Source organism: Engystomops pustulosus, chromosome 1 (genome assembly GCF_040894005.1).
Source record: "Engystomops pustulosus chromosome 1, aEngPut4.maternal, whole genome shotgun sequence".
In the NCBI taxonomy this organism is placed as follows: Eukaryota; Metazoa; Chordata; class Amphibia; order Anura; family Leptodactylidae; genus Engystomops; species Engystomops pustulosus.
The window spans coordinates 163,503,121-164,656,553 of record NC_092411.1 but is presented as its reverse complement, the minus strand read 5'-3'; the positions used below and the strand labels follow the sequence as shown (position 1 = coordinate 164,656,553).

Sequence of the window (1,153,433 nt, the reverse complement as noted above, 5' to 3'; positions counted from 1 at the left end):
ACGGTCAGAAGACTCGATTCTTCACCTGCCCAACTGAAGCCCTTCACTGGGCTGATGCAGCCAATCAGGCTCCCGCTGGAAGGCCCGCACCTCCTGAGTGACTGGACTCATATCCTTTTATCTGATGTGCTATGACAATGCTGGAATTAGTCCTGAATTGATGTTTAGGGGTTCTCAATCACTGTACTAGTTTTCTAATATAGCTTTACATTGGGGCTCGCGCCTCGTGAATTGTACCCCATAACTGATGTGCTATCTCTTTTGGTCAACTTGGCCTTTGCACCACATATGGCACTTATTTCTCGGTCCGTCTGAATGAGTGGCTCACTTCCCTAGACCTCGCCGATGTTTGGCGTAGTAAGCACCCTCAAGAGAGAGAATACTCATTTTATTCCTCTGTGCGCAAGAGCTTCTCTCGGATTGATCTGGCCTTTGTCTCCCCAGATATGTTACCACATGTCGATCAAGTATCCTATTGCCCCCGAAGTGCATCAGACCACTCTGCCTTGCTCATCAGTCTCCTTATAGGCCCCCCCAGCGACTCCCGCTTATGGCGCCTGCACCCAGCCTGGCTCCTATCCCCAGCGGTCCAGAGTACTGTTACGGCTGCGCACAGCGAGTTCTGGGTAGTACACTCAACCCATCCTGATCCCCTCCTAGTCTGGGACTCGTACAAGTCCTCGGTGAGGGGAGCATTTATGTCAGGGGTAGCTGGCCATAGGAAGTCACTAAATGCACAAGAGGAAAGGCTGACCGCTGCACTGGTGGCTGCAAAAAAGGATTATCTAGAGAAGCCTACTCCGGGGAGCAAAAAGACTTGGGCTCAGGCGCAGAGGAACCATCTAGCTGTAGTGAAGGAGCGCACCAGCAAGTGCCTGCTAGCCAGGGAAGCGTCCATCTTTGAATTTGGAGATAAAAATGTGAAGCTGCTTGCGTATCTCTTTTGAGCTGAGCGTCCCTGTGCTTCCGTCCCCTCTATCCTTGACGGTAGCGGAGCCTTGATCACAGAACCCCGGGCCATAAACATTCACGAATTCTACTCTTCTCTCTACAGCTCCAGATTGTCCGCCTCTTCCGTTGAGATTTCCAGATTCCTTGACAGTCTTCCACTTTGGAGGCTCACACCGGCACAGTCATCGGAGCTTGATGCTCCGCTCTTGGCGGAAGAGGTGGAACTGGCCATCCAATCGTTGCCCCCGGTAAGACACCTGGATTTGGGCTGGGAGGTGAGTGGTATAGGGATAACTGTGAGACTCTGGTCCCCCATCTCCTTAGCCTGTACTCTGATGCGCTTGACAGCGGTTCCGTCCCTGATTCCATGCGAGAGGCCCTTATTGTAGTTATTCCTAAGCCTGGTAAGGACCCGCTGCTTCCCGACTCATACCGTCCAATTTCCCTCCTAAACTCGGATGTTAAAATACTAGCAAAAATTCTGGCAACAAGGCTTAACAAAGTAATAGTATCCTTGGTTCACCCGGACCAGACAGGCTTTATGCCTGGGAGGGGAACTGACATAAACATACAAAGACTACACCTAAACATAGCAAAGGCGGAGAGGTCATCAGACCCTGGGTTTATATTATCCTTAGACAATTGCAAGGCATTTGATTCTGTGGAGTGGCCCTATTTGTGGACCCTCTTGCCCAGGCTGGGTATTGGCCTTCGCTTCACAGCACTTGTTAGGTTATTGTATAACGATCCTAAGGCTAGGGTAAGGACCAATCTTAATATCTCACCCACTCTCCCTATGGCCAGGGGCACTAGGCAGGGTTGCCCACTATCTCCCCTTCTCTTCGCACTTGCCATTGGACTAGCATTAAGGGAATTACTAGAGGTTCTATCATTGAAAAGGTATCTCTCTATGCTGATGATACACTTGTATACCTTGGGGATGTGGGCCCCTCTCTGGAATCCCTTCTCTCCCTGATAGAACGCTATGGGGGGTTCTCGGGTCTCCGGGTTAACTGGGATCAATCGGCCCTTTTTCCAGGGGTATGCAGGGGTACACTCCCTCCCCGTCCCAGTCCAGGTAGTGTCCATTTTTAAATATCTAAGAGTCCAGGTGTCACGCAAGGTTCAGGCTTATACGGAATTAAACATTACACCCTTGATAACTGCAACGGAATCGCACCTAAAAGCCTGGTCCACTCTCCCCTTGTCCCTGTATGGGCCTATTAACATATTCAAAATGATCTTCCTCCCCAAACTTCTATACCTTTTCCATGCTTGTCCTATACTGCTTCCTAAGAGCCTGTTTAAACGCATAGACGGCATTCTCAGGTCTTTCTACTGGCAGGGTGGTGCCCCACGCTTCAGTTTAGTGCTGCTTCAGGCTCCCAAGACTAGGGGTGGGCTGGCAGCCCCGGATCTGAATCTTTATTACCTGGCTTCCCAGCTAGTATATGCCCAGTGGTGGATAGATATAGACATGGGTAATGCAGCTACTGCGCTGGCTGGAGCCGTGGTAGGTTCCTACGAGGCCCTTACAAACCTGCTGTACAGGTATAGGTCCCCATCTGATACCCCACTTCCCCTACGTACGGTAGCGGTGTGCTGGCGTAGGGCGCAATCACTGGTAGAGCCGAGCAGCTCTCCCCCTGTCTCGCCTAGGACTCCATTGTGGCTCAATCCGTTGCTTTCTCACTTACTCTCCCTCCCAGGCTGGCGATGTGGGGGGCAACGGGGGGTGAAATTTGTAGGTCAGCTCTTATCCCCGGACCCAGAATTACTCAGCTTTAACGAGATAAGGGAGAGACATACTGTACCCGATATGGCCAGCTTCCACTACACGCAACTGCGACATGCATTCAAAGCCCAATTCGGCTCCTTTAGCCTGACAGTGAAATTTTCCAAACTGGAGACTCTGATGAGTACCCCAGACCTCCCTAAGCAACTCACTCAGTGCTATGCTCTCCTACAAGAGCAAAAGTCCAGACCGTTTGATAGAGCCCGTGAATGTTGGAGACGTGATATCCCTGACCTGTCAGATGATGACTGGAAGGAGGTGAAACTGTCCTACTTCACATCTGTAGTGAGTGCAAGGGACTTCCTGATCCAATCTAAATTCCTCCATCGAGTATATTTCACCCCTGCTAGACTATTCCGCATGGGAGCAATGCCCAATGATCTTTGCTTTCGCTGTCAGGCTGAAGTCAGATCCTTCCTGCACTGTGTATAGTCCTGCCCTAGGGTTCATGTTTTCTGGTCCGAAGTACTGGAATTCCTAAATCTACATTTTGATTTCCCATGCTTACTGTCTCCCTCTGTGTGTTTCCTCGGCATCATAAATGAAGTTGTAAATGGCCAAAATTTTCTTTAGGTTTGTCTTATACTATGCCCGGAAAATGGTGATGATGACCTGGAAGGACCAGGATCCCCCTCCATTAAAAAGATGGATATTACTTATTAACAGTGTCATTCCCCACTGTCGGTCCCTGTATGTCAACAGGAAGTGTCCCCAGAAGTTTGATCACATCTGGTCCAGATGGTGCGTGACTCCCCATACAGCCTTATAATCACACGTGGTATCTACTTCTCTCCATAATGAAGGAGACTGAGTGTTCTGATATGTGTGTGTGTGACTGATTGTCTACGTGTCAATAGTTATTTGTGTCGTAACAAGACGTCTGGCTACATTATCCTGCTGTCATTTATTGCGCTATATCCCTTAGTTAATATTGGAATGCAGTAAGATCCTGATCGTTACCATGGATGTTATTTAATAATTCTGCATTGTGGGGAAAAAAATATGTAAGAGACAATCTTGTTCTTTGGTTTTGTTTATTGTAATTGTTAAAATTTAAAAAAAAATTGCAAAAATAAATACTTAAAAAAAAAATCTGGGCCGCAAGGAAATAGCCCTGAAGAAAGGGTATCCCCAGTCCCCCTTCTCCCGAGGGTCTGTATAAGTAACTAATTTTGATTCTGGCTCTCTTCCTCCCCCAAATTAGTTCATTAAGGAGAGCTTCCATTGCTTTAAAAAAGGAGTTGTCAATCCAAATTGGGCATGATGTAAAAAAAAAACTGAATTTGTGGTAGCAAAACCATTTTTATAAGGGCGATTCTGTCCGCAAAAGAGAGAGGTAGTTTATCCCAAGTATGGACCCTGCCTCTAACTCAATAAATTAGGGGTTTCAAATTTAATAATTCGTAGTCTTGCACTTTTGCTGAGAGCAGAGTCCCAAGTCCTGACATCGCATTTTGATTCCCAGTTCTAGATCTTCTATCTTATTCCCGTCCAGGGGCAGCAGATCTGATTTACTCCAATTAATCTCTAAACCCGAAAAACGTCCAAATTCTGTCACTGTGCTTACTGCATTAAATATTGATAAGGGAGAGTCACGCAGACACAGCAGGATGTCATCTGCATAAAGGCTCAGCTTGTCCTCTGGTCCACCGCTTCCCCCTCCTCTTATGCCTACATGAGCCCTGATTTTAATGGCAAGAAGTCCAATAAAAATGGCAAAGAGGAGGGGGGAGAGGGGGAAACTCCCCGCCATTAATACCAATCCTAGCTTTTGGGGAGCTATATAGACACCGTACCCAGTTCACGAACTCTACTCCAAACCCAAATTTATCCATTACTTCCCATAGGAACCCCCACTCGACCCTGTCAAAGGCTTTAACCACATCCAATGACAGGATCGAGCAGAGGTCCCCTTCACCTTTCTCTATGGAAACAAACAGTCTATTCAGACAGTGGCTCACGTTCCTGCCCGGGATAAACCCTCTCTGGTCTTCATGAATAATAATGGCAATTACATTCTTAAGTCGTCTGGCCAACACCTTTGCTATAATTTTAGCATCGGCATTGATCAGTGAATCTGAATGTGGGTCTGAATGATCCTAGATCTAACAGATCCTTATCTTTTTTAGGGATAAGAATAATGATAGCATCGGACAATGAGTCCGTGACTTCTGTAAATTTCTTGCATTGTGGCTAACAACATTGGAGCCAATACTTCCTTGTATCTCCTATATAAACTGAAGGGGAGGCCATCTGGACCTGGGGCAGAATCGGCACTGCAGGAGTCAATTGTCTCTTCCAGCTCCTTCAACGTAATAGGGGAGTTCAGAATTTCTACCTGGCTCCCAGACAGACACGAGAAATTAATATCCTGCAGGTATCTTTTAATGTCCATTCAGTCTTTGTCACCAGCAGACTCATAAAGATGCTGGTAAAAGGTTTTAAATTCTTGGTGTATCTCATGTTGCCTCTCTGCATATTTGTCCTCTATGCCCTCTTATAACTGAGGTATTCCTATTCCCTTGTTTATTGTTATTAATCATGTTGGCTAGGAGTCTACCTGGTTTCCCCTTTTCCATGAATTTACGCTGCCCTGCAAAGAACACTTTGTGTTCGGCTTTTTCTATTAAGAAATCTTCATATTTTTCCCTAGCGTCCTTATAGGCCTGAGTATGAATGCTATCTCCGGGGTAGCCTAAATTCTTTGATGTTTCCTCTACCCGCTTTTTTAAGTCTGCCTCCTTCCTACTGAAATCTTTCTTTTTAACATTAACACCTTGCCGACCGAGGACGAACTATATCGTCCTCGCGCGGCAAGGGGTGTATGGAGAGAGCTCACGAGCTGAGCTCTCTCCATACACAGCGGGTAACGGCTGTATAAAACAGCCAACACCCGCCTGTCACTGCCGCGGTCCACCGCGGCACATAACATACCGTTATATGGGCGCCGCCATCTTGGATGGACGATCGCCGCCCCCTGGAATGTCATCGGAGGGCAGCGATCGGTTGCTATGGCAGCCTAGAGTCTCATTGAGACTCGTAGGCTTGCCATGTGCAATGATTTATAGTAGCCAGCAGAGGGCAGGCTATTAAAAATCATTGTAAAATTGCTATATACTGCAATACAGTATATAGTATTAGCAATCAGACCCTGCAGGGTTAAATTATCCTGGAGGATCTTAAATAATGGTAAAAAAAAATAAAAAATATGAAAAAATTGTAAAAAAAGTAAAAATTTAAATCACCCCCCTTTCCCTAGAACTGATATAAATATAAATAAACAGTAAAAATCATAAACACTTTAGGTATCATCGCGTCCCAAAATGTCTGATCTATCAAAATATATTAGCAAATTTTTCCGGCGTTTAACCCCGTAACGGGAAATTGGCGCCCAAAGTAAAAAATGCCACTTTTTTGCCATTTTGAAAAATATAAAAAATTCTATAAAAAGTGATCAAAAGGCCATACAGTCCTCAAAATGATAGCATTAAAAACGTCATCAAAAGTCGCAAAAAATGACACCACCCCCAGCTCCGTGCACTGAAGTATGAAAAAGTTATTAGTGCCAGAACATGGCAAAATTAAGAATTTTTTTTTTTTTGTACAGAAGGTTTTAATTTTTTTAAATGTATGAAAACATTATAAAACCTGTGCAAATTTGGTATTCTCATGATCATACCGAACCAAAGAATAAAATAGACATGTGATTTGGGGCGCTCAGTGAAAGCTGTAAAATCCAAGCCCACAAGAAAACGGCGCAAATGCGTTTTTTCATCATTTTCACTGCATTCTGAATTGTTTTCCTGCTTCCCAGTACACGGCATGGAATAATAAATACCATCTCTATGAAGTGCAATTTGTTACGCAGAAAACAAGCCCAAACAGAGCTTTTTACATGGAGAAATAAAAAAGTTACAAATTTTTGAAGGTGGGAAGTGAAAAATTAAAATGCAAAAACATCCCAAAAATCACAGATAGCTGTTTTTAAATCCAAACTGGGTTCAAGAACCATCAACCAATGGGGGTTTAGTTTAAACTTCCGCCTACTGATTGATGGTTCCCCTAACATAACTAATACTGGAGCAAGATCAGAGATCACAATAGGTTCATATGTAGAGATGAGCGAACACTAAAATGCTCGGGTACTCGTTATTCGAGACGAACTTTTCCCGATGCTCGAGTGCTCGTCTCGAATAACGAACCCCATTGAAGTCAATGGGAGACTCGAGCATTTTTCAAGGGGACCAAGGCTCTGCACAGGGAAGCTTGGCCAAACACCTGGGAACCTCAGAAAAGGATGGAAACACCACGGAAATGGACAGGAAACAGCAGGGGCAGCATGCATGGATGCCTCTGAGGCTGCATAATCGCACCATTATGCCAAAATTATGGGCAACAGCATGGCCATGACAGAGTGACAGAATGAAGCTAGATAGCATCTAAAACATCCAATAATTGACCCTGACACTATAGGGGACGGCATGCAGAGGCAGCGGCAGCAGGCTAGAGAGTGTCATGGCGACATACCCTAAATGGACTCAGGCTTCAAACCAATGGGTGGCAGAGAGGAACCAAAGGAGGTGAGCAAGAAGCGCTCAAATAATATCGGTACATGATAAAAGTTTGCCAGTATATTTTGTGGATTACACAGCAGGGTGGCGACAAAGTTAACATGGAAGCCATGAAAACAACCCAAAATTCTGCCTGACACAGCTCGTTTGATAAGGGGACGATGTATGGAGGCAGTGAACTAGTAGTAGATTAACCCCTTAAGGACGCAGCCATTTTACAGCTTAAGGCTCAGCCCGATTTTTTGGATTCTGACTTGCTTCGCTTTATATGGTTATAACTTTTGAACACTGTTACTTATCAAAACGATTCTGAGATTGTTTTTTTCCCCACATGTTGTACTTCATTTTAGTGGTAAATTTTGGCAGATAAGTTTTGCGTTTATTTACAAAAAAAAGAAAATGTGATGAATTTTTTGAAAAATTTGCCATTTTCGAAATTCTAAATCATCACGTTTTCAGGCAGATAGATTTACCAGCTAAATAAGTTGCTGAATAACATTTCCCATTTGTCTACTTTACATTTTCATAATTTCTGAAATATCTGGATAATTTATTTTGACGTCACGCGGCTTGCAAATAGAATATCGCTTTTCCGGATTTTCAGAATTGACTATTTTGGGGATAAATACAGTTTTGAATGAAATTTTACATATTTAGCATCAAAACCCCCTATATAACCAACCCATTTTCAAATCTGCACCCCTCAAGCTATCAGAAACAGCTTTTACGAAGATTGTTAACCCCTTGAGATCTTCATAGTAATTGAATCAAAATGGAGGTGAAATTTAGAATGGTCATATTGTTCCCTTATACGTTCATTTAGCACCAAAATTTACACATTTCCAAAATATAAAAAGAGAAAACCCACCATACAATTTGTTCTGCAATTTCTCCTGAGTACAAAGACCCCCCACATGTGGCCGTTACTTGTTTTATGGGGGCACAGCGAGGCGCAGAAGGGAAGGAGGGCGCTGCAGCTGCCAGGAATTTAGTTTCCTCATTGGCCCCTTTTGAAGGCTATAACATTTTCGCTTTTTCGTTATTGGGGCCATGTGACGGCATTTTTTTTGCGGGATGAGATGCTTTTTCCATTGTTACCATTTTGGGGTTGGTATCACCTATTGTTGAAAATTTAGGAACTTTTTTTGAGGGCAGGAGTAGAAAAGCATCAATTCTGTACTGGATTTTTTACTTTTTTTTTTTGGTGTTCACCGTATAGCCTAATAGTCATGTTATCTTTATTCTATGGGTTGATACGATTACGGGGATACCAGACATGAATATATTTTCTTACGTTTTACTAAATTTGTCAAACAAAACCCTAATGTGGGGAAAAATCTATAATTTTTGTATTGCCATCTTCCAAGTGGCATAACTTTGTTACGTTTTTGGCTACGGAGCTGGTTGATGGCTTGTTTTTTGCGGGACATGTTGTACTTTGCACCAGTATCATGTCTGAGTACATATGGTTTTTTGGTCGCATTTTATATCATTTTTTGTGGGATTGAAAAGGTAAAAATCATAATTTTTGGAGGGTTTATAACAGTTTTTTTTTACGGCGTTTATCGTGGGGGTTCAATAATGATTTACTTTTATTCTACGGGTTGTTACGGACGCGGTGATACTATATATGTGGGGTTTGTGTTATGATTTAGACTTTTTTTTTGAGTTATATGTCTCTTTATATGTTTTGGGGGTTTGGGGCATTTTTAGTGATTTATGACTTTATTTTTTTATTGAATAACTTTTTTTTTTACTTTTTCACTTTTATACCATGGGACATGAAGAAGCAATCTTCTGATTGCTTCTTCATGATAATATTCTGCAATACTCATGTATTGCAGAGTATTATCAGTGTCAGCCTATGCACTTGCATAGGCTGGCACTTTGCCAGTAAGATGACGTCACAGACGCCATCTTACTGGCAATTCTTGCTAGTAACTCTGGGGTCCAGATCGGACCCCAGAGTTACTATAGCAACGATCGGCGCCCCCCGAAAACGGTTCGGGGGGGCCGATCGTGGGGGAAAGACCCCCCAGATACTTGTTAGATGCCGCGGTCGCGCTGACCGCGGCATCTAACGGGTTAAGCACCCGCGATCGGAGACAACTCCGATCGCGGGTGTTACACTGGGGTGCCGGCTATTAGTTACAGCCGGCACCCCGTGTTTCCCGATGCCGGTTCGGCTCTGATCCAGAGCCGAGCCGGCATAGGAGCCGTGGCGGATATATCCGCCACTGAGCGCTAAGTCACTGTGCTCCGTGGCGGATATATCCGCCGCGGAGCGCGAAGGGGTTAAAGGTGCTGCAGTTAAAACTATGTTAGTTGGATCTTGGCATGGAGCTGGCGCTCCGCTGCCAGGCGAGCTTTCGCCAATCCAAGCCCCTGTCTATAGGCTACTCCCCAAACAGCACTTCTAAGAACCTTTTGTATAAGATCAAGTGTAGTAGCGTTCTTATAAGTTTAGGATATGGCGGGTGAGGGGAATGTAAACAGATGCGCAAGAAGCGCTGAAATAATATCCCTAAATGGTAAAAGTTTGCAAGTATATTTTGGGGATTACACAGCAGGGTGGCGACAAAGTTAACAACTTTGATGTGGAATGCCCTGTAATAGCTCTTGGGCGGTGTGCCTTTTATCGCCTAGGCTCAGCAGTTTCAGCACCGCCTGCTGTCGCTTAGCGACGGCACTGCTGCTGTGCCTAGAGCTACCGACTGATGGCGCCATGCCCACGGATGGTAATTCGGAGGAGGAGGAGGTGGAGGAGGGGTGGGAGGAGGTATAGTAGGCCTTTGAGACCTGGACCGAGGTAGGCCCCGCAATTCTCTGCGTCGGCAGTATATGACCAGCCCCAGGGTCAGACTCGGTCCCAGCCTGCACCAAGTTAAGTGTAGTAGCGTTCTCATAAGTTTGGGATATGGCGGGTGAGGGGAATGTAAACAGATGCGCAAGAAGCGCATGATGCGCATGGAGCTGGCGTTCCGCTGCCAGGCGAGCTTTCGCCAATCCAAGCCCCTGTCTCTAGGCTACTCCCCAAACAGCACTTTTAAGAACCTTTTGTATAAGATCAAGTGTAGTAGCGTTCTTATAATTTTAGGATATGCCGGGTGAGGGGAATGTAAACAGATGCGCAAGAAGCGCTGAAATAATATCCCTAAATGGTAAAAGTTTGCCAGTATATTTTGTGGATAACACAGCAGGGTGGCGACAAAGTTAACAACTTTGATGTGGAATCCATGAAAACAACCCAAATTTCTGCCTGACACACCTCGTTTGATAAAGGGACGATGTATGGAGGCAGCTATATGGACGACTTTTGGAGGTAGCAATGGAGACAACGTGTGGAGGCTGCTATGGAGACAATTTAATTTGGATAGTGCCTGTATGTGGCAGTCCCAAACATTTTTCAAACCAGAGGAGCAGGTAGGTGGCCCTCCAGTAAAATGGGATAGATTGAGTGCCTGTATGTGGCAGTCCCAAAAATGTTTCAAACCAGAGGAGCAGGTAGGTGGCCCTCCAGTAAAATGGAATAGATTGAGTGCCTGTATGTGGCAGTCCCAAAAATTGTTCAAACCAGAGGAGCAGGTAGGTGGCCCTGCAGTAAAATGGAATAGATTGAGTGCCTGTATGTGGCAGTCCCAAAAATTGTTCAAACCAGAGGAGCAGGTAGGTGGCCCTGCAGTAAAATGGAATAGATTGAGTGCCTGTATGTGGCAGTCCCAAAAATGTTTCAAACCAGAGGAGCAGGTAGGTGGCCCTCCAGTAAAATGGGATAGATTGAGTGCCTGTATGTGGCAGTCCCAAAAATGTTTCAAACCAGAGGAGCAGGTAGGTGGCCCTCCAGTAAAATGGAATAGATTGAGTGCCTGTATGTGGCAGTCCCAAAAATTGTTCAAACCAGAGGAGCAGGTAGGTGGCCCTGCAGTAAAATGGAATAGATTGAGTGCCTGTATGTGGCAGTCCCAAAAATTGTTCAAACCAGAGGAGCAGGTAGGTGGCCCTGCAGTAAAATGGAATAGATTGAGTGCCTGTATGTGGCAGTCCCAAAAATGTTTCAAACCAGAGGAGCAGGTAGGTGGCCCTGCAGTAAAATGGAATAGATTGAGTGCCTGTATGTGGCACTCACAAAAATTGTTTCAAACAGAGGACCGGGTAGGTGGCCCTCCAGAAAAATTAAATGCATGAAGTACTATAGCAAGAGCCAGTGGGCCCTGTCAAAAAATAGCCAGTTTCCTCTGCTTTACTGTACAAAGAGGAGGAGAAGGAGGAAAATGAGGAGGAGGAGGAGGAGTGGATCAATTATTCAGGTTGAGCTTCCTTCACCTGGTGGAGATTGGAAATTCTGAGAAATCCAGCCTTTATTCATTTTAATAAGCGTCAGCCTGTCAGCGCTGTCAGTCGACAGGCGTGTACGCTTATCGGTGATGATGCCACCAGCTGCACTGAAAACCCGCTCGGACAAGACGCTAGCGGCAGGGCAGGCAAGAACCTCCAAGGCGTAGAGCGCCAGTTCGTGCCACATGTCCAGCTTTGAAACCCAGTAGTTGTAGGGAGCTGTGTGATCATTTAGGACGATGGTATGGTCAGCTACGTACTCCCTCACCATCTTTCTGTAAAGATCAGCCCTACTCTGCCGAGACTGGGGACAGGTGACAGTGTCTTGCTGGGGTGACATAAAGCTGGCAAAAGCCTTGTAAAGCGTACCCTTGCCAGTGCTGGACAAGCTGCCTGCTCGCCTACTCTCCCTCGCTACTTGTCCCGCAGAACTACGCACTCTGCCGCTAGCGCTGTCAGAAGGGAAATACTGTTTCAGCTTGTGCACCAGGGCCTGCTGGTATTCATGCATTCTCACACTCCTTTCCTCTCCAGGGATGAGAGTGGGAAGATTTTGCTTGTACCGTGGGTCCAGGAGAGTGAACACCCAGTAATCGGTGCTGGAATAAATTCTTTGAACGCGAGGGTCACGGGATAGGCAGCCTAGCATGAAATCTGCCATATGCGCCAGAGTACCAACGCGTAAGAATTCACTCCCCTCACTGGCCTGACTGTCCATTTCCTCCTCCTCCAACTCCTCCAACTCCTCTTCTTCTGCCCATACACGCTGAACAGTGAAGGACTCAACAATGGTCCCCTCTTGTGTCTCGCCAACATTCTCCTCCTCTTCCTCCTCATCCTCCTCCACCTCCACCTCCTCCGATATGCGCTGAGAAACAGACCTCAGGGTGCTTTGGCTATCAACAAGGGAATATTCTTCCCCCGTCTCTTGTGACGAGCGCAAAGCTTCCGACTTCATGCTGACCAGAGAGTTTTTCAACAGGCCAAGCAGCGGGATGGTGAGGCTGATGATGGCGGCATCGCCACTGACCATCTGTGTTGACTCCTCAAAGTTACTCAGCACCTGACAGATATCAGACATCCACGTCCACTCCTCATTGTAGACTTGAGGAAGCTGACTGACCTGACTACCAGTTCTGGTGGAAGTTGACATCTGGCAGTCTACAATCGCTCTGCGCTGCTGGTAAACTCTGGATAACATGGTCAGTGTTGAATTCCACCTCGTGGGCACGTCGCACAACAGTCGGTGAGCGGGCAGTTGGAGGCGGCGCTGCGCTGCCCTGAGAGTGGCAGCATCTGGGCTGGACTTCCTGAAATGCGCACAGATGCGGCGCACCTTCGTGAGCAAATCAGACAGATTGGGGTATGTCTTGAGGAAACGCTGCACTATCAGATTTAACACATGGGCCAGGCATGGCACATGTGTCAGTCTGCCGAGTTGCAGAGCCGCCACCAGGTTACGGCCGTTGTCACACACAACCATTCCCGGCTTGAGGTTCAGCGGTGCCAGCCACAGATCAGTCTGCGCCGTGATGCCCTGTAATAGCTCTTGGGCGGTGTGCCTTTTGTCGCCTAGGCTCAGCAGTTTGAGCACCGCCTGCTGTCGCTTAGCGACGGCACTGCTGCTGTGCCTAGAGCTACCGACTGATGGCGCCGTGCCCACGGATGGTAGTTCGGAGGAGGAGGTGGAGGAGGGGTGGGAGGAGGAGGAGGCATAGTAGGCCTGAAACACCTGGACCGAGGTAGGCCCCGCAATCCTCGGCGTCGGCAGTATATGAGCAGCCCCAGGGTCAGACTCGGTCCCAGCCTCCACCAAGTTAACCCAATGTGCCGTCAGCGATATATAGTGGCCCTGCCCGGCAGCACTCGTCCACGTGTCCGTGGTCAGGTGGACCTTGTCAGAAACGGCGTTGGTCAGGGCACGGATGATGTTGTCTGACACGTGCTGGTGCAGGGCTGGGACGGCACATCGGGAAAAGTAGTGGCGGCTGGGGACCGAATACCGAGGGGCGGCCGCCGCCATGAGGTTGCGAAAGGCCTCGGTCTCTACTAGCCTATAGGGCAGCATCTCCAGGCTAAGCAATCTGGAGATGTGCACATTAAGGGCTTGGGCGTGCGGGTGGGTTGCACTATATTTGCGTTTCCGCTCCAGCGTCTGGGGTATGGAGAGCTGAACGCTGGTGGATGCTGTGGAGGATCGTGGAGGCGACGATGGGGTTTTTGTGCCAGGGTCCTGGGCAGGGGGCTGACTAGCAGCTGACACAGGGGAAGGAGCAGTGGTGTGCACGGCCGGAGGTGAACGGGCTTGTTGCCACTGAGTGGGGTGCTTAGCATTCATATGCCTGCGCATACTGGTGGTAGTTAAGCTAGTAGTGGTGGAACCCCTGCTGAGCCTGGTTTGGCAAATGTTGCACACCACAGTCCGTCGGTCATCCGGTGTTTCCTTAAAGAACCTCCACACTTCTGAAGATCTAGCCCTCGCCGCAAGAGCCCTCACCACGGGAGCTTCACTAGTTGACAGTGGCGCTGATGCACCAGCTCTGGCCCTGCCTCTCCGTCTGGCCCCACCACTGCCTCTTCCAACCTGTTCAGGTCGAGGACTCTCCTCCGTCTCAGAAGCACTGTGTTCACCCGGCCTCTCAACCCAGCTTGGGTCTGTCACCTCATCATCCTCCGATCCCTCAGTCTGCTCCCCCCTCGGACTTCCTGCCCTGACAACAACTTCCCCACTGTCTGACAACCGTGTCTCCTCATCGTCGGACACCTCTTTACACACTTCCACTACGTCAAGAAGGTCATCATCACCCACAGACTGTGACTGGTGGAAAACCTGGGCATCGGAAAATTGCTCAGCAGCAACCGGACAAGTGGTTTGTGACTGTGGGAAGGGTCCAGAAAACAGTTCCTCAGAGTATGCCGGTTCAAATGCCAAATTTTCCTGGGAGGGGGCAGACTGGGGGGGAGGAGGCTGAGGTGCAGGAGCTGGAGGAGTGGCGATTTCGGTGACATGGGTGGACTGCGTGGAAGACTGACTGGTGGTGGACAAATTGCTCGAAGCATTGTCAGCAATCCACGACATCACCTGTTCGCACTGTTCTGGCCTCAACAGTGCTCTACCACGAGTCCCAGTAACTTCAGACATGAACCTAGGGAGTGTAGCTCTGCGGCGTTCCCCTGCTCCCTCATCAGCAGGTGGTGTCTCACCCCGCCCAGGACCACGGCCTCTGACCCCTGCAGTAGTTGGACGCCCACGTCCCCGCCCTCGTCCTCTACCCCTAGCCCTCGGGTTAAACATTTTTAAAATGAGAGTTATAACTTTATTTTTTTTTTTTTACTTTTTTTTGTTTTTTTTTGTGTTTTTTTTTTTTTTGTGTTTTTTGTTTTTTTTTTGAGTTTTTAAAACCAAACAATGCTATCCTATTGCTATGGCTATTTTCTAGCCAAGTATCAAAGCACACTACTATGCCAGATGAGATGACACTGAGTTATTGGCTAATAGAAATCCAACCCCTACTGAATTTTGCCACTTCGGCCTTTGCTATGGATATGTGCGCCACTAAGCGCAGAACACAGCGGTCGCAAGTCTCACTACAAATTGCTCAGAATTGGCAAGTACATGCACTGCAGAAACTACAGCCACCAGCAGATCAACCAGAAATCAAATATATAGAACGCTACTGTAGGCTTCAAGAAGCTGTTTGTATTCTCCTATGGCTATTTTCTAGCCAAGTATCAAAGGAAGCACAGTACTATGCCAGATGAGATGACACTGAGTTATTGCCTAATAGAAATCCAACCCCTACTGAATTTTGCCACTTTGGCCTTTGCTATGGATATGTGCGCCACTAAGCGCAGAACACAGCGGTCGCAAGTCTCACTACAAATTGCTCAGAATTGGCAAGTACATGCACTGCAGAAACTACAGCCACCAGCAGATCAACCAGAAATCAAATATATAGAACGCTACTGTAGGCTTCAAGAAGCTGTTTGTATTCTCCTATGGCTATTTTCTAGCCAAGTATCAAAGGAAGCACAGTACTATGCCAGATGAGATGACACTGAGTTATTGCCTAATAGAAATCCAACCCCTACTGAATTTTGCCACTTCGGCCTTTGCTATGGATATGTGCGCCACTAAGCGCAGAACACAGCGGTCGCAAGTCTCACTACAAATTGCTCAGAATTGGCAAGTACATGCACTGCAGAAACTACAGCCACCAGCAGATCAACCAGAAATCAAATATATAGAACGCTACTGTAGGCTTCAAGAAGCTGTTTGTATTCTCCTATGGCTATTTTCTAGCCAAGTATCAAAGGAAGCACACTACTATGCCAGATGAGATGACACTGAGTTATTGCCTAATAGAAATCCAACCCCTACTGAATTTTGCCACTTTGGCCTTTGCTATGGATATGTGCGCCACTAAGCGCAGAACACAGCGGTCGCAAGTCTCACTACAAATTGCTCAGAATTGGCAAGTACATGCACTGCAGAAACTACAGCCACCAGCAGATCAACCAGAAATCAAATATATAGAACGCTACTGTAGGCTTCAAGAAGCTGTTTGTATTCTCCTATGGCTATTTTCTAGCCAAGTATCAAAGGAAGCACAGTACTATGCCAGATGAGATGACACTGAGTTATTGCCTAATAGAAATCCAACCCCTACTGAATTTTGCCACTTCGGCCTTTGCTATGGATATGTGCGCCACTAAGCGCAGAACACAGCGGTCGCAAGTCTCACTACAAATTGCTCAGAATTGGCAAGTACATGCACTGCAGAAACTACAGCCACCAGCAGATCAACCAGAAATCAAATATATAGAACGCTACTGTAGGCTTCAAGAAGCTGTTTGTATTCTCCTATGGCTATTTTCTAGCCAAGTATCAAAGGAAGCACAGTACTATGCCAGATGAGATGACACTGAGTTATTGCCTAATAGAAATCCAACCCCTACTGAATTTTGCCACTTCGGCCTTTGCTATGGATATGTGCGCCACTAAGCGCAGAACACAGCGGTCGCAAGTCTCACTACAAATTGCTCAGAATTGGCAAGTACATGCACTGCAGAAACTACAGCCACCAGCAGATCAACCAGAAATCAAATATATAGAACGCTACTGTAGGCTTCAAGAAGCTGTTTGTATTCTCCTATGGCTATTTTCTAGCCAAGTATCAAAGGAAGCACAGTACTATGCCAGATGAGATGACACTGAGTTATTGCCTAATAGAAATCCAACCCCTACTGAATTTTGCCACTTCGGCCTTTGCTATGGATATGTGCGCCACTAAGCGCAGAACACAGCGGTCGCAAGTCTCACTACAAATTGCTCAGAATTGGCAAGTACATGCACTGCAGAAACTACAGCCACCAGCAGATCAACCAGAAATCAAATATATAGAACGCTACTGTAGGCTTCAAGAAGCTGTTTGTATTCTCCTATGGCTATTTTCTAGCCAAGTATCAAAGGAAGCACAGTACTATGCCAGATGAGATGACACTGAGTTATTGCCTAATAGAAATCCAACCCCTACTGAATTTTGCCACTTCGGCCTTTGCTATGGATATGTGCGCCACTAAGCGCAGAACACAGCGGTCGCAAGTCTCACTACAAATTGCTCAGAATTGGCAAGTACATGCACTGCAGAAACTACAGCCACCAGCAGATCAACCAGAAATCAAATATATAGAACGCTACTGTAGGCTTCAAGAAGCTGTTTGTATTCTCCTATGGCTATTTTCTAGCCAAGTATCAAAGGAAGCACACTACTATGCCAGATGAGATGACACTGAGTTATTGCCTAATAGAAATCCAACCCCTACTGAATTTTCCCACTTCGGTCTTTGCTATGGATATGTGTGCCACTAAGAGCTAAACACAACGGTAGCAAGTCCCCCTGCTAATTCCTCACAAAATGGTAAAAGATGCAAATTAAAATAAAAAAAGTAGAACGTTATTGTAGCCCTAAGAAGGGCTGTTGGGTTCTTTGAGAATCACTCCTGCCTAACAGTAAGCTAATAGAACACCCTAACGCTTTCCCTGACCAGCAGCAGCTCTCTCCCTAGCGGCATCCAGAGACAGAATGATCCGAGCAGCGCGGCCAGCGGCTAGTCTATCCCAGGGTCACCTGATCTGGCCAGCCAACCACTGCTATCGACGTGTAAGGGTACCACGTCATGCTGGGTGGAGTGCAGAGTCTCCTGGCTTGTGATTGGCTCTGTTTCTGGCCGCCAAAAAGCAAAACGGCGGGAGCTGCCATTTTCTCGAGCGGGCGAAGTATTCGTCCGAGTAACGAGCAGTTTCGAGTACCCTAATGCTCGACCGAGCATCAAGCTCGGACGAGCATGTTCGCTCATCTCTATTCATATGTCATTCTGGAAATGTTCCTCACTACCTGCAAATTGGCCAACCCGTGATCTATTCTGGACAAAGTATAACACGATTTGTTATGACAGGAGAAAGTTCTTTTTTCCCAGTATTTTGCTCTCCATATATCCTGTAAACCCATGTCCTGACAGAAATTCTTCAGTTTTATCCCCTCATTTGGGTTTATTTTTGTTTCCCCCAAAAGGTTAAGGCGACCGAGGTTGGGGTCAAGGACCATGTTCAGGTCTCCCATAATCAAAATTCTGCTACAGTTTTTATCCTTGGTAAAGCAGACAAATTCTGAAAGAAGCCTTAATGAAGAGGGGGGGGGGGGATATACATAAATGCAAGGACATACTTAATTCTGTTCAAAAAGGCAATGCATAAATATGAACCTTCCCTCGCTATCAGATTTTTTATCAATTAGTTTGAAGTCTATACTAGAGTGGTTCAGATCCGAGACACCCTTTGAGTAATTGCCCCCATATGAGTGAAATTCCCATGAAGCCCACATTCTGCATCCTAGTTCTGGAGTCAAATGGGTCTCTAGCAGTACTACCACTGAAGGTAAGTGTTTATTTATTACATCACATATTGCGCATCTTCTTTTCCTGTCACTCAGGCCCCTAATGTTCCAACTCTGAATTCTTGTTACCTTCTCCATTCAAAAAAAAAAAAGAAAAACCTCCACCTCTCTTGCCAGTGTCATTCCCCCCCCCCCCCTTCTCGTTTTACCCCAACTTGATCCTCCTGTACCAGCATACAGAAGATCCCCATTCCTTACATTGCCCTCCCGACATCCGTTAAATAACCTTACATGTATATAGCGTTCATTATTATCCCTTTAAGACAAATTATTAACTTCTTTCTACTCAGTTTGTCTTCCCTGCCTCATATCTAGATCCCCTGCCTTTACAGCCAGTCTGAGGCCTCCTCTGGGGACACAAAAAAAATGTTTTATTTTTATAAATAACCCTAAGTTTGCCAGAAAAAGTAGGGAGAATTGTATATTTGCCTCGTGCAGCCTATTTTTCACCATCTTGTAACACGCATAGTCTGGGAAAATGGCCACTTTTTTGCCATCCATCAACATCTATTGTTCTTTCTTTCTTGAGTTCCTAATAATATAATCCCTGTCTTGTGAATTCAGACATTTAACCAGAATTGTTCTGGGGGAAGCCCCTGGTATCGGTTTCTGAAATGGGATTCTGTGTGCTCTTTCCACTGCAAAGTTGGGAGATGGCTACTAACATACAGAAGTGGTTACTGAAAGTATTTGGTAGTGAGGAGCTATGTTCCCTTCGGAAGACTCCTCTGGATACCCAATTATTCTTATATTGGCCCTTCAGGACCGATTCTCAAGATCTAACAACTTTTCTTTCAGATGTACATTTTCTTCCCTTAGTTCTTTCATGCCTTTCTGGATTGATTTAATATCTTCCTCAGTTTTCCTAACGCTCTTCTCCACTCCCTTAAACTTATCCCTCAATGAATTCAAATCTTCCCTCATTATCGAAATGTCAGAGCTGATACTGCCAACCTCCTTTTTTAGCTCAAGTACTGATAATTTAGTTTCTTGAACCGTAGCAAGAATCTGAGCCAGAATGTCCTTGCTTACAGGGTTGGGGTCTTCGTTACCTGGGGCATTAGTCCCTGTGTTATTGGAGGTTGAGGGGTGAGAATCCTCCTTACTAATTTGTCTTGTTTTTGTTGCAGAGGCCTTTCCTTTCTGGGTTTTTTGGGGCCATGATGGAATGAAATAACCCACTCCGCTTATTCAAAAATAGACGAAAAAAAGATAAGTCAGCTCACCTGGATGAATGAAAGCATGTGCAGACGTGGCGTCCCGTGAGCACGGACACTTAGGCTCTTTAGTACAAGGAAGATAATGATGAACAAAATCCAGCTGCAAACGATGTCCACATGAGGATAAAAAACTGTTTCCTTTATTCAAAAAGCATTAAAAACAGGAATATAGTGAAGGCAAACAGCCTATATACATGACAAAAAACTCTACAGGGTAGTGAGGAGACAGGTGATCGCCTACGCGTTTCAGAGAAACATCTCCTTAATCATGGCTAACTTGTCTACACTGGCCGGGAACTTATAAGGGTAAGACCCAATATCACATGATGCATGAATGGGTGATGTCATAGGTCACATGAAGTTTTCCGGTAAGATTGACAGGCTGATTCTTTAACAAAGGTGTATGTAAACACATTAAAAATACTGTAATGTATGTCAATCTTACCGGCGAACTTCACGTGACCTATGACATCACCCATTCATGCATCATGTGATATTGGGTCTTACCCTTATAAGTTCCCGGCCTGTGTAGACAAGTTAGCCATGATTAAGGAGATGTTTCTCTGAAACGCGTAGGCAATCACCTGTCTCCTCACTACCCTGTAGAGTTTTTTGTCATGCATATAGGCTGTTTGCCTTCACTATATTCCTGTTTTTAATGCTTTTTGAATAAAGGAAACAGTTTTTTATCCTCACGTGGACATCGTTTGCAGCTGGATTTTATACTCCGCTTATTCAAACCACAATCACACCAGAAAAAAATATATATATATGCAGCAAATCCAGATGAATTCTACAGCATCAAACCTAGTAAATAAACCTTAAAGCGGAGTGTTAGCAAGGTTTGCGTTATAGTCCAGAATAGTCCAGTTGGGTATTATCCTGGTGCTAAGCCAGAAATAGAATTAGGTAGGTTAGTACCCCGTGGCAAAGTGTCCTGAAAACAAAATGTAAATATAGCATGCAATGTAGCCCAAATCAGACCAAATTAGCAATAACAGTTGCTTAGCCAAAGGTTGGGTAGGGTAGGAGAAGGGTGTTTCATAGTTTCATAGTTTCATAGTTTATACGGTTGAAAAAAGACACTTGTCCATCAAGTTCAACCAAGGAAGGGTAGGGATTGGATGAGGAAGGGATTTAGGGGAAACAATCCTATATAGCATAACAATCAATGTTATTTAGGTGTAAAAAGGCATCTATACCCTTCTTGAAGCTCTCCGCTGTCCCTGCTGTGACCAGCTCCTGAGGCAAGCTATTCCACAGATTGACAGTTCTCATAGTAAAAAAGCCCTGTCGCCTCCGGTGATTAAACCTTGGTTTCTCCAAACGGAGACAGTGCCCCCTCGTCTTTTGATTTGATTTAATCTGGAACAATTTACCACCATATTTTTTGTATGGACCATTCATATATTTATATAAATTAATCATGTCCCCTCGTAGTCGTCTCTTTTCCAGACTAAATAAATCTAGTTGTTTTAATCTTTCCTCATAACTAAGACCCTCCATACCCCTTATCAGTTTTGTGGCTCTACGTTGAAACCTCTCCAGCTCCAGGGCATCCTTTTTATGGACCGGTGCCCAGAACTGGACAGCATATTCCAGGTGTGGCCGAACCAGTGCCTTGTATAGTGGTAATATTACATCCCTATCACGTGAGTCCATTCCACTTTTGATACATGACATGATCCTACTAGCTTTAGAGGCAGCTGATTGGCATTGCATGCTGTTATTCAATTTATGATCTACTAGTACCCCCAGGTCCTTCTCCCAGTTGTACTCCCCCAAGGACATATTTTGCCTTTGGATTATTGGCCCCCAGGTGCATAACATTACATTTATCCACATTAAACCTCATTTGCCAAGTGGATGACCAAACATTCAGTTTGTCCAAGTCACCCTGCAGCCTATGAACATCCTCCATAGACTGTATTACACTACACAGTTTGGTCTGCAAAAATAGACACAGTGCTATTAATTCCTACCTCTATATCATTAATAAATATATTAGATAGTAGTGGGCCAAGCACAGAACCCTGAGGTACACCACTCATAACTGGTGACCATTCCGAGTAGGAATCATTGACCACAACTCTCTGGATACGATCCTTCAGCCAGTTTTCAATCCAATTGCAAATGATTTCTGCCAAACCAATAGCCCTAATTTTACCCATCAGGCGTCTATGAGGGACAGTGTCAAATGCCTTTGCAAAGTCCAAGAACACAATATCCACAGCTGCTCCTCCATCCAGGCACCTGCTCACATTTTCATAGAAGCAGATAAGGTTAGTTTGACAACTTCTATTCTTAGTAAACCCATGCTGGTTATCACTTATTATTCTATTTGATGTCACATACTCCAGTATGTAGTCTTTTACTAACCCTTCCAACACTTTCCCCACAATGGAAGTTAAGCTTACAGGCCTGTAATTGCCTGGCGAAGTTCTAGAGCCCTTTTTATATATTGGCACCACATTTTCCTTGCGCCAGTCACTTGGCACCACACCAGACATTACGGAATCCCTGAAGATTTTAGACAGTGGTACAGCAATAACAGAACTGAGTTCTTTAAGAACTCTGGGGTGTAACCCATCTGGTCCAGGAGCTTTGTACACATCGATTTTATTTAGCTTAGATTGGATAATGCCTACATTCAGCCAGTCTACTATATTACAGGGTGCATGACTCACACTGGCACCACCCAAGTCAGAAGTTCTCTCTTCTATTGTATAAACAGAGCTAAAAAACCTATTAAGTATCTCCGCCTTCTCCTGGTCTCCAGTCACCAATGCCCCATTTTCAGAATAAAGGGGTCCAACCTGTTGTGACCCATTTTTTTTTTGCATTGATATACCTAAAAAATTTCTTGGGATTTGTTTTGCTATCTTTAGCCACCTGTCTTTCATTTTGTATTTTGGCTGATTTGATTTCCTTTTTACAGATTTTGGTAAGTTTTTTGTAAGTACTGAAAGCCTCAGGTGACCCGTCAGATTTATATTTTTTAAATGCCCTCTTTTTCTCATTAATTGCCCTTTTAACTGTAGCTGTAAGCCACGAGGGGTGTAATCTAGCCCGTATATACTTGTTACCTATTGGAATAAATTTAGAAGTATAAAAACCCAGGATAGATTTGAATTTCTCCCATTTAACATTAGTATCACCATGTGACAGTATCTGATCCCAGTCTATATCTTGTATTGCAGCCCTGAATTTTTGGAAATTAGCCCTCTTAAAATTCAAAGTTTTCGATTTTCCCACCTGTTTCTGCTTTTTAAAGTTTAAGAGGAAAATAATTATATCATGATCGCTGTTCCCAAGGGGTTCCCGGATACTGACATTTTGGACAATCTCCGCATTGTTAGAAATCACAAGGTCCAACAATGCGTCACCTCTTGTGGGATCTTCTACAAGCTGCACCATAAAATTATCCTGAAGAATGTTCATAAAATGTCTCCCCTTCAGATGAAGATGAGCCCTGACCCCAATTTATATTTGGAAAGTTAAAGTCTCCCATTATCACTACGGTCCCCTCCTGTGCAGCCCGCTCCATCTGTTTATATAGGTGACCCTCTATTTCCTCAGAGATGTTAGGGGGTCTATAAATTACACCAAAAATAATTTTCTCAAAGCTCTCTTGGCTTTGAATTTCAACCCACAAAGTTTCAGCCTCCTCACACTCTGAGACCACTGACTCATTCACAATCGCTTTTAAGTCTCTTCTGACATACAGACATACACCACCTCCCCTCCTATTTGCCCTGTCTTTCCGAAAGAGTGTAAAACCTTGAATATTAACACCCCAATCAATATTAACCCCAATGTTAATGAGGCAGACCCTAAAATCCAGACCAGACCTATCTTAAGCGTTAGTTAGAGAACGGCAACATTGAAGGCCCTGGCAGAGTTGCACATAAATTACCAAATGCAGATACAGGACAGCATCAGCAGAAGAGAATATATACAGCAAATCAACGAAAATTGGAAAAGAAGCGTTTAGCAAAATTTGCTTTATGGTCCAGATCAGTCCAGGTAGATATTATCCAGGTACTAAGCCAGAAGTCAAGTTACTTAAGTTAGTGTATCACAGCAAAGCGTCCCGAAAGCAAAGTGTTAGTAAAACATGCAGTTTAGCCCAGATCAAAGCAAATCGGGGGCATCGGTTGCATAGCCAAGGGTTGAATAGGTAAGCCCTTTAATGAAGCTTTTATGTAACTTAGAGGAAAGATGTTAATAAGGCAAGTTCTGAAGTCAGCCCTAACCAGGCCGGATTAGTAATATTGCAGCTTGTCTTAAACGATGGTTAGTAAATAGACATCTTTGAAAGCTCTGGCAAATTATGCATATAATACTAGTTGACGATATTGAACCAAGGTGTTACCGTTACAGATGGGTCGCTGGTCACTTAGTAGCACGGCCGTTCATTGGAGAAGCGTTCCTGAGCCTTGAAAAACTTGAGTCGGTGCGTACTCCTCATCGGTCGAGTCTCATGGCTGATACCCGGCCACTGCAAGGCACCAGCACTCAAGAAGTCCCTCCAGGGAGCAAAGCACGCAGCTTGGCAGGCAACCCAGGACGCTCCTTCCTTTACTCCTTCACCAGCTTGAAAGATTTTTCTTTCCCCCGTTGCACACCTGCAGCTTTGAGGCAACACCCCGTCCCACTCTCAGTGACCTGCCACGAGGTCCGGTCAGGGTCCTTTACTGAGCGCACCTGGGCACCTGATAGGAAGAGGACAGGTGGTTCATCCGGCACTCTGAACCCAGGCAAAGCGAGGGCGGCAGGGCAGGCGGCGAATGCTACAGCGCCGGAGTGCTCACATCAGATCAGCGTTTCTGCACCACGGACATCGGGAGGCGGAGCGGTGTGCTCTCACGTCATCCCGTCACGCGATCCCCCAGTGCTTTCTCTGACTTTGATCACTAGGAAGTATCTGTATTTGCTCACTAGGAAGTGGCCGGTTTTGAAATGTGTCTCCTGCAAGAATAATAATTTTACACCCTGTCTGTGCATACCATAGAGAATTTGTGATATTTTTTGAGGGACATTTAACCCCCTAGCGTTCAGGGACCAAAGTTTCACATTTCCATTGCTGATATTCTATCAAAGCGCTGCTTTGGGTGTGGAGTGGCCAAATGTGGGGTGAAGGTACAGGAAGCTCAGGAAAGGACACTAGGTGAGGACACAAGGGGAGACAAACACAAGCGGCTGACAAAATAAGAGGAGCGGGACAAAGGAGGAACAAAAAACTAACAAAGTATAACAAGGGTAGAAGTAAGATGTGAAAAAACAATAAACAAACACACTACAAATTACTATTATTGGGTGCAAAGCTACCAAGTGTGCTACAACAGACTGAACAGCATATTGCAATATTAGGGTTGACTCTGTCTGACATTGAACAGACAACCCCTTTTCTGCAGAATTTTCCTTTAAGAATAAAAGGTGCTTGCCAAGCAGGCTGTAATAACAGTTGCTGCTGAAACTGCCACACCTTTCTTGAAACTGTCAATTATTTATACATTCAACTGTAAACACCAAGTTTATGCCTTTGTTGTATAACCAGTTTAGACTAGGTAATTTACATATTATTAAATTGTATGCCATAACCCACAATTACGCTGGCAGACTGCCAGACAAATATGAAAAGAGCATGTTATCAATCAGATCAAAAAATATATTCTCAAAGCGATATCCAAAAATAAACATGGTTTATTAATTAAACCAAATATTTAAAAAAAAGTGAATGAGATAAAAAGAAATATTTCTGATCCGTTACTGCTCCTTTTTCAGTTGTTATCTTACTGATCCTCAATGTATCCTTTGCTGATCATAAATAACTGTTTGGATATAAAAACATCTACCTTACCTAAGTGTACTGGTCACTCCAATAAGATTCTTTTAGTAAATGAATGAGATTAGAGTAGAAAAACTCAGGTACATGAGGAAAATATAATGAGACATGTAGCTTGACATTGGAATGAATGGCAGTCCAGAAGATTTTTCTATGTTTTTGTGGCTTATGGACAACAAGTGTGCTCTTCAGCATTTCATCTTTATATTCAAACTTTTGTCTGGCTTTAAAGGGGTATTTCATGAAGACAAGTTTCTTAAATATATTCAGGATAACAAAATAACACATTCTCTTATTCAATTATCTCTGCTCCCTGTCTCTAGCACCCCACCCTTGCATTCCAGGATGAGCTCACACAGACTTCCTGCCACCGCAGGACAATTATTTTATATACAATGGTATTACGTACCACCAAATGAGAGGAACGGCAATGAGGACGAGGGTAGCCCCAGCTTTTGAGCCCCCATCTATATTACACCACAAGAAATACATCAAGGTAACCTAATAACCTATTTTAGATATGTAGACGATCTATTCCTTTTTTGGGGAGGAGACCTCAACTCGCTTCAACAATTCTTCAAGGAAATTAACAGCAATAATTGGGGAATAAATTTAACTCTAAATGTACAAAAAGAACAAATTGAATTCCTTGACCTAATAATTAAGCATAACAAAAAACATATTATCACAGAAACATTTATCAAGCCAGTAGATATTAACAGTTATTTAAACTTTCATAGCAATCACCACAAAAAAATGGTTAAGAAACATACCATATAGTCAATTTCTCCGGATAAGGAAAAATTGTACCAATACATATACAGAACAAGCAAAAATAATTGAGAAACGTTTCTTGGAGAAAGAATACCCCAAAGGGATTGTAAGAGATGCAAAAAATAAAGCTGGGAAACACACACAGCGAGAATGTTTACAACCTCTTGAAAAGGTACACAAACATGAAGGTGAAAAGAAAAAAAATAATCAGATTATATTTATTACTACTTATACCAACGATTACAAAAGAATCGAAATGATTATCAAAAAACATTGGCACATTTTAAGGAATGATCCGTACTTGGAAAAAATCATTCCAAAAAACCCACTGTTCACATACAGAAGGGAAAGAACATTGAAACAAAGGTTGGCACCAAGTGTACCCAAGCAACACAAAAAATTAAACTCATCGGCTAAGGACATCACTGATGCGAAATTATCAAAATGTTATAAGAAAAACTGTTTATGTTATCAAACATAACTATAATTCATTTAATTATACCAAAGAAACTTTCAATGTAAAAATCAACATGACATGCCAATCGCGATATGTTATCTATCTCATAGACTGTCAATGTGGACTACAATATATAGGAAGGACCACACAACCCCTACATTGTAGACTCAACCAACACAGGTTTAATATAAGTCACGCAAACAAAAACCACAGTGTTTCCAGACATATGGAACTAAAACATAAAGACAACATCAGGTACAACATTATGCCGAAAGATCAAGTGAGTGAAGATGCACCCAATCGGTCTGAGGTTCTAAAAAGAAAAGAAATTTTCTGGATGTACAAATTAAAGACACTTAAACCACATGGCTTGAATGAAGCAACTGAAACTATATTAATATAAAGTTGGTCCACATTAATTAATAATTTATTTCATCATCCTTTCATACTAGTCGTAATAATAATAATTATCATTATACTGAAATTAATAACACTCCGTTCTCTCACGGAACCGATTCCTATATATAACATAAAAGGTTTGTTATAACCATTATATGTATCCTATTTTACAACTAAGAGTAAAACTACAGCATAAATTTGAATAATTGTTCAGTCAGATTATGGTTAGAGATGAGCGAGCACTAAAATGCTCGGGTACTCGTTATTTGAGACGAACTTTTCCCGATGCTCGAGTGCTCGTCTCGAATAACGAGCCCCATTGAAGTCAATGGGAGACTCGAGCATTTTTCAAGGGGACCAAGGCTCTGCACAGGGAAGCTTGGCCAAACACCTGGGAACCTCAGAAAAGGATGGAAACACCACGGAAATGGACAGGAAACAGCAGGGGCAGCATGCATGGATGCCTCTGAGGCTGCTTAATTGCACCATTATGCCAAAATTATGGGCAACAGCATGGCCATGACAGAGTGACCGAATGAGGCTAGATAGCATCTAAAACATGCAATAATTGACCCTGACACTATAGGGGACGGCATGCAGAGGCAGGCTAGAGAGTCTCATGGCGACATACCCTAAATGGACTCAGGTTTCACCAAAGGAGGTGAAATGATTTCCTATGTGAACAAAAGGTTGACGGTATATTTAGTCGATAACACAGCATGGTGGCGACATAGTGACCAAGTTCCATAACGTATCTGGTGAAACACCCTAAAAATGAGCCTGGCACAGCTCTTTTGATAAGGGGACAACATGTGGAGGCAGCCATGGAGACGACTTCCATGATTAAGAGCGACAGTATGGGGCATTCATATTGCGCTGCTATGATTGCAACTTCAGGTCTCCAGCATGGCGGCGACAGCTGGGCCGAGTTCCACTATGTATCTGGTGAAACACCTGAAAATTCTGCCTGACACAGCTCGTTTGATAAGGGGATGATGTGCTGCATATCCTCTCGTGTTCCAGCGTCTGGGGTATAGAGAGTTGAAATGAGACATTGGTGGACGCTGTGGAGGATCGTGGAGGCAAAATGGACAGAAAACAGCAGGGGCAGCATGCATGGATGCCTCTGAGGCTGCCTAATCTTGGGATGGAGCTGGCGGTCCACTGCCAGGCGAGATTTCGCCTGTCCAAGCCCCTGTCTCTCGGCTCCTCCCCACCCAAAATGGGCCTGGGGGCCAGAAGCGTTTACTTTGAAAAAATTATAATTTTCAAAGCAGGCCGGGTCGTTTGAATATTTCACCTAGGAATAATGGAATAGCATAGTGGTTCTATTTTTAATTGTTTTTACGGAAATGGTTCCATGATTAAGAGCGACAGAATGGGGCATCCATATTGCGCTGCTATGATTGCAACTTCAGGTCTCCAGCATGGCGGCGACAGATGGGCCGCGTTCCACTATGTATCTGGTGAAACACCTGAAAATTCTGCCTGACACAGCTCGTTTGATAAGGGGACGATGTATGGAGGCAGTGAACTAGTAGTAGATTAAAGGTGCTGCAGTTAAAACTATGTTAGTTGGATCTTGAGATGGAGCTGGCGCTCCGCTGCCAGGCGAGCTTTCGCCAATCCAAGCCCCTGTCTCTAGGCTACTCCCCAAACAGCACTTCTAAGAACCTTTTGTATAAGATCAAGTGTAGTTGCGTTCTTATAAGTTTGGGATATGGCAGGTGAGGGGAATGTAAACAGATGCGCAAGAAGCGCTGAAATAATATCGGTAAATGATAAAAGTTTGCCAGTATATTTTGTGGATTACACAGCAGGGTGGCGACAAAGTTAACAAGTTTGATGTGGAATGCCCTGTAATAGCTCTTGGGCGGTGTGCCTTTTATCGCCTAGGCTCAGCAGTTTGAGCACCGCCTGCTGTCGCTTAGCGACGGCACTGCTGCACCTAGAGCTACCGACTGATGGCGCCATGCCCACGGATGGTAATTCGGAGGAGGTGGAGGAGGGGTGGGAGGAGGAGGAGGTATAGTAGGCCTTTGAGACCTGGACCGAGCTAGGCCCCGCAATCCTCGGCGTCGGCAGTATATGACCAGCCCCAGGGTCAGACTCGGTCCCAGCCTCCACCAAGTTAAGTGTAGTAGCGTTCTTATAAGTTTGGGATATGGCGGGTGAGGGGAATGTAAACAGATGCGCAAGAAGCGCTGAAATAATATCCGTAAATGGTAAAAGTTTGGCAGTATATTTTGTGGATTACACAGCAGTGTAATCAACAGATGCGCAAGAAGCGCTGAAATAATATCGGTTAATCATTAAAGTTTGCCAGTATATTTTGTGGATAACACAGCAGGGTGGCGACAAAGTTAACAAGTTTGATGTGGAATCCATGAAAACAACCCAAATTTCTGCCTGACACACCTCGTTTGATAAGGGGACGATGTATGGAGGCAGCTATATGGACGACTTTTGGAGGTAGCAATGGAGAAAACGTGTGGAGGCTGCTATGGAGACAATTTAATTTGGATAGTGCCTGTATGTGGCAGTCTAAAAAAGTTTTCAAACCAGAGGAGCAGGTAGGTGGCCCTCCAGAAAAATGAAATAGATTGAGTGCCTGTATGTGGCAGTCCAAAAAAGTTTTCAAACCAGAAGAGCAGGTAGGTGGCCCTCCAGAAAAATGAAATAGATTGAGTGCCTGTATGTGGCAGTCCAAAAAAGTTTTCAAACCAGAGGAGCAGGTAGGTGGCCCTCCAGAAAAATTGAATAGATTGAGTGCCTGTATGTGGCAGTCCCAAAAATTGTTTAAAACAGAGGACCGGGTAGGTGGCCCTCCAGAAAAATTAAATGCATAAAGTACTATAGCTAGAGCCAGTGGGCCCTGTCAAAAAATAGCCAGTTTCCTCTGCTTTAGTGTACAAAGAGGAGGAGAAGGAGGAAAATGAGGAGGAGGAGTGCATAAATTATTCAGCTTCCTTCACCTGGTAGAGATTGGAAATTATGAGAAATCCAGGCTTTATTCATCTTAATAAGCGTCAGCCTGTCAGTGCTGTCAGTCGACAGGCGTGTACGCTTATCGGTGATGATGCCACCAGCTGCACTGAAAACCCGCTCGGACAACACGCTAGCGGCAGGGCAGGCAAGAACCTCCAAGGCGTACAGCGCCAGTTCGTGCCACATGTCCAGCTTTGAAACCCAGTAGTTGTAGGGAGCTGTGTGATCATTTAGGACGATGGTATGGTCAGCTACGTACTCCCTCACCATCTTTCTGTAAAGATCAGCCCTACTCTGCCGAGACTGGGGACCGGTGACAGTGTCTTGCTGGGGTGACATAAAACTGGCAAAGGCCTTGTAAAGCGTACCCCTGCCAGTGCTGGACAAGCTGCCTGCTCGCCTACTCTCCCTCGCTACATGTCCCGCAGAACTACGCACTCTGCCGCTAGCGCTGTCAGAAGGGAAATACTGTTTCAGCTTGTGCACCAGAGCCTGCTGGTATTCATGCATTCTCACACTCCTTTCCTCTCCAGGGATGAGAGTGGAAAGATTTTGCTTGTACCGTGGGTCCAGGAGAGTGAATACCCAGTAATCGGTGCTGGAATAAATTCTTTGAACGCAAGGGTCACGGGATAGGCAGCCTAGCATGAAATCTGCCATATGCGCCAGAGTCCCAACGCGCAAGAATTCACTCCCCTCACTGGCCTGACTGCCCATTTCCTCCTCCTCCAACTCCTCTTCTTCTGCCCATACACGCTGAACAGTGAAGGACTGAACAATGGTCCCCTCTTGTGTCTCGCCAACATTCTCCTCCTCTTCCTCCTCATCCTCCTCCACCTCCTCCGATATGCGCTGAGAAACAGACCTGAGGGTGCTTTGGCTATTAACAAGGTAATCTTCTTCCCCCGTCTCTTGTGACGAGCGCAAAGCTTCCGACTTCATGCTGATCAGAGAGTTTTTCAACAGGCCAAGCAGCGGGATGGTGAGGCTGATGATGGCGGCATCGCCACTGACCATCTGTGTTGACTCCTCAAAGTTACTCAGCACCTGACAGATATCAGACATCCATGTCCACTCCTCATTGTAGACTTGAGGAAGCTGACTGACCTGACTACCAGTTCTGGTGGAAGTTGACATCTGGCAGTCTACAATCGCTCTGCGCTGCTGGTAAACTCTGAATAACATGGTTAATGTTGAATTCCACCTCGTGGGCACGTCGCACAACATTCGGTGAGCGGGCAGTTGGAGGCGGCGCTGCGCTGCCCTGAGAGTGGCAGCATCTGTGCTGGACTTCCTGAAATGCGCACAGATGCGGCGCACCTTCGTGAGCAAATCAGACAGATTGGGGTATGTCTTGAGGAAACGCTGAACTATCAGATTTAACACATGGGCCAGGCATGGCACATGTGTCAGTCTGCCGAGTTGCAGAGCCGCCACCAGGTTACGGCCGTTGTCACACACAACCATGCCTGGCTTCAGGTTCAGCGGTGCCAGCCACAGATCAGTCTGTGCCAAGATGCCCTGTAATAGTTCTTGGGCGGGGTGCCTTTTATCGCCTAGGCTCAGCAGTTTGAGCACCGCCTGCTGTCGCTTAGCGACGGCGCTGCTGCTGTGCCTAGAGCTAGCGACTGATGGCGCCATGCCCACGGATGATAGTTCGGAGGAGGAGGTGGAGGAGGGGTGGGAGGAGGAGGAGGCATAGTAGACCTGAAAGACCTGGACCGAGGTAGGCCCCGCAATCCTCGGCGTTGGCAGTATATGACCAGCCGCAGGGTCAGACTCGGTCCCAGCCTCCACTAAGTTAACCCAATGTGCCGTCAGCGATATATAGTGGCCCTGCCCGGCAGCACTCGTCCACGTGTCCGTGGTCAGGTGGACCTTGTCAGAAACGGCGTTGGTCAGGGCACGGATGATGTTGTCTGACACGTGCTGGTACAGGGCTGGGACGGCACATCGGGAAAAGTAGTGGCGGCTGGGGACCGAATACCGAGGGGCGGCCGCCGCCATGAGGTTGCGAAAGGCCTCGGTCTCTACTAGCTTATAGGGCAGCATCTCCAGGCTAAGCAATCTGGAGATGTGGACATTAAGGGCTTGGGCGTGCGGGTGGGTTGCACTATATTTCCTTTTCCGCTCCAGCTTCTGGGGTATGGAGAGCTGAACGCTGGTGGATGCTGTGGAGGATCGTGGAGGCGACGATGGGGTTTTTGTACCAGGGTCCTGGGCAGGGGGCTGACACAGGGGAAGGAGCAGTGGTGTGCACGGCCGGAGGTGAATGGGCTTGGTGCCACTGAGTGGGGTGTTTAGCATTCATATGCCTGCGCATACTGGTGGTAGTTAAGCTAGTAGTGGTGGAACCCCTGCTGATCCTGGTTTGGCAAAGGTTGCACACCACAGTCCGTCGGTCATCCGGTGTTTCCTTAAAGAACCTCCAGACTTCTGAAAATCTAGCCCTCGCCGCGGGAGCCCTCGCCACGGGAGCTTCACTACGTGACACAATTGGCGCTGATGCGCCAGCTCTGGCCCTGCCTCTCAGTCTGGCCCCACCACTGCCTCTTCCAACCTGTTCTGGTCGAGGAATCTCCTCTGTCTCAGAAGCACTGTGTTCACCCGGCCTATCAACCCAGCTTGGGTCTGTCACCTCATCATCCTCCGATCCCTCAGTCTGCTCCCCCCTCGGACTTCCTGCCCTGACAACAACTTCACCACTGTCTGACAACCGTGTCTCCTCATCATCGGACACCTCTTTACACACTTCTTCCACTAAGTCAAGAAGGTCATCATCACCCACAGACTGCGACTGGTGGAAAACCTGGGCATCGGAAAATTGCTCAGCAGCAACCGGACAAGTGGTTTGTGACTGTGGGAAGGGTCCAGAAAACAGTTCCTCAGAGTATGCCGGTTCGAAATGCCAAATTTTCCTGGGAGGGGGCAGACTGGGGGGGAGGAGGCTGAGGTGCAGGAGCTGGAGGAGTGCCGATTTCGGTGACATGGGTGGACTGCGTGGAAGACTGACTGGTGGACAAATTGCTCGAAGCATTGTCGGCAATCCACGACATCACCTGTTCGCACTGTTCTGGCCTCAACAGTGCTCTACCACGAGTCCCAGTAACTTCAGACATGAACCTAGGGAGTGTATCTCTGCGGCGTTCCCCTGCTCCCTCATCAGCAGGTGGTGTCTCACCTCGCCCAGGACCACGGCCTCTGACCCCTGCAGTAGTTGGACGCCCACGTCCCCGCCCTCGTCCTCTACCCCTAGCCCTCGGGTTAAACATTTTGAAAATGAAAGTTATAACTTTAATTTTTTTTTTAACTTTTTTTTGTGTTTTTTTGTGTGGTTTTTTTTTTGTGTTTTTTAGTTTTTAAAACCAAACGATGCCATCCTATTGCTATGGCTATTTTCTAGCCAAGTATGAAAGCACACTGCTATGCCAGATGAGATGACGCTGAGTTATGAAAAAATAAACGAAAAATAAAAAGAAATGGCAGACTGTGCCTAATTTCAATCCAACCCCTAATAAATTATCCCACTTCGGTCTTTGCGATGGATATGTGCGTCACTAAGCGCTAAACACAACGGTCGCAAGTCTCCCTGCAAATTCCTCACAATATGGTAGTAGATGCACTACAGCAAGGCCAGCCACCAGCAGCTCAACCAGAAATAAAATATTTAACGCTATTGTAGGCCTAAGTAAGCCGTTTGGATTCTCCTATGGCTATTTTCTAGCCAAGTATGAAAGCACACTGCTATGCCAGATGAGATGATGACGCTGAGTTATGAAAAAATAAACGTAAAATAAAAAGTAAATGGCAGAATGTGCCTAATTGAAATCCAACCCCTAATAAATTGTCCCACTTCGGTCTTTGCGATGGATATGTGCGTCACTAAGCGCTAAACACAACGGTCGCAAGTCTCACTGCAAATTCCTCACAATATGGTAGTAGATGCACTACAGCAAGGCCAGCCACTAGCAGATCAACCAGAAATAAAATATATAACGCTATTGTAGGCCTAAGTAAGCCGTTTGGATTCTCCTATGGCTATTTTCTAGCCAAGTATGAAAGCACACTGCTATGCCAGATGAGATGACGCTGAGTTATGAAAAAATAAACGTAAAATAAAAAGTAAATGGCAGACTGTGCCTAATTGAAATCCAACCCCTAATAAATTGTCCCACTTCGGTCTTTGCGATGGATATGTGCGTCACTAAGCGCTAAACACAACGGTCGCAAGTCTCACTGCAAATTCCTCACAATATGGTAGTAGATGCACTACAGCAAGGCCAGCCACTAGCAGATCAACCAGAAATAAAATATATAACGCTATTGTAGGCCTAAGTAAGCCGTTTGGATTCTCCTATGGCTATTTTCTAGCCAAGTATGAAAGCACACTGCTATGCCAGATGAGATGACGCTGAGTTATGAAAAAATAAACGTAAAATAAAAAGTAAATGGCAGACTGTGCCTAATTGAAATCCAACCCCTAATAAATTGCCCCACTTCGGTCTTTGCGATGGATATGTGCGTCACTAAGTGCTAAACACAACGGTCGCAAGTCTCACTGCAAATTCCTCACAATATGGTAGTAGATGCACTACAGCAAGGCCAGCCACTAGCAGATCAACCAGAAATAAAATATATAACGCTATTGTAGGCCTAAGTAAGCCGTTTGGATTCTCCTATGGCTATTTTCTAGCCAAGTATGAGAGCACACTGCTATGCCAGATGAGATGACGCTGAGTTATGAAAAAATAAACGTAAAATAAAAAGTAAATGGCAGACTGTGCCTAATTGAAATCCAACCCCTAATAAATTGTCCCACTTCGGTCTTTGCGATGGATATGTGCGTCACTAAGCGCTAAATACAACGGTCGCAAGTCTCACTGCAAATTCCTCACAATATGGTAGTAGATGCACTACAGCAAGGCCAGCCACTAGCAGATCAACCAGAAATAAAATATATAACGCTATTGTAGGCCTAAGTAAGCCGTTTGGATTCTCCTATGGCTATTTTCTAGCCAAGTATGAAAGCACACTGCTATGCCAAATGAGATGACGCTGAGTTATAAAAAAATAAACGTAAAATAAAAAGTAAATGGCAGAATGTGCCTAATTGAAATCCAACCCCTAATAAATTGTCCCACTTCGGTCTTTGCGATGGATATGTGCGTCACTAAGCGCTAAACACAACGGTCGCAAGTCTCACTGCAAATTCCTCACAATATGGTAGTAGATGCACTACATCAAGGCCAGCCACTAGCAGATCAACCAGAAATAAAATATATAACGCTATTGTAGGCCTAAGTAAGCCGTTTGGATTCTCCTATGGCTATTTTCTAGCCAAGTATGAAAGCACACTGCTATGCCAGATGAGATGACGCTGAGTTATGAAAAAATAAACGTAAAATAAAAAGTAAATGGCAGACTGTGCCTAATTGAAATCCAACCCCTAATAAATTGTCCCACTTCGGTCTTTGCGATGGATATGTGCGTCACTAAGCGCTAAACACAACGGTCGCAAGTCTCACTGCAAATTCCTCACAATATGGTAGTAGATGCACTACAGCAAGGCCAGCCACTAGCAGATCAACCAGAAATAAAATATATAACGCTATTGTAGGCCTAAGTAAGCCGTTTGGATTCTCCTATGGCTATTTTCTAGCCAAGTATGAAAGCACACTGCTATGCCAGATGAGATGACGCTGAGTTATGAAAAAATAAACATAAAATAAAAAGTAAATGGCAGACTGTGCCTAATTGAAATCCAACCCCTAATAAATTGTCCCACTTTGGTCTTTGCGATGGATATGTGCGTCACTAAGCGCTAAACACAACGGTCGCAAGTCTCACTGCAAATTCCTCACAATATGGTAGTAGATGCACTACAGCAAGGCCAGCCACTAGCAGATCAACCAGAAATAAAATATATAACGCTATTGTAGGCCTAAGTAAGCCGTTTGGATTCTCCTATGGCTATTTTCTAGCCAAGTATGAAAGCACACTGCTATGCCAAATGAGATGACGCTGAGTTATAAAAAAATAAACGTAAAATAAAAAGTAAATGGCAGAATGTGCCTAATTGAAATCCAACCCCTAATAAATTGTCCCACTTCGGTCTTTGCGATGGATATGTGCGTCACTAAGCGCTAAACACAACGGTCGCAAGTCTCACTGCAAATTCCTCACAATATGGTAGTAGATGCACTACATCAAGGCCAGCCACTAGCAGATCAACCAGAAATAAAATATATAACGCTATTGTAGGCCTAAGTAAGCCGTTTGGATTCTCCTATGGCTATTTTCTAGCCAAGTATGAAAGCACACTGCTATGCCAGATGAGATGACGCTGAGTTATGAAAAAATAAACGTAAAATAAAAAGTAAATGGCAGACTGTGCCTAATTGAAATCCAACCCCTAATAAATTGTCCCACTTCGGTCTTTGCGATGGATATGTGCGTCACTAAGCGCTAAACACAACGGTCGCAAGTCTCACTGCAAATTCCTCACAATATGGTAGTAGATGCACTACAGCAAGGCCAGCCACTAGCAGATCAACCAGAAATAAAATATATAACGCTATTGTAGGCCTAAGTAAGCCGTTTGGATTCTCCTATGGCTATTTTCTAGCCAAGTATGAAAGCACACTGCTATGCCAGATGAGATGACGCTGAGTTATGAAAAAATAAACATAAAATAAAAAGTAAATGGCAGACTGTGCCTAATTGAAATCCAACCCCTAATAAATTGTCCCACTTTGGTCTTTGCGATGGATATGTGCGTCACTAAGCGCTAAACACAACGGTCGCAAGTCTCACTGCAAATTCCTCACAATATGGTAGTAGATGCACTACAGCAAGGCCAGCCACCAGCAGATCAACCAGAAATAAAATATATAACGCTATTGTAGGCCTAAGGCCCCTTCCACACTAGCGAGTGTGATGCGATGAACTCGCATCACACTCGCAACGCAAGCTGCCGGGAACGCACGGCCCGAACCCTGCACCGCGGGAGTGAACTGACATGCTGAGTTCACTCCCGCAGTGCAGCGTTCGGGCCGTGCGTTCCCGGCAGCTTGCGTTGCGAGTGTGATGCGAGTTCATCGCATCACACTCGCTAGTGTGGAAGGGGCCTAAGTAAGCCGTTTGGATTCTCCTATGGCTATTTTCTAGCCAAGTATGAAAGCACACTGCTATGCCAGATGAGATGACGCTGAGTTATGAAAAAATAAACGTAAAATAAAAAGAAACTGGCAGACTGTGCCTAATTGAAATCAAACCCCTAATAAATTGTCGCACTTTGGTGTTTGAGGTGGATATGTGTGTCACTAAGAGCTAAACACAACGGTAGCAAGTCCCCCTGCAAATTCCTCACAATATGGTACTAGCTGCAAATAAAAAAAAAAATGTATAACGTTATTGTAGCCCTAAGAAGGGCTGTTGGGTTCTTGTAGAATCACTTCTGCCTAACACTATTCTAATAGAACAGCCTAACGCTTTCCCTGACCAGCAGCAGCTCTCTCCCTAGCGGCATCCAGACACAGAATGATCCGAGCAGCGCAGGCAGGGGCTAGTCTATTCCAGGGTCACCTGATCTGGCCAGCCAACCACTGCTATCGACGTGTAAGGGTACCACGTCATGCTGGGTGGAGTGCAGAGTCTCCTGGCTTGTGATTGGCTCTGTTTCTGGCCGCCAAAAAGCAAAACGGCGGGAGAAGCCATTTTCTCGAGCGGGCGAAGTATTCGTCCGAGCAACGAGCAGTTTCGAGTACGCTAATGCTCGAACGAGCATCAAGCTCGGACGAGTATGTTCGCTCATCTCTAATTATGGTACATACTTACAGTGATCTCCAATAGCGTCTACTGCCTCGCAATACATGAACCGCTTTTGGTCCGTACAGGCTTACGTAGATGTAGTCCTACAGCACAACGACAGCCATGTTTGTAATTTTTCTCCAGGCCCGGTTCGGGGAAAAATACCAGATGATTACCGATCTCCATTGCGAGATTTTTTATCAAGGTAACCCTCACAATTATTTTATGTTAACAATTATCTATCCTGTATTTATTTCTAGATTTGTAAATAAGCTTTAGATGTATTTTATCCAATATATATGTATTTTAATGCATTCGAACATCGATTAACATCGAACATCGGTTTTCCGTTACCGGCAGAGTTTTGCGCCAATTTCTTGTCTTTAAATAGCCACTCATGGACCTGTATATTATTATACAACTGATGAAGGATCCGTTCCGGGTCCGAAACGCGTTTTGTTTTAAATGATTTTAAGAAAGTAATAAATTCTGTATACTAAGTACCGTGCCGGGTCCTCCTTCTGTACCCACGGGAGATTTTTATCACATTTTTTCTTGATACCCTTTTTGGGGAGAAAAAACGTATTGTCTTGGATTTCTGAGTGGTTCCCATACCAGAACATATCCCCTAAGGCTGCGCTACGAGTTACATCTTTAAACGTGCATATGAGTTGTGCCAACAGCACAACTCTAAAAGGTGAGTGCAATAGTTCACTCTATATTCATATTTTCTCCTGGAAGATAACCTGCACATTGAGCGCCCCTTGGCTCTCCTCTGTGTTTTTTCTTGCCACCGCCTGTGAGGAGACTTAAGCTACAGACAGATAAGATCTTTATCCAGGGGAGGCACAGATAATGTGTTATAGTAGAGCAGAGTAATTCATGTGTAATATGCATCCCATGAATTTCATCATCTATCATCTCTGATCAGTCTCATCTCTCTTTTTTATATGGCAGATACTAATGAATGCTCAGAAGTTAAATGAAAATGTACATAAACCTGTACCCTAATAACCTAACCACATTGTCAACACACAGAACTAGTTGGATCATAAGGGGGCTGCTTAAGAGAGTCCCCACCCACCACCTGGAATTTTGCACTGACCATTACTGAGTGATAGGAGCTAAAACAGAAATAAAAATGAGTAAAAAAAAGTAAGGCATTAAAATCATTTTTAATGCCTTACTTTATGTACATTTTCATTTAACTTCTGAGCATTCATTAGTATCTGGTATTAGTATCACTGGGGGATTGAAATTTTAGAACTTACTTTCATGAGCATTCCCCTTTAAGAAGGCTAACCTGCATTAACAATACACTTGTAAAAGGCCCTATCCCATTTCCATAAAGAGAGTTTCTAACAAAAAGTCTTAACTTTATTTTGGATAACAACCATTTTAAATATGTTTGCCAGATATACCATCAAACAAGGGAGGACTGCAATGGGGAGAAAATTTTCATTTTCATCGTTTGCTAATTTCTTTGTTGGTCACTTCAATGTACCATTGCATATGGTGAGAAAACCAAATAATGGCAATCTATGATTTTACAAACTTTTCATATATGATCTATTCATTTTGAACAACAAAAATCCTAACACTCAATAAAAATATGTGGGGAACCACACTCACTCTTAATTCCAGTAAACAATCTTTAACATTTTTAACCCCTTAAGGAGGCAGGGTTTTTTCACTCATTTATCGCTCTCCACCTTCAAAAATCCATAACCTTTTCGTTTTTCCGTGTGCAGACCTGTGTGAGTGCTTATTTTGTGCAACACAAATTTTACTTTCCCGTAATGTTATTTATTATTCCATGCCGTGAAGCAGAAAAAAATTCCAAATGTGGAAAAATTGAAAAAAAAAAAAATGCATGTGCGTAACGTTCTTATGGTCTCAGTTTTTAAGACTTTCACTATGCGCTCCAAATAACACATCTACTTTATTCTTTGGTTCAGTACGATCACGGTGATACCAAATTTATATCGATTTTCTTGTGTTTTAATATATTTTCAAAAATAAAACAAATTTGTACGGAAAAAAAAAAAAAATGTTGCCATCTTCTGACGCTAATAACTTTTTCATACTTTAGTGCATGGAGCTGTGTGATAAGTCACTTTTTTGCAAAATGAGCCGACGTTTTCATTGCTACCATTTTGAGGACTATGCAACATTTTTATCACTTTTTATTACATTTTTTATGTCACGTAAAAAGGTGTAAAAGTCGCGTTTCGGACATTTGGGTGCCATTTCCCGTTTTGGAGGTCACCGCCGGCAATAACCGTTTTTATATTTTGATAGATTGGGCATTTTAGGACACGTGATACCAAATGTGTTTGTGATTTTTACTGGTTATTTTGTTTTATATCAGTACTAGGGAAAGGGGGGTGATTTGAATTTTTTATATTTTATACATTTTTTAAAACTTTTTTTTTTTTCACTATTTCTTAGATCCTCTAGGGTACACTAACCCTAGAAGGTTCGATCATTCCTACCATACACTGGCGTTTTTGCATATGGTTCATGCAGGAATCTGCAGAAAACATGCATGTTTTAAGTGCCGCCGGCGACTTTGCTGGCGTCAGAGGAGATGTTAACACCCGTGGTCGGTGCATGCAGCAAAGCCCATCTCTGTATGAAGAGGCCTCAACCCGTGAGCACTCTTCATACACCCTTCATAGGAACGATCGAACCATCTAGGGTTAGTGTACCCTAGAGTATTTTTTGGACTTTAAGACGCACTGGACCATAAGACGCATCTAGGTTTTAGAGGAAGAAAAATAAGAAATTTCCCCCCCCCCCCAAATAGTGTGCTAAAATATTTAATAAATTAAAGTAAAGTAACGGTGCTGTAGAGAGCAGTGCGGTGCAGCCATGTTTCCCTTTAAATAGGGGCAGGGGCGAGCAGTGCTCGCCCCCTTCTCCTCTCCCGGTGCTACGGTACGGCGGGCACACTTTTGTGTGAATGTAGCCTAAGGGGACTGTGTAGAGGATACTTTTATTAGGGGTCATTGTGTGACATTTGGTGAAGTTTTAATAGTGTACTTTGTGTCAGGAGAATTACTGGGGAGACTTTATTAGGGGACATTTTATGGGACACTGTTACCTGGTGCTGAAGGATGACTCCTGTGCCGACATTACAAGTGTTCTGTCAGATTCAGCTCTATGCAGAACACTTGGTGGTCTGGGGGAGAGTTGTTTCTTTGACCCAACACTGATTGGCTAGGGCTTGGCTAGCAGCAAGCTCAGCCAACCAGTGTTTGGGGCAGAATAGTCCAGTCAGCAGGCACTGCATGCTGCCACTGCCTGTCAGGGAAATTTCCACATATTTCGCGATGTGATATGTGGTTCCAAATCATTGTATAGTACAAGCTGCTCGGTGAATCACTAAGACCTTCACATGTTTGAGAGAATTCCAATTTATTTAGGTTGCAGACACATTCCAATAGCCTCTGAAAGATGATCTGTGTACTTGGGGGGATGGAACTAGAAGAACAGATTCAAAAGGGGATTCTATTCCCTCACAATTCTCCCTTTTGTGAATAATTTCAGGTACTGCTCAGGTGGTACATTGACATATGCTAATCACACATCCAGGACTTATGTAACCACTTCACCTGCTTCCCTCCTGAGCATCCTGAACATTACATCACAACACAATTCATGTAAATCCATTGTAAAGGGCAGACATCCTACATCCTAATGGTGTATATCCTTATACATGTCAGCCTACCAACCCCTGAGTACTATTAGACATGGTATACGGCGCACACACTGTAGTAGGAGTGGTAGGAGTAATAATGTCCATAGCAGCATCAAGATACACAGATTCATGTTCAACAGTCTCTGGGTCCAGCACCATTCTTCAGCTGTCGCTGTCTCGTTATAGTTTCTACACGTTGATGTGTCAGAGGTATTTGGGATGACTCTTCAAAAGATTCTCAGGTGTCACATCAGGACCATCTCATCACCTGGGTGCAGGTCCTCTGCTCTGGCTACTTTAGGTTCTGGAACTGAAACAGATACTTGGTTATGCAGGCTTTGGACATCCCACCAATTCTCTATGACACCTCTGGACAACCTTAGGGAAGTATATGTTCATCCATGGGGCAATTCTAAAAACAACCTCAGTAGGTGAAAAGACTTTTTAATCCCTAGAGCTCTCATCAACTATATTACTGCCCCAATAGGGATTTTTACTTTAGTCTCTAGAATAAGTGGACTAACATATTCCTCGATCCCTGGCTGTGGTCTTTACAGTTGCTTTAGTTACAGGATAGGGTTCAGATTACCCAGAAAAGAGGTCCACACACACAAGCACATGTTCGTAGATACTTACCTTTGGTAGCTGTACTTAGCCAATCTACAACCTCTGGAAGGGGTAATGCGGCTTCGGAGTGTATATATGAGGGTTTTCACTACTCTCCCTACATTGTACTAAGCATATATAAACATACTTGTGTAAATGGACAATAGCAAAAGTGAATCTAAGTGATACTCAATACTTATCCACCACGAAGCATATAGAGTCTTAGACTGGTGTCTCACCCTGTGGGTGCACTGAACCATCATAGGGTAAAGGGCCCTTGGCAGACATTGCTTGTCACCTTTTTGTCATAGTCCACCCTCCATCCATGGGGTCCCAGTTTTACTCCAGTCTTGCTTCCTCACCTGTGAAGCCTGTTTATATATAGACAGGAGTATAGATAACCCTACTGGGCCAGCGAGGGTCACGGACTGTACTGATCCAGGCTCCTTTCCCCTAGGCTTTCTAGTAACCAGTATGGTCACTTCATGTGTTAGAGCTTTAAAGGTTTTTCCTTCTAGTATGGACCTTTATTGTAACACCAAGGCTTCTATCAGCTATTTCAAAGTCTCATAGTTGTTGATAACCTTACTAGATCATGTCAGGAATCATAAGGAATCTCAAAAGACTCACATTCTTACCCTCTGCCACTTTACACCCCTCCATCAGTGCCTTCACCTCCGCCTCCTGTACAGACAGGTAGGTCAGGAGTGGTTCTGCTGCTGTTACCTCATGTTTTGTGACCACTGCACATCTGATGTAAAATTAACCTCATTCCTGGTTTCTAAAGCCATCTACAAAAAACTCAAAATGCAGATTAATGATATATTCAGTTTTGACATTACAAAAAGGTAACTGGTTCATTAATCATTAAGATAATAGAAAATTTTAAAATACAACCCGTCTACCTCATGTCTCCCCCCTTTGAATCTAGCGAAAGTAGTGGAGCTGGATTCAATGTAATACATCATAAAGAGGGCACATTATAACCGAGGATACAAAACCAAGAAGGATCCAGGTTGTCCTGTTATACACGATCAGCAGAGCTTCCGGCCTGTTTCCTCTCCTCTGAGGTGCTTGGCTTAAACTTAAATGAGAACAATAGAAAGTGGGCAATATACTCCAGAAAAAAACACAGTTTTGGGACCAATGCCGATGTAGCAATGCTGTATTATTTTAAAACTATACAGTCATCCTGGGGGCACATACTGGGCAGAAGCATCACTAGAGCCAGTGACGTAGAAGGCTTCTAGGAGTGTTATAACTTCTGCCTAAAAAGCTCCTAATAATAATCTCAATCATAGCTGCTGAATAGGACTAATAGTATGGGATCATAGGGAGGTTTTACTCCTGGTTAAAACATTAAAATTACAGATGTTGCACCGAATCAAACCCAAAATCTGCTAACACACATTCTCTTTGTTCCTTTCTTCTCTTAACATTCCAACACTTGTCCCCCTCCTTCTCCCTGTGGTGTCTGTAGTACTACGTGTCCCAGCATACAAGGAGAACAAAGAAAGAATCTAACACACCATTGTAACATCTAAGTTCACTCCATCATCCTACACAAATTGCAAAAACTTTTAACCACACCCTTCAAACTTTAGGTGTGTTATAAAGTTTTACACTACATGTCTGATGTTATTAAACATAAATCACAAGGTGTCTCAGGTCCAAGCCTGCAATGAACAATGTCCACAATTGTGTGCTGTGCTTTCCTCACATCTGGTAACTCTGATGAAATACCATAAGCACTACACACGATATGGACAAAACACATATTTATATCTTTGCCATAATCTGCAGGACTGTATAATGGAATAAACTCATAGAACATCTACAGTATCTGGCAAGGGTCAGCTCAGGGAATCCAATTGGGACTGCACAACCGTCCAGGAGATCTCCCCACAGAAGACCAAAATCCATAACAAATATGTTACTACCCGGGTTTTTGGACTTGAAGTTCTGAGAGGTGACTCTTAAATAAGCAGGCACAGTCTCCTACATTTATTCCCTGGGTACTATATCTTAGTTGTCTTCTAAAGTTACAGTAATAGCCAAATACAGATAAATACAGCTGAGCTGACTGTGGGTGCAAATCCAAAGATCTTTAGGCAATGCATTATTCCCCATACCACTTGTCTACTGCCCCCTACAGGAGAAACATCTGAAGACTACGTCTTTGTTCTGTGCAGAGCCCGCACTTTTTCTAATCTAGTGCCACATTGCATGCACATGTCTCCCACCAGTCTGTTTCTTTGTTTCCATACATCAATTCATCCACCATTTTAGGGTGGAGGCAGAACCTTTCCTGAATGTTGTCTTTGTCTTTTGTCTGTCCAACGTTTTTGTCTGTCATCGTCATAAACACTCATATAACACACAATTTCCTATGGCTGTTTCTTTATAACCTCCTCTGGTCACTTCCTCTGTAACTTTCTTCTATCCACTTGCAATTTCCATCGTATCATTATCATGCAACCAGCCTTTGTTCTTTTAAGAACCTTTCCATTTACATACAAACAACCATCTTTTGGCATACTTGTCCTTTTCCAACATTCTCTGACATCCTTTTACAGCCTCTTTCTCTTTCAAGATCCGTAGTACTGGTTTCCCTGTGAATTGCCTCTCATCCTACCTAGCAATTTTTCCCATAATTTTCTATATATCTCTAGTGCCGGCACACACTCGCAGTCACTCTTCCATAGGGCAGTTTTAACCACTTTTTTTTAATTTAGTAATTTTTTTCCTAAACCGTTTGCCTGTCAAGAAATGACCGCAGTCCCCTTCCTTGAAGCAGCTTTGGATCCTACCACACAAAATAAATTTATAAAGTCCGACTGTCCAAACTCAGTCTACTTTGTCTCAAGCGAATTACGATCCACCAACTGCTCTTCTAGGTGACTCTTTAGGTAGGGGCGATTCTAGAATGTTACGTTCTTAAAACCAGTACAGTACAGTATCACAATAGCGCTATCAAACACACATATTCAACTCACACAATACCCATATACACTACCACACATCACATGGAGTTTTCAAATAAACTAACAAGATTCTTTGGACTGGGCAATATAGGAATGCAACTCACCGGACGTGGAACAATCCAAACAAGGAGAGACAGAGCAAATGCTGTGCAGCTGCATGGTCTTTCTGTCCTGAAAGGATGATCCCTGAGTTGTCCGGTAGGCGTCATGCAAACCCAAGTCGCTGTTCGAGCGCCAAGTTTTGTCAGGGAAATATCCCCATATTTCTCGATGTGATATGTGGTTCCAAATCATTGTATAGTACGAGCTGCTCTGTGAATCACTCAGACCTTCACATGTTTGATAGAATTCCAATTTATTTAGGTTGCAGACAGTTTTTATAGGTTCTTGAGACAAAGGAACCTACGGACCATACCCACATTCCAATAGCCTCTGAAAGATGATCTGTGTACTTGGGGGGATGGAACTAGAAGAACAGATTCAAAAGGGGATTCTATTCCCTCACACTGCCTTAAGTTGTCATGGGCTACTTCTAATTTTTAAGGAGTATTTTTCACCGATGAGGAGTATTATATTTCCACTAATAGCAATACAGTGTGAGGTGGGGGCATTATACAGTACGGCGGATGGGAGAGCATTATATAGTGTAGGGGGTTATACAGTGTAAGGCTACATTCACACGATTTATGCTGCCGTACCATAGTACGGCGGGCATACATCGGCACTGCAAAGAGGAGTTGGGGGATGAGCGCAGCTCACCCCCACCCCTCTCCATAGGAATATACAGCACACGGCGCCATATTACGTACAAAGATAGGACATGTACTATCTTTCTACGGGCTACAGAGAGCTACGGTGCCACACGTGAGCCCATAGAAGTGTATGGGGGACGTATATACATATATATGTCCGCCGTATATAAGTCCCCCATACGTTCGTGTGAATGCAGTCTAAGGGGAGGCATTATACAGAGCATTATACGGCGTAGGGACAAGGCTTGAACTACACTATTTGGGAGTAAGAAGTGGGGTTATACAGTGCTGGGGGGGGTTTTACAGTGCGGAGGGGTGGGCGTTATACAGTGAGGGGGGATGGGCTACAGTGCAGTGGAATTTTACAGTGTGGGGGCATTATACAGTGGGAGGGGGATGGGCATTATACAGTGTGGGGTTATACACTGTGAGAGGGTGGGCGTTATACAGTGCTAGTGGCATTATACGGTAGAGGAGGATGGGCATTATTCAGTGTGGGGGGGGGTATTATACAGTGCAGGGGGATGGGCGGTTATACAATGCGGGGGGGGCATTATACAGTGCAGTGGGGGCCTTTAAACACAAGCCATACTCTTTGTGCAAGCAAGCACACTGACACACACTACATTCATACATTATACATGTAAATAAACATGATAGCAAAACAAAAATGTTGGAGTGGCACCGTGAAGAAAATCATAGGGTGCAGGTCTTCGTAGGTGTCCGACAACCCCTCCAGCAGTAATACAAGGCAAGCGGATGAAGCAGCACTCCAAAAAAGGTAAAGTGAAAAATGTTTTTATTCCACCAAGGATGCAACGTTTCGTCTTTTCTATAAAGACATTCTCAAGCATAGTGTGTCAGCGGTCAGCTGACTTAAATAGGCGGTGATGCAATCACCAACATGTGTGATAAAAATACAAACAGGTTACATTCAAAGGATTAAATACATTACAAAATCTTTCTTCATAATAGTGCACAATACATATTAATATTCGCTCAGACATAAATCCACTGAAAAAAGAAAACTATACAGCTATATGGTTGGAGCGTGTGTTACCATGGATACCAGCGTGATGTCCAATGTATGAGATCTTGCGGTCCTTTGCCATTAATGCTAAATCCTACATTAAAGATACAACGGATTTTCTAAATAAAATTTCCACCATCTTTGTTCCCACAGGAGCTATCCTTGTTTCTTTCGACGTTACGAGCTTGTATACATCGATCAATCATGAACGAGGTATCGCTGGTGTAGCCAGAGCCCTTTCAAAATCAAATTATAGTAATGAGAACAAAGAATTTGTGTTGGGTTTACTTGAAACTATTCTTACCTGCAATTATTTTATGTTTAATGATGAGTTTTATGTGCAACTACGCGGAACGGCGATGGGGTCCAACGTGGCCCCAGCCTACGCCAATATTGTAATGGCGGATCTAGAGGAGGCATGGCGATACATCGACAATGTCTACTCTATTTGGACCGGGGATCGACCATCCCCCGATCGCTTCCTTGAATTTTTGAATGATGTGGATCCCGATATTAAATTCACGATGGTGGTCTCTGAATCATACTTACAATTCCTTGACACTAAGGTATATATAGTGGATAATAAATTAAAGACGACTTTACATGTTAAACCAACTGATTGCAATACCCTTCTTAGATACAACAGTCACCATCCTAAAAACATGGTCCGCTCACTACCTTATAGTCAACTTTTGAGAGTCCAGAGAATAGTTGACGACAAAGACTTAAGATGAGTTGAACTCCAGATGATGGTGAAGAAGTTTATTGACAGAGGCTATCCTAAACCCCTGGTGGGACAGTTTATCGAAAAAGTACAGACTCTTGACCGTACAACATTACTTTCAAACACAGCATCCCAGAAAACCATCTCTCGGATTCCTACGGTTTCCACTTATACCACACATAGCTTAAACATTGCCTCCATTATTCGTAGAAATTGGTGCATTTTAAGTACATACTACAAAAATGTACAGGATTTCCAATCACCTCCCCTTTTTTCTTACAAGAGGGGCGAGAACTTAAAAGACAGGCTTGTTAAAACTGATATATCTATGCATAAGAGTGATAAAATTGTCCGCAGAGGATGTTTTCCTTGTATGTCATGCGATAACTGTATATTGATGTTAAAAGGTGAAACATTCACCCATCCACTCCTGAACAAAACATTTAAAATTAACTCTTTCATTACTTGTAGGAGCGATTATGTTATCTATGTGCTACAATGTCCGTGTAATCTCCTCTACGTTGGAGAAACAACTACCGAGTGCAGATTACGCTTGAATAATCATAAATCGAGTATCCGTACCAAAAAGGTTGATCTCCCGGTCCCATATCACTTTAATGAAGCCGGACATAAGGTCGAGGACCTTCGATTTTTTATCATTGACAGGATCCCCCCACCAAAGAGAGGAGGGAATAGGGAATTACTGTTGAAACGGAGGGAAGTACAGTGGATCCACAGACTTAAATCTTTAAGTCCACATGGTCTCAATAGGGAACTTCCACTTAATGTTTTCTTATAAAATCAATTTGGTCTTAGAACATGTACACTAGGGGACCTGATCCTGATTTTACCTCTCTTCCTGTGAGAATTAACATGTATATACTTTTCATACAACACACAACACACAATATCTACAGTTGTCTGACATATTTACAGTTGTTTGATTTACTGGCCTGAATTACTTACCTTGTTTCTCTCTTCTGTTTCTCCACAGCGACCTCTGGATACGGATGGGGTGATCGGGACTTCTTGGAACCAGTGGACCTTTAAGAGGTGGCAGCGATCCCGGATGGGGCACAGCCTGCTGGCAAGATTCCTTTGACCGTATGGTTCTACTGGATGTCTGAACCTAGCAGCACATGCTTTCCTACGGACCACTCGTTATCCTTCCAGTGACCCCCAGCATATGTCCCGTCTAGAGCATCTGAGTCCCACCACCAGAATATGGTCGCACGGAGTCTCGGGTTTTCCCTTAAACAAGATGACCGAAGTATAATCATCCAACTCCTGCGCATGTCTCGCACGTTACGTGTTGAACCTATACGGACTATTTCAATAACCCGTTCAGACAGCGCCTTTTGAGTAGACGATCTATTGTTGTGTATGTACCATTTATGTTGCACTCTGACACTTTATTAGTATGCACTTTAGATGGATGGTTCTGTCTTCTATTTCCTCACACATTGGACATCACGCTGGTATCCATGGTAACACACGCTCCGACCATATAGCTGTATAGTTTTCTTTTTTCAGTGGATTTATGACTAAGCGAATATTAATATGTATTGTGCACTATTATGAAGGAAGATTTTGTAATGTATTTAATCCTTTGAATGTAACCTGTTTGTATTTTTATCACACATGTTGGTGATTGCATCACCGCCTATTTAAGTCAGCTGACCGCTGACACGCTATGCTTGAGAATGTCTTTATAGAAAAGACGAAACGTCGCATCCTTGGTGGAATAAAAACATTTTTCACTTTACCTTTTTGGAGTGCTGCTTCATCCGCTTGCCTTGTAAATAAACATGTACGCAACGTTGACATACAGATCAGACATCACACCTACATAAAGACACAGCACACTACACAAAAACACATACACATAAGAAACATACATACTTTTTTCAGTGTTCCTGATGAAGCTCAGAGCACTGACTGCAGGGCTGAGTAGTAGCTGGTCCCGGAATCACACATTCTTCCCTGCCCCTCCTGTTCCGACTGATGTAGCAGAGTTTAGCAGCTACACAGACGGGAAGGAGCTGCTACAGTATCACAGACGGCAGCACAGAACAGGAAGCTTTTTCCCTCAGCTCAATGCTGCCGAGTGCCGATGCCCCTGTCCACAGTGTGCAGGCTGCCTCCCGTCTCTCCTCCTCTGCTATGGATCATGTGACTGGAGCCTTTAGTAGCAGCTGAGCTCCACTCAGTCTTCTAACGGCCGGGAGCTACAGCAGTGCCAGGAAGAGGGTGCAGCTCCGGCTCAGCTCCCAGCTTTAGCTGGCAAGTCTGCCATCCTCCATTCCCTCCAGCAGTGGAGGGCTGAGTGGAGAAGAGGAGCACTGTGCTTCACTGTGTAGGGTGCCGTCCTCCATTCCCTCCTACATTCAGACTATATGACGCACCCCTGTTTTTTCCCCATTATCTGCGGAAAAAAAGTGCGTCTTATAGTCCAAAAAATACGGTATATCCGCCGCAGAGAGTGAGGGAGTTAAACCTAACTATTAGTCCACAAATAGTTGTTTGAATTATTCAATGTAATTCCAAATCCATTCACAGGTTGAAGATAATATATCAAAAGTAAAATAAAAATATTTAAAAAAGCTTTTATTTTTAAACCCTTCATGATCAGGTTATTCTGGTTTTTGCATTTCTGTTTTTCATTATAGCTATTTCTACAAGCTATGTCTTTTAGATTTTTCTGTTTACAATGATATATAATTCTCTTATCTATGTGAAAATTGGGCTTTACAGTCTTTATTAATAGAAAGAAAGATTGTTTTAACATTTTAAAAGACATTGATATAAAATGACATTGATATAAAATGGAAATACATTATGTAATTTACTACAATAAACCACAAGCATGAGCAGAGTCCAGCACTGTGAATTAGAAGATACAGTGTAACCAGTGGCATAACTACAGCCTGTGAGCTGTAGGGGCCTGCAGTGCACAGCCAACCATAATGTAGGATTCCCATGCCCCGGAGCAACAACATCCAACCATCCGTGCGCTCAGCACGCAGGTCAATCTACCAGGCCAACTCCTAGCCCTACCCCCGCGGAGAGGAGGATGGGCCGTCGAACCATGCAGGCATAATGCCAAATCGAGGCAGCCCCATGCTTCTGCTGATAGCTCATCCTCACCTCCCACTGCCTCTGGCAGAAAAGAGAAGGCACCCTGTCCATTGCTCTGTCCCTGCCCTGGGGCTTACCAGACCTGTCTTGTGTGTGTCAGTGCTCCACCCCACCCACACTGCTGGGTATTTTATTAGTGAAGGAAGGCCACTGTTGGATATTTTATTAGTGAATGGATGCCACTGCTGGACATTTTATTAGTGAAGGGAGGCTGCTGCTGGACATGTTATTAGTATAGGGAGGCTGCTGCTGGGTATTTTATTAGTAAATGAAGGCCACTGCTGGACATTTTATTGGTGAAGGTAGGCCGGTGCTGCACATTTTATTATTGAGGGGAAGCCACTACAGAGCATTTTATTAGTAAAGGGAAGAGGTTGCTGGCCAGTTTATTAGTGATGGGAGGTCACTGCTGGATATTTCATTGATGAGGGGAGGCTGCTGGGCATTGTATTCAAGAGTAACGGCTGCATCTCACACCCTAGGCTTACATTTGAGTCAGTTAGCTGTGGTAAAATTAGTTGCCTTGACTTATATCGTGGTCTGCTAATATTCTAGTGTATACGGTATAAGTATATGTATGCGCATGTAGATGTATGTGTGCGTACTTATCTGATGACCTTTCTTTTATTTATGTTTCAGATCTGTGTATTCTGATTCAAACTTCGCCTGATTCGGTGGACTACATAGATGACCTGGATTATTATTATTATTTTTTTGTAATTTTGTTTTTTATTTTAAGAAATATAACACATAAAACATACAATACAGTTTTTGTTGCAGGCACAAAACATAGTGACATTACAATAAAGATGCCCTATACATTACATAGAATCTGCATAATCCATTAAATGCAATTCACAATTTTCAAATTTGCTGCGTATCTATATATATATATATATGTCTCCAGGGAGACCATATTTTACTAAATTGAGAATGTGTATGGGAAGACCAGCTGGAGAGTTCCTCCATTCGACACAACTGAGATACTTTCCCTTCCCAAGATGAGATGGATACCTCCAGTGGAGGGGGATCAGGGCCTTTGCTCTAGAGATCAAGTGAGTGGTTAAGTATGTTGATGAAAGACAGATACCTCCTGGTTCCAGTCCCAAACATACCAGTGGTAGAGTCAATTGTATTGTATGATGAATACCAATCAGAAAACCCTATTCCTGTATAAATCCTATCACCAAAACAACAACAATAGTACCAATAGAGGTATATAGGACCAAAATCAACCCATAGTCACAGACCAAAACTACAATCTTTATTAAATACAAGTTACAACAATCAAGACAGATATTATTAAAAAACTACAATAGGGGGGGCGTGGTTTGGCCGCTTGTGAAGATGGCTGCATGAAGCGTGAGCTCCGTCTCCTGAGCAGCATTACAGAGCAATCACCCCTCTTCAGCGACTCCAGGCACCCTCACAGGTGCTCCACCAGACACCCCGAGCTTATGGGAAAGAGGGGTGAGAGTACCAACCTGCACAACAGGCGAATCCCGCAGTTTTTCCCGGCCACAGTGAGTCGCGGCAAACATGGCGCCGACGCCCCAAAGCTGAAGTGCACCGGCGGACCAGAGAGCAAACTTACCAGCAAACAGGTAACAAGCCCAGCGATCCATAGTGCACAAGAGCGCTGCATAAAAGAGAGATCCCCGAGATCGCAGAGGGAATTCGAGATCCCAGATAGGTGGTCTGACACGCCATCACCGAACGTGGACAAAATGGCCTCCGGAGAACTGAGACAGGCCAAGAATGTGCGCCCTGAGAAAAATACAACTATGACAAGTGGAGCGGGGCCTAAGCACAACCGAACTGCCGACATAGGCTCACAACAACCCCAAACACCAACGGGTAGTCCAGTGAAACAGCGACAGAAGACGCAGCTAAACCCAAATGCAGAATCGTGGGAGAATGGATCTACAAGCCATGAAGGAGATATGGAGGAAGAGGAAACAGACGCCTTCACAGCGTTTCAAACCTCAGACAAAACGGTGACAGAACATCTACTTAAGGACATGCTGCAAGCTCTGCGGACCTCCTTAACAGCAAACCTCCTAAAAGTGGTGAGTCCCCTTCAATCTACTATTACAGAAATCCAAGATAAGGTTACTCATGTAGAATCCAAAATGGCAGAATATGCCTCTGAATTTAACAATCTAGCAGACGGTCACCAAGATCTTGAAGAAAAAGTCGCCCAGATGCAAGCTAAACTGGTCGATTATGAAGACCGCAATCGACGAAACAACATTAAATTTAGAGGGATTCCAGAATCCATACCTAACAACCAACTGCGAGAGTATGTAATGCAACTTACTAAATGCTGTTTGAAATCTCTCACAGAGTATGAACTATCAGTGGACAGGGCTCATAGAGTCCCCAAGCCAAAAAATCTGCCAGATTCTACTCCTAGAGACATTTTAGCACGCTTCTCCTTTTACCATACCAAAGATCAATTGCTGGCCTTTTCCAGAAAGCACCCATCTCTTCCCACACCATACAACCCAGTGAAACTATATGCCGATCTATCGGCGGCTACACTGCAAGCCAGAAGAAATTTTCAACCCCTGACAACCCTACTGAGGAAGCATGGAATCTCGTATAGATGGGGCTTTCTGACAAAGCTATTGATAAAACACCAGGACACAATCCATGTAGTGCACACCCCAGAAGATGGCCTGAGAATAATCAACACCTGGGACCTACCGGAGGAACTATAAGGAGCAAGCTGGAACACACAGGCAGCTAGCCAAAAGGAAGGTGGCTGTAACCCGGGTAACGCCTGATGGTAACAATTATAATGACTTATTATATAGTTATATATAAGTTGGACACTAATATCATACAAAATTTTCACTGCTCAGGAGCAATTGGGCTACATTCGTGTAATTACCACTCTTGCCCTCTAGATTGGAGTACGTGACTTGTACCTAAAAATCAATACTAACACTGTATTAATCTGACTTGTTATTAAGGTTCAATTTTCTTTGTTTTTCTGTTGTCCGCTGAATTGTACGATAGGTGCTGAGTACACACTATAGTATACAACACTCTAAGAGCTCGACGCCCTACTGCATATATATTGGGGAAGGGACCACACTTTAGTGGAGGTAGCAGAGTGAGGAAAGCTGAAAATGGGGTTCAAATTAGTCTCCATGAATGTGAGGGGCTTGAACAGTCCGCAGAAAAGAGCTTTTCTATGGAGGGAGGCTATAGCTCAAAAGTGTGACATATTATGCGCACAGGAGACTCACCTATCAGTAGAAAACCCCCCACGACTATACCACAAAAGCTTCCCAACAATAATTTCGTCCACATTCAAAAAGAAAAAAAGAGGTGCGATGGTGGCTTTTAGGGATACTCTAGCAGTCGAAGTGCACTCTCAAATTGTAGACTCACAGAGTAGATACGTTGTGGTGGTTTGCAGCATCAATAACATAGATTTTACCCTGGTGAACATATACGCTCCTAACAAACACCAGATTAGATTTTTTCGTAAGGTAATGAAGGTGGTGACTAAAGTACAAAGAGGCAACCTACTCCTTTGTGGAGACTTTAATGCCCCCCCCAACACCAGAAATAGATACTACATCACAAAAGCCCAACTCTAACAACAGACTAGACCGGGTAGTCTCAGAGTACTCGCTTTTTGATGTCTGGAGAGTCCTACACACTGACGAGAAAGACTTTACTTACTTTTCATCGCGTCATCAAACTTACTCAAGAATTGACCTATTCCTAGCAAATAAGGATCTTTTAGACAGAGTGGAAGAGGCCAGAATAGGAGAGATCTCGTGGTCAGACCACGCTCCTATATCCATTTCTCTGAGTGATCAATACCCCAAGCATAACGACTATATCTGGAGACTAAATACATACTTATTAGCAAACGACCAAAACGCAAAGAAAATAGAAAAATACATAAAGGACTACTATCATTATAACAGATCAGCTGACCTAGATGAGTTTACAATGTGGTCAGCCCACAAAGTTTATGTAAGGGGACTTATCTCGGATTTGAGTGGGAGAATAAAAAGGAAAAGAGATGCACAAATAGAAAGCACACTAAAAAACATTCGAGACTTAGAAACAATAAGTCTGACCGGGTTAACTGGTCATATGCATTCTCGGTCCTTGACAAATTTGGCTTTTCGGGCCCAATCCTTTCGGCCATCAAAGCACTATATTCTAACCCCAATGCCCAAGTTCTCACAAACGGAGTCCTGTCTAAATCTTTTTATTTGACAAATGGGACAAGACAGGGGTGCCCACTATCCCCCACCTTCTTTAACCTATCCATAGAACCGCTAGCAGAAGCAATTAGAGCAAATGAGCATATTAAAGGAATAGAGATAGACAATACATCGCATAAACTCGCTCTCTTCGCGGATGATGTGATATTAATGCATACCAACCCCGTCTCCTCCTTAAAACACTCATTGGCTTTACTGAATAAATTCGGTGAGATCTCATTCTATAAACTTAACGTATCCAAAACACAGATCCTGCCTATATCCATACCTAGTAAACAAACAGAATACCTCAGACGAGAATTTGATCTTGACTGGCAAACAACCAGCATAGACTATTTAGGGGTTAAACTATCATCTCCTACAAATGACCTATTTAAACACAACTTCCCGGCCTTATTACTCAAAACTAATCAGGAAATTAATGAATATGCCAACCATATAGATTCATGGTTCGGAAGAATTGCATTGTATAAAATGATGATACTACCCAAATTTCTTTATCTGTTCCGTACTCTTCCTATCATCATTCCCAAAACATTTTTTGTACAGGCCAAGAAACAAATGTCTAAATTTATATGGCTAGGCAGAAAACCAAGAACCTCTATGAATATATTAATGAAACATAGACTAGCGGGAGGTCTGGGGGTCCCAAACCTGGAAGACTACCACACAGCGTGTATGGTTGACCAAATGACACATTGGTGGAACTCAAACACTCAGAAAGCGTGGATACCACTGGAATTAGCACTAACTAAGACCTCATCTTTAAAAAATAGACTGATTGCAGCATTGTGGGATTTGAAACCACAGCAGTCAGAAATCCACACCATACAGGCTTCGGACTGTAGCTGGCTAGCACTCCTGAAAAAAACGAAACAGACGTCTAAACTTCCTCTACAAGAGATTCCTATAGAATTTCTGGAGGATCAAATTCATGACCTGAATCTGACGCGTTGGAAAAAAAGGGGAATAAAGTCTATATTTGAAATCAAACCAGACTCTTGAAAAATAGAGATTCAAAATCTCAATACTAAATTTCAACTGCCAGAGTCAGAATTTCTAATAGTCCATAGGTTAAACGACTTTTTCACAACCCTCCAAACCTCCTCCCCATCAATCAATACTGAGGTCATCAGATTCTTTGCAGGGAAAGGGAAAAAAGCAAAGGGAATATCGACAATATACAATAGTCTAGATGACAAATCCCTGCTGTCACAATCTAAACCGATGGAAAACTGGGCTAGAGACCTAGACAAACAGATCTCAGACCTAGATTGGCAAAAAGCCCTAAGGGATATATACAATATTTTCACGTGCACTCAATTCCAAGAAGCTGTGATAAAGACATGCCTCCGGTGGTACTACACACCCTCCCGACTGCATCTCATATACCCAACATCATCATCTAAGTGCTGGAGGGGTTGTGGACACACAGGAACACTACTCCACACTCTCTGGAAATGCACACTAATATCCCCTCTGTGGAAGCAGACTAATCAGTTGATATCATCCCTAATCCGCAGACCTTACATTCTAACACCCAAGACAGCACTCCTACTGATGGACCTTAAATCATTTAAACCAAACCAAAAAGTGGTGATCGCTCATCTATTAGTCACCACAAAACTGATAATTACACAACATTGGAAGCAAGCAACCTGCCCACCCTTCTCTGAGGTCATAGACATTATGAATACTACATATGCCTACGAATCCACCCTAGCCGGTCACTCCCAACGCAGATTATCTTTTCAGAAAAAATGGGCACTGTGGTCCTCATCCTTATACTTTAAAATATAGTGTGTACACAACTGACGGATTTATATACCTTAGTCATAGGAATTACAAGCGGACAAACTTATACTTTTTATACTTTTTACACTTCTTACTACATTGTTAAATATGTGTTATTAAGAACATTTCAGTACCTGACAAAATAGGACATTTAAGGCTTATGACTATTACTGTATTTCAATATATATACAAGACACATTTAAACGAGCCTCTAACAACTCAAACATAGTAAATAGATATGGATAGCCTAATCTAACTTTCATAGATATGTTGATTGTTCTCTTCTGTGAACATTGTGAAGTTTACTTATACACTATTAACAACAATTCCGACTGCGTTCGGAACAACGTGGGCGAAAGCCCTTTTCTGATACCTTGTATGTTAAAAATAAAAATTAATAAAAAATTATTGAAAAAAAAAAAAAAAAACTACAATAAAAAATTCCACAAAACACAAAAGGATGTGGTGGTGGTCCAAGGTAAATCAATATATATACATCTCCAATGTAATGACCTAATATGCAAGACCAAGTTTGTACAAATTCATATTACCCTACCCGGGACATAATGCAAAACTGCAGGAGAGAAATTTGACCACCACCACAGCACCACGCACGTTTTGCTGTCGCTTCCTCCTGGGGGTGTGCTGTGGTGTGGCAGGGAAAACATATATATACCAAATGTAGCACAATCATGTAACTCGATTTTGGCCAATAGTTGTTATTTACCTGGATTAGAGCAGCATGGCAGGTGTACGTATTAGCGCATTGCCGCGGTAGTCATACTCGCATCAGGGGGCAGACCCGTGCGCGGAAGTCCAGGGCAGCCGCCAGGACACGCACATGCGCCGAAGCAATGCACAGTTACTGGCCATGTCAGGTAAGGGCAATAGTTTGGGGAAACAGTGTACTGGATTTAACCAAATACCACACATGGTCTGCAGTGATACAAGTGTTAGTCAGAATCTAGCTATGAGAAATATGTATTGAAATGTAATACATTATTAATAGTGACCATTATCTATGGAAATTGAGTAAAACAAACAAGGCCTATTGTCTCATTACCCCAGATAATACAATAATTTCCGATCATCCTAAAGTGACATGTGCAGATATGAAATTTCACAAAACAGTGACAATACCCAAAAAAAAACAAAAAAACAAATCTTTTGTATATATATATATATATATATATATATATATATATAGCTAGTATCTATTACATGCTTCTATACATGAATTCATTACATACGGTGCTATAAAAGTGAATACAGAAAGAATAATAACAATAAACTGTACCTAACTACAGCTGTGAACACTACAATAAAAAGCTAAAAGAGTGGATGCACACATGACAATTACCCTATTCCACATAAAATATTACTGTTTATAAGTATCTATATAAGACGTGAATGATGTATTGCAAGTATGCTCTGTATAAAGTGCACTCCAATCAATGAGTGAATAGATACTACTAAAGAGCTACTAAAGAGCTATGTGCTACTGTGTAGATGCATAAAGTGCAACTTGAAGCTGTATATAAATGATGTAGAATGAAATAAAAAAATTTTGAGAAAAATTCTATACATAAAGTACATTGGAGTGGATATTGAATTAATAATGTTCAAAACATAAAGCGCTAAGTGTGCTAATTCAGGTAAACAACAACTATTGGCCAAAATCAGGTCACATGATTGTGCTACATTTGGTATATATGCTGTCCCTGCCATACCACAGCTCACCCCCAGGAAGAAGAGATGGCGAAACGTGCGTCGGGGTGCTGTGGTGGTGGTCAAATTTCTCTCCTGCAGTTTTGCATTATGTCACGCCCGGGTGGGCAATATGAATTTGAACAAACTTGGTCTTGCATATTAGGTCATTACATTGGAGATGTATATATGTTGATTTCACAACAAGAGGATTATCCTCTTACAGACATCAATGTGTCCACCGATATAGGGAACTCTATACCACAGTTATTGTTTGTAGCAACCGCACCTATAAGAAGTAGCACTAGGTGGCAGTAGAGTACAGCAAAGTATATCTTTTATTAGTATTCAACATCAATACAAAAATTTCTTTGTTATAATACATAGACTGAGTTAAAGGTAAGCCAAAATAGTTATATAGTAAAACATCAAAGTGGGTACAGAGTACAATTTTTGTTAAAAATTGTGAAAAAGTTAAGAAATGCAGTGATGAAAGTTTAAAAAGTATGCACTTAATAGGAGGGGAGGGAACAAGAGAATTTCCAACTGGTGTTAAATAAACAAGAATTTATTGCAACATTGTATGCCCGGCCATAGTATTATTCCCTATTTGGATTCCTATCACACTTTGTATTTGATATCTAAACATTTATTAGAGGATACATGATCATTACCTTCTTTTATGTAGGGAGAAGTGGTGTATGCCGGTCACCAGTGGAAAGTTCCCAGACCCTCCGGTACCTCGACGCGCGTTTCCTCCGTCAGGAGGAATAGCTATAGGTGAGAGTGCCCTCTATTTTAAGTACTAGGGCAGTGATGGCTAACCTATGGCACTGGTGCCAGAGGTGGCACTCGGAGCCCTTTCTGTGGGCACTCAGGCCATCACCAGAGATGACTCCAGGTATCTTCCTGCAGTCCCAGACAGCCCAGGACTTGCTATGCACAGAGCGATTTTAAAGTGACAGCTCTACCTGGGACTATTTTCTGCTTTATTGATGTCCTCAGGGGCTGGTATAAATGAAAACTGTGACAGAGGAGGGAGTATAAATCACAAATTAAATATCTGTGTTGGCACTGTGCGATAAATAAGCAGGTCTTTGTTGTAGTTTGGGCACTCGGTCTCTAAAAGGTTTGCCATCACTGTACTAGGGTATCCAATAGGAGGGGAGAATGTCTGAATGGGAGGAGAGTTGCGGGTCAGATGAGGTCAATTATGAATGTTTCCACCTATTGTTTGGCGCACACACTGAATCCAAGTTTCGCTATTTCAACGAGACCGCGAACACAGCCAGCCGGGCTCGCGCATGCGCAGCTGACTCGGCTCGGGGAGTGTCCTCCTCAGCCTCGTCATTGCCATGGGCGGGTGCCTGTTGCGGCTGCGTCATGGTCTCGCGATAGTTGCATCCCGGTGTGCGCACTCTGTGGAGAACAGGTTTCAATTACGTTTGGTAAGTATATGGAACTTTATGATGTAGTTATAGATAAATTTAATGATAATGGAGGGGTAAAAGTGATATGAAAAATTAGATTGTGAGGGTAAGGTGCTCAGAGATGACGAGTGAAAATTAATGTAGTGCGAGGGGAATTAGGTGAATAGGAAAAATAATAACTGAAGTGACCAGAATTATTATTAGTGTGTTGATTCAAGTGTAGAATACATTAAGTGGTGTGACAAAATTATGCTTAGTACTAAATTGTAAGGTGCTAAGGAACAGTATATACTGCGTATAGTCAGCCTATAGTTGGAGTAAACAGTACATTTATATTGTCATAAGGAAAATTGAATAAGGCTGACATATGTGTTGTTGTAGAAGTGTAGGTGTGTCTTGGATTGAAAAAAACATTAATAAAATTAGCTAATAGTGGTGTAAATGTGTTTTTTTGAATAAATGTGAATTGGGTATTTGAGTGAGGGGAATTTTTACGTGACATTATACCTCCATTGTGTTTCTGTGATCCTCACAGGATCCATATGGGTAGTCCCGATTTTTTACTCAAGTCCTTTTTGAGGGTACGCTTTGTAAGGGAATGTATATATGTTGATTTACCTTGGACCACCACCACATCCTTTTGTGTTTTGTGGAATTTTTAACCCCTTAAGGACGCAGCCATTTTGTAGCTTAAGGCTCAGCCCGATTTTTTGGATTCTGACCTGCGTCGCTTTATATGGTTATAACTTTTGAACACTGTTACTTATCAAAACGATTCTGAGATAGTTTTTTCCCCACATGTTGTACTTCATTTTAGTGGTAAATTTTGGCTGATAAGTTTTGCGTTTATTTACAAAAAAAAAGAAAATATGATAAATTTTTTGAAAAATTTGCCATTTTCGAAATTCAAAATCATTGCGTTTTCAGGCAGATAGATTTACCACCTAAATAAGTTGCTGAATAACATTTCCCATTTGTCTACTTTACATTTTCATAATTTCTGAAATGTCTGGATAATTTATTTTGATGTCACGCGGCTTACAAAAAGAATATCGCTTTTCCGGATTTTCAGAATTGACTATTTTGGGGATAAATACAGTTTTGAATGAAATTTTACATATTTAGCATCAAAACCCCCTATATAACCAACCCATTTTCAAATCTGCACCCCTCAAGCTATCAGAAACCGCTTTTACGAAGATTGTTAACCCCTTGAGATCTTCATAGTAATTGAATCAAAATGGAGGTGAAATTTAGAATGGTCAAATTGTTCCCTTATACGTTCATTTAGCACTAAAATTTACACATTTCCAAAATATAAAAAGAGAAAACCCACCATACAATTTGTTCTGCAATTTCTCCTGAGTACAAAGACCCCCCACATGTGGCCATTACTTGTTTTATGGGCGCACAGCGAGACGCAGAAGGGAGCGCGCTGCAGCTGCCAGGATTTTAGTTTCCTCATTGGCCCCTTTTGAAGGCTATAAAATTTTCGCTTTTTCGTTATTTGGGCCATGTGATGCCATTTTTTTTGCGCGATGAGATGCTTTTTCCATTGTTACCATTTTGGGGTTGGTATCACCTATTGTTGAAAATTTAGGAACTTTTTTTGAGGGCAGGAGTAGAAAAGCATCAATTCTGTACTGGATTTTTTACTCTTTTTTTTTTTGGTGTTCACCGTATAGACTAATAATCATGTTATCTTTATTCTATGGGTCGATACGATTACGGGGATACCAGACATGAATATATTTTCTTACGTTTTACTAAATTTGTCAAACAATACCCTAATGTGGGGAAAAATCTATCATTTATGTATTGCCGTCTTCCAAGTGGCATAACATTGTTACTTTTTTGGCTACGGAGCTGGTTGATGGCTTATTTTTTGCGGGACATGTTGTACTTTACATCAGTATCATGTCGGAGTACACATGGTTTTTTGATCACATTTTATAGCATTTTTTGTGGGATTGAATAGCTAAAAATCATAATTTTTGGAAGGTTTATAGCAGTTTTTTTTACGGCGTTTATCGTGGGGGTTCAATAATGATTTACTTTTATTCTACGGGTTGTTACGGACGCGGTGATACTATATATGTGGGGTTTGTGTTATGATTTAGACTTTTTTTTTTAGTTATATGTCTCTTTATATGTTTTGGGGGTTTTGGGCATTTTTTGTGATTTATTACTTTATTTTTTTATTGAATAACATTTTTTTTTTTACTTTTTCACTTTTATACCATGGGACATGAACAAGAAATCCTCTGATTGCTTGTTCATGATAATATTCTGCAATACTCATGTATTGCAGAGTATTATCAGTGTCAGCCTATACACTTGCATAGGCTGGCACTGTGCCAGTAAGATGACATCACAGACGCCATCTTACCGGCAATTCTTGCAGGTAACTCTGGGGTCCAGATCGGACACCAGAGTTGCTATAGCAACTCGGTTCGGGGGGGGGGCGATCGTGGGGGAAAGACCCCCCAGAGGCATGTTAGATGCCGCGGTCGTGCTGACCGCGGCATTTAACGGGTTAAGCACCCGCGATCGGAGTCAACTCCGATCGCGGGTGTTACACTGGGGTGCCGGCTATCAGTCACAGCCGGCACCCCGTGTTTCCCGATGCCGGTTCGGCTCAGATCTTGAGCTGAACCGGCATGGGCTCAGCGTCCGATATATCGGACGCTGAGCGCTAAGTCATTGAGCTCAGCGTCCGATATATCGGACGCTGAGCGTTAACGGGTTAATGTAGTTTTTTAATAATATCTGTCTTGATTGCTGTAACTTGTATTTAATAAAGATTTATGACATTTTATTCCCAATAGTAGTTTTGGTCTGTGACTATGGGTTGATTTTGGTCCTATATACCTCTATTGGTACTATCAATTGTATTGTAGTACAGGCGGTCCCCTACTTAAGGACACCCGACTTACAGACAACCCATAGTTACAGACAGACCCCTCTGATCTCTGGTGAAGTTTTCTGAATGCATTACCTAGGGTGCAATAATCAGCTGTAAGGTGTCTGTAATGAAGCTTTATTGATAATCCTTGGTCCCATTACAGCAAAAAATGTTTAAACTCCAATTGTCACCGGGGCCAAATTTTTTTTTTGTCGGATCTACAATTATAAAATATACAGTTTCGACTTACATACAAATTCAACTTAAGAACAAACCTCCAGACCCTATCTTGTACGTAACCCGGGGACTGCCTGTAGAGCATTCTGTATTAACCCCTTAACGCTGAAGCCACTTTTCACCTTCCTGACACGGCCCATTTTTTCAAATCTGCCCTGTGTCACTATAAGTGGTTATAACTTCGGAACGCTTTAACATATCCAAGTGATTTTAAAATAGTTTTCTCGTGACACTTTGTACTTGCATTTTTTGCATTTATTTATGAGAAAATCAGATATTTGGTGAAAATTTGGAAAAATTCTTGATTTTCAAACTTCAAAATGTTCTACTTTTTCCATACATAGTCATAACCACAAAAATACTTAATAACTAACATTCACCGAATGTCTTCTTTATGTGGACATGGTTTTTTATGCATAGTCTTATTTTTGTAGGATGTTATGGGCCTTTGAACGTCAGGTGCGATTTTTCACATTTTCATAAAAAACGCAAAATCCTGCTATTCAGGGACCTGCTCAGGTTTGAAGTCACTTTGAGAGACCTAAATAATAGTAAAACCCCTTAAATTACATTGAGAAACTATACCCCTCAACGTACGTAAAACAACTTTTATGAAGTTTGTTAACCCTTTAATTGTTTTACAGGGGTTAAAACAAAATCAGATGCAATTTTGAAAGGGAATTTTTTTTGGCTAAATTAATGTGTTTTTCAAAAAATGTACAAATTCTCAGTGGATAAAATACCAAAACGCTCCACAAAATTTGATACCCTATCCCTCTCGTGTATAACAATCCCCCGTATGTGGTGGTAACCTGCTGTATGTGCACACGCCAGGGCATGGAGGGGAAGCTGCGCCATTCAGAGCAGATTATGCATTGTCACTTTTTATTGGCTATACAATCTTTATTTTTTGGGCAATTTGGACATATAAGGGCTTATTTTTTGCGACATGCGATGCACTTTACAAATACTTCATTTTAGTGGGTCATTAGCTCACTGATGAGGTTTTATTAACTCTTGAATGTATGGGTGAAAAGAAAATTGTCAATTTTGGTTTCCTTTCTTTTTGTATATTTTGGGGGTCGTACACCGTACACTAAAAATACTATACTAACTGTATTCTATAGGTCATTACGATTACAGTGATACCTCATTTATATAGTTTTTCATTTATTTTTCCAATTTTACTGGATAAAAACTAATATAGAGGAAATCTCATTTGTTTTTGCATCGCCATCTTTTCGGAGACGTAACTTTAATATTTTTTGGTTGACAGAGCTAGTTTAGGGCTTATTTTTTACATGTTGAGTTGTTCTTTTCAGTGGTACCATTTTGGCGCACATAACTTTTTTTGATCACTTTTTAGAAAATTTTTGTGTAGAGATTTTATGAAAAATCTACATTTTTGTGTTCAATCAATTTTATTGAAGTTTTACATTTTCCAAATAAACATATTATAAATTGAGAAATAACAGATACAAAATAAACAGATGACAATAAGCTATGTCTGCTGTAGTCTCCATCGTCAACTCAAGGGAGCCTAATTTTTATGTTCCAATATTTGTGCATCATAAGTACTATATATACGTTGGAGAAACAATTAGATTCCTTGCGCCATATAGTTACTCCGGAGTTATGCTTAGGTGTCTATGTCGTCAAGGGACCAGAGTTTATTTGCTGTCAATTTCCCATTTGGGCTGATCATCAGATGATTTGTACCCTTTGGTTATCTAAAATAATCTCCACCATGAAGGGTATGCAAGGCTATTAGGTACTGGCTTATAAGCGACGTCCCCCCGTAATCTCGGTACAATTTTCCAGACCACATTCTAGGCGGGAGATCAGACATAGCGTGTTAACGAAGATCACGTAACAGGGGAGACTGACAGGGGGATTGGGGCGACAAGGAGGGATAGTTAGGGGATACAGGTAGGAAAGAAATGATGGACGCAGGGTAGGGGGTTGTTCCAGGAAGCCAGGGCCAACACGGGCCTCCCTCCCCCGCCCCCACCTCACCCAGACCCCAGGAGCCCTCTAAATGTTGGGGTGTCCCTGAACACCACCCAAGGCTGCCATAGTTTGAGGAATTTGACTGAAGAGCAATTGATGTCTGCCATTATCTCTTCCATGCGGAAGATCTGCATCATTTCCTGTAACCAGTCAGAGATTGAAGGAGGGCAGGGGGATCGCCACTTTCTGGGGATTACTGAACGGGCTGCTAATAAGACAAATGGAAGTAAACTGCGCTTTATTTTCTTAATCTCCCCTGATAAGATGGAGAGCAAGGCACTTTCCGGTCCGCCCATGATCTTGGCGTTAAGATGAGTTTTAGAAATCTCACAGACCTGGTCCCACAATGGGAGGAGAAAAATCTACATTTTTGGCGTGTTTTTCGGGTTTTGTTTTTACAGCGTTCACCGAGCGAGTCCAATAATGTTTCTGAGTTATTGTACGGATTGTTACGGACGCGACGATACCAAATATGTGGGGTTTTTTGGCGATTTTGTGTTTTTCTCCCTTTATTGCATGTGTATAGGGAATGTTTGTGTTTAGGGGACTTTAACTTTATTTAATTAATTATTTTTATTTAAAAATGTTTTTATTTAATGTTTTTAACTTTTTTAATTTACTTTTACAGGTAAGCTTGAAGAAGCGATCCACTGATCGCTTGTTCAAGCTATTCTTTCACATTACACAGTGTAATACAGATGTATTACACTGTGTAATGTAACACACTGAGCTGCTGCGCATGCTCAGTGTGTTACAGCCGGGTCCTGTCAGAAGGCAGGGACCCGGCTACAGGTAGGAGATCGCGCAGCCCCGGGCACCGGCAGTCCCGGGGCTGCGATCGGAACAGTGGACCCCCCCGGTAAGCGCCGCGGGGGGGTCCGATTCACTTTAAATTCACCCTAACACGCCGCGGTCAGCGTGGCCGCGGCGTGTTAGGGGTTAACACCCGTGATCGGAGAAATCTCCGATCGCGGGTGTTAGAGGCGGATGTCAGCTATAATATATAGCCGACACCCGCAGCTTCTGGCCCCAGCTCCGTTCAGGAGCCGGGGCCAGAAGCATGACGTAATAGTACTGCATTTTGCAGGAACGCACCTCCCGCGATGCAGTACTATTACGTCAAATGTCGGGAAGGGGTTAATTATGTCTTGCACCTTTTTCCAAAAAAACTGAATTTTTGAGCATGTCCATGTTGGAGCGCTACGACTTCTTTTTCACATTTCCAGCAATACCCAGTTTTGTGCAAACCCCATTTATGCAACATTTCTGGTGTCTTATACCATCCGTATGCATCTGGAAAAACCATAGGGGGGGTTCTAGTATCCATATTTTTGCCTTCTCGCTTAGTGTCATACCCAGCTCCTGCTCCCAAGACGAAATATATAGTGGATGGTTAAGTGCCTTGACCGTACCTATGCAATCATAGGAAATCGTTGTGGCTTTGGTGCCGCCACCGCAGGGGGGGTTCCTTCAGTGTCCAATATTTTTTAACAAAGGCCGACGCGATGATCTGAACTGTAGTTTGATGAATTGTGGTTGACCATGCCCCTGTGTTCTGTCCTTAAAGGGTTTATGTCACCAAAGCACCTGGCAAGAGTTCAGCTCAGTGCAGTGTAAACTATAATTTCACCATTTACATTTATTAAAAATTATGCAGCCTTACTGAGTTATCCTAATTTGAGCTGACTGCTGGCTCCCCCTGCTGGTAGCTGTGTCCCGTCCTGCCTGCCTTCTCCCCTGGCCGAGTCTGCGCAGAAGGATTCACTTTCTGCTCCTCTGTTTACATCTCTGACTGCAGATTCCTCCGCAGCCTCACACTGAAGGAGACCAGCTGACAGGGAGCAGCTAATGGGAGAGAGGGGAGGGGCCGAATGAGCTGTATAGCCTAGTGCAGGCTGTTATCTGCACTACATACATGTCTAACACCAGACTCCTCCAGTGCAAACAGGGGCACATTAAAGGTAACTACATCCAAGAATGAAGAGGGTCCATCCAGAGCACAGTCTGCCCCTAACATGTTTGTAGCTCTGTCATATTACAGTGTAGCAGCCCTCTCCCTCATGTAGCCACCATTAATAAAACAAGTAAAGGATCTGAGCTCTGACTTCTCCTCATCTCACCCATGTCCTGCAGCCCTCCCCCTGTAAGTCAGCAACATGTGAGTGTTCATCTATTATCTAGTCATATCTAATCTATCTATCCATATTCTATCTATCTATCTATCTATCTCCTATCCAAACAAACAAAAATTGCAAAGCAGCACAGCCTTCAGGAAAAAAGGGTTCAGACGGGTGCTATCCAATACTCTTACCCAAAGAGTGTAGATATAGAAGCAAAAAAGTGGCAGCACTCCAAGGAATCGTGGAAAAAAATGTGAGGTTTATTCCATCTCTAGCAACGTTTCAGCTGTTAATCAGCCTTTGTCAAGCAATGTAACAGGTGTTCAGCAAGTGTTTAAATAGTTACAACACAGTGATGTTTCACATACGCCCCTTAAAGGCAAAGTAATGTTTACAGATCATCAACAAATTTATACAAAGTTAACAATCCCAGTGATAATTAAATCAACATGTGATTATTGTGTTACTCATCAGATTTTAATACATATAGAGCATACAATGCATGAAAATTCTTACAGTGCATCAAAAAATGTGATATTTTTAAAAAAAAAAATAAAATTAATGCATAAAATCACCTGTGTAATTCTATCCCCACGTCGAGCAGGACGCGCGCGGCGTCTCCAGTAAGGTAATGCGCATGACTGGACTAGGGAAAGGAAACAGTGTAATGTCACTGCGCAAGTCACGCATGCGTGTAGAGGAAGGGTATTGGGCTTTGCTATATTACAAAAGGTAAGTAGAAATAACTTTCTGGCGCATGTGCGCATCATATCATGTTTAAACAAGCGCCATCTTGAAAGAGGGAAACGATCCCTACACAGCCCCTCTGAGGGAGGGAATCTTCTAAACACCTGCTTGCCCCTGATGTCCCTTAACTTACCTGCCATCTACTCCCCGTTAGGTTTTGGTGTTCTTCGGATACCATGATAAAATTTTTGTTGCCCAAATTGAAGTGGTCCACAAATATTAAGGGTCAATGCATACCTATGCCGCCTAGATCAGGCGATCAAGGTATCAATGTAGGGGTGTACCCCATGGGGGTCGAGTGACACCTTTAGTGTGTCGCACTTCCACATAATGGGGACGACCCACCTCTAGTGGACTATAGGGATGTCCTAGTGACGTGTATGCCTCGGATCGAACTGATACTGTGACGCTTTATATGTAAATTGTAGAGACAACAAAAACGTAAAAATGGGCAGTGACAGCCGCTGTTTCCAGACCTCATGGTCCATACAGAAAAACATCAAAGAAAGCAACAGACATATATACAAAAAAATATAAGCGGGGGAATACACACAAAAAAGATGATTTCGGCATTCTTCTTAAACTGTGCGTGCAGTGCTGTTAGAGTGACAATGAGTGATCTGAAAAAAAGAATTAATATCATGGTATCCGAAGAACACCAAAACCTAACGGGGAGTAGATGGCAGGTAAGTTAAGGGACATCAGGGGCAAGCAGGTGTTTAGAAGATTCCCTCCCTCAGAGGGGCTGTGTAGGGATCGTTTCCCTCTTTCAAGATGGCGCTTGTTTAAACATGATATGATGCGCACATGCGCCAGAAAGTTATTTCTACTTACCTTTTGTAATATAGCAAAGCCCAATACCCTTCCTCTACACGCATGCGTGACTTGCGCAGTGACATTACACTGTTTCCTTTCCCTAGTCCGGTCATGCGCATTACCTTACTGGAGACGCCGCGCGCGTCCTGCGCGACGTGGGGATAGAATCACACAGGTGATTTTATGCACTAATTTAATTTTTTTTTTTTTAAATATCACATTTTTTGATGCACTGTAAGAATTTTCATGCATTGTATGCTCTATATGTATTAAAATCTGATGAGTAACACAATAATCACATGTTGATTTAATTATCACTGGGATTGTTAACTTTGTATAAATTTGTTGATGATCTGTAAACATTACTTTGCCTTTAAGGGGCGTATGTGAAACATCACTGTGTTGTAACTATTTAAACACTTGCTGAACACCTGTTACATTGCTTGACAAAGGCTGATTAACAGCTGTGAAACGTTGCTAGAGTTGGAATAAACCTCACATTTTTTTCCACGATTCCTTGGAGTGCTGCCACTTTTTTGCTTCTATATCTCCTATCCATCTATCTATCCATATTCTATCTATCTATATTCTATCTATCTATGTCTATCCATATTCAATCTATCTATCTATCTATCTATAAGAAAATAGAAAAAATATGCGGCACTCCAATTTTGTGGGAAAAATTCAAGTGGTTTTTATTCCCAAGTCGCTACGTTTCAGCCTCATCCGAAGCCTTTCTCAAGCAATTGTCAAAGTGCGTAAAGTTTCCCTTTATGGGAAGTGGTACATAACATAGGTGGAGCTTGCATATATTAAAAGCCTCATATTATACATAAAAAGTGATTAAATATCATCTAATACATAAATAGCCTTGCATAGAGCAGTGAATGTTTACAGTGTACATAGTCCAAGTGTATCATCCAAAGTGTACATGTGAAATGACAGACAAACACTCACAGTGCGATCCTGTTCAAAAACAGCGTTCTCCTGTTCAAACTGCGCATGCGCAGGTGGCGCTCACAGGTATTCACCAATTAGCCTGTTTTAAGCGTTACATGCCCCTCTACTACACCCCACCTACTTACTCGCATCCATGCTTAGTCGCACGTGGTATCATGGCCGTCCGTGTCACATCCGGTCCGTCATAGGGTCTCACAAGTGAGGCCTGACGTCACGGGCACGTGACCTGTTTTCGGACATGCGCAATGTTATACCTGTTGTGCGGGCGCCATTTTGCTTTAGGGTAGGTTACGGGGTAAAAATATAGAAGGTAAGTCTACCAGGTAAAGACCCAGATGAAGCCCCGGAATTATCTCCAAGGTCTCCACTTAGTCTATTTATACCTATGGGACAACCTTTCTAAATATAGGCTGGTGTTGGTGAATCTCCGGTGTTCACCCTTCTCGGCAGTGTAGGAGAATCTAATATTTAAAAATATATAGAAAAATCTTTTTCAAGGCAATAAATGTCTAAAGAATAAGTTACGGAACAGGATCGCTTCGGTGTTCCACTATTCCAGTTGTATTTTTCTTTCTAGAATAGAGTAAACAAATATTAGTACTATAATCATGCAGTTTCAAATCAACAATAATAATTTATCAATGCACATCGTTTACAAAGAGGGTTCATAATCACGAAATGGTGACAGTAGGGGGAAGATCAACTCAATATTTTACACCAGACAAAGAAAAATCCACATTTAAACCCTTGGGTTTCAAGGTGTCTAATTTGTAAATCCATTCTAACTCTCTACGTTTTAAAATTGCTTGTCTGTCCCTTCCTCTTCTCAATGGTGGTATATGGTCCAATAGACAAAATCTTAATTGTCCTTCAGTATGTTTAGCCTCAAGAAAATGTCTTGAGACAGGTAAGTCTTTCCTTTTGCTACGTATTGTGTATCTGTGATGATTTATTCTGGTCTTAAAATCCCACGTAGTTTCCCCTACATATAGGAGTTTGCATGGACACATCAAGACATAAATCACAAACGTGCTGTCACACTTCAAGAAGTGGTTTATATGGTATGTTCTATTCGTAGTTGGGTGTACAAAATTCTCTCCCTTAATCATCAATGTACAGTTAATGCAGGAGAGACACGGGTAACTGCCTTTTCATGTTCTACCGGTAAGTGTAGTTTGTCTCTTTTTTCTCAAGGATCCGACATCAGCCTTAACTAGATAGTCTTTAAGGTTTTTAGATCTTTTATAGGACAGTATAGGGGGATTCCTAAATTCCTCAATCCCAGGGTCACAACTTTCCAGTATATGCCAGTGTTTGCGTACAATTCTGGCCACATCTGGACTTTCGTTTGTATATGTCGAGATAAAGGATATTCTTTTTACATTTCCTAGGGGAGTTGTCTTTTTTTGTATTAAAGATTCCCTATCTAGTTCTTTTATTTTCCTTCTATTTTTCGTAATGATAGATCTAGGGTATCCTCTTTCTTTAAATTTATTCATCATTTTCTCTAGTTGTATATCTAACTGTTCCTCACAGCTTACTATTCTTTTAACTCTTAAAAGTTGACTAAATGGGAGTGAATTGACCATAGGTCTCGGATGATGGCTTTCAAATCTCAATAATTGATTTCTGTCAGTCGGTTTAGTAAACAGTTTTCAATATTGCATTATCAATTGTCACAGATACATCCAAGAACTGTATATTTGTTCTTGATTTAACCATCGTAAATTTCACATATCTATCGATCGTATTTAGATATTCAAAAAACGATTGTAATTCCACCTCTGTCCCCAGCCAAAGGAGGAAGATATCGTCTATGTATCTCCACCACCGGGCAACTAGGCCAAAGTGGTGGGACACATGGACAAAATCCTCCTCCAGAAAAGACATATAGATATTTGCATATGTGGGGGCCATATTGGCCCCCATCGCTGTCCCGCGATTTTGCACATAGAATTCATCTCCAAATAAAAAGTAATTATTATGTAGTATTAGAGATAACAAAGATATTATCAACGTTTGACATTTTTCCGAATATTCAGAAGTTTCCAATTTCTTGGTCACAGCTCTAATCCCCTGTTCATGGGAAATCGAGGTATATAGTGAAGTTACGTCAAACGAAACAAGTGTAACTCTCCCCCAATCAATGTCTTCTATATTGTTTAATTTGGACAAAAAATCTGACGTATCTCGTATATATGATGCAGTGTTTATAGCAAATTGTCTCAAAACCTTATCCAAAAAAATGGCTACATTGGATAATAGGGATTCCGTACTGGCCACAATGGGTCTCCCAGGGGGATTCACTAGATTCTTATGAATCTTAGGTAGACAATATATTACTGGAGTCACTGGATTTTTAATCTTTAGAAAATTGTATAGATCTTCATCAATTAATTTTTCTTCCCTGGCCCTATCAATGATAGTCAGGAACTTCCTCATAATTTCAAATTTTGGATCATGATTTAGCCTAACATATACCTCGGTATCATCAAGTTGTCCTCTAATCTCATTCAAATAAGAACTTGTGTCCATGACGACGACCGCACCACCTTTGTCGGCGGGTTTTATTGTCAGGACTCGTCATGGACAAGTTCTAATAAAGCTGAGAAATCTTCAGAGTGTAAATTCGGATGTTTGTATAATTGGCCAGAGGATCTCTCCTTCAAATGACCTATATCCCGTTCTACTGCATTAATGTATGCTTCAACCCCTGGGCTGGATGTGGGTGGTGTAAAATGACCTTTATTATACAAATCAAATTGTCTCAAAGTAAATTCAGTGTCCTTCACCGGTCTAGGACCTTCTAATTGATAGTGGACCAAGATGGAGACTACAACAGTGGATTATTCCTTTGCTTTTTACTACTCGGAGGAGGACGAGGCACGAATTTTGGGAGCATTAGAGGGAGAAGCAACTTTCTTGAAAACACCGACTACAATTGAATTGAAACGAAGATATGAAACATTATACAAGAGGTTGGTGAATACTTGTCTACATTTGTCAACTTTGGGTGCATACTATAAAGAAAAACGTATACCGAGAGGGATGCGATCGAGAATAAGTCCCAATTTATTTTCTCAAGATAAAACCTTTTGCTCACGATTTATGCAACTTTCTAATAAATATTCTTTGGATCTAATTTTATTGAATATGGATTTTTTGCAACAAGAGGTGGCTAATCTTAAAGGTGAACTGTCCGTGATTGAAAATACTATTAAGGAAAGTTTGTCTCAACAGGAATCGGAAAAGTTTTTTTCATCTAATAAGAATCAGATGGACAAATTTCGTTTGGAATTAGAGGAGATAAAAAGGAAGAAGTGGAATAGAGATATGGAAGATTACCGAATTGGAAAGATCTATAATTGGCAACTAAATAACGATGATTTTACAGTATCTTCACAGAGAGAGATAACCAAGAAAAAACGTAAACCAACATCTAAAAATCCAAGAGAAAAAGAAAAAGAAAGATCTACATCACACCACGAGAATTTTTTGGAACAAGCTGGTTCCAATATCAAAGGAGGCGGAGGAGGGGAGGTAAAAGACACCGAAGATACAGATACCACGAAACAAATGAAGTCCAGGCAAACACCATTGAGGGCAGTAGTCCTAAAGAAAAAGACTTAACGGTAAATATTTCATCAAAAGTTCTAACTACCTCACAGCTAAATGTTTTGAACCAATGATTGTCTTTTTGCCCTAATAGCCATGTTGATTTCAGTTTCAGTTGCAGATTGAACTAAATTATTTCTTTAGGTTTTTGAAGTTAAAGAGTTGGTTTAACAATCAGATAGAAGGTCCTAGACCGGTGAAGGACACTGAATTTACTTTGAGACAATTTGATTTGTATAATAAAGGTCATTTTACACCACCCACATCCAGCCCAGGGGTTGAAGCATACATTAATGCAGTAGAACGGGATATAGGTCATTTGAAGGAGAGATCCTCTGGCCAATTATACAAACATCCGAATTTACACTCTGAAGATTTCTCAGCTTTATTAGAACTTGTCCATGACGGCGACCTGACAATAAAACCCGCCAACAAAGGTGGTGCGGTCGTCGTCATGGACACAAGTTCTTATTTGAATGAGATTAGAGGACAACTTGATGATACCGAGGTATATGTTAGGCTAAATCATGATCCAAAATGTGAAATTATGAGGAAGTTCCTGACTATCATTGATAGGGCCAGGGAAGAAAAATTAATTGATGAAGATCTATACAATTTTCTAAAGATTAAAAATCCAGTGACTCCAGTAATATATTGTCTACCTAAGATTCATAAGAATCTAGTGAATCCCTCTGGGAGACCCATTGTGGCCAGTACGGAATCCCTATTATCCAATGTAGCCATTTTTTTGGATAAGGTTTTGAGACAATTTGCCTTAAACACTGCATCATATATACGAGATACGTCAGATTTTTTGTCCAAATTAAACAATATAGAAGACATTGATTGGGGGAGAGTTACACTTGTTTCGTTTGACGTAACTTCACTATATACCTCGATTTCCCATGAACAGGGGATTAGAGCTGTGACCAAGAAATTGGAAACTTCTGAATATTCGGAAAAATGTCAAACGTTGATAATATCTTTGTTATCTCTAATACTACATAATAATTACTTTTTATTTGGAGATGAATTCTATGTGCAAAATCGCGGGACAGCGATGGGGGCCAATATGGCCCCCACATATGCAAATATCTATATGTCTTTTCTGGAGGAGGATTTTGTCTATGTGTCCCACCACTTTGGCCTAGTTGCCCGGTGGTGGAGATACATAGACGATATCTTCCTCCTTTGGCTGGGGACAGAGGTGGAATTACAATCGTTTTTTGAATATCTAAATACGATCGATAGAGATGTGAAATTTACGATGGTTAAATCAAGAACAAATATACAGTTCTTGGATGTATCTGTGACGATTGATAATGCAATATTGAAAACTGACTTGTTTACTAAACCGACTGACAGAAATCAATTATTGAGATTTGAAAGCCATCATCCGAGACCTATGGTCAATTCACTCCCATTTAGTCAACTTTTAAGAGTTAAAAGAATAGTAAGCTGTGAGGAACAGTTAGATATACAACTAGAGAAAATGATGAATAAATTTAAAGAAAGAGGATACCCTAGATCTATCATTACGAAAAATAGAAGGAAAATAAAAGAACTAGATAGGGAATCTTTAATACAAAAAAAGACAACTCCCCTAGGAAATGTAAAAAGAATACCCTTTAACTCGACATATACAAACGAAAGTCCAGATGTGGCCAGAATTGTACGCAAACACTGGCATATACTGGAAAGTTGTGACCCTGGGATTGAGGAATTTAGGAATCCCCCTATACTGTCCTATAAAAGATCTGAAAACCTTAAAGACTATCTAGTTAAGGCTGATGTCGGATCCTTGAGAAAAAAGAGACAAACTACACTTACCGGTAGAACACGAAAAGGCAGTTACCCGTGTCTCTCCTGCATTAACTGTACATTGATGATTAAGGGAGAGAATTTTGTACACCCAACTACGAATAGAACATACCATATAAACCACTTCTTGAAGTGTGACAGCACGTTTGTGATTTATGTCTTGATGTGTCCATGCAAACTCCTATATGTAGGGGAAACTACGTGGGATTTTAAGACCAGAATAAATCATCACAGATACACAATACGTAGCAAAAGGAAAGACTTACCTGTCTCAAGACATTTTCTTGAGGCTAAACATACTGAAGGACAATTAAGATTTTGTCTATTGGACCATATACCACCATTGAGAAGAGGAGGGGACAGACAAGCAATTTTAAAACGTAGAGAGTTAGAATGGATTTACAAATTAGACACCTTGAAACCCAAGGGTTTAAATGTGGATTTTTCTTTGTCTGGTGTAAAATATTGAGTTGATCTTCCCCCTACTGTCACCATTTCGTGATTATGAACCCTCTTTGTAAAGGATGTGCATTGATAAATTATTATTGTTGATTTGAAACTGCATGATTATAGTACTAATATTTGTTTACTCTATTCTAGAAAGAAAAATACAACTGGAATAGTGGAACACCGAAGCGATCCTATTCTGTAACTTATTCTTTAGAAATTTATTGCCTTGAAAAAGATTTTTCTATATATTTTTAAATATTAGATTCTCCTACACTGCCGAGAAGGGTGAACACCGGAGATTCACCAACACCAGCCTATATTTAGAAAGGTTGTCCCATAGGTATAAATAGACTAAGTGGAGACCTTGGAGATAATTCCGGGGCTTCATCTGGGTCTTTACCTGGTAGACTTACCTTCTATATTTTTACCCCGTAACCTACCCTAAAGCAAAATGGCGCCCGAACAACAGGTATAACATTGCGCATGTCCGAAAACAGGTCACGTGCCCGTGACGTCAGGCCTCACGTGTGAGACCCTATGACGGACCGGATGTGACACGGACGGCCATGATACCACGTGCGACTAAGCATGGATGCGAGTAAGTAGGTGGGGTGTAGTAGAGGGGCATGTAACGCTTAAAACAGGCTGATTGGTGAATACCTGTGAGCGCCACCTGCGCATGCGCAGTTTGAACAGGAGAACGCTGTTTTTGAACAGGATCGCACTGTGAGTGTTTGTCTGTCATTTCACATGTACACTTTGGATGATACACTTGGACTATGTACACTGTAAACATTCACTGCTCTATGCAAGGCTATTTATGTATTAGATGATATTTAATCACTTTTTATGTATAATATGAGGCTTTTAATATATGCAAGCTTCACCTATGTTATGTACCACTTCCCATAAAGGGAAACTTTACGCACTTTGACAATTGCTTGAGAAAGGCTTCGGATGAGGCTGAAACGTAGCGACTTGGGAATAAAAACCACTTGAATTTTTCCCACAAAATTGGAGTGCCTCATATTTTTTCTATTTTCTTATGGACTGGGGGATCTGGCCGACCCGTTAGTGCGTGCACCCATCTTTATTTGCTAAGCAGTGCCGCTGTTAACTTTTTTCACTTTTCTATCTATCTATCTATCTATCTATCTATCTATCTATCTATCTATCTATCTCTATGTCTATCCATATTCTATCTATCTCTATGTCTATCCATATTCTATCTATCTGTCTATCTCCTATCTATCCATATTATATCTATGTATCTATTCATCTATCTATCTCCTATCTATCTATCTGTGTATCTATCTATATATCTGTCACAGATGCACCCGCGATCCTTGTCCTTCTTCCGGACTAGGGCGTGCGTGCCCTGTCCAGTATAGTATATATATCTCACCAGTTAGTTCTCAGTATAGTGTATATGTTATATTTTATGAGAATAAATATTTATAAAAACTGTTACGGTAAAGCTGTCTATATTGCCACTAGCAGCCAATCCTAGATCATATTTCATTTTTTATATGGGCTTGAAAAAAAGTATAGCTTAGCTGTTATTGGCTGTTATATGTATTTCATTTATATATACGGTGACAAGGACTGAAAGGCATTTCTATAGCAGAATCTGCTGCGCTGGGGATCAGTAGGTGTAGGGACTACTTGAAGACAATAGTTGGAAGCATACTCTAAAAGCAGTGATGCAACAATGGTGGAAGGTCAATGAGAGAGAGAGAGGCGCCAGCAAAGCATTATAGGACTTGCAGTTAAACTGCCGCTGTCAGTGCTGTGCATGAGCCCGCTAGACCCCTCCCACATCTGCTTTTCTGTGACACAGAATAGATGCCGCACAAGCATCAAAATAACAAATAAAAAAATATTTATAACTCCAGGTAACCATTATGAACCGGATTTTGAAATATTTTAACCTTTATGGGAGCTTTTTGAAGTACATAGTTTCGTGACATAACCCCTTTAAGTTTGTGGTCTGTAATTGAGTCTACTTTCTGCAAAAGTTTCCTAACAGTCAAGTCTTCGAATTTCATCCACCAAGTTGAGATGTCAGTCCATTTGTCCGTCAGAGCCATGGGAAGTAGGCTAGCTGGCATCAGTGCTGAATAGTACGGTGAGATCTTGAGTTTGTGATTGATTTGATGCCACACTTTAAACATAGACATAAACAGTTCGAGTCTCCTTGCCAAGGGGGAGGGGGGGGTATCCATGCTCTACCTTGGAGGCACCTAAAGGTGGTACCCTGTTTGTTGCTGATGTATCCACCTTGTCTATTCTCAGCCTGAGCCTTGTCACCCTTGATATATGTGCTGCCCAATAGTACATTTGCACATCGGGGAGGCCAAGCCCACCTCTCCGTATTTTGTGGGTGAGAAGTGTGTGTACCTGCCTGGGTCTTTTCTTCTCTATAAATAATGTGAAAACAGTTTCCGCATTTCCGTTAAAAATTTGTTAGGGATCAAGATTGGTAGCATAAGTATGGGGTATGTGGGGAATTGCTCTGGTAGTTGACAGGTAGCAGTGCAGGAAGCAGTGACACACGCAGGTTTAAAAGTCCAACTTAAGTGTTTATTCACACTTGCAAAACAGAACACAAATTCAGCCTTGGCTTAGGCACATGCAAAAACATTATAAAAGTAATTCCTGCCCGGCTAGGCGCTGTCTAATACATTTGGAGGACCCTATCTATCCGGGTACCAGGCTGCCTGGCACACGCTCTTGGCCAGCAGCAAGACAGGAGACCCTCAGTTACCTTTGCTGTGAGAATGCAATCTCGCTTTCAGCTCTCCAGGTAGGGCCTCCCCTACTGCTTCTGGCCTGCAGACTAAATCAGACCCTAACGAGGCCTGTGACCTGCACCTGTGGGCTATACAAAAGCCCAGGACCGAAGCCCGGGTGGAGTAGGAGTCCCACTACCAGCTAGGCCAACACAGACAAAACAGACTATTCCTGCTTATCATGTCTGCATTAACCCTTGGGTTACTGCAGACAAACCCAGGGCTTTTACCACCAGCATTTCATCTGCCTGTAAGACAGATAGCGGTTTTCCCACACAACACCTCTCACTTTCTCACATACCCTCCCGCTCAGTTCAGACCCACCGGGGCGAACTCCTGACATTAAGCAATGCGTTCGGGACAAGGCATCCGCATTGCCCTGTAGCTTCCCGGCTCTGTGCTCCACCATGAAACTGAAATTTTGGAGGGACAAGAACCACCTAGTGACCCTGGCATTCTTCTCCTTAGTTCTACTCATCCACGTGAGAGGAGAGTGGTCAGTTATGAGACGGAACTGTCGTCCCAGCAAGTAGTACCGTAGGGACTCCAATGCCCACTTTATCGCCAGACATTCCTTCTCTACGATACTGTAATTTTTTTCAGCTGGCGTGAGCTTCCTGCTCAGGTAAGTAATGGGGTGTTCCTCGCCATTCACCTCCTGAGACAGGACAGCTCCCAGTCCTACATCTGACGCATCCGTCTGCACAATAAACTCTTTCTTGAAGTTTGGCGCAATGAGGATGGGAGATCCACACAACGCAGACTTCAAGGCCTGAAAAGCACCTTCTGCTTGTTCATTCCACCGCACCATGACCGTCCTTTTACCCTTCAGCAGGTCTGTCAGGGGAGCGGACATGGTGGCAAAGTTTGGTATAAACCGTCTGTAGTACCCTACAATGCCCAGGAATGCCCTGACTTGCTTTGTGCTCACTGGTTGAGGCCAACCCTGTATAGCGTCAATCTTGTTGATCTGAGGTTTAATTATACCTCGACCGATCACATACCCCAAATAGTGTGTCTCCTCCATTCCCAGCGCACACTTCTTGGGGTTTGCAGTCAGGCCCGCTGCCCTTAGAGAGTTCACTACGGCCTGTACCTTGGCCAAGTGACTCGCCCAGTCTTGGCTGTAGATGATAATATCATCTAGATAGGCGGAGGCGTATCTCCTATGTGGCTTTAACACTATGTCCATTAACCGTTGAAAGGTAGCGGGGGCCCCATGAAGCCCAAACGGTAATACAACATAGTGAAAAAGGCCCTCAGGGGTGATAAAGGCTGTCTTTTCTTTAGCCCTATTTGTCAGGGGTACCTGCCAATATCCTTTAGTTAGATCCAGGGTGGTGAAGTACCGAGCACCCCCTAGTCTCTCAATCAGCTCGTCCACCCGGGGCATGGGATAGGCATCAAACTTAGACACCTCATTCAATTTTCTAAAATCGTTGCAAAATCGCAACGTCCCATCCGGTTTGGGAATTAGAACAATTGGACTGGCCCACTCACTTTTGGACTCCTCAATAACCCCTAGCTTCAGCATCTTCTGAACTTCTTCTGATATAGCTTGTCTACGAGCTTCAGGGACTCGGTACGGCCTTATCTTACCTTTACTCCTGGCTCAGTGACAATATCATGTTTAATTACAGATGTGTAGCCTGGCAACTCTGAGAACACATCTGTATTTCTTGCTACAAACTCTCGAGCCTCTCGCTGTTGCTCTTTGGTAAGGGTATCGGCTATTCGCAGTTCTGCCTCCGGCACAGGCTTATCTGCAGCCTGTGAGGGTATCGCAGGAGGAGGACTAGCCAGGACCATCTCTGTATGCAGACTCTCTCTGTCTTTCCAGGCCTTCAACAGATTTACATGATAAGTCTGCTCGGGTTTTCTCCGTCCGGGCTGACGTATCCTGTAGTTCACCTCTCCTATTTTCTCTATAACCTCATACGGTCCTTTCCATTTAGCGAGAAACTTACTTTCTACAGTGGGGACTAGCACCAACACACGATCACCGGGACTAAAGCTCCTTACTTTTGCTGACCTGTTATAAACCCGGCTTTGAGTTCTTTGTGCCTCCTCCATATGCTCTTTGACAATGGGCATGATGGCTGCCACCCTGTCCTGCATATCTGCGATATGGTCTATTACACTTTTGTGGGGGGGTGGGCTCTTGTTCCCATGTCTCCTTGGCTATGTCCAGGAGACCCCTGGGATGTCTGCCATACACTAACTCAAACGGTGAGAACCCAGTAGAGGCTTGTGGGACCTCTCGGATGGCGAACATTAAATATGGCAATAGTACATCCCAGTCCTTCCCATCCTTGTTTACCACCTTTTTTAGCATACTCTTTAAAGTTTTGTTGAACCGTTCTACCAATCCATCCGTCTGAGGATGGTACACAGAGGTGCGTAACTGTTTAATATTAAAGAGCCGACATAGCTCCTTGGTGACTTTTGACATAAAAGGAGTCCCCTGATCTGTGAGGATCTCCTTGGGAAGTCCCACCCGGCAGAACATGGCAAACAACTCTTTAGCAATTAGTTTTGCAGAGGTGTGCCGCAGTGGGATGGCCTCAGGATATCGGGTAGCATAGTCCATGACTACCAGGATATGCTGATGCCCCCGAGCAGATTTAACTAAAGGACCGACCAAATCCATGGCGACCCTTTCAAAGGGTACCTCAATAATGGGCAGAGGTACCAACGGACTTCGAAAGTGTACCATGGGAGCATGCAATTGACAATCAGGGCAAGTTTCACAATACCTTTTTACCCTATCATATACTCCTGGCCAGTAAAAACGCTGCAAGATGCGTTCCAGAGTTTTTGTGGTACCTAGGTGCCCTCCCATCACATGCTTATGTGCAAGGTCTAACACCATCTGACGATATGGCTGAGGCACCATTAACTGCTCCCTGGTTTTCACCATGGACCTTATCAATGCGGTACAATAACTCCTGATTTACCACCACACGAGGGAACAACTTATCCGCACCTGGGTGCTGAGGTACGCCATTAATTTCTACCACATTTTCTCTGGCGCGAACCAGAGTGGGGTCCTGGAGTTGGGCAGTACCAAAGTTGTCACGGGATACCTCCAAATCAGGCAACTGCGGTCCTGTCACTACCACCTCAGTTTCGCCTGCCATAACATCTAGGGGAAACATTACACTTCCATCTTCTGTGGCGGTCACCCCAACAGCAGGATCTCCAGAGTCTGGGTCATCAGGCTCGGCTTCAGAGATCTGACCAGACAACACAGGAGAACAACCCCCCAACTCTTGGTTTCCCCGCCATAGAGTCCAGAACATGGGGAAGTCCCGTCCCAAGATAAGGTCATGGGGCAAGTTCTTGACAACCGCTGCCTCATGTAGTGTCTCTCCACAAGAGGTCTGGAAGTTAATAACTGTGGTGGGGTAGTCCTTTACGTCCCCATGGATGCACAGGACTCCAATTGTGCGCCCTGTGACCGCCTTGGGGTCTGTGAGGGACCCATTAATCAAGGTCACCCGACTACCTGAGTCCAGCAGGGCCAATGCTGGATGCCCTGCCACAGTCACCCGGCACAGGTGGCGCTCATCAGCAGAGTCGGGGCTAGTAGCTGTGTAGACAGGGGCAGCATAGAGAGAAACCCTTCTGGCGGAACTGCAGTCCATGGGCTCTGAGGAATTGGGGCAATGGGCTGCAATATGACCTGGCTCATGGCAGGTCCAACAGGTGGGAGCCTCCCCCCTCCTCCTCCCCTGGGGTACTTCCCGGACATTGGGCGTTGTCCTGCCCCGGGAATTTGTGGGTGACAAGACCTTCCGTGCCTTAAGGCCTGTCTTGGTATAAGGGGCTTTCTTTGTTAGGGCCTGAGTGGCACAAAACCTCTCCACCAACCCCACCAGCGCATCGGCATCAGACGGGTCCCCGTGTCCCACCCATTGTTGGATCTCACCCGGCAAGGCCCTCAGGAAACGGTCCAAAACAACCTTCTCGACCATCTGGGCTGGGGTTGATGTCTCCGGCTGAAGCCACTTGCGGACCAAGTGAACAAGTTGGTGCATCTGCCCCCTCGGTGGTAGCGCCTCCTGGTATCTCCAGCTATTCACTCTTTGAGCGCGTAGATGCTGATCCACTCCTAGTCGGGCCAAGATCTCTGCCTTTACCTTGGAGTAGTCCCGGGCATACTCCTCGCTCAGGTCGTAGTATGCCTGCTGGGGATCAGCAACGAGGAAGGGGGCCAACACCTCTGCCCAGTGTTGCTGTGGCAACCTCTCTCGGGTGGCCACCCTCTCAAAGCCTGTCAGATAGGCCTCCACATCATCCTCGGCGGTCATCTTGGTCATAGCTTTGCGGACCTCTTTCCTGGCGTCCTTCACCGTCATTGCTGGGACAGTCCTTTGCTGAGCAGCGGTCAGGGCTGTTATCTGCTGGAGCAGCAATCTGTTTGTCTCTTGCTGCTGCATGTTGGACTGGACAAGCTGCTTGATTAACTCCTCCATGGCTGTGGCTTGCAGCTTCAGTGCTGTCAACTTCCAGGACATGCACTAGTGTATACTTCACTGCACTTTGCCCGCTCCAATCCACCATATGTGGGGAATTGCTCTGGTAGTTGACAGGTAGCAGTGCAGGAAGCAGTGACACACGCAGGTTTAAAAGTCCAACTTAAGTGTTTATTCACACTTGCAAAACAGAACACAAATTCAGCCTTGGCTTAGGCACATGCAAAAACATTATAAAAGTAATTCCTGCCCGGCTAGGCGCTGTCTAATACATTTGGAGGACCCTAGCTATCCGGGTACCAGGCTGCCTGGCACACGCTCTTGGCCAGCAGCAAGACAGGAGACCCTCAGTTACCTTTGCTGTGAGAATGCAATCTCGCTTTCAGCTCTCCAGGTAGGGCCTCCCCTACTGCTTCTGGCCTGCAGACTAAATCAGACCCTAACGAGGCCTGTGACCTGCACCTGTGGGCTATACAAAAGCCCAGGACCGAAGCCCGGGTGGAGTAGGAGTCCCACTACCAGCCTACCCCTACTCCATAATAAGCAGGCCCAGTACGGACATTACAAATGTGTCTGAGTTAGCTAGGCCAACACAGACAAAACAGACTATTCCTGCTTATCATGTCTGCATTAACCCTTGGGTTACTGCAGACAAACCCAGGGCTTTTACCACCAGCATTTCATCTGCCTGTAAGACAGATAGCGGTTTTCCCACACAACACCTCTCACTTTCTCCTTGGTATAAAATTTTTGGATATACGCTTTGAGAACGTTTATCCTCCCCATCCAAGAAATATTTGGGAGGTTATATGTGTCTAGGAGTCGTTTTACCTCTGCTACTAAGTTCAGGTTGTATAGTTTTTTGATCTCACTGGGTAATTTGATGCCCAGATACTTTATGTGGTCGTCTCGCCATGCGAATGGGGAAGTCGGTTTTAATTTGGCAGTTAGATGCTGCTGAAGAGTGGTGTTTAAAATTTCAGACTTATTTAAATTTACCTTGAAATTGGCTAAATAGTCAAACTTTTCAAAAAGTTCTTGAAAGATGGGGAGAGCTGATTGGATTCATATCAGGAAAACTAAATTGTCTACTAATGCCGCTAGATGTAATTTTTTTCCCCCTAATATCAGAGGTTGTATGCGGGTATCCTGTCGTACGTGTTGCACTAGACAAAGAATGAACAGGGTAGGGGATAGGGGGCAACCCTGGCGGGTACCATTTATTATGTTGAATGGAGTGGACAACACCCCGTTGACCCTTATTTGTGCTGATGGACAAGTGAATATTGTGGTTATAAATGCCGGGGGAAAGCCACATTTTCCTAGCATGGCTTTTACCAGTCTACCCTATCAAATGCCTTCTCGGACTTTGTGGCTCCGAGCGTAGCTGATGGCGTGAGTTTAAATGAATTATCCCTTCCCTCCCTGCCCCTTATAAAACCTGCTTGTTCAGGTGATATTAACCCGAGAAGAAGAGGTGCTATGCGTGATGCCAGTAATTTGGCCCATATCTTCAAATTGACATTTAGTAAGGATATCAGTCGATAGTTCCCCACGATTCTGGGTCCCTTCCTTCTTTGTGCAATATAGTAATATGAGCGAGGAGCATAGAGTGGGGCATAGGTTTACCCTGCTGCAGCGCGTTACAGACATCAGCTAAGAGCGGGAGTAGTAACTCATCTAATTTCTTATAGTATGTTATGGAAAAAACGTCCGGCCCTGGGCTACAGCCAGGGATGGACGCTATGATTTTCTTAAGCTCTGATACTGTAACTGGTTGCATGAGGGAGTTTTCTTCCTTATCATTTAACTGTGGAAGTTTAAGCGGCCACTACAACCTGATGGATACTTGTAGATTGTGTAAATATATAATCCAGCCTCGGATATGAACCATGAGGGCCAGAGTGGAAGGTGAAGTTTGAGGACGTAGGATTTAGCAGGCGCCAAGTGTCTATTAACAAGGAATCTTGCAATGCTGTCTTGATCTTACGCAGTGAACTAAAGGATACTGCCGATTGTCCAGTAGAGTCCATCCCTCCTGTACCTAGGCGCTGGAGTGCACAGGGGGTCTGGACTTCCATCCTGTTGGAGTAGGTGTATGGGTTTTCTGGCTGGAAACCTCCTATACTTCTCATAATAACAGTCTGCCTGACGACAAACTGCAATAAGATACATTAAAGCATTAGAACTGTAGTGTTTTGTACTAGGGCTCGCTAGAATTTAGGGTCTTTATGTAAAAGCATTTAGAGGGAAGATGTCATTATGAATACAGCAAATAGGACATAGAATGGCCGTATTCTTTCCTGTTAAGCACGGACAGAGACCTGTCTATAGAAGCAAAACATTGCAACAAGTGTTTGAAAGTAAGGAGAGTCAGTGTAAGCCCATAGGCCTTTAAAGTAACGCCGGCCATATAAAGCGCAAACTCGCAATAGTGTCCACCGGGGGTTGCCCAACGTAGTGTAGGTCAAATCCCAATTTGTGAGTGGTTTTTCACAATTTCCCTAAGCCTACAAAAAAATAAATTGTGAAAAACCACTCACAAATGTTCGGGAGGGCCTTCATCGTACTTCGGTGGCCTTTTCTGATATCTTGGAGGTTCCACAGTTATCAATGGAGATGAAGATCTCAGCGGCCGGAGCTCTATGTTGTTGTTCGCTGGTAGCCATGATGGGATCACTATCGGATCCACGGCCAGACATCTCCACGCCTTGGGTAAATCTCTTGGGTGTCAAATGGTCACCTGTGACGCCTCCTCCACGGAGTGCAGCCCAAAGGAGAATAGCCATTTGTAAGGGACTCCTCTTTCCCCAAGTTTTGCTAGAGCGGTCTCAGTGCCCAGCGTTTGGCTATTGTCGAAGCTGCTAGATCTTGAAATAGCACTAGCTTGGCGCCCTCGTATTGCAAGTCCTCGATTTCTCGGGCATTTTGGAGTATGGCCGCTGTGTCAATGTCGCTCAATAGGCCGCAAATCACATGACGCGGTGGATCTGTCGGGGCAGCTTTGGTTTGAGTGCCCTGTGCATTCTTTCTATGGCTACTCTCACTTATGAGCTGCCTGAAGATTTGCTTCATAATAGCGGGTAATGCGTCTGAAGCCCAGCTTTCCGAGAGACCCTTGTATTTTCTTCCTTCTATTTTCCTGATCTTCCAGCATCAGCATAACCTTTTTAATCTGATCATCCTTTGCTTCCAGCTTCTCTCTCACAACTTTAGCATAAACAGTCATTTCTTCCTGGGCTGTCTCCAGCTTCTCTACTCTGTGTCCTATATGTCTCACCTCTATCTTTATTTCAATGAGCTCCTTCAGGCTTTAGAGCTGAGGTGATTGTGGCTTTCAGGGCTGCCTGTGAGATGCCGAGCACGTCTCATCTAGTTCCATTCCTCTTCGAGAAATCACCCTCAGAGTCTTCAGCCATGTCGGAATGCACATGGTCTGTCGACGCCATCTTTGATTTCGGCCCGTGGTAAGTGAGATTGGTGTTCTCCATAGATTTCTTTCTCTGCTTGTAGTAGGCTAAATTTGTTCCCCTTGCCGCCATATTTTACTATTTTTATGGCCGTTGTACCCCAGTAGTTTTGGGTTTTCAGCCTCTCACACACGGAGCTCACGGTCTAAGCTGCCATTCAGTGCTGTGGCTAGCTCCAACCGACCTGGATTATTTTTTAATAAAATGGTTAACAAGGCTGCGTTAGAGAGTTTTTATTTTAATAAAATATATTTCCTAACACAATTTTATCTTTTTTTAACTCAAAACTTGCATTAGTAATGGTGCTGTCTAGTAAACAGCACCCATTTCTAGATACTGGGGCCTAGTGTTAGCCAGTAGAAAAGGAAAATACTAAACCCCTTAACATTAACATGGTAATCACTATCGCCAGGGTTGCAGGGAAAAACCAGGTACAATCCAGTACCTGACCATTTATAGATAATCAGGTACTGGGCGACTGCTGGCTGGTATTATTGTGCTGTGATAGCCCAAAAAATGACCACTCACACCCTAGTAGCACCTAGGGTGCTGCTGCTGTATCATATCTGGCTGTTTATGAAATATAGGGAGGCGCCTATATCCCATGTTCAATTATTAAAAAAAAAATAGGTGTAGGACCTATAACCAATCAGATACAATACAGCAGCAGTACCCTGACATTACTGGGGTGTGAGTGCCCACTGATTTTGGGTTACCACAGCCCAATAATACAAGCCTGCAGCTTCCCTAGTACCTGATCATCTATAGATTGTCAAGAACTGGATTGTACCCAGGTCTTTCTGGCACTCCTGGTGGCGGTGAGTACCGGGGCAGTAATAAGGCGTTTAATGTTAGCCTTTTATACTGGCTAACACTAGGCCCCTGCCTCAGTAATCTCCATATGCAACATATGTTGCGGTAGATCACTCATTACTAGTTACGCCACTGAGTGTAACATTGGAATAATTTGACTATAAGAAGAAAGAAAAAGCAGATAGCGTAGTACAGTTTAACACTCAGGATTTATTTAGGTTAAAAACATACTCACAAAAGAGCGATAAAAATGCGCATACAAAACTCCAATATGTGACGCCAGCTACACATTCTCACCCTTCGTTATTGGGCGAGAATGTGTAGCTGGCGAGAATTTGTGCTGGAGGAGTGTGAACTGCTCTATTTTGTGAGTGACATATTGGAAGAGAAGGACACACGGAAGCAAGAGAATCGGGAGCTCCGGTCAGAACTTATTTTCTATGTTTTACAATTAATTTGGGTTTACTTGATCAACCCTTGACTGTTTGTAGCTCCATGAGAGAGGTGTGCAGCACATAGCTGTTATTGCTGTATTTTTTGTGTATATAGGCCTTTATGTCGGTCCTCCCCCACAGACTGCACACCTTCAGAGGGTGGAAGTCCTTGCATCGAATTTTGATATAATGCAAAGACTTCCCTCTCTGCTGGCTGGACTGTATTAACTGTATTAGCTGCAGTCCGACTGGCAGATGAGAAGTCCTTGATCATATTTTGATATAATGCAAGGACTTCCACCCTCTGTAAGATGTGTGGTCTGAGGGGAAGGGCTGGCATACAGACATTAAATATGGCCGCTTTTATATGTGTGTGCAAAAGGGGAGGTGTTGCTGTGGTTGGGAAGGTTTGCTATGGGGCTCACTCATTACTAGTGACGCCACTGAGTGTAACATTGGAATAATTTGACTATAAGAAGAAAGAAAAAGCATATAAAGTTAACATTTGTGATGAACGGGTCCAAACCGCGCCTTAGCAACCATGGTCATGGCTTTCATTGGCCAGGCAGGGCATGTGACTGCTGTGTAAGAGTAAGAGCTTTGTAATGTCCAGATGCTATTACAGACAGAAGACAGAGCTACAAAGATTACTGCTCTTCATGGGGTCATTCAGTCAGACAGGCAGGGAATGTGATTAGGGACAGATGGAAATCTTAAATAGTTGTCCTTTTTAGAGCACTGTGAATAGCTGAATTAAGATGGCAATAGACTTCTGAAGTGCAGGTACTCTATAAGCAATTATAGCATGATCAAACAATACTTTAAAAATGAGACAAACACAGGGTGCACCTACTCTATGGAGTTCCAGAAATTAGCCCTTAAGTTCCGCCCGCTTCCACAAAATGATGTCCTTACACTAAATTTACTCCAAGCACTCTGCACCCAGCCAATCCACTGCCACCACCCACACGTTACTTATACAAAGAAGGCTGTAGGCACCTCAACCACATGGACAATGCACACTGATGATTCACTCAGAACATGCAATCACCACATACACTATATATACTATGTTAAATGACCTGGTAACCTAATCCCTTTGTAAACTTAGGTCCTTTAAATAGTAACCGTCATTTTAAAAAAACTTTATATACGGTATGTTGTAAGACTTGGAATTTAAAGCCTTTTTGTAATTGGATTGCTGACCTGAATCTTGCTCTTTCCATCTGTATACAACAGTTTTCTCAGCCTCTCTCAGCAGTCCCTCAGATGCCCGTTGCTATGCTCTCTCCGTAGTCTCAGTGTTGAAGACGGAGTGAAAATTTACATATTGCCACGCCACCTTTTTCCACTGTGCACTTCTGCCGACTCTTCATGTCCCCAGCCACATTGTATGCACTGAAATGAATCCTGTCAGATTTTCAGTGCAGATTCTCCCAGCTCAGTCCTGCTCCTGTCTGCTCTCCACAAACAATCTAGGTGAGCTGACTCCTGTGCTGCCAGGAGCCTTGTTCACATAAAATAATAAAACAAATGACACATAAACTACCGTATATACTTGAGTATAACCCGACCCGAGTATAAGCCGAGACCCCAGCCTGCCCCCCAGTAGTATACAGCATGCCCCCAGTAGTATACAGCCAGCCCAGAATTAAAAAAAAAACAAAAACTTATTTACTCACCTCCTCTTCTGGCTTCCCGGCTCCTCTTCTTGCTTCCGCACCATCTGCTGTCTTCTTTAACATCGTGCGGCACCTAGTATGACGTCAGGCGCCGCACAGGAGAGAACAGTGACGGCGCCTGACGTCATACTAGGTGCCGCACGGGAGAAGAACAATGGCGGCGCCCAGCACGATGTTAAAGAAGACAGAAGACGGCGCGGAAGCAAGAAGATGAGCCGGGAAGCCAGAAGAGGAGCCTCAATGACATCGGGGGAGCAGCGCTGCGCATCTGGGCCACCGGAAGGTGAGTAAATAAGTTTCTTTTTTTTAGCCCACTTTTAATTATTTTTTACAAGTATTGACACGTGTATAAGCCGAGGGGGCGTTTTTCAGCACATTTTTTGTGTTGAAAAACTCGGCTTATACACGAGGATATACGGTAATTTCTCACCAGCACCATTGCCCAGCTCAATATACATAGAACCAATCCAGTCAGAAATGTGGATTTTCCCAAAAAGTGTAGCTTATGTGATACATAAATATACAGTATATAGATATATATTGTCACGGGTGATCCCGTGATCTGTGTATTGGCTCGCGGGTGCACCCGTGTTTCTGTGTTCCTTTGACGGTCCCGTGTTCCTGTGGTGGTCCGGTTATCCTGTGGCGCTCCGATGTCCTGCCAGCCATCCTTACGAGGTCCTGCCATCCCTGCATTAACGTCGGACATTGCACTTTAGGTGATCTCCTCGGACAGATAAGTAAATGAGCCCCATTATATCAATGTACAGCGATCCCATGAGGCCACTGGGTGGCATTGCGACCCACCATCTTCAAAGAAAATAAGGACTTTTGAGCCACTTTTAAACAGATTCTGAACAAATGTTTGTTTGACCTGATCATCTAAGTGGAGCACCTACATAAAAAAATTGTCAAGGCAGAGGAAAATATTAGGACAATTGAAAATCTCCACCGGCCTCCCCTGAGGCCGCTCCGGTGTGCCAAGAGTCTCTACAGCATGCGGCTACCCAAGAGTTGCTCCAACTTGCGTCCAAGAGATGTTCAAGACGTCCTCAAGATGACCTTGGCTTGTTTCATGCCAGGTCCAGGCGCCACATGGCTCATCTCCAAGAAGAATTGGAGGAGGCGAAGAAAGAAGAACAGCGGGCTGAAGAAAAATAGAAGAGGGCACCTGTGCTCCGATATGTATGGTCTCCCCCGATCCTGTACTTACCTCTCCGGGCTCCAGGCTGTGGTCTTCAGCCAGGCCGCACGTCTGTCTCGTCTAACCGCGCGCCCCTGATGCCAGGGCGCGTGCGCTGTCTCTTCAAGATTTAAGGGGCCAGCGCCCTCCTTATTGGCTCTGACATTCCGGCTCTGCTATATAGCCTGGCGACTCCCAGCATCCCCGTTTCCAGACGCTTCCGAGTTTCCTGAGCGTTTCCAGACACCTTCGAGTTTCCGTGTTCCTGTGGAGGTCCCGTGTTCCTGTGGCTGACCAGTAATCCTGCGGCGGTCCAGTTATCCTGTGGTCTTCCGAGGTCCTGCCAATCGTCCTTCCTAGGTCCTGCCAGTCTTCCTTCTGAGGTCCTCCCTGCCATCACGAGGTCCTGCCTTCACGTGGTCCTGCCTGCCCTCTGTCCCTACCTTGGCTGCCACCGCTGGCCTAGTCGCACCCATGGAGCGACTTGGTTGCTCCCTGCCGCAGCAAGACCATCGGATGAAACCGATAACCTCAAGGAGTGGCCCACCTTCTGTTCTACATATTTGTAAAGGGCTAGTACTGCCTTTTTGGAAAAGAAATTTTGGCTTGGAACTCTCTACCTCTGTTGGGCACATACCATTAGTTCTCTGAAGGGTGCAGAGTCCATGACTTGGAAAGGGAGGGACTGCAGTATCAACAACTTGGACAGGAGCACAGTCAGTTTCTGCACCTGGCTGGATGGCTGGACACATACAGTTGTCTCTTTGTAATCGCTTCTTTCAACGACTGCTGGTGCCATGCGTACATCTGATGTCAAAGACAAACAGCTCCCTTCAGCAGAGGTGCTGGAGCCTTGACTGGCTAAAATGGCATGTGTGCCACTAGGTGCTGCTCCTATTGCTGCGGTGGCAGGATGGACCACCACATCTTTGATACGTTTCTCCCAGGCCATTGGATGGTGACGCTTCATGTGTTGACGCAGGTCGACCGGTGCCTGCTCCACCTGCCACCTCTCTGTCTGACATATTGGTTAATCAACTATGTTGATTTGGCACAAATTTCTTGATAACTACTTTAGCAACAAAAAATAATTGAAGTTTGGGGAATACTGAACCCCAAAAACTGACACACTGGACTTTGAGAAAAAAATCACTCCAGCAGCTATATTGATTTGACAGGGATTTCTTGATATCAACTTTAGCAACAAAAAAAAGAATTGAAATTTGGTATATACAGATCCCCCAAACGGACACCCTGGACTTTGAGCAAAAATCACTCCATCAGCTACTGAGCACAAGCAGCTAGAGACAAACGCTAGAGACCGCACATGCAGTGTGAAATGATGGGATTGCAAATGGCCGTCTGTTTTTATAGGGCTGTGACATCACATAAGCCTGCTGGTTGCTAATTGGCTAACATGTCTACATATGTGATTGAGGGTGTTCCTTTCTTTTCTGCAGAGTTCTCTGCCCCATGTTACATGTTGTGCTCGCGGTCATTTTGCTAATAAAGGGGGGGGGGGAATTTCTCACAAATCACCCTACACTTTGGATTCGTGCAGAACCGAAGTTTTCCTGAAATTCTAAACAAATTCCACTTCAGTAGAATTGATTCGCCTATCTCTAATTACGGCTTATATTTGATTCCCCATGTCATGTCTATGTTCTGATTTGTTCTTGTACAATGTCTGATGAAGGTCCGATATCTATAGACCGAAACGTTGCATTTTAATTTGAATTGCCATTCTAATTTTCACTTTAATAAAATATACAACTTTGAAAAACATATTTATCAAGGAGAGCCAAGTCTTCTTGAAAATATTTGATGGTGTAGTAACCTACTTGAGCACCCGATGTACAATACTATAGGAGTGACGTGTATTATCTCTACTATATGTTTACTTTTATAAGACCACCAGGGACAAGATGTCCAGTGAAACTTTTCTCTATGATCCTGAAAGCACAGCCAGTATAGTGGCTAAACTTTTTGAGAGTTGCCAGTAGCGAGTTTAAATCCAGGGACTATGAGGGAGTATCAAAGACCCTACTCAACTATCAACTACACTGTGCAACTTTAACAGAATGGGGCTTATTTACTATGGGTCACAGATCGCACTTTCGTCGGACTGTTCACCATTTCTGGAATTTGAGCCGCTTTGACAGGTATTAAACAGGTGTCTGCGCTGGTATTGTGTCTCACGCACTCGGATTGCGGCGTATCTGCGCTGGCTTTCTTGCAACGCAATTTAGAGGGTGCACTGTCGGACGATCCGACTGATATGGACTGAGCACGGGTTTTAACTTTCAAATTGTGTCGCGAGACAATGCATTTACATGCACCAGGAAGAAGAAGGAGAACTCTGTTGGACCTGAGCTGGGAAGCGACACATGAAGGATACACAATCTTAGTGTATCACGGCACAGTGCATTAACGTCGGACATTGCACTTTAGGTGATCTCCTCGGACAGATAAGTAAATGAACCACATTATCTCAAAGTAGAGCGATCCCAATGAAGCCTCTGGGTGGCATTGCGACCCACCATCTTCAAAGAAAATAAGGACTTTTGAGCCACTTTTAAACAGATTCTGAACAAATGTTTGTTTGACCTGATCATCTCAGTGGAGCATCTACATAAAAAAAAATTGTCAAGACAGAGGAAAATATTAGGACAATTGAAAATCTACTAACCTAAACTTTTGCAACGCAGTCAAAGCTTTAAAAGAAAAGACCATTCCATAACAACAATACAAGAAGGAATCAGAACAAAAAAAGAAAGAGAAATTCATAAGGGATATACAAGACTATCTACTGGACATAGTCTACAGATGGCAGGACATGTACCCTACACAAGGGTTCTATCATGGACACAGAGGTTCAGCACAATCTTCAAGTTCAGACTACTATGGCCGATCGCAAACATTTTTTGGGGCACCGAGACCGCAGATGCGGAAGACCAAGATGGGGTGGGGAGGACAATGTCACCGCCACACATGGTCCAACTATTATCACCACGTACAACTTTATAGCATTTAGCTGAACCTATTCGTTACACATTAGGCTGCTACTCTATTGCACAAAGCACTTTAATTAAATTGAACCCAGATGAAACATTTGATAATTTCTTTTCGTGTTCCAATACATTCTTTATTTTTTATAACACTCACAATGTATCAATTGTTTCTGTAGTGGCACTGTCCTTTGATTTATTTCTCATACACTACAGAGCTCAATCCTTCTATTGGTTCATGATGCTATTGCACATTGCACTTTACCATCCCTAAATTGGAACTTGGATATGTCTTAAAATAACTTTGTATTCTGTGGCTTTGATTGTGCATGAACAGTTTGCAGCCTTGTTATTTACTGTTTTTCACATGTTGCTGTACATTTGGCAATTATCCCATTGAGGAGAGACCAATTTGTTCTCATCCCCTTAATTAGGGGTTTTTAAATGTTTTTATCTGTTTTTTGATGTAATAATAAACTGATATGATTTGTTTACGCATCCGCTTTCTTCTCTTCTTTAGTAAGATTTGTAAATGACATAGTATGCAGATGGAATGGGCCCTTAGACACAATGAACTTTCACTCCTATCTGAACTCGATCTGGTCTGAATTACAATTTACCATCAAACACAGCACAGATAGAATTGACTTCTTAGACACTACCATCATGAAGGACCCCTCAGGTAGTCTCTACAGACTTATTTACCAAACCTACGGATAGGAACAGTCTTATATTTTTCCAGTTGCTACTCCACTTCTTGTAAAAAGTCCCTGCCCAATTTCCAAATTCAACGTATCCACAGGATCGTTACCGACCCATCCCAAAAAGAGATATGCCTACAAATTCAGAGCCCGCGGATACCCATAACACATCTTAAAGGGCACCTACCACCACAAATCTACCTATAAAGGTAGATCGGGTGGTAGGTGGATCAATGGGACGTGAGGATAGCCCTTTTAGCCGGGGCTGCACAGGTGCGGGCCTGCTGTTCTGCGCATGCGCAGACTGCAGGATCGTCGGACGAGGGTGAGGCTACGAGCAGCTGCGCGCCGAAGATGGTGAGAAGAAGGAGAAAATAGGCTACCGGGGCGTGGAGTAGCCGCCTCGTGTAACCTCAGATGCGGCTACTTCACGCCCCAGTAGCCGCATAATAAAATTAGCATAAACAATTGATAAAAGTTACCAAAAAATTGCGGGGACGTGAGGATTAGCCCTTAAAAGGGCTATCCTCACGTCCCATTGATCCACCTACCACCCGATCTACCTTTATAGGTAGATTTGTGGTGGTAGCTTCCCTTTAAAACCGCAAGAACGAACCAGGAGAGAAAATGACCACAAAAAAGCATGCATTCATTTCATACACCAATATCACCCATCGATATGCAGACTTCACAAAAGCATACGGAAATATTGGCCCATTCTAACAAATAGCCACCCCACGATTCACAAATTTACATGCCATTTTCGCCCCTACTTTAAATCCCTGCCTAATCTAAAGGACAAACTGGTAAAGGCAGATGAAGGCTCGATTAAACCCAAAACCAGGCAACGCTTTCTTATTGCACCCAAATATGGCACCTTCCCCAGCTTGAACTGTTCACAATGCAATAATGTGCAAAGGGACAATAAAATATCCCATTCAAGGACTGGGATTTCTTATCCAATTAGGGACTATTTCACTTGCGACTTCTCATTTGTAATCTATGTTATCAAACAGAGTGAAACAACTGTTACGGTGTGAAGCTTTTTGGATCCACCATCTTGACGCAATGGGGCATATTAACTTACCCTTCTGAAGTTGTTCACCGATAGTGCTTTATCCTATGAGAATGCACTGTGCAGTGATTCACTAAGATCGTGCGCCTGTTATCCTGCATGTGTCACTTCCCCGCTCATGTCCGCCGGATTTCACCTTTTTCTTCCCTTATTCCCTAAGTGTCCCACGGCCGCATTTTTGTCGGGTTTCCTGATTTTTGTGGGATCGCGCGGGGATTGTGTCACACACGATCTAATTTTGGCGCATCACAGCTGGCATTCATGCAACAGAAATCGGGGGGGGGGGGCTGGCCACCGGACGATCCGACGGATTCGGATAAACCGCGTGATTTAACATTTAAATTGTGTTGCACGCCAAGCACTTACATACACCGGGAAGAAGAATAGGGAAGCGACAGATGCAGGTTTTCGAGCGCACGATCTTAGTGACTCACAACAGTTGTGCATTCTCGTCGGGGAACGCACCTCGGGGATCGCGCAGGGACTGGTAAGTAAATCTGCCCCAATATGTCTTAATTATGCTTAAGGACTTCAAGTTATCAACCACGTTCGTTTTTCCGCAGATAATGTGAAAATGAGGACCGCATCATTTTTCACATCTCCCCTCTCCTTTTACACTTTTTTTCACCTCCTTTATTCTCTGACTTCATTGCAACCATACCATCTTCTCATGCATCCCTCCATTAATTTACCATATTGACCTGCTAACTATACACCCACCATGTATACCCATATTCCTCTCTGCGCTCTAGCGGACATAGCACCGCACTGTTACCTATGCTTCCCTATACATATATGGTAATCCGGTGAGTATATCGCTATTTACTTATGCTATGAATACTGACTATTATATACCTTGTGAGCAGCGTTTACTGTGCTTATTGTGTATACCCTACCTACAGTATATTACCTACAGCATGTTCCAGGTCATATATACTGATAAACCATGCTCCTATACAACCTGCCGCTGGCCCATATATGTTATATATCATGTTACCATCCGTGATACCTTGATGATCACATATCTTGTTGATTACTGCTTATTGTATTCTATGTATTATGGCTTATATAGACATGTCATGTCTATATTCTGATTTGTTTACTGTGTTCTTGTACAGTGCCCAATGTAGGTCTGATGTGTATAGACCGAAACGTTGCATGTTAATTTGGATTGGCATCCTAATTTTCACTTTAAAAAACATATTTATTAAGGAGTGCCTTATTCCACATTCCAGGCCAGGGCTTACAGCCCTATGTAAAGCCACCTGTGTCTGTTGTTTTTGCGCCTTTTCATTCAGACGCACCGTTTTTGCGCCATTTTTGCGATTAAACGCCAAACTAGCCGCGCAGCAAAAATAACCGGCTTTCCCTCATCTATTTTACCAATCCAGATGTTTTGCTGCGCCTAATGATATTCATCACTTGCAACGTGTTCATTTAGGCGCAAAAACGGGCGCAAAAACACTCCAGCCCGAAGGTGGCGTTAACTGAGAAGAAAGCACTGAGCCCCTTTGCAGAACAGCTCATTTCTAGCAGCAGAGCTCAGCCAGACACTAGAACAGTGATGGCGAACCTATGACACGCGTGTCAGTGCTGACACTCGTAGCCATTTTCACTAACACGCGGCCGCCCAGGAGTTTCTTCCTCGGCTCCTACACAGCTGAGTAGCGGTGCAGTAGCAGAGGCTGAGATACTGTCAGCACTCCCCCCTCCTCCTCCTCCTCCCCCGGGCCGGCCCCTCCCCCCTGTGTGAGCTGTGCCTCGTGTCTCCAGGTATCAGAACGGGGCACAGCAGGAGAGGTGACCCGGCCATAGCAGACTCCTCTGCAGCTCCTAGTTGTTCCCCCTCCTCCTCTTCCTCCCCCTGTGTGAGCTGTGTGTCATCCCGGGGGAAAACAGCAGGAGAGGTGACCCGGCCATAGGAGACTCCCCTGCAGCTCCTAGTTGTGTTGTGGAGGGGGGAGGGTCGCAGTACAGACAGAGGCTACACTGCTGCTGCCATGTGTGATGTCCCAGCTGCTGCCACCTATACACTGACCAGCTCCAGAGCAGGGACCAGGGAGGACAACTACTCCCATCATACAGTGAGTAATGTCAGTGTACCTCACTGTACCTCTGCCAGTGTACCTCACTGTACCCCTGCCAGCTCTGCCAGTGTACCTCACTGTACCTCTGCCACCTCTGCCAGTGTACCTCACTGTACCTCTGCCACCTCTGCCAGTGTACCTCACTGTACCTCTGCCAGTGTACCTCACTGTACCTCTGCCACCTCTGTCAGTGTCCCTCACTGTACCTCTGCCACTGTACCTCACTGTACCTCTGCCACCTCTGCCAGTGTACCTCACTGTACCTCTGCCACCTCTGCCAGTGTACCTCACTGTACCTCTGCCACCTCTGCCAGTGTACCTCACTGTACCTCTGCCACTGTACCTCACTGTACCTCTGCCACCTCTGTCAGTGTACCTCACTGTACCTCAGCCACCTCTACACTGACCATCTCCACAGCAGGGATGAGGGAGCACAACCTGCCACTCACATCATACAGTGAGTAATGTCAGTGCACTGTATGATGAAAGACAGTCATCAGGGCTTGTGTGTCAGTTTTGTGATGTACAAGCCCTGAAATAATCGCAACGCCTTGCAAATCGCCAGACATTGCGATTATTTTGCTCCTCATGAAGGAGATGTGGACAGCGGCGCCTGCGCCCTCACTATAACCTGTGAACTTTCATGACTGAAAGTTTGCAGGTTAAAAGCATTTCCACACCTGTCCGATTGTAACCGATCTATTACAATGTGCTATTTCCACATTGTAATAAATAGATGATGTGGAAAATCCCTCTTATAGATTTATATCTGGGGCTCAAACCCCTAATCATTGTAAGGTGACTTTCAAATTAAATGAGTCTGTGTCCAGCGCTGGAATTTGACTAACTTGAATGAAAAGACAAGACCTGTCCTTGCAGGAAGATAGCAACAAGACTGATAAGTTTATTGAGGGACGGATATTTATAGAAAACCATAAGGCACTTTACATAAGGCGTGTAATTAGGAAAGCAGCAACTATAATTGGGTGTTCTCAACCAGGAAATGTAACACTATTGGATGTAAGCACACAAAGGAGTCTAATACTATTGGCTACATGCAAATACTGAAACTTCACATAAACCAAATGTCCAGATGTCCACCTTCCACTAGGTGGTGCTAGTGAGCACTAAGCCTTTGTTTGCAGAGGGAAACACCCAAACTTAGTTATCACTACACAAAGTTATATGAAATGAATGCTGAGTCTTTAAAATGTCCGACAATATGTAAGATGGCGTCTGTGTCCAGTGTAATATCTTTAACAATTCCCCCCTTTTGAGCTTTGCATGGCCTGTAACTGTTGTCCAGAGTGACCTCCTCAAACTCCAGGTACCCACAGGTAGGCTAAACCCTTACCTGCTGGACTTGTTACCTCTTCACCAGATCCCCTGGAGGCCAGTCACTCGGGGGTTACAGGCCTGCATACTCAAATTACATAATTGTGTTTCCATAGTTTATGGGTTCATTAACAGGCTGGTTCTTCAACAAGACGGTATCCTCCACACCGGGACTTCTCCTGTCATGGTTCTTACCACCTCGACGGCCATCTGGGACATGGTGGACTTGATGAGGGGGACCACACAACACGCAATAAGTGACGAGAGCAAAATCACAATCCCCAATATCCCCCCCACTTAAAGGAAACCCTTCCAATCCCCCAACCACAAAGTGAAGGACAAAGTGTCCACCCCAGAGTTTCTCTCGAGTTCCCTGGACAGTCCTTCAATCTCTTCAAGTGCATGGGTAATGGATCCATAGGGGGCGATGTCATCCTGGATGTACATGCGACAAGCCACTCCCACCATCTTACAGACTCCTCCCTTCTCAGCAAGGATCATGTCCAAAGCTGTGCGGTTCTGGGAAGCATCTCGGATACAATCACAAATCTCTGTTGATTACAATACAACCAGTTAACCCAACCAACATCTTTACTCATAGCTCTCTGGGGAATAATGGACTCTAGACCTGCCCATATCTGATTGTGGGCCTTGTACTCATCTGGGACCCCCCCTTGGTGCTCCCACTGTATCTATATAAACGTTGTCATCTAGGTGCTTCTCTCCGACCTCAAGAATCCTTTGGGATTCTCCACCTTTTCTTATGTGTCTGATCAAACTTATCCCTGGGGATCACGAAGAAGGAATACACAAGTGTTATCACAGTACACTCACCTTCCCAGCCTCTAGGCCTGACCTGACTCTCCTATCCCCACAAATCCAGTACACATCAGACACTGCTAATACAGGGTTATCTGTGCTGTCAATGTTAAAGAAGGTCATTGTCTTGTTGCACCAACCGTAGGTAAAGTCTCCTACCCTGGGGGCATCCTGGTCAGCCCTATAGATACAGTGATAGTCATGGTTGGGGTGTCCCTGAGCATACAGTCAGTCAGAAGAAACCAGTCAGTCAGCAAGAATAAGTAAGCGTGGAAGCGTGATGACTTCCCTCTAGCTTCACAGACGTGGCACTGGTCAGCAGGACTTGGAAAGGACCATCTTAGCGAGGCTCCAGACTCTCTCTCTGGTGTGTCTTTACCACCACGTAGTCTCCAGGCTTCAGGTTATGCGTCCTGAGGTCTCTTTCTGGATCTGAAAAAGTAATCAGAAACACTTTTGCGGACCTTTTCCAAGGCCTGGCTCAACTGTATGGCATATTCCACCTGGTTTCCTACCATCAGCTACAGGGTCTATGGGAAGTAGAGGCCTAGTCTGGGTGCATAGCCAAAAAATACTTCAAAGGGGGACAATCCTATCTTTCTGTTGGGGGTGGTCCCAACTGAATAGTGGGCAGCAGGAAAGCATTCACGCCATGGTTTCCCTGTTACTTCCATGGCCTCCCGGATCTCTAACTTAAGAGTGCCATTTATTCTCTCAAACCCACAACTAATTCGGGAAGGGGTGTGCAGGGCCTCTTCTACACCCAGGAGGGACAAGGCTTTAGGTCTTTACCTGTCCAGTGAAGTGGGTTCTGCGACCGGACTCTAAGGTCTCTGGAAGTCCAAACCTGCAGAAAAATCTCACTCACCAACTTCTTGGCTGCAGCTCTGGCAGTAGCCTTGGTCATGGGAGAAGCTTCTGGCCACCCTGGAAAGAGATCAATGCACACAAGCACGTACTCCTACGTACCACTTTTTGGTAGCTGGATAAAATCCATCTGCAGTCTTTGGAAGGGATACAGCGGCTTGGGTGTCACCTTCTGTGGGGTCTTTACCACCTTACCCGGGTTGTGGCGGGCACAGACTATACAGGCTTTCACTAGTCTAGTGACAGGGGTAGTAATGCCCGGGCAAACCACTGATGGTTTATGAGCACTAGTATGACCATTTTGGATGTTTATGTGTCCGTAGGCTACTTGACTTACTGTCGGGTGCAGGGCTCTGGGCAGGCACACCCTCTCTCCCAGCATCCAGGTCCCATCAGCATCTGGGCTCCAGCTTTCCTCCACACTCCCTTCACTTCTGATGACTCTCGGGCCACCAGGGACTGGAACACCTGTGGATCAAACTTTTAGCTCATAACTCACCGCTGAGACTTCAGGACGGTCTCCGGGCTCCATCTGTGCAGCTGCCTTCGCCATCCCGTCAGCCACATACTTGCCCTTGGCTTGTGGAGTTACCAAATTGTGTGTGCTTTTAGTTTTACTATCCCCACCTCTTTTGGAAGTAAGAGAGCATCCATGAGCTCTATAACCAGCGTGCCATGCTTAAAGGGGGTCCCTGCAGAGGTGAGGAAATCTTTAGCCTTCCATATGGGTTCATAGTCGTGTTTAGACCCCAGAACTATACCTTGAGTATAGATGTTCACCCTTTTACCTTCCACCAGCTGTAGCGCTTCCCTGAGTGCCGTCACTTCACCTCCTGCACTGACCTGTGTGGAGGGAGTGGTTCTGCTTGTACTACCTCATGTGCGCCACTGACCACTGTATATCCAGTGTAGAACCGTCTGTCCTCCTGCAGACCTGGAGCCATCTATGAGAAAAAACTCAACATCTGGGTTAATCACCCTTCTCTCCCCCCTCTGAATCCTGGCAGACTGGTGACAGAATGAAGGATTCAGAGCTGTGCACCTTATCAGTGTATCCTGGGGCATCAGGAGTGCACACTGGAGCCTTTGCTCAGATGCTTGGGCTGTACTTGGGTGAGGACACTGTGCAAGGTATGTGGGGTTTGCACTGTAACTGAGTGATCTAGGGTCTGGGATCAACTCACTGGCCTTGCTGAGAAGCTACTGACACATGAGGGGCTCCCCTTACGACTGAGTCTAACCGGGCCTAATAATGGGCCACTGGGGAGGCCACCACGTTCCTGGACTAGACACCTGTGGCATGGCCTAGATACTCAGTGCAAAATAAAACATAAGTTTGATCCAGTGGGATGTGCCTAGGGCCGGTGCAGACAGGATTTGCCACCTTAAGGGTATGGAATGCATCAATTGCCTCCTGACTAAGGGCAATTGGGGAAGAGGCAATTCAATTATCAAGGGGCAACATCAGGCTGGAGGCAGCAGACCTTATCCCAGGCTGCAGGAGCTGGCCAGTCCTAGAAACATGTGCAGAGGCTTAGGGCCTCAGGGCAGGGGCACATTCTGGACTGCCAGCCTTCTTTCTGGTATCTCCCTGTGGCTGAGAAGCAGTGGCCTAGGAAGGCCACCTTCTCCTGGCAGTACTGGAGTTTGTCTCCGGAAACTTTGCAACCCTTCTGGAACAGAAAACACATAAGGTCAATAAATGCATCCTGGCAAACAAAAACAGTAGGTCCTCCGCATACTGAAAAGGAGAACATCCAGTAAGGGGCTAGTCTGCCAGTCTACTCCCTATAGGGCCGTGTAGTATGGAGTACTGGCTGGGGGAGTTTTACCTCCCTTGTGGGAATCTGCATCAGATATACTGAAATACTACACTGGTAAAGGCAAATAGGTACTGGTAATCTTCATGTAGGGGCACAGAGAGGAGAACATTTGCCAACAGGGAAGAGTTCTACAATGAAAGGCACTAACTCTATTTGGGGGGGCTTTCAGAAGAGGGGGACTGTTCTTGCTGACATCCTTGTCCATTACCACCCCCCTTGTCCCGCCCTGTTGGGGCCGTCTACGTTTCCTAGAGTGTGTCTCTTTGTATTCTTATCACAAGCAAATTCCTTTAAGTCTTTTAGATTGTCAGCTCTGTTTCCCCCACTCAACACAGATGCTTTCTGTGTGCTTCAAGGCCACTTCTCACAGACATAGATAAGACAAAACAAAGCCCAGCTGCACAGAGATCTCCCCCTGATTAACTCTTTCAACTCCAGAAAGCAGGTACCAGAGACATTACAACACTTTTTCTAGTAATTTTTCTGCAATTGTCAAGATCAAATAAGTTTTAAAATAAAATAAACAAACAAACAGCGTTGCACACTTAAGACCCTTAGCAAATGTTTGAAATTGGTGAAAATATTCACCTGCCGGCATTTTATTTATATTTCAAACGTCCGCCAGGATGCCTCAAGGGTGAAGCTGCTGCTATCCTACAACCAGCCTACAGTATAGAGTTATAGGCAATTAACTTTCAGGGACTTGAAAAGAATATACTGTCTTAAGATGGTCACCACTGAAAGATGGTAGGGCGTGTCATCTTCTCTAACCCCCCAGATACGGGGGTGGAGTCTAAGAGGGTGCTGGTCTGCATTCCAAACGATTTTTTTTTTTTTTTAATGAGCACTCTCTAGGATTCCTGTCCCTCTGCCCTGGTGCGTCCGTAGTCACTGGTCTAAGTCTCCAGTAATCAACCCCATCCACTTTCCTTTGTCATTAACTCTATACTTACATCAAAACAACCTTCTGCCTGAGTGTGCCACTTTTGTCTTTGAGCCAGCCACCATTCTCATCAAGTGCTGTCTCCTACACACTCAGGGGATCATCTAACATACCCAAAACTTCAATACCTCATAACTTCCTTTTACCCACTCTTTACCTTTCCTGTGTGACACTATGTCAGTCGCCTTTTTAGGTCTGCAGTGTCCAGCTACAGTCTTACTTTGCTCACTACCCATTTTGTGGAATCTGTGGAATACCTGATTTTGTTCAAGGGCTATAGACATCCTCCATACATACAGCTCCAGACTACCCCGCTAACTATCAGTAAGTACAAATTAGAGACTTTCACACAATATTTCAGAAATCAAGGAGTTAACGCTCAACTGTAAAATTCCCGTCAGTGTCCCTCTTGCCTCTACTGTCCTTTCCGCATCACGGGGCCGCATCAATCCCGAAGGAACGATACGTAAATTTGGCCAGAATTTGTCTCTGCAAACTTCCAGATTCTATCCGCGCTTACATGAACAAAATCTCAACACCATCACAAACTTTCTGAACTATCTCAACAATCCACAAGAGGGCACTGCAGACCTTTTTCTACAACATACATTGTCACGTCCAGTCTCTGTCGGTCACCGTACAAGTGATCCTTTGCCGAAATCATCGTGAACATACTATTATATATGGACATGTAAGGCAAAGTACATAATATCACACAAGGAGATGACCTTACCCAGTCCCTTTCAGCCAGTGAAACAGAACTACAGTCAAGGCAGACAAAAATAGACTTGACTTACCCCGACGAACGCTCATTGTCAGTTCTGGTCACTGGCCGCCTGGACTCTTGCGGAGGTCACCTCGATGGTTAGATGTCCATAAAAGTATGGCCAGCCAGGAGACGCCAATTCTTATAGATTTATATCTGGGGCTCAAACCCCTAATCATTGTAAGGTGACTTTCAAATTAAATGAGTCTGTGTCCAGCGCTGGAATTTGACTAACTTGAATGAAAAGACAAGACCTGTCCTTGCAGGAAGTTAGCAACAAGACTGATAAGTTTATTGAGGGACGGATATTTATAGAAAACCATAAGGCACTTTACATAAGGCGTGTAATTAGGAAAGCAGCAACTATAATTGGGTGTTCTCACCCAGGAAATGTAACACTATTGGATGTAAGCACACAAAGGAGTCTAATACTATTGGCTACATGCAAATACTGAAACTTCACATAAACCAAATGTCCAGATGTCCACCTGGATACCTTCCACTAGGTGGTGCTAGTGAGCACTAAGCCTTTGTTTGCAGAGGGAAACACCCAAACTTAGTTATCACTACACAAAGTTATATGAAATGAATGCTGAGTCTTTAAAATGTCCGACAATATGTAAGATGGCGTCTGAGTCCAGTGTAATATCTTTAACATCCCCATATACTGATATACTGTAGTATGGCAGTACATGGTAGGATAAATCAGACAACCTAGGGTTAAAGAACCCTAGAAGTTAAATAATTATACATATTACATATAGTTATTTAAACTATAAATATAACAAAATTATGTTTTTTTGTCAAGGTGACACACAACGCGAGTTATGCTCGGTTTTTTGGCGAATTTTGACACACCAAGCTCAAAAGGTTGCCCATCACTGCACTAGAACATATAATAGATACATTGGATACACTGCAGACAGGAGCTGCAGACTCTATTTACAGTTCATAACCTTCTATTTACAAAATATTCTGCAAAACGCTGAGCTCAAAGCAAAAGAGCTAAGAACTTTGCACAAGTTTGCAGTGTCCCCCATGTAATTCTGCACAGTATCTGAGGGAATACTGTGCAGAATTACAGGGGTGCAGCAGGACACCAGCACTGGGGGATCCCCTCCAGGAGTAGCCCCTGCTGAGGAGGTCACTGGGTGCTGGGTGTCACACACCTGGGTGCTGCTGTGAGTGTTATCTTCATGCTGGGATGTGGGAGAAGCAGAGAGGAGCTTGTAGCAGGATCACATGTAAGTGCCTGAATCTAACATTGCGCCTAAACTGCGCCAAAATTTCTCCTAAACTATGTTAAAGTAAAGTGATTAATGAGAGGCAGAAAATTAACTTATCACTGATGGTTGTAACTTGTGATAATTCTGCCAAAACAGTGCGCCAGAATTTAGGCGCAACTACTACACTTAGGCGCACAAAAGTGATAAATGTGGCCCAATATTGTGACGTGAAAGGGATAGAATTAGACCATGAAATTTTGATTATACATAAATTCATAAATCATTACACTCACCAATGAACATATATATATATGTACCTCCTACGTGTAAACAATGTGCATTGAGTACCTAACTATCAATATGTTACTAGTAGAGGATATAAATGGGATCTATTAAGAATAATTGAATAAATATAATGCATAGTGAAGACTTCTTCTTCTCCTGCTTAATACAAATTTATATTTCATTTAAAGGATCTTCATTTGTTTGCAAGGAAATTGTTTTTTTTTCATTTTTCATTGATATATTTATCCACAATTGTTCTAGTCCCCGCAAGAACCGGAGGCATTCAGAATTTTGGAGGAATTGATAGAAGAACAGGAGAAAAATGCAGTAAAAATGAAGTTTCCTTACTTCCCAAATCTAGATCATTCCCTTCTTTTTCTGGACACCCAAATATTGAGCTATTTGTTAAATTGGTATCTAATAATTTACAGAAACTATGAGGAGGGGTAAAATAAGGAACCATACACAAGCTCAAAAGGTAGCAATAGATGAATTGAGCAAGATAAGGGATGTTGTCATAAAACCCTCAGATAAAGGGAGTTATGTGGTGGTTTAGCCAGCTAAAACCTACGAAAGGGAGGCCTTACCAAAATTGAGAGACTCTTCGTGTTACAGGAAGTTGACCTTCAATCCCCTCACAAAATACACACATGAACTATCTAATATTCTTGAAGAAGCGATGGAGAGTAATGTCATCATGAAAAATCACTTAACTGCCCTTTTACCGCAATATCCATCTACAGCTCCAGGGAACTGCTATGGGGGCGTCATGTGAACCCTTATATGTTAATTTGTTCCTGGGGATGTGGGAGAGAGATATCTTCCTTGTAAATCACAAACACCATGCACAAAAGGAAAGGTACATATGTGGTCTAGGTTTATAGATGAGGTGGTGATGGTGTGGCAGGGCACAGAGAATAAATTGCATGATTGTATGCAAGAATTGAATAATAATGACATCAATATCAAACACTTACGGGAAGACATAATATATAGTGCTTAGATGTATTCTTCAAAGTTGACGACACTGGCATGCCATTTGATCACTTTTTATTAAATTTTTTATATTTTTCAAAATGGCAATAAAGTGCTATTTTCGACTTTAGCTACTATTTTCCGTTACAGGGTTAAACGCAGTGAAAAAAAGGTTATTATATTTTGATAGATCAGGAATTTTCGGATGTGGCGATACCTAATGTGTTTATGATTTTCACTGTATATTTATATCAGTTCTATGGAAAGGGGAGGTTATTTGAATTTTTATGTTTTTTTATTATAATTTTTTTTTTTTAACTTTTTTTTTTTTACTTTCACAATTTTTCAGACCCCCTAGGGCAGTGGTGGCTAAACTATGGCATAGAGTTTGCCAGACAGGACTCAGGGCTTCCTCCTGCAGTCCAATATAGCACAGGACGTGCCATGCTCAGCGCCATTTTAAAGCTGCCAGGGCTACAGGAGGAACAAGAAAGTGTGGACAGACATTATTGTTGGAGCACCTGCTCTCGGAACCCTGATTGTGTCTCTTCAGGGGACCCTGAATCCAAGCTCTCCATCTTTCTATTGTATTGGTGAACTCAGGACACCAATCTGATTGAAACCTGTGATACAGCTAAAATTGTCGTGCTGGCACTTTGCAAAATATAAGTGGCTTTTGGTTGTACTTTGGGCACCTTATCTCCAAAAGGTTCGCCATCACTGCCCTAGGGTATTTTAACCGTAGGTTGTCTGATAGATCGTACCATATACTTGCATACTACAGCATGGCAGTATGCTGCCACCCTCGGAGTCAGCTAGACCAGTGATCGATTCCTATTTTCCTGTAATCCTGATCGATAACCAGGGATGTGTAGCGGCTGTACTGATACGGCTTTATTTCAGACTTCACTCAATTTTATGTCTCTCACTCCCTCACGCTGAATACAGTGAATCCAATTCTTGACGCAACTTGAGATACTGGCTGTACTTACTCGTACCCTTCTTGACTGACAGTCTCTTTAAGAGAGACCCAGTCTCCTCCTTGACATCCTCCCACCAGTCAGATATGCTGTCATAGAAGTCCTGTCTCTGGAGCTGGTCCTGAAAAAGGAAGTGGATACAATTCTGGACATAGACATCATCCAGGGTGCTGGAATTAGGCCTCCAAAGCCCCTGACCAATATCAGAGCGGTTAAAGGCTCCCATGCAATACAATAACGCCAGATGGTCAGAATATGGGACAACTCTCTTGCTTATCCCACTGACATTCTCTGAAGGACTCACAAATGCCATATAAATCCTGTTATGCCTGTCAGCACAGGAGTGTGTGTATTTCGGTGTCCTACCTTCCAGGGTGAATACATCGCATAGATTGGCTTGTGATACTATGTTATGTAGGACGATGGAGTCTTTGACCACTGCTCTACCATCACCTCTATGGTGTTAAACAGTATAGCGACCCCGGTGTGCAGCTCCACAGCCAGTGACCAGTAAGAAGGACTAGACTGCCACTCACGATCAGCCTCACAGAGATGCCCTTAGGAAGTCAGATGGGTCTCCTGCAGGAAGATGACATTGGCGTTCAGATATCTGTGGTCATAGACAGCTTGTCTAGTCCTTCTTGCTTTAACACTGTTAACATTTCTAGAAGCCATCACACAAAAAAAAGCATGACCCCGGTATCACAACTAGCCTAAGTTACAGTATTCCTCAGGTTTACAGGAGGATTTATCTTTTTTCTTTCTTTTGTTCTTCTTTACCTCCTCTTCATAACCATCAGGTCCTACAGAGGTGGCTGCCTGAGGCTGCTATTGGGTGACAACCTCCATATTACCCTGAGTGCTCTATGACCACTGAGCTTCTTGCACAGTATCACCTGACCCTTGTTGTTGTAAAATATTAATATCATCAAAATGACTTTAGCATAGGGTGAGACCATATGATTACACGTCTATGATATTGTGTTATTCTTAAAAGTATTCATGTAGGATAAACATTCATTCAAGATAAACAAATATAAATACATGTTAGTATTATGTTATTATTGTATCAGTAGTAGAATGTAGGTTTATGTATAATATGCTTTATATTGGGAATTATAGACATAATGAATGAGACGCTAGAATGCTAGACGAGACAACCTTTATAATAGCACATCTATATGTTAATAGCATATATATATATATAAGTTAATTAGTTAAGTTTACATATTTATGAACTAGAATGAGATCATCTATGGTCCTCAGATGGTATACGGACTAACATGAACCAATAGGAGATTAGGAATATTCACTTGGGAAATGTTAGTCACTAGTATGATAACTCTTTATACACAAACTAAGTGAGAGACTGTGTGTGAGAGAGGGTGAGTAGGAGAGAGACATCATTGGACACCACCATCAGTCTTTTGTCTCTTTGTCTCCACTCAACACAAAGACTCTTCACTCTCTCCAGCTTGGCTCCACACCATATTTATTTAATTTCATCTTCATTTTATTTTTTGTAACTTTATTTTTATTTATATTTTTCATCTTAATTGTATATTACTTTATTTTTATTGAAGTCCATTAAATGCTTTTTACTTTACATCTGGAACGAAGGATCGCTCATTGCTCATCATTGTGGTTCCTAATTCTCAAATTAGGAATTGCAAGAAATATCTATTTATATTGATATTTAACAGTTGTAAAACCCACATCGTTAGAATTTGCCTTGACACCAAGGCCTCCTCCTCTAAGAAGTCTGTACCATCTTATCGTCCTTTGTGTGGAGGGCTCATCTCTCCGCACAGGTTACATCTGACGGTTGGCACTGAGAAGGCCAACCTCCCCAAACAGCTTGCATTTTACTACTGTGCATATTTTGGCCACGTGACCAATCTTACCACATATGAAGCATTTTTGTGGTTGCCCTGGATAGAAACAGAGGCCGTTCTCTCTGCCTATAAAGAAGCTGTTGGAGAAATGTAGAGAGAGGTTGTTATACTGCCTCAGCTTTTCCAGCACCTTCCACCCTCCAGTCCAGATGCCATCACTGTATCTGTTCCTAGTTAGATCAGACACCAGATCATAATGGCTCCTGAGCCACACCAGAACATCCTGAGGAGGAACTGACTTGTTCAAGAATATTATATTAACCACCACAGTATCTGGCTTGGATATGGGGACAAACATAAAATTATTCAAGCCATCATTGTCCCTAAACAGGGGAATTTATCCCAGAACCTGTTCAGCCTAGACATGAGCTTACATGAGCTGACATCATAGCCCTGTCGGTCTGGCACGTTGATGACCGCCAGGATGTCATTCGGCTAGAACCCCATGTGGTGGCACAGGAGATCCCGCATCACAAACCACCTATCTGGGATATTATCCTTGGTCCTCAGTTCTTAAAGTGCACCACATTCCTCCCCTTTTTTATTTATGAAAAAATTTTCAATACATATAAAATCCAAAACAGCACAAACAATACAAAACAACATAAAACCTACACAATACAACATGTCTCTACTTTACTGAGTTCTTCAAGTTCTAAGTACTCTGATGTTCTCCACACCTCCTGGGAAATGGAGACAGCTATCCTGTTATAGGTAACGGCCCACTAACCTAAAATATTTTCATTGGAGATACAAAGGGCAATCTTTACCATAAGGCCCACCTTTTACTTTTCCTTGGCACAAATGCTGGTAATTTATCATAGTATCATAGTTTGTACGGTCGAAAAAAGACACATGTCCATCTAGTTCGACCAATGAAGGGAAGAAATTGGGATTTAGGCAAAAAACTATTCTATATAACATAACCAATGTTATTTAGGTGTAAAAAGGCATCTAGACTCTTCTTGTAGCTCTCTGCTGTCCCTACTGTGACCAACGCCTGAGGCAGGCTATACCACAGATTGACAGTTCTCATAGTAAAAAAGCCCTGTCGCCTTTAGTGATTAAACCTGGTTTTCTCCAGACGGAGACAGTGCCCCCTCATCTTTTGAATTGATTTAATCGATAACAACTTACTACCATTTTCTTTGTAGGGACCATTCATATATTTATATAAATTAATATTGTCCCTTCGTAGTCGCCTCTTTTTCATACTAAATAAATCTGGTTGTTTTAATCTTTCCTCATAACGGAGACCCTCCATACCCCTTATGCTCCTTACCCCAAAAGACCGTTTATGGACCGTTGCACAGAACTGGACAGAATACTCCAGATGAGGCCGAACCAATGCCTTGTACAGTGGTAATATTACATCCCTATCCTTAGAGTCCATAGGACATTTGACGCAGGACAAGATCCTGCTGGCCTTAGAGGCAGCTGATTTCAAGCGGTTATTCAATTTATGATCTACTAGTACCAAGGATATATTTTGCCTTTGAATTATTAGCCCCCAGGTGCATAACCTTACATTTATCCACATTGGTCATCCACTTGGCAAATGAGGTTCAAACACTCAGTTTGTCCAAGTCAACATGTGGCCTATGAACATCATCCATAGACTGTATTGCACTACACAGCTTGGTATCATCTACAAAAATAGACACGGTGCTATTAATTCCTACCTCTATATCATCAATGCATTTATTAAATAGTAGTGGACCAAGCACAGAACCCTGGGGTACACCACTCATAATTGGTGACCATTCCGAGTAGGAATCATTGACCACAACTCTCTGGATACGGATCCTTCAGCCAGTTTTCAATCCAATTGCAAATGATTCTTTTCAAAACCAATAGACCTTATTTTACCCATCAGGCATTTATGAGGGACACTGTCAAATGCCTTTGCAAAGTCCAAGAAAACAAGATCTACAGCAGCTCCTCCATCCAGGCACCTGCTCACCTCTTCATATAAGCAGATTCGGTTAGTCTGACAACTTTTATTCTTAGTAAACCCATGCTGGTTGTCACTTATTATACTATTTGATGTCACATACTCCAGTATATAATCTTTTACTAACCCTTCCAATATGTAAATACTTTTGTGTAAAGTATTAAGTGCTTAAGGAATGATACCTTTATTGGCTAACCAGAAAAATTATATTTGGTGCAAGCTTTCAGGGCCCCTTCTTCAGGCATGGATACAAATGAAGTACTGAGAGAAAAACACAATATTTGAGGGATGTTACAACAAGATAATTAGTACATATGGTGAGACTCAATTAAGATAATCTTAATTGAGTCTCACCATATGTACTAATTATCTTGTTGTAACATCCCTCAAAGGGACAGATATTTGTACATTGTAATGAGGTCTCCCCTCAGTCGTCTAAACTGAATAATCCCAATTTTTGTAATCTGTCATTGTATTCTAATCCCCCCATTCCCCTAATAATTTTGGTTGCTCTCCTCTGCACCTGTTCCAGTTCTACTATGTCCTTTTTATACACTGGTGCCCAAAACTGTACACAATATTCCATGTGTGGCCTGACCAGGGATTTGTATAAGGGCAAAACTATGTCTTTATCATGAGAATCTATTTCTCTCTTGATACATCCCATAAATTTATTTGCTTTAGCAGCAGCCGCCTGGCTCTGGTCACTAAAATTACTTTTACCATCCATCAATACCCCCAAGTCCTTTTCAGCTCCAGTTTTACCAAGTAATTGACTGTTTAGAACATAATTATACTTTTTGTTTCCATGGCCCAAGTACATAACTTTACATTTATCTACATTAAACCTCATCAACCATTTCTCTGCCCACTCCTCAAGCTTCCACAAATCACTCTGTAATGCTAAACTATCAGCCTCAGTATTTATTACTTTACTTAGTATCATCTGCAAATACTGAAACTTGATTGTGTAAACCCACTACAAGGTCATTAATAAAAATATTAAAAAGAAGTGGCCCCAATACTGACCCCTGTGGCACTCCACTGGTAACGTCAACCCAATCTGAGAATGTGCCATTAATGACGACACCCTCTGTTTTCTATCACTAAGCTAATTACTCACTCAAATACACAGATTTTCCCCTATTCCCAGCAGTCTCATTTTATATACCAACCTTTTATGCGGCACAGTGTCAAATGCCTTTGAAAAGTCCAGATATACAACATCCACAGCGCCCCCCTCTTGTGGAATCTTATACAAACTGAACCATAAAATTATCCTGCAGAAAGTTGGTAAAATGTCTCCCCTTCACAGATGAAGAGCCCTGACCCCAATTTATATTTGGAAAGTTCAAGTCTCGAATTATCACTACTGTCCCCTTCTGGGCAGCCCGCTCCATCCGTTTATATAGGTGACCTTTTATTTCCTCAGAGATGTTAGGGAGTCTAAAAAATTACACCAAAAATAATTTTCTCAATGCCCTTTGAATTTCAACCCACAACGTTTCAGCCTCCTCACACTCTTCTGAGACCACTGCCTCATAAACAATTGCTATTTGCCCTGTCCTTCCGAAAGAGTGTAAAACCTTGAATATTAACACCCCAATCATATGATGCATCAAGCCATGTCTCCGCTACACCAACATGATCTAACTCTTACCAGAGCCTCAAGCTCGCCCATTTTGCCTGCAATACTTCTGCCATTTTTGAACATACACTTTAATTTTCCACAGTTATTTATCTGATTTAAAGTAAGTTTACTAGCACAAATAGCCGCACTATTGTTTTGTAATTTGTGGATCTCCTTATCCACTGCTTTAGTCCCCCATACACTGCCCACTTCACCACCCACCAACATACCTTGCCCTCTCTCTGACTTGTCCACCCTATTTGTGTGTTCCTTTTCCTCCTCCCCCTATCCTAGTTTAAATACTCCGCCACCCCTGCTAGGATCTTCTCCCCCAGCACAGCGGTCCCTCTTCCATTTAGGTGCAAGTTATCTGCGGAAAACAATTTGTACCCCAAAAGAAAAGTCAACCCAATGCTCTAGGAACCCAAATCACTCTGCTCTACACCAGGATCTGAGCCATGCATTTAACTCCCTGAGCTCCCGCTGTCTGCTCTGTGTTGTGCATGGCACAGGTAGAATTCCAAAGAATACTACCTTGGAGGTCCTTCCCTTAACCCCTTAAGGACGCAGCCATTTTACAGCTTAAGGCTCAGTCCCATTTTTTGGATTCTGACCTGCGTCTCTTTATATGGTTATAACGTTTGAACACTTTTACTTATCAAAGCGATTCTGAGATTGTTTTTTCCCCACATGTTGTACTTCATTTTAGTGGTAAATTTTGGCTGATAAGTTTTGCGTTTATTTACAAAAAAAGGAAAAAAATGATGAATTTTTAGAAAAATTTGCCATTTTCGAAATTCAAAATCACCGCGTTTTCAGGCAGATCGATTTACCACCTAAATAACTTGCCGAATAACATTTCCCATTTGTCTACTTTACATTTTCATAATTTTTGAAATGTTTGGATAATTTATTTTGACGTCACGCGGCCTACAAATCGAATAGCGATTTTCCGTATTTTCAGAATTGACTATTTTGGGGATAAATACTGTTAAATTCAATTTTACATATTTAGCATCAAAAACCCCCTATATAACCAACCCATTTTCAAATCTGCACCCCACAAACTATCAGAAACAGCATTTACAAAGATTGTTAAACCCTTGAGATCTTCATAGTAATTGAATCAAAATGGCGGTGAAATTTAGAATGGTCAAATTTTGTCGGTTATATGTTCATTTAGCCCTAAAATTTACACATTTCCAAAAGATAAAAAGAGAAAACCCACCATAAAATTTGTTTTACAATTTCTCCTGAGTGCAGCGACCTCCCACATGTGGACATTACTTGTGTTATGGGGGCACAGCGAGGCGCAGAAGGGAAGGAGCACCCTGCAGCCGCCAGGATTTTAGTTTTCATGTTGCCCCCTTTTGAAGGCTATAAAATTTTCGCTTTTCCGTTATTTGGGTCATATGATGGCATTTTTTTTACGCGATGAGATGCTTTTTCCAGTGTTACCATTTTGGGGTTGGTATCACCTATTGTTGAAAATTTAGGAATTTTTTTTGAGGTCATGAGTAGAAAAGCATCAATTCTGTACTGGATTTTTTACTTTTTTTTTTTTCGTGTTCCCCGTATATCCTAATAATCCTGTTATCTTTATTCTATGGGTCGATATGATTACGGGGATACCAGACATGAATATTTTTACTTATGTTTTACTAAATTTGCCAAATAAAACCCTAATGTGGGGAAAAATCTATCATTTTTGCATTGCCGTCTTCCAAGTGGCATAACATTGTTACGTTTTTGGCTGCAGAGCTGGTTGATGGCTTGTTTTTTGTGGGACATGTTGTTCTTTGCAACAGTATCATTCTGGAGTACATATGTTTTGTTGATCACTTTTTATTGCATTTTTAGTGGGTAATAGGTAAAAATTATAATTTTGGGCGGGTTTTTAACGTTTTTTTTTTTACGGCGTTCATCATATGGGTTCAATAGTTATTTACTTTTATTCTATTGATTGTTACTGACGCGGTGATACTATATATGTGGGGTTTGTGTTATGATTTAGACTTTTTTGAGCGTTAAATGTCTCTTTATATGTTTTGGGGCTTATGGGCATTTTTAGTGATTTATAAAGTTATTTTTTATTGAAAAACATTTTTTTTTACATTTTTTACTTGATCCACCATGGGATATGAACAAGCAATCATTTGATTGCTTGTTCATGATAATACTCTGCAATACTGATGTATTGCAGGGTATTAGCAGTGCCAGCCTATGCAGATGCATAGGCTAATACTTTGCCTTTAAGATGACGTCACAGACGCCATCTTAAAGGCACTGCCTTCAGGCTTCTCTGGGGTCCTGATCGGACCCCAGAGGTGCCATAGCAGCGATCAGCCCCCCCGAAAACGGCGCGGGGGGGGGGGCGACCGTGGGGTAAAGACCCCTGGAAGGCATGTTAAATGCCGCGGTCGCGTTGACTGCGGCATTTAACGGGTTAAACGCCCGTGATCGGAGCCCACTCTGACCGCGGGTGTTAGCCGGGGATGTCAACGGTAGATTACCGTTGAAATCCCACGGCTAACGATGCCGGTTCCGCTGCTATCCAGCGCTGAACCGGCATCGTCTCTGCGCAGTAGCTGTACTGCGCTGAGCGCTATTCGCGGGACTCAGCGCAGTACAGCTGTGGCGCAGAGCGCTAAGGGGTTAAGCTTTGAACCTAATTCTTTAAAACTATTCTTCAGGCTCCTCCACCTACCATCTATTCTGTCATTGGTACCAACATGGACCCTGACAGCTGGGTCATCCACAGCCCCTCCCAGTAATTTATCCACCCTTTCCACCACATGCCAAACCCTGGCACCAGGGAGACAGCAAACCATTTGGTTGAGGCGGTGTTGGTGACAAATTATTCTATCCGTCTTCCTGATCCCTACAACCACTAGCTGCCTTGGCTTACCTGCACTCCCATCCCCCCTACTACTAGCTGGTCTGCTCCCCCGGTTGTTAGGGAGAGCAGGATCCGCTAGGGCTGCCTTTTCTGACACTTAAGTCCTTACATCATTGCACAATTTTGCAAATTTGCTTGGATGTACAGAGTCATAATTGGCCTTCCTTTTCTTGGACCCCTTCCTTTATTTATAGTAACCCAGCTACCCACCTGGCCCTGCTGGCTTTCCTCTCCACCCTCCATTTCTAACCCTCGCTGGCTCAGTGAGCAGCATGCTCGCAGACGTGCAATGTCTTCCTCCAGATCTCTAACCTGAGCTATCAGTAGAAAAATATGGGCACATCTGTCACAGCAGTATTCGCCCTGGAACTCCTGCTCCAGCAGTGTATACATACGGCAGAGCATATGCTAGCCATATCCTAGTTAGAAAACTGTGAGGAGTGTATAAATGAAGAGATATAAAGTGAGGATTACTTACAGTTCTGTGGACTCCTCTTTTTCTAACTCCGCTTGTTTTAACTCCCAATTATGTTCCCAAGCCAAAATGAGCAAGCTAAAACTGAGTTTCTAACCCTTAATTTATCAGGTGAGAACACTAATCCCTCCTCCCAATTAGCAGACCAGGCAAAGAAAGGGAAAAAAAAGCTATTTAAATAGTGAACTGAGTCACTGGGGCACATGTATCATAGTTTGGTCTCCCCGAGGTGCATTTTAGCGGCTAGTTTTTGCACTTTATGTATGATCCTGTCTTTTTTACTTGTGATACATGTTCAGTTTTTCCTATCCTGGCAGGCGCAAATTTTGGCTTCTTTTTGAGACTTTTTGTTGCAAATGTCTCAAATCCAAATGGACACAAGCCACGTGAAGGGGTTATATACAGGAGTGGACACTACTGTTAATTTGGGATTTAACATGTTGCATTTTTAATGCATTTTGAAACCTATTACAACAGCTGAGGAGAGGTGATTTTCCTAATTACATTACTGTTAACATTTGAATTTACAAAATGCATAGTAAACGCAATGTTAACACATGCGTTTATGTGGCGTTCACCTCCCCTCAGCTGTTGTAATTAGTTTCATTATGAACACAATTAAACTGATATGTGTGACCTCACCCTTAGAAGTAACCAATAAAAAAAATGCAAAAATTTTAAAATTTTGACAAAAGAGGTTACTGTGCAAAATGTTAAACAGTTAAAGCATGTGAAATAATTCCACTTTACATGTTAAAATCAGGTCTATGAAAAAAAAAAATCCTTTGCACCTGCCCTGGACCAGGTGCAGAATTGCGCCAAAATTGGCGCAAAAATGGCAAAATGAAGCACGGAACATCTGGAAAACTAAGATACATGAGGCACACTGCACAAGGTGCAGACCAAGGCGTACTTGAGAAAGAACAGAGTTAAAAGTTGCAAAAATGGTGCAAAAACAGCAAAAGTCGCTAAAATTACACAATTTGGCTAGCTGAAACTATGATACATGTGTCCCACAGAGTTCAGTCCCGGTTTGTAGCGTTCGGGCCAGGAGATCCCGGCAGCACGCGCTGCAAGTTTATCGCATCTCACTTGCAAGTGTAGAAAGGGCCTAAGAAAATGCTCTTGCTATTACTTATATACTCAATGCACAATCACCCAAACCACAGAAATCCGCTTGTTTTAACTCCCACTTATTTTCACAAGCCATTTACAAACACAAGCCTAAATTTAGCACCATAATGAATTCATAGTGCATGTAGTTGTGCAAACTTCTTCAAGATCTAGTTTATGTAATGTCTTCCATTGTGAGGTAATAAGCTGTCTAGCGGCAATCGGTATATATATATATATATATATGATCCACTTTTGATCCAACAAACACACATCAATGTGCAAAAGGGCCTACAATGGGGACGGACCAACGTATAACTTTGTAAGGGCCCTATAACCTGCGGAGAAACCCCACACTTTTTGTTGAGACCTTTCAAATAAATACCTGAGAGGCTTGAGGGACTCTTCTATGTGTCCATTTTTCTTTTTCCGAAAAAAACCCCTTATTTGAAGGTACTGGTAAAATATCTTATTACTAAGATCAAATTTTCTTTGAAGTGACTCAAAAGATTCTAAACTATAGACTCAAATAATATATAGACTATAATGCTAGTAATCCCCTTTTCTGCCCAAGATTTAACTTTCAGGTCTGGAATCTAAAGCTTCAGTGCCTTCATTGATATTTGTTTTCTGCTCAGATCAATACTCTTACCCATTTTTTTCCGTAACATCAGCGTGCGATGTAGAGTGGGCATCAGTAGTGGCAATACTGGGTCCCCTAGATAAATTTATGCCATTTATGTTCTATTGTCAAGTTCCAGCACTCTCTCAGTGAGTCGAAGGCAACGGCTGTGTAGTATGCCTCTATATTTTGCATTGCCATACCTCCTCCTGTTATTGGGTAATACAAGAATTCTTTAGCTACTCGGGGCCGTTTGTTATTCCAAACAAAATTATTTAACAAGAGTTGGATATCTTTTAACGTCCGTTTGGGCAATGTTTCCATACATCTGCAAAGTGTTCTTCACACATATTGTTCTTCACATACTATTGTGAAGAACACCGTTCGGCACGCGTGTCTTGGGTTAAGTTAGCAGATGTACGGAACATCTGCAATGTGTTCTTTCAATATGTTCTTTCAGTGAAAACATCTGCAAACATCTGCAATGTGTTCTCCACTGTGTTTTTCACTTAAATGATCCTGTGTTCAGCGTTTTCATTGTATTCTTCACTGTTCTTCACTGTGTTTCGTTAAGTAAATGCTCAATCTCGAGGCGGCGAGATACTCGTCTGAGCAACGAGCCGTTTCGAGTACGCTAATTCTCGAACGGGCTCATCTCTAGTTCCTATAGATTCCGCAAGGGGTTCCATTAGCAATGCAAAAATTATTGGAGATAATGGACACCCCGGCTAGGTCCCAATAGAGATGTCAAAGGGTTTGGAGAGAAAACCAGAAATTAAGCCCCTTGTAGAAGGTGATGAACATAATGCAATAATAGCCCTATTGAATACGCCAGATATGCCAAACTTCCTTAGGACTTCATCTAGGTAGCTCTAGTGCATTGGGGCCACATTCTTCCTGTTAAACACCTGCCTGACGTAGTGTGCACTGGAGGTGAAAGAGGGAGCACCGCAGCTCCAGGTGTTTCTGGGAGGCTCCTGACATGGCTCACTCTAGGTGATGGGGGAAGGGTCTGCTGTAGAAGGACCTGACTCATCTGGGGGGCTTCATGTTAGAGGGGGGAACAAACATTATCCTGTACAACCCCTTCCCCCCCCCCCCCCATACATCTCTATGTTATCCTCTTTTGGCTGAAGATCCCAGACAGACTGAGGGTCCCCTCCATCCTCCGACCCCTCTGCTACATCAATATGTCCCCAGTCCCCAGTAACAGGTCCCTCCTGAGGTGCATAATCTTAAGATCCACCGATCAGTAAGTGACCTAAACTAAAAACACTTTAACGTGGTTGATTTCCTTTAACCCCTTACCAATGTGTGACATATTAGTACATCACACGTCGGTTGGGGATGTATGGAGAGGGCTCACGGGCCGAGCTTTTCCATACCGGTAACACCTGTGATTGGTGTTAGCACTGATACCGGGTGTTAACCTGTTTCCGATCAACGCTCTCCATGACTTCATCGTGGTTCGGTTACCATGACAGCCTCAGGTCTTTATAGGCCCCGATAAGGTCTAATTACAGATGATCTGTTACAATGTGCGATATATGTAAAATTCCCCTATACTGGCATACTGTAGTAAGATCAGACAGACTAGGGTTAAAGAAGCTTAGGGGTCCAAAAAATAGTAAAGAAAAAAATAAGAGAAATAGAAAAAATCAAGTACGCACGGTATGGAAAATAGCGCACAAATGTCCTAAACAATAATTTTTCACTATTTTGCAACATATGAAAAATGTAACAAAAGGTGAACAAAAGGTCACACAGCCCCCAAAAATGGTAGCAAAGAAAATGTCAGCTTAACCTGAAGAAAATGACACCACACACAGCTCCGTGCACTGAAGTATGAAAACGTTTTAAGTGCCAGAAGTATTAAAACACAATAAAACCGATAAAAATTAAATATACTGTGATTGTCCTAAAGAATATAAAAGTCATGTCATTTGGTGGCGCTCAGTGATAGCCATAAAATCCAAGCCCACAAGAACAAGGTGCAAATGCATTTTTTCACCAATTTCACTGCATTTAGATTTTTTTCCACAGGATAGGGCCTAACTTGCTGATCGGTGGGGGTCACAGTGTTGAGACCCCAAAGACCATGAGAACGAGGGGACCCCTCGTAGCTCCGTCAGACTAATGGAGCAGACGGCCGCGCATGACTGTTCTATTCCATTCATCTCTATGGAGCTGACGGAGATCAGTGAGCGCGGTGCTCAGCAATTTCCATAAGCTCCGTAGAGATTAATGGAGCAGTACGGTCATACGCAGCCGTCTGCTCCATTAATTTGAGGAGTGATGAGAGGTCAGACGAACCCCTCGTTCTCATGATCTGTGGGGGTATTAGCACTGAGACCCCCACTGATCAGCATGTGAGGCCCTATCCACTTTCAGTCATGAAGGTTCACAGGGTATAACAAGGGTGCAGGAGCACCATAGCTCACCCATCTCTGCCTATCAGTTTGCAAAGCAAGTGCGATTATTTCACAACTTGTACATCAGAAAACTGGAGGTCTCTTAAATCTCCTTGGCTGCCGCTACTTGTTATTGCTTTGATTTTGTTTAGAAAACTGAATTAAAGTGCATGGCGGTGGCCACGGGCGATCGCATATGTGTTACTATGGAAACGCATGCGACTGGTAACCAGCACCCGGTGTCTTGCATTTAGACTATACAAATGACCAGGTGATGGTTACTGATCACAAGAGTTTGCATCAGAAGGCATCTGCAAATCGGCTGCTGCCATCCCCATGCGCTTTAATTCTGTTTTCTAAACTGAATCAAAGCACTAACGTGACCTTCAGCCTGATGTGAGTGGCCGGGCATGCATTTTCTACTTTCCCCTCATCCCTGCTGTGGAGCAGGGCAGTGAGGCTCTAGCTACAAGTGTCAAATGTAGGTGGAGGGGGACACAACTCTGGCAGCTACAAGCCTCTCTACTGCTCCTCCTCTAGTAAAGGAAGAAGCCTGGAGCTGCAGAGGACAACTCAACTGTACCTGCTGCATCCCGGTGCTGTGCTGCGAGGGGATCTTCTCCTCTTCTGTCTCGGAGACATCAGGGCACACATTGGTGGGTGAGGCCAGGCACTCGCTGGGGGGTGGGGCCAGGCTTGGGGGGAGGGGGAGGGTTCCTTGCTGAGTGCTGGCTGCCTGCTGCCTGTGTGAGGAGACTGCAGCGGTCGGGCTGTTCCTGTCTCCTGCATGTGGCTCTGCATCACGTGTCGCTGGGACCAGGAGGCAGGACTCTGTCCCAGGATCCGGGGAACGACGTGACATAGCTGGATAATCTCCCAGGTGCCCAGGGCAGCGGGACAGGGGTAAAAAAAACAGATTTGTCCCGCTGAATCCGGGAGGTATGCAGTCTATTTGCATCTGCAGCATTTTCTTGTGGTGACTCAGCTCCCCCATTCTTCTTACTAGTGCTGGGATCTACTTCGCCATCTTCATCTCAGGTGCACGTGTGCTCTCCTTCAGCTGATGTGCAAGTCTGGGTAGTTCTCCAGGCTGTTTGGGTGTAGCCATCTACTGCCTTGGCTTCTAAGGTTTGCTGCTTGCAATAACTGAGCCTGAGACTTGAGACTGAGCCTGGATCAAAATTTGCTGAGACATTTTGCAACTTTGCTGCAGATCTTTGGTGCAGCCTGTACAGGCCATGCCGGATACAACATCTCTCTTTTCTTGCAGGGTATGTCTCTCAAGAGACATTCTCCTCTATCTGGGTACTGGAGTGGGGGGCTGTGCACCAGCTGCCTGACCTGTACTCCGCTGCTTCATTATCCGTACACCATGCTGGCTGGCCTGGGATCTTGGTTCACTTTTACTCACTTTTACTCACTTTACTTTTACTTTTACTTACTTTTACTCACTTTACTCACTTTACTCACTCACTCACTTTACTTTACTCATTTTACTTTACTCACATCCTTCTTCAAAACATTGGCTTTACTCACATACTGGATCATGTTCTGTTGGCTGGTAGCTCTGGGATTTACATCCCCATCAGAGGTAGTTACGGAGTTTTCTACTGGTGTAGGCCTGGAAGCCTGGGCCATGCTTGGGGAATCTCCCTACGCAGGGTAGCCCCGCCCTAGGCATCATGAGGCAGTGTTATAGTAGTTATATTCTTTTACATGGGGGAAGTATGATAATAGTTATATTCTTGTACATAGTGGGAAGTATTATAGTACTTATATTCTTTTTTCTTCAGGCAGCAAAAAGGCTAAAATCGGCCCTGTGCAACAGATAATGGGGCACATTTACTAAGGGCTTTGTGCCGCTTTTTACAATACAAAACAATACGATACAACTTTATTGATCCCCTGGGGGAAATTATTTTGTACATAGTGTTCCAGCCACTTTATTAGGTACACCATGCTAGTAAGGGGTTGGACCCCCTTTTGCCTTCAGGACTGCCTGAATTCAGTTGCCACAGATTTGTCGGCTGCACATCCATGATGCGAATCTCCCATTCCACCACATCCCAAAGATGCTCTATTGGATTGAGATCTGGTGACTGTGGAGGCCATTTGAGTACAGTGAACTCATTGTCATGTTCAAGAAACCAGTCTGAGATGATTCCAGCTTTATGACATGGCGCATTATCCTGCTGAAAGTAGCCATCAGATGTTGGGTACATTGTGGTCATAAAGGGATGGACATGGTCAGCAACAATACTCAGGTAGGCTGTGGCTTTGCAACGATGCTCAATTGGTACCAAGGGGCCCAAAGAGTGCCAAGAAAATACTCCCCACACCATGACACCACCATACCAGCCTGAACCGTTGATACAAGGCAGGGTGGATCCATGCTTTCATGTTTGTGACGCCAAATTCTGACCCTACCATCCGAATGTCGCAGCAGTAATCGAGACTCATCAGACCAGGCAACGTTTTTCCAATCTTCTACTGTCCAATTTCGATGAGCTTGTGCAAATTGTAGCCTCCGTTTCCTGTTCTTAGCTGAAAGGAGTGGCATTCGGTGTGGTCTTCTGCTGCTGTAGCCCATCTGCCTCAAAGTTCGACGTACTGTGCGTTCAGAGATGCTCTTCTGCCTACCTTGGTTGTAACGGGTGGCGATTTGAGTCACTGTTGCCTTTCTCTGGCATCAACAAGGCATTTCCGCCCACTAGATGTGTTTTCTTTTTCGGACCATTCCCTGTAAACCCTAGAGATGGTTGTGCTTGGAAATCCCAGTAGATCAGAAGTTTCTGAAATACTCAGACCAGCCCTTCTGGCACCAACAACCATGCCACGTTCAAAGGCACTCAAATCACCTTTCTTCCCCATACTGATGCTCGGTTTGAACTGCAGATCTCCTGCAGTTCAAACCGAGCATCAGTATGGAGAAGAAAGGTGATTTGATTGTCCTGACCATGTCTACATGCCTAAATGCACTGAGTTGCCGCCATGTGATTGGCTGATTAGAAATTAAGTGTTAACGAGCAGTTGGACCGGTGTACCTTATAAAGTGGCCGGTGAGTGTATATATAAACACTGCACCATATAAACTCTACACACACTATATACACACTACACATACAAATACATACACACAGGGGCGGACTGGGAATTTAAGGTGGCCCTGGAAAAAAAACTACTACAATACTTTCTCCGATAAACAAGAATGTAACTACTATAATACAGCCCCTAAGTAAAATATATTATAATACTACATTTTATGTACAGGGATATAACTACTATAATCCTGCCTCCTAGAGTTGTGCGTGGTCTGTGCTCCTGACCAGAGCCGAATCATCATTGGCGCTATTGGAGCGCTAGCACTATTACTGGAGCGATGTGCGCCGGGGTTGTCTTCCGGCCACATCGCTCCATGAATTAGGATGCGCAGCCGCGCGATGACGTCATCACGCGGCCGCGCACTCTTTCCTGCCTGGCCGCGGACTGAAGAAAGAAGATGCGGGAGCCTGAGGTGAGTACGAGTTTTTTTTTTTTTTTCAATCAAATAGCAGTAAAAACATGGTGGGGCCTTATTAAAACATGGGGGCAGAACATTATATAATTCATGGAGGGGGAGGAGGCAGCATATCAAATAATTCAGTGTGGGGGGGCAGCATATCATTTAATTCCTTGTGGGGGGGCAGCACATCATTTATTCCATTGTGGGGGGGCAGCATATCATTTAATTCATTGTGGGGGGGGCAGCATATCATTTAATTCATTGTGTGGGGGGGCAGCATATCATTTAATTCATTGTGGGGGGGCAGCATATCATTTAATTCATTTTGGGGGGCAGCACATCATTTAATTCATTGTGGGGGGGACAGCACATCATTTAATTCATTGTGGGGGGGCAGCACATCATTTAATTCATTGTGGGGGGGGGCAGCACATCATTTAATTCATTGTGGGTGGGCAGCATACCATTTATTCCATTGTGGGGGGGGCAGCACATCATTTAATTCATTGTGGGGGGGGGCAGCACATCATTTGTTCCATTGTGGGGGGGGGCAGCATATCATTTATTCCATTGTGGGGGGGGGCAGCATATCATTTATTCCATTGTGGGGGGGGGGGGCAGCATATCATTTATTCCATTGTGGGGGGGGGGGGGGCAGCACATCATTTGTTCCATTGTGGGGGGCAGCATATCATTTATTCCATTGTGGGGGGGGCAGCATATCATTTATTCCATTGTGGGGGGGGGCAGCATATCATTTATTCCATTGTGGGGGGGCAGCATATCATTTATTCCATTGTGGGGGGGGGGGGCAGCATATCATTTAATCCATTGTGGGGGGCAGCATATCATTTATTCCATTGCTATTGGAGCGCTAGCACTATTACTGGAGCGATGTGCGCCGGGGTTGTCTTCCGGCCACATCGCTCCATGAATTAGGATGCGCAGCCGCGCGATGACGTCATCACGCGGCCGCGCACTCTTTCCTGCCTGGCCGCGGACTGAAGAAAGAAGATGCGGGAGCCTGAGGTGAGTACGAGTTTTTTTTTTTTTTTCAATCAAATAGCAGTAAAAACATGGTGGGGCCTTATTAAAACATGGGGGCAGAACATTATATAATTCATGGAGGGGGAGGAGGCAGCATATCAAATAATTCAGTGTGGGGGGGCAGCATATCATTTAATTCCTTGTGGGGGGGCAGCACATCATTTATTCCATTGTGGGGGGGCAGCATATCATTTAATTCATTGTGGGGGGGGCAGCATATCATTTAATTCATTGTGTGGGGGGGCAGCATATCATTTAATTCATTGTGGGGGGGCAGCATATCATTTAATTCATTTTGGGGGGGCAGCACATCATTTAATTCATTGTGGGGGGACAGCACATCATTTAATTCATTGTGGGGGGGGGCAGCACATCATTTAATTCATTGTGGGGGGGGGGCAGCACATCATTTAATTCATTGTGGGTGGGCAGCATACCATTTATTCCATTGTGGGGGGGGCAGCACATCATTTTAATTCATTGTGGGGGGGGGCAGCACATCATTTGTTCCATTGTGGGGGGGGGCAGCATATCATTTATTCCATTGTGGGGGGGGGGCAGCATATCATTTATTCCATTGTGGGGGGGGGGGGCAGCACATCATTTAATTCATTGTGGGGGGGCAGCATATCATTTATTCCATTGTGGGGGGGGGGCAGCACATCATTTAATTCATTGTGGGGGGGGGGCAGCACATCATTTGTTCCATTGTGGGGGGGGGGGCAGCATATCATTTATTCCATTGTGGGTGGGGCAGCATATCATTTATTCCATTGTGGGGGGGGGGCAGCATATCATTTATTCCATTGTGGGGGGGGGGCAGCATATCATTTATTCCATTGTGGGGGGGCAGCATATCATTTATTCCATTGTGGGGGGGGCAGAATATCATTTATTCCATTGTGGGGGGGGCAGCATATCATTTATTCCATTGTGGGGGGGGGCAGCACATCATTTAATTCATTGTGGGGGGGGGACAGCACATCATTTAATTCATTGTGGGGGGGCAGCACATCATTTATTCCATTGTGGGGGGGGGGGCAGCACATCATTTAATTCATTGTGGGGGGGGGGGCAGCACATCATTTAATTCATTGTGTGGGGCAGCACATCATTTATTCCATTGTGGGGGGGGGCAGCACATCATTTAATTCATTGTGGGGAGGGGGACAGCACATCATTTAATTCATTGTGGGGGGGCAGCACATCATTTATTCCATTGTGGGGGGGGGGCAGCACATCATTTAATTCATTGTGGGGGGGGCAGCACATCATTTAATTAATTGGTGGGGGGCAGCATATCATTTATTCCATTGTGGGGGGGGGCAGCACATCATTTAATTCATTGTGGGGGGGCAGCACATTATTTGTTCCATTGTCGGGGGGCAGCATATCATTTATTCCATTGTGGGGGGGGGCAGCATATCATTTATTCCAACGTGGGGGGGGGCAGCATATCATTTATTCCATTGTGGGGGGGGGGGCAGCATATCATTTATTCCATTGTGGGGGGCAGCGCCGGGCCCCCGGATCCGGATTTATTGGTTGGGGGCCCCCGGCCTGGCGCTCCAATTGCGCCGATATTCATGCTCCTGCTGGGGCCCCGGCAGGCCCCGACACTCGCCTCGGTAGACGGGCAGGGTCCTCCGTCCGTCCGACAGGAAGCTCCTGCCAGGGGTGAACCTAGCCTTTCTGCTGCCTGAGGCGAGCTATAGAAAGACGCCCCCCCCCCCACTCCATATATGTAATATATCAAGGAGTGTCAGAACCAGACCCAAATCATATTGGTTTACTTCGGAAATAAAGCAATGCAAAATACATAAGAGCATCCCTCCATGTACTATATAATAAACAAAGCAAGCTACCACAAAGAACAAAATACATACAACAATCCGCGATAAAATACATACAGCGTCCTTCATGTAATATATAATAGATCCAGTGTGCCGGCGTATACCATAAAATACATACAGCATGCCGCCGTATACCATATAACAGTGGTGGCGAACCTATGGCACGGGTGCCAGAGATGGCACTCAGAGCCCTTTCTGTGGGCACTCAGGCCATTGACCCCAAGACAGGACCAAATCCACCGAATCTTCCTGCAGTCCCCTGAGATGCTACAATCAGCGCTATTTTAAAGTGACACTTCATTGGCTGTTTGGAACTGCGGGAAAAGTGTGAAGGTGCTGATAGAGCTGCGTCGTCTTTGTAGGTTACCCTACATTCTTACTGTACAGAGAGACCCTGGAGAGAGGCTACAATGAGAGTCTGAATTTGCCCTCCTTCTTTCAACTGTATTAGTGGCCTCAAGGGGCCGATAAGATTGATAGATGATGAAGAGCAGGTAGCAATAAGTTACTGCTTAAAATGCCATGTTGGCACTTCGCGGTAAATACATGGATTTTGGTTATAGTTTGGGCACTCGGTCTCTAAAAGGTTCGCCATCACTGCCATATAATACTTACAGTGTGCCGCCATGTACCATATAATACATACAGCATGCCCCCATATACCATATAATACACACAGCGTGCCGCCATATACCATATAATACACACAGCGTGCCGCCATATACCATATAATACATACAGCGTGCCGTTATGTATGTATGTATGTATGTATATATATATATATATATATATATATATACATACATACACACAGTATACACACTCATACAGCATGTACACATATATACAGCATATACACTCATGTAGCATGCATATATACACTCACACCACACATACAGTATACACACACTTTTATACAGTCATACAGTATACATACACACACACTCACTATACAGTATATACATGTACACAGAGATCTAAATATACATATATACAATATACATACTTACCATGACGGCGGGCCGCAGACGGCTGAGGCGGGAGGGCCGCGGACGGCTGAGGCGGGAGGGCCGCGGACGGCTGAGGCGGGAGGGCCGCGGACGGCTGAGGCGGGAGGGCCGCGGACGGCTGAGGCGGGAGGGCCGCGGACGGCTGAGGCGGGAGGGCCGCGGACGGCTGAGGCGGGAGGACCGCGGGCGGCTGAGGCGGGAGGGCCGCGGACGGCTGAGGCGGGCGGGACGTGGACGGCTGAGTCGGGCGGGACGCGGACAGGGGAGGCGGGACTCGGATGGGAGATGTGGGTTGGGCAGATGTGAGAGGCGGGCGATGAATGAGAGAGGTGGGCCGCGGACGGGAGAGGCGGGCCGGGGGTCCAAGAGAAGCAGGTCGGAAGGCGGCTGCATACAGAAGGGGCAGCCCAAGTGACCGGGGATGGAGCCGTCTTGGGAGTAAGTGACCTCCTTATGCCGCCCCCACCGTCCACCAGGAGGCGCCGCCTGAGGCGAGTTTCCCAACTCGCCTCATGGTAGGTGCGCCCCTGGCTCCTGCCCGTCACTGTATAGTGCTCGATGCGGCCCGAAACGGCCGCTCGAGCACTATTACTGGAGCGATGTGCGCCGGGGTTGTCTTCCGGCCACATCGCTCCATGAATTAGGATGCGCAGCCGCGCGATGACGTCATCACGCGGCCGTGCACCCTTTCCTGCCTGGCCGCGGACTGAAGAAAGAAGATGCGGGAGCCTGAGGTGAGTACGAGTTTTTTTTTTTTTTTTTATCAAATAGCAGTAAAAATATGGTGGGGGCTTATTAAAACATGGGGGCAGAACATTATATAATTCATGGAGGGGGAGGAGGCAGCATATCAAATAATTCAGTGTGGGGGGGCAGCATATCATTTATTCCATTGTGGGGGGGGCAGCATATCATTTAATTCATTGTGGGGGGGCAGCATATCATTTAATTCATTGTGTGGGGAGGCAGCATATCATTTAATTCATTGTGGGGGGGGCAGCATATCATTTAATTCATTTTGGGGGGCAGCACATCATTTAATTCATTGTGGGGGGGGACAGCACATCATTTAATTCATTGTGGGGGGGCAGCACATCATTTATTCCATTGTGTGGGGGGGGCAGCACATCATTTAATTCATTGTGGGGGGGGCAGCACATCAATTAATTCATTGTGGGTGGGCAGCATACCATTTATTCCATTGTGGGGGGGGGGGCAGCACATCATTTAATTCATTGTGGGGGGGGGGCAGCACATCATTTGTTCCATTGTGGGGGGGGCAGCATATCATTTATTCCATTGTGGGGGGGCAGCATATCATTTATTCCATTGTGGGGGGGGGGCAGCATATCATTTATTCCATTGTGGGGGGGCAGCATATCATTTATTCCATGTGGGGGGGCAGCATATCATTTATTCCATTGGGGGGGCAGTACATCATTTAATTCATTGTGGGGGGGGGCAGCACATCATTTAATTCATTGTGGGGGGGCAGCACATCATTTAATTCATTGTGGGGGGCAGCACATCATTTATTCCATTGTGGGGGGGGGGCAGCACATCATTTAATTCATTGTGGGGGGGGACAGCACATCTTTTAATTCATTGTGGGGGGGCAGCACATCATTTATTCCATTGTGGGGGCGGGGGGCAGCGCATCATTTAATTCATTGTGGGGGAGCAGCACATCATTTAATTCATTGTGGGGGGGCAGCATATCATTTATTCCATTGTGGGGGGGGGCAGCATATCATTTATTCCATTGTGGGGGGGCGGCAGCATATCATTTATTCCATTGTGGGGGGGGGCAGCATATCATTTATTCCATTGTGGGGGGGGGGGGGGCAGCACATCATTTAATTCATTGTGGGGGGGGGCAGCACATCATTTAATTCATTGTGGGGGGCAGCACATTATTTATTCCATTGTGGGGGGGGGGGGGCAGCACATCATTTAATTCATTGTGGGGGGGGGCAACACATCATTTAATTCATTGTGGGGGGGCAGCACATCATTTATTCCATTGTGGGGGGGGGGGCAGCACATCATTTAATTCATTGTGGGGGGGGCAGCACATCATTTAATTCATTGTGGGGGGGCAGCATATCATTTATTAAATTGTGGGGGGGGGCAGCACATCATTTAATTCATTGTGGGGCGGCAGCACATCATTTGTTCCATTGTGGGGGGGGGCAGCATATCATTTATTCCATTGTGGGGGGGGGCAGCATATCATTTATTCCATTGTGGGGGGGCAGCATATCATTTATTCCATTGTGGGGGGGGGCAGCATATCATTTATTCCATTGTGGGGGGCAGCATATCATTTATTCCATTGTGGGGGGGGGAGCATATCATTTATTCCATTGTGGGGGGGGGGAGCATATCATTTAATTCATTGTGGGGGGCAGCACATCATTTATTCCATTGTGGGGGGGGGGGGCAGCACATAATTTAATTCATTGTGGGGGGGGCAGCACATCATTTAATTCATTGTGGGGGGGCCAGCACATCATTTATTCCATTGTGGGGGGCAGCACATCATTTATTTCATTGTGGGGGGGGCAGCACATCATTTAATTCATTGGTGGGGGCAGCATATCATTTATTCCATTGTGGGGGGGCAGCACATCATTTAATTCATTGTGGGGGGCAGCACATCATTTGTTCCATTGTCGGGGGGGCAGCATATCATTTATTCCATTGTGGGGGGGGGCAGCATATCATTTATTCCATTGTGGGGGGGGGGGGCAGCATATCATTTATTCCATTGTGGGGGGGGCAGCATATAATTTATTCCATTGTGGGGGGGCAGCATATAATTTATTCCATTGTGGGGGGGGGGGGCAGCATATCATTTATTCCATTGTGGGGGGGGGGGCAGCATATCATTTATTCCATTGTGGGGGGGGCAGCATATCATTTATTCCATTGTGGGGGGGGCAGTATATCATTTAATCCATTGTGGGGGCAGCATATTAGCCGGCGCAGGGAGGTACGCGCTGGGCGCTTACCATGCGCGCGGCTCTCCTTCACTTCCTTTGTAGCCGCGCGCACGGTAAGCGCCGAGCGCATACCTCCCTGCGCCGGCTATACAGTTTAAAAAGTGTTTTAAACCGCGATACCGCGGTTTAAAACACTAACAAAAATAAGCACCAGCACCAGCTCACCCTGAGCTGGTGCTCGGTGTTTTCTTCTGAAACCTGCCACTACAAGTGGTAGGTTTCCTTTAATCCATTGTGGGGGGGGGGGGGGCAGCATATCATTTATTCCATTGTGGGGGGCAGCATATCATTTAATCCATTGTGGGGGGCAGCATATCATTTAATCCATTGTGGGGGGGGGCAGCACATCATTTAATTCATTGTGGGGGGGCAGCACATCATTTATTCCATTGGGGGGGGCAGCACATCATTTAATTCATTGTGGGGGGGGGGGGCAGCACATCATTTAATTCATTGTGGGGGGCAGCACATCATTTATTCCATTGTGGGGGGGGCAGCACATAATTTAATTCATTATGGGGGGCAGCACATCATTTATTCCATTGTGGGGGGGGGCAGCACATAATTTAATTCATTATGGGGGGGGGGCAGCACATCATTTAATTCATTGTGGGGGGGCAGCACATCATTTATTCCATTGTGGGGGGGGGCAGCACATCATTTATTTCATTGTGGGGGGGGCAGCACATCATTTAATTCATTGGTGGGGGGCAGCATATCATTTATTCCATTGTGGGGGGGCAGCACATCATTTAATTCATTGTGGGGGGCAGCACATCATTTGTTCCATTGTCGGGGGGCAGCATATCATTTATTCCATTGTGGGGGGGGGCAGCATATCATTTATTCCATTGTGGGGGGGGGCAGCATATCATTTATTCCATTGTGGGGGGGCAGCATATAATTTATTCCATTGTGGGGGGCAGCATATCATTTATTCCATTGTGGGGGGGGGCAGCATATCATTTATTCCATTGTGGGGGGGGCAGCATATCATTTATTCCATTGTGGGGGGGCAGCATATCATTTATTCCATTGTGGGGGGGGCAGTATATCATTTAATCCATTGTGGGGGCAGCATATTAGCCGGCGCAGGGAGGTACGCGCTGGGCGCTTACCATGCGCGCGGCTCTCCTTCACTTCCTATGTAGCCGCGCGCACGGTAAGCGCCGAGCGCATACCTCCCTGCGCCGGCTATACAGTTTAAAAAGTGTTTTAAACCGCGATACCGCGGTTTAAAACACTAACAAAAATAAGCACCAGCTCACCCTGAGCTGGTGCTCGGTGTTTTCTTCTGAAACCTGCCACTACAAGTGGTAGGTTTCCTTTAATCCATTGTGGGTGGGGGTGGGGGGGCAGCATATCATTTAATTCATTGTGGGGGGGCAGCATATCTTTTAATTCATTGTGGGGGGCGGCATATCATTTAATTCATTGTGGGGGGCAGCATATCATTTAATCCATTGTGGGGGGTAGCATATTATTTAATCCATTGTGGGGGGGCAGCATATCATTTAATTCCTTGTGGGGGGGCAGCATATCATTTAATTCCTTGTGGGGGGGCAGCATATCATTTAATTCATTGGGGGGCGGCATATAATTTAATTCATTGTGGGGGGGCAGCATATCATTTAATTCCTTGTGGGGGGGGCAGCATATCAATAAATCATTGTGGGTGGGGGGCAGCATATCAAATAATTCATTGTGGGGGGACATATCATACAATTTATTATTAGTATTCCAATATTCATTCTAGTATATTAAATTCTGAACGCTGCACGCTGTACTATTACGGCATGGAGTTTTTAAGCATTTATCAAGAGGGATCACAGAGCGAGGTCTCGTCATACAGACAAGGGTTTTGCTGCATAATGCTGCAAACACCCACTGCTAACACCCACAAACGGTACAAATATGCGGGTGTTAACCCCTTGATCGTAGCTGGCAAAGCCGCCAGTGGTAGTCAAAAGATGAGAGGACGCCCCCTTCTTTGTTTCGATCATTGCTCCCCATGACGTCATTGGGGAGCAACAATCCATTGCGGTGACAGCCTGGGGTCTTTACAAAGCCCGAAGCTGTTACATTCCTGCTAATTTATTACAATGTACAATTTGCATATTGTAATAGATTATATGGAAAATCCCCATATACTGCCATACTGTAGTATGGCAGTATATGATAGGATCAGACAACCTAGGGTTAAAGTACCCTAGTGGGTCTGAAAAGTTGAAAAAAATATATGAAAAAGGGGAAAAAAATAAAACCTAAAAGTTCAAATCACCCTCTTTTCCTAAAACTGATATAAAAGTAAACAAGTAAAATCATAAACGTATTAGCTATCACCTCATTCCAAAATGTTTGATCTATCAAAATATAATAACGGTTATTCACGGTGTTGAACCCCATAACGGATAACAGCGCTCAAATGTCTGAAACGCCACTTTTTCACTATTTTCAACATATAAAAATTTTTACTAAAAATGACCAAAAGGTTGTACAGTCCTGAACAGTGTCCTGCACAGTAACAATGGTAGCAAAGAAAACGTCCGCTCATCCCGCAGTATATTAGATAATTCATTGATGGGGGCAGTACATTAAGTAAATGGGGGGCCATATAATAAATAATTTCTTGAGGTGACCAGCATCTAAAATGCATGGGGCACCCCAGTATATTTGAGAGGGCTATAAATAGGTAAATTAATTAATTAAAGGGGGCCTTATAAATTAAGTCATCAATTGGGGGGCAACATATATAATTAGGGGTACAGTATTATTTATTTAAGGGCTGTAGTATAGTAATATATTGGGGGTCGCAATGTGTTCTTTGATATATGCAGAGTGGTTTTATTATGGGGTATATTTGGGGGGGGGGGCATTTTTCTGGTATCCTGGTGACATTATACTGTGAGTAACTGTGGTATTTTTAGGTGCACAGTGTGGGGCATGTGCTGCCGGAAGCTGAAGACATCTGCTGCAAAATTCTTCAGCCAAAAGTTATGTCGATTCTGGCCCTGAAGGAGGAGACATGTCACCTGTGAGCAGGGGTGCACCTAGCCTTTCTGCTGTTTGAGGCGAACTATAGAAAAACGCCCCCCCCCCCCCTCTATACATGTAAAATATCAAGGAGTGTCAGGACCAGACCCAATCATATTGGTAAAATGTGAAAATAAAGCAATGCAAAATACATAAAGCTTCCCTCCATGAACTATATAATACACACAGCGAGCTATTACAAAGAACAATATACATAACACAATCCGCCATATAATAAAAAACCAGTACAGCATGCCGCCATATACCATATAATACATACAGCGTGCCCCATATACCATATAATACATACAGCGTGCTGCCATATACCATATAATACATACAGCGTGCCCCCATATACCATATAATACATACAGCGTGCCACCATATACCATATAATACATACAGTGTACCGCCATATACCATATAATACATACAGCGTGCCGCCATATACCATATAATACATACAGCGTGCCACCATATACCATATAATACATAGTGTGCCGCCATATACCATATAATACATACAGCGTGCTGCCATATACCATATAATACATACAGCGTGCCGCCATATACCATATAATACATACAGCGTGCTGCCATATACCATATAATACATACAGCGTGCAGCCATATACTATATAATACATACAGCGTGCCCCCATATACCATATAATACATACAGCGTGCCGCCATATACCATATAGTACATACAGCTTGCCTCCATATACCATATAATACATACATCGTGCTGCCATATACCATATAATGCATACAGCGTGCCCCCATATACCATATAATACATACAGCGTGCCGCCATATACCATATAGTACATACAGCGTGCCTCCATATACCATATAATACATACAGTGTGCCCCCATATACCATATAATACATACAGTGTGCCCCCATATACCATATAATACATACAGCGTGCAGCCATGTACCATATAATACATACAGCGTGCAGCCATATACCATATAATACATACAGTGTGCCGCCATATACCATATAATACATACAGCGTGCCTCCATATACCATATAATACATACAGCGTGCCTCCATATACCATATAATACATACAGCGTGCAGCCATATACCATATAATATACACAGTGTGCCGCCATATACCATATAGTACATACAGCGTGCCTCCATATACCATATAATACATACAGTGTGCTGCCATATACCATATAGTACATACAGCGTGCCTCCATATACCATATAATACATACAGCGTGCAGCCATATACCATATAATACATACAGCGTGCCTCCATATACCATATAATACATACAGCGTGCCCCCATATACCATATAATACATACAGCGTGCCTCCATATACCATATAATACATACAGTGTGCCCCCATATACCATATAATACATACAGTGTGCCCCCATATACCATATAATACATACAGCGTGCAGCCATATACCATATAATACATACAGCGTGCCCCCATATACCATATAATACATACAGTGTGCCCCCATATACCATATAATACATACAGCGTGCCTCCATATACCATATAATACATACAGCGTGCCTCCATATACCATATAATACATACAGCGTGCCGCCATATACCATATAATACATACAGCGTGCCACCATATACCATATAATACATAGTGTGCCGCCATATACCATATAATACATACAGTGTGCCCCCATATACCATATAATACATACAGCGTGCCCCCATATACCATATAATACATACAGCGTGCCGCCATATACTATATAATACATACAGCGTGCCCCCATATACCATATAGTACATACAGCGTGCCCCCATATACCGTATAATACATACAGCGTGCCGCCATATACCATATAGTACATACAGCGTGCCTCCATATACCATATAATACATAGTGTGCCCCCATATACCATATAATACATACAGTGTGCCCCCATATACCATATAATACATACAGCGTGCAGCCATATACCATATAATACATACAGCGTGCCTCCATATACAATATAATACATACATATATATACCATATAACCATATACCATATAATACATACATATACATACAGTATATACAGCAAATATACAGATATATATATACACATACAAATACCACAGACACATCTATACATACACACACACATATACATACATACATACATACATACATACATACATACATAGAAGTTACCTTTACTCTTTTCTTCTTTTCTCTTTGGCCTTGTCCTCTGGTGGGGGGGGGGTGTTGCCTGGGATGTCAGAGCGGGGGGGGGGGGAGGATCGGGTGCTACGGAGGCAGTGACGGACCGAGGGGGGTGCGAAAACGGAGTGTGGGGGCGGAATCGGAGCGTGAAGGGGGGGACCAGCGCGGACATTGGGGTGGGGAGTGGTACTTGTGCCGGGCAGGTGGATGAGATAGGCGGGCTGCGGGGGGTGGAAGTGTCAGTGGGCGCGCAGGGGGATGTGTCAGTGGGCGCGCAGGGGGAAGTGTCAGAGGGCGCGCAGGGGGAAGTTTCTGTGGGCGCGCAGGTACAGGTGCCAGCCGCGCGCGCATCGAATGGATGGGCGGTCTTGGGGGGAAGTGACGGCCGGCGCGCAGCTACATGTGCCGGCCGCGGGCGGGTGGATGTGATGGGCGGCGGAATGTGCGGGTCGTCGGGGAGATGTACCGGCCGGAACACATTCCGGCGGGCGGGAGCCCAACGCCGCCCCCTAGTGTAGCAGGAAGCGCGCCGCCTGAGGCGAGAATCTCAACTCGCCTCATGGCAGGTGCGCCCCTGCCTGTGAGGTACTAGAAGCCACTTCTGCAGTATTGTACTCACAGATTAACCTTCTAGTGGGAGACAGCTCTCAGTTTGTACTGTACATGTCCTGATATATTCATAGTGTCCATAATGAGCCAGCAATGGGGTGTGGGGTTATTGTCATCCGTAATTGTTATGCTTTCTCTTATTGATAACGTTGGTGCTGTGACATCACTTTGTTTATTTGCCCCCCGTTCTGTGACATCACTGTGTGTGTTAACCCTCTGTGTTGTGACATAACTGTGTTAGTGTATCAACACCCTGTGCTGTGACATCACTGTGTGTGTGTATTAACCCCATGTGTTGTGACATCACTGTGTGTGTATTAACCCCCTGTGCTGTGACATCACTGTGTGTGTATTAACCCCCTGTGCTGTGACATCACTGTGTGTGTGTATTAACCCCGTGCCTAATAAATTCCTAAGGGGGGCTTACCTAATGATTTATTAAAGGAGAGCCCTGCCTAATAAATTTCTAAGGGAGAGGCCTACCTAATGAAGCTCTATGGGGAACCCTTTGTCTAGCATTATGGGTGCACAGTGTGGTCAGTTGTGGTGTGAGCAGTATATATGTAAGGGGTACAGTGTGGACAGTTGTGGTGTGAGGGGTATATATGATATATGTGGGGTACAGTGTGGTCAGTTGTGGTGTGTGAGGAGTATATATGATATATGTGGGGTACAGTGTGGTCAGTTGTGGTGTGTGAGGAGTATATATGATATATGTGGGGTACAGTGTGGTCAGTTGTGGTGTGTGAGGAGTATATATGATATATGTGGGGTACAGTGTGGACAGTTGTGGTATGAGGGGTATATATGATATACGTGGGGTTCAGTGTGGTCAGTTGTGGTGTGTGAGGAGTATATATGATATATGTGGGGTACAGTGTGGTCAGTTGTGGTATGAGGGGTATATATGATATATGTGGGGGTACAGTGTGGTCAGTTGTGGTATGAGGGGTATATATGATAAATGTGGTGGCACAATGTGGTCAGTTGTGGTGTGAGGGGTATATATGATATACGTGGGGCACAGTGTGGTCAGTTGTGGTGTGTGAGGAGTATATATGATATATGTGGGGTACAGTGTGGTCAGTTGTGGTATGAGGGGTATATATGATATATGTGGGGGTACAGTGTGGTCAGTTGTGGTATGAGGGGTATATATGATAAATGTGGTGGCACAATGTGGTCAGTTGTGGTGTGAGCGTCAGGTGTGAGGTGTATATAGCATGATGTCAACTATGTTTGTTTTATAAACCTGCACAGATGAGTCATGGATGGAAGAAGTCTACAGGAAGATCAGAAAGAAGGGACGAGACAACATGAGGAACGTCACCTGTAAGTGATTGGATGACACTGCGGCCTCTGTGCAGGACTGGTATATACTACTATATGGTCACTATATGGTGGTACGTACTTGTCTGTGTGTAGGTTTTTATATATTATTGCAGTATTATTCGGTTATTATGTAGTGGTGATAATCATGATGCAATGATATTATTTGGCCTTGTACAGAGGTGTCATTAGTGATTAGAGAGTTTATATGTGGTAAATTATTGGTAATACTGGTCTGTGTATAGAGTCTTGTACTCATTATCAGGAAGTTGGTATTATCTTTATGTTGTGGTGATGTTGTGTGCTGCATTTTGGAGGAATCATTTATAAATAGATGCGCTATTGTTTGCAATATTGGTCTTATGGTAGTTTTAATTGGTTACAGTATTGTGGTATCATTTTAAAATAGTATGGCGGGAGTATTTTTTGGTTTCTACTATCTCTAGAGCTTTTAAACAGTCTCACTATGTGGTACCTTTTTACTTATATCGTTGTGGGAGGGGGCCCCACATTGGCTGCAGAGCTGGGGGGGCCCCATCCTAAATGAGGTGCTCCATACCACTGGGACCCTTAATCTGGCCCTGCTCCTGACCCTCTCTGATATCTGGAGATAGCCCAGGGCTTTGCCACCCTGGGTGGGGAAGCTCCCCAAGCAAGGCCCAGGCTCCAAGGTCTAATCTGGCTAGTAACACCTAGCCAGCTAAAGCAAGGGATGAAAATTCCAAATTTTCTCAAAGTGGATCAAGTATCAGCAGTCCAAGAAATGTAAAGAACATTTGTGTGGAAAAAGAAGCAGCAAAGAGTAAAATCCTGGTGAAGCTACCTACCAGTGAAGGATCATCTACATGCAAAAGCCAAGTGTTTGACAGCCCAAAGAAAAGTAACATCCAGAGTATGCAGCAGCCTCCATCCTAGGCCTCAGGTGGACAATCCACCTTTATCCTGGCCATGCAGAGGAGGACATCACTGGAGAGACAGACTTTGCATCCTTTTTTGTAAAATTTGATATGATGTCTCCTCCCGCAACTCTTCATATTTTATTAATTGTGTCCATATTTTTATTAATTGTGTCCATGTTAGTATAAGTAAGACTGAATATAGATTTGTGCATGCGGATTGGCTATGTGGATAGGGGGATGGCACATTATATTAGTTATTGCATTTCTATGTTGTTCCACACTGTTATGAGTGACTTTGGCTGTGAAAATTTGGGTTGTGCAATCTTTTCCATACTGACAAAGTTATATAATGTTATACAGATTATTCTGCATAGAATTTGTGGTTACGTGCATGAACAAATCAAATCACACGGCAATAAGGGCTTGCTTTCTCTGTAGTAGCATGCTATGTTTTTCTATTTTTATGGCGTGTTTTTTTTGTGTGTCTTCTTTTTCTCTTCTTTTTTCCCCAGATATTACTGTCATATGTCATTTTTATTACCTATGGTGTGGACGTTTTCTGCTTAGATATAAATGACGTCAACCTTGCATGTCTATCGGAGGGAACAATTGTGTCGCTCAGATAGCCGAAACCAGAAGCCGCTATGACGCTTGTTCCACCAGGCAGCGCAACCGGAAGTCGTATCATGGCGAGCACTGATTCTGTGCATAGAATGGCATGGTGAAGTTTATTTTAGTATATTGGCAGCATGTGTGTGATTACTTTGCAAGTGTGCTCGGACCGTATGATTGGATGACATAGGGTCCGCTTTTCCGTTTTTCGCTGAATTGCCCCATGATTTTGGCGCACATGAACAAATTTTGGTGCATTGGCGCTGGATTGCACATGACAGAAATTGGGGGGCGGGCCGTCGGACAACTCGACGAATTTGGACAACGCACAAGATTTTACATTTAGAATTGTGTCGCAAGACACGCACTTACAAGCACCGGGAAGAAGAAGGTGAACTCCGGCAGACCTCTGGGCAGAAGCAACAGATGCAGGAAATCGGGCGCACGATCTTAGTGAATCGCAGCAGACCCGAATCCTTATCTGACAATGCACAGCGGGATCGCGACAGGACTGGGTAAGTAAATCAGCCCCAGTGTGATGAATTTTTCCTATATGGTATATGAATTTGTGTCCCGCCCCCATTTGTACTATATAGCCTGATCCACTAGCACAGCGGTTCTCAACCTGTGGGTCGTAGCCGGGTGTCGTCTAAAGCCATCGGAGCTGCAATTTTAATGCGTTTTTACTGCAAATCTCATGGTTTGGGGTCACCGCAACATGAGGAACTGTATTGTGGGGTCACAGCATTAGAAAGGTTGAGAACCACTGCACTAGCATGAACTGCAGTACCCCCTGAGGAAGCGACAGCGAAATGTTTGACGGGGTCTCTGTTGCAGATCACTTTTGGTCTACATTGCCATGCAATGCAATGCATGGCAATGTAAAACTGGTGCTGGAAAGGACTTGGGGGTATTGGATGGAACTTAATTTTAGTGACCAGAGCCAGGCGGCTGCTGCTAAAGCAAATAAAATTATGGGATGTATCAAGAGAGGAATAGATTCTCATGATAAAGACATAGTTTTGCCCTTATACAAACCCCTGGTCAGACCACACATGGAATATTGTGTACAGTTTTGGGCACCAGTGTATAAAAAGGATATGGTAGAGCTGGAACGGGTGCAGAGGAGAGCAACCAGGATTATTAGGGGAATGGGGGGATTAGAATACACTGACAGATTACAAAATTTGGGATTATTCAGTTTAGAAAAAAGACGACTGAGGGGAGACCTCATTACAATGTACAAATACCTAAACGGACAGTACAAGGATCTCGCGAAATATCTTTTTATACCTAGGCCAGGACAAGGGGGCATCCTCTGCGCCTGGAGGAGAGGCGATTTTACCATCAACATAGACAAAAGTTCTTTACTGTAAGAGCAGTGAGACTATGGAACTCTCTTCCGCATGAGGTAGTTATGGCGGACTCTATGTACATGTTCAAGAGAGGCCTGGATGCCTTTCTGGAGAGAAAAAATATCACGGGTTATGGGTATAAAACATTTATTTAATTCTTAAAGGTTGGACTTGATGGACTTGTGTCTTTTTCCAGCCTTATATACTATGACTATGATACTACCTGATAATGTTAATGTCTCTGTGTGTGATTTTGTCCCAGCTGAGGGTGCATTCACACGATGCATTGTGGTGCGTCATGAGATTCTATTATACTGACTTGTTTCAGAAGAAGGCTTTGGATAAGGAAAAAATGACCCAATTCTTGGAGGCAACTCCAGGCCCTGATACTAGAGAATTGAACTTTTATCCTTTAACAGCAAATATAACGGTGGAGGAGATAAAAGGGGCTATTAATAAGTTAAATATGAAGAATGCACCAGGTCCAGATGGTATAACAGCAGAATTTTATAAGTTCAGAGATCTCTGGGCTCCAATCCTCGTGGATGTTTATAGAAATTGTGTACAGAAACACCTGATGCCTCCATCCATGAGAGTCTCATCGTTAATTCTGCTGCCCAAAGGTAAGGAGCCTAGTGACAACAAGAACTAGAGGCTGATCACCTCTTGAATGTTGCCAGGAAGATTTTGGCAAAAATTCTGTTTTCTAGGTTAGTCTGTTTGTCCCCGGCACTTTTGGCAGGCTGGCAGTATGGCACAGTAAAAGGGCAGAACATCTTTGGAGCAGTCATCTCGATAAGAAAGATGTTTGAGAGATATAAAGCCCTGAAGTTCGGGAGATATGTTGTAGGTCTGGGCCAGGCTAAAGCCTTTGACAGGGTTGACCATGAGTACTTATGGGCAACTTTATCAAAGTACGGTATACCGGTAAAATTTGTGGATTGGCTCAGGATTCTGTATAAGGTGAAGAGCTTTCCTCTGATTAATGGTTAGCAGGGGGACACTTTCAGGGTAGAGGCAGGGGTTCGACAAAGACATAGTCCTCGGAGTCTACTGCTGTATGTGTTTGCCATTGACCCGTTCCTTAGATCACTGCTGCGGTGGGAATTTCAAGAGGTGCCGGTGCCCTATTGCTTGCCCCTGGATGTTGTTGCCTACTGGATGATGTGACTGTGGTGATATCTGAGCCTTGTGAGGTGGAGATGTTGTCTACAGCCATCCGAAGTTACTCAGAGACCTCTGAATTTTTGGTCAACCTTGAGAAGAGTCAAGCTTTCTAGACATTGGATGCTGCTCCTGGCTTTTATCTACCACAGTTTGCAAAGTCCTCCACCCATATGATTCCACACTAAATTGGGAGGATAAGTTGGAAGCTGGAATTGTAAAGTTTCAGCGATAGAAGAACTTGGAGGCTGACCTATAGAGAAAGGGTCATCTTTCCTTTGCCAGAATCTTTCTCAGCAAGGCTCTTTAGCCCGTTCTTCCAATTTTTATGGGGAAACAGGTGGAACCCAGTAAAAAGAGGGATCATCTACCTGCAGAGGAGAGAGGGTGGACTGGATATGTTAAATCCAAGGGTTTTCTTTGCCTCCATGTTTCTGAAAGTAAATTTTGGTTGCCTGGGCCCAAATAATGGTCTCCTGTGGGTACATAGTGTCAGGGACTGGATATTGCCCTTTGCACAATCTTGGATACGAGGCGGCATTGTCAAGAGGGGTCAATGCACTCCTGGCTACCTCCCTCAGTATCTGGAGTATGGGATACGGTGGTCAGAGGCTGCTCCCTAAGTTTCTTGACATTGCCTGGCTGTCATTACAGGGGAAGCTATTTGTCAGGGGCAATCTTAAGTTTCTCAGTGTGACAGATCGCTTGTGTCCCCTCAGGTGTCAGACAGAGGAGACTATGGTCCATTTTATATCTGACTGTTGTGGTGGACGGAATATCTGGCATAACGTATCCACCAAGAGAAGAATACCATCATTGCAGTCCCTCAGATACCCTGGGAACCTCTATGGCGTGACGCCTAACATAAGTAACATCGACTGGGAGACCATGTACATAGTAATCCAGGTCTTCAAATACTATCACTGGCACATGAGAACCAGAGTGTCCATCCTGTAATGGAAAACCAAAATGGAGTCGAAGATACAACATGTCTTCTCTAGAGATGAGCGAACATACTCGTCCGAGCATTAGCGTACTCGAAACTGCTCGTTGCTCGGACGAATACTTCGCCCGCTTGAGAAAATGGCAGCTTCTGCCGTTTTGCATTTTGGCGGCCAGAAACAGAGCCAATCACAAGCCAGGAGACTCTGCACTCCACCCAGCATGACGTGGTACCCTTACACGTCGATAGCAGTGGTTGGCTGGCCAGATCAGGTGACCCTGGAATAGACTAGCCCCTGCCTGCGCTGCTCGGATCATTCTGTGTCTGGATGCCGCTAGGGAGAGAGCTGCTGCTGGTCAGGGAAAGCGTTAGGCTGTTCTATTAGAATAGTGTTAGGCAGGAGTGATTCTACAAGAACCCAACAGCCCTTCTTAGGGCTACAATAACGTTATACTTTTTTTTTTTTTTATTTGCAGCTAGTACCATATTGTGAGGAATTTGTGTTTAGCTCTTAGTGACACACATATCCACCTCAAACACCAAAGTGGGAAAATTTATTAGGGGTTTGATTTCAATTAGGCACAGTCTGCCATTTACTTTTTATTTTACGTTTATTTTTTCATAACTCAGCGTCATCTCATCTGGCATAGCAGTGTGCTTTCATACTTGGCTAGAAAATAGCCATAGGAGAATCCAAACGGCTTACTTAGGCCTACAATAGCGTTATATTTTATTTCTGGTTGATCTGCTGGTGGCTGTCCTTGCTGCAGTGCATCTACTACCATATTGTGAGGAATTTGTAGTGATACTTGCGACCGTTGTGTTTAGCGCTTAGTGACGCACATATCCATCGCAAAGACCGAAGTGGGAAAATTTATTAGGGGTTTGATTTCAATTAGGCACAGTCTGCCATTTACTTTTTATTTTACGTTTATTTTTTCATAACTCAGCGTCATCTCATCTGGCATAGCAGTGTGCTTTCATACTTGGCTAGAAAATAGCCATAGGAGAATCCAAACGGCTTACTTAGGCCTACAATAGCGTTATATATTTTATTTCTGGTTGATCTGCTGGTGGCTGTCCTTGCTGCAGTGCATCTACTACCATATTGTGAGGAATTTGTAGTGAGACTTGCGACCGTTGTGTTTAGCGCTTAGTGACGCACATATCCATCGCAAAGACCGAAGTGGGAAAATTTATTAGGGGTTTGATTTCAATTAGGCACAGTCTGCCATTTACTTTTTATTTTACGTTTATTTTTTCATAACTCAGCGTCATCTCATCTGGCATAGCAGTGTGCTTTCATACTTGGCTAGAAAATAGCCATAGGAGAATCCAAACGGCTTACTTAGGCCTACAATAGCGTTATATATTTTATTTCTGGTTGATCTGCTGGTGGCTGTCCTTGCTGCAGTGCATCTACTACCATATTGTGAGGAATTTGTAGTGAGACTTGCGACCGTTGTGTTTAGCGCTTAGTGACGCACATATCCATCGCAAAGACCGAAGTGGGAAAATTTATTAGGGGTTTGATTTCAATTAGGCACAGTCTGCCATTTACTTTTTATTTTACGTTTATTTTTTCATAACTCAGCGTCATCTCATCTGGCATAGCAGTGTGCTTTCATACTTGGCTAGAAAATAGCCATAGGAGAATCCAAACGGCTTACTTAGGCCTACAATAGCGTTATATATTTTATTTCTGGTTGATCTGCTGGTGGCTGTCCTTGCTGCAGTGCATCTACTACCATATTGTGAGGAATTTGTAGTGAGACTTGCGACCGTTGTGTTTAGCGCTTATTGACGCACATATCCATCGCAAAGACCGAAGTGGGAAAATTTATTAGGGGTTTGATTTCAATTAGGCACAGTCTGCCATTTACTTTTTATTTTACGTTTATTTTTTCATAACTCAGCGTCATCTCATCTGGCATAGCAGTGTGCTTTCATACTTGGCTAGAAAATAGCCATAGCAATAGGATAGCATCGTTTGGTTTTAAAAACTAAAAAACACAAAAAAACACAAAAAAAGTTTAAAAAAAATTAAAGTTATAACTTTCATTTTCAAAATGTTTAACCCGAGGGCTAGGGGTAGAGGACGAGGGCGGGGACGTGGGCGTCCAACTACTGCAGGGGTTAGAGGCCATGGTCCTGGTCGGGGTGAGACACCACCTGCTGATGAGGGAGCAGGGGAACGCCGCAGAGCTACACTCCCTAGGTTCATGTCTGAAGTTACTGGGACTCGTGGTAGAGCACTGTTGAGGCCAGAACAGTGCGAACAGGTGATGTTGTGGATTGCCGACAATGCTTCGAGCAATTTGTCCACCAGTCAGTCTTCCACGCAGTCCACCCATGTCACCGAAATCGGCACTCCTCCAGCTCCTGCACCTCAGCCTCCTCCCCCCCAGTCTGCCCCCTCCCAGGAAAATTTGCCATTTGAACCGGCATACTCTGAGGAACTGTTTTCTGGACCCTTCCCACAGTCACAAACCACTTGTCCGGTTGCTGCTGAGCAATTTTCCGATGCCCAGGTTTTCCACCAGTCGCAGTCTGTGGGTGATGATGACCTTCTTGACGTAGTGGAAGAAGTGTGTAAAGAGGTGTCCGACGATGAGGAGACACGGTTGTCAGACAGTGGTGAAGTTGTTGTCAGGGCAGGAAGTCCGAGGGGGGAGCAGACTGAGGGATCGGAGGATGATGAGGTGACAGACCCAAGCTGGGTTGAGAGGCCGGGTGAACACAGTGCTTCTGAGACGGAGGCGAGTCCTATACCAGAACAGGTTGGAAGAGGCAGTGGTGGGGCCAGATGGAGAGGCAGGGCCAGAGCAGGTGCATCAGCGCCAAATGTGTCACGTAGTGAAGCTCCCGTGGCGAGGGCTCCCGCGGCGAGGGCTAGATTTTCAGAAGTCTGGAGGTTCTTTAAGGAAACACCGGATGACCGACGGACTGTGGTGTGCAACCTTTGCCAAACCAGGATCAGCAGGGGTTCCACCACTACTAGCTTAACTACCACCAGTATGCGCAGGCATATGAATGCTAAACACCCCACTCAGTGGCACCAAGCCCGTTCACCTCCGGCCGTGCACACCACTGCTCCTTCCCCTGTGTCAGCTGATAGTCAGCCCCCTGCCCAGGACCCTGGCACAAAAACCCCATCGTCGCCTCCACGATCCTCCACAGCATCCACCAGCATTCAGCTCTCCATACCCCAGACGCTGGAGCGGAAACGGAAATATAGTGCAACCCACCTGCACGCCCAAGCCCTTAATGTCCACATCTCCAGATTGCTTAGCCTGGAGATGCTGCCCTATAGGCTAGTAGAGACCGAGGCCTTTCGCAACCTCATGGCGGCGGCCGCCCCTCGGTATTCGGTCCCCAGCCGCCACTACTTTTCCCGATGTGCCGTCCCAGCCCTGCACCAGCACGTGTCAGACAACATCATCCGTGCCCTGACCAACGCCGTTTCTGACAAGGTCCACCTGACCACGGACACGTGGACGAGTCCTGCCGGGCAGGGCCACTATGTATCGCTGACGGCACATTGGGTTAACTTGGTGGAGGCTGGGACCGAGTCTGACCCTGCGGCTGGTCATTCTGCCGCCGCCGAGGATTGCGGGGCCTACCTCGGTCCAGGTCTTTCAGGCCTACTATGCCTCCTCCTCCTCCCACCCCTCCTCCAAACTACCATCCGTGGGCATGGCGCCATCAGTCGCTAGCTCTAGGCACAGCAGCAGTGCCGTCGCTAAGCGACAGCAGGCGGTGCTCAAACTGCTGAGCCTAGGCGATAAAAGGCACACCGCCCAAGAACTATTTCAGGGCATCACGGCGCAGACTGATCTGTGGCTGGCACCGCTGAACCTGAACCCAGGCATGGTTGTGTGTGACAACGGCCGTAACCTGGTGGCGGCTCTGCAACTCGGCAGACTGACACATGTGCCATGCCTGGCCCATGTGTTAAATCTGATAGTTCAGCGTTTCCTCAAGACATACCCCAATCTGTCTGATTTGCTCACAAAGGTGCGCCGCATCTGTGCGCATTTCAGGAAGTCCAGCACAGATGCTGCCACTCTCAGGGCAGCGCAGCGCCGCCTCCAACTGCCCGCTCACCGACTGTTGTGCGACGTGCCCACGAGGTGGAATTCAACAATAACCATGTTATCCAGAGTTTACCAGCAGCGCAGAGCGATTGTAGACTGCCAGATGTCAACTTCCACCAGAACTGGTAGTCAGGTCAGTCAGCTTCCTCAAGTCTACAATGAGGAGTGGACGTGGATGTCTGATATCTGTCAGGTGCTGAGTAACTTTGAGGAGTCAACACAGATGGTCAGTGGCGATGCCGCCATCATCAGCCTCACCATCCCGCTGCTTGGCCTGTTGAAAAACTCTCTGATCAGCATGAAGTCGGAAGCTTTGCGCTAGTCACAAGAGACGGGGGAAGAAGATTCCCCTGTTGATAGCAAAAGCACCCTCAGGTCTGTTTCTCAGCGCATATCGGAGGAGGTGGAGGAGGATGAGGAGGAAGAGGAGGAGAATGTTGGCGAGACACAAGAGGGGAGCATTGCTCAGACCTTCACTGTTCAGCGTGTATGGGCAGAAGAAGAGGAGTTGGAGGAGGAGGAGATGGACAGTCAGGCCAGTGAGGGGAGTGAATTCTTGCGAGTTGGGACTCTGGTGCATATGGCAGATTTCATGCTAGGCTGCCTATCCCGTGACCCTCGCGTTCAAAGAATTTATTCCAGCACCGATTACTGGGTATTCACTCTCCTGGACCCACGGTACAAGCAAAATCTTTCCACTCTCATCCCTGGAGAGGAAAGGATTGTGAGAATGCATGAATACCAGCAGGCCCTGGTGCACAAGCTGAAACAGTATTTCCCTTCTGACAGCGCTAGCGGCAGTTCTGCGGGACAAGTAGCGAGGGAGAGTAGGCGAGCTGGCAGCTTGTCCAGCACTGGCAAGGGTACGCTTTACAAGGCTTTTGCCAGCTTTATGTCACCCCAGCAAGACACTGTCACCTGTCCCCAGTCTCGGCAGAGTAGGGCTGATCTTTACAGAAAGATGGTGAGGGACCATACCATCGTCCTAAATGATCACACAGCTCCCTACAACTACTGGGTTTCAAAGCTGGACATGTGGCACGAACTGGCGCTGTACGCCTTGGAGGTTCTTGCCTGCCCTGCCGCTAGCGTGTTGTCCGAGCAGGTTTTCAGTGCAGCTGGTGGCATCATCACCGATAAGCGTACACGCTTGTCGACTGACAGCGCTGACAGGCTGACGCTTATTAAGATGAATAAAGCCTGGATTTCTCATAATTTCCAATCTCCACCATGTGAAGGAAGCTTAACCTGAATAATTTATGCACTCCTCCTCCTCATTTTCCTCTTTCTCCTCCTCTTTGTACACTAAAGCAGAGGAAACTGGCTATTTTTTGACAGGGCCCACTGGCTCTAGCTATAGTACTTTATGCATTTAATTTTTCTGGAGGGCCACCTACCCGGTCCTCTGTTTTAAACAATTTTTGGGACTGCCACATACAGGCACTCAATCTATTCAATTTTTCTGGAGGGCCACCTACCTGCTCCTCTGGTTTGAAAACTTTTTTGGACTGCCACATACAGGCACTCAATCTATTTCATTTTTCTGGAGGGCCACCTACCTGCTCCTCTGGTTTGAAAACTTTTTTGGACTGCCACATACAGGCACTCAATCTATTTCATTTTTCTGGAGGGCCACCTACCTGCTCCTCTGGTTTGAAAACTTTTTTGGACTGCCACATACAGGCACTATCCAAATTAAATTGTCTCCATAGCAGCCTCCACACGTTGTCTCCATTGCTACCTCCAAAAGTCGTCCATATAGCTGCCTCCATACATCGTCCCCTTATCAAACGAGGTGTGTCAGGCAGAAATTTGGGTTGTTTTCATGGATTCCACATCAAAGTTGTTAACTTTGTCGCCACCCTGCTGTGTTATCCACAAAATATACTGGCAAACTTTTATCATTTACCGATATTATTTCAGCGCTTCTTGCGCATCTGTTGATTACACTGCTGTGTAATCCACAAAATATACTGCCAAATTTTTACCATTTACGGATATTATTTCAGCGCTTCTTGCGCATCTGTTTACATTCCCCTCACCCGCCATATCCCAAACTTATAAGAACGCTACTACACTTAACTTGGTGGAGGCTGGGACCGAGTCTGACCCTGGGGCTGGTCATATACTGCCGACGCCGACGCCTCGGTCCAGGTCTCAAAGGCCTACTATACCTCCTCCTCCTCCCACCCCTCCTCCACCTCCTCCTCCTCCGAATTACCATCCGTGGGCATGGCGCCATCAGTCGGTAGCTCTAGGCACAGCAGCAGTGCCGTCGCTAAGCGACAGCAGGCGGTGCTCAAACTGCTGAGCCTAGGCGATAAAAGGCACACCGCCCAAGAGCTATTACAGGGCATTCAACATCAAACTTGTTAACTTTGTCGCCACCCTGCTGTGTAATCCACAAAATATACTGGCAAACTTTTATCATTTACCGATATTATTTCAGCGCTTCTTGCGCATCTGTTTACATTCCCCTCACCCGCCATATCCCAAACTTATAAGAACGCTACTACACTTGATCTTATACAAAAGGTTCTTAGAAGTGCTGTTTGGGGAGTAGCCTAGAGACAGGGGCTTGGATTGGCGAAAGCTCGCCTGGAAGCGGAGCGCCAGCTCCATCCCAAGATCCAACTAACATAGTTTTAACTGCAGCACCTTTAATCTACTACTAGTTCACTGCCTCCATAATAATAATAATAATAATCTTTATTTATATAGCGCCATCATATTCCGTAGCGCTTTACAAATCATAGGAAACAAATACAAATGTAATGTAACAGAGCACAACATTTGTATGGAACAACAGGAGTGAGGTCCCTGCTCGCCAGAGCTTACGGTTTATGAAGATGATGGGGTAACACGAGGTAAAAGAATATTTAATGGTCAAGCCATTCTTCTTAGGGAATAGAACAAAATATAATAAATGGAATTGCTGTCGCTTGAACCACTCAGCCGTCATCTTATATACCAGGTCCAGGGTGAATGGGACTGCAGAGAAGTCTGGTGCCTGTTGGTTGCTGGATAACAGATGGGAGGACGACACAGGACGGGTTAGTAGAAGAGTTAAAACTTCATGCAGTTAATGAGTGTTTTAGGCTTGCCTAAAGAAATGGGTTTTAAGAGCACGTTTGAAACTTTGGAGGTTAGGTATTAGTCTGATAGTCCGGGGCAGAGCATTCCATAGAATTGTTGCAGCTCTAGAGAAGTCTTGGAGACGCGAGTGGGAGGTCCGCACTAGGGTAGAGGATAATCTAAGATCACTGGCGGATCTAAGAGCACGGGTTGGGCGATAGACTGAGATAAGAGAGGAGAGGTAGGGGGGTGCAGCATTATACAGAGCTTTATGGATGAGGGTTATTATTTTAAACTGTATTCGAAAGGAGACTGGCAGCCAGTGCAGCGACTGGCATGAACTGTAGGCATACATGGTCCCCTTATCAAACGAGCTGTGTCAGGCAGAATTTTGGGTTGTTTTCATGGCTTCCACAACAAACTTGTTAACTTTGTCGCCACCCTGCTGTGTAATCCACAAAATATACTGGCAAACTATTATCATTTACCAATATTATTTCAGCGCTTCTTGCGCATCTGTTTACATTCCCCTCACCCGCCATATCCTAAACTTATAAGAACGCTACTACACTTGATCTTATACAAAAGGTTCTTAGAAGTGCTGTTTGGGGAGTAGCCTAGAGACAGGGGCTTGGATTGGCGAAAGCTCGCCTGGCTGCGGAGCGCCAGCTCCATCTCAAGATCCAACTAACATAGTTTTAACTGCAGCACCTTTAATCTACTACTAGTTCACTGCCTCCATACATCGTCCCCTTATCAAACGAGCTGTGTCGGGCAGAATTTTGGGTTGTTTTCATTGCTTCCACATCAAACTTGTTAACTTTGTCGCCACCCTGCTGTGTAATCCACAAAATATACTGGCAAACTTTTATCATTTACCAATATTATTTCAGCGCTTCTTGCGCATCTGTTTACATTCCCCTCACCCGCCATATCCTAAACTTATAAGAACGCTACTACACTTGATCTTATACAAAAGGTTCTTAGAAGTGCTGTTTGGGGAGTAGCCTAGAGACAGGGGCTTGGATTGGCGAAAGCTCGCCTGGCAGCGGAGCGCCAGCTCCATCTCAAGATCCAACTAACATAGTTTTAACTGCAGCACATTTAATCTACTACTAGTTCACTGCCTCCATACATCGTCCCCTTATCAAACGAGCTGTGTCAGGCAGAATTTTCAGGTGTTTCACCAGATACATAGTGGAACTCGGCCCATCTGTCGCCGCCATGCTGGAGACCTGAAGTTGCAATCATAGCAGCGCAATATGAATGCCCCATACTGTCGCTCTTAATCATGGAAGTTGTCTCCATGGCTGCCTCCACATGTCGTCCCCTTATCAAAAGAGCTGTGTCAGGCTCATTTTTCGGGTGTTTCACCAGATACGTTATGGAACTTGGTCACTATGTCGCCACCATGCTGTGTTATCGACTAAATATACCTTCAACCTTTTGTTCACATAGGAAATCATTTCACCTCCTTTGGTGAAACCTGAGTCCATTTAGGGTATGTCGCCATGAGACTCTCTAGCCTGCCACTGCTGCCGCTGCCTCTGCATGCCGTCCCCTATAGTGTCAGGGTCAATTATTGCATGTTTTAGATGCTATCTAGCCTCATTCGGTCACTCTGTCATGGCCATGCTGTTGCCCATAATTTTGGCATAATGGTGCGATTAAGCAGCCTCAGAGGCATCCATGCATGCTGCCCCTGCTGTTTCCTGTCCATTTCCGTGGTGTTTCCATCCTTTTCTGAGGTTCCCAGGTGTTTGGCCAAGCTTCCCTGTGCAGAGCCTTGGTCCCCTTGAAAAATGCATCGGGAAAAGTTCGTCTCGAATAACGAGTACCCGAGCATTTTAGTGCTCGCTCATCTCTAGTCTTCTCTATAAAAGACAGTTCATGTAACCTTATTTCAACTATGAATGAACCCAAGTTGCAACATAGCTTATCCTCATTTGACACTGTTATATATATCACATATTTCCTGTATGCGTCCAACTCCTGGGATGCTTTCCGGTGGAAATTGGCCACTTCCATGGGAAACTATACCATTAGGAGGATGATGAGAAACACATGTGCATACACATGTTTTTCCACATAGTTTGGTGACGCAGACATAGGGTTTAAAAACTTGGGACTATCACCTAGCGGCAGACTTACAGATTAGGACAGAAGAGAGACTTACAGAATTGAAAGCTAGCTATATACTGTTGCAGTTTGTATCTCTGTGGGACGCCTGGAGAACAAACTTGATGTTACCTGTCAATACCTGTCATTCTACTGCTTGGTGATAGTCCGTGAAGATCCCTACATGCCGGAAGGTCATCAATGATGCTGGACAGTGTTGTAAGTTGATAAGCCCGTGAAGATTTGTGTGCCGGAGCTCATCAATGAAAGTTGACAGTGTTGTGAGTATTACATTTTATTTAACTCTTTATGTACTTTTGTATTGCAATAAACCTTTTTAAATATTGTTGACTGTGTAATTTTTCTTGTTCTATAACACGAAATCCAAAAACCTTTGCAACACACCATCCATAGTGAGGACTTTCACTAGGATAAAGCTATAAGCCTCATCAGGTCCGAGCTCAGGTGGATCGAGTCATAAGAAGTCAGGAAAAAGGGGGAAAATATAAGACTTTGGAGGAACATCCATCTAGAATTAAATCTGTCTGATTATACAACGTGGATGCATTTGTTTTCTTATGTTTTTCTTTGTTTCCCTTTTCAGCCAAAATGGACTCTAGGTTACATTTAATGTTTTTAATGAACATGTATGATTTATACTGACTGATCTATGATTTATTTTGATGGAAAAGCATTTCTGTATTTATGTTTGTTTTATACTAATAAAAATTGCCCCCTTATTATAACTAATATAATACTTCCTCCTATATACAAGAATATAACTACTATAATACTGCCCCCTATGTACTGGAATATGCCTATATAATAATGCCCCCTGTGTACAAGAACTTAATTACTATAATACTGGCTCCTATGTATAAGAATATAGCTACTATGAACTGGACTATAACTACTATAAAATTGCTCCCCCCTTTCCTTCACAGACACCTAGCCCCCGAGGTTGTCTCTCTCTCTTCTCTTCACTCAGATAGCCCCCTCCCTACCCCAGTTCTAGTTCCCCCTCCCTCCTGCCACCAGTTCTAGGTTCCCCGATCTTGCCCCAGTTCTAGTTCCCCTTTCTGCTGCCCCCAGCACTGGTTCCCCCTCCCTCCTGCCCCAAGTTCTAATTCCCCCTCCCTCCTGCCCCCAGTTCTAGTTCCCCATCCCTCCTGCCCCCAGTTTTAGTTCCCCCCCCTGGACCTCCCATTGCTAACCCCCTCTTCTGTTGCCCCCAGCTCTAGTCCCCCCCTTCTGCACCCAGTTCTAGTCCCCCCACGGCCACCCGTTCTAGGTGCATTTCTGGGTGCCCCTCCCCTGCTGCCCACGATGACTTTATTGTCACATGATCGCAGCAGCTGTCAATTTGATGTCAGCTGACCCAGGATTTCAAGGCACACCTAACTTGCTCCACCTCCACTTCTTATACCGCATATATGCTTTAGATACATTTGATGCATTTGAGTCCATTTGTGATCTTGGTCATTTTCAAAATTAGACAAACATGTAAGAATTATTTGTATATAACTATGTCAAACTTATTTCTATTTATATATTTTGTATACTCATTTTAAATATGTAACAATGTTTACCTTGTATTGTAATTACCGTTCCACCTGGCGTATCTGCACTCCGCTGATGCATAAAAGGAGTCGGCTATGCCATTAGAAACAGGTCATGATTAAGGGTGGTTGCACCGCCTGAAATGCGTAGACCCAAAGTCCAGATGTATATGCTGAACATGCACACTTGAAAAATAAAGTAAGGCACAGTTTTTCACCGATTCTGGATCGTATTTCATTTCTATTTGTAGAATCTAATACCTCAAGCACAGAGAAGATACGGGCACAGATTCATATAATAGGGGTTAACTGATACTCTTCTATTACATGTATAACTAGGAGAGGCTGGGCCCCATAGCAGATTTCTGCATGGGGATCCCCATTCCCCTTAAAAACACATATACATATTTGTACACACATTTATATACGCACACATAAAGTTCTACACTCATATGCACATATATACGTACATGTAAACACTCATATGCACAGAGTGTCAGAGACAGACAGTTGCTGGAATGAGAGCGTGAGGGACCGACAGTTGCTAGAATGAGAGGGTCAGAGACAGACAGTCGCTGGAATGAGAGTGTCAGGAATAGACAGTCGCTGGAATGAGAGTGTCAGGGATAGACAGTCGCTGGAATGAGAGCATCAGGGACAGACAGTCGCTGGAATGAGAGCATCAGGGACAGACAGTCGCTGGAATGAGAGCATCAGGGACAGACGATCATTGGAATGAGAGCATCAGAGATGTACAGTCGTTGAAATTAGAGCATCATCGACAGACAATCACTGGAATTAGAGCATTGGACATGGACAGTCGCTAAAATGAGAGCATCAGAGAGGGACAGTCAAAAAAGTAAAAAATGTCATATTTATAAACAAGGGCCGGTCAGTGACAGATGGTTAGCGACAGTGTGAGACAGTATATAGATACATATGAAATATTTTTTATTTATTTAGCCTATTCTATTTTGTTGTAGCTACGAGCAGTTATTTACTATCCCAGGCAATGCCGGGAGCTATAGCTAGTACTAAATAAACACACATACAGCATTCTCACACACATACATACATATATTATGTATACACCTGTCTAAAGATACAAAAGATACATGCATTTGAGGTTGTGCTGGCAGGTGGACAAAGTTGGGATTTTTGCAGCATGCAGGCGACAGATAAGGTAAGTGGGCCAGAAAAGAAATTGACAGGCCAATTGGGTGGGCTGGGTGGCGGCAGATAAAACGGGTGGGCCACACAGCTGCAGATGAGACCGACGGCCCAGGTATCTTCAGATGAAACGGATGGGCCAGGTGGTGGCAGATATGGCAGACGGGGCATACAGGGCATACCAGGTGGCCGCAGATTAAATGGAGATGGCAGGGCGAGCGGCGGCAGACGGTGCAGGCCAGTTGGATGGCCACAGAATAGGTGACAGAGGAGTGGCATAAGGGCCACTACTACTGCCCACGCAGGAAGGGGCCTTGGAGAACGACATTCATAAATTTTTGTTCAGCTGTCCTTTCCGGGCCCCTTTTCCACGTGGGCCCCGTAGTAGCCGCTGTTATTATGCCACTGATCCCAAATGGTTTTACATATTTACCAAGCCCTCTAAATCACATATACAGTATCCTCCATAATGAATACAGGCATATAATGTAATCCTGGTGATGAATATAGATCTATAGAATATGGCCCCTTACAGAGAGATCTATGTAGATTCATTCGCCTTACAGAGGTCTATATATACTGTGCGGTACATAACATATATATATATATATATATATATATATATATATATTAGTGCCTCATTTAAGAGAGATATAGATATACACTCACCGGCCACTTTATTAGGTACACCATGCTAGTAACGGGTTGGACCCCCTTTTGTCTTCAGAACTGCCTCAATTCTTCGTGGCATAGATACAACAAGGTGCTGGAAGCATTCCTCAGAGATTTTGGTCCATATTGACATGATGGCATCCCACAGTTGCCGCAGATTTGTCGGCTGCACATCCATGATGCGAATCTCCCGTTCCACCACATCCCAAAGATGCTCTGTTGGATTGAGATCTGGTGACTGTGGAGGCCATTTGAGTACAGTGAACTCATTGTCATGTTCAAGAAACCAGTCTGAGATGATTCCAGCTTTATGACATGGCGCATTATCCTGCTGAAAGTAGCCATCAGATGTTGGGTACACTGTGGTCATAAAGGGATGGACATGGTCAGCAACAATACTTAGGTAGGCTGTGGCATTGCAACGATGCTCAATTGGTACCAAGGGGCCCAAAGAGTGCCAAGAAAATATTCCCCACATCATGACACCACCACCACCAGCCCGAACCGTTGATACAAGGCAGGATGGATCCATGCTTTCATGTTGTTGACGCCAAATTCTGACCCTACCATCCGAATGTTGCAGCAGAAATCGAGACTCATCAGACCAGGCAACGTTTTTCCAATCTTCTACTGTCCAATTTCGATGAGCTTGTGCAAATTGTAGCCTCAGTTTCCTGTTCTTAGCTGAAAGGAGTGGCACCCGGTGTGGTCTTCTGCTGCTGTAGCCCATCTGCCTCAAAGTTCGACGTACTGTGCATTCAGAGATGCTCTTCTGCCTACCTTGGTTGTAACGCGTGGCGATTTGAGTCACTGTTGCTTTTCTATCAGCTCAAACCAGTCTGCCCATTCTCCTCTGACCTCTGGCATCAACAAGGCATTTCTGCCCACAGAACTGCCGCTCACTGGATGTTTTTTCTTTTTCGGACCATTCTCTGTAAACCCTAGAGATTGTTGTGCTTGAAAATCCCAGTAGATCAGCAGTTTCTGAAATACTCAGACCAGCCCTTCTGGCACCAACATCCATGCCACGTTCAAAGGCACTCAAATCACCTTTCTTCCCCATACTGATGCCCGGTGTGAACTGCAGGAGATTGTCTTGACCATGTCTACATGCCTAAATGCACTGAGTTGCCGCCATGTGATTGGCTGATTAGAAATTAAGTGTTAACGAGCAGTTGGACAGGTGTACCTAATAAAGTGGCCGGTGAGTGTATATTGTTCCCCTATCTTGTGGAGATATAGTTACATACTTTGTCCATTACAGAGATATATCGATACATACTGTGTGCCCTTACAGACGGATATAGATATATACTGTTGCCCATTATAGGGATCTATGCAGTGGCATAACTAGAGTCCTTGGGGTCCCCTCTCATTTAAAATACATTAGCCATTAGTAATTATTCCTCCCCAAAACAGTAGCCATTAGTTTTACACCCACCCCCCCTCCCCGCCCCGCCGACACCAGGAGTCATAAATAATATCCCCCCTACCCTATACCAGTAGCCATTAATAATATCCCCCCTACCCTACACCAGTAGCCATTAATAATATCCCCCCTACCCTACACCAGTAGCCATTAGTAATATCCCCCCACCCCAGTAGCCATTAGTAATAACCCCCCCCCCAAGTAGCCATTAGTAATAATCCCCCCCCAACTAGCCATTAGTAATAATCCCCCCCCCCCAAGGAGCCATTAGTAATAATCCCACCCAAGTAGTCATTACTAATAATCCCCCCCAAGTAGCCATTACCAATAACCCCCCCCACCCACCCCCCAAGTAGCCATTAGTAATAATCCCACCTCCATGGCACTTATATATTAAACAAACACAAAATTATAAATTTACCTCATTACCTCCTCTTCTCGTTCTCTCTTCTCTGCTGATCTGGCCCAGGCGACTGTCGACGGGTCACGTACCGGATCATAGACAGACCCAGCGCAGGCGACGTCTGATGACGCGCTTGCGAGGTCAGGTGCCGGGTCAAAGATACACCCGGCGCAGGACAGTCAGACGCTTCTGTCGCCATCGATAATCTAATAGGGGGACGGATCCATGGGCGGAGCAGAGGCCTGGCTACTTCTGCTTTTGAATTGTGACAGCCACGGGTCCTTCTGATCCTGCGCACACAGACCAGATGCACAGTTCGTGCGCTGGATCAGGGTGCCTGCGACTGTCACAATTCAAAATGTAGAACATCTGCCCGCTGTGTTGTGCCGATGCAGCACACGGGTCAGATCCGGGCCTCTGTCTGACAAAAGGCCCGGTCGCAGAAACACCCCCTGCGACCGTGATCGTTACGCCCCTGGATCTATAAATAGGGTGCCACCTCCCATACAAAAATGGCAGACACCAAGATTTCAATAATAATTTATTAGTACAACATACACTCACCGGCCACTTTATTAGGTACACCTGTCCAACTGTTCGTTAACACTTAATTTCTAATCAGCCAATGACATGGCGGCAACTCAGTGCATTTAAGCATGTAGACATGGTCAAGACAATCTCCTGCAGTTCAAACCGAGCATCAGTATGGGGAAGAAAGGTGATTTGAGTGCCTTTGAACGTGGCATGGTTGTTGGTGCCAGAAGGGCTGGTCTAAGTATTTCAAAAACTGCTGATCTACTGGGATTATCACGCACAACCATCTCTAGGGTTTACAGAGAATGGTCCGAAAAAGAAAAAACATCCAGTGAGCGGCAGTTCTGTGGGCGGAAATGCCTTGTTGATGCCAGAGGTCAGAGGAGAATGGGCAGACTGGTTCGAGCTGATAGAAAGGCAACAGTGACTCAAATCGCCACCCGTTACAACCAAGGTAGGCAGAAGAGCATCTCTGAACGCACAGTACGTCGATCTTTGAGGCAGATGGGCTACAGCAGCAGAAGACCACACCGGGTGCCACTCCTTTCAGCTAAGAACAGGAAACGGAGGCTACAATTTGCACAAGCTCATCAAAATTGGACAGTGGAAGATTGGAAAAACGTTGCCTGGTCTGATGAGTCTCGATTTCTGCTGCGACATTCGGATGGTAGGGTCAGAATTTGGTGTCAACAACATGAAAGCATGGATCCATCCTGCCTTGTATCAACGGTTCAGGCTGGTGGTGGTGGTGTCATGGTGTGGGGAATATTTTCTTGGCACTCTTTGGGCCCCTTGGTACCAATTGAGAATTATTGCAATGCCACAGCCTACCTGAGTATTGCTGCTGACCATGTCCATCCCTTTATGACCACAATGTACCCAACATCTGATGGCTACTTTCAGCAGGATAATGTGCCATGTCATAAAGCTGGAATCATCTCAGACTGGTTTCTTGAACATGACAATGAGTTCACTGTACTCAAATGGCCTCCACAGTCACCAGATCTCAATCCAATAGAGCATCTTTGGGATGTGGTGGAACGGGAGATTCGCATCATGGATGTGCAGCCGACAAATCTGCGGCAACTGTGTGATGCCATCATGTCAATATGGACCAAAATCTCTGAGGAATGCTACCAGCACCTTGTTGATTCTATGCCACGAAGAATTGAGGCAGTTCTGAAGGCAAAAGGGGGTCCAACCTGTTACTAGCATGGTGTACCTAATAAAGTGGCCGGTGAGTGTATGTCCAACTATGTTTCGGCTCTAAAATTGGTAATAATGTGTGCTATTTTTTTCTTTGAAACCTTGGAGTGCTGCCATGTGTACACAGAAGCTCACAGAAGTTCAGCACACTCATTATTAATAGCATTGGTATCCCACTCTTTTTCTTTGTCTGCCACCATTATACCAATACCCAAACAGTGGACATCCCCAATAGCTGCATTATAGAAACAACAACCCTCGAAGAATTCATCATGGGGTCAGTTGAACATTTTTACCCCACATATGTATCAGTAGAAATAAAATATATTATATATATAGCCGGCTCACGTCGTTCATGCGAATAAGCTGGCTCCTTGTGTCGGTTCCTTCGAGAATGACCCATCACTACCACACAACCACAACAGAAAACAAGGAGTTGACTGCTCATGTCTGAATAGATAGAAGAGAAAGAATACAGGTCATTTCTATGGAAACTGTAAGTATAGCCAGGGCTGGCAGGGTACAGGAATGATTTTGATTTCATGAAAATAGGGCAGAAGATTGAATGACACTGAATTAGTGAAGTGATAAGTGTGGGGAGTTAAGGTATAGTGAGGTAAATCTTTGTCACTGGAGAACCCCCCTGTAGTAGGATACAGACGAATGGAAGGGATGCAAAACTGAAGACAAGGAGGGCGGATTTCTATGTGGGGCTGAATGGACAATATATATTAACACCATTGTCAATGTCTGGCGGTCTCTGGGACTGAAATGCAATAAAATAAGATTTGTCTCTTTAAGAAGAACCAAGGTTGTCTGTCCTGGAGTATTACCTGGTTGAGTGGCATAAAGTGGACTCGCTAGGATTCACTTCATCATCATCATCATATCATGCATTCATCTTATCACAACAGAGTGTAATCATCAGAAATTTTCATTTATATTTAGAATAAATGATTTCATAAAATTAGTCATGGTTGCAGTAATAAAGTGGTTGACACTTTCTGTCGTCATTCTAATGAAGGAACTATAATATTGCCCTAAAACAAGTTCTCTTCAGTAGAGCTCTGAATACTGGGGTGTCATATAAAACATCAGCTGACCAGTACAACCAAAGGGTAGGTTTCCATGGTTTCCATGCAGCCCAGTGTCAGAAAGAGTCCCCAGAACTTTTTAATTTCTGCAACATCCATAAGGTACCACATTTGGTTACTAGCATAAGAGATATTGGGATTACTGTCCTAAAATGTATTTGTATACCAATTTGTATACCAGTTTGCGTTCAATAACAAATCAGTAAAGAAAATTTTGAAAAAAATTTCTGTACCCAGTAGCATCATTTTTTATTCCTGGGACAGAAATACAATTAGGAATCTGTGGCATAAACAAATTTGGAGGCTTCCAGTTGGGTCACTTGGTGGATTGTCTGCTTGCCTGATCCTCCTTTGTGGCAGTTCATTGCTATCAGTAGATAATGAGGACATGAGGAATTGTTCCTTAGTCTCGCTAGCAGGAAAAATAGTGGAAGCAAGCATTTTAACTGTAAGGGAAACACATGATTTCACACTGCTCTTATGTCTGAATTACTGAAGGAAATGATAAAAGCATAGCTCCTGAGATGTGATACTTTCTTTCTTTTAACTTTTTATCTGTGATTGGTCAGTCAGATCGCTGTGATGGGACAGCTGTGAGAGGTCCTAGAGTGGTGACAGTGAGGATCAGACATCTGTGATAGCTTTCGTCCTGCTCCTGTCACCATTTATTTAGACATGGTGACATTTTAACTGCAGGATGATAATGATCGTCCTAAGGCCAGCAAGCGCTGACTAATCCGGATTAGCATACTTGTCCTTTGTCTGAGACCAGTTAAATGGTTATCCACAGGTGTTTGTCGCAATATGCACCCGAGCTGTATGGATAGAGCTCAGCCCTTGCCACCCACTATCATACTATTACTGTTATGGGGTATTAAGGCTGATGATTTACAATATGGAAACACTGCTGAGTTCCATTACAAGGTTTGGCGACCATTTCAATAAATATGCTGACAAAAAAAATCAACTTTTTTTTTTTTTAACACAATATAACCAAAAACTGAAGGGCTTTTCTTTCAGCACTTTGGGAGCATAAATTCTTCAGGTACAGTATACATAAATCTGCTCATTTTTGATTTATACATCCCAACTTTGTTGTAAATCTCTTCTTTATATGAATTTTATATGAAAATGTATGTTGGCATGTAAGAACAATTCAAAAAAGTTTGTTGTGGCACATCCGGATAAAATCACGATGATTTATTTTTCATCCATTAAAATACACCTCAATGTACATAGTTGGTGTAGGTACAAAACATACATGTTTCTGCTATATTCTAAGCATACCATGAGAAAGGATTAGAATTTAGGTGTTGCACCTACACCAATTATGTATACTACTGTGTTTTTTTTTTAAAGACTTTATTTTCATTTTTCAAGAATACAACAGTGTGTAAAGGCAAACATCCACCTCAGGGAAGTACAAGGTACAATCATAAAGGATGTCCATCTATGCAAAAATATCAACATAGGATAATTACATCAGCCAGTAATGCAAAAACAGAGAGAGAGTTACCCCTGCAACTGGAAGGGTCCCTAAGATAGAGAACATACATTCACACATCACACAGACGGGTTTATAAATAGAGAGGTAGCAGCAACAGAGCAGCACAGTACAGATAGTCCTCTTGCCCAAACTCCTCTATCTTTAACTCTACCTACTAGAGACAGAGGCAGGTTCTCCCATGCTTTAAGCTTTGTGGCCACATACTGCATGACACAAGTCAAATTGAAGGACTCAAATTTGGAGACATCTTAATAGTATAGTATAACGGTGGTTAGGCATATCGCTAGCACCTATAGCCAATATCTTTGCATCTAGGTACCACACATTGCTAGCCAAGTATGTGTCATTCTCTTTTTGGCAGCTCTCCCTCACCAGTACAACATCTAACCAATATTAGTCTCCACGACCACCCTGGGCTACTAAGGGGTTGTGATACTCTGGGGAAGGTATCTCACTTCTGCAATTTGAGTCAGGAGATACCAGCTTACAAAAGCCAGGTCAATCCTGGATTTGCAAGGGAATAACAAAAAAATTGGAAAGCTTCTGGGTTTTGCCTTTTCTTAACTTCAGTCAGTATAAGGGCCTGTGCCCAAAGCAAGAGGGATTTGTCATGCCAGGGAGACCTTGGCGATGTCTAGATTAACGTTAAAATCACCTAAAATAATGTATGGGGTCTGGGGATACAATGCAATATTGGACATCACTTTCCTCAACGCTGATATCTCAAAGGGAGGGGGGACATAAACTCTAGAATCACATATATTGTATTGACACATGAATGACCACAAAGTTTCCCGAAGGATCTAGGTGCAATATGTGTAGCTGAAAGGTCAGAGATTTACTTACTAAAATCGACCCCCCCCCATGCGTGGGTGGAGTACTTGTGTGGTCTCTTCAAGGCTAGTATCCTCTGTGGTCATGATGCTTAGTATGGGAACCGGAGGGATGACCTACACCCTGGCAGGTGTCCAACAGGTGGTGCATGCAAGAAACAAGAAGGGAGAGGCTGATGCAATGGTTTCTTCCTGCCTGGGGCAACACCTGAAGTGTCTGTAGGATAAGTCCCTGGGTGAGGTAGTCTGCAGTGGTAAGCAGCCATAGCCAGCAATCAGAATGAGGCAACGTTGTGTGAATCAACTTACAGTTCTTTATTGACCTGCAGGCAATGGCCAGAAATGAATAATAGCTGAATCTTTATGCTGGAAAGGTAATGGAGAGTTGGTCCACAGGAAAGGTGAATGCAGCCTGTGCTGGTTCAGATGGAACTGAGTCCAAGTGGTGGAAGCTGCAGTTCTGGGCTTAAGTCTCCAGACTTGCCCTGGGTGCCAGGCAGTAGGCCTAAGGCAGTAGAAGTTCCTTGGATTAGTGGCTGTGGCAGCACTGAAGGTGTGCTCTCACTCTGTCCCCGGATTAACTGAACTGAACCATGTGCTCTCACCCAGCAGGGGTTTATAAACTCCCCCTGGTCAGGTGGTAGTACCTCTCCAATCACCTTCCAGCTTAACAGACACATCATTGGATAATTACATACACCAGTTAACTATTGCCTTATCAGGCAGGATCTACATCTGCAATTATACTATATTCACATTCTAGAACCTTCCTAGAGAGATGATCAATCTCCCTTACAGCTCCTGACCTGAGATAGGCGCTATTCACAACTACCAGCCTGGCTATGTGTTGGGAGAGGTTTTGCATAAGCATGTCTGCGTTATAGGTTTTAAGGAATTTAAAAACAAGAGCTCTCTTAATCTTACAATTCAGACCCCGGACAATATTTTACATCTGGCCATAGTGCATAACCGAAGAAGACTGCACAGTATGGAGCAGCTCCCAGCATCAAGCTCCACTCATAAAGCCACATCCACACGTCACCCTTCTGAACACAATCAAAAAAAAATGAACCTTGCACAGCAAAGTGTAACGCCAGGTAAAAGTAATGGTCGACACACTCAAAACAAGTAATCAAAAAGCCAGAAAAAGCAGTGTGTCACTGACATAATGGGTTCAGAAAAACATGACAAATTTTATTTGCATCAAACACTGAACACAAACACATATCTAAAATCAATTAAAATTGTACCGAAGTACATACAATTATCTACCATGTTGTGCACTGTAGTTGGTGCAGAAACAAGACACCTCCTGAATGGGCAAAATATACCCAAGCCACCCCTAAGTATTGAAAAAACAGGTATAAAGTGCAAATGCATATATCAAGCTGCCATAGAGGTAAATGCTAGATAAATGGATGCCTACAATGCAATCATAGTATACATTCAATACAGGTGATGGAGGCAAACCCTAGTGCAAAATACAGATAACCTGGCGATAAGCCAGTAAAATAGCAGCATACAAACGGGGTGGTAAAGTGGTCAGGAGGTGGAGGGCTCCCCACGCGTTACGTCTCCAACTGGAGACTTCCTCAGGGGTAAAAGATGCCCCCTGTGTTGCTGGGCTCCCCTTATATACCCCCTACGTTTCACTCACCCTCAGCTGTGGAAACATGTGTTCAACATTGTGTCCCTGAAAACCGGAAGTAGCATGTCACATGATCACGGAAACCGGAAGTAGCATGTCACATGATCGCGAAAACCGGAAGTAGCATGTCACATGATCGCGGAAACCGGAAGTAGCATGTCACATGATCGCGATAGGTCACATGATCAAGGTAAATATGGTTACTAGGTGACCGAATGATACCATACAGTGTTAGATTGGTCGCTTGACGATAGTAGCGCAAGAAGGCGCTATTGCGTAGGATACCATGAGAATAGTATTATTGGAAGTGTGAAAAAGATTTTTTACAATGATTACCTTTAGTATGTAAAAATGTACAAAAAAAGGGAGCACCCCCTGTGGACGGCGTGTTTATGAGAAAGAATACTGACATTTAAAAGTAGTGAGAGTAGCAACCAAACGTTATTATGCGGCACTAAATAGTTTACATGAGACGAACGGCGAAGCATCGGCCATCAAGCAGAATATGTGGTGAATATGCATTATTATTATGAATAATAGATATATGGAATCAAAAGATGTAAATACCGATAAGTCTGTCTAGACACAATGAAAAAAGTATTTTGAGAAAATAAATGGTGTATATTATAACCATTTATTGTGAACAAATAATAGTAGTATGTGTGATAATAGAACAAGTGATTACAAGTGATAGAATCTGTAGATGAACGAAAAAATATTTGTTAGCAGGTAAATATCATTGTCTAAGGGCAGTAGACGAAAACAGCCCTTGAAAAGCAATAGATTCCTAAAAAATATAAGCAGAAAAGCTCAGAACGACGGAAACACCAAAGTGCCAACATGTTAAGAGGTAAGTAATCACACGTAGGTGAGTGTAAGATATTATCATGGTATATAATGCAAATTGTCCAAGCGTATGGATTCAAAAATGATCACATATTCTTGCACTACTTGAGAGGTATAGTATATTGTTGTTAATACATGACGCTTATCAAAGTATAGTATCCATCGGAGATGGTTTGCAAAATATTGGTCTATTGAAGATATACATAGAGACCAAAGAATAATGGATGAAAAATATAAGGTTGAAAAATAGAGGGTGAAGGGATGCCAACAGGGTAAAGAAGGGGGTATGTAGGGGAGCCACAGCAAACCACGATATAGTTATCACACGAATGAACAAACCTGTGTTCAGTGGGTATGAACATAGATTGTAAAACAATTGTAGTAGGTTAAGTATGGTAAAAAGTCCTGAAGGGTATAGGTCATAGGTCCATGATGGAGAAGGGATGGATGAAAGTAACAACAGTCCATGTGGGTCAGAGACCCCTTTGTCGTCCTCTTGTTGTTATAATTTGTCTTCTTTTTATAGTTCTGAGAGGGTTGCTTCCAAACAGTAGATCCTTCTCTATCAATGAGAAGGATCTACTGTTTGGAAGCAACCCTCTCAGAACTATAAAAAGAAGACAAATTATAACAACAAGAGGACGACAAAGGGGTCTCTGACCCACATGGACTGTTGTTACTTTCATCCATCCCTTCTCCATCATGGACCTATGACCTATACCCTTCAGGACTTTTTACCATACTTAACCTACTACAATTGTTTTACAATCTATGTTCATACCCACTGAACACAGGTTTGTTCATTCGTGTGATAACTATATCGTGGTTTGCTGTGGCTCCCCTACATACCCCCTTCTTTACCCTGTTGGCATCCCTTCACCCTCTATTTTTCAACCTTATATTTTTCATCCATTATTCTTTGGTCTCTATGTATATCTTCAATAGACCAATATTTTGCAAACCATCTCCGATGGATACTATACTTTGATAAGCGTCATGTATTAACAACAATATACTATACCTCTCAAGTAGTGCAAGAATATGTGATCATTTTTGAATCCATACGCTTGGACAATTTGCATTATATACCATGATAATATCTTACACTCACCTACGTGTGATTACTTACCTCTTAACATGTTGGCACTTTGGTGTTTCCGTCGTTCTGAGCTTTTCTGCTTATATTTTTTAGGAATCTATTGCTTTTCAAGGGCTGTTTTCGTCTACTGCCCTTAGACAATGATATTTACCTGCTAACAAATATTTTTTCGTTCATCTACAGATTCTATCACTTGTAATCACTTGTTCTATTATCACACATACTACTATTATTTGTTCACAATAAATGGTTATAATATACACCATTTATTTTCTCAAAATACTTTTTTCATTGTGTCTAGACAGACTCATCGGTATTTACATCTTTTGATTCCATATATCTATTATTCATAATAATAATGCATATTCACCACATATTCTGCTTGATGGCCGATGCTTCGCCGTTCGTCTCATGTAAACTATTTAGTGCCGCATAATAACGTTTGGTTGCTACTCTCACTACTTTTAAATGTCAGTATTCTTTCTCATAAACACGCCGTCCACAGGGGGTGCTCCCTTTTTTTGCACATTTTTACATACTAAAGGTAATCATTGTAAAAAATCTTTTTCACACTTCCAATAATACTATTCTCATGGTATCCTACGCAATAGCGCCTTCTTGCGCTACTATCGTCAAGCGACCAATCTAACACTGTATGGTATCATTCGGTCACCTAGTAACCATATTTACCTTGATTATGTGACCTATCGCGATCATGTGACATGCTACTTCCGGTTTCCGCGATCATGTGACATGCTACTTCCGGTTTTCGCGATCATGTGACATGCTACTTCCGGTTTCCGTGATCATGTGACATGCTACTTCCGGTTTTCAGGGACACAATGTTGAACACATGTTTCCACAGCTGAGGGTGAGTGAAACGTAGGGGGTATATAAGGGGAGCCCAGCAACACAGGGGGCATCTTTTACCCCTGAGGAAGTCTCCAGTTGGAGACGTAACGCGTGGGGAGCCCTCCACCTCCTGACCACTTTACCACCCCGTTTGTATGCTGCTATTTTACTGGCTTATCGCCAGGTTATCTGTATTTTGCACTAGGGTTTGCCTCCATCACCTGTATTGAATGTATACTATGATTGCATTGTAGGCATCCATTTATCTAGCATTTACCTCTATGGCAGCTTGATATATGCATTTGCACTTTATACCTGTTTTTTCAATACTTAGGGGTGGCTTGGGTATATTTTGCCCATTCAGGAGGTGTCTTGTTTCTGCACCAACTACAGTGCACAACATGGTAGATAATTGTATGTACTTCGGTACAATTTTAATTGATTTTAGATATGTGTTTGTGTTCAGTGTTTGATGCAAATAAAATTTGTCATGTTTTTCTGAACCCATTATGTCAGTGACACACTGCTTTTTCTGGCTTTTTGACCCTTCTGAACACACACACTGGACCACGACCACAACCACACAACACGAACCCAAAAAACCCACTCATCGTCACCCTGCCCAACCTGTTCAGGCCTAGATCCCCTAAACTAGAATTGAAAGACGTCATAAAAGAACCTTACAGGAGTTGTACCTATCTACACCATACCAAACAGACTTTACAATCTCTCAGCAGGTAGCGTCTCTACACAATATTGTTGCAGCTAGACCTGTGATTCAAGTAACTACTACTCATTACAAACAAGACGATATTCATGTAGAGAAGGAGCTACTAGTCATAAACATATAAACTGCCACTGAAATTGTCAAATGCCCATACCCCTTTCCTCTACCAACTTCCAGCATTACCACACCTCCACCACAGTAAGAAAAATTTGGCATAGCAGATTAGGTGCAAAACTATGTTATCAACGAGGTTGCTGAGGCCTGCGGTCAATCCAAACTGCCGCTTCTTCAGGAGTGGTGAGGAAATGAACCCTGTCCCCATCGTGAACATACAGTCGGGTCGGAAACAACATGGAGTACTTTAGTCCGACCTTTTACGCTAGACTTCAGCCATATAGTCTGGGAAGAAGGACTGTCTGGTATTCTCATACAGTATCTCCCCTTTTCGACCAGCTGCAGCCAGATACTATCTCAGTCCTTGTAGTTTAGGAGCTTTAACGGTGGTGACGACCCCACAGGGAGTAGATGAGTGAGGATGCGATGAGCACGCTCCACCACAAAACACTGGGAGAGGGAAAACTGAGAGAATAAGTCATTAATAAAAAATCAGCTTCTCCACAAAGGACTCTGTCTGAGCCCCCTCTGCTCTTCCAGGGGGCCCCTGGATCTGCACAATGTGGCACATATACTAAGGGCTTTGCGCCGCACTTTTGTCAGACTGCATGTTTTTCTAGGCTTAAAAGGCTTGCACAGGAAGTGCAAGTGCAACCCTTTTGTGGCGCAGCTGCGACACAAATTAGGGGGCGTGCCATTGGTCAAACTGCTTTGGACCGAGCACTGTATTTAACTTGCAACTTGTGTTGCGTGCCGTATGTTAAAGGTGCAGCACAAAAAAGATGGTTACTTCTGTCGGACAAATGCGAGGAAGCGCCAGATTCATGATTTCTGGCGCACAATCTTAGTGAATCACTGCACCCAGTTTCTGACTTTCTAAGTAAATGTGCTCCATTGTTTCTGCGATTACAGTTCTCAGCATCTTCTGCCCGTTCATGAAGGACCAAAACTTGTCGCACCAAGGTCTGAATCGTCTGCTTGCTCAAATTTGCACCTTTCCCAAGCTGCCCTCGACTTCAGTCATCCTGTCTTGTATTTTATCGATATTGCACCGCAAGAGGGTAATGCACATGGTCAATTTTCATAGTAAGAGATGCCTGACCTTTCCCTCTTGTCATGATTGGCTGATTTAATGTGGAGTTGTTAGAGTCTCCTGCTCTTGTTTTTTTGGGTACAGATTTAGGGCCCACACAGAAGGCCTACAAAGCACAGCTTAGCTGATCGGTGTGTCCACCCAGTGAGGGGGGGGGGGGGGCACCAGAGTAGCAGAGATCAAGGAGGCACTGCAGCAGAGGTGTCGGCTGTGTAACTGGGTTCAGTATGACACCCTTACAATAGAACCACTGTGTAGAAGAGTTCAATGTGACACTTATGGAAGCATCTGAAGTAGGCGGCAGTTGAACCGTGGTTCCCTGCGACCCTATAACTGGCTCTGTAAGTGGCAACCGATATTGCAAAGTTCACAGCGTCACTGTAGAGGTAGAGTTCCCGGTGGTGCTATAAAAGCTGATAGAGGGCGCAGCAACTGTAGCGGAGTTCACAGTGTAACTATAACAATATCTGGAAGGAGCAGCAGATATAGCAGGTTTCACTGTGTCACTATAACAATTTTAGGAGGGAGCCACCAATGTAGCAGAGTTCACTGTGTCACTGTAACAGTATCTGGGAGGAGCAATGGATGTAGCAGAGTTCTCGATGTCACTATAACAATATCTGGAATGAGCAGCAGATATAGCAGTGTTCACTGTGTCACTATAACAATAACTGGAGGGAGCTGCAGATATAGCAGGGTTCACCGTGTCACAATGACAATAGCTGGAGAGAATTGCAAATATAGCAAAGTTCACTGTGTCACTGTGACAGTATCTGGGGGGAGCAGCAGATGTTGCAGAGTGCACTGTGTCATTATGACATTATCTGGAAGGTGCAGCAGACATAATAGAGTTCACTGTGGCACTAAAACAATATCTGGAAGGAGCTGCAGTTTAGCAGAGTTTACTGTGTCACTATGACCATATCTGGGCAAAGTAGCATGGTGCAATGTATCACTTTAGCAGAGTCAGGTGTGTTATCTGCAGAAACACGTCCAGCCAAGCGGCCTCATACCAATGGAAGTCTCAGCTGGGTCCTGGCTGTGGGGAGAGCCCCTTATTGTAGGCAACAAGTTGACCCAGGGCCTTCCACTCTCCAGACCCCACCTTCTGCAGGAGACGTTCAGAGAGTAGAGAGGGGCACAGATGGCTTATTCACTAGGCACTCACCAGCCTTGGAGCAGTAACTTGGAGCAGAGACACCCAGAGACCCTAGGGAGAAGGGAGATGCGGTTCATTATATTCTTCTCTGCTCCTCACAGCATTGCGCTGCCGCGGGCACGGGCCTGCCGGGTCTCAAGGGGTTAACCAGAGCTGCTGGGTCTAATTAGATTCAGTCCAGCTCTGATCAAAATCCCCAGTCACAGGTGCTCAAAAAGTAAAAAAAGTAAAAGAAAAAAAAAAAGTCTTTTGTGACCTCATGAGGGTAGTAAAAACACACATACACACAAAATATTAATGCACACAAAATTATTCGGTAGCACGCAAAAAAAAAAAAAAAGTTGTGGCCCTTAAACTGGCACGTACGAAAATTAGCTTAAATGCCCCAATTACTAGAGCCTTTTCAGGCCACTTCACTAAGGGGTTAATGAATGTAAAAAAAAGCATTGTGACTTTATCCAGATGTACCACAACAAACTTTTTTGAATTGTTCTTATATAAACCCAGCAATTGGTATGCATCTATACTTCCTCCACCTCTTCGGGAAAGCCAGTGAGACCTTTTTTTCTTTGTTTATGTTTGCATGTACTTTTATTTTAACAATTTGTGTTTGTCACAAATTGGCATGAGGGTGAAATGTGCTGTCAACTGTTGATCAAAACAACTACAATCGGCAGGTTGTCTGCTTTCAAAAAAATATATAGGTTTTAGGGGTACATTTACTTTTTAAAGTAATCGTGGCTATATTTTGAAGGTGGTGACTGTCTTAAACTTCCAAGTTGTAAAACAGATTTATGGTTTTTTCAGTTTTACTGGTTGTATGACAAGTTATCCATACACCTAGTTGAACACCTAGAACATATCTATAAACTCAACACATGTTTTTTTCTATTACATTTTGTAGGTGTGGAACACATTAAGCTCAGTGTTCAGAGGACCTTTCAGGACCCCTCCCCTCCCCACGATAGCTATACCTCTGCCTCCGAGGTATGTAAAGTTTAAGATACAGAAATCTGTGTTAATCCGTGTTTTGCCAATTTTAGTTGCTATGACTACTTTTATCTTCTTTATGGTATATTGTAAAAATGAAATGTCTTCCAGTTTAAAAAAGTATTGTATTACTTTGGTATTGTTTAGTGTCTGGGTTTAGATTTACCATTTTCTTTTCAAGGATATTTGTTTGGAAGTGGAGTATTGTACATGCAAATAGCTTTGCGTGCAGACCTCACATTACAGTACAATGAGAACAGGTGCATGAGGAACATTTACCATGGGAAACCTGGATACTGATCTGTAGGGTGGAGCTTGCATGACAAGCACTTTGTACTGCATCATCCCTTATTTTCCTTTGCTTCATATTTGCTACAAGCTTTCATGATATGTAGCAGACTCGAAAATCTGATGCTTATCAACTCTGGCAAGTACATTTTTTTCTAATTTACCTTAATTTGTTTCTTTGCTAAATTATTTTAAGAACAAATATTTAGATTCATGTAAGTCTAACAGATCAGTAGCACAGCATGGTGTATCGATTGAAACACCAAGGTCTTTATTTCCTGCTTTGCAGATAGTGACTGTGTTTTTATGGATGATATGAAGACAGTATAAAGAATTTAACATTTTTCTTCGCTGATTTTATAAACAGCCTTTCAGGACTTTTGGGATGTGATAATACCTAACATGTTTATGATTTATGTTGTTTATTTTTATATCAGTTCTAGGGAAAATGGGTGATTTGAACTTTTAGGGTTTTTTTTTAATTATTTTTTTAACTTTTTTTTTTTTAATTTTTACATTTTTTATGTAACCTAAGTACCTTAGGTTGGACCTAGGAGTTCTGATTATTCCTACCACATACTACAAAACAGCTGTATTGCACCCCATGCTGCAATCTGATGTACTATTGTGTGGGTTAGCAGAATGGTTTAAATATAGCAAAGCCTTCTTCTTTAAAAATAAGTGAACACACAAGTTGATTATTTTATCCACCAGCCAGACTTCTTTTCCAAAAATATTAATCTGAATATCTGAAAATCTTAATATGGACACAAGCAGACCTGAGTGAAGTTGGCCCTCCACCTTGCTCAAATCTTCACCTGGTGTCAAATGTTTTTGTTACATTTCTGCTTTGTGCAGCAGACATTTTCATTTGTGCCACTATTGTTTATAAGACATTAATAAAAGTTTACAGAGATCATCAGAGGTCAAACCCCCCCCCCCCCCAAACACACACACAGAGATGAGAGATGATGAAATCCATGAGATTAATATAACACACACAGACACACTTCTGTTCAGCTACATCTGAGCTATAAAACACACAGTCCCCAGCTATAAAGATCTTATCTTAGGAAGTGTGTATGGGCGAGCTAGCCAGACCATAGACAGAAGAAGTTTTTGATGCAGCTGTGCTGGCTTCCATGCGACACAAATTGGGGGCCTGCTGTCAGATGATCTGATTCGGATTGAGCACGGGATTTAACTTTAAAATTGTGTTGCATGACAATGCACTTACATGCACCACGAAGAAGAAGGTGAGCTCCATCGGACCTGAGCAGGGAAGCGGCACATGCACAATATCGGGCGCACGATCTTAGTGTATTGGGGCAGAGTGTATTCTCATCGGACAATGCACTTTCTGTTAACTTAGTCGGACAGATAAGTAAATGTGCTCCAGTAATTACATAATTCTCCTAAGCAGTGCATACTTAAAGGGAACCTGTCATCAGAAATTGGCCCAATAAACCACTATCGGTATTTTGTTAAGCAGCTGAGCAGCTTCTAGATCATGTTTCTTTAATGGCCTGGAGTGGTGGCATGATCCAGAAAATCAACTTTGAAGAGAGATGTTACTTGGTTTTATGGAGGCAGAGAGTTTAACATTGAAGTCAAGCTTTCTGACTTAGAACACCCCCTTCACTGTAATTGATGGCCCTGCATTCAAGAACATCATTGACCAGGTCTCCTGAAGTAAGGCACATGATGTCAATCACATAGGTGGAGCTTGACTTCAACATTATACTCTCCTCCTCCCTGATTTATACAACCAATTAACATCTCACTCAATTTTATAGAATACTACGCATTTATAGTAGGGAGGTTTTTAGTAGAAACACAAATCTGGTTGTAATAAGCCCCTCTCTGTTTTGATTTAATTGCAATTCAGAGCACAATTCAACCATAAGGAGTGAATGTAGCCTAAGGTGTGTGGAGTACATTGGAAACACCAAATCCTGGGGAGTAAATTCTTAAGTCTTTTTTATAATATTAAACCTGCGGTTTATACATTAAGCTACATTTTTTGTTTTATCCACCATATTGCATAGATGACATGTCACCTATATTCTATAATTAGGACAATATCCAGTTTATAAAGATTTTTGTTTGACTAGTCATGTAAAAAAAAAAAAAAAAAAGGCAATTGGAATTAAAAATCATTTGTCTGCATTTTCGCAAAATCAACTGCAAACAATGGTTTGCTTCACAACTTAATGAAGTTGTGGTGCTGCAGAGACTAAGCTCACTACATACATGGTGGATGTCAGCTGTATAAGACAGTTGACAACTGCCTTTAACTGGCACGGTTGGTGTTGGCATCAGCCTCTTGATGTATCTGGCGGCGTCCTGTGCATTGTTTATTTCAACGCCTTGCCTGGCATACAAATAAATGCAGCTGACGATTTTTCACCTGTGAAAATTCGGCGGCCGCATTGAGTGCACCGACGTGGGGACAGTAACTCCCCGTGCTGGGCCACTCCCGGCCAACCATGCCCTGATGTGAAGGTGGCGGATTGGAGAGAATAATCGCAGGTTCTAGCAATAAGCGATGAGCAATAAGCTAGCCAATATCCCCCTATTTGTGTATATGCTGAATATATGCTGTATATATGTATACACGCTATGTATAGAATGTGTATAGAAAGTATTATACTATATAATATGTGTGCAAACTTTGTGTATATATATATATATATATATATATTATATGTGTATATAATGTGTACATACATACTGTATGCATTTGTATATACTCTATTTTTGAATATATAAATGTATATATAAATGCATAAATGTGTGCATATGAGTGTATACATGTATGTATATGTGTAAAAGTGTATCAAAAGTGTATGTATGGGTGTAGAACTTTGTGTATGCATATAAATGAGTGTACAAATATGTTTATATATATATTTTTTTAGGGGAAAAGGGGCCCATGCAGAAATCTGCAATGGGGCCCAGCCTCTCCTAGTTATACACCTGGTAGAGGGTGCTATAGATACAAAAATAGTGATGTAAACCTAACCTGTGTCTACACAGTGCTGAACAATTGAGAAGTGCAGTAGTCGAGTATTAGTTTAAGGTCTGTTTTTCATAAACAGCACACGCCTATACTAGATGCAGACCTGAGTGAAGTTGGCCCTCCCACCTTGTTCAAATCAAACAAAATTGGTGTCAAATGTTTGTGCTGGTTTGTGCAGCAAAAGTTTTTGTTTGTGCTGCTATCAATTTTAAGATATTAATGAAAGTTTCCAGAGGTCATCAGAGGTCAACCAGCCCCCCCCCCCCCCCCACATTGCCCAAACCAAACCAAACTGGTGCCGAACAATTCTACTATGTTTGTACTGGTTTGTGCTGCTCAATTTTTTGTTTGTGCTGCTTTTGTTTAGAATAAATGAAAAAAAGGTCAAAAGTTCAAGCAGCCACTCCACATTAACCGAATCGAACAAAACTGGTGTCAAACGTTAGTGCTACGTTTGTGCTGGTTTGTGCAGCAGGTGTTTACATAGGTTAAATGTGTTTAGGATGAACTGGTAAAAAACGTAAAAACTTAGTGACACTTCCCTGGTTTGATCACCAGGGGGAGCTTGCAAACATATTGTACTTTGCAAGAAATGAACTCTGATGACCTCTGGAAAAAAGTATGAATATATTAAAAATGATAGCAGCACAAACGAAAATTTTTGCTGCACAAACCAGCACAAACGTAGCACTAACGTTTGACACCAGTTTTGTTCGATTCGATTAATGTGGGGTGGGCGACTGCTTGAACTTTTCATATATTCAAAACAAAAGCAACACAAACAAAAATTTGAGCAGCACAAACCACCACAAACGTAGCAGAATTGTTCGGCACCAGTTTTGTTTGGTTTGGGCAATGTGGGGGGGGGGGGGCTGGTTGACCTCTGATGAACCTTGGAAACTCTCATTAATATCTTAAAAACTATAGCGGAACAAACGAAAATTTTTGTTGCACAAACCAGCACAAACGTAGCACAAACGTTTGACACCATTTTTTTTTATTTGAACATGATTTATCTCTGCTATTACAACAGTTTTCAGCATAGAAGCAGCAAAATAATAGCAAATTCTTGCAGATATACCGTATATTCCGGCGTATAAGACGACCTGGTGTATAAGACGACCCCCCTACTTTCCTGTTAAAATATAGAGTTTAAGATATATTCGCTGTATAAGACTACCCCTTTTCCAACGCATACAAAACACCGGTAAAAATAAAAAAAAAAACTGATTTGAATTTAACATGGTCCTTTTTTAAATTTAAATTCTTATGACATGCAGGTATATAGCAGGAAAACTGTCGCTCATAAACATAAGGCATACAACAACAACATTACCATCGTCCATTTTACTGTAAATGTTACCATACTGTACCTTAAATTTTTATTTTATTAAATATTCCATGCCATGTACTCAGAAGCGGGAAAAAAATTCCAAATGCAATGAAAATGGTAAAAAAAACGCATTTGCGCCATTTTCTTGTGGGCTTGGATATTACGTCTTTCACTGAGCGCCCCAAATGACATGTCTACTTTATTCTTTGAGTCGGTACGATTAAGGGGATACACAATTTGTATAGGTTTTATAATGTTTTCATACATTTACAAAAATGAAAACCTGTACAAAAATTATTTTTTTGATTTTGCCAAATTCTGGCGCTAATAACTTTTTTATACTTTGGTGTACGGAGCTGTGGGTGGTGTAATTTTTTGCGAAATTTGATAATATTTTCAATGATATCATTTTTAGGACTGTTCGACCTTTTGATCACTTTTTATAGATTTTTTTATATTTTTCAAAATGGCCTTTTTCGACTTTGGGCGCTATTTTCCGCTATTTTCCGTTACGGGGCTAAACACATTGAAAAACCGTTATCATATTTTGATAGATCGGGCGTTTTCGGACGCGTCGATACCTGATGTATTTATGATTTTTACTGTTTATTTATATTTATGTCAGTTCTAGGGAAAGGGGGGTGATTTGAAATTTTAGGTTTTTTTAATATCATTTTTTTTTTTAAACTTTTTTTTATTTTTATTTATACTATTTTTCATACTCCCTAGGGTACTTTAACCCTAGGTTGTCTGATCGATCCTACCATATACTGCCATTCTACAGTATGGCAGTATATGGGGATTTTCCTCATTCATTACAATGTGCTAACAGCACATTGTAATGAAGGAGTTAAAACGAAATAGCCTCGGGTCTTCGGAAGACCCGAGGCTACCATGGAGACGGATCGCCGCCCCCGATGACGTCATGGGGAGCGGCAATCCCAGGTAAGATGGCGGCGCCCATGCGCCGCTATGTTTTCGAGGCTGCCGGCAAAGCCATCGCTGTGAAAACACCCACAATCGGTGCTAGCACCGATCGCGGGTGTTATCGGTAAGCCTTTGCTGCAATATGCAGCAATATGCAGCAAAGACTTACCAGCTATGGAGAGGGCTCAGCCCGTGAGCCCTCTCCATGCAGCGTGACCTGACCGCCGTTGTGAATATACGGCGAGCGGTCGCGATTACCGGCGTATAAGACGACCCCAGACTAGACAGAAGATTTTTCTGTCTTCAAAAGTCGTCTTATACGCCGGAATATACGGTATATAAAATCATTAATTTTGTCGGTGGGCAGCATAGTAAATAATGCATTGTTGGGGGACAGAATATTAAAAAATGCATTGTGGGTTGACAGCATATTGAATAATTAGAGATGGGCGAATCGATTCTAGCGATTCTAAATTCGTTTGTAATTTCAGAAAAAGTTTGATTCGTCACAAACCCGAAGTTTACAGTGATTTGTGGGAATTACGAATTTAAATGGTTTTTTTTTCTTTCCCCATTATATTAAATAACCACCAATAAAGTATGGAGTTAGGGATATGGACAATACATAAGATAAAAGCTATTTATCCCCAACTCAAAATACCATATATCAATAGTTTTGAAAACAATAGTAGAGAAAATGTACACTATGAGGGTCATTTACTAAGGGCCCGAATCTCTCTTTTTTGTCGTTTTTCCCGAATATTACCTATTTGCACCGTTTTCCCTGAATTGGCCCTGGTTTTTAGCGCACGCTATCTGATTGTGGTGCATGTATGCGACGGAAATTGGGGGCGTGGCCGCCGGAAAACCGGACTGATTCGGAAACCGCAGTATTATTTTTTTAAAAATGTGTCGCTTGACACACGCTTACATGCACCCAGGAAAGGTTGGTGAACTTCAGCGGACCTTGGTGCAGCAGCGACACCTGGTGGACATCGGGCGCACACCTTAGTGAATCGCCGGAAGACCCGAATCCTCGACAGAGAACGCACCACTGGATCGCGACAAAATCTGCCCCTATATGTTTAGAAAAACATAATCTTTATTGATCATAATCATATGTATAGCAGCAAAACAGAACCAATTAAAGACTAAATAGCAATGAATATCAGGTAAGTAACACAAGGGGCAGAATATACAATAGGTATAAAGCAGTAATACAGGTGGGCTTACATGGAAACAGCAAAGAGCAGCACATAAACATATGCAATAAGAATCTCCTAAGCCTAAGACATAATTACCATACCATACCATTCCCCCCCCCCCCCCCCCATTATTAGCAAAATGAGAACTCTGGGAAGAAGAAAGGAACATGGTGGTACTGTTCCTCGCTGCATGGGGTTAGTGTTCCTCAATGTATTGGGGTAGTGTTCCTCACTGTATGGGGATAGTGTCCCTCACTGTATGGGGGTAGTGTTCCTCACTGTGTGGCTGTGGTGGTCCTCACTGTATTGCAGTAGTATTCCTCACTGCATGGCGGTAGTGTTCCTCACTGTATGGCGGTAGTGTTCCTCATTGTATGGCGGTAGTGTTCCTCACTGTATGGCAGTAGTATTCCTCACTGCATGGCGGTAGTGTTCCTCACTGTATGGCGGTAGTGTTCCTCACTGTATGGCGGTAGTGTTCCTCACTGTATGGCGGTAGTGTTCCTCACTGTATGGTGGTAGTATTCCTCAGTGCATGGTGGTAGTGTTCCTCACTGTATGGGGTAGTGTTCCTAACTGTATGAGGATAGTGTTCCTCACTGTATGGAGGTAGTGTCCCTTACTGTATGGCAGTAGTGTTCCTCACTGAATGGCGGTAGTGTTCCTCACTGTATGGGTGTAGTGTTCCTCACTGTATGGCGGTTTTGTTCCTTACTGTATGGCTGTATAATTCACTGTATGGGGGAAGTGTTACTCACTGTGTGGCGGTAGTGTCCCTCACATGTATGTCGGTAGTGTTCCTCAATGTATTGCGGTAGTGTCCCTCACTGTATGGGGGTAGTGTTCCTCACTGTATGGGGGTAGTGTTCCTCACTGTGAGGAACACTACCACCATACAGCATACTGGCTATATTCTTCACTGTATGGTGGTAGTGTTCCGTACTGTATGGGGTAGTGTTCCTCACTGTATGAGGATAGTGTTCCTCACTGCATGGAGGTAGTGTCCCTTACTGTATGGCAGTAGTGTTCCTCACTGTATGGGGGTAGTGTCCCTCACTTTATGGAGGGAGTGTTCCTCAGTGTATGGAGGTAGTGTTCCTCACTGTATGGGGTAAGTGTCCCTCACTGTATGGGGGTAGTGTTCCTTAATCTAAGGAGGTAGTGTTTCTCACTGTATGGGGGTAGTGTTCCTCACTGTGTGGCAGTAGTGTCCCTCACTGTATGGTGGTAGTGTTCCTCACTGTATGGTGGTAGTGTTCCTCACTGTATGGCGGTAGTGTCCCTCACTGTTTTGAGGTAGTATTCCTCACTGTATGGTGGTAGCGTTCTGCACTGTATGGGGGTAGTATTCTACACTATATGGCGGTAGTGTTCCTCACCGTATGGTGGTAGTGTTCCTAACTGTATGGTGGTAGTGTTCCTCACTCTAAGGAGGTAGTGTTCCTCACTGTATGGGGGTAGTGTTCCTCACTGTATGGCGGTTTTGTTCCTTACTGTATGGCTGTATAATTCACTGTATGGGGGAAGTGTTCCTCACTGTGTGGCGGTAGTGTCCCTCACATGTATGTCGGTAGTGTTCCTCAATGTATGGCGGTAGTGTCCCTCACTGTATGGGAGTAGTGTTCCTCACTGTGAGGAACACTACCACCATACACCATACTGGCTATATTCTTCACTGTATGGTGGTAGTGTTCCGTACTTTATGGTGGTAGTATTCTTCACTATATGACGGTAGTGTTCCTCACCGTAAGCCTGAGACATAATTGCCATACCATACCATTCCCCCCCCCCATTATTAGCAAAATGAGAACTCTGGGAAGAAGAAAGGAACATGGTGGTACTGTTCCTCACTGCATGGGGTTAGTGTTCCTCACTGTATGGGGATAGTGTCCCTCACTGTATGGGGTAGTGTCCCTCACTGTATGGCGGTAGTGTTCCTCACTGCATGGCGGTAGTGTTCCTCACTGTATGGCGGTAGTGTTCCTCACTGTATGGCGGTAGTGTTCCTCACTGTATGGCGGTAGTGTTCCTCACTGTATGGTGGTAGTATTCCTCAGTGCATGGTGGTAGTGTTCCTCACTGTATTGGGTAGTGTTCCTCACTGCATGGGGTTAGTGTTCCTCACTGTATGGGGATAGTGTCCCTCACTGTATGAGGATAGTGTTCCTCACTGTATGGAGGTAGTGTCCCTTACTGTATGGCAGTAGTGTTCCTCACTGAATGGCGGTAGTGTTCCTCACTGTATGGGTGTAGTGTTCCTCACTGTATGGCGGTTTTGTTCCTTACTGTATGGCTGTATAATTCACTGTATGGGGGAAGTGTTACTCACTGTGTGGCGGTAGTGTCCCTCACATGTATGTCGGTAGTGTTCCTCAATGTATTGCGGTAGTGTCCCTCACTGTATGGGGGTAGTGTTCCTCACTGTATGGGGGTAGTGTTCCTCACTGTGAGGAACACTACCACCATACAGCATACTGGCTATATTCTTCACTGTATGGTGGTAGTGTTCCGTACTGTATGGGGTAGTGTTCCTCACTGTATGAGGATAGTGTTCCTCACTGCATGGAGGTAGTGTCCCTTACTGTATGGCAGTAGTGTTCCTCACTGTATGGGGGTAGTGTCCCTCACTTTATGGAGGGAGTGTTCCTCAGTGTATGGAGGTAGTGTTCCTCACTGTATGGGGTAAGTGTCCCTCACTGTATGGGGGTAGTGTTCCTTAATCTAAGGAGGTAGTGTTTCTCACTGTATGGGGGTAGTGTTCCTCACTGTGTGGCAGTAGTGTCCCTCACTGTATGGTGGTAGTGTTCCTCACTGTATGGTGGTAGTGTTCCTCACTGTATGGCGGTAGTGTCCCTCACTGTTTTGAGGTAGTATTCCTCACTGTATGGTGGTAGCGTTCTGCACTGTATGGGGGTAGTATTCTACACTATATGGCGGTAGTGTTCCTCACCGTATGGTGGTAGTGTTCCTAACTGTATGGTGGTAGTGTTCCTCACTCTAAGGAGGTAGTGTTCCTCACTGTATGGGGGTAGTGTTCCTCACTGTATGGCGGTTTTGTTCCTTACTGTTTGGCTGTATAATTCACTGTATGGGGGAAGTGTTCCTCACTGTGTGGCGGTAGTGTCCCTCACATGTATGTCGGTAGTGTTCCTCAATGTATGGCGGTAGTGTCCCTCACTGTATGGGAGTAGTGTTCCTCACTGTGAGGAACACTACCACCATACACCATACTGGCTATATTCTTCACTGTATGGTGGTAGTGTTCCGTACTTTATGGTGGTAGTATTCTTCACTATATGACGGTAGTGTTCCTCACCGTAAGCCTGAGACATAATTGCCATACCATACCATTCCCCCCCCTCATTATTAGCAAAATGAGAACTCTGGGAAGAAGAAAGGAACATGGTGGTACTGTTCCTCACTGCATGGGGTTAGTGTTCCTCACTGTATGGGGATAGTGTCCCTCACTGTATGGGGTAGTGTCCCTCACTGTATGGCGGTAGTGTTCCTCACTGCATGGCGGTAGTGTTCCTCACTGTATGGCGGTAGTGTTCCTCACTGTATGGCGGTAGTGTTCCTCACTGTATGGCGGTAGTGTTCCTCACTGTATGGTGGTAGTATTCCTCAGTGCATGGTGGTAGTGTTCCTCACTGTATTGGGTAGTGTTCCTCACTGTATGAGGATAGTGTTCCTCACTGTATGGAGGTAGTGTCCCTTACTGTATGGCAGTAGTGTTCCTCACTGAATGGCGGTAGTGTTCCTCACTGTATGGAGGTAGTGTCCCTTACTGTATGGCAGTAGTGTTCCTCAGTGTATGGAGGTAGTGCTCCTCACTGTATGGGGTAAGTGTCCCTCACTGTATGGGGGTAGTGTTCCTCACTGTATTGTGGTCGTGTTCCTCACTGTATGGGGGTAGTGTTCCTCACTGTGTGGCAGTAGTGTCCCTCACTGTATGGCGGTAGTGTTCCTCACTGTATGGTGGTAGTGTTCCTCACTGTATGGCTGTAGTGTCCCTCACTGTTTTGAGGTAGTATTGCTCACTGTATGGCGGTAGTGTTCCTCACCGTATGGCGGTAGTGTTCCTAACTGTATGGTGGTAGCGTTCCTCACTCTAAGGAGATAGTGTTCCTCACTGTATGGCGGTTTTGTTCCTCACTGTATGGCTGTATAATTCACTGTATGGGGGAAGTGTTCCTCACTGTGTGGCGGTAGTGTCCCTCACATGTATGTCGGTAGTGTTCCTCAATGTATGGCGGTAGTGTCCCTAACTGTATGGGGGTAGTGTTCCTCACTGTGAGGAACACTACCACCATACACCATTCTGGCTATATTCTTCACTGTATGGTGGTAGTGTTCTGCACTGTATGGGGGTAGCATTCTTCACTATATGGCGGTAGTGTTCCTCACCGTAAGCCTGAAACATAATTGCCATACCATACCATTCCCCCCCCCCATTATTAGCAAAATGAGAACTCTGGGAAGAAGAAAGGAACATGGTGGTACTGTTCCTCACTGCATGGGGTTAGTGTTCCTCAATGTATTGGGGTAGTGTTCCTCACTGTATGGGGGTAGTGTCCCTCACTGTATGGGGGTAGTGTCCCTCACTGTATGGTGGTAGTGTTCCTCACTGTATGGGGGTAGTGTTCCTCACTGTGCGGCTGTGGTGGTCCTCACTGTATGGAAGTAGTATTCCTCACTGCATGGCGGTAGTGTTCCTCACTGTATGGCGGTAGTGTTCCTCACTGCATGGCGGTAGTGTTCCTCACTGTATGGTGGTAGTATTCCTCAGTGCATGGTGGTAGTGTTCCTCACTGTATGGCGGTAGTGTTCCTCACTGTATGTCGGTAGTGTTCCTCACTGTATGGAGGTAGTGTCCCTTACTGTACGGCAGTAGTGTTCCTCACTGAATGGTGGTAGTGTTCCTCACTGTATGGGGGTAGTGTCCCTCACTTTATGGAGGTAGTGTTCCTATGGGGTAAGTGTCCCTCACTGTATGGGGGTAGTGTTCCTCAATCTAAGGAGGTAGTGTTCCTCACTGTATGGGGGTAGTGTTCCTCACTGTATTGTGGTCGTGTTCCTCACTGTATGGGGGTAGTGTTCCTCACTGTGTGGCAGTAGTGTCCCTCACTGTATGGCGGTAATGTTCCTCACTGTATGGCGGTAATGTTCCTCACTGTATGGCGGTAGTGTTCCTCACTGTATGGCGGCAGTGTCCCAAACTGTTTTGAGGTAGTATTCCTCACTGTATGGTGGTAGCGTTCCGGACTCTATGGGGGTAGTATTCTTCATAATATAGCGGTAGTGTTCCTCACCGTATGGCGGTAGTGTTCCTAACTGTATGGTGGTAGTGTTCCTCACTGTATGAGAGTAGTGTTCCTCACTGTATGGCGGTTTTGTTCCTTACTGTATGGCTGTATAATTCACTGTATGGGGGAAGTGTTCCTCACTGTGTGGCGGTAGTTTCCCTCACATGTATGGCGGTAGTGTCCCTCACTGTATGGCGGTAGTGTCCCTCACTGTATGGGGGTAGTGTTCCTCACTGTATGGGGGTAGTGTTCCTCACTGTGAGGAACACTACCACCATACACCATACTGGCTGTATTCTTCACTGTATGGTGGTAGTGTTCCGCACTGTATGGGGGTAGTATTCTTCAATATATGGCAGTAGTGTTCCTTACCGTATGGCGGTAGTGTTCCTCACTGTTTGGTGGTAGTGTTCCTCACTCTATGGGGGTAGTGTCCATCACTCTATGGAGGTAGTGTTCCTCACTTTATGGGGGTAGTGTCCCTCACTGTATGGTGGTAGTGTTCCTCACTGTATGGTGGTAGTGTTCCTCACTGTATGGGGGTAGTGTTCCTCACTCTAAGGAGGTAGTGTTCCTCACTGTATGGGGGTAGTGTTCCTCACTGTTTGGAGGTAGTGTCCCTCACTGTATGGAGGTAGTGTTCCTCACTGTATGGAGGTAGTGTCCCTCACTGTATGTGGGTAGTGTTCCTCACTGTATGGGGGTAGTGTTCCTCCTTGTATGGGGGTAGTGTTCCTCACAGTATGGGGGTAGTGTTCCTCACTGTATGGCGGCAGTGTCCCTCACTTTATGGTGGGTAGTGTTCCTCACTGTATGGCTGTATTCTTCACTGTATGGAGGTAGTGTTCCTCACTGTATGGCAGTAGTGTCCCTCACTGTATGGCCGTAGTGTTCCTCAATGTAATGTTATTATTTGGTACAGTATTGGTAATACTGGTCTGTGTATAGAGTCTTGTGTTCATTATCAGTATGTTGGTATTTTCTTCATGTTGCGTTAATGCTGTGGGTTGCAGTTTGGAGGGGTCATTTGGAAATTGTAGCGCTATTGTTTGGAACATGGTAGTATTAATTATGGTAGTATTAATTTCTAATTGTGGTATCATTATTTGGTAATAGTATGGCAGGAGTATTTTTTTTGTTTTTTCATGGACCAAAATTCTAATTGGTTTATTAAAAGTAGAAATTTATGAACCAATTCAAAACTAAAGTTTCTAATATCTCTAGAGCTTTGAAACAGTATAACTATGTGGTATCTTTTGACATATATTGCTGTGGGATGGGAACCGCATCGGCTGCCGAGTTGGGGGGACCCCATCCTAAATGGGGTGCTTCATACCACTGGAACCCTTAATCTGGCCCTGGCCATCACAATAAGTGATGGAAGAAACATGATCTAGAAGGTGTTCAGGTGCTTAGCAAACTACTGGTAGTTTATTAAGTTCATTTCTTATGACAGGTTCCCTTTAAAAGGTTCTGTCTGGAATGGAGGCTTTGTTCCCCAACAGCGGAAGACCTGACTACAGTTTATGCTTGCATTGCAGCCTAGTTGTATAAATATGAATGTAGCTGAGCTGCAATACCATACTTTACCTGTTAATGGAAAGAAGAAAACATTTTTCAAATCCAAGGAAACTCCTTTAAATCATTTATTATGGGCCGTGCACCAGTTTCCTGTCATTCTTTGTAGTGCAAACTGCTTGCTCAAGTATTTTCGAAGTGTCTGCGCCACATTTGTGTTGCACACGACCCTTTTGTGGCACAGCTGCATAATAGGCATAATGCGACAGAAATTACGACAGAGCCTTCCCGTGCTCAGTCGGACCATGCACCAGATTTAACATGTAATGGCCGACTTGAATCTTCATTTAGTGCAGTTTGCACTGTTGTTACTAAATGTGCTCCATAGTGCTACATTTAAGGTATTCCCTGAGCTCTTCCAACCTAGCCCCATGAAACTGCATCTCTCCTGTCCCTCCAGCTTTCTTACTGCAGCGTCATATACCATCCATTACTGTACTACCCTAAACACCTTCACTTCTAAATCATGCACACACTGCTCCATTCCTGTTCTGCCTAAAACACTTCTCTCATCCATGAACTGACACAGATACAGTATAGGCTTTTCTGCTCTTTGGTGATAGCCTTACCCCTAATTATGATAGGCCCTGCCCCTCCACGACATCAAACTCACAGCACGCAACCAACTGCAGCCAAACACATTTACGGCATTAAACTATATGTTCTAGGTATGTTTTGGTTTTTTTTACCAGATTTTTAGAATCACTATGAAAAATGTCACTCCTGCAGCATGTACTAATAAAAAAAAGTTAAGAAACATGTCTTTTCAAGTCTAACAAAAAAAACCATAAATGTGATTCCCCTTTTTATTGTAACATTTTTTGTGTGTTTTTTTTGCTAATTCTTTTCAGTGAAAACTGCTTGCACATGTATTTAACCCGTTCCCGCCAATGCCCTTTTTAGTTTTCGCGTTTTCATTTTTCACTCCCCACCTTCACAAATCTATAACTTTTTTATTTTTCCATGTACACAGCTGTGTTACGGCTTATTTTCTGCGTAACAAATTACACTTGGTGGTATTTAATATTCCATGCCGTGTACTGGGTAGCAGGAAAAAAAATCCAAATGCGGTGAAATTGGGGAAAAAACGCATTTGCGCTGTTTTCTTGTGGGCTTGGATTTTACGGATTTCACTGTATGCCCCAAATGACATGTCTACTTTATTCTTTGGGTCAGTAGGATTACAGGCAAACCAAATTTGTATATGTTTTATAGTGTTTTAATACATTTACAAAAATTAAAACCTCCTGTACAAAAAATTTTTTGCAAAAAAGTGCCATTTCGACTTTGGGCGCTATTTTCAGTTATGGGGTTAGACACAGTGAAAAACGGTTATTATATTTTGATAGATCGGATGTGTAGATACCTAATATGTTTATGATTTTTTTTTTACTGTTTTATCAGTTTCTAGGGAAAGGGGGGTGAATTTTTATGTTTTTTTATTTTAATTTTTTTTAAAACTTTTTTTTATTTTTATTTTTACTATTTTTTAGACTCCCTAGGGTACTTTAACCCTAGGTTGTCTGATTGATCCTACCGTATACTGTCATACTACAGTATGGTAGTATATGGGGATTTTCCTCCTCATTCATTACAATGTGCTCATAGCACATTATAATGAAAGGGTTAACGCGAAGCAGCCTCGGGTCTTCAGACGACCCGAGGCTGTCATGGTGATAGTTTTCCGCTCCCCGATGATGTCACGGGGAGCAACGAACCTCGACAAGCGGCAATCGGCGGGGAAACACCCGCGATCGGTGCTGGCACCGATCTCAGATGTTACTGGTAAGCCTTTGCTGCAATATGCAGCAAAGACTTACCGGCTATGGAGAGGGCTCAGCCCTCTCCATGCACCCGCACCTGCCGTGTAACATAGTATTACGCCACATGTCGGTAAGTGTCCACGCCACATTAGTGTCACATGCAACTGTTTCGTGGCATGTCTGCACTATTCTTCTTGCTACACAAATTTCTATTTGAGCTGTGAGACCATGCCAAAATATGGAGTTTGTCTTATGTTTGGCTGTATTTTCAGCAAGGTCAACTCCAATATATGTTGCTTATGGTGTCATTCGGCTGTCTAGCTATAGTATTTTAATTGTGGTTATTTTCTATTAGTTTTTACAGTGGTGGTATATTTTTCTAGGCCTCCACATTCTGTGGATGAGGTTTTCTTTTGGGGCTCTGCTATTATCCACCTTTATCTTACAAAAACATTTAAAAACCTTAACTGCAGTAGTTACTACTGTGATCATAGTAGCAATTCAGAGAACACACAGTGAAATGTTTACAATTGCATTTTTATTAGCAAAAAGGTAAAAAAATATTGAATATTGAACCTAGAACACTTAATTGGTAATTACTTTAAATGCCATTTATTTCCTGACTATGTTAGTAGTATCTTTAACGCAGTAAAACACAATCTGTCACCATTGGGACTTTCTTTCTCAAAGGTAGTTACAATAAACATCACATTGGATGTTGCCATGAGTCGTTTATTACTTTACTTAACAAGAATTCCAAGTACTGTGTACTGATTGCCATTCTTTTTGTTAGATACCATATAAGAAAGCGGAGCCTTTATCTCAGTTATTTGTGACACACTGTAGTTGTTGTAGCTGTGAGACCGTAACACAGTACGGAGCTTGCCCTATATTTAGCTGTATTTGCGGCAAGGTCGACTTCAATAGATGTTGCTTGTGCTGGCAAAATGGGCCCACAAATTGCATATGTGTGTCTTACTATTGTATTTTAATTGTGGTTACCGGTATTTTCTATTAGTTTTGACCCTTGTGGTACATTTTTCTAAGCATCCAAATTCTGTGGATGAGGTTTTCTTCTGGTGCTCTGCTATTATCCACCTTTATCTTACAAAACATATACAAAAACTTAACTGCAATAGTTACTACAGTGATCATAGTAGTAATAAAATGTTTACAGTTGCATTTTTATTAGCAAAAATGTAAAAAAATAAGAATCTAAAAACACTCAATCGGTAATAACTGCCATTTATTTTCTGACTGTTTTAGTAACATCTTTAAAGCAGTAAAACAATCTGTCACCATTGGGACTCTCTTTCCCAAAGGTAGTTACAAATAAACATTACATTGGATGTTGACACGAGTCGTATCTTACTTTACTTAACAAAGATTCCAAGTACTGTGTACTGATTGGCATTCTTTTTCCTAGGTACCATATAGGAAAGAAAAACCTTTATCTCAATTATGTTTGTGACATACAATAGTTGTCATAACCATTAGTCATTTATTTTTCATGGAGCTAGTTTCAAGTGCAGCATCTTACATTTTTTGTAATTTTTATGTACTGTATTTTCATATATCAAGTGTCTAAAGCAGCAAGGCGTTGAAGGGAAGGTGCAAAGTCTGCATATTTTGGGCAGATGAACCTCTTCAATATACGGTAATTGTGGAAAAGCAGGGAGCACTCCAATTCTGATTATAATCCAAGGTGAAGATTTATTTCAAAAGCAACATATTGGTAACAATCACCTTTTTTAACCCCTTAACGCTGAAGCCACTTTTCACCTTCCTGACACAGCCCATTTTTTCAAATCTGCCCTATGTCACTATAAATGGTTATAACTTCGGAACGCTTTAACATATACAAGTGATTTTAAAATTGTTTTCTCGTGACGTTTTGTACTTCATGTTAGTTGAAAAATTTTGGTGTTTTGTTTTGCATTTATTTATGAGAAAATCAGATATTTGGTGAAAATTTGGAAAAATTCTTGATTTTCAAACTTCAAAATGTTCTACTTTTTCCATACATAGTCATAACCGCAAAAAAACGTAATAACTAACATTCACTAAATGTCTAATTTATGTGGACATGGTTTTTTATGCATACTCTTATATTTGTAGGATGTTATGGGCCTTTGAACGTTAGGTGCGATTTTTCACATTTTCATAAAAAACGCAAAATCCTGCTATTGAGGGACCTGCTCAGGTTTTAAATCACTTTGAGAGGCCTAAATAAAAGTAAAACCCCATAAATTACCCCATTATAGAAACTACACCCCTCAACATACGTAAAACAACTTTTATGAAGTTTATTAACCCTTTAATTATTTTACAGGGGTTAAAACAAAATCGGATACAATTTTGAAAGTAAACTTTTTTGGCTAAATGAATGTGTTTTTCAAAAAATTTACAAATTCTCAGTGGATAAAATACCAAAACGCTCCACAAAATTTGATACCCAATCCCTCCGGCGTATAACAATACCCCATATGTGGTGGTAACCTGCTGTATGGGCACACGCCAGGGCATCGAAGCGAAGCTGCGCCATTCAGAGCAGATTATGCATTGTCACTTTTTATTGGCTATACAATCTTTATTTTTTTGGCAATTTGGACATATAAGGGCTTATTTTTTGCGACATGAGATGCACTTTACAAATAATTAATTTTCGTGGGTCATTAGCTTATTGAAGAGATTTTATTAACTCTTGAATGTATGGGTGAAAAGAAAATTGTCAATTTTGGTTTACTTTTTTTTCGTATTTTTTGGGGGTCGTACATCGTTCACTAAAAATACTATATTATCTTTATTCTATAGGTCCCTACGATTACGGTGATACCTCATTTATACAGTTTTTCATTTATTTTTACAATTTTACTGGATAAAAACTAATATAGAGGAAATCTCATTTGTTTTTGCATCGCCATCTTTTCGGAGACGTAACTTTAATATTTTTTGGTTGACAGAGCTAGTTTTGGGCTTATTTTTTACGAGTTGAGTTGTTCTTTTCAGTGGTACCATTTTGGCGCACATAACTTTTTTTGATCACTTTTTAGAACATTTTTGTGTAGAGATTTTATGAAAAATGTACATTTTTGGCGTTTTTTACGGGGTTTTTTTTACGGCGTTCACCGAGCGGGTCCAATAATGTTTCTGAGTTATTGTACGGATTATTACGGACGCGGCGATACCAAATATGTGGGGTTTTTTGGTGATTTTGTGTTTTTTTTCACTTTATTGCATGTGTATAGGGAATATTTGTGTTTAGGGGACTTTAACTTTATTTAATTAATTCTTTTTATTAAAAAATGATTTTATGTAGTGTTTTTAACATTTTTTTATTAACTTTTACAGGTTAGCTTGAACAAGTGATCCACTGATCACTTGTTCAAGCTCTTCTTCACATTACACAGTGTAATACAGATGTATTACACTGTGTAATGTAACACACTGAGCATGCTGCGCATGCTCAGTGTGTTACAGCCGGGTCCTGCCAGAAGGCACGGACCCGGCTCACAGAAGAGGATCGCGCAGCCCCGGGCACCGGCAGTCCCGGGGCTGCGATCGGAGCAGCGGACCCCCCCCCCGGTAAGCGCCGCGGGGGGGGGTCCGATTCTTCTCAAATGCCCCTAGCACGCCGCGGTCAGCGCGACCGCGGCGTGTCAGGGGTTAACACTCGCGATCGGAGAAATCTCCGATCGCGGGTGTTAGAGGAGGGTGTCGGCTATAATATATAGCCGACACCCGCAGCTTCTGGCGCGGGCTCCGTTCTGGAGCCGGCGCCAGAAGCATGACGTACTATTACCGCATTTTGCGGGAACGCACCTCCCGCCATGCAGTAATAGTACGTCAAATGTCGGGAAGGGGTTAAGCAAATTACAAATGGTCCACATTAGAGATGAGTGAGCACTAAAATGCTCGGGTGGTCGTTATTCGAGACAAACTTTTCCCGATGCTCGAGTGCTCGTCTCGAATAAGGAGCCCCATTGAAGTCAATGGGAGACTCAAGCAATTTTCAAGGGGACCAAGGGTCTGCACAGGGAAGCTTGGCCAAACACCTGGAAACCTCAGAAAATGATGTAAACACAACAGAAATGGACAGGAAACAGCAGGGGCAGCATGCATGGATGCCTCTGAGGCTGCTTTATCACACCATTATGCCAAAATTATGGGCAACAGCATGGCCATGACAGAGTGACCGAATGAGGCTAGATAGCATCTAAAACATCCAATAATTGACCCTGACACTATAGGGGACGGCATGCAGAGGCAGCGGCAGCAGCGGCAGGCTAGAGAGTGTCATGGCGACATACCCTAAATGGACTCAGGCTTCAAACCAATGGGTGGCAGAGGAACCAGAGGAGGTGAGCAAGAAGAGCTGAAATGATTTCCAATGTCAACAAAAGGTTGACGGTATATTTAGTCGATAACACAGCATGGTGGCGACATAGTGACCAAGTTCCATAACGTATCTGGTGAAACACCCGAAAAATGAGCCTGACACAGCACGTTTGATAAGGGGATGATGTGCTGTATATCCTCTCGTGCTCCAGCGTCTGGGGTATAGAGAGTTGAAAGTTGCGCATGGAGACATTTGTGGACGCTGTGGAGGATCGTGGAGGCAAAATGGACAGGAAACAGCAGGGGCAGTATGCATGGATGCCTCTGAGGCTGCCTAATCTTGGGATGGAGCTGGCTGTCCGCTGCCAGGCGAGCTTTCGCCTGTCCAAGCCCCTGTCTCTCGGCTCCTCCCCACCCAAAATGGGCCTGGGGGCGAGAAGCGTTTACTTTGAAAAAATTATAATTTTCAAAGCAGGCGGGGTCGTTTGAATATTTCACCTAGGAATAATGGAATAGCATAGCGGTTCTATTTTTAATAGTTTTTTCGTAAATGGTTCCATGATTAAGAGCGACAGTATGGGGCATCCATATTGCGCTGCTATGATTGCAACTTCAGGTCTCCAGCATGGCGGCGACAGATGGGCCGAGTTACATTATGTATCTGGTGAAACACCCGAAAATTCTGCCTGACACAGCTCGTTTGATAGGGAGACGATATATGGAGGCAGTAAAGTAGTAGTAAATTAAAGGTGCTGCAGTTAAAACTATGTTAGTTGGATCTTGGGATGGAGCTGGCGCTCCACTGCCAGGCGAACTTTCGCCTGTCCAAGCCCCTAGCTCCTCCCCAAACAGCACTTCTAAGAACCTTTTGTATAAGATCAAGTGTAGTAGTGTTCTTATAAGTTTGGGTTTAGGGCGGATGAGGGGAATGTAAACAGATGCGCAAGAAGTGCTGAAATAATATCGGTAAATGATAAAAGTTTGCCAGTATATTTTGTGGATAACACAGCAGGGTGGTGACAAAGTTAACAAGTTTGATGTGGAAGCCATGAAAACAACCCAAAATTGTGCCTGACACAGCTCGTTTGATAAGGGGACGATGTATGGAGGCAGTAAGGTAGTAGTAGTAGATTAAAGGTGCTGCAGTTAAAACTATGTTAGTTGGATCTTGGGATGGAGCTGGCGGTCCGCTGCCAGGCGAACTTTCGCCTGTCCAAGCCCCTGTCTCTCGGCTCCTCCCCAAACAGCACTTCTAAGAACCTTTTGTATAAGATCAAGTGTAGTAGTGTTCTTATAAGTTTGGGTTATGGCGGGTGAGGGGAATGTAAACAGATGCGCAAGAAGCGCTGAAATAATATCGGTAAATGATAAAAGTTTGCCAGTATATTTTGTGGATAACATAGCAGGGTGGTGACAAAGTTAACAAGTTTGATGTGGAAGCCATGAAAACAACCCAAAATTCTGCCTGACACAGCTCGTTTGATAAGGGGACGATGTATGGAGGCAGTTATATGGACGACTTTTGGAGGCAGCTATGGAGATGATGTGTGGAGGTAGCAATGGAGACAATTTAATTTGGATAGTGCCTGTATGTGGCCGTCCAAAAAAGGTTTTCAAACCAGAGGAGCAGGTAGGTGGTCCTCCAGAAAAATTAAATAGATTGAGTACCTGTATGTGGCAGTCCAAAAAAATTGTTTAAAACAGAGGACCGGGTAGGTGGCCCTCCAGAAAAATTAAAAACATAGAGTACTATAGCTAGAGCCAGTTGGCCCTTGCAAAAAATAGCCAGTTTCCTCTGATTTAGTGTACAAAGAATACGAGAAGGAGGAAAATGAGGAGGAGGATAAATTATTCAGGTTGAGCTTCCTTCACCTGGTGGAGAATGGAAATCCTGAGAAATCCAGGCTTTATTCATCTTGATAAGCGTCAGCCTGTCATCGTTGTCAGTCGACAGGCGTGTACGCTTATCGGTGATGATGCCACCAGCTGCACTGAAAACCCGCTCGGACAACACGCTAGCGACAGGGCAGGCAAGAACTTCCAAGGCGTACAGTGCCAGTTCGTGCCACATGTCCAGCTTTGAAACCCAATAGTTGTAGGGAGCTTTGTGATCTTTTAGGACGATGGTATGGTCAGCTACATACTCCCTCACCATCTTTCTGTAAAGATCAGCCCTACTCTGCCGAGACTGGGGACAGGTGACAGTGTCTTGCTGGGGTGACATAAAACTGGCAAAGGCCTTGTAAAGCGTACCCCTGCCAGTGCTGGACAAGCTGCCTGCTTGCCTACTCTCCCTCGCTGCTTGTCCCGCAGAAGTACACCCTCTGCCGATAGCACTGTCAGAAGGGAAATACTGTTTCAGCTTGTGCACCAGGGCCTGCTGGTATTCATTCATGGAAAGATTTTGCTTTTACCTTGGGTCCAGGAAAGTGAATACCCAGTTATCGGTGCTGGAATAAATTCTTTGAAAGCGAGGGTCACGGGATAGGCAGCCTAGCATGAAATCTGCCATATGCGCCGGAGTACCAACGCGCAAGAATTCACTCCCCTCACTGGCCTGACTCTCCATATCCTACCCCTCTAACTCCTCCAACTCCTCTTCTTCTGCCCATACACGCTGAACAGTGAAGGACTGAACAATGCTCCCCTCTTCTGTCTCGCCAACATTCTCCTCCTCATCCTCCTCTACCTCCTCCGATATGCGCTGAGAAACAGACCTGAGGGTGCTTTGGCTATCAACAAGGAAATCTTCTTTCCCCATCTCTTGTGACGAGCGCAAAGCTTCCGACTTCATGCTGACCAGAGTGTTTTTCAAGAGGCCAATCAGCGGGATGGTGAGGCTGATGATGGCGGCATCGCCAATGACCATCTGTGTTGACTCCTCAAAGTTACTCAGCACCTGACAGATATCAGACATCCACGTCCACTCCTCATTGTAGACTTGAGGAAGCTGACTGACCTGACTACCAGTTCTGGTGGAAGTTGACATCTGGCAGTCTACAATCGCTCTGCGCTGCTGGTAAACTCTGGATAACATGGTTAGTGTTGAATTCCACCTCGTGGGCACGCCGCACAACAGTCGGTGAGCGGGCAATTGGAGGCGGCGCTACGCTGCCCTGAGAGTGGCAGCATCTGTGCTGGACTTCCTGAATGCGCACAGATGCGCCACACCTCGTGAGCAAATCAGACAGATTGGGGTATGTCTTGAGGAAACGCTGAACTATGAGATTTAACACATGGGCCAGGCATGGGCCGAGTTGCAGAGCCGCCACCAGGTTATGGCCATTGTCACACACAACCATGCCTGGCTTCAGGTTCAGCGGTGCCAGCCACAGATCAGTTGGCGCCGTGATGCCCTGTAATAGCTCTTGGGCGGTGTGCCTTTTATGACCTAGGCTCAGCAGTTTGAGCACCGCGTGCTGTGGCTTAGCGACGGCACTGCTGCTGTGCCTAGAGCAACCGACTGATGGCGCCATGCCCACGGATGGTAATACAGAGGAGTAGGTGGGGTGGGAGGAGGAGGAGGCATAGTAGGCCTGAGAGACCTGGACCGAGGTAGGCCCCGCAATCCTCGGTGTCAGCAGTATATGACCAGCCCCAGGGTCAGACTCAGTCCCAGCCTCCACCAAGTTAACCCAATGTGCCGTCAGCGATATATAGTTTCCCTGCCCGGCAGCACTCGTCCACGTGTCCGTGGTCAGGTGGACCTTGTCAGAAACGGCGATGGTCAGGGCACGGATGATGTTGTCTGACATGTGCTTGTGCAGGGCTGGGACGGCACATCGGGAAAAGTAGTGGCGGCTGGGGACCGAATACGGAGAGGCGGCCGCCGCCATGAGGTTGCGAATGGCCTCGGTCTCTACTAGCCTATAGGGCAGCATCTCCAGGCTAAGTAATCTGGAGATATAGACGTTGAGGGCTTGGGCGTGCGGGTGGGTTGCACAATACTTCCTTTTGCGCTCCAGCGTCTGGGGTATGGAGAGCTGAACGCTGCGCATGGAGACATTGGTGGATGCTGTGGAGGATCGTGGAGGCGAAGATGTGGTTTTCGCATGGGAGGTGTTTGGGCCGGGGTCCTGGGCAGGGGGTTGACTAGCAGAGGCAGGAGATGACACAGGGGAAGGAGCAGTGGTGTGCCCGGCCGGAGGTGAACGGGCTTGGTGCCACTGAGAGGGGTGTTTACCATTCATATGCCTGCGCATACTCGTGGTACTTAAGCTAGTAGTGGTGGAACCCCTGCTGAACTTGGTGTGGCACAGGTTGCACACCAAAGTCCGTCGGTCATCCAGTGTTTCTTTAAAGAACCTCCAGACTTCTGAAAATCTAGCCCTCACCACGGGAGCTTGACTACGTGAAACATTTGGCGCTGATGCACCAGCTCTGGCTCTGCCTCTCCGTCTGGCCCCACCACTGCCTCTTCCAACCTGTTCTCGTCGAGGACTCACCTCAAAAGCACTGTGTTCACCCGGCCTATCAACCCAGCTTGGGTCTGTCACCTCATCATCCTCCGATCCCTCAGTCTGCTCCCCCCTCGGACTTCCTGTCCTGACAACAACTTCACCACTGTCTGACAACCGTGTCTCCTCATCGTCCGACACCTCTTTATACACTTCTTCCACTACGTCAACAATGTCATCATCACCCACACACTGCGACCGGTGGAAAACCTCGGAATCGGAAAAGAGCTCAGCAGCAACCGAACAAGTGGTTTGTGACTCTGGGAAGGGTCCAGAAAACAGTTCCTCAGAGTACGCCGGTTCAAATGCCAAATTTTCCTGGAAGGGGGCAGACTGGGGGGAAGGAGGCTGAGGTGGAGGAGCTGGAGTAGTGCTGATTTCGGTGACATGGGTGGACTGCGTGGAAGACTGACTGGTGGACAAATGGCTAGCAGCATTGTCCGCAATCCACGACATAACCTGTTCGCATTGTTCTGGCCTCAACAGTACTCTACCACGAGTCCCAGTAACTTGAGACATGAACCTAGGGAGTGTAGCTTTGCGGCGTTCCCCTGCTCCCTCATGAGCAGGTGGTGTCTCACCCCGCCCAGGACCACGGCCTCTGACCCCTGCAGTAGTTGGATGCCCACGTCCACGCCCTCGTCCTCTACCCCTAGCCCTCGGGTTCAACATTTTCAAAATTAAAGTGTAAACTGTAAATTTTTTGGGATTTTGTTTTTTTTTTTGTTTTATTTGTGTTTTTTTAATTTAATACAAAACAATGCTATCCTATTTCTATGGCTAGTTTCTAACCTACACTGACAGCACACAACTGGATTTCGTGCTGTGGCTGATGACTTTGATTTATAAAAAAAAATAAAAGTAAAAAAAAAAATGGTCAGACTGTGCCTAATTTAATCAAACCCCTAATAAATTGTCCCACTTAGGTGTTTGAGATGTGTGTGTCACTAAGAGCTGAATATAACGTTCGCAAGTCTCCCTGCAAATTCCTCACAATATGGTACGAGCTGCACTACTAGTGCCAGCAAGGCCAGCCACAAGCAAATCAACAAAATATATATATATATATGCAACAACCCCCGCCGGGGCCTGGCTTTTACTTGGGGTCTGGAGTCAGCCGGGGCCCGCAGTACCTGAGTGGCTGGCGGTTGCGGCCTAGGCACGCTAGTGTCACAGTGCTTGGTATGGGAAACCGGAGGGCTGTCCTACAGCCTGGCAGGTCTCCAGCAGGGTGGTGTTGGCAAGAAATCATGAGGGAGAGGCTGCCATAGCGGTTCTCCCTGGGGCAACCCTTGGGGTCTGGAATATGAGTCCCCGTGATGGTGACAGCCGTAGCAGCAGGGACCAGACGGAGGCAGATGTTGAACAAAAATAACTTACAGTTCTTTATTGGAACCGACAGGAACATTAGCAACGTGCCTTAAAAGGATGGTGGAATGCTGGAGATGTAGTTGGAGGGAGCCACAGGATGTAGATCACCAGCCTGGATGCAAAGGGCAGGCTGGAAGATAGCTGTGTCCTGGAAGGATGCTTCAGCTTTATCCTGGATTGCTTCAGGTATCACCCTTAAAGGTAGGATGATACCCCTTTCCTCACTCACTAACTCACTACACTCAGGCAGGGGCTAGGCTCACCTGCTCTTGTCTGGTGTGCTGGCTGCACAGACTTGCTTAGCTGAACTGAGCTGAGTCAGCTCTAGCCTAAGACAGACTTCACTGGATTCCTTCCAGTCTTCTTCTGCTTCTAAAAGTTTCCTGACCAGGGGTTTTGTTACTCCCACTGGTCAGGTGGTGGCTACTCCTCCAATTACATCTCAGCTCACAGAAACAGAGTGTAACACATGTGATTGGCTGACACATATGACATCACACAAAACACTTAACTCCTGCCTTACCAGGCAGGTTCTACCACTGCAGTGTGCCCCTGTGTTATCTAGGGACTGTGTAGTGACATGTTGTGGGGCCGATCAGACCCTACACAGGCTGCAAGCTACATGGTGGGACGTATTCGCAACCACTCCTCTGCCTTGCATCGGCGAGGGTGTTACATACCCCCGGGGCAATTGAAAGAGCCGCCCTCGGCTCGACTGCGGACTAATTGGGGCGCAGAGGACCAACCGCTGGACAGCAACCTCTGGGGGGTCCGTGCAAGTGATGGCCGGTAGAGGTAGATATGGGCACTTCTGGGAAGTGCAGGCTACATGATCTGTAGGGACAAACCGCCCATGGTCCTGGAGACAGGCACTTGGGTTGGTGTCGGACTAAAGCAAGGACATGTGTGACAGTTGGTTGCTAACGCCATTAAACCAAACTGTACAGTAGGAAAGGTGTGGTGTCATGTACTGTAATCCACTCCTTGCACCAGGGCCTGTATATTTGTTGTATAAACACTTCTTCCCTAGCGACAAATATATAGTGTATATATGCATTACATTGACATATGTGACACAATGAGACATTCTACAAATGTATAAGTACCTGCCGACTGACATTCTTACCCTTGTATGAGTGGCATCCAGGTGCAAAATTCTGTTACACCCCCTGTCACCTAAGGACGCGCAGTTTACAGACTACCCCCACTTACAAAACTTCGGTTTGAGGCATAAGATTGCGGTCAGGGTTTACATATAAACGGTCCGACACAGCCACACTACAATCTGAAAAGCCTATAAAAGGTTAGTGCAAACTACTGGAATAAATTGACAGTGTGCAAACATTTTGTTAAACTCTCATTGGCTTAGGAGCCCAATGGGTACACATCTTATAACATAACGTTGCAGAATAAAATGTCTCTTTACCTGGAAAGGAAAAGGCATAAAAGTGCATGCAGAATGTCCATACCGAAAAGGAAGGCATTAAGTGCAATATAATAAGTAGCAACTTTTCCTTGGAGTTGGCAAAAGTCTCACAGAAGGTCTTTAATCACAAAGTCCATCTTCTGGGTACAGCCCTTGAGGTGGGGAAAAGTGCAATAAAAGAAGAAAAGGGTCTCCTCTATGTGTAGAGGGACAGAGTCCTTTGTAGGAATCTCTGCTGTGGCAGAGGAAGGGGTGCTATCATAACGCATGACAGTGGGCAGTTCAAGGAGAGTCTCTTGACTGAGATAAGTAAGGGTGAGAGTCCCAGGAAAGTTTGTGGCTCTACAGGGTTAGCGGGCGCTCAGCCCAAATGGGAGTAGCAGAAATAAATATACATATGTACAATAAGCACAGTACCTGGTAAGGCTTTCACCCCATCAGGGGTTACTCAGTATCTTCTTCAGTGGTAAGTACTTCGGTGTCAGAAATGCGTACCTGCCTCCTCCTTCTGTGTGACACCAGTTGATACTCCTGCAGGTACGCAGGAGCTTTACCTTTTGTCTCCCTTTTTGACCTCCGAAGTTCCAGCTGGGAGAAGATAACAACCTCCTCATCATCCTCCTCTGAGTCAGGCGCTGGAGTCGGAGTCTCAGCTGCCTCTGATGCCTCAGGGGCTGCAGACTCTGGAGTCGGGTCATCCTCCACAGGTAGCAGTATTGGAGACTGCGGTGGGGATGATGGTCTCTCCGGGGTACCTCTTACTGGAGTGGAAACAACAAAACAGAGTTGAGGCACAGTCACAAGTTCTAAGAAACTGGGGGTAGGTGAACACAAGGAGGTCTGTAAGTTGGGGGTCGAGGTGAGAGGTGTGGACATAGGGGCAGAAGGACGAAGACATCTCTTCAGCTGGTTCCTATGTACCCGGAGTAGTGGACGGTCTCCTCTTGAAATCTCATAGACTTCAGGGGAGAGACTGTCCCTAACTAGGTATGGCTCACGCTCCCAACGCCCATCTAGCTTACTGGTGGGATGGTTGTTGCGCAGCCACACTCGATCTCCTGGGGCAAGAGGCTCAGCACAGGCATTACGATCAAAGTCCCTTTTTTGTTTCTCTCGGGCCTCTTCCAACCGCAGATCCACAACTTCTCTGGCATCCGCCAAGCGCCTCTGGTGTTCGTGAACCCAGTCAGTCTGGGGGAGTAAAGACTGGGAATCAGGGGACTCCATGTCCCAGGTCATATCAGCAGGGAGATGGCCGTGTCTCCCGAACATCAGATAATACAGGGTGTATCCTGTGGAGCAATGAGTGGTATTGTTGTACAGGTACACTAATTCGGGCAACAGTTTTGGCCAGTCAGCCCTTTTTGCAGGGGTCAGAGTCCTCAGCATGTTGATTAGAGTCTGATTCATCTTTTCGCAAAGCCTGTTGCCTTGGGGATGATAGGCTGTGGTCCTCAGCTTTTTACAGCCATATAGAGTGCACAGCTCTTGGAAGACTTGGGACTCAAACGCTGTTCCTTGGTCTGTAAGGATCTGGTCAGGACAGCCATAGGGGAGGATGAAGCTCTTCCACAGGGCCGCTGCGGTGGTCCTTGCAGATAGGTCTCTGACAGGTACTGCAACCACAAATTTGGTATAGTGGTCGATGATCGGGAGAGCATAACTGTGACCGGATCTGCTGGGCTCCAACTTCACATGATCCAATGCCAGGATCTCTAAGGGACGTTGGCTCGCAATGGAATGTAGAGGGGCCCTTTGATTGTGTCGCTCTCCTCGAGCGATGGCGCAGGCTGGGCATTCCCGACACTAAGCTTTGATGTCGGGCTTCATGTTGACCCAGTAGAAGCGCCTTCGGAGGGTGGCTTCAGTCTTCTGAGCACCAAAGTGTCCGGACTGGTCATGGTACATATCCAGTACTATCTTGGCGGCCCTCCTGGGAATCACAATTTGATACAGCCGGTCATAAGTGATAGGGTCCAGAGTTCTTCTCTTTAGCAGACCCTGATGTATGTTCAGAGTCTTTCTCTGGCGCCACAATTGAGACAGTTCTCCGTCAGCTCTTCTGCGACGGATTCTTTCGGGCACTCGTCCACTAGAGAGAGAGTCCATTACTTCTCCTATGGCACGGCTATCAGCCTGATGACTTATCCAGAGGTCCCTTTCTACAGGGGGTTCTGACTCTTCTTGAGGAGTAGCTGGCGCTGCCTCTGACGGTAAGGAGTAAACTCTCTGGGCATCTTGACGCACAAACCGGGCATAGAACACTGGCATCTCCACATCTTCCCACTGAGCGTCCGTGGAGGGTCCCTCCCACTGGTCAGGGAGACGGGACAGAGTGTCGGCATTGTCATTGGTTTTACCAGCCCGGTACTTGATGGTAAAGTTGAAGTTGGCAAGTCTGGAGGCCCACCGTTGGGCCAGTGTTCCAAGACAAGCGGTGTTCAGATGCGCCAAGGGATTATTGTCTGTGAAGACAGTGAAGAAGGATGCAGCCAGGTAGTCCTTGAACTTTTCGGTCACAGCCCAGACTAACGCCAAAAACTCCAACTTGAAGGAACTGGTCGTGTTGCTCCGGTTCTCGGAGGGAATGGCTGGCGTAGGCTATGACCCTTTCAGTTCCGTTTTGGAGCTGGGATAGTACAGCCCCTAGGCCTTGCTTGCTGGCATCGATGTATAGGGTGAAAGGCAGATTGTAGTTTGGATATCCCAACACCGGAGGTTCAGTCAACCGTTGCTTGAGTATCTGGAAGGCAGCTTCTCGTTCGGCTGTCCACTCAATGGATACTCGGGAACGTTGGCTCTCCTTTGGCAGGCCCCTTAGGAGTTCTTGCAGGGGAGCCGCCAGCTGGGCAAACTTCGGGATAAAACGCCTGTAATAACTGGCAAATCCCAGGAAGCTTTTGATGTCCCGTATGGTTGATGGGGTAGGCCAGTCGTGGACAGCTGCAATCTTCTCTGGATCTGGCTCAATTCCATGAGGGCTCACCACATGTCCCAGGTACTTGACGCTAGGTTGTAGCAGGTGGCACTTGGATGGCTTGAACTTCAACCCATGTTGGGTCAGGATTTGGAAGACTTCAGCCAGATGGTGGAGGTGGTCTTCATAAGTCTTGGAGTAGATGATAATGTCGTCCAAATATAGCAGGACGGTCTCGAAGTTGCGATGACCCAAACATCTCTCCATCAGCCGTTGAAATGTGCCTGGGGCGTTGCATAGCCTGAACGGCATGTTGTTGAACTCGAACAGGCCCATTGTGGTGGTGAAAGCCATCTTCTCTCTGTCTTCCGGCGCCATGGCCACTTGCCAGTAGCCACTGGTCAGGTCCAGGGTAGAGAAGTAGGCAGCTGACCCTAGGGCTGCGAGGGATTCCTCGATTCGAGGCAGAGGATAGGCATCCTTGTGGGTGATATTGTTGATCTTCCTATAGTCAACACAGAATCAAAGGGTTCCATCCTTCTTTTTCCCAAGGACCAGCGGGGCAGCCCATGGGCTGTGACTCTCCCGGATATCGTTGGCTGTCTTCATCTCTTGTACCAGCTTTTTCACCTCTTGGTAGCGGGCTGGAGGTATGGGCCGGTATCGTTCCTTGAGAGGAGGATGAGAGCCAGTAGGCATGGTATCTCAGGTTAGTCTGCCCAAAATCCAGTGGGTGTTTGCTGAAGGCCTGGTGGTGCTTCATAACGACATCCAGGACACCTTGTACTTGGTCTTCAGGAGTAAAATTGTCGTCTCCAATATTGAGCTCAAGCCACCAGGATTGCTCGGCAGGCTCACCTTCAGTACTTTGCTTCACTTCCAACTGTTGGGAGGCAGACAGAGAGGTTTCCACCAAGTCTTCAGGATGGACACTGGAGAGAGTGGCTACAGCTTGGTACTTTCTCAGATCCACTGGGGAATCTCCCACATTTAGTAGTCGAATGGGTACTTGTCCTCGGGATACAGTGACTAGGCTCCTGGCGGCTAGAATGGGTAGGTCTTCATCAGCTGGTAGAGGTTCTACTATCGGCTGGTAGTCTTGAACGCCCATGCAGGCTCGACACCATACTAACGTCTCAGTCCCAGGTTGAAGGCGGACAGGTTTGGGATCCTTGATCCGGTCTCTGCAGATTTCTCCATTAGGGCCAGCAAACTTCTGTTGCGCCGCTAGAACCTGCATAGTCTCCTGAATTACCTTCTGGGAACCGTTCGGCACCGTTGGCAGGGAGTCGTGGAGAGCCTTCAGCACTTCAGGGTAGCAGTTGCGGAGGACATTGGTACCCAGTACCAGAGAGAAGTTACCGTTTTCGGGCACTCGTGTCACCACTACGCCCTGTCTGGTTATCTCAGTGGGGGTCATTTACTAAGGGCCCGATTCGCGTTTTCCCGACATGTTATCCGAATATTTCCGATTCGGGGGCGTGGCCGAACGAAAACCTGACGGATTCGGAAAAACCGCCGCATTTAAAAAACCGGAAGTGTTGCAGAGCTTGCACTTACCTTCATCCAAGATAGGCCGGTGTATTTGAGTGCGTTCCGATGCTCTTCAGCGCAGCAGCGCCACCTGGTGGACGTTGGAGGAAGTACCTTAATGAATCCCGGCCGGACCCGAATCCACCGCAGAGCACGCGCCGCTGGATCGCGAACGGACCGGGTAAGTAAATCTGCCCCAGTGTCTTCAATGGTTAGCGTGGGCTCCCAGTAGCCGCGGATGGGTACGGGTTTTCCATTCGTAGCAATAATGTTCAAGTAAGCTGGAGGCTGGACTAAGGATGCTCCTCCTCGGCATTTCTCGAAGGCAGCACTCCGGAGGGTGGTCACTTGAGAGCCGGTATCAATTAAGGCCGGTAGGGTAACTCCGTTGATGGTTACATGAACCATGGGGCGTGTCCCCACGAACCTGGGCATCCAGTTGGCATCTCGGGGACTTACAGGTTCTTCCCTTGGAGGTCGTCCCTTAGCTCCAAGGGTTTGTCGTTTAACTGACGACATCCATCCTCTTCATGCCCGTATTTACGGCAGTAGCTGCACCGCTGACGGGGTTCCTTCTGACTCCATGTGCTTAACAACTTCACTTCTCTTGGGCGCTGTTTGGCCGGGGAGTCACGAGGGGTAGCTGACCGTACAGAGTTCTCTGGAGGTTTCTTCCTCATAGCGGAGAAAGTCACTTCCAACTGAGTCAACCGATCGAGTATTAAGCCAGCAACTTCCGTAGCCGCAGGAGTAGGTGATATCGACTGTGTTGGATGGCAAGCTAGAGCAGAGTCCTCCATTTCCACGGATTCAGGCTCTTTCTGCGGTCCAGTAGGCGGTCGGTCCCCTAATATGTCAATGGCAATTTCCTTAAACTCAAGAAAGGAGGCCTGGGCATGTTGAGAAGAGATGATCTTTAGTTGACACCTTTGATTTCTATCAACAAGTCCATTAATGAATTGTTCCCTCAGGGTTTGGGCAGAGGTTTCAGCGTCTTTGGGCTCAAGATGGGTTATGGCCTTCCATGTCTCCTGTAGGGAGAGGGAAAAGTCTCGGAGGGACTCTTGGGGCTTCTGTCTTTTCCCGAAGAATTGCTTCTTCAACTCTGAGGCAGTACACTTGTCAAAGGATTTGGACCACATTCTGGCACTGTTCTCGGGGCCAAGACTTGACATCCCGGAGAGCAGGTCCTTTCAACTGCCCGGTTAGGATATCCACTTTCTGCTCCTCTGTGAGCGGGTACAGGGCGAAGGTGGCTAACAACTTGTCTCGGAATTCAGAGAGAATGTGTGATTCTCCCTCGTAGTGGGGTAACCAGGGGGCCCCCAGATAGTAGGGCATAGTCAGAGGCATCATGGTGGGGGTCCCTGTAGCAGGGGTGAAAGGACTCTCTGGAGGGCTTAACATGCTCCGGTACCCTGAGGAGGGACCAGGGGACGGGACCTGCTCCAGTCCCGTATCTTCGTCCTGGGTGGGCATGACTGGCCTAGCTGAGGGAAGTCTGTAGGGTTACACAATGTCCGTTGCTATGGGCGATGGCTAGAATGGGACGTGGGCACTTTAAGACACAGTCACTATTCCCTGGGAGGTGAGCCAATAACCTAGCGTCGGAAACAATCTCTACCCCCTTTTAACTTCCCCAGCGGTACTCACTCAGGATCAGCCGCGTTGACAGGAAAGTTCCGGTGCATGAAAGACTCCGTTCCCGATGTCCGGCAGGCAACAGGGGCTCGGTGATGCTCAGTGGTGTTTTCCTCCAGTCGCAGGACACGTGCGCTGGAACTCCGGATGAGGCGCACGCTGCTGGCAGGCTTCAGGCGCGGCCTGCGCCGAAATCCAAGATGGCCGATTAACCCTCTTCGTTGCCGGCCGCACACGCTCCAGCTCCTCCTCCACGGTACTTCGCGCCACTCGCGCAGGGGGCGGAGCCTAATGACGACTCTGGAGTTCACGCCTCTGAGGTAAACGCTTCAGGCGCGGCAGCGCCGGATGTAGCCAAGCTGACAAAGTTCTTTGCAGGGATTTAACATCTTGAGTGCTGGAGTGGTGCTCGACAGCAGGTGGCAGCAGTATAACACAGTTCAAAGTAGTAATGCACACAATCACTTGGGCCTAAACCCGGATGGCAGCAGGGTTAGGCAGCACAGTCTTTGTAATAAAGTACAGTCTATAGTGCCAGAATAAGGCACAGAAGTATATATCCTGTTCGAAGATGCCACTTGCAACATCCCCCACCGGGGACTGGACTTTACTTGGGGTCTGGAGTCAGCCAGGGCCCGCAGTACCTGAGTGGCTGGCGGTTGCGGCCTAGGCACGCTAGTGTCACGGTGCTTGGTATGGGGAACCGGAGGGCTGTCCTACAGCCTGGGAGGTCTCCAGCAGGGTGGTGTTGACAAGAAATGATGAGGGAGAGGCTGCTATAGCGGTTCTCCCTGGGGCAACCCTTTGGGGTCTGGAATATGAGTCCCAGTGTGGTGGATAGGGTGCCCGTGATGGTGACAGCCGTAGCAGCAGGGACCAGACGGAGGCAGACGTTGAACAAAAATAACTTACAGTTCTTTATTGGAACCGACAGGAACATTAGCAACGTGCCTTAACAGGATGGTGGAATGTTGGAGATTTAGTTGGAGGGAGCCACAGGATGTAGATCACCAGCCTGGATGCAAAAGGCAGGCTGGAAGATAGCTGTGTCCTGGAAGGATGCTTCAGCTTTATCCTGGATTGTTTCAGGTATCACCCTTAAAGGTAGGATGATACCCCTTTCCTAACTCACTACACTCAGGCAGGGGCTAGGCTCACCTGCTCTTGTCTGGTGTGCTGGCTGCACAGACTTGCTTAGCTGAACTGAGCTGAGTCAGCTCTAGCCTAAGACAGACTTCACTGGATTCCTTCCAGTCTTCTTCTGCTTCTAGAAGTTTCCTGACCAGGGTTTTGTTACTCCCACTGGTCAGGTGGTGGCTACTCCATCAATTACATCTCAGCTCACAGAAACAGAGTGTAACACATGTGATTGGCTGACACATATGACATCACACAAAACACTTAACTCCTGCCTTACCAGGCAGGTTCTACCACTGCAGTGTGCCCCTGTGTTATATAGGGACTGTGTAGTGACATGCTGTGGGGCCGATCAGACCCTACACAGGCTGCAAGCTACATGGTGGGATGTATTTGCAACCACTCCTCTGCCTTGCATCGGCGAGGGTGTTGCATATATATATATATATATATATATATATATATATATATATGCACTCACCGGCCACTTTATTAGGTACATCATGCTAGTAACGGGTTGGACCCCCTTTTGTCTTCAGAACTGCCTCAATTCTTCGTGGCATAGATGCAACAAGGTGCTGGAAGCATTCCTCAGATGTTTTGGTCCATATTGACATGATGGCATCACACAGTTGACGCAGATTTGTCGGCTGCACATCCATGATGCGAATCTCCCGTTCCACCACATCCCAAAGATGCTCTATTGGATTGAGATCTGGTGACTGTGGAGGCCATTTGAGTACAGTGAACTCATTGTCATGTTCAAGAAACCTGTCTGAGATGATTCCAGCTTTATGACATGGCGCATTATCCTGCTGAAAGTAGCCATCAGATGTTGGGTACATTGTGGTCATAAAGGGATGGACATGTCAGCAACAATACTCACGTAGGCTGTGGCGTTGCAACGATGCTCAATTGGTACCAAGGGGCCCAAAGAGTGCCAAGAAAATATTCCCCACACCATGACACCACCACCACCAGCCTGAACCATTGATACAAGGCAGGATGGATCCATGCTTTCATGTTGTTGACGCCAAATTCTGACCCTACCATCCGAATGTCGCAGCAGAAATCGAGACTCATCAGACCAGGCAACGTTTTTCCAATCTTCTACTGTCCAATTTCGATGAGCTTGTGCAAATTGTAGCCTCAGTTTCCTGTTCTTAGCTGAAAGGAGTGGCACCCGGTGTGGTCTTCTGCTACTGTTGCCCATCTGCCTCAAAGTTCGACGTACTGTGCGTTCAGAGATGCTCTTCTGCCTACATTGGTTGTAACGGGTGGCGATTTGAGTCACTGTTGCCTTTCTATCAGCTCGAACCAGTCTGCCCATTCTCCTCTGACCTCTGGCATCAACAAGGCATTTCCGCCCACAGAACTGCCGCTCACTGGATGTTTTTTCTTTCTCTGTAAACCCTAGAGATGGTTGTGCGTGAAAATCCCAGTAGATCAGCAGTTTCTGAAATACTCAGACCAGCCCTTCTGGCACCAACAACCATGCCATTTATATAACACTATTGTAGGCCTAAGAAAGTCGGTTGGGTTCTTGTATGCCTAGTTTCTAACAGCACACAACAGCTGGATTTTAAGTAAAAAAAAAAAAAAATCGTCAGACTTCAATCAAACCCCTAATAAATTGTCCCACTTAGGTGTTTGAGATGTGTGTGTCACTAAAAGCTAAATATAACGTTCCCAAGTCTCTCTGCAAATTCCTCACAATATGGTACTAGCTGCACTACTAGTGCCAGCAAGCCCAGCCACAAGCAAACAAAAAAAAAATATATATATAACGCTATTCTAGCCCTAACAAGGGCTGTTGGGTTCTTGTAGACTCACTCCTGCCTAACAGTAAGCTAATATAACACCCTAACGCTATCCCTGCAGCAGCAGCTCTCTCCCTAACGGCATCCAGACAGAGAATGATGCGAGCAGCGCGGGCAGGGGCTAGTCTATTCCAGGGTCACCTGATCAGGCCAGCCACTGCTATTGACGTGTAAGGGTACCACGTCATGCTGGGTGGAGTGCAGAGTCTCCTAGCTTGTGATTGGCTCTTTTTCTGGCCGCCAAAAAATCAAAACGGCGGGAAATGCCATTTTCTTGAGCTGGCGAAGTATTCGTCCGAGCAACGAGCAGTTACAAGTACGCTAATGCTCGAACGAGCATCAAGCTCGGACGAGTGTGTTCGCTCATCTCTAGTCCACATGCATATAAATGTAAAGTGCATCATGGGTTATCATTCTGTGCACATCACAACGGTTCAAAGTGTAACAGTTGCATATAACTCAGTATAGTATTAAAAAATCATTCTATAAATCCATCCATTATGCATTAATTCACATTTTATATATATATATATATATATATATATATATATATATATATATATATATTCAAGGAAGGCAGCAGCACTCCAGTTTGTGAAATAAATCAGGGTGATCTTTATTTCAGATGCATCTGAAATAAAGATCACCCTGATTTATTTCACAAACTGGAGTGCTGCTGCCTTTCTTGAATATACCATTGGATCCTCGCCACGGATATACAGATTTTTGCACCCAGACGAGTAGGTTGTGCTGCCTTGGACTTCTTTCTTTCTATATATATATATATATATATATATATATATATATATAGATATATATATATATATATATTGTTCAAAATGTAAAGTGGTAATATAGTGCACTTTCTGTGTACCTCCATGTGATGAATAATACACTTGTATACTTCTATGTAGTAAGCCCACCATCTCACATGCTAGTTATCAGATCAAACTGATATAACAAAAGATATAACTGATGGTGACCACAGGTTCCCTATAGTCCATCACCAATATTTCCCACCATTAAAGAGAACCTGGAATTTAAATTAATTGCCCCAAAATAAATACATTTCATTCATTAAACATTTATCAAAAACTATGATTATAAGTTTGCAGGTGGATATCAGTCCCCATTGATGACTATTTAAGCCATGTGTATACCTCATCACCATGCTCCCTGCCACCGGAGGCACCATGCGCCCGCCAACCGCCACCACCGTGCTTCCGCCGCCGATACTGTGCTCCCACCCCCATTCCCCACATCCCTCTGCTCCCGTCTCCTGTCTGGCACCATGCCCCCGCTCCCTGCTTAACCCACCTTACGTCCAGCATCATGCACCCCGACGGCAGCGTGTACCTGCACCCGACCCCCTGTACTCTGTATGCATTTTATACTACATGGCAGTATGCTGTATGCATTTTATACTACATGGCGATATGCTGTATCAATTTTATACTACATGGCGGTATGCTGTATGCATTTAATACTAGATGGTGATATGCTGTATCTATTTTATACTACATGGACACTTACAGTGAAACTGCTCACTGAGGCACACCGTGTATACACGTCACACCTATTGGTCACCTTGGACTCAATGTTGCCTCCTATATAGTCAAAACACCAGAGATACTATGGCTGAAATAAATCATGAATAACCTATTGTGTCCCCCTGGTGACCCCCAGACAAAGGCTCATTGGAGCCGAAATGCGCGTCGGGGCTGGAGTCACCCAGGGCACAGATACCAACCAGACCTACGATATGGGTAAGAAGCTCTTTTGCTTCATTTGGGCTTCTCACACGGATACACTTTATATAAGGAAGCGCTCCTAGCTTCAGTTGGCCTTTTCTATACTTTAAGTATGTGTGTTCCAAGCCTTCACTAAGGCACATGGTTTGGTTTCTGTAATACCCTAAGGGTTTGACTTCAATTGTCCGCACATCAAACCTGGTGGATGCACATTTTTATGCTTTGTTTGCTAAATAGTTTTCTGTATGTCTAATTAATAAAGATTTTTGCATATTATCCCTTGTACGTGATTTATGCTTTGGCTTGTTCAAGTTGTCTGGACACAATGGGGCAGATTTATCAAGCTGTCTGAAAGTCAGAATATGGCAACGAATCACAGCTCAGCTTTCATTTTACCAGTGCTCATGAATATTTTAAAGGGGAGCTGTGATTGGTTGCCAGGGGCAACTAGAAATATTCTGACTTTCAGACACTTGATAAATCTGCCCCAATAGGTTATTTATACTACATGGCAGCACTCTGTATGCATTTTATTCTACATGGCGGTATGCTGTACACATTATATACTACATGGCGGTTTGCTGTATGCGTTTTATACAATATGGTGGCACGCTGTGTGCATTTTATACTACATGGCGGCACGCTGTATGCATTTTATACTACATGGCAGCATGCTGTCTGCATTTTATATTACACGGAGGTATGCTGTATGCATTTTATACTACATGGTGGTTTGCTGTATGCATTTTATAGTACATGCCAGCACGCTGTATGCATTTTATACTGCATAGTGGTACGCTGTATGCATTTTATACTACATGACGGCATGCTATATGCATTTTATACCACATGACGCTTTATCTATCCTATACTATATGGCGGCATGCTGCATGCATTTTGCATTGCTTTATTTTTACACTGAACCAATAATATGATGGATCTGGTCCTGACACTCCCTGATATATAACATATATGGGGGGGGGGGCTCTCTATGGCTCGGGAACCTGTCACTAGCCTGTATTTGTGAAAATATTGTGATAAGGTTCCTTTAACTCCAGATGCACACCCAATAGTTTGGAACTGTCAAAAACACTATTCTGCGCGCAGACGGCAGGATCGTAGCTGCGCAGACAGCAGGATTGTCGGACGAGGGCGCGCAGCTGCTCGTAGCTGCCGAAGATGGTGAGTAGGAGGGGTAAAGTGGCTACCGGGGCGTGGAGTAGCCGCCTCGTGTAACCTCAGATGCGGCTACTCCACGCCCCAGTAGCCGCATAACAAAATTTACATATTAGGGTAATAAAAGTTTCCAAAAAAGTGCGGGGACGCGAGGATTAGCCCTTAAAAGGGCTATCCTCACGTCCCATTGATCCACCTACCACCCGATCTACCGTTATAGGTAGATTTGTGGTGGTAGGTTTCCTTTAAGGGAGGAGCTGTCCAGTCAATAGGGTTTTTCTAATCCCATACATAGCAATGCATGTTATTCTTTGGAAGATAAACAGAAGAAAATGTACTAATAACCCTATTACTATTATTGCTATTAATATTATACTTATTCTTAAATTGAACATATATAAAAAGAAAGCAATTGCTTTACGGATTACCAGATCTGATAGTCTGAACAAACACTAACTGAGTGTTCACATATCTCATAATAAACTACCCAGATTATAATCAACATTAAAAGAAATGAAAATTAAAAAAAAAAAAAAAGGCTTCAAATATTTACTCCAATTCCTCTTCACCTTGATCTCGGCACTGACCATTGCTAATTTTGATGTGCTGGGATTACCTAGAAAAGAAACTTAAAATTAGCAGCATGGAATGAGGGGACAAGTCCGGTGTTCCAGGCTGCTAATTATGCATGCCCTCGCCACCTCCCTTTACCATGCTGGGATCAAGGGAGAGTGAGGTGACATCACACAAGAGGCATGAGAGAGGGAGGTGGTAAGGGAATGCATAATGAGCAGCTGAGAGTGTTGGACATCTTGTCCCCATGACAAGAAATGTGATGGCATGTGACCAGTGACATCATTTCAGGTCCTTTAGCCTTCTAAGAGTAGCAAACTGTACACCATGTATATGATTACATGAAATCTCAGCAGCCTCCATGGAGGATGGAGTGAAGTAGAAGTTCATGGAGGCTGCTGTGACTTTAGAAACATGCATGGGGTACAGTTTGCTATCATTAAACCCTTCCCGCTGAGATCCTTTTTCATTTTTGCGTTTTCATTTTTCACTCCTCACATTCAAAAATCTATAACTTTTTTTATTTTTACATGTAAAGAGCTGTGTGATGGCTTGTTTTCTGCATAACAAAGTGCACTTCATAGTGATGGTATTTAATATTCCATTCCATGTACCGAGAAGCAGGAAAAAAATTCCATATGCAGTGAAATTGGTTAAAAAACACATTTGTGCCGTTTTCTTGTGGGCTTGAATTTTACGGATTTCACTGTGCTCCCCAAATGACATACTTTATTCTTTGGCTTGGTACAATCATGAGGATACCAAATTTGTATAGGTTTCATATTTTTTTCATACATTTATAAAAATTAAAAGCTTCTGTACTAAAAAAAATATTTTGCCATCTTCTGGCGCTAATAAAAATGGTGTGCATGAGCAGGACAATAGAAAGTGTCATACAACTGCATGTGCCAATCCAATCCAAGATGACCTTGATAGGTGCATGGGGTACATTATAACATCAAGGTAGAGTAGTACACTTTTCAATTGTATATGACCAAGACACCTTTTTATGAATTGCCTTAATTTAGCAGGGCCAAAGACCAAATGGCTTGCTATTAAATTTATTGAATTACTTTGCTGATGAGATCCCTTAAACCAAGTGAGGAAGAAAGATGTCTCTAGATTATACATGGAACAGCCGTGGGCGGAACCTGACTACGATACATGGGAAACGTGCTCCTGTTGCACAGGATAGACACCGGTAATTTTCAACCTCCAGAGAACCTAAAAATGGGGAAGTCGAACAAAGACTAGTCAGCAGAGCATTTAGCCACACCAAGAACAAAGAAAAATCAAGATGGGTTTAATGAATTCTTGCTGAAACAGCTTTATCCCTCACTAGACTCCTATAACAAAATGGGCCGAACTTAACTACTGATTCAGATGTGCTGGAGGACTCTGACATTGAGAGCCTGCTGGAGAGGGACATGGACAGTGTCATGTCAGATAAGAATCCACTCAACAAAGCCAGACTAAAGATACTCCGTGCACAAACACTCTCACCAGGTATCCAGTTGTTAAAACGGTAGGCCATAGAGTGGAATCACTAGAGGAGAACCAGACCGCCATTATTGAGGACAGGGCGGCTTGCGCACACAACAAAACACAAGCTGATGCCATCAATTCAGCCAAGCTCCTCATAGAGGAACAGGAGAATAGATGCAGGAGGAAGAATTTCCACCCTCCCCATGGCAGTAAGAGCCTGTGCAATCACCATTGAATGCATACACCGCTTCCTGCACCTATCACCGAAGCAAGGGTATCCCCCACACAACATAGTGTATGGCCTGCTAAGTTAATACGCCATTGCCTACCTAAAAGCAGCCAAAGATCAACAGGAGCTAATGTTTGAGGATTCACCCATTTCTATCTTTCAGGACCTTGCTCTGCACACACCTTACAAGAGGCACCTACAATGTTCACTAGAAGACTATCAAAGGCTGCAGATAATCTTATATAGGTGGCTGTACCCGTTTGGCATTACCTTCATGCACAGTGGCAGAAGATGCACAATCCGCCAATCGAAAGATCTACAATAAGCTTGGGATATCCTAGAGACACCACCAATGGACATCACCTTGTGGCTACCAATCACAAAACAGCACCACCATCTTCCATCTCTTCCCAAATTCCCAAGAAATGGGCTCAAGTCAGCAAATTCAAGCAGCCAAAGACTAGAAAGAAGCTTCAACAAGCAGCCATGGACTGAGGGCACACACCCTTCATGTTATTCCCTCAGACTGCACCACTCATGAGGGACATCTGTAAGGGCTGTGAGTAGAGTTACACCCTCACTTGTAAATGCATGTGGCCATTTCTTTCCTTCTCTCTTCATAGGCTACATAACATATCCCCAAACTTTGGTTCTCCTTTTTAATGAGTCATGAGGTGAGGACATTCTATCTCCCTGGTATTTTTGCCAAGGTTCCATTTAAAGATACCTTATGAAACTCTCAAACCTTGCATATCCATAGATCTTCCCATCCTATCAGATCGGGAAATGCTCCACAACATCGAGCAACAACCCCCCACCCATAAAGTCCCCAATTTAACTTTAACGCCTAATATCATGGAAACCATGTTTCCTCCAGATGATAACCACCTGGCACACCTCACTATAAGGCAAATGTTCTACCAGACCTCTGTTAACCCCTTCCTGCACCTTGACTAAACTCTACATCATAGGATGTGGGTAGCCTTCTGAGCTCAGGTGATCACCGCAGGATCCCGGCAGTACGCTACTGTTGCAATTCTGCCTGTTTAACCCTATAGGTGGTCAATTCCATAGGGCACTAGGCCATAGGGCATAGGGCATTACAGCGACAATCTGCCCCTGATCGTAGAAGCTTGCTGGATCATGCTGAGTGCATAGGCTGACTATGTAATATACTGCAATACATTAGTATTGTAGTATATTCCAATGAACAAGTGATCAAATGATCATTTGTTCATGCCCCACCCTGGGACAAAATAAAACAGTTAAAAAAAGTTTTAAAAAAAGTGCTATTAAAAATTTTCAAAAGAATAAAAGTCCCCTAAAGTCCCATCCCATATAATAATCAAATACAACATAAAAAAGTGAAAACACCCAAAAAAACACATATTGGGTACTACTGTGCCAACCCAAAACATTTTCTTCAGGTGCGTCCACTCCTTTTTCAGCGTCCGGGAAAATGCTCACACCTAGGGTTCTCGGGAGGAAACTTTGTGGATGCCTCTCTGGTCTCCTAGTATCACTTCCCTGTGGTCCGCTTTAACAAGATGTCATCTCCTCAGTCAGCGGCCAAATTCTCTCCGATCCGGTCCGGTACCGTACTGAGCCTTTGTTACTGCAAGTCAGTGCACTACATAAAGAGAGACTGTCCTTCTATGTGCGAACTCGGTCCATGTTTTCCCTCCTATTAGGTCTACCATGGTTGCAACTCCACCTACTGAGCTTAATTGGAAGACGGGAGATTCTTCCTTGGGGACCTGACTGCCAGTCTTGCTGCACAGTGGTTCCCCATCCAGGACCAGTTATGCTCTTTTTTGTGGTTCCCAAGCCTCTGGAGGGTCTTCCAGCTAGCTATCAGGACTCTGCAGATGTATTTTCAAAGAAGCAAGCAGAGACTTTACCATCGCAGCGTCCCTACGACTGCCCCGTTGATCTACTGTCGGGTACGTCTCCTCTTCAGGGTCGGTTGTTCTCACTCTATGTGCCCGAAACTCCAGCTATGTTGAACTACATCAAGGAGAAACTTGCAGAGGGGGTTCATACATAAATCCTCCTTTGGTGCAGGTTACATTTTTGTGACCAAGAAGGATGGGTCTCTCCTATATAGACTATCAGTCTTAACAAAGTCACCTTTAACCCCTTAATGACCGCCCTATCGGCTTTTTACGGTGGTCATTAAGGGTACTTCTTCTGACGCGTACGCCTTTCTACGGCGGCGCGTCAGAAGAAGTTTTCGGGACACCGGGTCTCGCTGGTGCCGGTGTTGGGCTGTGATATCACAGCCCAGACCCAGCACTAACACCCGGGATCGGAAAAACTCTGCGGCGTGCAAGTGTGTCCCCCGTGGATCGGACCCCCCCAGGTGTGCTTACCGGGGGATCCGATCCCTCCTGCCTCAGCCCCGTGTTCCGTCGAGTGACCCGGGGCTGTCGGCTCCTCTCTGTGCCGGGTTCCGCCTCCTGGCAGGACCCGGCTGTGTGTAACTGAGCATACGCGGCATGCTGAGTTACTTACAGTATACACTGCAATACAAGTGTATTGCAGTGTAAAGGCTTGAATAAGCGATCGGATGATCGCTTATTCAAGCCAAGAAGTAGAAAGTGTAAAAAAAAGTTAAAAAAAAAATTTAATCTTTTTATAATATAATTAAATAAATAAATAAAATAAAAGTCCCATAATCTCCCCAGTAACACATAAAATGCAAATAAAGTAAATAAAACACAAAAACACGTACATATTTGGTATCACCGCGTCCTTATTAATCTGTACAATAAATCTAAATCAATATTGAACCCGCTCGGTGAACTACGTAAAAAAAAAACTCGAAAAACTTCCCATAATATACAATTTTCCATCAAACACCATCACAAAAAATGTTCTAAAAAGTGATCAAAAAAAGTTACGTTCCCTAATATGATACGACTGAAAAGAACAACTGTTTTTGCAAAAAATAAGCCCTCAATCAGATCTGCAAAAGAGAAAAATACAGAAGTTATGGCCCTGAAAAGTTGTCAATAGTAAAAACAATGCGATTTTCTCCAATATTGGTTTTGCTCAGGAAAATTGAGCAAAAATAAGAAAAATTATATAAATGAGGTAACACCGCAATCGTAGTGAACCAGAGAATAAAGATAAAATATTATTTTTACGTTACGGTGAGCGGGGGAAAAAAATGCTAACAATCCAAAATAAAAATTGATGATTTTGTTTGTGTCCCCCTTGAAATAGTTAATAAAATCTCATGAATAAGCTTTAGACTCCCAAAATAAATTATGTATACATTGTATCTCATCCCGTACATAATAAGCCCTCATATGTTCGCATTACCAAAAAAAAGAAAATTTATAGGTCGTACAATGTGACAATACAAATCTGCTGTGAATGGCGCCTCCATTCATTCTATACTCGGCCGTGCGCCCGTACAGCAGTTTACCACCACATATGGGGTATCAGTACACTCGGGAGGAATTGGGCATCAAGCGTTGCAGTGCGTTTCATCATTTAATTTATTCTGAAAATGTCAGTTTTGGCCTAAATGAATGTATTTTCCCAAAAAAATTCTATAGTTTCTAAATCGCAAGTCCATATTTTTTAACCCATGTGAAACACTTAAAGGGTTAATAGACTTAATAGAAGTTGTTTTACATATGTTGAGGGGTGAACTTTCTATAGTGGGGTAATTTATGGGGTTTTACTATTATTTAGGCCTCTCAAAGTCCCTCAAGTTGTCCCTCAAAATGTGAGTTTTGGCAATTTTCATGAAAATAAGAAAAATCACACCTAAAGTTCTGCACCTCATAACATCCTAGAAAAATGACCGGAAGCATAAAATATCATCCCAACATAAAGCAGATATTCTGTAAATGTTAATTATCAAACTTTTTGGGTAGTTTTACATCTTGTCTGGAAACCAGAACATTTCAAACCTGGAGAATGAAGAATTTTTACAAACTTTTGCCAAATTTTCACTTTTTGTCAGAAAGAAACGCAAAACTTGTATCACGAGAAAACATTCTCAAAATCACCCGGATATGTTAAAGCGTTCCGAAGTTATAACCAATTATCGTGAGACATGTCAGATTTGAAAAATCGAGTCTGGTCATTGAGCTGAAAACTAGTGTCGGTGATAAGGGGTTAAAAACCGCTATCCCTTGCCATTGATCACTGAGCTGTTTGGCCGTCTACGTGGAGCCAATGTATTCTGCAAACTGGACCTTTGTGGGGCCTACAACCTCAACTTTATCCCTGAGGGAGATGAGTGGAAGACCGCTTTACTCGTGAAGGACACTTCGAGTACCTGGTGATGCCGTTCGGACTCGTGCAAGCCGTCTTCCAGGAATTTGTTAATTACATCTTTAGAAATTTGCTATATACCTGTGTCATCTTGACGACATTCTTGTGTTCTCTCCGGATCTTGAGTCCCACCAGTCCCATGTATGGCAAGTCCTCAGTCGTTTAAGGACCAATCGTTTTTATGCCAAACTTGAGAAGTGCCAATATCACCTGCAGAGTCTTCCTTTCCTAGGCTATATTATCTCCGACAGAGGCCTCCATATGGATCCTGCCAAGCAGTCTGCTGTTCAATGTCCTTGTCTTGACTTTGTGCAATACATAGGTTCCTGGGCTTTGCAAATTACTACCGGCAGTTCATTCTTCACTTCTCCTCTCTGGTGTCTCCTATTGCGGCATCTTTGGCAGCAGAAGAACCCTTCACTCCCCTCCCTTCAAGGAAGTTCTTGACACCATAAACACTACAAACACATTTGAAAAAATAATATCACTTCAAACTAACAAGCACAACTTATATTTAGATACATGGCAGAACTGGATAAACAGCCCCTTCTCTGTACCCTAGGGAACAACGACAACGATTCCCTAAATTCAGTTTGGCACCAAAGATATTAGAATTATCTCGCCTAACAAAACATTCGGCTAAGAAGCAGACAGCATCCCCCCCTTCCTAAGTACATAATTAGTCGATTAGACTCCCTACTGACACAGGTTGTTCTTGGTTATGTTTTTATCTGTTACATGTTATATAATGATTTAAATTTACATGATTTTATGATCTACTATAGCACCAAAGCAGTGGAAACTTAACATAACAGGTGGACTGACCATCAACGTTCAACTTCCAACAGATCTACCACGGCAACAAGAATACTAACTGCTTGCAAAGGAAAATAAGTGTTCACCTGTCACACCAGAATGTTTAAACATGGCATGTTTATGATTGTCAATGTTGTTTCTCTGAACTGTAATGCTTTCTTTTTCTTTAAATAAAATAAAAAAAAAAAAAAAAAAAGAACCCTTCACTGAGCTAAAGCCTGCCTTTGCTTCAGCCCCAGTTCTTGTACGGCCTGTTACAGAGAAGCCTTTCCATCTGGAAGTGGATGCTTCCTCAGTAGGAGCTGGGGCGGTGCTCACAAAGAAAGGGCCCAAAGGCCGAACCCTCACTTGCGCCTTTTTCTCAAATACTTTATCCTCCGCAGAGAAGAATTACTCCATAGAGGACCAGGAACTGCTGATGATTAAATTTGCCTTAGAAGAGTGACGTTATCTCCTGGGGGGAGCTCATTTTCCTGTCTGCATATACACAGATCACAGGAATCTCCTCTATCTCCAGACTGCTCAGCGACTCAACCTATGTCAAGCTTGCTATTCACTTTTCTTTTCCTGCTTTAATTTCCTTATTCACTTCTGTCTGGCTGAAAAGAACATCAAGGCTGATGCCCTCCCTCATGCCTCAGATATCATTGGGGAGATACTGGGTCCTAGGCATGTCATCCCTCCTGAGTGACTGGTTGTGACCGCTCCAGTATACCTTCAGCAGCTACCTCCTGGCAAGACTTACGTCCGACCCACTAAATGGAAGAGGATTCTGTTTTGGGGACATTGCTTATGTGTGGCTGGGCACCCTGGGGTGCAGCGCTCATTTGCCCTTGTTTCCCGTTTTTATTGGTGGCCAGATCTGGTCAAGGATGCACCGGACTTTGTGGGTTTCTGCACTTCCTGTTCCCAAAACAAGCCATGTGGTTTGAATCCTGCTGGTCTCCTACAGCCATTGCCAATACCCAGCTGCTCGTGGACTCATGTGGCTATGGATTTCATCAAGAACCTTCCACCCTCTACAGGCAATACCGTCATCTGGGTGGTAACCAACAGATTTTCCAAAATGTCCCATTTCATTCCTCTATCATGTCTGCCATCACACCTTGCCAGCCTGTTCTTCCAACACATCTTCCTGCTCCATGGACTTCCCCAACACATTGTTTCTGATCAGGGGGTTCAGTTTGTTTCTACATAAGTTGTGACAATCCCTGTGTGACCATCCTCAGTTTTCTTCTGCCTATCATTCACAGTCTAATGGCCAAGTGGAAAGAGTTAACCAGACTCTGGGCAGCTATCTCCGCCATTTTATATCTGCCCGTCAGGAAGACTGGTCCACTCAATTGCCATGGGCAGAGTTTTCCTATAACTCCTTAGATTCTGCATATACCGGCTCAGCACCATTCTTAATTAATTATTGACTGCACCCACGACCTCCTCTTCTTCTATCCATGTCCTCGGATGTCCCTGCAGTTGAAGACTTGGTACAGGATCTGAAGTTCATTTGGGAGCAGACTCGCCTTTCCTTGCTACAGGCTTCTGCTTGAACCAAGCTTGAGGCTGATAAGAAACACAGGCCTCCTCCTATCTTCTTTCCAGGTGACAAAGTCTGTGTCTCGCAGTGGCCCTCTCCGTGGTGGCACTACCTCATCCCCCAGCCCGCACTGACCTCTCCACGCTCTTGCTCCCATCCTGGCTAGGCCAAACACGTACCCTTTGCCTAGGGCGCGCACACACTGGAACTCGAAGATTTAAACGGCCAGCGCACCACTGATTGGTGCTGACCACTTCTGGGTTTTCTATTTACTCCGGCGACTCCCATTACTCCCCGACGGATCTTTGAACATAAGCCATATAGAAAGCTCACTTGCATTGCTCCTGTGTTCCTATGTTCCGTTCCTTTGCCCGTTCATGTTTCTGTTTCTGCTGACCTCCTGTTGTGACTCCGGACATGACCTCTGACCTCTGCTGCCCGCCTGTGCCTGACCTTGAGCCTGGACTGTGATTCTGTACTGCTACCTAGGCTGTCACTGCATGTTAGTTGCACCTGTGGAACGACCTGGTGGCACCCAGCCGCAGCAAGACCATCCCACTTTGTGGCAGGCTCTGTTGAAGACCTGGTGCCACTTAGATGTTGTTCCCAGGTGTGGACTAGTACCATCTCCCGTGGTGGTCCAGAGGGCCAACTGACCCCAAACCCTGACAGTCTGGTTGTCCTCCAGGTATGTCTGGCTGAAGGTCCCTGGCTATAAATTTGGTCCTTGTTTCCTGGGTTCTTCCAAGGTGCTGAGGCACATCAATGCAGTGGCCTACAAGCTGCGCATTCCTCCCACCATGCACATACCAAACTTCTTCCATGTCTCGTTACTCAAGCCTGTCATCCAAGCTTCTCCCAGCAAGTTCCTCCTCCAGATCCTGAGACTGACTCCACCGAAGTCTTCGAGGTAACGGAGATCCTAAACATGAAGATGGTGATAGGTAAGCAGTTCTTCTTTGCAGAATGGATATATCTTGGGAGCCTGAGGACAAAATCCTGGGCCATGATCTCCTGCAGAGATTTCTCCCGCCCAAGAAGAGGAGGAGGCCGAAGGGGGGGACACTGTCACGGGTGCTCTCGCAACCCATATCGCGGGTCGCGGGCTCACCCGTGCCTCTTGGGTCCTACCAGAGCTCATGTATTGATTTCCTGTTGTGACCCCAGAGCTGTTCCTGTTTTTTATGCTCCTCCACTGCCAGCCCTGACCTTCTGCTTAGCCTCTGACATTGATCCTGTGTTACCTATCCCCGACCACAAACCTGCCTTTTTGTACCTCGCCTTGGCTGCCACTGTGGAAAAAATTGTTGCTAGACATTTCAGGCCTCTGATTTGGACCAGTTCATGTGGACAATTGAGCAAATGAGTGTATTTCCCTTATAAAGCTAGGAAGGGAAATCTAAGGGTTTGTTGGGAAAAAGAGGAGGTCAGCGGCATAGGCAACTTATACGTGGAGCCCGGACCTCAATCCCCGTTATAGTTGTGTTGTTGTTAACATGGTGGAGGAAGTGTTCCAGAGAAAGTACAAAGAGTAAGGGGGACAACAAGCACCCATGCCCAGTACTGTTTCATATGTCAAAACTATCTGAAAGAGTACCAGACAGACAGATCCCGATGGATGAGAGTGCAAAGACATGATCCAGCAAAACATTCTGGTGTGATTACCAAATTTGCAACGAACTTCAGACATAAACGGCCAGCTTGATCTGTCAAATGCCTTGTCGGTAACAGTTGACAGTAACATAAGTCGCAGGTGGTCCGTTTGAGCATTATGTACCAGACTGCTTACTTAAGTTGCATTATCTCTTGCTCAGCAAAAATAAACTGCCTGGTCCTGGTGAATAGCACTAGATTGGAGAGGAGCCATTCACATTCCTATGACTTTTGCAAACAACTTAAGGTCCTAATTTTATAAGGAGATTGGGTGATTATTGGAGCATAGAGTTGCGTCTTTCCCTGGCTTGGGTAATACTGTTATAGGCAGAGCATCTTTTGGAAGTGACCCCCATGGACCCCAGTAGCTGTCTCATTAAAAGCCTTAGTCAAGTGAGGTTCAAGCAGCCCTGAAAATTTTTTGTAATATGAGAAAGAGAAGCCGTCAGTCCCAGGGGCTTCACCTGTCTGCTTTTCTTTAATGACTAGCTGAAATTCTAGGGGAGAGGGAGGGGAGGGCAGAGTCAGACAAGTAGTACAGTATTCTATCCTCCAAGGCCATTTCCGTCGATTATGGGGATAGTTGGTCAAGATTATATAGCCACGGAATACGGCTGACACGTCGGAATTTAAGTGTCTATTAATATCTGAGGACATCATAAATTTGGGGATGTACATTTTAAAATGTAACGTTTCACAGGCATGAAATTGTCCGCGGTGGCAGCCAAGGAGTAGTACAGAATCGTCAGGCAAACTCGTGGTCGGGTATAGGCAGGAGGTCAAGACAGACAGGACAGGATCAGAGTCAGTAGGCCAGGTCAGGTAGCGCTAGGTCAGGACAGGCAGCACAGAATTGGAGTCAGGAATGGAATCGAGGTCACAACAGAAAATCAGGATTATCACAAAGTGCATGGAACAAAGCTTTCTTTTAGGCATGGAAGTACAAAGATCCAGCAAGGGACACAGGAAGGGGCAGGAATTTATCTTGGCAGATGGCCAGCTAGCAGTTGAGTTTACAGGCAGGCAGGCTCCAGGGGCACAGTAAGGCACACGGGTGCGCCCGCGACCCAGATATGGGTTGCAGGGGCACCAGTAGTCGTGACAACATTGTTTTCAATCAAGGGAGAGGACCAGCAAAAATTTATAGAGGAGCACTTCATAAGAGACTCAACTTGGTTATCCACCCAATTGCTCAGGGAGACTGCAGACCCTTGCCTGTTGGGGGAGTGGAGAGCCCAACAAATATGACATTACCTAATCTTTCTGCTCCTTGCACTCAATTCTCACAAAATAAGTCCTCTTTTGAAAGTCTTTGCTCCAGTATAGGAACACTTCATCACACTCTCTCTTCTACAAATTCATGCCTTATGTGGACGGCTGACGATCCTGGCCCACAGTACTTGACACAGTGGGAACATTTCCCTAACACCAGAACAAAAAACGTGGATCTGTAAGTTATACCACAGTACATCCAGTAGCTCTCAGTATTAGGAAGCAGGGTACAATATCACGGGCAGATGGTATAAACTAGACAACATACTATTTTCCCACAGGTCCCCACCATGTGTTGAAGATGTGGAGAAGACAAGGGAACCTTCCTTCACATGTTCTGGTCATGCCGAGTCCTCAACCCATTTTGGCACAAACTACAGTGCCTCATCTCCCTAATTTGTGGAAACTTGATAGTGCTGGACCCCCCTTTGCCAATCAATGTGACATCAATGAGTGCCTCATCTCCCTAATTTGTGGAAACTTGATAGTGCTGGACCCCCCCTTTGACAATCAATGTGACATTTCAACATCAACATACAAAAAACATCTCTGTTGTGATTCTTAGTTATTTCTTCCCAATCTTGCATTAAAATATTGTGGAAAAAGACCACTCCTCCAACAATACCCAGGTGGATTAAAAAGGTCTATGACAGTAATGGCGAACCTTTTAGAGACCGAGTGCCCAAACTGCAACCCAAAACCCTGCTTATTTACCGCGAGGTGCCAACCAAAGCAGTAATATTTGCTGATGCAAATCTTCCATCTTTCTACTGTGTTGCTGTCCTCAGGAGGCTAATATGATTGAAAGACGTTGAACAGGAAGCAATAAGTTACTGCTTTAATATTTTAGCTTCTTTCCAGTTTTCTTCTGTACACAGAAAATCGTGGGGCCAGCAGGAGATCCTCCAAATATAAATAGTCCTGTCTCATTCTCCCTCTTCTTACAGTCCCACGTAGCCAAGTAAATATCAAAATATGACTGAAAGCAGCATCTTTTAAGTTTCTTGGAACTGCAGGAACATTCTTTGAGTCCTGTCTGGTGTGCTGGGGCAATGGCCCGGGTGCCCACAGAAAGGACTCTGAGTGCCACCTCTGGCACCCAAGCCATAGGTTCGCCGCCACTGGTCTATGACATTATGCTTATGGAAGACCATACCTTGTTGCTTCATGGTGTCAATTTCTGCCCTTGTCCACACAACCTCAGTTTCTCTAATAACTGATAGAGTGAGCTCAGTCAGAGGTGAGCTCAGAAGAAGAAATCAGACCAAGACAATCGTGTGGTATAATATTTCAACCTCTGTGAACTGATGCCATCAAAAGTAAGGCAGATGTGAGCTGCTTTACTTGTATCACAAAGTATTATACAGAAACCATCAGTGTGGCTGGGCCTGATTACTTGGGGATAAAGAAGTAATGTCCATAGTCCATTGGTTGGTAAATTATTACAATGGGCATTGGAGACAATAAAGCTGTTTTCCCTAAAGTGGATATCCCTCTTGTGAAATGGGTAAACATTGCGAAGGGGGTCTTGCATCCCTTTGGTGGAGAGAAGTGGATTTTGATCAGCTTAAGCCATAGTCAAAAGTCTTTATGGTATTCTCAGCATTCAGCGAGTATATGAAAAATAAAAACATTTTCATTAAACATAAAACAATACTTCACAATGGTACATATGCCAAGTTTCATAAAACCTGCCAACCTTGGCTCCTGTTACAGTAATCAGCTGATTGTATACAAGTTATTTGAGACCATAAAGGGTCTCCTGCTAGCAATAAACTCCCCTCCCCGGGTGTGGTTATTTCCCTTTTTTTCTCTCCTTCTCTTCCCATCCTCTCTCCTCCCTCCATTCCCCCCTTCTACCTTTGTACCTTTTTCTATTGCTATCCTCTCATATCTCTCACTCATCTTCCTGATTTGTCTAAAGGACCCTTCCTGGTGGCCCTAAATAGATTCTTCTTTGGCCATGTCTCTTTAAAACACAAAAATAAGCTGGAGGAGCGAGTGTACATGATGTGGCTTATTACTCTTCTTTATTATATACATTTATTCCTTTCCTTATACATGTTGACTGATTGGTTGAGGAATGCATTCCTGGCATTGATATGTACTCCTGCTACTAATAAAGCAATTTAAAAAAAAATGTCACAGAAGAGGACATCTATGGGTTAAAATGTCCTTGTAATAAAGTTTACGTCGGTAGAACAAAACAGGCATTGTCAAATAGAGTAAAAGAACATCTAAGAAATATAGAGAAAAAATTGAAAGGACGTCTGCTTTTCCGACATTTTGCAGAGAAGCATGCACGTGTGGTGACAGGATCAAGTGGGTTTGGCATAGAGAGGATTAAGGTGGAATGGAACTGTATTAACAAAATGTGTCAGGCAGAGATCAAATTGATTTATAATTTGATCACCCGACATAGAAACTTTTGCTTTTAGATAGTAACATTTGATTGGCAAAAAGCAAATGGACCCACTTAAAACTATGTAAGGAACCAGCAGGATGATAGATAACATCACTGACTAAGGAAATTATATTCTTACGAAACACGTTGGTTGTTTTTTGTTCTAAGTTGCGATCTGTATCTATAGAGGTGACATCACCGCTTCCAACCGCTACAATTTTTATTTTTACCCTGAAGTAGGGGCTGTACTGGAATCAACTAAAGAAGCTCATCAGGGTAAGAGCACACAAACAAACACCTTTGGAGGAGTGCCCAAAAGCTATTTCTTGGTGAATTCCTTTGCACATATAAGTATATACATACACTATATGGAACGCGGTTGAAGATTTTATATTTTGTTTTTCGGTACACAAGTTGTGATTAAGAAAGGAGGTAGGTTTTAACAAGTAGCATCAAAAGGAATGTATAGAGGGGACCAGAGCCAGTGAATAGATATATAGCATTATAAATAGTATAAAAGTAGTAGATAAATTAAAATGTAGCACATTCAGAAAAGAAACAGTCTGGAATAGCTCCATAGATTTCAACAGCTGCCAGCTACCAAGGTAGCTTATTAGCATTTCGCCAATACAGAACACTTAAACACAATTGCAATTGTAGCAATTAACAGTACTTTGATTACACCTGCAGAGCTCTAAAAGAACAGGTGGGTGAACGTATAAGAAAAATTAACCCCATAGCGCAATAAGACGTACCTGTACGTTTTATTGTGCATGGGGAAGTATGAAGAGGACTCTTCATACTCGCCAGGTGCTTGCTTCACAATGAAGCAAACACCCATTGCTAACACCCGTGATCAGTGCTAGCACCGATCACGGATGTTTACCCTTTCATCGCCGCCGGCAAAGCTGCACATTGTAATAGATGATGTGCAAAATCCCCATACTGTAGTATGGCAGTATATGGTAGGATCAATCAGACAACCTAGAGTTAAAGTACCCTAGGGAGTCTGAAAAATAGTAAAAAATAAAAAAAAGTTAAAAATAAAAAAATATATTAAACAAACAAAAAAATCTAATCACCCCCCTTTCCCCAGAAGTAATATAAATATAATAAATAAACAGTAAAAACCATAAACAAACAGTAAAAAACATAAACACATTAGGTATTGCCATGTCCCAAAATGCCAGATCCATCAAAATATAATAACGTTTTTTCACTGTGTTTAACCCCTTAACGTAAAATAGCGCCCAAAGTCGCAAATGGCATTTTTTTGCCATTTGGAAAAATATAAAAAATTCAATAGAAAGTGATCAAAAGTTTGTACAATCCTAAAAATAAAAACATTGAAAACATCATCAAAAGTCACTAAAAATGACACCACCCACAGCTCTGTACACCAAAGTATGAAAAAGTTATTAGCGCCAGAAGACGGCAAAATGAAGAATTTTTTTTTGTACAGGAGGTTTTCATTTTTGTAAATGTATGAAAACATTATAAAACCTATACAAATTTGGTATCCCCATGATCGTATTGAAATGTCAATGAAGTAGACATTTCATTTAGGGCACACAGCGAAAAATGTAAAATCCAAGCCCACAGCAAATGACGCAAATGTGTTTTTTCATCATTTCACAGCATTCAGAATTTTTTTTCTGCTTCCCAGTATATTACATAGAATATGAAATACCATCACTATGAAGTGCAATTTGTTACACAGAAAAAAAAGCCACCACACAGCTCTTTACATGGAAATATAATAAAGTTAGAGATTTTTGAAGATGGGGAGTGAAAAATAAAGACACAAAAACGAAAAAGGGCCTGGTCCTTAAGGGGTTAAGAAAGGAACTACTAAACATCGCTTGAGCTATCAACTGTGTAACTTTTTCATACTTTGGTGCACGGAGATGTGTGAAGGGTCTTTTTTTGCGAAATGAGGCGACATTTTCATTGCTACCATTTTGAGGTCTGTGCGACATTTTGATCATTTTTTATTTCATTTTTTAGGTTATGTAAAAAGGTGTAAAAGTCACATTTCGGACATTTGGGCGCCATTTCCCGCCTAGGAGGTCACCGCCGCCCGTAACCGTTTTTATATTTTGATAGATCGGGCATTTTGGGACGCGGTGATACCTAATATGTTTGTGATTTTTACTGTTTATTATGTTTTATATCCGTTCTAGGGAAAGGGGGGTGATTTGAATTTTTAATATTTTATTAATTTTTTTTATTTTTTAAACTTTTTTTTTATTTTTTTTTTCACTATTTTTTTAGACCATCTAGGGTACATTAACCCTAGATAGTCAGATCGCTCCTACCATATACTGCAATACTTCTGTATTGCAATATATGGCATCTTTGCAGCACATTCATTACAATGAGCCACTGGCTCATTGTAACGAATCTGCAGAAGCCATGTAGCCTCGTGTCAAAAGAAGACCCGAGGCTACCATGGCAACTGATCGCCGCCCCCCGATGACGTTTGGGGGCGCGGCGATCGCATTGAAGATGGCGACGCCGGCGGCGACATTGCCGGCGGCAATCACATGGTTAATAGCCGCGATCGGTGCAAGCACCGACCGTGGTTATTAGCGGTGGGGGTTTTCTGCAAAATGCAAAAACTCCCACCTTTGTATGAAAAGGACTCAGCCCGTGAGCCCTCTTCATACATCCCTTATACCTCTGCGCCGTAGAGCTACGGCGCAGAGCGTTAAGGGGTTAATGTATATGTTACCTTAATTCAACTATAGTTTGTTTACATAAGGCGTTAGTGTCTAAAATCTTCAGGGATGTGACATCAAATAGAATAATAAGTGATAACCAGCATGGGTTTACTAAGAATAGAAGTTGTCAAACTAACCTTATCTACTTCTATGAAGAGGTGAGCAGGTGCCTGGATGAAGGAGCAGCTGTGGATATTGTGTTCTTGGACTTTGCAAAGGCATTTGACACTGTCCCTCATAGACGCCTGATGGGTAAAATTAGGGCTATTGGTTTGGCAGAAATCATTTGCAATTGGATTGAAAACTGGCTGAAGGATCGTATCCAGAGAGAGAGCTTCACGAAGGGTCTAGATGCCTTTTTACACCTAAATAACATTGATTGTTATGCTATATAGGATTGTTTCCCCTAAATCCCTTCCTCATCCAATCCCTACCCTTCCTTGGTTGAACTTGATGGACAAGTGTCTTTTTTCAACCGTATAAACTATGAAACTATGAAGATATATGCGAGAAATATATGAATGAAAATTTAGGATTCACAAGAAAGTCTTTGAATTGACTTCGCTTTTGGTAGCTAAGGTAATCTCCTAGATACTACTGCCCTCATCCAGTGTAACAAGTCAGGTCACAACACTGTTTATGTAAAATGTATTACATTTTTAGTCAACAAAATACAGCAGTGGATGGCAATCCACCAATATAGAATAATTCTATGAAAAAATGTCACGTTACACACTGTATTTTGCAAAAAATGAGGGCGCAAATGCCTCCAATATACTTCTTTCTAGAAAATAAGAAACTAGCAGAATATGGGAGAGGGTAGCCCCAGTATACTGTATTTGCGGGAACAATTACAAACTGGCAGGTTATGCACTGTCAGGATTCAGCGGTAGTGGACCCATTGAACCACCCCGGACGATGAAGTAAGGCGACAGCTGGGAGCAGAGTTTAAGCGGCACCCAGTTTTCACCAGAACCTGCCGCAAAGTAGGTTGGACTTGCTGTTGCATGGCACCACCAGGTCACTCCACAGGCACAACTTTGTCCACGGTGGTGGCCAAGGCGAGGTACAGAGTCCTGAGGCAGAATCATGGTCAGGGACAGGCAGGAGGTCGAGACAGGCAGCACAGGATCGAGGTCAAAAGCAGAGCAGAATGTTAGGGCTGGCAGCAGTAGAGCATAGTCAGGAACGGAATCAGGGGTCACAACGGAATTCACCAAACAAACAAAGATCCGGCAGGCAGGGGTGTACCTAGCCTGTCTGCTCCCTGAGGCGAGCCATAGAGAAACCCCCCCCATATATGTAATATATCAGTTGGTTTGGTGTAAAAATAAAGCAATGCAAAATGCATACAGTTTACCGCCATATAGTATAAAATGCATACAGCGTACCGCCATGTAGTATAAAATTTTACAGCATGCCACCATGTAGTATAAAATGCATACAGCATACCACCATTCTAGTATAAAATGCATACAGCATGGTGGGGCGTGTCCTGCCGTGCATGGAGTCGGACGTGTAAGCCCGTAGCTCCAGAGCTCAGCGGTCAATAAGCGCCTCAAAGCGGCCACAAAGCTAAAGAAACTACCGGAATCGGTAGCGATTACCTTTCTTTTTTTTTGTAAACTTTCATTTTTATTGAAATTTTATATTTTCATCTGTTACAGCAGAACAATCAGCATACTAGAACATAGGTCACTCTTGTTGTGTACATTAACAATCACATTTGTAAGAGGAGTAAAAGATACACAAGATACCGAATAAAATTCTCATTAAATAAATAGAATATGATGTTACCTCTTTATACGGTATAAGTCCATATTAGAGCCTAGTGAAGCTATATGCACTTTCCAGAAATCAATATTAGCTCGACCTTTATATACTAGTTCGCTTCTGCGCTTTTTTTTTTTTATTTTTGGGTTGCCCAACCACACCTAACTGTTGTCGGGCCTTCATATATAACTAGTAAAAGAAGTAAATAAAACTGTGTATCAACCATGAATAACTCAATAACGAAACATAAAAAACAAGACTAGGGTAGACAGGACAATAGATACAATAGGGAATGGAAAAGATTCAGAGGTGAGTTTCAAAGCTGTGCTGATCGGTGGCCATTAATATAAAGACCGGGAAGGGGGGGGGGTTATAAACCTGATTGAGCACAAAAAGAGTCCCACGGTTCCCACACTGATAGAAATGTATCCATGGTATTATTAATTGAGGCTGTCATTTTCTCCAGTGAGCAGATTTCTTTAATTCGATGAGCAATTCCAACTCGGATGGAGGGACAGTCTGCTTCCATGCTTTTGCTATTAGACTCTTAGATGCCATGCATATGTGTAAGAACAGTTTCGTACAGCGTTTACGCATATTATTTGGGGGCACATTAAGGAGATATGTCAAGGGGTCTAACGGGACCTCAGAGCCAAACAATTTCCCGTCAGTTCCATTACATACTGCCAATATGGCACAATGAGGGGGCATGACCAAAAGATGTGATAAAGCGTCCCTATTCCAGCTTGGCACCTCCAGCACATAGCCGGGATTGTTGGGTTTAATGTGTGTAAAAGAGCCGGGGTGTGGTACCAGTGCATTAATAGTTTATACTGTGTTTCCTTATAGGCTGTGCAAATAGATGACTTAGCCGCCCTACTCCAGATTATCTGCCAAAGGGCTGGCGAAATAGTTCGTCCGACGTCTGTTTCCCATTTAGCCATATATTTATGGGCAATGGGGGGGTCCCCTGAGGGGATCATCAAAATCCGATAAATATCTGATATCAAACCTCGATACGAGGTGCCCCTCTTGCACAGGTGCTCAAAGTCAGTAGGCCTAGATACTTGTGTTGAACCATATTGATTGGTGACATAATGTCTTATTTGCATATAGTGGTACCACTCGCTTCTAGGTAGCTTTCGTTCATTTGCGAGGTAGTCGAACTTTCTTAATTCTAGGGTGAAAGGGTCAACCAAGTCTGCCAAGTGGAACACACCAGCTTTAGACCATTGTCTCACCATGTGAGCCATCAAGCTGTCTGGTATGGCAGGGTTATATAGAATTGACAGCATTGGGGAACACTCGGAGGCAAGGTTGAACCTTTTTTGGCATATTTGCCACGTAGACAGTGTGAAAGCTATAGGACCCAATAGCAGGTGAGCTGGTTGGGGTGGGTTAGGCCTCCATAAGCAGGAATTTGGGTGCACAGGAGCCAGCCAGAGCTTCTCGATCTCAACCCATTTGGTGTATGCTGCTGAGGCTGTCCAATAGGGTAAGTATCGTAGTTGCGTTGCCCAGTAAAAGTTTACAATATGTGGGATCGCTAGACCCCCCGGGCCTTGGGAGCAAGCATGACCGATTTAGGCATTCTGTGTCGTCTATTATCCCAAATGAAATTAAAGATAGCTCCTTGTAGAGCCTTAAGTTCCTTCTGTGGCACTCTAACCGGTAGAGTCCTAAAGTAATACAAGAGCTTCGCGATCCATGTCATCTTAATTGCAGCTATTCGACCAAGCAGGGAAATATGATGCCCTTTCCACTTAGTTAGCATAGCCCGTAAGCCCTTAAATAGGGATGGATAATTTGCACCATACAACGATGAGTAGGAAGTCGTAAGTTGTACCCCCAGATATTTCAGTGAGTTCGTCCTCCACTGGAATTGGTAATTCTGTTGTAGAAGGGACAGGTCCGTGGGGGGTATGTTCAGGGGCAAAGCCTCTGTTTTCGTCGTATTCACCTTATACCCAGCCAATCTACCATATTCCTGAATGGTCGCATGCAGTACCGGGAGGGAGGTATGGGGGGATGTTAAAGTCAATAAGACATCGTCAGCGAATAGTGATATTTTGAACTCCTTATCTCTTACCAATACTCCTCGTATATCTGGATTAAGCCTAATTTTCGCTGCTAGGGGCTCTATACACAAGGTGAATAGTAGCGGGGAAAGGGGACACCCCTGTCTAGTGCCGTTGTGTATAGTAATAGGGTCTGACATTGCATGAGGGAAACGCACAACTGCAGTGGGGACACTATATAACCCAAGTATTGCTCTTAAAAACTTTCCCTTTATACCATAAGCCTGCAGTGTAGTGAACATAAATGACCAATCTAACCTGTCAAATGCTTTCTCCGCGTCCAGGCTAAGAAGCAATGCAGATCTGGACTCTGCATTTATCACATTAATTAGATCAATGGTACGTCTTGTGTTATCCGATCCCTGTCTCCAAGGGACGAAGCCAACTTGATCTTTACTAATTAGTTGTGGGAGCCATTCATTAAGCCTGTTAGCCAGGACGCGGGTAAAAATCTTCAGGTCAGAATTGAGCAATGCAATAGGTCTATAGTTGCCGCAATCAGTTGGGTCTTTCCCTGGTTTAGGAATCAATGAGATATAGGATGACAGCGTGTCACGTATAGGCGAGGAACCCTCTAGGAAAGCATTGAACAATGTTAGCATAGAAGGGGCTAAGTCATCTAGATAGACTTTATAGTACAAATAAGTAAGCCCATCCGGCCCCGGGGATTTACCCTCGGGAAGTGCCTTAATAACTTCAGCTAACTCTTCTAAAGAAATAGGGGCATTAAGGCTGGCTACTGCCTCTCCAGATAGCTTCGGTAATTGACAGGAAGACAAATACGCGTCTAATAAGTCACGTCTTACATTTGCGTCTTGTGGGAGTCCACTCGGCAACGCATATAGCTTGGTATAGTAGGCCTTAAAAAGGTTTGCAATCTCTTGAGGGTGGTACCTCAGGTTTCCTCCTGTGGCTTTTATAGCTTGGGGAGTGCCATTGGTGTGTCTTTCTGATAATAGTCGTGCTAACAGTGTGTGGGCTTTATTGCCTTTCTCGTAATATCGCTGCTTCGTGAATGTAAGTAGCTTTTCTATTTTTTTATAGGCATAATCCCGTAATTTGGCTCGCGCTGCCACTAGCGCTTGTAAGTGGGTCGTGCTCGGGGAAGATAACATTTTAGCCTCCAGGTCCCTAATTGTGAGCAGAATTTTTTGGTAGTATTCTGAGGCTGTTTTTTTCAGTCTAGAGGAAACCGCCATACACTCTCCTCGTACTACAACTTTATGCGCTTCCCATAACGCCACTTCTGAGAGTGGAGAATGCTGCTCTCTTTCATGAAAGGTATGGATGGCTGCTCTAATCTGTTCTCTCAAGACAGGGTCTTTAATCGATGATTCGTTCAGTCTCCATCTACTGACTATAGAGGTTTGCAGAGAGCGCGTAAGGGCTACAGAGACTGGCGCATGATCAGACCAGGAGATAGAGCCCATTTCCGCCGAACCCATCAGCCGTAAAGCTGTGATATTTCCAAAGAAATAATCAATATGTGTGTGGCATTTGTGAGGGTGTGAGAAAAAGGAAAAGGAGCGCTCGCCTGGGTGATCAAGTCTCCAGAGATCATATAGGGAGTGGAGTCTAATAAGCTTACGGAAATCTCTGGCCATTCGTTCTTGTGCTGTGGTAGCCGGACCACCTGTCAAAGTCAAACGATCTGCCGTTGTTGAGAAGATTCGGGTAATATTTGTTTTTTCAGGAGGTTATTTCGGCGCCAAATACTCACAAGTAGTAGGTGATAAACTTAGAGTTCCTTTATTGGGTAAGACGCGTTTCGACCCCGAACCGGGCTCTTCATCAGTTACACAAGGTACACAGTGCATAGGTAAAGTGGGCTTATAAGCATCACTTGGCGGGAAGATGACCCACAGCTGACATCAGAGTGATGTCACTATGTAAACATATACATTGTAGTAATTGTATTCATTCATAAAATTGACTCGTTTTGAGTCATTGTTACTAAAAGTAATAATAATAATAATCATCCTAATATATAAATAAATAAGAGACATAATTAAAAATGAATATTAAAGATGACATAATTGAAAAATCCATAATAAAATATAATATAATAAAATAAATTAAATAGAATAAATTAACATATATATTGTATAATTAGTAAGATGTATATATATATATATATATATATATATATAAAACCAATAGATATCGGACCGTGTGCCTTTATTATATACAGAGGGAATTATAACCTTGTTTATCCCGCGCAGAGACCTAATCGTGATCCTCCGAGTCAACCAGGCTACGGAAGCCGGGAAGGTCCAAAAAGCTAGTTGTCAGTCTCGAGAGGAGGATTTCATGAATCATGGACTGTCCAAACACTGTACCCTTAAACATAAAGGCGAAGGAAAAATTACCATTATGCCAATTGACTTCATTAACCCTGGAATCAACAATAGATTTGCCACTTTAAAGAAAAAGGAAATCTATTGGATTTATAAACTGAACACCTTGAAACCGTCGGGACTCAATGAAATGACAGAAACCGTACTGACCTAAAAATACTGCTGGTTCTTCCCCCAAAAGTAATACATCCCAGTTTGAGAATATATATCTTCTCCCTCCTTTATCCCTTATCCCCATCAATCTTAGTATCCATACATACCGCAACTCCGGCGCTCCAGCGCAACACATCCACAGCTCACCATGATTCATGAAATCCTCCTCTCGAGACTGACAACTAGCTTTTTGGACCTTCCCGGCTTCCATAGCCTGGTTGACTCGGAGGATCACGATTAGGTCTCTGCGCGGGATAAACAAGGTTATAATTCCCTCTCTATATAATAAAGGCACACGGTCCGATATCTATTGGTTTTATATATATATATACATCTTACTAATTATACAATATATATGTTAATTTATTCTATTTAATTTATTTTATTATATTATATTTTATTATGGATTTTTCAATTATGTCATCTTTAATATTCATTTTTAATTATGTCTCTTATTTATTTATATATTAGGATGATTATTATTATTATTACTTTTAGTAACAATGACTCAAGACGAGTCAATTTTATGAATGAATACAATTACTACAATGTATATGTTTACATAGTGACATCACTCTGATGTCAGCTGTGGGTCATCTTCCCGCCAAGTGATGCTTATAAGCCCACTTTACCTATGCACTGTGTACCTTGTGTAACTGATGAAGAGCCCGGTTCGGGCTCGAAACGCGTCTTACCCAATAAAGGAACTCTAAGTTTATCACCTACTACTTGTGAGTATTTGGTGCCGAAATAACCTCCTGAAAAAACAAATATTACCCGAATATGCATGCTCCATAGACGCCTATTGCTACGGAGACCAGGAAGGCTGCCAGACTCCTATTCATATTTCATCAAAACGTCTTTTAACGTGTTGTATCGGACGTACAACCAAAAAAGGTGAGTGAAACTAATCTTGCTTAAAAACTCACACACCGAAAACAGATCTCACACATGTGGCGCCTGCATTGTCCTTCTTCTTTTTCCTAAACCCGTTGTTGAGAAGTTGAGAGGTTGCCCAGTAGCTTGTTAAAAATGTGTTCTAGGGCCTGTGGGACCTCCGGGTCCAGCACGGTTTCGGGTAGACCCCTGACTCGCACATTATTGCGTCTCCCTCGATTGTCCAAATCCTCCAGGTGTCGCTGCATACTCCTCATGGCCTCTGAGTACCCAGTTACTGTGGTTTGCAATTGGGATACATATTGTCTGGTAATATCATGGTCCCCTTCCAGAGTTTCAACTCTAGCACCAATATGATGTAAATCTTGTCGGACCGCAGATATCTCAGCGCGACACGTTTCCACCACCTCTGCTATTAATTGTTGAAAGTCCTTCTTCGTTGGAAGAGTATGCATAAACTGAATAATAGAATCAGGGAGTTGGTTGCCATTGTCAGCAGGTGGCATTGGAGGAATTGACGAGGTGGCCCCCGTCTCTAGAGTAAACTGGGACATAGATGGGGTTGCCCCCAGATCCTCCTCTGAATCTTATTCCTCCCATATCCCTGTTTGGCTCATAGTGGTAGGGGAGGGTTGTGCACCCCTTGCCAGGGACTGATCCCCCTTATGCTCCGGCCCACTGAATATGGTGGGGCTTTGGGGAGGCTGCTTTGTGGTTGTTGCGCCATTAGCTGAGGGAGCCCTCTCACCTGGTTTTCCCAGTCGCCGCTGGGGGAGAGGGGCTGAGGGAGGCGGGAGCGGAGGCCACTCTACGCCGCGGCCTGTCAGGCCTTCCAGGGCCTCTGGCTTGTCGGCCAGCGCTTCCAGGGGCCCAGTGTCCCGGGCTTGTGGAGTTGTCTGCGTCTCCACCGGCAGTAGCGGAGGGTGTCGGTGGGCAGCCCGGTGTCTTTCTAAAGGCACCGAGAGCAATGGCGAAGGGGAGAATCAAGAAGCGGCGCCCGTTAAAGCTTACTAAGTTCTTTCCCGCCTTGGAGTCCACCCAAGATGACGCTGTACGAGGTAAGCAGGTGGAATAGGAGACCTGCGTCAGTAAGAGCTTCTCCGGATCCTACTTGCAGAACCCCTCCTCTCACTAGAATCATCCAGCAGCAGCCTGTCCTCCTCTACAGCTAACCGGGGGAACACAGAATCCGCACTAGACGCGGCCATACCAGTGACCCCAACGCCAGCTCTATTAGATACTCCTCAAAGAGGATCAACAGATACGGAGGTTAGTGCACATGATTGTCCAGCTGGCCCTATATCCTCCTTTAAGGTTTCTGTCGGAATATCGGATTCTGCTCCAATAACAGTCGCAGCAATGAAACTAATGTTGATGAACTTACAAACAAATATTTCTAAAGAGCTTCAACAATCCCTACACGCAGTCAGGGCAGAAGTATCTGCTTTAGGGGATAGGACAGCGCGCATAGAGAACAAGATGGCGGAAATAACTACAGCCCATAACGATATGGTAGATGCCACTACATCATTACAATTTTTACATGCCAAACTGGCAGATATGGAGGATAGGTCATGGAGGAACAACCTCCGATTCAGGGGGTTCCAGAAACGGTTAAGCCTGATGACCTACTGGAATATCTGACTGATTATTTTGCACTGCTTCTGCCACAAATTGACCTGATAGTGGACAGAGTACATAGGCTACCTAAGCCAAAGCATCTGTCAGGAGACGTCCCGCGCGATGTTATAGCGCAAATCCACTTTTACCATATTAAGGATAACATAATACTTTATTGATCCCCTAAGGGAAATTATTGTGTACATAGTCTCCGGGATCTTGTTACAAACATATGCTACAGAAGACATTACGCAGACATTTAACGACAATTAATTTAGCATTACTATACTTGGTTACCTTAGTTGCGCTCACTTACATGTTACTAGTTACTTGAAACATACATACATACAAATATCAAGATTATCCTCCTTTAAGGTTTCTTTTGGAATATCGGATTCTGGTCCAATAACGCAGGCTACCTAAGCCAAAGCATCTGTCAGGAGACGTCCCGCGCAACGTAATAGTGCACATCCACTTTTACCATATTAAGGATAAGATAAGATAATACTTTAACTTATCGGAGACTATTGTGTACATAGTCTTCGGGATCTTGTTACAAACATATGCTACAGAAGACATTACGCAGACATTTAACGACAATTAATTTAGCATTACTATACTTGGTTACCTTAGTTGCGCTCACTTACATGTTACTAGTTACTTGAAACGTACATACATACATACAAATATCAAGATTATACTCCTTTAAGGTTTTTTTTGGAATATCGGATTCTGGTCCAATAACGCAGGCTACCTAAGCCAAAGCATCTGTCAGGAGACGTCCCGCGCAACGTTATAGTGCACATCCACTTTTACCATATTAAGGATAAGATAAGATAATACTTTAACTTATCGGAGACTATTGTGTACATAGTCTTCGGGATCTTGTTACAAACATATGCTACAGAAGACATTACGCAGACATTTAACGACAATTAATTTAGCATTACTATACTTGGTTACCTTAGTTGCGCTCACTTACATGTTACTAGTTACTTGAAACATACATACATACATACAAATATCAAGATTATCCTCCTTTAAGGTTTCTTTTGGAATTTCGGATTCTGGTCCAATAACGCAGGCTACCTAAGCCAAAGCATCTGTCAGGAGACGTCCCGCGCAACGTTATAGTGCATATCCACTTTTACCATATTAAGGATAAGATAAGATAATACTTTAACTTATCGGAGACTATTGTGTACATAGTCTTCGGGATCTTGTTACAAACATATGCTACAGAAGACATTACGCAGACATTTAACGACAATTAATTTAGCATTACTATACTTTGTTATCTTAGTTGCGCTCACTTACATGTTGCTAGTTACTTGAAACATACATACATACAAATATCAAGATTACATTACAATACTTAACAATACAACATACTACTGGGGTTTACAGGACACAGTGGAAACAATTGGATCGATTGTGGTGTCTCCAGTTTGACTGGCACTCTTGGCTGCCTGGGAAGAACCGGCGCTCTTTTGTGCTCAGTCTGGTGACCCAAAGTTATGGTCTTGCGATGGAACTAAAGCAGTCCAGGGTCTCTGTCAGCTGTTTCAGTGTTGCCGGCGCTTTAAGCTGCCATGCATGGCAACCACTAGGGTAGAGCTTGCAGCATTTACCCCTATCTAGGGCTGGAATGCTTGTTGCTAGTTAAATAATGGTTACCAGGTACAGAAGAGCATGAATTGGATCAGTGTGGTACGAGGGTGGTGGTTTGATGGTACTGGAGCTTATATCTCAGTGACTATACCAGGTGCTGTGTACTGCTAGGTTCTGGCCCTCTATTGCACAGGAATAGTGCTCGAATGATGCCCATCCATGTTGACACTTGTGGTCCTTTGCTCATCAGAGGACTATCTGGGTTGCGGTTGGTAGTGGCCGTCCCGTTGAGGAGCCACCGTGTCCCTCGCTGCATGGCCCGATTGTGGTCCTGCCCGTGGTCCTCCCATATGGTAATGTGCAGCATTGGAACATTGCCTGAGCTGCTCCACTTGGGAGTCATCCTGCACACACCGAACCTCCTGCCTAGTTGCTCGGGAGCAGCACCACGTGGGCCTCTAGCGACCACTGACCCCCTCTCATGCTGTTATCTGGGCTGTGGGCAGGGGCTCGATAGCGCTGGCAGCTGCCGCACGATCCCCTCCACTGATCGGAGTCGGGGGCGGGATGCCGGGTCTTCAGTACAAGCTGGTCCACTTGCCCTGGATGCTGCTATGGGGATCTCCGATGCCAGATGCTGGTGTGTTAGCCATGGCAGCCACTACATGAACACTCCAGCAGACCGTCCAGTTGAATGTGAGGGAGGGCTGCACCTTCGCTCTCCTTCTCCTCAGTCCCATGCGCTGGTCTCCGTGGTGGTGGGAGGACTGCACAGGGACTGCTGCTACGCTGCTGGAATGTGGGCCCCGTGGCAGTCTCGTCTACTGCTGGTGTTCGCTGGATGGGTGCCAGGCTGGGGGCTCCATCCCATCTCTATGGAGGAAGCCTGCTTGGTGCCCGGAGTGGGTTTTGAGTTTCCGCACTGCTCGGCTCGAGGGGAAGCCCGCTGGATCCTCTCGTTCCAGCCCTCGTTGTCTTAAGGCAGGAACCCCTGCTGCAAGTGCTGTGTGCGGCTGTCCGCTCACAACATCCGCCACTCGGACCACTCTGCGATTGTCCACCACCGTCGTGCATAGGCTGAGGATTTCCGTGAAGCTGGGGGGGATAGGTGGGGGAGAAATAGAGGAACGAAGAGGGAAAAGCGAAAGATGTCGGATCAAGGCGTATAGGCAACCACCTATCGCGGCGCCATCTTGAATCTTGAATGGCGCCATCTTGAATGGCAAAGGAAAAGATCTCTGTGGCTGCCCGATCACAACCTGCACTGCCTCCTCGATTTAAGGTCTATGCTGACTTATCAGCAGCCACATTAGCCGTCTGTCATGCTTTCCATCTTAGCACAGCAATTCTAAGGGCACACGGAATACAATATCGCTGGGGCTTTCCAGTTAAACTGCTGATAAATAGAAACGGCTCCAGAGCAGTGGCGAATTCTCCAGAAGAGGCCCTTCAGTTGTGCAAGAAGTGGAATCTTGTGGAGGAAGGAGTAGAGGCTCACCCATCAAAACGTCCATCACCATCTCATCTTCAAGAAGAATGGAGTACAGTGGCCTACGGGAAAAAGAGGACGACCTGATTGATCCCTATCAAGCTTGCTTTGTGGCTGTGGTGATGCTTTTTCTGGTCCTCAATGATCTGGACCCCAAATGATCGTGACTCTTCTTTATTCAAGTTATTACTTGTTTATGTGGTAATGTATTTACCTAGTTTGGTTATTGGTAATTGTATCCGCATCACAACAATGTTATTAGAGGTGTGAACCTAGTCCGGGGGGTTCAGCATTTCCTGTTTATATTATAGCGTATAATTTCTTTGCAAATTTTATTCTATTACCATTAAGTTCTTTTCGCTTAACGTGAAAGGCTTAAACTCCGTGTAAAAGATCATCGGTGTGGGAGACGGCACGGAAACATTGTGCAGATATCCTGTGTCTACAAGAAACACATTTAAATCAGGCCGATTGTTTTTGCCTAAAAATAAGAAGTTCGCATACGTATGCAATGCTCCTGCCCTGAGTAAAAAAGGTGGGGTAACAATTGCCATTAGGGATTCTGTGGCATTCCAACACCAAGAATCTTTAATGGATGTGAAAGGTAGATTTGTTGCCATTATATGCTTAGTTAACAATCAGCAGTATACCATTGTCTCTGTATATTGGCCTAATAGAAAGAAGCACGCTTTTATTAAAAAAATGCTAGGCAAGATTAACAGGATTAAGAAGGGGTATTTAATTATAGCAGGCGATTTTAACCAAACAATGTGACTTTCAATTGACTCCACCTCTGCTAGCAAGGTGCCTGAACCCACTCCATTTGCCCAAGCCATTTTAAAAATGAGCTGTATGATGCTTGGCGTATAAGAAACTCTACTGAGAGGGACTTTACCTTCTTTTCTAACCCTCACTCAATCTACACTAGAATTGATTATTTCTTATTAGATAAATGGGTACTTCCTCTTGTGGATCAGGTCTCTATAGGAGTCATTTCATGGTCTGACCATGCCCCGGTGGAATTAACGGTTAGAGAGGAATTTTCTCTCAAGTCTCAACCAACACAGCGCATTAATAATGATATACTCCATCACCCTAAATCTGAGCCAGCAGCAAGAGACGCAGTTGAGGAGTATTTTAAGAATAACAATGATGGAGCAATAGATGACCCTACTCTTTGGTGTGCCCACAAGGCCACGCTAAGAGGGCACTATATTAAACAAGCGTTGCACGCCAAAAAAATACATACAAAAAGGGAAAACAAATTACTTAGTCAGCTAGCTAATATACACAGGTTAAACAAAAACTGCTTCTCAGCAGATAGGGCTTCTGAAATGTCATTGATCACTAGCCAACTTCGGGAAATAAATGCTCATAAGTATGACTTTGCACTTAAAAAGTTAAAGATGTTATCTTTGGTTGGGGAACAGGCCTTGTGCCCTGCTGGAAAGGGGTCTTAAGACTAGTTCGGCTAAATCTCGCATAGCTTTTATTTACAATAAAAATAAGACAAGCATTATGGATCCCCATGGTATTGCAGATCTCTCTAGATGATGCCGCTAGGTTGGCATCCCCATTCCCGATCAACAAAATTACCAAAGCTATTTCCTCCTTGAAGCAAAATAAAGCACCTGATCATGATGGCTTTTCTAATGAATATTATAAACATCATAAAGATAGATTAGCCCCACATTTGGTGAGATTATTTAACAGCATTATGAATCAGGGCTATATTCCACAAGAAATGCTACAGGCTCTGGTAGTAACACTGCCAAAACAAGGGAAGCCTGCAGATTCCCCTCCCAATTTTCAGCTCATTTCCCTATTAAATACAGATCTTAAATTGTATGTGACAGTACTAGCTGCGAGACTCGCGGACCTGCTCCCACAGTTTGTGCCAAATGATCAGGTAGGGTTTGTGAAAGGCCGCCAAACGGTGGACGGCACAAGAAGGCTCATTAATCTTATTTCAATCGCTGAAGCCCGTCGAGCGCCTTCTCTGCTCCTCACGGTGGACGCGTAGAAGGCGTTCGATAGGGGGTATTTTAGTCAAACATTGCACAAATTTGGAATAGTAGGTCCCTTCCATACAGCAATAATGGTACTATACTCCCGACCTTCAGCTCGGGTATACTCTTTCAAATGGCACGAGGCAGGGGTGCCCTTTGTCTCCGCTGATTTTTGCCCAGGTTATGGAACCATTTGCACAAGCTATCAGACAGTCGGCGAAGATAGAGGGTATTCAGGTGGGCAGCAGGAACCACAGGATTGGCCTCTTTGCCAATGACGTGGTTTTCTGCCTCACTGACCCAGAAAGGTCACTAAAAGGAGTATCAGCTATTGTAGAGCAATTCAGTAATATAAGCTACTATAAGATCAACCCAACTAAATCCCTTATACTAAATATGGGGCTTTCTCAGACAGTACACAATAAATTAAAAAGGTTGTATGCCTTCCAATGGGTAGAAGGAGAGGTGCAATATCTGGGAATTAAATTGACGTACCCCACGTGCAAATTGTTCTCTGCAAATTATATCCCTTTAATACCTATGGTAACTAAGGACCTTCAATCATTTTCTAAATTACCTATTTCCTGGATTGGCAGAGTATCGGCCATTAAGATGATGATCTTACCAAAAATCCTGTGTTGTTTTGGCAACGTTCCAATTCACTTACCCAGGCATTATTTACGCAGGCTTCAAGCGCACCTAACTTCATTTATGTGGAAAGGTCAAAGGGCGAGGGTTAAGCTATCAGTTCTATTTCCTTCCATTGCAGAAGGGGGACTAGGATGCTCCAATGTGGAGAAATACTATGAAGCAGTTATAGCTGACCAATTGCAAGCATGGTGGCATGGGGACAATGACAAATTATGGGTGGGTATTGAACAGCATATCTCAGGCTTATTCATTAAGCTCTAGATTTGCTTACAAACCAATTACACGTACTTCCCCCACTATATCAGCAGCGTTGTTGGTGTGGAAACACGTTCTTTCCAGAAACCCTACGGTCCCTCTAAGGCTGGGTGAAATGCCTATGTCAATAATTCCTAATGCCAACTATTCTAATTGGATAGCTAGAGGAATAACCAAAATAGAACAGTTATATGATAAGACGCAATTAAAATCGTTTAGTGATATAATGAAGGAGTTTAGTGTGCCTAGAAGTGACTTTTATAAGTATTTGCAGCAACGCCATTTCCTACAAAACGACAAGCCTTCTGGGGCATCAGAAATATCGAATTATGCTAAGCTTTTTTCTCCCCCAAGCATATAAAAAGGGATTTCCAAGGCATATTCAGCTTTAATAAATGGTGAGAAGCTGGATAAACGTCCATGCCAAAATAAATGGGAAGAATAGTTAAACTGCACATTTACCAATGCACAATGGTGCGCAGCCTTGCAAACTAACCATAAATCCTCACACTGTATAAACCACTTAGAGGTATCAAGAAAAATATTTTACAGATGGTATTACACTTCATATAGGCTGTCTAAAATTTTCCCGAACACATCAGCTCAATGTTGGAGATGCCAGGTGGAAATAGGAACCTCGTTACACACGTGGTGGTCATGTAGTGTGATAGTCACATACTGGCAAGAGATCTTCTCCCTAATATCAAGAGTGTTATGATATCCACCTCCTTGGGGTCCGCAAGTGGCTCTGCTTTCATTAGGGTTAGAAACACTGAGAAAACACGAGAGAGCAATAGTGTTCCAAATTCTCACTACAGCTAGAATTAGCATAGCCCACTGCCCCCCAAACGCCCCTAGGTTTGCTTTGACTTTTCCTTCAAATGATCTGCCCCATCTAGTATTGCCTCACTAAGTCCCTGTTGCAAAGTATTTAACCCCTTACTGACAAGTGTCATAATAGTAGGTTACATGTCGACTGTGGGTGTAAGGAGAGGGCTCACGGGCTCTCCATACAAGCAGGGCATTTGCACCATATTGCAGCCAAAACCCATCAGTAACTCCCGCGATCAGTGCTTGCACCAATCACAGGTGTTAACCATGTAAACACCTCCAGCAAAGCTTACTGAGGAATTTAAATCATGGCGATGCGTGGGCAACTCCATCTTAGATTCGATTGCCGCCCCTGGTGAGGTAATTGAGAGGGGGTGATTGTTTGCTATGACAGCCTCAGGTCATATGTAGACCGAAGTGCGTCTCGTTTTTAACTCATTCATTACAATGTGCATTAAAATCGTTTAGTGATATAATGAAGGAGTTTAGTGTGCCTAGAAGTGACTTTTATAAGTATTTGCAGCAACGCCATTTCCTACAAAACTACAAGCCTTCTGGGGCATCAGAAATATCAAATTATACTAAGCTTTTTTCTCCCCCAAGCGTATTAAAGGGATTTCCAAGGCATATTCAGCTTTAATAAATGGTGAGAAGCTGGATAAACGTCCATGCCAAAATAAATGGGAAGAATAGTTAAACTGCACATTTACCAATGCACAATGGTGCGCAGCCTTGCAAACTAACCATAAATCCTCACACTGTATAAACCACTTAGCGGTATCAAGAAAAATATTTTACAGATGGTATTACACCCCATATAGGCTGTCTAAAATTTTCCCGAACACATCAGCTCAATGTTGGAGATGCCAGGTGGAAATAGGAACCTCGTTACACACGTGGTGGTCATGTAGTGTGATAGTCACATACTGGCAAGAGATCTTCTCCCTAATATCAAGAGTGTTATGATATCCACCACCTTGGGGTCCGCAAGTGGCCCTGCTTTCATTAGGGTTAGAAACACTGAGAAAACATGAGAGAGCAATAGTGTTCCAAATTCTCACTACAGCTAGAATTAGCATAGCTAGAGCATGGAAAACTAAGGAAGTCCCAGCTATAACTGCAATAATAAGGGAAATACAGTATAATTGCACATTAGAACATCTCATATCTAAGAGGTCAGGGTCATCTAGAGCTTATACCCAAAGATGGAATAAGTGGCTTGCATTCATGGGGCTAGAATCGGCAAATACGTAAATGCCTGGCGGTGTTAATAGTTAAATATATATACAGATTGTGACAGTGGATATATCTCTATCTTGCTTATATATTTGAATGAGTACATTTATTAGTGGTGACTACAAGCTTTTATATATATGTAATATATATGTTATAATTAGTTTTTTTTTTGTTTAACATACCGAGTTGTACATCCTTTCCAATATACCTGTACCATCAGATATCCATCCCCTCCTTTCCCTTTACTGTTACAGGATGTGGCTCCTGATTGGGAACCATATTTTGTTGATTGTAATTTTAATTGTAAAACTCAATAAAAAATTTGTTCAAAAAAAAAAAATGCATACAGCATACCACCATGTAGTATAAAATGCAACAGTGATATGCACTTTGTACTAAGTGATGATAAGTGGAACTCCATTATACTGTATTTCCAGGAGCAATTAGAAACTTAAAGTTTATGCACTATATTTTGCACATTGAGGGTAAGGAGTACCCCAGTAGAATGTAGTTGCACATGCTATTAGGAAATGGCAGAGCATCTAGGACTATGGCAATGGTGACCTCCCAAAATACACACTCCACCAGCCACAAGAGTACTATCCTTGCACTCTCTCTATGACCTGCTTTGTCCTTGTACACAGCATTTCTTCCTATGAGGAGTAAGGAGTAGGAGTAGGTTAGTCTTGTATTGAAAGTTGATCATGTCTATTTAGTATGATTATTTTGTTAGTATTTCCCCTTCACTATGAGCCTTGACTGATGTATATATTTATACTTTATTAATAAGTTTTCTTTATTGTGCTATAATTTAATACTTAAAATGCAGTTTTGTGAAATTCAGTATCAACGTAAACTTCTGTGTATTTAATATGTATTCTCATGCTACATGTTTTCTTTATTATTTTATAATTTATATACTTATTATTTGATGTATTGTACTATTTTTTTTTATTTTAGAATCACTTGCTACATGACTTATGGTACAACGCCAAAACCAAGAAAAGGGAAATGAAAGCAAATGATGATCAGTCAGGTAACATGATTAATTTATATATTTGACTGATTTATGAACAAAGTAAGCCAAAAAGAAGAAAAGGTTATCTGGCGGTTGTTTATAACACACGTATGATAGCCCTGTCGCTGCTCTGGTGCAGCTGGATACATCAAGAGGCTCAGGCCTCTTGATGTATCCGGCGGGGTCTTGTGCAGTGTTTATCTTTACACTAGGAACCTCCTGGCATAGAAATAAACACGACTAGTTTCACATATGAAAATTCACCGGCTGCAGTGAGTGTGCAGACGTGGAGACAAGAACGTCCCGCGCCAGCCCACTGCCCCCCAAACGCCCCTAGGTTTGCTTTGACTTTTCCTTCAAATGATCTGCCCCATCTAGTATTGCCTCACTAAGTCCCTGTTGCAAAGTATTTAACCCCTTCCTGACAAGTGTCACAATAGTAGGTTACATGTCGACTGAGGGTGTAAGGAGAGGGCTCACGGGCTCTCCATACAAGCAGGGCATTTGCACCATATTGCAGCCAAAACCCATCAGTAACTCCCGCGATCAGTGCTTGCACCAATCACAGGTGTTAACCATGTAAACACCTCCAGCAAAGCTGACTGAGGAATTTAAATCATGGCGATGCATGGGGGCACCTCCATCTTAGATTCGATCGCCGCCCCTGGTGAGGTAATTGAGAGGGGGTGATTGTTTGCTATGACAGCCTCAGGTCATATGTAGACCGGAGTGCGTCTCGTTTTTAACTCATTCATTACAATGTGCATAAATGATGTGTTAAATCCCCATATAATGCCATACTGTAGAAAGGCAGTATAGGGTAGGATCAATCAGACAACCTATGGTTAAAGTAGCCTAGGGGGTCTGGAAAATAGTTAAAAAAATTACAAAAATTTAAAAAACCTAAAAATCCAAATCACCTCCCTTTTCCTAGAACTGATATAAATATAAATAAACAGTTAATCATAGACATGTTAGGTATCTCTGAGTCCCAAAATGTCAGATCAATCAAAATATAAATATGGTTGTTCCCATTGTTGACGTGAAATAAACGGTTATTCGTAAAAAATGAAAAATTGTTATTCCCGGCCTTTAACCCCATAACAGAAAATAGCACCCAAAGTTGAAAATGCCACTTTGCTGCTATTTAGAAAAATATTAAAAATTCACTGGAGTTCACCTTCTTCTTCCCGGTGTATCTAAGGGCACGCCCCCCATTTTCTGTCGCATGAAGGCCAGTGCAGCTGCACCAAAATCCGATTGCGTGCAACACAATCCCAGCGCAGACCCATGTTAAATACCCGTCAAAGCTGCGCAAATACCGAAAACGCTCAACAGTCCGACGAAAGTGTGATCTGCGACCCTTAGTAAATAAGCCCCAAGATGTTCTTGCGACATGACGTGGTTATCTTAAGGCTACATATTCCCCCTTGAGTTTAGTATTGTGAAAGCTAAAACAGTAAAAGCAGAAACTGCTGAAATGGATTAAAGCGAACAAGATGGTGAAGGGAGAGAAATATGGAATCCATCACAATGGCAAAATGAAGAATTTTATTTTTGTACAGGAGGTCTTAGTTTTTATAAATGTATGAAAACATAAAACCTGTACAAATTTGGTATCCCTGTGATAGCACTGACCCAAAGAATAAAGTAGACAGGTCATTTGGGACGCACCGTGAAAACCATAAAATACAAGCCCACAAGAAAATTATGCAAATGCATTTTCTCACCATTTTCACTACATTTGGAATTTTTTCCCCACTTCCCAGTACACAACATAATTATTACCGTCACTATGAAGTGAAATTTGTTACATAGAAAACAAGCCCTTTTACAGCTCTTTACATGGAAAAATTAAAAAGTTATAGATTTTTGAAGGTGGGGAGTAAAGAATGAAAATGCAAAAATGAAAAAGGGACCTGGCGTTGAGGGGTTAAAAGTATCAGATGCTCTAATGTAGGGAGCAAAATTAGATTAAAAAAATTAAATTAAACAAAAAGGAAATCTACTATTTGCTTTTATACATTTAGAACCAAACATACCTTAAGAATGCTGTAGCTACAGTGATGCAGAAACATATCTTGTTTAATCCTTGAATTGAGCGGTTATGCTGAAAAAACTATTATAAAATTGTGATAATGAGGCTCTGCTTCTCCTGTGACTGCCCGGCGCTCTCTTCTTACCTTAATAATGCACTGCTCAAGCCTTGTACTACCCAGCATAAGCCGAGAACACTGTATTCACTGTGTTGTCCCTGACAGGCAGAAGAAATCAATCACTGCATCATCACCCAGCTGTTGTGTATGAGTCATCCAGCCAAGATTGATTAGTTCTGTCTCAATAGTGATGGCAGCTCCTGTGTCTGTGAAAGTTATGTGTTTATGTGCGGCAGCCACCCTGCACCCAGCTTTCCCAATGTCCTTAATTTTATAGTTGTTTTTTGAGCAAAACTAATAATTTCTGGGATTAAACAAGATATGTTTCTGTATCACTGTTGCTACAGCATTCTCAGGGTATGTTTGGTTCAAATGAATAAAAACAAATGGTAAATTTCCTTTAAGAAATTGGAAATCAAAATGTTGGAAATGAGACATGATACAGTGGGGGACATTTATCTTAACCCATTCCTGACGCGCGCTTTAATAGTACACAGTTACAAAACAGGACAGTGCCATCTACTGTGAGTACAATATAGTTCTACCAGCATTAAGCTGCAACTGTTGCTGTTATACTCCAAGAGATTGTGCATCATGGCGAGACCACTTTATAATATATACACAAGTAACCAAAGTAAGGAATACAAACATAAATCGCATGGCTTCAGCTGTGCATCACCTGGCAGTAATCAGGTACAGGCTATATAACCCCAGCTCTCCCTCTGCTCAGGTTTTACAGAAACACAGGTAAGATCAGGTAATGCTGAGTGGTGACTGCTGACCTAGTTTGTCTGTTGAAACAATAGTGGACAGAGACAAAGGTTTGCTGCCAGCAGGAGGAGAAAATGAAGAAAAGGTACAAACACACAGACAGACAAACCGCAGAACACCACACAGATTCAATTCTGCATTTTTTAATAATATGAAACTATGTTATTTCCATAATAAATGTTAACTAGAGATGAGCGAACATACTCGTCCGAGCTTGATGTTAGTTCGAGCATTAGCATACTCGAAACTGCTCGTTGCTCAGACGAGTATTTCGCCAGCTCGAGAAAATGGCATCTCCCGCCGTTGTGATTTTTGGCGGCCAGAAACAGAGCCAATCACAAGCCAGGAGACTCTGCACTCCACCCAGCATGACGTGGTACCCTTACACGTCGATAGCAGTGGTTGGCTGGCCTGATCAGATGACCCTGGAATAGACTAGCCCCTGCCCGCGCTGCTCGGATCATTCTCTGTCTGGATGCCGCTAGGGAGAGAGCTGCTGCTGGTCAGGGAAAGCGTTAAGGTGTTCTATTAGAATAGTGTTAGGCAGGAGTGATTCTACAAGAACCCAACAGCCCTTCTTAGGGCTACAATAACGTTATATATTTTTTTTGCTTGTGGCTGGGCTTGCTGGCACTAGTACCATATTGTGAGGAATTTGCAGGGAGACTTGCGACCGTTGTGTTTAGCTCTTAGTGACACAAATATCCATCTCAAACACCTAAGTGGGACAATTTATTAGGGGTTTGATTTGAATTAGGCACAGTCTTCTCATTTATTTTTTTTTACGTTTATTTATTTTTATAACTCAGGTCATAAGTCATCAGGCACAGCACAAAATCCAGTTGTGTGCTGTCAGTGTAGGTTAGAAACTAGCCATAGCAATAGGATAGCATCGTTTTGTTTAAAATAAATAAATAAGTTTACAGTTTACACTTTAATTTTGAAAATGTTTAACCCGAGGGCTAGGGGTAGAGGACGAGGGCGTGGACGTGGGCGTCCAACTACTGCAGAGTGGGGCCAGACGGAGAGGCAGGGCCAGAGCTGGTGCAGTAGCGCCAAATGTTTCACGTAGTCGAGCTCCCGTGGCGAGGGCTAGATTTTCAGAAGTCTGGAGGTTCTTTAAAGAAACACCGGATGACCGACGGACTGTGGTGTGCAAAACCAGGATCAGCAGGGGTTCCACCACTACTAGCTTAACTACCACCAGTATGCGCAGGCATATGAATGCTAAACACCCCACTCAATGGCACCAAGCCCGTTCACCTCCGGCCGGGCACACCACTGCTCCTTCCCCTGTGTCATCTGCTAGTCAGCCCCCTGCCCAGGACCCCGGCCCAAACACCTCCCATGCGAAAACCCCATCTTCGCCTCCATGATCCTCCACAGCATCCACCAGCGTTCAGCTCTCCATACCCCAGACGCTGGAGCGCAAAAGGAAGTATAGTGCAACCCACCAACACACCCAAGCCCTCAACGTCCACATCTCCAAACTGCTTAGCCTGGAGATGTGGACCTATAGGCTGGTAGAGACCAAGGCCTTTCGAAACCTCATGGCGGCGGCCGCCCCTCGGTATTCTGTCCCCAGCCGTCACTACTTTTCCCGATGCGCCGTCCCAGCCCTGCACAAGCACGTGTCAGACAACATCATCCGCATAGCTCCCAACCGTCCCGATTTTGACGGGATTTTCCCGTTTTTTGTACCTCTGCCCCGCGTCACGGGCAGCTATGAGATTGTCATGGATTTTCCCCCCAGGTCCCGGCGCTGTGTCCGCATAGTAAATACTTTGAAAGTCTGAACTCACAGTACAGAATGGCTTCTACAGACATCGGGAGGGAATCCTTTTCAGAGAAGTGTCGGGCTTAGCGGAGAGAGCAGGGACCACGTCATCAGGTCAGATCAGCATCTGTCCATATATGGTCACTGCATCTCCTAGGGTTCCCCAGAGCAGACATCGGGCAGGGAATCCTTTTTAGAGAAGTGTCGGGCTTAGCTGAGAGAGCAGGGACCACGTCATCAGGTCAGATCAGCATCTGCCCATATATGGTCTCCAGGGCTTCCCCAGACACAAGCTCTTTATTTAATTAAATTACATAAAGTTTTGGCCAGGCTGAGATTCGAACCTGGGACCCTCTGCACTGCAGACAGGAGCTTAACTAACTGAGCTATAAGCCCAGTGATACAGAGCTGAGGATTTCTGGTAACTAAGACATGTTATCTGCCATTTACACTGTGACACAGACTAATGCACTGATATATAGAGAGGGATCTTCTCAGAGATTATTATTGTAATTATTCAGACTATTATTATTATTATTATTATAAATGTTATTATTTTTATTATTATGGAGATGATTATTAATAATGGTAAAAATAATAATAATCATCTCAATAATAATAATAATAATAATAGTCTCAATAATTACAATAATCTGAGAAGATCCCTCCCTATATACCAAGGCAGTATATAGTCATAGTTCTTAGTTACCAAAATTCTCTACCTTGTTAATCACTGAGGTTAATCACTATAATCACTGAGGTTAATCACTATAGCTCAGTGGGTTGAGGCGCTGTTCTGGGTTCAAATCCCAATGAGGATAATTATTATTTTTTTTTTTATTGAGATGATTTTTATTATTTTAATATGGCTAAAATTTGGGGCGTGGCCAGGGAGTGATTGGGGGTGTGGCTTAGGGGGATTTTGTCCCTCTTTCCTTTTCACAAATGTTGGGAGGTATGTCATCCGTGCCCTGACCAACGCCGTTTCTGACAAGGTCCACCTGACCACGGACACGTGGATGAGTGCTGACAGGCAGGGCCACTATATATCGCTGACGGCACATTGGGTTAACTTGGTGGAGGCTGGGACCGAGTCTGACCTGGGGGCTGGTCATATACTGCTGACGTCGAGGATTGCGGGGCCTACCTCAGTCCAGGTCTCTCAGGCCTACTATGCCTCCTCCTCCTCCCACCCCTCCTCCACCTCCTCCTCCGAATTACCATCCGTGGGCATGGCGCCATCAGTCGCTAGCTCTAGGCACAGCAGCAGCCCCATCGCTATGCGACAGCAGGCGGTGCTCAAACTGCTGAGCCTAGGCGATAAAAGGCACACCGCCCAAGAGCTCTTGCAGGGCATCACGGCGCAGACTGATCTGTGGCTGGCACCGCTGAACCTGAAGCCAGGCATGGTTGTGTGTGACAACGGCCTTAACCTGGTGGCGGCTCTGCAACTCGGCAGACTGACACATGTGCCATGCCTGGCCCATGTGTTAAATCTCATAGTTCAGCGTTTCCTCAAGACATACCCCAATCTGTCTGATTTGCTCACGAAGGTGTGCCGCATCTGTGCGAATATCAGGAAGTCCAGCACAGATGCTGCCACTCTCAGGGCAGCGCAGCGCCGCCTCCAACTGCCCGCTCACCGACTGTTGTGCGACGTGCCCACGAGGTGGAATTCAACATTAACCATGTTATCCAGAGTTTACCAGCAGCGCAGAGCGATTGTAGACTGCCAGATGTCAACTTCCACCAGAACTGGTAGTCAGGTCAGTCAGCTTCCTCAAGTCTACAATAAGGAGTGGACGTGGATGTCTGATATCTGTCAGGTGCTGAGTAACTTTGAGGCGTCAACACAGATGGTCAGTGGTGATGCCACCATCATCAGCCTCACCATCCTGCTGCTTGGCCTGTTGAAACTCTCTGGTCAGCATGAAGTCGGAAGCTTTGCGCTAGTCACAAGAGACGGGGGAAGAAGATTCCCTTGTTGATAGCCAAAACATCCTCAGGTCTGTTTCACAGCGCATATCGGAGGAGGTGGAGGAGGATGAGGAGGAAGAGAAGGAGAATGTTGGCGAGACAGAAGAGGGGAGCATTGTTCAGTCCTTCACTGTTCAGCGTGTATGGGCAGAAGAGGAGGAGTTGGAGGAGTTGGAGGAGGAGGAAATGGAGAGTCAGGCCAGTGAGGGGAGTGAATTCTTGCGTGTTGGTACTCTGGCGCATATGGCAGATTTCATGCTAGGCTGCCTATCCCGTGACCCTCGCTTTCAAAGAATTTATTCCAGCACCGATTACTGGGTATTCACTCTCCTGGACTCACGGTACAAGCAAAATCTTTCCACTCTCATCCCTGGAAAGGAGTGTGAGAATGCATGAATACCAGCAGGCCCTGGTGCACAAGCTGAAACAGTATTTCCCTTCTGACAGCGCTAGCGGCACAGGGCGTACTTCTGCGGGACAAGTAGCGAGGGAGAGTAGGCGAGCAGGCAGCTTGTCCAGCACTGGCAGGGGTACGCTTCACAAGGCCTTTGCCAGTTTTATGTCACCCCAGCAAGACACTGTCACCTGTCCCCAGTCTCGGCAGAGTAGGGCTGATCTTTACAGAAAGATGGCGAGGGAGTACGTAGCTGACCATACCATCATCCTAAATGATCACACAGCTCCCTACAACTACTGGGTTTCAAAGCTGGACATGTGGCATGAACTGGCGCTGTACGCCTTGGAGGTTCTTGCCTGCCCTGCCGCTAGCGTGTTGTCCGAGCGGGTTTTCAGTGCAGCTGGGGGCATCATCACCGATAAGCGTACACGCCTGTCGACTGACAGCGCTGACAGCCAGACGCTTATCAAGATGAATAAAGCCTGGATTTCTCAGAATTTCCATTCTCCACCAGGTGAAAGGAGCTCAACCTGAATAATGTATGCACTCCTACTTGCTCCTCTGGTTTGAAAACTTTTTTGGACTGCCACATACAGGCACTCAATCTATTTAATTTTTCTGGAGGATCACCTACCTGCTACTCTGGTTTGAAAACTTTTTTGGACTGCCACATACAGGCACTATCCAAATTAAATTGTCTCCTTAGAAGCCTTCCACACGTCGTCTTTTTAGCTGCCTCCACACGTTGTCTCCATTGCTACCTCCACACGTCATCGCCATAGCTGCCTCCAAAAGTCGTCCATATAGCTGTCTCCATACATCGTCCCCTTAGCAAACGAGCTGTGTCAGGCAGAGTTTTGGGTTGTTTTCATGGCTTTTACATCAAACTTGTTAACTTTGTTGCCACCCTGCTGTGTTATCCACAAAATATACTGGCAAACTTTTATCATTTACCGATATTATTTCAGCGCTTCTTGCGCATCTGTTTACATTCCCCTCACCCGCCTAACTAACATAGTTTTAACTGCAGCACCTTTAATCTACTACTAGTTCACTGCCTCCATAAATCGTCCCCTTATCAAACGAGCTGTGTCAGGCAGATTTTTCAGGTGTTACACCAGATACATAGTGGAACTCAGCCCATCTGTCGCCGCCATGCTGGAGACCTGAAGTTGGAATCATAGCAGCGCAATATGGATGCCCCATACTGTCGCTCTTAATCATGGAACCATTTCCGAAAAAACTATTAAAAATAGAACCACTATGCTATTCCATTATTCCTAGGTAAAATATTCAAACGACCCGGCCTGCTTTGAAAATTATAATTTTTTTCAAAGTAAACGCTTCTGGCCCCCAGGCCCATTTTGGGTGGGGAGGAGCCGAGAGACAGGGGCTTGGACAGGTGAAAGCTCGCCTGGCACCGGACCGCCAGCTCTATCGCAAGATTAGGCAGCCTCAGAGGCATCCATGCATGCTGCCTCTGCTGTTTCCTGTCCATTTTGCCTCCACGATCCTCCACAGCGTCCACCAATGTCTCCATGCGCAACTTTCAACTCTCTATACCCCAGACACTGGAGCACGAGAGGATATGCAGCACATCATCCCCTTATCAATCGAGCTGTGTCAGGCAGAATTTTCAGGTGTTTCACCAAATACATAGTGGAACTCGGCCCATCTGCCGCCGCCATGCTGGAGACCTGAAGTTGCAATCATAGCACCGCAATATGGATGCCCCATACTGTCGCTCTTAATCATGGAAGTCGTCTCCATGGCTGCCTCCACATGTCGTCCCCTTATCAAAAGAGCTGTGTCAGGCTCATTTTTCGGGTGTTTCAACAGATACGTTATGGAACTTGGTCACTATGTCGCCACCATGCTGTGTTATCAACTAAATATACCGTCAACCTTTTGTTCACATAGGAAATCATTTCAGCTCTTCTTGCTCACCTCCTTTGGTTCCTCTCTGCCACACATTGGTTTAAAGACTGAGTCCATTTAGGGTATGTCGCCATGACACTCTCTAGCCTGCCGCTGCTGCCGCTGCCTCTGCTTGCCGTCCCCTATAGTGTCAGGGTCAATTATTGCATGTCTTAGATGCTGTCTAGCCTCATTTGGTCACTCTGTCATGCCCATGCTGTTGCCCATAATTTTGGCATAATGGTACGATTAAGCAGCCTCAGAGGCATCCATGCATGCTGCCCCTGCTGTTTCCTGTCCATTTCCGTGGTGTTTCTATCCTTTTCTGAGGTTTCCAGGTGTTTGGCCAAGCTTCCCTGTGCAGAGCCTTGGTCCCCTTGAAAAATGCTCGAGTCTCCCATTGACTTCAATGGGGCTCGTTATTCGAGACGAGCACTCGAGCATCAGGAAAACTTTGTCTCGAATAACCAGCACCCGAGCATTTTAGTGCTCGCTCATCTCTAATGTTAACTCTTTCTTGAATAACAGAAAACAATTTATATAGTAGTACAATTACAAATGAATTAACATCTGCTAAATATTGTCTTCTTGTTCTATTGTTAAACAATGGGGCTCATCCCTTGTGGACAGAGATTAAACATACAGGTCTACATGGGTCACAGCACATGTTCAGTTGCATGTCCTGAAAATGCAAAGTCAAGAAAGTAAGCTTGCACATGAAAACTACTGTCTGGATTTTCAGACTCTGCAAATGATTCTGCGGGATTTAATGGAATTGTGGATACTAATGGTTCAGACCATTCAGTTTATCTTGTGCTTCTCTGGATTATCTTTGTTTGGTATATCTTTTACATGTATATTTATATTTATGAATTTAGTCTTTGGCCTCATGCACACAGCCATGTAGTGGGGCCATAACTAGCCACTTTTGTCTCAGCCAAGTTAAAGCCACATTACATTTTATTGTCTCATTCACACTGCTGATGCATGATGCTGCTATGCCCAGGCCAAGTACATGAACTGCAAAATATAGTGTAGGTTTTAGTCCTCCCTGTGTTTGTGGGCCGTAGAGTCATTTCCTATTGACATTGATGGTGTGAGGAGTCTTCACTGGCTTTATCATAACACACCACAGGGACAGAAACTTCTAAATAGTAGTGTCTATAGGGCAGGGGTCTCATACTAGTTTGCGGCCCCTACCTCAGCACCCCCAGAGATCTTGTGTTGGATAAGCCCCTTCACACACCAGTGGGAAGGTATGGAAAGAGCAGGTGTCGGCTGTATAATGGTCTCATTGAAACTTGTAGGCTTGCCATATGTAATGATGGCTAATAGACAGCAGATGGCAGTCTATTAGAGATCAGCAGTAACACTTTTATATACTGCAATACAGTCAATACAGTAGTACCTTGTTTTCCTGAAAATAAGCCAGTCATGGGACAGGGTTGGTGGACCCACTTTACCAACACGGATGATGACATAAGCCAACACCTGGGAGCAGAATCTAGTTTTTACCAAAGCTTGCCGCAAGCGGGTTGGACTTGCTGCGGCGTGGTACCACCAGGTCGCTCCACAGGCACGACCTTGTCTGTAATGGTGGCCTAGGTGTAGTACAGAATCATGAGGCAAGCAGGAGGTCATGGCAGGCGGCAAAGAATAGGAGTCAGGAACAGGAATCGAGGTCACAACGGGAAATCACAATAATCGCAGGCAACACAGAAGACAAGGCTCGAGGCACTGGAAGGGGTCACAGGAATAGGCTGACCATTTATAGGTTGTCAGGTTGCCAGTGCCAATTAGCAGTGCACTGGCCCTTTAAATTTCAACCTAGGAGGCGGGAACGTGCGCACTGTAGCAAGGAGACCGTTGCTGGAGCGCGGCTAGGTAACGGAAGCTGCTGCTGGCATGAGAAGGCACAGGGAGGCATACGGGTGCGCCTGCGACCTTAAACATGGGTCACAGGAACCCCCATGACATACAGTATATTTAGAAATGTTGATTTTTTTTATCCAACAATAAATTTTAATTCTTGTGCATCAAACTAAAGATATCCCCTGAAAATAAGACAAAGTGACTCAATCCGATCGCGTGTGACACAATCCCCAGTTAAATACCTGTCACAGCGGTGTAAATCCTGAAAATTTCTAAAATCAAACGAAAGTGCGATCCGCGAACCCTTAGTAAATAAGCCCACCTGTGTTATTTTTGTGGAAACATGGCATTGCATAATATTAGCAGTGAAACCCTGCAGGGTTAAAGTACCCTGGAGGGTCAGAAATGGTAAAAAAAATATTTTAAAAATGTAGAAAAAGTAAAAGTTTAAATCACCCCCTTTCCCTAGATCAAATCTAAAAATGAATAAACAATAAAAATCATAAATATTGCCGTGTCCCAAAATGCCCACTCTATCAAAATATAAAAAAGATTATGCCCAGCCGTGAACACCGCAACAGAAAATAGCGCCTAAATGTCTGAATCGCCACTTTTTCCCATTTTTCCATCCATAAATATTTGAATAAAAAATGATGCAACAGTTATATAGGTCACAAATTGATAAAACACCAGCACATACTGCAACAGAATAACACCTTACATAGGTCTGAACACCAAAATGTGAAATATGTTAAAATCTACTAAAGCCTAATAAAACCTATATAAATGTGATATCCCTGTGATCGTACTGACCCAAAGAATAAAGAGAATGGGGCAGATTTACTTACCCGGTCCATTCGCGATCCAGCGGCGCATTCTCGGCGGTGGATTCGGGTCCGGCCGGGATTCATTAAGGCAGTTCCTCCGACGTCCACCAGGTGGAGCTGCTGCGCTGAAGAGCATCGGAACGCACTCAAGCTCACCGGCCTATTCCTAGTGAAGGTAAGTGAAGGTTAGTGACGGTTTCTCCGAATCCGTCAGGTTTTCGTTCGGCCACGCCCCCCAATTTCCATCGCGTGCATGCCTGCGCCGATGCGCCACAATCCGATCGCGTGCGCCAAAATCCCGGGGCAATTGAGGGAGAATCAGCGTAAATCGGAAATATTCAGGTAACACGTCGGGAAAACGCGAATCGGGCCCTTAGTAAATGACCCCCAATGTGTCATTTGGAGCATAGAATAAAACATGTTAACCACTTAATGGCACATCCACTTATAGGCCATAGCTGTAGAGAGATGGCTCACAAACGAAGCAATCCCCTTACAGAATGGAAGTCTGCTGTATTATACAGCCGACACCAGAAACTAATACCTGCAAGTGTTAACCTTTTAAGTGCCTTTGTTGAAGGTAAGCTTACTTCAAAAACAGTGACATGTCTGACCGTGGTTTGTGCTGGTATTGCAGCTCAGCTGTATAGAAGTGAATGGCTAAGTTGCAATACCGCTTAGCGCCCACCGTCCGATATATATCGGACGCAGAGCCGATGCTGGTTCAGCTCAAGATCTGAGCAAAACCAGCAGCGGGACACACGGGGTGCCGGTTATAACTAATAGCCGGCACCCCAGTGTAACACCCGCGGCACACCAGTGTAACACCGATCTGGACCCCAGAGTTGCATGTAAGAATTGCCTGTAAGATGGCCTCAGTGACGTCATCTTACAGGCACAGTGTCAACCTATGCATGTACATATGCTGACAATGCTAATATCCTGCAATACATAAGTATATTATCATAAACAAGCAATCAGATGATGGTGGAAATAGTCAAAAAGTAAAAAAAAAAAGGTTATTCAATAACAAAAGGTTATTCAATAAAAACTAAACTAATAAATCAATTAAATTGGCCATAAGCCCCAAAACATATAAAGAGACCTATAACGCAAAAAAAAAGTCTAAATCATAAAACAAACCCCACACATATAGTATCACCGCATCCGTAACAACCCGTAGAATAAAATTAAATCATTATTCAAACCCTTATGATGATTGCCGTAAAAAAAAACCTGTTATAAACCCTCCAAAAATTATGATTTTTACCTATTCAATCCCACAAAAAATGCTATAAAAAGTGATCAAAAAACATATGTACTCCAAAATAATACTGGTGCAAAGTAAAACATATCCCACAAAAAACAAGCCATCAACCAGCTCCGTAGCCAAAAAAGTAACAATGTTATGCCACTTGGAAGACAGCAATGCAAAAATGATAGCTTTTTCCCACATTAGGTTTTAATTGACGAATTTAGTAAAACGTAAGAAAAAATATTCATGTATAGTATCCCCGTAATCGTACTGACCCATAGAATAAAGATAATAGGCTATACGGTGAACACCAAAAAAAAAAAAAAAAGTACAGAATTGATGCTTTGCTACACCTGCCCTCAAAAATAAAGTTTCGAAATTTTCAACAATAAGGGGTACCAACCCCAAAATGGTAACACTGGAAAAAGCATCTCATCCTGCAAAAAAAATGCCATCACATGGCCCCAATAACGAAAAATCAAAAATTTTATAGCCTACAAAAGGAGCCAATGAGGAAACAAAAATCCTGGCAGTTGCGGGGTGCTCCTTCCCTTCTGTGCCTCGCTGTCCGCCCATAAAACAAGTCATGGCCACATTTTGGGGTTCTCTGTACTGGGGAGAAATTGTAGAACAAATTGTATGGTGGGTTTTTTTCTTTTTATGTTTTGGAAATCTGTAATTTTAGGACTAAATGAACATATAACCGACACAATTTGACCATTCTAAATTTCACCTCCATTTTGATTCAATTACTATGAAGATTTGAAGGGGTTAACAATCTTCCTAAAAGCTGTTTCTGATAGTTTGAGAGGTACAGATTTGAAAATGGGTTTATTATATAGGGGTTTTTGATGCTAAATCTGAAAATCTAGAAAAGTGATATTGGATTTGTAAGCCGCGTGACATCAAAATAAATTATCCAGACATTTCAAAAATTATGAAAATATAAAGTAGACATATGGGAAATGCAGCAAGTTATTTAGGTGGTAAATCTATCGGCCTGAAAACGCAATGATTTTGAATTTTTCAAAAAATTCATCATTTTTTCTTTTCTTTTGGAAATAAACGCAAAACTTATCAGCCAAAATTTACCACAAAAATGAAGTACAACATTTGGGGAGAAAAAAACAATCTCAGCACTGTTTAGATAAGTAACAGTGTTCAAAAGTTATAACCATATACAGCGACGCAAGTCAGAATCCAAAAAATAGGGCTGAGTCTTAAGCTACAAAATGTCTGCGTCCTTAAGGGGTTAAACAAAGCAGCCATGTTTCTCTACCTCTGGATAACCTCTAAATGTGATGGTGAATGCACCCCACCACATTTGGTAGGATTTACAATGGTGCACAAGTAAGCCCAATTTGTCCTGTGAATAGAACAAGATATAAGTTGTGATATTTGGGAGATGGGGAGTAAAAATCGGAAACATACTGTCAGTACCTGTCCAGTAACCGCGCAACCACAACCAGGCTTGGCGCTAGCTTTCATACCAGGTAAGTGGTGGCGAACTCACCCTGCCACGTCCCTGTGGGCTAAGGCCCTTCCTAAAGCAGATAAACCGCTCTGGTAAGGGCAAACTCACATATCAGGAACCTAACTCACAGTACCTGAGCTACCCTACAAGATGACAGGGAAGACTTACTTCGTCTGGCAGCTGCTGGATGGTGGAGCGGACAGGTAACCGGAAAACAGGTATAGACCAGTGTTCACACTGGTATACAGAAACCGACACAAGACTGAGACAGGGAGGTGGGGTAACACTAGGAGATAAACGATACTGAGGGACAAACAACAGATACAGACATACAAGCGGAGTCAAACAAACTGGGTCAAAACCAAGATTGCGGCAAGGTACAGAATTAGATAGCAATAGAATGTTTGGTAGGCAAAGCAGAAGTCAATACACAGAATAGCAAGAAAAGTAATGGCAAGAGCACTAGATACACAGAAGACTGAAATTACCAGTGCCCAATTAAGGGATTGGGCAGAATATAAGTCAGTAATGGACACTACCTCCAGCACTGACTGGCTCAGCTGTCCATCACTCAAACCTCAACTGCAGAAAAACGAGTGCAAAGACACACCAAGCTTTCCCAGGATCAGAAATTGAGCTGTTAATCACAGGCAGCACTGGGTGTGGTTTTCCAGCAAGAAGCCTGAAACCTTATCAGAACAATTTGCGAGTTCTGATACATACACAGTAAAAAAAGATATGGTGGCAAGGGGTTGTAATACACGCAGGGCAAATAACTTGGATTTTGGCACCAATGCCTCATTTGCCTATGACACCAAAGTGCCTTGTCCTGATTCCTGATCTCACTTCTCTGCTGCCTGCCCTGACCTTCTGCTTTGCCTCTGACGTTGATCCTGTGCTGCCTGTCTCATCCTCCTGCCTGTCCCCGACCACGATTTTGCCTTACGATTTAGTAGCTCGCCCTGGACACCACCGCAGACAAACTCGCGCCTTGTGGTACAACGCTGCAACAAGCCCAAACGCTTTGTGGCGGGTGGTCTGGTGGAAACCTTGTGCTGCTTAGACTCTGCTCCCAGGTGACGGCTTACTTCATCGTACGCGGGTGGGTCCACTACCCCCGAATACTGGCAGTAAGATCCGGCTTGGATCCTGCCAAGGTTCCACTTACCCAAACTGGCTGACCTCACCACCATCGTGGCTCAGCAGTCCCATCAGATTGACGTGCAGGACCAGCTTCTTTCCCAGCTCACCGCCATTACTGGTCACCCAGCAGCAGCATCCTCTTACTCTTTTGTTACAGCACCTTCACTGCCTTCTACTGAACCCAGACTGCGTTTGTCTTTGCCATCCAAATATGATGGAGACACTAGGGATGTACATCAGAGTCATACAGGGGCTTCATTACCCAGTGCTCACTTCACATTGAGCTGATACCTATGCAGTTCACCTCAGAGAGGTCTAAGGTGGCCTTGGGAATGGGCTACCCCCCTCTGGACCAGGAATGACCTCACAAAATTCTGTCCCATCTTTAAGGGACCAGCCCAGTCATCTTCTGCTGAGACCGCCCTGTTGAATTTGCATAAAGGGGACTTGTCTGTTGGCGACTACTCTGGCTTCCAAGCTTTCTTGGAATGAAGCAGCCTTGACCGATACTTTTAAGAATGGACTGTCTGGTAGAATCAAAGACGCGCTATCTGTATGGGACCTGCCATCTTCTCTGAGTGACCTTATCTCCCTGGCCACTCAGATTGACATCCGGTTCTCAGAGCATCTGGAGGAGCAGCGCCTAGAACAAACTCATATAAAGACCCCCCATCTGCAGGGACTTGTTTTCTCTGTCCTCAGTGTACGGGAAAATGCATGCACCCAGGGTTTCTGGGAGGAGCATCTCTAGGTGAGAACAAAGCTTCTCCACATCTGAATATCCCTGTGCTACTCAGCTCTGGAACTGGTACCCAGTTTCCAGTTTCAGCCTTCCTGAATTCCGGCTCTGCAGGAAATTTTGTGTATCCTGCCCTGGTCTACCTTCCTGTGGTCCGTCTTGAGAAACTGCTGGTCATCTCATCTATCAGTCGGCAGATCCTCTGTAATCTGGTCCGGTACGGCACCAAGCCTTTATGTCTGAAAGTCGGGCCATTGCATAAGGCGAGACTGTCGTTTTATGTGCTGGGGACCAGAATGCCATTCACGCTGTTTGGTGGTACCTTGTCCTTTGTCCACCGTGTCTTCTCCGATGTCCTCCAAGCCTCTGGTGGATCTCACCACTCCATATATGGACTTTGCCAATGTCTTCTTGGAGAAGCAAGTGGAGACTCTGTCACCACACCATCTCTACATCCCTATAGACCTGTTGCCGGGCACATCTCCTTTACAGTGTCGGATGTATCCACTTTCTGTGCCTTAAACTGCGGCTATGCAAGCCTACGTGATGGAGAACCTACAAGGCGGTTCACATGCAAGTCCTCTTCTCCTGCCAGTGCAGGGTTCTTCTTTGTGGCCAAAAAGGATGGCTCACACCGTCCATGCATAGACTATCACAGCCTTAACAAAATGACCATGAAAAACTGCTACCCATTGCCTTTGATCAAAGAACTTTTCGACCGCCTATGTGGAGCCAAGTTCTTTACCAAACTAGACCTACATGGGGCGTATAACCTTAACCATAACTGCAAAGGAAATGAGTGGAATACCACCTTCAATATGCATGATGGACACTTTGAGTATCTCTGCATGCCATTTGGACTCTGTAACGCACCAGCTGTATTCCAGGAGTTTGTCAATTACATTTTCAGAGACCTGCTATATACCTGTGTCATGGTCTACCTGGATGATATCCTGGTGTTCTCTGCGGACCTCGAGTCCCATCAGGTTCAGGTACGACAAGTTATCAGGTGCCTAAGGGCCAATCGCCTATATGCCAAGCTTGAGAAGTGTCAGTTTCATCAGAAGAGTTTTCCATTCCTTGGTTACCTCATCTCTCACAAGTGATTTCAGATGGATCCTGCCAAGTTATCTGCGGTACTTCAGTGGCCTCGCCCAGTAGGACTTTGTGCTATCCAGAGATTCCCTACTCCAGTCAGTGAGTATCTATACTGATCACAAAAACCTCCTGTACCTCAAGACTGCTTAGCGTCTCAATCGATGACGGGCTTGGTACCTCTTCTTCTCCCATTTCAATTTCTTGATACATTTCAGTGCTGCAGATTCCCTCTCCTAAGCCTGATTCCCTCTCTCATGCTTCTGACGTAATTGGGAAAGAACATGTTCCTAGACACCTTGTTCCACCTGAACGTCTGGTTGTTGCCACTCCTGCGGACTTAAGGCAGCTCCCACCTGGCAAGACCTATGTCTGAGCAGCTCTATGGAAGAGGACACTAACTTGGGAACATTGCTTTTGTGTGACTGGACACCCTGGTTTGCAGGGATCTGTCACTCTCATATCTCGTCTCTAATCGTGGCCAGATCTGGTCAAGGACGTTTGAGATTTTGTGACTTCCTGCACTTCCTGTGCCCGTAAAAAAAGGTCACGTCTCAAATCAGCAGATCTGCGATCCCCAGTTGCCCATGGACTTTATTACGGATCTCCCATCTTCTTCCAGTTATAAACTCATCTGTGGTAACAGATCGTTTTTCTAAGATGTCCCACTTCATTCCTTTGCCTGGTCTACCTTCATCTCCTGGTCTTGCCAGCCTGTTCTTCCTCCGCGTCTTCTGCCTTCATGGACTTCTCCTGCACATTGTCTCGGACTGTGGGAAACAGTTTGTTTCCCATTTCTGGAGATCCCTGTGTGGTCAACTTCAAGTGAAGCTGGCCTTCTCCTCTGCGTACCATCCTCAGTCTAATGGACAACTTGAGAGTGTCAATCAGATTCTAGGCTGCTATCCCCGCCATTTTGTCTCCACCCGACAGCTGATCCACTCTGCTGCCATGGGCAGATTTCTCGTACAACTCTCTGCCAATGACACTCTGTTCTTTGTTGTTTATGGACAACATCCACACCCACCTCTTCCTCTCTTTGTGTCTGCTGATGTTCCAGTCCGATAAGAAATGCAGACTTCCCCCAGTTTTTTGTCCAGGTAATAAAGTGTGACTCTCCTTCAGATATGTCAGGCTGAAGATTTCCAGCTATAAACTTGGGCTATGTTTCCTGTGTGGTGCTGAAGCTCATCAATGCTGTGGCCTATAAGCTGCGCCCTTCTCCCACCATGCGCATCCCGAACTCCTACCATGTCTCTTGCCTGAAGCCAGTCATTCTGAACTGCTTCTCCCGACAGGTACCTCCTCCTGTTCCTGATGCTGATTTATGATGTATATGAAGTTGGTCAGAGGGAAGAGGCTCTTTCTACTCGGCCTTAAGGGTCGAAGGAGAGGTCCGGAGGAGAGGTCTTGGGAGCCTTAAGACAACATCCTGGACCATGCCCTTCTGCAGAGGTTTCTTTAGACCAAGAACAGGAGGAGGCCAAAGAGGGGGGCTACTGTCATGGATGCTCATGCGACCAATGTCCAGGGTCGCAGGCACACTTGTGTGCCTCCCTGTGCCCCCTCACACCAGCAGCAGGTTCACTTACCTCACCGCGCTCCATCGCCTCCTCCTGCCTGTCCCCGATCACGATTCTGCCTCACCATTCTGTACCTCGCTGTGGTCGCCACCACAGACAAATTTGCTCCTGTGGAATGACCTGGTGGTACCACGCAGCAGCAGATCCAACCTGCTTTGCAGGAGGCTCTGGTTAAAACTGGGTGCCACTTAGACGCTGGTCCCAGGTGTCGGCTTACTTCATCGTTTGTGCTGGCCCAGGGGGTCCACTACCCCTGGTACCTGACACACAACTATGTACTTTTCCCAATGTTATCATTAATGGAATGTCCTAGTGGGAATGATAAATAATAGATGAGCCTACATTTTAGGCTACTAATTGGACAAGCCCCTTTTGCGAAATGCTCCATTCTGTCCTTACCTATTTGCCAGCTTACCCTAAGAGATAAGTGTCAAATAGTGCAAGTTCCCTTACTGTGCCAAATTGCAAACACAGATAGAAGTCAATACAAACAGAGAGGAATAGTCACCAATACCATGAAACAAGAGGAAAATGCAGTACAAAATCACTAGGCAAACAGATAGCCAGGAATACAGGCAAAATGGCTCAAAGACACCAGAATATAGATGGCAGCACAACAAGCCAAGTACAATACTATAGAAAGTAAGAAACACTTTTCCTCAGAACTTAAGATGAGATACCATAGCCCTGGCCTGGAAGGTGATTGAATAAGTTCTCTTACATCATACATGGTAGCAATGAGAGTGGGGTTAACTATTATGCATACATAAGGGATTTAGAAAAATATTCTTGCTCCTCTCAATGAGGTAGAATCTGCAGTGACCAGGAAAAAGAAGGATTTATCTCCACTAAATTCAGACCAAAAGGAAAAAATGCAACAAACGGAACAAATGCAAAATTAATAAAGTTAGTGGTAGCCCCAGGATTTATTAGGGCCTGTCCATAAAAAAAATTATTCCCAAAACACAAAGAAATTGGCAGTAATACTTTAGTGATTCAGAAGATTCCCTGACTACGACTCAAGTACTGGAGTTTTTCAAAGAGGAAACGGCCCAGTTAACTGCAATACAGACACAGGATTCTTAAATCTGAAATTCTTGTTCAGTTATAGCAAGAGGAGGGACAGATCCATTAGGAGATGGAGCAGATAAGAAAAATGATCAGGGTCTATTCTAGCTTTGCTAGCTAAGAAACAAGGTATGCCAAACCCTCCATCAAGTTCAAAAGACCCTGGATGGTGATCTTCATGAACTGGGCATGGAAAAAATTAATGTTTGATGAATACCAAAAACGATTACCCTATAGTTGCAGAGTAACAATCCCTATACTACAAAACACTAATTCTACCAACCACAGTATATTAGATCACAATAAATCATATCAAGATACCAAATCCATAAAAACACATCAATCTTTATTGACCATTTCATTACCGGGCAATTTTCTAGTTTTGCATTTCCGTTTTTACTTCGCTCTTTCCACAAACCATATCTTTTTATTTTCCATTTACAGAGACATAGGAAGGCTTGTTATCTTCAGGACAAATAGAATTTTCTAGTGGCATAATTTTTTATTTTGTTCATTGTACAGGTAAGCTGGAAAAAATTCCAAGTGTGGTAGAAGGTAGAATTGCCAAAAAAAACCCACAGGTGCACCATAATCCTACGGGCTTTTTTATACATCTTTTCCTGTGCGGTCCACATAACACCTCACCTTTATTTGTTGGGTCGGTAGGATCACAGTGATACCAAATTTGTATATGTTTTATAATGTTTTAATACTAAAAAAAAAATCTTGTGTGAAAAAAAAATTCACGAAAGTTCATGAAAGTTTTATCATATTCTGACAGCAAAAACTTTTTCACATTATGGTGTAAATTTTTGAGGGACAAGCTGACATTTGCATTGATACCATTTTGGAGATTGTACGGCCTTTTGATCATTTTTTTATTTAAACTTTTACTTGTTGCAAAATGGTAAAAATGTGGTGTCTCCCCCTTTTTGCCACTACAAAACCTAAGGCTTCCATGACAACTGTGGTCTACCTTCCATAATAGCTGGCCACTTTCCTCCTATCTCCTGCTTTCCCTGCACACTAATATGTGCGTCGCCAAAACCCTGTGATGTTGGTCTCTAAAGAGCACACAATCGAAATCATATTCATTGCAATAAAAAAGGTAGTGCTGGGCTACAGACTGGTACTGATTTGCTTGCCTTTACATTTTACAGAATAATTTTAATGTAAATGATGTAGCCACAGCCAGCAGTAGGCATTTGTAACTTTATATTATTGAGATATTTGACTGATATTGTTTTGATTGTTTTTGTGCAGAGTACACTTGGGAAGTCAAAGCAAATGACAGACTGTATAATAATGTATTTAGAAAGAAGAGATATCTATTCTTCAATAAAAAGAAATATGCTGTAAGTTTATGCTCATATTATTAATGTACAAGTAACTGTTGTGACTTTTGATAAAAGTATAAAGAAAACACACTTAAGTGTGATTGTATACTTTGCAGCTGCTGTGCCATTTGAAATCCTGCCCAACACATATTGGGGCAGATTTACTTACCCGGGCCAGACGCGATCCAGCGACGCGTTCTCTCCGATGGATTCGGGTCTTCTGGCTATTCACTAAGGCAGTTCCTCCGACGTCCACAAGGTGTCGCTGCTGCACTGAAGTCAGCCGAGGTTCACGATCCATGGGTGCATGTCCAGCGACATTTTAAAAAAAAAAAAAAATGCGGCGGTTTTTCCGAATCCGTCGGGTTTTCGTTCGGCCACCCCCCCCCCCATTTCCATTGTGTGCCTGCCGGCGCCGATGCGGTACAATCCGATCACGTGCGCTAAAGACCAGCTGCAATTCAGGGAAAATAGGCGCAAAACGGAAAAATTCGGGTAACCCTCCGTAAAAACGCGATTAGGGCCCTTAGTAAATGTTCCAGGGATTGTGTTCCAGGGATCACACAATGCTGCATTTAATAGCAATTGGCAGTGAGCTTTAGTAAACGGCATTTCTGAAACCCTTATAAAACCTCATAATAAACAGCTCAGCAGCTGGAGAAACTGTAGGACATTATCATTCATACCTCAGCTGTGACAGAACCACAAAATACACACAGTGGTGGTGTCACTTTTAGAAAAAAACACAATGTTGTGATGTTTGTAACTCCAATCTCAAGAAGTTCAATTCCCCCATTATTGCTGAGTGATAACTGTGGTGGGTGAATTAGCAGCAGAGTAATATTTTTTAGCTGCGTCAGCAACTGAAGAACATAGTAATATAAATTACAATTGCTGCTGCTGCAGAAACCCTGCTATATATACATAATCTCCTGCATAGCTTGTTAATGCATTACTTTGTTTAAAGGGGTTGTCTGGGATGGATGAAAATTGCACCTATAGCAAGGAAAAGCAATAGCAAGGAAGACCTGAAAATTAAAAAAAAACTTGTTTAGCTAAACAGAGAGGGGCACATTTGCTAAGAACAGGAATGCAATTTGCCTGTGTGGTGTGCAAGGTGTGCAAGATTTAAGATTTGTGGCGCACGTTCTGCATGAATATGGCACCCCCTGCACTGCCGCGAGTTTGCTGACTTGATAAATCTGGCGCGTGGTCCGACTGAGTACCGGAACGCCCTCTATTTTGTGTTGCATGAAGACTAATGCAGCTGCGCCACAAAAGGGTTGGGTGCAAGACAATTGTGGTGAAGGCACTGTGCATCTGTGCAAGCAGGTTGCACCTAAATGAACATGCAAAATCCAATGGAAAACTGGCGCAACGCCCTTAGTAAATGTGCCCCAGTGGCCCACATTTATCAAATCTACTTGAGTGTGCAGGATGGGCCAGATTAATCTGGAGAAAAACTGGCACAGTCTTCATTAATCTGGTCCACCCTGGACTGCTGTGGAAGTGTCTGCCACTTTTTTTGGTGCACTCTATTCATGTTCAATTCATGTTTATTCATTATTCAATTCAGAATTGTGGTGCAGAGAAAATTGTGGCACACGTCAATTATCAATGCGACTCAAACTCCAACTAAGCACCTTTTTCTGTCTTGTCAGGTATAGGGCAACCATGACAAATAACTGGTGCAGGCACTTTATAAATACATGTGCAAGCAGTCTGCACATTCAGTGCAAATTTAGACAAAAAACTGGTGCAAACACTTTAATAAATGTGGCCCAATATGTAAACATAGACTGAGCAGGAGAAAGTGTGAAGTGCAGGAGAAAGTAAGGTATTTGATGATTTTTTTTTTACAGCCTCCCTTGCTTGTAAGCACATATTCTTCCATCCTGGACAACCCATATAATAGCCCTAAACAGTAAGTGGTTCAATTTATTTTAGGGTATATCCTCAAAAGAGCAGACTCCCCACACCCCATGTGCTTTTTTTTTCAAAATGTTTATTCCATACAAATATTAGCAACATAGATCAGTACATAATATACAATAATTATTAATGAAATATAATACATACATAAAAGTGAACAGGTACCCAGAACTGATATTTTCAAATCTACTTATATAATCTTGTTCACTAGAAGCACAATGGAAGTACACCAATGATCGCTCCAGTATTTAAATCAATAATTTAAAGGTCTCTTCTTCTGTCGATGCACTTCCATTATAACGTTTTACTCCGGGAAATACATACCAAAGAACTTGTAGAAAGAGAGTAAAAAAAGAAAAAAAAAAACAAGTTTTATATTATATATTATTTTATGATTATATAATAATTTTATTATTACTATAAGTTACTAATCGTCTACTCTACCTAGTGCTATTAAGACCAAATTTTCAACAGAAGGAGAATCCTTCAAACCACACGCCAGGTTCATCAATTTGACAATCAAAACTCCATGATGCATATCAACGTCCCAATTGTCCAATAATCCGAAAATGGCTGTGTGAATAGACAATGACAAATTAATCTCAAGAATTTCAGAACTTTTACTGACTACCCCCTCCCAAAAGCACCGGACATTCCCATACCACATGAAAAAAATCAGCATCCAAAGAGTTAAATTTCCAACATCAGGAATCTCACCTAATTAGAGTATTATATGCTTAATGGACAATATTAAAGTATATAAATCTATGATTCCAATTTATAGAACCTTTTTTTTGTATTCCTATGGATCTTAATTAGAGATGAGCGAACATGCTCGTCCGAGCTTGATGCTCGGTCGAGCATTAGGGTACTCGAAACTGCTCGTTGCTCGGACGAATACTTCGCCCGCTCGAGAAAATGGCAGCTCCCGCCGTTTTGCTTTTTGGCGGCCAGAAACAGAGCCAATCACAAGCCAGGAGACTCTGCACTCCACCCAGCATGACGTGGTACCCTTACACGTCGATAGCAGTGGTTGGCTGGCCAGATCAGGTGACCCTGGGATAGACTAGCCGCTGCCCGCGCTGCTCGGATCATTCTGTGTCTGGATGCCGCTAGGGAGAGAGCTGCTGCTGGTCAGGGAAAGCGTTAGGGTGTTCTATTAGCTTACTGTTAGGCAGGAGTGATTCTCAAAGAACCCAACAGCCCTTCTTAGGGCTACAATAACGTTCTACTTTTTTTATTTTAATTTGCATCTAGTACCATTTTGTGAGGAATTAGCAGGGGGACTTGCTACCGTTGTGTTTAGCTCTTAGTGGCACACATATCCATAGCAAAGACCGAAGTGGGAAAATTTAGTAGGGGTTGGATTTCAATTAGGCACTAACTCAGTGTCATCTCATCTGGCATAGTAGTGTGCTTTGATACTTGGCTAGAAAATAGCCATAGGAGAATACAAAGAGCTTACTTACGCATACAGTAGCGTTCTATATATTTGATTTCTGGTTGATCTGCTGGTGGCTGTACTTTCTGCAGTGCATGTACTAGCCAATTCTGAGCAATTTGTAGTGAGACTTGCGACCGCTGTGTTCTGCGCTTAGTGACGCACATATCCATAGCAAAGACCGAAGTGGGAAAATTTAGTAGGGGTTGGATTTCAATTAGGCACTAACTCAGTGTCATCTCATCTGGCATAGTAGTGTGCTTTGATACTTGGCTAGAAAATAGCCATAGGAGAATACAAAGAGCTTACTTACACATACAGTAGCGTTCTATATATTTGATTTCTGGTTGATCTGCTGGTGGCTGTACTTTCTGCAGTGCATGTACTAGCCAATTCTGAGCAATTTGTAGTGAGACTTGCGACCGCTGTGTTCTGCGCTTAGTGACGCACATATCCATAGCAAAGACCGAAGTGGGAAAATTTAGTAGGGGTTGGATTTCAATTAGGCACTAACTCAGTGTCATCTCATCTGGCATAGTAGTGTGCTTTGATACTTGGCTAGAAAATAGCCATAGGAGAATACAAAGAGCTTACTTACGCATACAGTAGCGTTCTATATATTTGATTTCTGGTTGATCTGCTGGTGGCTGTACTTTCTGCAGTGCATGTACTAGCCAATTCTGAGCAATTTGTAGTGAGACTTGCGACCGCTGTGTTCTGCGCTTAGTGACGCACATATCCATAGCAAAGACTGAAGTGGGAAAATTTAGTAGGGGTTGGATTTCAATTAGGCACTAACTCAGTGTCATCTCATCTGGCATAGTAGTGTGCTTTGATACTTGGCTAGAAAATAGCCATAGGAGAATACAAAGAGCTTACTTACGCATACAGTAGCGTTCTATATATTTGATTTCTGGTTGATCTGCTGGTGGCTGTACTTTCTGCAGTGCATGTACTAGCCAATTCTGAGCAATTTGTAGTGAGACTTGCGACCGCTGTGTTCTGCGCTTAGTGACGCACATATCCATAGCAAAGACCGAAGTGGGAAAATTTAGTAGGGGTTGGATTTCAATTAGGCACTAACTCAGTGTCATCTCATCTGGCATAGTAGTGTGCTTTGATACTTGGCTAGAAAATAGCCATAGGAGAATACAAAGAGCTTACTTACGCATACAGTAGCGTTCTATATATTTGATTTCTGGTTGATCTGCTGGTGGCTGTACTTTCTGCAGTGCATGTACTAGCCAATTCTGAGCAATTTGTAGTGAGACTTGCGACCGCTGTGTTCTGCGCTTAGTGACGCACATATCCATAGCAAAGACCGAAGTGGGAAAATTTAGTAGGGGTTGGATTTCAATTAGGCACTAACTCAGTGTCATCTCATCTGGCATAGTAGTGTGCTTTGATACTTGGCTAGAAAATAGCCATAGCAATAGGATAGCATTGTTTGGTTTTAAAAACTCAAAAAAAAAAAAAAAACACAAAAAAAAAAAAAAAAACACAAAAAAAAACAAAAAAAAGTAAAAAAAAAAATAAAGTTATAACTCTCATTTTAAAAATGTTTAACCCGAGGGCTAGGGGTAGAGGACGAGGGCGGGGACGTGGGCGTCCAACTACTGCAGGGGTCAGAGGCCGTGGTCCTGGGCGGGGTGAGACACCACCTGCTGATGAGGGAGCAGGGGAACGCCGCAGAGCTACACTCCCTAGGTTCATGTCTGAAGTTACTGGGACTCGTGGTAGAGCACTGTTGAGGCCAGAACAGTGCGAACAGGTGATGTCGTGGATTGCTGACAATGCTTCGAGCAATTTGTCCACCACCAGTCAGTCTTCCACGCAGTCCACCCATGTCACCGAAATCGCCACTCCTCCAGCTCCTGCACCTCAGCCTCCTCCCCCCCAGTCTGCCCCCTCCCAGGAAAATTTGGCATTTGAACCGGCATACTCTGAGGAACTGTTTTCTGGACCCTTCCCACAGTCACAAACCACTTGTCCGGTTGCTGCTGAGCAATTTTCCGATGCCCAGGTTTTCCAACAGTCACAGTCTGTGGGTGATGATGACCTTCTTGACGTAGTGGAAGTGTGTAAAGAGGTGTCCGACGATGAGGAGACACGGTTGTCAGACAGTGGGGAAGTTGTTGTCAGGGCAGGAAGTCCGAGGGGGGAGCAGACTGAGGGATCGGAGGATGATGAGGTGACAGACCCAAGCTGGGTTAAGAGGCCGGGTGAACACAGTGCTTCTGAGACGGAGGAGAGTCCTCGACCAGAACAGGTTGGAAGAGGCAGTGGTGGGGCCAGACGGAGAGGCAGGGCCAGAGCTGGTGCATCAGCGCCAAATGTGTCAACTAGTGAAGCTCCCGTGGCGAGGGCTCCTGCGGCGAGGGCTAGATCTTCAGAAGTCTGGAGGTTCTTTAAGGAAACACCGGATGACCGACGGACTGTGGTGTGCAACATTTGCCAAACCAGGCTCAGCAGGGGTTCCACCACTACTAGCTTAACTACCACCAGTATGCGCAGGCATATGAATGCTAAACACCCCACTCAGTGGCAACAAGCCCGTTCACCTCCGGCCGTGCACACCACTGCTCCTTCCCCTGTGTCAGCTGCTAGTCAGCCCCCTGCCCAGGACCCTGCCACAAAAACCCCATCGTCGCCTCCACGATCCTCCACAGCATCCACCAGCGTTCAGCTCTCCATACCCCAGACGCTGGAGCGGAAACGCAAATATAGTGCAACCCACCCGCACGCCCAAGCCCTTAATGTGCACATCTCCAGATTGCTTAGCCTGGAGATGCTGCCCTATAGGCTAGTAGAGACCGAGGCCTTTCGCAACCTCATGGCGGCGGCCGCCCCTCGGTATTCGGTCCCCAGCCGCCACTACTTTTCCCGATGTGCCGTCCCAGCCCTGCACCAGCACGTGTCAGACAACATCATCCGTGCCCTGACCAACGCCGTTTCTGACAAGGTCCACCTGACCACGGACACGTGGACGAGTGCTACCGGGCAGGGCCACTATATATCGCTGACGGCACATTGGGTTAACTTGGTGGAGGCTGGGACCGAGTCTGACACTGGGGCTGCTCATATACTGCCGACGCCGAGGATTGCGGGGCCTACCTCGGTCCAGGTGTTTCAGGCCTACTATGCCTCCTCCTCCTCCCACCCCTCCTCCACCTCCTCCTCCGAACTACCATCCGTAGGCACGGCGCCATCAGTCGGTAGCTCTAGGCACAGCAGCAGTGCCGTCGCTAAGCGACAGCAGGCGGTGCTCAAACTGCTGAGCCTAGGCGACAAAAGGCACACCGCCCAAGAGCTATTACAGGGCATCACGGCGCAGACTGATCTGTGGCTGGCACCGCTGAACCTCAAGCCGGGAATGGTTGTGTGTGACAACGGCCGTAACCTGGTGGCGGCTCTGCAACTCGGCAGACTGACACATGTGCCATGCCTGGCCCATGTGTTAAATCTGATAGTTCAGCGTTTCCTCAAGACATACCCCAATCTGTCTGATTTGCTCACGAAGGTGCGCCGCATCTGTGCGCATTTCAGGAAGTCCAGCCCAGATGCTGCCACTCTCAGGGCAGCGCAGCGCCGCCTCCAACTGCCCGCTCACCGACTGTTGTGCGACGTGCCCACGAGGTGGAATTCAACACTGACCATGTTATCCAGAGTTTACCAGCAGCGCAGAGCGATTGTAGACTGCCAGATGTCAACTTCCACCAGAACTGGTAGTCAGGTCAGTCAGCTTCCTCAAGTCTACAATGAGGAGTGGACGTGGATGTCTGATATCTGTCAGGTGCTGAGTAACTTTGAGGAGTCAACACAGATGGTCAGTGGCGATGCCGCCATCATCAGCCTCACCATCCCGCTGCTTGGCCTGTTGAAAAACTCTCTGGTCAGCATGAAGTCGGAAGCTTTGCGCTCGTCACAAGAGACAGGGGAAGAATATTCCCTTGTTGATAGCCAAAGCACCCTCAGGTCTGTTTCTCAGCGCATATCGGAGGAGGTGGAGGTGGAGGAGGATGAGGAGGAAGAGGAGGAGAATGTTGGTGAGACACAAGAGGGGACCATTGTTGAGTCCTTTACTGTTCAGCGTGTATGGGCAGAAGAAGAGGAGTTGGAGGAGTTGGAGGAGGAGGAAATGGACAGTCAGGCCAGTGAGGGGAGTGAATTCTTACGCGTTGGTACTCTGGCGCATATGGCAGATTTCATGCTAGGCTGCCTATCCCGTGACCCTCGCGTTCAAAGAATTTATTCCAGCACCGATTACTGGGTGTTCACTCTCCTGGACCCACGGTACAAGCAAAATCTTTCCACTCTCATCCCTGCAGAGGAAAGGAGTGTGAGAATGCATGAATACCAGCAGGCCCTGGTGCACAAGCTGAAACAGTATTTCCCTTCTGACAGCGCTAGCGGCAGAGTGCGTAGTTCTGCGGGACAAGTAGCGAGGGAGAGTAGGCGAGCAGGCAGCTTGTCCAGCACTGGCAAGGGTACGCTTTACAAGGCTTTTGCCAGCTTTATGTCACCCCAGCAAGACACTGTCACCTGTCCCCAGTCTCGGCAGAGTAGGGCTGATCTTTACAGAAAGATGGTGAGGGAGTACGTAGCTGACCATACCATCGTCCTAAATGATCACACAGCTCCCTACAACTACTGGGTTTCAAAGCTGGACATGTGGCACGAACTGGCGCTGTACGCCTTGGAGGTTCTTGCCTGCCCTGCCGCTAGCGTCTTGTCCGAGCGGGTTTTCAGTGCAGCTGGTGGCATCATCACCGATAAGCGTACACGCCTGTCGACTGACAGCGCTGACAGGCTGACGCTTATTAAAATGAATAAAGGCTGGATTTCTCAGAATTTCCAATCTCCACCAGGTGAAGGAAGCTCAACCTGAATAATTGATCCACTCCTCCTCCTCCTCATTTTCCTCCTTCTCCTCCTCTTTGTACAGTAAAGCAGAGGAAAATGGCTATTTTTTGACAGGGCCCACTGGCTCTTGCTATAGTACTTCATGCATTTAATTTTTCTGGAGGGCCACCTACCCGGTCCTCTGTTTGAAACAATTTTTGTGAGTGCCACATACAGGCACTCAATCTATTCCATTTTACTGGAGGGCCACCTACCTGCTCCTCTGGTTTGAAAAATTTTTGGGACTGCCACATAGAGGCACTCAATCTATTCCATTTTACTGCAGGGCCACCTACCTGCTCCTCTGGTTTGAAACATTTTTGGGACTGCCACATACAGGCACTCAATCTATTCCATTTTACTGGAGGGCCACCTACCTGCTCCTCTGGTTTGAAAAATTTTTGGGACTGCCACATACAGGCACTCAATCTATTCCATTTTACTGCAGGGCCACCTACCTGCTCCTCTGGTTTGAAACATTTTTGGGACTGCCACATACAGGCACTCAATCTATTCCATTTTACTGGAGGGCCACCTACCTGCTCCTCTGGTTTGAAAAATGTTTGGGACTGCCACATACAGGCACTATCCAAATTAAATTGTCTCCATAGCAGCCTCCACACGTTGTCTCCATTGCTACCTCCAAAAGTCGTCCATATAGCTGCCTCCATACATCGTCCCTTTATCAAACGAGGTGTGTCAGGCAGAAATTTGGGTTGTTTTCATGGATTCCACATCAAAGTTGTTAACTTTGTCGCCACCCTGCTGTGTTATCCACAAAATATACTGGCAAACTTTTACCATTTAGGGATATTATTTCAGCGCTTCTTGCGCATCTGTTTACATTCCCCTCACCCGGCATATCCTAAACTTATAAGAACGCTACTACACTTGATCTTATACAAAAGGTTCTTAGAAGTGCTGTTTGGGGAGTAGCCTAGAGACAGGGGCTTGAATTGGCGAAAGCTCGCCTGGCAGCGGAGCGCCAGCTCCATGCGCATCATGCGCTTCTTGCGCATCTGTTTACATTCCCCTCACCCGCCATATCCCAAACTTATAAGAACGCTACTACACTTAACTTGGTGCAGGCTGGGACCGAGTCTGACCCTGGGGCTGGTCATATACTGCCGACGCAGAGAATTGCGGGGCCTACCTCGGTCCAGGTCTCAAAGGCCTACTATACCTCCTCCCACCCCTCCTCCACCTCCTCCTCCTCCGAATTACCATCCGTGGGCATGGCGCCATCAGTCGGTAGCTCTAGGCACAGCAGCAGTGCCGTCGCTAAGCGACAGCAGGCGGTGCTGAAACTGCTGAGCCTAGGCGATAAAAGGCACACCGCCCAAGAGCTATTACAGGGCATTCCACATCAAAGTTGTTAACTTTGTCGCCACCCTGCTGTGTAATCCACAAAATATACTTGCAAACTTTTACCATTTAGGGATATTATTTCAGCGCTTCTTGCGCATCTGTTTACATTCCCCTCACCCGCCATATCCTAAACTTATAAGAACGCTACTACACTTGATCTTATACAAAAGGTTCTTAGAAGTGCTGTTTGGGGAGTAGCCTAGAGACAGGGGCTTGGATTGGCAAAAGCTCGCCTGGCTGCAGAGCGCCAGCTCCATCCCAAGATCCAACTAACATAGTTGCAGCACCTTTAATCTACTACTAGTTCACTGCCTCCATAATAATAATAATAATAATCTTTATTTATATAGCGCCATCATATTCCGTAGCGCTTTACAAATCATAGGAAACAAATACAAATGTATTGTAACAGAGCACAACATTTGTATGGAACAACAGGAGTGAGGTCCCTGCTCGCCAGAGCTTACGGTTTATGAAGATGATGGGGTAACATGAGGTAAAAGAATATTTAACGGTCAAGCCATTCTTCTTAGGGAATAGAACAAAATATAATAAATGGAATTGCTGTCGCTTGAACCACTCAGCCGTCATCTTATATACCAGGTCCAGGGTGAATGGGACTGCAGAGAAGTCTGGTGCCTGTTGGTTGCTGGATAACAGATGGGAGGACGACACAGGACGGGTTAGTAGAAGAGTTAAAACTTCATGCAGTTAATGAGTGTTATAGGCTTGCCTAAAGAAATGGGTTTTAAGAGCACGTTTGAAACTTTGGAGGTTAGGTATTAGTCTGATAGTCCAGGGCAGAGCATTCCATAGAATTGGTGCAGCTCTAGAGAAGTCTTGGAGACGCGAGTGGGAGGTCCGCACTAGGGTAGAGGTTAATCTAAGATCACTGGCGGATCTAAGAGCACGGGTTGGGCGATAGACTGAGATAAGAGAGGAGAGGTAGGGGGGTGCAGCATTATACAGAGCTTTATGGATGAGGGTTATTATTATTTTAAACTGTATTCGAAAGGAGACTGGCAGCCAGTGCAGCGACTGGCATGAACTGTAAGCATACATGGTCCCCTTATCAAACGAGCTGTGTCAGGCAGAATTTTGGGTTGTTTTCATGGCTTCCATGTTAACTTTGTCGCCACCCTGCTGTGTAATCCACAAAATATACTGGCAAACTTTTATCATGTACCGATATTATTTGAGCGCTTCTTGCTCACCTCCTTTGGTTCCTCTCTGACACCCATTGGTTTGAAGCCTGAGTCCAATTAGGGTATGTCGCCATGCCACTCTCTAGCCTGCTGCCTCTGCCTCTGCATGCCGTCCCCTATAGTGTCAGGGTCAATTATTGGATGTTTTACATGCTATCTAGCTTCATTCTGTCACTCTGTCATGGCCATGCTGTTGCCCATAATTTCGGCATAATGGTGCGATTAAGCAGCCTCAGAGGCATCCATGCATGCTGCCCCTGCTGTTTCCTGTCCATTTCCGTGGTGTTTCCATCCTTTTCTGAGGTTCCCAGGTGTTTGGCCAAGCTTCCCTGTGCAGAGCCTTGGTCCCCTTGAAAAATGCTCGAGTCTCCCATTGACTTCAATGGGGTTCGTTATTCGAGACGAGCACTCGAGCATCGGGAAAAGTTCGTCTCGAATAACGAGTACCCGAGCATTTTAGTGTTCGCTCATCTCTAATCTTAATCTACTTAACCTCACCAATTGGTCCAATTTCTCCTTCCCATTTTCTTTTGGACCTGTGCACCGTAAAACTTGACAAACAAATAACGAAGTGCCTATATATCTTGGAAATCAATTTCCTGTGATTCCTTAATGCTCTAATTTAATTCAAACAATCATGTGATTCCAACTGTAAGTTTATAATGTGACTATCACCTTTTAAAGCGTGAGTTAATTGAAAATACCGAATCCAATACCCATCTCTTTAACCATACATATTTTGTAATGACAAAAATGATCTTATGTGCCCATCTACCCATATTTGAGCTAAATATCTAATCCTTAAATTCAACCAAAAAACCCTGCCCAGTAATTTATCAATTTCTACCAAGTTAGCATTAAATCATGTGGGGGACTCATTAATAAATCCCACTATTCTTAAAAGATTTTTACACGCATTCCAAGATTTAGTTAGGGTATTTCAAAGAGTCCATTTCTTACAATATTCTTCCTTCCCCAAAGAGCTTTCCAAAAATTCAAAGATGGACCTACTTTGCCCTGAGTGCACAAAACCAATTTGAATAGCCACAAAATAACCAAATGTGCCATCTGACCGGCTAGGTAATAATCTCTAAAAAAAAGGAAACCCCAACCCTCCCTTCCCCACTGGCCTATACAAGTATTCCATCTTCATTTTAACTTTCTTTTTTTACCCATATTTTATAGTTCAAAATAGATTCAATTAACTTAAAATAAAACTCATTAATGCATACTGGAGATGCCGACAGAATATTTCGAATTTAGGGTAAAAGAACCATTTTGATAATCCTGACGCACAAGAAATAGGGAGTTTACTCCAACATCCTATTTTACACCTCAATGTACCAATAGGTGGTAGAAGGTTCAGATTATAAAATTCACCGATGTTTGCGGAAACCTCAATACCCAAATATTGACATTTTTCCATACATAATATTTCATAGCCATTCCCAGCCTATTCTTTAACCTCAGGATCTAAAGACAGAAGGACAGATTTTCTCCAGTTTATTTCCAATTCGAAAAGGAACCAAATACCTCTACAATCTGTATACAGATGGGAATCAAGTCAGGTGAATTAAGGAGATATTACACCAATAGATCCCCATAAAGGAATATTTTAGCTTGGGAGCCCCCTCATCCTGAAAACTACTTAAATACCAAAATATGTGGAGAGTTGTACAATAAATAGTAAATATTAAGTTCAAGTAGAAACTGCTGGTTCAGTCCCCAGTGTTCCTCCCTGGAATAAATTCATTTTTATCTTTATGGATAATAACACTTATAACCTTTTGCAATCTCAATGCCAAAAGTTTCGATAGAATCTTGACATCAGTATTTAGCAATGAAATAGGGCGATAGGAGACTGCATCCAGAGGGTCTTACCCTGCTTTAGAATTAGCCTCCGCCATTAAACCAGACACTGTCCTCTAATATAATCAATTATTTAGGAAGTACGATTTCATTATATTTCTTATACAGAGCAATTAGGATTCCGGCTGGTCCCGGGGAAGAATCCTTCCCAAATGAAAAGAACACCACTTGCAGTTCCTTCAAAGTAATTGATAAACTCACAAGAAAAAGAAGTATGCCAAAGGACCAAAAATAAAGTATGAACAAATTTTATTGGTACTATGTACTACACCACAACACAAAAAAACAATAAAAACATTTAAAAGTGTGAACAACACACAAAAACAGTCCAGCAGGGAGACCTAGCATGCTGGTCACCCCTACAAACCACCAGCTCCCCCTCCTGAAATGACACTCCCCTAGCCACACAAGATGAAAAAGTACCTTATGGTTGATGGTATTGCCAATAAATGTCATGGAAACAAGTGAATCCCGGAAAAGTCAGAGTAAACCGACAGTCATCCGACGAGAAAATCTAAAAGCATGTGCAAAAGCCTATATGTGGAAAATCAATGCGGATATCTACCTGCTACAGCCGGGATAGACGCAAAGGGGAGGTGAGGGGAAGCTGGTCTTTTGCCTTCAAAGTAATTGTCAACTCCATATGCATTTAAATGGATCCCCATCAAGACTGATAGACCTTTAATGTGAACAGTGTCTCACATAATCTGCTGCACATTCCCATCAATCAGCCCACAAAAGTGTCAATCTATATAGAACGGGTTCAGTCACAACAAAATCTGTTTAGGTCTGGGTTTGGGTACTGAACCTCTACCATTTACAGCCGCAACCGTCAGCATTTAAACTGATGTGGCATCATGAAGATGCAACAATCCTACTCAAAATGCCTCCAGCATTTTGGTTCCTATGTTCTTATGGTTCATTGATATTACTCTTTAAATGCCCCACTGGCAGTTAACAACAGTTTCTTGTGTACCAAAATTACCCATTGGCATATAAAGCTCATTTGTCAAGTGTATAAAAACTTCCTTTTATTAGAATTAATTTAAAAGGTGCAAATTAGCATCTCATAGAGCAACGATGCACAACTACACTGATAACTGTGATAATCATATCATAATAGCCTTATACTTATAGTTCAACAGGAGTAATTTAGGTATGAACTTATACTTCAATGAGTGTAAATAGGGGCGTGTATTTATACTAAGTGAGATATTTAGTAAACATGATGAAATAATACATTTCATCATGTTTACTAAATATCTCACTTAGTATAAATACACGCCCCTATTTACACTCATTGAAGTAAAAGATCTATTACACTTAGTAGTTAGGATCTGCCGGTGCCAGGTTTCCACAGCGGGGCTGCCACATTTACCTGCTAAGAATCTCCCCTAGCCGCTATAGTCCCTCTCAGAACTGACCAGTATCTGTACTATGAATAGAATTCACATACTCTACATCCAGTAGAGATGAGCGAACACACTCGTCCGAGCTTGATGCTCGGTCAAGCATTAGCGTACTCAAAACTGCTCGTTGCTCGGACGAGTATTTTGCCAGCTCGGGAAAATGGCATCTCCCGCTGTTGTGATTTTTGGCAGCCAGACCCTGCACTCCACCCAGCATGACGTGGTACCCTTACACGTCGATAGCAGTGGTTGGCTGGCCTGATCAGGTGACCCTGGAATAGACTAGCCCCTGCCCGCGCTGCTCGGATCATTCTCTGTCTGGATGCCGTTAGGGAGAGAGCTGCTGCTGGTCAGGGTGTTCCATTAGAATAGTGATTCTACAGGAGTGATTCTACAAGAACACAACAGCCCTTCTTAGGGCTACAATAATGTTATATATATTTTTTTTAATTTGCTTGTGACTGGGCTTGCTGGCACTAGTAGTGCAGCTAGTACCATATTGTGAGGAATTTGCAGGGAGACTTGTGACCGTTGTGTTTAGCTCTTAGTGACACACATATCCATCTCAAACACCTAAGTGGGACAATTTATTAGGGGTTTGATTTGAATTAGGCACAGTCTGCTGATTTATTTTTTTTTATGTTTATTTTTTTTTATAACTCAAAGTAATCTGGCAAAGCAGTGTGCTTTCAGTGTAGGCTAGAAAATAGCCATAGGAGAACCCCAACGGCTTACTTAGGCCTACAATAGCGTTATATTTTCTTTTTTTTTGTTTGCTTGTGGCTGGGCTTGCTGGCACTAGTAGTGCAGCTCTTAGTGACAGACATATCCACCTCAAACACCGAAGTGGGACAATTTATTAGGGGTTTGATTTGAATTAGGCACAGTCTGCTGATTTTTTTTTTTTTACGTTTATATACTTTTATAACTCAAAGTCATCAGGCACAGCACAAAATCCAGTTGTGTGCTGTCAGTGTAGGTTAGAAACTAGCCATAGCAATAGGATAGCATTCTTTTGTTTAAAAAAAAAAAAAAAAAAAAATATACAGTTTACAATTTAATTTTGAAAATGTTTAACCCGAGGGCTAGGGGTAAAGGACGAGGGCGTGGGCGTCCAACTACTACAGGGGTCAGAGGCCGTGGTCCTGGGCGGGGTGAGACACCACCTGCTGATGAGGGAGCAGGGGAACGCCGCAGAGCTACACTCCCTAGGTTCCTCATGTCTCAAGTTACTGGGACTCGTGGTAGAGCACTATTGAGGCCAGAACAGTGCGAAGAGGTGATGTCGTGGATTGCGGACACTGCTTCTAGCCATTTGTCCACCAGTCAGTCTTCCACGCAGTCCACCCATGTCACCGAAATCAGCACTCCTCCAGCTCCTCTACCTCAGCCTCCTTCCCCCCAGTCTGTCCCCTCCCAGGAAAATTTGGCATTTGAACAGGCATACTCTGAGGAACTGTTTTCTGGACCGTTCCCAGAGTCACAAACCACTTGTCCGGTTGCTGCTGAGCTATTTTCCGATGCCCAGGTTTTCCACCGGTCGCAGTCTGTGGGTGATGATGACATTATTGACGTAGTGGAAGAAGTGTGTAAAGAGGTGTCGGACGATGAGTAGACATGGTTGTCAGACAGTGGTGAAGTTGTTGTCAGGGCAGGAAGTCCAAGGGGGGAGCAGACTGAGGGATCGGAGGATGATGAGGTGACAGACCCAAGCTGGGTTGATAGGCCAGGTAAACACAGTGCTTCTGAGACGGAGGCAGTGGTGGGGCCAGACGAAGAGGCAGGGCCAGAGCTGGTGCATCAGCGCCAAATGTTTCACGTAGTCAAGCTCCCGTGGCGAGGGCTAGATTTTCAGAAGTCTGGAGGTTCTTTAAAGAAACACCGGATGACCGACAGACTGTGGTGTGCAACCTGTGCCAAACCAGGATCAGCAGGGGTTCCACCACTACTAGCTTAACTTCCACCAGTATGGTCAGGCATATGAATGCTAAACACCCCACTCAATGGCACCAAGCCCGTTCACCTCGGGCCGGGCACACCACTGCTCCTTCCCCTGTGTCATCTGCTAGTCAGCCCCCTGCCCAGGATCCCGGCCCAAACACCTCCCGTGCGAAAACCCCATCTTCGCCTCCACGATCCTCCACAGCATCCACCAGCGTTCAGCTCTCCATACCCCAGACGCTGGAGCGCAAAAGGAAGTATAGTGCAACCCACTCACACGCCCAAGCCCTCAACGTCCACATCTCCAAACTGCTTAGCCTGGAGATGCTGCCCTATAGGCTGTTAGAGACCGAGGCCTTTTGAAACCTCATGGCGGCGGCCGCCCCTCGGTATTCTGTCCCCAGCCGTCACTACTTTTCCCGATGCCCCGTCCCAGCCCTGCACAAGCACGTGTCAGACAACATCATCCGTGCCCTGACCAACGCCAATTCTGACAGGGTCCACCTGACCACGGACACGTGGACGAGTGCTGCCAGGCAGGGCCACTATGTATCGCTGACGGCACATTGGGTTAACTTGGTGCAGGCTGGGACCAAGTCTGACCCTGGGGCTGGTCATATACTGCCGACGCCGAGAATTGCGGAGCCTACCTCGGTCCAGGTCCCTCAGGCCTACTATGCCTCCTCCTCCTCCCACCCCTCCTCCACCTCCTCTTCCGAATTTCCATCCGTGGGCATGGCACCATCAGTCGGTAGCTCTAGGCACAGCAGCAGTGCCATCGCTAAGTGACAGCAGGCGGTGCTCAAACTGCTGAGCCTAGGCGATAAAAGGCACACCGCCCAAGAGCTGTTGCAGGGCATCACGGCGCAGACTGATCTGTGGCTGGCACCGCTGAACCTGAAGCCAGGCATGGTTGTGTGTGACAACGGCCTGGTGGCGGCTCTGTAACCCGGCAGACTGACACATGAGCCATGCCTGGCCCATGTGTTAAATCTCATAGTTCAGCGGCTCCTCAAGACATACCCCAATCTGTCTGATTTTCTCACGAAGGTGCGCCGCATCTGTGCGCATTTCAGGAAGTCCAGCACAGATGCTGCCACTCTCAGGGCAGCGCAGCGCCGCCTCCAACTGCCCGCTCACCGACTGTTGTGTGACGTGCCCACGAGGTGGAATTCAACATTAACCATGTTATCCAGAGTTTACCAGCAGCGCAGACTGCCAGATGTCAACTTCCACCAGAACTGGTAGTCAGGTCAGTCAGCTTCCTCAAGTCTACAATGAGGAGTGGACGTGGATGTCTGATTTCTGTCAGGTGCTGAGTAACTTTGAGGAGTCAACACAGATGGACAGTGGCGATGCCGCCATCATCAGCCTCACCATCCCGCTGCTTGGCCTGTTGAAAAACTCTCTGGTCAGCATGAAGTCGGAAGCTTTGCGATCGTTACAAGAGATGCAGGAAGAAGATTCCCTTGTTGATAGCCAAAGCACCCTCAGGTCTGTTTCTCTGCGCATATTGGAGGAGGTGGAGGAGGATGAGGAGGAAGAGGAGGAGAATGTTGGTGAGGCAGAAGAGGGGAGCATTGTTCAGTCCTTCACTGTTCAGCGTGTATGGTCAGAAGAAGAGGAGTTGGAGGAGTTGGAGGAGGAGGAAATGGAGAGTCCGGCCAGTGAGGGGAGTGAATTCTTGCGCGTTGGTACTCTGGCGCATATGGCAGATTTCATGCTAGGCTGCCTATCCCGTGACCATCGCGTTCAAAGAATTTATTCCAGCACCGATTACTGGGTATTCACTCTCCTGGACCCACAGTACAAGCAAAATCTTTCCATTCTCATCCCTGGAGATGAAAGGAGTGTGAGAATGCATGAATACTAGCAGGCCCTGGTACACAAGCTGAAACAGTATTTCCCTTCTGACAGCGCTAGCGGCAGAGGGCGTACTTCTGCGGGACAAGTAGCGAGGGAGAGTAGGCGAGCAGGCAGCTTGTCCAGAACTGGCAGGGGTACGCTTTACAAGGCCTTTGCCAGTTTTATGTCACCCCAGCAAGACACTGTCACCTGTCCCCAGTCTCGGCAGAGTAGGGCTGATCTTTACAGAAAGATGGTGAGGGAGTACGTAGCTGACCATACCATCGTCCTAAATGATCACACAGTTCCCTACAACTACTGGGTTTCAAAGCTGGACATGTGGCACGAACTGGCGCTGTACGCCTTGGAGGTTCTTGCCTGCCCTGCCGCTAGCGTGTTATCCGAGCGGGTTTTCAGTGCAGCTGGTGGCATCATCACCGATAAGCGTACATGCCTGTCGACTGACAGTGCTGACAGGCTGACGCTTATCAAGATGAATAAAGCCTGGATTTCTCAGGATTTCCATTCTCCACCAGGTGAAGGAAGTTCAACCTGAATAATTTATGCACTCCTCCTCCTCATTTTCCTCCTTCTCCTCCTCTTTGTACACTAAAGCAGAGGAAACTGGCTATTTTTTGCCAGGGCCAACTGGTTCTAGCTATAGTACTCTATGTATTTAATTCTTCTGGAGGGCCACCTACCCGGTCCTCTGTTTTAAACAATTTTTGGGAGTGCCACATACAGGCACTCAATCTATTTAATTTTTCTGGAGGACCACCTACCTGCTCCTCTGGTTTGAAAATTTTTTTGGACTGCCACATACAGGCACTATCCAAATTAAATAGCAGCCTCCACACGTCGTCTTTTTAGCTGCCTCCACACGTTGTCTCCATTGCTACCTCCACACGTCATTGCCATAGCTGCCTCCAAAAAGTCGTCCATATAGCTGCCTCCATACATCGTCCCCTTAGCAAACGAGCTGTGTCAGGCAGAATTTTGGGTTGTTTTCATGGCTTCCACATCAAACTTGTTAACTTTGTTGCCACCCTACTGTGTTATCCACAAAATATACTGGCAAACTTTTATCATTTACCGATATTATTTCAGCGCTTCTTGCGCATCTGTTTACATTCCCCTCACCCGCCATAACCCAAACTTATAAGAACACTACTACACTTGATCTTATACAAAAGGTTCTTAGAAGTGCTTTTTGGGGAGTAGCCGAGAGACAGGGGCTTGGATAGGCGAAAGCTCGCATGGCAGCGGAGCGCCAGCTCCATGCCAAGATCCAACTAACATAGTTTTAACTGCAGCACCTTTAATCTACTACTAGTTCATTGCCTCCATACATCGTCCCCTTATCAAACGAGCTGTGTCAGGCAGAATTTTGGGTTGTTTTCATGGCTTCCACATCAAACTTGTTAACTTTGTCGCCACCCTGCTGTGATATCCACAAAATATACTGGCAAACTTTTATCATTTACCGATATTATTTCAGCGCTTCTTGCGCATCTGTTTACATTCCCCTCACCCGCCATAACCCAAACTTATAAGAACACTATGTGGGAGATTTGGCCCAGTAGAGACCGTGGTAGCGGGGTGCTGTGATGCAGTTCACGACAGTGACACCAAAGTACAGTCCAAAACAGGTCTAGCCTGTGTTTATTTCAGCAGGAACAAAATAAACAGCCTTTACATTCAGGCATCAAAAACAAAATAATATCCTACCCGTCAGGGTGCTAACTAAACAATGGTTCTCTGACTCACCGCTAACAAAAACACTTTTGCTGCTCCAGGCACAGAGGTCAAGGCTGCGTGCTCTCCAGCCTCCTTCCAGAGAGACAACACTCTCAGCTCTGCTGAGCGGCTTTATGAGGCTGATTGGGCTGTTCCAACCACCTGTGTCCAAGGTGCTGGACAATACAACCTCAGCATTAAGGCCTTGCATAACAGGAAAACCTAGGGGAAACATACCGCCCATCCACAGTTAACCCCTTCAGTGTCTCACATACCCTCCCCCTCTGTTTGACCCTGTGGGGGCGAACAGTTTTGGCCATCAGACAGTGGGTATGAGACAGGGCATCAGCATTCCCATGCAGCTTTCCCGCTCGATGTTCTACCGTGAATTTGAAATTCTGCAACATTAGGAACCACCTTGTGACCCTGGCGTTCCTCTCTTTGGCCTGACTCATCCAGGTGAGGAGAGAGTGATCGGTCACCAGTGTAAACTGTCGCCCTATCAAGTAATACCTCAGGGATTCCAGAGCCCATTTTATCGCCAAGCACTCCCTCTCAACTATGCTATAGTTCTTCTCAGGAGGTGTGAGCTTGCGGCTCAGGAATGTCATGGGATGTTCCTCACCCTCCACTACTTGGGACAGGACAGCCCCTAAGCCCACGTCAGAAGCGTCAGTCTGCGCAATAAAGGTCTTGGTGAAGTTAGGGGTGATCAGTACCGGTCCCTCGCACAAAACCGTCTTAAGTCGCTGAAACGCCCCCTCAGCCTCTTCACTCCACTTTACCATCACCGCCCTGCTACCCTTGGTCAGGTCAGGTCAGTCAGGGGTGCCGCTATGGTAGCAAAATCGGGAATAAACCGGCGATAATAGCCCACTATGCCTAGGAAAGCCCTCACTTGTTTCTTGCTCATAGGTCGTGGCCACTGCTGGATCGCCTCCACTTTATTTACTTGGGGTTTGATGACACCTCGCCCAATACAGTACCCCAGGTAACGGGCCTCTTCCAGACCCAGTGCACATTTTTGGGGGTTCGCTGTCAACCCTGCTGCCTTCAGGGAGTCTACCACTGCTTGTACCTTGGCCAGATGACTCTCCCAATCGTTACTATAAACTATGATGTCATCCAGGTAGGCCGAGGCATATCTCCGGTGAGGTTTTGGCACGAGATCCATTAACCTCTGGAATGTGGCGGGAGCCCCATGTAGCCCAAAGGGGAGTACCACGTACTGAAAAAGCCCATCAGGAGTAACAAAAGCGGTCTTCTCTTTGGCCCTGTCAGTACCTGCCCCTCTTTAGGGTGCCTCTTTAGGGTGGTCAGCAAAGATGGGAAGGACTGGGATTGTTTGTTGCCTTATTTGATGTTTGCCATACGTGAAGTTCCCCAGTCCTCCACGGGTTCTCACCCTTTGAGCTGTTATATGGCCGTTCCCCACGTGGGCTTTTGGATGTAGCTAAGGAGACCTGGGAACAGGAGAGGACCCCCCAGCGGAGTACCTTTAACCCAGGCGACAGAGTGCTAGTTCTGGTGCCCACCGTTCAAGGTCTTGTTAAACCTCTCGACCAGGCCATCTGTCTGAGGATGGTATACAGAGGTGCGGAGCTGTTTAACCTGGAGTAATTTACACATCTCCTTCATTACTCTAGACATGAATGGGGTTCCCTGGTCAGTCAAGATTTCCTTGGGGAGGCCTGTACGGGAGAACACCTGGAACAGCTCCCTAGCAATGTTTTTGGAGGAGGTGTTCCTTAACGGGATTGCCTCCGGATACCGTGTAGCATAGTCCAGGATAACCAGGATGTACTGGTGCCCCCTTGTGGACTTGACTATTGGGCCAACCAAATCCATTGCAACCCGTTCAAACGGTACCTCTATGATTAATAACGGTTAGAGATGAGCGAGCACTAAAATGCTCGGGTACTCGTTATTCGAGGCGAACTTTTCCCGATGTTCGAGTGCTCGTCTCGAATAACGAGCCCCATTGAAGTCAATGGGAGACTCGAGCATTTTTCAAGGGGACCAAGGCTCTGCACAGGGAAGCTTGGCCAAACACCTGGGAACCTCAGAAAAGGATGGAAACACCACGGAAATGGACAGGAAACAGCAGGGGCAGCATGCATGGATGGCTCTGAGGCTGCTTAATCGCACCATTATGCCAAAATTATGGGCAACAGCATGGCCATGACAGAGTGACCGAATGAGGGTAGATAGCATCTAAAACATGCAATAATTGACCCTGACACTATAGGGGACGGTATGCAGAGGCAGCGGCAGCAGTGGCAGGCTAGAGAGTCTCATGGCGACATACCCTAAATGGACTCAGGTTTCACCAAAGGAGGTGAAATGATTTCCTATGTGAACAAAAGGTTGACGGTATATTTAGTCGATAACACAGCATGGTGGCAACATAGTGACCAAGTTCCATAACGTATCTGGTGAAACACCCGAAAAATGAGCCTGACACAGCTCTTTTGATAAGGGGACGACATGTGGAGGCAGCCATGGAGACGACTTCCATGATTAAGAGCGACAGTATGGGGCATTCATAAAGCGGTATGATTGCAACTTCAGGTCTCCAGCATGGCGGCGACAGATGGGCCGAGTTCCACTATGTATCTGGTGAAACACCTGAAAATTCTGCCTGACCCAGCTCGTTTGATAAGGAGATGACGTGCTGCATATCCTCTCGTGCTCCAGCGTCTGGGGTATAGAGAGTTGAAATGAGACATTGGTGGACGCTGTGGAGGATCGTGGAGGCAAAATGGACAGGAAACAGCAGGGGCAGCATGCATGGATGCCTCTGAGGCTGCCTAATCTTGGGATGGAGCTGGCGGTCCACTGCCAGGCGAGCTTTCGCCTGTCCAAGCCCCTGTCTCTCGGCTCCTCCCCACCCAAAATGGGCCTGGGGGCCAGAAGCGTTTACTTTGAAAAAATTATAATTTTCAAATCAGGCCGGGTCGTTTGAATATTTCACCTAGGAATAATGGTATAGCATAGTGGTTCTATTTTATTAGTTTTTACGGAAATGGTTCCATGATTAAGAGCGACAGTATGGGGCATCCATATTGCGCTGCTATGATTGCAACTTCAGGTCTCCAGCATGATGGCGACAGATGGGCTGAGTTCCACTATGTATCTGGTGGAACACCTGAAAATTCTGCCTGACACAGCTCGTTTGATAAGGGGACGATGTATGGAGGCAGTGAACTAGTAGTAGATTAAAGGTGCTGCAGTTAAAACTATGTTAGTTGGATCTTGAGATGGAGCTGGCGCTCCGCTGCCAGGCGAGCTTTCGCCAATCCAAGCCCCTGTCTCTAGGCTACTCCCCAAATAGCACTTCTAAGAACCTTTTGTATAAGATCAAGTGTAGTAGCGTTCTTATAAGTTTAGGATATGGCGGGTGAGGGGAATGTAAACAGATGCGCAAGAAGCGCTGAAATAATATTGGTAAATGATAAAATTTTGCCAGTATATTTTGTGGATTACACAGCAGGGTGGCGACAAAGTTAACAAGTTTGATGTGGAAGCCATGAAAACAACCCAAAATTCTGCCTGACACAGTTCGTTTGATAAGGAGACAATGTATGGAGGCAGCTATATGGACGACTTTTGGAGGCAGCTATGGCGATGACGTGTGGAGGTAGCAATGGAGACAACGTGTGGAGCCAGCTAAACAGACGACATGTGGAGGCTGCTATGGAGACAATTTAATTTGGATAGTGCCTGTATGTGGCAGTCCAAAAAAGTTTTCAAACCAGAGGAGCAGGTAGGTGGTCCTCCAAAAAAATTAAATAAATTGAGTGCCTGAATGTGGCAGTCCAAAAAAGTTTTCAAACCAGAGGAGCAGGTAGGTGGTCCTCCAGAAAAATTAAATAGATTGAGTGCCTGTATGTGGCACTCCCAAAAATTGCTTAAAACAGAGGACCGGTTAGGTGGCCCTCCAGAAAAATTAAATACATAGAGTACTATAGCTAGAGCCAGTTGGCCCTGGCAAAAAATAGCCAGTTTCCTATGCTTTAGTGTAAAAAGAGGAAGAGAAGGAGGACAATGAGGAGGAGGAGTGCATACATTATTCAGGTTGAGCTTCTTTCACCTGGTAGAGAATGAAAATCCGGAGAAATCCAGGCTTTATTCATCTTGATAAGCGTCAGCCTGTCAGCGCTGTCAGTCGACAGGCGTGTACGCTTATCGGTGATGATGCCACCAGCTGCACTGAAAACCCGCTCGGACAACACGCTAGCGGCAGGGCAGGCAAGAACCTCCAAGGCGTACAGCGCCAGTTCGTGCCACATGTCCAGCTTTGAAACCCAGTAGTTGTAGGGAGCTGTGTGATCATTTAGGACGATGGTATGGTCAGCTACGTACTCCCTCACCATCTTTCTGTAAAGATCAGCCCTACTCTGCCGAGACTGGGGACAGGTGACAGTGTCTTGCTGGGGTGACATAAAACTGGCAAAGGCCTTGTAAAGCGTACCTCTGCCAGCGCTGGAAAAGCTGCCTGCTCGCCTACTCTCCCTCGCTACTTGTCCCGCAGAAGTACACCCTCTGCCGCTAGCGCTGTCAGAAGGGAAATACTGTTTCAGCTTGTGCACCAGGGCCTGCTGGTATTCATGCATTCTCACACTCACACTTGCTTGTACCGTGGGTCCAGGAGAGTGAATACCCAGTAATCGGTGCTGGAATAAATTCTTTGAACGCGAGAGTAACGGGATAGGCAGCCTAGCATGAAATCTGCCATATGTGCCAGAGTCCCAACGCGCAAGAATTCACTCCCCTCACTGGCCTGACTGCCCATTTCCTCCTCCTCCAACTCCTCCAACTCCTCTTCTTCTGCCCATACACGCTGAACGGTGAAGGACTGAACAATGGTCCCCTCTTCTGTCTCGCCAACATTCTCCTCCTCTTCCTCCTCATCCTCCTCCACCTCCGCTATCAACAAGGGAATCTTCTTCCCCCATCTCTTGTGACGAGCGCAAAGCTTCCGACTTCATGCTGACCAGAGAGTTTTTCAACAGGCCAAGCAGCGGGATGGTGAGGCTGATGATGGCGGCATCACCACTGACCATCTGTGTTGACTCCTCAAAGTTACTCAGCACCTGACAGATATCAGAAATCCACGTCCACTCCTCATTGTAGACTTGAGGAAGCTGACTGACCTGACTACCAGTTCTGGTGGAAGTTGACATCTGGCAGTCTACAATCGCTCTGCGCTGCTGGTAAACTCTGGATAACATGGTTAATGTTGAATTCCACCTCGTGGGCACGTCGCACAACAGTCAGTGAGCGGGCAGTTGGAGGCGGCGCTGCGCTGCCCTGAGAGTGGCAGCATCTGTGCTGGACTTCCTGAAATGCGCACAGATGCGGCGCACCTTCGTGAGCAAATCAGACAGATTGGGGTATGTCTTGAGGAACCGCTGAACTATGAGATTTAACACATGGGCCAGGCATGGCACATGTGTCAGTCTGCCGAGTTGCAGAGACGCCACCAGGTTACGGCCGTTGTCACACACAACCATGCCTGGCTTCAGGTTCAGCGGTGGCAGCCACAGATCAGTCTGCGCCATGATGCCCTGTAATAGCTCTTGGGCGGTGTGCCTTTTATCGCCTAGGCTCAGCAGTTTGAGCACCGCCTGCTGTCGCTTAGCAATGGCACTGCTGCTGTGCCTAGAGCTGCCGACTGATGGCGCCATGCCCACGGATGGTAATTCGGAGGAGGAGGTGGAGGAGGGGTGGGAGGAGGAGTGGGAGGAGGAGGAGGCATAGTAGGCCTTTGAGACCTGGACTGAGGTAGGCCCCGCAATCCTCGGCGTCGGCAGTATATGAGCAGCCCCAGGGTCAGACTCAGTCCCAGCCTCCACCAAGTTAACCCAATGTGCCGTCAGCGATATATAGTGGCCCTGCCCGGCAGCACTCGTCCACGTGTCCGTGGTCAGGAGGCCCTTGTCAGAAACGGCGTTGGTCAGGGCACGGATGATGTTCTCTGACACGTGCTTGTGCAGGGCTGGGACGGCACATCAGGAAAACTAGTGGCGGCTGGGGACCGAATACCGAGGGGCGGCCGCCGCCATGAGGTTTCGAAAGGCCTCGGTCTCTACCAGCCTATAGGGCAGCATCTCCAGGCTAAGCAACTTGGAGATGTGGACGTTGAGGGCTTGAGCGTCTGGGTGGGTTGCGCTATACTTCCTTTTGCGCTCCAGCGTCTGGGGTATGGAGAGCTGAACGCTGGTGGATGCTGTGGAGGATCGTGGAGGCGAAGATGGGGTTTTCGCACGGGAGGTGTTTGGGCCGTGGTCCTGGGCAGGGGGCTGACTAGCAGATGACACAGGGGAAGGAGCAGTGGTGTGCCTGGCCGGAGGTGAACGGGCTTGGTGCCATTGAGTGGGGTGTTTGTTTAGCATTCATATGCCTGCGCATACTGGTGGTAGTTAAGCTAGTAGTGGTGGAACCCCTGCTGATCCTGGTTTGGCAAAGGTTGCACACCACAGTCCGTCGGTCATCCGGTGTTTCTTTAAAGAACCTCCAGACTTCTGAAAATCTAGCCTTCGCCACGGGAGCTTGACTACGGGCAACATTTGGCGCTGATGCACCAGCTCTGGCCCTGCCTCTCCGTCTGGCCCCACCACTGCCTCTTCCAAACTGTTCTGCTATAAGACTTGCCTCCGTCTCAGAAGCACTGTGTTCACCCGGCCTATCAACCCAGCTTGGGTCTGTCACCTCATCATCCTCCGATCCCTCAGTCTGCTCCCCCCTCGGACTTCCTGCCCTGACAACAACTTCACCACTGTCTGACAACCGTGTCTCCTCATCGTCCGACACCTCTTTACACACTTCTTCCACTACGTCAATAATGTCATCATCACCCACAGACTGCGACTGGTGGAAAACCTGGGCATCGGAAAATTGCTCAGCAGCAACCGGACAAGTGGTTTGTGACTGTGGGAAGGGTCCAGAAAACAGTTCCTCAGAGTATGCCGGTTCAAATGCCAAATTTTGCTGGGAGTGGGCAGACTGGGGGGAAGGAGGCTGAGGTGGAGGAGCTGGAGGAGTGCTGATTTCGGTGACATGGGTGGACTGCGTGGAAGACTGACTGGTGGACAAATGGCTAGAAGCATTGTCCGCAATCCACGACATCACCTCTTCGCACTGTTCTGGCCTCAATAGTGCTCTACCACGAGTCCCAGTAACTTGAGACATGAGGAACCTAGGGAGTGTAGCTCTGCAGCGTTCCCCTGCTCCCTCATCAGCAGGTGGTGTCTCACCTCGCCCAGGACCATGGCCTCTGACCCCTGCAGTAGTTGGACCCCCACGTCCACGCCCTCATCCTCTACCCCTAGCCCTCGGGTTAAACATTTTCCAAATTAAAGTGTAAACTTTTTTTTTTTTTTTTGTGGGTTTATTTTTTTAATTTTTTTTTTTTTTTAACAAAACGATGCTATCCTATGGCTATGGCTAGTTTCTAACCTACACTGACAGCACACAACTGGATTTTGTGCTGTGCCTGATGACTTTGAGCTATAAAATGAAATAAAGGTAAAAAAAAAATAAATCAGCAGACTCTTCCTAATTCTAATCAAACCCCTAATAAATTGTCCCACTTCGGTGTTTGAGGTGGATATGTGTGTCACTAAGAGCTAAACACGCAGGTCTCCCAGCAAATTCCTCACAATATGGTACTAGCTGCACTACTAATGCCAGCAAGCCCAGCCACAAGCAAACAAAAAAAAGGAAAATATAACGCTATTGTAGACCTAAGTAAGCCGTTGGGGTTCTCCTATGGCTATTTTGTAGCCTAAAATGAAAGCACACTGCTTTGCAAGATGAGTTTGAGCTATAAAATGAAATAAAGGTAAAAAAAATAAATAAATCAGCAGACTCTGCCTAATTCTAATCAAAGCCCTAATAAATTGTCCCACTTCGGTGTTTGAGGTGGATATGCGTGTCACTAAGAGCTAAACACAACGGTAGCAGGTCTCCCAGCAAATTCCTCACAATATGGTACTAGCTGCACTACTAATGCCAGCAAGCCCAGCCACAAGCAAAAAAAAAAAAAGAAAATATAACGCTATTGTAGGCCTAAGTAAGCCGTTGGGGTTCTCCTATGGCTATTTTGTAGCCTACAATGAAAGCACATTGCTTTGCAAGATGAGTTTGAGCTATAAAATGAAATAAAGGTAAAAAAAATAAATCAGCAGACTCTGCCTAATTCTAATCAAACCCCTAATAAATTGTCCCACTTCGGTGTTTGAGGTGGATATGCGTGTCACTAAGAGCTAAACACAACGGTAGCAGGTCTCCCAGCAAATTCCTCACAATATGGTACTAGCTGCACTACTAATGCCAGCAAGCCCAGCCACAAGCAAAAAAAAAAAAAGAAAATATAACGCTATTGTAGGCCTAAGTAAGCCGTTGGGGTTCTCCTATGGCTATTTTGTAGCCTACAATGAAAGCACATTGCTTTGCAAGATGAGTTTGAGCTATAAATGAAATAAAGGTAAAAAAAATAAATCAGCAGACTCTGCCTAATTCTAATCAAACCCCTAATAAATTGTCCCACTTCGGTGTTTGAGGTGGATATGCGTGTCACTAGGAGCTAAACACAACGGTAGCAAGTCCCCCTGCAAATTCCTCACAATATGGTACTAGCTGCACTACTAGTGCCAGCAAGCCCAGCCACAAGCAAATAAAAAAAAAATGTATAACGTTATTGTAGCCCTAAGAAGGGCTGTTGGGTTCTTGTAGAATCACTCCTGCCTAACACTATTCTAATAGAACACCCTAACGCTTTCCCTGACCAGCAGCAGCTCTCTCCCTAGCGGCATCCAGACACAGAATGATCCGAGCAGCGCGGGCAGGGGCTAGTCTATTCCAGGGTCACCTGATCTGGCCAGCCAACCACTGCTATCGACGTGTAAGGGTGCCACGTCATGCTGGGTGGAGTGCAGAGTCTCCTGGCTTGTGATTGGCTCTGTTTCTGGCCGCCAAAAAGCAAAACGGCGGGAGATGCCATTTTCTCGAGCGGGCGGAGTATTCGTCCGAGCAACGAGCAGTTTCGAGAACGCTAATGCTCGAACGAGCATCAAGCTCGGACGAGTATGTTCGCTCATCTCTAGTAACGGTACCAGAGGACTCCTGAAGTGGGACACCGTGGCAGTAAGTTGGCACTCAGGGCAGGAGCTACAATACCGATTTACCTCCTCCCACACCCCCGGCCAGAAAAATCTCTGCAGGATCCTCTCTCGGGTCTTCTCAGCACCTAAGTGCCCTCCCAGCACATGTTTATGTGCCAAATCTAGCACCAGCCTACGGTGAGATTGGGGTACTACAAGTTGCTCAACCTCCTCACCCCGTACCTGGTCAACCCTGTACAACAGTTCCCCAACAATCACCATTCGGGGGTATATTTTGTCAGCCCCTGGTATTTGGAGTACCCCATTTATCACCTTAACATTCTCCCGCGCTTTAAATAAGGTAGGGTCCTGTAGCTGTGCAGCCCCAAAATTCTCACGGGAAACCTCAAAGTCCGGCATGTCGGCCACTTCCTCGTGGCCCTCGACCTCACCAGCTAGGACCTCTAGGGGAGAGAATTCATCACATGGGGTCACCCCTACTGCTGGTGTGGGTACATCGGCCTCAAAGGGTTCAGGGGCCAAGGCCGGACATACCTGACGTCCATTATCTGCAACAGCCCCTGAGGTGGGTCTTCGTCTCCAGAGGTCCCAAAACACTGGTAAGTCTCTGCCGATAATAGCCTCATGAAACAGGGTCCCCACCACCCCCACTTCATGGGCAATAGTACCACAAGGGGTATGTAGGTTGATGACAGCAGTGGGATATTTGCGGGTGTCCCCATGTATACACAACACTCCCACTCTCCGCCCACTGTATAGTCCAGGATCAACCAAAGTTCCCCGCACCAGGGTGACCAGACTCCCTGAGTCTAGCAAGGCTTCCACTGTGTGACCACCAATTGTGACCATGCACACTTGGGGTTCTGCATCCGCGACTGACTCGGCAGCCAGAACCGGCCGGGCAAACAGTGACACTCGCCGGGTCTGGTTGCAGTCCATTGGCTCCACTGACAGTGGACAGTTGGCAGCAATATGGCCCATTTCATGGCACCGCCAGCACTGGATACGGCCATGACCTCTGTCACGAGCCTCACTGGGTTTCTGGGTATCCACGCCCCCCAATGAACCCCCTCCTAACCTGACATGTCTCCCCTTTTCCGCAGTAGCAGTCTTACCAGATGGTTTGGTGACCCTGTCACTGGCACTGCTTCGTGTGGGAGAGGTAAGTAGAAGGTCCTCCGTAGCGCGATACCTCTCTACTAGGGACACGAGTTCCTCGGCTTTTGTGGGACCGGCCTGTCCAACCCACCGCTGGAGCCGAGAGGGCAGAGAACGGGAGAACTTGTCGAGAACCACTCTCTCTACCATCTGTGCTGGGGTGCAGTCCTCTGGTTGTAGCCATTTCCGAACAAGATGGATCAGGTCATGCATTTGGGAGCGTGGGGGTAGTTTTTCTGAGTAAGCCCACTGGTGGACCCGGCTAGAGCGAACTTGAACGGTGACCCCAAGACGAGCCAGAATCTCCGCCTTTAGCTGGGGATACTCACAGGCCTCCGTTTCACTCAGGTCGTAGTAAGCCTTCTGCGACTCGCCTGTCAGGAACGGTGCCAGGACATCTGCCCACTGCTCAGCAGGTAACTCCTCTCGCTCAGCTACTCGCTCGAACACAGTGAGATACACCTCCACGTCGTCGGTCTTCGTCATTTTTTGTAAAGCCTTTTGCACTGCAGCCCGTGCGGAACGCTGGACAACCGGGTACCCTTGAAAACCAGTATGGGACCCCTCAGTAGTCGTCGCTTGCGGTGCGGCCATAATGCCAGAAAGCTTTTCCATCATCAGCTGGAACATGGCTTGCGGCTGACAGGACCTCTCCTCCTGTTGCTGGAGCATGGCTTGCTGCAGCTGCCGATTAGCCTGGGACTCTTCCTGCTGTTGCTGGAGCATGGCTTGCTGCTGCTGCCGATTAGCTCTGGCCTCCTCTTGCAGGTATTTAATCAAGTCCTCCATCTTGGCTGTATCCTGCAATTTTCCTGCTGTTTTCACCCAGGCCATGCAATGTTGCAGGATATATCAAGCCTTTCAGGTGTGTGTCTTTTTTTTTAACTGCCCGCAATCCGAAGCACCATATGTGGGAGATTTGGCCCAGTAGAGACCGTGGTAGCGGGGTGCTGTGATGCAGTTCACGACAGTGACACCAAAGTACAGTCCAAAACAGGTCTAGCCTGTGTTTATTTCAGCAGGAGCAAAATAAACAGCCTTTACATTCAGGCATCAAAAACAAAATAATATCCTACCCGTCAGGGTGCTAGCTAAACAATGGTTCTCTGACTCACCACTAACAAAAACACTTTTGCTGCTCCAGGCACAGAGGTCAAGGCTGCGTGCTCTCCAGCCTCCTTCCAGAGAGACAACACTCTCAGCTCTGCTGAGCGGCTTTATGGGGCTGATTGGGCTGTTCCCACCACCTGTGTCCAAGGTGCTGGACAATACAACCTCAGCACTAAGGCCTTGCATAATAGCAAAACCTAGGGGAAACATACCACCCATCCACAGTTAACCCCTTCAGTGTCTCACAACTACTACACTTGATCTTATTATACTAAAGGTTCTTAGAAGTGCTGTTTGGGGAGTAGTCGAGAGACAGGGGCTTGGATAGGCGAAAGCTCGCCTGGCAGCGGAGCGCCAGCTCCATCCAAAGATCCAACTAACATAGTGTTTTTACTACTACTTTACTGCCTCCATACATCGTCCCCTTATCAAACGAGCTGTGTCAGGCAGAATTTTCAGGTGTTTCACCAGATACATAGTGGAACTCGGCCCATCTGTCGCCGCCATGCTGGAGACCTGAAGTTGCAATCATAGCAGCGCAATATGGATGCCCCATACTGTCGCTCTTAATCATGGAAGTCGTCTCCATGGCTGCCTCCACATGTCGTCCCCTTATCAAAAGAGCTGTGTCAGGCTCATTTTTCGGGTGTTTCACCAGATACGTCATGGAACTTGGTCACTATGTCGCCACCATGCTGTGTTATCGACTAAATATACCGTCAACCTTTTGTTCACATAGGAAATCATTTCAGCGCTTCTTGCTCACCTCCTTTGGTTCCTCTCTGCCACCCATTGGATTGAAGCCTGAGTCCATTTAGGGTATGTCGCCATGACACTCTCTAGCCTGCCGCTGCTGCCGCTGCCTCTGCATGCCATCCCCTATAGTGTCAGGGTCAATTATTGCATGTTTTAGATGCTATCTAGCCTCATTCGGTCACTCTGTCATGGCCATGCTGTTGCCCATAATTTTGGCATAATGGTACGATTAAGCAGCCTCAGAGGCATCCATGCATGCTGCCCCTGCTGTTTCCTGTCCATTTCCGTGGTGTTTCCATCCTTTTCTGAGGTTCCCAGGTGTTTGGCCAAGCTTCCCTGTGCAGAGCCTTGGTCCCCTTGAAAAATGCTCGAGTCTCCCATTGACTTCAAGAGCTGTACTAGACTGCAGAACATGTCTTGTGGAGTTCTTATTACTTTTCCCTATGACGTCATGAGCATGCGCTGAATCTAAGTCATTTGCTGACTGATTGATAAGTGACAAAGTATCCGATAAGGAGGGGTAATTTAATACTTTTGATTCAGATTAGCGATGCTGGAATAATACTACAAGTCGAAATATCCGATGACCACTCATTAGGTCATGAACTGGTCAACAGGTCAAGATGTTCAAGATCTCATCCGTGTACACATCATACGTGTCAATACAGTATGTCAGAGGTTTGTCACGTCTGTTATTTTTTATCAGATGGTAATGCATCCCTTTTGTTGTTTTTAGCTCTCTGGTAAACTCTATGTAGTACTTTCTTTGGGTATCCCTTTTTAATAAAATGGGAGTAGAGCTCAGAGCACTCCAATTCTCAAATTGTGTAACCTTTGAGCTGTTCTTTTTTGCTCTTAAATATTATCACACTGGTATCCCTATTTTGCAAGAGGGGGGATGCCAGCTATTCCAATTTAGAAGGTTTTTCGTGGATGTTTGTTTTTGATAAATTGTTGTGTGCAGATAATCTCTTGTGTCTTTTGTAATAGTTAGATCCAAAAAATTGATAGATTGTGAATCTCAGGGGTGAATTTTATACCAACGCAGTTGGTATTTAGAACAGAAACAAAATTGTGAAGGTCTTGTGCTTCACCCTCCCAGAGGATCAGTACATCATCTATGTACCGTACCCGGAAAAGGATGTGTTTGGTGAATTCTGTCGAAGATTCTGAAAAAATAAAGTTAACTTCCCACCACCGTAAGAACAAATTAGCGTATATAAGTGCACAAATGGTTCCCATAGTGGTACCCTTTACCTGGTGATAAAAGGTACCCCCAAACAGAATGTGTTTACAAAAAAAGACATGTTTACAAAAAAGTGAGTAAATCATTAGTGAATGTATTATGTTTATGGTATTGTGTTCCATTGGTATTCAGACACTGTCCGTATCCCTAGGTGATGTTGGATGTTACTATACAGGGCTTCCACATCTAGACTCGCCAGATGTGTGTCTGTTATAACCGTAAGGTTCTGTAATATCGCAATCACACCTTTTGCATCTTTTAGGTATGAGGGCAGGGCTGTTACAAAGGGATGCAAAAATCTGATCAACATATTCGCTGATACCTTGTGTGAGATTGTCAGTCCCTGACACTATTGGTCCACCAGGTATTGGGGTGACCTTTTTATGAATTTCCGAAGTTTTCTTTTGCTATATCCAAAATTGTGGTTAGTTCGGAAAGAAAAATTGGAGTGGGATGGCTTTATGATTACATTAATTCCTCCAGGGCTTGTTTCTCAGAATGGTCCAGATTGGAACTTATCTTAGATCTGTTGGGTTTTATATTCTCTATCCCTTGGGTTACCATCATCACAAATGTTTCAATATTGGGATACTGGGAAAATGTATTTTTTGACCTTGGTTTTAGATTGGTCAGGGGAACAGGGATACTAGTTAATCCTCTGATGTTTTCCTGTTCGGGTTCAATTATTCCCTTGTTCTTGATTAGAGGGGAACAGTCTACTTCTTCTATTTGTTGGGCAAAATTCTTTAGCAAAGCTAGTTTAAGTGTGAAAAGTTTATGTCTTTGATCCAAAAGAACTTGTCAAATGCTGGTACTGGGGTGAAGGAAAGACCCTTTCTGAGTAGTAACAGTTGTTGAACGGTGAGAGTAGATGTTAATAACTAACTTTTCTTTTTCATTGATCTCAAAAAGACTCTTCTTATTCATTTGACATTGAAACCCCGTCTCTAGACACGTGCAGTGAGTCTGCAAGGTTCGGAACATTGCTGACTAAGAACCAATGCATGCGTATTACCTATGTCAGACAACCAAAACTCTCTAACACTTCACATATGTGCAGTAGTTTCACAAGGAAACAAGTTATAATGCATGCGGTCACTTATCCGATCCAATAGAGAGAGAGAGAGCTTCCCAGCAGGCTGTCTAATTGTGTGTGGAAATTTTAACTAGCAGTGTATCGATTTAAGGTATGGGAATTCTATTCATAGTACAGATACTGGTCAGTTGTGAGAGGGAGTAAAACGTCTAGGGGAGACTCTTGGCATGTGAGTGTGGCAGCCCTGCTGTGGAAGGCTGGCACCTGTGGGTCTAAACTACTAAAATACCTTAATTGCTCCCATTGAACTATAAGTATAAGGTGATTATGATGTGATTATCACAGTCTTATCCTGCTGCCCCCCGTGAAACAAACAGCGGGCAACAGTTTTTGATATCAGCGCTATCTCCCTCCTCCTCAAATTCTCTGCAGCATCCACTCTTACAGAATACCACCACATGCATTTGCTGCATAAAATAACAAATTTTATCATATGAAGCTATAGAAAGAACTCCCTGTCTCCTATATCCAGTCATTGTGGCCCCAAAACTTAAAAGGGTATTCTCACATATATAACATATGCACAGGATATGTCATTAATACATGATAGGCTGGTTTCCAACTCTGGGACCCATATCCCCAGCCAGACAGAATGCAGAATTTCGACCCTTGTGCAGCGTTGTAGGCTTTGTAGTGGAGCAAGGAGCTGACAGCACTGTGCACCATTACATTACTCATCTCTGGATCTCTGAATTTTCCATGCCGTGTACTGGGAAGCAGGGGAAACATTCCAAATGCATTGAACTTGGACAAAAAAATGCTTTTGCACCATTTTCTTGTGGGCTCCGTTATACAGCTCTTACCTAATGATGCCTCCCCTTTTTGCTTTGGGTTGGTGAAATTATGGGGATTCCAAATTATATATGTTTTGTTAGGTTTTAATAAACTTTAGAAAACCTTTTGTACAAAAAAAGATTTCTTCAATTTGACATATTCTGACACTAATTACATTTCCATTCTGTGGCATACGGAACTGCATCAGGTGTAATTTTTTGCAGGAGGTGATGACATATACATTGATACCATTTGTACGTCCTTTTCATCACTTTTTATTCGCAAAATGGCAAATAAATGGTGTTTTCGGACGTTGCAATACCTGACATGTTTGTGATTTTTACTGTATCTTTATATCCGTTCTTGAGAAAGGGGGCCAATTAGAACTTATTTGTTTTTTACTATAACCCTAGTTGGTCTTGCCGATATCATCATATACTGCCATACTACAGTATAGCAGTATGTGCCATTTTTGAACATGATTTGTTACAATGTTCACTAGCACATTGTAACAGATCTGAATGAATGACAAATTCTCAGATCTAATAAAGACCTGAGGCTGTCATGGAGACAGATCATTGATACCTGATGATGTTACAGGGAGCGATGATCACAGCCAAGATTGCGGCGCATGTCACATGACAGTAACTTTACACAGTATGTGCATGAGGCCTTATATACCCTAGATACAAGTTCACTCATAAATATACAGAACCATCTGAATACTAAACCGTGTATATAGATGAACATACACATACATACACTATATACATGGACTACATTGTGGGAATCCTCCTATAAACCACTTACTAAGTTTTATGAAGGGGAATGCTAAGTGGTAGCTCCTCTGCTGTGTGGTGCAGCAGACAGGGCTGAGGTAATGGCTGCAGCCTCCTCCCTCACCCTCCGACACTGGAGCCTGCACACACACATAGTCAGGGCTTGTGTGAGGAGCTGCTGGGGGAAGGGCTGCAGAGAGGAGATGTGACAGCCTGTGGAAAGGGTATAAGAGGCTGGAGGAGAAGGTTCCTGTGCTGTGGGGATGACGGGACCTGTTTCCCCTCACTGCCCCTACTATTAGCCTGATGCAGGAGTCTCCGGCAGAGCTGGGGGCGGGGCTTCTGTGATGAGTGCTTCTCTCTGCTCCGGCTGTCATGTCCCTGCTCACAGACATCCGGGGCACAAGACAAAAGATCCGGGGCCTGTGCCCCAAATCTTTCCACCTAGTGACGCCCCTTCACTATACACAGTTTTTTTCCACCGATCAGAGGAGAAAATTTTAAAACCTGTTATATTTTGTTCACTGACCCCATTGGATAAATAGAAAAAGAAGTGAAGCATGAAAAAAACACACTTACATCGCCCTTTTCAAAATGAACTGATAGAATCTGCAAAGAATTGATGTAGAAAGGGGAAATCAAAACTAACAGTAATGTTGTTATTTTCACAATGCACAGGTTAATGCAAAAGCTAATTTACATAAAGATAAATGCTGAATTTCCCTAAAATAAAGTATCCTTGGGAAGCCGAAATTACTGTCTAGGAAATTTCGTAAAGTTTTCCACAAAAAGCTTTTCTTTTGAGTGAGTCCATAGGTGAGAACCTTTAAAGGAAATTTACTATTAAAAAACGTAAAAAGCATATACAGATACTCACCTACAATACACTTGAAGATGACCCTGGTGCTGTCCTTTATTAATTTTCACACTCTGGTATCACGTAGAAAAGAAACTTATAATTAGCAGGCCGGTCTGCTCCCAGCCGGTCCAGCATGGGAGTGCAGGAGCGTGCATAATTGGCAGCCCGGAGTGTCGGACATCTCGTCCCCGCGCTTTGGGCTGCTAATTATAAGTTTCTTTTCTAGTTAATCCAGGCAAGTCAAGAAGGACAGCACTGGGATCAACATCAAGAGGAGCATAGGTGAGTATCTATACATATTTTTTACTTTTTTAGTTGGTAGTTTTCCTTCACTTTATATCACAATACAAAATTTAAACTTGGTCTTTTTTATTCTTTTAGAAAGTTGGGCAGATTTCCAAATTTAAACAGTAATTTTATTATTACATTGAATAGTTTTGTTTCTGCTTGTGATGAGCTTTGTGTGTGGATGTTATGTTTTTCTAGCTTTTCAGCTACATGGAGACTGAGTGGGACAGAAATGTTAAAATATAAAGTTTTGTTGTTAGAACATTTGCCATCTACTTTTAATCAGGCAGTATAAAACTAAATTGCTATCATAAAAGATTCATAAAATTCCTGTTTTCATTACTTTTTTTTTTATTCAGGACAACAGTATTAAAACCACTAAATACAACATCCTCACATTTATTCCTCTCAGTATATTTGAGCAGTTTCAGAGGGCAGCTAATCTCTATTTCCTGTTTATAATTCTCTTGCAGGTAAGTGTGACAGGTAATTGTCTGTTGTTGAAATGATCAGTATCTAACACCTAGGGATGATGGGATACTTGTATAAGATCAAGTGTAGTAGCGTTCTTATAAGTTTAGGATATGGCGGGTGAGGGGAATGTAAACAGATGCGCAAGAAGCGCTGAAATAATATCGGTAAATGATAAAAGTTTGCCAGTATATTTTGTGGATTACACAGCAGGGTGGCGGCAAAGTTAACAAGTTTGATGTGGAATGCCCTGTAATAGCTCTTGGGCGGTGTGCCTTTTATCGCCTAGGCTCAGCAGTTTGAGCACCGCCTGCTGTCGCTTAGCGACGGCACTGCTGCTGTGCCTAGAGCTACTGACTGATGGCACCATGCCCACGGATGGTAATTCGGAGGAGGAGGAGGTGGAGGAGGGCTGGGAGGAGGAGGAGGTATAGTAGGCCTTTGAGACCTGGACCGAGGTAGGCCCAGCAATCCTCTGCGTCGGCAGTATATGACCAGCCCCAGGGTCAGACTCGGTCCAAGCCTGCACCAAGTTAAGTGTAGTAGCGTTCTTATAAGTTTGGGATATGGCGGGTGAGGGGAATGTAAACAGATGCGCAAGAAGCGCTGAAATAATATCCGTAAAAGGTAAAAGTTTGCCAGTATATTTTGTGGATAACACAGCAGGGTGGCGACAAAGTTAACAACTTTGATGTGGAATCCATGAAAACAACCCAAATTTCTGCCTGACACACCTCGTTTGATAAGGGGAGTGCCTGTATGTGGCAGTCCAAAAAAGTTTTCAAACCAGAGGAGCAGGTAGGTGGCCCTCCAGAAAAATGAAATAGATTGAGTGCCTGTATGTGGCAGTCCAAAAAAGTTTTCAAACCAGAGGAGCAGGTAGGTGGCCCTCCAGAAAAATGAAATAGATTGAGTGCCTGTATGTGGCAGTCCAAAAAAGTTTTCAAACCAGAGGAGCAGGTAGTTGGCCCTCCAGAAAAATTAAATGCATAAAGTACTATAGCTAGAGCCAGTGGGCCCTGTCAAAAAATAGCCAGTTTCCTCTGCTTTAGTGTACAAAGAGGAGGAGAAGGAGGAAAATGAGGAGGAGGAGGAGTGCATAAATTATTCAGGTTGAGCTTCCTTCACCTGGTGGAGATTGGAAATTATGAGAAATCCAGGCTTTATTCATCTTAATAAGCGTCAGCCTGTCAGCGCTGTCAGTCGACAGGCGTGTACGCTTATCGGTGATGATGCCACCAGCTGCACTGAAAACCCGCTCGGACAACACGCTAGCGGCAGGGCAGGCAAGAACCTCCAAGGCGTACAGTGCCAGTTCGTGCCACATGTCCAACTTTGAAACCCAGTAGTTGTAGGGAGCTGTGTGATCATTTAGGACGATGGTATGGTCAGCTACGTACTCCCTCACCATCTTTCTGTAAAGATCAGCCCTACTCTGCCGAGACTGGGGACAGGTGACAGTGTCTTGCTGGGGTGACATAAATCTGGCAAAAGCCTTGTAAAGCGTACCCTTGCCAGTGCTGGACAAGCTGCCTGCTCGCCTACTCTCCCTTGCTACTTGTCCCGCAGAACTGCGCACTCTGCCGCTAGCGCTGTCAGAAGGGAAATACTGTTTCAGCTTGTGCACCAGGGCCTGCTGGTATTCATGCATTCTCACACTCCTTTCCTCTCCAGGGATGAGAGTGGAAAGATTTTGCTTGTACCGTGGGTCCAGGAGAGTGAATACCCAGTAATCGGTGCTGGAATAAATTCTTTAAACGCGAGGGTCACGGGATAGGCAGCCTAGCATGAAATCTGCCATATGCGCCAGAGTACCAACGCGTAAGAATTCACTCCCCTCACTGGCCTGACTGTCCATTTCCTCCTCCTCCAACTCCTCCAACTCCTCTTCTTCTGCCCATACACGCTGAACGGTGAAGGACTGAACAATGGTCCCCTCTTGTGTCTCGCCAACATTCTCCTCCTCTTCCTCCTCATCCTCCTCCACCTCCACCTCCTCCGATATGCGCTGAGAAACAGACCTAAGGGTGCTTTGGCTATCAACAAGGGAATCTTCTTCCCCCGTCTCTTGTGACGAGCGCAAAGCTTCCGACTTCATGCTGATCAGAGAGTTTTTCAACAGGCCAAGCAGCGGGATGGTGAGGCTGATGATGGCGGCATCGCCACTGACCATCTGTGTTGACTCCTCAAAGTTACTCAGCACCTGACAGATATCAGACATCCACGTCCACTCCTCATTGTAGACTTGAGGAAGCTGACTGACCTGACTACCAGTTCTGGTGGAAGTTGACATCTGGCAGTCTACAATCGCTCGGCGCTGCTGGTAAACTCTGGATAACATGGTTAATGTTGAATTCCACCTCGTGGGCACGTCGCACAACAGTCGGTGAGCGGGCAGTTGGAGGCGGCGCTGCGCTGCCCTGAGAGTGGCAGCATCTGTGCTGGACTTCCTGAAATGCGCACAGATGCGGCGCACCTTCGTGAGCAAATCAGACAGATTGGGGTATGTCTTGAGGAAACGCTGAACTATGAGATTTAACACATGGGCCAGGCATGGCACATGTGTCAGTCTGCCGAGTTGCAGAGCCGCCACCAGGTTACGGCCGTTGTCACACACAACCATGCCTGGCTTCAGGTTCAGCGGTGCCAGCCACAGATCAGTCTGCGCCGTGATGCCCTGTAATAGTTCTTGGGCGGTGTGCCTTTTATCGCCTAGGCTCAGCAGTTTGAGCACCGCCTGCTGTCGCTTAGCAACGGCACTGCTGCTGTGCCTAGAGCTAGCGACTGATGGCGCCATGCCCACGGATGGTAGTTCGGAGCAGGAGGTGGAGGAGGGGTGGGAGGAGTAGGAGGCATAGTAGGCCTGAAAGACCTGGACCGAGGTAGGCCCCGCAATCCTCGGCGTCGGCAGTATATGACCAGCCGCAGGGTCAGACTCGGTCCCAGCCTCCACCAAGTTAACCCAATGTGCCGTCAGCGATATATAGTGGCCCTGCCCGGCAGCACTCGTCCACGTGTCCGTGGTCAGGTGGACCTTGTCAGAAACGGCGTTGGTCAGGGCACGGATGATGTTGTCTGACACGTGCTGGTGCAGGGCTGGGACGGCACATCGGGAAAAGTAGTGGCGGCTGGGGACCGAATACCGAGGGGCGGCCGCCGCCATGAGGTTGCAAAAGGCCTCGGTCTCTACTAGCCTATAGGGCAGCATCTCCAGGCTAAGCAATCTGGAGATGTGGACATTAAGGGCTTGGGCGTGCGGGTGGGTTGCACTATATTTCCGTTTCCGCTCCAGCGTCTGGGGTATGGAGAGCTGAACGCTGGTGGATGCTGTGGAGGATCGTGGAGGCGACGATGGGGTTTTTGTGCCAGGGTCCTGGGCAGGGGGCTGACTATCAGCTGACACAGGGGAAGGAGCAGTGGTGTGCACGGCCGGAGGTGAACGGGCTTGGTGCCACTCAGTGGGGTGTTTAGCATTCATATGCCTGCGCATACTGGTGGTAGTTAAGCTAGTAGTGGTGGAACCCCTGCTGATCCTGGTTTGGCAAAGGTTGCACACCACAGTCCGTCGGTCATCCGGTGTTTCCTTAAAGAACCTCCAGACTTCTGAAAATCTAGCCCTCGCCGCGGGAGCCCTCGCCACGGGAGCTTCACTACGTGACACATTTGGCGCTGATGCACCTGCTCTGGCCCTGCCTCTCCGTCTGGCCCCACCACTGCCTCTTCCAATCTGTTCTGGTCGAGGACTTTCCTCCGTCTCAGAAGCACTGTGTTCACCCGGCCTCTCAACCCAGCTTGGGTCTGTCACCTCATCATCCTCTGATCCCTCAGTCTGCTCCCCCCTCGGACTTCCTGCCCTGACAACAACTTCACCACTGTCTGACAACCGTGTCTCCTCATCGTCGGACACCTCTTTACACACTTCTTCCACTACGTCAAGAAGGTCATCATCACCCACAGACTGCGACTGGTGGAAAACCTGGGCATCGGAAAATTGCTCAGCAGCAACCGGACAAGTGGTTTGTGACTGTGGGAAGGGTCCAGAAAACAGTTCCTCAGAGTATGCCGGTTCAAATGCCAAATTTTCCTGGGAGGGGGCAGACTGGGGGGGAGGAGGCTGAGGTGCAGGAGCTGGAGGAGTGCCGATTTCGGTGACATGGGTGGACTGCGTGGAAGACTGACTGGTGGACAAATTGCTCGAAGCATTGTCGGCAATCCACGACATCACCTGTTCGCACTGTTCTGGCCTCAACAGTGCTCTACCACGAGTCCCAGTAACTTCAGACATGAACCTAGGGAGTGTAGCTCTGCGGCGTTCCCCTGCTCCCTCATCAGCAGGTGGTGTCTCACCCCGCCCAGGACCACGGCCTCTGACCCCTGCAGTAGTTGGACGCCCACGTCTCCGCCCTCGTCCTCTACCCCTAGCCCTCGGGTTAAACATTTTGAAAATGAAAGTTATAACTTTAATTTTTTTTTAACTTTTTTTCGTGTTTTTTTGTGTTTTTTTTTTTTGTGTGTTTTTTAGTTTTTAAAACCAAACGATGCTATCCTATTGCTATGGCTATTTTCTAGCCAAGTATGAAAGCACACTGCTATGCCAGATGAGATGACGCTGAGTTATGAAAAAATAAACGTAAAATAAAAAGGAAATGGCAGACTGTGCCTAATTGAAATCCAACCCCTAATAAATTTTCCCACTTCGGTCTTTGCGATGGATATGTGCGTCACTAAGCGCTAAACACAACGGTCGCAAGTCTCACTACAAATTCCTCACAATTTGGTAGTAGATGCACTGCAGCAAGGACAGCCACCAGCAGATCAACCAGAAATAAAATATATATAACGCTATTGTAGGCGTAAGTAAGCCGTTTGGATTCTCCTTTGGCTATTTTCTAGCCAAGTATGAAAGCACACTGCTATGCCAGATGAGATGACGCTGAGTTATGAAAAAATAAACGTAAAATAAAAAGGAAATGGCAGACTGTGCCTAATTGAAATCCAACTCCTAATAAATTTTCCCACTTCGGTCTTTGCGATGGATATGTGCGTCACTAAGTGCTAAACACAAAGGTCGCAAGTCTCACTACAAATTCCTCACAATTTGGTAGTAGATGCACTGCAGCAAGGACAGCCACCAGCAGATCAACCAGAAATAAAATATATATAACGCTATTGTAGGCGTAAGTAAGCCGTTTGGATTCTCCTATGGCTATTTTCTAGCCAAGTATGAAAGCACACTGCTATGCCAGATGAGATGACGCTGAGTTATTAAAAAAATAAACGTAAAATAAAAAGAAACTGGCAGACTGTGCCTAATTGAAATCAAACCCCTAATAAATTTTCCCACTTCGGTCTTTGCGATGGATATGTGCGTCACTAAGCGCTAAACACAACGGTCGCAAGTCTCACTACAAATTCCTCACAATTTGGTAGTAGATGCACTGCAGCAAGGACAGCCACCAGCAGATCAACCAGAAATAAAATATATATAACGCTATTGTAGGCGTAAGTAAGCCGTTTGGATTCTCCTATGGCTATTTTCTAGCCAAGTATGAAAGCACACTGCTATGCCAGATGAGATGACGCTGAGTTATTAAAAAAATAAACGTAACATAAAAAGAAACTGGCAGACTGTGCCTAATTGAAATCAAACCCCTAATAAATTTTCCCACTTCGGTCTTTGCGATGGATATGTGCGTCACTAAGCGCTAAACACAAAGGTCGCAAGTCTCACTACAAATTCCTCACAATTTGGTAGTAGATGCACTGCAGCAAGGACAGCCACCAGCAGATCAACCAGAAATAAAATATATATAACGCTATTGTAGGCGTAAGTAAGCCGTTTGGATTCTCCTATGGCTATTTTCTAGCCAAGTATGAAAGCACACTGCTATGCCAGATGAGATGACGCTGAGTTATGAAAAAATAAACGTAAAATAAAAAGGAAATGGCAGACTGTGCCTAATTGAAATCCAACCCCTAATAAATTTTCCCACTTCGGTCTTTGCGATGGATATGTGCGTCACTAAGCGCTAAACACAACGGTTGCAAGTCTCACTACAAATTCCTCACAATTTGGTAGTAGATGCACTGCAGCAAGGACAGCCACCAGCAGATCAACCAGAAATAAAATATATATAACGCTATTGTAGGCGTAAGTAAGCCGTTTGGATTCTCCTATGGCTATTTTCTAGCCAAGTATGAAAGCACACTGCTATGCCAGATGAGATGACGCTGAGTTATGAAAAAATAAACGTAAAATAAAAAGAAACTGGCAGACTGTGCCTAATTGAAATCAAACCCCTAATAAATTTTCCCACTTCGGTCTTTGCGATGGATATGTGCGTCACTAAGCGCTAAACACAAAGGTCGCAAGTCTCACTACAAATTCCTCACAATTTGGTAGTAGATGCACTACAGCAAGGACAGCCACCAGCAGATCAACCAGAAATAAAATATATAACGCTATTGTAGGCGTAAGTAAGCCGTTTGGATTCTCCTATGGCTATTTTCTAGCCAAGTATGAAAGCACACTGCTATGCCAGATGAGATGACGCTGAGTTATGAAAAAATAAACGTAAAATAAAAAGAAACTGCCAGACTGTGCCTAATTCTACTCAAACCCCTAATAAATTTTCCCACTTTGGTGTTTGAGGTGGATATGTGTGTCACTAAGAGCTAAACACAACGGTAGCAAGTCCCCCTGCAAATTCCTCACAATATGGTACTAGCTGCAAATAAAAAAAAAAAAAAAGTATAACGTTATTGTAGCCCTAAGAAGGGCTGTTGGGTTCTTGTAGAATCACTCCTGCCTAACACTATTCTAATTGAACAGCCTAACGCTTTCCCTGACCAGCAGCAGCTCTCTCCCTAGCGGCATCCAGACACAGAATGATCCGAGCAGCGCAGGCAGGGGCTAGTCTATTCCAGGGTCACCTGATCTGGCCAGCCAACCACTGCTATCGACGTGTAAGGGTACCACGTCATGCTGGGTGGAGTGCAGAGTCTCCTGGCTTGTGATTGGCTCTGTTTCTGGCCGCCAAAAAGCAAAACGGCGGGAGCTGCCATTTTCTCGAGCGGGCGAAGTATTCGTCCGAGCAACGAGCAGTTTCGAGTACGCTCGGAAACTGCATCAAGCTCGGACGAGTATGTTCGCTCATCTCTAGTAACTACCCATATGTTTAGATCACTGACAGTGGAGATATTGATGATGAAGGATTAAAATATAACTTTTATTAAATACTAATATAATAGGACTCCAAAATACAGACAAACATGAAACGAGTGTGAATCTCTATTTGGACATATAGGGTGGGTGCTTGCATGGTTTCATGCCCGCAAACAATGCGGTATAAACCCCCCTCTCTAGTTGTAATTGGGATACTTCCCAGTGACTAGTATGTCCTGAGATTGCAATAAAACACTGTATTGGTGTGGCTATTTGAGTTTATTACGCCACCTCAATACTGTGGAGCAGTATGTAGTGTGTGTGATACTAACTAATGGGATGGCTTACTAGATGAACACTGTTGCACTGTCGTTCCTGTTCTCCAATGGAACCTGTCACTGTGCCTGTGTCAATGGAACATATAGTTGTGCCTGTGCCTACACCTATCCCAATAACAAGCCTGATTGCTGCCTAAGATTGTAGCAGATGACTAGCAGCTTATATGCTGTAAAGCTGCCAAGTCAGTGACAGTCAGATCGCCAGTGTTGTTGGCACTCTGTTACTGACACTATGAGGTTAACAGATAAAGAGCTGTATATGTGTCTGCTAGCAGCTGTACCGCCTATATCGCTAGTTGCAGAACATATCTACCAGCTCCAGCTTAGCTGATCTGCTGACGGGAGTTCACTTTTATGTCTCCTATGAACTCTCCTCGCTGGGTACAGAGTACAGGCTGAAACACTACACCTACTACTGCTAAAACGTATACACCCTAAGACCCAACGCGTTTCGTCCGCCTAAACTCATCAGGGGTCATTCATTGCGGCATTACTATTAGGGGTATGTTTCACATAAGTCTGTGCTGGTGCACTCCGGCATTGTTATGGCCGCGGCGTGCTGTTGCGGTCCTGCTTATATGCTGCTCCGTCGCTCGTCACCACTGGCGAGCCTTCTTTTCTAACGAATCAGCTGGCTCATATTTGCAAGGGGGCGTGGTCCCTCTCTGTCAGATTATTGACCAATCGGAACGTGTGAGGGAGGTTCCTTACTGCCACCTCGTCCTGCCTCCTACTCGTGCTTATGAGGGAAAGCTTCCTGGACGAGGAACAGGGTACGTAGTGCCGTTCTAATTGCTGGCATACACTACAAACAAGGGTGGTACTTGGGAGTGAGTGACGCACAGGTATTTAAGTCGCTGACATCATGTAGGGTATGTGGTATTTTTATGTCCAGATGCCCATCGCAGAGTGCGTTCACTTGGTTATCGGATATCCTCCCAGTGTTGTAGCAGAATGCAGGCTCCAAGGTTTATCGGGGCTCCTAGTTCTTATTTGGCTTTACTCACAGAGGAGTTTGAGGCGGTCAAAATGACCACTAGGCTATTACCCATTGTTTGTATATGTATATATATACCCTGCTAGAAAAGGTCTCAGGAATTATATCCATAATGCAATGTCCCTGTTTGTTGGGGCAGCATAAATGGCCACTATAATAACGTGGATGGCATAGGTGAGCTTGCTCATTGGCTTGACTTAAAGGAGTTTGAGCAGCAGAATTATTTGTTTAAAGAATAGGAACGACACTGCTTCCAGTGCCCTTATTGCAGGTATCCTTCCTGTACTAGGTGAATTTATATACATCAATGGCTTCAAGGACTAAGATCGTCATAGAGGTGTGTTCAGAATTTCACAGTAGGATGTATGGGAGTTGGAGTGCATAGAGGGTTCCTTGACTGGATAGACTAGTTATTTCAGGGATATTGTAATGTGGAGGTAGTACTTACCCATATGTTTATTTTAAAAATACAGGGGGTTGGCTCCTTGGGGCAGTTCTGTGTCTTTCTTTGGAGCTCTGCTGTCTGATTTATTAAGTGGTTTTGGCTGTTTGATAAATCGTTTTGTGGTGCTCTAAATTATGTTTTTTGTTTACAAAAGTTGAAAAGTCACATAAGTTGCATAAAAACATCAAACGTACCCACAGTTCACAAAACTGATACTATGAGACTTAGATGCTATGATATGTCCTGCCCATTCCCCAGCTTTGGATGCAATCAACCACATCTGGGACATTATGGAGAGGATGTATAACCACCTTGTATTACTTTTAGAGAAAAAAGTCTCTACTTGACATATGTGACAAGACAGTCTCAACTACTACAAAAACGTCTCAAAAAGCAGTACAAGAAACCAGACAATGAGGTGATAAATCCCCTTACTAGGTCTTGTTCCACACAACGCTACCTTGCACCACAGACTGTCACGGAGTTGCTTTAATCAAGTTTTTGAAGGAGACCCACCACCACAGCATACCCAGCCATTGTAGGGAGGTTATAGAGGCAGGTGAAGTCTACATACATTAGTGACCCTCACTTCCTTGCATTTTGACTGAAGTTGGTTCACCAAAATTTGAATTTCCAAATCCAAACCTCCATAGAATATTAATTTTTATTTTGATTCATCATTTTATATTTTATTGCTATCAATACATACCACTACATAGTGAATGAAAGAATTGCAACTGGAATATTTTTTTTACACTTGATACCAGTTTAATATCTGCCTTTATTCATTAAAATACATTAACTACCTTATATTACTTCCAGACCATTCCTGCAATTTCAACCCTGCCTTGGTTTGCTATTATGATACCGTTGCTATTTCTGTTAGTAATAAGAGCAATGAAAGACCTTCTTGATGACATTGTAAGTACACTTTAGTATTTTATCATTATTATGGCATATCCAGATTCAGTACAAATTTGCCTTATATATCGTAAATTTTTAAATGCCAGGTCACAAACACTAGGAAAATTTATATAGGAACACTCGGATGGGTCCTTTATTTATGCATCTATAAATCTTTATCATCTTTCCTCTACCTATCATCTGTCTATCGCCGATAAAATTCTCCTACAGTACCAAATTACAGATTATCTTACCTTACTAATGTTTGTAAATTACAAAGTGTTATTATTGTGCATGGCTAAAGAGAGCAATCTTACTGAATGTCACTGTTCATAAAATAGTTTTATTTGGGGCCCCACTTTTAGTTTTACCCCAGCCATCACTTTGTCAAAAACCGGCCTTAACTGCCATCAGTTTTGATAATGCATAATGCAGCTAATACCTGCTATATATGGAGTAAGCTAAGCCCATGTGCATGTTCCATACAGCCTTAGTAGCCATGTGAAATACAGTTAAGATGTTAATCTAAATAATCATTTTGCATGTTTTTGTATTATATGCTGAACTGCCTAAATAAAGGTTTGATTTAAAACCTTTACAATTGTTACCCGAAAAAAAATGAAAAAAAGATGAAAAATCAAAAAAGTTTGGCCTTGTAGTAGTTGAACATCAAAAAATTAAAAAAACCCACCTTCCAGATCATGTCTCTTTCATGGTCCAGTAGGGTGACCTCACCTAGAAAATCAACTTTGAAGTGAGTGTAAATTTTTTGTATAAAGTCAAGGAGTTTACCACTGAAGTCAAGCTTTCCCTGTCTCGGAATTCCCCCTGCACTATAATTAAGGGTCCCACACCCAGAGATATCGCTAGCCAGATCTGCTGCAGTCCAACGCAAGTCAGGGGAGGAGGTGTTCAGAGGCAAGGAGAGCTTGACTTTACTGTTAAAATCTATGGCTCCTTGACTTGATACTACTGTAACATCACCCACTGAGGCATAGCCTTTTCTTGTATCCTGGAGACAGCCTGGCCCCAGAATACCGGAGTGGCTGGCTAGTGCGGCCTTGGGCACGCTGTAGTCACGGTGCTTGCTATGGGGACCGGAGGGCTGGTCTACTGCCTGGCAGCTTCAGGCTGGGCTGGTAGAGATGGAGCTGAGTCCAGACTGTCCAATTACAAAGTTCTCTACTATTTATAGACCTCCTAGAGAGGTGATAAGTCTAAAAGCTCCTAGCATGTAGAGGGTGTTACACTTACAATTTATATTTCACTTTTAAGTTGATTTCCTGAGTGTCGTAACCATTCTGGGCTATGAAAGAAACCTGGTCTGTAAGGTATAAAGCTGCAAGATAACATACTGCTAGTTAATTAGGACAGTTTCTGATAAAAAGTTTCCTTTAAAGAAAACTGTTTTTCTTTCCTTCTTCACTTACAACTTTAAGAGTTGCCTATGAATCAGCTTTCCCTCCAGTAATCATTCTGACAACTTATATATTCCCTCTATAATTGACTGTAGCATACTTTTTTGTAAAAAGTTATGAAAGACACTATGTGTATGTTTTGCAATATGAATTCTTAGACACAAAGTAATACTGAAATCTTATTTACAGGCACGTAACAGAAGTGACAATGAAATAAATAACAGACCATGTGAAATCCTGGAAGTAAAAAGGTTGGTTTTGGTCATCATGTTACGTTCTCCTCAGCTATTTGACCTCATTCTTTGGTTCATAAAATGTCGAACTATTGGGGTTTATAAAAAAAAAACTTTATGACATATTCACATATTCACAATAAGTTTTGGGTATTAGTTTTGTTCATATATTAGGAATGTTTTATTTCAGTTCACATCTCATTTATTTTTATCCATTTTAGGCTCACATATTGTGAGCCAAAACCAAAAGCTATTGAAACCCAGAATTGGTACAAATATGTGTGAAACTACTTTAAGAGTAACAGAAATTTTCCACTTTTGAATATACAGGGGCACATGTTTTTGTGCCTAAGACGGTCTCAACCTGGGTCTCAGTATCCCTTCAAAGTTTGAATGAAGGTTCTCCGGCACTCCACATGTACTTAAAACATCTTCCATTTATTGAGTTAAGTCATTGCATGCAGCATAGATCAAGGGAGACGTTCTTAAACTTATCTTAAAATGTGCATTATTCCTAAATTATTACATTTTTTGAGACTCTCCCAACCCAGGTTCCAATGGCAGTGTTAAGTAACTTTAAAAATATTTGGTTCTTAATCATGGTCTAACCGTGCAATAAATGACTTAAAGTTTGAAACACGTTGGTACCATGCATGCTGCCCTTTTGTACTTAAATTTTGAATGCACTCAATAAATTTAAGTTGTTTTAACTACATGTGGAATGCTGGAGTACCTGCATTCATTTTCTACTGCTGTTGCATGCCACTCACCAACACGGCATTGGAGTCTTCACTCTTCTCCCCCTCTCTACTGAGGTTATGACACTCTTTGGATTTATATATGGGTGAGCTGATAACCACATTTATTTTCCATTGTTGTATCTATCCCTTCAAAATTTACCATTGTCTAGTTTGCAGCGAGTTACCTTATTTAACACCAGAACCAAGATGTGAAAGTTGCGACTCAATTCCATTTTGGCACAAATCAAATCAAAGGCTGCCCCAGTCTATGCAAAGAAATGTTGCGACTGATTGTGACTTTTTGCGACTTTTCTATCAAAAGGTCACAAATTCACTAAAGACCACAGTCTGGTATGCTATGGAAGGACAAGTCAAAGTAGAATTAAACCCTTACCGACATGTGACATAATAGTATATCACACGTCGCGTGCGGATGCATTGGGAGGGCTCACAGGCTGAGCCCTTTCCATAGCTGGTAAGTCTTTGCTGCATATTGCAGCAAAGGCTTACCGGTAACAACCGCGATCAGTGATAGCACCGATCATGGGTGCCAACCCGTACTTCGCCGCCCGTGAAGCTGCCGGTAGCCTTAAAGAAATGAGATTGTTGCTCCCTGTGATGTCTTCCGAAGACCCAATGCTGTCTTGTAATAACCCATTGATTACAATGTGTGATTAGCGAGAGGCTTAGAGTCATGGCAGACACTATGAGCAAAATGCTCGAGCAACTGGCACAGTCGGATGTAACTTCACCCTCGAAGAGGAGAAAACCACCTGATGGTTCCTTACAGCCAGCCATTGCCCGTGACTCCCGGGACTATGCGTTAGCTACCAACTGAATAGTCCTCACTTTTGTTACTTAGCCCGACACCAACCCCGATGCCTGTAGCCAAGACCGTGGGTCTCATCCTACATAGCTAGCACTTACCCTAAAGTGCACTTTATTATTTGCACCCCCTACATGCTGTAGTGTGCATGAACCACCTGGAAGCTATATGCTGCTGGCCAGCTTTAGCCTACATTTCCATCCGATCCATAGCCGATGGCGGCTTTTTCAATTACCAAGGGGGTATGCAACACCCCTGCCAATGCATAGGCAGGCTGGTAGTTGCGAATAGCACCCTCCTTGGGACAAAAGCTGTTAGGGAGATTGATCCACCTCTCTAGGAAGTTCCTGGAACCTGAATTTTATGTTAATTCAGCTGTAGATTCTGCCTGGGAAGGCAACAGTTAAATCGGTGTAAATTATCATCCAATAATGTGGATGTATTGTTAGCTGGAGTGTGCTTGGATAGGTGCTACCACCTGCTGAGGTGGACGCACGTGGACTTAGTCTGGTTTAATCCCAAGGAGACAGAGTGAGCAGCAAATGCCTTGGCTGCCCCTGATATCAATCCAAGGAGCTTCCAGTGCCTTAGGCCTATAGCCTAACACTTAGAGCAAGTCTGGATACTGTAGCCCAGAGCTGCAGCTTCCACAATTTGGACACAGCTCCACCTCAACTATCCCAGCCTGCATCTACTATCAGATTGTGTGCTATATTCCTGCTGACCACTCTCCATGACCACCCCACCAACCGAAACCTGCTGATTTTTGGGCAGTTGCCTACTGTATAATAAAGAATTGCAAGTTGATTTGCACAACGTTGCCGTCTGATCCCTGGATACGGCTGTTTTTTCTATGGTGTTCTTCAAAGGAGTTCAATAATGATCTTTTCTAAATCTATGGGTCATTATGGACTTGGTGATGCTATATATGTGGGGTTTGTGTTATGATATTGTTTTTTTGCGTTATATGTCTATTTATATGTTTATGTAGCGTATGGGCATTTCAATTTTATTTAAGAAAATTTTTTTTACTTTTTTTAATTATTTCCACCATGAGACACGAACAAGCAATCATCTGTCACATGACACATAGAAGGCATCTTACCGGCATTGTCTGCAGACAGCCCTGGGGTCCTGATTGGACCTCAGGGTTGCCATGACAGTGATCGGTGCCCCCTGAAGAAAGTGCAATCGTCGGGGAGAGTCCCCTGTCAGGCCACTCTGACCGTGGATGTTACACTGGGATGTCAGCTGTTATAGTTCATATCCAGTATATTCCGATGCCGCCTCAGGACAGCACTTCTCACCACATGGCCTGCAGCAGGGTTGGACTGGGACGCCTAGGGCCTACCATTGAAATTGATTCTGGGGGCCCACCTACTGCTACACGGACATATTACATGTCTATTTTAGGTCTCTGCACTTGGATGTGTACATTATAGGGCATTTTACAAATGCAACTGTCTTGGCCACCGCAGTATAGCAAAGTGAGCTTTTCAAAAACACATCTACTTTCTACCAAAAACCGGGCCAAACCTGGTTGTACCTGGTATTGCAACCAAGCTCCATTTGTTTCTATATGTCTTAGCTGCAATCCCATGGTCAAATTTGGTGCTGTTTTTGTAAGAAGGAAGTCATGTTTCTCAACTACCAGGCACCCTGTTTAAGAATATTCATATTTATATAGCTTGCCCAATATTTACTAATTAGGTTAATATTTAGGATTACTAGGGGTACAAGTAGTTGAATAGAGAGATGATAGTCCTCTGTAAATAAAGCTTTGACAGAAATATATATGCTCTATGAACTTTTATGCTGCTCTTAAAGGAAATCTATCATGAATATTCATAGACTGTAAGTTCTTGTGACAACCCCTTCATCTTTATAGACTATAAGCTCTTGTATTCCCTCTACCTCCTCACAGGCTGTAAGCTTTTGTGTCACCCTCTTATCCTCATAGACTGTAAGCTCTTGTGTTACCCCATTATCCTCATAGACTGTAAGCTCTTGTGTCCCCTCTCATCCTCATAGACTGTAAGCTCTTGTGCCCCCCAATAGACTGTAAGCTCTTGTGTCACCCTCTCATCCTCATAGACTGTAAGCTTTTGTCCCCCCCCCCCATCCTCAAAGACTGTAAGCTTTTGCATCACCGCCTCATCCACAGAAACTGTAAGCTCTTATGATCAGGGCCCACATTCCTATTGTTCCATATGACTGTTTGTATTCTGTAATGTAGCATTTTATTTGTATATGTCCCCTATGAGTTGTAAAGAATATGATGGCACTTATTATTATAGATTAGTATAAAATCAATCATGATAAAGCAGGAACATTATTCATAGGTTCAGAAAGTGTGAATGTGTTTATCTTTGTATGTTTGTTATCCATGGTCTCCTTCTTTTTAAAATCCACTTTTAAAATTATGCAAATGAGTAGAGGGAGAGGGTGGGACAATGTAACCGCCTGTGAAGATACAGCACAGAGTTACTTGGGTAACAGTCCCAGGAGCACTTCTGGATCATAAGAATAATTTAAACATTGATATTAGAAAAAATAACATTAATAACAAATACAAGAAGATTCCCAGAGTCACTGTGCCTGGTTTCTCAGGATGGATTTTGACAGTACTGTAATCTCTCATTTCCTTTTAAAGGGTTTTTCCCATTAAAACATGTAAGGCCCTATCCAAAGGATAGAGCCTAATTTACTGATCGCTGCAAATCTCAGTGATTAGACCCCCACAGATCACGAAAACGAGGGGTCCGATGAGGTCCCACGTACCTCCGTCAAACCCCTTGTTGCTCCGTCAGCGTAATGAGAGTATCTTTAGAGTGCTGTAGCTACACTGATGTAGAATCATATCTTGGTTAATCCCTGAGCTGAGTGGTTTTGCTGATAAAACAATTATAAAATTATGATAATGAAGCTGTGTCACTCCTTTGCCTGGGATCAGCGCTTTTCCTAGCACATTAGTTTTGCATTGCACCAGAGAATGATGTAATCACTGTTCTCCCTGCCAGGTAGAATTTTCAATCACTGCACCATCTCAGCTGCTGTGTATGAGTGATCCAATTCATGTTAATTAGTCCTGTCTTGACTCAGCTCCATGTGTAATAACAAGCTTGGTGTAATGTGTTTATGTAGGCAGCCAGCTTCATCCAACTTTCCCAGGGTCCTGAATTTTACAATAATTTTTTCAGCAAAACCACTCAACTCAGGGATTAACCCCTCCCCAACATTGGACATAGTACTACATCAGGGACGGCAAGGACTTGCCGCATAGTGAAGTAGTACTACGTCTCGCTTCTGGCACTGGCTGCAGAGCGGCGCCGGTGCCAGCAATTGAAGGTTGTCGGCTGCATATTGTAGCCGACAACACTGCTAACACTGGCCGCAGAGTGTAATGGTCTTTTGCACTAGATCAGACCCCCAGCAGCGCTTATCGGGGTCACGGGGGAAGGGGGGGGCTTCCGCTGCTCGGGTGGCAGCCTTGGGGTCTGCCAGTGCCACCGGGGCTGAGCGCTGTGAGCTGGGTCTTGCCACCTAGCAGGACTCGGCTGCAACACACTGAGCACATATGTACAGTATTACACTGTGTTATAGGAATACGAGCTTGAACAAGCGATCAAATCATTGCTTGTTCAAGACAGCCTGTAAAAGCAAAAAAGTCCCCTAAACACCAACATTCCCTATACATACCTAATAAAGAACAAAAAGCACAGAATCATGAGAAAACCCCACATATTTGGTATCGCCACGTACGTAACAATCTGTACAATAAATGAGTTACATTATTGGACCTGCTCAGTGAACACCGTGAAAACAAAACCCAAAAAACTTGCCAAAAATGTAAATTTTTTAAAAAATCTGTCTGTAAAAATGTTCCAAAAAGTGATAAAAAAGTTATGTGCGCCAAAATGGTGCCACTGAAAAGGACAACTCAACACATAAAAAAAGAAGCCCTAAACCAGCTCTATTATGTCACGTCCGTGCCTTTGCACTATCCGCAGTTTGCGGAATAGATGGCATTTATTTATGTGTGAACTGTGGCTTAATGCTTGTGTTTGGATTAACTGAGCCACACCCTGCTCCTTGCATTTCTGTCCTGCCCAGCAAGGGTTACTAGCCTGATGGACAGTTCCCCCAGTGTGCTGCTGGAGGTGTGTCCAGGAACGGCCTTATATACCTGAAATTATAAGTGTTATTTTAAGTGTTGTCCTATCTTTGTATCTAGTTCAGTTTTACCTGTCTCCGTTTGTCTACCTGTATCTGTACCTGAACTGTATATAACTAGTTTGATCTTGACCTGACCTGTGTATAACCTGCCTGAAGACCTGTGTATATCTGTTGTTTGTCACTCAGTATTGTTTTCCTTCTTGTGTTATCCCACTTTCCCTGTCTCTGACCTGTGTTAGTATTCTGTGCACCAGTGTGAACACTGGTCTATTCCTGTATTCCGGTTACCTGTCCGCTCCACCATCCAGCAGCTGCCAGACGAAGTAAGTTTTCCCTGCCATCTTGTAGGGTCACTCAGGGACCGTCAGTTAGGTTCCTGATAGTGGGTTCGCCCTTTCCAGGGCGGTTTATCTGCTTTAGGCAGGGCCTTAGCCCGCAGGGACGTCACAGGGTGAGTTTGCCACCACTTACCTAGTCTGACAGCTAGCGACAAGCCTGGTTGTGGTTGCGCGGTTTGCTGGACAGGTGCTGACATGTTAACCAAATTAGTTTAACCAATATTAGTTTTTCTTCAGTAAAAATGTAAAAAATATATTAAAAACTATATAGATGACGTATCACCATAACTGTAGTGATCTATAGAATAAAGATCCATTCGCGATCCAGCGGCACGTTCTGTGTGGAGGATTTGGGTCTTCCGGCAATTCACTAAGGTAGTTCCCCTGACGTCCACCAGGTGTTGCTGCTGCGCTGAAGTTCATCGGAATGCACTGGAGTTCACCAAGTCGGGCCGGGTGCGGGTAAGTGCGTGTCAAGCGACACTTTTTTTAAAAAAAATGCTGCGTTTTTTCCTAATCTGTCGGGTTTTCGTACGGCCACGCCCCCGATTTTCGTCGTGTGCATGCCGGCGCCGATGTGCCACAATCCGATCGCGTGCGCCAAAAGTAAGTAAATGACTCCCAATATGTTATTTTTATGGTACAGTGTACGACCCCAAAAAATACAAGAAGAAAGGAAACCAAAATTGCTGATTTTATTTCCCTAAATACATTTAAGATTTAATAAAATCTCATCAATAAGATGATGACCAACTAAAAATTAAGTATCTGTAAAGTGCATCTAACAGATACTTACAGATACTTAATTTTTAGTTAATACGTTTTTTTTTAGAAAATAAGCCCTCATAAGCCCTAAGATTGTATAGCCGTTAAAAAGAGACAATGCATCATCTGCTCTGAATTGCGCAGCTTCCTTTCAATGCCCTGGTGTGTGCCCATACAGCAGGTTACCACTTCATATGGGGTATTGGCGTACTCAGGAGAAATTGGGAATAAAATTTTCTGGAGCGATTTGGTACTTTATCCACTGAGAATTTGTAATTTTTTTGAAAAACACATTCCTTTAGTCAAAAAAATTAAAATTTCCGAATTGCACACAATTTTGTTTTATCCCCTGTAAAACAATTAAAAGGTTAACAAACTTCATGAAAGTTGATTTACATATGTTAAGGGGTGTAGTTTCTGTAAGGGGGTAATTTATGGGGTTTGACTTTTATTTCGGTCTCTTAAAAAGTGACTTGAAACCTTTAATAGCCTGATTTTGTGTTTTTAATGAAAATGTGAAAAATTGCACTTAAAGTTCAAAGCCCCATAACATCTTACAAAAGTGAAGGTATGCATAAGTAACCACATTAGCATAAATCAGACATTCTGTTAATGTTAGTTATCAAGTTTTGGACTGTGTGTGGAAAAAAGAGGACATTTTGAATTTAGAAAATCAAGAATTTTTCCAAATTTTTACCAAATATCCGCTTTTTTAACTTTTTTCATAAATAAATTCAAAACATACCACCAATATTTTTCAACTAACATGAAGTACAAAGTGTCATGAGAAAACAATTTCAAAATCACTTGGATATGTTAAAGCGCCCCAAAGTTATAACCATTTATGGTGACACAGGGCAGAATTGAAAAAATGGGCCGTGTCAGGAAGGTGAAAAGTGGCTTCAGCGTTAAGGGGTTAAACATTATATGAATTTGCATCAATGTAGCTACAGCAGTCTCAAGGTATATTTGGCTCATAATTTACCAAATCAAATGGTAGGTTTCCTTTTACACAGATGACACGCAAACTACTTATGGCTCAGAAATTGATTACATACTCCTGACACTATGGGGCACATTTACTAAGGGCTTTGTGCCAGTTTTCTGTTGGACTTTGCATGTTCTTTCTAGTGCAAACTGCTTGCACAGGTATTTAGGAAGTGTCTGCACCACATTTGTGTCACCAAAGCCATTTTGTGTCGCGGCTGCACTAATCTTTATCTTTTAACACAAATTTCTGCACTGAAGGGGGTGCTCCATTGCTCAGTCGGACTGTGTGCCAGATTTATCATGCAAAGCCTGACAAAATTATGTTGCACGCCCTCTGTTAAAGGTGCAACAAAAAAAGTGGTACACTTTGCCGGGGCAGTGCAGGGAGCGCCAAATAAAACACAGTAGCACCATTTTCATACAAGCTTTGTTTTAGTGCCTTTTACTGTGCGCACCGTAAGACACGTCTCCTTTTTTTCTATTGCTCAGTACAGTCACTGACATAATTTTTTTTTAACTTTTTATGTTTGAATACCTTTAAAAAAAAAAAAAAAACTATTTAATATCACCATTTTAACATGCTTTTTTTTTTTTTTTTGCGTGACAAGGTGACATTCATGCATGCATGCATTCATAACATTTTGTGAAATGTACCGTATATTCCGGCGTATAAGACGACCTGGTATATAAGACGACCCCCCTACTTTACCTTACTTTAAAATATAGAGTTTAAGATATATTCGCTGTATAAGACTACCCCTTTTCCAACGCATACAAAACACCGGTAAAAATGAAAAAAAAAGCAGATTTGAATTTAACATGGTCCTTTTGTTAATTTAAATTCTTATGACATGCAGGTATATAGCAGGAAAACTGTCGCTCATAAACATAAGGCATACAACAACATTACCATCGTCCATTTTACTGTAAATGTTACCATACTGTACCTTAAATTTTTATTTTATTAAATATTCCATGCCATGAAAAAAATTCCAAATGCAATGAAAATGGTGAAAAAAACGCATTTGCGCCATTTTCTTGTGGGCTTGGATATTACGTCTTTCATTGAGCGCCCCAAATGACATGTCTACTTTATTCTTTGGGTCGGTACGATTAAGGGGATACACAATTTGTATAGGTTTTATAATGTTTTCATACATTTACAAAAATAAAAACCTTATGTACAAAAATTATTTTTTTGATTTTGCCAACTTCTGGCGCTAATAACTTTTTTATACTTTGGTGTACGGAGCTGTGGGTGGTGTAATTTTTTGCGAAATTTGATAATATTTTCAATGATATCATTTTTAGGACTGTTCGACCTTTTGATCACTTTTTATAGATTTTTTTATATTTTTCAAAATGTCAAAAAAGTGCCATTTTCGACTTTGGGCGCTATTTTTTCGACTTTGGATCGTCGTTATCTTTTTGAGGCTGCCGGCAGCTTTGCCGGCAGCCATTGCTGTGAGAACACCCGCGATCGGTGCTAGCACTGATCGCGGGTGTTACCGGTAAGCCTTTGCTGCAAAATGCAGCAAAGACTTACCGACTATGAAGAGGGCTCAGCCCAGGGCGTATAAGACGACCCCAGACCAGAAAGAAGATTTTTCAGTCTTCAAAAGTCGTCTTATACTCCGGAATATATGGTAAATCTTTTTTTTCCAACTGTATTTTTATTAGGTTTTTCATATACGTTAGCACAAGAATACCAGTCTGGAGGAGTTTCCGAAAGTGCATTGTCCAACGGTCATGCACTCTGCCGCGATTCACTAACATTGTGGGCACAATATCCTGCATATGTCGCTTCCCTGCTCAGGTCCGACAGAGTTCACCTTCTTCTTCCCGGTGTATGTAAGTGCATTGCTTGCGGCACAATTTCAATCTTAAATTCTGCGCTCCCCGATTTCTGTTGCATGAATGCCGGGGCCTTGCCAAAATCCGATCGCATGCGACACAATCCCCTTCTAAATCCCTCTCACAGCAGCACAAATCCTGAAAAGCATGAACAGTCCGACGGAAATGCGATCTGTGGACCCTTAGTAAATAAGCCCCATTATGTCTCTTCTAGGTGGATGTATTAAAGAGCGCTGACATTGTATACCTTAACACTTCAGACTGTATATATCCTACATATGATGAAGGGGGGAATTATCCTGTTCAATGATAAAACATAATTAAGGTAACAATAGAAAGCCTGAAAACTAAGCAGGTCTTCAAAGAATATTAAACTGACAACAAGACAAGAGGAAGAACAATAGGAGAGATGGGGTAGGTCACGGACCTGTTCTTTATAGTGTGGGGAAGGGGAGCGGATGCGCCAATGACAAGACAATCTCACACCTGGGCTGATAGATTGCTGATAGAAGACCCGCAGTAGAGGTACCAGCCTTGCACAACCTCTCAAACTCAGTTGGCATTGAGACTGAACCAGCATCATACGTAGTGGAGAAAAAAGATTTATTTTGCAGGTAACTGAATAGGGAGAAGGCGTGCAAAGAGATCCTGCTCTTCAGGTCTGGGAAGTCTATTAATTCCTGCGATCGATAATATCACAATATAATATCACAATATAACAATATCTGTGTGGGGGCCGTGGCCCATAAGAAGGCATTAGGGTGAATCGGGGCACTCCATAATTTTTCCACTTCCATCCATTTAGTGTAAGCATATAAGGTGAACCGGTATCCTTCTCAGATGCGTATCCCAGTAGTATTTGAGGATTTCGGGTACCGCTAATCCGCCCCTTACTTTGGGCAAGGTCAAAATTTGCTTAGACAATTTGTGGCATTTGTGCATCCAAATGAATGGTAGCAGAGAGTCTCTTAATGTGCATAGGGGGATTGGAACTGGGAGAGTCTCAAAGTAATATAGAAGTTTCGGTAAAATTATCATCTTGACCGCTGCGTTCCTGCCAAAGAATGAGAGGGGTTGTTTGTTCCATATGTTCAGTAACTTTCTCAAGGATGTCTGAAACTCTCTCCTCTACAATCTATTCTTAATGCAGCAGCCAGGCTCGTCTTTTGGACCAAACGCTACACAGATGCCTCCAGTTTGTGCCAATCACTGCACTGGTTGCCTGTCTCCTTCTGAATTCAGTTTAAAATAATAACCACAAAAAATAATCCACAAAGCTCTGCATAATGTTGGACCTCCATATCTCTCTTCTCTCATCTCAGTCTATCGCCCTTCCCGTGCTCTTCGATCTGCCAGTGATATTAGATTAATCTCTACCTTAATTCTAACCTCTCATGCACGTCTCCAGGACTTCTCCCGAGCTGCTCGAATTCTCTGGAAAGCCCTTTCCCAGACTCTCAGACTAATACCCACCCTCTAAAGTTTCAAACTGAGGGCTCTTAAAACCCATCTCTTTAGGCAAGCCTATCATACTCTCTAACTACATGAAACTTCAACTCTCCCTTTAGTAATCCATCCTATGGCCTATCTCAGCAGATATATGCCAAGTTCCAGGCTTCTCTGCAGTCTTTTTCACCTTGGACCCTGTTAATAAGATGGCGGCTGATGGCTGGTTCAAGCAGCAGAATATTTATCAATTAAATTATTTATTCAATCCTTTTATATTGTTCCCTTATAAAAAATGGCTAGACCATTATACAAGCTCCTTCACCTCTTGTGTCAACACCCTCATCCTCATAGTCTGTAAGCTCTTATAAGCAGGGCCCTCACTCCTATTGTTCCATATGACTGTTGGTACTCTGTAATTTAACCCCTTAAGGACGCAGGGTTTTTCGGCTCATTTCTCGCTCTCCAACTTCAAAAATCCATAACTTTTTCATTTTTACGTGTACAGACCTGTGTGAGGGCTTATTTTGTGCGTAACAAATTTTACTTTCCCGTAATGTTATTTATTTTAATATGCCTTGTACTGCGAAGCTGAAAAAAAATTCCAAATGTGGAAAAATTGAAAAAAAAAACGCACGTGGTCACGTTCTTGTGGGCTCAGTTTTTACGACTTTCACTCTTCGCTCCAAATAACATGCTTACTTTATTCTTTGGTTTGGTGCGATCGCGGTGATACCAAATTTATATAGGTGTTATTGTGTTTTAATACATTTTCAAAAATTAAACAAATGTGTACAAAAAAGAAAAAAAATTTTTTGCCATCTTCTGACGCTAATAACTTTTTCATACTTTGGTGCACGGAGATGTGTGAGGGGTCATTTTTTTTGCGAAATGAGGTGACGTTTTCATTGCTACCATTTTGAGGTCTGTGCGACATTTTGATAATTTTTTATTTCATTTTTTATGTTATGTAAAAAGGTGTAAAAGTCGCATTTTGGACATTTGGGCGCCATTTCCCGCCTAGGAGGTCACCGCCGCCCATAACCGTTTTATATTTTGATAAATCGGGCATTTTGGGACGCGGCGATACCTAATATGTTTGTGATTTTTACTGTTTATTATGTTTTATATCCGTTCTAGGGAAAGGGGTGTGATTTGAATTTTTTATATTTTATTAATTTTTTTTCTTTTTTAACCTTTTTTTTTTACCATATACCATATACCATATACTGCAATACTTCTGTATTGCAATATATGGCATTTTTGCAGCACATTCATTACAATGAGCCACTGGCTCATTGTAACGAGTCTGCAGAAGCCATGTAGCCTCGTTTCAAAAGAAGACCTGAGGCTACCATGGCAACCGATCGCCGCCCCCTGATGACGTTCGGGGGCGCGGCAATCGCATTAAAGAAAGCACCGACCACGGTTATTAGAGGTGGGGGTTTTCTGCAAAATGCAAAAACCCCCACCTTTGTATGAAGAGGACTCAGCCCGTGAGCCCTCTACATACCTAATACCTCTGCGCCGTAGAGCTACGGCGCAGAGCGTTAAGGGGTTAATATTATATTTGTATATGTCCCCTATGATTTGTAAAGCGCTATGGAATTTGATGGTGTTATATAAATAAAGATTATGTTTATTTTATTATTACATAAAGTCTTACGCCGTCTGGCCACTAACTATACAATACAGTAATTTCCTCACTGGGAAACTTGCAATTGGCAACTCACATGATGTTTTTCCCAGGAGCAGAGAGAGCAATCCTCTTGTGCACCTTCTGACTTTTTAAAGCAACGCCTCAGAGCTGCTGGTGATTAGCCACAATCACCTCAATCCCCTGGAGTGGCTGAGTAGGAAGCAAGCCAACTCTAGAAGCCAACGTCCTAGAAAGTGTAGGACAGAAACCTAGGGGAAACATACACACCATTCGACACTGTCATAATAGGTAATGCCTTGGGTTTTACCCACATTCATCTTATATCCCGATAGAGTGGCGTAATAGTCTAGCAGTTTGTGTAGGTTAGGGAGGGATATCAAGGGATGGGTAAGAGTCAAAAGGACATTGTCTGCAAAAAGTGAGAGCCTGATTTCCCTGTCCCTTTTCCATATACGCTGAACATCTGCCGCCAGGGGCTCGATACTAAGCACGAACAGGAGAAGGGACAATGGGCAACCTCGATGGGTGGCAATTTAATTCCAAACCTGGATGAGTAAGTGTGGGGTAATTTAATAGAGGCAGATGGGTTCGAGTAGAGTCCTCTGCAGTCAAGAAGGGGCCTCGGAACCCAAATGTCTCCAGTGTGCGGAATAGGAAAGGCCATCCCAAGCGATCTAATGCTTTTTCAGCGTCTATACGTAACAATAGGGCTTCACCTTTAGTTTGATTGCATCCACTAGGTCTATGGTGCGACTAGTATTGCCCCCCCCCCCCTGTCTGCCAGGGAGAAAGCCCTCCTGGTCTTTAATTAATTGGGGGAGCCACTGTTGTAGTCTATTGGCTAGGATTTTAGTGAAGAGCTTATTATCAACAGTGCTATAGGTCTATAATTGGAGTGGTCAAGTGGGTCCTTCCCTGGTTTAGGAATGAGAGCAATTAGGGAATTAGGTCATGTTGTGCGGGATGGGGTTACCCTCAATAAAGCTATTGAACAAGGGTATCAAGTACGGGGTCAACATAGTCTGGTAGTAAAGATATGTAAAACCATCTGGACCCGTGGCCTTCCCCAACGATAACTCCTTCAGGGTGTAATCTGTAAGCTGTCAGAGCCTCTGATGGAAGGCAAGGTGATTGGTAAGTAGTTAAAAAATTCATCCAGTTTTAGTGTTTCTTTGTGCAGGATCACAGGGCAGAGTGGATGGCAGATTATATAGTTGGGAATAGTATGCATTAAACAATTCTGATATTTCCCTGGGGTAATTGGTTATAGATCCAAACAATCTACATAGGGCTTGTGCCACAGATCTAACCTCTCTCAGCTGTTGGGCCAATAAGGTATAGGCTATTTAGCCCTGAGGTCTACCACTTTTTGAAGAGCCCTTTAGTAGGGAGGGAGTCCTTTCATTTTTTAGGTCTGTTACTATAGAGATGCATCGCCACTAGCTGGCATTTTATGTGATTTCCACAGAGCTGGGAGAGATACCAGTTTTTCATTTGCTTTAAAAAAATTATTTAATAACCGAGGTTGGGGCCTCTCCCTGTATTGGTTTTTTGATAAGACCTACATTAAGTCTCCAGTGGCACATTTTCGAGGAGGAGAACCCCAGGGTAGAGTTTACCAGACAGGACTCAAGGCCTCTTGCAGTCCCAGGGAGCCCAGGACCCCAGAAGGAAGCAACAATGATAATCCAAACTTCTTCTCCTCCTTTCTACTGTATTGGTGTACTCTGGTGCCTATACAATTTAAACCTGTGGAAGAGCAGGTAATAATAAGTTACTGCTTAAATTATCACATTGGCACTTTGCGAAAAATACAGTGGGTTTTGGTAGTAGTTTGGGCACTCGGTCTCTAAAAGGTTTGCCATCACTGCCTTAGGGCTATGACATGGTAGACCATGTTATGGAGCCCAGTTCAGCGTGCAGCATCATGCATAAAATTTGGATTGAGTAGAGGTCTATTCTTGTGTGGGTTTTATGAGGGGCAGTGTAAAATGAGAAGGATTTATCCCTAGGCTTGTCAATGCACCCTAGGTAATATGGACTGTATTGTCTTATCAGTGCTCGGAAGTCCTGAGTTAGTTCCCATAGCTGGGGCGAAGGGGTATTACCGTTCAGTGCCAGTTTGTCAGCATAGGCCGAGAAGGGCGTGTTAAAGGAAACCTACCATTTAGAATGGCAGGGGTAAGCTGTAAGTACCGAGCACCAGCTCAGGGTGAGCTGGTGCCGGTACTTACTTTCGTTAGTGTTATAAACCGCGGTATCGCGGTTTTAACACTTTTTAAACTTTAGAGCAGGAGAGGCTTCGGCGCTGCATGCGCACGATCGTGCGCACGCCTACATTGTAAATAGCGGAGATGTTGCGCGCGCAGCGCCGAAGCCCCTTCTGCTCTAAAGTTTAAAAAGTGTTAAAACCGCGATACAGCGGTTAATAACACTAATGAAAGTAAGTACCGGCACCAGCTCACCCTGAGCTGGTGCTCGGTACTTACAGCTTACCCCTGCCATTCTAAATGGGTTTCCTTTAAAGTCTCCCCAATCAGGCTTGATGCTTTAGATAAAGTCGTCAGTTTTTTAAAAACCTGCTTTAAAAAACATATTTGGCCCATATCTACTAGGAATCGCATGTCTTCCATAATTGAGCTTATTTCAGTGTGGAAGGTGGCTTTTCCCTTCTTCTATCATAGCTCTAAAGTCAGACTTGGTGAGTAAACTTTGCAGAATGAACTGTAATTCAGGAGACAGCCGATGGGACCCATCTGACACAGGTAGGTCTGAAGAGGTGGCTGGGGACAGCCAGGGAGTGTGCTGGATGACTACACTTGGGAGTCGTATTCAGTGCATCAATCGAATAAGCAGGCCAGTCAGATTCTTGAGGGGCATATGTGGCTTTTTTGGGAGGGGTTCATTCCCCACACTTTCCGTGTATCTCTGTGGTAGGGGCTCACCAGTATAAAGAATTGGCGCATCAGCCACAGGTATTTTAGCAGGGGACATTCTGGTGGCTATGTAGTCTTGGCTGCCTCTCGTCCTCCTGGAATGTAATGGAGAAAGGGGCGCTCCAATAGTATAGTACCCTCTGTTTAACATAATAGGATATGAAAATAGCAATGGAACTACTAACCTTGCAGGGTTGTGTTGGCAGGCACAACTCTGGGATTCACATGTATCTTAGTAATTTTCTGTCTGTGTTTTCCTGCAGCCACGCTCTAGGAGTAGATCCTTCTCCAAGAGGGGGAATAAACTCCTTCGGCAAAAGCTTTCCAATTGCACTAGGTTCCAGTGCTTAATAAGCGCTCCGTACGGCGCTGGAAGACTCGATTTGTAGCGCTTCATCTGGTTCATGATAGGTGAATACATTTAGATGCTATTTATGCTGGCAATATCCAGCATTTGAGGGGTTACAGATGCTGTGAGTGTCTCCGGTGTCAATATGTTAAAACATGGATTAGCAATAAAATTCTTATCACATGACTTTTAAAATGATTAAAAGATAAACAACATTACAACAATACAGAGTGATTGTATAAATAATTTGATAGGGAAAAATACCATGAATGAGCTGACTTTATGATTGATGGAAACGATACCAGTAACTACAATCATGAGGAAACTACATGTACGGAGGCAGTGTGAGTGCAAAAAGCCTCATGGGTATATTTGAACTACGGAACGACTGGGACCAAAAAGAGGAGCGTATGCTTCGGACGGGATAAACCTATTCTCCGGGGGCGAATTAACTCAGTCCGATATACACAGTATTGATCGTTGATGAAGACCAGGGCATATGGTATGTATAGTTTGGTAATATATATATATATATATATATATTTTTTTTTTTTTTTTTTTTTTTTTTGTATGAGAGTATAAGAGAATAAGAATTGTACAAACACGCATTCTTTAGATCAACAAGCAAAGATTCTAAAAGAACGGTCTAAAGAAAAATGGCACCTGGAAAATCTTTTAAATGTGCGTACAAAAGAGCAAGACCTTTAAACCAATGGGATTGTGTCACCAAGGATACTTCCACTACAACAGATAAAGATTAGAGATGAGCGAACATACTCGTCCGAGCTTGATGCTCGATCGAGCATTAGCGTACTCGTAACTGCTCGTTGCTCGGACGAGTATTTCGCCCGCTCGAGAAAATGGCAGATCCCGCCGTTTTGCTTTTTGGCGGCCAGAAACAGAGCCAATCACAAGCCAGGAGACTCTGCACTCCACCCAGCATGACGTGGTACCCTTACACGTTGATAGCAGTGGTTGGCTGGCCAGATCAGGTGACCCTGGGATAGACTAGCCGCTGCCCGCGCTGCTCGGATCATTCTCTGTCTGGATGCCGCTAGGGAGAGAGCTGCTGCTGGTCAGGGAAAGCGTTAGTGTGTTCTATTAGCTTACTGTTAGGCAGGAGTGATTCTACAACAACCCAACAGCCCTTCTTAGGGCTACAATAACGTTATACTTTTTTTTTTTATTTGCTTGTGGCTGGGCTTGCTGGCACTAGTAGTGCAGCTAGTACCATATTGTGAGGAATTAGCAGGGGGACTTGCTACCGTTGTGTTTAGCTCTTAGTGACACACATATCCACCTCAAACACAAAAGTGGGAAAATTTATTAGGGGTTTGATTTCAATTAGGCACAGTCTGCCAGTTTCTTTTTATTTTACGTTTATTTTTTTAATAACTCAGCGTCATCTCATCTTGCATAGTAGTGTGCTTTAATACTTGGCTAGAAAATAGCCATAGGAGAATCCAAACGGCTTACTTACGCCTACAGTAGCGTTATATATATTTGATTTCTGGTTGATCTGCTGGTGGCTATAGTTGCTGCAGTGCATCTACTAGCAAATTGTGAGCAATTTGGAGTGAGACTTGCGACCACTGTGTTTTGCGCTTAGTGACGCACATATCCATCGCAAAGACCGAAGTGGGAAAATTTATTAGGGCCCGGGGTTGTATTTCAATTAGGCACAGTCTGCCATTTCCTTTTTTATTTTACGTTTATTTTTTTCATAACTCAGCGTCATCTCATCTGGCATAGTAGTGTGCTTTAATACTTGGCTAGAAAATAGCCATAGGAGAATCCAAACGGCTTACTTACGCCTACAGTAGCGTTATATATATTTGATTTCTGGTTGATCTGCTGGTGGCTATAGTTGCTGCAGTGCATCTACTAGCAAATTGTGAGCAATTTGGAGTGAGACTTGCGACCACTGTGTTTTGCGCTTAGTGACGCACATATCCATCGCAAAGACCGAAGTGGGAAAATTTATTAGGGCCCGGGGTTGGATTTCAATTAGGCACAGTCTGCCATTTCCTTTTTTATTTTACGTTTATTTTTTTCATAACTCAGCGTCATCTCATCTGGCATAGTAGTGTGCTTTAATACTTGGCTAGAAAATAGCCATAGGAGAATCCAAACGGCTTACTTACGCCTACAGTAGCGTTATATATATTTGATTTCTGGTTGATCTGCTGGTGGCTGTAGTTGCTGCAGTGCATCTACTAGCAAATTGTGAGCAATTTGGAGTGAGACTTGCGACCACTGTGTTTTGCGCTTAGTGACGCACATATCCATTGCAAAGACCGAAGTGGGAAAATTTATTAGGGCCCGGGGTTGGATTTCAATTAGGCACAGTCTGCCATTTCCTTTTTTATTTTACGTTTATTTTTTTAATAACTCAGCGTCATCTCATCTGGCATAGCAGTGTGCTTTCATACTTGGCTAGAAAATAGCCATAGCAATAGGATATCATCGTTTGGTTTTAAAAACTAAAAAACACACACAAAAAAAAAAAAAACACAAAAAAAAGTTAAAAAAAAAATTAAAGTTATAACTCTCATTTTCAAAATGTTTAACCCGAGGGCTAGGGGTAGAGGACGAGGGCGGGGACGTGGGCGTCCAACTACTGCAGGGGTCAGAGGCCGTGGTCCTGGGCGGGGTGAGACACCACCTGCTTATGAGGGAGCAGGGGAACGCCGCAGAGCTACACTCCCTAGGTTCATGTCTGAAGTTACTGGGACTCGTGGTAGAGCACTGTTGAGGCCAGAACAGTGCGAACAGGTGATGTCGTGGATTGCCGACAATGCTTCGAGCAATTTGTCCACCAGTCAGTCTTCCACGCAGTCCACCCATGTCACCGAAATCGGCACTCCTCCAGCTCCTGCACCTCAGCCTCCTCCCCCCCAGTCTGCCCCCTCCCAGCAAAATTTGCCATTTGAACCGGCATACTCTGAGGAACTGTTTTTTGGACCCTTCCCACAGTCACAAACCACTTGTCCGGTTGCTGATGAGCAATTTTCCGATGCCCAGGTTTTCCACCAGTCGCAGTCTGTGGGTGATGATGACCTTGTTGACGTACTGGAAGAAGTGTGTAAAGAGGTGTCCGACGATGAGGAGACACGGTTGTCAGACAGTGGGGAAGTTGTTGTCAGGGCAGGAAGTCCGAGGGGGGAGCAGACTGAGGGATCGGAGGATGATGAGGTGACAGACCCAAGCTGGGTTGAGAGGCCGGGTGAACACAGTGCTTCTGAGACGGAGGAGAGTCCTCGACCAGAACAGGTTGGAAGAGGCAGTGGTGGGGCCAGACGGAGAGGCAGGGCCAGAGCTGGTGCATCAGCGCCAAATGTGTCACGTAGTGAAGCTCCCGTGGCGAGGGCTCCTGCGGCGAGGGCTAGATTTTCAGAAGTCTGGAGGTTCTTTAAGGAAACACCGGATGACCGACGGACTGTGGTGTGCCACATTTGCCAAACCAGGATCAGCAGGGGTTCCACCATTAATAGCTTAACTACCACCAGTATGCGCAGGCATATGAATGCTAAACACCCCACTCAGTGGCAACAAGCGCGTTCACCTCCGGCCGTGCACACCACTGCTCCTTCCCCTGTGTCAGCTGATAGTCAGCCCCCTGCCCAGGACCCTGCCACAAAAACCCCATCGTCGCCTCCACGATCCTCCACAGCATCCACCAGCGTTCAGCTCTCCATACCCCAGACGCTGGAGCGGAAACGCAAATATAGTGCAACCCACCCGCACGCCCAAGCCCTTAATGTGCACATCTCCAGATTGCTAAGCCTGGAGATGCTGCCCTATAGGCTAGTACAGACCGAGGCCTTTCGCAGCCTCATGGCGGCGGCCGCCCCTCGGTATTCGGTCCCCAGCCGCCACTACTTTTCCCGATGTGCCGTCCCAGCCCTGCACCAGCACGTGTCAGACAACATAATCCGTGCCCTGACCAACGCCGTTTCTGACAAGGTCCACCTGACCACGGACACGTGGACGAGTGCTGCCGGGCAGGGCCACTATATGTCGCTGACGGCACATTGGGTTAACTTGGTGGAGGCTGGGACCGAGTCTGACCCTGCGGCTGGTCATATACTGCCGACGCCGAGGATTGCGGGGCCTACCTCGGTCCAGGTCTTTCAGGCCTACTATGCCTCCTCCTCCTCCCACCCCTCCTCCACCTCCTCCTCCGAACGACCATCCGTGGGCATGGCGCCATCAGTCGGTAGCTCTAGGCACAGCAGCAGTGCCGTCGCTAAGCGACAGCTGGCGGTGCTCAAACTGCTGAGCCTAGGCGATAAAAGGCACACCGCCCAAGAACTATTACAGGGCATCACGGCGCAGACTGATCTGTGGCTGGCACCGCTGAACCTGAAGCCAGGCATGGTTGTGTGTGACAACGGCCGTAACCTGGTGGCGGCTCTGCAACTCGGCAGACTGACACATGTGCCATGCCTGGCCCATGTGTTAAATCTGATAGTTCAGCGTTTCCTCAAGACATACCCCAATCTGTCTGATTTGCTCACGAAGGTGCGCCGCATCTGTGCGCATTTCAGGAAGTCCAGCACAGATGCTGCCACTCTCAGGGCAGCGCAGCGCCGCCTCCAACTGCCCGCTCACCGACTGTTGTGCGACGTGCCCACGAGGTGGAATTCAACACTGACCATGTTATCCAGAGTTTACCAGCAGCGCCGAGCGATTGTAGACTGCCAGATGTCAACTTCCACCAGAACTGGTAGTTAGGTCAGTCAGCTTCCTCAAGTCTACAATGAGGAGTGGACGTGGATGTCTGATATCTGTCAGGTGCTGAGTAACTTTGAGGAGTCAACACAGATGGTCAGTGGCGATGCCGCCATCATCAGCCTCACCATCCCGCTGCTTGGCCTGTTGAAAAACTCTCTGGTCAGCATGAAGTCGGAAGCTTTGCGCTCCTCACAAGAGATGGGGGAAGAAGATTCCCTTGTTGATAGCCAAAGCACCCTTAGGTCTGTTTCTCAGCGCATATCGGAGGAGGTGGAGGTGGAGGAGGATGAGGAGGAAGAGGAGGAGAATGTTGGCGAGACACAAGAGGGGACCATTGTTGAGTCCTTCACTGTTGAGCGTGTATGGGCAGAAGAAGAGGAGTTGGAGGAGTTGGAGGAGGAGGAAATGGACAGTCAGGCCAGTGAGGGGAGTGAATTCTTACGCGTTGGTACTCTGGCACATATGGCAGATTTCATGCTAGGCTGCCTATCCCGTGACCCTCGCGTTCAAAGAATTTATTCCAGCACCGATTACTGGGTGTTCACTCTCCTGGACCCACGGTACAAGCAAAATCTTTCCACTCTCATCCCTGGAGAGGAAAGGAGTGTGAGAATGCATGAATACCAGCAGGCCCTGGTGCACAAGCTGAAACAGTATTTCCCTTCTGACAGCGCTAGCGGCAGAGTGCGTAGTTCTGCGGGACAAGTAGCGAGGGAGAGTAGGCGAGCAGGCAGCTTGTCCAGCACTGGCAAGGGTACGCTTTACAAGGCTTTTGCCAGCTTTATGTCACCCCAGCAAGACACTGTCACCTGTCCCCAGTCTCGGCAGAGTAGGGCTGATCTTTACAGAAAGATGGTGAGGGAGTACGTAGCTGACCATACCATCGTCCTAAATGATCACACAGCTCCCTACAACTACTGGGTTTCAAAGCTGGACATGTGGCACGAACTGGCGCTGTACGCCTTGGCGCTGTACGCCTGCCCTGCCGCTAGCGTCTTGTCCGAGCGGGTTTTCAGTGCAGCTGGTGGCATCATCACCGATAAGCGTACACGCCTGTCGACTGACAGCGCTGACAGGCTGACGCTTATCAAGATGAATAAAGCCTGGATTTCTCCTAATTTCCAATCTCCACCAGGTGAAGGAAGCTCAACCTGAATAATTTATCCACTCCTCCTCCTCCTCATTTTCCTCCTTCTCCTCCTCTTTGTACAGTAAAGCAGAGGAAACTGGCTATTTTTTGACAGGGCCCACTGGCTCTAGCTATAGTACTTTATGCATTTAATTTTTATAGAGGGCCACCGACCCGGTCCTCTGTTTTAAACAATTTTTGGGAGTGCCACATACAGGCACTCAATCTATTCAATTTTTCTGGAGGGCCACCTACCTGCTCCTCTGGTTTGAAAACTTTTTTGGACTGCCACATACAGGCACTCAATCTATTCAATTTTTCTGGAGGGCCACCTACCTACTCCTCTGGTTTGAAAACTTTTTTGGACTGCCACATACAGGCACTCAATCTATTCCATTTTTCTGGAGGGCCACCTACCTGCTCCTCTGGTTTGAAAACTTTTTTGGACTGCCACATACAGGCACTATCCAAATTGAATTGTCTCCATAGCAGCCTCCACACGTTGTCTCCATTGCTACCTCCAAAAGTCGTCCATATAGCTGCCTCCATACATCGTCCCTTTATCAAACGAGGTGTGTCAGGCCGAAATTTGGGTTGTTTTCATGGATTCCACATCAAAGTTGTTAACTTTGTCGCCACCCTGCTGTGTTATCCACAAAATACACTGGCAAACTTTTACCATTTACGGATATTATTTCAGCGCTTCTTGCGCATCTGTTTACATTCCCCTCACCCGCCATATCCTAAACTTATAAGAACGCTACTACACTTGATCTTATACAAAAGGTTCTTAGAAGTGCTGTTTGGGGAGTAGCCTAGAGACAGGGGCTTGGATTGGCGAAAGCTCGCCTGGCAGCGGAGCGCCAGCTCCATGCCAAGAACCAACTAACATAGTTTTAACTGCAGCACCTTTAATCTACTACTAGTTCACTGCCTCCATACATGGCCGCCTTATCAAACGTGCTGTGTCAGGCAGAATTTTGGGTTGTTTTCATGGCTTCCACAACAAACTTGTTAACTTTGTCGCCACTCTGCTGTGTAATCCTCAAAATATACTGGCAAACTTTTACCATTTACGGATATTATTTCAGCGCTTCTTGCGCATCTGTTTACATTCCCCTCACCCGCCATATCCTAAACTTATAAGAACGCTACTACACTTGATCTTATACAAAAGGTTCTTAGAAGTGCTGTTTGGGGAGTAGCCTAGAGACAGGGGCTTGGATTGGCGAAAGCTCGCCTGGCAGCGGAGCGCCAGCTCCATGCCAAGAACCAACTAACATAGTTTTAACTGCAGCACCTTTAATCTACTACTAGTTCACTGCCTCCATACATGGCCGCCTTATCAAACGTGCTGTGTCAGGCAGAATTTTGGGTTGTTTTCATGGCTTCCACAACAAACTTGTTAACTTTGTCGCCACCCTGCTGTGTAATCCTCAAAATATACTGGCAAACTTTTACCATTTACGGATATTATTTCAGCGCTTCTTGCGCATCTGTTTACATTCCCCTCACCCGCCATATTCCAAACTTATAAGAACGCTACTACACTTAACTTGGTGCAGGCTGGGACCGAGTCTGACCCTGGGGCTGGTCATATACTGCGGACGCAGAGGATTGCGGGGCCTACCTCGGTCCAGGTGTTTCAGGCCTACTATGCCTCCTCCTCCTCCCACCCCTCCTCCACCTCCTCCTCCTCCGAATTACCATCCGTGGGCATGGCGCCATCAGTCGGTAGCTCTAGGCACAGCAGCAGTGCCGTCGCTAAGCGACAGCAGGCGGTGCTCAAACTGCTGAGCCTAGGTGATAAAAGGCACACCGCCCAAGAGCTATTACAGGGCATTCCACATCAAACTTGTTAACTTTGTCGCCACCGTGCTGTGTAAGCCACAAAATATACTGGAAAACTTTTTTCATTTACGGATATTATTTCAGCGCTTCTTGCGCAGATGTTTACATTCCCCTCACCCGCCATATCCCAAACTTATAAGAACGCTACTACACTTGATCTTATACAAAAGGTTCTTAGAAGTGCTGTTTGGGGAGTAGCCTAGAGACAGGGGCTTGGATTGGCGAAAGCTCGCCTGGCAGCGGAGCGCCAGCTCCATGCCAAGATCCAACTAACATAGTTTTAACTGCAGCACCTTTAATCTACTACTAGTTCACTGCCTCCATACATGGTCCCCTTATCAAACGAGCTGTGTCAGGCAGAATTTTGGATTGTTTTCATGGCTTCCATGTTAACTTTGTCGCCACCCTGCTGTGTAATCCACAAAATATACTGGCAAACTTTTATCATGTACCGATATTATTTGAGCGCTTCTTGCTCACCTCCTTTGGTTCCTCTCTGCCACCCATTGGTTTGAAGCCTGAGTCCATTTAGGGTATGTTGCCATGACACTCTCTAGCCTGCCGCTGCTGCCGCTGCCTCTGCATGCCGTCCCCTATAGTGTCAGGGTCAATTATTGCATGTTTTAGATGCTATCTAGCCTCATTCGGTCACTCTGTCATGGCCATGCTGTTGCCCATAATTTTGGCATAATGGTGCGATTAAGCAGCCTCAGAGGCATCCATGCATGCTGCCCCTGCTGTTTCCTGTCCATTTCCGTGGTGTTTCCATCCTTTTCTGAGGTTCCCAGGTGTTTGGCCAAGCTTCCCTGTGCAGAGCCTTGGTCCCCTTGAAAAATGCTCGAGTCTCCCATTGACTTCAATGGGGCTCGTTACTCGAAACGAGCACTCGAGCATCGGGAAAAGTTCGTCTCGAATAACGAGTACCCGAGCATTTTAGTGCTCGCTCATCTCTAATAAAGATCACTCTTACGAAACAAATTTTATCACTAGATATAATGATAGATTTAAGTAAGAAATATTATGCAAAGCCATTGGCATATATTACAAAATGACATGTACTTAAAAGAACACCTTCCTAAGCAGCCTAAAATAACATAAAGAAAATCTGCCACCACTAAAAATCTATTAGCTCAGAGCAACCTCAGGCAACATAGAATAACAAGTACAAATAAAGAAAAAGGACAGGTCAATAAATGTGGAAAAGCTAGGTGTTTATGCTGCATATCCATCAAAACATGCACATCTTTTTATGTAACAAAAAAAGATGCAGAGCTTCCCCATAAAAAAAAATTGTCCTGTTACACCAAATGTGTAATTTATCTAAAAGAATGCAAAATATGACACCTGCAATACATTGGTTCAGTCATTACGTAGTCGTCTAAACAAATACCAAGAAAATGTTATGAAAAAAATTCTTCCACAGGGAGTGTCTAAACACTGTGCAATATGTCACCCTAAAATGATATTTCCTATTTCAATCATGCCAATAGATCATATATCTGAGACCGTGCCCAATCGATTTCAATTGTTAAGTATCTCTGTTCCCTTTGTTGTATAAAATATATCAATATACAAATATATGATATAAATATATCAATATACATATATTCCAAGGTTAACAGCTATCAACTCCTATTAGAGCACATATACTTTCCATTTTATGCACTAATTTTAACATGCAATATAATTCTCTGTCTGTCTTCAAAATCAGTCATATTAGTCTACCAGTTATATATAAAGATACCGTTTTCAGTCATATTGGCCCCACTCACTATTGTATGTGTGGCCTTCGCTGCCCCCATTCATCAAACAAACAAAAATATATATGTATTTTTTACCAAGCTATACATACCACATGACCTGGTCTTCATCACCGATCAATACTGTATATATCCAACGGAGTAAGTCGCCCCCGGAGAATAGGTTCTTTTCATCCCATCCAAGGCATACGCTCCTCTTTTTGGTCCCAGTCGGCTTCTGTAGTTCATATATACACAGGAGGCTTTTTGCACTCACACCGCCTCCGTACATTTAGATGTAAATAGCATCTAAATGTATTCCCCTATCATGAACCAGATGAAGCGCTTGGTCCAAACGTGAAACGTGTAGTTCTATAAGACAAAGTTTTATTTATTTTTTCATTTTTTTTTTGTTGTGTTCTTTTTATATAGATTTTTTTAAAATAAATAAAATCAGAATTTACACTCACCGGCCACTTTATTATGTACACCATGCTAGTAACGGGTTGAACCCCCTTTTGCCTTCAGAACTGCCTCAATTCTTCGTGGCATAGATTCAACAAGGTCCTGGAAGCATTCCTCAGAGATTTTGGTCCATATTGACATGACGGCATCACACAGTTGCCGTAGATTTGTCGGCTGCACATCCATGATGCGAATCTCACGTTCCACCACATCCCAAAGATGCTCTATTGGATTGAGATCTGGTGACTGTGGAGGCCATTTGAGTACAGTGAACTCATTGTCATGTTCAAGAAACCAGTCTGAGATGATTCCAGCTTTATGACATGGCGCATTATCCTGCTGAAAGTAGCCATCAGATGTTGGGTACATTGTGGTCATAAAGGGCTGGACATGGTTAGCAACAATACTCAGGTAGGCTGTGGAGTTGCAACGATGCTCAATTGGTACCAAGGGGCCCAAAGAGTGCCAAGAAAATATTCCCCACACCATGACGCCACCAGCTTAAACCGTTGATACAAGGCAGGATGGATCCATGCTTTCATGTTGTTGAGGCCAAATTCTGACCCTACCATCCGAATGTCGTAGCAAAAATCGAGACTCATCAGACCAGGCAACGTTTTTCCAATCTTCTACTGTCCAATTTCGATGAGCTTGTGCAAATTGTAGCCTCAGTTTCCTGTTCTTAGCTGAAAGGAGTGGCACCCGGTGTGGTCTTCTGCTGCTGTAGCCCATCTGCCTCAAAGTTCGACGTACTGTGTGTTCAGAGATGCTCTTCTGCCTACCTTGGTTGTGACGGGTGGCGATTTGAGTCACTGTTGCCTTTCTATCAGCTCGAACCAGTCTGCCCATTCTCCTCTGATCCCTGGCATCAACAAGGCATTTCCGCCCACAGAACTGCCGCTCACTGGATGTTTTTTTTTTTTCGGTCCATTCTTTGTAAACCCTAGAGATGGTTGTGCGTGAAAATCCCAGTAGATCAGCAGTTTCTGAAATACTCAGACCAGCCCTTCTGGCACCAACAACCATGCCACGTTCAAAGGCACTCAAATCACCTTTCTTCCCCATACTGATGCTTGGTTTGAACTGCAGGAGATTGTCTTGACCATGTCTACATGCCTAAATGCACTGAGTTGCCGCCATGTGATTGGCTGATTAGAAATTAAGTGTTAACGAGCAGTTGGACAGGTGTACCTAATAAAGTGGCCGGTGAGTGTAAATTACTAATTTAGTCTTCCAGTGCAGTACAGAATCGCTCAGCTCTCCCATGGTGCCAGAGAAAAAGGATTCTTCATCCGCCTTCCCTGGTGACTGTGTAGAGGGGGAAGCAGGGCTTCTGCTTGGGGAAAGGTTTGTGATATCACAAATGAGGGCTGTGTGGACTTGCCTGTACTACCGGGTCCCAAGGAGGCAACGATTTGTTGTGCTGAGGAGTGTTGCCATCTGGTTTCCTCTCTCTGCTCAGCACTGTGCTGCAGCGGCGGGAACTCCTCCTTTCGCTGCATCCAAGATGGTGACAGCTCCTCCATGCTTTGGTCTGGGGATTGATCTGGAGGTTCTCCGTCCCGGTCGGGTAAGGGTGGCTGTCGTTGGCGCTTGGCTTCTGGGATCTCTGTTGACACCAGGGCTTTCAGTGGGTGCTGGTGAGTTATAGCACTGGTTCGCCATGTCTGTTGCGGTGACCCACTTTCAGCAGTGCTTTCAGCTGTTGGGAGTTGCAGTTGTAAAATTACTAATGTGAATTGTAGTGCACATTTATTTCTGTACATACCTATTGCTCTGTGCAGGAGGCCACCACATTGCAGCTTTCTTTTCATCAGGGTTAATATGGGTGGGCCTGTTCTTAAGAGGAGGCTGTACTGAAACTTCAGTGTGATAACGATTCAGGACCAGGAGGTCCCGAATTCTAAAAAATTTAATTTGACCCGAATCGAATCATGTTGAATCACATTAAAAAGCAGGTATTTTCTGTCTGCAAAGAGCCTTTAGGGAGTTGTAGAAAATTGTGCCATGCTCAAATATGCATAGAGAGCTTGGTCTTCAAACAATGCTGTGTTTAAGTATGACACGAACATGACAGCTGCTGCTCTTAGAATCGCTTCACTATTCAATTCCATGGGCACTTACAGGGGCCAACTTGACAAGGTAACGTCTGTGCCAGCTAGAAAGGACTGAGCTGAGGGCCAAGATCCCACTATAACATCAAACTGTGCACTCTTTTTACACTTACATCGGATGATTCCATAGATTACGACAGAACCTGTTCTGTTAAACGCGGACACATGTAGAACTCCCCTAAAAGAGTGGAGAGGGTCAGCAGTAATTTTGCGCTGACATCACTGATCACTTTGCCCTTCTTTTCATCTGTCAATGTCAACTTTCAATTGGTCAATAATCCATCAGTATTTCTAAAGTCAAAAACAAAAAAGAGTTGATCCAAAACTGAGATGACCACTAAATGGAATATTTACATGTCTGTATCCAATCTTGCTTTTGGCTATCAAACCTGAGGCTTTTCATTCCTTCTGACAGATGAAATGAAGGGGAAAACCAAACCCAGTGGCAACGTCTTAAAGTGGTGGAGTGTGAAAACAGCATTATGGAAATCACAGGGTGTTCCAGGGAGACAGCAGTCAGATGGCAGCAGCATGAGTAGGCAGAGTGGTACAATGACAAATTATGAAGGTGGCAGCAACATGGTAGGCCACAGTGTGTCACAATGACAGAGTGTGGACGTGGCGGCAGCAGCAGGAGGTCGGGGAGCGGCACAGTGACAGAGTGTGGAGGTGGGTAACAATTCCAGTCCATGGTAAAGATGGTGGGAGGCAGATGATGCAACTGGCAGCAGATGTGTGGCATCAGGCGGGTGTCAGCATCAGAATAATGGCTGAGGCAGGTAGTTAGAATCCAGACTCATTTCTCAAAGTTTGGGGAAGTCGTCATTGCTGATCAAATCTGATGCATGCGGCATTGGTAAGTTGAAATCCTGGCCGATCCACACCTGATTCATCTTGACAAAGGTCAGTATTTCCACATTATGGGTGGATAAGCGGGTTCTCTTTGGGGTATCGATGGCCCCCACCGCACTGAATCCCCGCTCTGATGGCACACTACTGGCCGGGCAGGACAGAATCTCTACTGAAAACTCTGCACATTACGGCCACACATCAAGTTTGGCTGCCCAGTAGTCCAGGGGATCCTTTACCTAGGGTGGTACAGTCGTGTACAAGAAGGCCACCACCTGCTGGTGCAGGGTATGCTCCATCTCCTGCTGCTGCTGGTGGCGGCTACCCTTCTCACTAGACGGGTGAAGGAAGCTGATAATTAAGGACTCCAGACTTAAGCTGTTGCTGATGGAGCTGCAACTGCCCCTACCTCCCCATCTCCCCACAGTAGCCGTGGCAGTAGTACATGAGCGATACCTGCCAGGAATCCCCTGGTCAGACCTGACAGAGGATGGACAATGGCGCACATAGGCAGCGGCCAACTGTCTGCACGGTATTTCTCTATAGTACGCCAATTGTTGCTCCCTCTCAGCAGCTGGAAAAAGGCACCAATTTTGGACCGGTAGTGAGGGTCCAAGAGGGTGGACAGCCAAAACTCATCCCTATGCCGGATGTTGACTATTCGGCTGTCCTTATTTAGACAAAGCAGCATGCTACGGGCCATCTGCGCAAGTGACTCCCGACCTCCATCTCCACTGTATACTGCAACGGTGCTTCTGGGTCATCTGCCTCATCTTCTACCTCACCGGATCCTCCTGCTCTTCCTCTCCTGTCACCTGATTAGAAAAACGACTAATTGCACCAGACTCCGCTTGTGAAACCTACCACTTTAAAATGGTATTCATTACCCTGAAATACCTTGCACCAGCTCAGGGTGAGCTGGTGTCAGAGCATATCTTCATAATTTCAGAAACCGCAGTATTGTTTGAAAAACTCGTTTATTCATTTGATTGCAGCACACCATCATACGTTCTCGGCACACCATGCGCGACCGTGCGTGCTCCTGAATAGGATGTGCCGGAGAGCTGTTGATGTCACCGAGATCTCAGGCACACTCGCGCCTACGCAACTTCGCACGGCCGGCTTCGCACGCGAAGTTGTGCAGGCGCTAGTGTGCCCGAGAGCTCGGTGTGTGTGGCATCAGAGTGGGGATTCACTGACCTTTGTCAAGATGAATCAGGTGTGGATCGGCCAGGATTTCAACTCACCAATGCCTCATGCATCAGATTAGACCAGCCATGACGCCTTCCCTAAACATTAAGAAATGAGTCTGGATTCTAACTACCTACCACAGCCACTACTGATGCTGCCACCCGCCTGATGCCACACATCTGCTACCAGTTGCATCATCTGCCTCCCACCATCTTTACCATGGAATGGAATTGTCACCCACCTCCACCTTACTGTGCCGCTTTCCGACCTCCTGCTGCTGCCGCCACCTCCACACTATGTCATTGTGCCACTCTGTGGCCTACCATGTTGCTGCCACCTGCATAATTTGTCATTGTACCACTCTGCCTACTCATGCTGCTGCCATACTGACCGTTGTCTCCCTGGAACACCCTGTGATTTCCATAATGCTGTTTTCACCCTCCACCACTTTATGACGTTGACAGTGGGTTTGGAAGGGAAGGAGGGAACAACAAGGAAACAGTGGAAGTGGAGTACAATTTTATTATTTTACCTAGCACTATATATAATTATTATAGGGGGTGTATATAGTTATTATAGGGGAGCGTTTTATAGCTATTATAGGGGGCTGTAAATAGTAATTATACAAGGCTGTATATAGTTATTATAGGGAGGCTGTATATAGTTATTATTGGGGAACTGTATATAGTGTGGGGTTTGGGGGTAACTTAGCATCAAAGGTAGAAGCTTCTCGACCTTACAGGCGACTTTTGTTTTGCTGGGCGCCAAAGCAATAATGTAGAAGCTTGCAGCAATCCAAAAGAAAACGGCTTTATTCAGCTTTAAAACTATTACAGGAACAAAAGAAACAAATAACTTAGCCTCTACTTAGGGCAATAACTCACTTCTTGAACCCTAGCTACGTTCTAGGTTCAAGGAACACTGCTCGGGTTCCTCCTCAGCGCTCTGGCTCTTGGTGAGCTCAAACAAAACAATGTCCTTTCTGGATCCCAGTCTTCTTGGGACAGACCACCTGTCTGTCTCCAACTGGTCCAAAGTCCTCCTGCTGACTGTAGGACACACAGCACTGCCTTGTTGTGAGCTCTCCCTCTGGAGTTGGCCAGGGATGGCAGTGGTCAAGGTCCTTTTCAACCCTGGTTGTGGGTCGCTCTCCAGCGCCCCCTAGGTTCACACTCTTACAATAATTATAAGAGGAGTTAATAGTTTTTATAAGGAGGCTGTTTATAGTGATTAAAAGGAGGCTGTATATAGTTATAGGGTGGTATATAGTTATAGGGGATATATAGTTATAGGGTGTTTTATATAGTTTTAGGGGGACTGTATATAGTTATTATAGGATGCTTTATATAGTTATTATAGGTTTACCTTATATAGTTATAGGAAGACTGTACATAGTTATAGGAAGACTGTATAGTTATTATAGGGAGGTGGAATATAGTTATTATAGGGGGCTGTATGTAAGTAATGTTGGGGGGTGTATATAGTTAATGCTGGGAGACTGTATATAGTTAATGCTGATTGGGCTGCACATAGTTATTTCTGGGGAGTGCATATAGTGATTACTGGAGGCTGTGTATATTTATTGCTGGGGGCTGTATATAGTGATTACATGTGTCTGTATACGGTGATTACTGGGGGATGTATATGGTTATTGGCAGTACCAGCCTTTCACAAATATGTAGAACAGAAGGTGGGCCAGTCCTTGAGCTTATCGGTTTCTTCCAAGGTGCACGGTAGTGCGAACATGTGGAGCGATAACTACGGTCACTGCCAGTACATGTCCTTTATGGCACACAGGGTGAATGTGCTTCCCGCCCAGCCACACCAAAAACTTGAACAGGAGACGCTGCTTTCTCCTCCATGTTATCAATCTGCTGCTTTGGTGTCATTGTCTGACTCTTCCTCCTTCTCCACCACCACCACAGCTTCCACAAGGTGTGGTACAGCGGTGTCATGCAGTTCTACACCTGGTTTGCTTGGGTGAACAAAGTCACACAGGGGAGGAACTGCTCCGCGTCATGCAAGAAGAAATCAATGTGTGGCTTTCTCCGTGGCAACTGCAAATCGGAACCAGAGTGACAGACATTGGGCGGAACATGGTGTCCGCGCTGCACCGAGGAGGAATGGTCCATGCACCCTGCATGGCACACGTGTTGTCAACAGGTTGCGGAAGTCTTCCACCCATCTGCAAGACATTCTTAAAATGGCAAAGAAACTGTTCATGAACTTCATATATTTTTACAAAGCCAAGCACACCCTCCTTAAATTGCAGGGGCAGAACAGCCTCCCCCAACATTGCAGCCTCCATATGCCTTTTTTCCAGCTGTCGAGAGGGAGCAACAATTGGCGTACTATAGAGAAATACTGTGCAGACAGTTGGCCGCTGCCTATGTGCGCCATTGTCCATCCTCTGTCAGGTCTGACCAGGGGATTCCTGGCAGTTATCGCTCACGTACTACTGCCACAGCTACTGTGGGGAGATGGGGAGGTAGGAGCAGTTGAAACTCCATCAGCAGCAGCTTAAGTCTGGAGTCCTTATTTAGCAGCTTCCTTCACCCGCCTAGTGAGAAGGGTAGCCGCCACCTGCAGCAGAAGTAGGACATGGAGCAGACCCTCCAGCAGCAGGTGGTGGCCTACTTGTAGCCTCCAGTAATCACTACATGCACTCCCCAGAAATAACTATATGCAGCCCATTCAGCATTAACTATATACAGTCTCCCAGCATTAACTACATACAGACCCCTATAATAACTATATTCCACCTCCCTATAATAACCATGTGCAGTCTTCCTATAACTATATACAGTCCCCCTATAATAACTTTATAAAGCATCCTATGATATCTATATATAGTCCCCCTATAAATATATACCCGCTATAACTATATACCCCCTATAACTATATACCACCCTATAATAACTATATAAAGCCTCCCTATAACTATATACAGCCTCCCTATAATGACTAGTAGTTTATAGTAGACTTATAGTAGTTTATAGTAGACTAGGAGTTTATAGTTATTATAAGGAGGCTGTATCCTTATAATAACTATAAACTCCTCTTATAACTATATACAGTCCCCCAATAATAACTACATGTAGCCACCTATAATAACTATATACAGCCTCCCTTTAATAACTATATAAAGCTCCCCTATAATAACTATATACACCCCATATAATAATTACATATAGGGTGTCAAGATAGTGGATATCGAGGTGTACTAGATGGCGGGGCCCTGTCGCAATGATGTTGTGGCACTGTGACGTCACACACTACGGAGCCAGGTTTTTATGCCTCCGATCATTTATGGTAGAGCAGGGAACTCATTGTTTCCTCGCTCTGCTGTAGACTGAAATCAGGGCACTTCTGCTGAATATGGCCCGGGGAGCCATGCGACCACCCGAATCCCCCACATTTGGTTGGGCCCCGGTGCACGCCCCCCCTATGATCCACCCCTGATGACTGCTCAGTGCAAAAGTGACAGGCAATTAACCCTTTGTTTACTTACTTGCTGTGGAAGAGCCAGGAGTCTCGCATCTTACCCCAGCACTTGAGCAGCAAAGTGCTCAGTTTCCCTCACTTCCCCAGCATTGTGGGAAGAGCTGAATGTTCTACCTGCTTTCTCATTCTGCACTCCCAAGGCAGAGGGTATAAATCTGTGACTGTCCTGCTGGGGTTACTGTCTGTCGCTGCTCTAAGTCGCAGGAGACGTCTAGACCTAGAGACTGAGAGCAGAGAGACACAGTGAAATTGATAGATGCAGGAAGCAGTGCATCAGTGTTTGATATAATATAACGAGGAGGCAGAGCCAAGAGAAGTCGGGGCCCTTCAGTGGTTTCTCCGGTATAACATGGCCGAACCAGAGCCTACCTTGGAGTCCTACGTAGCAACTCCTCACCTCCAGCCTGAAGCTAACTATACCAGACTGTGAGCAGCCTCTGACGAACAACATGCCACCAGTTGACTTTCCCTGCTTTTGTGGCCGTTGTTGTGTTCCAGAATAAACAAACTGTGAATTTTGTGGTTGACTTCCCTTGTTAATGTGTAATGCATGCATAAAGCTTCTAACATCAAGGATGCCCCTTTTATCATAACCCAGGGATCTCTACACCTACATCAGTGATGCCCCAGGGAGAACTATCTGTCATCAGCAGCCTCTCCCTCTTTTTTGGCGAATGCACCTGTTGGAGGCCTGTTCCTCTAGTACCCAGCAACAGTGACCCAGACAAGTGCAAGGATGCTCTCCGCCAGTCACTCAGGTACCAAAGGGAATCCAGCTCCCCTAAACCCAAAAAGGCTAGACCCCGGTGGGGGATGTTGCACAGAGGTAGCCCTTAGGAGATCAGCTACCTCTGCCTACCCTTTGTCCTGGCCCTGATAAGTTCCAGCTGTATTTTGTCCCTTAATGCAATTCTGGTGGCTGCATACCTCTGCTCCTTCAATAATTATTTTACTCTAAACAATTCTAAACCTGCCTATCCAATATCATATTTATATTGTAGAGGATCAGCTCAAATGGTGGGGTCGGCAATGACAAAGTGTCAGGCTCCAACAAACAAAAAGAAAGGTGATTTCCATGATTCATCTAAATTCATCTAAATATTCATTAGATAATCCAAGTTTTTTTTAAAAAAAGACCATTTAAAACAAGCAAAACAATGGCCCAGTTACCAATAATAAACATATGTAGAGCTTTATAACCAGCCAATGTACACTTAATATATAAATAGATCCTATGTATTAAATACACATATTGGGGCAGATTTATCAAGTGTCTGAAAGTCAGAATATTTCTAGTTGCCCATGGCAACCAATCACAGCTCCCCTTTAAAATATTCATGAGCACTGGTAAAATGAAAGCTAAGCTGTGATTGGTTGCCATGGGCAACTAGAAATATTCTGACTTTCAGACACTTGATAAATCTGTCCCATTATATCCACAAGCGTGGTAACAACTAACGTAATATATACCGTATATACTCGTGTATAAGCAGAGTTTTCAGCACAAAAAATGTGCTGAAAAACGTCCCCTCGGCTTATACACGAGTCATATACGAGTTAAAAATACTTAAAAAATAATAAACGTATATACTCATCCTCCGGTGGCCCCGATGTGCAGCGCTGCTCCCCCGATGTCCGCGCGGCTCGTCTTCAGGCTTCTGCATCCGTCTTCTTTCTTCTGCAGGGCGTCACCATTGTTCTTCCCCCGGGCAGATGAAAGAAGACGGGCGCGGAAGCCTGAAGATGAGCCGCGCGGACATCGGGGGAGCAGCGCTGCACATCGGGGCCACCGGAGGGTGAGTATATACGTTTTTTATTTTTTTTAATGCTGGGGCAAGCTGTATACTACTGGGGGCAGGCGTATACTACCGGGGGAAGGCTGGGCTGTATACTACTGGGGGCAGGCTGTATACCACACGGGGAAGGTTAGGGTGCTGTATACTACTGGGGGCAAGCTGTATACTACTGGGGGCAGTGCTGTATACTACTGGGGGCAGTGCTGTATACTACTGGGGGCAGTGCTATATACTACTGGGGGCAGTGCTGCATACTACTGGGTGCAGTGCTGCATACTACTGGGGGCAGTGCTGCATACTACTGGGGGCAGTGCTGTATACTACTGGGGGCAGTGCTGTATACTACTGGGGGCAGTGCTGTATACTACTGGGGGCAGGCTGGGCTGGCTGTATACTACTGGGGACAGGCTGGTCTGGCTGTATACTACTGGGGGCACACAAAACCTATAAATACAAATGGACCATTTACATATACATAACCTTGCGCAATGCAAATAGAAGGAAGACACAAATATTGCAGAAATGCTCAGAAATCAGACAGCACCGATAAGAAAAGGAAATGAGCATAAATTGTAATATAAATACAAACATTTATTGAAGTCATTTTAAAAATAGAACATAACAGAAGGGTAGTGTAGTTTTAGGTGCAGGGCAGCGAGCACAAAATGGCTTTTGTTATCGATACTACTGGGGGCAGGCTGGACTGGCTGTATACTATAGGGGGCTGGTTGGCTATATACTGGGGGGGGGGGGGGTCTGTGACCAATGCATTTCCCACCCTCGGCTTATACTCGAGTCAATATGTTTTCCCAGTTTTTGGTGGTAAAATTATGGGTCTCGGCTTATACTCGGGTCGGCTTATACTCGAGTATATACGGTAAACAATGGTAAAGCCATATTTACATAGATGGCCAAAGTGTAGATGCTGGGGGCACTGGGGGCAGAATCTTCACGTGTTTCACCTGTTTGCACACGCTTCCTCGGGGGTAATGTACAGATAACAGAAGTGAGAGCAGCTCTGGAGGCGGTTACCTTGTTAGAGGAGGGTGTGGCTGTGTGTGGAGCTGCTCTGTGCTTGTGCTCCTGAGCTCCTGGAGATCCATCTATCCACCCAGGGCCTGCTCTCTCCTCTCCCAGGGAGGGAGTTAGGTTCCTGGGGATGAGCGAGGGAGCCGGTGTCGGTGCGGATGTCGGTGCGGGTGAGAGCGGTCCTTCCGGGGCTGGAGCTATGAAGCGGAGTGCTCACAGAGGTAAGGCTGACCATGCAGGGGGAGGCTGGGCGGTGCAGGGACCCCGGGAGTCTTTGTCCACCTATGCCTCCCGGGTCCAGAGCCACCTCTGTGAGTACGAAGAGGCGACCAAGACCATCAGGAGGCTCCGGGAGGAGCTGCGATGTGCCCGCGCCAGGGCACATAAAGCGCAAAAAAACCGGAAAACAGAAATTTATTGTGAAATTAACAAACTTAAAGCTGACATTGATAAGCTGATGAAGAGAAAGAACTTTATTTGTAATAACAGCGGTCCATTTAAAGAAAAACTTTTAAATGATGAGAGATTTTCAGAAATGGCTGATACCAGAGAGCAAAGGCTGAAGGGGTTGCAGCCTGCGAGCAGCAGTTCCCACCTGGCGGCCTGCAGGAAGATAAGCAGGCCTCGTGCAGTGGGCCCCCTGCAGGACAGCCAGCAGTAACACCTCGCTCGGGGGAAGACAGTGACACCGGCAGCCAGGGAGGGGTGCTCATGGCAGAGATCTGGCTGCTCGAGTCCCCAGTGCACATGGAGAACTTTTCGTTTGGTGATGAACTCCCAGAGGAAGCCGCTGGGGAGAGCAGCCGGAGGAAGAGTAAGAAGACCAGGCCAAAGCAGCGAGAAGAGGTACGTTTCATCTTTACCCCCCTCCCTGTACACCCCCCGGGCAAAGTGCAGGGTCAGCTCACTGTGCAAGCCCTGCTACCCAAACCCCCCCGAGTTCTGCTGTGGACCCGGTACAAAGGTGCAGGGAGATTACAGGTGTGACATCTGATGTGGCGATGGGCTCTGTCTCTGTTTGTGGGGAGCAGGGGAGGCATCGGCCGCAAGGCCGGACAGTCAGGGCGGCTCGGCAGTGGCGATACCATCAAAATCCAGTGCTGTGGTGCATCCCCCGGTGGCAGCTTCCGGTGCCTCGGCGCCTCTTCATGCTGTTGCTGCTGATCACCCAGTTGAGGGGCGGCGGCAGTGTGGAGGGGTCGCTGGGGCTGAGAGCTCCAGACCTCCCAAACAGAAAGTACTGTTTTGTGTCGGTGTTGGGGATAGTGAGAATTCTGTGCAGACCGGAGATCAGCGGCGCCTCACACCGGCTAAAGAGCAGCGGCGATTGTTACCAAGTCCCAGGAAAAGCAAAATAACATCTGCTACCGATGATGCGGAGGGCACAAGTGTGACAAGAGTTGTGGTCCCCTCTGGGCGATGCTCTGCGAGGGGACCCCCGTCACTTGTGCCTGAAGATGCGGAGGTGGTCATGTCCACTGATGTTGGTGCTGGTCCAGCCAGTGTGAGTGGTGTCAGTATAATGGATAATGTGAGTGGAGTGAGTGTTGCAGAACCGTTACCAGTTATCGGGGTGAGTGATGGAGGGACTGGTGGTGCGGGTGGCATGGAGGTGGGTAGTGTTAATGTGGTGGGTGCAGGGGTTGGTCCGATTGCTCCCCTAGTGGCAGCCCCCGTTAAGAGCTATGCCAGTGTCGCTGCTGGGGGAAGTAGGGTTCCATCATCCTCGTATCTGGGCTCTGGGGATGGCTTTTTGCAACGGCGCCTCCTGCAGGCCTTACAGAAGGAAGAAAGGATGATCAATGTAGCGGGGCAGGAGGTTGATTTGTCATTTTGGATAGAGAGGCACGGCCTGTCTGCCTTCCGAGAGCAAAGAGGCAGGGAGACACCATGGTCGCTCCTGACAACCGGGCCGGGTGCTAACCGTAGGAATGTGGTGCGTCTTCGGTGGCGTGGCAGTGATGTGTGTCCCCCTCGGGCACGGGTAGTTGAGCTGCTGCTGAAGATGGACTTCAAGGCAGCTGACATCTTTGCCTTGATCCATCCCTATGGTACATCTGAGTTTGAAATCAGCTTTGTTCGGCCGGAGGGGCTTGAGCTCTTCTGGTCCAACTATGAGCTGAGATACAACGAGCCCGAGTGGCGGGACTTTTCTGTGCAAGCAGTGTCCCGCCAGAGCGAACTCAAGAAAGTGACCTTCTTACCCGTAACGAATCACTATCTTGCTTTGACATCATGACCTGGATGAATCGCTACGGAGAGGTGCTAGGATTACCAGAGAAAAATCGTGATGAGTATGGTATCTGGTCAGGGGCCTGGACCTTCATGGTGAAGTTGAGGCGTTCAGGTAACTCAGTCGTCCACATCCCTTCATCAGCCTTCCTGGGGAGGGATTGGATCCTGATCTTCTACCGGGGGCAGCGTATTGTCGGCCATCTCGCTGCATCCTGTACAGGGCAGATTAGGTGTAACCTGTGTGGTGATCTCGGTCACCCGTACAGTCGTTGTCCTCTTTCCTTCGCTAATGCGGGCTCAACCTCAGCGGATGAAAGCCATGAGGCTGAATCTACTGGGGAGGGGACTAGCAGAGGCGGAGGAATGGAGGGGCCAGGGAAGAAAGACAGGAAAAAGACGCCTGCCCAGCTAAGGTGTCTAGAGAAGCGTCAACAGGAGAGAGAGCGGAGGGAGTCTCGGGCTGCTGGGACAACCTCTAGTGCTGTCCTGGAGACCACACCTGTCGCTGAGGCCCCAGGGGATGATGCACTGCATGAGGAGGTCAGGAGGATTGAGAGAGAGGAAGGTGCCACGTCCTCAGATTCCTCCCATTATGAGAGTATGGACGAGGATAATAGGGCGTGGCTAGAGGAAAAGCGTAAGCGTGGCGCCAAAAAGAAGAAAAAGGGTAAAAAGAAGGGAGGTGTAAGATCTTCTCCCTCCCTGACTAAGGTACCCAAGGAAGGTGCAACCAACCCCCCGCTGGTCGAACTTTCAAATCGTTTCCTGGCCCTGGATGGAGCCTCTCCTGCCGATGGAGGGGCTGAGGGTGAAGGGCCAGAGGTGGCGGAGGAGCCTGCAGGGGGTGCCGAGTCTCCCCCTGGGGAGTCAGGGTCCTCAGGAGGGGAGACTGGCCCAGAGTCTGGAGACGAGGATGAGGGGGCAGGTCCTGGATCTGCCCCTGAAGCATCATAGGTGCGGGAGATGGACACCACAATATGTCTAAAAAGGGGGTGTTCATTTCCCGAGGGTGGTGGTAAGATGGGTAAAAAGAAAGCCGTCTAACTCAATCACTCATGATGGCGGCACCCACTCCGTTGACGCTGGCGTCCATTAATGTTGCTAGCATTAAGTCTGATGCGGCTAGATTTGCGGCCTTTGATTTTCTCGGCCGCGTTGAAGCCGACATTTTATTTTTGCAGGAGACCAGGCTGCCAGATTTGGCGGCCGTGTTTAAAGCTAAGAGGGAATGGAGACACGGGCCTTCCTATTGGTCTCTTGCGGCCGAGCCGTATAGCGGAGTGGCGGTCCTTTTTACCGCACCGGTAGAATGCCGACGAGTTATTGAGTTAGAAATGGGGAGGTGCCTGATCCTGGATGTCCTCATGAAGGGACAAGAACTTCGTCTTATTAACATCTATGGTCCCCAGTCCAAGTGGGACAGGAAGTGTCTCTTTATGAGGATCAAACCCTACCTTTTTACAAGTCGGCAGGTGGTCTTTGGAGGGACTTCAATGCTATCACGAGGTCCCAGGATAGGGGAGGTTCCAGAGACAAGCTGACTTATGATAGCGTCGCTCTTAATAGCATAGCTAGTGAGGCTCGCCTGGTGGATGTCCACATCCGGCACACCCCAGGCCACGCGGGTTTCACCTACTATAGGGGTAGCTGCAGGTCTAGAATAGACAGGTTTTATTTAAAGGAGGAAGCCATTTCTTTACCAGTTTCTGTTGTTGAGGTGGAGTTTTCCGACCACTGTCTAATTTTGTTTTCTCTGAATGTTACAGAGACCCCCCGGATGGGAAGAGGCTACTGGAAGCTCAATTCGTCTCTCCTGGAAGAAGCGGAGATCAGACAATCCTTTGAGGACTTTCTTCAGAGCCAGGTACCTTTGCTGGGCCTTTGTAGCAGTAAGTCAGAGTGGTGGGAGATGCTCAAGAAAAGGGTGGCGAGATTCTTCCGCCAGCTCTCGAGCCTCAGGAGCCTGGACAGGTACCGCCTGTATCAGGGCCTGAGGAGGAAACTTGAGCATCTCGTCTCGACTGGAGGTAGTCGTGAGGACATCTCCAGAGTGAAATCCTTGCTGAAGAGGTGTCAGTACGATAGACACGCATCTTTGGTTTTTGAGAGGGATTACGGGAAATACCGCTCGCCCGACCCTTACAGAAACTGCAAGATGTCAGTGAATGGTAAAGTTGTCACAGGACTGGTTGACAGTACTGGATCCCTGAAAAGGTCCAGATCAGGGATTCTGGAGGTCATCAGATCCTACTACTCGCACCTCTTGGGCAGGAGGGATCTAGATCGGGATGTGATGTTGGCTTTCCTGGCAGAAGCTGTCCCTGAGCCAGGAGTAGACCCTTCTCTTGATGTTTTGACAGAGATGATTAGGGAAGAGGAAGTCAGCCTGGCGATTGAAGGGCTCGCCCTCAAGAAATCTCCGGGTCCGGATGGCTTAACATCCGAGTTTTATAAGAACTTTAAGGACGCCTTGGTTCCCCTCTTGACTGAGGTATTCAATGAGTGTCTTTCCTCGGGCGCTCTGCCGAAGTCAATGAGGAGGTCAGCCCTGATCATCCTGTCAAAGGGTAAGGACCGATCTCGTGTTGAGAACTGGCGTCCCATAGCGCTTCTCAATACGGACAGAAAGGTTTTGGCAAAGGTGCTGTTTAATCGACTGGTGCAGTTTGCACCCCGGCTCCTTTCGGGGACCCAGCACTGCTCTGTTCCAGGCCACAGTACATTTAGTGCTGTGCTTTGTGTCCGGGAGGCAGTGGAGCAGGGCAGGGCTGGTAACTGGAAGGGGTACTTGCTGTCCTTGGATCAGGCAAAAGCGTTTGATCGGGTTAACCAGGAGTACCTCTGGTCTGTCCTTCTGAGGTATGGCCTGCCGGGGGAGTTTGTCAATTGGCTTAAGGTTTTGTATGCAGGGGCAGAGAGTTTCCCGCTTGTGAACGGTTGGATTGGCCGCTCTTTTGAGGTCGGGTCTGGTGTTCGCCAGGGTTGTCCTCTGAGCCCGCTACTGTACGTGTTCCCCATTGACCCATTCCTTAGGAGGGTTGATCGTGGGCCGTTGGTGGGAGTCGGGATGGATCGGGCAGCACCGGAAGCCACTCTTAGAGTGGTAGCGTATGCCGATGATGTCACCGTTTTCGTGTCCTCGGGAGGGGAGGCGCAATGGGTGATGTCAGAGGTTGACCGCTACTCAGAGGCTTCTGGGTCCAAGATCAACCGGGATAAGTGTGAGAGTCTCTGGCTGGGAGAGGGAGGTCCGGGCTTTGATCTCCCGGACACTCTTCCAGGGCCCCAGGACTCTGCCAAAGTTCTCAGCATCGAATTTGGCCAGGGGGATTACCCCATGCAAAACTGGGACGGCAGGCTTAAGATCGCCGCTCATAAGGTGGACCAGTGGAAGGGTTGGTCTTTGACCCTCAGAGAAAGGGTTAACCTGATCAAAACTTACCTGCTCCCGTTGCTGATTTATCTGGGCAGTGTGTGCATGTTGCCAGAGCCCCTCTGGACTCGGGTGTACAGTCTGTACTTCCAGCTGTTATGGGGGAATAGGCTGAACCTAATCAAGAGGGAGGTTACTTACCACACGAGGAGACAAGGAGGGTTGTGTATGGTCAACCCTGTGGTATTCCTAGTGAATACCTTTCTTAAGATCAATGTAGCAAACCTCTGGAAAGAGAGGGCTCCTCCGTGGGTATACTCCAGCTGGGGATGGTTTCGGCCTTTCTTCCAGGAATGGGGGACAGGAGGGCAAGTGAAGGATCTTCGCACACCGCATGGGCATCTTCCGGCTTACGCTACCCCGGTTCTGAAGGTGATTCGTCGGTGGGGTCTGGGAATGTGGGAGATCAGGACCATGTCGAGGAAAATCCTTGACAAGAGGGTTCTGTTGACCCATTTCCAGAAGCCTCTGGCCCTCAGGGATTGCCCAAGTCGGGATCTTGGGGTGGATTTGAGTTTATTGAATTCCATCAGGATCCCCTTGAAGTTTTGGGACGTGACTTGGCGCTGCTTCCATGGAAAGCTGTGTGTGAGGGACAATCTGAAGTGTTGGTGCTCTGAGGAAAGGGGTTGTCCCCGGGAGGCGCGCGGTGGCCTGCTGGAGAGCATGGACCACTTCCTGCTTCAGTGCACCTATAACACAGAGGTGTACAACCGGGTGGGCGCTTCCATCCATTGGCCCGAGTTGGCCGGTCTCTCCTATGCGGAGTGGGCCTATGGAGCATTCAGAGGCCTGGGTGGCCGGGACCGCTGCACGTTATTCCTAGTTAGCCTAGTGGTCAGGTACCACACGTGGAACGCACGGTGTTTAGTATCGACGCAGCGTAAAATCCTCCCGGTGGATGAGGTGGTTAGGAACATTCTGGGTGACCTGGTGAAGGTGCGCTCTCTGGAGTATGAGAGGCTGGGCACGGGGAGGGCCTCTCTCCTTTGGAGGGGGTTCTCCTTTAGTGTCCCTTAGTCTGTCATCTCCGCTCCTGGTGTTGGGCTGATGCTGACACTGTAGATTTTTGTTTTGTGTTCTGAGGTTATAGTGATGTAGGGGCTTGCAGGCGCCGAACCTGGGCTTTATGTGGTTTTGATTGATGTTGTTGAGATTTTATTTGTATTCTGTTTTCTTTATGTTGTGTTGTAAATACTGTATATATTGTATATAGTGGGGTTTGGGACATAGTGTTAGGTTGGGAGGGGGGTGATGGTGGTGGCATTTACGAACTGACCTTGGACACTGGTCTGGACTACTTAACGCAAACTTTGGACGTTAGACCAGTGTCTGAGGGGAAGGGGAAGGTGCGGGCGAGGGATTTAGTTTAGTGTAGTGTTGTGTGTATTTGTTATTATATATTTAAAAAAAAAAAAATGGGTGTGGGATGTGATCTGTGTGGGGTGGTTTGTTATTAGAGGGTGTGGGGTGGGTTTATGTATATTTATAGTCATTTTTGTTTATTTGCGGGTGTGGCTTGTCTTTGTTTATTGGTTTGGTTTAGGATGTAATAATCGGTTGGGTGGGGGTTGTGGTAATTGGTGTTTATTCATTTCGGTGTATTTTAAGTTATTGTTTTTGCTAGGTATGAATGGGGCTGGACCAGCAGGTAAGATATTGTATATATTGTATATTATGTTTTGTTTGTATTGTTATGTTTTTTGCTTTTATATAAAATAAAAGATCAACGATAACAGAAGATATATATGACCTATTGTATCTCCAAAGGGAGATCAAGCCAAATTATGCACAACTAAATTGGTTGCAAAAAACAATAATCTTTATTAATCTTGGTTAAAAGCATTGACAAAATATTTTTTAAAAGTTAATTACAGCGGTGGATGGGATACACAGAAAAGGAGCTATGTCCGTACAGTCACGACATGATATTGCACATGTATATACATAAACAGGGAATGTCTGTAACCTGGGAAGTATCTCGTTTAAAGTATATATGTAATTAAATTCTTACCCATGTGGATAATCTCAGTCAGCTTGACCCGGATAGCTCCTGCCCCGACGCGCGTTTCGGCTAATTCAGCCTTCGTCTGGGGGTGGCGCCATAGGGGTCATAGGTGACTATTTATCAACCTCCTCCACCTATCAGCAGCGTTGCTGCGTGTAGGTGGAGACAGCTGTGCATGCGTGGTGGCAGGACGTGAACGAGCCACAGGGGGGGGGGAAAGAGTGCGCGTGCGCCAATTATTGTCATAGTGATGTGAAGTGCCAATAATTATAATTTAGGATTAAATAAAATATTGTGATAGACAAAGTTGAGTTCACACTGACCAAGTTAAAAAGATTTTTTTTGGAAGATAATTGTATGTACGTGGGTATATACCACTACACATTCTCAGTCTGTTTACATATAGTAAGTCCAGTGGTTGCGATATGGTTGCCGTTAGGTGACATAGCCCCACTGACAATTTGTAATTTTTTTGAAAAAGCCTTTTGGTCTTAACTAGAGATGAGCGAACATACTCGTCCGAGCTTGATGCTCGTTCGAGCATTAGCATACTCGAAACTGCTCGTTGCTCGGACGAATACTTCACCAGCTCGAGAAAATGGCATCTCCCGCCGTTTTGCTTTTTGGCGGCCAGAAACAGAGCCAATCACAAGCCAGGAGACTCTGCACTCCACCCAGCATGACGTGGTACCCTTACACGTCGATAGCAGTGGTTGTCTGGCCAGATCAGGTAACCCTGGAATAGACTAGCCCCTGCCCGCGCTGCTCGGATCATTCTGTGTCTGGATGCCGCTAGGGAGAGAGCTGCTGCTGGTCAGGGAAAGCGTTAGGGTGTTCTATTAGAATAGTGTTAGGCAGGAGTGATTCTACAAGAACCCAACAGCCCTTCTTAGGGCTACAATAACGTTATACATTTTTTTTTTATTTGCTTGTGGCTGGGCTTGCTGGCACTAGTAGTGCAGCTAGTACCATATTGTGAGGAATTTGCAGGGGGACTTGCTACCGTTGTGTTTAGCTCTTAGTGACACACATATCCACCTCAAACACCAAAGTGGGACAATTTATTAGGGGTTTGATTAGAATTAGGCAGAGTCTGCTGATTTTTTTTTTTTTTTACCTTTATTTCATTTTATAGCTCAAACTCATCTTGCAAAGCAGTGTGCTTTCATTGTAGGCTACAAAATAGCCATAGGAGAACCCCAACGGCTTACTTAGGCCTACAATAGCGTTATATTTTCCTTTTTTTTGTTTGCTTGTGGCTGGGCTTGCTGGCATTAGTAGTGCAGCTAGTACCATATTGTGAGGAATTTGCTGGGAGACCTGCGACCGTTGTGTTTAGCTCTTAGTGACACGCATATCCACCTCAAACACCGAAGTGGGACAATTTATTAGAGGTTTGATTAGAATTAGGCAGAGTCTGCTGATTTTTTTTTTTTTTACCTTTATTTCATTTTATAGCTCAAACTCTTCTTGCAAAGCAGTGTGCTTTCAGTGTAGGCTACAAAATAGCCATAGGAGAACCCCAACGGCTTACTTAGGCCTACAATAGCGTTATATTTTCCTTTTTTTTGTTTGCTTGTGGCTGGGCTTGCTGGCATTAGTAGTGCAGCTAGTACCATATTGTGAGGAATTTGCTGGGAGACCTGCGACCGTTGTGTTTAGCTCTTAGTGACACGCATATCCACCTCAAACACCGAAGTGGGACAATTTATTAGGGGTTTGATTAGAATTAGGCAGAGTCTGCTGATTTTTTTTTTTTTTATACCTTTATTTCATTTTATAGCTCAAACTCATCTTGCAAAGCAGTGTGCTTTCAGTGTAGGCTAGAAAATAGCCATAGGAGAACCCCAACGGCTTACTTAGGCCTACAATAGCGTTATATTTTCCTTTTTTTTGTTTGCTTGTGGCTGGGCTTGCTGGCATTAGTAAGTAGTGCAGCTAGTACCATATTGTGAGGAATTTGCTGGGAGACCTGCGACCGTTGTGTTTAGCTCTTAGTGACATGCATATCCACCTCAAACACCGAAGTGGGACAATTTATTAGGGGTTTGATTAGAATTAGGCAGAGTCTGCTGATTTATTTTTTTTTTTTACCTTTATTTCATTTTATAGCTCAAAGTCATCAGGCACAGCACAAAATCCAGTTGTGTGCTGTCAGTGTAGGTTAGAAACTAGCCATAGCAATAGGATAGCATCTTTTTGTTAAAATAAAAAAATAAACACAAAAAAAAAAAAAATTAAAAGTTTACACTTTAATTTGGAAAATGTTTAACCCGAGGGCTAGGGGTAGAGGACGAGGGCGTGGACGTGGGCGTCCAACTACTGCAGGGGTCAGAGGCCGTGGTCCTGGGCGGGGTGAGACACCACCTGCTGATGAGGGAGCAGGGGAACGCCGCAGAGCTACACTCCCTAGATTCATCATAACTCAAGTTACTGGGACTCGTGGTAGAGCACTGTTGAGGCCAGAACAGTGCGAAGAGGTGATGTCGTGGATTGCGGACAATGCTTCTAGCCATTTGTCCACCAGTCAGTCTTCCACGCAGTCCACCCATGTCACCGAAATCAGCACTCCTCCAGCTCCTCCACCTCAGCCTCCTTCCCCCCAGTCTGCCCACTCCCAGCAAAATTTGGCATTTGAACCAGCATACTCTGAGGAACTGTTTTCTGGACCCTTCCCACAGTCACAAACCTTTTGTCCGGTTGCTGCTGAGCAATTTTCCGATGCCCAGGTTTTCCACCAGTCGCAGTCTGTGGGTGATGATGACATTATTGACGTAGTGGAAGAAGTGTGTAAAGAGGTGTCGGACGATGAGGAGACACGGTTGTCAGACAGTGGTGAAGTTGTTGTCACGGCAGGAAGTCCGAGGGGGGAGCAGACTGAGGGATCGGAGGATGATGAGGTGACAGACCCAAGCTGGGTTGATAGGCCAGGTGAACACAGTGCTTCTGAGACGGAGGCGAGTCCTATAGCAGAACAGGTTGGAAGAGGCAGTGATGGGGCCAGACGGAGAGGCAGGCCCAGAGCTGGTGCATCAGCGCCAAATGTTGCCCGTAGTCAAGCTCCCGTGGCGAGGGCTAGATTTTCAGAAGTCTGGAGGTTCTATAAAGAAACACCGGATGACCGACGGACTGTGGTGTGCAACCTTTGCCAAACCAGGATCAGCAGGGGTTCCACCACTACTAGCTTAACTACCACCAGTATGCGCAGGCATATGAATGCTGAACACCCCACTCAATGGCACCAAGCCCGTTCACCTCCGGCCGGGCCCACCACTGCTCCTTCCCCTGTGTCATCTGCTAGTCAGCCTTCTGCCCAGGACCACGGCCCAAACACCTCCCATGCGAAAACCCCGTCTTCGCCTCCACGATCCTCCACAGCATCCAACAGCGTTCAGCTCTCCATACCCCAGACGCTGGAGCGCAAAAGGAAATATAGCGCAACCCACCCACACGCCCAAGCCCTCAACGTCCACATCTCCAAGTTGGTTAGCCTGGAGATGCTGCCCTATAGGCTGGTAGAGACCGAGGCCTTTCGAAACCTCATGGCGGCGGCCGCCCCTCGGTATAAGGTCCCCAGCCGCCACTACTTTTCCCGATGTGCCGTCCCAGCCCTGCACAAGCACGTGTCAGAGAACATCATCCGTGCCCTGACCAACGCCGTTTCTGACAAGGTCCACCTGACCACGGACACGTGGACGAGTGCTGCCAGGCAGGGCCACTGTATATCGCTGACGGCACATTGGGTTAACTTGGTGGAGGCTGGGACCGAGTCTGACCCTGGGGCTGCTCATATACTGCCGACGCCGAGGATTGCGGGGCCTACCTCAGTCCAGGTCTCAAGGGCCTACTATGCCTCCTCCTCCCACCCCTCCTCCACCTCCTCCTCCTCTGAATTACCATGCGTGGGCATGGCGCCATCAGTCGGTAGCTCTAGGCACAGCAGCAGTGCCATCGCTAAGCGACAGCAGGCGGTGCTCAAACTGCTGAGCCAAGGCGATAAAAGGCACACCGCCCAAGAGCTATTACAGGGCATCACGGCGCAGACTGATCTGTGGCTGGCACCGCTGAACCTGAAGCCAGGCATGGTTGTGTGTGACAACGCCCGTAACCTGGTGGCGGCTCTGCAACTCGGCAGACTGACACATGTGCCATGCCTGGCCCATGTGTTAAATCTCATAGTTCAGCGTTTCCTTAAGACATACCCCAATCTGTCTGATTTGCTCACGAAGGTGCGCCGCATCTGTGCGCATTTCAGGAAGTCCAGCACAGATGCTGCCACTCTCAGGGCAGCGCAGCGCTGCCACCAACTGGCCGCTCACCGACTGTTGTGCGATGTGCCCACGAGGTGGAATTCAACATTAACCATGTTATCCAGAGTTTACCAGCAGCGCAGAGCGATTGTAGACTGCCAGATGTCAACTTCCACCAGAACTGGTAGTCAGGTCAGTCAGCTTCCTCAAGTCTACAATAAGGAGTGGACGTGGATGCCTGATATCTGTCAGGTGCTGAGTAACTTTGAGGAGTCAACACAGATGGTCAGTGGCGATGCCGCCATCATCAGCCTCACCATCCCGCTGCTTGGCCTGTTGAAAAACTCTCTGGTCAGCATGAAGTCGGAAGCTTTGCGCTCGTCACAAGAGACGGGGGAAGAAGATTCCCTTGTTGATAGCCAAAGCACCCTCAGGTCTGTTTCTCAGCGCATATCGGAGGAGGTGGAGGAGGATGAGGAGGAAGAGGAGGAGAATGTTGGCGAGACAGAAGAGGGGACCATTGTTCAGTCCTTCACTGTTCAGCGTGTACGGGCAGAAGAAGAGGAGTTGGAGGAGGAGGAAATGGGCAGTCAGGCCAGTGAGGGGAGTGAATTCTTGTGCGTTGGGACTCTGGCACATATGGCAGATTTCATGCTAGGCTCAGGGCCGGTTCTAGACAAAGTGGGGCCCTGGGCAAAACTAAAAGTGGGGCCCCAAAATAAAACTATTTTATGACCAGTCACAGTCAGCAAGAGGCTCCTTTAGTATGGTAAAACAAACTGTAATATGGGAGAATTTTATAGGAGATAGATAGATGATAGGGAGATTTATGGGCAGCATGGTGGCTCCGTGATTAGCACTACAGCCTTGCAGCGCTGGTCAACATCTGCAAAGATTTTGTATGTTCTCTCTGTGTCTGCGTGGGTTTCCTCCGGGTCCTCCGGTTTCCTCCCACACTCCAAATAATTTGGGGAGGGGGACCGATATTTTCTGAAAGCAGACACTTGCCCCATTTTCAAAATTGCATCAAAGATTTTATAGACATAGGCGCCTTCATGCAATTTTGATTCAAATTGAAACATTTTATTAAAAATACTTAAAATTTGACTTTGATGGCAAAAAATTTGATCCAAACAGAAAATATTTACCTTCACATCTCCTAAATGTAATACATGGACATTTGTAGAGTTCACAAATGTGCCCTATTGATATGTTCACATGAATAAATCCACATAATATCACTAAAACTGTAATAACTAGATATCTGCTTTTCAGTTAGACATTTTTAGACAGTCACAACCTGCAAAATATAGCAATAAAACAGAATAAAAAGTAAAGGCGCCATAAAACCTATAGAATTTTGAAAGCAGAGAACCAGGCGATGCATTTGGCAATTAACATTCAAAATTTCCTCTAAAATATGTACAAATCCAGATACTTATATAAAGAAAATATACTTTCCTAAAACAGTAAGATGTGAGGAGATCACACAGACCCCACATGTGGATATTCACCAAAACATGCAGCAAAGGGAACTGCAGAAAATTCACACAGATGTATCATTGTCTGTTCCTTACACAATGGTAACTCAAATAAATAACTATATATCCATAAACCCCTCTAATGAGATAATAAAAGTCACGTTTAGATGTGCGCCATTGTATTATCACAATAACAGAACCCTCCGCGCTTCATAAGAATGAAAGTGAGAATGTCATAACATGGGTGTAAATAATGGAGGATGATGGGAAATAAAAACTTTATACCAGGACATGTGTGTGTTTTTGGTGTTACATATAACTTTATGGACATGTTCTGGTCGCGGTGTAGTCACATTAGGCGAAGAGGATTGAATGTTCATCGTATCAGTCAATTTTCCCAACAAAAAATAACTATCACAAAATAAAAGGGAATAAGAGAGAAAGGGCCACATTTATCACTTTTGTGCGCCTAAGCAGGGCCGGTTCTAGACAAAGTGGGGCCCTGGGCAAAACTAAAAGTGGGGCCCCAAAATAAAACTATTTTATGACCAGTCACAGTCAGCAAGAGGCTCCTTTAGTATGGTAAAACAAACTGTAATATGGGAGAATTTTATAGGAGATAGATAGATGATAGGGAGATTTATGGGCAGCATGGTGTCTCCTTGATTAGCACTAAAGCCTTGCAGCGCTGGTCAACATCTGCAAAGATTTTGTATGTTCTCTCTGTGTCTGCGTGGGTTTCCTCCGGGTCCTCCGGTTTCCTCCCACACTCCAAATAATTTGGGGAGGGGGACCGATATTTTCTGAAAGCAGACACTTGCCCCATTTTCAAAATTGCATCAAAGATTTTATAGACATAGGCGCCTTCATGCAATTTTGATTCAAATTGAAACATTTTATTAAAAATACTTAAAATTTGACTTTGATGGCAAAAAATTTGATCCAAACAGAAAATATTTACCTTCACATCTCCTAAATGTAATACATGGACATTTGTAGAGTTCACAAATGTGCCCTATTGATATGTTCACATGAATAAATCCACATAATATCACTAAAACTGTAATAACTAGATATCTGCTTTTCAGTTAGACATTTTTAGACAGTCACAACCTGCAAAATATAGCAATAAAACAGAATAAAAAGTAAAGGCGCCATAAAACCTATAGAATTTTGAAAGCAGAGAACCAGGCGATGCATTTGGCAATTAACATTCAAAATTTCCTCTAAAATATGTACAAATCCAGATACTTATATAAAGAAAATATACTTTCCTAAAACAGTAAGATGTGAGGAGATCACACAGACCCCACATGTGGATATTCACCAAAACATGCAGCAAAGGGAACTGCAGAAAATTCACACAGATGTATCATTGTCTGTTCCTTACACAATGGTAACTCAAATAAATAACTATATATCCATAAACCCCTCTAATGAGATAATAAAAGTCACGTTTAGATGTGCGCCATTGTATTATCACAATAACAGAACCCTCCGCGCTTCATAAGAATGAAAGTGAGAATGTCATAACATGGGTGTAAATAATGGAGGATGATGGGAAATAAAAACTTTATACCAGGACATGTGTGTGTTTTTGGTGTTACATATAACTTTATGGACATGTTCTGGTCGCGGTGTAGTCACATTAGGCGAAGAGGATTGAATGTTCATCGTATCAGTCAATTTTCCCAACAAAAAATAACTATCACAAAATAAAAGGGAATAAGAGAGAAAGGGCCACATTTATCACTTTTGTGCGCCTAAGAGTAGTAGTTGTGCCTAAATTCTGGTGCACTGTTTTGCCAGAATTATCACAAGCTACAACCATCTGTGATAAGTTAATTTCCTGCCTCTTATTAATCACTTTACTTTAACACAGTTTAGGCGCAATTTTGGCACAGTTTCGGCGTAATGTTAGATTCAGGCACTTACATGTGATCCTGCTACAAGCTCCTCTCTGCTTCTCCCACAGCCCAGAATGAAGATAACACTCACAGCAGCACCCAGGTGTGTGACACCCAGCACCCAGTGACCTTCTCAGCAGTGGCTTCTCCTGGAGGGGATCCCCCAGTGCTGATCTCCTGCTGCACCCCTGTAATTCTGCACAGTATCCCCCTCAGAAACACTGGTGATACTGTGCAGAATTACATGGGGGACACTTGTCAGTACTATGTGCAACATTCTGTAACGTTCTCTTCTCTCTTACTTTGAGCTCAGGATTCTGCAGAATGTTTTGTAAATAGAAGGTGATGAAGTGTAAATAGAGTCTGCAGCTCCTGTCTGCAGAGTATCTCATGTCTGTATTATATGTTCTAGTGTCTGCAGAGTATCTCATGTCTGTATGGTCTGTTCTAGTGTCTGCAGAGTATCTAATGACTGTATTATCTGTACTAGTGTCTGCAGAGTATCTCATGTCTGTATGATCTGTTCTAGTGTCTGCAGTGTCTGGATGAGCTTTGCTGCTAGAAATGAGCTGTTCTGCAAAGGGGCTCAGTGCTTTCTTCTCAGTTAACGCCAGCTCCGGGCTGGAGTGTTTTTGCGCCCGTTTTTGCCGCCTAAATGAAAAGTTGCAAGTGATGAATATCATTAGGCGCATCAAAACATCTGGATTGCTAGGATAAATGAGGGAAAGCTGGTTATTTTTTGCTGCGCAGCTAGCATTTAGTCACATTTAGTCGCAAAAATGGCACAAAAAATGGTGCGCCTGAATGAAAAGGCGCAAAAACAACAGAAAAAAACGATTGATACATGTGGCCCAAAGTGTGTTCTTAGATTTGCATAGAGAAGGGTTAAAAACATGAATATTAGTTGATATTATCCCTTCTCAAAATGTAGTACTAGTAACATATAAAGTGAATATTTCCATTATCTGTGAGGTGCAGCAGCTCCTGTGTGCAGCTAATACTCCCTGCAGCCTGATGGCTAAGAATCTGGAGATGGGGGAGACACTTCAGGGGGCTGTATCTCTGGTTCTGTGACTCATAGAACCTCACTTCTTTTTTCCTATGAAAGAAGAGAGTCTCCTCTTTTATATGAATCTAAATTTGTGTTTCTAAAATGCAGAAAAACGGAGATATTAACTGTTAAACTGCCGTCGGAAGTGATATTTATATATAAAAATGGCACCTGATATTCTCACTTTAAACCTGAATATCTCTGGATCCATAGCACCTAGAAACAAAATTCAAGATTCATTTAAAAGAAGAGATTCTCCCCTTTCTCCCTGGGGGCCCTGGGCAATTGCCTATCCCGTGACCCTCGCGTTCAAAGAATTTATTCCAGCACCGATTACTGGGTATTCACTCTCATCCCTGGAGAGGAAAGGAGTGTGAGAATGCATGAATACCAGCAGGCCCTGGTGCACAAGCTGAAACAGTATTTCCCTTCTAACAGCGCTAGCGGCAGAGGGTGTACTTCTGCGGGACAAGTAGCGAGGGAGAGTAGGCGAGCAGGCAGCTTTTCCAGCACTGGCAGGGGTACGCTTTACAAGGCCTTTGCCAGTTTTATGTCACCCCAGCAAGACACTGTCACCTGTCCCCAGTCTCGGCAGAGTAGGGCTGATCTTTACAGAAAGATGGTGAGGGAGTACGTAGCTGACCATACCATCGTCCTAAATGATCACACAGCTCCCTACAACTATTGGGTTTCAAAGCTGGACATGTGGCACGAACTGGCGCTGTACGCCTTGGAGGTTCTTGCCTGCCCTGCCGCTAGCGTGTTGTCCGAGCGGGTTTTCAGTGCAGCTGGTGGCATCATCACCGATAAGCGTACACGCCTGTCGACTGACAGCGCTGACAGGCTGACGCTTATCAAGATGAATAAAGCCTGGATTTCTCCGGATTTTCATTCTCTACCAGGTGAAAGAAGCTCAACCTGAATAATGTATGCACTCCTCCTCCTCATTGTCCTCCTTCTCCTCCTCTTTGTACACTAAAGCATAGGAAACTGGCTATTTTTTGCCAGGGCCAACTGGCTCTAGCTATAGTACTCTATGTATTTAATTTTTCTGGAGGGCCACCTACCCGGTCCTCTGTTTTAAGCAATTTTTGGGAGTGCCACATACAGGCACTCAATCTATTTAATTTTTCTGGAGGACCACCTACCTGCTCCTCTGGTTTGAAAACTTTTTTGGACTGCCACATACAGGCACTATCCAAATTAAATTGTCTCCATAGCAGCCTTCACATATTGTCTCTTTAGCTGGCTCCACACATTGTCTCCATTGCTACCTCCAGACGTCATCGCCATAGCTGCCTCCAAAAGTCTTCCATATAGCTGCCTCCATACATTGTCTCCTTATCAAACGAACTGTGTCAGGCAGAATTTTGGGTTGTTTTCATGGATTCCACATCAAACTTGTTAACTTTGTCGCCACCCCGCTGTGTAATCCACAAAATATACTGGCAAACTTTTATCATTTACCGATATTATTTAGCGCTTCTTGCGCATCTGTTTATATTCCCCTCACCCACCATATCCCAAACTTATAAGAACGCTACTACACTTGATCTTATACAAAAGGTTCTTAGAAGTGCTGTTTGGGGAGTAGCCTAGAGACAGGGGCTTTGATTGGCGAAAGCTCGCCTGGCAGCGGAGCGCCAGCTCCATCTCAAGATCCAACTAACATAGTTTTAACTGCAGCACCTTTAATCTACTACTAGTTCACTGCCTCCATACATCGTCCCCTTATCAAACGAGCTGTGTCGGGCAGAATTTTGGGTTGTTTTCATGGCTTCCACATCAAACTTGTTAACTTTGTCGCCACCCTGCTGTGTAATCCACAAAATATACTGGCAAACTTTTATCATTTACCAATATTATTTCAGCGCTTCTTGGCATCTGTTTAAATTCCCCTCACCCGCCATATCCTAAACTTATAAGAACGCTACTACACTTGATCTTATACAAAAGGTTCTTAGAAGTGCTGTTTGGGGAGTAGCCTAGAGACAGGGGCTTGGATTGGCGAAAGCTCGCCTGGCAGCGGAGCGCCAGCTCCATCTCAAGATCCAACTAACATAGTTTTAACTGCAGCACCTTTAATCTACTACTAGTTCACTGCCTCCATACATCGTCCCCTTATCAAACGAGCTGTGTCAGGCAGAATTTTCAGGTGTTTCACCAGATACATAGAGGAACTCGGCCCATCTGTCGCCGCCATGCTGGAGACCTGAAGTTGCAATCATAGCAGCGCAATATGGATGCCCCATACTGTCGCTCTTAATCATGGAACCATTTCCGTAAAAACAATTAAAAATAGAACCACTATGCTATTCCATTATTCCTAGGTGAAATATTCAAACAACCCGGCCTGATTTGAAAATTATAATTTTTTCAAAGTAAACGCTTCTGGCCCCCAGGCCCATTTTGGGTGGGGAGGATTCGAGAGACAGGGGCTTGGACAGGCGAAAGCTCGCCTGGCAGTGGACCGCCAGCTCCATCCCAAGATTAGGCAGCCTCAGAGGCATCCATGCATGCTGCCCCTGCTGTTTCCTGTCCATTTTGCCTCCACAGCGTCCACCAATGTCTGATTTCAACTCTCTATACCCCAGACGCTGGAGCACGAGAGGATATGCAGCACATCATCCCCTTATCAAACGAGCTGTGTCAGGCAGAATTTTCAGGTGTTTCACCAGATACATAGTGGAACTCGGCCCATCTGTCGCCGCCATGCTGGAGACCTGAAGTTGCAATCATAGCAGCGCAATATGAATGCCCCATACTGTCGCTCTTAATCATGGAAGTCGTCTCCATGGCTGCCTCCACATGTCGTCCCCTTATCAAAAGAGCTGTGTCAGGCTCATTTTTCGGGTGTTTCACCAGATACGTTATGGAACTTGGTCACTACGTCGCCACCATGCTGTGTTATCGACTAAATATACCGTCAACCTTTTGTTCACATAGGAAATCATTTCACCTCCTTTGGTGAAACCTGAGTCCATTTAGGGTATGTCGCCATGAGACTCTCTAGCCTTCCACTGCTGCCCCTGCCTCTGCATGCTGTCCCCTATAGTGTCAGGGTCAGTTATTGGACGTTTTAGATGCTATCTAGCCTCATTCGGTCACTCTGTCATGGCCATGCTGTTGCCCATAATTTTGGCATAATGGTGCGATTAAGCAGCCTCAGAGGCATCCATGGATGCTGCCCCTGCTGTTTCCTGTCCATTTCCGTGGTGTTTCCATCCTTTTCTGAGGTTCCCAGGTGTTTGGCCAAGCTTCCCTGTGCAGAGCCTTGGTCCCCTTGAAAAATGCATCGAGAAAAGTTCATCTCGAATAACGAGTACCCGAGCATTTTAGTGCTCGCTCATCTCTAGTCTTAACTAATTTATAGTGGACCAAAGATTGATGCCAAAATGTTGGATCCTGGAAGATAAGATGGTTAGGGTCTATTGTCGATCCAAGTCCAAAAGATTTTGGTAGGAAATACAAGCCATTCACATGATTTTCTTCACAGCCGTCAAGATTCTTACCTTAAATATGATGGGGGAGCAATGTTGCGGTCACCTATAACTAGAAAATATACAATTAAAATCATTTTAAAAGAGTTATTTACAACATGATAGATACAGCATGATAACCAAAGAAGACTAACTACACTGTTTTGTGGGGTGGACGGATGTCTCATTCTAAGAACGGGGCAAAATAAATCTAACCTGTGTGGTTGGTTTGTCCTTTGTTCTGGGTGTCAATAGAGTCGTTCGAGACGTTGTCTTTGTCCGCTGGTAAGCTGTCTTGATCGATCTGTTGCTGTAACCCTGTTGTTGGAAACGGATGCGAAGATCATCTGCTTGACGTTCAAAGTCTTCGTCCGTGGAGCAGATTCTCCGAATTCGGAGAAGCTGTCCAATGGGTACAGCATTTATTGTTTGGGGAGGATGTGACGATGTGGCGTGGAGTAGTGAGTTGTCTGATGTCTCCTTCCTAAATACGTTGGTTTGTAGAAATCCATCTAGATCTTTATATAAGAGCACATCTAGAAAGGAGACCATCTCTTTATTGTCCACATATGTGTGCTTCACATTCACCTGGTTCAGATTAAGCCTCTCAAAAAATTGTTGTAATTCTAATTCGTTGCCTCTCCAGATGATCAAGATGTCATCGATGTACCGGGCCCAAAAAAGGACCCGGTCCATCGCGGCATCTCGATCATCACCCAATAGGTCCCTCTCCCACAGCCCCAGGAACAGATTTGCATATGAGGGCGCACATAATGCCCCCATAGCTGTCCCCTGGAGCTGCAGGTAGAAGGACCCATTGAATACAAAAAAATTGTGAAAGAGTACAAATTCTAGTAGTTGTAGTAAAAATTCTGAGAACTCAGGTTCAAAATTTTCCATAGATAGGAAATATTTTACGGCTCGCAGGCCATCCTGATGCCGTATACTGGTATATACGTCACATGTGACCAGTAGCATAACCTCCCCGATGTGAAATCCGTCTATTTTATGTAGGAGATCAGTCTTATCACGTGTATATGATGGTAATGTCTTAACAATACGTTTTAGATAGTGATCGACGAATCTACTTACTTTTTCGGTAAGACTGCCACATCCAGAAATTATTGGTCGTCCTGGTGGGACTGTTGGATGTTTATGAACCTTTGGTAAAAGGTACAGGGTAGGGATTGTCGGGTCCAACACCTTTAAGCAATCAAAAAGATCTCTGTTAATGACACCTGATCTCAAAGCTCCTGATAAGATAACGTTCAATTCGTTAGAGTATTTAGTTAGGGGGTTGAATGTCAGGCGCTTATAGCACTCACTATTATTTAATTGTCTCTCCGCTTCCGACTCGTACATCTCCCGTGGCCAAATCACGACATTCCCCCCTTTATCAGATTGTTTAATAACAATCGATCTGTCTCGTTTTAACTTGTTAATACATTGCCTTTCTTTATTGGTTAGGTTGTCGTGACTGACCTGTTGATGTATTTCTGTAAATTCACGGGTTACGGCTTTGACGAATTGATCCACAGCTGGACACACTGATAGATTTGGAAACTTCTGTGATTTCTTTTTTACACATTGTGGGATCATCTCGTCTGCGATGTGTTCTTCCTGGAGTTCTTCCAGGATCCTAAACGCTTCAATCTCTGCTCTTGTACCGAAGATTTCTTCAGGATTTTTAACATCAAACCATTTCTTAAAAATCAGCGATCTACCAAAAATATGGAGATCTTTCACTGCTGTGAATAAGTCAAATTTGGTACAGGGAGAGAATGTTAAACCTTTTTCCAGTACATTTAATTCATCACTGTTCATCCGTCCTGCCGCTCACTGGATGTTTTTTCTTTTTCGGACCATTCTCTGTAAACCCTAGAGATGGTTGTGCGTGAAAATCCCAGTAGATCAGCAGTTTCTGAAATACTCAGACCAGCCCTTCTGGCACCAACAACCATGCCACGTTCAAAGGCACTCAAATACCCTTTCTTCCCCATACTGATGCTCGGTTTGAACTGCAGGAGATTGTCTTGACCATGTCTACATGCCTAAATGCACTGAGTTGCCGCCATGTGATTGGCTAATTAGAGTGAGTAAGTTAAGTACTATAATTAGTACACAAAATGGATGTTTATGTCTGATTCTGAGGGCAAGAAGAAAAAACACAGTACAAAAAAATTTTATAATCTAAATATCAATAATAATAAAGATTTTTTTATTAGGGGGGGGGTCAGTTATATGGACAAAGTTCAAACTTTAGAGGTAAAACAAAGAAATGTCCGTTCTCATACACAAGTGGAGACAAAGTCATCGGATGATGTTTTCTATATAAGGAAATGTCGTGTGATCATGATGTTACTGTAATACATGAGATAGTCAGAGCAGAGGGATGCATAGGACTTGAGTGTCCAAGTTTGTACAAAGGACACTGGTGATACAGAATTGTTGGTCACCTAGTACGAGAAACCAAATGAGAATGATTAAGTAACCAAATAAAAATAAACCTTAAAGTGCTAAATAAGTCCCAGTAAAAAATTAATAAATTTTGTAATTATTTTTTAATTATCTGTGACAGTAATAGTGCTGAATAAATAAATAGTGTTAGATTAAGAATATGGACGTGTCCACACGTGGTCTATGGAAATGAGTCCGGCTAGAACAATCTCATCAGGCTCAGAAACATGGGTCGCCCCTGTTGGAGAGGTCCAAACACAGACAAATAATCCCATAAGAGGACCAAAGTGATAGTTGAAAAAGAAAAGAAAATTATATATTAGGGTTCTAGGGACCTAATCTTTATAAAAAACCTGTATACGGGAGGTCATCATTCAATCCTGCAGGGGCTAGTGAGTCTAATTGGTAAATACACTTGGATTCCAGTCTTAGAAGTCCACGATTACCTCCCCTAGGGTTCCAATGTACCCTCTCCACACCACATGCCCTGAGACCATGGTTCCTTCCCCGAAGTACCTGAAGAAATTGAGCTGCAACTGTAGATAAGGTCTTTCCCTTGGAGAGGTCATTCACAGCTGTTGTAATGGAGGAGAGACGTTTTCTTAGTTCCCACGTAGATCATTGGGCAAGTGAACGTGAGTATGTATATGACATCCTTTTGCTTTACAATTAATGTGGTCATTTAGCCTAAACGAAGATTGATTTTTAGGATGTACAAAGGTGTTAATAGCCATCATTTGTGGGCAAATGGAACAGATCCCCTTAACCGTTGACCTCTGCCAAGGCATGTTGTAGGTCTCTGGAAGTAACTAGATATAAATACAACCTTTAGGTGGCAAGCTCTTCTGGAAATCAACTTGGCTTCATTTGGGATATGTACATGGAGCCTGGTGTCCCAGTTTTTTTCAAGGATTCGGTAAATATTTGTCCACTGGTTGTTATAAGTGGTTATGAAACGTGGTCTCATTTCTGTGTCCCGCACCTTTAGTGACAATAGGATTTGTCGATCACTATCCTTTGCCCTTATAAAGGCTTTAGAAATTACCTTACGGGTATCCTAGGGTCCTGAAACGTTCAAAGAGGTCTTTTACATGTGTTCTGAAGTCAGCAGTATTGCTGCAATTTCGTCTGACACGAAGGAATTGTCCCACCGGAATACTCTCCCTCAGATGTTTCAGATCGAAGCTGGTGAAGGACAATAAAATGTTAGTGGTAGTTTGTTTCCTGTAGAGAGTAGTAGTGAGTCAGGTCCCTTCTATACTGACTTTGAGGTCCAGAAATCCGAGATCTGAGAAGTTAACCGGATTTTCCATGGGTTTGTATTAAGACACTGAATGAAGTGTCAGGCTCCAGGGACCCACTGAACCACCATGGACCATGAAGTAAGCTGACATCTGGGACCGGAATCTAAGTGGTATCCAGTTTTCACCAGAGCCCGCCGCAAAGTGGGTTGGACTTGCTGCGGCGTTCCACAGGTATGACTTTGCCCACGGTGGCAGCCAAGGCAAGGTATAAAGACGTTGAGCAGAATTGCAGCCCGAGACAGGCAGGAGGTCAGGACAGGAAGCACGGGATCAGAGTCGGGGACCTAGGAATAGGTCAAGGCAGGCAGAATGGAATCAAAGTCAATAACGGAACTGGGTCACAACAGAAAATCACAATAACAGCACAGGGCATTGGAACAGGGCACAAAGTACAAAGATCCAGAAGGGTGTGCAGGGAGAGGCTGGTTAATAAAGGAAGGGAAAGATTCTGGGAAGGGCCAGCACCAATCAACGGTGTGCTGGGCCTTTAAATCTTTGAGTGTGCACTGGTGCACGGAGATGGGCAAGGGTGAGCCCGAGATCTGAAATATGGGTCGCAGGAGCAGCCGTGACACAAAGCTTCCTTCCTCAGTTAGTAGGTTTAAGGTCCAAACAGTTTGTTAATTTTGCAAACATCCAGCTACAATTAACATAAAACAAAATCCTTTACCTTTCTGGCTTTCACTATACAGTGCAGGCCTAATATCTTGCATCAAACAAAGTCTCAAATCCATACCTTTCTCAAGTCACAAGCAGTTGACCTATTCCCAGGCTTCATTACCCCAGACTGACATTCTGTGCAATGCATTTATTTTCCACAGATGATCTCAGCAATGCTCAACTGAGAACATCCTGGCCTAGGCATGTGGACTGGAAGACTCCCACTTCTAGCATGTCGTCCAGTTCAGTCCATGTAACTTTAATCCCTTAACTACATGTGACGTACTATTTACGTCAAACGTCACCTGGCAATGTTTGGAGAGGGTGTTTGTTGCATATTGACGGGTGTTTGCACTGCCAGCTTTGCTGGCGGCTTCAAAAAGATTGACGCTCCCTGTGTAGTCATTGGAGATCGGCAATCTGGTCACATGACAGCCTTTGGGTCATACGAAGACCCGAAGCTGTCTGAATTTAACCCTTTCATTACAATGTGTGATTTGCACAATGGGGCTCATTTACTAATGGTTGCTCTGCACACTTTAGTCAGACTGTGCACCTTTTTGGGGGATAAAACGGCTTGCACAGGTATTTAAAAAGTGTGGATGACTTTAAGGCTCTGACCTATCCTACATCCTCTTCCAATCTCTCCGATGGGGAACTTAGGGCCCTTTCTTGGCTCAGCTCCTTGGGGGATGTCGTTGTGAAGCCTGCAGACAAGTGGGGTAATGTGGTTCTTATGTCCAAAAGCTATTACATTCAGGAATCCATGAGACAATTAGGGGATCATAATACTTACAGCAGTATTATTATTATTATAAAATTATCACTGAAAAAACTGCTGAGAAATTGTTTCCCCCTCATCCCAGATACCCTGTGTGGTACTTCCTTCCAAAGGTCCACAAGACCCTGGTTGATCCCCCCGGCCGCCCCATCGTGGCGGGCATAGGCTCTTTGACTGAACCTTTATCAAAATACATTGACTGGCTGCTGCATCCTGTGCTCGTGAGTATCCCTTCCTATCTCAAGGACACTAATGCCTTTCTTACAGCTCTCGATTCTATCTCCTGGCAGGTGAATGATAACTTGGCCTCATTGGACGTCGATAGCCTCTACACCCGGATCCCCCAGGATCAGGGTGTCGACAGCGTCAAACGTATTCTCACTGATGCCCAACAGAACGAGGACTACATTCAATTTGTGAGGGCCTAAACTTTATCCTCAAACATAACGCATTTATGTTTGATGGCAAGTGGTTCATACAGAACACTGGTACAGCTATGGGTACCCCAGTAGCCTGTACCTTTGCCAATATTTTCCTGGCTGTTTTTGAAAATAATTATATTTACTCCACTGAGAATCCCTTTGTCAAACACATTGTTACTTTTTTCCATTATGTGGATGATGTTTTTATAGTATAGGAAGGTACTGAGGATGAATTTCGTGATTTCGTTCTGTTCCTAAATAACCACAATACAATGAACATGCGGTTCACTGCAGTGTTTGGGGGGGGACACCAATGCCCTACTGCACTATGGCAGCTTCCACCCTCATTACACCAAGGAGAGTCTACCTTATAGTCAATTTCTTTGACTTAATTGACTGAACAGTGACCTGTTACTGATGAATACATCGGGGTTACCCTATCCCCTTACTGATCCACTTTGACTTCTAGGAATAGGTCGAGAGGACAGACTAACACTGACGGTCGTTTGACTTTTTCTTTTGACTACTGCCTCCATGAGCGGGCAATACATAAAAATTGGAAGATTCTTGAACTAGACGACCATTGATCTCTTTTAGACATAGTCCCTCCATTAGATCACACTTAGTTTCCAGCCAGTTTACCAAAGGGAATTCTAACTGGCTTCAGAAATGTGTCCCTACTGGTAACTTCAATTTAAGAAATGTGTGTGCTTGGATTGTGGCCCCATTGTAATGAATGATGAGCAAAATCCCCAAATATTGCTGTATGACAGTATATGGTAGGATCATTTAGACAACCTAGAGTTAAAGTACCCTAGGGGGTCTGAAAAATAGTAAAAAATTAAATTTAAAAAAAGTTTTAAAAAAGTAATTAAAAAAACCTAAAAATAAAAATTCCCTAGAACTGAAAAATATACAAATAGTAAAAATCATCGCCGTGTCCTAAAATGTCTGATCTATCAAAATATAGAAGATAACATTGGTACTCAAAGTTTAAAATGGCACTTTTTTGCCATTTTGAAAAATATAAAAAATTCTAGAAACAGTGATCAAAAGGCCGTACAGTCCTTAAAATGGTAGCATTGAAAACATAATCGAAAGGCCCACAAAATGACTCCAGTTCTGTGGAGGAGAAGTAGTCATGTGGAGGAGGAGTAGCTGTCTAGCAGAGAAGTAGTTCTGTGGAGGAGGAGTAGTCGTTCTGTGGCGGAGGAGAAGGAGTTGTTCTGTTTAGGTGAAGTAGTCTTTCTGTGACATGTGAAGGAATTTGAAGTGCAGAGGAGGTTGTGTACTATCCTCCCCCCCCCCTCCCATTGTAAATTTTTTTTCAGGGGGCTTCTCCTAAAGTGCCTGGGGCTTCTGTTAGAGAAATATCTCTTATCTCTGATGTGATGTGTGTCCAAATCATTGTATAGTATGAGCTGCTCGGTGGACCACTCAGACCCTCATGTGTTTGAGCATTCCAATTTATTTAGGTAGCTGAGAGAGTTTTTATAGGTTCTTGGTACAAAGAAACTTACAGAGCATGTGTCACATTCCTCTGTTTTGAACAGGATATATCAGTGTAAAATGATCTGTGTGCGCTAGGGGTCTTTGTAAAGACATGTTAAAAGAACGAAAGAGAAAATGGAATCCATTCCCTCACAATTCCCGCCTTTTGTAAATAATTTCAGGTACTGCTTAGGTGGTACATTGACACGTGTTAATCACACATCCAGGACTTATCGAACCCCTTCACCTACTTCCCTCCTGAGCATCCTGAACATTACATCACAACACAATTCATGTAAATCCATTGTAAAGGGCAGAATCTCTACATCCTATTTGTCTATATCCTTATACATGTCACCCTACCAACCCCTGAGAACTATTAGACATAGTATACAGCACACACACTGTAACACAGGGTTCCCCAAACTACGGCCTGCGGGCCACATGCGGCCCGCGGTCCATTTCGATCCGGCCCCCGACGTTTGCGGCGGCAGCGCCGGGACCTCGCGGCCTGCGACAGTCGGGCAGGAGCTTCTGTCTGTCTGGATAGGTAGCTCCTGCCCGTCACTTTATAGTGCTCGATGCGGCCGGAAACGGCCGCTCGACCACTATTACTGGAGCGATGTGGCCGGAATACAACCCCGGCGCATATCGCTCCATGAACTAGGTTGCGCGGCCGCGCGATGACTTCATCACGCGGCCGCGCACCCCTTCCTTCCCGGACGCGGCAAGAAGATAGAAGACGCGCGGCGGTGAGTACAGGCTTTTTATCTTTTATTAAAAAGGGCAGTAAAAAGATTGTGGTGGCCGGGGGCCAATAGTTAGTTATGAGGGGCAGCTTAGGAAATAATTAGTATGAGGGGCAGTATAGGAAATAATTATGAGGGGCAGTATAGGAAATAATTATGAGGGGCAGTATAGGGAATCATTAATTATGAGGGGCAGTATGGGAAATAATTATGAGGGGCAGTATAGGAAATAATTAATTTGAGGGGCAGTATAGGGAATAATTAATGGTAGGGGGCAGCACAGGAAATAATTAATTATGAGGGGCAGCATAGGAAATAATTAATTATGAGGGGCAATATAGGGAATAATTAATTATGAGGGGCAGTATAGGGAATAATTAATTATGAGGGGCAGTTTAGGGAAGAATTAATTATGAGGGGCAGTATAGGGAAGAATTAATGGTAGGGGCATCACAGGAAATAATTAATTATGAGGGGCAGCATAGGAAATAATTAATTATGAGGGGCAGTATAGGAAATAATTAATGGTGGTGGTGTAGGAAATAATTAATTATGAGCAGCAGTCTAGTAATTAATGGGGGGAGGCATATTCAATAATTAATGGAGAGAGGTCCCAGTATATTAATTAATTAATTAATTGGGCCAATATATATAAAATAGTTTATAAGGGAGTACAGAATATTAAATAATTAATTAAGGGGGGTGCCAGTGTATTATGGATGCGGTCACATGTACCGCTATTTATTTTTAAACTTAAGTCCGGCCCTCCAACTGTCTGAGGGGGACAGTAAAAGGCCCCCTACGTAAAAAGTTTGGGGACCCCTGCTGTAACAGCTTTCTTTTGCGTAGCCCATGAAAGATATTATGATCACAATCTTTCTCCAGTGATGCTGCAAGTTGTAGGAGTAACAATGTCCATAGCAGCATCGAAATACACAGATTCATATTCCATAGTCTCTGGGTCCTGCGCTCTTCTTCTTCAACTTCTGCAGTCTCGTTGTAGTTTCTACACGTGGATGTGTCACAGGTATTTGGGATGACCCTTCAAAAGACTCTTCAGGTGTGTCACATCAGGACCATCTCATCACCTGCAGGTCCTGTGCTCTAGCTACTTTATCAGGTTCTGGAACTAAAACAGATACTTGGTTATGCACCTAAGAAAAATGTTTCTGCAGGTTTTTGGACATCCTACCAATTCTCTATGACACCTCTGAACAACCTTAGGGAAATGTATGTTCATCCATGGGGCAATATAAAACAACCTCAGTAGGTGAAAAGCCTTTTTAATCCCTAGAGCTGTCATCAACCATATTACTATCCCAACTGAGATTTTTACTTTATCCCTCAGTATAGTATCTAGAATAAGTGGACTAACATATTAATCGATCCCTGGCTGTAGTCTTTACAGTTGCTTTAGTTACAGGATAGGGTTCAGATTACCCAAAAAAGAGGTCCACACACACACAACCACATGTTCAGAGCTACTTATCTTTGGTAGCTGTAATTAGCCAATCTGCAACCTCTGGAAGGGATAAAGCGGCTTCGGAGTGTATATATGAGGGTTTTCACTACTCTCCCTACATTGTACTAAGCATATATAAACATACTTGTGTAAATAGACAGTAGCAAAAGTGAATCTAAGTGATACTCAATACTTATCCACCACGGAGCATATAGAGTCTTAGACTGGTGTCTCACTCTGTGGGTGCACTGAACCATCATACGGTAAAGGGTCCTTGGCAGACATTGCTTGTCACCTTTTTGCCATAGTCCACCCTCCATCCATTGGGTCCCAGTTTTACTCCAGTCTTGCTTCCTCGCCTATGAAGCTGGTTTCTATAAAGATAGGAGTATAGATGAACCTACTGGGGCAGTGAGGGTCACGGACTGTACTGATACAGGCTCCTTTCCCCTAGGCTTTCTAGTAACCACTATGGTCACTTCATGTGTTATAGCTTTATAGATTTTACCTTCTCGTATGGACCTTTATGTAACACTAAGGCCTCTATCAGCTATTTCAAAGTCTCATAGTTGTTGATGAACTTACTAGATCAGGTCAGAAATCACAAGGAATCCCAAAAGACTCACATTCTTACCCTCTGCCACTTTACACCCCTCCATCAGTGCCTTCACCTCCGCCTCCTGTACAGACAGGTAGGTTAGGAGTGGTTCTGCTTTTATTACCTCATGTTGTATGACCACTGCATATCTGATGTAGAATAACCGCATTCCTGGTTTCTAAAGTCATCTACAAAAAAACTCAAAAATGCAGATTAGTGATATATTCAGTTTTGAAATATTAAAAGCTAACTGGTTCATTTATCATTAAAATAATACAAAATTTTAAATGCAACCTGTCTACCTCATGTTTCCCCCCTTTTGAATCTAGTGAAAGTAGTGGAGCTGGATTCAATGTAATACATCATAAAGAGGGCACACAATAACCAAGGTTTCTAGTCATGAAGTCATCAGGATAGTCCAAAACTACTACATAAGCTTTTTATACATAGGCAGCAGTAGGATACAAACCCAAGATGGGTCCAGGTTGTCATGTTACACACGATCAGCAGAGCTCCTGTCCTGTTTCCTCTCCTCTGTAAGGTGCTTGGCTTAAACTTAAATGAAAACAATAGAAAATGAGCAATATACTCCAGAAAAACACAGTATTGGGACTAGGGGCGGACTGGGAAAAAAAAGTGGCCCTGGAAAATTTTTTAAAAGTGGCCCTATATTTTAGGCGGGGCCAGCCTAGATAGGCGTGGTCAACACAGGTGGGCGGGGTCAAGTAGTCATTGGTGGAAGATTAGCAAAATAGCAGTGAGTAAAGTTTCCCTCGGTTATGATAAAAACTGGATGTTTTGCTTTTTGATGAATTAATAAACTTTGTGACTTTTGATACTTCTTATGTACCTTCAGGATTTACAATATCATATCTGTTTTAAGACTAAGTAATCTATTTTAATTCTGATTTGTCAGAATTATGTTTTTGCAGCTACTAATGTCATAACTCTTAGATCTCTAAATAGTAGCTTCTAAGGCTTCACAAGCAGAGACTCACATTAGACTGAATTAGAACAAAAAAAACTTTACTGCAAACTTGGACAAACATTGTAAAGTACAGTGCTTACCATAAACATTGTAAACTTCTTAAAGTAACAGCAACTCTTTAAATTAAATTATTAAATTAAAACAATAAATTATAAAGTGGCCAAAAACATGGATGTCTGGATAACTGATTGTTATACACAGTTTACACCCAAATAAAGAAAACACATGACTTTATACTAGGGTTGCACCAACACCAGAATTTTGAGTGCAATATGATACCCATATAAGTATTGTGATACTTGATACTTTCGAGGTTTCGATGCATTGTACAGCCCTAATTTTACCTTTGCCATGCACACAGAAATAAACAAAAAACTTGTAGCCTGTTGGTTCCATGCTGCACTTGGATCATTTTTATCAAATGCCAGGATTACTAAGTCTACAGCAGGTCCAGCCTGGTGTAAATTTTTTATAGTATCCAAGCACCCAGCAATGTCACCCCACAAGAGTAGCAAGAGGGTAGAAAAAGAAAACTGACTTACAAAACATAATAAATACCCTTCTTTAAGTGCAATTATACACTTATATAAGTGTAATTAAATGAGTGCAACTATAAACTGACCAAAAACATAGTTGTAGCCATGCTACAGTACATTCATTAAATACCTAAATGCGAAGATCACATGGCTTTACAACTTTACAAGTTTGGCATATGAGGTAAACATAAAAGTTCTACTGTAGATACAGTTCCTTACGCAGCAGTGTACTTGTTGATGCTACATTATCAATAATTACATCTGACTCTAACTGCTGTAAAATGTCTTTCTCAACACACATGAGGAGAAATGCTTCTAAATGTTCAGCACTCAGAGTGCTCCTCAACCTATTCTTGATAAATTTTAATGTTGAAAAACTTCTTTCACATGCCACTTGAGTTGTTGAATGGTTTAGGAGGTATTTGTATGCTAGACCTATGCTTGCATAGGCCTCAGTAAACAAGTTGTAGCGTTCCAGTGTAAGATAAACACACACAGCACAGTTCTGACATCGCTTGCACACAGACTTCTTCTCGCTGTACTCCACCTCACAATTTTCTTTGATTGTAAGGTCAACATCTCCTGGTGTCTCCTCTTCTTTCCTTAATATATATTCCTCAGGTAGCTAGGCTTTCAAACTGTCCCAATTATTTGCCAAACTCACAAGTTCTGAGTGTAGTTGTTCTTTTGTAATATTATTATAAAAAATTTTTTAGTACTTTACTAAGCTTTTCAAGAGCATCATGAGGGAATGAGATTTTTATATCTTCAAACTGTACAGGAGACAGACAAGCCAGGTTCCAAAACAACTCACCATTTTTTTCAAATCTTGTCCTCAGACTTTCTATGGTTGTGTCTAATATCCTGTTATGGACACCAACTTCAAACTCTTTAAAAGCATCAGTTATTGGTTCCTCGGATACAGATTCTCCTGGCAATCTTTTTCTCTTCCATACTACTTTTGCAGGGAAGAAATCTTCTATAACAATATTGTGTGTGGGACTTCGCTGATCAAGTTCCTCTGTTGCCCACACAATGAAACCAGAAACTGTAATTTTTATTTCTTCAAAGTCTCTTTGTATTTTTTTCAACTGGTCCAGAGTACCCATCACCATTTGATGTGCTTTTAGCAGATCAATTCCAACTGTTTGCAGGTATTTGGATAAGGGTGTTGTCAGTTGAAAGATGCGCAAATATATGAATCCTGTCATGACCGTTTCATTAAAATTTCTTGCTTTTGCCCTCAATTCAGGTGAGTTGTGTTCACTTTTTTCAATGGTGTATAGTGACAGAATGACATCAACATACATTGAACTCTTTGGGTTTCCAAATGAACCAAATATTTTAGTCACTATTGTATCCTTTGCCCACCAGCGTGTTTCGCCAATGGTTTGCAACCTCCGGTGATGACCAGTGTCACTCTTTCAACTTATCTGATCCCATACATCCATTCTTTTAAAAGATTCCTTAAAAAAAACAGCAATCAGATTCAAAAGAGAAAAGAGTGAAGTAGCAGCAATAGGTGATCGGGTTGCATCACCAATTACAAGATTTAATATATGGCTATAACACCAGACATGAATTTGTCCTGGTGACTCAATGTTTAGCCATGTTGAAAAGCCACTGTATATGCCCTGCATATTTGCAGCACCATCAGTTGCATTACCAACACACTGGTTTATATCCAAACCATTTGCCTTCAGTGCATTCCTGAGAAGTTCCAGGAATCCTCTTCCTGTGGAGTCTGTGCAATTGACAACAGCTAGAAGACGTTCCTGGATACCTTTTAGCTTGTGAACATAACGAATTATAAGTGAACACTGGTCCCTTGATGAAATATCTTGTGTTGTGTCCAACTGTACAGAAATCATGACACTTTCTTTTACTTCTTCAGCGACTGCCTTTTTAATTAAAGAGGCAATCACCTGGATGACATTGTTTGCCATTGTTTTTGATAAGAAGGTCAATGCACTTCCACGACCTTTACTCCCTGTTTTGTGTATCTGCTGACTTTTCTTGACGACTTTGTCTAAATGTCTCTTCAACAGTGGATCATATTTACTAAGCAGTATTATTAGTTCTAAAAAGTTCCCATGGTCTAGGAGTGAATCAAATAAGGAATGTGCAGCTTCAGATGTACTTCCCCTGTAGCTTAATCCTCGCTTACCAATGAGTTTAATGACTTCAATCACTCTTTCCATCACTTGTCTGTTATTTTTAATTTCCTCTCTTCTCTTCTCTTGTTGTGTGTGAAACAGTAATTCACCAATGTCCTTATGCTTCAAAGTTTGCATATGAGACTCTGCACAAGAGGTGTGGTGCTTACTGTTTTCATGCTCCAGGATTCGTTGGTATGAATGCATCCAGTCTCTCATTCCATCTATAAATACACTCTTTTCACTTAATTTGCTATATGCCAGGCAAATTGTGCAGTAGAGTGCATTTGCTGAGCTGCTGTAAGATAGCCACTGACGCTGGGAACCATTTTTCCTTAACCCCTTAACGCTCTGCGCCGTAGCTCTACGGCGCAGAGGTATAAGGGATGTATGAAGAGGGCTCACGGGCTGAGTCCTCTTCATACAGAGGTGGGGGTTTTTGCATTTTGCACAAAACCCCCACCGCTAATAACCAAGCAAGCACCGACCGCGGCTATTAACCCTCTAAACGCCGCCCGCAAAGTCGCGGGCGGCGTTTAAAAGACGGCGGCGCGCGGGCGCCGCCATCTTTTTTTCGATCGCCACGCCCCCGAACGTCATCGGGGGGCGGCGATCGGTTACCATGGTAGCCTTGGGTCTTCTCTTGACACGAGGCTACATGGTTTATGCAGGTTCGTTACAATGAGCCAGTGGCTCATTGTAATGTAAGACCTGCAAAAACGCCATATATTGCAATACTGTAGTATTGCAGTATATGGTAGGAGCGATCTGATCATCTAGGGTTAATGTACCCTAGATGGTCTAAAAAATAGTGAAAAAAAAAAGAAAAAAAAAAGTTTAAAAAATAAAAAAAATTAATAAAATATTAAAAGTTCAAATCACCCCCCTTTCCCTAGAACGGATATAAAACATAACAAACAGTAAAAATCACAGACATATTAGGTATCGCCGCGTCCCAAAATGCCCGATCTATCAAAATATAAAAACGGTTACGGGCGGCGGTGACCTCCGAGGCGGGAAATGGCGCCCAAATGTCCGAAATGCGACTTTTACACCTTTTTACATAACATAAAAAATGAAATAAAAAATGATCAAAATGTCGCACAGACCTCAAAATGGTAGCAATGAAAACGTCGCCTCATTTCGCAAAACATGACCCCTCACACATTTCCGTGCGCCAAAGTATGAAAAAGTTATTAGCGTCAGAAGATGGCAAAAAATTTTTTTTCTTTTTTGTACACATTCGTTTAATTTTTGAAAATGTATTAAAACACAATAAAACCTATATAAATTTGGTATCACCGCGATCGCACCGAACCAAAGAATAAAGTAGGCGTGTTATTTGGAGCGAAGAGTGAAAGTCGTAAAAACTGAGCCCACAAGAACGTGACGCACGTGCGTTTTTTTTTTCAATTTTTCCACATTTGGAATTTTTTTTCAGCTTCGCAGTACACGGCATGTTAAAATAAATAACATTACGGGAAAGTAAAATTTGTTACGCACAAAATAAGCCCTCACACAGGTCTGTACACATAAAAATGAAAAAGTTATGGATTTTTGAAGTTGGAGAGCGAGAAATTAGCCGAAAAACCCTCCGTCCTTAAGGGGTTAAAAATGCCTTTTTAGCTACAAATGGTAGACTGTCATCCTCAAAAGGTTGTATTGGATGCAACTGGAAAAAAAAAGCTCTCTCGTTTTCCTTGGGTCTACCAAAAAGATCAAAAGCTACTGTTGGTTGTTGTTCCTTAGCTTCAACATTGGAGCTTTCAAAATCTCCTCCTCTCCCCTCTTTATAAGTGTGCGTTTCAGAAGACCACTCCACACTGCAGCCTGCAGTTTCTTCTTGTCTTCCTTGTACTGCACATGGTGAAGGAAGAAACTCTGTACTGGAATGGGCCATTGCTGCTCTTCCTTCTATTAATGATTTTGTTGCAGAAGGCATTTGTACACGATTCGCTGCTTCGTCTTTTCCTCCAGTCTTTGATTCTTGTGCTGTATCAAAAGGAATTAAAAAGCTGCTGCTCTCATTTTGTTTTGCCACTGCTCCTTCTGATGACTGCTGTGCTAGTGGAATGTCACTTACAGAAGTGCCTTTGAATAGGTCAGATAATTTAGAACACTTTTGTGCTTCTGATGCCAAAAGCAGTTTTTTCTTTTCACGTAATTTTTCGGCCCCACCTTTGGGTTTTCTTTTTCGCTCCATCTATTAAATTAAATACATTTTACTACTATATATTGTGTAGTAGAGCGTGTTTTGAATAGGCATATTTTGCCATATATTTATCTTACCAATAGTTTTCTGAAATCCTAGTGGCTGTTTCTCTCTGGTGGACTTTCTTGTAGGCTGTATTGGTCAAAGATGGTCTAGAAGATCTCTCACTATATTGCTCCCTATGGATAAGAATAACTATAATACTTCCTCCTATGTACAGGAATATAACTACTATAATACTGCCCCCTATGTACAAGCATATAACCAATTTAATACTGTTCCCTATGTACAAGAATATAACTACTATAATACTGCCCCCTATGTACAGGAATATAACTACTATAATACTGCCCCCTATGTACAGGAATATAACTACTATAATACTGCCCCCTATGTACAGGAATATAACTACTATAATACTGTCCCCTATGTACAGGAATATAACTACTATAATATTGCCCCCTATGTACAGGAATATAACTACTATAATACTGTCCCCTATGTACAGGAATATAACTACTATAATACTGCCCCCTATGTACAGGAATATAACTACTATAATACTGCCCCCTATGTGTAGCAGTTGTTTTAGAGTAATGATGGGGTAATAAGACGACAGCAGTCCTGTTTTTACAACATGAAGCTACCCAAAGGAATGCTGCAACCTGTAGCCCCATATTTTACCTTACAGCAGCTGCAGTTCTTTCTCCTAATATAGGACTGCTGCCACTCCATTTATAACATGCACAAAGCCCTGATCGAATTCCTTTGCCAAGAGGGAGTGGGAGAAGTCCTGTGTAAATTAAAGGACACCTTTCTCACTAAAGCAATATAGCTGCACATACTAATGTAAGAATCTCCCTAGCCCTCACCCACTTATGGCACTGTTACATTTCTAGCTTTATCGAAACATACCAAAAAGCTGTGCCACACTGAGGCACATAGCGGTTTGATTGACACACCTAGATTACAGTGGTCCAGCGTACATATAAGGGGGCCATCCAAGGCCCTCCCTTTTCAGATTTCCTCCTGGACCGCCACTCCCACACCAGATGCCGGCAGGGAATGTCAGGCTTGATGCTGCCTCCTGAGACAGCTTTAGACTGCCCCTTATGAGTACAATACAATAAATGGACTGCTGTAAGCTAGGTCCATCAATCGGACCACAATGATAGTCAATGTGGCAAAGCTTTTCAATATTTTTCCAATAAAGCTAGAAATTTAGTGCAATAACTGGGGGCTAGGGAGATTCTTACATTAGTATGTGCAGCTATTCTGCTATAGTGAGACACGTGTCCTTTAAGAGAGGGAACACGCTGTAAAATATGGAGATATGGAGTGCAGCAGTCTTGTGTAATTTATCCACAGGGCTGATGCACTTCATTACCCCATATTTTCTGAAGAAATACTGCAGCATGCTCCCCAATATTTCCTTCTGCTTTTCTCTCCATGTAAAGCAGAAACTGTTATCCTTTACACCGCACCGTCGAAATTGTGATTTCGAATTGTAACTCACAGGTGACGATCTACTCCAACGGCTATAGAACTGCAACGCGACACCTACTTCTCACTTGTTGATGCATTAGTCTCCCTCAGATGTTAGCTGATCAGTGCAGTCTGGTACTATAGTAAAGCATCCAGAGAGCTTCACCAGAGGTCACAGGGGGTCTGTCTGTAACTAGGGGTTGTCTGTAAGTTGGGTGTGCTTTTTATCATACTCTAAATCCTAACTCCTGATTGTCACGTGTGGTCCCACGACCCATATCACGGGTCGTGGGCTCACCCTTGCTCCTCTGCCCCTGCCAGCGCATCGCCCTCACAGCTCACCTGTTCTGGCTTCTGTCTCACACCTGTCAGCTGTGCGCACGCGCGCCAGCTTCTCTAAATTTAAAGTACCAGCGCGCCATTTATTGGCGTTGTTCATTTCCTCAAAATTCTATATAAGCCTTCCTGCAAGCCCTGCCGGATCTTTGTGCCTCACAGCCTTAGAAAAAGCTCCCCAGCGATATTCCGTGTTCCTGAGTTACCAGAGTCGCTCCGTATTCCTGTGTTACCAGAATCCCTCCATGTTGTTGTGTTACCAGAGTCCCCCTGTGTTGCTGTGTCCCATGTGCCTGTGTTCCTGTTGCCATGCGCCTGGACCTGTAGTTGCTGACCCCGGATTTGGACTTCATCTTGGATCTTTGCCACCTGCCCTTACCCTTGACCTGACCAAGATATACTCAAAATATACTCATAATCTGTGCAGTGCCAGTGCCCATCCATCCCAATCCCCCCCCCCCACAATATACTCATAATCCCTGCACTGACAGTGCCCATCCGTCTTAATCCCCCCCACACAATAAACTCATAATCCCTGCACTGCCAGTGCCCATAAATCCCAATCCCCCCCCCACAATATACTCATAATCCCTGCATTGACAGTGCCCATCCGTCTTAATCCCCCCCACACACAATATACTCATAATCCCTGCACTGCCAGTGCCCATCCGTCCCAATCCCCCCCCCCACAATATACTCATAATCCCTGCACTGCCAGTGCCCATCCGTCCCAATCCCCCCCCACAATATACTCATAATCCCTGCACTGACAGTGCCCATCCGTCTTAATCCCCCCCACACACACACAATATACTCATAATCCCTGCACTGACAGTGCCCATCCATCTTAATCCCCCCCACACACAATATCCCCCCCCCCAAAAAAAAAAAATAATCCCTGCACTGCCAGTGCCCATCCGTCCCAATCCCCCCCCCCATAATATACTCATAATCCCTGCACTGACAGTGCCCATCCATCTTAATCCCCCCCCCCACACACAATATACTCATAATCCCTGCACTGACAGTGTCCATCCATCCCAATCACCCCCACACACAATATACTCATAATCCCTGCACTGACAGTGCCCATCCGTCTTAATCCCCATCCATCCCCCCCTCCCCCATTATATTCATCTGTGGCTGTCCAGCTCTGATACCCCCTCCCTTTCAAAGAAGTAAGTAATCACCTCACAATTTTTTAAAAAATTATGGTGGCACTGTGGCAGTAATTATCAATATTGGCCACCCCCCTGCGGCTGCCCCGAGTACAAGTGGCTCAGCGCTTGTGAAAAATATAAATAAAAAAGTTAACTTACCTAGCTGGCACTGGCACGAGGTTCAGACTCCCACTCCGCTTGTTCCGGCCGCTCCCAAGCACTCCGCGCACAGCACAGCCGTAAAATGACGTCTGTGTGTGCCAGCGCGGGACGGCTTCACGCTCCGCACGCTGCTGAGCAGCCTGCGCAATGATGTCATTGCACGGGCTGCGCTGTAGCAGCAGCGTCAGCGTGTGAAGCGGCCGGCCTCAGCGAAGTCACAGGCAGACTGTGACAGCCTAGTTACTGACTGTTGACCTGTTGGCCCGGCGTTGCGGCCGCTCCTGTCAGCCGCCGGCTCGGCGCGTAGCAGCAGCGCTGCGCTGCCTGCCAGTCCGCCCCTGGTCCTCATGTGGGTAAGTCGGCCCGACCGGCCTCAGACCGGCGGCACCGGCCCCAGATCGGCCCCGGACCTGTCGGCCCACTGGGAAAGTTCCCGGTGGGTTGAATAGCCAGTCCATCCCTGATTGGGACCAATGCTGATGTATCAATGCTGTATAATAGGAGACATACAGTATACAAATTCCTTAGACCTTATTATAAAACTATACAGTCATACTGGGGGCACATGCTGAGGGACAGCATTACTGAGCAGAAGCATCATTAGAGTCCGTAACGTAGGAGGCTTCTAAGGGTGTTATAGCTTCTGCCTAAAAACCTCCTAATAATTATCTCAGTCATAGCTGCTGAATAGGACTAATAGTGTAGGATCATGGAAAGGTTTTACTCCTGGTTAAAGCATTTCAATTACAGGAATTGCAGCAAATCAAACCAAAATCTGCTTAGGGCCGTCAGGGTTATCAGTCCTCGGTAATGAACACACATTCTCATTGTTCCTTTTGTCTTTTTTTTTTTTTGAGATAATCTTTATTAAGTTTTTGACAATAAAAACATTTATACCAGGACACAGACCAATCGACAATTTCCAAGTACAGTAGATGAATTGTAATTTCAAAATATCACAAATGCGGCAACATATAGTTTTTTCCCATTAAACTATTTTGAACTTTTATCATCTTGGTCCTGTGAGAAATATACCTTAAACCAAATATCCCTCCCTCGCCCACCCCCTGAGAATCCGCTGGGTACCCGAACAAACACAAAAAGAAAAGAAAGAAAAAATAAGAGAAGAGAAAAAAAAAGGGGAAACTCCATCCCTCCCCCTCCTCCCCCACCCCTGCTCCCCAAGGATTAATTTCTCAGCACCATTTATCCCAATTTTATTTCTCCTAGGCCCCTGTGACATGTTCTTAACACGGATGTCTTCATATTTTTAAATTTGGCAAGAAAGATGGTACCAACATTCCATTTTTGGATATTCATTGGAGCCCCATTTCCGGGCTATACAAATTAGTGCAATATTCATTAGTTTAATAATCAAATTTCCATATTGTTTCTTTACTAGACCCTGGTCCAAGAGACCAAAAATAGCAGTAGTAAGAGTTGGTTCCAGGGATATCTTAAGGGTTGTTGAGATCTTCTTAAAGATCTCTTCCCAGTAAGTTCTAATTCCTGGACATAACCAGGCCAAATGAATAAAGTCTGCCTCTGCGGCTTGACATTTCCAACAGTTCGAATTCTCCCTAATCCTCATTCTGTGTAAGTCCAGTGGTGTGTAATATAGTTGGTGCAAAAAGAAAAATTGTATAAGCTTATGGTTCCAGTTACTGGAGCCTTTCTTAGTGGAGCCTGTGTGTTTCGCTCCATTCATTTTCGTTCATCTTCCCTATTACTTTTTCCCATTTATTGCGTGAGTTGTGTTTCATATGTGCTGAATAATCGTTTCTTAGGTATTTATATATTTTAGAAATAATTTTATTACAATCGTTTGTGTTACGAATAAGCTCAAGACATTTGTGTGTTACTAAAGAGAATTTGCTATATTGTGGTTTACTTTTTATTATATGTGATAGTTGGTTGTAACACAACCAGTCCCCTTCTTTTAAGCTGTATCTCGAACATAGTGCAGAGAAGGACATTATTTGGCCGTCAATAATGATTTGCTAGAGGTATCTGATCCCTGATCTCCACCAAAAGATTTTATCTGGGAGTATCATTGGGTCTCTAAAAAACGAGTTAAGCCACAATGGAGTTTCCTGTATATATCCTTGAAGACCGAGTGTTTCCTTGAAGCCCTTCCAAGTCTTCACCAATGTCTTCACTACTGTCCAGTTATTATAGGGTTCTTCTTTTAAAAGAGAGCTTTCTAGTAGTTCTAGGATATTTTCCACCTTCCCATCTGCTAGTTGAACCATTTTTATGAGTAAGGGGTTCTCTTTCCATCCCACTAATCTGCCCATCTGCGCCGCCAGATAGTACCCATAGAAGAAAGGTAGTCCTAATCCCCCTTCTCCGATTGGTCTGTATAAGTATCCCATCTTCACTCTAACTCTTTTCCTCCCCCAGATTAATTTGTTCAATATTGACTCTAACATTTTAAAAAAGGAGACGTCAAACCAGATAGGAGATGCAGAGAGAAGATACAAGATCTGGGGGAGCAAAATCATTTTGATTAGCCCAATTTTGTCCGCCTTGGACAGGGACAATCCGCTCCACCCGTGTATTCTCTTCCTCAAGTTTTTAATTAAGGGGACGACATTAAGTTGGTAGAATTCTCTTGTATTATGGGATATCTCAATGCCTAAATATCTCAGGCTATCAACACATGAGAAGCGTCCTTCCCTTCTAACCCATTCTTTTACTTCATTGTCAAGGGGGATTATGTTGGACTTGTTCCAATTTACCCTGAGACCCGAAATGGTCCCGAATTCTTCTACCAGATGGATTGTTTTAGGAATAGTAATGGGGAAGTTACAAAGGTATAGCACCACGTCGTCTGCGTAGAGGCAGATTTTATCCCCTAGGCCACCGCATCCCCCACCCTCTATTTGTACCGAGTTTCTTATGTTAATCACTAATGGCTTCATATATACGGCAAACAGTAGGGGGGAGAGGGGACATCCTTGCCTAGTGCCCCGGGTCAGTTGGAAGATCTCTGATTCCTTGTCCCCAATTCTAATTCTGGCTTTCGGGGAATTATACATGCATCTCACCATGTTAGTAAATTTTTCCCCGAGGCCAAATTTCAACATAACCTCCCATAGGAAGCCCCACTCCACCCTGTCGAACGCCTTAATTGCGTCAATCGACAGGATGAAGCAGAGCTCCCCTTCCCCCAATTCAATGGCGGCGAAGATTCTCTGGATGCAGTCCCAAGTCCTCCGGCCTGGTATGAAACGATTTTGGTGATTATGGACTATTTTGGAAATCACTTTTTGTAATCTAAGGGCCAGTAACTTTGCTAGAATTTTTAAATCCGTATTAAGTAGGGAAATCGGACGGTATGAGGCTGCATCCAGAGGGTTCTTATCCTTTTTTAATATCAGTACAATACCTGCCTCATCCATTGAATTTGACACTCCATTACTGCGCAGGAGCTCTTCAAAAACCCTAGTTAATTTTGGGAGAAGCGGCTTACTATATTTTTTATAAAAGCTAAATGGTAGTCCGCCAGGACCCGGAGTAGCGTCCTTTTCAAATGACTCCAGGGCTTTCTCTAGCTCCTGTTGGGTCCTTTCGTCTCTTAACATTCCATCACTTGTCCCCCACCCCCTACTGTGTTCACTGAGTCCTAGACAAGGGGGGAGGCAGCCCCCTCCTTCTCCCTGTGGTGTCTGTAGTACTATGTATCCCAGCATGCCAGGAGAACAAAGAAGGAATCTAACACATCATTGTAACATCTAAGTTCACTGTATCATCCTACACAAATTGCTAAAACTTTTGACCACACCCTTCAAACTTTAGGTGTATTATTAAGTTTTACACTACATGTCTGATGTTATTAAACATAAATCATACGGTGTCTCAGGTCCAAGCCTGCAATGAACAATGTCCACAATTGTGTGCTGGACTTTCCTCACATCTGGCAACTCTGATGAAATACCATTAGCACTATACAGGCAAAACAAATTTTATATCTTTGCCATAATCTACAGGACTGTATAATGGAATAAACTCATAGAACACCTACAATATCTGTAGTAATAGTATCTGGCAAGGGTAAGCTCAGGGAATCTAATTGGTTCTCCCCACAGAAGTCCAAGATCCGTAACAAATGTTACTACCCGGGTTTTTGGACTTTGAAGTTCTGAGAGGTGACTCTTAGATAAGCAGGCACAGTCTCCCACATTTATTCCCTGGGTACTATATCTTAGTTGTCCTTTAAAGTTACAGCAATAGCCAAATACAGCTAAATACAGCTGAGCGGACTGTGGGTGCAAATCCAAAGATCTTTAGGCAATACATCATTCTCCATACCACTGGTCTACTAAAGTATATCAAGTTGAGATTCCCCCTACAGGAGAAACGTCTGAAGCCTATTCCTTTGTTCTGAGAGTCCAAGTAGACATTCCAGAGCCCGCACTTTTTCTAATCTAGTCATGACCGGATATATTCCAGTGTGGGGGTTGGGTCTAAGTGCCACACTGCACATGTCAGATCAGCCCTGAAGACGCCATCTCATGGCGAAACATGTTGGGGGGGCTGTTTGAATGTGTGCCAATTTTAGATTGAATGGTGTTCAAGGAAATGGATTAGATAGCTAGTAATGCCAGAAAACCGAGGTATTGAATAGTAGCAAGATTAGCAGCAATAGGAGTGTGAGTGAATTTGTGAGTGAATGAACAATTGAAAAACATCCAAGGGAGCAAACTCTATGTGTGTTTGCAAATAGAAAGCCAGTACTTAGCGCTGACCCATTCTGCGGTCACCGCAGACCATTACGCATGGCTAAAACAATATCATTAACACTATGCACACCCAGCAAGTGACTGCAGCCTAGGGAATTATATGGTCAAAACACCCTGAAGTGTGAGGGGGTAGCCTTTTGAGTGTGGACATACACTCCTAACAGTCCATACTCACCATAATGCAAATGTGGTCAAGACTTGCTATAAAATCCAACATTGTGTAGCCCCTAACTACCCTAAAAGGGTGTAATTAGCACAGGGAACCTTTCAATACCCACCTGTGTGCAACACAGAGAACTCTCAAATACCTACCTGTGGGTTCACAACTCCCTAACTTATACACCAAAAGGTAGTGCATCTCAACTCACATTCCTCTCCTTGCTCAAAAGGAAAAATCAACATCTTCTCCCACCATTCCTATTTTTAATAAAAATTTCTTTTTGTTTGTCTCTACACACTGGGAAAATATTCCCCATGGTTTAAATGAACAATTAATAAAAGTTATATTTTAACAAAATCATTACCAATATTGGTCGAAGGACCTCCTTGTTTGCAGAGATGCAAAATTTGTAAATAGACACTGCACATGTCTCCCGCCAGTCTGGGTCTTTGTTTCCATACACTCTGCAATTTCTTTTTTTTTTTTTTTATCATAAATTTTTTATTGAAAATTCCAAAAATATAACTGTACATTGTGTAGGTGCACTACACCCAAGCATGGGATAATGCCCCACTCATTAGTACCGATTTACATATAGTGCAATAACGACACAATGTGGAATGGTACATAATATTGTACCTATTACAACAAGTGAACAATATACAACGAAACAGAGATCAGGTCAGCTAACAGTTGCATAATAAGTTCCAAGCTAGGTTGGTTAAGACGTTGAGCAATACTCCTATCTTGATCTTAATCCTCAATTACCAGTGTAAGTGGAAGGTAAGCTTACTTATCAGAAAATAACGAGTACCTCCATAGTGTGTGCTGTATGTCCCCTATTGCCCCTGGAAGTCGTCCCATTTGACCTAGGTTTTAGACCACTGGATCTGGTTACCCATTCTGTTACTAACAAGGCGTTCCATTTCCTGGTTTAGCTGTACTCCTTTAATGATGGCTGGTATAGTGGGGATTTCCGTTGATTTCCATTTTCTGGCAATACTTAATCTTGCTACCGTTAGAATATGAAAGGTTACATATATATCTCCCTTTCCCAGTGAGTCTAGTTCTAAATTGAGTAATGCGACATGAGGACCCCACGGAAGGGGGAAACAGTAGTACTTTTTTTTATTAGTTCAAATATCAGGCTCCAAAAGGGAGCCAGTGCCTTACATGACCACCATATATGTAGTAACGACCCAGTTTGGGAGTGACAACGCCAACATAACTGTGAGGCACCCGGGAACATTTTAGATAACCGATAAGGGGTTAAGTACCACCTATATAATATTTTGCGGGAAACTTCTAGATGATTTATACATTTAGACTCCTTAACTCCCAATTCATAGGCCCCATTCCATTGCTCATCAGTAAATTGTTGGTTTAGCTCCTTTTCCCACCTTACTCTCGGGGGAAAGGAGGTTTGTTGAGGGGGTGTTATAATGTTACTATATGCTCTGGATATACCCTTCGCCCTTTGTGTTGATGAGAAGAAGTACACCTGATAGTTCGATGCCCCAATAGGTCACTTAGTAGTGTAGCTGCTTATTAAATGTCTAACCTGTAAGAACTTGTATAGCTCAGAATTTTATAGCTGAAATTTTTTGACAGTTCCTTCAAAGGAAAGGAGCTTGTCTACTTCATACAGGTCACCCAAGCAAGCTATTCCATTGCTAATCCAAAGCTCAAATTTTGAATTAGGAATCACCCATTTCAGGCATGTCCCTAATATTTAAATGAAGCATATCTGGGCGGGCTAATACCGACTTAAAGACTTTCAAAGCAGCGGCCATGGGGGGGGGGGTAATCGTTTTGGGCGAAACTACTGAAAGGCGTGAGGCCCACAGGACTGCTTGGAGGGAGGGCGCCCCCCGATACTTGTCTCTCAATGTCCACCCATAATTTGTCCTCATCGATCAGCCACCATGCTTTTAGTTGATCTGCAATGGCTGCCTGGTAATATGCCTCAACTGACGGGCATCCCAAACCTCCTTTTGATATAGGCAGCAATAATGTGGAGAGTGGCGTTCTCGCTTTTTGTCCCTTACATAGGAATTCAGATCAAATACACTGTAGTTGTGCTAATAGGGGTTTGGGCCATACAATTGGTAGATTACGGAAGTAATATAATATCTTTGGCATTACTATCATTTTTAGAGTTGCTATTTTGCCTATCCATGAAATGGGCATGTTCCTATATGACTGCGTGTCCTTAGTTATAGCTTGTTTGAGGGTATGAAAATTAGTTGGTGCTAAGTTACTAATGGGGTATGTAAAGGTGATCCCCAAATACGGGATTGAGCCTGATTCCCACTTAAAGGGGTATTTCGATGATATCCTGTTCTTCGCGTGTTGGGGAATATGAATCCCCAGTATTGAAGATTTGGATGCGTTTAGTTTGTAATAGCTAAGTGAGCCAAAATGGTCCAGTATAGAGACTACCGCTTTAAGGGAGGATTCAGGGTTGGATAGGCACAGAACCACATCGTCTGCAAATAGTCCTATCCGATGCTCCTTTTCCCATATAGTAATTCCCTTCATCTCAGAATTTAACCTGATTGCCCGCGCCAGGGGTTCCATGACCAGTGCGAAAATAACAGGGGAGAGGGGACAACCCTGACGGGTGCCATTGGTTATATTGAACAGACGGGACAAGACGCCTGAATTATAAACCCGGGCAGAAGGCGTTGTATATAGAGCCAGTATTGCTTTTAGAATTGGCCCCTCTATCCCAAAGGCTTTCAGTGCACACCGGAGGTAGCCCCAGTGTATCCTGTCAAACGCCTTCTCCGCATCCAAGGTTAGGAGCAGAGAAGGTGTTCGCCGCGATTCCAGGATGTATATTATGTTAATGAAATGGCGGGTTCCATCCGTAGTTTGCCGTCCTTTAATAAACCCTACTTGGTCCGGATCTACAATCCCTGGAAGGACCTCAGCAAGGCGCACAGCCAGTATTTTTGCGTATAATTTTAGGTCCGAATTTAATAAGGAGATGGGCCTAAAATTAGGGGGACAGTGCTGGGTTTCCCGGGTTTAGGAAGCGTTATTATTAACGCTTGCAGCATTTCTGACGGGATACACCCCGTTTCCATGAAGTTGTTAAACAATCTCGTTAGATATGGGGTGAGGATGTTTTTGTGTAGCTTAAGGTATTCGTTAGAGTACCCATCCGGCCCTGGAGCCTTATTCTTTTTTAGGGATGAGATAGCTTCCCTTACTTCCTCGATTGTAAAGGGCGAGGAAATGTCGTCCCGTATTTTATTATTTAGTTTTGGTAAGTTAAGGGAGCTTAGGAAATGTTCAATGTTTGATTCACATGGTTGCAATACCTTGTCATCCCCTTTCAAGTTGTATAAGGAGCCATAATACTCTGCAAAGGAATCGGCTATACCTTGAGGGTCCAATATTTTAGTTTGTTGCTCGTTGATTATGAACAGGATTCGAGCCTTAGCTAATTTTGCCTTAAGGCAATTTGCCAGTAGTGCATTGGACTTATTCCCCAGCTAATAATGTGTCATTTTTAATTTCTGAATTGCAATGTCATATTTATGGGCATTAAGTTGCTGTAATTGGGATGTTATAGAGGCTATCTCTTTCGCTCTATCGGCAGAGAAAGAGTGCTTGTTAAGTCTGTGTAACGTAGCTAAGGAGCCCAGTAATGCACTTTCTTTAGCAGTGTGGACCTTCTTGTTGTGGGCCAATTGCTTAATGAAGTGACCCCTAAGGGTAGCTTTGTGTGCGCACCATAAGGTAGGGTCAGGAACCTCATTATTGTCATTTATACGAAAGTATTCCTCAAGTGCTTGGGATGTAGTGGGGATATAGTTCTTATGTTGCAGGACATAGTTATTGATGCGCCAAACATGAGTATGGGGAGCGTTGAACTCTTCTTCAACCTCAATTATTATGGGCGCGTGGTCGGACCACGTGATAGTTCCTATAGACGCCTCTGACACCATGTCTAGTAGATTTTTGTCAATTAAGAAGTAATCTATTCTGGTATAGATCTTATGGGGGTTAGAATAAAAAGTAAAATCTCACTCTGTGGGGTGGCGTATACGCCAGATATCATATAACCCGTACTTAAACAGCGTATTGGCATAAGGGGTAGGTTCTTGAGATATGTTGGAAGAAGTTAAATCCATAGATGGCCATATTGCTTGATTGAAGTCCCCAGCTAGAATTAATAATCCTTCCTTTACTTTCTCTATCTTTGCTAATACTTTTTTAATAAAGCTATGTTGCTTGATGTTAGGACTATAGATTGATACTATTGTGTATTGGGTGTTGTTTATAGAACACAGCATTATAATATACCTCCCCTTTGGGTCAGTGATTATCTCTTTATTTTCATAAGACAATGTGTCGCGGATTGCGATTGTGACCCCACATCTCTTGTAGTCCGCAGGCGCATGATAGATGTACGGAAAATTTTTATGATTTAGTCTAAAACTGTCGGACTGGTTTAATCTAGTTTCCTGCACACATAATATATCAGCACAAGATTTAGTAGCTTCTCTCCACACTGAGGATCTTTTGAAGGGTGAATTAAGCCCTTTTGCATTAATAGATAGGATTTTAAATAACATTGATTAATAATTCCCCTATAAGGGAAACTTTAGAATAACATATTGTTACAAATCTTGTAGTGAACATTACCATCAGGGAAAGGGTCACACCTTGACCACATCGGCATCCCAACAGTGGAAATGAACACTTACGCACAGCTTTGGAGCCGTGCGAAGTACCTGAACGACCCTGGTGGGTAAAAGAGTTGTTATTTACTTAAGTCCCATTGGCTTCAGACGGTGCGCTTCTTATTATTGCGGTGTACCGTGGACCATTCTTCTGGAACAGCACTTGAAGACAAACGTCTTTTGGAAGGAGATGGGTTAACCCACCTCTTTAGATCCCATTCTTTGCACAGTCTCAGTCCTTCCTCTGGAGAACTAGCCATGACTTTACTGGTGATTATTAGTTTCACTGGGAATCCCCAGCGGTACGGGATGTTGTTGGTTCTCAAGATGTTAGTGCAATTGGAGAACTCTCTCCTCCTCGCCATTGTAGTTGCAGATAGATCACCGAAAACTGTAATATCCTTGAATCTCGTTGGGAGAACAGGAGCTGATCTGGCCGCTGCAGCAACCTTTTCTTTAGTATGGTAAAAATGAATGCGGGAAATCACATCCCTTGGGGTAGATGATGGTAAGTGCTTTGGCTTGGGAAGCCTATGAGCCCTATCAATGATGAGATCTCTTTGGTCTGCATCGGGTAGTAGGCATTTGAAGTAGTCGGTCAGTAGCTCGGAGAGTTCTTCTTGCTTAACCGCTTCCGGTATGCCGCGAAAGCGTAAGTTGTTCCTTCGGGAATGGTCCTCTATGTCTGCCAATTTGGCCCTTAGGGCTTCTAATTCCTCCTCCATGTTAGTGGTGGCATCTACTACATCATTGTGGGCAGTAGTCAGTTCCTCCATTTTTGATTCGATATGTGAAGCGCGGTCCCCTAATGCGGACATTTCTGTTTTAAGTGACTGGATAGAGAGATGCAATTCCTTGGTAATATTAGCCTGCAGCTCAGCTAGTAAAGATTTCATGGAGTCCATGGTGATGGATGCTTGCGCGTTGTCGCAAACAGGAGTAGCTGGGAGAGGTGTGCGGGCATTGGCTGGTGTAACCCACATACGGACACATACCCACTGCTGGTGAATTTTCTGCGCTGAGACTCTAATTGGCGGGGTTGGAGTAGCTGGGACCTCCGTATCCAGCACCGTTTCTTGTCCCATCAGCGATGCTGGGCTGCTTACCGAAGACTCCATGGTAAGTAAGGGTTCTGAGAGGAGTAAGTCCTCCTCTGGTTCTGGAGGTGGAGATGGCGGCAGTTCGCTGCTTAATTCCGAGGCCGCAGACGATGCCACGAGGTCGGCGCCATCTTGCATAGAGTCGGCCGCCGAGAAGAACTTGGTGAGTTTCAGCGGACTCTTCTTTTTGCGTCCTTTCGCCATCACCGCTTTAGTTCTCGATCCTTTGGGAATGATTTCGGTGTGTTTCCCACCGGAGGGTCGAATGCTATGTGCCGCTAGAGACCACTGAGCAGTGGAGCCAGCGCTCTACATGTCTGCCTCCATGCACAGCAGGACACACCCCCCCCCTCTGCAATTTCATTATAGGGTGGGGGAGGTAGAACTTTTCCTGAATTTTGTCTTAGTCTTTTGTCTGTCCAACGTTTTTGTCCGTCATCGTCATAACACTCATACAACACACAATTTCCTATAGCTACCTATAGTTTCTTTATAACCTCCTCTAGTCACTTCCTCTGTAACTTTCTTATATCCACTTGTAATTGCCATCGTATCATTATCATGCAACCAGCCTTTGTTCTTTTAAGAACCTTTACCATTTACTAACATCCAAACAACCATCTTTTGATGTACTTGTCCTTTTCAACATTCTCTGACATCCTTTTACAGCCTCTTTTCCCTCTCTTTCTTTCACGATCTGTACTGCTGGTTTCCCTCCGAATTGCCTCTCATCCTACCTAGCAATTTTCCTAGCAAATCTCTAGTGCCGGCACACACTTGCAGTCTCTCTTCCTTAGGGCATTTTTAACCACTTTTATTTTAGTTTGGGATCCTACCACAAAAAAAAATTTATAAAGTCTGACTGTCCAAACTCAGTCTCCTTTGTCTCAAGCGAATTACGATCTACCAACTACTTTTCAAGGCTGACTCTTTTTCTAGGATGTTACTTTCATAAAACCAGTACAGTACAGTATCACAATAAAGTGATATCAAACTCACACAATACCCATATACAGTACCACACATCACATAGAGTTTTCAAAATAAAATAACAAGATTCTTTGGACTGGGAAATGTAGGCATGCAACTCACCGGACGTGGGACAATCCAAACAAGAGAGACAGAGCAAATTATAAGAATAAGCTTCTTACCTTTTTGTGCAGCTGCATGGTCTGTCTGTCCTGAAAGGATGATCCCCAAATTGTCTGATAGGAATCATGCAAACCCATCCCAGGTTAAGGCAACCAATTTGTTAGAGAAATATCTCTTATCTCTGATGTGATGTGTGTCCAAATCATTGTATAGTACGAGCTGCTCGTGAACCACTCAGACCCTCATGTGTTTGAGCATTCCAATTTATTTAGGTAGCAGAGAGAGTTTTTATAGGTTGTTGGGACAAAGAAACTTACAGAGCATGTGTCACATTCCTCTGCCTTGAACAGGATATATCAGTGTAAAATGATCTGTGTGCCCGGGGGACGGTACTATAGGGGTCTTTGTAAAGACATGTTAAAAGAACGAAAGAGAAAATGGATTCTATTCCCTCACACTTCTCTTAAAGTGCCTGGAGCTTTTGACCCCACATGAGTGACCCCCAGTAACTATGCCCCTCTGGTCCCTAATTTTACTGGCAGTCATGGGATATGCAGAGACACAGCAGGGCACAGACCAGTGGACATTTTTAGTAAGCTGCTCCGTCGTTCGCCAACCTGTACATGGAAAAATGGGAAGAAAAATATGTTTTTGGAGATATGAACAAATTTAGGGGAAACATTGTACTTTTTAAACGGTTCATTGACGACTGCATTATTATTTGGAAGGGAACGAAGAATGAACTAGAAAAATTTATGGAGTATATTAATATTAATTAATTTAATCTAAAGTTTACACATGAAAGCAGTTATGATATGATTCACTTTTTAGATCTGGAACTATTCTGTGAAGGGAACATTATTAAGAGTAGGAATTATTTCAAACAAGTAGATGTTAACAGCTTTATCCAATTCTATAGCTGTCACCATAAACCATGGATTAACAACATCCCTAGAGGCCAAATAAAAAGAGTCGAAAGGAACTGTACGAACAAACAGGATGTGGTGAATCAGACAGAAATAATTAAGAGTAGATTTAGAGAAAGGGGGTATCCGGAGGAACTCTTTTTAGAGAAACAGGGAAAAACAAAACATATCAATAGTGAAGCCATTAATCCTTTGTTTATAACTACGTTCTCCAAGGAAGCGCTAAAAGTGAAATCGATCATTCACAGATACTGGCACATATTGAGAGGAGACCCTGTAATAGGTGCCAAATTAACAAATAAACCAACAACCATTTTTCGCAAGGCTCCTTCCTTAAGAGATTTACTCACAAGGAGCTATATAAATACGAAAGGAGAACTTGATAATAGAGACAAAAAAGGAAAATTTACGTATTGCAAAATATGCAAAGCGTGTAAAGAAACTAAATCTTCCTTGACTAACATAGAAATTAATGGCCAGAAAATTACAGCTAATTGTGACATGAACTGCAACACGAGTATTGTAGTTTACTTAATAATTTGTCCTTGTAATATGCAGGGCCAGATTAAGGTTGGGGGGGCCCCTGGGCGCAAAATCTGGTGGAGGCCCCCACTGAGTGTAGCGTACATACACGTCCTCCTGCTTCCTTTCCACAATTCCAGCAGTAACACAGCTACATACAGCCGCCTCGCCCCCAGTAACACAGCTACATACAGCCGCCTCTCCCCCAGTAACACAGCTACATACAGCCGCCTCTCCCCCAGTAACACAGCTACATACAGCCGCCTCACCCCCAGTAACACAGCTACATACAGCCGCCTCACCCCCAGTAACACAGCCGCCTCGCCCCCAGTAACACAGCTACATACAGCCGCCTCATCCCCGCAAACACATTTACATAAAGCCGCCTCATCCCGAGAAACACAGCTACATACAGCCGCCTCTCCCCCAGTAACACAGCTACATACAGCCGCCTCACCCCCAGTAACACAGCCGCCTCGCCCCCAGTAACACAGCTACATACAGCCGCCTCATCCCCACAAACACATTTACATAAAGCCGCCTCATCCCGAGAAACACAGCTACATACAGCCGCCTCTCCCCCAGTAACACAGCTACATACAGCCGCTTCTCCCCCAGTAACACAGCTACATACAGCCGCCTCTCCCCCAGTAACACAGCTACATACAGCCGCCTCACCCCCAGTAACACAGCTACATACAGCCGCCTCACCCCCAGTAACACAGCCGCTTCGCCCCCAGTAACACAGCTACATACAGCCGCCTCATCCCCACAAACACATTTACATAAAGCCGCCTCATCCCGAGAAACACAGCTACATACAGCCGCCTCATCCCCAGTAACACAGCTACATACAGCCACCTCACAGCCACCCCCAGCCACCCCCAGTAACACAGCTACATACAGCTGCCTCACCCCCAGTAACACAGCTACATACAGCCGCCTCACCCCCAGTAACACAGCTACATACAGCCGCCTCACCCCCAGTAACACAGCCGCCTCGCCCCCAGTAACAAAGCTACATACAGCCGCCTCATCCCAACAAACACATTTACATAAAGCCGCCTCATCCCGAGAAACACAGCTACATACAGCCGCCTCATCCCCAGTAACACAGCTACATACAGCCACCTCCCCCCCAGTAACACAGCTACATACAGCTGCCTCATCCCCAGTAACACAGCTACATACAGCCGCCTCACCCCCAGTAACACAGCTACATACAGCCGCCTCATCCCCAGTAACACAGCTACATACAGCCGCCTCGCCCCCAGTAACACAGCTACATACAGCAGCCTCACCTCCAGTAACACAGCTCTACACAGCTGCCTCATCGCCAGTAACACAGTTACATACAGCCGCCTAACCCCCAGTAACACAGCTACATACAGCCGCCTCGCCCCCAGTAACACAGCTACATACAGCCGCCTCACCCCCAGTAACACAGCTCTACACAGCTGCCTCATCCCCAGTAACACAGCTACATACAGCCACCTCACCCCCAGTAACACAGCTACATACAGCTGCCTCATCCCCAGTAACACAGCTACATACAGCTGCCTCGCCCCCAGTAACACAGCTACATACAGCCGCCTCACCCCCAGTAACACAGCTCTACACAGCTGCCTCATCGCCAGTAACACAGTTACATACAGCCGCCTTACCCCCAGTAACACAGCTACATACAGCCGCCTCGCCCCCAGTAACACATCTACATACAGCCGCCTTACCCCCAGTAACACAGCTACATACAGCCGCCTCGCCCCCAGTAACACATCTACATACAGCCCCCTCACCCCCAGTAACACAGCTATACACAGCCGCCTCACCCCAAGTAACACATCTACATACAGCCGCCTCACCCCCAGTAACACAGCTATACACAGCCGCCTCACCCCCAGTAACACATATTTGTATCTACCTTCACCCCTACCAGATATGCAGTCCCATTTAACATACACCTCAGCCCGCACCAGACATGCAGTCCTGCAGTTTATACAATTACACACATTTATACACTGATATATTCACACCTTTATATACACACATAAAGTTCTACACTCGTATGCTTGCAACCAAATATATACAAGTATACACACACATTAATGTACCCATATACATTTATACACTAATACACAGAGTATACACAAACTCATAAAGTATATACACACATACAGTATATATACATCACACATACGGCATACACATTATGTATATATATATATATATATATACACACATTCAGTGTACACTGACCATATATACATATACATGCAGTATAAAAACACCATTTACACACATGCTGCATATACACTCACCAGCCACTTTATTAGGTACACCATGCTAGTAACGGGTTGGACCCCCTTTTGCCTTCAGAACTGCCTCAATTCTTCGTGGCATAGATTCAACAAGGTGCTGGAAGCATTCCTCAGAGATTTTGGTCCATATAGACATGATGGCATCACACAGTTGCCGCAGATTTGTCGGCTGCACATCCATGATGCGAATCTCCCGTTCCACCACATCCCAAAGATGCTCTATTGGATTGAGATCTGGTGACTGTGGAGGCCATTTGAGTACAGTGAACTCATTGTCATGTTCAAGAAACCAGTCTGAGATGATTCCAGCTTTATGACATGGCACACTATCCTGCTGAAAGTAGCCATCAGATGTTGGGTACATTGTGGTCATAAAGGGATGGACATGGTCAGCAACAATACTCAAGTAGGCTGTGGCGTTGCTCAATTGGGACGGCTGAATGTTCCGGGGGGGGGGGGGGCGCGGGGAGGGGAGGACGGCTGAATTTTCCGGCGGGGAGGAGTGGGGGATGAGGAGGATTCCAATACAACTGTTGTTCAAAATTCCTTCAAAGATCTTCAATTATATTCTACCGATGAGGAAAGTTTTGCAACAAGATGTAGGTCACTTTTCAGAACGTCCTTAAGGTGCAGTTTTCTCCTTAAACTCACTCAACAGTGTGATAGCAAAAACTAAAAGAGAAAGTAGGCACCAAATCGCATAGTACATTCTTAAAACCTTGGATTTTATTCTTAAAAGTTATACTCACAAGAGTTTAAAATGCGCATAAAACAGTATACAAAACGGGACGCCAGCTCCACTCGCTCGCCGGACCCTGGGTTTCGCCGTTCAGAGTTCTTTTATACTCCTTTCTTTATTGTTTAAAGTGGGACTTGTTGGATCGTCTCAGACTGTGGTGTTAGCTCCTGTGGTATGGAAGTGTGCTGCACTGTGTTTTTATAATTTTTGCTGCTTTCTAAAAGATCACTAAGTTTGGTTATATGCAGACTGCTAGGTCACTAACAAAGATAATGATATTATACTGAAAACAAAGGTGATATAATTGGACACTTCACAAATACATGACACTAAAATAACGATATTGGGGCACATTTACTTACCCGGTCCATTCGCGTTCCAGCGGCGGCTTCTCTGACGAGCGTTCGGGTCTTCCGGCGATTCATGAAGGTCCTGCGTCCGATGTCCACCAGGTGGCACTGCTGCGCCTAAGTCCGCCGAGGTGCCCCGTAGTTCATCTTCTTCATCGTGGTGCATGTGAGTATGGCCCGTGCGACCAATTTTTTTTAAAAAATGCGGCGGTTTTTCAGAATCCGTCGGGTTTCCGTTTGGCCACGCCCCCCTATTTCCGTCGCGTGCATGCCAGCGCCGATGCGCCACAATCCGATCGCGTGCGCCAAAATCCCAGGGCAATTTAGGGGAAATCGGCGCAAATTGGAAATATTCGGGTAGCACGTCGGGAAAACGTGAATCGGGCCCTTAGTAAATGACCCCCATTATATTTTATAGCACAAAAAAATCATAATACATCACAACAATACATTAGGGTAGGGTGAACATTAATAGAAAAGGGATAATGGACAGAGATATAAAAAAGGTTGGATAGTATTCACATATTTTATAAGTACTAAAGAGTATTCTTAAAATCACATATGGAATAAATCGGAATGCACAAGGCACTTTAATAATTTAATAATTAAGTTGGAAGATAGGGTAGCATGAGTATTTTTATAAAATATCACAATATATAGGACATTGAATATTTGTAGATAACTATGGAATCTAGCTGAACTATAGGAATTTATTATGAGATGAAAAGTAATACCTATGTACTTATATGTTCGAAATAGGGATACTGAAATAATAATGTAGGAGAACAGAAATATTAGTGTAAAAGTGAATATTCTTATTGACACCGGAATAATAACCCTTCTGTAACCCCAATAATACCAATAAGGAACACTCATAAGGAAAGAATTGTGCTTTAACCATATGCATCACGTAATTCTCACCTATTGATGAAGCCCTAGAATGAAAAAAGAACGGGTAGCTGTTCATACTAAACTATGGTGGTATGCACAGGATTTGTTTCAAACACTGAGGAATAAACGAGTCAGAGATCCATCTGGAGACTATGGTGGAAGTAGAAGTATTAAGCAAAGGGCTCTGGTAGAGACGGAGAAGAAAGGGGGGGGGGAGGTGTCACTGAGAACGTCAGGAGAGATTAATTGATGTGGTAGGAATCCTAGTGTTAGAGTGACACCTGGTGGTGGAAATTTTAAATGTTAGAGTGACATCTCGCCGCTACTTGTGAAGTGTATGTATAATTTATACGATCGCAACATTGTAACATTTGTCCAGATGATTGTACTATCGTTGTATTTAATGTATGGGAAATGTGAAAACATCGCTGATGAGAACCTAATAGAATATTAATCACTATATATTGTTAGTCTTATGTACAAATTTTTATGGGGTTTTGAATGTATATAAAACATAATGTTAGTTAGAAAATAAAGTTTTATATGTAGTATATTAGGAACATGTATAAAAGAAGGGACGGGTGTTTGAGACGCTAGCAACGCCCTGGAAGAAGCCTTGCCGGCGAAACCCTGGGTCGGGCGGACATGAAAGTTAGCGTCCCGTTATGTGAATTTGTGATATGCACATTTTTAATTGACTCTTGTGAGTATGATGAACTTAAATAAATTTTAACTTTGTTGGAAAGTACCACACCATCTACCTGCATATTTTCTTCCAGCTACAATATAATTAAAGGAGGATAATGAAAATGTGATGGTGCTAGTCTGAATGGTGACATACTTTCAGCAGGAGAAATTGCGGATTAGTGCTGTTCGTCGGTATAATAACGAATGAGAAGATTATTATTAGGAGCTCCGGTCATAGTGAAATTATTTTCTCTATTTCTGTGGATTTTTAGTAAGGTCCTAATTGGTCTGATTGTATCCCAAACCAATCTCTATGCTGCACAACATATTGCAGGAAACCCCAATTCTTTTTACGCACCACCCCACAGGTGGACCCCAGTTAGTGCAGCAGAGATGGAGAAATATTGGGGCATAGTGCTTCTTATGCGGCTAGTAAAGAAGCCCACAATCAGTACTATTGGAGGACAGACATACTGTACACACCCCAATGTTTTACATGATGATGAGCAGGATGCGCTTTGAAGCCATCCAGTTTATACATTTTGCCACACTACCCTCTTCAAAAGCCTTGCTTCCAGAAAAAATGTGGCATGAGGCACTGTTATAAGGAATCAGAGAATTCTCCCAAAGTTGCTGCTAGGGGAAAAGCTCAGAAGGCACGTGAGCTGAGCACTATGCAGCAACTCTGTAATGTGTGTTATGTTCAAGGACAAGAGAGGCGCCCTCGTATTAACAACAATACATGGGAAAACCAGCACCCCTGTCCCTGTACAAGGTACTGTCATGGGTGCACCTGCGACCTATATACCAGGTCGCAGGTGCATCCGTGTACCTCCGTGTGCCCCCAGATCCAGCCTGCATGTCAACTTGCCCTTCCCGGCTCCAGTGGCGGTCTCCGCGGTGCCCGCGCTCCGGCACATGCATCCCCATCTCCTAGGGTGCAGTTCTGTATAATTTAAAGGGCCAGCACACGAATAATTGATGCTGGATAGCCGCCTCCCCTGATAAATCCCAGCCCTTTCCTGTGTCCCCTCCCAGATCTTTATGCCTCACGGCCTTAGAGAAAGCTTGTCTGCTGCCCTTTGCGATTATCCTGATTTTCCGTTGTGACCTCGATTCCGTTCCTGACTTTGCTCCGTTGCTGCAGTTCTGACCTTCCACTATGTCCCTAACTCTGAGCCTGTACTGCCTGTCTCAACCTCCTGCCTGTCCCCGACCACGACTGTGCCTTAAGATTTTGTACTACGCCTTGGCCGCCAACATGGACAAAGTCACGCCTGGTGGTACCACGCCACAGCAAGTCCAACCCGCTTTGCGCCGGCTCTGGTGAAAGCCGGGTGCCACTTAGACTCCCAGGTGTTGGCTTACGTCATCTTCTGTGGTGGTTCCTCTGAATCCTGACAGTAAGTTCCGAACATGGATCCTGCCAAGGTTCTGCTTCTTGACCTGACTAATCTTACCACCGTCGTGGCTCAACAGATTGCTCTTCAAGGTCAGCAACTTGGACAAGTCACTGCAATGTTGCAGCAGTTGATGACTACCCAGCACCAGCTTCCAGTACCTGCGATACCTCCCTATACTGCGGCTGCATTGTCTACTGCTAAGCTCAGCAAGTATGACTGTAAGGCCAAGTTATGCAGTGGCTTCAATACCCTGTGCTCCTTGCATATTGCACTGATGCTTTCACAGAAAGGGCAATAGTAGCATTCATGATCAGCCTTCTATCCGGGAAAGCCCTGGCATGGGCTACTCCTCTCTGGGACAGGAACGATCCGGTCATGGCTACTCTCACCACGTCCTCACTGAATTCCAGTCCGTCTTTGAGGAACCTGCCTGGGTGTCTTTTGCTGAGACTGCACTTTTGAACCTGCATCAAGGGGACTCCTCTGTTGGAGAATATGCAGTCCAGTTCTGTACTTTAGCGGCCTTTAGCTACTAAAAAAAGGACTGTCTGCTCGAATCAAAGATGCCCTTTATGCACAGGACCTGCGTCTATGCTGAGTGGTCTCATCTCTGTGGCCACTCGGATTGACACCCGGTTTACTGAGTGCCCGGCCCGGCTCAAGTCTTGCAAAGACCACCTCAGCCATCTTCCGTGTCTGCTGTGGAGGAGCCCATGCAGGTGGACAGAGCTCATCTGTCTTCCCGAAAGTGTTCCAGGTGAAGACTGGAGAGCCTTTGCCTCTATTGTGCAGGCCCGAGCACTTTCTTTTGTCTTGTACAGTCCGTCCACAGCGTCCAGGAAACACACGCACCTTGGGTACTTGGGAGAAGCATCCTTAGATGAGAGCAAAGCTTCTCCTCGTCTGAATGTTCTTGTTCTTCTCAATTTTCGAACAGGCACCCCAATTCAAATTTCAGCCTTCCTGGACTCTGGCTCTGCAGGGATCACTTTCCTGTAGTTTGCCTAGAGAAGCCGCTGGTCTTCTCTTCTGTCAGTGGACAGATTCTCCATGACCCGGTCCCAGGGGCGTCACTAGGTCAAAAGATCCGGGGCTCGTGCCCCGGATCTTTTGGCCTGTGCCCCGGATCTCCCCGGGCATCCTGCCCTCTCTTAACACTGTCCTGCAGCTTTGCCTCCGGTGAATAATAGTGACAGGGGCTGAAGGACCTGTGATGATGTCATGGTCACATGACCTGCCTGGGAAAGGAGAGAGAGAGAGGAGAGAGAGAGGAGAGAGAGAGGAGAGAGAGAGAGGAGAGAGAGAGAGATAAGGGGGGTTAGTGTGAGCACATTACTTAGTGGAGGGCTGTGTGAGGCACATTACTTAGTGGGGGGCTGTGTGAGGCACATTACTTAGTGGGGGGCTGTGTGAGGCACATTACTTAGTGGGGCACATTACTTAGTGGGGGGCTGTGTGAGGCACATTACTTAGTGGGGGACTGTGTGAGGCACATTACTTAGTGGGGGGCTGTGTGAGGCACATTACTGGGGGGGCTGTGTGAGGCACATTACTTACTGGGGGGGGCTGTGTGGGGCACATTACTTAGTGGGGGACTGTGTGAGGCACATTACTTAGGGGGGGCTGTGTGAGGCACATTACTTAGTGGGGGGCTGTGTGAGGCACATTACTTAGTGGGGGCTGTGTGAGGCACATTACTTACTGGGGGGCTGTGTGAGGCACATTACTTACTGGGGGCTGTGTGAGGCACATTACTTACTGGGGGGCTGTGTGAGGCACATTACTTACTGGGGGCTGTGTGAGGCACATTACTTACTGGGGGGCTGTGTGAGGCACATTACTGGGGGGGCTGTGTGAGGCACATTATTACTGGGGGTGGGCTGTGTGGGGCACATTACTTAGTGGGGGACTGTGTGAGGCACATTACTTAGTGGGGGGCTGTGTGTGAGGCACATTACTTAGTGGGGGGCTGTGTGTGAGGCACATTACTTAGTGGGGGGCTGTGTGTGAGCACATTACTTAGTGGGGGGCTGTGTGAGGCACATTACTTCCTGGGGGGCTGTGTGAGGCACATTACTGGGAGGCTGTGTGAGGCACATTACTTAGTGGGGGACTGTGTGAGGCACATAACTTAGTGGGGGGCTGTGTGAGGCACATTACTTACTGGGGGGCTGTGTGGGGCACATTACTTAGTGGAGGGCTGTGTGAGGCCCATTACTTAGTGGGGGGCTGTGTGAGGCACATTACTTAGTGGGGGGGCTGTGTGTGAGCGCATTACTTACTGGGGGCTGTGTGGGCACATTACTTACTGGGGGGGCTGTGTGGGGCACATTACTTACTGGGGGGCTGTGTGGGGACATTACTGGGGGGCTGTGTGGGGCACTTTTCTTACTGAGGGCTTTGTGGGGACATTACTGGGGGGCTGTGTGGGGCACTTTTCTTACTGGGGGGCTGTGTGGGGACATTACTTACTGTTGGGGCGTGATCGGTAACACGCACCTTTTGTTTAAATGCAAGACAAAGTGTGAGCTCTGCCTTACAGTATTTGGGGAGATTGTTAGGGGCAGCAGCAGGATAACACTGCCCAGGAACCAAGATGTAGGGACAATGAGGAACATAAGATGTGGTGATGCCTAATTGAGAAGATGGAGGAGACGTCACCTGCAGTCACTGGAGGGAAAAAGTAGGGTGTTTCTGTAGCTGTATACACTGTCAGTAAAGTTGTTATGTGAGGGGTTATGTACAGGAGCGGGCATTACTAAAAGAGCGCTACATATGTATTGCGGCCCGTGTCCCGGATCTTTTACAACCCTAGCAACGCCCCTGCCTGGTCCAGTATCGTACTGAGCTTCTGTCTCTGCAAATTAGGGCATTGCACAAGGAGAGGCTGTCATTTTATTTGCTCCCACCGTGTCTACATCCTCAGTGCTTTTGGCCCTTCGTGGTTGCAGCAACATGCTGCAGTGCTTGACTGGCAGACTAGGGAAATTCTTCATTGGTGACCGTAGTGCCATTCTCACTGTCTCATGGCTCTTTATCCGGTGTCCGCCATGTCTTCTGCGGACTTCTCCAAACTACTGGCGGGTCTCCCGCTTCTTATATAGACTATGCAGATGTCTTCTCTGAGAAGGAAGCAGAGACTCTGCCACCACACCCTCCCTATGACTGCCCCATTGACCTGCTGCTGGGTACATCTCCTCCAGGAGGTCGGGCTATACCCATCATCTGTGCCTGAGACCGCGGCTATGTCAGCCTACATCAAGGAGAATTTGCAGAAGGGATTCATCCGCAAGTCGTCTTCTCCTGCTTGTGCTAGATTCTTCTTTGTGGCAAAGAAGGATGGTTCCCTCCGTCCGTGCATCGATAACCGTGGTCTCAAAGTCACGGTGAAAAACCTCTACCCTTTGCCCCTTATCACTGAACTTTTTGATCGCCTATGGGGTGCCAATGTTTTCACCAAGCTAGATCTGCAGGGCGCATATAACCACATCCGCATCTGTGAGGGAGATGAATGGAAGGCAGCTTTTAATACTTGTGATGGACATTTTAAGTGTCTAGTAATGCACTTTGGAATCTGCAATGCTCCAGCAGTGTTCCAGGAATTTGTCAATGGTATCTTCAGAGACCTACTCTACACTTGTGTCGTTGTCTACTTGGACGATATTCTGGTGTTTTCTCCTGACCTGCAGTCTCATCAGGTCCACATATGGCAAATTCTCAGGCATCTAAGGGCCAATCGCTTATATGACAAGTTCAAATGTCAATTTCATCAGAGTAGTCTTCCGTTCCTAGGATACAGGACAAAGGACTACAGTTGTCTGCAGTACTTCTGCAGTGGGGCTATGTGCCATACAGAGATTCCTGTGCTTTGCCAATTATTACCAGCAATTTATTCCACATTTCTCCTCTCTTGTGTCTCCCATTTTGGCGGTGACAAAAAAGGAAGCAAATCCTAAACTTTGGGCTATGGTGGGCAAAGAAGTGTTCTCCCAGATTAAGTATGCCTCTGCCCCTGTTCTCACAAGGCCTAATACAGAAAAGCCATTCCAGCTAGAGGTAGATGCCTCCTCAGTGGGAGCTGCAGATGGGCTCTCCTAAATTAAATAAATTATTTAACTATTGTACTGGGTTATGATCATTTTTAGAATATATATTCTTTTCAGCTTGGGTTAGGTTGGAGATCATAATTTAAGACCAAATATTGGCACCTTACATATAGCGCAAGCTATCTTCATTGCTGTATTGATGTGATCACAATTGATAGCACTTGTAGCATTTTCTGCACAAGCGCACAAAACACGTAGTTAGTCTGTCTTTATACACCTATTTTGCTTATTGACCTGGTCATTGTATTGCCATAGAAACATGGCGCTACCCGTCCGTGGGCGGCGCTGGCGCATAATTCGTCTCCCTCAGCTGATTTGGTCGTCTCGGTGCCATGATAACACTATGCCTCTGCCTGGCTGGCACAGGCGCACATTCATTCCATCCTACTTCCGGCGTCTTTGGTTTCCAGTCATGCACAGTAATTCTTATTGCATGCTGCACTTGTGGGTGGAAGGGTGGGTTGCTGTATTTAAGGTGAGTGCACCTTGGGCCATACACCCCTGAGAAAGTCGTCCAGTCTTTCCTTTCCTAAAATGGGGTCACTTCTTGGGGGTTTCTATTGTACTGGTACCACAGGGGTACCCCAACGCTAGTCTACTGAAAACGGAGGTCCTAAAGCTAAATTTCAAAAGTTCAGCCCTGCTGTGTGCCCAGTCTGTCTATTATTGGCATATATTGTGTATTGCCGTACTCAGGACAACCCACAGAATGATTTTTGGAGTGTTTGTCTAAAGTGGCATGAGCTGGGCACAATAGCATTTTTTAGATAAAACACAATTTTTAGTCTGCACCGTTTAGTTTGTATTGGATTTTTGGCAAGCATTTTGGGAGTTAAAATGCTCACCACAAACCCAGATAAATTCTTTGAGGGCTATAGTTTCCAAAATGGTGTTGCTTCTAGGGGGTTTCTTTTGTACTGGCACCTCACTGGCTCTGCAAACATGACATGGCACTCCAAATCCAAACTTGTGAAAACGGAGGTGCAAAAGTTAAATTTTGCCCCTTCCCTTCTCAGCCCTGCTGTGTGCCCAGCCTGTTTATTATTGGGACACATAGAATATTGCTGTACTCTGGACAACCCGCAGAATGATTCATGGGGTGTTTATCTAAAGTGGCATGAGTTGGGCACAATGTGGAACATTTACTTACCAGGTCACTCGGTCACTGAAAGTGCATTGTCCGTCTATAATGCATTCAATAAGTTTGTGCAACAAAAATCATCAATGTGTTGCTTTTTCCGCAAAGGTCTGACAGAGTTCACCATATTTTTTGTGGTGCATCATTTACAAAGGGCGTGCAACACAATTTGAAAGTTAAATACGGCTCTCAGTCCAAATCAGTCAGACTGTCTGACTAATTTCTGTAAGCAGTGGATGGTCTCTATACCTGGAGACCCAATTGACTTCCCCTCTGATCCAATGGAAGACCCAGTGCAATACGTTCCAAGAATGATTTATTATAAAAATAAATACATTAAAAATTTTAAAATAAAAGACAAGACACGTTTCGGACCCGGAACGGATCCTTCATCAGTTGTGTTACATAGCCTGGATGTGTATAACAGATATACCAATATTTTGGCGCGTTATCAATCAAGGCGGGGAATGCCGTGCAGGATGATTAATGGATGGCTGATTACATCAATTAAAAAGTTTATTTCATTGAAAGAATTACATAGTAAACATAATTATAATTGAATATGTTGTTATCGAGTCCTCACATTACATCAATAATAAATTATATACCCAGAATAAGAGTATCCTATGGATCTCGGTACTTTACCGTTCCGATCCCCGGTACGGGGACAGGGGAACTACTAAAATGAACGCCCGATGGTTTGAGGAACTACATCTACGGAAGCTTGTGTAGACCAAACTAATGTGGCGCAAAAAGAAAGTTCCATAAGGATGATTGAGACTGGTAAGTATGGGAGTACTGTAGTAATACCTTATTCATAGTAAGCATGCTGTAGCTATTAATATCAACTGCTTTAAAATATGTTTCAGTTATAATTGTATTCCCACTATGTTTAATAATCAGACCTAAAAATTCTATTTTTTCTTTTTGTACATTCAAGGTGAGTTTAATACCCCATTCATTCTTATTGATTTCTTCGAAGTATTTCTCAAGTAGGATTTTTTCACCTCTTCATAGACGATAAAGAGATCGTCTATGAATCTAAAATAGGTGACAAAGTTGTCTTTATGTAGTTCGTAAGGGGTAATGTACAGGTTTTCGAAAACCCCCATGAAGATATTAGGGTATGAGGGTGCAACTCTAGTCCCCAGTGCTGTTCCACGGATTTGATGGTAGATGGTACTACCATATACAAAGTAATTATTCTGGAGTATAAACTGTAAACACTGGACTATGAATATTCTTTGTTCTTCTTTGATATGTGTGTCATTTTCCAGGGTCTGTTCTATACAGGCTAAACCAATCCAGTGGTCAATGTTGCTGTGTAGAGCAGTGACATTCATGGATACAAGCCAATAGTCTTGTTGCCAAGTTAGCTGTTGTAGTTTCTGGATGAGTTCACCGGAGTCTTTGATGAAACTGGGTAGTGTGATAAGTTACTGGTGAGGCTCTGGACATTGGAAACTATTGAGCGACCAGGTGGTATTTTAGGATTTTTGTGTATCTTGGGAAGTTGAATGATGGAAATGAATTTCTTTTCTTTTTTGTTCCAATAGCCTTTGAGGTACGCAGATTTGATCATATTATTAAAATCTTTAGTGATGGTTGGAAATGGATCTCTTGAAATTTTTTCATAGTAATTGGGATGCGATAGGATGTTGAGGGCTTCTTTATGGTAATCTTCCCAATTTTGTATAACTACTCCCCCACCTTTATCTGCGGCTCTTATAATGATGTCTACATATTTTTTAACGGATTTCTTTCAAGTTTCATTTGTCCGATTTTTTTGTTGTTAAGTTCATTCGCTACCAGGTCATGAAAGGTCTTTATGTGATGGCCGTGATGTTCCAATGGATAAAAGGTGGATGGTGGGTGAACTTTACGTATATAGCAATCTAAATACGGATTTTGATCTCGAATGTTGGTGTTATTATTTTTTTATTTCAAATCGAAATGTCTCTTAATGGTTAGTTTTCTAGTGAATTGATGCAAGTCTAAAAATTGGTGTGGGAAGGGCTGCACCTTCAGTTGTTCCCCGAATTATACAGATCGTTTAGCCTCCTGTTGAGTTGTGTCCCAGGGAGTGGTGATGGTTTCTTGTTACAATGTGGAAGTGGTGCTCATGGTGTATGATTAGTGGTAAAAAGGAGGTTCTAGACAGGTATCTGCTATTTTGCAGCTACGAGGTTAAAGAAGGTGTAGAGTACCTTCCTAGTTATTTAAAGGGGTATTCCAGGAATAAACATAATTCATATACAAATGGGTACTCAAAATATAAGCTTATGTGTAATTAGTTATTTAAAATTCTGCTCCCCTTAGCAGAAATATGCTGTTGACATAGACTGTAATGAAGAATTAAAATGCTACTGGCCCTTTAATCAGTCCGTTAATTTCCTCTGCGCGGTCCGTTGCGGAACAGACACAGGACAGAAGATGTCCACTGGTTACATGTCCACATCTCATGTGCTGCACCTGCCTGGGCAGGTCATGTGATCACCGTTACATTTGGCTGTAGTCGGTTGGTTGAAGTGCATCCAGTATGGCCAGTGTTGTGATGATGTGCAGGGATGGCAGTTACACATCATTACTATGGTAACAGAGCAAGAAAGTCTGTTTTATCATCACTGGGAGCAGAGCAGGAGGTGTTACTGAGAACTAAAGGATCATGGAACTTGTAGTTTCCAGTGGCGGCCATCTTAGTGATAACTCCACCTGCTTTAGAGAGGCCATAAATTTTGTAAATCATAAAATCAAACAATTTAAGCTTCATTCACTAATGACATTGAGTATTGTTGTACTCATTTATTTATATCATCATGGGTTTTTGTGTCAGACGTTCATATTCCCAGAATACCCCTTTAAAATTGAAATTATACAGTTATTTAAACTGATAAAAAAAATTTCTTACTGTGGTTTGGTATATAAAAACAGGTAAGCATTGGCTGTCTGCATTCAGACTAGCAGGCTCATTACATACTAATAATTACAATAATAATTTTTTATTTATATAGCGCACCTCGATTACACAGCTCTGCACAGAGCTTGCCAAATCAGTCCATGTCCCCAATGGGGCTCACAATCTAATCAACCTACCAATATGTTTTGAACTATTATTACGTTAAGTTATGAAGCCTTGCTCATTAACCCCTTAAGGAAGCAGACATTTTTTGGATTCTGACATATGTTGCTTTATATGGTTATAACTTTTGAACACTGTTACTTATTAAAACGATTCTGAGACTGTTTTCTCCTAACATGCTGTACTTCATTTTAGTGGTAAATTGTGGCTGATAAGTTTTGCGTTTATTTACAAAAAAAGGAAAAAATGTATTTTTTTAAAAATATTTGCCATTTTTGAAATTCGAAATCATTGCGTTTTTCAGGACGATAGATTTACCACCTAAATAAGTTGGTTAATTTACCATATGTCTACTTTACATTTTCATAATTTTTTAAATGTCTGGATAATTTATTTTGAGGTCACGCGGCTTACAAATCAAACATAGGTTTTCCGTATTTTCTGAATTTTGGGGATAAATACTGTCTTGAATGAAACTTTATATATTCAACATCAAAACCCTGCTATATAATCAACCATTTTCAAATCTGCACCCCCTCAAACTATCAGAAACAACTTTTAGGAAGATTGTTGACCCCTTGAGATCTTCATAGTAATTATATCAAAATGGAGGTGAAATTTAGAATGGTCAAATTTTGGCAGTTATACGTTCATTTAGCCCTAAAATTTATAGATTTCCAAAAGATAAAAAGAGAAAACCCACCATACAATTTGTTTTGCAACTTCTCCCGAGTACAGAGACCCCCCACATATGGCTGCCACTTGTTGTAAGGGTGCACAGCGAGGTGCAGAAGGGAAGGAGGGCCCTGCAGCTGCCAGTTTTAGTTTCCTCATTGGCCCCTTCTGCAGGCCATAAAATTTTCGCTTTTTTATTGGGGCCATTTATTTGGGCCATGTGAAGGCAATTTTTTGCGGGATGAGATGCTTTGGTTATAGCCAGCACCCCGTGTGTCCTGATGTTAGTTCGGCTCCGATCTTGAGCTGAACCGGCATCAGCAAAGCTGAGCCCTAACTCACTGTGCTCAGCGTCCGATATATCAGATGCAGAGAGGCAAGGAGTTAATGGTAATAGTCTGGGGCCTCTAAGTTATTTTGCAATTTGGTACTATTAAGTTGAAAGGTCATCTTGCATATTGCATATTCAGTGATGTACTGCGAGAGGCTTAGACAGGAGTAAGATTTTGTTATACACTACATACATACTAAAAACTATCTATATAAACACAAAAAAGATTGGTTTATGGATCCTTGAAGGTTTTAATAATTTGGCCAGTAATGGTTATAATCTTGATAGAGCGGAGACCATCTCATGTGTGGCCCCCTGGTATGGAGAGGTAACCATCATGAACATGGCCCCCTGGTTGTGGAGGGGTAAAAGTCACGGATATGTGCTGTGGAGAGGTGACCATCATGGGTATGGACCCCTGCCGTGGAGAGGTGACCATCGCGCATATAGCCCCTGGTGTGGAGGGGTGATCATCACAGGTATGGTCCCCTGTTGTGGGCTGGTAACCATCACAGGTATATTTCCCTTTTGGTGGGGTAACCATCATGGGTATGGCCCATGGTGTAGAGGTGTGACCATCATGGGTATGGTCCCCTGGTGTGGAGGTGTGACCGGTGCATAGGCAATAATTATAGACCATATTTCCTTTGTCTAGTATACCAAATACTACCCTACTACAAATTGAACTACCCTTATAGTTCAATTAAATGAGTTTAGTAAAGCTAAACTGTGATAAATAGAGCCTGGGGGAGGGAGGCCTTATACTTCTCAAATTCCCTCAGCTTAATTAGCCTAATGTAGCTATCACACACTACTAAGGCTGCAGAGGAACTCTGACTCGGCAGGAGGGCAAGCTTCATAGCATTTCCCCAGCCACATTGTCTCCAAAGACTTGAGCTGATTTTCCCTCCAATTTTCAAATAGAAGACAAAGCGCCATAAAACTCATAAGACCAATACATTTAATAGGGACCATTATGGAGTTATGGTCCATCTTAGCCCAAGGTCAACTACATTTTTGGATTTAATATTTTCAAGGGATCAAAGTGGACCATAGCAAATTGGTCAGTTTTGTCATCAATGTGATGCAGGGATGCACCCGGATCCAATGATACCAGAACCATGACCATAGCTATGACTTCTCCAGGGTTCAAGACATAATACCAGGTAGGAGGGACCCATGACCCCTCCTGTGGGTGGATAGAGGTGGGTCTGCACCTGATATAATCAGACACCTCTAAGACCACATCGTCTTTGTCTGGGAACCCATTATACCATCTAGTGCAGAGGAAGATCTTAAGGTTCCATTAGGCCCACATACAAGGTAACTAACTTACTGAACTGCTGTTATTTGCGTTGCTACCTTTGTATTTTGTACTCTGCTTAACTGTATTTATCTCTATTTTATATATTGTTGTGTCTAGTGTGCCCTTAAGGGAATTAAATATAAAACTTAACCTGTGTTGCTCTTTTATCTCGATCACGAATCTCACGACTGGGTTTCTCGCTTACATACATGCTACTGGGTTGGTTCCTCACCCTATATAATCCTGTTACGGACCAGGCTTATATTAACCTCTTCCCGCTCAGCGTCCGATATATCGGACGCTGAGCTCAGTGACTTAGCGCTCAGCGTCCGATATATCGGACGCTGAGCTGATGCCGGTTTGGCTCAAGATCTGAGCCGAACCGGCATCGGGAAAGACGGGGTGCCGGCTGTGACTGATAGCCGGCACCCCAGTGTAACAGTGTTAACCCGTTAAATGCCGCAGTCAGCGCGACCGCGGCATCTAACATGTATCTGGGGGGTCTTTCCCCCACGATCGGCCCCCCCGAACCGTTTTCGGGGTGCGCCGATCGTTGCTATAGTAACTCTGGGGTCCGATCTGGACCCCAGAGTTACCTGCAAGAATTGCCAGTAAGATGGCGTCTGTGACGTCATCTTACTGGCACAGTGCCAGCCTATGCAAGTGTATAGGCTGACACTGATAATACTCTGCAATACATGAGTATTGCAGAATATTATCATGAACAAGCAATCAGAGGATTTCTTGTTCATGTACCATGGTATAAAAGTGAAAAAGTAAAAAAAAAAATGTTATTCAATAAAAAAATAAAGTAATAAATCACAAAAAATGCCCAAAACCCCCAAAACATATAAAGAGACATATAACTAAAAAAAAAGTCTAAATCATAACACAAACCCCACATATATAGTATCACCGCGTCCGTAACAACCCGTAGAATAAAAGTAAATCATTATTGAACCCCCACGATAAACGCCGTAAAAAAAACTGCTATAAACCTTCCAAAAATTATGATTTTTAGCTATTCAATCCCACAAAAAATGCTATAAAATGCGATCAAAAAACCATGTGTACTCCGACATGATACTGGTGCAAAGTACAACATGTCCCGCAAAAAACAAGCCATCAACCAGCTCCGTAGCCAAAAAAGTAACAATGTTATGCCACTTGGAAGACGGCAATACATAAATGATAGATTTTTCCCCACATTAGGGTTTTGTTTGACAAATTTAGTAAAACGTAAGAAAATATATTCAAGTCTGGTATCCCCGTAATCGTATCAACCCATAGAATAAAGATAACATGATTATTAGTCTATACGGTGAACACCAAAAAAAAAAAGAGTAAAAAATCCAGTACAGAATTGATGCTTTTCTACTCCTGCCCTCAAAAAAAGTTCCTAAATTTTCAACAATAGGTGATACCAACCCCAAAATTGTAACAATGGAAAAAGCATCTCATCCCGCAAAAAAAATGGCATCACATGGCCCCAATAACGCAAAAGCGAAAATTTTATAGCCTTCAAAAGGGGCCAATGAGGAAACTAAAATCCTGGCAGCTGCAGGGCGCTCCTTCCCTTCTGCGTCTCGCTGTGCGCCCATAAAACAAGTAACGGCCACATGTGGGGGGTCTTTGTACTCAGGAGAAATTGCAGAACAAATTGTATGGTGGGTTTTGTATTTTTATCTTTTGGAAATGTGTAAATTTTAGGGCTAAATGAACGTATAAGGGAACAATTTGACCATTCTAAATTTCACCTCCATTTTGATTCAATTACTATGAAGATCTCAAGGGGTTAACAATCTTCGTAAAAGCTGTTTCTGATAGCTTGAGGGGTGCAGATTTGAAAATGGGTTGGTTATATACGGGGGTTTTGATGCTAAATATGTAAAATTTCATTCCAAACTGTATTTATCCCCAAAATAGTCAATTCTGAAAATCCGGAAAAGCGATATTCTTTTTGTAAGCCGCGTGACATCAAAATAAATTATCCAGACATTTCAAAAATGGTGAAAATGTAAAGTAGACAAATGGGAAATGTTATTCAGCAACTTATTTAGGTGGTAAATCTATCTGCCTGGAAACGCAATGATTTTGAATTTCGAAAATGGCAAATTTTTCAAAAAATTTATCATATTTTCTTTTTTTTTGTAAATAATCGCAAAACTTATCAGCCAAAATTTACCACTAAAATGAAGTACAACATGTGGGGAAAAAACAATCTCAGAATCGTTTTGATAAGTAACAGTGTTCAAAAGTTATAACCATATAAAGTGACGCAGGTCAGAATCCAAAAAATCGGGCTGAGCCTTAACCTGCAAAATGGCTGCGTCCTTAAGGGGTTAAAGGAGAACTGGTGGCAGCACAAGGTTGATAATATTCTGTCTCACTGAGGCTAGTGAGAGTGATCTTAAAGCCATTCAGGGCTGTGATTTATTGTCATGCCAAATCCAGTAGTTGTATCGACAACTTTAAATCACTTTCTGCCACTCTCAGAACCCGTGCATTCTGGGGCTGTCTATAAAAGGATAACTAAGTTACCTTGTGTACTACTCTCTGTTTTCTTGACATTTTCAATTAATAAAGTCCAGAGAAAATAATAAAGCAGAGATGTAATTGTCAATCAAGGGTATAATCCTGAAAATTGTTGACTGACTAAGGGCAGACCGAGAACTATCAGACATACGCATTCAAAAAAGTTTTGTGCAATTTCTTCTTGTCTTACATTTAACCAGACATGTTTTCTGTAATTTTTCAGGCATGTTTTCTCTTGGAAGAAGTGGAAGGACATCCAGGTTGGGGACATTATCCGCCTACAAAAGGATAATTTTGTTCCAGTAAGTCAAATCTCTTTATTAATTTTTTTCATTGAATCTTTGAGTTTTTAAGGTTATATGAATAATAATAAATCTTCAATCAATCAATGCACTGTTTAGATCATAGTACATATCTTCTCAAATAGGTACAATACATAAGATGAGTGCAAAGTTCTGAAAGTAATATAAAAACATTACAATCTGTTATTACAATCTGCAGCTGTTTAACCCCTTCACGCTCCGTGGCGGATATATCCGCCACGGAGCGCAGTGACTTAGCGCTCAGTGGCGGATATATCCGCCACGGCGCTTATGCCGGCTCGGCTCTGGATCAGAGCCAAACCGGCATCGGGAAACACGGGGTGCCGGCTGTAACTAATAGCCGGCACCCCAGTGTAACACCCGCGGTCAGAGTGGGCTCCGATCGCGGGTGTGTAACCCGTTAAATGCTGCGGTCAGCATGACCGCGGCATCTAACATGCCTCTGGGGGTCTTTCCCCCACGATCGGCCCCCCTGAACCGTTTTCGGGGGACGCCGATCGCTGCTATGGAAGTGCTGGTGTCCGATCTGGTCCCCAGCACTGCCTGCAGGCACTGCCAGTAAGATGGCGTCTGTGACGTCATCTTACTGGCATAGTGCCAGCCTATGCAAGCGCATAGGCTAACACTGATAATACCCTGCAATACATGATTATTGCAGAGTATTATCATGAACAAGCAATCAGATGATTGCTTGGTCATTTCCCATGGTGGAAAAAGTGAAAAAGTAAAAAAAAAAATGTTATTCAATAAAAAATAAAGTAATAAATCAATAAAAATGCCCATAAGCCCTATAACATATAAAGAGACATATAACCCCAAAAAAGTCTAAATCATAACAAAAACCCCACATATATATATAGTATCACCGCGTCCGTAACAACCTGTAGAATACAAGTAAATCATTATTGAACCCATACGATGAACGCCGTTAAAAAAAACTATTGAAAACCCCCCAAAAATTAACATTTTTACCTATTCAATCTTACAAAAAATGCCATCAAAAGTGTTCAAAAAAACATATGTACTCCATAATGATACTGCTGCAAAGTACAGCATGTCCCGCAAAAAACAAGCCATCAACCAGCTCCCAAGTCAAAAAAGTAAAAATGTTATGCCACTTGTAAGACGGCAATGCAAAAATGATAGATTTTTTCCCACATTACGGTTTTATTTGACAAATTTAGTAAAATGTATTCAAGTCTGGTATCCCCGTAATCGTATCGTCCCATAGAATAAAGCTGACATGATTATTAGGCTAAACGGTGAACACGAAAAAAAAAAAGTCAAAAATCCAGTACAGAATTGATGCTTTTCTACTCATACCCTCAAAAACGAGTTCCTAAATTTTCAACAATAGGTGATACCAACCCCAAAATGGCAACACTGGAAAAAGCATCTCATCCCACAAAAAAAAAATGCCATCACATGGCCCCAATAACGAAAAAGCGAAAATTTATAGCCTACAAAAGGGACCAAAGAGGAAACTAAAATCCTGGCAGCTGCAGGTCCCTCCTTCCATTCTGCGCCTCGCTGTGTACCCATAAAACAAGTAACGTCCACATGTGGGGGGTCTCTGCACTCGGGAGAAATTGCAGAACAAATTGTATGGTGGGTTTTCTATTTCTATCTTTTGGAAATGTGTAAATTTTAGGGCTAAACGAACGTATAACCGGAATAATTTGACCAATCTAAATTTCACCTCCATTTTGATTCAATTACTATGAAGATCTCAAGGGGTTAACAATCTTCCTAAAAGCTGTTTCTGATAGTTTGAGGGGTGCAGATTTGAAAATGGGTTGATTATATACGGGGGTTTTGATACTAAATATGTAACATTTCATTCAAAACTGTATTTATCCGCAAAAGAGTAAATTCTGAAAATACGGAAAATCGCTATTCGATTTGTAAGCCGCGTGATATCAAAATAAATTATCCAGACATTTCAAAAATTATGAAAATGTAAAGTAGACACATGGGAAATGTTATGCAGCAACTTATTTAGGTGGTAAATCTATCTACCTGAAAATGAGATGATTTTGAATTTCAAAAAAGTGAGATTTTTCAAAAAATTCATCATTTTTTCTTTTTTTGGAAAATAAACGCAAAACTTATCAGCCAACATTTACCACTAAAATGAAGTACAACATGTGGGGTAAAACAATCTCAGAATTGCTTTGATAAGTAACAGTGCTCAAAAGTTATAACCATATAAAGTGACGCAAGTCAGAATCCAAAAAATGGGGCTGAGCCTTAAGCTGTAAAATAGCTGCGTCCTTAAGGGGTTAAGTGTGTGTGGTGATGGTGGTGGGAATTGCACAGAGGGGTTACATCTGTCAATAACAAAGTAGGAAATGTATAGAGATAGTTTGTGCAGGGAAGAGAAGTAGTGAGCAGAAAGATGTAGCCTGTATAAGTTAGGATCAGTTGCAGGATCATTTGGGGGAATTAATTAATGTTGGAATAATAATACTGTATGCAACAACTACTTTTGTATGTATTGCATGTATGAGCCTTTGTCTAGGGACATTGTAAATGTTAATAAAGTTAGGCTGTCAAAAAAAAAAAAGAAAAACTCTGAAACAGGAAGAGACAGCACCGACATCTTTCCTTGCTTGCTACAGATGGACTGATAGCAGTACAGACACATAGCTCCCAACTGTCCCGCTTTTTAACCCCTGTCCCGCCTCCCCGGTCAATTGATGGTCTGTCACGTATTTCCCCGCTGTGTTCCGCTCTGGCTTGACATGTCCCGCCTCCATGTCCCGCCTCCGTCTGTGTTCCGCCCCCGACACCTACTTCCTTCTCTGGATGGCTGCAGTGAAGCCAGGAGGCGGGGTAGGCATCTTCCCGCTGCTGTGACCAGGGGTGCACCTAGCCTTTCTGCTGCCTGAGGCGAACTATAGAAAAACGCCCCCCCCCCCTCTATACATGTAAAATATCAAGGAGTGTCAGGACCAGAACCAACCATATTGGTAAAATGTGAAAATAAAGCAATGCAAAATACATAAAGCTTCCGTCCATGAACTATATAATACACAAAGCGAGCTACTACAAAGAACAATATACATACCACAATCCGCCATATAATATAAAATCAATACAGCGTGCCCCTATATACCACATAGTACATACAGCATGCCCCCATATACCATATAATACATACAGCGTGCCCCTATATACCATATACTACAAACAGCGTGCTGCCATATACCATATAATACATACAGCGTGCCGCCATATACCATATAATACATACAGTGTGCCACCATATACCATATAATACATACAGTGTGCCACCATATACCATATAATACATATAATGTGCCGCCATATACCATATAATACATACAGCGTGCTGCCATATACCATATAATACATACAGCGTGCCGCCATATACCATATAATACATACAGTGTGCCACCATATACCATATAATACATATAATGTGCCGCCATATACCATATAATACATACAGCGTGCTGCCATATACCATATAATACATAAAGTGTGCCGCCATATACCATATAATACATACAGTGTGCCCCCATATACCATATAATACATACAGCGTGCCCCTATATACCATATACTACATACAGCGTGCCCCCATATACCATATAATACATACAGCGTGCCCCTATATACCATATACTACATACAGCGTGCCCCCATATACCATATAATACATACAGCGTGCCACCGTATAATACACACATCGTGCCCCCATATACCATATAATACATACAGTGTGCCGCCATATACCATATAATACATACAGCGTGCCGCCATATACCTTATAATACATACAGCGTGCCGCCATATACCATATAATACATGCAGTGTGCCGCCATATACCATATAATACATACAGCGTGCCGCCATATACCATATAATACATGCAGAGTGCCGCCATATACCATATAATACATACAGCGTGCCGCCATATACCATATAATACATGCAGAGTGCCGCCATATACCATATAATACATGCAGAGTGCCGCCATATACCATATAATACATACAGCGTGCCGCCATATACCATATAATACATACAGCGTGCCGCCATATACCATATAATACATACAGCATGCCGCCATATACCATATAATACATACAGCGTGCCGCCATATACCATATGATACATACAGCGTGCCGCCATATACCATATAATACATACAGCGTGCCGCCATATACCATATAGTACATACAGCGTGCCGCCATATACCATATAATACATACAGCGTGCCCCCATATACCATACAATACATACAGCGTGCCGCCATATACCATATAATACATACACTGTGCCCCCATATACCATATAATACATACATTGTGCCGCCATATACCATATAATACATGCAGAGTGCCGGCATATACCATATAATACATACAGTGTGCCACCATATACCGTATAATACATACAGCGTGCCGCCATATACCATATAATACATACAGCGTGCCACCATATACCATATAATACATACAGTGTGCCACCATATACCATATAATACATACAGCGTGCCACCATATACCATATAATACATGCAGAGTGCCGGCATATACCATATAATACATACAGTGTGCCGCCATATACCCTATAGTACATACAGCGTGCCGCCATATACCATATAATACATACAGCGTGCCGCCATATACCATATAATACATACAGCGTGCCACCATATACCATATAGTACGTACAGCGTGCCGCCATATACCATATAATACATGCAGAGTGCCGCCATATACCATATAATACATACAGCGTGCCGCCATATACCATATAATACATACAGCGTGCCGCCATATACCATATAGTACGTACAGTGTGCCGCCATATACCATATAATACATACAGCGTGCCGCCATATACCATATAATACATATATATATACCATATAATACATACAGCGTGCCGCCATATACCATATAGTACATACAGTGTGCCGCCATATACCATATAATACATACATATATATATACCATATAACCATATATCATATAATACATACATATATATACAGTATATACAGCAAATATACAGACACATATATATTTATACACATACAAATACCACAGACACATCTATACATACACACACACATATACATACATACATAGAAGTTACCTTTACTCTTTTCTTCTTTTCTCTTTGGCCTTGTCCTCTGGGGGGGGGGGGGGTGTTGCAGGGGATGTCGGAGGGGGGGGGGGATCGGGTGCTACGGAGGCAGTGACGGACCGAGGGGGGTGCGAAAACGGAGGGTGGGGGCGGAATCGGAGCGTGAAGAGGGGGGGGGGGACCAGCGTGGACATTGGGCTGGAGCGGGGAGTGGTACTTGTGCCGGGCCGGTAGATGAGATAGGCGGGCTGCGGGGGGTGGAAGTGTCAGCGGGCGCGCAGGGGGAAGTGTCAGCGGGCGCGCAGGGGGAAGTGTTAACAAACGTAAACAGTAACGTAATTAGGCAAATCGCCTCCTCAGCTGTTGTAATGTGTTTCAAACGCAATGAAAACGCAGGCAAAACGCACCGTGTGATAGCGCCCAGAGATGTTACTAAAGTAAGCAGCTCCTAGTGCTAAGCCAGAGGCAGCGGTGTTATACTGATAGTGTTACCGGAAACCTCCGATAACACTTACAAACACTGCTGCGCTGTACCCTAGAAACGCCAGACCGCTCTCAAAGGGTCCTACTTATTCATGAGGAGGCGGTCCGAGGCGCTGCCTCTTCCCCTGAATGCCCTGCTCGTTCCATAGGCCGGCGGTGACTGCCGCGTGTCATACCCACAATCCCGCCCCCTTATGAATGCGCCACTTTGAGAGCGGTCCGGCGCTTGTAGTGTACAGCGAGGCAGTGTTAGCGTTATCAGAGGTTTCTGTGTAACACCGCTGCGTTTGGTTTAGCGCTAGGAGCTGATTACTTTAGTAACATCTAGTGCTGAATTTCTGGGTGACAGGTCCTCTTGGGTGGACATTGGGCTGGAGCGGGGAGTGGTACTTGTGCCGGGCCGGTAGATGAGATAGGCGGGCTGCGGGGGGTGGAAGTGTCATCGGGCGCACAGGGGGAAGTGTCAGCGGGCGCGCAGGGGGAAGTGTCAGCGGGCGCGCAGGGGGAAGTGTCAGCGGGCGCGCAGGGGGAAGTGTCAGCGGGCGCGCAGGTACAGGTGCCGGCCGCGCGCATGCTGAATGGATGGGCGGGCTGTGGGGGGAAGTGACGGCCCGCGCGCAGGTACATGTGCCGGCCGCGGGCGGGTGGATGTGATGGGCGGCGGAATGTGCGGGGGGTCGGGGAGATGTACCGGCCAGAACACATTCCGGTGGGCGGGAGCCAAACGCCGCCCCCTAGTGTAGCAGGAAGCGCGCCGCCTGAGGCGAGATTCTCAACTCGCCTCATGGCAGGTGCGCCCCTGGCTGTGACACTCAGGTCTTCGGCACAGTCAGAGTCACACCTCCCCGCCATCATGATGCCCCCCCGAGTTTGGCCCTGCCCCCCCATGTGACGACATGCCTTCTGTGATGGGGCTGTGTGTGAGCACAGCCCAGCACCTCCCCTCAGTCCAAGTTTGGCCCCACCCCCTCCTCTGAGGATATGCCTGCTGCGATGCCTCTTATCAGTGAGTGTATATCAGGTCCCTGCCCCCTCCCACTCCTCCCCCCTCTCACAGCCGGGAAGAACACATATAGCAGAGCCGGGAGTATCCTGGAGCAGCAGCCGTGATGTCAGGTATCTGTGACTGCTGTGTCTGCATAGGCAGCTCTTGTGTGAAATACTTCACTTCCCATAGACCCCCTGCCAAATAGGACCCCCCCCCCCCCGTGCCTGCTATTCTGCTTTATTTTACTAGATGTGACTTAACCCCTTAACCACCAGGCCCTTATTTATTTTTGCGTTTCCGTTTTTCATTCCCCACTTTCACTCTTACATAACTTGTTATTTTTCCATGTCCAGAGCTGTGTGCGGCTTGTTTTCTGTGTAACACATTGTCCTCTCTAGTAACGGTATTATATATTCCGCGCTGTGTACAAAGAAGCGGGAAAAAATCCAAATGCAGTGATATTGGTGAAAAAACACATTTGCGCCACTTTCTTTTGTTCCCTGTTTCTACAGATTTCACTGTGCCCCACATGACACCTCTGCTTTATTCTTTGGCCAGTACAATCACAGAGACACCACATTTATAGAAGAATTATTTTGTTTTAGTAGATTTTTAAAAAATGTAAATGTTTTGTAGAAAAAAAAATTCTTAATTTTGCCATATTTTGGGGCCAATAACTTTTCTATACTTCGGTGTGCGGAGCTGTGTAAAGAGGACCTGTCACCCTGAAAGACGGCACTAGGAGGGCGCGTTCACATGTTGCACTTTGGTTCTGTTTTTATTGCGTTTGAAACCCATTACAACAGTTGCGGAGGCAATTTGCCTAATTTCATTACTGTTAACATTTCCGTTTACAGAACGCACTCTAAATGCAATGTCAACCCATGTGTTAACAAACGTAAACAGTAACGTAATTAGGCAAATCGCCTCCTCAGCTGTTGTAATGTGTTTCAAACGCAATGAAAACGCAGGCAAAACGCACCGTGTGATAGCGCCCAGAGATGTTACTAAAGTAAGCAGCTCCTAGTGCTAAGCCAGAGGCAGCGGTGTTATACTGATAGTGTTACCGGAAACCTCCGATAACACTTACAAACACTGCTGCGCTGTACCCTAGAAACGCCAGACCGCTCTCAAAGGGTCCTACTTATTCATGAGGAGGCGGTCCGAGGCGCTGCCTCTTCCCCTGAATGCCCTGCTCGTTCCATAGGCCGGCGGTGACTGCCGCGTGTCATACCCACAATCCCGCCCCCTTATGAATGCGCCACTTTGAGAGCGGTCCGGCGCTTGTAGTGTACAGCGAGGCAGTGTTAGCGTTATCAGAGGTTTCTGTGTAACACCGCTGCGTTTGGTTTAGCGCTAGGAGCTGATTACTTTAGTAACATCTAGTGCTGAATTTCTGGGTGACAGGTCCTCTTTAAGGTGTCATTTTTGCGGTATGGCACTTACATTAATACCATTTTGGAGACATCTTATTGAGCGGGTGCACGGAGCATGTCACAATAATTCAGTGCATCCGCCACAGTATGTGTTATTTGTGTCTTCCAGGACCGTGCCTGCTGTGGACTACTTCGGATTCGAGGGATTACATCGATGACCGACATTTCTAACAAATAAAATGGTCAACGAGGGTGTGTCTGCGTTCTTTGTTCAATTAAATTTATATTTGTTAAAACCGGTGTGATTTATTTTTTTGCGACACTCTTCATAGTTTGCCATAGTAGTGGTGCCGGCTAGATGACGGTGCTCATTACTAAGGGCTGGCCTTAATAATAATAATAATTCTTTATTTATATAGCGCACACAGATTATGCAGTGCTGCACAAGCATGTCAAATTGGTCCCTGTCCCCATGGGGCTCACAATCTAAACAACCTAACAATATGTTTTGAAGTGTGGGAGGAAACCGGAGTACCCGGAGGAAACCCACGCATACACGGAGAGAAAATACAAACTCTTTGCAGATGTTGACCTGGGTGGGATTCGAACCCAGGACCCCAGTGCTGCAAGGCAGATGTGCTACTCACTCAGCCACCGTGCCGCCCTTAGTGTGAATTTGCCAAAATTAAGGCAAACACTAACGCCCATACCATTACCCCAGTACCCACCGCCACCAGGGGTGCCGGGAAGAGCCGGGTACAAACCAGTACCTGACCGTCTATAGATGGTCAGGTAGTGGGGCGGCTGCAGGCTGTTATTGTTGCGCTGGAATAGCCCCCTAACAGTGGGCTATCCCAGCTCAGTAATGGCAGGCTGCTGCTGCTGCTGCTGCTTTTTTTGTATCTGGCTGATTTGAAAAATAGGGGGCACCCCATGCCGCTTTTTTTCCCCCATTTTTTTGAAAAAATGAGGGAAACAGCCTGGGAGCCCCCTTAAAAGGGGGTGCCCCTATTTTTCAAATCAGCCAGCTACAAAAAAGCAGCAGCAGCCTGCCATTACTGAGCTGGGATAGGCCACTGTTAGGGCAACTGTTATTGTTCCAGCGCAACAATAACAGCCTGCAGCCACCCCAGCACCTGACCATCTATAGACGGTCAGGTACTGGTTTGTACCCGGCTCTTCCCGGCACCCCTGGTGGTGGTGGGTACCAGGGTAATGGTATGGGCGTTAGTGTGAATTTGCCAAAAAAATTAAGGCAAACACTAAGGCCAGCCCTTAGTAATGAGCACCGTCATATAGACGGCACCACTACTATGGCAAACTATGAAGAGTGTCGCAAAAAAATAATTCACACCGTTTTTAACAAATATAAGTTTAATTGAACAAAGAACGCAGACACACCCTCATTGACCATTTTAGTTGTTAGAAATGTCGGTCATCGACGTAATCCTTCGAATCCGAAGTAGTCCACAGCAGGTACGGTCCTGGAAGACACAAATAACACAAACACACAAAAAAGGGCACGCAGCCATGGGGGGGGGGCATGCTCCTTTTCTAGGGGGGGCATGCTCGTTGTCTAGGGGGGGGGACATGCTTGTTGTCTAGGGGGGGGGGACATGCTCGTTGTCTAGGGGGGGACATGCTCGTTGTCTAGGGGGGGGGGACATGCTCGTTGTCTAGGGGGGGGGACATGCTTGTCTGGGGGGGGCAAGCATGCTCGTTTAGGGGGGGGGACATGCTCGTTGTCTAGGGGGGGATATGCTCGTTGTCTAGGGGGGACACGCTCATTGTCTAGGGGGGGGGAAACGCTCGTTGTCTAGGGGGAGTGGAATATGCCCCCCAATTATATACATACATTGGTGCCATATATATATGTATATTCCTGTTATATATACATTGGTGTCAGTGGATGCGTTAGAGGTATGAGCAGTGGTGTGGCCAGGGGGTGTGGTTAGGGGGCGTGGTTAGGGGGCGTGGCTAGGGTGTGGCTTCTGTGGGTAAAAAATTCGCCGCTCCACCATTTTGTCCCTCTTTCTCCTACGCAAAAGTTGGGAGGTATGCAGACATGTTATACTGTATGCTGAGAAATTCTGTGAGTTATGTTCATAAATAAAGTTCCTTTTTACTATTCCACTACTGGAGAATTATCTGCATAATCTGCTGCTAACAATGAATGTGTCTCAGGCTCCAACAGTGCAGAGCTGGTCACTACTAGTCTTGTCCTGCACCAGATTCATTAATGTAATTATGAATCTGTCATAGTATAAGACTATAATTTTTGGTGCACTGACTTATTTCCATATGACTATGCCCACTTTCTTCTAAACCTTACCATTTTTACAAGACCTCAACCCAAAAAATGGTTATTCATAAATGTGTCGGTTGGCATATTTTTGGCATATCTGTTATTTCCGTGCGCAGGAGCAATAATGAATCCCCATATTGTATTTAATACATACCTCGACATACCAGATTACCACAGTAATACCACTTCATTAAACATTAAACACTCATTTAAATCTCCATACTAGTCCCAGCATACAAACTCTCGCCCAAAGGGACACTCTCTTGAGATTCATTTATTTAATCAGTGAGTCAGTGAGCATCAGCATCAGTCACTGTCTGTCTCACTGATCAGTCCTGAAAACTTCTAATCTGAGGAAGCTTTCAGTTTCTTTGTTCTTTGTCAAAAAAACATAAAAAAAGAAAACATTTAAATTCAGTGTTAGGCTACATTCACACTGCCGTTGCCCGCCCATACCATACCGTAGCAGGCAACGGCAGTGCACGGGGAGAGGAGGAGGAGCTGAGCGCAGCTCACCCCCGCCCCTCTCCATAGGAAGTTATTCTATGGAATCTAATTCCCTCAGAGTCAGTGAGCGTCAGTCTGTCAGGGAGCTTTCAGTTCCTTTTTTTTGTTAAAAAAAAAAATCAGTGTCAGTCCACGTCAGTCAGCGTATGTCAGTGACAGCGTTATTAACTGTCAGACTGACAGTTTTGAAGAATGGCAGTTCATCAATGCCACTCCAGCTGTTAGTCTGTACGTTTGTTACATTTGCAAGTAAAGTACATTACGCATGGTTACAGTTTCAAATAAAGTGTATTAGACAAAATGACGCAAAGAACACACAGTGCTGAAAAGGTGTATGCTATGTTAGCCTCAGGCACAGAATCAGCGAGTGAGGGAGGCTCAAAATTTGTTCTATCCTCCACTTCTTCTTCCTCAGTGAAGAACAACCTTGCAGGGTTAGGAGGGCCATAAATCCAGTTTTACCTCCACCTCCAGAAAGTAACTGGTTTCCCACAGCCTCCAATGTCCCCCAAGTACTTCACTTTATCGCTGTTCAAGGAAGCCCAAGTACAAACAGCAGGGTTATCTGAAATTGGCCATTGCAAATTATTTTTTACAGATGATTTGCTGGACTTGATTGTTGAGCAAACCAGCTTATATGCCTCGCAATTTTTAGAAACCAACCCCAATTCCTTTTATGCCAGGCAATATAGATGGTATCCTACCACTAGAGAAGAAATTGGGGAAAAATTTGGGGATTGGTACTGAATATGGGCCTTACAAAAAACATCTGTAAGGGACTATTGGTCTAAAGATTTCTTACAACATTCCCCCTTGTACGAATCAACAATGCCCAGGGTTCGCTTTGAGGCCTTCCAAAAATTTCTCAATTTTTCAGACATTTCCCAATGCCCCCCCCCCTCTTCCCCCAAATGACCCCAGTTTTGACAGACTGTATAAGATTCGGCCCCTGATTAAATTTCTAAGCCAGAAATTCTTTTCTCTGTACATCCCAAAAAGAGAGATTTCTGTGGATGAGTCCCTGGTTTATTTCAAGGGGAGAGTAAAGTTTAGGCAATATTTGCCTAACAATTTTACTACAGATTTACAAAATGTGTGAGTAAGACAACACTTCAGCCCCCTTATTGTCCTCCATCCCTCACAATAACTGGGAAGATTGTCTGGGACCTCCTGCATTCAGTGTTTGACCAGGGGCACCACACTTACTTTGATAATTGGTACACAAGTGTGCCCTTGTTTCAGTACCTGGCTGAGAAAAAAAACACTGGCATGTGGGACGGTCCGCAGGAATCAGAGGCACCTTCTCAAGACCCTAATAGGTCAAACCCTGCAGGTTGGGGAGAGCAGGAAACTACACAGTGATGTGGTCCTCTCAGGGCCGGATTAAGCTTGGTGGGGGCCCCTGGGAGTAAAATATGGTGGAGGCCCCCATTGAATGTAGTACAGACAGGGAATAACAATCGCTATATACCGCCCCCCAGCAATCAGTGTATACAGCTCCCCCAGCAATCACTATATACCGCCCTCCAGCAATCACTGTATACAGCTCCCCCAGCAATCACTATATACAGCTCCCACAGCAATCACTACATACAGCTCTCCCAGCAATCACTGTATACAGTTCCCCAGCAATCACTATATACAGCTCCCACAGCAATCACTGTATACAGCTCCCCCAGCAATCACTGTATACAGTTCCCCCAGCAATCACTGTATACAGCTCCCCCAGCAGTTACTGTATACAGCTCCCACAGCAACCACTGTATACAGCTCCCCCAGTAATCACTGTATACAGCTCCCCCAGCAATCACTGTATACAGCTCCCCGACAGCTCTGTATACAGATCCCTCAGCAATCACTGTATACAGCTCCCCCAGCAATCACTATGTACAGCCCCCCCAGCAATCACTGTATACAGCTTGCCCCAGCAATCACTGTATACAGCTCCCCCCCAGCAATCACTGTATATAGCCCCCCATCAATCACTGTATACAGCCCCCCCAGCAACCACTGTATACAGCCCCCCAGCAATCACTCTATACAGCTCCCCCCAGCAATCCCTATAGACAGCTCCCCCGGCAAACACTATATATAGTTTCCCTGGCAATCACTGTATAAAGCGCCCCCAGAAATTACTGTATACAGCTCCCCCGGCAATCAGTATATACAGCTCCCCCGGCAATCAGTATATGCAGCTCCCCAGCAATCAGTATATACAGCTCCCCCGGCAATCAGTATATACAGCTCACCAGCAATCAGTATATACAGCTCCCCCAGCAATCACTGTATGCAGCTCCCCAAGCAATCACTGTATACAGCTCCCCGAGCAATCACTGTATACAGCTCCCCGAGCAATCACTGTATACAGCTCCCCGAGCAATCACTATATACAGCTCCCCGAGCAATCACTATATACAGCTTCCCCAGCAATCACTGTATACAGCTCCCCCAGCAATCACTGTATACAGCTCCCCCAGCAATCACTGTATACAGCTCCCCCAGCAATCACTGTATACAGCTCCCCAGCAATCACTGTATACGGCTCCCTCAGCAATCACTATATACATCTCCCCCAGCAATCACTGTATACAGCTCCCCCAGCAATCACTGTTTACAGCTCGTCCCAGCAATCACTGTATACAGCTACCCCCATCAATCACTGTATACAGCTACCCCCATCAATCACTGTATACAGCCCCCTCAGCAACCACTGTATACAGCCCCCCAGCAATCACTGTATACAGCTCCCAGCATCTGCTATATACAGCTCCCCCAGCAAGCACTACATACAGCTCCCCCAGCAATCACTATATACACCCCCTACAATAACTACATACAGCCCCCCTACAATAACTACATACAGCCCCCCTATAATAACTACATACAGTCCCCCTATAATACCTACATACAGTCCTGCTATAATAACTACATACAGAACCCTATAATAACTAAATACAGACCCCTATAATAACTATATAGAGTCCCTTATAACTAAATACAGACCCCTATAATAACTATATAGAGTCCCTTATAACTAAATACAGACCCCTATAATAACTATATAGAGACCCCCTATAATTATATATAGTCCTCCTATAATTATATATAGTCCTCCTATAATTATATACAGTCCCCCTGTAATAACTATATACAGTCCCCCTATAATAACTAGATACAGTCCCCATATAACTAGATACAGTCCGCCTATAAGAACTATATACACCCCCTATAATAACTATATACAGTCCCCCTACAACAACTATATAGTCCCCCTACAACAACTATATAGTCCCCCTATAACAACTATATAGTCCCCCTCTAACAACTATATGCACCTACCTCTATAATAACTATATACAGATTCCTATTATTGCTATATACCTCCTCCCCATAATAAATATATACAATCCCCCCAACCACCTACAGTATCTGGCAAAGGTCAGCTCAGGGAATCCAATTGGGACTACACAAACGTCCAGGAGTTCTCCCCACAGAAGTCCAAGATTCGTAACAAATACAGTATGTTACTACCCGGGTTTTTGGACTTTAAAGTTCTGAGAGGTGACTCCTAGATAAGCAGGCACAGTCTCCCACATTTATTCCCTGGGTACTATATCTTAGTTATCCTTTAAAGTTACAGCAATAGCCAAATACAGCTAAATACAGCTGAGCGGACTGTGGGTGAAAATCCAATGATCTTTAGGCAATGCATTATTCTCCATACCACTGGTCTACTAAGGTATATCAAGTTGGGGTGCCCCCTAAAGGAGAAACATCTGAAGCTGTAAAAGGAGTATTAACACTATTCCTTTGTTCCAGGGGTCCAAGTAGACATTACAGAGCCCGCACTTTTTCTAATCTAGTGACCGGATATATTCCAGTGTGGGGGTTGGGTCTAGGTGCCTCCTACACTGCACATGTCTCCCGCCAGTCTGGATCTTTGTTTCCACAAACTTTGCAATTCCATCCACCAGGGCCATTTTACGGTGGGGGTAGAACTTTTCCCTGAATTTTGTCTTTATCTTTTGTCTGTCCAATGTTTTTGTCCGTCATTGTTATAACACTCATCCAACACACAATTTCCTATAGCTGTTTCTTTATAAACTCCTCTGGTCACTTCCTCTGCAATTTTCTCCTATCTACTTGCAATTTCTGTCATATCATTATCATGCAACCAGCCTCTTTGTTCTTTTAAGAACCTTTTCCATTTACTAACATCCAAACTACCATCTTTTGACATACCTGCCCTTTTCAACATTCTCTGACATCCTTTTACAGCCTCTTTTCCCTCTCTCTTTCACGATCTGTACTGCTGGTTTCCCTCAAAATTGCCTCTCATCCTACCTAGCAAATTTTGCATAATTTTCTGTATATCGCTAGTGCCGGCGCACACACACACAGTCTATCTTCCTTAGGGCATCTTCATAACTTTATTACCAACAGCTGCCCGTCAAGTCTGACTTTCCTAGTCACCTTCCTTCAAGAAGATTGGAATCTACCACAAAATAAAAGTCTGACTGTCAAAACTCAGTCTCCTTTTTCTCCAGCGAATTACGATCTACCAACAACTTTTCAAGGCTGACTCTTTAGGTAGGGGGCTATTCTAGGATGTTACTTTCCTAAACCAGTACAGTGCATTATCAAAATAAAGCGCTATCAAACACACATGTTCAAACTCACACAATACCACACATCACATGGTGTTTTCAAATAAAATAACAAGATTTTTTGGACTTGGCAATATAGGCATGCAACGCACCTGAGGTGGAACAACCCAAACAAGGAAAGACAGAGCAAATTGTAAGAATAAGCTTCTTACCTTTTATTTGTGCAGCTGCTTGGTCTGTCTGTCCTGAAAGGATGATCCACAAAGTGTCCGGTAAGCTTCAAGCAGTGGTCCAGTCTCATCCGGGTTTCTCGGCACCAGGTTGTTAGAGAAAAATCTCTATCTCTCATGTGATGTGGGTCCAAATCATTGTATAGTGCGAGCTGCTCAGAGAATCAATCTCACTCTCATGTGTCCTGTTAGATGATTCCAGTTTATTTAGGTAGCAGAGGTTTTTGAGACAAAAAAACTTTACAGAGCATGCGTCACATTCCTTTGCCTTGAACAGGATATATCTGTAAGATGATCTGTGTGCGCAGGGGATGATGCTATGCATAGAGGTCTTTTCTATCAATAGAGGCAATGTAAAGACACATGGGGAGAACACATAAGAAAGTGGATTCTGTTCCCTCACAGGCCGTCAAACCCAAATTTCCTTAGAGTAGAAAAAGCAAACCCCCAATGGATCCTGTTGAATGCCTTCTCCGAATCCAATGTAAGGAGCAGAGACGGCATCCGAGAGTTCTCCATCACCGAGACCACATCTATAATTCTTCGAGTTCAATCAGAGGTCTGGCGCTCCTTAGTGAAATAGGCTTGATCATTGTGGATTATGCTAGGTAAAATTTTAAGCAACCTATCGGTTAGGATTTTTGTGTATAGTTTGGTGTCACAATTCAATAATGATATGGGTCTGAAATTAGATGGGGAGGTGGGCTCTTTTCTGGTTTTGGTAAGGTAACTATGATGGCTTCTAAAATCTCAGGGGGTAAAGAGCCACATAGCCCTAGGATCTGGTGATAATATTCATTCCCAAATCCATTGATTCCTAGGGCCTTACCTTTCAACAACAATTTTTATTGTCTCATTCAGCTCTGCAAGAGTGATAGGGGTGTTTAATTCCTCTAGTAGTGCTTTAGAGATTGATGGGAGTTTGATTTTTGTCAGGAAAACATTTATTTCCTCCTGGTTTGGACATGGGTCTCCCCTGATGCTTCCAGGTTATAAAGGGTCTCATAGAAGGTTTTAAACATATTGGCTATTTTCTGGGGATATGTCTCTTTTACTTGGGGTTTTTTTGGACCTATAAAGGAAAGGAATAGAGGTTTTAACTCTTTAAGGTTTAAACTTTAGCGCCATTAATTTTCTAGGTTTGTTGAATGATGAGTAATACGAAGCTTTCATAGACGTCATTTGCTTATTATAGCATTGTTATTGTTTATAAATTAATTTTATGTATGTCAAACATTGTATCACAAATATTGTAATATGGTGGGCGTGGGTTACTGGGTCATGTGACCCCGTGGTTATGTATATAATACCGCCATTTGCACTGTATAGATGGCTTGAAAAAGGCTTCCTGGAGCCAAAACGTTGCTGTTTTTGTTGCTGACTATGGAATAAAGAAATACTTTACCATTTTTTTTTTCACCCTTACTTGGAGTGCTGCCTGCTTTCTTGCATCTATTATTGAGGGACTCTACGTCCGGTCCCAGGATGACTGCACCCACCTCAGAACACACGGATTGTGCTGCTTGGACTTTCCTTTTATTTATATATATATATATATATATATATATATATATATATATATATATGCACTCATCGGCCACTTTATTAGGTACACCATGCTAGTAACGGGTTGGACCCCCTTTTGCCTTCAGAACTGCCTCAATTCTTCGTGGCTTAGATTCAACAAGGTGCTGGAAGCATTCCTCAGAGATTTTGGTCCATATTGACATGATGGCATCACACAGTTGCCACAGATTTGTTGGCTGCACATCCATGATGCGAATCTCCCGTTCCATCACATCCCAAAGATGCTCAATTGGATTGAGATCTGGTGACTGTGGGGGCCATTTGAGTACAGTTAACTCATTGTCATGTTCAAGAAACTAGTCTGAGATGATTCCAGATTTATGACATGGGGCATTATCCTGCTGAAAGTAGCCATCAGATGTTGGGTACATTGTGGTCATAAAGGGATGGACATGGTCAGCAACAATACTCAGGTAGGCTGTGGCGTTGCAACGATGCTCAATTGGTACAAGGGGCCCAAAGAGTGCCAAGAAAATATTCCCCACATCATGACACCACCACCAGCCTGAACCATCGATGGATCCATGCTTTCATGTTGTTGACGCCAAATTCTGACCCTACCATCCGAATGTCGCAGCAGAAATCGAGACTCATCAGACCAGGCAACGCTTTTCCAATCTTCTACTGTCCAATTTCGATGAGCTTGGGCAAATTGTAGCCTCAGTTTCCTGTTCCTAGCTGAAAGGAGTGGCACCCGGTGTGGTCTTCTGCTGCTGTAGCCCATCTGTAGCCCTCAAAGTTCGACGTACTGTGCGTTCAGAGATGCTCTTTTGCCTACCTTGGTTGTAACGGGTGGCGATTTGAGTCACTGTTGCCTTCCACCAGTCTCGAACCAGTCTGCCCATTCTCCTCTGACCTCTGGCATCAAAAAGGCATTTCCGCCCACAGAACTGCTGCTCACTGGATGTTTTTTCTTTTTCGGACCATTCTCTGTAAACCCTAGAGATGGTTGTGCGTGAAAATCCCAGTAGATCAGCAGTTTCTGAAATACTCAGACCAGCTTTTCTGGCACCAACAACCATGCCACGTTCAAAGGCACTCAAATCACCTTTCTTCCCCATACTGATGCTCGGTTTGAACTGCAGGAGATTGTCTTGACCATGTCTACATGCCTAAATGCACTGAGTTGCCGCTATGTGATTGGCTGATTAGAAATTAAGTGTTAACGAGCAGTTGGACAGGTGTACCTAATAAAGTGGCCGGTGAGTATATATATATATATAGTACATTTTTTATCAAATCACTTTACGAAAAATGTTCTAAAAAGTGATCATAAAAGTTACAAGCACCAAAAGGGTACCACTGAAAAGAACAACTTGTCACGCAAAAAATATGTCCAAAACCAGCTCCGTCAACCAAAAAGTAGCTCCATGTATGTATGTGTACTGTGGCTGTCGCTCTTTAAGTAAAAATTTTATTTTCTCTGAAAATAACATTCACAACACAGGAGAAATGCTGCAGCATTGTGAGTTTAGGGGTAATACCCAGTCCCTCCAGTAGCCAGTATAGAGAGAGGGCCTCACCCCCACCCCACTATAGGAACAGGGCCCCCCACCCCAGGATAGAAATAGAGCCTCATCCCCCACCCCAGGCTAGAAATAGTCCCCAGGGTAGAAATAGGGCCTCACCCCCCACCCCAGGGTAGAAATAGGGCCTCACCCCCCACCCCAGGGTAGAAATAGGGCCTCACCCCCCACCCCAGGGTAGAAATAGGGCCTCACCCCCCACCCCAGGGTAGAAATAGGGCCTCACCCCCCACCCCAGGGTAGAAATAGGGCCTCACCCCCCACCCCAGGGTAGAAATAGGGCCTCACCCCCCACCCCAGGGTAGAAATAGGGCCTCACCCCCCACCCCAGGGTAGAAATAGGGCCTCACCCCCCACCCCAGGGTAGAAATAGGGCCTCACCCCCCACCCCAGGGTAGAAATAGGGCCTCACCCCCCACCCCAGGGTAGAAATAGGGCCTCACCCCCCACCCCAGGGTAGAAATAGGGCCTCACCCCCCACCCCAGGGTAGAAATAGGGCCTCACCCCCCACCCCAGGGTAGAAATAGGGCCTCACCCCCCACCCCAGGGTAGAAATAGGGCCTCACCCCCCACCCCAGGGTAGAAATAGGGCCTCACCCCCCACCCCAGGGTAGAAATAGGGCCTCACCCCCCACCCCAGGGTAGAAATAGGGCCTCACCCCCCACCCCAGGGTAGAAATAGGGCCTCACCCCCCACCCCAGGGTAGAAATAGGGCCTCACCCCCCACCCCAGGGTAGAAATAGGGCCTCACCCCCCACCCCAGGGTAGAAATAGGGCCTCACCCCCCACCCCAGGGTAGAAATAGGGCCTCACCCCCCACCCCAGGGTAGAAATAGGGCCTCATCCCCCACCCCAGGGTAGAAATAGGGCCTCATCCCCCACCCCAGGGTAGAAATAGAGCCTCATCCCCCACCCCAGGGTAGAAATAGGGCCTCACCCCCCACCCCAGGGTAGAAATAGGGCCTCATCCCCCACCCCAGGGTAGAAATAGAGCCTCACCCCCCACCCCAGGGTAGAAATAGTCTCCAGGGTAGAAATAGGGCCTCACCCCCCACCCCAGGGTAGAAATAGGGCCTCACCCCCCCACCCCAGGGTAGAAATAGGGCCTCACCCCCCACCCCAGGGTAGAAATAGGGCCTCACCCCCCACCCCAGGGTAGAAATAGGGCCTCATCCCCCACCCCAGGGTAGAAATAGGGACTCATCCCCCACCCCAGGGTAGAAATAGGGACTCATCCCCCACCCCAGGGTAGAAATAGGGACTCATCCCCCACCCCAGGGTAGAAATAGGGACTCATCCCCCACCCCAGGGTAGAAATAGGGACTCATCCCCCACCCCAGGGTAGAAATAGGGACTCATCCCCCACCCCAGGGTAGAAATAGGGACTCATCCCCCACCCCAGGGTAGAAATAGGGCCTCATCCCCCACCCCAGGGTAGAAATAGGGCCTCATCCCCCACCCCAGGGTAGAAATAGGGCCTCATCCCCCACCCCAGGGTAGAAATAGGGCCTCATCCACCACCCCAGGATAGAAATAGGGCCTCACCCCCACCCCAGTATAGACAGACACACACAGAGGGCCTAACCAAGTGCAGCAGCCGAAATGCGCCATCTCAAGTGCCAGCAGGTATTAGAGCGCAGAGACCCAGCAGGCGTCGTGGCCCACTTTCATGAGACTTGGGAGATGGTACGTGTGCCTGCAGAGAGGGCTCTGCGTGCCCTCTCTGGCATGAGTGCCATAGGTTCGCCATGACTGGTATAGCCTATAAACCCCTTATTTACTAAAATTGTTGCAAAAGTCAGCAATTACTTTGGAATAGTAGAGCCATCTAGTGGCTCAAAATGGGCAACAAAAAAGATACAATGATGCAGCAGTGGACTACTATGCTTTATTTACAGAGACACCTACTTATAAAGGGTGTAAATAAAGACAATATTTACAGCAGTGATCCACTCTTGTTAAACAACAGTGACATCCTCCTTGGTCCTATAAAAGACAATAAAAAATATTGAAAATCTGCCTATATACATAAATGCTCTCTGGCTCTCATATGTGACATCCTAAAATTAATACAAAAGACTCCAAGTTGACTTCATAAATTTTAATTTTTCACAGTAAGGGTACATTCACACACGGTATGCCCGCCGTGCGGGCATACCGCCGTGCGGGCATACCGCCGTGTGCTGGAGGTGAGGAGGAGGTGACCCCTCCTCCCTCCATAGGAAATAGAAATTTACGGCCGCATGTACGGCCCCGCAGAGGCAGTGTGAATGAGCCCTAAATCACTCCATAAGAACACATTAACAGAACATTTATTGTTTTGTTTTAAGGATTTCTAATAAAAGTGAAGTTTTAATATAAAATGTCCAGTGGGTCTCAGTGAGGTCATATAGACTTGATTTGTAAATAATCTTCCAAATGTATGGTTGTAAATAATCTTCTGAATGTATACACATACAATATAATGGGTTATAAATTGGTGTATCAGTGTGAAGTTACTGTTGAATTGATTTATAAGTCTAAATAAGGTGGATGTATACCTTCCATTATGTTCCATTTGTTTCTGTAACTCCCTAAAAAGTGAAAAGGAGACATGAGAGGAGCATAGAACAATGTGGTATTCCCATCTTGGTTGTATTAAAACCGGTTTGCATGTCTCTGCCACATTTACATGATTCATCTACTTTTTGAAACTTATTTCAATCCCATATTACAAAACCTCCCCAATTACATTGCTTATTTATTATGATCTTGAAATGTTTTTCAAAATGTAGATCAAGTGCATTATCGTATTAATGTGGGCTAAGGGATTTATAAAAACAATGGGGCAGATTTATCAAGCTGTCTGAGAGTCAGAATATTTCTAGTTGCCCATGGCAACCAATGACAGCTCCCCTTTAAAATATTCATGAGCACTGGTAAAATTAACACTGAGCTATGATTGGTTGCCATGGGCAACTAGAAATATTCTGACTTTCAGACAGCTTGATAAATCTGCCCCAATGTGGCTCAGAGAACTCGGATGTTCATGCATCCTGCTAGTAGTCACCTGAACCATCTTAGTACTGTTTTTTAAATGTGTGTATAATTTCTCTTATTTCCTTTATATTATGGCATTTTACCACTAAAACCTGGGAAAACCTATTGACTCGCGTATAAGCCGAGGGTGGGAAATGCATTGGTCCCCATTATATAGCTTGTCGGACCCTGCCTCATAGTATATAGCCAGCACCTGCCTCCCAGTATAAAGCTTGCCAGCCCATATCCCCTAGTATATAGCCAGCCCCCTGCCCCAGTATATAGCCAGCAGCGGCAGAAGCAGGAAAGGTGTGTTTTGATATATTTTTTTACTCAAGTATAAGCCGAGTTTGCTGAAAAACTAGGCTTATACTTGAGTATACTTGAGTATTTATTCCGCTATTTATTGCGTTTATGGAGTTTCTAATCATGGTTCTTACAACTTAATCAATCTAACCACTACATTTCAACCAAAACCAGTGTCAGAAATTTTAATTAGACAATGTTCACCATACACATGTATGCTTGGCTCAGTTACTGTATCCATGTAGTTATTTTGTTTCTGTTTGATGCTGTTTCTACAGTCATTATATTTTCACATGATCTGTTGCCCTCTGGTTTTTATGTGTGTTTGTCAGATGTTTTTTATCACACACCGAAATACAAGTGCAATCATATTATGAGTAACGAAAGCTTTTATTGACAGTTAGAACAAGTTAATGCAGCAAGTCAATATTTGCAGTGTTGACCCTTCTTCTTCAGGACCTCTGCAATTCTCCCTGGCAGCTCTCAAATCAACTTCTGGACCAAATCCTGACTGATAGCAGTCCATTCTTGCACAATCAATTTGTTGATTTTTGTTTGTCCACCCATCTCTTGATGATTGACCACAAGTTCTCAAAGGGGGAGTTTCCAGGCCATGGACCCAAAATCTCTATGCTTTGTTCCCTGAGCCATTTAGTTATCACCTTTGCTTTATGGCAAGGTTCTCCATCATGCTGGAAAAGGCATTGTTGACTACCAAACTGCTCTTGGACGGTTGGGAGAGGTTGCTCTTGGAGGACATTCTGGTGAGAGAGCCGATTCCCTTGGCTGAGAAGCAACCCCACACATGAATGGTTGCAGGATGCTTTACAGTTGGCATGAGACAAGACTGGTGGTATCGCTCACCTTGTCTTCTCCAAACAAGCTGTTTTCCAGATGTTCCAAACAATCGGAAAGGGATTCATCAGTGAAAAGGACTTTACCCCAGTCCTCATCAGTCCACTCCCTGTACCTTTTGCAGAATATCAGTCTGTTTTCTGGAGAGAAGTGGCTTCTTTGCTGCCCTCCTTGACACCAGGCCTTGCTCATAGCCTCATAGTGCGTGCAGATGCACTCACATCTGCCTGCTGCCATTCCTGAGCAAGCTCTGCACTGCTGGTAGCCCAATCCCGAAGCTGAAACACTTTTAAGAGACAGTACTGGCGCTTGCTGGCCCTTCTTAGGGGGCCCTGGAGCAATTTTGGCAACAATGGAACCTCTCTCCTTGAATTCCTTGATCATACGATAGATTGTTGACTGAGGTTGTGAGATTTTTGACTCCTAGGGTGCGTGCGCCGGCTCACGAGGATTTAAAGGGCGAGCACACTGCTGATTGGTCCTGGCTATTCCAGGATATGGTTAAAAGCCGGCCTCTCCCAGAATTCCCTGCTGGATCTTCATGCCCTGTGCCATTGAAAAAACTTGTCTCCTTGTTTCCTGGTGCTTGTTTATTGATTTCCTGTTGTGACCCCGATTCCGTGTTTGACTTTGATCCACCTGCCTTGACCTGTTGCTTCGTCCCCGACTCCGTGCTGCCCGTCTTGACTTCCTGCCTATCCCTGACTACGATCCTCCCTAATGTCTTCCCTGCCACTGCGGACAAAGTCACACCTGTGGAACGACCTGGTGGTACCACGCTGCAGCAAGTCCAACCCGCTTTGCGGCAGGCTCTGGTGAAAACCGGGTGCCACTTAGATTCCGCTCTCAGGTGTAGGCTTATGTCATCGCCAGCAGTGGTCCAGTGGGTCCACTACCTCTGGAGCTTGACAGTGTGGTGGCTATAGTAAAAGCTATGACACACTCACATTTATTGTTCTGTACAAAAGTTTAGGCAGAGAATGCTACAGCTCATGAGGAAGCTAAGCATTCCTATCCACCTCAGTTCTCGGTTATCCTGCTTTCAAACAATAAGTTAATACAAGGTCCTTCCTCCTTTCTAATTTCACTATAGTTTATAGATGAAAATAGCTTGAATGAATATCATTAATTTGGCAGCTCATAACAACAGTGGCTCAAAAGTTGGTGTAGGAAGGAGGGTTTTGGGTTCATGGAGAACTGGACTGACTTTTCTGTCGGCTACAGGCTCTACAGTAGGGATGGGCTGCACCTCAATGGGGAGGGGGCCGCTGTTTTAGGGGAAAAAATGGCTAGAAGGTTGGAGGAGTGTTTAAACTAGAGACCTGGGGGGAGGGCAACTACACTTGTGCAGGGCAAATAGACAGTGTACATAGAGAGCTGGGAAGAGTCATAGTCCATGGGGGAGGAAGGGGGGCTGGAATGAGATTGGGGAATAAGGACAAAAGGAATACGGACAGGGAAAACCATATAAAGTGCATGTACACAAATGCCAGAAGCCTCACAAATAAAATGGAGGAACTGGAACTCTTGATGTTGGAGCGGAAATATGATATAGTGGGTATCAGCGAGACATGGCTGGACAGTAGCTATGACTGGGCTGTTACTATAGATAGTTATAGTCTTTTTAGAAAGGATCGTATAAATAAAAAAGGGGGAGGGGTTTGTTTATATGTGAATTCTTGCCTCAAGCCCGTCCTGCGAGATGATATGCTGATAAGTGAAATGAATGCGGCTTCAAAGCATGGTGAAGTACTTCTCATGGGAGACTTCAATTACCCAGATATCGACTGGGGGGCAGAAACCTGCAGGTCCTTCAAAGGCAGCAGGTTCTTGTCAACAGCAAAAGACAATTACCTGTCGCAACTAGTCCTGGAGCCAACAAGAAGGGGGGCACTGCTGGACCTTATCCTGACCAACAAACCTGATAGGGTATCAAAACTACAGGTTGGGGGGAACCTGGGGAATAGTGATCATAATATCATTGATTTTTGTATTACGCTTTACTAAGAGCATTAGTGAAGGGGCAACCAACACTCTAAACTTCAGGAGGGCAAATTTTCAGCAACTAAGGGAAGACCTTAAAGGCATAGACTGGGATAATGTTCTCAAAGACAAAAGCCCCCCCCAAAAATGGGACTTTTTCTCATATATTCTGAAAAAGTCCTGTGAGAAACACATACCTTATGGGAAAAAGCATAAAAGGAACAAGAAAAACCCTATGTGGCTAACTAGTCTTGTAAGGAAAGCAATAAGCGAGAAAGATAAAGCGTTTAAGGTGCTAAAACGTGAAGGTAGCGATGAGGCATTACAGGATTATAGAGAGAAAAATAAATCCTGTAAAAAGCAGATAAAGGCCGCAAAATAGAGACTGAGAGAAATATTGCCAGGGAGAGCAAAAATAATCCCAAATTATTTTTCAAGTATATAAATGATAAGAAACTAAAAACAGAGAGTGTGGGTCCCCTTAGAAATAACATGGGGGTCATGGTGGAAGGAGATGAGGAAAGGGCCAATCTACTGAATGTCGCCTTCTCAACTGTCTTTACCCAGGAAAATCCCCTGGTGGAAGACACAATGAGGAATAATGTAAATTCTTTTTATAATGTCAACAGTTTAACCCAGGAAGAGGTACGGCGCCGCCTCGCAACCACTAAGATAGATAAATCACCTGGGCCAGATGGCATACACCCCCGGGTTCTGCATGAATTATGTACGGTGATAGACAAACCGTTATTGTTAATATTTGAAGATTCACTGAGGACTGGTTATGTTCCACAGGAATGGCGCATAGCAAATGTGGTACCAATGTACAAAAAAGGATCAAATAGTGATCCTGGAAACTACAGACCCGTGAGTCTAACTGCTGTGGTGGGGAAAATATTTGAGGGGTTTATTAGAGATGCTATCCTGGAGTATCTCACTGTGCACAACCTTATAACCCAGCGTCAGCATGGGTTTATGAGAGATCGGTCCTGTCAGACTAATCTGATTGGTTTCTACGAGGAGGTAAGTTCAAGACTGGATCTGGGGGACGCTGTAGATGTTGTATATTTGGACTTTTCAAAGGCATTTGACACCGTGCCACATAAAAGGTTGGTATATAAAATGAGACTGCTGGGAATAGGAGAAAATCTGTGCATTTGGGTAAGTAATTGGCTTAGTGATAGAAAACAGAGGGTGGTCATTAATGGCACATTCTCAGATTGGGTTGATGTTACCAGTGGAGTGCCACAGGGGTCAGTATTGGGGCCACTTCTTTTTATTAATGACCTTGTAGTGGGTTTACACGGTCAAGTTTCAATATTTGCAGATGATACTAAGCTGTGTAAAGTAATAAATACTGAGGTCGATAGTTTAGCATTACAGAGGGATTTGTGGAAGCTTGAGGGATGGACAGAGAAATGGTTGATGAGGTTTAATGTAGATAAATGTAAAGTTATGCACTTGGGCCATGGAAACAAAAAGTATAATTATGTTCTAAACGGTCAATTACTTAGTAAAACTGAAGCTGAAAAGGACTTGGGGGTATTGGTGGATGGTAAACTTAATTTTAGTGACCAGAGCCAGGCGGCTGCTGCTAAAGCAAATAAAATAATGGGATGTATCAAGAGAGGAATAGATTCTCATGATAAAGACATAGTTTTGCCCTTATACAAATCCCTGGTCAGACCACACATGGAATATTGTGTACAGTTTTGGGCACCAGCGTATAAAAAGGATATAGTAGAGCTGGAACGGGTGCAGAGGAGAGCAACCAGGATTATTAGGGGAATGGGGGAACTAGAATACACTGACAGATTAAAAAATTTGGGATTATTCAGTTTAGAAAAAAGACGGCTGAGGGGAGACCTCATTACAATGTACAAATACCTGAACGGACAGTACAAGGATCTCTCCAAAGATCTTTTTATACCTCGGCCTGTGACCAGGACAAGGGGGCATCCTCTACGCCTAGAGGAGAGGCGATTTTACCATCACCATAGACAAAGGTTCTTTACTGTAAGAGCAGTGAGACTATGGAACTCTCTGCCGCAGGAGGTTGTTATGGCGGACTCTATGTACATGTTCAAGAGAGGCCTGGATGACTTTCTGGAGAGAAAAAATATCACGGGTTATGGGGATAAAACATTTATTTAATTCTTAAAGGTTGGACTTGATGGACTTGCGTCTCCTTCCAGCCTTATATACTATGATACTATGATACTACTATGACTATGAACAGCACACAAACACAAAAGTAAGCTAAGGCTTAAACTCAAATCTTTGCTTAGTGGTCAATGCAAAAATAAACTTTGAAAAATTATATTAACTTAGTGATAAAAAGAATGATTGTTGCATGACTATTTTTCGCCTTGAGATCGGGATATTGCGACGGAACTTTTATGCAATCACATATTCCACTGAATGGCGTAACCTGTGGTATTGAATGATGTATTATCAGCATTGTTAATCATCGCTATATTCTACTAATTTTATTTCTGTATTTTTAGGCAGATATGTTATTGCTGTATACATCTGAACCAAACAGCTTATGTTATGTGGAGACAGCTGATATAGATGGGTAAGAATTTCCACATATGACTTTCCTTTGTATTTCAGTTTTTTTTCTAGTGTTGCTAGGTCTGATTCACCCATCCCTGGCTGCATTATAGACTTGGCACTACAAATTGTACACCTGATGTTGGGATTAGTCAATGCAAATGCCTTAAAACATAGTTATAATTGTTTTAGCAGATTGTAAGCAATACCACTCATATTAATATCTGCTTACTCTGATGTACACCACAGATCCCTCATACCAGTACAGGTCACTGAATGATCCTGTAATGAAGAGATGAACTTACTTTTGACTGCCAACTTTTGGTGGGGATAACGGGATAACAAAAAGAAGTATTATGGGGAGTGGGGGTTAAACAGTGTATAGGTCCATAAACAGTGTGAGGACCATATAAGGGAACTACACTGTATCTAGACCACCAGATTATATTCTATCACTTGGGTCTCACAAGCCGGGATTACAATATAAGTGTCTGTGTGATGCCCAAATGTCACATGATGCTCACTCAAGAAATACTAGTTGGATATGGGCTGTCCTGGGCAGTGGGATGTGTATCCCAGGTTCCACTTCTATTGGCAGGATTGATGCAAGGAAAGAGGAGAGGTGAGATTTTTTGTAATATACAGCAACAAGAAGAGGAGAGGGTCCACAAGGTGAGGAGAAGAATAGGGGCCACAATTTTAGAGAGAGAAGGCGAAGGGCCACAATATAAGACAGGGAGGGGCCACAATGTGAGGAGAAGTAGGAAAGGGGGCATATAGTGAGGAGGAGAAGATAAGGTGCCATAATGTGAGGAGGAGGAAGAGGAAAGGGTCCAGATTGTGAAGTAGGTTGAGAAAAGCTACGATGTAAGTAGAAGAAGGTGAGGGGCCACAATGTAAGAGGAGGGAAAAGAGCAAGTTTTGGCATTATAAGTGAAGGAAGGTAAATAAAGTAGAAATCTACCATCAAAATCAACTATGATAAACTAGGGACAGTTACTCATAGATCCAGACAAACTACAATCTGGTTTTCAACCCATTCACTCCACTGAGACTGCCCTGACCAAAGTTTATGATGACCTAATGTCAGTCCAGGCAAAACATCACTGCTTTGTTCTCCTGTTCCGCACCTGCGCGATCAGTGCTCCGGAGCTGCACATGCGCAGACGGCAGGGTCGTCGGACGAGGGTGTGCAGTTACGAGGAGCTGCGCACCGAAGATTGTGGGTAGGAGAAGTCGCATAACAAAATATGCATATAAAGCTAATAAAACTTATCAAAAAGTGAGGGGACGTGAGGATTAGCCCTTAAAAGGGCTATCCTCACGTCCTATTGATACATCTACCGCCCGATCTACCTTTTTAGGTAGATTTGTGCTGGTAGGTACCCCAAATGTAATCTCTGTTCCATCAGCATCCCTCTATTACCATCTGCTCTTCTCACTACCCTATCCAGGACTTCTCCCACACATCTTCCCATACTCTCTACCAAAATGTGTCAGATTGTCCCCCACTTTCCAAACCGTCAAACATAACCTGAAAACCCACATGTTCAGGTTCACTTATGATGCAAATTAACTGCACTGTTCTATTTCCTCACCTCAGATCCCGCCCAACCCCCCCTCCCTTCCCGCATATAGATTGTGAGCCCAACAGGCAGGGTCCTCCTCTCTTTTGTCTCCTGATTGCTGTAGTTTTGTATTTTGTACTTGCTTTTTTTTTCTTAATGTAATGTATGTGAACCTCTTACTGATTGTATAGAACCATGGAATTAATGGTGCTCTTTAAATAAACTTTAACCATAAAAATAATCCAGACCCTGTGACTGAGGTAATCTTTTCAAATTTGTTATCCATGGCCTGCTTTCTTCTAATTATGCTTATGAGCCTGAAGGGCTCTGGTGGATGTTTCCTAAGTCCCTTGGTGCTGCAGCTTTACAGGCTGTTGCAAGCAGGTCTCCCCTCCCCCTGCACTTTCTGATGCCTAGATTACACAGGCAGAGGGAGGAGGGAGAGAGCTGGGGGTTGGGTTAGACATGTAATTATAGTGTATTGACAACATATTGGCGAGATTTATCAGAAGAGTCTGAGAGCAGAACTGTTCTAGTTGCCCATGGCAATCAATCAGAGCTCAGTTTTCATTTTCCCCCAGCTGCTTATGATTGGTTGCCCTGGGCAACATGAAAAGTTCTGCTCTGAGACGCTTCTGATAAATCTCCCAATTGACTTCCAGATATGCAAAATCAAAACATAGTTTACTATAATAAATATTATGTTCTGTGTTCTAAATACAAGCAAGGTATTCTTATAGATTTATATCTGGGGCTCAAAAACATGGCCGCCGGAGCAGCGCTGCATTAAGCTTTCGGCCGGATGCGACAACCTTCCGGTCCCCATACACAATGCTGTGTATAGGGACGGATAGGCGTAGCCGGCCACGGCCGGCCGGAAGCTGAATCCGGATACGGGAGGGCACCGGGAGGTAAGTACAGCTTTATTGTTTTAGTAACCCCGCTCCTGGCCACATATTTTTTTTTTTTTTTAAACTCGGACAACCCCTTTAACTGCTAGTGTGCTGCTCTTCTCTTTTGGTTAATGTACAGTTTAATGGCAATATGTCTGACAGTACTGTGTCTTTTGTTGATCTTTTAGGGAAACAAATCTGAAGTTCAAACAAGCCTTAATGGTGACACATAATAGTCTGTGCACGACTGAAGCCCTGGCTGCATTTGATGGTGAGCAGATTTGATATTTAAACTTAACCCCTAGGCGCACCAGGACGTTATAGTACGTCCCCGGCGCTAGATGCTTAGCGCACGGGGACGTTCTATAACGTCCTGCTTCTGGCACCGGCTCACGAACGGAGCCGGTACCAGAAGCAGCGGCTGTCAGCTGTCTAGTACAGCTGACAGCCTGCGCTAACACCCGCGATCGGAGCCGGCTCCGATCGCGGGTGTTAACCCCTTACACGCCGCGGTCAAACATGACCGCGGCGTGTAAGGGTGTTTGCGCTGTGGATCGGATCCCCCGTGCCGCTTACCGGGGGATCCGATCCACTTCTGGGCAGCTCCGAGGACTGGCATGTGCCCCGGAGCTGCCCAGTCTCCATGGCAGCCAGACCCCTTCCGGGTCTGGCTGTAAACTGTCTGAGCATGCGCAAGCTTGCTCAGACAGTTTACACTGCTCTACAATAAAATAGTATTGTAGAGCAGTGTATTGAACTTAAACCAGTGATCAGAGCATCACTGGTTTAAGTTCAAGTATGTAGAAGTAAAATTATGCAAAAACAGTTAACACATTATAATAAATAAAAAATAAATACATAAAAATATAAGCCCCTAAAATGTCACTTTCCCATAAAAACACTTAATAAAGTATAAAAAACACAAAAACACAAAAAACCCCGCATATTTGGTATTGCCGCGTCCGTAACAATCTGTATAATAAAACAGAATCATTACTGGACCCGCACGGTACACGCCGTAGAAAAAAAACCGCAAAAACGTTCCGAAAAAAGATAATTTTTAATTATACCCTATCAAAAAATGCTCTAAAAAGTAATTAAAAAAATGTTATGCACTCCAAAATAAGCCGACTAAAAAGAACAACTCTTCTCGCAAAAAATAAGCCCCTAACCAGATTTGTCAGCCGAAAAATAAAAAAGTTATGCATATGAAAAGATGGTGATGCTAAAATGAACAAGATTTTCTCCAAATTGGTTTTTATTCAGTACAATTGAATAAAATACACAAAACCCCACATATTTGGTATCCCTGCGTCCGTAACAATCTGTATAATAAAACAGAATCATTATTAGATCCGCAAAGTTAACCCCGTAAAAAACAAAACAAAAAAAAGCTCCAGAAAAAAGATCATTTTCAATTAATACCCTATAAAAATGCTCTAAAAAGGGATTTAAAAAATGTTATGCACTCTAAAATAAGACCACTAAAAAGAACAATCCTTCTCGCAAAAAATAAGCCCTTAAACAGATTTGTGAGGCAAAAAATAAAAAAGTTATGCATATGAAAGACGGTGATGCTAAAATTAACAACATTTTTGCCAAATTACTTTTTATGCAGTAAAAATGGGAAAAAAATAAAAAATCTATATAAATGAGGTCTTTTTGTAATCGTGGCGACCCATAGAATAAAAATAATATACTATTTTTATGGTATGGTAAACGGGCAAAAAAAAAAACCCATAAAAATCTTCCTGAAAAGTGATGATTTTCATTTCCTCCACCAACAAAGAGTTAATAAAATCTCACCAATTAGCCTATAGATTCCCCCAAATTACGTACCAGAAAAGTGCATCTCATGTGGCAAAAGAAATAAGCCCCTATAGGTCCACATTAAAAAAAAGAAAAAAATTATAGCCTGTACAATGTGACATAGAAAATCTGCTCTGGATGGCGCCTCCTTCCCTTCTATGCCCGGCCGTGCGCCCATACAGCAGGTCACCACCACATATGGGGTATCCGTGCACTCGGGAGGAATTGGGTATCAAACGTTGTGGAGCATTTTTTCATTTAATCCATTGTAAATGTTTAATTTTCCACCCAAAATGGGTGTATTGTGAAAAAATATTACAATTTGCAGACTGCACCTCCATTTTGTTTTAACCCCTATAAAACACATAAAGGGTTAACAAACTTCTTAAAAGTGGTTTTTCATACGTTGAGGTGTGTAGTTTCCACAATGGGGTAATTTACGAGTCTCACTATTATTTAGGCATCTCAGTGTCAATTAGAAGTTGAGCAGGTCCATCTAAATACAGGTTTTGGTGATTTTACAAAAAATGTGAAAAATGATACCTAAATTCTGAGCCTCATAACATTCTAGTAAAATATGTGGAATCTTAAAAAACCATGCCAACATAAAGCAGACATTTGGGAAATGTAAGTTATGAATTTATTTGGGAGCTATGACTATCTGCATCAAAAGTAGAGAATTTAGAACGTTGAAAATAAAGAATTTTTCCAAATTTTTTCCAAATTTTGTTTTTTTTCATAACTAAACACAAAAGATATCATCCAAATTTTTAAACTAATTTGAAGTACAATGTGTCACGAGAAAACAATCTAAAAATCCCCTGGATATCTCATAGCGTTCCAAAGCTATAACCACTTATAGTGACACAGGTCAGATTTGAAGAATGGGGCCGCGTCCTTAAGGCCAAAATAGGCTGTGTCCCCTAGGGGTTAATTGTTGTTGGTGGGTTGATGGTGTGTTATTGATCTGTGTAATGGGACTCTGTAGTTTTATAAACTGTGTACAATGTACCGATTAATATCACTACCTTCCTTGTACTGTTTACTCTATTCTATATCTTCTGTTTCTAGTCTCTGTATTGTACACTATAATTTACCACACTCAGGGTTAATATTAATAATATTTATTAACACACTAATAGTATACAATGTTAAACTCGGTATCCACAAACCCACAGAATCCAACCCACAACAATGCATATAAACACACACACACATATAGTGCCTGAGACTACATGGAACGGGGCACTTCGGATGTCCACATTTCTTCACTCCGTTGTTCCACGAGTGCCGGCACCTTTTACCTTCCATATTCCAGACCTTGGGCCCATTTGCATGCATCATCACAGCGTCCTCTGAACCTTTGGAGCAGACGACCGTGAGGAAGGAGGAATCGGCAAGCCACACGGGATAACTCTGCACAAAAGCGCTAAACTTAGCGCTACAAGGTGAGCGCATAAACCTGACACCACATACCTCTGTCATTTACACCAACCTACTACACTAGGAAAGGGCCTGTTTTGTCTCTTCTCTTCCCTTTCTCTCTCCCCCCTGTGACCGAGTTTTGACCCCGAAACACTCGAGGGTACCATACAGAGGGGATCCAAAACTATTTAACACACATATAATAATCCTTACACCTAACTATCTCTATTATTACAGAGAATGAAGGGGGACAGGGAGATTAACAGAGGAGATTAACAGGGGAGCCGGGGTACAGAGAGAACAGGGGGGCCGGGGTACAGAGAGAACAGGGGGGCCGGGGTGCAGAGATAGAGAACAGGGGGGCCGGGGTGCAGAGATAGAGAACAGGGGATCCGGGGTGCAGAGATAGAGAACAGGGGATCCGGGGTGCAGAGATAGAGAACAGGGGAGCCGGGGTACAGAGATAGAGAACAGGGGAGCCGGGGTACAGAGATAGAGAACAGGGGAGCCGGGGTACAGAGATAGAGAACAGGGGAGCCGGGGTACAGAGATAGAGAACAGGGGAGCCGGGGTACAGAGATAGAGAACAGGGGAGCCGGGGTACAGAGATAGAGAACAGGGGAGCCGGGGTACAGAGATACAGGTACTCAGCCAAATCCGGGAAGGTGCTTTAGTGTCTTCTCTGTGGTGATCCTCTTAGCTGGTGGTGATGGCAGATTCCTTCTCCTTTCCTAGTTGGTCTCCAGGGAAGATTTCTTCTCCTATCCTCCACTATCATCCCCTCATAAGTCTCTCCTCTGTCCCTTCCCCCCAAGATGGTGGACAACAGATGTATAACCCTTCCTATCCTGTATATCCAATACAGGATGTGTATTTAGTCACCTATCCAGCCCCCCTCAGGTAGAAATAACAGAGATCCTGGATTTCCATCCTGGCATAGAGGTGTGAAGTGTCTCTAGATAACTGGCCCCATGGAGTGAATGAATAATAAATAGGGGGTTGACATTCTGCTGTCCAAGGATACAGATATGTGAGATTGCCCTCACCACATCCTGAGTAAGAAAGCAGGTGTGTTCTTTCCCAGGGGAATGGAATATATATATATATATATATATATATATATTCAACGCCACCGGCAAAGGCGCCAGCGGCGTTTAAAAGACGGCGGCACACGGGCGCCGCCATCTTTTTTACGATCGCCGCGCCCCCGAACGTCATCGGGGCGCGCGATCGGTTGCCATGGTAGCCTCGGGTCTTCGTTTGACCCGAGACTATCTGGCATCTGCAGATTCGTTACAGTGAGCCAGTGGCTCATTGTAATGAATGTGCTGCAAAAATGCCATATATTGCAATACAGAAGTATTGCAGTATATGGTAGGGGCGATCTGACTATCTAGGGTTAATGTACCCTAGATGGTCTAAAAAATAGTAAAAAAAAAAATAAAAAAAAAAAAATATATATATATATATATATATATATATATATATATATATATATACACACACATACAAATACCTATTTACAGGCAGTCCCCGGGTTACATACAAGATAGGGTCTGTAGGTTTGTTCTTAAGTTGAGTTTGTATGTAAATCGGAACTGTATATTTTATCATTGTAACCCCAGCCAGAACTTTTTTGGTCTCTGTGACAATTGGATTTTAAAAATGTAGGGTTATCATAAGAACCAGGATTAACACTAAAGCTTCATTACAGACACCTGTGATAACTGTTACAGCTGATCATTGTAGCCTAGGACTAAAGTACAATAAATTACCAATATCCAGAGGTCCGTTTGTAACTAGGGGTCGTATGTAAGTTGAGTGTTCTTAAGTAGGGGACCGCCTGTATATGAGTAGACACTTCCCTTTACAATCTGCATGTATCTTTGTTTTTTCCTCATTTTTTCATGTTATATTTGAGACATTTTTTGGCACATTGGTCGATTTGCACAAAAATTGCATGACCCCCCCTCCATGTCCTCCTCACACAGTCTTCACCCCACTCTTTTACACAGCCTAAACTCTGTCTTGTCCACAGACTCATGTGTTCAACTTTCTGTAGCTAGCAGTTCATGACCCCCAATTACCCAAAGCATGCACATCTATGTCCACTGCTTTTTCAAAGTAGTAGACCAAAAGGAGTGTTAACGTATGCAAGACCACCAGAGTTGTTACATGGTGCCTTAACTGGCACTTAAAATTTGCTTATTATATTTAAAATATAGCATATACATACAGAAGACAAACATACATCAAAAAGGTCTGTGTGTAAATCGCCACCTGTGCTCAAGAGAATTGTGGAACGGTCTTACCACCTGTACATGTCGCCACGGGTAAGGAGTATCTGGGGGTCATAAATTCTCCCTCCACTATATCTGTACTCTAGCAGCCCCAATAAGGACTCCTGCCCTTACAAAAGTAGTACCCAGAAAGTATACCTTTAAGAGGCTACTCTGGCTCTGAAACAACTTGTTGTTTCAGGGCCAATGTATCCTCCTTAACCCCTTAACGCTCTGCGCCGTAGCTCTACGGCGCAGAGGTATAAGGGATGTATGAAGAGGGCTCACGGGCTGAGTCCTCTTCAAACAGAGGTGGGGGTTGTTACTATCGCGTGCGCTAAAATCCCAGAGCAGACACCAGTTAAATACCTGCCCAAGCCATGCAATCCCTGAAAAAGGCAAGCAGTCGGACAAAAGTGAACAGCGTAACCCTTAGTAAATGGTATTTTAAAGATTCATAGAAATATTTGAGTTGAGTAGAATGAAATTGTGTGCCATAGTGAAAGTCACGTTGGTCAATTTACAAAAAATGGGTCAGGGAATGTCAATATTATACAACATCTGAGATGAATATATCAAAATTGAAAAAGAAGAAAAGCAGATATGATGAAATAAATATGAAACGTTATTTAATTCAATGTCAAAGATAATATTAAAAACAATTAAAAAGTCCCTAAACAGGGAAACGAGACCAAGATCCCCCAGGAATGAGCTTACAATGAATCTTCACCAAATATACAATGTGACATAATACAATGCTATTGAGAGGTAGTAATGCAAATAAGGTGCAAATCTCTGCAATAAATAAGTCCCCTAGTGGGAATAAAGACAGAAATATAACAAATTACATTACCAAAAAATATAAGGTGCAAGACTGGAAGAACTGGGAGATCACATGTGCCCCACGCGTATCGCCCGCCAAGCGGGCTTCCTCAGGGGATAATGGGTGAGAACAACTCACCTCCTTAAATGGAGAACCGCTCTGTCAGGGCACGGACGCCGAGTAAAAGATACGCCCACTTCCGGTTAGAAAACCGGAAGTGATGTAAGTGTAACGTGTCATGCGTTCCAATTGGAAAAATATGTGTTCCACAGAAACAAAGGAGAGAAAGAGACTTCTGAGTTCGAGTAAAATGTGTAACAATTAGGTATTAGGTATTGAGACAAATGAGTGTAAACAAGTGCTGTAGCACAAAGGATGCGCCATTTAATGCGACAGTTAATGAGATTCAGTAGATTCACACCTAATAGCCAACATAGATCAGAATGAATACACAGATATAGATCAGAAAAATACACATAAGCATTATAAGTGCAGTCTAAAAAAAACCAGGATATAAATATGCAGTACATGACAGCACAAATGATATGTCTAAACACATATGGTGCAAGGTAAGTGATGAAAATTCACCTATAGTAAATGTGTTAGATCAAAATACCATTCAGATTATAAGATAAACATGTAAGCACTGTGAGTGCGATCAGCAAAGTACGAAAAATAAATCTAAATATTAACGCAACTAATGTATGAAGCGCTTATCATGCAGAGTAAGTGCTGAACGCGATCAGTGCCGGAAAGTACTAGTAAACCAAAGCAAGTAAATCAAGAAACGTCATCATGATGAAATAGGAAAGATTATGGCGCTATTCATAAATAAGAGCGCTTAACACCATACAAATAAAACTGCTAAAAGTCCTATATACCCAACAGAATTATGGTATAGTCCTAGGCAGCAACGAAAATGAAAATAAAAGTAAAAATGTCACCATCATTGTGCACTGTAAAATTGAAACAAGATAAAAGCATGTGAAAAACAAAATATCAAAGAGTGTATATTCAAAAAAAAATGTGCATAGCTAATTTAAGAGCTGTAAATTACTATTAAAAAGACGCCCACTGGTTGGTGCAAATAGATATCGAAATTACAGAGTTTAGACTTAGTATTGTATGAAAGAATTCATGTAGTGCAACTGATACCTAACACTGATAGTGCAGCTACACACATATGGCATACCTCCCAACTTTTGTGGAGGAGAAAGAGGGACAAAATGGCGGCGCGCGAAGCGCGCCGCGGCGATTTTTTTACCCACAGAAGCCACACCCTAGCCACGCCCCCTAACCACACCCCCTGGCCACGCCACTGCTCATACCTTCAACGCATCCACTGGCACCAATGTATATTTATGTATATAATTGGGGGGCATATTCCACTCCCCCTAGACAACGAGCATGCCCTCCTAGACAACGAGCATGTCCTCCCCTAGACAACGAGCATGCCCCCCCCAGACAACGAGCATGTCCTCCCCTAGACAACGAGCATGTCCCCCCCTAGACAACGAGCATGTCCCCCCCTAGACAACGGGCATGTCCGCCCCCAGACAACGAGCATGCCCCCCCCTAGACAACGAGCATGTCCCCCCCAGACAACGAGCATGTCCCCCCCAGACAACGAGCATGTCCCCCCCAGACAACGGGCATGTCCGCCCCCAGACAACGAGCATGCCCCCCCCTAGACAACGAGCATGTCCCCCCCAGACAACGAGCATGCCCCCCCTAGACAACAAGCATGCCCCCCCTAGACAACGAGCATGTCCCCTAGACAACGAGCATGCCCCCCCCTAGACAACGAGCATGTACCCCCCCCTAGACAACGAGCATGTACCCCCACCTAGACAACGAGAATGTACCCCCACCTAGACAACGACCATGTCCCCCCCTAGACAACGAGCATGTCCCCCCCCCCTAGACAACGAGCATGTCCCCCACCTAGACAACGAGCCTGTCCCCCCCTGTGGCTGCGTGCCCTTTTTTGTGTGTTTGTGTTATTTTTGTCTTCCAGGACCGTGCATGCTGTGGACTGCTTCCGATTCGAAGGATTACATCGATGACCGACAGTTCTAACAAATAAAATGGTCAACGAGGGTGTGTCTGCGTTTTTTGTTCAATAAAATTTTCTGAAAACGGTGTGATTATTTATTTTTTTGCGACACTCTTCATAGTTTGCCGTAGTAGTGGTGCCGGCTAGGTGACGGTGCTCATTACTAAGGGCTGGCCTTAGTGTTTGCCTTAATTTTTTTGGCAAATTCACACTAACGCCCATACCATTACCCCGGTACCCACCGCCACCAGGGGTGCCGGGAAGAGCCGGGTACAAACCAGTACCTGACCGTCTATAGATGGTCAGGTAGTGGGGCGGCTGCAGGCTGTTATTGTTGCGCTGGAATAGCCCCCTAACAGTGGCCTATCCCAGCTCAGTAATGGCAGGCTGCTGCTGCTTTTTTGTATCAGGCTGATTTGAAAAATAGGGGGCACCCCATGCCGTTTTTTCTTCAAATTTTTGACAAAAATATGCGTGGGGTCCCCCCTTTAAAGGGGGCTCCCAGGCTGTTTCCCCCATTTTTACAAAAAAATGGGGGGGGAAAACGGCATGGGGTGCCCCCTATTGTTCAAATCAGCCAGATACAAAAAAGCAGCAGCAGCCTGCTATTACTGAGCTGGGATAGGTCACTGTTAGGGGGCTATCCCAGCGCAACAATAACAGCCTGCAGCCGCCCCAACACCTGACCATCTATAGACGGTCAGGTACTGGTTTGTACCCGGCTCTTCCCGGCACCCCTGGTGGCGGTGGGTACCGGGGTAATGGTATGGGCGTTAGTGTAAATTTGCCAAAAAAATTAAGGCAAACACTAAGGCCAGCCCTTAGTAATGAGCACCGTCACCTAGCCGGCACCACTACTACGGCAAACTATGAAGAGTGTCGCAAAAAAATAAATAATCACACCGTTTTCAGAAAATTTTATTGAACAAAAGACGCAGACACACCCTCGTTGACCATTTTATTTGTTAGAAATGTCGGTCATAGACGTAATCCTTCGAATCCGAAGCAGTCCACAGCAGGCACGGTCCTGGAAGACAAAAATAACACAAACACACAAAAAAGGGCACGCAGCCACAGGGGGGGGACAGGCTCGTTGTCTAGGTGGGGGACATGCTCGTTGTCTAGGGGGGGGGGACATGCTCGTTGTCTAGGGGGGGACATGGTCGTTGTCTAGGTGGGGGTACATTCTCGTTGTCTAGGTGGGGGTACATGCTCGTTGTCTAGGTGGGGGTACATGCTCGTTGTCTAGGTGGGGGTACATGCTCGTTGTCTAGGGGGGGGAATGCTCGTTGTCTGGGGGGGGGGACATGCTCGTTGTCTTGGGGGGGGACATGCTCGTTGTCTAGGGGTCAGGGGGAGACATGCTCGTTGTCTAGCAGGGGGAAATGCTCGTTGTCTAGGGGGGGAAATCCTCGTTGTCTAGGGGGGGGACATGCTCGTTGTCGCAGTAAAGGGGAGGGGTCCTATGGAGCGCAGTAAAGGGGAGGGGTCCTATGGAGCGCAGTAAAGGGGAGGGGTCCTATGGAGCGCAGTAAAGGGGAGGGGTCCTATGGAGCGCAGTAAAGGGGAGGGGTCCTATGGAGCGCAGTAAAGGGGAGGGGTCCTATGGAGCGCAGTAAAGGGGAGGGGTCCTATGGAGCGCAGTAAAGGGGAGGAGTCCTATTGAGCGCGCAGTGAAAGCCATAAAAAACACATTTGATATTTTCCTTCCCGCTTCCCAGTACAGGGCCTGGAATATTTAATACTGTCACTAGGAAGTATAATTTGTTACGCAGAAACAGGCCGCACACAGCTCTGTACGTGGAAAAATAAAAAAGTTATTGATTTTTGAAAGTGGGGAGTGAAATATGGAAACGCAAAAATCGTTCCGTCAGAGTAATGGAGCAGGCGGCCGTGTATGACCATTCTGCTCCATTACTGTCATAGAGCGATGACATGGACCTTATGTGGACCCCAACAGACCCCTTGTTTTCATGATCTATGGGGGTCACATCACTGAAACCCCCACACATCAGCAGGTTAAGCCCTGTCCTATGGATAGGGCCTAACTTGTATTTGTGGGAAAACCCCTTTAACCCCTTAACGCTCTGCGCCGTAGCTCTACGACGCAGAGAGTATAAGGAGTGTATGAAGAGGGCTCACGGGCTGAGTCTTCTTCATACAAGGTGGGGGGTTTTGCATGTTGCAGAAAACCCCCACCGCTAATAACCGCAGTCGGTCATTGTCGCGGGCAAAGTCTTTTTTACGATCGCTGTGCCCCCGAACGTCATCGGGGGCGGCGATCGTTTGCCGTGGTAGCCTCGGGTCTTCTTTTGACACGAGGCTACATGGCTTCTGCAGGTTCGTTACAATGAGCCAGAAGTATTGCAGTATATGGTAGGAGCGATCTGACCATCTAGGGTTAATGTACCGTAGATGGTCTAAGAAATAGTGGAAAAAAAAGAAAAAACAGGTTTTAAAAATAAAAAAAATTTATAAAATATTAAAAATTCTAATCACCTCCCTTTCCCTAGAACGGATATAAAACATAATAAACAGTAAAGATCACAGACATATTAGGTATCGCCGCGTCCCAAAATGCCCGATCTATCAAAATATAAAAACGGTTACGGGCGGCGGTGACCTCCGAGGCGGGAAATGGCGCCCAAATGTCCGAAATGCGACTTTTACACCTTTTTACATCACATAAAAAATGAAATTAAAAATGATCAAAATGTCGCACAGACCTCACAATGGTAGCAATGAAAACGTCGGCTCATTTCGCCAAAAATGACCCCACCCCCAGCTCCGTGCACCGAAATATGAAAAAGTTATTAGCGTCAGAAGATGGCAAAAATTTTTTTATTTTTTTTTTTGCACACATGCGTTTAATTTTTGAAAATGTATTAAAACACAATAAAACCTATAAATCCGGTATCACCGCGATCGCACCAAACCAAAGAATAAAGCTGAGGTGTTATTTTGAGTGCACAGTCAAAGTCGAAAAAACTGAGCCCACAAGAACGTGACATGTGCGGTTTTTTAAAAAAATTTTTCCACATTTGGAATTTTTTGCAGCTTCGCAGTACACGGCATGTTAAAATAAATAACATTACGGGAAAGTAAAATTTGTTACGCACAAAATAAGCCCTCACACAGCTCTGTACACGGAAAAATGAAAAAGTTATGGATTTTTGAAGTTGGAGAGCGAGAAATGAGAGAAAAACCCTGCGTCTTTAAGGGGTTAAGGGATTAAGTATATGGTACAATAAAAGCAGAATAGAAGGGCACTGGGGGGGTTAGGGATGGGGGCAGGGGGTCTATGGAGGAAAGTGTTTAACCCTTTAGCTGCTGCCTGCAGTCACTGTAGAGTACCTGTTATCACACTGCAGCAGCTGCACACACTCGGCTCTGCTTCATCAGACGAACTTCAGTGAGGAGCAGGAGGAGGTGGGGGCAGGGAGCCATTGATGTAGCAGTGCTGGAGAGTTCCTGCCTGCACGGAGGATGATCCCCTGGGGCTGCTGTGCAGGGGCAGTGCAGAGAACATGACACTCTGCACTGCTCCATCCATCCATCCATCCATGTGCCTGCAAGTGGCAGCCTGAGGACAGGGAGGGCTCTGCCTCCCAGGGGAGGGGATGGGGGAGGTGCCGGCTCTGCAGCAGACAGCCCGGGAGCTGGAGAGGAGGAGGACGCTGTACCCCGCCCCCTGGCTTCTCTGTATCCTGAGCAGGACGGGGGCGGGACTCGGGGGCGGGACTCGGGGGGGGGGCGGGACTCGGGGGCGGGACAAAACGGAAAAATCCGTGAAACCGCAAAAAAACCGGGACTTTCACTTAACGGTCCGTGCAGGCGGGACAAGGGTTAAAAAACGGGACTGTCCCGCCCAAAACGGGACGGTTGGGAGGTATGCATATGGCGGAGGAAAAAGTAATGCAATATCATCTAAATTCTATGTGTATCCCCCATGGGGTCTCCTTGTCTTACTCCGCTTCTATTGTTAGCTCCTAAGTACACAATGTGGTTGGCTCATACAAATACAACACCTATCTAAAGAAAAAAAGCCATTCCAACCAAAAAAAAGGCAGAAAAATCTTTATTAGCTAATCAAATGATACACAATTTAAAAACAGATAACAGGCTGGTTACATAAAAGGAAAACAAGGACACTACACAAAATCAGACAAGTATTGCAGGATAATATATGGGGGTAGGTACTACTCTCCTGAGAGAGGTGTGTCCAGAGAGATATGCTATAAATCCAAAAAGAAAATGTCTCTGTGGTAGTCTGGGATTAGTGTCAAGTATTTAAAGTGCATAGTGCCTGTGATTCCCAGATGCAACCTAGGACTAGTTCACATATTAATTTTCACTAAATAGGCATACCTTACTGTAAAAGCACATACATTTATTACAGCATATCACAATAGGATCAAAACAAACATATTGCACATACCCATTATCGCTGGTTCACCTGCCGTCTGAAACAAATGCCCCGACACGCGTTTCGGCGCTAGCCTTCGTCTGGGGGTAATGTGTGATTGAGGCACTTGGGTTTTTAAATAAGCAGCGACCAATAGTGAAAGAGGAAACCGCCTCTGTACCTGTCAGGTAATAGATGTCATTTCCGGCCAGCGTTACCGAGCGCACGCCATCCGGGAGAGACACCCCCCCCCTCCCACCCGTATCCCGCCCCATACACGTGACCCACCATGTGACGGTGACGTCATGGTCCCAAACCGAGCGTGTGTGCTGCTGATCAGAGCCTGACAGGTAAAAAGATCACTGCACTTAACTCAAACCCACAGTGATGGAAGTGCTGTCTCTAGGGAATCATATATATTTACACAGGGGAACATGAGGGGGAAGGGGAGAAAAAACAGAAGACCAAACTTAGATCTTAGAATGTGCTATATATATATCCCCAATCTTTTAAAATGATTAGAAGTATCCATACATTGATTTTTAACAGACAAGTTTTTATCCGAGATCGGCCACAAGCTGTCCTAATTCACAAATATACATGGCATTTGATGCAACTGATACCTGCGATGTTTTTTATCATATGATTAAAGCAGTATCTATAACAGCGCAATTAATAAATGTGTAAAAGCAGCCCACAGTTTGATAAATATTGAGGCAAAATATTTACTAGCAATACACATTCTAAAAGAAGCAAATGTCGCTGTTTCAAATAAATAATTACATTAAATGAAATGCAAAAAAAAAAAAATTCCTGGGAGGAACGAAACAAGAAAAGCAAAAAAAAAAAAAGTCACGTTGGGGATCAGGAACTGTGCAGAAACCCCACTTCCCTTTGTGCTCGGTTCCCACTATCTGGATGCCTCTGATGTCTGGGTTAGTTTGATTGGTTTCTAGGAGGTATTCCATTACAAGTAGGTATAAGAGTGAGGAGAGTGGGCAGCCTTGAGCAGGGGCGTAACTAGGAGAGCTTGGGCCCCATAGCAGATTTCTGCATGGGGGCCCCCATCCCCTTAAAAAAATATATATATACATATTGGTACAGACACGTTTATACGATCGAACATATTTACGCACTCAAGTACACACATTTATATTATATGCACACAGGTAAAGTTCTAAATTAATTCACTCACTTTTATATACTCGTATACTCTTCTACACACACATTTATGCACTTACATATACATTTATACACTAATACATACAGATTATACAAACTCATGCTATATATATATATATATATATATATATATATATATATATATATATACATGCAATTTGCACACATAATGTAAAGTGCATACACGTTATATACATACATATATATTAGATATACATCATATATACACATACAGTATACACTCTCCGTATATACACACGGTTAGGTTATTTAACATACGCCGGCGCAGCCACATGCATCAAGAGCCTTCGGCCTGTTGATGTATCCGGCAGTATGCTGGGCAGTGTCTATCTCTATGCCAGGCATAGAAATAAACGCTGCCGACAAATTTTCACATATGAAAGTTTGCCAGCAGCAGAAAGTGCACAGGTGCAGGGACAGGAACGCCCCGCACCAGTCCACTACCCACCACCCGGACGCGCCCCCCCACACCCCACTGTCGTGAAGGTGGTGGATTGGCGCATTAGGGTGCAAAAGTCCTGATAAATATCCCCCATATACATACAGCATATATACACATACAGTATATACAGCATCTACACATATACTGTGTATGCATACAGCATAAATACATACAGTATATACATCATATACGCATATACTGCGTATACATACAGTGTAAACACATACAGTATATACTTTATATACATACAGCATATATACACATACAGTATATACAGCATCTAGGCATATACTGTGTATACATGCAGCATATATACACATACAGTATATACCCAGCATATACACACATACAGTATATACACAGCATATACACATATACTGCATATATACACATACAGTATATACACAGCATATACTGCGTATACATACAGCCTATAGACACATTCATACAGAAAATACACACATATATACACCATATACACTCATACAAAATATACATAAATAATCATACACACATACAGCATATGCATATACATACACACATATACATACATATATACACACATACATACATGCAAACACACACACATACATAATATATATATATATATTTATGCACTGATAAAACTATTAACTTACTCTATGGTGCTGGCGGGTGGTGCTTTCAGGAGGGGTGGAGCGTCCCGTGAAGTTCGTTCAGTAGTGATGTCCTGCCAGGAGGGGGGGGCACATGGCTGTAGTCGGGCAGTGGGCAAGTAGGGAGACGTGCAGGCGGGCGGCTGATGAAGGCAGCCGGAAGGACGTGCTGAATGGCAGGTAGGGGGACATGCTGGTGGGCGGGCAGAGGATCGTAGAGGCAGGCAGGGGATCGAGGAGGCGGGTGTTTGGATAGGTGGATGTGGAGGTGGATGTGGAGGATATGGCGGTAGGCGGGCGCAGACATGCCGGTGGGCGGGAAGACATGCTGGTGGGTGGGCAAAGGATCGCGGAGGCGGGCAGGCGTTTGGTAGGATTATATGCCGGCAGGCGGGCAGGGGCAAGTGCCGGCGGAGAGGATTTGTTGCCGACTGCTCTATGTTTAGCACAGCAGGGGAGGGGAGCACAGCACAAAATTTTGGGTTCACGTCCATCCCTGGCCCCCTAGCAGCACGGGCCCCGTAGCAACCGCTACGGCTGTTACGGCTGTTGTTACGCCACTGGCCTTGAGAATGGTGCTGACAAGGTACTATTTAGTCTAGCAAAGGGGGTGTCATAAAGGACATAAAGATTGGACCTAGCCCGATAATAGAAAGGGAAGGCCATGAGATTCTTTCAAAGTGCTTTTTAGCATCTAGCGAAAGGATCATCATGTGCTGGGGCATACAGGGAAATAAGTGACCCTGGAAAAGAATATACAAGTGGCTCCATCTCATCGACAGGCTGAAATGAATCTGCAAGTAGGAGAAGTTGGGAAACTGTTAGCCATAGCCACATATTTGGATGAATAGCCTGCTATTTCACAGAGAAAACATAGTATATGGAAGTTATGGAAAATAGAAAAGAGAAAAATACCTTTGGCACCAGTTCAGTAAAAAATAGATCCTTCATTTATTTTTCAATCCATTAAAAGTGTACAAAAAATAAACACAAAGGGGCAGATTTATCAAGCAGTTTGAAAGTCAGAATATTTCCAATTGCCCATGGCAACCAATCACAGCTCCCCTTTAAAATATTCATGAGCACTGGTGAAATAAAAGCTGAGCTGTGATTGGTTGCCATGGGCAACTGGAAATATTCTGACTTTCAGACTGCTTGATAAATCTGCCCCAAAGTGTACACAGGCAAGTTAGGATGGCATAATTCAGACCGCATCCTTCTGGTCCTTGTTCATACCTAATATGAACATGACGAAAACGCCAATGTTTCAGCGCAAATGCATTTGAAATTCTGCCTCCTAGTGACATGATTCTAGAACAAGAATCTATTTGATGGCAATACCTTGAATGAAAAAAGCCGGGTTAGACATGAAAGCAAGGAAAAATAACTGAAGGATAAAGAAATCAATAGCCATAAGTACGTTCATTTCTTGAGACCTAGTAGATTACGTGTCTCCAATATAAGTATCCATTTGGCTTCCCTTATGAAGAGATTTTTATTTCGATAACCTCCCCATTTATCTATGGAGATATGATCAATTGCAGTGACATGCATATGGGAAACTGACCCCGCATGTATATATCAAAAGTGTTTCGAGCAATGCTACGGGTGCTTGCCATCGTTTTGAGGTTCGCCCCTGTAATCTGTGCATCCCACATATTGCAAACATGAATTGTGAAACCCCTTGGGCAGTGAATGCACAGATTTCTATCTATGTGAAAAGAAACTTTATTTACTTGTGATTTATGGGACAGATGTTTGCAGATATTACCAGATGGCAGATCTGCCATCCTTGCAACAGTAACAACCCTTATGTGTGAGCCAAATAGTATTGTGATCTTGGGATACAAAATAGTTAGGGGACAACATGTTCCCTATAGTTGTAGCTTTTGTGAAAACCGTTGTAATGCCATCCTTTAAAATCTCCTTGGTATCATCATGGTGTAATACAGGGAGATATTTTTTCACAATGGATACGATCTGGTCATATTAATTACTATACTTCGTACCAAAATATGGTCTCACACTGTATTTCCCACTGTTATGGGAGTTTTGTTGACAAGAAAATGAGTGTGTGGTTTAGACTCAGCAATCATCTTGGCTCTATTACAGAGGGATCTGTAGTTCTTTACATATAAAGTTAAAATGTTCTGGTGTAGATGAAACTGGTCTCATTCACATATTCCCCTGTGGGGAGATTTCTTATAGTGTGCTTTGGGTGACTACACTACCCTCAAAATTGCCTTTGGCAGAAAAATACTCATGTTAGAGTCGTGGGCTGCGGATGTCTCTTTGGATAATCAGTAACTCAGATTTTATTACTGTCCAAACACGTAAAGGACTACAGAAGTATCGGGGCACAGTTGACCTATTGAGGGGTGCCACAGAAGTCACCCTATTCGGGGCCGCTGTGACAGACCTGCAGCTATAGATGTGAGACTGCAATTGGTTCCTGCTACCATAGCTGCTCATATTTAATTCGCCCTAACTAATGTAAGAACCGTATTTGGCTCTATGTTAATGCTAGCTATATAACTGTCTTGCCCTGGGTCACACTACTAGATCAGCCCTGTAACTTTATGTAAGATATCGTCTGTCAGATTCAGAGGCACACACACACTGCTAATGTAAATCTAAGATTAAATTCATTGAGATGAAGTCGACAACTGCCTTCCGGGGCCCAGACCACACCAGGAGGCAGTTGTTGATATACCTCCTACACTACTTGAAGTATGAAGTAAATTGATTTGTAAAATCTAATTAGCTTGGGAAAGTGAAAAACAAGTGCCTATAGAGCAGCCAACAAGCTGAAAAAAGTAAATACCATCAAAGTAAAAAATGTATTGGTCTACATAAAACAAAGGACCGAAACAACGTAATTCTGTAATTCCGGTGTATTGGCACTATACCTAGATAGAGTTAGAGTAGTCCAATTTCAACCAGGAAGAAAGTAATTAATTAAATAATATATATTGGCCAAATAATGTAGACACAAACAAGTATAGTTGTATCCACGGAGATCTGATAAGACCCCTGTGTATCTTTATTTTGTACCCTTGTAAATATAGGAGGGCTTATAGGTTATATAAAAATAACTAAAGGCGGATTACCTCAAAAATAGACAAGAATATTGCAGAATCATGAAAATAGTACAAAAACAGAATAACTGCCGAATAAGTCAAATGTCCTAACATAGCAGAATAAGGAGACAAATGTTATCATATTGTTATTCGACATATAGTTATACTCCTAGATCCTTTCTCACAGAAAAGTGTCGCTAGCTCAAGGCCAACTATTGTTTAACTAAGAAGTCACCAATTTCCTGTGTCATATACTTCCATTGTGTACTACCTTCACTCCCACATATAGTGGAGAAGTCGATAAACTTATTGCATAGAAATAAAAGTATTACACACTCATTTTCTTGTCAACTTTTGTCGATAAACCAAAGATTTTGGCACAAAGTATGGCATAACCAATACAACCAGATCATAACCATTGCAAAAAAATATCCCATAAGGAGATTTTAAAAGATGGCATTTCAACGGCTTCCACTAAAACTACAACTTTTTTGTACAAGATTGCAATACTGTTTGGCATACACATAAAGGTAGTTACTGTTGGGCTAGTTATCAGTTTCCCATATGCGTGTCACTGCAATCGATCATATCTCCATAGGTAAATGGGGAGGTGATTGAAATAAAAAAATTCTTCATAAGGGAAGCCAAATGGATACTTACATTGGAGACACGTCATCCACTAGGTCTTTCAAGAAATGATCTCACTTATGGCTATTGATTTCTTTCTCCCTTTAATTTTCGCTTGCTTTCATGTCAAACTGGCTTTTTCCTTTCCACATATTGTCGTCCAATAGATTTTTGTCTTAGAATCATGTCATAAGGGGGTGGGATTTTCAAATGCATTTCCGCTGCTGCAGATGTTGTGTTTTCGTTATGTTTATATTAGGTATGGGTAAGGAAAAAGTGGAATGAAAAATGGAGTTTATTCAAATATTTAGTGAAGTGCTCAGGCATACGTCAAGGAGCGCCTCATGGTTTCGCCGCACCAATTTTTACCTCTTGAGGGGAGATAAAAAAAGAACTGAGCTGTGGTGGTGCTTAGTTCTTCTTATACAGCAGGAGCAGGAGCTTAACTACCACTCTAGCAACTGTATCGACTATGAAGGGGTCCTCAGGTCCAGGGGGCCCTGACCCAGCTGTATGTAGTTCTCAATGCAGCCACTTATCGATGCAACAATTCTACCCCTGACAATAAATCAATGGTATCCTGTACATGTACAAAGCCGGCGCCACAGTTATACTCACTGGCTTATTTAGTATCTAACCTATTTAATAGCAAACGGACAAGCCAGTGTGCAAGCTTTTCAAAGTGGGGTATAGGATTAAGGGATTTAAGCTTGAGGGACTTTAGCAGGTAACTGCTGTTTTATCTTTTGTGGTACACTTCTGTGAATTCTTCTTTTTTCAATATTTTCTCTTATATTCCCCTTTAGTACAATGGACTTCATAAGTGGCAATGCTACAAAGATCCAGATTCTGGATCTAAATGAGCAAGTTTCGAGTCTGCGGGCAATTGACAATATGAAGCGAAGTTTGCTGCTTTTGGAGCACAAACTGACTAGTGAAGATGGGTGTGAAGATCGTAGTATGGAGGTTCAGAGTAAGCGGCCAGCTAGTTGGGTAAAATTTAGAAGGCTGGGTAGAGGGAAGAGTTGCAAAGAATCTAGTCCTAATCTGGTGCACCCCAATAATTTTGCCAAGTTGGTTAATGATGGGGATATCAGCTCAGGGGTAGCAATACTGCAGCAAGACATGGCATATAACAACCATGGGATTGTCTGCTCCAGTAAGAAGGGGAAGGGTAGCACAGGCAAGACCAGGTGCTGTTAGTAGGAGATTCCATCATTAGGAGAACAGACAGGGCAATCCGTACATACCGAACAGTGGGGGTCATTTACTAAGGGCCCGATTCGCGTTTTCCCGACGTGTTACCCGAATATTTCCGATTTGCGCCGATTGTACCTGAATTGCCCCGGGATTTTGGCGCACGCGATCGAATTGTGGCGCATCGGCGCTGGCATGCGCGCGACGGAAATCGGGGGGCGTGGCCGAACGAAAACCCAACGTATTCGGAAAAACCGCCGCATTTAAGAACCGAAAATGTGTCGCTCGGGACCCGCTTACCTTCACTCAGACGGCCTCGGTGAATTCCGGCGCGTTAAAATGCTTTTCAGCGCAGCAGCGCCACCTGGTGGACGGCGGAGGAACTACCTTATTAAATCCCGGCCGGACCCGAATCCAGTGCAGAGAACCCGCCGCTGGATCGCGACTGGACCGGGTAAGTAAATGTGCCCCAGTGTGTTGTTTGGCGGGTGTTCGGGTTCACTATGTTGCAGATCGGGTTCACCAGTTACTGGGAGGGGCTGTTGAGGATCCAGCAGTCATGGTCCACATTGGCACTAATGACAAAGTAAGAGGCAGGTGGAAGGTCCTTAAAAAGGATTTCAGGGACTTAGGCCATAAGCTCGGGGTAAATGTAGTTTTCTCTACCTGTATCACATGGCACACCAGAAAGGCAGTGGGAGATTAGGGAGGTAAATAAGTGGCTCAAAAGGAGGGGTTTAGGTTTATGGAGAACTTGGCTGACTTTGCTGTCGGCTACAGGCTCTACAATAGAGATGGAATGCATCTCAATGGGGAGTGTGCAGCTGTGTGTATGAGCTTGTTTTCTGCGTAACAAATTGCACTTCACAGTGACGGTATTTAATATCCCATGCCCTGTCCTGGAAAGAAAGAAAAAATTCCAAACACAGTAAAATTGGTGAAAAAACGCACAGAGTACAGAGCTGTGTGTGGTGTCATTTTTGATGGCGTTTTCAGTGCTACCATTTTGAGGACTGCACAGCCTATTGACTGCTTTGATTGCATTTTATTATATGTTCTATTTTCCATTACAGGGTTTAACTCGTATGTGGTAAATACAAAGAAGGGGCATGGTGAAGGATTGGGGAATACAATTTGGCAGACGGTTTATAGGGCAAAGTGTTTTTTGTGTGGTTTATATCAACATATGGTGATATCCTGATGACATGGTCCATGCTCTGCAGCTAACAAACACATTTTTCAAAAGTATTCCCTGCCTGATGTCTGCTCTATGGAAATCCTCTGCATACAGAGAGATTTATCATCATGTTTCTGAGGTAAAACTCTTCTAGTTGCGCATGGAAACCAATCAGAGCTCAGTTTTAATTTTATAAACAGCTGTGGGAAAATGAAAGCTGAGCTTTGATGGTTGCCATGAGCAACTAGAACAATTCTGCTCTAAGAGACTCATGAGTAATCTTCCCCAAGGAGTCTGTGGAAGTCATTCAGTACGGCAATTAACAGAAACCTGGTATCAAACAGGTCTGGCTTTGAAAGTATTGTGTAAGTACCGAGATTTTGATGCATCGTGCAATCCTATTATAAAGCAAACAAAGTTTGCTTAACTATCTGTAGCATGGAGGACGGTCTGTGCTGTAGATCACTCCTGGATTGGAGAAAACAAACTTCAACCAATAAGTTTTTCAATCCAACAGGTAGACACAATTACACGATAATTTCAAAGACAATGCTTTGTGCTTTTATTGTAGACTGTAGTCCTGTTATAAAATCCAATATGTAACAGCTTTAAGACATTAGCAACACATTTCAAACTTACAATGCGTCCATCATGGCTACTGAACAGATAGTAAAAAACATGCTCTTTAAGGGCTGTAAGGCAACTCCCTAATTGTGGCACCCGTTTCTCTCAACCCGCCCTCATCTGTCCATGTGCTTTTAACATACATTTCTTAACCCCTTAACGCTGAAGCCACTTTTCACCTTCCTGACACGGCCCATTTTTTAACACCTTAGCGCTCCGCGCCGTAGCTGTACTGCGCAGCTTCCGACGATTAGCGCTCAGCGCAGTACAGCTACGGCGCGAGCGCATAGGATTTTAGAATTGTCACCACGTCTCGCGACGTGGTGACATCGGGACGAGAATTGGGTGACAGAGGCAGGAGGAGTTCCTGTCTCCGTCACCCGACCAATCAAATCGGTCCCGCCCGCCGATCGCCGTGATTGGCCAGTCAAACCTGACTGGCCAATTACAGCGATTTTGGGCTGAAAAACGTGCCCTTTCCTCTTCCTCCAGCGGCACCATTTTGGTTTGGTATCGCTGGAGAGAGGAAAGAGCGTTACTGTGTGCACCAAAATACACTTTTACACTATAAATAGTGTTCTGATCCTTATCTGATCCCTATTGTTCCCTACAAATTCCCATCCTATCTGTTTTTTCCTGTGTCCTCCCTGTGTGATCGCCTTGTGTGATCCCACGTGTCTTCCGTTTTTCCCTGTCTGTCCCTTCTGAACCCAAACGCACTTTTCAGTGAGCTGTGTTAGCGTTGTTCTGCACTGGACGCACTTTTCAGTGCGCCGTGTGAATAGCGCTGCACAGAATCTTTAGCAATCTTAGCGGTAGTTAGTTTGTCCTAGGGCAAGCTAGGTGCATTTGTAGCGCCTTTTTGCGCGGTGCACATAGGTTTTTTTTCGGTGCCTGGTAATATTTTTTTCCAGAGCGCCGTAGGTGTACCCGTACGTAGCTACTTTTTGTGTGTGCCATCTGTGCGGCTGGTCCGTGTGGTTTGGTGTGCATTCTCTTTTTTTTTGTGTGCTATCTGTGCGGCTTGTCCGTGTAGTTTAGTGCGCATTATTTTTTTTGTGTGCTATCTGTGCGGCTTGTCCGTGTAGTTTAGTGCGCATTATTTTTTGTGTGCCATCTGTGCGGCTGGTCCGTGTGGTTTGGTGTGCATTCTCTTTTTTTTTTTGTGTGCTATCTGTGCGGCTTGTCCGTGTAGTTTAGTGCACATTATTTTTTTTGTGTGCTATCTGTGCGGCTTGTCCGTGTAGTTTAGTGCGCATTATTTTTTGTGTGCCATCTGTGCGGCTTGTCCGTGTGGTTTGGTGTGCATTCTCTTTTTTTTTTTGTGTGCTATCTGTGCGGCTTGTCCGTGTAGTTTAGTGCACATTATTTTTTGTGTGCCATCTGTGCGGCTTGTCCGTGTGGTTTGGTGTGCATTCTCTTTTTTTTTTTGTGTGCTATCTGTGCGGCTTGTCCGTGTAGTTTAGTGCACATTATTTTTTATGTGTGCTATCTGTGCGGCTTGTCCGTGTAGTTTAGTGCGCATTATTTTTTGTGTGCCATCTGTGCGGCTTGTCCGTGTGGTTTGGTGTGCATTCTCTTTTTTTTTTTGTGTGCTATCTGTGCGGCTTGTCCGTGTAGTTTAGTGCACATTATTTTTTTTGTGTGCTATCTGTGCGGCTTGTCCGTGTAGTTTAGTGCGCATTATTTTTTGTGTGCCATCTGTGCGGCTTGTCCGTGTGGTTTGGTGTGCATTCTCTTTTTTTTTTTGTGTGCTATCTGTGCGGCTTGTCCGTGTAGTTTAGTGCACATTATTTTTTGTGTGTGCCATCTGTGCGGCTTGTCCGTGTAGTTTGGTGTGCATTATATATTTTTTTTTTTGTGTGCCTGCTAGACGGTTTATCCGTGTAGTTTGGTGCACATTATCTAATTTTTCTAGTTCTCTATTTTTTTTGTGTGCAATGTCTCAGAAGACGTACACCGTGTTGGAGGCATATAACATGCTTGCCTCTGACACCGAGTCAGCTAGTGGGGATGATGGTCCCTTTTACTTATCATCATCCTCCTGCTCATCTTCTAGTGACCTGGAAGGACCCCCAAGAAGGCGCCGTAGGGTTCCAGGGACTTCTGCAGGAGAAGTGCCTGGGACTTCTGCAGGAGAAGTGCCTGGGACTTCTGCAGGAGAAGTGCCTGGGACTTCTGCAGGAGAAGTTTCTGGGACTTCTGCAGGAGAAGCGTCTGGGGCTTCCACTGACCCCACATGGGTAGCCCCAGATAATTATACCCCTCAGGTCCCTGACTTTACGGGCCATGCTGGAATTAACTTTGACACGACAGGGCTCAGAGCTGTGGACTTTTTTAAGTTTTTTTTTGATGAGGCGCTGCTGAATATTATTATATTTCAGACAAATCTCTACGCTGCACAACATATTGCCCAAAACCCCACGTCCTTTTATGCACAACCCTACAGGTGGACCCCTGTCACTGCAGCAGAGATGCACAAGTATTGGGGCATAATACTCCTTATGGGGATAGTAAAGAAGCCTTCAATCAGGGACTACTGGAGCACAGACATTCTGTACCACACCCCCATGTTCCGCATGGCAATGAGCAGGATGCGCTTTGAAGCCATCCATAAGTTTTTGCACTACACTGACAACACACAGTGCCCACCCAGAGGTGACCCCAGTTATGATCGGTTATTTAAGGTCAGGCCCATATTAAATCATTTTAGTGCCAAGTTTGCCCAGGCATATACTCCCGCCAAACATGTGAGCATAGACGAGTCCCTGGTACAATTCAAAGGGAGACTTCAATTCCGCCAGTACCTGCCCAATAAGAGGGCAAGGTATGGTGTGAAGATGTATAAGCTGTGCGAAAGTTCATCAGGGTACACATACAAGTTCAGGGTATATGAAGGGAAGGACTCCACTATAGTGCCCCCAGAATGCCCCCCCTTCCTGGGTGTTACAGGGAAGATAGTGTGGGATTTAGTGCACCCACTGCTGGACCAGGGCTACCACATCTACCTGGACAATTTCTACACCAGCACCACCCTGTTCAAGTGCCTCACTTCCAGAAATACTGCGGCATGCGGCACTGTACGCAGAAATCAGAGAGGTCTCCCTAAGTCGCTGCTTGGGCAAAAACTTAAAAGGCACGAAAGTAGGGCACTATGCAGCGACTCTGTACTGTGTGTTAAGTACAAGGACAAGAGAGAGGTCCTTGTATTAACCACAATACATGAGCACACCACCACCCCTGTCCCAGTACGAGGTGCCAGTGCAGAAGCCCCCAAGCCAGACTGTATTTTAGATTATAATAAATACATGGGAGGGGTGGACTTGTCTGACCAGGTGCTTCAGCCGTACAATGCCATGCGGAAGTCGAGGGTGTGGTACAAGAAGCTGGCCGTGCACATCATGCAGATGGCATTGTATAATGCTTATGTGCTGCATCGATATGCCGGCCAGAGGGGAACTTTCCTGGAATTTCAAGAGGTGGTAATAAAGTTCTTTCTTTTTGGAGACCAGGAAGGGGAGAGTGCTAGCACATCTGGAAGTGAGGCCACATCACGTATTGTACCAGGGCAGCACTTTCCAGGAGTAGTTCCCCAATCAGCCAGCAAGGGAAGGTCACAAAAGAGGTGCAGGGTGTGCTCCAAAAATGGCATTAGGAAGGACACCATTCATCACTGTGAGACATGCCCAGAAAAACCAGGGTTATGTATGAAAGATTGCTTCCGAATTTATCATACATCCCTGGATTTTTAGAGTACCCTGTTGTTACCCTGACGCACAGCTTATACATCATGCCGCATGCCGCATCTTCCCTTCTAAGCCCTGCCATGTGCCCAGCCTGTAGATTACTATCCCGTATGCTTTACCCGGGAAAACATGCATCATGATTTTTAGGGTGTTTGTCTCCCGTGGCAGCAGCTGGGCACAAAATGACATAATGGATATTTTTTACTATGCACTATCCATTATGCACTTTTTCAGGGGTCCACCTGTGGGGTTAAAATGCTAACTATACCCCTAGATTAATTCATGGAGGGGTGTAGTTTCCAAAATAGGGTCAGTTCTTAGGGGTTTCTACTGTACTGGCCCCTATTGCCATCTACAAATCTTTCATGATGCCAAAAAGAAAAAAAAAAGTACAATGTCTGTGCTCCAACAAGTTATTCCCTTTTGAGCCCTGCCGTGTCTCCATCCTACAGGTTATTGCCTCCTATGGGGTATTGCCCTAACCGGGGTAACCCGCAGAATGATTTTTGGGGTGTTTGTCTAAAGTGGCATGAGTTGGGCAAAATACTTTTGTCACTTCAATGGCATATTTGATAAATTGCAATACAATTGTTTCTCTGCACTACTCACTTTGTATTACATTTGAGCCAGCACCTTAGTGGTTAAAATGCTCATACAAACCTACATACATTCTTTGAGGGGTGCCCTTTCCAAAATGGGTTCACTACTTGGGGGTTTCTATTGTACTGGTACCTCGGGGGTACCCCCCATTACCAATCTAGTGAAAACGAAGCTTGAAAACCTAAATTGTGCTTCTTTATTCCTGACCCCTGCCGTGTGCCCAGCCTGTAAATTATTGGCACATGTGTGGTATTGCTGTACTCGGGACAACCCGCAGAATGATTTTTGGGGTGTTTGTCTAAAGTGGCATGGGTTGGGCACAGTACATGAGGCACTAAAATGACATTTTTGAGATAAAAACACAATTTTTACTCTGCACCATTTACTTTGCACTCAATTTTGGCCAGCGTGTCGGGGGTTAAAATGCTCATACAAGCCTACATACATTCTTTGAGGGGTGCCCTTTCCAAAATAGGTTCACTACTTGGGGGTTTCTATTGTACTGGTACCTCGGGGGTACCCCCCATTACCAATCTAGTGAAAACGAAGCTTGAAAACCTAAATTGTGCTTCTTTATTCCTGACCCCTGCCGTGTGTCCAGCCTGTAAATTATTGGCACATGTGTGGTATTGCTGTACTCGGGACAACCCGCAGAATGATTTTTGGGGTGTTTGTCTAAAGTGGCATGGGTTGGGCACAGTACATGAGGCACTAAAATGACATTTTTGAGATAAAAACACAATTTTTACTCTGCACCATTTACTTTGCACTCAATTTTGGCCAGCGTGTTGGGGGTTAAAATGCTCATACAAGCCTACATACATTCTTTGAGGGGTGCCCTTTCCAAAATAGGTTCACTACTTGGGGGTTTCTATTGTACTGGTACCTCGGGGGTACCCCCCATTACCAATCTAGTGAAAACGAAGCTTGAAAACCTAAATTGTGCTTCTTTATTCCTGACCCCTGCCGTGTGTCCAGCCTGTAAATTATTGGCACATGTGTGGTATTGCTGTACTCGGGACAACCCGCAGAATGATTTTTGGGGTGTTTGTCTAAAGTGGCATGGGTTGGGCACAGTACATGAGGCACTAAAATGACATTTTTGAGATAAAAACACAATTTTTACTCTGCACCATTTACTTTGCACTCAATTTTGGCCAGCGTGTTGGGGGTTAAAATGCTCATACAAGCCTACATACATTCTTTGAGGGGTGCCCTTTCCAAAATAGGTTCACTACTTGGGGGTTTCTATTGTACTGGTACCTCGGGGGTACCCCCCATTACCAATCTAGTGAAAACGAAGCTTGAAAACCTAAATTGTGCTTCTTTATTCCTGACCCCTGCCGTGTGCCCAGTCTGTAAATTATTGGCACATGTGTGGTATTGCTGTACTCGGGACAACCCACAGAATGATTTTTGGGGTGTTTGTCTAAAGTGGCATGGGTTGGGCACAATATATGACGCACTAAAATGACATTTTTGAGATAAAAACGCAATTTTTACTCTGCACCATTTACTTTGCATTTAATTTTGACCAGCGTGTCGGGGGTTAAAATGCTCACCACAACCACCGATAAATTCTTTGAGGGGTCTAGTTTCCGTAATGGTATCATTTATTGGGGGTTTCTATTGCACTGGCACCTCACGGGCCCTGCCAACATGACATGGCACTCCAAATCCAAACATGTGAAAACGGAGCTGGAAAATCAAAATTTCACTCCTTCCGTTTTCATCCCTTCTGTGTGCCCAGTCTGTAAATTATTGGCACATGTGTGGTATTGCTGTACTCAGGACAACCCGCAGAATGATTTTTGGGGTGTTTGTCTAAAGTGGCATGGGTTGGGCACAGTATATGAGGCACTAAAATGACATTTTTGAGATAAAAACGCAATTTTTACTCTGCACCATTTACTTTGCATTTAATTTTGACCAGCGTGTCGGGGGTTAAAATGCTCACCACAACCACCGATATATTCTTTGAGGGGTCTAGTTTCCGTAATGGTATCATTTATTGGGGGTTTCTATTGCACTGGCACCTCACGGGCCCTGCCAACATGACATGGCACTCCAAATCCAAACATGTGAAAACGGAGCTGGAAAATCAAAATTTCACTCCTTCCGTTTTCATCCCTTCTGTGTGCCCAGTCTGTAAATTATTGGCACATGTGTGGTATTGCTGTACTCAGGACAACCCGCAGAATGATTTTTGGGGTGTTTGTCTAAAGTGGCACGGGTTGGGCACAGTATATGAGGCACTAAAATGACATTTTTGAGATAAAAACGCAATTTTTACTCTGCACCATTTACTTTGCATTTAATTTTGACCAGCGTGTCGGGGGTTAAAATGCTCACCACAACCACCGATATATTCTTTGAGGGGTCTAGTTTCCGTAATGGTATCATTTATTGGGGGTTTCTATTGCACTGGCACCTCACGGGCCCTGCCAACATGACATGGCACTCCAAATCCAAACATGTGAAAACGGAGCTGGAAAATCAAAATTTCATTCCTTCCGTTCTCATCCCTTTTGTGTGCCCAGTCTGTGAATTATTGGCACATGTGTGGTATTGCTGTACGCAGGACAACCCGCAGAATGATTTTTGCGGTGTTTGTCTAAAGTGGCACGGGTTGGGCACAGTATATGAGGCACTAAAATGACATTTTTGAGATAAAAACGCAATTTTTACTCTGCACCATTTACTTTGCATTTAATTTTGACCAGCGTGTCGGGGGTTAAAATGCTCACCACAACCACCGATAAATTCTTTGAGGGGTCTAGTTTCCGTAATGGTATCATTTATTGGGGTTTCTATTGCACTGGCACCTCACGGGCCCTGCCAACATGACATGGCACTCCAAATCCAAACATGTGAAAACGGAGCTGGAAAATCTAAATTTCACTCCTTCCGTTTTCATCCCTTCTGTGTGCCCAGTCTGTAAATTATTGGCACATGTGTGGTATTGCTGTACTCGGGACAACCTGCAGAATGATTTTTGGGGTGTTTGTCTAAAGTGGCACGGGTTGGGCACAGTATATGAGGCACTAAAATGACATTTTTGAGATAAAAACGCAATTTTTACTCTGCACCATTTACTTTGCATTTAATTTTGACCAGCGTGTCGGGGGTTAAAATGCTCAGCACAACCACCGATAAATTCTTTGAGGGGTCTAGTTTCCGTAATGGTATCAGTTATTGGGGTTTCTATTGCACTGGCACCTCACGGGCCCTGCCAACATGACATGGCACTCCAAATCCAAACATGTGAAAACGGAGCTGGAAAATCAAAATTTCACTCCTTCCGTTTTCATCCCTTCTGTGTGCCCAGTCTGTGAATTATTGGCACATGTGTGGTATTGCTGTACTCGGGACAACCTGCAGAATGATTTTTGGGGTGTTTGTCTAAAGTGGCACGGGTTGGGCACAGTATATGAGGCACTAAAATGACATTTTTGAGATAAAAACGCAATTTTTACTCTGCACCATTTGCTTTGCATTTAATTTTGACCAGCGTGTCGGGGGTTAAAATGCTCACCACAACCACCGATAAATTCTTTGAGGGGTCTAGTTTCCGTAATGGTATCATTTATTGGGGGTTTCTATTGCACTGGCACCTCACGGGCCCTGCCAACATGACATGGCACTCCAAATCCAAACATGTGAAAACGGAGCTGGAAAATCAAAATTTCACTCCTTCCGTTTTCATCCCTTCTGTGTGCCCAGTCTGTAAATTATTGGCACATGTGTGGTATTGCTGTACTCAGGACAACCCGCAGAATGATTTTTGGGGTGTTTGTCTAAAGTGGCATGGGTTGGGCACAGTATATGAGGCACTAAAATGACATTTTTGAGATAAAAACGCAATTTTTACTCTGCACCATTTACTTTGCATTTAATTTTGACCAGCGTGTCGGGGGTTAAAATGCTCACCACAACCACCGATATATTCTTTGAGGGGTCTAGTTTCCGTAATGGTATCATTTATTGGGGGTTTCTATTGCACTGGCACCTCACGGGCCCTGCCAACATGACATGGCACTCCAAATCCAAACATGTGAAAACGGAGCTGGAAAATCAAAATTTCACTCCTTCCGTTTTCATCCCTTCTGTGTGCCCAGTCTGTAAATTATTGGCACATGTGTGGTATTGCTGTACTCAGGACAACCCGCAGAATGATTTTTGGGGTGTTTGTCTAAAGTGGCACGGGTTGGGCACAGTATATGAGGCACTAAAATGACATTTTTGAGATAAAAACACAATTTTTACTCTGCACCATTTACTTTGCATTCAATTTTGACCAGCGTGTCAGGGGTTAAAATGCTCACCACAACCACCGATAAATTCTTTGAGGGGTCTAGTTTCCGAAATGGTGACATTTTGGGGGGTTTTCTATTGTACTTTTACTTCAGGGGCTCTTCAATTACACTGTGGCACCACAAAATATTTGCAGCCAAATTGGCCTTCCAAATTCCCGGTATCGCTAACTCTGTTCTGGACATCGATGTGCGGGGAAACAGCAGCTGACATCCACATGTCTGGTATTGCCGTACTCGGAAGAAGCAGGGCAAGAAATTAGGAATATATATTTACCTCAAATTCCTTCTGAATGTATCCGTTTTAGGGCTAAATTGGAAAGATTGAAATCAAAAATTGAAATTTCAAAATTTCCACTCCATTTTCATATGCTTCCGGAAAAATAATTAAAGGGTTAACAGACTTCTTAAATGCTGATTTGAATAGGTTGAGATGTTAGGTTCATAAAATGGTGTTACTTGTGGGGGTATATAGTACATAAGCCTTTATAGAGCACTTCCAAACTGAATTGATCACCAAAAAGTTCGCATTTTTCAAATTTCAAGAAAATCTGAGAAGTTGCTACTAAAACTTTAAACCTTCTCACATCCATAAAAATAATGGAAACGTAAAACAAATGGATATATGGATATAAAAAGAAGACCAATGGCAAAAGGTTTCTATCAAAAAAAATTTGTGGTATCACTTTTTGTCTAAAAATTATAACATTTGAAACTTTGAAAATAGTCATTTTTTTCAAATTTTTCCTAAATTTTTGAATTTTTACCCCCCAAAAAAGGAACGGATCACTGAAATGACACTACTAACATAAACTACAATGTCTCACGAGAAAACAATCTCAAAATCACAGAGATATCTTAAAGCGTTGAAAAGTTATTACCACAGGAAGAGACACTGGTCAAATTTCCAAAAAAAGTTGCAAGCCTTAACCTGCAAACAGGCTGCGTCCTTAAGGGGTTAAAATCTGACATGTGTCTATTTAAGTGGTTATAACTTTGGAACGCTTTAACATATCCAGTTGATTTTGAGATTGTTTTTTCGTGACACATTGTACTTCATGTTGGTTGAGAAATTTAATCAATATGTTTAGTATTTATTTATGAAATAAATGGAAATTTGCCAAAAATTTTGAAAAAAACAATGTTTTCAAAATTCAAAATTTTCAACTTTTTGGAAAGTTGGTCATATCACTAAAATAACTTGATAACTAACATTTTCCATATGTCTGCTTTAACTTGGCAACATTTTTCAAACATCTTTTCCTTTTTTTAGGATGCTAGGAGGCTTATAACTTTAGGTGCAATTTTTCAGATTTTCACGAAAATCATCAAAACCTACTTTTGGAGGGTCAGTTTAGTTAGAAGTGACTTTATAAGGCCTACATGATAGAAAACCCCCACAAATGACACCATTTTAGAAACTACACCCCTCAAAATATTCATAACAACCTTTGGGAATTTTGTTAACCCTTTGAGCGTTTCATGAGGTTGAAAGATAAATGAAAGTGAAATTACAGAAATGTAATTTTATCTTACAATAGATTCATTGAACACTAAAATTTGCACCTTCACAATGGGTTAAAAAGGAAAATGCATTTTACCATGTTTAGGGCAATTCCTCCTGAGCATGCCAATACCCATTTTGTCACTGTACCCTGCTGTACGGGCACAGGGGGGCACTTGGAATGGAAAGAGCGTTGTTTCGTTTTTGCAGGGCAAATATGGCTGAAAAAGTTTTCATGTGTCAGGATGCATTTGGAGAGCCATAATGGTACCAAAACAGAGGAAAGCCCCAACAAGAGACACCATTCTGGAAAGTACACTCCTTGGAGAGTTTAGCAAGGTGTAATTTGTGTATTTTCCCAAACAGGTGATTGATTCAATTAGGCCCCAAAAGGGAAAAAAGGTGAAAATGTTCTCAAAAAAGTCACTTTTACCCCAAATTTTTGTAAGCCACAAGGGATAAAACCCCCATAAATGTGTAAAACTATTTCTCCTAAGCACAGAACTGCACCACTTTTGCATATAAAGTGTTGTATGGGTACACAGTAGGGCTCAGAAGGGAAAGAGGGGCTTTGGCCTTTTAGAAGCCAGATTTGACAATCATCCTTTACATGTGTCAGGATGCATTTGGAGAGCCCTAGTGGTACCAACAAATGTCACCATTTTGGAAAGTGCACCCTTTGGAGAATTTAGCAAGGTGTAATATGTGTATTTTCCCCCACAGGTGTTTGCTTCAATTAGGTCCCTAAAAGGAAAAAGATGAACATTTTCCCAAAAAAGTCACTTTTACGGCTAATTTTTGTATCCCATAAAGCATTAAAGATGAAACAACCCCAAAAAATGTGTACCAGCATTTCTCCCGAGTATAAAATTGCCCCACACATGCAAATAAAATGTTGTATGGGTACGCAGTGAAGCTCAGAAGGGAAAGAGGGGCGTTGGCCTTTTAGAAGCCAAATTTGACAAACATCCTTTAAATGTGTCAGGATGCATTTAGAGAGCCGTAGTGGTACAAAAACAGAGGGGAACCCCAACAAGTGTCACCATTTTGGAAAGCACACCCCTTAGAGAATTTAGTAAGGTGTAATATGAGTATTTGTCCATATAGGTGTTTGATTTAATTAGGGCTTAAATAGGACAAAGGTGAACATTTTCTTATAAAGGTCATTGTACCCCTATTTTTTTATAGCCACAAGGGATAAAAAAAATGAAATAACCCCCCAAAATGTGTAAACCTATTTCTCTCGAGTGTAGAAGTACCTCACATGTGTATATAAAATGTTGTATGGGCACACAGTAAAAGGAAAGGGGGAGGTTTGCCTTTTAGAAGCCAAATTTGACAGAAATGTTTGACATGCATTTGGAGAGCCCTAGTGGTATAAAACAGATAAAAATCCAAAAAGTTACCCTAATTTTTGAACGCACACCCCTTAGAGAATTTTGCAATGTGTAATATATGTATTTTCCCCTACAGGTGAATGATCCAATTAGGCCCTAAACATTAAAAAGATGAAAATTTTCCTATAAATGTCTCTCTTTACTCCTAATTTTTGTAAGCCACAAGGGATAATATATTAAATAACCCCGAAAAAGATGTAAAACTATTTCTCCTGAGTGTAGAAGTACCCCACATGTGCATATAAAATGCTTTATGGGCGCACAGTAGAGGAAAAGAGGGGTGTTTGTCTTTTAGAGGCCAAATTTGCACGAAATCCTTCACATGTGTCAGGATACATTTGGAGAGCCATAGTGGTACCAAAGCGGAGGAAAACCCGAAAAAGTGACCCTAATTGTTGAATGTACACCCGTTGGGGAATATAGCAAGTGTATTATGTGGTGTAGTGTAATACACGTGGTGAAATGATCATTTTGAACATATAGGTGGTTTCCAAATACGATGTGCAATGGAGTCCAAGATGGAAATTGCAATTATTTCTGGAACGTTCAGTGCCCGTTATGTGGCGCCCCTTATGAAATAATGGAGGGGTATAGGGAGCAACATGACCTAACAGTTGTTACAATTATTCATTTTACTGAAATGAATTCACAACAGGTTGGGCGTGAATTGTGAATGTGTTGCGTATAAGGAGGTAGAATAGACCAGGGGACCATCTAAACTTTTGTCACACTTGGAGTTGTCGCAGGTCTCTTAGTAGTATATAGTGTCCATCGTTAGTATATAGTGTCCATCCTTAGTATATAGTGTCCATCCTAACTCCTCTTTTGGAACAGACTCTTTATTGAGTCCTACCTTTAGAAGCAGCAGAATTCACCGGGAAAATGCTCCCCTGACAAAACACAGGAACACCTAAACCAGAGGTACTGGGGTCCCGTCCTTCTTGTCCCAATATTAGTTTCCTAATATCTTCCTCTTGAAAACGGAGAAATGATACGGCAGGACCTGCACATTGGAACAGCTCGTAAGAGTTGTACAGCGTAATCTGTACAATGTACACGGCCAGCGCTTTTGTACCATATCTTCGTTTTTCGTAGGGAAATTATCGCCAAGTGTTGCTCTTATTCACCCTAGTGATGCCCATTGTGACGAATATTGCTGCTTTTAGCTGGACCAAATCGACCAGCCAATAGCGGCAAACATGGACAGAGGGGGGCAACAAAACCCCTCTGAACCACAAGGCACAATTGGTGGCTGTCAGGAACAGCCGCCACTCTGCCCCGATCACCGTGTCTACAGACATAGTGACCGGTATTACTGACGTCATAAGTAAATTCGCTGCTATTGGCTCGTCTGAATTGATGAGCCAATAGCAGCGATAATAAACTGGGGGTGTGTGGGGGGGACGTAACCCTTCTGGTCCATGGGGCAGGATGGATGGCTGTTAGGATCAGCTGCCATCTTGCCCCGATCACTGTGTCTGAACCGTGTTGGCAAGTCACTACCCGCCGCACCGTTCTATTACAACGCGCGTTGGGAATAGGCTATACAATCTTTATTTTTTAAGCAATTTAGACAAATAAGGGCTTATTTTTTGCAAGACGAGATGCACTGTAAAAAAACCTTTATTTTAGAGGGTGTTTAGCTTATCGAAGCAATTTTATTAACTTTTTTCGTGTGGAGGAAAATAAAATCATCAATTCTTGTTTTGGATTTTTAGCATTTTTTGGGGGGGTGTTCACTGTAGCATAATAGCATAATAATAATATATTATCTTTATTCTATGGATCACTACGATTACGGTGATACCTCATTTATATAGTTTTATTTATATTTGTCCAATTTTATTGAAGGAAAACTAGAATAGAAAAAATTCCATTTGTTTTAGTATTGCCATCTTTATAGCGGCATAACTATAGTATTTTTTGGTTGACGGAGCTGGTTGTGAGCTTATTTTTTGCGTGACAAGTTGTTCTTTTCAGTGGTATCATTTTGGCACTTGTAACTTTTTCGGATCACTTTTTAGAACATTTTTTGTAAAGCAATTTGATAAAAAGTTGTAATTTTTGGCAAGTTTTTTTTTTTTTTTTTTTACCACGTTCACCTAGAGGGTCCAATTATGATTAGGATTTATTGTACAGATTGTTACGGACGCGGCGATACCAAGTAAGTGGGGTTTTTTTGTGATTTAGTGTATTTTATACTTTATTACTTGTGTACAGGGAAATGTGGTGTTTGGGGGGACTTTCACTTTCTTTTATTATTTATTTTTATTTTAAAAAACCTTTATTTATTGTTTTAACTTTTTTTTACAGTTAATGACATCTAAGCTTGAACAAGTGATCTTCTTATCACGTGTTCAAGCTATTTTACAGGTTACACAGTGCAATACAGATGTATTGCACTGTGTAATGTAAGACACTGAGCGTGCCCGGCACCGGGATGAAGATCTCGCAGCCCCGGGCACCGGCAGTCCCGGGGCTGCCATCGGAGCAGCGGACCCCCCCGGTAAGCGCCGCGGGGGGTCCGATTCACTTCAGATTAGATTTAAATGCCTCTGACACGCCGCGGTCAGCGACGTGTTAGAGGCAGGTGTTGGCTATAATATATAGCCGACACCCGCAGCTTCTGGCGCCGGCTCCGTTCAGGAGCCGGCGCCAGAAGCTTGACGTAATAATACTGCATTTTGCGGGAACGCACCTCCCGCCATGCAGTACTATTACATCAAATGTCGGTCGGGAAGGGGTTAAAATAGATAAAAACATTAATGTTACTGCTCTAAAAACAACAGAAACAACAGAAAACCAACCATGTAAATCAGATGTTTCACTATAATATTTCTTAACCTAACTTCTGATTGCCATATCAAACTCATATGATATACCACATTTCATAGGTGTAGACAGTATAAAGAATAACTAGATCTATAATTCACACATGCTATCAAACATTGTTGTGTCTTCATTTCCTTTTTATTGTAAGCATGTACTTGTGCATATATCCCTACATATAGCGGCCTTCATCACCTTTCTGAGATTGCTCTGGGGACAATGTGCATGCAAGGTTGTCCAACCCCGTTACCTAGGAAAACAGGACTCCACGCACGCGCCGTGAACTCTATGGCCATTTGGCAATGACAAGTATATCTCCCCATATGGAGGAAGCTTCAGAATTAAGAAAAAGACTAAGATGCAACATGATTTGGGCCATGTGACATAATTAATACTGAGAGCTACTGAAATTGGCTCAATGTATAATTTATTTCTGGTAAACTAAAATTACACATATCTTGTTAACCCCTTCACACATTGCGCTGTAGCTGTAAGGCGCAAAGGTGCAGGGGGTGTTTGAAGAGGGCTCAAGGACAATAACTGATTTTATGAGCCATTCAGAGTTTCACTGTAAAGAATAGTCAGTACTTAGACATGCATGGCTTAATCTTTAAAACAAGCATTTTTTTCCCTGTTATCTCTGACTAAGTTGGCCAACATCTTCCCAGAGGCATTTGCCTGTAGACCTCTTTTCCTAGCCTGTGCAGAGATTTTCCTGTCTGCCTGGTTTTTAATCAAATCGATATAACATAAACGGGTATCCTCCCAGATCCTTCTATTATCTTCTGTAGTTTGTCTGAGGAATTCCTCTTCCATTTCCTTAACCCTAATTTCCAGTTCCTGTAAACCCCTATTCATCTGCTTCTTATACCAACACAATTGTGCTTTATATTCCCCCCTTATGAAAGCTTTTGCCATGTCCCAAACTGTGTCTATAGAACCCTTATTCCTAAGAAAAAAAGACTCTAAACTATTAATAAACCTATCCTGTCTACCTAAAACCCCTAACCACGTGGGTGAGATCCTTATCTCATTAGACGTGTTATATGCTCCCACCTTCAGGGAGACTATCAATGGTGCATGATCCGATACTCCTCTAAGCCCAATAGTGATCTTTTCAATTAACTTTAAGGCCTTACTATTACTTAAGGCCATGACTTGCTGTGAGAACACTTGATGGGGCGCAGAATAACACGAGTATTCACTTTTTTCCGGATTAAAAATAAGCCAAGTGTCATACCATTTGAAGTCATTAATCAATATTTAAAGTGAGGCATATTTATGTGAAGAAACCCCCCTTGTTTTATTTGTTGAGTGTCAACGTGATGGTTCATGACTGTATTAAGGTCACCTACCAGAAGTATATAGGGGTTCTCTATGGAGGAACAAAAAGTGTAAAACTGTATAATCACCTCCGGAGCAAAGGGTGGCGGCAATTAGATATTTGCTATCGCCCACCTTTTCCCCTCAACATCCCTAAATGACATATGAACCTACCTTCGGAGTCTACTTTAACCTTATCCTCTATAAAGCAACAATTGCGATGGATTAGGATAGATACCGCTCTGGAGAAGGAGGAACCATATGATTGGAATACCTTCCCTATCCAGGGTTTTTTCAACACGTCACTTTTTTTCCTCAGTAAGTGGGTTTCCTGGAGGGCTATCAGGTCAGGTTGATGTCTATTTATCAGGTCAAATACAGCCAGTCTCTTTGACAGAGAGCCCAAACTTTTAACGTTCCAGGAGAAACCTTCATATACCTAGATTCCTAATACCCTTAGTTTCAACTAATAATACTCTAACCACAAAGAAGTTATATGAAGTTATATATGTAAAGCCATCTGTATTTGTTCCACAGAAGAATCTCACCAGCTTTCGAAATGGTTAAAAATAGAGTGGTTCCTCAGTAATTCCTCCTGGCTTTCTGTGAATTTCCTGAAGTAGTCTCGACAGTGAACCTCGTCGATCCCTCCTCGTGGAACGAGGTCCACTGTCAAGACTACTGCAGGAAATTCACAGAAAGCCAGGAGGAATTACCGAGGAGCTATTTTTAACCATTTCGAAAGCTGGTGAAACTGTTCTGTGGACCAAATACGGATGGATTTGCATATTGGAGTAGAGCACTAACTTCTTTTTCGTTTTGTTTGCATTTTGTGGCCGATTGGGAGCGGGTCTTGTTAGTTGCTCCTCTGTTTTTATTTCCCTTAGTCCGAACATCAAGCTACTAGAATATCGCCATATCATGGGAACAAACCACCAAACCAGAAACCGCCAGGGGGAGAAAGGAGAGAGAGACAACAAAAGAAAGAAGAAAAGAAGAAAAAAAAACCCCTATAAACACCCTCCCCCCCCCCCCCACGATGTGGTCAGTCCCATGGCCCTAAGGGCATACCCTCTGAGTTGCTCAATGCAGAGTGTTGGCAGTAAAATCACCAGTTTGGCGGTGTGGCAGATTTTTGTTAAGACAACAGAGGATCAGACCGTATGTGTATGTAGAATCTGCGGGCAGAAAGTAAAGCATGGCCAGGAAGCGAACGTTGGCACCACGGCCCTGCGTCAACACATTCAGGTCACCATCCAATGGCCTCAGAGAAACGTGGAACAGATGTGGAGGTCCATCCTGCCACTGCAGCAAGAGCAGCAGCACCACGTAGTGGCCAACATTCCATTTCAGCCAGTCAAGGCTCCAGCACCACGACTGAAGGGAGCTGTTTGTCTTTGACGTCATCTCCCGTTCCAGATGCTCCTGCTCCTCGGTACGCATGGCGCCAGCAGTAGTTGAAAGAGGCGATTACAAAGAGACAACTGTATGCATCCAGCCATCCTAAGGTGCAGAAGCTGACCGTGCTCTTGTTTAAGTTGTTGGTACTGCTGTCCCTCCCTTTCCAAGTCGTGGACTTCAGAGAACTAATGGCTTGTGCCAAACAGAGGTGGAGAGTTCCAGGCTGCAATTTTTTTCCAAAAAGGCAGTGCCAGCCCTATACAAATATGAAGAACAGAAGGTAGGCCAGTCTTGAGCTTATCGGTTTCTTCCAAGGTGCACATTAGCAAGGACATGTGTAACTACGGCAAATGCCAGTACATGTCCTTTACTGCCCACTGGGTGAATGTGCTTCCTGCACAGCCACACCAACAACTTGAACAAGAGATGCCGAACAAGAGAGCCGCAGTGTCCCCCAACTTTCATAGTTTGTAGTAGAGAATCTGTCCTGCCAGGCCAGTAGTTTGGCATCAGAGCGGGTATTCAGTGTGGCGGGGGCCATCGTTATCCCAAAGAGATCACGCTTGTCTACCCGTAATGTGGAGAGACTGACTTTTGTCAAGATGAATCAGGCGTGGATTGGCCAGGATTTCAACACACCAATGCCTTATGCATCAGATTAGATCAGCCATGACGCGTCCACCAAACATTGAGAAATGAGTCTGGTTTCTAACTGCCTGCATCAGCCACTATTCTGATGCTGCCATCCACCTGATGCCACACATCTGCTGCCAGTTGCTCAATCTGCCTCCCACCATCTTTACCAGGGACTAGATTTGTTACACACCTCCACACTACTCATGCTGCTGCCAACTAAACGCGGTCTCCCTGGAACACCCTGTGATTTCCATAATGCTGTTTTCACCCTCCATGTCCTCTGTAAGTGCCCATGGAATTGAAGAGTGAAGCGATTCTAAGATCGGTGGCTGTCATGTGTGTGTCATACTAAAACACAGCATTGTTTTAAGACCAAACCATGCTCCTTATGCATATTTAAGCATAGCACAACGTTCTACAATACCCTCTGCAGCCAGGAACTACCTGTTTTTTTTAAGTGATTCATCATGATTCGATTTGGGTAGAATCTAATTTTTTCAAAAAATTCTGGGAATCGGGTCAAACTGCATTTCAACGAATTCACCCATCTCTATTTAAAACCCATCAGTTTTTATTTTTGCATATGTGAAAAAAACAGACAGCATACAAACGTGAAAGAAACTGATTCAATATGGACTGAACACAGACATCGGGGCACATTTACTAAGGGTCCGCAGCCGCGAATCTGTCGGGTTTTTCCCGAATATTTCCTCTTTGCGCTGTATTTCACGGAATTGTGGCGCACGCGATCGATTTTTGGCGCAATCGCACCGACTTCGCGCGACAGAAATCGGGGGCCGTGGCCACCGGACAACCCGAAGGATTCGGAAAAACCGCAGAATTTAAAAAGCCATTTGTGTCGCAAGATCAAGCACTCACATATACCAGAAAAAAGCAAGTGAACTCCAGCGGACCTCGGCGCAGCAGCGACACCTGGTGAATATCGGCGCACGGACCTTAGTGAATCCTAGCAGAACCCGAATCAGCGTCGGAGAACCCGCTGCTGGATCGCGACTGGACCGGGTAAGTAAATGTGCCCCAACATGTCCGATTTTCTTTTGCAGAAGCGCAGCAGACACACCCATCTGAATGAGACCTTATTTTTTGTTTTATACCTTTTTATTAATTTAACGAAATTATATGCTATAATAATATAGTGAATTAATGAGAGATGTCTGATAATAATCAATAAACTTAAAGTCTAGTGGATAGAGGCACTGCCTGGGGAAGCCCTTGGAGTCAGGGGAAGCCCTTGGAGATGTAGAAACACCTGTATAACGACAGCTCATGATATTTCACTGATAACATGATCCCTGCTCTGTCCCTAACCAGACATATCTATTAAAAGAATTCCTGCCTTTGGGTGGGTCAATGAGAGCCAAGGCGGGATGTTTATTAAGAAGGGAAGAAATGTTACAGGAAAATAGTCTCGTCAAACCCTATAGAAGGACCGTTTTTTTAACGGGCCCTCACTGACCTTCATTGGGGTTGTTCTGATAGCGCAAAAAAATTTTTTATACTTGTTATTTAATCCTGTTTGTTAATAAATAGTCTGCTGTGGCCACCACTACTCCAATTTTAACATGGTGCCCATGTAATGGGCTCGTGGATATGGCTTTCTTTAATATATTTTGATCCGGACAGATCTGGAATCCCCCATCAAACACCTTGAGTTCTGTTTTTGAACAAGAAGCAATAAGACTGCAATCCTTGCCCAATAGCATCTGTATATTGTGTTTGGGTGATAATTAGAGATGAGCGAACATACTCGTCCGAGCTTGATGCTCGTTCGAGCATTAGCGTACTCGAAACTGCTCGTTGCTCGGACGAATACTTCGCCCGCTCGAGAAAATGGCAGCTCCCGCCGTTTTGCTTTTTGGCGGCCAGAAACAGAGCCAATCACAAGCCAGGAGACTCTGCACTCCACCCAGCATGACGTGGTACCCTTACACGTCGATAGCAGTGGTTGGCTGGCCAGATCAGGTGACCCTGGGATAGACTAGCCGCTGCCCGCGCTGCTCGGATAATTCTGTGTCTGGATGCCGCTAGGGAGAGAGCTGCTGCTGGTCAGGGAAAGCGTTAGGGTGTTCTATTAGCTTACTGTTAGGCAGGAGTGATTCTACAAGAACCCAACAGCCCTTCTTAGGGCTACAATAACGTTATACTTTTTTTTTTTTTTTTATTTGCAGCTCGTACCATATTGTGAGGAATTTGCAGGGGGACTTGCTACCGTTGTGTTTAGCGCTTAGTGACACACATATCCACCTCAAACACCAAAGTGGGAAAATTTATTAGGGGTTTGATTTCAATTAGGCACAGTCTGCCATTTACTTTTTATTTTACGTTTATTTTTTCATAACTCAGCGTCATCTCATCAGTGTGCTTTCATACTTGGCTAGAAAATAGCCAAAGGAGAATCCAAACGGCTTACTTACGCCTACAATAGCGTTATATATATTTTATTTCTGGTTGATCTGCTGGTGGCTGTCCTTGCTGCAGTGCATCTACTACCAAATTGTGAGGAATTTGTAGTGAGACTTGCGACCGTTGTGTTTAGCGCTTAGTGACGCACATATCCATCGCAAAGACCGAAGTGGGAAAATGTATTAGGGGTTGGATTTCAATTAGGCACAGTCTGCCATTTCCTTTTTATTTTACGTTTATTTTTTCATAACTCAGTGTCATCTCATCAGTGTGCTTTTATACTTGGCTAGAAAATAGCCAAAGGAGAATCCAAACGGCTTACTTATGCCTACAATAGCGTAATATATATTTTATTTCTGGTTGATCTGCTGGTGGCTGTCCTTGCTGCAGTGCATCTACTAGCAAATTGTGAGGAATTTGTAGTGAGACTTGCGACCGTTGTGTTTAGCGCTTAGTGACGCACATATCCATCGCAAAGACCGAAGTGGGAAAATTTATTAGGGGTTGGATTTCAATTAGGCACAGTCTGCCATTTCCTTTTTATTTTACGTTTATTTTTTCATAACTCAGCGTCATCTCATCAGTGTGCTTTCATACTTGGCTAGAAAATAGCCAAAGGAGAATCCAAACGGCTTACTTACGCCTACAATAGCGTAATATATATTTTATTTCTGGTTGATCTGCTGGTGGCTGTCCTTGCTGCAGTGCATCTACTAGCAAATTGTGAGGAATTTGTAGTGAGACTTGCGACCGTTGTGTTTAGCGCTTAGTGACGCACATATCCATCGCAAAGACCGAAGTGGGAAAATTTATTAGGGGTTGGATTTCAATTAGGCACAGTCTGCCATTTCCTTTTTATTTTACGTTTATTTTTTCATAACTCAGCGTCATCTCATCAGTGTGCTTTTATACTTGGCTAGAAAATAGCCAAAGGAGAATCCAAACAGCTTACTTATGCCTACAATAGCGTAATATATATTTTATTTCTGGTTGATCTGCTGGTGGCTGTCCTTGCTGCAGTGCATCTACTAGCAAATTGTGAGGAATTTGTAGTGAGACTTGCGACCGTTGTGTTTAGCGCTTAGTGACGCACATATCCATCGCAAAGACCGAAGTGGGAAAATTTATTAGGGGTTGGATTTCAATTAGGCACAGTCTGCCATTTCCTTTTTATTTTACGTTTATTTTTTCATAACTCAGCGTCATCTCATCAGTGTGCTTTCATACTTGGCTAGAAAATAGCCAAAGGAGAATCCAAACGGCTTACTTACGCCTACAATAGCGTAATATATATTTTATTTCTGGTTGATCTGCTGGTGGCTGTCCTTGCTGCAGTGCATCTACTAGCAAATTGTGAGGAATTTGTAGTGAGACTTGCGACCGTTGTGTTTAGCGCTTAGTGACGCACATATCCATCGCAAAGACCGAAGTGGGAAAATTTATTAGGGGTTGGATTTCAATTAGGCACAGTCTGCCATTTCCTTTTTATTTTACGTTTATTTTTTCATAACTCAGCGTCATCTCATCAGTGTGCTTTTATACTTGGCTAGAAAATAGCCAAAGGAGAATCCAAACGGCTTACTTATGCCTACAATAGCGTAATATATATTTTATTTCTGGTTGATCTGCTGGTGGCTGTCCTTGCTGCAGTGCATCTACTAGCAAATTGTGAGGAATTTGTAGTGAGACTTGCGACCGTTGTGTTTAGCGCTTAGTGACGCACATATCCATCGCAAAGACCGAAGTGGGAAAATTTATTAGGGGTTGGATTTCAATTAGGTACAGTCTGCCATTTCCTTTTTATTTTACGTTTATTTTTTCATAACTCAGCGTCATCTCATCAGTGTGCTTTCATACTTGGCTAGAAAATAGCCAAAGGAGAATACAAACGGCTTACTTACGCCTACAATAGCGTAATATATATTTTATTTCTGGTTGATCTGCTGGTGGCTGTCCTTGCTGCAGTGCATCTACTAGCAAATTGTGAGGAATTTGTAGTGAGACTTGCGACCGTTGTGTTTAGCGCTTAGTGACGCACATATCCATCGCAAAGACCGAAGTGGGAAAATTTATTAGGGGTTGGATTTCAATTAGGCACAGTCTGCCATTTCCTTTTTATTTTACGTTAATTTTTTCATAACTCAGCGTCATCTCATCAGTGTGCTTTCATACTTGGCTAGAAAATAGCCAAAGGAGAATCCAAACGGCTTACTTACGCCTACAATAGCGTAATATATATTTTATTTCTGGTTGATCTGCTGGTGGCTGTCCTTGCTGCAGTGCATCTACTAGCAAATTGTGAGGAATTTGTAGTGAGACTTGCGACCGTTGTGTTTAGCGCTTAGTGACGCACATATCCATCGCAAAGACCGAAGTGGGAAAATTTATTAGGGGTTGGATTTCAAATAGGCACAGTCTGCCATTTCCTTTTTATTTTACGTTTATTTTTTCATAACTCAGCGTCATCTCATCAGTGTGCTTTCATACTTGGCTAGAAAATAGCCAAAGGAGAATCCAAACGGCTTACTTACGCCTACAATAGCGTAATATATATTTTATTTCTGGTTGATCTGCTGGTGGCTGTCCTTGCTGCAGTGCATCTACTAGCAAATTGTGAGGAATTTGTAGTGAGACTTGCGACCGTTGTGTTTAGCGCTTAGTGACGCACATATCCATCGCAAAGACCGAAGTGGGAAAATTTATTAGGGGTTGGATTTCAAATAGGCATAGTCTGCCATTTCCTTTTATTTTACGTTTATTTTTTCATAACTCAGCGTCATCTCATCTGGCATAGCAGTGTGCTTTCATACTTGGCTAGAAAATAGCCATAGCAATAGGATAGCATTGTTTGGTTTTAAAAACTAAAAAACACAAAAAAAAAACACAAAACAACAAAAAAAAGTTAAAAAAAAATTAAAGTTATAACTTTCATTTTCAAAATGTTTAACCCGAGGGCTAGGGGTAGAGGACGAGGGCGGGGACGTGGGCGTCCAACTACTGCAGGGGTCAGAGGCCGTGGTCCTGGGCGGGGTGAGACACCACCTGCTGATGAGGGAGCAGGGGAACGCCGCAGAGCTACACTCCCTAGGTTCATGTCTGAAGTTACTCGTGGTAGAGCACTGTTGAGGCCAGAACAGTGCGAACAGGTGATGTCGTGGATTGCCGACAATGCTTCGAGCAATTTGTCCACCAGTCAGTCTTCCACGCAGTCCACCCATGTCACCGAAATCGGCACTCCTCCAGCTCCTGCACCTCAACCTCCTCCCCCCCAGTCTGCCCCCTCCCATGAAAATTTGGCATTTGAACCGGCATACTCTGAGGAACTGTTTTCTGGACCCTTCCCACAGTCACAAACCACTTGTCCGGTTGCTGCTGAGCAATTTTCCGATGCACAGGTTTTCCACCAGTCGCAGTCTGTGGGTGATGATGACCTTCTTGACGTAGTGGAAGAAGTGTGTAAAGAGGTGTCCGACGATGAGGAGACACGGTTGTCAGACAGTGGTGAAGTTGTTGTCAGGGCAGGAAGTCCGAGGGGGGAGCAGACTGAGGGATCGGAGGATGATGAGGTGACAGACCCAAGCTGGGTTGAGAGGCCGGGTGAACACAGTGCTTCTGAGACGGAGGAGAGTCCTCGACCAGAACAGGTTGGAAGAGGCAGTGGTGGGGCCAGACGGAGAGGCAGGGCCAGAGCAGGTGCATCAGCGCCAAATGTGTCACGTAGTGAAGCTCCCGTGGCGAGGGCTCCCGAGGCGAGGGCTAGATTTTCAGAAGTCTGGAGGTTCTTTAAGGAAACACCGGATGACCGACGGACTGTGGTGTGCAACCTTTGCCAAACCAGGATCAGCAGGGGTTCCACCACTACTAGCTTAACTACCACCAGTATGCGCAGGCATATGAATGCTAAACACCCCACTCAGTGGCACCAAGCCCGTTCACCTCCGGCCGTGCACACCACTGCTCCTTCCCCTGTGTCAGCTGATAGTCAGCCCCCTGCCCAGGACCCTGGCACGAAAACCCCATCGTCGCCTCCACGATCCTCCACAGCATCCACCAGCGTTCAGCTCTCCATACCCCAGACGCTGGAGCGGAAACGTAAATATAGTGCAACCCACCCGCACGCCCAAGCCCTTAATGTCCACATCTCCAGATTGCTTAGCCTGGAGATGCTGCCCTATAGGCTAGTAGAGACCGAGGCCTTTCGCAACCTCATGGTGGCGGCCGCCCCTCGGTATTCGGTCCCCAGCCGCCACTACTTTTCCCGATGTGCCGTCCCAGCCCTGCACCAGCACGTGTCAGACAACATCATCCGTGCCCTGACCAACGCCGTTTCTGACAAGGTCCACCTGACCACGGACACGTGGACGAGTGCTGCCGGGCAGGGCCACTATATATCGCTGACGGCACATTGGGTTAACTTGGTGGAGGCTGGGACCGAGTCTGACCCTGCGGCTGGTCATATACTGCCGACGCCGAGGATTGTGGGGCCTACCTCGGTCCAGGTCTTTCAGGCCTACTATGCCTCCTCCTCCTCCCACCCCTCCTCCACCTCCTCCTCCGAACTACCATCCGTGGGCATGGCGCCATCAGTCGCTAGCTAAGCGACAGCAGGCGGTGCTCAAACTGCTGAGCCTAGGCGATAAAAGGCACACCGCCCAAGAACTATTACAGGGCATCACGGCGCAGACTGATCTGTGGCTGGCACCGCTGAACCTGAAGCCAGGCATTGTTGTGTGTGACAACGGCCGTAACCTGGTGGCGGCTCTGCAACTCGGCAGACTGACACATGTGCCATGCCTGGCCCATGTGTTAAATCTGATAGTTCAGCGTTTCCTCAAGACATACCCCAATCTGTCTGATTTGCTCACGAAGGTGCGCCGCATCTGTGCGCATTTCAGGAAGTCCAGCACAGATGCTGCCACTCTCAGGGCAGCGCAGCGCCGCCTCCAACTGCCCGCTCACCGACTGTTGTGCGACGTGCCCACGAGGTGGAATTCAACATTAACCATGTTATCCAGAGTTTACCAGCAGCGCAGAGCGATTGTAGACTGCCAGATGTCAACTTCCACCAGAACTGGTAGTCAGGTCAGTCAGCTTCCTCAAGTCTACAATGAGGAGTGGACGTGGATGTCTGATATCTGTCAGGTGCTGAGTAACTTTGAGGAGTCAACACAGATGGTCAGTGGCGATGCCGCCATCATCAGCCTCACCATCCCGCTGCTTGGCCTGTTGAAAAACTCTCTGATCAGCATGAAGTCGGAAGCTTTGCGCTCGTCACAAGAGACGGGGGAAGAAGATTCCCTTGTTGATAGCCAAAGCACCCTTAGGTCTGTTTCTCAGCGCATATCGGAGGAGGTGGAGGTGGAGGAGGATGAGGAGGAAGAGGAGGAGAATGTTGGCGAGACACAAGAGGGGAGCATTGCTCAGACCTTCACTGTTCAGCGTGTATGGGCAGAAGAAGAGGAGTTGGAGGAGTTGGAGGAGGAGGAGATGGACAGTCAGGCCAGTGAGGGGAGTGAATTCTTGAGAGTTGGGACTCTGGCGCATATGGCAGATTTCTTGCTAGGCTGCCTATCCCGTGACCCTCGCGTTCAAAGAATTTATTCCAGCACCGATTACTGGGTATTCACTCTCCTGGACCCACGGTACAAGCAAAATCTTTCCACTCTCATCCCTGGAGAGGAAAGGAGTGTGAGAATGCATGAATACCAGCAGGCCCTGGTGCACAAGCTGAAACACTATTTCCCTTCTGACAGCGCTAGCGGCAGAGTGTGTAGTTCTGCGGGACAAGTAGCGAGGGAGAATAGGCGAGCAGGCAGCTTGTCCAGCACTGGCAAGGGTACGCTTTACAAGGCTTTTGCCAGCTTTATGTCACCCCAGCAAGACACTGTCACCTGTCCCCAGTCTCGGCAGAGTAGGGCTGATCTTTACAGAAAGATGGTGAGGGAGTACGTAGCTGACCATACCATCGTCCTAAATGATCACACAGCTCCCTACAACTACTGGGTTTCAAAGCTGGACATGTGGCACGAACTGGCGCTGTACGCCTTGGAGGTTCTTGCCTGCCCTGCCGCTAGCGTCTTGTCCGAGCGGGTTTTCAGTGCAGCTGGTGGCATCATCACCGATAAGCGTACACGCCTGTCGACTGACAGCGCTGACAGGCTGACGCTTATTAAGATGAATAAAGCCTGGATTTCTCATAATTTCCAATCTCCACCAGGTGAAGGAAGCTCAACCTGAATAATTTATGCACTCCTCCTCCTCCTCATTTTCCTCCTTCTCCTCCTCTTTGTACACTAAAGCAGAGGAAACTGGCTATTTTTTGACAGGGCCCACTGGCTCTAGCTATAGTACTTTATGCATTTAATTTTTCTGGAGGGCCACCTACCCGGTCCTCTGTTTTAAACAATTTTTGGGAGTGCCACATACAGGCACTCAATCTATTCAATTTTTCTGGAGGGCCACCTACCTGCTCCTCTGGTTTGAAAACTTTTTTGGACTGCCACATACAGGCACTCAATCTATTCCATTTTTCTGGAGGGCCACCTACCTGCTCCTCTGGTTTGAAAACTTTTTTGGACTGCCACATACAGGCACTCAATCTATTTCATTTTTCTGGAGGGCCACCTACCTGCTCCTCTGGTTTGAAAACTTTTTTGGACTGCCACATACAGGCACTCAATCTATTCCATTTTTCTGAAGGGCCACCTACCTGCTCCTCTGGTTTGAAAACTTTTTTGGACTGCCACATACAGGCACTCAATCTATTTCATTTTTCTGGAGGGCCACCTACCTGCTCCTCTGGTTTGAAAACTTTTTTGGACTGCCACATACAGGCACTCAATCTATTTCATTTTTCTGGAGGGCCACCTACCTGCTCCTCTGGTTTGAAAACTTTTTTGGACTGCCACATACAGGCACTCAATCTATTTCATTTTTCTGGAGGGCCACCTACCTGCTCCTCTGGTTTGAAAACTTTTTTGGACTGCCACATACAGGCACTATCCAAATTAAATTGTCTCCATAGCAGCCTCCACACGTTGTCTCCATTGCTACCTCCAAAATTCGTCCATATAGCTGCCTCCATACATCGTCCCCTTATCAAACGAGGTGTGTCAGGCAGAAATTTGGGTTGTTTTCATGGATTCCACATCAAAGTTGTTAACTTTGTCGCCACCCTGCTGTGTTATCCACAAAATATACTGGCAAACTTTTACCATTTAGGGATATTATTTCAGCGCTTCTTGCGCATCTGTTTACATTCCCCTCACCCGCCATATCCCAAACTTATAAGAACGCTACTACACTTAACTTGGTGCAGGCTGGGACCGAGTCTGACCCTGGGGCTGGTCATATACTGCCGACGCAGAGGATTGCGGGGCCTACCTCGGTCCAGGTCTTTCAGGCCTACTATACCTCCTCCTCCTCCCAACTCTACTCCACCTCCTCCTCCTCCGAATTACCATCAGTGGGCATGGCGCCATCAGTCGGTAGCTCTAGGCACAGCAGCTGTGCCGTCGCTAAGCGACAGCAGGCGGTGCTCAAACTGCTGAGCCTAGGCGATAAAAGGCACACCGCCCAAGAGCTATTACAGGGCATTCCACATTAAACTTGTTAACTTTGTCGCCACCCTGCTGTGTAATCCACAAAATATACTGGCAAACTTTTATCATTTACCGATATTATTTCAGCGCTTCTTGCGCATCTGTTTACATTCCCCTCACCCGCCATATCCTAAACTTATAAGAACGCTACTACACTTGATCTTATACAAAAGGTTCTTAGAAGTGCTGTTTGGGGAGTAGCCTAGAGACAGGGGCTTGGATTGGCGAAAGCTCGCCTGGCAGCGGAGCGCCAGCTCCATGCCAAGATCCAACTAACATAGTTTTAACTGCAGCACCTTTAATCTACTACTAGTTCACTGCCTCCATACATGGTCCCCTTATCAAACGAGCTGTGTCAGGCAGAATTTTGGGTTGTTTTCATGGCTTCCATGTTAACTTTGTCGCCACCCTGCTGTGTAATCCACAAAATATACTGGCAAACTTTTATCATGTACCGATATTATTTGAGCGCTTCTTGCTCACCTCCTTTGGTTCCTCTCTGCCACCCATTGGTTTGAAGCCTGAGTCCATTTAGGGTATGTCGCCATGCCACTCTCTAGCCTGCCGCTGCTGCCGCTGCCTCTGCATGCCGTCCCCTATAGTGTCAGGGTCAATTATTGGATGTTTTAGATGCTATCTAGCTTCATTCTGTCACTCTGTCATGGCCATGCTGTTGCCCATAATTTTGGCATAATGGTGCGATTAAGCAGCCTCAGAGGCATCCATGCATGCTGCCCCTGCTGTTTCCTGTCCATTTCCGTGGTGTTTCCATCCTTTTCTGAGGTTCCCAGGTGTTTGGCCAAGCTTCCCTGTGCAGAGCCTTGGTCCCCTTGAAAAATGCTCGAGTCTCCCATTGACTTCAATGGGGCTCGTTATTCGAGACGAGCACTCGAGCATCGGGAAAAGTTCGTCTCGAATAACGAGTACCCGAGCATTTTAGTGCTCGCTCATCTCTAGTGATAATATCTGGCAGTTATCATTGCCTGGATGCATACTGATGTCCATAAAGGAGAAAATCAGCAGAACTCCTCTTTGGTTGCAGTAAAAACAGATGTGCGACCAGAAGTATGGAATCTTCTCAGTTGTGTTAAATGTGTTTTCCCTGGTGTTAAAACAGGTCAAATAGCTGTGTATCACAGGGAATTTTGCAACATTCTGTATTGACAATTTTGAACTACAAGAGAGATCTGATTGCAGGAATGGATGTCTTCTCTTAATAGAGAATTTTGTTCACACTTATCCTTGTTATTTGCTATGTACATTAATTTCTAAGCAAATTTTCATATTTTGTTTTTGTTTAGGTAAAGTGATCTGTGAGGAAGCCAACTGCAGCATGCATTCCTTCATAGGAACACTAGAATGGAAGGGAGAAAAATATTCTTTGGATAATGATTGTATCCTCCTAAGAGGATGTAAAATCCGTAACACTAAATACTGCTATGGGCTCGTGATTTATGCTGGTATGTAAGTGATCAAGTACCATTTACAAAACATTTGTGGTGATTTCTTTTTTTTCATACTTTTTGGCTAAAATTACTGCTAAGAAGCTTAGTATGTGGTTAAAAAAGATATTTGTCCGATATATAAATCAAGATGATTGCCAATATTTCTATTGGTTTATGTGTAATGGGAAAGTAAAACAGTAAGTGTCTCTTTTGGAGAGCGACTTGAGTGTTCTTTTACAATATAGATCAAATGTACAAATGATTAGTTGAACCATGTATATAGTGTATGGTTCAGTTCTGGTAGACTGTCCTCAATGACCTGTTTGTCTTGTCCAAGGGGATGGAATAGTTTTTTCTAATATTCAGGAAGGGCTGGATTCTTCAGAAAATAACTTTTAAAAAAGATGGCTTACAGTTATTTTGTGAAGAACCCAGACCTTCCTGAACATGAGGACAGTCTACCATCAGTTAGAAATTGCTAAATTACCATTCTTGTTTAGCATATTTAATTTCTAGTAACATCCAATATAACTTAATAGTTTCTTTGTATGGCCTATGCTGCATACTTAGGAAACAGATTGCTTTTATTTTTAATAGCTTTTCAGTTACAATAACATTAGTATATGAGCAGGGGCGAAGAGGGCGAAGAGGGTGAAGAGGGTGCGGTTACACCCGGGCCCAAGAGGCTTAGGGGGCCCATAAGGTCTCACTTTCCAGTATGAGAAGACTATTACTATAAACCATACATTATAGTCGGGGCCCTGGCACAGACTTTGCACTGGGGCCGATTAGCTTCAAGTTATGCCACTGTATATATGGATATCAGTCAATGTATTTTAAATAACATTTTTACACTGTGTATATAATTTTATCCACTCCCACTGTACTACACCAATGCTGAGTACTCCTTATACTAAGGCTGAGTGATGGATGCTTTCTTGTCACAGTACATAACAAGTTATTTATTGTGAGTTAAACACCTCACCCCACAAAGGTCTTCACACCACCTCATTAGACAAGGGGAGGTTGGACTTGGGAGAAAAGAGGTTTCCCTCAATCAAATCTAGAGAGTTCTGGCAGTGAGGGGAGCAGATCAGACATAGCTCTCCCACTGTGTAAGTCTTTTGTCCTAACTGCTGGAGCTAAGTCTTTTGTCCTAACTGCTGGAGCTACATCACAGGAAGGTTAGTGTGGAGAACTACAAACCCTGGAAATCCTTATAGAGTCTACTATAGAAGAAGGAGGATTAGACCATCAGCCAGTCACAACCCCAATTTGTGTTGCATGGAAGCCAAAAAAGAGAAATGTAATTCAACACACAAATAAAAGAGTGCCTTAAAAGACTTGAAGAAAGATACAAAAGTTATAAACCTGCAGATAATGGGATAATTATTATGGATAGGAATTATTAATTTAAAGAAATGACCAAGACACATAGGGCCAGATTTACTTACCCGGTCCATTCGCGATCCAGCGGCGCGTTCTGTGCAGTGGATTCGGGTCCAGCCGGGATTTATTAAGGCAGTTCCTCCGCCGTCCACCAGGTGGCGCTGCTGCGCTGAAGTCCGCTGGAATGCCCTGAAATTCACCGGCCTATTCCTAGTGAAGGTAAGTGCAATTTTCGCGACACATTTTTTTTTAAATGCTGCGGTTTTTCCGAATCCGTCGGGTTTTCGTTCAGCCACGCCCCCCGATTTCCGCCGCGTGCATGCCGGCGCCAATGCGCCAAAATCCGATCACGTGCGCCAAAATTCCAGGGCAATTCAGGGAAAATTGGCGCAAATCGGAAATATTCGGGTAACACGTCGGGAAAACGCGAATCGGCCCTTAGTAAATGACCCCCGTAGACTAAGTTGAATGGAAATCCCACAAAGAAATTAGAAAAAGAACTGAATATTATTCTCTCAAAAGCAAGAAACAGAGGAATTATCGATAAAAGGGAATTTGAGTTTTTAAACATCAAATTGCCAAAAATACCCACTATATATTTCCTACCTAAGGCTACATTCACACTACCGTATGGGGGACGTATATACGGCCGACATATATACGGCCGATATACTTCCCCCATAGACGGCAGTGGGCGCACGGTACAGCACACGTGCGGCACCGTACCGCTCCGTACCCCGGAAAAAGATAGGACATGTCCTATCTTTCTCCGTAGTACGGCGCTGTGCGTCATAACTTCCTATGGAGAGGGGCGGGGGTGAGCTGCGCTCACCTCCTCCTCCTCTCCTCGTGCACTGCTGTTGTCCGGTCCGGTACGGGCGGGCGGTCAATGGCAGTGTGAATGTAGCCTAAATTGCACAAAAATAAAGACTCCTCCTGGTTTAGTAGCTGGTTTAGATTCAGTTTCTAGCAGAGTTTCTCAGTATATCGACAAGTTCTTGCAAACCTATGTATGTAACACACCAGCATACTTAAAAGATTCAGGTGCTGTTTTAAAACTAATAAGGGACATTACAGCTGCTCTGCACTAGTGACATATCCTTGCTGTTTACATGTATACCTCATAAAAAAGGGGATGGAGGGGATTTTTCTAAAGATACAATGATGAACAAAAACAATTTATATTGGACTTGATAAAATTTGGTTTAGAGAGGAACTGCTTTTGGTTTGAGGATACCTTTTTTTTCTTCAAACAGCTGGCACAGCAATGGGGGCAAAATGTGCTCCCTGCTCCGCTAAGGTTTATATGGTTGCTTAGGAAGATGAGTTTATTTATAACAATATCCATGTAAGGACATGTGCCTACCATCAAGAAAATATGCAAAGTTTTCCAGGCTGGGATAAGGAAAACCAAACCTCTTTTAGCTACATTGTAAGGCAGCTCACTCAAGCATGACCTACAAGAGGCTTTATGACATGATGTGGGATTAATGCCAAATCAGTTTATCTATTCCAGAAGGAACAGATTCCCAACTGTAGATAGCTCTGTTTCGACCTGGTTGAGTCTTCAGTACAGCGTAGGGAACTGGTTTGGCTGAATGAGAGGCTTGTGACTAGGGTCCTACCTGGCTACCTGGCTACCTGCCATCAACACCTATAGAATTTATCCAGTCTGCAACAGAAATAAAGTAATCGCAACAAAACTACATCTGTGAGATGAAGGACTGTATTGTGGCCCAGGAAGGGTCCAGAGCATGCACATTGATCCATTGTATGGTAAGGTTATCTATGCACACCGAGCAGGAATTTATCCCTACTGGGAGTGGCTACATATATCCCCAATGTCTTGTCACTGTTTGTCACATCTACAGTAACGGTACCGCTTTTAAAGAAACCTTAACACTTGAAAATAACAAGTAATCCTCTAATGATACTGAGAACCCAAGTCCTATCCAATCTGTGGCAAATATATACCCCATGAAATCACCCCATGACTATTACATATTATTTAGGGGGCCCATGACTATTACATATTATTTAGGGGGCCCAAGATTGTCCTGTTACAAGGAGGCAACTCCTTCCCTTAGGAGATTCAGGGAGAGATTGTTGTACATTTTCTGGATGTACTCCTTGTCTCAAGAGCAGAAGATAGAAATGCTAATTACAGCTGGAACGAACTTCCTGCCAGGAGATAAAGACATGGTCTTATTCTGATATAAATCTACCAGAGCTGTGTTTGTTGTCTCTTTATATCTGTTATGTTTTTGGCTTAAATGCCAATATCTTATTTTCATCTTCTTTTCATATTGCTGAGAATGAGCTGTAACTTGACCCCTTAAGACAAAAAGATGGAAAAGATAGAAATCCCTAAAAATTAAAAACTATGCATAGCACTAGCTACATCCAGATATGGTGCATCTTCCCACCAAGTGATACAGGTGGGAAAACAAATTAACAAACACATTAATTTTATTTACTATTGATCTCTACAAGTGACAATTCTCACTAGTGTATATCAGGGTATCGCTTAACCCCATTGTACATTTAGCTGGACCCAGAAGTGCAACAAACTTATTTTTCCCAGGACTTGTCTGGCCCACTTACCTTGACTGCACTGGTGCTTTATATTACATGGCTTGGCCAGAGTTGGTCCTATTTTGGTCCAGAGCTGGGTAAAAAATCTGCGACACCCAATGAAAGACAAGACTCATGTTCAAGGTACACACGCAAGGGATAGATGGGGGATAGACAGTTAAAGCGTAACTGTAAAGGTTTTTTTATTTTTCACAAATCAATAGCTCTTGGGATGTAAAACAACTTTTGCCTATTATCTTTATTACCTATATTCTGTAGTTTCTTTGCTATCCCTCTCATTACCTCATTGCTGCAGTGGCTACCTCCTCTCCATGTGCTGATAATCCTTATGTTCAATCAACATTTATTGGTGAAAAAGAGTAACAATTGCGAACAGAATTTTCAAGGCATGAAGGGTGATCTCGCAGGACCCCAGCATTAATATATATACAGCATCATGTCATACAGTGACGTGGCAGCAGACTGTGGAATTGTACTGGGGTAAAGATCGTATTGTACCGGCTGCGGGGGTCCGCCCATCCTTTTCAACAATAAAACAAGACAAAAATACGAACAGGGGGTAGACAGTACAAGACAGACAAGAAGGGAATAACTGGGTGGGGAAGGGACTGGGGTTAGGGATGGCTTCTGTGTCATTCTTTGGCCATACACTACAAGCGTATTGCCTATTTGCAATGCAAGGGTCCTGAAAGGTTACAAATTCAAGTAGAGAACTTATTATTTTAAGCAAAGAGATCCTGAAAGGCCAGGGTTAGCTGGAATTACTCCCATGGGGTCCACACAGTGGCTGTCTTACTCGGGTCAGGCATGTCTTCGGCCACCAGCTCCTCCATCCTCCGTATGTAGCGGAGCTCCTGTATCCACTCCACAACCGTGGGTGGATGAGGGCTCTTCCAGTGTCGAGGGATCACTGTCCTTGCCACCGTGAGAAAGTGGCAGAGGAGTCCTTTTTTGATGAAGGAGATGGTGCGCGGTAACACTGAAAGGAGGGCAACCTGTGGGCTAAATTGTATAGTCTTACTAGACACTCTGCTATAGGTGTCAAACACCATCCGCCAGAAGACCTGTATTACCGAGCACCTCCACCATATGTGAAGAATGGATCCCACCTCCGCACCACACCTCCAGCAGAGCTCCGAGACTCCAGGGTAGATCCTATGGAGTGTGAGGGGGCATCTGTACCAGCGTGATAAGATCTTATAGTTCTTCTCCTGAGCGCTGCAGGGCAGAGGGAGTTTATGGGAGAATAAAAAGGCTTTGTCCCACTCTGCTTCCGTGAGTGTGGCTGACACAAACCCTGGGTTCCCGCCTCCCAACACAGGAATCTCCCTCTCCCCATCCCTGGGGGGGAATGCTGGATTGTTAAATAGGGGGGTGAGGGGGCCTTGTAGTCTAACTAGGGTGTCCCGAGAAGCCAGTCTGTCCCATTCTCGGAGGAAGTATGGGGAGAAGAGTGAGTGTGTGAAGCTCTCTGGCCGTTGGGCCGGCCGTATCCATGGAATTGTGCGCAAGTGGGGGTGAGTAAGGTCTGTTTCCAGACACACCCATTGCTTGGTTGCTTTATGATAATGCCAGTCTCTTATGCGCAGGAGCAACGATGCGGAGTGGTAAAGTTTGGGGTCAGGAAGACCCACTCCACCCGCAATTTTGGGTCTAGCCAGTGTGGCTTAGCTGATCCTGCTTGTCTCACCTCCCCACACAAATCTCCGGAAAGCTGCTTTGAGGTTTGTAAAGAATGAGCCCAGGGGGCGTATCAGTAGGGTTTGAAATAAATATAAGAACCGGGGCATTAAGTCCATTTTCAGGACATTAATCCGGCCGAACCATGATAGGCTACTGTTGCGGTATTTGGCCAGGTCCCGTATTGTGCGATCCTGAAGGGTTTTGTAGTTGAGGTTATAGAGGCGAGAGAGGTCTCCTGGGATGTCAATTCCTGAGTAGCGAATGTGAGATCTCTGACACTTGAATGGAAATTGGGACGCTAGGTGGGATATTTCACTCTTGGGGAGGGAGATGTTCAGGGCTTCTGATTTCGATAGATTAACCTTGAAGTTGCTAAGGAGGCCAAAGCGGGATAACTCTGCCAATATGGACGGGAGGGAGACCCGGGGCTGTGATACATACAAGAGCAGGTCATCCGCATAGATGGCGGTCTTGTATTGTTTAGATCCGACCTGGAGACCGTGCACACTGGGGTTGCCATGAAGCGCCACCGCTAGGTGTTCCATGACAATAATATACAATAGTGGGGAGAGGGGGCAGCCCTGGCGTGTTCCATTCTTAATCGAGAACGGCTTGGAGGAAGTTCCATTTATTCTTACTTGAGCAGTGGGAGCTGAATATAGAGCTTTAATCACACTCAGAAACCTAGGGCCCACCCCAATTTGATCGAGGGCCGCCCAGAGGAAACCCCAGTGCACACGCGTCTACTGACAACAGGCATAGCGGTTGTTTGGCAGTCTTAGCCCGGGAGATCAACAGCAAGGTCTTATTGGTGTTATCCCGGGCCTCCCTCCCGCGGGGGAAGCCCACCTGGTCTTTGTGTATGATGGAGGGAAGGATGGCCCCTAGATTAACCAGGAGTTTTGAGTACAACTTTACATCTACGTTGATCAATGATATGGGGCGATAGTTGGCACACACTGTATGATCTTTCCCTGGATTGGGAATAACTGAGATATTAGCTTTAAGGGATTGACGTGTAAAGGGAGTGCGCAAGGAGATCCCATTGAAGACCCTGGTAAGGAAGGGGACTAGTTCTTGCCTGAGGGTTTTATAAAACCGGGGGGTAAACCCGTCGGGACGCGGGGATTTCCCGGCCGGGGTCAGTTTTATTACCTCTGAGAGCTCCTGCTCAGTAATGTCCTCCTAATGTCCATCCTCATCACCCAGGCTAGGGAGTACTGTGTCCGTAATGTATGTGTTAATTTTGTCCTGAAGTTATTCCGGGGTCATATCTTTATACTGGCCCTGGATGTTCTAAAGTTCCTGGTAATAGGAGCGGAATACGTCAGAGATTGTGGAGGGGTCGTGAGCCACCCTTTCCCCCCTATCTTGTACCTTAGGGATATAGGTGGTAGCTGACCTTGGGTGGAGGAACCTCGCTAGGGGGCCGCCACACTTGTTAGAGTGTTCATAAAAAAATCTTTTATTCCTGTCCCTGTACCTTTGGTCAAGTATGTTTCATAGTTCCTCCCTAGTATTAAGCAGCTCGTTCAGGACTGCCTGTGAGCCACCTGCCTTGTGGGCTGGATTTTACCGAGTAAGTCCTGAATTTTGGCGGCTGAATTTCCCATTGAATTGGGAGGGGGGTGTGATCGTCTACATGGGTGTCGAGGAAATTAGCAATGCACTGCTTAACCCCTGTCATGCAAACTGCGTCCTTAAGTAAGTTGTCATTTAATTGACCCTGGAGCCTGACAGTAAGATCCCGCAAAGTTTCCACTTCAGCTGAGACCACACTTCTGAACCTGCGTCAAGGGGACTTATCTGTTCTGTTCCGTATTTTGGCCTCTGAGCTAGCCTGGAATGAAGTAGCCCTGATTTAAAAAGGAGCTTTCGGGACAATTTAAAGACGAGCTGTCTGCATGTGAGCTGACGTCTACTGTGAGTGGTCTCCTCTCTCTGGCTACTCGGATAGATATCCGGTTTATGGAGTGCTCTGAGGAACAACGTCTCGAAGAAGCACAAGTCCAAGTTCAACGTTTGCCTCGCTTGGCTCCTGCCTTCCAAAGACCTGCCGTGACAGTTGCAGATGAGCCTACATCAGAACATCAGGAGTAGTGCTGTTTTTATTGTGGAAGTCCGGAACATTTCCTTGGGGCTTTTCCTGTCCATCCTCAGCATCTGTGAAATGTTTGCACCTAGGGTTCTTTGGAGGAGCGTCCCTAGGTGAGAGCAAAGCTTTTCCACCTCTGAACATTCCCATGCTCCTCAGCTTTGGCACTGGTAGCCAGTTTTAGGTTTATGCCTCGAGAAACCCTGGTCATCTCCTCGGTCAGTGGCCAAATCCTCTCCGATCCGGTAGCACCCAAAGCCCTTGTTTCTGCAAGTTGGATCTGTTGGTCGGTGTGCATGAGCAGCATACAACCAGCAGCATGTTATACGTGTCAATTTAGCGTCTGCCGCTCTAAGCATTAAAACATACATTATTGCATAACTATGTTATTTGATGTAGCTGATGTGTACGAATAATGCTTGGACGAGAACATCATAACCACTGGTCGATGGCTATAATGTTGATGTTAGGATGTAAGAATGCACTCCGGCATAAAACTGTGATTCATTATGCCGCAGATGCTCGTTTAGGTAATATATGAGTAGCACCATGTAATGTTAACACATGATGCTACACATAGTGAGCACTAGAGATGAGCGAACATACTCGTCCGAGCTTGATGCTCGTTCGAGCATTAGCATACTCGCAACTGCTCGGTGCTCGGAAGAGTATTTCGCCCGCTCGAGAAAATGTCTACTTGCGGCGTTTAGATTTTAGAAACAGAGCCAATCACATGCCAGGAGACTCTGCAGTACACCCACCATCAGGTGGTACACTTACATGTTGATAGCAGTGGTTGGCTGGCCTGATCAGGTGACCCTGGAATAGACTAGCCCCTGACCGCGCTGCTCGGATCATTCTCTGTCTGGATGCCGTTAGGGAGAGAGCTGCCTGGTCAGGGATAGCCTTAGGGTGCTAGTAGATTAGTGTTAGGCAGGAGTGATTCTCCAAGGACCTTACTCTTAGGCAAGAGTGATTCTCCAAGAACCCAAAAGCCCTTGTTAGGGCTACATTAGCGTTTTTCAAAAGTTAAAGTGACACAGTCACAGCACAAAATCCTTTTGTGTGCTCTCAGTGTAGGTTAGAAACTAGCCATAGAAATCATCTTCTGTGGTTGCTGTCTGATTTCTTCTGCACGTTTTGTTCTATAAAAAAAAAACACAAAAAATTAAAAATTAAAAAATACAAAAAAAAAAAATAAAAATAAAAATAAAAAAACACACGCAAAAAAAAAATAGTTTATTTTTCTGTTTGAAAATGAAAATGTTGAACCCGAGGGTTAGGGGTAGAGGACGAGAGGGTGGGCGTGGGCGTCCAATTACTGCAGGGGTCAGTGGCCATGGTCCTGGGCAGGGTGAGACGCCACCTGCTGATGAAGGAGCAGGGGAACGCCGCAGAGCTACACTCCCTAACTTCATGTCTCAAGTTACTGGGACTCGTGGTAGAGCACTGTTGAGGCCAGAACAGTCCGAACAGGTGATGTCGTGGATTGTGGACAATGTTTCTAGCCATTTGTCCACCAGTCAGTCTTCCACGAAGTCCACCCATGTTACCCAAGTAAGCACTCCTCCAGCTCCTCAACCTCCTTCCCCCCAGTCTGCCCCCTCCCAGGAAAATTTGCCATTTGAGGCGGTATACTCTGAGGAACTGTTTTCTGGACCCTTCCCAGTCACAAACCACTTGTCAGGTTGCTGCTTAGCTCTTTCCCGATGCCCAGGATTTCCACCGGTTGCAGTCTGTGGGTCATGATGCAAATCCTATCACAAAAGAGGGACCTATCCCAAACAGTAATGGGCATGTGCCTCCCATAGAACGGGCACAATAATGTTGTACAACCATCCGCTCTTAATAAGTACAATACCGAAAAGATGAAAAGTGAGCACCGATGATACCGATAAAATCACAATTTTATTGGGTATAATTAAAAAGGTAACATGTAACGAGACAGAGTGATTACGCAGCAAGTAATGGGTGCTGAGCAGCAGACAAAAGTTCAGTGAGCTATACAGTTTGTAGGGATATAATGAGCAAAGTACAAGAGTGCATAAAACTGAACCTATGTAGTAGGAGAGTATTAATACATCACAAATATTAGTAGTACACAAACAGTCACGTGTTTTGTCCTCTCAGGACTTTGTCAAGGGGTGGACCCCAGCCCTTGGAGGCTGGGACTGAGTCTGACCCTGGGGTCGCTCATATACTGCCGACGCTGAGGATTGCGGGGCCTACCTCGTCCAGGTCTCTCAGTCCTACTATGCCTCCTCCTTCTCCCACCCCTCCTCCACCTCCTCCTCCGAATTACCATCCGTGGGCATGGCGCCATCAGTCGGTAACACTAGGCACAGCAGCAGTGTCGTCGTTAAGCGACAGCAGGCGGTGCTCAAACTGCTGAGCCCTGGCAATAAAAGGCACATCGTCCAAGAGCTATTACAGGGCATCACAGGGCGCAGACCGATCTGTGGCTGGCACCGCTGAAACTGAAGCCAGGCATGGTTGTATGTGACAACGGCCGTAACCTGGTGGTGGCTCTGCAACTCGGCAGACTGACACATGTGCCATGCCAGGCCCATGTGTTAAATCTCATAGTTCAGCGGTTCCTCAAGACATACCCCAATCTGTCTGATTTGCTCACGAAGGTGCGCCGAATCTGTACGCATTACAGAAAGTCCAGCACAGATGCTGCCACTCTCAGGGCAGCGCAGAGCCACCTCCCACTGCCTGCTCACCGACTGTTGTGCGACGTGCCCACAAGGTGGAATTCAACATTAACCATGTTATCTAGAGTTTACCATCAGCGCAAAGCGATTGTAGACTGACAGATGTCAACTTCCACCAGAACTGGTAGTCAGGTCAGTCAGCTTCCTCAAGTCTACAATGAGGAGTGGACGAGGATGTCTGATATCTGTCAGATGCTGAGTAACTTTGAGGAGTCAACACAGATGGTCAGTGGCGATGCCGCCATCATCAGCCTCACCATCCCGCTGCTTGGCCTGTTGAAAAACTCTCTGGTCAGCATGAGGTCGGAAGCTTTGCATTCATTACAAGAGACGGGGGAAGGAGATTCCCTTGTTGTGGCCAAAGCAGCCTCTGATCTATTTCTCAGCGCATATCGGAGGAGGTGGAGGAGGATGAGGAGGAAGAGAATGTTGGCGAGACAGAAGAGGGAAGCATTGCTCAGTCCTTAACTGTTCAGCGTGTATGGGCAGAAGAAGAGGAGTTGGAGGAGGAGGAAATGGAGAGTCAAGCCAGTGAGGGGAGTAAATTCTTGCACGTTGGGACTCTGGCGCATATGGCAGATTTCATGCTAGGCTGCCTATCCCGTGACCCTCACGTTTTAAAGAATTTATTCCAGCACCGATTACTGGGTATTCACTCTCCTGGACCCACGGTACAAGCAAAACCTTTCCACTCTCATCCCTGTAGAATAAAGGAGTGTGAGAATGCATGAATACCAGCAGACCCTGTTGCACAAGCTGAAACAGTATTTCCCTTCTGACAGCACTTGCGGCAGAGGGCATACTTCTGCGGGACAAGTAGCGAGGGAGAGTAGGCGAGCAGGCAGCTTGTCCATCACTGGCAGGGGTACGCTTTACAAGGCCTTTGCCAGTTTAATGTCACCCCAGCAAGACACTGTCACCTGTCCCCAGTCTCGGCAGAATAGGGCTGATCTTTACAGAAAGATGGTGAGGGAGTACGTAGCTAAATGATCACACAGCTCCCTACAACTACTGGGTTTCAAAGCTGGACATGTGGCCTGAACTGGCGCTGTACACCTTGGAGGTTCTTGCCTGCCCTGCCCCTAGCGTGTTGTCAGAGCGGGGTTTTCAGTGCAGGTGGTGGCATCATCACCGATAAGCGTACACGCCTGTCGACTGACAGCGCTGACAGGCTGACGCTTATCAAGATGAATAAAGCCTGGATTTCTCATGATTTCCATTCTCCAACAGGTGAAAGCAGCTCATCCTGAATAATGTATTTACTCCTCCTCCTCATTCTCCTCCTTCTCCTCCACTTTGTACACCAAAGCAGAGGAAACTGGCTATTTTTTGCCAGGGACAACTGGCTCTAGCTATAGTACTCTATGTATTTAATTTTTCTGGAGCGCCACCTACCTGCTCCTCTGGTTTGAAAACTTTTTTGGACTGCCACATACAGGCACTATCCAAATTTAATTGTCTCCATAGCAGCCTCCACAAGTCGTCTTTATAGCTGCCTCCACACGTTGTCTCCATTGCTACCTCCACACGTCATCTCCATAGCTGCCTCCAAAAGTCGTCCACATAGCTGCCTCCATACATTGTCCCCTTAGCAAACGAGCTATGTCAGGCAGAATTTTGGGTTGTTTTAACGGCTTCCACATCAAACTTGTTAACTTTGTCGCCACCCTGCTGTGTTATCCACAAAATATACCGCCAAACTTTTGTCATTGACCGATATTATTTCAGCGCTACTTGCGCATCTGTTTAAGTTCCCCTCCCCCACCATAACCAGGCCAATTACTTATAAGAACAGTACTACACTTGATCTTATACAAAAGGTTCTTAGAATTGCTGTTTGTAGCCCCCGCCCCCGCTTTGAATTTTATAATTTTTTCAAAGTATTTTTCAATTTTTTCACCCCTGAGGAAGCCACCGTTGTGGCGATACGCGTGGGGCTCTCCCGGCCCCTCCCTCATTTGTCCAGCCTGCTTGGTAACTATCATGACCATACATATTTCACCGTCATTTACTACAGGGATGTTTGATTGATGTTTTTCATTTCAGGTATTTGTTTTCATCTTGTTTTGGACAGGTGTAGGGTGGGGGGCTGGGTAGGGAGGTTTTTTGCCTTAGGGGCCTTATCATGGGCTCAAACCTCCCTTAGGGTTTCAGATATAGGATTCTTTTTTCCTTTTTAGATGTTTTTATTGGCCTTTTGTCTGGTGTATATATATTTAATAAAGATTGTTATTTTGGCATAGCACATGGCCATTTTGTATTTCTTCAATTTTTTCAAAGTAAACGCTTCTGGCCCCCAGGCTCCATCCCAAGATCCAACTAACATAGTTTTAACTGCAGCACTTTTAATCTACTACTACCTTACTGCCTCCATACATCGCCCCCCCCCCTAGCAAACAAGCTGTGCCATGCAGAATTTTCGAGTGTTTCACCAGATACATAATGGAACTTGGCCCATCTGTCACCGCCATGCTGGAGACCTGAAGTTTCAATGATAGCAGCGCATTATGGATGCCTCATACTGTCGCTCTTAATCATGGAGCCATTTCTGAAAAAAATTTAAAATAGAACCGCTATGCTATTCCATGATGAAATATGCTAGATGAAATATTCAAACGACCCCGCCTGCTTTGAAAATTATAATTTTTTCAAAGTAAACGCTTCTGGCCCCCAGGCCCATTTTGGGTGGGGAGGAGCCGAGAGGCAGGGGCTTGGCCAGGTGAAAGCTCGCCTGGCATCGAACCGCCAACTCCATCCCAAGATTAGGCAGCCTCAGAGACATCCATGCATGCTGCCCCTGCTGTTTCCTGTCCAATTCGCCTCCATGATCCTCCACAGCGTCCACCAATGTCTCCATGCGCAGCGTTCAACTGTCTATACCTCAGATGCTCTCCCGGCCCCTCCCTCATCTGTCCAGCCTGCTTGGTAACTATCATGACCATACACATTTCACCGTCATTTACTGCAGGGATGTTTGATTGATGTTTTTCATTTCAGGTATTTGTTTTCATCTTGTTTTGGACAGGTGTAGGGTGGGGGGCTGGGTAGGGAGTTTTTTTGCCTTAGGGGCCTTATCATGGGCTCAAACCTCCCTTAGGGTTTCAGATATAGGATTCTTTTTTCCTTTTTAGATGTTTTTATTGGCCTTTTGTCTGGTGTATATATATTTAATAAAGATTGTTATTTTGGCATAGCACATGGCCATTTTGTATTTCTTCAATTTTTTCAAAGTAAACGCTTCTGGCCCCCAGGCCCCCCAGCTCCATCCCAAGATCCAACTAACATAGTTTTAACTGCAGCACTTTTAATCTACTACTACCTTACTGCCTCCATACATCGCCCCCCCCCCTAGCAAACAAGCTGTGCCATGCAGAATTTTCGAGTGTTTCACCAGATACATAATGGAACTTGGCCCATCTGTCACCGCCATGCTGGAGACCTGAAGTTTCAATGATAGCAGCGCATTATGGATGCCTCATACTGTCGCTCTTAATCATGGAGCCATTTCTGAAAAAAATTTAAAATAGAACCGCTATGCTATTCCATGATGAAATATGCTAGATGAAATATTCAAACGACCCCGCCTGCTTTGAAAATTATAATTTTTTCAAAGTAAACGCTTCTGGCCCCCAGGCCCATTTTGGGCGGGGAGGAGCCGAGAGGCAGGGGCTTGGCCAGGTGAAAGCTCGCCTGGCATCGAACCGCCAACTCCATCCCAAGATTAGGCAGCCTCAGAGACATCCATGCATGCTGCCCCTGCTGTTTCCTGTCCAATTCGCCTCCATGATCCTCCACAGCGTCCACCAATGTCTCCATGCGCAGCGTTCAACTGTCTATACCTCAGATGCTGGAGCGCAAGATGAAATACAGTACATCGTCCCCTTAGCAACGAGCTGTGTCGGGCTACATTTTTGGGGTACATTTGGGCTACATTTTTGTGTCAGGCTACTTTTTTGGCCGGTAAGGCTGTGATTTTCTGGTGTTTTATAAGGGTCACTCATTTTGATAATGGATGCGAAGCGGTATGACTGAGTGCGCGTCCCCCCCCCCACATGCCTCCACACGTCGTTTCCATAGCTGCCTCCACACGCCGTCTCCATAGCTGCCTCCACAAGCCGTCTCCATAGCTGCCTCCACAAGCCGTCTCCATAGCTGCCTCCACACGTTGTCTCCATAGCAGCCTCCACACGTCGTCTCCATAGCAGCTTCCACACGTCGTCTCCATGGCAGCATTCAGATGCCGTCTCCAAAGCTGCCTCCAAAAGTCGTCTCCATAGCTGCCTCCACATGCCGTCCCCTTAGCAAACGAACTGTGCAGGCTCATTTTTCGGGTGTTTCACCAGATACGTTATGGAACTTGGTCACTATGTCGCCACCGTCCTGTGTTAGCGACTAAATATACCGTCAACCTTTTGTTCACATAGGAAATCATTTCAGTGCTTCTTGCTCACCACCTTTGGTTCCTCTCTGCCGCCGTAACCAGGCCAAATACTGATACGTACAGTGCTACACGTTATCCTCGCCAAAAATTATTTTTTAAATTGGTTTGAAGCCTGAATCTTTTTGGGGTATATCGCCATGCCACTCTCTAGCCTGCCGCTGCTACCGCTGCCTCCTCATGCCGTCCCCTTTAGTGTCAGGGTCATTTATTTGGGCATTCGGTCACTCTGTCATTGCCATGCTGTTGCCCATAATTTTGGCATAATGGTGCGATTAAGCAGCCTTAGAGGCATCCATGCATGCTGCCCCTGCTGTTTCCTGTACATTTCCATGGTGTTTCCATCATTTTCTGAGGTTTCCAGGTGTTTGGCCAAACTTCCCTGTGCAGAGCCTTGGTCCCCTTGAAACATGCTTGAGTCTCCCATTGACTTCAAAGGGGTTCGTTATTCGAAACGAGCACTCGATCATCAGAAAAAGTTCGACTCGAGTAACGAGCACTTGAGCATTTTAGTGCTCGCTCATCTCTAGTGAGCACTTCTGGGTTATTCCTTTTTTTTACAACTTTATATATAGTGCAGTGCAGCTATGTTTTTCCTTGCCGCTGTCCACCATATACAATCACCGTTGTATATTGTGTGTTCCATTTGTTGGATAGCCTCAGCACAAAACTTTGACCCTCTATGTTTTTCAGACGTCTTTTGCTGTTGATGTTTCAGCAGCAGACTATTAGAACCAATTTCTGACTGTAAATATGTATATATAGGTTGATTACCTGATTATTAGGCATGGGCTTATTCTGTTCGTCATCACGGTAGCGACCCAGTGATATATACGGGTGATACCATCAATTGAAATAATAAGATCATTTTCTTGTGTGTTCCCCTGATATTTTACCGGATTCTACAGGTTGTCCGTAGGTTTTCTGCTCTTGTTGGATTCTGTTCTTCATATGGGGATATGCCAGACATAGCAGACATGTGGGTTTATCACTCTATACAGAGGTGTTTCTGCAGTAAAACAAGTGTATGATGGTGTGATTATTCATTCTTGTGTCATCCCATAATAATGAAAGTGGTAAATACTGTTTTTCACTTGTTATTTGCTCATAACAATCTTTAATCACAACAAAAATAAAAGTAGTAGTTACTGTTTTTACCGTTTGTTTTGATAAGTGTTACATATATTAAACAAGAATGATATGAACTGACATCTAACTTCTGTTAATATTCAGCCAAAACGGAACGTCTTAATGCATTTTAGGGGTTATGTTGCCCTACTTGTGACACGCATTGACATCCAATTCTATTTGTTCAACTACGGCATGTAGATGGTATGTTTTAGCTTATAAAAAATAAACGCTGCTTCGTATCAATGCTTTATTTTGAAAAAGTTGTTGACTTCGATGGCAAAATTGACCTTCATATACATACCTGTTAGCTTTGACCCGGACAAGGTGTCGCTAGCAGCTAGATGGAATGCATCAGCAAGACTTCCGGGTTTTAGATCGGAAGGGGCGGCATTGCATTTGGTGTCCGTGTTTCATCAGAACAGAAATGGGTATATAAAGGGGTGAGCGTGTCTCACTGATTATCCCGAGGAAGCCCGCTTGGCAGGCGATACACGTGGGGCATCTGTGTTCTCCCTCATCCTAAGCAGTAACTTCTGCGTTAATGTGATCATATATTTCAAATTTTTATGACATGTACCATTGCAGTATGACCTTTTGGATTGCTTTATGGGCATTACCCTCACTTAACATATATTTGTACATTTCCATATACTGCATAAGACTTTATGTATATTATTGCTCCATCATACACTCACTGGCCACTTTATTAGGTACACCATGCTAGTAACAGGTTGGACCCCCTTTTGCCTTCAGAACTGCCTCAATTCTTCGTGGCATAGATTCAACAAGGTGCTGGAAGCATTCCTCAGAGATTTTGGTCCATATTGACATGATGGCATCACACATGTCGGCTGCACATCCATGATGCGAATCTCCCATTCCACAACATCCCAAAGATGCTCTATTGGATTGAGATCTGGTGACTGTGGAGGCCATTTGAGTACAGTGAACTCATTGTCATGTTCAAGAAACCAGTCTGAGATGATTCCAGCTTTATGACATGACGCATTATTCTGCTGAAAGTAGCCATTAGATGTTGGGTACATTGTGGTCATAAAGGGATGGATATGGTCAGCAACAATACTCAGGTAGGCTGTGGCATTGCAACGATGCTCAATTGGTACCAAGGGGCCCAAAAAGTACCAAGAAAATATTCCCCACACCATGACACCACCACCACCAGCCTGAACCGTTGATACAAGGCAGGATGGATCCATGCTTTCATGTTGTTGACGCCAAATTCTGACCCTACCATCCGAATGTCGCAGCAGAAATCGAGACTCATCAGACCAGGCAACGTTTTTCCAATCTTCTACTGTCCAATTTCGATGAGCTTGTGCAAATTATAGCCTCAGTTTCCTGCTCTTAGCTGAAAGGAGTGGCACCCGGTGTGGTCTTCTGCTGCTGTAGCCCATCTGCCTCAAAGTTCGATGTACTGTGCGTTCAGAGATGCTCTTCTGCCTACCTTGGTTGTAACGGGTGGCGATTTGAGTCACTGTTGCCTTTCTATTAGCTCGAACCAGTGTGGCCATTGTCCTCTGACCTCTGGCATCAACAAGGCATTTCCGCCCACAGAACTGCTGCTCTCTGGATGTTTTTTCTTTTTCGGACCTTTCTCTGTAAACCCTAGAGATGGTTGTGAAAATCCCAGAAGATCAGCAGTTTCTGAAATACTCAGACCAGCCCTTCTCGCACCAACAACCATGCCATGTTCAAGGGCACTCAAATCACCTTTCTTCCCTATACTGATGCTCGGTTTGAACAGCAGGAGATTGTCTTGACCATGTCTACATGCCTAAATGCACTGAGTTGCCGCCATATGATTGGCTGATTAGAAATTAAGTGTTAACGAGCAGTTGGACAGGTGTACCTAATAAAGTGGCCGGTGAGTGTATATTTATATTTATTGGGACTTGGGAGACTTCAGTTTTCATCCCCTTTCCTGGGGTTTTTAAATGATTTTATATTCATATTTGTTGTACCTAGTAAAGACTTTCCTTTTCCAATATTGCATCTGCCCTTCTTTTCTTATAAGTCTGATTATCAATCCGGGAAAATAAATACATGTTTCAACCCCATCATTTTTTGAGAGTCTATACCTTCTGGAGGGAGCTCATTTTCCCTGCATATTCATGATCACAAGAGCCTCCTCTATCTCCAGACTGCACAGCAACTCAATCGGCGACAAGCCCGTTTGTCACTCTTCTTTTCTCGTTCCAATTTCCTTAACGATTTCCATCTGACTGAAAAGAACATCAAGGCTGACGCTATCTCTCGTGCCTCAGATGTCATTTGGGAAAAACCAGCTATTCAGCATGTCATTCCTTCTGAGCGACTGGTTGTGGCCCCTCCAGTGGATCTTCGGCAGCTACCTCCTGGCAAGACCTAAGTCCCACCTGCTCTACGGAAGAAGATTCTGACTTGGTGACATTGCTCACGTATGGATGAGCACCCTGGGATGCAGTGCTCATTCGTCTCATATCCTGTTTCTATTAGAGGCCAGATCTGGTCAAAGATGTTCTGGACTTTGTGGGCTCCTGTGCTTCCTGTGCCCATAATAAGCCATCTCATCTGAAACCTGCTGGTCTTCTTCAGCCGTTGCCAATACTGTGGACTCACGTGGCTATGGACTTCATCACGGATCTTCCTCTGGCAATACCATCATCTGCGTGGTAACTGACCGGTTTTCCAAAATGTCCCATTTTGTTTCTCTGCCAGGTTTACCATCTGCTCCACCCCTTTCCAGCCATTTTTTCCATCACATCTTCCAGCTCCATGGACTTCCCCAGCACATCGTTTCTGATCTGGTTTCAGTTTTGTCTCTAAATTCTGGTGATCCCTCTGTAACCAGCTTCAAGTAAAATTGGACTTTTCTTCCACTATCACCACAGTCTAATGGTCAGTTAGAAAAAGTTAACCAGACTCTGGGCTGCTATCTCCGTCATTTTGTTTCTGCCTGTCAGGACGACTGGTCCTCTCCTTTACCATGGGTGAAGTTTTCTTATTACTCTCTGTATCCAGCATCTGCTGGCTCTGCCCCATTCTTCATCAATTATGGACTGCATCCCCACCCTCCTCTTCCTCTACCTGTGGCTTCGGACATTCCTTCTGTTCAAGAATTGGTGCAAGATCTGAAGTCTATTTGGGAGCAGACACTTTCCTGCTCCAGGCTTCTGCTCAAACCAAGTTTAAGAAACGTGGACCTCCTCCTAGTTTTTCTCCCAGTGACAAAGTCTGGTGCTCAGGCGCATCAATGCTGTGGCCTACAAGTTACAAGATCCTGTACTCCATCCATGCATCTCTACTCAAGCCAGTAATCCTGAACTTCTGCCGGCAAGTTGCTTCTCCTGCGACTGACTCCAGCGATGTCTTCGAGGTAAAATAGATACTTGGCATGAAATCATGTGATCACTAGTTCCTGCAGAAATTCCTTTAGCCCAAGAAGATGGGGAAGGAGAGGGAGACTGTCAAGGGTGCTCCCGCCACCCATGTCTGGGGTTGCAGGCTCAACCGTGGTCCTCCATGTGCCCCAGCTCCCCACTGCATCCACTTACCCATCCTCCTTCCTGCTTCTCATCCGGCAGCCGTGCAGACGCCTTTTAGGGTGCATGCATCCGCTTTAGAAGATTTAAAGTGCCAGGCCACTGCTGATTGGTGCTGGCCAATACAGGTTATAGTTAAAAGCCGGCCTCTCCCAGCATTCCCTGCCAGACCACCGTGCTCTATGCCATTGAGAAAACTAGTGTCCTTGCCTTGTGCTTGTTTATTGATTTCCCGTAGTGACCCGGGTTCTGTATCTGACTTTGATCGTCTTCCGCCTGCCCTGACTTGTTGCTACATCTCAGATTCTGACCCCGAGCTGCCCGTCCTGACCTCCTGCTTGTTCCCGACTATGATTCTTCCTTATGCTTATGTACCTCACCATGGCTGCCACCGCTGCCACTGTGGAACGACATGGGGCTCTGGTGAAAACCGGGTGCCACTTAGATTCCAGTCTCAGACGTTGGCTTACGTCATCGTCCGCAGTGGTCCAGATGGTCCACTACCCTTGAGGCCTGACATATAGTTCTGGTGGTAAATAGATTCTGCAGATTTTCACTTTAAAAGGAGGCTGGTGCTTGGCATCATTGTTTCTGTTCTGTTAACCATGGTTATCTCTAAAGAAACATGTGCAGTGCAATGACTGGCCTAACAGGGAAGAGTATCGCAGCTAGAAAGATTGCACCTCAGTCAACAATCTATGGCATCATCAAGTAATTCAAGGAGAGAGATTCCATTGTTGCCAAAAAGGCTCCAGGGCGCCCAAGAAGGACCAGCAAGTGCCAGAACCGTCTCTTAAAAGCATTTCAGCTTCGGGATCGGCTAGCAGCAGTACAGTGCCTGCTTGCTCAGGAATGGCAGCAGGCAGGTGTGAGTGCATCTGCATGCACTGTGAGGCGGAGGAGGGCCTGGTGTCAAGGAGGGCAGCAAAGAAGCCACTTCTCTCCGGAAAAAACATCAGGGACAGACTGATATTCTACAAAAGGTACAGGAAGTGGACTGCTGAGGACTGGGGTAAAGTCATTTTCTCTGATGAATCATATTTCCGATTGTTTGGAACATCTGGAAAACAGCTTGTATGGAGAAGACAAGGTTAGCAATACCACCAGTCTTGTCTCATGCCAACTGTAAAGCATCCTGCAACCATTCATGTGTGGGGTTGCTTCTCAGTCAAGGGAATCGGCTCTCTGTCTTGCCTAAAAACACATCCATGAATAAAGAATGGTACCAGAATGTCCTCCAAGAGCAACTTCTCCCAACCGTCCAAGAACAGTTTGGTGATCAACAATACCTTTTCAGCATGATGGAGCACCTTGCCATAAAGCAAAGGTGATTACTAAATGGCTCAGGGAGCAAAACATAGAGATTTTGGGTCCACGGCCTGAAAACTCCCCAGATCTTAATCCCATTGAGAACTTGTGATCAATCATCAATAGACGGGTGGACAAACAAAAAACAACACATTGGGGCAGATTTACTTACCTGGTCCATTCGCGATCGCGGTGGATTCGGGTCCGGCCGGGATTCACTAAGGTAGTTCCTCCGACGTCCACCAGGTGTCGCTGCTGCGCTGAAGTCCGCAGAGGCCCGCCGGAATGCACTGAAGTTCACCAGCCTATTCCTGGTGAAGGTAAGCGCCAGTCCCGCGACACTTTTTTTTTTAAATGCGGCGTTTTTTCCGAATCCGTCTGGTTTTCGTTCGGCCACGCCCCCCCCCCCCCCGATTTCCATCGCATGCAAGCCAGCGCCGATGACCCATAATCCGATCCCGTGCGTCAAAATCCCGGGGCAATACAGGGAAAATCGGCGCAAATCGGAAATATTCGGGTAACACGTTGGGAAAACGCGAATCGGGCCCTTAGTAAATGATTGTGCAGGAATGTACTGCTATCAGTCAGGATCATCAGTCCAGATGTTGATTGAGAGCATGCCAGGGAGAATTGCAGAGGTCAACACTGCAAATATTGACTTGCTGCACTGACTCATTCTAACTGTCAATAAAAGCTTTTGTTACTCATAATATGATTGCACTTGTATTTCTGTATGTGATAAAAAAAATCTGACAAGCACACATAAAAACCAGAGGGCAACAGATCATGTGTAAATATAATATTTGGGTCATTCTCAAAACTTATGGCCATGACTGTAGTGGTATCCACATTATTGTTATAATAAATAGATGATGACAACAAAACATGTTATTTACTCTTATAATACATCATAAAAAGTTGTTGCTCAAGCAGTCTGTATCAGTTAACCATTCAAATGCTGGTGACTCCTTTGCATAATGGACCACACACTGTGTGACATCAGAGTCAAGTGAATGGTATCCAGAGAGACCAGTCGGAATCGCAGCAGTGATCCATGTGGGAAGTTTTGAGCTGAGTAAGCAAGAAAGAATTTTTTCAGATTCATACTTACGGTTTCCTCTTGGATCCTCACAGGCTTTTTCGGCTGTGCGGCGCAGTTCCCCAACACTTCTTTCCTGATTACTCAGCTTAATACTTCCCGCATGGATCAATGCTGCAACACCAACTAGTCTCCCTGGATACCAATCACGTGACTCCGAGGTTATGTGACACAGTGGGGCAGACTGATAAAGCTGTCCCCTTTAAAATATTCATGAGCACTGGTAAAATGAAAGCTGAGCTATGATTGGATGCCATGGGCAACTAGAAATATTCTGACTTTATGACAGCTTGATAAATCTGCCCCAGTGTGTGATCCATTATGCAAAGGAGTCCCCAGATTTTGAATGTATAACTGATACAGACTGAACAACATCTTTTTATGTTGTATAACAAGGGGTAATTGCATGTTTTGTTGTCATTATCTATTTATTGTAACAACAATGCGGATACCGCTAATATCGAGAGGCAGAATCAGAAGTGACCTCCTAGCCGGGAGGAGGGTCTTTTAAGTTTTTTTAGCTATAAATGTTTGCTGGAGATAGCGGTGTATTAGCCATGATTAGGGACAGGAAAACTGTCTGAAACGCATTTGTGTGAGTGGAATTTGTATATTGCTTCTATGCTTCAATAAAGAAATCCTCATGCTTTGAGCCTGGCTGGACCGTGGATTCATTTTCTAAAGTCCTGCTTCGGTAGTACCTTGATATGAGCCACTGAAGCTGTGGGTGGGAATGGATGGCCTCCTAGTAAGTTGTTATAAATTATGGTTAACGGGGTCCTACCTGCTGGCATAAAGCCTTATAGAACTCTCCAGTATACTTGTTCAGTCCTGGCACTTTGTCAGTTGGCCTATCCTGGATGACCCCCTCAGTCTCCTCCACCATGATGGGGGTATTAAGACCTTCCCTTTGTTTTTCTGTGAGGATGTGCAAATCCAGTCTGGTCAAGAAGTTGCATGCGTCATAAAAAAACAAAATGCTATTGATTTGTTTAGGGTCAGAATGTATTTTACCCTCACTGTCCTGCAGTTTTAGTATGGGGGTAATCCCCACTTGGCCCCTCACCAACCTTACCAATGTCCTTCCTTCTTTATTTCCATATTTAAGCGGGGGACCAAATGAAGGTCCCGGGTCTTCCATAGGCATGTGCCAGCTCGGTCAGCACCTGGTTGGACCGAGCAGTTGCAGATGCAGTTGCAGATGCATAGGCTGATGCTTCTAATGCACTGTAATACATGGTTATTGCAGTGCATTAGTATGAACTAGTGATCACATGATCAGTAGTTCATATGATTCTACAGTATAAATAAAAAAAAGTTTTAAAAACACACAAAATTAAAATTAAACATTAAAAATAAAATTAAATAAAATGTCCCAAAAGTCCCTAACACATATAAAATAATAATTTTTTTTTTAAAAAAGTGAAAAAACACAACATATTAGGTAGGTATCACAGCATCCCAAAATTCCCAATCTTTAAAAAAAAAAACATTTTTTCCCGGTGTTGAACCCTGTAATGGAAAAATGTGCTCAAATGTCCGACCACTTTTTTTCCCTTTCGCAAGACATAAAAAATGTCATAAAAACTGATCTAAAGGATGCACAGTCCCAAAAATGGTAGCAATGAAAAAAATCAGCTCGTTCTTTAAAAAATTAATCCTTTACAGCTCTGTACTCCTAACTATGAACCCGCTATTGGAGTAACAATACAGTAAAAGTAATCATTTTTTTTGGTACAAAAGGTTTTAATTTTTGGTAAAATCTTTTAACTCCTATTAAAACCTATATAAATTTGGTATCCCTGTGATTGTACTGAACCAAAGAATATATTAGAAGTGCCATTTTGAATGTACATTGAAAGATGTAAAAACAAAGCCCACAAGAAAATGGCGCAAATCCGGGTTCTTGTCAATTTTACTGCATTTTGAATTTCTTTTCCCTATCCCAGTACATGGCATGGACCATAAAATACTGTCACTTGGAAGTACAATTTGTTACGCAGAAAAGAAGCCCAAAACAGCTTTGTACACGGAAAAATATAAAATTTGATTTTTGAAAGTGGGGAGTGATAAACAGAAAGTAAAATTGAAAAAGTCCATCAGTGGCAAGGGGTTTATATACCATGGTAAAAAGTTTACAAATTCTCTGGGATAAAGGTTTATGGTACCACATTCACATGTGGCATTCTGTTTCCAACACATTAACTGAATGCAAAGGAAAAGTAATCTTACCTCAACATGCAATTGCAGTTGGAACCTTTGGATTGCGTTTCAAAACGCAACCAAAATGCCACTTGTGAACGCGGCCTCAGGGGCTCAATAGCTCCTTCCCTTCTGCGCTTTTCTTACTCAGAAAAAAACTACCCAATATATTCTGTATTTTCTACTTTTATTCAGTTAATGTGGGTAAATTGTGCGACTAAATGAATGTATAAATGATAAATACCGTATATACTCGAGTATAAGCTGACCCGAGTATAAGCAGAGACCCCTAATTTTACCACCAAAAACTGGGAAAACATATTAACTCGAGTATAAGCCGAGGGTGGGAAATGCATTGGTCACAGACCCCCCCCCCCCCAGTATATAGCCAACCAGCCCCCTATAGTATACAGCCAGTCCAGCCTGCCCCCAGTAGTATACAGCCAGTCCAGCCTGCCCCCAGTAGTATACAGCCAGCCCAGCCTGCCCCCAGTAGTATGCAGCACTGCCCCCAGTAGTATGCAGCACTGCCCCCAGTATTATACAGCACTGCCCCCAGTAGTATACAGCACTGCCCCCAGTATTATACAGCACTGCCCCCAGTAGTATACAGCACTGCCCCCAGTAGTATACAGCACTGCCCCCAGTAGTATACAGCACCCTAGCCTGCCCCATGTGGTATACAGCCTGCCCCCAGTAGTATACAGCCCAGCCCAGCCTTCCCCCGGTAGTATACGCCTGCCCCCAGTAGTATACAGCTATTTTTAACTCGTATATGACTCGTGTATAAGCCGAGGGGACGTTTTTTCAGCACATACATGAGTATATACGGTATTAGTGAATTCCAAATCAAACCTTCATTTGTTTGAATTTCTGTAAAATACATAAAGGGTTAACAAGCTTCCTTTGTGCTTTTTTGAGTAGTTTGAGGGGTGAAGTTAATAGAACGGGGTGATATGTGATGTGTTTCTATTACAGTATTTTTCGGACTATAAGGCGCACCGGAGTATAAGGAGCACCTTCAATAAATGCCTGCTAAAACGTCTAAGTTCATATATAAGGCGCACTGCACTATAAGGCGCACCTAATTATAAGGATGAATGACCAGCAGGTGGCAGACCTGTGCACAGTTCAGGGCAGCTGTTGTCTTTAAGTACAATTCATATATATGGCGCACTGGGCTATTTCTGAGAAAATCAAAGGATTTTTTGTGCGCCTTATAGTCCGAAAAATACGGTAACAGAACTTCCAAAACCCATATAGAAATGAAATTGTCCCTAAAATAATTTATTCTAAAATTTTCTTTAAAATTTGAGAGAATGCTATTCAATTTGTGATCTTTCTACCATTGAGGACACTTATAAAATGATGCCAACACAAAGCTGAGATACGGTAAATGTTAGGTAGTAATGTGGGTAGTAAGACTTTCAGCTATTTTTTTTTTTCAAAACTTTTACCAGATTCACCTTCTTTTTTCATAAATAAATTCTGAATATATCAACCAAAATTCCCCACTAACTTTAAGTACAAAACATCATGTAAAAACAAACACAAAAACACTTGAGTAAATTAAAGCCTTTTAAAGTTATAATCTGATAAAGTGACACCTGCGGCTTTGAAAAATAGGCCTTGGTCATCAAGGCGCAAATCAGCTTGGTCACTAAGGGATTAAATTATGTAATATCAAGCATCCTTTTTATGAGGGGATTTAAGTCCCTTTACATTCCATGATAAGATGCACATTTTGTACGTTTAGACACCCTATTAGAGCATCCAAAACCAGCAATACTTTTATGCAGGGGCAAAAGGATCCCTTCTCAGATTTCTTCAATAAAATGGGTAAAAGGGATGAGAAAAGAAGCGGGAGGATTATAAACAGAACGGGGTAGACCAAGACAGAACCCTTCTCCGAAACCTTACTGGGTTGCTAAGCAAAACCGAACTTGACTGCTGAAGCATTAGAGTACCGTTAGTATGTCTTGCACAGTGAGGCCTCTTCACTCTTCTGCAGCGCTCTATCAAAAGACTCTTGACTTCTTTCTTTTCCACTAATTCAGAGCACACACTGGGCCCCTGTTTTACCCAGGTAAACATCCATCTTACTACTCTTCCTCCTCACTTATGTGCATCCTTCAGACCCCCTAGTGTTTGCAACTTACATTATATTTATAATAAACTTAATGTACTAAAGTTCATCAGGCCTGAATAATAAACATGGTAACATGTAATGTCTTTTATCAAGAAACTGTAACAGCTGAACTATGTCAGCAGGGTAGGCTCCAGGATAGTTTCCTACATCACCTCTACCAACTTGGGAAGCCGCTCTCTCCTCACAGTCCTTAGTTGAGAAATTGGTCGCCAATACCGCATGTCAGTCCTGAGCATTTTAACCTTTCCGCTGGCTTTGTCCTTTTGCTCTCTGGGGCAGCAGCCAATCCTCTGCTGGGCTGCTCGGTGTCATAGCAGATTCCTCCCACCTGGGCAGTACATTCACCTGCCTGATGAATTTGTCATTGTTGAGCCATCTGCATGGTATATGTCTAGTGTCACTGGGTACTGCAAGGTGAACTAGACTTTGGCCCAGAACAACTGGGAGCACATCGCCGAGAATGATTTTCTTTGCCTAGTTACATCCGCCAAGTAGTCACCGAAAATACGGTAAGGATTTTGGCCCGTGTAGGTCCAGGGGAGATGATGTTGCTCTGAAGGCCTTTTAAGATGTCATTTTTGTATACAAAGTTCAAGTATTTTACAATTAACTTTCCTGGTTCTTGAGGTTTCTGATCATTTTAATTGGGTTGTTGTCTCTCCTGGGCCCCGCTCTGTGAACTCTCTCCACCACACACGGCCCAGTCAGGTTCAACGCAGATGGTATCACTGACTCCCACAACTGATGGAGATCTTGTATTGGTACTTAGACTAATACATTTTACATTTGCTGCTCTATTTTCTTTCATCACTTGCTGCACCTGCTCTGATATGTAGTCATAATCATCTTCCAGGGTATGCACTTTGACCCATTGCTGTGATATTTTCAGCGTTTCATGCTCCCTCGGGACAAAGAGATTTTAGGGCCTCCGACACTGTCACTGATAGAACGTCGGTGATCTCCAGTGCTAGGTGCTTGGCTACCACAGCCGCCAGCTTGCGGTAGCTAATCTTAGTAGGTCGTTGCCATAATCAAGCTACGACGCCTCTGACTCCTGTTCTGACAAAGCTTTTGCTGCCACTTGTTCTTTGTGCCATTTTACACTGCACATTTTCGTTTAGTGTCTTGGACCACTTCTGTAAGGGGGTCGGTGGTGCTCCCTTCTTCATGATAAGCCAGTACATTCAACTCCCCTTTACTTTCGATGTGTTCCGGGGTAAGTTTGGTGTGGATAGAAGCTGTTTACTGGGACACTGCAGTTTTTTTTGTTGGCAGCTGTGATGTAGTGCTAACACTACATGCTTGGCGCCTGAACCCGAAGTCTAAGGGCTTGATTTATGTGTAAGAAATTTTACCTACTATCAGTATTTAATATTCCATGCAATATAATGGGAAGTGAGAAAATAAATTCCAAATGCAGTGAAATTTCAGTGACGGACCATTTTCTTGGGGTCTCTGTTTTAACATTTTTCACTGTGCATTTCAAAATTACACCTTCAGTTTATTCTTTGTGTTAGTACAATTATGGAGATACCAAATTTATATAGATAGAAAAAAAGGCAAGCAGCACAATTGGGTATTCTGTTTGTTTTAAACAGCATTTTGTTAGACCTACACTTTGTAAAGGCTCATATTTTTTATATTTTTGTCACAGGATTTGACTCCAAAATAATGAGAAACTGTGGAAAATTCAAGGTAAAGAAAACTAAATTGGACCACATGATGAACCATATTGTGGCGATAGTAAGTATACATATTCTAGTGTTAGGTTTTAAATGATTTTTGGAAACTTTTGATATGAAAAGTCACAATGAGAGGCAACAGAAAAAAAAAACCATCCAAATATATCTGTACAAAGAATTCTTGTACAGATATCCGTCTTCATCGGTTCACAGGGTATAAGGATTTTATGTCACTGTGTACTATGAAAAACTGTTTCCACTTTAGTCTGGTCTATCCAAATGATATTGTTTCAGAAGTCTTGTGGACTAAACTTGTGGTTGAAGTCCTGTAATAATATTGTGTAGAAAATGTGATTTTTATTCAATCTTATTTTACCCCATATTGTAAAATGTAATTTTACTAATCAATGCTCTTAGTGAGCATTGATAGAGAGCCTCATTATTTGGGGTATACACCCGGAGCACGGAGACCTGCAGAGGCTGGCTTCTCATTCAGCCTCAATCAGTATCTCAACTATATAGGTCTAATAAATACTACCCTTACTGCATTGGTATTAGCTTGCCAGTGTTTATTACTACAGCTCCATTCTACTCTTCCCATTAGTATCTACTGAGGAAATGGTGCCTGAACCCAGAGAGGAACAGATCTGTAGTTATTAGGGTTGACAAGCTTATACAAATATAAGGTTAAATATTTAACCATTATGAAATTTAACCCTAGAATTAGATTGATGGCACAATCAGAATTAGAGAGATATGAAGCAGGACCGTGAAAGCTTCCTTGGAAAATACATAATAAAATATATTATGTAAATATTAAAGCTTAAACAATGTGAATAACCCATTATTAACAATATACCTGTTCCCGAACAAAAAAACGTTTATGAGATTGAAACCAGGGTGAATTAAGTAATATATCCACAGATAAAATTCAACACTACCTTCTGTCAAAGGTGCAGTACAGGCAGTCCCCGGGTTACATACAAGATAGGGACTGTAGGTTTGTTCTTAAGTTGAATTTGTATGTAAGTCGAAACTGTATATTTTATCATTGTAGTTCCCGACAATTTTTTTTTTTTGCCCCAGTGACAATTGGAGTTTCAAATTTTTTTGCTGTAATAGGACCAAGAATTATCAATAAAGCTTCATTGCAGACAATTTTAAGCTGATTATTGCAATCTGGGACTATTTTAAAGCATCCAGAGAGCTTAACCAGAGGTCACAGTGGGCAGAGGGGTCCGTCTGTAACTATGGGTTGTCTGTAAGTCGGGTGTCCTTAAGTAGGGGACCGCCTGTATTTACAACGGTTACGTTGAATGCTTTAGGAATTCATTGCAATGTTATCCCCAGAGCCAGAACAAAGTTCGTATCAACAAAACTGGCAGCTGTGCCCAAACCCTTAACCCCTACGGGACTCAGCATCTTTTGGCCTAAAGGACGCGGCCCCATTTTTCAAATTTGGCCTGTGTCACTGTAAGTGGTTATAGCGTGGGAACGATATGAGATATCCAGGGGAATTTGAGATTGTTTTCTCGTGACACATAGTACTTCAAATTAGTTTAAAAATTTGGATGAAATCTTTTGCGTTTAGTTATGAAAAAAAACAAAATTTGGCAAAAATTTGGAAAAATTCTTTATTTTCAACGTTCTAAATTCTCTACTTTTGATGCAGATAGTCAAAACACCCAAATAAATTCATAACTTACATTTCCCAAATGTCTGCTTTATGTTGGCATGGTTTTTTAAGATTCCACATATTTTACTAGAATGTTATGAGGCTCAGAATTTGGGTGCCATTTTTCACATTTTTTGTAAAATTACCAAAACCCGTATTTAGATGGACCTGCTCAAATTCTAATTGACACTGAGAGGCCTAAATAATAGCTAGACTCATAAATTACCCCATTGTGGAAACTACACCCCTCAACGTATGAAAAACCACTTTTAAGAAGTTTGTTAACCCTTAACGTGTTTTATAGGAGTTAAAACAAAATGGAGGTGCAGTCTGCAAATTGTAATATTTTTTCACAATACACTCATTTTGGGTGGAAAATTAAACATTTACAATGGATTAAATGAAAAAAGACTCCACAAAGTTTGATAACCAATTTCTCCCGAGTACACGGATACCCCATATGTGGTGGTGACCTGCTGTATGGGCACACGGTCGGGCATAGGAGGGAAGGAGGCGCCATCCAGTTCAGATTTGCTATGTCACATTGTACAGGCTATAATTTCTTTTCTTTTTTTTATTGAGGACCTATAGGGGTTTATTTCTTTTGCCACATGAGATGCACTTTTGGGTAGGTAATTTTGGGGCATCTATAGCTAATTGGTGAGATTTAATTAACTCTTTGTTGGTGGAGGAAATGAAAATCATCAATTTTTAGGAAAATTTTTATGTGTTTTTTTTTTGCCCGTTAACCACACCATAAAAATAGTATATTATTTTTATTCTAGGGGTCGCCACGATTACGAAAATACTTCATTTATATATATTTTTAATTTTTTCCCATTTTTACTGAATAAAAAGTAATTTGGCGAAATTGTTGTTAATTTTAGCATCACCGTCTTTCATATGCATAACTTTTTTATTTTTCACCTCACAAATCTGTTTAAGGGCTTATTTTTTGCGAGAATGATTGTTCTTTTTAGTGGTCTTATTTTAGATTGCGTAACTTTTTAAAATAACTTTTTAGAACATTTTTAAAGGGCATTAATAAAAAAAATCATTTTTTTTAGAGAGTTTTTTGAGGTTGTTTTTTACGGGGTTCCCTTTGCGGATCTAATAACGATTCTAATTTGGAGAAAATCTTATTCATTTTAGCATCACCATCTTTTCATATGCATAACTTTTTAATTTTTTGGCTGACAAATCTGGTTAGGGGCTTATTTTTTGCGAGAACAGTTGTTCTTTTTAGTGGGCTTATTTTAGAGTGCATAAAATTTTTTAAATCACTTTTTAGAGCATTTTTTATAGGGTATTGCAACACCCTCGCCGATGCAATGGCGAGAGAGGGTTTGCGAATACGTCCCACCTGCATGTAATCACCTCACACAACATGGTTCTGATAGGACATAGGGATATTGCAGTGGTGAATCCTGCCTGGCAAGGCAGAAGTTAAGTATTTTGTATGATGCAAGATGCTGTTATCCAATGATATGTGTTACATCCTGTGCTCTGTAAGCTGAGATGTGATTGGAGGAGCAGCCACCACCTGACCAAAGGGAGGTAATAAAACCTCTGGCCAGGAATGTTCTGGAGGATTCCAGTATGAGTTCTTAGAGAGAAACCTCTCTCAGGAGAGAGTCCGGTCCTAGTCAGGCCCTCTGGGTCTGCAGGACGCAAGCAGTGAGTAGTTAGCTGAGCAGGAGCTCAGAGCCTCTAGCATACCAGACCAGTGCAGGAAGAGCCTAGCCCCTGCCTGAAGAGTGGAGCAAGAAGACTAGAGTTAGTGTAGTGAGGAAAGGGGTATCATCTTACCTTTAAAGGTGATACCTGGAGCCCTACAGGACAAGCTGAAGCTTCCTACCAGGACACAGCTGCCTCCCAGCCTGCCCTCTACTTCCAGGCTGGTGAACTATCTCCTGAGGCTCCCTCCAACTCACATCTCAGCACCCTACCTACCTGTTAAAGGCACGTTTGCTGCGGTTCCTGCCGGTTCAAATAAAGAACTGTAAGGTGTTTTCTTCAACTTCTGTCTCCGTCTGGTCCCTGCTAATACGGCTGCCTTCATCACCGGCACCCTATCCATCACCCAGAGACTCACACTCGGGACATTAAGGGGTTGCCCCAGGGAGATCCGCTCTAGCAGCCTCTCCCTCCTCATTTCTTGCCAACACCACCCTGCTGGAGACCTGCCAGGCTGTAGGACAGCCCTCCGGTTACCCCGTACCAAGCACCGTGACAATAGCGTGCTTAGGCCGCAACCGCCAGCCACTCCAGTACCGCGGGCCCCGGCTGTCTCCAGGCCTCACCACAAGGGCTAGGCCCCGGTGGGGGATGTTGCAAGTGGCGTCACGAACAGGATATATACTTCTGTGCCTTATCCTGGCACTAAAGACTGTACGTTATTAAGAAAAAGACTGTGCTGCCATCCGGGTTTAGGCCCAAGTATTTGTGTGTTTCACATTGAACTGTTATACTGCGGCCACGTGCTGTCGAGCGCCGCTCCAGCACTCAAGAGGTTAATTCCTGCAAGGACGGTGTCAGCTCTGCTACATCCGGCGCTGCTGCGCCTGAAGCATTTACCTCAGAGGCGTGTGGCGCAGCAAGTATTTCCAGCCCGCCAAATCCTCACTGGCGGGAACTCCAGAGGCATCACTAGGCTCCGCCCCCTGCGCGAGTGGCGCAAACTACCGTGGAGGAGGAGCTGGAGCGAGTGCGGCCGGCAACGAAGAGGGTTAATCGGCCATCTTGGATTTCGGCGCAGGCCGCGCCTGAAGCCTGCCAGCAGCGTGCGCCTCATCCGGAGTTCCGGCGCACGTGTCCTGCGACTGGAGAACACCGCTGAGCAACACCGAGCCCTGCTGCCTGCCGGACATCGGGAACGGAGACCTTCGTGCACCGGAGCTGTCCTGTCACCGCGGCTGATCCTGAGTGAGTACCGCTGGGGAAGTTAAAGGGGGGTAGAGATTGTTTCCGACGCTAGGTTATTGGCTCACCTCCCAAGGAATAGTGACTGTGTCTTAAAGTGCCCACGTCCCATTCTAGCCATCGCCCATAGCAACGGACATTGTGTAACCCTACAGGCTTCCCTCAGCTAGGCCAGTCATGTCCGCCCAGGACGAAGATACGGGACTGGCGCAAGTCCCGTCCCCTGGTCCCTCCTCAGGGTACCGGAGCATGTTAAGTCCTCCAGAGAGTCCTTTCAGCCCTGCTACAGCTAGTGTCCCTGGGACTCCCACCATGATGCCTCTGACTATGCCCTACTATCCGGGGGCCCCCTGGTTACCCCACTACGAGGGAGAATCACACACTCTCTCTGAATTCAGAGACAAATTGTTAGCCACCTTCGCCCTGTGCCCGTTTACAGAGGAACAGAAAGTGGGCATCCTCATCGGGCAGTTGAAAGGACCCGCTCTCCGGGAAGTCAAGTCTTGGCCCCGAGAACAGTGTCAGAATGTGGTCCAGATTCTTGATAGGCTACGCAATACCTTTGACAAGTGTACTGTCTCCGAGTTGAAGCAGAAATTCTTCGGGAAAAGACAGAAGCCCCAAGAGTCCCTCCGAGACTTTGCCCTCTCCCTACAGGAGACATGGAAGGCCATCACCTGCCTTGAGCCCAAAGACGCTGAAACCTCTGACCAAACCTTAAGGGAACAATTTATCAATGGACTTGTTGATAGAAATCAAAGGTGTCAAATAAAGATCATCTCTTCTCAACATGCCCAGGCCTCTTTCCTTGAGTTTAAGGAAATTGCCATTGACATATTAGGAGACCGACCGCCTACTGGACCGCAGAAAGAGCCTGAATCCGTGGCAATGGAAGAATCTGCTCTCGCTTGCCATCCCACGCAGTCAGCATCACCTACTCCTGCGGCTATGGAAGTTACTGGCATAACAGGAACGGTCTCTAATCTGGCGGACACCCTGCATAAAATCCTCGATCGGTTGACCCAGTTGGAAGGGACTGTCTCCGCTATGAGGAGGAAACCTCCAGAGAACCCGGTGCGGTCAGCTACTCCTCGTGAATCTCCGACTAAACAGCGCCCAAAAGAAGCGAAGTCGTTAAGCACCTGGAGTCAGAAGAAACCCCGCCAGCGGTGCAGCTACTGTCATAAATATGGGCATGAAGAGAATGACTGTCGTCAGTTAAACGACAAACCCTTGGAGCTAAGGGACGACCTCCAAGGGAAGAACTTGTAAGTCCCCGAGATGCTAACTGGATGCCCAGGTTCGTGGGGACTCGCCCCATGGTTCATGTAACCATCAATGGAGTTACCCTACCGGCCTTAATTGATACCGGCTCTCAAGTGACCACCCTCCGGAGTGCTGCCTTCGAGAAATGCCGAGGAAAAGCATCCTTAATCCAGCCTCCCAAGGCTTACTTGAACATTATTGCTACGAACGGAAAACCCGTACCCATCCGCGGCTACTGGGAGCCCACGCTAACCATTGGAGACACTGAGTTAACCAGACAGGGCGTAGTGGTGACACGTGTGCCCGAAAACGGTAACTTCTCCCTGGTACTGGGTACCAATGTCCTCCGCAACTGCTACCCTGAAGTGCTGAAGGCTCTCCACGACTCCCTGCCAACAGTGCCCAACAGTTCCCGGAAGGTAATTCAGGAGACTATGCAGGTTCTAGCGGCGCAACAGAAGTTTGCTGGCCCTAATGGAGAAATCTGCAGAGCCCGGATCAAGCATCCCCAACCTGTCCGCCTGCAACCTGGGACTGAGACGTTAGTATGGTGTCGAGCCTGCATGGGCGTCCAAGGTCAAGACTACCAGGCGATAGTAGAACCTCTACCAACGGATGAAGACCTGCCCATTCTAGCCGCCAGGAGCCTAGTCACTGTGTCCCGAGGACAAGTACCCATTCGACTACTAAATGTGGGAGACTCCCCAGTGGATCTGAGAAAGTACCAAGCCGTGGCCACTCTCTTCAGCGTGCATCCTGAAGACTTGGTGGAAACCGCTCTGTCTGCCTCCCAACAGTTGGAAGTGAAGCAAAGGGCTGAAGGTGAGCCTGCCGAGCAATCCTGGTGGCTTGAGCTCAATATTGGAGACGACGATTTTACTCCTGCAGACCAAGTCCAAGGTGTCCTGGATGTCGTTATGAAGCACCACCAGGCCTTCAGCAAACACCCACTGGATTTTGGGCAGACTACTCTGATCCAACACACCATCCCTACTGGCTCTCATCCTCCTATCAAGGAACGGTACCGGCCCATCCCTCCAGCCCGCTACCAAGAGGTGAAGAAGCTGGTACAAGAGATGAAGACAGCCAACGTTATCCAGGAGAGTCACAGCCCATGGGCTGCCCCGCTGGTCCTTGTGAAGAAGAAGGATGGAACCCTTCGATTCTGTGTTGACTATAGGAAGATCAACAATATCACCCACAAGGACGCCTATCCTCTGCCTCGAATCGAGGAATCCCTCGCAGCCCTAGGGTCAGCTGCCTACTTCTCTACCCTGGACCTGACCAGTGGCTACTGGCAAGTGGCCATGGCGCCGGAAGACAGAGAGAAGACGGCTTTCACCACCCCAATGGGCCTGTTCGAGTTCAACAACATGCCGTTCGGGCTATGCAACGCCCCAGGCACATTTCAACGGCTGATGGAGAGATGTTTGGGTCATCGCAACTTCGAGACCATCCTGCTATATTTGGACGACATCATCATCTACTCCAAGACTTATGAAGACCACCTCCACCATCTGGCTGAAGTCTTCCAAATCCTGACCCAACATGGGTTGAAGGTCAAGCCATCCAAGTGCCACCTGCTACAACCTAGCGTCAAGTACCTGGGACATGTGGTGAGCGCTCATGGAATTGAGCCAGATCCAGAGAAGATTGCAGCTGTTCACGACTGGCCTACCCCATCAACCGTACGGGACATCAAAAGCTTCCTGGGATTTGCCAGTTATTACAGGCGTTTCATCCCGAAGTTTGCCCAGCTGGCGGCTCCCCTGCAAGAGCTTCTAAGGGGCCTGCCAAAAGAGAGCCAACGTTCCCGAGTATCCATTGAGTGGACGGCCGAACGAGAAGCTGCCTTCCAGATGCTCAAGCAACGGCTGACTGAACCTCCGGTGTTGGGATATCCAGACTATAGTCTGCCTTTCACCCTATACACTGATGCCAGCAAGCAAGGTCTAGGGGCGGTATTATCCCAGCTCCAAAACGGAACTGAAAGGGTCATAGCCTACGCCAGCCGTTCCCTCCGAGAACCGGAGCAAAACGACCAGAACTATAGTTCCTTCAAGTTGGAGTTTCTGGCGTTAGTCTGGGCTGTGACCGAAAAGTTCAAGGACTACCTAGCTGCATCATCTTTCACTGTCTTCACAGACAATAATCCTTTGGCGCATCTGAACACCGCACGTCTTGGAGCACTGGAACAACGGTGGGCCTCCAGACTTGCCAATTTCAGCTTTACCATCAAGTACCGGGCTGGTAAGACCAATGACAACGCCGACGCTCTGTCCCGTCTCCCTGACCAGTGGGAGGGACCCTCCACGGATGCTCAGTGGGAAGATGTCGAGATGCCAGCGTTCTATGCCCGGTTTGTGCGTCAAGATGCCCAGAGAGTTTACTCCCTACCGACAGAGGCAGCGCCAGCTACTCCTCAAGAAGAGTCAGAGCCCCCTGCGGAAAAGGACCTCTGGATGAGTCTTCAGGCTGATAGCCGTGCCATAGGAGAAGTAATGGACTATCTCTCTAGTGGGCGAGTGCCTGAAAGAATCCGGCGCAGAAGAGCTGATGGAGAACTGTCTCAATTGTGGCGCCAGAGAAAGACTCTGAGCATGCACCAGGGGCTGCTAAAGAGAAGACTTCTGGACCCTATCACTTATGACCGGCTATACCAGATTGTGATTCCCAGGAGGGACGCCAAGATAGTACTGGAAATGTACCATGACCAGTCCGGACACTTTGGCGCTCAGAAGACTGAAGCCACCCTCCGAAGGCGATTCTTCTGGGTCAACATGAAGTCCGACATTGAAGCCTGGTGTCGAGAATGCCCAGCCTGCGCCATCGCTCGAGGAGAGCGACACAATCAAAGGGCCCCTCTCCGTCCCATTGTGAGCCAACGGCCCTTGGAGATCCTGGCATTGGACCACGTGAAGTTGGAGCCCAGCAGATCCGGTCACAGTTATGCCCTTACGATCATCGACCACTATACCAAATTTGTGGTTGCAGTACCTGTCAGAGATCTGTCTGCAAGGACCACCGCAGCGGCCCTGTGGAAGAGCTTCATCCTCCCCTATGGCTGTCCGGACCAGATCCTTACAGACCAAGGAACAGCATTTGAGTCCCAAGTCTTCCAGGAGCTGTGCACTCTATATGGCTGCAAGAAGCTGAGGACCACAGCCTATCATCCCCAAGGCAACGGGCTGTGTGAAAAGATGAACCAGACTCTAATCAATATGCTGAGGACTCTGACCCCTGCAAAAAGGGCTGACTGGCCAAAGCTGTTGCCCGAATTGGTGTACCTGTACAACAATACCAATCATTGCTCCACAGGGTACACCCCGTACTATCTGATGTTCGGGAGACACGGACATCTCCCTGCGGATATGACCTGGGACATGGAGTCCCCTGATTCCCAGTCTTTACTCCCCCAGACTGACTGGGTTCACGAACACCAGAGGCGCCTGGCGGATGCCAGAGAAGTTGTGGATCTGCGGTTGGAAGAGGCCCGAGAGAAACAAAAAAGGGACTTTGATCGTAATGCCTGTGCTGAGCCTTTTGCCCCAGGAGATCGAGTGTGGCTGCGCAACAACCATCCTACTAGTAAGCTAGATGGGCATTGGGAGCGTGAGCCATACCTAGTTAGGGACAGTCTCTCCCCTGAAGTCTACAAGATTTCAAGAGGAGACCGTCCATCACTCCGGGTACATAGGAACCGGCTGAAGAGATGTCTTCGTCCTTTTGCCCCTATGTCTACACCTCTCACTTCGACCCCCGACTTACAGACCTCCTTGTGTTCGCCTACCCCCAGTTTCTTGGAACTTGTGACTGTGCCTCAATTCTGTTTTGTTTCCACTCCAGTAAGAGGTACCCCAGAGAGACCATCATCCCCACCGCAGTCTCCAATACTGCTGCCTGTGGAGGATGATCCGGCTCCAGTGTCTGCAACCCCTGAAGCATCAGAGGCAGCTGAGACTCCGACTCCAGCACCTGACTCAGAGGAGGACGATGAGGAGGTTGTTATCTTCTCCAGGCCGGAACTTCGAAGGTCTCAAAGGGAGACAAAAGGTAAAGCTCCTGCGTACCTGCAGGAGTACCAGCTGGTGACACGCAGAAGCAGGAGGCAGGTACGTTTTTCTGACACCGAAGTACTTACCACCGAAGAAGATGCAGAGTAACCCCTGAAGGGCTGTAGCCCACTTCAGGTACTGTACTATGTACATATTGTATATTTCTGTCCTTACCCCAAAGAGCCAGAGACTTTCCTGAGACTCTCACCTTTATTTATCTCAGTCAAGAGACTCTCCTTGAACTGCCTACTGTCTTGTGCTATGATAGCACCCTTCCTCTGCCACAGCAGAGATTTCTTCAAAGGACTCTGTCCCTCTCCAAATAGAGGAGACCCTTTGCTTCTTCATTGCACTTTTCCCCCACATCAAGGGCTGTACCCAGAAGATGGACTTTGTCAGTAGAGACCTTCTGAGAGACTTTTGCCAGATACTCCAGGGAAAAGTTGCTATTACTATTGACTACTATATTGCACGTAATGCCTTCCTTTTTAGGTACGGACATTCTGTTTGCACTTTTTATGCCTTTCCTTTTCAGGAAAAGAGACATTTACCGTGCTACCCTGAGTAGCCTATCTACTTCTGTAACGTTTGTAACGTTCAAGATGTGTACCCATTGGCCTTCTAAGCCAATGTGATCTTAACCTGTTGCACACTGTCATATCTGCCAGTAGTCTGCATTAACCCTTTCATAGGCTTTTCAGGTTGTAGTGTGGCTGTGTCGGACCGTCTTTTATGTAAAACACTGACCGCTACCTGATCCCTCAAACTGAGGTTTGCACATGGGGGTAGTCCTTAAACTGCGGGTCTTTAGGGGACCGGGGGTGTTACAGAGTTAGCACCTGGATGCCACCCATACATGGGTAAGGATACCAGTCAGGAGGTACTCGTGTCGCATATGCTAACGCAATGCAGATAGACACCTTATATATAATTGCCGCCAGGGAAGAAGCGTTGATAAAACAAATATACAGGCCTTGGTGCAAGGAGTGGATTACAGGACATGACACCACACCTTTCCTACTGTACAGTTCGGTTTAATGGCGTCAGCGACCAACTGTCATACAGCTACATGTTTGTCTTAGTCCGACACCAACCCAGGTGCCTGTCTCCAGGACCATGGGCGGTTTGTCCCTACACCTCACATAGCCTGCACTTCCTAGAAGTGCCCTTAGCCCCCTCTGTGCCCCAAACCATCTATAGTCGAGCCGAGGGCGGCTCTTTAAATTGCCCCCGGGGTATGCAACACCCTCGCCGATGCAATGGCGAGAGAGGGTTTGCGAATACGTCCCACCTGCATGTAATCACCTCACACAACATGGTTCTGATAGGACATAGGGATATTGCAGTGGTGAATCCTGCCTGGCAAGGCAGAAGTTAAGTATTTTGTATGATGCAAGATGCTGTTATCCAATGATATGTGTTACATCCTGTGCTCTGTAAGCTGAGATGTGATTGGAGGAGCAGCCACCACCTGACCAAAGGGAGGTAATAAAACCTCTGGCCAGGAATGTTCTGGAGGATTATTCTAGTGTGGAATCCTAGGAGAATCAGTGAGTGAGTGAGTAATCTCAGTCTGGCCCATACCAGTGCAGGAAGAGCCTAGCCCCTGCCTCTGAAGAGTGGAGCAAGAAGACTAGAGTTAGTGTAGTGAGGAAAGGGGTATCATCTTACCTTTAAAGGTGATACCTGAAGCCCTACAGGACAAGCTGAAGCTTCCTACCAGGACACAGCTGCCTCCCAGCCTGCCCTCTACTTCCAGGCTGGTGAACTATCTCCTGAGGCTCCCTCCAACTCACATCTCAGCACCCTACCTACCTGTTAAAGGCACGTTTGCTGCGGTTCCTGCCGGTTCAAATAAAGAACTGTAAGGTGTTTTCTTCAACTTCTGTCTCCGTCTGGTCCCTGCTAATACGGCTGCCTTCATCACCGGCACCCTGTCCATCACCCAGAGACTCACACTCGGGACATTAAGGGGTTGCCCCAGGGAGATCCGCTCTAGCAGCCTCTCCCTCCTCATTTCTTGCCAACACCACCCTGCTGGAGACCTGCCAGGCTGTAGGACAGCCCTCCGGTTACCCCGTACCAAGCACCGTGACAATAGCGTGCTTAGGCCGCAACCGCCAGCCACTCCGGTACCGCGGGCCCCGGCTGTCTCCAGGCCTCACCACAAGGGCTAGTATTAATTAAAAATTATCTTTTTTTGGAAAGTTTTTTGCGTTTTTTTCCTCCGACGTTTACCGTGCGGGTCCAGTAATGATTCTGTTTTATTATGCAGATTGTTACGGACGCGGCAATATCAAATATGCAGGGTTTTTTTGTGTTTTTATACTTTATTAAGTGTAAGTTATTTTTATGTATTTATTTTTTATTTATTATAATGTGTAGTGTTAAGTGTTTTGCATATTTTTACTTATACATACTTGAACTTAAAACAGCGATGCTCTGATCGCTGGTTTAAGTTCAATACACTGCTCTACAATACTATTTTATTGTAGAGCAGTGTAAACTCTCTGAGCAAGCTTGCGCATGCTCAGACAGTTTACAGTCAGACCCGGGCAGCTCCGGGGCACATGCCAGTCCTCGGAGCTGCCCAGAAGAGGATCGGATCCCCCGGTAAGCGGCACGGGGGATCCGATCCACAGCAAGAACACCCTGCTCCGATCACGGGTGTTAGCGCAGGCTGTCAGCTGTACTAGACAGCTGACAGCCGCTGCTTCTGGTACCGGCTCCGTTCGTGAGCTGGTGCCAGAAGCAGGACGTTATAGTGCGTCCTGGTGCGCTAAATATGTAGCCACTACATACGTACGTACTATAACGTCCTGGAGCGCCTAGGGGTTAAAGGCCCTGTCAGTCACAGATTTGTTTGCCAACATAAATTTCCCATGTGCCTTTACTGCCTTAATAATAATCCCTCAATATTCACCAATTGATTCATCATCCTTGATGCTTCCTTTAGAGTGGTGTTCCGACTCTCTGTGCAATCTGTAGGATCTTTGTTTACATGTCTGAACACTGATAAATACGAGGGACCTGTAGCAGGTGAGTGAGAAGGACTGAGATAAAAAAAAAACACACTGGAGGCTGACATTAGCACAGAATGGAGGAGTGAGAAACAGGAAGTTGTGTAGAGATGCAAAGTGCACCATGGGGGGAAAAGGGAAAGGCTGAAGCTCACAGAGGTTTAAGACCCAGGTACATATACATATAGGGAGATCAAACAGATTAATTAATAAGTGGCCAACCCCTAAAACAATGGTTTTTAAAAATACCTGGGTGCCCAAGTGACCTTCTTAAAATAAGTGCCTGATTTCTGATGGTGTTCTCGAGGCACAAGTTCCGAAGAGATGACCAGATTTGCCACAGTTTAAACAATGATCTCTATGTTTATGGGATAATATGTCTCTTACATTGATCTGACTCCACCAGTCTTATTAAAAAGAGTGGAAGGAATAGAGGAAAGAGGCAAAGGAAACCGAGCTGAGATAGAGGAAAGGCATTCTTTATTGCATTCCCTAAGCAGCTTACCCTATCTAACTGAAAGTGTTTTAGTTTTGGAATACTGAATATACTAGATAATATAAGATCTTTTAAGGTATCAGACAATCCGAATCTGAACGGAGCCCTAAGAGAAGGATCATTCTGACCAGTTGGAGCACAAAACTTCGTAAATTCAATATGGTAATCTTCTTCAGGACATATCCCCTAGGGTAGAGAAAATAATTGACATGCAATATGCAATTTTGTCTGGTTGCTCATACAAGAACACCAATGTGGGGAAAAAAAAGCATCAACTGAGGATAAATCTGGAGCATCAGGCCATTTTTATGCGGCAGCTCTTCTTTAGTGATACATACATACTGTATCTCAAAAATTCTATAAAGATAAAACTGATATGTAAATACACAAAAGGGTGTGAGCACTCATCATTGCTCTACAGATCTCTACTTCAGAGGATCATTGTTGTATTTTGCACCACACAATTTCAATATACGCTATAAGTGTATAATTAATAAAGTTTTTCATATAAGTTGCAATAGCTGGACAGTAACATTTTTTCATAAAAACATTCAATACATTCTGCAGCTGTTTTCTTTCTTTCTTCCTGTTTCTGGTCCTCTCTCCTCAGCCCTGCATTATGGATGCAGGCTAGAGACTATGCAATGGGCGCACTCCTGCACTTCTAATGTCTGCTTGCTTATGTCTACAGTCTGCACACTGCTCTCACACACAATCAGCCCCCCTACGATCTTAATCTTTTTACATGGCTATAGTCAGGTCAATAAGGAGTAGGGAGAAGGGTCAGCATAGAAAATTATTTACTTTTGTGTGTGCTGTGTCTCCTCCATTCTCTGTACTTCCCTGTCCCAACCAGGAATTGCTGTCACGGGTGGTCCCGGGACCCATATCCCGTCTCGCTTCCTTCCGCCGTGCGCAAATGCTAGGGCATGCGCGAGGTCACTTTTCAAAATTTAAAGGGCCAGCGCGCCATTAATTGGCGCTGGCCATTTTGCAGAATTTATTTAAGCCTGCCTCTTCCTGCAAGCCCCTGCCGGATCTTCGTGCCTAGAGCCCTAGAGAAAGCTTTTCTGATGCCTTGTGCTCTCCTTGTGAATTCCCGTTGTGACCCTGGTTCCGTTTCTGACATCGCTCCTTTGCCGCCTGCCCTGACCTGTTGCTACGTCTCTGACTCCGATCCTGTGCTGCCTGTCCTGACCTCCTGCCTGTCCCCAACTACGAGATTGACTGCCGTTTCTGGACCTCGACCTTGGCTGCCACTGCGGACAAGTCACGCCTGTGGAACAACCTGGTGGTACCACACCGCAACTTGTCTAACCAGCTTTGCGGGCTCTGGTGAAAACCGGGTACCACTTAGACTCCGGTCCCAGGTAGTGGCTTGTGCCATCGTCTGCAGTGGTTCAGAGGATCCACAACCTCTAAGCCTGACAATTGCCCACCCATTTCAGAAGAAGCTGATTCTACAAAAAGAACTGATAGATATAGGCTGTATTTATTTTACCAGCAGCATGGTATAGGTATCATTGGAATTCTTGGAGGAATTTAAGAAAATAATACCTTCTTCTTTTTGTCCTCACTTGCCGGCGTGTGTTCACTTTGACATCTTTTTTTAAAAAAAGCTAATTTCTGATGTGAGAGCTATGTTAAATTCAGTTACTTCTAACCCTACTTAAGGTGTGGAAGTATCTCTTCATACATCATGTTGTTGTGAATCTGGGTGACAAGGTAGTCCTCATAACTCTTGATTAGACAGCCAATAGACAGGTGTGTAACATTAACACCTGTAACAACTTATCTTATAACATCGATTTATTGAAACAGGTAATCACCATATATACTCTATTATGAGCCGACCCAAGTATAAGTCGAGGCACCTATTTTTTCCACTAAAAACTGAGAAAGGGTATTATCTCAAGTATAAGCCTAGGTTGAAAAATACAGCAACTACTCTTTAATAAAATGCCTAGCAGCGCCCATCCTTTAAAAAGGAATGCAGACCTCCCACATTGTTTTTCTCCAATTAATAAAGTGTGGCTCTCCTCCAGATATCTTTGGCTGAAGATTCCCAGCGTTTCCTGGGTCCTTTCGAGGTGCTGAAGCGCATAAACCCTGTGGTTTATATGCTTCTCCTTCCTCTCACTATGCACATGCCAAGCTCCTGCGGTCCGGTACACGCGTACTCGTCTCATAGTGCGCATGCTGTCTCTGCAAGATTTAAAGGGTCTACGCACCACTAATAGGCACTGGCCACCTTGTAACTTAATGAGTAGCCAGCCTCTCCTCTTATGCCCCACTGGATCTTTGTGTCTTAGTGAAAACCTTGTTCCTTGTTCCCTATGCCTTGTGACTGTTTGCTGAATTCCCGTTGTGACCCTGGTATTGTTCCTGTTTATGCTTGTTTGCTGCCCGCCCGGACCTTCTACTCTGCCTCTAACCTCGATCCTGTGCTGTCTGTCTCAACCTCCTGCCTGTCCCCGACCACAATTCTGCTTTACGACTCTGTACCTCGCCATGGCCACCACTGTGAACAAAGTCGAGCCTGTGGAGCAACCTGGTGGTACTGCACCTCAAGTCCAAGGGCAGGCACTGGTAAAACTGTGTGTCACTTAAACTCCTCTCCCAGGTATCAGCTTACGTCATTGTCCGCGGTGGTACAGTGGGTCCACTACCCCTCAGTCCTTTATTTTAAGCTGATTATTGTTGGACTACCACTTGGACGACAAATTTCCTCAATGTATCCCATTATTTCTCATAGGTTTGAGTCAATCTAATTTATTACCCTATGATCTCTCTCAACTCTGCAAAGCCTGTTCATCTATGTTTTAACTGGTGCATAGCTATGATTAAATCCCTAGGAATTATTACAATCCTCTTTGATCTACTTTAACCCCTTGCCTCTGAGGTCAGTTTTCACCTCCGTGACCAGGCCCTATTCTGGTGTCACATTGTACTTCATGTTACTTGAAAAATTTTTGTTATAAGTTTTGCATTTCATTAAAAAAAATAGCAATTTGGCAAAAATTCGGAAAAATTCTCCATTTTCAAAGTTTGAAGTCATACCACCCAAATCATTTTATAACAAACATTTCTGAAATGTCTGCTTTATATTTCCATGGTTTTTTTTTTATACATGCTTCATTTTTACTATGTTATGAAGCTTATAACTTTAGGTACAATTTTTCTCTAATGACAATCATCAAGACTCAGGTTTTAAGGGATAACTAAAACCCTAAAAATTACCCCCTATAGAACCTACACCCTCCAACATATGTAAAACAACTTTTAAGAATTCTATTAACATTTTAAGTTTTTAACAGGGGTTAAAACAAAATGTAAGTGCGATTTAGGCCAAAAATGATACATTCACAATGGATTAAATGATGAAATGCTCTGCAAAGTTTGATCACAAATAGTTAACAGATACTTAATTTTGGGGAGTCTATAGCTTACTCATGAGGCCATAAAAATACGGCGCCAAAAGCACAAAAAACACACAGTAGTATAAATAGAAAACATTTTATAGTCTTTATTGTTCAAATAACATTAAAATGTAATGTTAACATGACATGAGCAATGTAAGAGCAACAAACAAAACAAAAAGAGTACCTACATTTTGAGCATAATTAAGCCCCAGATATTTATAAATGCTGAACAAATGAGGCTTTGGTACACCCTCATATATATAAGATCAGCAAGAAAACTGTTAGGTGAAAGTACCAAGGACATTGTCACCCCAATTGTATATACAAAGGACAAAAAACAATCAAAGAAGTAATAGTACAAGAGGAAAAATAGTAAACCACACCGACCAAAGGTAATGCACTGTGCCCCGACACATGTTTTGCAAAGAAGTGAGGGTCAAACAAGATATTACCCATTGTGGACCCAAAGTAAATTTAGCCCCTTAACAATCCCCATTTGGGTACAATGGGAGCAGAGAACAATACTGCCCCACAAAAAAATAATTTTTTAGTCGTAGGTGCCCAAACTCCAGCAGTGGGGTTTCAACAGGAAATAAATAAGGAGGATCTTTTTGAGATCAATGAGAAAGATAAATTGGTTATTAATATTTCCTCACATATCCTTACCACAAAACAATTACCGGTATCACTTCTAAGAAAGAAACTATCCTTCACTCCGGCAAAATTTGCCCAGACAAAAAAAGTCTCCCTTCTCTTAGTCCACAACAAGATAATGATGAGAGAATTGTATATAGCACAATGCAACTGCCCTAAGCTCTATGTCAGTAAGACAGTGCAGCAATTTAGGAGGAGAATCTCACTGCACCTAAGTACTGCAAGAACAGGGAAGACCAAAAAACGTGGATATATGTCTGACTGGGTCCTCAACCAAATTAGACAATCATCACAGAGGTGGCGTCACTAAGACCCATTGGTCAAAACGAAGAAAACTATATATAAAACCAGATAACTTAATTTTTGTATACTATATAGGAGGTGCTGTGGTTTCCTTTCTTTTGATATACTAAATATGGCACTGATAAAATACCCTGACACTACCCCTCTGTTATTAATTTTTTGAACCTGACATTTGTGGATTTCCACTTTACCAGTTCCTTAGTTTTGCTTAAAACAAGAAACCCCTCTTACTCTTCACAATAAAATCTATAATCTAAACAAATCAAGTCGTATATTACAACATCATGGCATACATTACGGCACTCTAAGTTCGTGCACATGCGCATATGGTACATCATTTGAAAAGACTCCTAAGTCCAGGCGCACGCGCCGTAGGAAGGTTATAATATACAGTGCTCTATGTTCAGGCGCATTCGCCGAGTCCTTGGCCGGTTCTATTTAACAGAACTACGGAACACATCACAATACCCTAAGTCTGCACGCATGCTCGTATGGCAAATCATCGGAGAAACTTCCTAAGTCCGGACGCATGCACCATTTTCTTCAATACTCTACGCAGCCTTGATGACCTTGGAGGACATATACAAATAAGATACAAGTCCCCCCGCATGCACCTGAGTGACCGGGGTATCTACCAATGGACTACAGGTACACAATTTTGTCGGAATACTTGTAACAAATGGGGTATAAGTCTGCGCGCATGACTTCACTGTGATGAAGAACAGGGAAGTACATATCCTTGGCAAAACACGTACGTTTAAAATATGGTGGTAATATGGACCATCTGGAGAATCAATGCACTAAAAATTGGTAAGAGAGAAGGAACTATCCTTCACTCCATTACCGACATGTCACGAACCCGACTCACCTGAGTCCACACACAAAGTTTGCTTACGCCAGGGGACCACGCCAATTAGCCCTAAGCTCCGCCCACTCACACAAAATGGCGTCCTTACGCTAATTCCTACTCCCCTAGCACACAGCAAACCCACTCAGCTCAATTCTCATGTCAGGGAAACCAAACGCATCCGAATCCCAGACACTACACACGCACAGCCCAGGGGGCGCACAACCACACTATGTACCCCCCTACCACTTACGTGCCTATGGAATGCTACTGCACATGGCCACTCTGCACCGCGAAAGTCACCCGTTCCATACCACTTATCACAGCTGCCACCACTTGTAATTACAGCTTACGAGAAGCCCACACCAGGACCGCACACGTACACCCAGATACACACTCTTCTAGATGCAGTACAGTTCACCTGGACATACACTGTCTGTAGCTACTACTAGCACAGACACTCACTGCCTATAGCTACTGTTAGCACAAAGATATTCATAGGGTAAAGCAGCTTAGCGGTAATTCCCCTCTCCAGAGGTATAGGAACGTATAGGAAAAACTTATTAAAGGACTATTTAATATGCAAAATAGGCACAATGCTTAATGGTCACAAAAAGGGTAAAATAACAGACATACATAACAGCAAACAGTAAAATAAAAAGGGATAAAATAAAAGAAAAGACAAACCTCTTAATAATTGGATTGGCATAGAGATCCGCGTTGGAAAAAACACAATTGATCTGACCTGTCGGTCATTCTTTCTTTTTCTTTCTTTATTTATTTTATATAGCGCACACAGATTACGCAGCGCTGAACAAAGCATGTCAAATCTGTCATGTGAGAGGGGTTTGGCTACACCTTAATCAAGGTGGAAAATCAGGAACATTTTTTCAAAATATGTTATATCTTTTCTCAAGAGTCCCCTGATAAGAATACAAAACAACCATGTTACCAAAATATCAATCTTTATTAAATGTAAACAACAAATAAATGATATACACCAAACCAAAAACCAATAAAAACATTTAAAAAAGGAAATGAATCCTCTATACTTGAACCCAGGGGAGGGTCGGGCACATGATAAGGCCCCAGAAAAGCACCTCCCTACCCAGCCCCAAACCCTAAGCCTGTCCAGCACAGAACGATGAGAGTAAAAAAGAGTACCAACAATTGTGAAACCCTGCAACAAAGAATAATGCAATGTGGGGGATCATAATAATTACCAAGCAGGCCAGACAAGCGGGGAAGGGGCTGGGAGAGCCCCACGCATATCGCCACTCACAGTGGCTTCCTCAGGGGTAACTGGTGTATGTAGGTTAGTAAATATATATACCTGTGTTGATGTGGAGGATGGTGTCAGGTGTGGAGCGTCCTGATGGAATAACCGCGCTCAGCGCCATCCCTGATGTGGTGCATGTGTAGGTACATGTGTAGGCAAGTTGCCTAGCAGCCGGTCATGTGACCAAGATGACAGCGCACAGCGCTGTGTTTAATCCACTAAATATGTGATAGTGTCAGGGTCTCTAGGGAGAATGCTGGGACTTCTGGTTCTTCTGCTGGTGCCAGCAGCGTTCTCAGACCCCTGGCGCGTATCCGCGCAAACTCCACCTCTCGTCCCGGGCAGCGGCTGCTAAGATCTCGCGCTGTCTGGGAGTTGTGTTTGGAACTGCTGGGACTTGTGGTACCTCTGCATGATGCCTGGTTGTTCTGCACAATGAGGGGTTAATTCCCAGAAGCTGTCCAGCTCCTATCAGGTTCTGGAGGTGGAGTTCTGGCTGCATAAATTGCAGCTTCACTAGTCACCTGTGCCAGTGTTTGAAAACCCTTCAGCACTCGCTCGCATTATGTGTGACTCGCTCTGTATCTGTATCTGAATCGTTGTGACCTCGGCTAGTTTTTGAAATTGACGTTTTGCCTTCTGACTTTGTTATTGACGTACCCTCTCGTTGTGATTCCGGCTAGTTTACCATTCTTTTGTGTTTTATGTTTGTCAGTCTGTTTGTGTTTCCCTTCCCACACTTATCCAGTGTATTTCGAGTCTTCAAGTAGTCGCCCCACGGTTTAGCGTGGGGGGGCTATAGGAAGAGACAGAGGTTGGGGCAAGCTCAGGGCACACTCCCCCCTGTCTTCTGTGTTACCCAACCCTAACAGATAGCTAATGTCTAAGAATGTGCAAAATAATATGGTACAAGGTAATGTGTGTAGGACATAAAAATACTGAAAATGCTAAAAAATCTCCCATGTATATAGATCTCCTGAACCGGGAGGGTAGAAGGCAAAACTGCCAATAAATAAATAAAGGAGGCAAGTGTAAAAAAAAGTGTGTAAAAAAATATATATAAAAGTGAAAATGAAAAAGTGACACTCATAGAAATAGAAAAACATGTCTGTGTGACATATACACATAAAAGAAAAATAATATTACTTGATAATATATTATAATTCTTATACTAAGACAGTTATGCATTATAGCATGAATAAAATCGAACACACCACAGACAGACATACGTACATGGGCCCGTGCACACACGCACACACACATCAATGACAGACACACAAAAGGACACCCAAATAATATATTATATACAGTTATTTGCAAGAATAACCTATAAGTAAGTATCAATGAATACAACAATGTTGCAGACAAATCCAGGATGGAGGTATTTGGGGAAGATCTTGACAGACTTCACAACAGGCCCCAGAATCATGATAAGTAGACAGTCAGTTAACTCGATCACCAAAATCAAGAACGGTCATCTAAAAAATGATCATCTAAAAAATGAGGACTGAGAGCTCAATGGACCACGGGTGAGGAGGAGTAATTAGTGTCATAATATGTCACAGACCAAAATGGAGGATGAGGAGCAAAAAAGTTAATAGGTGAATATGTAATATCTGAGAGATAATCGGTGTAACTATATACGCATAGAAGAGGATGTGTGATATAAAGGTGTAGTGTATATGGAAGAACCATGATGGAAAGGGAGAAAAAATAAGGAAGAAAAGTAGAGAAAAGGAGGAAAGAGGAAGATGATGTAGTGAAGGAATGGGAAATGTGAAAAAAGGTGCTAGTGTGGGAGTAAGGCGGAAGCCTATAGTGTGAGTAAAATTGTGAAAGGATGTGAAATTACAAAAATATCCATCTTGCCTCTTGTCGTAATAATGCCGGTACCATATCGCCTCCCCGAATGTTGGACTGGATTCTCTCAAGACCCACTACCTGTAATTTGGCTGGGTTGTTCCGATGAAAGGCATGGAAATGCTTGGCCACTGGGGTCAGTTGTCTGTCATTAGCGATATCCTGGTCGACATTAATAATTGTAGAGACATGTTTCTGGACTCTCTTCCGTAGCTCTTGTGTCGTTTGACCGACATATATTTTCGGGCAAGGGCAAATCAATCCATACACAACACATCGAGACCGACAATTGATGTATGAACGTGAAAAAAACTTTCTCTTGGTTAGCCGGATTTTGGAAAGAGTTACCTCTCAGAATCATGGGGCTTATTGTACTTTCCCCACAAGGGTAAGAGCCCACCAATTTAAGAACCCTGCCTAGTGTCTGACTGCATCTTTGAAAATGGCTTTGGACCAGTGAATCCCGCAAGTTCCTAGCTCTTTTAGCAATCATTCTAGGTTTGGCTGTGATGTGTGGGTATAGCCGTGGGTCACTCCTCAAAATGCCCCAGTTCTTTTGCAGCAATTTATAGACATCAGACCATTGGTTGTGATATGTTGTCGTCAGACACGGTTTGCCGTCCATCCCTTTGTTTTTGGATGTAAAAGTGAATGAAGAAACATTGGGTAGGCCAAACTTTACATTGCGTCTGCCATCACAAATTACTCCCAACTTACGTCTTTTTCCGGCTATACAGATCTTCTTTGAGTGTATGTTGGCAGACATCCGTGAGCTGAAAGAGGAACCGTACAAGCATGAACATTTGTCTAAAGCTGAACGCCAAGCATTGTGTAAGTTACGCTCTAACACAAGTTTTGTAATTAAGGAAGCCAATAAAGGCGGAAATGTAGTCCTCTGGCCCATGGACCAGTGTGTGGGTGAAGCAAGGAGGCAGCTGGGTAACCAACCATACTACTTTTCTTTACCTTCAGATCCCACAGAGGTTTTTAAGAACAAGCTGGATCGTTTGATCAAAGCAGCTATGGACTCAGGGATCATTTCCCGGAAAGAGAAGGACTTTCTGACAGTCAAAAAACCAGTGGTACCCACGTTTTATATGTTACCGAAGGTGCATAAGGCACTTGTTAATCCACCAGGTACACCCATTGTGGCTGGCATAGGGGGTCTATGCGAAAAGGCTTGCACTTATATCGACTTTTTTCTACAGAATCGGGTGACCAAATTAACATCATATGTACAGGACTCCTCACACCTCATTGGACAGATCGAGAAACTTGACCTACAGTTCCTTGACAAAGAGGTTTGGATAGTGGCGATGGACGTGGAGTCATTATACACCAATATTATACATCAGGTGGGCATCAATTCTGTGATGTATTTCTTGAAAAAAGATCAGTGGGGTGACTGCCGGCATAGTGCTTTCTTTTTGGAATTGCTTGATTTCGTCCTGAGACATAATTATTTCGTTTTTGGATCGGGTTTTTTACAGGCAGGTCTCGGGTACCGCGATGGGTGCACGCTGTGCTCCTTCCTACGCCAATCTCTTTTTGGGTTGGTGGGAGGAGACCAGCGTGTACCCCTCGCGGACCTTCCAGGAACACGTCATTGGATGGTATCACTACATCGATGATGTACTGATGTTCTGGAGGGATTCACTCGAGACCTGCCAGAATTTTGTCTCAGATTTGAGATCTACAAATCCACCTTACACCTGTTTTTTCACAGACAGGGGTAAACTTCCTAGACCTTCAAATTATCATCCAGGATGGACATATCGAGACGACCCTCTACAGGAAGGAGGATATGTTACACTATTCGTGTTTTCACCCGCGACACTTTAAAGATGGGATCCCAATCGGTCAGTTCCTACGACTGAGAAGAAACTGTAGCACTCAGGAGGAATTCCAGCAACATTGTATGGATCTGACCTCGAGATTCCGTGACCTAGCATATCCAAAGAAAGTGGTGTCTAGAGCGTATATTCGGGCTAAGCAAACCAAGCGGGAAGACACTTTTACATCCAAAAACAAAGGGATGGATGGCAAACCGTGCCTGACGACAACATATCACAACCAATGGTCTGATGTCTATAAATTGCTGCCAAAGAACTGGGGCATTTTGAGGAGTGACCCCCGGCTATACCCACACATCACAGCCAAACCTAGGATGATTGCTAAAAGAGCTAGGAACTTGCGGGATTCACTGGTCCAGAGCCATTTTCAAAGACCCAGTCAGACACTAGGCAGGGTTCTTAAATTGGTGGGCTCTTACCCTTGTGGGGAATGTACAATATGCCCCATGATTCTGAGAGGTAACTCTTTCCAAAATCCGGCTAACCAAGAAAAAGTTGTTTCACGTTCATACATCAATTGTCGGTCTCGATGTGATGTGTATGGATTGATTTGCCCTTGCCCGAAAATATATGTCGGTCAAACGACACAAGAGCTACGGAAGAGAGTCCAGAAACATGTCTCTACAATTATTAATGTCGACCAGGATATCGCTAATGACAGACAACTGACCCCGGTGGCCAAGCATTTCCATGCCTTTCATCGGAACAACCCAGCCAAATTACAGGTAGTGGGTCTTGAGAGAATCCAGTCCAACATTCTGGGAGGCGATATGGTACCGGCATTGTTACGACAAGAGGCAAGATGGATATTCCGCCTGGGTTCACTGTCCCCACATGGGATGAATGAAGACATGTTGTTCTCCGGATTCCATAAACAATAAGGTACACTTTTGCTTTTTTCTTCACCTACACTACTTTCATTGTTCTTACTCCTATATTATATTAGCTTCTACTTGCATTTCTTTTCACTTTCATTTCACTTTTTGGCACTCCTTGAGTCACCCTAATCTAGTGGTCTTTTTATTCCACACTTTTTTACTATTGTGTCCTTGTGACTCCTTAACCATCACTTTTGTCTTTGCATTGTCTTACACAATATCACAGGCCTCTGCCTCTTTTTTTGTAATTTCACAATTTTCCTCACACTATAGGCTTCCGCCTTACTCCCACACTAGCACCTTTTTTCACATTTCCCATTCCTTCACTACATCATCTTCCTCTTTCCTCCTTCTTTTCTCTACTTTTCTTCCTTATTTTTTCTCCCTTTTCTTTCCATCACGGTTCTTCCATATACACTACACCTTTATATCACACATCCTCTTATATGCGTATATAGTTACACCGATTATCTCTCAGATCATATTCACCTATTAACTTTTTTGCTCCTCATCCTCCATTTAGGTCTGTGACATAATATGACACTCATTACTCCTCCTCATCCGTGGTCCATTGAGCTCTCAGTCCTCATTTTTTAGATGATCATTTTTTAGATGACCGTTCTTGATTTTGGTGATCGAGTTAACTGACTGTCTACTTATCATGATTCTGGGGCCTGTTGTGAAGTCTGTCAAGATCTTCCCCAAATACCTCCATCCTGGATTTGTCTGCAACATTGTTGTATTCATTGATACTTACTTATAGGTTATTCTTGCAGATACCTGTGTATAAAATATTATTTGGGTGTCCTTTTGTGTGTCTGTCATTGATGTGTGTGTGTGTGTGTGCATGGGCCCATGTACATATGTCTGTCTGTGGTGTGTTGGATTTTATTCATGCTATAATGCATAACTGTCTTAGTATAATAATTATAATATATTATCAAGTAATATTATTTTTCTTTTATGTGTATATGTCACACAGACATGTTTTTCTATTTCTATGAGTGTCCCTTTTTCATTTTCATTTTTACTTTTATATATACTTTTTTACACACTTTTTTTACACTTGCCTCCTTTATTTATTTATTTATTGGCAGTTTTGCCTTCTACCCACTCGGTTCAGGAGATCTATATACATGGGAGATTTTTTAGCATTTTCAGTATTTTTATGTCCTATACACATTACCTTGTACCATATTATTTTGCACATTCTTAGACATTAGCTATCACATATTTAGTGAATTAAACACAGCGCTGTGCGCTGTCATCTTGGTCACATGACTGGCTGCTAGGCAACTTGCCTACACATGTTCCTTACCATGTACCTTACCATCTTGGTCACATGACTTCGTGTCACGTGACTTGCAGATATGACGTGCAAGCATGCGCACCACATCGGGGATGACGCTGAGCGCGGTTATTCCATCAGGACACTCCACACCTGACACCATCCTCCACATCAACACAGGTATATATATTTACTAACCTACATACACCAGTTACCCCTGAGGAAGCCACTGTGAGTGGCGATACGCGTGGGGCTCTCCCAGCCCCTTCCCCGCTTGTCTGGCCTGCTTGGTAATTATTATGATCACCCACATTGCATTATTCTTTGTTGCAGGGTTTCACAATTGTTGGTACTTTTTTTTTTACTTTCATCATTGTGTGCTGGACAGGCTTAGGGTTTGGGGTTGGGTAGGGAGGTGCTTTTCTGGGGGCCTTATCATGTGCCCGACCCTCCCCTGGGTTCAAGTATAGAGGATTCATTTCCTTTTTTAAATGTTTTTATTGGTTTTTGGTTTGGTGTATATCATTTATTTGTTGTTTACATTTAATAAAGATTGATATTTTGGTATAGTACATGGTTGTTTTGTATCCTTGCTCAGCTTGCTTTTTCCATGTGCTCAGCTCTTTACTTGTATGTGAAGCTCTCCCTCATATTCCCCTGATAAGAAGACATGCCCAACACATTTACCAGCATTGTCTAATAGCCATTTTCTTGGATCCCTTCCTCTAAAATCTTTTGGGCTTGACACCCCAGGACTATAAGAGGATTCTGACCCACGTTCGGTGACTAGAAATTGAAATTTTTGCTTTATGACCAAGTTTTCTTTGAAGTATAATTTTTCATGTTCTCAAGGAGTCATTTTAAGACACATGAAAAACCATGAGGCTTTTGGAGACACCAAGTCTATCAGTTCACAGGAAATCAATTAACCCTTCTAAGGGACAGAGGAAACCAGTTACCAATTGTTTTGATAAGGGGGGGGCAAAGGGAATCACAGAGGGGGGGTGGGATCTGTCGCCCTTAATTACGTTATCTTATACGGCAAAGGTGACTCTCCTTCGATCATAAGAAGGGAACTCATAACCCATAATTTATGACACCTCCCCTTTTTAGATATGGCATGGGAGATCGATCCACAGATCATCTCACAAGCCCATCTTCCTGGCTCCCCACTGGTGAGACAATACAAATATATAGCCATTTCCACGACACCAGTTTCCATTTTAAACAAATAGCTGTGGCATATCCTGTGAGACCTGCAGTAACAGTTTCCATGGCTCTGCCAAGCTGCTATCCACATGTAAAGCAGCCTCACACCTCTGGTCCTTTGTGGCCAATACATATGTTACAGAGACCGTCTCACTGGGCTCTCCTGTAACAATCTCTGGGCTGTAAGATAGCCCCATCCCCTCCTCTGCGGGGGTTAACAAATGTTCGGAACTCTGACTCTGAATCATGGACACTCTGACAGTTAGTGACCTCAGATACAATGGGTGTCAGCAGGTCAGCTAAGAGTTCTGGCTCATCCTGGCTGCACACTACCTCATCCTTGTTAGGACATAACACATTATTATCATCACACATTGTTTGGTCAGTGAGAGGTACAGTACAATCAGAACACATATCACGTTGGCATTATAGGACAGTTCAACTGTACTTCGAGAAACATTTGCAGAGATTGGGCGTGGCCTGACCGTTCATGTGAGCAGACGTGCGCTCCAGAGCTCCTGCAACGGATGCGGCAATTATCCTGCCTTCATCTACACTGACACCCAACAACCACTCTTAGGGTGCTGTTGAGCCACCGGAGCCGCGGTCACCATGACGCGGGGGAGCAGAACAGCTAAGGAGAAAGACGGAGGAAGAAGCGGCCTAGTCACGCCGCAAAAGAAAAATGGCGCCGCAAACTCTGTCAAGGTCCAGGAAGTGGCGGCCCGTCTTGAAAAGTACGCCAGGTCAGTCGCAGGCCCGATGGCGGCAGAGAGTGAGGTGCCTGATGCACAGATCCCCCCAAACGGCAACAATCCAGGCCCAAACATGGATCCCCCGGTGATAGGGGAGAAACAACAGGCTATGGAGCAAGATACTCCTGTAACAAGTGCGCAGCCATATATCCCCAGAGGGCCTCTCACATGTAGCCAGGATATGGCTCTACAAGGCTTTCAAGATACTCCTGATGAACCCACCTTAAAAGATTTATTTTCAGCTATATCTCACTGTGGCTCAGCCTTGCTTACCATGAATTCCAACTTTGGTAGCCTAACTGAGGACATTTCAATAATCCGCCATGATATCCGCAAAGTGAATGACAGAGTGCATGCTGTGGAGGATCGGGTTAATGAGATTGAGGAGCAAATGGCTCCAGTGAAGCGTGATATGCAGAGAATGAGTAATAATGTCTCCATGCTTATGGATGAAATGGAGGATATTGAGAACAGATTGAGACGAAACAATCTCCGCTTGGTGGGGGTACCGGAAAAGGCAAAAGGAAACCGACCTGCGGAGTTCTTTGAATCCTGGATAAAAGAAAAGTTTGCTGACAGTGTACTGTCTCATCTATTTGCTATTGAACGTGCACATAGGGTGCCATCAAGACCACCCATTCCGGGGGCACCTCTGCGTCCAATTCTGATTAAAATCTTACATTTTCGAGACCGGGACAGTATATTGCGGAAGGCAAGAGACCATGAAGAGCTTACTATAGAAGGGAAAAGGATCTTGATCTTTCCGGATTTTTCTGTAGGGGTGCAGAAGCAGCGTGCCCAATTTCCGGATTCCCGCCGAGGCCCTTTTTCGATTTAGCGTTTTCATTTTTCACACCCCACATTCAAAAATCTGTAACTTTTTTATTTTTCCATGTACAGAGCTGTGTGACGACTTATTTTCTGCGTGACAAATTACACTTCAAAATGGTGGTATTTAATATTCCATGCCGTGTACTGGGAAGCAGGAAAAAAATTCCAAATGCAGTGAAATTGGTAAAAAAACGCATTTGTGCCGTATTCTTGTGGGCTTGAATTTTACAGATTTCACTGTGCACCCCAAATGACATGTCTACTTTATTCTTTGGGTCAGTACGATTACGGGGATACCAAATTTGTATAGGTTTTATAATGTTTTCATACATTTAAAAAAATTAAAACCTCCTGTACAAATTTTTTGGGGGGGATTTTGCCTTATTCTGGCGCTAATAACTTTTTCATACTTTGGTGTACGGAGCTGAGGGTGGTGTCATTTTTTTGGACTGTACGACCTTTTGATCACTTTTTATAGAATTTTTAATTTTTTTTTAAATGGCAAAAAAGTGCCATTTTCGACTTTGGGTGCGATTTTCCGTTATGGGGTTAAACGCAGTGAAAAACCGTTATCATATTTTGATAGTCCAGGCATTTTCGGACACAGCGATACTTAATGTGTTTATGATTTTAACTGTTTATTTATACTTATATCAATTCTAGGGAAAGGGGGGTGATCTGAATTTTTAGGTTTTTTTATTAAAGTTTTTATTTTTATTTTTACTATTTTTCAGACTCCCTAGGGTACTTTAACCCTAGGTTGTCTGATCGATCCTACCATATACTGCCATACTACAGTATGGCAGTATATGGGGATTTTACTACTCATACATTACAATGTGCTGACAGCACATTGTAATGAATGGGTTAACCCGAAGTAGCTTCCGGTCTTCGTGAGACCCGAAGCTACCATTGCAATGGATCGCCGCTCCCCGATGACGTCACGGGGAGCGACGATCCACGGAAAGATGGTGGCGCCCGCGCGTGGCCGTCTTTTTGGAGCCGCCGGCACCTTTGTCGGCGGCGATCAGCGGTAAAGCAATATGCAGCAAAGACTTACCGGCTATGGAGAGGGCTCGGCCCGTGAGCCCTCTCCATGTACCGGGACCCGACATGTGACGTACTATTACGTCACATGTTGGGAAGGGGTTAAAAAGCTATTACGCAACCTACAAGCAATGATTTTTCCGGCCCGTCTGAGAGTGGTGGCTTAGGGAGAGGTACATATGTTTGAAAATCCGCAAGTGGCGGTTCAGTGGCTCGACAATGCTGAAAGAAGAATCCGAGCACACATTGCTGCAGATGGCTGATCAGCGGTGGTATGAAGGACGGTATTTGTTTTCCCTTTTTTCTCTACAAGTTGCAGGAAGTGAGGAACATTTTGGTTAGATTCTTCCTTTTTGCATTGCTAGGTTAATGTGAAGGGTCAGGGGCAGTTATTAATATATGACCTTACTTCTCATCAGGGAAGTGTGTTTTTCATAATATCTATGGTTATTAATGTTTGTATTTGGGGCCTATGTGGGAGGGGGAAGGGCCAGTCTGGTGTCACTTGCTAGGGAATGATACACAGCCAAAGAGAAGGGTATACCACGTTTTTCTCAATTTATTCTTACAAATAGACCATGGGTGATAAAGTAAACGTCGTTGCATGGAACACTAGAGGAATGGGGGATGCAAATAAAAGATATGCAGTGCTAGCTGAAGCCAAGAGTCATAGTCCAGCAATAATTGGGCTCCTTGAGACGCATTTTACAGTGGAAAACACGCATCTTATTAACAGGGCGTGGATAGCCAAATCCTTTCACTCTACATACTCCACTCATGTGAGAGGGGTCAGTGTGTTAATCCCTAAATCTGTCCCCTTTGAATGCTTTGGATCCTTTATAGATAATGAGGGCAGATTTGTGTGTCTACACTGCTCAGTATTTCAAGTGCATCTAATTCTGGCTTTTGTATATATACCCCCCCCCCCCCATATACCTGTGAAGTTCTGAAAAAAATCATTAATTTTATATCGGGTTTGCCTCAGGTACCTATACTAGCTGTAGGAGACTATAATAATTGTTTAAATCCAGTCCTGGATAGATTCCGAGCAGTGGGAGATGGTTATCTTTCGGGGCCAACTAGCCTTGCCAAACTAATGGAGGAAGTGGGGTGGTGTGATATATGGCGGACAAGGAACCCACGCACATTACAGTACTCATGCTATTCCAGTTCCTTTGGCACTCTTTCCCGAATTGACCTTCCGATGGGTACTCCGGATGTACTAGCCTTGGTGGGTAAGGTAGAATATTTACCAAGATCTATTTCGGCCACTCCCCCCTACTGGCGTGCCTCAACTTAGGCGCCACTAATAGATACCGGCGGAGCTTTTGGAAGTTAAATCCATTTTGGATTCAATTAGTGGACAGTGGGGGAGGATTGGCTATCCCCATGGAGGAGTTCTATGTTATGAATATGGGTACTGCACCACAGTCATTTATATGGGAGGCCCTGAAAGGACATATTAGAGAGTTATACAAAACACATATTAATAGACACAAGGCCAGGGGAAGAGAACTGACTGAGTCCCTGAGAAACAGAGTAGTCACCATTGAAAAAGATTATTTAGCTGCCCCCACTGATCAGAATAATAAAAACTGGAAGGAAGCCCAAAAACTGTTAGAAGAGCATATGATACAGGTGGCTGATAATAAACATTTCTTTGTCAAGCAAAAATATTTTGAACAAGGAGAAAGTGTGGGGTATCTTTTGGCAACAATAGTGAAAAGTCAGGATGGGTCTCCATTTATCAAAGAATTAAGTGGCCCTGATGGTAATTCGCATAACGATAATGTGGGTATTAGTAGGGTGATGCTAGAATTCTATAACAATTTGGATAAGTCCAGGCTGCCACCAGAGGGTAAGGACATGGGACTTTTACTAGATAGGGTGGCTATGCCACGATTAACAGCAGAACTAAGGGACACTTTAGATCAGCCCCTGTCGCTTGTAGAACTGGAAGAAGCACTGGCCACTTTTCCCAATGAAAAAGCTCCGGGGATAGACGGCCTGCCGGGAGAGGTATTTAAGAAATATAAAGATCTCCTACTGCCCAAATTATTTGAGACCCTAATGGACACAAGGGAGAAGGGAGAACTACCTGATTCTATGAGGGAATCCATTATAGTCCTTATACCCAAGCTGGGTAAAGATCCCAAGCTCATTGAGTCGTATAGGCCAATTTCCCTATTGTCAGTCGATGTTAAGATTCTAGCAAAAGTATTGGCCAACCGACTCACTAAAGTCATAGCCGGATTAATTGATGCAGACCAGTCTGGCTTTATGCCGAATAGATCAACTGCAATTAATATAAGACGACTGTACCTGAATCTAAAGGCCCAGATGGCCAGGAAGGGAGGGGGCGCAGTTCTCTCACTCGACGCTGCCAAAGCTTTTGACAGCGTCGAGTGGGAATATTTATGGGCTGTGCTTGGACATATGGGATTCGGCCCTGAGTATATAAAGTGGGTCAGACTACTGTATTCTAATCCCAAAGCGAGACTAAGAATAAATGGGGGAATAACAGAGAGCTTTAGTTTAGGGAGGGGGACCAGACAGGGGTGCCCCCTTTCACCCCTGTTGTTTGCAATAGCGGTGGAACCACTGGCATGCCTGGTGCGTTCCTCTCCAGATGTAGTGGGATTCCCAGGAGCATCTAGGGAAGAGCGCATATCTCTATATGCGGATGATCTCTTATTATATGTTGGGAGCTCTATTGAACCCATTATGGAGTTGATACGAGACTTTGAAATGTACTCTGGATTCCAGATAAACTGGAGCAAATTCGCAATTCTACCCCTGGTAGAAGTAACCCCTGAGGTCCAAGGAGTAGCAGCTCAATTACAAGTTGTCAGTTCTTTTAAGTACTTAGGAGTGCAAATAACGAGCAGACCTATGGATTATTTGACCAATAATTTAGACCCAATGCTTGCCCGGATTAGAAGTAAAACTAATACGTGGTGTAAACTGCCCATGTCCCCTATAGGCAGGGGAAACTTAGTAAAAATGATTTTTATGCCCCAAGTCCTTTATATTATTCACAATACCCCGATATGGATACCACGGAGGTACTTTCAAACTATACTATCGCTGTTTAGAGCCTTGGTGTGAAAAAAGAAAATATCTCGCATAAGATATGAATACCTTCAAAGAGCAAAGTGCTCGGGGGGACTGGCCCTACCAAATCCCTGGATTTATTTTATAAGCCCCCAGTTACAGCATTTTAGGGGGTGCTGAAAACAAGAGAATTGCGGAATGGCGGGACAACTAATTTGCCAGTGGTCAAACTACTCCACTCCGGCAATGGCATTGGAAGCAGGTTTTCAAAAACTACATAATATTACACTCCCCACATTACAATTGATGAACAAAGTGTGGAAGGTATTTAAGGATCTCACTCAGATTGATGGTCTGACAAAACATAGCCCTTTATGGCGCAATCCTAAACTGCCGGAAACCTTTTGGTTAGAGGGCTTCTCACCGTGGGAAAGGCAGGGTATAGTATTACTATCACAAATACTGGCTGAGGGAAGACTTAAATCCTTTGAACAGATAACTGAGGACTTTGGTATCACTAATAGACACTTCTATCAATACCTGCAGCTACGTCATGCACTACATACGCAATTTGGAGATGTAGAAATACCGATCCAATCTAATATGCTATTAACTTATATTCTAGAAAGGGAAGACACAGCTGGAATGATCTCCTTTGTTTACTCCTGGTTACTGGACAAATATTTATATCAGTTCCCTTATGGGTCCCGTGCTAAATGGGAGACTGATGTAGGACCAATAGATGATGAAGAATGGGAAAATACATTAGGAGTAGTGCCTCTGCTGTCTCCAAGTGAGGGACAACGTATGTCACAACTGTTTATGCTCTACAGAGTATATAGGACTCCGGCTATGTTACATAAATATGGGATAAGATCTGATTCTAATTGCCCAAGGTGTCAACATCCAGGGCCCACCTAATACATAGGGACTGTGGAGAATTAGAGGACTACTGGAAAGGGGTCTTAAGCTTGCTGCAACAGGTATTTCAAATTCAGCTAGCCGCAGCTCCTAAACTGTGCCTGTTAGGTATACCGACAGACCAGATGACGGACAATTCTGCATCATTAGGGATTCAGAGGGCACTATACCAGGCACGTAAAGAAATATTGTTTCACTGGATCAGAAGTACTCCTCCTACCTTAAGGGAATATAAAAACAGAATGAATAATATTATACGTTTGGAGTATGGAGTGTATTTAAAACGAAAAGCTCTAAAAAAATTCGAGAAAATATGGGGTCGATGGTTAGACCATCCAGGCTTTCCATCAGGAGCATTAGTGTCCATTAGACAGGGTCTACCATATCTGCTAGCCAGTGCAAGCACTAGAAACCCATAAAGCACCCACATTGGGTAAAGAACTTAAAGAACTTAAAGGACACCGGACTGGGGGTTGAGAAGGGGAGTTAGCTGGCTGCGACCGGCTGGGGGGGGGGGGGATTGGGGAATGTGTTATGTGATGTCTGTCTTGCCAGTTGTTTTACTGGCCATTTGGTGTGTAATGTGCAAATGTACTGTTTGTGGAAAAAATGACAAAATCTTTAATAAAAATGCTTTGATTTAAAAAAAAAAAAAAGAAACATTTGCAGAATCCTTGGGCGCTAATGGCCCCAGGTCAGGCTTCACCTCAGGCTCGTTTGAACCTATCACATTATCACTGTCCATTCCTGTAATGGTGGAAGAAACATTATAATTCAGAGTACATGGGACAGGGTTTGATATCTCCTCTGCACTTGGGGAAATATCTGCAGAATCCTTGGCTGCTAATTGCCCCAGGTTAGGTGCTACTTGAGGTTTCTTTGACTCACATTATCACTGTCCAGTTCTGTGTTGTTGTAAGAAACAGTATAATCCAGAGCACCCGGGACTTGGACATGATAAGATATTTCTGCTGCACTAGGGGGAATATCTGCAACATCCCTGGATAATATTCGCCCCGGATCCGGTACCACATCAAGACTCTTTGGACATATCACATTGTCATCATCATCACATAGGCTAGGCTCCGTACTACCCAGTGTAGTACATGTGACGTTCACATTATTAGGCATTTCAACTGTGGTGGGAAAAACATCCACCACAGACTGGGAGACTAACTGCCCTGGATTAGTCCCCAGTAAAACATTAGTAGGAATCATCTTAGACTCCTGGACTTTCTTTGATCGACATCCAGATGCCATATCTCCATCAGGATTGACTCTCCCAAACACAGAAGAAATAGGGAGCTTAGTTGTGGGGGTGTTCCTCGATCCCCCAGAACATGTAGGGCTGTGGTGTGCCATTTGGTTGCATACACCACACCTACGAATATTAAAACACAGATTGGGTGGAAGTAGAGGGGGCACAGGTGGTAGGCTTACCCTCTGTCCAGTCATCCTTTGTAGGCCTCTGCAGGGCTGCTACTGGCTTGGAAAAATAAGTATCCGCTATCCATGCGGCCTTGTTGTCATCCTTAGGCTCTCGGACTATTACAACTTGCCGCCCATTGCTCTTGGCTGAAGAATTGCACAACCGGAGACGGGCTAACTCCATTCGAAACTCCAACTCGGCTTTACAATCTGCAAACTTGACGCTCTGCAAATTCTTACTCCACCTGGGCTTGACGCTTTGCCATCTGTTGCTGACTCTGGCCTTGACTCTTTGCCAGATTTAGCTCTCTTTGGATATGAAACTCATCCCACCTTCGCTCTCTCTGGATTTGACGCTCCTGCAACCTTTGCTCAGCTTCACACGCTTCCAGCTGCGTTTGTGGGTTACACTTTCCAAGCAGTTGGAGAAACAGTGCCCAGGTAGGGTCACTTTCATCCATCTTCTTATAAGTAGCCGCCATCTTAGCAGTTACTTACCAAATAAAAGATAGAAAAGAAAAACAAGAGGGGAGGGGACTGTTTTGCAAGTATGTCTTAAGCACTGAGTTTTTCCTTGTAGACTGGGGTACTCCTCCCAAGGATTCCACCAGTCCTTAAGTGCAAGGGCTACTTACTTAAACCAGGCACTTAACGCTCTATTAAAAAAAAATGGGGGGGGGGGGCGTGTCTTGCCATGCTAGGAGCTGCACGCATCTAAAGTGATGTCCGCACCGGGCCATCAGATAAGGGACGACTAGCACCCAAATTAATGGGGGAATCGGACCGCAAGAGACCCCCAGCGAAGAAGGGACATACCCGGAACGTGGTGACCCCGATATCTAATTTCTTCTCACCGCTGCAAGCCCGATCTCCATCCACAGGCAGCGCTTCCTGCCGTCTCGGCTCGCGGGCGCTGCCATCTTGCAGGACACACCACGCTGCTGCCGACTCACCGCCGAAGCAGAGAGGTGAGTCGGGAATAAAGAAAAAAGAGGGCGCAGAGCACGGACCGAGTCCCGGTCCACTGACACGGCCACCTTGCACTCTCGGAACCCACTGGCTGACAACCAACCCACCGCAGCAGCCCCTGTGGAGGTAAATAGAGGCAGGGAACAGATTCCCTCAGCACCCTGTCACAACATGGCGCCCCCGCATAAGCATAGGGACGTGCAAGCACCATCCACTACCCCCAAGGGAAAGGGGACAAACGACATCAGAGAGGGGAATACCCCCAGTCCCCCCTCCAAGAGATCCCTGTTCTCTGAGGACTCTCAACTTGATTCCCCAAATGTACCTTCTGCCACTAGGTCTAGCAAACCAGACCTTCCACATCCAGAGGAAGCTGCTAACACACTTAGAGCCCATCCTGAATTACAGGCGCTCTTAGCTCTTTTGCCATCCAAAAGAGACATGGACACCCTAGCTACAGATCTTAAGGGCGCTTGGCGTCAAGATTTACAGCAAGTACACTCTGAGATTTCCACACTAAAAGAAAGATTGAATGATCTTGAAGCCTTCAAGTCTGAAGTGTCATCTACTATACAAAATGTCCAGAAGAGGGCGACAGAGCACTCTAAGTACCAACAGCAGCTGTCAATGCAGATTGATGATCTTGAAAATAGAAACAGGCGAAATAATATAAGGATCAGGGGACTCCCGGAAGCTACGCAGACGCCCAAACTATTACCCACTTTAACTGGCATCTTCAACATCTTATTGGGTCGTCCAGCTGATACACCCATAGAAATGGACCGTGCCCACAGAGCTTTGCGTGCCAGGAGCTCTGACCCTGTCCGTCCCAGAGACGTAATCTGCAGAATTCACCACTTTACAACCAAAGAATTGATAATGCAAAAAGCCAGGGCTAAAGGTGACCTAGACTTCGATGGAGCTACGATCACGCTATTCCCTGATCTTTCCCGAGGAACCCTCCGTCAGAGAGCCATCTTACGCCCACTACTATCCCTGCTACAAGAAAGAAACATTTCTTATCGCTGGGGCTTCCCTTTTGCCCTACATGCAAGAACGGGAAACAAGACAGTGACTATATCACGCCATGAAGAACTACACGAGTTCCTCCGTTCCTTGGATCTACCAGATATCCGAATTCCTCCTTTTCAAGCACAACGTGCATCAACCACCTCCGCATGGGGGTCCGTATTGTCACCATCCCTCGGCACCCCGCGTCCGCAGCGAAGAAGGTTTCGGGGGAATCCGCCAGCAGAAGGAGATCAGGAGGACTGACAATCGTCAACTGCTGTCAGACTGAGTATAACTTGTGTTAATGTTTCTGTAATGCATTATGTTGTATATACATGCACACCTCTTTAACTAGACAAAAGTCCTACTCAGGACCTTGAATGCGACCACATAGACCCCCCTCTTTGAGTTTGATACTTTGAGCAGCTCGGTTCATTAAATCACCATACTGAGGGGTTATGGGATCGCACATAGCAAAATCTCCCCGATTTCCTCACACAACTAATCCCTTCAAATTTGTCCCGTACATAAACAATCCTAAATACATCCAGAATTACCGTTGGCCCGGTAACGACCACATATACCAACTAACTCTTAACTTTCATCAACATCTAGAGCGTCTCCTATCGAGGTGTTATCTACAGCCATTCATAGCTGAGTACTTACAGATCCCCCAATAGGTTCAGCTGTGATAGGACATCACAGTTGATACTTGCCTACAGGCATAATTTGTTTTTTTTTTTAGAATAGCCCTCAACAAGGACTCTTAAAGTTTTCACACCCGTCCCCTCCCCTTAGGTCAGTTTAAACCCCACCCCCTATTTTCCGCTTCACCGGTCTCACCTAAAAGTTTCTCCTTATCCTCTCCTTACCACAGAGCAGGAGCGAGTCCCGATTTATCAAAAAAGGACTCTACCTTGGTGTATTCCAAGCAATATGTCCCAATTAACAATTGTATCCTTTAACGCCAAAGGCCTAAATATGCCCGAAGATCGCTCACAGACATTGTATTCATTTCATAAACTGAAAGCGCATATCTTATGCATTCAAGAAACGCACTTTAAAACAGGACACGAACCCAAGATAAACAATAGATACTACACCTCTGTATACCATAGTACGAACCCTCTAGGAAAATCAAAAGGAACATCCGTTTTCATACATAAGGACGCTCAGTGCGAGGTTTTGGAGGTTGAGAAAGGCAAGGGAGGCAGATTAATTTTTATTAGATGTAACATCCAGGGATCTATCTACACTATAGCAAATGTGTATGCCCCTAACACGGGTCAAACAAGCTTTCTAACCAGTGTTCTCTCCCGCTTAAGCTCCTTCACCAGGGGATCCTTGATCCTCTGTGGAGACATAAATATGGTAATGAACCCCCTCATTGATTCTTCCACGGGCAAATCATCAATACCATACAATAGGATCAACAGAATTAGGAAAGACCTACATTCACTTCAACTCTGTGATGCGTGGAGAATTCAGCACCCTGAGGTTAGAGATTACTCTTTCTTCTCTCCAGTGCACAACACGTACAGTAGACTCGACCACATTTTCATCCAGCACAATCTTCTCTCAGTAATGATCGACACAAAAATCGGTGCTATGTTCATGTCTGACCACGCGCCAGTCTCATGCACACTATCAATATCACCAGCTAAGCGTAGGCCTTTCAATTGGAGGTTGAATGAATCCCTCCTCCAAGACTCTCTATGCACAACGGAACTGAAGAACTATATTCAAAGCTATAGAACAAATCACTTTGGGGATACCACACTTGACACAGTTTAATGGGAAATGCTAAAAACCAACTTAAGGGGGATCCTTATGAAACACGGATCCCGATTAAAAAAAGCAGCAGGTGCCAAATTGCAATCCCTTTTCACTAAATTACATGACCTAGAGGCACAACACAAGCAGACCCTCCAGGAATCAACCTTGAGACAATTAACTCAAACCCGCCAGGAGATTAATGCACACTTAGAAGTCAAACAACAGAGGCTCAAACTTCTATGCTCCCGCTCGCTATATGAGTGGGGAAATAAGCCAGGGAGATTGTTGGCCAGGGCACTCAGAGATAGGAAAGCCTCAACATGCATCCCTTCAATAAAAACGCAGCGGGCAAGGTGGCTCATAAAACGGAGGAAATAGCTGAGGCATTTACTGAATATTACCGTACCCTATATAATCTACCGCCACCTTCTCAATCCTTTCCCCCACCAAGGTCTCAACTCTCACTCTCACAATATATACAGGAAACCGCTTTGCCCACTATAAAAGAAAGTGACAAAGCATTACTAGAATCTCCATTTACCCCCGAAGAAATTCAGGACACCATCAAAGCCCTCCCCACAGGTAAAAGCCCGGGACCGGATGGCTATACTGCCGCTTTCTATAAATCGCTACTCCAAGAGTTATCTCCATCACTTGTAGAAGTATTTAATTCCATCTCAGCCGAAAGTCACTTCCTCCCTTCATTCCTACACGCTCATATAACTGTTATACCTAAGGAGGGGAAAGATCCCCAGCTCTGTCCTAGTTACAGACCTATATCACTAATCAACTCAGACGCCAAAATCTTCGCCAAATTGATAGCAGTCCGAATGGCTCGTGTAGTGGGCCCTCTTGTCCATCTCGATCAGGTCGGCTTCATCCCAACTAGAGAGGCGAGGGATAATACCCTCAAAACATTCTCCTTACTACATTATACCTCACAGGCATCCATGCCCTTCTTAGCTCTATCTCTTGATGCCGAGAAGGCCTTTGATCGGGTGGACTGGGGGTTCCTCTGGGCGACCCTAAAACAGGTAGGACTAGGACCACGCATGCTTTCCCGCATTCAGGCCCTTTACAAGGCTCCACAAGCCAATATAAGAGTTAACGGAACCTTGTCGCCCTCTTTTACAATTTGCAACGGCACTAGACAAGGGTGCCCCCTCTCGCCCCTACTCTACGCCCTGGTCATAGCGCATCTACTAGTAGCAATTAGACAGCGTTCGGACATTAAAGGTATTCGAGTAGGTCCTACTGAATACAAATGTTCCGCTTTTGCAGACGACATCCTTCTTTATCTAACTGATCCTCAAACTTCTTTGCCACCTCTAATGGAGACGCTCAACACATTCGGGCATTTCAGCAATCATAAAATTAATATGTCAAAAAGCGTGGCTATGGGAGTGAACCTGGGAGCAGTTATCTCTCAAGCCCTGGCTGCCAACCACCCATTCACATGGAAAAAAAGAAGCCATTTCTTATCTGGGGATCTGAATCCCCGCCGATCTGAACAAAACATTCCAATTAAATTATGAGCCTCTTCTAGAAGCAATTAAAATAGACCTTACCAGATGGGCGAGTAAAAAGATATCATGGTTGGGAAGGGTGGGTTGCATCAAAATGACAATCCTTCCCAAACTACTATATTTATTTCAAACTATCCCCTTCTCCATTCCGAAAATATTTTTTAAACTGTTTTTATTGTGCGACATGTTCATAGCAGTCATACAAAATACAATGTGCAAGGAAACATTAGCATTTGTGTCATATCGCGCGAAGCGATGGAGTTACAGCGGTATAGCACATGACATATGTGTACATAGCAAGAATAAAAATCTCTCTTTTACAAAAACCTGCTAAGTCTCCTTTCTTTTTTGCATTACAAATGTGCTATGACATGTGATAATAAGCAAATTACAAGAGCAATACAAACAACAACAAAGCAACAAAAGAAAACAATATATTGTATTGCAAAATTGACTAGAGACCCAACCAACTTCTCCAGTCTCAGCTTGTGACATTTCAGGTGTGTGGTGTGTCAGACCCCTCTTGTTAATCTTATTTCCCTCTCTCCAATCGCCCCTGCTGTATTCTCAGTCTCCGCACTTTTTCCCTTTATCTCTCTCTCCACCACACTCATAGTCGGCTAGCCCTCGTTTCAGGGGGTATTCCCCTAGTGTTGAGGTAGTATTTGATTTCTTCGATGCACTACTTCCCTATATTATAGAAGTTATATCCCTCAGTTCTTGCCTCAATCTACGAACGGAGTAATTTGTGTCCCTCGACTCACACCAAGTTCCCCACACTCAAGCAAATTTGTCAGGACATTTGCGATGTTTATATACTAGCTTTTCATATGGTAGTATTTGGTTGATTTGTGCTTTCCACATGTTAACGTTTGGGGTATTAGGGTCATACCATCTGAGTGCTATGCACTTTCAGGCCATAAATAGAGTTTCCCTCAGGAAAATGATTTGGTAATGAGACCAATCTTCTTCAGGAAGAAGGCCCAAGAGGCATGTTTCAGGGGACTCGGAGATGGGAATATGTAGTAAAGTGGACAAGAAGCTCGTAATGTCCTTCCAAAACTTCTGAATCGGTGGACAGACCCAGCTCATATGCCAGAAGTCTGCGCCGAGCTCACCGCATCTTGGACAGGCGGTCGAGGGGACTCGGCCCATTTTTGCCATACGTACGGGTGTTAAGTAGGCCTGATGGGTGAAATATAGTTGAGTCATTCTATTATTTATTGAGGGGGACACCTTGGTATGGGCAGCAAGTAGGTCATCAATCGACTCATCCTCTAATGCAGGAATGAGTGTCCTCCATTTATCTAATACTGGTAGTTTGTTGTTGGCCAGCTTTCCCTGAGTGAGGTGGGTGTATAATGCAGAGATGATGCCCCTAGGGTCCTGTGTTTTGCATATCCCGATTAACGGGTAGGAGGAGATGGGTATCCTAGGGGGTGGGAACTGAGATTCCAGGGCATGTCGCAGTTGTAGGAATCTATAAAAAAAATTTCTCTCAAGTGCAAACTTTTGCTGTAGTTCCTGAAAAGAATGAAGAACGTTCGCGCCATATATATCTGCCAGTGTACGTACGCCTTTACTTTCCCAAAGGGGGCCCCCCTCCAGCTGTTGTAGCTGCGGTAAAACTGGGTTGTTCCAGGGTGGCATTTCCGCTATGGTGCTTGTAAACCCCGTTACTTTAATCGTAGCTTGCCATACTTGCCTAGCTAATCTGTGTAGGGGGAGTAGGGGCAGTTCTAGGTCAGGGTTTGGTACTAATACCGGCCATAGGCTCCGAAAATATTTTTTAGTAAACTCAACAGCCTCTTAAGCCAATTCCTATGGGCGCAATCGAGACCCAGAGTAGCTAGGCAGATCCTGATTCGCAGAAAGCAACAAGGTGGCCTGGGTCTGCCTGATTGCAAGGGCTACTTTCTGGCAGCAACGGCCGCCAGAATCCTGGACTGGTTCCACCATGGTAAAAACAAACTCTGGGTGAGCTTAGAGGAGCATCTGTCACCAACTCATCTAACTGCTCTACCATGGCTAGCCTTGTTTAACACACTTAATCACTCTCTACAAGCCCTCCCTTATATAGCGGCCCAGGTACTGAAGACTCTAAAAAGATGTTCGAACCAGACGACACTTTTTACCCCTGATGGCCCTCTCACCCCAGTGACGGAGAACCCGGACTTTCCCCCCGGAATCTCCAAAGACTTCCTACGCCCTCTAAGAACACTCGCATTACTTCGCTTCCAAAACCTCCTGAACTCAGAGTCACTTAAATCCCTAGAAACTATGCTGCCACAGACTGATCTCACACCAAAACTACAATGGGAATACAAACAATTAGATCACTTTTATCGAAGCATTAAAAACAAAGCAAACTTACACCGCAGCTTGACACCTTTTGAAACTTTATGCACCTCCAATTCAGAGACACCACATGCTATCTCTGCAGTATATAACCTCCTACTAGATAAGTGGGGCTCCTCTGACCCATCCTTTATTGCGACTTGGGAGAATGAATGCAATAAGGTGTACACTTCAGACGAATGGCTCAAGGCATACGAGTTGTGCCACAAGCTATCAATTTCAAGTAAGGCACAAGAAACCAATTACAAGGTACTATCAAGATGGTACTGGGTACCTAGTAGATTGCATATGATTTACCCATCCTGCCCGGATACATGCTGGCGCTGCCTTGCAGCCCAAGGTACGATGACCCACATTTGGTGGGGATGCCCGAAATTACAACCCTTCTGGCAACAGGTGCGCAAGCTGATTCTAGACCTGACAGGTATTAGCCTACAAAACGAGCCAGCAGCTCTCTTATTGTCGATACTCCCTGTTTCGGCGACAAAAGCTAAGAGATCATTGATGGGATACATGCTTATAGCAGCACGCACTCTTATCCCAAGATTATGGAAATCTACTAGAACTCCCCTTATAGCTGACTGGTTTGGGGAAATATCTTTATTGCATAATCTGGAAGAGGCCACTGCGGTATCACATAACAAAGCCACGGATCACTCACTAATATGGGCTCCTTGGCTGACGTTTAAACATTCCCCAGAGTTCTTGACCTACTCGTGACTTGCTCCTGACCTATCCCTCCCTTACCCCCCACTTTTCCCTATTCCCCCTGTCCCCCTGTCCCCCATTACACCCCACACACTGGCCTATAGGTTTACGTTTGTTTTGATTCTGATATTTCTATACTCTCTATTTTAGTATACACTTCTAAGTAAATGTAGTTCAAACTAGTTTTACACCCAGCACTGTTGCTTGGGTGCGAATAGACATGTTCAAAAAGGAACCGGTCATAATATTATACTTTGACATTACATTGTCAGATGATTCATGGAAACGCAATTGATGTTCCTTTTTTTTTTTTTTTTCTTTATGTGCATACCTTTGTTATTACTCATGTGAAGAAACATAACTACAGCTATATATGTCATTTGAAGGACCTGCGTGTCCCATGTTTTGTCTGTTTGCTTCCATTTTCTGACCTTAATAAAGAAGAATGATACAAAAAAAAAAAAAAAAATGTATCCCACCGCTGCTAACCAATTTGTCATCTTGGGCGAATCAATTCTAATGATTCTAACTTCAGTTAGAATTTCAGGAAAAATTTGATTCGCCACGAAGCCGAAGTTTATGCTGATTCGCGGGAATGAAGTTGGTTTTTTCCCCTCATGTTTCTGCTAAATGGGCATGAGAACAACGTGTTACATGGGGCAGAGAACTCTGGGAAGGAGAAAGGAACACCCCCGATGACATCTGCAGACCTGTAAGCCAATCAGCGACCGGCAGGCTTATGTGATGTCACACAGCCCTATCAAATCCAGCCATTTTCTATCTCAGCACTACACACTTCATGTAGCGTCTAGCTGCTGCTATTGCATACCTCCCAACATTTGGGAAAAGGAAAGAGGGACAAAATGGCGGCACGCGTAGCTTGCCGCGGCGAACCCCCTAAGCCACACCCCCAATCACTCCCTGGCCACGCCCCAAATTTTAGCCATATTAAAAATAATAAAAATCATAATTTAAAAAAAAAAAAAAAAATATTATCCTCATTGGGATTTGAACCCAGAACCTGCAGTGTCCATGTACAATAATAACACAGCGCCTCAACCCACTGAGCTATAACCTCTGTGATTAACAAGTAGTGAATTTTGGTAACTAAGAACTATATACTGCCTTGGTATATAGGGAGGGATCTTCTCAGATTATTGTAATTATTGAGACTATTATTATTATTATTATTATTGAGATGATTATTATTATTTTTACCATTATTAATAATCATCTCCATAATAATAAAATTTATAATAATAATAATAATAGTCTCAATAATTACAATAATAATCTCTGAGAAGATCCCTCTCTATATATCAGTGCATTAGTCTGTGTCACAGTGTAAATGGCAGATAACATGTCTTACTTACCAGAAATCCTCAGCTCTCTATCACTGGGCTTATAGCTCAGTTAGTTAAGCTCCTGTCTATGGTGCAGAGGCTCCCAGGTTCGAATCTCAGCCTGGCCAAAACTTTATTTAATTTAATTATATAAAGAGCTTGTGTCTGGGGAAGACCTGGAGACCATATATGGACAGATGCTGATCTGACCTGATGACGTGGTCCCTGCTCTCTCCACTAAGCCGACACTTCTCTGAAAAGGATTCCCTGCCCGATGTCTGCTCTGGGGAACTCTAGGAGATGCAGTGACCATATATGGACAGATCTGAAGCTGATGACGTGGTCCCTGCTCTGCGCTAAGCCCGACACTTCTCTGAAAAGGATTCCCTCCCGATGTCTGTAGAAGCCATTCTGTACTGTGAGTTCAGACTTTCAAAGTATTTACTATGCGGACACAGCAGCGGGACACAGCGGGACCTGGGGGGAGAATCCGTGACAATATCATAGCTGCCCGTGACGCGGGGCAGGGGTACGAAAAACGGGAAAGTCCCGTCAAAATCGGGACGGTTGGGAGCTATGCTATTGTGCTGTGCGATTCTTGCTGCAATCCCTCGCTGTTCTCTAAGGGGGATCTGTATACCCCAAATAGCAGTTCTATTTAGTGACAAAATCGAATAGGAAGAAATCTGTTTGACTTTCATGCATTGGTGGACTAATCCCTGGTTGTTCTTTAAGGGGGATCTGTATACCCCAAATAGCAGTTCTATTTAGTGACAAAATCGAATAGGAAGAAATCTGTTTGACTTTCATGCATCTGCAGTAGCGATTGGTGGACTAATCCCTAGTTGTTCTTTAAGGGGGATCTGTATACCCCAAATAGCAATTCTATTTAGTGACAAAATCGAATAGGAAGAAATCTGTTTGACTTTCATGCATCTGCAGTAGCGATTGGTGGACTAATCCCTAGTTGTTCTTTAAGGGGGATCTGTATACTCCAAATAGCAGTTCTATTTAGTGACAAAATCGAATAGGAAGAAATCTGTTTGACATTCATGCATTTGCAGTAGTGAGCTGTCAGTTGTGGGTTATCTGTATAACGCACATTGCAATACATTTTCGGGGCTCTAGTTTACAGCCAGATTTACGTGTGAAATCCACGTAGTTTATACAGTGATTTTCGCTGAAATTACACTGTCAATTGTGGGGTATCTGTATAACGCACATTGCAATACCTTTTGGGGGCTCTAGTTTACAGCCAGATTTACGTGTGAAATCCACGTAGTTTATACAGTGATTTTCGCTGAAATGACACTGTCAGTTGTGGGGTATCTGTATAACGCACATTGCAATACCTTTTGGGGGCTCTAGTTTACAGCCAGATTTACGTGTGAAATCCACATAGTTTATACAATGATTTTCGCTGAAATTACACTGTCAGTTGTGGGGTATCTGTATAACGCACATTGCAATACCTTTTGGGGGCTCTAGTTTACAGCCAGATTTACGTGTGAAATCCATGTAGTTTATACAGTGATTTTCGCTGAAATTACACTGTCAGTTGTGGAGTATCTGTATAACGCACATTGCAATACCTTTTGGGGGCTCTAGTTTACAGCCAGATTTATGTGTGAAATCCACGTAGTTTATACAGTTATTTTCACTGAAATTACACTGTCAGCTGTGGGGTATCTGTATAACACACATTGCAATACCTTTTGGGGGCTGTAGTTTACAGCCAGATTTACGTGTGAAATCCATGTAGTTTATACAGTTATTTTCACTGAAATTACACTGTCAGCTGTGGGGTATCTGTATAACGCACATTGCAATACCTTTTGGGGGCTCTAGTTTACAGCCAGATTTATGTGTGAAATCCACATAGTTTGTACAGTGATTTTCGCTGAAATTACACTGTCAGTTGTGGGGTATCTGTATAACGCACATTGCAATACCTTTTGGGGGCTGTAGTTTACAGCCAGATTTACGTGTGAAATCCATGTAGTTTATACAGTTATTTTCACTGAAATTACACTGTCAGCTGTGGGGTATCTGTATAACGCACATTGCAATACCTTTTGGGAGCTCTAGTTTACAGCCAGATTTACGTGTGAAATCCACATAGCTTATACAGTGATTTTCACTGAAATTTCACTGTCAGTTGTGGGGTATCTGTATAACACACATTGCAATACCTTTTGGGGGCTCTAGTTTACAGCCAGATTTACGTGTGAAATCCACATAGTTTATACAATGATTTTCGCTGAAATTAAACTGTCAGTTGTGGGGTATCTGTATAACGCACATTGCAATACCTTTTGGGGGCTGTAGTTTACAGCCAGATTTACGTGTGAAATCCACGTAGTTTATACAGTGATTTTTGCTGAAATTACACTGTCAGTTGTGGGGTATCTGTATAACGCACATTGCAATACCTTTTGGGGGCTCTAGTTTACAGCCAGATTTACGTGTGAAATCCACATAGTTTATACAATGATATTCGCTGAAATTACACTGTCAGCTGTGGGGTATCTGTATAACGCACATTGCAATACCTTTTGGGAGCTCTAGTTTACAGCCAGATTTACGTGTGAAATCCACATAGATTATACAGTGATTTTCACTGAAATTACACTGTCAGTTGTGGGGTATCTGTATAACGCACATTGCAATACCTTTTGGGGGCTCTAGTTTACAGCCAGATTTACGTGTGAAATCCACATAGTTTATACAGTGATTTTTGCTGAAATTACACTGTCAGTTGTGGGGTATCGGTATAACGCACATTGCAATACCTTTTGGGGGCTCAAGTTTACAGCCAGATTTACGTGTCAAATCCACGTAGTTTATAAACCACTATGTCAGACAGAAAGGTGGCAGGTGGAGCAGGCAGAGGCTGCAGCACAGTGAGGGAATGTCGCAGCAGGGGTGATTCTGTGAGGCCAGAACTGCAGTTGTCATCTAGTGGCAGTGTGTTGATCAACAACCCAAAGGTTGTTGAATGGTTGACTTGGTCATCCAATTCCTCAAATATAACATCTGACAACCCCAGCCAAGAGTCTGTAGATTCCTCTGATACAACAATTAGTTGGCATGGCCCAGGAGCAGGTCAGCGGCCCTCACCTGTCCTCAACCAGGCTCTGTCCTGTTCCTTTCCCGCAGCCAGAGACCTACTAGGTAGTCTGGGCTCAGCGCCACTATTCAGCGAGGACGAAGTGTTTGAGGACAGTCAGCAGCTGCTTTGCAGTGAAGAGGTGGGGCAGACTTTCGCTGCTTCCTGCAGTAGGCAGGCTGTGCATACTGACATTGGTGAGGAGAGTAGCAGTGACCGGGAAAAACAGATTGACGATGATGAAGCCGATTGCACTTGGGAGCCGGGTGTGATTCATCATCGTCGGGCGAAGAGAGTGTCAGCTTGCGGAGCAGGCAGCAAGTCGCTATTGTGGCTGTGAGTCAGCAGGGTGGCAGCAGTGCGAGGACGGGAGCCAAACGTCCGTGGGGTACAAATCTAGATTCGCTGGTCCAAATAAGCAGTGGCACAGGGGCTCAGCGAGGCAGCGGCGGTAGTAGTCGCTCAGTGCAGAGTGTTGGCGGTAAAATTAACACCTCAGCGGTGTGGCAGTTTTTTCTAAAGACACCAGAGGAGCCGAGCATGGATATATGTCGTATCTGCGGGCAGAAAGTGAAGCGTGGCCAGGGAGCTAACCTCGGCACCACGGCCCTGCCCCAGAACATGCAGCGTCACCATCTAATGGCATGGGAGAAACGGGTGTCAGATGCGGTTCATCCTGCAGGTGCAGCAACAGCAGCAGCACCTAGTGGAACACATGCTGTTTCAGCAAGTCAAGGCTCCAGCACCTCTGCTGAAGGGAGCTGTTTGTCTTTGACATCATCTCCCGGTCCAGATGCTCCTGCTCCTCGCTACGCATGGCGCCAGCAGTCGTTGAGCGAGGCGATTACAAAAAGACAACTCTCTGCGTCCAGCCATCCTAAGGTGCAGAAGCTGACCGTGCTCTTGTCGAAGTTGTTGGTACTGCAGTCTCTTCCTTTCCAAGTCGTGGACTCTGCACCCTTCAGAGAACTAATGGCTTGTGCGAAACCGAGGTGGAGAGTTCCAAGCCGCAATTTTTTTTCCAAAAAGGCTGTGCCAGCCCTTCACCAATATGTACAACAGAAGGTGGGCCAGTCCTTGAGCTTATCAGTTTCTTCCAAGGTGCACAGCAGCGCGGACGTGTGGAGCTGTAATTATGGTCAGGGCCAGTATATGTCCTTTATGGCCCACTGAGTGAATGTGCTTCCCGCCCAGCCACACCAACAACTTCAACAAGAGAGTCACACAGGGGAGGAACTGCTCTGCGTCATGCAAGAAGAAATCAATGTGTGGCTTTCTCCGCGACAACTAAAAATCGGAACCATGGTGACAGACAATGGGAGGAACATGGTGTTCAATCTGGTAGTCAACAAGTTCCTGAAGTCTTACACCCATCTGCAAGACATTCTAAAAATGGCCAGGACACTGTGCACGCACTTCAGCCATTCTTACAAAGCCAAGCATACCCTCCTCGAGTTGCAGCGCCAGAACGGCCTACCCCAACATAGTCTGATATGCGATGTTTCCACCTGTTGGAATTCCAGCCTCCATATGTTAGACCGCCTGTATGAACAGAGAAAAGCCATTAATGATTTTTTGATGATGCATGCAGACCGTAGTACTCCCCTGTGTAACTTTGATATCAGCCACTGGCAGCTCATGAGTGACACCTGCTGTTTGCTCAGGCCTTTTGAAGAGGCCACGTTATTTGTCAGTTGCCAGGACTGCGGGATGGATACTGTCATTCCACTGCTTCATGTCCTGGAACTCATGCTGCAAAATCTGTCTGGTCAGGGCACTGGAGAAGTAGAGACTACATCTCATGGCCACATCAGTCCGATGGGGGCTGAACTGGAGGAGGAGGACATTGGAGCACAGGCAGAGTCTGGTGCAATTTGTGGTTTTTCTACTCAGGTGACAGAGAGAAGGAGCAGGAGCATCCGGAGGAGGTAGAAGACAAGGCAGGTGACCCAGAAGCACCGTGGCAGTATATTGTGGATATGGAGACCGGGAGTCCCTCAGAGTCACTTGTGCAGATGGCCCGCAGCATGCTGCTTTGCCTAACTAGTGACAGCCGAATAGTCAACATCTGCCATAGGGATGACTTTTGGCTCTCCACCCTCTTGGACCCTCGCTACCGGTCCAAAATGGGTGACTTCTTCCTGCTGCTGAGAGGAAGGAACAACTGCCATACTATAGAGAAATACTGAGCACACAGTTGGCCACTGCCTATGTGCGCCATTGTCCATCCTCTGTCAGGTCTGACCGGGGGATTCCTGGCAGTCATTGCTCACATACTACTGCCACGGCTGCTGTGGTGAGCTGGGGGGGGGGATAGGAGCAGTAGCAGTTCCATCAACAGTCACTTAAGTTTGGATTCCTTAATGAGCAATTTCCTTCACCCGCCTAGTGAGGAGGTAGCCGCCACCAGCAGCAGGACATGAAGCAGACCCTGCACCAGCAGGTGGTGGCCTACTTGGACAGCACTTTACCACCTGAGCTAGAAGATCCCATGGACTACTGGGCAGCCAAACTTGCTGAGTTTGCAGTAGAGAAGCTGTCCTGCCTGGCCAGTATTGTGGCATCAGAGCGGGTGTTCAGTGAGGCGGGGGCCATCGTTACCCCCAGGAGAACCTGCTTGTCCACCCGTAATATGGAGAGACTGACCTTTGTCAAGATGAATCAGGCTTGGATCAGCCAGGATTTCAATTCACTAATGCCTAATGCATCAGATTAGATCAGCCATGACGCCTCCTCCAAACGTTGAGAAATGAGTCAGGGTTCTAACTACCTGCCTCAGCTACTATTCTGATGCTGCCACCCGCCTGATGCCACACATCTGCTGCTAGTTGCACCATCTGCCTCCTACCATCTTTACCAGGGACTGGAATTGTCCGCCACCTCCACACTATATCATGGTGCCACTCTGCAGGCTCCTGCTGCTTCTGATGCCGCTTTCACACTATATCATTGTGCCTCTCTGCGGGCTCCTGCTGCTGCTGCTTCTGATGCCACCTTCACACTATATCATTGTGCCACTCTGCGGGCTCCTGCTGCTGCTGCTTCTGATGCCACCAACACACTATATCATTGTGCTACTCTGCCGCTCTTGCTGCTTCGGATGCCACCTTCACACCATATCATTGTGCCACTCTGTGGGCTCCTCCTGCTGCTGCTTTTGATGCCACCTTCACACTATATGACTGTGCCACTCTGCAGGCTCCTCCTGCTGCTGCTTCTGATGCCGCCTTCACACTATATCATTGTGCCACTCTGCGGGCTCCTGCTGCTGCTGCTTCTGATGCCACCAACACACTATATCATTGTGCCACTCTGCAGGCTCCTGCTGCTTCTGATGCCACCTTCACACTATATCATTGTGCCACTCTGCAGGCTCCTGCTGCTTCTGATGCCACCAACACACTATATCATTGTACCACTCAGTGGGCTCCTGCTGCTGCTTCTGCTTCTGATGCCACCTTCACACTATATGACTGTGCCACTCTGCGGGCTCCTGCTGCTGCTGCTTCTGATGCTGCCTTCGCACTACATCATTGTGCCACTCTGCGGGCTCCTGCTGCTGCTGCTTCAGATGCCACCTTCACACTATATCATTGTGCCACTCTGCGGGCTCCTGCTGCTGCTGCTTCTGATGTCACCAGCACACTATATCATTGTGCCACTCTGCCGCTCTTGCTGCTTCTGATGCCACCTTGACACTATATCATTGTGCCACTCTGTGGGCTCCTGCTGCTGCTGCTTTTGATGCCACCTTCACACTATATGACTGTGCCACTCTGCGGGCTCCTGCTGCTGCTGCTTCTGATGGCGCCTTCACACTATATCATTGTGCCACTCTGCAGGCTCCTGCTGCTTCTGATGCCACCTTCACACTATATCATTGTGCCACTCTGCAGGCTCCTGCTGCTTCTGATGCCACCAACACACTATATCATTGTACCAATCAGTGGGCTCCTCCTGCTGCTGCTGCTACTGATGCCACCCTCACACTATATCATTGTGCCACTCTGCGGGCTCCTGCTGCTGCTTCTGCTTCTGATGCCACCTTCACACTATATGACTGTGCCACTCTGCGGGCTCCTGCTGCTGCTGCTTCTGATGCCACCTTCGCACTATATCATTGTGCCACTCTGTGGGCTCCTGCTGCTGCTGCTGCTTCTGATGCCACCTTCACACTATATCATTGTGCCACTCTGCGGGCTCCTGCTGCTTCTTCTGATGCCACCAGCACCCTATATAATTGTTCCACTCTGCCGCTCTTGCTGCTTCTGATGCCACCTTCACACTATATCGTTGTGCCACTCTGTGGGCTCCTGCTGCTTCTGCTTTTGAAGCCACCTTCACACTATATGACTGTGCCACTCTGCGGGCTCCTGCTACTGCTGCTTCTGATGCCACCAACACACTATATCATTGTGCTACTCTGCGGGCTCCTGCTGCTGCTTCTGATGCCACCTTCACACTATATGACTGTGCCACTCTGCGGGCTCCTGCTGCTGCTTCTGATGCCGCCTTCGCACTATATCATTGTGCCACTCTGCGGGCTCCTGCTGCTGCTGCTTCTGATGCCACCTTCACACTATATCGTTGTGCCACTCTGTGGGCTCCTCCTGCTACTGCTGATACTGATGCCACCTTCACACTATATCATTGTGCCACTCTGCGGGCTCCTGATGCTGCTGCTGCTTCTGATGCCACCTTCACACTATATGACTGTGCCACTCTGTGGGCTCCTGCTGCTGCTGCTTCTGATGCCGCCTTCACACTATATCATTGGGCCACTCTGCAGGCTCCTGCTGCTTCTGATGCCACCAACACACTATATCATTGTGCCACTCAGTGGGCTCCTCCTGCTGCTGCTGCTACTGATGCCACCCTCACACTAAATCATTGTGCCACTCTGTGGGCTCCTGCTGCTTCTGATGCCACCAACCCACTATATCATTTTGCCACTCTGTGGGCTCCTCCTCCTGCTGCTGCTGCTACTGATGCCACTTTCACACTATATCATTGTGCCACTCTGCGGTCTCCTGCTGCTTTTGATGCCACCAACACACTATATCATTGTGCCACTCTGCCGCTCTTGCTGCTTCTGATGCCACCTTCACACTATATCATTGTGACACTCTGTGGGCTCCTGCTGCTTCTGATGCCACCAACACACTATATCATTGTGCCACTCTGCGGGCTCCTGCTGCTGCTGCTGCTACTGATGCCACCAACGCACTATATCACTGTGCCACTCTGCAGGCTCCTGCTGCTTCTGATTCCACCTTCACACTATATCATTGTGCCACTCTGTGGCTTTCCCTGTTGCTCCCACCATGTTACTGACACCTGTGGACTCCTGCTGCTGCTTCTTCTGTCGCCACCTCCACACTCTTATCATTGTGCCACTTTGTGGCCTCCCGTTGCTGCTGCTGCTGCTGATGCCACCTCCACACTATATAATTGTGCCACTCTGTGGCTTTCCCTGTTACTGCCACCATGTTGCTGCCACCTGTGGGATCCTGCTGCTGATGACACCTCCACACTAAATCATTATGGCACTCTGTGGCTATCCCTGTTGCTGCCACCATGCCACCTGTGGGCTCCTGCTGCTGCTTCTGCTGCCGCCACCTCCACACTTTTATCATTGTGCCACTTTGTGGCCTACCATGTTTCCGCCATCTCCATAATTTGTCATTGTGCCACTCTGCAGCCTACTCATGCTGCTGCCAACTGACCGCTGTCTCCCTGGAACACCCTGTGATTTCCATAATGCTGTTTTCACCCTCCATCACTCTATGACATTGCCACTGTGTTTGGTTTTCCCCTTCATTTCATCTGTCAGAAGGATGAAAAGCTGCAGGATTGATAGCCAAAAGCAGGAGTGGATACAGAACACAGAGGACATGCAAGTATCCCATTTGCTGCTCATCTCTATTCTCGATCAACTCCTGTTTGTTTTTGGCTTTAGCAATACTGATGGATTATTGACCGATTGAAAGAGGACACTGATGCGTGAAAAGAAGGGCAAAATGATCAGTGACGTCAATGCAAAATTACTGCCGACATCCTCCGCACTCTTTTGGGGGGCTTTCCACATGTATCCGCGTTTAACAGAACAGGTTCTGTTGTAATCTATGGAATCATCTGATGTCAGTGTAAAAAGAGTGCACTCTTTGATGTTATAGTGGGATCTTGGCCCTCAGCTCGGTCCTTTCGAGCTGGCACAGACGTTACCTTGTCAGGCTGCATTCCCGCTTCGCTTATTTGGGGAAGTTGGCCTATTAAGTGCACATGGAAGTGAAGAGTGAAGCCATTCTAAGAGCCGCGGCTGTCATGTGCGTGTTATACTAAAACACAGCATTGTTTGAAGACCAAACCACGCTCCCTGTGCATATTTAAGCATGGCACAACGTTCTACAACACTCTGCAGGCTCTCTGCAGCCAGGAAATGCCTGTTTTTTAACGTGATTCGTTTTGATTCGATTCGGGTCAAATCAAATTTTTCCGAAAAATTCTGCAAATCGGGACTAAACGAATTTTAACAAATTCGCCCATCTCTAATGCTGAGATTTAAACGCGCATGAAAAAAAATGTGTGTGTTTAAAAAAATGCAAATCTGAAAAAAAAACATTTATTACAACGGATCAAACTGTGATGGAAGTTCTGCACATGAAAAGCATGTGGAGAACACGCGCATGAAAAATGCAACTGTGAAAGGGGCCTTAGATCAGAAACCACTTGAATCACAAGCAAAAGAAGAGCAAGTTGTGTTCTGTGAACAAAATAAATAAAATAGAACCTTTGGTAACCTGCACCCACCCACAACTTTTACATTTACATGCTGCTTGGATAATCTTGTTGTAAAATAGAACCCAGCTGTCTAGTCTTTTTAGTATTGTTTCTCCTTTTTTGCAATGTAGGTTTCAATCTATTATTTTTTTGCATGGGATGTTTTGGATGCCCTTCTTGCTGTGTCTCCTGTTTACTTGTCCTACCTTTATGCAGTGACATTTAGCCACATTTTACAGCTGTCCTAATTAAATGGGTATTCCCATCTGGGCATTAACATTTCATTTAATTAATTTGCCATATGATAACATTTATTCAATTGGATGTTATTAAAAAAATGTTCCTGTGTGAAGATAATTTCTCATAAATGTAGCCATGTTGTCCCTTCGAAACAAGAGAGCTTCATTTGATACGACCACCCCACATTCTAGCAACGGTGGCCAGACATGCACTATTGAACCCTGCCTGACCTCCAGGATTCTGCAATCGTTACCACAGGACCACCAATCTCTCCTGCAGAGGTGGTTGTATCCAAGGACACAGTCTTGTTTCTAAGGGACCATATGACTACATTTGTGATAAATTATCTTCACACAGGTGATTTTTTTTAATAACAAATAATTGAAAATAATTTACACTTATGACAGATAAGTTAAATAAAACTGAATGGCGAGACGAGAATACCCCTTTTGTTACACATTGCAAATCAAACACTTGTTTTATAGCATAGGAAACGTCTTCATGTTTTATTTATAGATACAGATGTGCAAAAGTTTCAGTAAATGTATTATGTTTGCCTTAATTATTTTACCAAAAACAAGAAGAATTATGCAAAAATGGGCCAATTGTACAAGAATTCAACTTTGAAACCTTAAAAAGGAATCAAAATCTGAAAATCGACACATAAAATATTTTTCAAACGTTACCAAATTCAACACACCATTTCCTTGTGTGCAGTGTCCACACTTTGCTGTAACAGTCCAACATTTTTACACATGCAATTTCTTAGTCTATGTATTGAAAGAAAACCTAAATTGAGTGGGCAGCCTATTCTCCTGCCTTGTCACAATTAAACTTTTTCTTCTGGGGTCATCTAAAAAGCTGTGTTTATATGAAACCAATCACACTCAATGATCTTCCACAAAGGATCATGTGTGAAGCAGCACTTATTGATCAACCAGCCCCCCCCCTCCCACATTAACCGATTCAAACAAAACTGGTTTGTGCTGCTATCATTTTTAAGGTATGTGTTTACATAGGTTTTTAGGAAGAACTAGTAAAAAAACAAACCTAATGACACTTCTCCGGTTTGATCACCAGGGGGAGCTAACAAACACATTGGGGCAGATTTACTTATCCGGTCCATTCGGTGCGTTCTCTGTGGTGGATTCGAGTCCGGCCGAGATTCATTAAGTCAGCTCCTCCGACATTCACCAGGTGGCGCTGCTGCGCTGAAGTTCCCCGGAACGCACTGGAGTACACCGAGCCGGGCTGAGTGAAGGTAAGTGCAAGCTCCGCGACACATTTTTTTAAAAAAATGCTGCGTTTTTTCCGAATCCATCGGGTTTTCGTTCGGCCACGCCCCCCAGTTTCCGTCGGCGTGCATATCAACGCCGATGCGCCACAATCCGATCGCGTGCACCAAAATCCTGGGGCAATTCCGGGGAAACCGGCGCAAATCGGAAATATTCGGGTAACACGTCGGGAAAACGCGAATCGGGCCCTTAGTAAATGACCCCCGTTGTACTTTGGAAGGAATGAACTTTGATGACCTCTGGAAACAATTATGAATATATCAAAAATGATAGCAGCACAAACAAAAAATGTTGCTGCACTAACATTTGACACCAGTTTTGTTTGGTTTGGTTAATGTGGAGGGGGGGGGGCTGGTTTACCTTTTGACCCTTTAAAAATGTGTTAACATATTCAAAACAAAAACAGCACAAACAAAAATATGAGTAGCACAAATATAGCACAATTGATTGCCACCAGTTTTGTTTGATTTGTGCAAGGTGGGGTGGAGGCTAGTTGACCTCTGATGACCTCTGGACTTTTATTAAAAAACAATAGCGGCATAAACAAAAATTTCTGCTGCACAAACCAACACAAACGTTTGACACCAATTTTGTTTGATTTGTTACAAAGATTATTATATTTGTTTTACTAGTTTCTGTATAATAAATGTTACATTACTTTCTACATCTTTTTAGTATTGATCAATAATTTTCTTATAAAATGAAGGAGATCTTTGTCCTGTGTAACAGCAGAAGACTGATATAAAAGAGATACCTGTCTGGTATAACCGACAGAGCATTGCATAATTTTGAAATATCTCTCAATATCAGGTGGGGCAGGGTTATAGGGGGGCTTATTGTGAAAGGGTGCATGGTACCTGTCACTTTTGGCTGGGTGGTTTGATGAAAAGTATAGATGCTACACTAATGACATGCTCAGTTATTTTATCACTTTGTCCATTTTATGAATGTTCTCATGTATTTCTGAATATATATTTATGTATATCTATTCATGTTATTTACATGTGCTAAAAGTGGTGTAATGGGTTTTGTGTTTTACTTGTTTTGTTGTACTCAAGGGTTCAAATGTATTATAACTTGCATACATTTGTCATCATTTATAACACCTTATAAAGTCATTTTAGATTAATTATAACTTTTGTTTGCTTAATTTGTAGGTATTTGTCATTTTGATTGGCTGCTCTGTGTCACTGGCCATCGCTTCAGGATATTGGGCACAGTGGTTTCAGGAAAAACACAGTTATATACCACCATTACCTTCAAACACTACTTCAGCTTACAGTGCATTCCTTGTCTTCTGGGGCTATACAATACTCATGAGCACCATTGTGCCAATGTCAATGTACATCACGTAAGGACGGAAAGGGGTTCAATACAATTATATATAAGACCTACTATATGTTCACTATATTCTAATTTTGAACTTTGTTTTATTGCGTAATCTTTTATTATGAAGTGTTAATGAGAAGCTAATGTTTTTCTTTGTTGTCAGTAAGCTCCTTGTTGTCCAAACCAAGTGAACATCTGATGAGTTTATTATTGTAATGGCTTGGTAAATAATTATTTGTAAAGCATGAATCATTCTGCTACCAGGTCCCCCACCAAACTGATACTTTCTAGTCCATTATGCACTGTACATATTGGCCGACATTTACTAAAACAGTGCAGTGTGCAGAGGACGCCAGATTCATGATTTGTGGTGCCCATTCTTCATGAATCTGACGGCCGCTGCCCTGCACCATTTTTTTGGTACCCCTTTAATATGGGCCATGCGATCATAATTCATTATCAACCATACCTTGACAAGTTGCTCCTGTCAATATGTGGATCATAAAAGTGCTCTTAGTGAATAGCGCACAATAATAAGTGGATCATAAAAGTGCTCCTCTTAGTGAATAGCATATAGTATTATATAAATCAGAAAAGTGCTCTGAATATTGTGTAATAAAATTACTCTTTTTAGTTAATAGCACACAGTAATACGTGGGTCATCAAAAAACTCTTCTCAGTAAGTAGTATGCAGTAATACATGGATCATAATAATGTTATTGTCATTGAATAGCATCCAGTAATATCCTGATTGTATAGTTGCAGTCACAATATAGTTTGGTACTGCAGCGCTTTTAAAATGAGATAAGCACGAATTAAGGGACAGGGACGAGGCCATGTTGCTGCTGTTGGTGGTGATGGAGCTAGTGCTGCATGGAGAAGACACATTGGGGCACATTTACCTAGGTTTTCTGTCAGACTTTGCACATTCATTTATGTGTAAACTGCTTGCACATGTATTTAACCCCTACGTGCACCAGGACGTTATAGTATGTCCCTTCGGGTAGATACTTCCCGCACCAGGACATTCTCTTACGTCCCGCTTCTGCCACCAGCTCACAAACAGAGGCAGCACTAGGTCTATTACAGCTGACACCGCGATGTAACAGCTGGCTCCGATCGCAAGTGTTAACCCCTTTCACGCCATGGTCAAGCATGACCGCGGCGTGTAAGGGTGTTCCACCTACGGATCAGATACCCCGTGCCGCTTACCGGGGGATCCGATCCTCTTCTGGGGAGCCCTGAGGTGTGTCCTGAGCAGTCAGACCCCTTCCGGGTCTGACTGTAAACTGTCTGCACCTGCATCTGCATGCTCAGACAGTTTACACTGCTCTACAATAAATAAGTATTGTAGAGCAGTGTATTGGACTTCAACCAGCGATCAGAGCATCACTAGTTCAAGTTCAAGTTTCTATAAGTAATAAAAGTTAAAAACACAAAATTATAAACATAAGACTAAATAAAAAATAAATAGGTAGAAATGTAAAAACATGTAATAAAGTATAAAAACCAAAAATACACAAAAAACCCCCCACATATTTGGTATTTCCGTGTCCATAACAATCTATATAATAAAACATAATCATTACTCATCCAGCACAGTAAACACCCCCAAAAAATAATGTTCCGAAAAGATAATTTTTAATTACTACGTTTAAAAAAGTGGTCTAAAAAGTGATTTAAAAAATGTTGCGAGCTCTAAAATTAAACCACTAAAATGAATAATGCTTCTTACAAAAAATAAGCCCTTAACCAGATTTGTCAGCCAAAAAATAAAAAAAATATGCATGTGAAAAGACTGTGATGCTAAAATTAATATTTTCGCCAAATTACCGGTACTTTTTTTATTTAGTAAAATTTGAAAAAAATTTTAAAAATCTATATAAATGAGGTATTTTCTTAATCATGGCGACCAATAGAATACAGATAATATACTATTTTTATGGTATGGTAAACGGCCAAAAAGAAAACAAAAGAAATCTTCCAAAAATTGATGATTTTCATTTCCTCCACTAACAAAGAGTTAATAAGATCTCACAAATTAGCTGTAGATTCCCCAGAATTATGTAACAGAAAAGTTCATCTCATGTGGCAAAATATAAGCCCCTGTAGGTCCACATTAAAAAAAGAAAAAAAAAATTATACCCTGTACAATGTGACAATGCAAATCTGTTCTGGATGGGGCTTCCTTCCCTTCCAAGCCAGACTGTGGAAGGGAGGCCTCATCCTCAACCTCCAGTGTTTTTCCTGTCCCCAGGGATAGGGTTGAGAGTAGGACCTCTCTCTCCTCCGGGGGTGGGGGGGCGGTATTATCTTGTACCTCCCGTGGGTGCTTGTTTCCCCAGGGCTACCCTTGTCCGGTCTCTTCGGAGTCCTAGTTGGGGTCTCCAGTTTGCCATCGGGCAGTGTCGGTGGCCTTACAGCACGCTTGACGGGTCCGCGGCAGCCGGCACAGTCTGGTTTGGCCGGAACTGACGTCAGAGACCTCAGCGTCACGGCCTAGGAGACGGGCTGTAAAGGTGACGTCAGAAGCTGGGTAGTATGTATAGGATCGCGGCATAGTCGCAGTCTGCTGAGGTCTATGTGAATGTTTATCCAGAAGAAGCTGAGATTCGTTCCTTAACCCTGGTCTCTGTAAGAAGGATGTGTGGCTGAACTCCAATGAGTTTTTTGGCACTATATTCTGTATTAACCCTTTACCGACATGTGACATCACATGTCGGGTCCCGGGACATGGAGAGGGCTCGCGGGCCATATTTTCCCCGTCTGGGGAGGAATTTCTGGGGAAGCAACCTCCAAGAGGCCATCATGGTGGACTTATGACAACCGAATTACCGGTGAGGACTAATTCCTTTTTTTCCATCCAAAATTAATGTATTGTCAAAAAATATTACAAATTGTAGACCACACCTCCGTTTTGTTTTATCCCCTAAAAAAACTTAAAGGGTTAAACAAACTTCTTAAAAGTGCTTTTTCATATGTTGCGGGTGTAGTTTCCATAATGGGGTAATAATTTACGAGTCTACCTAACATTTAGGCCTCTCACAGTCAATTAAAAGTTGAGCAGGTCCATTTAAATACGGGTTTTGCAGATTTTCCAAAAAATTTGAAAAATGGCTGGAATCTTGGAATCTGGAATATGTGGAATCTTAAAAAACCATGCCAACATAAAGCAGACATTTGGAAAATGTAAGTTTTGAACTTATGTTATGGGTATCTGTATCAAAAGTAGAGAATCTAGAACTCTGAAAATAAAGAATTTTTTGCCAAATTTAGTTTTTTTTGATAACTTAACACAAAAAAATTTCATCCAAATTTTTAAACAATGTATCACAATGTGTCAGGAGAAAACAATCTCAAAATCCCCTGGATATATCATAGCGTTCCAAAGCTATAAGCACATATAGTGACACAGGGCAGTGAAAAATGGGACCGCGTCCTAAAGGCCAAAATAGGCTGAGTTCCTTAGGGTTTAAGAAGTGTCAATGCCACATATGTGTCAAACGCGACCTTTTTGTGGCTCGCTGCACTATTCTTCAAACAACACAAATTCCGTTATTGAAATGGGCATTCTGGTGCACAGTTGGACCATGCACCACATTTAACGTGCAAAGTCTGACAGAAATCTGTTAACGCCTGTTGTTAAAGGTTCATCAAAATAAATTCGGTGCACTCTGTCGGGGCAGTGCAGGGAGTGCCAGATTCATGAAGAACGGGCACCACAATTCATGAATCTTGCGCCCTCTGCACACTACACAGGAAAACTGCACATAGTAAGACCTGAGGCTGTATGGCTTCTGCAGATTTGTTACAATGTGCCAGTGGCACACTGTAATGAATTATGTAAAAACGCAATACAGTATTGCAGTATATGGTAGGATTGATGAGACAGTCTAGGGTTAAAGTACTATAGAGTGTCTAAAAATAGTAATAAAAATAAAAAAAGTAAAAAAAAAAATTAATCAAAAACACCCCATTTCCCCAGGACTAAAAATAAACTGTAAAAATCACAAACATATAATGTATCAACGCTTATTCCCAGCAGTGAAGCCCATAACAGAAAATAGCGCCCAAATGTCAGAAATGCCACTTTTATACTATCACATAAAATTTTTTATAAAAAGTGATTAAAAGATCCCACAGTCCTAAAAATGGTAGCAATGAAAACGAAAGCTTATCTCGCAAAAAATGGCAAACACAGATCCATACACTAGAGTATAAAATTGTTCTTAGTGTCAGAGGATGGCAAAACAATTTTTTTTTATACACATCGGGGCTTATTTACTAACAGTCACAGATCAGACTTTCGTCTGACTATTCAGCGTTTTTGGGATTTGTGCAGCTTTGACAGGTTTTTAAGAGGGGGTTGCACTGGTATTGTGTTGCAATCGGTTTTTGGTGCAGATGTGCAGGCCTTCATACGTCAGAAATAGGGTGGACGTGGCGTCGGACGATCCGACTGCTTCGGACTGAGCGGGGGATTTAAGTTTCAAATTGTTTCGCAAGACAAAGCACTTACATGCACCATGAAGAAGAAGGTGAACTCCAGCGGACCTGAGTGGGAAGCGGCACATGCAGGATATCGGGCGTACAATCTCAGTTAATCGCAGCAGAGTGCATTATCAGCGGACAATGCACTTTCGGTGAACTCAGCGGACCGGGTAAGTAAATGTTCCCCATTGTTTTAATTTTTTGAAATTTATTTAAACAAAAAGCTATATAATTTTGGTATCACTGTGATCCTACCAAACCATAAAATGGTGTAGACATATCATTTTACAGTGAAGTCCTAAAAAACTGAGCCCACAAGTCATGCAAATATGTATTTCCGCCTATTTCTGCACACTTGGAATTTTTTTCCAGCTTCTCAGTCCATGGCATGGAATAATAAATAATGCATTTATCACACATTCCTGGACCCTTAGATGTAGATTTTACCCTCATGTACTATGCACAGCTTATACATCATGCTGCATGCTGCACCTTCCCTTGTAAGCCCTGTTGTGTGCCCAGCCTGTAGATTACTGCCCCATATGGGGTATTGCCGTACCCGGGAATACATGCATCATGATTTTTGGGGTGTTTGTCTCCTGTGGCAGTAGCTGGGCACAATATGACATGATGGATATTTTTTTACTATGCACTATCCACCTGTGGGTTTAAAATGCTAACTATACCCCTGAATTAATTCATGGAGGGGTGTAGTTTCCAAACTGAGGTCACTTCTTTCTGTTATGGAAATATAAAGAAGACAAAAGGAAAAAGGTTTCTACAAAAAAAAAATTGCGTTATGACTTTTTGTCTAAAAAGTAGAACATTTGAAACTTTGAATTATAGTTTTTTTCAAATTTCTCCTAAATTATTGAATTTTCACCCCCTCAAAAAGTAACTGATTAGTGAAATTATGCTACTACCATAAACTATAATCTCAAAATCACAGGAATATGTAAAAGTTTTGAAAAGTTATTACCACAGGAACAAACACTGGTCAATTTTTTTAAAAAAGGGCCAAGCCTTAAATTACAAAGAGGCTCCGTCTTGAAAGCATCAACATCTCAAACGATTCAAATCAACATTTGGGAAGTCTGTTAACCCTTCAATCATTTCTCAGGAATCAAACAAAAATGGATTTGAAATTTTTCAATTTTCATTTCAATTTTTGTATAAAAATATTCTCATTTAGCCCTAAAATGTACACATTCAGAAGGTATTAGAGGTAAATATACATCCCAACATTTTTGGCCTGTGTCTTCCAATTACAGCAATACCTGACATGTAGATGTCAACTGCTGTTTTACTGCACAGTGTTGTCCAGAGTTGGTGCTATTGGGTTTTTGGCTACAAATGTTTTATGGTGTCCCAGTGTACTTTAAGAGCCCCTAAAGTAAAAGGACAAAGGAAACCCCCCAAAGATGACCATTTTGGAAACTACACTCCATTTTCATTAATTTGGATTTGTAGTGCCATGTCATGTTCACAGAGCTCATGAGGTACCAGTAAAATAGAAACCCCTAAGATGTGACACCATTTTGAAAACTCAAAGAATTTATCTAGGGTTGTGGTGAGAATTTTAACCCCCAACATATTGGTGCAGATTAAAAATTGCACCATTTTTTCAAAAGTGCCATTTTGGTGCTAAATGCATTTTTCCCAATTCATGACACTACAGACAAACACCCCAAATATCATTCTTTGGGTTGTCCTGGGTATGGCAATACCACATGTGTGGTAATAATCGATAGGCTGGGGGGTTAAAGAGGACCTTTCACTACCTCACTTATGTGTAGATTAGCATACCATTCTGTAGGCTGCTACATAGATTCACGGCACTTTGCTTTTTCCGGGATCTGACCATTCTATGTACATCTAAAGGCTATGTTCACACACATTCTAATATTCTGTTACGTTTACACAGTGTTTACAAAAACGCAATGTTACACGAATAGGTAAACAAGCATGCAATGTTAACTGAAACGTGAATGCTATGTAAATGTAAGTGCAAACGAGACATCAACGCATACACCACATAAGCGTAAATGCAATGCAAACAAGACATACTTGCAAATGGAATGTAAATGTAGGTGTAAACACAAACGTGATGGCACGGAAGTGTAAATGTGCCATAAACGCTAGAAGGAAAATTCAAAGTGCCCATGAATCTGTGTAGCAACCCCTACAGAATGGAATGATAATCTCCACATATGTGAGGTGGTAAAAGGTCCTCTTTAAGAAGGGAAGGAGCAACGTTTAGCTTTTGGATTTAGTAGGTTTGGATTTGGAGTCGTGTTTGCAGAACCCCTTAGGTACTATTACAAAAGTAACCCTCCAAAAATGAAAACATTTTGGAGAATGCACCCCTCCAAAAATGTATCTAGGGTTGTGGTGAACATTTTAACCCCCAACATTCTGGCCATTTCGGCCAGTAATACAAAGTAAATGGTAAAACTTTTTTTATTAATTCAAATATCAAGCTCCATAAGGCAGCCAATGCCTTACACGACCACCATATATGTAGCAACGATCCGATTTGGGAGTGACACCGCCAACATAACTGTGAGGTACCCGGATACATTTTAGATAACTGATAAGGGGTTAAGTACCACCTGTATAGTATTTTGCAGGAAACTTCTAGATGGTTTATACATTTAGACGCCTTAACTCCCAACTCGTAGGCCCCATTCTATTGCTCATCAGTAAAATGTTGGTTTAGTTCCTTTTCCCACCTTTCCCTCAGGGCAAAGGAGGCCTGTTGTGGGGGTGTTATAATGTTACTGTATGCTTTGGATACACCTTTCGCCCTCTTCATTGATGAGAAGAAGTACATCTGGTAGTTCGTTGCCCCAATAAGTTTTTTGGGATTATAGCTATTTATTAAATGTCCAACCTGTGAGAACTTGTATAGATCAGAGTTTGGTAGCTGAAATTTATTGACGGTTCCTTCAAAGGATAGAAGCGTATCTCCCTCATACAGGTCTCCCAGGCTGGATATTCCTCTACTAATCCAAAGATCAAAGTTGGAGTTAGGAATCTCCCATCTCATACATGTTATAGGCATGTTTTTAACACTTAAAGGTAGCATATCTGGGCGGGCTAGAACTGACTTAAAGACTTTCAGAGCTGCGGCCATGGGAGGGGTTATTGTTTTGGGTGGGGCTACTGAGAGACGTGAGGTCCACAGAACTGCTTGTAGAGAGGGTGACCCCGAGACATGTCTCTCAATGTCTACCCATAGTTTGTCCTTATCATCCAGCCACCATGCTTTGAGTTGATCAGCTATGGCTGCTTGGTAGTATGCCTCAACTGATGGGCATCCCAACCCTCCTTTTGATATAGGCAGCAGTAATGTGGATAGTGGTGTTCTTGCCTTTTGTCCCTTCTATATGAATTTAGTTAGGACACACTGTAGCTGTACAAAGTGGGATCTGGGCCATACAATTGGGAGATTTCGGAAATAGTATAATATCTTTGGCATTACTATCATTTTCAAAGTTGCAATTCTGCCTATCCATGAAATGGGTAAGTTTTTATATGACTGCGTATCCTTGGTTATGGCTTGTTTGAGGGCATGAAGGTTAGTTGATGCAAAATTGCTAATGGGATGTGTAAGGGTAATCCCCAAATACGGGATTGAGCCTGATTCCCATTTAAAGGGGTATTTGGAGGCTATCCTGTTCTTCATTCTTTGGGGAACATGAATCCCCAGGATTGAAGACTTGGATGCATTTAGTTTATAATAACTAAGTGAGCCAAAGTTGTCCACAATTGAAACTCCTGCTTTAAGGGAGGGTTGGGGTTAGATAGGCACAGTACCACATCGTCGGCGAATAGACCTATCTGATGCTCCTTTTCTCCTATAGTAATTCCCATCACCTCAGGGTCCAACCTTATTGCCCGAGCCAAGGGTTCCATGACCAATGCGAAAATAACAGAGGAAAGGGGGCAGCCCTGATGGGTGCCATTTGTTATAGTAAACAAACGGGACACAACACCTGAGTTATAGACTCGGGCAGAAGGCGTTGTGTATAGAGCCAGTATTGCTTTTAGGATTGGCCCCTCTATCCCAAAGGACTTCAGTGCACACCGGAGGTAGCCCCAGTGTACCCTGTCGAACGCCTTCTCCGCATCCAAGGTCAGGAGCAGAGAAGGCGCTCGCCACAATTCCAGAATGGAAATTATATCAATGAAGCGGCGGGTTCCATCCGTGGTTTGCCGCCCTTTCATAAAGCCCACTTGGTCCGGATCTACAATCGCTGGGAGGACCTCAGCAAGATGCGCGGCCTATATTTTTGCTTATAGTTTTAGGTCCGAATTTAATAAAGAGATGGGCCTGAAATTGGGGGGGACAGTGCTGGGTTTCCCGGGTTTGGGAAGCATTATTATTAATGCTTTCAGCATTTCTGATGGGATAAATCCCGTTTCCATAAAGTTGTTAAACAGTCTTGTTATATATGGGGTGAGAATATTCTTATGTAGCTTAATTATTCGTTTGAGTACCCATCCGGCCCTGGAGCCTTGTTCTTTTTTAGGGATGAGATAGCTTTCCTCACTTCCTCATGTGTAAAGGGGGAGGAGATGTTGTCCCGTATTTTATTGTTCAGTTTTGGTAATTTAAGGGAGCTTAGGAACTGTTTGATGTTTGACTCACACGGTTGCGATACCTTGTCATCCCCTTTCAAATTATATAAGGAGCAGTAGCACTCTGCAAAAGAGTCAGCAATCCCTTGAGGGTCCATTATTTTAGTTTGCTGCTCATTGATTATGAAAGGGATACGAGCCTTAGCTTGTTTTGCCTTAAGGCAATTTGCCAGGAGTGCACTGGACTTATTCCCCAGCCAATAATGTGTCATTTTTAATTTCTGAATTGCAAAGTCAAATTTATGGGCATTAAGTTGCTGTAGTTGGGATGTTATAGAGGCTATATCTTTTGCTCTGTCAGCAGAAAAGGATTGCTTATTAAGTCTGTGTAATGTAGCTAGAGAGTCTAGTAATGCGCTTTTTTAGCGGTATGGACCTTTTGTTGTGGGCCGACTGCTTAATGAAGTGACCTCTAAGGGTAGCTTTATGCGAGCACCATAGAGTAGAGTCAGGGACCTCGGCATTATCATCTATACGAAAGTATTCCTCTAATGCTTGAGATGTTGTGTGGATATAGTTCCTATGTTCTAAGACATAGTTATTAATGCGCCAGACCTGAGTATGGGGAGCATTAACCCCTTAAGGACGCAGGGTTTTTCGGCCGATTTCTCGCTCTCCAACTTCAAAAATCCATAACTTTTTCATTTTTATGTGTACAGACCTGTGTGAGGGCTTATTTTGTGCGTAACAAATTTTACTTTCCCGTGATGTTATTTATTTTAACATGCCGCGTACTGCGTAGCTGAAAAAAAATTCCAAATGTGGAAAAATTGAAAAAAAACGTCACGTGCGTCACGTTCTTGTGGGCTCAGTTTTTACAACTTTCACTCTTCGCTCCAAATAACATGCCTACTTTATTCTTTGGTTCGGTGCGATCGCGGTGATACCAAATTTATATAGGTTTTATTGTGTTTTAATACATTTTCAAAAATTAAACGAATGTGTACAAAAAAGAAAAAAAATTTTTTGCCATCTTCTGACGCTAATAACTTTTTCATACTTTGGCGCACGGAGATGTGTGAGGTGTCATTTTTTGCGAAATGAGGCGATGTTTTCATTGCTACCATTTTGAGGTCTGTGCGATATTTTGATCATTTTTTATTTCATTTTTTATGTTATGTAAAAAGGTGTAAAAGTCGCATTTCGGACATTTGGGCGCCATTTCCCGCCTTGGAGGTCACCGCCGGCCGTAACCGTTTTTATATTTTGATAGATCGGGCATTTTGGGACGCGGCGATACCTAATATGTTTGTGATTTTTACTGTTTATTATGTTTTATATCCGTTCTAGGGAAAGGGGGGTGATTTGAACTTTTAATATTTTATTAATTTTTTTTATTTTTTAAACTTTTTTTTTTCTTTTTTTTTTCACTATCTTTTAGACCATCTAGGGTACATTAACCCTAGATGGTCAGATCGCTGCTACCATATACTGCAATACTTCTGTATTGCAATATATGGCATTTTTGCAGCACATTCATTACAATGAGCCACTGGCTCATTGTAACGAATCTGCAGCTGCCAGATAGCCTCGTGTCAAAAGAAGACACGAGGCTACCATGGCAACCGATCGCCGCCCCCCGATGACGTTCGGGGGCGTGGCGATCGAAAAAAAGATGGCGGCGCCCGCGCGCCGCCGTCTTTTAAATGCCGCCGGCGACTTTGCCGGCGGCAACGGGGGGGTTAATAGCCGCGATCGGTGCTAGCACCGACCGCGGTTATTAGCGGTGGGGGTTTTATGCATTTTGCAAAAACCCCCACCTTTGTATGAAGAGGACTCAGCCCGTGAGCCCTCTTCATACATCCCTTATACCTCTGCGCCGTAGAGCTACGGCGCAGAGCGTTAAGGGGTTAAACTCTTCTTCAACTGCTATTAATACGGGCGCGTGATCAGACCACGTAATTGTTCTTATGGACACTTCTGACACCATGTCTAGTAGATTTTTATCAATTAAAAAGTAATCTATTCTGATATAGATCTTGTGAGGGTTAGAATAAAAAGTTAAATCCCTCTCTGTGGGGTGGCGTATACGCCAGATGTCATACAAACCTTTCTAAACAGCGTGTTGGCATAAGGGGTAGGTCCATGAGGAATGTTAAGTGAAGTTGAGTCCATTGATGGCCATATTACTTGATTGAAGTCCCCAGACAGGATTAGTGATCCTTCCTTTACCTTTTCTATCTTCGCTAACACTTTTTTAATAAAACTATGTTGTTTGGTGTTAGGACTATAGACTGATACTATTGTGTACTGGGTATTGTTAATAGAGCACAGTGCAATAATATACCTCTCCTTTGGGTCAGTAATTATCTCTTTAGGTTCATAAGATAATGTGTCGCGGATCGCGATTGTGACCCCACATCTCTTGTCGACCGCAGGCGCATGGTAGATGTAAGGAAACTTTTTGTGTTTTAGTCTGAAACTATCGGACTGATTTAGTCTAGTTTCCTGCATACATATAATGTCAGCATGCGATTTAATGGCTTCTCTCCACACCGAGGATTTTTTGAAGTGTGAGTTTAGCCCTTTTGCGTTAATAGATAGAATTTTAAATACCATTGGTTAATAATACACATTTATATAGACAGACAAGAGATGTGAGATCCCCCCGGACTAGAACCCCACACCCATACATGAATAGACGCCTCAAACCATAATGAAGAGATATTGTCAAAGCTATACCTGATCGAACATAGGAAAGAACAAAATTAACAATAACTACCCCTATAAGGGAAACTTTAAAGCAACATAATAATACAAATCGTATAGTGATCATTGCCATTGGGGAAAAGGTCATACCATGATTGCGTCAGCATCCCAACAGTGGAAATAAACACTTGCGCACAACCTTGAGGCTGTGCTTAGTACCTGAACAACCCAGGTGGGTAAGAGAAAATGAGTATTAACTTAAGTCCCATTGGCTTCAGATGGTGCGCTTCTTATTGTTGTGGTGAACCGTGGACCACTCTTCCACTCTTCTGGGACTGCACTTGAAGGAAACCGTCTTTTGGATGGAGTTGGGGCTTCCACCCCCTTTAGCTCCCATTCTTTGCACAATCTTAGTCCTTCCTCTGGAGAAAGAGCTGTGGATTTGCTTCCATTTCTGGTAATAATCAGCTTCACTGGGAAGCCCCAGTGGTATGGGATGTTGTGGGCTCTCAAAATATTAGTGCAGCTGGAGAACTCACTCCTCCTCACTAGTGTAGTCGCAGACAAATCAGTAAAAACTGTAATATCCTTGAAACGCATTGGGAGGGCCGGAGATGATCTGGCCGCTGCTGCAATCTTTTATTTAGTGTGGTAAAAATGAATGCAGGCAATTACATCCCTAGGTTTTGAGGATGGTAAGTGCTTTGGCTTGGGGAGCCTATGAGCCCTATCAATAATGAGATCTCTTTGATTTGCTTCTGGTAGTAAGTAAGTGAAGTAGTCGATCAGTAGCTCGGAGAGTTCTTCTTGCTTTACCGCTTCTGGTAAACCGCAAAAGCGTAAATTGTTCCTGCGGGAACGATCCTCTATATCTGCCAATTTGTCTCTTAGGGCTCCATGTTCTTCCTCTGTGTTGGTAGTGACATCTACTACATCAGTGGTAGCGAACCTATGGCACGCGTGCCAGAGAGGGCACGCTGAGCCCTCTCTGTGGGCACGCGGACCATCTCCCCTGCTGTTTATATATAAATCATTAGAACTCCCGGCAGGCAGGAAAAGCTGCCGTCGCTGAGAGCTCCAGTGATCTCTTTCACTGAAGGCTGCGTCTGATCTGCTCTGTGCTCTGTGCTGCCTAGAGACACAGCAGCAGGTCAGTGTCCGCCCCTCCACTCCCTCCCCCTCCCCCTTCAGCCCGGGAACAGGAGGAGAGTGAGAGGGAACTGCCGGAGCTTACAGCATCAGCGCACAGTGAGTACAGAGGAGTGCAGCAGGAGGGCAGGAGCTGCTCTGTGTGCATTACACATGCAGCAGGCAGGCAGCTTTGGGACACTGAACAACTGTAGGTGCTTATTGTTTAGTGTCCCAAACTGCCCTGTATGACACATGTCTGTGGCCACATGTATACTGCCCCTTATCCAGTTCTCCTGTCACTGTGCCATGTTGCCAGTGACCCTGGGGTGCGCTATACTGCCCTCACTGACAGCATGGCACAGGTGCCCAGAGCTCCAGACCAAGGGCAGTATATATATGTATATACGTATGTGTGTGTGGCCACAGACATGTGTCATGTGGTGATTTGATGGTAAATTCACCTGCCTGATTGCATGTAGATTTGCTGTTCAGTGCACCCACCCTACAACATACACATTACCCTACACACCCCCTCCCGAATTCAAAAATCCTTCATCTTGCCACTGGATGGGGGTAGTGATCCTCAGTGGATGGGGGTAGTGATCCTCAGTGGATGGGGGTAGTGATCCTCAGTGGATGGGGGTAGTGATCCTCAGTGGATGGGGGTAGTGATCCTCAGTGGATGGGGGTGGTGATCCTCACTGGATGGGGGTGGTGATCCTCACTGGATGGGGGTGGTGATCCTCACTGGATGGGGGTAGTGATCCTCACTGGATGGGGGTAGTGATCCTCACTGGATGGGGGTAGTGTCCCTGACTGGATGGGGGTAGTGTCCCTGACTGGATGGGGGTAGTGTCCCTGACTGGATGGGGGTAGTGTCCCTCACTGGATGGGGGTAGTGTCCCTCACTGGATGGGGGTAGTGTCCCTCACTGGATGGGGGTAGTGTCCCTCACTGGATGGGGGTAGTGTCCCTCACTGGATGGGGGTAGTGTCCCTCACTGGATGGGGGTAGTGATCCTCACTGGATGGGGGTAGTGTTCCTCGCTGGATGAGGGTAGTGTTCTCCGCTGTATTTGCTCATGCTTTGTGATATAATTGCTGATGTTGGACTTTCTTTAGTGGTCTGTTTATTATCAGTTTGGTGGTATTTATCTTGTTATACTGGTAATGGTCATCATGTAGCAGTATTATATGTCCCTTATAGAGTGGTATGGTGTGATTTTAGGCTAAATAGACGTGTTGCGATGATTACATGGACTTTGGTTTGGAGTTTGGGCACTTGGTCTCTAAAAGGTTCGCCATCACTGTACTACATCATTATGGGCAGTAGTCAGTTCCGCCATTTTTGTCTCAATGTATGAAGTGCGGTCCCCTAATGAGGACACTTCTGTTTTGAGTGTCTGGATAGAGAGGTGCAGTTCCTTAGTAATATTAGCCTGCAGTTCATCTAGTAATGATTTCATTGATTCCATGGTAATGGACGCTTGTGCATTATCGCAAGCAGGGGTAGATGAGAAAGGGGTGCGGGCAGTGGATGTTGTAACCCACATACCTGGCTCCTGCTGGAGAGGCTTCTGCGCAGAGGCTCTGATCGGAGGGGTCGGAGTAGCTGGGACCTCCGTATCCAGCACCGTCTCTCGCCCTGTCAGCGATGCTGGGCTGCTTACTGAGGAGTCCATGGTAAGTAAAGGTTCTGAGAGAAGTAAGTCCTCCTCCGGTTCTGGAGGTGGAGATGGCGGCGGTTCGCTGCCTATTTCCAAGGCCGCAAAGGATGCCACGAGGTCGGCGCCATCTTGGGTAGAGTCGGCCGCCGAGAAAAACCTGGTGAGTTTCAGCTGACTCTTCTTTTTTCGTCCTTTTGCCATCACCGCTTTGGTTCTCAGTCCTTTGGGAATGATTTTGGTGTATTTCCCACCAGAGGGTCGGATGCTATGTGCCGCTAAAGACCACTGAGCAGCGGAGCCAGCGCTCTACACGTCTGCCTCCATGCGCAGCAGGACACGCCCCCCTCAAAAGCACCATTTTAGTGCTAAATACAGTGCCTACAAGTAGTATTCAACCCCCTGCAGATTTAGCAGGTTTGATAAGAAGCAAATAAGTTAGAGCCTTCAAACTTCAAACAAGAGCAGGATTTATTAACAGATGCATAAATCTTACAAACCAAAAAGTTATGTTGCTTAGTTATATTTTAATAAATTTTAAACATAAAAGTGTGGGTCAATTATTATTCAACCCCTAGGTTTAATATTTTGTGGAATAACCCTTGTTTGCAATTACAGCTAATAATTGTTTTTTATAAGACCTGATCAGGCTGGCACAGGTCTCTGGAGTTATCTTGGCCCACTCCTCCATGCAGATCTTCTCCAAGTTATCTAGGTTCTTTGGGTGTCTCATGTGGACTTTAATCTTGAGCTCCTTCCACAAGTTTTCAATTGGGTTAAGGTCAGGAGACTGATTAGGCCACTGCAAGACCTTGATTTTTTCCCTCTTGAACCAGGCCTTGGTTTTCTTGGCTGTGTGCTTTGGGTCGTTGTCTTGTTGGAAGATGAAATGACGACGCATCTTAAGATCCTTGATGGAGGAGCGGAGGTTCTTGGCCAAAATCTCCAAATAGGCCGTGCTATCCATGTTCCCATGGATGCGGACCAGATGGCCATGCCCCTTGGCTGAGAAGCAGCCCCACAGCACGATGCTGCCACCACCATGCTTGACTGTAGGGATGGTATTCTTGGGGTCGTATGCAGTGCCATCCAGTCTCCAAACGTCACGTGTGTGGTTGGCACCAAAGATCTTGATCTTGGTCTCATCAGACCAGAGAACCTTGAACCAGTCTGTCTCAGAGTCCTCCAAGTGATCAGGAGCAAACTGTAAACGTGCCTTGACATGACGCTTTGAAAGTAAAGGTACCTTACGTGCTCGTCTGGAACGGAGACCATTGCGGTGGAGTATGTTACTTATGGTATTGACTGAAACCAATGTCCCCACTGCCATGAGATCTTCCCAGAGCTCCTTCCTTGTTGTCCTTGGGTTAGCCTTGACTCTTCGGACAAGCCTGGCCTCGACACGGGAGGAAACTTTCAAATGCTCTCCAGGCCATGGAAGGCTAACAGTAGTTTCATAAGCCTTCCACTTCCGGATGATGCTCCCAACAGTGGAGACAGGTATGCCTCCTTGGAAAGGGTTTTGTACCCCTTGCCAGCCTTGTGACCCTCCATGTTCTTGTCTCTAATGGCCTTGGAGTGCTCCTTTGTCTTTCCCATGTTGACCATGTATGAGTGCTGTTCACAAGTTTGGGGAGGGTCTTAAATAGTCAGAAAAGGCTGGAAAAAAATGATAATTAATCCAAACATGTGAAGCTCTTTGTTATTTGTGCCTGAAATACTTCTTAATACTTTAGGGGAACCAAACAGAATTCTGGTGGTTTGAGGGGTTGAATAATAATTGACCCATACTTTTATGTTTAAAATTTATTAAAATTTAACTGAGCAACATAACTTTTTGGTTTGTAAGATTTATGCATCTGTTAATGAATCCTGCTCTAGTTTGAAGTTTGAAGGCTCTAACGTATTTGCTTCTTATCAAACTTGCTAAATCTGCAGGGGGTTGAATACTACTTGTAGGCACTGTATATTTTTCCCAACTCATGCCAATACATTCTGAGGTTTGTCCTGGGTTTGGTATATCCCATTAATCGCATTAATCTACAGGTTGGGCAGACTGTAGGGCTCAGAATAAAACAATCTAAATTTATCTTTTGGAGCTCTGTTTTCACGGGTTTGTTACTGGAGTACTATGACGTGTTAGCAGAGTCTGTGGGTACCAGTACAATAGAAATCCGTAAGAAGTTACACCATTTTGGAAACTACACCCCTCAATGAATTTCCGGAGGGTTGTAGTGTGGATTGTAACCCCCGAGATGCACGCCAAAATGTAATGCAATGTATTCACATTGCATTACATTTTGGCGCACATCTCGGGGGTTAAAATCCACACTACAACCCTCCGGATCAGAGTAAAAATGACATTTTGCTAGCACCGATCGCGGGTGTATTCACAGAGCTGGCGGCAGCCTCAAAAAGACATCGGGGCGCATACTCACCCTCCGTTGGTCCCGATGTCTGCGCGGCTCATCTTCAGTCTTCCGCGCCGTCTTCTTTCTTCTGCTGGGCGCCGCCATGTTTTTCCCAGCAGCGGCGCGTCATACTAGGCGCCTGCCGGGGAAGATCAATGGCGGCGCCCAGCAGAAGAAAGAAGATGGCGCGGAACACTGAAGACGAGCCGCACGGACATTGGGGAGCAGCGCAGCACATCGGGGCCACCGAAGGGTGAGTATATAAGTTTATTTTTTTTTTTAATGCTGGGCTGGGCTGGGCTGTATACTACTGGGGGCTGTGCTTTATACTACTGGGGGCTGTGCTGTATACTACTGGGGGCTGTGCTGTATACTACTGGGGGCAGTGCTGTATACTACTGGGGGCTGTGCTGTATACTACGGGGGCTGTGCTGTATACTACTGGGGGCTGTGCTGTAATGGTAATGTTATGTTTATGAGCGACAGTTTTCCTGCTATATACCTGCATGTCATAAGAATTTAAATTAAAAAAAGGGCCATGTTAAATTCAAATCTGTTTTTCTTTAAATTTTTACCGGTGTTTTGTATGCGTTGGAAAAGGGGTAGTCTTATACGGCGAATATATCTTAAACTCTATATTTTAAACAGGAAAGTAGGGGGGTCGTCTTATACACCAGGTCGTCTTATACGCCGGAATATACGGTATTTGTGTCATTCTCAAAACTTATGGTCATGGCTGTACAGTCAGGCTTGGGGGCATCTGTACTGGTAACAGGGGACAGGGGAGCTGGTGTGCCCATGTATTGCCCATGTAAATACAAGGACGTCTCTCTTGTCCTTTTACTTGACACACAATACTAAGTCACTGCATAGTGCTCGGCTTTCATGCCTTCTGAGCTTTTCCCACAGCAGCAACTTCGGGGGACCTCTCAGATTTGTGCCGCATGTCGCATTTTTTTTTTTTTTACTGATCAGTAAACATTTTATAACTTTTTCTTGTTGGGTTCACTTACAACAGTGGATCAGTGAAAAAATCTGAAGTGTGAAAGCCCATTGAAAAGAATGGGTCCTTAAGGCATAAGTGAAAAATCACTGTAGTCAAGAAGAGAAAACCAACCTGTTTGAGTCCATAAGACAAAATGCGTTTCAGTGAAAAATCACTCATTTAAAAAAAAAAAAAAAGACATTGTTAGTGCCCCTTTGTCCACCACAGGTGGTGTAGAATGGGCTATTATTACCTCAGCCACAACAGATAGAAATAAATAACTTATTCATGTTTTTATGCATTATGTTTCGTGTTTAGTGTTTTGAAAATTGGTGAAGCATTATGACAATTAACTTTCACTTATTTGTTTTAGGTTAGAATTCATCCATTTGGTCCACAGCATGTACATCGACTGGGATATCAATATGTATTTTGTGAAAAAAGACATCCCTGCCAAAGCCAGGTCAACTTGCCTCAATGACTTGCTTGGTCAGGTTGAATATGTTTTCTCTGATAAGACTGGAACCCTAACACAAAACATTATGACTTTCAAGAAATGCTGTATTTCTGGAAACATTTATGGTAAAGTTATCTTACTACTAAAATGAAAAAGTTCTTTTTATGATACAGTTTCAAATTGTATGCTTTTTTTTTTTTAGGGAGAAACATGTGTGAGAAGAATATGAAGGTACAGGAATATTTTTATTCCTATTTTTTAACTATTCTAATTTTTAAAATCAACTTTTCAGAAGTTTCAGGGATGCTTTGGCAGCTTATGATATTTGCAACTTAAATTCTGACTTAACTGATCTGTATTTGCCTATACGCATCACTACTTCATTTTTATTATTTAAAGGAAACCTACTATTTGATTTGATGCATTATGATGCAAATATACCTTTAGAATGCCGTAGCTACACTGATGCAGGATCCTATCTTGGTTAATCCCTGTGCTGAGTGGCCAAAGCATCTTTTACGTTGTCCAGCCCCAGGTTCATGAATCTGGGCTATGACCTTCCTCTACCAGATTAAATTCAAAGAGTTATCTCAGACATCGGCATCCAAGACCCTTCTTCAGACAGTTATTGTTGCTGTGTTGAAGTTCTGAAATAAATAAGCTGAAGTTGATTGGCAAGGCTTGTGAACCCCCTGGACCACCACAAACGATGACACAAGCCGACACCTGGGACCTGGTCTTCACCAGAGCCCTCCGCACAGCAGGATGGGCTTGCTGCGGCGTGGTGCCACCAGGTCGTTTGACAGGTGCGACTTGCCCGCGGTGGCAGCTGAGGTACAGAATCACTGGGGGGTCTCGTGGTCAGGAACAGGTAGATGGTCAAGGCAGGTGGTAATGATGCAAGGTCAGGGATGGAGCAGGAGGTAAAGGTTGTCAGCAAAGGAGCAAAGTCTGGGTCAGGTCTGGGGTCACAACAGGAGGTCAGAAGGCAGGGAACAAACGCAGAAGGAAGCTTTCTCAGTGCATGAAGCTTAAAGATACGGCGGGGGTTGCTGGGAGCAGCCTACTTTCAAAAAATCCCGGAAGTGGCCAGCAGCAATCAGCGGTGCACTGTCCCTTTACACCTGTAAGTGCCAACGCGCGCGCCCTAGGGATGCGCATGCTTGCCAGCCGGGACAGGATTGGGAACGTGTAGAGGCGAGTTCATTCGGGACAGCTTGCCGTCACAGAGAGGGGCACGTGTGTGCCTGCGATCTGAGACATAGATAGCAGGGGCACCCGTGACATTGATGTTCTATATCTAGTCTCCACACGTGAACCCTGGCTACCACTAACATTATGGGTAGAAGACCATCTGCCTGGGGATTACTTACACATGCATACACCGGAAGTGTATAGCCCAAGGGAGAACTACTTCAATTTTACTGTGGCCTCTCCCTCTTCTAGCAATCCCTTTGCTGGACTTTCCCGGGGTGGACGAGGTCTGTTCCAACTGAACCAAGTGACCGTGCAAGGATAGGCTGCGCTAAAGCCACTCAGGTACCAGTGGAATCCTCTTCCCCTAAGCCATCAGGTCAGGCCTCAATGGTAGGACATTACAAGTGATATTACGAGCAGGATGTGCCTTATGCTGGCATTAAAAAACTGTGTTTTACTAAACTGTACTGCCTCACCCTGATATTGGACAGGTCAAGGACCACTGTGATTAAAAAAAAAATTCCTGCACTGGCAGGAACCGCAGTCTGCAGCCCTCCAACATTGCAAAGGTTAACCAAATGTGCCTCCAATAACAATGCCGCCAGGAGCAATAGCTTCACCGCTTTGTAGCAGGCTGGTCAAGAGAGGGTGCCTAGGTATAGTTCCTCCCCAGCTGATGAAGTCCTGGCTGCAGATCCTTATTCTGGAGGACCAGTAAGTACTCTGTCTCCCCAGGTTCCACTTCCTAAGCCCTCCTTTTATGCTCACATTCTGAATATAGCATTAGTATTGGTAGATCCAAAGATGGATAACAACATGGCTGAGACATAATGTATAACACACAGACTACAAAGGGAAGAGGGGGAGGGGGAGGCGGGCGATGGTTTCAGTCCCTGATTCAAGTGTATATCCCAGAGCTCCTAAACATTCTTGAAGGTGGTGACTAGTCATTAGTTCCATGATACGGACCTCCTGGACCCTGACCTGTAGCTTCAGCAATGTTGGTGGGGATGTCTGCTTCCAATGGCTTGTTATCAGGCATCCGCTGTGGGTATGTGTCAGCTAAGTCTGCTACTGATTTTGGCTATCTGAAAAGGAGGGACATTCAACAAGTAGAATAATGGATTCAGCGGTATCTGCAGAGAGGATACAAGAGTAGTGCCTCCCACTTGTCCAAATAGGGGTGGGAAATTGTGGCATCTGGTTGAGGGTGGACAAGTCTCATATAAATGACAAAGATCAGGCCAGCTGTATGTTGACTCATTTTGCAGATATGTTCAAATGGGGTGGGTTTTGAAACATGATTGGTATTGCCCCTAGACTGGAGGAGGTGGTGTATTTGCAGATAGCTATAGCGGCATTGTTTGGCAAGGAGAATTTCTCCTGTAAGTGTTGAAAGGGGAGAATCTTTCAGTTTGTATAATCCACTTTATCTGCAAATCTGAACAAGCAGTGATTGTGCCAGGGCTTGAGATCTGATCTCATAATGGGATCTGAGAGAGTTGGTGTTTACAGAAAGGACTGCATTGGTGTGCTTGTAGACACCAGAGGAATTCAAGCTGTGCATGCCTGCCACCATTTCTTGTATGTAAATGCTATGGGGCCTAGTAAAGATTGTGTGGAGAAGCTGCTGTGTTCCATAGATAGGAGTTTATTGAAATTTATGTGCTGATAATACTGATTTAGTTACTCTGTGGTACTTGCGGGCCCAAATGAAGTGAAGTAGGGTGGTCTGCAGTGATTGAAGGGTAGTGAGAGGGATTGGGACCAGGAGGTTCCTGATAGTACAGTAGTATATGTAAGAAGGATATCTTTATTGTATTGATCTTCCCGAAAAGTGTTAGGGGAAGACTATGCTATTTATCAAGGAGGGATCTGATTTTCCTAAACAACAGGGGGTAATTGTGTTATTAAAGAGCAGTAAAAGAGGATGTAATGTTTATTCCTAAGTACTTAAGTATAGAGAACGGTGAATCGACTATAATGAAGTCGTATTCGATCCAAATTTCAGGGAAAAGTTTACGGTGAAGTTTTTTTTCTCCTTTGTTACAAAAAGGGGCGTGAGCAAAACATGTTACATGGGACAGAGAAATCTGGGAAGGAGAAAGGAACACCCTCGATCACATGTGCAGACCTGTAAGCCAATCCGTGACCGGCAGGCTTATGTGATGTCACAGAGCCCTATAAAAAAAGGCAGCCATTTTCAATCTCGGCATTTCACACTGCATGTGCTGTCTCCAGCGTCTAGCTGCTTGTACTGTATTGTGCTGAAGTGATTTTTGCTCCAAGGATGTCCATTTTGGGGGATTTGTATACCCCAAACAGCAGTTCTTTTTCGTTGCTAAAGTGAATAGGAAGAAATCTGTATAAAATCCACATACTTTCTGTAATGATTTCTGCTTGTATCCCATGGTGCACATTTTGGGGGATCTGTATACCCCAAATTGCAGGGTTTTTCTGTTGCTGAAGTTAATAGGAAGAAATCTGTGTAAAATCCATATACTTTTTGTAGTGATTTCTGCTTGTATCCCAGGGTATCCGTTTTGGGGGATCTGTATACAACGAATTGCAGGGGTTTTTGTTGCTGAAGTGAATAGAAAGAAATCTTTGTAAAATTCACATACTTTCTGTTGTGATTTCTGCTCGTATCCCAGAGTGTCAGTTTGTTGTGCTTCTGTATACCCTAAATTTCAAGTTTTTCTGGTAGATAAAGTAGATCCGTGTCAAATCAACATAGTTGATTTGCCACAGAGGTGGCAGGTGAAGCAGGCACAGGTCCCAGCACAGTAAGGGGATGTCGCAGCATGGGGTCACTCCCTCACCACTCTTTTGGGGGGTTTCTACATGTATCCGTGTTTAACAGAACAGGTTCTGTCGTAATCTATGGAATCATCTGATGTCAGTGTAAAAAGAGTGCACTCTTTGATGTTATAGTGGGAACTTGGCCCTCAGCTCGGTCCTTTCTAGCTGGCACAGACATTATCTTGTCAGGCTGCATTCTCGCTTCCCTTATTTGGTGAAGTTGGCCTCTGTAAGTGCCCATGGAATTGAAGAGTGAAGTGATTCTAAGAGCAGCGGCTGTCATGTGCGTGTCATACTAAAACACAGCATTGTTTGAAGACCAAACCACGCTCCCTATGCATATGTGAGCATGGCACAACGTTCTAAAACACCCTACAGTTTCTCTGCACCCAGGAAATACATGTTTTTAACGTGATTCGTCATGATTCGATTCAGGTCAAATCTAATTTTTCGAATTATTCAGCAAATCAGGTCAAAACGAATTTCAACAAATCCGCCCATCTCTACTTAAGTGCATTATCCTGCCACTTAAAGTTGAAGTTGGCCCGGAGTTGAGTCCGACAGGAGGGGGTTGATAGGTAGGGCTTCTGTTTTTAGTATTGTTAACTTTGTACCCAGATAACTTCCCAAAATGCGTTAGGCAGGCTTGTAAATTAGGTAGGGAGATTAGAGGCTGGATTAGGATGAGGAGTATGTTGTCTGAAAATAAGGACAGTTTGTATTCTCTGTCCTGGATCCTGACAACTTTCTATGCAAGGGTTTAGACATATTTATGGCTGCCAGTGTCTCAATGCAGAGGTTAAACAGGAGCGAGGACGCGGGACATCCCTGCCTGGTTCCATTTCGAATAAGTATTGGGGGTGGGGGAAAAAAGGCATGAGGTAAAAAAAAGGCCCAAGTGAGGCAATCTCACTTGTCTGCATCAAGGCTGAGTAGGAGGGCCTGATCACCGATCCTGTTAACTGCATCAATAAGATTTATAGTGTATCTTGTGTTATCGTCTCCCAGAACAGTATGAATCCCACCAGATCATTATGGGGAATCCATTTCAGCATACGATTTGCCAAAAATTTGGTCAAAATTTTTAAATCTGCGTTGAGAAGCGGAATTGGCCTGTAATTCAGGGGGTCCTTCCCAGGTTTTGGGATCAAGGTAACATAGGAATGGGAGAATGTGGTGGGAAGTGTCTCACCACCAAGGTAGGCATTATGCAAGTTCATAATTTAGGGAATCAGTTTTTCAGAGCAAGGCTGGTAATATAGGTATGTGAACCTGTCTTGTCTAGGAGATTTTCCTGTTGGGGAGTGCTTTTATTATGTCTTCAAGCTTATCTGGGGTTACAGGAGCATTTAAGGCTTCTAAGGGCCCTGGGGGAGTTTTATCAGGTGGCAAGAGTCTAGGTATTTGTTTATTTTAGGGTTCCTTTCGGTTTCGGGTGTAGGGAGGGTAGTGGGGAGCGAGTACCGTTGACAGAAATAGGTGTGAAAACCCTCCGCTATACACTGTGGGTCATGGATCAGGGCTCCTGATGGTCTCATATGATACTAAGAACCTTAGTTTCCTGTCTCTCTGTTGACGCGCTAGCAGTGTGTGTGGTTTGTTTCCCCTCTCATAGTAGCGCTGTTTAGAGTATACTAGCAGTTTCTCAAGTGTCTGCAGTTGGAGTGCCGAAGGCCTACTAGTCTCCGTATGTAACCTTTAGTGCCGGTATTAGGTTTATGAGCTTCCATGTGGTTCAACTTTTGCCACACTTCTCATTCGGAATGCGATTTAGCCCCGTATTTCAGCTTTGTGGGCTTCCCATAGTGTGTTCAGTTTGTAATAGTCACAAGGGGCATTTTTAATCTCATCTTTCCATTGGGGGGGCTTAAAGCAAAGATTTGTTGAGTGTCCAGAGGCAAACTCCTGTGGAAGGGAGTTGTCTCTAAGATTTAGTAGTTATGGGGCATGTTCTGACCATGAAATGACACCCATCTCCACACCGTTCTTCATACAAAGGGTAATGGTATTGCAAAAAAAAAAAAAAATTAATGGGGGTATGTGTGCCATTGGGGGGGGGGGGTGCTGAGTAGAAGGAGTATGATCTATCTGTCGGATGGTCAACTCCCCAAAGGTTGTACAATGCAAACCGCTGCATGAGCCTGCATAAGGAACCTGAGAGGTGTCGGAGTAGGGTGTACCTCCCTCCGCCACTCTGTCTATGGAGTCTGAGAACACCATGTTGAAAACCCCTCCTATGATGAGGGGGGCAGGTGGTGGTGCTCAGTACTTTAGTAAGGAAGCAGATTTGAGAAGTGTGTTTATTGTAAAAAAGCCAATGTCAGCCTTCTGTTCAGTTAATTTAATTCTAGGTTCTGTTTCCTGTTGGAATTTAGACCCTTGACATTAAGGGATATTGTTCTCACAACGTGTGGGATTCAGTCAGAGTATATTTCCAGAGTTCTTTAAATGAGAGGAGACCAGCAGGGCCGGGAGCTTTCTTAGCCTACGTGGTAGCTAGTGACTTAGCAGTGACCCTTGAGGAAACTTAAGGGAAAGCACAAGTTGGAGGGTGGGAAGGACAAGGACAAAATAGACAACACAAAAAAGACTCCAAGTGGAATACACAGTTCAAACTGTTAAGAAGATAAGAAAAAAGGCAATCAAATGCTTTTAACGAGGGGAACAATAACCTGGTCGGGGCAATAACGACTAGGATTATCCTAGTCTGCACCAAAGAAATAGTCATCGTTAGGCAGGTGGATCGTAGTTTAAGCTTCAAAAATGGCAGGGAGACTGCGCTACTGCTGCTTCACCAATGAAATTTGTGTGAATGTCACTATTACTAATATGAAAGTTTGAACAAGCCTTAAACCCCACATTGACTCTGGAAAGGATATATGAAGAGGCATAATGCCAGTCAAGTCAGAGAATCCCATGATGAGTTCTGACATGCCGGTCACCTTCTTTTCTGCTGGACAGGTCGCCATATGGATGGAGGCACAGGGGCTGGTATATCCAGCTCAAAGTCTGTCATATTCAGGATGGGTAAGTCCCAGATGGAGCAGAATGGTCCCAGGATCTCAGAGTTGCAGATTTCCCTTTTTTATATGCTGTCAGCGGGAACGGAAGTCCCCGCAGTTGCAGGGTATCCAGGGTTGCAAAGGAGGCATCTTTTCTGTAGAGTGAGCCATTACAGATCTTAAAAAAGCTGGACCTATCTGCAAGCATTATGCTTTATTTGAGTTCAAAGTCGGGTAGTCAGCAAATAAGGTCCCTCCGGTGACCATTAGAGGACTTGTGTCGCAGTGCTCCAATTTACCTGTATGAGCTAGGATATCAGCAAGAGAGAAAGGTCAGTGTCTGGCGTACATCTTGCTTGCCATCCACTTCAGGGACATGGCAGACCTGGATTTTATTGCACTGTCCTCTGTTTTCTAGGTCTACCAAATGTCTCATTATGTCTCTTAAGGCACAGGAGTAGAGATGGTGACTTTTATGTTGAATGAATTTTATTGAACATTGAACAAAAAGGACAAACCATATTACATTGAACAAAACTTATAAGAATAAGCATATATACTAATCATATAATGTGAAGTATGTATATATCCAGGTCGTACATTGTACATTCAGCAAGGCCCTGAAAGAGTGGAATGACCCTCCAGGTAAGAAGAAGTGTGAGCTCTGAGAGAGGTATAGCGTTTGACATCTCTTTCCCTTCCTCTAGAGGGATGTCAAAACCTTCCTGGGAAAGGTGTAGATCCATAGATCAACAGTGAGTTAAATGCCTGGACTGAGCATGTTAGAAAAACAGGACCACAAGACATAACACAACAAAACGTTAGACAGAAACAAACAGGGAAGAACACACAGGAAAGGGGGGGGGGCTCCTATGAGGTGTGGTCAGGAAGGGGGGAGAGAGCTTCAAATTTTCCCATCCCCCATTACATGACTGTTTGTACCACTTAAGGAAAGACAGGGAAGACCATCAGGTGGCCTGGGCTTCAAAGAGAACCTTAAAGTCCTGAGAGTCCCTAAAACTTATCCAGGGAGACCATACTTCTTTATATACTTCTGTGGTCAGTTTGTTTGGTGGTTTGCAGCCAGATCTTGTTGCAGTGAGCTCTGCAGATTTTTGAGGCAGATAACCTTTAAAAAAAGCATCAGAAAAGCGAGTGTACGAGCTTGGCGGCGAGTGTGCATTGATCCGAAGTGTGTGCAGTGTCTTAAGTGTGACTTAGGTTTAAGGGACTTAAGTTTTTTTTAAAAGTATTTATTTTTGCAGTTTTTTGAAAATTTTATACAATAGTAATAAACAAAACCGAAGAACAAGATTGTCTGTCACATATTTCCTTCCCCCCATTACAGGATTATTATACAACAGCCATGGTAACAGTCAGGTTCTTACTGCGTTTCAAAACTAACCGAGGGATATTACAGTAAATGACAGCAGGATACTGTAGCCAGACATCTTGATACAACACAAATAACTATTGACACATAGACAATCAGTCACACACACACACACACATACCAGCACGCTCAGTCTCCTTCATCATGGAGAGGAGTATATATCACATGTGATTATAAGGCTGTATGGGGAGTCGCGCACCATCTGGACCAGATGCGATCAAATTTCTGGGGACACTTCCTGTTGGCATACAGGGACCGGTAGTGGGGAATGACGCTGTTAATGAGTAGTATCCATCTTTTTAATGGAGGGGGCTCCTGGTCCTTCCAGGTCATCACCACCACTTTTCGGGCGTAATATAAGACAAACCTAAAGAAAATTTTGTCATAGTGGCCATTGACAACTTCATTTATGATGCCGAGGAGACACACAGAGGGAGACATTAATCGTGGGAAATCAAAGTGTAAATTTAGGAATTCCAGCACTTCGGACCAGAAGACATGGACCCTAGGGCAGGACCAGACACAATGCAGGAAGGATCCGACTTCAGCCTGACAGCGAAAGCAAAGATCATTGGGCATTGCTCCCATACGGAATAATCTAGCAGGGGTGAAGTAAACTCGATGGAGGAATTTAGATTGAATCAGGAAGTCCCTCGCACTCACTACAGATGTGAAGTAGGACAGTTCGACCTCCCTCCAGTCATCATCTGACAGGTCAGGGATATCCTGTCTCCAGCGTTCACAGGCTCTATCAAACGGTCTGGACTTTTGCTCTTGTAGGAGAGCATAGCACTGAGTGAGTGGCTTAGGGAGGTCCGGGGTACTCATCAGAGTCTCTAGTTTGGAGAATTTCACTGCCAGGCTGAAGGAGCCGAATTGGGCTTTGAATGCGTGTCGCAGTTGCGTGTAGTGGAAGCTAGCCGTATCGGGTACAGTATGTCTCTCCCTTATCTCGTTAAAGCTGAGTAATTCTGCTTCCGGAGATAATAGCTGGCCTACAAATTTCACCCCCGCCGCCCCCCACATTGTCCAGCCCGGGAGGGAGAGGAAGTGAGAGAGCCACGGATTGAGCCATAATGGAGTCCTAGGCGAGAGAGGGGGAGAGCTGCTCGGCTCTACCAGGGATTGCGCCCTTCGCCAGCACACCGCTACCGTACGTAGGGGAAGTGGGGTATCAGATGGGGACTTATACCTGTACAGCAGGTTTGTAAGGGCCTCGTAGGAACCTACCAGGGCACCAGCCAGTGCAGTAGCTGCATTACCCATGTCTATATCTATCCACCACTGAGCATATACTAGCTGGGAAGCCAGGTAATAAAGATACAGATCCGGGGCAGCCAGTCCACCCCTAGACTTGGGAGCCTGAAGCAGCGCTAAACTGAATCGCGGGGCACCACTCTGCCAGTAGAAGGACCTGAGAATGCCGTCTAAGCGTTTAAACAGGCTCTTAGGAAGCATGGAAGAGGTATAGAAATTTGGGGAGGAAGATCATTTTGAATATGTTAATACGCCCGTACAAAGACAGGGGGAGAGTGGACCAGGCTTTTAGGCGCGATTCTGTTGCAGCTATCAGAGGTGTGATGTTTAACTCCGTATATGGCTGGACCTTGCGTGACACCCGGACTCCCAGATATTTAAATGTGGACACCACCTGGACTGGGACAGGGAGGGAGCGTACCCCTACATCAGATAAGGGAAATAGGGCCGATTTGTCCCAGTTAACCCGGAGACCTGAAAACCCCCCATAGCGTTCTATCAGGGACAGAAGGGATTCCAGAGAGGGGCCCACATCCCCAAGGTATACAAGTGTATCATCAGCATAGAGAGATACCTTTTCAATAATAGTACCTCTAGTTATGCCCTTAATGCCCTCAGAGTGGCGGATCGCCACAGCAAGGGGTTCAATGGCGAGTGCAAAGAGAAGGGGAGATAGTGGGCAACCCTGCCTAGTGCCCCTGGCCATAGGGAGAGTAGGTGAGATATTAAGATTAGTCCGTACCCTAGCCTTGGGATCATTATACAGTAGCTTAACCAATGCTGTAAACCGAGGGCCAAGACCCATTCTAGGCAAAAGGGTCCATAGATATGTCCACTCTACAGAGTCAAACGCCTTACAATTGTCTAAGGACAATATAAACCCAGGGTCTGGAGACCGCTCTGCCTCTGCTATATTCAGGTGTAGTCTTTGTATATTTATGTCAGTTCCCCTCCCAGGCATAAAGCCTGTCTGGTCTGGGTGAACCAAGGATAGTATTACTTTATTAAGCCTTGTTGCCAGAATTTTTGCTAGGATTTTAACATCAGAGTTTAGGAGGGAAATTGGTCGGGAAGCAGGGGATCCTTGCCAGGCTTAGGAAGAACTACAATAAGGGCCTCTCGCATGGAGTCGGGGAGGGAACCGCTGTCGAGCGCATCGGAGTACAGGCTAAGGAGATGGGGGACCAGAGTCTCACAGTTATCCCTATACCACTCACCTCCCAGCCCATCAAGTCCAGGTGTCTTACCGGGGGCAACGATTGGATGGCCAGTTCCACCTCCTCCGCCGAGAGCGGAGCATCAAGCTCCGATGACTGTGCCTGTGTGAGCCTCCAAAGTGGAAGACTGTCAAGGAATCCGGAGATCTCGGCGGAAGAGGCGGACAATCTGGAGCTGTAAAGAGAAGAGTAGTATTCATGAAATAGCATGTTAATGGCCCGGGGTTCTGTAATCAAGGCTCCGCTACTGTCAAGGATAGAGGGAACGGAAGCACATGGGCGTTCAGCCCGCGATAGATACGCAAGCAGCTTCCCGTTTTTATCTCCGAATTCAAAGATGGACGCTTCCCTGGCTAGCAGGCGCTTGCTGGTGCGCTCCTTCACTACAGCTAGATGGTTCCTCTGCGCCTGAGCCCAAGTCTTTTTATTCCCCTGAGTAGGTTTCTCTAGATAATCCTTTTCTGCAGTCACCAGAGCGGCCGTCAGCTTTTCCTCCTGCGCATTTAATGTCTTCCTATGGCCAGCTACCCCCGACATGAATGCTCCCCGCACCGAGGACTTGTACGAGTCCCAGACTAGAAGAGGATCAGGATGGGTTGAATGTACATCCCAGAACTCGCTGTGCGCTGCCCTAACAGTACTCTGGACCGCTGGGGATAGGAGCCAGGCCGGGTGCAGGCGCCATAAGCGGGAGTCGCTGGGGGGGCCTATAAGGAGACTGATAAGCAAGGCGGAGTGGTCTGATGCACTGCGCGGGCAATAGGATACCTGATCAACATGCTGCATCATATCAGGGGAGACAAAGGCCAGATCAATCCGAGAGAAGCTCTTATGAACAGAGGAATAGAATGAATACTCTTGAGGATGTTTACTACGCCAAACATCGGCGAGGTCTAGAGAAGTGAGCCACTCATTCAGACGGACCGAGCCTGTATCTAGGCCGCTTGTGCGGTCTAAGGAGGGATTGGGGACAGCATTGAAGTCACCAATGCAGAGGACCGGGCTTGGAGGCATAGCAGCCAGTTTACTGGATATTAGGTGCAATACAGCTGGGTCAAAGGGAGGAGGGACATAAATAGACGCTATAGTGAAGGTAAAGCCCCATAAGGCACAATGTATGACTACGTACCGACCAAAGTGATCCGCCGCTACCTGTATGACCTCTATGGGAAGCGCTTTGGATACGAGTATGGATACTCCCCTAGCGTAGACAGAGTAGGAGGAATGATAACCTCTAGCCACCCATGCCCGCTTCAGAGAGAGGACCTTCTGACCCGTAAGGTGTGTCTCTTGGATACATACAATATGGGGGGCCTGACGCTTAATGACGTCTAGCATCAGAGCCCTCTTGAATTTGGAGTTAAGTCCCCTCACATTCCAGCTCATTACCTTAAGTGAAGACATATTAGCGGAAGGGAAAGGGGTGTGGGGAAGGAGACATGAGCAACCAAGCATTCATCCTTTCATACCACAAAGACATAGACAGACAGACAACAGTGAGCATAACAAATATAACAGAACTGAACTAACAATCCCAAGAATATAAACCCCCTGTCTAACACCCTAACAGCAGTAGTGTAGACCTAGACCCACTAACAGTCAAATAGTAGAACAGTGGTCCCTAACTCAAGACAAACCTACACCATTTGTCCCGGGACCTTAAAACCCTTAATGAATAGATGATCAGGAGGTTATTAGGCAGCCATATTTAGAGAGAACCAAAGAGGAGATAGGGGAAGGGGGCGGGGAGGAGGGAGACGCAGGGAGGTAGTGGTAACAGGGAGGGGAGGGGGGAGAGGAGAGGGGGGAGGAGGGAGGGGGAATAGGGAGAAGGGGGGGGGGAGGGAGGAGAGAATGAAGTGCCATATGTGGCGCACTGGTCAAGATGACCAAAAAGAGAACGCAAATCAATCACAGGGTACATTTGTGAGGCACGTAATGTGCAAACAAATATTAGAAAACTGTAACAGTGATTTGGGACCCCTAGATAACTATTCAGGACTAAGTCCAGCATTGTCATAGCACATCAGATAAAAGGATATGTGAGTCCAGTCACTCAGGAGGAGCGGGCCTTCCAGCAGGAGCCCGAGGGGCTGCATCAGCCCAGTGAAGTGCTTCGGTTGGGCAGGTGAAGAATCGAGTCTTCTGGCCGTCCACAATTCGGAGCTTGGAAGGATACATCATGGAGTATTTATACCCCTTGTCACGGAGACGGGCACGGACCTCGGTGAATTGTGCGCGTTGCTTCCTGACGGATGCAGAGAAATCAGGATAGAAGGACACTCTGCTGTTGGCATAGAGAATTTCTCCCTTGGTACGGACAGCCCTGAGGATAGAGTCCCTGTCCCTAAAGTGCAGCAGCCGGGCCAGGAAGGGTCTTGGATTGCCCCCTGGAGGGCCAGGGCGGAATGGCACACGATGGGCCCTTTCCACTGTGAAGAACGGGGAGAAGGTGTCTGCAGGAAGCATATTTTTAAGCCAATTTTCAAAAAAGGATACAGGGTCAGACCCTTCCACTTTTTCGGGGAGGCCAACCACTCTGACGTTGTTTCGTCACAGGCGATTTTCGAGGTCATCAGCTCTGTCGATGGATGCAGACATTTGGCGCTGAAGCTCTCTGATCTGTGTCGGCATAGGCCTCTGGACGTCCTCCACCTCAGATATTCTGCGTTCAGTTTCTGTAATTCGCTCTTTAGCTTTGTGGACATCGTGCCTTAATAGAACAAAGTCCTGTCGCAGCTCATCCACCTTGGTGACCAGTTTGGATTGGCATCCGTTTATGGCCGCCAGCACCTCTGCAAATTTCCGATCCAACTCCGTGGCCGCGTCAGACGGATCAGCACCCTCTTCATAGCTTACAAGCTGTGGCGGGCTCTGGGAGCCTTCAAAGAGGGAGGGAGAGGAGTTTGGGGACCCCTGAGGAGAGCAGGGCTGTGTACGGGAGAATCTCCCCAACTTTTTAACAGCATTCGACTGTATCTGCGCAAGAACGGCTTGGGATGTGGAGCAATCCTGCGCATCCAGGGGTTCCAGGGACTGGAATGGAGGATCTTCATGGACGGATTCATCCGATGGAGGCGCAGACACCCCGGACGCTGCTTTGTGCAATTTAGCCGTCCTCCTCCGGTTACCCATGGCGTCTGGGCAGGGGGGGCCAGAGATAAACAATCAAGGAGCCTAGCGTCCAGTAGTTAGCAGAGATACAGTCCAAACCCACGTGGAGTATTGCAGCGGCACTGCAAGTGTTAATATAAAACAGAACCCAGGAGTAGGGGATCACTGGGAGTATGGAGGACTCAGTGCTGGGCTGCACAACCAGGGGTCCCCAGGGCAGAGGTGGGCAGCAGCAGGGGAATTACTTCCCTACCTGGTCCTGGCGCAGTCCGGCAGTGTCAGGGTTAACCCTGCGCGCCTAGGCCTCAGGCAGCGCAGGGGAGTCGCATAAGATGGCGCCTCCAGCAGGATGAAGGGCTGGCTGGAGCGCTGTCACGGTGCCTCTGGTGGCGTGAGCGGCGTCCCCCTTGGTCTTGGCTACCTCGGTCCTGGCAGGAGAGAGGATCCCCCCGGCGATCTGCACAGCGGGGCCGGGCGGCTAGGAGCGGCCGCCGCGCGGGTCACGTGGCCGGCTGCGGGGAAATGTGGAGGAGCGGCGCGGAGTCCGCAGCCGCCTCCAAATCGGCACCGGAGGACAGCGGCAGGTGTGTGGGGCACCCCGGAGCAGGAGAGAGCGGGCACAGGTGAGGGATGGCTGCCTTGGGAGGGAGATGGGGTATCGGGTCCCGGGAGCTCCGCGGCGCACGTCCTCTCAGTCCGGCATCAGGCCACGCCCCCGTAAGGGACTTAAGTTTGAGGGGCTTTAGCAGGTAACTGCTGTGTTTTGTGTTACTTTGACTGTAAATTCTTCTTTCTGTGCATATTTCTATTGTAATCCCCATTAGAATAATTGACTCCATAAGTGGCATTGCTACACAGTGTACATCCTGTGCCATGTATGCTTTCCTTGAACAGCCTTTCGAGGGGGAATACTGCTGTGTGGGATGTGTGAAAATTGTTCATCTGGAAGCCCAGATTCTGGATCTAAATGAGCAAGTTTCAAGGCTGCGGGTAATTGATAATATGGAACAAAGTTTGCTGCTCCTGGAGCACAAACTCTCTGGGGAAGATGGGTGTGGGGAGGGAAGTATGGAGGTGCAGAGTGAGGGGGCAGCTAGTTGGGTAACATGTAGAAGGCGGGATAGAGGGAAGAGTTGTAGGGAGTATAGTCCTGATCTGGTACACCCCAATAAGTTTGCCAGGCTGGCGGATGAGGGGGATATCAGCTCTGGGGTAGCAATGCTGCAGAAAGACGTGGCCGCTAGCAACCAGGGGAATGTCTGCTCCAGTAAGAAGGGTAATGGGAGCACAGGCAAGGTCAGACAGGTGCTGGTAGTGGGAGATTCGATTATTAGGGGAACACACAGGGCAATCTGTCAAAAGACCGTGCATACCGAACAGTGTGTTGTTTGCCGGGTGCTCGGGTTCGGCATGTTGCGGATCGGGTTGACAGATTGCTGGGAGGGGCTGGTGAGGAACCAGCGGTCATGGTCCACATTGGCACTAATGACAAAGTAAGAGGTAGGTGGAAGGTCCTTAAAAATGATTTCAGAGAATTAGGCCATAAGCTCAGGACAAGGACCTCAAAGGTAATTTTCTCCGAAATACTGCCTGTACCAGGTGCCACACCAGAAAGGCAGCGGGAGATCAAGGAGGTAAATAAGTGGCTCAAAAGTTGGTGTAGGAAGGAGGGTTTTGGGTTCATGGAGAACTGGACTGACTTTTCTGTCGGCTACAGGCTCTACAGTAGGGATGGGCTGCACCTCAATGGGGAGGGGGCCGCTGTTTTAGGGGAAAAATGGCTAGAAGGTTGGAGGAGTGTTTAAACTAGAGACCTGGGGGGAGGGCAACTACACTTGTGCAGGGCAAATAGACAGTGTAGATAGAGAGCTGGGAAGAGTCATAGTCCATGGGGGAGGAAGGTGGGCTGGAATGAGATTGGGGAATAAGGACAAAAGGAATACGGACTGGGAAAACCATATAAAGTGTATGTACACAAATGCCAGAAGCCTCACAAACAAAATGGAGGAACTGGAACTCTTGATGTTGGAGCGGAAATATGATATAGTGGGTATCAGCGAGACCTGGCTGGACAGTAGCTATGACTGGGCTGTTACTATAGATGGTTATAGTCTTTGTAGAAAGGATCGTATAAATAAAAAGGGTGGAGGGGTTTGTTTATATGTGAATTCTTGCCTCAAGCCCATCCTGCGAGATGACATCAATAACGCAAATGTGGAGTCCCTATGGGTTGAGATAAGAGGAGGGAAAAAGAATAATAAAATATTACTAGGGGTTTGTTATAAGGCTCCAAATATAATGGAGGCAGCAGAGTAAATGCTGATAAGTGAAATGGATGCGGCTTCAAAGCAAGGTGAAGTACTTATCATGGGAGACTTCAATTACCCAGATATCGACTGGGGGGCAGAAACCTGCAGGTCCTTCAAAGGCAGCAGGTTCTTGTCAACAACAAAAGACAATTACCTGTTGCAACTAGTCCTGGAGCCAACAAGAGGGGGGGGGGGCACTGCTGGACCTTATCCTTACCAACAGACCTGATAGGGTATCAAAACTACAGGTTGGGGGGAACCTGGGGAATAATGATCATAATATCATTGATTTTGTATTACGCTTTACTAAGAGCGTTAGTGAAGGGGCAACCAACACTCTAAACTTCAGGAGGGCAAATTTTCAGCAACTAAGGGAAGACCTTAAAGGCATAGACTGGGATAATGTTCTCAAAGACAAAAGCCCCCCCCAAAAAATGGGACTTTTTCTCATATATTCTGAAAAAGTCCTGTGAGAAACACATACCTTATGGGAAAAAGCATAAAAGGAACAAGAAAAACCCTATGTGGCTAACTAGTCTTGTAAGGAAAGCAATAAGCGAGAAAGATAAAGCGTTTAAGGTGCTAAAACGTGAAGGTAGCGATGAGGCATTACAGGATTATAGAGAGAAAAATAAATCCTGTAAAAAGCAGATAAAGGCCGCAAAAATAGAGACTGAGAGAAATATTGCCAGGGAGAACAAAAATAATCCCAAATTATTTTTCAAGTATATAAATGATAAGAAACTAAAAACAGAGAGTGTGGGTCCCCTTAGAAATAACATGGGGGTCATGGTGGAAGGAGATGAGGAAAGGGCCAATCTACTGAATGTCGCCTTCTCAACTGTCTTTACCCAGGAAAATCCCCTGGTGGAAGACACAATGAGGAATAATGTTAATTCTTTTTATAATGTCAACAGTTTAACCCAGAAAGAGGTACGGCGCCGCCTCGCAACCACTAAGATAAATCACCTGGGCCAGATGGCATACACCCCCGGGTTCTGCATGAATTATGTACGGTGATAGACAAACCGTTATTTTTAATATTTGAAGATTCACTGAGGACTGGTTATGTTCCACAGGAATGGCGCATAGTAAATGTGGTACCAATATACAAAAAAGGATCAAATAGCGATCCTGGAAACTACAGACCCGTGAGTCTAACTGCTGTGGTGGGGAAAATATTTGAGGGGTTTATTAGAGATGCTATCCTGGAGTATCTCACTGCACAACCTTATAACCCAGCGTCAGCATGGGTTTATGAGAGATCGGTCCTGTCAGACTAATCTGATTGGTTTCTACGAGGAGGTAAGATCAAGACTGGATCTGGGGGACACTATGGATGTTGTATATTTGGACTTTTCAAAGGCATTTGACACCGTGCCACATAAAAGGTTGGTATATAAAATGAGACTGCTGGGAATAGGAGAAAATCTGTGTATTTGGGTAAGTAATTGGCTTAGTGATAGAAAACAGAGGGTGGTCATTAATGGCACATTTTCAGATTGGGTTGATGTTACCAGTGGAGTGCCACAGGGGTCAGTATTGGGGCCACTTCTTTTTAATATTTTTATTAATGACCTTGTAGTGGGTTTACACGGTCAAGTTTCAATATTTGCAGATGATACTAAGCTGTGTAAAGTAATAAATACTGAGGTCGATAGTTTAGCATTACAAAGGGATTTGTGGAAGCTCGAGGGATGGGCAGAGAAATGGTTGATAAGGTTTAATGTAGATAAATGTAAAGTTATGCACTTGGGCCATGGAAACAAAAAGTATAATTATGTTCTAAACGGTCAATTACTTAGTAAAACTGAAGCTGAAAAGGACTTGGGGGTATTGGTGGATGGTAAACTTAATTTTAGTGACCAGAGCCAGGCGGCTGCTGCTAAAGCAAATAAAATAATGGGATGTATCAAGAGAGGAATAGATTCTCATGATATAGACATAGTTTTGCCCTTATACAAATCCCTGGTCAGACCACACATGGAATATTGTGTACAGTTTTGGGCACCAGTGTATAAAAAGGATATAGTAGAGCTGGAACGGGTGCAGAGGAGAGCAACCAGGATTATTAGGGGAATGGGGGAACTAGAATACACTGACAGATTAAAAAATTTGGGATTATTCAGTTTAGAAAAAAGACGACTGAGGGGAGACCTCATTACAATGTACAAATACCTGAACGGACAGTACAAGGATCTCTCCAAAGATCTTTTTATACCTCGGCCTGTGACCAGGACAAGGGGGCATCCTCTACGCCTAGAGGAGAGGCGATTTTACCATCACCATAGACAAAGGTTCTTTACTGTAAGAGCAGTGAGACTGTGGAACTCTCTGCCGCAGGAGGTTGTTATGGCGGACTCTATGTACATGTTCAAGAGAGGCCTGGATGCCTTTCTGGAGAGCAAAAATATCACGGGTTATGGGGATAAAACATTTATTTAATTCTTAAAGGTTGGACTTGATGGACTTGCGTCTCCTTCCAGCCTTATATACTATGATACTATGATACCTGCAGGAAATTCTCATGAGCCTTTGGAGTTATTATGGCCATCTCCTCCATGCGAAAGAGGTGAGACATTTCTTGACCAATTTGGCCAAGGAATGGCATGTGGTGGAGCGCCAGTGGTGTGGTTTTACCGCCCTGGCTGCAATTAAGCTACAGCGCAGAATGTATATTTTTTTGAGCTCCAATTTGGCCAGGGAGTACTGAGAGGAGGGCAACGTCTGTTCAGGCGGTCACCAATTTACCCGAAATTCTCTGATACGTGTCGAATACCTGACTCCAGAAGCGTTTTAGAGCTTTGCAGCTCCACCACACGTGCAACATATCTCCTTTGTCAGTTACACAGTGCCAGCAGATATCCGAAACGGAAGGAAAGGCTATTTGCAACACTGTCGGCACCTGGTACCACCGCAACACTATCTTATATCCCTTTTCCTGAGCTGAACAGGCAGAGGACATCTTGTGTGTGAAAGGAAAAGATTTATCCCAGTCTTCCTGTGTCAAGGGGCCCCCAGCTCGTGTTCCCAGCTTCTGACAAATGAAAGTTCTGAGGTCTTAAAGTAGTCCGTCAAAATGGAGTAAATTTGGGAAATGGCATGTGGTCGGGCCGTGTCCAGTCGGAACAGCCCCTCAAAGGCTGTAAGGGAATCAGCAAAGGCCGCTACGTCACCGGTCCCAACTATAAAGGACCACAATTGCGAGTAATCAAACCAAGAGCTACCCGTACGACCTTGGCGTGGGTTGAAGTCGTAAGAAGAGGCAGAGGGGATCCTTGCAGAAGATCAAACATCCGTGGGTCCTCAAGAACCCCCAAACCCAGGAAGCACAACCTAGCCATTCCTGGCGGGAATCCAGGATTGCGGAATATCGGGGTGAGTGGGCTTAATTTGCGGGATAAGGACTTCTTAGCAATCAGCAATCTCCATAAAAGAAACACCTCCCTAAGCAGATTTGCCTGGGGCGGGGGCAGGGAAGGTCCCTGCTGGAACCCACGGCAACAATTTGAGAAGTGACGAGGAGCATGTCTGGTCCAGTGCAACCTATTGTTAAGATACAGAGTTGTAAGTCCAGTCAAGTAATCTAAGGAGTATAGAAGCCTGGTGGTACAATCTGAGATCAGGAAGGCCTGCCCCCCTCCTTTGCCTTTGGTCTGATCAGGGTCTTCCAGGCAATTCTTGTCTGCTTGGACCCCCAGATAAATAGCAGCATGGCGGATCGTAAGGTAGGAAAGAAGCCAAGAGGGGGGAGGATTGGCACACTCTGGAAGATGTACAAAAAGCGTGGAAGAATGTCCATTTTCAAGACATTGATCCTAACAAACCACGAGAGGCGCTTGCGATCAAAGGTTTGGAGGTCCTTTAATGTACGCTCCAACAGAGGTGTATAGTTAAGAGCATATAGCTTCAACAGATCAGTCGGGATTGTGACCCCCAAGTATCCAAGAGAAGCCTGCTGCCACTGAAATTGAAAATTATCCTTCATGTGCTCTACCTCCGATGGTGAAAGAGATATGTTAGGGGCTCCTGACTTGGTGTAGTTGATTTTAAAGTCACTAACCACGCTATATCTCTTGAATTCATGGATAAGGGAAGGGAAGGAAATCCTTGGTTGGGAAACATACAACAAAAGGTCGTCCGTTTAAAGTGCAGCCTTGCAATGTCTGAGATCCCGTGTATATTGGAATTCTTCCATATGGCGGTAGCTAAGTGCTAAATCATGCCTCGCTGCCCAACTTGCGTGCGGATGCAGGGGGGTGCCTACCTCCTCCTGTTCCTTTTCGGCCTCTGGGAGGTCAGCCTGCATAGCGGAGCCCACTGCCATGCGGCCGCTCGCCATCTTGGCCGCGTGGTGTTGAAGGAGTGCAGCCTGCCCATCTGCTCCATGCTCCAACTCACCAGCACTGGAGAGCATCGGCGGTGAATCCGCATCAGGTGAGGCGTCTGGCTCTAGTTCTGTCACGGGAACCTCCCGCGACTCCTGTCGCCAATCCTGTGGAGCAAGTGGGCTAGGAAGCGGAGGCCGCCGTCATGAGAAATCGGCCAATTTCACGAGCCGAGGTGCGAGTAAGGGGCACTGCCGAGGTCCTGGTACCCCCCTTTCTCTTAGCTCCCATTCACTGGGGTCTGGGGCACTGGATTAGAGTGCTTTTGCGGTGCTGTAGTGGGTTTTGGGCAGGAGAAGCTCTAATGTGCGGCCATCTCCCTCCGTAGTCAGGCCACGCCCCGAGATGGTAATTTTTAGACAAGAGAGGTAGCATCTAGTGTTGTAGAGCACCTCCACTCTGTTAGTCATTTGTTGAAAGTCCTGGTTGACCTCAGCTATTTCTGTTTTGAGGGCTTCTTAAACTTCCGATATTTAAAATCTTAAATTCATCCTTTGTGGTAAGGTTATGTTAGAGGGATTGCCATGTCATAGAGTCCATTCAAGAGGCACTCTTCCCTTGCGGTACTGAGGATATTGATGCAGGTGAGGATACCCAGGGGGGTAAAGGAGCTCCATATCGGGTCAGTGATGGAGTTGCCCCTATGTCAGCAACTAGGGAGGCTGGGGAGTATGGCGCCGGGGTTGGAGAAGACCCTGCTGAGGTGTCCAGGGGCTTCTGTGACTTGTAAGAAGCATCTTCTGCCCCAGTGCGCCTGAGGTAGACGGCAATTTGGCAGAGATGGGTGCCATGGAAGAGGGGTTTTTCCACTCATGTAGTTGGGTCCTCTACAGCCTCTTTGTGTTGGGGGCTAGGTCGGACTGTGTTATACAGCTTCGTAGCTCTTGTGGTGCTGCGTTGGAGTTGCAGGTTGGGCTAGGTGAGGTGCAGGGCGCTGCCTGCAGACATGGTGTAGCCTGGTGGCCAGAAAGCAATGGCACGGGAAGAGGTCATTGGGTCCCTCTGCGGCTTGGGGCCAGCAGGGCCGGAGCTGGTTTGACCCGAGGAGGCTGTAGGGGACATTTTGGCGTCCTTACCTATCAAGGCACTAGAGGCCCTAGAAGATTTACTATTAGAAAATGAAAGGGGACCCATAGATGGAAGTACTAGTACGGACGATCTGCCCTCGCTTACAGGACCATTCACCAACCTTAAACCTCAGTCCAAAACAACACCTACACTCACCAGCCACTTTATTAGGTACACCATGCTAGAAACGGGTTGGACCCCCTTTTGCCTTCAGAAATGCCTCAATTCTTCATGGCATAGATTCAACAAGGTGCTGGAAGCATTCCTCAGAGATTTTGGTCCATATTGACATGATGGCATCACACATCCCAAAGATACTCTATTGGATTGAGATCTGGTGACCGTGGAGGCCATTTGAGTACAGTGAACTCATTGTCATGTTCAAGAAACCAGTCTGAGATGATTCCAGCTTTATGACATGGCGCATTATCCTGCTGAAAGTAGCCATCAGATGTTGGGTACATTGTAGTTATAAAGGGATGGACATGGTCAGCAACAATACTCAGGTAGGCTGTGGCGTTGCAACGATGCTCAATTGGTACCAAGGGGCCCAAAGAGTGCCAAGAAAATATTCCCCACACCATGACACCACCACCACCAGACTGAACCATTGATACAAGGCAGGATGGATCCATGCTTTCATGTTGTTGACGCCAAATTCTGACCCTACCATCCGAATGTCGCAGCAGAAATTGAGACTCATCAGACCAGGCAACGTTTTTCCAATTTTCTACTGTCCAATTTCGATGAGCTTGTGCAAATTGTAGCCTCAGTTTCCTGTTCTTAGCTGAAAGGAGTGGCACCCGGTGTGGTCTTCTGCTGCTGTAGCCCATCTGCCTCAAAGTTCGATGTACTGTGCATTCAGAGATGCTCTTCTGCCTACCTTGGTTGTAACGGGTGGTGATTTGAGTCACTGTTGCCTTTCTATCAGCTCGAACCAGTCTGCCCATTCTCCTCTGACCTCTGGCATCAACTAGGCATTTCCGCCCACAGAACTGCCGCTCACTGGATGTTTTTTCTTTTTCGGACCATTCCCTGTAAACCCTAGAGATGGTTGTGCGTGAAAATCCCAGTAGATCAGCAGTTTCTGAAATACTCAGACCAGCCCTTCTGGCACCAACAACCATGCCACGTTCAAAGGCACTCAAATCACCTTTCTTCCCCATACTGATGCTCGGTTTGAACTGCAGGAGATTGTCTTGACCATGTCTACATGCCTAAATGCACTGAGTTGCCGCCATGTGATTGGCTGATTAGAAAGTAAGTGTTAACGAGCAGTTGGACAGGTGTACCTAATAAAGTGGCCGGTGAGTGTACATTCTCACAATACCAACACATTGATATGTTTGTGAAACTGGTCACGGCAGATATAAAAAATTTGAAACCGCCCAAAAGCAAGACCGCATCAAATCTAACCCCCAACGAACAGTCGGCACTAATGGAGTTGAAGGAGAATTCCAGTATAGTTATAAAGCCTTCCGACAAAGGCGGTAATATTGTCATGCAGGACAAAAAAGACTATATTGACATGACTAGAAGACTTCTAAATGACACAGAGACTTACACTAGACTGGAGAGGAACCCCACGGACACCTTTCTGGGCAAACTAAATATCATCCTTGATGACGCTCGGCAGCAGGGACTAATATCGAAAGATGAATATGTTTAATCCCTCACCTACCATTGCAACTTTTTATGCACTTTGGGAAACGCCTACCTATGCCAGGGAGACCCATTGTCTCGGGGAATGATAATCTCACACAGAATCCCAGTACTTACATTGATAAAATCTTGGCACCCTTTGTTAAAAGTCTTCCTTCATACCATAGGACACTGTCTCTCGCTTGCAGGGCATTCAAATAGCTTTGAATATTCTATTGGCTTCACTTGACGTAGAGTCTCTTTACAGCAATATGTATCATGACTTAGGTCTAAAAGCAGTCTCATTTTTCTTATCCACACGGGGAACACAATATCAAGCACACAACCGGTTTACGTTATCTCTTCTCGAATTTGTGTTGAAACACAATTATTTTTTGTTTGAAGACACTTTCGTTTGGCAGGTCAGGAGAACTGCCATGGGCACAGCATGTGCCCCCAACTACGCACATTTTTTTCTTGGGTGGTGGGAAGCAACCATAGTCTTTTCGAAAATTCTGGAACCCTAAATCAATCACATACAATTTTGGGGTTGTTTCATAGACGACGTGCTAATCTTATGGGAAGGGGACAAACACAGCTTTGAAGCTTTTGTAAAAATACTTAATTGTAATGAGATAGGAATGCACTTCACTGATGAGATACATGCCACTCAAATAAATTTTCTTGATTTAACTATTACTGTATACCCTGAAGGCCACCTTGATACTAAAATCTATAGGAAACCTACATCCACCAATAACTTTCTGGACTTCAGAAGCTGGCATCCACCGGCCCTCAAAAAGGGCATACTGGTGGGCCAATATCTGCGTGCCAGACAAAACTGCTCGGACGAATTGGCCTTTCAGAGGGAATGCAATGACCTTTACAAAAGGTTTAGATACAAAAATGATCCGAAACGAGCCCTAAACACAGCATTCCATTGTGTTAAAAATCTACACCAGGAGGACCTTTTGAAGCCAAAAGAACAGATGCCAAGCTCCCTTCAAATTAGATGCATAGGACAATTTGATGGCTATACACGGGAGGTGACAGGGATACTACAGAGGTATTGGCCTCTGTTGAAAGCAGATCCAGACTTAAAGGAAGTGTTGAGCTTGCACCCAAGACTCACTTTTCGGAGGGGCCCCAATTTAAGAGACCATCTGGTGCATAGCTATTTAGAGCCCAAACCTAAACCACCTAAAGACTGGCTTACGCAAGCTACTGTATGCTCATACCCCTGTGGTAACTGCTCTTTTTGCCCCCTTTTGCCTAGAGTTAAAGAATTTACCAACCCCATCAAAATCAAATTCGACAGTTCTTTAACTGTCGAAGCAAGGGGATAGTATATGTCGCAACTTGCCCCTGTCCCTAGCTGTATGTCGGGAAAACAACCCAGGAGTTTTGGAGGAGGATCTCCAAACATATAAGTACTATACGGAATGGAGAAGACACTCCAATCTCTCGCCACGTAAGACTGTTACACGGAGGAGACCTGGGGTGCTTAAAATTTTGGGGCCTGCAACAGGTAAGATTGGGTCCACGTACAGGAAACTTGTACAATAAACTACTGAAAGAAGAGGCCAAATGGATCTATAGACTGGGGAGCCTCAGTCCAAAGGGACTGAATGAATGATTTTCCTTCTTACCATTCCTGTGATTCAATAAATGAAGTTTTCCCTTTCACTCATAAAAACCGCCATTGCCATTTTTACTGGCATTGTCCTATTACTCACCATGCTAATTTGATCCTTTTGGACACTGTACTAATGTACTCTGAGCATACATGCTTCCCAATACGTATTTGGATGCTAATGGTGCACCACAAATAGTTACCTCTATTTATATAGATAAGTAATAAACAAATGAAGATGAACAACAAGATCTTTATTCAATTTTATTTTAATTCACTTTGAAACAAGCATGGACTCACCTAAGTATTTAGCATATGTCATACTGACACATAAATATGCCGTTGTCCTTGATTTTTATCCCTTGGTGAGTTGTATCTCTTCAGGATATTCTGTATATAGTGGGGCCATTGAAATTATGTAATCTATGAATTATCTTCCACTTGCCACCCTAGGAAATGAATGCTTTCTGAAAGAAAAAAATACTTACCCTTTTATCTTATTTAACTTCTATTCAGTCTTGGTTTCCCCGGTGAAGTTTGTACTTCTGCACTTGATATATCTTGAACATTCGAACTAAGCGCCTCATGTTCTGTTCAAGCTTGTGGGCCGCGCTCGTCTCTGTCTTTTGGGAGGAAGAGCGCATGCGTGGGGTTCCGTCCTACCGATTGGCCAGTGCCCGGATGCAAGCTCTATGACGCTATGCATTCCCAAGAATGCTTCATTTAGGTGCCACATTAGTAAACATCCGGCCCCAGGTAAGGTACTGTGGGGCTTATTAGCCTATCCAAGATACTAATTCATGTCCACAACTTCCTTTATCTTCTAAAAGCCATCCTCATAGGTGATGAGTGGCGCTTCTTGATGAGTTCTCCTTGATAGTTTATATAAACTCTCAACACATGCTCACCATTTTGCAGTCAGCCCTAAACCCCTGATGACGCCAGTTTCGGTGAAACATGTCGGGAGGTTCTGTTTGAGCGATACATTTTAATTAGCAAAGGGTAGTACAGAGGGAAAATGCTTAGTTCGGAGGTTATATATAGGCCAATCTACAAGCCTTTGAGATCGTGAATTGGATAAGTGTTGAATATAGCAGGAAGTTTAGGGATGACTTTGAGAATAACTCTCATCCGCCTATAGATGGCCATTGTAGCATCGGCTGCTATAAGAGAGGGTACTGATCAATCCCTCTAGCACCATTTCTTTATGAACATTAATTGACTACCCCAATCCACCTGCATCCGAACTACCAGTCACTGAGCCTTGGTATATTTTAAAATTTTTTCAGTTCAGTTGTTCTTAAATGAAATCCTAATAAAAGTTACATTTTATAATAAGCCCGGGTGGCCTAAGGGCTATTTTTGGTTGCATGCCGAGCGACTATGAGTCTTTTCTTACCTATCAAGCCATCACAATCGGCGGAGTCTTGTTGGGTGCTGTGCAGACACGACAGATGCGAGCCAGTGGGACTATCGGTCCTAGAGTCATCACTGGGGTTGTGGTGGCCTTTGCGCCCCTTCTGGGGGGTTTTCTGTGGTTTGGGCCAGGGTGGCTGCTGGTTTCATGGCCAAATGGACATCAGAGTGCCGGAGCTGCACTAACACATAGCCATCTTGGTCAGCTGCCAGACACACTTCCTCCATAATACAAATTCTAACAGTTTAATCAGTAGGACTATCAGCTATGTATCCACCCGACTTCTGCACAGCACAAATGATGGCCCCAATTATAAGGCAAGAAATCCCACTTAATTAACCTGACAAGGCACACCTGTGATGTGAGCCAGTGGGACTATCGGTCCTAGAGTCATCACTGGGGTTGTGGTGGCCTTTGCGCCCCTTCTGGGGGGTTTTCTGTGGTTTGGGCCAGGGTGGCTGCTGGTTTCATGGCCAAATGGACATCAGAGTGCCGGAGCTGCACTAACACATAGCCATCTTGGTCAGCTGCCAGACACACTTCCTCCATAATACAAATTCTAACAGTCTAATCAGTAGGACTATCGGCTATGTATCCACCCGACTTCTGCACAGCACAAATAATGGCCCCAATTATAAGGCAAGAAATCCCACTTAATTAACCTGACAAGGCACACCTGTGATATGTAAACCTTTTCTGGTGACTACTTCTTGAAGCTCATCAAGAGAATTCCAAAAGTATGCAAAGCAGTAATCAAAGCAAATGGTGGTTACTTTGAAGTACCTAGAATGTAAGACATATTTTCTGTTGTTTCACACTTTTTTGTTAAGTATATAATTACACATATGTTAATTCATAGTCTTGATGCCTTCTTGTGAATCTACAATTTTTATAGTCCTGAAAATACAGAAATTTGTTTGAATGAGAAAGTGTGTCGAAACTTTTGGTCTGTACTGTATACATATATATTACATTTGGTATCCCCGTAATCTCACAGACCCAAAGACTAAAAAGTTCACGGCATTTGGATTTTTTTTTCCACTTCTCAGTACACGGCGTGGAAAATTAAATTCTGCAACTAGAAAGTAAAATGGCTTTAGAGAAAACAAGCCGTTATAAAGCCCTGTACACCGAAAAATAAAAAAGATTTATAGATTTTTAATGAAGTGGATCAAAAAACGGCAATGCAAAAAAGAAAAAGGGCATCAGCAGAAAGGAGTTATGGCAACCACGAGGCTGAGGTTGCCCCCAGTAAAAATGAGTTTGAAACCCTTTGTCTAAAGGAACACTGATACAAGTAATAGAGGGCACAGACACATGGGCAGATTTATCAAGCTGTCTAAAAGTCAGAATATTTCTAGCTTCCCATGGCAACCAATCACAGCTCCCGTTTAAAATATTCATGAGCACTGGTGAAATGAAAGCTGAGTTGGGATTGGTTGCCATGGGCAACTGGAAATATTCTGACTTTCAGACAGCTTGATAAATCTGCCCCACAATGTACTGGATCAAACAGATTGTTCCCAAAATCAAATAAAACAACAAAAACAAAGCAAAAGACAAAATGTAGAAATCATTAAATAACACTTTAAAAGATCAATTAAAACAAATCCATTTAAAAAAACATGCACAAAAAAAAATTATTAAATGTTTATAATAAATAGATCACAGTAAGCCTGCATAGATGTATGGAAGGTATAGTCCTCAGAACAAGTCAATGCATTTGCTTACAAATAAGTATTGCACATTACCCACAGGAATAACAAGAGACACATAAACAGGTATATATAGACCACCCAACACATGTTTTGCCTTGCTTCATCAGGGTTATCCCTTTGTCTGAATGGAAAAATGGTTTCCTCTACAGGGATTCCTTACTGGATTATGGAACTCTATTATAAGATGGTTGATTCAATTTAAACATTTAAGAGATCTAAGTACCTTTCTTAGCCCCTTATCACCGACGCTTGTTTTCAGCTCAATAACCAGGCTCTATTTTACAAATCTGACTTGCGTCACTTTAGATGATAACTTTGGAACACTTTAATTTACCAGGTGTTAAATTTTACATTTTATTTATGAAAACAGAGTGAATTTGGTGAAAAAAATGCTATTTTCAAAATGTGAAATTTTCTGCTTTTCACACAAATACTCCCCCTAACTAATTAAGTTATTAACATTTATCATATTTCTGCTTTATGTTGGCTTATCTTTTTAAACTATCCTTTTTATCCTATGAGATTGTTAGAAGGGTTGTAAGTTGAACAGTAATTTTCCTCATTTTTAATCAACTTTCAAAACCCATTTTTAAGGGGAAAAATGCAGTTGTGAAAGTGCTTTATACGGCTTAAAGAGGACTTGTCACCCTAAATGAGTGCCCCCATCCAAACATACCTAATGAATCTACTCCCTGGCCCTTTTCTAATGCTGCCCATTTTAAAGCCCTGGCATTAATCAAACTTCAGTAATCGGCGCTATATGACATATGACACATAACATACATGATGTCCGATCGACGGGCGGGCTTATTCATTAGGGGTCTGTCCAGGCACTCCTCTTCTCCACAGGCCACCAATCCCCCGGGCACCAGTTCTTTTCCTATGCACTAGATGCCGGCGATCGTGGCATCCAGTGCGCAAACGCTACAGTCTTCATGCTCTCGGCACTTACTGCACATGTGCAGCTTGACGATTGGAGCCCGGGGGAGTGGCGGCCTGTGGAGAATAGGAGTGCCTGGACGGCCCCCTAATGAATAAGCCGGACAGCTTGTCCGTCAATTGTATCATATGCTATAGCGCCGATTATTAAAGTTTGATTAATGCCAGGACTTTGAAATGGGCAGCATTAGAAAGGGGCCGGGGAGTAAATTCAGTTGTATGTTTGGATGGGGGCACTAATTTGGGGTGACAGGTCCTCTTTAACTTTCAGAAATTTCCCAAAAATTCCCATTTTTTAAAACTGCATATCTTAAGATATTCAAAAAAACATGTAGAATGCTTGTAGAATGCCCCTAGGCACACCTAGACGTTATAGTACGTCCTGGTGGCTATATACTTAGCGCACCAGGACGCACTATAACCTCCTGCGCCTGCATGCTCAGACAGTTTACACTGCTCTACAAAGAAAAAGTATTGCAGAGCAGTGTATTGGACTTGAACCAGCGATCAGAGCATCCCTGGATCAAGTCCAAGTTTGTATAAGTAAAAAATAGTGAAAAACAGTAAAGTTAACACATTAGAATAAATAAAAAATAAATACATTAAAATATTAGCCCCTAAAATGTCACTTTCCCATAAAAACACTTAAATAAAATAAACAATAAAAAACACAAACACACAAAAAAACGCCACATATTTGGTATTGCCGCATCCGTAACAATCTGTATAAAAAAACAGAATCGTTACTGGACCAGGGAATTTTTAATTAATACCTTTAAAAAAATACTCTAAAAAGTGATTTCAAAAAGCTACGCACTCTAAAATAAGACCACTAAAAAGGACAATCCTTCTCACAAAAAATAAGCTCTTAACCAGATTTGTATGCCAAAAAATAAAAAAGTTATGCATATGAAAGTCGGTGATGGTAAAATTAACATTTTACTTTCTATTCAGTAAAAATGTGAAAAAACTATACAAATGAGGTATTTTTGTAATCGTGGTGACCCATAGAGTAAAAATAATATACTATTTTTACAGTATGGTAAACGGGCAAAAAAAAAACACAAAAAAAGTCACTAAAAATTGATGATTTTCATTTCCTCCACCAACAAAGAGTTAATAAAATCTCACCAGTTAGCTTTAGATGCCCCAAAATTATGTACCATAAAAGTGCATCTTATCTGGCAAAAAAATAAGCCCCTATAGGTCCGCAATAAAAAAACAAAAAAATGATAGCCTGTACAATGTGACATGGCAAATCTGATCTACATGGCGCCTCCTTCCCTTCTATGCCCGGCCATGCGCCCATACAGCAGGTTACCGCCACATATGGGGTATCACTGTACTCGGGAGAGATTGGGTATCAAACTTTGGGGAGTCTTTTTTCATTTAATTCATTACAAATGTTTAATTTTCCACCCAAAATGAATGTATTGTCAAAAAATATTACAATTTGTAGACCACACCTCCATTTTGTTTTAACCCCTATAAAACACCTAAAGGGTTAACAAACATCTTAAGTGTTTTTTCATACGTTGAGGTGTGTAATTTCCATAATGGGGTAATTTACGAGTCTATCTATTATTTAGGCCTCTCACAGTCAATTAAAAGTTGAGCAGGTCCATCTAAATATTCGTTTTGGTGATTTTTCAAAAAATGTGAAAAATGGCCCCAGATACTGAGCCTCATAACATTCTAGTAAAATATGTGGAATCTTAAAAAACCATGCCAACATAAAGCAGACATTTCGGAAATGCAAGTTATGAATTTATTTGGGTGCTTTGACTATCTGCATCAAAAGTAGAGAATTTAGAACTTTTGCCAAATTTAGTTTTTTTCATAACTAAACACAAAAGATCTCATCCAAATTTTTAAACTAATTTGAAGTACAATGTGTCATGAGAAAACAATCTCAAAATCCCCTGGATATCTTATATCGTTCCAAAGCTATAAGCACTTACAGTGACACAGGGCAGATTTGAAAAATGGAGCCGCGTCCATAACCCCATAGCGCAATAAGACGTAACCTTACGTCTTGCTGCGCATGGGGGAGTATGAAGAGGGCTCGCAGGCTTTAACCCTTTGATTAAAGAGCATTAAAGAGCCGGCGGCGCCATCTTGGCTCTGACCGTCACTCCCCGTGACTTCATTGGGGAGCGCCGATCCGTTGCCATGACAGCCTCGGATCACACAAAGATCCGAGGCTATCATGATCTAGGCAATCTATTACAATGTGTGATTTGCACATTGTAATAGATGGTGTGCAAAATCCCCATATACTGCCATACTGTAGTATGGCAGTATATGATAGTATCAATCAGACAACCTAGGGTTTAAGTACCCTAGGGAGTCTAAAAAATAGTAAAAAAAAAATAAGTGAAAACAAGTAAAAAAAAAAATTATATTAAAAAAACATAAAAATTCAAATCACCCCCATTTCCCTAGAACTGATATAAATATAAATAAACAGTAAAAATCATACACACATTAGGTATCACCGCGTCCGGAAATGCCTGATCTATCAAAATATAATAACCGTTTTTAACTGCGTTTAACCTCGTAACGGAAAATAGCGGCCGAAGACGCAAATGGCATTTTTTTGCCATTTTGAAAAATAGAAAAAATTCTATAAAAAGTGATCAAAAGGTTGTACAGTCCTAAAAATAAAAGCATTGAAAATGTCATCAAAGTCGCAAAAATCGATACCACCCACAGCTCCGTACACCAAAGTATGAAAAAGTTATTAGCGCAAGAAGATGGCAAAATGAAGGATTTATTTTTCTGTACAGGAGGTTTTAATTTTTGTAAATGTATGAAAACATTTTAAAACCTATACAAATTTGGTATCCCTGTGATCGTACTGACCCAATGAATGAAATAGACCCGTCATTCGGGGGGCACAGTTAAAGCTGTAAAAACCAAGCCTACAAGAAATGGCGCAAATGTGTTTTTTAATCATTTTCACTGCATTTAGAATTTTTTTCCTGGTTCCCAGTACATGGCATGGAATATTAAATACAACCACTACGAAGTGCTATTTGTTACGCAGAAAATAAGCCATCACACAGCTCTTTACATGGAAAAATAAAAAAGTTATAGATTTTTGAATGTGGGAATTGAAAAATAAAAACGCAAAAACGAAAAAGGGCCTGGTCCTTAAGGGGTTAAGGCCAAAAGAGGCTGAGTCCCGTAAGGGTTAAGTATTTCACAAAAGTAAAAATTCAATAGTGATAAAATTTAGAAATGTCAACATTTTTTAACAACCTTTTCACTTACCGCCAGAATTTACAAACTCACAAAAGGTTAAATTAGAAATTGCACAGCAAAGTTTGTTACGCAATTTTTCTTGAATATATCAATACTGTATGTGACCCTAAACTGCTGTAAGGGCACATGGCGGGGGTTGAAAGGAATAGAGCGCCATTTCAGTTTTAAAAGCATATTTGGCTGGAATTGTTTTTAAACGCAATGCGGCATTTGGAGAGCCCCTGGAATGCCAGGACAATGACACCCCCAACAAGTGACCCCATTTTGTAAATTATACTACCCCCCCAATGAATTTATAAATAGGTATACTGAGCATTTTCAACTTTTGATTTTTTGCTGAATTAGACTACAAAAAGGAAAAATTACTTTTTCCCCCAAAAAAGCTATTTTAACCCCAAATTTTCCACAAAGGGTTACAATACAAAATATGTCCTAAATGGTTTTCACAATTTCTCCTTCTTACAGTAATGCCCCATTTGTGGCTACATCAGGTGCTATGAAGCATTTGAAGAGCCTGGAATGCCAGGACAATGGACCCCCAAAACAAGTGACCCTGTTTTACAAACTATGGCCCCCATGAACTTATAATGGGTATAACGGGCATTTTCACCTTTAGCTTTTTTTGCAGAATTAGAATTCAAAAGGGAATAAGATTTCTTTTCCCCAAAAAATTTTAACCACAATTTTTTCATTTTTCACAAGTGGTTAAAACTGGGATGCAAACCAGGTTTATTAGCAAATTCCTCTAAAATATGTAATTTTTACATATACTGTAATCAAATAAAAATATACATTCTTTTTACTATTTAATTTTTATTTTTTATTTGATTATTTTATTAATAAATAAGAAATTACTTTTTAAAAAAAATCTTTTGGGAGTCAAGTCAGCATTCACTGCTGTTGTCACACCCCACACCAATGGTTAGCGCCAGTGCATTCTAGCCGACCAATCATTGATTTATACATCACAGAATTTATCAAAAGAAAAAAACATTTTTTACCCCACATGTGTTGAATAAAATATTATTTTTGCTGAAATAGTCTCTTTTGCCTTTTTTTTTATTTTCACTTTGGGTGAATAATACAGCAAAACAAGTGTTAAACAGTTTATTATGAGTGTAATCATACTGTAGATATGAACCCTTTTGCTTGGGAGTGTAACAGGAGTGTAACAGGAAAATGTGACTTTCACACCATCATTGGGGACTTGCATAGCATTGACTGATGATTGCAAAGGCTGTGAGATGAAATTTAAAAAAAAAATCCCCATTGAATGACCACATTATTAAAACTATACCCTCATGTCATTTTATCAAGGGGTGTAGTTATTTTTTTTTCGGAATATGTGCTTTTCGGAAATTAATGCGAAAGAAATAATGCACATTTAAAATTGTTCAGTAATGCCATAATTTCAGTGCACAGCATGTCGTGCCCATATAGGGGTACATTTACTTACCCGTCCTGCATGATCCCCGGAATGCACATCTGCCACGATTCACAAAGATTGTGCGCCTGATATCCTGCATGTGTCGCTTCCCTGCTCAGGAGTTCACCTTCTTCTTCCTGGTGTAAGTAAGTGCATTGTCTTGCAACACAAATTGAATGTTAAATCCCGCGCTCAGTCCGAATCAGTCGGCTCGTCTGAAGGCCCACCCCCTGATTTCTGTTGCATGAAAGCCGGCGCTGCTGTGCCAAATTCAGATCACGTGCATCACAATCCCCTTCTAAATAGCTGTCAAAGCGGCGCAAATCCCAAAAATTTCCAAAATCCGACGAAAGTGTGATCCGCTGATCCTTGCTAAATAAGTCCCATAGTATTCATCAAGGGATATAAGGGATAGTTGGAATAAAAAAATGAGGATAATAAATTGCTGCCACTATTCAAATTTGCTAATGCACCCAAAACAATTTAACTCTCCCTAAAAGTAAACAGTGATGAAAACATTTTTAATAATGTGGGACAACTTCATGTGTGGAAAACTTCAAAGCAGGGATAGTTGCAGAGACCTGCATTAGAGGGGCAGGTAGGGCAATAAAATTGTGTCTCCCTTTATAACCCCCTAACATATCTGAGGAAATAGAGGGTCACCTATATTACCATAAACAGATGGAGCGGGCTGCACAGGAGGGGACCTTAGTGATAATAGGAGACTTTAACTTTCCAAATATAAATTGGGGTCAGGGCTCTTCTTCATCTGTGAAGGGGAGACATTTTATCAGCTTTCTGCAGGATTATTTTATGGTGCAGCTTGTAGAAGATCCCACAAGAGGTGATGCATTGTAGGACCTTGTGATTTCTAACAATGCGGAGATTGTCCAAAATGTCAGTGTCCAGGAACCCCTTGGGAACAGCGATCATAATATAATTATTTTCCTCTTAAAAGCAGAAACAGGTGGGAAAATCGAAAACTTTGAATTTTAAGAGAGCTAATTTCCAGAAATTCAGGGCTGCGCTACAGGATACAGACTGGGATCAGATTCTGTCAAATGATGATACTAATGTTAAATGGGAGAAATTCAAATCTATCCAGGGTAATTACACTTCTAAATTTATTCCAATAGGTAACAAGTATAGACGGGTTAGATTACACCCCACGTGGCTTACAGTTAAAAGGGCAATTAAAAAAGTATAAATCAGGATCACCTGAGGCTTTCAATACTTACAAAAAACTTACCAAAATCTGTAAAAAGGAAATTAAATCAGCCAAAATACAAAATAAAAGACGGGTGGCTAAAGATAGCAAGACAAATACCAATAATTTTTTTAAGTATATCGATGCAAAAAAAAAAACAGAACAGGTTTGGCCCCTTTATTCTGAAAATGGGGCATCGGTGACTGGAGATTAAGAGAAGGAGGGGATACTTAATAGGTTATTTAGGTCTGTTTATACGATAGAAGAAAGAACTTCTGAGGTGGGTGGTGCCAGTGCGGGTCATGCATCCTGTAATATACTAGACTGGCTGAATGTAGACATGATCCAATCTAAGTTCAATAAAATCAATGTGTACAAGGCTCCTGGACCAGATGGGTTACACCCCAGAGTTCTTAAAGAACTCAGTTCTGTTATTGCTGTACCGCTGTCTAAAATCTTCAGGGATTCCGTAATGTCTGGTGTGGTGCCAGGTGCAAGGCAAATGTGGTGCCAATATATACAAAGGGCTCTAGAACTTTGCCAGGCAATTACAGGCCTGTAAGCTTAACTTCCATTGTGGGGAAAATTCTGGAAGGTTAGTAAAAGTCTATATACTGGAGTATGTGACATCAAATAGTATAATAAGTGACAGCTAGCATGGGTTTACTAAGGATAGAAGTTGTCAAACTAACCGGATCTGTTTCTATGAAGAGGTGAGCAGGTGCCTGGATATTGTGTTCTTGGACTTTGCAAAGGCATTTGACACTGTCCCACATAGACGCCTGATGGGTAAAATAAGGTCTATTGGTTTGGCAGAAATAATTTGCAATTGGATTGAGAACTGGCTGCAGGATTGTATCCAGAGAGTTGTGGTCAATGATTCCTACTCGGAATGGTCACAGTTATGAGTGATGTACCCCAGGGTTCTGTGCTTGGCCCACTACTATTTAATATATTTATTAATGATATAGAGGTAGGAATTAATAGCACTGTGTAAATTTTTGCAGATGACACCAAGCTGTGTAGTGTAATACAGTCTATGGAGGATGTTCATAGGCTGCAGGGTGACTTGGACAAACTGAATGTTTGGTAGTCCACTTGGCAAATGAGGTTCATTGTAAAATGTAAGGTTATGCACCTGGGGGCTAATAATCCAAAGACAAAATATGTCCTTGGGGAAATAAATCTGAGAGAGTCCCTTGTTGAGAAGGACCTGGGGGTTCTAGTAGATCATAAATTAAATAAGAGCATGCAATGTCAATCAGCTGCCTCTAAAGCAAGTAGGATCTTATCATGTATCAAAAGTGGTATGGACTCTCGTGATAGAGATGTAATATTACCACTGTACAAGGTATTGGTTCGGCCTTATCTGGAGTATGCCATCCAGTTCTGGGCACTGGTCCATAAAAAGGATGCCCTGGAGCTTGAGAGAGATTAACGTAGAGCCACAGAATGATAAGGGGTATGGAGGGTCTTAGTTATGGGGAAATATTAAAAACTAGATTTATTTAGTCTGGAAAAGAGACTACTACAAGGGGACATGATTAATTTATATAAATATATGAAAAATATGGTGGTAAGTTGTTTCAGATGAAATCAAATCAAAAGACGTCTGGAGAAATCAAGGTTTAATCACCAGAGGCGACAGGGCTTTTTTACTATGAGAACTGCCAATATCTGGTATTGCCTGCCTCAGGCGCTGGTCACAGAAGGGACAGCAGAGAGCTTCAAGAAGGGTCTGGATGCCTTTTTACACCTAAATAACATTGATGGTTATATTATATAGAACTGTTTCCCCTAAATCTCTCATGCAATCCCTTCCCTTCCTTGGTTGAACTTGATGGACAAGTGTCTTTTTTCAACCATATAAACTATGATACTATGGTATGCCATTCTTGCTGCATACTCCACAGCGCTTTTTTGTTTTCAACTACATTTTCTAGGAATTTTAAAAACCAATCCTGACCGTTCTATTTTTTTTTTATGCAGCACAAAAGAATTATTTGCTGGCACTTGCATAAAGTAGATTTTCAAGTAGAAAAAAATATTCCCCGTAATTGTATCAACCAATAGAATAAAGATAACATGAATATTAGGCTATACGGTGAACACAAAAAAAAAGCAACCTTTTTGTACCAGGCACCAGACATCCTGAGACATCCTTGCGGTCATTATATTTAATTGCAAGGATGTTTTCACTGCAAAGACCGCTTAATTCTTCTCAGACTCTTTCTCCAAAGCTCTTGCGGCAAGCCCCTTCTATTTTTGCGGATAGTTCCACAAGCCCCTGTAGCAACAGAGAGCAGGTGCCTTATACAAACACCTGCACTGGTGTAAAAATTATCAGTGTGTAACTGATACCCCTTATTTAACAGAGGCCGCATCAAGTCCCATACTATTTTAACGCTACAACTTATCTCACTGGGACATCCTGGGGTTACGTTCCTCTGTCACTGTATCCGCTTCTCTCTCTCCTCACAGAAAGTAAACACTGTGAGGAGAATCAGAACCCGAAGACCTGAGGCTGTCTTGTTTTAACCCATTCATTACAATGTGCGATTTGCACTTTTTAATGAATGAGGTGGAAAATCCACATATACTGCCATATTGCAGTATGGCAGTATAAGGTAGGATCAATCAGACAACCTAGGGTTAGAGTACCCTAGGGAGTGTGAAAATTAAAATTCAAATCTCCCCCCTTTCCCTAGAACTGATATAAACACATTAGGTATCGCTGCGTCCAGAAATGCCTGAACTATCAAAATATAATAACGGGTTTTCACTGCCTTTAACCACGTAACAGAAAATAGCACCCAAAGTCGAAAAAGTTGCACAAAATGTCACCAGCCACAGCTCTGTAAGCGGGCCGGATTAAGCTTGGTGGGCGCAAAATATGGTGGAGGCCCCCATTGAATATAGTACAGACAGGGAACAGCAATCGCTATATAGCGCCCCCAGCAATCACTATATACAGCTCCCCCAGCAATCACTATATACAGCTCCCCCAGCAATCACTATATACAGCTCCCCCAGCAATCACTGTATATAGCTCGCCCAGCAATCACTATATTCCTCTCCCCCAGCAATCACTATATACAGCTTCCCCCAGCAATCACTATATACCGCTCCCCAGCAATCACTGTATGCAGCTCCTCCGGCGATCACTATATACATCTCCCCCAGCAATCACTATATACAGCTCCCCCAGCAGTCACTATATACAGCTCCCAGTAATCACTATATACAGCTCCCCCAGCAATCACTGCATACAGCTCCCCCAGCAACCACTATATACAGCTCCGCCAGCAATCACTATATACAGCTCTCCCAGCAATCACTATATACAGCTCTCCCAGCAATCACTATATACAGCTCCCCCTGCAATCACTATATACAGCTCCCCCAGCAATCACTGTATACAGCTCACCCAGCAATGACTATAAACAGCTCCCCCAGCAATCACTATATACAGCTCCCCCAGCAATCACTGTATACAGCTCTCCCAACAATCACTGTATACATCTCCCCCAGCAATCACTGTATACATCTCCCCCAGCAATCACTATATACATCTCCCCCAGCAATCACTATATACAGTTCCCCCAGCAATCACTATATACAGCGCTGCCAGCAATCACTGTATACAGCTCCTCCGGCGATCAATATATACATCTCCCCCAGCAATCACTATATACATCTCCCCCAGCAATCACTATATACAGCTCCGCCAGCAATCACTGTATACAGCTATCCTGCAATCGATGTATACAGCTCCCAGCAATCACTATATACAGCTCCCACCAGCAATCACTATATATCGCCCCCAGCAATCACTATATAAAGCTCCGCCAGCAATCACTGTATACAGCTCACCCAGCAATCGATGTATACAGCTCCCAGCAATCACTATATACAGCTCTCCCAGCAATCACTATATACAGCTCCACTGGCAATCACTGTATACAGCTATCCAGCAATCGATGTATACAGCTCCCAGCAATCACTATATACAGCTCCCCCAGCACTCACTATTTACCGCCCCCAGCAATCACTATATACAGCTCCCCCAGCAATCACTATATACAGCTCTCCCAGCAATCACTATATACAGCTCTCCCAGCAATCACTATATACAGCTCGGCCAGCAATCACTATATACAGCTCTCCCAGCAATCATTGTATACAGCTCCCCCAGCAATCACTATATACAGTTCCCCCAGCAATCACTATATACATCTCCCCCAGCAATCACTATATACAGCTCTCCCAGCAATCACTGTATACAGCTCCCCCGGCAATCACTGTATACAGCTCTCCCAGCAATCGATGTATACAGCTCCCAGCAATCACTATATAGAGCTCCCCCCCAGCAATCACTATATACCGCCCCCAGCAATCACTATATACAGCTCCCCCGGCAATCACTTTATACAGCTATCCAGCAATCGATGTATACAGCTCCCAGCAATCACTATATACAGCTCCCCACAGCCATCACTATATACTGCCCCCAGCAATCACTATATACAGCTCACCCTGCAATCATTATATACAGCTCCCCCAGCGATCACTATATACAGCTCTCCCAGCAATCACTATATATAGCTTACCCAGCAATCATTGTATACAGCTCCCCCGGCAATCACTATATACAGCTCCCCCAGCAATCACTGTATACAGCTCACCCAGCAATCACTATAAACAGCTCCCCCAGCAATCACTATATACAGCTCTCCTAGCAATCACTATATACAGCTCTGCCAGCAATCATTGTATACAGCTCCCCCAGCAATCACTATATACAGCTCTCCCAGCAATCAGTATATACAGCACTCCCAGCAATCACTATATACAGCTCTCCCAGCAATCATTGTATACAGCTCCCCCAGCAATCACTATATACAGCTCCCCCAGCAATCACTATATACAGCTCCCCCAGTAATCAGTGTATACAGCTCCCCCAGTAATCAGTGTATACAGCTCCCCAGTAATCACTATATACAGCTCCCCCAGCAATCACTGTATACAGCTCCCCCAGCAATCACTGTATACAGCTCCCCCAGCATTCACTATATACAGCTCCCCCAGTAATCACTGTATACAGCTCCCCCAGTAGTCAGTGTATACAGCTCCCCCAGTAATCACTGTATACAGCTCCCCCAGCAATCACTGTATACAGCTCCCCCAGCAATCACTGTATACAGCTCCCCCAGCAATCACTATATACAGCTCTCCGAGCAATCACTATTTACAGCTCTCCCAGCAATCACTATATACAGCTCCCCCGACAATCACTATATACAGCTCCCCCAGCAATCACTGTATACAGCTCACCCAGCAATCACTATAAACAGCTCCCCCAGCAATCACAATATACAGCTCCCCCAGTAATCACTGTATACAGTTCCCCCAGTAATCAGTGTATACAGCTCCCCCAGTAATCACTATATACAGCTGTCCCAGCAATCACTATACACTGCTCTCCCAGCAATCACTGTATACAGCTCCCCCAGCAATCACTATATACAGCTCCCCCAGTAATCACTGTATACAGCTCCCCCAGTAATCAGTGTATACAGCTCCCCCAGTAATCACTGTATACAGCTCCTCCAGCAATCACTGTATACAGCTCCCCCAGCAATCACTGTATGCAGCTCCCCCTGTAATCACTGTATACAGCTCCCCCAGCAATCACTATATACAGCTCTCCGAGCAATCACTGTATACAGCTCTCCCAGCAATCACTATATACAGCTCCCCCGGCAATCACTATATACAGCTCCCCCAGCAATCACTGTATACAGCTCACCCAGCAATCACTATAAACAGCTCCCCCAGCAATCACTGTATACAGCTCCCCCAGCAATCACTATATACAGTTCCCCTAGCAATCACTGTATACAGCTCCCCCAGCAATCACTGTATACAGCTCCCCCAGCAATCACTGTGTACAGCTCCCCCAGCAATCACTATATACATCTCCCCCAGCAATCACTATATACAGCTCACCCAGCAATCACTTTATAGAGCTCTCTCAGCAATCACTATATATAGCTCTCCCAGCAATCACTATATATAGCTCTCCCAGCAATCACTATATACAGCTCCCCCGGCAATTGATGTATACAGCTCCCAGCAATAACTATATACAGCTCTCCCATCAAACACTATATACAGCTCCCCTGGCAATCACTGTATACAGCTATCCAGCAATCGATGGATACAGCTCCCAGCAATCACAATATACAGCTTCCCACAGCCATCACTATATACTGCCCCCAGCAATCACTATATACAGCTCACCCAGCAATCACTATATACAGCTCCCCCAGCAATCACTATATATAGCTCGCCCAGCAATCACTATATACAGCTTCCCCCAGCAATCACCATATACCGCTCCCCAGCAATCACTGTATGCAGCTCCTCCGGCGATCACTATATACATCTCCCCCAGCAATCACTATATACAGCTCCCCCAGCAATCACTATAGACAGCTCCCAGTAATCACTATATACAGCTCCCCCAGCAATCCCTGCATACAGCTTCCCCAGCAACCACTATATACAGCTCCCCCAGCAATCACTATATACAGCTCCCCCAGCAATCCCTGCATACAGCTTCCCCAGCAACCACTATATACACCTCCCCCGGCAATCACTATATACAGCTCCCCCAGCAATCACTATATACAGTTCCCCCAGCAATCACTATATACAGTTCCCCCAGCAATCACTATATACAGCTCACCCAGCAGTGACTATAAACAGCTCCCCCAGCAATCACTATATACAGCTCCCCCAGCAATCACTGTATGCAGCTCTCCCAGCAATCACTGTATACATCTCCCCCAGCAATCACTGTATACATCTCCCCCAGCAATCACTGTATACATCTCCCCCAGCAATCACTGTATACATCTACCCCAGCAATCACTATATACATTACCCCCAGAAATCACTATATACAGTTCCCCCAGCAATCACTATATACAGCGCTGCCAGCAATCACTGTATACAGCTCCTCCGGCGATCAATATATACATCTCCCCCAGCAATCACTATATACATCTCCCCCAGCAATCACTATATACAGCTCCACCAGCAATCACTGTATACAGCTATCCTGCAATCGATGTATACAGCTCTCAGCAATCACTATATACAGCTCCCACCAGCAATCACTATATATCGCCCCCAGCAATCACTATATACAGCTCCGCCAGCAATAACTGTATACAGCTCACCCAGCAATCGATGTATACAGCTCCCAGCAATCACTATATACAGCTCTCCCAGCAATCACTATATACAGCTCCCCCGACAATCACTGTATACAGCTATCCAGCAATCGATGTATACAGCTCCCAGCAATCACTATATACAGCTCCCCCAGCAATCACTATATACAGCTCTCCCAGCAATCACTATATACAGCTCGGCCAGCAATCACTATATACAGCTCTCCCAGCAATCATTGTATACAGCTCCCCCAGCAATCACTATATACAGTTCCCCCAGCAATCACTATATACAGTTCCCCCAGCAATCACTATATACAGCTCCTCCAGTAATCACTGTATACAGCTCCCCCAGTAATCAGTGTATACAGCTCCCCCAGTAATCACTATATACAGCTCCCCCAGCAATCACTATATACATCTCCCCCAGCAATCACTATATACAGCTCCACCAGCAATCACTGTATACAGCTATCCTGCAATCGATGTATACAGCTCTCAGCAATCACTATATACAGCTCCCACCAGCAATCACTATATATCGACCCCAGCAATCACTATATACAGCTCCGCCAGCAATCACTGTATACAGCTCACCCAGCAATCTATGTATACAGCTCCCAGCAATCACTATATACAGCTCTCCCAGCAATCACTATATACAGCTCCCCCGGCAATCACTGTATACAGCTATCCAGCAATCGATGTATACAGCTCCCAGCAATCACTATATACAGCTCCCCCAGCAATCAATATATACCGCCCCCAGTAATCACTATATACAGCTCCCCCAGCAATCACTATATACAGCTCTCCCAGCAATCACTATATACAGCTCTCCCAGCAATCACTATATACAGCTCGGCCAGCAATCACTATATACAGCTCTCCCAGCAATCATTGTATACAGCTCCCCCAGCAATCACTATATACAGTTCCCCCAGCAATCACTATATACAGTTCCCCCAGCAATCACTATATACAGCTCCTCCAGTAATCACTGTATACAGCTCCCCCAGTAATCAGTGTATACAGCTCCCCCAGTAATCACTATATACAGCTCCCCCAGCAATCACTGTATACAGCTCCCACAGCAATCACTGTATACAGCTCCCCCAGCATTCACTATATACAGCTCCTCCAGAAATCACTGTATACAGCTCCCCCAGTAGTCAGTGTATACAGCTCCCCCAGTAATCACTGTATACAGCTCCCCCAGAAATCACTATATACAGCTCTCCAAGCAATCACTATATACAGCTCTCCCAGCAATCACTATATACAGCTCCCCCGGCAATCACTATATACAGCTCCCCCAGCAATCACTGTATACAGCTCACCCAGCAATCACTATAAACAGCTCCCCCAGCAATCACTATATACAGCTCCCCCAGTAATCACTGTATACAGTTCCCCCAGTAATCAGTGTATACAGCTCCCCCAGTAATCACTATATACAGCTCTCCCAGCAATCACTATACACAGCTCTCCCAGCAATCACTGTATACAGCTCCCCCAGCAATCACTATATACAGCTCCCCCAGTAATCACTGTATACAGCTCCCCCAGTAATCAGTGTATACAGCTCCCCCAGTAATCAGTGTATACAGCTCCCCCAGTAATCACTGTATACAGCTCCCCCAGCAATCACTGTATACAGCTCCCCCTGTAATCACTGTATACAGCTCCCCCAGCAATCACTATATACAGCTCTCCGAGCAATCACTGTATACAGCTCTCCCAGCAATCACTATATACAGCTCCCCCGGCAATCACTATATACAGCTCCCCCAGCAATCGCTGTATACAGCTCACCCAGCAATCACTATAAACAGCTCCCCCAGCAATCACTGTATACAGCTCCCCCAGCAATCACTATGTACAGTTCCCCTAGCAATCACTATATACAGCTCCCCCAGCAATCACTGTATACAGCTCCCCCAGCAATCACTATAAACAGCTCCCCCAGCAATCACTGTATACAGCTCCCCCAGCAATCACTATGTACAGCTCCCCCAGCAATCACTATATACATCTCCCCCAGCAATCACTATATACAGCTCCCCCAGCAATCACTATATACAGCTCTCCCAGCAATCACTATATACAGCTCTGCCAGCAATCACTATATATATCTCTGCCAGCAATCACTATATACTGCTCTCCCAGCAATCATTGTATACAGCTCCCCCAGCAATTACTATATACAGCTCTTCCAGCAATCACTATATACAGCTCTTCCAGCAATCACTATATACAGCTCTCCCAGCAGTGACTATATACCGCCCCCAGCAATCACTATATACAGCTCCCCCAGCAATCACTATATACATCTCCCCCAGCAATCACTATATACAGCTCCCCCAGTAATCACTATATACAGTTCCCCAGCAATCACTGTATGCAGCTCCCCCAGCAATCACTGTATGCAGCTCCCCCAGCAATCACTGTATACAGCTCCCCCAGCAATCACTATATACAGCTTCCCAAACAATCACTATATACAGCTCCCCCAGTAATCACTGTATACACTCCCCCAGTAATCATTGTATACAGCTCCCCCAGTAATCAGTGTATACAGCTTCCCCAGCAATCACTGTATACAGCTCCCCAGCAATCACTGTATACAGCTCCCCCAGTAATCACTGTATACAGTTCCACCAGCAATCACGGTATACAGCTCCCCCAGCAATCACTATATACATCTCCCCCAGCAATCACTATATACAGCTCCCCCAGCAATCACTATATACAGCTCTCCCAAACATCACTATATACAGCTCTCCCAGCAATCACTATATACAGCTCTCCCGCAATCACTATATACAGCTCTGCCAGCAATCACAATATATTAATCTCTGCCAGCAATCACTGTATACAGCTCTCCCAGCAATCATTGTATACAGCTCCACCAGCAATCACTATATACAGCTCTCCCAGCAATCACTATATACAGCTCTCCCAGCAATCACTAAATACAGCTCTGCCAGCAATCATTGTATACAGCTCCCCCGGCAATCGATGTATACAGCTCCCAGCAATCACTATATACAGCTCTCCCAGCAATCACTATATACAGCTCTGCCAGCAATCTCTATATACATCTCTGCCAGCAATCACTATATACAGCTCTCCCAGCAATCATTGTATACAGCTCCCCCAGCAATCACTATATACAGCTCTCCCAGCAATCAATATATATAGCTCTCCCAGCAATCACTAAATACAGCTCTCCCAGCAATCACTATATACCGCCCCCAGCAATCACTGTATGCAGCTCCCCCTGCAATCACTGTTTACAGCTCCCCCAGCAATCACTATATACAGCTCCCCCAGCAATCACTATATACAGCTCCCCCAGCAATCACTATATACAGCTCCCCCAGCAATCACTATATACAGCTCCCCCAGCAATCACTATATACAGCTCCCCCAGTAATCACTGTATACACTCCCCCAGTAATCAGTGTATACAGCTCCCCCAGTAATCACTGTATACAGCTCCCCCAGTAAAAGCTGTATACAGTTCCCCTAGCAATCACTGTATACAGCTCCCCCAGCAATTACTGTATACAGCTCCCCCAGCAATCACTGTATACAGCTCCCCCAGCAATCACTATATACATCTCCCCCACCAATCACTATATACAGCTCCCCCAGCAATCACTATATACAGCTCCCCCAGCAATCACTATATACAGCTCTCCCAGCAATCACTATATACAGCACTCCCAGCAATCACTATATACAGCTCTCTTAGCAATCATTGTATACAGCTCCCCCAGCAATCACTATATACAGCTCCCCCAGTAATCAGTGTATACAGCTCCCCCAGTAATCAGTGTATACAGCTCCCCAGTAATCACTATATACAGCTCCCCCAGCAATCACTGTATACAGCTCCCCCAGCAATCACTGTATACAGCTCCCCCAGCATTCACTATATACAGCTCCCCCAGTAATCACTGTATACAGCTCCCCCAGTAGTCAGTGTATACAGCTCCCCCAGTAATCACTGTATACAGCTCCCCCAGCAATCACTGTATACAGCTCCCCCAGCAATCACTGTATACAGCTCCCCCAGCAATCACTGTATACAGCTCCCCCAGCAATCACTATATACAGCTCTCCGAGCAATCACTATATACAGCTCTCCCAGCAATCACTATATACAGCTCCCCCGACAATCACTATATACAGCTCCCCCATCAATCACTGTATACAGCTCACCCAGCAATCACTATAAACAGCTCCCCCAGCAATCACTATATACAGCTCCCCCAGTAATCACTGTATACAGTTCCCCCAGTAATCAGTGTATACAGCTCCCCCAGTAATCACTATATACAGCTCTCCCAGCAATCACTATACACAGCTCCCCCAGCAATCACTGTATACAGCTCCCCCAGCAATCACTATATACAGCTCCCCCAGTAATCACTGTATACAGCTCCCCCAGTAATCAGTGTATACAGCTCCCCCAGTAATCACTGTATACAGCTCCCCCAGCAATCACTGTATACAGCTCCCCCAGCAATCACTGTATACAGCTCCCCCAGCAATCACTGTATGCAGCTCCCCCTGTAAACACTGTATACAGCTCCCCCAGCAATCACTATATACAGCTCTCCGAGCAATCACTGTATACAGCTCTCCCAGCAATCACTATATACAGCTCCCCCGGCAATCACTATATACAGCTCCCCCAGCAATCACTGTATACAGATCACCCAGCAATCACTATAAACAGCTCCCCCAGCAATCACTGTATACAGCTCCCCCAGCAATCACTATATACAGCTCCCAGTAATCACTATATACAGCTCCCCCAGCAATCCCTGCATACAGCTTCCCCAGCAACCACTATATACAGCTCCCCCAGCAATCACTATATACATCTCTCCCAGCAATCACTATATACAGCTCTCCCAGCAATCACTATATACACCTCCCCCGGCAATCACTATATACAGCTCCCCCAGCAATCACTATATACAGTTCCCCCAGCAATCACTATATACAGTTCCACCAGCAATCACTATATACAGCTCACCCAGCAGTGACTATAAACAGCTCCCCCAGCAATCACTATATACAGCTCCCCCAGCAATCACTGTATGCAGCTCTCCCAGCAATCACTGTATACATCTCCCCCAGCAATCACTGTATACATCTCCCCCAGCAATCACTGTATACATCTCCCCCAGCAATCACTATATACATTACCCCCAGAAATCACTATATACAGTTCCCCCAGCAATCACTATATACAGCGCTGCCAGCAATCACTGTATACAGCTCCTCCGGCGATCAATATATACATCTCCCCCAGCAATCACTATATACATCTCCCCCAGCAATCACTATATACAGCTCCACCAGCAATCACTGTATACAGCTATCCTGCAATCGATGTATACAGCTCTCAGCAATCACTATATACAGCTCCCACCAGCAATCACTATATATCGCCCCCAGCAATCACTATATACAGCTCCGCCAGCAATCACTGTATACAGCTCACCCAGCAATCGATGTATACAGCTCCCAGCAATCACTATATACAGCTCTCCCAGCAATCACTATATACAGCTCCCCCGACAATCACTGTATACAGCTATCCAGCAATCGATGTATACAGCTCCCAGCAATCACTATATACAGCTCCCCCAGCAATCACTATATACCGCCCCCAGTAATCACTATATACAGCTCCCCCAGCAATCACTATATACAGCTCTCCCAGCAATCACTATATACAGCTCTCCCAGCAATCACTATATACAGCTCGGCCAGCAATCACTATATACAGCTCTCCCAGCAATCATTGTATACAGCTCCCCCAGCAATCACTATATACAGTTCCCCCAGCAATCACTATATACAGTTCCCCCAGCAATCACTATATACAGTTCCCCCAGCAATCACTATATACAGCTCCTCCTGTAATCACTGTATACAGCTCCCCCAGTAATCAGTGTATACAGCTCCCCCAGTAATCACTATATACAGCTCCCCCAGCAATCACTATATACATCTCCCCCAGCAATCACTATATACAGCTCCACCAGCAATCACTGTATACAGCTATCCTGCAATCGATGTATACAGCTCTCAGCAATCACTATATACAGCTCCCACCAGCAATCACTATATATCGCCCCCAGCAATCACTATATACAGCTCCGCCAGCAATCACTGTATACAGCTCACCCAGCAATCGATGTATACAGCTCCCAGCAATCACTATATACAGCTCTCCCAGCAATCACTATATACAGCTCCCCCGGCAATCACTGTATACAGCTATCCAGCAATCGATGTATACAGCTCCCAGCAATCACTATATACAGCTCCCCCAGCAATCACTATATACCGCCCCCAGTAATCACTATATACAGCTCCCCCAGCAATCACTATATACAGCTCTCCCAGCAATCACTATATATAGCTCTCCCAGCAATCACTATATACAGCTCGGCCAGCAATCACTATATACAGCTCTCCCAGCAATCATTGTATACAGCTCCCCCAGCAATCACTATATACAGTTCCCCCAGCAATCACTATATACAGTTCCCCCAGCAATCACTATATACAGCTCCTCCAGTAATCACTGTATACAGCTCCCCCAGTAATCAGTGTATACAGCTCCCCCAGTAATCACTATATACAGCTCCCCCAGCAATCACTGTATACAGCTCCCCCAGCAATCACTGTATACAGCTCCCCCAGCATTCACTATATACAGCTCCTCCAGTAATCACTGTATACAGCTCCCCCAGTAGTCAGTGTATACAGCTCCCCCAGTAATCACTGTATACAGCTCCCCCAGAAATCACTATATACAGCTCTCCAAGCAATCACTATATACAGCTCTCCCAGCAATCACTATATACAGCTCCCCCAGCAATCACTATATACAGCTCCCCCAGCAATCACTGTATACAGCTCACCCAGCAATCACTATAAACAGCTCCCCCAGCAATCACTATATACAGCTCCCCCAGTAATCACTGTATACAGTTCCCCCAGTAATCAGTGTATACAGCTCCCCCAGTAATCACTATATACAGCTCTCCCAGCAATCACTATACACAGCTCTCCCAGCAGTCACTGTATACAGCTCCCCCAGCAATCACTATATACAGCTCCCCCAGTAATCACTGTATACAGCTCCCCCAGTAATCAGTGTATACAGCTCCCCCAGTAATCAGTGTATACAGCTCCCCCAGTAATCACTGTATACAGCTCCCCCAGCAATCACTGTATACAGCTCCCCCAGCAATCACTGTATACAGCTCCCCCTGTAATCACTGTATACAGCTCCCCCAGCAATCACTATATACAGCTCTCCGAGCAATCACTGTATACAGCTCTCCCAGCAATCACTGTATACAGCTCACCCAGCAATCACTATAAACAGCTCCCCCAGCAATCACTGTATACAGCTCCCCCAGCAATCACTATGTACAGTTCCCCTAGCAATCACTATATACAGCTCCCCCAGCAATCACTGTATACAGCTCCCCCAGCAATCACTATAAACAGCTCCCCCAGCAATCACTGTATACAGCTCCCCCAGCAATCACTATATACATCTCCCCCAGCAATCACTATATACATCTCCCCCAGCAATCACTATATACAGCTCCCCCAGCAATCACTATATACAGCTCTCCCAGCAATCACTATATACAGCTCTGCCAGCAATCACTATATATATCTCTGCCTGCAATCACTATATACTGCTCTCCCAGCAATCATTGTATGCAGCTCCCCCAGCAATTACTATATACAGCTCTTCCAGCAATCACTATATACAGCTCTCACAGCAATCACTATATACCGCCCCCAGCAATCACTATATACAGCTCCCCAGCAATCACTATATACATCTCCCCCAGCAATCACTATATACAGCTCCCCCAGTAATCACTATATACAGTTCCCCAGCAATCACTATATACAGCTCCCCCAGTAATCACTATATACAGCTCCCCCAGTAATCACTATATACAGCTCCCCAAACAATCACTATATACAGCTCCCCCAGCAATCACTATATACAGCTCCCCCAGTAATCACTGTATACACTCCCCCAGTAATCATTGTATACAGCTCCCCCAGTAATCAGTGTATACAGCTTCCCCAGCAATCACTGTATATAGCTCCCCAGCAATCACTGTATACAGCTCCCCCAGTAATCACTGTATACAGTTCCCCTAGCAATCACGGTATACAGCTCCCCCAGCAATCACTATATACATCTCCCCCTGCAATCACTATATACAGCTCCCCCAGCAATCACTATATACAGCTCTCCCAGCAATCACTATATATAGCTCTCCCAGCCATCACTATATACAGCTCTCCCAGCAATCACTATATACAGCTCTCCCGCAATCACTATATACAGCTCTGCCAGCAATCACAATATATACATCTCTGCCAGCAATCACTGTATACAGCTCTCCCAGCAATCATTGTAAACAGCTCCACCAGCAATCACTATATACAGCTCTCCCAGCAATCACTATATACAGCTCTCCCAGCAATCACTAAATACAGCTCTGCCAGCAATCATTGTATACAGCTCCCCCGGCAATCGATGTATACAGCTCCCAGCAATCACTATATACAGCTCTCCCAGCAATCACTATATACAGCTCTGCCAGCAATCACTATATACAGCTCTGCCAGCAATCTCTATATACATCTCTGCCAGCAATCACTATATACAGCTCTCCCAGCAATCATTGTATACAGCTCCCCCAGCAATCACTATATACAGCTCTCCCAGCAATCACTATATACAGCTCTCCCAGCAATCACTAAATACAGCTCTGCCAGCAATCATTGTATACAACTCCCCCAGCAATCGATGTATACAGCTCCCAGCAATCCCTATATACAGCTCTCCCAGCAATCACTATATACCGCCCCCAGCAATCCCTATATACAGCTCTCCCAGCAATCACTATATACCGCCCCCAGCAATCACTGTATGCAGCTCCCCCTGCAATCACTGTTTACAGCTCCCCCAGCAATCACTATATACAGCTCCCCCAGCAATCCCTATATACAGCTCTCCCAGCAATCACTATATACCGCCCCCAGCAATCACTGTATGCAGCTCCCCCTGCAATCACTGTTTACAGCTCCCCCAGCAATCACTATATACAGCTCCCCCAGCAATCACTATATACAGCTCCCCCAGCAATCACTATATACAGCTCCCCCAGTAATCACTGTATACACTCCCCCAGTAATCAGTGTATACAGCTCCCCCAGTAATCACTGTATACAGCTCCCCCAGTAATAACTGTATACAGTTCCCCTAGCAATCACTGTATACAGCTCCCCCAGCAATCACTGTATACAGCTCCCCCAGCAATCACTATATACATCTCCCCCACCAATCACTATATACAGCTCCCCCAGCAATCACTATATACAGCTCCCCCAGCAATCACTATATATAGCTCTCCCAGCAATCACTATATACAGCTCACCCAGCAATCACTGTATACAGCTCACCCAGCAATTGATGTATACAGCTCCCAGCAATCACTACATACATATCTCCCAGCAATCACTATATACAGCTCTGCTAGCAATGACTATATACATCTCCCCCAGCAATCACTGTATACAGCTCTCCCAGCAATCATTGTATACAGCTCCCCCAGCAATCACTATATACAGCTCTTCCAGAAATCACTATATACAGCTCTTCCAGAAATCACTATATACAGCTCTCCCAGCAATCACTATATACAGCTCCCCCAGCAATCACTATATACAGCTCCCCCAGCAATCACTATATACAGCTCCCCCAGCAATCACTATATACAGCTTCCCCAGTAATCACTGTATACACTCCCCCAGTAATCAGTGTATACAGCTCCCCCAGTAATCACTGTGTACAGCTTCCCCAGCAATCACTGTATACAGCTCCCCCAGCAATCACTGTATACAGCTTCCCCAGTAATCACTGTATACAGCTCCCCCAGCAACCACTATATACAGCTCCCCCAGCAATCACGACATACAGCTCCCCCAGCAATCACTATATACAGCTCCTATAATAACTACATACACCCCTATAATAGCTATATACAGACCCCTATGACAACTACATACAGTCCCCCTATAATAACTACATACAGTCCCGCTATAATAACTACATACAGTCCTGCTATAATAACTACATACAGTCCCCCTATAATAACTATACACTCACCGGCCACTTTATTAGGTACACCATGCTAGTAATGGGTTGGACCCCCCTTTTGCCTTCAGAACTGCCTCAATTCTTCGTGGCATAGATTCAACAAGCTGCTGGAAGCATTCCTCTGAGATTCTGGTCCATATTGACATGATGGCATCACACAGTTGCCGCAGATTTGTCGGCTGCACATCCATGATGCGAATCTCCCGGTCCACCACATCCCAAAGATGCTTTATTGGATTGAGATCTGGTGACTGTGGAGGCCATTTGAGTACAGTGAACTCATTGTCATGTTCAAGAAACCAGTCTGAGATGATTCCAGCTTTATGACATGGCGCATTATCCTGCTGAAAGTAGCCATCAGATGTTGGGTACATTGTGGTCATAAAGGGATGGACATGGTCAGCAACAATACTCAGGTAGGCTGTGGCATTGCAACGATGCTCAATTGATACCAAGGGGCCCAAAGAGTGCCAAGAAAATATTCCCCACACCATGACACCACCACCACCAGCCTGAACCGTTGATACAAGCAGGATGAATCCATGCTTTCATGTTGTTGACGACAAATTCTGACCCTACCATCCGAATGTCGCAGCAGAAATCGAGACTCATCAGACCAGGCAACATTTTAAAATTCTTCTACTGTCCAATTTCGATGAGCTTGCGCAAATTGTAGCCTCAGTTTCCTGTTCTTAGCTGAAAGGAGTGACACCCGGTGTTGTCTTCTGCTGCTGTAGCCTATCTGCCTCAAAGTTCGAGGTACTGTGCATTCAGAGATGCTCTTCTGCCTACCTTGGTTGTAACGGGTTGCGATTTGAGTCACTGTTGCCTTTCTATCAGCTCAAACCAGTCTGCCCATTCTCCTCTGAACTCTGGCATCAACAAGGCATTTCCGCCCACAGAACTGCCGCTCACTGGATGTTTTTTCTTTTTCGGACCATTCTCTGTAAACCCTAGAGATGGTTGTGCGTGAAAATCCAAGTAGATCAATAGTTTCTGAAATACTCAGACCAGCCCTTCTGGCACCAACAACCATGCCACGTTCAAAGGCACTCAAATCACCTTTCTTCCCCATACTGATGCTCGGTTTGAACTGCAGGAGATCGTCTTGACCATGTCTACATTGTTGCCGCCATGTGATTGGCTGATTAGAAATTAAGTGTAAACGAGCAGTTGGACAGGTGTACCTAAAAAAGTGGCCGGTGAGTGTATACAGTCCCTCTATAATAACTATATACAGTCCTGCTATAATAACTATATACAGTCCTGCTATAATAACTACATACAGCCCCCTATAATAACTACATACAGCCCCCTATAATAACTACATACAGCCCCACAAAATAATAACAATATACACCCTTATAATAACTATATAGAGACCCCCTATAATTATATACAGTCCCCCTATAATAATTGTATACAGTCCCTCTGTATTAACTAGATACAGTCCCCATATAACTTTATACAGACCCCCTATAATAATTGTATACAGTCCCTCTGTAATAACTAGATACAGTCCCCATATAAATATATACAGTCCCCCTATAAGAACTATATACACCCACCTATAATAACTATATACAGCCCCCCTACAACAACTATATAGTCCCCCTATAACAACTATATACACCCTCCTCTAACAACTATATACACCTCCCTCTATAATAACTATATGCATATTGCTATTATTGCTATATACACCCCCACATACATAATTAATATATACGATTCCCCAATAATAACTATATACAGATTCCTATTATTGCTATATACCCCCATACTAAATATATACAATCCCCCAAAAATAACTATATACAGATCTAGATTAAATACTGAAATTGTTCTCACCTTCCATCGTTCCCACGATGCACGCCGTCCTCCCTCGCGGTGTCAGGGGGGATGTAAACTTTGGAATTTTTTTCCCGCTTCCCAGTACACAACATGGAATATTCAATACCATCACTATGAAGGGCAATTTATTACGCAGAAAACAAGCCATCACAAAGCTCTTTATGTGTAAAAATTAAAAAGTTATCGATTTTTGAAGATGGGGACTGAAAATTGGAAATTAAAAAACAAAAAAGACTAGGTCATTAAGGGGTTAAAATATTACTAAACTGCTTGATGTACACCAGAGGCTATCCTCATTTTGTCATCATCAAGGCCAGATTAAGCCCTTAAGGACGCAGCCAGTTTATATGGTTATAACTTTTGAACACTGTTGCTTATCAAAACGATTCTGAAATTGTTTTTTCCTCACATGTTGTACTTCATTTTAGTGGTAAATTTTGGCTGATAAATTTTGCGTTTATTTCCAAAAAAAAAATTTGATATTTTTTTGAAAAATTGCAAATCAGGCAGATCGATTTACCACCTAAATAAGTTGCTGAATAACATTTCCCATATGTCTAGTTTACATTTTTATTATTTTTGTACTGTCTGGATAATTTTTTTTATGTCACTTGGCTTACTAATCGAATATTGGTTCTCCGTATTTTCAGAATTGACTATTTTGGGGGAAAAATACTGTTTTTAATGAAATTTTACATATTTAACATAAAAAACCCATATATTATCAACCCATTTTCAAATCTGCACCGCTTATCCTATCAGAAACAGCTTTTAGAAAGATTGTTAACCCCTTGAGATCTTCATAGTAATTAAATCAAAATGGAGGTGAAATTTAGAATGGTCAAATTTTGACGGTTATACATTCATTTAGCCCTAAAATGGCGCGGGAGGAAAGGAGCGCCCTGCAGCTGCTAGGATTTTAGTTTTACCATTGGCCCCTTTTGTAGGCTTTAAAATTTTTGCGTTTTCGTTATTGCGGCCATGTGACGGTATTTTTTTTTGCGGGATGAGATGCTTTTTCCATTTTGGGGTTGGTATCCCCTAGTGTTTTTTTGAAGGCAGGAATTTAAAAGCATCAATTCTTTACTGGATTTTTTACTTTTTTTTACATTCTACTAAATTTGAAAAATAAAACACTTATGTGGGGATAAAATCATTTTTGCATTGCCGTCTTCCAAGTGGCATAACATTTTTACTTTTTTGGCTATGGAGCTGGTTGATGGCTTGTTTTTTGTGGAACATTTTATACTTTGCAACAGTATTCTGCTGGAGTACATATGTTTTTGTGTTCACTTTTTATTGCATTTTTTGTGGTATTCAATAGGTAAAAATCATCATTTTGGTGGGTTTTTAACTGTTTTTTTTGTGCTGGATTCAATAATGATTTACTTTTATCCTAAGGGTTGTTATAGTCGCGGTTATACTGATATCTGTGAGGTTTGTGTTAGGATTTAGACTTTTTGGGGGTTTATATGTCTCTTTATATGTTATGGGGCTTATGGGCATTTTTATTGATTTATTACTTTTTTATTGAAAACATTTTTTTTTAACTTTTTTACTGGTTCCACCATGGGACATGAACAAGCAATCATCTAATTGCTTGTTCATGATAATACACTGCAATACTGATGTATTGCAGGGGTTTAGCCTATGCATAGGCTGACACTGTGCCTTTAAGATGACGTCAACGACGCCATCTTTCTAGCAGTGACTAAACGCAGCGCTCTGGGGTTGGACCCCAGGGCTTCCATAGCAACGATCGGTGCCACAGGAAGATGGGGTGGGGGGCGATTGTGGGGGAAAGACGCCCGGATGGCATGTTAAATGCCGTGGTCGCACTGACCCCGACTGCGGGTGTTACACTGCAATGTTGGATGTTAGCTACAGCCGGCACCCCGTGTATCCCGATGCCGGTTTGGCTCTGATCCAGAAGCATCAACACCGCTAAGTCACTGCGCTCAGCGGCAGATATATCTTGTAACATCTTGTACATCCCTGTAACTTAGGATGACATTAGTGTCCCCTCTAATCTTGTCTTTTTCATTGTTATCTGCATCAGTATTCATAAATTGACACAGATTTTTTTTCTGTGAAGTTTAAATACATGTGAGGAATTCTTTGTCCCCTATTATACACACACGCTTGACTTCTATTGCCTCTTTGGTAACCTGTGTTTTTAAGGCCGAATGATGATATACACTATGGTACCTTTTTTTTTATAATATATAAAAGTTTTATGTTTTATTGATGTATGGTTACAGGTAATACTTTTGACTTCTTAAAACAACCTTTAGTAATAACAATTGGGGAGATTTATAGATCTGTTTATGACAGAATACTTAAATAATTTGCAATAATCAAAAACTGTCTGTGCCACATTTACGGGTTTCAACATTTTTCTGGCAAGCCTATGACTAGTTCCACAAAAAGGCATGACCAATAATTAGTGGGTGTGGCCTCCCACAAAAAAAGGTCTGTGCACCAAAAATAATGCTGACCCAACAGAATTTTGTCCTAGTTTTCTGCCATAATGTAAACCAACTAATAGCAGTTGCACCAGAAAAAGACAGTCTAACTATGCATCGTCTTACCTAAGGACAAAATTAAAAGGCAGCCAGTGAAGGCAGCCTCAAAGTGTTATCTGGGATAAGATTGTTACATTTATGGGCCTGAGGTGGTATGAAAATTAAAACTTACCTCCAGTTCAACTTATCCCTTCCTTTCACCATCAGTCTCTGTGTTTATGCAGAGGCACATTGGTGAAGTCACATGAACTGACAGCTGTATTAAAGGGGTTGATCACTCTTTAACATAAATTGCCCATGTGCCCTTACTGCCTTAATAATATTCCCTGAATCAGGGGCAGAGACTGACTGAGACATAGACATGTGTCTATTAGCTCCCGCAACACAACTCTGCAGCACACTATGCAGCAAATGGGTAAATGGCTATGGGAAAAAGCACTAGAAAGACCGCCTGTGAAACTCTGCAAAATGGCCGCTGCGCTGGCTGAGGAAGCAGAACAGCAAGAAGATTCAGAGGCAGAGAGCATAATGGAGGAAACCTCTACTTCGGAGCAGGCTCCACTATCCGGAGCCAAGCTGCTAGCACAGGCACTCTCACCTATCATGGAGGAACTCAGCGCTATACATAAAGAGGTACACGCCATTAGGCAGGGGGTGCAGATACTGGAGGACACTCAGGCCACCATTATAGACCACAGCGAGGCCCTAGCCCGCAACCTATCCCAGCAAGCTGAGGCCCTCAACAGTTTTACTCCTCATAGAGGACCAGGAAAACCACAGCAGGTGGAAAAATGTGAGAACTACCTGAAACAATTTCTCATGATCAACTACCTGCCACAGCTTAAAAACTCTTCAGGGGGTTGCTACACGTAGATAGGGCAAACTCCATTATAATTAAGCGCATACATGCAACCACCACCTAAAGAATCTGAGCTTCCCAGGGACATTGTCTGCAGCCTATTAAGTTACCGGGACACCGCTTAACTATTATGGGCTGCAAGAGAGAAGATAGATATCAATATTGAGGAGCAACAACTTACCATCTACCAAGATGTAGCCCCATCAACACTGTATAAACGCAGACACCTCAAGCCTCTAACTGACCACCTGAGACACAGGAAAATAATGTTTAAATGGCTATTCCCTTTTTTTCCCATCAAAGGCCCCAAAGATCTCAGCAAGGCATGGGACATCCTAGACATAGAACCATTGGAGATCCAATCCTGGCTGCCAATCACAGAGCAGCACATGGAGCTACCAACTTTACCACACTTGGATAAGTGGGTCCATTAGGGAAAGGGAAGTTGCCCAGACAAAAGAAAAAGTCCAACAATAACTGGAAAAACTCCTTGACAAAGGAATTCATCAACGAAGAACAAACAAGATCCTCCCTGGACAATTACAAGAGGACTTGATATCCTTTTCTTATAGTGCCTAACCCCATAATATGAACAGTTTATAATTTTACCTGGCCCAAGTTACCAGGGAATGAGGCTTCCAAATTTAAGTAGTATTGATGCTGAAGTGTAAATGTTGTTAGAGTTGTAGTACCCGATCAGGCACAAACCCCCATATGTTATACTTGAAGGGTCACTGTTTCCGATAGTTTCAAATCAGCGGGATCAGATCCCTGGCCCCCTCCCTACTCTCGGAGACTAAGGTCACGTGTACTTTCATAATTATTGATTTGATAAAGCTGCAGACTCTTACTGCGGCTCTGTTACAAGTTGTTTTGAAGGTTACACACTGGTTCGACATGATGGAACATATATACTTAGGGAAGAAATGCAAAACACACTTAGATATTACTGTTACTGACATCACTGTCAAAAATTAAGTATTATGTGCAGAAAATAAATTAATGGCCCAACTAGTGCATAAAGAAAGGGAAAATCACTTCATCCATGCAATTACCACAACAGAGGGAAAAAACATTTCAGACACTGGGAAAATAGGAAGGAAATGAGGAAGTTCTACCAACAAATATATATCCTCCCAAATAAATTTGGAGATTTTCCACCAGATCAACCTAATGAAAAGGCCTCCTTCCTAGAAACCTTAAATCTCCCAACCTTAACAACAGACCAGCAAAACTCCTTAATTACACCAATCACTCAGAAAGAGGTGAGTTAAGTGATCGCCTCTATGCCAGTAGGCAAAAGCCTCCCTATAAGCTATTTCAAAAAGTTGAGGGATGTTTTATTACCTCACATTACAAACTGGTGAAATGTACTTATGGAGGAGCAACACTTACAGGCACTAGAATCTATAATAACAGTTCTACCCAAGTCAGGTAAAAACCCAGAGCTATGTGGCAATTACAGACCAATATCACTACTAAACCTTGACCTAAAAATCGGGTCCAAAATATTGGCAAATAGAATGAGTAAACTTTTACCAGGCCTTATCAAAAAAGAACAAACAGGGTTTGTGCCAGGAAGGGAGGCCAACCACAACTCAGTGAGGGTTATGAATGCCATCCATCATGTACAAGTAACAAAAACACCCATGGTCCTCCTCGGCACTAATGCCGAGAAGGCATTTGATAGGGTAAGTTGGAGCTTCATGAATGCAACCCTTCACAAATTTGGTTTCCTGAAAACATTTCTGCAAGCGATAATGACACTATATGGCTCCCCTAGCGCAAAATTAGGCTAAACAGAATTCTCTCAGCAAAAGCCTTAATAAAAAAGGGAGTAACTTGAAGAATAAATGAATAGCATCCAGGAACGTTTGAAAAGGAATCGGCGCTGGCTTGCTCAAAAAGGATGGGTTTTTTTAGAAAAAAGTTTCTTTTATTTAAGCCAATTATGGTAATAAAATATAAAAGAATTAAAACAATAAAAGGAATGACGCGTTTCGCACTCGTGCTGAGCACTTCATCAGATTCCATTCCTTTTATTGTTTTAATTCTTTTATATTTTATTGCCATAATTGGCTTAAATAAAATAAACTTTTTTCTAAAAAAAAACGTCCTTTTTGCGCAAGCCAGCGTCGATTCCTTTACAAACGTTCCAAATAGGAGACCAACGTACCCTTCCTGGATGCTATTCGTTTATTCTTCAAGTTACTGCATATGGACCTTTGGGGAGCCAGCAGCGGCATTGAGTCTCATACCAAGCATCAATAGGAGTTGTGCCCTACCTGCACAACTCCAAAAGGTGAGTGTATCACTACATCACAATAAATCCAAATATAACGAGGGTAACACACTATAGGAGCGCTCTTTTGTCTCTCCATGTCTCCCCTACATCTCTACTTTTTAATAAAAAATGGCACAGGGCCAGGGCTGTCCATTGTCCCCTACCTTGTTCATTTTGATAATGGAGATTCTTCTACAGGGACTCAGACAGCACCTGAATATCAAGAGGCTCGACATAGATGGAACCCCGCATTTAAATGCCCCATTTGCGAGTGATTTCTTACTCATGCTATCAAAGCCTCTTGCCTCAGTCAAACATGTCACAGAGGTCTTTGAGGCTTTTTGCGGCGTCTTTAAATTTAAAATAAATTATTCAAAGTCCGAGGCCATGAATATTTCGACCCCTGCTTCTGTAATAAAAGCTCTCAATGCAACAACACAATTCCAATGGCAGAACAATCGACACACCCTTTCACCCATCCATCCTCAGGATACCGACACTGCTAATCCTGCTCAGAGATGATGTTGTGCCCCGGGTGTCCTCCCTTTAAATAAGGCTCTAGTAATCATATTATTGAGGTTAGAAGAATGCATTAATATTACAGCTGGTCCCCTACTTAAGGACACCCGACTTACAGATGACCCCTAGTTAAAGACTCGCCCGTCTTCCCACTGTGACCCCTGGTGAAGCTCTCTGAATGCTTTACTATAGTCCCAGACTGCAATGATCAGCTGTAAGGTGTCTGCAATGAAGCTTTATTGATAATCCTTGTATAACACCCCTTTGGCCACCCTCTTTTGGCTGGGTGTGTGGTTATGTAGTTCTCATCTTGATATGATGCTGTGCCTCCACCAAGTCTTGGTTTGATTGGAGCACTTCAGGAACGCAGTCGGGATTTCCGTTACTGCCAGGGGTCGAAACCCCTGCCTAGCTCAGATACACACTCACTCCAGAAAGTGATTAACAGGTTTTTAGAGGAAGGGGCCACATAGGAAGATATTGATTGGTTAAAGCAGCAAAGGAGCCTCCAATATGGCTGCTGTCTCTTTCTTTCTCCCACAATTCCTGGTCCCGCTTAGCCCCTCCTCCCCTGCTATATGTCCTATAGCAGTGATGGCAAACCTTTTTGAGACGGAGTGCCCAAATTACAACAAAAACCCACGAATTTAAAGCAAAGTGCCAACACAGCAATTTAAGCAGTAACTCGCTGTTCTACCACAAATTCAAAAGAAGGACCTCCATCAATAAACTGCCCTTGCCCTCACCCTTTCACTCTTTCTAAAGTCCGAAGAAGCTGAGTATGTGTTGCTGTGAAGAGTGGCATCTACATTGCCTGTGCCTGCAGGTGAATTCTTCTAGTTATGTCTGGTGAACTCTGTGCTGGGGCAATGTGGCCTGGGTGCCCGCAAAGAGTGCCCTGAGTGCCACCTCTGGCACTCTTGCCATAGGTTCGCCATCACTGTCCTATAGGCTGAAGCTTAGATTCCTGGAATATGTAGTCCAACTTCCCTCAGGACCAGTGTTTGCAGCTGTATACCCCTGTCTATAGCCAACAGCAGCAGCAGCTTCCTCTGCAGTAGGGGTTACACTTGGCCCAATTACAGCAAGAAATTTTGAAACTCAAATAGTCACTGGTCCAAAAAAAAATTTGTATGGATCTACAGTGATAAAATGTACAGTTTAGACTTGCATGTGTACTCCAGGGACTGCCTGTTTTCACTTCCACTGTTTCATTTTTTTTTCCGTAGGCAGTCAGATTTACATGGAATAAATATGCTGACAAAGAATTTAGCTTTTACGATCAAACTTTAATTGATGTGCTTTGGCAGAATGAGAATGACCCCTTAAAAGAATTCTTCCGATTGCTTGCTATCTGTCACACAGTGATGGTGGATAGAAATGGAGGTAAGATGCATGTGATTACCAGATATCATTTAAAAAATAAAGCATTTCTTATGTGCCATTATTACTGTACCCTACTCATGAAAGATTGATAATTAGGAGGACTGGAAATTGTGTAAATTCATATAAATGAATACAAATTTAAGGGAAGCCAATTATGGCAAAAAGAATGCATTTCAATGATCGCTATTAGCTCTCAGGTTACATATAAATTAAACATATTGCCATTTTAGGTTTTTAGTGTATGTATCATGGTCTACTCTGACATAGGACTAACAAGTTACAATCTGAAATGCATAGCCTTACTTGTTGATTTTAATACGAAGCAACTTAGGACAAATGTTTTTTAATAGTTTAACTTTCTACAAGTGCCAGATTAATCCTTTTTTCAAGAATTTTATACCCCTGCTGACACAGCTGTTTTCTCAACACAGTGACGGGTTGGATGCGGGTGTGTGGAGAGGACTCACGGGCTGAGCCCTCTCCATAGCCGGTAAGTCTTTGCCAGCACCGATCACGGGTGTAAACCCGCACATTGCTGCCAGCAAAGCTGCCAGCGGCTTCAAAAAGATGACGCAACGTGGGCGCCACCATCTTGTTGGAGATCATCTCTCCCCGTCACATCATCAGGGAGAGGTGATCGATTCTTATGACAGAGAATGGCTTTAACCCTTTTTAATTGTGCTAATTGCACATTGTAATGAATGAGGATGAAAATAATTTTTTTCAGGACCACATTCAGTGACCGACTGCTTCACCCCAAGTGTGAGAGGGAGCGTTATCGTAAGTCATTCCTCCCCACTGCCATCAGGCTGTTCAACAAACAAGGCCCAAACAGAAGTAACCTGCGCCCCCCACCTAACCAGTCCCTGCAAGTCCCATCCACAAACTAAACATCAAACTGCCGATCGTTGCTTGTCTCTTTTTTTGTCTTTTTATCCCCCTTTTCTTTTTGTTCATTTATCCCTAATATTATTGTTGTCATAGTTTGTACTTCACTCTCTGTACCCTCTCTGCTGCTGTAACGCTGTGAATTTCCCCACTGTGGGACTAATAAAAGATTATCTTATCTTATCTTATTATCTTATCTTAAATCCCTATGTACTGCCATACTGTAGTATGGCAGTATATGATAGGATCAATCAATGAGGTTAAAGTACCCTAGGGAGTCTGAAAAATAGTAAAAGTAAAAAAAGTTAAAAGAAAATAATTTAAAAAACCTAAAAATTCAAATCTTTCCATCCTTTCGATCCTGCCGTCTGCGCATGTGCACGCCGAAGATGGGTGAGTAGGAGGGGAAAAGAGGCTACCGGGGCGTGGAGTAGCCGCCTCGTGTAACCTCAGATGCGGCTACTCCACGCCCCAGTAGCCGCATAAGGAAATTGGCATAAAAGTCTAATAAAAGTTAACAAAAAAGTGTGGGGACGTGAGGATTAGCCCTTAAAAGGGCTATCCTCACGTCCCATTGATCCACCTACCACCCAATCTACCTTTATAGGTAGATTTGTGGTGGCAGGTTCCCTTTAAAAAAAAAGTTATAGATTTTTGATTTTGGGGAGTGAAAAATAGAAATGAAAAAACAAAAAAGTGCCAGGTCCTTCAAGGGTTAACAAATGTCCAAAAGTAACAAGCCCCTGAGTCTAATACAGACTCTAGACTATCACAGCAACAGATTGTCAGTTTCCAATGACGTCATAGGGAGTGACATCCCAGCCAAAATGGCAACGTCCACAAGCTGTTGGCATTTAACTAGTTGACACCAGTGATCGTTGCCAGCACGGATGGCCAGAGTTACCAGTGCAAGTTTACTGCATGGGGTTGCATTTGAAGAAAGCTTAACCCGGGAGGCTGCTTATGGTTGCCCCTATTTTGGATACCCATTTATTGGACTTTATAGTACTTAGGATTTGAAGGATGGGATGTTTTTATCAGGTCAGTGGTTTTGAAGATGAAGGAAATTAAAGACACAATATGGGGTAAATTTATCATATGATGTAACCCCGCTCCTCAGGCATTGCCTATACATAAGTGTTTTCAATAGATTATAGACGCTAAAAAATACCTTTTATTAGTATTGTTTAAAAAAAATGCCAAAATAACCTTGTAAAACGATCAAGAGAACAATTGGCCCTTAACCCCTTAACGACTTGGCCTTTTTTAGTTTTTTCACTTCCATTTTTCACTCACCAACTTCAAAAATCTATAACTTTTTTATTTTTCCACATAAAGAGCTGTGTTATGGCTTATTTTCTGCGTAACAAATTGCACTTCATAGTGACAGTATTTAATATTCTATGGCATGTACTGGGAAGCGGGAAAAAAATTCCAAATGCAGTGAAAATGGTGAAAAACCACATTTGTGACGTTTTCTTGTGGGCTTGGATTTTACAGCTTTCACTCTGCGTCCCAAATGACATGTCTTCTTTATTCTTTGGGTCGGTACGATCACGTGGATAACAAATTTGTATAGGTTTTATAATGTTTTCATACATTTAAAAAAATTAAAACCTCCTGTACAAAATATTTTTTTTTATTTTGCCATCTTCTGGGGCCAATAACTTTTTCATACTTTGGTGTACGGAGCTGTGGATAGTGTCATTTTTTGTGAATTTTGATGGCGTTTTCATTACTATAATTTTTGGGACTGTGCGACCTTTTGATCACTTTTTATTAATTTTTTTATATTTTTCAAAATGGCAAAAAAATGCCATTTTCGACTTTGGACGCTATTTTCCGTTACAGGGTTAAACGTAGTGAAAAAACATTATCATATTTTGATAGATCAGGCATTTTCGGACGTGGCGATACCTAATGTGTTTATGATTTTTACTGTTTATTTATTTTTATATCAGTTCTAGGGAAAGGGGGGTGATTTGAATTTTTAGGTTTTTTTATTATAATTTTTTTTTTTAACTTTTTTTTACTCTAACTTTTTTTACTCTAACCCTAGGTAGTCTGATCGATCCTATTATATACTGCCATACTACAGTATGGCAGTATATGTGGATTTTACTCCCCATGCATTACAATGTGCAATTAGCACATTGTAATGCATGGGTTAAAACGAAGTAGCCTCGGGTATTCGGAACACCCGAGGTTACCATGGCGACGGATCGCCGCTCCCCGTGACGTCATCGGGGAGCAGCGATCCACGACAAGATTGCGGCGCCCATGCGGCGCCATCTCTTTGAAGCCGCCGGCAGCATTGCCTGCGGCGATCGAGGTGAAAACACCCGCGATCGGTGCCAGCAATATGCAGCAAAGACTTACCAGCTATGGAGAGGGCTCGGCCCGCGAGCCCTCTCCATGCACCGGGACCCGGCGCGCGGGAAGGGGTTAAATGTGACCCATACACTTACTTTCTACTGACCTTTCCTTTTAAGTTTGATTTATAATACCCAGTACGCCCATAAGGTATGCTAACTGGTATTAACAACTGACAACATAGGCCAATAGTATTTATGAAGACTGTTCTAGTCTATAGACTATTGCCAAATGTCACCTCCTCAGAATGCCCAAACTGAATGCATATATTTAGTCTTTCCACTACTGACGTGCCGCTGACAGCTGCCTCATCCCCTGTACTCAGGGTTGCACCTAGCCTTTCTGCTGCCTGAGGCGAGCTATAAAAAGACGCCCCCCCCCCCCCGCCCTGACTCCAAATATGTAATATATCATGGAGTGTCAGGACCAGACGCAATCATATATTGGTTAAATGTGAAAATAAAGCAATGCAAAATACATAGAGCATCCCACTGTGTACTACATAATAAACACAGCGAGCTACAACAAAACACAAAATACAAATACAGTTTTGCAGCCAGATCTTGTTGCAGTGAGCTCTGCAGATTTTTGTGGCAAATAACCTTTAAAAGAAGCATCAGAAAAGCGAGTGTGGGAGCTTGGTGGCGAGTGTGCGTTGATCCCAAGTGTGTGCAGTGTCTTAAGTGTGACTTAGGTTTAAGGGATTTAAGTTTGAGGGGCTTTAGCAGGTAACTGCTGTATTTTGTGTTACTTTGACTGTAAATTCTTCTTTCTGTGCATATTTTTATTGTAATCCCCATTAGAATAATGGACTCCATAAGTGGCTACACAGTGTACATCCCGTGCCATGTATGCTTTCCTTGAACAGCCGTTCGAGGGGGAATACTGCTGTGTGGGGTGTGTGAAAATTGCTCATCTGGAAGCCCAGATTCTGGATCTAAATGAGCAAGTTTCAAGGCTGCGGGCAATTGATAATATGGAACGAAGTTTGCTGCTCCTGGAGCACAAACTCTCTGGGGAGGATGGGTGTGAGGAGGGAAGTATGGAGGTGCAGAGTGAGGGGGCAGCTAGTTGGGTAACATGTAGAAGGCGGGGTAGAGGGAAGAGTTGTAGAGAGTCTAGTCCTGATCTGGTGCACCCCAATAAGTTTGCCAGACTGGCGGATGAGGGGGATATCAGCTCTGGGGTAGCAATGCTGCAGCAAGACGTGGCCGCTAGCAACCAGGGGAATGTCTGCTCCAGTAAGAAGGGTAATGGGAGCACAGGCAAGGTCAGACAGGTGCTGGTAGTGGGAGATTCCATTATTAGGGGAACACACAGGGCAATCTGTCACAAAGACCGTGCATACCGAACAGTGTGTTGTTTGCCGGGTGATCGGGTTCGGCATGTTGCGGATCGGGTTGACAGATTACTGGGAGGGGCTGGTGAGGAACCAGCGGTCATGGTCCACATTGGCACTAATGACAAAGTAAGAGGTAGGTGGAAGGTCCTTAAAAATGATTTCAGAGATTTAGGCCATAAGCTCAGGGCAAGGACCTCAAAGGTAATTTTCTCCGAAATACTGCCTGTACCACGTGCCACACCAGAAAGGCAGCAGGAGATCAAGGAGGTAAATAAGTGGCTCAAAAGTTGGTGTAGGAAGGAGGGTTTTGGGTTCATGGAGAACTGGACTGACTTTTCTGTTGGCTACAGGCTCTACAGTAGGGATGGGCTGCACCTCAATGGGGAGGGGGCCGCTGTTTTAGGGGAAAAAATGGCTAGAAGGTTGGAGGAGTGTTTAAACTAGAGACCTGGGGGGAGGGCAACTACACTTGTGAAGGCAAATAGACAGTGTAGATAGAGAGCTGGGAAGAGTCATAGTCCATGGGGGAGGAAGGGGGGCTGGAATGAGATTGGGGAATAAGGACAAAAGGAATACGGACAGGGAAAACCTTATAAAGTGTATGTACACAAATGCCAGAAGCCTCACAAACAAAATGGAGGAACTGGAACTCTTGATGTTGGAGCGGAAATATGATATAGTGGGTATCAGCGAGACATGGCTGGACAGTAGCTATGACTGGGCTGTTACTATAGATGGTTATAGTCTTTTTAGAAAGGATCGTATAAATAAAAAAGGTGGAGGGGTTTGTTTATATGTGAATTCTTGCCTCAAGCCCGTCCTGCGAGATGACATCAGTAACGCAAATGTGGAGTCCCTATGGGTGGAGATAAGGGGAGGGAAAAAGAATAATAAAATATTACTAGGGGTTTGTTATAAGGTTCCAAATATAATGGAGGCAACAGAGGAAATGCTGATAAGTGAAATGGATGCGGCTTCAAAGCATGATGAAGTACTTATCATGGGAGACTTCAATTACCCAGATATTGACTGGGGGGCAGAAACCTGCAGGTCCTTCAAAGGCAGCAGGTTCTTGTCAACAACAAAAGACAATTACCTGTCGCAACTAGTCCTGGAGCCAACAAGAGGGGGGGGCACTGCTGGACCTTATCCTAACCAACAGACCTGATAGGGTATCAAAACTACAGGTTGGGGGGAACCTGGGGAATAGTGATCATAATATCATTGATTTTGTATAACGCTTTACTAAGAGCGTTAGTGAAGGGGCAACCAACACTCTAAACTTCAGGAGGGCAAATTTTCAGCAACTAAGGGATGACCTTAAAGGCATAGACTGGGATAATGTTCTCAAAGACAAAAGCCCCCCCCCCCCCCAAAAAAAATGGGACTTTTTCTCATATATTCTGAAAAAGTCCTGTGAGAAACACATACCTTATGGGAAAAAGCATAAAAGGAACAAGAAAAACCCTATGTGGCTAACTAGTCTTGTAAGGAAAGCAATAAGCGAGAAAGATAAAGCATTTAAGGTGCTAAAACGTGAAGGTAGTAATGAGGCATTACAGGATTATAGAGAGAAAAATAAATCCTGTAAAAAGCAGATAAAGGCCGCAAAAATAGAGACTGAGAGAAATATTGCCAGGGAGAGCAAAAATAATCCCAAATTATTTTTCAAGTATATAAATGATAAGAAACTAAAAACAGAGAGTGTGGGTCCCCTTAGAAATAACATGGGGGTCATGGTGGAAGGAGATGAGGAAAGGGCCAATCTACTGAATGTCGCCTTCTCAACTGTCTTTACCCAGGAAAATCCCCTGGTGGAAGACACAATGAGGAATAATGTTAATTCTTTTTATAATGTCAACAGTTTAACCCAGGAAGAGGTACGGCGCCGCCACGCAACCACTAAGATAGATAAATCACCTGGGCCAGATGGCATACACCCCCGGGTTCTGCATGAATTATGTATGGTGATAGACAGACCGTTATTTTTAATATTTGAAGATTCACTTAGGACTGGTTATGTTCCACAGGAATGGCGCATAGCAAATGTGGTACCAATATACAAAAAAGGATCAAATAGTGATCCTGGAAACTACAGACCCGTGAGTCTAACTGCTGTGGTGGGGAAAATATTTGAGGGGTTTATTAGAGATGCTATCCTGGAGTATCTCACTGTGCACAACCTTATAACCCAGCATCAGCATGGATTTATGAGAGATCGGTCCTGTCAGACTAATCTGATTGGTTTCTACGAGGAGGAAAGTTCAAGACTGGATCTGGGGGACGCTGTGGATGTTGTATATCTGGACTTCTCAAAGGCATTTGACACCGTGCCACATAAAAGGTTGGTATATAAAATGAGACTGCTGGAAATAGGAGAAAATCTGTGTATTTGGGTAAGTAATTGGCTTAATGATAGAAAACAGAGGGTCGTCATTAATGGCACATTCTCAGATTGGGTTGATGTTACCAGTGGAGTGCCACAGGGGTCAGTATTGGGGCCACTACTTTTTAATATTTTTATTAATGACCTTGTAGTGGGTTTACACAGTCAAGTTTCAATATTTGCAGATGATACTAAGCTGTGTAAAGTAATAAATACTGAGGTCGATAGTCTAGCATTACAGAGGGATTTGTGGAAGCTTGAGGAGTGGGCAGAGAAATGGTTGATGAGTTTTAATGTAGATAAATGTAAAGTTATGCACTTGGGCCATGGAAACAAAAAGTATAATTATGTTCTAAACGGTCAATTACTTAGTAAAACTGAAGCTGAAAAAGACTTGGGGGTATTGGTGGATGGTAAACTTAATTTTAGTGACCAGAGCCAGGAGGCTGCTGCTAAAGCAAATAAAATAATGGGATGTATCAAGAGAGGAATAGATTCTCATGATAAAGACATAGTTTTGCCCTTATACAAATCCCTGGTCAGACCACACATGGAATATTGTGTACAGTTTTGGGCACCAGTGTATAAAAAGGATATAGTAGAGCTGGCATGGGTGCAGAGGAGAGCAACCAGGATTATTAGGGGAATGGGGGAACTAGAATACACTGACAGATTAAAAAATTTGGGATTATTCAGTTTAGAAAAAAGACGACTGAGGGGAGACCTCATTACAATGTACAAATACCTGAACGGACAGTACAAGGATCTCTCCAAAGATCTTTTTATACCTAGGCCTGTGACCAGGACAAGGGGGCATCCTCTACGCCTAGAGGAGAGGCGATTCTACCATCAACATAGACAAAGGTTCTTTACTGTAAGAGCAGTGAGACTGTGGAACTCTCTGCCGCAGGAGGTTGTTATGGCGGACTCTATGTACATGTTCAAGAGAGGCCTGGACGCCACATACCATATAATACATACAGCGTGCCACCATATACCATATAATACATACAGCATGCCCCCATATACCATGTAATACATACAGCGTGCCGCCATATACCATATAATGCATACAGCGTGCTGCCATATACCATATAATACATACAGCATGCCCTCATATACCATGTAATACATACAGCGTGCCGCCATATACCATATAATACATACAGCGCGCCCCCATATACCATATAATACATGCAGCGTGCCGCCATATACCACATAATTCATACAGCGTGCCGTCATATACCATATAATACATACAGCGTGCTGCCATATACCATATAATACATACAGCGTGACACCACATACTATATAATACATACAGCGTGCTGCCATATAGTATATTTTACATGGTGGCACGCTGAATGTACACACATAAATACTGAGAATGCATACAGCAAATACACATATATAAACAGTATACACAGCAAATATACACACACATACATTTACCATATACAGAATATACATATATACAAATATATACAAAAACACATCTGACCTCCGGGGGGGGGGTAGGGTTGCCGGGGAGATGGGAATCGGTCCGGGGGGGGGGGGGGGGTTGAATCGTAGCTTGGGGGAACCAGTGTGGACTTTGTGCTGGAGCAGGTACCTGTGCCGGCAGGTGGATTTGCTGGCGGGCGTTATTCTCTAGTCAGGAGGAAAAAAAGAAATTTAATTTCTCTTTATTCTTCTTGGGAAAACCCATGCAGGGAAAAGTTACCAAGTTGTTCTTTTTATGTACATACTGTGGTGATTCCATTAAAGGAACATTGCATATGAGATAAAGTCATTAAGCTCTTTAGGTTTCACAGTGTCCAAAATGTAGGTCCACTGTGATTCTTTGTGCATGATGAGGTTATCCCAGTCCCCACCACGCGCCGGACGCTTGATGAGCTCTATCCCTTGGAACCACAATCCTCTCGCTTTGTCGTTGTGCTTCTGAGCAAAGTGATTGGCTAGGGGAACATCTTTTTTATTAAGGATGTCCCCCAGATGAACCTGAATTCTTTTCCGAAAGGGCCTGAAGGTTTTGCCAACATAGTTTGCTGGACAAGGGCACATATAGACAACCCCCTCAGCACTACAGTTTATGAAGTCTCTGATTATTGCTAACACTCATGAAGGTGTCGCCCGTTCGAATATGACTACATGCAGTACGGTGTCCACATCGAAATGTGCCACATGTCTTTACCCTGTCCAGCCAGGTGCCTCTCTGTTGGACCTCTGTGAAGTGGCTGTGGACCAGATGATCCCTGAGGTTCATCCTCCTACGGTATGTTATAGATGGAAATTCAGAGATTAAGGAGGCTGTTATTTCATCTGATTTAAGAATTCCCCAATAATTTTTGGCAATCTCTCTTATTTCCCAGTGGCAGTCATTATAGGTCCCTATGATGCAAGATCCCACATTTTCAGGGTCCTTCTGACTTGGTGTGAGCAATGATGTTCTATCAGTAGCTAATGCTTGTTGGTACACATCTTTCAGGATTTTCGAAGGAAACCCCCGGTCCCTGAATCTATCCGTCAGATGTTTTGCTTCCTGATGGAACTCTGATATGGTGCTGCAGTTCCTCCTCATCCTGAGGAATTGCCCCTTAGGCATCCCTTTCTTGAGAGGAGCAGGATGGCAGCTCAAACTGTGTAACAGATTATTGGCCGCGGTTTTCTTGCGATGCACTGAGGTCTCTAAACCACCATTGTATCCCTTAATGTCTGTAAATCAAGGAAGGTAATTTAACCTTGATTTCTGATGTAAATGTCAGTCCCAAATTGTTCACATTAAGGGCTTCGACAAATTAATTTAAAGGTTTCAATAGAACACGTCCATATCAATAGGACATCATCTATGAACTTAAGCCACAATGGTACATATTGAGAGTACTCCGTCACCCTTTCCTCCCAGAAGCCAAGGTACAGGTTCACATACGTGGGTGCACAGGGGCTACCCAGAGCCGTACCTCAGCTCTGGAGGAAGAGGGTGTCCCCAAAAATTATGAGTCAGGATGAATTTGAGTAACTCAAGTGCAAATTCATTATCCACATAATATTACGTTCCTCTAGCTGAGAGAAAATATCTCACCGTCTCTACCCCTTTGTCATGGGGTATGGAGGAGTAGAGCGCCTCCACATCTAGAGATGCCAGATAGTGTGCCGATTTCACCTGTAGACCATCCAACTTAGAAAGGAGCTCCATGGTGTCCCTGACATAGGACGGGAGTGACACTACGAATCGTCTCAGGATCTGATCTAAATACTCAATGCGGCCCTACATCAAATTATCTATGTCCAACACAATTGGTCGCCTCCTCAATATACCCCTTGTGTATTTTGGGTATAGCATAAATGTAGTTATCTTCAGGTTTTTGGGGCATAAGAAGTCATATTCAGTTTTTTATATCAACTTTTTTTTCTAAAGCATCTCCCAGAATTCTTCTTTAAAGTTAATCTCAGGGTTTTTTTTTCAGTTTTCATTCAGTAGAATGTCTAAACACATTTCTTTGGGGGGGGCAGACAATCTGAGATTGTCAGTATCCTATTGGTGCTCGGAAAAGAGGCTTGGACCGACCTCCGGATAGGGAGATAGGAAGGTGTGTGTTGTAAGGGGATCCTTATAAGGAACAACACCCTTATCCTGGCTGCATGTAATAATATCGGCTGCACACCGTGTAGAATGTGATATACACATGTGAAGGTTATAGATAGCCAGCTTAGCATATCAATCTATTCCTAGCCAGTCAGTAAGGGAGGAATTACTGAAAAGAATGAATTTGCTGTGTAATAGATCACAAGCTACAGGGGCTCCAAAGTGATTCTGGAGCAAGCAGGGATAAGAGAACTAGCAGTACAGCAGATGAGGCAGCTGTCAGCGGCACGTCAGTAGTGGAAAGACTAAATATATGCATTCAGTGTGTGAAAAGTTATGAAAGTTGTGGCTCTCATGTGGAGCTGGATGCATGTGGACACTACCCGAGGCTTTCTATAGCCTTCAGTCAGCAACATCACTGACTGCAACGGAGCATTCTCTGTGATTATAATGACCCAATATTAAGCAACCTTAGGTGAGTGGGTAATACGGAGTAGGGTGTGACTCATAAACCCTAAAATCTTGGATCACACCTTCTCAGCCTTAATACAATGGCTTATAATCACTGATGTTATTATATCACATGCTGGACCATTCTTAAAGGACATGTGATGATACTTCAAAGATACATTGAGCTCCCAATAATAAAAAATCACATGTAAAGGAACATATAGCCAGAATAGGCTGCATTTTGGTGCAAATGGTCTAAATGTGAGCTCCTTTGTAAGTGACAGGGAAGGAGCTGGTTATGAATGTAAGAAACATACTACCATTAATCGTCCGTCCTTTTGTCATACACTATTAATTCAATCTAGTCTTACTTAAAAAGAATATTTAGATAATAAAGAAACTGTGAGTGAAATTGAGACCCCTGAGGAGGTGATACTCAGCGAAACGCGTTGGGTTGTTATCAGGGTCTATAGACTAGAATAGTCTTCATAAACACTATTGGCCTATGTTGTCAGTTGTTAATACCAGTTAGCATACCTTATGGGCGTACTTGATATTATAAATACAACTTAAAAGGAAAGGCTAATAGAAAGTAAGTGTATGGGTCTCATTTAAGGGCCAATTGTTCTCTTGATCCTTTTACAAGGTTATTTTGCCATTTATTTTAAAAAACAATAATAATAAAAGTTATTTATTAGCGTCTTTAATCTATTTAGTGAAAATAATTAACTTCTGGAGGGACGTAAACTTGATCAGCTTACGATAATCAGTGCTAATACATAAGGAGGCTTCGGCGAACATGGAGTAGAATTGTGCTATTAAACAGCAACTGGTCAGCCTGACTTGACGTTGAGGTGGTTTTAAGTGGAAAAATCACAATACCTAGCAATGAAAGTACAAATCAATGGGGTACATTTATTAAGGCCCATTGGCCAAATCTCTGGTGCTATTTGCACCTTCTTTTAGGTGCAAACTGCCTGCACAGGTAGTTAAGAAGTGTCACTGTTGTTTGTGTTTTATGTCAAAGTTTATGTCTGTAGAGAGGGCTATGTAAACAAAACCTACAATGATTAACCCCTTATCACCAACACTAGTGACACTATGTCACATTAATTCGTTATCACCTCGGAACACTTTAACATATCTTGGTGATTTTGAGAATGTTTTCTCATGACACATTGTACTTCATGTTAGTTGTAAAATTTATGTGATAAGTTTTGCGTTTCAGTCTAAAGAAAGTGAAAATTTGGCAAAAGTTCTTAAAAATTCTTCATTTTCCAAATTTGAAATGTCATTTATCTAGGATGTTATGAGGCGCAGAACTTTAGGTGCGATTTTTCTAAATTTCATGAAAATCCCAAAGACTCACATTTTTAGGGACAACTCAGATTCCAAGTGACTTTGAAAGGCCTAAATAATAGTAAAACCCCATAAATTACCCCACTATAGAAACTTCACCCCTCAACATATGTAAAACAACTTTTATTAATTTTATTAACCCTTTAAGTGTTTCACATTGGTTAAAACAATATGGACCTGCGATTAAGAAACTAACTAACTAACTAGGCGGGGACAGAAGCCGATGGCCTTGGGGCAGGAGGGATCAGATCAGGGGGTTCCGATCCACGGTGGGGACACTTACTTGACCGCGGCGTGTAAGGGCTTAGACACCCGGGATCAGAGTTTTTCCAATCCCGGGTGTTAGTGCTGGGTCTGGGCCGTGATATCACAAACCCGACACCTACACCAGCTAAACCCGATGTCCCGAAATCTTCTTCTGATGCGCCGCTGTAGAAAGGTGTCGCGTCAGAAGAAATACCCTTAATGACCGCTGTAGAATCCCGATAGGGCGGTCATTAAGGGGTTAAGTAAACTCTCTTGGTAAATAGTACGGACAAAATCCTACTAGTAACATTTCAATGTTTGGACCACGGTGTTGTATTTTAACAGTGACATGGGAGGAGCACCATCTTTCAGATATGTATCATCACCCCATCATTGCCTTTTCTAGTGGCAATCCTTTCTCAATCAGCCCTAATTACCTGTTACCCAGGGATTTTTATTCTTGAATCATTTATTCCTTCATGTTTCAGTGCAAGCAAGGAAATCTGCTATTTGTGTAGTCCCTGGCATAAATGCACGGGGTCGTAAGCTTGTCCATCTTGTTGTCAACTGTCCTCACGTTCTCCTTAACAAGTGATGGTACAGGTGGTCTGTGAGGTGAGATGTTAGTTACTAATTTGGGTAGTAATATTATCCGTTTGAAAACCAGTCCAGAACATAATGAAATAGGGTAGAACAATGCCTTAAATTGATAAAACTTAGCTTTTAATAATATTGCAATAAAAAGCACAAATAACACATGCTCTAATAAAAATATAACATAGTCTAATATGTCCTAGTGAAATGGTTCCGCATAGGTGGACACAACAAAACTTTTTGTCATACGTAAGTGTGATGTGACCTTGAGCAGGATTTGAACTTGGATTGACCTTGGCGGTAGCCAATCCAAAAAATAACTCATATTAGGTCAACACCATGTAACAAAACTTGAGGGTAATGAAGATTCCATATAGCACATCAGGGCAAAGAGAGAGAGAGGGGTAAATAAGATAGGTTTGGTCTCCCCGTCTTCATCCAAGTCTGTGGGGGTATAGGAATCCAAATCAGGGTATTGCCTAGTAAGCCCTAGTATAACTCATTCCCTAAGCCCCACAAGTTTGCTCCCAGCCCTTACAAGGGCGGCCCCAGACTGCCCCTATTTGCGGCTATTATACCCTCAAGCTAAACCATAGGTACTAGCAATAAATCCCTACACGTTTTGTGTGATGTTAAAAACACACTCATCAGGGGAATCAAAGCAAAATATAGGTGCCGCTGTACTTATAGGAACTAAGTGGACAGTGGTCCATATTAGTAATGCAGACGGACAATGGTTCATCTGGCTGCTGCAAGCATGGACCTAGACACTTGTCTAGAATGCCGACGATGTGTTCTAGCCTAGTGTCTAGGTCTCTATAGGTCAGCCGCCAGTTCTTCCATCGCTGAACCTTTGCATTTCCAGTTTCCAACTTTTCTTCCTAATTTAGCTTGGCATTACGTTCCCTCACAATTTGAAGCCCAAGTATTTTGATATGGCTGCAGGCCTTGATGAATTGTGGCAGATCAAAGCCAGGATCAGCACTCAAAGTCCACAGAGCTTGATCCTTCTCAAGGTTGACCAGAGACCCAGAGGCCTCCGAATAACTTCTGATGGATGTAGATAACATCTCCACCTAACAAGGTTCAGATATTACCACAGTCACATCATCCGCACAGGCAACTATCTTCAAAGTTAAGCAATAGGAGACCGGTACCCCCTGCAGTGATCTCAGGAACAAGTCTATATCAAACACATACAGCAGTGGACTCAGGGGGCAGCCCTGTCTCACCCCTGCCTCTACTTCAAAAGTGTCAACCTGCCAACCATTATAAAAGAGGAAAGCTCTTCACCTTCAAAGTTTTCACCCAATCTATAAATTGTTCTGGAATACTGTACTTTGACAGAGTGGCCCATAGATAATCCTGGTCAACCCTGTCAAAGGCTTTAGTCTGGTCCAGACCTACAACTTATCTCCCACACCTTAGGGCTTTACATCTCTCAAACATCTCTCTAAAGGAGTTGACTGCTCCTGAGATGTTCCACACTTTTACTGTGCGATGCTGACAGCCTGCCAACAGTGCCGGGGACAAACAGACTAACCTAGAAAACAGAATTTTTGCCAGAATTTTCCTATCAACATTCAAGAGGGCGATCGGCCTCCAGTTTTTGATGTCACTAGGACAGCAGAATAATGGAGGACACTCTCATGGATGAAGGCATAAAATGATTTTCTAGACAGTTTGCATAAACATCCACAAGGATTGCGGCTAAGAGGTCTCTAAATTTCTTATAAAATTCAGCTGTTACTCCATTGGGACCTAGTGCCTTCTTCAGACGCAACTTATTAATGCCCTCTTAAACATCCTCCGTTATTCCTGCTGTCAATGAAGAAAAATCCAAATCTCTAGTGTCAGAGCCTGGAGTTTCCTCCGTGAATTGAGCCATTTTCTCTTTATCCAAAACCTTCTTCTGAAATAATTCAGCATAGTACGATCTCACCACCCCCAGGATACCCTACCGAGATTCCTTCAAAACACCCTCAGAGTCGGTGAGACCTGTGATACATTTCTTAGTCACAAGTTCCTGACAATTTTCATACAGACCCAGAACCCCTAGCGTCCCATAATCCCTCTCTACAATGAGGGTATGTGTAGCCGCTATGCTAATACTGCCTTATCTCAGATTTCAGTCTGTCAATTTTTTGGTTGTCATCCCCACCCACGAATACAGTGCCTCCAATTCTTTATGCAGCTTGATACTGGCTATACTTACTCTTACCCTTCTTCACTGACAATCTCTTTAAGAGGAACCTAATCTCCTCCTTGACGTCCTCCCACCAGTCAGATATGTTATCATAGAAGTCTACTCTCTAGAGCTGGTCCTGAAAAAGGGAGTAGACACAGTTCACATAAACATCATCCAGGATGCTAGAACTAAGTCTCCTTAACCCCCGACCAATATCAGAGCAGTTAGAAGCTCCCATGCAAAACAATAAGGCCAAATGGTCAGAATAATGGAGAACCTCCTTACTCATCCCACTAACAGTCTCTGAGGTACTCACAAATGCCATGTCAATCCTACTGTCCCGTCTGCACTTGTATCACATCTGTGATACTATGTTACCTAGGACTTGTGAGTCCGTGACCACTGCTCTGCCTGAGGATCTTTCACCTAATGTCAAAGTAATATTGAAATCACCTGTTATTACTACAGGGATTGAGGTAAATAGATGGTCTGTGGGCCATAAATGTTGATAAACCGGAGCAGCCTCTGTCAGCCTGAGCATCGTCATGTATGTAGTGTTTAACAGTATGGTGACCCCATAGCCAGTGACCAGTAATGATGACCAGACTGCCACTCACGCTCAGCCTCACGTATATGCCCTAAAGAACGTGAGGTGTCTCCTGCAGGAAGATGACATCGGTGTCTAAAAATCTCATGTGATCATACACAGAGTGTATTACTTTAATGCTGTTGACATTGCAAAAGCAACTTTTAGAAAGAATCCACCCATTACAATGAAAAAAAGCAGAGCAGTGACCTCCATCATCATATGTCAGAGTCATAGTCTCCCTGTCTACCACCACTCTCCATGACTGACTCAACAGGGGCCTCTACAGGAAGGGGCTTCTTTTTAGTTGGAGGAACCCCTGTGTCCACCTCACACTCATTATCAATTATTTCTAGTTCTTTTTCATAATCCCATCTGACTCTGTCAGAGCATCAAACCGGTTGGAAAGGACCATGAACCCGGCATCACCACTGGACCTTCTTCTGGTCTTAGACCCTGAATTGTACTCCTCATTCTTATGGGAGGATTTATCTTATTTCTTTTTTTATTCCTTTTCACCTCCTCATATTAATTAGGTGCTATAGAGATGGCTGCCTGAGGTTGTTCATGGGTTACCGAATATGCCCTGACACCAATGCCTCCTCCTCTAAGGTGTCTGCCTCCTGCACCATTTCAACTTCTGAGAAGTCCCTAGCGATATTATGCCAGGCATCCAGGAGATCATTATGTGGGTGACCCATCTCTCCACAGAGGTTATGTCTGAACATCTCACAGGTGGCACTGAGAAGGCCGACCTTCCGCACAGGTTGTATTTAACTACCATACATATTTAAGCCACATGACCAATCCTACCACATCTAAAGCATTTCTGTGGTTATGGGGGATAGAAGCAGATGTCCTTTTCTCTACCTATATAGAAGGATTGGGGAGTTGTAGAGTGATGTTGTTATATTGCCTCAAGTTCACCAGAACCTTCCACCCTCCAGTCCAGATACCATCAGTGTCCCTGTTCTTGATCAGATACTAGATCACAATGGCGTCTGAGCCACATCAGAATGTCCTGAGGAGGAACTGACTTATTCCAGAAGAAGATATTCAGCACCACAGTATCTGGCCTGGAAATGGGGATAAACATGAACTTACTTCAGCCATCAGTGCCACTGAACTGGGGTATTTATCCCAGAACCTATCCAGAATAAATATAAGCTTAAAGCTGACATCGTAGCCCTGTCTGTCTTGTAGGTTGTCATCAGGTGAGAACCCTATCTGGCGGCACAAGATATCCTGAACCACAAACCTCCTATCTGGGAGATCTTTCATGACGCCTCTGTTCTTAAAGGGTACCACATTCCTCCTCTTATATGCCTGCCCGGTGTAGTGTGGGCCTGAGGTGAAGGAGGGAGTGCCATGGCTCCAGGTATTTCTGAGAGGTTCCTGATGGGACTCACTCTGGTCAATGGGGGGAGGGTTTCATCTAGAGGGACCTGACTCAACTAGGGGGCTTGATGTTAAAGGGGGGGAAGTCACATACATCATTCTTCCCAACACCCTCTACGTTATTCTACACGGCTGAACATTCCAGACAGACTGAGGGTCCCGTCCGTCCCCACCACAGAAGAATGTCCAAAAGTGTCCCCAGTCTCAAGTGCAACATTAGAGTTCTCCTTGGTCATCGCATCACCCTGACCCATAGATGAATGTTCAGAATCCTGCTGATGAATAGTCACTGCTGGGTACTACAGGTCCATGCACCTGCTCGGGTCTGCTGCAGAATTCTGCAGCTGATCATGTGCCTGTCCCTTCTGGAATGAGAAGCTTGCTGGTTTGAGAATCTGTGTTACACGTTGGGGGACATCTGGGGGGACAGGTCCTGGTTGTTCTGTAGGGGCCCTGGGTCGAGTCACACATCTGCCTATGCTGGGAGAAGTGCACTTGGTTTCTAACCGACTGAGCCAGGCGTCCCATCCTCTCCAGGTCACAGTCCATGTCCCTCACCACCTGCGCCAGCTCTGTACTTCGCGACTGCAGCTTGGTGGTATACAGTGTGTTGCTTTCTGGGTGCACAATTTTAAGTGAGTACAAACAGTCAACACATTTGACAGTCAACAATTTGCATTTGCAGTATTTTCTTATGATTACTGAGCTCCCCCATCCTCCTTACCAGAGTAGGTATCTCCTCCAACAACTGCAGTTTAGGTGCCTGTGTGGTCTCCTTCCCCTGCTGTGCTGGTTGAGGTACAGCTCCACATGGTTTTGGTGCACCTGTCTCCATCAGCATTGCCTTCCCAGGCTTGTAGCTTGCACTGGCAGGGAATGTGGCTGGTGTACACTTAGCAGGGCTCAAAATAACACTCTGTGGCTTTGCAGTGGATTTGATGCAGCCTGGACAGGCCATGCTGGCAGGGCCGGATTGAGGTTGGTGGGGGCCCCTGGGCGCAAAATCTGGTGGAGGCCCCCACTGTGTGCAGCGTGCATACACGTCTTCCTGCTCACTATCCACGCAGTAACACCGCTACATACAGCCGCCTGATCCCCAGTAATACATCAATATACAGCCGCCTCGCCCCCAGTAACACAGTTACATACAGCCGCCTGATCCCCAGTAATACATCTATATACAGCCGCCTCGCCCCCAGTAATACAGCTACATACAGCCGCCTCGCCCCCAGTAACACAGCTACATACAGCCGCCTCATCCCCAGTAACACAGCTACATACAGCCGCCTCATCCCCAGTAACACAGCTACATACAGCCGCCTGATCCCCAGTAATACATCTATATACAGCCGCCTCGCCCCCAGTAACACAGCTACATACAGCCGCCTCATCCCCAGTAACACAGCTACATACAGCCGCCTCATCCCCAGTAACACAGCTACATACAGCCGCCTCATCCCCAGTAACACAGCTACATACAGCCGCCTCATCCCCAGTAACACAGCTACATACAGCCGCCTCACCAGTAACACAGCTACATACAGCTGCCTCACCCCCAGTAACACAGCTACATACAGCCGTCTCACCCATATTAACACAGCTAAATACAGCCGCCTCATCCGTAGTAACACAGCTACATACAGCCGCCTCATCCTCAGTAACACAGCTGCATACAGCCGCCTCATCCCAAGTAACACAGCTACATACAGCCGCCTCATCCGTAGTAACACAGCTACATACAGCCGCTTCATCCGTAGTAACACATCTACATACAGCCGCCTCACCCCCAGTAACACAGCTACATACAGCCGCCTCACCCCCAGTAACACAGCTAAATACAGACGCAACGCCCCCAGTAACACAGCTACATACAGCCGCCTCACCCCGAGTAACATAGCTACATACAGCCGCATCACCCCCAGTAATACAGCTACATACAGCCGCATCACCCCCAGTAACACAGCTACATACAGCCGCATCACCCCCAGTAACAAAGCTACATACAGCCGCATCACCCATAGTAACACCGCTACATACAGCCGTCTGATCCCCAGTAATACATCAATATACAGCCGCCTCGCCCCCAGTAACACAGCTACATACAGCCGCCTGATCCCCAGTAATACATCTATATACAGCCGCCTCGCCCCCAGTAACACAGCTACATACAGCCGCCTCGCCCCCAGTAACACAGCTACATACAGCCGCCTCGCCCCCAGTAACACAGCTACATACAGCCGCCTCATCCCCAGTAACACAGCTACATACAGCCGCCTGATCCCCAGTAATACATCTATATACAGCCGCCTCGCCCCCAGTAACACAGCTACATACAGCCGCCTCATCCCCAGTAACACAGCTACATACAGCCGCCTCATCCCCAATAACACAGCTACATACAGCCGCCTGATCCCCAGTAATACATCTATATACAGCCGCCTCGCCCCCAGTAACACAGCTACATACAGCCGCCTCATCCCCAGTAACACAGCTACATACAGCCGCCTCATCCCCAGTAACACAGCTACATACAGCCGCCTCATCCCCAGTAACACAGCTACATACAGCCGCCTCATCCCCAGTAACACAGCTACATACAGCCGCCTCACCAGTAACACAGCTACATACAGCTGCCTCAACCCCAGTAACACAGCTACATACAGCCGTCTCACCCATATTAACACAGCTAAATACAGCCGCCTCATCCATAGTAACACAGCTACATACAGCCGCCTCATCCTCAGTAACACAGCTGCATACAGCCGCCTCATCCCAAGTAACACAGCTACATACAGCCGCCTCATCCGTAGTAACACAGCTACATACAGCCGCTTCATCCGTAGTAACACATCTACATACAGCCGCCTCACCCCCAGTAACACAGCTACATACAGCCGCCTCACCCCCAGTAACACAGCTAAATACAGACGCAACGCCCCCAGTAACACAGCTACATACAGCCGCCTCACCCCGAGTAACATAGCTACATACAGCCGCATCACCCCCAGTAATACAGCTACATACAGCCGCATCACCCCTAGTAACACAGCTCCATACAGCCGCATCACCCCTAGTAACACAGCTACATACAGCCACCTCGCCCCCAGTAACACACCTACATACAGCAGCCTCACCCCCAGTAACACAGCTTCATACAGCCGCCTCGCCCCCAGTAACACAGCTACATACAGCCGCCTCATCGCCAGGATCACAGCTACATACAGCCGCATCACCAGTAACACAGCTACATACAGCCGCCTCATCGCCAGGATCACAGCTACATACAGCCGCATCACCAGTAACACAGCTACATACAGCCGCCTCATCCCCAGTAACACAGCTACATACATCCGCCTCATCCCCAGTAACACACCTACATACAGCCGCCTCATCTCCAGTAACACAGCTACATACAGTTGCCTCTCCCCCAGTAACACAGCTACATACAGCCTCATCACCCCCAGTAACACAGCTACATACAGCTGCCTCTCCCCCAGTAACACAGCTACATACAGCCTCATCACCCCCAGTAACACAGCTACATACAGCTGCCTCGCCCCCAGTAACACAGCTACATACAGCCACCTCGCCCCCAGTAACACACCTACATACAGCCGCCTCACGCCCAGTAACACAGCTTCATACAGCCGCCTCGCCCCCAGTAACACAGCTACATACAGCCGCCTCATCCCCAGGAACACAGCTACATACAGCCGCATCACCAGTAACACAGCTACATACAGCCGCCTCATCCCCAGTAAAACAGCTACATACAGCCGCATCACCAGTAACACAGCTACATACAGCCGCCTCATCCCCAGTAACACAGCTACATACAGCCGCCTCATCCCCAGTAACACAGCTACATACAGCCGCCTCAACCCCAGTAACACAGCTACATACAGCCGCCTCGCCCCCAGTAACACAGCTACATTACAGCCGCCTCACCAGTAACACAGCTACATACAGCCGCCTCGCTCACAGTAACACAGCTACATACAGCCGCCTCGCCCCCAGTAACACAGCTACATACGGCCCCCTCACCCCCAGTAACACAGCTACATACAGCCGCCTCGCCCCCAGTAACACACCTACATACAGCCGCCTCATCCCCAGTAACACCGCTACATACACATGCCTCTCCAGTAACACAGCTACATACAGCCGCATCACCAGTAACACAGCTACATACAGCCGCCTCATCCCCAGTAACACAGCTACATACAGCCGCATCACCAGTAACACAGCTACATACAGCCGCCTCATCCCCAGTAACACAGCTACATACAGCCGCCTCATCCCCAGTAACACAGCTACATACAGCCGCCTCAACCCCAGTAACACAGCTACATACAGCCGCCTCGCCCCCAGTAACACAGCTACATTACAGCCGCCTCACCAGTAACACAGCTACATACAGCCGCCTCGCTCACAGTAACACAGCTACATACAGCCGCCTCGCCCCCAGTAACACAGCTACATACGGCCCCCTCACCCCCAGTAACACAGCTACATACAGCCGCCTCGCCCCCAGTAACACACCTACATACAGCCGCCTCATCCCCAGTAACACCGCTACATACACATGCCTCTCCAGTAACACAGCTACATACAGCCGCCTCATCCCCAGTAACACCGCTACATACACATGCCTTTTCAGTAACACACCTACATACAGCCGCCTCGCCCCCAATATACACACATACAGCAAATACACACACATTCAGTATATACAGCATTTTCACAGACATACGGGAAATACATACACATTCAGTATACGGAGCATATACATACATACCATATACACAGCAAATAAACATAAACATACATCATATATATATATATATATATATATATATATATATATATATATATATATATATATATATGTATATATATTTAAATGTGCACATATATATGCTTATACAAATATATGCGTGTATAAAAACAGTAAATGCATATATATACACAGTATATACATATAGGCAGTAGATGCATATATACATATATAGACAGTAAATGCATGTATACACATATACACAGTATATACACATATACACAGTATATACACATATACACACATATACACAGTATATACAAATATAGACAGTAGATGCATATACACAGTATATACATATATACACATATACACAGTATATACACATATACACAGTAGATGCATATATACACATATACACAGTAGATGCATATATACACATATACACAGTATATACATATATAGACAGTAGATGCATATATACACATATACACAGTATATACATATATAGACAGTAGATGCATATATACACATATACACAGTATATACACATATACACAGTATATACATATATAGACATACACAGTAGATGCATATATAGACAGTAGATGCATATATACACATATACACAGTATATACATATATAGACAGTAGATGCATATAAACACAGTATATAAATATATAGACAGTAGATGCATATATACACACAGTTGATGCATATATACACATATACACAGTATATACATCATATGTAAACACAGATAAATACATATGTAGTTTATACTTACCCTTTTAGGATGAATGGCTGTCGGGTCAGGCGGGTCTTCGGCGTGGGGGGGTCGGTCGGTTGCTGGTTTGGACGGGAGAGGGGGGGGGGTCGCATGTTCGGCCAGGTAGAGCGGGGGGTGAGGGGGGTCAAGCCGAGGACGTCTGCATGTTCCGGGGGGGGGGATGTAGGAGCGGAGGGCAGCCGCTTGTTCCGCGGGGGGGGGGGGGGGGGGGTGGAGTACGGTAGGTGCTTGTTCTGCCGGGGGAGGGGGGGGGAGAGCGGAGGATGCCCGCTGCTGCTTGTTCCGCCGGGGGGAGAATGGACGCTTCTTCCAGCGTGGGGGGGGTTTGTCGGTCCGAGCGGAGGACGTCCGCTTGTTCCGTCGGGGGGGGGGGGTTAAGGAGTGGAGGGCAGCCGCTTGTTCCGCCGGGGGGGTTGGGTTAGGGAGAGCGGAGGGCGACCGCTGCTTCTTGTTCCGCCGGGGGGGGGAGGAGGAGCGGAGAATGAACGCTTCTTACAGCGGAGGGGATGCGAGCAGAGGAAGGCTGCTTGATCCGCCGGTGGAGGGGGGGATGCGAGGAGCGGAGGACAGCCACATTTCTGGGGGGGTTGGGGAGCGGAGGACAGCCACATTTCTGGGGGGATTGGGGAGCGGAGGACGGCCACATTTCTGGGGGGGTTGGGGATCGGAGGGCGACCGCTTGTTCAGGCGGGGGAGGGGGGGTTGCGGAGGGTGGGGGCCGCTTGTTCGGGCTGGGGAGGACGAGCGCGAGCGGGCGGGGAGGCCTAGCCATGCAGCGAGTTGGGCGGGCAGGGAGGTGGGAACCTGTGCAGGGGGCAGACGCCTCGGCCATGCTGGGGGATATGCAGGGAGGCGGTCACCTGTGCCGTGGTCGGGCGGACAGCTCTGGGAGGTGTCGGCTGAGGAGCCACGGCCCAGGGGGCGTGATCTGGTGGGGGCCCCCGGGGGGGGCAAGATGGTGGGGGCCCCGGGGCTCGAGCCCCGGGAGCCTCGCCTATAATCTGGCCCTGCATGCTGGACACCACTTTCCTCTGCTGCAGGTTTTCTCGCGGAGTTTGTCTCTCCAAGGACGTTCTCCTCTGTCTTGGTCCAGGAGTGGGGGCTGTGCACCTGCTGCACACCGAACATCGGGAGCGCTGGAAGGTGAGTATTTTTTTATTTACTCATGTATAAGTTGAGGCGGGTTTATTCTGCACAATTTTTGTGCTGAAAAACTCGACTTATAAATGAGTATATATGGTAGTTATACTCATGTTCGTAGGAGGCAGTTTTATAGTTCTATTCTTGTGCATAGGGGCAATATTATGGTAGTTATATTTGTGTACACAGGGAGCAGTATGTACTTATATCATTGTAAATTGGGCCAGAATTATAGTAATTATATTCATGTATAATACATAGAGGACAGTATTATTGTACTTATATGTTTATACATAGGACACAATATTACAGTAGCTATATTCTTGTACATTGGGGACAGTTCTTTTAAATATGAAGTTTTTGCAAAAGATTTGTGTGTCCGTTTTGGCATTTAATAAAAAACAATTGCATGAGAACTTTTGAAGTTGGAATAGATTTCCATTTGCACAACAGTTTAATGTGTGTTTATGAATCTAATGTGTGTTATGTTATATGAATTGTGTTTTCTTCTCAGATGAGTTGGTTTACCAAGCAGCAAGTCCTGATGAAGAAGCACTAGTAAATGCAGCTAGAAATTTTGGCTATGTTTTCTTGTCCCGTACACAGGATAGCATCACTACAAGTGAGCTTGGAGTAGAGAGAACCTACAAAGTCTTAGCTCTTCTTGACTTCAATAGTGATCGTAAGAGAATGTCTATATTAGGTTAGTATTACTATAAATGTCACTATAAATACATTTTAAAAAAAATATATTTATTTATGTGTTTTTTTACTAATTTATTGATAGTCAGGGATCCCGAGGGAAAGATTAAGCTTTATACGAAAGGAGCGGATGATGTTATTCTAAAACGTCTCAATCCAGATTGCCCTTATGTGGAGGAAACCGAAAGATCTTTGGAGGTGAATATTGAATTACAACCTTAAATGAGTGCAAATGCTTTTTGTTTTTTTAATTCATTTACTATTCTTTGCAAGTCCAATTTGGCAGAAATCAGCTGTTAATAGAGGGGTCTTTATTCTTGAAAGGAAAAATATTAATGTTATGGAAACTAGATTCTTGCAATGAGAATGTCAGAACTCTATGATTGGGATCTGGTTTCAGACTTCTGTGCTTGTAAATCACTCAAGCCTGATCTGTTGGAATTTGATTAATAGCTGCCTTTCAGAGTCAGTTCCCTAAACTTAGTTGGGTATTTGTTTTCTGGGAAAGCTGGGTGATGTCTTCAGGAAGTTAGTGTGTGTTTCAGCTGCGGGTTAAGTAATGGACTCCAAGCCAGGCTACTGCAGAGGTGTCCAGGTATGCCTTTTAATGTTTCCTCCTCCTTTATTTACTTTCTGGTTAATACTAGTCTTCTGAGCATTGTAGTTCTCCCTCTCCCTCTCTCTTTCTTTCTTTACCTTACTATGTACTCTGATCCTTTCCTTGTTATTTGACCATTCTCTTGCCACTCTGAGCACTTTTTCAGAAGAGGACTTGCCTCCCAATTGTCCTCTGTGTTTAGTACAGTCTGGGCAATCAAGGAGGAACCAGGGTTCTGGTTGAGTTTAGGGCTTGCACCCTAAACTGTGCTGCAACTTTAAGGGGTTGAATAACAAATCAATTGGTTGACACTGCTATCTCAACTGTAATATGTTTTTAAATTTTGTCAATCTAGATGTTTGCGCAGGAGACCCTAAGAACTTTATGTTTGGCTTATAAAGAAGTGGATCTTTTCGTATACACACAGTGGATTAAGAAGTACCATCAGGCGAGTGTTTCTCTGCAAAATCGACTGCAGTTTCAGGAAGCGGTTTATGATGAAATGGAAAATGACTTGCAGGTAGAGGCAACACATTTTTTATTGCTACATATTTTTCCATCTCAATTCAGTAATAATTTATATTTCTGGGGAAGTTAAATTGCTAAAAATGATGATGTCTCATTTGACATTCCATTACTATATTACACAATCTGTGGCAGGGTGGCTGCCACTAGAGAAGCTTTTGGGCATAAAATGTGCATTTTGCCTTATGAAAAGCTGAGTAGAAGACAGACCTGGAAAAGTTGGGTCTGTCTAATTAAGTTGATTAGTTTTCAGCTGGAGGGGCTGCACTAATACATGGGGCAGACTTCACACTGGGCTCCACCCTGGGGAAGAGACAGGCTACGGCAAAGGCCTGTGGAGCGGTGGCAGTGAACTGTTACTGTGTTTTTGGGGTGGCTGGCAGTAGGCCAGCACCTGGTGAGGTAGGGAACCTCGATGTGTAGTTAGTGCCGGAGAGGCTTAGGTATTATTTTATGTTTTGAGTTTGTGTACTGCCAAATAAAGCTGGCTAAGGCCAGTTTTAACCTTACTCACATTGTGTGAATTCCCTGTGTGTGCTGGTCGTCTGCTTAGGAGACGACGATCCCCGGAGCTAATCTCCTACATATGGTGGCGGTATGCTGTGGCATGGAAATCAGCACACACAGCGAGATTTAAAGGGCCAGTAACCCTCATGTGAGAGACTGTTGTTCCTGCTGCTGGAGGCGCTGTGGTCACGGGAAGATTTGTCTTGGTGTGAGAGATATACAGAGACTGCTTGTTTGCTGTGGGAGTAATCACCATGGGTCCGATGGATGAGTTCCAGAGACGCTGGCGGCAGATGATGTGGGAGGACCTTGGAATGCCAGAGGCCATTCGGGTTATGGAGACCCCAACTGCCAAGGCGAGCGGATCCCAGCCGATGGTTCGAGATGTCTGTGATCGGTCTGCAGTTCCTAAGGAGAGGTTGCTATGTGCCGTTGCCGGGGGCAACCAACGGGAGCAGCTTTGCAGATGTCTACGGATGAACCGGTGTGTGGCGGAATGTCCTGCGGCCAAGTGGCCACGTGTTGCAGCGTGTATGCAGCAGCGCAAAGATGTGGTTGCTAGGGGCAACCAACGGCGACAGCATGCGGCTGTGCCATGTGAGGTCAGTGCACCTCATTGTCCTCTGGTCAGGAGACCAGAGAAGTTGCCAGTCAAGACCTGTGAGATGATAGTGGGTGGAATCCCGCTGACGGTGGAACTGGACTGTTCTCAGGATGTCTCCAGAGTTAAACCGGACATCTTATTGTTCCTGAAGTACCAGCCAGGGAAGGGTAAGACTGTCTGGATTGACTTTGAAAGTGATATTGCGATTGTGACACATAAGCTGGAGATTTGTGCAGATCTGGAGGTGGAGTTCATCCTGGGGAAAAACCTCCCTTTTTTCTGGGACTTGTGGGAAAGTATTCCAAGTAGTGGGAATAGCTGCTTTTCCTGGGAGACCCCTCTGACATCGGGTACAGTCCCAATCTCCCCAAAGGACGATCTGGAGAAGTCTCAGCGACCTGAGGTGATGGTGGGTGGAGTCTCAACAGGTTGCAGTCTGAACTGTGACCAAGGGGTCTTGATCCCACAGAAGGAGACTCTGCCACTGAGACTGATAAAGTCTGATGGACTATGTGATGATGATAATATTTGTGATGCCTTAATTTCTGAAGTTAAACCAGAAAAGTGTAATGTTGTGCATGATCTGCCTCTAACCTGTGATTATAGTGTTAACTGTGATTATATGACACTACCTGTAACATGTGACAATTCTGCAATGCCGATAACATCTGATAGCGTTACAATGTCTGTTCAGAATTATGCAGAGTGTGAACTAGGTGCAGCCCTAGATACTGAGAGAGTTAGCTCAGAGGTGCCCCTAGAGGTTGTGAGTTGTAATGACACAGGTAGCGAGCCTGAGATGTGTAATGTAGCTAATGGCAGTTCAGATAGGGATACCGCCATAGCAAGGGCAGGTGAAGATAATGAGATCCTGATTGTTAGTGGTTTCCCTTCAGCCCAGAGTTACACAAACAGTGAGTGTGAACAGAGCCCTAGAGAAGCAGCTACTCGCTCAGAACCTGCAGGAGGTGAGGATAGCCTGTGTCAGTCACCTGTGGAGGAGTCTCACATCAGTGTTCAGGAATTGTCAGGGGGAGACCAGACATCTGATACACCTGAGGCTTCTGAGGAGATTGATGTACTGAGTTCGTGTGTGAACAAGGCCAGAAGAAGCATCAATAAACTGAAGCGTCATGTGAATACTGGTTTACGGAATAACTGGTATAAATGCTACAATTGTCACGTGTCTTATAGAAGAAAAGATGACCTAAAGAGACATATATTACAGAAACATGAGTTGAAGATTGATATCTCGTACTGTCCTTTCTGTGATACAGTGTTTGCAAAGAAAAGTGAATGGGAGGTTCACATGTGTACGTGTTCGGGGAACAAAAGAAAGTGCCAAAATGGTGATGCCAACCTCCAGGTGTGTTCTGTCGTGATGTGGCACCAGAAGTGTCCTAGGAAGGAGACCAGGCGTAAACCAGACCCCTGTACACCTGCTGATGAACCGCAGAATACGCATGATGGCGTGCTGACTGAAATTGTGTGTGAACAGGGTGGAAGCGCCACTCTTAATCATACACCTACGGATGAGGGGACCCCAGATCCCCAGAAGGTGGTGGAACATGTGATGCACCAGCCCTTTGGTAGTTCTGCCTGCAGTGTGGTGAGTGCAGTCTACAACTCTGTGAGGGAAGGTCGCCCATGCATCCGCAGTGATCGTGATGTTGCTGAGAAGGAGGAGAAGCCCTTGACTGACGTTACAATGACTGGATCAAGGCCTCTCATAGGCATTCTGGAGCCACCGGTTGACACAAGTAATGACTTTGCTTGCAAAGGTTTGGGGAAACAGGAGTCCAACCTGGCTTTTCTTCAGCAGCCAACTGGAAAAGCCGTATTGAAGACAAATACAGTGACTGGTGGCCGAGACACTATTACAGGTGCGATGTCCGGTATATTGGGCTGGGAAGCTGGTGCAGGACAAGGCGGTGTGGGTGTGACTAAGTCTGTAGTCTCAACCATGATGGCCACCCAAGTGGGATCGCTTATAACCAGTAGTCTGAATACAGTCTTGGGAAAATCCGAAGAATGGGTTGATGGTTACCTCCCGAAGACAGGTGAAGAGCTGTCTCAGCCTGCTGAACCTGTGGTGAAGGTTGAAGTGGCGCCAAGTCTACAACAAAGGGACCAGCCGAGTTGCTGTGTACGTGTGGAAGCTCTGTCGTCTCGTCTCTGTCATAGTGCATGCCAGCATTCTCTGGGCAAGTGGAAGAATACCCAGATGGGCCCTACAGAGACTCCAGCACAGCTGCACCCAACGGTAGATCTGCCTGATCATCTGAAGAGCGAAAGTGAAGATGGTCTGGATGGTGAGAAGTGCCTTGAAGATATACCGGGTGATGACTGCAGTGGATGTGAGGAGACGGTGTCTGATATAATGTCAACAGAGCCCTCGAAATTCCTACACAGGAAAGACTTGGTGAAGACTGAGGTGTTGGCCAGCAAGGCTTATGAAGGACTGACCGAGGAAGAGGTCAGCCAGGAACCTAGTGCAAGCCATGAAGAGCTTAAGGCTGCCATTGTGGAAAGTCCATGCCAGGACTTGGGTCCGAAGTCCGAAGTGTTAGCTGGAAGTGATGAGGATGATGCTGATGTTGAGATGAGTTTCACCTACACCGAGAGCGGAGGTTGTGACCTCAGAGGTAGCAAGCGCACAGCTTTGCAGACATGTGACCAGAAGCTCACCAATGTGAATCGTGCCCTGGTTCTGAACGGTAATGCCCCCTTCAATGCCAAAGAAGGTGCCGAAGCTGAAGACTGGAAAACGGGCAAACCCGTGCGTGTCGTGTGCAATGCTAAGGGGAATAAGCACAGTGCATATGCCTCAGTGGATGGTAACCGGTGTGACGGCATCCACAAGGTGATGAAGAGATGGGGCCTAACCATGCCAAGCCCTGAGGGGTATGTGGAGTCTCCAGTAAAAGGCAAGAGAAAGAGGAGAAGAAAATCTATCATTGTTAATAGAGACATGATTGAAGATGATCAGTTGTGTGAAGGAAGAGATGCTGGGACTAATTTTGAGCTGTCTGTGTCTCCTGCAGTTAAGGAAAAAAGCTGTCATTTTCCAGGTATAGAAGATGTAGTAGATAGTAGGGTCTCTGCAGTGCTTTTAGGAACCGTAGGGATTAGACCCCAATATAGGAGCTTTGACCCCGGAGGGAGAATTAAGCTTATTGATCAGGCCTACGGCCTTGATCACAGGGGGAGGATATGTGGCAGGGTGGCTGCCACTAGAGAAGCTTTTGGGCATAAAATGTGCATTTTGCCTTATGAAAAGCTGAGTAGAAGACACATACCTCCCAACATTTGGGAAAAGGAAAGAGGGACAAAATGGCGGCACGCGTAGCCACACCCCCAATCACTCCCTGGCCACGCCCCAAATGTTAGCCATATTAAAATAATAAAAATCATCATTTAAAAAAAAAATTATCCTCATTGGGATTTGAACCCAGAACCTGCAGTGTCCATGTACAATAATAACACAGCGCCTCAACCCACTGAGCTATAACCTCAGTGATTAACAAGTGGAGAATTCTGGTAACTAAGAACTATATACTGCCTTGGTATATAGGGAGGGATCTTCTCAGATTATTGTAATTATTGAGACTATTATTATTATTATTATGGAGATTATTATTATTATTATTATTATTGAGATGATTATTATTATTTTTACCATTATTAATAATCATCTCCATAATAATAAAATTTATAATAATAATAATAATAGTCTCAATAATTACAATAATAACCTCTGAGAAGATCCCTCTCTATATATCAGGGCATTAGTCTGTGTCACAGTGTAAATGGCAGATAACACTTCTTACTTACCAGAAATCCTCAGCTCTGTATCACTGGGCTTATAGCTCAGTTAGTTAGGCTCTTGTCTATGGTGCACAGGGTCCCAGGTTCGAATCTCAGCCTGGCCAAAACTTTATGTAATTTAATTATATAAAGAGCTTGTGTCTGGGGAAGACCTGGAGACCATATATGGACAGATACTGATCTGACCTGATGACGTGGTCCCTGCTCTCTCCACTAAGCCGACACTTCTCTGAAAAGGATTCCCTGCCCGATGTCTGCTCTGGGGAACGCTAGGAGATGCAGTGACCATATATGGACAGATCTGAAGTTGATGACGTGGTCCCTGCTCTGCGCCAAGCCCGACACTTCTCTGAAAAGGATTCCCTCCCGATGTCTGTAGAAGCCATTCTGTACTGTGAGTTCAGACTTTCAAAGTATTTACTATGGGGACACAGCGGGACCTGGGGGGAGAATCCGTGACAATCTCATAGCTGCCCGTGACGCGGGGCAGGGGTACGAAAAACGGGAAAGTCCCGTCAAAATCGGGACGGTTGGGAGCTATGGAAGACAGACCTGGAAAAGTTGGGTCTGTCTAATTAAGTTGATTAGTTTTCAGCTGGAGGGGCTGCACTAATTCATGGGGCAGACTTCACACTGGGCTCCACCCTGGGGAAGAGACAGGCTACGGCAAAGGCCTGTGGAGCGGTGGCAGTGAACTGTTACTGTGTTTTTGGGGTGGCTGGCAGTAGGCCAGCACCTGGTGAGGTAGGGAACCTCGATGTGTAGTTAGTGCCGGAGAGGCTTAGGTATTATTTTATGTTTTGAGTTTGTGTACTGCCAAATAAAGCTGGCTGAGGCCAGTTTTAACCTTACTCACATTGTGTGAATTCCCTGTGTGTGCTGGTCGTCTGCTTAGGAGACGACGATCCCCGGAGCTAATCTCCTACAAATCATTTAAGGGGTTATGCACACAACAAGGTTTATGAACTTGTGCTAGCTGTATTTTTAAAGCTGGCACACATCTCCAAATCTTTCTGTGGGCTCATGCATATGGCTGTGGATTCCACATCACTGTGCAGGAGTTGACGGCCCAGGCAGTCTTTCAGAATTGATACTGCCGATGTCATATGGGACCATTGCTGCATGCTGTATATAATGACATACCATTTTAATGATTTATTTATATCTGGTTCAGATATTATTACAATTTAGAAATAAAAATTCTGGTTTTGCATGACGATATCCTTTCACACAAGAGATGTCACATTGAATATTTTGAAAAGTTAAGGCTATTAAATTATAAATATAATATAAAATATAAAAAAAAAAATATATATATAATTATAATATAAATAGCCAATAGTACCAACTTGGCACAACATGTATTACAAGGTTTCCGTTCTATGCCAAGATAGTCTTTGGCAGATTTGACAGAAGCATTCATTCTCTATTGCAGGCCAGATTTTTCTGCCAAAGACATCTGTTTTAAAAACAGTGCACACAAATCACATTAAAATCATTCCAGAGAGCAATAAAGGTTATTGACTTTCATTGTGGTAACCACATTTTTAAAAGTCACTGTGAATATTTTTAACAACAGCTTCCCTATTATTACAACTGGAGTTTAAGAATGTGATATAACAGTAACTCAATAGGAGAAATGTATCCTTGTTTCTGCTAGTATTTTTATGTATAATCAACGTTTATTAGACAAAAATGTATAACAGTACAATACAATATAATGAGGAAATAACTGTACGAGGCTGATCACGCAGAATCAGAAATATTGAAAACATTTGGTAATGGTAAGTTGTAGATTAGGGGTTGGAGTTAATTTGCATTACAATGAATAAGAAGCCCCAAGGTGACAGCTTGTACAGAGTAATTATCGCAATATGGCCAACATGGTCACATAAAAAAAAGGGGATATAAACTAACAAACATGTACATATAATATGAGAAAAAGGAGACGAAAAGGAGGGGGGGAGGGAAGAAGGGGGAGGGAAAGGTGCGAGGAAAGGAGGGGATACACATAATGAGTGGAGGATTTGTAAGACCGGGTTCCAGCGACTGGGGAAGGGCTGTGGCATGTGCCCGCTTATGATAGGAGATCGTGAAGTTCCTGAGAGTTCGAGAATGTTTCCCATGGGATCCAAGCTGTGTTCGCCTTGCCCGGGTCTGCTGAGTCATTAGCTACTAACTCCTCCATTCTACGAATAAACCCAAGCTCCTGGATCCATTCAACTATTGTAGGTGGATGAGGGCTCTTCCAATGTCTAGGAATGACTGTGCGAGCTGCGGTTAAAAAGTGGCGAAGGAGACCTTTTTTGATGGTAGAGATAGTACCGGGTATAATCGACAATAATGCTAACTGAGGAGAGGGAGTGGCACTTTTACCGGTAACCTGATGGTAGACGTCAAAGACCTTGTTCCAGAACGGCTGGAGGATCGGACAGCTTCACCATATATGGAGCAGAATACCCACTTCCGCACCACATCGCCAACACACGTCTGAAATCTCGGGAAAAATTCTATGAAGCCACGAGGGACATCTATACCACCTGGAGAGTATTTTATAGTTCTTTTCCTGAGCACTACATGGAAGTGGCATTTTGTGCGAGAATAGAAAGGCCTTATCTAGTTCCTCATCTGTTAGTTCCGTAGAGAGAGCTGTTTCCCAAGCTCCAATGTAGTTTGGCCTACCTGGAGTGGCATCCTCTAGCAACAGACCGTATATGGTTGAAAGAGCATGAGCTGGTGAGGAGGACAATCTGAACAATGCTTCTAGGGCCGTGGGAGACGACCCGAACGCGGTACGATCAGGGTCGGCCGCTATGTATGATGCTAATTGTCTATGCTCTAGCCATGATAGTGAAATATCAGGGTGGGAGGCCCTCAGAGACTCCATATAGTGTAAGGTCCCATCAACCACAATCTGGCCCAGACGGGTGCCGGAAGAGGCCTCCCAAAAGAGGAATCGCTGTCTACCCACGCCAGGTGGGAATGCAGGATTATGAAATAAAGGAGTCAAAGGGCCCCCCATCCTGAGTAATGTACTCTTGCTCATCAGTCCGTCCCACGTGGAGAAAAAGTATGGGGAGAATAGTGAGTGAATGAGGTCCGGTGGCCTAGAGTTAACCGGGATCCAGGGAAGATAGTGTAGCGTAGGAGATACTAAATCGCGTTCCAGCCGGGCCCACTGTTTAGTCTCTGTATTGTAAGTCCAGTCTACCAACCGCTGAACGATGGCCGCTGTATGATATAGCCGTGGGTCAGGGAGTCCCACCCCCCCCCCTAGCTTTCGTTCGGGACAGCACGGAGAAGCTAATGCGACTAGAACCGCCTCCCCAGATAAACCTCCGAAAAGCGCTACGGAGTTTCGAGAAAAAAAAATTGGGGGGTCGGATCGGCAATGTCTGAAAAAGGTACAGAAAGCTGGGCATTATGTCCATCTTTAAGACATTAACTCGGCCGAACCAGGAAAGGTGGCGGCCACGGTACTGGCTGAGGTCGCTAAGGGTTCTCTCTAAGAGAGGTTTGTAGTTCAGGGCATACAGAGAGGAAAGGTCTGCTGAGATATCAATACCCAGGTAGCATATGTGGGAGCTCTTCCATTTAAAGGGGAATTGAGAGGCCAAATGGAGCGCTTCAGCCCCAGGGAGGGAAACATTTAAGATCTCAGATTTCAAGAGATTTACCTTAAAATTACTAAGGGAGCCGAATTTTGTGAATTCTTCCAAAATATTGGGGAGAGTAATTCTAGGTTGCGAGACATATAAAAGGAGATCGTCCGCATAAAGGGCCATCTTATACTGGTGGGTTCCAATTTGAAGACCGTGTACACTAGGGTTCCGGCGAAGGGCAACAGCCAAGTGTTCCATAACTATAACATACAGGAGAGGTGATAGGGGGCAGCCCTGTCTGGTGCCATTCTTTTTTTAAATCAAATAAATTTTTTATTAAACATTTTCAAGTTTTACATACATTAAAACAGTATCCCCCCCCCACCCCCTCCCTTCCAACAACCCCCCCTCCCCACCTGGTTACACATATAGTCTCATAAGTGTATTGCTTTACGGTTCACACAATGAACTTTTTACAGACAGTAAGAAGCCTGGTTATCAATGACCAATTTCTAATCGATTTCAGGATATAATGTCACATTTTAACAATTCCTCATTCTATAGTCAATATATCACGACCTCGCTCCCGGCCACTCTCCCCAAATCTTATCGAATTTTTTAATAGCTTTCCTCTTAAGATAAACCCCTTTTTCCATTTGAATGAGTCTAATCATTTTATCCTTATATTCTTTTAAGGTAGGTGGGTCTGGGCTCAACCATTTTTGAGCTTCCTAGCTTCCTAGCTTCCTAGCTTGATATAATGATCTTTTGAGCGCTAATCTGAGACTCTCATTACCCGGTAGTTCCTCAACATATCCCAGGACACATTGTAAAGGATTCTTGGGAATAGTCAGTTGAAATATGCTTTCCAGATATGTAAGCACTCCACTCCAGAAGCGACCCAGGAATGCGCATCCCCAGAACATGTGCATATGATCAGCTGGGCCCTGGGCACATCTAAGGCACACATCATCCTGCCTAACTCCAACGCGGTAGAGGAAGGCAGGAGTTCTGTACACCCTATGAACAAGATATATTTGTGAAATCCTTAGGGCCTCAGACATTGACACCTGAGGTACTGATGCTAAAATTCCCTCCCATTGGTCATCTGAGATGGGTCCCAAGTCCACCTCCCATTTCTGCTTCAAATTGAGGGGGAAATTCTTTAGGTAGGCTTCAAGCAAATGACTATACAATAAGGAGATCAGGCCAGAAGTTTCCCCTTTGGCGGCCGTTATTGTGATCACAGGAGCAGTACCAGTGGTAAGTTTTGTTGTGGTCACCTGTGTATCCCACGCATGTCTTAGCTGTAAAAATTTGTAGAATTGGCTATGTGGTAATTGGAATTAAGTCAGAGAATGCCTTAAAAGTACCCTCAGAGTGCAGCTGATGGATAAACTTTACACCCGCCTGTTCCCAGGGAGTAAAGCCCTCCAGCCTAAAAAATTCTGGTAACCTTGGGTTCTTCCAGATGGGGGTGAAAGGAGTGCAACCTTCAACCTCCATCAATTGCTTCACTTTCCCCCAGACCTTTACCATAAGTGTCAACGTGGGGATCCTAGCTCCTCCCTGTCCCGGAAACCCAGCTTCAATGGCTGCTAACAATGGTCTGTGAGGTGTCATTTCACTAACTAAAGCCGCAACAGCCCCACTCCCCTCCTCCACTCCCCAACCCCTCAGATGTTGTAATTGGGAGGCCAAAAAATAAATCCAGGGATTTGGGGCCGCCAGACCTCCAGCCTCTTTAGACCTCTGCAGCGTCTCATATTTAATCCGCGCCACCCCTTTTTTCCAGGTTAATTCTCTAAACAAAGACTGTAATTTATGGAAAAATCTAAGGGGAATCCATATAGGGGTGTTATGTACAATGTACAATAGTTGAGGCATCAATATCATCTTGGTCAAATTGACTCTACCAATGACCGAGAGTGGTAGCTTACACCATGTCGTGATTTTATTAGCAAATCTCGCAATAAGAGGGGTCAAATTAAGCTGCAGGTAATCTTGGACTCTAGCTGAGACCTGAACTCCAAGGTACTTGAATGTATTACCTACTTGAATAGGAGTGTTAGCTACCGTGGAGTCTTCTGAGAGGGGATCAATAGGTAATAATACTGACTTACTCCAGTTTATCCGGAGCCCGGAAAAATCTCCAAACTGCCCTATAGTAGTGATAGCACTCTCTAGCGATACTCCTGTGTCACCTAAAAAGAGAAGCAAATCGTCTGCATACAAAGCTACTTTCTCCGTATGCATGTTATACTTGAGCCCTGTAATCGACTGGCTGTCCCTCTGCATTTGCGCCAATGGCTCGATTGCCAAAGCAAACAGCAAGGGTGACAGTATCCCGTTAGCCATCACTCTTGCTTTGGGGCAAGAATATAACAGCTGCACCCATTTCCTAAAGTTGGGACCCAAACCCGCTTTTTCTAGGACCACCCATAAGTACTCCCACTCAACGCTATCGAAGGCCTTCGCAGCGTCGAGTGAGAGCACCGCCCGGCTCCCAACATTGTCTGGCTTCGACTGGAGGTTAAGGAAAAGCCTACGTAAGTTAATTGCTGTGGAGCGATTGGGCATAAAGCCAGATTGATCACTATGAATCAACCCATCTACAACAGTTATTAAACATCGCGCCATAATTTTGGCCAGGATTTTAATATCAACTGTCAATAACGAGATAGGTCTATAGGATTCTGTCAGTTGTGTATCCTTCCCTGGCTTAGGTATAACTGTAATCACCGCTTCCCTCATAGATTCTGGTAACCTCCCAGTCTCAAACGCTGCCTGGTAAACTTCTAGTAACTTTGGAATAAGCAACTCCCTTAGTTCTTTATAGGCTTCTGTTGGTAAGCCGTCTAACCCTGGAGCTTTATTATTCTGGAAAGTGTCCAGTGCCTCCTCTATCTCCTCCACTGTTATCGGCTGGTCCAATGTCTCTCTTTGCTCTACTGTGAGTGTAGGTATGTGAATCTTATCTAGGTATTCCCTAATTTGTGACTTCTCCTTATTCAGCCTTGATGTATAAAGGTCCTCATAGAATCTTTGAAACTCTGCTACAATTTCTACTGTATCTACCATCAAAGCGCCAGTACCAGTTCTCAAAGACGGCACATGCGCAGCCCCATTCTGAGCGTTAACAATTGTGGCCAACAGATGACCCACACTTTCCCCCTCAATAAAGTAATGCTGTTTTTGAAAGAAACGCTTGTTAGCCGCTTGCTGAAGCAAGTGGTCAGTAAGGGTTTTCTGTGCCTCCAGCCACTGTTCCTTGTTAGCCTCTGATGGGTTTTCCACATATTCCCTTTCGGTGGTATCTACTCTCCCCTGCAGCGTATTTGTGAGATTAGAACTGCGCTTTTTAACTCTGGAGATATGTTTGAAGTATACACCTCTAAGATGCGATTTAGCTGCATCCCAAATGCTAGCGTTCCCTTCCCTAGATGCATTATCCCTATAGAATTCCTCCATATCTACTACAATCTCAGGCACATTGTTCAGAATGGGAAGCCAATAAGGGTTTAGTTTCCACATTGGCCTTTGACGGTGCTCAGGGACTCCTATATTGAGACTAAGCTGTAATGGGGCATGGTCTGATAGTGTCCGTGTGCCATATAAGACATGAGTGACTAGTCCCATTAGTCTACCATTCCCTATAGCTAAATCTATACGGGAGAGCGACATATATGAAGCCGAAAAACAGGAGTATCTCTTTTCCTGTGGGTTGCGAACCCTCCAGATATCCATCAGCTGCATCTCCTGCAGCAAACGTGCAAGCGCCGTAGGGGGGCTATTTGCGGGTATCGTCCCAGTATTTAACTTATCTAGGTGCGCCTGCAGCCAACAATTATAATCCCCTATCAGGAGAGTCGGTACATTTGGGTCAGCCATCACAAACGATAACACTGTCTTAATAACCCCTGCATTATATGGGGGAGGGACATATACGGCTGCTATGCAAATATCAGTTTGGTAGATAGTACCTGTTAAGCATACAAAGCGCCCCTCTGAATCAATTAAGGTTCTAGAGCATCGGAATGGCACATTCTTATGGATAAACAGGCTTACCCCCCTAGAATTAGCCGTAAAATAGGAATGATATGCCATCCCAATCCAGGACCTATTAAGGAGGTGCACCGTTTCCGGGGTCATGTGAGTCTCTTGCAGGCACACAATAGAATCGGGAATAGCTTTCAAGGCTCTCATAACAGCATATCTTTTATTCGCCTCACCTAACCCTTGTACATTCCACGAATGGACATTAAGTATCCTCGCCATCTAAACAATAATGAAAATAGCCTATACACCATTTCCCCACAATCGAAAGAGCCACGTTGACTACGTCCCATACAATCACAGTGAAACCAGGTTTCCTATTATGCCAAAAACCAGGGGGATTCCCACCCATAACAACACACAACCCATCCCTCCCACCCTCCCCAACTTCTTGCAAATCCCAAGGGCAAAAACCCATAAACACCTGTATGCTGAGTAGCATTAAAGTATAGGCATTGCACTTTTTCATAGTGGTTAACTCTGTAAACAATTGTAATGCAATTCGTCAGTACCTTCCTACGTTCCTGCATTATAATAACATAAGAACACCCTCTGTTCACACGTATTAACTTCTATAATAACTATTAGGAAATGGCTAAGAACACTGCCTGTATGCTTATAACATCAACCATCTTGCCCGACAGTGTCCAAAGAAATAGAGCCTGTCCGTCAGGATAGGTGCTTTACGTCATTATGGGGATGGGGTTCGCCTCCCCCTCAGCTCTCTCTCATGGACGTCCAGTCAGGTTGTAGCATCCGCTGCCGAATCAAAGAAATGAGTGGTGTCCATGGCCACCACTCGTAGCCTCGCTGGATAGAACATGGCATATGGTAAGTCCAGATCCCGAAGCCTTCTTTTCACGTTTTGGAACTGAGCCCGTTTCCGCTGCACTTCACCGGAGAAATCTGGAAAGAGCGCCACTTTACCCCCTCCAATACTCAATTGCTGCTTATCTCTCGCCATTCTTAGGATCCGGTCTCTATCCTTAAAATGCAGAAGCTTCACTAATACCGGTCTTGGGGGGCCCCCTGGTGGTAAGGGGCGGGATGGTACTCTGTGGGCTCTCTCCACAGCAAAAAGTGGTGTGCGGGGTACGCCTGACTAATTAAGGAAGGTGCCCCTAGACTGGTGTCTGCTCTTTTGGGTTTGACGCAAGGTTATGTTTAAGGGCTGGTGGCACTTTAATTGGGGGTGGGTTATAGCTCATCCCTCACCCTGCTACCTCATAGTTATTCACGCCTACTGGCGTGTGGTATTTAAGCTGGTGTAGGGGGTGGGTTCTTCCTCTTTGTCACAAGCTTGGCAGAGAAGCAGTCCCGCCCTCCCGCCCTATTTGTGTGTTTGTTTGCTTGTTAATTTATTGTTTTCAGTTTCCTCAAGTCACAGCTGGCGGAAAATGAGCAATGGAGGTGTAGGCTCGGTTGGCCGACTTGGCAGCTGGGAGGCCAGCTGGCATACAGCGGCCGGGCCAATGGAACGAGTTTACAATCAAGTGCCTTCACGAGTTTAAGAGTTTTTGGAAAATTGTTATTTAAAAAATAAAGCTGTGACCAATTTTTATACCCAACAAAGGAAGAGTCTGCGTGTGTTTTATGGTTATTCGTTGATAATGTGGATTAGTATTAAAGGGCCTTAGAGAGTTCACATTGGTTTATTGGGATCCATGACACTCAGTCTAAGGGCCTCTTTGCCAAATGTCTCTAGCATCCAAGCCTCAAAGAAATCGTCAGGATTCTTGCCTTCTATCCTTTCTGGCACACCAACTATGCGGATATTATTGCGGCGCAGTCTATTTTCAAGATCATCTGCTTTCGCCATTAATGTCGCCACTTGACCAGATGTCTTTTTGACTTCTCTGGTGATCGGGGGTATAAGATCCTCCACCACTCCCACTCTTTCTTCTGCTGCTGACACTCTCTCTCTCACCGTTTGCAAATCGTGTCTTATTATGGAGATATCTGATTTTACATAGCCCATGTGGTCAGTCAATGTAGTCAGGGCTCCATTACATTGCATGACTGCTTTAAAAACATCAGATAGGGTCGGTTCCTCCTCCTCAGCTTCACTCTCTGTCTGCAGTGTTTCCTGCTGAATGTCTGCAGGCTCACCTCGTGTCTTCTCCGGGGATTTCCCTTCCCCGCTCAGGCCGGCGCCATCTTGTCCACGCGGGCTGCTGTCTTCTCCGGCTTGTAGGCCACCTCTCCCCCTTCGACCCTCGGCAGTACCCGGTGAGTTAGTGGTTCGGGCAAATTGCTCTAAACGAGCCGCTACATCCAGCACTTCGGGGTGTTGCGCAGCGTCTTATTCACGGCAGCAGCAGATGACGTGCGCGGGCCGCCTTTTCCGCCTTGGTGACCATTTCGGGCGATACAGCTGCAGTCAGTGATCTTTCCGGGTGCTTTCCCCTCTCTGCTCCAGCACCAGTTAGCACAGAATTCCGGTGTTCTCAGGATAAATCAGGATATTGTGCAGGAGCTCAGGCTGCGTGCGACCGCTCAAATACTCAGCTCGGCCACGCCCCCCCTGGTGCCATTCTTAATATGGAAGGGACCAGACAGGATACCGTTAGTTCGGACCTGGGCCGTGGGGGCCGAGTATAAAGCCTGTACCAGGCCCAGGAAGCGAGGGCCAATGCCCAGCTGTTTTAGTGAGGCCCAGAGGAAACCCCAGTGTACACGGTCGAAAGCTTTCTCTGCGTCCACCGAGAGCAAGCACATCTGCTGTCTAGTCGACTTAGCCCTGGAAATAAGAAGCAGAGTCTTATTAGTGTTATCGCGTGCTTCCCTCCCTTGGATAAAGCCCACCTGATCATTGTGGATAACGGCTGGAAGTAAAGGCCCCAGGCGGTTGGCCATTAATTTAGAGAGTATTTTTATATCCATGTTAATAATGGAAATTGGGCGGTAGCTGGCGCAGATGGAGTGATCTTTACCGGGTTTGGGGATCACGGAAATAGAAGCCTGTAACGATTGCGGTGGAAGGGGGGCCTGAGAGGAGATGCAATTGAACATACGCGTCAAGAATGGGACTAAGTCAGTCTTCAATATCTTATAGAAACGGGGAGTAAAACCGCCGGGGCCTGGGGACTTGCCCGCCGGCGTGGTTTTGATGACCTCCATTACCTCTGATTCAGAGAAGTCAGTCTCCAGGTCCTCATAACCCTCTTTAGTTAGTCTCGGAAGAGCATTATCCTTAATGTACGCTTGTATTCTCTCCAGCTCTCTGGCCCCAGCCGAGTCAGATAATGGGCCCTGCAAGTTATATAAACTTTCGTAGTAGCTCTGAAAAATTTTATTAATCTCGTTGGGGTCGTGAGTCAGTCTGTCTGAGCGGTCCTTAACCTGTGGAATATATGTACCAGTCGTACGGGGGTGGAGGTACCTAGCCAGGGCTCTCCCGCACTTGTTAGAATACTCATAGAAGAAACGCTTGTTCCTATCCACAGACCTCAAGTAGTTCTGGTTCAGTAATTCCTTCAGTTCCTCACGGGTATTCAAGAGTTCATTCAATACCGCCTGGGACCCACCACTTTTGTGCTCCTGTTCTAGGGTACTAATCCTGGACAAAAGTGCCAGGGTTTTGGCCGATCTCTCCCGCTTCAGACGGGCCCCGTGCTTAATAAATACAAGTTGAAGCATACCCTTGAAGGCCTCCCACTGTATTGGAAGTGGAGGTTGTTTTCCCGAGTGAGTAGTAAGGAACTCGGCAATTTGCTTACGAATGTCCGCAAGACAAACAGAGTCCTTGAGCAAATTATCATTAAGACGCCACCGCCATGGCGAGGCATATGGGCCTGGGATATCTAGAGCGAGAGAGATCGGGGCATGGTCCGACCACAAGGAAGGAGCCACTGACGCTGCGGGCCTCCACGTAAGGGCATGATGGCTCAAAAAGAACATGTCCAGTCGGCTGTGAGACCGATGAGCCGGGGAATAATAAGTATAGTCTCTGGACTGCGGATGGAGAATTCTCCAAACGTCTATTAGTTGTGATTCCCACAAGGCTTTACGTAGCTTCTGCATTTGGGCTGGAGCCAGAGAGGGTCGTGCCACGGAGCAGTCAACAGTTGGGTCCATCGGGAAATTAAAGTCCCCCCCCCATAACCACTATGTCCTCCGAGAAGTCCCGTAGCCTAGTCAGAAATCTGCGGCAGACTCGTATCTGATCTCTATTAGGGAGGTACACGGAAGCCAGCGTCAGCAGGTGACCCCATAGCTTTATTTTTACAAAAACATATCTACCCTCGGGGTCTTCTGCTAGTATTTTTGTTTCATTTTGGTCTGCACCTTGTGCAGCGCGCCTTATGTATCTTTATTTTGCAGATGTTTTCACTTATGGATCACTTTTTTGCGACTTCCAAGTCTTCTTTTCATGGACCTTTTTTTAACATGTAAATTGGAATTATTTCACATGCTTTAAATGTATAGAATTTTGCACATAAACCTGTTGGGCGTTTTTTTTTAAGTATACATTTGCCTTTACATTTTTTTTTTTAATTTATTGGTTACTTCTAAGGGTGCGGTCACATGTGGCGTTAACACATCCGTTGTGTTAACGCCACAACGGATGTAAGATCTTTAATAAAATGGAGGAGTTATCCATTATCAGTTTATTTGTTATGTCCCTGTGAAACTGGGCTTGACCCTTGTCGCGGGCTCACCTGTGCCCTCTGCTGCACACCAGTGCGGTGGCTGCCCTACTCAACCGTCCTCGTTCCTGCCTGTGGTCCAGTGGCCATGCACATGCATCCCCATTTCCTAGGCTGCGCACGCCGACTTTAGAAGATTTTATCGGCTAGCGCACTGTTAATTGGCGCTGGCCACTTCCCAGAATCCTTACTGCCTCTCCCTGCACACCCTGCCAGATCTTTGTGCCTCACAGCCTTAGAAAAAGCTTGTTCCCATGTCCTTTGCGATTAGTATGTTTTCCCATTGTGACCCCGGTGCCACTGTGAACAAAGTCGCACCTGTGGAACGATCTGGTGGTACCACGCCGCAACAAGTCCAACCCGCTTTGCGGCGGGCTCTGGTGAAAAACGGGTACCACTTAGATACTGGTCTCAGGTGTCGGCTTACGTCATCGTCCGCGGTGGTCCAGTGGGTCCACTACCCCTGGACCCAGACTGGAAGACTACCTGGGTCTGGGGAGTTGCCAAGTCCATGCAGAAGGACACAGGGGCAAGAAGTTCAAACTCAAACTTTGAGCTAGTTGTGTGTGCACAGCTGCAGAAGCTAAATGACAGGAAGACTAAGGGACTGCATGGTATAAGTCCATTAAACCATACATTTTGTGATGAGGAACAATGTGAGGTCTTGACTTGCTTGTTAAATTGTAGTCTGAGGGAAAGATGTATACCACAGTTATCATACTGGTGCCAATGTCAAAGAATGAAGAAGATTTCAGGCTGGTGGTCCCTACATACCACATTATCAAGACTATGGAGAGGTTAGCCCGACTAAATCTGAAGACGATGTCAGAATAGACCGACCCTTTACAGTTTGCTAACAGGGAGATGATGTCATACGAGGTGTGGAGGATTCTATTATTTGTCTGTTGCATCCCACCTATTGTCATCTGCAATTTTTTTTTTCTTCATTTCAGCTGTGCATTGTATATGGCAGATTTCCAACGTTGCAGTCTGAATTGTCATGTGCAGAAATTTTCGGACAACACAGTTATTGTAGGGAGGTTGGGTCAAGGTGCTGATGAGGAATATGTGGATAATATTTAAAGTTTGTGTACAAAGAGAACTGGCTTGACCCCTTAAAAACCTGGCCCTTTTTTATTTTTTCATTTCGATTTTTCACTCCCCACTGTTACATTTTAACATGTAAAGAGCTCTTTGATGGCTTGTTTTCTGTATAACAAATTGCACTTCATAGTGATGGTATTTACCCCCTTACCGACATGTGACGTAATACTACATCACATGCCGGGTGCGGGTACATGGAGAGGGCTCATAAGCTGAGCCCTCTCCATAGCCTCTAAGTCTTTGCTGCATATTGCATACAGTATATTGGTGTTTTCCCGCCGATTGCTGCTGGCGGCTTAAAGAAATGGAAGTCACGATCTTGGCGTGGATCGACATTCCCCCTCATGTCATCAAGGAGAAACGATCCCGCGCCATAACAGCCTGAGGTGGCAAAACTGAAAAAAGCGGATGTGCATAAAGGGGTAAATGTATACACTTTATTAATTTCACAAATACAAAGAACATAAGCTAAAAAATAATTAAAAAGCACCCTAGGTGCTATACACAAACTTGTGTCCCCAGTGCACAGGAGTAAACAGATAAATATATGTAACAGGCTACACTTCTCATGTATAAAACGCTGTAGTATGGCAGTATATGATAGGATCGATCCGACAACCTAGGGTTAAAGTACTCTAGGGAGTCTGAAAAATAGTAAAAATTAAAATTAAAAACAAATTATAATAAAAACATAAACATTTAAATCAAACCCATTTCCCTAGAACTAATATAAATATAAAAAAAAACAGATAAACACAATGGGGCACATTTACTTACCCGGTCCATTCGCGATCCAGAGACGGGTTCTCCGGCGCTGATTCGGGTTCTGCCGGGATTCACTAAGGTCCGTGCGCCGATATTCACCAGGTGTCGCTGTTGCGCCGAGGTCCGCCGAAGTTCAGCTGCTTTTTTCTGGTGTATATGATTGCTTGATCTTGCGACACAAATGGCTTTTTAAATTTCGCGGTTTTTCCGAATCCTTCGGGTTGTCCAGTGGCCACGCCCCCGATTTCTGTCGGCGATTGCGCCAAAAATTGATCGCATGCGCCACAATCCCGTGAAATACAGCGCAAAACGGAAATATTCGGGAAAAACCCGACGGATTCGTGGCTGCGGACCCTTAGTAAATGTGCCCCATTAGGTATCACTACGTCTGAAAATGCCCGATCTATCAAAATATAATAACGGCTTTTCACTGCGTTTAACCCCATAATGGCCGAAAATGACACTTTTTTGCCATTTTAAAAAATATAGAAAATTATATAAAAATTGATCAAAAGGTTGTACAGTCCTAAAAATTATGACATTGAAAACGTCATCCAAAGTTGCAAAAAATGACACCAAAGTATAAAAAACTTATTAGGGCCAGAAGATGGCAAAATCCCCCAAAAATTTTTGTACAGGAGATTTTAATTTTTGTAAATGTATGAAAACATTATAAAACCTATACAAATTTGGTATCCCCATAATCATACTGACACAAAGAATGAAGTAGACATGTAATTTGCGGTATACAGTGAAATCTGTAAAATCCAATCCCATAAGAATACGTCACAAATGCGTTTTTTCACCAATTTCACTGCATTTGGAATTATTTTCCTGCTTCCCAGTTCACGGCATGGAATATTAAAAACCACCATTCTGAAGTGTAATTTGTTAGGCAGAAAATAAGCCATAACACACTGCAAATGGAAAAATAAAAAAGTTAGAGATTTTTGAAGGAGAGTGAAAAATGAAAACGCAAAAAAGAAAAAGGGCATTGGCTGGAAGTGGTTAATATTGCATGCTGTACACTGAGAAGCAGGAAAAACATTCCAAATGCAGTGAAAATGGTGAAAAAGCCGCAATTACGGCTTTCACTAAATGACATGTCTACTTTATTCTTTGGGTTGGTACGATCACAGGGAAAATTTTAATAGTTTTTATGTTTTCATACATTTACAAAAATTAAAACCTCCTGTACAAAAATGTTTTTTTTTTTATTTTGCCATCTTGTTGCAAACTTTTTCATACTTCGGTGTCCTTTTCAATGTTATTGTTAGGACTGTATGACCTTTTGATGACTTTTTATTGAATTTATTATTTCGACTTCGGGCGCTATTTTCCGTTACGGGGTTAAACGCGGTGAGAAATATATTATATTTTGATAGATGATGGGCACTTTTGGATGCAGCAATACCAAATGTGTTTATCATTTTTACTGTTTATTTATTTTAGAGGGGGGTAGTTAGAATGTTTAGGTTTTTTATCATAATTTTTTTAACTCTTTTTATTTTTACTATTTTTCAGACCCTCTAGGATACTTTAACCCTAGATTGTATGATTGGTCATACCAAATACTGCCATACTACAGTATGGGGATTTTCCTTCCTTCTTTCTTCCTCCAAGTTTCACATTGTAATGAATGGGTTAAAGGGGTATTCTCATCTGGGCACTCACATTCAGTTTCATAAATCTGCCATATACAGGCAGTCCCCGGGTTACATAAGATGGGGTCTGAAGGTTTGTTCTTAAGTTGGATTTGTATGTAAGTCGGAACTGTATATTTTATCATTGTAATCCCAGCCAGAACTTTTTTGGTCTCTGTGACAATTGGATTTTAAAAATGTTGGGTTGTCATAAGAATCAATATTAACACTAAAGCTTCATTATAGACGCCTGTGATAACTGTTACAGCTGTTTATTGTAGCCTAGGACTAAACTACAATAAATTACCAATATCCAGAGGTCCGTTTGTAACTATGGGTCGTATGTAAGTCGAGTGTTCTTAACCCCTTAAGGACGCAGGGTTTTTCGGCCGATTTCTTGCTCTCCAACTTCAAAAATCCATAACTTTTTCATTTTTCCGTGTAGAGACCTGTGTGAGGGCTTATTTTGTGCGTAACAAATTTTACTTTCCCGTGATGTTATTTATTTTAACATGCCGTGTACTGCGTAGCTGAAAAAAAATTCCAAATGTGGAAAAATTGAAAAAAAAGTCACGTGCGTCAAGTTCTTGTGGGCTCAGTTTTTACGACTTTCACTCTTCGCTCCAAATAACACGCCTACTTTATTCTTTGGTTCGGTGCGATCGCGGTGATACCAAATTTATATAGGTTTTATTGTGTTTTAATACATTTTCAAAAATTAAACGAATGTGTACAAAAAAGAAAAAAAATTTTTTGCCATCTTCTGACGCTAATAACTTTTTAATACTTTGGCGCACAGAGATGTGTGAGGTGTCATTTTTTGCGAAATGAGGCGACGTTTTCATTGCTTCCATTTTGAGGTCTGTGCGATATTTTGATCATTTTTTATTTCATTTTTTATGTTATGTAAAAAGGTGTAAAAGTCGTATTTCGGACATTTGGCCGCCATTTCCCGTCTCGGAGGTCACCGCCGGCCGTAACCGTTTTTATATTTTGATAGATCGGGCATTTTGGGACGCGGCGATACCTAATATGTTTGTGATTTTTACTGTTTATTATGTTTTATATCCGTTCTAGGGAAAGGGGGGTGATTTGAACTTTTAATATTTTATTAATTTTTTTTATTTTTTAAACTTTTTTTTTTCTTTTTTTTTTCACTATCTTTTAGACCATCTAGGGTACATTAACCCTAGATGGTCAGATCGCTGCTACCATATACTGCAATACTTTTGTATTGCAATATATGGCATTTTTGCAGCACATTCATTACAATGAGCCACTGGCTCATTGTAACGAATCTGCAGCTGCCAGATAGCCTCGTGTCAAAAGAAGACACGAGGCTACCATGGCAACCGATCGCCGCCCCCCGATGACGTTCGGGGGCGTGGCGATCGAAAAAAAGATGGCGGCGCCCGCGCCCCGCCGTCTTTTAAATGCCGCCGGCGACTTTGCCGGCGGCAACGGGGGGGTTAATAGCCGCGATCGGTGCTAGCACCGACCGCGGTTATTAGCGGTGGGGGTTTTATGCATTTTGCAAAAACCCCCACCTTTGTATGAAGAGGACTCAGCCCGTGAGCCCTCTTCATACATCCCTTATACCTCTGCGCCGTAGAGCTACGGCGCAGAGCGTTAAGGAGTTAAGTAGGGGACCGCCTGTATAAACATTTCTTCAATTGGATGTTATTTAAAAAAATGTTCCCGTGTGAAGATAATTTTTCATAAATGTAGTCATGTTGTCCCTTAGAAACAAGATGGCTTCCTCGGATACGGCCACCTCTGCTGGAGAGATTGCACAAAGAAACAAAAAGTTTTTGTATATAAAATGTCCAGGAGTTACTGCAGGTCCCTCAGCCGTCCTGTGGTAATGAACGCTGAATCATGGTGGTCCGGCAGGGCTCAATAGTGCATGTCTGGCTACCACTGCCAGAGTGTGACGTGGTCGTATCCGAGGAAGCTATCTGGTTTCTAAGGGACCATATGACTACATTTATAGGAAATTATCTTCACACAGGAACATTTTTTATTAACATCCAATTGAAGACATGATTACATATGGCAAATGAATTTAATTAAATGTAAATGCCCTGATGGGAATACCCCTTTAAATCCAGAAATCCTCAGGTCTGGGGCTCTCCCCCTTTCCCCGGGTGACATCACAGGAGCGAAGATCTTCATCGAGATGCTTCGCCTGCGGTGCTCGATGGGATAACACCTGCGATCGGTGCTAGCACCAATCGCAGGTGTTACCAGTCACTCTTTGCTGCAATATGCTATGGTAAAGGCTCAGGATCAGATCCTTCTGTTGCATTAGCTGTACCAATCTTGTAAGCCTGTTAGTCACTGGTGTTAACAAGCCCTTTTTAAAGTTTGGTGTAGATGAAGCAAAGAAAATAGGGAAATAGGGAATGCAAGGTGAAAACAAGTACTCTCTCTAATTGCCCCTGTAAGCAAATGTCCAGAAGGTGGAGGCAGCCACTGAATAAGGACAAATGGACCTCTGTACTCACATTGACCTATATTGAAGTGATCTATCTAGGTGATGGTAATTTAAGGTATTTTAGTAGCAGGCTGCAATGATAAGTCAAACAAGAGTGAGCACTAGGCCTGTGAACTAAAGTCTTTCCCTCTTCTTAAAGCACCTGAAGCCACTAGGGTCATGTGATTAGTGCATAGGCACATTCAGCTATACCATTCATAGCCTCAGTGGTCGCCAATGCCAGGCAGCCCTGTTGCATTACGGGCCATGGCCAGTGAATTTACATGTTAAAAAAAAAACGCACTACGCACCCTCGGCTTGTTCTCACCATGTCTCTGTCTTCTTCCCAACCCGGGCACACACATTATGGCGTCTCACGGTGTCGCAGATGGGTGATGTCATAGTTTGTGTGCTCATGGGCAGGGAAGAAGCTGAAGGTGAGTACAGCATTTTTGTTTTAAGGGGCCCTTACATTACAGGGGAGACACAGTAGAGGACATTACATTATAGGGGGGACTTTGCAGGGGACATAACATTAAAGGGGGATGTGGACATTTCAGTAAAAGGAGGCTCTGCAGTTTACATTTCATTAAAAGGAGATCTGCAGTGGTCATTGCATTAAAGGGGGGCTCTGCAGTTGACATTACATTAAAGGGGTGATCTGCAGTGGTCATTGCATTAAAAGGGGGCTCTGCAGTTGACATTCCATTAAAGGGGTGACCTGCAGTTGACATCCCATTAAAGGGGTGACCTGCAGTGGACATTACATTGAAGGGGGCTCTGCAGTGGTCATTTCATTAAAGGGGGCTCTGCAGTTGACATTCTATTAAATGGGTGCTCTGCAGTGGATATTACATTAAGGGAGGGGGGGCTCTGAAGTGTACCTTTCATTAAAGGGGTCTCCGCAGTGGACATTACATTAAAGGGAGGATCTACAGTGGACATTACATTAAAGGGGGGCTCTGCAATGGCCATTTAATTAAAGGGGTGCTCTGAAGTGGACATTACATGAAAGGGGGACTCTGTTGTGGACATTTCAGTAAAAGGAGGCTCTGCAGTTTACGTTTCATTAAAGGGGGCTCTGCAGTGGTCATTGCATTAAAGGGGGCTCTGCAGTTGACATTTCATTAAAGGGGTGCTCTGCAGTGGACATTACATTGAAGGGGGGCTCTGCAGTGGTCATTTCATTAAAGGGGGCTCTGCAGTTGACATTCCATTAAATGGGTGCTCTGCAGTGGACATTACATTGAAGGGGGGGTCTGAAGTGTACCTTTCATTAAAGGGGGGCTCCACTGTGGACATTACATTAAGGGGGGGGGGCTCTGAAGTGTACCTTTCATTAAAGGGGTCTCCGCAGTGGGCATTACATTAAAGGGAGGCTCTGCAGTGGACATTAAATTAAAGGGGGCTCTTTAGTGGACATTTCATTAAAGTTGTGCTTTGTGGTTAACATTATCAATGAGGGGAGGCTGCTGGACATTTTTCTTTTTTTTGTTGTATAATTAGGTGCTTCAGCTTATAATCAGATGTGTACTGTATGTATATTTTTTTCCTCAAAACAAAGACAAGGGGTTACCCTTCTTTTGTAGACAGACAACAGAAAAAGAGGCACTAGGAGGAGCTAGGGGGTAGTTGCAGGAAAGGGGTGTTTTAGACTGAGAGCTGTTGGAAACCGCACATTATATGGCAGGGAGCATGTGTTGACCGGCTTCTCTACCAATTCTGTTTTCCATGGGTACCCCAATTGATTATTGCCACTAAGCCCAATATATAACTCTTTGACCATCTGGGGGGGGATCTTTTTATAAATCGCCTCAGGCAGCCGAGAGGCTAGATACACCCCTGCATGTGACCTGCCGGCTTTATGTAGGGCTTTGTCCGTACAAGGTGGGCACTTGCTGCATATTACAGCAAACACCCACCACTAACATCCAGCCAGCGGGTGTTAACCATGTAAATGCCTCTAAATTCTGGCGCCGCCATCTCAGATTTGATTGTCGCCCCCTGAGAGGTCATCAGGGGGTAGCGAACGATTGTCATGGCAGCCTCGGGTCTAACAAGGACCCAAGGCTGTCTGGTTTTAACCTATTCATTACAATGTGCTACTACATAATGAATGATGAGAAAAATCCCCATATACTGCCATACAGTAATATAGTATACATGGTGACATCAATCAACCTTGGGTTAAAAAATCCTAGGGGATGTCTGAAAAATAGTAAAAAAAAAATAAATTAAAAAAAGTTCTTGTTTTTTTAAATTATATAAAAAAGCCTAAAAATTAAAATTCCCCCTTTCCCTAGAAATTCATTATTATCATATAAATATAAATAAACAGTAAAAATCATAACATATTAGGAATCAACGCATCACAAAATGTCCGATCTATCAAACTATAATAATGGTTCTTCCCACCATTTAACCTCATAGTGCCAAAGTTGAAAATACAATTTTTTTGCCATTTTGAAAAATATTTAAAAAATTAAATAAAATGCTATCATAAGGTCGTAGAGTGCTAAAAACGGTAGCATTAAAAAAGGTCATCAAAAGTTGGAAGTTGGCGTGGCCTAGCGAAATGGTGGTGTAAGACAGGAGCTCCGCTGAACACAGCTCAATTAGTGACACCATACCGAGCAAGCTGCAAAAACAGGGAAAGTTGGAGTTTTACTCCGAGCGGGAGGGAGACAAGGTCCCCTACTGCTGGGGTTTCCCAATGAAGATCCTAATACAGAGAGATGACACTATCCACCACATAGCATCTTTGGAAGACAGACAACAACTGACACCCTCAAGATTGGAAGACGGTCACTTCCAAGCAAGCTACTAATCATTGATTCTATTAAGACCTGGGTTCGAGAAGGAGCCTGAAAGAACAGCTCGGCTTTGCCACATCCTATGCCTCACAAAGCAGCTAATAAGTATCGAGGCGCAGTAAGCCTGAAAGGACAGCCACCAATAATTGCTATGCTAATGTTATGGCTAATGAGACTAGCTGCTCCGCCACATTAAATTGTACTTAAATAGCCACCTTTAATGTTAAGAGTCTTAAAGAGAACCCGTCATGCAAAATAACCCCCCTAAACTAAATATATTTTCATAATCTGCCATTAGAGAGCATTGCCTCTATCCCTTCATTGTCCCTCTACATGCCTGTAAACCTAAGCAATGAGGTCCTAAAGCTGTATGCAAATGACCTGTGAAATGTCCAATGAAGCATTAGCATATTCAAGCTGTCCACTCAATTCATGAGTGGGAGGCACAGCCACACCCCCAGTGCTTGACTGACAGCCTGTATAATGATGTGAGGCTGTATAATGCTGTGCTTCCTGGTGCTGGTGGCCATGCCCCCTGCAGCCTGTGTGTGCATGTGTGTGTGTTTAGGAGAGATACAGCAGCTCCAGGCAGCCATGTTACATCAGAACATGTCAGATTCATGTGTAGCTGATGTCTGTGTCTCTCACCTGTATATTAGGAGGATGCAGCATGTCAGCAGATGCAGCACACACACACTAGCCATGCTTTACTATACATTACACACAGACATGAGCAGGGGGAGGAGAGGGGAGGGGTAACAGGGGTGACATCACTGCCTCTGACCATGTGACCAGCCTCATTCACATGATAAAAAATAGATGATTTTACAATGAATAATGTATGAAATAACTAGATAAAGGCTGGGATGGGATCCTTGTGATCTGCTCCAACAGGTAGTAGTGACAGGACAAGTGACACAGTCCTTTAACAACCCGTGTAAGCGGGTATTTATGTGGCGGGAAGCATGCTTACTGCAATGTGACATCATATGTGCCCAAGAGACTCATCTGCTCACAAGCAATGCACATAGGGTGAAACACCCTTACCGTATATTCCGGCGTATAAGACGACCCCCCTACTTTCCTGTTTAAAATATAGAGTTTGAGATATATTCGCCGTATAAGACTACCCCTTTTCCAACGCATACAAAACACCGGTAAAAATTTAAAAAAAAAACAGATTTGAATTTAACATGGTCCTTTTTTTAATTTAAATTCTTATGACATGCAGGTATATAGCAGGAAAACTGTCGCTCATAAACATAAGGCATACAACAACAACATTACCATCGTCCATTTTACTGTAAATGTTACAATACTGTACCTTAAATTTTTATTTTATTAAATATTCCATGCCATGAAGCGGGAAAAAAATTCCAAATGCAATGAAAATGGTGAAAAAACGCATTTGTGCCATTTTCTTGTGGGCTTGGATATTACGTCTTTCACTGAGCGCCCCAAATGACATGTCTACTTTATTCTTTGGGTTGGTACGATTACGTGGATACCAAATTTGTATAGGTTTTATAATGTTTTCATACATTTACAAAAATGAAAACCTCCTGTACAAAAATAATTTTTTTGATTTTTCCAACTTCTGGCGCTAATAACTTTTTTATACTTTGGTGTACGGAGCTGTGGGTGGTGTCAATGATATCATTTGGGCGCTATTTTCTGTTATGGGGTTAAACGCATTGAAAAACCGTTATCATATTTTGATAGATCGGGCATTTTCGGACGCGTCGATACCTGATGTGTTTATGATTTTTACTTTTTATTTTTTATTTTTATTTATATTTATGTCAGTTCTAGGGAAAGGGGGGTGATTTGAAATTTTAGTTTTTTTTATTATTTTTTTTTTTTTTACTTTTTTTTATTTTTATTTATACTATTTTTCAGACTCCCTAGGGTACTTTAACCCTAGGTTGTCTGATCGATCCTACCATATACTGCCATACTACAGTATGGCAGTATATGGGGATTTTCCTCATTCATTACAATGTGCTATCAGCACATTGTAATGAAGGGGTTAAAACGAAATAGCCTCGGGTCTTCGGAAGACCCGAGGCTACCATGGAGACGGATCCATGCGCCGCTATGCTTTTGAGGCTGCGACAGCTTTGCCGGCAGCCCACGCTGTGGAAACGCCCACGATCGGTGCTAGCTAGTATTTTAAGAGGCCTGCTAGTGCATGCTGGCCATAGAAATCGAGTAGAAAGAAAAAAACTAATGACCACATTTTTCGGATTATGAGACGCTTCTTACTATAGGACGCACCCCATATTTAGGCTTCCAAAAAAAGGTAAAATATATTTTACACCAATTGAAATATCGCTGTTGGTCACACTAAAGAACAGCAAACACAGCTCTGCATCGTCCATACATTTACAAAAACAATTCTGCATCATCCATACAGATACACACACAGCTCTGCTACATCCATGCATTTACACACAGCACTGCTACATCTATAAATTTACACACACAGCTCTGCTACATCTGTACATTTACACACGCAGCCCTGCTACATCTGTACATTTACACACACAGCTCTGCTACATCCATACATTTACACACACAGCTCTGCTACATCCATACAGTTAAACACACAGCTCTGCATAATTCATACAGATACACACACAGCTCTGCATCATTCATACAGATACACACACAGCTCTGCATCATCCATAGTTACACACACAGTTCTGCATCATTCATACAGATACAAACAGCTCTGCATCATTCATACAGATACACACACAGCTCAGTTATACACTTAGAACCCCCCCCCCACAGCTCAGCTATACACATAGAACCCCCCTCACACACACACACACACTTCCCCTTCCTCTCACCTTGTCCCAGCCCAGTATGTCCCCATTCTCCCAGTATCAGATCTTGTGGTGATGTAAGAAGCATGTGATCAGTCACAAGATTCTGACATCACCGCAGGTCCTGTACCTGTAGGCAGAGGGAGAGAGCAGTATGGAGCCTCTCCTCTCTAAGACATTGGGTGCAGTTCTATATCAGGGCATCATCCGATCTCCATTGAAGCGGTCAGGAGGGTCTGGCAGTGCTAGATTTTTTTCTTGCTGAAAAGTGCATCTTATAGTACAAAAAAACGGTAATGTGCTACTGGAGAAGATCCAAAAACTTGACACATTAAACAAGGCTAACCCTACCCCCGCCAATTCATGCAAGCTAAAAGACCTTAGGCAGGAACTTACCATCTCCCTACTTTACAAATATGAGGAAACCTACTATTCTCAAAACAATAAAGCAGGTAAACTGGTAGCCAAATCTAAAATCCCATACTTAATTAATCCAACAAACAACGCTTCAAAGATCCTAGATAGAGATGAGCGAACATGCTCGTCCGAGCTTGATGCTCGGTCGAGCATTAGGGTACTCGAAACTGCTCGTTACTCGGACGAATACTTCGCCCGCTCGAGAAAATGGCAGCTCCCGCCGTTTTGCTTTTTGGCGGCCAGAAACAGAGCCAATCACAAGCCAGGAGACTCTGCACTCCACCCAGCATGACGTGGTACCCTTACACGTCGATAGCAGTGGTTGGCTGGCCAGATCAGGTGACCCTGGGATAGACTAGCCGCTGGCCGCGCTGCTCGGATCATTCTGTCTCTGGATGCCGCTAGGGAGAGAGCTGCTGCTGGTCAGGGAAAGCGTTAGGGTGTTCTAGTAGCTTACTGTTAGGCAGGAGTGATTCTCAAAGAACCCAACAGCCCTTCTTAGGGCTACAATAACGTTCTACTTTTTTTATTTTAATTTGCATCTTTTACCATTTTGTGAGGAATTAGCAGGGGGACTTGCTACCGTTGTGTTTAGCTCTTAGTGGCACACATATCCATAGCAAAGACCGAAGTGGGAAAATTCAGTAGGGGTTGGATTTCTATTAGGCAATAACTCAGTGTCATCTCATCTGGCATAGTAGTGTGCTTCCTTTGATACTTGGCTAGAAAATAGCCATAGGAGAATACAAACAGCTTCTTGAAGCCTACAGTAGCGTTCTATATATTTGATTTCTGGTTGATCTGCTGGTGGCTGTAGTTTCTGCAGTGCATGTACTTGCCAATTCTGAGCAATTTGTAGTGAGACTTGCGACCGCTGTGTTCTGCGCTTAGTGGCGCACATATCCATAGCAAAGGCCGAAGTGGCAAAATTCAGTAGGGGTTGGATTTCTATTAGGCAATAACTCAGTGTCATCTCATCTGGCATAGTAGTGTGCTTCCTTTGATACTTGGCTAGAAAATAGCCATAGGAGAATACAAACAGCTTCTTGAAGCCTACAGTAGCGTTCTATATATTTGATTTCTGGTTGATCTGCTGGTGGCTGTAGTTTCTGCAGTGCATGTACTTGCCAATTCTGAGCAATTTGTAGTGAGACTTGCGACCGCTGTGTTCTGCGCTTAGTGGCGCACATATCCATAGCAAAGGCCGAAGTGGCAAAATTCAGTAGGGGTTGGATTTCTATTAGGCAATAACTCAGTGTCATCTCATCTGGCATAGTACTGTGCTTCCTTTGATACTTGGCTAGAAAATAGCCATAGGAGAATACAAACAGCTTCTTGAAGCCTACAGTAGCGTTCTATATATTTGATTTCTGGTTGATCTGCTGGTGGCTGTAGTTTCTGCAGTGCATGTACTTGCCAATTCTGAGCAATTTGTAGTGAGACTTGCGACCGCTGTGTTCTGCGCTTAGTGGCGCACATATCCATAGCAAAGGCCGAAGTGGCAAAATTCAGTAGGGGTTGGATTTCTATTAGGCAATAACTCAGTGTCATCTCATCTGGCATAGTAGTGTGCTTCCTTTGATACTTGGCTAGAAAATAGCCATAGGAGAATACAAACAGCTTCTTGAAGCCTACAGTAGCGTTCTATATATTTGATTTCTGGTTGATCTGCTGGTGGCTGTAGTTTCTGCAGTGCATGTACTTGCCAATTCTGAGCAATTTGTAGTGAGACTTGCGACCGCTGTGTTCTGCGCTTAGTGGTGCACATATCCATAGCAAAGGCCGAAGTGGCAAAATTCAGTAGGGGTTGGATTTCTATTAGGCAATAACTCAGTGTCATCTCATCTGGCATAGTACTGTGCTTCCTTTGATACTTGGCTAGAAAATAGCCATAGGAGAATACAAACAGCTTCTTGAAGCCTACAGTAGCGTTCTATATATTTGATTTCTGGTTGATCTGCTGGTGGCTGTAGTTTCTGCAGTGCATGTACTTGCCAATTCTGAGCAATTTGTAGTGAGACTTGCGACCGCTGTGTTCTGCGCTTAGTGGCGCACATATCCATAGCAAAGGCCGAAGTGGCAAAATTCAGTAGGGGTTGGATTTCTATTAGGCAATAACTCAGTGTCATCTCATCTGGCATAGTAGTGTGCTTCCTTTGATACTTGGCTAGAAAATAGCCATAGGAGAATACAAACAGCTTCTTGAAGCCTACAGTAGCGTTCTATATATTTGATTTCTGGTTGATCTGCTGGTGGCTGTAGTTTCTGCAGTGCATGTACTTGCCAATTCTGAGCAATTTGTAGTGAGACTTGCGACCGCTGTGTTCTGCGCTTAGTGGCGCACATATCCATAGCAAAGGCCGAAGTGGCAAAATTCAGTAGGGGTTGGATTTCTATTAGGCAATAACTCAGTGTCATCTCATCTGGCATAGTAGTGTGCTTCCTTTGATACTTGGCTAGAAAATAGCCATAGGAGAATACAAACAGCTTCTTGAAGCCTACAGTAGCGTTCTATATATTTGATTTCTGGTTGATCTGCTGGTGGCTGTAGTTTCTGCAGTGCATGTACTTGCCAATTCTGAGCAATTTGTAGTGAGACTTGCGACCGCTGTGTTCTGCGCTTAGTGGCGCACATATCCATAGCAAAGGCCGAAGTGGCAAAATTCAGTAGGGGTTGGATTTCTATTAGGCAATAACTCAGTGTCATCTCATCTGGCATAGTACTGTGCTTCCTTTGATACTTGGCTAGAAAATAGCCATAGGAGAATACAAACAGCTTCTTGAAGCCTACAGTAGCGTTCTATATATTTGATTTCTGGTTGATCTGCTGGTGGCTGTAGTTTCTGCAGTGCATGTACTTGCCAATTCTGAGCAATTTGTAGTGAGACTTGCGACCGCTGTGTTCTGCGCTTAGTGGCGCACATATCCATAGCAAAGGCCGAAGTGGCAAAATTCAGTAGGGGTTGGATTTCTATTAGGCAATAACTCAGTGTCATCTCATCTGGCATAGTAGTGTGCTTTGATACTTGGCTAGAAAATAGCCATAGCAATAGGATAGCATTGTTTGGTTTTAAAAACTCAAAAAAAAACAAAAAACACAAAAAAAAAAAAAAACACAAAAAAAAACAAAAAAAAGTAAAAAAAAAAATAAAGTTATAACTCTCATTTTAAAAATGTTTAACCCGAGGGCTAGGGGTAGAGGACGAGGGCGGGGACGTGGGCGTCCAACTACTGCAGGGGTCAGAGGCCGTGGTCCTGGGCGGGGTGAGACACCACCTGCTGATGAGGGAGCAGGGGAACGCCGCAGAGCTACACTCCCTAGGTTCATGTCTGAAGTTACTGGGACTCGTGGTAGAGCACTGTTGAGGCCAGAACAGTGCGAACAGGTGATGTCGTGGATTGCTGACAATGCTTCGAGCAATTTGTCCACCACCAGTCAGTCTTCCACGCAGTCCACCCATGTCACCGAAATCGCCACTCCTCCAGCTCCTGCACCTCAGCCTCCTCCCCCCCAGTCTGCCCCCTCCCAGGAAAATTTGGCATTTGAACCGGCATACTCTGAGGAACTGTTTTCTGGACCCTTCCCACAGTCACAAACCACTTGTCCGGTTGCTGCTGAGCAATTTTCCGATGCCCAGGTTTTCCACCAGTCACAGTCTGTGGGTGATGATGACCTTCTTGACGTAGTGGAAGTGTGTAAAGAGGTGTCCGACGATGAGGAGACACGGTTGTCAGACAGTGGGGAAGTTGTTGTCAGGGCAGGAAGTCCGAGGGGGGAGCAGACTGAGGGATCGGAGGATGATGAGGTGACAGACCCAAGCTGGGTTGAGAGGCCGGGTGAACACAGTGCTTCTGAGACGGAGGAGAGTCCTCGACCTGAACAGGTTGGAAGAGGCAGTGGTGGGGCCAGACGGAGAGGCAGGGCCAGAGCTGGTGCATCAGCGCCACTGTCAACTAGTGAAGCTCCCGTGGTGAGGGCTCTTGCGGCGAGGGCTAGATCTTCAGAAGTGTGGAGGTTCTTTAAGGAAACACCGGATGACCGACGGACTGTGGTGTGCAACATTTGCCAAACCAGGCTCAGCAGGGGTTCCACCACTACTAGCTTAACTACCACCAGTATGCGCAGGCATATGAATGCTAAGCACCCCACTCAGTGGCAACAAGCCCGTTCACCTCCGGCCGTGCACACCACTGCTCCTTCCCCTGTGTCAGCTGCTAGTCAGCCCCCTGCCCAGGACCCTGGCACAAAAACCCCATCGTCGCCTCCACGATCCTCCACAGCATCCACCAGCGTTCAGCTCTCCATACCCCAGACGCTGGAGCGGAAACGCAAATATAGTGCAACCCACCCGCACGCCCAAGCCCTTAATGTGCACATCTCCAGATTGCTTAGCCTGGAGATGCTGCCCTATAGGCTAGTAGAGACCGAGGCCTTTCGCAACCTCATGGCGGCGGCCGCCCCTCGGTATTCGGTCCCCAGCCGCCACTACTTTTCCCGATGTGCCGTCCCAGCCCTGCACCAGCACGTGTCAGACAACATCATCCGTGCCCTGACCAACGCCGTTTCTGACAAGGTCCACCTGACCACGGACACGTGGACGAGTGCTGCCGGGCAGGGCCACTATATATCGCTGACGGCACATTGGGTTAACTTGGTGGAGGCTGGGACCGAGTCTGACCCTGGGGCTGCTCATATACTGCCGACGCCGAGGATTGCGGGGCCTACCTCGGTCCAGGTGTTTCAGGCCTACTATGCCTCCTCCTCCTCCCACCCCTCCTCCACCTCCTCCTCCGAACTACCATCCGTGGGCACGGCGCCATCAGTCGGTAGCTCTAGGCACAGCAGCAGTGCCGTCGCTAAGCGACAGCAGGCGGTGCTCAAACTGCTGAGCCTAGGCGACAAAAGGCACACCGCCCAAGAGCTATTACAGGGCATCACGGCGCAGACTGATCTGTGGCTGGCACCGCTGAACCTCAAGCCGGGAATGGTTGTGTGTGACAACGGCCGTAACCTGGTGGCGGCTCTGCAACTCGGCAGACTGACACATGTGCCATGCCTGGCCCATGTGTTAAATCTGATAGTGCAGCGTTTCCTCAAGACATACCCCAATCTGTCTGATTTGCTCACGAAGGTGCGCCGCATCTGTGCGCATTTCAGGAAGTCCAGCCCAGATGCTGCCACTCTCAGGGCAGCGCAGCGCCGCCTCCAACTGCCCGCTCACCGACTGTTGTGCGACGTGCCCACGAGGTGGAATTCAACACTGACCATGTTATCCAGAGTTTACCAGCAGCGCAGAGCGATTGTAGACTGCCAGATGTCAACTTCCACCAGAACTGGTAGTCAGGTCAGTCAGCTTCCTCAAGTCTACAATGAGGAGTGGACGTGGATGTCTGATATCTGTCAGGTGCTGAGTAACTTTGAGGAGTCAACACAGATGGTCAGTGGCGATGCCGCCATCATCAGCCTCACCATCCCGCTGCTTGGCCTGTTGAAAAACTCTCTGGTCAGCATGAAGTCGGAAGCTTTGCGCTCGTCACAAGAGACGGGGGAAGAATATTCCCTTGTTGATAGCCAAAGCACCCTGAGGTCTGTTTCTCAGCGCATATCGGAGGAGGTGGAGGTGGAGGAGGATGAGGAGGAAGAGGAGGAGAATGTTGGCGAGACACAAGAGGGGACCATTGTTGAGTCCTTCACTGTTCAGCGTGTATGGGCAGAAGAAGAGGAGTTGGAGGAGTTGGAGGAGGAGGAAATGGACAGTCAGGCCAGTGAGGGGAGTGAATTCTTACGCGTTGGTACTCTGGCGCATATGGCAGATTTCATGCTAGGCTGCCTATCCCGTGACCCTCGCGTTCAAAGAATTTATTCCAGCACCGATTACTGGGTGTTCACTCTCCTGGACCCACGGTACAAGCAAAATCTTCCCACTCTCATCCCTGGAGAGGAAAGGAGTGTGAGAATGCATGAATACCAGCAGGCCCTGGTGCACAAGCTGAAACAGTATTTCCCTTCTGACAGCGCTAGCGGCAGAGTGCGTAGTTCTGCGGGACAAGTAGCGAGGGAGAGTAGGCGAGCAGGCAGCTTGTCCAGCACTGGCAAGGGTACGCTTTACAAGGCTTTTGCCAGCTTTATGTCACCCCAGCAAGACACTGTCACCTGTCCCCAGTCTCGGCAGAGTAGGGCTGATCTTTACAGAAAGATGGTGAGGGAGTACGTAGCTGACCATACCATCGTCCTAAATGATCACACAGCTCCCTACAACTACTGGGTTTCAAAGCTGGACATGTGGCACGAACTGGCGCTGTACGCCTTGGAGGTTCTTGCCTGCCCTGCCGCTAGCGTCTTGTCCGAGCGGGTTTTCAGTGCAGCTGGTGGCATCATCACCGATAAGCGTACACGCCTGTCGACTGACAGCGCTGACAGGCTGACGCTTATTAAAATGAATAAAGGCTGGATTTCTCAGAATTTCCAATCTCCACCAGGTGAAGGAAGCTCAACCTGAATAATTGATCCACTCCTCCTCCTCCTCCTCATTTTCCTCCTTCTCCTCCTCTTTGTACAGTAAAGCAGAGGAAACTGGCTATTTTTTGACAGGGCCCACTGGCTCTTGCTATAGTACTTCATGCATTTAATTTTTCTGGAGGGCCACCTACCCGGTCCTCTGTTTGAAACAATTTTTGTGAGTGCCACATACAGGCACTCAATCTATTCCATTTTTCTGGAGGGCCACCTACCCGGTCCTCTGTTTTAAAAAATTTTTGGGACTGCCACATACAGGCACTCAATCTATTCCATTTTACTGCAGGGCCACCTACCTGCTCCTCTGGTTTGAACAATTTTTGGGACTGCCACATACAGGCACTCAATCTATTCCATTTTACTGGAGGGCCACCTACCTGCTCCTCTGGTTTGAAACATTTTTGGGACTGCCACATACAGGCACTCAATCTATTCCATTTTACTGCAGGGCCACCTACCTGCTCCTCTGGTTTGAACAATTTTTGGGACTGCCACATACAGGCACTCAATCTATTCCATTTTACTGCAGGGCCACCTACCTGCTCCTCTGGTTTGAACAATTTTTGGGACTGCCACATACAGGCACTCAATCTATTCCATTTTACTGCAGGGCCACCTACCTGCTCCTCTGGTTTGAACAATTTTTGGGACTGCCACATACAGGCACTCAATCTATTCCATTTTACTGGAGGGCCACCTACCTGCTCCTCTGGTTTGAAACATTTTTGGGACTGCCACATACAGGCACTCAATCTATCCCATTTTACTGGAGGGCCACCTACCTGCTCCTCTGGTTTGAAACATTTTTGGGACTGCCACATACAGGCACTCAATCTATTCCATTTTACTGCAGGGCCACCTACCTGCTCCTCTGGTTTGAACAATTTTTGGGACTGCCACATACAGGCACTCAATCTATTCCATTTTACTGCAGGGCCACCTACCTGCTCCTCTGGTTTGAACAATTTTTGGGACTGCCACATACAGGCACTCAATCTATTCCATTTTACTGGAGGGCCACCTACCTGCTCCTCTGGTTTGAAACATTTTTGGGACTGCCACATACAGGCACTCAATCTATCCCATTTTACTGGAGGGCCACCTACCTGCTCCTCTGGTTTGAAAAATGTTTGGGACTGCCACATACAGGCACTATCCAAATTAAATTGTCTCCATAGCAGCCTCCACACGTTGTCTCCATTGCTACCTCCAAAAGTCGTCCATATAGCTGCCTCCATACATCGTCCCTTTATCAAACGAGGTGTGTCAGGCAGAAATTTGGGTTGTTTTCATGGATTCCACATCAAAGTTGTTAACCCCTCCTCCACCTCCTCCTCCTCCGAATTACCATCCGTGGGCATGGCGCCATCAGTCGGTAGCTCTAGGCACAGCAGCAGTGCCGTCGCTAAGCGACAGCAGGCGGTGCTGAAACTGCTGAGCCTAGGCGATAAAAGGCACACCGCCCAAGAGCTATTACAGGGCATTCCACATCAAAGTTGTTAACTTTGTCGCCACCCTGCTGTGTAATCCCCAAAATATACTTGCAAACTTTTACCATTTAGGGATATTATTTCAGCGCTTCTTGCGCATCTGTTTACATTCCCCTCACCCGGCATATCCTAAACTTATAAGAACGCTACTACACTTGATCTTATACAAAAGGTTCTTAGAAGTGCTGTTTGGGGAGTAGCCTAGAGACAGGGGCTTGGATTGGCGAAAGCTCGCCTGGCAGCGGAACGCCAGCTCCATGCGCATCATGCGCTTCTTGCGCATCTGTTTACATTCCCCTCACCCGCCATATCCCAAACTTATAAGAACGCTACTACACTTAACTTGGTGCAGGCTGGGACCGAGTCTGACCCTGGGGCTGGTCATATACTGCCGACGCAGAGAATTGCGGGGCCTACCTCGGTCCAGGTCTCAAAGGCCTACTATACCTCCTCCCACCCCTCCTCCACCTCCTCCTCCTCCGAATTACCATCCGTGGGCATGGTGCCATCAGTCGGTAGCTCTAGGCACAGCAGCAGTGCCGTCGCTAAGCGACAGCAGGCGGTGCTGAAACTGCTGAGCCTAGGCGATAAAAGGCACACCGCCCAAGAGCTATTACAGGGCATTCCACATCAAAGTTGTTAACTTTGTCGCCACCCTGCTGTGTAATCCCCAAAATATACTTGCAAACTTTTACCATTTAGGGATATTATTTCAGCGCTTCTTGCGCATCTGTTTACATTCCCCTCACCCGGCATATCCTAAACTTATAAGAACGCTACTACACTTGATCTTATACAAAAGGTTCTTAGAAGTGCTGTTTGGGGAGTAGCCTATAGACAGGGGCTTGGATTGGCGAAAGCTCGCCTGGCAGCGGAGCGCCAGCTCCATGCCAAGATCCAACTAACATAGTTTTAACTGCAGCACCTTTAATCTACTACTAGTTCACTGCCTCCATACATCGTCCCCTTATCAAACGAGCTGTGTCAGGCAGAATTTTGGGTTGTTTTCATGGCTTCCATGTTAACTTTGTCGCCACCCTGCTGTGTAATCCACAAAATATACTGGCAAACTTTTATCATGTACCGATATTATTTGAGCGCTTCTTGCTCACCTCCTTTGGTTCCTCTCTGCCACCCATTGGTTTGAAGCCTGAGTCCATTTAGGGTATGTCGCCATGACACTCTCTAGCCTGCTGCCGCTGCCTCTGCATGCCGTCCCCTATAGTGTCAGGGTCAATTATTGGATGTTTTAGATGCTATCTAGCTTCATTCTGTCACTCTGTCATGGCCATGCTGTTGCCCATAATTTTGGCATAATGGTGCGATTATGCAGCCTCAGAGGCATCCATGCATGCTGCCCCTGCTGTTTCCTGTCCATTTCCGTGGTGTTTCCATCCTTTTCTGAGGTTCCCAGGTGTTTGGCCAAGCTTCCCTGTGCAGAGCCTTGGTCCCCTTGAAAAATGCTCGAGTCTCCCATTGACTTCAATGGGGTTCGTTATTCGAGACGAGCACTCGAGCATCGGGAAAAGTTTGTCTCGAATAACGAGTACCCGAGCATTTTAGTGTTCGCTCATCTCTAATCCTAGACCATAAAGGTATAGCTAAGCAGTTCATGGATTACTACAGTGCCTTATATAATTTGAACTCTGATACCAATACCTCTCTACACTAACAGATACCTACGTAAAATCCCTGCCTTCTCTGGAAGAAATGCAGAAAATAAATAAAAACTGCATTACCGGCCAGAAAATCACCAGGTCCTGATGGTTTTACGAATTGTTATTATAAAACCATCCAATCTGCTCTGCTTCCCCATAAAGCGGCTTTCAAAGGCTTCTTCCCTAGAGATATTCTACCCTACCACTATCGTTTCAATTCCAAAACCAGAAAAGTCCCCTACCATTCCCCAAAACTATAGGACCATAGACTATAGACATTTTATGAACATTCTTCAGGATAATTTTATGGTGCAGGTTGTAGAAGATCCCACAAGAGGGGACGCATTGTTGGACCTTGTGATTTCTAACAATGCGGAGACTGTCCAAAATGTCAGTATCCGGGAACCCCTTGGGAACAGCGATCATAATACAATTATTTTCCTCTTTAACTTTAAAAAGCAGAAACAGGTGGGAAAATCGAAAACTTTGAATTTTAAGAGGGCTAATTTTCAAAAATTCAGGGCTGCAATGCAGGGTATAGACTGGGATCAGATACTGTCACATGGTGATACTAATGTTAAATGGGAGAAATTCAAATCTATCCTGGGTTTTTATACTTCTAAATTTATTCCAATAGGTAACAAGTATAGACGGGCTAGATTACACCCCTCGTGGCTTACAGTTAAAAGGGCAATTAATGAGAAAAAGAGGGCATTTAAAAAATATAAATCTGACGGGTCTCTCAATACTTACAAAAAACTTACCAAAATCTGTAAAAAGGAAATCAAATCAGCGAAAATACAAAATGAAAGACAGGTGGCTAAAGATAGGAAAACAAATCCCAAGAAATTTTTTAGGTATATCAATGCAAAAATAAATGGGTCACAACAGGTTGGACCCCTTTATTCTGAAAATGGGGCATCGGTGACTGGAGACCAAGAGAAGGCGGAGATACTTACCATATATTCCGGCGTATAAGACGACTTTTGAAGACAGAAAAATCTTCTGTCTTCTCTGGGGTCGTCTTATACGCCGGTAATCCCGACCGCACGCCGTGTCGCGCTGCATGGAGAGGGCTCACGGGCTGAGCCCTCTCCATAGCCGGTAAGTCTTTGCTGTATTGCAGCAAAGGCTTACCGGTAACACCCGCGATTGGTGCTAGCACCAATCGCGGGTGTTTTTACAGCGTGGGCTGCCGGCAAAGCTGCCGGCAGCCTCAAAAGGATAACGGCGTATGGGCGTGACGTCATCGGGGGCGGCGATCCGTCTCCATGGTAGCCTCGGGTCTTCCGAAGACCCGAGGCTATTTCATTTTAACCCCTTCATTACAATGTGCTGATAGCACATTGTAATGAATGAGGAAAATCCCCATATACTGCCATACTGTAGTATGGCAGTATATGGTAGGATCGATCAGACAACCTAGGGTTAAAGTACCATAGGGAGTCTGAAAAATAGTATAAATAAAAATAAAAAAAAGTTAAAAAAAAAAAATGATAATAAAAAAACCTAAAATTTCAAATCACCCCCCTTTCCCTAGAACTGACATAAATATAAATAAACAGTAAAAATCATAAACACATCAGGTATCGACGCGTCCAAAAATGCCCGATCTATCAAAATATGATAACGGTTTTTCAATGCGTTTAACCCCGTAAAGGAAAATAGCGCCCAAAGTCGAAAATGGCACTTTTTTGCCATTTTGAAAAATATAAAAAAATCTATAAAAAGTGATCAAAAGGTCGTACAGTCCTAAAAATGATATCATTGAAAATATTATCAAATTTCGCAAAAAATGAAACCACCCACAGCTCCGTACACCAAAGTATAAAAAAGTTATTAGCGCCAGAATATGGCAAAATCAAAAAATTAATTTTTGTACAGGAGGTTTTCATTTTTGTAAATGTATGAAAACATTATAAAACCTATACAAATTTGGTATCCCCTTAAACATACCGCCCCAAAGAATAAAGTAGACATGTCATTTGGGGCGCTCAGTGAAAGACGTAATATCCAAGCCCACAAGAAAATGGCGCAAATGCGTTTTTTCACCATTTTCATTGCATTTGGAATTTTTTTCCTGCTTCTGAGTACATGGCATGGAATATTTAATAAAATAAAAATTTAAGGTACAGCATTGTAACATTTACAGTAAAATGGACAATGGTAATGTTGTTGTTGTATGCCTTATGTTTATGAGTGACAGTTTTCCTGCTATATACCTGCATGTCATAAGAATTTAAATTAAAAAAAGGACCATGTTAAATTCAAATCTGTTTTTTTTTTTTTTTTTTACCGGTGTTTTGTATGCGTTGGAAAAGGGGTAGTCTTATACGGCGAATATATCTTAAACTCTATATTTTAAACAGGAAAGTAGGGGGGTCGTCTTATACACCAGGTCGTCTTATACGCCGGAATATACGGTAATAGGTTTTTTAGCTCCGTTTATACAATAGAAGAGAGAACTTCTGACTTGGGTGGTGCCAGTGCGGGTCATGCACCCTGTAATATAGTAGACTGGCTGAATGTAGGCATTATCCAATCTAAGCTCAACAAAATCAATGTGTACAAAGCTCCTGGACTAGATGGGTTACACCCCAGAGTTCTTAAAGAATTCATTTCTGTTATTGCTGTACCACTGTCTAAAATCTTCAGGGATTCCGTAATGTCTGGTGTGGTGCCAAGTGACTGGCGCAAGGCAAATGTGGTGCCAATATATAAAAAGGGCTCTAGAACTTCGCCAGGCAATTACAGGCCTGTAAGCTTAACTTCCATTGTGGGGAAAGTGTTGGAAGGGTTAGTAAAAGACTACATACTGGAGTATGTGACATCAAATAGAATAATAAGTGATAGCCAGCATGGGTTTACTAAGAATAGAAGTTGTCAAACTAACCTTATCTGCTTCTATGAAGAGGTGAGCAGGTGCCTGGATGGAGGAGCAGCTGTGGATATTGTGTTCTTGGACTTTGCAAAGGCATTTGACACTGTCCCTCATAGACGCCTGATGGGTAAAATTAGGGCTATTAGTTTGGCAGAAATAATTTGCAATTGGATTGAAAACTGGCTGAAGGATCGTATCCAGAGAGTTGTGGTCGGAATGGTCACCAGTTATGAGTGGTGTACCTCAGGGTTCTGTGCTTGGCCCACTACTATCTAATATATTTATTAATGATATAGAGGTAGGAATTAATAGCACTGTGTCTATTTTTGCAGATGACACCAAACTGTGTAGTGTAATACAGTCTATGGAGGATGTTCATAGGCTGCAGGGTGACTTGGACAAACTGAATGTTTGGTCATCCACTTGGCAAATGAGGTTTAATGTGGATAAATGTAATGTTATGCACATGGGGGCCAATAATCCAAAGGCAAAATATGTCCTTGGGGGAGTAAATCTGGGAGAGTCCCTTGTTGAGAAGGACCTGGGGGTACTAGTAGATCTTAAATTGAATAACAGCATGCAATGTCAATCAGCTGCCTCTAAAGCTAGTAGGATCATGTCATGTATCAAAAGTGGAATGGACTCTCGTGATAGGGATGTAATATTACCACTATACAAGGCTCTGGTTCGGCCTCACCTGGAATATGCTGTCCAGTTCTGGGCACCGGTCCATAAAAAGGATGCCCTGGAGCTGGAGAGGGTTCAACGTAGAGCCACAAAACTGATAAGGGGTATGGAGGGTCTCAGTTATGAGGATAGATTAAAAAAAACTAGATTTATTTAGTCTAGAAAAGAGACGACTACGAGGGGACATGATAATATATAATTTATCATTATAATTTATATAAATATATGAATGGTCCATACAAAAAATATGGTGGTAAGTTGTTCCAGATTAAATCAAATCAAAAGACGAGGGGGCACTGTCTCCGTTTGGAGAAACCAAGGTTTAATCACCGGAGGCGACAGGGCTTTTTTACTGTCAATCTGTGGAATAGCCTGCCTCAGGCGCTGGTCACAGCAGGGACAGCGGAGAGCTTCAAGAAGGGTCTAGATGCCTTTTTACAGCTAAATAACATTGATTGTTATGCTATACAGGATTGTTTCCCCGAAATCCCTTCCTCATCCAATCCCCACCCTTCTTTGGTTGAACTTGATGGACAGGTGTCTTTTTTCAACCGTATAAACTATGAAACTATGAAACCATATCCCTTCTAAATATTGACCTAAAGATATATTTGCCAAATTATTAGCCCTCCAACTTGCCTCTATAATACCCACACTAATCTCCTCAGACCAAACAGGTTTTGTTCAAGCCAGACAGCTATCTGACAAAACTCAGAGATAGATAAATATAATAGACCACTTGAATAGATCGGGCGAGGAGGCGGGGGTGGTGACATTAGACGCTGAGAAGGCGTTTGACTGCATTAACTGGTCGTTCGCCTTCTCGGTGCTGGAGAAAACGGGCTGAACGAGACAATGGTGCTCCTTCTCACCGTTGGTGTTTATTCTGTCCATTGAGCTATTGGCCCAACTCTTCAGAGCTTAGTATCATGGATGCATCAAGAAAGGAATAGATTCTCATTGAGCTGTTGGCCCAACTCCTCAAAGGCAATGAACATGTATCAAAAAGCAATCCTGGAAACTACAGACCCATGAGTCTAACTTCTGTGTTGGGGGAAAATATTTGAGGGGTTTGTTAGAGATGCTATCCTGGAGTATCTCACTGTACAGAACTTTATAACCCAGTATCAGCATGAGTTTATGAGAGATCGGTCCTTTCAGACTAATCTGATTGGCTTCTACAAGGAAGTAAGTTCCAGACTGGATCTGGGGGACGCTGTGGATATTGTATTTCTGGACTTTTCAAATGCATTTGACACAGTGCCATATAAAAGGTTGGTACATAAAAATCTGTGAATTTGGGTAAGTAATTGGCTTAGTTATGGAAAACAGAGGATGATCATTAATGGCACATTCTCAGACTGGGTTGATGTTACCAGTGGAGTGCCACAGGGGTCAGTATTGGGGCAACTTCTTTTTAATATTTTTTATTAATGACCTTGTAGTGGGTTTACACAGTCAAGTTTCAATATTTGCATATGATACTAAGCTGTGTAAAGTCCACAAAATAGAGAAAAATATTTTCACTATCATCGGAGCTCCAAGGATTCTAAAACTTCGATGAACAGCACCAATCTTCAATTTCTCCTGCTGAAAGTATGTCACCATTCAGACTAGCACCATCGCATTCTCATTCTCCTCCTTTATTATATTGTAACTGGAAGAAAATATGCAGGCAGATGGTGTGGTACGTTCCAACAAGGTTAAAATTTATTCCAATTCGTTATACTCACAAAAATCCAATAAAAATGCGCATATCACAAATTCACATAACGGGACGCTAGCTTTCTCTCCGCCCAGTATAATGAATTGGAATAAATTTTAACCTTGTTGGAACGTACCACACCATCTGCCTGCATATTTTCTTCCAGTTACAATATAATAAAGGAGGAGAATGAGAATGCGATGGTGCTAGTCTGAATGGTGACATACTTTCAGCAGGAGAAATTGAAGATTGGTGCTGTTCATCGAAGTTTTAGAATCCTTGGAGCTCCGGTGATAGTGAAAATATTTTTCTCTATTTTGTGGACTTTTTTCAAAGACTGTGTGGACCGGTCTTATACCGTGAGTAGCTCCTTAAGGGGCAAACTGTGCACCACAAACAACTGTATTTTATTGCTAAGCTGTGTAAAGTTACTAATACTGAGGTCGATAGTTTAGCTTTTACAGAGGGATTTCTGGAAGCTTGAAGAGTGGGCAGAGAAATGGTTGATGAGGTTTAATGTAGATAAATGATTAGTTATGCACTTGGGCCATGGAAACAAAAAGTATAATTATGTTCTAAACAGTCAATTACTTGGTAAAACTGGAGCTGAAAAGGACTTGGGGGTATTGATGGATGGTAAACTTAATTTTAGTGACCAGAACCAGGAGGCTGCTGTTAAAGCAAATAAAATTATGGGATGTATCAAGAGAGGAATAGTTTCTCATGATAAGGACATGATTTTGTCCATTTACAAATCACTGGTCAGACCATTCATGGAATATTGTGTACAGTTTTGGGCACCAGTGTATAAAAAGACATAGTAGAACTGGACTGGGTGAAGAGGAGAGCAACCAAGATTATTAGGGGAATGAGGGGACTATAATACACCTAGAGGAGAGGTGATTCTACCATTGCTATAGACAAAGGTTCTTTATCGTAAGACCAGTGAGACTATGGAACTCTATGCCCGGGAGGTTGTTATGGCGGACTCTATGTACATGTTCAAGAGAGGCCTGGATGCTTTCCTGGAAAGAAGAAATATCACGGGTTATGGGGAAAAAGCATTTATTTAATTCTTAAAGGTTGGACTTGATGGACTTGATGCATTTTTTTCCGGCTTTATAAACTATGATACTACAATAATCATAGGAGGCAAGGAACACCTGATTATAAGTGGACAATATTGACACTCTCTAATCCTGAGAAGTCTTTAGACTCAACATTGGCAGCAATAGCTGTCATATTATAAGCTGAACTTATAGAAATCACAGATCCTCCTTATCAACATCCCCTACTCATCCCGCCCAGCTCTTAAAGCCAAATTTCTCCTAGAATGGAGAAGCAAAGACGTCAAATATCAAGTCATAAATATAACAGCACACACTTTTCAACTATTTAAAGTGAATTTCCTTAACTTCTTGAGAAAGATTGAGTCCTTTGTGACTTCCAATAACCAAAACAACGGGGCCTATCGTTCACACAATCGATCTCCAAAACAGAAATTGAATGTTTGGACCTGCACTTACAGATAAAAAGCAATAAAATCTGTACCAAGACCTTCTGCAAGAAGGTTGACAGTAACAGTTTCCTCCACTTCAAGAGCGCACGAAACAAATGGTTTCATGAAACACAGTGTTTCAAAACAGTCATATTCAACACCAAGATGATTTTGCGGGTTTTCTAACTACCCCCATCAAACAAATCCCAGCAGGAAATAACAGATAAAACAAATTGTGCCGAAGGGAGATGTATTGGATATATAAACGTAACTGTCTGGTACCCAATGGGTTAAATGAAACCATGGAGAACAACTTCTGAAACCCTCCACCCTCCCCACCCCCCAAAAAAGTCCCCCCTCCTCCCACACACCTGTGCTAATATATTCATCTTTTCATGGGTGACATTTTCCCCTTCAGTTCAAGGGATCCGAGAACCACGATCCTATATTATAGAATCACTATACTCTATACTGTAGGTTGAGGGGACCTGAGAATCGCTACTCTAATAATAGAACTACTACCCTTTATAACATGCTTTTAAACTATCACATAGTTTATTTAATCAATTCAGCCTATTCCAAATTATTGTCTATATTAAAAGCTTGAATTCATTTTATATCCATCTAAGTATCTAATATTGTTCACTATTTATTTACACATTTACTCATCTTTTTTCACCTATTGATATGTTTTTTATTTTTTATTTCTCCAACAATTCATCAAATTATAAGTTTTCATTAATCTATTTGTAAAATTATTCACAACCACTTGGGGTCTTTGTATACATCCAAATATAACCCCAGTATCATCAACACTGTTAGTGATGCATATCTCCCATCATTAAACATATTGGCACATTATTCTCCAATATTTACCAGCAAACAGTCATGTAATAGTAGTATAAGTGAGTGATTGCCACTTGCCGATACATTCCTGTTTATGCCAACCTGCCTTGCTGGCTTTTTCAAAGAAGCAGCCCCGGTCTTTCCACTTCGTTGATACAACCACAGAATGCATGCGCGGAGCTCTATACAATCTGTCGCTGCTCCAGCAGCTGACATCCCAATCGGAGGTTATCGGAGCTTCTGCCTATGCGCAGAAAATGTTTTAGACGTGAGCCACTCCCCGCCTGGACAGGATAAGAGTCAGACCACTCTGCCACGCCACTAATGCCCAGGAGAGAACTACGTTGAACCCTTGGCATTAGGTAAGTGGCCAACATCCCTCTGAAACTGAAAGTATCTTTGCTCCTAGTGATTTTGTATGAGTTATTAGGAGGTATGAGTTATCATGAGTCTCAAGCTGAGATAGTTATAACCTTACATCCTTATTAATATTAATTGACATGAATGTTTGTTCCTAAATAACCTATCTATAATAAAGAATGTTCTTAGCTTAGACATGTATTTATATATATGAATTACACATTTTTATAAACATAGTTGTGTTTTTATGTATACATGGTTTTATATTTACCATTGACTTATGAATGTATCCACACCCCAGCCCTCCTCCCCCATAGCCAGACTATGCCATGTTTTTTTTTAAACCTTCTTTCACTTTCTGTCACTGTATTCAGTCTTTGTTCACTTGAGAAAGGTGTCCCTTACTCTAAAATGAGTTGTGTTTTAAAGACTTTTAATAAAACCTGTAATATACCTACCTGAGTGTGCCATCCTTTTGGACCACAACCACAGTCCATTCCCATATATCCTGTGAAGTGTGGCAACTTTATACAGGAGATCGCCTTCTGGAGGCAGCAGCAGACCCAATTGGTCGTAAAGCTCTCAATAGTGTTGTGCCTATGCAAAGCACAACCAAACAAGGTGAGCATAGTCTGCACCTTCACATCTTAATTCATCCCCGAAGATGTCACGCTATTAGTGCTCTCTTCCTGTCCTCTCTTGCCACTTTCGCTACCACATTGATCAGTCATGACATGATCTGGCATTGACTGGCCAGTTTCAGTGATATCGCAGGACTGATCAAACTGGTCCTGTGATATCAGCGGGTGTGTGTCACACATACATTTGTCAGTCATCCTATTGCGTGACAGGGTGATGTCACAGAAGCAGGGAGAACTTGGGTCTGATATATATCGGATGCTGAACGCTAAGTCACTGCAGGGCCGGCGCTATGGGTAGGCAAAGTTGGCAATTGGTAATTTATCTCTTCTTTCAAATGAATCTTGAATTTTGTTTCTAGGTGCCCTGGATCCAAAAATATTCAGGTTTAAAGTGAGAATATCAGGTGCCATTTTTATATACAAAAATCACTCCCGACGGCAGTTTAACAGTTAATATCTCTGTTTTCCTGACACTTAGAAACACAAATAAAATTCAGATTCATATAAAAGAGGAGACGCTCTCCTTTCATAGGAAAAAAGAAGTGATGTTCTATGTGTCACAGAGCCAGAGATATAGCCCTCTGAAGTGTAGCCACCTCCAGATTCTTTGCCAGCAGCTACAGGGAGAATTTGCTGCACACAGAAGCTCCTGCACCTCACAGATAATGGAAATATTCACTTTATATGTTACTACATTTTGAGAATAATATCACATAATATGTATGTTTTTAACCCTCTCCTATCCAGAACTATCTAACACCATGACCCAGAACATGTCCATAAAGTTATATGTAACACCAAATACACACACATTTTCTGGAATAAAGTTTTTATTTCACACCATCCTCCATCATTTGTACTATACATATGCTATGACGTTCTCACTCAAATTCTTATTAAGCGCGAAGGCTAATACAATGGCGCACATCTAAAAGTGATTTTTGGCGTCCCCTGTGTGATGTATATATCATCTCCTCACATCATACTGTTTTAGGAAAGTATATTTTCTTTATATAAGTATTCTGGATTTGTAAATATTTTAGAGGAAATTTTGAATGTTAACTGCCAAATGCATCGCCTGGTTGTCTGCTTTCAAAATTATATAGGTTTTATGGCGCCTTTACTTTTTATTTACGTTTTATTGCTATATTTTGCATGTTGTGACTGTCTTAAAATTTCTAGCTGAAAAGCAGATATTTAGTTATTTCAGTTAGTGATATTGGGGCGCATCTACTAAGGGTCCCGACACTGCACATTCGTCGGGTTTCGCGATTATTTCCAGTTTGCATCGAATTGCCCTCCGTTTTTGGCACATGCGATCGGATTGTGGCGCATCGGCGCAGGCCTGCATGTGATAGAGATGGGGGGCGTGGTCGTCAGACAACCCGACGGATTTGTACCAACCGCGGAATTTATAAACGGAATTGTGTCTCAAACACTCACATGCACCAGGAAGAAGCAGGTGAACTTCGGTGGACCTCGGCGCAGAAGCGACGGATGCAGGAACTCGGGCGCACAATCTTAGTGAATTGCGGCAGAACCGAATCCTCGTAGGACACCGCACTATGGGATCGCGACAGGACCGGGTAAATAAATCTGCCCCATTATGTGGATTTATTTATGTGAACATATATATATGAGGCATTTGTGAACTCTACACATGTCCATCTATTACATTTAGGAGATGTGAAGGTAAATATATTCTGTTTGGAGCACATTTTTGACCATCAAAGTAAAATTTTAAGTATTTTTCATAGAATGTTTCAGTTTGAATCAAAATTGCATGAAGGCGCCTATGTCTATAAACTCTTTAATGCAATTTTGAAAATGGGGCAAGTGTCTGCTTTCAGAAAATATGTGGTTTGTTGAGTTTACTTTGATTCTTTTTGCTGTAATTTTGATTTTATTTTTAAACATCAAAATTGTAAAAATTGCTCTGGTCAATAACGCGACAAAATATCCAGAAATACTGGGGCGGTGAAAGGGTTAATACCCCTTGGTTGAATTCCCGGGTGAAGATGCTTATCATCTATCTCCTGTCTATATATCTATCTGTCTAGTTATCTATCTTCTACAATCTGACCATTTATGTATCTCGCTTTTTCCCTATCTATTTATTAATCAATCAATCTTCTATTTCTCTTCTACTGTATTTATCTCTCATATCCATCTACTGTATATATAATCTACTTTATAGTTCTGCATCTCGAAATCTCTATCATCTTTCATATTTATCTTCTATCATAATAATACAAATAATTTCTTTATTTATATAGCTTACACAGATTACACAGTCCCTGTCCCCAATGGGCCTCAGTCTAATCAACCTACCAGTAATTTTTTTGAGTGTGGGAGGAAACTGGAGGACCGGGAAGAAACCCACGCAAACACAGAGAGAATATACAAACTCTTTGCAGATGTTGACCAGCGCTGCAAGGCTGTTGTGCTAACCACTGAGCCACCGTGCTGCACATCAATCTCCCTATCAACTACCTCCTATAAAATTCTGCAATATTACAGTTTGTTTTACCATACTAAAGGGAGCCTCTTGCTGAATGTGACTGGTCATAAAATTGTTTTATTTTGGGGCCCCACTTTTAGTTTTGCTCAGGGCCCCACTTTGTCTGGAACCGGCCCTGAGTCACTGTGCTCAGTGTCCGATATATTGGACACGGTGCGCTAAAGAGTTAAAGGGATCTTCCCTTGAACAAAAGTTAGGCCCTATGCACGGGATAGGGCCTAACTTGCTGGTCAGCTCAGGGGGTACTGTAGATAGAGTAGATGGATATGTTTCCCAAAAAGTCCTATAATGCAGATGAAGCACAGCTGAATAGTGATTGTTCACACACCCACTTTAAATACCTGTTCACATATTAGGAATTACCCCTAAAAGCACGCACAAAAGTGGTGCGATTTCTGGTTATGTGCGACATTTTACTTCCGGGTCTAGAGAGAGGCTTGGCCCGCTCAAATGGAACTAACATCAGTCATTTCCGGCATAAGGCCTCAGAACTAGGCGTAGTTCTCTCAAGTGGAACGCAAGCTTCCGTTGTGAAGTCTGGCCATCACCATACCGCGCACAATTAGAAACCAGTTAAAGAACGCCACCTATGGGAGAATGTGCATCATGCATAAGATGGCAGTGAAAGGGACTAGAGTGACTAAGTGAGTGGATGAAAGTAGTGCAGAATAAAAAGATGTACAAAAACAAGAAAAAACAAAAGAAGCAAGGCAAAGGGCTTAGTGCTTAAAAGTGCTGTTATAAAAAGAAATTAAATAAAGTGTAATTCGGAGTGATTTATGTCCGTATGTCCCAAACACACCTATAAGATGCTGAGAAAATGCACACAAGCCAATACGATAGCAAAATACCAGAACACAACAAAAAATGGGACAACAGAAACTAATATACAATACGTATAATTGACATATATGGTAAAATACTCTGACCCTAATGGTGACTATGCTAATTTACAACTGAATAAAGAGTCATATAGGACTCTAACAGCCCTAATATGAGATGAAACGGAGTTGCAGGAGGGGACACCAACCCAAAAAGTTTTTACACAAAGGATGCAAACGACATCTTCTCATTTAGGCCATGAGGTGCGACGGTCTGCAGTTTCACAATCCATTTAATTTTGATTCTTTCCAACTTGCGAAACACATTTCCACCCCGTGATCCCGGGAGTATTTTATCAATACCACATACACCAACATCTTGCCATCCATCATTGTGGTATTCGTGAAAGTGTCTAGGGACATTATTCAGTTTGGAAAATGCTTCATGGTCTTCGGACCTTCATATAAATCATTGTTTAAGGGACATACTTCCTTTTCAAATTGTTGTTTCGTGTCACAAATCGGTCGGGCCCGCAGGAATTGCCCTATAGGAATCGAACGGATGGTGTGAGGGGGTTGGGAGGATGACGAGTGTAGCAATGCATTCACAGCAGTTTTTTTGCGAAATACAGATGTGTTGAGATGGCTTCCATTACCTACCGTGATCTCGATGTCCAGAAACTCCATCCTTGATTGGCTCACCACATGTGTTAGTTTGATGTTTTGATCATTAAAATTTAACAAGTGCAAAAAAATCGGCCAAGGCCTGTCCAGCACCCTGTCAAACAAATACAACATCATCAATAAAATGCTTCCATGACACAACACAGCCACTTGATACGTCAATAGCACACTGGACCTCCTCAAGTTCCCATAAACCTAGAAACAGGTTTGCATATGAGGGGGCTCAAGTCCCCCTTTTATATAAGTAATATTTAAACTTAAATAGGTAATAGTTGTGCTCAAGCACAAATGTCAACAGTTTCAGTTGTAGATCCGTAAGATCTGGTTCAAGACGACTTTGTTTGAGAAAGAATGCCACTGCTCACATTCCAAGATCATGTCCGATGCAGGTGTACAGGGACTCAACAAGATTCTTCACACATATTGGTCTTCACATACTATTGTGAAGAACACCGTTTGGCACTAATGTCTTCTTATAAGTTAGAAGATGTACGGAAACATCTGCAATGGGTTCTTCACTGTGTTCTTCACTTAAATGATCCTGTGTTCACTGTGTTCTTCACTGTTCTTCACTGTGTTTCCTTAAGTGAAAGCGCGTTCTTGAGCAGGCAAAATACTCGTCGGAGCAACAAGCCGTTTCGAGTATGCTAATACTCGAACGAGCATCAAGCTCGGATGAGTATGCTCGCTCATCTCTAATTACCACTCAAAGGCACATAGCATTCGGTGTAATTCACTTGTCTGTGAGCTTCCTTCTCATACATTGTTCTAGGCCATACCACTACATTGTCCCCCCTTGTCGATTGGTTTATGAAGTATTTCTTTCATTTGTTGCAATTCTTTAAGTGTCTAACTTTGATTAGAGGTCAGATTATCTGGACAACAAATTTGTGGGAGTTTTCTGATTTCGTTTACCGTCATACTGGCGAACAAATCCACTGCCTGACAATTTGACATCTGTGGAAACCAAGTGGACTTAGGTCCAATGTTGTCTGGAAATTTACTTGTTGGTTGACATTGTTCCGCAGCCAATTTGTAGAAAAGTGTTTTTTCAATAGTAACTTATGGACATCTTTAATGATTTTAAAATCGTCTAGTCTAGACACAGGAAAAAAATTGAGCCCCAAAGACAATACTCATACTCACGGGTGGTCCCGCGACCCATATCGCGGGTTTTGGGCCTACCCGTGCTTCTCTGCCTTGTGCTCTTTCTGTGAATTCCTGTTGTGACCCTGGTTCCGTTTCTGACATTGCTCCCTTGCCGCCTGCCCTGACCTGTTGCTACGTCTCTGACTCCGATCCTGTGCTGCCTGTCCTGACCTCCTGCCTGTCCCCGACTACAAGATTGCCTGCCGTTTCTGTACCTCGACCTTGGCTGCCATTGTTTACAAATCACGCCTGTGGAACGACCTGGTGGTACAACGCCACAGCAAGTCCAACCCGCTTTGCGGCAGGCTCTGGTAAAAACCGGGTACCACTTAGACTCCGGTCCCAGGTAGTGGCTTGTGCCATCGTCCGCAGTGGTTCAGAGTAGAGATGGGCGAATTTGTTAAAATTCATTTTGTCCCGATTCGCCAAATTTTTAGAAAAAATTTGATTCGACCCAAATCGAATCAAAACGAATCACGATAAAAAACAGGCATTTCCTGGGTGCAGAGAGCCTGTAGGGTGTGGTAGAACGTTGTGCCATGCTTAAATATGCATAGGGAGTGTGGTTTGGTCTTCAAACAATGCTGTGTTTTAGTATGACATGCACATGACAGCCGCGGCTCTTAGAATCGCTTCACTCTTCACTTCCATGTGCACTTACATAGGCCAATTTCCCCAAATAAGCGAAGCGGGAACGCAGCCTGACAAGGTAACATCTGTGCCAGCTTGAAAGGACCGAGCTGAGGGTCAAGGTCCCACTATAACATCAAATAGTGCACTCTTTTTACACTGACATCAGATGATTCCATAGATTACAACAGAACCTATACATGTGGAAAGCCCCCCAAAAGAGTGCAGAGGATGCCGGCAGTAATTTTGCGAAAATCACTGTATAAACTATGTGGAATTGACACGTAAATATGGCTGTAAACTAGAGCCCCCAAAAGGTATTGCAATGTGCGTTATACAGATACCCCACAACTGACGGTGTAATTTCAGCGAAAATCACTGAATAAACTATGTGGATTTCACACGTGAATATGGCTGTAAACTAGAGCCACAATAAGGTATGGCAATGTGTGTTATACAGATAACCCACAACTGACAGCTCACTACTGCAGATGCATGAATGTCAAACAGATTTCTTCCTATTCGATTTTGTCACTAAATAGAACTGCTATTTGGGGTATACAGATCCCCCTTAAAGAACAACCAGGGATTGGTCCACCAATCGCTACTGCAGATGCATGAAAGTCAAACAGATTTCTTCCTATCGATTTTGTCACCAAATAGAACTGCTATTTGGGGTATATAGAACCCCCTTAGAGAACAGCGAGAGATTGCAGCAAGAATCGCCCAGTACAATAGCAGCAGCTACAACATGAAGTGTGAAGTGCTGAGATAGAAAATGGCTGGGTTTTATAGGGCTGTTTGACATCACATAAGCCTGCCGGTCGCTGATTGGCTTACAGGTCTGCAGATGTCATCGGGATGTTCCTTTCTCCTTCCCAGAGTTCTCCGCCCCATGTAAGACGTTGTTCTTGCGCCCATTTAGCAGAAACATGAGTGAAAAAAAAACAACTTCGTTCCCGCGAATCAGCATAAACTTCGGCTTTGTGACGAATCAAATTTTTCCTGAAATTCTAAACGAAGTTAGAATCATTAGAATCGATTCGCCCATCTCTAGTTCAGAGGATCCACAACCTCTAAGCCTGACAGTAAGATCCGGCCATGGATCCCACCAAGGTTCCGCTTCCCACTCGGCCGACTCTGGCTACCATCGTGGTCCAGCAATCCCGAGAGATTGACGCTCAACGCAAACAGCTGGAACAGGTGACCGCCATGCTGCAGCAGCTGCTAGCCACCCAGCAGCAACAACAGGTTCCTGAGCCTGTCCCCGTGGCTCCCGTAACCCCGGCTTGTCTTCCTGCCGTTGAACCCAGGCTACGGCTGTCTATGCCCGGCAAGTATGATGGCGATATCAAGATGTGCAGGGGCTGTATAACCCAGTGTTCCCTGCACATAGAATTCCTGCTGTCGCAGTTCATCACGGAACGATCCAAGGTGGCCTTCATCATCAGCCTCCTCTCTGGGAAAGCCCTGGCCTGGGCTACTTTGGGATAGAGACGACCCGGTCACAGCTTATCTTACAGCATTTCTGTCAGAGTTCGGTCAGTCTTTGAAGAACCTGCACAGGCCTCTTCTGCTGAGACTGCGCTCTTGGGAACTCATCCGTGGGAGAATACCCAGTTCCGTACCCTGGCTTCGGAACTCTCCTGGAATGACGCGGCCCTGTCCGCAGCTTTCAAGAAGGGACTTTCTTCTCAAGTTAAGGACGCCCTGGCAGCTCGGGATCTGCAGTCTTCCCTGAGTGGTCTTATCACCTTAGCCACCCGGATTGACCTGCGATTTAGGGAGCGTGCTGAAGAATTGCGCCTAGAACAACCCCAAGTCTGCCCACGACGTCTCCCTCTCCTGGCTCCTGCTTACCAAAGACCGCTCCAGTCTCCAGTTGTACCACCTATGGAGGTGGACAGGGTCAGACTCTCTCCTCAGGAACGTATCAGAAGACGTCAGGGAAACCTTTGTCTCTATTGTGCCAGTCCTGAGCACTTCTTGGGGTCTTGTCCTATCCGTCCTCAGCGTCCGGGAAACGCCAGCACCTAGGGTTCATGGGAGAGGCGTCCCTACCATACCGGTGCTCCTCAGCGTTGGCACCAGCACCCAGATCTAGGTCTCTGCTTTCTTGGACTCCGGCTCCGCAGGGAACTTCATGGATTCCACTCTGGTCTCCCGGCACCACATCCCCATGGTTCACCTTCAAAAGCCATTGGTCATCTCTTCTGTTAGTGGCCAAATCCTTTCCGACCGGTACTGCACCAAGCCTCTGAGTCCATTTGAGGTGCTGAAGCGCATTAACCCCGTGGCCTATTAGTTATGCCTTCCTCCCACCATGCGCATCCCAAACTCCTTCCACGTCTCCCTGTTCAAGCCTGTCGTCCTGAACCGCTTCTCCCGGCAAGTTCCTCCCCCCACTCCAGTGGCAGACCTCACCGACACCTATGAGGTAAATGAGATCCTGGACATGAAAACGGTAAGGGGGAAGCGGTTCTTATTGGTTGACTGGAAGGGGTTCGGGCCAGAGGAGAGATCTTGGGAGCCAGAGGACAATATATTGGACCGTGATCTCCTGCAAGGATTTCTCCAGCCGAGGAGGAGGGGGAGGCCGAAGGGGGTGGTTACTGTTACGGGTGGTCCCGCGACCCATTTCACGGGTCACGGGCTCACCCGTGCATCTCTGCCCTCGCCAGCGCGTCGCCAGCACTGCTTACCTCTCCCGGCTCCTGGCTCGCTCCCTTCTGCTGTGCGCTTGTGGCCCCAAATGCTAGGGTGCGCGCAGGAAAGGTTAATTACCTTTAGATGGCCATGAACTTCCTCATTGGAGTTGAGTGATTTTCTCTTCCTTGGTGTACTACAGGACTCAAATTTCTGTCTGGCTCGCACTTGTTCCACACTGGAGCTATATGACGATGTCCCTGACGCAACTGAGTCCAATGAGGTAGATGAATCAGTTCTATGTAAGGTCGCTGAATCACCCCTCTGACACTTGAACACCATATTTCTTTGAAAATTCACCAGATGTCTTGGCACTTTCGAACTTTGTGTGAACTTCTCTTCTCTCCCCTTCCTACTATATAGCCATATCCATCTACTTTATCTGCAGTACCCCCTGAGGAAGCGACGGCGAAATACGCATCAGGGTTTCTGTGGTACATCACATCTGGTCCATTTGATTATGTAGACGGGTTGGTATATATAAAAACTTTCGAACTTTAATTTGTTGGATGTCTTTTTCCCATTAATCATACTCAGTATTTAGATCCTGTTCAAATTTTGTTAGGCTATTAGGAGAAGATAATTCCTTCAATTTATCTTGTAAAGGACCAGTCTTCATTTTGATGTATTCAAGATTTCTCTTCTCCACATCTGCCAACAGTTTGATAAACGTTTTTGAACATTTGTAAGATGCTTCTTCACACCTTTTAGGGAAACCAAACCACTCCATTGGTTATACGAATTGTGCTCCATCCCCCTTCCTACTATATAGCCATATCCATTTACTCTATCTGCAGTACCCCCTGAGGAAGCGACGGCGAAACACGCATCGGGGTTTCTGTGGTACATCATGTCTGGTCCATTTGATTATGCATTTGAGTTGGTATGTATAAAACTGTTTAATGCACTATGCACTTTAGATGTTCATTTACTATGTAGAGTTTATGCATTGATATACAGCCTGCCTCTATACTCTATAGCCACTGACATGTATTTGGCTGTTTTTCACTTGTATATGATGAAATTGCAGTATTTATATAATGATGCACTTAGCACTTTTTTCATTCGCCTTATGATTTGTTTCTTACTATCTGTATTGTGCTAATTATGATGTGATTTATTATATAGAGTTATGCACTGGTACCCTACTTATTATTTTGTACCAAGTAAGGTTTGGCTATTACAGTTCAGATTACACTATGTCTCTCCAATACTAGGACCAGTGATGTACTTGTGTGCTTTTTAGGATGTTTCTATGGGTTGATTTTATGTTGTGGTGACTGTATTCATGTTATTTTTTGTATATGTGAATAAAGTTTATATTCTTCATAAATCAGGTGGTGAATATTGGTATTCATCAACATAAAGCAAGACCTCTTATTATTGTGGCCCATCTCTTCTCCCCCTCACATTGTGGCACCTGTTACCTACGCCGCATATTGTGGCAACTCTCATTTCCCCCTCATAATGTGGCCCCTTCCATCTCCCTCATATAGCGTCACCCCCCTCATATTGTGTCCCTTCTCATAACCCCTTTTTACTGTGGCCCCTTTCATCTACCACTTATATTGTGGCCCCCTAATCTCCCACTTCATTTTTCTGCATTCTTTATTGCGGCCTCTCATCTCTGTCTTATATTCTGGCCCCCTTGCCTCCCCAACATATTGTGGTATACTCATTGTGTGGTCTTTCATCTCTGGAAAATAAACAAACCACAATCCAGCATTTGGTGTAGAAACCTGTGCCTTGCTTTATTCATTAGAATGCATGTTCTCTATAAACATCCATACATCTTGTCAACACGTTTCAGGTGGTGTAACCACCCTTAATCATGACTAGTCTCCCATGGTGTGGTATAAAACATGAGAATTAAAACAGACATACTCTGGGAAGAGATAAATTAAGTTTTGGGCATTGGAGCAAGAACGCAACTATATGTACAAATGCATTAGTGTTATACACACTCTCTCTCTCTCTCTCTACATATATATATATATATGTGTGTGTATGACAGCATATTGATAAATCAACAGTTAGCAATAATATATTGTAGGGATCTTCCCGGGGGATGGTGTGTTAGGACACAGTTCACAGCAGACGTAGATGTATAAAAGATAAACTTGGCGTTTATTTTTAGCATAAACAGTCCAGCAAACATAAATACAGCAACACCGTGCTTTTAAAAATTCAAACAAAAGACCTACCCGTCTGGGCGCTTACTAACAGGTTGTCTCACCTATCTGACACTCACAAACACAGCGTCTTTAGCCTGGATATCGCAGGGTGAGTTTTAGCTCCCGCAGTGGCTGCGTTCGCAGCTTCCTCCAAACCCACATAGGCTGTTTCCTGGCTGAGAGGGGGGGGGGGGCCAGACCTGTAAGCTTTGGAAAGCTTTTACCTTCACAGGCTGATTAGGAGCAGAGCTCACCTGATCCAAAACCCGAACTGGATCGAGGGGAGGGAGTGGCAAGTCCCACTACCAAACCTACCTGCCACTCCCTGTAAATCCAGGCCCGGCAAGATTAAACAACAACTCAGCAGCATAATACTGCTGAGCAACAGGTCAATCCTGGACTTACCATCTCACACTACGTAGCAACCTAGGTGAGATGTACACCCCCTCGAGCACTTCTCCAGTGAGATGTCTACATATCCCCCCCCTCTTTTTCAGACCGGAGGGCTGAGCATTTTGTCCCCACAGACAATGTACCCTTGACAGTGCATCAGCATTCGCCTGTAATTTCCCTGGTCTGTGTTCCACAGTGAAATTGAAATTTTGTAGGGACAGAAACCATCTAGTCACCCTTGCATTTTTCTCCTTGTTTAGTTTCATCCATGTTAGGGGGGCATGGTCTGTCACTAACTTGAATTTCCTGCCTAGCAAGTAATACTTCAGGGATTCTAGGGCCCACTTCACTGCCAGACATTCACGCTCCACAATAGCATAATTCTTCTCGGCCGGGGTTAACTTCCTACTCAAGTACATCACCGGATGCTCCTCACCATTCACCACCTGTGAGAGAACTGCACCTAACCCTGTGTTAGAGGCATCTGTCTGGACCAGAAATTCTCGCCTGAAATCGGGGGTAACTAGCACAGGTTGTTGGCACAGAGAAGACTTAAGGCTTTGGAAAGCCTTCTCGGCCTCTGGAGTCCACGTCACCATTGCTGACTTTCCGCCCTTTGTCAAGTCAGTTAGCGGGGCTGCAACTGAGGCAAAGTTCGGCACAAACCTACGGTAATAGCCCGTAATACCCAGGAAAGCTCTGACCTGTTTCTTTGACAGGGGTCTAGGCCAATTCTGTATTGCCTCAATTTTATTTAACTGTGGCTTAATCAAACCCCTCCCAATAATGTAACCTAGGTACTTGGCCTCTTCTAGGGCTAGTGCACATTTCTCGGCATTTATGGTCAACCCTGCATCCCTTATGGCATTCAACACAACCTGTACCTTACAGAGGTGACTTTCCCAATCGGGACTAAAAATGACCACATCATCGAGGTAGGCAGCTGAATAATCACGATGTGGACGCAGAATCAAGTCCATCAACCTCTGAAAAGTCGCAGGTGCTCCATGTAACCCGAATGGCATCACTACATACTGGAATAACCCCTCAGGGGTGGAGAATGCAGTTTTCTCTTTAGCCTCATCAGTAAGGGGAATCTGCCAGTAGCCCTTTGTGAGATCGAGGGTGGTTATGTACCTGGCATTACCCATCTTTTCAATCAGCTCATCTACCCTGGGCATAGGATAAGCATCGAACTTGGAGATCTCATTCAACCTTCTGAAATCGTTACAGAACCTCCAAGTTCCATTGGGCTTTGGGATTAGCACAATCGGACTGGACCATTCACTCTGTGAAACTTCAATCACTCCTAGGTCAAGCATACGTTTCACCTCAGCAGACACTGCCTCTCTGCGTGCTTCTGGTATCCTATAGGGCTTGAGGTTTACTCTGCTTCTAGGCCCAGTTTCAATGTGATGACGGATGAGGTGTGTACGCCCTGGAAGGTCAGAAAACTTGTCTTTGTTTTTCTGCAAAAACTCCTTAGCCTCCTGTTTCTGTGACCCTGATAGGGTATCACCAACCTTGACCGAAGGGATTGGTTGTGACAAATTATTACCAGGATTTGTTGCCACCAAGGATTCCCTGTCTTTCCAGGATTTGATCAAGTTTATGTGATAAACTTGGAAAGGCTTCCTTCTACCTGGTTGGTGCACCTTATAGTTTACCTCACTGACCTTTTCAACAATTTCATAGGGACCTTGCCACTTCGCTAGGAATTTACTCTCTATAGTGGGAACTAGTATGAGAACCCTGTCACCTGGGTTAAATGTCCTGATTCTCGCAGAACGGTTGTAAATTCTACTTTGGCTCTCTTGCGCCCTCTGGAGGTGTTCCCTTACTAGGGGCATTACAGTGGCTATACGGTCCTGCATTTGTGCTACATGTTCGATAACACTTTTGAATGGGGTGGACTCACTCTCCCATGTCTCCTTTGCAATATCTAATAGACCCCTAGGGTGACGACCATAGACCAACTCAAAGGGAGAGAACCCTGTGGACGCTTGGGGAACTTCCCTCACAGCAAACATCAGGTAAGGTAACAAGTGATCCCAATCACGACCATCTTTTTCTACCACTTTCTTCAACATATGTTTGAGGGTTTTATTAAACCTCTCCACCAATCCGTCTGTCTGGGGGTGATATACAGAGGTGCGTATAGGTGTGATTTTAAATAGCTTACATAGCTCCTTCATCACCTTAGACATAAAGGGCGTACCTTGGTCCGTCAGGATTTCTTTGGGAATCCCAGTCCTAGAGAACATATAAAACATCTCCCGGGCAATTGTTTTAGATGCAGTGTTTCTTAAGGGCACAGCCTCAGGATAGCGGGTCGCATAGTCTAAGACAACCAAAATGTACTGGTGTCCTCTAGCCGATTTTACAATGGAACCCACTAAATCCATGGCAATACGCTCAAAAGGCACCTCTATAATGGGGAGCGACACCAAAGGACTACGAAAATGAGACACTGGGGCGCTAAGCTGACATGTGGGGCATGACTCGCAGTATTTTTTAATGTCATCATAAATTGCAGGCCAATAAAACCTCTGGAGGACTCTCTCCCGCGTTTTTTCAGTCCCCAAGTGTCCCCCAAGAACATGGTTATGTGCCATGTCAAGCACCTGACGCCGGTACGGCTTAGGGACCAGAAGCTGTTCCACAATTTCATCATTAATTTTAGTGACTCTATAGAAGAAATCATTAGTCACGGAAAAATGTGGAAATTTATTCTCAGCATCTGGTTCCTGAGGTACCCCATTCAAAACAGTAACCTGCTCTCTCGCATTTTTAAGAGTGGGGTCCTGCATTTGTGCAGTCCCAAAATTAACCCTAGACACCTCTAAGTCTGGTATATTTTGCTCAGTGGGAGGAGCTTCCTCCTCCTCTCCAGCCAGGACCTGTAAAGGAAAAGCATCACTTTCATCCTGCACAGTTTTATCATTTACAGTGGGTAATGCAACAACCTTAGGGGTATTCTCACTCCTTTCGGGGGTTTTTCTTTTTCCCCATAAAGCCCAAAACAACGGAAAGTCTCGTCCCAATATTACATTATGCATGAGGTTTTTAACCACACCCACTTCAAACTGTACGGAGCCTAGTTCAGTCCCGACTTTAGCCAGCACTATAGGGTAAACTTTTGTATCACCATGTATGCAAACCACACTCATGTGTTTTTTTGACCCAAAGTCCCCAGCCACCAGGCTGGCATGCACCAAGGTTACAAGGCTTCCTGAGTCCAGCAACGCCTTAACAGGGAAGTCATTAATGGTAATGTTGCAGACTTGCGGTTCAGTCTCTAGTCCAGGAACTGCAACACAAGATGGTTCCGCAAATAGCGACTGACGCCGGCTAGCGTCACACTCCATTGGCTCAGAGGTAAGGGGGCAATGGGCAGACACGTGTCCCACCTCATGGCATCTCCAGCACTTGATAGGGCCTGGTCTCCCTGGCAGGGAGTCCTTTTTAGGGCCACTTGGCCACCCGGGACCATCGCCAGTCTTTTGCCCCTGAGATACCTCTTGAGCCCTTTTCCCTCGATCAGCACCCCTCCACACTCCCCCAATCGATGGAAGTCTCTTACCAGCTGACGGCACAGACCTGGCACTCCGGGGAGGTGAAGAAGCTGCAGGAACATCACGGAGGTAGTCCTCAGTCGCTTGGAACCTCTCCACAAGGTTGACAAGTTCGTCTGCATTCTTAGGATCACCTTGTCCCACCCAGCGTTGCAGGTCAGCAGGCAGTGCTCGGAGGTAGCGATCCATCACGACCCTCTCTAGGATCTGTGCAGGAGTAGAGGTGTCTGGCTCCAACCACTTTCTTGCCAAGTGGATCAGGTCATACATCTGGGACCTCGCAGATTTGTCCAGACTGTAGTTCCAGTTGCGTACCCTCCGGGCACGGACAGCAGCGGTAACTCCTAGTCGGGCAAGTATCTCTGCTTTTAGCCGAGTATAGTCCTTGACCTCCTGCTCACTGAGGTCATAGTAGGCCTTTTGAGGTTCACCTGTTAGATAGGGCGCAATGACCTCTGCCCACTCAGCAGCTGGTAACTTCTCTCGCTCAGCCACACGCTCAAAGACAGTTAGGTAGGCCTCAACATCGTCCTCAGCAGTCATCTTTTGCAGCGCTCGCTGCACAGCCCGTCTCACATAAAAAGTCTCTGGAGCGGCTGTCACCGCTGGCTGTGGATTAGCCTCTGCAGACGCCTCTTGCTTAGCTATCAGGAGCTCGATGAGTTTTTGTTGTTGAGCCATTGCTTGTTCATGGCGCAGGTTAGCCGCTGTCTGAGCCTGCTGCTGTTGCAAATTCACTTGCATAAACTGCTTCCACATCTCCTCCATGGCGCTTGTCTGTTTTTGGAGTGAAGTAGCAGTCTTCACCCAGGACATAAGCAGCTGTAGCCAAGTTGATACACACCGTTGCCCCTAGCAACCGTTTTGCCCGCTCCGCAGCACCAATTGTAGGGATCTTCCCGGGGGATGGTGTGTTAGGACACAGTTCACAGCAGACGTAGATGTATAAAAGATAAACTTGGCGTTTATTTTTAGCATAAACAGTCCAGCAAACATAAATACAGCAACACCGTGCTTTTAAAAATTCAAACAAAAGACCTACCCGTCTGGGCGCTTACTAACAGGTTGTCTCACCTATCTGACACTCACAAACACAGCGTCTTTAGCCTGGATATCGCAGGGTGAGTTTTAGCTCCCGCAGTGGCTGCGTTCGCAGCTTCCTCCAAACCCACATAGGCTGTTTCCTGGCTGAGAGGGGGGGGGGGGGCCAGACCTGTAAGCTTTGGAAAGCTTTTACCTTCACAGGCTGATTAGGAGCAGAGCTCACCTGATCCAAAACCCGAACTGGATCGAGGGGAGGGAGTGGCAAGTCCCACTACCAAACCTACCTGCCACTCCCTGTAAATCCAGGCCCGGCAAGATTAAACAACAACTCAGCAGCATAATACTGCTGAGCAACAGGTCAATCCTGGACTTACCATCTCACACTACGTAGCAACCTAGGTGAGATATACACCCCCTCGAGCACTTCTCCAGTGAGATGTCTACAATATGCATATAATTATACAAACTCTACAGTATAATTGGGTATAATATAATAGGGTAATAGGGTTGGCAATGTCATATGCTCTAGGATTCTGATCCTAAGTTCTTTGCAAGTCTGCCGTACACACATTAGATTACAATGTAAATATAATATAATATATACTACATTTTTTGTATTGCAATTTAAAAAATTCATAATGGTATATGTGTTGGCATTTTTGCTCTTCTTGGAATGTTTGGATTTGAAGAACATATGAACAGGTTTTACATTGACTGGCTCCATAACGAAAAAAAAGCTCTTACAAGAGAGCCAGTTGGTTGTTTTTTTTGTTTTTGAGATGGCTGGTGAATAGTGAGGGGGACAAAATATTTCCCAAACTTTTACCTTTTTGTGACACTACTTGACAGTCATCCTTTTCTCTAGGATGGGATCTTCTTTCAAATGTGGGATGGGCTTATGAATAATTTGGCTAATTTCTTTGAATTGGGTGCTATATTGTGTAACCATAGTTGGAATTGTCTTTAGTTTTTCTTGTTGAGGGTCGATAGATGGAAAAATTAGTTGTCTCCTGTTTTTCTTTGACACTATATTGTTTGCTCTATTAAGCATCCAAAATGGAATAATCCCTCTTGTGTAATCTAAAGCAGGCTGATGCAGACTGTGACACAAACAAACATACTTTCTTCAGAACAGTTGCGTTTAATCCTGGTTAGTTCTCCTACCAGGATAGACACAATTGTATGTGAGGGATGATGAGAATCTGCATGTAGTATTGTATTACCTGCAGTGGGTTTATGGTATGTACTTGTAATAATTTGCCTGTTGGCTTCTCCTCTCAATGGCAGATCCAGAAACACAACATTACTGCAGTCACGGTGAAATGTAAATCTAAGATTGTAGGTATTTTCGTTGAGATACTTTATGATGTGTGTTATTGCAGGCACATCTCCACTCCAAATGAGCAGCAGGTCATCGATGTACCTGCCATAGCACACAAAAGACTCAAGAAAAGGCTTGTTTTCTGTAAATATAAAATGTTCCTCCCACCAGGACATGGTGAGATTAGCCAGTGAGGGTGAAAAATTGGCCCCCATAATGATTCCACTGACCTGGTGGAAGAACTCTTGATCAAACATGAAGTAATTGTGAGTCATTAGAAAGGAACATGCCATCACAATGAAGTCTTTCAAATTAGAGGTATAGGAGTCGTATTTGTGTAGATGAAAACCATTGTTTCTAGATGGAATGATATTTTAACAGATTGTTCACGCAACTTAATGACACTCATTGTAGAACATGAACAAACAGAACTCTAGGATTTACAGTTACATATATGGAATGCATAAGACAAAAATAAAGGAATCAATTTCAAGATTGGAGGAATCTATTATGAGCACTAAGAAAAATAAATTCAAGCGCAATCAATTTGATTATAAGAATGACTAGGTGTACAAGTGGGACAGGTGGGAAAGACCCCAAACTCCCAAATCAATCCTGAAGCAAGTACCAACATCTTCACCCTCTAAAGTTGGCTTTACTTCGACGGATCAAGAATCTTCTGATGAGACTTCAGTGGAACATTCAGATTCAAAAAACACCAATAAGAAACAATCTTATCACAAAAAAAATAAAAATAAGAGCAAAAGTAAGAAAAATGCAAAAAACAACGAGGGGGAAGAAAACACTCCAAAAACTAGCAGGCATTCCTAAATGGTGTAACAAAGAAATAGGTAACAAACTTGATGTTGTTACCTTGTCTTCTCATTCATTAACAGCAGAACAGGAAAACCTTTTGTCTTTGGAACTAAATTAAGGACTTTGACATTTATTCTACCATATGGGATGTCAATCGTTTTATGCGGGACATCGCTGTCAAATGACATTTCTGTAAAGAAGATGTTGATGTATTAACTACAAATAAGACCTGTGATTCAAATTTATTTCATAATCTGAATATGTCTGAACAGGTAACCAACCTAATATCTGATAACATTGACACTGAGGAACATACTAATAAGCCATACAACTTTAAAATAAAAAAACCCTCTTACTATCCCACCTATTCACGGATGGACTCCATGGACCTGTTTCAGGAGAGGGTAAAACGTGATCTCAAAAAACTGAAACAAAATTCTATCAAAGTTAAAAACTTGACCGCTTTCCTGAGAAGGTCCCTGGAAGAAATCCTTGAGTGGGACGATAAAAATGGCGGATAAAGGGGGCTCAGTAGTCTTAATGGACAAAACCATGTATAGCTCACAAATGGTTCAAATGTTGTCAGATAATACAACATATAAAAAACTGAAAATAAATCCCACATTCATTTTTCAGGGAGAGTTAACTAAACTTCTGTCAGAGGGCTTCTCACTGGGTGTTTTTACTAAATCCCAACTAGATCCAGTAATACGTTACCAAAAACGTGATACCCAAAACGCATAAAGGCGTTATTCCACCCCCTATGCGCCCTATAATATCAGGCATAGGATCACTCAGTGAGAACCTCTCCGACTGGCAGGACCATCTTCTCCTACATTTAGTTTGCCGAGTTCCAGGATATCTTCATGTCTTCATCTTAATACGAGAGATGTTCTCTCGGCTATAGAGGGTATTATGTTGGATGCTATTCACAGCTGGTTAAGCTGTGACTTCACATCCCTTTATAACTCCATACCTCACCATATTGCCCTTGAAGCTTGAGGTTTTCATCTACACAAATACAGCTCCTATACCTCTAATTTGAAAGAATTCATTGTGATGGTATGTTCCTTTCTATTGACTCACAATTACTTTATCTTAGATCAAGAGTTCTTCCACCAAGTCAGAGGAGTCAGTATGGGGGCCAAATTTTCACCCTCACTGGCTAATCTCACCATGTACTGGTGGGAGGAACAATTTATATTTACAGAAAACAAGCCTTTTCTTGAATATATTGTGTTGTATGGCAGGTACATCGATGACCTGCTGCTCATTTGGAGTGGAGATGTGCCTGCCATACCACTTCATGAAGTATCTCAATGATAATACCCACAATCTTAGATTTACATTTCACCATGATTGCAGTAATATTGTGTTTCTGGATCGGTCATTGAGAGGAGAAGCCAACAGGCAAATTATTACAAGTACATACCGTAAACCCACTGCAGGTAATACAATACTAAATGCAGATTCTCATCATCCCCCACATACAATCATGTCTATCCCAGTAGGAGAACTAACCAGGATTAGACGCAACTGTTCTGAAGAAAGTATGTTTGTGTCACAGTCCACATCAGCCTGTTTTAGATTACACAAGAGGGGATATCCCTCTTGGATGCTTAATATAGCTAACAATATAGTGTCAAAGAAAAACAGGAGATAACTCATTTTTTCATCTATTGACCCTCAACAAGAAAAACTAAAGACAATTTTTACCGCTGTCTAAAATCTTCAGAGATTCCGTAATGTCTGGTATGTTGCCAAGTGACTAGCGCAAGGCAAATGTGGTGACAATATATAAAAAGGGCTCTAGAACTTTGCCAGGCAACTACAGGTCTGTAAGCTTAACTTCCAATGTGGGGAAAATATTGGAGGGTTAGTAAAAGACTATATACTGGAATATGTGACATCAAATAGTATGATTAGTGACAGCCAGCATGGGTTTACTAAATATAGAAGTTGTCAGACTAACCTGGTCTGCTTCTATGAGGAGGTGAGCAGATGCCTGGATGAAGGAGCTGCTGTGGATATTGTGTTCTTGGTCTTTGCAAAGGCATTTGACACTGACTCTCATAGACGCCTGATGGGTAAAATAAGGTTTAGTGGTTTTGCAGGTATAATTTGCAATTGGATTGAAAACTGGCTGAAGGATCGTATCCACGGGTCAATGATTCCTACTCGGAAGGGTCACCAGTTATGAGTTATGTACCCCAGGGTTCTGTGCTTGGCCCACTACAATTTAATATATTTATTAATGATATAGAGGTAGGAATTAAAAACACTGTGTCTATTTTTGCAGATGACACCAAGCTGTGTAGTGAAATACAGTCTATGGAGGGTGTTCATAGGCTGCAGGGTGACTTGGACAAACTGAGTGTTTGGTCATCCACATGGCAAATGAGGCTCAATATGGATAAATGTAAGGTTAGGGCTTAATAATCCAAAGGCAAAATATGTCCTTGGGGAAGTCTGGAATATGTCTGGAAGAGTCCCTTGTTGAGAAGGACCTGGGATACTAGTAGATCATAAATTGAATAACAGCATACAATGTCAATCAGCTGCCTCTAAAGCCAGTAGGATCTTGTCATGTATCGAAAGTGGTATGGACTCTCGGTATAGGGTTGTAATATTACCACTTTACAAGGCATTGGTTCGGAATATGCTGTCCAGTTCTGGGCACAGGTCCATAAAATGCATGCCCTGGAGCTGGAGAGGGTTCAACGTAGAGCCACAAAAATGATAAGGGGTAAGGAGGTTTTCAGTTATGAGGAAAGATTAAATCAACTAGATTTATTTAGTCTGGAAAATAGACGACTATGAGGGAACATGATTAATTATTATAAATATATGAATGGTCCATACAAAAAGTATGGTGATAAGTTGTTTCAGATTAAATTAAGTCAAAAGACGAGGGGGCACTGTCTTTGTCTGGAGAAATCAAGGTTTAATCACCAGAGGCAACAAGGCTTTTTTACTGTGAGAACTGTTAATCTGTGGAATAGCCTGCCTCAGGCGCTGGTCACAGCAGGGGCAGCCTTTTTACACCTTAATAGCATTGATGGTTATGTTATATCAATTTTTTTCCCCTAATCCTTTACTCTTCCAATCCCTTCCTTTTCTTGGTTAAACTTGATGGACATGCGTCTTTTTTCAACCGTATAAACTATGATACTATGAATTCCAACTATGGTTACGCAATATAGCACCCAACTCAAAGAGATTAGCCAAATTATTTCTAAGCACGTCCCACTTTTGAAAGAAGATCCCATCCTAGAGAAAATTCTAAAGGATGACTGTTGAGTAGTGTCACGAAAGGGTAAAAGTTTGGGAAATATTTTGTCCCCCTCACTATTCACCAGCCATCCCAAAAACAACCAACTGCCCCTCTTGTAAGGGCTTTTTTCACTGTGGAGCCAGTCAATGTAAAACCTGTGCATATGTTCTTCAAGCCCAAACATTCCAAAAGAGCAAAAATGCCAACACGTATACTATTATGAATTTTTAAATTGCAATACAAAAAATGTAGTATATATTATATTATATTTACACTGTAATCTAATGGGTGTAGGGCAGACTTGCAGAAAACTTAGGAGCATTTAAATGACATTGCCAACCCTATAGGTCATTATCTCTCTAATGCTTCGAAACATTTTCTTCATGTACATACGGGAGACACCAGTCCCTTTCGAGTTTTTGCCATAGATTAAAATCAGAAAACCCATAAGGGGTGGTGATGTCAGAAATTTGTTACAATCGAGGAAGGCATTATGCATTTTTCATCTTGAGACATGCTCTCCCCACGGCTTAAATATTAAACAAGAATTGATGATACATTATTAATATGATGCAGAGGCAATGCTCATATTCATGCTTCCAACTATAGAGTTTGTATAATAATATGCATACATTGGGGGTCATTTACTAAGGGCCCGATTCTCGTTTTTCCCGACGTGTTACCCGGATATTTCCGATTTGCACCGATTTCCCCTGAATTGCCCCGGGACTTTGGCGCACTCGATCGGATTGTGGTGCATCGGCGCTGTCATGCATGCGACGGAAACGGGGGGCGTGGCCGAACGAAAACCCGACGGATTCGGAAAAAACGCTGCATTTAAAAAAATAATCTGTTGCGGAGCTTGCACTTACCTTCACTCAACCCGAGCCGGTGAACTCCAGCGCGTTCCGATGCTTTTCAGCGCAGCAGCGCCACCTTAATAAATCCCGGCAGGACCCGAATCCAGGGCAGAGAATGCGCCGCTGGATCGCGAATGGACCGGGTAAGTAAATCTGCCCCATTGTTGCTAACTGTTGAAGCAATATGCTATCATATATATAGTGTAACACTAATGCATGTTTGTACATATAGTTGCGTTCTTGCTCCAATGTGCCCAAAACTTACTTTATTGCTTCCCAGAGTATGTCTGTTTTTATTCTCATGTTTATATACTCTTGTTTTCTTTATTTTTTCTTTATAATCCACATAGTGTGCCTAGCGGAGTCGGGAGCTGGAGAAAGGAATCCCTTTCTACATGATTGCATAGCTGTCAATTCTATGATCAACTGACTTGAAGAGAAAGAAAAAAAGCCTTTTCCTTGCTCCGTCTCCATCTCTTGCACCGCTTACGGGCACTGGATTTTTTATTATCATCATTTTTGATGTTTAGAAAGAACAAACATTCTTTGCATAGCAGTTTGCTTGTGATTTTATGTAAATTTTCATATGACTTTGTATCTATGTAATTAGTTACTCTTTTCTCATGGTGTTTCTCCACCCCACTCTCTTGTATATAAGAATTGAGCCACACCATGGGAAACTAGTCATGATTAAGGGTAGTTACACCACCTGAAACGCATTGACCCGATGTGTGGATGTTTTTGCTGAACATGCACTCAAACGAATAAAGCAAGGAACAGGTTTTTACACCAAATGCGGAATCGTGGTTTGTTTATTTTTCTGGATCATTATTACCTCTAGCAGAGAGGGGATCCGTGCACATGATAGAACCTTAGTGGGTGAGCTGATTTTTTTATTTTTTCACTGAAGGTCTTTCATTTCTACCTCATATTGTGACCCCCTCATCTCCCCTCCATATTGTGGCCCCATCCTTTCCTCCTTATATTGTGGTTCTTCCGGTAACCCCTCTCATCCCTCCCCTTTTATTGTGATCCACCTACCCCCTCTTCTCCCTGTAATGTTTTGGCCCTTTCATCTACCCCTAATATTGTGGCTCCTTTCACTTTCCTTTCATGTTATGATCACATTCATTTCCTCCTCATATTGTGGTCCCTCTCATCTTCTCATATTGTAGCCCTCCTCATCTCCTCCTCATATTGATCTCCCCCTATATTATTGTGCCACCTCTCATTTACCCCCTAATGTGCCCCCATCAGATCCCCGCTGATATTATGGTTTCTCTTGTTTCCCACCTCATATTGTGGCCTCTCTCATCTTCCTAATCATATCGTGGCCCCTCTACTTTTCCCAGTGTAAAAATAGTAAACACTATATACTCAACTTTTCACGTTTCCCAGCAGCTTTGCTCTACTCTTCTATCTCTACTACTGTGTACAACAGGTTGGCAGGTGATGACATCATCAGATAGCACCTGAGGCACATGGTTGCAGAGAGGTACATTGATGTTGTCGGGAGCTGACAGCTCTCTGCAACATCAATGTTTAAACTCTTCCATGTCCAAAGGACAAGGAGTTGCATACAGATGACAGCGACAGATTCAGTTGTAAAAGAGGCAGATTTTTCTGTGTCAGGGGTGGGCTCAGCAGGTGTCAGGGCTCACTGGTGAGCCTGTATATCGCTGAGCCAGTCCGCCCCTGTGTACATAATAAGTATAAATATATATTTATAGGAATCTGCACCTTCGTGTTTTGCACAGCTGCTCTCTGAGACTTAGGGAACATCATAGACTAGGATATGAACATAAATTTTCACCCCACTCTATCCAAAATACAGTTATTAACCACCATATATAGGAGCCATTGTCTGCTGCTTTTGCAGCAGTTAGAAGCTGAGCTGTGATTGGTTGCTGTTTTGCCTCAGGTCATTTATGAGCTCTGAGCTTTCCTTGGTTGCTATAGGCAATGAGTATAGGACAGCTTATGTGTGAGGTAATAAGGATAGGGATAGAGATAGAAACAGGCAGGGAGAGTGAGGGACAGGAAAGGATAGAGAGAGACAGGCAGGGAGAGTGACAGAGAGAGAGACGGTAGAGAGAGAGAGACGGGCAGGGAGAGGGAGAGTGAGAGACGGGTAGGGAGAGGGAGAGATGGGCAGGGAGAGGGAGAGATGGACAGAGAGAGGGAGATTGAGAGACGGGCAGGGAGAGGGAGATTGAGAAACAGGCATGGAAAGTGAAAGACAGGCAGGGAGAGTGAGACACAGGTACGGAGAGTGAGAAGCAGGCACGGAGAGTGAGACGCAGGTACGGAGAGTGAGAGCAAGAGACAGGCAAGGATAGTGACAGAGAGACAGGCAAGGAGAGTGACAGACTTTAATATATAAAATATTATTTTGTATTATAATTATAATGTATTATTTTATGTACTATCCTGGGCAACAGTATCTACAGTATACATACATACACTCACCGGACACTTTATTAGGTACACCTGTCCAACTGCTCGTTAACACTTAATTTCTAATCAGCCAATCACATGGCGGCAACTCAGTGCATTTAGGCATGTAGACATGGTCAAGACAATCTCCTGCAGTTCAAACCGAGCATCAGTATGGGGAAGAAAGGTGATTTGAGTGCCTTTGAACATGGCATGGTTGTTGGTGCCAGAAGGGCTGGTCTGAGTATTTCAGAAACTGCTGATCTACTGGGATTGTCATGCACAACCATCTCTAGGGTTTACAGAGAATGGCCCGAAAAAAAAAAAATCATCCAGTGAGCGGCAGTTCTGTGGGCGGAAATGCCTTGTTGATGCCAGAGGTCAGAGGAGAAATGGCAGACTGGTTCGAGCTGATAGAAAGGCAACAGTGACTCAAATCGCCACCCGTTACAACCAAGGTAGGCAGAAGAGCATCTCTGAACGCACAGTACGTCAAACTTTGAGGCAGATGGGCTACAGCAGCAGAAGACCACACCGGGTGCCACTCCTTTCAGCTAAGAACAGGAAACTGAGGCTACAATTTGCACAAGTTCATAGAAATTGGACAGTAGAAGATTGGAAAAACGTTGCCTGGTCTGATGAGTCTCGATTTCTGCTGCGACATTCGGATGGTAGGGTCAGAATTTGGTGTCAACAACATGAAAGCATGGATCCATCCTGCCTTGTATAAACGGTTCAGGCTGGTGGTGGTGTCATGGTGTGGGGAATATTTTCTTGGCACTCTTTGGGCCCCTTGGTACCAATTGAGCATTGTTGCAACGTCACAGCCTACCTGAGTATTGTTGCTGACCATGTCCATCCCTTCAGGGTCGGATCAAGTTTGGTGGGGGCCCTTGGGCGCAAAATATGGTGGGGGCCCCCATCGAATGTAGTCCAGACAAGGAACAGCAATCGCTACATACCACTCCCCAGCAACCGCTGTTTACAGCTCCCCCGGCAACCGCTATATACAGCTCCCCCTGCAATCACTATATACAGCCCCCCAGCAATCACTATATACAGCTCCCCCAGCAATCACTGTATACAGCCCCCCAGCAATCACTATATACAGCTACCCCAGCAATCACTGTATACAGCCCCCAGCAATCACTATATACAGCTCCCCCAGCAACCACTATATACAGCTCCTCCAGCAATCACTATATACTGCTCCACCAGCAATCAGTGTATACAGCTCCCCCAGCAATCACTGTATACAGCTCCCCCAGCAATCACTGTATACAGCTCCCCCAGCAATCGCTGTATACAGCTCCCCCAGCAATCACTATATACAGCTCCCCCAGCAACCGCTGTATACAGCTCCCCCAGCAACCGCTGTATACAGCTCCCCCAGCAACCGCTGTATACAGCTCCGCCAGCAACCGCTGTTTACAGCTCTCCCAGCAATCACTATATACAGCTCCCCCAGCAACCGCTGTATACAGCTACCCCAGCAATCACTGTATACAGCTCCCCCAGCAACCGCTGTATACAGCTCCCCCAACAACCATTATATACAGCTCCCCAAGCAATCACTGTATACAGCTCCCCCAGCAATCACTATATACAGCTCCCCCAGCAACCACTGTATACAGCTCCCCCAGCAATCACTGTATACAGCTCCCCAAGCAACCGCTATATACAGCTCCCCCAGCAATCACTGTATACAGCTCCCCAAGCAACCGCTATATACAGCTCCCCCTATAATAACTATATACAGTCCCCCTAAAATAACTATACACCCCTATAATAACTATTTACTGCCCCCCTATAACTATATACAGTCCCCTATAATAACTATAGACCCCTATAACTATATACAGCCCCCTATAGTAACTATATACCCCTATAACTATATACTGTCCCCCTATAACTATATACACCCCCTATAATAACTATATACTGCCCCCCTATAACAATATACAGTCTCCCTATAATAACTATACACCCCTATAACTGTATACAGTCCTCCTATAATAACTATACACCCCCTATAATAACTATATACCCCCCTTAAACTATATACAACCTCTATAACTAAATACTGACCCCCTATAATAACTAACTACATACAATCCCCCATAACAATTATATACAACACCCTCCCCACATAATAAATATATACAGACAATCCCCCCATAATTAACTATATACAGTCACAGATAAACTAAAATTGTTCTCACCTTCCAGCGTTCCCCCCGATGCGCGCCGGCATCATCTTCCTTCTCGGTGTCGGATGTAAACAAAGATGGCGGCACCCTGCTACAAGCAGCGCCGTCGTCGCGGCGCCATGACGTCACACGCTGAGACGTCACGCACTGCGTCGCTAGCGGCAGGGGGCCGCCATCTTTGTTTATATGCGATCGTCTATGGCAGAGCAGGGAACTTATTGTTCCCTCGCTCTGCCATAGACGAAAGTGAGGAACATCGCGTGAATCGGCCGGGGAGCCCGAAGCCAACTACACTGTTGGCGATTCGGGCGGTCGTGTGACCGCCCGATTCGCCCTCATTTGGTGGGGGCCCCTTTATGACCACAATGTACCAAACATCTGATGGCTACTTTCAGCAGGATAATGTGCCATGTCATAAAGCTGGAATCATCTCAGACTGGTTTCTTGAACATGACAATGAGTTCACTGTACTCAAATGGCCTCCACAGTCACCAGATCTCAATCCAATAGAGCATCTTTGGGATGTGGTGGAACGGGAGATTCGCATCATGGATGTGCAGCCGACAAATCTGCGGCAACTGTGTGATGCCATCATGTCAATATGGACCAAAATCTCTGAGGAATGCTTCCAGCACCTTGTTGAATCTATGCCACGAAGAATTGAGGCAGTTCTGAAGGCAAAAGGGGGTCCAACCCGTTACTAGCATGGTGTACCTAATAAAGTGGCCGGTGAGTGTATATAGAATCATACACAGTACATACATACATACTTACATACACAAAGTAATCAAGACATATATTAACCTATGTCCTTCGAATCTATCAACTCGTCTTAATCAATGCCCCCCACCAATCAGGGCAGACATAGAGGGACACATTTACTCAGGGCTTTACACAGTTTTGCAACACACTTTTTTCAGAGTGTGCCCATTCTTCGATGTTAAAATGGCTTTCACAAGTATTTAAGTAGTGGGTGCACGCAACCCTTTTTGTGGTGCAGCTGCACTGGCTTCCATGAGACACAATCTAGGGACGTGCCGTCAGGAGGTCCAAGTGATTCGGACTGAGCTTGGGATTTAACTTTCAAATTGTGTCACAAGCCCTAGAAACTTAGATGCACCACTAAAAGTATAGTGAACTCTGTCGGACCTGAGCAGGGAAGCAACACATTCATGATTTTAGGCGCACAATCTTAGTGAATCACGGCACAGTGCAATATAGTCACACAATACACTTTCTGTAAACTCCATTGACCTGGTAAGTAAATGTTCCCCAGAGAGGTAAGGAGCGCCTAATGTATAGTCTGCAGAGGATTAGGAGTAGGAAATGCAGCACAGACATTGCTGGACATAGTTTTATGAGAAGGAAAAGGGAGCAGTAAATTGCTTCTACACAGAGAAAACACTAGTGAGAGCAGAGCAGGTCAGCTAAACTTTGTTAGTGTCATCATATTATCAGATTATTATATGGGCAATTTGAAGTGCCTCAAGACCCCTGAATGCCTCAAGTGCCAGGCGACCATCCATAACGCCCATACAATAATCAATTGCATTTATTTTGGTAACATATTATGATATATGCAATACATGATCTTTTAAAATGTGGCTGTACATATCACAGCACCTATTTTATTTTTATTATAATTTAATTGAAAACCATATACGGTATATGTTAGTTAAATATATGGCATACACTAGGTTGAATCGCTCATTTTTGGCTTGTGCTTCTAAATGGCTCATGGACATAAACAGATTTTGTGTGTGCTAAGAGTGAATCTGTGTTTAGGTGATTATGGATTGTGCAGATAAATACTAGCAAGGAACTTTTCTTAATGTCACAATTTAAATAGCAATTTTATTTTCCATTCTTTGCTTGGTCTGCTAATTGGGAGTAGGGTTTAGATTGCACAGGTGATAAATTAAGGGATAGCAACTCAGTTTCAGCTTGCTCATTTTGGCTTGTGCTTCTAAATGGCTTGTGGACATAACTGAAGTTTAAACAAACAAAGTTCAAAAAGGAGGAGTTTACTGAACTGTAAGTAATCATTTTATATCTTGTGATTTATACACTCTTCACAGTTCTGTAACTAGGATATGGTTAGCATGATTGATGGTATGCTCTAATGCCATATATATACATTGCTCAAGCAGGAGGTCCAGGGTGAATACTGCTGCAACAGATGTGCCCATATTTTTCGCCTGGAAGCTCGAGATCTGGAGGAAGATATTGCACGATATTGCAATCGACAATCTAGAGAGGAGTATTCTGCTCACTGAGCAAGCAATACGCGGGAGAAGTGTAGAAGAAAGCCAAGAGCACCTGATTATAGAGTCCTCTAAAACCCCTAACTGTCTTGTATTACCTGCATTACCATCTCCCTACTACTAGCTAGTCTGCTCCCCTGGCTGTTAGGGAGAGCAGGATCCGCTAGGGCTACCAATTCTGACTTCGACATCCTTGCACAATTTTGTTATTTTCCTCAGGTGTGCAGAGTCCGTTTCTTGGACTCCTTTCTACCTCCTCTATTTAAAGTAAATTAGCTACCTAGAGGAGGTAGAAAGGGGTCCAAGAAACGGACTCTGCACACCTGAGGAAAATAACAAAATTGTGCAAGGATGTCGAAGTCAGAATTGGTAGCCCTAGCGGATCCTGCTCTCCCTAACAGCCAGGGGAGCAGACCAGCTAGTAGTAGGGAGATGGTAATGCAGGTAATACAAGACAGTTAGGGGTTTTATAGGACTCTATAATCAGGATGACGGAATCATTTGTTGCCAAGACCGCCTCAAGTGAATGGTTTGCTTTCTCCCTGGTATGTGGCATTTGGTGGGAAGGGTGGATAAATTACTTGGTGGGGCTGGGGATGACCTTGCTGTCATTGGTCCATGTTGGAACCAATGACAGAATAGATAATAGGTGAGGGAGCCTGAATAGTTTTGAAAAAAATAGGTTAAAAGCGTAAGCCTTGAAAGCTTACACTCACCGGCCACTTTATTAGGTACAGCATGCTAGTAACGGGTTGGACCCCCTTTTGCCTTCAGAACTGCCTCAATTCTTTGTGACATAGATTCAACAAGGTGCTGGAAGCATTCCTCAGAGATTTTGGTCCATATTGACATGATGGCATCACACAGTTGCCGTAGATTTGTCGGCTGCCCATCCATGCTGTGAATCTCCCGTTCCACCACATCCCAAAGATGCTCTATTGAATTGAGATCTGGTGACTGTGGAGGCCATTTGAGTACAGTCAACTCATTGATGATTCCAGCTTTATGACATGACGCATTATCCTGCTGAAAGTAGCCATCAGATGTGGGGTAAATTGTGGTCATAAAGGGATGGACATGGTCAGCAACAATACTCAGGTAGGCTGTGGCGTTGCAACGATGCTCAATTGGTACCAAGGGGCCCAAAGAGTGCCAAGAAAATATTCCCCACACCATGACACCACCACCACCAGCCTGAACCGTTGATACAAGGCAGGATGGATCCATGCTTTCATGTTGTTGACGCCAAATTCTGACCCTACCATCCGAATGTCGCAGCAGAAATCGAGACTCATCAGACCAGGCAACTAGAGATGAGCGAACACTAAAATGCTCGGGTACTCGTTATTCGAGACGAACTTTTCCCGATGCTCGAGTGCTCGTCTCGAATAACGAACCCCATTGAAGTCAATGGGAGACTCGAGCATTTTTCAAGGGGACCAAGGCTCTGCACAGGGAAGCTTGGCCAAACACCTGGGAACCTCAGAAAAGGATGGAAACACCACGGAAATGGACAGGAAACAGCAGGGGCAGCATGCATGGATGCCTCTGAGGCTGCATAATCGCACCATTATGCCAAAATTATGGGCAACAGCATGGCCATGACAGAGTGACAGAATGAAGCTAGATAGCATCTAAAACATCCAATAATTGACCCTGACACTATAGGGGACGGCATGCAGAGGCAGCGGCAGCAGGCTAGAGAGTGTCATGGCGACATACCCTAAATGGACTCAGGCTTCAAACCAATGGGTGGCAGAGAGGAACCAAAGGAGGTGAGCAAGAAGCGCTCAAATAATATCGGTACATGATAAAAGTTTGCCAGTATATTTTGTGGATTACACAGCAGGGTGGCGACAAAGTTAACATGGAAGCCATGAAAACAACCCAAAATTCTGCCTGACACAGCTCGTTTGATAAGGGGACGATGTATGGAGGCAGTGAACTAGTAGTAGATTAAAGGTGCTGCAGTTAAAACTATGTTAGTTGGATCTTGGCATGGAGCTGGCGCTCCGCTGCCAGGCGAGCTTTCGCCAATCCAAGCCCCTGTCTATAGGCTACTCCCCAAACAGCACTTCTAAGAACCTTTTGTATAAGATCAAGTGTAGTAGCGTTCTTATAAGTTTAGGATATGGCGGGTGAGGGGAATGTAAACAGATGCGCAAGAAGCGCTGAAATAATATCCCTAAATGGTAAAAGTTTGCAAGTATATTTTGGGGATTACACAGCAGGGTGGCGACAAAGTTAACAACTTTGATGTGGAATGCCCTGTAATAGCTCTTGGGCGGTGTGCCTTTTATCGCCTAGGCTCAGCAGTTTCAGCACCGCCTGCTGTCGCTTAGCGACGGCACTGCTGCTGTGCCTAGAGCTACCGACTGATGGCGCCATGCCCACGGATGGTAATTCGGAGGAGGAGGAGGTGGAGGAGGGGTGGGAGGAGGTATAGTAGGCCTTTGAGACCTGGACCGAGGTAGGCCCCGCAATTCTCTGCGTCGGCAGTATATGACCAGCCCCAGGGTCAGACTCGGTCCCAGCCTGCACCAAGTTAAGTGTAGTAGCGTTCTCATAAGTTTGGGATATGGCGGGTGAGGGGAATGTAAACAGATGCGCAAGAAGCGCATGATGCGCATGGAGCTGGCGTTCCGCTGCCAGGCGAGCTTTCGCCAATCCAAGCCCCTGTCTCTAGGCTACTCCCCAAACAGCACTTCTAAGAACCTTTTGTATAAGATCAAGTGTAGTAGCGTTCTTATAAGTTTAGGATATGCCGGGTGAGGGGAATGTAAACAGATGCGCAAGAAGCGCTGAAATAATATCCCTAAATGGTAAAAGTTTGCCAGTATATTTTGTGGATAACACAGCAGGGTGGCGACAAAGTTAACAACTTTGATGTGGAATCCATGAAAACAACCCAAATTTCTGCCTGACACACCTCGTTTGATAAAGGGACGATGTATGGAGGCAGCTATATGGACGACTTTTGGAGGTAGCAATGGAGACAACGTGTGGAGGCTGCTATGGAGACAATTTAATTTGGATAGTGCCTGTATGTGGCAGTCCCAAACATTTTTCAAACCAGAGGAGCAGGTAGGTGGCCCTCCAGTAAAATGGGATAGATTGAGTGCCTGTATGTGGCAGTCCCAAAAATGTTTCAAACCAGAGGAGCAGGTAGGTGGCCCTCCAGTAAAATGGAATAGATTGAGTGCCTGTATGTGGCAGTCCCAAAAATTGTTCAAACCAGAGGAGCAGGTAGGTGGCCCTGCAGTAAAATGGAATAGATTGAGTGCCTGTATGTGGCAGTCCCAAAAATTGTTCAAACCAGAGGAGCAGGTAGGTGGCCCTGCAGTAAAATGGAATAGATTGAGTGCCTGTATGTGGCAGTCCCAAAAATGTTTCAAACCAGAGGAGCAGGTAGGTGGCCCTCCAGTAAAATGGGATAGATTGAGTGCCTGTATGTGGCAGTCCCAAAAATGTTTCAAACCAGAGGAGCAGGTAGGTGGCCCTCCAGTAAAATGGAATAGATTGAGTGCCTGTATGTGGCAGTCCCAAAAATTGTTCAAACCAGAGGAGCAGGTAGGTGGCCCTGCAGTAAAATGGAATAGATTGAGTGCCTGTATGTGGCAGTCCCAAAAATTGTTCAAACCAGAGGAGCAGGTAGGTGGCCCTGCAGTAAAATGGAATAGATTGAGTGCCTGTATGTGGCAGTCCCAAAAATGTTTCAAACCAGAGGAGCAGGTAGGTGGCCCTGCAGTAAAATGGAATAGATTGAGTGCCTGTATGTGGCAGTCCCAAAAATTGTTCAAACCAGAGGAGCAGGTAGGTGGCCCTGCAGTAAAATGGAATAGATTGAGTGCCTGTATGTGGCAGTCCCAAAAATGTTTCAAACCAGAGGAGCAGGTAGGTGGCCCTCCAGTAAAATGGAATAGATTGAGTGCCTGTATGTGGCAGTCCCAAAAATTGTTCAAACCAGAGGAGCAGGTAGGTGGCCCTGCAGTAAAATGGAATAGATTGAGTGCCTGTATGTGGCAGTCCCAAAAATTGTTCAAACCAGAGGAGCAGGTAGGTGGCCCTGCAGTAAAATGGAATAGATTGAGTGCCTGTATGTGGCAGTCCCAAAAATTGTTCAAACCAGAGGAGCAGGTAGGTGGCCCTGCAGTAAAATGGAATAGATTGAGTGCCTGTATGTGGCAGTCCCAAAAATTGTTCAAACCAGAGGAGCAGGTAGGTGGCCCTGCAGTAAAATGGAATAGATTGAGTGCCTGTATGTGGCAGTCCCAAAAATTGTTCAAACCAGAGGAGCAGGTAGGTGGCCCTGCAGTAAAATGGAATAGATTGAGTGCCTGTATGTGGCAGTCCCAAAAATGTTTCAAACCAGAGGAGCAGGTAGGTGGCCCTGCAGTAAAATGGAATAGATTGAGTGCCTGTATGTGGCACTCACAAAAATTGTTTCAAACAGAGGACCGGGTAGGTGGCCCTCCAGAAAAATTAAATGCATGAAGTACTATAGCAAGAGCCAGTGGGCCCTGTCAAAAAATAGCCAGTTTCCTCTGCTTTACTGTACAAAGAGGAGGAGAAGGAGGAAAATGAGGAGGAGGAGGAGGAGTGGATCAATTATTCAGGTTGAGCTTCCTTCACCTGGTGGAGATTGGAAATTCTGAGAAATCCAGCCTTTATTCATTTTAATAAGCGTCAGCCTGTCAGCGCTGTCAGTCGACAGGCGTGTACGCTTATCGGTGATGATGCCACCAGCTGCACTGAAAACCCGCTCGGACAAGACGCTAGCGGCAGGGCAGGCAAGAACCTCCAAGGCGTAGAGCGCCAGTTCGTGCCACATGTCCAGCTTTGAAACCCAGTAGTTGTAGGGAGCTGTGTGATCATTTAGGACGATGGTATGGTCAGCTACGTACTCCCTCACCATCTTTCTGTAAAGATCAGCCCTACTCTGCCGAGACTGGGGACAGGTGACAGTGTCTTGCTGGGGTGACATAAAGCTGGCAAAAGCCTTGTAAAGCGTACCCTTGCCAGTGCTGGACAAGCTGCCTGCTCGCCTACTCTCCCTCGCTACTTGTCCCGCAGAACTACGCACTCTGCCGCTAGCGCTGTCAGAAGGGAAATACTGTTTCAGCTTGTGCACCAGGGCCTGCTGGTATTCATGCATTCTCACACTCCTTTCCTCTCCAGGGATGAGAGTGGGAAGATTTTGCTTGTACCGTGGGTCCAGGAGAGTGAACACCCAGTAATCGGTGCTGGAATAAATTCTTTGAACGCGAGGGTCACGGGATAGGCAGCCTAGCATGAAATCTGCCATATGCGCCAGAGTACCAACGCGTAAGAATTCACTCCCCTCACTGGCCTGACTGTCCATTTCCTCCTCCTCCAACTCCTCCAACTCCTCTTCTTCTGCCCATACACGCTGAACAGTGAAGGACTCAACAATGGTCCCCTCTTGTGTCTCGCCAACATTCTCCTCCTCTTCCTCCTCATCCTCCTCCACCTCCACCTCCACCTCCTCCGATATGCGCTGAGAAACAGACCTCAGGGTGCTTTGGCTATCAACAAGGGAATATTCTTCCCCCGTCTCTTGTGACGAGCGCAAAGCTTCCGACTTCATGCTGACCAGAGAGTTTTTCAACAGGCCAAGCAGCGGGATGGTGAGGCTGATGATGGCGGCATCGCCACTGACCATCTGTGTTGACTCCTCAAAGTTACTCAGCACCTGACAGATATCAGACATCCACGTCCACTCCTCATTGTAGACTTGAGGAAGCTGACTGACCTGACTACCAGTTCTGGTGGAAGTTGACATCTGGCAGTCTACAATCGCTCTGCGCTGCTGGTAAACTCTGGATAACATGGTCAGTGTTGAATTCCACCTCGTGGGCACGTCGCACAACAGTCGGTGAGCGGGCAGTTGGAGGCGGCGCTGCGCTGCCCTGAGAGTGGCAGCATCTGGGCTGGACTTCCTGAAATGCGCACAGATGCGGCGCACCTTCGTGAGCAAATCAGACAGATTGGGGTATGTCTTGAGGAAACGCTGCACTATCAGATTTAACACATGGGCCAGGCATGGCACATGTGTCAGTCTGCCGAGTTGCAGAGCCGCCACCAGGTTACGGCCGTTGTCACACACAACCATTCCCGGCTTGAGGTTCAGCGGTGCCAGCCACAGATCAGTCTGCGCCGTGATGCCCTGTAATAGCTCTTGGGCGGTGTGCCTTTTGTCGCCTAGGCTCAGCAGTTTGAGCACCGCCTGCTGTCGCTTAGCGACGGCACTGCTGCTGTGCCTAGAGCTACCGACTGATGGCGCCGTGCCCACGGATGGTAGTTCGGAGGAGGAGGTGGAGGAGGGGTGGGAGGAGGAGGAGGCATAGTAGGCCTGAAACACCTGGACCGAGGTAGGCCCCGCAATCCTCGGCGTCGGCAGTATATGAGCAGCCCCAGGGTCAGACTCGGTCCCAGCCTCCACCAAGTTAACCCAATGTGCCGTCAGCGATATATAGTGGCCCTGCCCGGCAGCACTCGTCCACGTGTCCGTGGTCAGGTGGACCTTGTCAGAAACGGCGTTGGTCAGGGCACGGATGATGTTGTCTGACACGTGCTGGTGCAGGGCTGGGACGGCACATCGGGAAAAGTAGTGGCGGCTGGGGACCGAATACCGAGGGGCGGCCGCCGCCATGAGGTTGCGAAAGGCCTCGGTCTCTACTAGCCTATAGGGCAGCATCTCCAGGCTAAGCAATCTGGAGATGTGCACATTAAGGGCTTGGGCGTGCGGGTGGGTTGCACTATATTTGCGTTTCCGCTCCAGCGTCTGGGGTATGGAGAGCTGAACGCTGGTGGATGCTGTGGAGGATCGTGGAGGCGACGATGGGGTTTTTGTGCCAGGGTCCTGGGCAGGGGGCTGACTAGCAGCTGACACAGGGGAAGGAGCAGTGGTGTGCACGGCCGGAGGTGAACGGGCTTGTTGCCACTGAGTGGGGTGCTTAGCATTCATATGCCTGCGCATACTGGTGGTAGTTAAGCTATTAGTGGTGGAACCCCTGCTGAGCCTGGTTTGGCAAATGTTGCACACCACAGTCCGTCGGTCATCCGGTGTTTCCTTAAAGAACCTCCACACTTCTGAAGATCTAGCCCTCGCCGCAAGAGCCCTCACCACGGGAGCTTCACTAGTTGACAGTGGCGCTGATGCACCAGCTCTGGCCCTGCCTCTCCGTCTGGCCCCACCACTGCCTCTTCCAACCTGTTCAGGTCGAGGACTCTCCTCCGTCTCAGAAGCACTGTGTTCACCCGGCCTCTCAACCCAGCTTGGGTCTGTCACCTCATCATCCTCCGATCCCTCAGTCTGCTCCCCCCTCGGACTTCCTGCCCTGACAACAACTTCCCCACTGTCTGACAACCGTGTCTCCTCATCGTCGGACACCTCTTTACACACTTCCACTACGTCAAGAAGGTCATCATCACCCACAGACTGTGACTGGTGGAAAACCTGGGCATCGGAAAATTGCTCAGCAGCAACCGGACAAGTGGTTTGTGACTGTGGGAAGGGTCCAGAAAACAGTTCCTCAGAGTATGCCGGTTCAAATGCCAAATTTTCCTGGGAGGGGGCAGACTGGGGGGGAGGAGGCTGAGGTGCAGGAGCTGGAGGAGTGGCGATTTCGGTGACATGGGTGGACTGCGTGGAAGACTGACTGGTGGTGGACAAATTGCTCGAAGCATTGTCAGCAATCCACGACATCACCTGTTTGCACTGTTCTGGCCTCAACAGTGCTCTACCACGAGTCCCAGTAACTTCAGACATGAACCTAGGGAGTGTAGCTCTGCGGCGTTCCCCTGCTCCCTCATCAGCAGGTGGTGTCTCACCCCGCCCAGGACCACGGCCTCTGACCCCTGCAGTAGTTGGACGCCCACGTCCCCGCCCTCGTCCTCTACCCCTAGCCCTCGGGTTAAACATTTTTAAAATGAGAGTTATAACTTTATTTTTTTTTTTTTACTTTTTTTTGTTTTTTTTTGTGTTTTTTTTTTTTTTTTGTGTTTTTTGTTTTTTTTTGAGTTTTTAAAACCAAACAATGCTATCCTATTGCTATGGCTATTTTCTAGCCAAGTATCAAAGCACACTACTATGCCAGATGAGATGACACTGAGTTATTGGCTAATAGAAATCCAACCCCTACTGAATTTTGCCACTTCGGCCTTTGCTATGGATATGTGCGCCACTAAGCGCAGAACACAGCGGTCGCAAGTCTCACTACAAATTGCTCAGAATTGGCAAGTACATGCACTGCAGAAACTACAGCCACCAGCAGATCAACCAGAAATCAAATATATAGAACGCTACTGTAGGCTTCAAGAAGCTGTTTGTATTCTCCTATGGCTATTTTCTAGCCAAGTATCAAAGGAAGCACAGTACTATGCCAGATGAGATGACACTGAGTTATTGCCTAATAGAAATCCAACCCCTACTGAATTTTGCCACTTTGGCCTTTGCTATGGATATGTGCGCCACTAAGCGCAGAACACAGCGGTCGCAAGTCTCACTACAAATTGCTCAGAATTGGCAAGTACATGCACTGCAGAAACTACAGCCACCAGCAGATCAACCAGAAATCAAATATATAGAACGCTACTGTAGGCTTCAAGAAGCTGTTTGTATTCTCCTATGGCTATTTTCTAGCCAAGTATCAAAGGAAGCACACTACTATGCCAGATGAGATGACACTGAGTTATTGCCTAATAGAAATCCAACCCCTACTGAATTTTGCCACTTTGGCCTTTGCTATGGATATGTGCGCCACTAAGCGCAGAACACAGCGGTCGCAAGTCTCACTACAAATTGCTCAGAATTGGCAAGTACATGCACTGCAGAAACTACAGCCACCAGCAGATCAACCAGAAATCAAATATATAGAACGCTACTGTAGGCTTCAAGAAGCTGTTTGTATTCTCCTATGGCTATTTTCTAGCCAAGTATCAAAGGAAGCACACTACTATGCCAGATGAGATGACACTGAGTTATTGCCTAATAGAAATCCAACCCCTACTGAATTTTGCCACTTTGGCCTTTGCTATGGATATGTGCGCCACTAAGCGCAGAACACAGCGGTCGCAAGTCTCACTACAAATTGCTCAGAATTGGCAAGTACATGCACTGCAGAAACTACAGCCACCAGCAGATCAACCAGAAATCAAATATATAGAACGCTACTGTAGGCTTCAAGAAGCTGTTTGTATTCTCCTATGGCTATTTTCTAGCCAAGTATCAAAGGAAGCACAGTACTATGCCAGATGAGATGACACTGAGTTATTGCCTAATAGAAATCCAACCCCTACTGAATTTTGCCACTTCGGCCTTTGCTATGGATATGTGCGCCACTAAGCGCAGAACACAGCGGTCGCAAGTCTCACTACAAATTGCTCAGAATTGGCAAGTACATGCACTGCAGAAACTACAGCCACCAGCAGATCAACCAGAAATCAAATATATAGAACGCTACTGTAGGCTTCAAGAAGCTGTTTGTATTCTCCTATGGCTATTTTCTAGCCAAGTATCAAAGGAAGCACACTACTATGCCAGATGAGATGACACTGAGTTATTGCCTAATAGAAATCCAACCCCTACTGAATTTTGCCACTTTGGCCTTTGCTATGGATATGTGCGCCACTAAGCGCAGAACACAGCGGTCGCAAGTCTCACTACAAATTGCTCAGAATTGGCAAGTACATGCACTGCAGAAACTACAGCCACCAGCAGATCAACCAGAAATCAAATATATAGAACGCTACTGTAGGCTTCAAGAAGCTGTTTGTATTCTCCTATGGCTATTTTCTAGCCAAGTATCAAAGGAAGCACAGTACTATGCCAGATGAGATGACACTGAGTTATTGCCTAATAGAAATCCAACCCCTACTGAATTTTGCCACTTCGGCCTTTGCTATGGATATGTGCGCCACTAAGCGCAGAACACAGCGGTCGCAAGTCTCACTACAAATTGCTCAGAATTGGCAAGTACATGCACTGCAGAAACTACAGCCACCAGCAGATCAACCAGAAATCAAATATATAGAACGCTACTGTAGGCTTCAAGAAGCTGTTTGTATTCTCCTATGGCTATTTTCTAGCCAAGTATCAAAGGAAGCACACTACTATGCCAGATGAGATGACACTGAGTTATTGCCTAATAGAAATCCAACCCCTACTGAATTTTCCCACTTCGGTCTTTGCTATGGATATGTGTGCCACTAAGAGCTAAACACAACGGTAGCAAGTCCCCCTGCTAATTCCTCACAAAATGGTAAAAGATGCAAATTAAAATAAAAAAAGTAGAACGTTATTGTAGCCCTAAGAAGGGCTGTTGGGTTCTTTGAGAATCACTCCTGCCTAACAGTAAGCTAATAGAACACCCTAACGCTTTCCCTGACCAGCAGCAGCTCTCTCCCTAGCGGCATCCAGAGACAGAATGATCCGAGCAGCGCGGCCAGCGGCTAGTCTATCCCAGGGTCACCTGATCTGGCCAGCCAACCACTGCTATCGACGTGTAAGGGTACCACGTCATGCTGGGTGGAGTGCAGAGTCTCCTGGCTTGTGATTGGCTCTGTTTCTGGCCGCCAAAAAGCAAAACGGCGGGAGCTGCCATTTTCTCGAGCGGGCGAAGTATTCGTCCGAGTAACGAGCAGTTTCGAGTACCCTAATGCTCGACCGAGCATCAAGCTCGGACGAGCATGTTCGCTCATCTCTACAGGCAACGTTTTTCCAATCTTCTACTGTCCAATTTCTATGAGCTTGTGCAAATTGTAGCCTCAGTTTCCTGTTCTTAGCTGAAAGGAGTGGCACCCGGTGTGGTCTTCTGCTGCTGTAGCCCATCTGCCTCAAAGTTTGACGTACTGTGCATTCAGAGATGCTCTTCTGCCTACCTTGGTTGTAACGGGTGGCGATTTGAGTCACTGTTGCCTTTCTATCAGCTCGAACCAGTCTGCCCATTCTCCTCTGAACTCTGGCATCAACAAGGCATTTCCGCCCACAGAACTGCCGCTCACTGGATGTTTTTTTCTTTTTCGGACCATTCTCTGTAAACCCTAGAGATGGTTGTGCGTGAAAATCCCAGTAGATCAGCAGTTTCTGAAATACTCAGACCAGCCCTTCTGGCACCAACAACCATGCCACATTCAAAGGCACTCAAATCACCTTTCTTCCCCATACTGATGCTCGTTTTGAACTGCAGGAGATTGTCTTGACCATGTCTAAATGCCTAAATGCACTGAGTTGCCGCCATGTGATTGGCTGATTAGAAATTAAGTGTTAACGAGCAGTTGGACAGGTGTACCTAATAAAGTGGCCGGTGAGTGTATATGGAATTCAGATGGCACAGGTACTATGCACTGCATAGAGCAGATAGCAGGAGCTCAGGGGGATATAAAGCTGTCTTCCGCAGAAATTTTGCACCTAAATGGAAGGGGAGCTGCTGTACTGGGGAGCATGGGGTGGCATTATATTTAAACTAGGATTGAGGAAGGAGGACAAAGAAGAAACTAAAGAGTTTTATAGGTTAGAGAGGGGGCAGGTTATGTTGGTGGGTGACAAAGTGGGTGGTGAATGGGGGAGTAAGGCAGTGGATAGAGAGAGCCACTTATTACAAAACAATAGTGAGGATATATGTGTCAGTAAAAAGACTATTAATACAGGGCGAATAGGAGGAGAGGTGATGTATGTGTGTATGTCAAAAGAGACTTAAAAGCGATTGTGAATGAGTCCGTGGCCAATGAAGAGTGTGAGGAGGCTGAAACTTTGTTTGTTGAATTTCAAAGCCAGGAGAGCTTTGAGAAAATTATTTTTGGTGTAATTCATAGACTCCCCAATATCTCTGAGAAAATAGAGGGTCACCTGTATAAAGAGATGGAGTGGGCTGCACAGGACAGGGGACAGTAGTGATCATGGGAGACTTTAACTTTACAAATATTAATTGCAGTTCGGGCTCTTCTTCATCTGTGAACGGGAGACATATCAACTTTCTGCAGGATAATTTTATTGTACAACTTGTAGAAGATCGCACAAGAGGTGATTCTTTGTTGGACCTTGTGATTTCAAACAATACGGATGCTAATTTCATGGCCGCACAACAGGATATAGACTGGGATCAGATACTAATTATACTAATTTTAAATGGGAGACATTCAAATCTGTACTGCTTCATTAGACTTCTAAATTTATTCCAATAGGTAACAAGTAGAGATGAGCAAGCACTAAAATGCTCGGGTACTCGTTATTCGAGACGAACTTTTCCCGATGCTCGAGTGCTCGTCTCGAATAACGAGCCCCATTGAAGTCAATGGGAGACTCGAGCATTTTTCAAGGGGACCAAGGCTCTGCACAGGGAAGCTTGGCCAAACACCTGGGAACCTCAGAAAAGGATGGAAACACCACGGAAATGGACAGGAAACAGCAGGGGCAGCATGCATGGATGCCTCTGAGGCTGCTTAAATGCACCATTATGCCAAAATTATGGGCAACAGCATGGCCATGACAGAGTGACAGAATGAAGCTAGATAGCATCTAAAACATCCAATAATTGACCCTGACACTATAGGGGACGGCATGCAGAGGCAGCGGCAGCAGCGGCAGGCTAGAGAGTGGCATGGCGACATACCCTAAATGGACTCAGGCTTCAAACCAATGGGTGGCAGAGAGGAACCAAAGGAGGTGAGCAAGAAGCGCTCAAATAATATCGGTACATGATAAAAGTTTGCCAGTATATTTTGTGGATTACACAGCAGGGTGGCGACAAAGTTAACATGGAAGCCATGAAAACAACCCAAAATTCTGCCTGACACAGCTCGTTTGATAAGGGGACCATGTATGGAGGCAGTGAACTAGTAGTAGATTAAAGGTGCTGCAGTTAAAACTATGTTAGTTGGATCTTGGCATGGAGCTGGCGCTCCGCTGCCAGGCGAGCTTTCGCCAATCCAAGCTCCTGTCTCTAGGCTACTCCCCAAACAGCACTTCTAAGAACCTTTTGTATAAGATCAAGTGTAGTAGCGTTCTTATAAGTTTAGGATATGGCGGGTGAGGGGAATGTAAACAGATGCGCAAGAAGCACTGAAATAATATTGGTAAATGATAAAAGTTTGCCAGTATATTTTGTGGATTACACAGCAGGGTGGCGACAAAGTTAACAAGTTTGATGTGGAATGCCCTGTAATAGCTCTTGGGCGGTGTGCCTTTTATCGCCTAGGCTCAGCAGTTTGAGCACCGCCTGCTGTCGCTTAGCGACGGCACTGCTGCTGTGCCTAGAGCTACCGACTGATGGCGCCATGCCCACGGATGGTAATTCGGAGGAGGTGGAGGAGGGGTGGGAGGAGGAGGAGGTATAGTAGGCCTTTGAGACCTGAACCGAGGTAGGCCCCGCAATCCTCTGCGTCGGCAGTATATGACCAGCCCCAGGGTCAGACTCGGTCCCAGCCTGCACCAAGTTAAGTGTAGTAGCGTTCTTATAAGTTTGGGATATGGCGGGTGAGGGGAATGTAAACAGATGCGCAAGAAGCGCTGAAATAATATCCGTAAATGGTAAAAGTTTGCCAGTATATTTTGTGGATAACACAGCAGGGTGGCGACAAAGTTAACAACTTTGATGTGGAATCCATAAAAACAACCCAAATTTCTGCCTGACACACCTCGTTTGATAAGGTATGTATGGAGGCAGCTATATGGACGACTTTTGGAGGTAGCAATGGAGACAACGTGTGGAGGCTGCTATGGAGACAATTTAATTTGGATAGTGCCTGTATGTGGCAGTCCAAAAAAGTTTTCAAACCAGAGGAGCAGGTAGGTGGCCCTCCAGAAAAATGAAATAGATTGAGTGCCTGTATGTGGCAGTCCAAAAAAGTTTTCAAACCAGAGGAGCAGGTAGGTGGCCCTCCAGAAAAATTGAATAGATTGAGTGCCTGTATGTGGCAGTCCAAAAAAGTTTTCAAACCAGAGGAGCAGGTAGGTGGCCCTCCAGAAAAATGAAATAGATTGAGTGCCTGTATGTGGCAGTCCAAAAAAGTTTTCAAACCAGAGGAGCAGGTAGGTGGCCCTCCAGAAAAATTGAATAGATTGAGTGCCTGTATGTGGCAGTCCAAAAAAGTTTTCAAACCAGAGGAGCAGGTAGGTGGCCCTCCAGAAAAATGAAATAGATTGAGTGCCTGTATGTGGCAGTCCAAAAAAGTTTTCAAACCAGAGGAGCAGGTAGGTGGCCCTCCAGAAAAATTGAATAGATTGAGTGCCTGTATGTGGCAGTCCAAAAAAGTTTTCAAACCAGAGGAGCAGGTAGGTGGCCCTCCAGAAAAATGAAATAGATTGAGTGCCTGTATGTGGCAGTCCAAAAAAGTTTTCAAACCAGAGGAGCAGGTAGGTGGCCCTCCAGAAAAATTGAATAGATTGAGTGCCTGTATGTGGCAGTCCAAAAAAGTTTTCAAACCAGAGGAGCAGGTAGGTGGCCCTCCAGAAAAATGAAATAGATTGAGTGCCTGTATGTGGCAGTCCAAAAAAGTTTTCAAACCAGAGGAGCAGGTAGGTGGCCCTCCAGAAAAATGAAATAGATTGAGTGCCTGTATGTGGCAGTCCAAAAAAGTTTTCAAACCAGAGGAGCAGGTAGGTGGCCCTCCAGAAAAATTGAATAGATTGAGTGCCTGTATGTGGCACTCCCAAAAATTGTTTAAAACAGAGGACCGGGTAGGTGGCCCTCCAGAAAAATTAAATGCATAAAGTACTATAGCTAGAGCCAGTGGGCCCTGTCAAAAAATAGCCAGTTTCCTCTGCTTTAGTGTACAAAGAGGAGGAGAAGGAGGAAAATGAGGAGGAGGAGGAGTGCATAAATTATTCAGGTTGAGCTTCCTTCACCTGGTGGAGATTGGAAATTATGAGAAATCCAGACTTTATTCATCTTAATAAGCGTCAGCCTACAGGCATGTACGCTTATCGGTGATGATGCCACCAGCTGCACTGAAAACCCGCTCGGACAACACGCTAGCGGCAGGGCAGGCAAGAACCTCCAAGGCGTACAGCGCCAGTTCGTGCCACATGTCCAGCTTTGAAACCCAGTAGTTGTAGGGAGCTGTGTGATCATTTAGGACAATGGTATGGTCAGCTACGTACTCCCTCACCATCTTTCTGTAAAGATCAGCCCTACTCTGCCGAGACTGGGGACAGGTGACAGTGTCTTGCTGGGGTGACATAAAGCTGGCAAAAGCCTTGTAAAGCGTACCCTTGCCAGTGCTGGACAAGCTGCCTGCTCGCCTACTCCCCCTCGCTACTTGTCCCACAGAACTACGCACTCTGCCGCTAGCGCTGTCAGAAGGGAAATACTGTTTCAGCTTGTGCACCAGGGCCTGCTGGTATTCATGCATTCTCACACTCCTTTCCTCTCCAGGGATGAGAGTGGAAAGATTTTGCTTGTACCGTGGGTCCAGGAGAGTGAATACCCAGTAATCGGTGCTGGAATAAATTCTTTGAACGTGAGGGTCACGGGATAGGCAGCCTAGCATGAAATCTGCCATGTGCGCCAGAGTACCAACGCGTAAGAATTCACTCCCCTCACTGGCCTGACTGTCCATTTCCTCCTCCTCCAACTCCTCTTCTTCTGCCCATACACGCTGAACAGTGAAGGACTGAACAATGGTCCCCTCTTGTGTCTCGCCAACATTCTCCTCCTCTTCCTCCTCATCCTCCTCCACCTCCACCTCCTCCGATATGCGCTGAGAAACAGACCTAAGGGTGCTTTGGCTATCAACAAGGGAATCTTCTTCCCCCGTCTCTTGTGACGAGCGCAAAGCTTCCGACTTCATGCTGATCAGAGAGTTTTTCAACAGGCCAAGCAGCGGGATGGTGAGGCTGATGATGGCGGCATCGCCACTGACCATCTGTGTTGACTCCTCGAAGTTACTCAGCACCTGACAGATATCAGACATCCACGTCCACTCCTCATTGTAGACTTGAGGAAGCTGACTGACCTGACTACCAGTTCTGGTGGAAGTTGACATCTGGCAGTCTACAATCGCTCTGCGCTGCAGGCATAGTATGCCTGAAAGACCTGGACCGAGGTAGGCCCCGCAATCCTCGGCGTCGGCAGTATATGACCAGCCGCAGGGTCAGACTCGGTCCCAGCCTCCACCAAGTTAACCCAATGTGCCGTCAGCGATATATAGTGGCCCTGCCCGGCAGCACTCGTCCACGTGTCCGTGGTCAGGTGGACCTTGTCAGAAACGGCGTTGGTCAGGGCACGGATGATGTTGTCTGACACGTGCTGGTGCAGGGCTGGGACGGCACATCGGGAAAAGTAGTGGCGGCTGGGGACCGAATACCGAGGGGCGGCCGCCGCCATGAGGTTGCGAAAGGCCTCGGTCTCTACTAGCCTATAGGGCAGCATCTCCAGGCTAAGCAATCTGGAGATGTGGACATTAAGGGCTTGGGCGTGCGGGTGGGTTGCACTATATTTCCGTTTCCACTCCAGCGTCTGGGGTATGGAGAGCTGAACGCTGGTGGATGCTGTGGAGGATCGTGGAGGCGACGATGGGGTTTTTGTGCCAGGGTCCTGGGCAGGGGGCTGACTATCAGCTGACACAGGGGAAGGAGCAGTGGTGTGCACGGCCGGAGGTGAACGGGCTTGGTGCCACTGAGTGGGGTGTTTAGCATTCATATGCCTGCGCATACTGGTGGTAGTTAAGCTAGTAGTGGTGGAACCCCTGCTGATCCTGGTTTGGCAAAGGTTGCACACCACAGTCCGTCGGTCATCCGGTGTTTCTTTAAAGAACCTCCAGACTTCTGAAAATCTAGCCCTCGCCATGGAAGCTTGTCTACGGGCAACATTTGGCGCTGATGCACCTGCTCTGGCCCTGCCTCTCCGTCTGGCCCCACCACTGCCTCTTCCAACCTGTTCTGGTCGAGGACTCTCCTCCGTCTCAGAAGCACTGTGTTCACCCGGCCTCTCAACCCAGCTTGGGTCTGTCACCTCATCATCCTCCGATCCCTCAGTCAGCTCCCCCCTCGGACTTCCTGCCCTGACAACAACTTCACCACTGTCTGACAACCGTGTCTCCTCATCGTCGGACACCTCTTTACACACTTCTTCCACTACGTCAAGAAGGTCATCATCACCCACAGACTGCGACTGGTGGAAAACCTGGGCATCGGAAAATTGCTCAGCAGCAACCGCACAAGTGGTTTGTGACTGTGGGAAGGGTCCAGAAAACAGTTCCTCAGAGTATGCCGGTTCAAATGCCAAATTTTCCTGGGAGGGGGCAGACTGGGGGGGAGGAGGCTGAGGTGCAGGAGCTGGAGGAGTGCCGATTTCGGTGACATGGGTGGACTGCGTGGAAGACTGACTGGTGGACAAATTGCTCGAAGCAATGTCGGCAATCCACGACATCACCTGTTCGCACTGTTCTGGCCTCAACAGTGCTCTACCACGAGTCCCAGTAACTTCAGACATGAACCTAGGGAGTGTAGCTCTGCGGCGTTCCCCTGCTCCCTCATCAGCAGGTGGTGTCTCACCCCGCCAAGGACCAGGGCCTCTGACCCCTGCAGTAGTTGGACGCCCACGTCCCCGCCCTCGTCCTCTACCCCTAGCCCTCGGGTTAAACATTTTGAAAATGAAAGTTATAACTTTAATTTTTTTTTAACTTTTTTTTGTGTTTTTTTGTGTTTTTTTATTTGTGTTTTTTAGTTTTTAAAACCAAACGATGCTATCCTATTGCTATGGCTATTTTCTAGCCAATTATGAAAGCACTGAGTTATGAAAAAATAAACGTAAAATAAAAAGGAAATGGCAGACTGTGCCTAATTGAAATCCAACCACTAATAAATTTTCCCACTTCGGTCTTTGCGATGGATATGTGAGTCACTAAGCGCTAAACACAAAGGTCGCAAGTCTCACTACAAATTCCTCACAATTTGGTAGTAGATGCACTGCAGCAAGGACAGCCACCAGCAGATCAACCAGAAATAAAATATATAACGCTATTGTAGGCGTAAGTAAGCCGTTTGGATTCTCCTATGGCTATTTTCTAGCCAAGTATGAAAGCACACTGCTATGCCAGATGAGATGACGCTGAGTTATGAAAAAAATAAACGTAAAATAAAAAGAAACTGGCAGACTGTGCCTAATTGAAATCAAACCCCTAATAAATTTTCCCACTTCGGTCTTTGCGATGGATATGTGCGTCACTAAGCGCTAAACACAAAGGTCGCAAGTCTCACTACAAATTCCTCACAATTTGGTAGTAGATGCACTGCAGCAAGGACAGCCACCAGCAGATCAACCAGAAATAAAATATATAACGCTATTGTAGGCGTAAGTAAGCCGTTTGGATTCTCCTATGGCTATTTTCTAGCCAAGTATGAAAGCACACTGCTATGCCAGACGAGATGACGCTGAGTTATTAAAAAAATAAACGTAAAATAAAAAGAAACTGGCAGACTGTGCCTAATTGAAATCAAACCCCTAATAAATTTTCCCACTTCGGTCTTTGCGATGGATATGTGCGTCACTAAGCGCTAAACACAAAGGTCGCAAGTCTCACTACAAATTCCTCACAATTTGGTAGTAGATGCACTGCAGCAAGGACAGCCACCAGCAGATCAACCAGAAATAAAATATATAACGCTATTGTAGGCGTAAGTAAGCCGTTTGGATTCTCCTATGGCTATTTTCTAGCCAAGTATGAAAGCACACTGCTATGCCAGATGAGATGACACTGAGTTATTAAAAAAATAAACGTAAAATAAAAAGAAACTGGCAGACTGTGCCTAATTGAAATCAAACCCCTAATAAATTTTCCCACTTCGGTCTTTGCGATGGATATGTGCGTCACTAAGCGCTAAACACAAAAGTCGCAAGTCTCACTACAAATTCGTCACAATTTGGTAGTAGATGCACTGCAGCAAGGACAGCCACCAGCAGATCACCCAGAAATAAAATATATAACGCTATTGTAGGCGTAAGTAAGCCGTTTGGATTCTCCTATGGCTATTTTCTAGCCAAGTATGAAAGCACACTGCTATGCCAGATGAGATGACGCTGAGTTATGAAAAAAATAAACGTAAAATAAAAAGAAACTGGCAGACTGTGCCTAAGTGAAATCAAACCCCTAATAAATTTTCCCACTTCGGTCTTTGCGATGGATATGTGGGTCACTAAGCGCTAAACACAAAGGTCGCAAGTCTCACTACAAATTCCTCACAATTTGGTAGCAGATGCACTGCAGCAAGGACAGCCACCAGCAGATCAACCAGAAATAAAATATATAATGCTATTGTAGGCGTAAGTAAGCCGTTTGGATTCTCCTATGGCTATTTTCTAGCCAAGTATGAAAGCACACTGCTATGCCAGATGAGATGACGCTGAGTTATGAAAAAAATAAACGTAAAATAAAAAGAAACTGGCAGACTGTGCCTAATTGAAATCAAACCCCTAATAAATTTTCCCACTTCGGTCTTTGCGATGGATATGTGCGTCACTAAGCGCTAAACACAAAGGTCGCAAGTCTCACTACAAATTCCTCACAATTTGGTAGTAGATGCACTGCAGCAAGGACAGCCACCAGCAGATCAACCAGAAATAAAATATATAACGCTATTGTAGGCGTAAGTAAGCCGTTTGGATTCTCCTATGGCTATTTTCTAGCCAAGTATGAAAGCACACTGCTATGCCAGATGAGATGACGCTGAGTTATAAAAAAAATAAACGTAAAATAAAAAGAAACTGGCAGACTGTGCCTAATTGAAATCAAACCCCTAATAAATTTTCCCACTTCGGTCTTTGCGATGGATATGTGCGTCACTAAGCGCTAAACACAAAGGTCGCAAGTCTCACTACAAATTCCTCACAATTTGGTAGTAGATGCACTGCAGCAAGGACAGCCACCAGCAGATCAACCAGAAATAAAATATATAACGCTATTGTAGGCGTAAGTAAGCCGTTTGGATTCTCCTATGGCTATTTTCTAGCCAAGTATGAAAGCACACTGCTATGCCAGATGAGATGACGCTGAGTTATTAAAAAAATAAACGTAAAATAAAAAGAAACTGGCAGACTGTGCCTAATTAAAATCCAACCCCTAATAAATTTTCCCACTTCGGTCTTTGCGATGGATATGTGCGTCACTAAGCGCTAAACAGAAAGGTCGCAAGTCTCACTACAAATTCCTCACAATATGGTAGTAGATGCACTACAGCAAGGACAGCCACCAGCAGATCAACCAGAAATAAAATATATAACGCTATTGTAGGCGTAAGTAAGCCGTTTGGATTCTCCTATGGCTATTTTCTAGCCAAGTATGAAAGCACACTGCTATGCCAGATGAGATGACGCTGAGTTATTAAAAAAATAAACGTAAAATAAAAAGAAACTGGCAGACTGTGCCTAATTGAAATCAAATCCCTAATAAATTTTCCCACTTCGGTCTTTGCGATGGATATGTGCGTCACTAAGCGCTAAACACAAAGGTCGCAAGTCTCACTACAAATTCCTCACAATTTGGTAGTAGATGCACTGCAGCAAGGACAGCCACCAGCAGATCAACCAGAAATAAAATATATAACGCTATTGTAGGCGTAAGTAAGCCGTTTGGATTCTCCTATGGCTATTTTCTAGCCAAGTATGAAAGCACACTGCTATGCCAGATGAGATGACGCTGAGTTATGAAAAAATAAACGTAAAATAAAAAGTAAATGGCAGACTGTGCCTAAGTGAAATCAAACCCCTAATAAATTTTCCCACTTTGGTGTTTGAGGTGGATATGTGTGTCACTAAGAGCTAAACACAACGGTAGCAAGTCCCCCTGCAAATTCCTCACAATATGGTACTAGCTGCAAATAAAAAAAAAAAAAAGTATAACGTTATTGTAGCCCTAAGAAGGGCTGTTGGGTTCTTGTAGAATCACTCCTGCCTAACACTATTCTAATTGAACAGCCTAACGCTTTCCCTGACCAGCAGCAGCTCTCTCCCTAGCGGCATCCAGACACAGAATGATCCGAGCAGCGCAGGCAGGGGCTAGTCTATTCCAGGGTCACCTGATCTGGCCAGCCAACCACTGCTATCGACGTGTAAGGGTACCACGTCATGCTGGGTGGAGTGCAGAGTCTCCTGGCTTGTGATTGGCTCTGTTTCTGGCCGCCAAAAAGCAAAACGGCGGGAGCTGCCATTTTCTCGAGCGGGCGAAGTATTCGTCCGAGCAACGAGTAGTTTCGAGTACGCTAATGCTCGAACGAGCATCAAGCTCGGACAAGTATGTTTGCTCATCTCTAGTAACAAGTATAGTCGGGCTAGATTACAACCCGCGTGGCTTACAGCAACAGTTAACCCCTTCTCGCCAATGCCCTTTTTTGTTTTTGCGTTTTCATTTTTCACTTTCCGACTTCAAAAATCCACAGCATTTTTTTATTTTTCCATGTAAAGAGCTGTGTTGGGGCTTATTTTCTGCGTAACAAATTACACTTCAAAATGGTGGTATTAAATATTCAATGCCCTGTACTGGGAAACGGGAAAAAAATTCCAAATGCAGTGAAATTGGTGAAAAAACGCATTTGCGCCGCATTCTTGTTGGCTTGGATTTTAAGGATTTCACTGGATGCCTTAAATGACATGTCTACTTTATTCTTTGGGTCGGTACAATAACGGGGAGACCAAATTTGTATAGGTTTATAATGTTTTCAGGGCAGGCGGCAGAGATGCAACTTCAGAGTTTAATCCGGGGTCAGCAACAGGAGGTCCAAGCAGAGGGGTACGGGAACACAGCACACAGGACAGCAGCACAGAGGATCACTGGTACACGGAAACACGGAGGAGCTCAGGTAACACAGGAACACGGAGGGACGCAGGAACGCAGGAGACACAGGAACGCAGGAGACACAGGAACACAGGCTAATCGCAGTAAAGCTTTCTCTCAGGCTGTGAGGCACAAAGATCCGGCAGGGCTTGCAGGAAGAGGCAGGCTTGTATAGAATTGGGCAATATGGCCAGCGCCAATTAATGGCGCGCTGGCCCTTTAAATCTGGAGAAGGAGCTGCGCTCCCTAGCAGTCAGGGACGCGCGCGGACCGTGGAGGGGAGCGATCCGGGAGCCGGGCCAGGTGAGATGCGCTGGCGGGGGCAGGGCAGCTCGGGTGAGCCTGCGACCCGCAATATGGTTCGCGGGACCACCCGTGACACCGATCTCTCTATCAGTGTCTCCCTCTCTGGATCTTTCTCTTCTCATCTTCCTCTTAGTGTCGGGGTTCCTCAGAGCTCAGTTCTAGGTCCTCTTCTATTCTACCTCTATACTGCCCCCATTGGACAGACCATCAGAAAATTTGGTTTCCAGTATCATCTTTATGCTGATGACACCCAGCTATATACTTCTGCACGTAACATCACCCCTGCCTTAATCCAGAACACTAGTGATTGTCTCTCTGCTGTCTTTAACATCATGTCCTCTCTCTTCTTGAAACTTAATCTTTCTGAGACTGAACTTCTTTTGTTTCTACCATCTATTTACTTGCCTAACTCTGACCTCTCCATCTCGGACTGTGGGATCACTATAGCACCGTGACAGCAGGCCTGCTGTATGGTGGTTGTGCTGGACTCTGACCTCTCCTTTTAACCACATATTCAAACTCTTGCTCGCTCTTGCTGGATGCATCTCAGAAACATGTCCACAATCCGACCGTTTCTGACAATGGAAACTTCTAAAATGCTAATTGTTGCACTTATTCACTCTCGACTAGATTACTGTAACTCCCTATTAATTGGTCTTCCACTCACTAAACTCTATCCTCTACATGTACAATCTATTCTTACATTAGCAGCCAGGCTCGTGTTTCAGACCAAACTCTACACGGATGCCTCTGGTTTGTGCCAATCATAACACTGGCTGCCTGTCTTCTTCCGTATTGACTTTAAAATAATAACCCTCATCCACAAATCTCTGAATAATGCTGCACCTCCCTATCTCTCTTCTCGCATCTCCTTCTATCGCCCCTCTCGTGCTCGATCTGCCAGTGATATTAGATTAATCTCTACCTTAATTCAAATCTCTCATGGACTCAAGGACTTCTCCCGAATTGCTCCAATTCTCTGGAATGCCCTCCCACGGACTCTCAGACTAATACCCAACCTCCAAAGCTTCAAACGTGCTCTGAAAACCCATCTCTCTAGGCAAACCTATCACACTTGCTAACTGCATGAAACTGCATGCAACTCTCCCTTTACTAATCCATCCTATGTCCTATCTCCCATCTGTTATCCGGCAAACAGCAGATATTTATCAAGCTCCAGGCTTCTCTGCTGTCCTTTTTACATAGGACCCTGTAAATAAGATGGCGGCTGATGGCTGGTTCAAGCAGCAAAATTTTTATTTATTAAATTGTTTATTAAATTATTTTATATTGTTCCCTTATAAAGAATGGCTGGACCATTCTACAACCTCTTGTGTCAACACCCTCATAGAATGTAAGCTCTTGTGAGCAGGGCCCTCACTCCTATTGTTCCATATGACTGTTTGTTCTTTGTAATGTAATATATTTGTATATGTCCCCTATGATTTGTAAAGCGCTATGGAATTTAATGGCGCTATATAGATTATTATTATTATACATAGTGCTAACATCCAGACTTGGCATATTTTTATCATAATTTATTGACCCCGTGATATTTCCATTTTTTTTTTTCAATAACTTAGAAATAATATCTACATTGCAGTTTTTTTTCTGTCAAGGTAGGGTGATGAGTGTACATTAATAAACCAAAAAAGTGTCACCATGGTGCCTGGCCTCAGTGAAGTAAAAACCAGTATTGCCGGTGTCATCGGCATTCAGCCACTGACACAGTTTTGTTATTTTGGTGCACCTAAATCCGGGACAGGTTTTTTCTGGAGCAGTCACAGTGCTGGGTGGAATGGCTGCTCCCACGTTCCAGGCCAGGGCTTACAGCCCTATGTAAAGCCAGCTGTGTTGGGTGAAATGGTGTGTGGTACCTACCTGTGTGTGTAGCTCAGTGGAAAACAGTGGATGTTAGAACCAGAGCTGGGCCTTGCTGTGTTGGGAAGTCTGAGGACTGGAAAGGTGCTCCTAACCCTGGAGGGTGAAGTACGGTACTGTGCCTGTTAATGTGTGCTGTGCTTATTGACATGGATTGAGATTTATCATATGGACTATGCATTTTAATTTGCTGGCTGGAGCAAGCACCTTTTCCTGTTTTTTTTTAATTCCAAAATAAAGACAGGAGTTTTGTTCATCTGAAAGACTTCTGCCTGGCGCTTCTCTAAAGGCTACCATTTGAGTTGAACCCCTACAATACATACAGTATATTGACACCTCAAACAATAAACACACATATACATCTCACATATACACACACACACATATACATCACATATACACAGATATACAGCATATAGACCTTACATATTTACATCCATACATCTATACACTCATACACACATATGTATATCCTCACTGTCAGGAAGTTTTCGTATCCCTGCGCCCAGAAGCAGTTCACCACATGGTAATAGTAGAGGGCTGATTGTAGAGATAAGATATTTCCAGTCCCACTGTCCTGCTTTCCCCACCCCCAACATTTCTTATCTGGGCTGCTGGCTCAGATTTGTACTGGTATATACATTTTACTACACCTAGCATTATATGTATCCTCCATTCTTTAGTGTGGTCGGTAAGGTGGCTGGGCTTTCTGACATTCCAGGCTATGGCTGCTACCCCTTTTCTAAAGCCCCTGTCATTACATATCAGTATTCCCGCTGCAAGTGGTAACCTCAGGCAATGCCTTACATTACATAGTCCACGGACATACTGCACATTCAGAAGCAATTCCCCTTTAAAAAATATTTTTTATGGTGCTCAAAATCCGGTTGTTAAGGATGTGGCAATATCATATGTGTAGGGTTTGTCTGGTGATTTTCATTATTTTTCCAATTAAAAGTAAGGTTTTTTTTACACTTTTTATTAGTCCCACTATGGTACATGAACAGGTAATCATCTGTTTACTCATAGATCCAGGCATTGGGAGTGTGGAAATATTTTTATATTTGTTATCCATAGCCTCTTTCCTTCTAAAATCACTTTTAAAAATATGCTAATGGACCCGAGGTCCTAAGCTAGCCCTTCTTACATCTGGCTTCACAGACAGTTACACTGTCTTACTCTCATCCCTTCTTACTTAGTATTTGTGCAGTAAATGTGAGTGTAAAGCCAAATCACTGACGGACTTTGGTAACTCATTAGGCTCATTAGCATCATTTTAAAAGTTGATTTTAGAAGGAAGGCGGTCATGGAAAACAAATATAAGAAGATTACCACAGTCACTGTGCCTGCATCTATGAGTAAGTATCCCTGTTGAATTATGCTTGATATTGATGGGAGGTCAGTTTTTGGACAGATTATGGAATAATCTCTTGTCTGGATGGAGATCCACTGCAGTTTCATAAGCAGTAATTTTCTGGTAAACCACAAAGTGTCCTTAATACAGTTTGTAAGTGAAACATTTGTCAAAGAACGTCTTCACTGATGCTCTTATGTGCTCTTTCTAGTTGCTAGGTTCTACAGCAATTGAAGATAAGCTACAAGACTGTGTTCCAGAAACAATACAGCTGTTAAAAAATGGCAATATTAAAGTGTGGGTGCTGACTGGAGACAAGCAAGGTAATAAACAAAGATATTTCTCAAATAGATGGGATAACTATGTAGACATACCATATATACAATTCATACATATATTGATTTATTTTTATTTATATTAACAGTTACTCTTTGCAGTATAACACTACACATTTGGACTTATAAATACACATTCTTTAGGAATATATCTGTGACTTGCTTTGTTGTATGCTGAAAATTGGACCTTAGTAGAAACTGGACGCTAGAAGTCTGTCAACCACTAACACACCAACATAATAATGTTTTATTATGGGGAAATCCCAAAACAAATGAAGAAAGTTACCACTTCAGCAGAACTACGGGCCAATGGCCTCTGCTTTAAGCACATACTATGAAGCAACTACAAGGTACAGTACCCCTGGAACAGTGAAAACTGTTGTGGATCTATGGAACACACTGACTGACAATGTAAGAACCACAGGGAGGATCTCCTTTCATACTTTTCTGGTTTTCCTAAGCCTTTCCCAGCAAATTGGGAAAGTAGGGATTTATCAATAAAGGAAAAAAATCTCTCTAACAGAGCATTGTGGTCCCAGCATGTGAAGTATTAAAGAGGATTTCAGGTCCAGATATTTGGTTTGCCAATTATTACCTTGTGTTTTTTTAGGTTTGTTACCAGGAGCATGTATACATTTTTGTGTTTTATTACTATTAATAAAAAAGCAAAATGCAATGAGTATAACCAACAGCAACATGTGATTAATAAAAAACAAACATATTTATGAATAAAGACAAATTAGAAGAAATTTGAAAAAATACAAACAAAGGAACATTGAACATTGAGACATTTATCACAACATAAAAAAAATTATAAATGTCTCCCATGGTAAACTATTCATAATTATAAATTACCTTATTTTAGTGTATATTTAGTAATGCCCTTTGTGTATTCCATGCTTTGTGTATTGCTGCTTATCATGTGCTATGAGTGCAATCTGGCCTAAACATGGAACTACTTCTAGTGCAACACCATATTCATCCCGTCCTAAGCTGGTCTTTGTGCTGCGACTTTTTATGCATTTTGAGACTCTTTTGGGACTTTTTGAAAAAAAAATCCCAGACAGAAAATAGACCATAAGAACATTTATTAAAGGGCCAAAGCAACTAATGTATCTGACGAGCAGCGAAGCCCCAAAAATAGACATAGAACTGTCCTAAGGAGCTGGTATAAGGATAAATAAACCCCCTGGTGTTTAACCAAAAGTAATTTATGTAAAACCCAGTTCTACGTATAAGCATTATTTAAGCCGTGTACCGGGGTGAGCTCCCCATTATACAGCAATTCACGTACAAGGGAAACAATTCCTACTCTGTTTAGCAAAAACAACCTACCATCAAAATCGACCATGATGGGGTGTGGCCTATACAAGTTCCAGCACTGACGTGCATCACTAAAGCTCCATTGTAAGGCCTCCTAAAGCGGCACACAAAGCGACCCTCGGACCTCCGGACACATATAATTTTCATCCCTGCACCTCAGGATGGCCACCAGAAGAAAATCTTGGCCTGAAAAAAAAAAACGCTCACGTCGGACCGGGATCCTCGGAGCTAGGCGCACACTCCAGCTCAAGAGGCTCGGCACTGTCCAGTAGCCGCGACAAACAACATCCCCGACAAACAACAAAAATTACCTGCAAACTCCAGGTATGCAAACTTCTCCAATGCCTCCTAGAACATATTCTGTTCTGCCGACAGGGTATGAGGGAACATCAGCAAACACAGGCATGCTGATAAGAACCAAGATGGCACCCAACACGTGTGAAACCTCACCCTTCACAGCATCTCCATCTGCTAGCCCTGCAAAGCGGAAACCACGATTGTCAACATCAGCAGATAATGTAGCAGAATTACCATCACTCCAGTTCACAGAAAACCCCATTTTTGCTGTCCCTGCTTCAGAGGACATTATAAAAGAAATGATGATGGCCCTAAGAGGCTCTCTACATACAGAACTTACATATATAGCTCAGAAACTGAGTAACAACATAGAGGAATTGGGAGATAGAGTAGAATCCAAAATGGGGAAGCTGACTGGTTCACATAATGACTTAATAGATGCACACTATTCCCTAGCAGACAATGTGACAGCAATAAAAGAGAAATTAGCTGACATAGAAGACAGAAGCCACAGAAACAATTTTAAGTTCAGAGGCATCCCGGAAACGATTGCACCGCTGACATAAGGGATTATCTCACATCTCTAATCAAAGTTCTGCTTCTCGATGCACCAGAATCAGAAATCATAATAGATGGAGCCCATAGGCTTCCAAAGCCTAAATCTCTTCCTGAGGTCCCTAGAGACACTATATCCAGAATACACTTCTTTCACATAAAAGAGGCCTTAATGTATCCTGCATGCAAGAAGAAACCGCTTCCAGCTCCATACGAGAACATACAACTCTATGCAGACCTTTACCAGGCAACTCTCCAAGCTAGAAAGGACTTTGCACTGCTAACAGCTTTACTGTTTTACACAGCTTTACACAGACATCGCATATAGAGGGGGCTTGCACACGAAACTTCTGCTCCACAAGGATGTAAAAACCGTGGCGTTGAGAAGATCAGAAGACGCGATCAGTCTACTGAAGTCCTTGGGAATTCAAAACATCCAGGACCAACATCCACCTTCTTCTAAAGCCTCTTCCATACAAGAACAGGACTGACAGGACTAAAGAAGCTATTGAGGAAAATTAGAAGGGTCCAAAAAGTTGTTTGGTTGTATGCGCGGACTTTAATATTCTACCAGATAACACACTTGACTCTACCTCAGGCAGAAATAGATCTACCCCCTCTATAGGTGAGTGGCTACAAAATGTATCTGATACTTTTAGATGCCTCAACGCATCTTCGAGAACATTCACCTACTATTCATCCAGATATAGGACCTTTTCCAGGATTGATTTATTCCTAGCTAACAGATCGACATTAACAATCACAAAAACTGCTACAATAGGCACAGCATCTTGGTCAGACCATACCCCAATTTTTTTTTAACTTCATCTACATCCTAGATCATTTAACTCCAGACAGTATAGAAACAACACTTTTTTAATGAGTCTATCACAAAATTATTAAAGAAGCTTTGAATTTGAAAGATTCACATTAAACAACACACCTGACATAGACCCGTTGAGACTATGGGATGCACATAAAATCTTTATTAGGGGGTCGCCCCAAGCAACTAGAAATTTGCTACAACAAACAAAAATACAAAATAAATTATAAGATACCCTCTCAGCTATAGCAACAACTGAACGACTACTACAGAATACCCCTCCCTCCTTCTTAGATGAGAAATTATTCTCACTAATACACTCCCTACACACTCTTCTCCTGGAAGAACATGATAGATAAATGACCTCATGGAAAATGACACATTATATTTCAAACAATGAACCAAGCAGAATAATGGCTAGAAAGGTCAAAAAGCAACAAAGCAAATTTAACATACCTTTTATAAACACGAAAGATAATCCAAATATTAAGGTCACCCACCCAGACCAGATTGCAAATTGCTTTAGAAAATTTTATGCAAAACTCTATAACCTGAAAGATGAACCCCCCCTACTCCACAACCCTCTGTAGAGGCAATCAAGAAATTCTTAGAAAAAAATCCAACTTCCATCATAAACAGACTCAAAATTCTGTTCCATAAATTCCCATTTACTGAAGAAGAGGTACTCAAATGATTAAGGTCTTCGAAAAAACAAAAACCCCAGGCTCTGACGGTTTGCAAATGAATGTTATAAATTATTTCATGAAACTCTAATTCCCTATATGGGGCCAGATTTCAACCTAGCGGCTAATACAGTAGATTTACCATCAGAAATGCTTCAGGCAACAATCGTGGCTATTCCCAAACTGGGCAAACCCCCTACATCGACAACAAATTTCCGTCCCATATCTTTGCTTAATTGCAACCCAAAGATTTATTCTAAGTTAATGGCCTTGAGACTGTTAGAGGTTCTGCCCACATAGGTCCACAATGATTTACAACGGCTTTACAAGGGGATGAAAAGCTCCTGCAGAACCTGCAGAATAATCAGCCTTATTTCCTCTCGGATGCCTTCTCTGCTCCTTACCTTGGATTCCTTTTGAGACCTTGAATAAATTCGGTTTCAGAGGCAGGATTTCTGAAGCGATAAAAGCACTATATACTCGCCCCTCTGCCTCAGTCCTAATTAATAGTACCCTATTGGATACCTTCAAAATAACAAACGGTACCCTCCAGGGTTGACCCCTATCACCATTGATCTTTACTTTAATAATAGAGCCGCTAACAGAACTAATAAGAATGAATCCCCTTATTTCTGGTATCCCTGCTGGCCTTGGTCAACACAACAGTGGTCTCTTCTCAGATGACATTATTCTAACAATATCTAACCCATTAAACTCAATTGGGTATCATGAACTCATTAGAAGACTTTGATAGAGTCTCCTATTATAATATTAATACTGATAAGTCCCTAATTTAGGGATATAATATCTCACCATCACTTCAACAACAAATATGTATGGTATTCCCATTTAAATGGGAAAAAAAATTCAATCACCTATCTAGGTATTAAAATAATTAGTCCCCTAAGCAATATTGCAGCAATTAACCTAACGAAGCTAGTAACCTCATTACAGGAAAAACTTGACAATAGGAGTAAAGTTCTACTAAGATGGATGGGGAAAATAATCATATATAAAATGATGATACTGCCCAAAATACTATACTTCTTTAGGACTACTTCTGTCCCTATTCCAAAATTTCTGATAAACTCCAACGCCAAATGCTTACGTTTAATTTGGGAAAACAGAAAACTCAGGATAGCTGCAAACATTTTATACTCACACAAAATATTAGGAGGAATGGACATTTCCGATTTATACCATTACCACACAACCTTCCTGTTACAACAAATTAAAAGATAGTGGACATACTCAGCAACATCAAGCTGGCCAGAGATTTAAATAAACGACTTAAATAAAAACCATCCCCTCATCCAACTCATATTAGCACACATTATCCACACACGTCTCCCTCTCCCAAAAATTCCAACTCTAAGTTCCTCGGTTAAGGCATGGAAATATATACTTGCAGCATGTAAAAATTAAGAAACCAAGATTATAGAAAACATTCTTATACAGGTACTTGAACTTCTCAATCTAATATTCTTATCCAAACCATTCACTGATAGAGGGATATCCTACATACAAGAGCTTCTTCAAAAAGATCTAATACTCTTAGTAGAGGAAACTGGGGAAAAATACAAACTACCATTGCATTTATCCAAACAAACGTCAATCCTAAGGGAAACACTTCCTCTACAAGATAGAAAAGACCAAAATCCCTATTTCCCTAGATAATCTTTTATATAACCCCAGAATCTGCCTCTTGCAAAATTATAGATCTTTTTATGATTTATTAGTAGAGGGAGGGGGTTCTTCCAAGATGGCATACCTAATCAAATGGGAAAAAGACCTAGGACAGGAATTTTCCATGCTACATTGGAAAGAGGCCAACTACTAGTCCGCAAAAGCCTCTAAATGCTCAAATATTACTGAAGTTCATCAGAAAGTCTTATGTAGGTGGTACTATACACCTACACATTTGGCCCGCATTTACCCAAGATCGTCTGATAAATGCTGGAGGAACTGTGGCCATAGAGGCACAATTGTACATATGTTTTGGGAATGCCCTGTAATCAAACCCTTTTGAAGGAGAACTGGAGATATCTTATCTTCCTATAACAAATACTCTCTATACGGCTAGAATTTACTCATATACTCCAGACTAAATTATTGATTGCAAGATCTAGGAAGTCACCAACCTCCCTTTCAATATCAGAACTCTTTGCTTCTATAAACCTACAGCGTTTGCTAGAAAAAACAAATGCCCTCAGACAAGGCACTCTGAATACATTCCACAACATGTGGGACCTTTGGATGGAAGTTTCCAATAGGAGAAACCCCTCCCTCAACTTAACACCAAATGACTGAAGCTAGGCTCACCCAAACAACTTTTACCCTGGTATAAGCCACCTCCCTTTTCTAACCACCACTTCCCCCACTTCCCCCTCCACCTTCTTTCTTAATATGTATGTTAATTTAACCTGTTTTAGAAATTACACATTTCTCATCCTAATAATTTTTGCTGTAATGAGCTAATTTTTTTATGAAAATAGAGACTATATGATAAGCTGTTATATGTATTACTTGTATTACTTATATTACTTATATGTAATCTTATATTTGTTATCCATGGCTTCCTTCTAAAAATCATCTTTTAATAAGCCTGAGGGGTTCTGGTGGGTGTTCCAAAAGCCCTTCAGAGGTGTATTTTCACAGGCTGTTATAATGAGAAAAGAAGGTCTCCCAGCACATTCTGCTACCACTATAATACACAGACGGAGGGTGAGACATATTCTGTTCATTGTAACAGCCTATGAGGCTGCTGCGCTGAGGGGCTTTGGAAACAACCCCCAGAGCCCCTTTGTGCACATTAGCATAATTTGATGTTCAATCAATTTTATCACAGTTTTCAAAAGTACATTACAATGTAAGAGAAGTAAACGGTGTAAAAAAATCACAATCATAACAAACAGTAAAAAAGAATAAGTGATTAATAAGAAATTACGTTCATGGACATACATTTTGCATTTTGCAGAATGGTACTAGCATAATTTTAAAAGTTTATTTTAGAAGGAAGGTAGCAATGAATAACAAATATGAGAATATTACCACAGTCACTGGGGCACATTTACTAAGGGTCTGCGCACTGCAATTCTGTCGGGTTTCCCGAATATTTCCTTTTTGCGCCGAATTGGCCCTGGTTTTTGGCGGACGCGGTTGGATTGTGGTACATCAGCGCCGGCTTAAGTGCGTCACGAATCGGGGGCATGGTCGTCCGGCAACCTGACTGTTTCGGACAAACCGCGGAATTTAAAAACAAAATTGTGTCACAAGATTAAGCACTTACATGCACCAGGAAGAAGATGGTGAACTCCGGTGGACCTTTGCAGGGAAGCGACACATGCAGGAAATTGAACGCACGATCTTAGTGAATTGCAGCAGACCCGAATCCTCATTGGACAACGCACAGCAGGGATCGCGACGGGATGGGTAAGTAAATGTGTCCCACTGTGTCTGGATCTACATACACTCAGCCAGGAAGCTGAGGACCTTGGGTGTGTTCAGTATACCTATCTGCACAAACTTATCACAAATAACTTTATTCTCTCTAAACAAGGTGTAACAGTGTTAGATCAACTTGCAAGTTACACAAAATATTGCTTCTACCATTCCTTTGAAGCTCACCTCTGAAAGCTGCAAAGAGGGTCCTCTGGGTCCTAGTCCTTAACCCCTTAACGACTTGGCCTTTTTTAGTTTTTTCACTTCCATTTTTCACTCACCAACTTCAAAAATCTATAACTTTTTTATTTTTCCACATAAAGAGCTGTGTTATGGCTTATTTCCTGCGTAACAAATTGCACTTCATAGTGACGGTATTTAATATTCCATGGCGTGTACTGGGAAGCAGGAAAAAAATTCCAAATGCAGTGAAAATGGTGAAAAACCACATTTGTGACGTTTTCTTGTGGGCTTGGATTTTACAGCTTTCACTCTGTGTCCCAAATGACATGTCTACTTTATTCTTTGGGTCGGTACGATCACGTGGATACCAAATTTGTATAGGTTTTATAATGTTTTCATACATTTAAAAAAATTAAAACCTCCTGTACAAAATATTTTTTTTTTATTTTGCCATCTTCTGGGGCCAATAACTTTTTCATACTTTGGTGTACGGAGCTGTGGATAGTGTAATTTTTTGAGAATTTTGATGGCATTTTCATTACTATAATTTTTGGGACTGTGCGACCTTTTGACCACATTTTATTAATTTTTTTATATTTTTCAAAATGGAAAAAAAATGACATTGTCGACTTTGGACGCTATTTTCCGTTACAGGGTTAAACGTAGTGAAAAAACTTTATTAAATTTTGATAGATCTGGCATTTTCGGGCGTGGCGATACCTAATGTGTTTATGATTTTTACTGTTTATTTATTTTTATATCAGTTCTAGGGAAAGGGGGGTGATTTGAATTTTTGGTTTTTTTTTATTATAATTTTTTTTTTAAAACTTTTTTTATTTTTACTTTTACTATTTTTCAGACTCCCTAGGGTACTCTAACCCTAGGTAGTCTGATCGATCCTATCATATACTACCATACTACAGTATGGCAGTATACATGGATTTTACTCCCCATGCATTACAATATGCAATTAGCACATTGTGATGCATGGGTGAAAACGATGTAGCCTCGGGTATTCGGAACAACCGAGGCTACCATGGCGACGGATCGCCGCTCCCTGTACGGCGCACGTCGGGAAGGGGTTAAATCAAATAGATGAATAATAAAACAGTAATGTGGCCTGAGACGATCTGGGCAGCTGTCAGAACATCCAAAAGGGGGCCAAAGGGCTGTGGTCAGTGCATAGCCCCGCACCCAATGACAAGTAAACAAAGGCCAGGCCACAGGGTGCCTGCAGCATGGTGTTTTTTCTCACAGAATGTTGAAGACAGAACACATGTCATTTAGAACTGTAGCACTGATTATCCTAAGGGTGTTGGTCCATGTGATCAATTATCAGACTGCTGCCTGATTGGTTGGATCGTCATCACATCTCACCTGTGATTTTAACACTTGAGATGTGTGAGAGTAAAGTTGTAGTGGGAGCCTCGTCATCTGGTACCGTTGTACTTACCCACATGCTGGGGATCCGTCACATGCTGGGCATCTTGCTACGTCATCGGTTGCTAAGTACATGGAGGCACGTCAGTATTGGTTCTTAGGCACGATTTGAGCGGCTTGCGTTGCCATGGCTCCCCGGGGAGGCCAGTACCCAGTCGCCTAGTTTACAGGGGTTTGTTATCTTGGCGCAGCAGTGGAGAAGGCATTATGAATTTAGTGTTCAGATATTACATAGGTAATTTGTTCAATGGCTACTGGGACTAATAGTGACACTCTATAAAAGTTGTTTTAAGGTTGGTCAAGGTAGGACAAATTTCAGTAGACTATTTCCCATGTTAAGTTATTTCCCTCTCTAAGTTATTTTAAGCCACTAAATTGCCATTAGGGCACTGCGTGACTAATGCATCACATGGAGATTCCATCATATGTAAATAGATCTATATAAAACCCTCTATTCAAATAAAAGGTGCATATGATAGGTTTTCATTTAGGCCTTTTGGAGCTACTGTATCACATCTGAATATCCACTTGGTCTCTCTCTGTAGGATAGCGCGATCCCAATCGCCCCCTCTTTGATTTGGGGTCACCACATCAATCCCCATAAATTTGATGTGATTGATGTTTCCTGCATTGCATGTATTCATGTGTCTGGCGACCGGGGTGTCCCTATTGTGGGTGATGTCGCCCAGATGAGCTCCAATTCTTCGTCTAAGTTCAAGTTTTGTTTTACCTATATATTCTAGCCCACACGTGCATACTGCTCTGTATATGACACCTCATGTTCTACAGTTAATAAAGGACCGAATATCGAATGATTTACCTGTCACATTGGCTGTAAAGCTCTTACATGTATGCATTACAGGGCAGGCTACGCAGCCACTACATTTGTGGTTGCCCTTGATGTCAGAGGTCAGCCATGTTTCCTGTTCTGGTGCTATGAAGTGACTTTGCACTAGATAGTCTCTTAGGCAACGTCCTCTCCTGTATGTTAGCTGCGGAGAGGGGCCTATCACATCGTGTAAGTCTGGGTCCATGTTCAATATGGGCCAGTGGTCTGCTATGATGCGTCTGATAGAGTCCGCATCACCACTGTATGTGGTAATCATTCTTATCGGTTCTTTTTTATGGGATTTGTCCTTAGGTGAGTTGAGTAGGGCTGTCCGGTCCTTTTCTAGTGCCACCTTGTAGGCGGATCTTAATATACCGTCCGGATATCCCTTTTCGAGGAATCTATCCCTGAGGTCAGTCGCTTGTCTTTTGAACTCTGGGATGGATGAGCAATTTCGTCTAAGTCTTAGGTATTGGCCCCTGGGGATGCCACGTCTAAGGGGGAGGGGATGATTGCTTTCCCATCGGAGTAGGGCGTTAGTGGCCGTGGGTTTTCTGTATACCGTGGCCACGGTGGTCTTTCTTAATCAAAACATCAAGGAAAGGTAGTTCGTTCTCATGGATGTCAAATGTAAAGCGCAATCCTATGTTGTTGTGGTTTAGTGATATGACAAAATCCTCAAACTCCTGTCTTGTTTTACTCCAAACAACAAATATATCATCGATGTATCTCAGCCATATTACCTGAGAGATCAGTGAGACTATCCTGGTGGTTGAAAGTACATACTTTTTATCTTGTTTTTTTTTTTTTTTTAAACGTAATATTAATAAAAGTTATATTTTAATGCCTTCACCATATAAAGTTTAATGCTAACACTCATGAAGGATTGAAACCAAAAAAGAATCAAGAGTATTCAGGTCCAATCTTACTTTATTAAGTACTTTATTAAGAAAATAAGACATAAAAATAAATATGAATAACACACATATTAAAAAACATCACTGATGGTACTCCAAAATAGACTATATTGCCATCTAGCCTGATTAAAACCCAGGGAATATATTGAGGAAAAAAGTGCAAGTGCAAAATATATATAAATACTAATGGGTAAACATTACTCTTCCAGCATAAAAATCATTATGTCACCATTGCCATGTTGTAATCGTGCTCAGTATACATCAACGTATAGAGATTAGTTACCCATTCAAGAAAGACTCCTGGGTCCTGGGCTGTGGTCAATATCTCCCCAACACGCGTTTCGCGTTGTTGTCTCTTCCTCAGTTGCACCACGGGGACGTGCGCGGCAGCCTCAGAAAATTTAAAGGGCCAGCGCACCATTAATTGGCGCTGGCCATTTCCTATACAGCTATTTAAACCTGCCTCTCCCATCACACCCTGAAGGATCTTTGTGCCTCACAGCCTGAGAGAAAGCTCCATTGCGATTTTCCTGCATTCCAGTGTCTCCTACATTCCTATGTCTCCTGCGTTCCTTAGTCCCTCCGTGTTCCTGTGTCTACCTGAGTCCCTCTGTGTTCCTGTGTACCAGTGTTCCTCCGTGCTGCTGTCCTGTGTGCCGTGTTCCCATACCCATCTGCTTGGACCTCCTGTTGCTGACTCCGGATTGGACTCTGGCGTTGCATCGCTGCCACCCGCCCTGATCCTGTGCCTGGACCTGACCACGAAATTGTCTGCCGTTCCTGTACCTCAACCTTTGCCGCCACTGCATACAAGTCACAACTGAGGAATGACCTGGTGGTACCATGCCGCAGCTTGTCTAACCCACTTTGCGGCGGGCTCTGGTGAAAACCGGGTACCACTTAGACTCCGGTCCCAGGTAGTGGCTTGTGTCATCATCTGCAGTGGTCCAGAGGATCCACAACCCTCAAGCTTGACAGTAAGATCTGGCCATGGATCCCGCCTAGGTTCCGTCTCCCAGTAAGCCTGATCTTGCCACCATCGTGATCCACCAATCTCGGCAGGTTGCTGCACGACGTGATCAGCTGGAGCAAGTCACCACCATGCTGCCACAACTGCTAGCTAACCAGCAACAGCAACAGATTCCTGATGCTGCTCTTGCGACTCCTACCACTCCTGCTTGTCTACCTGCCGTTGAACCTAGACTTCGGTTGTCCATGCCCAGCAAGTACAATGGCGATTCCAAGATGTGCAGGAGCTTTATAATTCAGTGCTCCCTGCACATAGAACATATGCCGTCCCAATTCATAACGGAGCAATTCAGGTGGCATCTCTCCCCTTTGGGACAGAAACAACCCAGTTACGGCTTCTCTCGCAGCCTTTTTGTCTGAATTCCGGTCCGTGTTCGAAGAACCGTCTTGGGCCTCCTCCTCCAAGTCTTACTTACTTAATCTACGTCAGGGGGATTCCTCCATGGTAGATTATTCAGTCCAGTTCTGCAGCTCTGTCCGCAGCTTCAAAAAGGGTCTCACCTCTCATGTTAAGGACGCTCAGGCCGATCGTGATCTGCCGTCTACGCTGAGTGGTCTCATCACCTTGGCCACCCAGATAGAAATGCGGTTTAGGGAGCGTGCTGAGGAATCACGCTTTGAGCAACCCCAAGTCCATCCACGACACCCTCCTCGCCTGGCTCCGGCCTTCCAAAGACCACTCCAGCCTCTGGTCGTACCATCTGCAGTGGAGCCTATGGAGGTGGACAGAGCTAGACTCTCTTCCCAGGAACACATCAGAAAATGCCAGAGTAACCTCTGCCTATATTGTGCCAGTCTGGAGCACTTCATCGGGTCTTGTCCTATCCGTCCCCAGCGTCCGGGAAATGCCAACACCTAGGGTTCTTGGGAGAAGCATCCCTAGGTGTAAGGAAAGCTTCTCCACCCCTGATGATTCTAGTGCTTCTCAGCTTTGGCACCGGTTCCCAGATCCAAGCCTCCGTTTTCTTGAACTCCGGTTCCACAGGGAATTTCATGGATGCCGCTGTGGTCTCCTGGCATCACATCCCAATGGTTCGCCTCGAGAAGCCGTTCATCATCTCCTCTATAAGTGGCCAAATCCTCTCTGACCCGGTCCTGTACCGCACCAAGCCTCTATCCTTGCAGGGCGGTGTGCTGCACAAGGAGAGACTGTCCTTTTATGTGCTTCCTCGCTCCACGTCCTCTATCCTGTTGGGTCTTCCATGGTTGCAGCTCCATGCACCAGTTCTCAACTGGATAACAGGGGAGATCCTTCATTGGGGTCCAGAGTGCCGGTCCCGCTGTATGGTGGCGTCTCTGTCTGTACCTGTATAGGTCTGCTGCGTGTCCCCGGAGCCCTTGGAAGGTTTACCAACTGGCTACCAGTACTTCTCCAACGTGTTCTCAAAGAAGCAGTCTGAGACTTTGCTGCCGCATTGTCCCTACAGTTGCCCTATTGAGTTGTTGCCGGGTACTTCTCCTCCCCGAGATCGGGTGTAACCGCTCTCCGTTCCCGAGACCATGTCCATGTGGGAGAATATCAAGGAGAACCTGCAAAGAGGTTTCATACAGAAGTCCTCCTCTCCTGTGCAGGATTCTTCTTTGTTACCAAGAAGCATGGCTCCTTGTGTCCTTGCGTTGATTATCATGGAGTTATCAAGATCACGGTTAAAACCGCTACCCTCTGCCATTGATCACTGAGCTATTTGACCACCTGTGAGGTTCCAAAATTTTCTCTAAGCTGGACCTTCGTGGGGCCTACAATCTCATCCGGATCCGCAAGCGAGACGAATGGAAGACAGCATTTAACACCTGAGATGGTCATTTCGAGTACCCTGTGATGCCATTTGGACTGTGTAATGGTCCAGCTGTCTTCCAGGAGTTCGCCAATGACATCTTCAGAGACCTTCTGTATACATGTGTAGTGGTCTACCTAGATGACATCTTGGTGTTCTCTCCAGACCTCGAGACCCACCAGTCTCAAGTATGACAAGTCCTTGCCCGCCTTTGGGCTAATCGTCTTTATGCCAAGCTCGAGAGGTGTCTCTTCAACCAACGGAGTCTCCCTTTTCTTGGCTACTTCATCTCCGCCAAAGGGCTGCAGATAGATCCTACTAAACTATCTGCAGTTCTGCAGCGGCCACGTCCAGAAGGTCTTCGAGCCATTTAGAGGTTCCTGGGCTTCGCAAACTACTACCGGCAGTTTGTCCCACATTTTTCTACTCTAGTCGCTCCTATCGTGGCACTCACCAGGAAGGGCGCCAATCCACTCTTTTGGCCCTCAGCAGCTGAAGAAGCCTTTGCAGAGTTAAAGTCCGCCTTTGCCATGGCTCCTGGGGGTGAACGCATCTTCTGTCGGTGCAGGGGCTGTGCTTACCCAGAAGGGGGCTAGGGGCCGAACGCTCATGTGCAGCTTCTTTTCCAAAACTTTTTCTCCCGCGGAGAAAAACTACTCTATTGGAGATAAAGAACTTTTGGCTATCAAACTTGCCCTGGAAGAAAGGCGATATCTTTTGGAGGGGGCTCCCCATCCAGTCTGTGTTTACACAGATCATAAGGACCTCTCGTACCTCCAGACAGCTCAACGTCTTAATCCCAGGCAACCCCGTTGGTCACTACTCTTCTCCTGTATCAACCTTATGATCCACTTCCGACCTGTAGAGAAGAATATCAAGCCTAATGCCCATTCCCGTGCCTCAGATGTTGTTGGAGAAGAGCCAGTTCCTCAGCATATCATTTCTCCATAACAGTTGGTTGCAGCCGCTCCTGTGGATCTTCTGCAGCTACCCCCTGGCAAGACTTATGTCGGACCTTCTCTGCGGAAGAGGATTTTGTTTTGGGGACATTCTTCACGTCTGGCTGGGCATCCAGGGGTGCAACACTTTGTGGCCCCATTTCCCGCTACTACTGGTGGCCTGACTTGGTCAAAGATGTTCAGGACTTTGTGAGATCCTGCACCTCCTGTGCCCGTAATAAGCCTTCTCGTCTAAAACTGGCTAGTCTCTTACTTCTGTTGCCGACACCCAGTCGCCCGTGGTCACACAGGGCTATGGACTTTGTCACAGACCTTCCATCCTCCTAGAACAATACTGTCATCTGGGTGGTGACAGACCGGTTTTCGAAGATGTCTCATTTTGTCCCTCTTCCAGGTTTACCATCTGCCCCACTTCTTGCCATCCTCTTCTTCCAACATATCTGCCGGCTACATGGTCTCCCTCTGCACATTGTCTCTGATCGTGGAGTTCAGTTTGTTTCCCACTTCTGGAGTTCTCTTCAGCTTACCACCCTCGGTCCAATGGACAAGTGGAGAGGGTTAACCAGACTCTGGGATGCTACCTTCGTCATTTCATCTCTGCCCGTCAGGACGACTTGTCCACTTTATTGCCATGGGCAGAGTTCTCCAACAACTCTCTGGACTCGGAATCTGCTGGTGCAGCCCCATTCTTTATTGTCTATGGAAGAATTCCATGCCCGCCACTCCCTCTCTCAGTTCCCTCGGATGTTCCTGCGGTGGAAGAATTGGTGCAGGACCTCAGTTCCGTCTGGAAACAGACTCATCAATCTCTACTTTGGGCATATGCCCCCACCAAAATCCAGGCCTACAAGAGATGCAGGCCCCCTCCCATCTTCTCTCCTGGGGACAAGGTCTGGTTATCCTCCAGGTACATCCGGATAAAGATACCCGGGTACCCGGGTAAGCTTGGTCCTTGATTCTTGGGTCCTTTCGAGGTCCTGCCCCGTATCAATCCGGTATCCTACAAGTTGCGCCTTCCTCCCATGCGCATCCCGAACTCCTTCCATGTCTCCCTGCTCAAGCCTGTCATCCTAATACACTTCTCCCGGCAAGTACCTCCTCCCACCCCTGTGGCTGACTCCACTGACACCTATGAGGTAAAGTACATCCTTGACATGAAGACGGTAAGGGGGAAGCGGTTCTTCTTGGTCTATTGGAAGGGGTTCTGGCCAGAAGAGAGGTCATGGAAGCCAGAGGACAATATCCTGGACCGTGATCTTCTGCTGAGATTCCTCCAGCTCAAGAAGAGGGGGAGGCCGATGTGGGGGGGGGGGGGATACTGTCACGGGTGGTCCTGCGACTCATATCGTGGGCTTACCAATGCCCCTTGTTCCCCGCAGGCGCAGCACCAGTGCCACATACATGTCCCCGCTCCCAAATCCCGTCAACGCTCCGTGCGTGCGCGTCCCCGTGTCTTAGAATGCATGCGCGGCAGCCTCAGAAAATTTAAAGGGCCAATGCCCCATTAATTGGCGCTGGCCATTTCCCATACAGCTATTTAAACCTGCCTCTCCCATCACACCCTGCCAGATCTTTGTGCCTCATAGCCTGAGAGAAAGCTTTATTGCGATTTTCCTGCGTTCCAGTGTCTCCTGCTTTCCAGTGTCTCCTACATTCCAGTGTCTCCTACGTCCCTTTGTCTCCTACGTTCCCTTGATCCTTTTACAAGGTTACTTTGGCATTTTTTTTAAACAATATTAATGAAAGTTATTTTTTTATGTCTTTAATCTATTCAGTGAAAACACATGTCCTTTACAGGCTTTGTCATTAGTTAACAGAGCATGGTCAAAGCCGTTACAATCAGAGCACCTCATGTAAAACCCAGCAACTGTTAAGTAAACATGAGCTGAGATGGCCAAAAAAGTGTCTGAGATGCCAAAAAATCTTGGAAACAACTAAGGCTCCTGTTGCTTCATTTGGCCCAGCTCCACTAAGGTAGGATGTGATGCTACTATCACCACCAGCAGCACCAATGTCACCAAGCCTATCCACACCTGTTCAGTTCTCTAAATTATTGAGGGAAAGCTAAACATGAGCTTAACTCCTGAGAAGCATTTCTAAATTATTGCTCCCATTCAGGCTAGTAGAGACGGACAGCTTTTCAGATCTTATGGCGGCAGATGTCCCACAGTATGAAGTTCCCAGCCCCTACTACTTTTCTTAGCAGGAAGTGCAACATTACACAAATTTTATGTAAATGTGCACTGCATAATGCTATCAGTCACAAAATGCGCCTCACAAATGACACAAGGTTACATTATTTTAACTGCACATTGGGTCAGATTTATTAATCTGTCTGGAAGTCAGAATATTTCTAGTTGCCCATGGCAACCAATCACAGCTCCCCTTTAAAATATTCACAATTACTGGTAAAATGAAACTGAGCAGTGATTGGTTGCTGTGGCCAACTAGAATTATTCTGACTTTCAGACAGCTTGATAAATCTGCCCACTGGGTTAATGCCAGTGGTGGCTGGTGCCGAGGATTGACAAACATTACTCCTTGCCTGCAGCCCATCTAAACTGAAGATAAATAGACTACAGGGTATAGGTAATCATGATAATAGGCAAAGTTCTTCTACATCCTAAGAGCTATTTATTTGTGAAAAAAAATTACAGCTGTGCTTTAAATGTCTTTTTGTTTCAAAAGTAGAGAATTTTCCAGTATGATCTTTAAACCCTCTGCTTTTCCAACAGAAACTGCAATCAATATAGGGTTTGCATGCCGATTGCTATCGGATGACATGGAAATTTTGACAGAAGAGCAGATTTGGTAACATTTAAATACTTTAAATCTCTAGCTATATGTGAATACATTTTATAATAATATTTACCGTATATACTCGAGTATAAGCCGACCCGAGTACAAGCCGAGACCCCTAATTTTACCACCAAAACTGGGAAAAACTACTGACTTGAGTATAAGCCGAGGGTGGGAATACAGCAAGCCCATAGTAGTATACAGCAAGCTCCTAGTAGTATACAGCAAGCCCCTAGTAGTATACAGCAGCCCCTAGTAGTATATAGCAGCCCCTAGTAGTATACAGCAGCCCCTAGTAGTATACAGCAGCCCCTAGTAGTATACAGCAAGCCCCTAGTAGTATACAGCAAGCCCCTAGTAGTATACAGCAGCCCCTAGAAGTATACAGCAGCCCCTAGTAGTATACAGCAGCCCCTAGTAGCATATAGCAGCCCCTAGTAGTATACAGCAAGCCCCTAGTAGTATACAGCAGCCCCTAGTAGTATACAGCAAGCCCCTAGTAGTATATAGCAGCCCCTAGTAGCATATAGCAGCCCCTAGTAGTATACAGCAGCCCCTAGTAGTATACAGCAAGCCCCTAGTAGTATATAGCAGCCCCTAGTAGTATACAGCAGCCCCTAGTAGTATACAGCAGTAGTATACAGCAGCCCCTAGAAGTATACAGCAGCCCCTAGAAGTATACAGCAGCCCCTAGTAGTATACAGCAGCCCCTAGTAGTATACAGCAGCCTGCCCCCACGGCTCTTAAAAAAATAAACTTAAATACTCACCCTCCGATGTCAGCGCGGCTTACCGATGTCCCCGATGTCAGCGCGTCCCGTCTTCTTTCTTCTCCGCGGCTCCTCTTCTCTCTTCTGGCATGGACGCAGCCATGTTTTCTTCTAGCATGCGCATACTATGACACGGCCGCTGCTGACGTCATAGTATGCGCGGCCACGAAGAAAACATGGCCGCGTCCATGCTGGAACGGCATGTACCAGCGTGTGCCTGCTGTGCTACGTTATGGTGGGCACACGTTAATGTGAATGTAGCTTAAGACAGAGGAGAGAGATTGCATCAGAGGAGAGAGATGCATGTGCTGCTTTTCCCAGTTCGTGAGAGTGGTACGTCAAACTATTTGGTGAGTTGCATGAAGTTGTGAGCTGCAGGCCCTGTCTGGTGTAATAATGTGCTACTACCAGAGACCTTTCAGGCTGGAATCCATTCCCTGCTAGTCAGCCCCCTTCATGCCACAGCATAAGGGAGAAATTAATCACAATTGCTTGTGGTTCACTAGGGTTTGTATGTCTGAAAACTGATGTACATGCCCTGATAAATGTCCCTCAATAAAAGGTACTAGAGATGAGCAAGTATACTCGCCTAAGTTTGATGCTCTTTCAGGTATTAGAGTACTCGGAACTGTCGGAAGACAGTGAAGAACAGTGAAGAATACAATTAAAACAGTAAACACAGTGAACACAGGATCATTTAAGTGAAGAACACAGTGAAAGAACACAGTGAAGAACACACTGCAGATGTTCCGAACATTTGCTAACTTAGCCGAAGACACAAGCGCCGACGCTGGATCAGGCATATAGGAGCGGAGGCTGAAGTGGAGCTGAGCGGGGGCTGGAGCGGGCATGAGGGAACAGAGCAGGGGCTGGAGTGAAACGGAGCGGGCATGGAGGAGAGGAGCAGGAGCTGAAGTGCAGGTTGGAGCGGAGCAGGCTGGAGCAGGACCAATAGTCCGACTTTGATAACATCACAGTCCAGCCCGAGCACAGAAAGAACAGTGTAAAACACATTGCAGATGTTCCGAACATCTGCTAAATTATCGGAAGACACGTGCGCTGAACGGTATTCTTCACAACATTATGTGTGAAGAACACATTGCAGATGTATGGAAACATCTGCAATGTATTCTTCACACATATTTTTCTTTATATACTATTGTGAAGAACACCGTTCGGCATGCGTGTCTTACGATAAGTTAGCAGATGTACGAAACATCTGCAATGTGTTCTTCACTGCGTTCTTTCAATGTGTTCTTTCAGTGAAAACATCTGCAAACATCTGCAATGTGTTCTTCTTTAGTGTTCTTTCAATGTGTTCTTTCAGTGAAAAATGCTCAAGTCTCCCATTGACTTCAATGGGGTTCGTTTTTCGATACGAGCATTGGGAAAAGTTCGACCCAAGTAACGAGCAGTCGAGCATTTTAGTGCTCGCTCATCTCTAACAGGTACCCTTTAACTTAACCATGTGATTTTTCAAGACATGTTGTACTGTACTGTACAATGAATTACAAAATTAGGTGCTAACTAACATTAACCATATCACTTCTTTATGTCATCACATTTTAATATGATTTTCTATTTATGTTATGAGGCTTATAAATCAAACATCAATATTCCACCTTTTATAGGGGTTTTAAAAGTCCACCACATAAATCACAACATTTTAAAAACTACACCCTTCAAACTATTACCGTATATACTTGTGTATAAGCTGAGTTTTTCAGCACTATATACAGCTCCCCCAGCAATCATTATCTACAGCTCCCCCAGCAATCACTATATACAGATCCCCCAGCAATCACAATATACTGCTCCCCAGAAATAACTATATACAGCTCCCCCAGCATTCACTATATACAGCTCCCCCAGCAATCACTACATACAGCTCCCAGTAATCACTATATACACCCCCTATAATAACTATATACACCCCCTATAATAATCATATACAGTCCCTCTATAAAAACTATATACAGTCCCCCTATAACTATATAGAGCCCCCTTGTAACTATATACAAACCCCCTGTACTAACTATATACAGTCCCCCTATAATAACGATATACACCCTGCATACCCCCGAAAGGCACATATCTATTGATGAGTCCCTGGTACATTTCAAAGGGAGACTTCAGTTCCGGCAGTACCTGCCCAATAAGAGGGCAAGGTATGGGGTGAAGATATATAAGCGGTGTGAGAGTGCATCCAGATACACTTGTGATTTCAAGGTATATCAAGGGAAGCACACTAGAATAGTGCCCCGAGAATGCTGCTCGTTCCTGGGAATTGCTGGAAGTTAGTCTGGAATTTGGTGCACCCACTTTTGGACCAGAGTTACTTTCTGGATAATTTTTATATTACTACTACCCTTTTCAAGTGCCTCTCTTGCAGACAAACTGCGGCATGTGTCAGTGTTAGGAAAAATCAGAGTGGTCTCCCTACGTCGCTGCCAGTGTAAAAGCTCAGAAGGCACAAGAGCCGAGCACTATGCAGCGACCGAGTACTGTGTGTTAAATGTTTTTCAAATTTTTCCTAAAATATTACATTTTTGCCCCTCCCAAAAAGAAACTGATCACCGAAATGATACTACTAACATAAACTACAATGTCCCACAAGAAAGCAATTTCGAAATAACAGGGATATCTTAAAGTTTTGAAAAGTTATAACCACAGGAATAGACACTGGTCAATTAAAAAAAAAAAATGGCTGAGCCTTAACGTACAAACAGGCTGCGTCCTTAATGGGTTAATAATTATCCCTGAATGCTCACTAATTCATTAATATTCTCTGATGCTTGCTTTATTGCAGTGCATAGGTTCTCTGTGCACAGGAGCATGTAAACAAAGGTCATAAATTGATGAATAGTAGAGACTCATCCTGTTCTCCCACCTCCCTGTGCTCCAGGGGACAATTCAAGAACCCCTCTGGGCTCTAGATTCTCTGGAAAATATAAGTATGAAGGCAGTTGCAATTGCTTTGTGGGTCATATAATAGCCAGAGACCTCAGAGCCTGAGCCAGTAAATGCAATAGTATATCTTATGCCTAAAGTACAGGAGCATGGCTTCTAACATAGCTGTAGTCAAGCTGTTAAGAGCTACCAATAATAGATTAATAGTGGATTAATTAATGATAGATTTAATGGTAAATAAAGCAAAAATTTGTGGTAGATTTTTTTTTTGCAAACAAATGCTCAATGTAATTGTGTTGATATATGTTGTTTTACCATAACAATTTTTTTCTTGCGTCAGTGATATTCTGGATGATTATTGGGAACACAACAATAAGTTTGGCAGTGGGCAAGATCTTCTGGGTAACAGCATCTTTAAAGCACACATCGGTAGTTTGCTGGCCAGAAAGATGGCTCTTGTGGTGACTGGAGACTTCATGGTAAATACCATACTTTTTTAAAATGGCAAAAAGCATTAAAAAAAAATCTGTACCAGTGCTGCGACTAGATCCCTTAAATTTCAGCATTCATAGCCAGACCTAAATGAGTGCATATGCGTAAAATTGTGACGCAAAAATCTTTTTTTCTACAGTAAAATCTAAGTATTTAGAATAAATTACAGTGTTAGCAATTAAAATAAGTGGGTTTTGTGGTACAGTTTGGAGATTCCAGGGGATATTTTTCAGAAGTGTCTGATAGCAGAACTGTTCTAGTTGACCATGTTACCTCATTAGAACTCAGGTTTCATTTTCCCACAGCTGTTTATTAAATTAATGATTAACTCTTATTGGTTGCCACGAGCAACTCGAATAATTCTGCTATTAGACAGTACTGTCTCTAAAAGGTTATCCGTCACTACACTGGACCAATTAAAAATATTCACCCATTTTATTCAGATCTCCATTTTATTCAGATTGTCAGTGTGTACTGCGTTAATGTAAAAATTAGAGTCTACCAGTATGCAGTCTATCAGTCCAAATCGAATTTAGATGCCCTGAACTAAATACAGTGGGGCACATTTACTTGTGAAAGCTTTCTGTTGGACTTTGCACATTCTTTTATGTGCAATCTGTTTGCACATGTATTTAAGAACTGTCCGCTCCACATATGTGTCTCGGCTGTACTATTTTTCACACAACACAAATTTTGTCACTGAAAGGGGCGTGCTGGTGTACCACCGTGCACAACATTTATCATTATGTTAAAGGTGCACCAAAAAAAGTTGGCGCACTCTGTCGGAGCAGTACCAGGGTGCCAGATTCATGGAGAACGTGCACCAGAAATTAGTAATCTGGATCCCTCTGCACACTACACAGACAAACTGCAGGACAGACTGCACTTTTTTGATAAATGTGCCCCAGTATGTCCACAACAAAGAATGGTGTACTAAACATAGTAAAAATCCATAATTATTCGAAAAGAACAAATGTTTTCAAAATTTCAGATAGGACCCTCCATAGCAGTTCTAGTATATTATATGTTGTTTGTGCCTTTTAACTTTGTTTGATTAAATATCTGTATTCAGTTAATCAATCAATTACCCTTGCAAAGTTGCTAGGGTAATGTGTCAAGGGTCATTTAGTGCTCAATATGCACAGAATTATTTCAATGATATTTTATCCAAATTACATCCAGTTACATTTACCATATATACTCGAGTATAAGCCAAGGTACCTAATTTTAACACAAGAAACTGGGAAAATCTATTGACTCAAATATAAGCCTAGGGTGGGAAATGCAAAGCTACCCACCCATGCCACCAGTATATAGCAATATGGCCCCTAGTATATAGCCAACAGCCCCTGCCATCAGTAAATAGCCACCAGCCCCTGCCCTCAGTATATAGCCAGCAGGCATTGCCCTCAGTATATAGCCAGCAGCCCTGTCCCAGTATATAGCCACCACACCTGCAAGAGGAATTCCCAGCCTAAAAGAAAAAAATATAACTTCTGTACTCATTTTTCTGTTGCCCCCCGCAGGTCCTCCTCCTTGCAATGATCCAGCTCTGTGTCCCTGCGCTCTGCATCGCACAAACCAATGGCCGTGCACACACTATGATGTTGGCAAGCGGCTGACATCATGATGTCTGAGACGTAGCCCGCAGGGAGCCCGAGCATCGAGGGGGGCATGCGGGGGGCGTCAAAAAGATGAGTACAGAGTTTTTTTTAATAGACTCAAGTATAAGCTAAGTTGAAAAACAAAATGTTCTGAAAAACTATTATATACAGAAGTCATTATAGAAGTTGGCCTTTGTTTATTCTATTAAGATAAATTTATACCGTTGATAGTAGTTCTGACATTTGAGGAATTATATTCTTTTCACAGGTCCGGATTTTAGGAAAATTCAACTGGAATAGTAAGAACAATCGATTCTTTTGTGAGCTTATAGATAGATTTTACAAGAAAACCAGGGATCCAAATGAAGAGGAAGCCAATATGCGAGAATATGCATTTGTAGATTTGGCAACCAAATGCCAGGCTGTTATATGCTGCAGAGTTACTCCAAAACAAAAGGCTATGATAGTGCAACTTGTGAAAAAACACAAAAAAGCCACTATTCTTGCAATTGGGGATGGAGCAAATGATGTCAACATGATCAAAAGTAAGTTTAATGACCTAGTTCAGCTAAATGTTTTCTGTTACTAGAAGAATATACTAATATGCAATAGTTTACTGGTTAAGATCACAGCAATGTTACAGTGTTGCAGCTAATACCGCTCATTTGTATTTGATTAAACTCACTTCAAAATATATCAGGCATATACTGTATTCCATATGTATGGTATACATTTGTTTTTTCAACCAAACTAAACTTTTTATGTTTAGAATAAATTTTAAAAACTTGGGAGCATCATAACACTTACCGTATATACTCCAGTATAAGCCGACCCGAGTATAAGCCGAGACCCCTAATTTTACCACAAAAAACTGGGAAAACCTATGGACTCGAGTATAAGCCGAGGGTGGGAAATGCATTGGTCACAGACCCCCCCAGTATATAGCCAGCCAGCCCCCAGTAGTATACAGCCCAGCCGGCCCCCAGTAGTATACAGCCCAGCCAGCCCCCAGTAGTATACAGCCCAGCCAGCCCCCAGTAGTATACAGCCCAGCCAGCCCCCAGTAGTATACAGCCCAGCCAGCCCCCAGTAGTATACAGCACAGCCTGCCCCCAGTAGTATACAGCACAGCCTGCCCCCAGTAGTATACAGCACAGCCTGCCCCCAGTAGTATACAGCACAGCCTGCCCCCAGTAGTATACAGAACAGCCTGCCCCCAGTAGTATACAGCACAGCCTGCCCCCAGTAGTATAGAGCCGTGCCCCCAGTAGTATACAGCACAGCCGTGCCCCCAGTAGTATAGAGCCGTGCCCCCAGTAGTAAAAAATAAAGTTATATACTCACCGTGCGTCCCGATGCGCAGCGCTGCTCCCCCGATGTCATCGCGGCTCCTATTCTTGCTTCAGCTTGCTGGGCGCCGTCTTGTTCTTCTCGCGGGCGGCGCCCGCGAGAAGAGCATGGCGGCGCCCAGCACGCTGAAGGAAGAAGAACAGCCGGGAAGCCAGAAGAGGAGCCGCAATGACATCGGGGGAGCAGCGCTGCGCATCGGGGCCACCGGAGGGTGAGTATATAAGTTTATTATTTTATTAGTCAATTTTAGTCAGTATTGACTCGTGTATAAGCCGAAGGGACGTTTTTCAGCACATTTTTTGTGCTGAAAAACTCGGCTTATACACGAGTATATACGGTAATTTCTAATCAGCCAATCACATGGCAGCAACTCAGTGCATTTAGGCATGTAGACATGGTCAAGACAATCTCCTGCAGTTCAAACCGAGCATCAATATGGGGAAGAAAGGTGATTTGAGTGCCTTTGAACGTGGCATGGTTGTTGGTGCCAGAAGGGCCGGTCTGAGTATTTCAGAAACTGCTGATCTACTGGGATTTTCACGCACAACCATCTCTAGGGTTTACAGAGAATGGTCCGAAAAAGAAAAAACATCCAGTGAGCGTCAGTTCTGTGGGCAGAAATGCTTTGTTGATGCCAGAAGTCAGAGGAGAATGGGCAGACTGGTTCGAGCTGATAGAAAGGCAACAGTGACTCAAATCGCCACCTGTTACAACCAAGGTAGGCAGAAGAGCACGTCGAACTTTGAGGCAGATGGGCTACAGCAGCAGAAGACCACACCGGGTGCCACTCCTTTCAGCTAAGAACAGGAAACTGAGGCTACAATTTGCACAAGCTCATCGAAATTGGACAGTAGAAGATTGGAAAAACGTTGCCTGGTCTGATGAGTCTCGATTTCTGCTGCGACATTCGGATGGTAGGGTCAGAATTTGGCGTCAACGACATGAAAGCATGGATCCATCCTGCCTTGTATCAACGGTTCAGGCTGGTGGTGGTGGTGTCATGGTGTGGGGAATATTTTCTTGGCACTCTTTGGGCCACTTGGTACCAATTGAGCATCGTTGCAACGGCACAGCCTACCTGAGTATTGTTGCTGACCATGTCCATCCCTTTGTGACCACAATGTACCCAACATCTGATGGCTACTTTCAGCAGGATAATGCGCCATGTCATAAAGCTGGAATCATCTCAGACTGGTTTCTTGAACATGACAATGAGTTCACTGTACTCAAATGGCCTCCACAGTCACCAGATCTCAATCCAATAGAGCATCTTTGGGATTTGGGGGAACAGGAGATTCGCATCATGGATGTGCAGCCGACAAATCTGCGGCAACTGTGTGATGCCATCATGTCAATATGGACCAAAATCTCTGAGGAATGCTTCCAGCACCTTGTTGAATCTATGCCACGAAGAATTGAGGCAGTTCTGAAGGCAAAAGGGGGTCCAACCCGTTACTAGCATGGTGTACCTAATAAAGTGGCCCGTGAGTGTATATATATATATTATTGAACACTGTAAAAAAAAACTGTTTTATAAACTCATCAAAAATTATGATTTTTACCTATTTCCTCCGACAAAAAAATGCAATAAAAAGTGATAAATACTACAGAATAATATTTTGATATTTTTATTTCATTTTGCTAATTTAGTAATAGTAAGAAAAAATATCTAATTATGGTATCCCCATAATTGTACTGTCCCATAGAATAAAGATAACATGTTTATTAGGATATACGGTGAAAGCCAAAAAACAGTAAAAAGTCCATTACAGAATTGATGCTTTTTTACTCCTCCCCCCCACCCCCAAAAAAAGCTATACTTTCAATAGGGTGCATGGAAACTGCAAAATGTTTTCACTGGAAAAACCTCTCATCCCACAAAAATGCAGTCACATGGCCCCACTAAGTGAAAAACAATATTTTTGGAGACTTTAAAAGGGCATCAATGAGGAAACTTAATCTTCTAAGTTTTTTAGGACCAAACTGGCAGCTGCATGCCTTTCCTTCTGCATGGCACCCCTTTTGCGCCCTGCTGTGTTCCCATAAAACAAGTAACATGTGGAGAAATTGTTATGCAAAATTTATGGGTTTTCTCTTTTTATCATTTGGAGATTTGTACATTGTAGGGCTAAATAAATGTATTACAGAAAAAACTAGACCATTCTCAATTTCAACTTCATTTTGTTTTCATTACTGTGCAGTGCTCATAGGGGGTTTCTAATGATTTCAAACTTTAAAAAAAAAATTCTTAGAAATTTTGGGTAAAAAAAATTAAAATCTCTGATTTATAAGATTTCTAGCATCATATACGAATTTAACGACTTTTAAAAAATAATGAAAACATAATGTTGAGATATGGGAAACGTTAGTAAATAACACATTTTGGTGGTGAAGTTGTTAGTCTCTAAAGCATATAATTTCAAATTTAGAAATAAATAAATGCAAAATATATCAACCACAATTTACCACTAACATGAAGTGCTACGGTTCATGAATAAATAATCTCAAAATAATTTTGGTAAGTTAAAGGGGCTGATTTACTAAGGTCCAGCGGACACATTTCCTTCAGGTTATCCGAAGTTTTCGCCGGGGACTGAGGTGCACGCAATCAGATTTCATGCGACACAAATTGGGGAGGCACTCCAAAGGATTTGGGCAACGCGCTGGATTTAACATTTAAAATTGTGTCGTAAGCAAAGCACTTACATACACCGGGAAGAAGAAGGTGAACTCCGGCAGTCCTGAGCGGGGAAGCGACACATGCAGCTGGTAGTGAATTGCAGCAGCTGTTCATTCTCCTCCCGGAATGCACCTTGGGGATCGCTCCGGGACAGGTAAGTAAATCTGCCCCAAAGTGTTCAAAAGTTATAACCATATAAAGCAACATATGCCAGATCACAAAAAACGAGACTGAGGCTTAATATACAAACTGGCTGCGTCCTGAACTACAAATATTGTCAATTGTACCAGTGACTACTGAGATATAATGTATGTTATTTGTTTTAAAACTGTTTTTATTGATTACAATGGAAGCACAAATCCAGTATCACGTTAAAAAAGGGTTGTTACATATTAAGTTGACAGGCGCTTTGAGCACATTGTAAAATATGTTGCAAGGTGGAGCTCATCCAGAAGTTATCGTAAGTCATTGTATCTGGGGAATGTGTCTGAGCGTAGGGTGGGAGAGAGAAAAATGGTATGGATTGCTAGACCTAGAAGTTATCTTGTAGAGAACTGTATCAATGGTGTCCAAGTGCGTAAGAACCTGCAGCGAGACCCCCCACCTAGTGGGCTATATCCTAAAATCTATATACAGATATCTCTCGGACTTTGTTTTTGTTTTCCAATTGCATGGAATTAAGAGTTTTAGCTGCTGTTAACTGCATGATTTGTGAATCATTCCTGAGCGGGTTTTTGGACTATCCCCCATTTGTTCAATTGTGTCCAGAACAACTTTCAAAAAAATCAGTATTTTTGGGCAAGACCACCAAATGTGGAGCATGGTGCCTACATTTTTATCACATCTCCAACAAGTTTCTGGTGCTTTCTTAAACACCTTATGAAACCATTGGGGGATCTTGTACCATCTGGTGGTTATTTTGTAAGAACTTTCCCTAACTAAAATACAGAACCCATTGGATCCCTGTTGGAATTGCACACATTCCTCCTCTGTAAATGCTTCTTGCTTTTCATTTTACCAGTGCTGAAGAAAATATGGCTTTAGGGAGGTCCGCAATTTAAAAATAGGTGCATATGATTGCAATATGAAATCAAAAAAAATTTGGAACCTCTGTGTTAGATGAGCTACATCCAACTGATTTTGATCCCTTAAAAAGGCCTCAACAGTTGTGTGGCATAGGTGGTTCTATTTACCTGCTTCACAATATATGACCTAGACTCTCAAGGTACTGCAAAGTCTGTTCTACATAATTATCTTGGCATGAATTACAAAGTGCACTTCTGTTCTTTATCTGCTTCCACTGAGCATTTTTAATCGAACTTATCAGTTGCACAAAGATTGATACAGTACTTGCCTATACATTGCTGAACTTTATTATACAACATGAGCCCTCCCAAGCTGAGCGCGGTAGACAAGCTCCACGAATTTGCTCGCATAGACCAAGGCGACCAGCACGTACCACAACCTTAACACACAGTACAGACTAAAGGTCAAGTAAGGAGCGGTTTAGCCAGCAGATAAATTGAAGGAACTCACCCTAAAACAGGTGAATTCTCAAGTTTTAGCAGCTAGTAATGCAGGTAAGAGCTCATTGGTAAGCTGGACAAAGTGAGAGTGGATGTTCGCCTCCTCAGACAAGACTTAGGAACCATAATTGATTTAATGAGCCATTCACTGTTTCACTGTAAAGAATAGGGAATATTGCAAGTAGAAGATCACACTGCTAATGTCCCAAAAACTCTCTCCACTTTTAAATCTGAATCTAAGACTCTGAAGCTGATGATCTGGAAAATCGCCTAATGCGAAATAATATCAGAATCAAGGGTTTGCCTGAGAGGGTGGAGGACCGCTCTCCAGAGGAATTTGTAGAAAAATGGATGAGACTTGTTTGACTGATGCTCATTTCTCAGCAGCATTTCCCAGAGTCAAATGCAGGCTCTGGGAAAAGAACCTCCCCTACTCTATGGTCTCTCCGACTCATCTCCGAGTGGTTGATGGTGACAGAGTCATGTTCTTCTTGTCAGCAACAGAAGCGAATGAGTGGCTTGCACTAGGCAGAGGATCACCCCATGTTGATTCAAAGATGATCTATCCATGGGCCTGCATCAAGTATCGTTGATCATCTTCTGCATAAGCCATGGGTACAGTGGGGAGTTCACTTTTGCCTCAACTCGGTCTCCAGGGGGGTCTCATTTTTAGTACATAGAACGGCACGCTGGGAGGCAAAGGCACAGCTAGTTGCAGGGTGTTGGAACATATTTGTAAAAGCCCACATAGATGGAGCCCCATACATCATCTTAAGAGTCTCCGCCTCTGCTAGTGTCAATGGGTGTCTAAGACAGGTAGCCCTGTTTGAAACTTCCCACCCGCAAGCAATGATAATATGTCTGTCAATAGGGCTGTCAATTCTGGACAGATTCCATGATACCAATATCCCCCCACCCGAGACACATGCGACTAGGCTAGCTTTATTACTTTCTGTACTGGAATGGGTAGATCTATGCAGACATAGCCATCTATTCGCCCACGTGTACTCCTGCTACAACTCCACCCACAGATCACTTTCCTGCATAGATTACGTTATAGGCTCCTCCAACATAGTGCAACATGTGCAAGATGTGGAATACCTACCCAGGCATCTCAGACCACTCCCCAGTATTATTTATGATAGGCAATCTCTCCAATTCACTCATGCTTAAAGTGATTATTCACACTTTTTGGTTGAGGCAGATCTAATGATCAAACACCAGATCAAAAGTTAACTTTTTTTAAGCCCATCTACCTGATACTGACCACAGACTTCTATGGGGCGCAATCATATGTTAAGCAAAAATCTTTATGACAAGTCAGAACTGGCTCAGCTTTATACTGTACTGACCTTTGCCAAACTAGATTAGAAAAATGGGATGAGGACATCTGCCGATTCCTAGATAATTTATTGTTTCCTTCTCTGACCCTAAGTAACCCTATTAGAGAAACCCCTGGATTGATATTCTTATTTTTCCCCAACCAGCAGATTGCTAGTTAATGCAGAATTGTCTTCCCCCTTTCCCCTATACAGGGGCAAGGTTGCCTGCTCTCTCACTTGCAATAGAGGCACTAGCTATAAAACTTCATAAAGACATACTGTATCAGGGCACCAGGGAGGACCGTGTTGGTCTCTGTTCAGATGACATGATCTTGTTTCTGTCTGATATCTCTATTTCCTTACCTAATGCTATCTCCTTTATTAACAAGTTTTGGACATACTACTAGTTAATTGGTCCAAGTCTGTTTTATGCCTCTGGCCACCTCTCCTTGGGTGGGACCAGATTATATGGAGAGTCTTAAAGTAGTCACAGAGTTCACATACCCAGGGATTACCATTATTAAAATGCAAAAGATGCTGCACACATATGTGACAGGACAATTACTGAGGTATGTTAGGCATAAATATAGAGCATGGATTATGCTGCCCGCTTAGTGGCAGGAAGGATCAACTTAGTCATACTTATCATCCTTCATAAATCCTTCATAAATACTCCAGCATGCAGCAGAGCCGATCCTGAAGAAATACTTTACTAAATTGAGTCTTTCTACCCTACAGTGCCCAAAAGATGAGGCAGGTATGATGTTGCCAGACTTCTACTGATACTACATAGCTGGGCAACTTAAATATATAAGTTATTGGGTATTAGGTCAGAGACTTCCTAACACTTCCAGCACCATCTACTTGGTGGCCAGTATTAGAACCCCCTGCCCCACTTCTATTACCATAACAAGTAAGGCAGGCAGCTAAAGCTACCACCAACTTTAATGACATAATTACAAAGACCCTCTTGTGCAATAACCCCACTTTACAACATCTGCAGACACTAGAAGGCTTGACTCTATGGGAAAACAAAGGAGTACATACGATAGCTGATTTATATAATACAGATTTCTTTCATCCTTTTCAAGACTTACAACAGAAGTTTAATCTGGAAAGGTCCTTTTATTTAGATACCTGCAATTGATGCACACCCTTGAGGCCCAATTTCCTTAACCCCGTACACCAATTTCCTCATATCCGCAAATTGGTATTTGTAGAACTCAAGAACCCAGGAGTCTAATCTCTGTACTTTATATTCATCTCACACTGAGAAAGCTACTCAACTCACTATTGCCATTGAACGACTGGTGGAAATCTTGCATTCCTTTCCTAGGAATGGGTAACTGATTTTCTCTCTGCTCATCTTAATGTTTCCCCCTCTGTGCACAACAGACTAATCCAACTATACTTCATGCACCAGGCCTACAAGCTGCAGACAGGTAAATTTATTAGAGAGAGGCATATACAAGAGCTGACTCTGTCTTTTATAGGTGAGTTAGCAGAGTTGAGAGGGTCATTGTGTTTCATAGCCATCTCATGGGTCTCATCATCTCTCAGCTCTGATCTGTCTCATATAAAACCTGTCTATATATAAAACCTTAACCCTGATAATCTAAGTCCTGATGTCAGCAATCAGCATCTCATAGCACAGAAGATTCATGAAGTGTCTGCTAAGATAGTTTGGAATTTTACAATGATATTAAAGAGTTATTGAAGCTAAAGCAGCAATAAAACTGAGTAAAATTGTATAGTAAGGGTCTTAAAAATTATCTTTATTCCGTAAACATCAAAAGGGGATTAAAATTTGAAAACTTTCTTTCATGGGCAAACCCCTTTAAGGATCATATCATTTTTTTGTAATTTGACATACTGAGCTGAGGGCAAAGATCCCACTATAACATCAAAAAGTGCACTCTTTTTACGCTGACATCAGATGATTCCATAGACTACGACAGAACCTGTTTTGTTAAATGCTGCTACATGTAGAAACCCCAAAAAAGAGAGGAGAAGGTGTCGGCAGTAATTTTGCCTTTACCTCACTGATCATTTTGCCTTTCTTTTCATCCATCAGTGTCCGCTTTCAATCGGTCAATAATCCATCAGTATTGCTAAAGTCAAAAACAAACAGGAGTTGATCCAAAACAGAGATGAACAGTAAATGGGATAATTGCATGTTCTCTGTGTTCTGTATCCACTCCTGCTTTTGGCTATCAATCCTGAAGCTTTTCATTCCTTCTGACAGATGAAATTTTATAGAAACAAGTGCTTACTGGCGCAACTGAGTCTAATTGGTGCTGCGATATACTAAATACCTCCTATCATGGTATTGATAAAGAATGCAAATGAGTGTGAGTTATGTATATCGCGCTCCTCCAATATTATAAGATAGTTTTTTACCTTTTGTTGCGATGTTCTGCTCCCGTTCACCAACCTAGGGCGGAGGATGAGGGATAGATGCACTTTTTCTTTTCTTCTGCCACGGATCCGGAGCAGCCCCGGCCGGTGACCGCGTTCGGATGTGCGTGGACGCTGTTCGAAGTTCTCCGGTGTCTGCTTCGGTGACGTCACCGCTGGAGCTACGGAAACAAACGAGGAACAAATTTCCTACGCGTTTCGGAGACCAGAACGGTCTCCTTCGTCAGTGCATCCACGCACATCCGAACGCGGTCACCGGCCGGGGCTGCTCCGGATCCGTGGCAGAAGAAAAGAAAAAGTGCATCTATCCCTCATCCTTCGCCCTAGGTTGGTGAACGGGAGCAGAACATCGCAACAAAAGGTAAAAAACTATCTTATCATATTGGAGGAGCGCGATATACATAACTCACACTCATTTGAAAACCAAACATAGTGGCAACATCATAGAGTGGTGGAGGGTTAAAAGAGAATTATGGAAATCACAGGGTGTTCCAGGGAAACAACGGTCAGTTGGCAGCAGCATGAGTAGGCCGCAGAGTGGCAAAATGAAAAATTCTGGAGGTGGCAGCAACATGGTAAGCCACAGAATGGCACAATGACAAAGTGTGGAGGTGGTGGCAGCAGCTGCTGACTGTCCTCAAATAATTCGTAATTGCTCTGTAGTGGCACTGAGTTGATCTCTGGCTGAGGAAAATGAACAGGACAGAGGCTGGTTGAGGACAGGTGAAGGCCGCTGACCTGCTCCTGGGCCATGCCAACTAAGGGTTGTATCTGACGAACCCCATGGACTCTTGGCTGGGGTTGTCAGATGTCATTTGGGAGGAAGTGGATGACCTAGTCAACCAATTGAGAACCTTATTCATCAACACACTGCCGCTGGATTACAACGGCAGTTCTGGCCTTGCAGAGTCACCCCTGTTGTGACGTCCCCTTACTGTGCAGCGACCGGTACCTGCTCCACCTGCCACCTCTCTGTCTGACATATTGGTTAATTAATAGAGATGAGCGAGCACTAAAATGCTCGAGTGCTCGTTATTTGAGACGAACTTTTCCAGATGCTCGAGTGCTCGTCTCGAATAACGAGCCCCATTGAAGTCAATGGGAGACTCGAGCATTTTTCAAAGGGACCATGGTTCGGGAATAAAATGTGTTAATTAATTGAAAAAGAATGTCTTCTGATAAGTTAGCAGATGTATGCAAACATCTGCAATCTATTCTTCACTGTTCCGCGTGTATATTATCTCCCGACAAGTTAGCAGATGTGAAGAACAGTGAAGAATAGAATAAAAACAGTGAACACAGGATCATTTAAGTGAAAAACACAGTGAAGAATAGATTACAGATGTTCGGCACATTTGCTTACTTGTCGGGAGATACGCTGTCCCGGGATCCGCTGCTCTTCTTCCACTGAAGTATCCCCGATGTCTCCGTGCCGCTGCCCCATGTCTCCTTGCCGCTGCCCCATGTCTCCGTGCCGATGCCCCATGTATCCATGCTGCCGCTGCCCCATGTCTCCGTGCCGATGCCCCATGTATCCATGCTGCCGCTGCCCCATGTCTCCGTGCCGCTGCCCCATGTCTCCATGCTACCGCTGCCCCATGTCTCCGTGCCGCTGCCCCATGTCTCCGTGCTACCGCTGCCCCATGTCTCCGTGCCGCTGCCCCATGTCTCTGTGCCGATGCCCCATGTATCCATGCTGCCGCTGCCCCATGTCTCCGTGCCTATGCCCCATGTATCCATGCTGCCGCTGCCCCATGTCTCCGTGCCTATGCCCCATGTATCCATGCTGCCGCTGCTCCATGTCTCCGCGCCGATGCCCCATGTATCCATGCTGCCACTGCCCCATGTCTCCGTGCCTATGCCCCATGTATCCATGCTGCCGCTGCCCCATGTCTCCGTGCCGCTGCCCCATGTCTCCGTGCTGCCACTGCCCCATGTCTCCGTGCCGATGCCCCATGTCTCCATGTTGCCGCTGCCCCATGTCTCCGTGCCGCTGCCCCATGTCTCCATGCTACCGCTGCCCCATGTCTCCGTGCCGCTGCCCCATGTCTCCGTGCTACCGCTGCCCCATGTCTCCGTGCCGCTGCCCCATGTCTCCGTGCCGATGCCCCATGTATCCATGCTGCCGCTGCCCCATGTCTCCGTGCCTATGCCCCATGTATCCATGCTGCCGCTGCCCCATGTCTCCGTGCCTATGCCCCATGTATCCATGCTGCCGCTGCTCCATGTCTCCGTGCCGATGCCCCATGTATCCATGCTGCCACTGCCCCATGTCTCCGTGCCTATGCCCCATGTCTCCGTGCCGATGCCCCATGTATCCATGCTGCCACTGCCCCATGTCTCCGTGCCTATGCTCCATGTATCCATGCTGCCGCTGCCCCATGTCTCCGTGCCTATGCCCCATGTATCCATGCTGCCGCTGCTCCATGTCTCCGTGCCGATGCCCCATGTATCCATGCTGCCGCTGCCCCATGTCTCCGTGCCTATGCCCCATGTATCCATGCTGCCGCTGCTCCATGTCTCCGCGCCGATGCCCCATGTATCCATGCTGCCACTGCCCCATGTCTCCGTGCCTATGCCCCATGTATCCATGCTGCCGCTGCCCCATGTCTCCGTGCCGCTGCCCCATGTCTCCGTGCTGCCACTGCCCCATGTCTCCGTGCCGATGCCCCATGTCTCCATGTTGCCGCTGCCCCATGTCTCCGTGCCGCTGCCCCATGTCTCCATGCTACCGCTGCCCCATGTCTCCGTGCCGCTGCCCCATGTCTCCGTGCTACCGCTGCCCCATGTCTCCGTGCCGCTGCCCCATGTCTCCGTGCCGATGCCCCATGTATCCATGCTGCCGCTGCCCCATGTCTCCGTGCCTATGCCCCATGTATCCATGCTGCCGCTGCCCCATGTCTCCGTGCCTATGCCCCATGTATCCATGCTGCCGCTGCTCCATGTCTCCGTGCCGATGCCCCATGTATCCATGCTGCCACTGCCCCATGTCTCCGTGCCTATGCCCCATGTCTCCGTGCCGATGCCCCATGTATCCATGCTGCCACTGCCCCATGTCTCCGTGCCTATGCCCCATGTATCCATGCTGCCGCTGCCCCATGTCTCCGTGCCTATGCCCCATGTATCCATGCTGCCGCTGCTCCATGTCTCCGTGCCGATGCCCCATGTATCCATGCTGCCGCTGCCCCATGTCTCCGTGCCTATGCCCCATGTATCCATGCTGCCGCTGCCCCATGTCTCCGTGCTGCTGCCGATGCCCCATGTCTCTGTGCTGCTGCCGCTGCCCCATGTCTCCGTGCCGCCTCTGCCCCCGTGTCTCTGTGCTGCTCCCCGGTGTCTCTGTGCTGCTCCCCGGTGTCTCTGTGCTGCTCCCCGGTGTCTCTGTCCTGCTCACCGTGTTCTGCAATGTCTTCTTCACACATATATATTGTTCTTCACATACTATTTTGTTCGCACCGGTCCGCGCGTATCTTCCGACAGGTAAGCAGATGTGCCGAACATCTGTAATCTATTCTTCACTTTGTTTTTCACTGTGTTTTTCACTTAAATGATCCTGTGTTCACTGTGTTCACTGTTTTTATTCTATTCTTCACTGTTCTTCACTGTGTTTTTTTAATTAAATGCTCGATCTCGAGCAGGGGAAATACTCGTCCGAGCAACGAGCCGTTTCGAGTACCTTAATACTCGAACGAGCATCAAGCTCGGACGAGTATACTCGCTCATCTCTATTAATTAACTATGTTGATTTGACACAGATTTCTCGATATCAACTTAAGCAACAAAAAAGAATTTAAATTTGGAGAATCCAAAACCCCAAAAACTGACACCCTTGGCTTTGAGAAAAAATCACTCCACCAACTATGTGGATCTGACACGGATTTATTGATATCTACTTTAGTAACAAAAAATAATTGAAATTTGGGGTATACAGATCCCCAAAATGGATACTCTGGACTTTGAGCAAAGATCACTCCATCAGCTACTGAGTACAAGCAGCTAGACGCTAGAGACATACAGAGAACATACAGTGTGAAATTAAGGGATTGTATATGGCCGACTGTTTCTATAGGACTGTGACATCACATAAGCCTGCCGGTCACGGATTGGATTACATGTCTGTACATGTGATCGAGTGTTCCTTTCTTCTTCCCAGAGTTCTCTGCCCCATGTAACACGTTGTGCTCGCGACCATTTTGCTAATAAAGGGGAAAAAAATTAGTTCCCACGAATCACCATAAACTTCGGATTCATGCCGAACCGAAGTTTTCCTGAAATTCTAAACGAATTCCACTTCGTTAGAATCGATTAGCCCATTTCTATTTATAACATTTGAGCACTTTAACTTACAAATGATTTTGCGTCGCCATATTCCGAGGGGCATAACACCTTTAGTTTTTGGTGTGAGAGCTTGCTTTTTTTGTGGAACTTGTTGTACTTTACAAAAGACTATTTTTGTATAAATACTTTTTGATCACTTTTTTTGCATTTTATGTGGGACAAGATAGACAAAAATCATAATTTTTTCCACCATTCGTTGTGTGGGTTGAATAATGATTTTGTTTTATTTTATGTATCATTACTGACACGGCTATACCGTTTTTGTATGGTGATTATAACTTTTTTATGCTATATGTAAATGTTATATGTATAGGGGGCTTTTATTATTTATTTAGTGGTTTATTTTTTTTTTAACTAAATAAATACTATATTCTTTTTCATACATTTTTCTTACATTACACTTGTCCGACTATGAGACATGAACAAGCTATCATTCGATTAGTACTACACTGTCGGCCTATGCTTTCAAATAGGTTGACACAGTGCCTGTAAGGTCCAAATAGGTCCTTAAAGGCATTTACTATAGACAGCCCCTTGGGTCTTAGAGCAGACCCCAGGGTTGCCATAGCAATAATACGCTTTCTGCGGGTTTGCCAATCAGGCAGGGTATCTGCATGCAGGCATTTAATTGCCATGGTCGCATTTACTGTGTCATTTAAATGGTTAAGACCCACGAACTGAGCTTGCTCTGACCATGTATGCATCTCCTGGCTCTCATCATCTCTGTTCTGTGTTATATACTAATCAGATACTAGAGAATGATCTTCATTGTGTAAACTTATTAAAATGAAAAAGGTTCTGGACATGGCCATCTGTCTCTATTAGTCCTTGTGAACACAATTTCAGTTGCCCCGGGATCCGACCATTAATTTTCTGACTTTAGGGTCAGGAGGACATATTCTTCTCATGTCTGACACTGCACTGAGCTGCTCTCTGCCTCCAGCCTCCACCTTAGCATTCTAAGACAAGCTCTCACACACACAGACTTCCTGCCGTCAGCAGCATGGTTAGGAGAGTAAAGCTACAAGCAACAGACGGATAAGGGGGAGGGAGGTATAGCAGATCTGACAGTGTATGTTATGGTTAGATGTAGCAGAGCTGAGAATTTCATGTGTAATATGTATCTCATGGATCTCATTAAAAATTATCTTTATTGTATAAACATCGCTAGATGATTGAAATTTGATAATTTTCTTTCATGGGCAAACCCTCTTTAAAGTAAAAATGGTTTTGAAGGCTATTCATGTATGGTCGGCTTGGGTTATATTTAAATAGTTTGATCATTAGAAGATGGTGGGATTATTAATTTATACTAGCTGATTAGTTTATCCATGTTGCATAAAAAGAAGCTACCGGTATTAACATTGTGTTGATGGACCCCACAACTCTATATAATAAATATTTTGAATATCTATGCCTTTTTTTCTGTACTCAGCTGCTCATATCGGAGTTGGGATTAGTGGATTGGAAGGAACTCAAGCTGTCCAGGCCAGTGACTACGCTTTGGCTCAGTTTTTTCATCTTCAACGTCTTTTGTTCGTTCATGGGCGTTGGTCTTACTTACGAATTGCAAAGTTTTTACGTTATTTCTTCTACAAAACATCTGCAAGTGTCCTTTGTCATTTATGGTTTGCATGTTTTAATGGATTCACAGCTCAGGTTTGTATCATTATATAACTATAGTAATACAGTACATAATACCAAGTAATACCTAACTTTGTATGAAAACTGCTAGTTGTATTGTTAAAAAGTTCTTTTACTACCTTCACTTACCGTAACTCTTTGCATACTTTATTGTTCTCTCATATTGATGATGCCAGACTGCCTGGTCCGTCCCAGGATCACCCTTCTGACAAAATAGAGAAACATTAGCATCGTTCCTTAAAAGAGTTATGGCTCTCTACTGTCAGATGGTGGTCCTTGGCTGGAGTAGACAGCCTGGTGTCACCAATCCGACAGTAGAGATCTGATAATAATCTATAACTATTCTGAAGAGAATATTCCAACTAGGCCAGTTTCAGTGGAGTGGTATATATTAAAAGATGCATAAAAAAAGGAAAGTCCACAGCAGCACAATGTCCAAAGTTCCCCTACAAGGAGGGGGGGGGGGGTGCAGAGGCCTCAAGGTTCATAAAATCCAAAAAATTAAGCAGCACTACAAATCCATGCAGGTAAAAGTGAAGAAGAGTTTATTACAAAACTGGCGACGTTTCGGTGTGTTACAAGCAACGTCCCTGATGATACCTAACTTTTCCTGGATTGGATCATTCAAGCAAGTGAATTTACATCATGATACAACTTGTATAAATCCTCTCTGCTTCAAAAAATGTTACTTTTTCAGAATGATTTGTTATTTATGAGTCATTAAAATGAAATAAAATGTTTAATATGCACATTAAAGCTATATGTAGGATTATATATAAAAGTAACGTAATAAAAAGTTTTATGATTATTTTTTAATTGGTAAAATGCAAATTCAAAAATGTGCATCATTCACTTAACAACAGCATTGAGTGGACACTTTTATTATATGAAACCACAAGGCATTGATAGGTATATAGAAGAGTTAATTTTTTGGTATGCAAACAATATTATTTATTTGCTGAAACTGGACAACCCCTTTAACGACTCCCCCACCCCCCTTAGCAGCCACACACCTTTACCACTATATGGTGAGAAATATTACCATCATACTTTTACCAAACACGACTCACTAAACAAAGGTAAATATTACGAACAATACCAAAGTACTAATCCCAAATAATAACATCACACCATGATCACTACTGTATAAGAATGAAAAATACTTTATTTATAATAAACCAAAAACATTCTCATTGCATTTGTTCCGACCTTCCTGCCAATTTCTTTAAACCACAACTTCTCTGTAGAATTTGCAAAATAGACATTTTTGACTGCATCAATCCCCATGTCTTTATTAAAACTCCATAAAAAAGCTATTTTGTGCCTTTGTTAGAAATTATGTGCTCATGATAGATTTTGTGCCCCTAACAGCTATATCACAGATGTAGCACTGATGCACCCTGATAAATAAGGCCCTTCTGTATAATAAAATAAACAAATATCTTATTCAATTTAGCTCAGTTATACCCCTGCAAGCATGCACCAGACAGTTCTTTTTGGCACTTGTATTTAGACATCCAGTGCAGACGACAGATTACAGTGATTACACAGTGACTGCATTGTATCGTTTGCAACAGGATACTCTCTGTGGCCCTATGTGCACTTCGTTCTCAAACCCATACAAACTGCACTTTTCTCTATCCTGCATCCTCCAATTGTTCTTTAGTCTGCACCATCCATGTCCCAGTCTTTCTCCAGCCTACATCCCCCAGTCGTACTATTCAAACAGGATATGACAGAACTTTAATTCCAGAGGAAATGGATCTGTACATTACAGTACCATCATTGCCACAGAAATAAAAAATACAATGGGAAAAAAAATATCACATTTTGTTAACACAATGCACATTTATTTCATCTCTATGTTCAAACATCCAAAATTACAGCTATTTCCCTATTCTTTAAAATTTGTATGACATAGTTCTAGGTTTTACAGTTCAATTGCTTTAGATGGATACAATGGGGCATATTTAACAGGGCCTCTGCGCCATGTTAGTGGCGTAGAAGCCCTGAAATAATCGCAAATGCTAACTTAGTGCTAGCGCTTGCGATTATTTAGCCCTCTCCGCCAACTTCACGCCAGTGGAGCATGAAGGGGCGTGAAGGGGGGTCGCAGGGCGTTACTGTCCCCACGCATGCGTACTTGCTGCCGCCAACCAGCCAGCGTATGATAAATATCCCCCTATATCTGTGATACAGTACTGTATGCCATCTGATTTGTTGAAAGCAGAATGATATGGTTCATCCATGCATTGTATTCCCTTCAATGACTTAGAACTTGGTAAAACACTTTCCTTGCCTAACATTTGCTAACCAATTACACCTTATGCTTAATGTTTCCTCCCCGCATAAGGATTATCATATGAGCTAACCTGAACAGGGCCAAATGTGGGTCCTGTTGCAGGAGCTCCAATAATAATCTAGCCCTGGCCCCCTGAATTAATACATTAATGAATGAATATGAAATAATGAATACAGTGTTGCAGCTTTAAAAAAAATATATGCAGTTCCCTAATTAAAATAGTGTGCAACTCACCATGAATTTATTACAATATAAGGACTGCCTATTCTGCTGAATTCCTATTGAGAATACAGATAATCTACAGTAGATTCATAATACAATTCTAATAGAATGTGCTAAATTCTAATGTAAACCTCTCCACTAAATTGAATACTAAATTATGGCAAAATATACATTTATTAAAATTTACACCCTGATTTATTAAAGTCACTGAGGAAAATGCTGCTTAAATAATCCTAAAGAAATTAGATTTTGAATCCAAGTCAAATAGTGCCATGTGAAAGCCATGTCCTTCTGGTTTCCAAAAGACTTTCCGTTGTTTTTCTTGCTCTCAAAATGTTGTGGCCGACTGTAGCACATTTTGATTTGATATGTAACAGTTTCTAGTCTGAAGACAGTTTTATGGATAAAAGCAGAACAGTACAGGCGGTTCCCTACTTAAGAACACTCGACTTGCATACGACCCCTAGTTACAAACGGACCTCTGGATATTGGTAATTTATTGTACTTTAGTCCTAGGCTACAATGATCAGCTGTAACAGTTATCACATGTGTCTGTAATGAAGCTTTAGTGTTAATCCTGGTTCTAATGACAATCCAACATTTTAAAAATCCAATTGTCACAGAGACCAAAAAAGTTCTGGCTGGGATTACAATGATAAAGTATACAGTTCCGACTTACATACAAATTCAACTTAAGAACAAACCTAAAGAACCTATCTTGTATGTAACCCGGGGACTGCCTGTAACTGAATTACTGTTTGTACTTGCAATTATTGCTGGTATTTTAAATTTATAATATTTATGTTTTCTTCTCATCCTACAGACCGTCTTTGACAGCTGGTTTATAGCATTTTACTCAGTATTTTTCACTGCTTTTCCAGTCCTGACTATGGGTTTACTTGAACAAGTAAGCAAATAATTTTTTTTTTTTCCAAATATTTTGTTTTAAATAAAATTTAATTATATATTGATGTATACACAATAAGTTCTGAAATAAAAATGTGTTTATGGAAATCGCCATTATGTTCATCACTAAACATATATGACCCTCAGGTAGTTTGTGACATATCAGGAATATCATTTTCTCTTTTACATTACTTTTTACACACTTTATTTTTTTTATTATACTCACTTTTTTTGTTTTCCATTCTGGAAAGAGTTGGCCTGAAAGGCTGGAGGGAAAGGGTCACTTTGAATGCCCCTAGCTTGGTCTCAATTGCACCTACAGTGCATGCTAGTGCCACTAAAATCTCAGCTTTATGGGGAACCTGTCACCAGAAGGCCCTTTTTTAACAGGGGACAGGTTCCTGTAGACACAGTAATTCAGATTGAAAAATTAATAATAAAATATACAGTAAAATAAAGTATATAAAACGTTACCTGGCTTCTGGCCAGCACTGTCGAATGACTCTGATGTGTGGTCAAACGAGTAGAGGTCTGTCTCCTGGAGTAGACGCTTGTCCTACTTATTATACCTTCCTACATTCAGCTTCCCTCTCTGCCTAATTACGCTTACTGAAACCAGTAAGTTTCAGCTCCTTCTATTCGCCATGTGCACAGAGCAGTGAAGAGGGAGTAGTCCTTCTCCACTCCCACTGCGCATGGCAGATAGAAGGAGCTGACCTTGCAAGTGTGAAATTTGCTTGCTGCAGTCAGCAAGATTAAAGAGAGAAGAGGGAGCCGATACTTACAGCTGTTGAGGAAGGAGCAAACACTCCGAAACACGTTCAGCATTTTTCCTACATCTGGTCAGATACTAAGACCAAAAGAAAATGTGACTTTTCAATCAATTGAACACTTGATGCTCTAAAATTTCATAATTGCACAAACAAACAAATTGTTTTTGCATATGAAATGTCTGGGAGTTAATGTGTGTCCCACAGCCATTTTGTGATATTGAATACTGAATCCAGCTGGCTGGGCTCCTAAATAGGGCACCTCTGACCACCACTGGAAGAGTTTCGGGGTGGTTTTATCTAAGGACAGCTCATTTCCACGTCTCTGTGCACACGTCAGAGTAATAAAGCTCATCACGCAAGTGCAGGAAATGCTTGTGGTGGTGAGCTAACAACAGCAATGGCTGGAAGCAATGAACCTGTAGAAGGAAGAGGAAGGGACTGAAGCGTGAAGGTTGGGTAGAAGGATCCAAGAGCAGACGTCTGTTTTGGATACGAAATGAGGCGCCTTCACTCCCCCCGGGAATTTGGCAGGGTAAGATGCACAATTTGGTTTTGACAGTTTCTATTACAAGTCCCACATTTCCAGAACTGTCAATTCCACATTCCCAGTACTTGAAATTTTGACTTTCTCTATTGCAAGGACTTCAACCACTTCCCGACGCGCTCCGTAATAGTACGGCACGCAGCGGTTCCGGTGTATGGAGAGGGCTCATGGGCTGAGCCCTCTCTATGGCCGGTAAGTGTTTGCTGCATATTGCAGCAAACACTTACCGCCAACACCTGCGATCGGTGTTATCCCGCCGATCACCGACAGTGGCTTCAGAAAGAAATCTTGTCGAAGATCGCCGCTCCCTGTGACGTCATCGGGGAGCAGCGATCCGTCACCATGACAGCCTCAAGTCTTCCGAAGAACCGAGGCTGTCTTGTTTTAACCCATTCATTAAAGTGTGCTAAGTGCACATTGTAACGAATGAGGAGGAAAATCCCCATATACTGCCATACTACAGTATGGCAGTATATGATAGGATTGAGCAGACAACCAGACAACCTAGGGTTAAAGTAACAGAAAATAGCGACCATCAAAAAGTGACAAGACACACAGGTCTGTACAATAAAGTATGAAAAACTTATTTGCGCCAGAAGCTTGCAAAATTAAAAAAAAAATTTGTACATCAGCTTTTAATTTTTGTAAATGTATGAAAAAATTATAAAAGCTATACAAATTTGGTATCCCCGGAATTGTAACGACCCAAAAAATAAAGTAGACATGTAATTTGGGGCGCACAGTGAAAGTCGTTATATCCAAGCCCACAAGAAGACAGCGCAAATGCATTTTTTTTACCATTTTTACTGCATTTGGAATTTTTTTCCACTTCCCAGTACATGGCATGGAATATTCAATAACATTCCTATGAAGTGCAATTTGTTATGCAGAAAACAATCCATCACAGAGCTTTTTCGTGTAAAAATAAAAAAGTAATAGATGGGGAAGGTGGGGAGTGAAAAATGGAAATGAAAAAACAAAAAAGGGCCAGGTTGTTAAGGGGTTAACCCCTTTGTGCACCAGGATGTACTATGATGTCCTGGTGCTGCTAGAGTGTATGGGGAGAGTTCACTGGCTCTGGAATTTTTTTCTGCTTTTCCATCTAAAAAAGGGTCTTGAAGGGGTTAACTTTAAATTTTGACAGTCCTCAATACCGTAATTTTAAAGGGAGGAAGGGTCTCTGATTTTGCAATTGCCATTTAAAGGGGTATTCCAGGAATCGGCATAATTCATATAAAATGGGTCCTTAACTGGTTCACGACCTCCTGCCGTGTATTCACGGCGGCGGTCAGGTCCTGCTGCTTGGAGAGGGCTCACGGGCTGAGCCCTCTCCATAGCCGGTAAGTCTTTGCTGCATATTGCCATACAAATTTGGTATCCCCGTAATCGTACCAACCCAAAGACCCCAAAGAATAAATGTCATTTAGGGCGCTCAGTGAAAGCCGTAATATCCAAGCCCACAAGAAAATGGTGCAAATGCATTTTTTCCCACTTCCCAGTACATGGTATATTCAATACCATCACTATGAAGTGCAATTTGTTACGCAGAAAACAAGCCGTCACAGAGCTCTTTATGTGTAAAAATAAAAAAGTTATAGAATTTTGAAGGTGGGGAGTGAAAAATGGAAATGAAAAAACAGGAAAGGGCCCGGTTAAAATGTAAGCTGATATGTAATTTGTTGTCATTTAAAATTTTGCTTCCCTTAGCAAAATGAAATGAATAATTAAAATGCTACTGGCCCTTTAATCAGTCCATTGAGTAAAGTAGTGTGCAATGATGGCAGTTACATACATCATTACTGTGGTAACAGAGCAGGACAGGCTGTTAGATCACCTCTAAGGTTCTTCTCCCAGTGGAAAGAGGGGCTCCCAGTGATAAGAGGGGTTACTAGGAACTAAAGGATCATGGAACTTGTAGTTTCCAGTCCTGGCCATCTTGGTGTTAACTCTGCATACTTTAGAGAGGCTATAAAATTTAATAAATAATAAAATCAAACAATTTAAGCTCCATTTTGTGCCTAATGACATTGAGTTTTGTTATATTCATTTATTTATATCATCATGGGTTTTTGTATCAGACATTCATATTCCCGGAATACTCTTTTAACTCCTTAACCCTTTAACACTCTGCGCCGTAGAGCTACAGGGAGTGTATGAAGAGGGCTCACGGGCTGAGCCCTGTTCATACACAGATGGGGGTTGTTGCATATTGAAGCAAACCCCAACCGCTAATAACATAATAAATAATAAAATATTAAAAAATCAAATCACCCCCCCTTTCCCTAGAACTGATATAAAACATAATAAACAGTTAAAATCACAAACACACGAGGTACCGCCGCCTCCATAATGGGAAATGGCGCCAAAATGTCCAAAACGTGACTTTTACACCATCTTACATCACGTAAAAAATGGAATAAAAAGCAATCATACTCCCTAAGGTTAAATCATACTTCCTTTGGTTAAAGGGCCTGAAAAAAAGGTTTAAATCTTACCAATAAAATTAAGGAGAGAGTACATGAAGGGCTTTAACTGAGTAACTTATGCCAAGATACAGGGTTGTTGGATATAAGGAGAACAAAATATAGTGGGAAGAAAGCCTTCTCCTGTCACAGTAGAACTCGTGGAACTCTATCAAGAATAGATCATTGATTTGCTAGTAAGGGATTCCACTTGGAAACTTTCACGGAATCATGCTCCGGTAATGGTGACACTGAAGGGATCATCAAGGGTAATAAAACCCTTTTAATTTAATCTATATTGACTCACCATTTTGGCTCACCACTTAAGGACACCCGACTTACAGACAACCCATAGTTACAGACAGACCCCTCTGACCTCTGGTGAAGCTTTCTGAATGCTTTACTATAGTCTCAGGCTGCAATGATCAGCTGTAAGGTGTCTGTAATGAAGCTTTATTGATAATCCTTATAAATCCTTATATTCCAGCAAAAAATGTTTAAACTCCAATTGTCACTGGGGCCAAATTTTTTTTTGTCTGGATCTACAATGATAAAATATACAGTTTCGACTTACATACAAATTCAACTTAAGAACAAACCTCCAGACCCTATCTTGTACGTAACCTGGGGACTGCCTGTAAATTCTGCAATAAAGGAATTCTGAACAAGTAACTTCAATTCCACCTCTAAAAGGGAAGGATTACTCTTTTGGATCCAGGAACAAATAGATAAGTGCATTTACATTTTTTTTCTGATATTCATCTGTGTGGGTTTTATTGCAACCAAGTAGATCTTGGTATATCTGTATATTGTGTGATCTGTATATTGTGTGGGGGTATAGTGCTGGTTAAGTCTGAGGCATTTACCTTGCTTATCTAGACAGTAGAGGCACAGGAGCTACGTAATTAATAGTGGGTGTGGCTATCTAATTAGCAGCCTTTATATACTTCTGTGGTCAGTTTGTTTGGTGGTTTGCTGCAAGATTTTTTGTGGCGAATAACCTTTTAAAGAGCATTCAGAAAAGCGAGTGTGCGAGCTTTGTGGCAAGTGTGCATTGATCCGAAAGGGGGTGTAGTGCCTAAAGTGGGATTTAGGATTAAGGGACTTAAGTTTGAGGGACTTTAGCAGTTTAACTGCTGTATTTTGTTTTACTTTTACTGTGAATTCTTCTTTTGTTCTGTATTCCCCATTAGCACAATGGACTTCATAAGTGGCAGTGCTACACAGTGTACATCCTGTGCAATGTATGCTTGAGCAGCCATTCGAGGAGGAATACTGCTGTGTGGGATGTGTGAAAATTGCTCATCTGGAAGCCCAGATTCTGGATCTAAATGAGCAAGTTTCAAGGCTGCGGGCAATTGACAATATGGAGCGAAGTTTGCTGCTCCTGGAGCAGTGAGGAGGCAGCTAGTTGGGTAACATGTAGAACGAAGGGTAGAGGGAAGAGTTGCAGTGCGTCTAGTCCTGATCTGGTACACCCCAATAAGTTTTCCAGGCTGGCGGATGAGGGGGATATCAGCTCTGGGGTAGCAATGCTGCAGCAAGACATGGCCTCTAGCAACCAGGGTACTGTCTGCTTCAGTAACAAGGGTAATGGGAGCAAAGGTCAGACAGGTGCTGGTAGTGGGAGATTCAATTATTAGGAGAACAGAAAGGGCAATCTGCATACCGAACAGTGTGTTGTTTGCTGGGTGCTCAGGTTCGGCATGTTGCAGATAGGGTTGACAGGTTACTGGGAGGGGCTGGTGCAGAACCAGCGGTCATGGTCCACATTGGCACTAATGACAAAGTAAGAGGTAGGTGGAAGGTCCTTAAAAATAATTTCAGGGATTTAGGCCATAAACTCAGGGCAAGGACCTCAAAGGTAGTTTTTTTCCGAAGTACCATGTGCCACACCAGAAAGGCAGCAGGAGATCAGGAAGATAAATAAGTGGCTCAAAAGTTGGTGTAGAAAGGAGGGCTTTGGTTTCATGGAGAACCGGGCTGACCTTTCGGCTATAGGCTCTACAGTAGGGATGGGCTACACACCAATGAGGAGGGTGCAGCTGTTTTGGGGAAAAAAATGGCTAGAAGGTTGGAGGAGTGTTTAAACTAGAGACCTGGGGGGAAGGCAACTACACTTGTGCAGGGCAAATAGACAGTGTAGATAGAGAGCTGGGAAGAGTCATAGTCCATGGAGGAGCAATGGAGGATAGAATAAGATTGGGGAATGAGAACAAAAGGAATAGGGATAGGGAAAACCATATAAAGTGTATGTACACAAATGCCAGAAGCCTCACAAACAAAATGGAGGAACTGGAACTCTGGATGTTGGAAGGCAAATATGATATAGTGGGTATCAGCGAGACATGTCTGGACAGTAGCTATGACTGGGCTGTTACTGTAGATGGATATAGTCTTTTTAGAAATTATCATATAAATAAAAAAGGGGAAGGGGTTTGTTTATATGTGAATTGTTGCCTCAAGCCTGTCCTGCGAGATGACATCGATGATGCAAATGCAAATGTGGAGTCCCTATGGGTGGAGATAAGGGACTAGGGGTTTGTTATAAGACTACAAATATTATGGAGGGAGCAGAGGAAATGCTGATAAGTGAAATGGATGCGGCTTCAAAGCATGGTGAAGTACTTATCATGGGGGACTTCAGTTACCCAGATATTGACTGGGTGGCAGAAACCTGCAGGTCCTTCAAAGGTAGGTTCTTGTCGACAACAAAAGACCAGTCACAACTAGTCCTGGACTTAACAAGGGGGGGGGGCACTGCTGGACCTTATCCTAACCAACAGACCTGATAGGATCTGACCTGATAGGATCAAAATTACAGGTTGGGGGAAACCTGGGTAATAGTGATCATAATATCATTGATTTTGTATTATGCTTTACTAAGAGGGTTAGTGGAGGGGCAACCAATACTCTAAACTTCAGGAGGGCAAATTTTCAGCAACTAAGGGAAGACCTTTTAGGCATAAACTGGGACGATGTTCTCAAAGAATTTTTCTCATATATTCTGAAAAAGTCCGGTGAGAAACACATACCATATGGGAAAAAGCATAAGAGGAACAAGAAAAAGCCAGTGTGGCTAACTAGTCTTGTAAGGAAAGCAATAAGCAAGAAAGAAAAGGCATTTAAGGTGCTAAAATGTGAAGGTAGCTGTGAGGCATTACAGGATTATAGAGAGAAAATCATGTAAAAAGCAGATGAAGGCCCCAAAATTGGAGACTAAAAGAAATATTGCCAAGAAGAGCAAAGATAATCTAAAATTATTTTTCAAGTATATAAATGATAAACTAAAGACTAGAGAGTGTGGTCCCTCTTAGGGATAACATGGGGGTCATGGTGGAAGGAGATGAGGAAAGGGCCAATCTACTCAATGTCGCCTTCTCTACTGTCTTTACCCAGGAAAATCCCTTGGTGGAATGCACAATGAGGAATGATGTAAATTCTCTTTGGAATGTCAAGAGTTTAACCCAGGAAGAGGTATGGCGCTGCCTCACAACCACTAAGAGAGATAAATCACAGGGGCCAGGTGGCATACACTCCGGGTTCTACATGAACTATGAACCTTCATAGACAGACAGTTATTTTTAATATTGAAGATTAAGGACTGGTTATGTTCCACAGAACTGGCGCATAGTAAATGTGATACCAATATACAAAAAAGGATCAAAAAGCGATCCTGGAAACTACAGACGTGTGAGTCTAACTTCTGTGGTGGGGAAAATATTTGAGGGGCTTGTTAGAGATGCCATCCTGGAGTATCTCACTGTACATAACCTTATAACCCAGCATCAGCGTGGGTTTATGAGAGATCGGTCCTGTCAGACTTATCTGATTGGCTTCTGGGGGACACTGTGGATGTTGTATATCTGGACTTTTCAAAGGCATTTGACACTGTGCCGTATAAAAGGTGGGTACATAAAATGAGACTGCTGGGACTAGGGGAAAATCTGTGTATTTGGGTAAGTAATTGGCTTAGTAATAGAAAACAGAGTGTCGTCATTAATGGCACATTAAAAAGAACTGGCCCCAATACTGACCCCTGTGGCACTCCACTGGTAATTGAGAAGATTGGGTTGACGTTACCAGTGGAGTGCCACATGGGTCGGTATTGGGGCCACTTCTTTTTAATATTTTTATTAATGACCTTGTAGTGGATTAACACAGTCAAGTTTTAATATTTGCAGATGATACTAAGCCGTGTAAAGTAATAAATACTGAGGTTGATAGTTTAGCATTGCAGAGGGATTTGTCGAAGCTTGAGGAGTGGGCAGAGAAATGGTTGATGAGGTTTAATGTAGATAAATGTAAAGTTATGCACTTGGACCATGGAAACGGGAGCTGAAAAGAACTTGGTGGTATTGGTGGATGCTAAACTTAATTTTAGTGACCAGAGCCAGGCGGCTGCTTCTAAAGCAAATAAAATCATGGGATGTATCAAGAGAGTAATTGATTCTCATAATAAAGACATAGTTTTGCCCTTATATAAATCCCTGGTCAGACCACACATGGAATATTGTGTACAGTTTTGAACACCAGTGTATTAAAAGGGCATAGTAGAACTGGAACGGGTGCAGTGGAGAGCAATCAAGATTATTAGGGGAATGGGGGGACTAGATGACAGATTACAAAATGTGGGATTATTCAGTTTAGAAAAAAGACGACTGAGTGGAGACCTCATTACAATGTACAAATACCTGAATGGGCAGTACAAGGATCTCTCCAAAGATCTTTTTATACCTAGGCCTGAGTCCAGGAGAAAGGGGCATCCTCTACACCTGGAGGAGAGGCGATTCTACCATCAACATAGGCAAAGATTCTTTACTGTAAGAGCAGTGAGACTATGGAACTCTCTGCCGCAGGGGGTTATTATCACTGTGGACATGCAGAGAAAAAGGAACAGAGAGAAACAGCGCTACCTAGTGCGAGATTATCCTTGGTTAGTTCGGGGGTGCTCTTGAGGAAGAGGTGCTCTTGGGTGAGATTGGGTACTCACCTTTGCTGGTTGTGCTAGAGACAGGCACAACGCTGGGTCAGGCATATGTGGTAAGTAACCGCTGCCGCGTCCCCACCCTCGCCCCAAGGTTGGGTAACAAGGGCGTATAGCAAATGGGCTGGAGGGTAGGTCACTAATTGTGCCACCCTATGTGTAAAAATGGGACGTCAGAAAGGCGCTGGTCATCAGGGGTAAGAGGTTTCCTTTTATTCAGAGATATTTAGGACAACGCGTTTCGCACTCCAACAAGTGCTTCCTCAGGTCTAGGCTTGTTGTGCTGGAGAAGTGATCCAGGGGGTTATTATGGCGGACTCTATGTACATGTTCAAGAGGGGCCTGGATGCCTTTCTGGAGAGAAAAGATATCTCAGGTTTTGGGGATAAAATATTTATTTCATTCTTAAAGGTTGGACTTGATGGACTTGCATCTTTTTCCGTCCTTAGATACTATGATACATTGGTAGTATGGGATACGCTGAAAATGTTTACGAAAAATCTATTGTCCCATGGGAATAATGTAGCTAAAAAGAAGTATAATAAGGAGGAGGAGAACTTAAAAAAATATTAAATGAGGCCATGAAAGAGTTACAAGATCAGGGTGGTTCAGAGAGGTTAAAAAAATATGAAGACACAAGGAATATGTATAATGAATTTCTGAGAGGTCTCTCTAGAGAGCTGGCTGGCAAGAGATGCTCATCTGTCAGGCGCTGGGCCTAAAGAGAACTTGTCATTTTCTGTCCAGGAGTTTTTGTTACACTCTGGTCAGGTGGTCTCACACTCCAATCACACTCCAGCTACAAAGGTGGAACATCATTGGATAATAACATTAAACCGTTTTAACCCTTGCCTGTCCAGGCAGAAACTACCACTGCTAATTACCTCTAGATGTACCGAATGATACAGGGGGCTTATTCGCAAACACTCTTCTGCCATGCCCATTGGCAGGGGTGTTGCATTTGCATCTCTGGAAAGAGGTACAGGGGACCTCCGCTTGATCCTCTCCTTAGATGCCTTTGGGAAATATTAGGTAAATTTGGCTTTGGACAGTATTTCACAAATTGGATTAAATGCTTGTACAATGCTCTAGAGCAAAGGTGGTTGTGAATTGTGTTGGTTCTGGAGGTTTTAGGCTTACTAGGGGGACAAGACAAGGTTGTCCCTTGTCCCCTCTCCTCTTTGCAATATTGATTGAACCTTTAGCTATTATGATTAGATCTAGTGAGGGCATAAGAAGAGGAGGGAGAGGTGGAAGTATAGACAAAATATGTATGTATGCAGATTACATTGTACTCTGTCTTGCAGACTCCCCTACCTATGTTACATTCATAATGGATTTAATTGGTGAATTTGGTTACTTCTTGGGGCTAGAAATTAATTGGAAAAAATTGTGTTCCTGCATTCACCCCAATTGCTGGTGTGAGCGCCCTAGGGGGCACTTGCACATTTAAAATTGTCAACCACCGCTGATTGGTGCTGGCCACTGGTTTTCATAAAGGCCGGCTGCCCTCAGCATTCTCCACCGGATCTTTGAGTTTCATGCCATTGAGATAGCTTTCTGTATTTTCACCTCTAGTTGTGACCCCGGACCTGTCCTTGACTTTGTTCCTTTGCTGCCAGCCCTGACCTCCTGCTCCGTCCCCGAACCTGCATGATTGCCACCTGCCTCGACCATCTGCCTGTCCCTGATCATGAGATTGCCTGCTAATTCTGTACCTCGACCTTGGCTGCCACCGCAGACAAGTCACACCTGTAGAACGACCTGGTGATAGCAAGACCAACCTGCTTTGCGGCAGGCTCTGGTGAAAACCAGGTGCCACTTAGATTGTGGTCCCAGCTGTCGGCTTGTGTAATCGTTCGCTGTGGTCCAGGGGGTTCACTACCCCAGAAGCCTGGCAATGCTAAGGTGGTGAAAGATTTTGAATTCTTTAAACAGAATTTTTAACCAAGGGGTGGAGAATTGATACACACCAATTTATTGAGTTCATTAAAATTACAATAAATAAAAAGGGCATACTCTCATATAAATATAAAAATATTTGGATAAAGGTTGCTCTGAGGGAATTAAGTCACAGATTGAGTGGGAAAAATGGATAGGTCCAATATCGAGGGTGGAATTCTGGGAAATTTATAGAAATGTTAAGAAAGGATCGATGAATGAAAACCATAGATATATCCAAATTTCTCTATATGGTTTATTATTCTTCCTTCAAGCTTTGTAAAATGAAAATTAGGGATTCTTCAAAATGTTATAAATGCGTAAATGAGAATGCTGATTTTGTACATATTATCGGGGTCTGCCAAGAATTAATACATTTTGGGGAGAAATATTTAATCAAATCAGTGAGGTTTTGGGAATAACCCTGATCCCCACATTAGATTTAGCAATTATTGGGAGGTTTAAGACCAAAAATATACGAGCAATAAGTTCTGATATTAAGATTAATAACAATATCCAAGGTTCTTATTATGAGGGAATGGTAAAGATATATGGTGGCAAATGCTAAAGGATTGTATAACTTGGCACTGAAAATAAAACAATATGAAAAAATACAAGCAGAAAGTCAGAATATTCTTAGTTGCCCGTGGCAACCTATTACAGCTCAGCTTTCATTTTACCAGTGCTCATGAATATTTTAAAGAGGAGCTGTGATAGTTGCCATGTGCAACTAAGAATATTCTGACTTTCAGACAGCTTGATAAATCTGCCCCATATTGTGAAGTGGACCAAAATATGGGGAAAATGGACATATAAAGATAGATAGACTTTTTTATTTTTACAAGTAAAGAGCTCTGTGAGGGCTTGTTTTCTGTGTAATGAACTGCATTTCATAGTGACGTTATTTAATATTCCATGCCATGCGCTGAGAAGCAGAAAAAAAATTCCAAATGCAGTGAAAATGGTAAAAAAAGGCATTTGCGTCATTTTCTTGTGGCCTTGGATTTTACGGCTTTCACTATACGCCCCAAATGACATGTCTACTTTATTCTGTGGGTTGGTGCACTTACGGGGATACCAAATTTGTATAGCTTTTATGTTTTCATATTAAAACCTGTACAAAAAAATCTTTGGGGGGTTTTGCCATCATCTGGCACTAATAACTTTGGGTGGAGTAATTTTTTGTGAATTTGGATGAAGTTTTCAATGCTACCATTTTTCAGACTGTTTGACCTTTTTATCATTTTTTATAGAATTTTTATATTTTTCAAAATGGCAAAAAGTGCACTATTTTCCGTTACGGGGTTGAATTCAGTGAAAAACCGTTATATTTTTATAGATCGGGCATTTTCAGATGCAGCGATGTCACGGGTGCTCCCGCGATCCCTGTCTTGGATCGTTGGCGCACCCGTGTGCCTGCATGTCCCCCCGGTTCCCGGTAGAACTCACTTCCCCTAGTTCCAGCAGCGGCCTCTCTGGCCCCCGCGGCTCGCCTCACGCATCCCCGTTTCCTAGGGTGTACGTGTGCCGGCTTACAAAAATTTAAAGGGCAAGCGCGCCGATAATTGGTGCTGGCCTGCCATAAGTTCCTGCCCCTTTCTGTGACCCTTGCCGGATCTTTGTGCCTCACAGCCTGAGAGAAAGCTTCCTAGAGAGTATTTCTGCGTTTCTGTGTATTCCTGCATTCCTGTGTGTTCCTGCTCCTGAGTCCTGTGTTGCCATGTTACTAGAGTTCCTCTGCGTTGCTGTTTTCATTCCCATCTGCCTGGACCTCCCGTTGCTGACCCTGGATTGGACTTGACCCTGCATCTCTGCCACCTGCCTTGACCCTGTGCCTGGACCCGACCAAGAGACTGTCTTCCATTAAGGTACCTCGACCTCAGCTGCTGTGCACCTGTGGAACGACCTGGTGGTACTCTGTCGCAGCAAGTCCAACCCACTTAGCGGCGGGCTCTGGTGAAGACCAGGTGCCACTTAGACTCTAGTCCCAAGTGTCGGGTAGTACCATCTCCTGCGGTGGTCCAGTGGATTCACACATCCAAAATCCTGAGAACAGTTTTTACTGTTTATTTATATTTATATCAGTTCTAGGGAAAGGGAGGTGATTTGAATTTTTAGGGTTTTTTTAATAATTTTTTTTTTACTTTTTTTAATTTTTACTTTTACTATTTTCAGACCCCCTAGGGTACTTTAACCCAAGGTTGTCTGATTGATCCTACCATATACTGCCATAATACACTATGGAAGTATATGGGGATTTTCCTCCTCATTCATTACAATGTGCAAATCGCACATTGTAATGAAATGGTTAAAACTAGAGATGAGCGAGCATACTCGTCCGAGCTTGATGGTCGTTCAAGTATTAGCGTACTCGAAATGGCTCGTTGCTCGGACGAGTATTTCGCTTGCTCAAGAACAAGCTTTCACTTAAGGAAAAACAGTGAATTGAACACAGTGAGCTCAGTAAACACAGGATCATTAAGGATCATGTAAGTGAAGAACACAGTGAACAACACAGTGAACACAGTTAAGAACACATTGCAGATGTTTCTGTGTCTTCTGATAAGTTAGCAGATGTACGGAAACATCTGCAATGCATTCTTTAGTGAAGAATACATTGCAGATGTTTCCATACATCTGCTAACTTATCAGAAGACATTATTGCAGAATGGTGTTCTTCACAATAGTATGTCAAGAACAATATGCGTGAAGAACACATTGCAGATTTTTAACACGGGTCATTCTCCTTTTTGAAGTTCCAGGAATATTCCATTGAATAAAAAAAATGAAGAAACAGGACTGACTTCCTTATTTCTCAATAAAATTACACATTTTATTGGTCCCCTTGGTCCCTTCGAAAAATGCTCGAGTCTCCCATTGACTTCAATGGGGTTCGTTATTCGAAACGAGCACCCGAGCATTTTAGTGCTGAAGCAAGAGTCACATCTATAGGTATACATATAAAGACTTCTATATTATAATTACTATTATAAAGTTATATACATACAGTCAGCACATAACCTGGTTTCTTGGGACAAGTGCTTCTCCAGGAGGGTCAGGAAGCAAAGAGGAAAATTTCTGGTTTCATAAGGTCTTTAAAACAATAGACATCTGCTTATCCCACAAAAATGACTCCATACATAGCTTTGTACCCTAAATTATGAAAAAGATATTAGCATCATAATATGTATTTTTTGTATAGAGGATTTATTGAAACATAAGATGTATTGAAACACAATAAAACATGTATAAACTTGGTATTTCTGTAATTGTACCGACCTAAAGGAGATTGAAGCGCACAGAGAAAGCCTTAATGGACATCTACCACCACATTGGTAGGCTGTCACCAAGTGCATGCTTGTTACCTTAGAGGTGATGGGGGAGTCCTCCTGCCATGTTCCGGAACTACCAATACTCCAAAATAAAGACTGTATAACTTCATGCAAATGAGCCAAAGGTGCTCACCTCTCCGCTAGGCGTGCGTCTCCTGGCTCTGTTGGAACATAATTTATTCCCTGCATGGCGAGCATACCGTGTGTGAATGTACTCTTAAAGTGCTGGCATAGGCTATAGCACGGAAATGATGTAAGGTGGAAAAAGTGATATACAGTATGATGAACAGCAGTGCTATGATGCATTAGATGGGAGTCCTTGCATTATACACTTATATTGTTAGGTGCATTTTCAATTACATCAACCAGTCATTAAATTCTCAGTAGAGGTAAATGTGGTATACAGAATATGTAATAATGAAGGCCATAGTACTGCAGACAGCCATTCCGTCTATAACAAAAACTACAATGACATAAGACAAACCGACATTCTGATATCCACACCAATATTCGTCATCTCCTTTGTTGTATAGGCAGGTTCTGCAAATTTCTGCAGACATATCCTGTTGGTATAGAGCGATCGGTAATTAGAGATGGCACTGTTATCAAGCAAGATCCATCTTTTTAGGGGGGCAGGTCCCGATCCCTCCAGGAAATCATTATCACTTTACGGGCATAATACAGTATAAGGTAAATCGAAAAAAGATTTTATCGCAGTGGCCATTAACGACTTCATTCATAATACCCAAGAGACTTACTGTGGGGGACATTAGTCGAGGGAACTCAAAATGTCTATTTAGGAATTCCAGGACTTCTGACCAAAAGATGTTAATCTTACGGAAAGACCAAACACAGTGTAAGAAGGCTCCAGCTTCAGCCTGACAGCGGAAACACAAATCGTTGGGCATTACTCCCATGCAAAATAGTTTCACGGGGGTGAAGTAAACACGGTGTAAGAATTTAGATTTGGTTAGGAAGTCCCTTGCACTCACCACAGATGTAAAATAGGACAATTTAACCTCCCGCCAGTCATCATCTGATAGGTCAGGGATGTCGTTCCTCCAACATTCCAGAGCTTTGTCAAAGGGTCTGGTCCTTTGTGAGTGGTTTAGAAAGGTTCGGGTGCACATCAGAGTCCTCAGCTTTGAAAACTCAACTGTCAGGCTGAAAGAACCAAATTGGGCCTTGAAAGCATGGTGTAGTTGTGTGTAATGAAAGGTGACTTATGGGCACGTTATGTCTGTCCCATAGCTCAACAAAGCTATGGAGTTCAGCATTCAAAGATAAATGTTGGCCAAGAAATTTCATTCTTGCCGCACCCCACATTGTCCAACCCAGGAGGGAGAGTAGGTGAGAGAGCCATGGATTGAGTCATAGCAGGATCCTAGATGAGAAGGGGAGAGAGCTTCTATCCCTACGCCAGCACACAGCTGCTTTAAGCATAGAAAGTAGAACTTTGGATGGGGATTTATAACGATAAAGCTGTTCACCACAGCGGACCACTAGAAGAAACACGCACTCCAATCGTGTAGAATGTCTTCATAAAATGTTTTAATAAAATTAAATACTACTCAGTAAAAATGCGCATATCTATAGAAAGGACACCAGCCTCACACGACCGCCTGACCCTGGGTTTCGCCGACACGGCTTCTTCCAGGGTGTTGATTTAGCTCCGAGAGGGTTAAAGTTAAGAGTTCAGCACTACACCCAAAGAGTCATCTTAAAAATATTCATACGTCCGCATAGAGAAAAGGGCAGCATTGACCAGGCCTTCATGCGAGTCTCTGTAGCAGATTTTAATGGTTCAATGTTTAACTCTATATACCTGAGTCTTGTGTGATACCTGAACCCCGAAGTATTTAAAGCATGACACTACTTGGACCGGGACTGGGGGAAGGGGGGCACCTAATCCTTTATCTGAACTTGGAGACCCGTAAAACTCCCATAATTATTGATTAGGGATAGTAGGGATACCAGGGAAGGTCCCGCATCTTCAAGATACATCAGAGTGTTATCTGCTTACATTGACACTTTTCCAACGATAGCACCCCTTTAAATGCCTTTAATTTTGTTAGTGACAAATTTCCACTGCAAGGGGGTTAATGGCAAGTGCAAATAGGAGTGAGGATAGTGGGAAGCCTTGGCCGTAGGAACGGAGAGGAAATGTTAAGGTTAGTTCTAATCCTCTAGGGCAGTGATGGTAACCCTTTTTGAGACCGATTGCCCAAATTACAACAAAAACCCAAGTATTTAAAGCAAAGTGCCAACACAGCAATTTAAGCAGTAACTCGCTGTTCTACCACAAATTCAAAAGAAGGACCTCCATCAATAAACTGCCCTTGCCCTCACCCTTTCACTCTTTCTAAAGTCCGAAGAAGCTGAGTATGTGTTGCTATGAAGAGTGGCATCTACATTGCTTGTGCCTGCAGGTGAATTCTTCTAGTCATGTCATGTGAACTCTGTGCTGGGGCAATGTGGCCTGGGTGCCCACAAAGAGTGCCCTGAGTCCCACCTCTGTCTGAAATGGATATGTGTGTCACTAAGAGCCAAAAATAAAGTTCACAAGTCTCCCTGCAAATTCGTCACAATATGGTAGTGGCTGCGCTACTAGTGCCAGCAAGCCCAGCCACAAGCAAATAAAGGCCTTACAATTGTCTAGAGACAATATAAACCCAAAGTCTATCGAGCCCTCCACTTCTGCAATGTTTAAGTGCAGTCTTTAAATATTGATGTCAGTCCCTCTTTCTTCCCGACATAAAGCCTGTTTGGTCCAGATGGACCAGAGAAAGGATTACTTTGTTAAGTCTCATAGCTAGTATTTTAATGTCTGAGTTAAGGAGAGAGATTGGGTGATATGAGTCCGCGAGTAGGGGATTCTTGTCTGGCTTAGGAAAGACTACTATAATGTCCTCTTGCATGGATTCGGGAACCACGTCCAACGCTGCAGAGTACACGTTAAGAAGGAGGGGATTCAGGGCCTCACAATTGTCTTTGTACCATTCTCCCCCCAACCCACTTAGACCCGGTGTCTTACCAGCTCAGATGAATGCGCTGTTGTGAGACGCCAAAGTGGAAGTTTATCTAGGAAGCGAGTCACCTTGATGGGAGAGGCAGATGTCTTGGAGCCAGAAAGGGAGGAATAGTATTCAAGAAAACCACATTGATATATTGGGGTTCAGAGATCAGGGCTCCTTGGCCTTCTAGAATGGAAAGGACGGAGGCTCAAAGCAGGGCAGTGGATGGACCTCCTGCACATTTAGTGTCTGCCTATTTTCCTCTACTCCAGATATATGTTGTTTGCTACATCATATGTCAGTAAGGTCGAGAGACAGAGGCCATTCATTTAGACGGGCAGAGGCTGTATCTAGGCCACTTGTTCGGTCCATGGAAGGATCAGTGATTGCTTTAAAATCACCAATATGCACAGCAAAAGAAACGGGCACCAAGAGGGAAATAAATAGCATTTTGCAAATTCCTTGCATTTCAGCCCTGGCCAGCAAGGGCTACTAGCCTGATGGACAGTTTTCCCCGTGTGCTGCTGGAGGTGTGTCCAGGAACTGCCTTATATACCTGCCTACTCCCATAAGAGCTTGCTAGTTATTCAGTCTAATTTCTGTATCTACTGCTATTTTGCTGTGTTCACTAGCTTCTCTTGTATTCTCTAGTTTCTGGTTTCTGATCCCTTGCCTGTGTCTTGACTTCTCTATTTGGATTGTGATTTTGTTATTGTTATTCCTCAGATTGTATACCTCGCATTATTGTGTTTGTTTGTCTGTATTGTTATGTGTTCACACCTCACCCAGGGAGGGAACGTCGCCCAGTTATTGGCCTCTATTTAGAGGGGACCCAATAAGTAGGTAATGACATATTGGGGGTCTCAGTGCCAGGGCTCAATGTCCTGTGTTCTGCCATTACAGATACAGAGAAATCGGGGTACCCTGTTCTTGGCATACAGGCTTGCCCCTTTGGCGCGGACCACCCTGAGGATAGAGTCTCTGTCCCGGAAGTGTAGCAGATGGGCCAAGAAGGGTCTGGGGTTACCCCCTGGAGGGCCAGGGTGGGAAGGAACCCGGTGAGCCCATTCTACAGTGAAGAAGGAGGAAAAAGTTTCTGTCGGTAACAGATTTTTGAGGCATATTTCAAAAAAGGATACGGGGTCCGGCCCCTCTACTTTTAGTTAGTCGGTTCTCAAGGTCATCTGCTCTGTCAATCAAGTCTGACATCTCGCGCTGAAGATAACTTATCTGTTCTAGCCTCGGCCTTTGGATGTCTTCGATCTCAGACACTCTGGACTCATTTTCAGTAATTCTCTTTGGCTTTGTGTACATCATGTCTCAATATAACAAAGTCCTGCCGCAACTCATCCACATTGGTGATCATTTTGGATTGACACAACTTCTCCAAACATTGTAGCAGGGTCAGAGAGGTCAGGTATAGCTTCTGAGGATTCCAGCTGTGGTGGGCTCTGTGAGCCCTCAAACAATGAGGGAGAAGAACCTGGAGACCCTTGCGGAGAGCATGGTAGCGTACAAGAAATCTTCCCCAATTTTTTGGCAGCATTCATTTGTATTTGCCCCAGGCCCGCTTGAGAGGTGGAGCACGCCTATGTGTCCAGAGGCTCCAGTGAATGAAATGGAGGGTTTCTGGAATAGGCTCGTCATCTGAAGGTGGTGCCAAAGCACTAAACACCATTTTGGAGACTTTCGCCATCTTCCTCCTGTTACCCATGATGATGACTGGGCAGCTGGACTGGGCAAGCAGTGGTCAGTGGGTATTTGCAGTAACAAGCACTTGGAATGCACCAGACTGATATATAGTATTGGCAATGGTATACAGACTCTGAAGGGGTTAATATAGGACAAAGCACCACAGAGAGATCACTGGGTCTGTTGTTACGGTGAGTAGAGCTTGGAGTGCAGAGATAAAGGGAGGTATATACACTCACCGGCCACTTTATTAGGTACACCTGTCCAACTGCTCGTTAACACTTAATTTCTAATCAGCCAATCACATGGCGGCAACTAAGTGCATTTAGGCATGTAGACATGGTCAAGACAATCTCCTGCAGTTCAAACCGAGCATCAGTATGGGGAAGAAAGGTAATTTGAGTGGCTTTAAACGTGGCATGGTTGTTGGTGCCAGAAGGGCTGGTCTGAGTATTTCAGAAACTGCTGATCTACTGGGATTTTCATGCACAACCATCTCTAGGGTTTACAGAGAATGGCCCGAAAAAGAAAAAACATCCAGTGAGCGGCAGTTCTGTGGGCGGAAATGCCTTGTTGATGCCAGAGGTCAGAGGAGAATGGGCAGACTGGTTCGAGCTGATAGAAAGGCAACAGTGACTCAAATCACCACCCGTTACAACCAAGGTAGGCAGAAGAGCATCTCTGAACGCACAGTATGTCCAACTTTGAGGCAGATGGGCTACAGCAGCAGAAGACCACACTGGGTGCCACTCCTTTTGTCAGGTTCGCTAGGGAAAATGCTGGGACTTCTGGTTCTTCTGGTGGTGCCAGCAGCGTTCTCCGAACCCCGGCGCGTATCCGCGCAAACTCCACCTCTCGTCCCGGGCAGCGGCTGCTAAGATCTCGTGCTGTCTAGGAGTTGTGTTCGGAACTGCTGGGACTTGTGCTACCTCTGCTTGGTGCCTGGTTGTTCTGCACCATGAGGGGTTAATTCCCAGCTCCTATCAGGTTCTGGAGGTGGAGTTCTGGCTGCATAAATTGCAGCTTCACTAGTCACCTGTGCCAGTGTTTGAAATCCCTTCTCCACTCGCTCTCAGCATTAGGTTTGACTTGCTCTGTATCTGTATCTGTATCGTTGTGACCTCGGCTCGTTTTTTGACATTGACTCTTTGCCTACTGATTTTGCTATTGACGTACCCTCTCGTTGTGAATCCGGCTAGTTTACTATTCTTTTGTGTTTTATGTTTGTCAGTCTGTTTGTGTTTCCCTTCCCACACTTATCAGTGTATTTCGAGTCTTCAAGTAGTCGCCCCACGGTTTAGCGTGGGGGGGCTATAGGAAGGGACAGAGGTTGGAGCAAGCTCAGGGCACACTATTCCCTGTATTTTGTGTTACCCAATCTTAACAGAAACACTGGCCACACATAGGTCTGCATCCTGTATCCGACCTGCTACATTCTCTCCTCCCATGGAGCCTTTGTCAGCTGTGGTCGCTCAGGTCCAGACCCTAACTCAGCTTGTTCAGGATCTAGCTTCCCGTCTCCAAATTCAGGAATCTATGCAGGTTCCACGGCAGACACCACCGCAGGATCCACTGCCACCCATGCCTGAACCTAAGGTTCCTCTCCCTAGTTTTTTGGTGACCGTAAGAAATATTTTTCATTTCGGGAAGGCTGTAAACTTTATTTTTCTTTACGTCCTTGTTCATCGGGCACAGAGACTCAAAGGGTGGGCGTGGTAATTTCCCTGTTGCGTGGGGATCCGCAAAATTGGGCCTTTTCTCTCCCACCTGACTCTCCATCCCGTTCTTCTCTTGACGCTTTTTTTCTGCTTTAGGCCAGATTCATGACGAACCTGACCGCCGAGCACTGGCAGTTTCCCACCTTAGATCTCTGTGTCAGGGAAGACGGACAGCAGAAGATTATTGTGCCCAGTTCAGACAGTATGTGACTGACTCGCAATGGAATGACTGCACCCTAAAAGACCAATTTATGTCCGAACTGTCAGACCGAGTACAGGACTTAGTCTTAGCTTATGCCGAGCCTCAGACATTAGATGATGCTATGACTCTGGTCATCCGAGTTGATCGTCGCCTAACATCCAGGCGATCACCTCGGGTGTCCTCTGACTGTCAGCCAGCGGCCAGTCTGTCTCCAGGTAGTCCAGAATTGGAATCCATGGAGCTGGATAGCATCTCTCCTGCACAGCGGAAGCAACATCGACTGAGACGTCATCTTTGTTTCTACTGTGGAAGTCCTGATCATCAGATCAACACCTGTTCCAAGAGACAGCAGCAGGAAAACTTCCCCCCGACTACTGCTTAGGAGCTCAGGTACTCCCAATTGTGTCTAGAATGTATTTACCTTGTACGGTTAAGTTTCAGTCTGTTTCCTGCACTGGTCGCGCCTTTTTGGATTCAGGTGCTGCATCTAATTTTATTGATTATAATTTTGTCTCTCAGTTTTGCATGTCATTGATTCCATTGTCCACTCCTATCCAGATGTCAGGTGCAGATTTGACCCCTCTACAGGCAGGGTTGATTAAATTCCGAACCCCGCAGATAAAGCTTATGGTAGGAGCTATGCATGAAGAATGGTGTTCTTTCCTAGTTATGGAAAACTTGCCTGAAAACGTCATTCTTGGTCTACCCTGGCTCCGGATCCATAATTCGGTAATTAATTGGGAAACTCTGGAGCTGGTTCACTGGGGTCCTCACTGTAAGGATCACCTGACCAGAGTTTCATTATGTACAGCGGTGGCGGAAGATCAGAGTCTTCCAGGTTTTCTCTCTGACTACTTAGATGTGTTTTCAGAACCCTTGTCCCAAGTCCTTCCTCCTCACAGGGAGTTTGATTGTAAAATTGACCTTCTTCCTGATGCTAAATTACCAAAGGGTCGTATATATAACCTGTCAGTACCAGAACGGGAGGCACTGAAGAGTTATATTGATGAGAGTTTGACAATCGGACATATCGGTCCCTCTGAGCGCTTGAACTCACATCAGGCTGCCAGTGGTTGTGCTGGCAGCTGTCTCCTCCCACCTCTCCTCTCAAATTTTAGCAGGACAAAGATCTGCACCTAAAGACCTTCCGGAAGGCAAATTATTTGTTCCTCTTTTTTGTCGTTTGAGAGTGTTGGAGGAGACGCATTGCTCGGTATTGGCAGGTCATCCGGGAATGCGGAGTACCTTGGATCTCTTAAAGAGAAGTTACTGGTGGCCTCACATGACTAATGATGTGCATGCATTTGTCCAAGCCTGTCAGGTCTGTGTGCGAGGAAAGACTCCCAGGAGACGTCCTGAGGGGCCTCTTCTTCCGCTTCCAGTTCCCACCAGGCCGTGGTCTAAAGTGTCTATGGATTTTGTCACTGATCTGCCAGCATCTCAAGGCGGTACAGTGATTTGGGTGGTAGTGGACCGTTTCTCTAAAATGGGACACTTTGTTCCATTAAAAAAGTTACCTTCAGCTGAAGAATTAGCTGAATTGCTTATACAGAATATTGTACGCCTCCATGGTATACCAGATGATATTGTGTCAGATAGGGGCGTACAATTTGTTTCCAAATTTTGGCGAGCATTTTGTTCTAGACTGGAAGTTAATTTGTCGTTCTCGTCTGCGTTTCACCCTGAGTCTAATGGTCAGTCCGAGAGAATGAATCAGGAGATGATTCAATATCTGCGACTCTTTGTCTCGGACAGTCAGGACCAGTGGGTGAAATTCCTTCCGTTGGCAGAATTTGCTATTAATAACCACTGTAGTTCATCCACACAGGTATCTCCGTTTTTCTGCAATTATGGTTTTCATCCTCGTTTCTCCTTTTCATCTGTGCCTGTCTCTAATATTCCTTGAGCGAAAGCTATTACATCCAAGTTGCGCTCGCTCTGGTCACAAGTTCGGGAGAATATTCAGAGGGCACAAAATTCTATGGTCCAACAGACTAAAAGAAGGCGCACTAACTGCGGTACGTTTGTGGTGGGGGATAAAGTGTGGTTATCCGCGAAAAACCTTAAATTGAAGGTCCCCTCTTTGAAGTTTGTGCCCAGGTTTGTAGGTCCGTTTGTTGTTACTCATATTGTTAAGCCGGTTTCCTTCAAGATTACACTTCCAGCAGGGTGGCGGGTTCATAACACCTTCCATAAGAGTCTTCTGAAGCTGTATGTTGAGCCTGTTTTGCCTCTTCCTGACCCTCCTTCTCCATCTATTGTGGAAGGGAATCTGGAATTTGAGGTGGAAAAAGTTATGAATTCCAGATGGGTAGGTAACTCCCTGCAGTACCTGGTCCATTGGAAAGGTTTTGGTCCTGAGGATAGGTCTTGGGTTCCGGCTAAAGATGTTCATGCTCCGCGGTTACTCAGATTATTCCATCAGGCCTACCCTCAGAAGCCATCTTTAAGATCTAGGGGTCTAAAGGCCCCCCGTCAGGGGGGGGGTACTGTCAGGTTCGCTAGGGAAAATGCTGGGACTTCTGGTTCTTCTGGTGGTGCCAGCAGCGTTCTCCGAACCCCGGCGCGTATCCGCGCAAACTCCACCTCTCGTCCCGGGCAGCGGCTGCTAAGATCTCGCGCTGTCTAGGAGTTGTGTTCGGAACTGCTGGGACTTGTGCTACCTCTGCTTGGTGCCTGGTTGTTCTGCACCATGAGGGGTTAATTCCCAGAAGCTGTCCAGCTCCTATCCGGTTCTGGAGGTGGAGTTCTGGCTGCATAAATTGCAGCTTCATTAGTCACCTGTGCCAGTGTTTGAAATCCCTTCTCCACTCGCTCTCAGCATTAGGTTTGACTTGCTCTGTATCTGTATCGTTGTGACCTCGGCTCGTTTTTTGACATTGACTCTTTGCCTACTGATTTTGCTATTGACGTACCCTCTCGTTGTGAATCCGGCTAGTTTACTATTCTTTTGTGTTTTATGTTTGTCAGTCTGTTTGTGTTTCCCTTCCCACACTTATCAGTGTATTTTGAGTCTTCAAGTAGTCGCCCCACGGTTTAGCGTGGGGGGGCTATAGGAAGGGACAGAGGTTGGGGCAAGCTCAGGGCACACTATCTCCCGTCTTTTGTGTTACCCAATCTTAACACCTTTCAGCTAAGAACAGGAAACTGAGGCTACAATTTGCACAAGCTCATCGAAATTGGACAGTAGAAGATTGGAAAAACGTTGCCTGGTCTGATGAGTCTCGATTTCTGCTGCAACATTCGGATGGTAGGGTCAGAATTTGGCATCAACAACATGAAAGCATGGATCCATCCTGCCTTGTATCAACGGTTTAGGCTGGTGGTGGTGGTGTCATGGTGTGGGGAATATTTTCTTGGCACTCTTTGGGCCCCTTGGTACCAATTGAGCATCGTTGCAACGCCACAGCCTACCTGAGTATTGTTGCTGACCATGTCCATCCCTTTATGACTACAATGTACCCAACATCTGATGGCTACTTTCAGCAGGATAATGCGCCATGTCATAAAGCTGGAATCATCTCAGACTTGTTTCTTGAACATGACAATGAGGTCACTGTACTCAAATGGCCTCCACAGTCACCAGATCTCAATCCAATAGAGCATATTTGGGATGTGGTGGAACGGGAGATTCGCATCATGGATGTGCAGCCAACAAATCTGCTGCAACTGTGTGATGCCATCATGTCAATATGGACCAAAATCTCTGAGGAATGCTTCCAGCACCTTGTTGAATCTATGCCACGAAGAATTGAGGCAGTTCTGAAGGCAAAAGGGGGTCCAACCCGTAACTAGCATGGTGTACCTAATAAAGTGGCCGGTGAGTGTATATGATATAGGGTCCTAACTCCTTCCCTTGGATGTGGTTGAATCCAAATAGCGGTTGCAGCAATAGCAAGGGAGGTCAGGCTGCAACTGTGAGATGGCCCCAGCTGGTGGGAACAAGTTAGATGCAAAGCTTTCGTCACACCCTCCGATCCAGTGTGCCGAGGTGGTGATGTTGGTGGGAGCACCCGACTCAGCAGTGTGGCCGTTGTGGAGGCAGGCAGAGGAGAGGCACCCAAATTCTAAGCCTCGTAGTATTCATAACACACAGTAAAATATGTTGAATCTTTAAAAACCATGCCAACATAAAGCAGACATTTGGGAAATGTGAGTTATGAATTAAATTCAGTGCTATGACTATGAATCTGCTTCAAATGTTGAGAATTTAGAACTTTGAAAATTTGAATTGTTTTACATTTTTTTTTTTTTTTTTTTTTAATGTTTGATGTTTAATGTCTGTTTTTTCAAAAGATATCAACCAAATTTTACAACCAATTTGAAGTACAAAGGGGCACATTTACTAAGGGTCTGTCGGACACATTTCAGTCGGTTTTCCGTTTTGCACTGAATTGCCCCGGGTTTTTGGCGCACACGATCGGGTTGTGGCACATTGGCGTCTGCTTCCATACGACACAAATTGGGGGGCATGGCCGACTGATTCGGATAACAAACCGCGGAATTTAGAAAATCAAATTGTGTCGCTAAATCAGCACTCACATACAACGGGAAGAAGAAGGTGAACTCTGGCGGACCTCAGCGGGGAAGCAACACATGCAGGGAATTGGACACACAATCTTAGTTAATCGCGGCAGCTCCAAATCCTCGTTGGATATTCTGGATCGGCGTCGTCAACTGGACAGGTAAGTAAATGTGCCCCAATGTTTCATGAGAAAACTATTTGAAAATCCCCTGGATATGTTAAAGCTATAACAGCTATAACCACTTGGGTTGACACAGGGAGATTTGAAACATGGGGCCGTGTCCTGGAGGCCAAAATAAGCCTTAAAGGTTTAAATTAGAAAAAAAAAAGACGTTTTAATTAATCATTTTTTATTTTGTGTTTCTGTTTTTTGCTACCCTGATTTCAAGAGCCATCATTTTTTTTATTTTTCCATTCACATGGCTGTATTACGGATTTTATGTATTTATTGTTGTAAACAGCAGTCTTAAAATCCCCCCTCTTGCAGTCTGCCACTCAGATCTACTAACAGGATCCAGCCTTTTAGTAAATCTGGGAGACCTCTCCAACAGTTCGGACTTATTTAGACCAGGCCTTACCCGGCGAAAATAATATTTCCTTCTAAAATAAACATATAAAATCATGATAATGTGCCCAAGCGGCTCTAGTTAGTGTCTCCAGAGCCACCTGGTGATGTCTTTTCACTGCTTGTTACCATGAGCAGAGCAGGTCTACCCTCCCCCTACACTTTCTGCTGCTAAAAGATTACACAGGGGCGTGGATTACAGGGCCGAGTGGCCACTCTGGAGAATGGGTGTGTGAGGTGACGTCACACTGTGAAAGGGAGGTGGCGAGGGCATGCATAATTAGCAGCTCTGAGCGCCGGACATCTTTTCCCCATTCTCTGTGCTGTTAATTTTAACTTTCTTTTCTCAAGATTTTTGTCAAGACTAGCAAAGTACATTGCCGGGAGGAAGAGAAGCTGAGGTAAGTATTTATAGGTTTTTTTGTGTTTTTCCATTGGTTGATGGAAAGCTTATTTTTTAAAAACCTTCGCTTTTTTAATGTCTTTTTCATTAATGCACTTCACATTCTTTTTATAAAGCACTGCAGAATATAATGGCGTTATAAAAAGATTATTATTTTTATTAGATTATTACTATTCTTGAACTTCTCCTGAGAATAACTGTACCTTGTATTTTCCATATACACTCACCGGCCACTTTATTAGGTACACCATGCCAGTAACGGGTTGGAACCCCTTTTGCCTTCAGAACTGCCTCAATTCCTCGTGGCATAGATTCAACAAGGTGCTGGAAGCATTCCTCAGAGATTTTGGTCCATATTGACATGATGGCATCACACAGTTGCCGCAGATTTGTCGGCTGCACATCCATGATGCGAATCTCACGTTCCACCACATCCCAAAGATGCTCTGTTGGATTGAGATCTGGTGACTGTGGAGGCCATTTGAGTTCAGTGAACTCATTGTCATGTTCAAGAAACCAGTCTGAGATGATTCCAGCTTTATGACATGGCGCATTATCCTGCTGAAAGTAGCCATCAGATGTTGGGTACATTGTGGTCATAAAGGGATGGACATGGTCAGCAACAATACTCAGGTAGGCTGTGGCGTTGCAACGATGCTCAATTGGTACCAAGGGGCCCAAAGAGTGCCAAGAAAATATTCCCCACACCATGACACCACCACCACCAGCCTGAACCGTTGATACAAGGCAGGATGGATCCATGCGTTCATGTTGTTGAAGCCAAATTCTGACGCTACCATCCGAATGTCGCAGCAGAAATCGAGACTCATCAGACCAGGCAACATTTTCCAATTTTCTACTGTCCAAATTCGATGAGCTTCTGCAAATTGTAGCCTCAGTTTCCTGTTCTTAGCTGAAAGGAGTGGCACCCGGTGTGGTCTTCTGCTGCTGTAGCCCATCTGCCTCAAAGTTCGACCTACTGTGCGTTCAGAGATGCTCTTCTGCCTACCTTGGTTGTAATGGGTGGCGATTTGAGTCACTGTTGCCTTTCTATCAGCTCGAACCAGTCTGCTCATTCTCCTCTGACCTCTGGCATCAACAAAGCATTTCCGCCCACAGAACTGCCGCTCACTGGATGTTTTTTTTTTTTTTTTTTCGGACCATTCTCTGAAAACCCTAGAGATGGTTGTGCGTGAAAATCCCAGTAGATCAGCAGTTTCTGAAATACTTCTGGCCCCAACAACCATGCCACGTTCAAAGGCACTCAAATCACCTTTCTTCCCCATACTGATGCTCGGTTTGAACTGCAGGAGATTTTCTTGACCATGTCTACATGCCTAAATGCACTGAGTTGCCGCCATGTGATTGGCTGATTAGAAATTAAGTGTTAATGAGCAGTTGGACAGGTGTACCTAATAAAGTGGCCGGTGAGTGTAATTGTATATACCGTATACACTTGAGTATAAGCCGACCCGAGTATAAGCCGGGGCCCCTAATTTTGCCGCAAAAAACTGGGAAAACCTATTGACTCAAGTATAAGGGTGGGAAATGAGGGTGGGAAATGCATTGGTCATAGTCTCCCAGTATATAGACAGCCAACACCCTGTAGTATATAGCCAGCCCCCTGTAGTATATAGCTAGCCAGCCCCCAGTAGTATATAGCCAACCAGCCCCCAGTAGTATATAGCCAGCCAGCTCCCAGTAGTATATAGACAGCCAGCTCCCAGTAGTATACAGTCAGCCTCCAGTAACGTATAGACAGCCAGACAGCCCCCAGTAGTATATAGTTAGCCAGCCAGCCCCCTGTAGTATATAGACAGCCAGCCAGCCCCCTGTAGTAAATAGACAGCCAGCCAGCCCACTGTAGTATATAGAAAGCCATCCAGCCCCTTGTAGTATATAGACAGCCAGCCAGTCCTCTGTAGTATATGGACAGCCAGTAAGCCCCCTGTAGTATATAGACAGCCAGACAGCCCTCTGTAGTATATAGACAGCCAGACAGCCTCTGGTAGTATATAGACAGACAGACATCCCTCGGTAGTATACAGCCAGCCGGCATTTAAAAATAAACGTACATACTCACCTTCCGGCATCCCCAATGCTTGTCGCACTTCCCGATGCCCGAGCGGGTCCTCTTCTGTCTTCTATCCACTGTTACGCATACTATGACATCATATGACATACCACTGATTTGGGGCTGGGTTTTCTGGCCTGTTTGTAATCCGTATATATCATTTGGCACCTCCCTTAATATCTTACATTTGACAGAAAATATTCCACCCTGAACAGGAAAACGACAGTGGTCAGTATTCCTGGCTTGCTTCCCTTATGCTTCATTCTAGTATTACCTGTTCATTCCATGCAGCAAAAGTCTTTTTCTGCCTATATCTGGAGTTCTAAATTTTAATATTAACAAAAATGTACAAAATGATTTTACTTGGAGCAAACTTTGTGGATCTTCTTCCTTGCAGAACCTTTACGGTATTCTCAGGTTGGATGGTGAGAATTGGTGGACAGCCATTTTTCAGTCTCTCCAGAGATGCTTAATTGGGTTTAGGTCAGGGCTCTGGCTGGACCAGTAAAGAATGGCCACAGAGTTGTTCTGGAGCCACCACTTTGTTATGTTAGCTGTGTGCTTATGGTCATTGTCATTGGAAGGTACATGTGCCTTTATGTACATAGGAAGGTACATGTGCCTTTATGTACCTTGTGTGCTGCAGAAATTCTTTTCTAATCTTGGCCAGATCTATGTCTTGCCACAATTCTGTCTCTGAGCTCCTTGGGCAGTTCCTTAGACCTTATGATTTTGATGTGCTCTGTGGGGTCTAATATAGACTGGTGTGTGCATTTCCTAATTAAGTCAAACTCCAATGAAGGAGTAGAACCATCTCAAGGAGGATCAGAAGGAAATGGATAGCATGTCAGTTAAATATGAGTGACATAGCAAAGGGTCTAAATACTTATGATCGTGGTATATTTCAGTTTTTCTTGTTTATAAATTAGCAAAAATATCTACATTTCTATTTTTTCTGTCATAATGGGATGCAAAGTTTACATTAATGAGCAAAAAAAGAACTCTTTTGATCTTACCAATAGGCTGCAATGAAATAAAGTATAAATGGGTCTGAACACTTTCCGTATGTGTTCAAATTAGAACTACCCTCTGTGCTCCATTTTTTATCTCTTATATTTATACAATAGTACTGTAAGTACTGCTCATTTGGATATTGGAATTGTTACTGAAATGTTAGAATTATCAATTGCTTTTATAAGGAAATTGATTATTTTTATATATTTATTATTTTATTATATTATTTTTTTAGGATATTAGTGCTAAAATGAGCCTGAAACGTCCTGGATTATATAAAGTTGGACAGATGGGATCTCTCTTTACTTATAAGATATTTGCATGGTCTTTTCTAAAAGGAATAATAACATCCTTAGCATCATTCTTCGTAACCTTTGGGGCATGCCAAGACACTACAGGGCCTGGTACCACCTGTGACTATCAGTCATTTGCAGTTATAACAGCAACCTCCGTTATTCTGGCAGTCACTGTAGAGGTAAGATGATTGTGGAACCGAAAACACAAATGTCCTGTATTTCACCTTTAACATACATAGTCTACGTCTACAAATTTATTTTTTAGTTTCATTTTGTTTTGTAAGCACAGAATCTGCATCATACAACTTCAAAAACAATGTCATTCATTTTCATCTCTGCCCTATGTTTTAATAAAACATACATATTGCCATTTCATGGGAAGACAAATTAATACCTTGCTATATCGTTGATGTATTAAAACCGTTTTTAAAACCAAACTGCTTACTAACCAATTTACCGTGTAAGCACCCTCTGGACCCTTATGTCTGGTTCTATGCCCCTCTGGCCTTGGCCTCTATACTGGGACATTCATCTAGTGGTCCTGGAGACAGTATAACTTGGGGTATCCTTAGTCTCTCACTAATATGGTTATCTAGAGAGCTCTGTTAGGTGCAGATGATGCGATTTTGCATGTGGTAAAGCTCCTGTTGCTTTCTCCAGCTGACAATCTCCTCACTGTCTCAGTACACATTCTCTGACTGCATACTTCCCAACTTTTGGGTGAAAGAAAGAGGGACAAAAAGCCCCTCCCCCTTTTCGAAAAAACACCCATTTCCCCAACCACAAACTATACTATAATTTCAACCTTAATAGCCCCCACAAAGTAGAATACCCCCTTACTGTGGCCAACCCCACAATGGATCCGTATAATACCCCCTTATACAACTCTGCAACATATAAAACCCCTCTTTAATTTTATCCTGCCTTTACATTTGTTTTTCCACTCTTATTTATCTACCCAAACTAAATACTATCTGTACTTCTAACACCCTCAGATAGAGTGCCTCCTGTCCTCTATCTCCCTCATATTGTGGCCTCCTGTTCTCTATCAACCTCTAACTGTAGTCCCGTGTCCTCCATTCTTCCTTCATATTGTGGCCTTCTGTCCTCCAGCCTCATCCTGTAGCCCACTCTCCTACAGCCTCTTCTTGTAGCCTCCTCCCATAGCCTTGTGTCCTCAAGAATCCTCCTGTAGCCTCCTGTCCTCCAGCCTCCTCCTGTAACCTCTTGTCCTCCAGCCTGCCTCTGTCCTCCAGCCTCCTCCTGTAGCCCCCTTTCCTCCAGCCTCCTCCTGTAGCCCCCTTTCCTCCAGCCTCCTCCTGTAGCCTCCTTTCCTCCGGCCTCCTCCTGTAGCCCCCTTTCCTCCAGCTCCTCCTGTAGCCCCGTTTCCTCCAGCCTCCCCCTGTAGCCGCCTGTCCTCACGCCTCCTCCTGTAGCCTCATGTCCTCACGCCTCCTCCTGTAGCCTCATGTCCTCCAGGCTCCCACTGTAGCCTCTTGTCCTCCAGGCTACTACTGTAGCCTCTCGTCCTCCAGACTCCTCCTCTCCTCCAGCCTCCTCATGTAGCCTTCTCCTGTAGCCTCCTGTCCTCCAGCCTCATCCTGTAGCTCCCTTTCCTCCAGCCTCCTCTTGTAGCCTCCTCCTGTAGCCTCGTGTCCTCCAGAATCCTCCTGGCCTTCTCCAGTAACCCCCTGTCTTCCAGCCTCCTCATGTCTTCAAGCCTCCTTCTGTCCTCCAGCCTCCTCCTGTATTTCTCTTTCTTCCAGCCTCCTCCTGTAGCCCCCTGTCTTCCAGTCTCCTATTGTAGCCTCCTACTGTAGTCTCCTGTCCTCCAGTCTCCTCCTGTAAACCCCTGTACACCAGGCTCCTCCTTTCATCCAGCCTCCTCCTGTAGATCCTTGTCCTCCAGCTTTCCCCTGTAGCCTCATTCCTAAAGCCTCCTCCTGTAGCCTCCTGGCCTCCAGCCTCCTCCTTTAGCCTCCGGTCCTCCAGTCTCCTCCTTTAACCCTGTGTCCTCCAGCCTCCTCCTGTGGCCTCCTGTCTTTCAGCCCCCTCCTGTCTTCCAGTCCCTCCTTTATCCCCCTGTGCTTCAGCCCCCTCCTGTCTTCTAGCCTTCTTCCAGTCTCCTCCTTTAGCCTCCTGTCCTCCAGCTTCCTCCTGTAACATCCTGCTCTCCAGCCTCCTTCTTTCCTCCAGCCCCCTTCTGTGGCCCACTGTTCATCCTCCTGTCCTTCAGTTTCCTCTTGTAGCTTCCGGTCCTCCTGCTTCCTCCTTTAAACTTCCTGTGTCCCCATGTCCTACAGGCTCCTACTGTCCTCTAGCCTCCTCTTGTGGCCACCTGTAAGCCAGACTACTCATGTGGTCTCTTGTCCTCCGGTCACCTCCTGTGTCCTTCAGCCTCTTCCTATGGCCTCTTGTCCTCCAGCTCCCTCCAGTACTTCAGCTGTTCCTGTGACCTCCTGTCCGCCTTCCACCTCTTGTGGCTTCCTGTTTCCTCCTGTGGCCTCCAGCCTCCCCTTGTGGCCTCCTGTCCCCCAGATTCCTTCTGTAGCCTCCTGTCCTCCAGGCTCCAACTGTAGCCTCCTGCCCTTCAGGCTCATACTGTAGCCTCCTGTGGTATTATTGTGGTATGAAATAAAAACAGCTGTTACATACCTTCCCCTGCAAAAGTCACTTTCTTCTCCCGAGTTTTGACCGTAATTTGGGGAGGGGCCAGCCCCTCATGTGAAGAAGTCATGTGAGGAGGTAACAGGGGCTGATCCTGCCTCCTCTGGGCCCAGATGCTTCGGCTGCTCTGCCGCTGTAATGTGCGGAAAATAGACAATGCAGGGGAGAGTGGATCAGTGTACTTTAGCCCTTTCACTCATGTGGAGGAGCCCAAAGGTGTATTTTGGGACACTACATATGCATGTTAAACTTCCATGCAGAAGTTTTTGCTGCATCTTTTTCACTTTTTCACAATATATACATAACTTTTTATTTGCTCTGTGATCCTATCAAAAATGGTTTATGTTAAATACTAGTATTGTGTGTTCATACTAGTGAATAGGGTGGTAATATTTAATTTTCATAAAGCAGGAAAAATAAAAAATACATGATAAATAATATTGGTGGCTCCCCATCTAGTATAAATGAATTGACAATAATCCGGAATGGGTAGATGGATTTACTAAAAATGGACACCATACAGATCAATTAACATTATTCGGCTTTTTGTACTTGGAGAAAAAAATATTTTTATATTGTGAGAGATATTTTGAGTGTCTGATGCATTATAATAAAACAGTCCAAAAGATAGAGGAGAAAATTTTACATAACGTCCACGACTGAGCCTGCAGGTAATGGGGGACCCACAAGTGTCCATGTTCTGCCTCTGCTTTTAACTGCATCGGAGGACACCACCAATACATTTGAATGCTCAAACAGGAAAAGAGGGAGAATGTTGAAGGGCTGCTGTAAGGAGAGGAGATGAAACCTGTGGGACCTTTCAGCTGCTGCTGGTGCCACCTTAATACTTGAACTGTGTATGTGTTGGTATAAATCTCCCTTCCCCTTCCACTCTTCATACAGGAAGTCATTCACTGCTTTCAGACTGAGTTCAAGGAATGTCTGCAGGCATGGCAAGGCATGCTACAAAAAGATTCTTCCATCAAGTTTTGCAGTACCTCTATTTGTAACATAATATGGTTTATGTGCAAATCCGTATACAATAAAGTATATGTATGTGGTACATTATTTGAATGTTATGTTGTCAGTCGGATGCACTTGGCGCAACAAAGTTCTCTTTTTACCTTAATAATGAGAGGTGGTGAGCTTTCATTATGGAATAACCCTTTTAGGTCCTATTCAGAAGCTGCATTTGAATAGTGTTTTGAAATGCAATTCAAAGGCAACAGGCAGGAGCTTCTCCAGATCACAGATGCATTTACACTTTAATGCTTGTGATCAGGAACAAGGACCTCATGTTTGGAATTGTTTACCAGTAAAACAGTACAAAACATATCCCTGATTAAAAGAAGAACTCTTCCATGTTGAACTTGAATTGATTTTCAAACCATGATTCAGCATGTGCCTCAGACTGAATTCACATGATACATTGGAAACAAGTTTTAAAAAACACATTGCAAATGCATAAAAAACATTATTATTATTATTATCTAATTGCAAAACACATATTTTATGTGCCTTATTCCTGATACTTTTGCAGTGTGTTTTGAAATGCATCACAAACAGGCAATGTGAATTCTGGTGTAAAGCCTTATTATAATTATTGTCAGTTAACTGCCAACAGACTCACCAGCAGATAACCTGCAGTAATACACATGTGGATGGGGTTTATGCATATCCTAATTGTATGAAACAAGCACGGATATGCTGAATTTGTGTTCAAATGCGAAAGATCACTGCCTGAAAAATTAGAACACTTAAAATTTCAATATTTATTAAATACTGTATATACTTGAGTATAAGCCAACCAAGTACTTTGAAACTACTGTATATACTCAAGTATAAGCTGACTGAGTATAAGCCAAGGCCGATAATTTTACTAAAAAACCTGGGAAAACCTATTGACTTGGGTATAAGCCGAGGGTGGGAAATGCATTGGTCACAGCCTCCCCATTATATAGCCTGCCAGACCCTGCCCTATAACATATAGCCAGCACCTGCCCCCCAGTATATAGCCTGCCAGCCCATATCCCCCAGTATATAGCCAGCCCCCTACCCCAGTATATAGTCAGCAGCGGGGGAAGCCAGAAAGGTGAGTTTTGATATATTTGTTTTTACTTGTGTATAAGCCAAGTTTGGGTTATCAGCACATTTTTTTGTGCTGAAAAACTAGGCTTATTACTCGAGTATATATGGTATATTAAAAAGGGACCACTCTTCATCCACAAAATTCATGAATCAGGCAATTCAGTGTATGTATGGGTATCGGGAATCTGTCACTTTAGTAATCCCAATCATACATTCCCCACTTGCATACTACTGATAAAAGTTTTTGTCGCAAAGGTGCAGTGTAATTTAACACTTTCAGGTCACTGCACAGTGCGTATTAACACAGACACTGATTGAGTGCTATTCACATTGGTAAGATATGCATTGTGTTGATCCTATATTTCTCCTCCGCCTGACGCATTTCTACTTTCCCCTAAGGGGTAGTGTGTCATCAGAGGCATATAGATTGAAACCTATAGGATACATTACAAATGCATGCTATTATATCATAGTGAACGAGCAAAGTATGAAGAGAATGCCACACCCCCAAGAGGAGGAGTAAGACCGGCCCGAGGTCAAAAACCAATCACAGCGTTTCTCCAGTAGAGGGCTCGTCCTTCGGCATCCAATTAGACAAACCGCGGACATTGCGACTCTAGCGACAGCAGTCCGCTAGACATCGCAAGTAAACCTGGATCCAATACAGGATGTCATGCTTTGGGATCATACATTGAAGTTTACAGCCCCTTGTAGTGGCCAATTCATTAATATATAGTCCCTGCGACAGGTTACAAGATACAAAACGGTAAGTTGAGGATCGTATTGCGGCACAGTACTTAGGAATATTGGCGGAGTGGCCCCTTTTTAATATATTTAATAAATATTGAAATTTTAAGTGCTCTCATTTTTTATGCATATCCTACCCACATGTTGCATGATTTTAAAACCTGCGTTGTAAAAAAATGTTTTGCTGTGGGTTCAGAATACCAGACATATCATTTTTATTGTCCGTGCCAATTACTTAAACCAAGAAGTTATTCTGTTGTGGAGGACTTGGTGTCCGACATCATTATGTGAATTATGGATGGTGTCTTAGCTGTTGGACTCGCAGTTGTCCGATGGCATGTTTTTGTTGCATGCAACTGGTGCAAAAGGTAGCTAGGCATTGAACAGAATTTACAAATTATACATGTGTAAAGACAAAAGTAGAATTAGAAACTAGAAGCAACTTTGTTGTTACTTTGATAAGATTAGTTTTATGCTGATTTCTGCTTTTAAATTTCTATACACTGCCATTAAGTCCTTGAAATATTATAGCATGGTCATTTTCTTATGATCTACAGGTTTCCTTTGAAATATCTTACTGGACTCTGGTGTCAGTGCTGGCATTCGTCATCAGCCCAATAGTTTATTTTCTTTTGTCTTTTGTCACTCAGTCAAGCCCATTCTTTAGATTTATGCCAACTATCTTTCAATTTCCAGGTAAGAAACTTATCTTTTTTTACTTAATCCCTTCAGGTCTTTATTGCTTTAGGACCAGGCCTGATTTATAAAATGCGCCCTGTGTCATTATAGGAGGTTATACCTTTGTAACGCTTTAACATATCCAGGGGATTTTGAGATTGTTTTCTCATCATACATTGTACTTCAAAGTAATATCAAAATTTGGATGTTATCTTTTGTGTTTAATTATGAAATAAATGGAAATTTGGCAAAAATACCTAAAAATTATTAATTTTCAAAGTTCAAAATGATCTGCTTTTCAGGCAAATAGTCATGGCACCCAAGTAACTTTATAACTAAGTTTTCCCAAATGTCTGCTTTATATCGTCGTGGCTTTTTATGTATCCCCTCTGTTTTGTAGATTGTTAGGAGGTTCAGAATTTTTATAATTTTTATGAAAATCACCAAAACCCTTATTTAGAGGGACCTGCTCAGCTTTAAGTGACTTTCAGAGGCCTAAATAGCTGTAAAACCCTGTAAATTATGCCATTTTACGCCCCTCAATGTGTGTAAAATCAACTTTAAGAAGTGTGTTAAACCTTTCGATGCTTCACAGGGGTTAAAACAATATGGAGGTGTACAAGCTGTTATTTTTTTTTAGACAATATATTGATTTTGGCCAAAAATTAACCGTCACAAAGTATTAAATGATGAAAAAGTCCACAAAGTTTGATACCCAATTTCTCCCGAGTATAAGGATGCACATATATTGTGGTGATAGCTGTAGGGGCACACAGGCGGGCATAAAATGGAATGAGCGCCATTCAGAGCAGTTCTGCTTTGTCACATTTACAGGCTATAAAATGTTTCTTTTTTTGATATATGGGGGACTATTTTATTGTGGATGAGATCCACTTTCCAGGTACATCATTTACGGGGGTTCAATAGCTAATAATCAGATTTTATTAACTCTTTCTTAGTGGTGGTAAAAAAATAATTTGTTACAGAGGTTGTGATACCCAATATGTTGTAGTTTTTTTGGTGAAATCACTATTGGTGATTTTTACTTTTTTATGTTTTATTTGATTATTGCATGGGATAGGACTTCAGTGGACTTTCACTCTGTTTTTAATAATTTTTTTAATTGCACTTTTTTTTTTAAACTGTTTTATTTTGCCCAGTGTGGGACATGAACAAGTGATCATTTGATCACTTGTGTCAGGCTTCTGGGCTAGTGAACCCACTGGACTACCGCGGACAATGATGTAAGCCGACACCTGGGACCGGAATTTAAGTGGCACCTGGTTTTCACCAGAGCCCACCGCAAAGTCGCAGGTCGGACCTGCTGCAGCGTGGTACCAACAGGTCATTCCACATGTGCGACTTTGTCCATGGTAGCAGCCAAGGCAAGGTATTAAGACGTTAAGCAGAGTCGGGTATGTAGCAATAGGTCAAGGCAGGCAGCGGAGGAGCGTAGTCAGGAACGGAACCGGGGGCACAACGGGAAATCACAATATCAGCACAGGGCATGAGACAAAGCTTTCTCTAAGGCACAAGGCTTGAATGCATGGCAGAGTGTGCAGGGAGAGGCAGATTTATTCTGATTCTGGGAAGGTGGCCCTCTAAATGTTCTGAAGCCAGCACACGCCCTAGGGGACGGGAGTGGGGAGAGGTAAGCAGTACAAGCGCCACACCTGCGAACTAAGAGGGGCAAGGGTGAGCCCGCAACCCGAGATATGGGTTGCAGGAGCACCCGTGACAATTTGTTCATTGTAATATACTGCAATACTAATGTATTACCGCATATTACATAGTCAGCCTATGTATTCTACATTAGCTGATAGCTGCACTGTTAGATTCTGCAGAGTGCAATCGGACCTCAGGGTTGCCATAGCAACAATTGGCACCTCTGTGCCCTGCACGGAGGGTGCCAACCGTCGCTGCAATTCACTAAAGGTGACACAGTCCCCATGACCGCGGCATCTATAGGGTTAAGCATACTCACAATCCTGGCTGTTACTGCGGGATCCTGTAGTGATTGCACAGGTTCAGCATCTTAGCCCCGGTGATCACCATGACGTAATTCTACATCAAGTTGCGGGAGCTACCCGTATTCTATCGTGTAGAATTATGTCAGGGTGCAGGAAAGGGTTAATAATTCATTAGGCCCTGTTTGAAGTATTTATATGGATGCAGTGTGCGTTGATGAGCTGCTGCAGTATATATAACTGTACGTGGCACTGATATACTGCTGCAGTGTATATACCTGTATGAGGCGCTGAGGTGCTGCTGCAGTGTATATACCTGTATGTAGCCCTCATATGCTGCTTCAGTGTATATACCTGTATGAGGCGCTGATGTGCTGTTGCAGTGTATTTACCTGTATGTGGCCCTGATGTACATATATGTGGTGATGTGCTGCAGTTTACATACCTGTTTGTGGCATTGATGTTCTGCAGTGTATGTATGTGGCAGTGTTGTACTGCTGCAGTGTATATACATGAATGTGGTGGTAATGTATTGCAGTGTATATACATGTATGTGGTACTGATGTGCTGCTGCAGTATATACACGCTGATTTTTTTAAAACAATTCACCATCTGTCATGGGTGGTGCCAGTGCGGGTGATGCAGCCTGTAATATACTAGACTGGCTGAATGTAAAAATGATCCAATCTAAACTCAATAAAATAAATGTGTACAGGGTACAAGGAGCAGATGGGTTACACCCCAGAGTTCTTAAAGAACTCAGTTCTTAGAGATTCCCTAATGACTGGTATGGTGCCAAGTGACTGCCAGCATGAGTTTACTAAGGATAGAAGTTGTCCCCTGCTGTGGATATTGTGTTCTTGGATTTTGGCCCAGTAGTTTGGCCCACTACTATTTAACTTATTCATTAATGATATAGAGATGGGAATTAATAGCACCGTGTCTATTTTTGCAGATGGCGCCAAGCTGTGTAGTGAAATACAGTCTATGGATGACGTTCATAGGCTGCAGGGTGACTTGGGACAAACTGAGTGTTTGGTCATCCATTTCGCAAATGAGGTTCAATGTGGATAAATGTGAGGTTATGCACCTAGGCGTTAATAATCCACGTATGTTCTTGGTGGAGTAAATCTTGGAGAGTCTCTCGTTGAGAAGGACCTGGATGTAATAGTTGATCATAGATTACATAACATCTTGGAATGTCTAAAGCCAGCAAGACCTTGCCATGTATCAAAAATGGTATGGACTTAATATTACTGCTGTACAAGGCAATAGTTCGGCCTCACCTGAAATATGCCCTCCAGTTTTGGTAACCAGTCCATAAAAAGGATGCCCTGGAGCTGGAGAGGGTACAACAAAAAGCCACAAAAATGATAAGGGGTATGGAGGGTTTCTGTTATGAGGAACAACTAGACTAGATTAAAACAACTAGATTTATTTAGTCTTGGAAAGAGACGACTAAGAGGGGATATGATTAATTTATATAAATATATAAATGGTTCATACAAAAAATATGGTGGAAATCAAAATACAAGGGGGCCCTGTCTCCATCTTGAAAAAACATGGTTTAATTACCAAAGGCGATTGGGCTTTTTTACTATAAGAACTGTCAATCTCAGGTGGTGATCACAGTAGGGACAGCAGAGAGCTTCAAGAAGGATCTGAATAACATTCACAGTTATGTTATATAGAATTGTTTTCATAAAATCCCTTCCTCGGTTGAACTTGATGGACATTTTTTGCTCCAACCATATAAACTATGTAGCTATGTGCAACACCCCTGCCAATCCATAGGAAGGCTGGTAGTTGCGAATAGCGCCCTCTCCAGGTCAGGAGCTGTTAGGGGGAGTCATGAACCCTCTAGGAAGTTTCTAGAACTGGAATATTGGGGCAGATTTACTTACCAGTCCTTGAGCGATCACCGAGGTGCGTTCCCCGACGAGAATGCACAGCTGCCGCGATTCACTACCAGTGTGCGCCCAATATCTTGCATTTGTTGCTTCCCTGATCAGGTCTGCCGGAGTTCACCTTCTTCCCGGGCATGTAAGTGCTTGGCTTACGACACAATTTAAATGTTAAATCCTGTGATTTGTCTGAATCCGTTGGATCTTACAACGCGGCTGTGGGACCCTTAGTAAATAACCCCATTGTGTAAATGCAGCTGTAGTCCGAAGATGTTCCTGTAACACAAGCTGGAAGGTGATTAGAGAGGTGCTACCACCTGACCAGGGGAGTATATAAACCCTTTCTGGGCGGAAGCACAGGGTTCAGCCCTAAGCACATGGTCTTACCTCAATATCTCTGTTCAGAGCATAAGGGTTTGCAGACAGCACCAGACCTTAAGGTCTGTCTGCCACAGCCAGCTTCCTCATCTCAGGAAATTCAAGTGCCTCAGGCCTACTGTCGAGCATCCAGGGCAAGTCAGGGGACTTAAGCCCAGAACTGTGGTTCCACCATCCGGGCTCAGTTCCACCTGCACCAAACCAGCCTTCATCAACTGTGTGTACCTTTCCTGCGGCTAAGCCATGGTGGGGGATGTTACAAGTGGTGTCACAAACAGGATATTTACTTCTGTGCCTTGTACTGGCATTTTGAACTGTAGTTTATAAAGACTGTGTTTCCTAACACTTGAAAAAAACTTGACACTCCTGTGATACTTGATTTGCATATTTTATTATAGTGAATCGGCAATCCAAAATTAATGCAACGTTTCGGTCTTATAACATCAGACCTTCTTCAGGCACTGTACAGAAATTGAAATATATAAACAAAAAAAATACATACATCTCAGTAATAAGCAAAATAATAGGTATAATTAACAAAAATGACAATAAAAGGATCATGATGAGTGTTAGCCAAATGTGATGGTGGCCTCGATGGGTATCGTGGATGCTGCAGTGGACATAACCATCCAGGGGTGAAGACATGGCCACTAATGAGGTCTAGATAGATGATGGTGAGAACTATATTAGAAGATAAAAAAAGGGGATCCAAGTGTACAGGCACAATGAAACGGAATGTTAAGGAAGCATAGAGAGGAACCAAATGTACAGGCAAGATGCGATAGAGCAATAAGGAAGTATTGAGAGGATATTGTTTGTGTCCAGCAGGTGTATAAAAAGGTATCAGTGGTGTGATATCTGGCAACGTGGTGCCAGTAATGTAATGCCAGTAATGTAACCCTATAGTGTCCCAGGGCGAAACTGTCTTACCGGATTGCTGGGCTTGCGGTGGTGTGAATACGGTTCTATAACCTTCGTGGCGCATGGGGAGCTGTGGAGCACGGGAGACCCCGCTGTAGGTTGGCTGCGCTGGTGTTATGTCATGGATGGCGGGTATTTAAGCTGTGGGACCGGAACCGGAAGTGATTTCCCCAGAACCGGAAGTGACGTACCGGAACCGGAAGTGACATTCCGGCTATGCGTTCCAGCGTGGAACGTGGAAGTGCATAGAAGCCGGTAAAAAAAAAAATAAAAAAATTATTGGGAGGAGCTGTGTATGATATGGAGGTGTAGTGCCGCTGAGTGATGATGATTGTGTGTGAAGTCATAGCAATGGTGCCTAGGAGAAGAACAATAAAAGGGGACAGTACAGGACAGAGATAAATTATACCTTAGTGATGCTAGTGTCAGACTATTGAATCTGTAAATAGAACAAGACATGTTAATGAGAATAGTGTTGAAACATGGATGTACAATTCAAATGAGTCCCTGTAGCTCATATTCCCTGTTCAGTCCATTGTGGGACATAGCATCAAGTCTATGTATCCAGAATGCTTCGCTGAGACGGAGTTGTTTAACTCTGTCCCCTCCGCGTCTTGGAGCTGGTACATGTTTCACTACTTGGAACTTCAGCTGTGAGATCCTGTGATTAGCCTGTTCAAAATGATGGGGTAAAGGTAGCAGCAGTTTCTTGCAGCGAATATCTGACTTGTGCTTCGAGATGCGGTCCCTTATATGTTGGACGGTCTCGCCCACATATATGAGGCCGCAAGGGCATTTTATTACATAGACGACAAAAGAGGAATTACAGGTAAAATAGTCATTAATTGGGTATGCTGTACCCGTGCGTGGGTGGTAGACCTTGTCTCCTTTTTGAACATTATTGCATTGGCGACAGTTGAGACATGGGAAAGTCCCATGTTTGGGTGTGTTCAAAAACCGTTGTCTTGTGTTTGCCTTAGTGGAGCCCTCGTCCGCCTTGACGAGTTTATCCCTCAAGTTAGGTAGTCGCTTAAAGCAAGGGCGAAATGGAATGGAGAATTCAGGAATTTCGGGGTGACTTTTGGTGAGGATTGACCAGTAATTACGTATGGATTTGTGAATCCTAAAGACTGAGGGATGGTACTGATGTATAAAGTTGATGCGTGGGGATTGGTTTGTGGGTCTTTGTCTCGGCTGTATGTTAGCTTTTAGGGTATGTTCAGGATAGCCCCGGGCTCTGAACCTGTTACGCATCTCCTCTGTGCGTTTCTCTTTGAGGATGGGGTCAGATACAATTCTGTGTACTCGTTGGATTTGGGAGTTGGGTAGCGAGTTCTTACATGAGCGGGAGTGGCAACTGGAGAAGTGTAACAGACTGTTCCTGTCGGTGGGTTTTGTGAAGAGGTCTATAGTGAGATTACTACAGGGGTCTTTGATGATGGTAGTGTCCAGGAAGTCAATGTTAGTAGAGCTGTAGTTAATAGTGAATTGAAGTTCAGGCCAGATCTCGTTTATGTATGTGTGAAATTCGAGGAGGGAGTCAATTGGTCCCTCCCATATGCATACAATGTCGTCAATATATTTTTTCCACAGTAGGGCATGTTTCTGGTAGGTGAAATTGGGGTATATAAAGCGATGTTCGAAATCTGACATGTAGCTGATAGCATATGGGGGGGGGCATATTGGAGCCCATGGCCGTTCCCCGTATCTGTAGATAGAAGGTGTCCTGAAACATAAAGTAATTTTCTTGTAGGATAAGTGTGAGGGGGTCAAGGCAAAATTTTATATCCTTAGTTAACAAAGATTTTCAAAGAATTTTATATCCTTAGTTAACAAAGATTTTCTTAAATTTAAACGCGACATAGAAAGGGGTTTCCTACATTTCCCAAGTAATTTTTCAGGCACAGACCGCCAAGCCTTAGAGTCTCTCATCCAGGATAAAAAATTGATAGTCAAACCAGCCGATAAAGGTGGTGCCATTGTCGTAATGGACAGGAAGGATTATACTGAGGAAATACTCTCCCAATTATCCGATACTAACGTATACCGCAAACTCTCTAGAGATCCCACTACTACACTGTCCCAGAAGATTAAAAACACCCTAGACCAATACCTCCACGACCATACCATAGATCAAAAGACATACAATTTTCTACACAAACAAAATCCCATCATTCCAGTCATTTACATTTTACCTAAAATACATAAAAGATCGGACAAACCCCCCGGTAGACCCATAGTCGCCTCAACTGACTCCCTTCTCTCACCACTGGCCATCTTCGTGGAAAAAATACTGACACCATTGACCAAGACAACACCCTTTTTTCTCCTCGATACCAATGACTTCCTGACACACATCCATAACCTACAACAGATCCCACCTGACACCATTCTTGTCACATGGGATGTCTCAAGTCTTTACACGAGCATCCAGCACGACAAAGGTATCCATCTACGCTGCAGCACACCTACTGGACAATTCGCATCATCCACCAAAAATTAAACAATTTTGCCTTGACCTCCTCACACTTATCCTACAAGAAAATTACTTTATGTTTCAGGACACATTCTATCTACAGATACGGGGAACAGCCATGGGCTCCAATATGGCCCCCCCATATGCTAACAGCTACATGTCAGATTTCGAACATCGCTTCATATACCCCAATGTCACCTACCAGAAACATGCCCTACTGTGGAAAAGATATATTGATGACATTGTATGCATATGGGGGGGACCAATTGACTTCCTCCTCGAATTTCACACATACATAAACGAGATCTGGCCTGAACTTCAATTCACTATTAACTACAGCTCTACTAACATTGACTTCCTGGACACTACCATCATCAAAGACCCCTGTGGTAATCTCACTATAGACCTCTTCACAAAACCCACAGAAAGGAACAGTCTGTTACACTTCTCCAGTTGCCACTCCCGCTCATGTAAGAACTCGCTACCCAACTCCCAAATCCAACGAGTACACAGAATTGTATCTGACCCCATCCTCAAAGAGAAACGCACAGAGGCGATGCGTAACAGGTTCAGAGCCCGGGGCTATCCTGAACATACCCTAAAAGCTAACATACAGCCGAGACAAAGACCCACAAACCAATCCCCACGCATCAACTTTATACATCAGTACCATCCCTCAGTCTTTAGGATTCACAAATCCATATGTAATTACTGGTCAATCCTCACCAAAAGTCACCCCGAAATTCCTGAATTCTCCACTCCATTTCGCACTTGCTTTAAGCGACTACCTAACTTGAGGGATAAACTCGTCAAGGCGGACGAGGGCTCCACTAAGGCAAACACAAGACAACGGTTTTTGAACACACCCAAACATGATACTTTCCCATGTCTCAACTGTCGCCAATGCAATAATGTTCAAAAAGGAGACAAGGTCTACCACCCACGCACGGGTACAGCATACCCAATTAATGACTATTTTACCTGTAATTACTCTTTTGTCGTCTATGTAATAAAATGCCCTTGCGGCCTCATATATGTGGGCAAGACCGTCCAACATATAAGGGATCGCATCTCGAAGCACAAGTCCGATATTCGCTGCAAGAAACTGCTGCTACCTTTACCCCATCATTTTGAACAGGCTAATCACAGGATCTCACAGCTGAAGTTCCAAGTAGTGGAACATGTACCAGCTCCAAGACGCAGAGGGGACAGAGTTAAACAACTCCGTCTCTGCGAAGCATTCTGGATACATAGACTTGATGCTATGTCCCACAATGGACTGAACAGGGAATATGAGCTACAGGGACTCATTTGAATTGTACATCCATGTTTCAACACTATTCTCATTAACATGTCTTGTTCTATTTACAGATTCAATAGTCTGACACTAGCATCACTAAGGTATAATTTATCTCTGTCCTGTACTGTCCACTTTTTTTGTTCTTCTCCTAGGCACCATTGCTATGACTTCACACACAATCATCATCACTCAGCGGCACTACACCTCCATATTATACACAGCTCCTCCCAATAATTTTTTTTTTTTTTTTTACCGGCTTCTATGCACTTCCGCGTTCCACGCTGGAACGCATAGCCGGAACGTCACTTCTGGTTTCCGGTACGTTACTTCCGGTTCCGGGGAAATCACATCCGGTTCCGGTCCCACAGCTTAAATACCCGCCATCCATGACATAACACCAGCGCAGCCAACCTACAGCGGGGTCTCCCGCGCTCCACAGCTCCCCAAGCGCCACAACGGTCATAGAACCGTTTTCACACCACCGCAAGCCCAGCAATCCGGTAAGACAGTTTCGCCCTGGGACACTATAGGGTTACATTACTGGACACCACGTTGCCAGATATCACACCACTGATACCTTTTTATACACCTGCTGGACACAAACAATATCCTCTCAATACTTCCTTATTGCTCTATCGCATCTTGCCTGTACATTTGGTTCCTCTCTATGCTTCCTTAACATTCCGTTTCATTGTGCCTGTACACTTGGATCCCCTTTTTTTATCTTCTAATATAGTTCTCACCATCATCTATCTAGACCTCATTAGTGGCCGTGTCTTCACCCCTGGATGGTTATGTCCACTGCAGCATCCACGATACCCATCGAGGCCACCATCACATTTGGCTAACACTCATCAAGATCCTTTTATTGTCATTTTTGTTAATTATACCTATTATTTTGCTTATTACTGAGATGTATGTATTTATTTTGTTTATATATTTCAATTTCTGTACAGTGCCTGAAGAAGGTCTGATGTTATAAGACTGAAACGTTGCATTAATTTTGGATTGCCGATTCACTATAATAAAATATGCAAATCAAGTATCACAGGAGTGCCAAGTTTTTTTCAAGATTTATTGAGAGGTGTTGCAGCCTACTTGTGCACCCATACCACCAACATTGAGTGACGTGTACTACTTCCACAATTACTGTGTTTCCTAACACAGCCTGCTGCCATATAGGTTAAGTCCCAAGTGTGATTGTGCTTCACAAGAAAGACTCTGTTATTTTACTGCCACATGCTGCAGAGCGCTGCTTCAGCACCTATGGGGTTAATTCCTGCAACGAACTGTGTCAGCTCTGCTACATCTGGCGCTGCAGCGCTCAAACGTTAACCTCTGCTACATCTGTGCTACTGTACAGCAAGGAGTTTCAGCCGCAAAGTCCTCACTAGTGGGAAACCCATGCTGCTTGATAAGCTCCACCCCCTGCATTTGTGGCGCCAAGTACCTTGGAGGAGGGGCCGGTGCGGTTCAGGCCCAGCAAGGATAAGGGTTAATCAGCCATCTTGGATTCTGGTGCACGCTGTCTAGGAGCATGGTAAACAGGTGTGCACTAGCTGGGGTGCCGTCACAAGTGTTGTGCCTCCAGAAAGGAGCATTGCTGATGCCTGTTGACGTCTGGGAAATGTATCATCATGCACCAGAGATTTCCTGTCATCATGGCCAGTGTCGGACTGGCACAGCAGAGGGCCAGAGAATCCTCCGGTGGGCCCCGCCTCCTGATGCCTCAATGCTTGTGTGAGAAGCACATGTAGTTGTAAACAGGTCCTGAGCAGAAACAAGCTGCTTCCTGTGCTAAGCGGACCATGCTCTTGAGGAACTGCAGGTCGGCCTCAGAGGTTAGGAAAGAGGAGCATGGAAGATTAAAGGGCCCTCCATCCTCAAATGGGCCCCCCCACCTCCCCGTGCAGGAACATTGTACAACTAGTCATTTTGTGCCGACAGGACTAAAACCCTGCTACTCCTGAGACTTCCTGTCAGCCTCTGCAGCTGCTCTGTGAGCTGCTCATGCTGCCTGAAAATGGCACAGAAAGCCCCCAATGCTTCCCGAGGTCCTCAGCCACCTTGCTTCTCCCTGCCTCACCTTCTAATCACAGGAGCAGGTCACTCGTGAGATAATGCAGTGGGCCCCAAAGGGTGGGGGAAAATGGCTGCAGCCACTGTCTCATCCCTGCCACCAACACACTGTAGCAAAAAGCTGCAGATTTCCCACATCACAGTCTTCCAGAAACAGTAAGTGAGTTTCTGTGTGAAGGTTTGAAGACCATAATGTATACCTAATACATGAAATATACTTGTATAAACTGTGTTTATATGTGTATTTTTGTATGTATACATGTGGCTCCATAGTCCTAAGAATACACTCACGGGCCACTTTATTAGGTACACCATGCTAGTAACGGGTTGGACCCCCTTTTGCATTCAGAACTGCCCCAATTCTTTGTTGCATAGATTCAACAAGGTGCTGGAAGCATTCCTCAGAGATTTTGGTCCATATTGACATGATGGCATCACACAGTTGCCGCAGATTTGTCGGCTGCACATCCATGATGCGAATCTCCCGTTCCACCACATCCCAAAGATGCTCTATTGGATTGAGATCTGGTGACTGTGGAGGCCATTTGAGTACAGTGAACTCATTGTCATGTTCAAGAAACCAGTCTGAGATGATTCCAACTTTATGACATGGCGCATTATCCTGCTGAATGTAGCCATCAGATGTTTGGTACATTGTGGTCATAAAGGAATGGACATGGTCAGCAACAATACTCAGGTAGGCTGTGGCGTTGCAACGATGTTCAATTGGTACCAAGGGGCCCAAAGAGTGCCAAGAAAATATTCCCCACACCATGACACCACCACCACCAGCCTGACCGTTGATACAATGCAGGATGGATCCATGCTTTCATGTTGTTGACGCCAAATTCTGACCCTACCATCTGACTGTCGCAGCAGAAATCGAGACTGATCAGACCAGGCAACGTTTTTCCAATCTTCTACTGTCCAATTTCGATGAGCTTGTGCAAATTGTAGCCTAAGTTTCCTGTTCTTAGCTGAAAGGAGTGGCACCCGGTGTGGTCTTCTGCTGCTGTAGCCCATCTGCCTCAAAGTTCGACCTACTGTGCATTCAGAGAAGCTCTTCTGCCTACCTTGGTTGCAACGGGTGGTGATTTGAGTCACTGTTGCCTTTCAATCAGCTCGAACCAGTCTGCCCACTCTCTTCTGACCTCTGGCATCAACAAGGCATTTCCGCCCACAGAACTGCCGCTCACTGGATGTTTTTTTTCTTTTTCGGACCATTCTCTGAAAACCCTAGAGATGGTTGTGTGTGAAAATCCCAGTAGATCAGCAGTTTCTGAAATACTCAGACCAGCCCTTCTGGCCCCAACAACCATGCCACGTTCAAAGGCACTCAAATCACCTTTCTTCCCCATACTGATGCTTGGTTTGAACTGCAGGAGATTGTCTTGACCATGTCTACATGCCTAAATGCACTGAGTTGCCGCCATGTGATTGGCTGATTAGAAAGTAAGTGTTAACTAGCAGTTGGACAGGTGTACCTAATAAAGTGGCCGGTGAGTGTATATCTATTATTATACTATTATTTCTTAAAGAGGACCTGTCACCCTCAAAAACTGCACTAGGAGCTGTTACTAAAGTAAGCAGCTCCTAGTGTGTTATACTGCTAGTGTTATCTGAAACCTCCGATAACGCTAACAAACACCGCTGCACTGTACACTAGAAACGCCGGTCCGTTTCAAAGCGGTCCAGAGTATTCATGAGGGAGAGGTCCAGGGAGCACCGAGCGCCGGCACCGATCGCGGGTTTTTTACCGCTGATCGCCGCCAGCAGAGGTGCCGGCGGCATCAAAAAGACGGCGGCGCGCAGGCGCCGCCATCTTTCCGTGGATCGTCGCTCCCCGTGACGTCATCGGGGAGCGGCGATCCGTCGCCATGGTAGCTTCGGGTCTCACGAAGACCCGAAGCTACTTCGGGTTAACCCATTCATTACCATGTGCTGTCAGCACATGGTAATGGATGAGTAGAAAATCCCCATATACTGCCATACTGTAGTATGGCAGTATATGATAGGATCGTACAGACACACTAGGGTTAAAGTACCCTAGGGAGTCTGAAAAATAGTAAAAATAAAAATTGAAAAAAAGTTAAAATAAAAAAAATATAATAAAAAAACCTAAAAATTCATAAAAAATTCAAATCACCCCCCTTTCCCTAGAATTGATATAAATCTAAATAAACAGTAAAAATCATAAACACATTAGGTATTGCCGCGTCCGAAAATGCCCGATCTATCAAAATATGATAACGTTTTTTCACTGCGTTTAACCCTGTAACGGAAAATCGTGCCCAAAGTTGAAAATGGCACTTTTTTGCCATTTAAAATTTTTTTTTTAATTCTATAAAAAGTGATCAAAAGGTCGTACAGTCCTAAAAATGATAACATTGTAAACATAATCAAAATCCGCAAAAAACTACACCACCCACAGCTCTGTACACCAAAGTATGAAAAAGTTATTAGTCCCAGAAGATGGCAAAATCCCCCAAAAAAATTTTGTACAGGAGGTTTTAATTTTTTTAAATGTATGAAAACATAAAACCTATACAAATTTGGTATCCCCGTAATCGTACCGACCCAAAGAATAAAGTAGACATGTAATTTGGGGTGCACAGTGAAATCTGTAAAATCCAAGCCCACAAGAATACGGCAAAAATGCATTTTTTTACCAATTTCACTGCATTTGGAATTTTTTTCCCGGTACACGGCATGAAATATTAAATACCACCATTTTGAAGTGTAATTTGTTACGCAGAAAATAAGCCATAACACAGCTCTGTACATGGAAAAATAAAAAAGTTACAGATTTTTGAATGTGGGGAGTGAAAAATGAAAACGCAAAATCGAAAAAGGGCCGCAGCGGGAAGGGGTTAAATTGTGTCACCTTTTCACGCTGGAAAAAGATGCATTTTTTTATGTTTTGCAAATGTATCAGGAAAAAATACATGCATTTTATACCACAACTCATATTAATGTTTTCAGATGTATTTTTGCCTGATGTGTTAGTAATGCATTTCAAAACTAGTGCATCTTGAGAATCTCGCCTTAAATACTGCGAATAATGCTTTACATAATTATAACCCTTTGTAACGAGATTTAGAGTGTGCTCCTACACAGCACTTGCAGGGTGCCTTCACATGTGGCTTTTTGGTGATGCGTTTTACTTGTTACCACGTGCTTGGCTGCTTTGAAAGCGTTTTTCTTCATAGCTGGCAGTATAGGCAGCAGTGTTAACATTTCATAGCTTCTTACACTTCCAGCAACGAAGAAAAATGCTTTCAAAGTTCCAGTTCTACTATGTTTTTTATCTACACTGGCGCCCAAAACTGTACACAATATTCCATGTGTGGTCTGACCAGTGATTTGTATATTAGGCAATGTCTTTATCATGAGAAACTATTCCTCTTTTGATACATCCCATAATTTTATTTGCTTTAGTAGCAGCCGCCTGGCTCTGGTCACTAAAATTAAGTTTACCATCCACCAATAACCCCATCTATTCCAGAACCACTTTTACAAAGTAATTGACTGTTTAGAACATAATTATACTTTTTATTTCCATAGCCCAAGTGCATACCTTTACATTTATCTACATTAAACCTCATCAACCATTTCTCTGCCCACTCCTCGAGCTTCCACAAATTGCTCTGTAATGCTAAACTATCGACCCCTGAAGTGGCCCCAATACTGACCCCTGTGGCACTCCACTGGTAACCCAGCAGTCTCATTTTATGCACCAACCTTTATGCGGCACTGTGTCAAATACCTTTAAAAAGTACAGATATACAACATCAACAGCGTCCCCCAGATCCAGTCTGGAACATGCTTCCTGTCACGGGTGCTCCCGCGGTCCATGTCGCGGATCGCGGGTACACCCGCGCTCCGCTGCCTGCCGGTCCCCTTCTCCCTGCCCTCACTTACCTCTCCTGGCTCCTGTCTGTGCTCCGGCTCCCGGCGTGTAGGACGCACGCCCCCTTGCCTGCAGTCGCACGCTCTCACCACTAGAGGGCATGCGCGCGGACTTCTCTAGCCTTAAAGGGCCAGCGTCCTCCTGATTGGCTCCTGCTAATCCGGCTCGCCCTTATAATCCGGCACCTCCCTTCTCTCGCTGCCAGATCTTCTCCTAGGATCTCCTATGGTTTCCATGCCAGGCTTCCCTAAGCCGTTCCTGTGGAAGAGAAAGCCCATTAGCGTTTCCAGACGCTTTCCTGTGTTTCTGTGTGTCTCCAGCGTTCCCATACGCTCCTGGTGTGTCCCGTCTTCCAGCATTTCCAGACGCCTCAGTTTCTCCTGTCTCCAGCGTTCCCAGGGTTCCAGTCCAGTGGTCTCTGCAGTCCGTGCCAGCGTTACCAGTGTTCCTCTGTGTTGCTGCTGTCATCCCAGGCTTGGACTGTTCCATGCACATCCCTGTACCTTGGCTGCCACCGTGGGAGATGGTCTGGTCCACAGACTCCTCCCTCCGGACTCTTCTCATAGAGACTTTTAGTTCAGTTGTCTGTGTGACCCGTTACACTTTCTCATAGAAACCTTACGGTCGGCCTTCACCACCCCAATGGGTTTGTTTGAGTTCAACAACATGCCCTTCGGCTTGTGCAAAGCCGTGTGCACATTTCAGCGATTAATGGAGCGATGTTTGGGACATCGAAACTTTGAGACCGTCCCACTATACTTGGATGATATCATCATCTACTCCAAGACCTATGAGGATCACATCCAACATCTGGCTGAAGTCTTCCAAATCTTGACCCAGGATGGGCTGAAGGTTAAACCGTCCAAGTGCCATCTGTTACAGCGTAGTGTAAAATACCTAAGACATGTGGTGAGCCCGGATGGAATTGAGCCAGACCCGGAGAAGGTTGCAGCTGTCCACGACTGGCCTTCCTGGGATTTGCCAGCTACTACCAGCGGTTTATCCCAAAGTTTTCTCAGCTGGCGGAACCCCTACACAAACTCCAAAGAACACTTCCTAAAGATAGCCAATGGTCCCGAGCATCCATTGACTGGACAGCAGAATGAGAAGGTGCGTAACAGATGCTGAAGCAAAGGCTGACTGAGCCTATGAAATCCAGATTACAATCTGCCCTTTTACTCTACACCTATGTCAGCAAACAGTGCCTAGGGGCTGTACTATCCCAGCTCCAGAATGGAACTGAAAGGGTCAAAGCCTATGCCAGTCTTTCCCTCCAAGATTTGGAACAGGACAACCGAAATTACAGCTTGTTCAAGTTGGAGCTCCTAGTGTTAGAGTATCTGGCGGCTTCCTTCTTCACTGTCTTCTCCGATAACAACCCCTTGGCGCATTTGAACACCGCCCGGCTTGGGGGACTGGAACAGTGGTGAGCCTCCAGGCTAGCCAATTTCAACTTCACCATCAAGTACCGGGTCGGAAAAACCAACAACAATGTCGATGCTTTGTTTTGTCTCCCTGACCAGTAGACCGGACCCTCCATGGATGCTCAGTGGGAAGATGTTGAAATGCCTGCGTTCTATGCCCGCTTTGTGTGACAAGATACCTAGAGAGTACACTCTTTTCCCGCTGAAGCGGCACCTATTCCACAACAAGAAGAGTCTGCACCACCTGCAGAGAAGGATCTTTGGTTGAGTCCCAGGCTAAAAGCCATACCATATGAGAACTAATGGACTACCTCTTTAGTGGGCGAGTACCTGAAAGGATCTGTTGGCGCAGGGCTGACGGTGAACTGTCCCAACTGTGGCACCAGTGGAAGGCTCTAAGTATGCATCAGGGCCTGCTAAAGAAGAGAACTCTGGATCCCATTACCTATTACCGATTGGATCAAATCGTGATCCCCAGGAGGGATGCCAAGATAGTGTTGAACATGTACCACGACCAGTCTGGACACTTTGGAGACTACTGAAGCTACCCTCCTGAAGTGGTTCTACTGGGTAAACTTAAAACCCGACATCGAGGCCTGGTGTCAGGAGTGCCCAGCCTGTGCCATCGCTCGGGGAGAGCAACATAATCAAAGGGCCCCTCTACCCTCCATTGTGAGCCAGTGCCCTCTGGAGATTGTGACCCCAGATCAAGTGAAGTTGGAGCCTAGTTTGTGGTGGCAGTGCAACTCAGAGATCTGTCCGCCAGAACGACTATGGCGGCCCTGTGGAAGAGATACATCCTCCCCTACAGATGTCTGGACAAAATTCTTATGGATCAAGGGACTGAATTCAAGTTTTAAGTTTTCCAAGAGCTGTGTACCCTTTATGGCTTTAAGAAGTTGAGGACCATGGCATACCACCCACATTGGAACGGGTTCTGTGAAAAGTCATTGCTCCACTGGATATACTCCCTATTATCTCATGTTCGGGAGGCATGGCCATATCCCCCCAGATATGGCTTTGTACATGGAAGCCCCTGACCCCCAATCTCTGCTCCCCCAGATTTATTGGGTCCAAGAACATCAGAGGCTCCTGGCGGATGCCAGAAAAGTTGTAGATCTGCAGGTAGAAGAGGCCCGAGATAAATAAAAGAGAGACTTTGACTGCCATGCCTGTGCAGAGCCTCTTGCCCTGGGGAACAAGTGTGGGGAACAACCATCCACCAGTAAGCTAGGGTGATGGGAGCGTGAGCCATACCTAGTTAGGGACAGTCTCTCCCCTGAAGTCTATGAGATTTCAAGAGGAGACAATACTCTGGGTACACAGGAACCAGCTGAAGAAATGCCTTCATTCCTTCAACCCTGTGTCAAGAACTTTGATCCCAGCACCTAGTCCAAGAGACCCTCTGTGTTCATCGACCCCCAGTTTTGTTGACCATGTGACTGTACCTCAGTTTTGTGTGCTTGTCTCCACACCAGTGAGATCTAGTCCGGAGAAGCCACCATCCCTGCAGCAATCACCGATACTGCTGTCCATGGAAGATAACCCTGTTCCTGAGCCTGTTGCCCGCATCTAACCCTAGGCAACTCCATCTCCAACTCCAGTGCCTGACACCGAGGACGATGATGATCTTTTCCAAACAGGCACTCCGGGATCTCAAAGCGAGAGGAAAGGCTCCTGCATAGCTGCAGGAGTACCAGCTTTCCCAGTGCAAGGGTCATAACTGTAAGCAGGTACATTTCTCTGTCCCTGAGGTCTTAACCTCAGTTGCAGACTTGGACAGTGAGTAGTACCATAATGGGCTGAAACCCATTATCGTCCTGGATTGGCCTCGTCCCCTGGGTTATCTAATGTTTTTTGGGATTTGCAGACTTCTATGGACAATGGGGCGAATTTACTTACCCGGTCCTGTCGGGTTTGGGTCTGGCACGATTCACTAAGGTTGTGCGTCCAATTTCCCGCATGTGTCGCTTCCGCGCCGAGATCCGACGGAGTTCACCTTCTTCTTCCTGGTGCATGTGAATGCTTGATCTTGTGTCACAATTTCCTTTTTAAATTCCGCGGTTTGTCCGAGTCCGTCGGGTTGTACAGAATTGGACACCTGAAGCTGAATCAGCATTTTCTGAAGAGGCCATTTACTTTAGCCTCTGTTCTTCATCATCCTGACGTCACACGACGATTCTTCCTGGAGGTTGATGCCTTGGTAATTGGAGCTCTTCTGTTCGAAAATAATGCTAAGGGTGAATCCCTGTCCTATGGCTTTTTCTCCAAGCTCTTTTCCTTTGAAAAAAGAAACTATTCCATTGGAGATTGTGAACTTTTGGCCATCAAGTTAGCCCTGGAAGAGTGGAGACATCTCTTGGAGGTATCCATGTACCCTTTATATTTATACAGACCACAAGAATCTTACCTACCTACAATCTGCACAGGGTTTGAACCCTTTGTCAAGCCAAGTGTCGCTGTTCTTTGCCAGATTTAATTCTGAGCTTCATTTTCGTCCTGCTGACAAGAACATTAAAGCAGATGCTCTCTCCAGATCTTTTGAGACTATAAACAAGGAAGACGACCCTCAGCAGATCATCAAACGTTCAAGAATTGTCTCAGTGGCTCCGCTTCAGTTTAAAGACATCCCACCTGGAAAGCAGGGGTGTAACTTGAGGGGTGCAGAGGGTGCAATTGCAACCATGCCCAGGAGGCTTAGGGGCCCATAAGGTGTCACTTTCCCATATGAGAAGACTAGTACTATAAAACATACATATATATAGTCAGGGAGCCCAGCAGATTCAAGTTACGCCACTGCTGGAAAGACTTATGTTTGGTCTGCTGACAGAGAAAAAAATGTTATACTGGGGACACAATTCTAAATAAACTGGTCACTCCGGACCTCGTAAGATTCTGGACTTTATTTCACGTCAATACTGGTGGCCTACGCTTCCTGAGGATGTACGGGAATATGTCCATGCATGTTCTAAATGTGCCAGGAACAACCCACAGGCTTACTTCTACCCCTACCAGTTCCTGATACTACCATGGATTTAATCACCGACCTGCCTCCTCCTGCCAGTTGTACCACCATCTGTGTTGGGGTGGATCGCTTCTCCAAGATGGTGCACTTTATTCCTCTGTCAGGTCTTCCATCTGCCTCTCGGTTGGCAACTTTCTTTATTCAGCAAATATTCTGCCTGCATTGACTCCCTCTTCATTCATACTGGGGATTATTTACAACGGGTCCGCGGCCGCAGTTTTGTCAGTTTTTCCAACGCTTGTGGGATTTGTGCCGCTGGGAAAGGTATTTAACTGGGGATTGTGTTGCACGCGATGGGATTGTGGCATGGCTGTGGTGGCTTTCATGTGACAGAAATTGGAGGCAGGCCAACTGATTCGGACAGAGCTTGGGATTTAACTTTCAAATTGTGTTGCAAGATCAAGTGCTTACATACACCAGGAATAAGAAGGTGAACTCAGTCCGACCTGAGCGGGAAGCGACACATGCAGGATATCAGGCGCACGATCTTAGTGAATCGCGGCACAGTGTCTGATCGTTGGACAATGCACTTATGTGAATTCCGCAGGACCGGGTAAGTAAATGTGCCCCATTGTCTCTGACCATGGTGTCCAGTTCACATTAATATTCTGGAGAGATGTCAATCAGATTCTTGAGGGATACCTCCGACACTTCATCTCTGCTCTACAGGATGACCGGGTGCAGCTACTTCCCTGGGAAGAATTCTCTTATAATAACCATACTAGAGAAACTACTACTGCATCTCCATTCTCTATTTCTGTATGCGTATAGAAAACAAAGACCACCTCCTCAGTTTCCTTCAGGACCCAGGGTCTGGCTGTCTTCCAAAAATATCCATTTGAAGGCGCCCTCAACAAGTTTGCTCCCAGATTGCTTAGACCATTTGAGCTTCTTCAAAATAAATCCTGCATCTTACAGGCTTTATCTACCTCTGACCCTCAGGATTCCTAACTCCTTCCATGTTTCCCTTCTCAAACCACTGATTTTCAATTGCTACAGTAATGATTCTGTTCCTGCTTCTTCTCCTGGTGATACTAATGATGTTTATGAGGTCAAGGAGATTCTGAACTGCTAGAAAATGGGAATAAGAACCTTATAGACTGGTAGGGATTTGGTCCAGAAGAGAGGTCTTGGGAACCAGAGGAGAACATTGATAACCCCTACCCTTATTAAAAGGTTCCTGTCCAGTCCAGGTCTGAAGAAGCGGTAGTATAGGGGGGTAGGGACTGTAACAGGCTTGAGTAAGGAGATATGGAAGGAGTTCGGGATGCGCATGGTGGGAGGAAGGCGCAACTTGTAGGATACAGGATTGATACGGGACAGGACCTCAAAAGGACCCAAGAATCGAGGACCGTGCTTGTACCCGGGTATCTTCAGCCGGATGTACCTGGAGGATAACCAGACCTTGTCCCCAGGAGAGAAGACGGGAGGAGGTCTGCGCTTCTTGTCGGCCTGGATTTTAGTGCAAGCAGACGCCCGAAGTAGAGATAAACGAGTCTGTCTCCAGACAGAGCTGAAGTCCTGCACCAATTCTTCCACCGCAGGAACATCCGAGGGAACAGAGAGGGAGTGGTGGGCGTGGAATTCTTCCATAGACAATAAAGAATGGAGCTGCACCAGCAGATTCAGAATCCAGAGAGTTGTAGGAGAACTCAGCCCAGGGCAACAAAGTGGACCAGTCGTCCTGACGGGCAGAGACAAAATGACGCAGGTAGCAGCCCAGACTCTGGTTGACTCTCTCCACTTGACCATTGGACTGAGGGTGGTAGGCTGAAGAAAAGGCCAACTTCACCTGCAGTTGGCTGCAGAGTGAGCGCCAGAAGCGGGAGACAAATTGAACTCCACGATTAGAGACGATGTGCAGGGGAAGCCCATGTAGCCGGAATATATGTTGGAAGGAGAGGTTGGCAAGACGTGGAGCAGACGGTAGACCTGGAAGAGGAACGAAATGAGACATCTTCGAAAACCGGTCTGTCACCACTCAGACAGTATTGCCCGAGGAAGATGGAAGATCCGTGACAAAGTCCATAGCCACGTGTGACCATGGGCAGCTGGGTGGTCACACGTGAGGTGCAGGATCCCACAAAGTCCCGAACATCTTTGACCAAGTCAGGCCACCAGTAGTAGCGGGAGATGAGGGCCACGGAGCGTTGCACCCTAGGGTGCCCAGCCAGGCGGGAAGAATGTCCCCAAAACAAAATCTTCTTCCGCAGAGCAGGTCGGACATACATCTTGCCAGGGGTAAGCTGCCGAAGATCCACAGGAGCGGCTGCAACCAACTGTTCCGGAGAGATGATATACTGAGGACCCGGCTCTTCTCCAACAACATCTGAGGCACGGGAAAGGGCATCAGCCTTGATATTCTTCTCTGCTGGCCGGAAGTGGATCATCAAATTGAAGCGGGAGAAGAATAGTGACCAACGGGCTTGCCTGGGATTAAGACGTTGGGCTGTCTGGGGGTATGAAAGGTTCTTATGATCCGTGTAAACACAGACTGGATAGCGAGCACCCTCCAAAAGATATTGCCATTCTTCCAGGGCAAGTTTGATAGCCAAAAGTTCCTTGTCACCAAAAGAGTAGTTCTTCTCTGCAGGAGAAAAAGTTTTAGAAAAGAAACCGCACGTAAGAGTTCGGCCCCTGGGTCCCTTCTGGGTAAGCACAGCCCCTGTAGCGACAGAAGATGCGTCCACCTCCAAGATAAAAGGCTCCTCTGTATCAGGTCTAGAAAGGATCAGAGCTTTAGCAAAGGCGGATTTTAACTTTGCAAAGGCCTCTTCAGCTGCTGGAGGCCAAAGGCGTGGATTAACACCCTTCCTAGTGAGTGCCACAATGGGAGCAACAAGAGTAGAAAAATGAGAAATGAACTGTCGATAGTAGTTTGCGAAGCCTAGGAATCTCTGAATGGCGCAAAGACCCTCTGGACATGGCCACTGAAGAACGGCAGACAGTTTGGTAGGATCCATCTGGAGACCCCTGTCGGAGATGATGTAACCAAGAAAAGGTAGACTTCGTTGATGGAAGAGATATTTCTCGAGCTTAGCGTAGAGACAATTGGCTCGAAGGCGGCCTAGGACTTTCTGTACGTGAGATTGATGAGTCTTGAGATCTGGAGAGAACACCAAGATGTCATCTAGGTAGACCACTACACAAGTATACAGAAGGTCCCTGAAGATGTCATTGACAAACTCCTGGAAGACAGCTGGAGCATTGCGTAATCCAAAAGGCATCACAAGGTATTCGAAGTGACCATCTCGGGTGTTAAATGCTGTCTTCCATTCGTCTCCCTTGCGGATACGAATAAGATTGTAGGCCCTGAGAGATTTTGTATGGAGGGTAACACCCCTGGCAAGATCTTAGCAAAAATGGTAAAAAGTCAAAAAGAAAGGAACTTTATAGTTGCAATTGAAAAAGGAAAGGATGCCCTAATAACAGATTCAGAGGGCAAATTGGAATGTTTTGCTACTTATTTTGAAGAGTTGTATAAAACAAAGGTATATTTGTCTGACATTGAAATAAATAATTATTTGGAAAATAGTGTAGTAGCCAGATTATCTGATGAGGAAAGGGAGACATTAGAGGCTCCAATTACAAGAGCTGAAGTAGAATCTGTATTAAAGACTACACCTAGAGATAAAGCTCCCGGATTGGATGGCATTCCATTTGAACTTTATAGTTTACACAAGGATTTGCTTATAGAACAACTTATGGGTGTATGGAATGAATCATTGAATTTGGGCATACTTCCAGCATCAATGCGAGAAGCATTAATTATTCTAATACCTAAACTTGATAAAGACAAAAAAAGAATGGATTCATACCATCCAATATCACTTATGAACACAGACACTAAAATCCTAGCCAAAATACTAGCTGAAAGATTGAAAAGAGTTATTAGATCCTTGGTCCATCATGACCAAAATGGATTTATGCCTGGGTCATCTACAATGGAAAATATTCGACGGCTATATCTCAATCTGCAATTAACGCCATCCAATCCAGGAGAGAGAACAATCCTCATGTTAGATGCATCGAAGGTTTTCGACACCCTGGAGTGGAAATTTTTGTGGAAGACTTTGGAAATAATGGGCCTAGGTAAAAAGTTTATTGCATGGGTCAAACTACTTTATAACTGTCCTACTGCGAGAGTTTTGGTGAACAACCAGACTTCAAAACCATTTTACCTGCATAGAGGTACAAGGCAGGGTTGCCCCCTCTCTCCTCTCCTTTTTGCCCTGGCGGTGGAACCTTTGGCTGCCAGGGTAAGATGGGACAGGGAGATTGTGGGGCTACAATATGGGGGAGTAGAAGAAAAGATCTCTCTCTATGCAGATGATATGCTACTCTATCTGGGGAGTCATAGATCCATTCCCAGGGTGTTGGAAGTCTTTGATACTTTTGGCCAGGCTTCTGGACTATATATTAACTGGAAGAAATCCGCATGCATTCCCTTAGATCCTTTGGGAGATAATAAACCCCACGATTTAGAACTTATTACAGGGGGCCAGAAAATAAAGTACTTAGGTATATATATATCAACTACAATATCCGATTTTATTAAGTTGAATATCATTCCTTTAATTGTAACATTAAGAGAAAAGATAAAAACCTGGAAAAAACTCTCCCTTAACATATTAGGCAGAATAGCCCTTCTCAAAATGTTTCTTCTTCCTAAATTAATATATGTATTAAGTGCATCACCTATATATATTCCTAATAAAATTTTTAAGTTAGTAGAGAGTCTATTTAAAGATCTAGTATGGCGAGGGAAACATCCAAGAATTAAGATGAGCACCATGAAATTACCATCTCAGAAAGGAGGATTTGATGTCCCGGATATCCGTTTGTATTATTTTGCGGCCCAACTTAAATACCTCCTGAATTGGGGAAAGCTGTCTCTTTGTTCTTTTTTTAGAGATAGTTGGGGGGCTATATATATAGACAATATAATATTTTAGAGATAATAGAATGTGGACTATTTTGGAAGGGCCCTAGCACAGTGAAATGTTCAATAATGCAAATGTTACATAAGATATGGCTGGACATTAAAAAATTGTGGAATATAGAAGGGTTTTTTAGGTCTACTCCACTTTGGGGGAATCTATATCTTGGGTTACCAGTGGAGTTTGATTATAGATTCTGGGTATTGAAAGGACTGATTAGATATGAACAGATAACCAAGGATGCTACCATCAAAACTTTTGATGAAATGAAAATGGATTTTGGTTTGAAAGAAACCGATAAGTTTAGATATATGCAAATTAGACATGCTGTATTGGAAAAAGTAAAGCAGAAATGTATATCTCAGGATAGTCCAAATATTTGGAATATAATTATTTGTTCCACTACTAACACGAAAAAAAGAAAAATGTCTGAATTTTATATTCCTATGTTGGAACAGAAAATTTATTCCAGTGGAATTAAAGATAAATGGACCCGAGAAATAAACACGTTAAGTCCTACTCAATGGGCACAAATACAAAGGGATATTAAAAACATTCCCATGATTCCATCACATAGAAGTGCCCAGCTATTTATATTGCATAGAGCATATTTTTCCCCTCAAAGGTTGGCAAAGATGTATAAGGGACGTAAAGCACTATGTAATTGATGCAATGGGATGGAAGCAGACGATATACACTTGTTATGGTATTGTCCCAAGATAAAGGTTTTCTGGATTAATGTTATCAAGGACATAGAAAAACTGATAGGTACACATGGGCTATATTCATTTCAAGTGTGTATTTTAGGGTTGGTGGTAGATGTATCAATACAGACCCAAAACAAACACTTAATTAAAAAACTATTGCTACATGCAAGATTCTGCATCATTAAGAAATGGATTGTAAAAAGTCCTCCAACCACCAATATGTGGATTAGAATACCTAACCTGTCTTTACAAGGAGAATGGTACAATCTAAAGACTGTCTCAAATAAGAAAGCTGTGCAATTTAAAAAGATGTGAAAAAATTGGATAGAAAATAACTTTACAGTGGAGGAGTTGTACTTTATTGATTAAGAGAAAAAGAGAAAGGAAATAAGGGAAGGTCTTGGTGGGGAGATCTGGGGTGGAAGAGAGAGAGAGATGGGGTTGTTTTTTGTTTTTGTTTCTTTCTTTGTTTTCTTTTTTTTGGGGGGGGGATAAAAAATAAATAAATAAATAAATAAAAGTATTATATGACAAATAGAGTAGGAAAGTAGGAGAAAGACTTTTGTATACTGTGCTTAAGATTGCGGCCAGTGTAGTGTAGAATTATTTGTAATTGTAACTGTAAAATTGTTTAGAAAAGAAACATTGTGATACGTGCATTGATAGGAATTCTTTACCTCTTTCTAATCTTTTGTTAATTTTTGTAATTAAAAAAAAAACCAAAAAAAAAACCAAAAAAAGATTGTAGGCCCTGCGAAGATCCAACTTAGAGAAAATCTTGGAACCATTCAGGCGATCAAACAATTCTGTGATCAGTGGCAGAGGGTAGCGGTTTTTAACTGTGATCTTATTAAGTCCACGATAATCAATACAAGGACGCAAGGAGCCGTCCTTCTTAGTAACGAAGAAGAAACCTGCACCCCCAGAGGACTTCCGTATGAAACCTCTTTGCAAGTTCTCCTGGATATACTCTGACATGGCAGTGGTCTCACTCAATAGGGCAATCGTAGGGTCGATGCGGTGGTAAAGTCTCAGCCTGCTTTTTAGAGAAGACGTCAGAGAAGTCCTGGTAGCATGTGGGTAAACCTTCCAAAGGCTTCGCAGACGGAGAGGAGGCCAACACAGGTACAGGCAGGGAGGCCCCCATACAGCGGGACCGGCACTCAGGACCCCAATGAAGGATCTCCCCTGTCATCCAATTGAGAACAGGAGCATGGAGCTGCAGCCACAGAAGACCCAACAGGATAGAGGACATGGACCGAGGTAGCACGTAAAAGGACAGTCTCTCCTTGTGCAACACTCCGACTTGCAAGGACAGAGGCTTGGTGCGGTACAGTACCGGGTCAGAGAGGATCTGGCCACTTACGGATGAGATGACCAACGGCTTCTCAAGGCGAACCACTGGGATGTGATGCCAGGAGACCAGAGCGGCATCCACGAAATTCCCTGCAGAGCCGGAGTCCAAGAAAGCAGAGACTTGGGGACTGGCACCAACGCTGAGAAGCACCGGAATCAATAGATGTGGAGAAGCTTGGCAGACACCTAGGGACACTTCTCCCAAGAACCCTAGGTGCTGGCGTTTCCCGGACGCTGAGGACGGATAGGACAGGACCCAATGAAGTGCTCCGGACTAGCACAATATAGGCAAAGGTTACCCTGGCGCCTTCTGATGCATTCCTGGGAGGAGAGTCTAGCTCTGTCCACCTCCATAGGCTCCTCTGCGGGTGGTATGACCTGAGGCTGGAGTGGTCTTTGGAAAGCCGGGGCCAGGCGGGGAAGGCATCGAGGACGGACTTGAGGTTGCTCGAAGCGTGATTCCTCAGCACGCTCTCTAAATCGCACGTCTATCCGGGTGGCCAAGGTGATGAGACCACTCAGAGTAGACGGCAGATCACAAGCGGCCAGAGCGTCCTTCACATGAGAGGTGAGACCCTTCTTGAAAGCGGCAGACAAGACGGCGTCATTCCAGGCAAGTTCTGACGCCAAAGTACGGAACTGGACCGCATACTCTCCCACGGAGGAATTTCCCTGGCGTAAGTTCAACAAGGCAGTCTCGGCGGGGGAGGCCCGAGCTGGTTCCTCAAACACAGCCCTAAATTCGGACACAAAGGCCGCGAGAGAAGCCGTAACTGGGTCGTTTCTGTCCCACAGGGGTGTAGCCCAGGACAGAGCTTTCCCTGAGAGTAGGCTGATTAAAAATGCCACCTTTGATCTCTCCGAAATAAACTGGGTCGGCATAAGCTCAATATGCAGGGAGCATTGTGTTAAAAAAACTTCTGCACATCTTAGGATCACCATCATATTTGCTGGGCATGGACAAGCGCATCCTGGGTTCAACAGCTGGAAGAGGAGTCGGAGCTGTAGGAGTCACTAGAGCAGCTTCCGGAACCTGTTGTGGTTGTTGGTTGGCTAATAGTTGCTGCAACATGGTGGTGACCTGCTCCAGCTGATCACACTGCACAGCAATCTGCCGGGATTGATGGTTCACAATAGTAGCGAGGTCAGGCTCGCTAGGAGACGGAACCTCGGCGGGATCCATGGCCGGATCTTACTGTCAGGCTTACGGGATGTGGATCCACTGGACCACTGCAGTGGACCGGAGTCTAAGTGGTACCTGGATTTCACCAGAGCCCGCCACAAAGCGGGTTAGACAAGCTGCGGCGTGGTACCACCAGGTCGTTCCTCAGGCGTGACTTTTCTGCAGTGGTGGCCAAGGTTGAGGTACAGAAACAGCAGTCAAGCTCGAGGTCACAGTCCAGGCACAGGGTCAGGGCAGGCGGCAGAGATGCAACGTCAGAGTCCAAACCGGGGTCAGCAACAGGAGGTCCAAGCAGAAGGGTACGGGAACACAGCACACACGATAGCAACACGGAGGAACACTGGTACACGGGAACATGGAGGAGGTCAGGCAACACAGGAACACGGAGGAAGTCAGGCACGCAGGAGACACTGGAACGCAGAAGACACTGGAATGCAGAAGACACTAGAATGCAGGCAAATCGCAACAGAGCTTTCTCTAAGGCTGTGAGGCACAAAGATCCGGCAGGGTTAGTTGGGAGAGGCAGATATAAATAGCCTCATGGGAAATGACCAGCGCCAATCAATGACACGCTGGCCCTTTAAATTTCCTAGAAGTGCCATGCCCGCGCACACACGGAGCGAGGCCGGGACTCGGGAGCAGGGAGAGGTGAGACGTGCTGGCGCGGCGCCTGCGGGGAGCGAGAGGCACGGGTGAGCCCGCGACAGTGGTCTTTACAGGAGAGGCAATATTTATAGCCACTAAACTGAAAATGATATAATACGCTACTTTTCCCAGTGTAAATAAAGCCTCCGATGGGCATAGAGAGAAATGGCTGCTTATCTGACACCCTCCTTGCTTAGACAAGTTCAAATCCTTCCCTCTCGAATTAGGGAAATAAACCTACTAGATGTAGAGCATATGATTAAGTACTCTAAGTTAATTACTATGAATTTGGCAACAAGCCCACACGTTATTAGAGTGTCAGCTTAGGCAGAAAACGTCCTCTCAGACCCCACATGCCATCACATAAGACAAGCAAGGTACCCTGCACTACCATCCCACGAATGTGGCCAATCTTTTCCACTCCTACTTTTCCTCCCTATATCTTAAGTCCAACCTACCATCATCTTCCCTGGAGCGGAACTCTAGACCAATATGACCCGGCTCTCCTGGCTCACCTGAACCAAGAAATCATGATGGAGAAAATAGAGGAAGCCCTGACGGTATTACCCATCTCTACTATAAAAACTTTCTTCTTTTCCTATTGCCTCATATGGATGTGTTATTCAACAGATTTATCCAGTGTGAACCAGTTCCTCAGACAATGCTTTCCTCCTATATCACAGTGATTCCCAAACTAGGTAAGGGGTTTGTCAGGTTTCAGCAGGTGGGAGACAATACCCGTCGTATTGATTGACCTGGTGCAGAAGCTTTACTCGTAAGTGTCAAGCACCAGGGGTAGTGGACACACTGGACCACCGCAGGCGATGATGTAAGCCTACACCTGGGAGCGGAGTCTAAGTGCACCCGGTATTCACCAGAGCCCGCCGCAAAGCTGGTTGGACTTGCTGTGGCGTGGTACCACAAGGTCACCCACAAGCATGGTTTTATCCGCGGTGGCAGCCAAGGCGAAGTACAAAGTCATAAGGCAGGATCATGGTCAGCAACAGGCAGAAGGTCGAGACAGGCAGCACAGGATCAGAGACAGCGACGTAGCGGAAGGTCAGGACAGGCAGCACGGAATTAGAGTCAGCAACAGAACTGGGGTCACAATGGGAATTCGGAATACTTGCACAGGGCATGAGACAAACTTTCTCTAAGGTTGTGAGGCAGAAAGATCCAGCGGGTTGTGGAGGGAGAGGCTGGGTTATAAGGAATACTGGGAAAGGCCAACACCAATCAACGGTGTACTGGCCCGTTAAATCCTCGGGAGCTGGCACGCAACAGAGCCGAAAAAGGAACGGGGACAGGTAAGTGCAGTCGCGGCCACACTGGAGCACAGAGAGGGGCACAAGTGAGCCCGTGACATGCGACACGAAGCCTTGACACTTAGCTTTCGATCGCCTCAACTGTCATTTTATGTTCAAAACCCTTACCCATTTTTGGTTATATGGGCCATATGACTCTCTCACACCCATTCCAGCCCCCTAATCATAAGTAATAGAACACGCCAGGGCTGCCCCCTATCTCCCTTGCTATTTGTTCTAATTATTGAACCCCTGGCAGCGTACATTCAAAGTCTTTCTCACATTCACTGATCCACTTATCTCCCTACCAAACCAGTGCCGAATGTGTGTGTGTAGAAAGCTCTAGCTGCAATGCCAATGCAATATCAGGCAGCTAGGGCAATTGCTAAAAAAGTGTTGTATGTCTAAGTGTATCCTGGTATGCCTCTGATGACGCATCGATCGGTATGGTTGATGCAGAAACGCGTCAGGCAGGGACATAATTGAGACAGACCTACTATATACAACCACACACAGTGCCGCATGTGTGTGTGTAGCAAGCTCTAGCTGCAATGCCAGAATGGCTTTTGTGGCTTCTATGTTACATATATTCTGGGACTGTTCACTTAACAGAGGTTTCTGGGAGTAGACCTGGAAAAAGACCGGTTTGCTTTTCTCCTGGGGCTCCCACCGTTGGGATTGGGGAAATCTCATTCTAAACAGTTTCTCCGCATATGAAGTGCTGCAAAAACTTTGATCTCATTGTTCTGGAAAAGGGCAGCCCCTCCTTCCCCAATAGATCTATGCTTCCGCATACTCCATATGCGGACATTAGAGTATATGACTGCCACTCTTCATGATAGGACGGATTCAGTTCTCTAAAGCCTGGTCAGCCTGGGACGCTATTGGAGACAGACAATCTGACTTAACACTGTGAATTTTATTTTCTTTCTCACACATTCTCTTTTATATTGTTTCTCCCTTGTTATATAGTCCCTATGCCAACTCATAGATGTAAATTCTTCAGTATAAGGTTATAATATGAAGTGGATGTCCACAGAAATTAGGCGATAAACTTCTTGGGTCAGATGTATCTTATATTGAGTCTATATACTGATTACTTAACATGTTAACTCTGGCTGATACCTTCGAGGGTCCTGCACAACCCAAAGAAAACTGCATGTCTATAATTACTGCTATGCTATTGTTTGTTAGTTAGTTTTTATACAATAAAATGGAAGTTAAAAAAAAGGTCCACAACTCCTTGACTCCAAGACAAATAATAATCTTTATTAATAGAACGCCATCCGTAGCGCTTTACAAATCATAAGGGACATATACAACTAATAATAATACATTATAGAGCACAAACAGTCATAAGGAACATTAGGAGTGAAGACTCTGCTTGCAAAAGCTTACAGTTTTTGAGGAAGAGGAGGTGACAAAGGCGGTATAAAAGCTTTTGTAATGGTCCAATCATTCTTCATAAGGAATAAACTGAATAAAACAGAATAACAGAATAAAATAATTTAATAAATAAAATATGTTGCTGCTTGAATTCGCCATCAGCCGCCATCTTATATACAAAGTCCAAAGTCAATGGGACTGCAGAAAAGCCTGGAGCTTGGTAACTAGCTGGTGTTTGCCAGATAACAGATGGGAGGAGGAAACAGGATGGGTTAGTAAAGAGAGTTGAAATTTCATGCATTGGCATTGCAGTTAGAGCTTGCTACACACACACATGCGGCACTGTGTGTGGTTGTATATAGTAGGTCTGTCTCAATTATGTCCCTGCCTGACGCGTTTCTGCATCAACCATACCGATCGATGCGTCATCAGAGGCATACCAGGATACACTTAGACATACAACACTTATTTAGCAATTGCCCTAGCTGCCTGATATTGCATTGGCATTGCAGCTAGAGCTTCCTACACACACACATGCGGCACTGGTTTGGTAGGGAGATAAGTGGATCAGTGAATGTGAGAAAGACTTTGAATGTACGCTGCCAGGGGTTCAATAATTAGAACAAATAGCAAGGGAGATAGGGGGCAGCCCTGGTGTGTTCTATTACTTATGATTAGGGGACTGGAATGGGTGTGAGAGAGTCAAATGGCCCATATAACCAAAAATGGGTAAGGGTTTTGAACATAAAATGACAGTTGAGGTGATGGAAAGCTGGTGTCAAGGCTTCGTGTTGCATGTCACGGGCTCACTTGTGCCCCTCTCAGTGCTCCAGTGTGGCCGCAACTGCACTTATCTGTCCCCGTTCCTGTTTGGGCTCTGTTGCGCGCCCTGTTACAAAGAGATGGGTTTTAGGAGCATGTCTGAAACTATGGAGGTTGTGTATTAGTCTAATATTCCAGGGAAGGGCATTCCAGAGAATTGGCACAGCTTGGGAGAAGTCCTGAAAACATGCGTGAGAGGTTCAAATTAAGGGAGTGATAAATCTATTATTACTGGCAGCGAAGAGCATTGAGATTGATAGGGAATTTGGCTTACATGCGAGAAGAGAGTTAGGGAGGGGCAGTATTGTGCAGAGCTTTGTGGATGAGGGTTGTTATTTTTAACTGTATTCAGAAGGAGATTGCCAACCAGTTCAGTGACTGGCTTAAACTGGAGGCATCTGTGTACTATTTGGCCTCTAAAACAAGCCTTGCTGCATTAAGAATAGATTGGAGAAGAGAGTTTAGTTAGTGGAAGACCGATTAGTCCCTACTAATTGGTCTTCCACTAACTAAACTCTCTTCTCCAAGAGTCACAGTAGTCTAGTCGAGAGTGAACTAGAGCAACAATTAGTATTTTAGAGGATTCAATTCTGAGAAATTGGTGGATTGCAGAGATGTTTCTGAGATGCATGCAGCACAACCCAAAGAGAGCGGGCCTTCTGCCTCACTGTTATAGAAATCTCTCAGACTGAGATGGAGTGGTCAGGGTTTGGTTGGTTAGTAGATGGTGGAAAGATAAGAAGTTCTGTCTTAGGTTACGTTTCGAGAAAAGAGAGGACATGATTGCAAAGAGACAATCACTAATGTTCTGAAGTTAGGCAGGGTTGATGTTACATACAGAAGTATATAGCTGGTTTGTCCATCAGTAGACCATGTGAGGAAGGAGACAGTGAAAGTGCGGTAAGACAGATAGGAAGAAAACCAAGAGAGTACAGTGTTCTTTAGGCCAATAGAGCTAAGCATAGGAGGATGGGGTGGTCCACAGTATCAAATGATGCCGAGAGATCCAGAAGAATGAGAAGAGAATAGTCACCTTTGCATTTAGCAATGAGGAGATAATTGAAGACTTTAAAAAAAGCAGTTTCAGAGGAATGCATAGTATGAAAACCAGATATAAGGGGATCAAGTAGGGAGTTAGTAGACAGATAGTGGGTTAGTCGATAATAGACTAGGAGTTTGGAAATGAAAGGGAGATTACAGACTGATTAGTAGCATTGGATGGGTCCAGGGAAGGCTGCCTTAGTAATTGGGTAACAATTGCATGCTTGAAAGAAGAGGGAACTACACCAGAAGAAAGACACCTCCTCCCATGTCCCTCCCACCTGCCCTGTACCATTACTACTCTACAATTGTTTATCTACTTTATGTGTAATTAAGGAAACTTTATTGTACATTATTTGTTGGATCCTGGCATTGAGTATTTTGTACGATGTAATATTGTTATTTACTGCATTATGATGAGATAAAGTTGGTGTTATCCTTTTAAGCACAGAGGAAGGGCAATCCTTCATTCATGGTTCCCTAGAGGTTTCCTCCAACAGGGATTTTTCCTCCCCTGAGTGCTATGGGAGGACTCTTTGTGAGTCAGAGGTTGGCCAGATTTTATGGTTCATTGGACATTAATTCATAATGTATATGTTCATGACTTCGATTTAAAAAGAAATATATGAATAGAAACATATATTTCTAAAAAAAAATGTAATGGGAGTCAATTTTAAGAAATATAGAATAGCAGGTTTTGCTATCTGTCACAGCTTTGGAGTTGGGTGGAGAAGTTGGGTAGAGGATGTTGAATCTCATGGTGGTGAACAGGCTGAGCTTTGGAAGTAGCGAGCCTTAAGGATGTCTTAATGGTAATGTCACCCAGGGGCGGGCACGGTGGTGAAGCACAGGAGTGAGGATCTTCACGAGGGTCATTGTTGCCCTAAAAGTGGACAGTCTCTGCTAGAATGGTTAGCCAGAGCGTGCCGCCCCTTAATGGCTGTCTGGCTGGTGGGCTGTACGTCAGGCTCCTAGCAATTCAACCAGGTTCTCCTCTAACTGTTTTAGGCTTGTGATTTAAATAATACTGTGGCCTATTTGACATCATAAAATAAAGTGTTTTGTGTTTATTTATACCAGACACAGTGGGGGTCATTTACTAAGGGCCCAAATCGTGTTTTTCCATCGGGTTACCCGAATTTCACTGTTTTGCCCCGGGTTTTTGGCGCACGCGATTGGATTGTGACGCATGGTCGCCGGCATGCACACAACTGAAATCGGGGTGTGTGGCCGTAAGAAAACCCGACGGATTCAGAAAAACTGCCGTATTTTTTCTTTAAAAAGTGTCGCTTGACACGCACTTACCTGCACCCACGATAGCTTGGTGAACTCCGACGGACTTCAGCACAGCGACACCTAGTGGACATCAGGCGCACTACCTTAGTGAATTGCCGGAAGACCCGAATCCTCCACAGAGAAAGCACCGCTGGATCGCGACAGGACCGGGTAAGTAAATCTGCCCCAGAGTTTCCTCTTGAGTTGGTATGACGAAATAAGAGTCCATCCCTTATCCAAAAGTCAAGTGAGAGGTTGAAGATTTTAGTGAGGTGAAAAAGTGACTGCTGAAGAGGGATTCTATGTGGTGTGAGCATATGGGTTCACTGATGATGGTTGTGGGTCAAGCAGAGGAAAGAATCCTGGACACTTCTTCCTCTGTGAGTGGCTCAAAAGAAAAGACCGAACAAAGTGAGTTACAGAAGGGAAGGAAATTAATGGAGTTAGTGTATGTCGAAATTTTTTCCTGGCAAATGCAATCAATTTTATCTTTAAAGATGATAAAATGTATTTTATTAATAGATAAATACCATTGCAAAGGCAGTACATGAACTGAAAGGCAGAGTATATAGTTAAAAGATGAATTCAGCAATCAGACATATGCCTGTAGAAAGAGAATATATCTATTCAATGTATAACTGCAGCATACTTGTCAAAATATTACACAATGCAAACAAAGAATGCAGGTATCAAGAAATGACTCCATAACCCTGACTTTAACAGTGGATTTTAGATGGATATCAACACAGGGGCACATTTATCATACACTAAGTATGCCAGTGTTTGCTGAAAAACACAACCCCTTCCATGTCAGATTAATAGGATAAATCCTCATGATAAATCTGGCGTGTGGGTGCGCTGCATAGCAGCAGCTGGGCAGTTCTATGCCAGGTTGGGGCAAGCATAGAATTACACTGTAGCCTGTGTCTAAATGTGCACGGTCTTTACCTTCTGTCCCCACACCGGCCCACTGGGAATTATGCCTATTTAAGATTTAAAGCATAAAAAGTCCTGGCAAATTTGGCCCACATTCTATATGTGATCTTAACCTCAGATTGACGTCATGCACATTTTATGACCTTATATTCTTGATAATCTTTAATAAATAATTTATAATCTTGATAACTGTTTAATCAGTTTTACTACTTTTTAAAAAAACTTTTATGGGAAAAATGACAAAGTTGTATCTGTACAGAAAATATATTTAATTTATAAAAACAATCCTATTCATTTAAAGAGCAAAAATTGGCCTGGACATCCAACTACCAATGACCCTCAGTCATTAAAGGATTAAAATGCTGTATTTTTTTTATTAGATTTGGGCACTTAGATACTTTATGCACTAATTAAGTAAACTTTAAAGTTTTTCTTGCACATGATAGTACAAAAATAATATGTATTTCTTTTAGATGCCACTAGAAATACATTGCGTCATGGATTCATTTGGCTCATAATTCTATTAGCAGTTGGAATAAGCATTCTTCCTTCACTTCTTGCCAGTTTTGTCAACAAATTGTTTGGTCATAACCAAGTGCACCATGTAAGTATTACAAACATTATTTACCTAGTTTAGATAAGCCTGTTTTACACTATTCCACGATCATGGTAATGATGAGTGCCGTGCCACAGACTCATCACTCCTAGGGTGCATCTTGTTCTCCTGATATGTAGCAGAGCTTACAGCTAACATGTGAGGATAAACTGCTGAAAAAAATTATCCTCAGATATAATAAAAAGTTTGGAGTAAGTAGCAGTATTGCGTTCTCCTTGTATCTTCTGTTCTATCAAAGACTCTAATCCCCAACCTACAGCAACTGGCAAATGCATCCAGAGACATCACTTCAACAAGTCCGATGCATGATGTCAATCTCCACCTCCTTCACTTTATACAAACAATTTATGTCTCACTTCAAAGATGATTACTAGATGATACCATCACACTGGACCATGAAAAAAAATACTAGAAGGTATTAGGCTGTTTGATAATATATTCATATCGGTTTATCAGGCCAATTGCTGTTGACAGCTTTCAGTGTTGCTGAAACCCTTCTGTGTACAGAATGTAGATAAGGAGGCTAAAGATGAACTCTTTTCATGCCTGGAGATAGTATTTCTTGCTAATTTAGCTCTGTAAAGAAATAAGACTATCCAGTGATTGTAACGGGTTTAAACAGTCAAAAACTGTTATTAGTTTCTTATCTTCACGGCTTATAAGCTCTCAGTGAGTTTGGGAGGCAAAGGTGATTTATACAAATTGCTGAACACATAGAGAAAGATGGACACATGAACATTAAAAAAAATAAAATAAAATAAAGTTCTTTAAATGATACTGAAGACCCGAGACATCATATCAGACACATAACATACTTCCAATTTTTAGGTTAGAGAAAAAAGTATCGAAGGGGCGGTGCACGCAGTGGAGTGCAATGAAATTGTATTCTGCCCCCCTTATTGCCATGCCCCTTTGTCCACCCCCAAGCATATTAAAATGTTGATTGTAATGTCTCCCCGCATAGTATACCGTATATACTCGGGTATAAGCCGACCAAGTATAAGCCGAGGCCCCTAATTTTACCACAAAAACCTATTGACTCGAGTATAAGCCGAGTGTGGGAAATGCATTGGTCACAGCTATATAACTGCCGGACCCTGCCGCATAGTATATAGCAAGCATCTGCCCCCAATATATAGCCTGCCAGCTAATATCCCCCAGTATATAGCCAGCCCCCTGCCCCAGTATAGCCAGCAGCGTGGGAAGCCAGAAAGGTGAGTTTTGATGTACTTTTTTTTCAGTCGAGTATAAGCCGAGTTTGGGTTTTCAGCACATTTTTTTGTGCTGAAAAACTAGGCTTATACTCAAGTATATATGGTAATTCCCCTGTGTAGAATCAAGAGTGAAATACACATCAGCATTTGGAGACAGAGCAGCAGCTGCGGACCCGCTAGTGGTGAGTACATATCAGATGGACTTTCCACTACCAAGGCTCATACACCTTAGGCTCTGATCACAGCAGGTTGTGCACCCCTGCTTTTCTTTGATAAGAACTGTCAGTATTTTTCTTTTAATTTTTGAAATGCAAAGACCAGAAACTACAGTGAAAATTTCAGTATAAACATGCATACCACAAGTTTTGAGGCCTATAGCACAGGTCACTTTTATCTGCAGTATTTATTTCTTGAACTGTGTAGATAATCCTTTTCCAACTCTTCTAATGGCTAGCACATGCATTTCTTGGGGCCCAAAGCTACAAATAAACTGCAGACAGGAGTATTTTTCTATAAGTAGTTGTCTGAAGTTGGCCAATATTGGTCATGTTTTTTGTTGCTTTTCTGTACTTCTATTTTATTATGCCATTTGGCCAATACTGAGACACAAATTGAGTACACTGAATTCATAAACACTTGACATAGTTGACATTTCTATTCATCAAAAAAGTATATTTAGATGTGTTCAGCCCAGTGTGAACAGGATTATGTACAAGAGATTTTAGAGATTCTTTAGAGATTGTGAGTAACCAAGGAGGCTTGCACAATCTCACCAGGTTCTTAGTTACTTGCAAGAGTGTTATGGTTGTAGGTGAAATAATCTAGAGACCTTTGGGGACATTATTATACTCTGGCTCAGAATTATGCCGCAGTTTGAAATTTTATCACTTTATGAGAGTTCAATGGCTTTAGGTCCATACCATGACCAAGAACTTAATATGTGTATAGTTTGAAACGCTTTGGTCTTTTTACATACATCCCATGTTTGTCAAGCATTTTTAATGGACCATTAAAGTGTATTGGATTTCATTCACTTTTGAGTGCTGGAGTAAATGTACCAATAGTGAAAAAATAAAGCTCATCAATGAAAATGATCATGATCTTTTTTTACCATTTAAATGCTTACACCAGTTAAGGCCACCAGGCAGGCATGTGGAAACTTAAAGTCATTAATTTTCCACTGGGGGATTCTGGTAAAAGTGCTTTCCATGATGGGATAAGGAATGCATCAGTGGTGCAAGATGCAAATGCATAAAAACTGTGCTTTCAACAGTTCCTTTTGAAATGCATATACTGGTTTGGCTTTAATATTAAAGGGATTATCCGGGTGTTAAAAATTACTTAGGCCCAGGCTATGGTGGGCTATTTAAAAATAATAAACATGTACTTACCTCCTCAGGCGCCGCCGATGTCCCGCGCCGCGGCCCGCTTGATCCGTGTGCCTGATTGTTTACAGGGGCACAGAAGCCGTGCACAGGGAGCTTCCGGTCCGCGATGTAAGCTCTGGGAGATGGTGTCGGATGGGAGCTTCCGGCCGGCTCCTGTAAACAGACCAGCGCACAGAGGAGACGGACTGCAGCGTGGGACATCAGTGGCGCCGGATGAGGTAAGTAGATGTTTGTTATGTTTAAATAGCCCAGCCCGGCCCTCAGTAATTTTCAACACCCCTTTAATGATGCTACCTTACAAGGTAGCCAAAAGAGGCAATCTTTTCCCAATGCCATGCTGTAAAACATATTTACATATTTCCCAGAATGTCTGAACAGCCATAAATGTTGTAAGGTCACACCTTACCAGTCAATCGCAGTGTGCAAATGTAATTGCTTATTATGATTTTTTACTTATAGATTAATGCCTATGGGGCAGAAAGAAAAAATGAGGTGAATACAGTTGCACTGACATCATCATTCAAAAGAGGAAGTGTAAATCGTAGATCCAGCTATGCTTTTTCTCACAAAGAAGGTTATGCTGATCTTATTACAAGGGGAACAAGTCTACAAAGGTCTAACACAAATAATGAAGAGGTCCCTGGAGTTTCCACCAAAGAGTGATCAAACTAGTTTTAATAACTGAAATTTAAATACTGCTCTGGAAAAAATGATTTGTTGTGCTTTTAGAGCAGCGATGCACAAACATTTTTGGTCTGAAGGCTACATTGTCATAATGTTCATCTTCAAAGGGTTGCAGTTGTAACCAGGTCTGCCACCATAAATTAGGGGATCCCATACAGGCAAATTTCTGGTTCCATCTTAGCATATATTATAATTTACTTACAATACAATGTTAACTGTATAACAACTATGAACCCTTAAATAATGCAAAATATAATTGACCGCAATGTGTTTCCTGCAATATACTCCTTGAGTTTCCCCTCTTTCCCCTCTATAAATTATAATAGATATATAAGAAATATTGTGGCCGCTATTTTACATTCAGTCCCCTCTCTGAATTATGATAAGCACAAAGTCCCATTGCCACTCTCCATCCCATATTATGTTATATACAGATGTCTCGTAAATTGATTAATTCAGAATAAGGCTCTGTATATAATTATCGCCAAAGAGTTTTCACACCAAGTTAATGATAAATTTCCACAGTTCTTTAGTGAGTTAAAAATAGTTTACAAAACTATTATCCACTTGGAGCCCATTCATAAGGATCTGAAACGCAACCACCATTCCTGCCCGCACGGCGCATATACCATGAGGTCACACGGTTGTGACAGCGCCGTGTCATAGTGATGTGCCTGGGCCGGACAAGAAGAAGACTGAGCTGCAGGGTCAGGGAAAAAAGCCGGAAGGCGAGTATAGATTATTATTTTTGGATTGATGGCCTATATGAAGATAAACCAATTATTATGGACACCCAAGAATTATTTTACATATTATCCCCTTGTAAGTTGACATTCTCCATAATAAATGATAAACACATTATATTATGAAAATTCAATTTAGAACCCCCCTCACTCATACTATATAACACTGATTGAAGCGGTCATTTATATATGCAGGGAGCAGCCAGACCTAGGCTGGGGGCCATTGGTTGTGTACCCCTGTTTTAGAGTATTTAACCTTAGAAATGTGTCAGTTGTTGCTAGTTTTTGTTTTAAAGTTTTCTTAGAATACTATGAGTGTATAAATTATAAAGCATGAATAATTGTTAATACATTTGTATACACTATATGGCATGAAACAGTAATTGAAAGAATATAAATGTACAATGGCAATAAAAATAAGTCCAACATACTGTATGTTCAATAGTGCCAATGTAATAACTGTGTAATATATGTCAAATTACTCGTATAGATAAATAAAGGGGTATTCTCTGCTGGGCAAACACTATGGGGCTTATTTAAAAAGGGTCTGCGGCCTCACCTTCATCGGATTTTACAACTTTTTTGGGATTTGCGCCGCTGGGACAGGTATTTAACTGGGTATTGTGTTGCATGCGCAGCTGCGCTTTCTTTCATTCAACAGAAATGGGGGGGGGGGGCGGCGCAGGATCCGACTGTTTGAGCGCAGGATTTAACTTTAAAATTGTGTTGCAAGATCAAGCACTTACATGCACCATGAAGAAGAAGGTGAACTCCGGCGGACCTGAGCAGGTAAGCAACACATGCAGGATATTAGGTGCACAATCTTTGTGAATTGCGGCAGCGTGCATTCCGGTCGGACAATGCACTTTTGGGGTAAGCGACAAGACAGGTAAGTAAATGTGGCCCATTAAACTTAATTCATCTGCTAGCTGTATTCAGCAATCATTATCAATGGATGGCTGTGGGACAAACAGTAACTCCCAGAAATGACATGCAAAAACTATTTGTTTTGTGCAAACAATCCAGCAGAGATGGTCGCATGTAAGCACAACAATTTCTTTTCTAAAGGATACTATGGCTACAATTATAGGAAATTATTTTCACACAGCATCCAATTGAAAAATGTATGTATATGGCAGATTAAATAAATTAAACGTCAATGCCCAGATGAAAATCTGACAATAATGGTGTTGTCGAGTACAGATGTATAAAGAGTATAAATAAAAAAAAACTCATTGAGTATTCTATATAGATTTTTTTTAAAAATCATCAGATTATATAAGACATTATTTTCCAAATATTTATTTCAAATTCAATATTCAAAATGTATGTTCAAATTTCATCACATAAGATTATATGTGTCAATGTCTTCAAAACCAACTGTTTTCAGAATGGTATGATATTCAAATATATTTCAGTGAGTAAAAAAGAACTGATGGCACTGTATGTAGAGAGGTAAAATCAGTATGCAGGGCTGTATTTGCAGTTCACTCTAGGCACTCTAGGCACTAAGCCTACCTGACTCTGCCCCCACTTATACTTGGTAATTATCACTCAAATTAAAGTGCTGTTTAGTCAGTATTAACAAAGGAGATCTACTATAAAACTATCTCTCACAGTATTCATCAAATGTGATACACAGACCATATTCACACCATTTGTTCACAATGTATTTTGCATTGCCTTTGCATAAGCGACTGATGTCCCCTGTCTTATTTACTGTGACCCATCTACTATACATAGTACCCAGTAAACCCATAGCTCCCAACCATCCCGATTTTGCTGGGAAAGTCCCGTATTTCTTACCTCTGCCCCGCGTCACGGGCAGCTACGAGATCGTCACGGATTTCCCCCCCAGGTCCCGCTGTGTCCACATAGTAAATACTTTGAAAGCCTGAACTCACAGTACAGAATGTCTTCTACAGACATCGGGAGGGAATCCTTTTCAGAGAAGTGTCGGGCTTAGCAGAGAGCAGGGACCACGTCATCAGCTTCAGATCAGCATCTGTCCATATATGGTCACTGCATCTCCTAGGGTTCCCCAGAGCAGACATTCGGGCAGGGAATCCTTTTCAGAGAAGTGTTATCTTAGCGGAGAGATCAAGGACCACGTCATCATGTCAGATCAGTATCTGTCCATATATGGTCTCCAGGGCTTCCCCAGACACAAGCTCTTTATTTTATTAAATTAAATAAAATTTTGCCCAGGCTGAGATTCGAACCTGGGACCCTCTGCACTATAGACAGGAGCCTTCACCAACTGAGCTATAAACCCAGTGATACAGAGCTGAGGATTTCTGGTAACTAAGAAGTGTTATCTGCCAGTGTTACACTGTGACACAGACTAATGCACTGATATATAGAGAGGGATCTTCTCAGAGATTATTTATGTTAATTATTGAAACTATTATTATTATTATTATAAATTTTATTATTTTTATTATTATGGAGACGATTATTAATAATAGTAAAATAATAATAATCTCAATAATAATAATAATAATCTCCATCATAATAATAATAATAATAGTCTCAATAATTACAATAATAATCTCTGAGAATATCCCTCTCTATATATCAAGGCATTAAATCTGTGTCACAGTGTAACAGTAGTCATAGTTCTTAGTTACCAAAATTCTAAACCTAGATAATCACAGAGGTTATAGCTCAGTTGGGTGAGGCACTGTGACATTATTGTACATGGACACTGCAGGTTCTGGGTTCAAATCCCAATGAGGATATTTTTTTTTTTTTTTATTGAGATGATTTTTATTATTATAATATGGCTAAAATTTGGGGCGTGGCCAGGGAGTGATTGGGGGTGTGGCTTAGGGGGATCGCCACGGCACGCTACGCTACGCTTTCCCTTTCACAAATGTTGGGAGGTATGAGTAAACCTGATATACTGCAGGCCCCAGACCAGCCATGAAAACACTAATTTCTCCCTCTATATGTAGTATATAATTCAGAGAGGTTATAAACAGGTTAACCAAAGCAGAGACAAAAAAAACATAAACCTATACAAATCTGTCTAACTTTTTTAAGCTCTAGACTTTCCCATTGAGATTAATTTACATGACTGTGGCAGTGACGGGTCTGTATTCAGACATTAAGGCCTCATTCACACCGTTTCAGTATGTAGCACCAGTAGGTAACTGCAGGAGTAGACGCCATAGAAGCTGCTACAGGGCCTGGACTGTGATGCGGCACACAGCAAAATGGAGGATGTCCATAATATGCTACACATTGTGCAGCACACACCTGAGCTGGCAGCTGAGATGTTGAAAGCAGAACGACATCAATAAACAAATGTTTAAAGGAAATCTACCATGGGGAGTCTACTTTCTGAGCGATTCTTCATGGTAGATTCCCCGTTCAGGAAGTAGCAGCAACCCTTTTCTTAAAGAGGACCTGCAACCCCCGAACCCCCCCCCCCACACCAAATTAGCTCCCCCTCATCCTGTCCCCAGCCCCTTTATATATATTGAATTTTTATTAAAATTTGTGTTTTTATACTTAGTTTTAAATGATCTGACCTCTTATCAAATAAGAGGTCGGATCGTCATACAAGTTTCCTAGCAGTCGGCCGTATTCATGAGGAGGCCAGCCGCCACACCCCTTCACGCCCCTGTCAGTCAAGGACCTGTAACAATCGCCAGCAGCAGCGCATGTATTGCGCAATCACTGCCGGCTCTATGCGATGCGGTGTACTGACAGCGGCCGCAGATGGGCTTATTCACAGTGCTGGCCGAACCAGCGCTGTGAATAAGCCCCTCTGCGGCCGCTGGGGAGAGGATGGGCTGGGGACAGGATGAGGGGGAGCTAATTTGGTGGGGGTGTTTTTCCCGGGTGACAGGTCCTCTTTAATTAATCCAGGAATGCAGCTGATGCAGAAATACAGGTTAATTTGTCAATATTCAAATTCATGAATTCATTTCTAAGGCTACTGGGGGTGTGGAGCGGCCTGTGACAGCTCTGGGGGTGCGAAGGCTACTCCACGCCCCTAGTAGCCACTACTGACCCGACTCTACATGCCCCAGTGCGGCATCCTGCCTGTCTCCACATCATTTGAGTTGTACACAAGCACATTAGCTCACTCCCAAAGCACCAACTGCATGCACAGTAGTCCCCACTCATCTGCCGGAGGTGAAATACTGCACTTGTGCACAGCTCAAATGATGCAGAAATGGGCCGAATGGGGGTATGGAGTAGCCTTTAGACCCGGCGGACTCAGGCTACTCCACACCCCAAGTAGCCTAAAAATGAATTTGCATATTGACAAATGAAACTTTATTTCTGCAGCAGCTAAATCCCGGGATTGTAGAAAACAGAATGCAGCTGCTGCCCGGGCTATATAGTTAGGATTTTAGCTCAGTACGATAGTTGTAGAGCAGAGTTTAAACTACTGAATACAGTGTTTAGTCTAAATATCTACCTAAATGTGGAGTCTAGTTATCGGAAAATGATCTAGGGAAGGAGGACCGTACAAATCCTCGGGGCATAGCCTCACTAAAGGGGTGATACTCCCCCTGAGGCAGGGAGGACTCATATACCCCCATAAAGATCCCCTGAGGGTTTCCAGATAAAATAAAAAATAGAAAAGTGGTAAATCATACTTACGGAAATCACTAAATAGATCGCAGTGAAACACCAATACCAATCCGGTGCACATCATCAGTACACCGTAATAATACTCAGACCACCTACCCCCCGATCTAGTCTAAAGATAAAAAAGAAAAGGCTCTTTCAACACAATCGACTGTAATTTTAATCTTAGTATATTGGAATCGTACCCCTCTCTTTTGTTCTTTCACTGGTATTTTCTATGTTTTAAATAAATATCATTAAAAGTTATATTTTAGTGGCAATTGGGTACACACGTCCGAATTGGACGATAATTCTGCTCTATACCAAAACGTACTTAAGGTACCCAGCCGCGAACTGGTCATAATTCACAAAACTCTATTCTTTGTATGCAGCTGCTGCCCGGACGTCGAATCTACCATGGGGAATCGCTTAGAAAGTAGATTCTCCCGAGTGCTACGTCCTCTCCTGGCCTACCGGCACTCGTATTCAGTCCCCATCGGCCTGCATGGGGAGAAAAACAACAGGGAAGCCGTCCCTAGGTCCCCACCACCCATCAAGCCCTTTGGACTTCTTTGTCCGACACTCCTCCGAGCTCCTGGCCAGCGCTGCCTTGGAAACGCCATCTTGCCGCCATCGCGCTGCTGCACAACATCTCCTCTCCTGCCGGGCAGCAGCCTCTCCCATACACCAGTACCCGCTGGGCCCGTTCCGGTTGCGGTGCCGATCTCCTCCTGTGCATCGGAGGAGATCCATGCAGCCACGTGCAGAGCGGCCGCTATCTTGCAGCTGGCTCCATCACTGGGGGCCTGCCAAACTGTCTCCCTGCCTCCTTGCACAACAGGTAGGCTTACAACAGGTATTCTTAGCCCACAGCCTCCATCTCCCTCTGGCCTCAACCCAGCTGCTGAGGCCTTCACTCAAGATGCGCTGGGATCTCCCTCTGAGACCGCGAGGCCCTGCTTAACTCAGGCTAGCCTGGTTGCCACCTAGACTCTCCTCCTGGGACCCTGCTCAGAGGCCCAGAGGCCTCCCGCATCCCCCTCTAAGGGGCTTCGCAAAATGGCTCCTTCCGCTGTTACCACATCAAGTTCCACCTCCCCTCCGCACAACTCCTCCACCAATCCAGGTCTCTCCAGTTCTCATTCTCAGAATCCTTCTTCTCTGAATTACACATCGCCTCCTTCTGCTATCCTGGACAAGCCTACCTACCAAGCAGGACTTTCATTACAGGTACAGGAGGTAAGCTCCTCAAAAAGAACAAATGGGTGTGTATACAAAATTGTATAAACTTTTTTTAAATGTAATCAGCATTAAAAACAGTTAAAAACAGTGGCAGACCACTGAAAATTACAAAACATCCCATACATAAACCCCGGTCACAGTAATCAATTAATTAGGAATATATGAAGATAACATTGCAATGGTAAAAACATCCAAAGCCAATAAGATAATCTCAGCAAAAAAAATAAAAAATCACGATGTATACGTATGCTTAGTACCAAAGCAGTGTAGAATGCCAAAAGGAAACAAAATACAGTAAATAGAGTATTACCTAGTAGTAGGCAGTACGGGGATGCGGTAGAAAGGACACCACGTGTATCGCCCTTGGGTCGGGCTTCGTCATGGGCCCCTGCATATTCCACATTTTCTGGGATTGTCCAAAGCTCACTTCTTTTTGGGCGCACATACAGCAGATCCTCCAACACGCATTTTCCCTAGACTTCCCCCTATGCCCCAAATCATATTTGCTGAATGTATTCCCATTTCCCCTTAGAAAACATATTCTCATGCTACCCCTAAACCTTCTCACTGCTGCCAGATGCCTTATCGCTAAACACTGGAGACAAGCTTCCTCTCCGTCTAGGGAACTATATGCACGTATCAAGGACTTTCGATCCATGGAATGCCTATCCGCCCCCTTCCAGGGCAAAGTAGATAAATTCCACCTTTTATGGGATCCCTGGGATTCATACTGCCTCATGAAACCGCTTGTTATCAAGGCTGCTCCCCCCTGATATCCCTTTCCCTTCTGTTTCTTTTCTTGTTCATATATGTCCTGTAGGGTTTATGTTCTTTTACTTTCTTTGGTTTTTGTTGTTATTATCTCTTCTTTTTCATTTGTTCCCATTGTCTGAGGGTCTACCCTGACCACAGGGGTATTCATATCAAGGTCATGTGTGTGTAATGTGTATATTCTGTATGTGTGTCTTCTATATGTCTGTATATGATGCTGAATGTATGTACACTGCTCAAAAAATAATGGGAACAATCAAATAACACATCCTAGATATGAATGAATGAAATATTTCCATTGAATACTTTGTTCTCTACAAAGTTGAATGTATTGACAACAAAATTAAAAAAAAAATCAATGGAAATCAAATTTAATAACCAATGGAGGCCTAGATTTGGAATCAACTGCAAAAAAGGAAAAACTATGTTGTTTAAGTGTTTCCTTCATTTTTTTGAGCAGTGTATATATCATGTGCATATACTGTATGCATAATAATATGATGAATATATATACATACTTCATTTTTGTGGGTATGTTTGTATGTGCTTATACTGTATGTGTGTATAAGATGTGTTTTTACTGTATTTATGTATACATTTTATGTATAAGGGTATAATTGTGTATATTGTACATATTTGTGTGCATATTAGTAATGAATGTGTCTGCATGAGTGTATAACTGTAAGTGTGTGTGTATATAAGTATATAAATGTGTTTGAGTATCTACTATGGGGCCTAGCCTCTCCAAACTACTACTATTAGTATTTGGGATCAGACGGTAGGTGTTCTCCTTATGGAGAGATTGCCAATTAAGGCCACCTGAAAGGCATGTGGAGACTTAAATCAATAGATGCTCCACTCGGGAATTCTGGGAAGTATACAAATATGTTTTGGTATTAAATGGAAAACAATGCCTCCTTTTGCTGCCTTGAAAGGCAGCCCCCTTAACACCAAGTATGACCTACAAGAAGTCTAAAAACAAGATGTGGGATTAAGTCAATCCAGTATATCTATTCCAAAAGGGGCAGACTCCCAACTATAGAGAGCGCTGTTTCGATTTGGTTGGGTCTCCTCAGTACAGCATAGGGAACAGAATTGGCTGTTTGAGAGGCTTGTTCCCAACGCTGTACTAAGGAGACCCAACCAGATCGAAACAGTGCTGTCTACATTTGGGAGTCTGTTCCTTCTGGAATAGATATACTGGATTGGCTTAATCCCACATTATGTTTTTAGATTTCTTGTAGGTCATACTTGATGTCAAGGGGGCTGCCTTTCAAAGTAGCAAAAGGAGGCATTATTTTCCATTTAACACCTTGGAAAACATATTTGTATCATAGTATCATAGTATATAAGGCTGGAAGGAGACGCAAGTCCATCAAGTCCAACCTTTATGAATTAAATAAATGTTTTATCCCCATAACCCGTGATATTTTTTCTCTCCAGAAAGTCATCCAGGCCTCAATTGAACATGTACATAGAGTCCGCCATAACAACCTCCTGCGGCAGAGAGTTCCACAGTCTCACTGCTCTTACAGTAAAGAACCTTTGTCTATGGTGATGGTAAAATCGCCTCTCCTCTAGGCGTAGAGGATGCCCCCTTGTCCTGGTCACAGGCCGAGGTATAAAAAGATCTTTGGAGAGATCCTTGTACTGTCCGTTCAGGTATTTGTACATTGTAATGAGGTCTCCCCTCAGTCGTCTGTTTTCTAAACTGAATAATCCCAAATTTTTTAATCTGTCAGTGTATTCTAAATCCCCCATTCCCCTAATAATCCTGGTTGCTCTCCTCTGCACCCGTTCCAGCTCTACTATATCCTTTTTATACACTGGTGCCCAAAACTGTACACAATATTCCATGTGTGGTCTGACCAGGGATTTGTATAAGGGCAAAACTATGTCTTTATCATGAGAATCTATTTCTCTCTTGATACATCCCATTATTTTATTTGCTTTAGCAGCAGCCGCCTGTCTCTGGTCACTAAAATTAAGTTTACCATCCACCAATACCCCCAAGTCCTTTTCAGCTTCAGTTTTACTAAGTAATTGACTGTTTAGAATATAATTATACTTTTTGTTTCCATGGCCCAAGTGCATAACTTTACATTTATCTACATTAAACCTCATTAACCATTTCTCTGCCCATCCCTCAAGCTTCCTTAAATCCCTCTGTAATGCTAAACTATCGACCTCAGTATTTATTACTTTACACAGCTTAGTATCATCTGCAAATACTGAAACTTGACTGTGTAAACCCACTACAAGGTCATTAATAAAAATATTAAAAAGAAGTGGCCCCAATACTGACCCCTGTGGCACTCCACTGGTAACATCAACCCAATCTGAGAATGTGCCATTAATGACCACCCTCTGTTTTCTATCACTAAGCCAATCACTTACCCAAATACATAGATTTTCTCCTATTCCCAGAAGTCTCATTTTATATACCAACCTTTTATGTGGCACTGTGTCAAATGCCTTTGAAAAGTCCAAATATACAACATCTACAGCGTCCCCCAGATCCAGTCTTGAACTTACCTCCTCGTAGAAACCAATCAGATTAGTCTGACAGGACCGATCTCTCATAAACCCATACTGACGCTGGGTTATAAGGTTGTGCTCAGTGAGATACTCCAGGATAGCATCTCTAATAAACCCCTCAAATATTTTCCCCACCACAGCAGTTAGACTCACGGGTCTGTAGTTTCCAGGATCGCTATTTGATCCTTTTTTGTATATTGGTACCACATTTGCTATGCGCCATTCCTGTGGAAAATAACCAGTCCTCAGTGAATCTTCAAATATTAAAAATAACGGTTTGTCTATCACCGTACATAATTCATGCAGAACCCGGGGGTGTATGCCATCTGGCCCAGGTGATTTATCTATCTTAGTGGTTGAGAGGCGGCGCCGTACCTCTTCCTGGGTTAAACTGTTGACATTATAAAAAGAATTAACATTAGTCCTCATTGTGTCTTCCACCAGGGGATTTTCCTGGGTAAAGACAGGCGACATTCAGCTGCACCACTATTGATTACTTACTCATTTGGGATACTAAAACAATCCATGAGAAATTATAAGTATGGTAGCAAATGCAGGGATGTAACTAGGAGAGGCTGGGCCTCTTAGCAGTTTTCTGCATGGCGCCCCTCCTTCTCCTTAAATAATATACACATGTATACACTTGTATATACACTCATAAGCACACATTTATGTACTTATTTACACAAAGTTCTACGGTAAACTATTTGCTAACTATTAATGTTCCCTGAAAGCGTCGCTAGATGGCACTATTGTTCAGCTAACAAAGAACCATCTACTCTTATACTGTGTTTTGTATTTTTAGTGGTCCCTCCAAATATTCCACTATTTATCACTCTCTATCTTCACAAGCTCACTCAAGGAATCAGTCTAAAATTTATATAACGTCAATCCCATCTGCAGGATAGAGATATGACAAGTAGGCGACTAGCACAATTTAAAATTATACCCCTTCCCCCAACATGTTTCGCCATAGCATTTGTGTCATCAGGGGAAAATGGGGTAAAGACACGTGGGCAAAACCTATTACTGCCTTTATAAGATTCAGGGGAGACCATGAATTGCATTCCTCACATTGGTGGTGGTAGAAGGATGTGTACGAGTTGGCATGGCAGTCAGAATTTTTTGAGTATATTGCACCTGTTCTTATCCAAACATCTTCCTACTTCAAGCTATAGAATACTGCGCTTGCGCTATGAGAAACTAAATTGGCCAGTTGTTCCTACAAGAGCGATCATAGCATGCACAGGCACACCAACTTAGTGATCAATGTAGTGCCAGGTCATCCAAGCGCATGTCACTCTTTGCGCAGGTGCGCTTACTTTATTTATCTACAGTAGTGAATATTATAGCAGTCTCTCAACATTTTTAAGAAACTCATGCTGCTGATTGTATTTCGTATCATTTTACAGCAATTGAGATAATTCAAAAGCCAAAATGCAGGGGAAATATGAAAAGAATTCTCTTCATTTGTGAAACATTGGATATTTACCTTAAGAACCCGGATACCATACAGTGACAGTTGCTATGAGGCCCACAGTATCAAGGGGCCCCAACATCTGGGATTTTGGCTGAGTATATGTTCTTTGTTATGTGTGGTCTTTGTAAACTTTCTGTATATATTGTAAAAGATTTTTATCTCAGCACTTTTCTCACCCAGCCAGCTTTGAACCACAATACAATGACATAAAAAATAGTGGAGGTGCTAGCAGTGGTGTACAGGTGTCTATCCTGTACTAAACAGACAAAGCAAAATGTATTGGATATAAACACCGAGCACTAACTTGCACTATACAAAACAGTATTTATTTAACCTAAAACATTTCACCAAAAACAAATACACACAAATAGTCACCACAATTAGATAATATTCCTATTGTGTGTAATGTTGGCTATAATAACACATCATAAATTATCACAAATACGTTCAATAAATAAGATCACAGGCTGGGCAATATGGTACTGTGGCACTGATGGGCCCAAGTGCCTTCCCCTGCCAAAAAAATAAAAATATATATAAAAAAAAATGTATAAAATATAGTGTGGAATGTTTAGAGCGCAAAGAAATTCTTTAGGGAGAGAAATAGTTTTTCTTTACATAGGGTCATGTCTCTTTTACACAGTCCTGAAAAGTGAAAAAGATACAAAATTGCACATTAGGTCCAAATATTTCGGTATTTAAAAACAGTTTTTATAGTAATTGAAATAGTTGTTGTGAACAGCATCCTATTTCAAATATATCCCAATGGAGCCTGTATATATGGATGGTGCAGGGGATCAACTCAAATGGCAACTTCAGTAACAGTCCAGGTAGCTTTTTTATTTCTTTCCAAAACAGTTTAACGAAACAGAATAGCTTGCTTCAGCATATAACAGAAAATACAGTCCATATAAACAGGCTTGACTCACAGTCCTTTGTAGGTTGTGTCTCCATCCAGCAGCATAACCAAACAATGTCACTATTGCTGATCCTTGGCTGTGTAACATCTCCAGCTATGCATGCAGTATAGAAGAGACTTCCAGACTGCAAACACACATCCCCCAGCTCACCTGAGCTTCCTGGCTTTATCTCTCAGCCAAAACCTGGCCTGGATATGTGGGAGTAGTCACCCACCCTGCTCTTGACTACTCCAATGAAAGCCGGCCCGGATCAACTGCATTAAGCAGCTTTGCTACATTAAATATTGTCAGAAACCTAAGGTTCCTGACCAAACATTAACCGGCTCACTTCACTGAGGCCAGGCACCTCGGTGACACATATCTGCCATCCATAATGGCCCCTTGTACCTTCTCACATACTCCCCTCCTCTGACAAAAGCCGGGGGTTTTGGCACCTTTAGCCACCAGACTATGCACCCTTGACAGGGCGTCTGCATTTCCCTGCATTTTTCCTGGCCTGTGCTCCATCCCGCATCCATCTTAGTGGGGCATGGTCTGATACCAGCTTGAACCTCCTTCCCAATAAATAGTACCTGAGGGAGTCTAGTGCCCACTTTATGGCCAGACATTCTTTCTCAATGATGGCATAATTTCTCTCCGCTGGGGACAGTTTCCTGCTAAGATAAATTACTGGGTGCTCTTCCCCATTTACTACTTGAGACATAACTGCACCCAGACCAACATCAGACGCATCTGTCTGGACCACAAACAGGCGGGAGAAGTCAGGAGCTATCAACACTGGTTGACTACACAAGGCTTCTTTTAACTCTTTAAAAGCCCCCTCTGCTTCTGGAGACCACTGCACCATTGCCGACTTTGTACCCTTTGTGAGGTCAGTCAAAGGAACTGCTATCTCTGCAAACTTGGGGACAAATCGCCTGTAGTATCCAACAATTCCTAGAAATGCCCGGACCTGTTTCTTGTTAAGTGGGCGGGGCCAATTCTGAATAGCTTCCACTTTATTCAGTTGGTTTTAATTTCCCCTCTTCCCACTATGTAACCCAGGTACCTGGTTTCGTCCATTCCTAGGGCACATTTATTTGGATTAATCGTAAATCCCGCCCTTCTTAGAGAATTCAGAACAGCCTGAAGCTTAATGAGGTGACTTTCCCAGTTATGACTGAAAATAACAATATCATCCAAGAACGCTGCTGCATACTTCCTGTGAGGACATAGAACCTGGTCCATGGCTCTCTGGAAAGTGGCAGGGGCCCCCTGCAACCCAAATGGCATTCGAATGTACTGGAAACTCCCCTCAGGTGTGGAAAAAGCTGTTTTTTTATTAGCCTCTTTAGACAATGGAATCTGCCAATATCCATTAGTAAGGCCTAGGGTGCTGATATACCTGGCTGGCCCTAATTAGCTCACCCCCCCTGGGCATGGGGTAAGCATCCACTGTGGATACCTCATTGAGTCTGCGGTAGTCGTGGCAGAATCTCCATTCACCATTTGGCTTTGGCACTAACACTATAGGGCTGGACCAGCCACTTTTGGACCTCTCAATCTCTCCCAGTTCTAACATCCTGTGGACTTCTTTAGAGATTACCTCCCTACGGGCCTCAGGGATCCTGTATGGCTTTAAATTTACCCTGACATGAGGCTCTGTGAGGATTTCATGTTCTATCACATTAGTACAACCAGGGCTTTCTGTGAAGAGATCCTTGTTCCTCTGCAGCATTTCAATACAATGTTGTTTTTGGGAAGGGGATAAGGTTTCTGAAATTTTTACGGCTTCGATGGCTGACTCCGATTGAGTTACTAGGCAAGAAGCCTCAGGGGGGTCTCTCTCTTTCCAGGGTTTGATCAGATTGACATGATAGATCTGGAAGGGCTTCCTCTTCCCTGGCTGATGGACCCTATAGTTGACCTCCCCAACCTTTTCCACTATCTCATAGGGCCCCTGCCATTTTGCTAGGAACTTGTTCTCCACAGTAGGGACTAACACCAGTATGCGATCTCCTGGATGGAACTGTCTCACACGAGCAGATCTATTATAGACCCTGGCCTGTGACTCTTGGGCCTGGAGAAGATGCTCCTTTACAATTGGCATCACCCTGGACATCCTTCCCTGCATCTGAGCTACATGGTCAACCACACTCTTATATGGTGTAACCTCACTTTCCCAAGTTTCTTTTGCCACATCTAAGAGACCTCTGGGATGCCTGCCATAAAGTAATTCAAAGGGTGAAAACCCGGTGGAGGATTGGGGCACTTCTCTAATCGAAAACAAAAGATACGGTAAAAGACAGTCCCAGTCTCACCCATCCTTCTCTACCACCTTTTTCAGCATGGCTTTCAGGGTCTTATTAAACCGCTCCACAAGACCATCTGTCTGGGGGTGGTACACTGATGTGCGCAACTGGGTGACTTTTAACACCTTACACAGTTCCCTCATCACCTTTGACATGATCGGGGTTCCCTGGTCCGTTAAGATCTCCTTGGGAATCACTGTGCGGGAAAAAACATAGAACAACTCCCTTGCAATATTTCGGGAGGAGGGGTTCCTTAAGGGGACAGCCTCGGGGTAACGTGATGCATAATCCACAATGAATAGGATGTACTGATGCCCCCGAGCTGACTTCACTAAGGGTCCTACCAGGTCCATTGCTATTCTTTCAAATGGGACCTCAATAATTGGCAAAGGGACCAGAGGGCTGCGGAAATGTGCCACTGGGGATGTGATCTGGCAGATAGGGCAGGATTGACAGTAATCTCTGATTTCCCGGTACCAACCTGGCCAATAGAATCGTTGTAGTACCCTCTCAAGTGTTTTGTCCACCCCTAGGTGACCTCCCAACACGTGTAAATGGGCCATATCCATAGCCATACGTCTATATGGCCCTGGGACTAGTAGCTGCTCCACTATCTCATCCCTTATTTTAGTCACCCAATATAAAAGGTCCTGATTCTGGGCAATATGTGGGTACCGGTTGTCTGCCCCAGGTTCTTGAGCAGCCCCATTTAACACTGTAACATTCTCTAGCGCCCCTTTTAAGGCCATGTTCCGGAGTTGGGCTGTGCCAAAATTTTCCCTAGATACATATAAGTCAGGGACAGCTGGCTCTTCTGAAGTTGAATCTTCCTCATTCTCCCCTATTAGGATATTCAGAGGGAACCCTAGTGTTTCCTCAGGATTTTCATCAACAGAGTTGACTGGGTTCTCTGGGGAACTTTGCAAAGCTGCCTTGGCCCATAGGTCCCAGAACAGAGGGCAATCACGTCCAACAATTACCTCATACATCAGTTGTTTAAACCCCATAGCGCAATAAGACGCACCCTTACGTCTTGCTGCGCATGGGGGAGTATGAAGAGGGCTCACAGGCTGAGCCCTCTTCATACTCACCGGGCATTTGCTTCATAATGAAGCAAACGCCCGTCGCTAACACCCACGATCGGTGCTCAGCCTGTGACCCCTCTTCATACTCCCCCATGCGCAGCAAGACGTAAGGGTACGTCTTATTGCGGGTGTAAACCCTTTTATCGCCGGCGGCATTAAAGAGCCGGCGGCGCGTGGGCACCGCCATCTTGGCTCCAATCGTCACTCCCCGTGACGTCACAGGGGAGCAGCGATCCATTGTCATGACAGCCTCGGATCACACAAAGATCCGAGGCTGTCATGATCGAGGCTATCTATTACAATGTGCGATCTGCACATTGTAATAGATGGCATGCAAAATCCCCATATACTGCTATACTGTAGTATGGCAGTGTATCGTAGGATCAATCAGACAACCTAGGGTTAAAGTACCCTAGGGAGTCTGAAAAATAGTAAAAAAAATAAATAAAAAAAAAGTTAAAAAAATTATATTAAAAAAACATAAAAATTCAAATCACCCCCCTTTCCCTAAAACTTATATAAATATAAATAAACAGTAAAAATCCTAAACACATTAGTTATCGCCGCGTCCGAAAATGCCCGATCTATCAAAATATAATAACCGTTTTTCACTCCGTTTTACCCTGTAGCGGAAAATAGCGACCGAAATTGCATTTTTTAGCCATTTTGAAAAATAGAAAAAATTCAATAAAAAGTGAACAAAAGGTCGCACAGTCCTAAACGTAAAAGCGTTGAAAACGTCATCAGAAGTCGCAAAAAATGGCACCACCCACAGCTAAAGTATGAAAAAGTTATTAGCGCAAAAACAATGTAAAATGATACATTTTTTAAGAATTTTTTCCCGCTTCCCAGTACACGACATGGAATATTTAATACCATCACTACGAAGTGCAATTTGTTACGCAAAAAATAAGGCATCACACAGCTCTGTACATGGAAAAATAAAAAAGTTATAGATTTTTGAAGGTGGGGAGTGAAAAATAAAAACGCAAAAACGAAAAAGGGCCTGGTCCTTAAGGGGTTAACAACCCCCACATTATGCAACACAGTACCCTGGTCTGTCCCAAGCATAACCTGAGCCACTGGGTAAACCCTGGTGTCCCCATGGATGCATATGACACCCAGAGTTTTCCCAGGGGCCATAATGTGAGGGAGAGTGGATGAGAGTCCAATAGTCCTGAAACAAGAGTCCCATTAACCATCAGGGTACACATCTGTGGTCCCTCCCCCTTGGCTGGTATGGCACTACATGCAGGCTGGGCAAAAAGGGAACTGCGGCGACCAGGAGACCCATTTTTAGCACTCCCCCAGTCCCAACAGAGCATAGTACATACTCTGCCAAAGTATTTTTGTATTAAAAATTGGTTTAACAGAAAAAAAGATATGTTATATTGTACCTTTGCATCTACTGTGTGACTAGACACTCGTCCACTGGGAGTGGCTGGAAAGGAGCTGTTTCCCCCCCACCCTTGGGAAACAGCTTCTCCATGTGTCCTTTTCAAATATTTGAAAACACTACCCATCACTTGGCTTAGCAACACCCCCTGCTCCTCTACAGCCAATCCCGAGTGTGGGGAGTTATTCATACTTTTGAAAAGGACAATATAAAAAAAGGTCACTATATTGAATAGTCAGCAGGGGGAGCAGTGGTACTGGATGACACTGATAATGTGAGTGACACTCAACTCTAATCACTCAACGCACCCTGTTCCAAACTCCTCCTATCTCAATGTACTAAAAAGAACAAAGATGCTGTATTCACTAAATCTTTTACTGTACTCTAGGCCTCTCAACACGTTTCTTCCCAGTGATATATTATGGAGTCATCAGGAGAGAATGATTAACAAACAGTGCAGATTTAAGCCAGAAAATTGCAGTGAGATGACGCCGGGTATATATGCATCCTGTTCCTGTCCATTGCCACCTTCATAAACTGAATGAGGACTGTATGATCTGAGATTTCAGTTCCCATATTAAAGGACATCTACCACCAGGATCAAGGATTGTAAACCACGCACACTGACATACAGTTGTGTTCCCACTCTGTCAGGATTCACTATTTTTTAAGCTTCTTATGTTAGGGGAGGATTTATGATATCCTCTTTTAGTGTGCATTGGTCGTGTGATTCAAATTAGTTAAAGCATGTGTGCACATTGTAAGCAATGATTCAGACAACTGCTGATTCAAGTCTCACTCATGCCACCCCGGCCGGGGAATTCAGCACTGCACAAGTTTTACCAGTCTATATAGAAAAATAGGAAAAAACTAAAAGAGGAGGAGTGTAAAAGCATAACATATCAGGCTTCCCAGATCATGTAGTCTTTTGATTGGAGAGCTTTCTGCTGTCGCACACTCACGTCACCATAGGAAATTCCTGGAATTCCTCAGCCTCGAAGTTTTAGGTGCGGTCCACGATGCTGGCGCCATCTTAAAATGTATTCTCTGTTACAGTGTTTTTAGGAATATAAGACAAGTAAAAATGACAGGATTTGATCAGCTAGGTTTACCTTATCAAAAATGCCCTTGTTCTTTAGAAAAAAGGCTTTGAAAATTATGCGAATGAGCCTGTGGGGCTCAAGGCTCCATTAACACCTATGAAGGTTCATTTGCATAATTTCAAAAGCCTTTTCTTTTTTTAAAAACCAGGGCATCAGAAGCTTAAATAAAAAAAGTCCTTTAAATATAGTGATCCCTTCATATGTCCTTCATATTGTTCCTGGTAGACAATGAGTGCACAATCTAGGTGAGTGACCTATTCGATTGTAATTTGTGGGATACCAGAATTATCATTAATAATCTGGAGCCCAGTATATCAAGATTTGTGAGATGTCTAATTGGCATGTCTAATTAGTATCTGGCATCAATGTATACATCTGAAAAGTGGGGGCATCTGAGTTGAAGCTAAGGCTAATACTGTGCTGTAATACATTACTCAGTATTAAAGGATGAAGGGAAAGAGTATATGCTAAAAAATTAGTGGGACTAATGAAAAAATAGGACTCATGAAAGGATAATATCGAAATATGCAGTAAGGTCTTTATTTGAGGATCTATATAATTTTGTTAGCCTAGAACATAATATTCTTTTCTAAAAAAAAAATCAAACGGTAAAGCATAAAATAAAAATAAATGTGATTATACTGAAAAATGCAGTACAACTCTACTGACATGTGCAGACCAACAAAAAATACAAATAAACAAATGAAAAGATAAAATGAGAGTCACCAGCACTTTTCAAATTCTATATGCAACTAGAGCAGGTCTTATATGAACCTCATATACTTTTATGAAGCAAAAGGGTATAATGTAGAATCTCCAGGCGGAAATTGAAACGTGGCCAGAGAGCTAACGTTGGCACCACGGCCCTGCATCAACAAATGCAGAATCACCATCCAATGGCCTGAGAGAAACAGGTCTCAGATGTAGTCCATCTTGCCAGCGCAGCAACAGCGGCGGCTCCTAGTGGCACACATGCCGTTTCAGCAAGTCAGGGCTCCAGCACCTCAGCTGAATAATGGCTTGTGCCGAACCGAGGTGGAGAGTTCCAAGCCAAAATTTCTTTTCCAAAAAGGCAGCACCTGCCCTTCACAAATATGTAGAACAGAAGGTGGGCCAGTCCTTATCAAGTTTCTTCCAAGGTGCACGCCAGTGCGGATGTGTGGAGCTGTAACTATGGTCAGGGCCGGTATATGTCCTTTTTACGGCCCACTTGGTGATGTGCTTCCTGCCCAGCCACACCAACAACTTGAATAGGAGACGGCACTTTCTCCTCCACGTTGTCAAACTGCTGCTCCTGCTCTAATATCTGCCTCCTCCATCTCCACCACCACCTCAGCCTCCACAAGTGTAAGTGTTGCTCCATCATACCACATATGCAGAGCACAGCGGTGTCACGCAGTTCTACACCTAGTTTGTCTGGGCGAACAAAGTCACACAGGGGAGGAACTGCTCCACGTCATGCAACAAAAAAATCAATGTCTCCGTGACAACTGCAAATCGGAATCATGGTGATAGACAATGGGAGGAACATGGTGCACCGAGGAGGGAGGGTCCATTCGCCCTGCATGGCGCACATGTTCAATCTGGTTGTCAACAAGTTCATGAAGTCTTCCACCCATCTGCAAGACATTCTAAAAATAGCCAGGAAGCTGTGCATGCACTTCATCCATTCTTACAAAGCCAAGCACACCCTCCTCGAGTTGCAGCGGTAGAACGGCCTTCCCTCAGCATAGGCTGAAATGCAATGTTTCCACCCATTGGAATTCCAGTCTCCATTTGTAAGACCATCTGTATGAACAGAGAAAAGTCATTAATGATTTTTTGATGATGCAAGTGGACAGTGAGCCACTGGCAGCTCATGCGTGACACCTGCCGTTTGCTCAGGCCCTTTGAACAGGCCATTTATTAGTCAGTCGCCAGGACTGCGGGATGAATAACATTATTCCACTACTTCATGTCGTGGAACAGATGCTCCAATATCTGTCTGGTGAGGGCACTGGAGAAGTGGCAACTACAACTCATGGCCATATGAGTCCTGTGGGGGCTGAACTGGAGGAGGAGGAGGAAGAGTAGGAGGAGGACTTTGGAGCACAAGCAGAGCCTGGTGAAATTAGTAGTTTTTCTACTCAGGTGACAGGAAAGGAGAAGCAGGAGAATCCGGAGGAGGTAGAAGACGAGGCAGATGACCCAGAAGCACTGTGGTAGAATGCAGTGGAGATGGAGGCCGGGAGTCCCTCAGAGTCACTTGCGCAGATGGCCCTCATGCTGCTTTGCCTAACTAGTGACAGCCGAATAGTCAACATCCGGCATAGGGATGACTTTTGGCTCTCCATCCACTTGGACCCTCGCTGCCAGTCAAAAATGGTTGCCTTTTTTTTCAGCTGCCAAGAGGACGAGATGTACTGTGCAGACAGTTGGCCGCTGCCTATGTGCGCCATTGTGCATCCTCTGTCAGGTCTGACCAGGTGATTCCTGACAGTCATCGCTCACGTACTACTGCCACAGATGCTGTGGGGAGATTGGGGGGTAGGAGCAGTAGCAGCTACATCAGCAGCAGCTTAAGTGTGGTATTCCTTATTGAGCAGCTTCCTTCAACCATCTAGTGAGGAGGGCAGCCATCACCAGCAGCAGCAGGACATGGAGCAGACCCTGCTCCAGCAGGTGGGGGCCTACTTGGACAGCACTCTACCACCCCAGATAGAGGACCCCCTGGACTACTTAGCAGCCAAACTTGATGCGTGGCCGCAATTTGCAGAGTTTGCATTAAAGAAGCTGTCCTGCCCGGCCAGTCGTGTGGCATCAGAGCGGGTGTTCAGTGCGGCGGGGGCCATCGTTACCCTGAGGAGAACCCATAATGTGGAGAGACTGACCTTGGTACCGTGACCTAGCCCCTTGAGCCCGACTCATACCTGCTCGCCTGCTGACCGCCTCCAGAGTGATCTACGAGGCTGGCGGCTAACCTCGGGACTTTGGGCCATCTCTCCTGTGAGGCACACTGCTGACCGGAAGTGCAGGACACGGCCACATCCGGTCCTCCGCTGCTACCTCGCGGGCTCCTCCAGTGGATGCGGGGACTGCCTGGGCACTGTGCTTGTGCCCCGTATCACACTTCTCCCTGGCCCGTGGAACTGTTGGTTTCTAGGGCCCGGACACTAGCACCTGAGCAGCCACATGACAGCAGTGCTGCCTGATCTCTGACCACCCTTGCCAAGGTTAGTCCTGACCTCTGACCACCCTTGCCAAGGTTAGACTGTGGCCTCTGTTTGCTTTGCTTCCTTTGTCAACATACATCCAGTTGTGGGGCCTGTCAACATGGCCTAATATTTCCACAGTTCATTCTCTCTGTTGCTGGACTGCATCAAGAGACCTCTGGTCCTGTACCTGACCAGTAAAAGTGGGTCATCTCCTAATCTATCTCTCTGAATATATCCGCCTGAACGTCTGACCTACCTGCTATCTCCACTGAGATGCTATCCTGCGGGCGGTCCGCATGAAAGGCGAAATCCTGTACAGTGGTAATAGAGCGGACTTTTCAGCCGCTGTACGGAAACAATGCACTCATTTCACAGAGGTCCGCCAACGTCTCTGCGAAAAAGGATATAAATATTCAATGTTATATCCAGCCAGGCTACAAGTCTTCGATGGCCAAGTTTCCAGATTCTTCACTTCCCCTGCTCTGTACTGGGCGGATGCAGCTCCTAGAGCTGCTGCGGCCCCTCGTCCTCCGGACTGAATTGGTTTGCCAACATGTGTCTTAACGGCTGCTGCTGCCCTCATAATTTGCTTAGGGGTTGTTCATGTGTGGGCTCCCACCGGAGAGCAGCTGTACTTACATTAATCTTTTGTACTAAATAACTTCTTCCTCCCCCTACTTCTATCCCCTGTCCCTCCCACCTTCCCTGTACCACTAGTAAATGACCCCCATTAAGTTGGAATGTACGGGGTCTTAATTCTAAATTTAAGCGGGCCTTAATACTGGACTCTAGAAACAGTCACCACATATAATTTGTATTCAGGAGACTCACTTGACTGGACAGAAGGTACTAGCACTAAAGCGGGTGTGGATAGCAAGGGGGTACCACTCCTCTTATTCCGTATATGCTAGAGGAGTCTCTATACTAGTGACTAAGGCCCTCCCCATTGAGGTGGCTCAAGTAGCATGTGACAACTTTGGAAGATTTGTCATACTGCATTGTGTTCTGTGGGGTACTGCCTTCAATATTGCTTCTATATATGTCCCTCTGCCAATGGACCCGGCACTGTTAACCCTACTTTCCAATAAATTAGCTGCTATGCCTCCCGGTCCATTGGTGTGTGTGGGAGATTTTAATGCTGTACCGGATGCATCTACAGATTGTACTAGCGGTATTGACTCTGCTTCAGCACATTTAAATGACTGGGGCACTGCTCTTAGTCTAGTGGATGTTTGGCGGAGGAAGTTCCCCATAGAGCAGGTGTATTCTTTCTACTCTTTAGTCCACACGCATAGTTCTCACGCATTGACCTAGCTTTTGTTTCACCTGATCTACTCCCAGCAGTTGATACAGTCTCCTACTGCCCCCGTAGTGCCTCTGACCACTCTGCCCTGCTTTTAACCCTGTTAATTGGTCCTCCAGCAGATTCCCGCATATGGCGGCTACACCCAGCCTGGCTGACTTCCCCGGTAGTCAAAGAGGTGGTGCATGCCACGCACTTAGAATTGTGGAGTAATAACGGTGAACATCCTGACCCTCTAGCCGCATGGGACTCGTATAAATCAAGTGTCCGGGGGGCCTTCATCTCAGGGGTGGCTGGACAGAGGATAGTTCACAGACAGTGGCAGGCGGATCTGACTAGGGTTTTGGGGGAGACGGAGAGGAAATATTTAGATGACCCCAGTCAGGATAACAAACGCAAATGGGCACACACTCAAAGGGAGCACCTGGATTTTGCAAAGGAACAGACTAGGAAACACTTGATTGCCACTGAGGCATCAGTATTTGAATTCAGGGACAAGAACGGGAAGCTGCTTGCCTACTTATCCCGAGCTGAGCGACCTTTCGCCTCAGTTCCTTCAATTATTAATACTGATAATACACTGGTATCTCTCCCCAAAGAAGTTAATGCTGTATTTAAAGACTTCTACTCCTCCCTGTATACTTCCAGGTCCCCCATCTCTGCCTTCGATATGGAGCTTTTTTTGGGAAATCTTCCTCTATGGAATCTGTCCCCCTCTTCTCCCTGATTCCTATCTTCCCATTTCCCTCCTAAATTCGGACATCAAAATCCTTGCAAAAATTTTGGCTACAAGGCTGAATAAAGTGATCACCTCCCTGATACATCCAGACCAAACTTGCTTTATGCCTGGAAAGAGCACAGACATCAAGATTCAAAGGCTATTTTTGAATATAGCGGCTGCTGGGGATGTTACTGATCCTGGCTATGTGCTATCGCTGGACACCTGTAAGGCATTCGATTCGGTGGAGTGGCCTTACTTATGGCTCCTGTTATCGAAAATAGGGATTGGCCCTAGATTCACTGCCTTAGTAAAGTTATTATATCATGAGCCCAAAGCCAGGATCAGAACAAACTTAGATGTCTCTGGGCCCTTCTCTATGGGGAGGGGCACAAGACAAGGTTGCCCACGGTCCCCTCTCCTGTTTGCCCTTGCTATAGAGCCCCTTGCCATGGCGATCCATGAATCTGCTGACATTCGTGGAATTACCCGTGTTTCTATAGTGGAAAAGGTGTCATTATACGCAGATGATGCTATTGTCTATATGCGAGATGTAGGGTCCTCTCTACTATCCCTTTTATCCCTGATTGACAGGTTTGGCTCATTCTCGGGTCTCCGGGTTAACTGGAGAAAATCTGTGTTGTTCCCACTATCTGAAATAGATATATCGTCCATGTCTTTCCCAGTCCCCCTGCAGGTTGTCTCTAGTTTTAAGTATTTGGGTGTCTCTAGAGATGTCTGTGCCTACCCAGAACTTAACCCCCTTCACGTTCTCTGATTGTGCCACACTGTAGCCTACCATGTTACTGTCGCCTCCACAATTTCTCATTGAGCCACTCTCTGACCTCCTGCTGCTGCTACCACTGCCGCTTCCACGCTCTAACATTGTGCCACTCTGTGGCCTACCATGTTGCTGCCACCTAAAGAATTTGTCATCGTGCCACTCACTGACCTCATGCTGCTACTGCTGCCACTGCCACCTTTGATGTTCTTTTTTGGCAAAGACTAAATGAATAATGAATACTAATGAATAATGCATGTGGCGTCTCTAATCTTCAAATTTAAATTAAACATTTAAACTTCGAATTCATTGTGCCACCCTTTGGCCTACCATGTTGCTGCCACCTCCAGAATTTCTCATTGTCCTACTCTCTGACCTGCTGTTGCTGCCACTACTGCCTCCACGCTCTAACATTGTGCTACACTGTGGCCTACCATGTTGCTGCCAGCTCCAGAATTTCTCATTGTACTACTCTGTGGCCTACAATGTTGCTGCCAACTCCATAATTTGTCAATGTGACACTCTGCGGCCTACTCATGCTGCTGACAACTAAACGCTGTCTCCCTCTGTGATTTCCTTAATGCTGTTTTCAACCTCCACCACTCTATGACGTTGCCACTATGTTTGGTTTGCCCTTACATTTCATCTGTCAGAAGAAATTAAAATCTTCAGCATTGATAGCCAAAAGCAGGAGTGGATACAGAACACAGAGGACATGCAAATATTCCATTTACTGGTCATCTCTGTTCTGGATCAACTCCTGTTTGTTTTTGGCTTTAGCAATATTGATGGAATATTGACTGATTTGAAAGCGGACACTGACGGATAAAAAGAAGGGCAAAATGATCATTGTAATGAGCTGGCACAAACGTTATCTTGTCAGGCTGTGTTCCCGCTTCACTTATTTGGTGAAATAGGCCTCTGTAAGTGCACATGGAATTGACAAGTGAAGCGATTCTAAGAGCACAGCTATCATGTTTGTGTCATACTAAAACACATTATTGTTTGAAGACCAAACCACGCTCCCTATGCATATTTGAGCATGGCACAATGTTCTACAACACCCTATAGGCCAGTGGTGGCGAACCTATGGCACGGGTGCCAGAGGTGGCACTCTGAGCCCTGTCAGTGGGCACTCAGAATATTGCCTCAAAACAGAATTCACCAGACAGGAGATTAAGGAATCCTTCTGCAGATCCAGGTAGCCCAGGACGTGACAAGTTTAGCGTTATTTTAAAGTGAAGCATCCAGGTCTGATCCTGTGTGAACTGGGTCGGATTATCATTGGAGCTACTGCTCTTGGTTGTCAAGGGAAGCTCCAATGGCAAACCAAATTTTCCCTTCTGTCAACGATATTGATTTCCTAAGTAACATTAAAAGTTGTGGTACAGCACGAGCAAGAAGATTGCGATAAGTTACTGTCCGAATTGCTGCGTTGGCACTTTGCGATAAATAAGTGGGGATGGGTTGCAGTTTGGGCACTCAGTCTCTAAAAGGTTAGCCATCACTGCTATAGGCTCTCTGCAGCCATGAAATACCTGTTTTTTGTTTTTCGATTTGGGTCGAATCAAATTTTTCCGAAAAATATGGCGAAGCAGCTCGAATCGAATTTCAACAAATTCGCCCATCTCTATTGACAACAGGGGCGTTGCTAGGGTGGGAAAAGATCCGGGGCACGGGCCCCATGCATTTGTTTTTCAGTAATGCCCCCTCCTGTACAGAACCCCCTCACATGTGGTTGTGCCAATAACAACTTTACTGAGGGGTTATCTGAGCTACATCCAGTGACTGCAGATCACATGTCCACTTCACTATTAGGGTAGTGGCACACGTGACTTTTTGAACCCGTTTTTAGTCATACGTTTTCAGTCCGTTTTCAAAAAAGGGACTAAAAACGGGTTCTCCAAAGTTGCGTTCACTGCACCTGCACCTAAAACCACCTCAAAACTGTTTGTGATGCTACGTGTGAACACACCCTCAGGCCGCTTTCATGATGCATTGCATCACGGTTTTTGATGCGGTTTTGACGCATTACAAAGGCTTCAGACTTGAACACATGCTGAGGTTACTTTGGGTTTCCACTGCATTTGCTAAAACACAATGTAACTCCAGCATGTGATCAAGGCTGAAGCCTTTAGAATGCGTCAAAACCACATCAAAAAATGCGACGCAACGCATTATGTGAATGTGTTATCCTGCTGCTGCCCCTAACACTCTCCCAAAATACTGTAAGGCTGCGTTCACACGTTTGCATTTAAACAAATACAAGACACCAGGTGCTTGTTATCCATCACATGCATTTCACTGGAAACTCATGTGAGATCAAACCTAGGCCCTACCTACTGCCACACAGCCCCCACAAATGTCACCCACACAGCCCCCAGTAATATTCCCCACACATCCCCCAGTAATATCACCCACAAAGCCCCCAGTAATGTCACCCACACATCCCCCAGTAATGTCCCCCACACAGTCCTCCAGTAATGCCTCCCCCAAGTAATGTCACCCACTCATCCCCCAGTAATATCAACCACAAAGCCCCCAGTAATGTCACCCACACATCCCCCAGTAATGTCCCCCACACAGTCCTCCAGTAATGTCCCCCACACCCTCCCCAAGTAATGTCACCCACTCATCCCCCAGTAATATCACCCTCTCATCCTCCAGTAATGTCTTCCACACAGTCCTCCAGTACACACATGCCCCCATCCCCAAGTAATGTCAACCACACATCCCCCCTGTAATGTCCCCACACACTGCCTCACTGTAATGTCCCCCCCACACAGGCCCTCTGTAATGTCCCCAGTGATGACCCCACACACAGCCCCCCTGTAATGTCACCCAGTAATGTGCCCACACACAGATCCCCCTGTAATGTGCCCACACAAATCCCCCTGTAATTTGCCTACACAAATCCCCCTGTAATTTGCCCACACAGATCCCCCTGTAATGTGCCCATAAAGATCCCCCTTGTAATGTGCCCACACACATCCCCCTTTAATGTGCCCACACAGATCCCCGTGTAATGTGCCCACACAGATCCCCCTGTAATGTGCCCACACAGATCCCCCTGTAATGTACCCACACAGATCCCCCTGTAATGTGCCCACACAGATCCCCCTGTAATGTGCCCACACAGATCCCCCTGTAATGTGCCCACACAGATCCCCCTGTAATGTGCCCACACAGATCCCCCTGTAATATGCCCACACAGATCTCCCTGTAATGTGCCCACGCAGATCTCCCTGTAATGTGCCCCACACAGATCCCCCTGTAATGTGCCCCACACAGATCCCCCTGTAAAGTGCCCCACACAGATCCCCCTGTAACGTGCCCACACAGATCCCCCTGTAACGTGCCCACACAGATCCCCCTGTAACGTGCCCACACAGATCCCCCTGTAACGTGCCCACACAGATCCCCCTGTAATGTGCCCACACAGATCCCCCTGTAATGTGCCCACACAGATCCCCCTGTAATGTGCCCACACAGATCCCCCTGTAATGTGCCCACACAGATCTCCCTGTAATGTGCCCACACAGATCTCCCTGTAATGTGCCCCACACAGATCCCCCTGTAAAGTGCCCCACACAGATCCCCCTGTAAAGTGCCCCACACAGATCCCTCTGTAATGTGCCCACACAGATCCCCCTGTAACGTGCCCACACAGATCCCCCTGTAATGTGCCCATCAGATCCCCCTGTAATGTGCCCCACCTAGATCCCCCTGTAATGTGCCCACACAGATCCCCCTGAAATGTGCCAACACAGATTACCCTGTAATGTGCCCACACAGATCCCCCTGTAATGTGCCCACACAGATCTCCCTATAATGTGCCCACACAGATCCCCCTGTAATGTACCCACACAGATCCCCCTGTTATGTGCCCACACAGATCCCCCTGTAATGTGCCCACACAGATCCCCCTGTAATGTACCCACACAGATCCCCCTGTAATGTGCCCACACAGATCCCCCTGTAATGTGCCCACACAGATATCCCTGTAATGTGCCCACACAGATCTCCCTGTAATGTGCCCCACACAGATCCCCCTGTAATGTGCCCATCATATCCCCCTGTAGTGTGCCCGACACAGATCCCCCTGTAATGTGCCCCACACAGATCCCCCTGTAATGTGCCCACACAGATCCCCCTGTAATGCGCCCACACAGATCCCCCTGTAATGTGCCCACACAGATCCCCCTGTAATGTGCCCCACACAGATCCCCCTGTAATGTGCCCCACACAGATCCCCCTGAAATGTGCCCACACAGATCCCCCTGTAATGTTCCCACACAGATCCCCCTGTAATGTGCCCACACAGATCCCCCTGTAATGTGCCCACACAGATCCCCCTGTAATGTGCCCACACAGATCCCCCTGTAATGTGCCCACACAGATCCCCCTGTAATGTGCCCACACAGATCCCCCTGTAATGTGCCCACACAGATCTCCCTGTAATGTGCCCACACAGATCTCCCTGTAATGTGCCCCACACAGATCCCCCTGTAATGTGCCCCACACAGATCCCCCTGTAATGTACCCATCATATCCCCCTGTAGTGTGCCCCACACAGATCCCCCTGTAATTTGCCCCACACAGATCCCCCTGTAATGTGCCCACACAGATCCCCCTGTAATGTGCCCACACAGATCCCCCTGTAATGTGCCCACACAGATCCCCCTGTAATGTGCCCACACAGATCCCTCTGTATTGTGCCCACACAGATCTCCCTGTAATGTCCCCACACAGATCTCCCTGTAATGTTGCCCACACAGATCTCCCTATGTTCTCCCTCTCACCATTTCCATGCACTGCTTCCATCTGCAGGTCTTGTGATCGTGACATCATCACAGGTCCTGCAGGGAAAGCAGTGTACACTGTGCACTCGTTCTCATCACGATCTGTGTCCAGAGGACACGGATCGTGATAAGAGAGAGGAGGATGCCCGGGCAGCGGGACTGATGTCCTGCTGACCCAGGGAGATCCGGGGCACTGGTCAAAAGATCCAAGGCACGGGCCCTGGATCTTTTGACCCAGCGACGCCCCTGACTGACCATCCAAAATAAACAAGAGAAATGTCACTGCGGTGTGCAAGTATACGAATTTTTTGCCATTCCTCCTGCTGTGGTGTGCATAAATATATTCTACTAGTTCAGTTCAGTACTGTTCAGCAGAGGTACATTCCAATTGGAATCAGCATATGAGGGTAAGTATTACAGAAGGATGATCTGCCTTACTGCATGAGCGTCTGGCTTTTCCACCTCCGTATTATTATTTTGGCATCTTCGAGTGTTTCAATGTAAAACAATAAACTATTCTGAGCAGGAGTAATTGGTATTAGTGATGCACCACAATTATTCTTGATTGCAATTGAGAATTATTATGTTAACGCAAGTTGTAGCCTTGCAAGGATCCTTAGGTAATTATATTACCTAAATCAACAAAAAAACTCTGAATAATTTTGTTTTTAAGACTTACATGTCTCATGGTAGCTACCTTTAGGAAATTAGAATTTCTCCTAGTCAAACAAGTAAAACACCAGTGGGAATTAATGACCTTATCTCACTGGGGCTCATTTACTGCCCACTGTCATCGGACTTTGCACCTTTTTCGGGGATGAAACAGCTTGCACAGGTATTTAAGAAGTATGTGCGCTGGGATTTCGGCACACACAATCATTTTTTGGAGCAGCTTGCTTTCATGCGACATAAATTGGAGGCTGGGCCGTCAGACGATCCAACTGATTCTGACTGAGCGAAGGATTTAACTTTCAAATTATGTGGCAAAACAATGCACTTACAAGCAGCAGGAAGAAGAAGGTGAACTCCGGTGGACCTGAGCAAGGGAGAGACACATGGGGGCAGATTTATCAAGCTGTCTGAAAGTCAGAATATTTCTAGTTGCCCATGGCAACCAATCACAGCTACCGTTTAAAATATTCATGAGCACTGGTAAAATGAAAGCCGAGCTGTGATTGGTTGCCGTGGGCAACTAGAAATATTCTGACTTTCAGACAGCTTGATAAATCTGCCCCATGCAGGTTATCAGACGCACAATCTTAGTGAATTACTATAATCTTTCATGGGGACATGTATTCATGGATGACTGCAATAATTCAAACGAGATACACAAGGTATGGTCAGCTCACCTGGGACGTGTTCGACACAAGGATGGCAATCCCGAGCACGGCTACCTCCAGCTTCCGTGGAGCAATCAATGCAAGTCCAAAACATCGGCTCAAGGGAAAAAGCGCTTCACTCCACGTATGTAGTAAAATATAAATTCTTTATTCAAGTCTTCATGATATCGTACAAAAAATAAAAACCATGGGCACACAAAAGGCACTGAGTCAAGACGTACAAGCCTACGCGTTTCGGATGAACACTACATCCTTATTCATGGCTAACAAAAACCGCAATGATCCTAGAATTATATTGTTGCTCATTAGGTTGTCAGCTGGTTATCAGCCAATGACATTCGAGCTACAACTAACCAATACGTTCTCTAACAATTCAGGAAACATTGCAGGTAACAATAAAACAAGAAATAATGTATTATATACAGAATATCAGATAAAATGAGAGCATGCAATACTTTTATATTAATATACATAATTACCAAGTGGTACTATGCTAATTTTTTATAGCTGGCATATTACGTCTAGTCGTTTGTTTAACCCCTTGGGGGTCCGGGTTTCTAAGCAGAAAATCCAATAGGTCTCTCTATTGAACATTATTTTCTTTCGGTCCCCTCCTCGTATTGGGTTAAATATCCTCTCAATCCCCATACAGGAGAATGATTTACAATCCCCACCATGGACCAACTGAAAATGTCTCGAGGCCATTGAAATGTTAACTGCATCCGCATTTTTTGCATCCGAAAGGTGTCTCCTAATGCGGTTTTTGAGGGGGCCACTAGTACAGCCGACATACTGGAGCTTGCAACTTTCGCAAGTGATTAGATAAACCACATAAGATGTGTTACAATTAATGTAACTCGCTATAGTATGTCGTTGTTCTACATGAGTAGATTGGAAACATTTTTGTGGAACCGCATGATTACAACATATACACCGATTATGTCCACACTTAAAAAAACCCTTTGTCGATAACCACGTATTTTTGTGAGGGGGTAGTGAGGAGTATAAACTGGGTGATAACATGTTGCCTAGTGTTGGGGCTTTCCTGGATACGAACTTGACTTTGTTTGCTAAAGAGTCAGAAATGGTGCTGTCCGTGTGTAGCAATGGTAAGAATTTTTTAATAATACGTACCACATCATAGTATTGTTCACTGTAAGGTGTAGAAAAAGTTACTGTGCCTAAAGAGTTGTCTGTGTTAGAAATTGCTCTACGGCTCTTATCCTTAATGAGATCGACCCTAGGGATCTTGTCCACTATTTAACATCCATGTAGGGTAACTTCTCCGGCTCAAGCCTCTATGTATTTTCTGATTGACAGTGTCAAATTCTTGAGTATTAGAGCAATTACGCTTGAGTCGGATGAGCTCACCCACCGGGACATTTTTAATTACATGTGTCGGATGACACGACGTGGCATCCAAGATAGAATTCACTGCTGTGGGTTTGATATAAGGAGAAATATGGACAGTGTGATTTGCTGTCAAGGAAATATCCAGAAAATGCATGGTATGTAAATGTGAGCAGGATGTGAATTTGAGGTTCATGTCATTGTTCCCCAAGTATTGAACAAATTCCTTCACCTCTACCTCGGTCCCCTCCCATATCAAGAGCAGGTCGTCAATGTAACGACCATACCACTTGATATGGGAGAGGAACAGGTTGTCAGAGGAAAAAAGAAAATTTTCCTCCCATACAGCCATGTAGATATTGGCCATGGAGGGCGAGCATTTGCCCCCCATGGCCGCACCACATCGCTGCAGGAAGAAAATACTATCGAAAGAAAAATAATTTTTCGACAACAAAAATTCCATTGATAAATAAATGAACTCCTTCACTGGATCATCATATTTACTGTAAGTGGTCAAAAAATAAGTGAGACATTTTAAGGCAACGTTATGGACAAGTGAGGGATACAAACCCACAACATCACACGACAACCACCGGTATGTCTTCTTCCATTTAAAACCATCTAACAGAGACACCACATGTTTCGTGTCTCGAATATATCCTGGAAGAGACTTTACCAATGGTTGAAGATGATGATCAACCCATTCACTGAGTTTTTCTGTAAGTGACCCTATCCCAGTAACTATAGGTCTCAAGGGGGGCGGGAAAGTACCCTTATGGATTTTGGGGAGAGAATGATATATCGGTATAACCGGGTTTTCAACGTAAATATATTCGCCAATTTTTTCATGCATATTGTGGAAGTCCGCCAAGCAACTTGCTCCGTTATTAGCCTCTGTGTCCATGTTCATAAGTCAGAGCAACCTAATGAGCAACAATATAATTCTAGGATCATTGCGGTTTTTGTTAGCCATGAATAAGGATGTAGTGTTCATCCGAAACGCGTAGGCTTGTACGTCTTGACTCAGTGCCTTTTGTGTGCCCATGGTTTTTATTTTTTGTACGATATCATGAAGACTTGAATAAAGAATTTATATTTTACTACATACGTGGAGTGAAGCGCTTTTTCCCTTGAGCCGGTGTTTTGGACTTGCATTGATTGCTCCACGGAAGCTGGAGGTAGCCGTGCTCGGGATTGCCATCCTTGTGTCGAACACGTCCCAGGTGAGCTGACCATACCTTGTGTATCTCGTTTGGATTACCGTATGCTTCAGGTCGTGCTTGCTGAACGGACTGTGCTCTGACTTATGAACATGGACACAGAGGCTAATAACGGAGCAAGTTGCTTGGCGGACTTCCACAATATGCATGAAAGGATGAATAGAGCCGCCAGCATATTCGATGTTAACATTGCTGCTCCTGAGTCAAACGATGTTTTTAACTTGAGAACATGCATGCACCAGGTGGAGGATTTGCTAACTAAAGAATTAAAGATTTGGTGGGACTCTGTTACATTAAAATCTTATATTGACAAAAACATGGTGCCAAGAGGATTACGTATCAAAAAATTGCCGACTACTATATACTCAACAGAGTTTTTGAAACAATGGAATTTTATCTTGTCTGAATGCTCCCTTAGATTAATGCGTTTAATAATAGATTACGAGGAGAAAGAGATGGCTATTGTAGGCTCACAGATTCAGAGTATGAAATCACACATGCAGAAGTTTGTTACCTGCAACGAATTCGAAAACTTGGACAGTAAAGTCAAGGATAATATTAAAAAATTGGAACAAACCATAATTGATGTAAAGAAGTCCAAATTCCACCGGGACACACAGGACTATGCATTGGATTGTGTCTACGATTGGAAAAGAAATAAAATAACAAATGGTAACATGAAAAGAAAATCCATATTGAAAAATAAAAATGACAAAAAACAGTCAAAAAAGGAGCAAAAAGTAAGTTTTTCGGATACAGAACAAGATACCTCGTTTGGAGTCACGTCTGACGATACTTCCGATTCCTCTGTAAATTCAACGGTGGATAAATCTAAAAATAAAAAGAAGAAACAAAAACAACAATCAAAAAACGACGAAGAGCCGGACGCAAACATAAAAAAACGGTATCCTTTAAGGCAGGGGAAGTAATGGACAATCCCGTTATAAATATGTCAAGCTACATTGTTTCTGATGAACAAACCACGGTCCTATCTAAGGGCCTTGGCTTTTCACCCTCCCATTCGTTTAATTTGTTTCAAACATTGTTGGATGTAAATAAGTTTGCAAGGAACATCACATTGAAAAAGCATTTTTCTAATTTGAATGATGAAAGTATAACATATGAACATCATGTAAATGGTATTGATACGCCTAACGATAACGTATTGTGTTTGAATAATACCATGAATTCTTTTCAAGATCAAGTAAATATCTCAATGTGCAGACAACTATCATATGAATCTGAGAATCATGAATGTGTTAATTTGAATGACAGCTTTAAGATGCGCAATTCCTCGTTCTACCCGATACAGTCGCGCCCAGCTATTTTGGACACGTTTCAGGATCGGGTCGAGCAGGAATTGGTCGCACTTAATAAAGATATCTCAAAAAGGGAACGTTCATCCAGAGGTAACCTTACTGCCCACCAAAAAAAAGCTATTCAAGAATTAAAAAACAATAATGATTTAATTGTCCGCCAGGCGGATAAAGGTGGTGCGGTAGTTCTTTTGGATGGAGGTCTATATAGAGAACTTAATTTATGCATGTTACGTGATACTGCAGTTTGTAGGGAGCTCATGTCTGACCCAACAAAAATTTTTCAAACATGTCTAAAAAATTTAGTACAGCAAGGTATCTATATGGGGGCTATTAGTGAAAAAATTGGCGAATATATTTACGTTGAAAACCCGGTTATACCGATATATCATTCTCTCCCCAAAATCCATAAGGGTACTTTCCCGCCCCCCTTGAGACCTATAGTTACTGGGATAGGGTCACTTACAGAAAAACTCAGTGAATGGGTTGATCATCATCTTCAACCATTGGTAAAGTCTCTTCCAGGATATATTCGAGACACGAAACATGTGGTGTCTCTGTTAGATGGTTTTAAATGGAAGAAGACATACCGGTGGTTGTCGTGTGATGTTGTGGGTTTGTATCCCTCACTTGTCCATAACGTTGCCTTAAAATGTCTCACTTATTTTTTGACCACTTACAGTAAATATGATGATCCAGTGAAGGAGTTCATTTATTTATCAATGGAATTTTTGTTGTCGAAAAATTATTTTTCTTTCGATAGTATTTTCTTCCTGCAGCGATGTGGTGCGGCCATGGGGGGCAAATGCTCGCCCTCCATGGCCAATATCTACATGGTTGTATGGGAGGAAAATTTTCTTTTTTCCTCTGACAACCCGTTCCTCTCCCATATCAAGTGGTATGGTCGTTACATTGACGACCTGCTCTTGATATGGGAGGGGACCGAGGTAGAGGTGAAGGAATTTGTTCAATACTTGGGGAACAATGACATGAACCTCAAATTCACATCCTGCTCACATTTACATACCATGCATTTTCTGGATATTTCCTTGACAGCAAATCACACTGTCCATATTTCTCCTTATATCAAACCCACAGCAGTGAATTCTATCTTGGATGCCACGTCGTGTCATCCGACACATGTAATTAAAAATGTCCCGGTGGGTGAGCTCATCCGACTCAAGCGTAATTGCTCTAATCCTCAAGAATTTGACACTGTCAATCAGAAAATACATAGAGGCTTGAGCCGGAGAAGTTACCCTACATGGATGTTAAATAGAGCTACCAATATAGTGGACAAGATCCCTAGGGTCGATCTCATTAAGGATAAGAGCCGTAGAGCAATTTCTAACACAGACAACTCTTTAGGCACAGTAACTTTTTCTACACCTTACAGTGAACAATACTATGATGTGGTACGTATTATTAAAAAATTCTTACCATTGCTACACACGGACAGCACCATTTCTGACTCTTTAGCAAACAAAGTCAAGTTCGTATCCAGGAAAGCCCCAACACTAGGCAACATGTTATCACCCAGTTTATACTCCTCACTACCCCCTCACAAAAATACGTGGTTATCGACAAAGGGTTTTTTTAAGTGTGGACATAATCGGTGTATATGTTGTAATCATGCGGTTCCACAAAAATGTTTCCAATCTACTCATGTAGAACAACGACATACTATAGCGAGTTACATTAATTGTAACACATCTTATGTGGTTTATCTAATCACTTGCGAAAGTTGCAAGCTCCAGTATGTCGGCTGTACTAGTGGCCCCCTCAAAAACCGCATTAGGAGACACCTTTCGGATGCAAAAAATGCGGATGCAGTTAACATTTCAATGGCCTCGAGACATTTTCAGTTGGTCCATGGTGGGGATTGTAAATCATTCTCCTGTATGGGGATTGAGAGGATATTTAACCCAATACGAGGAGGGGACCGAAAGAAAATAATGTTCAATAGAGAGACCTATTGGATTTTCTGCTTAGAAACCCGGACCCCCAAGGGGTTAAACAAACGACTAGACGTAATATGCCAGCTATAAAAAATTAGCATAGTACCACTTGGTAATTATGTATATTAATATAAAAGTATTGCATGCTCTCATTTTATCTGATATTCTGTATATAATACATTATTTCTTGTTTTATTGTTACCTGCAATGTTTCCTGAATTGTTAGAGAACGTATTGGTTAGTTGTAGCTCAAATGTCATTGGCTGATAACCAGCTGACAACCTAATGAGCAACAATATAATTCTAGGATCATTGCGGTTTTTGTTAGCCATGAATAAGGATGTAGTGTTCATCCGAAACGCGTAGGCTTGTACGTCTTGACTCAGTGCCTTTTGTGTGCCCATGGTTTTTATTTTTTGTACGATATCATGAAGACTTGAATAAAGAATTTATATTTTACTACATACGTGGAGTGAAGCGCTTTTTCCCTTGAGCCGGTGTTTTGGACTTGGACTGCAATAATTATTTTATTTATTTATGTTTATTGTTATAGTACATCTACAAATTTGTGTAGCAAATATCCTCACATCTTTTCATTCATCCTTTTATTTACTAATCATGCATTGATCTTCTGATAAAAAATCAGCTTTGTTTATTGATTATTATTTATTATTATTAATTTATTACTTATCATACTTCAAGCACAAATCCAAATTACGGTGCCTCCTTTGTTTATTTATGTCCTTTCTTCATCATTTTGCATGCATACATTATATTACACCCCTCTATCTTCATTTTCATTTCACCTTAATTCTTAAAGGACTATTTTTACGTTCACAGAGATTCATATGGGCTTGATATCTGCAGGACAAATTGTACTTTTAAAGTGGTGACAATAAATATTCCATGCAATGTGCTGGAAAGCTGGAAAAAAATTCCAAGTGCAGTGAAATTGACAAAAAAACACATTTGTGGCGTTTTCTTGTGGGCTCTTTTGTTATGTGTTTTATTCTGCGCTCCAAATGACACTTTCTCTTTATTCTTTGGGTTGGTATGATCACAGGGATATCAAATTCTTATACATTTCAAAAAAAAATTAAAATCTTTTCTACATTAGCCCCTTCCTGACATGGTTCTTTTTTTAAATCTGACATGTGTCACTTTAAGTGGTCATAACTTTGGAACGCTTTAACATATCCAGTTGATTTTGAGATTGTTTTTTGTGACACATTGTACTTCATGAAGGTTGAGAAATTTAAGCAATATGTTTAGTATTTATTTATGAAATAAATGGAAATTTGGCAAAAATTTTGAAAATAACTATGTTTTCCAAATTCTAAATTTTCTTCTTTTTGGAAAGTTAGTCATATAACCAAAATAAATTGATAACTAACATTTCCCATATGTCTGGTTTAACTCAGCATAATTTTTCAAACATCCTTTCCTTTTTTTAGGAAGTTAGGAGGCTTATAACTTTAGGTGTTATTTTTTCACGAAAATCATCAAAACCTACTTGTGGAGGGCCAGTTTGGTTAGAAGTGACTTTATAAGGCCTACATGACAGAAAACCCCCACAAATGACACCATTTTAGAAACTACACTCCTTTCAAATATTCAAAACAACCTTTGGGAAGTTTATTAACCCTATGAGGGGTGAAAAATAAATGAAATGTAATTTTATCTTACAATGGGGCAGATTTACTTATCCGGCCCATTCGCGATCCAGCGGCGCGTTCTCTGCGATGGATTCGGGTCCAGCCTGGATTTATTAAGGTAGTTCCTCCGACGTCCACCAGGTGGCGTTGCTGCGCTGAAGAGCATCGGAACGCACTGGAATACACCGAGCCGGGCTGAGTGATGGTAAGTGCAATTTTCGCGACACATTTTTTTTAAAATGCAGCGGTTTTTCCGAATCCGTCCGGTTTTTGTTCGACTACGCCCCCCGATTTCCATTGTGTGCATGCCAGCACCGATGCGCCACAATCTGATCGCGTACGCCAAAATCCCGGGGGAAATCGGCGCAAATCGGAAATATTCGGGTAACACTTCGGGAAACCGCGAATCGGGCCCTTAGTAAATGACCCCCAATATATTCATTGAACACTAAAATTTGCACCTTCACAATGGGTTAAGGAAAATGCATTTTACAATGCTTAGTGCAATTCCTCCTGAGTTTGCCAATACCTATTCTGTCACTGTGCTGTATGGGCACAGGGTGGCACTTGGAAGGGAAAGAGCGTTGTTTTGTTTTTGGAGGACAAATATGGCTGAAAAAGTTTTCATGTGTCAGGATGCATTTAGAGTGCCTTAATGGTACAAAACAGAGGAAACTCCCAATAAGTGACACCTTTGGAAAGTACACCCCATGGAGAATTTAGCAAGTTATAATTTGTGTATTTGCCCCAACAGGTGTTTGATTCAATTAGGCCGCAAAAAGGAAAAAGATGAACATTTTCTCAAAAAGTTACTTATACCCCAACTTTTTGTAAGCCACAAGGGATAAAAGATGAAACAACCCCCTGAAATGTGTAAAACTATTTCTCCTTAGAGTAGAATTGCCCCATTTGTGCATAGAAAATGTTGTATGGGTACGCAGTAGGGCTCCGAAGGGAAAGAGGGATGTTTGGCTTTTTAAAGCCAAATTTGACAGAAATCCTTTACATGTGTCAGGATGCATTTGGAGAGCCCTTGAGGTACAAGAGGATAACCACAACAAGTGACACCATTTTGGAAAGTACACCCCTTGAAGAATTTAGTAAGGTGTAATATGTGTATTTACCCCTAATTTTTGTAAGCCACAAGGGATAATATATGAAACAACTGGCTGACATGTGTAAAATGCATGTGTAAATTCTCCTGAGTGAAGAATTGTCTCACTTGTGCATATAAAATGTTGTATAGGTACACAGTAGGGCTCAGAAGGGAAAGAGGGGTGTTGGCGTTATAGAAGCCAAATTTGACACACATCCTTTACATGCATTTGGAGAGTCCTAGTGGTACAAAACAGAGGAGAACGTTTTTTCCCCTAATTTTTTATAGCCACAAGGGATAAACAATGTAATAACCCCCCAAAATGTGTAAATTTATTTCTTTCGTGTGCAGAAATACCCCACATGAGTATATAAACTGTTGCATGAGCGTACAGTAGTAGGAAAGAATGATGTTTGCCTTTTAGAAGCCAAATTTGACAGAAAGCCTTCACATGTGTCAGTATGCATTTGGGGAGCCCTAGTGGTACCAAAATAGAGGGGAACCCGAAAAGTAACCCTAATTGTTGAATGCATACCCCTTGGAATATTTAGCAAGGTATTATATGTGGTGTAGTGTAATACACATGGTGAAATGAGCATTTTGAACATGTAGGTAGTTTCCAAATATGATGTGCAAAAATATGAGTCCAAGATGAAAATTGCTATTATTTCTGGAAAGTTCAGTGCCCATTATGAGTGACGCCCGTTATGTGGTGCCCATTATTTGATGCCTGTTATGTGCTGTCCATTATGTGGTGCCCATCATGTTATGCCCATTATGTGGTGACCATTATGTGATGCCTAGTTTGTGCCAGTGTGAAATGTCAGCTCCCTGATTAGGAAGTCATGTTTACTGATGCAAGAAAGACCCGACATGTGATCCTAGCCACTGGCTAGCTAGAAAATACAGCAGGGCTCCGGAATGATAAAGCACTTGCAATATACATAAATAATAAATAAATAAAGAACTTGGAGAATTATAAAGGATCTGCTAACAAATCCAGACGCTTGGAGGGGAAATAGAAAACCTAAATGAAAAACATAAAATTCACTAAAGACCCTAGTTTGCACACTACATTCCGCAATGAAATAATCGAGGGGTATAGTAAGCAATTTGACCTAATAGTTGTTACAATAATACCTTTTACTGAAATGAATTCACAACAAAGGTTGGACATGAATTGTGAATGCGTTGCATATAAGTAGGCGGAATATACCAGGGGACCAACTAAAATTTTGTCATTCTGGAGTTGTTGAAGGTCTCTTATTATTATATAGTTTCCATCCTAACTCCTCTAACTCCTCTTTTGGAACAGACTCTTTTCTGAGTCCTTCCTTTAGAAGCAATGGAATTCACCGGGAAAATGCTGTCCTGACAAAACCGGTTGACATCTAATCCAGAGGTGCTGGGGCCCTCTCCTTCTTGTCCAAATATTAGTTTCCTAATATCTGCCTCTTGAAAATGGAGAAATGATACGGCAGGACCTGCAAATTGGAACAGCTTGTAAGTTGTACAGCATCATCTGTACAATTTACACGGCCAGCGCTTTTATACCATATCTTCGTTTTCCATAGGGTGCTGTACAGTGTCAGGAACAGGAACGCTGGTATAAAAGTTATCCACATACAAATGATAACCCTTATCCAGCAGTGGGTGAACAGATCAGTCACTCTGAGCTCTCTGAGAGATGGTATGATGCCACCAGACATGGCCCCTACAACTGATGATTGGTGCTGTCCTAAACAGCAACAATTATCGGTGAGTGTTGCTGTTATTCACCCCAGCGAAACCCCTCTGGACTGCAAAGCACAATTGGTGGCTCTCAGGAACAATCCGCCACCTTGCCCCGATCACCGTGTCTACAGACATGATGATTGGTATTACTGACGTCGTAAGTAAAATCGATGTTATTGACTGGTCTGCATTGATCAGCCAAAAGCAGCGATCATGAACTGGGGGGTAGGGGGAGCAATTAAACTCCTCTGGTCCATGGGGCAGGATGGATGGCCATCAGGAACAGCCACCATCTTGTCTGAACCGTGTTGGCGGGTCACTTCCCGCTGCACTGTTCTATTACAGTGAGTGTCAGGAAGGGGTTTATAGGCTATACAAATTTATTTATTTTTTGGCAATTTGGACAAATAAGGGCTTATTTTTTGCGAGACGAGATGCACTGTAAAAAAAACTTCATTTTAGTGGGTCTTTAGCTTGTTGATGTGATTTTATTAACTCTTTTGGTGTGGAGGAAAATAAAATCATCAATTCTTGTTTTGGAGTTTTAGCATTTTTTGGGGGGGTTCACTGTAGCATAAAAGTAATATATTCTACGGATGACTATGATTACAGTGATTACTATGATGACTATGATTTATATAGTTTTATTTATATTTGTCCAATTTTGTTGAAGAAAAACTAGAATAGAAAAAATTGCATTTGTTTTTTTGGTTGACGGAGCTGGTTGTGGGTTTATATTTTGCATGACAAGTCTACTAATCTACTAATACATAGATTTTCTTGATAAAACTATTTTCAATACCCCAGTATATCACCTACGATTAATACAACAACAAACATTTACAAAAATATTAATTTCCTTTTATGAATGGACACATTATCGTGTTGTACATTTTCCCCTATTAGTAAACGTTAAATTCCTGAAAATGTTTTTCTACACCCATGTCTGGTTTAACCCTTTTGCTGCTTTGTTTTATTTCTTCCTCTGTTTTGGTGAGGTACTGTCAAATTACTTACTTGTGCTCATTGAGTCTAATTTTTATAGCTCTAGAAGTTTGTCTGACTCATGCTAATCCACAAGGGCACTTCAGCATATAAATGACAGATTGAATATCACATGTAAAAAATCCTTTTACCTTAACGCGGGTCCCTTTGCTCGGATGATTGAAAGAATCCCCTCTAATAATTCCGGTACAATTTTGGCAAGATAAACAGGCAAACGTGCCATTCTTACTAGCTGACAAAAATGTCTGACGAAACATCTTTTTCTCCTGAATATGTGATCTAATTAATTTGTTTGCAAACAAATGACCTTTGCTGTAACTGAATTTAGGGGATCCAAACTTCGGATCATGGGACAATATGTACTAGTTTTTAATAGTTTCTCTTTTAATAAGATGGGCATGTTTATCATATTGTGATATAAATGATACATGATTAGAGATGAGCAAACACTAAAATGCTCGGGTACTCGTTATTCGAGACAAACTTTTCCCGATGCTCGAGTGCTCGTCTTGAATAACGAGCCCCATTGAAGTCAATGGGAGACTCGAGCATTTTTCAAGGGGACCAAGGCTCTGCACAGGGAAGCTTGGCCAAACACCTGGGAACCTCAGAAAAGGATGAAAACACCACGGAAATGGACAGGAAACAGCAGTTGCAGCATGCATTGATGCCTCTGAGGCTGCTTAATCGCACCATTATGCCAAAATTATGGGCAACAGCATGGCCATGGCAGAGTGACCAAATGAGGCTAGATAGCATCTAAAACATGCAATAATTGACCCTGACACTATAGGGGACGGCATGCAGAGGCAGCGGCAGCTGTGGCAGGCTAGAGAGTGTCATGGCGACATACCCTAAATGGACTCAGGCTCCACCAAAGGAGGTGAGCAAGAAGCGCTGAAATGATTTCCTATGTGAACAAAAGGTTGACGGTATAATTACTCGATAACACAGCATGGTGGCGACATAGTGACCAAGTTCCATAACGTATCTGGTGAAACACCCGAAAAATGAGCCTGACACAGCTCTTTTGATAAGGGGACGACATGTGGAGACAGCCATGGAGACGACTTCCATGATTAAGAGCGACAGTATGGGACATTCATATTGCGCTGCTATGATTGCAACTTCAGGTCTCCAGCATAGCGGCGACAGATGGGCCGAGTTCCACTATGTATCTGGTGCAACACCTGAAAATTCTGCCTGACACAGCTCGTTTGATAAGGGGATGATGTGCTGCATATCCTCTCGTGCTCCAGCGTCTGAGGTATAGAGAGTTGAAAGTTGCGCATGGAGACATTGGTGGATGCTGTGGAGGATCGTGGAGGCAAAATGGACAGGAAACAGCAGGGGCAGCATGCATGGATGCCTCTGAGGATGCCTAATCTTGGGATGGAGCTGGCGGTCCGCTGCTAGAAGCGTTTACTTTGAAAAAATTATAATTTTCAAAGCAGGCGGGGTCGTTTGAATATTTCACCTAGGAATAATGGAATAGCAGAGTGGTTCTATTTTTAATAGTTTTTTCGGAAATGGTTCCATGATTAAGAGCGACAGTATGGGGCATCCATATTGCGCTGCTATGATTGCAACTTCAGGTCTCCAGCATGGCGGCGACAGATGGGCCGAGTTCCACTATGTATCTGGTGAAACACCTGAAAATTCTGCCTGACACAGCTCGTTTGATAAGGGGACGATGTATGGAGACAGTGAAGTAGTAGTACATTAAAGGCGCGGCAGTTAAAACTATGTTAGTTGGATCTTGGGATGGAGCTGGCGGTCCGCTGCCAGGCGAGCTTTCGCCAATCCAAGCCCCTGTCTCTCGGCTACTCCCCAAACAGCACTTCTAAGAACCTTTTGTATAAGATCAAGTGTAGTAGTGTTCTTATATGTTTGGGTTATGGCGGATGAGGGAAATGTAAACAGATGTGCAAGAAGCGCTGAAATAATATCTGTAAATGATAAAAGTTTGCCAGTATATTTTGTGGATTACACAGCAGGTGGCGACAAAGTTAACATGTTTGATGTAGAAGCCATGAAAACAACCCAAAATTCTGCCTGACACAGCTCGTTTGATAAGGGAACCATGTATGGAGGCAGCTATATGGGCGACTTTTGGAGGCAGCTATGGCGATGACGTGTGGAGGTAGCAATGGAGACAACGTGTGGAGGTAGCTAAAAAGAAAACGTGTGGAGGCTGCTATGGAGACGATTTAATTTGGATAGTGCCTGTATGTGGCAGTCCAAAAAAGTTTTCAAACCAGAGGAGCAGGTAGGTGGTCCTCCAGAAAAATTAAATAGATTGAGTGCATGTATGTGGCAGTGAAAAAAGTTTTCAAACCAGAGGAGCAGGTAGGTGGTCCTCCAGAAAAATTAAATAAATTGAGTGCCTGTATGTGGCAGTCCAAAATTTTTCAAACCAGAGGAGCAGGTAGGTGGTCCTCCAGAAAAATTAAATACATAGTTTCATAGTTTATAGTTTATACGGTTGAAAAAAGACACTTGTCCATCAAGTTCAAGACCCTCCATACCCCTTATCATTTTTGTGGCTCTACGTTGAACCCTCTCCAGCTCCAGGGCATCCTTTTTATGGACCGGTGCCCAGAACTGGACAGCATATTCCAGGTGAGGCCGAACCAATGCCTTGTATAGTGGTAATATTACATCCCTATCATGAGAGTCCATACCACTTTTGATACATGACAAGATCCTACTAGCTTTAGAGGCAGCTGCTTGACATTGCATGCTGTTACTCAATTTATGATCTACTAGTACCCCCAGGTCCTTCTCAACAAGGGACTCTCCCAGATTTACTCCCCCAAGTACATATTTTGCCTTTGGATTATTGGCCCCGAGGTGCATAACCTTACATTTATCCACATTAAACCTCATTTGCCAAGTGGATGACCAAACATTCAGTTTGTCCAAGTCACCCTGCAGCCTATGAACATCCTTTATAGACTGTATTACACTACACAGTTTGGTGTCATCTGCAAAAATAGACACAGTGCTATTAATTCCTACCTCTATATCATTAATAAATATATTAAATAGTAGTGGGCCAAGCACAGAACCCTGGGGTACATCACTCATAACTGGTGACCATTTTGAGTAGGAATCATTGACCACAACTCTCTGGATACGATCCTTTATCCAGTTTGCAATCCAATTGCAAATGATTTCTGCCAAACCAATAGCCCTAATTTTACCCATCAGGTGTCTATGAGGGACAGTGTCAAATGCCTTTGCAAAGTCCAAGAACACAATATCCACAGCTGCTCCTCCATCCAGGCACCTGCTCACCTCTTCATAGAAGCAGATAAGGTTAGTTTGACAACTTCTATTCTTAGTAAACCCATGCTGGCTGTCACTTATTATTCTATTTGATGTCACATACTCCAGTATATAGTCTTTTACTAACCCTTCCAGTATTTTCCCCACAATGGAAGTTAAGCTTACAGGCCTGTAATTGCCTGGCGAAGTTCTAGAGCCCTTTTTATATATTGGCACCACATTTGCCTTGTGCCAGTCACTTGGCACCACACCAGACATTACGGAATCCCTGAAGATTTTAGCCAGCGGTACAGCAATAACAGAACTGAGTTCTTTAAGAACTCTGGGGTGTAACCCATCTGGTCCAGGAGCTTTGTACACATTGATTTTATTGAGCTTAGATTGGATCATGTCTACATTCAGCCAGTCTAGTATATCACAGGATCCATGACCCGCACTGGTACCACCCACGTCAGAAGTTCTTTCTTCTATCATATAAATGGAGCTAAAAATACCTATTAAGTATCTCCGCCTTCTCTTGGTCTCCAGTCACCGATGCCCCATTTTCAGAATAAAGGGGTCCAACCTGTTCCGACCCATTTACTTTTGCATTGATATACTTAAAAAATTTCTTGGGATTTGTTTTACTATCTTTAGCCACCTGTCTTTCATTTTGTATTTTGGCTGATTTGATTTCTTTTTTACAGATTTTGGTAAGTTTTTTGTAAGTATTGAAAGCCTCAGGTGACCCGTCAGATTTATATTTTTTAAATGCCCTCTTTTTCTCTTTAATTGCCCTTTTAACTGCAGCTGTAAGCCACGCAGTGTGTAATCTAGCCCGTCTATACTTGTTACCTATTGGAATAAATTTAGAAGTATAAAAACCCAGGATAGATTTGAATTTCTCCCATTTAACATTAGTATCTTCATTTGACAGAATCTGATCCCAGTCTATATCCAGTAGTGCAGCCCTGAATTTCTGGAAATTAGCCCGCTTAAAATTCAAAGTTTTCGATTTTCCCACCTGTTTCTGTTTTTTAAAGTTTAAGAAGAACATAATTATATTATGATCGCTGTTCCCAAGGGGTTCCCGGACACTGACATTTTGGATAATCTCCTCATTGTTAGAAATCACAAGGTCCAACAATGTGTCACCTCTTGTGGGATCTTCCACAAGCTGCAACATAAAATTATCCTGCAGAAAGTTGATTGATATGTCTCCACTTCACAGATGAAGAAGAGCCCTGACGCCAGTGAATATTTGGAAAGTTAAAGTCTCCCATTATCACAACGGTGCCCCCCTGTGCAGCCCGCTCCAGCTGTCTATATAGGTGACCCTCTATTTCCTCAGAGTACTATATCTAGAGCCAGTTGGCCCTGGCAAAAAATAGCCAGTTTACTCTGCTTTAGTGTACAAAGAGGAGGAGAAGGAGGACAATGAGGAGGAGGAGTGCATACATTATTCAGGTTGAGCTTCTTTCACCTGGTGGAGAATGGAAATCCTGAGAAATCCTGGCTTTATTTATCTTGATAAGTGTCAGGCTATCAGCGCTGTCAATCGACAGGCGTGTACGCTTACCGGTGATGATGCCAGCTGCACTAAAAAACCCGCTCGGACAACACGCTAGCGGCAAGGCAGGCGAGAACCTCCAAGGCATACAGCACCAGTTCGTGCCACATGTCCAGCTTTGAAACCCAGTAGTTGTAGGGAGCTGTGTGATCATTTAGGACGATGGTATGGTCAGCTACGTACTCCCTCACCATCTTTCTGTAAAGATCGGCCCTACTCTGCCGAGACTGGGGACAGGTGACAGTGTCTTGCTGGGGTGACATAAAAGTGGCAAAGGCCTTGTAAAGCGTACCCCTGCCAGTGCTGGACAAGCTGCCTGCTCGCCTACTCTCCCTCGCTACTTGTCCCACACAAGTACGCCCTCTGCCGCTAGCGCTGTCAGAAGGGAAATACTGTTTCAGCTTGTGCACCAGGGCCTGCTGGTATTCATGCATTCTCACACTCCTTACCTCTCCAGGGATGTGAGTGGAAAGATTTTGCTTATACCATGGGTCCAGGAGAGTGAATACCCAGTAATCGGTGCTGGAATAAATTCTTTGAACATGAGGGTCATGGGATAGGCAGCCTAGCATGAAATCTGCCATATGCGCCAGAGTCCCAACACGCAAGAATTCACTCCCCTCACTGGCCTGACTCTCCATTTCCTCCTCCTCCAACTCCTCTTCTTCTGCCCATACACGCTGAACAGTCTTCTGTCTCGCCAACATTCTCCTCCTCTTCCTCCTCATCCTCCTCCACCTCCTCCGATATGCGCTGAGAAACAGACCTGAGGGTGCTTTGGCTATCAACAAGGGAATCTTCTTCCCCCGTCTCTTGTGACGAGCGCAAAGCTTCCGACTTCATGCTGACCAGAGAGTTTTTCAACAGGCCAAGCAGCGGGATGGTGAGGCTGATGATGGCGGCATCACCACTGACCATCTGTGTTGACTCCTCAAAGTTACTCAGCACCTGACAGATATCAGACATCCACGTCCACTCCTCATTGTAGACTTGAGGAAGCTGACTGACCTGACAACCAGTTCTGGTGGAAGTTGTTATCTGGCAGTCTACAATCGCTCTGCGCTGCTGGTAAACTCTGGATAACATTGTTAATGTTTAATTCCACCTCGTGGGCACGTCGCACAACAGTCGGTGAGCGGCAGTTGGAGGCGGCGCTGTGCTGCCCTGAGAGTGGCAGCATCTGTGCTGGACTTCCTGAAATGCGCACAGATGCGGCGCACCTTCGTGAGCAAATCAGACAGATTGGGGTATGTCTTGAGGAAACACTGAACTATGAGATTTAACACATGGGCCAGGCATGGCTCATTTGCCAGTCTGCCGAGTTGCAGAGCCGCCACCAGGTTACGGCCGTTGTCACACACAACCATGCCTGGCTTCAGGTTCAGCGGTGCCAGCCACAGATCAGTCTGCACCGTGATACCCTGTAATAGCTCTTGGGTGGTGTGCCTTTTATCGCCTAGGCTCAGCAGTTTGAGCACCGCCTGCTGTCGCTTAGCGATGGCACTGCTGCTGTGCCTAGAGTTACCGATTGATGGCACCATTCCCACGGATGGTAATTCGGAGGAGGATGTGGAGGAGGGGTGGGAGGAGGAGGCATAGTAGGCCTTTGAGACCTGGAACGAGGTAGGCCCCGCAATCACCGGCGTCGGCAGTATATGACCAGCCCCAGTGTCAGACTCGGTCCCAGCCTCCACCAAGTTAACCCAATGTGCCGTCAGCGATATATAGTGGCCCTTCCCGGCAGCACTCGTCCACGTGTCCGTGGTCAGGTGGACCTTGTCAGAAACTGCGTTGGTCAGGGCACGGATGATGTTATCTGACAAATGCTTGTGCAGGGCTGGGATGGCACATCGGGAAAAGTAGTGGCAGCTGGGGACCGAGTACCGAGGGGCGGCCGCACCCTGAGGTTTCGAAAGGCCTTGGTCTCTACCAGCCTATAGGGCAGCATCTCCAGGCTAAGCAGTTTGGAGATGTGGACGTTGAGGGCTTGGGCTTGTGGGTGGATTGCAATATACTTCCTTTTGCGCTCCAGCATCTGGGGTATGGAGAGCTCAACGCTGGTGGATGCTGTGGAGGATCGTGCAGGCGAAGATGGGGTTTTCGCACGGGAGGTGTTTGGGCCGGGGTCCTGGGCAGGGGGCTGACTAGCAGATGACTTTAGGAGAAGGAGCTGTGGTGTGCCCGGCCGGAGGTGAACGGGCTTGGTGCCATTGAGTGGGGTGTTTAGCATTCATATGCCTGCGCATACTGGTGGTAGTTAAGCTAGTAGTGGTGGAACCCCTGCTGATCCTGGTTTGGCACAGGTTGCACACCACAGTCCGTCGGTCATCCGGTGTTTCTTTAAAGAACCCCCAGACTTCTGAAAATGTAGCCCTCGCCATGGGAGCTTGACTACGTGAAACATTTGGCGCTGATGCACCAGCTCTGGCCCTGCCTCTCCGTCTGGCCCCACCACTGCCTCTTCCAACCTGTTCTCGTATAGGAATTGCCACCGTCTCACAAGCACTGTGTTCACCCGGCCTATCAACCCAGCTTGGGTCTGTCACCTCATCATCCTCCGATCCCTCAGTCTGCTCCCCCCTTGGACTTCTTGCCCTGACAACAACTTCACCACTGTCTGACAACCGTGTCTCCTCATCGTCCGACACCTCTTTACACACTTCTTCCACTACGTCAATAATGTCATTATCACCCACAGACTGCGACCGGTGGAAAACCTGGGCATCGGAAAATAGCTCAGCAGCAACCAGACAAGTGGTTTGTGACTGTGGGAAGGGTCCAGAAAACAGTTCCTCAGAGTATGCCGGTTCAAATGCCAAATTTTGCTGGGAGGGGGCAGACTGGGGGAAAGGAGGCTGAGGTGGAGGAGCTGGAGGAGTGCTGATTTCAGTGACATTGGTGGACTGCGTGGAAGACTGACTGGTGGACAAATGGCTAGAAGCATTGTCCGCAATCCACGACATCACCTCTTCGCACTGTTCTGGCCTCAACAGTGCTCTACCACGAGTCCCAGTAACTTGAGACATGATGAACCTAGGGAGTGTAGCTCTGCGGCGTTCCCCTGCTCCCTCATCAGCAGGTGGTGTCTCACCCCACCAAGGACCACGGCCTCTGACCCCTGCAGTAGTTGGACGCCCACATCCACGCCCTCGTCCTCTACCCCTAGCCCTCGGGTTAAACATTTTCAAAATGAAAGTGTAAACTTTAATTTTTTTTTTTATTTTTTTTTTTTTAAACAAAACGATGCTATCCTATTGCTATGGCTAGTTTCTAACCTACACTGACAGCACACAACTGGATTTTGTGCTGTGCCTGATGACTTTGAGTTATAAAAAGAAATAAACGTAAAAAAAAATAAATCAGAAGACTGTGCCTAATTCAAATCAAACCCCTAATAAATTGTCCCACTTCGGTGTTTGAGGTGGATATGTGTGTCACTAAGAGTAAACACAACGGTCGCAAGTCTCCCTGCAAATTACTCCCAATATGGTACTAGCTGCACTACTAGTGGCAGCAAGCCCAGCCACAAGCAAAGCAAAAAAAAGTAAAATATAACGCTATTGTAGCCCTAAGAAGGGCTGTTGGGTTCTTGTAGAATCACTCCTGCCTAACACTATTCAAATAGAACACCCTAACGCTTTCCCTGACCAGCTGCAGCTCTCTCCCTAGCGGCATCCAGACAGAGAATGATCCGAGCAGCGTGGGCAGGGGCTAGTCTATTCCAGGGTCACCTGATCAGGCCAGCCAACCACTGCTATCGATGTGTAAGGGTACCACGTCATGCTGGGTGGAGTGCAGAGTCTCCTGGCTTGTGATTGGCTCTGTTTCTGGCCGCCAAAAATCACAATGGCGGGAGATGCCATTTTCTTGAGCTGGCGAAATACTCGTCTGAGCAACGAGCATCAAGCTCGGACGAGTATGTTCGCTCATCTCTATACATGATCATTAGATTTATTACTCTTGTGAGATCGTATTTCATGTCTAGATTGTGTGGAAACCTCTAAGCCCATTTTCTCTATTTCTGTTTTTGGATATCCTCTGTCAGTGAACTTCTGCACTAATTTCTTCATATGAATATTATATTCATCATTGTTACTACAAATTCTATGAGCTCTAATAAATTTTTCTCTTGGTACTCCTCTAAACATCTGAGGTGCATGAACTGATGTTTTTCAACAGATTATTACGATCCATTTCCTTTGAATATAATGCAGTCAAAAATTTTCCCCCAACTTTGGCTCGTTTCACCTCTAGGGTAAAATTAATTAATAGATGGCAATTGTTAAGTGTAAACTTTAATTTTTTTTTTTATTTATTTTTTTTTAAACAAAACGATGCTATCCTATTGCTATGGCTAGTTTCTAACCTACACTGACAGCACACAACTGGATTTTGTGCTGTGCCTGATGACTTTGAGTTATAAAAAGAAATAAATGTAAAAAAAAAAAATCAGAAGACTGTGCCTAATTCAAATCAAACCCCTAATAAATTGTCCCACTTCGGTGTTTGAGGTGGATATGTGTGTCACTAAGAGTAAACACAACGGTCGCAAGTCTCCCTGCAAATTACTCACAATATGGTACTAGCTGCACAACTAGTGGCAGCAAGCCCAGCCATAAGCAAACCAAAAAAAAGTAAAATATAACGCTATTGTAGGCCTAAATAAGCCGTTGGGGTTCTCCTATGGCTATTTTCTAGCCTACACTGAAAGCACACTGCTTTGCCAGATTACTTTGAGTTACAAAAAGAAATAAACGTAAAAAAAAATAAATCAGAAGACTGTGCCTAATTCAAATCAAACCCCTAATAAATTGTACCACTTCGGTGTTTGAGGTGGATATGTGTGTCACTAAGAGTAAACACAACGGTCGCAAGTCTCCCTGCAAATTACTCACAATATGGTACTAGCTGCACAACTAGTGGCAGCAAGCCCAGCCATAAGCAAACCAAAAAAAAGTAAAATATAACGCTATTGTAGGCCTAAATAAGCCGTTGGGGTTCTCCTATGGCTATTTTCTAGCCTACACTGAAAGCACACTGCTTTGCCAGATTACTTTGAGTTATAAAAAGAAAAAAACATTAAAAAAAAATAAATCAGAAGACTGTGCCTAATTCAAATCAAACCCCTAATAAATTGTCCCACTTCGGTGTTTGAGGTGGATATGTGTGTCACTAAGAGCTAAACACAACGGTCACAAGTCTCCCAGCAAATTCCTCACAATATGGTACTAGCTGCACTACTAGTGCCAGCAAGCGCAGCCACAAGCAAACAAAAAAAAAGTAAAATATAACGCCATTGTAGGCCTAAATAAGCCGATGGGGTTCTCCTATGGCTATTTTCTATCCTACACTAAAAGCACACTGCTTTGCCAGATTACTTTGAGTTATAAAAAGAAATAAACGTAAAAAAAAAATAAATCAGCAGACTGTGCCTAATTCAAATCAAACCCCTAATAAATTGTCCCACTTCGGTGTTTGAGGTGGATATGTGTGTCACTAAGAGCTAAACAGAACGGTCGCAAGTCTCCCAGCAAATTCCTCACAATATGGTACTAGCTGCACAACTAGTGGCAGCAAGCCCAGCCACAAGCAAACCAAAAAAAAGTAAAATATAACGCTATTGTAGCCCTAAGAAGGGCTGTTGGGTTCTTGTAGAATCACTCCTGCCTAACACTATTCTAATAGAACACCCTAACGCTTTCCCTGACCAGCTGCAGCTCTCTCCCTAGCGGCATCCAGACAGAGAATGATCCGAGCAGCGTGGGCAGGGGCTAGTCTATTCCAGGGTCACCTGATCAGGCCAGCCAACCACTGCTATGGATGTGTAAGGGTACCATGTCATGCTGGGTGGAGTGCAGAGTCTCCTGGCTTGTGATTGGCTCTGTTTCTGGCCGCCAAAAATCACAATGGCGGGAGATGCCATTTTCTTGAGCTGGCGAAATACTCGTCTGAGCAACGAGCATCAAGCTCGGACGAGTATGTTCGCTCATCTCTATACATGATCATTAGATTTATTACTCTTGTGAGATCGTATTTCATGTCTAGATTGTGTGGAAACCTCTAAGCCCATTTTCTCTATTTCTGTTTTTGGATATCCTCTGTCAGTGAACTTCTGCACTAATTTCTTCATATGAATATTATATTCATCATTGTTACTACAAATTCTATGAGCTCTAATAAATTTTTCTCTTGGTACTCCTCTAAACATCTGAGGTGCATGAACTGATGTTTTTCAACAGATTATTACGATCCATTTCCTTTGAATATAATGCAGTCCAAAATTTTCCCCCAACTTTGGCTCGTTTCACCTCTAGGGTAAAATTAATTAATAGATGGCAATTGTTAAGATAAATCACAAATTCGACTAAGCTCTGTTCAGAATCTTTTCTTAACCAGCAAACATCGTCCACATAGCGAGTCCATAATGCGATGGATTCAGACCACTGACTATTGTATTTCACCAACAAAGCTTTGGAGATAAGTGTTTTGGACTAATCATAATTGCCCAACCATGAATATGAACACCTACTTGTTTTACACAAAATAATATACATCAGAAAATAATATTTCAAACCAATAGTTTTTATTGTGTAAATAGAATTCCCATTGAAGATAAAATAACAGACAACATGGGAGCAACAAACAGACAACAAAATGAACAATATTGTCACAGTTCTCCCTTATATGTTGTAAAGTGCTGAGTATGAAGAGATCCAAACAAAATAAAGACTACAGCAAAAACAACATGTTAGAGCGCAGTACCTGACTACATGGCACCCCTATAATCAACAGAGGTGACAGCCATCTTGTAAAAGACCCATGTAAAGGGAAAGAACCCAAGTTAAAAATATAGACCACGGATCGGTCCACACTAAGATCAATCAGACTCTCCACCCCAATCAAGTTTAGGCAATTGGGGAGTTTGATGTGAATAAGCTTCCTGATGGTATGTAAGATTTGTATATATGTCTCCAATGACAATTTTTGTTCTCAGTCTCCTGAAACCCCTTTCCATCTTAAACGTCAATTTAATTTCATGCATTTCAGAACATGCATAATAAAGGCACTCAAAACAAATGTAAATGAAAGGTTAGCAGATAACGATGGCCTAGGCATCTCACTTTAAAAGTATTGCTCAGTGATTTGCTGGAGCTTTTTCTGTCCCGCTCTGTTTAGTGTAAATGCTCCATTAAATCTGGTGCAAGATCAATCTGCAGCCTGTTGGCTGTCACATTGTTGCACACAACATGTTATGAGGATCTTGCACACAGTGGGGCAGATTTACTTACCCGGCCCATTCGCGATCCAGCGGCGCGTTCTCTGCGCTGGATTCGGATCCGGCGGGGATTTATGATGGTAGTTCCTCCGCCGTCCACAAGGTGGCGCTGAAGTCCGCTGGAATGCCTCGAAATACACCGGCCTATCCTGGATGAAGGTGAGTGAAATTTTCGCGACATAATTTTTTTTTTAAATGCGGCGGTTTTTCCGAATCCGTCGGGTTTTCACTCGGCCACGCCCCCCGATTTCCGTCGCGCGCATGCCGGCGCCGATGAGCCACAATCCGATCGCGTGCGCCAAAATACCGAGGCAATTCAGGTACAATCGGCGCGAATCGGAAATATTCGGGTAACACGTCGGGAAAATGCAAATTGGGCCCTTAGTAAATGACCCCCAGTGGGAGGTTTGTAGAGCATTGCATCCCCAGAGAAGTCAAGACGCCTAAATCTGCTTTTCAGGATACCAAATGTCCGGTCAATGGCACTTTAGGTTTGCAAATGGGCATAGTTAAAGCTTGTCTCCTGAGCGGTGCTGGGGAGCAAATAGGGCATCATGAGCCAGGTGGTTAATTTGTATCCATTTTCACCTTTAAATTTCTTCAAATGTCCTTTGAACCTTCTTTATGGCAAAAATCAATCTTACATTATGCATACATTTTAGTATCAACAATCCAGACAATAAAAGTTTCTACACAAACGTAGAAAATAAAATCGAGGTTGAGGTTGGGTGAGCTGGCGATCTTTTTTCTATCTTTGTGTAGTAACTTTTATTGTCTGGATTGTTGATATTGAGACATTTGCTGTGTCCCTCCATAATCCCTTGTTTGAGCGCATTGCCTAAGCACATCTATTTTTTTTATGTAATTTCAATAAGCACCAGCATGAAGGAGAGGACATGGAACCTGAAAATCCGGATATGCTCAATAATGTGGATAGAAGGACTAGAGCAGCTGCAATATTTAATGCTGACTCACCTGAACAGGATTTCGTGTCCAGCTTTTTTGTACAATGATACAGGTTGTCCAAACGGAGCGAAAAAGAGGGTCATATGTGGTGGGATGCAGAGACTCTAAGTTCATATATAGAGATAAATATGATAACCAGAGGGTTACGGATTAGGAAAGATCCCAACGCAAGGTACACCGACACATTTATAGAGGAGCGGTACCGGACTTTGAGTAAATACTATATTAAATTAATGCAATTGATAGGAAACAGGAACAACATCTACTAGTAGATGTAAGAGAAGAAATAGACATGTTACGGAAGATGCTTAAAAGGGTAGTCCCAGAAAACAACTACGGGGAACATATTAACGGACAGAATTAGAAAGAAAAAAATTGGAACGGGATGTCATTGATTAAAGGAATATCGAAGTATATATTTGGAAAAGACTGGAACAGAGTTGCCATTTCTAAAAAAAATATAATAAAAATGGAAGGAAGAGGCACTTTAATCCCAGAGTAAGCTACTCTGATACAGAGGACATTTTTGAAAGTTCTTCTTCAGGACAGTCCTCTTCTTATAATGAGAGATGACTAGAGATGAGCGAGCACTAAAATGCTCGGGTGCTCGTTATTCGAGACAAACTTTTCCCGATGCTCAATGGGAGATTAGTATTTTTCAAGGGGACCAAGGGTCTGCACAGGGAAGCTTGGCCAAACACCTGGAAACCTCAGAAAATGATGGAAACACCACGGAAATGGACAGGAAACAGCAGGGGCAAGCATGCATGGATGCCTCTGAGGCTGCTTAATCGCACCATTATGCCAAAATTATGGGCAACAGCATGGTGATGACAGAGTGACCGAATGAGGCTAGATAGCATCTAAAACATCCAATAATTGACCCTGACACTATAGAAGACGGCATGTAGAGGTAGCGGCAGCAGCGGCAAGAGAGTGGCATGGCGACATACCCCAAATGGACTCAGGCTTCAAACCAATTAAAAAAATTCCTTTTGGTGAGGATAACGTGTAGCTTTGTATGTATCAGTATTTTGCCTGGTTAAGGCGGCAGAGAGGAACCAAAGGAGGTGAGCAAGAAGTGCTGAAATGATTTCCTATGTGAACAAAAGGTTGACGGTATATTTAGTCGATAACACAGCATGGTGGCGACATAGTGACCAAGTTCCATAACGTATCTGGTGAAACACCCGAAAAATGAGCCTGACAGCTCAATTGAAAAGGGGACGACATGTGGAGGCAGCCATGGAGACGACTTCCATGATTAAGAGTGACAGTATGGGGCATCCATATTGCGCTGCTATGATTGAAACTGCAGGTCTCCAGCATGGCGGCGACAGATGCGCCGAGTTCCATTATGTATTTGGTGAAACACCTGAAAATTCTGCCTACACAGCTCGTTTGATAAGGGGATGATGTGCTGTATTTCCTCTCGCGCTCCAACGTCTTGGGTACAGACAGTTGAAAGTTGTGCATGGAGACATTGGTGGACGCTGTGGAAGATCGTGGAGGCGAAATGGACAGGAAACAGCAGGGGCAGTGTGCATGGATGCCTCTGAGGCTGCCTAATCTTGGGATGGAGCTGGCGGTCCACTGCTCGGCGAGCTTTCGCCTGTCCAAGCCCCTGTTTCTCGGCTCCTCCCCACCCAAAATGGGCCTGGGGGCCAGAAGCGTTTACTTTGAAAAAATTATAATTTTCAAAGCAGGCGGGGGCTACAAACAGCACTTCTAAGAACCTTTTGTATAAGATCAAGTGTAGTACTGTTCTTATAAGTAATTGGCTTGGTTATGGTGGGTGAGGGGAATGTAAACAGATGCGCAAGAAGCACTGAAATAATATCGGTAAATGATAAAAGTTTGGCAGTATATTTTGTGGATAACACAGCAGGGTGGCAAAAAAGTTAACAAGTTTGATGTGGAAGCCATGAAAACAACCCAAAATTCTGCCTGACACAGCTCGTTTGCTAAGGGGACGATGTATGGAGGTAGCTATATGGATGACTTTGGGAGGCAGCTATAGAGATTATGTGTGGAGGTAGCAATGGAGACAACGTGTGGAGGCAGCTATAAAGACGACGTGTGGAGGCTACTATGGAGACAATTTAATTTGGATAGTGCCTGTATGTGGCAGTCCAAAAACATTTTCAAACCAGAGGAGCAGGTAGGTGGTCCTCCAGAAAAATTAAATAGATTGAGTGTCTATATGTGGCAGTCCAAAAATGTTTTCAAACCACAGGACCGGGTGGGTGGCCCTCCAGAAAAATTAAATACATAGAGTACTATAGCTAGAGCCAGTTGGCCCTGGCAAAAAATAGCCAGTTTCCTATGCTTTAGTGTACAGAGAGGAGGAGAAGGAGGAAAATGAGGAGGATGAGTGCATACATTATTCAGGTTGAGCTTCTTTCATCTGGTGGAGAATGGAAATCCTGAGAAATCCAGGCTTTATTCATCTTGATAAGCGTCAGCCTGTCAGCGCTGTCAGTCGACAGGCGTGTACGCTTATCGGTGATGATGCCACCAGCTGCACTGAAAACCCGCTCAGACCACACGCTAGTGGCAGGGCAGGCAAGAACCTCCAAGGCGTACAGCGCCAGTTCGGGCCACATGTCCAGCTTTGAAACCCAGTAGTTGTAGGGAGCTGTGTGATCATTTAGGACAATGGTATGGTCAGCTACGTACTCCCTCACCATCTTTCTGTAAAGATCAGCCCTACTCTGCCGAGACTGGGGACAGGTGACAGTGTCTTGCTGGGGTGACATAAAAGTGGCAAAGGCCTTGTAAAGCGTACCCCTGCCAGTGCTGGACAAGCTGCCTGCTCACCTACTCTCCCTCGCTACTTGTCCTGCAGAAGTACGCCCCCTGCCGCTAGCGCTGTCAGAAGGGAAATACTGTTTCAGCTTGTGCACCAGGGCCTGCTAGTATTCATGCATTCTCACACTCCTTTCCTCTCCATGAATGAGAGTGGAAAGATTTTGCTTGTACCGTGGGTCCAGGAGAGTGAATACCCAGTAATCGGTGCTGGAATAAATTCTTTGAACGCAAGGGTCACGGGATAGGCAGCCTAGAATGAAATCTGCCATATGCACCAGAGTCCCAGTTTGCAAGAATTCATTCCCCTCACTGGCCTGACAGTCCTGACAGGGCACGTCGCACAACAGTTGGTGAGCGGGCAGTTGGAGGCGGCGCTGCGCTGCCCTGAGAGTGGCAGCAACTGTGCTGGACTTCCTGATGCGGCGCACCTTCGTGAGCAAATCAGACAGATTGGGGTATGTCTTGAGGAACCGCTGAACTATGAGATTTAACACATGGGCCAGGCATGGCACATGTGTCAGCCTGCCGAGTTGCAGAGCCGCCACCAGGTTACGGCCGTTGTCACACACAACCATGCCTACCTTCAGGTTCAGTGGTGCCAGCCACAGATCAGTCTGTGCCGTGATGCCCTGTAATAGATCTTGGGCGGTGTGCCTTTTATCGCCTAGGCTCAGGAGTTTGAGCACCGCCTGCTGTCGCTTAGCGACGGCACTGCTGCTGCTGTGCCTAGAGCTACCGACTGATGGTGCCATGCCCACGGATGGTAATTTGGAGGAGGATGTGGAGGAAGGGTGGGAGAAGGAGGAGGCATAGTAGGCCTGAGAGACCTGAACCGAGGTAGGCCCCGCAATCCTCGGCGTCGGCAGTATATGACCAGCCCCAGGGTCAGACTCAGTCCCAGCCTCCACCAAGTTAACCCAATGGGCCATCAGCGATATATAGTGGCCCTGCCCGGCAGCACTCATCCACATGTCCGTGGGAAGGTGGACCTTGTCAGAAACGGCGTTGGTCAGGGCACGGATGATGTTGTCTGACACATGCTGGTGCAGGGCTGGGAGAACACATCTTGAAAAGTAGTGGCAGCTGGGGACCGAATACCGAGGGGCGGCCGTCGCCATGAGGTTGCGAAAGGCCTCGGTGTAGGTGAGTCGCACTGTATTTCCTCTTGCGCTCCAGCGTCTGGAGTATAGAGAGCCGGACACTGCGCATGGAGACATTGGTGGATGCTGTGGAGGATTGTGAAGGCGAAGGTGTGGTTTTCGTACGGGAGGTGTTTGGGCCGGGGTCCTGGGCAGGGGGCTGACTAGCAGAGGCAGCAGATGACACAGGGGAAGGAGCAGTGGTGTGCCTGGCCGGGGGTGAACAGCCCTGGTTCCATTGAGTGGGGTGTTTAGCATTCATATGCCTGCGCATACTGGTGGTGGTTAAGCTGGTAGTGGAGGAGTGCTGATTTCGATGACATGGGTGTACTGCGAGGAAGACTGACTGGTGGACAAATGGCTAGAAGCATTGTTCTGGCCTCAACAGTGCTCTACCATGAGTCCCAGTAACTTGAGACATGAACCTAGGGAGTGTAGCTCTGCGGCGTTCCCCTGCTCCCTCATCAGCAGGTGGTGTCTCACCCCACCCAGGACCACGGCCTCTGACCCCTGCAGTAGTTGGACGCCCTCGTCCTCTACCCCTAGCCCTAGCACTTGGATTCAACATTTTCAAAATTAAAGTGTAAACTGTAAATTTTTTTTGTGTTTTTTTGTGTGTTTATTTGTGTTTTTTTTTTAACAAAACAATCAGAAGAAATCATACAGCAACCACAAAAGATTATGATGATTGCTATGGCTAGTTTCTAACCTACACTGACAGCACACAACTGGATTTTGTGGTCTGCCTGTCACTTTAAGTTTTGAAAAAAAAATCAGCAGACTGTGCCTAATTCAATCAAACCCCTAATAAATTGTCCCACTTAGGTGTCACTAAGAGCTAAATAGAACGTTCGCAAGTCTCCCTGCAAATTCGTCACAATATGGTACTAGCTGCACTACTAGTGCCAGCAAGGCCAGCCACAGGCAAATAAAAAAAATATATATATATAACGCTATTGTAGCCCTAAGAAGGCCTGTTGGATTCTTGTATGGCTAGTTTCTAACCTACACTGACAGCACACAACTGGATTTTGTGCTGTGCCTGTGATGATGACTTTTAGTTTACTGCCTAACAGTAAGCTAATATAACACCCTAACGCTATCCCTGCTGCAGCTCTCTCCCTAACGGCATCCAGACAGAGAATGATGCGAGCAGCGCGGACAGGGGCTAGTCTATTCCAGGGTCACCTGATCAGGCCAGCCAACCACTGCTATCGACGTGTAAGTGTACCAGGTCATGCTGGGTGGAGTGCAGAGTCTCCTGGCTTGTGATTGGCTCTGTTTCTGGCCACCAAAAATCAAAACGGCGGGAGATGCCATTTTCTCGAGCTGGCGAAATATTCGAGCAATGAGCAGTTTCGAGTACGCTAATGCTCGAACGAGCATCAAGCTTGGACGAGTTTGTTCGCTCATATCTAGAGAGGACGTAATGAAGTTGCGCCAAAGTAAATTCATGCCACATCTCATGAGAAAGAAAAGGATAAACAGTCTTCTTCAAAAAAATTCATTAAAAAAACTACATAGGAGGGGAGGCCGTAAACATAAAAGATGTAGAAGTGAAGACTTGCACCAAGAAGACAAAATGAATGAGGCTTTGATTCATTTGTCCAGCAGAATATTATCTGAGGAACAGTTTTCTAAGGGTTTGAAATTTTCAGAAAAAGACAAAATATATTTGCCTGTAGTTCACCCAATTGCCAGTGCTGCACGTCAAAGACTGCACAGACCAAATGGGTAGAGACAAACTGGAAACAAGAAATCAAGTCCAGTGTGTTGCATCCAGAAATATTAAGAAATCTTGTGCTTTATTGTGGATACGTAATCCCAAAAAGAAAATCACTGTCGTTGTCACAACATGGTATATTACAAGATGCAGTAGTTAGCCCATTCCAGCCAACGCGTTTCTAGTGTCATCCAACACTCTTAGTCATGGCTATTGGTGTTAACGTCGTGTGAATGTTATATGCAGTAAGAGACCAGAACTCGTGTTAGCTCCGACAATGGGAAATTAGAAAAAATGCCATGGATTCACAATGCGTTGAACTCAATGGAGTGATTTGACAAAGTATTCATACATTAAAATAAACAAGTAACTAAAAATTGTAACAACACATGGGGTATATCGTTCACTAGTGAAAGTTTTTTTCATTGTAAATGATATAACAATAACGTGCATTGTATATCTACTATACCAGTTCATAACAGTTAAAAACAAAGAAAAACAATGGAACATGGCTATTTTCTAGAATAGAGATGAGCGACCATAGTCATCCGAGCTTGATGCATTAACATACTCGCAACTGCTCGGTGCTCGGACGAGTATTTTGCCCAGGGCCGGATTATAGGCAGAGCTCCCGGGGCTTGAGCCCCGGGGCCCCCACCATCTTGCCCCCCCCAGGGGGCCCCCACCATATCGCGTCCCCCCGGGCCCTGACTCCTCAGCCGCGACCTCCCTGAGCCGCCCGCCCGGCAAAGGTGACCGCCTCCCCGCATATCCCCCTGCATGGCCTCCCCGCCCACCTGTCCGCCCCCGGCACAAGTTACCATCTGTCCGCCCGCCTTTAAGCTGCATGGCCGAGCCCCCTGGCACAGGTTCCTGCCTCCCTGCCCGCCAGAACAAGCAGCCTTGCCCGGCATCCCCCCGCGCCACCCCCCCCCTGCCAGAACAGACAGCCGTCCTCCGCTTAAACCCCCCCCCCCGCCGTAACAAGCGCAGCCATCCTCCGCATCCCGCCGCCGATACCCACCCCTCCCCCGCCGGAACAAGCAGCCGTCATCTCCCCGCCACCACTAGCCGGCCCCCGGTGGAACAAGCGCTGCCATCCTCTGGATCCCGAGTCCTCGAAGCCGATACGGCCCCCCGCGCCGGTGCGAACAGCCATCCTCCGCATCCCCCCGTTCCAACCAGCCCGCCCCCGCCGGAACAAGCGCAGCCATCCTTCGCATCCCGCCGCCGATAAAGCCCCCCCCCCCCCCCTGCTCCGGAATAAGCAGCCATCCTCCGCTCCCCCTCCCCGGCCTAACAAACGACCCCACCCCCTCTCCTGTCGCAACAAGCAACCAACCGACATCCCCGTCCCAACAAGCACCCTCCGAACACTTTCCTGACGCGGCAGCCGATCACCCTAAAAGGGTAAGTATACATTACATATGTATTTATCTGTGTGTGTATATATGATGTATATTGTGTGTATATATGTATATACAGTGTATATGTGTATATATGCATCTACTGTCTATATATTTATATACTGTGTAAATATGCATCCACTGTGTATATAAAGTGTATATTTGTATATACTGTGTATATGTGTATATCTACTGTGAATATGTGTATATACTGTGTATATATGCAACTACTGTATATATGTGTATATACTGTGTATATGTGTATATACGCATCTACTGTATATATGTGTATATACTGTGTATATATGTATATACTGTGTACATACTGTGTATATATGTATATACTGTGTACATACTGTGTATATGTGTATATATGCATCTACTGTGTATATACTGTGTTACTGGGGACGAGGCGGCTGTATGTAGCTGTGTTACTGGGGACGAAGCTGCTGTATGTAGCTGTGTTACTGGGGATGAGGCAGCTGTAAGTAGCTGTATTACTGGGGATGAGGCAGCTGTAAGTAGCTGTATTACTGGGGATGAGGCTGCTCTATGTAGCTGTGTTACAGGGGATGAGGCGGCTCTATGTAGCTGTGTTACAGGGGATGAGGCGGCTCTATGTAGCTGTGTTACAGGGGATGAGGCGGCTGTGTGTAGCTGTGTTACTGGGGGCGAGGCGGCTGTATGTAGCTGTGTTACTGGGGGCGAGGCGGCTGTATGTAGCTGTGTTACTGGGGGCGAGGCGGCTGTATGTAGCTGTGTTACTGGGGGCGAGGCGGCTGTATGTAGCTGTGTTACTGAAGGTGAGGTGGCTGTATGTAGCTGTGTTACTAGGGATGAGGCGGCTGTATGTAGCTGTGTTACTGGGGATGAGGCGGCTGTATGTAGCGGTGTTACTGGGGATGAGGCAGCTGTATGTAGCGGTGTTACTGGGGATGAGGTGGCTGTATGTAGCTGTGTTACTGCTGGGATGGTGGAAAGTGAGCAGGAGGACGAGTATGCACAGTGCACTCAGTGGGGGCCTCCACCAGATTTTGTGCCAAGGGGCCCCCACCAACCTTAATCTGGCCCTGATTTTGCCTGCTTGAGAAAATGTCATCTTGCGGCGTTTAGATTTTTGGCGGCCAGAAACAGAGCCAATCACAAGCCAGGAGACTCTGCAGTACACCCAGCATCACGTGGTACGCTTACATGTCGATAGCAGTGGTTGGCTTGCCTGATCGGGTGACCCTGGAATAGACTAGCCTATGCCCGCGCTACTCAGATCATTCTCTGTCTGGATGCCATTAGGGAGAGAGCTGCTACTGGTCAGGGATAGCGTTAGGGTGTTCTAGTAGATTACTGTTAGGCAGGAGTGATTCTCCAAGAACCCAACAGCCCTTGTTAGGGCTACATTAGCGTTTTTCAAAAGTTAAATTGACACACAACACAAAAGTCACAGCACAAAATTCTTTTGTGTGCTGTCAGTGTAAGTTAGAAACTAGCCATAGCAATCATCTTCTGTGGTTGCTGTCTGATTTCTTCTGAACGTTTTGTTCTATTAAAAAAAAACACAAAAAAAATACAAAATGTAAAAAAATTTTTTAAAAAACACAAAAAAAATTACAGTTTATATTTCTGTTTTGTCTATATAATAGACTTTAATTTTAAAAATGTTGAACCCGAGGGCTAGGGGTAAAGGACGAGGGCGTGGGCGTCCAATTACTGCCGGGGTCAGAGGCCGTGGTCCTGGGCGGGATGAGACACCACCTGCTAATAAGGTAGCAGGGGAACGCCGCAGAGCTACACTCCCTAGCTTAATGTCTCAAGTTACTGGGACTCGTGGTAGAGCACTGTTGAGGCCAGAACAGTGCAAACAGGTGATGTCGTGGATTGTGGACAATGCTTCAACTAATTTGTCCCCCAGTCAGTCTTCCACGCAGTCCACCCATGTTACCCAAGTGAGCACTCCTCCAGCTCCTCCACCTCAACCTCCTTCCCCCGAGTCTGCCCCCCCCCCACCCAGGACAATTTGGCATTTGAGCCGGCATACTCGGAGGAACTGTTTTCCTTCCCAGAGTCACAAACCACTTTTCAGGTTGCTGCTGAGCTCTTTCCCGATGCCCAGGTTTTCCACCGGTCGCAGTCTGTGGGTGATGATGACATTGTTGACGTAGTGGAAGAAGTGTGTAAAGAGGTGTCAGACGATGAGGAGGCACGGTTGTCAGACAGTGGTGAAGTTGTTGTCAGGGCAGGATGTCAGAGGGGGGAGCAAACTGAGGGATCGGAGGATGATGAGGTGACAGACCCAAGCTGGGTTGATAGGCCGGGTGAACACAGTGCTTGTGAGACGGAGGCGATTCCTATACGAGAACAGGTTGGAAGAGGCAGTGGTGGGGCCAGACGGAGAGGCAGGGCCAGAGCTGGTGCATCAGCGCCAAATGTTTCACGTAGTGAAGCTCCCGTGCTGAGGGCTAGATTTTCTGAAGTCTGGAGGTTCTTTAAAGAAACAGCGGATGACCGACGGACTGTGGTGTGCAACCTGTGCCACACCAGGATCAGCAGGGGTTCCACTACTAGCTTAGCCACCACCAGTATGCGCAGGCATACGAATGCTAAACACCCCACTCAATGGAACCAAGGCCGTTCACCTCCGGCTGGGCACACCACTGCTCCATCCCCTGTGTCACCTGCTGCCTCTGCTAGTCAACCCCCTGCCCAGGACCCCGGCCCAAACACCTCCCGTGCTAAAACCACACGTTCGCTTCCACGATCCTCCACAGCATCCACCAATGTCTCCATGCGCAGCGTTCAGCTGTCTATACCTCAGATGCTGGAGCGGAAGAGGAAATACAGTTCCACAAGACATACCCCAATCTGTCTGATTTGCTCACGAAGGTGCGCCGCATCTGCGCGCCTTTCAGAAAGTCAAGCACAGATGCTGCCACTCTCAGGGCAGCGCAGCACCGTCTCCAACTGCCCACTCACCGACTGTTGTGCGACGTGCCCATGAGGTGGAATTCAACATTAACCATGTTTTCCAGAGTTTACCAGCAGCACAGAGCGATTGTAGACTGCCAGATGTCAACTTCCACAAGAACTGGTAGTCAGGTCAGTCAGCTTCCTCAAGTCTACAATGAGGAGTGGAGGTGGATGTCTGATATCTGTCAGGTGCTGAGCAACTTTGAGGAGTAAACACAGATGGTCAGTGGCGATGCCGCCATCATAAGCCTCACCATCCCGCTGCTTGGCCTATTGAAAAACTCTCCGGCCAGCATGAAGTCGGAAGCTTTGCGCTCGTCAGAAGAGACGGGGGAAGAAGATTCCCTTGTTGATAGCCAAAGCACCCTCCAGTCTGTTTCTCAGCGCGTATCGGAGGAAGTGGCGGAGGATGAGGAGGAAGAAGAGGAGAATGTTGGCGAGACAGAAGAGGGGACCATTTCTCAGTCATTAACTGTTCAGCATGTATTGGCAGTAGAAGAGGAGTTGGAGGAGGAGGAGGATGAAATGGAGAGTCAGGCCAGTGAGGGGAGTGAATTCTTGCGCGTTGGTACTCTGGCGCATATTGCAGATTTCATGCTAGGCTGCCTATCCTGTGACCCTCGCATTCAAAGAATTTATTCAAGCACCGATTACTGAGTATTCACTCTCCTTGACCCACGGTACAAGCAAAATCTTTCAATTCTCATCCATGTAGAGGAAAGGAGTGTGAGAATGCATGAATACCAGCAGGCCCTGGTGCACAAGCTGAAACAGTATTTCCCTTCTGACAGCGCTAGCGGCAGAGGGCAAACTTCTGCGGGACAAGTAGCAAGGGAGAGTAGGCGAGCAGGCAGCTTGTCCAGCACTGGCAGGGGTACACTTTACAATGCCTTTGCCAGTTTGAAGTCACCCCAGCAAGACACTGTCACCTGTCCCCTGTTTCTGCAGAGTAGGGGTGATCTTTACAGAAAGGTGGTGAGTGAGTACGTAGCTGACCATACCATCTTCCTAAATGATCACACAGCTCCCAACAACAACTGGGTTTCAAAGCTGGACATGTGGCACGAACTGGTGTTGTATGCCTTGGAGGTTCTTGCCTGCCCTGCCGCTAGCATGTTGTCAGAGCGGGTTTTCAGTGCAGCTGGTGGCATCATCACCAATAAGCGTACACGCCTGTCGACTAACAGGCTGGCAGGCTGAAGCTTATCAAGATGAATCCAGCCTGGATTTCTCATGATTTCCATTCTCCACCAGGTGAAAGCAGCTCAACCTGAATAATTCTCATGTATGCACTCCTTTTCCTCCTTCTCCTCCTTCTTCTCCTCTTTGTGCACTAAAGCAGAGGCAACTGGCTATTTTTTTCCAGGGCCGACTGGCTCTAGCTATAGTACTATATCTATTTAATTTTTCTGGAGGACCACCTACCCGGTCCTCTGTTTTAAACAATTTTTGGGAGTGCCACACACTCTATCTAATTAATTTTTCTGGAGGGCGACCTACCCGCTGTTTCTGTTTTGAAAACTGTTTTGAAAACTTTTTTGGACTGCCACATACAGGCACTATCCAAATTTAATTGTCTCCATAGCAGCCTCCACTTGTCGTCTTTATAGCAGCCTCTACACATCGTCTTTATAGCTACCTCCACACGTAGTCTCCATTGCTACCTCCACACATCGTCTCCATAGCTGCCTCCAAAAGTCGTCCACATAGCTACCTCCATACATCATCCCCTTAGCAAACGAGCTGTGTCCGGCAAAATTTTGGGTTGTTCTAACGGCTTCCACATCAAACTTGTTAACTTTGTCGCCACCCTGCTGTGTTATCCACAAAATATACCGCCAAACTTTTATCAATGACCGATATTATTTCAGCGCTACTTGCACATCTGTTTATGTTCCCCTCCCCTGCCATAACCAGGCCAATTACTTATAAGAACAGTACTACAGTTCTTAGAAATGTTGTTTGTAGCCCCCGCCTGCTTTGAAAATGATAATTTTTTCAAAGTAAACGCTTCTGGCCCCCAGGCCCATTTTGGATGGGAAACCGAGAGGCAGGGGCTCCATCCCAAGATCCAACTAAAATCGTTTGAACTGCAGCAACCTTCAACCTATAACCTTTTACCTCTAAAATCTATCTTTTCACTCCTCTTTTCTTACCTCCTTACCTGCATAGCTGCCTCCACACGCCGTTTCCATAGCTGCCTCCAGACGCTGCCTCCAGACTCCATAGCTGCCTCCACACGTGGTCTCCAAAGCAGCCTCCACACGTTGTCTCCATAGCTGCCTCTACACGTTGTCTCCATAGCAGCTTCCACATGTCGTCTCCATGTCGTCTTTTTGGGGTGTTTCACCAGATACGTTATGGAACTATGTCGCCGTCATGCTGTGTTATCGACTAAATATACCGTCAACCTTTTGTTCACATAGGAAATCATTTCAGCACTTCTAGCTCACCTCCTTTGGTTCCTCTCTGCCGCCATAACCAGGCCAAATACTGATTCGTACATTGCTACACATTATACTCGCCAAAAGGAATTTTTTAAATTGGTTTGAAGCCTGAGTCCATTTGGGGTATGTCACCATGCCACTCTCTAGTCTGCCGCTGCCTCCGCATGCCGTCCCCAAAAGTGTCAGGGTCAATTATTGGGTGGTTTAGATGCTATCTCGCCTCACTCGGTCACTCTGTCATCGCCATGCTGTTGCCCATAATTTTGGCATAATGGTGTGATTAGTCAGCCTCAGAGGCATCCATGCTGCCCCTGCTGTTTCCTGTCCACTTCCGTGGTGTTTCCATCATCTTCTGAGGTTTCCAGGTTTTTGGCCAAGCTTCCCTGAGCAGAGCCTTGGTCCCCTTGAAAAATGCTCAAGTCTCCCATTGACTTCAATGGGGTGCGTTATTTGAAACGAGAACTCGAGCATAGGAAAAAGCTCGACTCGAATAACGAGCACTCGAGCATTTTAGTGCTCGCTCATTTCTAATGTTGAATGACGACATTATTTGTATGTGCATTTGCTGTATTTATTGGTATATGTTGCTTAATGAATGAATGTGTGTGTACGATGCCTTATTCAGTAACTATGGTGATGATGCAAATAGTAAAGAAGAAGAAGGATTATTAATTTATTGTTCTCATTATTATTATTATGAAACATGAGTTCATTCCTGTAGTTGAGACCTAAAGAGAATCTTGTTTGTAGGTGAAAAATCCAATATGCCTCTCTGTCCATGAGACGTTTTTGGGGGTTCCCACCTCTTTCGTTAAAATGTATTTTTTCGATAGCAAAAGTTCTACAAAGGCTTCTACAAGTGTGTCACACACCCATGTAAGACCTGTAATTATGCCTTCCCCACAAAGAATTTTTAGACGTAAGAATTTTAAATGGGCATCGTGTGAGGTCACGGCACTTTATTCTTCCATCCCCCATGAATTAGGGTTATTTTTTCTTCGAAAACATCTAGATAGGTTTAGCACTTTGAAAGAATGAAATTTGTTAGCCACAGCCTTTTTACTTCAAAACAATTTTTATTCTTTTTGATGAAAATTACTATTTGCAAGTGGTGGGGGCAAGATTTTCCCCCTTCCTTGCAAATATTTATATGTTCCAGTGGGAGGATTGGGCTATTGTTTTGTCTGCAAACCCACAACAGGCGTCTATAGCATGGTTCGGCCGTTACATAGACAACCTGGTGTAGGTTTGGAGGGAATCTGAGGTGTCATTTCAGGAAATTTGTTGCAGGATCAAAGTCTTTCAGATGAACTTAAGGATGGTATGAGATGTATAGCTAGACGGGCTCCTACCATCAGTAATGTCCCCAAGCCTTTTTAGCAGAATCCAAATCATACATGTCTTGATATTAAAGGATGCTATAAATGTGGCCATACTCAATGCACGGCTTGCCTGTTTGTAGAGGTGGGCGAACACTTTACGCCTGGTTCTACGAAAATTGAGTGCCATTTATGTGATAAAATGTAGAGAGTGCAACAAAGCAATATATAGGACATACAACCGGAGCACTCAAGGTTAGGATAAGACGACATCGGTCTGATGTCACCAATAATGCCATTAACATCTCTGCGGTATCAAGACACTTCAAAGACATACACAAGAAATCCACTAATTCATTTTCATGGATGGAAATATAGAAAGTTACACGTCCTATTTGAGGCGGGATATTAAGAGAAAGCTATTTAATCTGGAGACTTTCTGTATTTTTGTCATGGAAAGCAGGGTACCATTAGGTTTAAACAAAAGACAGGATCTTATTCTCACATACTAACTCCTCCCTTTTTCTATATAGTGCATGTGGTCTTCAATGTAGGTAATGTGTCTTATGGCATGGGTATTGTTCATTGGGTATGTTTTGGGGTCCCTTGCCAGTTCTAAACTTTATTATATACAGTAATTCATGCCTGGTAAATGTAATTTGCTTTTTTTTCCCTTTACATGCGTTGTAAGTAGAGATGAGCGAACACACTCGTCCGAGCTTGATGCTCGTTCGAGCATTAGCGTACTTGTAACTGCTCGTTGCTCGGACGAATACTTTGCCAGCTCAAGAAAATGGCATCTCCCGCCGTTTTGATTTTTGGCAGCCAGAAACAGAGCCAATCACAAGCCAGGAGACTCTGCACTCCACCCAGCATGACGTGGTACCCTTACACGTCGATAGCAGTGGTTGGCTGGCCTGATCAGGTGACCCTGGAATAGACTAGCCCCTACCCGCGCTGCTTGCATCATTCTCTGTCTGGATGCCATTAGGGAGAGAGCTGCTGCTGGTGCAGGGATAGCGTTATGCTGTTATATTAGCTTACTGTTAGGCAGGAGTGAGTCCACAAGAACCCAACAGCCCTTGATAGGGCTACAATAGCGTTATATTTTATTTTATTTTTGTTTGCTTGTGGCTGGCCTTGCTGGCACTAGTAGTGCAGCTAGTACCATATTGTGACGAATTTGCCGGGAGACTTGAGAATGTTATATTTAGCTCTTAGTGACACACATATCCATCTCAAACACCTCAGTGGGACAATTTATTAGGGGTTTGATTGAATTAGGCACAGTCTGAAGATTTTTTTTTTTTTTCAAAACTTAAAATGACTTAAAATCCAGTTGTGTGCTGTCAGTGTAGGTTAGAAACTAGGCATACAAGAACCCAACCGGCTTTCTTAGGGCTACAATAGTATCATAGTATCATAGTATATAAGGCTGGAAAAAGACACAAGTCCAAACTTTAAGAATTAAATAAATGTTTTATCCCCATAACCTGTGATATTTTTTCTCTCCAGAAAGGCATCCAGGCCTCTCTTGAACATGTACATAGAGTCCGCCATAACAACCTCCTGCGGCAGAGAGTTCCATAGTCTCACTGCTCGTACAGTAAAGAACCTTTGTCTATGTTGATGGTAAAATCACCTCTCCTCTAGGCGTAGAGGATGCCCCCTTGTCCTGGTCAAAGGCCTAGTTATAAAAAGATATTTGGAGAGATCCTTGTACTGTCCGTTCAGGTATTTGTACATTGTAATGAGGTCTCCCCTTAGTCGTCTTTTTTCTAAACTGAATAATCCCAAATTTTGTAATCTGACAGTGTATTCTAATCCCCCCATTCCCCTAATAATCCTGGTTGCTCTCCTCTGCACCCATTCCAGCTCTACTATATCCTTTTTATACACTCGTGCCCAAAACTGTACACAATATTCCATGTGTGGTCTGACCAGGGATTTGTATAAAGGCAAAACTATGTCTTTATCATGAGAATCTATTCCTCTCTTGATACATCCCATAATTTTATTTGCATTAGCAGCAGCCGCCTGACTCCTGGTCACTAAAATTAAGTTTTCCATCCATCAATACCCCCGAGTCCTTTTCAGCTCCTGTTTTAGTAAGTAATTGACCGTTTAGAACATAATTATACTTTTTGTTTACATGGCCCAAGTGCATAACTTTACATTTATCTACATTAAACCTCATCAACCATTTCTCTACCCACTCCTCAAGCTTCCACAAATCCCTCTGTAATGCTAAACTATCAACCTCAGTATTTATTACTTTACACAGCTTAGTATCATCTGCAAATATTGAAACTTTTTAAATGGGTGTGGGCACAATCAAAAACGGTTTCAGATGTACAGAAGTAAAACGTTTTTTTAATTTATAATAGTTTCTAAAATATGACAGACATTGAGTAAAATTAAAATGAATAATGTAAACACATCTGCGTACAAATCATGTAAAGATCTTAATATAGATATAGGAACTTAGTTCAACCTTAATTGTATGTGTATCTTGTTAACAGCATTCCTTTAGAGCTTTTTAAACAGTTTTGTAAACAATTTTGTAAACAATTTTGTGAACAATTTTGTAAACAATTTTGTAAACAATTTTGTGAACAATTTTGTAAACAATTTCGTAAACAATTTCTATTCCTTCTGATAGCGGTTGATTCTCTAGATATAGTAATATTAGTAGTCCCGTACACAGTGGGGAGTCCTATGTCCCAATAGAAAGATTCATAAAGATGAAAAAATTCGTAGAGCTGAAAAATTCACGGGGATGAAAAGTTCATAAAAAAGAAAATTGCATGCATTAAAAATAAAGATAAAAAATGAATAGTTAAAAACAAATTTGTTTAAGAGTAAATTGGTATCCAGGAGGTTTTTATGTTGCACAAAGTGTAGGGCCATACAGCTATTTGCCAAAAATATATAGGATGTTTAAAATCTAATCACTCACAGTTGGTTGATCATATGCGTCTTTCTCTCTGTTCGAACTGGAAACGTTCACTATTGTGGAGGTTTTGGTAATCGTTTTTAATATGTGATGGCGTCCTCCACGTGCAGCGGCATCTGTGTATGTCCTCCGGGAGCGCTTCCACGGGAAACAAGTTTGTACGTTTCACACTCCTCACTCTCCTCCTTTCACGGTGTGGATTCTGTGTCTGTTAGATGCCGCGGAGGATGTCGCACTTGAGAATATGCAACGTTCCAGACAATAGGCTCGAGCCCACCCACGACTCGTAGGTGAAAGTTTTCTTGTATTTATATCGAGGGTGGTGTAATGGATCAAATTGTGAGGATGTTTAGGTTCTGTAAGAGTCCAGTAATTTGTGGATAATGGCTAGACGCGTTTCAAAGCGCAATGCTTCTTCCTCAGTAGCCTTGCAATTGTGAGACCTCCTCATTGTTGTGTGTGGTTAAATATCCATTTTGGGTTAGACATTGACTGGTCTGGATCCATATGGAGTGGATCGGACTATAGAAAACCAGACCTGGACCAATTTATTTATACTCTCTTAAAGCAGCATCTGCTCATGATGTATGTGTCAGAGCGAGTCTTAGCAACATACGGACAAATTCTGATCATAGTGAAAATATACATAAACCCACATAATGGAAAAATTAATCAGAAAACATAGAAATGGAGATAGGATAGAATCAGAAAATCTATTTATATCTCTGTTCTTGACTATGAGTTTTTGAATATATGTTTTTTATAAAAAATCCTTGTAAGTAAAGTTGAGTGACTATGAAATATGTATCTCATTTTGTTCAAATGTGGATTCAATAATGTCTATGTCATGTCTTATTCAGGATTAGGGATGGGGGAGGCCGGAAGATGGCCACATGTGCTGGTATACAGCCGGACTAACGTGGCTAAAGTTACGGCTGCCTCCTTCCAATGCTTGTATGTTCAGCTTTATAAAAAAAACAAAAATTTCCAATTCTGCATTAAGGCCCTTAGGTAACATTGTTTCGAATGTAAAGATATATCTTGATTCTATCCTGGACATTTTGGCAATAAAATTTCCACCTCTCCAGTCCTTTTTGATAGACTGTATGGCACAAAACTTTACCCCTGTTATATCCATGTTATGGGCTATTTTAAAGTGTTTCGATAAAGAATGTGTATCTAATCCTTTTCTGATATTTCTTAAATGTTCTGAAATTCTTTCCCTTAGGGGCCTGATTGTCCTCCCTATGTACTGTTTTATGCAAGGGCAGGTTATAATATAGATTACCCCGCTACTATTACAGGTAAGAAATTCGTTTATGTTGTGTACCAATTTGTTACTGTATGATGTAATTTGTTGAGTGCGTTTTTGAAAAGAAGTTTTTTTACAGCAGATGCAATCACCACATCTGAAGAAACCTTTTAAATTTAACCAAGTTTCATTCAATGTTTTTGGTTTGGTTTTCACGGATGGAGCTATTTGTGAACCTAGGTTGGGGGCCTTAGTATAGATTATGGGTGGTTTGTTAGGTAGGATTGAATAGAGAGTTTTGTTATTCTTTAGAATGTCCCAATGTTTGGTGATTATGTTTTGTAGTTTTTTGTGTTGTGTATTATACGGTAGAACTATTTTACTCTGGTTTGCTTGTATGGCATTGGTAACTTGTGAATTTTCTAAGGATGTAGTTCCTTCTGAAGATGTAATTTTTTCTGAAGATGTGATTTTTTCTTTTATCAGATCGTCTCTATTTAAATGTCTGGCTTTCTGTAAGGCTGATGCTAGAATGGATATTTACCACTTCAGAATGGGAGTTCCCCTTTTCCAAAACAAAGAGAGGAACATTTTCCATGGAAACCTCATTCCACCACAGACCACAACAGAAAAACACAGAATGCCCCTCCCCCACGAACAAGAGCACACAGGACACCAACCAGAAACACATACACACAACAACAACCTTATCACAGCCAATATCACTATCACGACCATCACCAAATGAACCAAAAACGATCCTACCCATACTCACCAAGACCCATACACAGAACATGGACGCAACCCAACGAAATAAGGAATTCACGACAAACCAAGGATCATTTACCTCAGACATATGCACAAGCAACACAGAGTTCACCCACCTTAACACAAGGAATACATGCCATACAGACACAAACCACAGTGAACCTGGGACAATACACAAGAAAAAGAGAATTAGAAGAGGACGTCGAAACAGACACAACTCCGAAGACAAAAATAGGGAAGATATAAATAACATGGAATTAGAAACATCAGGTATTTTCAATCTAAGTAAAACAATACTCACCAAAAACCATATCAGTCTGTTAAACAAGGGTTTGAAATTTGCACCTAGTCATTCTTTAGATAAGTTCGAAGTATATGTAGGCATAGAGAAGTACATGAGAAGCCTATGCCTAAAAAAAATATTTTTTGAAAAATCCATTAGAAAAGACTACTACAGGTTTAGGACCTTATAAACATACTAGTTTAAAACCGAAATCAAAATTCTTTCCTCGGCAGGAAATGAGCAAGGAGATGACATCCTTTAAATTATCTTGTGAGAAGGATGTAAAGAAACTAAAACAAATAAGCAAACAATCAAATCTAACTAGATCAGAACAGTGTTCATTAAAAAACCTACAAAAAGGGGCGTGGCCTGAGAGAACTCCAGGACGGACGCACTAGCTTGAGCTCCGTCTGAGTATCCTCCAAAAGCGACCTTTAAAGCAGATAAACCGCTGAAAAGACTCTCCAGAAAGACCACCAACCGAGAGAATGGTCACAAAGAGGAAAATAGGCAAGTCCGGACCCAAAAAAATATCTGAATTCCGCCCGAGCAGAGAACGGCAGGGCGGCCTTACCTCCACATGCTCCGGCGGGTCCTCTCCAACGAGCTCCAGAGGAGGCGACTCGATCGCAGACGGGACCGAAATACAACTGGGTCCCACAGAACAAACGAGCAGCAGATCTCCCTCATTTGCAGAGGTAACCGCAGCACGATCCCTCCAAAGCTCCATAGAGAGCACATTCTCGGCAAACGCAAGCCACAAAATGGCGCCCGCCACGAGGCTGCTTGAAAGCACGGACGAGTCCCCCAGAAGCAGTCCAGAGAAACAGAGACCGAGACTTTCAGCTTCTGAGGTAAATTCACTTTCTACACATCACTCATTCCTCAATGAGGGTCCTGATCCCTTCTCCTCTATATGCACCACTAGCCAAGCGGCATCAGAAGATTTTATTAAAGAGATGTTAGTAGCTCTAAGGGGCTCTCTACAATCTGACATAGCTCATTTAGCTCACAAATTCAGCCAGAATATGGATGAAATAGGAGGTAGAGTCGATCAACTAGAAGTGAAAATGGGAGAGATCACAAGTTCCCATAATGAACTTATAGATGCTCATTACACACTTGCTGATGAAGTTACAGCAATAAAAGATAAAATGGCTGATATTGAAGACAGAAGCCGCAGAAACAATATTAAATTTAGAGGCATACCAGAATCTGTACCTCAAGCAGAACTAAGCAAGTACTTGACAGGACTAATTAAAACACTTCTACCAGAAGTACCAACACAAGAGATCATAATAGACAGAGCTCATCGCCTTCCAAGACCTAAAGGACTACCAGAAGATATCCCACGTGATACAATCTCAAGAATTCACTTTTTTCACATCAAAGAGGCATTGATGACCACAGCAAGAAAAGTAAAGACTCTACCATCACCATATAGCAACATACATCTATATGCAGATCTATCTCAAGCAACCTTACAGACAAGGAAGCTATTTAACCCGATTACTAACATACTACGCAATGCTGATATACCATACAAATGGGGATTCCCAACCAAGTTACTGGTACACAAAGATGGAACTACTCATGTAGTAAGAAAACCAGAAGAAGGAATTCCCCTCCTGCGCTCCTTCGGCATTCAACTCCCTAATGACCAGGCTCTTTTATCCCGGAAAGATGTGAGACAAGTCGACCAAGAATGGAAAGTTCAGCGCTGAACATTTATCTACCTTCAGGAGGATACACAAGAGACACCTCCAGGTGAACTTTTCCCCCCCAAGCAAGGCAAATAGCCTGCCAGGTTTAAAGAACTCATTTCACAAGTTCAACGTGTTAAAATCTACTCTGCACTGTGCCTGTGTCTGACGAGGTGAGACCCCTCGGCTGCACTGGTATAGTATAGTTATACACAAAGTTATTTTACTGTTATACTATGTTTGTTTTGATATCCCTTTTATGTGCCAGCAAGATGACAAATTTACAGCTTATAACCTGTTACCATGTCACTTAAGATCTTATCTCTCAACACAAGAGGGCTTAATTCCCCCTTTAAGAGGTCATCCCTATGGAAGGATGCCTTGTCTTCACAATCTGAAATATTATGTCTCCAAGAGACCCACTTTGTAAAAGACAAGGCACCCGAATTCTCACATAAAAGATTTGCACAAATATATCAAGCTAACGCTAGCAAAAAACATGCTGGAGTTTGTATCGCAATTAAAGATACACTTACCTTTAAAGAACTAGAAGTACACCTAGACACCAAAGGGAGATATATAATTCTGATCTGCGAGATCAACTCTTTTATAATTACATTGGTGAACGTATATGCGCCAAACACTTCTCAAATTAGGTTCCTAAATAAACTAACCAAGAAAATACAAAAGACTCAGAAAGGCTCGCTAATAATGTGTGGCGATTTTAATTTAATACCTGACGCATCCATAGACTCTACAGCTAATAAAACCAGATACTCTCCCACTCTTAACACTTGGATACAGAAACAAGGGCTATATGATACTTTCAGATGTTTAAATGCTGCCTCCAAAGAATTTACTTATTACTCACCAAGACATAGGACATTTTCTAGGATAGACCTATTTCTGGTAGAAAGAAATACACTCACAAGAGTTAAATCTTCTAGCATCCACACAGCGTCATGGTCTGATCATTCTCCCATCTTCCTAGAAATACACATCTCCAACTCTACGTTCACCCAAAGACTTTGGAAATGTAATACCTTCCTACTTAACCTACCTTCATTTAAGGAATCAGTCAAAAAACACATAAAGGAATTTTTTACACATAACGATACTGACAACATAGATCCCCTTAGACTATGGACGGGTCACAAAATGTACATAAGAGGAATAATGATGGGACTAACCTCAAGACACTATAAACAAAAGAACATACAAATTTCAAACACCCTGTCATGTATATCCCTGACAGAATCTCTCTTACGTAACTCACCCACTACAGCACTGCACAACCAATTATTCTCTCTCAGACATAAACTTCACACACAATTAATGGAAGATTATGACAAACAAATATCATCCTGGAAGATGGCGCATTATATTTCCCACAATAAGCCTTCAAAACTAATGGCAAAGAGAGTTAAAAAACAAGCTATAAAATCTCGTATCCCATATACAATATCCCCCAGAGACTCTAAAACCCGTCTATCTCATCCGATAGATATAGCCAATACCTTTAGCGAATTTTATGCCACACTTTATAATCTAAAAGAAGACCCAAACACAATAGAACCAAACCCTTCCATAATTAGGGAATTTCTGCAGAAGGTCCACCTCCCTACAATTTCTGAAGCACAACTTCAAGCCCTAAACTCACCCATCACAGAGCAAGAAATAAGGAAAATTATCCTTCTCACTAAAAAACAAAAGGCCCCAGGTCCTGACGGACTCCCTAACGAATATTACCAACTTCTACATAATGAATTTCTCCCACAAATGACAAAAGCCTTAAGTGAAGCCATGTCTTCAGGGAATTTACCATCAGAAATGCTACAAGCCACTATAGTAGCCATACCAAAACCAAATAAAGAAACTACTTCCCCAGCCAATTTCCGTCCCATTTCACTCCTAAACAGCGACACTAAAATATACGCCAAATTAATAGCCCACAGACTTCTTGACATCATACCAAAATTAATTCATAACGATCAAGTTGGATTTATTAAGGGGAGACAGGCCCCAGATGGCACGAGACGCATGATTGACCTAATAAATGTTATGGAGGAATCTCGGGCGCCTTCTCTGCTTCTTACTTTGGATGCAGAGAAGGCATTCGACAGAATAAATTGGAGTTTTGCATTTTCAACACTAGAAAAATTTGGATTCTCAGGTAACATCCTATCAGCCATCAAGGCATTATATGGCACACCTTCAGCAAAAACTCTAATAAATGGAGCCTTGTCAAACCCGTTCAATATTACTAATGGGACACGTCAGGGATGTCCCCTATCCCCCCTCATATTCATTTTAATAATGGAACCTTTTGCGGAAATGATCAGAACAAACCCCATCATAAGTGGTATATCAGCAGGTACCCGCCAACATAAAATTGGACTATTTGCAGATGACACAATCCTATCTTTCACTAACCCTCTATCTTCACTTAGGGAACTAATGGACATAATAAAAAGATTTGGGGAAGTCTCCTTTTATAAGATAAATGTAACCAAATCTCTATTATTAGGATTTAACATTCCTCCTTCTTTAAAACAGCAAATAGCACAGGAATTCCCATTCAAATGGGAAACAGAAGCCATCACTTATTTAGGAATAAAACTTTCAAATCCCATTAAAATCCTAGCAAAAATCAACATGAACCTCCTTGTTTCCTCCATACAGAAGGACTTGGAAACGCTAAGGACTAATTTCCTTTCATGGATGGGAAGAATAATAATATACAAAATGCTCATTCTACCCAAAATATTATATCAATTTAGAACCATTTCTACCCCAATTCCGAAAATATATATTTCCAAACTACAAAAACAAATGTTAGCCTTTATATGGGGAGCCAAAAAACCAAGAGTCTCTGCAACAATTCTTTACTCCAATAAACTCAAAGGAGGAATGGGAGTCCCTAATCTTATGAGATATAGAACAGCTTTCCTATTACAACAAATAAAATCTTGGTGGATTTACACACCAGCCTACAGTTGGCCTTTGATAGAGGAAACTCTAAACAAAAATAGATCCCTACTCCATTTGGTATTAGCGCACACGTTATTCCCAAAAATACCTCCTCCAAAAGCAGCTAGCATAGCAGCCTCAATCCAGGCCTGGAAGGCTATACTTTTATCATGCCAATCCAACTCGGCTAAGTGTCACATACAAATTCCAATCCAAGTCTTGGAATATTTACATGAAAAACTTCCCATTAGACCTCTTATAGAAAAAGGAATTAAATATATTCAACAATTTTCACCAGAGGGAAACCTTTTGTCTACTATAGACATCATGAAGTCCTTCCACCTTCCAGACTCCATGAAAAACCACATAATTCAAATCAGGAAAACAATAACAAATTTCTCATTACAGAAACCTCAAGTACCTAATATAATATTCAATCTCATTCACAAACAAACACATGATTTCTATAAATCTACTAAATTCTTATATTCAGTATTATCTGAAGACCATGCTGAGGTACCACTAAAAGGTTCTCACCTAACAAAATGGGAGCAGGAGTTAAACTTGAACATCCCATGGGAACAATGGAAAGAAGCATTCTGGTGGGCTTCGAAAGCCTCTAAATGTGCAAACCTATGGGAGGTTCATGTAAAAATTCTTTCCAGATGGTACTACACTCCAGCCCACTTAGCAAAAATTTTTCCAGGAACCTCAGACAAGTGCTGGAGGCAATGTGGACACAAAGGTTCACTACTTCATATATTTGGTACATGCCCTATCATCCATCAATTTTGGAAAGAAATATTTAAGATAATATCCATCACATTGGGGAAGCACATACAACCAGATATGTCTTTAGCCATTCTAGGACTGGGCATAGCCAAAATACCTATTAAATGTCGCAAATTGATAGGACATATTCTGCAAACAGCAAAGCTCTTAATTGCGAGAGCCTGGAAAACAATCCAGCCCCCTAATATTCTAGAATTATTAGAGACGATAAACCATCATTGCCATCTGGAGAGAACTCTTGCTCTTAGAAACAATAGCCTTAGAAATCACTACAAAATGTGGAATGCATGGTATAACAATACAGGACTTAACCAGGATTAAATGTATAGGTTTGTCTTAGAATACCCTCCTCACCATTGCCCTCGACAGGGATAACAACAAAATATATATTATTCTATGTAACATCTCTGGCACCTTTATTTTACTCCATAGTTTATTTACCGCAGTAAGTTTAATACTGCACATTTCTATGTTAACCTCAACTTTTTCAATGTAACATTATAATACCAAACGAGTCTATGACATCAACGAATTGTATATTTGTAAAACCTTTCTATGACTCAATAAAAATATTTGAAAGAGAAAAAACCTACAAAAAAACAACAATATAACCATACGCCCGGCAGATAAAGGGGGGGGAATCGTGATACAGGATACATCAGAATACAATAATGAATGCCTACGACAACTTAAAGATACCAACACCTACCACAGACTCCCACACGATCCTATTGATCTTTACACAAAACAACTAAATACTCTTGTAGAGGAAGCTTTCACAATGCAAATCATAACAGAAAAAGAATACAACCACATTTTACAGAGACATTACAGGATACCGGTTTTTTATTGTTTGCCGAAAATCCATAAGGATAAGTCAAAGCCCCCCGGAAGACCTATAGTCTCAGGGATAGGATCCCTAACAGCTAACCTCTCCCAATATATAGACCATTTCCTTCAGGACTATGTAAAGAAAACAAGAAGTTACTTAAAAGACACTACCCAAATTATAAGAATATTGGAAAACCTAGATTGGAAACATAATTGGATTATGGCGACATTAGATGTAAGATCCCTGTATACATGTATACAACATGAGGCAGGGATTAAAGCGGTTGAACACTACTTGAGAGGAACGGGAGACATAAGACACGAACAGATTAACTTTTTGCTAGATTGTATCCGTTTTATTTTAGAACACAATTATTTTTATTTTGAAGGGGAGTTCTACTTGCAAATATCCGGTACTGCCATGGGCACTAGGTTCGCGCCAAGCTATGCCAATCTATTTATGGCTTACTGGGAAGAACTGACCATAGATGGCAGGCTTGGCGACGGCCTGGTGCTCTGGCACCGGTATATCGACGACGTCATCTTAATCTGGGACAAAAGTGAATTGGAATTAAAGAATTTCATCTCACTAATTAATAATAATACATTTAATTTACAATTTTCCCCGAACATAAGCAGAACACGGGTCGAATTTTTAGATCTACAGATAGACATAATAGACAATAAATTGGAATGTAGCACATACACAAAACCAACATCCAAAAACAGTTACATATCCAAATATAGCTGCCATCTTCCTAGATGGCTGGAAAATGTACCTTTTGGCCAGTACAGACGCCTGAGGAGGAACTGTACAACAATCGAAAAGTTTGAAGAGGAGGCTAACCGACTAACGATACAGTTTCAAGAAAAAAGCTATACCACCACAACTCTAGCATCAGCCTTACAGAAAGCCAGACATTTAAATAGAGACGATCTGATAAAAGAAAAAATCACATCTTCAGAAAAAATTACATCTTCAGAAGGAACTACATCCTTAGAAAATTCACAAGTTACCAATGCCATACAAGCAAACCAGAGTAAAATAGTTCTACCGTATAATACACAACACAAAAAACTACAAAACATAATCACCAAACATTGGGACATTCTAAAGAATGACAAAACTCTCTATTCAATCCTACCTAACAAACCACCCATAATCTATACTAAGGCCCCCAACCTAGGTTCACAAATAGCTCCATCCGTGAAAACCAAACCAAAAACATTGAATGAAACTTGGTTAAATTTAAAAGGTTTCTTCAGATGTGGTGATTGCATCTGCTGTAAAAAAACTTCTTTTCAAAAACGCACTCAACAAATTACATCATACAGTAACAAATTGGTACACAACATAAACGAATTTCTTACCTGTAATAGTAGCGGGGTAATCTATATTATAACCTGCCCTTGCAAAAAACAGTACATAGGGAGGACAATCAGGCCCCTAAGGGAAAGAATTTCAGAACATTTAAGAAATATCAGAAAAGGATTAGATACACATTCTTTATCGAAACACTTTAAAATAGCCCATAACATGGATATAACAGGGGTAAAGTTTTGTGCCATACAGTCTATCAAAAAGGACTGGAGAGGTGGAAATTTTATTGCCAAAATGTCCAGGATAGAATCAAGATATATCTTTACATTCGAAACAATGTTACCTAAGGGCCTTAATGCAGAATTGGAAATTTTTGGTTTTTTATAAAGCTGAACATACAAGCATTGGAAGGAGGCAGCCGTAACTTTAGCCACGTTAGTCCGGCTGTATACCAGCACATGTGGCCATCTTCCGGCCTCCCCCATCCCTAATCCTGAATAAGACATGACATAGACATTATTGAATCCACCTTTGAACAAAATGAGATACATATTTCATAGTCACTCAACTTTACTTACAAGGATTTTTTATAAAAAACATATATTCAAAAACTCATAGTCAAGAACAGAGATATAAATAGATTTTCTGATTCTATCCTATCTCCATTTCTATGTTTTCTGATTAATTTTTCCATTATGTGGGTTTATGTATATTTTTACTATGATCAGAATTTGTCCGTATGTTGCTAAGACTCGCTCTGACACATACATCATGAGCAGATGCTGCTTTAAGAGAGTATAAATAAATTGGTCCAGGTCTGGTTTTCTATAGTCCGATCCACTCCATATGGATCCAGACCAGTCAATGTCTAACCCAAAATGGATATTTAACCACACACAACAATGAGGAGGTCTCACAATTGCAAGGTTACTGAGGAAGAAGCATTGCGCTTTGAAACGCGTCTAGCCATTATCCACAAATTACTGGACTCTTACAGAACCTAAACATCCTCACAATTTGATCCATTATACCACCCTCGATATAAATACAAGAAAACTTTCACCTACGAGTCGTGGGTGGGCTCGAGCCTATTGTCTGGAACGTTGCATATTCTCAAGTGCGACATCCTCCGCGGCATCTAACAGACACAGAATCCACACCGTGAAAGGAGGAGAGTGAGGAGTGTGAAACGTACAAACTTGTTTCCCGTGGAAGCGCTCCCGGAGGACATACACAGATGCCGCTGCACGTGGAGGACGCCATCACATATTAAAAACGATTACCAAAACCTCCACAATAGTGAACGTTTCCAGTTCGAACAGAGAGAAAGACGCATATGATCAACCAACTGTGAGTGATTAGATTTTAAACATCCTATATATTTTTGGCAAATAGCTGTAAGAGTCTACACAAGTGTAGGGCCCTACACTTTGTGCAACATAAAAACCTCCTGGATACCAATTTACTCTTAAACAAATTTGTTTTTAACTATTCATTTTTTATCTTTATTTTTAATGCATGCAATTTTCTTTTTTATGAACTTTTCATCCTCATGAATTTTTCAGCTCTACGAATTTTTTCATCTTTATGAATCTTTCTATTGGGACATAGGACTCCCCACTGTGTACGGGACTACTAATATTACTATATCTAGAGAATCAACCGCTATCAGAAGGAATAGAAATTGTTTACGAAATTGTTTACAAAACTGTTTACAAAGCTCTAAAGGAATCCTGTTAACAAGATACACATACAATTAAGGTCGAACTAAGTTCCTATATCTATATTAAGATCTTTACATGATTTGTACGCAGATGTGTTTACATTATTCATTTTAATTTTACTCAATGTCTGTCATATTTTAGAAACTATTATAAATTAAAAAAACGTTTTACTTCTGTATATCTGAAACCGTTTGTGATTGTGCCCACACCCATTTAAAAAGATTGCTCTATTTTCCCTGGTCTCATTCGGTGTTGAGACCTACTGTGGATGCACTCAGACTCGGCACAACAGAGATTGATAAGTGCCACCATAACCTTGATTTAATAAATATTGAAACTTGACTGTGTAAACCCACTACAAGGTCATTAATAAAAATATTAAAAAGAAGTGGCCCCAATACTGACCCCTGTGGCACTCCACTGGTAACGTCAACCCAATCTGAGAATGTGCCATTAATGACCACCCTCTGTTTTCTATCACTAAGCCAATTACTTACCCAAATACACATATTTTCTCCTATTCCCAGCAGTCTCATTTTATATACCAACCTTTTATGTGGCACGGTGTCAAATGCCTTTGAAAAGTCCAGATATACAACATCCACAGCGTCCCCCAGATCCAGTCTTGAACTTACCTCCTCGTAGAAACCAATCAGATAAGTCTGACAGGACCGATCTCTCATAAACCCATGCTTACGCTGGGTTATAAGGTTGTGCACAGTGAGATACTCCAGGATAACATCTCTAACAAACTCCTCAAATATTTTCCCCACCACAGCAGTTAGACTCACGGGTCTGTAGTTTCCAGGATCGCTATTTGATCCTTTTTTGTATATTGGTACCACATTTGCTATGCGCCAGTCCTGTGGAACATAACCAGTCCTCAGTGAATCTTCAAATATTAAAAATAACGGTCTGTCTATCACCGTACATAGTTCATGCAGAACCCAGGGGTGTATGCCATCTGGCCCCGGTGATCAATCTATCTTAGTGGTTGCGAGGCGGCACCGTACCTCTTCCTAGGTTAAACTGTTGACATTCCAAAAAGAATTTACATTATTCCTCATTGTGTCTTCCACCAGGGGATTTTCCTGGGTAAAGACAGGTGAGAAAGCGACATTCAGTAGATTGGCCCTTTCCTCATCTCTTTCCACTATGACCCCCATGTTATTTCTAAGGGGACCCACACTCTCTGTTTTTAGTTTCTTTAGTCTGCCGATTTTTTTTTTTTTTAAAACTTAAAGTGACTTAAAATCCAGTTGTGTGCTGTCAGTGTAAGTTAGAAACCGGCATTCTTAGGGCTACAATAGCGTTATATATAAATATATATTTTGTTGATTTGCTTGTGGCTGGCCTTGCTGGCACTAGTAGTGCAGCTAGTACCATATTGTGACGAATTTGCAGGGAGACTTGCGAACTTTATATTTAGCTCTTAGTGACACACATATCCATCTCAAACACCTAAGTGGGGCAATTTATTAGGGGTTTGATTGAATTAGGCACAGTCTGACGATTTTTTTTTTTTTCAAAACTTAAAATGACTTAAAATCCAGTTGTGTGCTGTCAGTGTAGGTTAGAAACAAGGCATACAAAAACCCAACCGGCTTTCTTAGGGCTACAATAGCGTTATATATATATATATTTTGTTGATTTGCCTATGGCTGGCCTTGCTGGCACTAGTAGTGCAGCTAGTACCATATTGTGACGAATTTGCAGGGAGTCTTGCGAACGCTCTGTTTAGCTCTTAGTGACACACATAACCATCTAAAACACCTAAGTGGGACGGACAATTTATTAGGGGGTTTGATTGAATTAGGCACAGTCTGCTTTTTCTTTTTTTTTTTTTTACTTTTCTTTTTTTTATAACTCAAAGTCATCAGGCACAGCACAAAATCCAGTTGTGTGCTGTCAGTGTAGGCTAGAAACTAGCCATACGAGAACCCAACTGGCCTTCTTAGGGCTACAATAGCGTTAGATATTTTATTTTTGGTTGATTTGCTTGTGGCTGGCCTTGCTAGCACTAGTAGTGCAGCTAGTACCATATTGCGACGAATTTGCAGGGAGACTTGCGAATGTTATATTTAGCTCTTAGTGACACACATATCCATCTCAAACACCTAAGTGGGACAATTTATTAGGGGGTTTGATTGAATTAGGCACAGTCTGCTTTTTCTTTTTTTTTTTACTTTTCTTTTTTTTATAACTCAAAGTCATCAGGCACAGCACAAAATCCAGTTGTGTGCTGTCAGTGTAGGTTAGAAACTAGGCATACAAGAACCCAACAGCCCTTGTTAGGGCTAGAATAGCGTTATATATTTTTTTTTTGTTTGTTTGCTGTGGCTGGCCTTGCTAGCACTAGTAGTGCAGCTAATGCCATATTGTGACGAATTTTCAGGGAGTCTTGCGAACAGGCACAGTACAAAATCCTCTTGTGTGCTGTCAGTGTAGGTTAGAAACTAGCCATAGCAATAGGATAGCATAGTTTTGTTAAAAAAAACAAAAACACAAAAAAACACAAAAAAAACCACAAAAAAAATTTACAGTTTACACTTTAATTTTGAAAATGTTGAACCGGAGGGCTAGGGGTAGAGGACGAGGGTGTGGGCGTCCAACTACTGCAAAGGTCAGAGGCCGTGGTCCTGGGCGGGGTGAGACACCACCTGCTGATGAGGGAGCAGGGGGATTCCGCAGAGCTACACTCCCTAGGTTCATGTCTCAAGTTACTGGGACCCATGGTAGAGCACTGTTGAGGCCAGAACAGTGCAACAGGTGATGTTGTGGATTGCGGACAATGCTTCTAGCCATTTATCCAACAGTCAGTCTTCCACGCAGTCCACCCATGTTACCGAAATCAGCACTGCTCCAGCTCCTCCACCTCAGCCTCCTTCCCCCCAGTCTGCCCCCTCCCAGGACAATTTGGCATTTGAACCGGCATACTCTGAGGAACTGTTTTCTGGACCCTTTCCAGAGTCACAAACCACTTGTCCGGTTGCTGCTGAGCAGCAGGTCCGATGCCCAGGTTTTCCCCCTGTCGCAATCTGTGGGTGATGATGACATTGTTGACGTAGTGGAAGAAGTGTATAAAGAGGTGTCGGACGATGAGGAGACACGGTTGTCAGACAGTGGTGAAGTTGTTGTCAGGGCAGGAAGTCCGAGGGGGGAGCAGACTGAGGGATCAGAGGATGATGAGATGGACAGACCCCAGCTGGGTTGATAGGCCGGGTGAACACAGTGCTTCTGACACGGAGGAGAGTCCTCGACGAGAACAGGCCAGACGGAGAGGCAGGGCCAGAGCTGGTGCATCAGCGCCAAATGTTTCACGTAGTGAAGCTCCCGTGCCGAGGGCTAGATTTTCTGAAGTCTGGAGGTTCTTTAAAGAAACAGCAGATGACCAACGGACTTTGGTGTGCAACCTGTGCCACACCAGGCTCAGCAGGGGTTCCACCACTACCAGCTTAACCACCACCAGTATGCGCAGGCATATGAATGCTAAACACCCCACTCAATGGAACCAAGGCCGTTCACCTCCGGCCGGGCACACCACTGCTCCATCCCCTGTGTCACCTGCTGCCTCTGCTAGTCAGCCCCCTGCTAAAGACCCCGGCCCAAACACCTCCCGTGCTAAAACGACACCTTCACCTCCACGATCCTCCACAACATCCACCAATGTCTCCATGCGCAGCGTTCAGCTCTCCATACCCCAGACGCTGGAGCGCAAGAGGAAGTACAGTGCAACCCACCCACACGCCCAAGCCCTTAACGTCCACATCTCCAAACTATTTCACACATTATAATAAATGGTGTGAAACAAGACAGCTGTCCGCGGCAATTGCAGAGTAAACACTGTGGTTAATTATTCAAAAGAAAAACAACAACTCTACTATGCTGTTGCAATGTGTTTTTATAGGCAATGTTAATACATTAAAAACCTTAACACATCCAAAAAACCTCAATGCTTAAGCCAGGATTCAACATTTATGCTTCTTTAAATTTGAATTCACTTACCAAGCAAAAAGGTACATTAAAAACCTTAACACATCCAAAAAACCTCAATGCTTAAGCCAGGATTCAACATGTATGCTTCTTCAAATTTGGATTCACTTACCAAGCAAAAAGGCATCCCCATTAGAGATGGACGAATCAATTCTAAAGATTCTAACTTCGGTTAGAATTTCAGGAAAAATTTGATTCGTCACAAAGCGGAAGTTTATGCGATTCGCGGGAACGAAGTTGCTTTTTCCCCCCTCTTTTTTCAGCTAAATGGGCACAAGGACAAAGTGTTAAATGGGGCAGAGAACTCTGGGAAGGAGAAAGGAACACCCCCGATAACATCTGCAGACCTTTAAGCCAATCAGCGACCGGCAGGCTTACGTGATGTCACACAGCCCTATAAAACCCAGCCGTTTTCAATCTCTGCACTTCACACTTCATGTAGCGTCTAGCTGCTGCTACTGTACCGTGCAGTAACGATTCTTGCTGTAATCCCTGGTTGTTCTTTAAGTTGGATCTGTATACACAAAATAGCAGTTCTATTTAATGACAAAATCAAATAGGAAGAAATATGTTTCACTTTCATGCATCTGCAGTAGCGATTGGTGGACCAATCCCTAGTTGTTCTTCAAAGGTTCTGTAAACCTCAAATAGCAGTTCTATTTAGTGAAAAAATCGAATAGGAATAAATCTGTTTGACATCCATGTATCTGCAGTAGCGATTTGTTTATGCAGCTTGTGTAGTGATTTGTGGACCTCTCACTGGGTGTCAGTTGTGGGGTATCTGTATAACGCACATTGCCATACCTTTTTGGGGCTATAGTTTACAGCCAGATTTACGTGTCAAATCCACATAGTTTATACAGTGATTTTCGCTGAAGGTACACTGTCAGTTGTGGGGTATCTGTATAACGCACATTGCCATACCTTTTTAGGCAATAGTTTACAGCCAGATTTACGTGTGAAAACCACATAGTTTATAAAACATTATGTCAGACAGAAATGTGGCAGGTGGAGCAGACAGAGTTGGCAGCACCGTAAGGAGATGTCGCAGCAGGTCGTGACTTTGTGAGGCCAGAACTGGCGTTGTCATCTAGCGGCAGTGTGTTGAACAACAACCCAAAGGTTGTTGAATGGTTGACTAGGTCATCCATTTCCTCAAATATAACAACTGACAACCCCAGCCAAGAGTACTCAGATACAACAATTGGTTGGCATGGCCCAGGAGCAGGTCAGCGGCCCTCACCTGTCCTCAAGCAGCCTCTGTCCTGTTCCTTTCCTGCAGCCAGAGAGCTACTAGGTGGTCTGGGCTCAGCGCCACTATTCAGCGAGGACGAAGTGTTTGAGGACAGTCAGCAGCTGCTTGGCAGTGAAGAAGTGGGGCAGACTTCCGCTGCTTCCAGCAGTAGGCAGGCTGTGCATACTGACACCAGTGAGGAGAGTAGCAGTGACCGGGAAACGCAAATTGACGAAGAGAGTGTCAGCTTGTGCGTCAGGCAGCGGAGCAGGACAGCAAGTTGCTACTGTGGCCGTGAGTCAGCAGGATGGCAGCAGTGTGAGAACTGTAGCCAAACGTCCACAGGGTTGAAATCCCGACTCGCAGGTCCAAGTAAACAGTGGCATAGGGGCTCGGCGAGGCAGCGGCGGTAGTGGTCGCTGAGTGCAGAGTGTTGGCGGTAAAATGACCAGCTTGGCGGTGTGGCAGTTTTTTGCAAACACACCAGAGGAGCTGAGCTTGGGTATATGCCGTATCTGATGTCAGAAAGTGAAGCGTGGCCAGGGAGCTAACCTTGGCACCGCGGCCCTGTGCCAACACATGCAGCGTCACCATCCAATGGCCTGGGAGAAACGAGTGTCAGATGTGTTCCATCCTCCAGCACCTCTGCCTAAGGGAGCTGTTTGTCTTTGACATCATTTCCCGGTCCAGATGCTCCTCCTCCTAGCTACACATGGCGCCAGCAGTCGTTGAGAAAGGCGATTACAAAGAGACAAGTCTATACGTCCAGCCATCCTAAGCTGACCGTGCTCTTGTCGAAGTTGTTGGTACTGCAGTCTTTCCCTTTCTAAGTCGTGGACTCTGCACCCTTCAGAGAACTAATGGCTTGTGTTGAACCGAGGTGGAGAGTTCCAAGCCGCAATTTTTTTTCCAAAAAGGCTGTGCCAGCCCTTCACCAATATGTATAACAGAAGGTGGGCCTGTCCTTGAGCTTATCATTTTCTTCCAAGGTGCACGGCAGCGCAGACATGTGAAGCTCTAACTATGGTCAGGGCCAGTACATGTCCTTTACAGCCCACTGGGTGAATGTGCTTCCCACCCAGCCACACCAACAACTTCCACAAGAGACGGCGCTTTATCCTCCACGTTGTCAAACTGCTGCTCCTGCACCAGAGTCTGCCTCCTCCTTCTCCACCACCACCTCAGCCTCAACAAGTGCTGCTCCATCATACCACATGTGCAGGGCACAGCGGTGACACGGAGTTCTACACCTGGTTTGCCTGGGCGAACAAAGTCACACAGGAGGAACTGCCCCAATGTGTGGCTTTCTCTGCGACAGACATGAAATCAATGTGTGGCTTTCTCCGTGACAGACATTGGGAGGAACATGGTGTCCGCGCAGCATGGCGCACCTGTTCAATCTGTTAGTCAACAAGTTCCTTAAGTCTTACACCCATCTGCAAGACATTCTAAAAATGGCCAGGACACTGTGTACGCACTTCAGCCATTCTTACAAAGCCAAGCACACCCTCCTCAAGTTGCAGCATCAGAACAGCCTACCCCAACATAGGCTGATATGCGATGTTTCCATCCGTTGGAATTCCAGCCTCAATATGTTAGACCGCCTGTATGAACAGAGAAAAGCCATTAATGATTTTTTGATGATGCAAGCAGACCGTAGTACTCCCCTGTGTAACTTTGATGTCAGCCACTCATGCTGCAAAATCTGTCTGATCAGGGCACTGGAGAAGTGAAGTCTACATCTCATAGACACATGAGTTCGGTGGGGGCTGAACTGGAGGGGGATGAGTAGGAGGACATTGGTGCACAAGCAGAGTCTGGTGAAATCAGTGGTTTTTCCACTCAAGTGAATGGAAGTGAAAGAGAGGAGGAGCAGGAGCATCCGGAGGAGGTACTCAACATCCGCCATAGGGATGATTTTTGTCTCTCCACTCTCTTGGACCCTTGCTACCGGTCAAAAATGGGTGACTTAATTCCAGCTGCTGAGAGGGAGCAACAAATAGCATACAATAGAGAAATACTGTACACACAGTTGGCCACTGCCTATATGCGACATTGTCCATCCTCTGTCAGGTCTGACCGGGGGATTCTTGGCAGTCATTACACGTGTATTACTGCCACGGATGCTGTGGGGAGCTGGGGGGGGGGGTAGGAGCAGTAGCAGTTCCATCAGCAGCAGCTTAAGTTTGAATTCCTTATTGAGCAACTTCCTTCACCCGCCTAGTGAGGAGGGTAGCCGCCACCAGCAGTAGCAGCAGGACATGGAGCAGATCCTGCACCAGAAGGTGGTAGCCTACTTGGACAGCACTTTACCACCTCAGGTAGAGGATCCCAAGTTTGCAGTAGAGAAGCTGTCCTGCCTGGCTAGTAGTGTGGCATCAGAGCGGGTGCGGCGGGGGCCATTGTTACCCCAAGGAGAACCCGCTTGTCCACCTGTAATGTGGAGAGACTGACCTTTGTCAAGATGAATCAGGCTTGGATCGGCCAGGATTTCAACTCACCAATGCCTAATGCATCAGATTAGATCAGCCATGATGCCTCCTCCAAACGTTGAGAAATGAGTCGGAGTTCTAACTACCTGCCTCAGCCTCTATTCTGATGCTGCCACCCGCCTGATGACATACATCTGCTGCCAGTTGCACCATCTGTCACCTACCATCTTTACCAGGGACTGGAATTGTCCGCCAACTCCACACTATATCATGGTGCCACTCTGCAGGCTCCTGCTGCTGCAGATGCCACCTCCACACTATATCATTGTGCCACCCTGTAGGCTCCTGCTGCTGCTGCTACTGATGCCACCCACACACAATATCATTGTGCCACTCTGCAGGCTCCTGCTGCTGCTGCTACTGATGCCACCTTCACACTATCCATCCTGCGGGCTCCTGCTGCTGCTTCTGATGCCACCTTCACACTATATCATTGTGCCACTCTGCAGTCTCCTGCTGCTGCTGCTTCTGATGCAACCTCCAGACTCTATCATTGTGCCACCCTGCGGGCTCCCGCTGCTACTGATGCCACCTCCACACTATATCATTGTGCCACTCTGTGGCCTACCATGTTGCCGCCACCTCCACACCTCTGACCTCATGCTGCTGCTGCTGGAGCCACCTTTGGAGTTCTTTTTTGTCAAAGACCTGATATTTTCAGGAAAACTATAATGTATTATGGATGTGGTGTCTCCAATCTACAAATTAAAATTCACATTGTATATTTTGAATTCAAATTCATTTCAAACTTCATCGTTGTGCCACAATGTGGCCTCCTCTGCTGTGGGTTTTACATTTTTTGTTTTTTTCTTAGAAATGGCCAAATTTTTCTAAATTCGATCCGACCAGGTTCGCAGAATTTTCTGACAAAACTCGATTCATCCCGAATCGAATAATAATGAATTACTACATGTGACGTAACAGTACGTCACATGCCGGGTGCGGGTGCATAAAGAGGCCCTACAGACTGAGCCCTCTCCATAGCCGGTAAGTCTGCTGCAATTTGCAGCAAATGTTTATTGGTAACACCCGCGGTCAGTGCTAGAACAAAAATAATGCAGAGGATCATCGCCCCCCATGACATCATTGTGGAGCGGCGATCCGTCGCCATGACAGCCTCGGGTCTTCCGAAGACCCGATGCTGCCTCGGTTTAACCACTTCATTACAATGTACACACATTGTGAGGGGGAAATCCCCATATACTGCCATACTGTGGTATGTATGTATGATAGGATTGATCAGATAATCTAGGGTTAAAGTCTGAAAAATATAAATAATAAAAACATGTAAAATTATAATAGAAAAAACTAAAAATTCAAATTGCCCCCCTTTCCCTAGAACTGATATAAAAATAAAAAATCATAAACACATTAGCTATCGCCGGGTCTGAAAATGCACGCTCGATCAAAATATAATAACGGTTTTTAACTGTGTCTAACCCTGTAACTGAGCACTTTTTTGCCACTTAAAAAATATGAAAAATTAAATAAAAAGTGATCTAAAGGTCATACAGTCTTTAAAATGATAGCAATGAAGACGTCATCAAAAGTCACAAAAAATGACACCACCCCTGTACAAAAAAAAATATATTTTTTGCCATCTTCTGGCGCTAATAACTTTTTTTATACTTCGGTGTACGGAGCTGTACACCAAAGTATAAAAAAGTTATTTCCGCCAGAAGATGGCAAAAATATATTTTTTTTGTACAGGAGGTTTTAATTTTTGTAAATGTATGAAAATTATAAAACCTATACAAATTTGGTATCCCTGTGATTGTACCAACCCAAGGAATAAAGTAGACATCCAAGCCCACAAGAATACAACGCAAATGCTTTTTTTCAACATTTTTTCTCGCTTTTCAGTACATGGCATGGAATATTACCTACCACCATTATGAAGTGCAATTTTTTCCACAGAAAGCAAGCCATCACACAGCTCTGTGCATGGAAAAATAAAAAAGTTATAGATTTTTGAAGGTGGGGAGTGAAAAATGAAAACGCAAAAACAAAAAAGTGCCGTGGCAGGAAGGGGTTAAAACAGGTGGTAATTCCTGGCTGCAGAGAGCCAGTGATGACGAACCTTTTAGCAACCAAGTGCCCAAACAGCAACCCTAACCCCCCTTATTTATTGTGAGGTGCCAACCAAAAGTTAAAGGAGTAACTTATTGCTCCCTGTTCTTCAACAGCTTCCAATCTTATTGGCCTCCTGAGGACAGCAACACAGTAGAAAGATGAAAAATTTGCTTCATTTTAGCTTCTTTTCAGTATCCCTCTGTGCACAGAGAATCGTGGGTCCAGCAGGAGGTCCTCCAAAAATAATTCAGCTCTGTCTACTTATCTCTCCCTCTTCCTAAGTAGAGAAGTAAGTATCAACATATGTCTGAAAGCAGCATCTTTTAAGTGGCCTGGAACTGCAGGAAGATTCTTTGAGAAAGGGCTCTGAGTGCCGCCTCCAGCAGGAGGTCCTCCAAAAATAATTCAGCCCTGTCTACTTATCTCTCCCTCTTCCTAAGTATAGAAGTAAGTATCAACATATGTCTGAAAGCAGCATCTTTTAAGTGGCCTGGAACTGCAGGAAGATTCTTTGAGAAAGGGCTCTGAGTGCCGCCTCTGGCACCCGTGCCATAGGTTATCCACCGCTGCTGTAGGGTCTGGGAGAACGGTGTGCCATGCTCAAATATGCATAGGGGGCGTGGTTTGGTCTTCAAACAATGTTGTGTTTTAGTATGACACGCACATGACAACCTCCGCTGTTAGAATTGCTTCACTCTTCAATTCCATGTGCACTTACAGAAGCCAACTTGACCAAACAAGTAAAGCAGGAACATAGCCTGACAAGGTAACGCCTGTGCCAGCTCAAAAAGACTCAGCTGAGGGACAAGATCCCACTGGTGGTGAACTTTTTAGAGACTAAGTGCCCAAACTGCAAACCAAAGTCTATGTAATCATTGCAAAGTGCCAACAGGGCAATTTAGCTTAAATTCACAGACTATACCACTCTATAAGGGACATATAATACTGTCCCATGATGACCATTACCAGTACAACAAGATAAATACCACCATACTGATAATAAATAGACCACTAAAGAAAGTCCAACATCACCAATTATATCACTAAGCAGGAGCAAATACAGTGAGGAACACTACCGCCATACAGTGAGGAACACTACCCCCATACAGTGAGGAATGCTACCGCCATACAGTGAGGAACACTACGGCCATACAGTGAGGGACACTACGGCCAAACAGTGAGGAATACAGCCATACAGTGAGGAACACTACCCCCATAAAGTGAAGAACACTACCTCCATACAGTGAGGAACACTACCGTCATACAGTGAGGAACACTACCGTCATACAGTAAGGGACACTACCCCCATACAGTGAGGAATACTACCGCCATACACTGAGGATCACTACCTCCATACAGTGAGGAACACAACCTCCTTAGAGTGAGGAACACTACCCCCATACAGTGAGGGACACTACCTCCACACAGTGAGGGACACTACCGCCATACAGTGAGGAACACTACCGCCATACAGCGAAGAACACTACCCCCATACAGTGAGGAACACTACCCCCATACAGTGAGGAACACTACCCCCATACAGTGAGGAATGCTACCGCCATACAGTGAGGAACAATACCGCCATACAATGAGGGACACCACCGCCATACACTGAGGAACACAACCTCCTTAGAGTGAGGAACACTACCCCCATACAGTGAGGGACACTACCTCCACACAGTGAGGGACACTACGGCCATACAGTGAGGGACACTACGGCCAAACAGTGAGGAATACAGCCATACAGTGAGGAACACTACCGCCATACAGCGAAGAACACTACCCCCATACAGTGAGGAACACTACCCCCATACAGTGAGGAACACTACCCTCATACAGTGAGGAACAGTACCCAAAGTTCCCAAAGTTCTCTGCCCCATGTAACATGTTGTGCTCACGGCCATTTTCCTAATAAAGGGGGGAAAAAAATTATTTGTCATTTGTTCCCACGAATCACTGTGACGAATCAAAGTTTTCCTGAAATACGGAATGAATACCGATTCGTTAGAATCGATTTGCCCATCTCTATTTATTTTGTTATGTTTTTTTAATTAACATCTTCATTTTAAAGTCTGGATTACTTTAGCAAAAGATTGTCTTTTTGTATTTCTCCTTCTCCACTCCTGTATTATACTGTAAATTAAATTAAAAATTAGCTTTCAACTTCGTGCAAAATCAGTCATGCTTCTCATAATTTTATGTTGTTTTTGTCACCTTCTTTATAAAGTTTGGATAGATATGTGTTGCACAAACCCTAACCTTGTTTCCATAGACTTTCATTCATTTAGGTTTTTCTGTGCAACACACTATTTTTATGCGCATGCACAGAATACACGTGCTGTGGCACAAACCTAAGCCACACCTGCATCACTGAAGGGGGAATAGAGTAGAAGGTGTCCACTGTTACTGGAAACTGTACAGCAAAGTACATTAAAAAAAATTCCAAAATATAGGAAACAGTGGCAAATACATATATAAGAAGGGAAGAGGGGAAATAGAGAAAGTAGAGGACAGAGTTTGAAATACACAAAAGCAGAAAATCATGAAATAAGCACACGTTGTAGGGTTGCATTGAACAAATTAGACTGCATTGGTTTTCAACATCACTAATCCCTTCACATAGATCTCAAGAATCCAGAAAAAGGGAAATATAAAGGAGGGACACCATTTTGAATAGCAACATGTCCACATCGTCAAGTAAATAAAAACGGTAAACGACAAATTACAGAATTTACATAACTATGCAATGTTCCCCCTAAGGTTTCAAACATAGTTTATTTGAATATAATTCAAATAAGGAAAACAGTGCACGAAAAAATGAATTCCATAGAATTCTTTTTTAAAAACTTAATGTCGAAAGTATCTGTGAAGCAGGATGCAAAAAACTGTTTTATATAAAAAAAAGGCAACTAAATAAGGTTATTGCATGAAAGTAGAAGAGGAGACCGCAGACCTGTGATGGCCACCACAACAGATAACCCTAATGTTTTACTCTGCAAATAATTTGTCATTTGTTCCCACGAATCACTGTGACGAATCAAAGTTTTCCTGAAATACGGAACCTTTTACTTTTTGGTTCTGGCTGTGGACATTTTTCAAAACTCGTTGCTCCGTGACCTTTATGTCCGGGAATATTTTTTGCATTTTTTTGTTTCCATTTGACATTTTTCAGATTTATTTTTTCTGGACCCTGTGATTTGCGGCGTATTATTGTAATTCAATCTTAAAAATCACTGCACTATCACATTAGGGTTACCTGTTCACAAAATAAATTTAACAAATATCCTGGCTTCTTGCATTATACAGGTAAAAGCCAGGCAGACAGAAGAGGTCTGCCCCATTTGGGGGAGCAATGCTCATCAACATTATTACTATTTGCGACAATCCAGTCTACAATTTGCTCCATGAGATTGGTAGCTAGAAATTAAAAACAAAATCATGGAGCAAGTCCAAGCGCATCTGCTCTCCAAATGTGGTCGCTTCGATTTGGTCCGGCAATTGCAGAAACGGTATCCGGACATAAAAGTCAGGGAGAGACTTTTGGAAAATGTCCGAAGACGGAACTGTACTGCAAAAGGTTAGAAAATACAACAGTGTTTTCAAAGTAATGACATGTGCATTTTGTGATATTTTTTCTTTTTCCTCCTAGCCAGACTGCAGAGAAAACCAACCAGAGAAGGGGCCTCTTCCTCAGCTGCTGCTAATGTAGTGGAAATTGGGGACCACTCCCCCCTTAACCAAGCCATGTGCCGCCTGGCCAGGAGGTGAACACTGACATCCTTTCTTTAAGTTAATATGAGAAAATGTAATATCTCGAAAATTCTTTTTTTTTTCTTTTGTTTCATTTATTGCTGTGAAGCTACAAGAAGACAACCTACTTAACCTGGTGCTGGAACCTGTGGAAATCCCACAAGCAGAGGTCCAGCCACCTAAGGTAGCCACCACAGCAGTTGCCGAGGGGCATCAGAAGTCCATCAATGAGCAAATGTTGCATTAAATGCGTCTGCTCAGCGCAAATTTGGACATGCTGATGTTTTTCCCTCCCCCCATTAAAATAAATAAATAAAAAGTTTATCCCAAAAAGATGTAACGCTGTATGTGAAGTTTCCTTTCCAACAAAATGCTGTGAAGTTGCCTTTAAAAAAGAAAAGGCTAAAAATGTTTACAAACTATTATCCTTTCAAGCAATAATGTGAGATGTGTGATGTGTGTACTCAGGGCCGATTCTAGCCTTTTTGCTGAGGCGAAACTTAAAAATGCTGCCCCCTCTCTCCTCCCCTGAGCCCGATGATGCTACACAAGTAGTCAGTCATTAGACACATATATTAGTGACCTCTAGTACCTTACAGTTGACTATCTACTCCATTAGGAAGAGGATCTCTTTACGATTTCTCCCAGCCATGGATTTTCTCAGCTGAATTCACAATTAAATGTCTTTAGCTCCTTGCAGCACAACTCCACATTGTGCCCCTAAAAATACCATAGTCACTTACATCATAATGGAGCATGTTTTTAATATATATTATCCTGACAACATGACTGAACAAACTATTCCCCACGTAAAACATCCTTTACATAGTCACCAAAATTATAGTATATACAGCACCCACAATTCATTAGGTGCACATTCATTAGGTCCTACCCCCATATACACAGCCTCTCCACCCCTGTATACACAGCCTCTCTCCTCCCATGTATACACACACAGCCTCTCCAACCCCCTGTATACACAGCCTCTCCACCCCTGTATACACAGCCTCTCCTCCCCCCATATATACACACACAGCCTCTCCAACCCCCCTGTTTACACAGCCTCTCGCCCCTGTATATACTGCCTTTCCTAGCCCCCTCCTGTACACACAGACTCCCCTACCCCCCTCCTTTATACACAGCCTCTCCTCCCCTCCATATATACGCAGCCTCTTCATTCCCCACATGTATACACAGTCTTTCCACACACACACCCCTGTATACACAGCCTCTACAACCCCTCACCCCTGTAAACAAAGCCTCTCCTTGAAGGCGTCAATGTAATTTGTTTTTCAGGTAACATGGACTTACCAGCTATTGGCAAGTCCTTGCTACCGGAGGCGAAATGTTGCTCCTAAAAGGGGTCCGCAAACTGCCGTCTGAGGTGGAGACTTCACCTCATTTCATGGCAGATACAGTCCTGGATGTACTTAACATTGTTTCATTAGTTGCCTTTCCAGCATAAATGATGTTAAACTTAATATATTTCAAAGTGAAATTTACAAATAAAGTTTTATTTTTTGAAACATTTGTAATTGCTTCAAATTAGAAAAAAATACAGGGACACACAGACATTGGGGGGGGGGCAGGACAGGGACATGGAGACACTGGGAGGGACAGGACAGGGAAACGCAGACACTGGGGGGGAACGGACAGGGACACAAAGACACTGGGAGGACAGGAACAGGACTGTTGGCTTATGTTTCAATAAATTGTTTGTGATTATGAAATTGCTACTGCTTCCTTCCAGGGCCAAATTTTCAGGGAAGCCTCCACCAGCAATAATGTCTAAGTTTGTTCACATTACTCAGAGAGACTATCAGCTCAAAGCTGACCTGCTCTGGGAGCCGTGTCTGCAATGTTCGCCAGCACCACTGCTGCACATCACTCCCATAGAGTGACAGTGCCGTGCTGAACTCAGACATTGCTGCTGGTGTCCCTGGGTCACATGACTAGTGGGTAGTGAACGGAAGACCCCATCCCTTTCATTTCTCTTTTTGTCTTGTTTCTCTCCCTTCTTTTCTACATTTCATTTCGCCTTGGTATTCTCACTTGTTATTGTGGTTCACCTTAGTTTTACATGGTTTCTTAAATGCACTAACTATGTTTTAGGCTTTATATTACATTTCTTTTTTTTTATTAACTAATTTCTGGTGTGTTACTGGGTTTTATTTCATTTCACATGATCTTATGTCACTTTGTTTTTCTGTTAGGGATTTTTAAAGATTATTTCTCTAATAATCCTATTTGGGTTTTATACACTGTATTTTTTATTCTATTTTTATATTTTTCTGCTTGTAGTTATGTACATGCACGGTATATACATCCTGGATCTCATATAATTTATGATATTGAAATATATATTCAGCTCTGGTATGGATCTGCAACACCCCTGCCAATACATAGGCAGGCTCATAGTTGTGAACAGCGCCCTCTCCAGGTTAGGAGCTGACGTAGGGAGTCATGAACCCTCCAGGATAGTTCTAGAACTTGGACATTACGTTATAGCAGCTGTAGATTCTGCCTGAACAGGCAATGGTTAAGTGGATGCAAGTTATTGACCAATTGTTGGCTGTATTGTAAAATGCAGTGTAATTGGAGAGGTTCTACCACCTGACCAGGAGCATAAAACCTCTGGGCAGGTAGGGGCACAAGGTCAGTCCAGTCAGTTAGTGTTCAGAGCTGGAATGAAGAGAGAGAGACAGTGTTTGTACACCTTCAGAACTGACACAGAGCCAAATCCCAGGACCAGAGTCAGGAGACTCAGAGCTGCAGCTTTCACAACTTGGACACAGCTCCATCCAAATTCTCCAAGCCTGCACCTACTACCAGGCTGGTAAGCTATTCCTGAGGACCACTCTCCATGACCACTCCAGTAATCGGAATCTGCTGTGAGACCGTTAAGCCCGTTGCCTGATGTGCTTCAATAAAGAACCGTGAGTTACTTTGCACAATGTTGCTTCCATCTGATCCCTGGATACAGCTGTTACCACCACGGGCTCCCCAACCATTACCCAGGGACATCTTACATACACTCCCCAGGGAGAACCATTACATCAGCCTCTCCCTCCATATTTCTTTCACACATCATCTGCTGGAGACCTGCCAGGCTGTAGGAGAACCCACCAGTCCCCATACCAAGCACCGTGATATCAGCGTGCCTAGGCCACTCCGCCAGCCACTCCGGTATTCTGGGCCCCGGCTGCCTCCAGACCTCAAGAAAAGGCTAGGCCCGGTGGGGGATGTTGCAGATCAAATAATGGTCCACATTTATTAAAGTCTTTGCGCCAGTTTTCTGTCTGACTTGCACTGAAAAGAACTGTAAACGATGGAGTTACTTTCTTACACCAGTCACCCCTGAGGAAGCCACTACAGGTGGCAGTATGTGTAGGGCATTAACAGGCCCCTGGGGTCAAGTTTCTATTTGTTCTGCATCAGTAATTTTATCAGCTCTGCTTGGTTTAGTTAGTTGCTTCATATCTTGCAAGTTCTAGGGAATATTTGGTCCTATATTTCTATATTTACAGATCCCTTACTAGTTTTACTATATTGCATTGTTAGTTTTCCATAGTTCTGTATTTGTGTGGACATATCTAAAGATGGAAATATTGATAAAATAGTATATTTTATAATAGTAAATAGTATATATATCTATAGTAATGTATATATAATTTGGTATTAATAAAGATTTAATGCGTTCAGCTACATACATATTATGTGATGTAGGAGTGCTTGTCCACTTTCCAGGTATGTCTTGTTACTTGTTCTCAAGGCCACATAACATTGAGTATGATCATGTAGTGGCTCTCATTTCTGAACCCCGCTGACAGTTAAGCAACGAGGATTATAGGTTTTTAACCCTTGCGGCAACCGCAGTATACCTTGTTTCTACGGTAGTTTCAGCGTCTTTGACCGAAGCCAAGCTTCTTCTCCTTCACTGCCTAATTTTTATATATATATATATATATATATATATATATATATATATATATATATTTATTCATGCAATGTATGGTATTACATGTGTCTTTTATATGAATCTTTTTAATAATATAGACTAACAAATTTAGCAAATTTATCAATGTATAGATGTTAGCCTGGTGATGTAATGGTGTCTGGTTACCACATGACCGTAACTGTCAGGCTTGCGGGTTGTGGATCCACTGGACCACTGCAGACGATGACTCAGCCACTACCTGGGACCGGAGTCTAAGTGGTACCCGGTTTTCACCAGAGCCCGCCGCAAAGCGGGTTAGACAAGCTGCGGCGTGGTACCACCAGGTCGTTCCTCAGGCGTGACTTGTCTGCAGTGGCGGCCAAGGTAGAGGTACTAGAACGGCAAACAATCTCGTGGTCAAAGTCCAGGCTCAGGGTCAAGGCAGGCAGCAGAGATGCAACGTCAGGGTACAATCCGAGGTCAGCAACAGGAGGTCCAAGCAGGGGGTACGGGAACACGGTACAGCAGCACGGAGGAACACAGGTATACGGAAACACAGAGGAGCTCAGGAAACACAGGAACACGGAGGGACACAGGAACGCAGGAGACACAGGAACGCAGGAGACTCAGGAACGCAGACTAATCGCAGTAAAGCTTTCTCTCAGGCTGTGAGGCACAAAGATCCGGCAGGGCTTGCAGGAAGAGGCAGGCTTACATAGATTTGGCAATATGGCCAGCGCCAATTAATGGCGCGCTGGCCCTTTAAATCTTGAGAAGGAGCCGCGCGCGCGCCCTAGCAGTCGGGGACGCGCGCGGACCGCGGAAGGAAGCAAGCCGGGAGCCGGGCCAGGTGAGACGCGCTGGCGGCGCGCTGGCGGGGGCCGGGCAGCACGGGTGAGCCCGCGACCCGCGATATGGGTCGCGGGACCACCCGTGACAGTACCCCCCCCCCTTCGACCTCCCCCTCCTTCTGGGCTGGAGAAATTTCTGCAGGAGATCACGATCCAATATATTGTCCTCAGGCTCCCACGACCTCTCTTCTGGCCCAAATCCCTTCCAGTCAACCAAGAAGAACCGCTTCCCCCTTACCATCTTCATGTCCAGGATCTCCTTTACCTCGTAGGTGTTGGTGGAGTCCGCCACTGGAGTGGGGGGAGGAACGTGTCGGGAGAAGCGATTCAGAATGACAGGTTTCAGCAGAGATACGTGGAAAGAATTTGGGATGCGCATAGTAGGAGGAAGGCGGAGTTTATACGCCACTGGATTAATGCGCTGTAACACTTCGAACGGTCCCAAAAAACGTGGACCCAGCTTGTAACTGGGAATCTTCAAACGGACATACTTGGATGACAGCCACACTTTGTCACCTGGAGAGAATATGGGAGGAGGCCTGCGTTTCTTGTCTGCTTGAGTTTTTGAACGGGCGGATGCCAGAAGTAAAGACTGACGAGTCTGTTCCCAGATAGTTTTGAGGTCTTCTACCAACTCTTCCACAGCAGGAACGTCAGCAGACACGGAGAGAGGAAGAGGTGGTCGTGGATGTCTCCCATAGACAATGAAGAAAGGAGTGGCACCGGCAGACTCAGAGTTCAGGGAGTTGAAGGAGAACTCAGCCCATGGGAGCAGAGTGGACCAGTCATCCTGTCTGGCAGAGACAAAATGACGGAGATAACAACCTAAGGTCTGATTAACCCTCTCGACTTGTCCATTCGACTGAGGGTGATACGCTGAGGAAAAGTCCAATTTCACCTGGAGTTGACTGCACAGAGAACGCCAGAACCGGGAAACAAACTGAACACCACGGTCAGATACTATGTGCCGGGGAAGACCATGAAGCCGGAAGATGTGAGTGAAGAACAGACTGGCAAGGCGAGGAGCAGACGGAAGACCTGGCAGCGGAACAAAATGAGACATTTTGGAGAACCGATCAGTTACCACCCAGATTACAGTATTCCCAGAGGAACAGGGAAGGTCCGTGACAAAGTCCATCTTCCTTCGTCCTTCTCAGCTGGACGAAAATGGATCAAAAAATTAAAACGTGAAAAGAAAAGGGACCAGCGGGCTTGTCTTGGATTGAGACGTTGAGCATTCTGGAGGTACAGGAGGTTCTTGTGGTCAGAATATACACTGACCGGGTGACGAGCTCCTTCCAGAAGATAGCGCCACTCTTCCAAGGCGAGTTTAATAGCCAGGAGTTCCCGATCTCCTATGGAGTAGTTCCTCTCAGCCGCAGAGAAGGTTCTGGAAAAGAAGCCACAGGTAAGTGTTCGGCCTTTGGGCCCTTTCTGAGTGAGCACAGCTCCAGCACCCACGGAGGAGGCGTCAACCTCAAGTTGGAAGGGTTTCTCTAAATCTGGTCGCGTCAGAACAGGAGCAGAGGCGAAGGCAGACTTCAGTCTAGAGAATGCTTCCTCCGCAACTGGAGACCAGTGTCTGGGATCAGCACCTTTTTTAGTTAGAGCCACAATGGGAGATACGAGGGAAGAGAAGTGAGGAATGAATTGCCGGTAATAATTAGCAAAACCAAGGAATCTCTGTATGGCACGAAGTCCCACTGGGCGAGGCCACCGAAGTACCGCAGACAACTTGGTTGGATCCATCTGTAGGCCTTTATCGGAGATTATGTATCCTAGAAATGGAAGGCTCTTCTGATGGAATTGGCACTTCTCCAGTTTAGCATAGAGGCGATTGGCTCTTAGGCGCCTAAGAACTTGCCGTACATGCATTTGATGAGACTCCAGATCAGGAGAGAAGACCAAGATGTCATCTAAGTAAACAACGACACAGGTGTATAGCAGGTCTCTGAAAATGTCGTTCACGAATTCCTGAAAAACTGCAGGCGCATTACACAGTCCAAAGGGCATGACCAGGTACTCAAAGTGCCCGTCTCGGGTGTTAAAGGCGGTCTTCCATTCATCGCCCTCCCGGATGCGGATAAGATTATAGGCCCCTCTCAGGTCCAATTTAGAGAAAACTTTAGCTCCACGAAGGCGGTCAAAGAGTTCCGTGATTAACGGCAAAGGATACCGGTTCTTTATTGTCACCTTATTGAGCCCCCGATAGTCAATGCAGGGACGAAGAGAACCATCTTTCTTGGCCACAAAGAAGAAGCCGGCACCGGCAGGAGAAGAGGACTTGCGGATGAACCCCTTCTGTAGATTCTCCTTGATGTAGGCCGACATGGCCGCAGTTTCAGGCACGGAGAGCGGGTAAACTCGACCTCGAGGCGGAGAAGTTCCTGGCAGCAGTTCAATAGGGCAATCGTATGGACGATGCGGTGGCAAGGTCTCCGCTTGCTTTTCAGAGAAGACATCAGCATAGTCCAGATAAGCAGCGGGAAGACCCTTCAGAGACTTGAGAGACAAGGAGGAAGGTATAGTAGCAACTGGACGAAGAGCCCTGAGACAACGGGACTGGCATCCAGAACCCCAGCGAAGAACCTCCCCAGTCTGCCAGTTAAGAACAGGTGCATGTCTCTGCAGCCACGGAAGTCCCAATAGGACGGAGGAAGTGGAGCGGGGTAGTACGTGGAAAGACAGTCTTTCCATATGCAGGGCACCAACTTGCAGACACAGGGGTTCCGTGCGGTACCGGACTGGATCAGAGAGGATCTGACCACTGACCGAAGAGATGACCAGAGGCTTGTCGAGGCGGACCACTGGAATGTGATGCTGCAAGACCAGTGCAGCATCCACAAAATTTCCTGCGGACCCAGAGTCCAAGAAGGCAGACACTTGGAACTGGCTGCTCGTACCAACGCTGAGGAACACCGGAATGGTCAAACGTGGAGAAGCTTCACACACACCTAGGGACGCTTCTCCCAAGAACCCTAGGTGGTGGCATTTCCCGAACGTTGGGGACGGACAGGACAAATCCTGATGAAATGCTCAGGACTGGCACAATAGAGGCAGAGATCTCCCTGTCGTCTTCTGTTGCGCTCCTGGGAAGAGAGTCTGGTTCTGTCCACCTCCATAGGCTCTTCAACAGACGGTACAACCGGTGACTGGAGCGGCCTCTGGAAGACCGGAGCCAGGCGAGGAAGACGTCTTGGACGAGCTTGAGGCTGCTCGAGGAGAGACTCTTCGGCACGCTCTCTAAATCGCACGTCTATCCGGGTGGCCAGAGAGATTAGACCACTCAGAGTGGACGGCAGATCACGAGCGGCAAGAGCGTCTTTAACATGGGAGGAGAGCCCCTTTTTGAAAGCTGCGGACAGGTCCTCGTCGTTCCAAGAGAGCTCTGAGGCCAGGGTACGGAACTGCACAGCGTACTCTCCAACAGATGAATTGCCCTGATGCAGATTCAACAATGCAGTCTCAGCAGAGGAGGCCCGTGCTGGTTCTTCAAAAACAGACCGGAATTCTGTCAGAAATGCCGAAAGTGTAGCAGTGACTGGGTCGTCTCTGTCCCAAAGCGGAGTAGCCCAGGCCAGGGCTTTCCCAGAGAGGAGACTGAGGATAAATGCCACCTTGGAACGCTCCGTGACGAATTGGGACGGCATGAGCTCTATGTGTAGAGAACACTGGGTGATGAAGCCCCTGCATAACTTGGGATCCCCGTCATACTTGCCAGGCATAGAAAGACGTAACCTGGGTTCGGTAGCGGGAAGGACGGCTGGAGTAGCATGGGTTGCAGGAACAGCTTCAGGGACCTGTTGCTGATGCTGAGTAGTTAGCAACTGTTGCAGCATGGCGGTGACTTGCTCCAGCTGCTCACGCTGTGCGGCAATCTGCCGAGATTGATGCATCACAATCGTAGCAAGATCGGGCCGACTGGGAGACGGAACCTCAGCGGGATCCATGGCCGGATCTTACTGTCAGGCTTGCGGGTTGTGGATCCACTGGACCACTGCAGACGATGACTCAGCCACTACCTGGGACCGGAGTCTAAATGGTACCCGGTTTTCACCAGAGCCCGCCGCAAAGCGGGTTAGACAAGCTGCGGCGTGGTACCACCAGGTCGTTCCTCAGGCGTGACTTGTCTGCAGTGGCGGCCAAGGTAGAGGTACTAGAACGGCAAACAATCTCGTGGTCAAAGTCCAGGCTCAGGGTCAAGGCAGGCAGCAGAGATGCAACGTCAGGGTACAATCCGAGGTCAGCAACAGGAGGTCCAAGCAGGGGGTACGGGAACACGGTACAGCAGCACGGAGGAACACAGGTATACGGAAACACAGAGGAGCTCAGGAAACACAGGAACACGGAGGGACACAGGAACGCAGGAGACACAGGAACGCAGGAGACTCAGGAACGCAGACTAATCGCAGTAAAGCTTTCTCTCAGGCTGTGAGGCACAAAGATCCGGCAGGGCTTGCAGGAAGAGGCAGGCTTACATAGATTTGGCAATATGGCCAGCGCCAATTAATGGCGCGCTGGCCCTTTAAATCTTGAGAAGGAGCCGCACGCGCGCCCTAGCAGTCGGGGACGCGCGCGGACCGCGGAAGGAAGCAAGCCGGGAGCCGGGCCAGGTGAGACGCGCTGGCGGCGCGCTGGCGGGGGCTGGGCAGCACGGGTGAGTCCGCGACCCGCGATATGGGTCGCGGGACCACCCGTGACAGTAACTTATCACGGGCACCTTGTTTTAGTTTTATTGTAGGTCTATAAATGTTTGCAACACAGATGTATTTTATGCCAGACGGAGGTCCAAGTACCGGACCTAAACACGTAGCAATTAATAAACCAGTTTTTTATTTTAATACTTCATCATTAACTGATTCCGTTCGAGCTCCACTTCAATTCACTCCGTTTTAGCTTGCTGCACAAGACTTCATTGTATCATAGTATATAAGGCTGGAAAAAGACGTAAGTCCATCAAGTCCAACCTTTAAGAATTAAATAAATGTTTTATCCCCATAACCCGTGATATTTTTTCTCTCCAGAAAGACATCCAGGCCTCTCTTGAACATGTACATAGAGTCCACCATAACAACCTCCTGCGGCAGAGAGCTCCATAGTCTCACTGCTCTTACAGTAAAGAACCTTTGTCTATGTTGATGGTAGAATCGCCTCTCCTCTAGGCGTAGTGGATGCCCCCTTGTCCTGGTCACAGGCCTAGGTGTAAAAAGATGTTTGGAGAGATCCTTGCACTGTCCGTTCAGGTATTTGTACATTGTAATGAGGTCTCCCCTCAGTCGTCTTTTTTCTAAACGGAGTAATCCCAAATTTTGTAATCTGTCATTGTATTCTAATCCCCCGTTTCCCCTTGTGCTATGTACCTATACTTTCCAATTTTGAATTAATCAAATTATTATGAAGGAAGTAAAAAAGAGGCAGACTGAATGATTAAAAAATAATTTATTTAACACAAATCGCAGAGACATACAACACACTTGTAAACAGGTGAAAACATGTAAGATGCTTTGGTTTTTCAAAAATGCACAATAATGGGAGTCAGCCTGGAGGATGATGTTACAGCCATAATCCACTGAGACTAAAAATGGCAGCAAGACTATGAAACTTTATACTAAACATTAACGCAATATAGTATTCAGTAAAGTGCCAGACACCAGTATATCCATTTCTCCCAAAAAATATTTTGAACATTGCAAGAAAAAAATTAGCTTTCATCGCAGTATTGTGTACACAATCCCTAATGTTAAAAACTTACATGAGTGAAAAAAGAAGCTGCAAAACCAACCTTAGGTGAGGGAAACACAGTCCAGATTCACAGTGCTGTGATTCGTCCACAGAAATAACCAGCTGGTTTCTTTCTTAATTTAAGGACATTGGGGCACATTTACTAAGGGTAGTGCAAGCTGCACTAAAAGTGTATTTGCCTGTGTATAATGCAGGATGTGCCACAATTGTGTTGCGTGCGCCAGAAATGTGTTTCATACACTTCCTAAATACCTTTGCAAGCAGTTTGCACTGTAAAAAAAGGCAATGTCTGACAGAAAACTCACAGCCCTTAGTAAATGTGGGCCATTTTTTTTTCTTTGGTAGGGGGGCAGAACTTGTCCTTTATGGCACACAAAACATTTTGGTGAAAACACTCTATTTTCATGGCATTTTATCATTTTAGCATTTAATTTTGCTTTCTTATGCTACAATACAGTCTACAGTGAAATGTATAACTAGATACAGAGGGATTTATTTGTCATGCCTCACACCCATAATGTGTGTCAAACAGTATATGGCACATAATTTTGCATAAAATGCACCTTTTTACCATTTTGCAATCCTCCTTGCAACAGAAAACTGGCACAAGTGATAGTTTAGTCTACACCTGTCTCTGGAACCTCCTAATAATTTTTGGAATCTTGTGCCAGAAGATATTAAAATTTAAACCCCACCGTGGTTTGGTGTGTAGCATTTGTAGATTCGTTTTTTGCCTTAAAACACTGCAGTTTGAGGTTTTGTGTTTTCCTGAAGTTTTTCAAATGTGTTTCTACAAATGACAAATATATGTGCTTGTTCAAACTTAAAGTAAGTAGAAAATCAGTCAAAAAAATGCATTTAATATTTTCAAAAAAACTTATTTAAGAAAATTATTTCATAGATATACGTCAGTTTTGTTCCTACCCTGAGAGCAAAACTTCATATTTAGAGAAAATATCAGGAAAAAAAAACATAACAAACACAAATTGCTATGTTGGATGGTTTTTCAATATTTTGTGTTTTTGGGCAAAAAACAGAAACAGCAATAAAATACACATGAATCCAGCCAAAGTCTGGAAGATGAGCCACTTTGTTATGCATTAGCAGCAAAGTGGATAGCATTTAAAGGAAATCTACAATCAGATTTCCATGATGGTAGACAATTATTACTCACCACCCAATCTCGTCCCTGTTTGTATTAAGCTTCTTTTACTATAGCTTTGAACACCTGCATTTCAGTAAAATAGAGGTTTATAAGGAATTTTTATTAAAAGAATTGTGACACTGAAAGCTATATAGTGGTCACTATTTTAAGTGGATGGAGGTATAGAGGCCATGCATGCGCTGCTGGGGATTCTGCGAAATCAATATGCCAATACATTTTACATGGTTGGATAAGCTCACTAAACATCAAGAAAGGCTTCTTCAAGAAGTCAACTGACAAGTTAGCTTGGAAGCTCAGGTTTCCTTTTCCCACCCTGGAAAACATATTTGCATATTTGTTCACAGGAACTCAGCATTCTACTTTTTTAGAGCAGGATAGCATTCATTATCAATCTTCCAATAACCCTTTGCATTATGCATTGCAAAAGACAAAATGGAGAAAAGGTACTGTATAGTGTTGTGCAATAATGTAATTTTCCCTCTGCTTGCTAGATTTTACAGAGTTAATAACATTTAACTTTTCACAAATAAATATAGCTTATAGGGAAAAAAGAGATGAATTCATTTGAAGAGGATTGTTCAAGATCTATTTTATGATTAATTTTCTTCTACTTTGTGACTGTTATTGTAGCTTTGACTTAAGTTGTAACACTATAAACCATAGACAAAACAGATTCGTTTTTTCCAATCATGGAAACCATCTTAACATTTCTTGGATGAGGCTGAGCATTTATTATTCTCATTACACAAAACTATATGCTTAATTTTTTTCCCCACTTTTTGTTGTCAGGTCTCTCAGTCCTGCTCCACCTTGTTCCCAACTTTTTAAGAATTAAATTGCAACTATTTCTGTGCAAACTGGTGCACAAGGAATAATAAATTGGCCCCAATATATTCTATGCATGGCTATAATAAACAAGTGTCCCACATTCAATTTTCAATGTCCCTCATAAGCTGCCCATTTTTAAAAACACGCAATATCAGAATTCTTTGGTTTACAAATGTCTTAAGGATTTTATACCTCTAACAACATTAAAAAAGGATGGAAATGCTATGTTTACAGAAGATACCATACATTCAGATTAGATTACAATCCTTTAAACAACCTTGTCAATTGTAATTGGAAAACATGCATTTCTAACCAAAAAAAAATTGCTCTAAAGTCTTATACAGAGATGTATTTTTTTTCTACTTTTAATTTGCGTGTAAAATTACCACATTTCTCTAATTTGCACTCATTACATTATATTTATAGCCACTTAAAATGTTTATGTACCTGCTATACTTATTTATAATTAGATATGAAGAATTAATTGCATTTTTTGGCATTACTTTTATAGGGGATTTGACTTTTTATTGTATATAGCAAAATTATTTGGTCTAAATGTTTTGGATTTTGTACTTTTGGGATTTTGCAAGTGCATTCAGATGGTTCAAAATATTTGTGCAATGTGTCTACAAAAAATTAACTTCATCATGTATACTCACAGGGGGGGAGATTCTTAAAGGCTTCTCTCAACAGTTTTTTGGTGGAGAAACCACATGAATCTCCGGCAGAGAGTTTGGAAGGCGGAGGTAGGACTGTCACATTTATTATAGTCTCTGCCGGAAAGCCCCACAGTGTCTGAAAATTTTCTGACATTGTTAAAAATAAATTAAAAAGAAAATAAAATTAAACTTTGCAATTTTGCAATTTGCAATGTTCTTTTTCTAATCTCTATTTGACCCTGCTCTAAATATTGTATAAACAGTATTCTGAGGCTTTAGCTGTGTTTTGCTTTAGCTGATGTTTTGTTGTCAATAGAAATAAAATCATTAACAGCTAAATGTGTTGAGGGCTAGGGAATATTACTTTTGCAAAAATGTTTGGAAGTTTTACACCACCCATGTCACTTTAGCCTCTTTGCAACAGATCTTTGCATTATGCTGAAAAAAATAGTTGCAATTAGAGATGAGCGAGCACTAAAATGCTCGGGTGCTCGTTATTCGAGACGAACTTTTCCAGATGCTCGAGTGCTCGTCTCGAATAACGAGCCCCATTGAAGTCAATGGGAGACCCAAGCATTTTTTTAATAAAACTGAACAGTAAAAGAACAGTGCAAAAAAAAAAATTCCAGGTGTTTGCAGATGTTTTACTTGTAAGAACACATTGAAATAACTATTCTTCACTTTGCAGGTGTTCGCGCGTGTCTTCCGCTAAGTTAGGAGATGTGCACGAACATCTGGAATGTGAAGAATAGTGTTATTTCAATGTGTTCTGCACTTAAATGGTCCTGTGTTCACTGTTTTTAATGTTTTAATTCTATTCTTCACATTGCAGGTGTGCGCGCGTGTCTCCCGATAGGTTCGGAGATACGCCCGCACATCTGCAAAGTGAAGAATAGTGTTATATCAATGTGTTCTGCCCTTAAATGTTCTTGTTTTCACTGTTTTTAATGTTTTAATTCTATTCTTCACATTGCAGGTGTGCGCGCGTGTCTCCCGATAGGTTCGGAGATACGCGCGCACAGCTGCAAAGTGAAGAATAGAATTAAAACATTAAAAACAGTGAATACAGGACCATTTAAGTGCAGAACACATTGAAAGAACACTATTCTTCACATTCCAGATGTTCGTGCACATCTCCTAACTTAGCGGGAGACACGCGCGAACACCTGGAAAGTGAAGAATAGTGTTATTTCAATGTGTTCTTACAAGTAAAACATCTGCAAACATGTGTAATATTTTTTTTTTACAATAAAAATACTTTTATTCAATTTAATTGATTAATTTACTGCTCGATCTCGAGCCGGCGAGATACTCGTCCGAGTAACGAGCCGGTCCGAGTATGCTAATACTCGACCGAGCAGTATACTCGGACGAGTATACTCGCTCATCTCTAGTTGCAATCTTACTTCCAGCACTGGATGGTAAAGATGATATTTATCATATTCGGTATATTACCCTATGGTAATATACACTGAGATTATTTCTAACAGTATTGGTAAATTGCATAGTTTCTATGAAAAAGACAGCCCTCCATCATCATTCCAAATGGCTCATCACTCTGAGATCCAAAATCATGTTATAAAATTTAAATAGTTAGCAGTGAAGTTGTAAAGGATCCTTTCTTTATGATGTTATTATAATTTTGTGGATATATATGTCCTTGGCCTAAGTCTCACTACCAAGCTATGTAACAAAAACACAGGTCCCAGGTAGAGCAGACAATGACAAGCTATTATACAATTTAGCACTTTTAAATATGGGACTTTTTAGCTCTGGGGCATTGAATTATTTTTGGCAATAAAGAGTTATATTAATTAATGCCTTTATTGGATTTCATTTCATATAGCAAGTCTGGTTTAAACCGACTCATGGCTTTTTTACATTGGCGTTGTTTTTCACGTCCGTGGTTAAGTGATGTCTGTGGTTTAGTGATGCCTTACAAAGCCATTGATTTCTATGGTTATTTCACATTGGCTTGTATTTTCACTGATCTGTTAATGAAACATGTCCTATTTTATTCACTGATGTGGATCACAGAAGGCAATAGAAGTCAACAGGTCTGAAAAACCAACAAATGAAACATTCATTTTTTTCATTGATAAGGCTGAAAAACCAGTTGTGATATTTTCAAAGCAATGTTAAACTGTCATGGAGACAAGTTGGATGCATCATAAAGACAAATGTAATAAAAACTTAGATACAACGGAGACAAAATGCAATGGATGCGCAAATGAAGCTAAGCACCAAGCCAATGTGAAAGGGCCCTTGTACAGATAATTTTGTACAACCTTAAAACACTTAACTAACGCTACCTCAAACTTTACATATTTTGACACTTCATTTGTATAAAAAAGGAAATTTATCCTTTCATGGATCCAGTATGCAATCTTGAGCCAAAAGGTAGCAGATCCCAAAAGTAGTAGTAGTAGTTTCTGATAAGTTTGGAACAACTTAAGAGAACTAGTAAAGTAGAATTAGTGAGTAATTAGCATTTTACAGTTTTAAAGCAACTCTATTATATTTCTTTGTGTACAAAATAAATACAAAAGGGTAATACATAATACGTTTCTGTTTTTACATTTGCACATTGTCATAGAAACAGGTAATTTTGAAGTATTGAATCTCATATCAGCTTAATCTTCGACCATGTATGTATCCAATTATGGGATGTAGAATTTGGATTGGGTTTACCCTGGACATTTAGTTAGTAAGCCTGACTTCATTGTCTCCCAGAGGGTTAAGAATTGCTTTACATATAGAAGGGATTGTCATTACTAAGAAATCTTTGGTTTGTAGCAGAGACTCTGACGCTGTTTACTAACTGCATGTCAAATTAGGTCAGATTATGTAATAAACTGGTGGGGTGCAATAACTTTCTCCTAGATCATATTGTAAATTTTTACTTGATTTGTAGCAAATATTTTTAATTGTTATATGTGACTAGCATACTGTGAAATAGTTACATATCCTTTCTATATTGACTTTATTTCAGTTACAGCCTTAAGAAGAAACCACAATTTAAGTAAATCTACTTCCAGGCTCGACTATCCACAGCTCCACTTGGTTTAAAACACCCTTTATACTTGGCATCATTGATTTGGGAATAGAAAATCTAGACAGAAAAATATTTATTGGTATTACAAGTTTGAGAATGTATTTTGTAACTGATTGTCTTTTTCAATTTGCACTTTGACACAAGCCACTGCAAATTCAATATGGACTTGATCTCCTATTGCAGGGTTACCCATTCTGGAACCTTAGTCATGGAAAAATACAGGTGTAATTTGTAATATAGATAAAATTATATCACTGGATAGTTAGATTCACCGAGCAAGGTGCTAGAGATTGCGAATATAGAGGTTAAAATCTTCCTTCTGAGTTGTATTAAAAATAAGAACATTAACACCTTATGAGTATAGGTCCCCCCCCCCCCACACACACACACACAATAAAACTCAAAAACCACACTAGAACAAGCTATATTCCCATTTGTACAGCTGTACTCTAAAGGGAACCTGTCACAAGGAACCCTTTTTCTGGCTTCCCCATGCCCCCATAGAGAAGAGTGTACACATTGCCAAAGAGTTTTTATGGTAAAATTGTCTTTTCCGGAAAAAAAAAGTTAGATAAAAGTTTACCTCTTTGTATGAAAAACTGTGTCCTATGGGTGTGGCCAGTGCAGATTGTTATTTTAAATACAACTCAGAATAAAGGTTATGTTTTAATTAAAAAAAATACTAGTGCATGCCACATTTTTCAAATCCCACCTTTTATCATAACCAGATTACTGGTGTTATGTATGTATGGATGACTTTAAATAACATATTTGTTATTTAGGACTGACAGGTTTTCTAGACATGTGTCGATTGTAATCTATAATGTGGTCAACCTGGTTAGGTAAAAAATAAATGGAACAGAGGGTGTAAATGGCTGGGCCTTTCAGTTTAAAGAAAAAAGTCAGTTGTATGATAATTATTCTACTCTATGACAATTGTTCAGCTGAGAAACAATAGCTACCTAAAATGAAGTCAGAACCACTTCTATGCAATACTTCTGCTTGTGCAGCCATTTTGACCATTTTCCTTTACCCAACAGTCCCCAGAACTTATTCAGAAAAAATAGAGTAGTTAAGAAAACAACATGCATAAAATCATAAATTAATTTTTCTTTCACTTTCCCCTCTTTAAATTACATTTTAAACACAGAACATACATTAAAAATACTGCCATACAAGATGTGACAGAATAAATGAGCATGAACAAGGCAAAATAAAAGGCATTTGGTCAAATATACTTAAAAGTATGTCTTAGTGACATTAATTTTTAAAAACATAAACTCTGTGGATCTGCCCTCAATTGTCTTAACATTCAAAATGTCTCCCATTTTATGCATCAAAAAAGTTAATACCACATATTTCAGCAAAGAAAAAATATTTTTTAACTGTAGAAAGCTTCAAGTCACAAATTCCAAAAACTAGCTAAGCATATTCACATTAACTATACATTAAACATTTGAGGTATTTTAGAGAAACTTTTGAAAAGCTTGAAAGGTCTGTGCTGAATACTTTTATAGGTGGTATCTACATCTCAGGTGATTTCTTTGGCAGAGCTCAAAGCTGCTGGTTGTATGAGGTAATCTAGAGCCTTTATTTCAGAAAGTGTTCTGGAACAGTACCCATGTGGTTCGAGTGAGAAGTTCATGTATTTTCCCAGCATACCTTGTCCTGGTATGGTATCTTGAATAACTAGATTTCCATTTTCCTTTTAAACTATAATAACAATTAGGTGAACCTACATCAGTATATCACATTAAATATCCTGTCAGGAAAATTGGAAGTTAACTGAACGGTGAAACTTTACAATTTCTGTTGGTTAAGTATACACTATAGGAGAAAAAATACACTGTTCTATGATTAATTCAGTGACTGAGGTGATTAGTTCATTTTCCAGAGGTGGAAATCTACCATTTGGTTTTATGCATTGTGAAACAAACATAGCTTGAGAATGCTGTAGCTATACTGATGCAGAAACATATCTTGTTTAATACCTTGCTAAAAAAACAAAAGCTGGGTTGCATGCAGGCTGCCTACATAAACACATTGCAACTTCCTGAATTATCCAGACAGGACTAATCAACCTGAGCTGGATGACTCATACACAGCAGCTGGGGGATGGTGCAGCAATTGATTACTTCTGCCTGTCAGTGATGATGTATTCTCGGCTTATGCTGGGCAGGACAAGGCTGGAGCAGTGCATAATTAGGGTGCGGAGAAGCGCCGAGGCAGCCAGAGGAGTGATAGAGCCTAATTAATAAAATACAGTTCCTTCTGCCCCAGCCCATCCATATGTCTAGCATTGTAGCTGAGCTCCTTAAAAATAAAGCTGAGCTACAAAACCAAACACTACCCATGGATATGAGCGATGCTCTTTTGGAGGAAATACAAACTTTTTAATCTCATAGCACTCAGGCTTTCCAAGATAAAACACTATTAGAAAAATGACAGAATATGATGGGTTGTTAGGTTTCTCAGTGGCAATTTTACATGTCAAAACATTGTGCTCTACATTAAATAATATCACTCTGTAACTTATTGAATGAAGACATTTAAAAGGGCAAGTAACCTTATAAACTTATAAAATATGTATACAGCAGGAAATTAATATATGACACACACATTTTAGAAAGTGCATTTCAGCACAGACCAGGCAAGTAGGAACAAAATCTTTGGTATCAGGTGTGATTTTTTTTCAATCACAAATTGAAAACTCAAGTGAGGTAGCCTTTTCTATGAGGGTCTCACTAGAAACGTCTTAAATGTCATTTTCTTTCCCACCTAGAGCACAGTAAGTAAAATGTTCTTATGTTGCACTACTTAGAAATATTTTCCTTTCTTTGGTTGTCAAATGTTAATATCTTCATCTTCTTGTAACATCTCAGTTAATGGACTTTTGTTGATAGGGTGGTATGCTTAGATGCCATCTAGATTCAAATGATCAACATTATTCCATTACAGTATCAACCTTCTGTTTCTTTGTATATACTTTTACATCAAGGTGCATACTCGTCAATATACAATACCTTTCCATAAATGGAGAAGCCATATTGAAAGCACAGAGTGTTTTATAGAGTTAAATATTTTAATACCCGCATCATTTGAAAGTCTGTCCTTGTTGCATTTAATCCTCTTACCACCTCCGCATTGTTGTGAGGCTTATTTCCTACATCGTGTAGAGTATAAGGTCCAGCAGGATTAATTTGGAAATGCACCTTTACCTGTTAATGGCAATCTGCCTAATTTTTTTGTTGTTTTCTTTTCCTTTGATGCTATGGAAACAAGGTGGGAACCTGTAAATTTCTTTGGTTAAGTACTTTTTCCATTGAAAACTTTAAGGCAGTTGTTATTGGCACAAAAAAATACCATTATCTTGCACTGAAATCCACCAGTTTTTCTTTTGCCCATTTCAGGTCATTTCAGGTTTCTCAATATTTGGAAAATGAAAAATTATTGGAAACAAAAAGGGAGATACTCATCAAATAATTATCAGTCTACAGTTGGGAATTTAAGATTTGTGGCATCATTTGGTGTGTTCCTCTGCAGATAACGCTCGAGTGAAAGAATACATTTATAAAAGAAAAAAAAGAATTCTTTGAAAATGTGCTTGTACAAACCCTAACTGCAGTGGTAAACTAATGTTTAACCTTTGACTCATTAGCATGTGTTATTATACTGGTATTAAACGCCCAAAGCGTTTAATGTTTTTTTTTTCCAGTGGATATTTTCTGCATATATTGTTCAAAAGACTAAATGTAAACTGAAATGACACCTGTTCATAGTGAAGAAAGGAAAGCAGGTGGACAAATGAAACCTGATAAAGAAGCACACCTATTGATATTTGTAGTGTTTTACAATGCTTGCATTTTTGCAGTTTTTCAGTACATTTTTAGATGTTGTAACCATGGATTTCATTTCAGGATGTGAAGATTGGAAAACAGCTCATGCCTTGGAAAAAGTGCTGGTGGATGTTGAAGGCATCCCAGGATTGACTCCAGGATCTTCTTGCCATCGGTTCATGCACCGCCGGCGAGCATTCATGAAGAAGTTACTGACTGTGTTGAGCTCTAAGCCTAGCTGCTGAGAAATTGTTATTTGCATCTCTTTTGAAGGACGCTTATTTTCTTTGAAGATAGCAATAAGGGTACGACGTTGAAGGTCTGTAAATACTAAACGCTGCTTCTTAGGTTGAAGATTACGGTCTTTCTGCTGCTCTTGCTCTTTGCGTTTACAAGCTGAAAAACAGATAAAGAAAACATGACTGAAAGTTTACATTTTGAAAACTTTAAAAAATGGGGGAAATAAAAAAAATAGAGGAACAGTATTTTGCAAATACTTTTGAGCTCTCTGCTGACACTGATACACTCAGGACTTACACTGACACTATGAGATTAGTATCTGGTCTTTGTAATCAGTGGGTGTCCCTCATGGTGGGGGTCCCTAGATTCTTGAAACTATCCATTTTCTGTGAATGCTGTTAGTCCATGACTAGGTCTTAATATCTATAAATAAGTGGTGCAATTTAAAATACATTTAGCAGATTTATCACTTTGTTGCAGATATGGTGTGAATTATTAATGCTACAAAAAATTCTCCCAAATTAAGATTTGACATTGTATAGGGCTATTTTGTATGAATCAATCTTTTAAAGGGGTTTGCCAACATGTTACGATAATGTACAGTATATGAGTTGTATATGAGAAAATGGAGGATTCAACCAAATTTGAGCTTAAATATGGGTGGACACAGACCCATGAGAGTGCTGTATAAACTTCATGGACAAACTTAACAAAGCAATAAGAATGTGTCTACATTAGAGATGAGCGGATCGATTCTAATGAAGTGGAATTCGATTCGAATTTTACAGAAAATTAGATTTGTCACGAAGCCAAAGTTTACGCTGTTTCGCAGGAACAAAGTTTCCCCCCTTTTCTCAGCTAAATGGGCACGAGACATGTAAGACAATGAGCGGTCAGCAGGCTTATGTGATGTTTTCATGTGTGCATTTCCAATCCCGGCATTTTACATTTCACATTCATGCATCTGCAGTAGCGATTTGTGGACCAATCCCTGGTTGTTCTTTCAGGGGATCTGTATACCCCTAATAGCAGTTCTATTTAGTGACAAAATCGAATAGGAAGAAATCTGTTTCACATTCATGCATCTGCAGTAGCGATTTGTGGACCAATCCCTGGTTGTTCTTTAATGGGGATCTGTATACCCCAAAAAGCAGTTCTATTTAGTGACAAAATCGAATAGGAAAAAACCTGTTTCCCATTCATGCAGCTGCTGTAGTGATTTGTGGACCTCTCACTGGGTGTCAGTTGTGGGGTATCTGTATAACGCAAATTGCCATACCTGTTTGGGGCTAGAGTTTACAGCCAGATTTACGTGTCAAATCCACGTAGTTTACACAGTGATTTTTTTCCTGAAATTACAGTGTCAGTTGTGGGGTATCTGTATAACGCAAATTGCCATGCCTTTTTGGGGCTATAGTTTACAACCAGATTTACGTGTGAAATCCACATAGTTTATACAGTGATATTTGCTGAAATTACACTGTCAATTGTGAGGTATCTGTATAACGCAAATTGCCATACCTTTTTGGGGCTATAGTTTACAGCCATATTTACGTGTCAAATCCACATAGTTTATAAACCACTATGTCAGACAGAAAGGTGGCAGGTGAAGCAGGCAGAGGTGGTAGCACAGTAGGGGTACGTCGCAGCAGGGTTGACTGTGAGGCCAGAACTGCCGTTGTCATCTAGCGGCAGTGTGTTGATCAACAACCCAAAGGTTGTTGAATGGTTGACTAGGTGATCCAATTCCTCAAATATAACATCTGACAGCCCCAGCCAAGAGTCAGATACTCTGGCATGGCCCAGGAGCAGGTCAGCAGGCCTCACCTGTCCTCAACCAGCCTCTGTCCTGTTCCTTCTCCCCAGCCAATGAGTGACATTAATTTTAGCTGCTGTTTATTTTTAGTATACAAATAATTTTGAATCACTTTTGATCTTTTTGTACTCTCGACATTATGCATCATTTAACCTGCAAGCAGGTGTGTAATAAACAGGCAACAATAACTACCAATTTCAAAATTAATACAACATCTTATTTGATTTGCCTTAAAAATCTTTAAAAGTATCCATCCATCTAGCCATGCATAAGGTGCAATGCTACCTATAATCTACCTGTAATGTAAATAAAGGTCTTTAACCCCTTATCACCGACACTAGTTTTCAGCTCAATGACCAGACTCGATTTTTCAAATCTGACATGTCTCACGATAATTGGTTATAACTTTGGAACACTTTAACATATCCGGGTGATTTTGAGAATGTTTTCTCGTGACACATTGTACTTCATGTTAGTTATAAAATTTAAGTGATACGTTTTGCGTTTCGTTCTGAAAAAAAGTGAAAATTTGGCAAAAGTTTGTAAAAATTCTTCATTTTCCAAGTTTGAAATGTTCTGGTTTCCAGACAAGATGTAAAACTACCCAAAAAGTTTGATAATTAACATTTACAGAATATCTGCTTTATGTTGGGATGATATTTTATGCTTCCAGTCATTTTTCTAGGCTGTTATGAGGCGCAGAACTTTAGGTGCGATTTTTCTTATTTTCATGAAAATTGCCAAAACTCACATTTTGAGGGAAAACTCAGCTTTCAGGTGACTTTGAGAGGCCTTAATAATAGTAAAACCCCATAAATTACCCCACTATAGAAACTTCACCCCTCAACATATGTAAAACAACTTCTATTAAGTCCATTAACCCTTTAAGTGTTTCACATGGGTTAAAAAATATGGACCTGCGATTTAGAAACTATAGAATTTTTTTTGGAAAATACATTCATTTAGGCCAAAACTGACATTTTCAGAATAAATTAAATGATGAAACGCACTGCACCGCTTGATGCCCAATTCCTCCCGAGTGTACTGATACCACATATGTGGTGGTAAACTGCTGTACGGGCGCACGGCCGAGTATAGAATGAATGGAGGTGCCATGTACAGCAGATTTGTATTGTCACATTGTACGACCTATACATTTTTTTCTTTTTGGTAATGCGAACATATGAGGGCTCATTATGTACGGGATGAGATACAATGTATAGATAATTTATTTTGGGAGTCTAAAGCTAATTCATGAGATTTTATTAACTATTTCAAGGGGGACACAAACAAAATCATCAATTTTTATTTTGGATTGTTAGCATTTTTTTCCCCCCGCTCACCGTAACGTAAAAATAATATTTTATCTTTATTTTCTGGTTCACTACGATTGCGGTGATACCTCATTTATATAGTTTTTCTTATTTTTGCTCAATTTTCCTGAGCAAAACCAATATTGGAGAAAATCGCATTGTTTTTACTATTGACAACTTTTCAGGGCCATAACTTCTGTATTTTTCTGTTGTCAGATCTGGTTGAGGGCTTATTTTTTGCGAAAACAGTTGTTCTTTTCAGTCGCATCATATTAGGGAACATAACTTTTTTTGATCACTTTTTAGAACATTTTTTGTGATGGTGTTTGATGGAAAATTGTATATTATGGGAAGTTTTTCGAGTTTTTTTTTTACGTAGTTCACCGAGCGGGTTCAATATTGATTTAGATTTATTGTACAGATTAATACGGACGCGGTGATACCAAATATGTACGTGTTTTTGTGTTTTATTTACTTTATTTGCATTTTATGTGATACTGGGGAGATTATGGGACTTTTATTTTATTTATTTATTTAATTATATTATAAAAAGATTTAATTTTTTTTTCAAACTTTTTTTTACACTTTCTACTTCTTGGCTTGAATAAGCGATCATCCGATCGCTTATTCAAGCCTTTACACTGCAATACACTTGTATTGCAGTATATACTGTAAGTAACTGAGCATGCTGAGCATGCTCAGTTACACACAGCCGGGTCCTGCCAGGAGGCGGAACCCGGCACAGAGAGGAGCCGACAGCCCCGGGTCACTCGTCGGAACCCGGGGCTGAGGCAGGAGGGATCGGATCCCCCGGTAAGCACACCGGGGGGGTCCGATCCACAGGGGACAAACTTGCACGCCGCGGTCATGCTTGACCGCGGCGTGTAAGGGGTTAAACACCCGGGATCGGAGTTTTTCCGATCCCGGGTGTTAGTGCCGGGTCTGGGCTGTGATATCACAGCCCGACACCGGCACTATAATAACCCGGTGTCCCAAAAACTTCTTCTGGCACGGCGCCGTAGAAAGGCGTCGCGTCAGAAGAAGTACCCTTAATGACCGCCGTAAAAAGCCGATAGGGCGGTCATTAAGGGGTTAATTGCTTCTACACATGCACTGCCTATTCACAACCTCACACATACAAAAAGAAAGATGGCAGCACTCCGAGATTCGATGTGAAAAAAACGTACTGTTTTATTCCAACATGTGCCAAGCTACGTTTTGGCTCCTAAAGCCTGGAGCCTTTCTCACACCTGTTTGAGGAAGGCTCCAGGCTTTAGGAGCTGAAAAGGTAGCTTGGCATGTTGGAATAAATCAGTAAATTTTTTTTAACATTGAATCTCGGGGTGCTGCCATCTTTCTTTTTGTTTATACTTTGGATGAACTTTTGTCCGGGTTCTGGGAAGTGCATCTGAGTGGTATTTATACCTATGAGTGCTGCTATAAACTTTTTTACACACACACACACAGGGGATAAGTTTTAATTATGTGAAATTACCTTGAGGCTGCGTTCACATGATACATTTGAATTTAAGCGCATCGGGATGGAGTTACTCCGGGTCCACCCTTACATATTGCATGCATTTCAATGGAAAAGATCCATGCATTTCTGAGCATTACATACAGTATATATATACCTTATTTGATATATATTTGTTGGTTATACATAAGTGTGTATATATTATTTGTATTGAGTAAGGCTTCTTTCAGAAGACCATGGTCAGTCCATGAATTGCACACAGTGCATTCATCTGATTTCACAGACTGTCCACATATTGATATATGCTGCAAGGAGTCAGTTATTTGCTGAAGAACAGTACCATCAAAGTTTTTATCGGTCTGTGAAATCAAGCCACTGAAGCGACCATGATTGTCAGAATGAGCCTATATTAAATGAGAATGAATAAGCCCTCAGTGGTATATTTCAGTGTATGATAGTTATATAGGGAAATTACTTATTAGAGCAGTATGTAATGTTATTAGGCCAGATTACTGGTGGTAGAGTGTTCTAAATAGCTAAATAGGCTGTTCGTTACGTCTAGGGGATGGGGGGACCGTGTTTTACACGTATTTCGGCTTCTTTATTGGCAAAATAATACCTTTGTAAAAGGTCGGTGGCATCCCAACTTTTACAGACTTTAATATATTCAGGCCCCCCCTCCCTGCTGCAAGGCTCCTCCTGCTGTTGGCCAGGGATTTAGGAGAGAGCACACGCCCCTCTATCTCTCCATGCCCCGGCTCTGATATCATGCCCAGATCCTAGTTCCCCGCTCGGCGGCAGGAGGAGGCTTGCAGCGGGTTGGTTATGCATAAATTAAAGTCTTTGGAAGACCAAATGCGATCGGGCCTTGTCAGTCTGAGCGCCACCGGGACTTTTACAAAGTTATTATTTCGCCAATAAAGAAGCTGAAATACATGTAAAACACAGTTCCCCAATCTCCTAGCTGTGTGCAGACTTTTTACAGAGCTGCCCTGTGTCTCAAGGATTTCTTTCGTTACCTTCAAAAGAGCAATTATTAAATTATTAAATTATTAATAATTGTTATTATATAATAATTAAATATTACCTAAACTCAGTCGCTCACTGAGCCAGGCTCCAACTGCAACCAGTCCCTCTCTGTATCCTCTCCTTAATGTCTCCAGGACATATGATCCAGCATGTGACTCTGCCTCTTACAGTAGGGTTATACAGTATGTTCTGCCTGGCCAAATTCTGGCTGATCTGTCCTGATCTGTGGACCTTAATCCACGATTTTCAGGATTGACCCGAATAGTGTGGTCGGGCCTGCTCATCACTACCAGTGAAGTGTAATTATTACCTATATCGCTTTTCAATTTCCTTTTGGGGGGTCAATCCTTTATTATTTTCACCTTTCTTGTATTCTGACTTATCTACAACATCTGCCCTCCAAATGGAGCTCAGTTCAGTGCTCTTAAAACAGTTTCCCACCACATGTGTGGTGTGTCCGTATTTCGGAGAAATTGTGTGACAAACTGGGTGGTTCATTTTCTCTTTTAATTTCTTGCAAACATAAAAACTGGGGGCCTATAAAACACAAGAGGGGTTAAAATGTTCATCATACAGATTGATAGATTCTTTGAGCTGTAGAGCATCTATTAGGTCATTTGTTGGTGGTTTTCAGGGTTTCAGCAAACATGTCATGGCACTTATAACAGGTCCCTTTTCAGATCCCTACTGAGCTTGTTTAAATGATGATTTCCAATAGATTTTTTATGACTTGAGATTTTAACTTTGTAGAATCATTTTATTAATAACTTTTTAAAATAGAATTAGCAGAGAAATAACAAAAATGTGAAAAATATGCTTTTTTCTACATTGTCCCATAATTTCTTTATAATAATCGTATTGTATGTACCTTTTATAATTAAAGAGAACCCGTCATGCAAAATAACCCCCCTAAACTAAATATATTGTCATAAACTGCCATTAGAGAGCATTGCCTCTATCCCTTCATTGTCCCTCTACATGCCTGTAAACCTAAGCAATGAGGTCCTAAAGCTGTATGCAAATGACCTGTGAAATGTCCAATGAAGCATTAGCATATTCAAGCTGTCCACTCTATTCATGAGTGGGAGGCACAGCCACACCCCCAGTGCTTGACTGACAGCCTGTATAATGATGTGAGGCTGTATAATAATGTGCTTCCTGGTGCTGGTGGCCACGCCCCCTGCAGCCTGTGTGTGCATGTGTGTGTGTGTATAGGAGAGATACAGCAGCTCCATGCAGCCATGTTACAGCAGAACATGTCAGATTCATGTGTAGCTGATGTCTGTGTCTCTCACCTGTATATTAGGAGGATGCAGCATGTCAGCAGATGCAGGACACACACTAGCTATGCTTTACTATACATTACACACAGACATGAGCAGGGGGAGGAGAGGGGAGGGGTAACAGGGGTGACATCACTGCCTCTGACCATGTGACCAGCCTAATTTACATGATAAAGAATAGATGATTTTACAATGAATAATGTATGAAATAACTAGATAAAGGCTGTGATGGGATCCTTGTGAGCTGCTCCAACAGGTAGAGGTGACAGGACAAGAGACACAGACCTGATGACAGGTGTCCTTTAATACAGTATATAGAAATATACAGCAATTGGGGCACAAACTAGATCTTTTCTGTGTTCATCAGTGCTAGTACACAAGTCACCACTATGCCTCACTTCTTTCTGACCAGTGATTTCTGATCCTCTCCCAGGGTGTGCGTTTTGGTGGATCTGTATACCCTAAATAGCAGTTCTTTTTTGTTACTGAAGGGAATAGGAAGAAATCTGTGTCATATCCACACAGCTGCTGTACAGATTTCTGCTCCTCTCCCAGGGTTTGTGTTTTGGGGGATCCGTGTACCCCAAATAGCAGGGTTTTTTTTGTTACTGAAGGGAATAGGAGGATATCTGTGTCATATCCACACAGCTGCTGTAGTGATTTCTGCTCTTCTCCCAGGGTGTGCGTTTTGGGGGATCTGTATACACCAAATAGAAGTTCTTTTTTGTTACTGAAGAGAATAGGAAGAAATCCGTGTCATATCCACATAGCTGCTGTAATGATTTCTGCTCCTCTCCCCGGTTGTGCGTTTTGGGCTATCTGTATACCGCAAATAGCAGTTCTTTTTTTGTTACTGAAGGGAATAGGAAAAAATCTGTGTCATATCCACACAGCTGCTGTAGTGGTTTCTGCTCCTCTCCCAGGGTGTGCGTTTTGGGCAATGTGTATACCGCAAATAGCAGTTCTTTTTTGTTACTGAAGGGAATAGGAAGAAATCTGTGTCATGTCCACAGAGCTGCTGTAGTTAATTTTTGCTCCTTTCCCAGGGTGTGCATTTTGGGAGATCTGTAAACCCCTAATAGCAGTTGTTTTTGTTAATGAAGGAAGAAATCTGTGTCATATCCACAGAGCTGCTGTAGTGATTTCTGATCCTCTCCCAGGGTGTGCATTTTTGGGGATGTGTATACCCCAAATAGCAGGGGTTTTTTGTAACTGAAGGGAATAGGAAGAAATCTGTGTCATATCCACACAGCTGCTGTAGTGATTTCTGCTTCTCTCCCTGGGTGTGCATTTTGGGAGATCTGTATACCCCAAAAAGCAGTTCTTTTTGTTACTGAAGGGATTAGGAAGAAATCTGTGTCATATCCACAGAGCTGCTGTAGTGATTTCTGCTTCTCTCCCTGGGTGTGCGTTTTGGGGGATGTGCATATCCCATATAGCAGTTCTTTTTTTGACTGAAGGGAATACGAAGAAATCTGTGTCATGTCCACACAACTGCTGCAATAATTTATGCTCCTTTCCCAGGGTGTGCATTTTGGGGATGTGTATACCGCAAATAGCAGTTCTTTTTTTGTTACTGAAGGGAATAGGAAAAAATCTGTGTCATGTCCACAGAGCTGCTGTAGTTAATGTTTGCTCCTTTCCCAGGGTGTGCATTTTGGGAGATCTGTATACTCCTAATAGCAGTTGTTTTTGTTACTGAAGGAAGAAATCTGTGTCATATGCACAGAGCTGCTGTAGTGATTTCTGAACCTCTCCCAGGGTGTGCATTTTTGGGGATGTGTATACCCCAAATAGCAGTTCTTTTTTGTTACTGAAGGGAATAGGAAGAAATCTGTGTCATGTCCACACAACTGTTGCAATAATTTATGCTCCTTTCCCAGGGTGTGCATTTTGGGGATGTGTATACCGCAAATAGCAGTTCTTTTTTTGTTACTGAAGGGAATAGGAAAAAATCTGTGTCATGTCCACAGAGCTGCTGTAGTTAATTTTTGCTCCTTTCCCAGGGTGTGCATTTTGGGAGATCTGTATACCCCAAAAAGCAGTTGTTTTTGTTACTGAAGGAAGAAATCTGTGTCATATGCACAGAGCTGCTGTAGTGATTTCTGAACCTCTCCAAGGGTGAGCATTTTTGGGGATGTGTATACCCCAAATAGCAGTTCTTTTTTGTTACTGAAGGGAATAGGACGAAATCTGTGTCATATCCACACAGCTGCTGTAGTGATTTCTGATCCTCTCCCAAGGTGTGCATTTTGGGAGATCTGTATAACCCAAATAGCAGTTCTATTTGTTACTGAAGGGATTAGGAAGAAATCTGTGTCATGTCCACAGAGCTGCTGTAGTGATTTCTGCTTCTCTCCCTGGGTGTGCGTTTTGGGGGATGTGTATATCCCATATAGCAGTTCTTTTTTTTTGACTGAAGGGAATAGAAGAAATCTGTGTCATGTCCACACAACTGCTGCAATAATTTCTGCTCCTTTCCCAGGGTGTGCATTTTGGGGATGTGTATTCCGCAAATAGCAGTGCTTTTTTTGTTACTGAAGGGAATAGGAAAAAATCTGTGTCATATCCACACAGCTGCTTTAGTAATTTCTGCTCCTCTCCCAGGGTGTGCGTTTTGGGCGATGTGTATACCCCAAATAGCAGTTCTTTTTTTGTTACTGAAGGGAATAGGAAAAAATCTGTGTCATATCCACACAGCTGCTGTAGTGATTTCTGCTCCTCTCCCAGGGTGTGCGTTTTGGGCGATGTGTATACCCCAAATAGCAGTTCTTTTTTGTTACTGAAGGGAATAGGAAGAAATCTGTGTCATATCCACACAGCTGCTGTAGTGATTTCTGCACCTCTCTCAGTGGTGTGCGTTTTGGGGGACCTGTATACCCCAAATAGCAGTTGTTTTTGTTCCTGAAGGAAGAAATCTGTGTCATGTCCACACAACTGCTGCAATAATTTCTGCTCCTTTCCCAGGGTGTGCATTTCGGGGATCTGTATACCTCAAATAGCTGTTGTTTTTGTTACTGAAGGAAGAAACCTGTGTCATATCCACACAGCTGCTGTAGGGATTTCTGCTCCTCTCTCAGTGGTGTGCGTTTTGGGGGACCTGTATACCCCAAATAGCAGTTGTCTTTGTTCCTGAAGGGAATAGGGAGAAATCTGTGTCATATCCACAGAGCTGCTGTAGTGATTTCTGCACCTCTCACAGTGTGTGCATTTAGGGGATAGCAGTTCTGGGGAACGTCACGGCAGTGTGTCCAACAACCCAAAGGTTGTTGATTGGTTGACAAGGTCATTCAATTCCTCAAATAAAACATCTGACAACCCCAGCTAAGAGTCTGTGGGATCGTCAGATACAACAATTAGTTGGCAGGGCCCAGGAGCAGGTCAGCGGCCCTCACCTGTCCTCAACCAGCCTTCGTCCCGTTCATTTCCCTCAGCCAGAGAGCTCCTAGGTGGTCAGCGAGGACAATGTATTTGAGGACAGTCAGTAGGCAGGCTGTGTATACTGACACCCTTGAGGAGAATAGCAGTGACAGGGAAACGCAAATTGACAATGATGTAGCCGATCGCACTTGGGCGTCTAGTGTAATAAGGGATTCATCATCGTCGGGCGAAGAGAGTGTCAGCTTGCACGTCAGGCAGCAGAGCAGTCAGCAAGTCGCTACTGTGGCCGTGAGTCAGCATCGTGGCATCAGTGCGAGGATGGGAGCCAAATGGCCACAGGGTACAAATCCCGATTCGCAGGTCCCATTAGGCAGTGGCACAGGGGTTCAGCGAGGCAGCGGCGTTAGTTGTCAACAGACTGCAGAGTGTTGGCAGTAAAATCACCTTCTCGGCGGTGTGGCAGTTCGTTGATAAGACACCAGAAGAGCAGAACGTGTGTATATGTCGAATCTGTGGGCAGAAAGGGAACCGTGGCCAGGGAGCTAACGTTGGCACCACGGCCCTGTGTCAACACATGGGAGGAACATTGTGTTCATGCACCAAGAAGGGATGGTCCATGCACCCTACATGGCGCATGTGTTCAATCTGGTTGTCAGCAGGTTCCTGAAGTCTTCCACCCATCTGTAAGACATTCTGAAAATGGCCAGGAAGCTATGCATGCACTTCAGCCATTCTTACAAAGCCAATCACACCCTCCTCAAGTTGCAGCGGCAGAACGTCCTCCCCAAACATAGGCTGATATGTGATGTTTCCACCGGTTGGAATTCCAACCTCCATATGTTAGACCGTCTGTATGAACACTGAAAAGCCATTAATTATTTTTTGATAATGCACGCGGACAGGAGTACTCCCCTGTGTAACTTTGATATTATCCACTGGCAGCTCATGCGTGCCATCTGCCGTTTGCTCAGGCCCTTTGAAGAGGCCACGTTATTTGTCAGTCGGCAGGACTGCGGGATAAATAACATAATTCCACTGCTTCATTTCCTGGAACAGATGCTACAAAATCTTTCTGGTCAGGGCACTGGAGAAGTGGAGACCTCATCTCATGGACACATGAGTCTGGTGGGGGCTGAACTGGAGAAGGAGGACATTGGAGCACAAGCAGAGTCTGGTGAAATCAGTGGTTTTTCTACTGAGCTGACAGGAGAGGAGGAGCAGGAGCATCCGGAGGATGACCCAGAAGCATCGTGGCAGTATACAGTGGAGATGGAGGCCGGGAGTTCCTCAGAGTCACTTGCGCAGATGGCCCGCAGCATGCTGCTTTGCCTAACTAGTGACAGCCGAATTGTCGACATTTGGCTCTCCACTCTCTTGGACCATTGCAAGCAGTCAAAAATGGGTGCCTTTTTTCCTTTGCCTATGTGCGCCGTTGTCCATCTTCTGTCAGGTCTGACCAGGGGACTCCTGGCAGTCGTTGCTTACGTACTACTGCCACGGCTGCTGTGGTGAGATTGGGGGGTAGGAGCAGTAGCAGCTCCATCAGCAGAAGCTGAGCAGCTTCCTTCACCCGTCTAGTGAAGAGGGTAGCTGGGACCAGCAGCAGCAGGACATGGAGCAGACCCTGCGACAGCAATTGGTGGCCTACTTGGACAGCACACTACCAACCCAGGTAGAGGATCCCCGGACTACTGGGCAGCCAAACTTGATGTATGGCAGAAACTTGCGAAGTTTGCATTAGAGAAGCTGTCCTGCCCGGCCAGTAGTGTGCTATCAGAACAGGTGGTTAGTATGGAGGGGGCCATTGTTACCCCAAGGAGAACCCGCTTGTCCAACCATAATGTGGAGAAACTGACCTTTGTCGAGATGAATCAGGCGTGGATCGGCCAGGATTTCAACACACCAATTCTTATGCAGCAGATTAGATCAGCCATGACGCCTCCCTCAAACGTTGAGAAATGAGCCTGGATTCTAACTATTTGCCTCAGCCACTATTCTGATGCTGCCACCCGCCTGATGCCACACATCTGCTGCCAGTTGCTCCATCTACCTCCCACCGTCTTTACCAGGGACTGGAATTGTCACCCACCTCCACACTCTGTCATTGTACCACTTTCTGACCTTCTGCTGCTAGTACCTCCACGCTCTATCATTGTGCCACTCTGTGACCTACCATGTTGCTGCCACCTCCAGAATTTGTCAATGTGCCACTCTCTGATCTCATGCTGCTGCTGCCACTGCTGCCTCCACGAACCAACATTGTGCCATTTTGTTGTCTACCATGTTGCTGCCACCTCCAGAATTTTTATTGTGCCACTCTCTGACCTCATGCTGCTGCTGCCAATGCCGCCCCCACGCTCTAACATTGTGCCGCACTGTGGCCTACCATGTTGCCGCCACCTCCAGAATTTTTTATTGTGCCACTCTCTGACCTCATGCTGCTGCTGCTGCCACTGCCACCTCCATGCTCTAACATTGTGCCACACTGTGGCCTACCATGTTGCTGCCACCTCCCAAATTTTTTATTGTGCCACTCTCTGACCTCCTGCTGCTGCCACTGTTGCCTCAACACTCTAACATTATGCCACACTGTGGCCTTCCATGTTACTGCCACCTAAAGAATTTGTTATCATCCCACTCTCTAACCTCATGCCGCGGCTGCTTCCACTGCCACCTTTGAAGTTCTTTTTTGGCAAAGACAAAATATTTTCAGGGAAATTGTTATGATGATGTATGTGGCCTCTCTAATCTTCAAATTTAAATTATCATGTTGCTGCCAGCTCCAGAATTTCTCATTGAGCCACTCTCTGATCTCCTGCTGCTGCTGCCACTGCTGCCTCCATGCTCTGACATTGTGCCACACTGTGGCCTACCATGTTGCTGCCACCTAAAGAATTTGTCATTGTGCCACTCACTGACCTCATGCCGCTGCCGCTGCTGCTGCCACTGCCATTATTGAAGTTCTTTTTTGGCAAAGACATAATATTTTCAGGGAAATTGTAATGTATGATGCATGTGGCGTCTCTAATCTTCAAATTTAAATTAATAATTTCAACTTCAAATGAAATTCAAACTTCAAATGAAATTCAAACTTCAAATTAAATTCAAACTTCAAATTAAATTCAAACTTCAAATTCATTGTGCCACTCTGTGGCCTACAATGTTGCTGCCACCTCCAGAATTTGTCAATGTGCCACTCTGCGGCCTATTCATGCTGCTGCCAACTGACAGCTGTCTCCCTGGCTCTCTGCAGCCAGAATATACCTGTTTTTTAATGTGATTCGACATGATTCGATTCGGGTCAAAACAAATTTTTTCGAAAAATTCTTCGAATCAGGTCGATTTGAATTTCAACAAATCTCTAATGGAAATATTACCTGTAATTTCTTTGACCACGTTTACAGAATGCTTTTACATTGCATTTGATAGGAGCTGCAAATGCATCAGCCAAATCGCATCCCAAAACACATCAGTATTACCGTATATACTCGTGTATAAGCCGAGTTTTTCAGCACAAAAAATGTGCTGAAAAACGTCCCCTCGGCTTATACACGAGTCATACAGTCATAAAAAATCTTTAAAAAATAATAAACTTATATACTCACCCTCCGGTGGCCCCGACCTGCAGCGCTGCTCCCCCGATGTCCGCGCGGGTCCTCTTCTGGCTTCGGCGCCCGTCTTCTGTCTTCACTAACTTCGTGCCGGGCGCCGCCATGTTTTTCCTCCAGGTGGCGCCTAGTATGACGTCAGCAGCGGCGCATCATACTAGGCGCCGTCCAGGGGAGAACAATGGCGGCGCCCGGCACGAAGTTAGTGAAGACAGAAGACAGGCGCCGAAGCCAGAAGAGGACCTGTATACTACTGGGGACAGTGCTGTATACTACTGGGGGCAGTGCTGTATACTACTGGGGCAGGCTGTATACTACTGAGGGCAGGCTGTATACTACTGGGGGCAGTGCTGTATACTACTGGGGGCAGTGCTGTATACTACTGGGGGCAAGCTGTATACTACTGGGGGCAGGCTGTATACTACTGGGGGCTGCTGTATACTACTGGGGGCAGGCTGTATACATACTGGGGGTTTCTGTGACTAATGCATTTCCCACCCTTGGCTTTACTCGAGTCAATAGGTTTTCCTAGTTTTTGATGGTAAAATTAGGGGTCTCTGCTTATACTCGGGTTGGCTTATACTCGAGTATATACGGTAATCCCTTAACCCCATAGCGCAATAAGACGTACCTGTACGTTTTATTGCGCATGGGGTAGTATGAAGAGGGTTCACGGGCTGAGCCCTCTTCATACACGCCGGGTGCTTGCTTCACAATGAAGCAAGCACCCGTCGCTAACACCCGCGATCGGTGCTTGTACCGATCGCGGGTGTTAACCCTTTCATTGCCGCCGGCAAAGCTGCCGGCGGCATTAACGAGCCGGCGGCGCGTGGGCGCCGCCATCTTGGCTCCGATCGCCGCTCCCCGTGACGTCATCGGGGAGCGGCGATCCGTTGCCATGACAGCCTCGGATCACACAGTGATCCGAGGCTATCATGTTTTAGGCCATCTATTACAATGTGCGATCTGCACATTGTAATAGATGGTGTGCAAAATCCCTATATACTGCCATACTGTAGTATGGCAGTATATGGTAGGATCAATCAGACAACCTAGGGTTAAAGTACCCTAGGGAGTCTGAAAAATAGTAAAAAAATTTTATAAAAAAAAATTAAAAATAAAAAATTATATTAAAAAAACCTAAAAATTCAAATCACCCCCCTTTCCCTAGAACTGATATAAATATAAGTAAACAGTAAAAATCATAAACACATTAGGTATCAGCGTGTCCGAAAATGCCCGATCTATCAAAATATAAGAATGTTTTTTTACTGCGTTTAACCCCGTAACGGAAAATAGTGCCCAAAGTCGCAAATGAAATTTTTTTGCCATTTTGAAAAATATAAAAAAATCAATAAAAAGTGATCAAAAGGTCGTACAATTCTAAAAATAAAAGCATTAAAAACGTCATCAAAAGTCGCAAAAAATGACACCACCCACAGCTCCATACACCAAAGTATGAAAAAGTTATTAGCGCAAGAAGACGGCAAAATGAAGAATTTTTTTTTTGTACAGGAGGTTTTAATTTTTGTAAATGTATGAAAACATTATACAACCTATACAAATTTGGTATCCATGTGATCGTATTGACCCAATGAATAAATTAGACATGTCATTTGGAGCGCACAGTGAAAGACGTAACATCTACGCCCGCAAGAAAACGGCGCAAATGCGTTTTTTCACCATTTTCACTGCATTCAGAATTTTTTTCCAGCTTCCCAGTATATGGCATAGACAATTAAATGCCATCACTATGAAGTGCAATTTGTTACGCAGAAAACAAGCCATCACACAGCTCTCTACATGGAAAAATAAAAAAGTTATAGATTTTTGAAGGTGGGGTGTGAAAAATAAAGACGCAAAAACGAAAAAGGGCCTGGTCCTTAAGGGGTTAAGGATGCAACCATTTTGTAGCTTGAGGCTCAGCCCCATTTTTTGTATTCTGACATGCGTCGCTTTATATGGTTTTAACTTGTGAACAGTGTTACTTATCAAAGCAATTCTGAGAATATTTTTTCCCCAGATGTTGTACTTCATTTTAATGGTAAATGTTGGCTGATTTGCGTTTATTTACAAAAGGGAAAAAAATGATGAATTTTTAAATAAAGTTTGCCATTTTTTAAATTCGGAATCATCGCGTTTTCAGGCAGATAGATTTACCACCTAAATAAGTTGCCGAATAACATTTCACATATGTCTACTTTAAATTTTTTATAATTTTTGAAATGTCTGGATAATTTATTTTGATGTCACATGGCTTATTGATATTGATATCAATAAGATATCGATATTGATTTTCCTTATTTTCAGAATTGACTATTTTGGGGATAAATACTGTATTGAATGATATTTTACATACTTACCCCTGAGGAAATCACCGAATAGGTGACGATACGCGTGGGGTCTGCCTACTCCCCCCGCCCTCTCTCTGCCTACACCTGCCTACCTTGCTTTCTTGTCTCATTCTACGACAACATGGTATTGTATATGTTGGGCATGTAGGGATCAATGCATCAGAGCTTTGTTACATTGTTCAAATTGCACTTTTCATGCATCATTTTTTGCACTTTAGCTCTATATGGTTATTCATATTCTGGTCCTTATGGTTACTGTTGTTCTACTCTTGGAAGACTGTAGTAGGGGGTTTCTAGGGCAACTTGGCCCTTGGCAGCTTTGTACACCCCTCTGGTGTACTTTTTAAGTGTTTTTATATTTATTGTTGTCCCGTCTTGGTTGTGTTTAAAATTGTTACTTATCCAATGAACATTTTTTGTTATTTCTGTCTAGCCTTTTGTTGCTTTTTCTTTTGTTGCTTTTGTAAGCCAACGCCCCCCAATAGACAGAAGTCTATTGGGATGCGTTGGCTTACATACATTCGGCTAGTGCCTGTCCTACACAATTTCGGTCCTGATATTTTACATATTTAATATCAAAACCTATATAATCCACCCATTTTTAAATCTGCAGCCCTTAAACTATCAGAAACAGCTTTTAAGAAGATTGTTAACCCCTTGAGTTCTTCATAGTAATTAAATCAAAATGGAGGTGAAATTTAGAAACATAAAATTTTGTCAGTTATACATTAATTTAACCCTAAATTTACACATTTCCAAAAGATAAAAAGAGGAAACCCATCTTACAATTTGTTATGCAATTCCTCCCGAGTACAGAGACCCTCCACATGTGGCTGTTACTTGTTTTATGGGCGCACAGCGAGGTGCAGAAGGGAAGAAGTGCCCTGCAGCTGCCAGGATTTTAGTTCTCATTGACCCCTTTTGTAGGCAATAAAATTTTAGCTTTTTCGTTATTGGGGCCATGTGATGTCATTTTTTTTGCGGGATGAGATGCTTTTTCCAGTGTTACCATTTTGTGGTTGGTATCCCCTATTCCTAAAAATTTAGGAACTTTTTTTGAGGGTAGAAGTAGAAAATTCTGTAGTGGATTTTTACTGTTTGTTTTGTGTTCACCGTATAACCTAATAATCATGATATCTTTATTCTATAGGTCTATACGATTACGGGGATACCATACTTGAATATTTTTTCTTACCTTTTATTAAATTTGCCAAACAAATCCCTAATGTGGAGAAAAATCTATCATTTTTGCATCACCATGTTTCCGAGTAGCATAACATTTTTACTTTCTTGGCTACAGAGCTGGTTGATGGCTTGTTTCTTTGCGGGACTTGTTGTGCTTTGCAACAGTATCATTCTGGAGTACAACAGGAACAGTGCCAACAGGAACAGTGGGGGGAGGGGGGGCAATCATGTGGGAAAGAACGCAGAAGGCAGTTTAAATGCAGCAGTCGTGCTGACCGTAGCATCCACGTTAAACACCCCCGATGGGAGCCCACCCAGATAGCAGGTGTTACACTGGATGTTGTCTGTTAGTTAGAGCCGGCACCCTGTATATATTGTTGCCCCTTTTTATCACCCCCTGATATTGTGGCCCCTCATCTCTTCCCCATATTCAAACCCCTCATTTCTCCCTCATATTGTGACCTCTCATCTCTCCCTCATATTGTGGCCTCCTCATATAGTTGCCCTATCATCTCCCCTTTCATATTGTGACCCCTTTCATATATCCCCTCATATTGTGGTCTCTTTCATCTTCCCCATCATTTGTGGCCCCTTTCATCTCCCCCCTCATATTGTGGTCCCCTCCTACTCCCCCATATTATGGCCCCCTCTTTCCCCCTTCATGTTGTGGCTACCCATTTCATCCTCCTCTCATAATGTGGCCCCTCTCATCTCCCCTCATATTGTGACTCCTACACATTTGTTTAAAATTAATAACAAAAACACCTCATACCTCACGCGCATCTACAGCAGCTCTCCTTTTCTTTCTCTGCTCAAGCTATGTGCTGTGATGACATCACACAGCTGCAGCAGGAGAATAGTGGTGATACAGAGAGCTATCAGCTCTCTGCACCATCATTTCATTCCACTCTATCTATGTATTTCCTAGGCACAGAAAGAGTTGAAGTCAAGACATGGGCGTCAGGGGCCAGAGTTATTGGCAAAGTGAGTTAAAAGGAGGGGCTCACTGGGACTTTCACCAATACACTGGTGGACCAGTCCAACCCTGCCTCAGCCTTATCTTGAATAGCTTACTTAACGCTTTTGAGGGTATAGCTTCAAAGGCCTATACAGATGAAGTTGCACCAAGGTTTTTCATAGAATTCCCCTCAAGTAACACAAATGAAATGTGCCCATTAACTTAATACTCCAGTTATGGATTTTCTGTATGGTCCACATCAGATACTAGGTATATTTCTAAGAATAGGGCAGAAAGGCAAACATGCACCTGTGTCTAAATCTCTTCTGTAGGACTTGGATGAGGAGGTACATATAACCATCAATTGGAGAATAGTAAGTTGATCATGTGCAGTCTGAAAAGATATGGGAGGTCCAAACAGGTCAGATGGGACCAGGACATAATCCCTTTGGACCTCCCATTGAGAATTTAGAACTTAACCAAAATCCTAGGTCTGGTCCAAGTAGGAAGTTTTTATAGAATCCCAAAACTCATGTCTCAGATATATGAATGCTACCTGGGTTGGCTTCTGGCCAGATACAATCCCGTAATGGAACAGGTTAAGCTCAAATGAGAACATGCCATAGACACGTGTATTCAGGAAATGTCTATTAAAAAAAAATATTAATTGACATTGCATAACCTTAGGGGTAGAATGTCACATCAAAATATTTTATAAATTTACAGGTTCAGAAACAGAGGCAGATGGTGCATGCGCAACATCCCCACCGTGACTGACAGCACGTTGAGGCAGAGGGAACTAAACGCAGGGTGGCTGGTTATGATGTCTGATAATCTATAAATGTTTTGATGTTGGTCTCATGGGAATGATCGTGTTCCTTAAAGGGGTATTCCCATCTGGGCAATCAAATTTAATTAAATTTTTGCCATATGTAAACATTTCTTCAATTGGATGTTATTAAAAAAAATGTTCGTTTCTCATAAATGTAGCCATGTCGTGCATTAGAAACGAAATAGCTTCCTTGGTTATGACCACCTCACATTTTGGCAGCGGTGGCCAGACATGCGTTATTGAGTCCTGCCGGACCACCTGGGTTCAGCATTCAATACTACAGGATGGCTGCGGGACATGTAGTAACTCCTGGACATTTCATATACAAAAACCTTTTGTTTCTGTTTCTTTTGTGCAATCCCTCCAGTGGAGTTGGCCGTATCCAGGGACACAGTCTTGTTTGTAAGGGACCATATGAGTTACACTTATGGGAAATTGTCTTCACACAGGAACATTTTTTTTAATAACATCTAATTGAAGAAATGTTTATATATGGCAGATAAATGAAACTGAATGTGACTGCACAGATGAGAATACCCCTTTAATTAAGTCAGTCCTGGGAAGGAGATGCTGCAAATCGAGAGCCATGATGTCTAGGGCCATATATAATCAGGCAGGTGTCTATGTTTTCCAAATATCAGTTGGTACAGAGTGGAGCAATGAATGACTCACTGGTAGTAGTCTGGGCTTTAGGAGTGAAGAGGAAGAGTCTTTGCCATACTAAGCAGGGATAAATGGGGATGATATGCTGTAGTTAGCTTCTTGCAGCTGTACAGGGCACACAACTCTTGACAAAGTTTCAACTCAAAAGTGGACCCCTGGTCAGTGAGTCCAGACACCCATAAGACATAATGAAACTCTTCCATAGAGCAGTAGCAGTGGTTCTAGCCGTAAGGTCCACAACTGGGAGAGCCGCTACAAATTTATTATAGTGGTCAATGATCTGCTTATTGATCAAGATGGACACTCAATGCACCAGGCTTCAATGTTATTTTATCAGCCCAGTAGAACCGCCTACTCAGGGTGGCTTCTATCTTTTGCGCACATGAGTGTCTGGAGTGCTTGTGATCCATGTTTAGTACAATCTTGACATCTCTACTCAGGATCTCAATTTGATACATAGGTGATAGAATCCAATATCCTTCTAATAACTGTCCCTGTTGTTAGATTAGAGCATTTCTATGGTGCCATCAGACCTCCACTTTCTGATTCTTTCTGGCATTTGTCTGCTGGAGAAGTAATCCAACAGCTCTCTGACCACTTGACTTTCAGCTTAGGATAATATCTTTTGCTGTAAAGAGTTCAGGACTCCTCCTGAATGTGGGCTTCTCTACATTGTGTCCAATAGAAGAACTGGTTATCTGAGTAGGAAGTCAGGACAAGGCATCTGCATTGTAGTTAGCCTTATAAATCCAGTACTTAATGGTGAAATCAAAACAAACAGTGAGGCCCACCATAGGTAAAGTGCTCCCAGCAAAGTGGTTTTCAGATGAGAAAGCAGATTATTATCTGTGGAGAAGGGGGCAGCCAGATAATCTTTACATTTTATTGTTCACTGCCCAGCCCAATGCCACGAACTCCAGTTTGAAGGAACTATAATTGTGGTTGAACTTTGGATGAACCTTCTTGTTCTTGATATCCCGGATGTTGGTAGAAGTGGCCCAAGCACAGACAGCTGTGACCTTGTGACACCTGTGACCAGCTGAGTTTTAGCAGTACTGATGTCCTAGATAATTCACACTTGGTTTCAACAGATGACACTTGGACTCCTCGATCTGGTCAATGGATAAGCACATTTATTATCCAATAATCAACAAATATATAGTATCATCCTTCTTAACAAGGAACAGTGTGGCAGCCAATGGGCTGTGGCTTTCATGGATCGCATTATCCATCTTCATCTCATGGACCCCAGGGTTTGATGAAAGTTTAATACTTGACTACTTCCAACATACCTTCCACCTGATCAGCATTAGTCGTAACATTCGGGCACATTTACTTACCTGGTCCACGGAGTTCACCTGACGATAATACACTGTGCCGCAATTCACTGGGCGCCCGATATCCTGCATATGTCGCTTCTCCGCTCAGGTCCGACAGAGTTCACCTACTTCTTCCTGGTGCATGTAAGTGCATTGTCTTGCAAAACAATTTGAAAGTTAAATCCTGCACTTAGTCCGCATCAGTCAGATAGCCCTCCCCCAATTTGTGTTGCATGGAAGCCAGCGCAGCTGCGCCAAAAAAAATAGCTTGAAACGCTATCCCAGCGCAGACACCTGTTAAATACCCGTCAGAGCTGTGCAAATTCCGAAAACGGTGCAAAGCCTAACGAAAGTGCGATCCGTGACCCTTAGTAAATGAGCCCCATTGTCTCCGATATTGAGCTTGAGCTTGATCGACCAGGATTAGTCAGCTAATTATACTCTAGGGCTTCTCGTGGGCTCTAGCTGTTGGGCAGTGGACAACAACGTTTCCACTAGCTCTTCCGGATGTTCACTGAAGAGAGTTGTGAGAGCATGGTCAATTTTTCAGGTTCTCTGGGATGTTTCTCACATTAAACAGTATCCTGCATATGGTGACATAGCTCCTGGCAACCAGAATGTTAAGGTCTTCTTCATCAGCTGGAAGAGGTTCCACAAGGGCTTGATAATTCTGATCCTGGACTCCCATACAGGCTCGGCACCACACCAGTGTTTCAGTCCCACATTGTAGCCAGATAGGTGAGAACCTTTCGTATCTCACCATTGTCATTAGCAAACCTCTGCTGGGCAACTAGTACCTGCATCTCCTGGATAACCTTTCGGTAATCACTAGGTGTTGATGGTGAAAAAGTGTGTAGAGCAATTAGTACTTTGGTGTAACAATGACAAAGGATGTTAGTGCCCAGTACCAGGTAAAAGTTGCCATTTTCAGGCAATTAGGTCACAACTACTACTTACCTAGGGAATTCAGTGTATCCAATAATTAAAGTGGGTTCCCAATACCCGTGTGATGTTCACGTAAGTCTTGGAACAGCCTCGTAACAGCATGGTCCCTTTTTCAGAACTTATCAAAGGTCATACTGTGGATAATGCTTGCCTGGGAGTCAGTAACTACTAAAGCAGACAGGGTCTCTCCTTTAATGCTGAAATAGACCAGTAAATGTACTGTACACCCACATACTTTGGCATTCAGGCAGCATCTTCTGGACTTAGTGATTCTCCTCCTGATGAGTGTCCAGCAGCCTCAAGGGTTTGTAATTTAGCTGTCAGCAAATGGCTTCTGGAATTTTGAAACAAGACATCAAATGATTGAAATAGTACATACATGTCATCACTGGGAACTGTGCAGCTTGCTGACTGGACAGATGATCAGAACAATCTTTTCACCAGTTTCCTGTTCTGGTCCCTCCTGGGTTCCATCACTTCAAAGCCATTTCTTTGTAATCAAGAAATGAAACTTTAGGGTGCTGTAGAAACAACATATTCAATTGACCTTTAAGACTCTTGTCTAAAACCCCATTGATGAACTGTTCCTGTAGGGTTTGGTCTCGGGTCTCTGCCTCTCTGGGTTCAAGAAAAGTTATGGCTTTCCAGACTTCCTGCAAAGACAGAATGAGGTACTAGAGTGTGGTTTCTACCTGATTCCGAAGAACCACTGCTTTAACCCGGGAGTGGTTTGATTCGCGTGCGCGTAAATCCCTGCTCACACACTTCTTAAATACCTGTGCACGCCGCGCTATACCCAAAAAAGGTGCACAGTCTGACAAAAGTGAGCAGCACGGCCCTTACTAGAGGGTTATTAGCAAAGTACACAATCTAGTGTTATAATCCATGCATTTCATTATTTGATTAACAAAAATATGTGCCTGCCTCACCTCATCTCACATTATGTGCAGGTTAGTGTGGGTCTTAATGCCCATTTCAAAGTGGTAGGTTTCCTTTAAGCTTCTTATGCCCTTGTTGTAAAAAAAAAAAAAAAAACAGGCTTTAACAATTACGCATATGAGCCTGAGGTTCTACAAGCTACATTAACACTTATGGAGCCCAGAGCCCCTCAGGCTAATTTACATATTTTAAAAGCATTTTTGTGCAATAAACATGGCATTAGAAGCTAAAAGAAGAGCAGATCCTGTCTGAGGGGCACACACCAGTATGTTACAATCCTTCATTCTGGGGGTAGACATCCTTTAAAAGGTTAACAAGCTTCTTATATGCCATTTTGAATAATCGAAGGCGTGAAAATTGTTTCTATTAATAGGACTTTCAAAGTCTCTTAAACAATTTTTAGCATTATATAAAAACAAAAAACATTTAACAATGATACCAACGAAAGTAGAGTTATTGTAAATATCAGTCAGTTTCTGATTATCTTGTAAAATTATCTATATAAAGTTTTGAATTTGGCACAATTGAGATTGGTAACTAAAAGGTCAATATTAGTCACCAGTCGCAGGCAGCCACTGCAAAGGTAAGTAAAATTAAAAGATGTATCAAGGAAAGCATAAATGCTCATTATAAGGATCTACAACTGCCCTTCTAGAAATAACTGGTCAGAATACACATAGAATGAGGGACATTTATCTTTAGTGTGGAAGTTTGTTCCGTTTTTTTTTTTTTTGGTTTAGGACTTGTTTGATATATCTTAGAGGGTGATAAATCTGGCATCTGAGTCTGTTGGTTTATTTTTTTAAACTTGCATATAAGTTGCTAATTTTTGGACAACCTCTTATAATCTTTTCCCCAGCAGGAGATTGGATTTTTCAGCAAAATTGTGCAGCCTTTGTACAAAACTTTATGGCTCACTGGAAAACTTGACAGAGGCAAATTTTGGCACATATTATGAGGATGGGTGAACTAAAATACAGTGACATATGAACTTATAAACTTAACCCCTTAATGACAACCCTATCGGCTTTCTATCGGCTCAGCATGCTCATTTACTTACATTGCACACTGCAATACAAGTGTATTGCAGTGTAAGTGCTTGAACAAGCGATCGAATGAACACTTGTTCAAGCCCAAGTCTGGCATATTTTAAAAAAGTAAAAATATTATAAATTTTATAATAATTAAATAAAATAGAGTCCCATAATCATCCCAATTACATATAAAATCCAAATAAAGTATATGAAACACAAAAACACACAAAAACGTACATATTTGGTATCACCGCATCCGTATCAATCTGTTACAATAAATATAAAGCAATATTGAACCCGCTCAGTGAACAACGTAAAAAAACACAAAAAACTTCCCGTAATATTCCTTTTTTTTTTTTTAATCATTCTTTATTTGAACAAATATAAAATGAACATTACACACATATAATTTGAGGATGCAGGACACGCAGGTCCAGGCGATCTGCATTAGTACTTCAATTAAATGCACAAGGTTCACAATATATGCACTAAGTTAGTGAAGTATATATTAAGATATGTACTTTAATAGCTTTTAGCTAGCCAGTTATGTCGCAGACAAAGTGGGGTCAAGAGTGAAACAAACACGTATGGACATATTATTTGACTCTGTTTATTCTACAATTTTTTAATATCTATGCTGTAGACAAGAGGGTAGACAAATAGGAACTAAAAGGGGGGGGGGGGGGAGCCGATACTGTTGATCTATCTATTCGAGCTATTTTGAAGTATATAGGATGTGAAAGGTAATTATATAAAGGTATTGAACTCAGGTGATTGTCTGAAGGTGAGCCAGGGTCCCCAGAGGGTCATGTTGTCAGTGCGAGCCTCATGTACGGTAGCGGTTAGTTCTTCCATTCGGTGTAGAAGAGTAATCTCCCCGAACCAATCTGAAATCTGCGGGGTTCTGGTAGTCTTCCACAACCTAGGGATGAGGGACCTTGCAGCGATAAGCATAAATCCCATTAGAGATTTTTTGGCTTTAGTAATAGATGTAGGGAGAATTAAAAGGAGCAGAATTGAGGGATCATCTCCCAGCTTATGGCCCGTCAACTTATCAATGAGCCTTCGTACCTGAGACCAAAAGGTGCGGAGCAAATGGCATCCCCACCACACATGTGTCATTGTTCCAGGAGCCTGAAGACATCTCCAACAGATATCAGAGCAGGTCGGGTAAATGGACTTTAGCTTGGTGGGCACCCAATACCAGCGTGACAGAATTTTATAATTTGTCTCCTGCGACTTACAAGAGATCGATAGTTTATGACATAATTTGAACGCTTTTGCCCATTCTTCTTGTGCGTGTGACTTATCTAGCTCCTTTTCCCAGGCCTTGATGTATGGGATTTCGGCTTTGCCCCAGCTATCCAAAAGCAACCCATATATTTGAGAGATTGTGTGTGAAATCGTACCATGTTCATTACATAGTGATTCAAAGGGCGTTAAGTCTCTGTGTAGGTTTAACTTAGTTTTAATGGTATGGTAGAAGTGAGTTAATTGGCTATATTCCCACTGGGCTCGGGGACTGCGGATATCACTAGTGAGCCTCTTTTCATACGGGGTAATAGTGCCCTCTTTAATGACTGACTGAAATCAGAGAGGTCCCTGGTCGCGTATTGCTGCTAAGAAATCTAATGACATTCCCGGAGGGAATTTTGGGTTGTCCGATATGGGTGTCAAGGGGCCATCCGGAGTGAGTAAGTGCATGGAACCCCAGGAACGTCTCAGTGTTCTCATCACCTGCACGGCTATGTAGGGCAGTTCATGCAATGAGTGTGGCGTTGTCACGTATCTACAAGACCAGGGTAGCGTTGTGAGGGGTACCCTAGCTAACTGATCTTCTAATTGGACCCAAAGCTTATGCTTCCTGTTGTGGAACCAGTCCAATACTCTTGCTAAAGATGAAGCAAGGAAATAACCCCTGAAGTCTGGTAGTCCCAGGCCTCCCTGTTGTTTCCTACAAATCAGAGTGGTTCTAGCTATGCGGGATGGGAGGATGCCCAGATAAAACGGTTCAGGATACCGGTGAGTTTGGTAAAAAAAAAATTTGGTATAGATAGCGGGATAGTCTGAAAAAGGTAAAGGAGTTTGGGGAGAACTGTCATTTTTATGCAAGCCACCCTCCCTACCCATGAGATTTTTTTAGTAGTCCACTTTGCGAGGTCAGCCTTTAGCGAATCCAATGCCGCTTCATAATTAAGCTGATAAATTTGGGTTAGGTCTGATGGGATTCGGATCCCCAAATATGGTATCTCCTCTTTTTTCCACGTAAATGGGTATTGGCTACTTAGGGTCTGCATAGTAACCGGGTCAGTTCCCACTCCCATTGCGACACACTTTGAGAGATTAATCTTATGATTACTGAAATATCCAAATATATTCAGTGAGTCCATTACTGCGGGGAGTGAGGTTAAAGGATCAGCAAGATAGAGCAGCACATCGTCCGCAAAAGCAGAGCATTTATGTATGGTCTCCCCTATTCTCAGCCCCTGTATGGACGGATTCTTGCGAATCGCTATGGGAAGGTGTTCAATCACCATTGCGTTTAGAAGTGGTGATAGGGGACACCTCTGTCTTGTACCGTTAGAAATTGTGAAAGGACTAGAAAGGGATCCGTTCACCCTAATTTGAGCTCTTGGGGAGTTATATAATGATTTAATACGTGCCAGCATCAAAGGGCCTAAACCGATCTGGCTTAACAACGCCTCAAGAAATCCTCAGTCCACCCGATCAAACGCCTTCTCGGCGTCAAGTGAGAGCGCCAAAAATGGCGCTGAGGATCTTTTTGCATGATGTATCAATGAGAATGTTTTAAGAGTATTATCTTTGGCTTCTCTTGAGGGTATAAACCCTACTTGCTCAGGGTGTACCAGGGAGCCCACATAGCGAGATAACCGAGCTGCGATCATTTTAGCGTAAATTTTGGCGTCTGAGTTTATTAGCTAAATAGGCCTGTAGCTGGGGCACAGCTGGAGGTCTTTTCCTTCCTTTGGGATCACAGTAATATATGCATGCAAAAAAGAGGGAGGGAAGGATGTTGTGGTAGAAATAGAGTTGAAAACTTTTAACAGGGCAGGAGAGAGTTCAGTTAGTAAAGATTTGTAAAAGATCGCTGTAAACCCATCAGGGCCAGGGCTTTTTCCTGCGGGCAAAGATTTCACTACATGTTGCAATTCTTCTGCTGAAAATGGGGCCTCAAGCTGTTCTACCCCCGGCTTTGGGATGTTTGGGTAAAGCTGTGTCTTTTATGTATTGTTCGAGTGTTTGTGTTGGCTTAGGTGGAGGGAAAGAGGTGGATGGGGGAGGAAGATTGTATAGGGAATGGTAATATGATGTGAAGGCCTCGGCTATATCCTCGGTTGTATGTACCTTATTACCCATTTGGTTCCTAATTGAGGGTATGTATGTGGCTGCTTGTCTCTCTCTTAATGCTCTAGCTAAGAGTCTACCCGGCTTGTTGCCCCACTCATAAAATGAGCGGGAGCATAGAAGCCTTAGTTTCTTTTGTTTAGCCTCCAGAAGGGAACTGAGTTCGTGTCTTACTGAGGTGAGTTGCCTCAGGATGGACTCTTGTAGGGATTGTTTGTGTTGGGCCTCCAATTGTTGTAGGGAGGCAGGCCCGGCTCCAGCACCCGGCATACCTGGGCAAGTGCCGGGGCCCAGAGAGCTGCCGGGGGCCCACACACGCTGTGCACATCTTCACTTCCTGTGATGAGAAGCTGTGTCCTGCACTGTTCCACCCCCACTCGGAAAAGCACACACAGCACAGGTAGAGGCTACAGAGCTGCCTGTGTGATGCAGCACATTATGGGTTAACACCCCCCTCCCCCCTATCACCTCTTCACACGGAGCTGCATTAATGTTGAAATCCGGCAGCTCAGAAATCGGGACGAAGAGGAGGAGGAGAAGCCTGAAGACTCCTCTGTGTGACCCCAGGGCTGCTGCAGACACCACAGGGTGTGATGGTATGTGACATGTATGGATGTGTATGACTGATACATATAGTGAGTGTATGGTATGTGTGATGATGTGTTTGCTTGCATGTTTGTATGTATCTGTCTGTCAGTGTGTGTGTGCCTCCATGCTTGTCTCTGTAGCTGTATATATGTCTTGCTGCATGTGTGGATGTGGAAATGATATTAATCATCTCAAATGTACATGAGAAGCAGAGAGGGTTCTGTGTAAGCAGTGATGTGTATTCTGAGGTTCCGCAGCAGCTCAGGTGTGTATTCTGAGGTTCCGCAGCAGCTCAGGTGTGTATCCTAAAGGTTCCGCAGCAGCTCAAGTGTGTATTCTGAGGTATCGCAGCAGCTCAGGTGTGCATTATGAGGTTCTGGAGCAGCTCAGGTGTGTATTATGAGGTTCTGCAGCAGCAGTAATGTGTATTATGAGGTTCTGCAGCAGCAGTAATGTGTATTATGAGGTTCTGCAGCAGCTGAGGTGTGTATTATGAGGTTCTGCAGCAGCTGAGGTGTGTATTATGAGGTTCTGAAGCTGCTGAGGTGTGTATATGAGGTTCTGCTGCAGCTAAAGTGTGTATTATGAGGTTCTGCAGCAGCTGAGCTGAAGTTTCAGTTTTATTACTTGGCAGAGTGGAGGGGCACACATTTTTATGTTCGCCCTGTTGGTTAAATGACCTCAAAACTGCCCTGACCGTGACATGGCTGTTTGGGATGATAAACTGGGGAATATTTCAGGGAACAGGAGACTGTTTTTTAGTTTTTGAATTTTTAATGCTGGCACGTGAGTTCACTGCAAAGGGGCCCACTGAGGCACTGTTGTCCAGGGGCCTACTGAAACCTGGAGCCGGCCCTGTAGGGAGGCGAAAAGAGATTCAATTTTGAATCCTGCCTCTCTCTTAAGTCTAGAACCATGCTTAATAAGAATACCCCTTAGATTGGTTTTTAACATCTCCCACTTTGTAGTTTCTGGAGTGTTATCGGTTAAATGATCTGAACTGAATTCCATAGTGTACTTTTTCAGCTCCTCTAAACATAGGGAATCATTTAGCAGGGATTCATTTAATCGCCAATTGAAGGAGCTTCTTTTGGCCAGCGATAACGATAAGGTGCAAAAAAATCAGGGCATGGTCTGACAATAGAATCGAACCTATATCAGTTTGGATTGCAGTTGACAGAAGACCATGCTGAAGGAGGATGTAGTCTATCCTACTGTATGATTTGTGGACTTGGGAAAAGAAGGAATAATCACGGGTGTCAGGGTGCTGGATTCTCCAAGCGTCACACAGTTGTAGGGAGTGTAAGCTTTTCCTCAATTTATTGAGCTTGCTGTATGGAATGGAAGATCGGCTTGTGGAAGAATCAAGGAGAGGGTTGTGTACCATATTAAAATCACCGCACAAAAAAAAAAAAAAAACCCACAGCATCATGGAACCCTTGGCGAATGTACACAAATGATCAAATGTTTTTATCAAAAAATTAACTTGACTCGTGTTGGGCACGTAGATGTTTGCAATTGTAAATACAGATCCCTGAATGTCGCACCTCAAAAACAGGTATCTAGCTTCCTGATCAATTACAGTATCCAGTATTCTACACTGGATGTTCTTATGTATTAAAATAGACACCCCTTTGGACTTTCCGTGTGGATTAGTGCTATGAAAGTGAGTGGGGTAGTACCTATTGTTAATGCTGGGTTCATGTCCTGTCTTGAAGTGTGACTCCTGTATGCACAGGATGTGAGCTCTACGCTTATGAAATGTGTACAATACCTGCGACCTCTTTTCAGGAGAATTGAGGCCCTTTGCATTAAAGGAGACAATATTTAAGACGGACATGTCCAGACTAATGGGTATCGGCTCTAGTAGGTTTTGCGAAGTGCTTTTATAGATGAGTGGGGGTGGGGGAGGAGGGTAGATAAACCGATCCTACAATAAGAGAGTGGATCGGAGCTTAACTAAATAACAGATGCAATTAAGCAAGACAAGGAACTGTGATGTCCTATCGCAGTTCCACCTATTGGGGGGTGTTTTGGCGAAACCACGAATGGCAAGACTAGCGTTACAGTTACTCTAGTCCCGAATTTAGAGAGGGAGAATCCGGGCCATGTAATTACTAATTCAAGAGAGTAGATTAAAACTGAACAGGGATCAAGTATAATGTTGGGTGGGGAGATCATTAGACTATCTATATCACTCAAGCCCCTTGCCCCACTGTCACAGCCAGAGCATACACAGAGCCAATCTGACCCATACGTCACCGACTGATCCGTGAGCAATGGGATTGAGTGGCAAGATAAGTACTCAGCATGTAATATCAAGTATGGCAGGTCAACATATCAATACACTGAATACAATAACAGTTTAAAGGCATAACATACGCAACTCTGTATGAGCCTTCCTCATCAGTCCTCCTGGTGACGGTCTCCCGATGGATTCCTTCGGGGTCTCTGTCGCTGAGGTCTCGGTGAGGCGACATATGGGGAGGCGTTCACATTCCACTGTGAGTGCCTTTTCTGAGGCATTTGGTTCTCTGGAAGCGGGGCATTCCAGTCTGGTAGGCTTATGTCAGGCAAATCCAATGCCTGCAGGAAGGACTGGAGCTCTTCATGTTGAGCAAGGGTCACCATTTTGGTTCCCATCCGGGCATGTAGTGCAAACGGAAAACCCCACCGATATGGTATGTTTCTTCCTTGTAATAGGGACAGTAGTGGTCGAAGAGTGGCTCTTTGGCGAAGTGTCCTCCTGGACATATCCGGAAAGAGAGTGATCATTGCTCCATCGAAATCTAAGTCGCCTTTCATCCTAGCTTTCTGCATGATCTGCTCCTTAATGGTGAAATGATGGATTCTGCAAATGATATCTCTTGGGCGAGATGGATCCGCACTCTTTGCCCGGAGTGCTCTATGGGCTCTGTCCATTTCAATAGGCGTTTCCACTGGACGATTGAGTAGAGTATTAAATATTCCCGTTAGAGTCGGGATTATGTCTGGAGACTGTGTGGCTTCAGGCAAGCCCCTAATGCGTATGTTATCACGCCTATTTCTATTTTCCAAGTCGTCCAGCTGTGACATAAGCTGACGTTGCTGGGAAATGGTAGTTGACATTTGCTCTTGCATATCTGAGAGTGTATTGGAGACTTCATCCTTAAATGATTCTAACTCATCCACCCTCTCTTGTAGCTCTGAGATCTCATTTTGAACTTGTTGAAGATCATGGCGCCAAGCACCTTTAAGGTCAGCAGCGAGAACATCCATATCCCTTTTAGAGGGAAGGAGGGCCAGTAAGGCCTGTAGCTCAGGGTGACCTTTAAGAGTATGAGCTGCAACCTCAGGGGGAGGTAGGTCAGGATGGAAAGAAGTATCTTCATTTAAAGCGGTGATGTCGGATGGCGGGGTACCATTTCCCTGCGTAGAAGTGCTGGATGGGCTTCGTATAATAGGAGCTGGATCACTAGATGTGGCTGAGGGTACAGGGGGATTGAATAGTGACCTCTTAGATGGTGGACTGTTTTTAGATGCAGCCTGGGTCCCCTTCCTGGAGGGATTCTGTGTGTGACTCATATGTGGTGTATCCTGCACCCTGTCCCTCACCTTTTGCGGTGGTGCCATGTGCACACTGGAGGCAGGCAGGTTTTGGGACCCTGGGGAGCCGTCAGGAGGGTTCAGTGACCGGGATGTCTCGGCTGTCAGTGGAGGCAGCGATCCGGTCAGAGGAGGTCCCGACAGTGGTGCCCGGATATCGGGGCAGTCAGATCTTGAGCGGCGCACTCCGGGAGCCCTCTCAGTTGGTGCCGGCAGGTTAGCTGGAGGTTTCTCCACAACTCGTGCAGCTCGGCAAGATGGCGGCACCCTAGATCTGAGCTGGGGGGAAGCGCTGCCGGATAAAGGTGAGCGCTGCTGCAGGGGCTGAAAATAGTTGGAGATCGGGGTAACCGGAGCTGACTCTTCCAGCTTACTTGTGCTCGACCTTCGGCGCCCAGATCTCCCCATTAAAAGGCTAAAAGGTGTCCCTTATGCTGTGCCCGTAGCGGAGCTCCTCTCACAAGCGTCCGGCCAATTGCATGGTTAGCCACGCCCCCCAATATTCCATTTTTAATCAAATACCCTCACAAAAAATGTTCTTTTCACAAAAAATAAGCCCTTAACCAGACTTGTCAACGGAAAAATACAGAAATTATGCCCCTGAAAGGTTGTCAATAATACAAGAAATGTGATCTTCTCCAATATTGGTTTTGCTCAGTAAAATTAAGCAAAGATTAGAAAAACTATATAAATGAGGTATCACCATAATCGTAGTGAACCAGAGGATAAAGATAAAATATTATTTTAATGTTATGGTGAGCGGGGAAAAAAAGTGCTAAAGATCCAAAATAAAAATTGATAATTTTGTTTTTATCCCCCTTGAAATGGTTAATAAAATCTCATGATTTGGCTATAGATTCCCAAAATGAATTATCTATACATTCTATCTCACCCCACAAATAATAAGCCCTCATATGTTCGCATTACCAAAAAAATGTATATTTTATAGCCTGTACAATGTGACAATACAGATCTGCTCTGAATGGCACTGCTTTCATTCTATGCCCGGCCATGCGCCCATACAGCAGTTTACCACCACATATGGGGTATAGAGTTAGTAGAAGTTGTTTTACATACGTTGAGGAGTGTAGTTTCTATAGTGGGTAATTTATGGGGTTTTACTATAATTCAGGCCTTTCAAAGTCACTTGAAATTTTCATGTTTTCATGAAAATTAAAAACATCCCACCTAGAGTCCTAAGCCTCATAACATCCTAGAAAAAGGAGAGGACAAATAAAATATCATATAAAGCAGACATTCTGGAAATGTTAGTTATCTAGCTTTTTGTCTAGTTTAACTATCTGCCTGGAAAAGAGAACATTACAAACTTTGAAAATGAAGAATTTTTCTGAAATTTTGCCAAATTTTAATTTTTTTTTTGAATGAAATGCAAAACGTATCACTTAAATTTTACAACTCACATGAAGTTCAATGAGTCTTGACAAAACAATCTCAAAATCACCTGGATACATTAAAACATACCGAAGCTATAACCACCATGATTCGTGACACATGATTCTAAAAACTGAGTCTGGTCGTTAAGCTGAAAACAAGCATCGTTGTTAAGGGGTAAAATATATAACCTCATTACAATGAAAGGGTATCAGCCTTGTAGGGGTTTTTCCTTAATCTGGATCAACACTCTAGAATTGATAGGTTGGCCTTGATGAACCTGCATCTTTTTCCAACTACCATGAAATTATGAAACTATAAGTGTTAATAAAAGTCAATTTGATGCACCCCAAAATGGTGCAATAAAAAAAATTATTCAACCTGTAAAAAAATAATTCTTCACATGAAAATTTTATTAGGCGAAAAGATGAAAAAGCGTGCCTTTGTATTTAGACCCAAAACTGTTTGTTCGAGGGTCAAAGCTTTTTCTCCTGGTTGTTACCAGCCAAATCATGTTGATGATTTGCTCTCACTCATTGAAATACTTACAAAAAATAAATGTGCACAATATCATCAATACGTTAGTTGATGAATCAAAAATATCTGCAGCAGAGGCTAAAATCTACACTCAATCTCCAACTCTGCCTCGCTACTATCTTATGGATACCTTTCCAGAGAGAACTGCTTTATTGTTAAAGAAGCGCTAATTCAAATCAGTGAAACTGTGAAAAAAACAATATGCTTTCTTTTTGGTATTAATGTTGTTTTATACTAAATTATAGATTTTTAGCATATGCATATAAAGTACTTTGTTCAGTATTGTGTTTTATATGCAAACACATTTCACTTTGAAAAAGTGTTGCATGATGATCAGTCATTGTTTCCACATTTTGCTGATGCTGCACAACATCATTTTTCCCCATCCGTCTTATAACAGCTGCATACAAAGAAAATCAATCACAGCTTCAAGCAGATCTACGTACAGCAGAATATAGAATTTGATGCTTGCATGCAAACCATTGCTGATTAGCTAAGCCCATATAAAGCAGAACAAAGCACACGTGAATGGATACATGTGCCCTTATATTGTTTAGATGAACACAACATATTAGAGGACTTGTTATGATACATAAGAAAGGACAAGGATTCACACCACTTTTGTGGTATACAGGACAACCAATAGATTTGCTCTGAAAATACAGTACAGTATACATACCGTATTTATTCTTTTACCATTGTTGTACGTCCTACTTACTCCGATTACTATTTGTTGAATTTTTATTGTTTCAAAGAAGTGAATTACATTTCCATACCTCTACATTAAGGATAACTGTCCATACAATAGCCATCACACAATCCCATGTTTATTTGAGTGTTCTTGGCAATTAAAGTCTAAGTTTCTTGAGTATGAAGTACTATATTGTAGTAATGGTCTGTAAGTCCCTTAGACAAAAATACCCCCATGGAGATGTCTATGGAATATTTAAAGATGACCTATGGTCTTTTCTATCAGCGGTACAAAGTCATTATTATTTTCTCAAAACCATGTCATTTATATTTTTCTAAATGTTGGCAACATTGCTACTGCATTTTTATGTAATATAACCTGCAATTGCCACTAGGTGGAAGTATATTGCAGAAAATACAATGACTTGCAAACTACTTTCATAGTTTACCTGCTGTTCCTAATTGGGTACTTTAACCACCACAGTCTAAACATGAGTAAATACACAGAGAGGCGTTTTCTGTTCAAGTACTAGAAACCCACTCCTTATTCCATTGAATTTTAAATATTTTGATGTTTTTATGCATCCCATTGCTGTGGGTTATTTGTGAAATTCAGGTTCATTATCATGACAGTTTATGGTAAAAAAAAAATTATGCTAAGTTATTTTCAAGCAATCTGCAGTACAGTATTTTGATGTTTTGTTATGTTGTTTTTTTATTTTTATTTTACTGAAATATTTATAACTTTTTTCCATACATTTTGCTCCACAAAAACTCTTAAATTTTAAATTAAGCAATATTTACATACCGTATTTTCCGGACTATAAGGCGCACTTAAAAGCATTGGATTTCCGTGGAAATCTTCTGCCGCGTGGTCTGCAGTTCCCGCTGGAGATCTGCTGTCTCCGGTAGCGGGGACCTATGTAAGTATGGTCCGCTGCCCTCCTCCACCTCCCCCTCACCTTCCCCGCTCACCTTCCCCGCGTTCCCCGTCGCGTCTCGGCGCCCGTCCCGTCGCCGCGTCCCGTCGCCGCGTCCCGTCGGGTCTCCGCCACGCCCCCGGACCTCCGCCACGCCCCCGGCCCCCGGACCCCGCGCCTTATAGTCCGATGCGCCTTATATATGTAATTATTACATATATAAGGCGCATCGGACTAATGCGCCTTATAGTCCGGTGCGCCCTATAGGGCAAAAAATACGGTACTTATCTAATCCAGTTACAACTTTCTTCAAATAGTTGTTGTGCTTGTTAATATAAGCAATGTATGAATATATTTTGTGTGCAATTCAGTAACTGCTTAGATTATGGTCATTCAAAAATACTATTGGGTTTGTCCTTTAATACCATTAGGGGAAATTTGAGACTACAGCAACAAATATGATCTACCTATTAGAGCAGATGCACACGATGGAAAAAAGACAGCACACAGCTGCACTAAAAGCAATACTTTTCAATGGATCCAGACATATATGGTTTATTTTAATGGATTGTGTGTTCATGTAGAACATATCCTAGTCAGAACTGCTGTTCACGGATCACTCATAGATTATGGTTTATAAGGATATGTGAATGGGGGATGCCAGACTGATAAAATGAGTGTCTTTATTATAGAGAAATTGTAAGTGCAAACTTCAGCTTCCATGAAAATCTGGAACAGACAACCTTCTGTTATTCTTCAGGACATTGCACATTTACTAAGAACAGTGTAGTCTGTACTTTGTGCAGTTTGCCTATGTATAGTGCAAAGTGCACCAGATTCATGATGTCTGGGGCAAGTTGTTCATGAATATAGTACCCTCTGCACTGTCCCGACAGATTGGACCACTTTTCTTTTTGGTGCACCTTTAACATGGGGCATGCAACACAATTCTGTTATAATAAGTAATAAATAACTTTGCATAATAAATGTGGTGCAGTGTCTGACTGAGCACCTGAATGCCCCGTTTAGAGCAGAAATTTGTGTCACATGAAGAGTAGTGCAGAGTGTGCCACAATTTAGTTGCATGTGCCAGAAATGTGTCACGGATATTTCTTAAATACATGTGCAAGCATTATTTATCAGGGCCTCTGTGCCACGACACTTGCAATTATTTGCCCTAATCCGCCACCTTCACGCCAGTGGGGCATGAAGGTGGGGTGCGGCCGGCTGAGCGCAGAGTGTGGGCAACCAGGAGTGGGCCGGCGTGGGGCATTACTGTCCCCACACCTGCGCACTCGCTGCAGATTGCGGCTTTTCACATGTGAAAAGTCACTGGCTGTATTTATTTCTATGCCACACCCTGCCTGCTGAAGCCTCTTGGTGTATCACACTGTGAACGAAACTAGCGTATGATAAATATTCCCCATTGTGATCATCCTTTAGCATTGTGGCACCCCTACCGCTAATATTTAAATACTTATTATAACATATATCCAGTGTATCTACTAACAACATTTTTGCACAAAAGCAGAAATTTTTTTGTTTTTTATTTTTTTTACCTCAGGCTCCATTTTTGTCCTTTACTCTAGAGATTTATTTTCCATGGATAGCAAAGAATTTGCCTGCAATGCATTCGTGGCTCTAAAGATCTATTCTATCGACAGACTGGTGGGCCCACTCAGCCATGTGTGTGAAAATAGATTTTTCTGTCCCACTCAACTGGTCCGCTTACAAATGTTCCACCATTCTCTACTCAGGATAGCTACTGGTCTATGGCATAACTCATTTAGTGCAGACAAGCTTGAGATTTAATAGAGTGTTCTTTACTCATCCTTTTCATTTCCTTTTTGCACTGTATGCAAACCATTTGAAGACAGCCTCCATTGGAAACAATCAATAAGACATTCTAGTCTATTAAATTTTAACATTCAGCACACTTTCCAAACTTTATAACAAAATATTAGAAGGCATACCCAGAAATGTTATAGTTATAGAATGATGCTGTCTTGTAAGGATCTACACTAAATAAAATACACTTCATTATACAACAATGTCAATATTGAGAGCATGAGATGATGGGCTGAACAAAACAAATAATCTAGGTTTAACTTTTAAATTGAATTTTCTAATCAATACTTGAAAAACAAAAGAATATCAAAAGAAATATTAAGTTATTGCTCACATATGCTGTCAGCTTCTGTGGGTCTTCTCCCTTACTTTCGTCAAACCTGCAAAGGTGAACAAATATAAAATTAATACTTACCTATCAATCCATCTTTCTGCAGTATAGAACTGGAGTATTTGCACAAAGATTAGGTAAGATCAAAAAATGCTATACCTTAAGGAAACTGGGCAAAAAACAAACAAATACATGTGCTCACCACTTAGTGTAGTTGCCAATCCTAGCGGTGCTCGGACAGACCTGGGTCTGAAATGGTCTCCAATATGTCGAAAAAGAAAAATCCAACACATCACATGATAGGGCAAATTTTCATTCCTTAATTCCTAAAACCAATAGCAATAACCTAATAACCTAATAACAAATAGCAAAATGCCTGAAATGCCAAGAACTTAATGCAAACTTTATCCATATGATTTGGAATTGCAAGTGGGTTTTGAAATTCTGGGAAGAAGTACATAGGGAGGTATGCCGCGCAACTGGCCTCAAGGTCCCCATGACACCAGACGTCCTAGTATTAGGGAATTTCAGTGACATGGAGGGCCCCACAAATTTAATTAGGTGGTTAGGGATAGCACTGCAAGTAGCTCGTTGTGTCATCGTCTATGCTTGGAAATCCACAAAGAAGATCACAATTGTAGAGTGGGAAAATAAACTAAATCTAATGAAGAATTTTGAAAGAATTAAATATGCAGATCTTGGGAAAGAGTCTATTTGGCGTAAGAGATGGGTATGGAAGAATTAAGAACTAAGAGTGATAAACCAATTTACTCTCCTTTTTTTTTTTCTTCTTCTTCTGCTGCTGACTGAGGAGGGGTGGGCTAGGTAGGGGGGAGGGATGGGCTAGGTAGGAGGGAGGGGGAGGGTAGTGTAAACTTTGAAAGTCAAGATAGTCACATACTTTCTAATGTTGCATAATTGGGTATGGTACTGATAAACATAATACCCCTTATCAGTGTTTATCTGACTATAACTCATGGTTGCCACTGAATAAGGGGTTATATTGTGTATCATTTTATGTTTTTGATTGATCACTAAATGTATGTTTCTGAGATTGTATATACTTGTTTCATCAAAAATACCTATTGTTTATATGCTTTAAAAAAATGAAATAAAGAAATTTTAAAACAAAAAAAATTAATAATAATAATTCCTAAAACAATAATCCATTGTAGATACCAGTACACAAACCTAAGGTGGAAATATAGAGATCTTCGCATTTTGGCTAGGTTAGTTTACTATAGCTTAGCTAGCTTACTCAATGCCTCAATCATGATCTGGTTCGTGTACTTGTATCTACTATGGATTATCATTTTTAAGAATAAAGTAATTAAAAAATTAATATTGATTTTATAGCATTATTTTATTACTGTATTTTAGTCTCTAAAAGGCAAATAATAAAGAAAAAGCTCCTATAATACTCTTGGAGGGGAAGGTATTGCAGTATTAATTGTTATTCCAAAACATAGTTGTGTTATGACTGAAAGCAAGCATCCTGCTCATTTCATTTTTGGAGTCAATACAGTATATTCACATGGCCTACTTTCATTGATTTAGTAGACAGACTATGTCCACTGAAATACTATTTAAATTATTTAAAATATGCATATGCAACATCCCCCACCGGGGCCTAGCCCTTGAGGTGAGGCCTGGAGACAGCCGGGGCCCGCTGTACCGGAGTGGCTGGCGGTTGCGGCCTAAGCACGCTATTGTCACGGTGCTTGGTACGGGGGAACCGGAGGGCTGTCCTACAGCCTGGCAGGTCTCCAGCAGGGTGGTGTTGGCAAGAAAAGATGAGGGAGAGGCTGCTATAGCGGATCTCCCTGGGGCAACCCCTTAATGTCCCGAGGGTGAGTCTCTGGGTGATGGACAGGGTGCCGGTGATGAAGGCAGCCGTATTAGCAGGGACCAGACGGAGACAGAAGTTGAAGAAAACAACTTACAGTTCTTTATTTGAACCGCAGGAACCGCAGCAAACGTGCCTTTAACAGGTAGGTAGGGTGCCGAGATGTGAGTTGGAGGGAGCCTCAGGAGATAGTTCACCAGCCTGGAAGTAGAGGGCAGGCTGGGAGGCAGCTGTGTCCTGGTAGGAAGCTTCAGCTTGTCCTGTAGGGCTTCAGGTATCACCTTCAAAGGTAAGATGATACCCCTTTTCCTCACTACACTAACTCTAGTCTAATGCTCCACTCTTCAGAGGCAGGGGCTAAGCTCTTCCTGCTCTGGTATGGGCTAGACAGAGATTTCTCACTCACTCTCTAGGATTCTCCTAAAGTCCTCTAGCTAAAAAGCCCCAGAACATTCCTGGCCAGAGGTTTTATTACCTCCTTCTGGTCAGGTGGTGGCTGCTCCTCCAATCACATCTCAGCTTACAGAGCACAGGCTGTAACACATATGATTGGACAATAGCATCTTGCATTATACAAAATACTTAACCTCTGCCTTGCCAGGCAGGATTCACCACTGCAATACCCTTTTCCCTATCAGGACCATGTAGTATCATGTGGGTATATGCAAGTGGGACGTATTCGCAAGCACTACCTCGCCATTGCATCGGCGAGGGTGTTGCATACCCCGGGGGCAATTGAAAGAGCCGCCTTCGGCTCGACTACAGATGGTTTGGGGCACAGAGGGGGCTAAGGGCACTTCTGGGAAGTGCAGGCTATGTGAGGTGTAGGGACAAACCGCCCATGGTCCTGGAGACAGGCACCTGGGTTGGTGTCGGACTAAGACAAACATGTAGCTGTATGACAGTTGGTCGCTGACGCCATTAAACCGAACTGTACAGTAGGAAAGGTGTGGTGTCATGTCCTGTAATCCACTCCTTGCACCAAGGCCTGTATATTTGTTATATCAACACTTCTTCCCTGGCGGCAATTATATGGTGTCTATCTGCATTGCGTTAGCATATGCGACACAAGTACCTCCTGACTGGCATCCTTACCCATGTATGGGTGGCATCCAGGTGCTAGCTGTGTAACACCCCCGGTCCCCTAAAGACCCGCAGTTTACGGACTACCCCCACGTGCAAACCTCAGTTTGAGGGATCAGGTAGCGGTCAGTGTTTTACATAGAAGACGGTCCGACACAGCCACACTACAACCTGAAAAGCCTATGAAAGGGTTAATGCAGACTACTGGCAGATATGACAGTGTGCAACAAGTTAGCAAAATCACATTGGCTTAGCAGCCCAATGGGTACGCATCTTATAACATAACGTTACAGATAGATAGGCTACTCAGAGTAGCACGGTAGCAAATGTCTCTTTTCCTGCAAAGAAAAGGCATGGGAGTGCAAACATAATGTCCGTACCTAAAAAGGAAGGCATTAAGTGCAATATAATAGTCAATAGACATAGCAACTTTTCCCTGGAGTATCTGGCAAAAGTCTCTCAGAAGGTCTCTACTGACAAAGTCCATCTTCTGGGTACAGCCCTTGATGTGGGGAAAAGTGCACTGAAGAAACAAAGGGTCTCCTCTATTTGGAGAGGGACAGAGTCCTTTGAAGAAATCTCTGCTGTGGCAGAGGAAGGGTGCTATCATAGCACATGACAGTGTATAATCCCTTGACTGAGATAAATAAGGGTAAGAGTCTCAGGAAGGTCTCTGGCTCTTTGGGGCAAATGGAGATAAATATACACAATATGTACAAAGTACCTGGAGAGGGCTACAGCCCTTCAGGGGTTACTCTTGCTACTCAAGAGCAATGGCTGCAGGCATGGGAGCAGGAACTGCAGCAGGGACATCATCAGCCTGGGTGAAGAAAGCAGTGTTGAAATCCGTCACCTGAAGACATCTGGTGGTAGACACTGAAACTGCTGACATGGAACACCCAGAAGCTGGAGCTGGAACAGCAGGGAGGTCATCTGCGGCGGCAGGCATCTTAGCAAAGGAAGGAGACAGGCACTTCTCTGGCTGACCTTCTGTAGCTGGGGGCGTTGTGGAGCGCATGATGATGACCGCAGGAGCTGTAACTTCTTCACTGCTGACAGCTGAAGGATTGTTGTTCCTGGACTGACCTGTAGCTCTTGGGGGCGCTGTTGCGCTGGCGGTGGTAACCTCTGTAGCTGGCAGGGCGTTCTCACCGGACAGCCTGGGCCTCTTAGCAGGTGGTCCTGGATACTCCGCAGGACGATCAGCAGCATTAGATAAGGGGTCAGGCCCCTTTAAGAGAGTCCCTTTTGTAGCCGGGCCTCCTATGGGGAGATATTGACCCTCTGCAGGGAGGCCGGACTGTACCCCAGCCGGGGCTAAGGGAGATATAGTCACAGTCACTGTGATATAGGCCCTGGGGGCCATGGTACTCACATCCGCGGTGGTCCTCAGGAGGTCCGTCATCGGAGGAGGCAGCCGCTGTGGAGAATCCGCCATTGAAGACTGCGTACAGGAGAAAGCAGTAAGCGGTGCAGCAGAGGAAGGGGCCCGAGGCTCGTGGGCAAGCCATGCGACACTTGGTTCTTCATCTCGGAGGCTGTGCGGTATGTCGGCAGGACAGGAGACAGCACGTGGAGAAATCCAAGATGGCCGATTAACCTCTCTGATGCTGGATGGTGGCTGCGCTGACTCTGAGGTACCTCGTGGGCTCTCACTGGCGTTGCAGCGCGGGAGAGTTTCGCGCCAGAGGGCGGAGCTTGAGTCTTTCCCGCCAGGAGTTGTGGCGGGCTGAATTTTCTTCTGCGCCACAGCGCGCTGAGGCAGGATTCGCGCCATACGTGCAGGGGGCGGAGCTTAGCGATGTCTCTGGGTTTCCCGCCAGTGAAAGTTTTGGCGGGCTGGAATTACTTGCTGCGCCACAGTTTCTGAGGTAAAATCTTCAGGCGCCGCAACGCCGGATGTAGCAGAGCTGGTACAGTTCTTGCAGGAATTAACCTCTTGAGTGCTGGAGCGATGCTCGACAGCACGTGGCAGCATTAACACAGTTCAATCCAGAAGCACACAAATACTTGGGCCTAAACCCGGATGGCAGCAGGGTTAGGCAGCACAGTCTTTTTAATAAAGGAAAGTCTTTAATGCCGTAATAAGGCACAGAAGTATCAATCCTGTTCGTGACGCCACTTGCAACATCCCCCACCGGGGCCTAGCCCTTGAGGTGAGGCCTGGAGACAGCCGGGGCCCGCTGTACCGGAGTGGCTGGCGGTTGCGGCCTAAGCACGCTATTGTCACGGTGCTTGGTACGGGGGAACCGGAGGGCTGTCCTACAGCCTGGCAGGTCTCCAGCAGGGTGGTGTTGGCAAGAAAAGATGAGGGAGAGGCTGCTATAGCGGATCTCCCTGGGGCAACCCCTTAATGTCCCGAGGGTGAGTCTCTGGGTGATGGACAGGGTGCCGGTGATGAAGGCAGCCGTATTAGCAGGGACCAGACGGAGACAGAAGTTGAAGAAAACAACTTACAGTTCTTTATTTGAACCGCAGGAACCGCAGCAAACGTGCCTTTAACAGGTAGGTAGGGTGCCGAGATGTGAGTTGGAGGGAGCCTCAGGAGATAGTTCACCAGCCTGGAAGTAGAGGGCAGGCTGGGAGGCAGCTGTGTCCTGGTAGGAAGCTTCAGCTTGTCCTGTAGGGCTTCAGGTATCACCTTCAAAGGTAAGATGATACCCCTTTTCCTCACTACACTAACTCTAGTCTAATGCTCCACTCTTCAGAGGCAGGGGCTAAGCTCTTCCTGCTCTGGTATGGGCTAGACAGAGATTTCTCACTCACTCTCTAGGATTCTCCTAAAGTCCTCTAGCTAAAAAGCCCCAGAACATTCCTGGCCAGAGGTTTTATTACCTCCTTCTGGTCAGGTGGTGGCTGCTCCTCCAATCACATCTCAGCTTACAGAGCACAGGATGTAACACATATGATTGGACAATAGCATCTTGCATTATACAAAATACTTAACCTCTGCCTTGCCAGGCAGGATTCACCACTGCAATACCCTTTTCCCTATCAGGACCATGTAGTATCATGTGGGTATATGCAAGTGGGACGTATTCGCAAGCACTACCTCGCCATTGCATCGGCGAGGGTGTTGCACATACAACGCTTATTACTCAAAAAAAATTTATCTTTTCTTAAGATAAGTTTTATCTTAAAGTATATCTTATCTTATATCAGTATCTTATCTTATATAGTGATCCCAGGCAAAATTTCACATCATGCACATTTCATACCTGCATCCTTAGTGTGCTCTTACACAGTGCAGCCACAGTGAGCATCTTAACAACCTGAGAGACGTTCCTAACCAAATGGCCCTGATGACGTAAAGGCATTACTGGGTCCCGCGGTATTACTGCTAGACCAAGGGACATAATTTGTTGGAAATGCCAACATACAAATCTTCTCTAAGCTCTCCTGGATTACATTGCATGAAAGGCTGTACTAGCCCAGCTGAGAGATATAGGTATTCCGTACCGCTGGGGTTTCCCCCTTATCCTAATGGCCAACAGAAATGGCCTTACTCCGTGTACATGTGGACCAGCATGGCTTCTGTGAGGCTTATGGTTAAATTTGTGACTCTCCTTGCACCTTATTTTTCTTTCTGTGCTTTCTCACATATCTCTTTCTTGTTCTCCCCACCGGAAGTCGGACATTGCTATTTGTCAGAGTATACCCACCACCCCCGATTTCTGGAGGGTGTTATTGACTCCTCTGGATGATGTTTTTTATTACCAAGGCTCTTATAAAGATTGCAGGAGGCGGTGGCTGGCGGTACCTGATATTGTTAAGTATTACTGGGCAGCCCATCTATGCTGAATCCCAGCATGGTCCTCAGCAAGCTTCCTGCCTATTAAAAATGGATGGAGGTAGAGAAGCTCTGGAGTGCCTCTGTCCGCCCCACAGCCTACCTCTGGACTACTGCTAAAACTAAATCTGGTTCCCTATTGTTAAGTCCTATGGCACATATCACATCAGTATCGCTTCAGTGCACAAAAAAATCCCTATGGAATCTCAACATTCACCCATGACGTGTTTCCTATTTAAAGGACATCTATCACCATTGTAAACCAAGCACACCAAGATACTGGTGTGCGCCCCCTTTGGCAGAATTCGCTCTTCTTTTAGCTTCTTATGCCCTGGTTTTTAGAAAAACAAAAGTATTTGAAAACTATGCAAATGAGCCTGAGAGGCTACAGGCTCCATAGGAGTTAATGCCCCCTAATTTGTGTTGCATGATGCCTAGTGCACCTGTGCCACAAAAGGGTCGTGTGCAACACAATTGTGTATGGTACAATTTATGGTACAAATACCATAAATACCTGTGCAAGCAGTTTGAATCTAAAAGAAGTGCAAAGTCAAGGAACTGTGGACTTTAAGTATATTTTTCCATCTAGGAAAAAAAAGATGTTAAAAAATTAACATCTTTAGTTTAATATAGTAGTGGAAGAGTATGTTCTTAAAGGAAAACAACCACTTAGTATATCAAACAAACTACAGGTACGCTCCTCTTCATTCCTATCCCGGCGCTTCTTCTATGTATACACTCTGGGATCGCCTATAAAAAAGACTTATTATTAGCAGGCCAGAGTGCGAGATACAAGATATCTAGTGTATCAGGCTGCTAATTATGCACAACCTCATCACAGCCAGTAGTAGCAAGTATGTTAGTGCAGGGGCTGGAGATGACCCAGCTGTTGTGGTCCATGCTTGAATTAATGACAAAATAGATGGTAGGTGGAGGAGCCTGAAGCTTAAGGGAAGGACCTCTAAGGTAGTATTCTCTGGAATACTACTTGTGCCATGCATTACACAGAGAAGGCAGCGGGAGCTCAGGGAATTAAATGCATGGCTCGGATCCTGGGGTAGGGTTGAGTTCCTAGAGCAGTGGGCTGTCTTTTCATTAGAGTTCAAGATGTTTTCCGCAGATAACTTGAACCTACATGGTAGGGGGGCTGCTGTGCTGGGGGAGAAGATTTTAGCAGGGATGGTGGAATATTTAAACTAGGATTGGAGGATCAGGGAAAAGAAGAAGTAAAAGGTGTAGACAGGTCAGAGAGGGAGCAGGGTATGTTGGTGAGTGGTGGCCTGGGCAGTGAATGGGGGAGTAAAGCAGTGGAAAGGGAGATCCACAAGTTACAAAACAATAGTGTGGATATTTGTGCGAATAAAATTACTATAAATCTAATAAACTATATATAATATAATAAACTGTGGAAAATTAAAGTGCATGTTCACAAATGCCAGAAGTAAAGCAAGCAAAATGGGTGAGCTTGTGGCTCTGGTATTACAGTGCAGTTAGATGTAGTTGGTGCAGCGGAGACATGGCTCGATGCATCTCATGATTGGGGTGTTAATATTAAGGTTTTACACTCTTTCGGAAAGACAGGGCAAATAGGAGAAGAGGTTTTGTTTATCTGTATATCAGAAGAGACTTCTGTGAAGCTACTGTGAATGAGACAGTGGTCAATGAAGAGTGTGAGGAGGCTGAAACTTTGTGGGTTGAGACAATTATTTTTGGTGTAATTTATAGACTCCCCAATAACACTGAGGAAATAGAGGGTCACCTATATAAACAGATGGAGAAGACTGCACAGAAAGGGACAAAACTGATAAAAGGAGACTTTAACTTTCCAAATATAAACTGGGGTCAGGGCTCTTCTTCATTTGTGAAGGGGAGACATTTTATCAACTTTCTGGATTATAATTTTATGGTGCAGTTTGTAGAAGATCCTACAAGAGGTGATGCTTTGTTGGATCTTGTGATTTCTAACAATCTGGAAATTGTCCAAAATGTCACTGTCTGGGAAACCCTTTGGAACAGTGATTATAACATAAGTGTTTATGACTGTAAAAAGCAAAAACATGCCCATGAGCTCTCTCCATACAGCCACTGCAGCACCAGGACTTAATAGTATGTCCTGGTGCGCAAAGGGATTAAACAGTGCACCTATAAAAAAAAGAATAAAGTATGAATTTGGTTGCCAAAAACACTACAAACCCACAAAACACCAGCAAAAATGCAACACATTATTATTAAATACTTAAAATCAAAATGAAGCATGATAAACCAGGGACGCTTATTCATAGATTCACATAGATTCAGGTACTGTGAGGTAATCTTCTTATATTTGTTATCTATGGCCTCCTTCCGTCTAAAATCAAGTTTTATAATAATGTTGTCAGGGTTCGGGGTCAGTGGGCCCCCTGGACCACCGCGGGAGATGGTACTAGCCGACACCTGGGAATGGAGTGGCACCTGGTTTTCACCAGAGCCCGCCGCAAAGCGGGTTGGTCTTGCTGCGGCAGGGTGCCACCAGGTCGTTCTACAGGTGCGACTAGCCCGCTGTGGCAGCCAAGGTACAGGTACAGTATCAGAGACCAGGCTCAACGTCAGTAACAGTAGAATACACAAAATCGAAAAGAGGACACAGGAGGCGGCGCCTCGGGTGATATCGTTGAGTGAAGTTGAGGTAGGTATGTCGAAGAGGTGCTCACCGTATAGATGCTTCAATAGCGCATGTATATCCCAACCCGGGGTCCAGCCAGAGTCGTCCAGAGGATGAGGAGATTGAACAACACTAGTCTCCTGGATACAGGAAGCAGCTCCCAGGGCTCAGATGACCGGCTAACAGTGATTGATAGCCGTAGACAATAGAAAATTAAAGGCAAAAAAACTCTGAGCACTAGTGGGGCGCTAGAGAGTAATCCAGGAACAAAGTTGTGCGTCCAAATAAAAACAATTTATTCTTAGATCCGCATAAAATATACAGGCATTAAGATACAATAAAATGCCAATTAAAATGAATATAAAATGTCCCTATAACGCGTTTCGGGTACTATGACCCTTTATCAAAATTACGGACAGTAATATAACATTACAATTAATATGACAGTGGAATAAATACATTAGGAAAGACAAACCAGCGGGATGAAATGGCGCGAAACCGGAAGTCAGTCCCGGAAGTGACGTCACAATTTTTTTTCTTTTCTTTTTTTTTTTTAATTTTATTAACTTGACACCAAACCAGTAAATAACCTATGGCGCGAAACCGGAAGTGAGTCCCGGAAGTGACGTCACAATTTTTTTTTTTTTTTTTTAATTTTATTAACTTGACACCAAACCAGTAACTAACCTAAAAGATAGCAGGATAGTAGATGTTCCATTTATATGTATAGAGAGTTAGTAGTAAATCAATAGACCCCCTCCAGACTCTCATTCAAACCAATGGGGGTAAGGCATTGGAGCTTGAAAATCCAAAACATCTCCCTCCTTTTAAGATGGTTGAATCTCTGTGGGGTAGATGCATCAATGAATTCTATTGGGGTCAAACTAAAGTCCTTAAAGCATTTGTTATGGTGAGTAGCAGCATGCCGGGATACGCTGTGTAAGGCAAAACCATTCTCTATATTAGACCTATGTTTATTGAAGCGTTCCCTCAAGGGTTGGATAGTCCTACCAATGTACTGGAGTTTACAGGTACATTCTATGAGATAAATCACATAGCTTGAGCCGCAGTTCATAAAACTCTTAATCCCAAAGGATTCTCCTGTAACATTGGATGTGAAATTTAACTGTCTATGTCTAATACTAATGCAACATTTACACCTATTATGGCCGCAACGGTAACTGCCAAGTACCTTGGGAAAGAAGCTAGGGTGTGTTTTGCTAGATTCAGGCCGGAGACGGCTAGGGGCCAAGATGTTCTTGATGGTACGTGACCTCCTAAATGTCAGTTTAGGTCTTTTTGGGATGATTTCCTTCAAAAACGGGTCATGTAATAACATCCCCCAATGTTTATTGAGAATACTCCGAATTTCTGCACTATCTGAGTAATAAGTAGAGATAAAATTGACCCCTCTAGTTTCCATGTCATCAGTAGTTGTTTTCGACTTTGGTTCAAGGCAGGTTTCTTGGCTCAAAGAACCGGCTCTTGTTTGTGCTGTAGCCAGAAGATTAGGGGGATAGCCCTTAGCTTTAAATCGATTTGTTAGGACTTTACTTTGAGATATGAAGTCACCATCCTCAGTGCAGTTACGCCTTATTCTTTTATATTGTCCATACGGGACATTGGTTAGCCATTTCTTGAAGTGACTACTAGAGAAATCGAGATAACTGTTACTATCGACCTTCTTAAAGAAGGTCTTGGTCTTAATTTGCCCATCAGGTGTATGAAAGACAGTAACGTCCAGAAATTCAGCATTATTAAATGTAATTTCACAAGTAAATTCAAGGCCCCACTCGTTTTCATTGATGTCTCTTACGAACTCTAGTGCTTCATCTTTACTACCCTTCCAAATTATAAAAATATCATCAATGAATCTCTTATAGAGAAGGCACTTAGTAAAAGCATTATGTGGGTAGATGAACTCTTCTTCAAAGAGGCCCACATATAAATTGGCGAAGCTGGGTGCAAATTTGCTACCCATCGCGGTACCCCTTTTCTGTAGGAAGATTATGTGAAGAAAAGAAAAATAATTATGTTCCAAAATAAAAGAAATAGCTCTCAAGAGAAAGTTGGATTGAACTCCAGGAATGGAAGCATCATTTTGTAAAAAATGGGAAACGGCATGGATGCCTAAATCATGGGGGATTTTTGTATAAAGGGAGGAGATATCCATGGTTATGAATAAGTAGTTATCCTCCCATGTCTCCTTTCTAACGTATCTTACTAAATCCGAGGTATCTAGTAAGAATGATTTAAGATCTCTCACATATTTCTGCAAGAAAATATCGGTATAGTGAGAGAGGTTAGACGTTAAAGAATTGATACCTGATATTATTGGTCTCCCTGGTGGCTTGGTGTCATTCTTGTGGACTTTAGGTAAATAGTAGAAGAGGGCCGTAGCTGGCTCCTCTATCTTAAGATATTGGTATTCCTTTTTGTCAAGAATCCCTATTTGGAGACCCTCATCTAAAAGGTTATACAATTCCTTTTTGTATTCATTGGTAGGGTTGTGGTCCAATTTGGAGTAGAATTCTGTATCGGACAGCAGCCGCATTGCCTCTGTAACATAGTCAGTCCTATCTAGGATTACGACCCCCCCCCTTTATCGTCAGATTTAATAACCAAATTCTCCTTGGAGGCTAGATCTTTTAGGCTTTTCTTTTCTTTAAATGTTAAGTTATCTTTCTTGCCAGGGTGATTTTTCACATTGTTGGTGTTTGAGTGGAGTTTCCGGAAATCCGTCGACACCAGAGTATAAAAAGTGTCGACGAAATTACCCCTGTGATGGGAAGGATAGAAAAGGGACTTGGGTCTAAGGCCAGTATGTACCGGGGCTAAAGTATCATGTGTAAATGGCTCCTCGGAGATAGGAATGGTTTTGGTATTGTCAATAATATTAAAATGTCTTTTTAGAGTGAGCCCTCGGACAAATCTATTGAGGTCCAGAAATAGTTCGAATTCATTTGACCTAGAAGACGGACAATATGACAAACCCTTTTCCAGGACTTTGGTTTCAAAGTCCGACAGTGTGTGAGATGAAAGATTAAAAATTTTAACCAGATTAGTACCCTGTACATCCTTACCAGTTGTCACAGTTACCTGATTTTCTTGTATTTTGGAGTTTCTACTATCGAATCCTCCTCCGATACGGACGTGTCTGGGTCGTTTCTTACCGCCTCTTTTGCCTCGCCTGCGAGGTTTTTCCGTTTTATCCCTAAAGGGGAGGCTGGGTGGCTTATTTCCTTCACAAAGGGGTCTAGAACATAATGCTGTACTATCCTTTTCTTTCAGAGTGCCCCTGGTAATCCTAAAAAAGAAACTGTCTCATCTGGTGAGGGTAAATCCTGTGTGTTGGGTAGTTCCAGGGGTATATTCCCTGTATGCGCGCCTGCTGAGGGTGTATAAAATAACTGATGGGATTCTTCAGCATGACTATCCTCATCACAACTGACACTATGTGTAGTGAAAATAGTATCCTCATGTGAGGATTCCACGGGTATGTACCTCCCTGACGGTAAATTAGGTTTTGGAAGATTCTCAATGTTATCCAGATTAGTAGAGTTTGTTGGGGGGGGGATCAACCCAGGGATACCAGAATGGGGATCAACAGAAAGAGGGTTATGCGTAGTAGTTTTATTTATGTATTTGAGTGTCTGTGGGGTGCTCGGCTTAGCTTTTGATGTGGTGGTAACTTTATTACCTTCTGGTGGTATTTTCATGTTTGAGTAGTTTGTGTGTCTGATGGTGCTTTTCCATGTCCTATTGGCCCCATCCCTTTTATCGGTCTCTCTGTTCACCACCTTGGGGTCCCTGTTCCTATATTTTGAGTGTTTGGAATTATTGTCCCTACTCATCCTAGTAGGTTGCGTAGTGGGACCAGTCCTAGGAGCAGGGTCCACTGTCGAATTAGCAGTGGTTTTGCCTTTATTTTTAAGCCAATATTTGATGTTCCCGGTGCAATAATCTGTTCTATCTCTATCTAATTTTTTTAGTTTTTTCTCTAGGATTTCTTTTTCAAATACATCAATAGCTACATTGAGCTTTTTATTTTGTCTACCATAGCTGTTATGTTGCTCAAATGTTGATAATCTGTCCATTATACCATCAATTTTTTCAGAACAGTTTACAGATAATGCAAGTCTTTTTACACATAAACATTGTAACAGAGTTATTGAACAGTTATGTAATAGCAGGTCCCATTCTTCAACAAATGAAGGATCATTCTTAAAGGCTGGATCTGGATGTAATCTCAAGCCTCTTGGAATGATACCCTCTTTAATATATATCTAAAAATAGTTTATCAAGATGATGTTGGGTCTCGAACTTGAGATTTTTCTCCAGTTCAAAAAATAGGTCAGAAATCATTTTCTCATCAGACTGGGTAACAGTTCTTTCTGAGTTACCAACTGGGATAGACTCCTCCGGTACAGATTTAGTAAACACGGCGAAAGTCTGTTCCCTTGTACGAAATCTCTTCTCACCATTATGCATGGTAAAGGTACTCAGCGGATATCAGGTGAGTCAGCCAAAACAATCTCCAAGTGCCAAGAACCGGAATCCGTACGAAAACTGGGAAAACTGTAGAATACACAAAATCGAAAAGAGGACACAGGAGGCGGCGCCTCGGCGCCTCGATAGTACAGCATTATGTTCTAGACCCCTTTGTGAAGGAAATAAGCCACCCAGCCTCCCCTTTAGGGATAAAACGGAAAAACCTCGCAGGCGAGGCAAAAGAGGCGGTAAGAAACGACCCAGACACGTCCGTATCGGAGGAGGACTCGATAGTAGAAACTCCAAAATACAAGAAAATCAGGTAACTGTGACAACTGGTAAGGATGTACAGGGTACTAATCTGGTTAAAATTTTTAATCTTTCATCTCACACACTGTCGGACTTTGAAACCAAGGTCCTGGAAAAGGGTTTGTCATATTGTCCGTCTTCTAGGTCAAATGAATTCGAACTATTTCTGGACCTCAATAGATTTGTCCGAGGGCTCACTCTAAAAAGACATTTTAATATAAAAAACAATACCAAAACCACTCCTATCTCCGAGGAGCCATTTACATATGATACTTTAGCCCCGGTACATACTGGCCTTAGACCCAAGTCCCTTTTCTATCCTTCCCATCACATGGGGTAATTTCGTCGACACTTTTTATACTCTGGTGTCGACGGATTTCCGGAAACTCCACTCAAGCACCAACAATGTGAAAAAACACCCTGGCAAGAAAGATAACTTAACATTTAAAGAAAAGAAAAGCCTAAAAGATCTAGCCTCCAATGAGAATTTGGTTATTAAATCTGCCGATAAAGGGGGGGGGGGTCGTAATCCTAGATAGGACTGACTATGTTACAGAGGCAATGCGGCTGCTGTCCGATACAGAATTCTACTCCAAATTGGACCACAACCCTACCAATGAATACAAAAAGGAATTGTATAACCTTTTAGATGAGGGTCTCCAAATAGGGATTCTTGACAAAAAGGAATACCAATATCTTAAGATAGAGGAGCCAGCTACGGCCCTCTTCTACTATTTACCTAAAGTCCACAAGAATGACACCAAGCCACCAGGGAGACCAATAATATCAGGTATCAATTCTTTAACGTCTAACCTCTCTCACTATACCGATATTTTCTTGCAGAAATATGTGAGAGATCTTAAATCATTCTTACTAGATACCTCGGATTTAGTAAGATACGTTAGAAAGGAGACACGGGAGGATAACTACTTATTCATAACCATGGATATCTCCTCCCTTTATACAAAAATCCCCCATGATTTAGGCATCCATGCCGTTTCCCATTTTTTACAAAATGATGCTTCCATTCCTGGAGTTCAATCCAACTTTCTCTTGAGAGCTATTTCTTTTATTTTGGAACATAATTATTTTTCTTTTCTTCACAAAATCTTCCTACAGAAAAGGGGTACCGCGATGGGTAGCAAATTTGCACCCAGCTTCGCCAATTTATATGTGGGCCTCTTTGAAGAAGAGTTCATCTACCCACATAATGCTTTTACTAAGTGCCTTCTCTATAAGAGATTCATTGATGATATTTTTATAATTTGGAAGGGTAGTAAAGACGAAGCACTAGAGTTCGTAAGAGACATCAATGAAAACGAGTGGGGCCTTGAATTTACTTGTGAAATTACATTTAATAATGCTGAATTTCTGGACGTTACTGTCTTTCATACACCTGATGGGCAAATTAAGACCAAGACCTTCTTTAAGAAGGTCGATAGTAACAGTTATCTCGATTTCTCTAGTAGTCACTTCAAGAAATGGCTAACCAAGGTCCCGTATGGACAATATAAAAGAATAAGGCGTAACTGCACTGAGGATGGTGACTTCATATCTCAAAGTAAAGTCCTAACAAATCGATTTAAAGCTAAGGGCTATCCCCCTAATCTTCTGGCTACAGCACAAACAAGAGCCGGTTCTTTGAGCCAAGAAACCTGCCTTGAACCAAAGTCGAAAACAACTACTGATGACATGGAAACTAGAGGGGTCAATTTTATCTCTACTTATTACTCAGATAGTGCAGAAATTCGGAGTATTCTCAATAAACATTGGGGGATGTTATTACATGACCCGTTTTTGAAGGAAATCATCCCAAAAAGACCTAAACTGACATTTAGGAGGTCACGTACCATCAAGAACATCTTGGCCCCTAGCCGTCTCCGGCCTGAATCTAGCAAAACACACCCTAGCTTCTTTCCCAAGATACTTGGCAGTTACTGTTGCGGCCATAATAGGTGTAAATGTTGCATTAGTATTAGACATAGACAGTTAAATTTCACATCCAATGTTACAGGAGAATCCTTTGGGATTAAGAGTTTTATGAACTGCGGCTCAAGCTATGTGATTTATCTCATAGAATGTACCTGTAAACTCCAGTACATTGGTAGGACTATCCAACCCTTGAGGGAACGCTTCAATAAACATAGGTCTAATATAGAAAATGGTTTTGCCTTACACAGCGTATCCCGACATGCTGCTACTCACCATAACAAATGCTTTAAGGACTTTAGTTTGACCCCAATAGAATTCATTGATGCATCTACCCCACAGAGATTCAACCATCTTAAAAGGAGGGAGATGTTTTGGATTTTCAAGCTCCAATGCCTTACCCCCATTGGTTTGAATGAGAGTCTGGAGGGGGTCTATTGATTTACTACTAACTCTCTATACATATAAATGGAACATCTACTATCCTGCTATCTTTTAGGTTAGTTACTGGTTTGGTGTCAAGTTAATAAAATTAAAAAAAACAAAAAAACAAAATTGTGACGTCACTTCCGGGACTCACTTCCGGTTTCGCGCCATTTCATCCCGCCGGTTTGTCTTTCCTAATGTATTTATTCCACTGTCATATTAATTGTAATGTTATATTACTGTCCGTAATTTTGATAAAGGGTCATAGTACCCGAAACGCGTTAGAGGGACATTTTATATTCATTTTAATTGGCATTTTATTGTATCTTAATGCCTGTATATTTTATGCGGATCTAAGAATAAATTGTTTTTATTTGGACGCACAACTTTGTTCCTGGATTACTCTCTAGCGCCCCACTAGTGCTCAGAGTTTTTTTGCCTTTAATTTTCCAACGTCAGTAACAGGCACAGAGTCAGGGCAGGTGGAAGAGATGAAGAAATAAAAGGTCAGGTCCGAGGTCACAACTGGAAAATCCCACAGGAGCAGGAATGGAAAACAGGAACACAGAAATCACAGAGAAGCTTTCGCAGAGCTCAAGGATTCGGCAGCGAATCCTGGGAACAGCCAGCACCAATCAGTGGTGCGCTGGCCTTTTAAATCCTTTAAAGTGTCGGCGCGCGGGCCCTAGGGAGCAGGGATGCGTGTGCGGACCAGGCCAGATGGGAGCAGGAGCGTGGAGAGGTGAATTTGGTGCTGGGCCAGGGGGCAGCACATGGAGAGGGGCATGGTTGACAAATGCCCCTCAGTGCTGTAGCTTAACAGGCTGCTACAATGAGCAGTTGAGGGGTTACTTCTTGTGGCTGCTAATTTACACAGGCAGGTAGGAGGGAGAGAGCAATGGGTTAGGTGATGCATGTTATGCTCATTGTTACAGCCAGTGAATCTGCAGCACATTTGCATAATTTTGCAAAAGTGGATTTAAAAGGAAGGAGGCCATAAATAACAAATATAAGAATTTTACCAAACACACAATGCCTATGCAACACCCTCGCCGATGCAATGGCGAAGGAGTGCTTGTGAAGACGTCCCACAGCATGTCACTACATCACACTACATAGTCCTTATAGGACACAGGGGACATTGCAGTGGTAGATCCTGCCTGGCAAGGCAGAAGTTAAGTGTTTTGTATGATGTAAGATCTATCATCCAATCACCTGTATTGCATTCTGTCTAATGTAAGCTGAGATGTAATTGGAGGAGCAGCCACCACCTGACCAGGGGAGTTACAAAACCCCTGGCCAGGAATGTTCTAGAGAGCAGTCTCTCCCTGGAGGGAGAAGAGCTCAGTTCTAGTCAGACCTGAGGGTCTGCCGGACACCAGAAGAGTTTAGTTTTAGCCTAGCTCAGATGAGAAGAGAAGCAGACTGGGTAAACCCAGTCCAGACTCTATTCAGCCAGCATACCATACCAGAGCAGGAAGAGCCTAGCCCCTGCCTCTGAAGAGTGGAGCTAATAGATAAGAGTTAGTGAGGAAAGGGGTATCATCCTACCTTCAAGGGTGATACCTGAAGCACTCCAGGACAAGCTGAAGCTTCCTATTAGGACACAGCTACCTCCCAGCCTGCCCTCTGCATCCAGGCTGGCGATCTACCTCCTGTGGCTTCCTCCAACTGCATCTCAGTACTCCACCATTCTGTTAAAGGCACGTTGCTGCGGTTCCTGTCGGTTCCAATAAAGAACTGTAAGTTGTTTTCGTTCAACCTCTGCCTCCGTCTGGTCCCTGCTACTACGGCTGCCCTCATCACAGGCACCCTGTCCACTACACAGAGACTCATACTCTAGACACCAGGGGATTGCCCCAGGGAGATCCGCTATAGCAGCCTCTCCCTCATCATTTCTTGCCAACACCACCCTGCTGGAGACCTGCCAGGCTGTAGGACAGCCCTCCGGTTCCCCCCATACCAAGCACCGTGACACTAGCGTGCCTAGGCCGCAACCGCCAGCCACTCAGGTACTGCGGGCCCCGGCTGACTCCAGGCCCCGAGAAAAGGCTAGGCCCCAGTGGGGGATGTTGCAAGTGGCGTCACGAACAGGATTGATACTTCTGTGCCTTATTCCGGCATTAAAGACTATCCTTTATTGAAAAGACTGTGCTGCCTAACCCTGCTACCATTCGGGTTTAGGCCCCAAGTGATTGTGTGTTTCTGCATTGAACTGTATTACTGCTGCCACGTGCTGTCGAGCTCCGCTCCAGCACTCAAGAGGTTAAACCCTGCAAAGAACTTTGTCAGCTCTGCTACATCCGGCGCTGCCGCGCCTGAAGCATTTTACCTCACAAAACTGTAGCGCAGCAAGTAATTCCAGCCCGGCAAAACCTTCACTGGCGGGAAAACCTAGAGGCATAGCTAAGCTCCGCCCCCTGCACGTATGGCGCGAATCCTGCCTCAGCACACTGTGGCGCAGCAGAAAATTCAGCCCGCCACAGCTCCTGGCGGGAAAGACTCAAGCTCCGCCCTCTGGCGCGAAACTCTCCCGCGCTGCAACGACAGTGAGAGCCCACGAGGTACCTCAGAGTCAGCGCAGCCGCCATCCAGCATTAAAGAGGTTAATCGGCCATCTTGGATTTCTCCACGTGCTGTCTCCTGTCCTGCCGACATGCCGCACAGCCTCCGAGATGAAGAATCAAGTGTCGCATGGCTTGCCCACGAACCTCGGGCACCTTCCTCTGCCGCACCACTTACTGCTGTCTCCCGTACGCAGTCTTCAATGGCGGATTCTCCACAGCGGCTGCCTCCTCCGATTCCGGACCTCCAGAGGACCGCCGCGGATGTGAGTACCGTGGCCCCCAGGGCCTATATCACAGTGACTGTCACTATATCTCCCTTAGCCCCGGCTGGGGTACAGTCCGGCCTCCCTGCAGAGGGCCAACATCTACCCATAGGAGGCCCGGCTGCAAAAGGGACTCTCTTAAAGGGGCCTGACCCCTTATCTATTGCTGCTGACCGTCCTGCGGAGTATCCAGGACCACCTGCTAAGAGGCCCAGGCTGTTCGGTGAGAACGCCCTGCCAGCTACAGAGGTTACCACCGTCAGCGCAACAGCGCCCCCAAGAGCTACAGGTCAGTCCAGGAACAACAATCCTTCAGCTGTCAACAGTGAAGAAGTTACAGCTCCTGCGCAACTTCAGGAGCTGAAGTTGCGCTTCACAGCGCCCCCAGCTACAGAAGGTCAGCCAGAGAAGTGCCTGTCTCCTTCCTTTGGTGAGATGCCTGCCGCCGCAGATGACCTCCCTGCTGTTCCAGCTCCAGCTTCTGGGTGTTCCATGTCAGCAGTTCCAGTTTCTACCACCAGATGTCTTCAGGTGACAGATCTCAACACTGCTTTCTTCACCCAGGCTGATGATGTCCCTGCTGCAGTTCCTGCTCCCATGCCTGCAGCCATTGCTCTTGAGCAGCAATATTAACCCCTGATGGGCTGAAAGCCTTCTTCAGGTACTGTGCTTATTGTACATATGTATATTTATTACTGCTATCCCATTTGGGCTGAGCGCCCGCTATCCCACAAGAGCCAGAAACTGTCCTGAGACTCTCACCCTTATTTATCTCAGTCAAGAGATTTTCCACTGTCATGTGCTATGATAGCACCCTTCCTCTGCCACAGCAGAGATTCCTACCAAAGGACTCTGTCCCTCTACACATAGAGGAGACCCTTTGCTACTTTTATGGCACTTTTCCCCACATCAAGGGCTGTACCCAGAAGATGGACTTTGCCATTAAAGACCTTCTGTGAGACTTTTGCCAGATACTACCAGGGAAAAGTTGCTATTGACTTCTTATAGTGCACTTAATGCCTTCCTTTTAGGTATGGTCATTATGCCTGCACTTTTATGCCTTTTCCTTTTCAGGTAAAGAGACATTTTATTCTGCTACCCTGAGTAGCCTACCTCTGTAACGTTTGTAACGTTTAAGATGTGTACCCATTGGGCTCCTAAGCCAATGTGAGTTTACAAAATGTTTGCACACTGTCAATTATGTCAGTAGTTTGCACTAACCTTTGATAGGCTTTTCAGATTGTAGCGTTACTGTGTCGGACCGTCTCTATATAAAACCCTGACCGCTACCTTATCCCTCAAACCGAGGTTTGCACGTGGGGGTAGTCCGTAAACTGCGGGTCCTTCGGGGACCGGGGGTGTTACAGAGATAGCACCTGGATGCCGCTCATACAAGGGTAAGAATGTTAGTCGGCAGGTACTTGTACATTGTACAATGTCTTATTGTGTCACATATGCCAATGTAATTCATATACACACACTATATATTTGTCGCCAGGGAAGAAGTGTTTACATAACAAATATACAGGCCTTGGTGCAAGGAGTGGATTACAGGACATGACACCACACCTTTCCTACTGTACAGTCGGTTTAATGGCGTTAGCGACCAACTGTCATACTTAGCATTTACATGTCTTTGTCTTAGTCCGACACCAACCCAGGTGCCTGTCTCCAGGACCATGGGCGGTTTGTCCCTACATCTCACATAGCCTGCACTTCTCAGAAGTGCCTCTATCTACCTCTGCGCCCCAAATCATCTGTAGTCGAGCCGAGGGCGGCTCTTTCAATTGCCTCGGGGGTATGCAACACCCTCGCCGATGCAATGGCGAAGGAGTGCTTGCGAAGACGTCCCACAGCATGTCACTACATCACACTACATAGTCCTTATAGGACACAGGGGACATTGCAGTGGTAGATCCTGCCTGGCAAGGCAGGAGTTAAGTGTTTTGTATGATGTAAGATCTATCATCCAATCACCTGTATTGAATTCTGTCTAATGTAAGCTGAGATGTAATTGGAGGAGCAGCCACCACCTGACCAGGGGAGTTACAAAACCCCATGGCCAGGAATGTTCTAGAGAGCAGTCTCTCCCTGGAGGGAGAAGAGCTCAGTTCTAGTCAGATCTGAGGGTCTGCAGGACACCAGAAGAGTTTAGTTTTAGCCTAGCTCAGATGAGAAGAGAAGCAGACTGGGTAAACCCAGTCCAGACTCTATTCAGCCTGCATACCATACCAGAGCAGGAAGAGCCTAGCCCCTGCCTCTGAAGCGTGGAGCTAATAGATAAGAGTTAGTGAGGAAAGGGGTATCATCCTACCTTCAAGGGTGATACCTGAAGCACTCCAGGACAAGCTGAAGCTTCCTATTAGGACACAGCTACCTCCCAGCCTGCCCTCTGCATCCAGGCTGGCGATCTACCTCCTGTGGCTTCCTCCAACTGCATCTCAGTACTCCACCATTCTGTTAAAGGCACGTTGCTGCGGTTCCTGTCGGTTCCAATAAAGAACTTTAAGTTGTTTTCGTTCAACCTCTGCCTCCATCTGGTCCCTGCTACTACGGCTGCCCTCATCACAGGCACCCTGTCCACTACACAGAGACTCATACTCTAGACACCAAAGGGTTGCCCCAGGGAGATCCGCTATAGCAGCCTCTCCCTCATCATTTCTTGCCAACACCACCCTGCTGGAGACCTGCCAGGCTGTAGGACAGCCCTCCGGTTCCCCCCATACCAAGCACCGTGACACTAGCGTGCCTAGGCCGCAACCGCCAGCCACTCAGGTACTGCGGGCCCCGGCTGACTCCAGGCCCCGAGAAAAGGCTAGGCCCCGGTGGGGGATGTTGCACCTACATCTATGAATAAAAGTCCCTGGTTTATCATTCTTGATTTTATTTAAGCAGCTTCTTTTTCCTGCTATGTACCAATTATACAGTTTAGTGGAGAACAGAATTGAGGAGGATTTAACTTTGATAGGTAAGTCATCACTGCAGGTCAAACCAAGGTTTAGGATGTGGTTTACGTAAACACAATTTTAACACAATGCAATTAGGCAAATCTCCTCTCCATAGCTGCTAAATTGTGCTTTAAAATGCAATGAAAATGCCACATGTGCTCATACCCTTACACTGCACTACAAGCCCCTCTAAACTGATATTCTAGGCACAGGTTTGGATTTCACTGAACCTGTAGATTTTGCTGTGCCCCATACCAGCCACTTATTTATGTTTGAATTCTTGTCATGGATGCTCCTGCGACCCATGTTTTGGGGTGCAGGTGCACCTGTGTGCCTCTCTGTGCCCCTGGACTCCCTCTACAGCCTCACTTACCATCCCTCACTCCAGCTGCGGTCCCCGATAATTGGCGCTTTCGGAGTCCCCTGCCAGAACTTTGACCCTTAGAGAAATCTTTCCTATTGTTACCATATGCGTTTATAGTGGTTTGCAGTTGTGACCTATATTCCGTTCCTGACTTTGCTACTCTGCCACCAGCCCTGACCTTCTGCCTTGTTACTGACACGGATCCTGTGCCCCCTGTCCTAACCTCCTGCCTGACGACTTTGTCTCTGCCTTCCGTTTCTGTCCCACTTCTTGGCCACCACCGCAAGCAAAGTCGTGCCTGTGGAGCCGCAGCAGCAAGTTCAACTCGCTTCGCGGCCAGCTCTGGTGCCACGTAGACTCCGCTCCCAGGTCTCGGCTTACGTCATTGCTCACGGTGGTTCAGTGGATCCATTAACCTTCAAACGTCATCCTCTAATGTCCATTAAAACTTGTGAATAACAATAACTTGTGTATGACCTCTAGGTAAATACTTAGCCTGATTTTTTTACTTTTTCCACTAAATACATCTTGGTGGCTATCAGAATTCCAGCAAATGTACACTGTTTATACACTGTTTAACCCATTCAGGATTCTGCCTATTTTGGCCTCTAGGACACAGCCCCATTTTTGAAATCTGCCCTGCGTCACTATAGGTGGTTATAGCTTTGTAACGCTATAAGATATCCAATGGATTTTGAGCTTATTTTCTCGTAACATATTGTAACATATTGTAATTAGTTGAAATATTTGGATGATATCTTTTGTGTTTAGTTGTGACAACTGAACTGAAATTTTATCAGAATTTTGAAAAATTCTTTATTTTCAAAGTTCTAAATTCTTTACATTTGAAGCAGATAGTCACAGCACCCAAATAAATTCTTAATTTGACACCACCCACAGCTCCATACACCGAAGTTGAAAAAGTTATTAGCGCCAGAAGATAGCAAAATGAAGATTTTTTTTGTGACTTTTGTAAATGTATGAAAACATTACAAAGCCTATGTAAAGTTGGTATCCCCGTGATTGCACCGACCCAAAGAATAAAGTAGACCTGTCATTTGGGGCGCACAATGAAGCTGTAAAACCAAGCCCACAAGAAATTACAATTTTTTTTCACCATTTTTACTGCATTTGGAATTTTTTCCCACCTTCCCAGTACATGGCAAGGAATATTAAATATCGTCACTATGAAATGCAATTTGTTACGCAGAAAACATGACCTTACACAGCTCTTTACATGGAAAAATAAAAAAGTTATAGATTTTTGAAGGTGGGGAGTAAAAAATGGAAACTCAAAAACTAAAAACGACCTCGGTGGCAAAGGGTTAAGTCTCCTCCCCTCTGAAGATAAGGATTTCTCCCAATTTCAAATGCTGTACATTTAGTGCTTGAATTGCATAGCATTTAGAAATTTTGCAACTTTTAGTAGCATTTAGTAGCTTTTAGAAAAATATTGCATACGTCTATTTTGAGATTTTGGATTCGATGTGTATATATTGAAATATCCCCTTTCTTATCGTTATTGTACACATTTCGGTTTATAGAGATCACAGTGCCATCTTTCACCAAAATTGAAAAGACCTACGTCACATCAGTGTAATGTTTCCCAAGGAATCTGCATCAGCAATAAAAAATAAAAATGCAGTGGCAGCAAGACAAACTATTCCAAAATAAGAACACAAACAGACTAACATGTATCATGCAAGATAACATCATGTATCTGACAAATTCAAAACTGTTGTATGACTGATGACACACTGACTGACAATAGTTGTATGAAAACACATACCAATATTAAAATGAGTTTTATAAAGTTACTTTGGTATGGATACATACATACTGCATGCACATTATGCCGAAAACCAAAAAGAGCATAAATTATTCATATTGAAGTGTTGTAAATATAACTAGGAAAGGGGCTCTAGCTCTACTGGATCACCTTTAACAAATCAGACATATACCGGTAATCCTTTTATGAAATGTAAAGCTAATAAAGAATATTTCTCCACGCTCTGAAATGCAAATATAATCTACATCCAGTAAGAAACACACTAATATCCAAAGTCTATGTGTGCTCTGAATTACATAGATTTCCATTTAAATCTGACCTCTAGAGGGATGCAAGGCTTTGTAAATGAGGGATGGTTATAATCTAACACAATTCCAGCAAGCGTTTTTTCCAAGATGCTAAACTACTATACAGTGGTTACTATGGTGAATGACTAGCTCAAAATCAATAAATATTCTACATTTTTATAAATTCAGCGAACCTGCAAGTTACTGTCGATTTCTCGCATAAGATAATTATGCCATTATTCTGTGTGCAGAATATGAGGTAAATTTAGGTCCCCCTAAATTAAGCCAATGATCAATATTAAGGATTCATAAAAGAGAAACATATTTCACAGAGAGGTCATGCTTCTGAGTCTAGCACTGGATGGGGGGGGGGGGGTTTGCAGGGAGTTATTGTTCGCCAAATAGTTAACGGTGGACCAGCCTGATAATATAGTGTGCCAGGGATTGATTCAAAATGAATTACATGCAAAACAGAAAAACACTGTATAAATTGCTCAATCCTGGACTTACTATTGGCTCTACTTCTGGGCCCCATAAATATTAGGGTCCATATGACAGGTAGCATATTTTTAACTGCAAAGGGAGGCAGATACAAATGAAGTTTTGTGTATACATATGCTATTTAGCTCCAGGGTGGGTCCTAATTTCTTACATGTTGGGTAACATTACTATTTACAATTTCCTACTTCAGGCAGTGCTTCCTTGTGTTAAAATAAATACAATGAGAACATAAGGGATAAAACGTGAAATGCATCTGCTTGCCAAAATAATAATAAAAATAATATATTATGCATTTAGTTTCCATTACAAAACAAAAAAAGGGATTTTACTTCTTTGAAATATACGGCATGTACAACATTTATAGAAATGTTGTCTATTGCAAATGCAGACTTTGCTTTGTTGAGCCCCTGACATTGGGGGATGGTTGTAAGAAGACGCAGAGAGAAGCAGAGAAGAGAATCAATAATGCCTAGGCCTGTCAATTTTATTGATACCCCCTGGAGAAGCGTTAACTACATGTTTGATATTACTGGCACACTGGTCTGATAATTACGTGTCTTGGGGTTGTTAAGACTTGGCCAGAGATAATGAGATATGGGTAGTCTGCTATTCCGCATTTTGTGAAAGTCATTCAAGATATAGTTAAATTTCTGTGTTTTTATTTTTGCATCAGAAACAATAGCTGTCTCCATGCACGTAGGAAGATGGGGCAAAAGTATTTCTTGCAGAGAATTTATATGTTGACATTGTTATTTACTGTCAGAATGTGTTTTGCAGTATGCCATATTATTGCAGCTGTACCAATTTTTGTCCTGGTTTACATATAAAAAGGTGTCTTTAGTACAGTACAGTATTTATTTTTTCTGTACTAAGCAATTGTGCCGCAGTTGCATTTTCTCCAACGCTTTTTAAAACTGTGCACATAAAGTGTGTGTTTGTGGTTTGCGACACATTTATAACTGATATGCAACACAATTCTATTGCAAAAACATTAACCCCTTCAGTCCTAAGCCATTTAAGGGCCTTAGGACCAGCCCTGATTTTTAAAATTTTCCCTGTGACATTATTGGAACTTTGTAACGCTTAAACATATCCAGGCAATTTTGAGATTGTACTAGTAATAGAAAAATTTTGATGTTATCTTTTGTGTTTAGTTATGAAAAAAATTGAAATTTGGCAAAAATCTCTAAAAATTATTCATTTTCAAAGTTCAAAATTGTCTGCTTTTCAGGCAAATAGTCTCAGCACCCAAGTAACTTTATAACTAACATTTTCCAAATGTCTGAATTATATCGGCATGGCTTTTTATGCATCCGCTTTCTTTTTTAGTTTGTTAGGAGGTTCAGAATTGTGGGTGCAATTTTTTGCATTTTTATGAAAATAGTGAAAACCCTTATTTAGAGGCACCTGCTCAGCTTTAAGTGACTTTGATGTTTCACAGGGGTTAAAAATGGAAGTATAATTTTCAAGCTGTAATTGTTTTTAAACAATGTATTAATTTTGGCCGTCACATTAAAATTGAACCGTCACAAAGTATTAAATGACGAAAAACTCCACAAGGTTTGATACCCAATTCCTCCCAAGTATGAGGTATGTGGTGGTAAACTGCTGTATAGGCACACAGCCGGGCATTGAAGGGAAGCAGCGCCACTCAGAGCAGATCTGCATTGTCACATTTTACAGGATATAAAATGTTTCATCTTTTGTTATTTGGACATGTGGAAGAAAATTTTTTTTTTGTGGATGAGATCCACTTTTCAGGTACATTATTTCCAGGGGTTATAATCAGATTTTATTAACTCTTTCTTGGTGGTTATTGTTGATAGTTTTTAGCATTCTTTTTCCTGGGGTTCACCGTACCATAAAAATAATGTGTTATCTTTATTCTATGGGTCACCACAATAATATGTAAATATATAACTTTTGCACGCTTATATTTTATTTTTCAAAGAGATTTTAAGATAGGTTTTTCCATCACAAGGGGTACTTTATTTTAGTTGTAAAGTTTGGCTGATAAGTTTTGCGTTTATTTATAAAAAAATTAAAAAAAATTAAAAATTGATGAATTTTTTGAAAAATTTGCCCCCTATATACCAACCGATTTTTTTAATCTGCACCCCTAGAACTATCAGAAACAGCTGTTAGGAAGATTGTTAACCCCTTCAGATCTACAAAGTAATTAAATCAAAATAGAGATGAAATTTGGAATTGTCTAATTTTGTATGTTATACGTTCATTCAGCCCTAAAATTGACACATTTCCAAAAGATAAAAAGAGAATGCCCCCTAATTTGTGTCACAGCCAGCGCAGCTGCACCACAAAAGGATTGCATGCATCATAATCCCAGCAAACAAACTACTTAAATACCTGTGCAAGCCGTTTTAGCCTAGAAGAACATGCAAAGTCTGACAAAAGTGCACAGCACAACCCTTAGTAAATGAACCGCAATGTGTCATAAAAAACAATCTCAAAATCATTGTGGTAAATTAAAGCGTTCAAAAGTTATAACCATATAAAGTGATACACATGCAAGATTACAAAAAAAGACGCCGAGCCTTAAGATACAAACTTTCCACCTTGTGAAGGGGTAAAGAGTGTGTAACCCTATTAAATAATGTGTGCAACAGAGCAAGTAAAAAAATAATAGTACACAGTGCACCTATGTTTTATATTTAGTCTATTATATTCTGTTCAGTGGATCTCATTCCTTTTATCAGGATCCTCTAATGAGCTCATCCTGTGAGTGTTTGTGTGATGCAGTTTGTGTGATTAAATGAAAGTAACTTTATAACTAACATTTTCCAAATGTCTGAATTATATCGGCATGGCTTTTTATGCATCCGCTTTCTTTTTTAGTTTGTTAGGAGGTTCAGAATTGTGGGTGCAATTTTTTGCATTTTTATGAAAATAGTGAAAACCCTTATTTAGAGGCACCTGCTCAGCTTTAAGTGACTTTGATGTTTCACAGGGGTTAAAAATGGAAGTATAATTTTCAAGCTGTAATTGTTTTTAAACAATGTATTAATTTTGGCCGTCACATTAAAATTGAACCGTCACAAAGTATTAAATGACGAAAAACTCCACAAGGTTTGATACCCAATTCCTCCCAAGTATGAGGTATGTGGTGGTAAACTGCTGTATAGGCACACAGCCGGGCATTGAAGGGAAGCAGCGCCACTCAGAGCAGATCTGCATTGTCACATTTTACAGGATATAAAATGTTTCATCTTTTGTTATTTGGACATGTGGAAGAAAATTTTTTTTTTGTGGATGAGATCCACTTTTCAGGTACATTATTTCCAGGGGTTATAATCAGATTTTATTAACTCTTTCTTGGTGGTTATTGTTGATAGTTTTTAGCATTCTTTTTCCTGGGGTTCACCGTACCATAAAAATAATGTGTTATCTTTATTCTATGGGTCACCACAATAATATGTAAATATATAACTTTTGCACGCTTATATTTTATTTTTCAAAGAGATTTTAAGATAGGTTTTTCCATCACAAGGGGTACTTTATTTTAGTTGTAAAGTTTGGCTGATAAGTTTTGCGTTTATTTATAAAAAAATTAAAAAAAATTAAAAATTGATGAATTTTTTGAAAAATTTGCCCCCTATATACCAACCGATTTTTTTAATCTGCACCCCTAGAACTATCAGAAACAGCTGTTAGGAAGATTGTTAACCCCTTCAGATCTACAAAGTAATTAAATCAAAATAGAGATGAAATTTGGAATTGTCTAATTTTGTATGTTATACGTTCATTCAGCCCTAAAATTGACACATTTCCAAAAGATAAAAAGAGAATGCCCCCTAATTTGTGTCACAGCCAGCGCAGCTGCACCACAAAAGGATTGCATGCATCATAATCCCAGCAAACAAACTACTTAAATACCTGTGCAAGCCGTTTTAGCCTAGAAGAACATGCAAAGTCTGACAAAAGTGCACAGCACAACCCTTAGTAAATGAACCGCAATGTGTCATAAAAAACAATCTCAAAATCATTGTGGTAAATTAAAGCGTTCAAAAGTTATAACCATATAAAGTGATACACATGCAAGATTACAAAAAAAGACGCCGAGCCTTAAGATACAAACTGTCCACCTTGTGAAGGGGTAAAGAGTGTGTAACCCTATTAAATAATGTGTGCAACAGAGCAAGTAAAAAAATAATAGTACACAGTGCACCTATGTTTTATATTTAGTCTATTATATTCTGTTCAGTGGATCTCATTCCTTTTATCAGGATCCTCTAATGAGCTCATCCTGTGAGTGTTTGTGTGATGCAGTTTGTGTGATTAAATGAAATCACTGAATAACAAAAATAGGCTAGAAATACTCACCTCTGCTCCTCTTCATCTTGATCCCGGCGCTGTCCATCGCTAGTCTTGACACTAGGACCACTTAGAAAAAAAAGTTATAATTAGAAGCAATGAGCACTGGGACAAGATGTCCGGTGCTGCGGGCTGCTAATTATGCACTCCCATGATGGGAGAGGGTTGTGACGTTGTGCGAGAGGGGTGGGGTGAGGACATACAAAATTAGCAGCCTGGGGCCCAGACATCTAGTCCCCATGCTCCGTGCTGCAAATTATATATTTGTTCTAGGTGATCCTGGCATGTCAAGACTAGCAACGGACAGTGATGGGATCAAGATGCAGAGGAGCGGAGGTGAGTATTTCTAGCCTTCTTTTGTTATTTTCAGTAGTTGATTTCCTTTAAAAGGGAAGAAGTCCCAGGAAAAATATGACATAGCACCTAAAGAGATTGGGAGTAAAGTAGACACCTTGTTCTGCACAAAGAAGCACAAATTTCAACTCCCTCTCAGGCACATTTCTAAAGTAACCCATAACATTAGGTGGACGACACTACAACATGTTCCACTGGCTATGGATTGTTTGTTATGTCCTTTTTCATACATTGCACCAAAGTGAAATGCATGCTAATCTGGCCTTTTGTGTCTGCTCAACATCACTCACAGGTAATGTGGGAGACATTTCTCAGGAATGAAAAGACACAAGGGCCTACATTTATAAATTCAGTGCACTGTTTGCAGTTTGCCTGTGAAGTGTGCAGGGTGCGCTGCATTCAGGAATTGTGGCGCCCGTTCATCAAGAATCTGGCACTCTGCTCCAACACAGTACACCAACTTTTTTTGGTGCACCTTTAACATGGGGCGTGTGACATAATTCTGTTGGACTTGTTGAGCCGCAGACAGTCCTTAAATACACGTGCAAGCAGTTTGCACTAGAAAGAATGTGCAAAGTCCGACAGAAAACTGGAGCAAGAGCCGTAGTAAATGTGGGCCACAGAACATGTTAAGGAAAGCACATTCATAAAGTGCATTGTCCGACAACCATGCACTTTTCCTTGATTCACTAAGATCATGCGCCCAATATCCTGCATGTGTCGGTTCCCCACTCAGAGTTCACCTTCTTCTTCCTGGTGCATGTAAGGGCTTGTTCTTGCAACACAATTTGAAAGTCAAATCCCGCGCTGAGTCCGAATCAGCCCCCCCCCCCCCGATTTCTGCGCCACAATCCCATCACGTGAAACACAATCCCCTGTTAAATACTTGTCAGAGCCACGCAAAACGTCCTTTCCTTTTTTACCAACTGTTTTTTATGCGTTAATAATTAAAATACGGAACAAAAGTTTGGAATAGGGTGCTCAACTCAATTCTCCATAAAAGCCAGGTTTAGTGGGTAAATTGAAAGCAGAATCTTTACACAATGACAGAGTATTGTCTTGTTACCACTCTTCAAGTAACAACATCAATAGCATTGAGCTACCTTAACAGGGGCGCCACGATGAGCTAGAAATGACTGCCAGATTATTACAGTGGACAAAATTGAAATAATTAAAAAGATGAGCATCTTAATCTGTGAAAGATGTTACTTAGAGTATGCAAATAAATTTTACAGGATGGGAAAATGAAAACAATGCCTCTGGTGCTACCCCAAATATAGCAGCTTTCTATAAATCAATACTCAACTTTCAGGAAGTCTTTTGACATGAGGTGAGATTGGAGCCAAACCTTTTCATCCAGAAACGTTGTTTCAATGGCAATGCATCTTGTCAGTACAGTTTAGGGAACTGATTTGGTCTGCACAGTGAAAGCCATAAAAAGTCCATAAGAAAATGACAGAAGTCTTTTTGCCAGTTTCAACACATTTAGATATTTTTCCTGTTTCCTTGTACATGAAACATAAGAAATAACAAAGATGGCTTTGAGTAGAGGGAAGGGAAAAAATGAAAAAAAAACTTTTCCTGAAAGGACCAATGTGAGAGTGCCATTCTATTCCAAATACTGGTATGAGTTTCGAGGCTACCATGCCTCTTCATCAGGCCTTATCCATTTAACAAGCAGATTGGGCATATATATACAATTGTATATTTAACTTGTAAATAACTACCGTCAGTAAAACTATTAAGAAGTTCCTGAGGAACAATAGGGCACATTTACTAACAACAATGCAAACTGCACTAAATGCAGTTTGCCTGTGTATAGTGAAGAGGACTCCAGATTCAGGATTTTTGGTACACATTCTTCATGAATCTGTCACCGCCTGCACTGTTCCGAGTGCACCACTTTTTGTTTGGTGCATCATTAACATGGGGTGTGCAACACACATGTTAAATGTGGTGCATGGTCCGACTGAGCACCAATACACCCCCTAATTTGCGTCGCATGATGACTAGTGCAGTTGCGCCACAAAATCCACAGATCCTTTTCCGTCTCCTGAAGCTTTGGCTCTGTCTTCGGGTCCCTGCTGCGTCGCACACACCATGATGTCAGCTTCTGGCCAACATCATAATTTGTGCGCTGCTATCGGCACACACTATGATGTCGGCAAGCAGCTGATGACATGGTATATGCGATGGCAGCGCGCAGGGACCCGGAGACGGAGCTTCAGAAGACGACCTGAATGGGGCATCAGAAAGATGAGTACAGAGTTTTTGTTTATTTTAAATAGGCTGGGCACAGGGTTTGCTGGCATATACTAAGGTGGCAGGCACTGTCTATATACTAGGTTACTTCTGACTATGTACAAGCAGGCAGGAAGCTGGCTATATACTAGGGGGCAGGGGGCTGCTGGCTATATACCAGGGGGCAGGGGGCTGGCTATATACTAGGGGACATGGGCTGCTGGCTATATACTAGGGGGCAGGGACTGGCCATATACTGGGGGTCTGCTGGCTATATACTGGGGGGAATGTGTTGGCTGGCTATAAACTGGGTGTAGGCTGTAACCAATGCATTTCCCACCCTCAGCTTATACTCGAGTAAATAGGCTTTCCCAGTTTTTTTTTGTGTTAAAATTAGGTACCTCGGCTTATGTTCAGGTCGTCTTATACTCAAGTACATACGGTAACCCTATATAACTCTATATTGTTGAAATTGAGTTATAATAAAGGAAGTCCTGAGGAACGATGTTTCCATTAATATCTATTAACATCTTAATAAGACACATCTAGCATCAGTAAAATTGATTGTAAATGTCCATTTGGTAATGGTGCCAAAAAGTGAATTCATTAAATGCTTAGATAATGTACCAAACATATAAAATCATTAAAAACTATTAAAAATCATTATAAAAATCATTACTTAAAAATACAATTGGGATATTTCATTAAAAGGTAGATCTTAGGCTAAATTCACACTGCAAAGTCAGACAGAAAACTGTCGCAAATGCTTTAATAAGTGTGTGCCAATATTTATAAAAAATAGCTCAGATGGTGATAAGCTGGTTTGTTGCTTAGGAATTGCGTAAACCATGGAAGCCCAGAGGAGACAGGCCATTTTGAATAACTGCACATGCAATGGGTATCGAATTATAGTAAGCTAGCAATTAATAAATAGCAACACATGCAGTGAGGTGCTAAAGAATTCCTGATATCAGCACAAAGGAGTGACCCACATTTTTCAAAAATAGCATAAACTGCACTATGTGCAATTGCACATAGTGCAGTTTACGCTATTTTTGAAAAATGTACAAAAAAAGTTGGTGCATCCTGTTGGACCAAAACAGATTCACCCTCTACAGGATAATTTTTTTTGGTCCACCATTAACACAGGGGGGGGGGATTTACTAATTGTGGCGCAAGAATGACTGTCGCCATCGGAGATCTGTCTCCGGAAAGCACAGCCTGATGTATTAAAGTGGTGCACGGCTGTTAATGATTACTAGGTAGACGGAACTAATCAGTCGGGCGCCATAAAAATGCTGACATCAATGAGATGTGCGCCAAACTGTTACATGGATTGTGCCTTAATTTTGCTCTCTGACCATTTTTTTCCTAGTCTATTGTGCACCAAAAATTGCACCTAAAAATGCAGACAAAATACACATAAATGTGGAGAATAATGTGGAAACATTAGGCCACACCCACTTGCGCCAAAAAAGACGTAGGAGTCGGGATAATCGGAAACATCTGTCCTTTCTGGCGCAAACTCATTACAAATCATCCGTAACAGTTCTGCGTCAAAAAAACCTTAACATCCTGGCATTTTTTTTGGCACGGATGCGATAATACATGTGCCCCAGGGTGTGTAACACAATTCTATCGAACACTCAATGATAAATGTGGCGCACGGTCCGACTGTGCACCGGAAAGCCCCTCTCAGTGCTCAATTTTGTGTTGCGTCAGGGGCTTTGATAAATGAGGGCCTGTGAGCCCAAAAATGTGCCAGCCTGATAATCATCGGCTATCATATATAACATTTAAGCACAGCATATGAACCGTTATAAATCTAATGCCAGCAGTGGATCATTGGAGAGACTTCTCCTGGGTACAGCGTTGTTCTTTCCAAGTTATGTGCTTGCTGCTATGGGCAGAGGCATTAGCTTGACGACACCAATAGGGGGCATAAGTGCTGAGAGTGCCTAGAACAGCATCAACAATGCTGCCCTGCCCAGACTACATAAATATTGGGTCAGATTTACTGTGCATTGTACGCCAGTTTTCTACATGGAAAAGTCACAATTTCTGTCACAAAAAGACCAATTACCAATGAAGGTTATAGCTGAAATCTAAACCTAGTCTGACATGACATAGATTTCATTCTGGTGCACAAGGATTGCACCAACTTTAATAAGAAGGAACCTCTTGGTGAATCCAGCATGCTGTGTGTCAGTTTTAAAAGGGCATTCCGGAGATATGAACATTTGATACAAAAACCCATAATGCTATAGATAAATTAATAAAACTAAACTAAATTTCATTAGTCACAAAAGGGTGCTTAAATAGTTTGATTTTATGATTCACAAAATGTTATGGACTTTCTGAAGTATGCAGATTTATCACCAAGAAGACTGATACTGGAAACTACAAGTCCCATGATCCTTCAGTTCTCAATACCTCCTCCTCCCTCTTATGCTCTTCTCTCAGTGATGATCTAACAGACTGCCCTGCTCTGTTACCATATTAATGATGCGTGTAACTGCCATCACTGCACATTGCGTCACTGAGATGATCCACAACACTGGATGCAATGCAACCAACTGACTACAGCCAAAAAGTGTGGTGATCACATGACCTGCCCATGATGCCATGATGCTGACATATTACTAGCAGGCATCTTTTGTCCAGTGTCTTCTCCACGTGGAGAAAATCAACGAACTGATTAAATGTCCAGTAGCCTTTAAGTGCTTCATTACAGTGTATGTCCACTGCATATTTCTGCAAAATGTTAACCCCTTCAGGTCTAAGCCATTTTAGACCTTTAGGATTATAGGTCAGTGATGGCGAACCTTTTAGAGATTGAGTGCCCAAACTACAACCAGGACCCACTTATTTATTGCAAAGTGCCAACACAGAAATTTAATTTGTGATTTATACTTCCTTCTCTGTCACAGCTTTCATTGATACCAGCACCCAGAGGACACCGATAAAGCAGAAAATAGAAGAAATTTGGATGATCATTGTAACTTACCTCCAGGGTCCTATAAATTGTCAGGGCCAGAGCAGGAGCTACAATGATAATCCAGATCTGTCCACACCTTCCCACTCCTCCAGTTGTCCCAAGTAGCCCTGTCACTTTAAAATGGCTCTGTGCACAGCAAGTCCTGGGCTGTCTGGGACTGCAGGAAGATATCTGGATTCATCTCTGGTGATGACCTGAGTGCCCACAGAAAGGGCTCTGAGTGCCACCTCTGGCACCAGTGCCATAGGTTCGCCACCAGTAGCCTTGTTCCTCCGCCTACCATGTAATCTTCTGTGCGCAGCACCTCGTAGCTGCGCGCCCTCGTCCGAGCTCCCGGCGTCTGCGCATGCGCAGTAGCGCCGACCTCGGAGCTACGGCCGCGCACCCATAGGCCTGCGTCCTGCGCATGCGCAGAACGCAGGGTATTCGCACGAGGGCGCGCAGCTACTCGTAGCTGCGCGCCGAAGATTACATGGTAGGCGGAGGAACAAGGCTACTGGGGCGTGGAGTAGCCGCGACTAGTAGCCTCATGTCCGGCTACTCCACGCCCCAGTAGCCGCTTAAATAAATTAGCATATCAACTGATTAAAGTTTACGAAAGGATAGCCGGGACGTAAGGATTAGCCCAAAAAGGGCTATCCTTACGTCCCATTCATCCACCTACCACCCCTTCTACCTTTATAGGTAGAATCGTGGTGGTAGGTCCCCTTTAACATATCCAGGGGATTTTGAGATTGTTTTCTCGTCACACATTGTACTTCAAAGTAATAGAAAAATTTTGTGCTTAGTTATGAAAAAAATAAAAATTTGGCAAAATACCTAAAAATTATTAATATTTGAAGTCCAAAATTTTTTTGCTTTTCAGTCAGATAGTAAGAGCACCCAAGTAATTTTATAACTAAGGCCCCTTCTACACTTGAGTCTGATCAGGGTGCGATCAGGGTTTGGTCAGTGAAAAACTGACATTCTGCATCAGAGAACAATCAGTTTTCAGTCAGAGTTTGTTCAGTGTCTGAGATTTTCACGTGAGTTTTCAATGCATTTTCAACGCAATTCCAACGTGTTTTTCACGCGTTGAAAAGGAGTCAGGGCTATGGCAATTGACGCGTGAAAAACCCATTGCACGTGTCTCAGAGTGCAATGCGTTTTTGATGCATCTCCATAAACTTGTATGGTGCATTTTTCAAGAGCATGACATCAAAAGTAGAGCATACTAAGATTTAAACGTGCGTAAAAAAAAAACGCACGTGTGTGTGTGGAAAAAAATGCAAGTCTGAAAAAGCCCATTGATTACAATGGGTCACAGTGCAATGCAAGTTATGCGTGTCAAAAGCACACAGAGAAAACGCGCATGAAAAACGTGTAGAAGGGGCCTAATATTTCCCGAATGTCTGCTTTATATCGACATAGGGTTTTATGCATCCTCTCTCTTTTTTAGGTTGTTAAGAGGTTCAGAACTGTGGGTGCAATTTTTCTCATTTTTATGAAAATCGCCCAAACCCTTATTTAGAGGCTCAGCTTTAACTGACTTTAAGAGGCCTAAACAGCAGTAAAACCCCATAAATGATGCCATTTTAGAAACTACACCCCTCAATGTGTGAAAAATCAACTTTAAGAAGTGTGTAAACCCACTTCACAGGGGTTAAAACAAAATGGAGGTATAATTTACAAGCTGTAATTTTTTCAGGCAATATATTAATGTTGGCCAAAAATTAAACCGTCACAAAGTATTAAATGACAAAAAAACTCAGCAAAGTTTGATACCCAATTACTCCTGAGTATGGGTGCACAGCCGGGCATAGAGCCGAAGGAGAGCCATTAAGAGCAGATCTGCATTGTCACATTTTATAGGCTACAAAATGTAAATTTTTTTGTACTTTGGACACATGGGGGATCATTTTTTTTTTGTGGATGAGATCCACTTTTCAGGTACCTGCACATCATTTATGGGGAGTTCAATAGCTAATAATCAGATTTTATTAACTCTTTCTTGGAGGTGGTTAAAAAAATCATTAATTCTTGTTTATGGTTTTTAGCATTTTTTTCCCCAGACGTTCACCGTACCATAAAAATAATGTGTTATCGTTACTCTATGGGTCATTAAGCTTACGGCGATACTCCATTTATATGGCTTTTTTATGGTTAACTATATATAGAACTACTGTATACACTCGAGTATAAGCTGACCCGAGTATAAGCCGAGACCCCTAATTTTGACACAAAAAACTGGAAAAACCTATTGAGTATAAGCCAAGGGTGGGAAATACATTGGTCACAGCCCCCACAGTACATAGCCTGCCAGCCCCCTGGAGTATATAGCCTGCCAGTCCCCTGTAGTATATAGCCAGCCAGCCCCTGCAGTATATAGCCTGCCAGCCCCCTCAAGTATATAGCCTGCAAGGCCCCTCAAATATATAGCCAGCAAGCCACCTGGAGTATATAGCCTGCCAGCCCCCTGGAGTATATAGCCTGCCTGCCTGCCCCCTCGAGTATATAGCCTGCCAGCCCCTCCCGGTCCGTCGCAGGCACCATGACATCAGCCGCAAGCTCGGACCCGATGTCAGAGCCGCGATGGATGCCGGGGAGCCTCAGAAGGTGAGTTCACTTGTTTTTTTCCTTGACTCGAGTACAAGCCAAGTTAGGGTTTTTCAGCACATTTTTTGTGCTGAAAAACTAGGCTTATACTCGAGTATACACTCACCGGCCACTTTATTAGGTACACCATGCTGGTAACGGGTTGGACCCCCTTTTGCCTTCAGAACTTCCTCAATTCTTCATGGCATAGATTCAACAAGGTGCTGGAAGCATTCCTCAGAGATTTTGGTCCATATTGACATGATGGCATCACACAGTTGCCGCAGATTTGTCGGCTGCACATCCATGATGCGAATCTCTCGTTCCACCACATCCCAAAGATGCTCTATTGGATTGAGATCTGGTGACTGTGGAGGCCATTTGAGTACAGTGAACTCATTGTCATGCTCAAGAAACCAGTCTGAGATTCCAGCTTTATGACATGGCGCATTATCCTGCAGAAAGTAGCCATCATATGTTGGGTACATTGTGGTCATAAAGGGATGGACATGGTCAGCAACAATACTCAGGTAGGCTGTGGTGTTGCAGTGATGCTCAATTGGTACCAAGGGGCCCAAAGAGTGCCAAGAAAATATTCCCCACACCATGACACCACCACCACTAGCCTGAACCATTGATACAAGGCAGGATGTCCAATTTCGATGAGCTTGTGCAAATTGTAGCCTCAGTTTCCTGTTCTTAGCTGAAAGGAGTGGCACCCGGTGTGGTCTTCTGCTGCTGTAGCCCATCTGCCTCAAAGTTCAACGTACTGTGCGTTCAGAGATGCTCTTTTGCCTACCTTGGTTGTAACCGGTGATGATTTGAGTCACTGTTGCCTTTCTATCAGATCAAACCAGTCTGCCCATTTTCCTCTGACCTCTGGCATCAACAAGGCATTTTCCGCCCACAGACTGCCGCTCACTGGATGTTTTTTCTTTTTCGGACCATTGTAAACCCTAGAGATGGTTGTGCGTGAAAATCCCAGTAGATCAGCAGTTTCTGAAATACTCAGACCAGCCCTTCTGGCACCAACAACCATGCCACGTTCAAAGGCACTCAAATCACCTTTCTTCCCCATACGGTTTGAACTGCAGGAGATTGTCTTGACCATGCCTACATGCCTAAATGCACTGAGTTGCCGCCATGCGATTGGCTGATTAGAAATTAAGTGTTAACGAGCAGTTGGACAGGTGTACGTAATAAAGTGGCCAGTGAGTGTATATGGTAAATTTGTGAGAAATTTGCTTGTTTTTGCATCACCATGTAACAATGGGCATAACATTTATATTTTTTTGTTGACAGAACTGATTAAGAGCTTATTTTTTGCGGGACAAGCTGTACTTTTTCTTGGTATCATGTGGTAAATTTTACTTTGTGGTCACTTTTTATGTGCTTTTTATGAGGTCAAATGTGAAAATTTCATAATTTTTGGGAGGTTTTTTTTGTGTTTTTTTTTTACGGCGTTCACCCGCACGGACTCAGCTGAATGTATCTGCATGTGTATATGTATGTATGTCTGCTAATGAAATCTGCACCTTAGCATTTATAATCACCAAATTTTGCACAGCAGTCTCTGTGACTCAGGGAACGTCATGGACTCGGTTTTGAGATAAAATTTTCACCCAGCGCTTTCCAAAATACACTTATTAACCACCATATACAGGAGCCATTGTCTGCTGCTGCTGGTGTTGCAGTTAGAAGCTGAGCCATAATTGGTTGCTCTTCTGCCACTGGTCATTAATGTAAGCTGTGAGCTTTGATTGGTTACTATAGGCAATGAGTATAAGACAGCTTATGTGTGAGATATAGAGATGGGGGAGATTTATCAGAAAAGTCAGAGGTAAAACTGTTCCAGTTGCCCATGGAAACCAATCATAGATCAGCTGTAATTTTATAAACAGATGTGGGAAAATGAAACTTGAGCACTGATTGGTTGCCATGGGCAACTAGCGTAGTTCTGTTCTCAGCCACTTCTGATAAATCTCGCCATAGACAAAGTGACAGAGGCAGTCACTGAAAGAGAAGGTCAGAGACGGTCACCCATTTGTTAACCCATTCTATTATGTTATGGCTAAGAGCAGTTATTTATGAACCCGGGCAGCGCCGGGATCTAAAGCTAGTCTAATATTTAATGTGTATGTGTGTATGTGTGTATGTATGTCCACTAAAGGAATCTGTACCTTCGCATTTACAATCACCAAATTACACACATCTGCTCCCTGTGACTCAGGGAACGTCATAGACTAGGTTTTGAGACAAAATTTTCACCCTGCACTTTGAAAATACTCTTATTAACCACCATATGCAGGAGCCATTGTCTGCTGCTAACTGTGGCAGTTGGAAGCTGAGCTGTGATAGGTTGCTATTCTGCCACAGGTCATTAATATGAGCTCTGAGCTGTGATTGGTTACTATAGGCAATATATTATATAACCATGTGCATTGAGTCCTAAGATGGGGAGAAAGGATATACTCAGCTAAAATACTACACTCTATTCGGTGTGTATTTGCCATAGTATTTCTGACTAATATCAGCATATCACAATATGTTATATTGATTACTTTATACAATCTTGTGAACCCTGATTGGGGAGGATTTTCGGTTCTTATCTCCAAAGTTGGGGTTTTGAAATGATATTTTTAAAAAAACATATATATATATGTATATATATATATATATATATATATATATATATATATATATATATATATAGTAAACTTAATAATTCTGGTGCTCACCCCTGGTCTCCTCTTCTCCTAGTGTATCCCTCGCGGCTTCAGGTGTCTTTCTGGCAGTGCGGGCGGAGACGCATCTATGCTCTCTGCCCGTACACATGCTATGACGCGGCTGTGTCATTGCTGCCTGACATAATAGCATGGATTTGCCTCTGCACTGCTAGAAAGATGCCGTGAGCCTCGAGGAATATGCAAGGAAAAGAGGACGCTGGGGTTGAGCACCGCAGGTAAGTGTTAAGTTTATTATTCTTAAGGGGTCTACTTCAGTACTTCAGGGCGTTTCATTACTGAGAGAGGGCTGCATCAGCCTTATTTTTAATGGGGCATATTATTATTTGGGTAGGTTGTATGGGGTATTTCATTAGTGAGGGGAGGCTGCTAATCATTTTATAACTCTGAAGCTGTGACAAATGCATTTCCTACCCTAGGCTTATACTCAAGTCAGTATACTAAAGTATTTCGTCGTAAAATTAGGTGCCTCCGCTTATACTGGGGTCGGCTTTTACTGGAGAATATATTGTAAATAAAATGTATTTCAAATATGGCTAAAATAACAATAGTTTAGGGTGTGCAAGTGCAACATCCCCCACCGGGGCCTACCCTTTTCTTGGGGCCTGGAGGCAGCCGGGGCCCAGAATACCAGAGTGGCTGGCGGTTGCAGCCTAGGCATGCTGATGTCATGGTGCTTGGTACGGGGATCGGAGGGCTGTCCTACAGCCTGGCAGATCTCCAGCAGAAAATGTAGATAAGGGTGATGTACTTGAATCACCCCTTTAATGTCTGTAGTATGAGTCCGTGGGTAATGGAAGGGATGCCCTTGGTGTTACAGCCGTAGTTAGGGAACAGACGGAGTTGTGTAAAACAAATCACGGTTCTTTATTCAAACTACTGTAGGCAACGAGCCAAACGATCTAGTTAGAGATGCCGGATTATTGGAGATTCCGGATTACTGGAGTGGTCATGGAGAGTGTTCCTTGGGAGTAGATTCACTAGCCTGGTAGTAGGTGCAAGCTGGGAGGTAGCTGTGTCCAGGTATGGAAGCTGCAGCTTTGTCCTGGATGTTCTGTGTGTGGCACTGAAGGTGTGTCACACTATCTCTCTGGTCACTGACAGTCTGTGCTGTATATTGGGAGTTGAGGCCTAGGAGGCCTGTAGCAAGAGCATGTGCTGTAAGATCTCTCTGGTAAGAGAGCTGGGGTGCTCCTCAGTCAGGAGCTGGGGACTAAGAGGACTTGCCCCTTCCTGTCCAGGGGTTTTATCATACCCTGGTCAGGTGGTGCTCACTCTCCAATCACACTCCAGTTCACATGAAGGAATATCATTGGATAACAGTAAATCAAAACACATACCCTGTTAACCCTTGCTGTACAGGCAGGGTCTAAAACTACTGAGGCCTAACACTGACTGCATTCTCCCTGAGGCGAGTTGCGCAGGCTCACCTGCTGGGGAGATACAGATAAAGGGCCTAGATGAATGTGGCCAAGTAAAGAGATATCCTGGATGAAAACCACTTCCATTCAACCTAAGGGAACTGGAATGGATCTGCAAGGAAGAATGGCAGAGGATCAATTCCAGGTGTGAAAATACTATCTCAAAAGGTCCTTCTACTCAATACTTCACTAAAAATGGTTTGCCTATGTATAATGCAGGGGTGCCAGATTCATTAAGAATTTGCGCCAGAAATCATGAATCTGTCACTTCCCTGCACTGGCCTGACAGAGTTTACCAACTTTTTTGTGGGCATGCGACAAACTTTGCATGATAAATCTGGCGCACGGTCCAACTAAGTACTGGAACACCCCCTAATTTGTGTTGCACGATGCCTAGTGCAGCTGGGGCACCAAAAGGTTGCGTGTGATACATTTGTGGTGCAGACACTTCTTTAATACTTGTGTGAGCAGTTTACATTACAAAGATTTTGCAAAGTCTGACAGAAAACTGGTGCAATAGCGGCACGGCGGGGATATGGTGCCACCGCAAAAAGATAGAGTGTGAATGTACCCTTAGTAAATGTGCAATGTGAGTTCTGCATGTCAAAAACACACACAGAACTCGCTCCTCACTAAATTGTTAAATCTTCAGAAAACAAACGTACAAGCCTTTATAAAATTTCCCCATAAACTCCAAACTTACAATATGGAAATATACACATTTTCCTGTTCTGCGCTTAAGTGTAGTAGTTGTGCCTTATTTCTGGCCAGAATTATCACAAGCTACAACGGTCTGTGATGAGTTGAGTTCCTGCCTCTTATTAATCACTTTGCTTTAGGCGCAGTTTTGTTAGATTTGGGCACTAACATGTGATCCTCCTACAAACTCCTCTCTGCTTCTCTCCCACACCCCAGCATAAGAATAACCCTCACAGCAGAGCCCAGGTGTGAGATACCCTGCACCCAGTGATGTCCTCAGCAGTGGTTTCTCCACGAGGGGATCCCCCCAGTGCTGATCTTCTGCTGCCCCTCCTGTATCTGGCCAGTATCCTCCTCAGACACCGGTCTTGTCATCCTGATACACAGGGGACAGTTCTCTGTACTATCTGCAAAATCCTACAAAACTTCTCTTCTGTCCTGCTCTGAGCTGAGGCTTCTGCAGACTGTTTATAAATAGAAGGTCATGACCTCAGGCTGCACATTGGGGTAGATTTAATTACCCAGCCCATTTGCGATCTCTGTGGTGGATTTGGGTCTTCCGGCGATTGGGTCTAAGGCAGTTCCTCCGACTTCCACCAGGTAACGCTGCTGCGCTGAAGTCCGCCGGAGTTCACGATCCGACACTTTTTTTTCTTAAATGCGGCGGTTTCTCTGAATCCGTCAGGTTTTCGTATGGCCACGCCCCCCAATTCCGTCGCGTGCATGCCGACACCAATGCGCCACAATCCGATCGCGTGCGCCAAAAACCCGGGGCAATACAGGGAAAATCGGTGCAAATCGGAAATATTCGGGTACCACGTCGGGAAAACGCAAATCGGGCCCTTAGTAAATGACCCCCATAGTGTCTGTACTAGTGTGTGGCTGAGCTCTGCTGCTGGGGATAAGCTGCTCTGCACAAGAGCTCAGTGCTGGGGGACATTTATCACACTGTACTGCATCTCAGTTTACGCCACCTTCAGCCTGTAGTGTTTTTGCGCCTGAATGAAAAGTCGCTAATGATGAATATTATTAGGCGCAGCAAAACATCTGGATTGGTAGGTTGAACGGGGGAAACCTGGTTGTTTTTGCTGCTCGGCTAGTTTGGTCTAGTTTAGTCGCAAAACTGGCACAAAAACAGTGCGACAGAATGAAATGGCGCAAAAACAACAGAAAAATATGAGGGATACATCTGGCACTACATTAGCATTTTTATGCGTTGCTACTGTTAAAATACAATAAATATATCTTCTTTTACTATGCATATTTTTTATTACAATTAATATTTCTTTCTTTTCTTTTTTTTAGACCTTTAGAATGGATTTGTGCATTGCAAGAAAAGCTGAACAGTGAGGCAACCCAAACTCTGGACAACCGCTTGGACAACTAATTGGTTTTCAGGTAGACACCTTTATCAGCAAAATATACGCTTTTCTGAGTTTTTCCGCAATGTGCAGACTTAGTTATAGCTACTGATTTGTTTGCATGTAATTAGCCTGATTTATATTTGTATAAATGTCCAACTTTAAATTATGGCTACTTGGAATGTGTCCCTTTATCTCGGTGACAAACCCTCAAATTCCCACACCTTTCTCTAGGCTCCAGCAATACGTTTAATAATGAGACTTTAAGAATATGTCTGCAACTTATCAACTAAATGAGTTTCCTCAAACTAAACCAAAGGTCACTTGTGACTGATTACTCATTCCTTGTGGCTAAAACACTGAAAATCCTGCAGATTCCTATTCAGTACCATTATAATGTCCCTTGGAACTGAGAAAATCCCTCAACTACCATACTTTAATTTTAGGCCAAGTTTTGTAAACTAGATCAAAATAGCTAGAATAAGATAGCTCAGTTCTGGTTAAGTTTTCATTAATATGAGTTAGTACATTGTGAAGTTAAGTAACTCAATTTTATGGTGAAAACTATGGGGAAAATTTCCTTTTTTAGTGAAACATTTTGCTGTATCTGCTACCACAGACTAAGACCACCTGCACACAAATATATTTTCCACTTTTTTGGAGCCCAGCATCCGTCCCCATGTATTTCTATGGGCTCATACACAAAGCTGAGGTTTCACAGCCCCATATATGAGCCTAGTGCCCCTGTAACAAAAAAAAAAACTCATAACAGGGCCTATTCTTTGCAGTGTGACTGTGACTGTGAAAAATACAGACGTCATCCGTGTCCTGCCTGTATTTATGGATCAGATGTTGTTACACAGTTATCACTATAAAAATACTAAAGACACAGTTATCACACAAAGACAAGAGAGCCATCATAAAGTATAGGAGTGGGGGCACACCGGGTTGCAGTATTTAAAGTTATACAACTTTCCAATGTACTTTCTATATCATTTCCTTATGGAGTTGTAGTTCTGTGTTCTGAGTTTCTACAGAAAGCCATGTTTGCACCTAAATGAACATGCAAAGTCCAGCAGAAAGGGTGCATGGCCCTTAGTAAATGTGCCCCAATGTGTTGGCATTACATTGAATTGCATACTTAGTTTTCCTGTTCTGTTTATAATCCATTTTAATACCCAGTGCAAACACATAGAGCCACTTTTATTAAAGTGTTTGTGCCAGTTTTCTGTCTGACTTTGCACTGAAACAAACGTGCAAACTGTGTGTACATGTATTTATAAAGTGTCTGTGCCAGTTTAGTGTTGTGGCTGCACTGTGTCCAACAGGACATTAAAAATGTTTACACCACGTTTATTAGTTACATGCACCACAATACTGTCTGTACCACAATTTTGCAGCATGAACAAAGTGCACCAAAAAAAAATGGTGCACATTTCCAGAGCAGTGCAGGGAGCGCCGGATTAATAAAGACCATGCACCTCTTTTGATTAATAAGGCGCAACTCACTCCACAGGCAAATTGTACATAGAAAAATATGGCTCTGTCTCGGCGATGACTTCCTTGTTTAAGCAAAATTTTTTTCCCGCAAGCCATTTCTTCATGTTAGGGAACAAGAAAAAGTAGCAGGGAGCCAGATCGGGTGAATACGGGGTGCGGCAGCAATTCATAACGCAATTCATGCAGTTTGGTGGCGACAACTCCGGATGAATGTGCTGGTGCATTATCGTGTTGAAACAGCACCTTCTTTTTCGCCAAATGCAGCCATGTTTCCTTCAATTTTTTGTTGAAGTGGTCCAATAGCTCACTGTAGTATTTTTCAGTGATTGTTCTTCCTTTTCGAAAAAAATCCATGAGGATGACGCCGTTCGCATCCCAAAAAATCTTCGCCATGACCTTTCCGGCGAATGGGACCGTCTTCGCCTTCTTTGGAGCAGATTCACCGGGAGAAATCCATTGTTTTGATTGTTGCTTAGTTTCTGGTGTGTAATGATGAATCCAGGTTTCATCAATGGTGACAACTCGACCCAAAAATTCCTTCGGTTCTCGCTTAAATTGCTCCAAACACTGCTTTGCAGTTAACAGCCGCATCCGCTTGTTGTCCACCTTAAGCAATCGTGGCATCAATAGGGCCGACAATTTTTCATTGCCAACTTATCATGTAAAATATTAATTGCCGTTCCGGTCGACACACCTACGGCCTCTGCTACTTCATGCACTTTCGTTCGTCCTGGTCGCTCCTCATCAAAAACGGATGTTCATCCAAGTTTAAATTAGTTGAACCGATATCTAACTGTGGTCATAGATGGCGAAGTGTCCCCATAAACAGCATCCAACTTTGCTTTTATATCCTCACATTTTTTCCCATCCAAAAACAAAAAGCAAATTATCGAATTATACTGTTCTTTTTCCATCTTAGCAAAAATCACGAGACACATCTTACTCAAATGGCGCCAAATCCAAACTAACCTATCAATCAGTCTGCAATTTGCTTTGCCGTCGTTTGATAAATGGCAGCACATGATGATAACACCAACTTCCCTAAGGAACGCCATCTGTCATCACACACGGGTACTTATTGAACTGCTAATTTAACTGTAAAAGTAACACAGTCATTTCATGGGACATTTATCCATTATGTTACAATTGCTAACTATCACAAGACAATAATTGCATGTCTCTGACTCAATACCTTTTTGTTTAACTTATTGTAGTTTTTGGGATACTTATATATGTTTAATAATATCCCTCCTCATAAACATCTAGATCGTATTCTTGTCTATTTATAATAAAATGTAAATTACTTTAATAGAGATATGTTCTTGTTTTCTTAACAGCTATTTACTATTGAAGTGTCCTTTTTATTTTATCAAAGCGAAATGGGTTCTGCCACTTTAAATCCATTAATAGATATTTTAATTTACTTTCGCTGTGGACCACCAAAAAAGGTTAAAATCCCTACTATTTATGTGTGCTATCTGCTTAATTCCCAGAGTATAGGAATTCTGCTTGTCTTAATGAGTCTATCGGATAGGTCTATAAATTGCCCCCCTCCTGTCCACCACCCTTATTTTGATGTACTGCACATCCTTAGCTGTCTGTGTAATAACTTTTCCAAGAGGTGGTTGGGGAGTTCTACTTGCTTGATCACAGTTGAAGCTAAGGCTATGCCAGTTTCTGAGTAAGGATAGAGAGGGGGTGATCTTGTCTGTCTGCAAAGCTTGTGAAGAAATCAATAGAGATTCAGTTCAAACCATCTATAGATTAGGTCTCTGAGCAGCTGGCTGTATATAAAACATGTAAGAAAAAGAAAACATGGAAAAACGGGAGATCAGCATATTAAGCATTCTCTACAATCCCTCACACATGATTCACAATATTTAACCCTTTAAGGACCAAACTCATTTGCGCTTTGATGTCCAAAGCCTGTTTTTCAAAACCAGAATGTGTCACTTTATCCTGTAATAACTTTAGAAGGCTTTAACTTACTCAAGTGTTTTTGATTTTGTCTTTCTGTGACATTTTGTACTTCAGGTTTGTGGGAAATTTTGGTTTATATATTTAGCATTTATTTATGAAAAAAGGTAACCATTTTGAAAAAGTTTTCTATTTTCAAACTTACTACCTAAATTAGGTACTAACATTTACCATATCTCAGCTTTGTGTTGGCATCATTTTATAAGTGTTTTTTATGACACTAGAAAGATCACAAATCAAATAACATTCTCTCAAATTTTCAAGAAAATGTAGGAATCAATTATTTTAAGGACCACTTCATTTCTATAGAGGTAAGCTGGTAGGAGATAGCTGGTCCGCAAGAAGGATTGCTCGCAGCCTGGTAGTAACTTCAGGCTGGGCTGATAAAGATGGAGCCGAGATGGTGGACCTCTACCTTCCTTGTATTGTGTCTGGGTAGTGGGCTGAGACACTTCTGTTTCCTGGTATTATGACACTAGCTGGTGGAGCACAGACATGTGAATCTCTGTCCTCTGCTTACTGGAACTAACATGTGCTCTGTCATGGGTACTCCTGCAGACACACCCACATACCCCTTTTGTCCTGCTCAGCTGGTGGCCGTCTCACTCACCTGTCCGTGATCCGTGAGCATTGTCTCCCATGGTCCGGCGCACGTCCCCGCCTCCTAAGGTGGCCATGTGCCGGCTTATCGCAATTTAAAGGGCCAGCGAGCCTCGTGCCTGAGAGAAAGCTTCCCAGTTGTGTACCTCTGCGTTATAGTGATTCCCTGTTATGACCATCTGTCTTGTTCCCTGACTTCGATGACCAGCATGTCCCTGGCGTTATTTCAAGCTCCACTATTCTGCACTTCACCTTGGCCGCCAACAAGAGCAAAGTCGCACTTAGATTCCATTCCCAGGTGTCAGCTTACGTCATTGCTCACAGTGGTACAGTGGGTCCACTACCACTGATCCTGACAGTAAGATCCGGCTAAGGATCCTGCCAAGGTTCTGCTACCTGAGCTGGCTGATCTCATTACCATGGGGACCCAGCAGTCTCACCAGTTTGCCGCGCAAGGCCAGCAACTTGGAAAACTCACCACCATCTTGCAGCAACTGCTGGCGACCCAGCACCAGTGTCCAGTACCTGCGGCACCTTCTGCTACTACAGCTACACTGTCTACTGCTGAACCCATGCTGAGATTCTCTATGCCTACCAAGTATGATGTAGAGGCCGAGTTATGATGCGGCTTCATTACCCAGTGCTCCTTGCATATCGAACTGATACCTTCACAGTTCGCCACAGAAAGGGCTAAGGGCCACCCCCCGCTGGGACAGGAACGACCCAGTCACGGCTAGTCTCACCGCATTACTCGCTGAATTCCGGTCCATCTTCAAAAAACCTACTCGAGTTTCGTCCGCTGAAATGGCCCTGCTTAACTAAGGGGACTTGTCTGTTGGTGACTACGTGGTTTAGTTCCGCACCCCAGCTTCTGAGCTTGCTTGAAATAAAGCAGCCTTAGTCGCCCCCTTTAAAATAGGACTTTCTTGACAGATTAAAGATGCCTTGTCTGCACAAGAACTGCCGTCTTCTCTGAGTAGTCTCATATTCCTGCCTACTCGGATTGACATCTGATTCTCTGAGTGCTTGGAGGAACAGCGTCTCAAACAGAGATGGCATAGATAAAGACCCGTCGACTGCCCCGCTTGGTGTCGGGCTTCCAAAGACCATCTCTGCTACCCTCCGTGTCTGCTGCAGAGGAGCCCATGCAGGTGGATAGTGATCGTCTGTCACCTCAAGAGCATTCCCGACAAAAACAGGAGAATCTCTGCCTCTATTGTGCCAGCCCAGAGCAGACTCTTCCAGTCTGTCCTCAGCATTTGGGAAATACACGCACCTGGGGTTCTTGGGGGAAGTGCTCCTAGGTGAGAACAAAGCTTCTCCACACCAAAATATCCCAGTTCTACTCAGCTTTGGAACAAGTAGCCAGTTTCAAGCTTCAGCCTTCTTGGAATCTGGCTCTGCAGGAAACTTTGTGGATGCTGCCCTTGTCTCCCAGCATCACCTTCCTGTGATTCGTCTAGAGAAGCCACTGGTCATTTCATCCGCCAGTGGGCAGATCCTCTGTAATCCAGTCCGGTACTGCATCGAGCCCCTGTGCCTGCAAATTGGGGCGTTGCATAAAGAGAGACTGTCCTTCTATGTGTTCACCCGTCCATGTCTTCCAACCTTCTGGGTCTCCCATGGTTACAACGTCATTCTCCTAGGCTCAACTAGCATACTGGTAAGGTTCTTCACTGGGGATCGGAATTCCAGTCCTGCTGTTTGTTGGCAACTCATGCCATATCCACCACAGGATCTCCGTACTCCACCAGGCCTCTGGTTGGGCTTCCGATTCTATACATGGACTTTGCTGATGTCTTCTCTGAGAAGCAAGCAGTGACTTTGCTGCCAAATCGACCCTATGACTGCCCTATAGACTTGATGCCAGGCACGTCTCCGCCCTGGGGTCAGGTGTATCTACTGTCTGTGCATGAAACCACGGCTATGTCGACTTCCTCTTCTCCTGACGGTGCTGGATTTTTCTTTGTGGTCAATAAGGATGGCTCTCTAAACAGATGTATTGACTATCACGGTCTTTATAAAGTTATGGAGAAGAACGGCTTCCCACTACCTCTGATCACAAATGCTTAGACTGTCTTTGTTGTGCCAAAGTTTTCACCAAGTTGGACCTATTGGGGGCAACAATCTCATCCGCATCCGTGAAGGTGATGAATAGAAGGCCACATTCAAAACTCAAGATGAGCACTTTGAGTACCTAGTCATGCCGTTTGGACTCTGTAATGCACCAGCCATGTTGCATGAGTTTGTCAACGACATTTTCAGAGACTTACTTTATACCTGTGTCGTGGTCTATCTAGACAATATCCTTGTGTTCTCCACGGACCTTGAGTCCCATCGGGCCCAGGTACGGCAAGTTTTTAGGCGCCTAAGGGCCAATCGCCTATATGCCAAGGTCAAAAAGTGCCAATTTCACCAAAAGAGTCTTCCTTTCCTTGGATACATTATCTCTGACAAGGGACTGCAGTACTTCAGTGGCCTCACCCTTTAGGATTTTGTGCTATCCAGAGATTCCTGGGCTTCACAAATTACTACTGGCAGTTCATACCACATTTTTCCTCTCTCGTGTCTCCCTTTTTGGCACTGAATAAGAAAAATTCTGATTCATAACTCTGGCCTCCAGCAGCTAAAGAAGCTTTCTCCAAGCTGAAGTCTGCCTTTGTCTCTGCTTCTGTTCTCACCCGGCCTGATACTGAGAGACTGTTCCTGCTCTTGTAATCACTAGTTCATACTAATGCACAGCAATAACCATGAAATGCAGTGCATTAGAAGTGTCAGCCTATGCACTTGCATAGGCTGACAGGCAGCTATGAGCAGGCTGATGCCGATAACAGACAAAGGAACCTTCATTAGGTCCCCAGCTGCCCGGCAGTTAAGACAGCACCCCGCAATCGCATGGCGGGGTGCCGAGAGGAGAGGGAGGAAGCCTCCTTCTGCAGGTATGTAGATCCCACAGTCACAGCATTGACCACGTGATCTAATTAGAGTCCAAATCAAGTCGACCTTCTCTTCCCCACTGGGGCCTCTCCTGGGACTCAAGTGCATCCATTGGAAACATTGTCCATTCAGACCATGATCCCATATATGTTTTTCTCAACATCCAATCTCTCTCCCAGTGCAACTGGTCATGGCATTTGAATGACAACCTGCTGAAAGACACCGTTTGTCTAGTCGACAAGTGTACATGTCACCGGAGGTCCTCCAAATGAAAAGGGAATCATTCAAATACCTCCGTAGGAGCCACTTCACAGAACAAAGTGTTAGGCTCAAAAAAGAGGAAAAGGCAGAATTGGTTACCCTACTTTAATGTTTACATTCACTAGAAACAGTCCACTACCGCTGTGTTGCTTGCCTACCTATTGGTGGTCAGAGACTCAATACGTTCTCTGATTGACCAAAAGTATCTTACACAATGCATGAGATTTAACAGCAACTTATATGAAAACTTCAACAAGTGTGAAAGACCCTTTTCTTGCATTCTTCATCCATGAGAGGGGTATATATTCCTTGGATCAGAAACGCGACAGGCTCAGACACTTCTAACCCAACAGAAATCAGCACATGTTTCCATGCATCCCTTTTAAACATAGGCTTGAAGCTTTTCTCCAAAATGGTAGCTGAAGCGAGATAATGTCAAAAATACTTTTTTGTTAATGGCTCATGCTCAGACCCGATCAATCCCCACTTGCCTTCTCTGTGTAGATGCTGAGAAGGCCTTTGATAGGGTCCACTGGGGCTTTATGGAAGCAGACTGAGACAACGGTGTATTTGGTCCCTTATTCTTAGGTAAGATTTTAGCATTATATTTAAATCCAACTGCCATGGTGAGGACTAATGGGTTCCTGTCTGACCCAATTGATATCCTTAATGGCACTCATCAGGGATGTTCTTTATTTCCCCTGCTTTATGTTATCACAATGAAACACCTGTAGACTGCCATTCGCAAAACAATTCAGATATTAAGGTGATTCGGGTGAGCTTCCATCAGTATAAGGCAGCACTCTACACAGAAGATCTCATGCTATACGTAACACATCCCCACACATTGAATTTGAGATTTACGGCCAACTCAGTAATTTCAAGAACAACTATAATAATTCTGAGGCCTTGAATATCCAGCGAGGTCCAACACCTCAAATCTGCCTTCCCATTTTAGTGGAAATCGTAAGCAATCAAATACCTCAGGATACAGTTCCCCATTAACTCAGTTGACCTCTATATCTTAAATTACCTGCCACTCCTAAAACATACCCTAAAGGATCTTGAGAGCTATAATAGGAAATTGATGTCCTGTTTTGGCTGTATCAATGTAGTGAAGATAGATATCTTGCCGCATTTTCTATATATATTTCAAGGGGTCCCCAAAGTACTCCTCTCCGCCTTTTTTCACTCACTGCGGTCGACCGTGCTTCAATATATAAGGGGTACATCTCTAAGGATGGCATTTTCTGATATGCTCTAAACTTGAAGGAGGAGTGGGCTTGCCTGGGCTTGAAATAGTATAATGAAGCCTTGGTTCATATGCGACTATTAGATTGGCATCACCATTTTACTCTGAAACAGTGGGTAACCTTGGAGAAATGTAATGTCAGGCTTCCTTTGCTATTGCTCCCCTGGATTTCCTGGCAAAGCCCAACCCCAGGGACTCAGAGAAAGCTTCTGTGTCCTATCTCAAGTAAAAAAGGAGGTCCCTGGTGACTGGTTCCCTTTTAACATATCAGTTAAAAATACCATTGACATCAATGTAAATTTTATGTCATCCGTTATGGCAGTTTGGCAGGTATTCGTTATCCATGAGTTTTTTCAAATGGAGGAAAAGTAGTGCAGCGTCCATCATTTTTTCTGTCAAAAAAAGTGTGGATAACGGATACCTGCCAAAACGGAACATAATTGATGACATAAAATTTACATTGACATCAATGGGATTTTCAATTGATATGTTAAACCTCTGTTCTTTACTTTTTTAACAAAGATAAAGAATGGAGATTTTAACGGTAGTGTGAACTTAGTCTTAACTTAGTTTTTATAATTCCCTAAAGAAGTATAAAACATTTAAGTACAATGCTGTACAGTACAAGTCAGTATTTCCATGAAACCACAAAGTAAAAAAAAAGCTGTTTGGATTCACATGTGAGAAATAAAAAAAAAGCTCTAAGTGATACTAACATATTATATTGAAAATGTAAATGAAATGATGGGAATAGAATCCCACAGGGCAGACAGTGGTATGGAAGATGTACTCTAAGGTAAATATGCTTTCTGGAAATAAGGTTAAACGTTTCACCAAGGGGATTAGTTCAAGGTTACGGTAAAAAGTAGAAGCATGGGGATTGATGGAGGCTGATGCTCAGTAGAGAAGATGAAACATACTAGAGTAGAAGATTTATTTCATAAGAGTTCAGAGACAACATGTTTTTTTTATAATTGTGTATTTTAATATTGCTGTTCCTTAAAATAATAACAATATCCTAAATATAGATAAATCCCCTTATGCAAACCTAGGTAAAGTTAAGGATCTGTGTAATGTTAAGGATGATGTTATAAAAGTAGTCATTTTTTTTTTTTTTATAATTGTATTTTTATTATCATTTTCAAAGAAATATAACAAAAAGAAAGTTAACATGCACGTATTTCACATTGAAGTTTTTCAATAATAATACAACCGAAAGACAGGTTTTGTCCAAAAAGATATTAACAGCTCAACTTTCCCATCTGCATAATGGGATGTAAGGCCTGACAGCGCAATGTTTTCCAATTACCAAGGACAGCATCAACTCCATGCCCAATCGGTCTAGAAGGGTTGGGGGGGGGACCAACAAAAGACAATCAGACAAACTCACCATGATAACAATTAACACTCGGGTAGAAACAATAGGGGTGACCACCTCACTCTCCTCCTCCTGCCCGCTCTTCCATCCAATAGCGATCCCAACGTTCCCAAGTTTTGTCGAACAATGGGATACGATTATTCAAGGAGGCAGTCAGGTGTTCCATACTGCGAGTTTCCCTTACCCTAGAGAGTAGGTCCATTCGGGAGGGAGGGGCTTGCCTTTTCCAGAATTGCGCTATCAGGCACCTTGCAGCTGTGAGTATATGCAAGCTCAGTTTTGTAGCCGTCTTGGCCATGGGCTGAGGAGAGACATTCAGCAAGTAATACAATGGGGAGAGTGGAATGTCCACCGCTACGACCTCCCGGAGGAGAGACTTTACTTCCTGCCAGAAAGGCTGCACCAATGGACACATCCAGAAGATGTGTTGAAGGGTTCCCCCAGGCGAGCCACATCGCCAGCAGGTATCCGGCGTGTCCGGAAATAATCTGTGTAACAAGGATGGGGTATGATACCACTGCAGCATCAGTTTGTACTGGTTCTCCTTATGTGTAGCACACAAGGAGGTTTTAGCTGCTCTGTTCCAAATCAGCTGCCATGTGTCTTGAGATATTGGTCCCCCCACTATGCTCTCCCACTTGGCCATGTATGGGTGTGCGATAGGGTCATCTGAGCTTGGGTGCAATAGCATCATATAGATATCTGATATAAGACCAGAGGTGTGGGTAGCGGTTTTGCAAATGTGCTCAAACGTGGTGGGGGCCAAAATCATCTCAGTACTGCTCAGGGACTGTAAGAAGTGCCTAATTCGAATATAGTGTAAATTGGCTGCATGCGGGAGATGGAATTTATCCTGCAAGGCAGGAAAAGGCAAAATCTTCCTATCTCGGTAGTCTACTATGTCTGCGAATATAAACAATCCCTTCTCATGCCAGGGTTTAATTTCCTGCCCCACCCCGGCCTATTGCATAAGAGGGGTGTGTAAGAAAGATTGCATAGGAGAACACTGAGATACCAGCGGGAACCTAGCCACACAGGCCCTCCACAATTTAATTGTGAATGAAATAGGGCCTAATTGGGGGTCCGGCAATGTAGGCGCCTCTTTAGGCCAGAGGTAAGAGTCAGGGTGAAAAGGGGCCAACCACAATTTCTCAATCTCCATCCATTTGGAGAATGCCAGCAAGGTAGACCATGCTGGAATTCGTCGCAAATGTGTTGCCCAGTAGTATCTGGTGATATCGGGCACCGATAGTCCACCCTTGGATTTGTGAGAGATTAGAACAGACTTGGAGATTCTGTGTCTCTTTTTTGCCCAGATAAAATGTAGAATTGAGGCTTGTAGAGACCGCAGGGCGCCCAATGGGACTGGCACTGGCAGGGTTTTCAAAAAGATAAAGCAGCTTAGGTAAAATAGTCATTTTAACCGCCGCTATCCTGCCAAAAAGAGAGAGGGGGAGACTATTCCAGTTGTCAAGCAGAGTCCTTATTTCTCGGAAGCTACCAGGGAAGTTCTGGCCATATAGTGTATTGTAAGAAGGGGTCAAGAGTATCCCCAGATACTTAATAGCATCGGTTTTCCAATTATATCTGAATGTGGCCTTCAGTTAATCAACCAGTGGTTGGGTGAGGTTAAGGGGCAGGGCCTCTGTCTTTGAGGTGTTCACTTTATAACCCGAAAGACGGCCATACTGCTGTAACCGTGCTTGTAGGTTGGGTAGAGAGATTAGGGGTTGAGTTAAAGTAAGCTGAATGTCATCTGCAAATAGAGACAATTTGAATTCCTTGTCTCTAACCATAATACCATGAATATTCGGGTCTTGTCGGATGATGGAGGCCAAGGGTTCAATGCAAAGTATAAACAGGAGAGGAGAAAGTGGGCAGCCCTGGCGTGTACCATTCCTTATCTGCAGAGGTGGGGAGGACGCATGTGGAAGCTTAATTTCAGCTGTGGGATTTGAATATAACCCCCTCAAGGCCTGAAGAAAGGGGCCTCGTATCCCAATGTGTATAAAAGTAGTCATTTAAGAAAATGATAAATGAAAAATTCAGAAATCCACTAGCTATAATTAGCCATATTGCTCTATATCCTATAAAATCAGTTGTGAAATGCAACTATAAACAAATATATTCACAATCAATATAAATAATCCTTTTGGGATTTATGCATATTCAAAGGACACAAGGTCACCCATTGATATAATAGAATGGGAGGATTCATGTTCAGTAACAGATTTTTTTCTTTACAGTGCACAATACTGGATCGATTGACTATTACAATACCATCTGAAACTGGGGTTTGGAAAATTCTGGAATTGGTTACTTTAAAAGAAATGTAAATTGTAAATAGTTTGTTGGTTTCTTAATTTGTATTATCATTTTAGAAAAGAGATTGACTTACGGTAAGAGAACGCCTGATAAGTGGAGAAAAGAGCATTTTGCGTCAACAATGTTTCCAGTATTTACCTGTACTATTTATAAAAATATGTTTTTAAAAAAATTGTAAGCAAACTTTATAATTTTAAACATTTAAAACCTTAAATCCACAAGATGCTTCAAGTAACAAATTGTGAACTTTTCTGTCACTATGTTTTATTAAATATACAGTATATTGACAGTATAACTGACTCTAATCCTACATCTTACTATTGTTAAATAAGTACAAATTAGACCAAAAAATATCCATCTTGAATAAGATCCTCGCCCCTTCACCCAATGAAGCTAACACCCCACACACACACCTGTGATGCCATGATCCATCACCATGACAGCCAGGGCCTGTCTATTAAGATCTGGGGTAAACTGATACAGATTGAATTACCCTAGGGTGTCTAAAAATAAAGTAAAATAAAGAATAAAAAATAAAATAAATCAAAAGTTCATATCACCCCCTTTTCTTAATTCAGAAATAAAAATAAATAAAGCAATATTTAAAAAAAAATAGTATCATACTACTTAAGGCTGGAAAAAGAAGCAAGTCCATTCTTTATGAATTAAACAAATAGTTTTTTTCCCATAACATGTGATATATTTGCTCTCCAGAAAGTCATCCAGGCCTCTCTTGAACACGTACATAACAACCTCCTGCGGCAGAGAGTTCCATAGTCTCACTGCTCGTACAGTAAATAACCTTTGTCTATGTTGATGGTAGAATCGCCTCTCCTCTAGGCGTAGAAGATGCCCCCTTGTCCTGGTTACAGGCCTAGGTATAAAAAGATCTTTAGAGAGATCCTTGTACTGCCCGTTCAGGTATTTGTACATTGTCTCCCCTCTGCCATCTTTTTCCCAAACTGAATAACCCCAAATTGTGTACTCTGTCATTATATTCTAGTCACCCCATTCCCATAATAATCACATCCATTCCAGTTCTACTATGTCCAAAACTGTGCCCAAAACTGCACACAATGGGGGTCATTTACTAAGGGCCCGATTCGCGTTTTCCCGGCGTGTTACCCTAATATATCCGATTTGCGCCGATTTTCCCTGAATTGCCCCCAGATTTTGGCGCACGCGATCGGTTTGTGGCGCATCGACGCTGGCATACATGCGATGGAAATTGGGGGGCGTGGCTGAACGGTAACCCGACGGATTCGGAAAAACCGCCTCATTTTAAAAAAAAAATTTGGTCGCACGGCCATACTCACATGCACCACGATGAAGACGATGAACTCCGGGGCATCTCGGCGGACCTCGGCGCAGCAGCGCCACCTGGTGGACATCGGGCGCAGGACCTTCATGAATCGCTGGAAGACCCGAACGCTCGTCAGAGAAGCCGCCGCTGGAACGCGAATGGACCTGGTAAGTAAATGTGCCCCAATATTCCAAGTGTGATCTGACCAGTGATTTGTATAAGGGCAAAACTATGTCTTTACCATGAGAATCTATTCCCCTCTTTATACATTCCACAATTGTATTTACTATAGAAGCAGCTGCCTGGCTCTGGTCACTAAAATTAAGTTTACCATCTACCAATACCCCAAAATCTTTTTCAGCTGCAGTTTTACCAAGTAAATGACTGTTTAGAACATAATTGTACTTTTTGTTTCCATTGCCAAAGTGCATAACTTTACACTTGTCTACATTAAACCTCATCAACCATTTCTCTGCCCGCTCCTCAAGCTTTGACAAATCCCTCTGTAATGCTATACTATCAGTATTAATTACTTTACACAGGTTCGTATCATCTGCAAATATTGAAACTTGACTTGGCTGCCAAAGCCCCACAACACAAAATAATGCCAAGTCAAAAAATGTATTAAGAAAGGGATCAAAAGATTGTACAGTACCTAAAATTATAGCAATGAAAATGCTGTCTCTACCTGCAAAAAAAGTCACCTTACACACAATGGCAGATCTCCATATAGGCGGCAGGTGCCTTTATACCTGGGCCCTATATGAAGATCAGTCATTAGTCTTCCCCTGTGGTAAATAACTTAAAAGGGGGCACCTCTGTGGACATTTCATTAATGAGGCGCGGCTGCTGCTGGACATTTTTTTTTAGAAAAGTGACTGCATTTCCTAGCCTAGGGCTTATACTCAAGTCAATAATTTTCCCAGTTTTTTTTTGTAGTAAAATCAGGAGTATTTAGATGCAGGGCGCACAGAGGCTGGGCCATCCAGAGGCAGCAGTCCAAATCACCTATACTGTCTGGGAGTTCTGGTCTGGACGGTAGTCGGGGTGAATTGTTTCATGCAGTAGATTGGAATGTGATTGGCTTTCCTAATAGATGGGTTATAAGCAGAGCGGGATTATCATTGGCACTCTTGGAAGGAGCCTCTGTCCGTCAAGACAGGAAGCTCCTGCCCATAATGCTGTCGTGCTAAATGCAACCAGAAATAGCCGCTCGAGCACTAATAATGGAGCTAGAGCGTTATGGCCAGAAGACAACCTCGGCGCTCATCGCTCTTTGAACCAGGATGTGTGGCTTTGTGATTGGGTCATGACGCAGCTGCACACACCTTCCTGTCCGATAGCGGCAAGAAAGAAAGAAGACATAGGAGCATGTGGTGAATACAAGTTTTTTATTAATCTAACAGCAGTAAAAAGATGGTGGGGGTTAAAATATATAAATTAATTATTTGTGATGGGGGCAGCAAATGAAATAATTATAATAGTTTATCATGCAACACCAGAGATCCTCTATAGCAGGGGTCAAGAACCTTTTTGCCTGAGAGAGCCAAAAGCGCCACATATTTTAAAATATAATTCTGCAAGAGCTGTACAATATGCTTATACAGGATATAGCCAGCCCCCCCAGTATATAGCCAGCCAGCCTCCCAGTACCTAGCCAGCCAGCCCCCCCAGTATATAGTCTGCATCCCTATATATAGCCAAACAGCCCCCTTTTATATAGCCAGCCCCCCAGTATACAGCCTGCCAGTCTCCCTAGTATACAGCCAGCCCCGCTTGTATATTGCCGGACAGCTTCCCCAGTATATAACCAGCCCCCTGTGTATATAGCCCGCCCACCAGTATACAGTCAGTCCCCCTAGTATACAGCCAGCCCCCTCCCCCAGTATATAGCCTTCCCACCCAGTATATATCCAGCCTGCACACCCAGTATATAGGCAGCCAGCCAAGTATATAGCCAGCCCCCCTATATAGGCCAGACAGCCCCCCAGGATATAGGCAGCATGACCCCCCCCAGTATGTTGCCAGCATGCCCCTCCCCAGTACATAGCCAGACAGCCCCCCCCCAGTATATAGCCAGCCAGTCACTCCCCAGTATACAGCCAGAAAGTCCCCACCTGTATACAACAAGCCACCACCCCTGTATACAGCCAACAAGCCCCTCCCCTGTATACAGCCAATCTGCCCCCTCCTGTATACAGACAGCCACTCCCCCTGTATACAGCCAGCCCCCCTCCCCTTTATACAGCCTGTCAGCCAGTTCCCCGCCCCAGTGCATACAAATAAAAAACCAACTCACCCTTCCGGCGCTGCCCCGCAGCTCTGCTACTTGAAGCAGTCCGTCTGGCGCGGCCATCAAAAGAGCCATAGGTTTCCGACCTCTGCTCTATAGGCAATATATAAATGTATTTATTTGGAAAAATCTATAAAATATACGCTATATACGACTAAGCACAGTAAAAAATGTTTACTAAAACTAAACACAGTAAGAAAAAATACTAGAGTATCAGATTCTGTAGCGGGGCCCACGCATTGTAATAGTAATCTTATACAACATATAATATATGAAAATAACAATACATTGTGACAGATGGGTTATAGCATATGTACATCCAAATGTGTTATAGCCAACTATTCACAATTCGATTAGAGTAAAAAGCCAACTCCGATAAGCAGGGGCGTCACAGAGCTACAGGAGTCTCTATCTATCTATATAGGGCACATGACAGGGGTATCTATATGGGCACATGACAGGGGGATCTATATGGGCACATGACAGGGGGATCTATATGGGGCACATTACAGGGGGATCTATATGGGCACATAACAGGGGGATCTATATGGGCACATAACAGGGGGATCTTTATGGGCACATGACAGGGGGATCTATATGGGCACATAACAGGGGGATCTGTATGGGGCACATTACAGAGGGATCTATATGGGCACATGACAGGGGGATCTATATGGGCACATGACAGGGGGATCTATATGGGCACATGACAGGAGGATCTATATGGGCACATAACAAGGGGATCTGTGTGGGGCACATAACAGGGGGATCTTTGTGGGGCACATGACAGGGGGATCTATATGGGCACATGACAGGGGGATCTGTGTGGGGCACATAACCGGGGGATCTTTGTGGGGCACATGACGGGGGGATCTATATGGGCACATGACAGGGGGATCTGTGTGGGGCACATAACAGGGGGATCTATATGGGCACATAACAAGGGGATCTGTGTGGGGCACATAACAGGGGGATCTGTGTGGGGCACATGATAAGGGGATATATATGGGCACATAACAAGGGGATCTGTGTGGGGCACATTATAGGGGGATCTGTATATGAGGCACATTACAGGGGTATCTGTATATGGGCACATAACAAGGGGATCTGTATGGGGCACATGACAGGGGGATCTATATGGGCACATGACAGGGGATCTATATGGGCACATGACAGGGGGATCTATATGGGCACATAATAAGGGGATCTGTGTGGGGCACATAACAGGGGGATCTGTGTGGGGCACATGGCAGGGGGATCTATATGGGCACATAACAGGGGGATCTATATGGGCACATGACAGGGGGATCTATATGGGCACATAACAGGGGGATCTATATGGGCACATAACAAGGGGATCTGTGTGGGGCACATAACAGGGGATCTGTGTGGGGCACATGACAGGGGGATCTATATGGGCACATGACAGGGGGATCTGTGTGGGGCACATAACAGGGGGATCTATATGGGCACATAACAAGGGGATCTGTGTGGGGCACATTACAGGGGGATCTGTATGATGCACATTAAATTAATGCAAAACACCGGTGGCTCGTTCCTGATCGCAGGCGTTGCAAACACAAACGCAGACGAAACGGCACATGTGCCACCACCCTTAGGGTGATGGCACACGTGCTGTTTTGAATGTGTTTTTGGCCCCTTTTTAAGCAATCCGTTTTTGACAGGTTTGATCGATTATCTAAATTCAAACTGGTCAAAAATATAAAAACATTTTTGACGGACTGCTTAAAACGGGCCAAAAACGCGTTCAAAACGCATGCTCCTGTGGTTTCTGTAGCTGTATAGCCCCTCAGTAAAGTTGTTATTAGCACAGCCACATGTGAGGGGGTTATGTACAGGAGGGGGCATTACTGAAAGTCTGATACAAATGCATTGGGGCCCGTGCCCCGGATCTTTTACCACCCCAGCAACGCCCCTGCTGCTAAGTATGTATAGTCGTAAGTTTTATGCAAGACAAAATTGCAGGTGTATTTTCGATTAGGGATCACATGCACATGATAAGTCTAAGATATACGCTGTATGATGGATAAGATCAGAAAAATTAATATACGATAAAAAGATCTGTAGTATATGATCCCATTCTATATGGGTAGCATTAAGTTCTTTCGGTCTGGTATTAAGTCTCAGCGATTCTTCTTAGCGTTCGCCTCTCCACTCTACGCACATAAGTGAAGCTTGGTGTCAGTGAAAGCTTGGTGTTGTGAAAGCGAGGCTTGTCGTGGATGGAATCAAGGCTTGGGCTTTTCCAAGCAGGTTTAAAAATGCATAACAATCATACGTTTTTGGAACTCTTGTTCCTTCCTCAGCAGCATATCTCTGCAGGGTGTTGCTCCATTAATATACCTCTAAATGGTAATCTGAAAAGTCCAGCGATTTGTAAAACCTGGACTGAACAATAACATATCACGACTGTGGATTGTCCACATCTTTGTTTCATTTCAGTGTAACACATACCTGTATAAGTTTTTAAAAAAGACAGGAAATTACAAAATAAATTACAAAAAAAGAGAAGAAAAAGGGGAATGGAATCCTACACCTTTATATTTATATTACGAAAAATCAAAGACCCCAAAGACTGCATTCAGACCCCTTGGGACCAGAGTTTCAAAATCATATATTGTTTTGGATTCCTCCCTTGACATCTTTGCAATATAATTGCCCCCCCCCCCCCTCCAATCTATCTTAACTAATTTGAGTGTACTAGGGTCTTTTCTATGGTGACTTTTAAAGTGTGCAGACAAACAATGTTTTTCAAATCCATTCTCGATGTTTCATAATTCTTGTTGTCATACCAAAGTATGAAAATAATGAAATAGACATGAAATTTGGGGCACACAGTGAAAGCTGTAAAATCCAAGCCCACAAGAATACAGCTTGAACATTTTTTTTCACCATTTTCACTACATTTGGAATTCTTTTCCCGCTTCCCAGTAGACGACATGGAATGTTAAATACAGTCACTTTGAAGTGCAATCTGTTACGCTGAAAACAAGCCCTCTCGCAGCTCTTTACAAAATTTAAAAAAGTTATAGATTTTTGAAGGTGGGAAGTAAAAAATGAAAACACAAAAACAAAAAAGGGCCTTGGCAGGAAGGAGTTAAAAAAAGGAAACAATAAAGATAAGCTAAAACCTAAAAGTTCAAATCACCCCCTTTCCCAAGAACTGATATTTATCAACAAGTAAAATCATAAATATGCTAGGTATCACCGCATCCCAAAAAGTCCAGGTGACATACTCTATAAATAAGTATGGGATTTTTAGTTGCGCAATGTGAGGCATGTGCTGCCAGGAGCTAAAGACATCTGGTGGGAAATTCAGCAGCCATAAGTTTTGTTGATTCTGGCCCTAGAGGAGAAGACATGGTTGGTTATGGCTTTCAGCATTTTCTTATTGATAATGTTGGTGCTGTAACATCACTGTTTGTGTGTATAAACCCCCTGTGCTGTGATCACTGTGTGTGTCTATTAACCCCTTGTACCACCTATTCCGTGTATAAACTACACTGTAAACAAACACATGCACATGATTATAAAATAATGCTTTATTAATTAATTAATGTACACTCAAATATATGGTTTCTCCCCAAAAGGAGACATAAAAAGAAGGCAGACACAAAGAGACAACGAACAGACTAAAAGACAATGCACAAGGATCAGGTGTAAATAAATGTACAAATGGTTATCCCTAGCACTACAAGGCTACTGTGTTTGGGTATGGACTGTGAAGATTCCACACCAGCCTACATGGGCAGCAGCTGAAAGACCCACAATAGGGTACATAATAAATAAGAGGGAACCCAAATGAGGGATGACATAAACCACGTTAAACAATAATGGTGAAAAGGAGATAATCTGTCAATAATACAGACCGTGAACGTGTGCTCAAGCCCTTAGGCTGCCCATGTAGGCTGGTGTGGAATCTTCACAGTCCATACCCAAACACAGTTGCCTTGTAGTGCTAGGGATAACCATTTGTACATTTATTTACACCTGATCCTTGTCTTTTAGTCTGTTGGTTGTCTCTTTGTGTCTACCTTCTTTTTATGTCCCCTTTTGGGGAGAAACCATATATTTGAGTGTACATTAATTAATTAACCTCTTAACGCTCAGCGTCCGATATATCGGACGCTGAGCGCAGTGACTTAGCGCTCAGCGTCCGATATATCGGACGCTGAGCTGATGCCGGTTCAGCTCAAGATCTGAGCCGAACCGGCATCGGGAAACACGGGGTGCCGGCTGTGACTGATAGCCGGCACCCCAGTGTAACACCCGCGATCGGAGTTGTCTCCGATCGCGGGTGCTTAACCCGTTAAATGCCGCGGTCAGCGCGACCGCGGCATCTAACATGTATCTGGGGGATCTTTCCCCCACGATCGGCCCCCCCGAACCGTTTTCGGGGTGCGCCGATCGTTGCTATAGTAACTCTGGGGTCCGATCTGGACCCCAGAGTTACCTGCAAGAATTGCCAGTAAGATGGCGTCTGTGACGTCATCTTACTGGCACAGTGCCAGCCTATGCAAGTGTATAGGCTGACACTGATAATACTCTGCAATACATGAGTATTGCAGAATATTATCATGAAGAAGCAATCAGATGATTGCTTCTTCATGTCCCATGGTATAAAAGTGAAAAAGTAAAAAAAAAAGTTATTCAATAAAAAAATAAAGTCATAAATCACTAAAAATGCCCCAAACCCCCAAAACATATAAAGAGACATATAACTCAAAAAAAAGTCTAAATCATAACACAAACCCCACATATATAGTATCACCGCGTCCGTAACAACCCGTAGAATAAAAGTAAATCATTATTGAACCCGCACGATAAACACCGTAAAAAAAAACTGTTATAAACCCTCCAAAAATTATGATTTTTACCTTTTCAATCCCACAAAAAATGCTATAAAATGTGATCAAAAAACCATATGTACTGCGACATGATACTGATGCAATGTACAACATGTCCCGCAAAAAACAAGCCATCAACCAGCTCCGTAGCCAAAAAAGTAACAACGTTATGCCACTTGGAAGACGGCAATACATAAATGATAGATTTTTCCCCACATTAGGGTTTTGTTTGACAAATTTAGTAAAACGTAAGAAAATATATTCATGTTTGGTATCCCCGTAATCGTATCGACCCATAGAATAAAGATAACATGATTATTAGTCTATACGGTGAACACCAAAAAAAAAAGAAGTAAAAAATCCAGTACAGAATTGATGCTTTTCTACTCCTGTCCTCAAAAAACGTTCCTAAATTTTCAACAATAGGTGATACAAACCCCAAAATGGTAACATTGGAAAAAGCATCTCGTCCCGCAAAAAAAATGGCATCACATGGCCCCAATAACGCAAAAGCGAAAATTTTATAGCCTTCAAAAGGGGCCAATGAGGAAACTAAAATCCTGGCAGCTGCAGCGCCCTCCTTCCCTTCTGCACCTCGCTGTGCCCCCATAACACAAGTCACAGCCACATGTGGGGGGTCTTTGTACTCAGGAGAAATTGCAGAACAAATTGTATGGTGGGTTTTCTCTTTTTATCTTTTGGAAATGTGTAAATTTTAGGGCTAAATGAACGTATAAGGGAACAATATGACCATTCTAAATTTCACCTCCATTTTGATTCAATTACTATGAAGATCTCAAGGGGTTAACAATCTTCGTAAAAGCTGTTTCTGATAGCTTGAGGGGTGCAGATTTGAAAATGGGTTGGTTATATAGGGGGTTTTGATGCTAAATATGTAAAATTTCATTCCAAACTGTATTTATCCCCAAAATAGTCAATTCTGAAAATCCGGAAAAGCGATATTCTATTTGCAAGCCGCGTGACATCAAAATAAATTATCCAGACATTTCAGAAATTATGAAAATGTAAAGTTGACAAATGGGAAATGTTATTCAGCAACTTATTTAGGTGGTAAATCGATCTGCCTGAAAACGCAATGATTTTGAATTTCGAAAATGGCAAATTTTTCCAAAAATTTATCATATTTTCTTTTTTTTTGTAAATAAATGCAAAACTTATCTGCCAAAATTTACCACTAAAATGAAGTACAACATGTGGGGAAAAAACAATCTCAGAATCGCTTTGATAAGTAACAGTGTTCAAAAGTTATAACCGTATAAAGAGACGCAAGTCAGAATCCAAAAAATCGGGCTGAGCCTTAAGCTACAAAATGGCTGTGTCCTTAAGGGGTTAATAAAGCATTATTTTATAATCATGTGCATGTGTTTGTTTACTGTGTAGTTTATACACGGAATAGGTGGTGCTGTTGTAAGTTGATGGTGACTGGTAGTGGCCCCTTATCCAGTTTCACCCCATACAAGCTTTTTGGTATTATTAACCCCTTGTATATATTAACTCCATGTTCTGTGACATTACTGTGTGTGTATTGACCATTGTGCCTAATAAATTCCTAAAAGGTGGGCCCAATGATTTATTAAAAGAGAGCCCTGCCTAATGAAATACTAAATTCCTACCTAAAGTATGATGGGGGGACCTGCATGATGGAATATGGGTCCACAGTGTGGTCAGTTGTTGTGTGAGGGGTTTAAATTATATATGTGGGAGGTACAGTGTGGTCAGTTGTAGTGTAAGAGGTATATATAATATATTTTGGGGCACAGTGAGGTCAGTTGTGGTGTAAGGGAAATATACAATATATATTGGGGAACAGTGTAGGCAGTTGTGGTGTGGGAGGTATATATAATATATGTGAGCAGGGGCGGACTGGGAATTTAACGCGGCCCTAGAAAAAAATGTAAAAGTGGCCCCATTCTGTGGGCGTCGTCAAAACAAGTAGGCGTGGCCATGTTATGTGGGTGGAGTTCCTAAACTCTACACAAACTGTTTATAGAAGTTCTAAAACAACATGTACAGCCACTGCCTCCCTTATACAGGAAAAACTACTACAAAACCTTCTCCGATAAATAAGAATGTAACTACTATAATACTGCCCCTATGTGCAAGAATATAACTAATAATAATACTAAGTAAAATATACTATAATAAAGCATTTTATGTACAAGAATATAACTACTATAATACTGTCCCTATGTGCAAGAATATAACTACTATAATACTGCCCCCTATGTACAAGAATATAACTACTATAATACTGCCCCCTATGTACAAGAATATAACTACTATAATACTGCCCCCATGTACAAGAATATAACTACTATAATACTGCCCCTTATGTACAGGAATATAACTACTATAATACTGCCCCTATGTACAAGAATATAACTACTATAATACTGCCCCCTATGTATAACAATATAACTACCATAATACTGTCCCCTATGTACAAGAATATAAGTACTATAATACTGTCCCCCTATGTAGAGATATATAACTACTATAATACTGTCCCTATGTACAAGAATATAGCTACTATAATACTCCCCTCTATGTACAAGAATATAACTACTATAATACTGCCCCCTATGTACAAGAATACAACTACTATAATACTCCCCTCTATGTTCAAGAATATAACTACTATAATACTGACCCCTATGTACAAGAATATAACTACTATACTACTGCCCCCTATGTACAAGAATATAACTACTATAATACTGCCCTCTATGTACAAGAACATAACTACTATAATACTGCCTCCTATGTACAAGAATATAACTACTATAATACTGCCCCCTATGTACAAGAATATAACTACTATAATACTGCCCCCTATGAACAAGAATATAACTACTATAATACTGCCCCCTATGTACAAGAATATAACTACTATAATGCTGCCCCCTATGTACAAGAATATAACTACTGTAACACTGCCCCCAGGTCTAGTTTCCTTCCCCCTCCTGCCCCCAGTTCTAGTTTCCCCCTCCCCCCTGTCCCCAAATCCCCCCTGTGGACAAAAGTTCCATTTTTAAAAAAATTTACCTAGGTAAATTTGTTATTGAGCCAAAGAATGTGATGGTACTGACCCAAGGAATAATGGCTAGATATCATTTGAAGCACACAATGAAAACAAATGACACTAAATAGTTCAAATGCATTTTTATATCAATTTCAACTCCTTTGAAACCTATTCCTTCTTCCTGGTACAGGCCATGGCATAATAAATACTGACACCTGTAAATACAATTTGTTTTGCAGAAAACAAGTCCTTATACAACTCTGCACATGGAAAAATTAAAAAAAGTTTTTTTTATTACTGCATGTATTAAGCCACCCCATACACAGACATATATTTAGAGGGGGGGATTTATCACAAGTCTCTTAAAGCAGAACTGTTCTAGTTGCCCATGGCAACCTACCAGAGTTCAGCTTTCATTTTCCCACAGCTGCTTATAAAATTAAAGCTGAGCTCTGATTGGTTTCCATGGGCAACTAGATCAGTTTTAGGGCTCATTTACACTGCCGTCTGCGGGGCCGTACATGCGGCCGCAAATTTGCGGCCGCATGTACGGCCCCATAGACGGCAATAGCGGCACGGCGGGGATCCGGTGCCACACATGTGTGGCACCGATCCGGGCCGCACACCGCAAAAAGATAGAGCAAGCTCTATCTTTCGGCGGATGTGCGGCCGTGTGCCGCTATTTCCTATGGAGGGAGGAGGGGTCACCTCCTCCTCACCTCCAGCACACGGCGGTATGCCCGCACGCGGGCATACCGCGTGTGAATGTACCCTTACCTTAGAAAATTGTAGATAAATCTCCCCCACAGAGTGTAAGCTAGAGTCAGCTACAGAGTCATTCCATACCCACACAAACAACAGCTAACTCAAAGCCCCCTTGATCTCTGTTGAGCATGTTCTTGTTGTGGTGCTTGCACCATGAGGCATCTTGAATCACTGCATTTTGAACATATGAAGCTAGCTAAAATAGAGCGGGGGAAAAGGATGACAATCAAGGTAATGAACCCCCTTACAGATGTGTGATGTATTTGTACATATTGCAGCAAACATCCACCAGTAACACCCACGATTGGTGCTAGAACCGATCACGGGTCTTCACCTTTTGATTGCCATCTATCACTACGACAGCCTCTGGTCTTTATAAGACCCAAGTCTGTAAATTTTCTAAAGATTTGCAACAATCTGCCAGTGGCACATTGTTACACATGATGTGCAAAATCCACATATGCAGGTGGTCCCCTACTTAAGGAAACCTGACTTACAGACAACCCCTAGTTAAAGACGGACCTCTCTGCCCACTGTGACCTCTGGTGAAGCTCTCTGGATGCTATTACTTTAGTCCCAGGCTGCAGTGATCAGCTGTAAGGTGTCTGTAATGAAGTTATATTGATAATACTTTGTCCCAGTCCAGCAAAAAATTTTGAAACTCCAATTGTCACAAGGGCAAAAAATTTTTGTCTGGAATTACAATTATAAAATATAGAGTTTCGACTTACATACAAATTCAACTTAAGAACAAATCTATGGAACCTTGTAACCTTGAATCTTGTAAGAAACCCGGGGACTGCCTGTACTACCATACTGTAGTGTGGCAGTATATAATAGGATCAATCAGATCTACAATCTAGGTTAAAGTATATACAGGCAGTCCCAGGGTTACGTACAAGATAGGGTCCGGAGGTTTGTTCTTAAGTTGAATTTGTATGTAAGTCGAAACTGTATATTTTATAATGGTAGATCCAGACAAAAAAAATTTGGCCCCAGTGACATTTGGAGTTTAAACATTTTTTGGTGTAATTGGACCAAGTATTATAAATAAAGCTTCATTACAAACACCTTACAGCTGATTATTGCAGCCTGGGACTAAAGTAAAGCATTCAAAAAGCTTCACCAGAGGTCAGAGGGGTCTGTCTGTAACTATGGGTTGTCTGTAAGTTGGGTGTCCTTAAGTAGGGGACCGTCTGTACACTTATTGAAAAACTAAGCCAATCTCCAAATATCAGTAAATAATAAATTTAGACTTTATTGAAATCATATACACAAACAAAATAACAAAAACTCTTCAAGCATATCTACTCTTTTCAATACTGTTTTGTATTTTGTTTGTGTATATGATTTCAATAAAGTCTAAATTTATTATTTACTGATATTTGGAGATTGGCTTAGTTTTTCAATAGGTGTATATTGTGTTATGGCCAACATAAATGAATTTATAATGAATTGGTGGTGGAATTCAGCATAGACAGCTTCTATGGATAAAACAACTGTTTATTTCCCCCCTCCTATGTGACCCATAAGGTAGTAATCTAGGTTAAAGTACATTGATGCATCCCAAAATGTCTGATCTATCAAAATATAAAAAACATTTTTCCGGCATTGAACCCCTTAACTAAAAATAGCCCTCTAAACAATGCCACTTTTCTGCCATTTTACAACATATAAAAATGTAATTAAAAAAAATAAAAATGTTGTACAGTCCCCAAAATGTTAGCAAAGAAAACATCAGTTCATTTGATAAAAAAAACTACACCTAACACAGTGCCATAGACAGAAAATAGTGCCAGAATATTTTTTAAATGTATTAAAACAAAACAAAACCTATTTGGTATCTCCATGATCATACCGACCCAAAGACGGAGATGTCTCATTTGGTGTGCACATGGAAAAGTGTAAAAACCAAGCTTGCAAGAACATGGATGATGCAACCACATGGGGCTGTGAAAGAATCATGGAATAGCTTAATTGGCTTAACAACATACTAGTACTGCCTACCAGTGGTTTATAAGGTAAATGTCTGATGACAAGTTCCTTTTAGATGTAAAATCAAAAATATGAATGCATTTTTCATAGAAAGCACAAATTTTATGTGATTGATAGAACAGTGGTGAAACAGTTGTGACATGGATACAAACATGTTGTCATCTACATTTTAGAAGGTTATCTGATGTACATGCTCTTCCCTTCTAGTAGGCAGTTCCTTATTTAGGATTATACATAACATGGAAACAGTCTAAATCCTAAAACCTCTTGAAAATACACCTCTGCTGCAGATAAGAATTTAACATAATGACACATGCTTTATTAAAAAGAATAATAATATTTTTTTTTGCGCAATGATACTCTGCAGTACTTTATAGATCATTGGGCACATATTCAGACAAAATAAAACATTGCAGAGCAATAAAACACATAAAACAATAAGAATGAGAATGCTTCTTGAGCTTAAACCTTTAAACCTTAAAATGTCTGGAGATTATCCTTAAAGGTGCATTCCGGCAATATGAAGGTCTGATACAAAAACGCCTAATGCTAGAAATAAATAAACAAAACAATACTCAATGCCATTAATCACAAAATGGAGCTTAAATAGTTAACTTTTATAATTCACAAAAGTTATTAGCTTTCAAAAGTAGGCAGAGTTATCTCTAAGATGGTAAACACAGGACACTACAACTCTCATGAGCCACAGGACACTACAACTTTAATGAGCCATCAAAACTCCTCCATGCTCGAAGTGATGATCTAACAGACTGTTACCATAGTAATGGCAAATAATAAACTTTATGTGGCAGATTTATCAGAAGTGTCTGAGAGTACAAGTGCATTAGTTATTGATGACAACCAATCAGAGCTCAGCTCTAATTTAAAAACCATTTAAAGGGAACCTACCACCCCGATTCTACCTATAAAGGTAGAAGGGGTGGTAGGTGGATGGATGGGACGTGAGGATAGCCCTTTTTTGGGCTAATCCTCACGTCCCGGGTGTCTTTTACAAAACTTTATTACATCTATATGCAAATTTTTTATGCGGCTACTGGGGCGTGGAGTAGCCGGACATTAGGCTACTAGTCGCGGCTACTCCATGCCCCAGTAGCCACGTTACTCCGCCTACCAGGAAATCTTCGGCGCGCAGCTCCTGGTAGCTGCACGCCCTCGTCCGAGTCCCCCGGCTACTGCGCATGCGCAGTAGTTCCGGCCCCGGAGCCGCGGCCGGCGGCCGAAGGACTGCGTTCTGCGCATGCGCAGAACGCAGGGGACCCGGACGAGGGCGCGCAGCTACCAGGAGCTGCGCGCCGAAGATTTCCTGGTAGGCCTAATGTCCGGCTACTCCACGCCCCAGTAGCCGCATAAAAAAATTTGCATATAGATGTAATAACGTTTTGTAAAAGACTCCCGGGACGTGAGGATTAGCCCAAAAAAGGACTATCCTCACGTCCCATCCATCCACCTACCACCCCTTCTACCTTTATAGGTAGAATCGGGGTGGTAGATGCCCTTTAAGGGAAAATTAAAGCTGAGCGCTGAATGGCTGCCATGGGCAACTAGTACAGTGCTGCTCTCAGGTACTTCTGATACATCTCCCATGTTTCTCTCACCTCCTATAACTGCCATCACTGCTCATTACCTCAGCGCCGCTCAGATGGTGTCTCACCACAACATTGTCAAGACTGGATATGTCCCATACTTCATTGGCATATCATGCTTATATGTTGTATGTACGTATGTTGTATGATATATGTACCTATATCAGTATGACTTGCCATGTGCAGATTGGCACCATGTGCATGATAATCCAGTCTCCTCTCTTATATTAAATCCACCTTTCCCCTCCATCATACCATCCCATGTAAAAAATACACTCTCCTCCCTTAAAAGGTTCTGTCTGGCATGGATGCTTTCTTACACAAAAAGCGCCACATCTGACTACAGTTTGTGCTGGTATTGCAGCTCGGGTGTAAAAAAATTAATGTATATGCTCTGCAATACCATACATTACCTGTTTATAGAAGGAAGCAGACATGTTTTCAATCCGAGACAATGTTAAAATACCCAACAAGCAAAGTTAAAAAAAATCACCTTCCCAACCTACAGTGCTACATACAAAACACCCCCTGAACCCTTCCAACATAGTGCTGTGTAAATACATCCATCCTGTCTTCCCAGCCTTCTAACATGCAGTCCCTTGTAAATGCATCCCTCTTGTCCCTCCAGTTTCCCAACTGCAGTGCCATGTAACTACATCCCTCCAGACCCTAATATGCAGCCCCATCTAAATACATTCCTCTCTCCCTCCAGCCCCAATAAATGACATCACTATTGTCCATCCTCCACAGCTCCAATTCTGACTTATGCACACACTGATCCAGTCCTGTTTCCTTTAAGACATTTATTAGACTGGATTCACAGTTATCCATTGTACATGGGAAGTTGTCTCATTACTCTGACAGAGTAATGACAGAGTAATGACTAGTGACATTATGGTTTATTTGTGCATCTGTGCAGCATATGCAGTATTTTCTTGTCCAGAACATCTGAAACCCCATTTGCCAGAAAGTATGCCATAAAAAGGGATAATTCTTGCATTATTATCCTCCAGCATTTTTGTACCACTTGCGTGAAAATATAATAGATTGTCAGTCAGACACTTGTTTCAGCAATCAATAATATTATAATAATATAATACACTGAAAAGATTCAGACCTGTGCAGAATGTCACCTCTCACAGTGTCAAACTTAAATAAATTCCTGCACAACATTTGCAACTTTATGTAAATGGATATATAACTGAAGCTACATATGATTGTCAAAGTAAATAAAACAATGGGGCTCATTTACTAAGGGTCCATCGGACGCACTTTCGTCAGGTTTCCCGATGATTTCCGTTTTGTGCCGAATTGCCCCGGGATTTTGGCGCATGCGACAGGTTTTGGCACATCGCCGCCGGCTTGCACGTGACAGAAATCGGGGGGCAACCCAACAGATTCGGACAAACTGCGGAATTTAAAAACGCAATTGTGTCGCAATATCAAGCACTCACATGCACCGGGAAGAAGAAGGTGAACTCCGGTGGACCTCGGGACAGAAGCGACGGATGCAGGAACTCGGGCGCACGATCTTCATGAATCCCGCTGGACCCGAATCCTCGTCGGACAACGTGCCACGGGATCGCGACAGGACTGGGTAATCTGCCCCAATAAGTGTGACAATGTAGACACCTCATAGTAAATAACCTAGACACTGGTTTACACATATGTAGAATGAATACAGGTCGATTATGGACAAACTATAATTCCAGCATTGATCCAAGACAAACCACTATGGGTGGGTTTACATGTATCTGTATGTCAGTTGTGTACACTCAGCTGTTTTTACTCTGAAACTGTACACAACTGAGCACCTATCTAACCACCATAGACAGAAAAGGGCAGATAAAACAATGCAACATGCTTTTTTCAATTTTTCTGTGAAAAGTGATGCCTGGAGTGAAAACGGATGCAATGGATGCCATACAGAGTCCCATCAAAGCTATCAGTTTCCCTCTGGATTTTCTGCACCAAGCTGCAGGGAGACAGACATGGACATTTATTATATGTGACTAGTCCTATGAGGTGAACCCCAATTATTCCACATTATGGAAAATATCCTGCCTGTACAAATTGATCTCTCATAACAATAAAACACATTCATGGGATCGCTTTCCTTTGTACTAGAGATCATCATACAGATTCACAGCTTCCTACTGATTACAGCTTACGTCTCTTTTCCACTGGTTATGTCTGTATTTTAATGTATGATCTGTGTAACTTTAAGTGCTACACTTGCTGTTTTATGGACAAGGGAAGGCTTTGGTATTTGAAGAACCTGTAATGCAATAGTAGATTATGCTTTATTGTGCAATGAGAATCCTCAGTCCAGTCACCCACATCCCTCCACTAGCAAGGAAAATGGCACCTCTTAACCTCACCTCTTAACAAATAAAAATAATAAATAGATATACGCTCTGGCATATTAAGAAGAATAGGGAATGATTGTAATCAATAATGTATACAAATACTTTTATTTACTGTGCTGGATTTATTATGACACTTACTCCAGATAAAGGGTAAGGCTACATTCACACGATGTATGCCCGCTGTACCGTAGTACGGCGGGCATACATCGGTGCCGCGGAGAGGAGCAGGGGATGAGCGCAGCTCACCCCCGCCCCTCTCCATAGGAAGATACAGCGCACTGCGCCGTATCACGGGACATGTCCTATCTTTTCCCGGGCTACGGAGCGGTACGGTGCCGCACGTGTGCGGCACCGTACCGCTCCCGTACAGGGCCGTGAGCCCATAGAAGTGTATGGGGGACGTATATCGGCCATATATACGTCGGCCGTATATACGTCCCCCATACATGTGTGTGAATGTAGCCTTAGAGAATTCCCAAACCTGATGCTTGGTAAAACTGTATTCTTTCTTTTACTATACACATTAGTGTGTGTTCTGGTTTGTTATGTTGTGAGGTTAGTGAGGTTCTTTCACATTACTTTACAACCAACTCTTTGTTGGTCTGTATATACACGATAGCTCAATATATATAGGGCCACATTTATCACTTCTGTGCGCCTAAGTGTAGTAGTTGCGCCTAAATTCTGGCGCACTGTTTTGCCAGAATTATCACAAGCTACAACCATCTGTGATAAGTATATTTTCTGCCTCTTATTAATCACTTTACTTTAAAACAGTTTAGGCGCAATTTTGGCGCAGTTTAGGCGCAATGTTAGATTCAGGCACTTACATGTGATCCTGCTATAAGCTCCTCTCTGCTTCTCCCACATCCCAGCATGAAGATAACACTCACAGCAGCACCCAGGTGTGTGACACCCAGCACCCAGTGACCTCCTCAGCAGGGGCTTCTCCTGGAGGGGATCCCCCAGTGCTGATCTCCTGCTGCACCCCTGTAATTCTGCACAGTATCGCCCTCAGACACACTGGTGATACTGTGCAGAATTACATGGGGACACTTGTATGTCGTATCTGCAACATTCTGCAAACTTGTGCAAACTTCTCTTGCTCTTGCTGTAAGCTCAGCGTTTTGCAGAATGTTTTGTAAATAGAAGGTGATGAACTGTAAATAGAGTCTGCAGCTCCTGTCTGCAGTGTATCTAATGTATCTATTATCTCTTCTAGTGTCTGGCTGAGCTTTGCTGCTAGAAATGAGCTGTTCTGCAAAGGGGCTCAGTGCTTTCTTCTCAGATAACGCCACCTTCAGGCTGGAGTGTTTTTGCGCCCGTTTTTGCGCCTAAATGAAAACGTTGCAAGTGATGAATATCATTAGGCGCAGCAAAACATCTGGATTGGTAAGATAGATGAGGGAAAGCTGGTTATTTTTGCTGCGCGGCTAGTTTGGCGTTTAATCGCAAAAATGGTGCAAAAACGGTGCGCCTGAATGAAAAGGCGCAAAAACAACAGAAAAAACGAGTGATACATGTTGCCCATATATTGTAATACTGTATATATATTCATGTTTAAATTTGCAATCTAAACAATATTTGAAGGGAAAGATTAAATCGATTTTTCTGACTGTGATGAATTAGGGATAGTAATTCGAATTTATTGATCCACTTCTTGCATTCTACTTATAATTACCAGTTTAAATGTAATCAGAGAATTGTATATGCAAGAGCATATGCAGATGTCCTGTATAACCCCAGGAAAACCCCTTATCCATAGATAAATACACAACAATTCATAACTACCTGCGTGCAATGGGCTGAGTATAAAACAGACTGCTAAAAAGATAGATAGATAGATAGATAGATAGATAGATAGATAGATAGATAGATAGATAGATAGATAGACTAGAACACTGGGATCCTTCTCATATTGCTCTTTCCTGCATTAGCAGAAGTGTTACAGAATAATGCAACAGATGTCTGTCTCCCTGGCTTTACAGCAGTGCAGGAAATCTCAAGTATGCATGGTTAATTATTAATCTGCGGTTTATACGTTTGTTTTCATGAAGCATTGATTAATATATTAGCATGGAATATTAAATGTACATAAGAAAATGTTGGTCAATTCATTAAGGCTTGTGGCAGGAACCCCAGAACACACAACAGACATCTCAATATGAATGCTGAACACCTTTCTTTTACTGCATGTGTCGTTTTACATTAAATGTATAATTTATTGTAAATTAATACCATTAAATACATCAGTCTGCATGTATAAAGTGAAATAGTTTATCTGCTGCAATCTTCAAAATACATTATGTGATTGCAAAGTTATATTGTTTACTTTATTGTAAATTACTGCATAATATATAGTGGTACACACATATATATATTGTATATATATATATATAGGTCGGAGTAGGTCGCAACATATGTTTGCACATATATGTATATGATACATGAGGTAAGCGTGTTGAAATATTATATTGATTATTACAGAGCCTCCTAAATTATGTCAATCTATATACAAGTAATAGACATTGGCCTTAGTGGTCTCCAGGTGATTATTTTTATATTAGTGAGCAAGATATAAAACTGAAACTGCTCAATTAGATTGAACAAGAAAGGTAGTTAAGGAGCCAATTGTGGCAGCGCTTAAATCTTTATTTACCAGAACCTTGTAAAGCCAGAACAATTTGCATTCTATTAACTGCTTTTCAATAGGGCATTGACTGGAACTAAAGGATGCCACTATCCTGCCCTAATTACAGCCATCTGAATTACACTACAGGCATATGAATTCTCGATACACCATTTCCTCAATCTAAAGGATGGCCAGAGACAGGACCTGTATCGTCAGCTGTAAGATATAGGCACATCCACGTAACATTTTCAGTTTGAGCGGCAGCATATTTTTACACATCCGAATCAAAAGTTCCCCCATCTTGCCTAATGCTAACCATGGATTATATTTATGTGGCACAAGACATTAAAAGACACATTTGGCAAAATGACAAATACAAATAAAAATGATCATATGTATGACAAGTGAAATAATTATTGTTGGGCAGCAGTCATACAAATAAAATAATATAGAGATAGATAGACAAACAGGTAGATAGATAGATAGATAGATAGATAGATAGATAGATAGATAGATAGATAGATAGATAGAATAGAGAGATATGTGTATAAATTAAGGTACATGGAATAATAGAGCGTTGTGACTAGTGTGACGAAACAGAGTCGGTTGGACAGAGGGGCAAATCCCTGGTGTCTTTGTCTGTGTGCTATAGATAATTGATTGGATCTGCCATTTGTGAGATGAAGAGGCCTAACATGGATCGATAAGCCGAGGGGCAGCTGAGAAAGGATCTAGGAAGAAGAATCTGTTTTCTTGATACCTCACTTTTCCCATTTATACCAACACGTTTAGAATTATCTTTCCCATGTGTACTAAAAGCTGAATGATGTTGTATAAAAACCAGCCAATTAATTAAATGACCCTCTTCTAGATTCTATTTCTCATGTGTCAAAAGTCCAAAGTGTTTAAATATCAATCAGGTTACATATTCAATAGAGTCATCATGATTCTTACTGTGTATTTATAACAGTCACACATGAAGATTTTTAATGGTCATTTTATTATTATCGCCACTATACCACGGCTTTACATTTAATAGCTATGAATTCCATCTGGTATGTCATTCCTTAATATTTTCTTAATTCTAAATATAACAATGTTCTATGGCTGGATGAACCTTTGCTGAAGAACTACTTAATTATATGTCTGCAAAAATAAATAATACTGGTGCAAAAATACAACTATATCAGAGTGGTCCTAACAACTAAGAGAAGCAAATGTGATTATGCAGAATGTTCCCTGAGGCAGGTGCTGGTGTGACAGACGGGACCTTTGGTGTCAGTCTACAAGACAGCTTCAAACTCTATTTAGATTTCTGTTCAGTACAACCAACAACCAAGGCAATATCCCTAGGTGGCCCACACAGCTTGTACTGTAAATTGAAGATTTTGTGAGAAGCTAACAAGTGTTTTGAAAATAGCGCATACCATACAGACACATACTATGTGATCTGGCAAGGCAAGAGACATAATAAGCAAAAATCTCCAAAATATATTGAGCAAATAGGCCAGTGGGTATTTGTGTCAAGGTGCAACACCCCAAGTTTGATATTTTCATGATAAATGCAGGTTTCCAAAGCTACAAATAAATGTTTTCAGAATAAATGGATTTTTTTTGTTTTTATTTTCTTTTTATTAAAAACAGGCAGTTGTTATAGATTAGACCACACTATGATTAGGTATTCCGGATATTCATTCTCTGGTGGTTTTTAATAGCAAAAATAGTGGTGCTGAAACATCTTCAACATTTTCAATATGTTTGGCAGATGAGATAGATTGCAATTAGATCAATAGACTATTTACACATCTGTATCTGTGGAAATAAAGCCTCACTAGTTAGTACTAGTTTCCTTTGGTATATAAAAGAAGAAATGTTGAGTATTTGGAGAAAACAAGCAACTAAAGGCAGAACCGTTAAAGTGATAGGGGGTATATAGTGACATTTGCTGGTTGCAGTAAAAGGTAAGGTATTTCTACAACATGATACAATTATCATGTCATATTTATATATTTCTGCTCGGTGCTGTATGATATATAATGTATACTTATTATCATGCTGTTTGTAATATGTGTAGTCCCTGCGAAAGTAATTTTATTTGTCTTAATTTTTTTATGTAATGTGCATATTTTGTGTACAGATTTTACACCGTGCTGTTGATCATTGGTTATTGTTTGTAGAACATTTGGAGAGCCAATTATACTGTTTTTACTTTTGTACTTACTTTTATGCCTTATATTTTGTGTTGAGTTTTGCCATGTACTTGGATTAGACGTACCTGCTAGTCTCAGGGCCGACATCCTCTGGAACTCAGGTTCTTGCAACCACTTCCACATTCTCCTGAATGTCTCTCGACCAGACTTAAGCTTACTCCAGGGCTTTGGGTTCCTCAGGAGATCAGACAGAGTTCCCTGAGACCTGCACAGGATCCTTTGAGCAAAGATGGCTTGTGGTATACTGTATCTCTTCAATTCGGCCGTAATCCTTTGAGCAACCTCTTTTGTGTTGATCTCCTCTACTTGACCATTGCCACCAGACTGAGAAGCAGAAGAGGATGATTGTCTTTCCCTTTCACTTAATATTGAGCCACTAGACGATGAGTGATGGTGACCGTGTGGATGCATTCCATTCAAAGGGGCCATCATGGCAGCTCCCGCAGCACTTAAGCTTCTTGAAAGATGGTCCTCGCCCCTTGATAACATGGCAGCATGAGATTCGAATCCATTTGGTGACAACATTTTATCATTCGTCAAGTGTCCACCAGGACCATAAGGGCCCAGTGACTGTTGTGAGTTGTGCAAAGTGCCTAGCCCATTTGACAGAGGAGACAGCGGTTGACCCATGGTAGCTATGTCCTTTGGGTAATGACTATAGAGATTGCCCATAGATGTTAAACCCCTCTCGTCTCTCATCAAAGTAAAACTTCCACTGACGTTTCCTGTCAAGCGCTGCTGGTGATGGTGGTGGTGATGGTGGTGGTGGTGAGGGTGGTGAAACTTGTCAGACACCGTAGAGATTGGGGGTAAGTGTTGGAGAGGGGTCAGGGTTGTGTAGGTGCTGCTTAAGCTCATGCCAGATGGAGAATCACAAGACATGTTCATAGCTGGATGCAGTGGGCCACTTAGGCTATGCTCGTTTCTGTACTCCCCACCTTCCAGAATGGAAGCCATGCTTGCCACCATAGCAGGTCGACCATGAGAAACAAGGTTCCTGTGAGAAGCTTGTCGGTTGTGTGTGGAACTCATAAGCTCCCCAGTTTGGGAGTGTGATACACTGTGGATGTTGCCCAGATTCTCCATTGTAAGTTCCATGTTCCTTGCTGGTTTATTCTAGGGGCCCCCTCCTCCTCCTCTCCTTTCTTCTCCTTTTGCTTTCCGGGCTAATTCAGATTCAAAGCTTTGCCATCGATTAGCTTCTGCTTCGCAGTCAATTCTGCATGACTTGATGAGCTCCTTGCTCCTATCCCCCTCCTTTCCAGGGATACAATGGATGTGTGATTGCTGGCTTAAGGTTCTCTCTCCCTTTCCCCAAGTGATGGTTGCTGCTTCTGGCTTTGTGGTGTGTGTCTAGAGCTGAAAGCTGCAGATAATATTGGAGCTGAGCTCAGACCTCCTGCCAGCCTCAGTCTCACAGCCAGCGCTGCCTGACGTCAGCATCCCTCTGCCCATCGATAAGTATCTGTCATTGCTCCACTCCTGCTCTGCACACTCCACATAACCAGGAACCGGGCACATTCACCACAAACACTACAAACACTAAAAACAAATTGATACCTAACTCTGATTATAAAATTCTAGATGATAAATATATTTACAGATGAATAAAGACGTATTGTTATGAGAGAAAGAGAGAGAGATAGAGAGAGAGAACAATAAGATGCACCAACTATTATACTATCAGATTGATTACAAAATCCAAAACCACAAAATTGAAAAAACATAAAGGATATAAGATAAAACAGACAGACGGATACGATTTAGATAGACCCATGAATAGATAGATAGATAGATAGATAGATAGATAGATAGTCAATCAGACTACAAATCACAGTCGGATTAACTGTGGAGGAGGAGGTCTGTTAAGTAGGTTGTTAGCAGATGTGCGATCATCTATCTAGTCCAAAAACTCCTAAACATTTAAAATGGAGAGGCATACAGGTCTAAATGAGAGAAACTATGATCAAAGGAGCATTATGGAGTCGAGATCTTTCTGGCGATGCTACCGGTTTTTATTTATTTCTTTACTTGTTTCTTATACTAAAATATTGGAATTTATTTTTTATCTGTATTTATGTAATCATACATGAAAATGTATACATATATTCCGGCATTAGCTCCTTATGCAGAGCAAAAATTGAATTGAAGTGCCTGAGTGGTGTAGTAGTGACTCCCAGTGACTTGTAATACCTTACCGTAAACATAGATTGTTGATAGCTAAATAAATAGTTCCAAATGTTTATTATCCAGTGCTCATATAATAGAAAGTGATTAAAAGTACAGCATTTGTTCTCCTTCTCCTAAGATGAGCGCTTTTTTAATGATTATTTTGTAAACTCAATCTCCCTTCTTCAGAGACCACAACTAATATTTTAATGAATATTGAAAAAGTTCCAATAATATGTTTATTTTCCCTTAAGTCCTTTAGGTCAATAGAAAACAGACTGAAGCTCTGAATTGAGCGCAGTAAAATCTATATCTCGCCATTTTAAAGCGTTAGCCGTCTTGAAGCTGCAGCTGTATAAAAGACATCAATACCAGAATATTCTATCACTTTGATACCCAAATACCACTATATCTATTGATAGAGTTTATTTATATGAAATCAATGTAATTTGCTTCCAATATGTAAGGAGTGGGGGAGCTTGAGTTCTCTGAAACTATTGTTGAATGAAGAGTCTCTTATTACAAAATGTAATGTATAATGGAAAAGGGAAACATTTGATTTTCCACAATGAAACGGATTTCTGCAATATTTGCTATGGTCAGTGCGTCTAGGCTTGGTTCTTCTAGGTGAAAGAAAAGGAGGTGAGAAATATTGCTGCGAACAAACACTGGAAACAAAGGACAGTGCCCAAAAATACACAACTATGCTAAAACAAGCCATTTTTCTCGAAATAGTGTGTAAATATTTGGTTGTTTTCTACGTTTTGCTTTGTTTGGATTGACAAGATAAATATCGTTGTAATCATACAATATATACAACTATATCCTTGTATTTATGAAGAACGCTTTATTATTGGTATTGCTAACATCTAGGGATGCATATTAAAGATTACTGCATTGTTCATAACACATCTCCATCCATCATAGCAAAACAGAGCGAATTAGATAGCATTATCAGAGTTTGGTACAAAGTGGAAAAATTGGTCATTGGCAAATCTGGCACCATATCTTCTCAGTCCAACTCGGGCTTATACTGGCCTCGCCTACAGGAGAGAATGAACACTGGAAAATCCCACTGGTCTGCTTTAAATATAAGCAGGACAAATGATTCGAAATTATAGAAGATATATATATATATATCCTGCCTCTGTTCTTTACCAAGGCCCTACCTCGAAGCTCCTGGCCTGATGGCAATCCATAATTTGTTTAGCTCTGCTAAAATGAATGGTGCTCTTAATTTTGCTCCAGGACTGTTATTAATTGAACATCCCTACTGGAGCTTGGAAAGAGGTCCTTTTAGTAATTAGTAAAATATAATTGAGCACTGCTAGCGTGAGTTCCCATTCTGAGACACCCCATTGCTCCTTGTTAATCAATAAAATATCATTAAGCAAAAGGCAGAGAAATGTGCTGATAAACAGAGTGGGGAAGAGAGACATTAGGGAACAGCCAGGAGGGGGGAGGGAACTGGGGTACATTCAGGGCAGCGACATATATATATATATATATATATATATATATATATATATATATATATATATATATATATATAGCGACGTTTATACGTATGGCTGCTCATAAAAGGCTGTGTATCTGGTGGACCCCAATATTACACAATAAAAAGAGTACTGCCAACGCTGTAATTATAACTGTACAGTAGCAGGTCTGTAATTATACAATTACAGTAGCTCTGTACAGCCACAAGAGACAAAAAACTTGTTTTTCGCCCATGTAAGGGGTATCCTAGTAGGCTCTGTGGGGGCCACATGTGCTTCCTAACAGTCAATTGAACCATTATTGGTTACATATCGACTTGGGGCTTAAACATTGGCTTGGATGTTATAAATGTGTTGTGTGAGAAATAAGCGTACTCAGTATACACTAGTATGCCAATTTCTATATCACTTTAATTTACAGAATCCAACGACATCGGCAAACAACAATAATTATTTCCAAGTGAGGTCCCTGTATGTAACTAGCATGCTTCACTCCTTGGATTCACTTTTAAATCATTTAACTCCTAAGACCACCTGAGTATATAGTTGGCACATTTTCCTCCTGTGATATATCATGGTATCACAAAAGTCTCACAAAAGAACATGAATCTTCATACGACCTCCATATGTGAACACCTAACATAGGAAGAAATGTGTGGAGATGGCTCATCTCTCCTTCATTTGACAGCTGCTAATTATCGATTCCTCTTCCTTTTCTAATTTTCCTTTTTCTCCCTATACTCTTCTTATCCTTTTTACGTTCTCCTCTTCCCCGTCCCTTTCAGTCAGGTGTGTCGACATAGGTTTTCCATATCTTTTATGATAAAGGCTGCTTTGATCGTTTCTATTTAATGGTATAGTATGGGGATGGCTTTACACTAGCTACACACATACTAATTGCATAGTAAAAAAAATGAACTTTTCAGTAAAAACTCGGAGGGTTTTGATCCATCCCAAAATATAACCAAATGTCGACAGAAAAGATACAGTAAAACATTTGGCAGATTTTATTTACTTCAAAGGGATGCAAATTAATGTAGAAATGTAGAATTTAGTTTTAGTTGTGTCAAAATTCGTTTTTTTGCAAAGGACCTAAAGCCTCCTCAGTCTAGAAATGTTTTTGAAGATCTCATTCAGCACAGGAAAATAAGCAACCTTAATGTAAGTCCGAAA

General features: G+C 44.0%; 2 protein-coding genes across 2 annotated transcripts; one reads left to right on the top strand and one right to left on the bottom strand.

The window, feature by feature from the left end:
• The first annotated feature begins 244,910 nt into the window (after window positions 1-244,910).
• Window positions 244,911-916,105, top strand: LOC140121604 (phospholipid-transporting ATPase IK-like). The gene is made up of 28 exons (XM_072141425.1): window positions 244,911-244,919; window positions 245,321-245,396; window positions 266,693-266,784; window positions 303,969-304,082; window positions 313,848-313,946; window positions 315,536-315,597; window positions 423,890-423,968; window positions 451,394-451,464; window positions 454,092-454,174; window positions 504,761-504,919; window positions 532,907-532,995; window positions 590,270-590,463; window positions 608,789-608,997; window positions 609,075-609,103; window positions 670,616-670,772; window positions 695,391-695,579; window positions 695,664-695,776; window positions 696,532-696,696; window positions 798,699-798,810; window positions 815,812-815,887; window positions 819,895-820,033; window positions 821,919-822,195; window positions 836,720-836,943; window positions 840,276-840,359; window positions 869,840-870,079; window positions 875,960-876,098; window positions 911,533-911,663; window positions 914,737-916,105. The coding sequence occupies exons 1-28, from the start codon at window positions 244,911-244,913 to the stop codon at window positions 914,938-914,940; spliced, it is 3,615 nt and encodes a 1,204-aa protein (XP_071997526.1). The 3' UTR covers window positions 914,941-916,105.
• A 113,458-nt stretch (window positions 916,106-1,029,563) lies between these two features.
• On the bottom strand, window positions 1,029,564-1,149,891 carry ONECUT3 (one cut homeobox 3). The gene is made up of 2 exons (XM_072113737.1): window positions 1,148,661-1,149,891; window positions 1,029,564-1,032,088 (listed from the first exon to the last, which is right to left on the bottom strand). The coding sequence occupies exons 1-2, from the start codon at window positions 1,149,691-1,149,693 to the stop codon at window positions 1,031,796-1,031,798; spliced, it is 1,326 nt and encodes a 441-aa protein (XP_071969838.1). The 5' UTR covers window positions 1,149,694-1,149,891; the 3' UTR covers window positions 1,029,564-1,031,795.
• Window positions 1,149,892-1,153,433: the final 3,542 nt, after the last annotated feature.

Bases quoted from the DNA above. Each gene is read 5' to 3' on its own strand.
- ONECUT3 (XM_072113737.1), bottom strand. From the start codon at position 1,149,693: ATGGAACTTACAATGGAGAATCTGGGCAACATCCACAGTGTATCACAC. The intron at 1,032,089-1,148,660 runs GTACGTCTAATC...TCTGTTTTTCAG, and splicing joins GTCGGCCCTGAGACTAGCAG to CTTGTAAACGCAAAGAGCAA.
- LOC140121604 (XM_072141425.1), top strand. The intron at 454,175-504,760 runs GTGAGCAGATTT...GTTTTTGTTTAG, and splicing joins AGCCCTGGCTGCATTTGATG to GTAAAGTGATCTGTGAGGAA. The intron at 504,920-532,906 runs GTATGTAAGTGA...TTTTTGTCACAG, and splicing joins TGGGCTCGTGATTTATGCTG to GATTTGACTCCAAAATAATG.